General features: G+C 47.2%; 10 protein-coding genes and 5 long non-coding RNA genes across 31 annotated transcripts; 9 read left to right on the top strand and 6 right to left on the bottom strand.

Annotated features, from left to right (window-relative positions):
- Positions 1–30,340: 30,340 nt before the first annotated feature.
- GORAB (golgin, RAB6 interacting) lies at positions 30,341–44,587 on the top strand. Its single transcript, XM_077332253.1, has 5 exons — positions 30,341–30,589; positions 33,098–33,467; positions 35,507–35,608; positions 38,207–38,347; positions 40,892–44,587. The coding sequence occupies exons 1-5, from the start codon at positions 30,523–30,525 to the stop codon at positions 41,301–41,303; spliced, it is 1,092 nt and encodes a 363-aa protein (XP_077188368.1). The 5' UTR covers positions 30,341–30,522; the 3' UTR covers positions 41,304–44,587.
- Positions 44,588–72,591: 28,004 nt separating this feature from the next.
- PRRX1 (paired related homeobox 1) lies at positions 72,592–152,650 on the top strand. Of its 3 annotated transcripts, XM_077332252.1 has the most exons (5): positions 72,598–73,417; positions 134,396–134,571; positions 141,890–142,071; positions 147,640–147,709; positions 149,903–152,650. In XM_077332252.1, exons 1-4 carry the CDS (start codon positions 73,174–73,176, stop codon positions 147,692–147,694), a joined length of 657 nt encoding a protein of 218 aa, XP_077188367.1. In that variant the 5' UTR covers positions 72,598–73,173; the 3' UTR covers positions 147,695–147,709; positions 149,903–152,650. The 3 variants fall into 3 exon arrangements, with proteins under 3 accessions (XP_077188366.1, XP_077188367.1, XP_077188365.1); XM_077332251.1 differs by lacking the exon at positions 147,640–147,709 and having other exon boundaries at positions 72,592–73,417; positions 149,906–152,650; XM_077332250.1 differs by lacking the exon at positions 147,640–147,709 and having other exon boundaries at positions 72,600–73,417.
- On the bottom strand, positions 88,563–95,609 carry LOC143836737 (uncharacterized). Of its 2 annotated transcripts, XR_013230697.1 has the most exons (4): positions 95,393–95,609; positions 94,907–95,002; positions 93,894–94,003; positions 88,563–89,305 (listed from the first exon to the last, which is right to left on the bottom strand). It is a non-coding gene; the product is annotated as an uncharacterized LOC143836737 (long non-coding RNA). The 2 variants fall into 2 exon arrangements; XR_013230696.1 differs by lacking the exon at positions 88,563–89,305 and having other exon boundaries at positions 92,685–94,003.
- Positions 152,651–174,720: 22,070 nt separating the features above from the next.
- Positions 174,721–186,044, bottom strand: LOC143835095 (uncharacterized). 2 transcript variants are annotated; one of them, XR_013229989.1, is made up of 3 exons: positions 185,951–186,044; positions 182,723–182,855; positions 174,721–174,961 (listed from the first exon to the last, which is right to left on the bottom strand). It is a non-coding gene; the product is annotated as an uncharacterized LOC143835095 (long non-coding RNA). The 2 variants fall into 2 exon arrangements; XR_013229990.1 differs by having other exon boundaries at positions 182,723–182,881; positions 185,951–186,024.
- On the top strand, positions 184,332–198,432 carry LOC143835094 (flavin-containing monooxygenase 5-like). 2 transcript variants are annotated; one of them, XM_077332248.1, is made up of 9 exons: positions 184,332–184,490; positions 185,977–186,114; positions 187,340–187,528; positions 190,155–190,317; positions 191,253–191,395; positions 192,559–192,758; positions 193,714–194,069; positions 195,057–195,129; positions 196,475–198,432. In XM_077332248.1, the coding sequence occupies exons 2-9, from the start codon at positions 185,983–185,985 to the stop codon at positions 196,827–196,829; spliced, it is 1,611 nt and encodes a 536-aa protein (XP_077188363.1). In that variant the 5' UTR covers positions 184,332–184,490; positions 185,977–185,982; the 3' UTR covers positions 196,830–198,432. The 2 variants fall into 2 exon arrangements, with proteins under 2 accessions (XP_077188363.1, XP_077188364.1); XM_077332249.1 differs by lacking the exon at positions 184,332–184,490 and having other exon boundaries at positions 185,958–186,114.
- Positions 198,433–219,676: 21,244 nt separating this feature from the next.
- LOC143835093 (flavin-containing monooxygenase 3-like) lies at positions 219,677–246,132 on the top strand. The gene is made up of 9 exons (XM_077332247.1): positions 219,677–219,831; positions 221,769–221,909; positions 229,612–229,800; positions 232,088–232,250; positions 233,622–233,764; positions 234,929–235,128; positions 240,774–241,132; positions 243,844–243,916; positions 245,543–246,132. Exons 2-9 carry the CDS (start codon positions 221,778–221,780, stop codon positions 245,883–245,885), a joined length of 1,602 nt encoding a protein of 533 aa, XP_077188362.1. The 5' UTR covers positions 219,677–219,831; positions 221,769–221,777; the 3' UTR covers positions 245,886–246,132.
- A 32,953-nt stretch (positions 246,133–279,085) lies between these two features.
- On the top strand, positions 279,086–308,857 carry FMO1 (flavin containing dimethylaniline monoxygenase 1). 2 transcript variants are annotated; one of them, XM_077332244.1, is made up of 9 exons: positions 279,086–279,274; positions 290,140–290,276; positions 292,024–292,212; positions 293,956–294,118; positions 295,948–296,090; positions 298,692–298,891; positions 301,134–301,489; positions 302,698–302,770; positions 307,089–308,857. In XM_077332244.1, the coding sequence occupies exons 2-9, from the start codon at positions 290,145–290,147 to the stop codon at positions 307,429–307,431; spliced, it is 1,599 nt and encodes a 532-aa protein (XP_077188359.1). In that variant the 5' UTR covers positions 279,086–279,274; positions 290,140–290,144; the 3' UTR covers positions 307,432–308,857. The 2 variants fall into 2 exon arrangements, with proteins under 2 accessions (XP_077188359.1, XP_077188361.1); XM_077332246.1 differs by lacking the exon at positions 307,089–308,857 and adding an exon at positions 305,701–306,909.
- A 2,241-nt stretch (positions 308,858–311,098) lies between these two features.
- Positions 311,099–328,253, top strand: LOC143835091 (dimethylaniline monooxygenase [N-oxide-forming] 4-like). Its single transcript, XM_077332243.1, has 8 exons — positions 311,099–311,841; positions 314,799–314,987; positions 315,863–316,025; positions 319,694–319,836; positions 321,392–321,591; positions 322,489–322,841; positions 323,596–323,668; positions 327,130–328,253. The coding sequence occupies exons 1-8, from the start codon at positions 311,710–311,712 to the stop codon at positions 327,500–327,502; spliced, it is 1,626 nt and encodes a 541-aa protein (XP_077188358.1). The 5' UTR covers positions 311,099–311,709; the 3' UTR covers positions 327,503–328,253.
- Positions 328,254–332,426: 4,173 nt separating this feature from the next.
- On the bottom strand, positions 332,427–488,166 carry RGSL1 (regulator of G protein signaling like 1). 4 transcript variants are annotated; one of them, XM_077332239.1, is made up of 25 exons: positions 488,053–488,166; positions 474,681–474,806; positions 379,908–380,054; positions 372,533–372,615; positions 370,749–370,823; positions 369,845–369,974; positions 368,222–368,326; positions 366,423–366,584; positions 363,801–364,795; positions 361,622–361,684; positions 358,249–358,471; positions 357,739–357,849; positions 356,603–356,711; positions 355,438–355,631; positions 353,004–353,121; positions 350,695–350,791; positions 348,272–348,401; positions 346,885–347,074; positions 345,064–345,202; positions 343,178–343,302; positions 339,453–339,571; positions 336,810–336,902; positions 335,517–335,583; positions 333,859–334,003; positions 332,427–332,707 (listed from the first exon to the last, which is right to left on the bottom strand). In XM_077332239.1, the coding sequence occupies exons 3-24, from the start codon at positions 379,942–379,944 to the stop codon at positions 333,976–333,978; spliced, it is 3,393 nt and encodes a 1,130-aa protein (XP_077188354.1). In that variant the 5' UTR covers positions 379,945–380,054; positions 474,681–474,806; positions 488,053–488,166; the 3' UTR covers positions 332,427–332,707; positions 333,859–333,975. The 4 variants fall into 4 exon arrangements, with proteins under 4 accessions (XP_077188354.1, XP_077188356.1, XP_077188355.1 ...); XM_077332241.1 differs by having other exon boundaries at positions 333,911–334,003; XM_077332240.1 differs by lacking the exons at positions 474,681–474,806; positions 488,053–488,166 and adding an exon at positions 382,955–383,026.
- GLUL (glutamate-ammonia ligase) lies at positions 392,560–410,409 on the top strand. The gene is made up of 7 exons (XM_077332238.1): positions 392,560–392,717; positions 398,564–398,754; positions 402,615–402,776; positions 404,720–404,866; positions 406,237–406,364; positions 406,528–406,727; positions 408,538–410,409. The coding sequence occupies exons 2-7, from the start codon at positions 398,589–398,591 to the stop codon at positions 408,854–408,856; spliced, it is 1,122 nt and encodes a 373-aa protein (XP_077188353.1). The 5' UTR covers positions 392,560–392,717; positions 398,564–398,588; the 3' UTR covers positions 408,857–410,409.
- On the top strand, positions 416,294–425,720 carry LOC143836736 (uncharacterized). Its single transcript, XR_013230695.1, has 3 exons — positions 416,294–416,500; positions 425,107–425,281; positions 425,632–425,720. It is a non-coding gene; the product is annotated as an uncharacterized LOC143836736 (long non-coding RNA).
- A 1,662-nt stretch (positions 488,167–489,828) lies between the features above and the next one.
- Positions 489,829–516,118, bottom strand: LOC143836735 (uncharacterized). The gene is made up of 3 exons (XR_013230694.1): positions 516,034–516,118; positions 497,883–498,090; positions 489,829–490,388 (listed from the first exon to the last, which is right to left on the bottom strand). It is a non-coding gene; the product is annotated as an uncharacterized LOC143836735 (long non-coding RNA).
- An 84-nt stretch (positions 516,119–516,202) lies between these two features.
- Positions 516,203–530,278, top strand: LOC143836734 (uncharacterized). The gene is made up of 3 exons (XR_013230693.1): positions 516,203–516,424; positions 527,308–527,589; positions 530,037–530,278. It is a non-coding gene; the product is annotated as an uncharacterized LOC143836734 (long non-coding RNA).
- Positions 522,695–560,014, bottom strand: LOC143836733 (uncharacterized). Of its 3 annotated transcripts, none has more exons than XM_077336268.1 (3): positions 559,956–560,014; positions 530,417–530,526; positions 522,695–524,477 (listed from the first exon to the last, which is right to left on the bottom strand). In XM_077336268.1, exon 3 carries the CDS (start codon positions 524,422–524,424, stop codon positions 523,237–523,239), a length of 1,188 nt encoding a protein of 395 aa, XP_077192383.1. In that variant the 5' UTR covers positions 524,425–524,477; positions 530,417–530,526; positions 559,956–560,014; the 3' UTR covers positions 522,695–523,236. The 3 variants fall into 3 exon arrangements, with proteins under 3 accessions (XP_077192383.1, XP_077192384.1, XP_077192385.1); XM_077336269.1 differs by lacking the exon at positions 559,956–560,014 and adding an exon at positions 531,642–531,739; XM_077336270.1 differs by lacking the exon at positions 559,956–560,014 and adding an exon at positions 530,760–531,026.
- Positions 560,015–562,386: 2,372 nt separating this feature from the next.
- CACNA1E (calcium voltage-gated channel subunit alpha1 E) lies at positions 562,387–1,147,342 on the bottom strand. Of its 6 annotated transcripts, none has more exons than XM_077332232.1 (49): positions 1,147,096–1,147,341; positions 1,026,112–1,026,574; positions 962,324–962,589; positions 910,015–910,121; positions 907,528–907,667; positions 829,641–829,744; positions 825,885–826,037; positions 823,549–823,730; positions 770,471–770,574; positions 737,165–737,280; positions 732,906–732,959; positions 731,093–731,179; positions 726,698–726,907; positions 724,301–724,413; positions 720,328–720,440; positions 719,897–720,028; positions 719,115–719,187; positions 714,176–714,293; positions 712,288–712,355; positions 708,255–708,352; positions 702,158–702,214; positions 698,678–699,268; positions 690,637–690,926; positions 683,708–683,873; positions 681,194–681,323; positions 677,457–677,516; positions 664,592–664,698; positions 641,371–641,467; positions 638,443–638,603; positions 633,819–633,956; positions 632,874–633,075; positions 631,219–631,383; positions 629,015–629,125; positions 627,984–628,067; positions 627,728–627,853; positions 624,287–624,352; positions 621,592–621,683; positions 619,805–619,970; positions 618,085–618,212; positions 616,120–616,216; positions 603,998–604,103; positions 596,952–597,059; positions 595,689–595,789; positions 594,324–594,430; positions 590,896–591,004; positions 587,335–587,463; positions 583,310–583,490; positions 571,894–572,084; positions 562,387–571,140 (listed from the first exon to the last, which is right to left on the bottom strand). In XM_077332232.1, exons 2-49 carry the CDS (start codon positions 1,026,549–1,026,551, stop codon positions 570,601–570,603), a joined length of 7,284 nt encoding a protein of 2,427 aa, XP_077188347.1. In that variant the 5' UTR covers positions 1,026,552–1,026,574; positions 1,147,096–1,147,341; the 3' UTR covers positions 562,387–570,600. The 6 variants fall into 6 exon arrangements, with proteins under 6 accessions (XP_077188347.1, XP_077188346.1, XP_077188350.1 ...); XM_077332231.1 differs by lacking the exon at positions 616,120–616,216 and adding an exon at positions 609,889–609,985 and having other exon boundaries at positions 1,147,096–1,147,340; XM_077332235.1 differs by lacking the exon at positions 587,335–587,463.
- Between the last annotated feature and the right edge of the window lie 6,091 nt (positions 1,147,343–1,153,433).

Genomic DNA, 1,153,433 nt, shown 5'->3' with positions numbered 1-1,153,433 from the left:
CACTTGATTGGAGAAACTCAGAGGGGAAGGGGGGAGGGGGAGAGGAGCAGTGGTCATGAAGCTGAACTACCTTTCCTGAACTGGGAGATGGGGGGTGACTCCAGCCAGCACTAGTTCTTTATTTCTTCTCTTTAGACTCCTAAGCCAGCAGCAGCCTCTCAGAGAATGAGGCAAATCTCTGCTGAGAGAATTGTGGGCAAAAGCTCACGCCTTGAATAAATCTTTCATAGAATCATAGAGTTGGAAGGGACCTCAAGGGTCATCTAGTCCAACCCCCTACACTATGCAGGACACTCACAACCCTATTGCTCATCCACTGTAACCTGCCACCCCCTTGAGCATTCACAGAATCAGCCTCTCTGTCAGATGGCTATCTAGCCTCTGTTTAAAAATTTCTAAAGATGGAGAACCTACCACCTCTCAAGGAAGCCTGTTCCACTGAGAAACCGCTCTAACTGTCAGGAACTTCTTCTGGATGTTTAGATGGAATTTCTTTTGAATTAATTTCATCTCATTCGTTCTGGTCTGTCCCTTTGGGGCAAGAGAGAACAATTCTGCTCCATCCTCCATATGGCACCCTTTTAAATACTTAAAGATGGTTATCAGATCCCCTCTTAGTCATCTCCTCTCTAGGCTAAACAGGCCAAGCTCCCCCAGCCTTTCTTCATATGTTTTGGTCTCCAAACCCATCACCATCTTTGTTGCCCTCCTCTGGACACGTTCCAGTTTGTCAACATTTGTTGGTCTTAAAGGTGCTATTGGACTCTATTTTTGTTGCGCTACTTCAGATCAACACTGCTACCCACTTGAATCTATCCTTCTGGAGCTCAGTCACTTTAAGACAAGCCTTGCAACTGGGAACCAGAAAGTCTTTGAATTGATGTCCTGGCCAATCAGGGAAGACTGCTTTGCTACGAGGCACGGAAAGTTAATCTGCAAAAAGGAGAAATCTACACTTATACATATCAAGGCTTATATCTACTCCTGGATATTGTGGGGAAAAGGTAGGGTCACTGTGGATCAATCATGCATGTTGCAGAGATAAAATTTAAAGTGCCCCAAATCAAAATGGAAATGGAATTCAGTGTATACAGAAGGGATTTATTTGGACTGGAAGTGGATAAAAAGCCCTGTGCGGACTCGACCCAGGTAGGACCAAGTTATGGCTCTGGAGCAAAAGAAACTGCTACCTGGCCATAGTGGCACAACATCGAAGTCACCCTTGGAACAACAGCCTGGTAAAGCAGCTTGACTTACACAGAAGCCAGGATTTGGAAGTTCATATAGGTATATTATGCATCGCTGAAAACTCACAAAACAACATCTTATTTTACAATTCTTAATGTGGCATCATTTCTGCAGTGCGAAACCCACCGTGTTATTTTTGGTTTTGCATTGCAAACGCTGAACACAGTTCTGGCAATGTTTTATCAGTGAGGCTTCTGAAACTAGATTTACAGTGACTTTTCTTGTGTTACAGCACTGAGAACAGTCCTTTTTTGGTGCATAAATGTCAGCTGATACATGCATAATAGGCCCTGTTGACTGCATTCACTCCAAAGTGAATTCACTCTGCATTCACTCTCAGCATCCCTGATCATAATTGCCACATGAATATGGTTGCACAGGACATAAAGCTGCCAACCACCAGGTGGCACCTGGAGATCTCCCAGAATGACGAGTGATCACCAAATGATACAGATCAGTTCTCCTGGAGAAAGTGGTAACTTTGAAGGTATATGACCTGCTCAGATTCCTCACTTCCCCAAACCTACCATCCCCACATCCACCCCACCCCCCAAATCTCTAGGCATTTCCCAATCTAGGATTGGCACCCCTACAGGATGAAGGAAAATGCAAGATCTGTGTGCAAAAACATATGAAGACTAAGAATCTCCTACCAGAATATAAAGGAATAAATGAATAAATGAATGGCGATTTGTATTTAGCATACATAGACTAGGAACTTCTTGGTATTTTTCAAATAGTTACCTCCTAAGTACCAATTAGCTCATTTGGGAGGCTTCCTGCTCTTAAGCTCTCCTCCCTGCTTGCCTCCAGAACAGAGTGAATGAATGCAGAACAACAGTTACGCAGATAGTTTGGATTCTCTGTCCTCTCATTTTCTTCTCTTCTAAATATACCAATTTCATTCTTTTAAGCAGCTTGGTGCTCTGCTCTCTGCATATTTAAACTCTGCCAACAAAACTTTAGAAACTGGTAGAAACACAACAGTGATGTTTTGGGCAGGGAGGCCAGTCTTTCAGTGTCAACTCAAACCCGGTTCTCCAGTCTGCTGCTCTTTCACCATTACACTAAGCTGGTTCTTTGTTGGACAGAACTCCACAGCTCCAATGGCAACTAATCCTTTGGGGGAGTTAGGAGTTCCCACAAGTCATGCCAGTTGCTATCCAAAATGCTGCTTTCCGGTCATTTGTGGTGTTGGTGACAGTTCGATGCCAAGTCAGGCTGGGTAAGTGGATTCAAAACAGGACTCTGAAAGCAACAGGTGGTAGGAAGCTGCTATCCTGTTGTATCCTTAGGCTGCTTCCACAGTAGCTGTTTTATCTGGAACGGCCATCGTTCCTTGGTCCTGATTACGGAAGGGAATTCAGAGGACACTACTGAGAGAGCATTGCAATCCAATATTTCCTCTGTTGCCTTCCCTTCTCTTTCAGATTGGGATTGTGGCAATGGTTTCAGTTTAGAACAGAATTGCAGCATTACAGCTAGAGATGCTGCAGATTTGTTGGAAGGCTTTGGGCCAGGGGTAGTCAAACTGCGGCCCTGCAGATGTCCATGGGCTACAATTCCCAGAAGCCCCTGCCAGCATTCACTGGCAGGGGCTTCTGGGAATTGTAGTCCATGGACATCTGGAGGGCCGCAGTTTGACTACCCCTGCTTTGGGCGGTCAAATTTACCATGTTCAAATGTGATGATCAGTCGCAAGCTGGCATTCAGTTACTTGAATGCCCATCCAATAAGTTTGTACGTACACATAGTGCTGCCGATACCAGCAGAGTGGCAGCCGTTCACGAAGGATGAGTTAAATAAACTCAGAAGGATTGGATTTTTAAGAAAAACCAGAATTTATTTATGTGTGATAAATATAATTTGGGACTCATTTACCCACCTAATAATGCATCCACCCAGTAAGCCACAATTTCCCCTAATCCCCCCCCCCCCGCCAGAGCTTTTTTCTGTTTTTAAAATGGTCATTGCTGTTGTGATATTTCAAACTGACATGCTAATGAAATTATAAAAACTTGGCAACAAGGATGTCTACTGTGGGGTCAAGAAGAGTAAGCAGCTATAAGCTGCTTTGAGATGCCTTTAGGTAGTAAAATGCAGGTTATAAAAATCCAGCTGCTCCTCCTCTATCAACCTGAAAGTCCCAGTGTTCATTTTTTTAAAGTATTCTGTACCCCTTTTCATTGCCAAGTTTGAATGGGGAGAGTGCAGATAATACATTTCTATTCTGGACAGCCATGAAACAACAGAGTCAAATTCTGTGCTTTGATCATGGCTACATGCCTAAGGGTAAACAGGTGCCCTCACAGCAAAAGCAACACACTTTCTCCTGCTGCCAGTTCCTCTCTAAAATTGAGCGACAGAAAAAGTAATTCTTTGTAGGTGCGCCCACTTGACCATCATTATAGACTGGGCACTCCTGTTCATTTCAGCAGAGCTGTGATCCCCAGCATGAACAGCAAGGTTTCCTTCCTTCTCTCCAAAAGCAAAAGCCACTTTTCACTGGGCTGTTTCTCCTGTGGACTTCTACACGTCATAAAGGTAGCTATACCTCTCCTTCATTTTTCCCTATTGCACTATCTCGACCCTTTTTTTACTCTTGTGTGTTTAACCTAATTTGTGTGGAAGTTTGATAGTTTATTTCAAACAGTTATTCTCAATAAAAATCACTTTCATTTTCAATCCAGTCTGGTTCCTTTAAGAGTTACTAAAGGAATAACCCTGGTATACACTGGTATACCCCTTGTTAGCCCTCTCTCTACATTAGATTCCCCTAACTCAATCTAATTTGGGTGACAGGGATGTGTTTTGGCACCACAAAGAAGAAGACTTGGGTTTTTTATACCCCACTTTTCACGATCCGATCCCAAAGTGACTTACCAGCATCTTTACCTTCTTCTCCTCACTACAGGCACCCTGTGAGGTAGGCGGGGTTGAGAGAGCTCTCAGAGAACTGCTCTGCAAGAACTGCTCTAAGAGAACAGTGATTAGCACAAGGTCACCCTTGGAGGAGTGGGGAACCAAACCTGGTTCTCCAGATTAGTATCTGCCACTCTTAAACACTACACCACGTTGACTCTCAAAGTATATGCAGGTGGGGAAAATTTAATCCTCCCCTCTACCTCACTTTATCTGCTCAGCCCATTTTGTTTTAGGATCAGCCCTTGGCTGGAAGGTAGGATTCAGAAGCTACCAAGTGCCGGAAGGTTAAACCCATGAGGCAGAGGTATGATTCAACCCCTCTCAGCCTCACCCCATCCCCATAAAAGGTAAAGGTAAAGGTATCCCCTGTGCAAGCACCGAGTCATGTCTGACCCTTGGGGTGACGCCCTCTAGCGTTTTCTTGGCAGACTCAATACGGGGTGGTTTGCCAGTGCCTTCCCCAGTCATGACCGTTTACCCCCCAGCAAGCTGGGTACTCATTTTACCGACCTCGGAAGGATGGAAGGCTGAGTCAACCTTGAGCCGGCTGCTGGGATTGAACTCCCAGCCTCATGGGCAGACAGCTACAGACAGCATATCGCTGCCTTACCACTCTGCGCCACAAGAGGCTCATAAAGGTAAAGGTAAAGGTATCCCCTGTGCAAGCACCGAGTCATGTCTGACCCTTGGGGTGACGCCCTCTAATCCCCATACTGTGGGCTTATTCATAAAGGGGATAATAGATGTGAATAAGAGACAGAACTGTCCTCACCACATACAGCCTGACCCTGTGAGATCCCTGGAAGCTGCCCCTTTCCCCCCTACCCCAGCCCTTTTGGCATTAGTTATTCCTCTCGCCAAGAATGCCAGTGGCAAGGGAATTCACAGAAAACCCTTCTTAATTAGAAACAGCAAGTTTGTGTGTTTTCTTTTCTAGTTGTCTATTTTTGATTCTTGTAAAATTAAAGCTGAATAGCTGCGATGCGGTGGTTTCCAAATTCCCACAGTCCCGTCCATTAGGGAGGAAATGCGTCCCAGGTTGCAGAGGGGGGAGCATTTAATTACCAATACACTAAGACTTAGCGTTTAGAACAAAGCATTAGCAGCTTTATAGGATACATCTGGCAAGGGTTGTTGTCTCTGTCTCTAGTCAGATAAGTTCTCACAATTGTCTTCCCGTTTTTCCCCCCAGACTTTTGGACTGATTTTTTTTTTGGGGGGGGGAGGGGGAACTATTTCGTACTGGGAAAAGAGGGATCATTACTGTAGTGTTTGCAAGAACCACAGTGTTCCAAGAATGGGTCGACGGAGGGAAGGCATGCTAAGGAACGCTGGCAGAGAGTTTAAAACGAGGGTGGCGGCCATTTTGAGCGGAACTGTTGCGAGAACTGCACAGTGTAAGATGAAGTTTTTTTCTCTTCATGCCGCCGTCTCCTGCTGTGTCAGTTTAGAAAACGAACAAATGTTAGGACTCCAGCGCGATGTTTTTGAAACAAAACAGCTAGGAAACTGAACTGGTTTTGTCGATAAAAACGGAGTCCAAGGGCAGCTTTAAGACCAACAAAGATTTATTCAAGGCGTGAGCTTTCAAGTGCAAGCACCCTTCCTCAGACAAAATGGAACAAGGATCACGACAGCACAGCTATAAGGCAAATGTAAACGAGTGGCAAATTAGTAAACTGTGCCATAATATCTAAATTATGTAGTAATTCTTTGCTAAAACAGCTAATCATTCCTTTTGAGTTTGGTCGTAGTTCACAAAAACATTGGAGAAATAAAAATGTCAAGGTTAGTAATTAATGGCAGACACTTTCCCAGTTGTGAAAAGAAATAGAAGAGACTAGTTGCTCAACCCCATCCGTCTCTACTCATTGGTTTTGCCCATGACCCTCAGTCATTGACAGCCAGCTTGGTGTAGTTGTGGTGAAGAGCAGAGGACTCTAATCTGGAGAACTGGGTTTCATTTCCCACTCCTACACATGCAGCCAGCTGGGTGACCTTGGGACAGTCACAATTCTGTCAGGCCTCCCACAGCACCAGCTAACTCACAGGGTGTTTGTGGTGGGGAGAGGAGGGATAGGTGACTGTAAGCTCCTTTGAGTTTTATGAGACTTGCTGGGTGATCCTGAGCCAGTGACAGTTCTCTCAGAGTTCTCTCAGCCCTACCTACTTCACAAGGTGTCCATGGCGGGGAGAGTAAAGGGCAGGCGACTGTAAGCCATTTTTGGACTCTTGGGTAGTAAAATACAGGGTACAGAAACCCAGTTCTTCTTCTTATGTAGCTCTGGGAACCTTGGGAGCTTTTCTTATGAAAAGTCCCAGTTATGAGGCAAGTGTTCAGCTTTGGTCTCATTGCACAGGCTGGCAGCTAGCAGACAGGATCAGAACAGGTAACCTCTTGAACTGCAGCCCCCAATCCTGTTGAGCCTCTTGGGATTTTGAGAATAGGTAGGGGATAGGTGTCATGACAAAATGGTTGCCATAGAGGGCAGGACCTTTCCCAGAAGTTCAGATGGCTGTTGACATCACTAGACATCACTGGATCCCACTTCTCCTGTTGCTTTCCAGGCCTAGTCTCAGGCCTGGACAGCAGCTGCCCAGGCCTAGTTTCCCAATGGAAACAGGAAATGATCACTTAATTGATTGGTCGTCTCCCGCATCTTACTTCCATGCCCACTTCTCTGGAAAGACATTTCACCACTTCTGGGGTTCCTCAAAGTCTGAATATTTCAGGGGTTCCCCCAAGGTCCAAAGGTTGAAAAGGGCTGCTGTAAAGTTTGATTTTTCTAACCAAACCTTAACCCTCAAAATGAAATATGTTAGGAGAGTTTAAATAGCTCAAATGCAGAGTTGCAGGTGGAACACTAAGAATTCTTCATCACTGTGCACTCACTATACAAAAATGGAGAGAGGAGAGCTTTAGCATTTCCCTGTTGATCTGACTTGAAATCAACCCTCAGGGGGTTCAGGATAGAGTGCACTAGCATGATTTAGCACTGTCCACTAATTTTGTGTCGCACGCTAAGTCTAAATATATGCCAGCTGCAGGGGCATATTATTATTCACTTGATGCTGACTGCTCTAGAGGTCCATACACCGTGGTTAGATGTGCAGCACTCCCATTGGCTGTAAAGTAAAGGTAAAGGTATCCCCTGTGCAAGCACCGAGTAATGTCTGACCCTTGGGGTGACGCCCTCTAGCGTTTTCATGGCAGACTCAATACGGGGTGGTTTGCCAGTGCCTTCCCCAGTCATTACCGTTTACCCCCCAGCAAGCTGGGTACTCATTTTACCGACCTCGGAAGGATGGAAGGCTGAGTCAACCTTGAGCTGGCTGCTGGGATCGAACTCCCAGCCTCATGGGCAGAGCTTTCAGACTGCATATCTGCTGCCTTACCACTCTGTGCCACAAGAAGCTCTTGTGGTAAATCCAAAAGAAAAGAAAAGAAAATAGAAAATCCCATTAGTGGAGAGATTCGGTCCATGTGCAACAGGAAGGAGGAGCATTCGGAACACGTATTTTTCGGCTTTCCCATCTATCACCCTCTAAGAGATAAGATGCTTGCCCCCACTTTATCAAAGCTGTCGAGTTGTTCAGATAAGACCGGCACAGATAAATCATTAACAGACCAAGATCCTTGCACAATGAGTCAGGCGGCAAACCTTAGCGTCCATGTGTAACATTTCCGCAATGATTATTCCAAATGAGATAGAAGGTGGAGATTGAATCCTCAATTTATACTTAAACCCATTCCACACACATTGGATAATGTACCTGCAGTGTGTTTTTGCAGCTGGATTTTCCTGTGCAAAACAGGAAAATCTATTTCCAAAGTGCATTGAAAGGGTATTCAGCATGTGTGAAATGGGTTGTCTACCATTGCTATTTTAAAGATATTTTCATTGCGAGTTAAACTACACAAGTGGTTTTATCCGGTATAACTATGCTCTGAGAAATGTTAATTGTCTGTTTCCGACTAGGGACTGTGACAATTGTTTTGGACCTCTGAATTGTATTGCTGAGATCCGCACCATACTCTCATTTGGCTTGACCAGCCTGCTCGCCTTCAGCAGGCACTGGCTGACGCACAGGAGGGCTCTAGGATGTAGGCAGGAGGGCAGGTGGGGAGCCCAGGCTGGAGTATCCCCTCCCTCCCTTCCTCCGTCACTGGCCAGCCCAGGGGCTGTCCAATTCCCTCCGCACATGGGCACAGGCTGCACTGGCCAGGGAAGAAGAAGCCACGGCCCGGCGCCAAGGCCTTCGCGGCCCGACGCCGGGCCGCGGCCTGCGGGTTGGGGACCACTGACCTAGTTGATGACTGGCAATCCCAGCTGTCAGCAGCCATTGATGAGATCGCACCCCAAAGCACTCCCTGCCCCCATCTCAAATCAGCCTCTTGGTACACAGGGGAGCAGAGAGGCAAGAAACTGAGACGGCTAGAGCGAGTTTGGATGAAAATTCTTAACAATGCAGCCTCAAGCATACCAGGGGGGGCCATCTCTGTGTCCACAGGAAAGCTTCTGCCTCACGTCTCTGTCAATGACTGCTTCTTTTAGTTGGTTCATGGTCATCCCTGTATCAGCTTTGATCGTGTCGAGCCAGCGGATCCTTTGGCGACCACGTTTCCTTTTGCCACTGACCATGCTGAGCATTAATGCTTTTTCTAGCGAGTCTGATTGCATGATGTGTCCAAAGTAAGTGAGCTTTAGCCGTAATATCTTGCCTTCTAATGACATAGTTGGTTTGCTCCTCTCTAAAACTGTCTTGTTGGTAACTTTGGCTGTCCATGGTGTTCGCAGAATTCGTCTCCAACACCATAATCTGAAAGCATCTATTCTCCTCCCGTCTTCTTTCTTCAGGGTCCTGCCTTTGCATCCATAGCTTGTTTTGGGGAAGACAATGGTGTTGACTAGCCGGCATTTTGTATTAAGGCTGATGTGTTTACTTTTCCGTATTTGGTTCAAGCTTAAGTCATACTAATAGTAATACCATTAGTATTAATAATAATAATAGTGTTACTATTAGTATTACTATTTAGATAGAATGATGTTTATAATTTTGTGCAGAATGCAAATGGCCCCGAGAGTCACTTGCCACCCTGCCTTGATGCTGAAGATTACACTTCAGCTATGACAGAGACATTCCCTCTGCTTCTCTTCTGTATATTTTTGTATATTTTCTCTCTCGGTGTCAATGGCTTAACAGCCGCCTGTTCTTTCTTTCTCTGCCTTTGGAGATTAGTTTGTTTTCCTAACACAATTACAGCCACGTGGCTTGCCTCTCCGCACGGATCAAATCTGGAGAGGAAGACAAAACTGCGATAAGATCTAGCTTCATACGAAACGCAGAGCGGCCTGTCTTGACCACAGCGTGATTCCATCTGGGTGGCTGACAGCAAAAGAGTTGCAGCAAATAATTCATATTTTGGGGGGACGCCTTCACAGCTTGGATCTCTTACGAGAGTTGCCGACCCCCTGGGGGCGGCTGGAGATCTCCTGGGATTACGATAGTTCTCCAGGCAACAGGGATCCGTTCACCTGGAGAAAATGGCTACTTTGGAAGGTGGACCCTAGGGCATCGTACCCCCCCCCCCACAAACCCTGCCCTACTCAGGTTCCACCCTCAAAATCTCCAAGTATTTCCCAACCTGGAGCTGGCAACCCTGTATGTTACCGAAACTTGCATGCAGTAGTCAATTCGAGAAGGATAAGGCAGAGAAGAAGAGTTGTTTTTTTATATCCCATTTTTCACTATCCAAAAAGTCCCAAAGTGGCTTACAAACATCTTTCCTTTCCTCTCCCCACAACAGACACCTTGAGAGATAGGTGGGGCTGAGAAAGCTCCAAGAGAACTGTAACTAGCCCAAGGTCCCCCAACTGGCTGCATGTGGAGGAAGAGCGTGGAGGGGGATCAAACCCGGTTTTCCAGATTGTCCACTACTCTTCACCACTACACCATGCTGACTCTCCTACACTACACTAGCTTTCCTTCTCAGCCCGTATGCTGACAAAGATCGGGGACCTCTGCTCTAAGCACTGGGCAAATACTGCATGCATCTTATTTGCCTCTACCAGGCATTCTCTTGAGGCCAACCAACTTGGAACATCTGCTGGTCCCCCCACTCAGACACTCTTCCATGACAGAACAATTTGATCTCCCCAGTGTGGTTGTTTTATATTTATATTTATATTTATATTTATATTTATATTTATATTTATATTTATATTTATATTTATATTTATATTTATATTTATATTTATATTTATATTTATATTTATATTTATATTTATATTTATATTTATATTTATATTTATATTTATATTTATATTTATATTTATATTTATATTTATATTTATATTTATATTTATATTTATATTTATATTTATATTTATATTTATATTTATTTCCCGCCACTCCCAAGGCTGGCTCGTGGTGGGTCACAAAGTCCATAAAACCTTTTAAACCCCCCATAAAAGGACATAAAACCCCCTTACAATCATAACAATTCAATAAGATAAACATGGCGAAAAATATAACCCCCCCCTAACGCTGACTACTCAAGGGGATGACAGGAAGGAGGTCTGCATAGCTGAATGTAAAATAGTACCAGATGTTAGTAGCACTAAGCAATAAGATGGAACAGAACAGAACAGAACAGAACAGAACAGAACAGAACAGAACAGAACAGAACAGAACAGAACAGAAAGGGGGGACTTCTCGATCTTCTGTACTGACACCAGCCTCAACCATAGACCTGGTGGAAGAGCTCCGTCTTGCAGGACCTGCAGAATGCTGAAAGATCCCGCAGGGCCCGCAGCTCTCCCGGGAGCTCATTCCACCAGGACGGGGCCAGGACCGAAAAGGCCCTGGCCCTGGTTGAGGCCAGGAATGCTTCCCTGGGGCCGAGAACGACCAATAGATTATCACCGCAGAGCGTGGAGCCTTGCGGGGGGCATAGGGCGATAGGCGGTCCCGCAGATATGTGGGTCCCAAACTTAAGCCATGAGACACGCTCCTCCTCCAGGGCCTTACCAGAAACACTAAGTGGGACAGATGGTGCATTCCTCATTTTTAATTTTTTTTCCTTAAAAAAGAATGAACTCTAAATCCATATTTGCTGGGCTGGGTCCAAATAAAATATCCCTGTTGTTGCAGTATTACATAAAGTTTCCCCTCTCTCTTTCAAGCCGTGAGCTGTGCCAGTTAGCGATGCCAGGAAGCATTTCTATTCTGCCTGGTGTTTATCCTTTACTGGAACTTCTTTAAACCTTCCTTTGAAAACAGATATTACAAAATGCCCCTTGAAAGTAGACGTCCCAGCTCGACGGAGACGAACTGATCGCGGCCTGCCCTGCAGTTAATTAACAGCTTTGCTCAGCGATGACAAATGCTTGATTATGTTGTACGCTGTCAGGCATGAGCGGGGCTGCTATAATTAATGCTGTAAAAAAAAACACGTTTTTCACCGTCACCGCCCATTTTCACAATGAGAAACGGGTTATCCTAGCAGCACATGGAGCACATGCTACAGGCCCTGCAGTGCTGGATGGTTAGGGAGGCTTCGCATGGTGAACGTTAGGAGGTCCTCATACTTATGCGGCATGTGACCGGCAAGAAGGGAAAAGGGTGATACGCATGCTCTGTTAGTAACTGAGCATGCACATCGCTCACTGAGCATGCTTGTGGACTACAAGCCGCATAAGTGCGATGACTGCCTGAGATATTGGGGCATTGTGCATGTGCATCTCAAGAAAGAAAGGAGATGGATGCAAGGACGATGACCGTACTTTCATAGAATCATGGAAGGGACCTCATCTAGTCCAACCCCCTGCACTATGCAGGACACTCACAACTCTATTGCTCATCCACTGTAACCTGCCACCCCCTTGAGCCTTCACAGAATCAGCCTCTCCGTCAGATGGCTATCCAGCCTCTGTTTAAAAATCTCCAAAGATGGAGAACCCACCACCTCCCGAGGAAGCCTGTTCCACCGAGAAACCACTCTAACTGTCTTGAACTTCTTCAGGATGTTTTGAATTAATTTCATCCCATTGATTCTGGTCCGTCCCCTCGGGACAAGAGAAACCAGTTCTGCTCCATCCTCTATATGGTAGCCTTTTAAGTACTTTAAGTTTCTAGGTCAGGCTTTCTCAACCAGGGTTTCAGGAAACCCTGGGGTTTCTTGATGGCCCTGGAAGGGTTTCCCGAATGGGTGGGAGTTAATTAATTTTTAAATATATTTTTAAAATTCGTGAAATATTTATCAGGTGATATGACCATATATGGTCATGTCGACCCACCCTCCCTCCCAAATGGCCAATGATGAACCTGGTGGGGGTGGGAAGGGGAGGGGCCTGGGGTGGGTGTGTACACAGATATGCATCCTAACTGTATTCTGTATGATTGTGCTACTTCTGGGGGTTTCTTGATGCCTGAACAATGTTTCAAGGGTTTTTCAATGGTCCAAAAAGTTGAGAACAGCTGTTCTAAGTAATAACAGCTGACTCTTTGTGTCTATAAGTATTGCATGATTATTTGTAGTTGCATGTAGCGAGGTACTGATGAACGTTGTGTTAATGCTGTAAAAACAAATCCTTAAACTGGCTCTGATGCTACGGGCCCCATGAATCCTTAAACCAGGGCTGTTCACCATCCCGTAACATTTTGAATCATTCATGTGTCCATGTTTGGCACCTGGAGATCTCCTGCACTTTCAAGAATACAGTAATCCGTTCCCTTGGAGAAAATGGCTGCTTTGGAGGGTGGGGTCTAAGGCATTATACTCTGCTGTAGCTCCTCCCCAACCATACTCTCCCCAGGCTCCACCCCCCAAATCTTCAACTATTTTCCAGCCGAAAGCTAGCAACCTTCTACTGTTGCCCGATTTTACCTTTCTCTTTTGAGAAAGTCAAAGGGACAAACAGAAACTCTTTGCCAGTTTCCAGGTGGGGCCTGGAGATCTCCAGGCCACAGAAATCAATTCCCCTCATGAAAATGTTGCTTTGGAGGATGGACATGTCACAGCTGAGCTACTTCCGCTCCCCAAATTCTACCTACCTCAGAGTTGGGCACCCCAATCAACATAACAATAAACTTTTTGGGACAGTTTTAAGGTGGAAAAATTGTTGACTTTCTAGACACTATAGCATATCTCAACCCCACCTCTTAAAAATCCACCCTGTGGTTATCACATTTTTCTGCCTGATACTGAGTCAGACTTTGAGTCTGCCTATGGCAATGTATGGCTGTGAAAGTTGGACCATAAGGAAGGCCGAGCGTCAAAGAATTGAGGCTTTTGATCTCTGGTGCTGGAGAAGACTCTTGCGAGTCCCTTGGACTCCAAGGCGAACAAACCGGTCAGTCCTAGAGGAGATCAGCCCTGACTGCTCCTGAGAAGGCCAGATCCTGAAGATGAAACTCAAATACTTTGGCCACCTCATGAGAAGGAAAGACTCCCTGGAGAAGAGCCTAATGCTGGGAACGATCGAGGGCAAAAGAAGAAGGGGACGACAGAGAATGAGGTGGCTGGATGGAGTCACTGAAGCAGTCGGTGCGAGCTTAAATGGACTCCGGGGAATGGTAGAGGACAGGAAGGCCTGGAGGATCATTGTCCATGGGGTTGCAATAGGTCGGACATGACTTCACAACTAACAACAACAACAACAACAACAACAACAACAACAACAACAACAACAACAACAACAACAAAGTCAGCATTGCCTACTCAGACTGGCAGTGCCTCTCCATGGTGTCTGGCAGAAGTCTTTATGAGCTCCTGTCACCTGAACTTATGTTTTTTGGGGTCTCAACCTGGGATCTAACCGCAAGCCGACCTTATCAATCACCCAGTTAGTCCGGGTTCCCTTTGGCATCCTGACCCGACTGATCCCCTGATGTTGCAGTCATACAAAGATCGGGTTACACTCCAGCTGATAAAGCAAGCCACGGTTGCACTGTCAAAGCTGAAGCCCGTCCTGTTCTTCAAAATGGCATAGGAAAGTTATTGTACGATAGTGGCTAGTCCTTTCTGACTGATACAATCGCACCGACCAATGCACAAGTAGCTTGGCAACAAGCGGGAGGACTGAGGTTCCCAACCCAGAACTGGCAACCCTAGAGGAGGAGGAGAAGGCTATGTAGATAACCCATTCTCCTCTCCGCTTCAGAGGACTTTGGTGTCCCTGGGATCTCCGCTGGAGCCGCAGAGGACCAAGCTCTCAGAACCACCAGGATTTCCACAGTGCCTCTTTACCCCATGCATGTATCTTTGGTGTGAGCAAACTGACTGCTGGATTTTTCAGGGTTCACGATCCTGTAGCCCAAAGTTATCTGCACACGGGAAATACACGCACTACCCCATTTGTACAATATTGTGACCAAGCATATCAGAAGGAGTGTGAGTAGCACGTGCTCTCCTAGTCCATGCCAGCTCCTGGTCTGTATGATAGTAATGCTTATTTTAGTTATTTGTGTCGTGTGTTGTTAAGGAGCTCAGGACATCCCCTCTTCTGTTTTATCCTCACTGTTGGAATATGCCAGATCTGTAGTGCGCATGAATATCCTAGAGAAGCATTAGAGGAGGTACGCAGTTCGCATCTTTTGATTAGGATTTTTCTTACATTTTCAGTCATCTCATCAAGAGCCAGCTTGGTGTGGTGGTTAGGAGTGTGGACTTTTAATCTGAAGTGCCGGGTTCAATTCTGCACTCCCCCACATGCAACCAGCTGGGTGACCTTGGGCTCGCCACGGCACTGATAAAACTGTTCTGACCGGGCAGTGATATCAGGGCTCTCTCAGCCTCACCCACCCCACAGGGTGTCTGTTGTGGGGAGAGGGAAGGGAAGGCAAATGTAAGCCGCTTTGAGACTTCTTCGGGTAGAGAAAAGCAGCATGTAAGAAACATCTCTTCTTCAGTAATATCCGGGATCTCTCAGCCTCACATCCCTCACTGGGTGTCTGTTGTGGGGAGAGGAAAAGGAAGGTGAATGTAAGCCACTTTGAGACTCCTTCAGGTAGAGAAAAGCAGCATATAAGAACCAACTCTTCTTCTTCCTGTGTCCAGATGGGCTCAATTGGAGATTTCCTGTTCCTTCGGGTACATTTCCTACCTGTTTCCCTCCACACCACAATTAGTAAGTTAGACAGTTAAGTCCATCTCTCTCCTCTCCTTTACAAGTTGTTTCTCTTCTCAATGAAACTATTTCCTCTTAATAAGCAGCCGGTGCTTGGCACCTCCTTTGCGTACTTAAACTCTGCCAATGACAACCACCTCGTGTGGTAGGCTAAGCTAAGAAGAAGAGGCCCAAGAAGCTTCCACAGAAGAGATTCAAACCTGGCTCTCCTAGATGAGGGCCTCAAAAGATGGAGCACACAGGACTCCAGGTGCCATCACTGCGGTTGCTGTTGTCCTGACCAGGAGGTTCCAAAAGTTTCTTGCAGGGCTGCGGGGCAGGACGAGTGGGTGTTGCTTGTGGTGCCAAAACACACACGGAGGAAAAAGCCCAGCTGTGCACATGCAGTACGATGTATAAATGGGCTTCCTGGATCACAGCCATCCTGTCCAATAAAGATGAAGGAGGAGATGGGAGCTCAGGAAGAAAGCAGACAAAGTGGAAGAGCTTTGACGAGGCAAGGGGGGAGGCCGGGGAAGGGGGGGAAGACAGCGAGGAGGTGGCCGAAGGGAAGAAAAGTCTGCCGAAAAGCAGGTGGAGGGGGCAATCTGGGGTGGAACGGTCTCTAGAGAAATGGTGAGATAAGACGAGAAGTTACACAAAGATGCTCATCTCACCGGGCCAGCGTGGACAGCAGGAACACGTTGAGGAGGGGTGGGAGCCAGGCGGGTTTTGAGAGCAGGATGGGAATCCTTAGGGAGCATTGTGTCATCGCGATCAGAGGTATGGGTGAGGGGGAACCATTTGGTCCCTCTCAAAAGGGGAAAGAATGTGTTGGCGGAACATGGGGGTCATATTCCGCTCCACCCAAACTCCCAGGCGGCTGCTGCAGTCAGCCCCAGGCGTGCACAGAGAGGCTTGGCTTTGCTGGACCTCTTGGCTCCTCTCCCCAAAGACCTCGATCAACACAAGGAATGTCAGAGGACCAGAAGGGGCAGCGTTCATCTCCGTGCTGCATCAGAAATTTCTAGGCTTGCAGGGTGGGAGGGCCCAGTTCCTAACCCCCCTGGCCTAGAGCATCTGCGAAGAGAGAAGGTCTTCTTCACTCACCAAGTAGTTAAATTATGGGATTAATTCCCTGTGGATGTACTGATGGCCATGAGCCAGTTTGGTGTAGTGGTTAGGAGGAGTGCGGACTTCTAATCTGGCGAGCCGGGTTCGATTCCGCACTCCCCCACATGCAGCCAGCTGGGTGACCTTGGGGTCTCCACGGCACTGATAAAACTATTCTGACCGAGCAGTGATATCAGGGCTCTCTCAGCCTCACCCACCTCACAGGGTGTCTGTTGTGGGGAGAGGAAAGGGAAGCCGCTTTGAGCCGCCTTTCGGTAGAGAAAAGTTTCATATAAGAACCAAATCTTCTTCTTTTTCTTTACAACATGATTTGGCCAATTCATGGAGAAGAGATCCATTGGTAGTTGCTGGACGTGGTCAGGGGAGGACGCCTTCGTGTCTGGAGGCAACAAAGCTCTGAAAACCAGTTAGGAGGCAGCAGTGACATGCGTCACTAGGATAAACCACATCTGACCCTGCCACAAATTTTGTTTCTTTCAAGTGCTGCTGGACTCTTGCTCTCTTCTACCACTTGAAGGTTGGCAACCTCATACTATAACCTGCTGTGGTATACCTTATGACTGAAGGGGCTCTTCTGACCTTCTCAGGCAGTGGCAAAAATGCTCAACCTTTCCTTGATTTGGGGAAGACTGCGTGGATATTTCCATGTTGCTTCTTTAACCGAAAAGCAGAGTTGTGTCAAGGAAGAAGTGTCCAAAGTCTCTGTTTTGCCAAATGTGTTTGGGGACAACTCAGTGTGGTATATTAAGAAGAAGAAGAAGAAGAAGAAGAAGAAGAAGAAGAAGAAGAAGAAGAAGAAGAAGAAGAAGAAGAAGAAGAAGAAGAAGAAGAAGAAGAAGAAGAAGAAGAAGAAGAAGAAGAAGAAGAAGAAGAAGAAGAAGAAGAAGAAGAAGAAGAAGAAGAAGAAGAAGAAGAAGAAGAAGAAGAAGAAGAAGAAGAAGAGTTGGTTCGTATATGCCACTTTTCTCTGCCTGAAGGAGTCTCAAAGCGGCTTACTGTCGCCTTCCCTTTCCTCTCCCCACAACACCCTGTTAAGGAGGTGAGGCTGAGAGAGCCCTGATACTACTGAAGAAGAGTTGATTCTTATATGCCCCTTTTCCCTACCCAAAAGAGTCTCAAAGCGGCTTACAGTCGCCTTCCCTTTCCTCTCCCCACAATAGACACCCTGTGAGGTAGGTGAGGCTGAGAGAGCCCTGATATTACTGGTCGGTCAGAACAGCTTTATCAGCGCTGTGGTGAGTTCAAGGTCACCCAGCTGGCTGCATGTGGGGGAGCAGGGAATCAAACCCAGCTTGCCAGATTAGAAGTCCACACTCCTAACCAGTACACCAAGCTGCCTCTTTATACCAATACCTATGTTATATGCTGGTATATAAGCCACCCAAAAGGTGTCCACAAACCATGCATGATCCAACCCTATGCATTTGGTTGGTTACCGTGGTGTCTTCACAGTGTCAATGCACATACTTATCATGTACATCCACCTGTGGCACATGCACCTTGAGCACTGGATTTTTCAAGGAACTGTTTTACGCCTACCAAGGCTGTATGCTCATCCCCCTCAGTGAGTGAGTCAGTCAAGTTTACTGTGTAAAGCCAAAGGTCATTGCAAACGTACAAACAGGCAATCGATGTATGCTCAGGCAAAATGCCTACGTTGCCTCTATTCACACAACACGGAGAACCATGTGTATCAGGAGCACTGTGGGTAGTGCATGTTTCTGGTAGACATGGATGTGTGAAAAGGTCTTGAGAAAGCACTCCAAATAGTTAAAAGCAGGGATAGTCAACCTGTAGTCCTCCAGATGTTCATGGACTACAATTCCCATGAGCCCCAGCCAAAGTTTGCTGGCAGGGACTCATGGGAATTGTAGTCGATGGACATCTGGAGGACCACAGGTTGAGTACCGCTGGTTGAACGTACAGATTGTAAAGCCCATTCGGCACACAAATCTACTGCCACGGCGCACTGAAAGTGCATTAGCCAACATGTGCTGAAGGCATTACTAGGAAAATCCAGTTGCAAAGGTGTGCATTTCCCAGCATATGTACAATGGGACTAAAAGATAAAATCAGCATTAAAAGTTTGCCATAGTGCAGTGGTTCTCTCCGGTTATTGCTTCGTCTCTCCTGCCTCCTCCCTCTAGAGCAGAGGTTCTCAACCTGGGGGTCGGGACCCCTTTGGGGGTCGAACAACCCTTTCACAGGGGTCGCAGCAGGGCGAGCAGCTTGGCTGGGAGGGGGGTTCCCACTGTTGCTGTTCCTTCTTCAGGCGCCCGCGCTCAGCTACCAGGCGCTCCAGCAGTGCCTTCAGTGCAGGGCAGTCTCCCACCAGGCGCTCCAGGTGGTGGCGCAGCTTGACGGGACAAGAGGCAGAACTGAAGTGAGAAACCGCGGGGAAAAAACCAATTTATATACAATCATGAACAAGGGATCTTCACGCCGTTGGTCAGTTCTGGTTTAATTTCTGTGTAAGAACCCTTGCATAATTTTATGGTTGGGGGTCCCCACAACAGGACGAACTGTATTAAAGGGTCGTGGCATTAGGAAGGTTGAGAACCTAGAGGTAGTGGTAGGGGTTGGGGATAGGGGGGTTTCTCCACCATGTTTTTGTTGGTATATTGTATTTTTATAGGGTTTTAATGGGGTTTTATACTGGACATCTGTAACCCACCACGAACCTGCTTGGGAGTGGCGGATAATAAATTAAATAATAATTATGAGTAGTATTATACAATGAGGCTCTGCGGTGTTCTGTTTGACATTTCCTGCATAATTTTTGCTAAAGCAACCGCCATTTCTTGCCTTATTTGGGCTTGGTTTCTTTCTTCTTCTTTTTTTTACAAAAAGAATCAAATGGCAGCTGCCAAGCAAAGAGTCCAAGTAATATACATCCTAGGGCTTTTAGCATAAAACCAGGAAGGTATGATATGGAATGGCGAAAGAAACGTAATGGTTTCTGATATAACCCTGCTGGGTCTGTAGAGCTCTCTGTGTGTTTTTTTCCGGGCTGGAGCCAAAATATTGGAGTCAACAACAAAAAAATCTCCCACTGATTTGTGATTGGGATCGTACCCAAGGATTATCAGCGACTTCTTTATTAGGTTTATACTGGAGGGCTTACAAAGACTTGTTGGCGAGGGGGATTTTCTTCTCCCCTCCTGCCTCCCCCATCTTGTGCTCTTCTCTCCTTCTCTTATCCCTTAAATTTCCTGCCGGCCCACTTCCTCTCCCGCCTCCTTCTGTGCTGAAGTGGAACCACCGAGATCTCGCACGTCCAGGCTGTGAGATTTCAGCACTCATCTGAGGGTGCCTAGGTAGCCGTGTCAGGGTTACCAACCTCCAGTCGGTGACTGGAGATCTCCTGGGATTACAATCGTGACAGAGATCAGTTCACCTGAATAAAATGACCGTTGCTCTATATCATAGGTAAGTAAAGTATTCATAGGTTTAAAAAAGAGATGCAGTAAAAAAAAAAAACGTTCAGTGGATGTTTCTTTCCCAGTTGTTTAGTTTATTTATTATTATTTATTTATTATATTTTTATACCGCCCTCCCTGGAGGCTCAGGGCGGTTTACATCAAACATATAAATAATACATGGAACAGTCTCCCACAGAGTAGTTGACTTTTGGAATAAGGGAATCACCTTGGTTTTTGTCATACTTCCTCTTAGAGGACACCAGGGATACCAGCCTCCAGGGAAGAACTGGAGATCCCCTGGAATTATAGCCCATTGCCAAACTACACAGAGATCAGATCCCCTGGAGAAAATAGATGGCTTGGAGGGTGGACTCAGTATCATTGTACCCAGTGAGGTCCCTGTCCTCCCCAGGCTTCATCTCCAAAGCTTCAGGAGTTTCCCAATCTGGATTTGGCACCCCCACCCCCTTATTCCTTGCTGGTGCTCGAGGGGGACCTGACCACCCTAGAGGCCACTGATCCCTTATCCTCTGTAGGGCTGTCTAGCTTCCCAGCAGCTGTCTATACATGTCACTATTCCAAGCAGTGAGAAGGGAAAAAAATGGCCATCCAGAAGTGACATAGGGTAGCTTTAGGATTCACCAGAAACTCTACTGAAGAGGGATTCCCCCCCCCCCCTGCAATTCCTAGAGCTACCCTATGTCACTTCTGGGTTTTCTTGGCTCCACATTTGTAGAAATTGTTTATTATATTTCAAGCCATTTTTGCATAGTTTTTTCTTTCGGTGTTTCCATAGCACTATACTCCACTGAGGTCCCGCCCCACTCCAAATCCCACCCACTCCTGGCTCCATCCCCCAAATCTCTGGGTGTTTCCCAACCCAGAGCTGGCAACCCTGGTCCCAGGACCTAACACATAGATAAGCCATGGTGAACTAGTAGGAAACTGATAACAAATTTGATTGGTTGCAGTCAGAATAATACTCTTTCTTTTCCTTACTTCAAATTTTGTGTCTTCCATGTTGCTTTTTATTTTAAACTCCTCCCATCCCAGAGACATGTGCTCTCTCTCTCTCTTATTATTATATGATGTGTTTGCAGTTTTGTTTGCAGCCAGGACTGCAATCCTATTATTATTTCTCATTACAACGAGAACATATAACAGTGAGAAATATATAATTGCCTACGGATTGCGGCTGCATTAAACCACTGCCAAATATGATATGATATATGCTGAGCTGTTCCTCTAAATGGTATGGTAATCTCTTTGTTTTAATGCACATGTGGATTTGCAGAGGTAATATGATGCACAATTAAACAAGTAGTAATAATGACAGTATTAATGTAGCATTAACATAGCACTAAACCTCAATTAAATTATAAGCTAAATATAAAAATATGGTTAAGATTTGGATGAGGTGGAGAACAGAAGAATCAGGTTGGGATTTGGAAGAGGAAGAGAGGAGAGGTAAATCTTGAGGCTTTTCAACTTTTAAAATATATCATCTAATACATGAAGTATGATGTCCAATACACTTTCCAATTGATATATAATGTATTTCTTTGCCTTTTTTCTGCATGATTAGTCTTTCCTTTGAAAATGCAAAAATATTATATATTTAAAAATGCAATCCTAAACAGAGCGTCATGTTTTGCAGTCCATTGATGTCAACGGGTTTAGTTGGGCTTCATTTTGCTTAGAACTACACTGGAAAACATTTTCACTTTTAAATGCTGTCGATAACCCAAATAGGGCTATTTTACCCCCAACGCGATCAATGATTTATTTTCAGTATAATCCTGAGAATTATATCCTTCTACACTCAACAACTTTGACAGACTTAGAAGGGTGCGACTTTGTCATTCAAACAGTAAAACAAGGTGAGGTTTGATAAGAAAGTACGTTCTGCATAAATATTTCCATTCCCCCCCCCCAATTCCCATTTCCTCCAGAAACAAACCCAGAAACCAAATTAATTTTTTCCACATGACATCAAAATTTCATGAAAACCTTTACATCACTTCTGACTACACGGAGGAAGCTGAAGATCAGGGAGTAGTTAGAAGCCGAAATCGTTACACCTGCAAACGATCAAAGTGAGAATCAGGTAGGCAGTCAAAGCAGACAGGCCGTAAAGCCAACGGGTAGACAGGTAGCATAAGGTAATCCGAGAGCAGCTCCGTCTGTAAAAGCTGTCCAGCCTGACCATCTTTGAAAGCATCATGCTACAGCGGTGGCACAATGAATCAGGATGCCTGGCTGGCTCCCGGTGTGAGGCTTGCATATTTAAGAAAGAAGAAAGCCCTTCCCCAGCCTTTCAATAGTGGCGCCTTTCCAATTAGTGTACGACAATCGCATTTTTCTTTTCACACGAGTGCTAGGCTCTGGGTGTTGCCCTTTTCTCTTGGCAGTCCTTAGCATCTGGTTACCTTTTCTTGTGAGAGGGTATTGCCATTTCGTCAATAGCGAGGCAAGCGGCCTTTGCCGTAACCGGGAACGACCCACTAGGAATATAATAAAATCAGAGTCCAGTAGCACCTTTGAGACCAACAAAGATTCATTCAAGGTGTGAGCTTTCGAGTGCAAGCACTCTTCCCTGCACTCGAAAGCTCACGCCTTGAATAAATCTTTGTTGGTCTTAAAGGTGCCACTGGATTCTGGTTTTATTGTGCTACTTCAGACCAACACGGCTACTCATTGGAATCTATCCACTAGGAATATCTTCACCTCAGGCACTTCAGGCAGTGGCATTGACTCAGTCGCTAATCTCCTGGCCTCCTTCAGGTGGCTGCTCTAGCGGCCTTTGTTGTCATGTTGTTAAAGCCACTTCAGAGTGCTTTTAAAACCGTGCCTTCTGTTTTACAGATTCCCAAGACTGTAAATCGGTGTTAACGTTTCGTCAGCTCACAGAGATGCTGAGACTTCTCTCAGACAGCTCTGGGCTCTCACAAGCAGATCTGCGTTACCTTAATGCTTTAGCCCAGGGGCAGTCAAATTGCGGCCCTCCAGAGGTCCATGGACTACAATTCCCATGAGCCCCTGCCAGCGAATGCTGGCAGGGGCTCATGGAAATTGTAGTCCATGGACATCTGGAGGGCCGCAGTTTGACTACCCGTGCTTTAGCCAATGACCCACCATAGTAGCCATTCTGGAATTTACTCACAACCAGTGTGGCAGTGAATTCCACTGGTCTGTCTGTCTGTCTATTAAATTTATTAACCGCCGCTCTTGGACTGGCTGGCTTGCGGCTGTTTACAAGAAGTTAAAACAAGAAAGCATAGTAAAACAAGAAAACATAGAAACAAGAAAGCATAGTGATTCCCCACAAACACCCTTCTCAGCTCAACTCCATGACCGCATCCCGATCCCCAATGTGAATGTTTAGATGGCTACAGCTGGTGAATGTTTAGATCAGGGGTAGTCAAACTGCGGCCCTCCAGATGTCCATGGGCTACAATTCCCATGAGCCCCTACCAACGGATGCTGGCAGGGGCTCATGGAAATTGTAGTCCATGGACATCTGGAGGGCCGCAGTTTGACTACCCCTGGTTTAGATGGTTACAGCTGGTAGGTGCTGGTTGGAGGAGGGGCCCAGCAGATCTTCCCTACCTTCCTCAACCAAACGCCTGGTGGAAGAGCCCCTTCCTGCAGGCCATGGAACTGTGATAGTTCCACAGGACTGTGATAGTTCCACAGTTCCGACAGGGCCTGTAGCTCTTAGAATCATAGAATCATAGAGTTGGAAGGGGCCACACAGGCCATCTAGTCCACCCCCCTGCTCTACGCAGGATCAGCCCAAAGCATCCTAAAGCATCCAAGAAAAGTGTGTATCCAACCTTTGCTTGAAGACTGCCAGTGAGGGGGAGCTCACCACCTCCTTAGGCAGCCTATTCCATTGCTGAACTACTCTGACTGTGATATTTCCCCCCTGATATCTAGCCTATATCGTTGTACTTGTAGTGTGCGTCCTTTCCTCTGCAGCCAATGGAAACAGCATCCTGCCCTCCTCTTCCGGGAGCTCATTTCACCAGGTAGGGGCCAGGACCGAAAAGGCCCTGGCCATGTGGGCCGGGGATCACCAACCTATTCACAATTGGGCACAAGGAGTTAGACAATCCCTCACGCTTAACGGCTTCAGGGAACGTACCCCGTATGTCTAAGTTCTAACGATTCATGGCTTGGGACTCGGAAGGAGCTAAGAGGGGTCTTTAGTGCACCCCCTTTTATTTGTTTCTGTCGCAGACTCCGAATCGTCGTGCAAAGATGCAGGGCTCAACAGCACTACCGGACTAACAAGACCACTTCTGTGCAGGGTTGAGCCAGAACCCTACCCCCCCCCCCTCCTTTTTGTGGCTTTCCCTGGAGAAGAAAAGCACAAACCTGGCACAGGCACCGAGCTGTCTTCACGAGATTCTTTCCCTTTGCCGAGGCCTTTTCCTAATCACACATTCTCTGCACAAGCTCCTTTTGTTCGCAGCCCGTGAGCTAACCTCCATGTTGCGGCGGCTGCCCAGATGTTCCCTATCAAACTCCGAGCCATGCCAGCAAACTTTTGGCACACATGAAAGAAGACTGAGTAATAGGCCTCCACAAATACCTTCTCTCCCTCCTTCCCCCCCCCCCACTTCCCCACCCCGTTTCTGCAAGTATTTTAAAATGCTAATGGGTTCCACTCTGCTGCAATCTCCCCCCCCCACCCGCCACCCCCCCCCCAAAAAAAAAGCCGGAGGGCTGAGTCATGTGAGTGTCCAGCAAATTAACAGTTAAGGTCTATGAGGCGCCTCAGTGCTGCAATGCCTGAGGGTTTGTCTGGAGTTCTCTAACCTTGAACCGCTGCTGTCACTCGCTTTCCTAGTAATAGCTTTCCAGTGGCTGAGCCAAAAATGCCCTGGCGTTTTTTGGGTGGGTTTTTTTCCTTCTTCTTCTTCTTTGCTTTCCAAAAGGAAACTGAGCTCAACTCGTCTGCAAGGCAAATGCCATGTTTCCCCCTGGCTTCTAGGACTGCAGGAGATGATGTTGACACGGGGCCCGGTTCCTTCGATATCTTGCAAACTACCTTTTTTGGGTCCCCCCCCCCCGCCCTCCTCTTTTCCTCCCCCCCCCCCTCTCTAGAAAGTCAGGAAAACAAATGAAGCAGAACGCCCTGTTGACAGCCCCGTTCCAAACCAGCCATGTTATGGTTCGGGTAAGAACGTATCGTGGGGTTTATGACCCTATAAGAAGATAGCGCTTGGATGGCCGATGGTTAGAACTTTGGAAAATAATCCTGCTTGACAGGTTAACGGTCTGATCATTTCCATAAGTTTTCACTTGAGGGGGGACACACCTTGCCTTGAATCTCACAAGACTGTTCCAATACCATGCAAAAAATTTTAAGAGCCATCCAACTTGGTCTGCCTGTCTTATTAGGCAAATCCCCGACTGCTCAAAACAGGGGTGGCAGATTTGAACCCGTACATCTCATCTTGAACCATTCTGCTGCCTGGTGGGGTTTTTGGATTTCTTACATATATACCCTATCCTATCAATATCCCTTAAGAGCTCAGGTTCTAAGGGTAAAACCAGATGTACGTTATTTGAGCTACAACCTTGCTGTGGATTCTCACACACCCTTCCCATTTGGATCAGATGTCTCTCTTCGTGTATATAAAGACAGGGTCCGGCCTCCCTGGGAATAATGTGTGCTCTTGTGATCACCATATCTCCATTAGGATACTGCCGAACTGGAAAAAAGTACCCAGGAGGAAAACCAAGGGGAGGGGATTGGAGCCCCTCTCCTGAAAAGAAAGGCAAGCGACTCTTTTCAATTTTGGGGGGGGGGCAGCTAAGGGGACAGATGACAGAGGTTTGTAAAATTATGCAGGGGTGGAGGAAAGTGGATGGGGGGATATCCCCCCACCCCTCCATATTACTAGAATTTAGGAGTGGCCAGTGGAATTGTGGAGAACAGGTTCAGGAGAGACAAAAATGAAACATTCCATTCCTCAATGAGTAATCAAACTCTGAGAGTCACTGCCAGCAATGGTCCCTGGCACAGACAGCTTTAAAAGAGGGTTAGACAGACAAATGGAGGAGGGGTCCCTCAGTGGCTACTAACCATTATGGCCTGTATGGCCCCTTCCAGCTCTATGATTCTCAAGTCCAGTAATTTGTTGTTGTTAGGTGCGATGTCGTGTCCGGCCCATCGCGACCCCGTGGACGATGATCCTCCAGGCCTTCCTGTCCTCTACCATTCCTCGAAGTCCATTGAAGTTTGCACCCACTGCTTCAGTGACTCCATCCAGCCACCTCATTCTCTGTCGTCCCCTTCTTCTTTTTTTTGCCCTCAATCGCTCCCAGCATTAGGCTCTTCTCCAGAGAGTCCTTCCTTCTCATGAGATGGCCTCAAATACTTTGGCCAGTAATTAGAAATACAATTTTTACAGGGAAAAAAATAGAAGCTTCTTCCTTGTGCTTTGTCTGTATACTTCCAAGGTGGTTAGGTGCATTCAAACATTCTGGATAGTTTTAGCCAACCACTTGTCTACTCTCTTAAGATACATCTGCAAGCCTTATTCAGGAGGGTTTCCCCTTGTTACCACTCTAGCTTAGCTGCATTTTGTCTTACTGGGAATCTTTGCTGTTAGAGTCATATGTTATCATCATCAGCTTAGTGATTGACTCCAAAGGTGGTTTACTAAATTATAATTGCAATCCACGTGCCTTAGTACGCAAGGCAAATTATATCAATAATAGGTAAAGGTAAAGGTATCCCCTGTGCAAGCACCGAGTCATGTCTGACCCTTGGGGTGACGCCCTCTAGCGTTTTCTTGGCAGACTCAATACGGGGTGGTTTGCCAGTGCCTTCCCCAGTCATCACCGTTTACCCCCCAGCAAGCTGGGTACTCATTTTACCGACCTCGGAAGGATGGAAGGCTGAGTCAACCTTGAGCCGGCTGCTGGGATTGAACTCCCAACCTCATGGGCAGACAGATTCAGACAGCATATCGCTGCCTTACCACTCTGCGCCACAAGAGGCTCTTCATATATCAATATCAATATCAATAATAATGTGTGCTAAAAATGTGTTTTGTTGCTGCTGCTTTCAGGGGTGCAGCAGCCTTAATACCCAAGTTAGATTCAAGTGGGTAGCTGTGTTGGGTCTGAAGCAGCACAATTTCCATTGGACTCCGATTTTGTAATTCCCAAGTTACTTATTCAGACCAAATCTGTACCTGTGACTCAAGTAAATTGTTAGGAATTGCAAATTAAGAAACTGGAAACCAATTTCAGGCTTGTCCACTGCCTATCACCTTGTGCATTGCTAGTCAGAATGCCTCTCAAATCGCCATCGGCATTCTGGGGGGGGAAACACACACACCTGTCTTCAACCTCACATAATAATCTTCTCTAAGGTAAGGTATTTGGCCCATTTTAAAGGCAGCTGTCTGCTGTTTTGCTTGTTTGATCATTATTCTTCCTGTTTCATTGTTAGGCAGCAGGGGCTAAGCACTTAAGGACATTAAGCAATGAAGGTTGGAAATTTATATTTTCAAGCAGTCACTGATTGTCCCCACCATGCCGTCAGTCAGCTTGGTGTAGTGGTTAGGAGTGCGGGCTTCTAATCTGGCGAAGTGCGTTTGATTCCCTGCTCCTCCTCCACATGCAACCAGCAGGGTGACCTTGGGCTCACCACTGAGAAAGCTGTTCTGACCAAGCAGTTATATCATGGCTCTCTCAGCCTCATCCACCTCACAGGGTGTCTGTTGTGGGGAGAGGAAAGGGAAGGGGATTGTAAGCCACTTTGAGACTCCTTCAGGTAGAGAAAAGCAGCATATAAGAACCAACTCTTCTTCTTCACTTGGTCTCATTAGGCACGCAGAATAATTAGGGCTGCAATCAATTAATGCCCACATATCTGTATAGTTGCCAGGGGAGGGGGGATACCTGGAGATTCTAGGGTGGAGCATTGGGAGGGCAGGGTTTGGGGAAGGGAAGGACTGCAATGGGGTATAATGCCACGGAGTCCACCTGCCAAAGCAGCTTTTTTCTCCAAGTGAATTGCTCTCCCACTTAGAGACCAGTTGTAATAGCAGGAGATCTCCAGCCACCACCAGGAGGTTGGCAACTTATCTGGGACAAAGTCCTCTTGAACACCATTGTGCTAGCAGGCCTACAGAGGACTGGGCTGTGGCAGTGGTAGAAAGGGTCGTCAAGCTACGACGACCTTATAGGCGTTTTGAGAAAAGAGACGTTCAGAGGTGATTTGCAGTGGCTCGCCTCTCTGCCAAATGCCGGCTCCAGTCCATTTCAAATCCTAATTTAATATGTCATTGCCAGCCAAACAAACTTACCAGTGCAATTGTGCTCATGCCCAGCATCCAACTAAGCGGTATGAAACAGTTAGGCATGCTCAGTTAACACCCACCCAGGTTACAGATCGCTGAGGCATTCACAAAGCCTACGTACCTGCTTCGCACGGGTAGCAGCGCCAGTCAGGCCTAATTTCGATGGAGCTCCAGCGTGGCAAAAGAGCTGCCATGTACAACTCTCACGTTTAAGCCATGCTGCAACCAGTGCAAAGTAGGTATGTACATGCTTAGTTTGCATTCCAGAAAGCCATTTTCTCTAGGGAGAACTGATCTCTGTAGTCTGGAGTTGAGCTCTAATTCTGGGGGATCCTCAGGTCCCACCAGGAGGCTGGCATCCCTAGATCCAAGCCTACCCAGCAACCATTGTCACATAGCATCAACTTGAAAGGAGACCTAAGATTAGTTGTAAATGGAAGAAGAAGAGTTGGTTCTTATATGCCACTTTTTGCTACTCGGAGTCTCAAAGCAGCTTACACTCGCCTTTCCTTTCCTCTCCCCACAACAGACACCCTGTGAGGGAGGTGAGGCTGAGAGAGCCCTGATATTACTGCCCGGTCAGAACAGCTTTATCAGGGCTGTGGTGAGCCCAAGGTCACCCAGCTGGCTGCATGTGGGGGAGGAGTGCGGAATCAAACCCAGCTCACCAGATTAGAAGTCCGCACTCCTAACCACTACACCAAGCTGGCTCTTGAAGGTTGGGAAGGGTTGTGTCATTCCCAACAATATCTTTTTGCAGGACAGGATAAAGCCAGAACAGGCTGGAAGAGGCATTAAACAAACAAGAGAATCACAAAAAACAGTGAGATGCATTACAGACACTTGAGAACAATATTTTAGAAATGAAAAGGTGGAAATCCCACACCTTTATTAACCGGGCCAAAAAGGCTCCGGGACATCCCAGAACAGGCCAGAAAAGGCATTAAATATGTGTACAGTAAAAACAATAACAGTGGGATGCATTACAGACTACCAAGAACAATATGTTAGAAATGAAAAAGTGGAATTCTCACACCTTTATTAACCCTTTCCAGGCCAAACTGCCTCCGGAACACCCTGGAACAGGCCGAAATAGGCATTAAAAAAAATTATTGCAAAAAACAATGGGATGCATTACAGACACTCAATGTTTTAGAAATAAAAGGTGGAAATCCGGCGCCTTTATTAACCCTTACCAGTCCAAAATGCCTCTGAAATGAAAAAGTGGAACTCTCACATCTTTATTAACCCTTTCCTTGTTTAATGCCTGCTCCAAGCAGTTTTTACCCTGTCCCTCTTTTTGCTGTCCTTAAAATGTGTATGATCCAGGTACTTTATGTAGGTTGGCCTCTCCCATTCCCAGCATCTCTCCCCCCCCCTTCCTTGGGAAATTCCTGAATATTTTTTAGATAGTTCCTAGAGTGGAACTTCGATTTCTCCTAGTCCCTATGGTATACAATAAATTCAGCCTTCCAAAATTGCAGTTTTTCTCTAGGAGCACTACAGACCTCAGCAGTCTGAGACTGTTTTAATAGTGCAAGAACCTCCATCCCAACCTGGAGGTTGGCAAACAGAGCTTCACCTCTCTTTTCATAAATAAGGATCCATTCGCCCTCCTCGAATCATTTTGAGAAATCTGGAAACCAGAATGACGTATTATTATTATTATTATATCTGTTACCCGCCACCCCAAAAGGCTTTTGAGGCTTATATGCTTAAAATAAATAAAAACAGATTATCACTGCAGGGGGATGCCAGCCTCCAGATGTAAGGTGACAGATTGTCCCACTTTTGGAGGGACATCTGGGGGTACCTGGCAAATTGTACTGATGTTGAAATTAAAATATATATATTACAATACTATTTTTTGTGTTCTATGCATTCTATGCAACTTTTTGTTGCTTTATATAGACCAAATTTTTAATCAAGAACACCCCCCCTCCCCAGTCAATGGTGTCCCGCTTTACCAGTGTTAAAATCTGGTCACCTTATCCAGGTGGGACCTGGGGATCCCCTGGAATTACAGGCCATCTCCAGACTACAGAGATCAGTTTCCCTGGAGGAAATGGCTATTTTGGAGGGTGGTCTCCATCGCACTCTGCTCCACTGAGGTCCCGCCCTGCCCCAAATCCCGCCCACTCCCGGCTCCACCCCAAAAGGCTCCCGGCCTTTCCCAACCCAGAGCTGGCAACCCCATTCCTGCCTTCTCCCCGCCCCAGCCGTCTGGTCTGCGTCTCCATGGCGACCCACTAGGCCTCGCAAGCCGGGCCAGGCCCCGGCGGGCCTCGGCGTCTCGCAGCTCCGGGGGCGGAGTCGGAAACGTGGCAGCGGAAAGCGGGCCGGCGCGAAGGTGCCATGGCCGGGGACTGGGCCGGCTTCTCGGAGCAGGAGCTCCGGACGCTACAGGGAAGGCGCGGCCCAGGTAATCCCGGCCCGGGGGGGGGGGGCGTGCAGAGGCGGCGGGACCTGCTCTCGGGCATGGGGACCGGATCCCCCGCAACTCTTCCTCGAGAGGAAGGGCGCCGGGGCCGCTCGGAGGCCGGGATTAGCCTAGCTGGGACGGAAGTGCGAGAGTCATGCATAAATGCGAGAATCGTGCATAAATATCCCCCCCCCCCGCGCCTCCTTGCAAATTTGCAGTGAATGCTAATCCCCAAAGCGGGGGGGGGGGGTGAGTTCTCTGTCCCCCAGCGGCCATCCAGACGTGCACTGGGAGTTCCGTGCATGGGTCTGTCTGCCAGAGCCTCAGTTGCTGGGGATGCCAGCCTCCAGGTGGTACCTGGGGAGCCCCCGGGATGACAGCTCACCTTCAGACCACAGAGATCAGTTCCCCTGGAGGAGGGGGCGGACTCTGTAGGATTGTGCCCCCACTGAAATCCCTGTTCCCCCCAGGCTCCACTCCCAAATCTTCAGCAATTTCCCAACCTGGAACTGGAAACCCTACCCCCCCCCAAAAAAAAAAACCCTCTCTTGCTAGTGGCAACCCTATCCTCAGATCCAAGTGCAGGAGGGGAAGGGGCTCTTGTGTGTCCCACTAAATAAAACCAAGCCCCATTTGTCCTTTCCAGGCCCCATTCCTAAGGAAAGCAACCCTGCAAGGTGCCTTGGATCAGCTGTGCTTTGTCAGCCTAGCCCTACCTCGCAGAATTGTTGTGAATGAATAAAATGGAGAAGTGAAGAACTCTCTATGCCTCTCTGAGCTCCTTGACGGAATGATAGATTTGAAATGTTCTTTGTAATTAAGTATTGCCATCCCCAGGTTGTTTTTATTCCCGCTGGGGAACCCTCAAAGGATGGCGGGGGAAAGTGAAATTGTTCCTTGCTCCCTTCCTGGTTGTCCTTCAAATTGCACACACACAGTAATCTGGAAAGCAATCATAGGGCGATGTGTGGTGGGTAGTTCTGCCCTGGCCAGCCACACTAGGAACTGCTTCTTGTTGTCCAAGTCCTCAGTTGCAGCGAACAAGCCTAAACTTGCTAAGAAGGTCATGTCTATAAAGGAAATATAGCCATAGTTTAAGGATATGGTTCAGCAGTGTGCTTTTATAAAGGAAACAGGACTGTAGTGTGTGCTACTGTTTACTTTATGTATCATCTTGCTTTTACTGCACGGTCTTCTACTTTTGTAATCTCATTTCCTGCACTGCTTGAATGTCGTGTCTTGTCCTGGACGTTTGTATGCATTGTTTTCTGTTTTGTAAAACTAGTCTTACTGCATTGCTTTCTAGATGTCTAATGTTGTTTTATTCCACTGTTTCTTGTATAGTAATCCGCCTTGAATCTGCAAGAAAGGTGGGCCATGAATAAACAAGAAATTGCACATGAGAGAGCAAAAGGACTGGGGGGGATGTGAGAGAAGAGTAGAATATTTGCTACTGTTGTGTTGTTCTCTTAGTAGGGATGGCCCAGACTAGCCTAAGCTTGCCGAATCTCAGAGTTGATCCCCGTTAGTATTTGGATGGGAGACCACCCAGAAATATCAGGGTCACTGAGCAGAGCCAGGCAGTGGCAAACCACTTTTAAAGGTCTCTGGCCTTGAAAAACTCTTGAGGGGGTCACCAGAATGCGACTGTAGCATGACAGCATTTTGCACTGTATATATTTGCCCTATATTTAAAAATGCTGGTCGCCACTTTGGGAAAAGAAGGTGAATTTCCTCCAGACCAGGCTGACCAGGGATTCTGGTTTTTTTTTTTTTGGGGGGGGGGGGAAGGATGGCATCATCTGGACATGGATTTGGGGGCACTGTGGGTGAGCAAGTAGTAAATCCCCTGCATTCTGCAGTGGGTTGGACTAGATGACCCTGGAGGTCCCTTGCTTACTCTATGATTCTATCCCAGGGCCGTGACCAGAATTGGCCCAGGCTAGCCCAATCTCCTCAGATCTCAGTAGCACAGTAGGGTGGGAAGCCAGTAATGAATTCCCTGTTTGTTTGTTTATATTTATAATAACTGGGATTATATAGGGCTCCACTCTGCAAATGGGCTCAGGGCAGTTTACAATACAATAAAAATGTCAATAAAACGACAATTAAAGCATCAATAAAGCCATGACCAATACTAATAACGACCCAATCTCCCACCCCCAGCCATCTCCATTCACTGTCAGTCTGTTCATTTGTTGCTGAAATTACCAAGTTGGGGGGAGGAGATGGAAAAAAGGGTGTGAGGGCAGAAAGAAAGAAGAAAAGAGGAAAGAGGTGATTATGGAGAGGCAGGAAGTGGCATGACTTCTCTTGTCTCAAAACCCTATGGAGTTATCATAAGGCACCTGCACTTTTCCACCACCCCAGTTTGACTTGGGGGGCGTGTACCAGTTTGACTTGGGGCATGTTTCTTTTTTCAACTTTCTCGTACCTCTTCTAGTATTGCATGAAGGTAGTGTTCCACAGATAATCAGAGGGTCATTTAAGCTCATTTTTTTAATATAGAACTATCAGAACCACCATGTGACCTGCAGCATCACCCATCACTTGCGAACCAGAGTCGGCAACAGCAGCAGCGCAAGAAGGCCGGGCAGCAGCGACGCAACAGACCAGAAGCGCAGGATGGAGCAGTCTTGCCACCGCCAGAGCAGCGGCTTTCGGCACCCAAGCTGACACCCTCTTCTCCCCAGACGTCTGTGCCGCCAGTCCAATGTCCATCAATCAGAGAGCAGTGCAGTGCCAGAAGTCAGGGGGTACAGCCTGGACTTGAGAAACCTGGTCATGCCGGACCTCGGAAACCTTCCAACGGGGATGAAAGAATCCAGAATCACTCTGCAGAGCCGAGCCATGACCCAGTGAGAAAGAAAATGGAATTGTTAGTAAGTCTAATAAACCTGCAGAAATGGTGTCGTTCCTTCCAAAGCGATGGGCAGTTTGCATAGCAATCTGGGAGGCTTGTAGCTTTTAGGATGATGCCTGGCAGCAAGACTGGGTCTGGAAATACTTGGAGTCTTGGGGGATGGAGCTGAGAATGGGCAGGATTTGCGGCAGGGAGGGATCTTAGTGGAGTAGAATGCTATGGAGTCTACCACCCCAAAGCAGCCATTTTCTCCAAGGGTCTTTAGTCTGGAGATCCCACCCAGGGACAGGCATCCCTACAACAAGACCTGCCCTGGACTTGCAGGGGTATCTTCCTTTGACTGAAACAAGCCAGAAGCAAGTAGCTGTTACAGACACCAGGCGAGGACATGCCCAAAACAGGTAGGATGGGTGGCAGATGCTGGGTTCCATAAGAAGAATTTGGCGGCTGGGGGATCTCAGTCACATTATCAAGCCCTTCCTGGGAGAGGAAGCAACCTAGGAGGCAGCTGCAATTCAGATGGGTCTTCAGGACACTTCTGGTTGGGTGAAGGGGAGGTGATGGGTTCTCCATCTTTTTATCAAATTTTTAAACAGTGGCTGGCTAGCCATCTGACAGAGAGGCTCTGTGAAGGCAAAGGGGTGGCAGGTTACAGTAGTTAAGCAATTGGGATGTGAGTGTCCTGCATAGTGCAGGGGGTTGGACTAGATCAGTGGTCCCCAACCTGCGGGCCGCGGCCCGGCGCCGGGCCGCAAAGGCCATGGCGCCGGGCCGCGGCTCCCTCTCCCCGCCCCCCCCCCCCCCGCAGTAAAAAACTTCCCAGGCCGCAAGCTTGCGGCCCGGGAAGCTACTTACTGCGAGAGGGCGGGGAGAGGGAATCAGGGCCGGGCCGCGCCCGCGCAGCCCGCGGGTGCGGCCCGATCCACGGGTGCGGCCCGCGGGCGGGCGCGGCTCGCGGGCGCGGCCCGATCCGCGGGTGCGGCCGGGCGCGGCTCGCGGGCACGACCCGATCCGCGGGTGCGGCCGGGCGCGGCTCGCGGGCGCGGCCCGCGGGCGCGGCCGGGTGCGGCCCGATCCGCGGGCGCGGCCGGGCGCGGCTCGTGGGCGTGGCCTGCGCGGTCCCTGCGGGCGCGGCCCAATGCCCTGCCGGTCCCCAGCCTAATAAAGGTTGGGGACCACTGGACTAGATGACCCAGGAGGTCCCTTCCAACTCTATGATTCTAGGGGAGGAGCAGGCCAGGGTTCGGGATTGGAAAGGTAGCTTGTTTAAGGAGGATCTGCTGCAGGTTAAGGAAGGTGAAGCATCTCAGTCCTCCACTACAGTTGCTCAAATGGAATACAGAGATAAATGGTACTGACCATGATGGACTGGTGGTCTGATTCAATAGAGAGCATCAGGGCCATGAGTGTGTGTCCGTGGGTGTTTGTGTAGAGACGTTTTCAAATCATTCAGGTGCTGCAGAAGCTACTGCAGGAGATGTTCCTGAGTGAGCAAATTGTTTAAGTGTAGTGGTTAGGAGCACGGACATTTAATCTGGTGAGCAGGGTTTGATTCCTGCTCCCCCACATGCAGTCAGCTGGGTGACCTTGGGCTCGCCACAGCACTGAGAAAGCTGTTCTGACCTAGCAGTAATATCAGGGCTCTCTCAGCCTCACCTCCCTCACAGGGTGTCTATTGTGGGGAGAGGAAGGGAAGGCAAATGTAAGCCCCTTTGAGACTCCTTCTGGTAGAGAAAAGCGACATATAAGAACCAACTCTTCTTCTAATCTGGAGAACCGGGTTTGATTTTCCACCCCGCTTCTTCCTCATGCAACTGAATCGGTGACCTTGGGGCAGTCACAGTTCTCCTAGAGCTCTCTCTGCTCCACCAACCTCACAAGGTTTCTGCTGTGGGGAGAAGAAGGGTAGATGATTGTACACTGTTTTGAGCCTCCTTCAGGTAGTAAAAAGCAGGGTTAAAAAAAACCCCAGCTGTTCTTCTGTGGGTTAATCCAGATCCTGAAGAAAAATAAAGACAGTTCCTTGTTTCCTGTGCTTTTTTGTCAACATGTAGGCAAGAGAAGTCTCGTTGGGAGGTCCTTCAACAGGAACAGAAGCTCATGGAAGAAAAGAACAAGCGCAAGAAAGCTCTCCTAGCCAAAGCAATTGCAGAAAGGTACGGGGGCTCTTTTGTAATCTTTGGGCAAAACCCAGTGATGCGATTCCAGTACTGTGTTGCTAGATCTGAGCGAGCTTTGGCTTTCTCATTTCTTCAATACACTCAGATAAACGCATATTGCATGGGGCTATTAAGATGGAATCTATTAATTAACTTCTGGAAGACTCAAGCATTCAAACTCCGCTCTCTTTGGAATAACTTGGTCATAGGGAACTGGTTGAAGAACCGCACCCAAAGAGTAGTTGTTAATGGCATTTCAACTGATTGGAGGGAGATGTCCAGTCGGGTGCTACAGGACTTGGTTCAAGGCCTTTGACTTGCATTTGTATCCTGCTGTGAGGTCAATCCGTGATCTGCTAATTTTGCGAAGTCAAAAATCGTGGTGCTTGCGAAGAGGTTTTAATTGGCATGTTGCAGATAAATGGTATTGAGCAAGTAAAACATCATAAATACATGGGAGTATATTCTCAGTACAATAATGGTCGGAAAGAACAGCAGAAACACGCAATTAATTTGGCCAAGTGAAGTACATTTGTGGATGCACATTTAAGTTTATGGGGAAAGGTGGTCAAGTGACACTTGTGGCCATCCGTGTTTTCAATAATAAATCGATACCCCAGCTACTTTATGGGGTTCTTGTTTGGATGAGTGCTTTCTGCCAATGTGTTGTGCAAATCCAGGCGATGTTTCTGCATTGCATTTTGGGGGGACCCTGTTTTGTATTGGCTGCTCAGACACGTGTTTGGAGACTAGAGCTGGATGCTTCAGCCTGAAATTCCAGCTACGACTCCATTTCAGGGCAGAATCGCCTAGCTGTGTGCTGTGCATACTGTCTGATTCTTTCCCAACAAACAGGTCACGTTTAATTCTGCGGAAAATGCAGTCTGCTGGTATCTCTCTCAGTCCTCTATGTTAAAAGAACCTTGAATCTTTCGATTATTGAGGTAGAGCCTTTGGGATATTGAAAAGCAAACTCTCTGCTCTTTAGCAAGCGGGACATGCTCTTCGCTAATGTTTAGTATCTCACTTGATCACGGGGCTCTGGTATCCTATTTTTCACTCTTGACATCTCCGCAAATACGACAAGCTTTTATTTTTGGGAAGGTTTGGAAACGTTCCCTATCATGAAAGATTTTTTCCTCATAGGATCAGGAAACCTGAATCGGTAACCCATGTTTTGCTTTATCGTGAGCTTTACATCAAACGGTGGGATTTTTAAAACTAGCCTTCTTCTGCGCATGTTTCATGGATAGCCTGATGTGAGGCGTGTTTTATGTCTCCTGTCAGAACTCTTATATTTCTCAGTAACAAGGTGTTTTGGTTAGTAACCTGGGTTAGTGGTTAAGAGCGGGGGCTTGTAATCTAAAGAGCCAGGTTTCATTTCCTGCTCCTCCTCCACATTCAGCCCCCTGGGTGACCTTGGGCTAGTTACAGTCCTGTTAGAGCTGTTCTCCTAGAGCTGTTCTGTCAGAACTCCCTCAGCCTCAGGTCTGTCAGACCTGCAGTTTGGCCACCCCTGATGTAGTGATTAAGAGCGGCAGACGCTAATCTGGAGAATCAGGTTTGATTCCCCACTCCTCCACATGCAGCCAGCTGGGTAACAGTTTTCTTTGAGCTCTCTCAGCTCCACCCACCTCATGGGGTATTTGTTGTAGAGAGAAGAAGGGAATGGAATTGTAAGCCCCTTTGAGACTCCTTGGGGTAGTGAAAAGCAGGGTATGCAAACCAACTCTTCTAATTGCTATAAAGACTTGGGAGCATAAGGTAAAATCCTCTGGTGGGGAATTTCCCCCTTTGCAAATTTAAAATTGCATTTGTTTTCTTTCCTTTTCTTATGTCTGTATCCTATGCTAGGAAAGTTACTGGAAGGAACCCTTCAGAAAGTGATGCTGCTGATCATGGAGAAGGGGAGGAACATGCAGGCACTTTGCCTGTACATTTGCACCATGCAGACAACTTGGAAGCTGCATAGAGCTGGGGCCAGAGTTCTTGTACTTGCTTTTCTCTACCCTTGTCATGAGTCACTGTGCAGATGGATTGCTTGCACAAGCCTAACAGTCTTGTTAAAAACCTCAAGTGTGTGTCACCAAATATTTCACAACTGAAGATCAGATTCATGTTTTTGAAATAAATCTAAAGCATAGGTTCTCTGATCTTTTCTCTGCAGCCCCACTGCTAGTCTGCCCTACCCAAAGAGAGCCAGTGTGGTGTAGTGGTTAAGAGCAGTGGACTGTAATCTGGAGCGCTGGGTTTGATTCCCCACTCCTCCACATGCAGCCAGCTGGGTGACCTTGGGCTGTTCTTTCAGATCAGGGCTCTCAGGGCTCTCTCAGACTCACCTGCTTCACAGGGTGACTGCTGTGGGGAGGAAGGGAAAGGCATTTGTAAGCCACTTTGAGACCCCTTTGGGTAGTAAAACGCAGGGTATAAAAAACCAGATTCGCTCTCTATTAAGCTGTTCCTCCATACTTACAATTGAAGAAAAACCCAGTGCTAACAAACCTTTCAGTAGCTTTAAGAAGCCAAAACTCCCCACCCCCAGGACGGTTCGTAATTGCAGTGTGTCATAGATATATTTCCCTGTTTCTTCCCCAGGTCCAAACGAACGCAGGCCGAAACGGTGAAACTAAAGCGGATCCAGAAAGAGCTCCAAGCGCTGGACGATTTAGTGTCCGCTGACGTCGGAATTCTGAGAAACCGGATCGATCAAGCGAGCCTGGAGTACTCGTGTGCTAGGTAAGAGTGGAGCAGAGAAGAGCAAACTGCAGGGATTCCCAGAGGACCCAGACATCAGCTTTGGGGTGGACGAGAGGCAAGAGTACTGTTTGTGCCAAGTCTGTTTGTAGGGTATTTTTTAAAGAAGCTTTGTTTGTGGTTCCCTATTACCCTCATGAAATGTTTTCTTGCCGGCATGTGTCTTCATCCCACTTGGGTTTATTCCCTGCCCAGGCTACTTGCCAGCTCAGCTCTCTCATTGTCTGTCAATATTCCTTATAGGCTGTCGTTCCTTATTGGGGAAGGGCTGTGGCTCAATTGGCAGAGCGTCTGCTTGGCATGCTCTATCCTTGCCATCTCCAATGAGGAGAGAGAGAAGAAGAAGGGCTGGGGTTTTTATGTCCCGCTTTTCATTAACCAAAGGAGTCTCAATGCATCTTACAAACCCCTTTCCCTGCCTCTCCCCACAACAGATGCCCTGTGAGCTGGGTGGGGCTGAGAGAGCTCGTAGAGAACTGTGGGTAGCCCAAGGTCACCCAGCTGACTGCTTGTGGAGGAGTGGGGAATCAAACCCGATTCTCCAGATTACAGTCTGCCGCTCTTAATCACTACATCAGGGGTGGCCAAATTGCGGCTCTCCAGATGTCCATGGACTGCAATTACCATGAGCCACGGGCTCTTGGGAATTGTAGTCCATGGACATCTGGAGAGATTCAGTTTGGCCACCCCTGCACTACACCAAGTTGGCTAACGTAGTGGGCGATGTGAAAGACATCTGCTTGAGGTCTCGGAGAGCCATTCCCAATTTGAGCCAACAACTACTGACCTTGATAGATTGATACAAAATAAGGCACCGTCATTTGTTCCTAGCCTTTATCCTTTGTGACACCACAAACCCAACTGTCACATGCAGTTTAGGGAGACAGGCGTGCTGTTGAGCATACATCAGCTGTGACTGAACCCTACCCAGAACCAGCAGCTCTCTACGGCACGAGTTATGACCTATCTAATTCATGCAGGGAAGATTCAGTCCCGAAGCCCCTCTTCTGAAAGGAGGATTTTTTGGGCGGTTCCCAACTGACTCACTCAAGCATCTGAACGAAGAAGCCAAGTTTGGCTGGCCCGAGGTGGAATTCATTGAGATGATTCATTGAGAAAAGCCTGCTGTCTCTTTGTGACTATTGCTGTCCCTTGGCCATAGACTGGCAAGCTTGGCTCAATGGCTTTTGCAGTGAAAGAGCCACCTGTAAGAGCTTTGCCCTGGTGCCTGGGCAGCATTTTGGTAATGCCTGGGTCGTTGCGGAACAGACGGCCCTCGCATGACTGTCCTAAGCAGAATAATAATACTTTAAGTCAATGGACTCAGAAAGGTGTAACTCTGTTTACGGTCACACTGGCAGGGTGTTTTCTGCAGACGTTGAACTCAAGACGGACTGTGTTATATCGATGCATTTCCGGCCTGCCCTGCCCAAAGGCAGCGGGCTAGTATAAGCAAGTAAAAAAACAACAACCCAGGTACAGAATCAGCTTGATTAATGTCTTTGGGGAAATCGGAATGGCCCTAGGAAATACAGTGATACGAGGACGGGTTGAAGGAAGCCGACAAGATTTGTAAAGCCAACAGGACTTGCCATTCTGCCCCTTCTGGCGAGGCCAAGAGAAGTGGGCGGGGCAAACCCACAGGGCTGGATAAACTGCAGCCCTCCAGATGTCCACAGACGACAATTCCCATGAGCCCCTGCCAGCAGCATGCTGGCAGGGGCTCATGGGAATTGTCGTCTGTGGACATCTGGAGCGCCGCAGCTTGGCCACCCCTGTGAAGAGGGTGCTTGCAAGAGCTGGATGCTTCTCTGCCTTCATGTGTGAGCACAGCGCTTCCTGGAGCAGAGTGGCACCTTTTGGGTTCCCCTGTGTGTGTCTGGGGTTCATGGCCCGTGTTCAGGCATTGTTTTTCCATACCTGTCACACTTTGGCGTACTCCTGCTTTGCAGATTCAGTCAGTCATTTCTGCAAGTCTGTGTCACCAAAATCAGCACTGCACCTCAGGAACTGGCAGATGCCTGGAATCTGGCACACAGTTGAGGTTCCAGATTCAGGGTCTGCAAGAAGAAAGGAGGTGTGCCCTTCCTCTGATCATCCCAGGATTTGGGGGAGTGGGGAATATAGGTGTAATAAAAGTATACCTAAGGTCACTATAGAAAGGGCAATGCATTGCAGATGGCAGTAATCCCTGATGCCTGAGCCCATGAAAAAGAAGACAAGTGGGTTTTTTTATACCCCGCTTTTCACTACACGAAGGAGACCCAAAGCGGCTTGCGTCCCCCTTTCCTTCACAACAGACATCCTGTGAGGTAGGTAGGGCTGAGATAGCTCTGAGAGAACAGCTCTAAGAGAACTGTGACTAGCTTCAGGTCACCCAGCTGGCTGCATGTGGAAGACTGGGGAATCAAACCCAATTCTCCAGATCAGAGCCTGCCTCTCTTTTACCCGCTGCACCACTCTGGCTCTCCAGGATGCCTGACCCCAATTCTCGAAAACCCACCGTATTCTTTCCTTTTGTTTCAGGAAGCGTTTCGATAAGGCCGAGGCGGAGTACATCGTCGCGAAGCTGGACCTCCAAAAGAAGACGGAAATCAAGGAGCAGCTCACGGAGCACTTGTGCACGATCATCCAGCAAAACGAGTCGCGCAAGGCCAGGAAACTGGAGGAGCTGATGCAGCAGCTGGAAGTGGTGCTGGACGAGGAGAACCTGGAACTGGAGATTGAGGTGGAGCAGATGCTGCTGCAACAGGAGAGAGGCGCCCTCGGGCAGGCAGCCCCGTCGCAGGAGCCTGTCCCTGTCAGCGCGGAGGGGGTGGCCCCCCAGGGTAACAGCCAAGAACCCGAGAACAAAAGCCCCCATGCCGGGGGTACAGAACAATTACCGGAACAGCCGGCAGATTCTTGTGCTGGGAGCCAGGGCACTGTGACAACATAATTGGCTCTCGCATCCCAATAGAGAATCTGGACTCATTAGTCCTACAAGAATTATAATTTAAAAAACATGTAGCCCAAAACATCTCCAGGATCTATCTTGTAAAAGTTGCCTCGCGAGCTTTATTTCTGATAAGATCCTGGAGGTATCTGGGGCCGAATGAAAGGTTAATTCTTGCCGAACCGATTTGCCCGGATTCTCAATTTGGATGCGAGAGCAAACGATCTCAGTACGGATAGTAGTGCAACATTTCTCTGCCTCTGGTGCTGCTTAGCTGATGATTTAGTATTATTTATCACATGGCGTGTGTTGTTTAGCCAGGAGATCCGAGGTCCGTCTGGCAGCCAGGCAAGGGGCCGTCAGAGGTGGTTGGCCATTGGCCTGCCTCCACATCATCATGCCCCCTAGTGTTCTTTAGAGGAACTACCACCCCAATCCTTGGAGGTCTCCCCTCTAAATACTAGCCAGGGCTGGCCCTGCTTAGCTACTGAGATCTGACAGGATCGGGCTTGCCTGGGCTAACAAGGCCGGGACTGCTTGACTGATGAAGGTGACACCGAACCAGCAGTTCCGACCTTCAAATGGGATACGGGATACAGATGACAACCTCTCTGCTGTTCCTGGAGAAGTGATGGTTTGCAAAGATACCCGAATCCTGGAACCCAGTAAAGGAGCATCTGGTATGCACCATTCTCTGCTTCACCTGTATGGCTGGAGAACTGTGGTCCTTCACTTTCCCATCCTCCAGCAAGGATGCAGCATCGTCATCGCATGCCTCCCCTATCCTCCTCCCCCACTGGAGCCGCAGGTTTAAAAAATGGGGCCATAAACGGCTCTCCAGACAAAGCAACTTTTATTTTTCTACATATATTCATGATACACGCATTTGAATTGCAGATCTCAGGCATTCGCTCAATGAGACCTTTGTACCTGATGGCCGTCGGCCAACTCCTTCATGTTAGCATTGATTCCCCGCTTGCCGGGCAAGGCTTTTTCTTAAGAGCCGGGGGGAGAAATCTTTGGGTTTGGGATTTTTATGCCCAGAGCTGTCGCAATTCCATCATATGCAGGGAGAATGGGCTGTATAAAATCTCTCAGCTTCCAAATGTCCCTCCCTATTCCCACTCCCCTACCTCTTGCAAAAGATTTGTGAATGGCCATAAAGGAAGAGATGTCCATGCTCCGATTCTGAATTACGGGTTTAGAGCAACCTTTCTCAATCTTTTTACCATTGAGGACCCCCTGAAACGTTCTTCAGGCTTCAAGAAGCCCCGGAAGTGATGTCAGCAGGCCACATGTTCCTTTCACACTCCCGGAAATCACATGTCACCAGAAGTGACATCACCAAGCCACTCCCACCAGATGTGACATCATGCTCCATTGCCCCCTGTGGCCCAACACAAGACTTACACTGCTGGGCTGGGAACAGGGCTGGGGGAAGCATCCGTTGCTCCATCAGCCCCCATCATCCCACCCACTCCCACGCAGTTAAATTAAAATGAGAGTACCCACCTCTCTGGACTCCGGCTGCTACCACATATGATGAGCCTCAGCCAGCAAGTATTTTTCTAACCCCTCCAGGCCTATCATTGGCCATTTTTTTGGTCATATCACCCAACAATGTTTTTAAACAAATATTAAAAAATTAAGTATATATTTTTATTTATATATATATATAAGAATAAAGAGAAAAGAACAGAATGGAAAAAGAATAAGCATACTTACATGGTTGAATACGTGTTTCCCCCTGTACCCCCAATCCCCTCACCCCTGAGATCCATCTTCACTCGAAATCTAGTTTCTATTAAAAAAAAATAATTAACTCTCACCCAATTGGCAGAATCCTTGCAGGGCTTTCAAAGACAAAGCCAACATCTCGAATTGGGCTTGAGAGTGGATTGGTAGCCGGTGTAACTGCTGTAGTACCAGGGGCATCTGTTCCAGAGAACTGGCCCCAACTAGTTCTAGCTGCAACTTCTGAACACTTTTCAAGGGTAGCCCCATGTAGAGCACATTGCAACAGTCCAGTCTAAATGTAACTAAGGCGTGGATCATGGTGGCTAGAGCTGACTGTCCTGGGGACAGACACCGTTGACACCTACGCAGGAGTTGAGCAAACACCAGCCACCTGGTTTTCTAAGGCGACTGCGATGTCAGACAGCACTCCCAAGCTGGTTTTTGAAGGGGGGAGTATAATTTCATCTCCAAGGCTGAGACCTGAAGTCCCTGGTATGCGTTTCTAACACAGAGAAACATTTGGCTTGTCAGGATTACGTTTCAGTCTGTTAACCTCTGAAAGCTAAACTTGAGTGTCAAAAACACAAGATGTCATCGTCCTGTTGTATAATGCAGTAGTCAGACCGCACCTGGAGTCCTGTGTGCCATTCTGGAGGCCTCACTTGAAAAAGGACATGGGCCAAATGGAGAGGGTGCAGAGGAGAGTGATCAGGACGATCCGGGGACAGGGGATCAAGCCCTAGGAGAAAAGGCTGAGGGACTTGGGAATGTTCAGCCTGGAGAAAGGGAGGCTGAGAGGGGACAAGATGACTCTCTTTAAGGATTTAAAAGGTTGTAACTTAGAGGATGGGGTCGCGATGGGTCGGACACGACTTCGCACATAACAACAACTTAGAGGAGGGCAGGAAGTGGTTCCTGTGGGCATCAGAGGATAAGACCCACAGAAATGGCATTAAACTACATGTAGGATGGTACTGGCTAGAAATCAGGGGGGGAAATCAGAGCAGCTCAGCAGTGGAATCAGCTGCCTTAGGAGGTGGTGAGCTCCCCTTCACTGGTGGTCTTCAGACAGTGGCTGGACAGATCCTTATCTTGGATGCTTAAGAATGATCCTGCATTGAGCAGGGGTTGGATTAGATGGCCTGTTTGGCCACTTCCCACTCTATGATTTTATGGTCCAGCCCTTGACACCAAACATCAGTTCAGGACATCACCAGCATCCTGGGAATTAGAAAAGATAGGTGTATCAACCACATATATGACAGGAGGTCAACATATGTTTTATTGGCTGGTGGTTCCACAAAAGCTTTGAAAAGGCAGAATTTTATTTATATTTTAATTTATATTTAATAATCTCTAATCTAATCTCCCCTTCCCTTTTTTTGTGTTGTTACTGATACTGATAGCAAAGCTCGTTCAAAGTTATTCCACCGGTGGACTACATAAAAATAACACAATTCTGAATTCACTTAGCAACTGGGATCTATTAAATTACAGCATTAATTTAGATCAGTTGTACTCAATAAAACACATCTGTATTTAATGGGAAATGCTGGCAGCAAATGGGACAGATAATTGAAGGAGCCCGTTCTTACCTTTTTCTATTCTTTTTTTCTTTTCTTTTTTCTAACGGGCAAATAATGTTAAATGTCAAGCCAACATGTAGCCGTTATATGATTTGTTTATAGAACGGAAGATGAATTTGTGGAAAGTTTTATACCCGACTTCCTTTTGCTGAATAAAATTCTTATTTAAAATTTTATTAAAAGTCTAGCAAAAAACGTGTTACGATGGTTTATGAAGAAAATCTGTCGGAGAGCGGCTGGCCTGCTGAAATTCTCTATTCAATATAATTAGATTAAGCACTTAGGTAGAGTAACCATCTTCAAGTACTTGAATGACTGTCACATCATAGAGCAGGGGTAGTCAAACTGCAGCCCTCCAGATGTCCATGGACTACAATTCCCAGGAGCCCCTGCCAGCACTTGCTGGCAGGGGCTCCTGGGAATTGTAGTCCATGGACATCTGGAGGGCTGCAGTTTGACTACCCCTGTCATAGAGGATGGAGCAGAGTTGTTTTCTGTTGCCCCAGAAGGTCACACCAGAACCAATGGGTTGAAATTAATTCAAAAGAATATTTAGCTAAACACCCGGAAGAAGTTCCTGACAGTTCCTGAGCCGGTTACCTAGTGGAACAGGCTTCCTCAGGAGGTGGTGGGCTCTCCTTCAATAGAAGTTTATAAGCAGAGGCTAGATAACCATCTGACAGACATACTGATGGGTGGGCTGGAAGGGATGTGTCATTGACTCCTGTGGCCTTTCCTTGCATACTTAGTGAATTGCTGATCACCACTGTGGGATGGTAGGTGAATTTTCTCCAGGCCACGCTGGATTCTGGAGATTTTCTTTTGGGGGGTGTGTGGGGGGAACACTTGAGCATGAAATTGGGGTCACTGTAGGTAGGCAGGTAGTGATGAGTTCTTGCATTGGACTAGATGACCCTGGAGGTTCTTTCCAACTCTGTGATTCTATGATCCTATACTAGCCTGGAATGAAGATTCTTTTAAAGTGAAAAAGAGCACATTGCACCATATCATACGTTTTAAATACTACCATTTTAAATAAAATCAAGTAAAATGGACTTTTTAATGAGATGGTCTCTGGGAGTTTTTTCAGTGTAAAAAGACCAGCAGGAAAAGAGAAAATGTTATGAGGGTGAATAATAAGGTGTAAGATTGGTGAGTTTTATATTTAGCGTGTATTACCCTGACCTAAGGCAGCAGACATGCAGTCTGCCCATGAGGCTGGGAGTTTGATCCCAGCAGCCGGCTCAATGTTGACTCAGCCTTCCATCCTTCTGAGATCAGTAAAATGAGTACCCAGCTTGCTGGGGGGGTAAACGGTAATGACTGGGGAAGGGAATGGCAAACCACCCCGTATTGAGTCTGCCGTGAAAACGCTGGAGGGCATCACCCCAAGGGACAGACATGACTCGGTGCTTGCACAGGGGATACCTTTACCCTGACCGGATAGGCCAGGGCAGCCTGATCGCATCGGAAACTGAGCAGGGTCTGCCCTGGCTTGTTCTTGAATGTTCTCGGCTTGCAGGGAATACCAGAGCTGTGATGTGGAGGCAGGCAGTGGCAAAACCACTTCTAAATGCCTCTTCCTTTGAAAACCCCACCCGGGTCATCATACATCAGGTGTGACGTTTTATTTATTTATTTAGATTTTTATGCCATCCTTCCATACATCTCTGGGTGGTTGACAGAACGTTCCGGGGTAATTGCATAGAACATTTTAACAAATGGGACAAGTATAACAGTCATAATATAACAAGTCAACCAGAACAATATTTTAACAGGAACATTGACAAAGCCTTGGGTAGGTCTGATTCTTCAGTCATGGAAGAGGGGTGTCTGGAGGGGGGGAGCAGCGGGTGTTTTGGGATCGGTCGGCCTCAAGCAAATGCCTGGTGGAGGAGCTCTCTTTTGCAGGCGCTGCGAAATTGTGACGGTTCGGACAGGGTCCTGATCGCTTGTGTTTTCCAGCACCATGTTTCTCTGATGCAAACGCAAGTGTCCCCTGAAGGGGTTGCTATTAATGCTACCACTCTCCTGCAAAGGTTATGTTAACTAGTCAAGTTTGCATTGTATGGATATTTGGTTCCCTTTGGAGAGCAGACAATACATTGGGTCAAGTCACTGTGTCTCATCCTAGATCCTCTCATTCCCACAGTCTGTCTTCTGTTTGGCTTTTGCTCATGCAGGTCCCATGATTTCAAGCACAGTCTTTTCTTGGTGGGCAAAAGAGTGGGCACCTACTATTTTCCCCCAGCAGAAAAGCTATTGGGATCCAACCCAATTTGCTTTCCCGGTTAGGGGAAAGACTGTGCCCTTATCAGCCTGGCGCGCAAACTAAGCAGGAAAAGCTGTTCGTACCCTTTTGGATCAGAACAAATATGATATTTTCTAAAACCCTAGAAAAAGTTTGAAAAGTGCCGACTACATTCCATAGAAGCATGCTTTCCCCCTTTCCTGCAAATCAGTATTCAGATTTATGTCTACACTAGTAGTAAAGCCCGTTGCGTACAATAACGCAACAGGCCCCACGTAGTTCATGGTTTGGTGTGGGTTTTGTGCCTCACTTGGAAACTGGCAACCCTAAGAGGAAGTCTCTTTGTGCCCAGTGGTCCTGACCCAAGTCAGGTTCAAGCACACCTAGGAAGTATGGAATTCCAGAACATGAACCTACGTCTATCTGGCAAACTTAACCTCCTCTCTGCAGTGTTTTCTTGACCTGAAATAGGCCAAGGGCACTATGCAGCTGGATGGGTAGCTGCGGAAGCATTATACCCTTTTGAGCCCCCACTTTCACGGATTATTTCCAACCCAGGGGTAGCTAACCTCCAGGTGGGGCCTGGAAATCTCCTGGAATTGCTGCTCATTTCCAGACTATAAAGATCAGTCTCCCAGGCTGAAATGGCTGCTTTCAAGGGTGGACTCTGAAACGTGGTACCCTTTCGAAGCCCCACATCCAAACCTCGCTTCCAGTGGGCTTAGCGAGCACAGTCTGTTGCCTGGCTGGTGATGTCTGCCCTTCGGAAGCCTGGGGCCTACTGCTGGCACTAAGCTGGGCTTGTACTCCAAGGAGTTGCTTAAACAAAAGAAGAAGCCGTGTCCTCAAAAGCATTCCAGGGAGATCAAACGACTACAGCGCAGGATACGTGATACTGTGGGAAGCCGTATGCACATTCTTATCAGAGAGCGACATAGGGGGGCAATCTCCTGTCAGTATACCACTTAGGAACTGTTCTTACAGAGATAGTAAACCTGCCAGCTAGATAGACTCATATCACCTAGCCAAGGGGAATGCACTTCCGTGAGGGGAGCGGGTGGTGGAATCCTGATTGTAGATTTTTTATTTATTTTTGCTTGTTACTTGTCCAAAGGCTCTCTTGGCAAATAACGACACTTAAAACACCGCCATAGTTAAAAACCAAAGAGGCAGCTGTCTGAAAGCTTTGCCCATGAGGCTGGGAGTTCAATCCCAGCAGCCGGCTCAAGGTTGACTCAGCCTTCCATCCTTCCGAGGTCGGTAAAATGAGTACCCAGCTTGCTGGGGGGTAAACGGTAATGACTGGGGAAGGCACTGGCAAACCACCCCGTATTGAGTCTGCCATGAAAACACTAGAGGGCGTCACCCCAAGGGTCAGACATGACTCGGTGCTTGCACAGGGGATACCTTTACCTTTACCTTATGACTCAGCACGGTACCACTGTCAAACCAAGCCAGAACATCTGGTCAACCTCCAGTGGCCACCCTAAACCATTCAGTCTTGCAAGGCCTGCAGAAACTAAGCAGCAGCAACAATTAGAAACTAAGCAAGTCCTGTGGGGCACAGACTTCAGAGAGGGCATTCTGGAGGGCAGGGGCCATAACTGAGAAAGCCCTTCGCCTGGTGACAGCTAACCCAACCAACCTCGGGCCAGGCACCAGCAAGAGGCCTTCAGAGGGAGACCGAAGGAGATGGCAGGGGGCCAAATGCTAGCATATTCTAGTGAAACACAGCTTGGTGTAGTGGTTAAGAGCGGCATGGTATTCATAGCATTCGTCTCCAACACCATAATTCGAAAGCATTTATTCTCCTCCTGTCTTCCTTCTTCAAGGTCACAGCTACACACCTTTAAAAAGACAGTTGGTTGCTTTACAAAGACGATAAATTCTAAAAGTCTCGCGTGTCGTTTATGCCTAGTATTTGGCTGATAGTTCCTATGAGTTTTTTCCAGCGGTTTGCCCTTTTGCAGTAGTTTGAGATTTTGAGGATTTTTTCAAATCTGACACCCTAACCATAACACACCAGTGGTGTTCTCGGGGGTCCGGGAAGCAAAAGCCGATTCTTCCAAGTTGAACTTCAGGTGACCACTTTGGAGAGCCAGTTTGGTGTGAGAGCCAGTTTAGTGTAGTGGGCAGGAGTGTGGACTTCTAATCTGGCATGCCAGGTTCGATTCTGCGCTCCCCCACATACAACCAGCTGGGTGACCTTGGGCTCGCCATGGCACTGGTAAAGCTGTTCTGACCGAGCAGTGATATCAGGGCTCTCTCAGCCTCACCCACCCCACAGGGTGTCTGTTGTGGGGAGAGGAATGGGAAGGCGACTGTAAGCCACTTTGAGCCTCCTTCAGGTAGGGAAAAGCGGCATATAAGAACCATATAAGAACCAACCGTATAAGAACCAATTCTTTTTCTTCTTCTTCAAAGGTCACAGGCAGAGAGAGAGATCGAGATCTGAGAGTAGAAAGACAAGAAGGGGGTGAGACCACAATGTACTTCTATAGACATCACAGCAGGTATGTGGGTCTTTCAATTAAGTATACACAGGAGTACCCTGCGTGGTGGTTTTCAGGACTCTGGTATCCATCGGCAGATTTTGCAGATAGATACAGATACAGAAGCCTTTATTGGCATAATATTGGCACATTTTGCATTTAGGATTAACCACAGTTATTTACTTCTATCATTTCCCTTTGGGGAAAGCATCCCTATGGTCCTATAACAATCTTTGCCTGCTATTTCCTTCATATGTCGATTATTTTAGCATCCCACCGACTCCCCCGACTTAAAAGTTTCATTGTTATTTTTTTTTAAGAAAGCCCTATTTGGCATTGGCACAGTTTAGATATACAAAGAGGAGATGAGCTCCAAGCTGCTTAAAATAATAAAACAGTTTTTATTTCAAAGAGAAACAGCTTTGTGTAGAAAAGTAGAGGCGAGAGATTCCTAGGAGTCTAACTAGTTAACTGATCTGCCTGTTGTGGAGGCAAGCAGGGAGGAAGGGTGCTCAAAAGAGCAGGAAGTCTCCAATGAGCCAATCAGGATGCAGGAGGAGATTCTTTGAAAAGTACCAGGAAGTTCCTAATCTATGCTAACTACATATCACTTCCAATGCCCCCTGCAAATAGGGTTACCAGCTCTGGGTTGGGAATACATGGAGACATTGGGGGTGGAGCTGGGAGTGGGCAGGATTTGGGGACAGGGAAGGACCTCAGTGGAGTATATTGCTATGGAGTCCACACTTCAAAGCAGCCATTTTCTCCAGGGGTACTGTTCTTTTTAGCCTGGAGATGAGTGAGGAGGAGGGGCAGGGGCAGGGGCAGGAGCAGGGGCAGGGGCAGGAGGAGGAAAGGCCATTAGGAAGAAGCCCACTATTCTGGGTAGGGTCACTCCAATGGGGAGAAGGCCAGGAAGGAGTAAACGAGTCACCAATTCAAAGGGACCAAGTGAACAGCATACTCTTCGAGAGGCCTTTGCATCCCTATGTCTTCAAATAATGCCAACCACTGGTCGTTATTCCCAGATACCAAAGGACCAGTGTGGGAGAGCCAGCCCTGGAAGTTTTAATTCATTATATCGTCCATATATCCTCTGTATGTCCCTCTTAGGACCAAATTTCTTAAAGGATTACTAAATGGTTTAAACTTTCATTCTGAATAATTCCTGTTCTTATGATCAGGCACTGACATTTTGTTACTCAAAGGATGTCCCGGTTTGCTTTGGCAGCAAAGAAAATCAGAGCTAAGGAGCAATTCCTTAGAAATCTTGGGAAGAGGCAATGTTTCATATAGTAACTGTTTACCACAGCTGCTTAGGAATGGTTATTGTATTTATATTTCCTCTTTCTTCCCTTTCTTTTTCAAAAAGTGTTTATCGTCATACCATTTGAACTTTATAACTTGGACACATTTTTTTGGTGTTTTGTAATGGCCTCTGGCCACGCAAATAAATTTGACTGACTGACTGAAGTTAAGAGCAAAGAGGGAGGTAACATGATCATGCTTAGAAACCTATGTGTGGCTTCTCCTGTATTCCTTTTCACATCAATCATAGAATAGAATCATAGAATCATAGAGTTGGAAGGGGCCATACAGGGCATGTAGTCCAACCCCCTGCTCAATGCAGGATCAGCCCTAAGCATCCTAAAGTAGCGATTCCCAACCTGTGGGCCACGGACCACATGTGGTCCTTCGACTAATTGGAGGTGGGCCCCGAAGGACGCCTTCTCTCCCCCCCGGCCCTTTACTTCACCCCCCCCAGCCCTTTACAACACACTTCATTGTTGTGGCGTGTCTGTATCTTATTTTGAAGGGATGTTTAAACATTACCATAGCGATCAGAGAGCGTTAGGGCAGTGGTTGAGAGTAGAGGAGTAAACTACCCCCCCCCCCACCGGGCCTCAGTAAAAGGCGTTGAGTGGTCCCCGGCATTGAGTGGTCCGCGGTGATAAAAAGGTTGGGGACCACTGTCCTAAAGCATCCACGAAAAGTGTGTATCCAACCTTTGCTTGAAGACTGCCAGTGAGGGGGAGCTCACCACCTCCTTAGGCAGCCTATTCCACTGCTGAACTACTCTGCCTGTGAAAAATTTTTTCCTGATATCTAGCCTATATCGTCGTACTTGTAGTTTAAACCATTACTGTGCGTCCTTTCCTCTGCAGCCAACAGAAACAGCATCCTGCCCTCCTCCAAGTGACAACCTTTCAAATACTTAAAGAGGGCTATCATGTCCCCTCTCAACCTCCTTTTCTCCAGGCTGAACATTCCCAAGTCCCTCAACCTATCTTCATAGGGCTTGGTCCCTTGGCCCCAGATCATCTTCGTTGCTCTCCTCTGTACCCTTTCAATTTTATCTACGTCCTTCTTGAAATGAGGCCTCTTTACAATAACCCTGACATTTATTTGCTACCATGCATACTCCACTTCACAGTGATGTTCTGCCCTCTCATTAGATGTGTCACTTGATCCCTGTTTAAAAAGATCTCCTCAGGTCAGCGGGGCTTTTGTTTGAAGTAAGCATGCAAAGGACGTGAGTTTTAGCAGTACAATGCAATCCTCTGCAGAGTTAGGCCAGTCTGAATCCACTGGAACCAATGAGCTTTGTGCGGACTAGCTTTGCATGGAATCACACTGTTTGTGTATGTATGTTATTTGTTACTGAGTCCTGCATTGCTGGAGAAAGGAAGGTTGAGGCCAAGCAAAACCAGGAACATCTACAGGGCCCTCCTCCCTCCCTCCCAGAAATCCACTCGTGCGTTCTGCCCCTGGACCTGTTTGCATTGTTATAATTACCTTTGTTACAGTTATTAAAGTAAAGGTATCCCCTGTGCAAGCACCAGGTCAGGTCTGACCCTTGGGGTGACGCCCTCTAGCGTTTTCATGGCAGACTCAATACGGGGTGGTTTGCCAGTGCCTTCCCCAGTCATTACCGTTTACCCCCCAGCAAGCTGGGTACTCCTTTTACCGACCTCGGAAGGATGGAAGACTGAGTCAACCTTAAGCCGGCTGCTGGGATCGAACTCCCAGCCTCATGGACACACAGCTTCAGACAGCATTTCTGCCGCTTACCACTCTGCGCCACAAGAGTTATTAATGTTAATATTATTATTGAGGTGGTTATCTATACGTTATGGAAAAACTAAGTTCCTTGTATTGTTCTACGCTCTATGTAAACCGCCCTGAGTCTCAGGGGAGGGCAGTATATAAAAATCAATAAATACATTTTTGGACATTCACTCCAATTTTATTTCCATAGAAGCACATTCAATCATTCCAGAGTAAGTGTTTTGAGGTCCGGGTTCTTGCCCAGCAATTTTGGACCTGACTTTCTTCCTTCCTGCAAATTTATTTTCATTTTCATTCCTTTACCCTTGCTGAAGATGCTCAGGTAGACAAAATTGGGGGGGTTCTTTTTGGTCGCTGCAGACATTCCGAGCCGAAAATTCTTCCGCCGTGATTCTAAACTTACTTTTGAAAACAAGCAACTTCCATTGAAAAGTCCCTGACCGCGCGCCCATCATGCAAATGACATAATGCGGCTTTCAAGATTAAAGACGGAGCTGCTCAGTCCAACGAGCTTTTAATTAAATTAAATGGTGCTTTAATGGTTCGTTACTAGGGAGATTTATGGAAACGCATAAACCGGGCTCTCTGTGAGGCGGAGGCCGAGCTTTTAAGAGTTACCTTGTGCTGTTTTTTCCTCTGGCAATATAATACCCCAAATATTTGTGACTTGGGACTAAATCTTGAAGTCCTTTACAAAAAGAGGGAGGGAGGCTGCGGGAGGGGTGAGGGGGGGAGAGTTCAGTGGTGCCAATTTGTCTGTCCCTGCCCTGATTATTGGATGCATTTTTTTTTAAGAGGAGGGGGGGTTGCTCCCTCCAGGGTGGAAGATATCTGATATCCATTCCGCATGCAGCCAGAAGGGTAAACTTTCATCTTCCGACTGCAAAGAGGGGCAAAGGGGGGGGGGGAGGAGGGAGGGAGGGAGCGGCAGGAAAGAGCAGTCGCTAGATAAATGTCCTGCCCAACTCGGCAGGAGATCTGTTATTTCCTCAGGGCAATTATGTCTGTTTTAGTCTTTCTGATTCAAAACACTGATTCTTCCCCCCCAGTGAAAAAGTATTGATACCTTAAAAGGAGGGCGGTGGGGGGGGGAGAATGAACATGTTTGAATGTATTTACATGCTTCTCCCTCCTGACCGGCCCTGCCTCCGGGGGAGAAGTACTCTCCACTGACCCTGAGCCCTGATTAAAGTCTCCAGATGACCCCGGAGAGCTTGCCTTACACAGGGCCGCCAATAAAAGATGTTGAAACGAGGGGCTTAGCCAAACGCCAGGCCTTTTCTCCCCTCCTCTCGCTGGCTCTCTCTGCAAAGTTTTAAAGCCCTTCAGATTCCAGGGATGGGCTAGGTTGAAGGGGAGTGCAAAAGAAGAAGGGCTGAGGTTTCCTATACTCCGCTTTTACTACCCAAATGAGTTTCAAAGTGGCTTACAATCGCTTAAACTTCCTTTCCCCACAACAGACACCCGCTGAGGTAGGTGGGGATGAGAGAGCTCGGAGAGAACCCGGAGTGGCCCACGGTCACCCAGCAGGCCTCATGAGTCTCAAAGTGGCTTACAGTCACCTTCCCTTCCTCTCCCCACAACAGACACCCTCTGAGGTAGGTGGGGCTGAGAGAGCTCAAAGAGAGCTGTGACTGCTCCAAGGTCACCCAGCAGGCGTTGTGAGTCTCAAAGTGGCTTACAGTCACCTTCCCTTCCTCTCCCCACAACAGACATCCTGTGAGGGAGGTGAGGCTGAGAGAGCCCTGATATTACTAAAGAAGAAAAAGAGTTGGTTCTTATAGGCTGCTTTTCTCTACCCGAAGGAGGCTCAAAGTGGCTTACAGTCACCTTCCCTTCCTCTCCCCACAACAGACACCCTCTGAGGTAGGTGGGGCTGAGAGAGCTCAAAGAGAGCTGTGACTGCTCCAAGGTCACCCAGCAGGCGTTGTGAGTCTCAAAGTGGCTTACAGTCACCTTCCCTTCCTCTCCCCACAACAGACATCCTGTGAGGGAGGTGAGGCTGAGAGAGCCCTGATATTACTAAAGAAGAAAAAGAGTTGGTTCTTATAGGCTGCTTTTCTCTACCCGAAGGAGGCTCAAAGTGGCTTACAGTCACCTTCCCTTCCTCTCCCCACAACAGACACCCTCTGAGGTAGGTGGGGCTGAGAGAGCTCAAAGAGAGCTGTGACTGCTCCAAGGTCACCCAGCAGGCGTCGTGAGTCTCAAAGTGGCTTACAGTCACCTTCCCTTCCTCTCCCCACAACAGACACCCTCTGAGGTAGGTGGGGCTGAGAGAGCTCAAAGAGAGCTGTGACTGCTCCAAGGTCACCCAGCAGGTGTCGTGAGTCTCAAAGTGGCTTACAGTCACCTTCCCTTCCTCTCCCCACAACAGACACCCTCTGAGGTAGGTGGGGCTGAGAGAGCTCAAAGAGAGCTGTGACTGCTCCAAGGTCACCCAGCAGGCGTCGTGAGTCTCAAAGTGGCTTACAGTCACCTTCCCTTCCTCTCCCCACAACAGACATCCTGTGAGGTGGGTGAGGCTGAGAGAGCCCTGATATTACTAAAGAAGAAAAAGAGTTGGTTCTTATAGGCTGCTTTTCTCTACCCGAAGGAGGCTCAAAGTGGCTTACAGTCACCTTCCCTTCCTCTCCCCACAACAGACACCTTCTGAGGTAGGTGGGGCTGAGAGAGCTCCGAGAGAATATGGACCGGCTCAAGGTCACCCAGCAGGCCTCATGATTCTCAAAGCGGCTTACAAACGCCTACCCTTCTCCGCACAACAGACTGCATGTGGAGGAGTGGTGCATCAAACCCAGCTCTCCAGATTAGAGGCCGCCGCTCTTAACCACCACACCACGCTGGCTCTCAAGGAATGAGAAAGCGCAGCATGTCACATGCACAGGCTCTGCCTTTTGAGGGGATTTATTAGTTTATTGTATGACAGAGTTACATGCAGGAAGCATTTACTACTACTACTACTACTACTACTACTACTACTACTACTACTACTACTATTTTAGATTTCTATGCTGCCATTCTTGGGGTCACGAGCTCACAGTGGCTCACAACATTTAAAAAATACAAAAAGATAATATAAAATATGTAGGCAAATAGGTACAATGGTTATGCAGACAAACTGGGCAACCCCCCTCAGTATATTATCTAAGTTTTCAATCCACTCAAGTGCAGCTGAGGAGAGTGAAAGGAACTCCATCACATCTCCCTGGAGAGCTCGAAGCTCACATTCCTGGGACAGAGGAAAAATAGTTTGGCAGGCAGCGCCCCAATTGCATCCAGGTCCTGGTATCGTGCCCCTTTTAAACAATAGGTGTGTTTGCATTCTGTTAGCCATCTTCCATACTTTACATCTATCTATCTATCTATCTATCTATCTATCTATCTATCTATCTATCTATCTATCTATCTATCTATCTATCTATCTATCTATCTATCTATCTATCTATCTATCTATCTATCTATCTATCTATCTATCTATCTATCTCTATTGTATTTATATACTGCCCTCCCCGAAGGCTCAAGGCGCTTTACATAAAACAACAAAATAGTACAGGTAACATCATTCAAGTAACAGTAAGGTGGTAACAACAACAAAAACATGACAAGTCAAATCCCGAAGGCCTCTCCTTGGTGTTGATCAGCTGATGGATATCGGGTGGAACTGATTGTATCCAGGTTTCCTTCCCTAGATCGAAACATTGTGACATTGATTGTCATCCCCTCAATCGGTGTTTCTCCAAGGTAAAAGCTGGGGAACTTCTGGAAATTTGGAGCATGGGGTTCATATAATGCAGTAGACTCCATCCTCAAAACCAGCCCCTTTCTCTGGGGGATGTGATCTAGGCAGTCTAAGGAGATGAGTTGTAATGCCTGCAGATCTCCAGCTGCCCCCCCCCTCCGCCCCCAGGTTGCAACTTGTCAGACTTTCGGGGAGCAAACAATCAAGGAAACTGACAAACAGGCTACAGAAGTAATTAACAGGTGGAATTCCCTGCCTCAGGAAATGGTAGTAGCCGAAAGGATGGATAATTTCAAGAGGAGATTGGGCACAAAAAGTATGATGTGGCAGGACTGTAATCTGGAGAACCCATTTCTCCACTCTTCCACACACTGGGTGACCTGGTGCCAGTCATAGATCTCTTAGGGCTGTTCTCACAGAAAAGTTCTCTTAGAGCTCTCTTAGTCCCACCTACCTGACAGGGTGTCTGATGTGGGAAGAGGAAGGGAAACGCATTTGAAAGCCACTTTGGAACTCCTCTGGGCAGGGAAAAGCAGGGCATATATTTAAAAAAACCAGCTTATATGGAGAGGAGGTACATCAGTGGCTATTAGCCACAAGATATAGATGGGATACTATGCCTGGGGCAGTGATGCTCTGTCTTCTTGGTGCTTAGGGGACAATAGTGGAAGGGCTTTCTGAAGTTTTGGGCCCTGCGTGACACAGCATGTTGGACTGGATGGATCATCGGCCTGATCCAAGATGCTGATTCAAGTGGTAGCATGTTGGTCTGAAGAAGCACAACAAAATTCGAGGCCAGCGGCACCTTTAAGACCAACAGAGGTGTGAGCTTTCGTGTGCATGCACACTTCGGCAGACAATGGAACAGGGATCATATGAGTACAGATATAAGGAGAAAGTAAATTAGTAGCAAATTAGTAAACAGCATCACCAATCCAAATGTGTAGTATGATAATTCTTTGCTACAGCAAAGCAGTCTCTTGGGTTCAGTTCTCGTTCACAAAAAATATTGGGCCAATCAAAATGTATAGTTAGTGATTAATGGCAGACACTTTTGCCATTGTGAAAATAAGTGATTAAAAGCGACTTGCTGTTAGCTCCATCCATCTCCATCCAAGCAGGGAGGCATCCCCAGAGGTGACAAGCCATGCTGAGTTTGTTATACTGCCTTATGAACAGAGAGTGAGATTCTAAATAACATCACATAACAGTCTCATTGTCCCAAATAAAAGAAAAAGAAAAGGGGATTGTCAGGAATGTAGCTATAAGATCTGAATGAGGTTAGCATACTTAGTGAGACAAGAAACCAATATCCTTGTTGAGTCCTGGGGATTCCATTCTTTCGAGTGTTGCAATAGCTTGCTTTCCAGCCTGTTCTTGAAGTTCCTTTGCAATAAAACAGCTACTTTGAGGTCCCTTATTGCATGTCCTGAAAAGCTGAAGTATTTCCCTACAGGCTTCTCAGTCCTGGAAGCTGGTCACCCTAGTTGCAGAGATTACGATGTAGCCAGGACTGCAAATGTTCCAGTGATGCTGATCACCACAACAGATCCTAGGAACTCAGACACATTTGCCCCACCTTTTTTAAAATGTCATGTTGCATGATTTCATCTGCGCCATGAAGTTTCTTGGCCCGCCTCTCCCCATCCTTGTGGACTTCTCCCTCAAAGCGATGTTCTGATTCACATTGCTGTCTCCCACCCACCCAGCCTGGCTCCCAGTCATCCTGGTAATAGGATGTGGTTGAATGCAGAAACCGACAGGACCGCCCCAGCCCAGGGACTCAGCACTGAATTTCAAATGTTTTCGAGCAAAGGACAAACTTTGGTTTCAGGTTGCTGGCGGTCGGTCTGCTCGCCTGCAGCAGTCGAAGCCCAAAAGCCGTACGTGAAAGTGTTTGCGGCATTCCTAGATGTTAACAAGATGTCGGGGAGTGGTTATTTTTGTTTCCTCTTTTTAAAAAGATCTAGTTCACTGTGGGAAATGAATGAAGGCGACCTTGAGTCCCCCAGGATCTCCCAGACAGGCACTGGTGGGTGAGAAAACTTTAATGCCATTTCTCTTATGGAAATGGAATGGCTCTGCATGTAAACAGACAGTTAAGTTCTGCTCAACAGCCATTAGCCTACGGAAATTATAAACGGAAGCAAATAAGTGATACCTTCTGTAGCGATTCTTCCCCTCTGCTTTATCTGGTGGGATTGGGAATTTTAGTATTATTTTTTAAATGTTTTATATTGCATAGTTAGTATTTGTCTTATCTAAGAATGACTGGCATTATGCTATATCTAATATTCATTCATTCATTCATTCATTCATTCTTTCATTCATTCATTCAACAAATCGAGCTCCCCTGCAAAGGTAGGGGGGAAGACATGAAAACACAGCTTTGCTAACTTTAAATCCACATTGCAATGTGGATCTTGATTTTTCAAATTAAAAAATCTATTTTTTAGATCAGGTTGGGAGGGACCGCTAGCGTGCAAGAATACAGGGTTGAAAGGTGATTGGTGGCTGCCATCACATCACAGTGATTGACAAGCCAAAACGGGGGTGGGTGGGGGAGGAAGCAGATCGTCCTGACTTCTGCTCAGCCATCTGACTTTCAGTCATAAAGGTGGGCTATCCATAGAGCAGGCTTTCTCAACCAGGGTTTTATCAAACCCTGGGGTTTCTTGATAGCCCTGGAAGGATTTCCCAAATGGGTGGGAGTTAATTATTTTTAATAGATTTTAAAACATTGTTAAAACATTTATCTGGTGATATGACCATGTCAACCTGCCTCTCCTCCCAGTATGGCCAGTGATGGTCCTGGGAAGGGGAGGGACCTGGGTTGGGTATATCCATAACCATGGTTCCCCACCATATTCTGCATGATCGCACCACTTCTGGGATTTCTTGAAGCCTAAAAATATGACTCCCATGTTGTGTCTAAACAGAATTATTTTTCATGGCATCCACCAGTTACCTTCTTCCTAGGTCCCCCGTAGCTTTGCTGGGCTCTTTCCCAGACCCGGTTTGGAACAATCATTTGGGGATGATCACACTCAAAGCAACTTGGTACATTTGACGGAGGAGAGGGCACGCCTGGTTCTCAAGTTCCAGTCACATCAGTCCATTGTCCTTAATGCAGTTCCATTCTGCATGGGAAGGCTTTTATTGTTTTTTTTTTTTAAGTCTGTAATTGACCTATTGGTATTGTCCATAGAGTTTTCATGGCAAAGATACTGGAGTGGTTTGCCATTTCCTTCTCCAGTGGATCACCTTTTGTCAGAGCTCTCTGCTATGACCTGTCCTTCTTGGGTGGCCCTGCACGGCATAGCTCATAGCTTGACTGAGCTACGCAAGCCCCTTTGCCACACCAAGGCAGTGATCCTTGAAGGGATCAAAGAATTGTGGCTTTTGAACTCTGGTGCTGGAGAAGACTCTTGCGAGTCCCTTGGACCGCAAGGCGAACAAACCGGTCAGTCCTAGAGGAGATCATCCCTGACTGCTCCTTAGAAGGCCAGATCCTGAAGATGAAACTCAAATACTTTGGCCACCTCATGAGAAGGAAGGACTCCCTGGAGAAGAGCCTAATGCTGGGAGCGATTGAGGGCAAAAGAAGAAGGGGGCGACAGAGAATGAGGTGGCTGGATGGAGTCACTGAAGCAGTCGGTGCAAACTTAAATGGACTCCGGGGAATGGTAGAGGACAGGAAGGCCTGGAGGATCATTGTCCATTGGGTCGCGATGGGTTGGACACGACTTCACACCTAACAACAACAAATTGACCTCTTGCTACAGTGATAAGTCAATTACGTTTTGTGTCACTTACATATTTCTCTGCTTTAAAATTGGTAACTACTAAAGAGCATTTACACACATTATGATAATATGCATAGACCTCTGTATATTGGATATTGTAGAACCATTTGGAGAGTGAACTATGTACACCAACATATCACCATAAGATTAATAGTATTCTATTTTCATCATTGGAAAAAAATCATTTAAAGAGGATTCAATTATAAACAATATTAAGAGTATTACATATCACTGATGAAGATACCGAAAACGGAATATACCCTAGGAGTTCGTTTTGATGATCTGGAAAGTTTGAGAAATTGTTTTCCAGTGGAATAAACTGTTATTTGCCATCGTCCAGCTTGAAACTCATTTGCTTAAAATTGGTAATTGACCTATAGTCGTAGCTTAACATAGCATAGTATAGATTCAAATGGACAGCCGTGTTGGTCTGTAGTAGCAGAACAAAATCAGAGTCCAGTGGCCCCTTTAAGACCAACAAAGATTTATTCAAGGCGTGAGCTTTCGAGTGCTTGCACTCGAAAGCTCACACCTTGAATAAATCTTTGTTGGTCTTAAAGGGGCCACTGGACTCTGATTTTGTTGTAGCATGGTATATCAGTTATTACCATTTTAACACACACTCATCCAACTTCTAGTGCAGAGATTCCCAACCAGCGTTTCAGGGAAACCTGGGGTTATGCAAGAGCTCCCCAGGGATTCCGTGGCCTTTCCCAGAAGTTCGGATGGCCTCTGACATCACTAGACCTCACCGGAGCCCCCTTCCCCTGGTACTCTACAGCAGGGGTAGTCAACCTGTGGTCCTCCAGATGTCCATGGACTACAATTCCCATGAGCCCCTGCCAGCAAACGCTGGCAGAGGCTCATGGGAATTGTAGTCCATGGACATCTGGAGGACCACAGGTTGACTACCCCTGCTCTACAGGCCTAGTCTCTTTCTCCATGATGGAAATGATAAATGATCCATCGATTGATTGGCTGGCTCCCGCTTCTAACTTCTACACCCACTTCTCTGAAGGGGCATGTCCCCACTTCTGGGTTACCCCAAAGCCTCAAAAATATTTCATGGGCTCCTCCATGGTCCAAAGGTTGAAAAGGGCTGCTCTAGTGGCAGAGAGAACGCACAGCCTGCACAAGGAACACATGAAGGACATGGCCACTGCTACCTCTGCATTCACGGCAGCAATGAAAAGGATTGCCACGCTATGGCAGGTCTCAAGGCCACGTGGTACATTTTCACCCTTACAAGATGGGTTGTTCCGCATGCAACCCCCTGAAAGGTGGCATGGTTGTAGTGAACCTGCAAGCAATTAAGAAATAGTTCTAGGCCATTGGTACAGCAGGGTTAGGCAGAAACGTGAATCTGAGAGGTTTACCCCAGGTAAGCTCCGACCAGGGTGGCCCAGTCTTGTCCAATCTTGGAAGTTAAGCAGGGTCAGGGCTTGGATGGAAGAACGGCAAGGGAATGGCAAACTTCCTCTTCATGTCCCTCGCCTTGAAAACTCCGCTGGGGTTTTCCCACCACTTTCCACCAAATCTTTTGCAGCCCAGAGCGCCAAGAGTCATATGGTACCTTGAAAAGCTACAGATACAGATTATTTTTGGATTTATATACCGCTGCTTACCATAGTCTCGCAGCGGTTTACAATAAAAAATAAAACAAATAGCTCTAAAAACCTCTTAGTATATAAACATTAACAGATGTTGATATAATCTGCGTTCTAACTCCCACCCGCTGTTCCGCATGCTGTCAAATGAGCTCTCTCATCAGGAGTGAGAGCAAACTTACCACCTTTAAGGGATCCTCTGTTGGAAGCACCGAGACGCCCACCCTTGCCTCAGCCTGGCGGAAGACCTCCATCTTACAGGCCCTGCGGAAAGCTGACGAACTCCGGCAGAAAATATGCCCTTATTGATGTGCCATATTTCTTTCCTATCATTCACCCAACACGCTGGAAATGGTATGCATTCCCCCCCTTTCTCCATTTTCTTCTCACCACCAGTTACGCTGAGACAGAGTAACAGTTCCAAAATCACCCAGCAACATTTGTCACAAACGGAAGACTTGAACTTGGGCCTCTCAGATCCCAGGCCAGGGCTCCAACCACAACATGACATGGGGTCTCAGCCTCCATCGCCTTTATTGATTTACTGACTTCATTAACACTTTTGCTTTGTCCCCTATGCGGGGAGGACCCAAAGTGGAGTAGATACTTCTTCTATCTTGTGTTTTATGCTCCTGATGACATGGGACCTAGGCCACCAAAGTTCCCATGCGCTCTTTTAGAAGTGTCAGAAGACACTGTTCCTTCGAGAGAAACCACAATTAAGGCAGCAGATGCTTTCGGCATGCCGTTGTCAGAAAAGATAGGAAGAGCTGATCATGCTGGAGCAAACCCTGCTGTGACCTCAGCTGGAATCCGGTGTTCTTTTATGGAATGCTCTCTCATGTTCGGAGCCAGGGATGCAATGGCTACACTGAATGTTTGTTACAAAGCCATGAACCCAGGTGACCTTGGACGCAACCATTTTGCTTCCCTTAAATTATGTGCCTTGAAGGTAGAAGGAGAGAACACCCACGGAGGGCGCATTGGAGACCCTCAACCTCAGGGATTCTCCATTTCTGTCGTGGTTTGTTCTCCTTTTTCTTCAGTTGTATCTCTAGCTTGGCATAGTAGTTAAGAGTGGCGGCCTCTAATCTGGAGAACTGGGTTTGAGAAAGCTCTGGTTGAAAAAGCCTGTCTTAGACTGATATGTATGTGACCCATAGGGAATAGAAATGTTCCCTTTTTATTTTTTAAAAATATATATTTTTAATTATCTTGGTATCTGTCAAAGAAATTAATATATTTTTGCACTTTTGTGTCCCTCCACCTCTTTGGTCCTCTCCTGTATTGCAGGCTGGGTTTTATATTCTCCCGGTTTGTTTTTGTTGCCTCTGGAACTTGGGCTCAGGTCTCAACTGGCAGCACATTCCACCGGGCTGGAGCCATGGCCAAAAAGACCCTGGCGCTGGTTGAGGCCAGATACAGTTCCTTTGGGCCAGGGGCCTCCTATATGTTGGTATTAGAAGATCTTCTGGGCTGCAACAATGGTGACACTTGCCAACTTAATCCAAAGAGACTCCTTGGAGGAATTTGTACTGCATCGGAACTGCTCTTTACTGTATCCAAGAAAATCACTGATAAAAAGGTAAAGGTATCCCCTGTGCAAGCACCGAGTCATGTCTGACCCTTGGGGTGACGCCCTCCAGCGTTTTCTTGGCAGACTCAATACGGAGTGGTTTGCCAGTGCCTTCCCCAGTCATTACCGTTTACCCCCCAGCAGCAAGCTGGGTACTCATTTTACCGACCTCGGAAGGATGGAAGGCTGAGTCAACCTTGAGCCGGCTGCTGGGATCGAACTCCCAGCCTCATGGGCAAAGCTTTCAGACGGCTGCCTTACCACTCTGCGCCACAAGAGGCTCTTAAAATCACTGATACGTGATGTATATCTGGAAATTTGATATGTTGGTCATATCTTCTCTCACTAAGTACTTTTATCATTTGGGAGCCTGTCTTAAAATGTTTTTCTCCTCTCTCTTTTCTCTTATAATTTATTAGCATTTCTTTTTTAAAAACCCTGAATTTCTTCTGGGGTCATACTGGGACAGGTGGCCCCCTTAGTAATGCAGGGCCCAGGGTGCATATGGCCTAGCCCAGGCTTTCTCCACTAGAGTTTCATGAAACCTTGGGGTTTCTTGACAGCCCTGGAAGCATTTCCCAAATGGGTGAGAGTTAACTTTTTATATATTTTAAAAATGTGTTAAACATTTATTGGGTGATATATGGTCATGTCGGTTGATATATGGTCATGTCAGCCTATTTCCCTGCCCCCTCCCATAATGGCCAATGATGGGCCCAGAGGGGGTCGTAAGGGGAGGGTTAAAAAGTCCATGGACATCTGGAGAGCCACAATAGAGGCCACCCTATATCTTTGATCTAAGAGCCTCTTGTGGTAAGGCAGCAGACATGCAGTCTGAAAGCTCTGCCCATGAGGCTAAGAGTTCGATCCTAGCAGCCGGCTCAAGGTTGACTCAGCCTTCCATCCTTCCGAGGTCGGTAAAATGAGTACCCAGCTTGCTGGGGGGTAAACAGTAATGACTGGGGAAGGTACTGGCAAACCACCCCGTATTGAGTCTGCCATGAAAACGCTGGAGGGCGTCACCCCAAGGGTCAGACATGACCTGGTGCTTGCACAGGGGATACCTTTACCTTTAAATCTTTGATCTGGGGTTTCACAAAGCCCGAAGAATATTTCAGGAGTTTCTCTGTGTTAAAATAAATTGAGAAAGCCCGCCCTAGAAGCTCAGAACCAACATGTTTACGTTTTGACACCCTGCTTCCTCCTTAGGCACTCTCTTCTTGGTAATGAACTTAATTCAAAGGAATGTATGGGGCTCTTTCTACGAAGCTGCATGCCAACGAGGCAGCGCTGGGAGCCACGCAGCCAGGTAATTCATGGCAAGCTTGTTGCTTCGCGATGCCTTCGACTGTTGGGTACAAGTCTGCGGTCACTAGAGCCTCATCACATCCTCCCTCCCATTCATGCATTCTGCCGGCTGACCGCTCTGATCCAGCGCCCCTTTGCCAGGGCTTTCCTGCAACCCCTGGGCCGTCTCCTGTAGGTTCCTGTTTAGGCAGAAAGCATTGAAAGGCTGTTATTGTCACCCGCTCACTGAAGGGCCTATTGAAAACGCACGGCATGCCTCAAGGTATTGGTTTTGGAGCAGGTACCGGGACGAAAACGGTAGGTAGGGACGGCTGTCAGCCCTGGAACACAGGGAAGAGGTGTTCTCGGCCCCACCTGGAGACGTCTTTCCCGATCTCTTCCGTCGGCCTCGGTGAGAGTTTTGAGGTGCTGGACGCAGCGGAGGAATCCAAGCCGGTGTGTACACATGTCAGCTTTCTCGTGGCGTTTGCTGCGGAGTTCTCCATCGTAGGCGCCAATGATAAACAATGGCCTTTTGTACGCCAAGGATGACCCTGAGAAAGCCTTGAAAACTGGATGGCTGGTGGTACCTCCCTAGAAATCGCAGCGTGATGGGGAAGTTTCCTAAGAGGGGTGATTGGCCTCAACCAAAGCCAAGGCTTTTTCGGCCCCGGCTCCAGCCTGGTAGAATGAGCTGCCGGCAAAGATCCAGGCCCTTTTGGAGCTACGAAAGATCCAAAGGGCCTGCAAATTGGCGCTCTTCCTCCAGGTGCAAGGTTGAGGCCAATGCTAGTGCATAGCGACATCTGGATGGCTCTCTCTCCTTCCCACCTCCCCCCATCTGAACCTGGGACCTAAAAATTAAACAAGGATTATACTCACCCACACGGACAGGTATGGATCATTCTATTAAATAGGAAATTAGTTTTAAAGTTTTCATTGTGAATTGTGAATGGTTTGAAATTTTTTACGTATGGGTTCATAATGTGGTTAGCCAACCCAAGATGGCTGTCGGAGAGGGGCGGCATACAAATAGAATGAATGATTGAACGAACGAACAAACGAATGAATGAATGAACGAACGAACAAATTAATGAAATGGGTTCATGGGGTGCACTGAAACAGACCACTCGTCTAACCAGGTCAGTACTGTCTAAACTTGAAGTACTCACTTGGGGTAATGTGTTCAGTTTTGGGCATCCCAGTTGAAGGGGGATGTAGACAAACTGGAGCGTGTCCAGAGGAGGGCAACAAAGATGGTGAGGGGTTTGGAGACCAAGACGTATGAGGAAAGGTTGGGGGAGCTTGGTCTGTTTAGCTTGGAGAGGAGACGACTGAAAGAGGATTTGATAACCATCTTCAAGTATTTAAAAGGCTGCCATGTAGAAGATGGAGCAGAGTTGTTCTCTCTTGTCCCAGAAGGATGGACCAGAAGCAATGGGATGAAATTAATTCACAAGAAATTCCGTCTAAACATCCGGAAGAAGTTCTTGACAGTTACAGTGGTTCCTCAGTAGAACAGGCTCCCTTGGGAGGTGCTAGGTTCTCCATCTTTGGAGATTTTTAAACAGAGGCAGGAATGTATAGAGCGAGTATAAATAAACAAACAGTATGTTGAGGTACGCAGGACCCTGACCACGTGTGGCCTTGAAGAACCTTAAACCTGGTCTGGTAGTCTGGTCTGGTAGTCAATTGATGAGTTTCACATGAATACACTGAAACCATTCCGCTACAGCCTCCAAGCTGTAGTGAAGAAATCCAGGGGTTATTAGGCTGGCTGTCCAACAGTGGTCCCCAACCCCCGGTCCAGGGACCGGTAACAGTCCGTAGCTCCTCCTCGTCCTCCTCCCCGGCTGCTGCCTCCTCCCCGGCTGCTGCCTGATGACTTTCTTCAGTCATCAAGAAACCCCAGAAGTGATGCAATTGTGCAGAAGATGACTAGGAAGCATAGCTGTGGACACTCCCACCCATGGCCCCTCCCCTTCCCACCCACTCCAGGCACCCCATTGGCCATTGTAGGAGTGGGGGGGGGGGCGTCGACATGACCACACATGGCCATATCACCCGATAAATGTTGAACAACATTTTAATAATATATATCAAGATTAACTCAATTTGGCAAACCCTTCCAGGGCCATCAAGATATGGCCTAACCACACAGCAGAGGAGAGGACAAGACCGGGTTGTGAAAAATATATAACTTTCTGAAAGTGTGTTATGTATATTTAATGTAACCACCAAGGAAGCCTGTAGAGGCCAAAAGGCATCTGGTTTTATGTGGTTCGTGGGATGTCTTCATCCTCTAGGAATGCTTGTAAACTGCACTGTCTGCTCTTCAGCCCCTTAACATTTTTAATGGGATAGGTACACATTTTATAATTAATATTTTCTTTGTTATTTTATTGCATTTGTTGTCGCTGGATCCTTTTGAGAAAATTGCTGTGGACTGAACCCATGCCAAGCAGGGGGTCTTCTACTGACCTCCTCCCATCCCTTCATCGCTCTACGTACGCCAGAGGTGGCCGAATTGTGGCTCTCCAGCTGTGCATGGGCAACAATTAGCATGAGACCTGGGCCCATTCCACACACATTGGACAATGCACTCCCAATGTGCTTTTGCAGCTAGACTTTTCTGTGCAAAACAGGGAAATCCACTTCTCAAGGGCATGAGAAGGTCATTCAGATAAGTAGCCCTGTTGGTCTGAAGCCGCAGATCCAAATTTGATCCCACCAGCCCCTTGAAGACCAACCCAGTTTTATTCGAGAGGGAAGCTTTCGCGGGGGATCTGAAGAAGTTTGTGCGCCCAGGGAAGTGTACCCCTTGAAGCCAAATTGGTTGACCTTCAAGGTGCCGCTAGAGATTCGAACTTCGTCTGGGTGGTGTATCTGTTATTATGAATCGGCAGCCGCTCCAGGATCTCCGGCGTGCCTGCAGAGGAACCGTGTGGAGCTGTGTGCCTTCCGCTTGGCAAAGAGGCTGGCGCAAACCAGAGCGGGGAAAGAGGAGGGGGGGGGAGAGGGAAAGGTCAGGATGAAACAGCTCCTCCCTCACCCCAGCTCCTTAATGAAATGCATGGCAGGAACCAGGAGAAGCACATCTGGTTTCGATCGGCTTGGCCCTTTGATGGCATCAGATGTTCTTTCCCCAAATCAGGAGCTGGTGGGGCTGGAAACCCTGGCCCCACAGCACAGAGCCTCGGCTGGCTCCTACTGAGGAACTCTGAGGGGCCCCCTGCCTGCCTTGCCATTGTGTGACTTCTGGGCCACAGGCACGCACATCTGCGCAAGCACACACATGCGCCCTGTTCTTTCCCCTGCTCAGAAAGTCATGCAAACGTTGCAAATCGGAGTCCTTCCCCAAATATTATTCTCAGAGCTAGGGGCTGATTTGCATAACGCCTATTTAGACATAAGTCTAAAACTGTCCTGCCGGGTAAGCCACATTGGTTTAAGGTCACACAACAAAGTTTGAGTCCATGGCCCCTTTAAGAATGGTGTGTACACAAAAGCAAACATCTCAAATAAAACGTTGTCGGTCATAAAGGTGCCAATGGACTCTAACTTTGTTCTATCTGAATCTATGTGATGGCGAAGCAGAGTTGGGTCTTATATGCTACTTTTTCACTACCCAAAGCGGCTTCCAATCGCCTTCCCTTCCTTTTCCCACAGCAGACACCCTGCAAGGTAGGTGGGGCTGAGAGAGCTCTGAGAGAATTGGGCTGGCCCAAGGTCACCCAGAAGGCCTCTTGAGTCTTAAAGCGGCTAATAATCGCCTTCCCTTCCTCTCCCCACAACAGACACTCTGTGAGGTCGGTGGGGCTGAGAGAGCTCTGAGAGGACTGGGACTATCCCAAGGTTAGCCAGATGGCTGCATGCGAAGGAGTGAGGAATCAAACCTGGTTCTCTAGATCAGCTGTCCCCAACCCCCAGGCCAGAACCAGTACCCGTCCATGGATCAGTCGGTACCAGGCCACGGCTCCTTCTCATCCTCCTCCCCGGCTGCAGCCTCGGGGGCTGCCCTGCCGCTCTGCCACCGGCTCGCCTTTGGTGGTCTCCAGTGGCACCACGGCTGGGGCTCCCCCTCGGCATGGCATTGTGCAGCTGCTGCTGGCAGCACCCCCCCCCCCCCGTGGGCAGCAGGAGGTCAGGGGTGCCTGTGGGAAAGCAAGTGGAGCAGGGGCTCAGGCGGCAGCAGCAACCTCCCCCCCCCCCCAGCCTCAGTAAAATTGTCAAGCGTTGACCGGTTCCCGGTGGTAAAAAGGTTGGGGACCACTGGTCTAGATTACGAGGTAGAGCATCGCCTTCCCGGCGTCTGCTAGGTAGAGCATTGCCCCCCCTCAGGGATTGAAGTATATATCATCGCTCTCCATTCTCCATCGCCTTGGTTGGTAGGGGGTGGAGTGGTATTTTTTTCCTGCCATGTTGGGTTTTTTAAAAGTCTTTTAATGGGAGCTTTAATGTGGAGTTTTAAGACTGTTGTTACCCACCACGAGCCTATGTAGGGAGTGTCGGGAAATAAATATACTAATAATGATGATTATGATAATAATGATGATAATAATGATAATAATATTAATAATAATATTAATAATAACAACAACAACAATGGCCTGCTGCTCTTAATGCTGGCTCTCCAGCATTGTCTAGTGCTTTCATTCAAAAAGTGACGCAGTGCATGCATTCTGCCATCATAGTGAACCTTGGGGCACCTTCCAAAGGCGTTGGGACAGACATGTCTCATACATGACCCACCACATGAAAGCTGGGACTGACTGCCGCTCCTCCACTGAACAAGCAACGAATTGAATTTTTTTTATGTCTTTATTTTACATTTATATACCACCCTCCCCTGAGGCTCAGGGCAGTTTATAGAACTTAGCCAGTGCAATCCAGATCATCACACATGGTTCTGGTTTTGTTTGTGGTTGTTGTTGCTGTTGTTGTTGTTGTATGACTTTTATGTCCTTTTATGTCCTTGTATTGTTTAAATGGCGTTTTAGCAGGGGCAACTTGTCACCCGCCACGAGCCAGTCTCGGGAGTGGTGGGAAATAAATTTAAACAACAACAACAACAAAATCCATCTTTCTTCAAGGCAATGCAGGTTTTTGTTGGACAGGTTCCCTATCTAGCCCCGGAATGCCTGGCCACAGTGACCCATGTGATGGTCACCTCCAGACTGGGCTACTGTAACTCACTCTATTGCTGACCTTCCCTTGACTTTGATCCGGAAATTACAGCTGGTGTAGAACGCCACCACTCGGGTCCTGACCAGGTCCCCCTGGAGGGCCCATATTCAGCCTGCCCTCCAGCAGCTGCATTGGCTGCCAGTTGAGTTCTGGGTCAACTTCAAGGTTTTGACCTTTATGGACTTACGTGGTCTGGGCCTTGCATGCTAAGGGATCACCTCTCTGAGTATGTTCTTCAAAGAACGTTGTGTTCCACTCATTCCAGTCTGTTGGTGATCCCTTGCTCCAAAGAAGTGTGTTTGGCCTTGACCAGAGCCAGGACATCTTGGGGTGGTGGCCCTGGTTCCAGCCTGGTAGAATGAGCTCTTTGTAGAGATCCAGGACCTTTTGGAATTTGCAGAGTTCCAAAAGGCCCGTAAAATAACGCTTTTCCACCAGGCATATGGTTCAGGTAAAAAAGGAGCAAGCAGAACATTGAATGTGGACCCTCTTCCCTTCCCACCAGGGGAAATATAGATCACAATTTCTGACCAAGGCTTTCATGAAACCCTAGGGTTTCTTGAAAGCTCTGGAAGGGTTTCCCAAATGGGTAGGAATTAATTAATGTTGTACATATTTTTAAAATTTATTAAACATTTATCATGAGATGACCATATATGGTCCTGATGACCCTCCCTCCCCTCCCAAAACAGTGAATGATGGGGGTGGGAAGGGGAGGGGCCCAGGGTGGGCATGTCCGCAGCTCTGCTTCCCAACCATATTCTGCACGATTGCCCCACTTCTGGGTTTTTCAAAGCCTGAAGCATGTTTTAGGGCTTTCTCAATGGTAAAAAAAGTCAAGAAAGGCTTATATTAGATTTTTAAAAACTGAACAAGCTACTAATTTATCCATATGAGTAGAATTACTGGTTCTGAATTGTTTTCAACTGTGCATTAAACCTCTGATGTCAGCTGCCCCTCCCTGCTGTGCAAGGAGGGGCAGCTTAAAACCGCAAATAAACAAATAAAATTTTAGGGACACAACCCAGTCAACATTAAGCCTTCTCAAATGTCAAATGTCAGTGGAAGACAACGGAGCTCACCTGGCACTTGCCCTATGAAGAGAAATGGAGGTGCAACGTTTTATAACATTGTAAATGTACATTACAAGTTTGGTAGAAATGCATTTTTAAAAATAACTGCACCGTGAAAGCATTCTGAACCTTCTGTGGCTAATGAAGAAGAAGAAGAAGAAGAAGAAGAAGAAGAAGAAGAAGAAGAAGAAGAAGAAGAAGAAGAAGAAGAAGAAGAAGAAGAGATCTTTCTCCAAATCAGTGGCAGGGGGCAAAGACTCTGGCCCAGAGCCTAGGCTGGCCCCTTCTGGAGAACCAAGTTTGATTCCTTGCTTCTTCGTGAGCAGCCAGCTGGGTGACCTTGGGCCAGTCACAGTTCATTTCAGATTTCTTTCAGCCCCACCTAACTCACTGGGTGTCTGTTGTAGGGAGAGGAAGGGCAGGCGATTGTAAATCACTTTGAGACTCCTTTAGGTAGTAAAAAGTGGGGTACAAAACACCACCACCACCACCAGCAGTTCTAGATCTCTACTTGCAGAATCCCATCAGCCAATCAGGGCTCTGCCTGTGAGCATTAAATATCAAGAACAACTTTGCCTTGGAATGGAACCGTGATGATGGAAGAGATGGCCCCAAGAGGTGTTTCCTCTGACAACTGCAGTGTCCTTCCATGACCCTGCGGGGTGGATGCACCGTGGCATCTGCACCCTCATCCCCGGGCAGCACTTCCCTCCCTGCATGGACACCAGTCCTTTCAAGTGAAGTCGGCTCATTGCTTTAAGACCAGGCACCGAATGAGCAAGCCCCGTGACTCAGCCGGTTTCATGGCAGGCCACCAAAAGGAGAAATCTCTCTGCACCCTTCTTTTCGTGTCTCTTCTTGGCCAGGGCAATTTCATGGCTCCGGAATGCTCTAAAACTTTGAGAACAAGCAGCTATAGAATGAGATAGACAGACAGAAATAAAGATGCGATAGACAGACAGACAGACAGACAGACAGACACATAGAGAGAGATGCTAGATCAACCTTTCTCAAGTTTTTTTTTTTACCATGGAGAAACCCCTGAAACATTCTTCAGGCTTTGAGAAAGCCTAAAATCGGCATGATCCTGCAGAATATGGTGGGGAAGCAGGGCTGTGGACACCTCCATCTGGGCCCCTCCCTTCCCCCCACCCCCTCCAGCCCCATCATTGGCTGTTTTGGGAGGGGAGGGCGGGTCATCATGACCATAGACGGTCATATCACCCGATAAATGTTTAACACATTTAAAATATATATTTTAAAAATTAATTAATGACCACAGATTCTGGAAACTCTTTTGAGTGTTGTCAAGAAAGCCTGTGCTAGATAGCTAGGCAGATATAGAGATTGATAGACTGACAGATACATAGACAGAGCTTGACTCATAGACAGAGATAGATAGATGATAGGATCATAGAGTTGGAAGGGTCCTCCGGGGTCATCTAGTCCAACCCCCTGCAGAAGGCAGGATATTCACAACTACCTGCCCACCCACAGTGACCCAGAAGATACCTCCCCCAACCAGAATCCCTACCCAAAAATCTGCCTTCTGATCCCACAGATATGTAGGTATGTAGGCAGGCAGGCAGGCAGGCAGGCAGGTAGGTAGGTAGGTGATAGAAGATAGTCCAGCCCAGGCTAATGAGAGGGACGGGGGAAGGGGGGAAGAATCTTCACCGGCCGGGAAATGAGATTCTCCCGCGGGACTGTGAAAGGATCCCAGGCAGGTCACCGGCCAAGCGGAGGCGGATCGGGAGCCGCCGGCGGCGGCGGCCAGTGCGGGGCGAGGCTGGCTTTCTCCAATGGGCGTGAGATCAGCTGCTCTCGGGGAGCCCTTCAGGCGGCCTAGCGTTTGGCGCGGCTGGGCTGGAAAGGGTAAAAGGAAGGGGGCGGGGGGCGGGGGAGGAGGTCTGTCAAACGTCAGGGACAGCACAAAGCCTTTGCCACGTAATTAGAGGCTCCTATTAAGCCGGGCTTTGCCCTCCCCGGGGTCTGGCGCGCTCCCCCCGCCCCCGCATGCCAGGCCGCGCCGTTTGAAGTGCCAGAGAGCCGCTGGGGGCTGGGGGGGGGCGTTAACAGGGGGCGGAAAACCGGGGCCCCTTGGACCTTCCTCCTCCTGCTCCTGCTGCTGCTGCTGCTGGATCCGGAGAGGCGCTCAGTCCGTCGGCGGCGCCCGTAGCTGCGAGCCCTTCCCTTCCCTTCCCTTGCCGTCGGAGGAGCGCGCCCCGGCGGCCAGAGGCGAGCGGGACGGGGACGGACGAGCCTTGCTTCGGCCTCGGGGCCGCCGGGCGGGCCGCTCGGGCAGTGGATTGTTCCCGGGGAGCTGTTGGACTCGACGGCATTGCGCGACGGGCGGCGGGCGGCGTCGGCGTCGGGGACGCTTGGCGGCCGGGCGGCCCGTCTCTCCTCGCGGGGGGACCTCCCTTCTCGCCTCACCCGCCGGCGGCCGGGGGCCGTCGAGCCATGGCTTCGAGCTACGCTCACGTCCTGGAGCGGCCTCCGCCGGCCCTGGCCAGCCGCCTGGAGAGCGCCGGCCACCTGGACAGCCTGCAAGCCAAGAAGAACTTCTCCGTCAGTCACCTGTTGGATCTGGAGGAAGCCGGCGACTTGGCGGCGGCCCAGGCCGACGAGGGCGTCGGGGAGAGCGGCAGGAGCCTGCTGGAGTCGCCCGGGCTGACCAGCGGCAGCGACACGCAGCAGCAGGACGGTAAGTGGCCAAGCGGCTCGGCCGGGCGCGCACTCGGGCAGGGGGGCGCCGGGAGTGCCGCGTCCGGAGCGCAGCGGGGGAGAGAGAGAGAGAGAGAGAGAGAGAGAGAGAGAGAGAGAGAGAGAGAGAGAGAGAGAGAGAGACGTCCCCCCCTCCACTCAAGCCACCTCCCGTTTTTGGATGAGATCTCCCCGAGGACGCCTTCTCCCCAGCCGCCAGCGCACCCGTGGAGAGGCAGCGCTCGCTCCGCTTAGCATATGCGCGCCTGACAACGCGGAGATTCTTTCAAAGCCGTCCTTTCTAGTTTAAAAGCCCCCGCTGTCCCGGACGCGGCATGGCCGTCGCTTCCCTGCCTTCAGACGCAGCCCCCTGGCTCCAGAGGGCTCGAGGCGGGTCCCGGCGCTTTCCGACAACCCAATGCGAACCGACCGCTTTTGCACGCCTCGACACCGGGTTCTTGAAAAACCCAACAGCGGAGAGGCCGTGTGAATCGCCCGGGAGGCTCCCGGGAGGCGGGAGGAAAAGTGAGGAGATGGGAAAGAGAGAGAGAGAGAGAGAGAGAGAGAGAGAGAGAGGATGCTGTTGTCGCTTTTCAACGGGGCTTTCAAAGAAGGGCTGGGGGTGAGAATGGCAGCGCCTGGCTCGCAAGACGACGGATTTTTTCCGAATTACTCCGAATCTGTTTGTTGGGTCCTAGTATCCGCAGGTGAATGTTTCCGGTGCGAGGGGTAGGCGTAGGGGTAGGGGTAGGGGGGCGTCTCCATGTGTTCCCTCCCTGTACAGAAGAGGTCGACACGTGTCGAGGGCCGTCATGGGCCCTCGCTGGTTTAGGCGGCGTCTCCGGGTCATGTGAATTCGGACCGAAGAAACGTAGGGAGAGAGTTCTGGAGCACCGGACCCGAACCCCCTAAGCCGGCCAGGCGATGGTTCTGGTCGGTGAAAACACTTCTGGGGGGGGGGGGGAGAAGGGCTTTTATTAAGAGAGGATCCGCCGGGGGAAAATATTCCCAGATTCGGTGGAGAAGATTGCAAGTTGGCAAGAGAGCCCCGGAAAGAACGATTCCACCCTCTCCCTCTAAACCCAAATGGCTCTACTGGATCTCCTTAGGATGGCACAGCTACAGCAGGCTCCACGGGGGAAGATCTCCGGCGCAAGGCCTCCTGCTTCGGAGCGAGCCGCGCTCGGGGGATCTTTCCAAACGCGCCTCCTCTCCCCCTCGGCCTTCACAAGCCCTTTGAAGTGGGGCACGCGCTCCCGTTCCGAAGACACTTACAGGGGTAGTCAAACTGCGGCCCTCCAGATGTCCATGGACTACAATTCCCATGAGCCCCTGCCAGCGTTTGCTGGCAGGGGCTCATGGGAATTGTAGTCCATGGACATCTGGAGGGCCGCAGTTTGACCGTCCCTGCTTTGAAACAACCGATCCTCAAAGCGTGTCTCTTTCAAAGGCTTCCTCCCCGGCGTCTCGCGGGTCGAAATTCCTGCGACGGAGCGGCGTCGGGCTCCTAGGCCAGGGGAGGTGGCGCGGGGAACGTCCAGGCCCCGTTTCTCGCCTTGCTCCGCTCTGGGGCAACAGGTCTGTCGGGCTTTTGAGGTGCTGCCCCCAAAGCCTGAAAGACCTATTGAGTTGAGACAGTGTGTGTGTGTGTGTGTGGGGGGGGGGGGTTCTTGTCAGTTGCACAAACACGTGTCCGACCTCCACCATGGGAAAGGCGCCCGAGAACCCGTTCTCTCCCCGACTCCATCCCGGAGGCCTCCAGCTGAATCTTCTAGTCTTGCAGGTTCGGGGAGCCTGCAGTCAAGGGATGGCAGGCAGATCCGGTGTCCTTTCCCGGCGCCGTCCTCCTTGGCTCAGGCGGTCTTCGGCAGTCCTTCCAGAGAGAGATGGTGCCTGTGAGGCCTGGGATAGAGCATCGGGAAGTCCCAAGCTTGATCCCCCGCATCGCCACTGAAAAAAGAAGAGTTGGATTTTATGCCCCACTTTTCACCACCCGAAGGAGTCTAGAGTGGTTTGCTAATACCGTTCCCTTCCTCAACCTTTGGGCTGAGAGAGCTCTGAGAGAACTGCCCTGCCAGAACCACTGGGAGAGTGGGCCAAGGTCAGCCAGCTGGCTGCGCGCGGAGGAGCAGGACTTGAACCCGGTTCTCCAGATTGGAAGCTGCCTTTCTTAACCACTCCACTATGCTGACTCCAGGAGGAAAGGAGCTGGAAGATCTGGGCCCCACACTGGCAAGAGACGCTGCAATTCATCCCTATCAGGGCTTGCATTAAAAAGAAGAGCTTCCCACACATTTGCACTTTCGAAGTAGCTGTCCCTGTTTCCCACAGGAAAATGCAGCTGCAAAAGCACACTGAAGGGGCATTATATGTGTTAAATGGCCCATGGGTCGTTTTGTACCCCCCTTTCCACTCCCCAAAGGAGCCCCAGAGGGGCTTACCCAGAGGGGCTTACCTTTCCCTTCCTCTCCCCAAACCCTGTGATGTCGTTGGGAGTGAGAGAGCTCTGAGAGAACTACTGTATGGGTACAGCTCTTAAGAGAACCGGGACTAGGCCAAGGTCTGCCAGCTGGCTGCACGTGGAGGAGAGGGGAACCAAACCCGGTTCTCCAGAATAGAGATTGCCGCTCTTTCACCAGGTAACCAAGCCGACTCTCAAGTAGGCAGCTAATATATATATTTTTCCACCCTCTGGCAGTAGTGAATTAACAATAGATAGGGGCGGGGGGGGGGAACACCGGGGCGTAGGTCGGACGAATGTTATCCGGTGCGGGATCCAGCCCAAGTTCCGACCTGGGGAGGGCAATGGGCCGGACCTTCGGAGTCTTTGGCATGGCTGCGAGAAAGAATATCTCCCCTTCGCTCACCCCACCCCCAAATCCTCATTCCGCCCGGATTCCGTTTCCTCTGTCTTTGCGGACTCTTAAATCCCAATAAAATAATTCGATGTCATGTGGCTCGAGAATTGAAGCCGGTTCGATTCCCTCCACTTCTGGGGAGCATCAAGACCCTCCCGCGCTTGAAAAGCGTCTTTCCGTCGAGTTTCCAGAGGAGGCTTGCGGATCGGGACCGCTTGCTTGGAAGTGTCAAGCCAGCGATTTCCGGATTCCGGGCCCCCAAATCTGGAGGCAAAGGCACGCAAAGTGGAGAGTGTGCATCGGGGCTGGGGGGGGGGGGGGGTAGGGAGCGATCCCCAAAGCGCTTGGGGACTGACCCTAAACCTTCTGCGCTGAATTTCGACGACTTTGGGGGGTCTCCACGCTGACCTGGGAGTCAACTCGGTTGAGGCCCGAGAGGCCTTTTCCCTCCCAGTCGACACGCGCGCAGTCGGCCTGCCCGTGCCTTTAACACGGGCACGTGTGAACGCGCCACCTCTTGACCAAAATGCGAGCAAAACCGGGTGTATTTATCACCGACCTTCGGCGAGACCGAGGCTGCCCGAAACATCCCGGATGAAGAGTTAGGAGAGAGGGCGATTGGACCAGCCAATTGCGCAGTTTGTTTGCGTGTGGGGATCCGGCCTTGGATCCGTCTCTCCTTCCTGCACGACTTTTCCTCCCGAAGCACCAAAACGGGTCGTTTATTTTTTATTGGGGGGGGGGGGGGAATGGTCGCTCTCCACCCGACGTAGGGCGATAGAGTCCACCCGACAGCATGTGTGTGTGTGTGGGGGGGGGGGGAGAAGAGAAGTTACGCAGGGAGGACATTCGTGGCCGAATCGCTGGATCACACAATCCGAAGCCGCTCCGGTATGAAACCAGAAGGCTACTCCTCCGTGCTCCTTCCCTGCTTTCTCCGTGCCTGGACAGACCTCACAGGGTTGTTGTTGTGAGGGCAGGGAGATGGCCGCGTTCCTTCCAGGAGGGCAAAGACCCCTTCCTCCCATTCTGGGGTATCGGAAGATTTCCGCTACAAAAGGCCTAAGTCAGAAAAGGTGGACTCCGGCCTCCCAAATTTTGCATGCCTCTGCAGCGGGACAGCCGCCCACTGACTTTTTCCAGCACGTTGAACTCTTCGGACACAGATTCTATTCGTCTCTGTCCTTAACTCGCATTCTCCCCCTCCAGGGAATCCGTTCAGAGACTCCCCTTAAATCAGGGCTAGTCAAACTGCGGCCCTCCAGATGTCCGTGGACTACAATTCCCATGAGCCCCTGGCAGGGGCTCATGGGAATTGTAGTCCACGGACATCTGGAGGGCCGCAGTTTGACTAGCCCTGCCTTAAAATGCATGCCGTGTTGGTCTGAAATCCGAGGCACCTTTAAGCCCAACAAAGATTTCTTCAAGGCGTGAGCTTTATCCATTGACCGAGCAGGATCACTGTTGACTTGATCTCCACGGGGGTTTCCCTCAAAGAAGCGCGTTGGAGGTTGTAGATCGGCTTTCAAGCCACCGCAGGTGAGCGAGAGGTGTTAAGAAGCCATTAATCCGGTCTAAGTGACCCTGGAGACGAATAACTCCCCGGTCTCCCTACGCATTTTGGGGGGGGGCATTCTTTTGAAAGCCAGTCTGTTAAAGAAGTTGGGATGGGGGGGGGGCTGTTTTGGCCCAGGAGGGGAGAATGGGTCGGTTTTTTCCTTGCAAATGTTGCCACGTGGCCTGGAGATTTTGAAATCTGAGGCCTGCCACAAAATACCACGATTCCAGGGCACTCTGCAAGTGGATTTTACTGTCTGGAGGGACAAAATCCCCCTAAAAACAGCCACAGAGGTGGATTGAATGGGCCTTATTTAGCAGGTGAGAAAGCACCTGGTGTCTGCCAACCCCCTGACAGGGCTGTTAGTCTGCACTCACGATACAACGAAAGAGCATCGAAATCCGGATCCCAGTAAGGAACCCTTAAGGCCCTGGGTCCATCTCCCTCGGCCCTCCTCCCAGTTTAGCTCCAGAAAAGGTCCCCGAAGTATTTCGCATTTTAGCGGTGTGGAAGCTGCGGTTGGTCGTCGGCTACGGCTGCCTGCTCCGGATCAGGTATGGGTTACGGTGCAAAAAGGAGGGACATGAATAACTTCCCCAAACTTTCCAGGTGCGTATCCATCATCCGGGCCCCTGCCCACGGGACGATCTTTCCTTCGGGGACAAGCCGTTTCCGGTGGAATCTTTGACCGTCTCCCGACAGCTATAAAAGAGGGGGAAGGCGGTGGATCTGAGGCACTCTGTACTGTTGGACGCGCTTTGAAAGAACGGCAGAATAAATGGAAAATGGACCGTGATCCGGATCGGCGGCCTGAGGCTTTTAGGCCATTTCCCCTCCCTGGATCCAGTTGCATTTACTGCGCTGTTGAATGCCATCTTCTCGGGTCTTATCTGTGGCTTTCAGAGGGTTTAGACCTGCATAACCCTGCGTAGGTTTCCCCCAAAACGCCTTGGACTTAAACTGAGAGAGCCAGTTTGGTATTGTGGTTAAGAGCAGCCTTTTGGCTTTTAATCTGGAGAACTGGCCTTGATTGCCCACTCCTTCAAGTGCATCCAGCTGGGTGACCTTGGGCCATTCACGGTCCTGTTAGACATATTTACACTGAGCAGTTCTCACAGAGCTTCCTCAGCTTTACCCACCTCACAGGACCTTTGTTGTGGGGAGAGGAAAGGGAAGGCGATTGTAAGCCGCTGTGAGACTCCTACCAGCAGGGAAAAGCAGGGTATAAAATAAACTCTTATTCTTTCATCATCATCTTCTTCATCTTCTTCGTTTGCATTGTTGTTTACCTGTGAATTAAATATCTGGGCCACCCACATTCACTCTCTGAATGGCAGACATAAAATAAAACAAACAAAATACAACTTCACTCAATAATAACAACCACACCACCCCCTTTCACTTTCAAAGGAGATGTTGTTCCTGTTAGTATGTATTGATTTGATTTAATACCGCCCTCCCAGTGGACCGGATCAGGGCGGGGCCGAACATGTAAACATATAACAATACCGATTCAAAGCATACAGTTTAGATTCAAGCCATACATTAAATTATTTAACGTAAACAGCGTTAACATCAGCAAACGGATATTAAATCGCTCAACTCTCTTAGAACTAGATTTCAGCCCGGCGGTGGCTTTAATGGCGGGCGGGGGGGGGGCAGTAGATCTTATCTGATTCCCAGGCCCCAACCAAAAGCCTGGGGGAAGCGTTCCGTCTTCCAGGCTCTGCTGAACTGCTTGTTCTTTTTCAAAGGTGACAATCGGCTCACGTGACAGTTCGCCCGCCTTTGAAGTGGACAGCGGGGAATTCCTCGGGCCGTGAAATTGACAAGGAGAATTTCGGTCTCCTTTTGCGCGCCCGCCCGGTTTCACCTAGCACTGGCGACTACTCGCGAGGATCTCTCTCTCTCTCATTAAAAAGATCTTTGCATGCAAGACAGAATTGTAGCCCGCTTTTGCGACGTGGATGGCTGGACGCTAAGTTTCACTTTCAGCTTCGAACAGAGACACAGCTTCCATCGGGGGCCTTCCATGGAGATAAATGTCAGGCGGGTCTCCGCGTGAGTCTGAAGCAGCAGAACAAAGTTCGAGTTCAGCAGCCCCTTCATAACCAACCAAGTCCTCGCCCGCCGCCGCCCAAACCTGGTCTCCGAGGTGCTCCAGGTCTCGCATCTAGCTTCAATTAGGCCGCGGCCGTCTTTGCGCAGAGAAAGGCGGCGGGAGCGCGGCTCCTTCCGCCCGGACAATCTCCGCTCTTTCTTGTTCGTGTGGCCGCCGAGGCCCACCGGGCGTTTCTAGACGCTCGCCTCGAGTCGTTTGGGGCTCGACGAAGGCAAAGCAACACGGCCAGGCTCGACCCCTCCAGCCGCCGGCAAGCGCTGAAGGGAAGGTTGAACGTGTACTTGCCCCGTGCCCTAGAGCCGCTAAGAAGTGATACCTTCTAGGGGCGAGGGTTGAACTAATCGCAGCCTTATATGGTGGACAAGAATGCGAGCTCTCATCGGGAGAACCGGGTTCGATTCCCCACTCCGCCACCTGCATCCTGCTGGGAGACTTTGGCCCATCTGCAGTTCTCTTAGAGCTGTTATCACGGAGCAGTTCTCTTCTAGCTCGCTGAGCCTCACCTCCCTCACAGAGCGCATGTTGCTGGAAGAGGAGGGGAAATGTTTTTGTAAGCCACTTTGGGGCTCCTTTGGATAGTGGAAAGTGGGCTATAAAATCCTCTTAGAACCTTCTTAAAACTCGGCGCTTTTCACTGCACAGGGTTCCCCCCCTCTTTTTTCGGCTTTGCCCCCTCGGAGTATCAGTCTTTGGAAGGACAGATTGGGGTTATGTGTGCGTGCTGCCCTCTTTTGCCCCAGCCTCTCAGGAAATCGCCTTCAGAGAAGCCAGAGATTCCCGAATTGAAGAAAGAAAGAACGGGGGGGGGATAAAAGAGAAATTGATGGCAAATGAAAATGGGGGCGGGTGGGTTCGTTGCGCCGGGTTCCACCGCAAAGACCAGGGGTAGTCAAACTGCGGCCCTCCAAATGTCCGTGGACCACAATTCCCATGAGCCCCTGCCAGCTGGCAGGGGCTCATGGGAATTGTAGTCCATGGACATCTGGAGGGCCGCATTTTGACTACCCCTGGCAAAGACCTTGGCTTGGAAGAGAGGTCTGAATACAACTTGAATTTGGAGTAAGGGTGTTTGGATTTTCTTTAGCTGAGCTCAACCTTTGGAGCAACAGCTAATCTGGCAACAAGCATTTGGGCTTGAGGTCCTGGTACAAAGAACAGTTCTTCCTCTCCCAGCCCCAGCCCCCCCCCCCCAATCACCCAAGCCCAAGTCTTTGGGCTCGGGACAAGTTTGCTGTATGCCCCGTCCTCCTGACGCAGAGATACCATCTCAAGAGTGGAAAAAATGCATAATTTCTGAAACAGAGTGTTGTGTGTTTGTGTGTGTGTTTGTGTGTCCAAGTCCAGATCCCAGCATCCTGCTGGGCCCGTAGGAAGCTTCTCCTCCCCTGCTCTCTCCTCTTGGCCTCTGCAATCGTTGGCCAAAAGCGCCTGAAGAAGAGCTGTTTTTTAATGCCCCACTTTTAACTGCCCGAAGGAGTCTCAAATAGTCTTCCGACCACCTTCCCTCTTCTCCCCACAACCCGGTGAGGTAGGTGAGGCTGAGAGAGCTCTATGAGAACTGCTCTGTGAGACATGCTCTGAGAGAACTGTGATTGGCCCACGGTCACCCAGCTGGATGCATGTGGAGGCGCAGGGAATTGGACCCTGTTCTCCCAATCAGAGGCTGTCGCTGTGTGACCTCTCGGCCCCTACCCACCCATCTGCCTTAGACTGAATGAGACAATTGGTCCATCAAGGTCAGTTCTGTCTGCTCAGACTGGTCCTGTGGGGTATGGGTCTTTCACGTTCTCTCCTGGGCCAATTCTGCACACGTTGGATAATGCACTTTCAATGCACTTTAAAAGCAGATTTTCCTGTTCCGCACAGGACAGTTCAGCTGTAAAACCACATTGAAAGTGCATTATCAAATGTGTGCGGAATACTGGAGAGGCCAGGGACTGAGCCCGGAACCTGCTCCAAGCCCAACAGCTGTTCTACCACTGATCCCCAGCCAGCCAGCTTCCACCTCCCTCTGAGAAATAATACTGTGTAACTTAAAAGCTTGCCTGCTGGCTCGCACATCCTCGCACATCTTGGGGGGAGGGAGTAGAGAGTGTATCTAAGAATGGCCTGGTAACCACTGGATCCTATCTAGGCTGTGATGGTGTGTGTGTGTGTGTGTGGGGGGGGGGTAGGATCTAGATCAGGGGTAGTCAAACTGCGGCCCTCCAGATGTCCATGGACTACAATTCCCAGGAGCCCCCTGCCAGCATTTGCTGGCAGGGGGCTCCTGGGAATTGTAGTCCATGGACATCTGGAGGGCCGCAGTTTGACTACCCCTGATCTAGATGGAGTGGAGAGGGGAGAGATCACACAGAAAGTGTTGGGAGTCTTTAGCCCCGTTCCACTGTGAGTCACTTGCATCTTGACTAACCTGACAATGTGAAGAGAGCCAAACAGCCTTTCTGAAGTGGGCCTGACCAAGAATTCTGTTTGACTCGAAAGTCTGTGAAATGGAGGATGCAATTTGCATAGTGATAGATCGCAGTGATAGATCATATTCATTTTTTTGGGGGGGGGGATATTCTAGTATGCAAGAACTGCAGCCCTGCAGTCGGTCCAGCTGGCCATTAGGTGAACTTGGCTCAGCAACGTCTCTTCCAGGGCGGCCACACAGTGGCTCTCCAGATGGCCATGGACTACAGTGCCGGCAGGGACTCATGGGAATTGTAGTCCATGGACATCAGGAGAACCACAGTCTGGCCACCTCTGCCCCTGCCCCTGCGATTAAAACCTGATAACGAACAACCTCCACGCTTGCCTATGGCTTGGGAGTCAGTGGCGAACCCTGTTAGTCTGACAGCTTAGGGACTGTCCCCATCCTTCTAAGGTCATAGCAGGACAATCAGGTGTCTTTTTAAAAAATGGGTGCCCCTTTCTTCTGATCTCCAAGAGCCTGGTTCCGAAGGCGATTGGGTCGGTTCAATTCTAACCTCAGCGGTGGAGGATCATACACAGACGCTTCGACAAGGGAGCCGGCGGGCGGTTCGGGTTAGATCTGGCCTCTGATCCGGAAAACCGGCTTTGATTCCCTACTCCTCCCTCCCCTTGGATCCTGCGGTCCCGGATCTGTCTCTCAACCCCACCGACCTCACAAGGTGTCTGTTGTGGGGGGGGGGGGGGAGGTCTTGAGTCCAGTGGCACCTTGAAGACCAATAATATTTTCTTCAAGGTCTAAGCTTTGGTGTGCAGGCACAAACTCTCTGAAGGGGATAGAATTGAATACACTGAATAAAAAGTGAGGCTGGATTCGAACCCCTTTCTGCTGCTTCCGACCGACGCCTAAATTTATCTGTTGCAGGAAGAGGAAAGGAACCCGAGTGTAAGCTGTTTTGAAATGCCCCAGGGAAGAAAATATAGCAGGGGATGGAATCCAACCCTTCCTTCCTTCCTTCCTTCCTTCCTTCCTTCCTTCCTTCCTTCCTTCCTTCCTTCCTTCCTTCCTTCCTTCCTTCTCCAAAAAGTTTCCAAATACATAAAAATTACACCTCTTTGCATTCTGTGTTCAAATGCCGCTAAAGCTGTAATCTCCTCGCCGCACCGATATATAGTTGCGCAATTTCATCTCTCTGCAGACATGTAAAACCCCCAAAATCCCAAAGCCTTTTAGGTATAGGAAAGGCACGGGAGAGGTTTATCCCCGTTGGCCCCCCACGAGAGGGGTCGATCGTTTAAAAATACCCCGCCACCTTCAAAATAGCACTGGATACTTGATGCGGAATTCGCTTTGGATTCGGAATCAATCCGGGTAGCCAGTACAGCCACCCCACGCCGGGCCAGCTGGGGGGCGATCTTTCCCAGACCAGAAGGTGCTTGGGGGGGGGGACGCTCCCTTGCCATAACAAGTGAATGAAGAGTGTCCCACATCCCCCCCCCCTCCGGATTTCTCTGCCAACCGGGACGTCTCTCGTTTCCCCCCGTTTACACATCTGCCTAAGGCCGGGATTCGCCCGGCTGAGCGGAGCGGCTGACCGTGGCGAGGAGGCAGGCGTCGATCCCCGGCCGCCCGTCCCGGGCTCTGAGCCGCCAGGCTAGCCTCCTGCGCGGCGGGAAGCGGAGGCGCCCTGCTCGCAAAGGGTGGTGGTGGGGGGGGGGGGTCGCCCGGACGGACTCCTTTGCCAAGGTCCTTTCCAAAGCATCCCCCGATCCTGGGGCGGTGGGCAGGGGCCGGGGGAAGCCCAGCCGCAGGAATTGGAGCTGGAGCAGGGGGGCACAGCCGGAGGAAATTCGGCCCGGAAAAACAGATGCCTCGAATAAAAATCGCGCTGGACTTCCAGGGGCCGCTGGACTCCAAGTCGGTTCAGACACAAGGACTGACCTAGAAGTAGGAGCAGTGGCTATGCTCACCCCCCAAAGTGGGCAATGCTTGGGAATTGGCATTATTATTATTATTATTATTATTATTATTATTATTATTATTATTATTATTATTATTATTAAATCGTTCCACACAGATGTTTGACTGGTGCTTTGAGATTTGAGATCTAGCCAACTTCTTCTTCTTCTTCTTCTTCTTCTTCTTCTTCTTCTTCTTCTTCTTCTTCTCAGAGTCCAGTAGCACCTTTAAGACCAACAAAGATTTAAAATCTTTGTTGGTCTTAAAGGTGCTCCTGGACTCGAATTTGATTGTGCTACTTCAGACCAACAGGGCTACTCTTCTTCTTCTTCTTCTTCTTCTTCTTCTTCTTCTTCTTCTTCTTCTTCTTCTTCTTCTTCTTCTTCTTCTTCTTCTTCTTGTCCATCGCACTCTCTCTTCTGACTGAGCAGTGATATCAGCGCTCTCTCAGCCTCACCCACCCCACAGGGTGTCTGTTGTGGAGAGAGGAATGGGAAGGCGACTGTAAGCCGCTTTGAGCCTCCTTCGGGTAGGGAAAAGCGGCATATAAGAACCAACTCTTCTTCTTCTTCTTCTTCCCATCCACCTATTAATCCCTATTAGCAGTCTGTTCTCCGTTGGGTCGCCGTGTTGGCCTGAAGCCAGCAAAGGAGCCCAGGGTCTCCTCGAAGACCAACCCCGTGCGATTCAAGGGACGCGCTTCCCTGCGCAGGAATAAAACGGGGTTGGGTCTTCAACGTGCCCCCCCCCCCCCGTCTCAAATCAGCGCCCCTCCGCTTTATGCTGAAACCAAGAAGAATGAACATCGGTGTCCTCTAAACCGGGTCACCCAACCCAGCCGCGGATATTCCTGCCTTCTGTGCCCAAATCCACGCGCAACGGCTGTCGTGGCCGGGCTCCTTCTCCTGCTGTCTCCTGCTGTCGCCGGCGTTTCCACGGGGTCCAGATTCAAGATCCTGGCTCTGGGGTTTCGGCTGGTGAAAAAGGGGGCGGGGGTGGGTGGGCTGGGCTCCGATCTGCCTGTAGTGGCTGCCGCATTAGGGGGCCTAGGGAGCCCTTTCCCTCGCAAAGGGGCTTCCAGAGGAGCCCCTAGTCCGGGGTGGGTCTGGCCCCCTTCCTCTCTCCTGCTGTTTCTCGGCTCTATCCACCAGCAGTGGGGCCCAGATCGCCTTTAAGGCATGGGCATCGGCACCCACATCCTTTCTGCAACCGCCCCAAAGGCAGACTCGCGGTATGTGAAGGATAGATTCAAATGGGTCACCGTGTTGGTCTGAAGTAGCACAATCAAAATCAGAGATTTATTCAATGCTTGCACTCGAAAGCTCACACCTTGAATAAATCTTTGTTGGTCTTAAAGGGGCTCTTGGACTCTGATTTTTATCGCGGTATGTGAGTGTGGGTAAGAGGGTGTGTGTTTGTGGGGGGGGGATCCCATTGCCACCCAGTGGCGCCTGACAGCTCGGCTTAGGTGGGGTGGACCGCGCCAAGCGGCCGCCCCGAAGCGGTTCCGTGGAGCCCCCCCCCTCGACTTCCATGGGCCCCGATCCAGACAACGGCGCTCTCGCATGGGGAAGGAAGAAGGGACCGGAACGTTCCCTAAAGCTGCTTCGCCTGCTTCCAAGTCGGGGGCGCCACGGAATTGGAGGGGGGGAGTTCAATTTGGAACCCCCTTCCCCCCCTTCCAGAACACTTCTCTAAACTCTCCCGGTTGGATTACTGTCCTCTGACTCCCAGTTGCCTTCATGCAGGTCTTCTGCCGTGCAGTATAGTGGTGCCGGGGCCAGAGAAGTGTCGTGGGGCCTCTTTGAAACCAACAATTTTTTTTTGGGGGGGGGATTAATTTCGGAGAGTTCCCCTTCCTCTTATCCTCCTCCTGAGATCTTGGGAGGGGTTTGCAAAGCATGTTTGTAAAGGATGCAATGAGAATGTGCATATGGAAATCGAGAGAGCTAGTCTGGCAGGGTGGTTGAGAGTGGAGGCCTCTAATCTGGAGAACTGGGTTTGATTCCCCACTCCTCCTCTACACGCTGCCAGTGGGGTGACCTTGGCCCGGTCCCAGTTCTCTCAGAGCTCTCTCAGCCCCACCTACCTCACAGGGTGTCTCTTGTGGGGACAGGAAGGGTAGGTGATTGTTAGCCGTTTTGAGACTCACAAGGCCTGCTGGGTGACCTTGGGCTAGTTTACAGTTCTATCAGAGCTTTCTCAGCTCCACCTACCTTGTGGGGATAGAAAGGGCAGGCAATTGTAAGACTCTCCAAAACCCCTTTGGGAAAGAAAGAAAGAAAGAAAGAAAGAAAGAAAGAAAGAAAGAAAGAAAGAAAGAAGAAAGAAAGAAAGAAAGAAAGAAAGAAAGCTCTTCAGCTGTGTTATTGGCTTGGTCAGAGCAGAATCATAGAATCACAGAATCATAGCGTTGGAAGGGGCCATTCAGGCCATCTAGTCCAACCCCTGCTCAACGCAGGATCAGCCCAAAGCATCCTAAAGCATCCAAGAAAAGTGTGTATCCGACCTTTGCTTGAAGACTGCCAGTGAGGGGGAGCTCACCACCTCCTTAGGCAGCCTATTCCACTGCTGAACTACTCTGACTGTGAAATATTTTTCCCTGATATCTAGCCTATATCGTTGTACTTGTAGTTTAAACCCATTACTGCATGTCCTTTCCTCTGCAGCCAAGGGAAACAGTATCCTGCCCTCCTCCAAGTGACAACCTTTCAAATACTTAAAAAGCAGAGGGAAAATGTTTGGGAGACAGAAAACTAGCATCTGTAGGGAGGTCAAAATCCTACATCCCTATTTAGAGGTGGAGACCCTCTTTCCTGGCCATAGATGGTCCCACCACTGACACCCCACCACTGACACCTTGGGGCACAGATCCACCAACTTTAAGCCATCCCGCACTCAAATACTAGGGAATAAACCCAGTGATCCCATTGGGATTGTCTTCCAACTAAAAATGCCCTGGATTGGGCCTTTTACAAAAGTGCCACTGGAATTCAGGGAGGGGCCTTGGGACTGGCCCCATGAGATACAAAGCCCCAGAATAAAGTCCATGGCCACTTTGGCATCAGGAAGAGATTTTTCTGCAAGTCTGGGGATCTTGGAGGGTTTTTTTCTCTTCCTCTGTGCATAGAACAGGGATGACTGGGGAAGTAGGGGGAAAGCAGTTGTGAATGTCCGGTGTTGTGCAAGGGGTTGGGCTAGATGACCTCTGAGGTCACTTCCAGCCCTTATATATGATGGAGGACAGGAGGGGCTTCAGAAGATGGTAGGAACTCTGAGATGGTGGCCCTCAGATTTCCTTCCCTTGGTAAAGAGATTCTCCAAAGGACATTTTCTAACCGCTTAGAGAACCAGATTGAGAACTGTGACTGGCCCACAGCTGGCTACATGTGGAGGAGGAATGGGGACTCAAACCTGGTTCTCCAGATTAGAGTCTGCTGCTCCTTAACCGTGATGCCAAGCTGGTTCTCTAAGCAGGTGGGAAATGTCCTTTGGAGAATCTCCTTACCCAGGGAAGGAAATCTGAAGGCCACCATCTCAGAGTATCCCAGTGTGCCATATCCAGTGTGCCATACCCTGAGAGGCGATGGTACGGGGTGGCTTTTGCTGACGTTTATTGCTTTGCTTTCTAGGGGAAAGTGGGGTGCAGTGATTCGAGTGATGGATTAGGCGAAGGCTTGGGTTCAGATCCCCTTGTGCCATGAAATGCACCAGGAGACCTCTAGGCTAGTCATTTCTTCAGCCTAACCTACCTCACAGGTTGTTGTGAGAATAAACTGCAGAAGGGGAGAACCACCCTTAGCTTATTACAGGAAGAAAACACAGGGGTCTTTTCTCCTTCCTGTTACCCTCAAGACGACCCTGGCCTGTGAAGGTGGTTCGGCTACTATGAGGAGGAAAGAGAAAATGGTGGAATGCTTTGGCCTTAAAAGGAGGAGATCAGGCTTGGGGGGAAAATCTGAATAAATTCATTCTGCACACGTTGGTTAATGCACTTCCAGTGCACTTTAGAAATAGGTTTTCCTGTTTGCACCAGAAAATCTAGCTCCAAAAGCACATTAAAAGTGTCTTATCCCTCCCTCCCTCCCTCCCCTCCCTCCCTCCATCGATCCATCCATCGATCCATCCATCGATCCATCGATCCATCGACCCATCGATCCATCGATCCATCGATCCATCGATCCATCGATCCATCGATCCATCCATCCATCCATCCATCCATCCATCCATCCATCCATCCATCCATCCATCCATCCATCCATCCATCCATCCATCCATCCATCCATCCATCCATCCATCCATCCATCCAATGCATTTGCAATCACAGACCAAATATTTTAACAAGTTCAACATACAAAAGGATAACACCCATTTTTATGGATAAAGCCAGAAGAAAATTTAGGATATACAATCTATAGAAATAGATCTAAAACCAGTAATTTAATTTAGAAGATCGCAGATTCTTATAATTTGATATTTGGAGCCTTACGAGCTGTAAATACCGAAGAGCAAAACTTTTACAACGGATTCCTGATAGAGGGCTGGGTCCGAGGAAGAATTCAAAGAGGGATGCTGGCGGCTCAGCTGAAAAAAATGACAATTTTTAGGAGATTTAAAAATATATATACTTTGCCTGTGGACACACATTTGTGGATGAATTTTTCACTTTATTCCTTTACAGAAAATGGCATAGATTCTTCTCCATTTGACTCAAAAAGAAATCCATCTGCCGTTTAGTGGGAAACAAACCTTGCTTCCTCCTTGGCCCTCGGCCCTCAGACAGTTTCAGAGGACAGCTGTGTTGGTCCGCAGTAAAAGAGCCAGATTCGAATCCTGACGCATCTTAGTGCCCAGCAAAAGTTTCAGAGTACACGAAGCCTTTGAGAGCTAGACCTCCCTTCTACAGATGCTAGTAAGAATGCAGTTCTGAACCTTGATATCCTGGTTGTAAGGTGGGAAATGTGCTGTAGTGAATGCTGGTAAAAAAAACACACAAAGGTAACGTGTTGGCAGTGTTGAGATATGCAAAGAGGAGTGCGGCATCGGGCTGCTTAGGGCTAATCCTGCGTTGAGCAGGGGGTTGGACTAGATGGCCTGTATGGCCCCTTCCAACTCTATGATTCTATGATTCTATGATTCTATGCTTAAAAGAATAAAATAATTTTATTATGAAGAGAGACAACTTTGTACAGAAAGAAGAGAGACAGCGCTATAACCTGACTATTTATTTATTTATTTATTTATTTATCATACTTCTATACCGCCCTCCCCGGAGGCTCAGGGCGGTTTAACATTCTTTTATGTTTAACACTAACATTCTGTCCATGCTCAAAGGGTGCTCAAGGGAGCAGGAAGTCTCCAAATTAGCCCATCAGGAAGAGAATATTTTTTGGGGGGGGAATTACCAGAAAGTTCTTCCACTAACTATGCTAAATACACATTCCTCTGATGCCCCCTGCAGGGGAACCAAATCGGGTTCTCCAGCTTACAAGCTGCTGCTCTTAACCACTATATCAAAATGTCAGATCGAATCAGGGAAAGTGCAGAAACAGATTTGATTCAAAGAATAGACTTAAAGACCTGGAAGGGGCCTCAGCATTTTTGATTTTACAGGTTGAGGGCCCTCATTAGAAATACATTTATATTACTCTGATTTCCTTTTAAAAGCAGGATCAAAAAAACCCTTAAAATGCAGGAACTAGAGAAAGATGAAAAAATATCCAGTGTGATTAAGAAAAATACAAAGACCCTTCCCAAATGCCAAGAATTGACAATCTGGTTTTGCTCAGCTGATGAGTCCCGGGTATTGTTAATATGGTTGCCAGCAGGCCTGGATACAAATGCAGTGTCCCTTTAAGGGAGGCTTGGTATATGTGCAATTAGGCAGCTGAAGCCTGCAGAACCTCACTCTGTAAATCAGTGGTCCCCAACCCCCAGTCCGGGGACCTGTACCGGTCCATGGATCAGTTGGTACTGGGCCGCAGCTCCTCCTCGTCCTCCTCCCCGGCTGCTGCCTCAGGGGCTGCCCTGCCACTCTGCTGCTGGCTCACCTTTGGTGCTCTCCAGCAGCCACCATGGCTGGGGCTCCCCCTCGGTGTGGCACTGCGCAGCTGCTGCTGGCAGCGCCCCCAGTGGGCAGCGGGAAGTCAGGGGCATCAGCGGGAAAGCAAGTAGAGCAGGGGCTTAGGCAGCAGTGATGATTTCTCAGTAAAAGACAACCCCCCCCCGGGCCTCAGCAAAATTGTCAAGCATTGACTGGTCCCTTGTGATAAAAAGGTTGGGGACCACTGCTGTAAATTACATCCCATAAAGCCTCAATTAAGGAGACAGGGCATTCCTCCCCCCCTCCACCAGCCTGTAGGCAGCCCTATTCAAAACAAGATTATCTGCTGCACACTGGCCATAACAGACACCCTCTGAGGTACATGGGGCTGATAGAGCTCTAAGAGAACTGCTCTGCAAGAACAGCTCTAAAAGAACTGAGATTGGCTCGAGGCCACCCAGCTGGCTGCTTGTGGAGAAGCAGGGAATCAAACCTAGTTCTCCAGATTAGAATCTGCTGATCTTTAGCCATGACACCACACTGGCTCTCCTACATTTTGCTGCCTCTCCTCTTTCCCTGAAGACAGTCATACAAGCTGAGCTATAATAGGGTTTCTAGAGTTGGTTCGTGTGGTGTGGCTTGAAACTCACAGCATACAACTGTAAGCTTAGAAAGAGCAAGAGTCTAGTTAGTAGCACCCTAAAAATTAACAAATCTTGTGTCGTCTTTCCTGAGTCATGGCTCCTTCCCTGCCACAAATTTTGTTCGTCTTTAAGGTGCTCCTGGGCTCTTGCTGTTTCCTATGGCTACCCATCTTCATCTAATATACAAATGATTAGGGGAAATTTGTGTTTGCAAACATTATGATGTTATCTGTATCTTTCTCCTGTTTCCTGTAAACCGCCCTGAGCCTTCAGGGAGGGCGGTATATAAATATAGCAAATAAATAAAATAGATAAATGATGTTACCCGTTCTGCTGTTTCCGGCCCTTGGTGATTCTATAGGAAAGTCTTTGCCTGTCTCTAACTGCTTCTTTTAGTTGGTTCATGGTCATCCCTGTGTCGACTTTGATCGTGTCGATCCAGCGGATCCTTTGGCGACCACGTTTCCTTTTGCCGCTGACCATGCCGAGCATTCATGATTTTTCTAGCGAGTTTGATCGCATGATGTGTCCAAAGTAAGTGAGCTTTAGCCGTAATATCTTCCCTTTTAATGACATGGTTTGTTTGATCCTCTCTAAAACTATCTGGTCAGTAACTTTGGCTGTCCATGGTACTCGCAGCATTCGTCTCCGACACCGTAAACATAAACAAACATAAAATGATTTAATTCCCGAGGAAATTATCTGCGGTTAATCCAGAACATTTAGCACGATGTGTTTCCACAGGAATTTACCTCAGCGCTTTGCTGTGTGTCACTGTTTTGTTTTGTTTTGTCTTGGAGGGGCTGTTCAGATGGAGAATTAGCTATCTTGTTGATAGTTACAGACTTTGACACAAAGGATTTTATGTGTTATTTAAAAATGACCCAATCTATTCCTGGCTCCAAAACAGTCTATACCTTTAACTCTTTTTAAAATTTAGGACGAACTTTACGTGAACGTCGATGTTGCCGTTCCTCAAATACCTTTCCCCAAGAAACTATTTGGTGGCCCTCGCTGGGTAGAAAGACAGTGTACCAACATTGTACAGAAATAAACAAGAAAGAAAAATAGAATACAATCTGTTAGCGAGCCAAAACGGATCGGTTTCTAAAACGTCTGACACGCCATTCTTCTCTGTGTTGCTGATGCAAACTCTCTGTATGTTTAAGGCACATCGGACAATGTTTGATATTTGACGTTGAATTTTGGAACCTGAAATGTTCCTTCGATCGCTGATTTTCGCCTATTGTGCAAGTTCCGGCCTGAGACAGGCAGCTGACTTCAGTTGGCTTTAGGAAGTTGTAAAATGGCTTCGTTTTGGATGGATCTTCAGTGCCTGCTGCATGTCACCTGTCAAATGCTACCAAGTAGCATTTGACAGATGACATGCAGCAGGCACTGAAGATGATGGCGGGCATGGGCACTGAGTTTATTTGGCAGTTGTCAAAGACACTCTGTTTCCAGTCTGATACGGGTGAAAGGAGGAGTAAACTACATATTTTGTGATGCTATCAACGTAAATCTGTCACCGTTATGAAAAGAGATCATGTCCCCCCCCCTCTGAATTTATAAAAAGGGATTATATTCCCGCCCCTCTTGAACTCCCACGGGGCACGATCCAGGCAAAATGAAACACTTTGGAGCCCTATTTATTTTGCTGGGAGAGATTTAAAAGGGTGTAGCTCTGTTTAGGATTGAACTATTAAGTGTGTTGATGAAGTCTTCCATTGAGCATGAACAATGATTCAGTTTGGTTAAGAGAGGCGGATTCTAATCTGGGGAACTGGGTTTGTTTCCTCACTCCTTCTCCACGTGCAGCCAGCTGGGTGACCTTGGGCTAGTCACAGTTCTCTCAGAGCTCTCTCAGCCCTGCCTACCTCACCGGGTGTCTGTTGTGGGGAGAGGAAAAGAAGGAGATTGTAAGGTGTTTTGAGCCTCATCTGGGTGGTAAAAAGTGGGCTACAAACCCCCAGCTCTTCTTCTTTTTGCATCTTTCATGCCCATAACATTTTGTTGTTCTCTAAACATAGTGACCAGTATGAGAGAATTCTATATTTTACATGTTCTACATTTGCCCAGTTTCTTCTCTGGCCTCTTGGTTTCAAATCTTTGCATCTTTAAAAATAGTTTGGCGACAGTCTGGAATCTTTGCCTACCGTACACAAAGGTTTTAGCCGCTCACCCTTCCTTATTAATTTCTTTTTCGACAAACCTACTTGTCCGACACATTTTGGTTTTTCTGCTGTTCTTTTTTCCATCTGTGTGTGACTATAATAGTTATGGATTCACGGTTACATGCTGCATTTCCAGGGATCGAACGCTTCCGACAGCAGTGGGCTGGATCCAGATCTTAGCGCAACCCTAAACAGAGTTACTCCATTCAAAGTTCAATGGTGTCAATTGACTTAGAAGAGGGTAAATACACTTAACATTGCAGATTTTCTGTCAGAAGGCCCTTCAATCAGCAGAATGGAACTTTCTTGCCTCCCGGTCTCTGCTTGGGCCTTCTGTATCAGTTTTTATTAACACGGTCTTAGACCAGCGAACTAAAAATGTACAGGAGAAATGTATACGTGGGCGATTGGTAGTTATAAAAAATGAATAAGCTATAAATTAAAACAGCACGAATTATTAAAATCAAATGTTAGCTTGCCCAAGGCAGATGTATTTTACAAGCGGCTGTGAAGAACCTCGCCATTAAAAACATATGCTGAGGTACCTCATTGGAGAATAGCGGGCTGTCATATTTCGAATCTGGATCTCCTGGGGAATGGGTAATAATAGATAAAATAGTCCTGGAATGAACCGCTTGATAGAAGAGACAGCAGAATAAGACATTCACTGCAGACTCAATTTTCCCGATCCACAAGGACTCACCCTTTCTGTAAGCAGAATATTTCTGTATCCACTGTCCAGCCTGGATCCTGGCCCCTCTGATCTACCCAAAATGCTGCTTTTTGGGATGGGCATTTGGGGAGTCCCAGAAACTGCACCAGGACCAAAGCAGAGAATCTTAAGTGAGTGGGGAGAGGACGGTGAATATTAATGGAAAATACACTTTTGATTCAGCCTAGCATCTGCATCGTCCTTATAACAATGTGTAAAAGTTGATCAGCATTAGGGTATCATGTCTTGTTTCTTTGTTTACAGAGTAGTCCCGTTCTGGTTTACCCCAGTCTAATCCAACCTGGTGGAATGAGCTCCCGGAAGAGCTAAGGGCCCTGTCGGATTTGTCAATTTTCCACAGGGCCTGCAAGACGGAGCTCTTCCGCCAGGCATATGGTTGAGGCCAGAGCGGGGTCCTGATATTCGATCTGGGGTTCCCCCATGTTAACACCTCATTGATCTGATACCTCACTCCCACCAGTAGAACAGCAGGAAGCTTGGCCCCTGGCTGGATGAGGGGATGAGATAGTTAGTGGATTTTTTTGCCTGCCGCCTCAGCAGCGGCAGCAGCAGTAGTATTAAGGGAAATTATGGGGTCAAATTCTGTTTTTATTCTTTTATTGTTGTAAACCGCTGTGAGCCCACCTCGGAACAGCGGTATATAAATCCAAATATAAATAAATAAATAAAATTGAGTTTAGACTGGTGTAACTCTGCCTACAACGGTGCTACATGTTTAGGAAGGCCACCTTGACCCGGTTCCATACTTGGCAGAACGTTCTATTTTTACCCCCAATCAAAATGTGTGAGCATTGGGCATTTTTAAAAAGCTGGCGTTTTAGATGAGGGCACACCGGGTGGGATTATTAAACATGATGTTTGGAAACCAAGGGGAATCGCTTGGGCCAAGTAGAGGGAGACAAAACACTTGGCAACGAGTGAGATCTTAATAGGGAACCATTGGATTGGGTTGACGGCCTAGATAATAAGGCTTGCAAACTCACTTGTTGCTGTTAGGAGGAAGGGGATGGCGCAGTTGTAGAGGGAGTCGTTTTGGTGATGAATCCTCATACTTTGCATAATCAGTTTATGGAATATGTCTAGATCAAACAGAAGAAGAAGAGTTGGATCTTATATGCCACTTTTCTCTACCCAGAGGAGTCTCAAAGCGGCTTACAGTTGCCTTCCCTTTCCTCTCCCCACAACAGGCACCCTGTGAGGTAGGTGGAGCTGAGAGAGCCCTGAGATTACTGAAGAAGAAGAAGAGTTGGTTCTTATATGCTGCTTTTCTCTACCCAAAGGAATCTCAAAGCAGCTTACATTTGCCTTCCCTTTCCTCTCCCCACAACAGACACCCTGTGAGGTGGGTGAGGCTGTGAGAGCTCTGATATTACTGCTTGGTTAGAACAGATTTATCAGTGCTGTGGTGAGCCCAAGGTCACCCAGCTGGCTGCCTGTGTGGGAGAGGCGGAGAATCAAACCCGGCTCACCAGATTAGAAGTCCGCACTCCTAATCACTACACCAAGCTGGCTCAGTGTTTCTAAGATGCAACCGTGAGATCTCTGTGCAAAGAAACTGCACATGGGTTAAATATTGGATGCTGGGAACAGCCCTGGATGACCGTTATTACCACAGGAACCTACTTGAGATCTGTTGGAAACAGAATATTCAGTCGCTCTGATCTGGAACAGCAGTTTGAACGTTATTATGGCACTGTAGAAATACTGTGGATTTTGGGGGGGGGGGTTGTTTAGCAAGCATACGAGCAAATTTATTCACGTTTATTTTGTAAGGAAGAACAAGCTTCAGCAGAATTATAGGAGAGTAACATTAGCGGGGGTTGTAAAAGCTGTGGTTTTTCCATAGTGAGATCTGGTTTTAAATGGCTTTCCTCAGCTCGTGTGAATAAGCAAATCTTTAGATACCATTTCCATATATTTTTTAAAAAATATTCCTTATTATTATTACTGTATCGTGCTACAGTTTTTTTAAAAGTGTAGGTTCATCTGGATAATTTGCTTGTATAATACATATCACTTCAAGAATTTGATTTTTCCTCTTTTGTCATATCTGAATTTACCATAAGATAGTGATTGCAAAATTCCACATAGCTTGTCATCCAAACTGTTTCTCCTTCTTTGAGCTTCTGAATTAACCATCTAAAAACTTGCTTTAAAAGGGAAATGTCAAGGACTCACAATGATATGCTGTCTCTTTATTGCATAACTGTTCCAGAAAACATTTTTTTTTTTTTTGCTATTTGGCATCAAACAGAAATAAGTTTTGTGAAGATCTTCTTAGGAAGCATATCCCCTCCCCACCCCTTACACATCCAACCCCTGTCTTGCTTCAAGGACACAACTGAAATATTTTACTGTTTATTGGTCTGGCTTTCTGCAAATTAGTCCATGAAAGTTTCAGGCTTGGCCTTCCACCTTCTCTAAAGTCATGGTGGTCTTATTTTAGTTATTGCTTAAATATTTCTTTGAGTAATGGGGGGGGGAGTATAAAGGCACGCCGACTTGGATAGCCCAGGTTAGCCCAATCTCATGAGATTTCAGAAGCTAAATCGGGTCAGCCCTAGTTAGAATTTAGATGGGAGACCACCAAGGAGAACCAGAGACAATACTCTTGCCTTGAATATCCTACGAGTCACCATAGAGTCAGCTGATACTTGATGCCAATTTATATAGATCAGGGATGGGCAAACTGTGGCTCTCCAGGTGTCTGTGGACTACAATTCCCACAAGCCCCAATTGGCAAGGGCTCATGGGAACTTTAGTCTGTGGACATTTGGAGGGGCACAGTTGGTATTTAGATGGGAGACCACCAAGCAGTACTGGAGGCAGCACTTTTGCCTCGAATATCCTACAAGTCACCGTAAATCAGCTGCAACTTGATGGCACTTTATATAGATCAGAGGTAGCCAACCTATGGCTCTCCAGATGTCCATAGACTACAATTCCTATGAGCCCATGCCAGCGTGGCCAATTGGCAGGGGCTCATGGTTATTGTAGTCCATGGACATCTGGAGGGCCACAGTCTGGCCACCTTGATCTATATTGATATCGATCTAGATAGATCTAGATATATATACTGTGAAAACGGCACTTCCGTGCATGTGTTTGCACTCTATCCGAACATGGTTGATTTGTTTGGGTCTCATTAATAAGCAGACAAGCTACTTTTCTTGGGGGACATTGCCACAGTTTTCATTTTGGGGGAGAGAACACTTCATCGTAGTATGGTGCCTGGTTTTCAGTGTTGACTGCTAATGTCGTGGAGGTAACCGGCAACGTTCAGATCAACTTCAAGTTGCAACGGGCTTGTCGGCTGGCGTACTGTGCTCCTCCCATTCATTCCAATGGAGCAGGGCATGGAAAACCTGCCTGCGGGGTGGGCTTTTATTGTCTGGAAAATGTCAGATTCAAAAGGACCATCAGTTTATTTCTCCCGCGATTGATTGTAATATATTTGTTTATTGTATGGCATGTGTGCTATGTCACCAGAAGATCCTCTGATTGTCTGGCTGCCAGGCCAGAGATGTTTGGAGGTGGTTTGCTGTTGCTTGTTCCCACATTAAGGCCCAGGTGTTCCTTGGAGATACAGACAAGTTCTAGCCAGGGTTGACCCTGCTTAGCCTATGAGACCTGACGGGCTCAGCCTACCCAAGTCAGGTAGAAGCATTTATTTTCTCCTTTGCACATGTGAGGAACAACAAGGGCCAGTTGTGGCTCCTGCCCCTATTCCGAAGGATCCTAAAATAGTCATCCATTTATTTTATTTGTAGTCTGCTTCTTTCCCCCAGACTCAAGGCAGATTACCCAGTGCCATTCAGTGCAATCAATAGGGTGACTCATCTAATGGGCAATATGATAGGACTTGAACTGCGGAAATCTGAAACACAACAGAAAGGATTAGACACGCTATGTTAAACTAGGCAGAAAGTAGAATTGTGTGTGTGTGAACTGCAGAAGAGTGCAGCTTGACAGTACTTCTTGCTTGGAGGTCTCCTTCCCAAGTCTCAACCCTGCTGCCAGTTTGGTGTAGTGGTTAGGAGTGCGGACTTCTAATCTGGCATGCCGGGTTCGATTCTGCACTCCCCCACATGCAACCAGCTGCGTGACCTTGGACTCGCCACGGCACTGATAAAACTGTTCTGACCGAGCAGTGATATCAGGGCTCTCTTAGCCTCACCCACCCCACAGGGTGTCTGTTGTGGGGAGAGGAAAGGGATGGTGAATTTAAGCCACTTTGAGATTCCTTTGGTTAGAGAAAAGCGGCATATAAGAACCAACTCTTCTTCTTCTGTTTAGCATCCGAGATCTCATGGTATTACATAAATAGGGAACAGCGCCGTGAGCACAGGATAATATATACAGCAAAAAGGGGATGCTTAATACAGCCCATGATCCCCTTCTCTTTATTTTAAAGCACCTTCCTGAACTGTTATTATAAAAATGCCTTTATTGAAATGCCCTCTTTGAATAATACTATTTGTTAGGATCAGCAGAATAACAAAATTAGAGAAACACAAAGAAAAAAACAACACCAATTTGGAAGGAAGGGTGCAGAGGAGAGCAACGAGGATGGGCCAGGGCCAGGGGACCAAGCCCTAGGAGGAAAGAAAGGCTGAGGGACTTGGGAGTGTTTGGCCTGGAGAAGAGGAGGTTGAGAGGGGACATGATTGCTGTCTTTAAGTATTTGAAAGGTTGCCACTTGGAGGAGGGCAGGGAAAGATTCCGGTTGGCAGCAGAGGATAATACCTGCAGTAATGAGTTTAAACTATGTGTAGAATGGTACTGGTGAGAGATAATTTTTTTTTCACAGTCAGAGTTGTTCAGCAGTGAAATTGGCTGCCTAAGGAGGTGGGGAGCTCCCCCTCACTGGCAGACTTTAAGCAGCGGCTGGACAGATACTTACCCTGGATGCTTTAGGCTGATCCTGCATTGAGCAGGGAGTTGGCCTGTATGGCCTCTTCGAACTCTCTTATCCTAAAATTGTAGGAATATTTCTGACCTTTCTCTCACCCCCCTGCCCATATAGCATAAAATATATTTCATCTCTGTCATTTAAAATGAAACCGTATGATGACAAAGTACCTGTTAGCGCACTTGGGTTTGGGAGATAAGCCCCAAACCTACACGCATTCTTTGGTCTATGCAACTTGACAGATTGCATTTCACAAGGATCAACAGCCTGTCAACAGTCTGTCATCAGCCCTGAATTTTAATTCTAGACAGTGTAATTTAATGAAGTATGAAAACCTGATTGAAGCTCATGGGAAAGTCCTTTCACACACCCCGCTTCAGAGCTGAATTGTGTATCCGTTACTTGGCCTTTGCAGTTTGTCAAATTGCATAGCCGGTTCTAGAGGCTGCTGTTTCGAAATTAGAATTAAAATTGCCAAGGGGAACTAGATTCAGGTGAGTAGCTGTGTTGGGCTAAAGCAGTGGTTGTCAACCTGGGGGTCGGGACCCCTTTGGGGGTCGAACGACCCTTTCACAGGGGTCGTGGCAGGGCAAGCAGCTCGGCCGGGGGGGGGGGCACCATCCACACAACAGCCTTGCGGGGTAGATTGAGATAGAGCATTCGTCTGGCTGGAGCAGCGGAAAAGAGCGAGATCAGCATGGTGGGACAAGAGGCAGAACTGAACTGAGAAACCCCAGAAAAAAACAATTGATATACAATCATGAACAATGGATCTTCACTCCATTGGTCAGTTTGGGTTTAATTTCTGTGAAAGAACACTTGCCTAATTTTATGGTTGGGGGTCACCGCAACATGAGAAACTGTATTAAAGGGTCGCGGCATTAGGAAGGTTGAGAACCAATGGTCTAAAGCAATAATCAAATTTTGAGCCCAGCGGCATCTTGAAGAATAGAGGGGAACATGCTGTGTGTACAGAATGTATGGTAGAACAAACTGACACTGGCTTTGCAAGCTGTGATTGTTGGTAATGCATGTGTGTGTGTGTGTGTGTGTGTGTGCACCTGAGCCTGTGCAATATTGACTGCAGCTCCACCACGCTTTGCCGAGGACTGCCATTTATATGAGAGAGGAGTCCTGTGGCAGAAACTCTGGAGATTTTTTTTTTAGTCTTGTGCCACTACATTGGCCACGCCTCCCTGCCACACCCACAGGAAGTAAAAGGATTCTCGGGCAGCAAAGTTTTAAATGGCTGTTGCCCCTCCCCTCCCCTTTCCCTCCAGGCCCATCATTGGCCGTTTTTGTTAGGGGACGGGTCAACCTGCCTAAATAGGGATAGAATTGAAAGAAAAGAAAAAAACAACAACATTTCTTTCTTCTTCATTTGGAATCCAAAAGGGCGGGCACAGGGCGGGTTCTTCCCAGCCACAATATTGAAAACCCTTGTGTTGCAAAACCATTGAGGGGCCTTTGTGGTACTGTATGGTGCCACTGTACTGTGATTGGGAAACCCTACATTAGAGGTGGGTTTGTTGCCAGGAAGGGCTAGTGAGAGTCAAGACGCATAAATAACTGGGAAATCGGTAGAGTTGAGATTGGATTAAAACAGTTGTTAAGATCTGTGAGTTGCAGCAAATGAGGGTACTAATACAACAAGAAGAAGAAGAGTTGGTTCTTATATGCCGCTTTTCTCTACCCGAAGGAGTCTCAAAGCAGCTTACATTCACCTTTCCTCTCCCCAGAACAGACACCCTGTGAGGGAGGTGAGGCTGAGAGAGCCCTGAAATCACTGTTTGGTCAGAACAGCCCAAGGTCACCCAGCTGGCTGCCTGTGGAGGAGCGCAGAATCGAACCTGGCATGCCAGATTAGAAGTCCGCACTCCTAACCACTACACCAAACTGGCTCTCCATGTTAACTAAGAGATGTGAGAGCTAAGTTTGAGTTCAGTGGCTTAGAAATCCACTTTCAGCGACCTCAGAGGGTTTTCATGGCAAGAGCAGGACCGAGATAGTCTTGCTAGGCCTCAAAAGGTTGCCAGATTGAATTTCGGCAGACTCCCTCCAGCCTTCAGCTTGGTGAAGATAGGCCTGCAGTTTTGAAGAACAGATATCTGTGTAGAGCATAGTTTGAGAGTCCTGTGGCACCTTTAAGACCAAGGAAGTTTCACACTGAGTATAAGGTTTTGTGTGTGTCCACTGTGTAGTGTGTCATGCCTGTGACAAGAGACAAACAGAGGTGCTTTACTGTTGTCTGCCACTTTATAGCAACCCTTTTTTTTTTCTGGTGGTTTCCATTCAAGTATTCATCATGGTTGGCCCCACTCAGCTTCCAAGATTTGATGAGGTCACCCTGGACGAAAGGGCTCTTGTGCCTCAAAACCCACCTTTGCTATGGAACATCTAGTTCTCCTGGAGAAAGTGGCTGCTTTGAAGAATGGAGTCCATAGCCTTCTAATCCACTGAGGTCCACTCTAAATCCCATCCCAAAGTCTGTAGCAATTTCCCAGCCCAGCTGCCCTAGGTGGGACCTGGGGCTCCCCTGGAATTACAGCTCATCTCCAGTTTAAAAGAGATCAGTTCCCCTGGAGAAAATGGCTGCTTGGGAGGGAGGGCTCCATAGCATTATCCTCCACTGAGGTCCCTTCCCAAATCCCACCCCAAAGTCTCCAGGATTGTCCCAACCCAGAGCTGGCAACCTCAACTGTGGAGTGTGTCTAGAGGGACCCTGCCAGAAGGCAGAACGTTGAGCTGCACTTGGGAATGGCAAACAAAGCACACTTCTGTCGCCACGGTGTCCTTGCCTGCTTGTCTGGGGCCTATTCACAACATCCCAGCTGATCCATGGGTGAAAGGCTCAGGTCAGAGCCGAGCTCCGTCCTGTCTGGGAATGGCAGGTCATACCCTTTTGGCCTCTAGCCCTGGCCCACAGACTCTTTGCTGGGAAGACAGGAGTCTATATGGGAACGAGCGAGCCGCCATCTCTCAGGGAGTGGTGACGGAGCAGTTCCTCGGTCGCTGTGGTTTCCCATGTTTGCGCTGAGACCTGTGATTTGATTTCCCCCTTAGCCTGCAGATGGTACAAATCTTCGCCTCCCGTTGCACTCAGCGCAAAACCTCAGAGCTGTTTTCCCAGCATGGAATATTTTCCTTTCCCGTTCTGGACACGGCTGAGGCTGCCCTGTGGCACAGAGGCAGGCGCCCGGGAGGCTCTGGGTCTGTGTGATGTCATCGAGGGGAAAAGGGGGTGGGTGGGAAGGGGACCGGATTGCGGCAGGGGGAAGGGATGGGTTGAACTCTTCGCCTCCTGCAAACGTTTTTTCCCAACCTCGCACGGTCTCTCTGGAGACGGCAGTATCTGCGGCACGGATGTTTCTTCCAATGGGATGCGTAGATTATTGGGGTGCATTTGAAAAGGGGAGGGCAACATGGCGAAGGAGTTAAACCGCCTTCCCGCCAACTGCAGCAGCGACAAATTTATTTGCGGTCTTTCAGACCTGACGGTAAAGATACGTTAAAAAAATCGGTAAATGCGGAAAAATGTGCGAAGAATACAGAAGCACGTTTAAAGCAACAGGGATAAAATCGAGACATCATTAAAACTCATTGTTGAAACACCCTATGCAAAGGATTGGGTCAATTTGGTCGATCAATACATTCGCAAGCGATAAACGTTTCTCGTAAACCGCCCTGAGCCTTATGGGAGGGCAGGATAGAAATACAAGGAAATAAACCAATCAATAAAATTTGGAGGAGATACTTTCTGTCCTATGTATATACGGCACAACTTAATAGAAGCAGCAGAGAATTTAGCGGTGCGGAGTGTCAACTGTTTTCATCATTGAGAAGTTTCTTAACTTTTATCAATCGAGGAAAATCTTTGGAGTCTTGTCGAAAACGCGCTGTATTAAATAGCCTCTGATGATGGTATAAATAGGACAGTGTTCGACTGTTTCCCACCAAAGTGCAGCAATATTTTTCTAATCCTCTAGATTTCGAAACAGAGATTAATTAGCAAATTCTGGCTGGCTGTTTTACCGCTGCTACTTAAAAGTATAATAAAAAATTTAACATCCTTTTAAAGTTATACTTCAGTGACATTATTTTAGTTAGTCTGTGGCCTACCTTGGGACCCTGGGTAAAATAAAAAGGATAGGATTCTAAATTTTAAAAACAACAACCATGAGTTACGTAGGTTTGCCCCAGTTTCGTGCTGGCAGCTAACTCAACCAGTTGGTTCGCAATTCAGGTTGCGAAGAGTACATGTCAATTTTATTGTGAAAGTGTTGCTTTTGCTTATTTTATCATTTCCACTATTTGTCCATCACGGGGACCCAAAACGGTTTACAAAATGTGAAAAGAAATTGGGGAAACATAATTTAAACAGTCAAACAAAATTTTATCTATCGATTCAAAACATCCAGCTAAACCACTGCATGCAGGCGGAGAATTATTTAGTAGGAAGGCAGTTGTTTCATAATATAGGCCAGTGTAATAATTTCGCTTGGTCTGCATTGTAAATTCAAAATAGACAGGACAGGAATTTGAAGCAGGTAGCTTATGCATTTTCAAAGAACCATTTATTGATTACTTAAAATATTGATCTCACCTTAGATCAGCTTTCCTCAACTTTTTCCCTTTGAGAAACCCCTGGCACATTCCTCAGGCTGTGAGAAACCCCAGAAGCAGCATGATCATGCACAATATGGCCAGGAAGCATAGCTATGTACATGGCCACCTGCAGGCCCTCCCCTTCACACCCCCTCCAAGCCCATCACTGGCCGTTTTTGAAGGAATAGGCAGCTCGACATGACCATATATGGCCATATCCCCCAATAATTGGTTAAGAAGTTACTAAAAGTAAATTTAATTGATTAAATGATGCTAATTAAGTAATATTAAATAATGGATCCCGAGGTTCAGTAGCCGCCGTCGTCAGCTGTCCGCACCATCAAGAAGACTTGGACAAAAGGGTCAGAGGAGAAAGAGGCGAGTGGATCCGAACAGGTGCACCAATGGGCTTTTGCTAACTGGTGATGCCTCCTTCATTGGTTTCCTAGGTGACTCCTGTGTGCCCCGAGTGAGAGTGCTGTGCACCCCACTGCCCAGGATACCTCTGCCACCACTCCCTCCCCTGCCTCCCTCCATGGCCAGGAGGAGAAGTAAGCCAATGACCTTCCTCCAGTGTCTCAGCAGTCCATGGTGGACAGGAGAGGTTCGTGAGCAGTGATAACCCTCATTGTGGTGCCTTGGTTGCCATACTCTAGATATGCCATGGTTTTGGGCTGGGCTGTTTTAAGGACCATCTTGTGGAGGGCCGCAATAGGGCCCTTTCTGTCCCGAAAACATGACAATGTTTCATTCTCCAGAATGTGCTATGAATCAGGATGCACGAGGCACGAGGTGGTCAGAGGGAACGAGCGGAAACCAAGCGTCGTTCGTGAACGGCTCCAGCCTTCTGGACGTTCTCAAGATATTGCAGAACATTAAGAAGCAGCTGCCCGGATTTATTCCAGTAGTCAGATCAGGTGCTGGAATGCTTTCACAATCAGCCCTCGTGCGCGGAGTGACAGATCGCCTGGTTATTAAGATTTCCTTCTCACACCTTGTTTCCCCGTTCCTTGCGTTTCGGAATCGTTTACACACCAATTACGCTGACATTTCCCAGACCCAGTGGTCTGGTTAAAGGTGACTATTTGGGCAAAGACTGAGCAAAAACAGTGTCAGGGTTTGGAAATGAAAATATCAGGGGGGGGGGGGATCTACCACTTGTTTGTGAAATCAGACAAGTTCTGAAGCAGAGGAAACGACTGGGCCACAGATCTTCTCTGATGTCACCAAATGAACATTATGGGATAGAATGGGAACTTTGCAGGGAAATAAAAGTGGCAGGGCTTAGGAAAACAAAGTACGCTCTGTGTGTGTGTGTGTGTGTGTGTGTGTGTGTGTGTGTCAGAGAGAGAGAGGGGTAAAATATTTAGAGGTAAAATATTTTTTTATTAAATTATCTCCATTCTACAAAACACCATGTCTACAGCTGATTTTTCAAAACATATGTAACTCTCTTATGTACAAATCTTTCAAGTAACTAACTCCAGCTTACAAATTACACAATTCAACATTAGCAACTTCAAAAATTATAAATTACAAGATTCAAAGTTACACCAACCACAAAACAACACTCCAACGGGTACTCCTTGGGTAGTAAAAAGCGGGGTGCAAAACAACAAATAAAACAGCTTGCCCTCTTCTTTCTATTGCTAGGCTAACAAAGCTATAACTCACTCTCTTTCTGACTGTCCCCTAGTCCAGGGGTAGTCAACCTGTGGTCCTCCAGATGTCCATGGACTACAATTCCCATGAGCCCCTGCCAGCAAACGCTGGCAGGGGCTCATGGGAATTGTAGTCCATGGACATCTGGAGGACCACATGCCGTAGTCCATGACGGTGTGTGTGTGTGTCTGTTTGTTCAGTGCTGTCAAGTCTCTCCCCGCTTCCTGCAACCCTCAGACTCAATGACCTCCCAAATGTACTTCCAAACTGAGTGGCGAGGCTTCTTGACTGACTTACTCCACCTTCTGTTGGGTCTTTCTCTTTTCCAACACGTTTTCCTGCACGATCGCCTTTTCCCGGGGCTGTTGTCTTCGCATGACGTGGCCAAATTATGATAGCCTCACTTTCGTCATTTCAGCTTCTAGGAAGAGGCTTAATTTGATCTACAACCCGCTTCTTTGTCTTTTTGGCAGCCCGCGGTACCCATAAAAGTCTCCCCCGGCACCTCATTTCCGCGGAATTCATTTTCGTCCAGTCTGCTTTCTTCGTTGTCCAACTTTCACACTCAGACGTATTCGTGGGGAATACTGTGGCATGCATGAACCTGATCTTTGTCGCCAGCAACACATGTCTACCCTTGAGAAGCTTTTTAAAAGCTCCTTTACGGCTGCTTTTCCCAGTCTCAATCTCTGCATCTTTTCTATTTTCGAGGACATTACAGAAATGGGTCGTTTTGGTTTCTCTCTGCTCAGAGATGCTGAAAAGACAGAAATCTATGCTCAGGGTCATATTACAGCAGCCTTTCTCACATTTTTTACTATTGAGAAACCCCTGAAACATTCTTCAGGCTTCGAGAAACCCCAGAAGTGGCTCCATTGTGCAGAATATGGCTGGGAAGCAGAGCTGTGGACACGCCCACCTGGGCCCCTCCCCTCCCCACCCCCTCCAGGCTCATCACTGGAAATTTGGGCAGGGAAGGGCAGGTCGACATGACCACATATGGTCATATCACCTGTTTAGGAAATGCTTCCAGGGCCATTGACATGACCATATATGGTCTATGTGTAACAATTTTTAAAAAAGATATTAAAAACTAATTAACTCCCATCCATTCAGGAAACCCTTCCAGGGCTGTCAAGAAATTCTAGGTTGACAAAACCCTGGCTGAGATTAGGGGAAATGGGTAGAAGATGTGGAGGGAGACAAGTCAATCCATTGAGAGGGGATAGGGTTGCCAGCTCTGGGTTGGGAAAGACCTGGAGACTTTGGGGGTGGGGCTGGCAGTGGGTGGGATTTAGGGCAAGGTGGGACCTCAGTGGAGTATAAAGCTATGAAGTCCACCCTCCAAGGTAGCCATTTGGGGAGACATTTTCAATTGCTCTCTGTCACCTGGAGATGAGTTATAATTTAAAGGGATCTCCAGCTCCTACATGGGGTCTGGTATTCCTAAGAGGGGAACATTCAGAGGCCTTCTCTTTCAATAATATTCCAGGCCCTTTTTTTGAATGTTCAGTTTTTCTACATAACGATGCAAAAGAAAAAAATGCAATAGTCAGTTTGACTGGTCTGAGCTTGGATCCATGATATATTTTTGTGGATGGAACGATTTTCGTCCATGGAACACAGGTTTCCTTATGATCCACAGTGATCCATTGTTGGGGGCATTTGGAGCTTTGGGGAGAGGCGAGAAAGTCATGCTCATGTAGTTGCTCTATAAACAGTAATTTTTAGAAAGTAATTTATTAATTTAAAAAAACTTGAATATAGACATTTGTGGGGTTTATTTTGTTTATTTGTTTTGCTGCATTTCATCTTGTCCTAATGTATTCTTTTATATGTGGAACCTTTTAGTCCTGCCCTTCTTTTGGGTAATGCAAGGAAGTTGTCTTGATCTTCCTGTCTCCCTTTTATCACAACGACCTTGAGAGGTGGGTTAGGTTGAGATTCATTGATCCAAAGTCGCCCACCAAGCTCCCATGGCAGTGTGGGATTTTGGATCTTCCAAATCCCACACTGTAACCGTTAAAGCACACTCGCTTTTTTTTTTACGGATCTTAGGTATAATATTATGTATGCAAGAGAATAAGTTTTATAATAACTTCATAGTAAACATAAGTTGATGGTTCAGGAAAAAACTAATATGCCATATCTTATTGTTGGAATATGCAGGATCTGTAGTGTTCATGATGCAAAATGATATGAAGAATGCCCATTAGGGGGCACCGGAGGAGATGTGTATTTAGCATAGTTAGATTAGGAACTTCCTGATATTTTTCAGATAGTCTCCTCTAGCGTCCTGATTGGCTCTTTGGAGACTTCCTGCTCCATTGGGCACCCTTCCTCCCTGCTTGCCTCCAGAACAGACTGAGTGAACACAGAACGGAACAGTTAGTTAGGAATTTCTCTTTTTTCTACACAAAGTTTCTTTCTCTTCTAAATAAAACTATTTTATTCTTATAAGCAGCTTGGTGCGAAGGAGTCTCAAAGTAGCTTACAATCGCCTTCCCCACCTCTCCCCACAACAGACACCCTGTGAGGGAGGTGAGACTGAGAGAGCTCTGAGAGAACTGTGACTGGCCCAAAGTCACCCAGCAAGCCACATGAGACTCAAAGCAGCTACAATCACCTTCCCTTCCTCTCCCCACAACAGACACCCTGTGTGACAGGTGGGGCTGAGATCTCTCTGAGAGAATTGTGATTGGCCCAAGGTCACCCAGCTGAGTTCAAGTGGAGGAGGTGTGGGAAATCAAACTTGGTCCGTAACCACTGTACCATGCTGGCTGAACAGGTAGGATGTCATTTTCTGCAGTTGTAAAGAAACTTAAATGGCAAAGCAAATCACCCAAGAGGAGAGGAATCCTGGGGAGATTTTGTCTCCTACCAAGGAAAGATATAAAGCTGAAAGAAGCTGTCCAATAAAACGGCTTGTTGCCTTTTTTTAAAATGAGCATCTCCCAGCAAAGACCCTCAGAGGAAGGAAACTATAAAATTCACACATACACAAAATACTCTGCGTGTGGGTGTACATGCGCACCCTTACTGCAGCATGCCATTAATTCCATGGCATCTCATTGCGAATTTCACCACTGTTCGACCTTTGGATTATGATGCGGGCCATGACAAATCACCTCTGAACATCCCTTGCATTGACTACATCTCTGAACACCTCTTATGGTGTCTATACAGTCACCATAACGCCAGCTTGATGTAGTGGTTAAGAGCAGCGGCTTCTAATTTAATAAGCTGGGCTTGAGTTCCTGCTCCTCCACATGCAGCCAGCTGGGTAACCTTGGGCTAGTCACAGCCCTGTTAGAAGCTGTTCTCACAGAGCAGTTTCTCTCAGAGCTCTCTCAGCCTCTCCTACCTCACAGTTCGTCTGTTATGGGGAGAGGAAAGAAAGGTGATTGTAAGCCGCTTTGAGACTCCTTTGAACAGCTCTTCTTCTAAGTCGGCTGTCATTTGACTCTTCTATATGGTGTTGCGCTCCACTGAAACTGAGATAGATACACACCAAATAATCCCTTACAGCCATCTTGCTGTTTTTGATTTGTCGCGAATAATGTGAAATGGCAGCCATGTCTGCGTTGGCAGGAGCATGGAAAGATTTATATATACTTGCTTTTCTAACCAGTGGGGAGATCCAAAGTAGCTTACAAAAATTATTTGAGCCTTACAGCAACAACCAGTTGTTTTGTGGGCTAGGCTGAGTGACAGCAATCGACCCATGGCCCCCAGCAATCTTGCTGGCAGGGGCTCATGGGAATTGTAGTCCATGGGCATCTGGAGGACCACAGGTTGACTACCCCTGCACTCTAATGGTACCATGGCATGTTTTTTCAAAATGGCTGCTGAGGAGAGCCCTCCAACCCTGCGCCTGCTATTTCAAGCAATGAGCAAAGAAGAAAGAAAAAGGTTTTTAAGTAAAATAAAATATTACCCTTTTTTTGGCAGGTTGACCTGCCCTCTCCCCAGGCGGCCAATGATGGGCCTGAAGGGGGTGGGAAGGGGAGGGGCCCTGGCAATCTAAATCTTTGACAGCATCTCTCACTTCTGGGGGCGTGGCATGGTGGGGAGGTGTGGCCAGATGACATCACTTCCTGGTACCTTGAAGCCTGGAAAATATGTCAGCGGTACCCCCGCGGTCAAAAGTTTGAAAAAGGCTGCGTTAAGCTTTGCATTGTGCTGGGCCTGGAAATTCAAGATCAAGAAAGAATGAATGTTCATGTTTCTCTCTTTCTGTAGGCCAACAAAAATAAAGTTTGTTTGGTTTTTCCCACCCAGCAAGAGGATATGGACAAAAGGATATGTTTGGCACCTACTCCTACGTCCTTGCCGGTTTCTGTGACTGTGTAGCAACTAGAATGCTCATCCCTCCAACCTCTCTCCTGTCCTCTGCTAGCTAATAATCCAAAAGAGTCAGAGCATGACAAATAAATTTAGCTGTCAGTTCATTTCAGCCTTCATAGCCTGACAGAATGCGAAGGCCACGATGTTTTCAAAGCATGGAGGTTGTTAAGGAAGCAGCACCACGGCACTCAATCCAAACATGAATTTTGTTCAAGAGATTAGCTCTTAATAAGCAGTTTTACGAGCCCACAGCTGAAACTGGTTACGCCTGGTATCAGACAGTATTATATTTATCGTATATAGCCAGAGGCCTTGGCAAAATGAGAATTCATAGAATATTTCTCAGTATAATATATAAGATCAGCAGAATTGGTATTATCTTGCCAAGGAATTGGTCTCTAGGTTCTGAGTGAAAGGAATGTCTAGTACTGATTGGCTGGTGTCCAGGTCGTCACCTTGCCTGAACGATTTTGCACTTTCAACCCCCCCCCCCACACACACACATTTTCTTTATGTATAAGTAAAGTGACAATCCGTTTGCTATGTCAGAAGCTAGTGTAGGCTTTTGAAAACTGGGGGAGGATTAAGTCATTCAACTCATTTGTATTTCTACCTGTTTTTTTTTTTTTAGTTGTGAAGCTGAGAGGAAGCTGAGCATGTACTGAGGCAGAGAAATCTATTGGGAGCTAACCTTACATACCAATCCTCATCTGGCCCTTTATATCAGATGCAGAATCAGCTACTGGCCTGCTTACTCAGCAGGGCCAAGTCAAATCACAGAAAATGACTCAAATCTTATTATCTGCTTGGATAACACCTGAAGGATGTATCTTGTTAGCTAGTGTAACATAGTGGCTAAGATAGATTCAGGTAGGTAGCTGTGTTGGTCTGAATCAGCGGAACAAATGTTGAGACTAATGGTACAAAGAATAGCAAAGTTTCAAGCTTTCATGTGCATACACATTTATTCAGATACAAAATCACCTCAACTGTTACATATAGGTAGAGAGAAGGTGTGTGTGTATGTGGGGTTAATTGCCAGGGAGGGCTAGTTGAATGCAGAAGAACCTAGGTGATTATAGCTGTGACTGGATGAAGGTGGATATGACCTGTGAGGCAATAAATTAACATACAGATACAAGTAAATGGCAGTGTGTTAGCATACAGATCTACTGAGAATGAAGTCTGAGCCCAGTGGCCCCTTGTAGGCCAACCAAGGTTCATTTCTGGGTATGAGAACTGAGTAACTTAGTATGTATAGCAAGATTGAAAGCCGATATCTCTGTTAAGCCCAGGGGTGTTCCATAGTTGAGTGTTGTACACGTTGTAATTAAGCAACCTGTCATTCCAGTCTGTTTCTGAAATTCCTTTATGATACTTTGAGATCAGCACCATTTGGCTCCGTGAAGCGCTGTGGAGCCTAGTGGGGCTTTCCCCCTGCGCCTCCGTAGGATGGGGAGGAGCCTTTCCTGGGCCAGGCTCTGTTGGCCCCCGTAGTCCTTAAGGGAACATGGACAATTTCTGTGTTCCCTTAAAGCAGGGCAATGGCAGCGTAATGTGTGCCATGCCCGGGAGGGAGCTGGCCTAGTAGTGACATCACGTAGAAGCGAGGTGTAGGCCTACTTCCATATGAGCGCCCTCCTGGCCTTTTCCACCTGTGCGGAATTGGCCCATGTTTGGATTTTACTCTTCTATCCCTGATTAAAAATAACCATCTTGGCTACAGTAAATCCTATTAGAATACACCTACGGACACATTATGGGTACCTGGTTCCCCCCCTCCCCCAGGCTTGCAAGGAGGGTTTTTTTTTTCAGATTAGAGGTTAAGCAGAGAAACAGAGAAGCTGCCTTATACTGAGTCGAGCCTTTGGTCTATACGGTTGCTTTCGTCTTCTCTGATTGGCAGCCGTACTCCATGGTCTTAGGCTGAAGTCTTGCACAGTACCTGCTATCTGGACCATGCTGGCAGAGGCTCATGGGAATTGTAGTCCATGGACATCTGGAGAGCCACCCCTGCCGCAGACAATAACTGCGTCGCCCTTTTAACCCTTTCAACTTTCACGCTCAGTATGACTAATATGAAGTCTGACACGCTGTACGTTTGTTCTCTCAGAGCGAGGGACGAAAGGGGAACGGATTGTATCAAACGAAGCAGACTTTTTACCCAAAAAAATTCTCTGGAGGAGAGACGAGCCACGAGACAAGTCCATTTTCCATCCTTGCTCTCTCGCCTGCCTGCCTGCCAAACCCATTATGGGCCCGAGTGAGCTATAGAGGTGCATAATCTCATTTGCTGCCAATAGCAAATGGGGCCCTTTGGAAAGGCAGTTTAATTCCTCATTTAACCAATGCCAGTTGCAAGTACTTGGTGCTGAGGAATCATCCTCCCAGGCCAAATAAAATACAGAGGAGGACTGCGGTGTGGCTGTCAGCATATTGTTAGCTGCAGGCGGAGTGACAGAACGCATTTGGAGGGGAAGATAAATGTCTCCGAGCCGCCTGCCAAGTTCACTGAAAAGGGGCTTTTCTTAGACGTTCTCTTCTGTGTGGAAAAAAAGAAACACAACTTTCCTGTTTTCATTCCCCCACCAAACATTTAAGGAGCTGTGTTTTCACAAGCCTATTAAAAGAACTGTCTTAAGCGGGGCAAAAGGCGCACGGAACATCTCTTGCATTTTTTCACCCTGAGCTGTGTCACAAGCTATTCAAAACGATGCCTTCGTGCCTGGAGAGGAGTCGATGCCCAATCTTTACAGAACTGAGGGAAAAGCCCCGCCGGATGAGACCCACGGGCTGTCCAGACTAGGGTTCTGTTTCCAAGAGGGGCTGGCCGCACGCTGCTGGAAAGCCTACGAAGGAGGAAGGAAGACTTTGGTGGCGTGCATCCTACCACACTGAGGAACAGTTTGAACCCTTCCTGCAGCTTAAGACAGTGTTTCCCAGTCACGGGGCCAGGATGCTTTAGGGCAGTGGTCCCCAACCTTTTTATCACCGGGGACCGGTCAACGCTTGACAATTTTGCTGAGGCCCGGGGGGGGTAGTCTTTTGCTGAGGGACGTTGCCGCCACCACCTGAGCCCCTGCTCCACTTGCTTTCCCACCGGCACCCCTGACTTCCCTCCGCCCACTGGGGGGCGCTGCCAGCAGCAGCTGTGCAGTGCCACGCCGAGGGGGAGCCCCAGCCATGGTGGCCACTGGAGAGCACCAAAGGTGAGCCCCTGGCAGAGCAGCCCCCGAGGCAGCAGCTGGGGAGGAGGGCGAGGAGGAGCTGCGGTCCGGTACTGACTGATCCAAGGGGGTTGGGGACTGCTACCATAGGGAATTGCTGAGGCCTCTCAATGATACTCAGCAATGATATTGCTGAGGCCCCTCAATGATACAGGCCAGTAGCTGATTCTGCATCTGATATAAAGGGCCAGATGAGGATTGGTATGTAAGGTGAACTCCCAATAGATTTCTCTGCCTGGTGGGGTTCAAAATGGTGGCTGGGCAGAGCCCCCCCTCCCCACACTATGCCTGTTGTTTCCAGCTCCAAGAAAAGAGAAAAGCAAAAGTTTTAAATTCCCCCTCCTAATTTCTACTCGAATTTGGGGAAGTTGACCTGCCCCCTCCCCAAATGGCCTGGAGGAGGTGGGAAGGGGAGGGGCCCAGGCCATTTAAACATTTGCTGGGAAGCTCTTCTCACTTCTGGGGGTATGGCAGGGAGGCGTGGCCAGCTGACATCACTTCCTGGTACCTTGAAGCCTGAAAAATATTTCAGCAGTATCTCCACGGTCAAACGGTTGAAAAAGGCTGGCCTAAGGAGGCCGCTTCCAATGGAAGAGCACGTAAGCTGATGAAGTTTAGAGGAAGGCGCCCTAAATTGGAGGATTCCATGCTTTTAAAATGTCCTTCAGAGGTAGACTGCTCCTGTATCTGGAAGCTCCTTTCAGCTCTGGTGGCTCATAGATATCTTAAACAGTGGTGTAAACAAATGTTAAAGGAGAGGTCTGAACAGCTATCACTACATTGCGTTACTTGTGGTGAGTTCCATGAGTTAACAATGTGTCACATTTATTTTTATTTTACTTATTTTTTAATTTTTAGCCCTCTACTCCCGTGAGCAGCTCATGGTGAGTAAAAAAGTTTCCCCAACTTCAAGTTCTTTTGCCAGTCCAGATCTGCCAGTCATCCCATTTCCCAGGCAGCCCTAAACTTCCAGTGTCTAAAAGGAGACCCATTTTATAAATTCTTACAATGGTTTGTTTTCAGTCGCCTCATACCTCACAGCGCCTCGACTCAGCGAATGAAAAGTGGGAGAACTCCTGAGGAGAGGAGGGAATAGAAGAGCCAGGACTTAGGGGAGATGGGATTTCTATTTATAAACTTATTCATATATTTATACCTCACTTTCCCACCCAGTGGGGACCCATGGTACCAGTGTGGTGTAGTGGTTAAGAGCAGTGGACTCTCATCTGGAGAACTGGGCTTGATTCCCTCCTCTCCCACATGCAGCCAGCTGGGTGACCTTGGCCCAGTTTTCTTAGAGAAGTAGCTGTCTTCCCCAGGGCCCACCCTCAAACCTCCAGGATTTTTCAAACCTAGATCTGTCCACTTTATCCCCCCACCCCCTGTTGCTGGCCAAGGGGGATTTAGAAGAAGAAGAAGAGCTGGTTCTTATATGCCGCTTTTCCCTACCCGAAGGAGGCTCAAAGCGGCTTACAGTTGCCTTCCCATTCCTCTACTTTAGCCACCCTAGTTATTTCCTGCAATGCACTTCATTGCCCACGTCAGCCTCCTCTGGTATAAAAGTCTCTTTGGGAGTAAATGACCTGCTCAGGAGTAGGGTGAAGGAAATGAGTCACTGGGTGTGGCCTAGTGGAAGTGGATAAAAGGCCACAGCAGGAGGAAGTAGCCACAGGTTGCTAGATGTGGGAAGGGGCGTGGTGGGCTATCTCACCCAGAACAGTTATTATTTATAATTTATTTATTTATTGGCATGTGTGTAGTGTAGCCAGGAGATCATTGGGAGTTGGTTTGTGATGGAGCTTTTGTACTTGGCTGAGTCCTGAGTCCCTCCAGGGAAGCAGAGCTGCAGAGTAACAGAGTGTTTTGAAAGTATGCAGTTATTAGATACTTTTGTGGATGAGGCACAGATCTAGACTCAGAATGCTTTGGGTTTAAAGGAGAGAATCTTTACTGGGAAAGATTATTTGCTAGCATATATAAGAGTCATCTGCTTCAGTCTCCTTATGGAAGCAGTGCACAAAAGCTTAGAGAGTAGTTACACAAGCAGCACATTGCAAGCCTCTGTGGCTGGGCTGCAAGCAGACTGCATGCCGCACATCAGCATACAGAGAGAGCTAAGCCTAATGCAGTGAGGAAGTGTACTCAAAAGAGTAGGAAGTCTCCAGTGAGCCAAACAGGACACTGGAGGAGAGTATTTGAATTTTTTTTTTTTTAATTCCCAACTTAACTATGCTAAATACACATCTTCGCTCATGCCCTCTTCAGGATATTCTTTATGCTGTTACATCGTGCACCCTGCAAATCTTGCATTTGCCAATATTTTTAATAATAGGGGCACGTTTAGCCCACCCACCTGTTCTGCAAATAATGCCTCCACGGGCTGTTTTGGAAGGACTAACTACCTTCTAGGTGCAGTCCTCATCTGAATTTGGCCCCTCCTCCTTCCACTTCCCTCAGAGGCTACAGATCCCTGCCGTGTGAGAGCTGCCCCTGCTGGTGAGTTCTCTAATACAGTGGTCCCCAACCTGTGGGTCGTGGCCCGGCGCCGGGCCGCGAAGGCCATGGCGCTGGGCCACGGCTCCCTCTCCCTCTCCCTGCCCCCCCCCCGCAGTAAAAAACTTCCCAGGCCGCAAACTTGCGGCCCGGGAAGCTTCTTACTGCGGGAGGGCGGGGAGAGGGAATCATGGGCGGGGAGAGGGAATCATGGATGCGTGGGAGCGGCTGATGCGTGGGCGTGGCCCGCGCGGCTGCGGGCCGCGGGCCGCGCCCTGATGCCCTGCCGGTCCCCAACCTCAGAAAGGTTGGGGAACACTGCTCTAATAGCAGCCTGTAGCATTTCTAGGTCTTGGGGTAGGGGTACGCAGCCCACAGAGTTCTTCCACTCCACCCCCCTAATCTAGCGGCCGTTGTATTCCTGAATGCAATGGGCTTAGCCTCTAGAATATAGACATTATTCTTCAGTCATACAGCATCAAATTAACAACGTGTTACGTATTCCCAGATCTCAGCATTGCTGATCATAATTACCCTGCTTCTTTTTCTGTTGGGAGATTTCATTTTTAAGCAACATTTGACTTTTCTGGAAATGTATAAAGGGTTCCATTACTCATCCGTTTGCTTTAGAATCTCAAGATGGTCATTAAAATGTTGGCGGGTAACCAGAAACAATACATTCCAAATATCCATCACACCAAAAGGTTAAGGCCTGTGAGATGCAACACTGTGCTAGCTGGGATGTAATTCTATTCATCGAGAGGCCCGTTCTTTCTCCAGCAAGAAAAAAAAATTGGAATCAAGGCACCTTATGATCATTAATAATGAGGCAATCATAAAATCACAGCAATGTTTTACCCAGGGGAAAAAGAACAATCCATCTAGTGACGCCAATCAAAAAACGATATATCTACCAGAAATAATCTACCCAGTGAACTTAGTCACAAGTAAAAAAATACTACAAGAGTACAAAACAAAACAGCCTTAATCTATTCTTAACATCTTGGCTCTATGATCAATCAAGGTGGTGGATGCAGCCGTGAAATCAAACGGCGAATAACGCTGGGCTGGAACGCAATGTTAGGCGTGAACCGAATATGGAAGAGTAAGGATATTGGCCTTAATACAAAGTGCCGGCTAGTCAACACCGTTGTCTTCCCCATAACAACCTGTGGATGCGAAAGCTGGACCCTGAAGAAGGAAGACAGGAGGAGAATAGATGCTTTCGAATTATGGTGTTGGAGACGAATGCTGCGAATCCCATGGACAGCCCAAGTTACCAACAAGATAGTTTTAGAGAGGAGCAAACCAACTATGTCATTAGAAGGGAAGATATTACGGCTAAAGCTCACTTACTTTGGACACATCATGCGATCAAACTCGCTAGAAAAAGCATTCATGCTTGGCATGGTCAGCGGCAAAAGGAAACGTGGTCGCCAAAGGATCCGCTGGCTGGCCACGATCAAAGCCCACACAGAGATGACCATGAACCAACTAGAAGAAGCAGTAGGAGACAGGGATGCATGGAGAAAACTTTCCTATAGAATCGCCGAGGGTCGGACACGACTGAACAAATGACATCATCATCAACATCTGTAACCCCCTTGCCACTTCTGGTAATCCAAGCTGCTGGTCCTCACCGTGGAACCTGTGGGTATGGTAGGCTTTGGACATGGTGGCCACTTGATTCTTCCAGAGGCAAAGGCAAAATCCTTCCAATCTGTGCGTTTGGGATCATGAAAAGAGAGCTGGCTTTTTTTTCCTACCTGAAGGAGTCTCAAAGTGGCTTATAATCCCTTGCCCTTCATCTCCCTATAACAGACATCCTGTGAGGTAGGTGGGGCTGAGAGAGCTCTGAGAGAACTTAACTGGGCTGAAGTCACCCAGCTGGCTGCATGTGGAAGCGCAGGGAATCAAAACCCGTTTTGTGGATGAGAGGCTGCTGGTCTTAACCACTACACCATGCTGGCTCTCACCCTATTTGTTGCCAACTCCAAGACAGGAAATTCCTGGGGGTTTGGGGGTAGAGTCTGGGAAGGGGAAGGTTTGAGAAAGGGAGGAAACTTACTGGGGTATAATAACATATAGTCTACCCTCTAAAGCAACCATTTTCTCCAGGGAGACTGATCTCTGTTTTCTGGAGATCAGCTGAAATTCCAGATCTCCACGCTCTACTTGGAGGCTGGCAACCAAGTTGGAATCAGTATCTTAAAGTAAGCTTTTAAACAAACAACCAGTCTAATTGCTGTGGAATAGAGAAACTCTGATAAGCTCCTTAGAACCGGTGAACAGGTACATTCCGTACCCAGAGATGTTTTTGAACTGTCTTCAAGGGCAGCTCCATGTAGACTGTGTCATAGTAGTCCAGCTGTGGGGTTACAAAGGCAGGGATCAGCACGGCCAGCTCCACTGGGTCTAATGGGGGTGAGGACAGAATGTATCGGATCTGATTGCTAGAAGCATTTCTAGCAAGAACATGCTGATCTATGTCTCATATAACAGAGGCAGTCCCATAGAGCAGTGGTCCCCAACCTTTTTATCACCGGGGACCACTCAATGCCGGGGACCACTCACCGGGGACCACTCAACACCTTTTACTGAGGCCCAGTGGGGGGGGGAGTTTACTCCTCTACTCTCAACCACTGCCCTAATGCTCTCTGATCGCTATGGTAATTTTTAAACATCCCTTCAAAATAAGATACAGACAAGCCACAACAATGAAGTGTGTTGTAAAGGGCTGGGGGGCTGAAGTAAAGGGACAGGAGGGGGGGGGGAGAAGGTGTCCTTCGGGGCCCACCTCCAATTAGTCGAAGGACCACATGTGGTCCGCGGCCCACAGGTTGGGGATCGCTACCATAGAGAACCCGGACCCTTAACCTGACCTAAAAATGGTCTTTTGACCCTGGGTTGCCAACTCCAAGTTAGGAAATTCCTGGAAATTTAGGACAGGATTCTTGGAAATCAAGGTTTGGAGAAGGGAAGAATTTCAGTGCAATATCATGCCAAAGAGTGCGCCCTTCAACGCATCTGGGGATCAGATGGAGTTCTAAGCGTTTGCCAGGCCCCACCATAGTTTTTTCCTTTTTGGTTTGTTAGCATCAAATTGATAACAATTAGCTAAGTGAAACGGACCATAACTCCACTGGCAGAAGGCGTTTTCACAGATGTTACAACTGATCTCCTTCATCAACAGAAGAGAGTTTTGCTGCAGCTTCAAAGGCTGACAGATTTATTATAGCATACGTAATGGCGGCATTAGCATTTAACAGTGGATTTCATTATTATATAACATAATAGATTTAAGCATGACAACTAGAGATGGGAAGGCCTGGGGGGGGAAGACAGGAAAAAATCAAGGGGGTTGGGTTATTTTTTCCGGAGGATTCCCCTCTCCCCCAAAAAAGGGATATTTAAGAGAATACTTAAATTCTTGTTTGTTTATTTATTATTTGATGATTTATATATTGCCACTCTCAGCCCGGCTGGCCCGTAGTGGTTTACAATAAAAGTATAAAACACTTAAAACCCCTCAATGTATCCAAAACCCAATAAAACATATACAATCCAAAATTACTAGCCACAATTTTCTCTTTTCTAATGAACGAAATGTTTCTAAAGACAGGGTGGACACACTAAATAAATCCAGCCTTCAAATCCAGCTGTTAAAGCCAAGCTGCATTTCTGTACACAGAAAGATATCAAATCTTCCAGAGGGGAGCATGCAGGACTTTCATTGCTTCCCAATAGTTGCATACCTTCTGTTGTCCTTTTGACCTCACACAATGGACCCTTTCACCTTTCCCTCAACACACTGTGACCCATTGAGCTGTAGACCGGGTAAAGTGGTGCTTATTGCCCTGCCTTGCAGGAGGGAGAGAACAGATCGGAAAGAGGTAGAGCAGAAACCACTCCAAAGCCTCAGAGGAAAACTAACATTCTCAATGCAGAACTTTTGCTCTTTCTAACCAGATGGCAAAAAATTAAGGTGCCTGTGCTAAGATAGGGTGTAGCAGCCTGCAGGTTTCTCTCAAGTATTGGTTGTATTTGTAAGTAGGGTTGCTGGGCCTACTGGTCTGGGCAGGGTCCAGATGCCCTTTGCCCCTCCTCCCCAACTCACCTCAATGCAGAAGAATGTTGCTTTTGAATGCAACATGCTGACATCATTCCAAGTGATGTCATGGGGGAGGGGGAATGATGACATTCTGGTTCTGGGGCAAAGTTCTATGGTTTGAAGCCAATTCTACCATAGAGTTTTGCCCAAAAGCCAGAACGTTGCCCTCTGACATCTCCAACGTGCCCGCATCACTGCCAAGCCCCCCCTCCCCGCCACCATCAGCTGCAATGTGCCTGGCAATCGTATTTGTAATTTTGCTTGGACATTATTAAGTTCTGTCTAAAACTTACAAGTGCCATAATTGTCCAATATTGCTATGTTATGTGCTAAGTAAATTTTATGTTGTTAAAGCAGTAAAATCAGTAGAGGTTTTATCCGGTAGTAAATATTGTGTGTATGTCAAATTTCCCTCAAATTTCCTTTCCCCCCCTAGAAAATCCACCCAAAGAAATTTCTGGAAATTTTACATCTCTAGTCATAGCTGTTTGGAATGGTCAGTGGGGACTCATTCTGTTCTTTTGAGTTTTGCATAGAAATGTCACACACTCCTAATCTCTTGACGGGGCCTCCTACAGAAGAATCCCTGACAACTGCCTAGATCAGCTGTTTTCAATTTTTTGATCATGGAGGAGCCCCTGAAATAATTTCCAAGGTGCCCTGGAAGTGATGTCAGCTGGACATACCTCCCTGCCATGGCCGCTGGAAGTAACATCAACACCCATGTTAACAGGCAAGCCCGAGGAGAACTGAGACAGAATGTGGAAGTACACATGCAGGTTCTGCCCCTTCTAGGCACACAAACTACCAGAGAAATCTCTCACACTCTGGAGAAGGAGCAATGGAAGCAGCCAGTTTTGTCGCTTGTGGCCGAGTTCATTAAGACAGGAGGGGGAAGGCCATGGACACCCAGGGCTTTGCAGGCACTTGGTTGGGAATCGCTGGCCTAGGTGAGGGGGTGAGAGGAAGGAGACCAGCAGGGCAATGACTCAAAAGATAGTTCTGTCCACCCAGGTTAGCCAGAAGCGGCTTATCCTATAAAGCACAAGCAGCAGGTGGTAGGGGCCCCATGGTTTCAGAAGCCCTGCAGTGCTGTCCAGTTAGGGGGTCTTCACACTGTGATTGTTAGGGGGTCTTCATACTTAGCTTGTGGACCGCAAGAACGAAAAAAGGACAATGTGCATGCTTTGTCAATAACTGAGCATGTGCTTTATTCATTCAGCATGCGTGTGGCCTTCAAACCACGTAAGTATGAAGGTCTTGCAAATCCTTAATGCAGACCTGAGTGTAGCTGCCCTTCCCTGGGTGGCACCTATTGTAAGCTGGGTCTGGGTTACGAGGAGGGCCTTCTGGCAGGAATCAACCTTAATAACTTGCAATGGCTTGCCACGTCTTCCATTATGGTGGCAGAGATCAGTCCTCCTGGAGAAAACAGCTGCTTTGGAGGGTCAAGGGTGGTTATAGCCCACTGAGCTCCCCCCCTGACCCCTGTCTTTCCCCAAATCTCCAGGAATTTCACAACCTGGAGTTGGCAATCCTGGTCAGATCACATGAGCATCAAAGAAGCCATGAGCAGAATACAGAGCCAGCTCGATCTGGCGGTCCAGAGCAGCCTCCTCTACTCTGGAGAGCCGGATTTGATTCCCTACTCCCCACATGCAGCCAGCTGGGTGACCTTGGGCTAGTCACTGTTCCCTCAGGACTCTCTCAGCCTGATCTACCTCACAGGGTATCTGTCATGGGAAGAGGAAGGGCAGACGATTGTAATAGGGATGCCAGGTCCTGGGTGGGACTTAGGGACCCCCTGGTTTTTCAGTTCGTCTCCAAACAACAGAGATCAGTTCCCCTGGAGAAAAGGGCTGCTTTGACTTGTGGACTCCATCGAATTATATTCCCTGCCTCAGATCCCATCCATTCCCTTCTCCATCCCAAAAGTCTCCAGGTTTTTCCCAACCCAGAGCTGACAGTCCTAATAACCTTGTATTTCTTCCCTAGTCACAGTTCTTTTAGAACTGTTCTAGCAGAGCAGTTCTCTTAGAGCTTTCTCAGCCCCATTTACCTCACTGAGAGTCTGATGTATGGGTAGTAAAAAGTGGGCTACTCTCCTCCTCCTCCTCTCCCTGTCCATTTTCCAGATCCTTGTTCCTGCCAACGGAAAACCCATTGGTAAGCAGTTTTAAGCTGGAAGAATGAGACAAATTAGATTTCAAGCCAGCCTCAACTCTCCTATCTATCGATGCTAAAGAAATCCACCCTCCTCTTCCCAGTCCAAGATGAAAAAGGCCTTTCTTCTTCACCCACGGCCGCCATTGAGTAGCTTGTCTGCATCGAAAGACGAATGGAGCCTGGAATGTAATGAGCAGTCTCGAGTTGTGTTGTTATTGGATCCTGTGCCTTCATTTCTCCGAGTGCTCGTCAAGACAGATTTCGCCAGAGGGACCCATAAAGCATCTTAGTGGTTCGGAGCTGGCTTTCCAAATGAAAATCCGCTTAGGCTTCCAACAAGATCTCGGTATCGTCCTGGGAACCCGTCTCATTCAAGCAAACGCCACTCGTTTCTGGTGCTTTCGCATTTCGAGAGAGGCCTTTGGTGGCCCAACCCTTTACTCTCTGGCTGGCCCCCACGTCTTTCATTACCTTGTAACACCCAATCAGCGCTGGTGAATTACAGCATCCCTGCTCCTTCCCCAGCTAGTTACAACTCGGCAGAGTCGGCCAGGAAGGAGATCTCTAGCCGGACGTCTGTGGGTTCGCAAATGGAGTCTACAGATGGAATCTTGGTTAATACCAGCATTTGTTTACGGGTGAAGCCAGCTGGCAACGGTATCAAGGCTGTTTGGGGTTTGATATTTGCAGGTCCCCAGTGCTTACTCTATAAGGCCTGAAAATGAATTTCCAGATAGCCCGAGCCTAAGGGCTGAATTGAGAGATCAAAGCAACATGGGGACGCCTGACTCAAGGTACTGGGCCTCTGGTCAAGCTCCACCAATCATGAATGAAGACACAAAGGGGTTCCCAGGAGGGAAAACTGGCCAGGGACTAGCCCCCAAACCCATCACCTGCTCTAAGGATTAACTCGGGTAGGAAATACCGGAGCTCTCTCATTTCAAAAAGCTGGAAGAGATTCATGATCCCAGCGCAAGATGAAAATGTCTTTATTCTTCATCCATGGAATTTTGTGAGCCGCTCGCCCGCAATGAAAGACTCAATGGAGCCTGGAATGTCAGTAGATACAGGATTGTAATTGACTAGTCGTCTTCCTTCCTACCGCCTAATAGAATAACAGTAGGTTCATGTCACCAAACCTGCAAGAGATCTCACTTTTTGAGGTACTGAAAGAAGAAGAGCTGGATTTGTCCACCCCACTTTTTACTACCTGAAGGAGTCTGTAAGCAGCTTACAAATACCTTTCCATTCATCACCCCACAACAGGAACCCTGTGAGGTAGGTGGGGCTGAGATAGCTCTAAGACAGTGGTTCTCCATCTTCCTAATTCTGTGACCCCTTAATACAGTTCCTCCTGTTGTGGTGACCCCCCCAACCATAAAATTATGCAAGTTTTCTTTCACAGAAATTCAACCCAAACTGACCAATGGAGTGAAGATCCTTGTTCATGATTGTATATAAATTGTTTCCCCCCCCCCACGGTTTCTCAGTTCAGTTCTGCCTCTTGTCCCACCATGCTGATCTTGCTCTTTTCCGCTGCTCCAGACAGACGAATTCTCTATCTCGATCTACCCTGCAAGGCTGTTGTGTGGATGGCGACCCCCGGCCAAGCTGCTTGCCCTGCCGCAATCCCTGTGAAAGGGTAATTTGACCCCCAAAGGGGTCCTGACCCCCAGGTTGAGAACCACTGCTGTAAGAGAGAACTGCTCTGCAAGAAAAGTCCTAGGAGAACTGTGACTAGCCCAAGGCCACCCAGCTGGCCACATGTGGAATACGAATGGGGAATCAAACCCAGTCATCAGGTCAGAGGTCACCGCTAATCACTACTCCAAGTGAGAGATGGTTTACAATCATACTAACAATTGGTCATCTTTGTTATTTTATTCCCTTGCTTATTAAATAACACACAATAACTTTTTTAAAAATCAAGAAACTAACAGACATGATCTCAACTTTCTGCCCTATTATTGGCCCTTGCTAGACAGTCTCATACCTCTACAAATCAGCTCAGAGTGGTCCAGATAAAGCAAAGCACTCTATTCTCCACGGGTGTCAGGGGGATGAATGTTAACCTTGTTACATATGCAGACCTCCAATTAAAATGGTTAGAACTTCATGGGTTTGTCTTCGTCTGAAGCATGCCCTGAACACTGAGTTGGATCTACCATCCATAGGTGCAGAGATTTGGGGTCCGTTTATTCCCCTCAACCGTTTTGACCTTAGGGACCCTAGAGCTGTGAGACCCACGTGGCTTGTGAGACATACACATGGCTTCCCCAGTATAAGAGTCAGGAAAGTGTCTTTGGCCCCTCCTGTTCCTCAGTTACTTTCCTGTTCCTCAGTTATCCAGGCTTTCCTGGACTATCCAGGGTCCTTTATGCACACGTTGGATAATGCACTTTCAATGCACTTGTAGCATAAGTAGATTATTCTATTCTGCACAGGAACATCCAGCTGCAAAAGCACATTATCCAACCGGTGCATAATTGGCCAAGGTTAGGGTCTTTCAAGAGGAGCGAAGGAGTGATAGCTGGTATTGGATGCACACTGAAAACAAAACATCTGCAAGCATGTTGCGTCCATGCTCAGTAAGTGTCCCCCCACCTCCCTCCTTGGAACAGCCTCCCTCCCACATGAGAGCCATCCATCCATAAGAGAACTTGCAACCAGGAAGGAAAGTCAAGATCCCCAAATGATTTTGAAGGCACATGAGCACACTCTGCCTGTGTTGATAGGTTGTGGAATATCAAATGTTCCTGCAAAGGACAGATGTAAGAGGTTCATTAAACATTTTTTTAAAAACACAAATAATTTCAACATCTATAATTTGCTTAATGTATTATTGTTACGTCTCTGGGCCCCTTTAGACAATTCCTCCCTACCCTCGAGTCAACCATTTATTCATCTGCGTCATTTGTCAAAAGCATTGCAGCTGTCAAGTATTTCACCACTGGGCTGCTCTGATAGATGCAGAATTGCCTTCTGGTCACACTTACCACATTGCAGTTGATCTGGATTAGGGGCACTTGAAGGGGGGTGGTGGTGGTGACTGCGTCCTCATCCTGACTGAGCTATGAACAAAAGAACCGAAGAGGAGCACGGCTGGATCAGAACAGTGGTCCATCTAGTCCAGCATCCTGGCTCACAGTGGCCCTCTGTTCAGTCCAGTTAGTTTACTGGAGACGTAGACCTATTAAAAGGGCGTCTCAATAAGCATTTAAAGATGGAAAACTGTTAAAAGAGTTCCTTATAAATAGGATTTCTTATTGTGCAGTTTAACTACATGGGCACAAAAATTGTTCTTTGTCTAGAGCAGGGTTTCCCAAGAACAGAACCTGGGTACCGTACAGGACCTCAAAGACCCCTCCATGATACTGTAGAGCAGTGGTCCCCAACCTTTCACTTCTGGGGGGGGGCGTGGCCAGCTGACATCACTTCCTGGCACCTCAAAGTCTGAAAAGACCAGTTATAATCCGAGGAGACCTCCAGCCATGACCTGGAGGCTGGCAACCCTATCACTGCCTATTTTACTCAATGTGGGAAGCATCATCATATTACAATCCAATAGTTTCTGCCAAACCATGCTACGGAGCAAGATAACATTAACGGGCATACGGTTTTATTTAAGAGCTGGTGTGGTGTAATGGTTAAGAACAGTGGCCTGTAATCTGGAGGGACTGGATTTCATTGCCCTTTCCTCCTTCACATGCAGCCAGCTGGGTGACCCTGGGACAGTCACGGTTCTCTCCGCAGCCCCACCAACCTCACAGGGTGTCTGTTGTGGAGAGAGGAAAGGTTGGCAATTGTAAGCTGTTTTGGGACTCACGAGGCCTGCTGGGTGACTTTGAGCCAGTCACAGTTCCCTCAGGACTCTCTCAGCCTGATCTACCTCACAGGGTGTCTGTTGTGGGGAGAGGAAGGGAAGGCGATTATTAGCCGCTTTGAGACTCCTGAGCCTGCTGGGTGACCTTGGGCCAGTCCCAGTCCTCTCAGAGTTCTCTCAGCCTCACCTCCCTCACAGGGTGTCTGTGATGGGGAGAGGAAGGGAAAGTGATGGTAAGCCACTTTGAGACTCCTGCAGGTGGAGAAAAGTGGGGTATAAAAAGCAACTCTTATTGTTATTCCTACAGTAAGGATTGGTCCTCACAAGATCCTCTGAGTGGATGAACTACCCTGGGGCTTGTTTTTGTTTCTGGTTGTCCTTGCTCTATGGTCTCCGGGCTCCCATCTTTCTGTCGCTTCTCACTGTCAGCGAAAATACTCTGGGCTGCAAATGTTCACTCACATGCATCTGATGAAGTGAGGAGGGAAGCATCAGCTGGAATAAATTCTATTCTATTCTACGCTATACTAAATACTATTCTTTTTGTAAGCTGTTTGAGATTCCTTTGGGGGAATAAAAAGCAAGGTCCTAAAAACCAGCTCTTCTGATGCTGCTGCTGTTGATACTTCGTAAAAGGGCCAGTTTGGTGTAGTGGTTAGGAGTGCGGACTTCTAATCTGGCATGCTGGGTTCGATTCTGCACTCCCCCACATGCAGCCAGCTGGGTGATCTTGGGCTTGCCACGGCACTGATAAAAACCGTTCTGACCGAGCAGAAATATCAGGGCTCTCTCAGCCTCACCCACCTCACAGGGTGTGTGTTGTGGAGAGAGGAATGGGAAGGCGACTGTAAGCCGCTTTGAGACTCCTTCAGGTAGAGAAAAGCTCTTCTTCTTCTTCTTCTTCTTCTTCTTCTTCTTCTTCTTCTTCTTCTTCTTCTTCTTCTTCCTTCGTAAATATGCAGATTACTTTCTGTCAGCCTGCTGGGGTTTCATCTTGTTGCATTCCTTACAGTCTGTAACAATTCTGTTGCTGGGGTCTTTGCGGGAGATGTCTTTCTGGCTTCCAACCCCTGATTGGACTTTCAGTAGGTAAATCTCTCCGCCTGAGCAAACACTTGAGTTTTCTGAGGGCTCTATGCCAAGGACAAACGTCTCATTAACACAATAGATGTGGTCTCATCCCATCCAAGAGCACTTAGCTCTTTCACGGTCTTCCTGTCCAAATAGGAAGATGCACGGTTTTCCAAACTTTGATCAGTTCAGGCATTTGTGCTTTTTAAACACACGATTCCCCCCCCCTCCAAAATCCCGATATTTGCAAAAAATGTTAAATATATGCCAGCAGCTGTAGAATGTCCGGGATCTTTCCAAGGTAGACATTCTTTAGGTGTGTTTTTCTTTGGCTTGTTTTTTTCCCCTTCATCTCCCTGATATCTTTTCTTTGGGAAGGAATCTGGGAACGGAATGGAACAAAAGGCAAGCTGAATTGGACTGCGTACGATCCAATAGTCATCAAGAAACCAGCAGGAGCCCATGTTCCAATAGAGGGTGTGATAAAATAGTTGAAGCAGCTCTCCAACATGTTCCTGGGAGGTTTTTGTGGTGCCTTTAGAGCAGGGGTAGTCAAACTGCGGCCCTCCAGATGTCCATGGACTACAATTCCCATGAGCCCCTGCCAGCATTTGCTGGCAGGGGCTCATAGGAATTGTAGTCCATGGACATTGTAAGCTGCTTTGGGACTCCTTCTGGTACTGAAAAGCAGGGTATTAAAAAAACTGCGCTGCTTCTTCTTCCTCCTCCTCTTTCTAAAAAACACATTTATACGGTTCTGCATATAAGTACCTATGCCTAGTATACAGACCAATATCCAGACATACAGGTTAGGTGCAAATTGTATCCCAAAACAAGAACTAAACGCTGTATACGAGGCATAAGTACCTAACTGCAGAAATATATGAATGTGGTTATTAAGTGATATTTTAATACTTTTGCATAATAAGTAAATATATATGATTTAAAAATATTAGCACTCTGTACATAGCCATGTTCTAGTTTCATATTTTTTGGTCCCCTACCTTGTTGGTTATGTTTATCACGTAGGGTTGTTTGCTTTCCCTCTTCTTATAGCCCTATGAAGATAGGTTGAGGGACTTGGGAATGTTCAGCCTGGAGAAAAGGAGGTTGAGAGGGGACATGATAACCCTCTTTAAGTATTTGAAAGGTTGTCACTTGGAGGAGGGCAGGATGCTGTTTCTGTTGGCTGCAGAGGAGAGGACACGCGGTAATCGGTTTAAACTACAAGTTCAACGATACAGGCTAGATATCAGGAAAAAATTTTCACAGTCAGAGTAGTTCAGCAGTGGAATAGGCTGCCTAAGGAGGTGGTGAGCTCCCCCTCACTGGCAGTCTTCAAGCAAAGGTTGGATACACACTTTTCTTGGATGCTTTAGGATGCTTAGGGCTGATCCTGCGTTGAGCAGGGGGTTGGACTAGATGGCCTGTATGGCCCCTTCCAACTCTATGATTCTCTGATTCTTCGAGTTGACCAAGGTGGAGCAGCTGTGGCCTGCATTCTGTCCTTCTTGTCAAGTTCTCCATGCCTGATTTTGGGGCAGCTGCACTGGTTATGTTTCAAGGTTTGGTTAGAGGGCCCCATGCTGTGCCATCCAACAGCCTTCCCGAGCGAACTGGCAGGGACGGTCTTCGGTTTGGTGCTGAGCTCCCCCTGATTTCTAACATCTCAGCATCCGTCCAGTCATTGGAGCTGACCACGGAGGAGAAGACGTCCAGCCCTTTGCTCTTCTGCTCCACCAAACATTCCATCATGGCATGGATGGAGTTCCAGCAGGTGGGCATGTCCAGGATGAGCTGTTATTCAAGATCAACCCCCTCCCCCTGCCTCTCACACCGCAGATGGGTAGACTTGATGCTGCATGAGAAACGGGCAGTCAGGTGCTGATAGACCTCAAGCAAGAACCGCATCTTAAGGGTGGCGGCATCCAGGCTGGCCTTGACAATGCTCCCCAGTCCCAGAGCATCATTCACTACCATATGGTCCATTGAACATAGTGCTCTTGGGGGGGGGCATAATGGGAGAGGTGGTCCTGCAGATATGCTGGTCCCAGACTGTTTAGGGCCTTTGCGGTGCACAGTGCCCACCACTGCCAGTGTGTTGGCAACAGTGTCTGTGACCGTGTAGCCACAGACAATGTTGCTGCAGCCTGTCCACTCCCTCAGGGTACTCTGTATTACATTACACTGGTGCATTCAAATGGGAAGCCGTGTTGGTCTGAAGCAGCACAATAAAATCAGAGTCCAGGAGCACCTTTAAGACCAACAAAGATTTATTCAGGGCGTGAGCTTGCACTCAAAAGCTCACGCCCTGAATAAAGCTTTGTTGGTCTTAAAGGTGCTCCTGGATTCTATTGTGGTAGTGATGTTTGGCATTGAGTGGTCTGCATTCATCCCTGAACGTGGAGCAGAACCCCTTTGCGTCCTGGTGGCAGGGTTGTCCCCTCCAGACAATGAGGTCCCCTGGTTGTTGCCAGTGGACGGTGTAGGAGAGGTAGCCATGCCGCTTGGCTGCTCCACACGTCTGCCGTGAAGTGCACAGTTCTGCACTGGGAGCTCTGCCTTGACTATCATGAATGTTTCGTGACTGAAACGGATCACTCTAGCTCCATCTCTGGATGTCCATGGGCTACAAGTACCGAGAGCCACAGTTTGGCCACCCCTGCTCTAGTAAAAAGTAAAAAGCAGAGACATCACCCTGCCAACAAAAGTGCGTCTAGTCAAGGCTATGGTCTGCCCAGTTGCAATGTATGGCTGTGAAAGTTGGACCATAAGGAAGGCCGAGAGTCAAAGAATTGAGGCTTTTGAACTCTGGTGCTGGAGAAGACTCTTGCGAGTCCCTTGGACTGCAAGGCGAACAAACCGGTCAGTCCTAGAGGAGATCAGCCCGGACTGCTCCTCAGAAGGCCAGATCCTGAAGATGAAGCTCAAATACTTTGGCCACCTCATGAGAAAGAAGGACTCCCTGGAGAAGAGCCTAATGCTGGGAGCGATTGAGGGCAAAAGAAGAAGGGGGCGACAGAGAATGAGGTGGCTGGATGGAGTCACTGAAGCAGTCGGTGTGAACTTAAATGGACTCCGGGGAATGGTAGAGGACAGGAAGGCCTGGAGGATCATTGTCCATGCGGTCGCGATGGGTCGGACACGACTTCGCACATAACAACAACAAGCTCTAGTGGATGACCTCCTATAGGACAGTAGCCCAAAAACCTTTGATACCATTGACTAAGAGGTATCATTCTGGATTCAGGGTGTGGTTTTAGGAGAGCATGCGCCTTGCCTATAGAAGGTCTCCAATTCAATCCCTGGCATGTTCAGTTAAAAGGATCAGGTAGTAGCTGAGGTGAAAACTTTCTAGCTGAGATTTTGGAGAGCTACTGCCAGTCTGAATATTGCTGGACTCAGCGTGGCAGCCTCAGGGACTCCTGCCTGGGATGAGGGCTGGAGGCACCTTGCTCCAGTGATTCCATTTTCTTCTCTTATGAGTTGATTCCAGAATATGCTTGCTGCTGGGATATTGCTGATTTCCTCCATAACATATTTGACATCATTATGCAAAGCTGTTGTCTACCAGATCATAATTTACTCTGGAAGAAGTAATTTGAAACAGTAAGCATACCCGGGAGTTCCATTGGTCTTCATTTGTTTGTAAGAGAACTCTTATTCATTCATTCATTCATTCATTCATTCATTCATTCATTCATTCATTCATTCATTCATTCATTCATTCATTCATTCATTCATTCATTGAAGATAGGAGAACATAAGGATGAGGACAATATAATCCTTATATAATATAAGGAGTTTGGAGGTTATGATTGACGACTGGCTAATGTTATCTGTTATATGTTAATATAGGTCCGTCAGAATATTGCTGGACTCAGTATGGCAGCTTCAGCAATCCCTGCCTGAGATGGGGGCTGTAGGCATTGCACTCCAGTGATTCCATTTCCTTCTCTGATAAGTTTGTTCCAGAGTGACCTTGTTGCTCAGATATTGCTGCTCTGCCTCATAGCATTCTGAAATGGGGTGCTTTGGGTGGGTCTCCCCTTGTCCCCCATTCCCTCCCTCCCCATTCTTAACAGAGACAGGAAACCTCGGGATTTGAAATGAAGCGCCATTAACACGCAGGCGACAGGAAACAACGTTTCTGTCAACACCCCCTCCCTTCCGATGAAAAGGGCTTGCAGGTGTTTAGTGTCAGCGGCGGACAGCATTCCAGCTCCGGCCCCCAGACAAGATGGATTGGTAGGCCGTGCAGCCGACCAGGGTGTTGATATCCAAGGGATGCTCGAGTGCCTTGCGTTCTCCGAAAAGGATCCCGAAAGAGCTCAGGTTCAGCCTTGTGGGGGCGGGTGCCAAATGTGTCATCGGAGGCTCAAAGCACCTTTCACCAACTGGCGCACCAGCTGCAGCCCTTCCTTGGGAAACAGGATCTTGACACAATTATTCATGCCTTGGGAGACATTCAGGATAGATTAGGGCGACGTGTTATGTGAGCCCTGTCCACGGAAAGTATTTGGAGATCGCAGAGGGCTCGGAATACAGGGCCCGGTTTCTCACGTGAGACCAAGCAGGTCTCTACAGCTCTTAAAAAACCTCCCCTGGCTGCCAGTTTGTTTTCGGGGCCAAACCAGTTTGCAATGGTGGTTGAGATGATCGTGGCCAGCCTCCAGGTGGCGGTGGCTGGAGGTGAGATCAGTGGGAGGAAATGGCCACTTCGGAAGGTGGATTTTGCCTATGGCTTCCCTCCCCAAACCCTCTCCTGTGGCTCCACCCACAAACCTTCAGCTGGCAACAGAGATCAATTCTCCTAGGGGGTAATGGTTGCTTCAGAGGGTGGGCTCTATTAGGGGTGAGCGCTTTGGCGCCAAACACGACTGAGTGGATATGAAGAATATTCTATAGGGGGCACCAAACAACACCGAGTGGATATGAAGAATATTCTACAGGGGGCAATTAGCGTATTTAGATAGTAACTTCCTGGCATTAGGTGAATATTCTCCTCCTATGGCCTGAGAGCCAGTTTGTGGTGTGTTGTTTAAGAGTGACAGCCTCTAATCTGGGAAACTGGGTTTGATTCGCCATATGTCCATATGCAGCCAGCTGGGTGACCTTGGGCTAGTCATAGTTCTCTTAGAGCTGTTCTTACAGAGCAGTTCTCATAGAGCTCTTTCAGCCTCATTTACCTCATATGGTGTCTGTTGTGGGAAGAGGAAGGGAAAGGTGTTTATAAGCCACTTTGGATCTCCTTTTGGTTATGAAAAGCGGGATGTAAAAAAACAACTCTTCTTCTTCTTCTGATTGGCTCAGTTGGAGATTTCCTGCTCCTTGGAACACATTTCCCCCTTGTTTTTTCTTCAAATGAGGAAGAACAGTTAGACAGTTAGACTGCTAGGCCGTTCTCCTCTCTCTCCTTACCAAATTGTTTTGATTCTCAACAATGCTATTTATTCTTTAAGCAGCCGGGGCTGCGCCTCTTTGCATATTTAAACTCTGCCAACAGTTTGAATGATCCTTGGTGCGTTGGCCTGGAACCAGGAGCAGAATGATCAGGTTCCATTCTTTCCTTACTATGAAACTGTTGAGCGTTTGACCCAAGTAAATATCGATGCAGCATGTGTTTACTCCCCTCTACCTCTAGGAGGAGCTCAAATGTACATTTTTCTGCTGTCCAGACTCTAATTGCTATTCTAGTCGGTTTGTTCTTTCTGCCACTTGGGTTTCTTTCTTCCTGTAAGTTGCTGTGACATTTTCACTATTTAGAAAAGATATTTCCCCAATATGTTTGCGTGAGCTTCTCACTCCCGTCACTTGATGCTATTGTCTCTGGGAAAAAGGGACCTTTGCCGCTCTCCACTTTTATCTTGTTAATAAAAAGTTTCATTGAACTTTCAACATGAATGTTGAAACAACCGTTCACGGATCTTTTACATGCCGCTACTTTGTGTCAGGTATATGTTCTCAGGGGATGCTTGCCTCACTGAAAACCAAATGTGAGCGTTCAGCTTCCACTGTAAGTTCGGTCACAGACCCGGGCTCTCCTTAAGCCCTGAGAGAACTGAGGCAGCCATGTCCCCCTGTCCTCCTGAGACACACAACCTTGTTTGGCCCAGAGGATCTCCTCTCTCTTCCACCAAACCTCTGCCTCACTCCTCTCCAATACCAAGCCTCACACTCTCTCTCTTAAGTAGATAGCCGTGTTGGTCTGAAGTAGCACAGCAAAATTGGAGTCCAATGGCAACTTCAAGACCAACAAAGGTTTATTCAAGGCGTGAGCCTCTCTCCAACTTTTTCAACATCCACTCACTGACTCTCTATAAGTGCCAGTCTGACCAACGGCCCTTTTAGAATTCTCTTTCTAGGCCGCTTCCGCCTGCTCCGTCAGGAGTGACCCTTCCCACTAGGGATTCCTAGGTCCTTTATCGTTTCCTCTGGGCTCCTAGCTATGGTGATCCACCACAGCTGGATATCAGCATCTGCTGTTGGAATACCCAAAGCTGATGATTGCTGCTAGCTGTGGTTGCAGTCAAGTTTTGTAGAACATTTCTCTGCCTGCATAAAGGTAAAGGTAACCCCTGTGCAAGCACCGAGTCATGTCTGACCCTTGGGGTGACGCCCTCCAGCGTTTTCATGGCAGACTCAATACGGGGTGGCCTTGCCAGTGCCTTCCTCAGTCATTACTCTTTTACCCCCCAGCACACAAGCTGGGTACTCATTTTACTAACCTGGGAAGGATGGAAGGCTGAGACAACCTTGAGCCAGCTGCTGGGATCGAACTCCCAGCCTCATGGACAGAGCTTCAGACAGCATGTCGGCTGCCTTACCACCCTTTGCACAGGTCTGCTAACAAAAACTTCAGAGCAGTTTAATTCCAGGTGTGAGCTGAGGAATTGGGCATGCACGTGAAAGCTCACACCTTGAATAAAGCTTTGTTGGTCTTTAAGGGGCCTTTGGACTCAAATTGTGCTCTGCTGCTTCAGACCAACATGGCTACCCACTGGAAAAAAAGCTTGCTGATCCTCTCGCTGGATTGCCAAATGCTTGTAATCGGAATGCTCTCTTTTGCACTGCTTGGGTTCCTTCATTCCTTCCTCATGGGCAGCATGGCTGTGATTTCTTTTATTCTGACCTCAGCATCAAGCTTAAATCACAAATCTTTGCTGTGTGATCCCCAAAAAAGTCTTTTGGCACACTGGGACATTTCCAAAATTGGCACACTGGTCCCCAAATGGTTATTCCTTCAATTATTATTGTTGTAGAATTGTTGTTGAATATGACCATAACAAGACAAGAAAAAGAAAAGGCACCAAACGCTCTAACTGTGGACAGTAAATTCAAAGTGAATAGAGAGTCTGAATAGTGAATGAGAGCCAGTGTGGTGTAGTGGTTAAGAGTGGTGAATGCTAATCTGGAGAACTGGATTTGATTCCCCATGCCTCCACATGCAGCCATCTAGGTGACCTTGGGCTAGTCACAGTTTTCTTAGAACTAGTTTCACAGAGCAGTTCTCTTAGAGCTCTTAACCCCACCTGTCTCACAAGGTGTCTGTTTTGGGCGGATAGGGAGGGAAAGGTGTTTCTAAGCTGTTTTTGGACTCCAGATAGTGAAAAGTGAGGTATAAAAAATCAGTTCCTCCTCCTCTTCCTCTTCTTCTTCATTGCAAGTTACCATATTATCTTGTACTCCAATCTCTCTCAAAGACATGGATATTGGAATTTTGGTGATACGCACATTCACAAGGCCAGCTTGGTGTAGTGGTTAAGAGTGCTGGCCTCTAATCCCTGAGAACTGGGTTTGTACCCCCCCCCCTGGACCATGGGCTAGTCACTGTTCTCTCAGAACTCTCTCAGCTGCGCCTAACTCACAGGGGGTTTGTTGTGGGGAGAGGAAGGGAAGGTGATTGTAAGCCACTTTGAGACGCCTTCAATCATTGAAAAGCAGAGTACTAAAACACCGCTCTTCTTCTTCATTTGCGCTTATTAAAGTGAGAGAGAGGGAGCAAGCACATACGCAGTGCAGTGGACCCACCTCCTTTGTTCTGTTCTCTTCCAGGTGACCAGTTGAATTCGGAAGAGAAGAAGAAGAGAAAACAGAGAAGGAACCGGACCACCTTCAACAGCAGCCAGCTGCAGGCGCTGGAGAGAGTCTTTGAGCGGACGCACTACCCGGATGCCTTTGTACGAGAAGACCTCGCACGCAGGGTCAACCTCACCGAAGCCAGGGTTCAGGTAATGAGCCAGCTTCCTCCTGAACACCTAGGACTGGATGCTTCTATGGGCACCCCAAACATCCCAAATCCACAAGGATTCAAACAACCTGCTTAAACATAAATTACACAAACGCTTACACAAACGTCCTTGTTTCAAAGAAATCTGTTTACATGGTTTATTGTGAGCCCAGTACCTAAGAATATTTTAAAGGATGGGGAGAATTCTGCCAGGGGTAATGTCAATACAAGGAAACAGAAGGGTTTCGATAGGGTTCTAAGACTAAATATGTTAACAATTGCCTGCTACAGTAATCCCAGTTCCATGTCCAGATGATGCCCTCATCCCCCCAAATCCCTTTTAGTCTGACCTGGAGGAAATTTACCTTCTGACCCCAAAGTGGCAATCGGCATTTCCCAGGGCATGCAAGGAAAGGCCACAAGAGCCAAGCTCAGACACAATCCCTTCTGCCCATCCACTCACAACCTGCCTAAGTTCACAGAATCAGCATTTCTGTCAGATGGGCTATCCAGCCTCTGCTTAAAAACCTCCAAAAAGGAGAACCCACCACCTCCCGAGGAAGCCTTTCCCACTGAGGAGCTGCTCTAACTGTCAGGAATCAAAATGGACCAGATGGAATATGTCCATTTATCAGATAATAGCCCCCTTATTTCAGGCTGCCAAGAAATTCTGATGTGTGCCCATGAAGTCAGTCCATGTACAAAAGCAGGTGAGGTCTGACAAATTTACACTGTTGTGCAGTTGATGAAGTGACCTGTCACTGATTAACATCAACGCTAGTATACATTTTTTAAATCTTTAAAAGGCCTGCACCTCCTGTTTGATTTTGCTGCAACACCCTATCATGACTGTCCATCTCCGCACCTTTAGGAATATTTGCTGATTCCTGGAATGTGAATTATCCGCCATGCTGTTGAGTCAGCCAGGGCTGGATCAGTTTGAATTTTTAGCTAGCTAATGTACCAGCATGGTGCCCAATCACAATAGTTAACCGGGTAAGTTCAATAGTATGTTATAGCTATAAGATCAGATTAATCAACAGACTTGCATCTTCAGGGCATGGTGGAATGTGCTCTCAAGTCATGGTTGACTTATAGCAGGCATGACCAAACTGTGACTCTCCAGATGTCCATGGACTACAATTCCCATGAGCCCCTGCCAGCATCTGGAGAGCCACCATTTGGCCACTCCTGACTTACAATGATCCAGAGAGTTTTTTAGAGAAGAGAAGTTCAGCGGTTGTTTGTGTTGGAATGTGCAAGATTGCCAGTGTGCATGATTGAGCAGAATATAGAGAGTGTCCTGCAGGGGGCAACAGAGGAGATACAAATTTAGCATAGTTAGATCAAATCAAATCAATTTTTATTTGCAGTCATTCAGACCAAAGTTTAAATCCACCATTAAAACAGCAAATTAATACAAAAGAGAAATATTTAAGTACACAAAGGGTGTTTAAGCTCAGAGTTAGATCAGGAACTTCCTAATATTTTTCAAATGATCTCCTCCAATGTCCTGATTGGCTCAATAGGAGACTTCCTGCTTTTTTGAGCATACTTCCTCCCAGCTTGCCTAGTCTAGAATCGCAGTAGAACAGGAAGAACTTCTTTAAGCAGCCTAGTACTTCTCCCATCGTTGCATATTTAAATTCTGCCTAACTGTTTGCCATTGCTTGACTTTGTGTAGCAACTCTGTACTTCCTCCAAGGTTTCCCATCCAGTTGCTAACCAGGGACAGCCTGGTCTGCACTTACTTTGTTTATTCCATTGTCAATCCTGTTGAATCCAGATCGCTTTGAACTTGGGTCTTCTTCTCCCTCCCCCCCATTGAAACAGGAAAGTGTTCTGCACGTGGTTAGGGTAGTTCAGAAGGGGGGGGGGGGAGCCAAGCCTCTTTCTTTCTTCTCTTGAGGGGGGGGGGGGGGGAGAGGAACCAAACAAGGAGCCTCTTTCTTTTCTTGGAGGGGGGGGGAGAGGATTGAAAAAGGCAGAGAAGGGAGAAAAAATCCAGGACCGACAGAAGTTGAGAGAAGTTAGGGGCTTCTCCTTTAAGGCAAGCTTGTCACATGAGCAGGTGTGGCCTATCAGAGCTTGCTTTCCCAATCCGGATTTGAAAAATATTGAGGGCACTCTAAGATATCACACAATAAAGGTAGGGTCACTCCGGATCAATCCTTCTTGCTGCAGAAGGAAAATTTAAATCGCCCAAAATCCAAACGGAAATTGCATTCTGTGTAGACGGCAGGGACTGAATCGACCTGGGATTGGAATAAAAGCTCTGTGCAGTTTACACCCAGGTGAGCTTCTGAGATCTGATTAGATCAGGTTATCCCAGGTCAGCCAGGTCAGGGCCTCCATTCACAAGACCCAGTTGAGAGCAAGGTCTCTTGTTGCTCTGCAAGACTGGTGCACCATTCAACCAAAGCTGTTTTAAACCGCGTTTGATTTCAGTGAGACAGAGCCACCGGTGCTGAAACCTCTCAGATTCAAATCCAGAGGACTTAAAGGTGCTTAGTTTGGGCTGGACCACGTTCAGGGGCTTTCTCCCGAGGAAAAAGGCAGTTCCCCGACTTACTAGACAGACTTAAATCAAACCTATGAAATTCCACCGTGAGAAGGAGAAAAAAGAGCCATTCTGTTCTGGTAGCAACGGCAGAGCGTTTTCTGCTTTAATAATCAGCAAGAACTTGGGGGAAAGAGGAAGAAAATTTATGTCTTATTTTTAAAAATGAAATTTATAGCGGAGGCAAAATTCCAGCCCACGCAGGGCTGCCAAAGAAAATCTTGTCGGGCTGTGAGCTTTGCACAGCTTCCCATAGGGGTGGCCAAACGGTGGCTCTCCAGATGTCCATGGACTACAATTCCCATGAACCCCTGCCCCTGAAGGCAGGGGCTCATGGGAAATGTAGTCCATGGATATCTGGAGAGCCACCGTTTAGCCACTGCTCTCTCTGTACTGCATCTCAGAATGTACGCAGGTCACTTTTGCTCAGGTGACAGCCACAGGTGACTCAAGAGTGTCTGCTGTAGCTTAAAAAGAAGAGGCAAATGGGAGGGGGGGGTGCAAAGGGGTAGTTTCCTGCCGCTGTATGTAAACAATCAGGTATCTGAGTAACGGGAGCCATCATCTTCTTTTGGCCCTAATGGCACCCTTACTGAGCCAGCTAATAAGCCGTTGGGTCACAGTATAAGTGTCCCGTTACCAAAGGGAGGAGCCATGCTTTTCATCCCTAATCGCAGATTACTTCTAGAGAGCCAGTGTGGTTAAGAGCAGCAGCATCTAATCTGGAGAACCAGTTTGATTCCCCACTTGTCCTCCACATGCAGCCTGCTTGGTGACCTTTTGACGGTCACAGTTCTCTTAGAGTTCCCTCAACCTCAACTATCTCGCAGGGTGTCTGTTGTAGGGAGAGGAAAGGTATGCAGCTGTAAGCCGCTGTGAAACTCCTTTGGGTAGTAAAAAATGAGGATTAAAAAAACAGCTTCTCCTCTTCCTTCTTCTTCTTCACTTCCTCTCCTCTTCCTCTTCCTCCACCTCCTCCATCTTCTTGCCTTCCTTTCCTCCTCCACCTTCAGTTTCTCTACTCCTCCTCCTCCTCCTCCTTCCTCTCCTCCACCTCCTCTTCCTATCCTTCTCTTTCCCTCCTCCTCCATTTACTCTCTTCTTCCTTCTCCTTCTTCCCTTCCTCTATTCCTCCTCCTCCTCTACTTTCTCTCCTCCTCCCCCATTTACTCTCTTCTTCCTTCTCCTTCTTCCCTTCTTCTATTCCTCTTCCTCCTTCCCTTCATCACCTCCTCCTCCTCCTCCCTCCTCGTCCTTTTTCACTTCCTCTCCTCCTCCTCCTCCTCCTCTTCCTCTGCTCCTCGTCCTCCTCGTCCTCCCCTTCCTCTCTTGCTCCTCATCCTCTTCCTTCTTCCTCTCCTCCTCTTCCACCTCCCCCCCCCACTCCTCCTTCTATAGGAGTCAACAGACAAGAAATGGACGAGACCAGATCACAAGTCGATTAAGGGAAAATGGAAACTTAAACGAGGAGAAGACAGCACAGGCTCTTGGATATACTGCGGAGAGCTTATAGTTCAAGCAAAACAAACTGAATATGGTTTTGACACAGCAGGACATAGCAGTGTGAGAGTGGGAAGCTTTGTAGAGAGATCACTAGAGCCGCTGGGATTTCTGCCTGGAGGGAAAATTGTGTTTTTCTCTTGTGCAAATCATGGGAATTGTTGGGAAAGAAAAGTGATCCTGGGAAAGAAGATAGGCTGTGAGGAGGGTGTACTTTGCAAAATAAAACCAAACCCCATACACACTTTAATTAAGAACATAAGAAGAGCTCTGCTGGATCAGATCAATAGTCCATCTTGCCCAGCATCCCGTCTCACGCAGTGGCCAGCTGGAGCAGAGAGGCTGAGGCCGTCCCCTCATGTTGCCTCCTTGCTCTGAGCATCAGAGGATTAGTGCCTCTGAATGTGGAGGTTCCTCTCAGTCATCATGGCTAGAAGCCATTGATTACCCTCCGTGAATCTATCTAATCCCCCTTTAAAGCTGTTTGTATCTGTAGCCATCACTACATCCTCTGACAGGCTTTGCACATCCCCTGTTCAATGCAGGATCAGCCTAAAGAATCCAGGATAAATATCTGTCCAGCGAGTGACGGAGAGCTCACCACCTTCTTAGGCAGCCTATTCCATGGCTGAGCTTGTGAACATTTTTTTCCTGATATCTAACCGGTACCATTCAATCCATAGTTCAAATCCATTACTGGGGGTCTTGCCCTCTGCTGCCAACAGGAACCACTCCCTGTCCACCTTTCAAATAACTTAAAAGACAGCAATCCTGTCCGCTCTCAACCTCCTCATCTCCAGGCTGAACATTCCCAAGTCCCTCAGCCTTTCCTCCTGGTTTCCAGGCCTTGGATCATCCTCATCGCTCTTCTTTCTACCCTCTCAATTTTGTCCACCTTCTTTTTGAAATGAGGCCTCCAGAACTGCTCACAGTACTCCAAGTGTGGTCTGACTAAAGTGTTATACAGAGGGATTATGACATCTTGCGATTTCGATGTGATGCCTCTGTTGATACAGCCAATACTGCAGTCACCTTCTTTACCACCACATTACACTGTCTGCTCGGATACAGCAGGCGGTGTGGAGTAGTGGTTAAGAGTGGCAGCTTCTAATCTGGAGAGCCGGGTTCAATTCCCTGCTCCTCCACATCCAGCTAGCTGGGTGACCTTGGGCTTGTCACAGCTCTGGTAGTTCTGTTCTCACAGAGCAGTTCTGTCAGGGCTCTCTCAGCCTCACCTACCTCACAGGATGCTTTTTGTGGGGAGAGGAATCAACGTCCACTGTAAGCTGCTTTGAGGCTCCTTCAGGCAGTGAAAAGTGGGGTATAAAAACCAACTCTTCTTTTTTTGAGTCGATAAGAACCTTGTCCACACACATTCTGCTCCCACGCATGCATGCTGCCTCCATCCGGTATACATGCTTCTCATTTTTGTGACCCAGATGAAGAACGCTGCACTTACATCTTGTTCTCATTTTCCCATTTCCCCAGCATGTTTGGAACTCTTCAAACTCTATCTTCTGAGGTATTCGCTACTGCCTCCCAATTTGCTATCATCTGTAAATTTAATGAGTAGTTACTCCCCCCCCCATCCAGATAATTAATAAAAATGTTGGAATGCTGAGTGCTGACACCCACTGCTCAACCCCCTCCAATCTGATCAAATACCACTGACAACTACTCTTGGGGCAGGGTGTTCCAAGCAGTTCCCTCTCCACCTAACCATCCAAAAATCCAGTCTGCAGTCCTCCAGTTGACCCATCAGAACAAGGGAACCTTGCCAAAAGCCTTACTGCAATCCAGGTAAACAACACCCACTGAGTTTCCACGATCTCGTAAGCCCATCACCCTCCCTACAAGCATTGGTTCTTTGTTTATATTCCTCCTTAGTTATAAGATCCTCCTTCCATTCCCTAAATGTTTAGCACATTTACCTCTCTCCCCCCCAAAAGTGCAGCATACCTATTGCCGATTTTACCTTGCTGTTTCCCCCAGGCAGCTCAGGTCAGCATGCATGAAGAAATGCATGCAATTACATGAGACAGATTTGCAAATCTATCTACAGGGAAGGACAACCAGGATGATTAAGGGGTTGTAGCCCCTTTCCCTGGAGAAAAGGCTGAAGTCTGGAGTGAAGGGGGGGGGGCTCTCCTTAAACAGGAGCTATGGCATGCTCGAGCCATGACTATTCCAGCAAGACGGTAACTTGGTAGGGGATCCATGAAGTCTGTTTGGATGAGCAGAGAACTTCAGGAGAAGCTAAGGAAGAAAAAGGAACTGTTCAAGACGTGGAGGGAAGGACAGGCCTTGAAAAAAGAGAATCTGCAGGTTGCTGTGCAATGTCGGTCAGCCATCAAGCAAAGCTGAGTGTGAGCTAAGATTGGTCGGGGAATTCTACTTTAACAAGAAAAACGTCTTCAGATATGTGAGGAGCAAACATAATGTAAATGAGGCAACAGATCCACTGCTGGATGAAGATGGAGAAACTTGATAGAGGACAGAGAGAAAGCTTAAAGGCTCAGTACCTACTTTGCCTTTATTTTTCCTAGAAGGCATCTAGGTCTGGGACTAGACAAGGTATACTGTCTGGGTGATGGGTTGGCACGGATAGAGAGGTTGTTGAGAGGTACCTGACTTCACTGGATGACTTCAAATCTCCTGGGCCGGAAGGGATGCTTATTAAGTTTGCAGATGATACTAAACTGGGAGGGGTAACAAACAAACCAGAAGACAGAATCAGGATACAGGATGATCTTGACAGGCTGGAAAACTGGGCTAAAATATGATGAATGTTAATAGTGAAAACTGTAAAGTTCTGCATTTAAGTAGGAAAAATCAAATACATTACTATAGGATGGGTGAGATTTGTCTCGGCAGTAGTACGTGCGAAAAGGATCTAGGAGTCTTAGTAGACCAGACGCTGAACATGAGTCAGCAGTGTGACTCGGTAGCTAAAAAGGCAAATGGGATTTTGGCTGTATTAAAAGAAGTATAGTATCCAGGATTTATATAGTTTGCTGATGTATATAAGTTGGGATTTACTGAGGGGAGGGCGGGTTCTGGGCAGTGACTTGCTTCAGTTCTCAGTTCTACTTGTACCATGTTGGGGTCTTAATAAAGAGCTCAAATCATTTCCAGTGTCCGTGTCCACCTCTGCACCCACAGATTTAACATATGGAGGAATGGCCATCTGAGCAGCAAGAACGTCCCCTCCCCCCTTGCTTGGGACTGCTGTCACTGATGCATTGTCCTCTTTTTCTAGGTGTGGTTTCAGAACAGGAGGGCCAAGTTTCGCAGGAACGAGAGAGCCATGCTGGCCAACAAGAACGCATCCCTCCTCAAGTCCTACTCAGGAGACGTGACTGCTGTGGAGCAGCCGATTGTACCGAGACCAGCTCCGAGACCCACTGACTATCTGTCCTGGGGGACTGCTTCACCATACAGGTGATTTGCAAACAGGCCTTTCTACACTTCCCCTTCTCCACTCACTGGTTTCGTCAAGGGGCTGCCTCCTTCCAACTCTACCTGCCAGGGATTATCCACCTTGCTTCTGAAACTTTTCTGCCCTTAACATTTACGTAAGGCACAAGTGGAAAAGCAGGATTTTCATTTCTACAATGGTTGGACCCAAGTTCTTTGAGAGCATGACTGGTGGAAGATAGGATAGGAAAGGGTGAGAACCATTGTCTTAGATGCTGAAGATTACATTATAGGAGAAATTCCTATAACAGCATTACAGGTGATGGGGAAGAGGTGGAAGGAAGGAGAGAGCTTGTTGCTATGGTTGTATGGGGGAAAGCAGGCAAAGTTGCAGGCTCTCACAACAGGTGGGCCCACCTTTATTATGGAAGGAAATAAGTTTTGAGCCTGATTTATCGCCTTTCCATAGAATATGGTGGTGGGAAGCGCTGTCAAGTGGCAAGAGATTTGTGGTGACCCCCATAGAGCAGGGTGGCCAAGCTGCGGCTCTCCAGATCCTCAAAGACCACAATTCCCATGAGCCCCTACCAGCATGGCCAATTAGCAGAGGATCATGGGAATTGTAGTCTTTGAGGATCTGGAGAGCCACCCTGCCATAGAGTTTTCCAGGCAGGAGGTATTCGGAGGTTTTGCCATGGCCTCCTCCTGCATAGCAACACTGGATGTTCTTGGACAGGGGTAGTCAAACTGCGGCCCTCCAGATGTCCATGGACTACAATTCCCAGGAGCCCCTGCCAGCATTCGCTGGCAGGGGCTCCTGGGAATTGTAGTCCATGGACATCTGGAGGGCCGCAGTTTGATTACCCCTGTTCTTGGAGGTCTCCCGTTCAAATGCTAACCAAGGTCAACCCTGCTTAGCTTCTGAGATCTGATGAGATTGGGCAAGACTGGCCTATCCAGGGCCTAATATACACATATTGGATAATGCACTTATAATACACTTTAGAAGTGGATTATTCTGTTCACACAGGAAAATACAGCTGCGAAAGTACATTGAAATTGCATTATCCAACATGGGCATAGCAGGCCCTCAAATCAGGGCATTATTTCACACATCCAACAAAAATCTTGCTTCCTAGTACCTCCTTTTTTCCACCCCTGGTTAGTTTTTGTACAGTCAACCCATCCCTCGGGGTAGTAGTTGGACCCAGCTTGGTATCGTGGTTAAGACAAGCAGCCTCTGATCTGGAGAACTGGGCTTCATTCCCCCAATCCTTCCCATGCAGCCAGCTGGGTGACCTTGGGCATGTCACAGTTCTCTCAGAGCTCTCTCAACCTCGCCTCCCTCACAGGGTGCCTGTTGTGGGGAGAGGAAGGATCTGAAAGTCCTTTGGGTAGTACAAAGCAGGGTACAAGAAACTAGCTCTTCTTTTTCACAATATGACAACCGTTAAAATAAACTACGGTTACTATATTTGGCCTAAACACCCTCTTTTTGCAACAACCCCCCCAGGAAAATGGCTTCTTCCCTTTCCCAATTGTCATATTTTATAATACCAGCCCAGCATTTTCGCCTCCCACATCAGTACTGCTTTTGTATCCAACACTGTCCTCTGATTGCAGCCTGATTATATAACTCCTGCTTTTCCATAGCAATGGGGCAATGCCTGCCAAAATGAAAAAAGGGTTCCCAGGCCTAGTCATTTTTTATTCTCTTCCCACGTCATTGGCAGCCACCGTCATCTGCTACGCTGACAGATCGGCCTTTGAAACACAGAGATTTCCCCTCCCGCTTTGCCTTTAAAAAAAAAAAAATCTAATGGAGGGTTGTGTAAAACTCACTGGAAACTCTTTGGACAAAACCATGTACCACAACGTCAAACAAACACATCTAATGTGGACCATGTGTGGGTGTGGGTGTGTGGGGAAAATAAGGTTTTGTTCGATATGTGATCACCTTTCGCTGCTTGGGAAAGGCCAGGAAGAATGAGAAATGGAGCGTGACTTGGCCAGCATTTCTAGGGATGCCAGCCTCCAGGTGGGACCTGGAGATCCCCTGGAATTACGGATCATCTCCAGACAACAGAGATCAGCTCTCCTAGAGGAGGATCAACTCTACAACATTGTAGGAGGGCTTTGGAGGGTCAACTCTACAACATTGCACCCCACTGAGGTCTCTCGCTTCCCAGGCTCCATCCCCTAATCTCCAGGAGTTTCCCACCTGTACTGGGCAACCCACCCCTTCTCCCCATCCCTAACCACTGGCCAAGGAAGACCTGGTGACCCTCAACAGTTCCCTGGGCACAATCCTCTTGCATTCCAGGCTTCTTGAAATGAGTAGTTTAGTTCCCAATCTGCCTGATTCACAGCTGCCTTTTCACTTCTTGAGCATTTTCGGGGTGCCGTGGGCTTTATCATGAATCCATCCCTAACAACAGTCTTGTGATGCAGGCCAGAGCGATCCTGATGTTTACAGCTGGGGAACTGAGGCTAAAAGGCAGATGGATACATTTGATACATACGCAAGGTCTAGTCTGCACAGGAAAATCCAGACTCAAATGATTGCTCTAGCACAGGGGTTCCCAAAGTGAGCAGTATGCCCCCCTGAGGGTGGTCAAAGAATCCAGGGGGCAGTTAGGAATTTGGGGGCAGTAGGGAGGCAGTGGTTTTACTCTTCCTGCTGCAGCTCCATTTTCCTAGCCGGAGACATTTCAAGGTGGCTTGCCCACTGAGTATCTCCTTGGTGGTCTCCCATCTCACTGCTGGCTAGGGCCAACCCTGCTTAGCTTCCCGAAGAAAACAAAAGCTTCAGAAGGTGGTCTGGATGGGATAATTGCTCTGCAGAGCTCCTTCCCCTCCTCAGACTCTCTCTTCATTCATTCATTCATTCATTCATTCATTCATTCATTCATTCATTCACTCACCCACCCACCCACCCACCCAACCATCCATCCATCCATCCATCCATCCATCCATTCCCAGGCTCCACCCCAGTGGTCCAAGAATTTCTAAACCCAGGTGTTGGCAACCCTTCCCCAAAAGTCTCCCTCTTTGGGAGGCTGGAAAAGTCTTCTCCTGCTTGCTCCCAGCCAGGGTATTTTTCCTGTCTTGCTTCTTTCCCTGCCTGTCTTTCTACCCCATGAGGACCCAATGTGGCTTTTACAAAACATGGATTTTTCCCAGATGAAAATATGGCCGTTGCACAACCCCAAAAATGTAGGCAATACATTGTTGTGAATTTGCAGTGGACCTAACACCAGAAAAGAGGTGTGTGTTGATATGTGTGTGTGTGTGGGGGGGGGGGCACTAGGGATGTGGACTCAGACCCAAGGGGTGGCAAACCAAAAAAGTTTGGAACCACTGCTCTAACAACAAGAACAGCACCATGTTCAGTGATACCGAAATGCCCTCTAAGTAGGGATGCCAGTTTCCAGGTAGGACCTGGTGATTCCCCAGTTTTACAGCTCATCTGTAACAGTGCAGTCTCGTTCCAGCTGGATTGCCTTCTATAAGGTTGGACTGGAGTAACACAGGATATGATTGCCCTGTAAACCTGTTGGACTCCTCTCAATTCTTTTATATCGTAATCCGCTTTATTGGTTGCGTTTATTTGCAAGGAGTTTGTGAGATCTTCTTTCCTTTCCCATGCTTTATGCTTGTCCCCAGCTCATTGTAAAGCAGGGGGACTGGTAAGCCAGTACGAAAATGCCCCTGAGCCATACTGGCCCACTGAAACAGCAGATCCAGATCCCACCGAAACATGCCCTGTGCAGAGATAAGAGTCACAAGACAGGGAGAGCAAATTGATATCAGGAGACTATTCCATTTGGCAGCTTCGTCACCAAACAAGACAACATCATCTGACTGTGCCACCACTTTACAGGGGCACCCTAATGTTACGGTGGTGATCCCTGGAGTATAGGGGCATTGAGATCTCCCCAATGAACCTTTTGCCCACTTTGCCCCCAGGATTTGTGTACACACAGGGTACAGGGGCATTGAGATCTCCCCACTGATGTCTACCGCATGGGAGGCGTTATGCCACGCTGCCCCCTGGTTTTTGGCCTGGGGATAGTTGCCCCACTTTCCTCCACAATCTCAGGGGGAGCCTTTTGCCCCCTTTGCCCCCAGGATTTGTATACACACAGGATAGGCAAGGGACAGGAAGTCAAAACTTCCTGGTATTTGTTTTACTTGTCAATCATTGTCACATGGTAAAAACTGTCCAATCACCTTCCAGCACCATTTGAATGCCCTCCCTCCAAGTCCCAAATAATAATAATAATAAATTGCCATGATTGCATTATAATGTAAAACAAGGGGATTAAAAGTAGGCTGTTTTATCATGCTACCCCCCCCCCCCACACACACACATTCAGATTGTCCCCTATCTTAGTAAAACCAAGAAAAAATAGAAAGGAAAGGTGCTGATCAAACATGGTGGCAGGTGGTGGTTTTTTGGTTTTTATTTTGCTATTTCATCCCTTTGGAATCAAACTCTAATGCGATCAGATATGTTTTGGGGGGTTTTTTGAAAAAAAAATAAGGTTGCGAGGGTAGATGACAGAAGTGACATTCGGGAGGAGGGGGGAGCAATGCCCAATTGGGGGTAGCCTGGGCTTTCCCCTTATGCCCTGCCCTGACTGGATCCTGGGGCAAAAAAGGGAACACGGAATTATCCCACCCACCCCGATTTACCTGCATTCCCTTGCTGTGGGGCAACTGAGGGCCTGAGTGGGGCCAGGCCTGGGACCCCCATGGACTGGACCTGATACCGTGCAAATGCGATGATCACAGGGGTCGTCAAACTGTGGCCCTCCAGATGTCCGTGGACTACCATTCCCATGAGCCCCTGCCAGGTAGTCAAACTGTGGCCCTCCAGATGTTCATGGACGCTGGCAGGGGCTCATGGGAATGGTAGTCCATGGACATCAGGAGGGCCGCAGTTTGACTACCCCGAGATTAATCCCTCTTGCGGAAAACATCACTGTCACAACTGATTTCCAGTCGAGAGAGATAAAATCTTTTTAAAATAAAGCCTTTATTCTTATAACTTTGCCTTCCCACATAGCTCAGGGCAGGTGACAACATGGTTAAAACTATCAGTTAAAAACATACTCGGTCATCATTTCATTTACCCTCAATGAGTAAAACAGACAGGGGGGTTCAAAAGGTTTTTTTTTTTTAGTAGAACAACTCAGTCTTACAGGCCCTGTGGAACTGGTTAAGGTCCCGCAGGGCCCTGATTGCCTTTGGCAGAGTGTTCCGCCAAGCTTGGGGCCCAGCCTGAAAAGGCCCTGACTGAGGCCAATTTCACCTCTTTGGGGAAGGAGATCCGGAGCAGATGTTGGTCTGATTATCTTGATGCTCTTTGGGGGGTTTAGGGGAAAAGGCAGATCTGCAGTTCCCCTGGACAAAATGGCTGCGTTAGAAGGTGCTGAGGTCCCTCCCCTTCCCCAAACCCACCCTCCCTTGGCTCCCCCCCCCCCAATCTCCAGGTATTTTCCCACCCAGAGCTGGCAACCCTCCTGAAGTACCCGATGTACTCACGTGGCTTATTATTTCTCCCTCCTCTCACACTTTCTAAAATAGCTCCTCAACCCTCCTAAGATGTTGTTTGCACGAGGGGCTTCCTAATGGATACTAGGAGAAGACAGCAAAGGTAACTTTCTGGAAAGGCCTGGTTGGGGTGGAAGTGGAAGGGTTGCACAGCCCGTGCTAAAGCTGGGACGGGGTAGAGTTGAGGAGCTCCCCCCTCCCCCCTACTTGCTTTGCATGCAGTTTTGTCCCTGCTGGAGTCCAGCTTATCAGGACTTATTATTACTTATTATCGTACGGGATGTGTAGTGCACCCAGGAGATCTGAGCATTATCTGGTGGCCAGGCAAGCAACGTTTGGGGGTGGAGAACGACCCCTAGTGTTCTCCACCCACACCCTTGGAGGCCTCCCATCCAAATATCAGCTAGCAGTAATATCAGGGCTCACTCAGCCTCACCTACTTCACGGGGTTTCTGCTATAGGGAGAGGAAAGGGAACGTGACCGTAAGCCGCTTTGAGACTCCTTCAGGTAGAGAAAAGCGGCTTATAAGAACCTCCTCTTCTTCCTCCTGTTCCTCCTCCTCCTCCTCCTGTTCCTCTCCTCCTCCTCCTCTTCGTCTTCTTCTCCTCCTCCCCTCCTCCTCCTTCTCTTCTTCTCCTCCTCCTCTTCCTCTTCCTTCTCCTCTTCCTCTCCTCCTCCTCCTCCTCCTCCTCCTCTTCCTCCTCCTCTTCTCCTCCTCCTCCTCCTCCTCTTCCTCTTCTTCCTTCTCATCTTCCTCTCCTCCTCCTCTTCCTCCTCCTCTTCTTCTCCTCCTCCTCCTCCTCTTCCTCTCCTACTCCTCCTCTTCTCCTCCTCCTCCTCTCCTCCTCTTTGTCTTCTCCTCCTCCTCTTCTCCTCCTTCTCCTCCTCCTCTTCTTCTCGTGCCACAGTGTTGAAAGAAAACGTCAAGAGAGAAGGAAAATATTTCCCTGAGAGTAGCAATCTGCATACCAGAGCATCCGAAAGAGGCAGGATCCTAAGCCTGCACTGTAGTTGACCAATTTATTATTATTATTATTATTTATTTGATTTGTATGACCGCCGCTCTCGGAAACCGGCTCGCGGCGGTTCACAACATTTTAATACAGATACAATATATTAACCATTAAAATTCCCCATTAAAACCCCATTAAAACAATGACTAAGTCACAATGATGGCGATTAAAACTAAAATGCTCGGCAGTGGGTTGAAACTGACCAGCGGTGTGCACTAGTGGGAACATCTATCATGTGACTTTTGCATGTAAGTTGGGGTTGGTTGTGGGTTTCTTTGGTTCAGTTTTGGCCGCTTTGTACCATCATGACGGGGTCACAATAAAGAGCTGAAATGATTTCCCAGGGTCCTGGTCTATGAACCCACAGATCTAACAAGTTGACTCTTCAGGGACATTTTTCCTTCCAGACACATTCTCTTCTCCCTGTTGTGATCCCTCTTCTTTGTAGAGATAGCCAAATCAAGCCTGATCCCATCAGATCTCAGAAGCTAAGCAGGGCTGATCCAAGTTAGTATTTGGATGGAGATCCTCCAAGGATTTGGGTGGAGTTCCTCCAAGGAACAATAGGGGTCATGACGCACAGGCAGGAAATAGCAGACCACCTCCAAAAATCCCTTGCCTGGCAGCCAGACAGTCTCCAGGCTACGCTACACATGCCATACAATAAATAAGAGAGAGAGAGGGAGAGGGAGAGAGGACGGGAACTGAGGGAGCACTGAGAGAACTGCAACTCTTAGATGGAGGAAGGCTTCTGAGATTGCTGAGCAGAGGATATCTGTACACCATTAGCTTGGAACCCCCATGCCGCACTGATTTCTAAACATCGAGCTATTGTTAGAGGTACAATAGGAGGCCACACTAGTCTCCCTACCACCATCTTGACAATTCAAATATAACCCAAGGACAGGGTTGCCTGCTCTGGGCTGGGAAATACCTAGAGATCTGGGAGGGGGTGAAGCCTGGAGAGGGCATGGTTTGGGGAGGGGAAGGACCTCAGCAGAGTACAGTAGAGAATCCACCGTCCAAAAGGAGCCATTTTCTTCAGGGGAACTGATCTCTGTCATCTGGAGATATTGTAGGAGGTCTCCAGGCCCTCTCTTGGGATTGGCGACCCTGCCAAAGCAAAGGTGGACTAGATAACTAAAGTGACTCCAGAACAAGCCAAAGCCAGCAGCACTTGCAGCTCCATGCACCCTTAAGTGATATATCCAAGGCTGCCCCTGAACCATGTAGCTTTGTTTCACTTCTCTTTGCCTCCCTTCTTCCTTTTTGTCTCCCCTAGCAGTGCCATGGCCTCCTATTCTGCCTCCTGTACCAATGCCAGCCCTGCCCAGGGTATGAATATGGCCAACAGCATTGCCAATCTGAGACTGAAGGCAAAGGAATACAGTTTACAAAGGAACCAGGTGCCAACGGTGAATTAGAGACAGCCCACCTGAACGGCTTCCCGCAAGGAAGAGATGCGACGCCTGAGAGGCAGCCATCTTGTCGTCGCAGTGTGGGTCAGAACAAACCCACCGCCCTAACGACAACAATCACAAAACGCAGTCTTGGAAATAAAAGCGGGATCCCAAATGAATAGAAAATGTAACGCTCCCATTTCCCACACAATATCACCACACAGAGCCATCAAACCATCTATCTTCAGCGAAGGATACCGGGACTCTTCTTCACCCTAGAACTGACTGCAAATCAAAGCACACAAAGTCTGAGCTTGAACTTCTCTTTCTCTCTCAGCTGCACCTTGAATTTCTGCGTTTGCCTTGGACCTTTTCAATTCAGGCCTTCTGAAAGGGATCTCCAATGTCTTCCTTCATCGTTCAAATGGATCAACGTCAGAGTCCAGCTTTTAAATATTCTTTGTTACCTAGATGGATTTTTTTTTTCTTGTCACCTATTTGAATGGAGTCTTGGTTTAAAAAGGCTTTGGACAGACGTGACGCAAAACCATAGTTTCATGTTCACTGTGGTTAGTTTGTGAAACCAGGATTTCGCTTGTAGAAGTCCATTCAAACCTTGCTTTGTTGTGATAAGTGCTGATTTTGTTGCATTTCTCCTTCCCCCAGCAGTCCCCTACAGACCTGTCTGGGATTTTGGCTTATGTTGTCAGGGACCAAACCAGGATGTTTGCTTTAGCATGTCCTGTGATTCTGTAGTTTAACTCTAGTTAATAAACCCACTTCAGACCATGGATTCAGATCCTGGTTTGACGCACCCTAACCAGCTATAGTGGAACAGCTCACATTTGAATGATCACACTAACCACTGTTAGTTTGGCATTCATCAAGTGAAGCCTGAACCACTGACACACAATGTGGTGTGCCTGACCCACACATGTATTTCCTGGCCTCCGCTTCATGTTTCCTCAAAGTATCTCTTTGCCAAAGCAAGGAGCCCATCCTGACCTCTCTCCACTTCATCAAAATGGAGGTGTTTTAACAGAGACTAAGAGGCATTACTTTTGAGACTTCTGGGAGAGCCCTTTCACAAATAGTTGCTTCTATATTAAGAGGATGCTTAGCTTGGAGCCACCTGACATTCTGTGATTAGCTTCAGCTCCCGTGGCAGCCATTTTGTGGCTGGACATGCTTTTCTCATGGCAGCCATTTTGTGAGTTCTCCTCATGGCAGCCATTTTGTGGTGGCCTTGCTCCCCTCATGGTAGGACGCTCAGTACCTGTTCTCAAAATTCCATGACGTGCTCACAATTTCAACAAGGTTGTGGACTCCCAAATGAAACCATGAGATCACATGACATCTGTACTGAGCCTCACTCTGCTTAATCCACCTCTTCGATGGAGACAGTTGCTGGTGTGCTGGTTGCAGGAAATAAGAAATACTGAATTTGAAAGGAAATGTTTTATTTTAAAGCGGCGTCTGCCAATGAAGGAATGTACAGGCTTTCACTGCGCCGAACTCTTCAATTCAATGAGAGCTGGCAGAGACAGAACTTGAGGGAGTGTTCTGCATATTCTTATAATCCCTTGTAAAAATCAAAGGTGGCCAAAGCCCAAATTTTCAGATACTGTTAGTGGAAATAAGTTTTCACTACAAAGACTGGAGGCAGAATCCAGTTCAGGCGTAGCTATGGTCAAACCACATGTGATTGTCACTCTGAAGCATATTTTTTGGCTGTTTTGATTTGGGTCAATTGCAAACAGGGGAGGGAGGTAAACCCTTCATCCCACCTAATGTTGGCTGACCCCAAATGCCCTGCAGGGTTCTGTTTACCCTGTTGGGGCCAAGGTTCTATGTTACTTTTATCTCATAGAATCATAGAGTTGGAAGGTACCTCCAGGGTTGTCAAGTCCAACCTCCATCTAGTCCACCACCCATCCCTGGAAAGCAAAATAACCTCTGCTTTGGGACCTAGGTGGGACCTAGAGATCTCCTAGAATTACAGCTTATCTCCAAATGACAGCAATCAATTCCCCTGGAGAAAATGGTTGCTTTGGAGAGGTAAATTGCATGACATTGGGCCCTACTTAAGTCCCAGTCCTCCCCAGGCTCCATCCCCAAATTTCCAGGCGTTTCTCAACATGGATCTGGCAACCTTATGCCCCCAACGGCTGCCAGGGCCATTTCAAAGCAGGAAAGTGGGACAGAAAGAAAAAATTAACCCCCTCCCCCCTGCACTGGGGTCCTGACCAAAAAATGGGTCCACATCCTTATTATTTAAATACACTCAGATCTCTGGACACAGAAATCCCAGGATCACGTGTTGTTTGACATCAAATCCTTTTGAATGGCTGAACAGTGCTATCCTAGGCACTGCGCCTCAGAAGTCAGGCTCCATGAGTGGGGCTTACTCCTGAAGAAGTACGCCTAAGATTGTGGCCTGACTCTGTATTCCATTTGTGGCCCCACCTAACTTTTCTTGCTCCTTTGTCTTTCATGCCACAATGTTGTCCAGAATCATTTGTTTTATATATACTGTATATATTTATATATATAAGATATACATGCAAGCTTTTGTGGGTTTTCTTTTTTTTTTTAATTCAACAAAATAAAAAAAAACGAATGCAAAGTTATCTGGACGTCTGTGGTCATGTCTTGTTTCTAAAGATGACCATTGCAGTGCTTGGCAGAATCTGCATAGTACTTTTTATCTACTCCCAGTCCAAATAAATCTCCTCCGTTAACACTGACTTTGATTTCCATTTTGATTTTGGATGCTTAAAATGTTTCCTCTGCAACATGCATGATTGAGCTTCAGTGACCCTACCTTTCCCCCGTGATATCCCAGTTGCATAACTTTCCTCCCAAGATTTATTTTTGACCTCCTTTTGGAATCTGTTTTAAAGTGATTGCGCTCCAGAATCCCACACTTATCTCAGCAGAGATTTGCCTCGTTCTCTGAGAGGCTGCTGGTTCCGCTTGGTTCCTCTGCCCCCTCCTCCTCCCCACCTGCTTGTTAAGAAAAGAAAGAGACACGCAGCTTCGTGCTGCACTTGGCCTCTCCATCGGCAATTATAAGGGAAGAAATAAAGCATACCCCTTTAATGCTCGCTGGACTTCAACCCCCCTCCTCCGCTTTCCCCCGTTTCAAGTCGGGGGGGGGGGGGAAATGAGGAAGACCTGGCTTCAAATTGATCTGAATTCAGCAGGATCGACAATGGAAAAAAAAGTAAGTGCAGAATCAGACCTGCACGTATCAGGATTCTGTGTTTTTTCAATAGCCGCAAATCGAACAAGTGAATTCAAAGACAGAACACCATCTACGCAATGGCTTTCATTGGGACCAATCCAAAAAAGGGTCAAAATTGCTAAAGTATGCTCAAACCTGTGTAGGGTAAAATGTGTTGTAAAATTAAATATTAATATTTATTAAAATTAAAAACCCAAGGCTTGAAATATAGCCCCATCAAAATCCAAATATACATTCATGCTACCACCATCCCTGCCTTTATCAGTGGTCAGGCATCTTTAAACTGCCCGTGGCGTCGCGGGTGCCACGGACTAAATAAAAGAGTAAGGTCTGGTGGGAAGGAGTTAGGGCGGGCTCTGTCTGGGATAAATACTCGGAGGAGCGAATCAGGAGCCGCGAAGCGGCTCCTGATTCGATCCTCTGAATGGCACTCCAGGGCCAAGTGTCCAATTGGCCGATTGGCCCCTTCTTCTCTGTTGGACCCGTCTCAAGGACAGCCCGCCGCCAACCCCTTTATATACAGGGATTTAATACAGCGGTCCGCAAGCTTTCGCCTGCTGTGGACCGCTGAGGTGTAGTGGGGGGAGAGGGCGGCCCGGGGGCCTGCGCACGTGCGGCAGCCCTAGCACAAACGCTCATGTGCAGACTGCCGCGCACGCGCGTTTGCGCCGCTGCCATGCTGGCGGCCATGGCTCCCCCTCCCGGCCCCTCCGGGCCGCCAGCAAATCGGCCGCTAAAGTGGCTCGGCAAGCTTCTCTTCTTCCCTCCCGAAAGAAGAGGCTTGCCGGGCCGCGAGCTAATCGGCCGCTTTGGCGGTCGATCAGCTCGCGGCCTGGCGAGCTTCTCGCTTCGGGGGGGGAGGGAAGAAGGAGCCGCGGCCCGGCACTGGGCTGCGGCCCACGGGTTGGGGACCACTGATTTAATATGTTAAATATGTAGGAGACTAAAGACCATCAATTCTATGGACCAGAAGGCCAGATAACAATTTCTGAGGCCTCTTATGTTTCTGAAGCAGGCCCTGGCCTCAAAGAATGTTATCTCGCCTTCTGGAGCTGCTCTGGGCCTGTCTGTGACTATGGTGGAAAGCTGCCCTGGGCCCAATGGCAGCTGTGTCCTGGAGCCATTCCAGGCCTAGCTGTGTTGACATCTGGGAGCCCCACCCGGTTCCGCCATGAGGATGGGTGTGATTGGAATGGAGCCAGGCCGAGGCTGAAAAGGTCAGGGGGAGAATGGGATTTCCCTCCCCTTGTGGGCTTGTGGGCTCCCATTTGTTATTATTTGTCTTATTGACAAAATTTATACCCCACTTTTCTGTTAAAACAGATAAAGAATAAAAAAGCATCTAACCCCAACATTCAAAATAACCCCACATCTTTTGCACAACGGCAACCAAGTTATAATAAACACACAATACAATAAAACATAAAACAACCATTAAGAACCAGCCAGAGAGTAGGATTTACTGAAGGGAGCAGATCCTTTTGCTTTAAAAGTAGGAATTCTGATTTGTAGTCAGACAGCTCTTCCTTCTGGTCCCTGAATGCTTTTGGAGAATCCACCCATTTACTGGCTAAGTGCCAGGGCACAAAATCTTTCCCCTGGCTCCCATCCCTCGCCCTTTTAGCTGTTCCTTAGAGATAGCTAGCCAGCAGACAAGACAAGCACCTGGATCGGTTGAGAATGCACTGCATTGCTATCTGATATTAGAAGCATCCAGCGATCGTGTCAGTGCATTGCGATGGGATGCCTAATCAACTGCGACTTAAACAAGTCTGATCTGCCTTTATGCCTTTGGAACATGAGGTTCAGGAAATCAACCGCCGGACGCCCATGTCCTTGCGATCAGCCACATCCCAACCACGAACTCCCAGAGCTGAGGGAAAGGGGAACAAAAGCAGGCAAACCAGCCTAGCCTGCAATGCGCTTGTTTGGTTGTACATTTGGACGCATCAGTCCATGGTTTGGATTGTAACTTTATGCACGGTGCATCACATGATTTGACAGGGTGCCTGAACCAAGCTTGGGTTCCCTCTATTGATTGTGTGTTGTGTCAATTCCTTTGCACGTGTGAAGTCCAGGGATCAGCTGCGCCGTGTGAGTGCCGCCAACCCACAAATCAAAGAACAGCAAAGGTTGCCTTTCCTTGCCAGATTTCTCTTGCTTTCCTGTTTCTGTTGGAGAGCAGTCCAAGCTGTTCTCAACATCCGAGGCCTGGCACAAGAAGGTGAAGCATGGAAAACAGAGGGGAAGACTGGAACGACCATGACATGTCTTTCCGGACCAAGAGAACCTGCCCAAGTCTTCCACTCTGGTCCAAAGTCGGAACTGGGTTTGTTTTCATTTCTTTGGAATGGGGGACTGAGTGGGAAATATGTGCCGGCGATTGTAGGTAGGTCTGGAATCTTCATGCACTCCAAATTCTATAGAACAGAGTGCCTAAAATATAAGGTCTGATTTAGCAGAGAACATCTGTGTCTTTTAAGGGAGTCCTGGAAATCTAGGGGAGGCAGGACACAAATCTTTTAATGCACAAAATAAGTAAAAGATGCCTCTTTGTGGCCATTGATTACACCAGCAATCCTGTCTTATTTATCTAGCTGATTTGTTAAATGCACAATTTGAGAATTTTAGGTTTATGTGGGAAGGGGAATATGAACAGGCTGTTCCACACCACAAAGCCAAACAAAGTAAGAAACAATTCTATCCCCAAGACCTGCTGTCAGTGCCTCCTTTCCCCTATAGTTTAGTTGAACAACATGGCGCTAAGCCAACTAGAGGGAAAAGGATTTATGAGTTAGACCAAACCAGCTTTTCAGACAGTGATGAAAGCAATCTGGGAATGATAAGACCTGCATGAACAAAAACTATGCAGGATGGAGGTGAATTAGATGAGGTTGGATTAGGGATGCTAGACCCCGCACTGAGGCCGAAGGAACCCCAACTTTGGCATTGCTCCCCCTACTTGGGGGGGTCAGAAACCAGGGGGAAATCCCCCCCCAAAAAAAAACAGTGCAAAAGACAGTGTCTGGGTGAAAGTCAGAAAAAAGGAACGCTTCCAATGTCCTGCCTTCGCATCCACCTCTCCCTCCCTTCTCCTGGGGACGTTTTTTTTAATTGAACTGCCTGGAGCAACAAATAGACATACAAGCGTGCAGGAAAAGCCAAAAATAATTTTCTCCCAAAATCATGACACAAAGCATGCCTCTCTAAAGTCCCCTCCCCCCTAAAAATCAGGAATGAGATAATTTTTGTTAAGTATCAAGACTTGTGATTTCATAAGGGGTGGCATTCAAAAAGCACTATACATCCATGATTAGATGCATAGGCATTTCAAGGGAGAAGTATTGATAAAAAAAAATTAGCGGGCATTGTGGGCCCTTCAAAACATTGAGAAAGGGGATTGGTTGCCAGGATTCATTGACAAGGGAGTCACGTGCAAAGCACATTGCTCTCTTCCGCCATTTCCAGCAGGCAATGTGGAGTGTAAGAAGTATGAAAAGGCAGCAGAAGAAAGTAATACAGCAAGAAGGTTTGGAATGGCCGGAGGTGTGATAATATTTAGCGCTACACCATTACGCTGGCGTAACACTATTTTTTTCGATGTGCGGAAATGCCCCCACAATTATAGGGCCATCTGGCAGCCAGGCCAGAGACATTTGGAGGTGGCTTGCCATTGCTCATCTCCACATTATGACCCTCATTTTCCTTAGAGGTCTCTCATCCAAACACTAATTGAGGCTGACCCTGCTTAACTTCCAAATCTGACACAATCAGGTGCGCCTGGACTATCCAGTTCAGAGTGCTGGGAGGGCAGAAGAAGGGGAGAGAGGAGAACGAACCAAGGTTTGAAACTCTTCCAGATGCCAGAAACGATTGGCATCTACCTTGAGGTTCAGGAGTGGGTGTAATTTTATCGCCCCTGTTTCTTTGGCCTGTACATCTATTCTCATTCAGGGCTGACTCGGCACCAATGGGAAAGCACGGAACACTTATACAACTTCAGCGATCAAGAAATATCATGCGACTCTAGCGTTGCTTTAGCACGTTCCGGAGATGATGGGCCGGCGTCGGCTACATACCTTGGCTGCTGTCCTGGATACACTGTCTGCTAGGCCAAGGATGGAGCAGAATCAGAAGGCTTGAAAGCATACCGTGAAAGGGATCTCCCATTCTGCACTGGCGCCGCCAGTCCTACGGCGCAACAGTGTTCGGGTATCTTTTCTTCCCTGTCACAATAGACCAGGGAGGAGGATGGTTTTCAGTCTAATGCCAGCTTTCTCGTGTCCGGATTTCTTTATGGAAAGCAATTTAGGGCTGGGCACCACCAAGTGGGACCTAGAATGCCAGCATCTCTAGGCTACAGGGATGAGTTCCTCTGGACAAATTGGAGGCTTGAATTTGGGAGCCAGTGTGGTTAAGAGCAGCAGAGTCCAATCTGGAGAACTGGGTTTGATTCCCTGCTCCTCCACAGGGAGCCTGCTGGGTGACCTTGAGCTAGTCACAGTTCTCTCAGAGTTCTCTCAGCTCCACTTGCCTCACAAGGTGCCTGTTGTAGGGAGAGGGGGGGGGAAGGTGATATAAGCCATGTTGAGCTGCCTTTGGGGAGTGTAATGTGGGTCATCAACTCTTCTTCCTCTTCCTATGGCGTTATACCTTGCTGAGAGCCCTTCATCCCCCAAACTCTGCTCTTTGCAAGCTCCACCTTCATATAGCCAGGAATTTCCAAGCTGGAGTTAGCCACCTTAATTATCTGGAGAAGTAGTCTTTTCCAGACTCCCAGTCTGTGTCCTCTCCCACCACCTCCCTTGGTGTAGTGGTTAAGAGCTGGGTTTGATTTCCCACTCCTCCGCATGCAGCCAGCTGGGTGACCTTGGGCTATTCACCGTCCTGTTAGAGCTGTTCTCACAGAGCAGTCCTGTCTGAGCTCTCTCAGCCCCCTTACCTCACAGGGTGACTGTGGTGGGGGGAGGAAGGGAAGGCCATTGTAAGCTGCTTTGAGACTCCTTTGGGTAGTGAAAAGCAGCATATAAAAACCAACTGAGCCCCCGGGGAGGGCGGTATATAAATATAATAAATAAAATAAATAAACTCTTCTTCTTTGTGTAAAACAATTAACATTTCTTAAAAGGAGCTGCGAAATGTCCCAGATTATTATTTATTTTTTTACAGATTGCGCCACCCGGTCCCTTTGTCGGGCAGCTGATTGTTTATCCCCCCCTCCAAGCAAGGAGCCATCTATGATCTCCTGAGGCATGGGAGCCAGGTCTGGGGCCAGGGTCATGTCCGGCCCATTTGTGGTGTGGAAGAATAAGAATAAAAATATAACTGTATGTTTGCACCCTGCCTTGTATTGTCCAAACAAGTCGCAAAGCAGCTCACACCCCCCTTTCCCTTCCTCTCCCCACAGCAGACATCTTGGGAGGGGGGAGGTTCTGGCAGAGCTCAGACAGGACTTATCTCCTGCAGCTCTCGTTTATCGGCATAGCGCTGCTGGACTCAGATATTGCTCTGCAGCTGCCCACGGACCCAGCTTCCCACTTGAAACTGTTCCCGCTCATGTGGCTGAGGGCTCGTTGTGCTGCCTCAAGCAGTTCCTTGGGTGACTTGGCAAGCGGGTGGCTCTCTCTGCATTTAATTTTGTATTCTACCCCTGCCCAGACTATCCCTCCCCTCTTCCAACTCTTCCAACCACAAGGTCTCCTCCGGTCTTAGACCATTTCCCCGATTCTTTTTCACGTCCCCTGTTGTGTTTGCAGTCCGGCCAGAGACCAAGCTTGAGGTCCGAAACAGGGTCATAGTGGGCCCATGCACGGCCTGATCCCTTCTGTTGGATCCAGTCAGTTTAAACCTGGAACTGACCAAAGTGGGAAGATCCATCGTCTGCTCATGTTTTTGTTGGGTTGGGGGATTCTTCGGTTCGGTTCTGCCTCTTATAGCATCATGCTGAGATCACAATCAAGAGCTGATTGACCTCCCAGTGTTCCTGGCTTCCTTCAAACCCATGGACTTAACATACCCCTTGGCCTAGAATCCTCTCCCAGAATCCCACATTGTTACCACCTCTGGCTTTTTCTGACACAAATGGAAATGCACACGTGGAAATGCGTGGAAATGCACTTAGGCAAAAGCTGAGAGCGGTAGCCTCAGACAATACATATTTTGGAAGGTGGGCTCCAAATCAGATACCTTAGAAACACTAGTTGGAGCTACACCGAACTGATTTTTCTTTGCCACCCTGCAAGCCTTTAGATTTTTATCTGATAAGGTAAAGGTGTCCCCTGAGCAAGTACCGAGTCATGTCTGACCCTTGGGGTGACGCCCTCTAGTGTTTTCTTGTCAGACTCGATACAGGGTGGTTTGCCATTCCCTTCCCCAGTCATTGCCGTTTTATTCCCCAGCAAGCTGGGTACTCATTTTACCGACCTTGGAAGGATGGAAGGCTGAGTCAAGCTTGAGCCAGCTGCTGGGATCAAACTCCCAGCCTCATGGTCAGAGCTTCAGACAGCATGTCGGCTGCTTTACCACCCTACTCCACAAGAGGCTCTTTTTGATCTTATACAAGAGAGCATTTCACACAATATATTGAGCACTGAGGAAGAGCCTGTGGGTCAAAATGCATTTGGTCTATTCTGTCACGTGCTGTTAGATATGTGTTGTTCTTGCTTTGTTTTTAATATATTATTGGCACACTTTATTTGATAAATATTTGTATGGATTTTTTAATATTGTTTTGCAGCTCGACTTTTGGGTTCCTGAGGGGAGAGCAACAGACAGGGAAATCAAGATGCACGATGTAGGATTAATATGTGCCATATGTGCAGAAAGGGCAAGAATACTTGGGCTTAAGGAGAACTGGATCTTTTCCCAATTCCATTTTTTTTGCTCAACATTTTTATTGAAAGTTTTACACAACCGCACAAATGACACAAAACCTATAAAACATTACTACCAACACCACTTAACCCCCGATAACAACTAATAGTAAAGACACCTCCCCCAAAACAAAAAAACATATTATTATTATTATTATTATTATTATTATTATTATTATTATTAGATTTATAGCCCGCCACTCCCTTGTGGCTCGTGGCGGGTAACAATATCACAAATCCCCATTAAAACCCCATAAAAACAATAATAACATTGCCAATATTGCCGGCATGGCAAGAACGGCAGCTCAACTCCCCCCCCCCCCCCTACTAGCGTGTGGAGAGGAGGTCCTGATGATGTTTTGCTTCGGGTCCAGAACCCGAGTCCCCGGGGGAGGCATAGATCTATTATCAGCCCCGGCCTCAACCATAAACCTGGCGGAAGAGCTCCATCTTGCAGGCCCTGCAACAACAACAACAAAAAAACATTTAGAAAAGACCCCCGACCATCTACAAATCAGGTTCTTTAGTTTTCAAATACCACATGCACAAAAAATATTATTGGAAATCCAAATTTCACAATTAAATCATTCATTAACCCTTCATAATTATAATATATATCCTTAGTTAAAAATATTTTCCCAATTCCATTTTGATGTTTCCCACAGGGAAATCTATTTAATTATACATCACTGCTGTCAAAATCATGACATGCTTTTGCCGTGTTTGGTTATGTCATACTTGTGCTGCACTGTACATGCCATTTTACACTGTATATTTCTGTTCTGTGATTTAATTTGTGTGCTTCTGCTCTGTGATTTAATTCCTGTCAATGCCCAGGTCTGAGGCAGCACCTCTGCTTACACCCCATCGGGGTTATGACTAGGCATGAATGAACTAGCCCTGGACCTCAAGCTTCCTGATTCCCTACTGTGAAGGACCTAGGACAGAACTGTCATCTTTCCCAGGACACTAAATCCCAGCAAGCACCTTCATGCAGGGACTGTCTTTGCACCTAAGCCATTTGGCTCAGGAAGGGGTAGGGGGCAAAGATTAGGTAAAGGAGTAGTTTGATTAGGATCTTCAGTCTTAGCAAAGTTTCCGTGATGTCTAGTTTGTTATTATTTCAATAAAGAGCTTTCTTTTTCATAACTGAAGCCTGGTCTTTGGAAGTAATCGAAGATCTGCACAATAGCATTCATATTGTACTTCTGGGGTAAACAGTATTTCATTTACATTATTACCAACCAATTCTGCACAAGAGCAAATCCCCGCACTGGCATTCTTAAACAATTGAAGAATGCAAAATGTCTGCATATCATTTTGGCTACTCAGGAGTGGATTCAAATTCTGTGCTCCCTTGCCTTGTGTTTTCTGAATCCTCCCTTTCAGGGATTTATTTTTGCCTTTAGTTTCTGACTTGTGGTTTCCAAGTGAGGAATTCCCAACTTCAAAGGTATTTTCCTGCCGCACCGCCATTTTGTGCCACACTCCAGTGCAGTGACCCACAAAGCATGGCTGCTTTGCCTCACGCATTTCCCTGACCTTGGCAATGACCTCTCCGGAGTTGAGAAGTGAATGCAGGAATGAATAGCAATGCAGAAAAACTCTGCACCCAGAGTGGTAGGATACACAGCACTCCAGTTAACCCTTTTCCGGTCCAGGTCACATGCACATCATATTAGGCTGCATCTGGAGGATCATTTTCTTGGGCAATATATCAAGTTTTATCTTTTAAGGGGACAGGAAATCAGAAGCCTTCACTCCAGTTAGGGGAGATAGCACATCCCCCCCCCCCCGTGTTCAAGTTGTAACTGATTGTTAACATGCAATGAAAATACAGTTTCGTCCTTCCAACTCAGTCCAGATGTTTTTATCGAAAACGTGATGGGCCTATGTTTGTGAAAGTGTCATGGGTCCTTCTGTGAGGTAAATGACACCAAGTATTAGCGCTTCCTCCCATTAAAAACAAATATCTGAGTGAATGCCCCTCCCGTGATATACCATAGCAGCATTTATGTAGCGCCATCAACCTTGTATCTTCCAATTTTGTCAAGAGGGTCAAGCTACAGCAGATAGAATGACAAAGACTCAGACTCAGAAAACCTTTATTGCATTGTTATTGTTGTTGTTGTTGTTGTTGTTGTTGTTGTTAGGTGCAAAGTCGTGTCCGACCCATCGCGACCCCATGGACAATGATCCTCCAGGTCTTCCTGTCCGCTACCATTCCCCAGAGTCCATTTAAGTTTGCACCTACTGCTTCAGTGACTCCATCCAGCCACCTCGTTCTCTGTCGTCCCCTTTTTTTGCCCTCAATCTCTCCCAGAATTAGGCTCTTCTCCAGGGAGTCCTTCCTTCTCATGAGGTAGCCAAAGTATTTGAGTTTCATCTCCAGGATCTGGCCTTCTAAGAAGCAGTCAGGGTTGATCTCCTCATCCCCAGTAGCATATTGGACACCTTCCGACCTGAGGGGCTCATCTTCCGGTGTCATATCATTTTGCCTTATGGAGAGTTTTCATGGCAAAGATACTGGAATGGTTTGCCATTTCCTTCTCCAGTGGATCACCTTTTGTCAGAGCTCTTTGCTATGACCTGCCCGTCTTGGTTGGCCCTACACGGCATAGCTCATAACTTCACTGCAAGCCCCTTCGCCACGACAAGGCAGCAATCCTTGAAGGGGTAGAAATCCTTGAAGGGGTTATTGGCATACACAAACACAATCCAAGGAAACAAAACAAATTAAACAATATTACATTCCTGCTCTTGAAAACATAAGTTATTCATTTGGAACATGCTTCCAAGGGCATTGGCTACCCCGGCAAGTTTAATGGGATCCTTTTCTGAAAGCATTAATTTTATTATTGGGAATTGAGAATTGACTTTGGAATTTAAATCCCTGAAGCTCTTTGGAGAGAGAAGACTGGACACTCCAAGAAAATATGGGCTAGTGTGCCCGGGACTTTACAGCCATGTAGAAAAAGACTTTTGGAGGCGGGAATCTGATGGAATCTTCCCCAGGACACACTTGAGGGAAAGGACTCTGGCATTTTAAAACGACAAAATAAAATATTTATTATGTAGCGTGCACGTATAAAATTAAAAACTTTAGGGGTCTGAATACCAGACCAATTTACAAGCATTCCTGGTGGATGAATATGTCCTGCGAACCACGTCAACCCAGACTTGTTTCGGCTTTTACAGCCTTTTTGAGTGGTTACAAATACATTAACACACATTCAGAATATTGCATATTTTTCAGAACCTGGGGTTGTTCTCTCCTACGCTGGGTGGTTAGGCAAAGGATTTCTTATATATAAGGCCATGGGTCCCGCCTCATGAGGCCTGTCCTCACACAACTTCGATCTGGTATGGAATTTCCCATAGCCCTGAATATGTGTAACATCTGCCAGTAGAGTTCCCTCACCCATGAGCAAGGCCCCAATAGCGAGTCTCCCTCTCTTTAAAAAGTGGAGCTCAGGTATTCCTGTGGCACCACGGTTATGATTATTTGGGGATGATATACAGCATTCTTCAATATTCTGGGTAGTGGAAAGTGGGGTATAAAAAACAACTCTTGCTATTCATCACTGAATGTTCCTTCATGTTGCAGCTGTTCTTCAGAAATATTTTGGTAACAAAGCTAAGGTTTTATTCACCCATTTTGGCCAATAGACCCATCTCCCTTGGTTTCGTCTCATCAGCTTTGAAAACTATCTAATCTAGCAGGGCAAATTCCTTATGGTGCTGTGTAAAGAAACTGTTCCCTTTTGCAACTCCTGAATCAACTGCTTGCTCATTCATTCATTCATTCATTCATTCATTCATTCATTCATTCATTCATTCATTCATTCATTCATTCATTCATTCATTCATTCAACTACCAAACCACCCACCCACCCACCCACCCACCCTGCCTGCCTTCCTTCCTTCGTTCCTTCCTTCCTTCCTTCCTTCCTTCCTTCCTTCCTTCCTTCCTTCCTTCCTTCCTTCCTTCCTTCCTTCCTTCCTTCCTTCCTTCCTTCCATCCATCCATCCATCCATCCATCCATCCATCCATCCATCCATCCATCCATCCATCCATCCATTACATTTTGATACTATCCTTCCTTGCAGCTCACAGCGGTTCACAAAGAACTTGAAACCAATAAGACATATACAATATGTATTTCGTAACTGCATCAGTCAACAACAGTCACATCAATAACATTGAACATTTAGCATTTGAATTAACGTCTCGACCATAACCTTGCAGATTGGTCAGATCAGGAGGGGGTTCTAGAGTGCCCAATAGTTGTTTTCTGTTTTCACTGGGCTCAACCATATGACGGCTCGTCAACAGTGGGAGTGCCAGTTTTGTTTATAACGAAAAGTAACACCAAGATATCCAAATGTTTTAAGTTGTTCAGTTGAAGTACCTCCGATAGACCAAGTCATCGGGTGCCAGATCTTAGAAAAAAACAAAACTTTTGTTTTACCATAGTTAATTACTAACTTCTTGTTTTGTCAATATTGGTAAAAAGTAGGTAGGTAGACCAACCTGACTCTGGTTGAGGCCAAGTATGCTTCCTTGGGGCCCAGGATTGCCAGCCAGTTGGGATTGGCGAAGTGTAACACTCTTGGAAGGGCACAGGTTATCCATTTATCAGGGTGACCGCTAGTTCAAGTATTGTGAGAGAATGGGGTTTTTAAAAAAATAAAAAGTCTTGATGTCTACTTGATACATTTATCATGTCTTTGTTAAGTACCAGAAAAGGAGAAGTGGGGAATCAAACACAGTTCCCCAGATTAGAGTCTGCTGCTCTTTAAACACCACACTACCCAGTAGGTCTCTTCCTATGAATAACTTCTGAAATGCACTTGGAGGAGTACTGGTGTAGTGGTTAGGAATGCAGACTTCTCATCTGGCGAGCCGGGTTGGATTTTGTGCTCCCCCACATGCAGCCAGCTGGGTGACCTTGTGCTCGCCACACCACTGATAAAGCTATTCTGACCAAACAGTAATATCAGGGCTCTCTGAGCCTCACCCACCTCACAGGGTGTCTGTTGTGGGGAGAGGAAAGGGAAGGCGATTGTAAGCCACTCTGAGACTTCTTCGGGTAGATAAAAACAGCATATCAGAACCAACTCTTCTTCTTCTTCTTCTTCTTCTTCTTCTTCTTCTTCTTCTTCTTCTTCTTCTTCTTCTTCTTCTTCTTCTTCTTCTTCTTCAATACCTGGGTGAGATCTCCATGATGGAAAAGTTGATGGAAACTCGCTTAAAGGTCTTCTCTTTGGTATAACACTCCGATGTTCTGCTCGCTGGGGGTTTCTGAGAATGGCCTGCAGCACCACCCTGTGGAGAATGATCAAATATCCAAAATCAGGAGATCCTCTGAGAAACCCATCTGTGCTAAGCTACTTATTGTGTTGTTGCTTCATTAAAATGTATTACTACTGATGTAAAGAAAAGAAGAGAAGAAGAGCAGGTTTTTTTATGCCTGAAGGCATCTCAAAGCAGCGTATAATTGCCTTCCCTTCCTCTCCCCATAACAGACACCCCTGTGAGTTAGGTGGGGCTGAGAGAGCTCTGACAGAACTGCTCTGCAAGAACAGCTTTAACAGGATTGTGACTGGCCCAAGATCACTCAGCTAGCTCCATGTGGAGGAGTGGGGAATCGAACCCAGTTGTCCACATTAGAGCCCACTGCTCTTAACCACCACGCCATGCTAGCTCTCATATCCCAAGACTAGAGATTAATGGACTGATGAATTCCCAGTTATAGAATGGAGAGTAATAACTTTGACCATGTCACTATGTTCTATCCCTTTCTGCCCAAGCATACATTCCAATCTCCCATTCCAAATTATGTTACATTATTACAATCTACTATTCAATTATATTATTCCAAATCCTCCAAATAAGAAATCTAAAATATAATAAAGAGGGATGTATAGCCCTTCTGGAGGACTGATAGGAATGCAGTTATAAAGGCTAAATGAGATTAGCATATATAGTGAGATAAGAAACCAATATCCCTGTTGTGTCCTGGAGATTCCATGATAATGAGTTTTGCAACTCGGAAATTTCCCTTTCCACTCTGTTCTTGAAGTTCATCACTAAACATAATAAAGCTCAAGTTGACAACTCAAGTTGACAACCCTACTACATTCCATGAGACACATGAGAATACACTCAGGCACAGAGAGGGCTTCTGCAAGGGTGGCATTTTGAAGAATAAAGATTTTAATAGGAGGGCTCCAAGAGAGATATTTGGATAACTTTCATTATCTCCATTCATATTGTTTATCACCTTATAGTCCCCATTACATCACATGAGTGCATTTAAATATTAGACCACTAAAGAAGACCCCAAGGGAGGGTTGAAATGTATTTGGTTATTTGATCATTTATCCACTTGCCAAAATGTTTTGGATTTGTGAAATAGAGCATGATACACATTGATCTTTTTAAGTTTTATACGTGCATGCCAGAGGGTGTCACCCCAAAGGTCAGACACGACTTGGTGCTTGCACAGGGGATACCTTTACCTTTTTTATTGTAATAAATATTTGGATTTTAAGTTTTTATACTTATGCCTATTCTGCTGCTCCTCAGCCAGGAATGGCCCTCCCTGGTAGATTAGCCCCAATCAGGAGTGAGACCTCATCCAGGAAAGGCAAATAAGGGATCACCTCTCTAACTTCCTGCCAGTTTCTGAAATTTGCTGGGTGGAACAGGAGGCAGCCTCAGAGCATGCCCTGCTTCCAGTAAGTTGCATGCCTTCTGGAAGGAGGGGGGCTGTGTGTGGCCCAGAAATGGCGCCCTGCTGGCCCTCTTGGACCCAAGGTAGCCAGGAAAATAGCCTGCATTGGTAGTTTAGCCTCAATCAGGAGGGCCAAAAAAGTCTAATTAAGGGTCAGCTCTCTGCCTCCAATTTCCTGCCAGTTTCAGAAGTTTGCTGAGTGGAAGAGGAGATGGCCTCAGGGCGTTACTTGCTGCCAGTAAGTTGCCTGGGCCTTCTGGCCTCTTTCAGCTTGGAGGACATGTGTGGAGATCGAGACACATCCTGGTGGAGTTTCTGTGTGTCTACTGGAGGAGGAGGCTGTGGGAGGCCCAGAAACGCCCCCTTGCCAGGCCTCTGGGACCTAGGGCAGCCAGGAAAAGACTATCTTGGGAATGTTTACGCATAAGTAAGTCATGTGAGGTTTGCAATTTTCAATTTGAGAAGGGAGGAATGCTTTGGGAGGCGTAACCATCACAGGCAATCGCAGCAGGGGAAATAATGCTGCTATGGGTTGGGACTGGGAAGATGTAGACTTTCCCTTTCCATATGGATACCACCTTTGTTTTGCTGCAATCTTTCCAAGACCATCACAACAAAGCATATTTGAGACCAATGGCATGGAAGACTGAGAAACTGTTGAGAGAGCTCTGAGAGAAACTGCTCTATGAGAACAATTTCTAATAGGGCTGTGACTAGCCCAAGGTCACCAAGCACTGGAGGAGCAGGGAATCAAATCCAGCTCTCCACATTAGAAGCCGCTGCTCTTAACCACTACCCCATGCTGTACAATTTGCCATTGCCTTAAAGGGATGTAGCTAGAGCACAGGCAGAAGAAGGTGATGCAGGAGGATGGTTTTGACTTGCTTGTTGACTGTTATGGAATTCTTTTCCTTTAAAATTGGCCCTTCTGGCCAATGGCTTCTCAGAGCAATCAACGGAGGGAGACACACAGGTATTTCCTACATGGAAAGGTGATTGTGTGGCTAATAAGGTTTGCAATTTGAGAAGGGAGGAATTCTTTTGTACACTGTGTTTTCTCTCTCTCTCTACACCCCCCCCCCCAAGTAACTCTTTCCTCCAGGGGAACTGATCTTTGCATTCTGGAGAGGAACTTTCATTCTAGGGGTTCTCCAGGTCCCACCAGGAGGCTGGCATCCCTGAACTGTGGCAGGGATTCTAGCCTCCAGCTGGGCCTTGGAGATCCCGCTGCAGGAAGGCCACAGTGCAGGTGTGCATCCTAGCCCTGGTTGTTTCCCTGGGTGCAATGGGCTTTGCCTCTAGTTTGTAATAAAACAGTTCCTGGGAGGATGTCAGAATGCTGTATAGCCAGTCCCATTTCATTACTTGGATTTTGGGTTGGTCGGTTGGTTTTGCATATTTGCTGCAATTTGGTTTCTTAACTGCATCACCCCTCCCCTCCTCGAAATGCTGTATTCCCCCCACCCCAAGTGTCCAAACCACAGCATAGGTGAACTGGAGCAGCAACTATATCAGCACATGGAAAATTCAAAGAAAAATTGGGAGAGCAGCGATAGACAAGAAGAGGGAAAGCAATGTGGTTGTCATGGGTCACTGGGGACTCCTCGGAGGGAGAGCTGAGCAACGAGATCTCGGCCCAGGCAGAATCCCAACAGGATGAGACAGAAGAGCAACTTGTGCAAGACTTGCAACTGGAAGTGCCTGCAGAAGCTCCTCAGCCTTGATGCCCTCCCCATCCAGCCAAGCTGGGACCAGCTGAAGATCCTCAGCCTGTCAACTCACTAGAGACACCTGCAGAACTACGTGGGGCTTGAAAGCTAGTTGCAAACTAAAAGGTACAGTGCACGGTTACTGGCACGTCGCTGCCTACTTGAGCTAGATGAGATCTAGTGTCTGTACAAAGAACTATTTAAAGCAGGGGTAGTCAAACTGCGGCCCTCCAGATGTCCATGGACTACAATTCCCAGAAGCCCCTGCCAGCCCCTGACCTTAGACTGGATCTGTTGGTCTTTGATTCTTGGATCGCTCCTGCCTGCCAGCTTGATCCCCCTGATTCTCTCTGACCCTGCTTTTTACTGATTACCACTGCTCTGACAAGCCAGCTCCTCTAGATGGGACCTGATACCCCCATCCTGAGCTGGAACAACAGTTAAGAATTTGGATTCCAGCAAAAAATCTTTGATGTACTCAGCTTGAATTGGGGTGAGGGAAGATGCTTCCCTACTGCTAAGGCTACCAGTCTGGTGTTCCCTATCTTGCCATGTTGCTCTGGCATGAGTGAGATATTCGTACTGATCCAGTTGTAGTTATGCATAGTTATGGAAGATTTTCTCGAGTTCTACCACACCTATAATCTTGAAGGATCTATGCAGCAGGGCATCTTACACCAGATTGATAAACTCCAATTCCCAGGGATGCAGGAATCTCTTCTAATACCATAACCCACCTCTTCTTAAGCCTTTTGTTCCCATCCTCTTTCATCCAGGATTTTCTTTTGTCTCTGTCCATCTGTTCCCCTGGCTGTCTATCTAGCCCCACAGCTTCAATCTCCCACTCTCGAGAAACCGAGGAGCAGGAGAAAAATGGCCTTCCTGGTTACTCTCTAGAAATTCCCCTGACTCTCCATGGTTTTTATCATAGAAATTATGGGAAATTCCTAGACTGTCACCTGGAAGTAATATCACACAGTCTTCAAACTCACCCTCCCAAGCACTCGCCCATATCTCTCAGCATTTGCCCTCTCAGTGTTGGGAACTTATTTGCCAAGTAGAATAACTATTTGGATGTATTCTGTCCCCTAGGCCAGATTTATTGTTGTCTATCTTGTCAAGCTTAATGTCAACCACATTTTACCTCAGCTTACCTCATGGCAGAGTTGGCTAACAGGGCACTGCCCTCCCCATACCCTTTATGACCATCCTCATTATCCAAGCTTCTCAATCTCACAGGACTTTTATTTAACTCTCATCAGACCCCAAAAGATCCTGGGCTGGTGTGGGAAAACCAAAAATAAATCCTTATATAGGAAGATCTGCTCAGGACCATAGTACCGAAACAAATTGCGCTCTAACCCCCCCTGGCCAATCAGGGCAGGCCCAAACTTGGCTGTTGGAAATGGCAGCCCTTCGACTCCAACGTTGTTTCAAAGCGAATGACGACAAACAAGCTCTATTTTTTGCCATGGCCTTCTTGAAAATATTTCCCCTTAATGTTCTCGCAATGGAGGTAATTGGAAACAGGGCTTGGCGAGGCAGGGACATATTTCTTTAATTATATATATACATATATCTCCAATCCCACGCTGTCTCTTTCCCAGCGCAAAAGGGCCCTATCTGCTTGTGGTTACTGATCTTATGAAAAGCAGATTTGTCCTTAAGTAGGTCGAACCCCAAGTAAGAAAACATTTTTCCTTCTCTGACATGGCTGAAGCAAATTGGTTTTAAAGAGAGATCCTTTTCCAGATTTATTTTCCTTCTCGGGCCAAGCGATGGATTGGGCTGTCTCGGGGGTGGGGGGTGGGGCGGAAGGAGGTTAATGTTGTGTACAGTGGGAACCCCACAAGATAGCCCCCCTCCATCCGCCCCCCCTCCTTCCCAATGCAAAAATCAACTCCTCCTGTAGCTTCTTATCTTGTTGAACTATGAGGACAAGTGGGGGGAGAAGGCGGGGAAGAGCCAATGGGGAGAACTTATACAAAATAAGATGGGGGAGCACCACTCCTGATCTTTACTTGGGGGCACTGTCTCTGAGTGCTCCTGGCTTTCAATGGCAACTAAGGTTGCCAACTCCTGGTTGGGAATTTCCTGGAAACTGGGAAGGGCGGAGCTTGTGGAAGGACTTCAGTGTGGTCCATCCTCCAAAATAGCCACTTTCTGCAGGGGGACTGATCTCTGGAGGAGGGAGATGTGCCATTATTGTGAAAAGAACATCAGGTCTCGCCTGGAGGTTGGCAACCTAGTCAACGGTGTGTCTTTCTCACAGTTATAGAACTGCGGTGGCCCAAAACTAAAATTGCAGATCAAAGGAGGAATCGGAGGCTCGATGGACAAGTAAATATCATCATAATAAATAATAATAAATAATGAAGTGCAGGTGGTCACTTTTGCTGTGCCCAACTCAGTTTGCAGCCTTGGAAATAGCTGTGAAAATGTGTCCTCCCTCCTTTCTCAGCTTTGTACACATTTAGAGTTGTATTTACTCAATGGTGGACTCGGGAGATTTGTAAGAGGGGTTTCGTTGCCTGCTTTGCTTGCTTGGCTCAGTGTGGCCCTCAGCCGAGATTAGAATTGCTCCAGGCCTCCATGACAGCTGCTTGGCTCAGAACAGTTCCCTTTGGGAATATGTGAGATCTATAATGTGCATGACTGAGCAGAATATAAAGAGTGTCCTGTAGGGGGCATTGGAGGAGATGTGTGTTTAGCATAGTTAGATCAGGAACTTCCCAGGGCAAAGGGGAGGGGGGAGGGAGGCAGACCAATGCCTAAGCTCCCTAGGGGAGCTCAGCCAATCATTGAAATGGATTTTTACTAATGCATTGCAATGGTCTTGCAGCATGCTAGGCTTGCTGCCATGTAAAGAAAGGTAAGTCCATCTCCTAATGAATGGATCTGTCTCCTCACTCTCACCAGTAAGGCAGTCAGAAGGCTGGCCCTGGCTGGTCGAGAGGGTGAGTTTAGTTAGTTTTTTCGCTTGCCATCTTGTCACCTTTAGAAATTGCAATGACGGGTTTTATTGTGTGTTTATTCTTTTATTATGTGAACCACCGTGAGCCCAATCGGGAACAGTGGTATATAAATTTAAATAATAAATAAATCCCTTGAGACTCATAGTGTGCTGTGAGATTCCCACCCTACCTTGCCAGTAAACAGGCATCCTCTCCTATCCAGAGGTACACTCAGGTATGCTCTGCTGTGCTGTAATTTCAGTGAGTCTCCAGGTCTCACCTGGAGGCTGGCATCCCAGCATTCCTGAGGTGTGAAGCCACAGCTGAGCTGTCCCCTGCTCTGGCATGCATCCCTTCTCTCCAGGGGAGGTGACGGGAACTGCTCTGTGTGAAGATGAGCTGCAATTCCTGTTTATTCCCATCATCTATGGCCTGGAGGGTGGCAATGCATACTAGACCTGTTTGTGTTATCTGCCCCTCCCCTCTGGCTTCATTAAAGTTCCAATTCGGTCCGTTCCAGGACCTGGAGTGGGGGTGGGGGGTTGAGTTAGAGGCTCCAAACTTTCAGTATAGCTTGATGACTCTTTTCTATAAAGACCCCTCCCCCCCAAGTTTCAAGAAGATTAGATCAGGGGAACTTACCCACCCCACACCCAAATCCCCAACCATGGAGAAGATGTAAACATGATAATTCTCATTGGCACCATTGACTTTAGCGGCTGAAAGGGATATGCACTTGGAAAAAAATCAGACTGTTTTAGATTCAGAGGAACATGTTTTGGCCCATTTAAACCCCATTTGAAAGAGCTGTTTTGGATTTGGGGCCAGCTGAATAATTTCAGAGCTCTCTGAAGTGTTTTGGCCATAGAAAACAATGGTCACCATTGAAATCAATGGCAAATTTAAGTACCCGCCTTCTCCGTGGCCTGGGGGATGGGTGGGAGGTTGAGTTAGAGACTCCAAAACCTCAGGGTATCTGTCAGAGATTCTTCTCTGAATTTCCCCCAAGTTTCAAAAACTTTGGATTAGGGGGTCTGATTCTAGGGGTACTCAAAGAGGGTGTCCCCTTCCGGCTCCATTCTATCCTACGATAGGGAAAATTTGGTCATTTCCGCACATTGGTCTAAATAGCGAAACGCCTGCCGAATACCAATACGTTATCATACCTCACCGGCCCTCCTTACCTTATGGCTGTTTAGCTTTTTTCAGCCGTTTTTTGCAAGTTTTACCCTCCTCATTTGCGGCTTGAAAACTGATAAGGTAAACGTTCCAGTCAGGTAAACGTGACATTTAGTTTGGCAGGCTATTCTGTAAGCTCCTTGAACACCATGTTATGAGTATCCTGCCCTGTGCGGAGCACACAGGGCATATTTCATGCTCAGCAGGTTAACCCATTGATGTCACAAGGGAGTGCTGTTGCTGATATGGATAAATAAGATATGTGGAGGTAAGAAACCACATGTTTCCTGGAACTAGTGGTGAGGAAAGATGGAAGCCGTTCCTCATGGAGTAAGGGCAGGGCGAAATACAACCTGGTGTTCTCACAGTGTTCAAGTCAACATCTCTTAGTCTTACAACACAATTTGAGTCCCATAGCACTTTTAAGGCCAACAAATCTTGATTCAAGGTAGAAGCTTTTGGGTGTGTTGAGGTTGGGGTTCTGCTGAGGACCGAACTTGAGGTTCGAGGCAAGATTGAAGCAGGGAATGTAACTGACCAATGGACGGCAAGTTCCTGGCTGCAGGATCCAGTCAATTTAATCCAAAACCGATCAATTGCACACATTGGCAGGAAGACAAAATTGGACAAAATGGAGAGGGTGCAGAGGAGAGTGAAGAGAATGATCTGGGGCCTGGGGACCAAGCCCTATGAGGAAAGAAAGGCTGAGGGGCTTGGGAATGTTCAGCCTGGAGAAGAGGAGGGTGAGAGGGGATATGATGGCTCTCTTTAAATATTCAAAAGGTTGCCACTTGGAGGAGGGCAGGGAAAGGTTCCTCCTGACAGCAGAGGATAGGACTAGCAGTAATGGATATAAATTACATGCAGAACAATACCAGCTAGATACGGGGGGGGGGGGGGGAATTTCACAGTTGTTCAGCAGTGAAATCAACAGCCAAAGTAGGTGGTGAGTCTCCCCTCAATTGCGTTTTTCAAGCAGGGGCTGGACAGATCTTTCTCATGAATGCTTGAGGCTGATCCTGCATCGAGCAGGAGATTGGACTAGATAGCTTGTTTGGCCCCTTCCAACTCTATGATTCTATGATTCTATTCTGTCCATTGTTTGCTACCATGCTGGGATCTTAATTAAGTTCCCCAGGCTTTTTTCCAACCTGGACCTAGCAACCTACTCCAGCACATAAACAAAGGCTTGGTCCCTGCCCCCTCCTAAAAACGATTCTGAAGCCCTCTTTTGGTAATACCAAAACCAGTGCTGTACAGGATTCTAGTTTCCTGGAAAGGGTATTGCCAGGCTGCAATTTAACCTTAAATGCGACTGCTGATCACTCCACCTCAGTTGAATTTCTGTCTGAGTTGCTTTCCGCGATTTGATATTTCCTGCTCCTCTTGTGGGGAGCTAATAAAAAGCATGGTTTCCTTCTTGACCGGACTTTCCTAGACTTTCCCTAACCTGAGACCTCCCTGCTAGGGATGCCAGCCTCCAGGAGATCCCCTGGAATCATAGTTCAAGTCTAAATTATAGAGGTCAGTCCCCCTGGAGGAAAGGGCTGCTTTGGGGGGTGGACTCTATGGCATTGTACCCCAATGTCCTCTGCAGGCCACATCCCCTAATCTCTAGGAATTCTCTGGACTGAATCTGGAAACCCCACTCATCCCCGCTAGTCCCTGGGGGAATCTGCCAACCCTACCTCCGGCCAATGGTTCTTGAGTAAAATGTCATTGTGTTGCTAGCCTGTGAGTCCTTCAGATCTCCTGTACCTCTGTTTTTTCCCTCTTGCCTATACTGGGGAGTGCCTGCCCTGGATGATGGATCAGGCTTTGTTAAGGAGAAGGCAGAAACCCACCCCCATTTCTCAATGTACGTCAGGGCTTTCACTCCTTACCCAGGGACAGCCAAAGTGATTTCGAGCCAAGGAGTTGTTTGCAAATTGCTTATAAACAGATCGTAAAAAACAGGATTCCGGGTCTCCAGGCAGGTGTTTATAGCTTTATGGGATCACACCAGCCCTGTATCAGGCAGAGGAGAGAGAGATGCGGGGGAAGAAGTGCGTCAATAAAAGCAAAAGCCGTTTTTGGCACTGCGCAAGCCTCTACGGGGAAAGGTCTCTGCGTAGTAAGAGAAGGGGTAGGCCTCCCTGCTCCACGATGCACGCCCCTTGTCCACACCCTGCTGCTCAGGCCGGCCACACATTTGCACTCTGCCATTCATCTTTTGGGGGGAAACGGAGAAGGAGTTTGATCTATGGGAGAGACAACAGAAGAAGAAGAAGAAGAATTGGTTCTTATATGCTGCTTTTCTCGACGTGAAGGAGGCTCAAAGCAGCTTACATTTGCCTTCCCTTTCCTCTCCCCACAACAGACACCCTGTGAGAGAAGTGAGGATGAGAGAGCCCCGATATTACTGAAGAAGAAGAAGAGTTGGCTCTTATATGCCGCTTTTCTCTACCCAAAGGAGTCTCAAAGCGGCTTACATTCGCCTTCCCTTTCCTCTCCCCACAACAGACACCTTGTGAGGGAGGTGAGGCTGAGAGAGCCCAGATATTACTGAAGAAGAAGAGTTGGTTCTTATATGCTACTTTTCTCTACCTGAAGGAGGCTCAAAGCGGCTTACATTTGCCTTCCCTTTCCTCTCCCCACAACAGATGCCCTGTGAGGTAGGTGAGGCTAAAAGAGCCCTGATATTACTGCTCGCTCAGAATGGCTTTATTAGCCCAAGGTCACCCAGAATCAAACATGGCTCACCAGATTAGAAGTCCACACTCCTAACCACAAGAGCCTCTTGTGGCACAGAGTGGTAAGGCAGCCGTCTGAAAGCTTTGCCCATGAGGCTGGGAGTTCGATCCCAGCAGCCGGCTCAAGGTTGACTCAGCCTTCCATCCTTCCGAGGTCGGTAAAATGAGGACCCAGCTTGCTGGGGGGTAAACGGTAATGACTGGGGAAGGCACTGGGAAACCACCCCGTATTGAGTCTGCCATGAAAACGCTAGAGGGCATCACCCCAAGGGTCAGACATGACTCGGTGCTTGCACAGGGGATATCTTTACCTTTACCTTTACTCCTAACCACTACACCAAGAGGGCATGAGATCTTTAAATCAGGGAGGGGGGGGAATAACAGTGGGGTGCCTATTACAAGTCACAACCAACCCTTGCCAAAAATCAACTAGGGGATATCTCAATTGTCGTTGGATGTAAAACAAGGGAGAGCCCCAGGGTAAGAGAAAATCAAAAAATAGTGATTACTCAGGTAAACGACCCTGGAAGGGAGGGGAAAGTGGCAAACCAGATCCTCTCCCAAACACCTCCCAAATTACCCCTTGGCACCTGTGACCAGACTTGTTATGAGACTGTGGAATGTCATAAGCATGCAGGTAGAAAGGAAGGAGGACGGTGGAATGGATATGCTCCAAAGGCAGGACCACATTTTTTAAAAGGGAGAATACTCAGGAGGACCCAAACCTGGTCGGCGGGTGGGGTGGGGGTCACAAAAGGGAATCCCAAACTGATTGTACCCCAACGCAGCTAAAGCAGTAATTACGACAGGCTTCAAAGTGTATTAATGGGTTGTGAGCAGGGGAAAGAAGGTGGAAAAGAGAAAAGCACAGAAAATGAAAATTTGAACTGGTAAAAGTGACACTTTAAGGCGGGGATCATCAACCTCCAGTCTGCGGCCCGGTACCGGGCCACCGGCAGCCGTAACTGCCTCCCCCCCATAGCGAGAAGGAAGGGAAGATGCAGGCGCAGCTGCCAGCACGTTGGCCACGCAAACGCGCATGCGTGCAGTTGCGCGCACATGTGCATTTGCGCCCCCTGGTGGCGAAGACGTGCATGTGCGGCAACCGCGCGCATGCGTGTTAGTGCCCCCTGGTGGTGTAAACGTGCATGCGCGGCAACTGCGTTTGAACGCAGCTGCCGTGTGCGTGTGCGGCACCCGGGCCGTCAGCTCTTCCCTCACCCCCAGAGGCGGTCCCTGACCTCAGAATGTTTGGGGACCGCTGCTTTAAGACAGTCCCATGTGTGATCTGGGGGAAAGAAGGGAGGCGGGGGGAAATGTGGAAGCCACTGATTTGGGTATCCAGTCACAGCCACCCCAGTTACCTGGAAAAGATGCTGGGTTTGGAGCCACAGCCTCCCCCCCCCCACCACACATGCAGCCAAGTGAAGGCGAATCTTGAGGCAAAACAACATGTCGGATTCAGAATGTTGGGAAATAGAAACCAGGATTTATTGACGATCTTTCACCTCACGCCCAGTTAGAAAGTTACGAATGGATTTGAGATTATTCTGTCCGCTGAAATGCTGGGAGCTTTTATGGTGACTTGGGTGTGCAACGAAAGCTAGCCCAATTGTCACTGGATTTATTTTATCTATTTATTTATTTAGATTTCTATACCGCCCATTTCTTTGCAGCTCTGGGCGGTTTACGCTGATCATTATATAACTTACAGGGAACAATATACAGACTATAACATCAAAACAACGTACAAAACCACATTTATAATATAAATAATATAAATAACAATTAACAGTAACATTGGGAGAGTCGTGGGCGGGTGTCTGGTGGGACCAGCAGGTGTTGTGAGTCGGTCGGCCTCAAGCGAATGCCTGGTGGAATCCCGAAGGCGTGGGAGGGGGGAGGGGAAGATCCATCCTGGGTGGGATGGGGGATCGCCAGAGGGGATCCAAAACTGAACACATCCTGATGGGGCAGAAACAGTAATGTCTGACTGGTCTCCAAGTGTGTCAATGGAATGAGAGCAGGGGAAAGAGGGTGAAGAGGAACAAAAACTGTGCTCTAAGAGAAAGACACAGAAAGGGACTTTGTTGCAACCGCTACATTGAGAAAGCACAGGTCTTTTTCGCAAGTGTTGCAGGTTGTTGGCAAGAGTTTAGTGATTTTCTGAGGGTGAATCCACTTTTCTGGATTCCCCGGAAATCTGTACAATGAAGCGATTTTGGCACTAGTGTTGCAGGAGTGTTGCAGATTGCTCACGACGTCATGGGGAATGTAGTTTTAGTGGCGAAAACAAAATGTAATACTAGTGCTATATTAAAGTTGTGCGGAATGGACCCAAGTAAAGGAAACTGTTATGTCTGTGGGCATTTGGACACAGATGCAAACGAGGGTTCTCTGCTAGCCAAGGAACTAACCAATCAAGGAACCTGATCACTCTGCCAGATTGGCTTAGGGCCAATCGGATTGCTCTGCATAGGGGCCAATTGGATTGCTTAGCGGCCAATCGGATTGCTCTGCTTAGGGGCCAATCGGATTGCTCCGCCAAAGCCAATTGGATTGCTCTGCTGAAGGGCCAATTGGATTGCTCAGATTGCTCTGCTAGGGCCAATCGGATTGATCTGCTTAGAGCCAATCAGAGGCAGCAGCTGGCTGCCTGAAAGGTATAAAAGTGCATGAGTTTGCCTGGTTTTCTCTGTTCAGTAGGTGTAGTCTGTTGCTGGAGTTGCTAAATAAAAAGAGCTGTTTTGAAGACTTGTAGTCTGTGATCACTGAACCTGCAGACTTAATAGAAACTATTGTGACCAAACTGTGGTGCAGATTCAGGGTGTTGGGGGGGGGGGTGGAACCAGGGTTTATTGGTGGTCTTTAACCCCATTCCCAGAAAGCAAAGTCGGCGTAAAATCTGGTATCAAATTAACACCCAGGAAAAAACCCATCTAGAAGAAGAAGAAGAAGAGTTGGTTCTTATATGCCGCTTTTCCCTACCCGAAGGAGGCTCAAAGCGGCTTACAGTCGCCTTCCCATTCCTCTCCCCACAACAGACACCCTGTGGGGTGGGTGAGGCTGAGAGAACTCTGATTTCACTGCTCGGTCAGAACAGTTTTATCAGTGCCGTGGTGAGCCCAAGGTCACCCAGCTGGTTGCATGTGGGGGAGCGCAGAATCGAACCTGGCATGCCAGATTAGAAGTCCACACTCCTAACCACTACACCAAACTGGCTCTCCTAACTATCTAAATATGAGATGTGTCCCAGAAATGGAACCAGCAGCCGGCTCAAGGTTGACTCAGCCTGCAGACAGTGGAAAAATCTAGCCAGAGCCACAGGCACAGCAAGGGTCCGGTTAAAAGCCAATTGGGCACCAAATGGGAGAGGGGGATTTGAATGCCAGCCAGAAATGAGCAGCCAAAGACCCACAAGTAAAGCTGAAGGTGCTCCTTCTCTCTAGAACCATTTTAGCTATCCCACAAAATTCTCTCCCTCCAAATAGCAATGCGCCTCTCCCCCGCACCGCCACTCAGTCCCACTGAGAGCAAAAGAATGCAATACTCTTATCACCTGGCCTCAGGCACTATATATACCAAGGCATTCCCATTGAAACCAAGGGGAGCACTGCTCTTGGCTAATGAGAATGCCAATTGATCTAAATGGCTAATCATTGGAGTAGCCATAGAAACTAAAAAACAACACTTCCAAGCCCCGTCTATGCCAGAAGAGAAAATGTTGCGCACTTCACACGCTCAGTGTGCATGCACTGAGGGAGGAAATCCCACCACCCAAAAAGCCCACAAATGGTAAGATCCGTATGTGGTTGTGGGTGATCGTTGGGGGTGTTGCCCTGTGGGCCCGGTTTCTGAGCCACGAACTATCCAATTTTGTGGGTATGCGGAGACCCGTGGGTTGGGTCATGCCCATCTCTAAACCTAAACACCAAATTTCTTCTTCGGCATCTTGAGTTGCGAGTGAAACCGCCAAAGCCCAGCCAAGCTTTCTGGACAGGCTGGCTTTGATGTATTTGTCCAGAAACGCTCTCCACATAAGGTATGAAAGTAAATCAATTGCAGCTTTTGAGAAATTTAAACAGGAACATATTCTTGGAATAGCTCAGATGTTTTCCAGGTCAAGGGAAGATCTGTGGCTTCCACCCGTGCTAATGAAGCAGTTTTGCTTTCTTTCTTTAAAAAAATTTACTTCACTGTAACCCAAGAGTGGTTTACATTGTCCCCTCCCTTCCATCTTGTCCTCACAAAAAATATCTATGAGGTAAGTTAGGTTTAGAGTTTGAGACTGGCCCAAAGCCAGTTTCCAGGTGGGACCTGGGATCCCCTGGAATTATAGCTCATCTCCTAACTTAATTAATTAATTAATTAATTAATTCATGTATTCGGGTGCAGTTAGGAGATCAGTACACTCAGCCACCGGAGAGCAGTACCAAGTTATCAGGCAACAAGGGATTGGTTGCTCAATCCTCACACCTGAACAACGAACTTAGGTCCATTCTGCACAGCGTTAATGTAGCTGAAGTGTTGCCATTGTGTAATGCTATATATTTCTCATTATTCACAATGTCGTACACAATCAGCAACACTCCTGCAACACTCCCGCAAAAATCGCTTAGTTGTAGCGCTTTTAGGTAATCCACAAAAGTGGATTCCCCCTAAAAAAACCCGCTAGACTCTTGAGAACAACCTGCAACACATCTGGAAAAGACATGTGCATTCACAATGTAGCGATAGAAAGAATGTTCTTCACTAATCTCTTGTACCTGCACTTCTGGTGTTGTGATCGCCTTTCCCCCCCCCTTAAACCAGCAAAAGCATCGAATAAGCATTGCTTCTTTGGCTGAAATCACTCCACAAGCAAGTGTCTGTACAGTTTCCAAGCACAATACAAACCCTTTGAGCACATTTCCTCCCTGAACAGACGGAATATCTGCAGTTAGAAAACAGTCTCTCCTCTTTCAATACAAGATACGTTGTTAGCATGTTTAGGCAAGTAACTTCCTGGGATTTTCAAATAATCTCTTCCGATGTCCTTTTTGGCTTAGTTGACTTCCTGCTCCTTTGTGCACCCTTCCTCCCTGCTTGCCTCTGAAAGAGCACAGACTCTTAGGACTCTCCTCTCTCTCTTTACAAAGTTTGCTTCTCTTCTTAACAAAAACGATCTTGTTCTTTAAAGCAACGTTTGAAGCCTCCCTCTAGCCTAAGGAACCTTCCGACTTAAATGGCTCCCTCACCAGTAGCAAAGAAGCCAGTTAAGAAGGAGGAAGGTACCTGAGAACGGAAGACATCTTTCAGGTTGGCTGAGTGGAGTGATAGGGAACAAGCTAGTGTCCCCCGTACCCCAAGAAAGCCCCCAGAAACATTCAGTCAGGAAATCAACCCCCCCCATGGACACACCCCAAGAAGAGTCTACCGAAAACGCGTCTTCCTCCATCCTGAATTCCTCCCCCATGTTATGCAAGATATCAACATTACAGAAGAAGGAATGAAAATATTAGTTAAGCCTTGGATGACTGAAATCAGGATTATCCCTACTGGGAAAAGGAGTCAGTCAACTTGAAGCCACCTTAGCAAGGGAGGGTGGCAGCTGGATAGTTCAAGAAACAAAAGACAGCCTCGTGGCCAGATGACAGGGTGTCGGAGAGGTTATGAGATGAACCCGGAACGCCAAAGTGTGGGCGAGGTGAGCATGAAAAGCAAATGTTTTGAAGAAACATGGCAGAAAACATTTGAGCAATCTCCCTGGACAATGGGGAGTTTCATCCAACCTTTGACTGAGACAGACCATCCATCCCACTATTGTGTGCTCCGGCTGGCAACAGCTTTCTCCGGTTTCTTTTCCAGCCTTGCTGCCTGAAGCCCAAGTTTACATCATCTACAACAGCATGCAGTTAGTGGGGTTGCAATCAGCAAGAGAAGAGCCTTTTTAGCTCATGCCTCACTAGGACCGTTTATGCACTGGGAACGTCAGTGCCCCAGCTCCCGTGCAGGAGCACAAATCCGGGCCAGATGAGGTGCACCAGGCCAAATGCTCCCCCGTGTGGGTGCAGGAAGAGGTGGGGCAATCTGCCATGACTAAAACTCCAGCCTGCAGCCCGGCATGAAACGTCCAGTGCATAAAAGGTCTAGCTGTTTGGCCTCTTAAAAAGCAATTGCCTTTCCGAAGCTGCTTCCCTCTTCCTTTCCAAGATGCACTTTAATGGGGGAAAAGTGTTGAGAAAAACAGCTCTAGAACTATAAGTAGCATACAGGATAGCACTCCAGTCTTTGAGACTGTTGGCAGAGTTTAAATTTGCAAAGAGGATTCAAACACCAGGCTGCTTGAAATAGAGAAACAACTGTGTAGAGAAAGAGGAGAGAGACCTAACTAACTGCCTGACTGTTGTCTGTAGTCCTTCTTCTGTTCTGGAGGCAAGCAGGGAGGAAGTGGGCTCAAAGGAGCAGGAAGTCTCCAAGAGAGCCAATTAGGACACAGGAGGAGATTCTTTGAAAAATACCAGCAAGTTCCTCATCTAAATATGCTGACTATGCATCTCCTCCAGTGTTTCCGTAGGATATTTTTCATACACTGTTGATTCATGCATGCTACAGATCTTGCATATTCCAAAAGAAACGGATGCTAAAATCTTCTGCATGCAAGGTACTCGTTCTGCCACGAAACTAGAGGTCATCTCTAGTTGACATTTGCTTCCCTAATTGCAACCTTTTCCAGCATTGGGAAGTTTTTTGATGATTGTCTTGACCTTTCCTGTGTCCCATTCACCATGTGAAAGTGACCTTACTTAAATGCCAACAATTCAGATCTTCTACACTTCCAGTTGTTTCCTACCTAATTTCTGTCAAAAAGGTAATGAGGGATATTCCTGAACTTTTCATTCCTGAGCAATTCAATTCATGGCTGTCAGAATCTGCCTGTTTGCCAGCCTCTGGTCATGGTTATTTCGCATTGTCATTTGCCAGGTATCAATGATGTATCAATAGTCACCTGCTGGGTCCCTCCTTCCCCAGGAGAATGGGGGAGCCTGTTCACCATCAAATGTCTAATGGAAAAGTTTAATTGCTGGTAAATATCTATGTTGTTTTGCTTCCACTGCATCTCTTGTTCGTTTGTGCAGTCTAATCTAATTGCCTATTTTTACATCAGAAGAGGGAAGTCTGGGGGCAGTTCTGCACATTGAAAAAAATAGCGTTATGCCAACAAAATGGCATAACACTAAAAAATAATGCGCCTCTGGCCATTCTGGCTCTCCTTCTGGCTCTCCTTACCTTCTGGCTCTCTCACTTTTGTCTGATGCCTTCTTGCGCTTCTTAGCATGTCTGCTTGAAATGGAAGTAAAACTTCTCCCCCAAGATGGAGCAGAGTCTGCAAGTCCTGCCTTCACGGTCGGTTCCTGTTAGACTTTGTGAGCAGAAGTCAGTCACTGACTGTCAGAAAAAGGGTTAACAGATTTTGTTGACACATTGCTGTGGGAACAGGCATAGTGGGTCATGTGATATGTTTACTGGTATGCATTGACCGCCATTGTGAAAAAAGATCCATCTTAGAGTTCAAAGATGTAACATTTAAGGCCTAGAGCTCCATTGATGAGCTAGAGGAAGCTATGCATTTCTTGTTTTATTTCTAAGTTCCCCCACCCTTGTAGTCTAGTAACATACTTTTAAAATACTATCGTACTGCTTTGTCTGGTCTCATCATTGATACATCAGCTCGGCTAACTTTAATTACACAGTTTACCCAACAGTTCCTCCATGCCCCACACAGGGGTAATAGAGACCCCAGTAGCACCCCCAGTAGTGGTAATAAAGACCCCAGAGCATAAGTAGCACTCCCCACTTATGGGGAGGCATGAGTCCATTGTGGGATGTCTCCTCTGCTTTCTGAGTCATAGTCTAGAGCAGCCCTTTTCAACCCTTTGACCATGAAGGAGCCCCTGAAATAAATTTTCAAGCTTCGGGGACCCCTGGAAGTGATGTCAGCTGGCCACGCCTCCCTGTCACGCCCCTTGGAAGTGACACGTCACCAGAAGTGACATCACCACCTGCACCCTTCACCCTCCTTTCACTCCCCCCATAACTTTACTACTACTACAGTAGCTCCACCTCATGTTAGCCTGAAAGAACAGCAGGAACTGAGAAGACAGCCAGGGCCCCCATACCATGACACAACCAAATCTCCTCCGACTTTTACACCCACTGCCTAACCACCGTGCCCTCTGGGTGGAGGCAGCCAGTTTCCTAGCTTGTGGCCAAGTCCATTAAGGTAGAAGGGGAAAGGCTGTGCAACCCCTCCGGAACTCCGTGAGATCTCCAGAAGTCCACGATCTCTGGTTGGAAATCCCTGGTCTAGAGAGAGACAGAATGTAGGAGTCTTATACAGGAGAACTTCTGGGTGCATCAGATCTGTTTTCCCATTCTTCTGCCTAGAATGATGCATAGACCTACCTCGCTTGAGGTGGGGCTGCTTCTGCCGTGTATCCGATGTCATTAATCATTGGAATGCTCAGAAATGTACACACTGCTTTATGGGAGGCGAGGAGGTTCAGAGAATCTTCAGGAGAAGGGCCAGAAATGGTTGACTGATGAAACCCGTCGATGTCTCTTATCAGTTGTAATTGATCTGTAGAGACCACGGGAGGGTAAACAAGCCAACGTACTGATCTCTACAGGTCCTGATAACATGGCCGTTTGCTGATTTAGGAAGGCTCTGTGTTGACTACCGAAGAGCATGACTACCAAAGGTTTGAGGAGTCCATCACAAATATGCCTCAGAGTAGATTCGGGGAGACTCATTCATCTCTCCGGGGTGGGCGCGGCTGGGCTGTCAGGGAGCTTTAAAAGATGCCAAGGAAGCCCATCTTGCCATCCTGCCATTGATCTAGGAACCGAGCTCTTGACATCGCTGAGAGTCAGGAACAGAGAAATACTCTTTCGGGATTCATCTTCCCCTTGCAGCTTCTAGAGGAAATCCTACAGAGCGTTTCACCATCCAGTTTAAGAGAGAGAGTGTCCTCCAGAGGAGCCAACAGGGAACTAAGTGAGTATGTAAATCATTTGTCATCTGAAGTTACATGGAGGATATGGACAATTCTCTCCCACCACAGAAAGCCCATTGCAGCTTTTATGTGTAGGGAATTCTTTGACGTTCATCTAGCCTGTGACCTTCTATTCTGTCCAGCAAAGTTGGAAGCCCTCTTCTGGCAAGGAGTTTTCCTGGCTTCAGTTGGACAAAGTTTGAGTCCAGTAGCCCTTTGAAGACCAACAAAAGTTTATTCAAGGTGTAAACTTTCACCCTGAAGCTTACACCTTACACCTGGACTTCAGGCCGCCACTGGACTCAAAACCTTGTTCTGCTGCTTTAGACCAGCATGGCCACCCACCTGAATCTACTCCAATTGGAGGTTTTCTCCTTTGCTGGAGGGAAGGCTTTCAACTCAGGTAGGCTAAAAGCTCTTATCTGCAACCCAAAAGAACCCAGGGTTCGATTGACCTAACTTGAGAGCCAGCTTGGAATAGCAGTTAAGAGCAGCGGTCTCTAATCTCGAGAGCCAAGTTTGATTCCCCACTCCTCTCCATGTAGCCAGCTGGGTGACCTTATAGAATCATAGAATCATAGAGTTGGAAGGGGCCATACAGGCCATTTAGTCCAACCCCCTGCTCTACGCAGGATCAGCCCAAAACATCCTAAAGCATCCAAGAAAAGTGTGTATCCAACCTTTGCTTGAAGACTGCCAGTGAGGGGGAGCTCACCACCTCCTTAGGCAGCCTATTCCACTGCTGAACTACTCTGACTGTGAAATTTTTTTTCCTGATATCAAGCCTATATCGTTGTAGTTTAAACCCATTACTGTGTGTCCTCTCCTCTGCAGCCAACAGGAACAGCATCCTGCCCTCCTCCAAATGACAACCTTTCAAATACTTAAAGAGGGCTATCATGTCCCCTTTCAACCTCCTTTTCTCCAGGCTGAACATTTCCAAGTCCCTCAACCTATCTTCATAGGGCTTGGTCCCTTGGTCCCAGATCATCCTCATCACTCTCCTCTATACACTTTCCATTTTATCTACGTCCTTCTTGAAGTGAGGCCTCCAGAACTGCACACAGTACTCCAGGTGTGGTCTGACCAGTGCTGTATACAATGGGACTATGACATCTTGTGATTTTGATGTGATGCCCCTGTTGATACAGCCCAAAATGGCATTCGCCTTGGCCTAGTCACAGTCTTGTTGAAGCAGTTCTGTCACTTATAAGCTTTTTGAAACAGTTTTCCCTAATTGATTTATATTATGCTATCAGAGCACAGCTTTATTTCCTCTTCTTTCCTTTCAGAGGTCCTTAGTGTCCTACATAGTTAACATATTTTAATTTCAATCAATATTAATATTCAATTTTACAGCACGTTTTACCCTACAGAGGCTTGAGCACCTTTCCCTTATTTTGACCCTCTTGGGGAACGGCTGAATGAATTCATTCATGTGACCCATGGCTGGAGCACTCACGGTGGCTTGGTGTCCCCTTTACGCAGGCCGGCATGGCAAAGACAGTGGCCGTCATAGGAGCCGGAGCCAGCGGCTTAACTGCCATCAAATGCTGCTTGGAGGAGGGGCTTCGGCCAACGTGTTTTGAGAGGAGCGAAGACATTGGCGGGCTTTGGAGGTTCCGGGTAAGTAAAGCAGCATTATAAGCGGTGAGCTTGGATTTGTGCTGGCAAGAACGGTCTGCAGTCCTGCTCTCTTCTCCGTCAGCGTTCAAGGAAGAATGATGGGTTTTGCCCACACCACTCTGTCGAATGTGTTTTAGGAGGCAGAAAAGAGACCATCCGGTCAAAGTTTTGGTGTGCACAATATTGTGCTGGCTGAGTTATTGGAGCCACCGCAAATAGAAGTCATGGATTTCTATCCCGAGGGAGGGAGGGCGGGAGGGAAGGAAGGAAGGAAGGAAGGAAGGAAGGAAGGAAGGAAGGAAGGAAGGAAGGAAGATAAATTATCTTGCGCCCATGTATCTCAGTCGCCACTGATTCCAATTAATGGGGGTGGCTAACTGAAACCTCTTTATTTTAAAGATTGAATACCACAACTGTTACCTAATGCTCTCATTGTGAGTTTCTCAGACCCATATTAAAAGTGGATTTGAATATTACATTCATGTTTCAGTTATAGTCCCTTTTCCTTCCTTCCTTCCTTCCTTCCTTCCTTCCTTCCTTCCTTCCTTCCTTCCTTCCTTCCTTCCTTCCTTCCTTCCTTCCTTCCTTCCTTCCTTCCTTCCTTCCTTCCTTCCTTCCTTCCTTCCTTCCTTTTTATTTTTCTGTGCTCCTTTATCAAAAAGGTTGTAAAGGTTTGAGGAGTACTTCAGGAACCCACAAAACCTGTTGAGCTGAAAACCATAACCAGGTTCAACAGTGGCCGCTGAATCTTTATTTGTCTGAATTTAGTTCTATGAACCTGGATTAATAGTTTGTGGCAGTTCCAATTTTACTTGTAGAACTGTTACCTGTCTTGTGTGGAAACAGCTGACTAGAAGTTACGGTTGCCAGGAACTCCCCTGGCAGCCAGCGGATGGTTGTCAGGGGAAGAGGCCCTGGAGTGAAGGATCTCCTAGTGGGGACCTGGCAAGCCGGTCTGAGCTGCACTTTTTGGGAGGGAGCTGCAGCTTATCGCCTCTGGGTGCTGTTCTGTGTGCAGATGAGGCTAAACCAAGCCAGCAGTAAGGTAATTCTGGAGCCTGGGTGGGTTTGCCCTAAAAGCTCGTACCCAAGGCCTGTTAGCACCATCTCTTATGTAGATTAACCATTAGTAAACGGGTTACATCCCACAGGCTGTTGTGCCTTAATTTGGGGTACTGGTGCAAAAACTATTGCCTGTGACCAGCTCCTTTGCGATTTTTTGTAGGAGTGCGATATTGACGGCCAGGCAAGCATTTACAAATCTCTGACCATCAACACTTCCAAGGAGATGATGAGTTACAGCGATTTCCCCATCCCCGCGGATTTCCCAAACTACATGCACCACAGCAAAGTGATGGAATACTTCCGGATGTACGCAAAACGCTTCAACTTGCTCGAATACATACGTTTCAAGGTAGGCCCCAGACGCTGGGGAGGGAGAGGGCTTTCCGGTCGCCACCTGTAAGATTTCTAATGGCAGTCTAGGAAATTCCTGGAGATTTCAAGGTGCTGCCAGGGGAATGCAGCATCCAGGGAAGGAGGAGGGAACCCAGCAGGGTTGTGAAGTTACTGGAGTACTTCTGTTTCTTGTAGACTCTGTGGTAAACCATAGAGTTCACCATCTGACACTGTTTTTTTGAAAATTCTATGGTAGAATTAGCTTCTACCATGGAGTTTTGCCCACAAACCAGCGCGTCACTCCCAACATACCTATGTTACTTCCAGGTCACGTACACATGTTGTGTTAATTTCCATTGTTTCTCCCTTTCGACAAAAAATGTCTGCGTCCAGCAGTGGATGGATGGAGACTATAAAAGGCCAGCATGCTCTATGTTAGTGTATCTTCCCTTTATGGGGCAGTCTAGAGCAGGGGTAATCAACCTGTGGTCTTCCAGATGTTCATGGACTACAATTCCCATGAGCCCCTGCCTGCGTTTGCTGGCACAGGTTGACTACCCCTGGTCTAGAGCAGTGGTCCCCAACCTTTTTATCACTGGGGACCGGTCAACGCTTGACAATTTTACTGAGGCCTGGGGGGGGTAGTCTTTTGTCGAGGGACATCGCTGCCCCCTGAGCCCCTGCTCCACTTGGTTTTCTGCCGGCGCCCCTGATTTCACGCCACCCACTGGGCAGTGCCACGCTGAGGGGGAGCCCCAGCCATGGTGGCTGCTGGAGAGCACCAAAGGTGAGCTGGTGGCAGAGTGGCAGGGCAGCCCCCGAGGCAGCAGCCGGGGAGGAGGACAAGGAGGACCTGCAGCTCGGTACCGACTGATCTACGGACCGAGACCGGTCCCCGGACCGGGGGTTAGGGACCACTGATCTAGAGGACTATAGTGTTGGATTATGTTCTGGGAGACCCAGGTTTTTGAATCTCTACTCCAATCTCCCTGGGTGACATTGGGCCAGTCACATGTGCTGCTGTTAGGATAAAACTGGAGGAGGGAAGGTTCCTTGGGGTCTCGTAGGGGAGAAAGTACAGTTGCCAAATCCGGGTTGGGAAAATCCTGGTGATTCGGGACTGTATCTTGAGGAGGGACTTCTGTAATGCCAGACAGTCCACCATGAAAAATATTGTGTTTTCCCTGGAAATTGATTTCTATCATCTGGAGATCAGCTGTAATTCTGGGAAATATCTGCGTCCCATACTAGGGATGCCAGCCTCCAGGTAGGACCTGGGGATCACCTGGAATTATTGCTCTCACACGGGAAAAAATGGCCACTTGGAAGGTAGACTGTATAGCACTATACCCCCCTGAAGTCCTTCCTGTCCCCAAACCCTGCCCTCAGAATTCTACCCAATCTGGAACTGGCAACCATAGTCCCACCTGGATGTAGGGTTGTAAGTTTTGGGTTTGGAAACACCCAGAGACTTTGGGGACGGAGCTGGAAGTTTGCAGGATTTGGGGTGGGGAGGGACCTCGAGTATAATGCTATGAAGTCCCCCCTCCAAACCAGCCATTTTCTCCAGGGAAACTGATCTCTTTAGTCTGGAGTTGAGGTATAATTCTAGGAGATCCCCAGATCCCTCCAGGGTATTGGCATGTCTATCTGGAGGCAGGTGGGGCATGAATGTAGATAAATGAACAAATGTACAATGGTCACCATAAAAACAGGCCTAAAACCAAATCCCTGGGCCATTTCGCACGGGGATCTTTGTTGCAAATTGTTTGCGGAATGAAAAATCGCCATTTAAAATAGTGGAATTCGTCGTTTTGCACACCTGGCTTTGTAGTGGAATCAGTTGCGTTTTTTAGCGTTTCCCACAGGCTTCCGGTCTCGGCAGAAATCGCTAGAAAGGAAGCGCTATTGCCAAGCTCGTCCCGCCCCTGGCCGTCAAGCAGCCAATGGGCAGCCGTTAGCATGCTCCCAAACAGCCGCTTTCCCTTTAAGGAAGGTTTTTAAAAAAAAAAACAGACCCATAGCAACGAATCTGTGTAGATTCGTTGCTACGGAGAGACCCATCCAGCTGCCTAATGTGAGCTATCGTTTGATTGTATGATCGTTTGCACGCTGCCTCGAGTGATAAAAAAAAATCCCCCCCCCCTTCTCACGGGCTCGATTTTCGGCTGAATTTATGTGTAAAAAATAAAGGGACTTTATTTCAGCAAACGGGCTTTTAAGTGGTTTGTGCTTAGTGACTAAAGGTGAAGGACTGAAGCCAGGGAAGCCTCTAAACAGAAAGAGGCTCGCCGGTGCGTTTATCCCCGCTCGCTCCGAGAAAAAAAAATGGCGATCGCTTCGCCGGAAGTTTGGAGGAGAGATCCAGGGGGAGGGACTTTGAAGAACCAGCTACAATGGTAACGCACAGGTCTTTAGCGCTAGTGTTGCAGATTGGTTGCAGGAGTGTATCGCTATCCGGAGGGTGAATCCACTTTTCTGGATTCCCCTGAAAGCGCCACAACGAAGCGCTTTTGGCGGGTCGGTTTCAGGATTGTTGCAGATTGTCTACGACGTCGTGGGTTATGGCAAATTAGTAGCGTTTCCAATTAGCAACCATTGTGCTATTTTGAAGCCGTGCGAAATGGCCCCCTGTCTTCCAGGCCTGTGTCCGTCAGATAAAGAAACGCCCAGATTTCCCCGTCACTGGCCAATGGGAGGTTGTAACGGAAATCTATGGAAAGCGGGAATCTGCCATCTTTGATGCCATTCTGGTCTGTACCGGCCACCATGTATATCCTTATTTCCCTCTGGATTCATTTCCTGGTGAGTGGCTTACAATGTTGGAAAATGCTTGAAGAAATCTGCAGAAACCATCTGAAATCTGTTCTGTTCCACTATTAAATTTATGTTGTGTGGAGAGCTAGCCTCCTTAGCCCATAATGACAGGAAATGTGCATGATATCTACAGGAAGTGTGTGCAACAGAGATGTGGGTTCTAATCCCTAGTTTTCCAAAAGTCTGAATTGGGGTTTAGGACTCTCAAAGCCCAAATGAATATTGAAAGGCAGGTGTGGAGAGATAAGAATTACTCCTTAGCTAACTTGTTAGGTGGGTGGGGGTAAGAAGCTTGCTCCCCTCACTGTGATGTTAACATTTTCACATACTGTAGCATTTAAAAATTTTAAAACACTGCAGCGTGAGAGGTCTGACTCCAAGTAAAACAGCTTTGTGGGCTTATAGAGCATAGGGCTTAATCATCATTATGATGTTTCTCCTTTGGGTACAATCTCTGAAGCTCTGAATACCTACTGATCTTTGCTGTTTAAAGCATGGGCCAACATGGTATTGTGGATAAAGAGCATGATGTAGTTAAAGAGAGGCCGACTCTAATCTGGAGAACCAGGTTTGCTTCCCCATTCCTCCACATGCAGCCAGCTGGGTGACCTTGGGCCAGTCACAGTTCTCTTAGAGCTCTTGCAGATCAGTTCTCTTAGAGCTCTCTCAGCCCCACCTCTCTCACCGGGTGACTGTTGTGGGGAGAGAAAGGGAAGGTGATTGTAAGCCACTTTGAGTCTTCTTTGGGCAGAGAAAAACGGGGTGTAAAAACCAACTCTGTTTCAAAGCCGTTTTGGGACTCCTTCAGGTAATGAAAACGGGGTATAAAAGAAACAGCCCTTCTTCTCCCTTCAGTAACCTGCTTTGTGTAAGGGAATTAAAATGACTCTCCTTCATCTTTTTCCTTCTTGCCGCCTTCACAGGGGTCAAGAAGTTTAAGGGGAAAATGATGCACAGCCGGGAATATAAGCATCCCGAAGAATTCCGGAACCAGAGAATTCTGGTGATTGGTTTGGGAAATTCGGGAGCGGACATCTCAGTGGACCTCAGCCATATTACTAAGCAGGTGCCCACATGTTTGCCTTGCATTCCTAAAATGGGTAATGTTGCCAGGGGCCCTAATCCACCTACCGTTCGCCCCACTGATCTGAATTAGATGTCCTAATGTATTGCTTTAAACAGGGCTTAGCAACCTGGCCTTAGGTCTCCTTTTTCAAAACTAAGTCCCACTGTACTCAGTGGGGCCTGGAGCCAAAGGCACATGATGGTTATTGATGTATTGATTTTATTGGTTATTGATTTATTATTTCTTAATGCATGTAAAAGCTGCCTTTCTTGAAAAAGCTGATAGACAAGAGGAGGTGATGTAGCACTGAAGCAGTAAAACACATAATCGGATACCCACCCTAGCTTGGTGTAGTGGTTAGGAGTGCAGACTTCTAATCTGGTGAGCCAAGTTTGATTCCCCGCTCCCCCATATGCAGCCAGCTGGGTGACCTCGGGCTCGCCACAGAACTGATAAAGCAGTAATATCAGGGCTTTTGACAACTGAGACATCCCCTAGTTGATTTTCGGCAAGGGTTTGTTGTGACCTGTAATAGGCACCCCACTGTTATTCTCCCCCTCCCCAATTTAAAGGTCTCATGCCTGCTTGGTGTAGTGGTTAGGAGTGCGGACTTCTAATATGGTGAGCCAGGTTCAATTCTGCAGTCCTCCATGCAACCAGCTGAGTGACCTTGGGCTTGCCATAGCACTGATAAAGCTGTTCTGACCGAGCAGTAATCTCAGGGCTCTCTCAGCCTAACCTACCCCACAGGGTAGGTGTTGTGGGGAGAGGAAAGGGAAGGCGAATGTAAGTCACTTTGAGATTCCTTGCGATAGAGAAAAGTGGCACATAAGAACTAACTCTTCTTCTTCTTCTTCTTTGGGTAGCGAAAAGCAGGGTATAAAAAAACAGCTCTTCTCTTTTTCTACAGTCCTCGTTGTCACCTCTACCATCTCATTTCCTATTTCTTTTGCTGCAGATCAATCCTTAATTCTGTGAACTGATTCCACTTTGAAGCTTCAGGTTATATAGACGTTCTGTTTGTGGTGCCACAGCCTACTCAAACATGCAGCTTCTGAATCAAAGTTAAAAAATAGCAAGATGCTCTTCGTTGTTTATACCTCACCAGTTGGACTGACCTCAAGAGATCTCCTCTTTAATTTGCTCCTCTCTCCTCCTTGCAGATCTTTCTGAGCACCAGGACTGGCACTTGGGTGGTTAACCGGGTCTCTGACGATGGGTACCCGTTGGACGTTGTGCATTTTACGCGATTCAAAACCATGCTTCGCCAAACTCTTCCTGCAGCTCTGGTGAACCTGTGGGGTGAGAGAAAGCTCAATACAAGGTTTAACCATGAGAATTACGGCATAAAACCTCAACACAGGTAAGGGTCGGATTTCTGAGTTATCGGAACTTTGGGGCGGGGAAGGAATTTACAGGTAAAATTCAAAAAAGGGGATGTTAAAGAGCAAAACACGAGAAATTCAAAGATATGAGACAACTCCATAACCCGCACGGCTGTAAAAACAAAATTTCGGCTCATGTATTGATACACAAAATACTATGTTAAGAAATACAAAATCTATTATGAGATTAGATGAAATCTGCAAGCTATATAAATTGTGCAAAGATGCACATTTTTTTCTCATTTCACATACAGAATTCTGCAGTTTTTGTCATTTTATCCTTTGTTTTACTGCTCCTGTCAAAACTTCGATTTTGAGAGCCAGTTGGGTGTAGTGGTTAAGGGTGAAGGCACTTATCTGGATAGCCAGGCTTAATTCCCCACCTCTCCACTGGCAGCCAGCTGGCGACCTTGGGCTAGTCACTGTCCTGTTAGTGCTGTTTTCACAGAGCAGTTCCATCAGAGCACTCTCAGCCCCTCCTACCTCACAGGGTTTCTGTTGTGGGGAGAGGAAGGGAAGGTGCTTGTAAGCTGTTTTGAGACTGCTTTGTGCAGTGAAAACTGGGGTATATAAAACAACTCTTCTTCTTCTTCTTCTTCTTCTTCTTCTTCTTCTTCTTCTTCTTCTTCTTCTTCTTCTTGATTACTGAAAAATTTTATTCAGTGACAACTCTGGCTCCTAAGATTACAGCAGATATTGCCCAAATAAACTGATATTTACAGCCGTAACCTGTAAATATTCCATATATGAGCTAGTTTGGTAGTGGTTAAATGCCACGAAACTTAACGACTGATATGAACTTTTGTTTTTTCCAGACTGAGCAAACCTCTCTCAAGAAGTTTCTGTAAGCTTCAGAACGGAAGGCCTTGTAAGCCGGACTAGGGGGCTTGCAATAGGATCAGAAATTTTCTTTTCTTTGCCTTCGCCTTGCAGGTTCCTCAGCAGGTATCCGATAGCGGCAGATGACCTCCCCAACGCAATAATTTCTGGCCGGGTGTTGATGAAGCCAAACGTGAAGGAGTTCACCGAGAGAGGAGTGATTTTTGAAGATGGCAGCCGTGAGGAGAACATCGACGTTGTGATCTTCGCTACGGGATACAACTTTTCCTTCCCCTTCATTGACGAGAGCATCATGAATGTCAAGAACAACACGGTTCCGCTGTACAAGTTTGTCTTCCCGCCATGCATGGAAAGGCCCACGCTGGCCATCGTTGGCCTCCTCCAGCCCTTGGGGGCCATTATGCCAATAGCTGAACTCCAGGCCCGCTGGGCCACACGGGTTTTCAAAGGTGAGAGGGTAGCTGAGGGACTTCTGGAAGAATTTCAGGCAGGCTTATTCGCAGTGGGCTGGTTTCTAAGTGGAATTTACCTCCTGCCCCCAAGTGAGACATTTGCAGGGTCCATTCTAAGGCAGCGGTCCCCAACCCCCGGTCCGGGGACTGGTACCGGTCTGTGGATCAGTTGGTACCGGGCCGTGGCTCCTTCTCATCCTCCTCCCTGGCTTTTGCCTCGGGGGCTGCCCTGCCACTCTGCCGCCGGCTAACCCTTGGTGCTCTACAGTGGCTGCCATGGCTGGGGCTCCCCCTCGGCCTGGCACTGAACAGATGCTGCAGGCAGCGCCCCCCAGCGGGTGGCAGGAAGTCAGGGGTGCCGGCGGGAAAGCAAGTGGAGCAGGGGATCAGGCGGCGGCAGCAACATCCCTCAGCAAGAGACTACCCCCCTCCCGGGCCTCAATAAAATTGTCAAGCATTGACCGGTCCCCAGTGATAGAAAGGTTGAGGAACACTGTTCTAAGGGGTTCAAGTAATTGCACAGCCTGAACTCTTGCACGTTATAATAAACTATTCCGGCCAGATAAAGCACTAGTATTTTCACATGGAAAAAAAACAAAACATACACAATGTTGCTTGAAAGGAAGTGGTCACATCTCAGCTAAGGCATTTTTTAAAGGGGTATTCGGAGGCCTTTTGTTTAAAACCTGTGATGGAGAAGCCCAGCCCACTGGGTCCAAACCCTATAAAGGGCCATAATATTTGCTGACCCCTGACCTAGACAGCTCAGGCTAGCCTGATCTCATCGGATCTCAGAAGCTAAGCAGGGGCAGCCCTGGCTAATATTTGGATGGGAGACCCCCACCAAGGGTCATTTCTTGCCCTGAAAACCCTGCAGGGTTGCCGAAACCAGCTGTGACTTGGCGTCGCTTTCCATGGTTTGCAAACTGCTTTGTATTGGGCAGGCTGGCCCAAGCAGTACATTTTCTGTGTGGTCTTTTTCAGGCCTTATCAAGTTGCCTTCGGTTGATGCGATGATGGATGACATTGCTAAGAAGGTGAAGAAAAACGAGTCATGGTGAGAAACCAAGTTTACACACACCAGGGGAGTCTCTCACTGAAGCTAGATTTGTACCAGGGCCCGTTCTACACCCAGGGGATAATGCACTTTCAATCGGCTTTTGAGGCTGGAGCTTCCTAGTGCAGAACAGGAAAATCTACTTCTAAAGTGCATGGGAAGTGCATTATCCAATGTCTGCAGAATGGTCTCAGGTGTCTCACAATATTTTCTGGGTCAAGGAAAAGCAAATCTGCCTCTCTGTTTCTGTGTTGTCGGTGCCTTGTTTGGTCTCTAAACGCTCACCTAGAGGAGCTGGAACTTCTTTTAAGTGTCTCTGCTTGCCCTTTGACCCAGCTGGCCAGGTGCTTAATGAGAACATAAGAAGAGCCCTGCTGGATCAGACCGCTGATCCATCTGGTCCAACATCCTGTCTCATTCAGGGGCCAATCAGTTCTTCTGGAGGGCCGACAACAAGGCATAGAAGCCAAGGCCATCCCCTGATGTTGCCACCTGGCACTGGGACTCAGAGGCTGACTGCCTCTGAACATGGAGGTTCCCATTATTCAGGAAAGTAGAGCCTCCTCAGTCACCTTTAAAGGGACCGTGTTGCTAGAGTCAGGGATGTGGCTGTTTCTAACATGAGCAGGGTACTTTGCACATTTCCTGGAACAAAGCACTCACGTTACTACATCAATTGCACATCAGATCACAGCAATTATTTATTTGTGGCATATTTTTTAAAAAAATAGTATGTCTTGTTGCAAAGAGAACCCAAGGTAGCATACGGTGTTATTTTAAACGGTAATAAAGTGGAGATAAAAGTAACACTGTTATCCTGTAGGTAAACTGGACTGTCAGGGACACAGTCACACAAACACCTGTCTAAATAATGTAGGGGATTTTTGCATAGCCTCCAAAGAACTAATAGCACAGAAGACTTCCTGGCATCCTCAACTCACCATCTGTCTGACCTGTGTCAAAGGCTGCTTCCACACATAGTGAATAATACACTTTCAGTGCACTTTAGCGACTGTTTGTGAGTTGATTTTCCTTTTTTCCACTGGATGACTCAATTGCATCATTAAAATGCATTGAAAGTGCACTAACCCACTTGCAAATGTTGGATAATGCACTTTCAAAACAGGAAAACCTACTCCTAAAGTGCATTGGAAGTGCATTATCCCACTTTGTGTGGAAGCAGCCCTTGTCAGACTGCAGGACCTTTGACCTGATCAGTCAATATCCAGCTGAAAATCTGATTGTGAAGCTGCAAAGCCCAAGCGAGAGCAGCCCTGTCTTTCTGAACCACGGACAGTCAACAGGGCCCGAGTCATTCCTGACAATTCCCCTCTGGTGTCCTCAGGTACGCCCCCAGCCAGCACATCTCCCTCCAAGTGCAATATGTGGATCACGTGGATGAACTGGCCGCCCTGTCAGGCGTGAGGCCAAACCTGCTGAGCCTCTTTCTCATGGACCCGAAGCTGGCCTGGAAAGTCTTCTTCGGGCCCTGCTCCCCTGCGCAGTTCCGCCTGAACGGTCCCGGGAAGTGGGACGGAGCCAGAGAGGCCATCCTAACCCAGAATGAGAGGATCGTCAGGGCCACAAAGACTCGTGCGGTGCAGGCCTGCTCTGGCGCTGACGGCACCTCGGGCCCCTGTTTGCTTATCAAAGCGCTTGTCTGTTTGGCCGTCTTTGCTTTTCTCATGGTTGTGTTGTGAGCTGGCTGGCTGGAGCCTAGGGTGTAAACTGCACGGAGCTTTTATTTCAACCCCAGGTTGATTCAGTCCCTGCCCTCTACACAGAATGCGATTTCCGTTTGGATTTGGGGCGATTTAAATTTTCCTTCTGCAGCAAGAAGGATTGATCCGGAGTGACCCTACCTTTATTGTGGGATATCTTCGAGTGCTTTTAATCCTCAATATCCAGATTGGGAAAGAAAGCTCTGTGGTAGAGAACCTCTGATAGGCCACACCTGGTCATGTGACACACTTGCCTTAAAGGAGAAGCCCCTAATTTCTCTCAACTTCTGTAGGTCCTGGATTTTTCCTCTCTCCTCTGCCTTTTTTGATCCTCTCCCCCACCCCTCCAAGAAAAGAAAGAGGCTCCCTGCCTGGCTCCTCTTTCCCCCCCTTCAAGAAAAGAAAGAGGCTTGGCTCCCCCCCCCTTCTGAACTACCCTAACCACGTGCAGAAGACTTTCCTGTTTCAATGGGGAGGGGGGGAAAGGAATAATCTAGTTCAAAGCGATCTGAATTTAACAGGATTGACAATGGAATAAAGAAAGTAAGTGCAGACTCTGCCCAGGATACACCTGGAGATTTGGGGATGGAGACTGGGGAGGACTGAGACCTCAGTGGGGTATAATGACATTGCATCCACCCTCCAAAACAGCCATTTTCTCCAGGGGAAATGATCTCTCTTGTCTGGAGATGAGCTGCAATTACCTGGGATCCCCAGGTCCCACCTGGGTAGATTTCCAAACAAAGTTAAAACTGACCAGCTTTTGCCCCATGCCACCTTCGGTATCAATATGTCAGCTGAGGAATGTGTGTGTTTATTTCAGGTTTGGCCCACAGATGAGCTAGAGGTCCATACTCTCGCCTCAGCAAAGGTTGTAACTTTTCTCCAGTTTAAGGACCCTTCCTGCAGCACAACTGGCTCCTACGCTAGAGGTGACATTCTGTAACTCTTTCCCACCATGACAACGAATAAGCTTCATCTAATCCTGAATATTAGCTTCAAAACACTCAAGATTGTTTAAATGTGCTTGATGTGATTGTCCGGGTACTTTGGTCTTCTGGTGTTAGAATTGCCAGACCCTCCCCACCTCCATGGAGCTGGGCATCCCTGCTGACTGGCGGGCAGGGGGACCTACCAGTAGAAAGAAGATGACCTAGGACACATTTGTGCAGGAAGTGACATCACATGAGTGACTTCCAGGTGATGCTCTGCTATTTGGGCAAAAACCTCCAGGGTAGAAACCAGTTTTACCAGTTCTGCCTCACTGTCACAGCATCACCTGAAGGTCACTGGTATGATGCTTCCTTTGCATCACCGGCCATGTGGTCTGGGCCTTGTACTTTCTCCTGGTAAGTCCCCCTCCCCATCCCCTGCTGGTTGTCAGGAGGGGTTTGGCAGCCCTATTAGGTGTGTTTTGGCTGACACAGTTTTGGGGTTTATAGACTTCTGAAGGAAACGAAGCCAGCTCTCTATGGAAAACCAGTCCGGTTGATGCCTTGCATTGCCATGGACATCTCTGATTGCTTTTCTTAATAAATGCTTTTTCAGCTTTTAAAACTATAGTTTGGTGCTGAAGTCTTTTTCCAGAATGTGTTCCCAAATCCTGATTTCACCACTCTGCTAGGATACTGTAAACCAGCATCCGTTTACAATTAAAGAACCAAAGTACGTCAACAGTCAGAACAAGAGAGCCCCAAAGGGCCAGTATAAGAAAATCCGTGTTTATAACAAAAACTATACAATTTGACTCACAATTGACAATTTGAGGGGTAATCCATAGTTTCAGCACTTTGAACAGTGGTTGTTGTAAGTCTTTTATTTGGGTCTCACAATAAATATTAAATATACCAAAAAACACCTGATGGTATGATAAAATTGACTGTCTGTGGACAGATTCAAATGGGTCGCCGTGTTGGTCTGAAGTAGCACAATAAGATCAGAGTCCAGTAGCACCTTTAAGACCAACAAAGATTTATTCAGGGCGTGAGCTTTCGAGTGCAAGCACTCTTCCTCAGAATAAGAACTCCTTACATGACAGGGAATATATAGCAAAAATCACTTCTGTTACATCAGTAGACTGTGTCACACAACCAAATACAGCCAATGCTAATTCTTTGTCAAAACAATCAATCCCCTGGAATTCAGCGTAGTTTACAAAAACACAAGGAGAAACCAAACTGCCTGTGTCTCACAGGCTCTCACATCACCATATGCTGCTTGCTACATAGCATAATTACAAATATCAACATTAAAACATTCTAAAACAGCCTTTCTCAACTTTTTAACCATTGAGAAACCCCTGAAATGTTCTTCAGGCTTCAAGAAACCCCAGAAGTGGTGCAATCATGCAGAATATGGTTGGGAAGCAGAACTGTGGACACGCCCACCCAGGGCCCCTCCCCTTCCCACTCCTCCAGGCCCATCATTGGCCATTTCGGGAGGGGTGAGGCTGGTCAGCATGACCATACATGGTCATATCACCCAATAAAGGTTTAACAATTTAAAAAAATATATAGAACATTCATTAACTTCCACCCATTTGGGAAACCCTTCCAGAGCTGTCAAGAAACCCCAGGGTTTCACAAAACCCTGCTTGAGAATGCCTGCTTGAAAACATTAAAACAATCTACCCAGAAAGTGCTAATCAAATAAAAGCAAAATAAACGCTAATCAAATAAAAGCTAATCAAATAAAAGCAGTGCTCTCTGTAGATGGAACTCTAGTCCACATTTTCTTGCTTGCTAAAGCAAAAAGTGTCTCTCTACAGGAGACAGAAGAATCAATATCTGAGAATAGAAAGAGCCACTCCTCAGCATCTGAGGAGGAATTTAAGCCCCTGAAATGCACTGCCCCTCTCCATGAATTACCATGTTGAAGCCATGTATGTGTTTAAGGAAGGTAAAGTCGCTGTGTGAATGGGTTCAGGAGATGCCAGGTCTGCTTTTGCAAAAAAAAAAAAAAAAAGATACAAACTGCTTTGCATACTGCACATTTCTAAATGCTTCACCCATAAAAGCAAGTGGCTTCCAAATGAGGCTGCTGTTGCAAGCAAAAGCCTATTATGCATGAATCAGTTTTCAATGCAGTCAGTTTACCAACCTTTTAAAAATGTCCTTTAAAAAACATTTTCTAAACATCCCCATTTATGCACATGCTGTGATACTGTGTTTGCCACTCCCCCCCCCCCCCAGTGATTCTGCACCTTAATAAGTTCCTGGGGTAACTCTGAGAGGGGGATGAGAGTTTGAGGAGGGGATTTCATTGCTAGGCAACGTCATTCACATCCCAACTAACATTGTCTGCAATTAGCATTTCAATTGCAGCCAGTATCTTTAAGACAGAGAGCCTTGGTCTGTGTCAATCAAGCTACGAAGGACTGATTTCTGGGGGAAATCGCTCTAAAGTGGCTGCCAGAGAGCCACCCGGAGTTAAGGCAAAGCCTCTTCCTTCCTAAGAAAAAGCCACTCGGAACACCCAGGGTCTCCTCATGCTTTTACTGGCAATGGGAGACCAAATCAAATTGCATGTCCACATGATCACTGACACTGAGGAAGCACAAATCAGCATCAGATGTCCCATCACTGATCAGAGGTAGAGCTTTGTCGTCTCAGGAGCATTCCAATGCCATAACTCCACAGGGTAATTTCTACTAATTTACATAGCAATATGGCTCAGTTGCCAGGGCAAATGCAAATGGCATCTTCATGTGATCGCTGACAAAAGCAGAGTATCAGCGGCAGGCGCTCGAGCTCCCATTGGTAGGCAAAGGACTGTGAGCAGAAAAGGGGAGAAGACCAAAAATACACTGACATTTATGCATCAAAAAAATAACTGTAAGTGCTGTAACAGAAGAAAAGACGCCTTTAAGCTTGTTTCAGAAGCCTTGCTGATAAAACACTGTTTTTGCAATGCAAAAACAAGGGCATTTCCACGCATCAGGAAAAATAGCATTACACCAGCTGAATGGCAAAGTGCCAAATTGTATCACGCTTCCCAGCCCCTCCTCACCTTTTCTGCTGTCTTGCCTCTGTCTGCCGCCTTTTCATGTATCTCACCCTCCACATCTGCTGCTGGAAATGGCGGAAGAGAGCAACGTGCCTTATACGTGTTGTGCTTCCACCTGTCAATCAATCCAGGCAACCAATCCTCTTTCTCCAAATTTTAAGGGTCCTGCAATGCCCGCTAATTTTTTTTTTTAATTCATACTTCTCCGTTGCAATACTTATGCATAGAATCATACATGCATAGTGCTTTTTGAATGCCACCCCTTATGGAATCACAAGTCCTTTGATACATTTAAAAATTAATATCATTCCTGATTTTTTTTGGGGGGGGGAAACGTTCAAGAGGGATGCTTTGTGTTACAACTTTGAAAAAAATTCTTTTATTTCTGGCATTGTCTGCACACGTGTCCACCTATTTGTTGCTCCAGTAAGTTAGCCATTAAAAAAAAGAAATTCCCATCCCCGAGAACAAGGGAGAGGAAGGTGGGGCAAGGGCGGGATGAGGCCTTTAGCACATTTGAGTCTCCATACCTTCCCTCTGCTGGTTGTCTGCTGGTCGCTCTCCGGAAGCTAGTGCTGAATAGGTTGGTGAATCCACTTTATGCGATTCCTGAACTGCACTTTAAAATGGAGGATGTAGTTGGCCGGTTACTGTGCAGAAGCTGGATGTGGATGACGTCATGCGGAACAGCCAGAATATAACGACTACATTAGGTAAGCATTTCACTATATTTATCAGGTGCGGAAAAGCCCCCAAATTAACACGATGGGTTTCGCACTGCAAAAATAGTGCCACATTAAGAATGGAAAAATGACATCTTTTTTGGCAGCCTTTTTGCGAGTTTTCCATGATGCATAATACATGGTTTGGGGCTCTATACAGAGAGGACAGCCAAACAAATCTAGGGCAATAGGTCCTCTAGAACTGAAGCGCCACAGATGCAAAGAGGTGAGTATCTTTCACAGCGGTATTTGCAAGTAACGTCCAGCTAGCAAAGCTGTTGGCATGCTTTGAAACCAAACTGAAGTAAAGTCTATTCTGAGGCTCTAAGAGGAAGTAGTAACCAGATGGGAGGCTCTAACGTGGTCCCTTTTAATTAGTTAGGACCACAGGGGGAATTTGGACTGGGAAACTGACTCCCTGAACCAGGGAGCTACCTGTGAGAATCTTTGGCATAAACCTGTGCATAGTTCTCATTTGGATTTGGTGGCAACTGTTCACCTCTCTCATTCCCCTGTACACAAAGCATCTCTAAGCAGCCCTTTTGCACCCATAATGATCTGTGCCTGCCAGTCCCTTCATAGACTGGCTGTGCCAGCATCCCACCTACTCCTCCAATGTCCCTTAACTTACAATTTTCATTCTTGTATTTATCTCTTGCCAGCTTGGTTGTAAACTTTTACTATTTTATCCTGTTATGTAAAAATGTTTGAACTCCTCTGTTGCAGTATGCTGTTATATGTTAGCGCATATGTTGGGCTGTTATGGCCAATGGCAGGCTGGACAAATTGTGGCTCTCCAGATGTCCATGGACTACAATTACCATTAGCCCCCGCCAACATGAATTTGTGGAACAGAATAATAAAAGGGGCCATTTCGGTCCTGGTCCCTACCTAGAATCATAGAATAATAGAGTTGGAAGGGACCTCATGGGTCATCTAGTCCAACCCCCTACACTATGCAGGACACTCACAACCCTATTGTTCTTCCACTGTAACCTGCCACCCCCTTGAGCCTTCGCAGAATCAGCCTCTCTGTCAGATGGCTATCCAGCCTCTGTTTACAAATTTCCAAAGATGGAGAACCCACCACCTCCCGAGGAAGCCTGCTCCACTGAGAAACCGCTCTAACTGTCAGGAACTTCTTCCTGATGTTTAGACGGAATTTCTTCTGAATTAATTTCATCCCATTGGTTCTGGTCTGTCCCTCCGGGGCAAGAGAGAACAACGCTGCTCCATCCTCTATATGCCACCCTTTTAAATACTTGAAGATGGTTATCAGATCCCCTCTCAGTCGTCTCCTCTCTAGGCTAACCAAGCTCCCCCATCCTTTCTTCATATGTCTTGGTCTTCAAACCCCTCACCATCTTTGTTGCCCTCCTCTGGACACCTGGTGGAAAGAGCTCCCAGAAGAGCTGTGGGCCCTGCGGGACCTTTCGGGGTTCCACAGGGCCTGCAAGATGGAGCTCTTCCACCAGGTTTATGATTGAGGCCGGCGCACCAGAAAGATCTGGACACCCTCTCCCGGATATTTCTACTGGAGGCTGAGATCTGTTCTCATGTCCACCCCCATGGTTGTAGTTGGTATTCAGGGGTTTTTTTAAGTTGTTTTTATATCACCACATATGTCTTGGATACTGGACTGGATATTGTTGATTATGTATGTTAGAGATATTTTAATCTGATGTAACCCGCCTTTTGGGAGTGGTGGGATAAAAATCAAATAAATAATAATAATAATAATGTTTCAAGCTCTTGGTCATATTTAAGGTACATCACTGCAGACTATATGAATCATTCTTGTTTGGGCTGTATTCAGTAGAAAAAAGGAAGCATTGTTGGAGAGAGATACATGTGACCTTTTTTTTTATTCTGGATCGAAAACAGAGGGGATTTTAAAAGTAAGTGAAAGTACCATAAAAATTTCTATTTCCTGGTGGGCATTTTTTCAGACAACAGTGACAACTGGTTATGGGTCAAAGTACGTAAATAGCATTTTCATTAGGGTGGGCTTTCTCAGCCAGGATTTCCTGGGGAAGAAGAGTTTAGAGTTGTTGTTACGTGCGAAGTCGTGTCTGACCCATCGCGACCCCATGGACAATGATCCTCCAGGCCTTCCTGTCCTCTACCATTCCTTGAAGTCCATTTAAGTTCGCACTGACTGGTTCAGTGACTCCATCCAGCCACCTCATTCTCTGTCGTCCCGTTCTTCTTTTGCCCTCAATCGCTCCCAGCATTAGGCTCTTCTCCAGGGAGTCCTTCCTTCTCATGAGGTGGCCAAAGTATTTGAGTTTCATCTTCAGGATCTGGCCTTCAAAGGGGCAGTCTGGGCTGATCTCCTCTAGGACTGACCGGTCTGTTCGCCTTGCAGTCCAAGGGAATCGCAAAAGTCTTCTCCAGCTCCAGAGTTCAAAAGCCTCAATTCTTTGACGCTCGGCCTTCCTTATGGAGTTTAGAGTACAGATGCTTATTCTTCTGTCTTCCACTAGATGGTACCTCACATCCACATTTAGAAATTCTCAGCTGTTTTTTCCATGTGTCTTCTAAGCAAAGATAGGCTATTTCAGACAGGTGCTGGCTCTAGCAGCCTGATTGTCTACGTAGTTACAATTCTACAGGACTCATATGGAGGAGTTGTCAAACTGGTGGCGGATGCGATCTTCCGGAATGAAAATGCTTAAAGGAAGCACCGTTATCCCACCAGAGCTTTATTTATTAACTACTGTGCAGCCATAACAGATTTCCAAGTGGAGCATAGGAATCACCCTCCCATCAGTATTGTATACGAAATTTATAAAACTTCAGGACATAAAACCACAGTCAGGATGATATTGCAAAGGGAGAAGTGCAGAAGAGGGTGGGAAGGGTTGGGGGGATAAATGGTGCAATTTAGCAGAGCTCTCCTTATATTCTTTTATACTGCTGAAGCCATTAAACATGCACAATGAAAATTAGAAGAAGAAGAAGGAGAAGAAGGAGAAGAAGAAGAAGAAGAAGAGTTGGTTCTTATATGCCACTTTTCTCTTCCTGAAGGAGTCTCAAAGCGGCTTCCAATTGCCTTCCCTTTCCTCTCCCCACAACAGACACCCAGTCTCTCCTCCACCCAGGGAAGAGAGGCTGAGAGAGCCCTGGTATTACTGAAGAAGAATAAGAGTTGGTTCTTATATGCCACTTTTCTCTACCCGAAGGAGGCTCAAAGCGGCTTATAGTCACCTTCCCTTTCCTCTCCCCACAACAGACACCCTGTGAGGTGGGTGAGGCTGACAGAGCTCTGATATCACTGCTCAGTCAGAACAGCTTTATCAGTGCTGTGGCAAGGCCAGGGTCACAAAGCTGGCTGCATGTGGGGGAGTGCAGAATCATACCCAGCTCGCCAGATTAGAAATCCGCACTCCTAACCACTACACCAAACTGGCTCTCAATTAATTAGACAACAGACTCATATATATGAACTGTCAAAACCATGTATCTAAGCTTTTGCCATATGTTTCTATCAGACTTTCATTCTGTATAAAGTGAATGTAGCTGGTTTAGGGCAGTGTCCTTTGCCCCAGGGATTCCTGCTATATAGTTGTTTGATGTTGTCGGAACTGGTTATCTCTCCCTCTGATCCTGGGGCCAGAGGGGCCAGTTGTATCTTTTGCTTTTTGACCTGGCTACGGGTGAAAGCATTTTGAATGTTTTGTGATCCAATAGGTGTGGTGGGGGGAGTAAGGGGAGTAGGGGCTAAGAAGGAGCAATGGTCCCAAGGTGTGTTAGTCTTAGCAAAGGTTTCGTTTGTATCTTCAATAAAGATATTTTCTTCAACAAAATCTGCTAATTGGGAGCAATCAACGAGACTCTTGCAAATAGTCATTGGGAGAGAGGCATGAGTCAAATCAAACAACAACATGTACACGCTGCAGCACAAGGGTCATGTGTGTGTAAAGGACCATGAAGTCTCAGCCAGGTTATGGAGAGACCTCTAATGGGGTTTTCAGACCAAGTGGATTGGCATTAGACAATGCACAACAACCCCGAACTACTCAACTGGGTGATTCAGATAAGCCTAAAAGTACCCCAATGAGTGCTGATTTGGGTACTTTTCAGCCTTATCCAAACTGATTTGTGGCACAGAGTGGTAAGTGGCAGAAATGCTGTCTGAAGCTGTCTGCCCATGAGGCTGGGAGTTCGATCGCAGCAGCCGGCTCAAGGTTGACTCAGCCTTCCATCCTTCCCAGGTCGGTAAAATGAGTACTCAGCTTGCTGGGGGGTAAAAGGGTAATGACTGGGGAAGGCACTGGCAAACCACCCCGTATTGAGTCTGCCATGAAAACGCTAGAGAGCGTCACCCCAAGGGTCAGACATGACTTGGTGCTTGCACAGGGGATACATTTACCTTTTACCTTTATACTTTAAACAGTCGAAATCAGCCTTACCTGAATTGCAGTTTAGTGATTCTGATAATGATTCAGGCACATTGAAGTTTAAAGAGAAAGGAAACAAACTTACCTTCCCGCTCTGGTTCTAGCCAATCTTTGCCATCTTTTCCCCTGGTTTACAGGGCAGGAGGGGGGGGAGGGGAGGAGAGGCATCCTAACAGACCAATGATAGAAGCGCTCTAAGGGAGCTTAGCCAATCATTGCAATGCATATTGCAGATTGTAATGAGGTCTGGTAACTTGCAAAGAGTTTTGCAGGTTTCAGTCAAGTTAATGGGGGAGGTGTCAGTCAATAGAAAAAGAAGAGTTGGTTCTTATATGCCACTTTTCTCTACCTGAAGGAGCCCACATCCTTCCTCCATTGTTACCTATGGTAGCAATCCCCAACCTGTGGGCCGCGGGCCACATGTGGTCCTTCGACTACTTGGAGGTGGGCCCCGAAGGACGCCTTCTACCCCCCCCCCGATGCCCTTCATCCCCCTCGCCCTTTACAACACACTTCGGGTGTCCTTGTCTCCCATCACTCCCAGATGGGACTCTCTCATTGCAGAGAAACAAGCTCAGGGGTTCCCATTGATTTGTCATTGATATGAGTTAAAATTTCCATGAAAATAAAATGTTCCTTATGTTCATTGTTGTGGCGTGTCTGTATCTTATTTTGAAGGGATGTTTAAACATTGCCATGGCGATCAAAGAGCGTTAGGGCAGTGGTTGAGAGTAGAGGAGTAAACTACCCCCTCCACCAGGCCTCAGTAAAAGGCGTTGAGTGGTCCCCGGTGAGTGGTCCCCGGCATTGAGTGGTCCCCGGTGATAAAAAGTTCCGGGACCACTGACCTATGGTGTGTGCATGTGGGAGAGATTCTCTGTTCTTGTCTTTTCCCCCAACCATAGGAAACAATGGAAGACAGATGGGGATCCCCATAGAATTGAACCCCCTGCCCAATCTTTTTCAAACTTGGGGGCCCTTTTGCGGATGCAGCTATATGGTGATTTTGGTACCTCTACCTCACCCCCCACCCCCACCCCCACCTCCCCAGACCATGGAATAAATGAAAAGGCAAAAAATCATAGGTTTTAATGTTGCCGTATCAATTCGGCTGAAACAGGTGATTCAGATTCAACCAAATCAATTCATGCTGAACACAAAAGGGACCAGATCCCACCCACTTCTCCCCCCAAACCTACCGATATTTCCTAGCCCAGAACTGGCAATACTAGATGGGCATGAACGTATGGGTAAAGGCAATTACCGATTTTGATTTTGTCAAGAGGGTTAAGCTACAACAAATAAAATAACACATTCAACGTTTCTTATATAGTGCACATATATAATTTAAAACATTAGGGGTCTGAATGGACAATTTGCAAGCATTCCTGGTGGGTGAATATGAGTTGACTCCATCCACTGGTTGATGTTACATCCAGAGCGATTGGAAATTCTATACCAGACTGAAGTTGTATATATATATGAACCATACACCATAGAAGAGAGCATAGGTTGTGAAAAATATATATTACTCTCTGCATGTGTGAATTGCATTTGTAATGTATTTTTGAGCACCAAGGGAGGCTGTAGAGGCCAAAAACGCATATGGTTTCATGTGGTAGACAGGATATAATCATCCACCAGGAATACTTGTAAATTGTACAGTTGGTTATCAGACCCTGCAGGGGTGGTCAAACTGTGGCTCTCCAGACGTCCATGGACTACAATTCCCATGAACCCCTACCAGGGTTGAGTCTACTCTCAGACCCAGCCCTTTCCTCCAGGAGTCTACAGATCACCTGTAATTCCAGGAGAACTCCAGATTCTGTCAGGAGGTTGGTAACTCCCTCTGAATTGGGGCTTCACACATCTGCAGTTTTCCTTTTATAGTAAGGTTGCCATCTTTGGGTTGGGAAGAACCTGGAGGCTTGCGAGGTGGAGTCTGCAGAGGGCAGTGTTTGGGGAGGGACTTCAAATCTAAAGAATAAATAACTAAATAACTAATGCCACATAATCCACTTTCTAAGTAGTCATTTTCTTCAGGGGGAACCGATCTCTGTTGCATGGAGATGAGCTGTAATTCCAGAGGATCTCCAGCTCCCACCTGGAGGCTGGCATCCCTATTTTATAGATAGGTGGAGATCCATGGTCATGTCCATTTTGTGGAGGACATCCTGGGAAGATGGTAGGGCTTTGTACTTTAGCTCAGTCGTTTCTCTCTGTTTCCCTGATTGCCACCACCTCTTGTTGCCTAGATTAGATTTGCCTCCTGCAAAAAAAGAAAAAGCCCTTGCGGTAAGATTCTTTTCGGTAAGATTGTTCATGCCCTTTCGGAGAGTGAGTGTCCAAGCACGTTCTCAGCCCTGGGGGAGTCCCAGCTGGTGAGGATGGCTTCTAAGGTGCCTAGAAATTAACCTGCATGATTATTGAGATTAGTGCTGCTAAACTGATAATGGGGTAATTGAAGCTGTTGCTTGAATGAAAAAAACTTTTGTGTGCTTCAGAACGGTCAGAGTGTTTTCGTTTGTGGGTGTTTCGTAGGGATCCCACCTGGAGCTGGCACAAACCAGAGTGTTGCAAGGTGAAGGTTGTGTAAGTCCCGTTACCTGATCCCAAAATTAAGTTGTCAGTGGAAATGGTGCAGAGCAAGGGTAGTCAACCTGTGGTCCTCCAGATGTTCATGGACTACAATTCCCATGAGCCCCTGCCAGCAAACGCTGGCAGGGGCTCATGGGAATTGTAGTCCATGGACAATCTGGAGGACCACAGGTTGACTATCCCTGGTGCAGAGGATCATGAATTGACCTCCAGTGCATGCACTTTGGCCCCAGGTAGAATGTCCTTTTCAGGTAATAAGACAATGTGTGTATGTTTTCAACTCTGCAGACAGTTCACCAAACTATGCACTTCAATGCACTTTGGGAAGTTCACTTAACATTGCTGCATGCAGGGTTTTTTTTTTAATTGAATCTTATTTTCATTTTTAAAACTTGATTCAGATTCTTTGTCATTGGTATGAGAGGACTAGAAATTATACTATTTATTCCTCATTACATTTCAGTAAAAAGAATGTTGTCAGCTGTAACTTTTTTTTACTCATAGTTTATTCGGATTACGTCCTCAGGGATTCATAGAATCATTGAATAATAGAGTTGGAAGGGGCCATACAGGCCATCTAGTCCAACCCCCTGCTCAACGCAGGATCAGCCCAAAGCATCCAAGAAAAGTGTGTATCCAACCTTTGCTTGAAGACTGCCAGTGAGGGGGAGCTCACCACCTCCTTAGGCAGCCTATTCCACTGCTGAACTACTCTGACTGTGATTGATTGTTCCTGTTACCCAACTGATTATTCCTGCCAGACGGACTAAAGAAAACATTCCTGTTTAAATGCCATGATATCTACTTGTAAAAAATGATAGAAGACAAAAAGAATCCAAGTAAGCTGGAGGTGATCCTGGTGGATGTTGGTATGAAGACTTTGTCCATAGGTCATATAGACTCTGAGTGCTAGGTAGCAAAAGCCACATACACCAATATAAGAGAGACTTGTCTTGGCAGTAGCATGTGCGAAGAGGGTCTAGGAGTCTTAGTAGACCACACATTGGACATGAGTCAACAGTGTGACTCGGTGGCTAAAAAGGCAAATAGATTTGGGGCTGTATCAAATGGAGTATCGTGTCCAGATGACGGGAGGTGATGGTACCGCTTTACTCTGCTCTGGTTCAGCCTTACTTGGAGTACTGTGTTCAGTTTTGGGCACCCCAGTTGAAGAGGGATGTAGACAAACTAGAGGGCAACAAAGATGGTGAGAGGTTTGGAGACCAAGATGTATGAGGAAAGGTTGGGGGAGCTTGGTCTGTTTAGCCTGGAGAGGAGACGACTGAGAGGGGATCGGATAACCATCTTCAAGTATTTAAAAGACAGCTATGTACAGAATGGAGCAGCGTTGTTCTCTTTTCCCCCAGAAGGACAGACCAGAACCAATGGGATGAAATGAATTCAAAAGAAATTCTGTCTAAACATCCAGAAGTTCCTGGCAGCTAGAGCGGTTTCTCAGTCGAACAGGCTTCCTTGGGAGGTGATGGGTTCTCCATCTTTGGAAATTTTTAAACAGAGGCTGGATAGCCATCTGACGGAGAGGCTGATTCTGTGAAGGCAAAGGGTGGCAGGTTACAGTGGATGAGCAATAGGGTTGTGAGTGTCCTGCATAGTGCAGGGGGTTGGACTAGATGACCCAGGAGGTCCCTCCCAACTCTATTATTCTATGATTCTATGATTCTATTCTATGCTCTTGAACACAGCCTTATTAATGGAAGTCTAGGATTGCTGCCCTATTGAGGAATAGCTTGAGGAATGGGGGCCAGTAGGGTGTGGTGGTGAAGAGCAGTAGCCTCTAATATGGAGAACCAGGTTTGCTTCCCCACTCCACCTCCATGTGCAGCCAGCTGGGTGACCTTGGGCCAGCCCAAGTTCTATCAGAGGTCTCTCAGAATCTTCTTCATCTTCTAACAATATCATTAGTCTCTTATAAGTCCTTTTTCTTCTGCAAGTAACAATACTGTTAGCCTCTCATGAGGCCTGTTAGATTCTTATTTAACAGCTGGATTTTTCATAAGCGCAGCTCATAAGCTGGAACCATTGTTTTTGTGACAGGAAATTAATGTGGTTTGTGCTTTCCTGAAGCAACTTCAACAGATTTCTGTTGTCCGCTTAGTGATTTTTTTTAACCGTCTGTGAGTCACGAGGGACTACGGAGGAAAAACAAGATATAAAGTAGTGAAAAATTGAAAAGCAAGCCTTCCATGCCAGAGATGGAGCAATAATCAGTGGAGAGTGGAAATGGGGCCCCACAAATTCCTACCAGGACAGTTCTATTTGGCAGAAAAATCTGCTATTTCTATAAGTTGTATGGTTGCAATTTCCAGATAGAATGTGAAGAAAGAAGGCAGGTCAAATTCCAAAACCCACCCACTCATTTTTTACTTAACTTTCTAAATATTATTTTGGAAAATAATTATCCTGAGTATCAGAATGACTTACATTTGTAAATTCACAGAATGGCAATGGGTAGCACGATTGCCCCTTCATGGCTAATTTATTTATGAGGGATTTCATGGTTATGTAACCCTCAAGTGAACCCTTTTCATGGAGATGTGTTTTTAACAGTCATTTTTGGATGGCATCTTTTACATTTATTCTGAGCATGATAGTTTAGAAGACTTTGAGAACTGGCTGAACATCCAACACCACACCATCACATTTATTCTTAATAAAATACTGAAAAATTGCTTTTTTGGACACCTGGATGACTTTAAATAAGTATGGAAAGTTGGAGGTGTCTAAAGGGAAAGGGAAAGGTATCCCCTGTGCAAGCACTGAGTCATGTCTGACCCTTGGGGTGACACCCTCTAGCATTTTCATGGCAGACTCAATACGGGGTGGTTTGCCATTCCCTTCCCCAATCATTACCGTTTACCCCCCCAGCAAGCTGGGTACTCGTTTTACCGACTTCAGAAGGATGGAAGGCTGAGTGAACCTTGAGCCAGCTGCTGGGATTGAACTCCCAACCTCATGGACAGACAGCTTCAGACACCATAGATGTATTAATGGACGTCTTGAAAATTTGTGCGCAAACGCACATGCGCGGCACTCCCGTGCTTGCGCGGCCAAAGTACATTGAAAGTGCATTATCCTATGTGTGCGGAATGGACCCTGATGGCAAGGTGCCCAAAAGACCCACTTTGGAGTCAAAACGCCTTAGCATTGTATGGTGCAGATTATGTTATTTAAATGATTAGCCTATGGGCTTTGTCTATGTTTTTAACTTTTTAACTAAACTGTGCACAATAAATGTTAATATAATTTGTTCGTTGATATTTTGTGGACACCTAACCTTTTGGATTCTGTCTCCAAAATCTCCAGGTATCTTCCAACTCCAGGGATCTTGCAGCCCTAGTTGCAGAGTCAGTCCTCCGCAGCCCAGTGCCTCGCTCTGCAGGCATGGCTCTGGACTCAAAAGCAGCCAGCGCATGCAAAATCACGACTGAGCATCCAAGCTGTGAGTATGCTGGAGGCATGTTGCTTGCCCCACGCTGCTCCTTGAGCTACAAAATGCTGTGGCCTCGTTTGTCATCTGTAAGTGCAGACAAGATTTTGGAAAACATTCCTGCTTTACGGCTCCTTTTCAGCAGTGTCCAGCTGGCTGGTGCTGTAGGGTCTCTCTGACCCGCATTTGCATTGTTGACCCTGGTTCTGGAAGAAAATCAGACAATGGGAGTGTTGCAAAGTTTGGGAGGGTCAGTTGCTTAACTGGAAAGACTGAAATATGGAGGCATTGGTTGTTGCAACTGTCCAAGTCTGGCCAAAAACAGCCCAGTGACTCTAACAGAGAGGTGGCTGGGTTAAAGGAGAGGAGGTCTGAGGAAGTAACGGCTGGATTCTTTACCATGCACAGAATGTGAAGGTATACGGTTCTGTTCTGTTCACACAGACCAGGACCCGGTGGGCAGAGTTTCAATCTGCAATGCCCCAGTCTGCTTAAAACAGCCTTTCTCAATTATTTCTACCACTCAAACATTCTTCAGGCTTCGAGAAAACCCAGAAGTGGCTTGATCGTGCAGGAAGCAAAGCTGTGGTTGGGAAGCAGAGATGTGGACATGCCCACCTTTGGATCCCTCCCCTTCCCACTCCTTCTATCATTGATCATTTTGGGAGGCGGGGTGGCAGATTGACATGATCATATATGGCCATATCCCTTGATAAATATGTAACAAATTGCTTTAAATTAATTAATTCCCACCTATTTGGGAAAGCCTTCCAGGGCCATTAAGAAAACCTAGGGTGTCACGAAACCCTGGATGAGAAAGCCTGGCTTAAAAGCATAAAATATTATTATTATTATTATTATTATTATTATTATTATTATTATTATTATTATTATTATTATTTAATTTATATCCTGCCTCCCCCCAGAGGCTCAAGGCGCGTCACATAAAAACCAATCCCCTAAAACAATAAAAGCACAATAAAACATAATACAATTAATACAAACGTTATGACAATAATGGTGGCAAAATTCAATATAGCTAACCCAATTCCACACCCACTAAGAAGGGAAAGGAAGGGGGCAGATGACAGACGCAACCATCACATTTGTGAGGGGGGCTAGATCTTCTTGCTGCCCGGCCTCAACTGAAAGCCTGGCGGAAGAGCTCTGTCTTGCAGGCCCTGCGGAATTATGACAATTCCCGCAGGGTCTGCAGCTCTTCCGGGAGCTCATTCCACCAGGTTGGAGCCAGGACCGAAAAGACCCTGGCCGTGGTCGAGGCAAGGCGAGTTTCCTTGGGACCGGGAATGACCAATAGGTTAACTCCCGCAGAGCATAAGGCCCTGTGGGGGGCATAGGGCGATACACGGTCCCTCATATACACTGGGCCCAAACCACGGATGGCCTTGAAGGTCAAAACCAAAACCTTGAACCTGATCCGGAAGATAACCGGTAGCCAATGCAGCTGCTTCAGCACTGGCTGGATATGTGCCCTCCAAGGTGTAGGTTTATTGTGGAGAGAAACAACTTTGTAGGATAGGAGATTTGTCCTAGCAGTCTAACTGTTCTGGAGGCAAGCAGGGAGGAAGGGTGCTCAAAGGAGCAGGAATGAATGAATGAATGAATGAATGAATGAATGAAGGAAGGAAGGAAGGAAGGAAGGAAGGAAGGAAGGAAGGAAGGAAGGAAGGAAGGAAGGAAGGAAGCAACCAACCAACCAACCAACCAACCAACCAACCAACCAACCAACCAACCAACCAACCAACCAACCAACCAACCAGCGAATGAATGAATGAGAGGTCATCTCCAGGCAACAGAGATCAGGTCCACTGGGGAAAATGGCCACTTAGAATTGGACTGCATGGTGCTATACCCTGCGGAAGGCCCACCTCTCGCCCAAACCCCGCCCTCTGCAGGCTCCACCCCCAAAGTCTCCAGATTTTTCCCAACCCGGAGCTCGCAACCTTAACCAGAATAGAGACTGGGGTCTCCAAATCCCATTAGGCATGGCTGTCATTAGGACATGTAGGGCAAGGCAGCTGGAAAGAAAGGCTTTCTTAGAAGGGTTTGAACTAAAGGCAGGGAGTTCCCTAGAGGCTGGACAAAGGAAATGCCTGCATGCAATCAGCATGGAAAGAACATTCTTGTTTACTTGACTTATGCAACAGTCTCGAGTCGCTGAGGCTGAAGTAGACTCATTGAACTCAAAAAGCTACTCTTGTGCAAGCAGTTGGCGGACCACCCCTTCCCGCATGTCTGTTAAATAATTTCTATTGTTGCTCTCAGTCGTCGCCCTCATGCTGTGGCAGGCTGAGCTACATTTAACTTGGCTCGGTGCTTTTAATTTGAGGGTTTGGACCATCCGCGATCAGGCTCTTCTTGCGCAACCAGAAAGAGAAGTCGAAGGGAGAAGCAATGATAAAATCAGCCCAGCATTCCTGCCCTTTGTTGCTCGGGGCTTGGAAAGGTATTGGATTAATAGGTCATGGACTGCAAAGGAAGGGTCAAATTCCCAGTAACTTACCCAGGAAGCAAAGCATTGGGTCAGGACCCTGAGTGGCAATTAGACTTGCTGACAGGACATTTGAAAGAAGTGGATTTAGGAATGCTTCCCCTCCCCAAACACACCCTGCACCGCATTGCCTTTGCAAAATGGCCTGTTGACTAAGAGGAAAAAGAAGATCTGTTTTTTTATACCCCCACTAATCACTACCCGAAGAAGTCACAAAGTGGCTTACAAAGACCTTTACTTTCCTTTCCCCACAATAGGCACCCCCTGAGGTTGGTGGGGCTTAGAGAGCTCTAAGAGAACTGTTCTGTGAAAATAGCTCTAAGAGAACTGTGACTAGCCCAAGGTCACGTAGTTGGCTGCATGTGGAGGAGTGGGGGATCAAACCCATTTTACCAGATTACAGTCTGCCACTCTTTAACCACTACACTACTTGGCCTGCCGGAGAAAAAAGAATTTTTTGTACCCTGCTTGTTATTACTTGAAGGAATCTCAAAATGGCTTACAATTGCCTCTCCTTCCTCCCCCCACCACAGAAACCCTGTGAGGTTCGTGGGACTGAGAGAGCTCTGAGAGAACTGTGACAAGCCAAAGGTCACTCAGCTGGCTGCATGTGGAGGCATGGAGAATCAAACCTGGGAAATTAGAAGGTGTCACTCTTTAGCCAGTATACTATGCTGATAGACTCTATGGCAGGGGTGGCCAAACTGTGGCTCTCCAGATGTCCATGGACTACAACTCCTATGAGCCCCTGCCAGCACTGATAGTTGAAGTCTATGGACAACGGAAGAGCTACAGTTTGGCCACCTCTGTGGTAGGGCATTGTACCCCTCTGAGGTCACTGTCCTCCCCAAGCTCCATCCCCATATCTCCAGAAGTTTCCTAGCTGTCCCTCCAGCCTCTGCTGGTGCCCAGGGCGAACCTGGGCCCATTCTGCACACGTTGGATAATGCATTTTCAATGCACTTTAGAAGTGGATTATCCTGTTCTGCACAGGAAAATACAGCAGCAAAAGCACACTGAAACTGCATTATCCAATGTGTGCAGAATGGGCCCTGAACACCCTAGCCAAGCGTGGCCTACTGGCCTGTCCAACTTGCCCACTATGAAGTTCTTAATATCCCAGATGAAGAGTAGAGGGACACAGCCTTATTATCTAGGATTCTCAACCTCCAGGTGATAACCTGGAATTCTCCTGGGATTCCAATTAATCTCCAGGAGAAGATGGCTACTTTGGAAGGTGGACAGTATGACATTATACCCTGATGAAGTCTTGGAGACTCCAACGATGTATGCAAGGCGATCTGGGAGGGGAAGGGTTAAGAGAATTCTTTCACTTGGGTAAACTTGGCAGTTGCCCCACCCTCCTCTCATCTGTTATGCAGATTCCGTGGACAGCAAAAGCCACAAACAAGGAAATACTACAGTGCATACATCACCGGTAGGCAGAATCATGGGATTTCAGCTCACTGACTTTGGTCATTTCATGTGACCCAACCCATTGGAGAAAACAATTATGCTAGGATTGGTCATTGGAAAAAGAAAACCAGGCTGACAAAGAACATTGGGGTTAGATACAATCAACATGGACGCTGGCCAGAGCATTATACAGCTAAAAGAAGTAGTGAAAGATCGAAAGACGTGGTGACAGTTTGAGCCATAGGGTTGCCAAAATTCAGATGCAACTGAATAGCTAACATCATCATCACCTCCCATCTTAGATGCTTGACCCTGTTTGACCCTTGCTCAGCTTCCATTTTCATCTTACACAGGACCTCTCTTCTCTCTGACTTGGGCTTGGAGCTGTAGAAAGTTAACATTTCTAAAGTTTCTCGGTTCCCAAGAAGTTAAATTACCCTACATGAAAAAGTCTGGTATGGTTCGGCCTCACTTGGAGTCCTGTGTTCAGTTTTGGACACCCTAGTTGAAGAGGGATGTAGACAAACTGAAGCATGTCCAGAGGAGGGCAACAAAGATGATGAGGGGTTTGGAGACGGTATGAGGAAAGGATGGGGGAGCTTGGTCTGTTTAGCCTGGAAAGGAGACGACTGAGAGGGGATCTAATAACCATCTTCAAGTATTTAAAAGGCAGCCATGTACAGGATGGAGCAGCGTTGTTCTCTCTTGCCCCGGAGGGACGGACCAGAACCAATGGGATGAAATTAATTCAAAAGAAATTCCGTCTAAACATCCGGAAGAAGTTCCTGACAGTTAGAGCGTTTTCTCAGTGGAACAGGCTTCCTCGGGAGGTGGTGGGTTCTCCATCCTTGGAAATTTTTAAACTGAGTCTGGATAGCCATCTGGCGGAGCAGCTGATTCTGTGAAGGCTCAAGGGGGTGGCAGGTTACAGTGGATGAGCGATAGGGATGTGAGTGTCCTGCATAGTGCAGGGGGTTGGTCTAGATGACCCAGGAGGTCCCTTCCAACTCTATTATTTTATGATTCTATGTGCTTCTGTTTTTGGATGTACAAAATTTCGTTTCCTTGCTACATTGGAGTTAACTTGGAAATGTGGAAGACTGGTGCTCCTGTGAAAATGGCTGTTTTTAGAGGTGGGCTGTATAGCATGATACCTCAGAGAACCCCCACCCCTCCACAAACCCCACTCTCCATAGGCTGCATGCCCCCAGATCTCCAGATATTTGCCAACCCAGAGGCGGTAACCCTATGTCTGTCCACCATTTTGATTCTAACAGTATTTCCTTTATGCTAGAGAAGAACCCAACCGTTCACTACAAATTAATACTAGTACAAAGGACTTTCCCCTTTTCCCTTTCCTCATCCTTTCCAAACTGTAGGCCCCTGGTAGAGAAACCTCTCTGGTTAATACCTGAAAACGCTGACCTTTCACCATGAAGCAGAAGCCAAGACGTACCAACAGTACAGCCAAGGTAAATACTGCATCTCTTCACACAGAGCTCACAAAACTTGCAAAGACAAGCTAGGTTGAAAAAGAACATGCTCAAAATTAAAGGTTGTTGTTCCGGCTCTGAAGCCATCAGCCTGCTTCTCGCTGTTCTCGGCCTTTTGTGGTTGGCCAGTTCCAAGTTCTGAGGGGTCCTGGGCACAGTGTCACCAGCCGGAGGGTGGAGTCTCAGGAGGGTGGGGTTTGGGGAGAGGGGGAAGGGGATCTTAGTATGGATTAATGCCCTAGAGTCCGCCTTCCAGAGCAGGTATTTTCTCAGGGAACTGATCTGGATCACTTAAAGTTCAATTGTAATAGTGGGAGGTCTCCACGTAGAGGTGTCAGATTGCCCCGTGCTACCGGAGGCGAATGGGGGAGCCCCTTTCAAGTGCTGACTACACTCAGAAGCAACATTGGCACATTGGAGACATCGGGAGAAACACACTGTCTTTTGGGCTAAACTCCATGGTAGAATTCACTTCAAACCATAGAGTTTTGCCCAGAAACCAGAGCGTCACACTCCTCGATGACCCCAGTGGGTGACCTCAGCATATTGGCATGTTCTTCTGAGGTTGGGTGCGTTTGGAGGGAGAGCGTGAGGAGGATTGTCCGGCAAGCAGGGGGTCCCCTCCAAGATCGGTAGTCCTGAAAACCGTATTTCCAGGCGCCAGTGTGGGAGCAGCCGCAAATAAGTGAGCAGGAGGGCGTCAGTGGGCCCCAACTCCGGGTCTACTGCTTCCAACCTTGGTTGGATGCATGATCACTGGACCACGTGCCACACTTGTGACGTCTATATTCCCATGACAAGGCATCAACAAGTGCTTTATTCTGTGCACTGCAAACATTCTCTTTTGCAAACATGAATGCACAACGCTCTCTGATGTTCTTCAAATATTGATGTCCAAGTTTTACTCCTAGCGAAGCATTACACCCTCTGGGTCCCCTCTGAGTTATATATGAGTAGCCTGCAAAGTGTTTTTTTTTTTTTTTGGTACTTCATGACAGCCTGCTTTTAAATTCAGGCCACTGGTCTAGAGGTCACCAACCTTTTCCCTAGAGAGAGTTACTTCTGAGCGACACGCCCCTTCCCCAGAGCCCTCCTCCTAGAACAGATGCATGAGTTGCTCCGTAAGGTCAGTGTCCTCCAGGTTGGGCCTGGAATTTTGGAATGAACTCCAGGTGATAGAAATCAGTGGAAATCTCAGCTTTGGAAGGCAGAGCCTACGGTCTTTCACTCTCTGGATGTTGTCCTCCCTTGGCATCGTCCCAAGTATCCAGGAATTCCCCAACCCGGAGTTGGCAACCCTATTTGTTGGACGCAGGGCTGCTCCATGGTGCTCCTCCATGGTCGAAAGGTTGACAAAAGGCACCTTGTGAGGCCAGTGGGGCTAAAAGAGGAGAGAGAGAGAGAGAGAGAGAGAGAGAGAGAGAGAGAGAGCTGTGATGGTCACCCAGCAGGTTTCCCATGGAGGAGAAGGAGGGAATCAAACTCCATCCTCCAGATTGTTGTCCGCAGCTCTTAACCACGACACCACGCTGTCTTCACGTGTGGAAACAGGCAGCTGAAGCTTTTCTGGGCATGGATGTAAATAATCTTTCATCAAGTGGGCTCCCCACTGCTATTAGGGAAAAGCTGCTGGGCCATCTTGGGGCTGTCGCGACCTCTCAGTCTGCCCTACCTCACAGGATTGTTGTAGTGAGATAACGGAGGAGGGGAGAACAATCATCCCTCTGCCCCTTTGAGTTCCAGCTAGGGAGAAAAGCACAATTAGAAACAAATGAAGGAGCGAATGAATGAAAAAACGAAGAAATTGTTTTTTATACCCTGCTTTTCACAACCAGGAGGAGTCACAAAGCAGCTTAGTCGCTTTCCCTTCCTCTCCCCGCAACAGACACCTCTGTGAGGTAGGCGAGGCCGAGAGAGCTCTGACAGTACTGCGAGGCCGAGAGAGCTCTGACAGGACTGTGACTGGCCGAAGGTCACCCAGCTGGTTGCAGGGAATCAAACCTGGCTTACCAGATTAGAAGCCACCGCTCAACTCCCCTCTGGCACTCCATTCTAGAAGTCGGATCTAGGTGCAGAATCGTAACAGAGCCTTCAATCTGTGTCTTGCGAAGCAAACCCTCTGGCTTGTGAGCTCTTCCCTGGAGCAGCTTGATATTTGGAGAGGATGCAAGAAGAGTACAGAAGCACAGGATGGGATTATGAAAATCCCGCCCATCCCCAGCAGATATTGAAGGAGGAGGTCTGCTTAAAGCCTTGGGAAACTCCTACATTTCCAAGGCTGCCCTCCAATAACAGGGACAAAGCTTGCCAGAGATTTCCTCTTTCCCACTTTCTGCCAGGGAACTAACAAGCCTGGGAGAAGAGGAGCCCCAGACAAGAAAAAGGTAAGAGCATATTGGGAGCTGGTGAACTGGGGAGCTAATGCCTGTGACACTGTTGGAGTGGTGACCACGTGCAGGGAAGCAAAGACAGAACTCTTACCCAGAGTCATGGATCCTGCACCTGTGTCAGATCTCTGCACTTTTATACCTCCCATTACTGTCTGGAATGACAGAGAAGAAGGAGAAGGGCAAGCAGACCTGGTGGGAAAACATGTCCTGTTCCTTTAACAGAGATTTAATGCGTGGAAACCTAAATCTGGGGCTTTTTCAGGACATGGAGTCAATAACATTCCCTGCTAGCTTAACATCCCCTTAAGTCTCTGTTGAATGGACATTTTCTCTCCTTCTGGTAACCACAGAGGAGGGATCCTGCTCTTATCCGTGCCTGGGTCCTCCAAATCATTTTGTGGCAGGGATCCAAAACAGCTTTGGGTCCTGAGCAGAACTGGACCCACATGAATTCTCTGGCTGCTGTAGGACCTGACCCCTTAGTACAGTAACCCTCTGCTGGGAATTTTCCCACTTGGGAGGCTACAGCTGTATCCTTGCAGTGCAGAAATAAGAGTGTGCATAGCTAGGGAGGAATAATGCACCTTCAATGCACTTTAGAATCTACTGATTGTCCTGTTCTGCACAGGAGAATTCACCTGCAAAAGTGCATCAAAAGTGCCTTATCCAATGTGTGTGGAGTTATTTATTTATTTTTATGAGACTGGGCATCTGTGTTCCACATCTGATTATAAACTGATCTGTCCAGTGGTAGGTCCCATTATATTCTGCAGGGCTTCCCCCCAGAAAAGTGTTTTTAGGATTGCAGTCTTCATGCACTGGCTGTCCAGTACTTGAGTTAGGACAGGAGATACGAGAGGGAAATGTCAGCTCTGGGTTGGAAAATACGTGAAGACTTTGGGAGTGGAGCTGGGAGTTGGTGGGATTTGGGGCAGGAGAGATCTCAGTGGAGTATGATGCTACAGAGACCACCCTCCAAAGCAGCCATTTTCTCCAAGGGAACTGATCTTGTTTGTCTGGGGATCAGGGTGTAGTCTGCATGGGGCTTTCTACCCAGTCCCAGTTTGAATGAATCCCTCCTGTCTACACTGAATTTGATTTACATTTTGATTTGGGGCACTTTAAATTTTCCCTCTGCAATGTGCATGATTGATTTGTGGTGACCCTACCTTTTCTCCGCAATATCCTGGAGTAGATATAAGCCTCCAGTAAATGTGCAGCTCTCTGCTTTTTGCGAATTAACATAGAATAATAGAATCACAGAGTTGGAGAGGACCTCATGGGTCATCTAGTCCAACCCCCTGCACTATGCAGGACACTCACTTGTTGTCTCCTGCTTCCAATGCTTTAGCAAAGCCATCTTCCCTGATTGGTCAGTTCAAAGTCTTCCTGTTTCCCGGTTGCAAAGCTTGTCTTAAAGTGACTGCGCTCCAGAAGCCCTAACTTCTCTCAACAGAGATTTACCTCTTGGATTTATCCCCCCCTCTGCTGTCTCCAAGACTCCCCCCCCCCCCATTCAAGAAAAAAAAGAAAGAGACTCTTGCTGCGCTTGGCTCCCCTCCATGCTCTGGGTTTTCCCAACTGAGTGCAAAACACTTTATGTTTCAATTGTGGGGGGAGGAATAGAGGAAGATCCGAGTTCAAATCGATCTGAATTCAGCAGGATCCACGACAGAATAAACAAAGTAAGTGCAGAATCAGCCCTGGTATAATAGCAGATTCCTCAGGGGCCACCTGGAGATTGGGAACCCTAGAGAGAAAGGTCTTCTGCATGTCCATTATAACATGCATGGCCCTTGTTTGGATATCCCAAAAGAGAAGTGAACATGTGTTTTGCCTTGGAACTGGCTCCTGAAAGCGGGTCACTGTAGGAGTCTGAGGTTTGCTAACCATGACTCTGTGACATCTTCCATGCAATCCCCCTACCTCAGGAGGACATCATGGTACGAAAAGTCGCCATTATCGGTGCTGGGGTGAGTGGCCTGACATCCATCAAAGCCTGCCTGGAAGAAGGACTGGAGCCCACCTGCTTTGAGAGGGGCGATGGCATCGGAGGACTCTGGCAGTTCACGGTGAGTGTGGAATTCTGGGGCAGGTATCAACCCTGGCCAGCGGCTGTATCATAATTTACTGCTTATATATATCCTGTGACTCTTAGTGACTTGAACTTACTTGGCTGGTGGAATCTATGGTTGCCCCACCTGGCAATCAAATGGGGGTGGGCATCTAGAAGGGCACCTGTTGGCAATGGCGTGATGTCACTTCCAGGAAAACCATGGAGTTTCTGAACATTCCTAGAGTGGCATGATGTCATTTCTGTGTTTTTCCCAGAAGTGATACCACACCATTTCCCACATTTGTCTCCTCCTGCAGAGGACTTTAATGGAATCTGAACTCCTCGAATTTGGCAATGAGTCTAAACTGCTAGTACATGGGAACACCATGCTAGAGATTCTGATCTGTAAGGCATACTGTGAAAGACACAGATAGCTGAGGTTAGGACACTGCTAGACTTCTAGGTTGCAGTGATTGTTATGTATTTATAAGATGAATGTATTTCTGACTTAATCTTTTAAAGCTGTTCAGTCTTTGATTCTAAGCTCAGCCAATGAGACTTTCTCTAGATTCGTGAAGGATTATCATCTGTGACAAGCAGGACCTTCTCTGTTGTAGCCCCAAAGTTGTGGAATTCTTTCTATATTAATCTGCTTCAGAGGACAGGAAATAAATGCCACTACATACCAGTAGTACAAAAACTATACCAACTACTGGTATGTAGTTTGTGCTTTGCTACTGTTTCTACTTATACAAGCTACAGCCAGTGTGGTTAAGAGCAGTGGATTCTAATCTAGAGAACTGGGTTTGATTCCCCACTCCTCCACATGCAGCCAGCTGGGTGATATTGGGCTAGTCATGGTTCTTGTAGAGCTGTTCTCATAGAGCAGTTCTCTCAGGGTTCTCTCAGCCCCACCTATCTCATAGGGGAGAAAAAGGGAAAGGTGTCTGTAAGATGCTTTTGGACTCTTTTGGGTAGTGGAAAGTAGAGTATAAAAATCCAGCCTCTTCTCTTCTCTTCTCTTCTCTTCTCTTCTCTTCTCTTCTCTTCTCTTCTCTTCTCTTCTCTTCTCTTCTCTTCTCTTCTCTTCTCTTCTCTTCTCTTCTTACAGTTAATACTGCTAGTAGTCTGACTAGCATGTTGTACTGGCTGCAGTGCTTTGAGAAAGTCTAGTATTGTGGATGGTAGCAGCAGTAGTTCATGGTTTGCAGCTGACACTCTGGAATGTTTTAAATTCACCAGTTAAAGCAAAGGTTAAGAAAGAAAAATAAAACACTCCTACGCGCTAGTAACAGTTCCTGGAGCGGTCATGAAAAGCGAAATCCCGGTCTTAGTTTTAAAAGTATAGCTGCTAAACATAAAGGATTTCCCCCCTTTTCATTGCCTGTGAATTGGCTCCTGCCTTTTGTTCTGGACTGGTTATGCAACCTCTTAAGCAATTTGCAAACTATGACTCCGAGGGCAAATGGATCAGATGACGCTAAGTGTTTCATAAGGGGGCAAGAAGCTGCCTTAACTTAGCTTCCACGGTTGGTGATCATTTTTCACATTTTACGGTACAATCCCATGGAGAATGACTCTAATGCAGGCTTTCTCAGTCAGGGTTTCATGACAGCCCTGGAAGGGTTTCCTGGATGGCTGGAAGTTCATTAATTTTTAAATATATGTTAAAAATTTCGTTAAACCTTTATTAGCTGATAGGACCATATATGGTCATGTCAACTGACCGACCCTTCCTCAAATGGGCCTGGAGGGGGTGGGAAGGGGAGGGGCCCCAGGGCGCCAGGTACCCAGCTCTGCTTCTCAATCATGTTCTGCATGATTGCACCACTTCTGGGGTTTCTAGAAGCCTGAAGAATATTTCAGGGGTTTCTCAGTCATAAAGAAGTCGAGAAAGGCTGCTCTAGTCTGTTGATTTTGCTGGGCTTTGCTCTGCATAGGCTTGCCTTGTCAGTGCAAGGTTTCCAAAATGTTTTGGAATTTGAGCCCCCTCTATTTAGCCTAGAGAGATCTTCTTATGGAATTGTGAGAGCGGCGGAATTGTTAAGAGTGGTGGTCTCAAATTTTGAGAACCGGATTTGATTCCCCCCATTCCTCCACCTGCAGCTAGCTGGGTGACCTTGGGCCAGTCTCAGTTCTTTCAGACTGTTTCCACATTAGTGATGTCCCTTGGATTTGCATTTTTAAAGGGTCGACAGTTTCGTCCATTTCTGCACTAAAATGTGCTTCTTCAGGCGCAGTTCAGAATTGCCCCCCTCAGTTGCCCACAGCAAAGGAATCCCCTGAAAACCAGATTTCATCTTTTCAAGCATAGTCTAATGGGATATAATTCAGGTCTGCCCGATGTGGAATTGCATACAACTGGGTTTCTCCCTGTGCCTGATATTTTGAGTCATTTGGTAACGCCCATTTCCTGATCACCATCCTCCTTCCTGCTCCTTTCCTCCCTCTGTTCTGAAAAATCTGCCTCTTTTTAAAAAAATGGTGTGATTGCGTTACAACACTGTTTCTAAGGTTTTTTTAAACACAGTCTTACAATCTAAAACAGCAGTTTTATAATGTTATAACACTATAACCCAGGTTTTTGGTTTTTTAAATTACATTCAGGACATTTTGGGGGGAAGTGGGGAGGTGATCAAGGGTGCAGAATGGTGGGATTAAGGAATGCAATGAAAACAAAGTTATAAGCAATCACCATTTTGGGAAAAACAAATGTTTTGAAAAGCCGAAGGGAGCAAAGCATGATGGGAGGCTGCCTCCATTGAACTCAGTGTGGAAAGCAAGTTGCAAATTTCAGCCTGGGAAATGAGGGGAGGAAAGGCCCAATGTGGAAAGGCTAGACTCACAGCACCCAAAGGAAATCCAAAGCGAAACTTACCTGAGGTATGTCTCCTAATGCAGAAATGGTCTCAGAGCTCTCTTGGCATCACTTACATCATGATGTGTCTGTTGTGCAGAGAAGAACGGTACTCAATTGTAAGCTGCTTTGAGACTTCTCCTGGTAGTATAAAGTGGGGTCCAAAAAAACTAGATCAGCGCAGAGGGAAATGGAATCTTTAATAGCTATACAACCCTTGCTCATTTTGCATGCAGCTCTGTCATGGGGAATCTAATGCACTGATTGCTAAATAGAGCATATTTGATACAAACTTTAAAATTTGATAAAATGACATTTTCACGGAGCGAGTACAGAGTGTGATTCATAGTAAGTCAGTGGTTCTCAACCCAGGGGTCCCGACCCCATTTAGGGTCGCCTGGCCCCTTCTGTGGGGTTCCCAGGTTGTTTGCCGTGGTGGTGGCGGCTGGAGGCAGTGGCTGCAAGCGGCAACGATGGGCAGCAGCGGCAGGAGGTGGCCAGCGGCAGCAGAGCCATTGCAATGGCCACCTCCACACTGCCCCGACTGTTGTGCACCTGGACGCCTGTGCACAATGACAATGACCCCACTGCAGTTGAAGTCACAGGATCAGAGCGGTTCAGAACCACTGTAATAAGAGTTGTTATAAAGAAAACCGAAACAACTTTAACATATGCTACATATTACATGAACTCCATATTAAATGGACTCTGGGGAATGGTAGAGGACAGGAAGGCCTGGAGGATCATTGTCCATGGGGTCGCGATGGGTCGGACATGACTTCGCACCTAACAACAACAACAACACATATTACATATTTATAAAGAATTCAGAAATTAGATTGCTTGATCATTTGGACATTAAAAAAATCATTCCAGCCTTTCAGATTTTTATTTTTTAGTTCATTTCCCATACATGCACTAGAAGTTATCTACAGGAGCATTTGCCAGGTGATATTCTGGACTTTTTTGCACATCATTAATTTAGTATCATGCTTACCTGGTGAAGACGCTATATTCTGGGTGCTCCGCATGATGTCGCCAACCTCCCGTCAGGGAACTGCTTGCTATATCCTCCATTTTAAAGTGCTAGTTGGTGAATCCCAACCTAAAAAGCGCTATCCCCCGGCAAACAACCAGCAGGCCACCAGCACAAGAAATGTATGGAGGTGAAGAAGTGCTACCTCCACCTCCAATGTTCCGCCCTTGCATCCGCCTCTCTCTCCCTTCTCCCGGGGGATTGGAAGTGCTTTTTAAAACAGGATAACAGCCTGGGGCAACGAATAGGCGGACATGCACCTCAGCTGAGATTGTCTGTGCCTCTATGAATATGCAGATAGGCATTTAAACAAATAAGTATATTTAATTTTTTTTTAAAACCCTGCAATCACTGGATGTTCACATGTCAATCAGCGATGCCAGGAGCGGATTGGTTGGCCAAAGTTATTGACAGTGGTAGGCAGGGCAAAGTGCAACAAGCGTAAAGCTCTCCTCACATTTCTGGCAGCGAGTGAGGAGTACAACACACACAAAAAGTCTCCAGAAACATTTGAGACAGCCGGAGAGATGTGGAGTGCCGGTGTGTCGTGATTATTTCTCATGCTTTGCCATACAGCAGGCTTCACGCAATAGTACCCAATGTGCGGAAAACCCCTCTCATTTAACCCACCGGAATGCTGTTGTTTTTTTAATGGATTTCTATTTTTCACAAAGATAGAAATAGAAGTATAAAAGATACTCATTTGTAAGAAATTATATAGAATACACTCAACACGTTTTATATTTTAAAAAACCCTTCTGTCCCATTATATTTCATCTTCCTGCCTGTAGATTATCTTCTTAGATAGTTCAGATAAGGACCCCATTGTTCTTGAAAAACTTCTTCCATTTTTCCGTTGACTCCTAATGTCAGTTGAGCCATCTTGGCAAGATCCGCCAATTTAATCAGCCAGTCTTCTATTGCAGGGGTAGTCAACTTGTGGTCCTTCAGATGTTCATGGACTACAATTCCCATGAGCCCTGGCAGGTAGTCAACCTGTGGTCCTCCTACAATTGTAGTCCATGGACTACAATTGTAGGAGGACCACAGGTTGACTACTCCTGTTCTATTGAAGGTAACTCTTGCGTTTTCCATTTTCTAGCCATGACTATTCTTGCTGCTATCATCGCGTAAACAGAGTGCTGGTTTTTAACTTCAAAATCCATTCATCTTCTTTCCTCAACACAATTCTTTCATCCGGTCTGTCAGATTTCAATATAACCCAAAACAAGAAGTCTGTGGGTTCACATTTGTATTAGAAAAAAACATTCTACCAGAACAGCACCAATTCTTTTATTAAATATATATTGCTTTTGTGTTCAGATTGTCTTAACTTAAGAGGTTGTCTAGCCTTGCCAGTATAGAAAAAGAAGAAGAATTGGTTTTTATACTCCACTTTTCACTGCCTGTAGGAGTATCAAAGCAGCTTACAAATACCTTCCCTTCTTCTCCCCGCACCCTGTGAAGTAGATGGGGCTGAGAGAGCTCTGAGAGAACTGTGACAGGCCCAAGGCCACCCAAGTGGCTGCATGTGGAGGAATGGAGAATCAAACCCAGTAGATTATAAGCCACCAACCTTAACCACTACACCATACTGGCTCTCAGTATGCATTTTCCCACATCCACGTGACATTACATATACCACACAATCGCTACTGCATAGTGTGAATTCTTTAAGATCTTATTCTTTATTGTCTGCAGGATTGGCATCTGCCTTCTCCTGTGAGCCATCTCATGGAACACTTTGGTTCCTACCCTTAATCAGTCAGCAGGGGGCAGCCCACGAACACACCATTCCCCTTTCAGAAATGAACAACATGTTGCATTTTGCAGAGGGGAGTTCTGAAATGCCAGACAGCTCTCTACATGTTTCCAAAATCAGTCCAGCAGCCATACCTGTCTGCACCTCAAGTGAACCGGCCCATGCTATTGTGTAAATGTCCAATGTACACTGCCTGGACAAAGTTAAACAGAGCAACAGGTTTGCAGAAGGAGAGATGAAGCGTTTGTTTGTGAGGTCAATTGGAAGGGGTGGCTCAAATGCAACAAAAGGCCACTGGCAGCTGATTGGTAGTTTTCACCACATGACAATAATTGACAGATAAAACGAACGGTGGGAAGTCTTGACTTCCTGTCCCTCGGCTCTCCTGTGTGTAAACAACTCCTGAGGGCAAACGGGGAGGGGGCGGGGGGGGGGGGGAGGAAGCAGGGCAAGGGCCTCCCATGCAGTAGTGGTAAGAATCATGGCAACTACTGGGCCAAAAACTAGGTGGCAGTGTGGCATAACGCCCTCCGTGTGGTAACGCCCTTAGAGGTCTTTCACATCACCTCATTCCCTGACCTTTTAAACTGGAGATGCCGGGGATTGAACCTGGGACCTACTGCATACGACGCAGATGCTCTGTCTCTAAGTCATGGCCTTTCCTTTTGGGAAAATGGTTGCCATGCGTGATTACGCGTGGTCCCTTTTCTCCTCTTCTTCCTTTGCCTCTTCCCCAGGGTAGATATCAATCCCCACAGGACGATATTTTCCAGGGTTCTGATCTGTATTCCCCCCCTCTCCCCAAGTTATTCCCTGAACATTAGTGTGGGGAAACCAGAGAACCAGTAATAATTTGTCTTACTGCTGTCGTAAGTGGAGAAAATGAGAGAGAGGGTTAAGGTCACTGATGTAGCAATGTCAGTTTTGGTTGCTGCTTCCATGCTGCTCTGGGAATTTCGCCAATCTATGCTGTATTTATCCTAAAGATTGGGGAGGTGGGTCCTAGAGGGTGTCGTCACCACTAAATCGGCCTTGCTCCCCATCCCTACACTGTCCCACAAAAGCTCCTGAGAGTTCCCTGTCCAAAGCTGACAGCCTTAGTAATACACAATACACAATACACAATTGCACAGCATCTGTGGCATGGAGAAGCTGAAGACAATGTAACAGGAAAGCATGCAAGCAAAAAAAAACATGCCAATTGAGGGAAGCTAGAGAGAGGCGTGCCAGAAAAGATTAACCCTCCTTTCTGCAGTGGGCAGTCTTATAACTAAGACTGAAATTGCTTCTGGCTCCCTTTGTGGCTGGTTATTAGTAGCTGAAATTGGTTTCTTTAGGGCAGTGGTACTCAACCACCCTAATGCCACGACCCCTACAGCAGGGCTGGTGGCAGCACGGGCGCACATGCGCACACCCTGCAGGTGCATGCGCACACGCCACTGCTGCTCCTGCTCACCGCAGTGCTGGCCACCTCCATGCAGCCTCAGTGATGTCCATGAGCCTCCATCAGCTCTGAGGCTGCGCGGAGGAGGCCAATGTCATGCGGCCGCCACCAAGCTGTCTCGGCGACCCCTGGGAAAGGGCTGAACGATCCCTCGAAAGGTCACGACCCCCACTTTGAGAACCACTGCTTTTGGGAATAACGTAAGGAAGAGGAGCTATGGCTCAGTGGACAAGTTCCTGTTTTGCATACGTAAAGTACTGTAACTGACCCAAGGTCACCCAGCAGGCCTTGTGAGTCTCAAAACGGTTTACAATCACCTTCCTCTCCCCACAACAGACACCCTATGAGGTAGGTGAACCTGAGAGAGCTCTGACAGAACTGTGACTGGCCCAAGGTCACCCAGCTGGCCGGAGGAGTGGGGGATCAAACCCACTTCTCCAGATTAGAGGCCACCACACTTAACCACTGCACCAAGCTAGCTCTCAAGGTAACCTTATGAGGAGACCCTAGAGCAGTCTGTCTTGTTTCATTCAGGGAGTGCTGAACTCACGTTTAACCAGTCAAGATTCCCCCCCCCCCTCCGGCAACAAAGAATTCCTTGTTCCATCTCCTCCTCTAGGATTCCGTTGTGGATGGCAGAGCCAGCATTTATGCCTCGGTGTTCGCCAACGCGTGTAAAGAAATGATGTGCTTCCCAGACTTCCCTTTCCCAGATGACTTCCCAAACTACATGCATAACACCAAGCTTCACGAGTACATCCAGCTGTATGCCAAACACTTTGATCTTGTGAAATACATCAAGTTTAAGGTAAGACTTTACAGCCGACAGGTGGGATGTTGGGTTCTATGCTGGGCAGGTATGCATGATGATGACAATGTGTGAATGGTTTCAGAGGTGCTTTCAGCAGACAGAGGTTTTTGCAATATCCAGGGATGGCCAAACTGTGGCGTTTCAGATGTCCATGGACTTCAATTATCATGAGCCTCTGCCAATGGGTAATTGCTGTCTATGGGACTTTGGAAACACATAGGGCCATTTCGCACGGCTTAAAAATAGCACAATGATTGCTAATTGAAAACGATACTAATTTGGCATAACCCACGACGTCGTAGACAATCTGCAACACTCCTGAAACCGATCAGCAAAAAGCGCTTCGTTGTAGCGCTTTCAGGGGAATCCCAAAAAGTGGATTCACCCTCCGGAAAGCGATACACTCCTGCAACCAATCTGCAACAATAGCGATAAAGACCTGTGCGTTAACATTGTTGCGGTTTCTTCAAAGTCCCTCCTCCTGAGCCTGTCCTCCAAACTTCCGGCGAAGCGATCGCCATTTTTTTTTCCCCGAGCGAGTGGAGATCAACGCACCGGCGAGCCTCCGTTTAGCCAGTGAGGCTTCCCAGGCTGCAGTCCCTCCTCAGAGCTGTTTAGTCACTAAGCACAAGAAGCCCGCAGAAGCCCGTTTGCTGATGTATTTTCCCTTTATTTTTCACACTGTTTTGGCTGAAAATCGCGCCTGTGAGGGGGGGGGGGAGGGGGGATTTTTTTTTTCCACTCGGAGGCAGCGTGGCCACGATCAAATGACAGCTCAAACAGAGGCTTCCCTGGCTTCAGTCCCTCCCCTTCAGTCACTAAGCACACACATTTCACACATTCCATTCAGCCGAAAATCGGGCCGTGAGAGGGGGGGGATTTTTTTTTTTTCACTCGGAGCCAGCGTGTTAACGATCAAACGATCAAACGACAGCTCAAACACACCAGGCAGCTGGATGGGTCTCTCCATTGCAACGAATCTACCCAGATTCGTTACAATGGGTGTGTTTTTTTTAAAAAAAAACCTTCCTTAAAGGGAAAGGGGCTGTTTGGGAGCATGCTAACGGCTGCCCATTGGCTGCTTGACGGCCAGGGGCGGGACGAGCTTGGCAATAGCGCTTCCTTTCTAGCGATTTCTGCCGAGACCGGAAGCCTGTGGGAAACGCTAAAAAACGCAACTGATTCCACTACAAAGCCAGGTATGCAAAACGACGAATTCCACTATTTTAAATGGTGATTTTTCATTCAGTGACCAATTTGCAACAAAGATCCCCGTGCGAAATGGCCCATAGTTTGGCCACCTCTGAATCTAAATTGCACAAGAAGTCTGGAAAAGGTCCATGCCCATAACCCTGTCCAGTCATTACCATTTTGACACTTTGAGGTAGTCTGTAGCTGACTGAGTTAGGTTTGCCAGCTCCTGGATGGAAAATACCTGGAAATTTTGTGGGTTGAGCCTCAGGGGCAGGGTTATGGGGGGAGGGAGTTAAGTGAGGTATAATGCCATAGAGACAACCCTCCAAAGCAGCAATTTTCTCCAGAGGAGCTGATCTCTGCCACCTGGATATCATAAACCCAGGAAATCTCCAGCCACCACCTGGAGATTGGCAGCCCTACTAGGGCTGCTTATGGATGGGTTGTCCCTGTTTGAATCTGGAAGAGCAATCCTAAAACAAAGTTAAACCCTTCAGTGGGACTGAGGACCAGCAAAATGTAGGGATTAGAACTAGCAAACACCAAATGAATCCATGCACGCTCAATAAACAATTTAATGAGGAAACCTCCTAACAGGAGTATGCCAGTTTCTAACAAAATAACAAACAAGTCCCGGTGAACTGCCCTTGTTTCAGTAAATTTCTTCAGTGTATAGTGTAAGAATCAATGGATTAAATGAAATACAATGGCAAATGGTCTGTGTTCTCAATTTCATCCATTCATTGTTACATTATACACTGATGAAGGGTAATTCACAGGACTTGTTTGTGATTCTGTTGGAACTCTTGTTAGGAGGTTCCATCATTTATTGAGCCTGCACAGATTCACTTGGTGGTTAGAACCAGAACTAGGATTTAGGGGATCCAGGTTCAAATCTCTGGGCTGGCATGGAAGCTGGCTGGTAGGCCTTGGGACACATCACGCCTTGTGGGGATATAATAGAGGAGGGAAGAGTAATTGGGGAGAAAGCCCTGATAGAAAGAAATAAAACTACCTCAATAAATGAGCTGAAGGGTATAACTCGTGCTCAAACTCCCAGAAAACCCTGTTGATTTGTGTTTCCTCCAAGACTCTTGTGATTCATGTGAAAAAACGTCCCGATTTCGAAATCACTGGCCAATGGGAAGTGGAAACAGAAAGGGAAGGTCGGGTGGAATCGGCTGTGTTTGACGCTGTCATGATTTGCTCCGGCCATCACGTCTATCCAAACTTTCCGGCTGATAGCTTCTCTGGTAAGGGATCATGCTGTTTTGAAACAACACTAAAGTCAACCTTGAGTATCCAGTTCACAGCTTGTCTCTATGAGTGGCTCAAAAGACTTTTGTGACTTTGGAGGAGGACAGAGCTAAAGCTTGCTGCGTTTTTCTCTCTTTACACATTCTCGGCCTAGCCTACCTTGCAAGGTTGTTGTGAGGATTAAATGCAGGAGCGGAGAATGACGTGAATCCATAACGGAGAAGATGGGGGTATAAATGAAGCAAATGAATAAATGTCATGCCATCAGAATCTCTCAAACCATGGTCATTCTCACCACAGGTTGCAGAGAGCTGCCTTAGCAATTGGTGGGAAAGTATGCAGTTGCATTTGATTTATGGTGACCTCATTGGGTTTTTGAGGCTAGAGATAAAGAGATATGGCCTACCATTGCTTGCCTTTGCTTACTTCTGTTGCAAGCTTCCCAGAGTGCAGATGCTACAGGCCTGGGGGGTGGGGGGGGGAGGCAGAGAAGGTTAGACCTTTTAATTCCATCCCTGGAACGAGTTCTGCACTGCAAAGAAATTCAGTTTATCTGTCCTCCATCCTTCCAGCACTTGCATTTTCAAGGTAGGAGCCACCTGCCAGCCACAGTCCCTTCATGAAATGGCATTGTCCACTTTCCTGGAAAAAGAGAAGAACAGCAGGGTTCCTATGCCCTTCTTTTGACTCCCTGTCAGAGTCCCAAGAAGCTTACAAACACCTTTCCCTTCCTCTCCCAAAAGCCAACATCCTATGAGGTAGGCAGTGCTGAGAGAGCTCTGAGAGAACTGTGACTGGCTCAAGGTCACCCAGCTGGCTGCCTGTAGAGGAGGAGTGGGGAATCAAGCCTGGTTCTCCATATTAGAGTCTGCTGCTCTTAGACACTACACCACGCTGACAGAATCATGAGACAGATGCCCCATGGACAGTAGTGCTCAGAAGCCACTTCAGAGGCCCATTCTGCACATGTTGGATAATGCACTTTCAATGTGTTTTTGCAGCTGGATTTTCCTGCGCAAAACAGAGAGAGCTTTATCCAACGTGTGCGGAACGAGCCCAGGAAAATCTACTTCTAAAGTGCATTGAAAGGGCATTATCCAACTAGTGTGATTTTGTTTTAAAACAGCCACAGGACCGATCTTCGGAATAGCCAGCACTTTAACGCACAGTGTTTGTTTATATGCTGCCCTCCCTTTCGGCTCAGGGAGGTTTACACACAAGATGGAATAGTGCTAGAACAAGTACAGTAAGATTCAGTAACAACGTAAAAAAACACACACACAAACAGAGTAATAACAATACAAGGCAGCAAATGCATGTGCCTTTTTCTTGAAGTTGCCTTCTTTGTCCTCCACTTTTCCATCAAGGGATAGAGAAGCTGAAGGCCAAATACTTCCACAGCCGGGAATACAAAGGACCTGAAAAGTTCAAAGGGAAGAAGGTCCTGGTGATCGGCCTTGGGAATTCTGGCTGCGACATCGCCGTGGAGCTCAGTAACGTGGCTTCTCAGGTACAGCTGCACACCTAATTGACAATCGGCATGCTCCAGCCCAAGTTAAGCACTTTCCTACCCCAGGTATTTCAGTGGGGGATGAAATCATCTGACATCTTCATCTAGAAGAGATGATGGAGGGAAGGAAGGGTGATAAGTGAACAGGGCTCCATGAGAGGTCCATAGCACAATGATTGATTGATTGATTGACTGATTGATTGATGCATAGCCCCACCTCTACCGGCATACCAGCTCAGGGTGTCTTCCCCAACATTTTATTACATAAAAACATAATGCATAAAAGCACATACCGCATTAGAATTAAAAACATTATAAAACAATCATGCCCACTGTGTAAGCAAAACACTTCAGAGCATCTTGGTTTTCAGGGGAGGGTGGGTACAGAGGGAGCCCAGATGGTGCTAACCAAAGCCCTCCTGATGTTCATTGGCCCCAACTGAATGCCTGGGTGAACAGCTCCATCTTACAGGGTTCTTAGCAAATTAAAAAAAAATGTATATAAATTTGTAATTAACTGACACCAATTCAGGAAACCCTTCCGGGGCCGTCAAGAAACCCCAGGGTTTCACAAAACCCTGATTGAGAAAGCCTGCCCTAAGGAGTCTTTCTCAGGAATTAAATAACTTTAAATGCACTTGTACTGTATAGAAATATATAATGGTCGGGCTTGCTAGGTGGTAAAAATCTAGAAAATGAAGCTCCAACTGATATGTATTGTATACAAGAATGTTGAATATAGAGCACGCATTGTGAAATATTGTTCATTATTGCCTGGATCTCATTCAAAGTGCTCAACGCAGGAGAATGTGTTACCACATAGCAAGCTCTAATATTATATATTTCTATGCAGTACAAGTGGATTTAAACTGCTTTGACTACTAAGGAAGACCAAAACGCATCTGCATATCTGAGGTTGTTGATATTTCTCCCTGCAATCTTGATCCCAATTTGTGACTTATCTAACCCCACCTTTCTCATGATGTGCTCCGCATACAAGTTAAATAGGCAAGGCGACAGTATACAGCCTTGCCGAACTCCTTTCTCAATTTTGAACCAATCAGTGATTCCATGCCCGGTTCTCACTGTTGCTTCTTGACCTGCATATAGGTTTCTCAAGAGACGGATAAAATTTCTGTCCCCCTCCCTTTTTTTTTTGTCAAGGTTTATGTCAGCTCTAGAACTGGGTCCTGGGTGCTGAGTCGTGTGTGGAGCAAAGGTTACCCTTGGGACATGGTGCTCATCAATCGCTTCGACACGTTCCTCAAGAGCATTGTCCCTGCGGGGAAAAGTGACATGATGTATGAAAAACAAATGAACAGATGGTTCGACCTTGAGAACTTCAGCCTGATGCCAATAAATAGGTACTCATCAGCAAAAGGATGGCAATTGGGTCACTGACAGGGGATGGGGTTGGGGGGAATAAGGTTGCCAGATCGAAGCTGGGAAACTCCTGGAGATTTGGGGGTGGAGCCTGGGGGAGGACGGAGACCACAGAGGCTTACAACGCCACAGAGTCCACTTCCCAAAACATCCTTTTTCTTCAGGGGAGCTGATCTCTATACCCTGGAGATGACCTGAGGGGACCTTCTCAGTGGCCAACCACAGTAGGTATATGGTTCAAATGGAATTCATTGTTATTTACTATATATTGCTAGTAAAATATATAATGAATAAACAATGAAAACAAAATCTAAGGGCAAATATCGATCTTTATCGGAAGTCCTGCTTCATCCTCCTCCTTTTGGGGAGGGGGGCGATGAGGAGGATGTTGCTGAGATGTCCTCCTCTAGGAGGCTTGCCTGGCCTTGGATCTGATGGTTTCTCAGTCAAACCTTTTCTGGTGTGGGTGAGTATGGGTGTGTTTCTTTTCTTCCCCAAGCCTGTAGAATTTCCTATATGCAGAGTAGATACTTCTTTCTCGTCACTTTCCAGAAATGATAAAAGGCAGTTATAATCCGGGGACATTCTGCAGTGACGGTTGAGTGGGTAATTGTTTTGTTTTGTTTTCTGTTTGTTCCATTTTGTTGCTGTTTATTTAGGAATTGTTGCCCCAAAGCCCCCTCCAATTTTTGGATTGCATTGCCCATTTGCTGTGTGAGCTATGTTGAAAGTATTTTTACACAAATAAAATACCATCATTTCTAGGCTACTGTAGCCTAGAAATGTTGTACAAAAAGGAGAACCTCATGTAATGGACCAGAGTCCATTACATATATTTATTTTGAGAAAAACAATTGCACTGACCAATCTGACTTGATCTTTCCAGCCACGTGGCTTGACAGTGTCATAATAATTCATGGGAAAGTTGTGACCACAGGCGAGTTGAAGAAGTGAATCTCTGTTGTCCCAGTCTTCTGAAGGAGAGCTCAAACTTCCCGTACCACTGAGCCGAGACAATGGTGGAAATCAGGGGGTGAGGGAGCGCATACATTTCAGGGGATGGTATCTTTCTCAGTGGACTGAAAAAAGTCAGTTGTCTATCTCCAGCCTTCAAGGAGATAAGTAGAGGAACAGAAACGAGCCACCGATATTCTTGCCTGGTGTTTTGATGGGAAAAGTTATCTGGCTTTAACCCAAGAAATATTCAGAATACTGTTATCTAGAAAGCAGGGACTTCTCCAAGCAGTTTGGGAAAGTCATAAACAATCAGTTCCCTTGGAAGAACCAGGAATGTTTCAGATACTTTTCTAAAGTGAGCTTGATTTGTGCACACTGCTCACCACTGGTCTTTATGGAAACCTTTAAAAAAATGCATCACCAGCCCAACCCTAACCAGGAACCATCCCTTAGAAGTAGTGTCATGTGACAGAATTGGCCTGTCTCAACAGCCCGAGAGCTCAAATCACAGCCCAACCTGTCCGAGGTAGACTGATTATGAGGGTTGTTTCCAAAAAGCTATAGAAAAGCACCCAAAATATTGTCAAAACAACCATAGAACAGAATAATAGAGTTGGAAGGGACCTCCTGGGCCATCTAGTCCAACCCCCTGCACATTGCAGGAGTTGTCTGGATAATTTTGACCTGTTCAAGGATAGTTCCCCTCACTCCCCGGCAGAAGAGTTGGGACAACAATGCACAAAAAAGTACTACACGTTTGCTGAAAGAAATTGCCATCCAAGGACAATCAGCAGATGTATGTGATCAAGACCAGCCCATCCACTGGAGGACAAAGCATTTTCCAAGGATGGTCAGAGATCAGCTGTACCCCAGCTTGCTGATTATCTGGGTTTCTTGATTGTCCAGGGTGGGAAAATGAACAAGCCTGCCCCAATGCAGCAGAAGAGGTGCATTGTCCCAATTAGTGTCCACTGCCTTCCGTCAGAGGGAAGACCTTCCCTCCATTTCTATTTCCTTTCTGTGACTGAGCCACCCAAGTAATGTGTTTTTTTTTCTTTACTGAAGAATTTTGGCTGTTGGTTCAGCCTGGGAACCTGAGGAGAAGGATCAGGAGTCCGCTTTAACATGAGAAATGGCCCTCGAGGCATTTAAAAATTTAAGAATAACAAAATATTTTATTAGACAGAGGGGAAAGGTCAGGTGTAATCAGATGTAATCAGGACAGGTGAAATTTCTGCTGTAAATCCAGTACATGCATAGTTTTTTATTTCTTAAGCTTCTCCCAGTCCTCAGTAGTCTGAAAAAAAGCCTTCAAAAACCACTCCTGTTAGGTAGTGGAACAGAAATGAGCCACCGATATTCTTGCCAAGTGTTTTGACAGGAACAGTTATTTGGCTTTAACTGAAGAAATAATCAGAACACCCTTATCTAGAAAGCAGGGACTTCTCCGAGCTGTTTTGTAAAGTCATAAACTATCAGTTCCCTCTCAAGAACTAGGAATGACAGGGGAGTTGAATGCTTCAGATACTTTTCTAAAGTGAGCTTGATTTGCGCACACTGCTCACTTTTGCACAAACATTGGGATTACGAGGGAATGGCTGGTCTTTATGGGAACCTTTTTAAAAAAAATGCATCACCAGACCTCACCTAACCAGGAACCACCCCTTAGAAGGAGTGCCCTATGACAGAATGGGCCCGTCTCAACAGCCCAACGTACCTCAAATCAAAGCCTGACCTGTCTGAGGCATACTGGCTTTTGTTTATGATTCCAAAAAGCACTACAAAAACACCCAAAAGAGTGTCAAATCATTGTAACCTGTTCAAGGATAGTTCCCCCAGCTCCCGGACAGAAGAGTTGGAACGAAAATGCAAGACCCCTCTTATCTAAAGCACTGCTCATCTGCAGAAAGAAGGTGCAGCCCTAGGACAATCAGAGGATTATGTGATCAAGCCTAGCCCATCCACCGGAGGATAAATTGTTTTCTGAGGGCGGACAGAGGTCATCTGCTTGTCTTTCCCCAGCTTGCTGATATCTAGGACTCTTTATTGTGGAGGGTGCGGAAATGAGCAGGCTTGTCCTAATGCAACAGAAGAGTCATGGAACTTGGCTGAGATACTTGGCTGAGATATATCGTACTAGGGGAGGCAATCCCACTTTAAAAGTGGCCTAGGAGCCAGGCTGCACCCTTCCCCAGCACCAGCGCTCAGCTTGGCAGGGCAGGGAGAGTGAAGTGAAGGAAGGAGGCACAAACGCCAGGCGAAAAGTGGGGCAGGAGGTGGCAGCGGCCACCCCGCAGCTGGGTTCAGTGCAGCATGGAGGGAGACGTGCTGAAGGCCATTTTAAATATAGGCAGGGGGCTTGGCAGGCCCGTGAGCTCTTCTGACATCTAGGAGGCCAGCCTGACTGGGGGGGAGGAAGGCAGAGCACAGGCGGGCATTGCCCCCGCCCCGCCAGCAGGTAGAGGAGCGAGAAGCCTGATGGAGTGGGCTCAAAGAACCCGCACCCTCTACGGCGGTGGGTTGCTCAGCCCTTGCTGCCTATGGCAGTGGCAAGGAGTGGGGTGAGAGCAGCAGAGGCGGGATGGAGGATGGTCGCTCGGCCACCAGTGCCCATGTCGATAACCAAGAGCGGGGGGAGAGATCAGTCTGGAGCACAGCCACTTAAGCCCAGCTGCATCTTAGTATCACGAGGGGTGCTGCAGTCCACTGCCCACCCTTCCATCTGCCTTCCCTGCTGAGCGGGGAGTGATGTGAGAAAGAGGTGGCACAGTGGTGGTGGTGGTTGGGTGCTGCCGGCACCCAGGCTGCCATGGCGAGAGGAGGAGAGGGGTGGGCTGCTGGTGACTCCCAACCTCCATAGATGCTGGGGTCTGAGTTGGGGGTCCTGCTACTGGAGAGTGGGCAGAAGGGCAGTCACGGGCCATGGTGGAGGTTGGCAGGGCTTGTGGCCCCTCACAAGGGGCTGGAAGAGCCTCTGAGTGGCCCTCGATTGGGGAGGATCCCCTCCCCCTAGGCCTCCCAACAGTGCACCGATTCCTCTGAGTGGCCCTCGTGGGGAGGGCCCTCCTCCCTGAGGGCCATCAGAGGGGCCGCACACTTACTGACAGCGCACCAGCTTCTCTCTGTGGCCTGGCACATTGTGAAAAGTACCATGCACGTTCTATTATATAGGATGGTTCCTTCACACCTCAGAACCGAATCTGTGTGCACTATTTCTAGTTGTGCATGCATGTTCCGTCAAGTCAAAAGAGACTTATGGAAACCACCACGAGGGGATTTCAGTGGAAGTGAGAAACAGGATGGTTTAAGGATTCATGTGGCCCATGGTCCTTTTAAGGATTTGCGGGCTCCTAGCAGAATACAATTCCAGTTGGAGCAGCCAGACTGGGGTGGAGGGCCCTCCACAGTAGAAAGGGGTGTCACTCCAAGAGACCATAAAGAGGTGAAGGGGAGGAGGAGAAAGACTACGGCCCTGATCCATGAAGGGAAATGCGCCATGCGGAACCCATAGAATGTGCTACATGGATAAAATAGCCCTGGTGAGAAGGAGAGGTGGTTGTCCGTTGCCTCATATTACAGCAGTAGTTCTCAACCTTCCTAATGCCGCGACCCTTTAATACAGTTCCTCATGTTGTGGTGACCCCCAACCATAAAATTATGCAAGTGTTCTTTCACAGAAATTAAACCGAAACTGACCAATAGTGTGAAGATCCGTTGTTCAGGATTGTATATTCATTCATTCATTCATTCATTCATTCATTCATTCATTCATTCATTCATTCATTCATTCATTCATTCATTCATTCATTCATTCATTCACATTTATATACCGCCCTCCCCGAAGGCTCAGGGTGGTTCCCATAGAAATGAGAACTATACAAGAAACCATACGTCTAAATACATTGGTTATAAATTGTATATAAATTGGCGGGCGCCTTCAGGAGATGCGGCAACAGTGGCAGCGCCCCGGCCAAGCTGCTTGCCCTGCCGCGACCCCTGTGAAAGGGTCATTTGACCCCCAAAGGAATCTCGACCCCCAGGCTGAGAACCACGGCATTACGGAGACTTCATTGCCCATCTCAGTACCGACCCTGCTTAGCTGCCAAGATCTGGTGAGGCTGGGCTGTACCATATCCTTCCACTCCCCCATTTCCAGTTAAGGATGCTTAAATCTCTGAGTCTGGCTTTGGAATAAGCTCCAGCTTGTTTTATACAGCATCCGCTAGACCAGGAGTAGTCAACCCGTGGTCCTCCAGATGTTCATGGACTACAATTCCCATGAGCCCCTGCCAGCATTGGCTGGCAGGGGCTCATGGGAGTTGTAGTCCATGAACATCTGGAGGACCACAGGTTGACTATCCCTGAGCTAGACATCTGGTTCCCTCAAATCTGTTTTGCCATGATGTCTTGACAAGAGCGAGTAAAGGATCCTATTTTCACAGAAAAAGACAAAAGTCACACACGCACACACACACAAACACACACACACACTGGAGTGTTGCTCTGTTGGGAAACACTTTGCAGCCCCAGAACATCCTCTTTGGCTGCGAAAACCAAATTCCACGAATATTCTGCATAGCCCCGATAGCTCTGCAAGGGTCCGAATCACGTGTCGTTTCCTCCCCTGCCGGCAGCCGTGAAAGAGTCCCTGTGTTCTGCCTTTCCTCAGAGCTCTGCGCAAGGAGCCCGTGATCAACGATGACCTCCCGAGCCGCATCGCCTGCGGCACTGTCGTGATCAAGCCCGGCGTGAAGGAGTTTACCGAAACCTCTGCCCTATTCCAGGACGGGACCAGGCAGGAAGGGCTCGATTATGTCGTCTTCGCGACGGGCTACAGCTTCGCCTACCCGTTCATGGACGACGAGTTCATCCTCAAGTGCCGAGATGACACGGTCACCCTGTACAAAAGCATCCTCCCCCCTCGGCTGGAGAAACCAACCATGGCAGTGATCGGCTTGGTTCAGTCTCTTGGATCGGCTTTCTCAACGGCGGACCTCCAGAGTCGCTGGGCCACTAGAGTCTTCAAGGGTTAGTGGGACAAGCCCGATATAGTTAGTTTGTGGAAGCCAGTTTGGTGTAGTGGTTAGGAGTGCGGACTTCTAATTTGGCATGCCAGGTTCGATTCTGCACTCCCCCACATGCAGCCAGCTGGGTGACCTTGGGCTCACCACAGCGCTGATAAAGCTGTTTTGACCGAGCAGTGATATCAGGGCTCTCTCAGCCTCACCCACCTCACAGGGTGTCTGTTGTGGGGAGAGGAATGGGAAGGCAACTGTAAGCCGCTTTGAGCCTCCTTCGGGTAGGGAAAAGCGACATATAAGAACCAACTCTTCTTCTTCTTCTTCTTCTTCTTCTTCTTCTTCTTCTTCTTCTTCTTCTTCTTCTTCTAAGCGGGATTCAAACCTGGCTTTGTATTTGGATGGGAGACCTTCAAGGGACACTAAAGGCCCCCTGTCTGTCTGACAGTCCATCCTCAAATCTCCTGGATATACTCCACAGGGATAATGATTAAATAGTGAGGTATAGAAGGGAATAATTGGGTCCCTAGTTTCTATCTCACCTAACTCTTTAGAACCTGTGGGCACCTTTGGAGTTCTGACACTGGAGGGTGGCTGCAATCACAAAATGGCTGCCATGAGACAAAGCCAACCACAAAATGGCTGCCACAACAGTTAGGGCCAACCACAAAAACCCCTCAGAGTGAGATCATGCATAACTCTTATAGTAACTTCTGGTGAGCCGGGTTTGATTCTGCATTCCTCCTCCACATGCAGCCAGCTGGGTGACCTTGGACTTGCCACAGCACTGAGAAAGCTGTTCTGACCGAGCAGTAATGTCAGGGCTCTCTCAGCTTCACCTCCCTCACAGGGTGCTTGTTGTGGGGAGAGGAAAGACTGTAAGTTGCTTTGGGACTCCTTTGGGTAGAGAAAAGCAGCATATAAGAACCAACTCTTCTTCTTTAAGAGTTCAGGCAGAAGTTCTGATTAGCAGCATGCCTTTGAAAATGAACATATTTTCTGGCATACACAGAGCTACTCTTCAGTAAAGGTGCTGCCAAATCAGCTTCTCCAAAATCTGCACAGCCAATCAGATCTACAATAGCCAGTTAGAAGCCCTGCTGGGCAAAACTCCCTCCTGGCACTGTCCAATTTCTAAAAATCATGGTGCCATGATGTAAACAAAGAAACAGGAGAAGAAGGATTTTAAAAGGCTTACAAGTCCAGGGCTGATCCTTTCTACGAGCCTTATAGTGTATATTTTCCATAACCAGGAGATACTAAATCATGCTTCGGCAGCAAATATCTGTTAGGGCCTGGGCTGATAGAAGGAATTCAAAGAGAAATGAAGCATCTCTGAGCCCCCTTTGCCCCCCAGCTCTGGTGCCGCAGCTACTCTACACGATCTGGCTGTGAAATATACCTTTGCAATAATAATGATAATAATAAATTTATTTTTATAGCCCACCCTTCTCAACACACTCAAGTAGGGTGACATCAATCAAATAACAGTAGAGTACAATAATATCTATAATGCTATTTAAAAATCAAATAATTAAGTTTTAAAATCATTAAAATCATTGTTAAAACTGCCCACCGAATAGTCAATCAATTTATTCACGGTCATTCAGACCAAAACCCAAATACATGCAGTTAAAACCAAGACAATCCAAAAAGCAGGAAAACTGCCAATACTATAAAAATGTTAAAAGTCTGACATCATAGTCAGTATTTAAAACATACTTTAAGTTACCAGTTTAAAAAAAAATGGCTTTGTACTTATAAGGTTGGATCATAAATAATTTTTTGATCCATATACCGAGTACGCAATTTCATGGCGGCGGTGCAAAATTTAGCTGTGCAGAGAGTTGTTTGCTTATCTGCGTCTTGAAGCAGTACCTTGATTTTCTCCTTTGTGGAAGATCTCAGGTAAGTGTTCAGAATTGGCTGGATAAAGGTGCGTCTGATAGTGTCATAAATGGGGAGGAACAGAAACACATGTTCATCTGACTCTATCCATCTGCTGGCACAGGGACAGAGTCTCTGAGCAAGGGGTTTCTTTTGGTAGCGCCCCTCCAGCACGGCAGTGGGTAGAGTTGAGCATCTTGCTTGGGCGAAGGCCCTTCTATGCCCACCGAATAGTTTTGACTGTGAGGTTTAGTTGACGTTTTGATCAGTGGAGGTTAGGTGGGTTTTATTTCTTTATTTACGTGCTGCCCCTCTCGGACTCACCCTCTCAAGCAGGAAGACCAGCATCTACATGATGTTATGTTCTGGCCTCAGGCATAGACCTGGCAGAACAGCTCTGTGTTGCATGCCCTCTAAGAACTGTTTAAGAGTCCAGAGAGCCCTGATCTCACTAGGGAGAGCACTAGGGAGGCTGGGCCAGGGCTGAAAAGTTTTATTTCTTTGGGGCCCAGGATCCTGAGCAGATCTTAATGATCTTTGAGGGATATAGAGGATGAGGAGGTCTTGCAGATATATGTGGTCTCCATACCGTTTAGGGAAGAATCATATGGGAAGAAGAATATGGCAGCCTGTTTGGGTCATCAGGGGCAGAATTTAATTCTCTTCAGCGCCTGAAAACACAAAGGAAACCCAGTCTCTGCATGCTGAGAATGGGCAGAGTCCCACGTGAGTGATGAAAGTAATATATGCCTTTTTGTGTTTGTGTATTTATCCACGTGAGAACGGATGTGGATCTCATTTGACAATAACAACCACATCTTTGTCTTTCTGCAGGGTTATGTAAGGTGCCTTCAGAGAGCCGCATGATGGATGACATTGATGAGAAGATGGGGAAGAAGCTCAAATGGTACGTTTTAAGAGCAGAGTCTTTTGTGTCCTGCTCAAAGCCTACAAAATTCTGTGATGTTTGTCATTGACATGATGGTTTCCGGCAGTTCAAGGGGTTTGGGGATTCAATGCTAGAAACGCCACTGTTATTTAGCTATTCAAATAGATATGCTGTAGGATGGCATCCCCATAAAACCCTTGAAAATATGGAAAGTCTTAATCCAAAGGGGTGGGAAGGTAGTCTGATCTTGTCAGATCTCAGAAGTAGAGCAGGCTTGGTACTTGGTCGGGAAGCTACCAATCAAGACTCTGCAGAGGAAGTCAGTGAATGGCAAACCACCTCTACTTCTCACTTCACTTGAAAGCTCCTTGCTGGGATCACTGTAAATCAGTCACGGCTTGAGGGCACTTTACATACACACATTAGTATGAAGGACCTCTGGCTCCCATGAGAACCTGCCTAGTAACTGCTAAAGTCAGCCTTAGGTCAGTCTTCTTACTGAAGCAGAGCACAAAAGGTTAAAGAGTACTTACAAAAGCAGCCCATTGCAAGCCTTTGTCGCTGGGCTGCAGGCAGGACTACATCCCATACATCAGCAGATGAAGAGTCTGCTCCTTGCTTCTGCAAAAAAGCACATGGAGCTTCTGTTTCTCTTCCTGAAGAAAGAGGAAGTGGGTGGAGCCCACTTTAAACAGAGGAATCCCTAGGATTCCAGGAAGTTTGGTGTTTTCCATTGCAACCTCACTAGTGACCACTTGATGCCACTAGTGAGCACACAGGTACAACTTAACAACAGCCCTCCGGGGCTGACTTCACCAAATTACTTGCTGCTTGCAATTCCAACACTTAATTTTTAAAAATTTAGCCCGTTTGGGGATTTGATTTGTAGATATCAGTTCTCAGGAGTTGGAATTACAATCTACATTTGTTACGCAAGTTCTGCGCCTTTTAAAAGTGCAAATTGTTATTTCCCCCAAAATTTAATCATCTAATCGTAGAATCATTGAACCATAGAGTTGGAAAGGGCTAGTCCAACCCCCTCCTCAATGCAGGATCTGCCTAAAGCATCCATGATAAGTATCTGTCCAGCCACTGCTTAAAGACGGCCAGCAGCCAAGCTTCAAAATCACTACGCTGACAAAACATTTCAAATATCAAAGCAGAGGGGGGAATAAAACAAACAAACCTATCAGTCCTATCTGTCAAGGAAAACTTTTAAGACATTGGCTGTTGTGGTAGCACAAAAGAGTAAACATGCGAATTACAAGAACAGTTTTGTAATAGAACTACAAAGTATCTCCATAACAGTAAACAACTTTATTAATCACACGGTCCTGTGATCAAGACAATTGCCTCCGGCAATGAGAAGGGAGCAAAAGAACAACTCCACTCTACGGGTCTGTTAGCAGTTCTGCTGGCTGGGCAAAAGTTCTTGGAGAGATTCACGGACAACTTCATTTCAAATGCTTGGGGCATATCAGATCTCTCGGATCTCAGTTCCGTTCATTGTTGCAGATCTCTCACGCGGCATCCTTGAAATTCTTTCTCTACACATATTTTCCCAAAAGGAGACCCAGATTCATAGCCTCTTCCACGTCTGGCTGAGAAGTTCATCTACCAAACACCTTTTGCCTTTTCTTTAAGGTTCGGCAAGGGCGATTCCCTGCAGACAGATTACATCCTCTACATGGACGAACTCGCTTCCATGATCGGCGCTAAGCCCAACATTCCCCTCCTCTTCCTGACGGACCCCAAACTGGCTGTGCAAGTTTATTTTGGCCCTTGCAGCCCCTACCAGTTTCGCTTGACAGGACCCGGGAAGTGGGAAGGAGCCAGGGGCGCCATCCTGACCCAGTGGGACCGGACACTGAAGGCCACGAGGACCAGAGTTGTGCACAGTCCTCCCATCTTCTGCTTGCCCTGCACTTTGTTCAGAGTCTTGGCCCCCCCGCTTGTCATTGCTGCCCTATATTTCATGTTTTTCTGATTGATGTGTGGGTGGGAGAAGTTGGAGCAGTGGCTGCAGCTCAAATGCTAATCTTCTCGATCACTTTGTTCACGCCTTAGACCATTAAAATACAAAAGAAACAAATTCAGCATATTAGCATTCCTAACAATCCAATGAATGAATGAATGAATGAATGAATGAATGAATGAATGAATGAATGAAGCATATAAACTAAATACAAAGTTAAGAAGAGGCTGCTAACCTAAATAAAACGAATTGTAGTGAACATCCTACAGAATTACCAGTGAGTATTTCTGCTTCTAGAACAGTAGTTCTCAACCTTCCTAATGCCACGATCCTTTCATACAGTTCCTAATGTTGTGGTGACCCATAACCATAAAACTATGCAAGTGTTCTTTCACAGAGGGTAAGGGATCTCCTATCTTCAGAGCTTGCAACATTAGTTAGATATGGCATCAAGTTGTTCTTAATTAATAGAGCTTTCCTAAAGAGAGGGGCCTGGATTTTACTAAGGCCATGTTGCCTCTCAACTCTCACCCTTGTCTTAATAAGATCTATAGCCTAGTCATAACCCAGGTTTTCTCAACCAGGGTTTTGGGAAACCCTGGGATTTCTTGACAGCTCTGGAAGGGTTTCCCGAATGGGTGGGAATTCATTAATTTTTTGATATATATTTTTTTAAATTTGTTAAATGTTTATTGGGGGGGGGGTGAAAAGATGGGGTGAAAAGATGCCCATTGTGATTTCAAAAGGACAAAATCCCTTTTTCCCTCTGAGCTGTGGAGAGAGGGGAGGTGCTCTTTTGCCTGTGAATCAATAACAACAAGCCTTTAATAGCATGTAAAAGTACAATATAAGAAGGGAAAGTGCAAAAGGATCCACTGCTAGAGAAAACAAAGGCAAAGATCATGCTTTAGAGGAAGACATAATACATTCACGATTTCCCATGGCAAGATATAAAAACTTTGCAACTGGTTCAATTATATCAGGGTTCTGGGATGTCAAAAGAAACTGAATCTTATGTTCATCCGAATTCAGTTCTCTTTTACACAGCGTGAGTTAAGAAATTTGGCTCGGATCGAGGAATAAAATGGGCAATGGAAGAAAACGTGTGTAATTGATTCTATACAGCATTGTCCAACCTAGCTGAATGCGGGATCTGTTGAAATCTCCCATATAGAACAGCAGAAGGTAGAGAGTTCTAGCTAACATGAATGCTCTACGCTGTTGTGGGATGATTAGATGGTAGAAATAAGCAGCTAGGGGCTGAGAGCTTGGTGAGATCCCCAAGCTCAATGGCGAGCAAACGCTTCTAGCTTTACTGCTAAGTTCCTGCAGTTCTATGTCTAACAGTCTGCGTTTAATTGAATCAAATGCAGTCTTTTCAGATACCAGATACAAAGAGACTAAAGAGATTCCTATAGATTTAATTTTTCCCTCAATGTGTCTTAACCAAGTAGATGACTCATGTTCAGATAGCATAAGGGAAATACCTGTGAATCATCAGAATAGGAGCTTGCTCATGGGAGAAGAGGTGAGCAGCCATCTTGGACATGTTTCTCAGGGTGGGCTGATAATGCTCTTAAGTAAAGGCACCTGCCCTGTATTTAACATCATCAGGGTATATTTCAGCAGAGGGATCGAAGGATTGCATTTCACCCAGTTCCTTTTATCTCTTGCTTAGCTCTATGCTGTGCTAAGGATCTGCTTGTTCTTTTAATAAATGTTTTATAAATTGGAAGTGAGCCATGATTCTCTGACCCACGTATTACTCCCCTGCCTTGGAAATGCTACCCAGTGCAAAGGAAAGGCCCAAAATGAGAGTACCCTTGCAATACCTCATCGCCCCAGTGCTCAGATGCTAGAGCTGTGGGAGACAGCAGAGGCAAGGCCTCACAGGTGAGAAAATGGCAACTAGGGGTCCTGACTCTCCTAGCTGTGACCCTGTATTTTAGCCAAGTGATGGAAGTGGTTAACTAGGAAGTCCCTTTTACCATCTGCCTGGAGTTGGCAATCAGCCAGAATAGGGCATGTCAAAAGTGGGCTGATCCTGCCACAGGGTGATGTGATCATATATGGTCATGTTGACCCCCCCCCCCATCCCATGGCCAATGATGGGCCTGTAGGAGGTGGGGAGGGACTCCAGGTGGGCATGTACATAGCTATGTTTCCCAACCATTACATTAATGTACCACTTCTGGGGTTTCTCAGAGCCTGAAGAATGTTTCAGGGGTTTCTCAATGGTAAAAAAAAGTTGAGAAAGGCTGCCATAATCAATTGATGTGAGAGACCACAGTAGTGCAGCTTTTTTGTGAATGCAATAGGCCAAGATGCATATTGACCTCCATTTGTGTGGAAAGAAATGGGTGAGGAGAGAGGGACTCATGGGGAAGGGGGCAGAGCCCTTGTCCCACCGATGCCTTACCTGATCCCAAGGCTCCCAACCCCATCCCCGCAATATCATTTCCAGTTTCAAGAGCTCTTGGGATTGGGGAAGAGCCAGGGCCTGTGTGAATTCTATGCTGCAAATGTGCATGTCCTTAAAAAATTGGAAGCCTGACTCTTGTTCTTCCTACATTTCCGAGGCAGCTCCATGTTTAAGCACGGTGAACTATCCCCCTGATGTTTCTAGCTTGGCTCCAAAGGGAAGGCGGTGAACAGAAGACAACAAAGAGAGAAAGGAATGGTAGATCTTTTGCACAATCTGTTACGTATATCGTAATGCATGTGGCAGCTCTAACCGAAAGTGTGTTATTCAGGGTGTGTCAAAGTGCCTACAGGGATGAGGCCTTCCCCCGTCCTGTGTTATGTTCACCAACATACTGCCTCTGGATGTGAAGGTTGCTTTTCTAAAAACATTACCTTTTCTAGTAGGTAATTATTCTGTCTCATCACCTTTTAAAGCCATCTGTGCTAATGAACATCCAACAGAAGAGGTACCTGGCTGGGCCAGGCCAGTGGTCCATCTAGCACGGCCTTGTAGACCCCTGCAGCAGCCAATGAGTTGGGCTGAATGGCAAACAAGCAGCACAAAAGCTGTGTCTTTCCCCTGATGTTTCCTCTTGGTATGAGAGACATAGGCCCTTAGTCACGAAGTCCAAAAGCCAACATTGAATTTTTCTATGCCCCTGGCACCGTTTTGTCCTCAGTCGCTTGATTCTTCCCCCACTGCAGTGGTCTACGTCTGTCCTCATCTGCTGTTTGAGAGATCTTATGGCTCCTAATCCTGGCTCACTGTTATGCTTATTTCCGGCAACCTAGCTATTGTGTGGGAAAGCCCCGTGAATATGGTATTTAACTAATAAAGAGCAGATCCACGTGTAGTTCCTTGTCCAAAAGTCCATCTAGTTTGATGATATGCTGGTTGCTATAGAACGAGAAGAGAAAGGAGGAGGGAAGAGGAAGGGAAAAGAAAAATAAGGCTTGGGTACCCTCAGTACCAAAGACAGGGTTGGCCAAACTGTGGTTCTCCAGACGTCCATGGACTACAATTCCCATGAGCCCATGCCAGCTGTGGGTGTGGGATTGCCAGTCACTCCTTGTGTTCGGTTTGTCACACCGAGAACACCAGGTATGTTTTATTTTTGTCTTCGATTTTAGTGCAAGCACTCCACATGGTGATGAGATGCCAAGTCATTTTATTAGACAGTGCAGGGCCTTCAGAAAATAATATCCAAACAAACGTAAAATATAATACAGCATGTCGGATAAAAGGCACTTGCATAAAATCAATAAAACCTCATTGACTTGTTAGCATTGATTGACTAATGGAGATATGCTCCCTGATACTCTGATGGAGACATTCCAAGCTGTGTCCTTTATGCTTTTTTCCTGACAGGCACTGAAGGATGTCTTCTCTAATCCTTCTTTAAGACAATCTATTTCTTATGTTTATCCCCCCCCCCCTCTGGCTATACCATTGCAGAGATTCCTCTGCAACCTGCACAAGGACCATTTATGGTACATCTTCTCCGTCACTTCTTTGGCCTCATCACACTTGTTTTCACTCATTATTATGGCACAGATCTGCTGAGTCTCACTCCTGCTGACAACTTGGTACTTTGATCAGCTTCTTCCCACATTGTAGCAGTGGCCTTCCATTTTTCTGACCAGCAGCCATGACACGTGCACTACCAGATCTTCCTCTAAAGACTGTTTCCATACTGGAGGCTTCATGCCGGTTGGCAAGCAAACGTTTGAGCCAGGCCAGTTTGCCCTGCCTCTTCCTGCTCCCACACAGGGGAGCATTTGGCCCGGTGCATCTCATCCACCCCAGATTTGTGCTCCTGCATGGGAGCAGTGAAGTTCTCACTGTGGAAACAGTGAGTTGACTCTGTTACAGGGTTTGGATCCTGCTCCTTGTGCTATTGATTAGGTTTTGGTCACTGGTTGGGACAGAAACTGTAAAGATGTTACAACACAGAGTTATAACAGCTTTCATTTTTGCACTTCCCTGGTGCTTCATTTAAAACAGGGTGTTTTGAACATGCAGCACTTCCAACTGTGAAATTCAGGACATTGGGGTGCTAACCTATGACATTCACCAATTTTCACAAGCTGATGCCCTGGCTGTAATCCCCTACCAGGGATTGTTTCTCCGGTCTCCTGTCACACATGTCCTCACATAACCTGTCCTGATGGGTCGGTGGAGGCTATCAAACTTGAGTGCAAGTATCATGGCTCTTTTTAAAAGTTTGCTGTTTTTTCTTTGCCATGTATTTCCTACATGTATTTCAGCCAGAATGCTTGTAGAGACCTCGCTTCTCTGTCATAAGGCAGTTGTGGGTCATTATGACCGTTTATGCACTGGAGGTTTCATGCTGGGCTGCAGGCTGGAGTTTTAGTCGTGGCAGGCTGTCCCACCTCTTCCTGTACCCACATGGGGAAGCATTTGGCCCTGTGCACCCCATCTGCCCCCGATTTCTGCTCCTGCACGGGAGCCAGGGCAGTGAAGTTCCAAGTGCATAAACGGTCTATGTGATGCACAACCATTGTTGAGAAGGTTTCTTCCTTTGAAAGATTCACACCTACCCCCTTCACTCAGTGAGCTTGCTAGTCTTTCAAAGTGGGACGGTGCAGAAGCCATGATGACGAAAACAGGCTTGCACTTATCTGTAAATGTTGTTCACTGAGTGGTCTTCTGTGCAGGCACACATCCCTCCCCTCTGCCCCTATGTGAACTTCTCAGGAAACTTGCTTTCTTGGGGTCTCCAATGGAGGCATAAATAGAAATGATGGAGCAGCAACCCTTCTCCTAATCATGTGGTCATTGTGGCAGGAAGGCACTGCAAGGAGAAAGGACACACAGTCTACTAGAGTACTTTGGGAATCTTTTCCACAGCTGGCTTGTCCATGCACAGTACCCATTATGCTTGCACAAAACAACAGTTACAGGTAAGTGCAATGCCATTTTCTCTCTAATTTGTTTCTCCTACTAAGGAGAGCAATTCACATACTGAGCAGAAAATAACCATTGTAATTTTAAAATGGGCAATGGGCAGCAGGCCTTCCGGTGTTAAGGAGCCACCATACACACACACACACACCACTTAAAGGGAACACTGGGGGAAGGGGATACAAGGGGGAAACGAGATCATTCTGCAAGTCCTTGCAGTTTTCCCTCTTGTTCATTCTTCTCCCAGAGACTATCAGTCCCAGTCTTACAGAAACTTCAACTTAACCCTTTCACAACAGAAGGGATGATGCTTGCAAAACCCAACAGATCAACTACTGGAGATTGGACTCTCAATGTTGCTTTGCCAGCATCTGCCACCCCAGCACAAGGATCTGCACTGCTTTACTGAGGGTGAACTGTGGCCATCATTGGACGGTGGGACCCATCTCCTGCAGTAGCTGTTTGGTGGCAGACATTTGGTTGCTGCACCTGCCAGGCTGTGTCAGAATTCCAGATATGCCCACAGGCTTAAAAAGGTTGGGGAACCCTAAGTGTGTAAGGTTACAGGTGCCCTGCTGTGCCCTGAAGCATCTGTATAACTGTTAACTGCAGTTACTGTTGTTTCCTGTCTTTTGGAGTTATTCAGGTTTCACTGACTGCAGTCTGGTGGTGGGAGGGGCCCTGGGGTTTTGTTTTGTTTTCATTGGCCGCGACTGAAAGCTTGATGGAAGAGCTCCATTTTTTAGGCACTGTGGCATTGTTTTAGCTCTGGCAGAGTCCTGATTTCTTCTGCGAGCTCATTCCACCAAGTGGGGGCCAGGACTGAAGAAGCCCTGGCTCTGTTAGAGGCCAGATGTGCTTCTCTGCATATATTCTGCATACCAATGGGAAAAACGTGATGTGTGTCTCAGTGCCAGAATTTCCTTTTGGGGTGTGTCTATGGCTTGGTTAAGAGCCTCTTGTGGCGCAGAGTGGTAAGGCAGCAGACATGCAGTCTGAAAGCTCTGCCCATGAGGCTGGGAGTTCAAACCCAGCAGCCGGCTCAAGGTTGACTCAGCCTTCCATCCTTCCAAGGTCGGTAAAATGAGTACCCAGCTTGCTGGGGGGTAAAACGGTAATGACTGGGGGAGGCACTGGCAAACCACCCCGTATTGAGTCTGCCAAGAAAACGCTAGAGGGCGTCACCCAAGGGTCAGACATGACTCGGTGCTTGCACAGGGGATACCTTTACCTTTATGGCTTGGTTGGTTGCTACCAATTGGTTAGTTTCATGCTGGGTGTTGTTTTTTTTTTAAATAGGCTAAAGATTTTTCAGTCTGTATTTACTTTCAAGTAGCCATCTTAGCAGAGCATTAGCACTTCTCCCTCCTTCATTGGTATACAAGGGCCAATATTGCTTACGTTTTTCATCATATAATTTTGGAGGTATTTGTACAAGCACGGTGAATTCATCACTAAACTTGGATTGCTGGGGAGAAATATTGACAGGGCAAGGCAGGGGTACAGGTAGGATTCTTTCTACAGGGCCTGCAAGACGGAGCTCTTCCACCAGGCATTTGGCTAAGGCCGGAAGCGATGAATACCAGGGATTGAGATCAGGTCCCCCCCCTCTCCTGGCTCTGGGCTTAGGTAGTAGACCAACTGGACCCACTGATTGATCCACCCTGAGCTTTTGATTATGGTTTTTATCTCCAGCTACCCAGGCCATACTGGTTCAGCTGCAAATGAGGTTGGGACAAGCTTTTGTATTAATCCGCCATCTTTTTTTACTGTATATTTTGGAGTACTGTATGTTGGGATGTTTTAAATGGTTTTGTTTTTATCAATGGATGTTTTATTTATGTTGTGAACTGCAGCAAGCTGGCTAGTGTGGGAGCAGCAGTATACAAATTTAATTATAAATAAAATAAATAAAAAAGAATGCAGTTTAGAAGAAGAAGAAGAAGAAGAAGAAGAAGAAGAAGAAGAAGAAGAAGAAGAAGAAGAAGAAGAAGAAGAAGAAGAAGAAGAAGAAGAAGAAGAAGAAGAAGAAGAAGAAGAAGAAGAAGAAGAAGAAGAAGAAGAGCTGGTTCTTATATGCTGCTTTTCTCTACCCGAAGGAGTGTCAAAGCAGCTGACGGTCGCCTTTCCTTTCCTCTCCCCACAACAGACACCCTGTGGGGTGGGTGAGGCTGAGAGAGCCCTGATATTCCTGCTCAGTCAGAACAGTTTTATCAGGGCTGTGGCGAGCCCAAGGTCACCCAGCTGGCTGCATGTGGGGGAGTGTGGAATCGAACCCGGCATGCCAGATTAGAAGTCCGCACTCCTAACCACTACACCAAACTGAAGACCAGCATCAGATTGTGTGCTGCTGATCAAGCCCTGTAGCAAGCACATTTACTGCCAATCCTCAGCTGGTGTGTGTGTTCGTGCAGTTAAAAGTTTTTAAAGATGCACTCACCATGACGGCATCCCAACACAGCAAACTTATGACTTCCATTAAAACCTTCATTGTTCAGTCCCTTGCCATGAAAGGGAACATAAATACATGCAGTCAAGTACAAAATAATTCACTGTGATACTGACTAAATGTGTTTTCAGTCCGTCTACAGCAGCTGTGAAGCTCCATTTTGTTGATTTCCAGGGCAGATTCTCTGCCATCAACCCCCCTTCATTGCTACCCATGCACCACCATCTTGTGCTTGTGCTGTGTTGAGCCAGCAAACCTAGTCAGACCTGACCTTAATGAGTCCTCGTTTAGAGGCCAAAATAGGCACAGGAAGGGCCAGTTCCCACTCCCCTGCTTCTTACTCACTGAAACCCAGCCTGGACTACTGTTGTTGCCTAGCGACAGCCACTAAGGAAATCCCTTGCTTAAAGCGATAGACACCCTTCGTATCATTTTCGTTTTTAAAGCCTCCAATGTGTTTTGTTTATATTTCACTTTTTTTTTTACAAAACTGAGACCATTTTCTGTCTTGCCCATTCACAGCTCCACTCCCCTGACTTAAATATCCAGAGAATTTTCCAAACTTCACTATTAGAATTTAAGATCTAAGGGAAATGTAAACATCCAAGTAGGATGGAGCTACTAATTTCTTTGGCCTTCTGACTTATTTTGGAAATCAATTGGGACAGTGACCTTTCAGGGTAGAATTGGCAGGCAGGAGAATAGTTAAATGCCCTCCCTCTCGTGTACTGGTTCTCCTCCCCTGATTCTCACATTAGGGTTACAAGGCAAACAAGTGCTTCCCTCCTAAGATCTAGTTCCACCCTTAAATCTCTGTGGTGTGGATTTCCTTGCCTGTCTAGAACAATAGAAAAGTAAACATCTATATCCACGGTTGGATCTCTGCTTAGTAATGTTTGGTTTCCCATGATATGTCTGTCCGGTTTTTCAGCAGTTTGTAAGCCCTTTCATATCATATTACCTCTGAGCTTAGCACCAAATTCAAGCAGCGTGAGGGTTTCTGCAAGACAAATTTGACCTTGTAATTCCCCTGATATGTTGCCAACAATTTCCCTTTGATGATGAAACTTGACATTCTCAAAACCCAGCTGGAAAACACATTTCTGGCAGCTGAAGGACATGGGCTGCTTCTGAGAAACAACAACGCAAAACACACAGCCGAAGATGTGCTTTGAGCAGAATGCAAATGTTTGACTCCCAGAGAAGCAGCCAGGATAATCCAGTGAAGCTCATAGTATCAAAACCTGTGACCCCCCTCAGACTGACCCATGAAGGGTATATATAGGTGTTCTAAAAGCTGCAAGGAGGGAAGGCAGAATGGTATTGACCCATCTCGTCAGATATCGGACGCTGAGAAGGATTGGTCCTTGGGAGACCAACAAGGAAATCTCTGCAGAGGCAAGCAAAGGAAGCCACCTCTTCTTCTCATTCGCCTTGAAAGCCTCTTGCTGGGGTCTCCATAAGTTGGCTGTGACTTGATGCAGCACTCACACAGTAAAGTTAAAAGGGGACATAGCCCTGAGGTATATCATTATCTATTAATTCCAGGAGACCAGGTGGGTCAGTTTGGTGCAGTGGTTAAGAGTGGCAGCCTCTACTCTGGAGATCCAGGTTTGATTTCTTCCTCCTCCACATGCAGCCATGTGGGTGACCTTGAGCGAATCACAATTTTGTTAGAAATGTTCCTGTAGAATAGTTATCTTAGGGATCTCCCAGCCTCACCTACCTCCCACGGTGTCTGTTGCGGGGAGAGGAAGGGAAAGGTGCTTGTAAGCTGCTTTGAGACTCCTTCCGGTAGGGAAAGTGGAGTATAAAAAAGCAACTCTTCTCTCTCTTCTTCCACATTCCTATGCTAAAGGAGGGTTTCTCCATTCTGTGAGCAGCCTTGATCTCACACAACAGCTAGAGTGTTCCCACTTTTCTTGGAGGGGAACCTTTTGACAACTCCAGATCCCCTTCAGATCCAAGTTCCAAGAAATGAGGGCCTCAGGTTCAGTAATTCACTGCCTTGGGTCAGTCAGACAGAGCAACAGAGGGTTGGGCTCAGCTCATTTGTCAAAAGAATCTGCAATAGCTCAGAGGCCTGTTAGTTTCCTTCCAAATAGAGATTGCTAAGAATGCTCTCTTCTATTGTACACTTTCTTCATCATCACCCCCTCCCCAGTGGTTTGGTTTTTTTTTATAACTTTTGCCCTCTGCATATGTAAATGTTATGTTCTTTTACCTCTTCGCCAGAGTTGCAAAATCCAGCTTCAAAAGTGAATAGAAAGTGTGTTCTCCAACGTGTGCAGAATGAGCCCAGCTAATGGTTCATGTCTCTTGAGTTTTGCTGGGCCTATTCTGCACACAATAGATAATGCACTTTCAAAGCACTTTAGAAGTAGATTTTCCTGTTCCGCACAGGAAGATCCAGCTGCCAAAGCACATTGAAAGTGCATTATCCTATGTGTGCGGAATGGGCCCAGGTAACGTTATAGTCAGCCTGTTGCATTTCAGTATGTTCTATGTTCTTGTGGAGTGGGCAGTGCCCCCCCAAGACGATTTGTCAGATTTCTTTATTTATTTTCACTTAAAATGCAATGGCAGCAAACTGAGATTTTCCTGTTGACTTCTGCCAGAAAAATACAGTGCCAGGAACTGTTTCTAAATCTTTGGTTTGCAGCAAGATTGGTCTTTGTATGATGTTGGAAGCCAACAAACTTTCCCCACAAAGCAAGAACGGTTAATTAGAAATGTGGGTTTTGTTAAATTCAGTGTTCTGGGAGAACCATTAGTTCTGATAATCTGCAGTGGTAAAGGTTAGGAATTTTGTGTCAGCCGAAAGACAAATGAAAGGCCAATCTAGTGCAAGGATCACCTTTCTTGCACTAGATTAACCTTTCTCAACTTTTTTTACCCTTGAGAAACCCCTGGAACATTCTCAAGGTTTTGAGAAACCCCAGAACTGGGGCAATCATGCAGAATATGGTTGGGAAGCAGAGTTGTAGACACGCCCACCTGGGGCCCCTCCCCTCCCCACCCCCTCCAGGCCCCACCATTGGCCATTTTGGGAGGAAGTGGGCGGCCAAGAAACCTCAGGGTTCCACAAAACCCTGGTTGAGGAAGCCTGCACTAGATTGATGTATTTGCTGTCAAGTCACAGCGAACTCATGACAACCCTAGGAGAGGCTTTCAGGGCAAGAGAGGAGCGGAGGTGGCTTGCCACTGCTTCCCTCTGCAGAGCCTTCTTTGCTGTTTCCCATCCAAGAGCCAGCCCTGCTGCCCTGCCCTGGATAGCCCAGACAAGCCTGATTCTGTGAGGTCTTGGAAGCTAAGCAGGGCCAACCTTGACTGGTATTTGGATGGGAGGCCTCCAAGGATTGGATGGTCGTTCCTCTGAGGAACACTAGTGGTCATGATGCAGAGGCAGGAAATGGCAAACCCACTCCGAACGTCCCTTCCCTGGCTGCCAGATGATTGTTGGATCTCCTGGTCACACTAAAGGTAAAGGTAAAGGTATCCCCTGTGCAAGCACCGGGTCATGTCTAACCCTTGGGGTGACGCCCTCCAGCGTTTTCATGGCAGACTCAATACAGGGTGGTTTGCCAGTGCCTTCCCCAGACATTACCGTTTACCCCCCAGCAAGCTGGGTACTCATTTTACCGACCTCGGAAGGATGGAAGGCTGAGTCAACCTTGAGCCGGCTGCTGGGATCGAACTCCCAGCCTCATGGGCAGAGCTTTCAGACGGCTGCCTTAGGAGATACCATAAGTAATACCGACCCTGTTTAGCTTCCGAGATCTGACAAGAGGGAGCAATGCCATGTCACTCCTCCATCCATGTCGATTAGAACCCACCCACTCCTTAGCCAGTGTTTTTCGATGACTCCAGGCAGCTTTGATTAATGTTGTGTTGCAAATAATTGGTGACTCTCTATTTTTGCAGCAGCTCCCTTGGGCCCAATTCAAGTTGTGAAAATGACACTAGGGGGAGGGAGGCCATGAGGGTACCTTGTTCTAGCAGGAAGCCTCTTGTCTGTCCTCCAGTCTCAGTCTTTTCGTTTATCCATAGGGCTGCATTTGAGAGCACCTTTGCTGTCATCCTCTCCCAAGATAGCAAGGTGGGCTTTGAAACCTCAAGTCTTTGAAAGGGAGCCCTTCAAGATGAGATCTGCAACAATATGCGGAGGATTGGTTGCTCCGTAAACTGCTTTGACAGCCAGAGGTGAGCAAATCTATCTACTTAAATAATTACAGACACAACTGGTTGCGGGGTTGAGTCCTTCTCCCCCCTGAAAATGCTCCCCCCATTCTTAAGTGCCCAGTATATTTCTGAAGCACGAAAATGTTTGAAATCTCTCCGACACTTCAGGAAGTGCTGCCTTTTGATTTCCCCACACATTCCTTTATTCCACAGATTCTGTTTTTTGTTTTGTTTTGTTTTTTAAACAGAGACAGATGTCTTGCTATATTGCTGTGTTGATACATAGCTATCACGTGGCCCAAGAAAATGCCGTGGAGTCTGACACAGAAGCGGCAATTTACTTACAATTAACAAATGGAAGTAAATGCTGGTTGAAACCTCTATTCCCACCAGAGTTTCATGAAACTCTGGGGTCTCTTCACAGCCCAGGAACGGTTTCCCAAGTGGGTAGTTAATTTTTAATATATATTTTTAATGTATTAAAAATTTATTGGGTGATACGACCATATGTTTCATGTATTGTTTATAAGTTTAATGTAAACCGCCCTGAGCCTCCGGGGAGGGCGGTATATAAATATAATAAAATAATAATAAATAAATAAATACATGTTCATATTGACCTGCCACTCCTCCCATAATGGCCAATGATGGGCCTGGAGGAGTGGGAAGGGGAGGGGCCCTGGGTGGGCGTGTCCACAGCTCTGCTTCCCAACCATATTCTGCATGATGGCGCCACTTCCGGGGTTTCTCAAAACCTGAAGAATGTTTCAGGGGTTTCTCAATGGTAAAAAATGTTGAGAAAGGTTGAGCTATACCACCAAGGTGAGAAGGCGAATGTAAGCTGCTTTGAGACTCCTTCGGGTAGAGAAAAGTGGCATATAAGAACCAACTCTTCTTCTTCAGTAATCTCAGCGCTCTCTCAGCCTCACCAACCTCACAGGGGGTCTGTTGTGGGCAGAGAAGAGGGAAGGCAATTGGACACCGCTTTGAGACTCCTTTGGGCAGTGAAAAGCCGAATATAAAAACCAATGCTGCTGCTTCTGCTACTGATGGGCCCCCTGAGCATCAGCATGGGTGCATGTGACAGGGGGGGGGGGAGCCATCGAGGCTGCAGCACTTCGCAGGTGCCTTCTTGATGTGCAGTCTGGGACGTGGCCTGGCGAATGGGGTGTGCTGGTGGCAGGATGAGACTACCGCAGAAGGCCACAGTGGCAGCCACTCAGGTCATCGTCAGTGGGGCACCCAGGACATGAATACAGCTTGCCACTCCCAAGCTATGCTATGGATCATCTTCAGTTCCAGACATTTTGAAATTCAGAGGGAGAGTTAGATTATTTGTTTGTTTATTTAATTGCATTTATAGACCGCCCTCCCTTGTGGCTCGGAGCAGTTTACAGTAAAATTCATGGTCCAATCCAGAGAACATATAATAATTGAGAACATAAATGTTTACTACTACTACTACTACTACTACTACTACTACTACTACTACTACTACTAGATTTATTACCCGCCACTTTCACCAATGCCATCTCGTGACAGGCTACAAGAAGTAAAACCCCATATAAAATGCATAATATAACTCCCCATTAAAATCGAATATCCCAGTGCCAAAAAAACCCCTATCCTCCCACCCCCAGATCAACCGGCGCCCTCCCTGTGTGTCCTGGGTGTAAACTATGGGCGCTGGCAATTTCTAACACTGGAAACTCATAAGAATAAAATGTTGAATGTTTATCTTTAATTATAACATTTATAACTCAGGATTTTGCATTTCAGTGCTATGGTTTGCCAGAATTGCTTGCAAGGTGTAGTTGGTGATGGAGGGGGGGGGGGAGTCCTCTAGGTTCTGATTGATGGCATTGTTTCATTGGCCTCCACCGAAAGCCTGGTGGAAGAGCTCCATGTTGCAGGCCCTGTGGAACTGTTTTAGTTTCGACAAGGTCCTGATCTGTTCTGGAGCTCATTCTACCAGGTGGGGGCCAGGACAGAGAAGGCCCTGGCCCTGGTTGAGGCCAAACGAACCTCCCTGGGATTGGATCCTTCAGTAATGCCCTTTGGGGGGCATAGGCAGTCCCTCAAGTACTCAGGGCCCAGGCCGCATACGTCCTGATCTGGAAGTCAACTGGTAGCCGGTGCAGCGGAGTGCAGGCTGGATGTGGGCCCTCCAAGGTGTTCTCATAAGGACCCTGCTTGTAATTACCATTGCAAACCAAAATTTACAATGCGGAATGTGAGCTTCTGAGCTGCCCAGGATGCTATCTGAGGCAAAGGGCACAGACTGCAATTCTTAATTAGTTGTTAACCTTTGTTGTTAACAGTTGTTAACATGGACACATACTATATATATTATATAATAATTACACAGGAATCTGTTTTTAAATGGCTTGTTGTCATTAATAACCATGCTGAACTTCCAGATTCTTTTTAGTCCATTTCCCATACATAAACAGCTCTCTGGGCTTATCCTGGCTCTTGTCTACATGCGCTTTTGCCAGGAGATATTCTCATGTAACCTATGAGGGGTCAGTTTTCCATTTCAAATTCCATTCTGTTTCTTTCCAACACGGAATTCTATCTTCCTGCCTGTCAGTTTTGAAAATAACCCAAATCAAGAATAGACTCAAGTGGGTAGCCGTGTTGGTCTGAAGTAGTACAACAATGTCCAACTGGACCATTGAGACCAACAAAATGTATTCAAGGTGTGAGCTTTCGAGTGCCTGCACTTGAAGGCTTATGCCTTGAATAAATCTTTGTTGGTCTTAAAGCTCCTATTGGACTCTATTTTTGTTCCAAAACAACAAGTATGTTGGTTTGTGTTCATAGAATCATAGAGTTGGAAGGGACATCCAGGGTCATCTAGTCCAACCCCCCGCAAAATACAGGAACTCAGAACTACTTGCTGACCCACAATGATCCCAATTTCCCAATTTCATGGCCAAGTGATCCCCCCTGCCCCCGACCACCAAAAAACTACAGATTCCAACCTGGCCTGGAGGAAATTCACCTATGATCCCTAAGTGGCAATCAGCAATTTCCTTGGTATGCAAGGAAGGGCCACAGGAGGAGAACACTGGCACATCCCTTCCTGCCCACCCACTCACAATCTGTCTTAAAATTTTCATAAATGTGCTGTAAGAAATATTGTCAGCAGGATTTGTGCAAAAGCAGCAATGCTCACAGGGAAAATACATGCTCTATGTCAGTGGTCCCCAACACCCGGTCCAGTGACCGGTACTGGTTCGTAGATCAGTCGGTACCGGGCCACGGCTCCTCCTCGTCCTCCTCTCCAGCTGCTGCCTCAGGAGCTGCCCTGCCCCCAGTGGGCAGCGGGAAGTCAGGGGTACTGGCGGGAAAGCAAGTGGAACAGGGGCTCAGGCTGCGGTGGCAACGTCCTTTGGCAAAAGACTACCCCCCCCCCCGGGCCCCAGTAAAATTGTCAAGCGTTGACCGGTCCCCAGTGATAAAAAAGTTGGGGACCACTGCTCTATGTAATTGTTCTGCATCTAAAACATTTTTAATGACAAAACTGCATGGGAAATGTGTAGAGAGGTTGCACGGTATCATCTGCTGATTCTCTCTAAGTGTTCCCCCCCCACTCTTATACTAGGGTTACAAGGCAAACATTGATCAGGAACCCCGTGTTTCCCTCCTAAGATCTTGTTCCACCCTTAGATTTCTGTGGAGTGGACTTCCTTGCCTTAGCAAAACAATAGAAAAATAAACATCTCCATCAACAACTGAATCTCTGTTGGATAAACATGTCCAATTTTCAACAATTTTAGGCCTTTACATTGTATTACCTTTGAGCTTAGCACCAAGTTCAAATTGCACAAGGGTTTATGCAATACAAATTCAACATCTACATTTCCCTTACACGTTGCCAAACATCTCCTTCTCGTGCTGAAATTTGACGTTCTCAAAGCCCAGTCAGAAAACACATTTTTGGCAGCTGAAGGAGGCTGAAAGATTTGGGCTGCTTCTGAGAAACAAGAATTAAAAACATAAAGTCCAGGAAGTGATTTAGGAAAAATTACCCCAAAAGGCGGTTTCATAATTAATTTGGGGAAATTAGGGTAAGGAGACATAGTGCGAGAGGTTACTGGGATTTCTGCCAATGCTTATGGGGATTGTTCCTTTAGACTGATTATGCACAGGGCTGACTCTCCAAACTGGTGGCAACAAGGTTTTTAGGGAAATCCCTAATTATGCCCAATGTCACTGCCATCCCAGGCGCTGCCCAACGCTAACCTGGCCCAGACCCTCGGAAGGTCCAAGGTAAGGAAACGCAGATTCTTCCGCGTTCCCAGAACTGTTACGGGCACCAGTGATGGCTAGGTCGGGGCGGCCTCATTAATAATCAGAGGAGCCGGGACTTTGGTCCCAGTTCCTCCCCGACCTATGGCATCCCTGCAGGGACACCTCTCGCCCCTGTCAGCTCTGCAGAGCTGTGAAGCTGGCTGGGGAGTCCCCCCACCCCCACCTTGGTGGGAGAATGGCATGATGCTCCCCGTCATCGTGTGGTTGGGGCCCCATGTCCCCTGCTCCCCCGCTGCTCCCACCTCCAGGCAGCATACCAGGCTTTACAGCCCTGGCATTTCCACGCACTTGCGCTACCCGGGACAGCCTGCATTTGCCAGGGGATTCACTCCCCAGTGCATATGCGGGAAGCGCCAGGGCATGCTGCCTTGATGCAATGCCTGGCTGCTGCCATGCATAATGGGTTTTAGAGAACCTTTGAAATAAACCAGTCAGATGTTTGACCAAATGGAGTTTTATTAAGGGGTAATAAACAGGTACAACAGCCCCCCAAAAATACACCGAAGGCAGGTTAAGAAAATAAGGGAAGAATGGGGAGAAAGTATTTTTGGGGAAAGTTATATTTACCAATCTAGATGAGAAGAGGTCTGCAGAATCAGCAGCAAAATAACCAGTGTTTCACAGAAGAGGGGAAGCTCACAAACAAATGAGGGGGGTGTATTATGGTGTCGAGAACATTAACACATTTGACTGGGGCAGGATGCCTCTTGATATAGGGGAAAATGATACCTGAGGCTATGTTGACATGTTTGCCTCCAAAATAATTCCTTGAAGAGTGTTTTGGAGTTAAACAAAGACCTGTGAGAAATATGATTAAATTTTCCTAAGGTGAACTATATGCATTAATGGTTCTTGATGATTTTTTGAGTTCCAGACAAGAAAGCTAGCAAGTTTGGGAAAGATGTTAAGTATTGTAGATGGACACAAGGGCAGAAAGGCTAGAATGTAATGAGATTAGTTGCAGATTCTTGGGAAACCTATTGTCCTAAATTATACATCTTCCTGGGGTGGAGAAGGTCACCAGTGGGTCATCTGTTTCTTCCCACCCATTCTAAACTATGTGTCCGGACTTGTCTCTGAAGGCTTGTTTCTGGCTGGCATCTTGTTAGGCCAGACAGTGTGTTTAGACTATGATCTAGCCGACACCTATTTCTTTATCATTTTTGGCCAGGCAGTGTACTGCAATTAATATTTGAAATGATATTGAAGGAAGCAAGTTTATAGTTTTCTATCTACAAATGAGAGGGGTCTGACAGCTAAGAGAAGAATATAAACATTCCAGTCCCAGACAGGTAGCCATGATAATCCAGCAAAGCACTACAGAATCAAAGCTTGTGCCTCCTTGAACGGTTTATATGGGTGTTCCAAACGCTGCAGGGAGGGAAGGGAGCATGGTATAGCCCAATCTCCTCAGATCTTAGAAGCTAAAAAGGGTTAAAACTTGGAAGTCCACTAAGGAAGTCTCTGAAGAGGAAGACAAAGACAAAGATGTGATTCTCCCTAGCCTTAGAAGCCCCTTTCTGGGTTGGTATAAGTTGGCTGTGATTTTATTGTATTTTGCATACTCATAGCTACCATTGGTAGCTATGCAAATCCCTATTCCAAATGCAGAATTTGGGAAGGTATGCATCACAAAATGGCAGCACTTTGGCAGCACCTGGTGGAATGATCTCCCTGAGGGACAGACCAGAACGAATGGGATGAAATTAATTCAAAAGAAATTCCATCTAAACATCCAGAAGAAGTTCCTGACAGTTAGAGCAGTTTCTCAGTGGAACAGGCTTCCTCGGGAGGTGGTGGGTTCTCCATCTTTGGAAATTTTTCAACAGAGGCTGGATAGCCATCTGATAGATTTTGCATATACTAGCAGCTGCCTGAAGTAGAAAATGGGGCTGCAGTAACCTGTAGCCATTGTTCATTGAGTGGACCTCTGTGCAGGAACACATTGGGTATTGATATGCACTCAGGCCAGACACAGAAAAGTTTCCCAAAGCTTTCTAAAAGACTAAGAGTGCCCCTCCTCCATGTGGCACATTCCCACCAAAAGGAGGCAGGATGCTACTCCCTCAGTTGTCTCCATGCCTAAGAAAGCAAGGTTCCCAAGGATTCACAGTGGGGCATGATGGAGGGATGTGTGCTTGCATAGAAGATCACTTAATGAACAAGCACAACTTTATTTTCATTGTCATGGCTACTGTGCAGTCCTACATTGGGAGACTAGCAAGCTCAATGAGTGAAGAAGATAAGTGTCAAATTATCAGAGGAAGAGACTACAGACCTTCCCAACTATTGTGGCCACATACGTGGCACAGAAAAACAGCACTCTTTTGAAGACAGCCACGATTTTAATAGTGGCATTGAACAGCCATGTCCTCAAGACAGAGCCTCCATTGACCCAACAGGAGGGGTTGTGTGATGACACTGACCATGTGTGACATGGGGACTGAGAGACAACCCCTAGTATGGGATCATGGCCAGGACAGCAGCTTTTGTAACTCTGTGAATGGAAAGAGCCTAGCTTAATACCCCCCATGTCCTCATTCCACAGTTGGAAGTGCTAGATACTAAAAATGAAATGCCAGGGAAGTGCAGAAATAAAGCAAAAAGACTATACCTTTGTTTTGTAATGTCTTTAGACATCCAGTAAAGAAAAAGAAAGGTTAGAGAGGGTATGTGGCAACCAATTACCAAAACCTAATCAAGAAGCAGAGTCCAAACCCCGTAATGGCTCCAGTAGGGACCCTTTTCCATGCAGAGCTACAAGATCTGGTCGTTCAGGTGTCATTCTTGCCAGTCAGAAAAGTGGGATGCTACTGCTACAATGCAGGAAGGAACTGATCAAAGTGCCAAGCTGTCAGCAGGAGTGAGAATCAGCAGATCTGCACCATAATAATGAGTGAAAACAGGTGTGAAGTGACCAAAGAAAGGAGGGAAAAGATACACCATAAATGGCCCTTGTTTAGCTTGCAGAGGAATCTCTGCAGTGGTATACCACAAGGAAAAAGCATAAGAAACAGACTGTCTTGGCACGTGATTAAACGGCATTCCTCAGTGACAGAAGTTACTGTTGGGAAAGAAATGTAAAGGACCAGACCTGGAATGTCCTGTCTGGGGCTAGGTGCAATAGGCCAGACTTCTAATCAGATTATCAAGGAGCTGATTTTTTTTAGTCAATGATTACAGTGCATTCCATGACTATGTACAGTGTTTGCACTGAAATAAAAGACAAAAATAAGGTATGCAGTGTTCTAGTTTCTTATGCTCTGCGGTATAAATAAAAGGCTAAAGGGGGTGGGGGTGGGCCAAGTACGGGATTAAAATCCGCAGATTGGCCCCTTGCCCCTGGACTGACAAGTGAGGGGGGGGGCAATCAGAAGGTGTGAAGCACCTTCCGATTAGCCCCTCTGCTTGTCAGTCTGGGGGCGTGCACCTTCCAATTGGCTGCTTGGCCCCAGACTGAGGACAGAGTGGCCAATCAGAAAGCATCGTTCAATTAGCCCGTCTGCTGTCAGTCTGGGGCCAAGGGCCTAATAGGGAGGCACACACAGCCTTGCCCTGGGACTTCCCCCCCCCCCCCCCGCAGCCCACAGTGCGGGGCAGGAGCCGGCGGCGTCCACTCCTCTGCTGCTCCTGCTCCTGCAGTGGTGGCCGGCTTGGTCTGGAAGTGCTACAGGCTGCCCATGGGGGCCGAGTGGGGCCCGAGGCAGCAGCCACGTGTGGCGAAGGCGGCAGAAATGGGGCTGTTGGCCAGCCGATGAACAGATCTCCCTTCCCAGACCACGGTGAGGCTTCTGCGCTGGTGGCTAGGGCGCCTCCTCCCCTCCCCGAGCCTGCGCTCTACCGCTGCTTCTCCCCCCCACCCCCACCTCCAAATTGACCTCTTCCCCCAACGCCCGCCCCCCAATCGCCCCCCTGCCGCTCCCTACACCTATGCCCCACACAGTCCGCAGTACAGGGCAGGTGGCGGCGCCAGGACCCTCTGCCTCGCCCCCCTCCTTCCCCCCTGCCCCATCTGCTTGGAACAGTAAAGGAAAATTCAGGCAGTTGCCCCTGGAAAGGACTGACAACCACCCATCCAAGAAGCAGGGGGGGAAACAAGATAGTAGTCTCACGTGAGCCATGCTTATTGCTTTGCACTTTGTAAAACAACATTGGCATAATCCCAAACAAAGAGGAATTTTAGATTGATTCCGCACAAGGAATCTGTCCCTGGACAGCCTCTGGTTGCTGGTGGGTTTTTGTGCTGCTCCTACATGATGTCAGCAGCAACCCAAGGCTGTCCAGGGGCTGGCTCGAGTTTTGGCCAGATTTGCCTCGAGATTAGGGAAATTGCCAAAATTGGATTTGCCACCTGGTATTGTGCTTCACATCAGGGAGCAACCAGGGGCAAGCCAGTGTGAAGGGAGAAATGCATGACAGTCACTGCAGTGTTTTGCTCACCCTTGAACCCACCCTCCCCTCTCCAATTCCTGCTCTGAGAATATTTTTTTTTAATGGCATAGTCCACGTTGCTGCTTTGCCTAAGTTGAAATAAAATGTTCTCTTTAGTGTCCACAGTCTTTTTAGGATCGGGCAGACAAAACACAGTCACATTTGTATTTTCTGGCTTTGGGGAATGCATGGGGAAAGAGGGAGAGGGACCATGATGAAGCAGCCCTCTCCTGATCAGCTAGACGTCAGTGCTCTTTGATTTTAAGCCTTACTATTTACACACAATCTACTCTTCGGGGTCCAGTTACTATGTCCAACCTCTCACAAATCTAGCAGAACATAAATAGAGATCAAAACAACACGAATCTCAAAAAGGGAGGGGGATGCTTTATTGTTGTGGCATTTCTTCATAGCAACGCAGAAATGTTAATTTTTAAAATTAAAAATGCTTTAACATTGTCACATTACCACATAGCAACATGGAAGTGCACTTTTAAAAAATTAATTTCCGGGCTCAGGAGGGAAGAAATTTTCAGTCCACGAGTGAACCACTATGATGTGATTGATGGCTTGCTTTGACAAGCCAAGGAGCAGGGGGGAGAAGTTCAACTTATTTTCCCTTGCTGCCTCATTGGAAGGCAAAAAGGCACAATGAAGCAGAGGGAGAACATGGGAGGGGTCTCCCCGCAGGAAGCTTGTGAATGTGCAGCTTACAACCACACAGTTACAAGCAGGAGGCAGCACGAGTTTTGTGCCTCTGTGTGGAATCGGTCTTGGAGTTCTGCAGCTGGGAGCTTCCATCCCCCATGGAAGAGGGAACATCTGCAGGAATGGTCAAGACATTAGGGAACAAGACAGCCAAGCAGATTATAAACCACATGATCTGAGCCTGATCAAAGGCCTCTTCAGTTTTGCTCCTTAACAAATTAGAATCATTTGAAGCCACATCCTTTTTCTGCCGCAGGGCCCGAATAATCTAATTAATGTGAGACAGGCCTTTGTGAAGAGGTGGGGAAGATCTTGCTTCTGAGCCCATCAGAATTGCAGGAAGACTGGTGGGCAAGACCAGATCTATCTTCCTTCCTTCCTTCCCTCCCTCCCTCCCTCCTTCCTTCCTTCCTTCCTTCCTTCCTTCCTGTAGAGTAAGTCACCCTGGAAGAGAGATAAAAGAATTTATAGGAGTTTTGATTACCAGAGACTTTTTCAGTAGGAGATGCCAAAGATGGAACCTGGCATCTTACACATGGAAAAAACACAACTTTGAGACATCACGATATGTGAAGGAGGAGGAGAAGGGGTGATTCAAGGACCTGACAGGATGCATGTTCCTTCTCACGGATTGTTGCCCAACTGGACTGCAGAATTTATAGCCACTCTGTGTAGTTTCTTCTCCTTCTTTTAAACTAACTGCTTGCATCGGCTAGAGCAGTGTAAAAAGACTGATTCAGTGTAAAAAGACTAACCAAGCAGTTAGTTTTGTCATGCACATCAGCAGTATAGGCTGTGAGACGCAATGCCACAAACTCGTTTCAAAGGAGATAGTAGAAAGGCCATGTAGACCTGTTGATTCACAACATAAATGGAGAGTGAAGTAGAGAAATTCTGCTTCCCATCCATGTTAAGATTATTGCATCTTACTACACATACTGCCACTCACTCTATGCGGGCCTACCCTTATCTCTGCTCTGGTAGCTACAGCTGGTTCAGAATACAGCGACCAGAGTCCTCCAGGATCCATTGTGTGGTTGGAACACCTTGGACGGCCCACATCCAGCCCATGTTCCAATAGCTGCAATGGTTACCAGTTGAATCCTGGATCTAGTTTAAGGTCTTGGTAATCCTTTAAGGCCATATGCAGTCTGGGCCCAGTGTACCAGCCTCTCTGCTTATGTCCCTCAAAAAGCACTATGTTCACTTGGTGGAATGAGCTCCCAAAGGAGATCCAGGCCCCTGACAGAGCTAGGACAATTCTGCAGGGCCTGCAAAATGGAGCTCTTCCACCAAGCATTTAGTTGAAGCCATTGAACTGAAAACATCTACTGGGCCTGCTAGAAGCCCCCCTACCAGATATTCCCATGGGTCACAATCCCGATCCAACCACTCTACTGGGTTATGGTCAGAATGTTAGTGGTTAAATAGTAAATAATTAAATGTTTCAATGCTGTTAATGCTGTTGTTATTGTTGATATGGATGTAGTTGCTGAATTCATGTATATCTGTCCTATTGGATTTAATGTTTCCTGTGAACCACCCTGAGGTGCAAGGGAGGGTGGTATAAAAATGTAAGAAATAAAATAAATAAATAAATTAGGGTTAAAGTGTTATACAAAGACAATTTGTTAAATTAGGGACAAAGGGCCACTGAGAACAGCAGAGATGACCAATGGAATCAAGCATATTAAGGCAGGGGTAGTCAAAGTGCGGCCCTCCAGATGTCCATGGACTACAATTCCCAGAAGCCCTTGCCAGCATTCACTAAAGTCCATGGACATCTGGAGGGCCGCAGTTTGACTACCCCTGTATTAAGGGATTGAACTAAAGGCTGTAACATCGGCTCATAATTATAGCTACCACATCAGGGACTTTGCCCCACAGGGCAGCAGTTTTGAGTAGAAACATTAACCTGTCCCATCTTAATCCCTAACAGGATTCAACGTATCCTAGCAATTTTTACCATAGAGTTTTTGGCAGTTCCTAGAGCTGTCCTCTTTTGCTTCTGGATTATCCGTGCAAGTAATGAAACGATACATGTGACATTGTGACCCCCATGTCCTAAATTTCCCACATTATCTGGCAACCCTGGGTTTGTGCTCATAGGTTTGTGCTTGAGAGGAAATGTGTTGTTGGTAAGTTACAAGAAATAGAGGTGGGTTTTATGCCTAGCATTTCACTACCCAAAAGAATCTCAAAGCGGTTTCCAATAATCTTCCCTTCCTCTCCCCATAACAGACACCCTCTGAGGGAGGTGGGGCTGAGAGAGCTCTGATAGTACTGCTCCGTGAGAATGGCACTACTTTGACTGGGACTACCCCAAGGTCACCCAGTTTGCTGCATGTGGAGGAGCAGGGAATCAAACTGGGCTCTCCAGGTTACAAAACCACCACTCTTAACCACTACCCCTCACTGATTCCTTCTTTCTTCTGAATTAAAATCTGTAGCATTGGAGAGATCATCGGTATATCTTGAAATATGTATATAGTCATACATAGGATGGGAAAGTATAGAGGCGTACACGCAGAATTGTGGCTAAACTAGTCAGGATTTCTATTCATTCATGTATCCTTTCATGGGAACAAATATTTGCACTCACATATTCAGATATTTATTTTTTGGGCTTATATACCGTCACTCTCAGACCAGCTGACTTGTGGCGGTTTATGATAAAAACACAATATGCAGATCTTTCATTTTCTGCAATTGTTTCCTCGCCCTGCCATTTACTGCAAAGATGGTGCTAACTGTAAGATAACCTTAAGAATCAGTCTCATCTCAAAGGTTCTGCGTTACTCTTTTGTTCTTGATAGCTCACCCTCGTCTTTCTTTCAGGCAAATGCAGAATACCATAACTATGTATAGCATGGCACACCCATCAGTTTTGCAAGAGAGAAGGCCGTTTCAGAAATCACTGTGCTCTGGAAGTACTTCCTGTTTGTGCTATGGTCAGCATACATGCCACGTCAGGAGAAGGAAAAAGAAAGAATATAGTCTACATGAGAGGAATCAGATCCATGTCAGAAATGCATGGTCATTGACAGATAATTGACATGTATGTCAATTATCTTGCTATGTTCTGTTATCATTTTGTTCTGTTTAAGGGGCATTTTAGGGGATTTTATTGTATTTTATTGATTTTGTAAACTGCCGCGAGACATTTGAGAGCGGCAGTATATAAATATAAATATAAATAAACAAATAAATAAATGTGTGCTTGTGATTGTTTATTTAATTTTTATCCTGCCCTTTGTAAAATCTGTGGGTTTGAAGGAAGCCAGGAGCACTGGGAGTTCAATCAGCTCTTTATTAGGATCTCAGCACGGTGCTACAAGAGGCAAAACTGAACCGAGAAACCCCTCATGGGCCCCACCTTATATACAATCGTGAATAATGGATCTTCCTGCCAGTGTGTGCTATTGGTCAGTTTCAGAAAGAAAGAAAAACAAGTCAGGATGTCCCCTAAAACAGTGGTCCCCAACCCGCGGGCCGCAGCCCGGTGCCGGGCCACGAAGGCCTTGGTGCCGGGCCACGGCTCCTTCTTCCCTCCCCCCCCGAAGCGAGAAGCGGCCGATTAGCTCGCGGCCCGGCAAGCTTCTTGTTTCGGGAGGGGGGGGAGAGAAGCTTGCCGAGCTGCAAGCTAATTGGCCGCTTTGGCTGGGAGGGGGAGCCGCGGCCGCCAGCATGGCGGTGGCGCAAATGCGCGTGCGTGGACTGCGTTTGCGCTGGGGCTGCCGCACGTGCGTGGGCCCCCAGGCCGCCCTCTCGCCCCACTCTGGAGCAGCGGTCCGCGGCAGCCGAAAGGTTGCGGACCGCTGCCCTAAAAGGAAAAATATGTACCAAAAATATAAATTCTGGTATGACATCACACATATATAAACATGTAAGGAAGCCTGAAAATGCAGCAATGGAAGCCCCCAAAGAGCTAAGAATCTTAGTAAAATTGGATTGACTAAAGATTAAGAACAGTAAACTCAGTCAGTTTCCCCTGAAAAGGATCAACAACCACCCATCCAAGAAGCAAGGGGAAAAACAAGATAGTAGCCTTACATGAGCCATGTTGATTGCAGTGCACTTTGTAAAACAGCCATGGCATAATCCAAAACAAAGCAGAATGTTGGACTGATTCTGCACAAGGAATCTGCCCCTGGACAGCCTCTGGTTGCTGGAGGATTTTAGTGCTGGAGGATTTTAGTGCTGCTTCCACATGATGTCATCGGCAACCCGAAGCTGTCCAGGGGCCGGCTCAAGTTTTGGCCAGGTTTGCCCCGAGATGAAGGAATTTGCCAAAACTGGATTTGCCACCTGGTATCATGCTTCAAATCAGGGAGCAACCAGGGGCAAGCCAGTGTGGAGGCTCAGGTCACAAATGTAGCATGCCAGGTGTTTTACCATCTCCACCAGGCAAAATGACTAGCGTCCTATCTGGCTCCAGAAGGCCTACAGTGATCCATGTCACTCACTCTTCATGGGTTTGCCCTTGTATGGGTTTGTATTTGGAAAATACAGCTGCTGCAAGTGGAGGTGCACTTTCTATTCTGGTTGTTTCTTCTCCTGCTACAGAATCTCCATTTTCAAGGGGTTAAACCTCAAGTGACTTCGCCAGAGCCATTCAATCACAACCTTCAGGCACTCAGCCAACGATGGGGGGGGGGGTGCGGGAGCAGGCAGCTGTCTGGATGGCCAATCATTAACAGATAGAGCTGGGTGTCAACAGCATATTGATGACAGTGTAGCCCATATCCCCGGACCAGCTGTGCAAGAGGGCACATATAGATGTTAAATAGCACCAGAGAAGATCACACCTTGTGGCACTCCTCTTGTTGCTGTTGAAGGAGAAGAAGAGTTGGTTCTTGTATGCCACTTCTCTCTACCCGCAGGAGCCTCAAAGCGGCTTACAATCACCTTCCCTTCCTCTCCCCACAACAGACACCCTGTGAGGTGGGTGAGGCTGAGAGAGCCCTGATATTACTGAAGAAGATTTGGTCCATAAATGCCCCTATTCTCTATCCGAAGGAGCCTCAAAGCGGCTTACAATCGCCTTCCCTTCCTCTCCCCACAACAGACACTCTATGAGGAAGGTGAGGCTGACAGAACCCTGATATTACTGAAGAAGAAGAGTTGTTTCTTACAGGCCACTTTTCTCTACCTGAAGGATATCACTGCTCGATCAGAACACCTTTATCAGTGCTGTGGTGAGCCCAAGGTCACCCAGATGGCTGCATGTGGGGGAGTTCCGAATCAAATCTAGCTCCCCAGATTAGAAGTCCGCACTCCTAATCACTACACCAAGCTGGCTGTTGTGGACTGTGGGAATGCTGTAGGCATAACGTACCCTGGTTTCAACAAGGCAATCCCCCCCCCCCCAAATATCTGAGCTAGCCATCTGGACTAGTTGATATTATAGTCTGGTGAGCGTACGGTTCGTTGGAGAACCCTGTTTAGAGTATTAATGGCACCGTTAATCTGGAAGAGAAGTCTGGAGTGGGGTACTTGAAGGCTTGGTCCTGGTACTCATTTAAAAAAAAATGTACCATTGACTTTACTGATGGGGTGGAGGGATTTCTTATCTCATCTGCAGATCACACAACAGTGGGAGGGATAGAAAGAAACATCAGGGAAGGCCTTGGCCACTGTTTCTTGTCTAAACAATGGTTGGCCACTAGGGTTATCCGTCCCCAGTTGGGGACTGGGGATGCCCTGGTTTGGCACCTTTCCCTCCACTTCAGGGGTTGAAGAAACTGGGGGAAATTCCCCACCCATCCCCAAAAAACTCAAGAAGGCTGCGGGAAAATCTGATGTTTCTTTGTCACCCAGAAATGACATATGGATGTGAGTGACGTCAGGGTGATGCTCAAATTTTACCATAGATATTTGCCCCCAAACCAGAGTGTCACCCCTGACATCACTACATCATTTGAGGTTTATGTAGAAATGTCACATTTCTTCCGGCTTCTTCTCTCCCTGCTCCTGAGACGTTCCTCCTTCCATCCCTTGCTGGCTGGGCCAAAGGGTCTGGCAGCCCAACTGGCCACAGTGTGAAATAATTTCCTATTCTAGATTGACCACCAGACATGTTTTGCAAGGCACCTGTTGTGTTAATGTTCTGAATTAGAATGCTTGTGTTTAAATGTTGGCAAAGCACTTTGCATCTATAAATATAGTGTGTGTACTGAGTGAACCATGAAAATTCAAAGTATTTCTTGTGATTTAGACGGTTGTCAATGTAATGAGGTCATGATATGCATTTCATACTTGCACAGTTTCTTCCAATAAGCTAACAAACGATAAATAATAGCACAGGAATTGGCAAGTAAGATTGCCAACTCTGCAACCTCTCCCTGTTCCTCTCACTTCAAGAGCACTGTGAATTGCAGATGATAGTCACGCAGGAGGTTTGTTGCCATGAAATAAACACCTTCATATGAAGTTCCCAACTTCCAGGTCGTAGCTGGAGATCTGCCAGAATTGTCAACTTTTCGCAGGGCCTGCAAGACGGAGCTCTTCTGCCAGGCGTATGGTTGAGGCCAGGGTGGAGTCCTGGTGTTTTCAACAGAGGAGATATTAGAGTAAGCTGACCAGGCGTCCCAAATCTAGTGGGACTGTCACGCTTTTGATCTGAATGTCCCGCGTCCCGACACATTCCATAAAACTCCCATTCCCGCAACGGCGCCAAGCCTCCTCCTCCACCCCTCCCCCGCGGCCAGGCGATGCAGAGCCGGGAGGAAGTGGATGCCACGCTGCAAGTGGCCAAGGTGGACCTGGTGGAGCTGCTGCCAGCCACGCAGAGCCTCAGCTTCAGTGCCCAGGTGGATGCCGCTGACTGCTACCTCCTGCAGCTGGAGCCAGAACTTTGCGCTGAGTTGGAGGCAGGGTGGAGGTGCGCGCACCCCCTGGCGGCTGGGAGGGAGATGCTCGCCGGCCAGCTGGCCTTGGAGTGGTTCTTCCTAGGATGGGGAGCCCAGTTGGAGGGAGGGAGGGCCGCCGTCACCCCTACCCCCATGACCTTCGGGCCATGCTGGCCCCCTTCCAGGATGGTGTCCCGCTGTACCTCTGTTAAAATCTGGTCACCTTATATTAGAAGAAGAAGAAGAAGAAGAAGAAGAAGAAGAAGAAGAGTTGGTTCTTATATGCTGCTTTTCCCTACCCGAAGGAGGCTCAAAGCGGCTTACAGTCGCCTTCCCTTTCCTCTCCCCACAACAGACACCCTGTGGGGTGGGTGAGGCTGAGAGAGCGCTGATATCACTGCCCGGTCAGAACAGTTTTATCAGTGCCGTGGCGAGCCCAAGGTCACCCAGCTGGCTGCATGTGGGGGAGTGCAGAATCGAACCCGGTATGCCAGATTAGAAGTCCGCACTCCTAACCACTACACCAAACTGGCTCTCTCGTGCTGCTCACGTGCTCTCAAATGGATGGGATTTCTGCTGTAGAGGTCAAAGGCCAGTTTGGTCAATAGGGCAGCTACTTGGTCTTCCTCTCTCTTGGATTGCAAAACAGTCAAGAGAATATCCTGAGGGTCTTCAGTGTGCTGTGCAAGAATCAGCAAGGAAGCCGTTTTTACAGAAAGATCTGTTGGAATATGCAGGAGCATCAGTGTGCACGATTGAACAGCATATGAAGAACACCCTACAGGGGACAACAGATATGTGTAGCTAGCATAGCCTTTTACAAAGTTCAATGTAGGAGCCCCTGAAATAATTTTTCAGAATTTGAGGAGCCCCGGAAGTGATGTCAGCTAGCCATGCCTCCTCGCTATGTGCCTCAGAAGTGGCAAGTCACCAGGAGGTATTCTGCATGGAGCCAAATAAAACAGTTTAAAAAACAACCAGTTTAGACCGCTTTATCATATTACAATCATTCTGCATTGAATATAGTCTGTTGAAAAACTACGTTGCAATGCTCTCTGCATGAAACAATTCATAGCCCTGCCCCCTGTAGTTTTGCCAACTCCGCTTTGTTCTCTAATGCTGTCACTAATCTGCATAACTAAAGAGCTTCTCTGCATGGCTAATAGGGCGTCTCAGGCAGGCAGGAGAGAAATGAATCGTTGAAAAGCATCTTTCAGAAACAACGCTTAAAAGCACCGCAGAGGCAGTTCACCATGCAGAGCAAAATCAGTTTTGGGGAGTAAATTAACTCTTCTGTTCAGAGATGAGAAAAACAACTGTGTATTTAGTGAGTTTTCATCAGCTTATCCATCATGCCGAAGAGGCCCTAAAATGACATCACCATTCACATCAACAGGCAGGCTTGGGGACTGAGAGGTGAGAGGGACAGGATCTGCCCCCTCCCAGGTGTAAAAGACACCAGTGAATTCACTCACGCTGGGGGGGGGCGGGGAAGAGCAATGGAAGCAGCTGGTTCCCTAGATTGCATCCAAGTCCATGAAGACAGGAGGGAATGTCACATTTGACACTTGGTGTAAGAAGCAGGGCTGGGCTGGTAACTCTGTTACTTTAAATGCTGTAAGCTGCCCTGAGACCCCAGGGAAGGGCAGCATATAAACCAGATAAATAAATAATGAAAAAGAAAGAAGAAGAGTCCGTTCTTATGTGCTGCTTTCCTCTACCCCAGTGGTTCTCAACCTGTGGGTCAGGACCCCATTTGGGGTTGCTTGCCTGGGGTCCCCAGGTTAGTGGTCACCGGGGCGGTGGTAGCGGCGGGCACTGGTGGGCGGCGGCAGGTGGCAATGGTGGGTGGAGGCGGGTGGAGGCGGGTGGTGGCAGCAGTGGGTGGCAGCAGGCAGAGGCGGCGGCAGGCGGAAGCGGCAGAGCCGTGGCAATGGCTGCCTCCATGCCGCTTCTAGTGTTGTGCGCCAGTGCCCGCACGTACACTGGCGCCCGCTGCCATCAAAACCGCCGCCAAAGTTGGGGTCACCGAGCAGGTAAGGTTGGGAACCGCTGCTCAGTTCAAACTTTATTACAGTCGTTCAGACCAAGTTATATGAAGTTAATACATAAAAGACCAAAAGAATATGGTCATTTGATATAATGCCATTTAAAACAGATCATAAAATAGAACTTAAAATTATGCTAATTTAGAGCAGTGGTCCCCAAACTTTCTGAGGCTGGGGACCGGCAGGGCAACTGCCCTGCCCGCGCATTGTGCATGCGCGGGCCGCGCCCGTGCATCGCACATGCACAGCCGGGCCGTGCATGCATGCATGCGCAGTGCGCTGCGCATGCATGCGCAGTGTGCAGCGCGGTCATGATTCCCTCTCCCCGCCCTCCCACAGTAAGAAGCTTCCCGGGCCGCAAGCTTGCGGGGAGAGGGGGGCGGGGAGAGGGAGCCGCGGCCCGGCGCCATGGCCTTCACGGCCCAGCACCGGGCCGCAGCCCACAGGTTGGGGACCACTGATTTAGAGCATCGGATTTTTATGGCGGCGGCACAAAACTTAGCCAGCTGAGTTGTCACCTGGGGGGACTCATCACTTAGCAGCCTCTTGGCTCGATCTACATCATGATGTTCTGGCATCTTTTAAAGTGGTTCAGTCAAGTTGCTACGAATGTCGCTTTATATTTGTCGCATTACTCTGCTCTGGTTCGGCCTCATTTGGAGTCCTGTGTTCAGTTTTGGGCACCCCAGTTGAAGAGGGATGTTGACAAACTGGAGCATGTCCAGAGGAGGGCGACAAAGATGGTAAGGGGTTTGGAGACCAAGATGTATGAAGAAAGGTTGGGAGAGCTTGGTCTGTTTAGCCTGGAGAGGAGACGACGGAGACGGGATCTGATAACCATCTTCAAGTATTTAAAAGGGTGCCATTTGGAGGATGGAGCAGAATTGTTCTCCCTTGCCCCAGAGGGACAGACCAGAACGAATGGGATGAAATTAATTCAAAATAAATTCCATCTAAACATCCGGAAGAAGTTCCTGACAGTTAGAGAGGTTTCTCAGTGGAACGGGCTTCCTCGAGGGCTCTCCATCTTTGGAAAATTTTAAACAGAGGCTAGATAGCCATCTGACAGAAAGGCTGATTCTGTGAAGGGAAAGGGGTGGCAGGTGACAGTAGATGAGCGATTGGGATGTGAGTGTTCTGCATAGTGCAGGGGTTGGACTAGATGACCCATGAGGTCCCTTCCAACTCTATGATTCTACATAAGCAGGGCAGTGGAACAATATATGCTCTCTTGTATCGATTTTGCCACTCCCACAAAAACACTGTCTTAGTGTAAGGGGAATGTTCTTATAGCGACCCTCTACAAGAGCTGAAGGCAAGACGGAGCATCTTGCAAGGGTAAATGCCCTTCTTTGTTTACGTACTACCAGCTGAGACAGATAAGTGGCAGGGGCCAGAACATATCTTGTTTTCACCGGGGCCAAAAAAGTTGAAGCTTTACTCAAGTCCAGTTGACGTCAATTGTCCTGTATCTGCTGCTTAACTAATGATGCAGCTTGATCATGAGCTAATTTGGATAATAAGTGAACCGCTGCTCTACCTGAAGGAGTCTCAAAGCAGCTTACATTCAGCTTCTCTTTCCTCTCCCCACAACAGACTCCCTGTGAGGTGGATGAGGCTGAGAGAGCTCTGATATTACTGAAGAAGAAGAGTTGGTTCTTATATGCCGCTTTTCGCCACCAGAAGGAGGCTCAAAGCAGCTTAAATTCACCTTCCCTTTCCTCTCCCCACAGCAGACACCCTGTGAGGGAAGTGAGGCTGAGAGAGCCCTGATATTACTGAAGAAGGAAAGGTGGTTCGTATATGCCACTTTTCTCTAGCTGAAGGAGTCTCAAAGTGGCTTACAGTCGCCTTCCCTTCCCTCTCCCCACAACAGACACCCTGTGAGGGAGGTGAGGCTGAGAGAGCCCTGATATTACTGCTTTGTCAGAACAGTTTTATCAGAGCTGTGGTGAGCCCAGGGTCACCCAGCTGGCTGCATATGGTGGAGCGGGGAATCAAATCCAGCTCGCCAGATTAGAGGTCCACACTCCTAACCACTACACCAAGCTGGCTACGGACCCCCTGTGGTCCACACATTCCTGGTTGGGAATCACTGAACTAGCATCATTAGGCACTTTTTGGTATTTTTAAAACACCTCCTGCATCCTGATTGGCTCAATCAGAGACTTCCTGCCCCTCTGAGCACACTTCCTCCCTTAGTGCCTGCAGACGAACAACAGTCAGCTAGGACTCTCTGTCTCCTCCCTTCTTTACATAATTGTTTCTCTGCTCAATAAATCTATTTAATGTTTAAGCATCCCTGTGCTCGGCTCCGCTGCATATTTAAACTCTGCCAACCAGAGTAGCATTATCACTTGGCCATTCTAGGAGGATGTAGCTCCTCTTAAAAGTGCAGGATGGAAACCAGCATCCCGTTTGGCTAGGCTCCCTCTGCTTCACATCCATCGTATAGGCCAGAGGTAGTCAAACTGCGGCCCTCCAGATGTCCGTGGACTACAATTCCCATGAGCCCCTGCCAGCGTTTGCTGGCAGGGGCTCATGGGAATTGTAGTCCACGGACATCTGGAGGGCTGCAGTTTGACTACCCCTGGTATAGGCTGTAGAACTGGTTTGAGGATCATCTTTTCTTGCCAGACAAGTTATCATTGTTGAGCTTCCTTGAGTGTTTCAGCAAAACCATTTATTGCTTTGAACCGAAAAGCCATTGCTTAAGCATGAAGCTTGAGGTAGTTTACTGCTCACGCTTTCCAGCACAACTCAAGGGCTTTGGGTGCTGGTCCTGCTGGTCACTCCACCAGAACCAGTCAGTGCTCAAAAGGGCTCCTTTCCATGTGCTGACAAAGTTCTTTCAGACAACACCACCCCAAAAGGGGGTGTTTTCAATGCTCAAGGACTGCCCCCTTTCCCCATTGTTTCACCACCAGCTTCTCAATCTGCTCCTTAAATATTTGTGCTGCTTCCGTTAGGAACAAATTCATCCGGAGACTCCAACAAGGCTTCCATCCACGGTCAGAAGGGAGGTAAGAGTCCCTCTGTCTACAGAAGGGGAGAGAAGGCAACAGGAGTACGATCAGTTGATCTGTCTCTCCTTAAATGCACCTGTGCATCTGGGGGCAATTTTCTCATTTTGCATTCCCTGAAACCTCGATCACGGGGTTCCACTGAGCTGACATAAATTAGTTTGTGTCAGATTTCAAGGGATGTTTGTTGTTTAAGGTCGTTTTCCATCACAGCCCGTCGCGGCCCTGGGGGACCTGTCAAAATTCTGCAGGGCATGCAAGACAGAATTGTTCCGGCGGGCCTTTAGTTAATTTTTTTCTTTTTGACAGTATTTGGTTTTGCCAGACCGAAAATAACAAGAGTCCAATAAGACTCATTTGTGTCAGAGTAGGAGCTTTCGTGATTTTTTTCTAGGGATGTCTCTTGGTGCTGGGTGAATGTTGAGAATGTAACTGTTCTAATGAAGATCCTCTGGGTTCTGCTGTATGTTTTTAAAAATGTCATAAGCTGCCCTTAGCTCCATGTTGCAGGAGAGGGGTGAGAGACAATTCTCGAAAACAAACAATAAATCGGCATTGTCCTGCTCCTTAAAGAAGGATCATTTGCACGTGTTTGGAGACACAGAAATGCCAGACTTTAATCCTGAAATGATATTGGATAGGAGGAGAGGGAAGGGTGGTGTGATACAACCTGATCTCGTCAGATCTCTGACACTAAGCAGGGCTGGGATTCGGAAGGGAGACCACCAAGGGAGACTCTGCAGAGGAAGGCAAGGCAAAACCACCTTAGCTTCTCACTTGCCTTGAAAGCACCTTGCTGGAGTTGCTCTGAGTTGTGACTTGCAAGCTTTGACATATGCATTCAGCAGGGAAGGTGGCATGGTGATATAGCCTGATCTCACCAGATCTCAGAAGCTAAGCAGGGTCAGTCTTTGGATGGGAGACCACCAAGGAAGACTCTTCAGAGGAAGGCAAGGGCAGACCATGTCAGTTTGTCAAAGTCCCTTGCAATTTCTTCTTTGAATGATTGCAATTTCCTTTATTTGTTTGCTTAGGAGTTCTATGTCATTCTGTGCTTTCTGCATGATATTTAAAACTGTGAATTTAAAGTAAAAGGAGCAGGAGGCATGCTTTTGAGTCTTTGACAGCCAGGTGATACACAGAAGACAGCTGATGGAATTCTTCACACCGTGCAGACAGATGTTATCATCTGCTGGCATTTGTATATTGAACAGTCAAAGCCACAGCCGAAACAGTCAACAGGCTATAACAAGGCAAACACGAGGGATCACGCCCTGTAATGAAACTTTTCCAGAACTGATCTGCATGCAAGGAATGGCTTGGTGTGTTTGTCAAAAGTCCTGTCAGATCACAGCTGACTTATGGCATGACCCCAGCAAGGGACTTTGCAAGACAGGTGAGAAACAGAAGTGGTCTGCCCTTGCCTTCCTCTGCAGAGTCTTCCTTGGTGGTCTCTCCTAAGTACCGACCCTGCATTGCTTAGACGTATGGTGACCCCAGCAAGAGTTTTTCAAGGCAAGTGAGAAGCAGAGGTGGTTGGCCCTTGCCTTCCTCTGCAGAGTTTTCCTTGGTGGTCTCCCTTCCAAGTACCAATCCAAGATATAATGAGATCCATCCCTCCAGCATACATATGTCAGTGCCATCAGGTCACAACTGACTTAGAGCAACCCCAGCAAGAGATTCTCAAGGCAAGTGCAATGCAGAGGTGGTTGGCCCTTGCCTTCCTCTGCAGAGTCTTCCTTGGTGGTCTCTCTTCCAAGTACTGATCCTGCTGAGCTTAGACTTACAGCGACCGCAGCAAGGGGCTTTCAAGGCAAGTCAGAAGCAGAGGCAGTTGTCCAATGCCTTCCTCTGCAGAGCCTTCCTTGGTGGTCTCCTTTTTCAAGTGCTGACCCTCGTTAACTTCGGGGATCTGAAAAAATCAGGCTATACTATTCCACAGGAGTAGCCAAACTGTAGTTCTCCAAATGTCCATGGACTACAATGACCATGAGCTGCTGGTAGCATGGCTAAGTGACAGGGGCTCATGGTCATTGTAGTCCATTGATGTCTGGAGAGCCACAGTTTGATATTCCTGTGACATAATAACCCACCCCAAGGAAAGTTTCCCTTGGTTTGTGTCTGCATGGTCATACAAAACAGGAGTCCAGCAAGAGCTAATAGACCAGGGGTAGTCAAACTGCGTCCCTCCAGATGTCCATGGACTACAATTCCCATGAGCCCATGCCAGTGAATGCTGGCATTCGCTGGCAGTGGCTCATGGGAATTGTAGTCCATGGACATCTGGAGGGACGCAGTTTGACTACCCCTGTAATAGACTGACAAACTGTGTTTCTGCTTCAGCTTTATGAGTTAGGGGACACTTCATCAGATGCTTTGATGTGTGGTTCTTGGGATCACTACCAGTCCTATTCCTACTATAAAACAGGCAAGAACATAAGTTTGCTGGTTCTGGGTGGGAGAATACTAGGAGATTTGGTGGATGGAGCCCGGAAGGGAAGAATTTGAGGTAGGGAGGGCCCTTAACACAGCGGGGAATAATGCCATGGAATTCACCTTCCAAAGTAGCCATTCTCTCCAGGGGAACTGATCACTGTCATCTGGAAGTCAGTCATAAAAGCAGGAGATCTCTAGATACAACCTGTCGTCTGGTGACCTTATAACACTGCCTTGGGCTAGGAATGGATTCCAGTGGGTAGCCGTGTTGGCCTCAAGCAGCAAAACAAAAACTGAGTCCAATGGCACCTTTAAGACCAACAAAACTTTATTCAAGCTTTTGCGTGCAGGCACTGTTAAAGGTGCTACTGGACTCTTTTTTTCTGGGCTAAGCATTGTCTCTCTCCACCTAACTTGAGGGCCATTTCGCACGGCTTAAAAATAGCACAATGGTTGCTAATTGAAAACGCTACTAATTTGGCATTACCCACGACGTCGTAGACAATCTGCAACACTCCTGAAACCGATCAGCAAAAAGCGCTTCGTTTTAGCGCTTTCAGGGGAATCCCAAAAAGTGGATTCACCCTCCGGAAAGCGATACACTCCTGCAACCAATCTGCAACAATAGCGGGAAAGTTCTGTGCGTTACCATTGTTGCGGGTTCTTCAAAGTCCCTCCTCCTGAGCCTGTCCTCCAAACGTCTGGCGAAGCGATCGCCATTTTTTTTTCTCCGAGCGAGCGGGGATAAACGCACCAGCGAGCCTCTTTCTGTTTAGAGGCTTCCCTGGCTTCAGTCCTTCACCTTTAGTCACTAAGCACAAACCACATAAAAGCCCGTTTGCTGAAATAAAGTCCCTTTATTTTTTACACATTAATTCAGCTGAAAATCGGGCCCGTGAGAGGGGGGGGGGATTTTTTTTTATCACTCGAGGCAGCGTGGCAATGATCACACGATAAAACGACAGCTCACATTAGGCAGCTGGATGGGTCTCTCCAGTGCAAGGAATCTACGTAGATTCGTTGCTATGGGTCTGTTTTTTTTTTTTTAAACCTTTCTTAAAGGGAAAGGGGCTGTTTGGGAGCATGCTAACGGCTGCCCATTGGCTGCTTGACGGCCAGGGGCGGGACGAGCTTGGCAATAGCGCTTCCTTTCTAGCGATTTCTGCCGAGACCGGAAGCCTGTGGGAAACGCTAAAAAACGCAACTGATTCCACTACAAAGCCAGGTGTGCAAAACGACGAATTCCACTATTTTAAATGGCGATTTTTCATTCAGTGACCAATTTGCAACAAAGATCCCCGTGCGAAATGGCCCTGAGTGTTGCCTAACCATTTCTCGGGAGTTACATAAGCCATTGTAAGAGGCTTAAATAGCAATACAAATGAAGTGGGTTTTGCAGACTGTGTGCATTACCAGAAGTAATCACCTGTGATGACATCTAGGTCGGTGGTGCTGCAAACTTATAAAGAGAGTTTTTCGGACGCTGTTCCCCAAAACCCACAGCCTTTGTATATGTGGGAATTCATCTTTGGGGGACCTGCCCCACTATGTTTTGGCTTGCCCCCTGTCCTCCGAACCCAGGGGCAAATTCCTTGCCAAGTTATTACCCAATACATATCCTATTTCCGATTTTGACAAACTCACCTACCTGTAATCAGATGGAGACCCCTATATTTCATACAGGGTGGCACCTTTTGTTTGGCCGCCAGGAAGATTCAAGCCAAAGCAGTTGTACAGGAGTCTCTCCACCTTGACACATCAACTTTTTAAAAATCTTTCTGTGACTCAGTAGCCCATGTTTACAGTTTTATCTATGTAATACTGGAGAAGTACTGTTTTATTTGTATTTGGATTCTACTGTTTTAACGGTGCTTTGTAATGGCCTTTGGCTATATACAATAAATGTATCATAGAAAGAGAGTAGATTTCTTGGGCAAGACAGAAGTTTCAAAATCAGGAACAGTTTGGAGGTCACAAGAATTGATGCCTTAGTTATCTCTAAACATTAACTTCAGAATCTGTAGACCTGGTCATGTATTAAAATTCAGCTTTGGCTCTTATGGTGTGCTCCAGTGTGGTGCCATGGTTAAGAGCAGCAGATTCAAATCTGGGGAACAGGGTTGGATTCTCCACTTCTCCTTCGCATGCAGCCAGCTGGATGACCTTGGGCTAGTCACAGTTCTCTCAGAACTGTTCTCGCAGAGTTCTCTCAAAGCTCTCACAGCTTCACCTAGCTCACAGGAAGGGAAAGGTGTTTGTAAGCCCCTTCAAGACTCCTCTGGGTAGTGAAAAGTGAGCTATAAAAACAAATTCTTTTTCTACTAGAGTAGTGATCCCCAACCTGTGGGCCGGGGACCACATGTGGTCCGTCGACTAATTGGAGGTGGGCCGCGAAGGACGCCTTCCCCCCCCCCCAGCCCTTTACAACACACTTCGGGTGTCATTATCTCCCATCACTCCCAGATGGGACTATCTCGTTGCAGAGAAACAAGCTCAGGGTTCCTACTGATTTGTCATTGTCATGAGTTAAAATTTCCATGAAAATAAAATGTTCCTTATGTTCATTGTTGTGGCGTGTCTGTATCTTATTTTGAAGGGATGTTTAAACATCACCATAGCGATCATGTGTTCCGGGTGTACCGAATGCTACTGCGACTGAAAGTCAGAAGATTGGCTATATTCTGTTTCATAAGACAAAATCAGATGTCCCCCCCAGCAAGTGAAGAACCTCTTCCTCCAGCCAGAGAATCCTCTTTGGCTAATATTAATCCAGGTCTTCAAAAATATCTTCAGACTACGAGGGGAAATCCATTTCCTCTGAGCCTATTTTCTTAGAATCTGGAAGGACCCGTGCGGGCCATCTAGTCCAACCCCCTGCTCCACGCAGGATCAGCCAAAAGCATTCAGGAGAGGGATCTGTCCAGCTGCTGCTTCAAGACTGCAGTGAGGGGGAGCTTCCTACCTCCTTAGGCAGCCCATTCCACTGCTGAACTAGACCCACAGAATCCTAGAGTGGGAAGGGGCCACACAGTCCATCTAGTCCCACCCCCTGCTCAACGCAGGATCAACCGAAAGCATTTAGGAGAGGGACCTGCCCAGTGATCTAGGGCAGAGACCATAATCTAGGCCAGCCTGCCCTACCCCAACCAGAGTAACAGCTAAATTGCCCACGCCCAACTCCATCCCTATTGTCTTTGGGTATTTCCCAACCCAAACCTGCAAGGGAACCTCCCAGTATGAATCATTGCCACTTTGTGTGAATGGGGCAACATGCATCTTTTCCAACTTCGGTACACACAAACAGAAGACCTGAATTTTTAGCGTACCCTGCTCCACTCACCAAAGCAGTGTGCTCAAGGGGAAATCCATGCATTGCCCTCCCCATGCAAAAGGGTGAGTGTGCATCAGGAGGGTCACAGGTGGTCCTTGCTGCCATTAGGCATGGCGGCAGAATCAACATCAAAGGTCTGGAAAGGCATTCATTTCTGTATTCCGTTTGCTTTGAGGATTGCAGGGCAGACAACGGTGAGGAGAAAGGCCTCAATTCTCGTTGTTTGTTTGTGGCAGTTACCGTGGTGGATGTGTCCAGTAAGGGCAAAGGGGTTTCAGTAAGCAAGGCCCTTCCCAGTCCTACTGTCAGCCAAACAAGCCAGAATTGTTGTGTCAGCCTGCCAGCCACCTTTGCAGTGCTGTTACTTAACTTATAGATTCAAAGAGTTGGAAGGGGGTCTCACGGGTCATCTAGTCCAACCCCCTGCACTATCCAGGACACTCACAACCCTATCGCTCATCCACTGTAACCTGCCACCCCCTTGAGCCTTCACAGAATCAGCCTTTCTGCCAGGTGGCTATCCAGCCTCTGTTTTAAAATCTCCAAAGATGGGGAACCCACCACTGAGAAACCATTCTAACTGTCAGGAACTTCTTCCGGGTGTTTAGATGGAATTCCTTTTGGATTAATTTCATTGGTTCTGATCCATCCCTCCAGGGCAAGCAAGAACAACTCTGCTCTATACTCTATGGCAGCCTTTTAAATACTTGAAGACGGTTATCAGATCCCCTCTCAGTCATCTCCTCTTCAGGCTAAACAGACCAAGCTCCCCCAGTCTTCAGTTTTTTCTGGTCACCACCATCTAAGGTTGCCAAGACCCTTCTGGCAACGAGCAGGGAATGGAGGGAGTTTACGCAAAGAAGACCCCAAAGAAGCACGTCGGTCCTCAACCAGGGCCAGAGCCTTCTCTGTCCTGGCCCCCACCTGGTGGAATGAGCTCCCTGAGGAGATAAGGATCCTGCCTGAATTCCCACAATTCTGCAGGGCCTGCTAAAGGGAGCTCCTCCACCAGACATTTGCTTGAGTCTGACCGACCCAACATCTGCTGGTTCCCCCCCCACTAGACACGCCCTTCCATGACTTGAATATACCGACCTACCTAAGGGCTCTGTCAAAGTTACCGTTCCTGTCGAAATATTGTTCTAGCTGATATGTTATGTTACGATTGCTAGATTTGTTCTTTTTAATTACCCTATGATGTTTTATACCGCTCACAGCCATACGGATGGGCGGTATAAAAAGATTGATTGATGGATGGATGGATGGATGGATGGATGGATGGATGGATGGATGGATGGATGGATGCTAGGAGAGAGAGTGTAGGGTCCAAGCTATATTGCTGGTATTGCACAGGAAACGATGTCATCATGCTGCAACACCAATGCCATGTTCTGGCATTTGGGCAAAAACTCTATGGTAAAAACAACTTCTACTATATAGGTTTAGCCCAAATACCAGAGTGTCACCCAAACATCACTGGCCTGATGACATTACTTACTCTGCCATGCCAACAACATGGTCTGGGTCTTCCTCTTTTTCCTGGTAAGTCCCCCCACTGGCCCGCTGATTGGCAGCTGGGAGGCAGGATCTGGTGGAGGGAGGGACCTGGCAACTCTACCATCATCTTCTTAAAAGCCGAATTATCCTGGCCTACTAATGTATTTTAAATGGGAGAAAGGTCCTTGCTCAAAATCTCTTAATAGTTAAAGCAAAACCAGTTTATATTAATGAGCCTGAGTATACACTCTTGCTTCAGAACATTAAATTCTTTGTTGAATAAGATCAAGGTCCATCTAGTCCAGCAATGTCAGCAATAAAGCTATTTATTCTTTAAGCAGCCAGTGCTTTACCCATTTGCATATTTAAACACTGCCAACAGAAGGGATGTTTTGGGGCAGGGTATAGAAATACATGGGAATATGCCACTGGATGCTGCTGCTTTTTATTGATCTTTGAAGAGCAAAGGAGAGCCAGCTAGGTGTAGTGGTGAGAGCAGGGGTTTCTTGGCAGTCCAGGGAGGTTTTTTCCAAATGGGTGCGAGTTAATTCAATTTAAATATATTGTTCATATTTGTTGAACATTTATTGGGTGATATGACCATATGTTGGTCTGCCCCCCTCTCAAAATGGCCAATGATGGGCCTGGAGGGGGTGGGAAGGGGAGGGGCTCCGGGTGGGCATGTCCACAGCTTTGCTTCCCAACCACATTCTGCACAATCATGTCACTCCTGGGGTTTTTCGAAAGCTGAAGAATGTTCTAGGGGGTTCTCAATGGGTTAGAGCAGGGGGTAGTCAAACTGCGGCCCTCCAGATGTCCATGGACTACAATTCCCAGGAGCCCCTGCCAGCAAATGCTGGCAGGGGCTCCTGGGAATTGTAGTCCATGGACATCTGGAGGGCCGCAGTTTGACTACCCCTGGGCTAGAGTATTGGACTAGGAGACCCAGGTTCAAATCCTTGACTTGGCCATGGAAACTTGCTAGGTGACTCTGAGCCACTCACGTTATTTCAGCCCAATCTACCTCACAGGGTTGTTGTGTTGCGAGGATAAAATGGAGGAGATTAAAATAATGCAAGCTGCCTTGGGACCCCATTAGGGAGAAAAGAAGGGTATAAATAAAGGTAGGGTATAAATTAAATAAACTGATGTGGAAGTCAACAGATAAAGGTGTGGTAATCTTTGCCTTTTGAATTTCTGCCTGGGACGCACCAAAGATCTGCAGAACAAACAATGGCGACTGTAAGTGAGCCCCTTTTGCAAAGGAGCCTCAGGAACAAGTTCCAGGGTTTCTCATATTTGTTGGACTTTTGTATTTTTCTCACCAATGAACTTCAGTTCCTAAGAGAGGTCTCCCTGTCAGTATGCAACCCCTCAGTTGAAGGGAGCAGCAAAACGCCTGAATGGGCTGTAAAATATTTACTCTCTGGACGGAGAGAAGGTAGGCGTGCTTACTGTGGAATCCGATGGGCATTCAGACAGTCTCCTCGACATAACTTTGCGTTTGCGTAAGAGGTGCCCAAGCATTTTAAAAATGGCTTCTTGAGGAGCTCAAGCATCTGCCCTTGAGTTAATTCTTAACTGGGGATTTTCCATGGAGAGCAATTCATTTTTAAAGGGGTACAGCCGCTTTTTCCTTCTCGGGGGAAATAATGGAATGCTGAGGGTAAAAGACTTTAAAAAATGACTTCTTTGAGCTCTAGGCTGGGGAAATTCCTGGAGATTTGGGGACGGTGACTGGAGATGGTGCAATTTGGAGAGGGAGTTCAAAGAGGATGTCACTCCACAGAGGTCACCTTCTTAAGCTGCCATTTCATCCACAGGACATGATTTGTGTAGTCGGGAGAACACTGTAATTCCAGGCAACTTCCAGGCCCAGTCAGTGTGGAGGCTGGTGCCCTTATGCCAGGGGAGGACAAATTGTGGCTCTCCAGATGTCCATGGATTAAAATTCCCATGAGCCCCTCGCATTCAGAGTGTGTGCCTCCCACCTTCCCCCGAATTTTTTGCCAGCCCTTCTGCTTTCCCATCACATTATCCATGCCACAAAAAATTGGGGGTGATTTTCCTTCTGCACCCATTCAGCCCTCAATTTGTTTTAAGTTCAGAAACCCTGCGGCATATTTAAGAATGGTTTGGGCCAGTTTCTCCCTCTCCCCTTTGCACACAGGAGTAAAATGGGAAGCATAACTCCTTATCCAGTTATATTCCTTGAGCCCGTCCCGCCCCTCAGAGGGGTGTACCTCCAACCCCACCAAGCATCTCCTCTGCCCTTGCAACCTTCTACTCCATACTGTCAAGTCAAACTCCCTGCAAGCAATCCACAGCCAGAGCACCCTTTGCTGCACCCTTGTGGCCAAAAGGTAAAGGTATCCCCTGTGCAAGCACCGGGTCATGTCTGACCCTTGGGGTGACGCCCTCCAGCGTTTTCATGGCAGACTCAATACAGGGTGGTTTGCCAGTGCCTTCCCCAGTCATTACCTGCCAAAGTTGTCAGCTTTCCACAGGGCCTGCAAGACGGACCTCTTCTGCCAGGCGTGTGGTTGAGGCGACGGTGGAGTCCTGGTATTCCATCTGAGGATCCCCTCCAAGGTTTATCCAGATATGACACCGTCTCCTAGTGGAAGAAGACTTGGCCTCTGGCTGAATGAGGAGGGAAGGGATGGGGGGTAATTAGAAGTTTAATATGTGATCGTCTGCCGCCTTTGATGGGGTTTTATTCTATTTTTAATGTTTTTACCACTGTGAATCGCCGCGAGACCATTGGAAGAGCAGTGGTATACAAACTGAAAAATAAAATAAAATAAATTCTTAATTATGCCTCTTCTTACCAGTTTGGTGTAGTGGTTAGGAGTGCGGACTTCTAATCTGGCATGCCCAGTTCAATTCTGCACTCCCCCACATGCAACCAGCTGGGTGACCTTGGACTCGCCACGGCACTGATAAAACTGTTCTGACCGAACCGAGCAGTGATATCAGGGCTCTTTCAGCCTCACCCACCCCACAGGGTGTCTGTTGTGGGGAGAGGAATAGGAAGGCGACTGTAAGCCGCTTTGAGCCTCCTTCGGGTAGGGAAAAACGGCATATAAGAACCAACTCTTCTTCTTCTTCTTCTTACGCATTTTATCCCCCTGGAAAATCATTTCAAACACACTGAGGGTCTAATCTTGAGACATCTTTTGGATGGCAAGCACAAGAGAATATCGTATAGGCTTGCAAAATTTTGCCTTGCTGCGATTTGCAAACGCAAAGCTTTTTAAAAGAATGATATAGTTTTAAAATTATCATTATATTTATTTGTTTCTTTGTTTGCTTGTTTAACTATTTCAATTTATATCCCGCCACTCTCCAAGGACTCATGGCGGGACACAGTAAACAATCCACCGCATTCTTATCACTTTTTAAAATTCACTTGTCACTATGGACATATACTATTAATCTATGCTAGGCTGTTTTAATCCTTATGTGTATTTTGACATTTTGGTGGTTTTTTGGCATTTGCTGGTCAAACGGCTGTAAATAAATGCATTGAATTGAGCTGCTTCCGGAAAGCCATTCTCCCCTTTAAATACCTGCGATGCTTTTTGTCTTCGGTTTCAAGGAGCCATGGCCAAGAGAGTAGCCATCGTTGGGGCAGGTGTGAGTGGACTGGCCTGCATCAAATGCTGCCTGGACGAGGGGCTGGAGCCCACCTGCTTCGAGAGAACCGGTGACATTGGCGGAGTGTGGCGAGTCACGGTGAGTTGTAGGGCAGGCCCTCCCTGCCCGGCTCCGGGGCCCACTGGCCCCTTGGGGTGGGCGAATGAGGCTATAGGTTGAGGGAAGCCAGCCTCCAGGTGTTACCTTGGGATCCCCCAGAATTCCAGCCCATCTCTAGATTCCAAAGATCTGTTCCCCTGGAGAAAAAGGCTGTTTGGGAAGATGAACTGGTTGGCATCGTACTCCACAGAGGTCCCCAGACACCATTCTCAAATTTTCAGCAGTTTTCCAACCTCGATCTGAGAACCCTCCCCTCCTCCTCCCCCCCCCCCCCACATCTCCTGACAATGGCCAAAAGGAATCTGACAACTCTGGAAGTACCATCCCGCTTGCCCCCGGTGGTGTGAAAATTCCCATTCTAAAGTAAGTCAAATTTAATTTTTACATGTGAAAGTTTGAATGGCAACTCTTGAAATGCTAGTGTTTTTAGGGGGTGGGGGGGCATGCCTGGTCTACCCCTAGGTCTGAGAGGTACAGACTCAAGAACGTGTCCTTGTAACATATGATGTGGCAGGAATGGTCCTGCTGTCGAATGTTTGGAGGATCCATATCAAACTGCAGTTCTGTAATGCACCTTTGTATAGATGTGTTTGTGGCTTATCATTTCCTTTCTGATGCTGAATTTGATGTGATGCACGTGACTATTCTGGTGACTTGGAACTCTCTGTGGGAGGCCTAACCAATAAGGCTGGGGGGGGTCTCAAACCTTTAGGGGGTACCCGTTTCTCAACTCACTCTTCTTTTTAAGATCCACTGGCGAAGTGACTCCATGCTAGTTTCCCTGTTTTGAAAACCAAATGCAGCAGTCTCATGTCAGTTAACACAGAGCAAGTTCAAACTTTTATTTTTAACTAGCCAAAAAGCCCATTGAATAAGAAATGCAATGGGCGCTAGCGGGGGCTGTGAAGGAGGGGGGAATGGGGGGGGGACAAAGCACCTTGCCGCCCGCCCCCCCGGCAAACATACATCCTCCCTGAGTCCTCTTCTTCTTTTGCCCTCAATCCCTCCCAGCATTAGGCTCTTCTCCAGGGAGTCCTTCCTTCTCATGAGGTGGCCAAAGTATTTGAGCTTCATCTTCAGGATCTGGCCTTCTAAGGAGCAGTCAGGGCTGATCTCCTCAAGGACTGACTGATTTGTTCGCCTTGCGGTCCAAGGGACTCGCAAGAGTCTTCTCCAGCACCAGAGTCCAAAAGCCTCAATTCTTTGACGCTCAGCCTTCCTTATGGTCCAACTTTCACAGCCATATATTGCTTATGGCAAGTCTAGACAGCGTCCTAAAAAGCAGAGACATCACCCTGCCAACTAAAGTGCGTCTAGGTAAAGGTAAAGGTAAAGGTAAAGGTTTCCCCTGTGCAAGCACCGAGTCATGTCTGACCCTTGGGGTGACGCCCTCCAGCGTTTTCATGGCAGACTCAATACGGAGTGGTTTGCCAGTGCCTTCCCCAGTCATTACCGTTTACCCCCCAGCAAGCTGGGTACTCATTTTACTGACCTCGGAAGGATAAAACTTTATCAGGCATTATCACCATGTATGGTCTTCTGACATCATTTTGGGGGTAGTCAAAGCTTAAAGAATGTTTCAGGGGTTACTCAGTGGGAAAAAGGTTAGGAAAGGCTGCACTACAAAACGGAAATCGACAGTTGAAAATGTGTTTAGGGATCTCCCTAAAAATACTATCCAATAAATCGTGGTAAAATCCTTTATGTGCTTCTCTTCTTTGGACAGGAACACGTGGAAGAGGGAAAGCCCAGCGCCTACAGATCATTGGTCAGCAACACCTGTAAAGAGATGTCGGCCTTCTCGGACTTTCCCTACCCAGAAGATTTCCCGGTCTTTCTACCCAATGCCAAGTTCCTGGAATATCTGCGTCTGTACACAAAACACTTTAACCTCCAGAAGTATATGCAGTTCCAGGTAAGTTATCATAGCTCTGCATCCATTCGGATCTGGAGCCAAATGCAATTATAAAAAATCGGTAGGTTTAGATGTGTGAACCTGGTTCATTGCAACTCCAGCACAAAAAGGCTCCATCCCAGAAAACGACTATCGATACCCTTCTATCGATTTCTATAACCTCAGGAAGGCTGCACCACAAATTTTGCTTTGGACTGTGCCGTGCATTTGGCATGATTGCGATGCATATATAATACCTTCTACAAATTTCTGGCAAAATTATTTCAGCAAGCTGAATTGGTCCAGCAAAAAAAAAATCCCAAAGCTAAAGTGATAGGAGACCTTTCATTAAAACAAGCCCAAAAATGCTTACCTGGCCTTTGGAGTCATTTTTGTTGCTGTATTCAAGAGGTAGAATCATAGAATCATAGAGCTGGAAGGGGCCATACAGGCCATCTAGTCCAACCCCCTGCTCAACACAGGATCAGCCCTAAGGATCCTAAAGCATCCAAGAAAAAAAAGGATCCAAGATATCCTGTGGTTCTTCTTTTGATGTCATTAGTGCTGTTTCGTCAATTATTGATTACCGATCCCGTGCCTTTGTGAAACTACTCTTTATTCTGAGGAGCATTATCGGTTTGGTGTTTCCCCATTCCTATTGTGTCCCTATTGCTGGGGGGGAGGGAACAGTGTGCTTTCCCACATGTATTTTGATCCCCCTAGTGGTCAATTTTATATTAAATCACTGTATATCCAGTGTATATCCCTGCCAATTTAAACTGCTGGTTTTAATGCAGCCATGCAATATAGAACTGATCTCTAGAGAGAAGAAAATATGTGCAAAAAAAAACCTGCCCAAATTTGACCTGACTTAGAAGACAAGCCATACGTACCCTTCTTAGTTTACTAGTGAAAACATTCAGATCTCCTAAGAGATTCTCTCTAAATTTGGGTGCTGCTCCTCACATGCTCCTTCATACCACAATGAAAGCCACATGGCAGAACGCAAAACATTCCCACACTTGTGGCAGAAACATACTAACCTAAAAAAAAATCAGCAATCTAATTGACATACCTGCCCTAAATCTTAACCACCATTGTTAAAAACCACTGCCCTGTTTTCCTTTAGCTAAACTTGAGATTGTCTTAAAATGAAATGAAAAAAAAATAATAAGTAGTAATTGGACGTTGCAGACAAACCTTGCATTCTTCCAGCTAGGTCAATTAAATCTGACTGGAATTAAAGTTTGCCAGACTTCACATCATGACAAAGAGGCTTCTCTTTAGCAAGTCCCATTGCCTGTTTGGTGGGTGGAAAGTAAAATTTGAAAATAGCCATGTTGCCAGTATTGCTGTGTCCTTACTGGGTGATACGTACAGTCGTCCTAGCAATTGCCAGAAATATGCTCGCCATCTTGGTGTAGTGGTTATGAGCGGCAACTTCTAATCTGGAGAGTTGAATGTGATCCCCCACACCTCCATGTGCAGCCAGCTAGGTGACCTTGGGCTACTCACAGTTCTCTTAGAGCTGTTCTCAGAACAGTTCTGTCAGAGCTTTCTCAGCCCCACCTAATTCACAGGGTGTCTGTTGTAGGTGGAGGAAGGGTAGGCTGCTTTGAGACTATTTTCAGCAATGAAAAGAGGGATATCAAAACCAACCCTTCTTTTTAGGAAGAAAAACCCAGATAACGAAATCCAGTGGTGCGCATTCATGGGCTCACTGCTTTCTAGACTCACTGCTGCCATTTTCTCAAAACATTTCAGACTACTGTGATCAGCATCAAGAAGCGCCCTGACTTCTCGACCAGTGGCCAGTGGGACGTCATCACGGAGACAAATGGGAAGCAGAAGACCGCCATCTTTGATGCTGTGATGGTTGGCATTGGTTACCTCACGGAACCCTCACTGCCTCTCGACTCTTTCCCCGGTATTGCTGGTGCTGAGTTTCCCTCAGCTTCGTGCTGCAATTCATAAAGCTCTTCCACATGTCTGGCAGAAAGAATAACAGAGCCCCCCCCACACACACACACGCACACATCTTGTTTCCATCTGTTGTCTCCTCTTACGCAAGGATGTTTTTGTCTTCCTAGCAGAGGCCTTTTTAAGTGTGGATCACTAATAGGCAATGCACTATATATGGTTTGAATTTGTTGACAACTAGGATGTCTTAACGCTTCATGGCATGCATGGAGTCTGCATTCATAACATAGAGGTGCGTGAGGGCTTTCTGGGCCAAGGGGGGAGAGTATCCATCCTTCGCCACCACACTCACCACTGGGCTGGGGTGGCCAGGAGCGCAATGGCAGTGAGTTTGCCAGAACACTCCTGGCTGGGCTGGGGGGGGGGGGCTGACTGGACTTCGGGCCAATCAGGAAGCACTTTGCATCTCCTGATTGGCCCAAAGTCTGGACAGGCTCCACCCACTCTCCGCCCACCTATCCCTTACCCTTTTATTTATACAGCAAAGCTGTATAAAGATATATTTAATATAGGGTGGAATAGGCACTCATGGGAGTCCCTCTCCAGCTGGCTGAAATAACACAGTGCAGGAAAAATTCACTTGTTTCATTCATGTGGTGGTGGAAGACACCAGCAAGTCACAAACAGTTTATCTCAGCCTCCTAGGGCAGCTCTGGGGTTTCTTGACAGCCTATTAAATTTTTAATATATGCCAACATGCCTCCCCTTCCCAAAATGGCCTATGATGGGCCTGGAGGGGGTGGGAAGGAGAGGGGCCCTGTGTGGGCATGTCCACAGCTATGCTTCAAAAACATACTCTACATCAGTGGTCCCTAACCTTTTTATCACTGGAGACCGGTCAACGCTTGACAATTTTACTGAGACTTGGGGGGGGGGGGGTAGTCTTTTGCCAAGGGATGTCGCTGCCACCTGAGCCCCTGCTCCACTTGCTTTCCCACCGGTGCCCCTGATTCCCGCCGCCCGCAGCAGCTGGGCCCTAGCCATGATAGCCACTGGAGAGCACCAAAGGTAAGCTGGTGGCAGAGTGGCAGGGCAGCCCCTGAGGCAGCAGACGGTTAGGAGGATGGGGAGGAGCCACGGCCCGGTACCGACTGATCCACGGACCAGTACTGGTCCTTGGACCGGGGGTTGGGGACCACTGCTCTACAAGATGGCCCCACTTTTGAGGTTTCAGGGGTTTCTCAATGGTGAAAAAGTTCAGAAAGGCTCCTCTAGGGTATTCAAAGCAGAGTCTGAACAGAGGTGGCTTTCAAGTACTTAAAGCAGGGGTAGTCAAATTGCGGCCCTCCAGATGTCCATGGACTACAATTCCCAGGAGCCCCTGCCAGCAAATGCTGGCAGGGGATTCTGGGAATTGTAGTCCATGGACATCTGGACGGCCGCAGTCTGACTACCCCTGACTTAAAGAGAGCAATCCTGAGCCCTCTCAACCTCCTCTTCTCCAGGCTGAACCTTCCCAAGTCCCTCAGCCTTTCCCCCTAGGGCTTTGTCCCCTGGCCCTGGATCATCCTTGTCACTGTACCCTGTCAATCTTGTCCACATCCTTTTTGAGGTGCCAATAAATAAATGCCAACACATGTATGCTTGTATCCTCCCATGCCAGCCATATCTCAAGCCTTCCTCTGGTCCGAGGTGAAGATTCTTCCTCCAGAGGAAGGTTTCTGATGTGACTGAGCAGATGTGACTGAGCAGAGGGACAGATTACAAGGGCATGGGTCTTCTTACAGGGGTTGAGCTACTGTACATCCTTCAAGTTTCATTCTCGTTTCCACACAGGCATAGACAAGTTTAAAGGGAAGTATTTCCACAGCCGGGAATACAAAACTCCAGATGTTTTTGTTGGTAAAAAAGTTGTTGTTGTCGGCATGGGGAATTCGGGAGTCGATATTGCCGTGGAAGCCAGTCGCGTAGCAAAAAAGGTACTTTTGGTCTCAATTGCTTTGTGCTTTGGAACTGGACTGCACTATGTTTTACTGACATTTGGAAAAGAGGATCACAGTTCCACTTCTTTTCAGAATTGTGTTTTCTTGCACAATTATAACTAGGTTTTTCAGCTCCCTTGGCCTGGTGGGGCTACCCTAACCCCAATCTCCTCCCTTGAAAACTTTGAGGCACAAGAGGAAAATGAAAATACCTTTAGGAATCTTTCCTAGTCTCTATGGTGCTTACTGTAGAGCTTAGGGGAAATTCCTTGAGCACCCCCTGGAAGTGACTTCATATCCTCCCTAAACTCCATGTTCCCCAAGCACTGGCAGCACAATCTCCTGGCATCTGCTCTGGCAGCATTAGTCAGGAGTCTTAGTTCCACTACACCTATCTGGATAGGTTTTAAGGTAAAGGTATCCCCTGTGCAAGCACCGAGTCATATCTGACCCTTGGGGTGACACCCTCTAGCATTTTCATGGCAGACTCAATACAGGGTGGTTTGCCAGTGCCTTCCCCAGTCATTACCATTTACCCCCAAGCAGCAAGCTGGGTACTCATTTTACCGACCTCGGAAGGATGGAAGGCTGAGTCAACCCTGAGCCGGCTGCTGGGATCAAACTCCCAGCCTCATGGGCAGAGCTTTCAGACTGCATGACTGCTGCCTTACCACTCTGCGCCACAAGAGGCTCTTTTAGGTTCTTTTAGGATAGGTTTTACTCGTCCTTTATTTGCAGCTGCATCTGTCAGTGTTCTATACCAGCTCAAAACAGAAAAGTGAATGCGTAATGGCAGAGAACCAGTTCCATCTGTTCTGAACTGGAACGAGCTTTCGAAAGAGCTGGAAAATTAATACGTGCCGTCTGAACCCCTGGGAGAGTTTTGCGGCAGACGGGTTTCAGAATCGACCCAATGGGAACGCCACAGCTGAAGGCCCCTGAGAACGTTTTCCCATTTGTACGTTCTTAGTTCTTCATGAGGAACATGTGAGGCAAGGGCCGGATTGTCGCCAGGCCAGGACCAAGTGGACACCCTGCCCCACAGACACTTTGTCTTCAAATGAATCCTTTAAACATGTGGCAGGAATTTCTTGTAAACACAGAGAGCCTGTTTTGAGGATAGGAGAATGCTGGCAGTTAAAACAGGGGTTACTAGATCTTTCTCAGAAGTTCTCCACCCAAACATCTATCTTGTCCTGTCAGCTGAAGTTTTTATTTGTCCCTGGAAGGATTTCGCAATATTAGAATTGCCTTTATGTCTTTCTGAATTCCTTTCAGAAACTGTAGCTTATGAATGGGGGTGACAGCCCTCGGGATCCCCTGGTTTTACAGCTCAACTCTAGACTACAGAGATCAGTTCCCCTGGAAAAAATGGATGCTTTGAAGGGTGGGGGCTATCACACTTTGCCCCACTGAGCTCACTGTCCTCCTCGGGCTTCATCTCCAAATCTCCAGCAGTTTTCCAACCTGAATCTGGCAGAGGGTTGGGGTCTACAGGAGCCCTACTTCTGAACTTCCTGAAAGCTGAAAAAGGAGGGGAGATTATTTAAGGAGAGCGTTCATTATATGTGGGCAAATGCTTCTGAAGATTACATAAAGGCCAGATTTCGTCCAGAGGAAAGCTAGATTTTCGGCATCTGCCAAGAGTCTCAGTTCCCCAGAAAGGCTGAGGAAAAGGGTATTTTGGTTGACTCTGGACCTTGCCTTGTGGACTACTGGGGAAGCAATCCTAAATAGAAGTAAAGGTCTTGTCATTCAATGGGGAAGTACCTTTGGGATCGTTGCCTCTGCCATGTATGGATTGTGTGCATATACTCTCTGTGTACATTGAAGTTATGTGACTGCGTAACTGTTTCTGGTTTAAGCCTTAGACTAAAGCTAATGCATACGTGTGTTTCCTTTAGTAATCCGTGTGCATCTGCCTTCCGAGCTATTCATATTTATTCTGTTTTGTAAATTACTATCCCACTTATCTTTCACAGTTAAATGATACTCTGTGTGAAATTCTGGGTCAGTTTTTCTAGGCCCCAGTCTTAGTTTCAGGGTTGTCCATCTACAAAACATGTTTTCTGCATCGTTTATATATAATGACTAGCCACAAAGCCCGTTCCTATGAACAGGCTTTGAAAGGGACCCCCGCCTCACCGGGCTGGCCGCTGGCTGGCTGCATCCTGATTGGCCCTATTCCAACTCGGACATCCGGACCGTTCTTCCCCCGAGGCTGTTTCACAAATATATATAGGAACCAGTGGATAAGGATATGATCTGACCTGTAGTCAGGGGCTTAGCTCGCTGTCTCCATTTATCTACTTTTAATATGGGTTTGTACATTTCCTGTTTCCTGATGGGGCCCCGGTTTCATCTAATGTACGTTGATTTTTATTATTGTATGTGGATTGTAATGTTTGGTGGCAGGAGGTCTAGCATGACATTTTCTGGGAGCCCTCTTGGTTTCCCTGTCTTCGATTTTGATATTCTCTCAGACTTCCAAGCTTACACCCTAAAATTCATTGAAATCTATGGCCTTCCTTATAGGTTTTGACTGTGGGTTGCTGTCAAGTGCTCTCTTGGTGATCTTCTCTACGTTTCTTTTCTTAGACGATGATCAGCACAGGTCATGGTGCTTGGTTGATCAGCCGCGTGTTCGACGATGGCTACCCATGGGACATGGTGTTCCTGACCAGGTTTATGAATTTCGTCCGGAATGCCCTCCCCGGTCGTTTAACTAACTGGCTGGTTGCCTTCCGAGTGAACCAGTGGTTTAATCACACAAATTATGGGATCGTCCCTAAGGAGAGGTACTTGGAGCTAAACTGGAAGTTGATGTGGGAAAAGAAAGCTGTCAGAAGCATAGCACATATGTGTGGATAAAAATGGGAATGTCTAGGCCAGCGGTTCTCAATTGCCACCGCCCTGTGACCCCTACAGCAGGGGCGGGGCGGTGGCGGTGTGTGCGCTAACGTGTGCCTGTGTGCATGCTCGCGCAGCGTGCATGTGCAGACACCACCGTTGCTCTCACTGAAGGGGGCGTAGAGTGGCGGCGGAGGCAGCCAGAGCAGTGACAGCATGGTGCTGGCCTCTTACGCGCCACCTCGGAACTTACCAATGTGGTGCCAAGGTGGCCAGAGTCACAGGAGAGGTGACAGCAGCGGCTGGAGTGGTGGCGACAGTGGCAGCATGGCGCTGGCCTCCTCTGCCCCACCTTGGTGAGCTCCGAGGCGGCACCATACCGCTGCCGCTGCCACCACGACCCCCCAGGAAAGGCCAAACAACCCCTCGGGGGGGTTGTGACCCCCAGGTTGAGAACCACTGGTCTAGGCCATATTCAGAAAAGTAAAATCAACGCATCCATCAGTGCTGCCAACTTCCAAGTGAGCTCGATAACAAAAGAACTAGGAATACACAGTGTAGAAGATTCATACGAAGAAGAAATTATATTGCGTGAAGTACAATAGAGAATAAGAATAAAGGTTGACAAAGTTTCTTTCCTTGCCAATGGAGTTTTTATTTTCAATATGAAAATGCTTGTAGAATATATGGAAAATGTTTCAGGGAAGACCTTCCCCAGTTCAAATCAAACAATTCTATCAAAAACCAAAATTACAGTGTTAATATGTACATACATCATGGGGAAACGTTGGAATATAAAAATAAGAATTAAAATATAGAAATATGAACATGTACCTTTAGACCGTGGAGGAGCGCCTGAGTGATGTTTCGGGCTTTGAGAGGCCCTGGAACTGGGCCAGAATTGATGTCAGCTGGCCGTACCTCCTTGCCATACCTGAGGAGGGCTGAGGCAGGGGAAAGATAGGAGACAGTTTGAGGCAGGAGTAGGCATCCAGGCACCACCCTCTTTCCCAGGCCTGGTAACCACACAAGAATGCCACCCCAGGTCAATGGAAGTGACTGGTTCTCTGCTTTCACGGGAATACCAGGGTCCATTCCGCACAAGGACCCATGTTGCAAATTGGTTCCTGAAAGCAGAAACGCTATTTTTAATAGTGCTATCTCAGCGTTACGCATACCTGCCTTTGTAGTGGAATCTAGTTGCATTTCAATAGTTTTCCACAGGTTTCCGGTCTCGCAAAAATCGCTATATAGGAAGCGATTTTTTCTGTGCTTTGTCCCGCCCCTGGCCGTCAATCAAATGAACAGCCAATGGGCGGCTGTTATCATGCTCCCGAAAAGCCCCTTTCCCTTTAAGAACAGGTTTAAAAAAAAAAAAGAAAAACACACGTTGCAACGAATATGCCTTGATTCCTCCTAACATAGAGACCCATCTAGCTGGCGTGTGAGCTGGAGAGTCATCGTTACCACTCTCCCCAGAGTGAACACCCCCCCTGACAAACGGGGCTGTGTTGTGCTTGGGGACTTAGGGGAGCTTTAAAGCACTTCTGTGGAGGGACTGTAGCCGGAGAAGCCTCGCTGGGAGAATGAAGGCTCGCCAGTTCGTTGCTTTCCGCTCGCTCCAAGAAAAAAAAAGGCGATTGCTTTGCCAGAAGTTCGGAGGAGAGAGCCAGGGGGAGGGACTTTGCTGAAACCGCAACAATGGGAATGCACAGGTCTTTTTCGCTGCTGTTGCAGATTGTTTGCAAGAGTGTAGCGCTTTTCGGAGGGTGAATCCACTTTTCTGGATTTCCCTTTAAGCGCTACAATGAATCTCTTTTTGCGGGACTGTTTCAGGAGTGTGGCAGATTGTGTGCGACATCATGCGTAACTGCAAATTAGTAGCGTTTACAATTTGCAAGCCTTTTGCAACATTGAAGTTGTGCGGAATGGACCCAGGAATAGGTTGTGGCTGAGTGCATTAAGGCATATAGAAGAAAGGCTGGGGAGCCACTGGGGAGCTCTTATGGAGCTCTAGGAAGCTCTGGCTGGGAATTCCTGCTTTAGAGTGTCAGAAGAGGTAGTAAAAAATGAAAGCCAGTAAAAGAAAGTTAGCCTGAGATCCTGCATCTCATTTTGACAACATGCTGAACTACATTGCCAAAATACTAATGTCTTTCTTATGGTCCTCTCCTGCTCCCACCACTGTAGGACTATGATCAGGGAGCCAATTCTGAATGATGATCTTCCTGCATGTATCATCACTGGAAAGCTCACCGTCCGGCCCAGTGTGAAGGAGTTCAAAGAAAATTCTGTGGTGTTCAAGGACAGTCAAGACGAAGAGGAAGTGGACGTCGTGGTCTTTGCCACAGGCTACAAAGCTTCTTTCCCTTTCATCGATGAGTCCATCCTCAAGGTGGAGAACCAACACGCTTCCTTGTATAAATACATTTTCCCGCCTCAGCTGGAAAAGCCAACACTGGCCATCATAGGCTTCCTCAGGCCTTTGGGGGCCGTCATGCCAGTCGTGGAAACCCAAGCCCGCTGGGTCACCCGAGTCTTTAAAGGTAGGTAGGATGGAATATGATAATTCTGCAAAATCAAGGAAAGGCAGCACATCCCTATAACAGAAGGAACCTTCCTCTAAATCAGATGTTTCGAACTTCCATGTCACTGTTAGAACACTTGGTCTGTGGGATCCAATCCATTATCACCCCCACCCCCACATAGAAGAAGAAGAGGAGAAGAAGAAGAAGAAGAAGAAGAGTTGGTTCTTATATGCCACTTTTCTCTACTTGAAGGAGGCTCAAAGCGGCCTACAGTCGCCTTCCCTTTCCTCTCCCCATAACAGACACCCTGTGGGGTGGGTGAGGCTGAGAGAACCCTGATATCACTGCTTGGTCAGAACAGCTTGATCAGTGCCGTGGTGAGCCCAAGGTCACCCAACTGGCTGCATGTGGGGGAGTGCAGAATCGAACCCGGCATTCCAGAATAGAAGTCCGCACTCCTAATCACTACACCAAACTGGGTCTCATGGGCTCTCAATAGGAGCCCATTGGGGGTTTTTCAATCTGCCTTTGTGTTCCCCCTTCAAAGAATACAGACATAGATGGGATACATAGTAAGTACAGTACTAGAAAGTACCCAGGTAAGCTCACAAAACAAGAGACCATGGAGAATCACCTTTCCAACAGCTGTTTAGCATCTGATATTGACCTTCACCCAGAACTGTCTTATAAAGAAGCAGGGAGGATTCTACAAGTGTCTCAATTAAAATACATGCTGGAACATGGTAAAGAAAAACAGCACTCTTTTGAACAGAAGGCCATGATACATAAAGTGACATTGAACAGCCATACACAGACAAGTGTTATATCCTCTACCGCCCTCAAGGATGGGCTGTCTGAGGGCTCTGACCACATGAGACATGAAAACTGAGAGAAAATCCCTGGTAAGGGATCCTGGCCATGGCATCATCTTGGGCACACAAGCAATGCCCCAGACAAAGATTTTCCATGCCCCCTATAATGTCTGAACCCAAACTACCACAAGCAAATCACATGACTCGCATGGCTGCAGAGATACTCAAGTGAGTGTTCCCATTTAATTTTGTGTCTCCCCCTTGTGGTCATGTCGTTTATCATGGAGACCCACTATAACTTATCATTCATTGCAAAAAAATGAGAGCATTCTTTATCTTTTTTCTTATGCAATTAAAAAGACAAATGAATGTTGCTAAAAAAAAAAAACTTTTCCTTTTCCTCCTATCTTTTAGGTTTATGTAAGTTGCCTCCAGTGGACACCATGATGGAAGAAGTCAATGAAACAAAGAAACACAAGGTCAAATGGTAAGCCACTTTTCAAAAATAAGACACAGTGATGTTACACTGAAGGCACTTACATCTTGCATGTATACATACTTCTGTCAGAAAGAGCCAATGTACTTTCACAATATAGGGGAGGCTGGGGGATCAATACCTGGATAAATGTCGGGGTTGAATCATGCATTTGTCTGCACGTATATTGAACAAAATGTAAGAATTACTCAATGTATGTACAAACCAAAATCACTTGTGGATTATGCGTGCATTCACTGTAATGCATGCATATGGCTACTGTGTTTAGCCATATCTTCCTTGGTTGAAAGCAAGGGCAATTTATGGTTGCCAACTGACATGAAAGAAACCTAGCCTGGTTTGCTGTAATATCTGTAACAGAAGCTTGATATGCAGAGATCGATATTTTTGCTATGCAACCACTGAGTCCCTCTAAGCAGCCTCTTTCCTCTTGGTCTGCCTTAGATTCAATCAGTCTTTATTATTATAGTGACAGACCAGCTCAAAATCACCAGATTCAATCCATCGGAATATAATATACACTAGGGGCCAAGCCCGTTGCATTCAGGAAGACAACAAGGTGCTAGATTAGGGGTGTGGTGTGGAAGAACTCTGTGAATGGCCTCCCCCTCTCCCCAGGACCTGGCCTGAATCTGCATTTACTTTGTTTATTCCATTGGTAATCCTGCTAAATCCAGATCGATTTGAACTCAGGTCTTCCTCTATTCCCCCCACCCCCATTGAAACAGAAAAGTGTTCTGCACATGGTTAGGGAAGCTCAGAAGGGGAGGGAGGAGCCAAGCACAGCAGGAGCCTCTTTCATTCTTTTCTTGAAGGGGTGGGGAGACAATTGGATACTGCAGAGGAGGGAGGAAAAAAATCAAGAGGCAAATCTCTGCCGAGAGAAGTTAGGGCTTCCGGAGCTTCTGCCAAGAGAAGTTAGAGCTTCCACTTTAAGGCAACCTTGCAACCTGGGAACGAGGAAATGAAGCCTTGGCCAATCAGGGCTTCTCTGCCACGGAGCTCAGAAGCAAGTTCGGAACAGGCAGAGATCTGTTTGCTTTCTCATGTGGATTTTTCAAATATCGAGCGTTATATCCACTCTAGCATATTGCGAGGAAAAGGTAGGGTCACTCCAGATCAATCATGCTTGTTGCAGAGGGAAATTTTAAATCGGACAAAATCAAAATGGAAATAGCATTCAGTGGAGATGGCAGGGACTTAATCGATCTGGGACTGGAATAAAAGCTCCGTGCAGATTCAGCCCTGGAAAGACTGCAGGCAGCTGTTAGGGAACTCACTGGCAGGGACAGCTTTCACACAACAAGGATCTGCAGCCTCCAAGCCTCAGAGGGAAGTGGAAGGTGGTGGGGGATAGAAGGCATTGGGCTGGCCACTGGACAGATAGGCAAGCCGGTTGGAGGAGACAGCCCGCCTGAGTGGGTGTTAAGCGCTGAGTGGCACTTAAGTCATGAGACACACTCCTCCTTCAAGGCCTTACCTGAAATATATTATGTGGAGCAGATTAGTCCCATGCATAAAATAAAATTAAATGGGAGGTACATATTCAGAAAGAACTACATCTTAATAAATAAAAGAATATTAAAACACTACCATGTATAAATAAATTTAGGACACCAGTAACTGTCAAATTCTAAAATCTGCTGTGCAAAACGTTGAAGTAAATGCTGATAACCTCCAGATGTCCATCTATAAGTAGCAATTTTGCATACATCAAGCCTGATTGCCCAGGATGCCTGCTAAGAGCGAGGAAAATAAACTTGAGAAGAGGCTGTTTGTATAAGGGCCAATGGAGAAACACGTCCCATAGTTTCTGTCTTCCCTGATCCACAAGGACATAGACTGTCATCTACCTTGGGGACCTTTAAATATCAGACCCCCAAAGCCACTGAAGGAATGACTTGGCATCTAGCCAGGGGAAAGCCTTCCTGTGACTAATAAGCTCCAGTTGGGAGAGAGATGAAGCTGGAGAAACTGTACACCTGTGGTCAGGAAAGCTGGTGTCCCCTAAATCTGCCCACTGCTCAGAATCCATCACTCTCTGCCTTAGGACTTGCTTTCTCTGCTCATATCTCTTTTTCAAAACAAAGTGAGGGCTTTGGATGAATCAAGAAAGCGCATGCCTCCTCTGGTGACCTCCAGGCATAATTCAAAGAGGCCCGCCAAGGACACTTAGAAGAAGTATAGGGGGAAAAAACATGCATGGGCTGGAGACAGAACAATACTAAAACTTGGGCTACCCAAGGACATTGATGGCCAATAGAGACAGGATGGAGGAAAGGGAATACCCAACCTTCACATGCTGGGTAAGTATGGTACTAGAGATGCCAGCCTCCAGGTGAGACCTGGGGAGGGTGGTATATAAATGAAGGAAAGAAAGAAAGAAGAGAAAGAAAGAAAGATTATAGCTCATCTTCAAGCGACAGAGATCAGTTCCTCTGGAGAAAATCGCTGCTTTGGAGGGTGGACCCCACAGCATTATACTCCACTGAGGTCCCTCCCTGCCCCAAATCCTACTGGCTGTTGGGTCCTCCATAGTCAAAAGGTTGAAAAAGGTGCCCAGCCACTCTCCCCATAAGACCAAGCCATCCAGAGTCTTTAAATGATCTGGTTGTTTCATATCAACTGAGAAAGTTATCAACCTTGCAACTTATTGATTTAGAATACTCTATGTTATGAAGCAAATTCTGCCATAGAGTTTAGCCCAAAAGCCAGAGTGTCACCTCTGTTCTCTCCAGTGTCACTTCCAGTTGATGTCAGCACATCATGAAACTCCTCCCCACTCCTGGAATACTTCTGCCCATCTGCCACCAGCAGCATCAAAGGACCTGGCAATTTTTTTGGGAACAAAGTACTCTAATCCTGTGCCTTGGATTTTCACCTGCTACCCTTTCTTTTCCCTTTTCCATTCTTCGGTGAAGGTTCGGCTTGACCTATGATGAGGCTCTGAAAATAGATTGGCTTGTTTACTTGGACCAGCTGGCTTGCGCTATCGGCATAAAGCCCAGCGTGCCCGCTCTGCTGCTCAGTGATCCCAAGTTGGCCATGAAGATCTTCTTTGGGCCTTGTTCCCCCTTCCAGTTCCGCCTGACCGGACCAGGAAAGTGGGATGGAGCCAGAGAGGCCATCATGAACCAGTGGAAGCGGACCCTGAAGCCCATAAGAACCCGGGTGGTAGAAGACTCGTCCAATTTCATTGGATACTTCCTGAAAGCTCTGGCCTTTTTAGTGGTCTTTGTTGGGATCTTCTATGGTTTCAATTAGTTCTGACAGCTTTAGGGCTTTCTGCCTTTCCTGGTACCGGCTTTCTGTCTGTCATCTTCTACAGGGCGCACAGCAGCCAACCACTTCCTCTGGACGGCCAACAACAGCATGTAGAGACCAAAGCCTTCCCCTAGTTAGGGATGTCAGTCCACAGGTGGGTCCTGTGGATCTCCCAGAACTATAGCTCATCTCCAGACTAAAGCGATCAGTTCCCCTGGAGAAAATAGCTGTTTGGGAGAATGGACTCCATAGCATTATGCTCCACTGAGGTCCCTCCCCGCTCAAAATTCTGCCGAATTCTGGGTCCTCCATGGTCAAAAGGTTGAAAAAGCTGCCCAGCCACTCTCCCCATAAGACCACGCCATCCTTTAAATTATGTGGTTGTTTCACAACAACTGAGATAGTTATCAACCTTGCAACGTATTGATTTAGAATACTTATACCAAGGCGATAACACTGTGCTTTTACTTAAAGAGATACCCTAGGTTTTTACCATATGTATTGCCACATAGGTTTTTCTGAAAAAACTGTAGACATTTCCCATTTCCTACAGACCCTGTGGTGAAGACCGGAACTCCCTATTTCCTGTACATAGGGCTGCCAGGTCTACTGGTCCAGGTGGGGATCCCGCACTTTCCAGATGCACTTCCCCCCCCACACACACACAAACATACAACTCACCCAAATGTTGAAGAACATTGTGACATGATGACATCTGTCAGAAGGGACACTGGCACATTGGGGTCATTAGGAGGTGACACTCCTCTGGGCCAAAACTCTATGGTATGAAGAAGATTCTGCCATAGAGATTAGCCTAAAAGCCAGAGTGTCTCCTCTGTTGTCTCCAGTGTCACTTCCAGGTAATGTCAGCACATCATGGCACTCCTCCCCACTCCTGGAATGCTTCTACCCATACCCCGCCAGCAGCATCAAAGGACCAGGCAATTTTTACCTGTGCAGGTGATTGGGAACAAAGTACTCAAATCCCGTGCCTTGGATTTTCACCTGCTACCCTTTCTTTCCCCTTTTCCATTCTTCGGTGCAGGTTTGGCTTGACCTATGATGAGATTCTGAAAGTAGATTGCCTTGTTTACATGGACCAGCTGGCTTGCGCTATCGGCATAAAGCCCAGCGTGCCCGCTCTGCTGCTCAGTGATCCCAAGTTGGCCATGAAGATCTTCTTTGGGCCTTGTTCCCCCTACCAGTTCCGCCTAACTGGACCAGGGAAGTGGGATGGAGCCAGAGAGGCCATCATGAACCAGTGGAAGCGGACCATGAAGCCCATAAGAACCCGGGTGGTAGAAGACTCGTCCGATTTCATTGGATACTTGCTGAAAGCTCTGGCCTTCTTAGTGGTCTTAGTTGGGATCTTCTATGGTTTCAATTAGTTCTGACAGCTTTAGGGCTTTCTGCCTTTCCTGGTACCGGCTTTCTGTCTGTCATCTTCTACAGGGCGCACAGCAGCCAACCACTTCCTCTGGACAGCCAACAACAGGGTGTAGAGACCAAAGCCTTCCCCTAGTTAGGGATGTCAGTTCGCAGGTGGGTCCTGTGGATCTCCCAGAACTATAGCTCATCTCCAGACTAAAGCGATCAGTTCCCCTGGAGAAAATGGCTGCTTTGGAGGGTGGACTTCATAGCATTATACTCCACTGAGGTCTCTCCCTGCCCCCAAACCCTGCCCTCTCCCCGTTCCACCTCCAACATCTCCAGGGATTTCCCCATCCAGAGCTGGCCACTATATTTACATTGCCCAGGCATTCTGAGTTGCTCCCTCCATTTGAAGCCTCTTTGAATACTTCTGTTTAATTTTGCTGCAACAGAATGGAATCATAGGCACAGTTGAAATCGTCCCTTTAATCTAGGATTCTAACCATGTGCACATTGGATCAGGTTGGGTTTTATGCTACTTTATGGATGTCCCATGGTGCTGGAGCGCATGGTGGATGGGGTGGTAAGACGTTATTCTCCCCTCCCACACACACTTTTCTTAGCATATGTAGGGCTGCTGTACTGTCTGAACCGCTCCTGTATTTACCTGTTTCTGCACTATTTGCACTTTTCTTTGCCGTTTGTATGCAAATCACTTTGTATTTGGAGTTTTGTAAATGCACTAATTCTTCTCTCACTTCCAGTGTCTCTCACTTTCAGAACAATCGTTTACTCTGTAATCCACAGCATTAGATTTGCAAGTTATGCATCAGTGATATCAGCAATATAAAGAGGAGCCCTGCATTTCAGGTGAAAATCGCTGTCTTTGAGATTAATGTCAGGGGGAGCTCCAGGGCCCTTTGAGGAGACCAATGATGCAGCATCGTGTTTCTACCAGTCACCTGCCAGGTGCTTTCAGGAAGATCTCAAAAAGAGCGGCAATTGGTATACAGAAGTATTCCTGCTCTGTATCCAGAGCTACCATGTTTAATGGTCAATGGTATCCCTGACCCCGTGCAATTTCTTTTTCAAACTATCTGAATGAAGATGATTGTCTCTCCCTTTTTTCTGAAGTGGCTCCTCCGGACCTTTCTCACAACCCAAATGAGAACTGCTTACATGCTTTGATCACTTGCTGAACTACATGCGTTTACAAAGCATTTTTATAAGCTTCAATTCTGTTTTTAGCTTGGTTCATTAACAACAGCAGCAAGATATCATCCCCCCCCCCAACTAAGGTATCAAATAGTGAAAGGGGGGAAACAGAGATGTTTAACCATTGCAGCCTAAGGCAGAAACAATATCGAAATGAAGGACTTTATGATATATCAAAGCACTTGTATCCATCGTTCCAAAAATTAATAAATACAATAACCAAAAGGATTTCCAGGACTTGTGGTTTCCTTCCCCTACCTGCTAAACTTTGTCCTTTGCATTTTTACCCCGTGGTTACTTTAATCAAACATAGAATCGTGGAGTTGGGAGGGATCTCCAGGGTCATCTAGTCTGACTCACTCTCTAGCTCTAAGAAATCTGGAGTGCAAGAAATTAATTTTCTTTAAAAAAATACTATTACAAAGAAAAAGAGTACAGGAGCTGAACCCAGATCTCAGCCAGACATGCTGACCACTAAAATACCCCACAATTGTTTGTTGCTAACTTGATTATATATGCCAATTTTTGGCCCAGTGGCCTTGTATTTCTGGAGAGGTCAATCAAACACTAAAGTACTCCCAGCCCTTGTAGGAGCATCAATATGCTTCACCCTTCTTAGGCATGCTGGTTATCATGTGAGGAGTGAAATACGTCCAACAAGTCATTTTAAGGAGACTTTATTTAAGAAGATTCACAGAGGGGTAGTATATTGGAAGAGACGGTTGGGATTTTAGAAACGCATTCTTCGACTGCTTCAGAAAACAGCATTATGCGTTTTCCAAGCCCGTCTTCTGCATTTAACGAGGATGGAGAATATTCTACTGACTCAGAAAGTTCTCACTGCACTTGAGAATTTTTTATCCTGCCTCCCTGAGAAAATGGCGGGAAAACCCATCCAAGATGTCCTCCACCTCAGAAGGAGAATATATTGTCACTCCTCTCATAGTACCTCCTCTGTTCTGAGCAAGAAGATGGTCTAGGCACAGCATTACAGGGTTTACTTTGTTTGGGAAGGCAGGTTACCGTAGGAGTTTCTATTGGGTATGGTAAGTAGGGATAGGCATGACCTGGCTCATGAACAAATGTTCATGATTAATTTTGGCTGATTCGTAATTCACAAACCTTGGGCTCTCCACAGCACTGATAAAGCTGTTCTGACCGAGCAGTAATATCAGAGCTCTCTCAGCCTCACCCACCTCACAGGGTGTCTGTTGTGGGGAGAGGGAAGGGGACTGTAAGCCACTTTGAGCCTCCTCTGGTAGAGAAAAGCAGCATATAAGAACCCACTCTTCTTCTGTATCAACTGGTTCTGTTTATGAACCAACCTCCTGGTTTGTATTGATTTGTGGCTGAACCACAATCCGCAAATTGAAATAAGCCATAAAAATGTGGTTCAAATGAAAAAAAACAAACATTCAGGTCACTTTGGGGGGGAAATGGGGGAAGGTGACTAAGGACACGGAGGGGTGGGATTAAGGGGCGCAACAAAAAACAAAGATGCAAGCAGGCACCATTTTGCAAACAACACACTTTGGAAAAGGGGAAGGGAACAAAGCATGATGGGAGGCTGCCTTCATCAGACAGTGCAGAAAGCATGTCGCAAATTTCAGCTTAGGAAATAAGAGGAGGAAAGCCCAAGTGCAGAAACGCTAGAGTCCACTCACAATATCCAAAGGAAATGCAAAACAAGGCTAAAACAAGTTTGCTTCTTAATGCAGAAATGGTCTGAGAGAGCTCTGACAGAACTGTGACTGGCCTAAGGTCACCCTGCTGGCTGCATGTGGAGGAGGAGTGGGGACTCAAGCCGTCTCTCAAGATTACAGACTGCCATTCTTAACCACAACACCAAGCCGGCTCTCAAAAGCAATAGCCTGGCAGAGGCAGGATTCTCTGCTGGTAGTATAGATGCCAGTTCTGAGTTGGCAAATTCCTATAGATTTTGGTGTGGAGAATGGGGCAAGAGACCTCAGCACTGCAAAGGGCCATAGAGTCTGCCCTCCAAATCAACTATTTTCTCCAGGAAGAACTGATCTCTGTAGTCTGAAGGTTACCTGCAAGTCCACGAGATCTCTAGCCTTTGGCTGGAGTTTAGCAGCCCTAGATGAGTTGCTGGTTTTTAGGGATGCCTCTCCCCAGGTGGGACCTGGGGAACCCCCAGCTTTACAGTTCATCTCCAGCAGGAAACAGAAATCAATTCCCCTAGAGGAAAAGACTGCTTTGGAGGCTGGACTCCATAGCAATATACTCCACCGAGGTCACTCCCCACCCCAAATCCACCCTCCCCCGGCTCCACCCCCCAAATCTCCAGGTCTTCCACAACCCAGAGCTGGCCACTGTATTTACATTGCAAATTTGTCTCTGGGAGTCCTGCCCTTTTGAACTGCTGGGTGAACAGGAGCTCTGAAAGGAGAGAGAGAGAATGAGTCAGGATGAACCAGAAAGCAGAGAAGGATTTAGACAGAGTTCCGTTAACTCCTGTTTTTCAATGCAAGTGCAAATCCGAAATTTCCCCATTTCGCAACCCGTTTGTGAAACTTCCTACACTCCCCGGCCTTAACTGCCTCACCCTTCCTCTTCAGTTCCTTAGAGTTCCTAAATAACCCTGTCCAAGGAGAACGCAGATCTGAAACGCCGTCATCTCCTCCTTGGGGTTCCTAAAAAGCCTGACTGGGTTTCACAGATGCTTCTGGGGGCAGCTCAGCCACGGTGAGCATTCAGAGGATGCGGATTTGGAGCAAAAAGAAGCAGCTGTGGTGGCAGAGAAAAACTGAAGGGGGGAAAGTACTCCAGAGTTTCCCTCTGCTTTAAATACACACGACACTCTTTTTGAACGGTCCTGGGCGACATATGGACATAAACGGGGATTACGGCCAGCCCAATCAGCAGCAGTGTTTAGAGAAAGGCCGCAAGGTTGAAAAATACCAGTTCTACGAGACCAGAATAACTTGGAGGAAATAACCCGGCAACTTCAGGTGAACTTTGCACTCTGCCTGGGCAGGCAAAAGAGACCGTCAAGTATAAACTAATGCCAGCTCCTTTCCTTTGAGGCAGGGGCCCTGAACAGCCCCTTCCCGGACAGCATGGCTAAGAAGGTGGCTATCATCGGGGCTGGGGTCAGTGGGCTGGCCTCCCTTAAGTGCTGTCTGGATGAAGGCCTGGAGCCCACCTGTTTTGAGAAGAGCAGCAGCATCGGGGGACTTTGGCAATTCCAGGTGAGTGGAACTCAGGCTCGGAAGGAAGTCGCTGTTTTGGAAACTCCCTTGCTGTGTTTTTGAGCTAAGCCTGGAGCCCGTAGTGCTGTCTGAGGGGGTGAATAGGCTGCACACCAGGGGAACGGAGCTGTGGGCAGTGAACTGTAAATAAACGGAGAATGAAAATTGGCAGAGAATCTACCCAAAACGGGGAGGGAAGGGCAAGGGGGGGGCACTGGATTCACCGACCAGGACTTCTATTAAAAGTGAACGGGGGGGGGGGGGGCTGGGTTGGTAGGAACTGCCAGTCTCCAGGTGGGGGGGTCTGGTGATCTCCCAGAATCACAAACTACAGCAGTTTTAATATTTTTTAACATTGAGAAACCTCTGAAACATTCTTCAGGCTTCAAGAAACCCCGGCATTGGCTCCATTGTGCAAAATACGGTTGGGAAGCAGAGCTGTGGACACGTTCACACGGGGCCCCTCCCCTCCCCTCCCCACCCCCTCCAGGCCCATCATTGGCTATTTTGGGAGGGGGTGGGTGGGTCGACATGACCATACAGGGTCGTATCATCCGATCAAAGTTTAACAAATTAAAAAAAATGTTTAAAAAGAAATTAACTCCAACCCCATCAAGAAACCCTTCGAGGGGTGTAAAGAAATCCCAGGGGTTTACAAAACCCTGGTTGGGAAAGCCTGGACTACAGAGATCAGAATTCATATAGCATTATAACCTCATGAGGTTCTAGCTCTCCTTAGGGTCCCCTCCCGAATTTCTAGGAATTTCCCAACTCAGAACTGGCAACCCTAGAGAAGTCCCCACCCTTTCACATGCAAACAGCTGAGTGAGCTTGGGCTAGTCACAGAAGTGGCTACAGACCGTCTCTCTACAGTCCTTGTAGGGTTTTCTCAGACCAGCCTATCTCACAGGGTGCCTGTTGAGAGGAGAGGAAGGGAAATGTGTCTGTACGCTGGCAGTCTCCCATCTAAATACTTATCATGACTCACTCTGTTTAGCTTCGGAAATCTGACAACATTGGGCTAGCCTGGGCCAAAATCAACTACTCATATTTTATTAGCGAGGTATAGTGGTTAAGAGAGGTGGCCTTTAATCTGGATAACCAGGTTTAATTCTTCACTCCTCCACCACATGCAGCCATCTTGGTGACCTTGAACAAGTCACGGTTCTCTCAGAGCTCGCTCAGTCTCACCTACCTCACAGGGCGTTTGTTGTGAGGAGAGGAAGGAAGGGGTGTTTGTAAATTGTTCGGGACCTCCTTTGAGCAAGGTATAAATAAAACAGCTCCTCTTCTTCTACTACTGTGGGTGGCGGTGAGGAAATCCTCAAAGATTTGCATTACATGCGCCTTTGAATGCACAACAGTGAAATCCCTTCTTCTGGTCTCAAGATATGACAAGTCTCTTTCCTTGGAAGCACATGAACATAATCACCAGATGTTGAAATAAGGCCTGAGGGCTTATCCAGGCCTGCTGCTGGGGCAGGATTTGGAAACATTCTGCAAGAGGGATACTCAGTAAAACCTGATATTGCCTTGGGCACAGCAATCTAGCTATACAGGCTCCTATTACAGGTAGTGGATCTATGCGGGGGACGGAGGAGATACCTCAGGTGACCCCCAACACCTAGGTGGTCAGAATGAAACAGCACTCTTGCTCCCTGCCTCCAGAACTTCTTCTCTTCCTGTCTGCAATTCGGTGATCATAACAGGGACCAGTTTCACCAGGTAGCTGTAAAGATTTGCATAGGGAACTCCCAAGTATAACTACACTGAAGAGGAAAACTGTGAGATCAGAGGCACAGAGATGGGGACAAAGTGCACCGGGAAGACAATGTGGTGGGGGCGGGGGTACAATTTCACTACTTTTCCCCCATAGGGAAAATAAGTTATTTATGACCCTGTGCTGAGAAAGGTCGAACTTCCACAAGGGGGCTGAGAGTCATTTGGAATTCATGGCTATGAATGAATGAACTGCTATTAAATACTGCATATTGTTGTTGTTGTTTTTATTGGGATCGGAAAGTGAATTTCATCCAGGCCAGACTGGCCAGGGATTCTTGGGGGTTTTTTGGGGGGAAGGCATCATCTGGGCATGGAATTGGGGTCACTGTGGGTAGGCAGGTAGCTGCGAATTTTCTGCATTTTTCAGAGGTTAGTCTAGATAACCCTGGAGGTTCCTTCTAACTCTATGATTCTGTTGTTGTTGTTGTTATTGTTGTTGATGTTATTGTTATTATTATTATTTATTAGATTTCTAAACGACCCTTCTGAGACCAGCTCAGGGTGGCATACATACATAGTTTATCAGTAGCAAGTGATTCAAACAGCAGAAAAAAACATCCAAACAATAGCATTACAACAATTTACAACCTATTAACAAATTAGCAGCAGCAATAAACAGCATCGGTCGTTGTCTTACCACCCAAGTGTTAGTCACTGCTGGTAGGTCTTTCCCAGTCTGGTTGTCTCTATGGAGGGAGTTTTGTCAGGGGGGGAGGGACACACATAGATGATACAGGGTCATTGGCCCCAAGTAAACGCTTGGTGGAAGAGTTCCATCTTGCAGGCCCTGCAATCCAGATATGTGTCACGAAGCTAGCAGCTTACCCATGCCTGGTTGCTCCCTTACAATTCCTGCAATGAAGCCCTGCCACTTTTTTCTCATTTATACATGGAGATTGAGAATACCATGTCATATAAATTTCGGTCTCCTGCAGATTTCATCCCATTGGTTCTGGTCCATCTCTCCGGGGCAAGAGAGAACAACTCTGCTCCATCCTCGATATGGCAGCCTTTTAAATACTTGAAGATGGCTATAAGATCCCCTCTCAGTTGTCTCCTCTCCAGGCTAAACACACTAAGCTCCCACAACCTTTCTTCATACGTCTTGGTCTCCAAACCCTTCACCATCTTTGTTGCCCTCAACTCTTGTTCATGTAACTGCTGTTCCCCTATAGGAAATTCCTGAAGAAGGAAGGACTAATGTATACAAATCTGTAATAACCAACACATCGAAAGAAATGACCTCCTTTAGCGATTTTCCATTCCCGGAGGGCTGCCCCAACTTCCTACATCACTCCTTGCTTCTGGAGTACCTCAGAATGTATGCTGAACACTTCCATCTTGTGGACTACATACACTTGAAGGTGAGGGGGGAATTGGGTTGGGGGTGGGAAATGGTCCTTACATACACTTGAAGGTGAGGGGGGAATTGGGTTGGGGGTGGGAAATGGTCCTTACATCCACTTGAAGGTGAGGGGGGAATTGGGTTGGGGGTGGGAAATGGTCCTTACATCCACTTGAAGGTGAGGGGGGGAATTGGGTTGGGGGTGGGAAATGGTCCTTACATACACTTGAAGGTGAGGGGGGAATTGGGGTGGGATGAGAAATGGTCCTCCACAAGTGAGGTCTTTGGGGCTGGCACAGATTTTTAATCCCTCCCCAACCCCCCAGGTTTATGGTCTATGTAATATCTGCACTATAAATTGAAAAGATTCTGAAAATTTCTCGGACAGTTTCTGTCAAGGAAACCTGAGCTGCAGGTTTGGGAAGGTGCTGAGAATTTGGTGCAGGAAAAAGGGTGAAGGATAGAGAAACCAGTTTAAATTATTGGTGTGGACAGTGAGAGAAGTAAGTACCGTAATTGAACTGGGGATAGGTCCCTATGTGGGATTGACAAGAACTACATATAACACCAAACAAGAGAAGCAGAAGGCCCATCATCCCACTAGATCAGGGATGGCCAAACCATGACTCTCCAGATGTCCAAGGACTAAAATTACCATGAGCCTCTGCTAGCACCATGCTGGCAGGGGCTCACAGTAATTGTAGTCCATGGACATTTGGAGAGCCACAATTTGGCCACCTCTGCCCTAGGTTCCCCCCCCCCCCGAGAGTCTCCTCAGTTCTACGCATTCACACATCTCCACAAAATCACACAAAATACAGCAGACTCCTGAATGTTTAAGACTATTATAATGCGAGTAACAACACTTTCTTCTCTTCCTTCACGTCGTACAAGACCACAGTACTCAGCATCCAAAAACATCCAGATTTCACAGCCACAGGACAATGGGTGGTATGTACTGAGAAGGACGGACAACGGGGATCGGCCATCTTTGATGCTGTCATGGTTTGCAGTGGCCGTTATGCAGAGCCAAATCTTCCACTGGATTCTTTTCCTGGTATGTTAGGAACGCATGACTGGAAACTGTAACATGTTCTAAGGCAACTTCCTTGCTCGCTAGTGGAAGAAGCATGAACTATAATCTCACAAATCTAATACCTTCAACTTTTAGAAGAAGAGGTGGTTCTCCTATGCCAGTTTTCTCTACCTGAAGGAGTCTCAGAGTGGCTTACGATCACCTTCCTTTTCCTGTGAAGTAGGTGAGGCTGAGAGACACTGATTCTTCTCATTCCCTCTGCTCTCTTGTCCCTGGAAGGATTGGGCCACTGTGGTGATTTCAAAAGTTTTCTTTTTTAAAGACTCTGCAATGGTGCCTTGTCCCGATGGTAGGTGCAGTATTGTCTAGTTTGGCATGAAGATGGGATTGTGATCAATAGTAAGCTGGACTTCCATTTGCAGGGGCCATAATAAGGGATAAGTGTGTCGCTCTCGGGTACTCTGAAATGGAGCTGACAGGGACAGAGTGTGAGACAGTTGGGGCACAATCCATAGGGAAGTTATGCACAACAAAGAGATTAACACAGTTCTTTGTTAATATTACATTATCCTAGGGCAGGCTTCCTCAGCCAGGGTTTCATGAAACCCTGGGGTTTCTTGACGGCCCTGGAAGGGTTTCCTGAATGGGTGGGAGTTAGTTAATTTTAATATCTTTTTGAACATTTGTTAAACATTTACCGGGTGATATGATCATATGCGGTCATGTTGACCCACCCACCCTCCCAAAATGGCCAACGATGGGCCTGGAGGGGATGGGAAGGGGAGGGGCCCTGTGTGGGCGTGTCCACAACTCTGCTTCCCAACCATATTCTCCATGACTGCAACACTTCTGGGGTTTCTTGAAGCCTGAAGAATGTCTCAAGGGTTTCTCAACAGTAAAACAGTAAAACAGTTGAGAAAGGCTGCGCTAGGGCTTGGAGTGACTGGTATGGTTGATATGCAGTAGATATAGGACAGATCAAAGAAAATACTTCTTCAGATTTAGCTTGAGAGCCAGCATGGTGTTGTGGTTAAGGAGTGACAGCCTCCAGGCTGGACAGCCAGGTTTGATTCCCTGCTCCTCCACATGCAGCCAGCTGAGTGACCTCGGGCCAGGCCACAGTTCTTTCAGGTCTGTTTTCTCAGAGAAGTTCTCTTAGAGCTCTCTCAGCCCCACCTACCTCCCAGGGTGTCTGTTGCGGGGAGAGGAAGGGGACAGTGCTTTGGGACTCCTTTGGGTAGTGTAAAGCGGGATACAAAAAACCCTAGCTTTTCTACTGATTGATAGAACTAGATAAAATGATAGTCGCTAGCTTAGGGACAAAAATGTTACATTTTAGGGGGAGTTATGTCTGGGTGAGTGTTGCCCACAATTACCCAGAGGGAATGGCATTTTAAACATCAGGGGAAGCCACTTAGCACTTAAAAACAAAGGTGTGGAATTCCTGCCTCACCTAACAATGTTTTGAGGAGCTAAAATAGACAGGGAGTTCTTTACCTTTGCTGGAGTGGCACATGCTGGGAATTCTTCACATGCTCCTCCAAAATTATGTCAATAATTCCCTGCCAAGGGCAGTCCCAGCTTCTCAAAATCTGGGGAAAACAGCCCCCAAACACTTCTCCCTCTGCATTTCTTTACTAGCGAGGGCCAGCTAGATCTCTCTGAGCAGCTTGGAGGCACAATACCAAGGCAACATTCCCTCCTACAGCCTGTTCCTGGCAGGTAACAGAGTGTCTCTAAGCATGGAAGTTCCCCTTGGCTGTTTTGGCTGAAAGGGGCTGTCCAGTTAGTGCTGAGACTACAGTGTACAGTTGGATCACTATAGGAATTGTGTGATTGTGCTGTGGCAAGGATCCCAGTGTGGTGTCTGTGGGGGCCATTTTGTCTGACTAATGAGTTTCCTGGTGCACTAAAGAAGACCGCAGAAGGCATCACGGAAGGTCTGCAGGAAAGACTCACCTAGAAGCAGCCGCCTCTCTCAGGGGAAAACACTTGGCTCAGAACTACCCAATGTTTTATGATTGGCTGCCATGGCAGCCATTTTGTGATGGCCCCTTCATTTGTTGCAGCTATATGCCGTGGGCCATTCTCAGAACAGAAAAGGAGTTCGCAGGCTTAACATGTTTGGAGACTTCTGCCAGGGAGAAAATATCTTGCCCATCAAAAGAATTGTAGAATCATAGGGGCTTTTTGCACGCCTTCAAAATAGCACAATGGTTGCCAATTGAAAACGCTACTGATTTGCTGTTTTGCACAACGTCGTCGACAATCTGCCACACACCTGAAACCAATCTGCAAAAAGCGCTTCCTTGTAGCGCTTTCAGGGAAATCCCCAAAAGTGGATTCACCCTCCGGAAAGCGATACACTCCTGCAACCAATCTGCAACACTAGCGAAAAAGACCTGTGCGTTAACATTGTTGCGGTTTCTACAAAGTCCCTCCCCCTGGCTCTCTTCTCTGATCTTCCGGCGAAGCGATCGCCATTTTTTTTTCTCCGAGCGAGCGGGGATAAACGCACCAGCGAGCCTCTTTCTGTTTAGAGGCTTCCCTGGCTTCAGTCCCTCCCCTTTAGTCACTAAGCACAAACCACATAAAAGCCCGTTTGCTGATGTATTTTCCCTTTATTTTTTACACATTCATTCTGCCGAAAATCGGGCCCGTGAGAGGGGGGGGGATTTTTTTTTTTCACTCGGAGGAAGCGTGGCAACAATCAAACGATCAAACGACAGCTCAAACACACTAGGCAGCTGGATGGGTCTCTCCGTTGCAACGAATCTACACAGATTCGTTGCAATGGGTCTGTTTTTTTTTTTTAAAAAAACCTTTCTTAAAGGGAAAGGGGCTGTTTGGGAGCATGCTAACGGCTGCCCATTGGCTGCTTGACGGCCAGGGGTGGGACGAGCTTGGCAATAGCGCTTCCTTTCTAGCGATTTCTGCCGAGACCGGAAGCCTGTGGGAAACGCTACAAAACGCAACTGGATTCCACTACAAAGGCAGGTATGCATAACGACGAATTCCACTATTTTAAATGGCGATTTTTCATTCAGTGACCAATTTGCTACAAAGATCTCGGTGCGTAAAGCCCCATAGAGTTGGAAGGGACCTCCAGAGTCATCCTGTCTAACCCCCTGCAGAAGGCTGGAAATTCACAACTACCTGCCCACTCACAATGACCCCAATTCCATGCCTAGATGATTCCCCCCTCAAAACACACACACACCAGAATTCCTGGCCAGTCTCACCTGGAAGAAATTTGCTTCCTGACCCCAAGGTGACTCCAATTCCTACAACCTTACCAATGCCTGGGAGGAATTGCCTGGGAGGAATACCACCATCTTAATTGTTGGTTGTTACTTGTGACTTGTTTAAATGCCAACTGTATTGTTGTTTTAGTTGTTGTTATAGGGGTTTGTAAGGGATAAGATTTTATGGGGATTTTATTGTATGTTGGGAATATTTGGAAATTTTATCAAATGTTTTATATGCCACGAGCCAGCTTGGGAGCGGCAGTTTACAAACATAATTAATTAAAAAATAAATAAAAGTGGCAACCAGCATTTCCCTGGCCATAAAAGAAAGGATCACAAGAGGCAAACACTGACACAATCACTTCTGCCCACCCACCCACAATCTGCCTAAGCTCACAGAATCAGCATTGACTGAGGAAGTCTGCACTTTCTTCTTCACAGGCATCAAGAAATTTAAGGGACGCTGCCTGCATAGCTGGGAGTACAAAGATGAGACAGAGTTCGAGCGGAAAAGAGTTCTTGTGGTTGGTGCTGGGAATACTGGAGGGGACATTGCTGCTGAGGTCAGCCGGGCTGCTGCAAAGGTAACTGTTCTTTAGAAGAAGAAGAAGAAGAAGAAGAAGAAGAGTTGGTTCTTATATGCCGCTTTTCCCTACCCGAAGGAGGCTCAGAGCGGCTTACAGTTGCCTTCCCTTTCCTCTCCCCACAACAGACACCCTGTGAGGTGGGTGAGGCTGAGAGGGCCTTGATATCACTGCCCGGTCAGAACAGTTTTATCAGTGCCGTGGCGAGCCCAAGGTCACCCAGCTGGCTGCATGTGGGGGAGTGCAGAATCGAACGTGGCATGCCAGATTAGAAGTCTGCACTCCTAACCACTGCACCAAACTGGCTCTCTGTGCTGAGTTAGCTGCTGTGCTGAGTTACCCTTGGCCAGGAAATACTATCCCATAAGATACAGTCACCTGACAAAGCCTCTGACTGTTCAGAGCATTGCATACCTTATCTATTCCACATATTTCTGGTCAGGGCTTGGAGGAGGAGTGTGCCTCATGGCTTAAGGTAGCTTGACAAGATAGTCACTAAAGATCATATCCAAAGGCTACCAGGTTGTCTCCATTGGCAGGCAATCTCCTGTCTTTCAACGTCCATTGCTGCTCATTAGAGCAAACAGGGAGGGAGGAACTGTGTCACAACATTATGACTGGCTAGAGAAAAAAGGAAATGATGTCATTGTGTCATGCGACGCCTTAAGATTCTTTCTGATTGCTAAAAACCATAGAAGGTGGGGGATTCCTAGACTGTCATTTGTCTCAATGAGGTCACTTCTGGTTTTTTCGGGGTGCTTGATATGACATTGTGCTGTGCCATTCTACCTGCTGGCACACCTACCACATCTACGTATCACTGGCTATTGTGCTGTCCATGTGTTTTAAGCAGGGACAGTGAACTTCTGCTATAGTACGGCAATAGCACAACCCTAAAAGACGAGCCTCTTGTGGCGCAGAGTGGTAAGGCAGCCATCTGAAAACTTTGCCCATGAGGCTGGGAGTTCGATCCCAGCAGCCGGCTCAAGGTCGACTCAGCCTTCCATCCTTCCGAGGTCGGTAAAATGAGTACCCAGCTTGCTGGGGGGTAAACGGTAATGACTGGGGAAGGCACTGGCAAACCACCCCGTATTGAGTCTGCCATGAAAACGCTAGAGGGCGTCACCCCAAGGGTCAGACATGACTCGGTGCTTGCACAGGGGATACCTTTACCTTTACCTTTTAAAGATGTGTGTGTGTAGTCCTAGCTACACACTGCTCCACGCCCCACCCCATGCCCATTCTCGGAGATCTGGTGAGCCTTTGGCCCTCCCTAGCAATACTCTTTGTTTGGAAGTACAATGATATAGGCTAGATATCAGGGGAAAAAATTTCACAGTCAGAGTAGTTCAGCAGTGGAATAGGCTGCCTAAGGAGGTGGTGAGCTCCCCCTCACTGGCAGTCTTCAAGCAAAGGTTGGATACACACTTTTCTTTGATGCTTTAGGATGCTTAGGGCTGATCCTGCGTTGATCAGGGGGTTGGACTAGATGGCCTGTATGGCCCCTTCCAACTCTATAATTCTATGATTCTATGATTCTATGAATCCTCTTTAGGTGTTTCTCAGCACCAGGAGTGGAACGTGGGTGATGAGCCGCATTTCGGAAGCTGGCTGGCCTTTCGACATGATCTTCACCAATCGCTTTAAGAATTCCATTCAGAAGCTGCTTCCAGCAGGCATCTCAAAAAAGATGATGACAAAGATATTTGGTCGGTGGTTTAACCATGAGAACTACGGCTTGATTCCTCTGGAAAGGTATTCTGAATTGCATGTATAGGGATGGGGAAACCTGGCCCTCCTTTAAAAAGTTGGCGTGGGGGGATTAGAAATGTATAAGAAGTAACCATCCACTAAATAATACTGATTCCCAATGCACGTTGATCTCTCCTTCGTGGGGAATAAGATCTCTTACAAATTTGTTGAAGAGAAACATCCCTATTAGGGTTGCATAGTCCAGCGCGGTTTGGCAGCTTTTTAAAAGAAAGGTATTCAGTCCAGCAATGCTCTGCAGCTCCACAAGACTTGGGTCCCTGGTTTATATAGTGTTTTTCTGTTCTGACTTTCAGTATAGTCAATAGCTCACTTCAGAGAGCATTAGGCTGTAAAATGAGAAGGTCTCTGGTTCAATCCTGGGTTTGGGCAGTAATTGTTTTCCCTCACAGAACTAACATGAAGGACATCTGAAGGTCATTTTTCTGCCCCAGCTTTCAGTACAGTCAACAGAGGGTATTAAGCCGAAGATCTGAAGGTCCCTGGTTCAATCCTGAGGTTTGGAAAAAAAAAAAATTCCCCTCACGGAATTGACCAAACCTAGTTTTTCCCCCTTTCCCCCTTCCGAGTTCTGCATGCTGATTCATGCCAATTCATTTTACATTTTTTGCTTTGCATTTTTTATTTTTTAGAAGCTTGTGTTTTAAAAATGGCTGTCCTTAAAGTCACAGCAGAAGAAATGACAGCCAATTAAAAAAAAAAAACAGCTGAGGGGCAGGGGATGAAATAGGTCTACATGCTTTTGTGTAGGCTTAATATTTCCAAAAGATACCCCCATTAATCTTCCATAAACAATCTACATCCTGGGAGTAGTGCCAGTGACAGAAAACAGGGGTTATAAGACGTGTAAATGTTGTTTCCCCACCTCTGCCTGCTTCACAGTTCATGGATATCATTAATTCTGAACGATGAACTACCCAGCCGTATCCTTTACGGCTCTGTGGTGGTAAAGCAAAATGTGAAGGAGTTCACAGAGACTTCGGTCATCTTTGACGACGGGACCGTCGAAAAGGACATCGATGCCGTCATCTTTGCTACAGGCTACACCCCTTCCTTCCCCTTTCTGGAAGAATCTCTTCAGAATGTCTGTGGAAGCAATATGTCCCTCTACAAGCAGATCTTCCCACCTCAACTGGAGAAGCCCACGCTGGCGATCATGGGCTTCATCGCAGTCACCGGATCCATCCTGCCAGCTGTGGAAATTCAGGCCCGCTGGGTCACTAGTGTATTTAAAGGTGAGCAAGTTGATTTGGCAAGAAGGTACTCTGGGAACGAGTGGATTTTCCACTTTTGATGTTTGGACTCCCCCATTTTCATGTGGTCTTCTGCTTCTGTTTGGTGGTCAAATTATGGCTCTCCAGATGTCCATGGGCTACAATTCCCATGAGCCCCTATCCCCCTGGGCTACAGCCATCTTTCCTGAGATTGACAGGAATCTAGCCAAGCAGTAAGGAATTCTTTTTCCATGCATCAGGCCAGCGAAACAACGTTTTAAATAATACCTCGCAACTGCAGCGGACATTTTAGAAAGGGCCAGGGGCAATCCATCCAGTTGTCCATGGACTACAATCCCCATGAGAATGGGCTCATGGGAATTGTAGTTCATTGTCATCTGGAGAGCTACAGTTTGACCTCCCCTGGGCAATGACTTTTCCTGAGACTGATAGGAATCTGAACAAGCTTCCACATAGAATCATAGAGTAATAGAGTTGGAAGGGACCTCATGTGTCATCTAGTCCAACCCCCTGCACTATGCAGGATATTCACGTCCGTCCGTCCGTCCGTCCGTCCGTCCGTCCTTCCTTCCTTCCTTCCTTCCTTCCTTCCTTCCTTCCTTCCTTCCTTCCTTCCTTCCTTCCTTCCTTCCTTCCTTCCTTCCTTCCTTCCTTCCTACTGTATTAGCCCAATAGAGCTCTTTGGGATTCTCATTAAAGGGGTCTCAAATCCTAGCAACAAGTTGATGCAGACTGTATTGGTTTCCGTTCTTAGGAGTACGTACGCTACCTGCAATCAACCAGCAGATGAGTGAAATCGCAAAAGAGAAGGAGGCTCTCCGTAAACGGTACAAAATGCTTCATTAACGATGACAATAATTCAGCCATTGCTACTCTTACAACTGGTTTAACAAAACAAAAGGATGCCACTTGACATGTCAGAGATTCTCAAATGTTCACAGTACATTGAGGTTAAATTATCTTAGAAGGGTGGAAGTCTATTTAAGATAGCACTCTAAAGGCATATCAGGGCCAGTGGGAAAGGAAAACAGTAGGAAGCTGAATGGGTTGAGTGTGCCTTCTGGACGTAGGGTGACACTCCCTCACTGAAATGAAATCCTGCCCCAAAGCTGGGCCCTGGGAAATAAAATTGGGTGAATTCTCCTCGCAGTATTCATTTAAATTTTGTTGGCCATTTTATCTCTAGAGAACTAGTGCCACCATAAGGTTGGTTGAAAACACCTTCTCAGTTTTCAGGATGCATCTGCTGCTCAGAAAAACAGGAGTACTGTATTGGGCTATCAATATGCCCTTTGTGTGGAACACTGATTTCACGTAGCGATGGGCAATTCGATTTGGATAAGCTGAAAAGTATCTGAATTAATGCTGATTTGGCAACTTTTCAGCCGTACCAGAGCCAATTCACCCATCCCTGCACTAAACAATCTTAATTAGCCTTATCTGAATTGTGATTCAGCGATTCGGCTGCGACATTATAGCCTATGTGACCATTAATTCAATGGGAAATTTTGCCTTTTTGTTTATTCCATGGTTGGGGGGGGGGTTTGAAGTAAAGGCACCAGATCTGTAGCATGTCTGTGGAAGTCTTTGCTCAAAAGAACCCCCATGTTTCAAAAAGATTGGATCAGGGGATCCAATTCTGCAGGCACCCATGATCCACCCATGATCCAACCTCCATTGTTTTCTATGGTGGGGGAAAAAGACAAGAACAGAGATTCTCAACTCCTGTAGGCTCCATACCACCTCTCAAAGTTTAGAATCATAGAGTTCATTATACCCTAAGCTGTTTGTTTATTTATGATATGGTGTGTGTGTGTAGCATAGCCAGCAGAGCCTATATTATATATTATGTTATATATTAACTAGTAATCAAGCCCATTGCAGTTCTAAATGCAATGGGCGCTAGCAGTGAGTGTGGGTTTGGGGGGGGGGGGACTACCTGCAGTTTTTGGTTGGGGTTTGAAGGGGAGAAGGGGGAAGGGTAAGGGACACGCTCCCAGCCACCCACCCACCGCCTCTCTCAGAACCCCCCCCACCCCCCTAGAAGCGCCGCCGCGGTCCTCCCTCCCAAGGCCAGTCAGAACCCCAGGTCCACTTACCACCCTTGCGCTGGTCCTGGATGCTCTCTGCTGGTCTTCGGGGGCTCAGTTGGGTGGCGGGCGGCGGTTCTTTTTCTCGGCGGGTCTTTTTCTCGAGCGGCAGTTCTGTTTTTCTCGGTTACCCAGGAGTCCAGGAGTTGTCCCAGGCAGCGGCTTGACGCGGCGAGAGGCGCTTAGCGCCTCTCGCCACGTCAGGCCGCCGGGCAGGGAGCCCCCTAGCAAAAAAGCCCATTTAATTTTGTAATAAAATGGGCGCTAGACTGACTTTGTGGGAGTGGGAGCAGATGAACCTCTGAAGTGAAAAGCGCGCACATTCCACAGCCACGGTCCTTCCCACCGCATGACTACAGTTCCCGTCATGCTCTCTCCACCGTTGCGGCCAACCTTTTCCTTCCACCCGCCCGCCTGGCTGTCCGTCGGGCCGTGCGCCTGTGCGTTGGAAGCAGCGTCCGGGGCAGGCAGGCAGTCAGCCGGGCAGGGAGGCTTCTCTTTAAAAAGAGAAGCCAGCTCGCTGGGACGGCGGCGTGACGCGGAGCCGCCATCCGCGCTGCCCCAGAAGAGAGAGGGCGAGGAAGAGAGGGAGTGAGCGAGCGCGCCGGCCCCCGAGAGTCCCGCCGCCCCCATCGCCAGACAGCTGGGCAGGGAGGCTTCTCTTTAAAAAGAGAAGCCGACTCGCTGGGGTGGCGGTGTGACGCGGAGCCGCCATCCAGCCGGCCAGGGAGGCTGGGCAGGGGGGCAGTGCGCTCGCTCGCTCGCTCTCTTCCTCGCCCTCTCTCTTCTGGGGCAGCGCGGATGGCGGCTCCGCGTCACGCCGCCGTCCCAGTGAGCCGGCTTCTCTTTTTAAAGAGAAGCCTCCCTGCCTGGCTGACTGCCGGGGGCTCCCTGCCCAGCCTCCCTGGGCGGCTGGGTGGCGGCTCCGCGTCACACCGCCGCCCCAGCGAGCCGGCTTCTCTTTTTAAAGAGAAGCCTCCCTGCCCAGCTGTCTGGCGACGGGGGCGGCGGGGCTCTCGGGGGCCAGCGCGCTCGCTCGCTCGCTCTCTTCCTCGCCCTCTCTCTTCTGGGGCAGCGCGGATGGCTGCTCTGCGCTCCCTTGGGCGGCGGCCTGACACGGCGAGAGGCGCTTCGCGCCTCTCGCCGCGTCAGGCCGGGAGCAACTGCGAGCCGCGCTGCGCGCGGCTCGCAGTTCCTGGGGCTGGGAATCGGAGGGACCAATTGGTCCCTCCGATTGTCTGTCATGAGGAAGGGTCCAATCTGGACCCTTCCTCATCCCGGACTCATCCCGCCCCAGGACCCCTTACTGTTTTATTTAGTCCGTGACGCCCGCGGCGCCACGGGCGGTTTACAGATTTGTTCCATGTATCCCTCCATGTTGTTGTATGTAAACCGCCCTGAGACATATGGAAGGGCAGTAGAGATATTAAATAAATCAAATAAATAAGGATTATCTAGCATCAGGGCAAGGGATGTTCAAAGGAGATTTGCTATTGCCTGCCTCCCCATCATGACCCCTAGTTTTCCTTGGAGGAACTCCCACCCAAATCCTTGGAGGTCTCTCATCCAAATATTAGACAGGGTCCGTCCTGCTTAGCTTCTGAGATCTGGCTTGCCTGGTCCCTAATCCCTAGCACAACTGAAGAGGAATTTCAAAAACTCCATCCCACTGTGCCAGCAATTTGCTCTCCCCATGCGCTTGGTCTCCAAGTGAAGCACGGGATAATGCCAGCTTATTTCCATAACTTGGCAAATCCCCTCCATCGCAGAGCGTTTTCGCTTGCTCGGCTTAACGCCTTTCCATCCAAAGTATTACAAGGGAGATTTGCCAAGATCCCCTTCGAAAACAGACTATGCACCTGTGGATCATATTCTCCTGACACCATCCAACACATTTTATTGGATTGTCCCTTGTTCACTGAACAGAGAAGGCATATTATACCCCTAATACCAAAACGGAGAAACCATTAAAGAGACCTAATTTGCCCATTTTTACTGAGTGATAAGGACGCCAACATCACCTTTATTATGGCTGAATTTCTGTCCTCAGTTTTTAAATTTAAACTGTCTGACGTATCTTGACTTTGTTTATCCTGCTAATCTGCTCTATGCCAATAAAGGTATTGTATTGTAACTGAAGAGGCCTTATTGGACTGTCCTGGAAATCTGACACTCTCCTCCTTTCATTCCCGTTTCAGGGGCATTCCCACAGACAAGGACAAAGTGCGGACAATATTTATCGACTATATGGATGACATAGCTACCTGCTTAGGCGTCAAGCCCAACGTTCCGCTGCTGTTCCTAACAGATCCTAAATTAGCTTTCGAAGTTTTCTTTGGCCCCTGCACTTCTTACCAGTACCGCCTGACTGGACCGGGGAAGTGGAAGGAAGCCCGAACTACAATCCTGACGCAGTGGGATCGAGCTCTAAAACCTCTGAAGACTCGAGTTGTTGTTTCGTCTCCCAAACACTCCACCATTTCCCACTGGCTTCTAGTGTTTGGCCTACCAACATTCCTTGGGGCTGTTCTGTGGACTTCTAAATATTTGCTTCTACCCTGGCTAAAGTGAATGGGCCATGCCTGTTCCATGTTATACAGGTATCACAGTTTAGCGTTTTCATCTTGTGTAGCAATGGAGCACTTAAGGCAGGGATCTCCAACCTTGTTCAGTTTGTGAGCACTTTTGAAATTCTGACGCAGAGTGGTGGGCACAACCACAATATGTCAGGGAGTTAGGTTATGCATAATTCTAATAGTAACTCTTCAAAATTTCAGGTAGAAGATCTAAAAATGCACCCCATGGTTCACATTTATGAAGAAAGATTACTTGAGAACTCATCTGGTAGATATTCTTACACAAACATTATTCAAGTAGCATATACAGCAGATCTTCTTACTGGCCATTATCTCAAACCACCCATGGCAAAGCATATTTGTGGAAATTCAATGGAGGATCTTCCCCACTATGCAGGAATGGCCAGGCCCATAGTACCAGAGCCAATTTAAGGATTTGTGGGTCCCTAGTAGAGTGCAATTGTGGTGGGAGCAGACAGATTGTGGAGGAAAGAGGCTACGGCCCTGATCCATGGGGGAGAACACACAGCGTGGAGACCATGGAAGCACAGGGCCTGTAGCACATGCTACATGAATAAACCAGCCCCGCCACTGTGTTTTGGCTTGTCCCTTATTCTCAGATCCTGAGGACAAATTCCAGCTGCAAGGAAAATAAGAACAAACGCGATACCAAAAAGTTACAATGCAACTTAGATTTTATCTTTTTTGAAAATTGTTACATTTTAATGAAAGTAAATGATTTAGAATTTTTTAGGTATGTTTTTTTAACAAATGTCATGTTCAAGTTTACCTTTCCACACACACCACATTCCCCTTTAATTTGGTGCAGGCCTATGGCCGCATACAATAAAGTACTTGACTGACTGAGGTAGAAGACATGTTTTTAAATGAACATACTGTTTTTCTTCAATACACACAGCACACCTTCAGTCACACCATGGAGATCCTTAACTGCGGCCAAAGCAACATTTTTAAAAGATCTGCATGGCCAATCAGAAGCTGTCCTGGACAAAATCCCAGCTGGTCCCATCTGCTTTCTCCAAACACTTGGCAGGTGGCAGGAAAGGTATACTTCAGCCCAGGGGTGGGCAAACTGTGGCCCTCCAGATGTCCATGGACTACAAATCCCTTGAGCCCCTGCCAGCATTTGCTGGCAGGGGCTCATGGGAATTGTAGTCCATGGACATCTGGAGGGCCACAGTTTGCCCACCCCTGTTTCAGACCAACAGGGCTACCCATTTGAATCTATCTTTAGAAGGACTGTACTTCTAACTTTGTAAAGTAATCCTGTTCTGCCATCTGCTGGCTTACCCTATGTATGTCATAGGAAAATTTTGTTTTCAAACACTAACATTTTTGAACAAAATGTGAGTCCAGCGGCACCTTTAAGACCAACAAAGTTTTATTCAAGGTGTGAGCTTTTGTGTGCACACACACTTCCTCGGATAATGGAACAAGAGTCATAAGCATGCAGATATAAGGAGAGAGTAAAGTAGTAGTAAATTAGTAAATAGCGTCACAACAAATATGCAGCATGTTGATGATGATTGTATGGTACCTTGTTAGAATAAAAAAAAATCTGTCCTTTGGGTTCAGTTGTCCTTCACAAAAAACATAGGGGGTCATAAAAATGTTAAGGTTAGTGATTAATGGCAGGCGCTTTCCCAGTTGTGGAAAGAAGTAATTAAAAGAGGCTTGTTGCTAGTTCTGTCTGTCTCCACCCAAACATGGAAGCATCCCCACAAGTGACAATCCCTGCAGTGTTTGTTCTCCTGTCCAAAGACCAGAATGAAATAATGGAAAATGGAATAATGAAGAGACAAAGGCTCGTTCTGCACATATTGGATAATGCACTTTCAATGCACTTCAGAAGTGGAGTTTCCTGTTTCACACAGAAAAATCCAGCTGCAAAAGCGCATTGAAAGTGCATTATCAAACATGTGCAGAATTAGCCTTGCCTCCTGCAGATCTCTTCTTGTGGCAAGGGGTATGGGCTTGTGTTGACTGGGCCAGTGGTGAGAGATCAATAAGGCCACTGACCCAGATGCTGTTGCAGTCAGCTGGGGGCAGTCCAGAAGCCAGGCAAACCTTGGAAGCCTCTAGCAGCTTTCACCACTTCTGATCCTCACAGAATCCAAGAGGCTGGTCTGGATCTTACTTGAAATGAGACAGTAACTGACAGGCTGACGTTCCTGCGAGTCTAATGTCTAATTCTCTCCCTTCAGACACTTGTATCAAGTGTAGCCAAGGCAGGATCATACTCCTAAAGGTGCTGCAATTCCCAGACTGTAATCAGTGGCCACATTAGAAGACCTCTTGCAAACACGGAAACAAGCAGCCAGTTTTTTTTCCTGCAGGATTTGAGAGAAGGCTCCAAGCATAGCTTGATATTGGCAGGCCAGAGCAACTCAGTTTGGCATCACAGGGGCCAACCTTCCAGGGTCCCCACGAGGAGCAAAGGACACACTGAACACTCCGTCTGGCCACGCCTTTTCCTTTTTGCATTATCCTTGGATGTTCTGGGCAACATGAGAGAAGCTATGGACTGTATACCCAGCCCACCCCCCATAAGCCTTCCCAAGGTCCTGCTGCAGATCCTCAGGACACGGTTCGGCACACTTCAGAAGCAAGAAGTTTTCGAACTGCCAAGCGGTCTTCAGTAATTTAGCACCCATGATCTGTAGGGGTAGTTACAAAACTGCAGGAATGAGATCTGACCACTCCAATTAAAGGACCTCAAGTGTCAAGAAGGACCTTCTTCTGCCCGAGGCCCCGGAGAGCCTTTGCCAGCTAAACTAGTTCTGAGTAAGGGGCTATAACAGACAGTCCTGAGTGAGGGGCTAAAATAGACAATTCTGAGTGAGGTACTAAAACAATCCTGAGTGAGGGGCTAAAATAGACAATTCTGAGTGAGGTACTAAAACAGTCCTGAGTGAGGTACTAAAATAGACAATTCTGAGTGAGGTACTAAAACAATCCTGAGTGAGGGGCTAAAATAGACAATTCTGAGTGAGGTACTAAAACAGTCCTGAGTGAGGTACTAAAATAGACAATTCTGAGTGAGGTACTAAAATAGTCCTGAGTGAGGGGCTAAAATAGACAATTCTGAGTGAGGTACTAAAACAGTCCTGAGTGAGGGGCTAAAATAGACAATTCTGAGTGAGGTACTAAAACAGTCCTGAGTGAGGGGCTAAAATAGACAGTTTTGAGTGAGGTAATAAAACAGTCCTGAGTGAGGGGCTAAAATAGTCCTGAGTGAGGTGCTAAAACAGGCAGTCTTGAGTGAGGTGCTAAAAGAGACAGTCCTGAGTGAGGAGCTAAAGTAGACAGTAAGGAGGACCAATGGTACAACTGGGACAACTTCACACTCTCATATGAGTGGACAGCCTGATCTTTGTCTCAGGCTTTGAAACTCTTTTGGTCCTGGTCTGATTTACTGGTGAAAAGAAAAAAACAAAACCTCTCCAATTGGCTGGCGGCCCAACTGGGAGTGTTACTGAATAGCTTTTCCCCAGGGCTATTTTAGCTGCAGTTCTAATCCAGACCAGATGCCCATATACCTGATGAGGTTTTTTTTTTTAATGCTGAGAGGAACCTCCATACAGGTATCATACAGTGAAAATGGAAGATCCAGTTCTCCATCATTTAGCAATTCATAGCTAAAGTTCGGACCCTAATTTGTTCCTCTCATTTTCATAGTAAAAAGGATGGAAGGTGATGTGGTACAGCCTAATCTAGTCAGATCCTGGAAGCTAAGCAGGGTGCTTGAAAGGGAGGCCACCAAGGACGTTTCTGCAGAGGAAGGCAAGGGCCAACTACCTCTGCTTCTCACTTGCCTTGGAAGCCTCTTGCTGGAGTTGCCATAAGTCAGTTGTGACTTGACGGTACTTAAATATGAATGCTGGGGGAAAGTGGCATGGGATAGCCTGATTTTGCCAGATCTTAAAGCATAAGCAGGGTTGGTATTTGGAAAGGAGACCACCAAGGGAGATTCTGTGGAAGAAAGCAAAGACCAACCACCTCTACGTCTCATGGACCTTGACAAACTCTTGCTGGGGTTGTTCTAAGCCAGTTGTGACCGGATGGCACTGGCACATGTATGCTGGAGGGAAGGTGGCATGGGGTAGTCTGATCTCAACATATCTCGGAAGCTAAGCAGAGTTGGTACTTGGAAGGGAGACCACTAAGCAAGACTCTGTAGAGGAAGGCAATGGCCAACCACCTCTGCTTCTCACTTGCCTTGAAAGCCCCTTGTTGGGGACATGCCATACTTTTAAGCTAAGCAGGGTTGGTGCTTGGAAGAGAGACCACCAAGGAAGACCCTGCAGAGGAAGGCAAGGGCCAACCAGCTCTGCTTCTCACTTGCTTTGGAAACCTCTTGCTAGGGTCACCACAAGTCAGTTGTGACTTGATGGCACTTTGCACACACACATGAATAAGGATACGTTGCCATTTGGGGGAGAGACAGAAGACAACATGGTAGCATGTGATTATGGCTACAAAATTCGGCTTGTGAAATAGCTTCTGTTGCGAGTTTCTTCCAAGTCATGCTAAAGGTTGAAATTTCAAAGGGGAGGGGGGCTGCCAACATGTTGGAAGTGGCGCTTCTGCACCATGCAAAGTCTCCTGTCTGAACTCATGTTTTTGCAATAGAATCATGAAAGGAAAGGCAAGCTCCTTTTCAGAATTGTACACACATCGCAGAATGCAGCTTTGGCATCCAAGGATATGGGATGCCTGTGCCTAACTGGTTGGGTTTTTTTTTTTAATGCACTGACTGTGACCCTCTAAATCAGGGGTAGTCAAACTGTGGCCCTCCAGATTTCCATGGACTACAATCCCCATGAGCCCCTGCCAGCATTGCTACCCCTGCTCTAAATACTTGATAAAGGGTGGACTAGACAGACAGGGTAAAATAATAGTTTCAGCTTGTGCAATTTATTAAAAAAACACTGATGGAGTTTTAAAAAAACATCTGGAAGGAGAAACCTTTTATTCTTTGGAGGACGGGTTGGTCTCTTTGGAATGGCTCAGGACAGGTGGGCGCTTCTGTCTTGAAACTCCGCTTCTCCTAGCAAAAAATGTCCATGATGTGCTCTGGAACGTTAAAGCAATGAAGGAAGAAGGGAGCTCTTCTTGCAGGAAGCGTAGCCACACAATAGTCTCCTTGCTGTTGTAAAAGAAGAGTATTCTCCAAGGCCTGCAATAATGCATGAGAATTAGACAGGCATCACCTGTATTAAAGGCAAGTTGCAAAATATGGCTTTAAGGTTGTATTTTCTTTAATGACATAGCTGTCCCAGGGCTGCCAGTCACCTGCCGGGGGTGAGGAATGCCCTCCAAACAACTGCCCAATAGGACAAACATGCTGCAAAAAATTAGGAAGAGATGCTAGCAACATCCCATACTGCGTCCCAACACGCTGTGTCACTCTGTATGTAACCAGAAGTCATGTCTTCAGGTTTCCAGCAATGCTCTGCTACTTGAGCCAAAACTCTATGGTAGAACCATTTGCCAGAGCATCCCCACACTGTCATCACTTCTCATTCACACAGGAAATGACATCACTGTATTCCCAGCGATGTTGTCACATTGCTGATCTGGGCCTCCCATCTTCCAAGGTCCCGCCTCTTGTCCAGGGCTCTGAACCAATCGCCTCCTTTTTTAAGAAGCAAGTTGCCTGCCAATACAATACACGTGTTATCATATGGAAAGATATGGATTAAAAGAGGCAGTGGTATGTCCGTTGCTCCAAAAAACCATCTCTGGCTCCGCAGGAGCCTGGCAACTACTGCCCTGTCTCACATCAAGCGTTTCTGGGGAAGTTGGTTGAAAGGGCTGCTGCAGACCAAATGAAGACACCAAGGGCTGGTGCAGCCAGTTCTTCTCTGCACTCATTTCTGCTGAACATCTGAGCAGATGTGCCCCTTGTCTGGGTGGTTGTCCTCTTTTACAAAAAAATCCCTTTGGCTGACTTGCCTACTACATTGGTCGAGACTCTCCCGGACAGCAACCAAGTTCTGCCAAAGGCAATGAGCTTAACTCCACCTAAGGCAGGGGTAGTCAACCTGTGGTCCTCCAGATGTCCATGGACTACAATTCCCATGAGCCCCTGCCAGCGTTCGCTTTAAGTCATCCATGGAGGGGATTAGGAGGCACCACAGATGGTGTTCTAGGCACATGACAGAAGCCATGTTAGATCAGACCAATGGCCCATCCAGTACAACACTCTGTGTCACACGGTGGCACAACCTCAGGCACCGTCAGGAAGCCCAGCAGTGGGGTCAGTGTGTACTTTCGCCACCCAATTAATCAAAAAACAAATCTTAAAAATTCTCCCATCTGACCCACCAGAAGTTCTAATACGTTAACTCTTCTGCCGAAGGAGGGGCCCGATTCTGACCTGTCACCTGGTGAGAAAGGCTTGGAGTAACTCAGACAAGAAAAAGGGGAGCGTGAGAACAGCCATCATTTCAGTAAGTCTTGACCCGATCCCCTAAACGGGAAAAATAAAGTCAGTCACTGACTATTCTGAGTGCCTCTCCCTAAATAGACAGAACTCTTACAGATGTATTTAGAATAAGGTGACCAGATTGTCCCACTTTTAGAGGGACATCTGGGGGCACCTGGCAAATTGTACTTATGTTGAAATTTAAAAATATATATTACAATACTATTTTTGTATTCTATGCATTCTATGAAAAATTTTGTTCCTCCATATAGACCAAATTTTTAATCAAGAACCCCCCCCCCCCCCGGTCAATGGTGTCCTGCTTTACCAATCTTAAAATCTGGTCACCTTAATTTAGAATGAGAGCATAGGCATGCTCACTGGCATCCAGCCAAACATTGACCAACTGTGAACGGGACCAAATTATTTTGTTCTTATGGAAACCTCAGTGTGGTAACATTTGGTTCTTAACAATGGGCACAGTGTTCAGGGTTGGCCAAAGTGTGACTCTCCAGTTGTCTATGAACTACAATTCCCAGGAGCCCCTGCCAGCCGCATAGGAATTGTAGTCCATGGCCACCCCGTGTGTAGGCTAAGCTGACTGCAGTCAAAGTGTTGCCAGAGGATTCATGTTTCTCTCACTGAAAACAATGTGATGCAAACTGTATCAGGGTGCCATGCTTTTGAGCTACACAGAAAAGGCTGAAAGCATCAAAAAAAACCCAGCTGCTGCTGGGTTTTCCCAGACTTAAGGCGCTCCTGAATTTGCCCTTGATATCTGAAAGCATAAATGGCAGGTGAACTATTTTTATTTTAATACCTTGCCTGTGGAAGCAGTTCATTCATCATTCTCTACAATGAAGCATTTCACAAGAAGCTGCCCCCCCCCTCAGTTGCCCAGTTCCTTCCCAGTTTCCCAACCTTTCCACTAAAAATGGAAAACAGGAAGCGGAGAAAGGGGGAAACATTTATTTTTGTTTGCTTGTCAAACATTTGGCACACCCCCTTCATAGATCCAGTTTCTACAGTTCCTCAGCAGGAGTAATGACACACAGGGATGCCAGACTCCAGGTGGCAGCTGGGGATTACAGCTAATCTCCAGGTGACAGACATCAGCTCCACCGGAGAAAATGGCTGCTTAAGAAGATAGACTGTACAGCATTATACCATAGTGAAGTCCCTCCCCTCCTCAAGCCACGCCCCCTCAGGCTCCACCTCCAAAATCTCCATGTATTTCCCAACCCAAAGCTGGCATGCCTACAAGACAGATCAGAAACAAGCTGCCATGTCTAGCATGAGACGGCTTTCCCCAGTTGCAGAGCAGAAAGACGCAGAGAAAAGGAGATTCATCCTTCTACTTCTGTTGGGAGAACGAGCCCGACATTCTTTTAATTTTGATCCGATAAGCCGAACAAGTCCCCAAAGCAGACGAAGAAGAGCTGGGTTTTTCATAACCCACTTTTCACTGCCCTAAGGAGTCTTAAAGGAGCCACTAGACTTCTGTTTTATTTTGCTCTCCAGTTCCAGCCTGACACAAGGCGCCTCAAAGCACACTTACCTTTTGACCTGGCTGGCGGAGAGGACTGAATTGGACCTTTTTGACTGGGCGCAGCTTGGTGTTGAAGCTGGGAAGGGGGAAAGAAAATCAACCTGTTACTGAAACCTTCCCAGGGTACAGTTATCTGAAAAGATATCAAATTCTTTCCTTTTTCATCTCCAACCACTTAGCCAGCAGGTCAATAGAAGAAGAAGAAGAAGAAGAGTTGGTTCTTATATGCCGCTTTTCCCTACCCGAAGGAGCCTCAAAGCGGCTTACAGTCGCCTTCCCATTCCTCTCCCCACAACAGACACCCTGTGGGGTAGGTGAGGCTGAGGCAGCACTGATATCACTGCCTGGTCAGAACAGTTTTATCAGTGCCGTGGCGAGCCCAAGGTCACCCAGCTGGCTGCATGTGAGGGAGTGCAGAATCGAACCCGGCATGCCAGATTAGAAGTCCGCACTCCTAACCACTGCACCAAACTGGCTCTCCGTCTGGCTAGCTGCTGGGCACTTTAGCTGATTATGTTCTGACTGCACAATTCCATTATGGCCCCGCAGGGCCTTGTGCTCTGCGGGTTCTAATCTAGTGATCATTCCCAGCCCCAGGGAAACATGCCTAACCTCGACCAGGGCCAGGGAACCTTTCGGTCCTGGCCCCGACCTGGTGGAATCTCCCGAAGGAGTTGCGTGCCCTGCAGGAGCTTTTAGCGTTCTGCAGGGCCTGCAAAATGGAGCTCTTCTGCCAGGTCTGTGGTTGAGGCTCGGCAGCAAGGACGATCATGGCCCCCCTATAGGAGCAACGGCTTGCAAGTCCCATCTGTCCCCTCCTCCCCCTCCTTCCACCCCCCCCCCCAGAGGTATTGCTGGGGATAGGGATGGGACGATGTTTCCGCCGTATCTTTATTCTATATTGTTTGACATTGTTGTATTTTATGGTTTTATGTCAGGGGTTTTAATGGGATTTTTTAGATTTTACCTGACATTTGCAACCTGCCACGAGCCTTTGGGGGACTGGCAGGAAATGAATCACAAAATAAATAAAATTAATTAATTAATTCCTGCAGAGCTACATCCCTGATTGGTGCTGAGAGACAGGAAGAAGCAAGTTGGGATTGGCCAGTGTCAAGATCGACTTCCTTGGGAGGAACTCTCTGGCCTTCTTTGCATACCTAAGCTTAGAGGCTTTTACTCTTAACCACTACACCAAGCAGTCTCTCTCTCTCTCTCTCAAAAAAAAACAAAACCCTACCCCAAAACCCCAAGATCAGCTCCATTCATCAGCCTCTGCTTTCCCACAGCACCGTAACTTACATTTCTCTCCAAGGGTTTCTGCCTCATCCTTTGGCTGAGGTAACAGCAGCTGAATTCCTTTGAGTATAGTATACCTGATGATCGGATGGTCCTCTGTTTAAAGAGACAACGCAGAACGGTCAGGTTTTTTCCGTGCAGATTTGCTCCGTGAGGGCGTATGGCAGGGGTAGTCAACCTGTGGTCCTCCAGATGTTCATGGATTACAATTCAAACGCTGGCAGGGGCTCATGGGAATTGTAGTCCATGGGCATCTGGAGGACCACAGGTTGACTACCTCTGGCCTACAGGATTCAGAACATCTCTGAAAAAGCTTTGTCGACACCTACCAACTATCTTGTGTCCCACCACCACCGAATTTGAAGACTTCCTCCAAGTGAAGGAGCCTTCCTCTCACGGAAGTGGTTCCTCTGTAGGCAGGAGATCCGCTTCTATTTAAGGAAGGCTGGAGGAAGGCTTAAGGCCTGGTCAAGTGCAAAGGTTAAATATGAGCAAATTTTGGAGGGACGGTGGGAGAAGTTCTATCTATACTGATTATCATAAAAGCCTTGATTCAGGAGGGATTGTTATCCAAGATGGATTCAAGAGGGATTGTTATCCAAGAGATTGTTATCCAAGTTATCCAAGACTACGAACACTTTATTTGCAGTCACTTAGACCAAAACAATAAATGCAAAGTAAAATGCCTTTAAAACTCGGAATCATATATCCCACTTCTCACTGTCTGAAGGAGTCTCAAAGTGGCTTGCAATAGCCTTCCCTTCTTCTCCCCACAATGGACACCCCATGAGGTAGGTAGGGTTGAGAGAGCTCTGCGAGAACTGTAATTGACCCAAGGTTACCTAGCTGGCTTCATGTGGAAGAGAAGTGAGGACTCCAGTTCTCCAGATTAGAGTCCACCACTCCCTAAGCACTACACCAAAGTGGCTCTTTGGGTTGTGATCCATGACAGAATGCCCACAGGCATTCACTTTGGCACTTTTTGGTATTCACTTCCTTCTTTCCCAAAGGATCTCTTCCTGAAATATGGAAGCAATCCCGACTTTCTTCCATCTCCTTGAAGAAGGAAGTAGACCAGTTCAGGAGATGTCACCTTTACCTACCTCTGCAGGAACAGCCATTTGGGAAATGGCTACTTCTATCACTGGCAGAGGTTGGGCTCTGAAGCTCCGCCTTTAGGGGGGTTGGCCATGCCTCTCTCAGTGGCCACCTTGTGGCAGCACCTCCTGCTTGTTCTCAGAATTCCAAAAGTGCTCATAGGCTCCACACCAGGAGTAGTCAAACTGCGGCCCTCCAGATGTCCATGGACTACAATTCCCAGGAGCCCTTGCCAGCATTCGCTGGCGAATGCTGGCAAGGGCTCCTGGGAATTGTAGTCCATGGACATCTGGAGGGCCGCAGTTTGACTACCCCTGCTCCACACAGTTCAATTATGGAGCTAGTCCTTTACGATTCTGGGTTGTATCCTATCATTCTGCTCTGCCAAATTTGAAGGCTTTCTCTATTCCAAGAAATTTTCCACCAACAGAAAAGGTCCCTTGGATGGGAGAATGGGTTCAAACAGAGCAGAGCAGAGAGGCAGGACAGAAGAGGGAAAAGAGCCGGTGTTTTGCTCTCCGTTTTTTACTACCTGAAGAAGTCTCCGTTTACAATCACCGATACTTCCTCTCCCCACAACAGACACCCTGTGAGGTAGGTAGGGCTGAGAGAGCTCTCAGCAAACTCTGACTGGCCCAAGATCACCCAGCTGGATGCATGCGGCAGAAGAGTGGGGAATCTAATTGAAGGGTTGGTTTTTTATACCATGCTTTTTACTACTCGAAGGAGTCTCAAAGCGGCTTACGATCACCTACCTTTTCTCTCCCCAGAACAGACACCCTGTGAAATAGGTGAGGCTGAGAGAGCTCTGAGAGAACTGAAGCTGGCCCAAGGCTAGCCAGCTGGCTGCATGTGAAGGAGTGGGGAATCAAACTTGGTTCTCCAGATTAAAGGCTGCCACACTTAACCCCGACACCACACTGCATCTCAGGATGGGAGCTCATGTTTGGCTCTTTACAAGAAGTTGGCACTAAGAATGATAATTTTTTTAATAAAAACTTGTTAAGAGCAACAAAGATAGCACCAGCAAAATAAAATGAATAGGGGAGCACAAATCTCAGAGTTGTGCACACACAAGTATGCATACTCTGGAGATTTTACAGCATAACGGAACACGAAACATCAAGAAGATTATATACTCCAGAACAGTGGTCCCCAACCTGCGGGCCGCGGCCCGGTGCCGGGCCGCAAAGGCCATGGCGCTGGGCCGCGGCTCCCTCTCCCCGCCCCTCCCGCCGCAGTAAAAAACTTCCCAGGCCGCCAGCTTGCGGCCCGGGAAGCTTCTTACTGCGGGAGGGCGGGGAGAGGGAATCAGGGCCAAGCCGCGCCTGTGCGGGCCGCGTCCGCGGGTGCCGATGCGCAGGCGCGGCTCGCGGGTGCGGCCCGATGCGCGCGCACAGCCCGCGGGCGCAGCCCGATGCGTGGGCGTGGCCTGCGCGAGCGTGGTTCCCACGGGCGCAGCCCGATGCCCTGCCGGTCCCCAGCCTCATAAAGGTTGGGGACCACTGCTCCAGAAGACAAATTCAATACAAGAGACCCTCTGCTCACCACCGCTGTAATGGCTGAATTTCCTATGAAGTGGCTTAGGAGCAGTTGGTGGGGAAGTAGACATCTGTTTCTCTGCCTTGCGACTTTTGAACCCTTTCATTACTTTCCAATGACAATACCTGCCGGTAAAAACGATAATGTATTTATTTATTTTATTTATTTATTTGGATTTTTATACCGCCCTTTCTTTGCAGCTCTGGGCGGTTTACATGGAAACAGCATCTAACTCTACATGGAACATATGAACAACTTTCAAACAACTTTCAAAACATTATCACAGTTCAATGCCTCATTATTTGAAACAATCATCTTAATAATCTATAGGAACATCTTTAAACCGCCCGTGGCGCCACGGGCGCCACGGACTAAATAATTCGATAAGGCCTGCCGAGGCGGGATGTGTCCGTGATGAGGAAGGGTCCGGATTGGACCCTTCCTCACGACAGACAATCGGAGGGACCAATCGGCAGGCGCGAAAGACACTCGCCGACGATGACGAAGGAGCCGCCGACCAGCCCCCCTTCCCGCATCCCCGCCAATCCCACCCTTCAAACAACCGTCCACACACTCACCCACCTGCACACCGCCCGCTAACCCCCCCACCCTCCCCGCACCCCGCCGCCACTTCCCACGCTTCGCGTACACACTCACCCGCGCCCACACCATCCGATCACCCTCCCACCCTCCCCAGACCCCTTCCCGTCCCGCTAACGCTTCCGACATTTCAAGCACCCCCCCCAACCACACAATTACCCACCCTGCCGCCGACCGATCACCCCACCACACTACCCAGACCCCTTCCCACCCCGACACGAGGTCCAAACAACCAGCCGCGACATGACTCCCAGCTCCTGTCCCCGGCCTTCCCCACCACCCCTTTCCTATGCCGATCCACCCTCGCGGCCACCACGCTCACCTTTCCTGGTCCTCCGCAGCCCGGCCCCTTCCTTCCCATTTCGCCGACGCTGGCCCCAGCCGCCCTGCTCTGCCCGTCTGCTCCACCGGCCCTAGAATGACCCGGGCATGCGCGGACTCACGCGCATGCCTGGTTGCAGAGCCCAACGCACTTCTGCCCCCCAAGCACCCCGGCCCCACGCTCCTGCACGCATGCCCGGATACCCGAGCATGCGTCCTTCGCCTCCCGATGACTCGCCCCATCCCCCCAGCCCACCCTGCGCCGCTACCTCCATTTAAACAAACACTCCGAAGCCCATTCTCACTACGCCCAACCTCTGCCCATTTTTATAAATGGGCTTTATTCCCTAGTTAGTATTATAAATAACAACGTTGTGAGGTCAGTTATTGCAGTCATGGGAGGGTGTCTGGTGGGGGGACCAGCAGGTATTCTGGGACGGTCGGCCTCAAGCGAACGCCTAGTGGAGGAGCTCCCATGTAGATGCCTTAGGTCAGGGGTAGTCAACCTGTGGTCCTCCAGATGTCCATGGACTACAATTCCCATGAGCCCCTGCCAGCAAATGCTGGCAGGGGCTCATGGGAATTGTAGTCCATGGACATCTGGAGGACCATAGGTAGACTACCCCTGCCTTAGGTGGAGTTAAGCTCATTGCCTTTGGCAGAACTTGGTTGCTGTCCAGGAGATTCTCAACCAATGTAGTAGGCAAGTCAGCCAAAAGGATTTTTTTGTAATAGAGGACAACCACCCAGACAGGGCACATCTGCTAAGATGTTCAGCAGAAATGAGTGCAGAGAAGAACTGGCTGCACCAGCCCTTGGTGTCTCCATTTGGTCCGCAGCAGCCCTTTCAACCAACTTCCCCATAAACGCTCGATGTGAGACCGGGAGGTAGTTGCCAGGCTCCTGCGGAGCCAGAGATGCTTTTTGGAGCAACAGACATACCACTGCCTCTTTTAATCCATATCTTTCATAAGATAACACGTGTATTGTATTGGTCGACAACTTGCTTCTTTAAAAAGGAGGCGATTGGTTCAGAGCCCTGGACAAGAGGCGGGACCTTGGAAGATGATTGCCACAAGAGTTCTAAGGGCTGCCTCTTCTGGCAGTTGCTGGCATAACGGCTTCAGGGCCACCGCATCATTTATTTATTTAATTTACATACCGCCTTCCCTAATGGCTCAGGGGCACACAAGGGCAGCTGGTGCCTACGCAAGACAATACCGGCCATATTAGCTGGGGAACTGGATATGGAGGGGTTGAGGAGAGTGCTGATGGGGTCAGCCCAAAAGAGGAATGGCTTCGAAGGATTGGTGGAGTTAGAACAGGGGTAGTCAAACTGCGGCCCTCCAGACGTCCATGGACTACAATTCCCATGAGCCCCTGCCAGCGTTCGCTGGCAGGGGCTCATGGGAATTGTAGTCCATGGACATCTGGAGGGCCGCAGCTTGACTACCCCTGGGTTAGAAGAAAGCACAAAAGCCTTCAGAGCACAGTTCTTGTTTAAGGGCAAAGCAGGCCCATTTGCCACACCACAAATCCTTCTGTGTTTGAACACTGCCACTAGCTAGGATCTTTCTATCACCATTCTGCCCCTGCACCCCTTAACAATGCCAAGTTGGCCTCTACGGTCAGGTCAGCCCTGCCCATTGGTCATTCTAATTCACTGCTGCACCTTTGGCACATATTTGGAATGAAACACAGTAGACATCAGCCAGTGTGATTTCCTTTTTTCATTAAAAAACGGTGGTGGAATGTGCCACCAGGTCACAGTTGACTTAGGGAGGCCCCCATAGGATTTTCAAGAGGAGAGCTGTTCAAAGGCGGTTGGCCATTGCCTGCCTCCATTCCACAAGATTGTACCTGGGTGGTTCATTAATGGGCTAATGGACTTTCTAATGAATTCCACTGAGACACAGGAAAAAAAAACAATTCCTAATCAACTTTCTAATGAACTCCACAGGGAAAACACTTCCTAGTTCCATTCCATTTGGAAATTTTTAAAGAGAGGCCAGATAGCCATCTGACAGAGAGGTTGATTCTGTGAAGGCAAAGGGGTGGCAGGTTACAGTAGATGAGTGATTGGGATGTGAGTGTCCTGCATAATGCAGGGGGTTGGATTAGATGACCCACGAGGTCCCTCCCAACTCTATGATTCTATGATTCTTCTATGATTCTATTTCACCCCTTGGGAGATGCCCAAACAAGACAAGAATGTGATGCATTACACCAGCCCCCTTGAGAAGGAAATAAAATGCCCAGCAACTGTTCACACATTCCACATTTTGACACTGATTCCTATACTGTCATTTCTGAAGATGCCAGCCACAGTTACTGGTGAAATGTTAAGGACTAAATGTACCAGGCTATGGCCACATGGCCCATAAAGAAGAGTGGGTTTTTACACCATTCTCTGCCTTAAGGAGTCTCCAAGTGGTTTACAATCAATTTCCCTTTTCCCCACATAGGCACCTTTTAAGGTAGGTGGGGCCGAGAGAGCTTTGAGAGAACTATGACTAGGATACCCAGCAGGCTTCATGTGGATGAGAGGTGGGGAATCAACCCTTGTTCTCCAGATTAAATTCCACTGATCTTAACCTCTACACCATGCTGGCTCTCAACCCCCCTAACTCAGCCACCCTAACAGTCCAGACTAATCTCCCTGTTTCTAGTGTACTGGGATTTTATTCTGGCAATACCCCATCTAAGCTGAAAAGACAACTGTAGGCTAGATCCAATGAGACTGCTCAAAGACCAGGCATGCTGGTTCCCTTTCCTCTTACTTTCCCAGTCTAGGAGAGAGGGACGCTTACCTCTTCCAGAAATATAACAAGACTGGGAGAATAGAGAGCATGGCATTATGGTAGAGTGTCCTGTTCAGCACACCTTCGGCAATCGAATTCCGGATTTGATTGTTCTGTGCTTCTGTGAGGTTGACCTGGTCACAGAAGGAAGGACAGAACATGAAAAGAACAGGCAGATATCCACAGTTCAGCAGAAAACAACCCCCCAGTTCCCAGTTAGACAGGAAACAAATTAACGGGAGTTTTACAGAACAGCCAATATAGGCAGTCTCCAACCTTTGAGAGTGTTCTTAAAGCTTTATTAAAGCTGAATTCCGAAATCTGTTCACGAGACTTCATTTAGAGAAGACAAAGAATACCAGAACTAGATTTCATACACAGTAACTAACTCAACTTGCTGCGTACATGATACCAAGATAACAAAATAGAAATACATACAGGAGGATATGTGCGAACAAGAAAAAAAATCATGTGGCTTAATAAATGCTGTAAGTTTCAGAAGAATTTGTGTATTTCATCTGGAGGTCAACATTAAGCCAAGCAAGAAGAAATGTTTCTTATCGTCAGAATCTGAAATCATCATCATCAAAAACAATCAAAACTAGTATCCTAGGCAGGGCCGGATTTTCCTATAGACTAACTAGGCTTCAGCCTAGGGCCTCAAAATCAAGAGGGGCCTATATTCCACATTTTTATAGAGGTTAGTACCAATCACAACATGTTTCATTTAACATATTGATATATATCATAGTAATGATGTATTTTATTATCTCTCATGTAATTTACAAACTTAAAAATGGGAGGTGAAAGGGCCACATAAGTGGAATAGCCTAGGGCCTCTTTTCATGTAAATCCAGCCCTGATCCTAGGTAATAGCTAATTTCATTTGCAAGACTTCCTCAGTTGTGTAATAATAATTGCCCGTGACTGAACAGAGCTCAATGTTTCTTGGGTAACAGAACAGAAATTGCACATAACACCAGCAATGATGGAAGCCGGATTAATCTTGTCCTTGCCTTTATGGGTGGTTGGTCTACTCTGACTACCTATGAATTGCACATGTGCAGCCACCCTTACCCTCACCGAGGAAGTTCACAACCAATTATCGAGGAAGTTCACAACCAATTAACAACCAGTCTCAAAATTCCTGTACCTATTGGGAGATTTATCGGACAATAGTCAAAGGATACCTGCCACAGCTGTATCTTTAGGATGCTTAGGGCTGATCCTGCGTTGAGCAGGGGGTTGGACTAGATGGCCTGTATGGCCCAATCCAACTCTATGATTCTATGATTCTATGATTCCCTGTCCAACCTTCCTCTGATGCACAGCCTGCATTCTTCATCATAAGACTCAACATTTTAACTGTGTGTCCTTATTTTAATTATTAAAATATTTATATGCCACCTTTCCTCTTGGTTGTAAAATGCCAGCCCCCCTTCCCCCCTGGCTAACCCCACTCCTTTCTTTTCCTTTTCTACTTAGTGGACTGCTAGGAGCCTGTCTGTTGAGAAGGGCGGTATATAGAGAGCCAGAATGGTGTAGTGATTAAGAGCAGGGGCTTCTAATCTGGCGAGCCGGGTTCGATTCCCTGCTCCTCCATGTGCAGCCAGCTGAGTGACCTGGGGCTTTTCACAGTCCTGATAGTGCTGTTCTCACACAGCAGCCCTATCAGAACTCTCAACCTCACAGGGTATCTGTTGTGGGGAGAGGAAGGGAAGATGATTGTAAGCCGCTTTGAGATTCCTTTGAGCAGGGCATAAAAGCAGGGTATAAAAACCAATTCTATTTCTTCCTAAGTCTAACAAATAAATAATATGGAAGGAGATGGTACTTTAAAAGCAGGAGGCAACGATGATCACTGTTCTGGGAAACCTACAATCCAGGCCTCTTACCCTCAGTTTAGGTGGGATATCCGAATTCAAGAAGAGTTTGTTGATGGTGATTACTTTAGATTTCAGGAAGGCAATATCTCTCTCTGTGTACAACCCAAGGGCAGCCAGCACGACCACCGAATCGGCCAGATGGAAAAACCTGCAATAGCCACATGGGACAAATCTGAGAGGGAGGGAGGGAGGGAGAGGGAGAGGTGGGCAACAGGAACACCCCATGCAACTTAGAACCCATGACAGGCTCTGGCCACAGTGCGGAACTACAAACTGGACATTTGTGTTGGGCACTGTGCTGGGAAAGGAAGACGCTTCCTTCACAGGGACAGTCTGACACTAATCCTTTGTGATTGTACAGACCAGGGGCAGACCAGCGTGGGTGAACCTAGGTCAGCCTTTCTCAGCTTCTTTTCCATCAAGAAATCCCTGAAACTTCAGGCTTTGAGAAACCCCAGAAGTGGTGCAATCGTGCAGAATACAGTTGGGAAGCATAGCTGTGGACACGCCCACCTGGGGTTCCTCCCCTTCCCTCCTCCTCCAGGCCCATCATTGGCCATTTTGGGAGGAGGGAGGTTGACATGACTATATGTGCTCCAGGACCATCAAGAAACTCCAGCATTTTCCCACTCTGGTTGAAAAAGCCTGCTCTAGATCATCGCTGTGAATTGCGTGGGAGGCCCCGATACTGTAAAGTACAAGCTGTACAGGGGCCTCCGTTGCAAACTGGCATTTGGGTTGGTTAGGAATACACGGCCCAGCTTAAAGTAGAGGACAGAGACTACCGACTTAAAAGACCAGATGCAACGTGATGCCAGCAGGCTGGCTTCTTTCCACAGTTTGCTCCATTCATGCATCAGGCACTGTGTGCTTGTGTCTTCTTACCAGTGTGTGTCCTCTTACCCCATGCTCAGCTCTCATGGTCCTTTCTTACGTGCCTAGGGTAATGCCGATCGCCACTTTGGGGTCAGGAAGAAATTTTTCTCCAGGCCAGTTTGGCCTGGGAATCTTGGAGATTTTTGTCTTCCTCTAAGCACAGTGGGGGGGTCACTGGGGGAGTGGGAAGTCATAGAGTAAGGAGTCGGACTACATGACTCTTGAGGTCCCTTCCAGCTCTGGCTACACCAGCCAGTTTGGTGTAGTGGTTAGGAGTGCGGACTTCTAATCTGGCATGCCGGGTTCGATTCTGCGCTCCCCCACATGCAGCCAGCTGGGTGACCTTGGGCTCGCCACGGCACTGATAAAACTGTTCTGACCGAGGAGTGATATCAGGGCTCTCTCAGCCTCACCCACCTCACAGGGTGTCTGTTGTGGGGAGAGGAAAGGGAAGGCGACTGTAAGCCGCTTTGAGACTCCTTCGGGTAGGGAAAAGCGGCATATAAGAACCAACTCTTCTTCTTCTTCTTCTTCTCTATGTTTCTATGAACCCCTGGGGAAAGAAATTTGGCAATCTTTCCCTTCTGCACATTTCCTTCCTGCAGTTGTTGGCTCCCAACACTTCTCTTCGTTTTGGTTACCCCAAGAGCAATCAGCCTCAAGTAGATTAGATTCCAGAATGGGGAAAACATTCTCTTCTTAACCATTCAAGAAAACCCGTCTCCCACATTATACGCTCACATGGGCCTAGTCTGCACACAAAGGATAATGCACTTTCAATGTGCTTTGGCCGCTGGATTTTCCAGTGCGGAACAGGAAAATCTACTTCAAAAGTGCACTGAAAGTGCATTATCTGTTGTGTGCAGACTAGGCCATGGAGGACCTGATAGCCTCATTGTCTCTTGTTCTGCTCTTATTCCCCCGGAAAAGCCTGGTTAACACGAACTCACTCACTTCTCCATCTCCAGGTAAAAGTAGAGATCGTTGGGCAGGAAATTAACTGAGATGATGCGGCCAGAAAAGATCCGCCGTCTCACTTGTACCACTTCAATGTCTTCGGGGGTGCTCGGGGATCCACTAAAACGGCCTCCGGTGCCACTAATGCTCGTTCGTTGTGGCTGAGCTACAGGTTGAGGAGACATGTCTGAAAAGGGAAAGCCACTGTCAGGATCCAACTCAGTTGAGCCAAGAAAATACCCACAATGCAAAATCGATGTAGTCAATGCCGAATCAATGCCAACTCGGGGAGGGTGGGAGAGGGTTGGCATCCACTAAGCCAACCCGTAACTCCCCTATGGAAAGCGTGGTCCGAATTCGGGTTTCAATTCAGGGGATTTGGTTTCCCGAAAGGCGGGAATGGCTGGACGCTTCGGCGTCTGAAGCGGCCGTTCGCACCCGAAGCAGCCAGCTGCTTCGGGCGCGAACGGCCGCTTCAGACGCCAAAGCGGCCAGCCCTAGCTCCAAGCACCTTTTGAGGCAGGCAGGGCTGAGAGAGCGTTGAGAGAACTGTGACTGTTCCAAGGTCGCCCATGTGGCTTAGTATGAAGGAGAAGGGGAGGAATCAACCCTGGTTCTACAAATCAGAGTCTGCCACTCTTAACCACGACATCACACTGGCTCTCCGGTTGCAGTGTTAGTTTAGTTAGAGGTGCAAAGCAGGGACACAGATGTGATATGCCATTATATATATGGAACTCCTGGGACCGTGAGAAATAAATTTGCCTCGAGAGTAAGGAAACTGAGTGATTCGGGGAGGTACATGCTATTTATTTTGCTCTTTAAAGGTGCCCACAGAACCTAGGGCCATCCTGTTTGCTGCCTGCAATTTTTTTTTTGCTTCTCCACTGATACCACCATAACTCTTGGGAATCTAGGCTCTTTAAGGTAGAGAAAAGTAGATTATAAAAACCAGCTCTTTTTCTAAGTAGAATTATACCCTTCTAAGTTTGGTGTAGTCAACAGATTTAGAAAAATATAATTTTGCTTAGGCTTACACTGAGCCGCTTTTGGCACAGAGTGGTAAGGCAACAGACATGCAGTCTGAAAGCTCTGCCCATGAGGCTGGGCATTCAATCCCAGCAGCCGGCTCAAGGTTGACTCAGCCTTCCATCCTTCCGAGGTCGGTAAAATGACCCAGCTTGCTGGGGGGTAAATGGTAATGACTGGGGAAGGCACTGGCAAACCACCCCGTATTGAGTCTGCCATGAAAACGCTAGAGGGCGTCACCCCAAGGGTCAGACGTGACCCGGTGCTTACACAGGGGATACCTTTACCTTTTTACACTGCTATGAGCCTCCCAAGAGCCATTCTTACGGAAGGGTAAGTCAGAACCTGGACATACTCTCCTTGGTGTTCTTCAGTTCCCGTTGGAGGAATTCTTCAAACGATTTCCGTCCTGCTGGATAACTCATTGCCTTCCGGAATCTGCATATACTCTTGACAAGAGCACCAAACATGTTCCAGATCTTTCTCTGAGGAAGAGAACACATGGTCAGCCTGTGGGAAGGCAGAGCAACTCTACTAGGGGCTGAGATCCAAAGATGAAGAACAATAGTCTCCGGCAGAGCCTGCCACCTTCAGACTGTACATGGGAGGGGGTAGAGGGGTTTCATGTGAGAACATCTCTTTATATTAAGAGAGAGACACCTGGCTGAAGAAAACTAGCATGTTAGGGGGAAGAGTTATAACCTGCTTTCCCCCGGACACACTCACTTTCCACGCATAAACAGCATTTTTTTCCCTTCATCACATGGAAAGACATTCTGACGTGCAAGCCACTTCCCGTTAGAGGAATTCTTCAAACAGGCCAAAACTGTTTGGTCTACTGAAAACTGCAGCATGTGCCTTTCTGCATGTGCTTCTCTTAGAATGGGTAGACAAAGAAAGAAATTTTCAAGCTGGCAATGGCAAAAACTTTATTCAAACAATAGAACGAATTCCTAGGTATACAACCTGGTTTTCGTATTTTACTTCATTAGCGAACTTATTTCTTAATTGGCCTTTTTTTAAGGATACTAACAAAGTCTTCAACACCTTATATTTTATACCTTATATTTTATATAATGACCTGTCATTTATAAGATAGTTACCTTCATGGACCTTTGATATTAATAGACCCAAGTTATATGGCTTAAAATATAAAATATAAGGTATAAAATATAAGGTAGTGTGTTAAGACTTTGTTAGTATCCTTAAAAAAAGACCAATTAAGAAATAAGTTCACTGACAAAGTAAAATACGAAAACGAGGTTGTATACCTAGGAACTCGTTCTATTGTTTGAATAAAGTTTTTGCCATCGCCAGCTTGAAAATTTCTTTCTTGTCTACTCATCTTTGGCTGATGGGTCGTCTCTGCTTCTCTTAGAATGAGAGCAGACTGGGAAGTGAAAATCACTTGGGAACAAGTCCAGCACAGTGTCCCCTAAGGAGCTACAAGCCCGCACTGCAGGGGTGACTGACCTCAGCAGAGCAAAACAAGGCTTATTAGCCCACCAATTCTGCACACATTGGATAATGCAATTTCAATGTGCTCTTGCGGCTGGATTTTCCTGCACAGAACAGGAAAATCTAAGTGGATTGAAAGTGCATTATCCAGTCTGTGTGAAATCAGTCCTCTGCAAACTGGCAGTGAACAAACACCAATTACCATTGCTGATTAAGGGCCAAGTGTGCTCCAACAATCTGGCAGAGTTGCCAGGGTTTGGTTATGTTTGTTCCTGGACACCAAAAGCCTCCTAAGACAGGGCCCCACTCAGGTGCAATTTGGCCATGCGACTATCGGACAATTTAAAGTGACCAAGATTTCCCTTTTCAATTTATTCTGTGGTCTGGGGAAGCTGGGAACAGAGGTAGAAGCATTAAATTTGCAGCATAGTTGTGGGAGCCTCTCCTCAAAAAAACTGGGGGCTCTTTTGAAGAGAGCTTGCACAGCTATGCTGCAAATTTGATTCTTCTACCTCAACCTGTCATGGAATAGGTGGAAAGGGCAAATTCACCATTGACTTTAATGGTGGCATAAGTTCTTACAGTGCCGAACTGATTTGGATTCGGACGAATCAATTCAGCCGAATCCAAGCCAGGGAAGGGTGCTTTGGGTACTTCAGATTCAGGTTGAATTGATTTGGCCCAAATTCAAATGGGCCTCTTTCTTTCTTTCTTTCTTTCTTTCTTTCTTTCTTTCTTTCTTTCTTTCTTTCTTTCTTTCTTTCTTTCTTTCTTTCTTTCTTTCTTTCTTCCTTTCTTCCTTTCTTCCTTTCTTCCTTCCTTCCTTCCTTCCTTCCTTCCTTCCTTCCTTCCTTCCTTCCATTTTTTTTTGCACTTGCCTAGTTCACACCTAAACCAAGATCCTTCTGGTGGTCACATGTTCAGCCTGCAGACTTTGTATGATGACAGTGCTTCAATGTGTTTTTATACATTCTGATTTCCCTTGCGTGTGTGTTCCTGTTGCTTTGAGGCTCTTCTTCTGTCCCACATGTTCTGCTCATCTAGAGGTTGATTTGATATTATCTAGCTTAAATGTCTGGGGTAAAAACCTGCTGTTCAAATCTGCAGGGAGATATGCCAGACAGAAAAAGATGGAATATCAAATCGACCACTAGAGGGAGCAAAACATGTACAGAACAGACACTCCCCCCCCCCCAAAAAAGAAACAACAAGAACATCCAAGCAACAGAAATGAAAATGTAGAACACCCACAATCGAAAACAGTAAGAGCACAAGGCAGGTGGATGCAATCCCAATTCTCCAGTCCCCAGCATTGCTCACCAGCTTTTCTTTCATAGTGTAGCCTTGCCGTCCCCTTGCACCTTGTGGAATGACCGTAACATCGACTTCAGGATACAGGCCTTGGTACATTTTAAACCTGCCAGAACAAAAGGAAAAAGGGAATGAGCTGAGGATTCGCCTATACTCATAAATAAATGAATGAATGCTGCACCCAGGTAGTCTAGATTCTGCAAGAAGAAATGTTAAATTCAGGACAGGTACATGCTTTTCAGACTGCATGAAACTGCATGCCCTTTCACAGAGTGTTTTACTATTTTTGCATTATTCTGGATATATGCTAACAATGCAAAGCACTGAAGCATTCCCCTGTGGCTTTCACATAAATTCTCCTCCTCGTTCCTTGCATTCCACAGATTTTGGACATGGCTGTTTGCAAGTTCAAATCTAACCTTGACCCCACCTCTGTCTGGAGAGGATTGACCTCATTTATCTCTGGGGCTCTGGACCATGAAGGCCTCCGGTGTGGGGGGGATATTTGCCAGGAAATACGGCTCTGTAAGTAGGAGGACCTCAGGCCATGGAGACGTTTGTGAATACCCAGTGCAATTATGGAGCCCTGGCAATAGATGTTCTAAGTGGCTGACCCCAGGCAGAAGTCCCGCTGCTGCGTTTTGTACCAATTGAAGCTTCTGAGGCACCTTGAAAGACAGCTCCACCTAAAGAGCACTATGGTAGGGAAGGATGGAGAGAAAAACAGCATGGATCTACATAGCTGTATGTCAGAAGTGCCTTTTTCCTGCCATATATTATGTAGAGGGGTGGAATGTAGATGTAGCCCTCTCCTCTGTTTGACTGCCCTGTCATTTGGCTGCCTCTCCACATGTCTTGTCACCCTCCCCACATTTGTCTTGTAAATGCTCTGCAGCAGACAGCCTGGTGTCCTTGGATAAGGCCCCTGTTTATTCTCACAGTACCGTATTGTGTCTTTTGAAGGACTCCTGCAGGCAACTGGATTCCAGGGGGCAAGTGTGGGAGCTGTGATATAAGCCTGGCTTTATCCCTGTAAGCCAGTCGTGGCAACATATCGCTTTGGTTTGCTTACTTTCAATAAATTGATCTTTGGCAAAATTCAAGGATTTGTTATGGAAGCAATCTGCGGAAATCTCACACTAGGTCCACAGAATATAAATAAGGAGCCAGCTTATGAGCCAGATATAATTGGGGGGGAAACACACCCTCTAAACCAGGGGTAGTCAAACTGTGGCTCTCCAGATGTCCATGGACTACAATTCCCAGGAGCCCTTGCCAGCGAATGCTGGCAAGGGCTCCTGGGAATTGTAGTCCATGGACATCTGGAGGGCCGCAGTTTGACTACCCCTGCTCTAAACAGTGCCCTTTGTTTCTATCCATCAACAAGTAAAGACCCACTGTGGTTAACAAGAGTCAGGTGGGTAGCCATGTTGGTCTGAAGCAGCAGGATATAGTTTTATTCGAGGTATTAGGTGCATTTGAGGTGCATTTGAGGAAGTGTGCTTGCACACACAAGCTTAGCCCTTGAATAAAACTTGGTTGGTCGTCAACTGGAGTCAAACTTTGTTCTGTGGTTAACAGACCAATTTAAGATCCTGGTCCGAGGGAACCTAATGAACTGTAGTTAGTGGAGTGGCCTGCATGCACACAATAACACTAACCACCGTTAGCCTTATTAACCCTGGGTTTCTGAACTGAGTCACTGGGTCCTCCATCGTCCTCCACATGCTGCAAAAGATGGAGGGACCTGAAGCAGGTGAGGATTTTCATTGCTTGAAAGGGCACTAAACCGGAATTGCAGGGATTTAGCATTGCTGCATTTGAATTTTGATACATTTATTGATTGATTCGTGTATTTATATCCTACATTTCTCTCCACGCGCCAGACAAAAATCAGCTGAGAACATTAGGCTCTTCTCTTCCACTGCCAACAATCCTGTGAGGTAGGCCAGGCAGAGAATTTGTGAAAGGCCCAAAGTCACCCACCAGACTTCCATGGTCAAAGTGGGGATTAGAACCCAGGTCACCCCAGATCCTAGTCTCCACTACACCACATTGGCGGTTATAGAATTGCTGGAAAGCACTGTGCAGGAGCAAAAAGAACCTTCTATAACGTGGCTTTAGTTAGACACTTCTAAAATACTGCTTCAAAAAGCATTCCATCCTCATTCTAAGAGAGAAATACTTAACAAAGCGATTTTGTGATTATAGGAGGTCCCCACCCAAAATCTGGTCTTTTCCTCCCACAGGCAGCATTTGGCCAGAAAAGAAATAAACAACACCTGTACCCATTGGGCATCATGATCTGTTCTACTCACCATCGCTCTTCCAGGTACTTCAGGACACAGTTCTGTGCTGTGATCAACATGCCAATAGTAACATGAGGGGACTTCTGTATCTCTTTGATGATTGGATCGTTGCATTGCAGTAGCCTATCTGGGTGGGGGTTAAACAGGCAATGTGTCCATTATCTCCCATTGATCTCTGCTCCTACACTGGGCCATCTTGGTGGCTACCAATGACCATTTGCCAAGTGATAACTAAATGGCAATATGCATTCAGTCACATGGCAAGCCACTGATTTGTAACGATCGTGCCAATGGAAATTCAACATTTTATCGCTCACCAGGAGACCCTGGGTAATAAATCTGACTGCATACATGTGAAGCAAGTAATCTAGGCCTTTTCTGCATTCTCATTTTCCTTGCTTGTGCATTTCTGTTGCTTTGGGATCTGTTCTGCATATGTTTCGCTCCCCCTAGTGGCCGATTCAATATTACATCGGTTTGGACATACACTATCGAATTGACCACTAGAGGGGGCGAAACGCACACAGGACAGAAAAAAAAATACAAGAAAGGTAAATGAGAATGCAGAAAAGTCCTAAGTGAATTATATCAAACTTTTGCCCACAAACAACTTTGTCATGAAAAACATGAGAACTATTCCATGGGAGAAAAAAGTCTTGCTAATGTTTTGTACTTAAATGCCAGCTTGGTGCTGTTTTTGTCTGGTTTGCTAGGGCTTCATTCCCTGCATCCCACAGTATGATTCCAGCCAATCCGAGATTGCTGAGTGAATATGAGAGTACCACAGCTGTAGGTAATGAATCAGATTTTTGGCCTCACATTCAGATGCACATAGCACACTTCACTTTTGGATACACATTCAAAAAAGCATCCAAACCTATGTTCTTGGCTTTGTTTCTTTGGAGTACTTTCATTAGTGCACTGGCAGAGCATCTGCCTGGCATGAAGAAGGTCCCAGGTTCAATTCCCAGCATCTCTATTTAAAAGAATCAGACAGGAGGTGATATGAAAAATCTCTGCCTGAAACCCTGGAGAGCAACTGCCAGTCTGAATAGGACAACTTCATGAATGACAATCCCTATTGTTGAGGAAAGGGGACTATGTTCCCCCCTTCCATTTACATTTTAATAGGGATGTACACAGGAAAAAGATTCCGTATTTTTCAGATATGAGTTTTCCAGATTTGGTGAAATGCAAATCAACTGAATCACTGATTCGGTATATCGGTTCAAGTCTGACTAATTCGGAAGACTCTAACCTATTCTGCCAAATCAGTTGCCAAATACCAGATCCCACTGCAGAGAGATCTCTCTCCGGGGATTAGCTGTCTGGTGGTTCAGGAGACATCTTGGGGTTTGCTGAGCCAGCTCTACAGGGGTCACCCTACCCAATTCCAGGCTGTAGCCAGCTCCAGGGAGGTAGGGGGAGGGAAGGCATGGGGCTCTGCACAGCCTCAGAGGGGTATGTAGAAAGTGTTTCTGGGTGCCCATTTCCTTCTTCCCCAAAGCATTCTCTTCCTGAAATCAAACAGCCACGGCTGGCTTTCCTTTCCTTTACTGGAGTAGTTGGTTTGGAAGAACGCAGCACACATCACCTGTGCTTCAACAAACAACTGCCGCCATCATAAGATGCTTAGCTTTCTGCCACCCAGCATTTTTTGACGGGTCTCAGCTCCCCATGGCAGCCATTTTGTGACTGGCCTCAGCACCCTTTGGCAGCCATTTTGTGACTGGGCTCCGCAAACTATAGCAACTATTCTGTGGTGGTGTCTACTCCCTGCTCTCGAAACTCCAAGTGAGCTTAATGAGATTGGCACCCTTTGGCAAGCCATTTTGTGACTAGGCTCCACAAACTATGGCAGCCATTTTGTGGTGGCGTCTACTCCCTGCTCTCAAAATTCCAAGCGGGCTTCATGAGACTGGGAGGGGGCCATCTGAGTACTGCAATTATGGTTCAGTAGAAATACTTTGGTCAGTGCTGGTGAGCCATAAAACTGAGGGCGGTTTCTGGCTGCTGCCAGATCCAGATTTGACCAGGAAGTATTTTTATCAGTCCAGATCAGAAGGAACTACTGGGATCCTGGGATCAGGGTAGAGACATCCTGGGACGTAGGCCAGTAAGCATTTTAGTTCTCTCTGAGGAATCTCAGGCAGGTATCACATGGGGCCCCTTACACACAGAACAGTTTCTGTTTATGGTTGTAGGTAGCTTTATACATATTTGGATTTTGTTATGGTATTGCCTTCTGTTTGTACATGTTTAATAAAGTCATTGATTTTCTGAATACAGATCTAGAAGGCAGACAGAAGTCCCATGACCAACAGATCAAGGAGCATAGTTGTCACACATCTATAATTTAAAGGCATTTGCCCCATACCCGTGGACTTGATGGCTTACCGAATCAGAACAAAATGGAAGAGAGAGAGCCTGCTGGCCCGCCTACCTGGTGGAATACTGTGGTAGAAGAAATTCCTCACCAACTCATTGATCAAAACACGCTGCACCTTGGGGTCAATCTCCTTCAGGATATCCTCAACCCCCAAATAGAAAAGGAGAGGGGTTTCGGCGTTGTGCAATTTGAGGAAATGCCTGAAGTAATCCAGATGTACCGGGTTCTGAAGCACGTCAACCAGCTCTCTAAAAAAATCAACAAAGGAGAGGTTGGACAGCTGAGGGAATCGGCTTTACTGGGACAAGTACATGGCTCCGAGATCTTCTTGTCCCTCAGGTCAAAACTGATGATGGGAAATGAGGACAAAGGGAAACATCTCCCATCGTTCCAAAAGCAAATGATGTCACATCCTAAGAGTAACCAGTAACCTTTGGTATGAATGCAGTAAATCTTAAGAGTGATAAAAAAAATTAGGAACTGCTGAATTCTGCACTTTCATTCAAAAATGGCGTTTCGAGGCCTTGTCAGAGTCAGTGCAGTGCACCAGATAAAGTATCAGATTCACACCAAATTGACCTGGGTTCAGTTTTTCCCATTGGCTGAACAGGGGGGCATCACTCTTTCCACTCCACTAACGTCACAGGATGAACCAGCATCATCCCTGCATATGTAGCCTTTGAAGAAAGGGCAAAACAGAAATGTGACAAACTAAACTTGGCTTCAAAGCATGCCTGTGTCGTGCCCCAAACAGCCTCAAGTCAGATTTTGCAGCTATACTGAGCAGGGCTCCCTCTGAGCTGCCTCCTCTTTCTAAACTCGACATTCCCAAGGTGTTGCCCCCAAAACTCCAGGAATTTTCTAAGCTGACACCCCTAATGGAGTTCCCTATGTGTTTAGCTGCCTCTAGAGGTTGATTTGATATTATATTGCTTTATGTTTGGGGGTAAAAGCCTGCAGTTTAAATCTGAAGGAAGATATGCTGGACATAAAGCAATGGAATATCGGATCAGCCACTAGAGGGAGCAAATCACATGCTACAAGGCCTCTCTCTCTGCTGTTCTTTTGCTACTATGTCTCCCTGCAAGACAAAAGTCTATGTTCTGAACCTCCAACCTATGAATAAGTAGGACAGGTGTTTACACAGGAATGAAACAGGTGTTTACACAGGACAGGTGTTTACACAGGAATGAAACCAAACAAGAGGATGCTGTCATACCTGGGCCTTATTGGGGGCTTTCTCAAGAGAGGTCCCTTCCTCATGAAGGACAAACTTGACCTGGTCCAGTGTAAGCTCCTTTTCGGGATCATGGGCCGAATGAACTCGCCTGCCGAAGAGAACAAAGTACATCTCAATGCAAAAGTAAGCCTTGGGCTAACTAGCCGAGGAGGACACATACTCGCCAGCACCCAGCGCAGAACTCCAGGTACAAGCCTCGCCCAAGTCCTTGTGTCAGTCACATGCCCTCCACAGAGATTTTGTAACATGTGAACTGGCCTGTAGGTGGGGGCTGCTGATTTCCTGCTATTAAAACCAATCTCCGGTCTATAGAGATCTCTTGAAGAAAATGGTTACTTTGGATTCTATAGCATTACACCATGAGAAGGTCCTTCCCTTCTCTAAACTCATGCCCTTCCCAGGTTTAAACACACACACACCCTGCCAAATCTCCAGGTATTCTTTGGTGGCATATATAAGATCTGTAGTGTGCGTGAGTCAGCTGTTTGTGAGAAACATCCTGCAGGATGGGGCATCAGAGCAGATGTGTATTTAGCATATTTAGATTAGGAACTTCCTGATGTTTTTCAAATATGCTCCTCCTACGTCCTGATTAGCTCATTTGGAGACTTCCTGTTCCTTTGTGCATACTTCCTCCCTGCTTGTAGTCCATGAACATCTGGAGAGCCACAGTTTGGCTACTCCTGCTTTAAGGTATAATAGGAGTATATGACCGGATATAAAACCAGTTCCCCACTCTATGGGAAAAACTATAGAGATTTGGGGGCTTCCTGGAATGTTATGACATCACTTCTGGGTACAAACGGAAGTGAAACTGCAACATTGCTTCTTGTACACATGCAGCCCACGTCTAAACTATTGATCCTGCTGAAGTGTACAGCAGTGGAAGGAGCCTAGAGCTGGAGTCAAGAGATCATCACAGTCAGACAGATGGAAGAGGGGAAGAAAGAAAAATGTTAGCAACGAAGGAAGGAAGGAAGGAAGGAAGGAAGGAAGGAAGGGAGGGAGGGAGGGAGGGAGGGAGGGAGGGAGGGAGGAAGGAAGGAAGGAAGGAAGGAAGGAAGGAAGGAAGGAAGGAAGGAAGGAAGGAAGGAAGGAAGGAAGGAAGGACTCACCGCTCACTGTTGGATATTTCTCGCAGAATTCCCTGAAGTTCTTACTCAGCATTTCCACAGCCATCTTAGGGTTGACTCTGGCCAGCTCCTCAATTTTCATGCCAACATAATCTATTGTTAACGGAGAAGAGAAACACAGCTATCAATTGCATTTTGGTCACCATGATCTGGGCATAAGGTCAGATGTCAGTTCGAAGTTCAGACATAATACACATCCGTGGTTTAATTAAAGTAACTACTTTTAGTATTATTGTCTGCAGGCAGGGACCCTCTACTAACTAGAGTCCGTGAAACCAGAAATCTCGAACCAGGGTTTGATAGTAACAAATGTTCACCCAACTGCAGTTCTCATGATGCTTCGGGTGGGTTAGGGGAGGCATAATTGAACAGGGATAAAACTATTACATTTTGTAAAAGTGATATGGCCCAAGTGAACAATTCTAAAAAGAGGGTTTCTCCATGGACAAAATGAACCATTAGCCGTGGTGGAACCACGTAGGTAGCTCTTACCTATCCTGTACACAACAGGATCCAACTCCATGAAGACAGAGCCCCCCAATCCCAGATCCTGAGTGCCCAGTAATTGCCAGTGTTCTCCAGAGAGCAGGTCAAAATCTCGCATCCCAGCTAACGCTTGGCTCAGATTCGTGGACTCAATGACTCTCCGGGTGAGTCGCAAGTGTTCACCTTTCTCATATGGCTCTTTCGCGGGCGGTTTCTTCTCCTTGCCACGCTGGAATGACAGGCAGAACCAACAAAGCACAGCTGTAGGGGGAGTCTCAAACTAAAGTGTATCTCTACTCCTTGAAGGATGTTCAAGCCATCCTCTTGGGCCGCAGACATTTCTGACTCCTACATGACCCCATTTTTATTCTGGCTGAATTTCGTAAAGGCCACCGAGTTCCTTATCTACTTAGCCTGGGTAACAGCAGCAAGGGAAGATGAAGAAGGGCCAACCCCACTTTTTATACCCCACTTTTCATTACCCAAAGGAATCTCAAAACAGCTTACAATCGCTTTCCCTTCCTCTCCCCCACAAGAGCCTTGTGGAGCAGAAGGGGTTGAGAGAGTTCTGAGAGAACAGTGATTGACCCAAGGGCACCCAGCTGGCTTCAGGTCCAGCAGTGGGGAATCAAACCTTGTTGTCCAGATTAGAGCCAGCTGGTCTTAACCACTACACCAAACAGGCTCTCATTATACTCTCTTCCCAAGGTGGAACATGTAAGTCCCAAGGTAGGACGTGGCGATCCCCTGGTTTCACAGGTCAATTCTAGGCAATAGAAATCAGTTCCCTTGGAAAAAATGGCTGCTTTGGGGAACATACTCCATTGAGTTCCCTCCTTGCCCTAAATCCTGCCCACTTCCATCTAGATCCCCCCCCCCAAGTCTCCAGGTATTTCCCAACCCAGAGCTGGCACCCCTATCCCCAGACAAGCAGCCACCACTGTAGGACTTGGACACATTAAACTACCACTGCCACATGGACACATGAAACTACCTTGTACTGTCAAATGATTGGCCTGCCAAGGACAGCATTGTCTCCTCTGACTGGCAGAGGCAATCAGAGGATTTTTCACCTTTTCCATCACTTATGATCTGATTCTTCTAATTGGAAGTGTGGAGAGCAAGCCTGGGACTGTCTATATTCAAAGCAGATGCTCTACCACTGAGCTACATTCACTATCCTTCCACTATGACCATTACCAAAATCCATCTTTCCTACCTAGCCAACTTGGTATACAGCTTTTATATGTAAGACATTAGGCCTGCCTCAGCCCTACTACTAAGAGGCTGCTCAGGGTCCTGCTAGGCCTTAACTACCAGCCAGTGCTGAATATGGCCATCACCCAGGTAGCCAATGGCTGGATACTTGATCATACTCACATGACACGCAGTTATGGTCAAGCCTGATCTATAATTCCTCCTCCCCTAGAGTTGCTATGGTTGATGGTCCCCAGGTGGGACCTGGGGATCCCTCAGTTTTCACAGCTCATCTCCAGCCGACAGAGATCAGTTCCCATGGAGAAAATGGCTGCTTTGGAAGATGGGCCCCATAGCATTATACTCCATTGAGGCTCCTTCCTGCCCCAAGTGCCACCCACTCTCAGCATCCCCAAAGTCTCCAGATATTTACCAACCCAGAGCTGGCAACCCTAACAGAGACCAATCATTCCCGTCTTCTCACTAAAGCAGGGCTGCGAGATTGAGCAGTTTTCTGGGGGAAACAAGGGAATTGATAGGTTCTCCTTCCCCAAACCCATTTGCAAACTGGCCAGCCAATAGCAGTTTTCCAGCAGCATCCCACCCAAAAAACAAAACCCGAAATCAATGTTTGACAAGACTCCTTTTTGATCACACAAAATTATACTAAATCAGGTCATTGGCCTATACCAGTGGTTCTCAACCTTCCTAATGCCGCGATCCTTTAATACAGTTCCTTATGTTGTGGTGACCCCCAACCATAAAATGATGCAAGTGTTTTTTCACAGAAATTAAACTGAAACTGACCAATGGCGTGAAGATCCATTGTTCATGAATGTATATAAATTGGTTATGAATTGTATATAAATTGGCGGGTGCCTTCAGGAGTGGCAACAGTGGCGAAGCCCTCCCTCCCCCCGCCAAGCTGTTCGCCCTGCCGCGAACCCTGTGAAAGAGTCGTTTGACCCCCAAAGGGGTCCTGACCCCCAGGTTGAGAACCACTGATCTATATCATTCATTTAGCTCATTTTTCTCCCCAGGGCAGCTTAAATCACTCTTTTTGATCCTCCATTTGATCCTCACAATAAATGAAGTAATCTAGGCTGAGAGGGTGTGACTATTCCACAGTTACCCAGGTAACTTCCATGGCGGAGTGAGGACTGGAGCCTGGATCTGCCAGATCCTAGCCTGACATTCTAAACAATCCTCTATGCTGAATCTCAGTCGAGTCACTATTGTATCTCAGTGACACTCAGGGCCATTCCGCACCAGGATCTATGCAAATTGGTTGCGGGACGAAAAGACGCCATTTTAAATAGTGGAATTCGTCGTTATGCATACCTGGCTTTGTAGTGGAATCCTGTTGCGTTTCTATCGTTTCCCACAGGTTTCCGGTCTCGGCAAAAATCGCTAGCCAGGAAGCGCTATTGCCAAGCTCGTCCCGCCCCTGGCCGTCAAGCAGCCAATGGGCGGTCGTTATCATGATCCCAAAAAGCCTCTTTCCCTTTAAGGAAGTTAAAAAAAAACCATGTTGCAACGAATCTGGGTTGATTCGTTGCAATGGAGAGACCCATCTAGGTAGCAGGTGGTGTTTGAGCTGCCGTTTCATCGTTGCCACGCTCCCCCCGAGTGAAAAAAAAAATTAACACCCCCCCCCCCTTTGGCACGGGCGCGATTTTCAGCCGAAAATTCAGTGAAATATAAAGGGGGGAAAACCCAGCAAACGGGGCTGTGTGTTGTTTCGTGCTTGGTGACTTAAAACAGCTCTGCAGCCAGGGAAGCCTAGCTGAGTAAACGAAGGCTCGTCAGTGCATTGATCTCCACTTGCTCGGAGAAAAAAAATGGCTATCGCTTAGCGGGATCGGTTTTAGGAGTGCTGCAGATTGTCAACGACGTGCATAACAGCAAAACTGTAGCGATTTCAATTTGTAACCATTGTGCTATTTTGGACGAGTGCGGAATGGCCCTCAGCATCTTCTAATCTGACACTTCAGGATCTCAGGTGGTGAGGTCTTCCGTGTCACTTGAACCTTTTAGCTGTGTTGCTGGTCACTGAATCTGGGACCTTCAGCATGCAAAGCGATGCTCTACCACCAAGCTATGGCCCCCTCCAAAACTGGCAAATTCAGGGACAGGGATAGCCAATGATCCACCCCTTGTTGCATCTGTGGGTCCACCTTACCACATAAAACAGGAACATCTTGTCATCATGATGGAGGAATTCTTCATAGAGGAAACACAGAATCTACAAAGAGAGTAACAATGCAGACTGATGTTAGGGATGCCAATCCCCAGATGGGACCTGGGGACCCCCTGGAATTATAGCTCATCATCTCCAGACTAACCAAATGTAGGCAAATTAGATCTATGATATTTCCAGTAACCAGTTTTGATGGTGAAAGTTGGGCGATGAAAAAATCAGACAAGAGGAGAATTGATTCACTTGAGCACTGGTGTTGGAGAAGGCTTCTGTGGGTTCGATGGACAGCAAAAGTCACAAACAAGGAAATACTTCAGCATGTAAAATCTGATGTATCATTGGTAGGCAAAATCACGAAATGCCGGTTCACTTTGGCCATATCATGTGATCCAACTCAATGGAGAAAGCGATTGTGCCAGGATTGGTCAGTGGGAAAAGGAAACCAAGGTCAACAAAGGGTGTGGTGGTTGGATGTGATCAAGATGGACTCTGGCCAGAACATTTGATGGCTGAGGGAGGCGGTGCAGGATCGGGGATTGTGGCAACAGCTCTGCCATAGGAATGTCAAGGGTCAAGACACGACTGAATGGCTGACAACAACAACAACAACATCCAGATTAAACAGTTCAGTTCCCCTGGAGAAAATGGCTGCTTTGGAGGGTGGAGTCCACAGCATTATACTCCACAGAGGTCCCTCCCAGCCCCAAATCTTGCCCACTCCCAACACAGAGCTGGCACCCTTAGAAGAAAGATCCTTGCTTGCAGGCTGCCTGTCTGTTAGACACTATCCCAAAACAATGATGGTTTCTTAAAGAATGAAAAGAAAAACTAATCAGATGCCAAAAAGGGGGCGGGGGAGAGAAAACTAGATCTTAAGCCCCTTCCTCCCACCGATAATCAAGCCTTCATTCACAAGAATTGGGAAGGCAAAGAGAAAGCACCTAACCCAACTGGAAGAAGAGATGCCACTTGTGAAGGGGCAGTGGCCCCAGTACATTCTGTAGAAACAGAGTGCAACCAAAGTAAAGGCAGTTTTAATAGCGTGGAACCAACCAACAAGCCCTAACCCACGTACTCTTGGGGCTGTCACTCAACCCTTTTGATGCACACAGCAGTGGGCAAAGGCTCTATTTACTAACCTAGGATGTCCCTTGCCATTACCAAAACTGCCCCTTGCATTTCCCAAATGGGTCAAGGTGGGAATCAGGAACAAGCAATGGAGCAAGGGAAGACAAGGGCAACAGAGAGAGACAAGGATCTCCACTGCAAGTCTGTCCTAGGACCCATTTGCTTCTTCTTCCTGTCCTGGCTCTCCTTCACCTCTCACTAGGGTGGAAGAACGTAGGAAGCATTACACATGTGTTTGCAGGGAGCCCCTATTCCCATGCAGGTGCCTCCATTGTAGGAGGATGCTTGGCATCTATCTTGTGGTGGGACCCATGTCTCATCATGCCGATTTCCCATTCTCAGAATTCCAAAAGTCCCCACAGGGTCAACATGGCTATGAACCCTTTGTCTAGAACTGACCTGCTTTGGAGGGTGGAGTCCACAGCATTATACTCCACAGAGGTCACATACAGCCCATTCTTCCGCAAGGTAGATACCCATTCTAATTACTGCTGTACAGGACTATTTAAGGATTTTCAGACCGGCTATCTATCCCATTCTGCACAGGTTAGACAATGCACTTTCAATGTGTTTTTGAAGCTGGATTTTTCTGTTTCAATTCCCCATCCTTGTATAATCTGGACCCCCCCCCCCAGAGGGGGCCTACCATCGCCCCCAGATTTACATCTGATCTACATCTGACCGATATAGCCGGGAACAGATGAATTGAGGAATCTGGGCCGAATGAGGGAGTGTGTGATCGTCATCTTGCTGTTTTTGCTGTTCTTATATATTTTAGACTATATTTTATGGGGTTTTTTTTGCTCTTCCTATGTTTGTGATCCGACACGCGCCAGCTTGTCTGGGAATGGCAGGGTAATAATAATAATAATAATAATAATAATAATAATAATAATAATAATAATAATAATAATAATAATAATAATAATAATCTGTTTTAAAGTGCATTGAAAGTGAATTATCCAACGTGTGCGGAATGATATATTCATCTTCGTGAAATTAATATTCGTGGAAAGACAGCAGAATCCCCCACCTTACAGATTTCCTTCTGTGCCTTTAGCACCCAGGGGATCACATTTCCCGAGGGCAGGAGGCTCTGCAACCCCCTGAGAGTGGTTAGCTTCAGAGGCAGGTGCCAGTTGCTGTTCTGAGTCAGGTACAGCTCGCAGATCCTCTCGCCCATCACGTAGCGCAAAAGGACATTGCCTTCCCCAAGGGAGCACATCATCATGCGCAGGAAATCCTCCAGGTCGTGCCAGAGGTCAAGGAGGTTCACCTCGACAGCGTAATTCCTATTGAGCAAGAACTCCCGGAAGGGGCATCCCGCGCACTTGTCGGCACTGAGCACCCAAGGAAGGAATTCTAAGGAGGGAGACTTGACGATGGTTTTTAAAGCCAGCATGGACGGGAACTGGACCACGGGAGTGGACGCACGGAGTTTTGCGGCCGTGCGCCTCTCGTTGAGGTCATTCATCCCGGGAGGGGAGTGTAGTTTCGTCGGCATGTTTTTGAAGCTTGGAAATTCGTCGGAAGGGTCCTCTCTGCTTCGTTTGCTGCTGTGGTCCGTTGACCACCTGCAAAGGGACTTCTTTTCGGAAAGGTGGCGCTTCTTGTCCGTCGTACTGCTCTTCGATGAGGCGGACCTCCTATGGTGGTGACCACAGCTCTCTTTTCTGCACTTCTCTCTTCTTCTGAAAGGCCCTTTGCCCGTGACACGGTCCCAAACCTCCTTCTTCTTTCTCAGGCTAGAGTAGGTCAGCGACGTGAGGCTGCTTTCCCGGATGCTCATCTGCGGTAGGGGAACGTGGTAGGGCCTCTGGAAGGTGACCGTGCACAGCTGCTCTTGATACTCCTGGAGCAGGTGGGAGCACTTTGGTTCTTGCTCCATGCTCAGCTTGCAGTGGATGTAGAAGTTTGGGAGCCAGTAACTTTCGATTTTGAACAGGGCCACTTTCTGCATCTCGCTCAGGACTTCCCTTCGTGTGTGGGCGTGCTTGGGGAAAGGGGGAGAGATCCGCAAAAGCGATTCTGGAAAGACAGTACAGAATTTAAGAAGTAAGCAGTGTCTCGGTTCTCAGATTCAGGAAAGAAAACAGTGTTGTTTTAGGTGAACAGGTGGGTTTCCCGTGAATATTGTGTGGGCTTCGATATGTTTGACGGCTCTGACTGAACCCTACTAGTCCTTTCCCCTTGCAGAGCAGTCAGAAGGGCCGCTGCTACATCTATGGCTTTTTGCAATGGCCGCTCCTGTTTTATGGAATAGCCAACTTCCATTTTATTGAGAATCATCGGGCCAACTTATTTCATGTGGGCATTGACGTAGCCATTTAAATGTTTTTTCATGGAAGTCAGAGCTGTTTATTGGGGGTTTTTAAAAAATGGATTTTCAATTGGGTGTCCTTTGCATAATCGTTGTAACTCACCTTGAATCCCGTGTTTATTTTCTATACACTTTTATGCCACCTTTCTCTGCAACACGCAGCTTCAAAGCGGTACGCAGGTATGTAGCGCTACATCGGACCCAGACAGTCCAGGCTAGCCCCATCTTGTCAGATCCCAGAAGCTAAGCAGCCCTGGATTGTATTTGGTTGGGAGACCTCCAAGGGTATTGGCCAGAGGCAATCAATGGCAAATAACCTCTGGATGTCTCTTGGATTTTCACCAACACACCATGGAGATCCCACATCCGGCCTACACTTCAACAACTCAGCTGGCTCCCAATTGAATTCCGGATCAGGCTTAAGGTTTTGGTTCTTACCTTCACGGCCATATGCGGTCTGGGCCCAGTGTACCTGAGAGACCGTCTTTCTGCCTATACCCCCAAAAGAGCACTATGCCCTGCCACCGCCAACTGGCTGGTGATCCCTGGCCCCAAAGAAGTATGTCAGTCCTCAACAAGGGCTAGAGCTTTCTCTGACCTGGCCCCCACCTGGTGGCATGAGACCCCTGCCTGAATTCCCACAATTCCGCAGGGCTTGAAAAAGGGAGCTCCTCCACCAGGCATTCTGAGACTGACCAACCCAACAACATCTACAGGTCCCCCTCAGACATCTCCTCCATGGCTCACACCAGTCTGACCTCTCTGAGGGTTTATCTAGGTTGTTGTTCCTGTTATATTATTGTTGACTTCATTCACTGATATGATGTTAATTTAAACCACTGTTGGATTAGTGTTGCTCTGTTCTATGCTTAAATCATTCCATGTATTACCCCACAACGTTGTATGTAAACCTCCCTGAGCCATATGGGAGGGCAGTATAAAAATCTAATGAATGAATGAATGAATGAATGAATGAATGAATGAATGAATGAATGAATGAATGAATGAATGAATGAATGAATGAATGAATGAATGAATGCTTTCAAGTGTATTATTAAATATTTATGGTATTGTTTATATTAGCACTCCATGCTTACCCATATTCTAGTTTCTTTTAGGGGGGTGGTCTCAAACTTTCAGGTTACCTTTCTCACGCCAGGCTATTTTCTTTCCCCCGTTGCACTAACCCTGTGGCACTGCCCATCCTGCTGAGACCACAGGCTGCCAGGGGCCCCTCCAGGGTTGTGTCTCATTGGGAACATTCCTGTTGACTTACAGGCCCAGCCCACTGCTGCTCTCAGTGCCGAGTACTACCTATGAAGCTGCGTAGCTTACCAATGGTTGTGTTACAGAGGGTGACAACTACGGAGCCCTCCTGCAAGTGAGTGGCCATCAAGACCTGGAAGAGCGACATGTAGAGATCTTGCTGGGATTCATCCATTTCGTCAATACCCAGTATCCTTTCTGCAGCCAGCCAGAATTTGGTCAGTTCTTCCCCTGTACAGATCAGACACAAAGTCAGGTAGGGATGCCGGCCTCCACATGTGACCGGGGAATCCCCTGGGATTACAGCTCATCTCCAGGCATCAGAGATAATTTCTCCTGGAGAAAATGACCACTTAGAACAGGGGTAGTCAAACTGCGGCCCTCCAGATGTCCATGGACTACAAATCCCAGGAGCCCCTGCCAGCAAATGGGAATTGTAGTCCATGGACATCTGGAGGGCTGCAGTTTGACTACCCAACTTAGAAGGTGGACTGTATGGCATTATAACCCACTGAAATCCCTCCTCTCCCCCAACCCTGCCCTCTGCAGCCTTCACTCCCAAAGTCTACAGGTTATTCCCAACCCAGAGCTGGCAACTCTAGTTTAACAAAGCTGAAGAACTTACTTTAAGTTCTCTTTTCTGTAGGATGTCTGTCTTCAGCCATAGAGAAGCAGCACACTAGTTTACATCAGTACAAATAGCCCAATTAACGTTGGGAAGTAAAAATGAACTATAAGGAGGGTCTAATCCGGAATCCAGATCCATGGACCATGTAGGGTCGATTCCTGATTTTTTTTAGGCCCTGGCCAAGAGAGTGTAACTGGGGCTCCTTTCCCACTTTCCCACCTTTCCCACCCTTATTAGGAGGGAAGGGTATAAATATAGTAAACAGACAAATATCTGAAAAGAAACTTGAGAGACTGGTTAGAATAAAGCTACCCTCAGCCTAAATGAAGGTTGTGATGAGGCCCACCAGCAGCTCTCATTGGTCTGCCTGGGCCCACCTTGATGTCCAGTACTGGCTAGTATCACTGATTCTACGATTCTGGGAAGAAATCTTTCTCCCTTTGGATTCCAGAGAGTTTTTACCAGGGGATTGAACCTGGGACTTCTTACTTATTAAGACATTTATGCCCCAATTTTCTCCCCCATACAAAGAAGTTAATATTTAAAAAGGTAAAGGCATCCCCTGTGCAAGTACCAAGTCATGTCTGACCCTTGGGATGACACCCTCCAGCGTTTTCATGGCAGACTCAATACGGGGTGGTTTGCCAGTGCCTTCCCCAGTCATTAGCATTTACCCCCCAGCAAGCTGGGTACTCATTTTACCAACCTCGGAAGGATGGAAGGCTGAGTCAACCTTGAGCCGGCAGTGGGATCAATCTCCCAGCCTCATGGGCAGAGCTTCAGACTGCATGTCTGCTGCCTTACCACTCTGCGCCACAAAAGGCTCTAAAGTTAATATTAGCTGGGTTTTAATTGCAAGATTGTTATTTATTGTATGATTTTATTACGTATGGCTATATAGTCTTATTAACTGCCCCGAGCAAAAAGGACAGGGCACTGTACAAATAAAATATTTATTTATTTATTCTCCCCTCTTCTGTTTTTTCTCACAGCAACCATCCAGCGAGGTAGATTAGGCTGAGAGAGAGGGCCTGGCCCAGTACACTTCCATAGTAGAGTGGGGATTTGAATCCATCTTCCACTCTTACCACCAAGAGTGCTGGCAGGGGCTCATGGGACATCTGGAGGGCCGCAGTTTGACTGTCCCTGTACCACTATGCAGTACAATCAAAGCTAGTGCTGTGTTCATTGTTTTTGCTTGTTGAGCCCATACATAGCTTCTGCCTGCAGCCGTTCTCACCTGCCATTCCTTGCATGAAAGAACGGAAGCGCCACATCCCTCTGCTACCACCAATGCATTTCTCCAGCAGCCACTGATCAGCCTTTCTCCATCTCAACATGTCCGCTGCAAGAGAAGGCAATCTCGGTTCAGAAAGCATCTCGTATGCATCTAGGGGTTGCCAGGTCCTTCTGGCAGGGGATGGGGAGGGGGGTTAGTAATAGAAAGGCCCAGGCCATGTTACTGGTGTCCCACAGGAAGTGACATCATCATGCTGCGACACTGCTGTAATGTTGTTATTTGGGCAAAAACTCTATGGCAAAACAATTTCTACCACAGACTTTTTTGCCCAAGTACCAGAGCATCACCCAAACATCACTGTCATGATGACATCATTTCCTGTGTGGTGTTGGCATCATGACCTGGAGTCAGCTTGGTGTAGTGGTTAGGAGTGTGGACTTCTAATCTGGCGAGCCGGGATTGATTCCCCGCTGCACCACATGCAGCCAGCTGGGTGACCTTGAGCTCACCACAGCACTAATAAAGCTATTCTGACCAAGCAGTGATATCAGGGCTCTCTCAGCCTCACCCACCTCACAGGGTGTCTGTTGTGGGGAGAGTAAAGGGAAGGCTAATGGAAGCCGCTTTGAGACTCCTTCGGGTAGAGAAAAGCAGCATACAAGAACCAGCTCTTCTTCTTGTTTCTCCTTCTCCTGACAAGTCCCCCCACCAGTCAGCTGATTGGTACTTGGCAGGTGAAGCAGGCTGCATTTAGGGGTTCTGGCAATCCTATTTCAGTGTTCATGCTTAGTGGTTCAACAGTTCTGCTGTTTGATACCAGAGCTGATTTGAAGAACATCTACATAACATCATAAAGAATATGTTCGCCAGCTCTGGGTTGGGAAATACCTGGAGATTTTGGGGTGGAGTGGGGGTAATTTGGGGCAGTGAGGGTGCCTTAGTGAAGTATAATGCTATAGTGTCTAGCCATTTTCTCCAGGGGAATTGATCTATAGCCTGGAGATGAACTGTAAATTCAGGGGATCCCCAGGTCCCACCAGAAGGTTGGCATCTGTAACTTACAATCACCTCTTTAGGTGGAAGATTCCAGTTTTTCGCTCCACACACAAACACATTTCATTTGTGTGGCAAACACCATGTCCTTATTGGCCTAGATGGAATCTTTCTTATCACCTACTTCATGTTACTTACATGAATTTAAGAGTGAATGGGGGAATGGGGGTATTCATCCAGGCAGGAAAGGACATGGATACCCTGAAATATGTATGATGCTTCCATGTAGGGTGTTCAACTCTGGGTTGGGATATACTTGAGGGTGAAGTCAGGAGTGGGAGGGATTTTGATTGGGGAGGGGCCTCAGTGGAGTAAAATGCTGTGGAGTCCTCCAAAGCAGCCATTTTCTCCAGGGGAACTGATCTCTGTTGCCTGGAGATGAGCTTTAAAACCAGGGGGTCCCCTGGTCCCATCCAGGATCTGGCATCTCTACATCCAAGCTCTCACAAGGGTGACACAAAGGGATTGGGTGGATGAGGCCAAAGATCTACTAAATCCATGGTTCAAAGCCCACCATGTTTTGGCCCCATCCCATCTCTCTATTCGATAAGGCTCTGATTTGACCCTCACCTGCCTCTGAGGACCGGATGAAGCTGATGAGCTCCTCACAGAGGATATAGTGAAGGCACAGGTTGGTTTTGCAGAAGTAGGGCAGTCGGTGTTTCTCCATCCAAGTCAGTAAGCCTTTGTGCTTTGAGATCTGCGTTGTGCCCCCCCCCCAAAAAAAAAGCTGATGAGAGTTGGAGAAACAATTGGGGTCAATTATCCTAAAGGGTAATGCAAGGGATCTGTAGAGACAGCCTAGAGAGAACGTCTTCATTTATCATGTTCTTTACAAGAGGAGACGTTGCTGAAGAGACAGGGACTTTGCCAGCAGGATGGCCAGCGGTACATTGTGTACAACGTTGACCTTTTATTCCACTAATTATGAATGAAATTCGTATGTATTGCAAAGGAGGAGAGGGGAAGTTCTGATTTTAGCGGTGGTGGTGGAAAGTGCTGTCAAGTCACAGCGGACTTATGCTGACCTCCTAGGATGTTCAAGGCAAGAGAGGTTCAGAGGTGGCTTGCCATTGCGTGCTTTCATGTCACGACCCTGGTATTCCTTGGTGGTCTCCCATAGGGCTGGCCCTGCTTAGCGTCTGAGATCTGAAGTGATTGGGCTAGCCTAGACACAAGGTTGAACCCAACTGGTGGTGAAAAATGACATCAAGTCACAGCGGACTCATGGCGACCCGTAGGGCAGGGGTAGTCAAACTGTGGCCCTCCAGATGTCCATGGACTACAATTTCCATGAGCCCCTGCCAGCAATTCATGGGAATTGTAGTCCATGGACATCTGGAGGGCCGCAGTCTGACTACCTCTGCCGTAGGGTCTTCAAGGCAAGAGACTTTCAGAGGTGGCTTGGTATTGCCTCCCTCCATGTCACAAGCCTGGTATTTTTCATTCATCTCCCATCCAAATAGTAACTCACATGGTTGCATGGTAATTCTGGCCAAAGATACCACTGACGAGACTTGAACATGTAAAGGGGCGTCTGACCAAACACCTGCGGAGAAAGAGATGGGCCAACACTAAGTTCCCTGTGGTGTGGCTACTCAGCAACGCACAACAAAACAGAACAGGGCTAGAAATAAACTTTGTAAGAGAACAGAAATGGTCTGAGATACAGAAAATCCATTTCCACAATACTTCTGAAATGTAATACTATTTCCTCGGTTAAGAATTAATGGCACTGTTTCACATTTTCAATTTAAAAGACAAATTGGCCAATAATAGTAATACCTTTGTTCCCATGAACCCACAAAGATTGTGGGGCGAGGAAGGGAAGGCAATTATAAGCCTCTGAGACTCCTTCGGGTGGAAAAAGGAGAAGTACAAAAAAAAAAACATCTCTTCTTCTCTTTAATATTGTTTTTAATACTATTTTGATAAAGTCTCTCAATTACTTTTATTTAGGAGTCTTTCTATCATCTGCATCTGCATCTGCATTAAATATAAAATTGTGTTTTTGAGATCCACCCTCATAACATCTACATGACAAAATGCATAGAGACTTTGTAAAATCAAATTACCTGGCATTTCCCCCTTTTTGTTTTGTTTCACTATGCAAACAGGTTCACTGGAGAAGAGCACGTTTCTAAACAAATAAAAATACTAAGAACAGACAGATACCTATGGAGAGAGGGTGGGGTGAAGACTGAGAAGATAATGACGGACATATACTGAAAGAGGGAGAGAGATGCAAGAATGGGGTAAAAGGTAAAGGTATCCCCTGTGCAAGCACCGAGTCATGTCTGACCCTTGGGGTGACGCCCTCCAGCGTTTTCATGGCAGACTCAATACGAGGTGGTTTGCCAGTGCCTTCCCCAGTCATTGCCCTTTACCCCCCAGCAAGCTGGGTACTCATTTTACCGACCTCAGAAGGATGGAAGGCTGAGTCAACCTTGAGCCGGCTGCTGGGATCAAACTCCCAGCCTCATGGGCAGAGCTTCAGACTGCATGTCTGCTGCCTTACCACCCTGTGCCACAAGAGGCTCTTAAGAATGGGGTACTCAGACATAATAATAATAATATTATAATAAATGTTATTTTTAACCTGCCCTTCCATAACACTCAAGGTGGGTAACAGCGTATAAAAATACATACAATTAAAATGACACATTATAGTCCTGAATGCTCCCAATTAGCCCATGTTCTATCTCCTCCTCCTCTGGCTGTGAGGCCAGCCTTATTGGTAAATGCCATTTTGCCATAAGCTGAGTGGAATACCTCATTCTTATAGGCCCTGCGGAACTGACTGAGGCCGTGAAGGGCCCTGATCTCTCCTGGAAGTATATTCCACCAGGCAGCAACTGGGGAGCAGCATTACCCGAAGTGGTGCCTACTCCATATTTCAGAAGAGTGGGCAGGGCTCTTGTTCGAAGACAGCTGCGGTCAGCAGGCAGTTCCCAACTTTAAACAGTTGCTGTCAGAGGAATTTAAAAAGCAGCAGACCTCCCTGCGGGGCAGGCCTCCCGCCAGAGAAACGTGGCTCTTTTAGATGTTCATAATTGTGACCTTGGGGAAGGCACTGGCAAACCACCTTGTATTGAGTCTGCCATGAAAACGCTGGAGGGCGTCACCCCAAGGGTCAGAAAATGACCCGGTGCTTGCACAGGGGATACCTTTACCTTTACCTTTTTAATTGCGACCTGCCGAGGGAGTGCCACCCTTCTGGCAGACTCGGGACCACAGAAGCGTCAGAGGGAAACTTACCGGAAGATTCAGGAACGTGTTGAAAAAGTCAGCAAAGATTTCTTCTTGTAGCAGGACGAACAAGTGCTTGCTGGCAATCCACTCTGCAAAGGAGAGGGAAAGCAGGCTGAAGGTTCCCAAATGGAAAACAGAAAGCGATTCCTATGTAATGATTCCAAATCTTCCCAGCACATACAGACTATGGCACCTCTATGGCACCTGGTGGGAAGGGGCCCCAGCACAGCTATGCTTCCAAACATATTTTACACGATTGCTCCACTTCTGGGGTTTTTCGAAGCCTGAAGAATGTTTCAGGGGTTTCTTAAAGACAAAACAGTTGAGGAAGGCTTAGCTGTATATTGGAACATGGGCCCAGCAGACTATATCTGTCTAAACTTGGATCGATAGGTCAGAAGTCGGTGGCCTTTACCACATGCTAAACGGATAAACCAGCCCTGCTATCACAATCCTCCCACCTCCGCCCTACCTTAGTGAGGAGGGAGACCACATCCCCCCTTCTGGCCTGCTCCCATCTTCTCTCCCACCCTTCCCAGCACCTCTTCTCCTTGCCCAGCGCAGTGAATGCTGGCAAGGCAGTGTGCCATAGGTTTGCCAACCTCCAGCTGGCACCTGGAGATCTCTATTACAACGGACACCCAGATGACCAAGATTTATTTTATTTATTTATTTTATTTTTTAGATTTATATACCGCCCTCCCCGAAGGCTCAGGAAAGTTTACATTAAACTAATCAACAATACATGAAACAGTCTTCGTTAAAAACATACAGTAATTAATAACAGTATAACAGTATAACAATATAACAATATAATAAATAGTATAACAATGCAACATTGCAATACCACAACATTACAATACCCTTTGAAGCAGATGGATGCTTTGGAGGCTGGAATCTATGGCATTATAGCCTGGTTAGACCCCGCCCCTCTCTAGTCCGATCTTCCCTAGGCTCCACCCCGCCCCCAAATCTTTCCCAAACCAGAGCCGGCAACCCGAGTGTGGACTGAAATGCTCAACAAGGACAGGGAAGGGAGCAGGCATGGTGGTGCTTCATTATTTTGGCTGTCAGTGGCAGCCACTGGCCTAGCTGTTCGACACAAGACGTATCTCTTCTTATTAGCACAGATATACCTAATGTATACCTAATACCTAAACGGTAATGACTGGGGGAGGCACTGGCAAACCACCCTGTATTGAGTCTGCCATGAAAACGCTAGAGGGCGTCACCCCAAGGGTCAGACATGACCCGGTGCTTGCACAGGGGGATACCTTTACCTTTACCTAATGTAGCCTCTAGTTTAAGGTGACCAGATTTTAACATTGGGGGTTCTTGATTAAAAAATTGGTCTATATAGAGCAACAAATATTTTCATAGAACACATAGAACGCAAAAATAGTATTGTAATATATATATTTTTAATTTCAACATAAGTACAATTTGCCAGGTGCCCCCAGATGTCCCTCCAAAAGAGGGACAATCTAGTCACCTTACTCTAGTTGGGCCCTACCACATGGGTTGTTGTGAGGAAAACCGCAGGGAACTCCATGGAGGAGGCACAGGATTATTTTAAAGAATCCAATAATGTAGCTACTCACTAGCTTTGCTCATGCCGAGGCCGTGGTTGGGTGGAGTACAGTTATTGCCGTACAAGACAGGCCTGTGGAGAGTTCTCCATTCTGTTATGACGTATCAGAACGTAGCAGGTTCCACATTCCATCGCTCTGCTTTGGTTCTAAGAACTCTCTTTCAGGAAACCCGGCCTCTCTCGTTTCCTTGTCCCACCCCAACTCAAGCTTATCAGCATGCTTCTAACAACCAAACCTGGCAGTTTTCCTGGAGGGGCTGTGGCTTAGTGGTAGAACATCTACCAGCCCCACAGAAGGTCTCAGGTTCAATCCCCCGCATCTCCTAGTAAAAAGATCTAGCAGTCGGTAATGTAAAAGACCTCCCACCTGAAATGATGCCAATTCCCCCACCCCTAGACACCAGCAGGAGGGGAAAGTGCCAAATCCCCATTGGGAAACTCCTTGAGATTTTGGGACTCCAGAGGAGGGCAACAGAATGGTTAGTGGTTTGGAGACCAAGACACATGAGGAACGGTTGAGGAGCTTGGTCTGTTTAGCCTAGAGTGAAGAGGACTAAGAGGTGATATGATACTCATCTTCAAGTACCTGAAGGGCTGTCATATAGAGGATGAAGCAGAGTTGTTTTCTGTTGCCCCAGAGGGTGAGACCAGAACCAATGGGAGGAAATTAATTCAAAAGAATTTTCGGCTTAACATCCGGAAGAAGTTCCTGACAGAACACTGGAACAGGCTTTCTCGGGAGATGGCGAATTCTCCTTCTTTGGAAGTTTTTAGGCAGAGGCTAGATAGCTTCTGACAGAAATGCTGATTCTATGAACTTAGGCAGATTATGGCTGGTGGGCAGGAAGGGATGTGCCAGTGTTTGTCTCTTATGACCCTTCCTTGTGTACCCAGGGAATGGCTAATTGCCACTGTGAGATTGGAAGGTGAATTTCCTCCAAACAAGACTCATCAAGGATTCTGTTTTCTTTGGCAAAGGACATCATCTGGACATGGAATTGGCGTCACTGTGGTTGTGAACTTCCTGTATTCTGTAAGGCAGGGGTAGTCAAACTGCGGCCCTCCAGATGTCCATGGACTACAATTCCCAGAAGCCCCTGCCAGCATTTGCTGGCAGGGGCTTCTGGGAATTGTAGCCCATGGACATCTGGAGACCGCAGTTTGACTACCCCTGCTGTAAGGGGTTGGATTAGATGCCCCTGGATGTCCCTTCCAACTCTATGATCCTGATTCTGTCATTCTACGAATGATCATGGAGAGTACAGGGACCTCAATAGGGTATGATGCCAGAGTCCACCCTCCAAAGCAGCCATCTTCTCCTTGCTGATAAATTAAGCTCACTGTCCCATCTCGTCACAATTAGATCTTTTTGGTTTTACTCAGTCCAGGAACCTTTTAGGAAGGTGTTAGAACCATCCTTTCTTAAGAAAACTTTTGTCAGAATGGCACTGAGATGCTTTTACCCACAAACCAATTAAATGTTTATTTACAAAGAAGGAAAAGGTGGTTGGAATTGGAGAATAGCTTCTAGTTCTTAGTTACAGATGTTTTTTTTTCTTTCAGATGTTAAGGTTTCTTTAAACGGAGAGGTTTCTTTACTGTGTTTATTCCCAAAACATGTTTGTTTTTCTTTGATCGTTTTATCTATAGAGTTCCTCTGAAACCCCCCCCCCCCCCCCGGTTCTTAGACAGTGGGAACTTTTAGTTTGTAGAACTACTTTCTCCTTTACTAGACGAACCACTGCTTTCTGAGGTAACTGAAATTCTTCCTCACACACATGTATCTTAAGAAATACACCTCTGATTTCCTCTTACTAACTAGGCCAGCAGTTCTCAACCTGGGGGTCGGGACCTCTTTGGGGGGTCGAATGACCCTTTCTCAGGGGTCGTGGCAGGGCAAGCAACTTTGCCGGGGGGGCAGTGCTGCCACTGTTGCCACTGCTCCTGCAGGCGCCACACAACAGCCTTGCGGGGTAGATTGAGACAGAGCATTTGTCTGGCTGGAGCAGGGGAAAAGAGGGAGATAGGCATGGTGGGACAAGAGGCAGAACTGGACTGAGAAACCCTGGGGGGGGGAACAATTTATGTACAATCATGAACAATGGATCTTCACGCCATTGGTCAGTTGCGGTTTGATTTCTGTGAAAGAACACTTGCATAATTTTATGGCTGGGGGTCACCACGACATGAGGAACTGTATTAAAGGGTCGCAGCATTAGGAAGGCTGAGAACCGCTGAATTAGGCAGAGTTTCCACCTCGTTCTTAGAAGTATTCGCCTTACTCTTTAGCTGAATTTGGGAGCAAACGACAGCTCAGTTTCTCACTGCCAAATAACTACCCCAGTTGTTCAGATACTTTGTAGATTAGCTCTCAGTAGAAAACTCTCTTCTCTCTCACTTGACTTTCTCAGCTAAGTATCAGTCAGTGTCATACTTTTCTCACAGACTGACTCTGACTGAACTGTCTTCCAGCCCACAGCTGGTATATAATCTCCTACCCAGCTGTTGCTGACTAATCAATGGGTTCAGAACAGTCTGTAGCCAGTTCTGTCTGCCTAGTGGGGATTGTTAACACTTCACTTACTGCAACTGTTGTTTCAGTGCTTAAAGCAGGGATAGTCAAACTGCGGCCCTCCAGATATCCATGGACTACAAATCCCAGAAGGCCCTGCCAGCATTCGCTGGCAGGGGCTCCTGGGAATTGTAGTCCGTGGACATCTGGAGGGCCGCAGTTTGACTACCCCTGGCTTAAAGCCTCATTGTTATGTCCTGTCTGTCACAGGGTGCTAGCTTGTTTGTCCACTGACCTTATGAACAAAATAGGTTGGGGAAGCCTTCCTACAAACTCAGTATGTGAGGGACATTTGACTAACCACTGGGATTTTTATATTTTGAGGTTGCCATCACCTTGCCACCTTATTGCAAGAAAGGCAAGGTGCAATCAGGAACCAGCTTAGGGTTACCAACCTCCATGTAGGGCCTGTAGTTCTTCCAGAATTACTTCTGATTTCCAGACTACAGTAAAGTGACCAGATTTTAACATTGGTAAAGTGGGACACCATTGACGGGGGGTGGGGGGGGTGGCAGTTTCTTGATTAAAATTTGGTCTATATTGAGCAACAAATTTTTTTCATAGAACGCATAGAATGCAAAAATAGTATTGTAATATATATTTTGTAAATTTCAACATAAGTACAATTTGCCAGGTGCCCCCAGATGTCCCTCCAAAAGTGGGACAATCTGGTCACCTTAGACTACAGTGATTAGTTCCCTTAGGGAAAATGGCAACTTTGAAAGCTGGTAAAGGTAAAGGTATCCCCTGTGCAAGCACCAAGTCATGTCTGACCCTTGGGGTGACGCCCTCTAGCGTTTTCATGGCAGACTCAATACGGGGTGGTTTGCCATTCCCTTCCCCAGTCATTACCGTGTACCCCCAAGCAAGCTGGGTACTCATTTTACCGACCTCGGAAGGATGGAAGGCTGAGTCAACCTTGAGCCGGCTGCTGGGATCGAACTCCCAGCCTCACGTCAGAGCTTCAGACAGCATGTCGGCTGCCTTACCGCCCTGCACCACAAGAGGCTCTATTGAAAGGTGGACTATGGTATACAGAAGCATCTAGGGGAGTCCCATCCTAGGTGTTGCTCCAAATCAGGTGTTTCCCAAGCCAGGAATGGCAACCTATCCACCCAGCACCTACTCAAATGTGCAGAACCTACAGCCAAGAGACCTTTAAAATCACAGCGTGGATAATCTTTTCTTCCCACTCCCTCTTATTATTTAACATGAAGGTTAATGAAAAGTTCTGGGGAACGAAAAACCTGGCGCGTGTCTTTGGATCGCTTTGTTTGGAAGTCCAGGGTTACCACGCATTGGCAGGCAATAGCAAACCACCTCTGAATATATCTTGTCTTGAAAACCCGACAGGGTCAGCATAAGACAGCTGAGATTTGACAGCTCTGTTCAAAAACAAATAAAATATATTCCTCATTTTTCACCTAAGGACTTTATGAGTGGACCAACGTTGCTAAATGTAACGTGATCCTTTTCTTCATTTCTTAGTATAGTGGTTCTCAACCTGGGGGTCGGGACCCCTTTGTAGGTCGAACGACCCTTTCACAGGGGTCGTGGCAGGGCAAGCAGCTTGGCCGGGAGGGGGGCACCATCCACACAACAGCCTTGCGGGGTAGATAGAGATTTCGTCTGTCTGGAGCAGTGGAAAAGAGTGAGATCAGCATGGTGGGAGAAGAGGCAGAGCTGAACTGAGAAACTCAGGAAAATAACAATTTATATACAATCATGAACAAGGATCTTCACTCCATTGGTCAGTTTTGGTTTAATTTCTGTGAAAGAACCCTTGCCTAATTTTATGGTTGGGGCTCCCCACAACAGGAGGAACTGTATTAAAGCAGGGGTAGTCCATGAACATCTGGAGGACCACAGGTTGACTACCCTTGTATTATAGGGTCACGGCATTAGGAAGATTGAGAACCACTGTCTCAAGCTGTATTTTTTTTCTACCAGCAGGTGGCACAAGTGATTTCTTTTTTTTAAATCCCTTTGCTTAGTTATGTTTTGGTGCAGAAAGGACAGCAGAAAACCTTCATGACATAGCAAGAAACATTAATACAAGGGATTTCCTTTCCAGATGTGGATTACAGTTGCTTAACAGCCTAGACGTAGATATTGCAACAACTCCTAATTACATCCACACTGTTTCTGACGTACAGGGACTAAGCAAGAGCTGGCATCAGAGATTCCTTAATCCTGATTCCAGAGGCACCCCTTCACCCCCCCCCCCTCCTTTGAAGTTTTAAGTGGATACATCTCCATATTTCAGTTATCCAACAATACGACAATAAACATGAATATGGACGATTCCAAAATGTTGCAAAAATGCAAAACGTATTCAAATGCAATAGTTAAAGAAAATAGGCAGAGGAAAGGGTCAAGATGATCTAGTTAAGGAGCAAGATCTGTTTTATCCAGTGCTCTCCAAAGGTCACTTATTGCTCATAGCACAGCAGAGGTTCAAAGCCTTCCCTTAAAGCAGTGGTTCTCAACCTGGGGGTCGGGACCTCTTAGGGGGGTCAAATGACCTTTTCACAGGGGTTGCGGCAGGGCAAGCAGCTTGGCGGGGGGAAGCCATCCACACAACAGCCTTGCGAGGTAGATCAAGATAGAGTGTTTGTCTGTCTGGAGCAGTGGAAAAGAGCGAGATCGGCATGGTGGGACAAGAGGCAGAACTGAACTGAGAAACCCCGGGGGAAAAACAATTTATATACAATTTATTTTATTTTATTTATTTTATTCTTTACATTTCTATCCTGCCACTCCCACAAGGGCTCATGGCGACTCACAATAAAATCCCAATGCCTAAAACCCCCAATAAAAACTTATCAAAACCAATAATTAAACTACATAAAACAATCCAAGCATGGCGGTAAAAACGGGTGGAAAATAATTCCCTTCCCAACACTAACCTCGGGATGGATGGGGGCTGATGACCTCAGTCTACCTAATGGCCCCGCTAGATTTCAAAAACAGGGCAAGGCAGGGGGGGGGGGCAGATGTACTCTTGCACGCCGGCCTCAAAAACTTGCATAATTTTGTGGTTGAGGGTCACCACGAGGAACTGTATTAAAGGGCTGTGGCATTAGGAAGGCTGAGAACCACTGCCTTAAAGCAATCTGGTTAGCCTTTGTTTAGGCTTGTCCTTTCCTAGCAATGGCATTCGCCCAACTGAGCAATTATAATCAAACATCTGCCAATTCAGGTCATGTCCTACTCACCTGTTACAAGCAGGAATGTGGTTGTTTGCAGAACCATTCAGATGTGTCCGACTAATTTGGATACACCCATCTGTATGAATATGACCCTTTTCACAGAGACTTTCATGCTGCTATTGCAGTCCATTGTCACCGATTTTTAAAGGGACACTGTAAAATGGGAGAAAACAATTTGAGATTTTGAGATGAGACTTACTACTTACGTGTTCTGAGTGCCTTCATGGCATGCCTGTGAACCTATCTAACATTGTGATCTGCTCTTTGAACTACTTCTCAAAAGCTACCAATGAAGTCTAACTGGCACTGATGTTTCCACTGCATGAGTGCAAAGAGGGGAAGAACTGTAAATTCTTTGTAAAAGCTGGTCCATTTATTGGCCGGAACAATCATGCATCACCTCTTCTTTCATACATGAGCTGGATAAAAGCAAGCTGCAGATGCTTCTTGTATTCAGTTCAGTTCCACCTTGATTTTTGACAGCAAATTATGTTGGAAATTGCATATTGAAACAATCTGAGCTAAGACCAAAAGGGAGGTTGGAGCAATTATTTTTAAAAATGTATGACGGAAACACAATATATTCCAGAGGCAGATTCAAGGTATTGGTCTTTTCCCTCCCTTAAAAAAAAACAAACATGTGGTTAAGTAAAGCTAGGTTAGCGATTGATAGGGCTGCCTACCATCCTGTTCATTGATTTTATTACACTGTATTAACCAGCCAACTATATAATTCTAATGAATTATGTTATTTTGTTGCAATTGCTATAGTTTGATGGAAGATTTATCGTGTTTATGTTTTCTTGTATCTCTTAAACATTAATACTTTATATGCTTTTTGATATTCTGATCAATGGCAAGAATAAATTAATTCAATCCAATCCTAAATAACACACAGTCTTCTTTTTAAAAAATCACTGTAAGGCAGTTAAGTATGAGGGAGAGTGAGTGGCCCAGGGTCACCCAAGTAAACTTCTTGGCAGGGTATGGGATTGAAACCAACTCTCCTGAGTCATAAGGCTGGACTACAAAAGAACACTTTAAAACATTACAGGGCCCCCATGTGGGACAAGAAAGGGCTCCTTCTCCACCCTGTTCCATTTCTCCAAGCCAAGACCACCCCCCCCCACACACACACACACCAGGAAAATTATTTGCTCTATTGATGGACAAAATAAATCACCCCTACCCACCATTATTTTGGCTTGGGGGAAATGGCGGAATGAAAAAGGAGGAGTTCCTTCCACCCACTGCAGCAGTGGAATAGGCTGCGAAAGGAGGTGGTGAGCTCCCCCTCACTGGCAGTCTTCAAGCAAAGGTTGGATACACACTTTTCTTGGATGCTTTAGGATGCTTAGGGCTGATCCTGCGTTGAACAGGGGGTTGGACTAGATGGCCTGTATGGCCCCTTCCAACTCTATGATTCTGTGATTCTGTGATTTTTGTGCCACAGCTGTGATCCAAATCGGAGGCCTGCAGAGCTTTTCTGCCTGGTACTTTCAGTTCTGAGTCCCAGTGGTAGAATTGCAGACATGCTACCATGTTGTTTGACCCTCAGTTAACACTTTCTAACTAAGCACAGGCTGCTTGTTTCAGGGCTCTGCTGGCAATAAATTCCTCCCCATCTATACTCAAAAATTACTTATGTCACTAAGGATTGTATGGCTGTCATTAAAAAAAATACATCAGTTAGGCTGCAGGCCAAGCCACTGTGGACAGAGAAAAAGAGATTGATTTTCCTTGCATTTAATTCATTGGTACCCTACCTTTCTCCCCAGAGAGGACTCAAAGCAGCTTATAACATTTGCCTCATTTCCACAATAACTCTGTGAGATTGTTTCAGCTGAGCAAGTGTAACTGGGAACACCGGACCCCCGCTAAGGCCAAGGGAACCCCTGCTTTAGAACCTCCCACCCTGCTTTAGGGGTTTAATAAAGTAGTGGGATCTCCCCAAAAAACTTGCAGAGTGTTGTTTATGGCTTCACTGCAGATGACAACCGCTGCTATCACACATTCCTGCTCCCCCCCCCAAAAAAAGCTCATAAAGACAGCATTTGCAGTGTCCTGATGTAATTTCTGTACGGCATCAGAATATTGGGAAGCTCCTGACCACACCCAAAATTCCCCCTGCTACCAGGCTACTTCCACCCAGCAACTCTAAGTGTGACCGGCTCAAGATCACCCAGCAAGCTTCCATTGTACAAGTGGAGATTCGAACCTGGGCCTACCGGGCAGTGATTCAACAGTCTTAACCACCACTCCACATTGACTCATGGAAGTATTTTGATAAATCTAATCACAATCCTGCGGTCATTTCCTGGATTCAGACAACAAAACACATGGTAAAAATATCAAATGCACATCCTGGGAGGACTAGGAAGAATACGGTAGTAGCCATGCCTTTTGATCTCATTGGCCACACCCACAGCCTCTTTGTATTACTTTACCACTCTCCCTCCCACCCTCTGACCATAACTGTTTGGCCAATCAGATAAGGGGGAAGGCCACGGGGCGGCTCGGCCTTGCTATACTTGGCCACAGTCCCACTATGTTTGGCTGCGTTTTTGTCGGGACACCTCTTCACATCAAACCTGGAGCTTGGGTTACCCTCCTTCAGAGGTAGTAGCTGGAGATCTCCTGGGATGACAACCGATCTCCAGGTGAATGTTCACTTGAGGGAAAAGGCCACTGTGTAAGGGGGACTCTATGGCATAGTACCCCACTGAAGTCCCTCTCCTCTCCAATCCCACCCTCCTGAGGTTCCACTGCAATATTTCAAAGTAGTTCCCAAGCTAGACAAGAAACCTTAGTTTAGCCATGACAGGAAACTTTGGTTTATTCCAGGCTTTCTCAACCAGGGTTTCATGAGGATTTGAAAGGTTGTAACTTGGAGGAGGGCAGGAAGTGGTTCCTGTGGGCAGCAGAGGATAGGACCCACAGAAATGGGATTAAACTACATGTAGGATGGTACTGGCTAGACATCAGGGGGGGGAAAATCAGAGCAGCTCAGCAGTGGAATTGGCTGCCTAAGGAGGTGGTGAGCTCCCACTCACCGGTGGTCTTCAAGCAGTGGCTGGACAAATCCTTACCCTGGATGCTTTAGGTTGATCCTGCATTGAGCTGGGAGTTGGACTAGATGGCCTGTTTGGCCCCTTCCCACTCTATGATTCTAAGTCTGCACAGGACTGAAAATCTTGCAGCTCCAGCCCTGTTTTCCAAAGCCACCACCCCTCATTGGTCTTGATGATCTGCCAAAGTACGTCACAGCCAAGCCTATCAGTGCCAGATGGAACTCCTTTAAAAAAAAAAAAAAAACAAGAAAGCCGTCCATGCAATCCAGATAAACTGCTGACCTAAATGTCACTCAAAAACCATTTTGAAACCAGCGATCGTCTACCCCCGTGCTGGCTGTTTCTTCAAAGGCAGCCCCGGACCTCTGTGGACCTTTCAATATTGATTCGTTCTCAAGGCACACGGAGCACGTAGGCCTCTGCGAAAATTTCATCAACCTGAAAACCCCAAAGGCCGTAAGTCTACCAGTAGAAGCGCAAAATCAACTCAGAGGCTGCTTCGGTTCAAATCACTCAGAACAGCCCTACGTTCACATTTAAAAATGAATTATCAGTCTGCTAAAGAAACAGCTTATGATCAACAGAAATATGTGACCAAGTTTTTATTGGACTGTGCTGAGTGGGGGCTTGCACTATAAGGCTCTATTCTCCCTTACACACTAGTTTCCTACATTTAGGGAATTTGCCCCCACTAATATGGTGGATGGATAGGGTACCCGGCTCTGGGTTGGTTGGGAAATTTGGCTGGTGGAGCCAGGAGTGGGTGGGATTGGGGGGCAGGCTCGGCGCTGGCTGCGGCGGGAGCAAAGGGCCACTTCGGGCGCCGAAGCACACAACACTAATTAGAACCCGCAGGGCCTTACACTCTGCAGGTTCAAATTTGCTGGTCATTCCTGGCCCCAGGGAGACTCGCCTGGCCTCAACCAGGGCCAGGGCCTTTTCGGTCCTGGCCCCAACCTGGTGGAATGAGTTCCCAGAGGACCTGTGGGCCGTGCGGGAGCTTTCAGCATTCCGCAGGGCCTGCAAAATGGAGCTCTTCCGCCAGGTTTAAGGTTGAGGTTCGGCAGCAAGGAATATCATGGCCCCCCTACAGGAGTAGCGGCTTGCAAGTTCCATCTGTGCCTTCCCCCTCCTCCTCCTCCTCTCCTGCCCCCTAGAGGTATTGCTGGGGATAGCGAGGGATGGGACAATGTTTTTGCCGTGTTTTTTATTTTTATTGTTTAGTTTTGATATTGTTGTATTTTTATAGTTTTATGTCAGAGGTTTAATGGGGACTTTTTTGGGGGGTGGGTTATCTGACACTGTAACCCGCCACGAGCTTTGGGGAGTGGCGGTAAATAAATCGCAGAAAAAAATATATAAATAAATAAATATTAATTTTACATATTTTTTTAATTTATCATTTATCAGGTGATATGGTCATGTAGACTCAACCCATCCAAATGGCCAATGATGAGCCTGGCGGGAACGGGAAGGGATGGGATGGGGAAGGGCGGGGAAGGGGAGGGGAGGGGAGGGGAGGGATGGGATGGGAAGGGAAGGGAAGGGAAGGGAAGGGAAGGGAAGGGAAGGGAAGGGAAGGGAAGGGAAGGGAAGGGAAGGGAAGGGAAGGGAAGGGAAGGGAAGGGAAGGGAAGGGGTTCTGGAAGGGCGTGTACACAGCTCTGCACAATTGCTCCGTATTCTGCACAATCGTGCAGCTTCTGGGATTTCTGGAAGCCTGACGTTTTCAGGGATTTTTCAATGGTTCTGGGGCTCCTCGAAGCCTGAAAAATATTTCAGGGGCTTCTCCACAGTCCTGGCCCCAACCTGGTAGAATGAGCTTCCGGGAGAGATAAGGGCCCTGTTGGAGTTGTCAACTTTCCGCAGGGCCTGCGAGACGGAGCTCTTCCGCCAGGCGTTGAGGCCAGGGGGGTCCCGATATTCGATCTGGGATTTCCCCCACATCCATCTGTTTGATCTGATACCTCACTCCCACCAGCAGAACAACGAAGATTGGCCCCCGGATCTACGAAGATAAGACAGTGAATTTTTCACCTGCCGTGTAGTAATAGTAATATTAATGGCAGTAATATTATTATGGGATTTTATTGTGTTTTTATTCTTTGATTGTTTGTAAACCACCGTGAGCCCACCTGGGAACAGCAGTATATAAGTCCAAATCTAAATAAATAAATAAAAGAGTGGGAAAATGCTGCTTGAGGCTTTGGGCATATAATGAAACCAGATTATACAGTCATTTGTCTGCAATGATGTCTTGATCTCCGCACCCAAATAGTGTCATTGAGTTACACTGGTAAGTGTGACGCACAGAGAGGGGCCTGTTGTGTACAAGGGTGATTAGCCAAAAAAGGGGGTAACCTGAGCCACAGAACAAAATGGGAGCAAGTAAACACGGGAGAAGTGACAGGCAGCTTTCCCCTCACTAGAGGGTGCTGAATTCACACTCACCGAGTAGATGTGAGTCCTGGTAGGCTTTACCTTGTAAACAACATTTGAATAGCTCTTCCCCCACCCCCCAAAAAAAGAAAGAAAGAAACCAAAAGTGGGAGGCCAGATGAATACCAAAAAGAACACAGCCTTCCTATAAACCAGAACAGAAAACCTTGTGAAATCGCTGTTCTGACATGCCACAAAAGAAAGAACCAAGTCACAAACAAGCAGGGGGGTAAAAAAAAAATCCCTTCTGGAATTCCCCGTAATGAAGCCTATGGGGGAGACAAACATTGCCACACAGAACCAGCCTTACAAGAACAGCTCTTAATTGCCAGACTAGGCAAAGTGGACCCAGAGGAATCCTGCTGCTTTCTGGTGCAGCAAAACACACAAGGGGGGGGGGGTTTCAATAGATGCAGCTTGTCATATAATGGCCCCTGCTCAAATTCGGCCATTGTGATGAGAACTTTGCTTTGCACATGTGAGGCAGTTAAGGCATGGCTGTCAAAGCATGTATCTTTACCTGTGAGCTGGCCTCACACTGACGCTTGGCTTTGCTCCCACTTTTCACAACCTGCCTCCAGTACTGGATTAAGCAGCTTTGAAGCTGGATGGGATTCACTGCAGATCGCCTCCTTAGGTTTTATGCCTTGTCATGAGGGTTGCCAAACTCCAGGTGGGGCCTGGAGATCTCCTGCAATGACAACTGATCTTCCTGGAGAAAATAGGTGCATTGGAGCAGGGGTAGTCAACCTGTGGTCCTCCAGATGTCAATGGACTACAATTCCCATGAGCCCTTGCCAGCGTTTCCTGGAAGGGGCCCCTGGAGGATGGACTTGGTTGGAGCTTGCTGAAGTCCGTCCCCTTCCAAACCCTATCCTCTCCAGGCTCTACCCTGCAAATCTCCAAGTATTTCTCCCTCCAAAGCTGGCAGCCTAACTTGCGTCCAATGGAGTTGCACCAATGTGATGTTAAGAGCAGCAAACTCTATTGTGGTGACGCATGGTGAAGTGTGTGTGGGGGGGGTTACTTCACGAACTGAGGACACTGAACATGCATGTGCAGTGGCGTTTGTGAGCTACTTGAGCCAAACACTGAACTGTAGTCTTTACGACCACAACAAGTAACTGCAATGTGAGCTGAAACTGGCAGACTCGAGTATGCGCATGTTTCACGTGCTGAGACTTGACCTTTTTTGCACATCTTCTAGGTCGCATCTTTGACAATGCCTATCTGTGGGGCTGACAAACCTGTAGTAGCTGCCCTGTTACCCTAATAATAATTACTCCTAATAAAGACTACTCTTGGTTTCCCCAATGCACGGGACTTCTGTGTGTCTTAGAGCAGTGGTCCCCAACCCCCGGTCCGAAGACCGGGACCGGTCCGTCGATCAGTCGATACCGGGCCGCAGCTCCTCTTCGTCCTCCTTCCTGGCTGCTGCCTCAGGGGCTGCTCTGCCACTCCATCGCCGGCTCACCTTTGGTGCTCTCCAGTGGCCGCCATGGCTGGGGCTCCCCCTTGGCATGGCACTGTGCAAATGCTGCTGGCAGTGCACCCCAGTGGGCGGCGGGATGTCAGGGGCACCGGCGGGAAAGCAAGTGGAGCAGGGGCTCAGGCATCAGCGCGGACGACCCTCGGCAAAAGACTACTCCCCTCCCCCCGGGGCCTCAGTAAAATTGTCAAGTATTGACCGGTCCCCGGTGATAAAAAGGTTGGGGGCCACTGTCTTAGAGGATCTTGTCTTGGGGCTGCATCCCAGGACTGTAATATTCTACAGGAAAGAAATGGAAGCAGGTATGATATATCACTTGCTTCCGAAAGGGACAAAGTCTCTGTCGTTTCAAAAGCTTTAGACTACAGCACCATCCTGTAGAGAAACTTCCTTCATTCTTCACTGCAACTCACGGTCCGAAAAACTAAGTCTGTGGGGCTTCTTCCTTCCTCCTGAAGGCACAGAGTCTTTTTGAAAATGCAGCCCATCTCACTTGGCCAGCCAATTACAACAGACAGGGCAGCACTGGTACTACATCTAGAGTTGGCCGCAGGCCTGCCCTGAAGGCCTTTCTCCACCGTAGACCTAGTATTAGGATCAGCATATTCAAAGGTGATTTTGCGTGTTCAGCCAGTTGTGTAGAACAGGGATTTCAGGTGCTGCTGCTTGTTATGCAGGGATAAGAATCAATACCAGTTGGAAAATCCTTCCTCTGCATCTAGCCACCTTAATCAGTCTAACAGCAGCAAGCTGCTCCATGTATCACCAAAGCTATGAAGTACCTGCAAGAGCAATTTTATATAGCACTGGGTAATATCAGAGGCCCAAACTCCCTGGGACGGCCCAAATGCTGGGAAATCTTGGGGGGGGGGGGCTGAGGGTGGAGCTTGGAAAGGATGTGATGTCACTGCCAGATGAGGCTCTAGGATGCCTCACCGTGTCTCTATGGTCTTTACCAGAGAGACCAATGAATATCCTAAAACGTCACTATGGGGAGAGCATTCCTTCTCCTGTTTTTCAGTTCCTTGGAATAGGAAACGGAAGCAGGGGGCTGGTATATCCCCACCATGGGTGGGTAAACTGGATCCCTTCCTGTCAGTCTCCCAGCCTAACTAACTTCACGTGGCCGCTGTGAGGATAAAATCAAGGGAAAGCATAATCACACCCATGAGTTCTTTGGGGGAAAGCAAGACCAAAATGTACTAGATAGGAGTTAGCTATAGCAGGGGTATAGCTATAGCAGGTGTTAGCTATAGCAGGGGTAGTCAACCTGTGGTCCTCCAGATGTTCATGGACTACAATTCTCATGAGCCCCTGCCAGCAAATGCTGGCAGAGGCTCATGGGAATTGTGGTCCATGAACATCTGGAAGACCACAAGTTGCCTATCCCTGAGCTATAGGATCCTGTTGACAAGCAGTCCATTCTGCATCTTTATGTGTACTGATACAGTGCCTGGGAGGGGGCGGAACTTGGGAAGAATGTGATGTCACTGCTGGGTGGTATTCTAGCATGCTTCCCTGTGTCTCTATGGTCTTTACCACAGAGAATATAGAATATACCTAAATCAGGCATTTATAGTCACACCTTTGAAGTATTCACATAAGAGGGTCAGTGTGTGACAGGGCCCTAAGGTGGCAATCCTATGAACACTTAAAATGGAAATCTCACAGACTCCTTTTCAGGTAACCAATGGTAAGGAGAGAAAAACAGGCTTTCTACAGCCCTCTTTTCACTACCCAAAAGAGTCCTAAAAGAGTCCTAAAGAGTTTACAAAGACCTTTCCCTTCGTGTAGTGGTTAAGAGCAGCAGATTCTAATCTGGAGAGCTGGGTTTGATTCCCCACTCTTCCACAGGCTGGGTGACCTGGGGCTAGTCACAGTCCCGTTAGAGCTGTTTTCGCAGAGCAGTTCTCTTAGAGCTCTCTCAGCCCCATCTACCTCACTGGGTGTCTGTTGTGTTGAGATGAAGGGAAGGTGATTGTAAGCTACTCTGAGGCTTCTTCCGTGAGTGAAAAGCAGGGCACAAAGACCAACCCTTCTCCTCTCAAAAAAATACTGGACGCAGTACCTGATATCCATTAGATTTTCTTTGAAATTCAACAGTATTTTATAGTTTTTGAAGTGCTCTGTGCGTGACAAAAAAGAATAAATTACTGATGCATGTCAGTAACAGCTTCTCTACCCAGCAGTCTCAAAATTGCATTTTTTTCCTTTTGGTCTGAATAAAGGGATTTGACTATGAAAACAAGACCAAATTAAAGATAATCCCCAAACCCGGCTAACTTTGTGCCAGACAATTTCCAAGGGCAGACTAATTAATTATGAGCACAAATAATTGTGCAGATCATTTGCTCTTGCTCGCTCTCCGTCCTTACTCCTCCGTGCTCTCCAAATACATCCCCCCCCCCAAGTTGAGCAATTAGGTTCAAGTGACCAGATATGAACTGGCGGGAATAATACATGTCTGTCTCTCCAGAGAAACAACCACCACCACCGCCTACCAAAAAGCTGGCACCAAGCAAAGTACACTTTGAACAGTTCTAGGGGCTTAGGAGAGCTGGAAATCACCCGAGGAGTCCCAGGGATTTGACGTGAACGGAATGAACCTCCAAATCGGCGTTTCTGACGGAGCAATCTTCTGCACCTAACAAAGTGAGCTTCGGCTCACGAAAGATTCTTCTGCAACATGCTTGATTATCTGTAAAGGTGCCACTTGATTTCAGTTTTATTTTCGTGGACAATACAGCGCAAAAAAGTGAAGCCCTTCGCCTCCCTCTATGTCAGCATTGTTGCACTAATTAAAAAAAAATCTATGCAACACCGCAAATCTGTGCGCGGTGGGATCCTGTCTGCTGGACCCAGTCAGTTCAAAGCAAAACTGAACAATAACGCACACAAGCGGGAAGATCTATTGTGTGACTTGCGTATATAAGTTGGGGTCGGTTGTAGGTTTCCTCGGTTCCGTTCTGACTCTTGCACCATCATGTTGGGGTCACAATAAAGAGCTGATCGAACTCACAGCATCCTGGCTTCCTTCGAACCCATGGATCTAGCAGACACTAAACACCTTTAGACCAGGAATGCATTCCTTCAGGCAGGGGTAGTCAACCTGTGGTCCTCCAGATGTCCATGGACTACAGTTCCCATGAGCCCCTGCCAGAAAACACTGGCAGGGGCTCATGGGAATTGTAGTCCATGGACATCTGGAGGACCACAGGTTGACTACCCCTGCCTTAAGGCAAGAGAGAAGGTGGGAGGGAGGAATTTTTGAACTGATAACACTCAAAGTAATTTACACGTGATCCAAGGGAAGGCCGAGATGACTGCAGGGCCAGCATACCTGGATGGGGGGACCACCAGCAACCCTCCCACTTGCTAATGTACTACAATCCATGCATCCAACACCACCAAGGAAAGGCAGGAGGGCAGGCCACTATTAGCAAGACTGGTGGGAGTTCTTGCAAGCAGGCGGCTGAAAGACACCCAGGCAGGTGGGAGGCATCAGGATGGGGGAGGCACTGAGTGCACGAGCAAGGCTTAGGATACGAGGCCTTCTGCTAATTTGCTTCAGTGGCTGCAGAGCCATAAGCTGAGAAGCGCACTCCAGAATGCTCCATGACAGTGCAAAGGGTGCTGGGTGTGCCCTTCTTGGACAGGGACCTGCAGTTCCATTGGGACAAATTGCAACACTGTTTCCAACAAACTGCTGAAAGAGATCTTGCAATGCCCACAACCTGGGGGGGGGGGGGGCTTTACATCTTATACAACAAGGACAAAAACTCTTAAATTTGTCACCGATGTTCAATACACGGCCACAGCCAATCCTTACTGGCTTGCAAGGGTCTCTACAGAAGATGCTTTGCTTTCCAGCATCCATGCGTTGCATTTAGGGATGCCAGTCTCTAGCTGGGACCTGGGCATCCCCTGGTTTTACAGCTCATCTCCTGGCAACAGAAATCAGTTCCCCGGGAGAAAATGGCTGCTTTGGAAGGTGGACTCCATAGTGTTAAGACTCCACTGCCCCAAATCCTGCCCACTCCCAGCACCCAGGGTGATACCACATCCCCATTGGGCTCCCTGCCACCCCACACCTGTCCTCCCCAGGTATCACCTGTTGATCTCCAGGAATGTCCAAGCTGGAGCTGGCAAGCCTACAACCCTTTCTGACTCTTAGCCCAGGCAAGCCACATCTGGTAAGGTCTTGGAAGCCAAAGCACGTTCAACCCTGGCTAGCATTTGGGTGGAAGACCCCCAAGGGACACTAGGGGTCATGACGTAGAGGCAGGCCATGGCAAGCCACCCCCAAACATCCCTTGCCTGGCCACCAGACAATCCTTGGACCCTCCCCGACTACAGCACACATGCCATACACTATAACGAGACCGAAATAAATACTGAGTTATATGCGAAGGATGGAAATATGACCTGGGCAGGGGGGCGGGTACGACAGACGCAAGGGGAAAAGATACGAGACACATTGTGATATATCCGCTTAATAGCCATAGCGCTCTAAATGGAATCTAGTCTTCTATATTCTGTATGCTTTTTCGGAATAAATTAAGAATTTGATCCACATTAAAAAAGGAAAAAGTATGTTCAAGCACTGAACTGGTGGGCGTGTGTGTTCACTGTTACAACCAATTTGGAGGGGAGACGCCTTGTCCCGTCCCTCTAGCTGCGCCTGATGTTTGCGCCGGCAGAACAAGTTGCGCAAAGCTTCTCCTGCGGTGTAAACACTTCGCCGGAGCTGCTCCTGTCAAGTGCTCGCTTTCCAGGAAATCTCCCTGGGCCAGGGACGCTAATGTGGGGGGGAAGGCCTCGTCCAAGGGTAGTCAACCTGTGGTCCTCCAGATGCCCATGGACTACAATTCCCATGAGCCCCTGCCAGCGTTTGCTGGCAGGGGCTCATGGGAATTGTAGTCCATGGGCATCTGAAGGACCACAGGTTGGCGGCCTTCCCAAAGCAACAGGGAACCCGAGACACAAATGCCCAGCAGCCTAGCCCTCGAGTGTTGCTGCCGCCGAGCCTCCCTCCAGTAAACATACGCGAAGCTTGGAGAGGGCGCTCGCTTGCCAGTGGGGGGGAAGCCGGCCAGCGCGCCTTGCGGATCGGGCTTTCCCTCCGCCCAAGCCATCCACTTTCCCTCTCGCTTTCCTATCTGCAAGCTCGGTCCCGTCTCCCCCCTCGGAGTCCTCCGCCGCGGGAGCCGACCCCGAGGGGCACCCTCTCCTCCTCACTCCGCTCCTCCCCCGGCCCAAGGAGCCAAGCAGAGCGGCCTCCGTGGCCACTGGGGAGCAAACCCCGGCGGGATCGGGTTGCCCCCCGACGGGAGAGTCTCCATCTGCGGCTGCAAAGGCCCGACGAGCGGCAGGGTTGGGGTTCAAGGGGGCACAGCGCGCCCTGCGGCAGCCCCAAAGAGAGAGCTTGCTGCCCCTGCCCTTGCTCTGAACCAGAGCTCTTCCCCCCTCCTCCCCTCTCCCCGCCCAGCGCGCGCTTGTTGTCCTCTTCCCCGGCTTTCCTCTGCCAGGCTCCCCCCCCCCCACTTTCCCTTCCTTCTCCTCCCCGCTCCTCCTTCGCCCAATGGCTGCGAGCCATGAGCCCCCCACATCAGCTGATCCAGCCGTGAGCTCACGTCGGGAAGGAGCCAATCAGCGGGCCGGGGGGCCGGCGCCGGGCAGCCCTTAAAGGGGGCCGCGGGCAGCCCTTGCGCCTGCAGAGCTGAGCATGGGAGAGCCGCAGTGACGCCCGGGGAGCCCAGTCCGTCTCTCGCCGCAGTGACATCGCGCGTTTCCTGCAGCCGCAGCAGTAGCAGCCCAGGTAAAAAGAGACGCGTTTGCGCATCGTTGTGCTATGCCCGGGAGAGAGAGACAGAGAGACAGAAAGAGAGAGAGGCGATGGAAATGTCCAGAAGACCCACAGGGGTAGTCAAACTGCGGCCCTCCAGAGGTCCATGGACTACAATTTCCATGAGCCCCTGCCAGCGAACGCTGGCAGTGGCTCATGGGAATTGTAGTCCATGGACCTCTGGAGGGCCGCAATTTAACTACCCCTGAGAATTGGGGGATGGGTTAATTTCAGGGCTAGAGCCCCTGCTGTTTTCTCTCGGATGGGTTTTGGAGGAGTGCAGTTGGAGGCCAGGAAGCATCTTGTGCAGAACTGGGCTGGTGGATCTCGAATGGTGAGCTGCGCTGCAGCTGTTCACAGGCCCAAGGAGGGGAGAGCGGTCCGGAGGGTGAGATCCTTTGCACGCATGCAGGAGGGGAGGCACAAGCAGGGAAAGCATTTTGGGGGAAATATTTACATTGGCGTGGATTTTTTTTTTAAGTAGTCTAGTCTTTCTTCTGCTCTGCAAATGTTCTGTCCAGATATTTGAGTTAAATGTTCCAAAATTGCATTCGGCAAAGAGAGACAATGGGGATCGTGTGTGAGAGGGAACGGTTTTGCTTTTTCCTTATAGGTCTTATGGCATGTTTTCCTTGCCCCCATCCCTGTAGTTGGCTTGTCAATTACAAAGTGGGCATTCTTGTCCTGTATGTAAAGGGGGAAGAAGACGGAAGAAGGAGGATGTGTGTATATGTTAAATAATCATGGCTCTATCACTTGATCTTCTTCACCTTATGGAGAGTGGAAATCTCCGGTCGGGTTGCTTTTCCAACGGGAAGACGCCACAAAAACAAGAGAGCACAGACTCACACACACAGGGACCCCTCTCCTCTTTATTGGAGCCAAGAGCAAAATTGCACATAGCTAGAAGAATTCATAGATTTCTCCCAAAAGGAGGAACCCACTGAGACTTTTCTTTCAAAGGCTCATTTTGTCCAGGCATTTAAGTGCTTATGGGGTTTCTGTGTTTAATAACAAACTGGTGGAAGCAAACAGGTGCACAGAAGCATTTCCAACATTGTTAGGCTTCAAGTGCACATGAAAGGTACGGATGCACCAGGTGCCTGTGCAAATGCACAAGCTACGAATCTGTGATTGGCCATAAGGGTCAATGTATGCAATGTAGCATCCCCAGGTTTGCCCCTGTCGTGCATGTGATATTCTTTAAGGTAGAGAATGCGTTGAAAAATTTTTCTGAAAGCTTCTCAGGATACAGATCACAGCAGGCCAGCATGGCTTAGTGGTTAAAGAGCAAAGGACTCTAATCTGGGGAAACAGATTTTATTCCCTACTCCTCCACATGCAGCTAGCTGGGTGATCATGGGCTGACCACAGTTCTCTCAAGAGCTCACAGAGCAGTTCTCTTAGTCAACCTCACCTACCTCATAGGGTGTCTGTTGTGGGGAGAGGAAGGGAAAGGTGTAGGTGAGCTGTTTTGGGACTCCTTCGGGGAGTGAAAAGCGGGGCAATTAAAAAAACAGCCCTTCTTCTTTTGTATGATTAGAAAGCCACCAGGATGTGGCGGGCAGGGGAGAGAAAGTTAAAGCTTTCACTCTCTCTGAAAGATAGCTTAGACCTGCACTGCTGGTCAGCAAATGCCCAGAGCTACTTTCCCTGGGAGGAAAGAAGAGGTGATTGCTGCAGACCGACACGGAGGTGAAGAGCTTAAAAAGAAAATGGGGCGATGTGTTTATTTTGCGTCACACAGGGCCAAAGCCCTCAGCGGCCGGCAGAAGCAGTTCTGCTGGGAACCAGTAAGAAATCTGCTAACTTCATTTGCGGTTTGGTGTGTAAAGCGTTAGTTCCAAGTGAGAGGACAAAGAGGGAACAGAATGCTGCCCGAAGAAGAGCAGGCAACCCGGCTGGCTACACAGTCCTTTCTACAGAGTTCAGAACAGGTCAAAAGCTCTCGTAGCCTTGCACAGAGCAATGCAGCAGAGATTTATATAAATCTGTTTCATACCTTGTTGTGCTGCGGATGGTGTACTTCAAGGGGAGACATTCAATCCCAGTGAAATGCCCCTGCGAATTTTTGCAGGGATATGCCTACGGCTTCAGAACATGAAAAGCAGCGGCTGCTAATAGCGCTTCTTGTTAATAAGTTTTAAATAGCCGGAAGATCGAGAATATTGTGACAGACACATTCTGTTAAACGATAAATGCAACAAGGGTCCTGTAGAAGGATGGGGGTAAAAGGCTAATCAATGAAATATCTTCAAAAACACCTTGGGAAAACAGCCACGTTTTAATCCTTTCTCATTCTAAACAATCACGGTTTGTCGCTCGGGAGTAGAGCACCTGCTTTGTGAACAGAAGGTCCCGGGTTCATTCCCTGGCATGTCCAGTTAAAAGGATCGGAGAGCGGCTGATGTGACATCCTCCTCTGCAGGCCCTGTAGTGTTTCTGCCGGTTGGAAAAGGTAGCACTGCTCTTGCTAGACCAAGAGTCTGGCTCCGTATAAAGCTCCTCCGTTTTACCCTCACAACAACCCTGTGATGTAGATCAGGCTGAGAGCGGGCAAACGGCCTATCAAGCTTCCATGGCCCCGTGCAGATTGGAAAGGGGTGAACGCTCCAAGCATGGCACCGAACCAGCTTCACCTTAATGGATCTTCTGGAACCAAACTGGAACTTGACCACCCATCATAAAAGGGGGGTTGTTCTCTGTGAGGCGTCTGGTTTCTCCTGCTGCTTTCCCTCCCAGTGGATACAGCCAGCCCATTGACGATTGAGTCCTGTACAGCTCGGTACAGCCCTTAACTTGGAATGTTAAGAAAACCTTCGATTGCTGGAAAATTAGTTTCAACCTACACTCTCTGGTGCAGATCAGGACTAGAGGCGGATAACTGACATGAACTTATGCAGTCTTATTCAGGTGGGGGCCCATGTTGCTCTGAAGCAGCAGAATAAAGTGTGAGTCCGGCAGCACCTTTAAGACCCACAAAGTTGTATTCCAGGTGTCAGCTTTAGTGTGCATGCACACTTCTTTAGATATCGGAAGGAATGTGCATGCATACAAAAGCTGATACCTCGAATAAAGCTTTGTTGGTCTTGAAGGTGTCGCCGGTGTTTTGTTCTGGTGTGACCTTGTGCATTGTTAGGCCGGTCGAGGCACGCCGTTTTCCATGGACTTAGCACTGGAGTGATTCTGCACAGGCTTAAACTCTTGAATCAAAGGGATGCCCATCTGCAATGTGCCCAATGCTTTGGGGGCCTTTCCAAAACTTCCTCCTTCCCTTTATACAATAGGAATCGACTCCTGGCCATCGAGCGTATCGGATTACGGTGTTTGGGAACAACACGTTACTGGAAGGGATCTCAGGTGCTAAAAATAGGGTCAATGTTTGCACCAGATGATGCAAAGTGGGAGCGGGCGTTGAGGTGCGAAGGAGGAAAACACAGAGAGAATGGTGCCGTTGACAGGAGAATACAATCCTCAACTGAGTTAGTTCCATTCGAAGAAGTAGATTTCGTAGGGCATATGTAGCTGTGTTTAGGATGGCACTGGGCATTTCCGTATTTTATCCTGGGCCGCTTCGAAGACAGATGAACAGAACGCCCCTGGCTTTGCTATCCTGGAGGCATACTCCAAGCAGGGATGCCAACCTGGGAATTCCCCCAGAATCAAAGCTCATCTTCAGACTACAGAGATCAGTTCCCCTGGAGAAACTGGATGTTTGGCGGGGGGGGGGGGACTCTGTGGCATTGTACCCCTATTGGGGTTTCTGCCCCCCTGAGGCTCCATTCCCAAATTTCCATCTAGTCTAGTATTCTGTCACATGGTGGCCAACTACTTCTTCTGGGGGTTCAACAACAGAGCATAGAGGCTGAGGCCCTCTTAAGAGTCTTGCTGGATCAGGCCAGTGGTCCATCTATTCCACCATTCTGTCTCACAAAGTGGCCAACCAGTTCCTCTTGACAGCCAACAACAGGGCAGAGAGGCCAAAGCCTTCATAAGAACATAAGAAGAGCCCTGCTGGATCAGATCAATAATCTATCTGGTCTAACATCCTGCCTCACACAGTGGCCGACTAGTTCCTCCGGAGGGCCAACAAGGCTGATGCCTCCCTCTGATGTTGCCACCTGACTCTGGGATTCAGGGGCTTGGTGATAAGTCACCAGACCTGCACTTGGAGATTGTGGATTTTGTTTCTTCGCTGAAATGTGAGTGGGAGCCTTAATGAGATAGATTAAGTGCCTATAGGAGCTGGGATCATCAACCCTAAGCTATTTAGTTGATCAGTTTTGGTTTGGGAGTTGCCAGGATAGTTGAAGGAAGTTCCTGGAGAGGGCAGGGAGCTTGGGGGTTGTTGTGATGCCCTAGAGTCCACCCTCTGAAGCTTCCATCTCCAAGATAACTGATCTCTGTAGACTTGAACTTTGTTGTAATTCTGGGTCAACAGAGCCCCCAGCTGCAAATTGGCAGCCCCAACCTGATTGGTATCTAGATCACCAGCGCCTTTTCTCTCACTGCCCCTAATCTCTAGAATTTTTCTCCCAGCTGGTTTGTTTTTCTCATCTTATGTTCTGCAGGTGAAGATCTGCGTGTCAGTTTTCTGATTTCCTTGTACTAATGTTATCGCACATTATCTGGAACGGCAGTTTGAAAAGACGATGGATGCATTTCTTAATCAGATTTTTCCCCCCCACTTGGCATGTAATTTTTTTTTTAGTTAATCTGTGTGTACGAGTGTGCACGTGCATGGCCGGGGCAACGCTATAGCATGAATCTGTTGTTGTGCTGATGATTTTTTTCCCTTCTTCCAAGCATTACAAGTGGCAGACTACAACTCCACCGACTCATTCCCCCAAACAGCCCAGTTTCCCCTACCAAAACCCTTTAGAGCAGGGGTAGTCAACCTGTGGTCCTCCAGATGTCCATGGACTACAATTCCCATGAGCCCCTGCCAGCGTTTGCTGGCAGGGGCTCATGGGAATTGTAGTCCATGGACATCTGGAGGACCACAGGTTGACTACCCCTGCTTTAGAGAAGAACAAAAAGGGACGTGGAAGTGACATACAGGTGGCGGAAGTTCCACTGAAAGCCCAGATATAGACATAAGACATCTAGGCTGAACCACCGTGTGAAAGCAAAAGTCACCTGGCCATGGTGATCTGTGGTTATAGGAAGGGGAATCCTTTCACCCTTGTTTACTCATGAGAAAAGCCAAGCGCACCAGGTCCTGGTGTTGCAGTTAATGCTGCCCTTGCCAACAGATGGAACGCCTTGGCCCTGTACCTGCTTCATAGACATGCAGCGACTTAGCTCTTGGGATCCCCATCACCTTTCCGACTCATGCATCGTCTTTCTCAACCCTTAGCCGGGTTAGCTCGACCTGACATTAGAATCACTTCCGATCATGCAGAAGAAGGCTGATTATGCAACCACGCCTGTGCCAGTCCTCAAGAATCCAGCTTTTTATGGCATGTTGCAAAAAAGCAATTAGGCAATAAGATTCAGTTGTCTTTCGGTGCATGGGCCTTTTTATATCCCGGTTGCTTACGCACGGCCTGGCTTCCAGTAAGCAGAAATCACTGGCAACCTTCTGTAGTTTTCATTGGGAGGGGAGGTAATGTGACGCTATAGACTTTGCCCATGAACTCCAATAAAAGCTGCTTGGCAAACTGCTTGGCCACCCTGTAGGCAGGACACAGGAAAGCGGTGGAAGTATCCCCTCCCCCTCTCCCGCCTGCAAAGTTGTTGGCAAGAATGTCTTTCGAACCCAGGGCAATATTCCTGGCATTCAATCCCCCTGCTCTTTTCCTTTGGTGTTTTTACAGGCCTTCTGCAACCACTTCTCCAACCATGGCCACCTCGGCGAGCTCTCACCTGAGCAAAGCTGTAAAGCAAATGTATATGAAACTGCCGCAAGGGGAGAAGGTCCAAGCCATGTACATATGGATCGATGGGACAGGCGAGTTCCTGAGGTGTAAAACTCGGACGCTGGAAAAGGAGCCCAAGCACGTGGAAGGTAAGCAATTGGCCCGTCTTAGGAGGGCCTCTGCCTAGTCTGCAAACACCATTTGGCCTACTAAGTGAGAGTAACTCTCATTCTGGCTCTGTGCCATGCTTCCCGGCTAAGAACTACCAGAATCATAGAATTATAGAGTTGGAAGGGACCTCATGGGTCATCTAGTCCAACCCCGTGCACTATGCAGGACACTCACAACCTTATCACTCATCCAATGTAACCTGCGAGCCCCTTGAATCATCACAGAATCAGTCTCTCCGATAATAACACACAAAATCATGCAAATAATCATAGAATAACAGAGTTGGAAGGGACCTCATGTGTCATCTGGTTCATCCCCCTGCACTATGCAGGACACTCACAACCCTATCGCTCATCCACTGTAACCTGCTACCTCCTTGAACGTTCACAGAATCAGCCTCTCCGTCAGATGGCTATCCAGCCTGCAGGAAGCAAAAAGGAACTTTTTCTCCCATTGCATAAATAATAGAGTTCTCTGAATTTGGCATTTTCCATTTAGGTCAAAAAAGAGAGTCAAAAGTTCTATGCTGTGTTGCAGATTCGTGGAAGGTTCTTAGTGGTGGGAAATGCACAGTTTCTCTCTTAGCTCTGCACCTTTGTCGTTTTGGCCAGAAAAATCAAATGCATCATTATAGGATAAAGGAGACTTGTCTTAGCAGTAGTAGGTGCAAAAAGGATCTAGGGGTCTTGGTAGACCAGACACTGAATCCAAGTCAGCAGTGGCTAAAAAGGCAAATGGGATTTTGGGCTGTATCAAAAGAAGTACAGTGGCCAGGTGGTGTGAGGTGATCGTACCACTTTGCTCTGCTCTGGTTAGACCTCACCTAGAATACTGTGTTCAGTTTGGGCAGCACAACTGAAGAAGGATGTAGACAAACTGGAGTGTGTCCAGAGGAGGGCAACAAAGATGGTGAAAGGTTTAGAGACCAAGGCATAAGAGGAAAGGTTGAGGGAGTTTGGTCTGTTGGGCGTGGAAAGAAGACGACTAAGGGGTGATATGATACCCATCTTCAAATACTTGAAAAGCTGTCATATAGACGATGGGGCAGAGTTTTCTGTTGCCCTGAGGATTAGACCAGAAATTAATTTTAAAAAAATTCAGGCTAAACATCCGGAAGAAGTGCCTGACAGAGCAGTTCCTCAGTGGAAGAGACTTCTTTGGGAGGTGGTGGGTTGTCCTTTGGGAGTTTTTAAGCAGAGACTAGATAGCTTCTGACAGAAATGCTGATTCTGTAAACTTAGGCAGTTTGAGAGTGGGTGGGTGGGCAGCAAGGGCTGTGTCAGTGCTTGGCTCTTGTGGCCCTTCTTGCATGCCCAGGGAAATACCGATTGCCATTTTGTGGTTGGGAAGCAAATTTCCTCTAGGCCAGCCTGGCCAGGGATCCTGGTTGTCTCAGGGGAGGTATTATCTGGGAACAAAATTGGGTGGGCAGGTAGCTGTGAGTCTCCTGCATTGTGCATGGGGTTAGGCTAGATGACCATGGAGACCCCTTCCAACGCCAAAACATCTGCCCAATATAAATATAACCCCCCATAAGCTTCTTAGGAAATGGCTTTTTAAAATTAACTATTACTTTGTGTATATTTTTGGTTGTTACTTGCCGCGAGCCAACTGGGAAGGCTGGGGGATAAAAATAAATAAATATTATTATTGTTAAGATTATCACTGCTAGACCACCCATGTTCTGCCTGCTACACTGACTCGCAAAGAGCACTGAGAAGGTGCCTGGAAAAATCTTCCACAGGATGTGGGGGAATGTACCCTTCAGGTGCCTGGAAGAACCCATTTATTGCCAAGCAGGTCAAGCCATCTTTAGAGTCACCCTTCTTGTTTGCCAGGTCAGCTCCATGTTGCCTGACCATTCCTTCCCCATCTTAGGGTTGGGTGCCAGGAGAACAGGAGAAAAGCCTGCCACAAATTCCCTGCATACATAAAGAGCTGGTTATTTAAAAAAAAGATTTTTGGCGCATTGCTCCGAACACAAAGAACCATCCCAACGCAATTAAATAGCACCAGGATTTCTTCCCATTGCTGCAGAACTGGCCAGAAACGGTTATGAAATCAATCTAGCCTGTGCAGCTAATTAGAACCATTGAATTGAGGGCCTTGTTGTTTTGAAGAGAACTCATGGCTGGTGCAGCTTTCTCCAATTTGGCCATCTGAAAGGGCTAAGGCCGGCTGAGAAGGGTCAACTAATTCAATGCCACTTTAAAGGTATTCTTTCCTCTTGCCCTGTCCCAACTTTGGGCGGATTCAGGAGCACAAAGACCGACAAAGCTGGCACAGTGGTGAAAGGCTCACATGCCTAGAACCCAGTACGACCAGCGTGGTGTCGTGGTTAACCTGGTGAGCCGAGTTGGATTCCCTGCTCCTCCACATGCAGCCAGCTGGGTGAGCTTGGGCTAGTCACATCCCTGATAGTGCTATTCTGACTGAGCAGTCCTGTCAGAGCTCTCCCAGCCCCACCTACCTCACAGGGTGCCTGTTGTGGGGAGAGGAAGGGAAGGAGATTGTAAGCTGCTTTGAGACCCTTTTCAGGCAGTGAAAAGCAAGGTATAAAAACCAAGTCTTCTTCTGGATACCTTACAGATGGCTGAATTGCATGTTTGTTTGTTTAAAACCCTCATAACCTAGTATTCCATTACAAACTGACATTTTTTGGGTAGAAGGTAAGATAGGGAAAATGCAAGAAACCAGGGAAATCTGACATAAGGGCCCAGACAGGCAGAGGAAATCTGCTCCAGACAGAATGCCTGCGCATGAAACCTCATGCCTTGAATAAATCTTTGTTGGTCTTAAAGGTGCTATTGGACTCCATTTTTGTTCTTTTTGCAAGTCCGCCATGCAGCGTTCTCAAGCTGGTTTGTCAGCAGCAATGAGGACTAGAATCCTGTGTTTATTTTAAAAAGTCTTGAGAGTCCAGGTTCTGCCCCTGCATGGCAGACGCTGCTGTCCGGTTTCATTCGGTGTGAATCAGCTGTAGCCATGGCAGAAGGGCAACCTAGAGGAGGTCGTGGGCTGTCCGACAGTGAAAACCTGCAGGACGGTGGACTTTGTTGTTTCCTTTTATTTTGAGACCTTAACCACAGGCTGTTTCAGCTGCTGCAGTGTCAGTAGGGGAGAGTCTGGGCTTTTAACATGCTCAGCATGTCTGCTGTAAGACTGGAATCCCATGAAACTGTTTTCTACAATTACCCAACCTGGGTAAACCAGGCAAGACTGATCCTGTCATATTTTGGAAGCTAAGCAGGGTTGGCACTTTGGAAGGATGACCTGCAAGGAATACCAGGGCTGTGAGGTGGGGGGCAGGCAATTGCAAACCCCCTCCAAACGCCTCTTGCCTGGCAGCTAGACAATCCTAGGATGTCCTGGCTGTATCGCATAAGACCATAACAATAATGATATTAATAATATAATAATAAATCTACACAGTTACCAAAAACGGATGGATTTTGTAAACGCTGTAGTCTTTTTTTGGGGAGGGGGTTCAAATTAAAATAGGAAACATTTAACCCCCCCAAAAGCTTCCTCAGAGATTGCATGCCAGAAGCCTGCAGTCCTGTGCATGCCAGAAGCCTGCAGTCCTGTGCAGTAAGGTCCCTGAAACCCAAAGGATTCCACTGGGGCAACTCTGCATAGAATTGCGTTGCGATGAATGAAAATCCCAAGAGTCTGTTGGATACAATTTTTCCTTCTGTTGTATATTCATTCCCCTAGTAGGATGAGTGTTTCTTCAATGGTAGCAGGAATCCCGGCAGTGGCATAACAAATTCAGAGGTTTCTTCTTCCAGGATGTGGTTTGTCTCATTTTTCTAAAGCTGTGTGTTTCTGCTTCCAGATCTACCAGAGTGGAATTTTGACGGTTCCAGCACCTTCCAGTCCGAGGGCTCCAACAGTGACATGTACCTTGTGCCGTCTGCTATGTTCCGGGACCCCTTCCGCAAAGACCCCAACAAGCTGGTGCTCTGCGAGGTCTTTAAGTACAACCGCAAGCCTGCAGGTATGGTCCAGCTCGACTGCTTTCCATCCCACCCTCTCTACCAGGGGTGGTCAAACTGTGGCCCTCCAGATGTCCATGGACTGCAATTCCCATGAGCCCCTGCCAACAAATGCTGGTAGGGGCTCATGGGAATTGTAATCCATGGACATCTGGAGAGCCACAGTTTGACTACCCCTACATTTATTATAATATTATTATTATGTCTGAGTACCCCATTCTTAAGAACCTCTTGTGGCGCAGGGTGGTAAGGCAGCAGACATGCAGTCTGAAGCTCTGCCCATGAGGCTGGGAGTTCGATCCCAGCAGTCGGCTCAAGGTTGACTCAGCCTTCCGTCCTTCCGAGGTCGGTAAAATGAGTACCCAGCTTGCTGGGGGGTAAACGGTAATGACTGGGGAAGGCACTGGCAAACCACCCCGTATCCAGTCTGCCAAGAAAATGCTAGAGGGCGTCACCCCAAGGGTCAGACATGACCCGGTGCTTGCACAGGGGATACCTTTACCTTTACTCTATACTGAGAGGCCTAGTCACCGTTTGATTCGCCACTCTTCCACATACAGCCAGCTGGGTGACTTTGGGCTAGTCACAGTTCTGTCAGAGCTGTTCTTGCAGAGCAGTTCTCTCAGAGCTTTCTGAGTTCCACCTGCCTCACAGGGTGACTGTTTTGGGGAGAGGATGGGAAGGTGATTTCAAACCACCTTGGGACTCCTTTGGGTAGCAAAAAGTGGAGTATAAAAACCCACTCTTGGTCAGTTTTGAGATCAAAATCCTGGCGCAAAATAAGAGTACAAGAAATCTCCTTACTGGGTCAAACCAAAGATCCAACTTGTCCACTGCTCCATTTTGGTAGCGGCCAACTAGATGCCTCTGGAAGTTCACAAGCAGGACAACCAGCTGGCAGGAAAGCCAACATCATCTGAAGCCAATTCCAGCCCTTGAGACATTCCTTCCCAATTAGCTGATCCGGTTGTCACATGCATGGCTTGTCAGCAGGCATCACGCCGGTCTGATCCTTTCTGCTTCCCTTTTAACCGCGGCCTCGCCTTCCCCAAGAATGTTGCACGAAAAACTCATTAACATCTCCCGGCCTATAATAGCCATGCTGGCCACCCTGTTGCCAAGGGTTTTTTTTAGCCACATTCTTAATGAATGGCCTCCGACAACCAACTTGCACACCTCAACCAGGGCTTTGTGAAACCCTGGCCTTTCTTGACAGCACTAGAAGGGTTTCCCAAATGGGGGGAGTTAATTTTTTAAAGATATATTTTAAAAGATGTTACACATTTATTCTGATTTATTCCAACCCCCTGCAGAATGCAGGAAATGAACAACTACCTGCCCACCCACAGTGACCCCAATTCCATGCCCAGATTATGCTCCTTCCCAAACAAGCCCAGAATATATGGTTATGTAAAAAAAACAACATCCTCAAAATGGCGAATGACAGGCCTGAAGGGAGCGGGAAGGGGAGGGGCCCGAAGGGAGCATGTCCACAGCTCTGCTTCCCAACCATACTCTGCACACCCCTTCTGGGGCTTCTTGAAGCCTGAAGAATATTTCAGAGGTTTCTCAATGGTAAAAAAGAAAAGTTGAGAAAGGCTGTTATAGAGTGACTAATGGGAGGCAGTCGGGGGAAATGGTTAGATAACCTGAGCTGCAAAGACTGCACAGGTATTCTATGCTGCCATGTGAAGCAGAGTCACACCCTTCGGAACCAGGGGTCTAAAGCTTAACCCATGTCTGTATCCCCGCTGACTACACCACACAGTATGTACTTGCCTACATACCTCTTACAATATCCTCTCCTCTCTCCTTTAGCGAGTTTAGAGAGTAAGTTTATTTAGGCGGGCCATGGGGACCACTCTTACCTCCTTCTGCTCAAAGGCTACCTACACTGGCATTGCTGCGTAACTGATAACCGTTCCTTGACGTCTGCTTTCTTCAGAAACAAACCTAAGGTATACCTGTGGCAAGATTATGGACATTGTGTCTAACCAAAACCCTTGGTTTGGGATGGAGCAAGAGTACACCCTTCTTGGAACAGATGGGCATCCCTTTGGTTGGCCCTCCAATGGGTTTCCTGGACCGCAAGGTAGGCTGCCATGAGTGAACTCTGTACGTGGTCTCAAATATACAACTGCAAATGGTAGACTGCCGCTGCAATGGTTTGGCTATAGAGTCATAGAGTTGGAAGGGACCTCCAGGGTCATCTAGTCCAACCCCCTGCAGAATGCAGGAAATGAACAACTACCTGCCCACCCACAGTGACCCCAATTCCATGCCCAGATGATGCTCCTTCCCAAACAAGCCCGGAATCCCTGGCCAGTCTGGCCTGGAATAAATTCGCCGTCCGATCCCGAAGTGGCGATTGGCATTTTTATGGGCATGCAAGAAAGGGCCACTGATTTGGAAGGGGCCATGCAGGCCATCTAGTCCAACCCCTTGCTCAAGGCAGGATTAGGCTAAAGCATCCATGCAGAGATTCTTTATGCTTCACTTATATAAAATTCTGTTATCTCCATTGGTGGGATATTTGGTAGCAAACCTGGGGAGCTCTTTACCAGTCAACGTCAGCAGTGCAGAGCTAGGTAAACCTTTGGTTTGATGGAACAGAAGGAAATGTCCATGATAAAGAGTGGAAACATTTCAAGGAAAGACACCAATAAGATTTTGGAAACAAAAAATGATGGATACCCAAGGCCTCAAAAAGAATGCCTACTCCTATGATGCTGTTGGTAACGCCTGCATCTTTTGTCCAAATTGCTAGGGCTTGTTGGTAACAGATAACCACACATAAATTACGTAAATAATGAGCTGAATGCTAGACATAGGGTTGGATCCAGACTAACTTTTGCATCTATAGAACAGATTTCTTGCTTCTCCGTTCCTTCTGATCTTCCCAAAATGCTGCTCTGGGGTGTGGGGACCTTGAATAATGACATGGAGATCTACAGTAGGAGGAGGAGATCCGTAGGAATAATTTAGAGTAGATCCAACCCCATGTACTTTATCAGGAGTGCTGCCAAAGGAACTGGGGAAGCCACGGTGGTTACCCCATCCCAGGTATCAAACAGAACCTCAAAGTGCAAATAAACAGAGCCTTGATAGTGAAGATGAAATACTTTGGGATTTTTCAAATGCATTAAATCCCATCAAAGGCATAGATTTTTTATCCCATCTCCAACCCCGGAATTGCTTAAAATAAAGATTATATGCCGTCATTAATAAGAAGGAAGGAGAGAGAAGGGTAAGAAGGGGCAGTGGAGACAACAGGCTGATGTTTTCACAAGGAGTTTAAAACAAAATCCTAAAAGTTGAGATGTTCTGCAGTATTATTTTAAATGTTCATAAAAATTCAGCTGAGTCTTACTTCTGGATGGGCTAGTGCTCTTTCTAGTTGCCGAGTATGATGGCAAAAGACACGGAAAACCCACAGTCTTCTCTTGCTTTCCCCTCCTCCAGGTCCATATTATTGCGGTGTTGGTGCCGATAAAGCCTACGGGCGCGACATTGTGGAAGCACATTACCGGGCCTGCTTGTACGCGGGCGTGAACATCGGCGGCACAAACGCAGAAGTGATGCCAGCACAGGTAGGCGCTTGAGCTCAAACTGCGCTGTCCGCATCAGTCTGTCAATTTTCTACAGAGATTAGGGAGAAGGAGGTGTGAACAGCCCCTTGCAGAGCGGGGGTGTCCTGTCCCCCGACTCCCAGGTTCCAATCCTAGCTAAACCTGTGTTTCTTTTCTATTGTAGTGGGAGTTCCAGGTGGGTCCCTGTGAAGGGGTCCAGATGGGTGACCACCTCTGGATTGCTCGATTCATCCTCCATAGAGTATGTGAAGATTTTGGCGTCATCGTGTCTTTCGACCCCAAGCCTATCCCTGGGAACTGGAACGGAGCAGGTTGCCATACTAACTTCAGCACCAAGTCAATGAGAGAGGACGGAGGCCTCAAGTAAGTGCTGCTTCAAGCTCCAGAAAGCTTTTGCAGGGAGAAACAAAGGGGAAAGAATCATGGTTAGTCCAACTGTGGCTCTCCAGATGTCTGTGGACTACAATTCCCATGAGTATCCTGGCAGGGGCTCATGGGAATTGTAATCCATGGACATCTGGAGGGCTGCAGTTTGACTATCCTTGGCTGATAGCATGGTTTGAAAAGGCAAATGGGCAAAAGCCATTCGGAGGTTTTGTAATGAGACGGTAACCAATCAGATATGAAATGAACTTTTTTGAATAGCTTAAACAAGAGGGATGGCTAGTTTGTAAAGCCAAGGTTTGACTCACATGTTATCCTGGATGCTTTAGGCTGATCCTGCACTGAGCAAGGAGTTAGACTAGATGGCCTGTATGGTCCCTTCCAACTCTAGTCTCCATTCTGTACAACTTAAATGTAGCTGAAGTCTTACCTTTTGTAAACGCTATTAATTTAACGTTCCGCATGACGTCGTAAACAAACCGCAAAACTCCCACAACAATCGGAATTTTATAGCGCTTAGTGGGAAGTCAAGAAAAGTGGATTCCCACTGAAAAAAAATGCTACACTTCTGAGCACAAGAAGAAAAAGAAGAGTTGGTTCTTATATGCCGCTTTCCCCTACCCAAAGGAGGCTCAAAGCGGCTTACAGTCGCCTTCCCTTTCCTCTCCCCACAACAGACACCTTGGGAGGTGGGTGAGGCTGAGAGAGCCCTGCTCGGTTAGAACAGTTTTATCAGCGCCATGGTGAGCCCAAGGTCACCCAGCTGGCTGCATGTGGGGGAGTGCAGAATCGAACCTGGCATGCCAGATTAGAAGTCCACACTCCTAACCACTACACCAAACTGGCTCTCGCCACAAGCTGCAACACATCAGCGAAAGACATGTGCATTCTCAAAATAGCGGTAGAAAGAATGTCCCTCACTACCTTATGCCTCCGAGCTTCCGGAGACGCAATCGCCATTTTTTCCCCTTAAGCTGGAGAAGAGCATGTAAAGAATTAAGCGCCAGCTCCTATGCCAGCGAAAAAGATCTTTCTGAGACATTGAATGAACAAATATTCATTGCTACTGGTGTTTTCGGATTTTTAAAAAACATTTTTTAAAGGGAAAGGGGCTTTTCATTGGCTGTTCTGTGTGATTGATGGCCAGGGGCGGGAAGAAGTGCGGAAAAATATCGCCTCTTTTGTTGCAATTCTGGCAAGACCAGAAACCTGTGCAGAATGAATAGACCACTACTGGGACTTCAATATTCCGCTAGAATTGAAGGTGTGCGGAATGACGAAATTCCACTATTTTATAGCGTTTCCGCATACTGCAAACATTTAGCAACATTGGTCCTTGTGCAGAATGGCCCTAGGATTCTATGTTCATTCAATTCCTGTTTGCCTTCCACAAATGAAGGCTTGATTGCCTTCCATCTCCCCTGCCTATTGGACCCATCAGTGTCCCAGTTTGCATTGTGCCAAAGGCAGTAATGGTAAACAAGCCATAGTGGAGACCAGCTGTGGTTACAGCCAACTTCAAACCATGGTTTCAGACTCTAGGTTTAGCAGACACCAATTGAGCAAGTGGCCCCCCCATCAGAAGACCACGCTCACCACAGTGAAACCATCGTTCCACGTGATATTAGAACAAAATTATAGCCTAGCTCACAATCCCATTAGTAGCACAAACCGTGGTGGTGGTGTTACAAAAATTCATCAAGTCCTTCTGTACTACCGTACTTAGTTCTGAACATAAACAAGTGAGCTTCCACAAATATTCATCAGCTTGCTTTTCCTCCTTCCACAGGTACATTGAAGAGGCTATCGAGAAGCTGGGCAAACGCCACGAGTACCACATCCGTGCTTACGACCCCAAAGGGGGGCTGGATAACGCCAGGCGTCTGACGGGATTCCACGAGACGTCGAACATCCACGAATTCTCGGCCGGTGTAGCCAATCGGGGAGCCAGCATCCGCATTCCGAGGAACGTGGGCCAAGAGAAGAAAGGTTACTTCGAAGACCGCCGGCCCTCCGCCAACTGTGATCCTTATGCTGTGACCGAGGCACTCGTCCGCACTTGCCTCCTCGACGAAACCGGGGATCAGCCCTTTGAGTACAAGAACTAAGTGGACTTTGTCCCCCACCACAGGCACCCGCTCTCGTCCCCCTTCCATATTTTCTCTGTTATAGTTGTTAATCCTGAGGGCATGAAGAAACTGTGTACGTGCCCCTTCCCCTCTACACACACACACACACACACAGTTCTGTTTTTGTTTTTCTTGTGGGAAGGGGGCGAAGTTTAGTCTCTCTCAGTGTTTATTCTGTCGCTCAAGGGGCAGAGAGGCGGAAGAGCGGGCATTAGAAGGGGGGGGGGGACCTGTTAACCACTACTTTGTCTAATTCGTTTGTATGTCCGGACAGTGTTCGGTGGCTTCCGGGAATAGACTGACAAGGATGGAAATTTTAAGGAAAATGTGTGCGTGGGGACTAGGCCTCGGCCTCCCTCTTGATATATTCTTCCTGAACGCTACTGAAATCCGCGAGAAGTACACAAATGGTGCCGCTGTGGATTATCTGTTCGCTTTAGTGGCGCTTGATGCAGAAGCATTCGTGCAGGACTCAATCCTGAGAAGGTCATCCTCAGGGGGTGCAAGAGATAGGCCATGTTCACCATCAAGGCTGCTCAAGAGCAGAAGGCCGTCTGAATAGCCTCCTATATGGGAGTCAGGGTACCTGAGCCGATACTATCCCGAAGTTTCAAAACAAAACCTATAAAACTGTTCTGAACTTCTCAAAACTGATCTCTTTCCGGAAGCCACCGGATTTGTCTGTTTCTAACACAGAGTGAAGTAGTATTTTTATATTTAAAGGTTTAAAAAACACACACAAAAAAAAATCCACTAAATCAGCTGTTTATGGGAAGGGCTGAGGTTACGGCAGGTGCTTGTTAGCTGTTAAGATTCAGTTCCGGAGTGGGGAGAAAAGGAAGAGAAAAGGCTTTTGGGGAGGGGATGGGGGGGGGGAGAAGCTGCAGTGTTTGTTTCCTTTTCTGAATACGGCTTCGATGGTTCATTAAGGACAAGGGGTTATCCGTTTACAAGCTTGTAAGTTAAAGCAGGTATCAGTTTTTTTCTTTTAATTTAAAATGGAAGCCCGTCTCTGGCAGGGCTGCATGCGGCTGGCTGCGGCAAGGAAAACGCATTTTATGTTTTTTTCAAAAGGAGTTGGCTGGTCAACTTTCACCATGTTATTGAGGATGAATTGGCAGGGAAGGGGGGGGGGGAGGGAGGGGAACGAGCACGTTTTAAAAACTTCCAGTAAGGATTTGCCTGGCGAGCGAAATGGGGATTTTGATAGCGAAGAAGAAAAATGGGTTTTTAGGATTTTAAATAACACGTTTTTAGGGCTTTCTAAAGTTGTACATTTTTACAGAGGCCAGAGCGATTCCTGTAGGTACGTCCTGGCGGTTGAAAACGCCAGCCATATTTTGGCCAGGACCCCCCCCCCCCTCCACCACCCCTCCCCAAACTAACAAACATAGTTGCCCTCAGAGGTAACACTAGCAGGTTCAAACGTTCCGGGATCTTGTAATTTGGTATCTTGGATGGTGCCGATCATGTTCCGCTGCATTTGGACTTCGGAATAGTTTTTTTTTTTTTAATAAAAAAAGTCAAACCTAGACCACTGTCTTGGTATTTTCAGTTTCTACTTGAGTGGGGTTAATTTTCTGTATTTGTCTCCGCCTTCAGGAATGTGCCTTCAGGAATGTGTCCAGCAGCACCTTTAAGACCAACAAAGATTTATTCAGGGCGTGAGCTTTCGAGTGCAAGCACTCTTCCTCAGACTAAGAACTCCTTACATGACCTTTGGAATATATAGCAAAAATTAATTCTGTGACATCAGTAAGCTGTGTTACACATCCCAATACAGCCAATGACCATTCTTTGCCAAAACAGCCAATCAATCCCCTTGAAATTCAGTTGTTGTTCACACAAACATGGGAGAAATAAAACAGTTCCCACGGTCATATAAGGAGTTCTTAGTCTGCGAAAGAGTGCTTGCACTCGAAAGCTCACGCCCTGAATAAATCTTTCTTGGTCTTAAAAGTGCTATTGGACTCTGATTTTATTGTGCTACTTCAGACCAACACGGAGACCCATTTGAATCTTCAGGAATGAGATACAGGCGGGAGGCTATGTGACCATAAAATCTGCCATGGTTGGAATGTTGTTTCAAAGAACAGTCAGTTCAATGCCTTCGGCGGCTCACGAAGGCCCTCCCCTAATATTTGCCCCAGGCTTCTAGAATGCGATACTGGACATGGAGGTTCCACCACAGCTTAAGAGTAAACTGACAGACGATGCATCTAGATAGCCCGATTGTACATCCATATAAGCTTGTCCCCAACATCATTCCTTAGACGATTATAGAATCATAGAGTTGTAAGGGACCTCCAGGGTCATCCAGTCCAACCCCCTGCAGAATGCAGGAAATGAATCATTGTGTGAAGAAATAAATTCTTCTGACTGTCCATGATCTAGCGCAGTCATCTGGAAAGAGAGAATCCAGGCCTCATTCCGCACACAGTGTTCTTGGAAGGCACTTTAGAAGCGGGTTTTTCCTGCTCTGCACAGGAAAATCCAGCTGCAAAAGCACACTGAAAGTGCATTATCCAACATGTGCAGAATGAGCCCTGGATAAACCATTGCCTCATGACCTTCCTTTGGTATTCAGCCCCCCAGTGAAGTAAATAAATACTGGAAAATCCATTAGAAACTCATTTGCGTGTGGGAGAGAGAGTTTTTCTCTAGTCAGCGTTCCCCACCCCCGGCTGCTTGAAAAATGGCATCAAATCGCACTGGGGGAAGGGTAGTGTCATTTCCTTAAAGCTACAACTCTTGTATGAGCGGGGATGTTATTCCCCTACCCCCACAGAGAGCTCATTGGCAATTCAGGTAAATGACATGAGAGGAAAGGGTTAAAGACCCCCATTCCTCCCCCCCCCAATTGCTTTTCTCAAATGACTAATTCTACTTAAAAAGACATAACCACTCATCTCTGCACCACCTACCTATGGCAGGGGTGGCCAAACTGACTTTCCAAGGGGCCCTGGACTACAATTACCATGATCCATGCTGGCAGGGGTTCATGAGCTAAGGTCTTTGCAGATTTTATCTTTTAAAAATCCCCCCAAGCCTAAGGAAACACTAAGACAAGCCAGATTCATTTAGCTCATCTTCATGCATACATGTTGCACCGATGGGGTCTGGCCATACCTTTGGACCACCAAGTTTACAGTGTGCACCTACCACAGCTCAACACGCTGCAAACATTCTTCTACTGGGAGGAGGGCCAGCCACCCCCAGTAAACACATCAGATCAGATTTCCTGGGTCAATGTGAAAACAAAAGGGAAGGGGAATCCAAGTCACACGTCAAACCCTAAAGCCATCTCTCCTTGGAGAAATCGAAGTCACTGGGCATTCATTACATTCCTCTTTGTTAAAAAAAAAAAAAAAACTACCCATAATGTCAGAGAATCATAGAGCTGGAAGTGGCCACACAGGCCATCTAGTCCCACCCCCTGTTCAATGCAGGATCAGCCTCAAGCATCCAGGATAAGGATCTCTCCAGCTGCTGCTTGAAGACTGTCAATGAGGGGGAGCTCCCCACCTCCTGAGGCAGCCGATATCACTGCTGAAATAGTCCTATATAGAGTGGGAAGGAGCCATACAGGCCATCTAGTCCAACCCCCTGTTCACTTCAGGATCAGCCTCAAGCATCCAGGGTAAGGATTTATCCAGCTGCTGCTTGAAGACTGCCAGTGAAGGGGAGCTCGCCACCTCCTTAGGCAGACAATCCAACTGCTGAACTAGACTCCTAGAATCCTAGAGCGGGAAGGGGACACACAGGCCATCTAGTCCCACCCCCTGCTCAATGCAGGATCACCCTCAAGCATCCAGGATAAGGATCTCTCTCCAGCTGCTGCTTAAAGACTTCCAGTGAGGAGGAGCTCACCACCTCTTTACCACTGAACTATTGTGAATTCCCCCTCCCCTATGGTATCTAGCCTGAATTCCCCATCCCCTATGGTATCTATCCATAGTTTAAACCCATTACTGCCAACAGGAACCGCTCCCTATCTTCCACCAAGTGACCACCATTCAAATACTTCAAGAGGGTAATCATGTCCCCTTTCCGCCTCCTCTTCCCCAGTGCCCTACTGCAGGGGTAGTCAACCTGTGGTCCTCCAGATGTTCATGGACTACAATTCCCATGAGCAGCTGGCAGGGGCTCATGGGAATTGTAGTCCATGAACATCTGGAGGACCACAGGTTGACTACCCCTGCCCTACTGGGTTAAGCTGTTCCTTTACACCAAGTCTCAACTCACTCTCTTCCTTCCATCCCCCCCTGGGTCCTGCCAATCAGGCATTCCCAGATGTGCGGGAGGCCAATCTGGATTGGAACCGCAGCACCCGGGGGGAGGGGAGTAGGATTCCAGGTCAGAGGAGTGGATCCCAACCCAGAACAGTGAAGAGATTTCAGAACCCAAAGATAGCCGCTTCATTCAGAGCCAACTGCCATCCCTTTGTTGACTTTTTGCATGAAAAGGAAGAAAAGGATTTGCTGATTTGTGTTTTGAAGGCCATTGGGGAAGAAAAGAAAATATTTTCTTAGATTGGATTTGATTACAATAGGTTTTTAGAGATTTAAAAAAGAAAGATTTTCTGTTGTAACTGCAATAATTTTAGAATAACTAATCCTGTTACGAGTTTATTCCTTTGGACTAGTGGGTAACTGTGTAGTTTTCTGCCACTGAGAAAATCAAAAGTTTGTTATCTCTTCGTTTTATTTTTAAATTTTTCATCTTTTTTATCGGTTCTCTCTTTTCTGAACTTTTATCTTATTGTTTTAAAATTTTCTATAGAAAAAAAATTCTTTTTTTAAAGAGAGAGATTCCAGAGCCCATATGCTCTGGCGGGAAAAATACACACAGCCAACTATGGATGCTTCTTGACATGACTCAATCGCACAACATGACACACCATTGCCTTAGTACACAAACTGCACCCGTTACTGGCGAAGGAGCACCTAAGCTTTGCCCACTGAATGCCGTATTCATTTATTCTGCTACTGCAGTCTGCCCCAAGACTGCAGTCTGAAGAACACACCATTACAGTTTCTGCTTTCTTAAAACTAGGGTTATTTAATAGGGTTGCCAGTCCCAGGTGGGACCTGGGGATCCCCTGGAATTAGAGCTCATCTCCAGACTGAGATCAGTTCCCTTGTGAAAATGGCTGCTTTAGAGTGGGAGGGGTGGACTCCATAGCATTATATACCACTGAGGTCTCCCCCCTGCCCCAAATCCTGCCCATTCCTGGCTCCACCCCCAAAATCTCCAGGTCTTTCCCAGCCCAGAGCTGGCAACCCTATTATTTAATGTAATCTGGTGTTAATTTCCACAGAAAAACATCCAGCAACATTTCTTTTTGAGAGGGAAGGCAATCATAAGCCGCTTTTGAGAGTCCTACAAGCTGTTATAAGTGGAGTATAAAAAATAACTCTTCTTCCTCTAGCAGTGTACTCGAGGCACATACCACAGCAGAGTCTATCTGGTTTGTGGGTGCTGACAAGGAACAAAGTAACAGACGGAGCCTCTTTCTCTTTGCAAACCTAATAGGAGTCCTTTATTGTAAGGAACTCCATCCTAGACAGGATGGGATGGAGACAGGATGCTAATCTAGACGAACTAGCTAGGATGATAGACATGCAGGAGGCGTGTCCTGCCCTCATGATGCCAAGATGGAAAGAAAAGAGTGGCACAGTGTGGAGAGGAGGCGTCAAGCCAGAAGGAAGGAGGTTTCCCTAAGACCGTTTATGCACTGGAGGTTTCATGTTGGGCTGCAGGCTGGAGTTTTAGTCATGGGAGGTTGCCCCACCTCTTCCTGCACCCACATGGGGGAGCATTTGGCCTGGCACACCTCATCTGCCCCCAATTTGTGCTCCTGCACAGGAGCTGGGGCAGTGAAGTTCCCAGTGCGTAAACGGTCTAAGAGTAGTAATCGTCACTTCGAAGGGATAGCATCAGAGCAGTAGAAGGGAAGGATGTTCAGGGTTCTGGCCTATCTCTGACTCTCTATAGTCCCCCTCTGGAGCTAAGAGATAAATCCTAGACTTCCAGCATCTTTGACTCCTAACAGCTCACACTCTGAAAATCTTGTTGGTCCCTAAGCTTGGGTCTAGTCGAGCAACTTTTTTTACCATTGTGAAACCCCTGAAACATCCTTCAGGCTTCAAGAAGTGGCGCGATCATGCAGAATATGGTTGGGAAGGATAGATGTGGACACGCCCACCCAGGGCCCCCCCTCCCACCCCCTCCAGGCCCATCATTGTCCATTGTGGGAGGGGGGGCAGACATGACCATATATAGTCATATCATTCAACTTTTAAATATCTCCCACCCATTTGGGAAACCCCGACAAGGCTGTCAAGAAACCCCAGGATTTCACAAAACCCTGATTGAGAAAGCCTAATCTAGTTATTCTACTGCAGACCAACACAGTGACTCTCTGAAACTATGAGGATCTTGAACAACTGCTTTGGTACAGTTGTTCACAACTTGCTGTGCTGGTTCTTTAGCATTGTTAGTCGCTTTATGTAACAACTGCTTCGGCAGTTTGTTACAGAAAGCGACTAACAATGCTAAAGAACCAGCACAGCAACGTACTCCTGTTATGGCCTACCACCCATCCTGAAGTCCACTTCAACCTTCTGGCTGCTTATTTGACCCAGATCCAGATTGTTTTTTAGAATGAAGGAAAACCATAAGTTGGAATACAGATTGAAAGCTGCCTTTGGGGTCCCCAAATATAAAATACACATTTTTTTTAAGTCAGGCTTTCTCAACCAGTGTTTTGTGAAATCCTGGGGTTTCTTGAGGGGCCTGGGTTTCCCAAATGGGTGGGAGTTAATTAACTTTTTCATGTATTTTTTAAAAATTTGCTAAACATTTATCAGGTATTGTATCCATATATAGTCGTGTCAACCTGCTCCCCCCTCCCCAAATGGCCAATGATGGGCGTGGAGGGAGTGGGAAGGGAAGGGGAGGGGAGGGGAGGGTCCTCAGGCGGGCATATACACAGCTCTACTTCCAAAATATATTCTGCATGATCACACCACTTCTGCAGTTCTTCGAAGCCTAAAGAATGTACTAGGGGTTTCTCAAGGGTAAAAAAGTTGAGCAAGGCTGTTTTAAGTGAAAGAGGCACAGAAGGCAGCAGTAGAAAAAGTAAAAGGCTTCTATTTGTACAACTGAAAATACAGTTTCGCCTTGGAAGCATTAAAACAAAAACGGGATTTAATTTGCAGGGTGGATGTTCCGGGACCCTCTCTGGAGTCTCACATTCCTCCAGCTTTTCCCTCCATGTTCAAATATAACCAGAGGGGTTAAGCTTCTGCCAGAAAAATAAAACAGTTTTCCACTCGCTAATAACTTACTTAGGGTGAAGCTGGTGTAATATTTATTGCGGCAAATTAGATAAATCCTACGTCCAGGGTACTAGATTCTGAGAACAAGGCACTTAAACATTGTGCAACTCTTACATAAAGGCAACTAATCTAGCTTTTTATATTTTCTTCCAGCTACATACCTACAATGGCTTCGCCCTAGGAAACAGCTAACTAAGCACCTTTGTTCCCAAGGACCTTGGTTGCCTGCCCTCAAATCCGTTTTTATTTAACCCGTCAGCCTAGAATTGCCAATCGTTCGGTGAGTAGAGTGAATTACAAGCAGAATGCAGCTCCTGTGCATAGACTTCTTAACGCAATGTTACAACTTTTATGCTTGCTTCAATGATTTGTAGAAACATGTATTTCCAAACAGTGGTATCTGTTTGACAATCAATACTATGTATTTCAACATAACTACAGGTACGCCGGTACAATAGCAGGCAAGCCACCAGTAGATGCTGTGTTTCGAAATGTTCTCCATCAGCGATGGTAATTTCCAAATGCACAAACAGGTCCTTCATAGGGAGGGCCTTTAAGGCCATTTGCGGTCTGGGCCCTGCATATCTGCCTGTCTCCTTATGCCCCCTGCAGGAACGTTCGCTCTGTAGGTGCTAATCTATAGGAAGTCCCCAGCCCAAGGGAGGTTCTCCTGGCTTTGACCAGGGCTAAGGCCTTTTTGGTCCTGGCCCCAACATGGTGGTATGAGCTCCCAGGAGAACTGAGGGCCCTGACGCAGCTTTCCCAGTTCTACTGGGCCTGCAAGATAGAGCTCTTCTGCCAGGTCCTTGGTTGAGGCCAGGGCAGGTAAGATCTGGGCCCCTCCCTGTGCTAGCCAGGTCATCGGCCACCAAGGTGTGCTCTCCTAGAGGCTGTTCTTGTAGTCAATGAGCAAGTAGGGGTTGGGGTTACATCGCCATTGAGGATGGGTTTTAATAGGGATTTTCAAGAGCCTCTTGTGGCGCAGACTGGTAAGGCAGTAGACATGCAGTATGAAAGCTCCGCCCATGAGGCTGGGAGTTCAATCCCAGCAGCCGGCTCAAGGTTGACTCAGCCTTCCATCCTTCCGAGGTCAGTAAAATGAGTACCCAGCTTGCTGGGGGGTAAACGGTAATGACTGGGGAAGGCACTGGCAAACCACCCCGTATTGAGTCTGCCATGAAAATGCTAGAGGGAGTCACCCCAAGGGTCAGACATGACTCAGTGCTTGCACAGGGGATACCTTTACCTTTAATAGGGATTTTATGGTTGCTGGGGTTTTATGAAGATTATTGTTACTTGCCACGAGCCACTATGTGGGAATGGTGGGATATTTATTTATTTATTATCTATTTACATAAAACTTAGTGGAACAGGGAACAGTACAGATAACTCAGTAGTTATAAATGGTAACAGTATAGTAATAACAACAGAACAATATGATAGAACGGTAGCACAATGGTGAGAACAGTAATTCGAATGACAGCATACTGACAGCTGCATGGGTTGGACTAATCAGTGGTGGTTTTCCTGGGAGGGAAGCTCGGGGGGCCAATGGAAGGTGATTGGTTCTGGTCGACCTCAACCAAATGCCTGGCGGAGGAGCTCCCTTTTGCAGGCCCTGCGTAATTGTTCAAGTTCCCTCAGGGCCCTGATCTCCACTGGGAGCTCGTTCCACCAGGTGGGGGCCAGGAGGGAGAAAGCTCTGGCCCTGGTTGAGGTCGAGCGAGCTTCCTTGGGGCCAGGGATCACCAGCCAGTTGGAGGTAGTGGAGCATAAGGCTCTTTGAGGGGTGTAGGCAGAAAGGCGGTACACTTCAAGTACACTGGGTCCAGACCTTAAAGGTGATTTCCAGAACCTTTCGCCTGATCTGGAATTGGACTGGAAGCCAGCACAGTTGTTGTAGAATGGGCCGGAAGAGGGACCTCTATGGTGTAGCTGTAAGGACCCTGTCCGCTGCATTCTGAACCCCCTGTAGTTTCCATATCAAGGTTAAGGGCAGGCCTATGTAGAACGAACTGCAGAAGTCCCGTCTAGAGGTGACCTTCATGTGGAACACTGTGGCTAGGTGTTCTGGGGCCAAGTAGAGCACAAGTAGTTTGGCTTGGCAAAGGTGGTAGAATGCCAGCCATGCTACTCTCATGACCTGAGCCTCCATGGAGGCATCGAGAATCACACCCAGGTTCCTGGTGTGTAATGTAAATGTAATTATCAATAAACGAATAACTTAAAAAAAAAAAACAACTCAATTATCTGTGTGATCAAAATCTTTATAATGCAGCACACGTGATGTTTTGCCCTATGAAGAGTGCTGTCCGTGAAGTTCAGGTAGTTTGAGTTCCTCTTCCAGGAGAAGTGCAAAAGAAAGGGGGAAATAAAGGGAGAGAGCCTCACATAGCTCTTAATTTAAGTCAGGCTTTCTCAACTAGGGTTTCGTGAAGCCCCGGGGTTTCTTGGTGGCCCTGGAAGGGATTCCCAAATGGGTGGGAGTTAATTAATTCTTTATTTCAACATGTGTCAGGTGACAGGACCATATATGGTCATGTCAGCCTGCCCACCCTCTTCCAAAATGGCCAATGATGAGCCTGGAGGAGGTGGGAAGGGGAGGGGCCTTGAGTAGGCGCGTGCACAGCTCTGCTTCCCAACCGTAGTCTCCACAATTGCGCCACTTCTGGGTTTTTTCAAAGCCTGAAGAATGTTTCAGGGGTTTCTCAAAAGTAAAAATGTTGAGGAAGGCTGATTTAAGTACTAAAAACAATATGTTTCCTCCCTTCAACACTCGTCACTGACTACCCCCCCCCCTCAATGCATACTCACGTTCTTAATTGAGTGAACAACAGGCATCCATGTTTGCTATCCTACAAAAACCCTCGTGCCGTTCGGCCAAAACCTCTCCCCACCCCCTCCTAAAATTCTCCATGCTCCTGAACAAACAACTCTAATTAGGACAGAGTTCAGAAAAAGAGATGAAGCATTAGTATGTTTGCTCTATTCATGCTAACCTAACCAGCACGGCACAGCCGGGTAATTCTGCTTTCATAAGCCCTGTTATATAACCTCCATCTTGACCAGGGACGATGCCAACTCGGAATTTGGGACTGTGGCAGTAGCAGGACTGGCAAAACGAACAACATTCTTTTTTCTGATTGGGACTAATCTCTGCCTGCCATCAAAATCAGATCACAAGCAGCAAGGGACAACAAAATGGCTGTAAACCAAGCGTCCATACTCTTGTGCTTTCTGGCAGAGTTCATTCATTGCCTCTCATTTAGGCCGGCCAGCCACTGGGTGAGCACCTAGGGAAAGCTTTCTTGGTGGCTCTGGAAGGGCTTCCCAAATGGGTGGGGGTTAATTTTTAATTAAAAATAAAATTGTTAAAATTTTATCAGGTGATATGATCATATGTGGTCATGTTGGCTTGCTTCCCCCTCTCCAAATGGCCAATGATGGACCTGGAGGGGATGAGAAGGGGAGGGGGCCCAGGTGGGTGTATGCTTCCCAACCATATTCTGCGCAATTGCACCACTTCTGGGGTTTCTTGAAACCTGGAAGATGTTTCAGGGGTGTCTCAATGGTAAAGAAGTTGAGAAAGGCTGACCTAGTGGTACAGCAGCCATCAGGTGGGACCTGGGGATCTCCTGAAATTACAGCTCATTACCAGGCGACAGAGATCAATTCCTAAAATGGCTGCTTAGAAGGTGGGCAGTATGGCATTACAGCCCACTGAAGTCCTTGCCCTCCCCAAACCCTGCTCTCTGCAGTGCCGGGCAAACTTATTGTGGCATGACCCACCCACCCTAGCCCACAAGGGAGAACATGTGCATGAAGGAGTCATGGGGGTGGGCCTGATTGCATGAGTAATTCAATAGGCACCTTGCTAGAAAACAGAGCACCAGCTGGTAGGGAAGGCCCCAGCGGTCACTTCCCTCACTTCAAGCAGCATACAGCCCTGCAGGGTTGTGCCACAAAGAAACTCCACTCATATCACTGTAGTTATATGAGAAGGGATCATCTGCTTTGCTGGCTTCTAGGAGCATAGCAGCTCATGAAAAGGTAGGTAGCTGCGTTGGGCCACAGCTAAACCCAAAAAGAGAGGCCATGCAATACCTTTGATTAGTATTTATTTGTTATTAAGACTGTTGCGGGAGTGAGTGACGGCATGCCTGGAAATTGGTGAGCGCCACATCTCTCTACGTCAGTGGTTCTCAACTTGGGGACGCAACCCCAATTGGGGTCGCCCGGCCCCTTCTGCAGGGTCACCAGGTTGGTGGCTGCTATGGTGGCAGTGGGGGTAGCAGGTGGTGGTGGCCGGTGGGGGGGGGCGGCGGCCAGAGGTGATGGAGCTATGGCGCTGGCCGCCTCCATGATGCCTCCAGACTGTTGTACGCCTGTGCGCATGCCTGTGCATGCTGCCCACACTCCTTCTCTCTCCCCAAGGCCTTCCATAGAGACACGTGCCTCTGAAGGTAGATACAGTGCCCTCATACTCCCACATGCAGGATACCAGGCAAGCTGGCTATTTGTGATAGGGAAGTATTCTTTAGATTAGGCCTCTTTCTCTTGTGAGACCTCTCACTCCACATTTTGTGATTTCAGTGGCTCTCTGGGGCCAAGATGCATTCTTACCATGCCAGGAAGAAGAGGCAAACATGTTGCCGTGCGTAGCATTTCCTTAATTTCAGTACTATCATGGATCAGCTGCCCATAAGATAATCAGTGCCACATAAAAGGAAATATGTACCTATGGTGAACGCCCCAAAAATAAAATCTATAGCCTCATTTCAAACTGATTTCCACAAGTGCATAATTCATAGAAATATCTGACCATTGCTTCCTTATTAAGCAAGCCAAACCACACAATTTAGCCACCTCAAAGATGGTTTAATTAGAATGATCTGAAAGGAGAAGAGACACATAAAACTTCTTCCACACCACACCCCAGCAAGTCCTTGCTGCTTTCACACGTCAAAAGCAGAGTTGTTCTCTCTTGCCCCGGAGGGATGGACCAGAACCAATGGGATGAAATTAATTCAAATGAAATTCCGTCTAAACATCTGGAAGAAGTTCCTGACAGTCAGAGCGGTTTCTCAGTGGAACAGGCTTCCTCGGGAGGTAATGGGTTCTCCATCTTTGGAGATTTTTAAACAGAGGCTGGATAGCCATCTGATGGAGAGGCTGATTCTGCGAAGGCTCAAGGAGGTGGCAGGTTACAGTGGATGAGCGATAGGGTTAGACTGCATGGTGCAGGGGGTTGGACTAGATGATCCCTTCATCTCTATCCCTTCCAACTCTATGATTCTATTATTCTAGTCAGAAAGGACTGAAAGGAGACGAGACACATAAAACTAGTCAGATCTACCTGGAAAACTGGATAGAATTGGGATGAAGTAAAAGGAACAAATACCCTTATAACATCCCCCTTATACCGAATACCCTTATAACACCCTTGCCTCCTGAATGAGGATGAAACAGTTAAACATGTGGCTCACGGTACCAGTCGCCGGACCGGGGGTTGGGGACAGCTGCTCTAATGCACAGACAGACGCTTCTTGAAGGTGGTTGGGATTGTCTTCTCCTCACAAGGTCTGGGAAGATGGCCCGGAGTGACCCCGAGCCACAAAGAAAAAAGGAAGTGCTTGCTTAGTAACTTGGCAACTAAAGGCCTAAGCGTGTGTTTCCCCATCTCCTTACACAGCAGTGAATGATTAATGTCTGTGGTGGGAGCCGGTGGAAAGCAACCTCTCCCAGCGTAACTACCCTCTGACTTGTTTCTGTTGTGCTGAGTTGTGCACAGGCGCTCAGCTGATCAGCTCAAGATGATGCGTGTTTTTTTTTTCTCCCTGGCTGGCCTCGTGCTTAGTAATAGCTGAACTTCTTCCACACTGCACTCCTGAGAGCCCTTGCTGTTTTTTACAAGGCAAAAGTATCACTTATTGCCTGACTCATCCCCAGAGAATATGCTGACGTTTCCCAAGGCCTCATCTGAGCCCGGGGTTCTCCCTAGGGTGGCTAACTTCCTAGGGCTCCAGGGAGGACGGGTGGTTAGGTCTTCCAGATTCCAGGTGAGGAACCTTTGGAGATTTGGGGACGGCACCTGAGGAGGAGAGCTACCTGAGTGGGGCACAATGTCATGCAGTCCTCCCTCCGAGGCATCCATTTTCTCCAGAGATAATAATCTCCTAGACTGGAATCTCATAGGGGGTCTGTTGCGGGGAGAGGAAAGGGAGGCGACTGTAAGATGGTTTAATACTCATGAGGCCTGCTGGGTGACCTTCTGCCAGTGATAGTCCTCTCAGAGCACTCTCAGCCTCACCTCCCTCACAGGGTGTCTGTGGTGGGGAGAGGAAGGGAAGGTGAATGCGCTTTAAGTCTCATGAGGCCTGCTGGGTGGCTTTGGGCCAGTCCCAGTCCTCTCACTCAGCCTCACCTCCCCTCACAGGGTGTCTGTGGCGGGGAGAAGAACAGAAGGTGATTGTAAGCCGGTTTGAGACTCCTTTGGGCAGAGAAAAGCGGGCTATAAAAACCAACCTTCTTCTTTTAAAAATAATAAATAATGTTGTATATTTCAATAACGTCAAATATTCCAAAGCAGCCATTTTCACCAGGGGAGAACTGGAAAGCCCAGGCAAGCCCAATCCTTCAGATTTCAGAAGCTAAATGGGGTCAGCCCTGCCTAGCACTTGGATGGGAGACCTCCAAGGCAGGGGTAGTCAATCTGTGGTCCTCCAGATGTCCATGGACTACAATTCCCATGAGCCCCTGCCAGCATTCGCTGGCAGGGGCTCATGGGAATTGTAGTCCGTGGACATCTGGAGGACCACAGGTTGACTACCCCTGCTCTAAGGAATACAAGGGTTCTGATGCTGGGGCAGGCAATAGCAAACCACCTCCAAACATCACTTGCCTGCCTGCCAGACAATCTTAGGACCTCCTAGCTACATAACACATGCACCATCCAGTAAATAAATAGGATTGATGTCTTCCTTTGGGCTTTGTTTTTTCCCAGTGAGTATCAGGATGGCAATTAGTCCATAGTGAAGGAGTAAAGGTACATACGTACACATGAAAATATATATAATTGTTTTTTATATGGAAGTGCATGCACGTAACACTTCCAGCAGGGAACCCCAAGACAGCCAGCTTGGTGTAGTGGTTAGGAGTGCAGACTTCTAATCTGGAGAGCCAGGTTTGATTCCGGTTTCCCCCACATGCAGCCGGCTGGGTAACCTTGGGCTCGTCACAGCGCTGATAAAGTTGTTCTGACTGAGAAGTAATATCAGGGCTCTCTCAGCCTCACCCACCTCACAGGGTGTCTGTTGTGGGGAGAGGAAAGGGAAGGCAAATGTAAGCCGCTTTGAGCCTCCTTCAGGTAGAGAAACGCGGCGTATAAGGACCAACCCCCCCTCTTCCTCCTCCTCCTCCTTCTGTTCTATTGTTCATAATGTTGTTATTGTTACTATTGTATTATTATAAACTGAGTTATTTGTATTGTTCCTGTTTGATGTAAACCACCCTGAACCTTCGGGGAGGGCGGTATATAAATATAATAAACAAACAAACCAAAAATAAGCTAGCTATCAATTTTCTCTCACTCGCCACCCAGTCCTGACCTAGATGGCACAGGCTGGCCTGATCTCCTCAGATCTTGGAAGCTAAGCAGGGTCGGCCCTGGCTAGCACTAGGGACAGCGATCTCCAAGAAACACCAAGGTCGTGACACGGGGACAGGCCATGGCAAACCACCTCCAGAAGTCCCTTGCCTGGCTGCCAGACAACCTGAAGACCTCTTGGCTACACAGCACACATGTCATATGACTAATGAATCATAATAAATAAATAATCCCTATCGGAACTGCCCTCTGTTGCCTGGAGATTGGCTGCAGATCCAGGTGGCCTCTGGGCCTCTCCTGGAGCCTAGCAATGCTACCCGTTGCTTTTTGTCTCCTGATTCACGTGTTCGGAGTCTGAGCCTCTGAAAAGAAAACACAAATCCAAGCCTGGGCTTTTCATTCAATTAAGTCCTGCCTTTTTGGCTTTACAAATGTTGACCCATGCGTCGTGGAGTCTCCTTTAAAAGTGTCGCACGATAACCCCATGCCCACGCTAGGCCATTGTTACTCCCTTCCTGCCATGAGTAGGCTGCATTAGCCATGTATGCTGCACCAATATTGACTCTGACAAACCTGATCGGCCAGAAGTAACCCGGAGATACATGGCCATCTAATAACCCACATCATGTGAGGCTTGATACCAAGTGTAAACAGGGAGGCGTGGGAGGGAATTCAGTAGTGGCACACTGACATCCTCTTGAAAATCCTCTTGTTAGGTCTTGGCAATCCAAAAAAAATCCCTTTGTTGCCAATGAGATTATTTCGGTGTGGAAGAAAGGGTTTAGCAGCTTTCCCAGAAACATGGGTGAACTATGCAGAAACCAGGGAGGTGGGAGAGATCATCCTGCGATGGAAACAAAGCTCTTGCAAGTGTGCGTTAACAGAGCCCTCGCTAGCTTATTTTGGCAGTGGAAAGAGCCACCAAGCATTCTGCACGCACTGGAGTGTGCTTTTGGAGCTGGTTCATCCCATGTGAAACAGGGAAATCTACTTCTGAAGTGCCTTGAAAGTGCATTATCCATCAGCTGACCTACGGCCACCCCGTGGGGTTTTCAAGACAGGAGATTTCATAGGTCCTTTGCTACTGGCTGCCACCCTTGTCATGGCCCTGGTATTCCTTAGAAGTCACCCGTCCAAATACTAGCTAGAAGTCACCCGTCCAAATACCTGCTTAGCTTCCAAAATCTGCCAACATTTGGTTAGCCTGGGCTATCCTGGTCAGGGCTAGCTAATTTTGAGCCCAACTTCAAAAACAGGACTGGCATTTATATTTCTTGCAGAATGCATCTAGCTACTGCCTGTCCTTCCAAAGCAAGGAGGAGGAGAAGGAGAAGGAGAAGGAGAAGGAGAAGGAGAAGGAGAAGGAGAAGGAGAAGGAGGAGAAGGAGAAGGAGAAGGAGAAGGAGAAGGAGAAGAAGAACAACAACAACAACAACCCCAGCGCAGTGGGATTGGGTTGGTTGAGGGTTGTTTCATTTTCTTTTTACTTTGGGTGAATGGGTGGGTTTGTTGGAAAAGAATGGGGGGGGGGGCTTACCCTGTCTTGGGTTCTGCAATAAAGGCCGCTGGGCTGCTTTGGGGATGGCTGGGGACCAGTGTCTAGCTCCCGTCCACCACTCACCTGGTATTTCAGTCCTGGTGGTGGGTAGAGCAGGTCATCGCTCTCCAGCTGAGTGAATCCTCTTGGTTGGGGGGGGGGGGTCCTTGTGGTTGGAGATGACGTGTCACTACCAGGAGTGTGGCAGGGAGGTGTGGCCAGCTTCAGGGTTACCTTAAAACAAAGATTTTCATGGCTCACTCCACAGACAACAAGATGAAAAACATGCTTGAACCCCAACAGACAAGATGTCCAACTGAATTCGCCCACAGCGTTGTGTTTGTCTCAAAAAAGCAGGAGGTCAGTTAAAACGGGAAGAGTGACCTGCCTCGTAGGGCAGTTAGATTCAGAGAGAAGAAGAGCTGTGTTTCTTGTTCCACACTTTTTATTACCCAAAGGAGTCTCCAAGCGGCTAATAATCGCCTTCCCTTCTTCTCCCCACAACAGGCACTTTATGAGGTAGGGGAGGCTGAGAGAGCTCTAAGAGGACCGTGACTGGCCCAAGGTCACCCAACTGGCTGCATGTGGACGAAAACTGGGGAATCAAACCTAGTTCTCCAGATTAGAGGCCACCACTCTTAACTGCTACAACAAACTGTCAAGTTCAGTAGAATGTGAGACACCCACAAGAGTTTCGGGGTCTGTTGTGGGGAGAGGAAAGGGAAGGCGACTGTAAGCCGCTTTGAGCCTCCTTCGGGTAGGGAAAAGCAGCATATAAGAACCAACTCTTCTTCTTCTTCTTCTAAGCCGTCCAAGAATCAAAGCTCCTTGAGATTCCTCACTCCATTCCTCATACACCAGCAGAGGTTCCTCACAGGGGCTATTATGCAAACTGAAGTAAGCCTTGCAATTCATTTGCATGTTAAAAGAGGTAAAGGTATGATGAATACATTTAAAATTCAAAGCAAACTCAACAGATCCAAATGAATCTCAGCCTTAGTTGGGCTTTTGTTCTCAAGCATTTGCAATTCAAATCAAACAGAAATCAAACAGAACCGAAAACCCTAGAATAAAACCCCACCCATTCATCAGTACAATTTTTGTTTTATTTAAAAGCCTTCACTTAGCACTAGAGTTGTCTGCTCTTTCCTGGCCACCGGCAGGGAATGGGGTAGTAAGTAGGGTTGTGCGCAGCGGTGTCCAAATCAGCTGTTCCAGGCTGTCGCAGCCAGCACAGTGCCGCGGGGAGGAGGGGAGGCGCAGGTGCCGGTACGTAAGTCGGCGCACACACGCAGACTTCTTCACCTTCTTCACACTCACCTCTGAAGTCTCCATGGATTTTCTAACCCACCTCTGACAGCCTTACAACCGAATAAACTCTGGTACAAGTCTGGAAATTCCAAGTTAGAATCATGACCCTGCTATGAACTCAATGGGGTCTGTTCAACACTGCAGCTCTACGGAGCAAATTGCCCTAGTAGTAGCTGTATGTAGGGTTACAATTGAGTGTCCACATGCTGGTGGATATTGTCCCACTAAAACTATCCACCTCTCAGATTTCCTCATCCAAATGGAGGTACTTTTTTTTTCTGATCATGGACTTACCCTTTCCAATTGAATGACAACAGCTACTCCCTCTATTAAATCCAGTTCAACGATAGCAGCTACTCCCTCTATTAAATCCAGTTCAATGACAGCAGCTACTCCCTCTGTTAAATCTAGTTCAATGATAGCAGCTACTCCCTCTATTAAATCCAGTTCAATGACAGCAGCTACTCCCTCTGTTAAATCCAATTCAATGATAGCAGCTACTCCCTCTATTAAATTGGTAAGACACGGACACTTAGCTCCAATACTGAGCAACAACAATCAGAACTGGGGAACTTATAGACATACTGGCACCTCATGCCAAAATACTTGATTGGCTCTTAACAAAGATCCATGACCGGTCCATAAGTCTATTTGATGATTGGCTGCAACTCAGGAACCAGCGTTGAAACTCAAATACTTTGGCCACCTCATGAGAAGGAAGGACTCCCTGTGGAAGAGCCTAATGCTGGGAACAATTGAGTGCAAAAGAAGAAGGGGATGACAGAGAATGAGGTGGCTGGATGGAGTCACTGAAGCAGTCGTTGTGAACTTAAATGGACTCCGGGGAATGGCAGAGGACAAGAAGGCCCGGAGGAACATTGTCCATGGAGTCACGATGGGTCGGACACAACTTCGCACCTAACAACAACAACAGGAACCGGCAAATTTCTAACAAGGGTTCATGATCCCAGGCTCTGCTACTGAGTGCAAGGTCTCTGGGTGTTCATAGATACAGCACCCTCTGCCAAGTAAAAAGTGAGCACCTTTGCACTATTGCTTTGTGGCACAATATCACAGCTCCCCTGTCCCCATGTGCTTTTAAACAGCAATCCTTTAAACTTGCATCCTCTTCACAGAGAGTAACCTGCAAAACCCTGCCTAGGCATGCTGAAGGAGAAGATTCTGATCATTTTCAATTTGGTCCGAATTATCTAGTTTTGATTTGGCCAAACCGATTCGGAGACAGCCAAATTGATTCGGCCCCATTGAAACAAGTCGCACCATTCAAGGATTTCCCCCTTTCCATCTTTTCTGGCTCAGGTGTGTATGTGTGTGGTAGAGGCACCTGTACTGTTCTGGAGTAACTGAGCAGACCCTGCTTGCACTCGAAAGATCATGCCTTGAATAAATCTTTGTTGGTCTTAAAGGTGCTACTGGACTCTGATTTTATTGTGCTACTTCTGACCAACATGGCTACCCATTTGAATCTGAACAGACCCTTGGCCTATCAATGTCAGTATTACCTAGCTTGGTGTAAGAATGGCGGCCTCTAATCCGGAGTGCCCCCCCTCCACACACAGCCAGATGTGTGACCTCGAGCTAGTCACAGCTCTCTTAGCCTCACCTCCCTCACAAGGGGTTTGTTGTGGGGGAGGAAGGGTAGGCAATTATAAGCTGCTTTCGAGACTCTTTGGGGTAGTGAAAAGCAGAGTACAAAAAAAAACTCTTCTCCAGTGGTTCAGCAGTAGAGGTTTTCTGTACACCACCGCTTCAAGCTCCTTTACCTGGGATATTGGGGACTGAATATGGGACCTTCTACATGCAAAGCAGATGTTCTACCATTCAACCACTACCGTGCTACCACTGATTGAGGTGGAACTTTAGGCAACCTGATGCTCCTTTCATCTCAGCCTTTCCCCTGCAGTATTGGGGGTGAGTGGGTATAATCCTGGCCTACCTTACAGGGCTAATGTAAGCATTGCACAGTCACGTACAAGGAATTCTCTGACCTTTCTCACGGTGCAATTCTAAGCAAAATTCTGCCTTCCTCTGTTTAGGATTGCACTATGTAAGGGATGTGCAAGACTGCCTCAGAAATTTAAATTTGCAAATGCCTTTGCCTTCCAAAAACAACAATTCTGCCATCTATGAGCTGGCTATTTTTTAAAAGTAGAAATCAATCCATCACAGCCTGCTTGTACCCTTTTCACACTGAACCGTTTAAGTTCTGTTCGTCTCCATGTAGAGAGAGAGAGAGAGAGCTCTATTACTCCACTTTATTGCAGTCATGATTGTGTTTCCATAGCAACCTGCTCCCATCGCTGCAGTACTCCGAAAATCTCTAAAGCTTGGGGAAGGTGGGGGGGGGGAGTTAATTCAGGTTCTCAGCCGCTTCCCCTGGCATTGTGTCAACAGAAAGGGGGGGGGGAGAATCGTTAAAGATACCCTGGTCTTAATATTCAGGCCCTGGGGCCTTAGCAACGGGCCTATTGTCAACTCAGCTACCCAGAAGCCAATGACAACACAGGGCATTCTTCACACCAGAGTTTATTTAAACGTGCCCCTTCACACACTGGAGAGCCCTTTCCAGCATGGGCCAAAGTTAGCATGGTACATAATGTGCTCCTTTACACAGTGCAATTTAGATTTTTTTTTTTTAATGAAAAAGAGAAACAAAATCTTGGCCAGGAATAGTGACCTCCTCTTTTAGTAAGACTTGCTCCCTTTTCTCCTTCCTCTCTTCTCTGATTAATGTATTCCTTTTTCAATTCCACCTCTCTTTTAATAGGATTGCTAACTGGGTTGGAGTTGGGAGCGGGCGGGATTTATAGTGGGGAGGGACCTCAGTGCAGTATAATACTATGGAATCCACCCTTCAAAGCAGCCATTGTCTCCAGGGGAACTGATTTCTGACCCCCAACAATGAGCTATAATTCCAGGGAATCCCTAGCTCCTCCTAGGGTTGGCAGCTCTAGATGGGAAAAACCTGGAGACTTTAGGGGTGGAGCCTGGAGTGGGCGGGATCTGCGGCAGAGTGGGACCTCCATGAAGCATAATGTAATGGAGTCTACCCTCCAAAGCAGCCAATTTCTCCAGGGGAACTGATATTTTCAACCTGGAAATGGACTATACTTCCAAATAAGATTGCCAGCTCCCGGGTGGGAAATATCCAGAAATTTTGGGAGTGGAGCCACAGGAGCCTGGGAATTGGGGAGAAGGAGGACCTGCCTGGGTATATTGCTTTAGCATCCAAAGCAGCCATTTTCTCTAGATGAACTGATCTCTGTTGCCTGGAGATCAACTGGACTGGTTCAACTGGACCACTGGTTTCTTGATGCACCTCACCTCCCAAATTTATCCCAATCCAGAAAAATCCCACATTTTACCGTAATGTGTTGATTTCACCTGGAAGTGACATCACCATGCCAGGGTCGTTGGGAGGGGGGAGGTGACACGCTGGTTTGGGGCAAAACTATGACTTGAAGCCAAGTCTATCACAGAGTTCTACCCAACAGCCAGAGTAGCCCTGATGTCTCGTGACATGCTGATGTCACTTCCGGGTGACATCAGCATGCTGCAAAGCTCCTGGAAAGCACCCCCCATCCACCGCTGGTAGCACTCATGGATCTAAGATCAGCTGTAATACTGGGAGATATCCAGGCCCTGCCTGGAAGCTGGCAACACTAGCTTGAGTGTAGGTAAAGATTTTTTGGGCTGTAAGTTGCTTCCTGAAGTAGCAAATCTATTGAGAACATCTGCTTCATTTAGGGGTTGCCAGATGCCCCTTGTGGCGCAGAGTGTTAAGGCAGCAGACATGCAGTCTGAAAGCTCTGCCCATGAGGCTGGGAGTTCAATCCCAGCAGCCGGCTCAAGGTTGACTCAGCCTTCCATCTTTCCGAGGTCGGTAAAAAGAGTACCCAGCTTGCTGGGGAGTAAACGGTAATGACTGGGGAAGGCACTGGCAAACCACCCCATATTGAGTCTGCCATGAAAACGCTAGAGGGCGTCACCCCAAAGGTCAGACATGACTCGATGCTTGCACAGCGGATACCTTTACCTTTAGATGCCTAAAGGCAGGGATTCCTAACTAGGGTTTTGAGTTTACGCAAGAGTTCCATTGAGGTTATGCATGAGCTCTCCAGGGGTTACGTGGCCCTTCCCAGATGTTCGGATGGCTGCTGACATCACTAGACGTCCCTGGAGCCACATTCTACAGACCTGGGCTCTTTCTCCACAACGGAAATGGTAAACAATGACATCCTTGATTGGTTGGCTCCTGCATTTTACTTCTGGACCCACTTCTCTGAAGGGCCACTTCAAGACTTCCATGCTTCTGCAAAGCCTGAAAAATATTTCAGGGTTTCTTCCATGGTCAAACAATTGAAAAAGGCTGAGTTAAAGGGAGATTAGATGTGGAGATGTCACAGTGAGAGCTGGTGGGCTCAGTGTACCTCCAGAGAAATAACTCTTTTTTTGGGGGGGGGTCATCAAGTCCCAGCTGATTTATGGAGTCCCTGTAGGAGTTGCAGGGCAAGAGGCGTGCAGAGGTGGTCTGCTGTTGTCTGCCTCTACAGAGCAACCCTGGACTTTCTTGAAAATCCTGAATCCAAGTACTGTCCATGGCTGACCCTGCTTCGTTTCCCAGAAGTAACGAGACCAGTAGCCCAGGTTACCCAGGACAGGAAATGGAATTCTACGCGTTAGAGAGCGTGATAGGTATCTTCAAAGAGTTTTTCACTGGAAAATTCCACATTATTATTATTCCCAGTGCTGGCATTTTCCTAGCAAAGCAGTGGCTGCTTTCTGGCTTCCTTTGAGGTGCTCACAGAGGGTCATTTATTGAAGAGAGCCATGTTCTTGCTCAGCAAACTGTAGACGTCAGAGCTCCCCACAGCTTCACATCTGGAAGGGAAGTGTTTGGGAACAAGCACATGAGGCATTTTCCCTGCAGCCTCTTTTGGGACGTGAACTTTTTTCTTTATTGTTTTATTGAAAGGAGTGCTCCACAGTACCCCTTCTTTCTTCCTCAGTCCAGCTTTATGCAAAAACAAAAACATTATCCCTGGCAGATTGAGTGCTGGGGAGAGCCAGTCGAAAGATTCCAGAAAGATGTGAGTTATCTTCCTCTTGGTAAAACCTACTTTCCTTTCATGAGCCTCTTGTGGCGCAGAGTGGTAAGGCAGCAGACATGCAGTCTGAACTTCTGCCCATGAGGCTGGGAGTTCAATCCCAGCAGCCGGCTCAAGGTTGACTCAGCCTTCCATCCTTCCGAGGTCGGTAAAATGAGTACCCAGCTTGCTGGGGGGTAAAATGGTAATGACTGGGGAAGGCACTGGCAAACCACCCCATAGAATCTGCCAAGGAAACACTAGAGGGTGTCACCCTAAGGGTCAGACATGACTCGGTGCTTGCACAGGGGATACCTTTACCTTTACCTTTTTTACTTTCCTTTCAGTAATTTAGTATCCAACCAGAATCACTGCTATGTATTACATTGATGATGATGTTAGCCATTCAGTCAAATCTGACTCTTGGCGATCCTATGGCTCAACTGTCACCACAATTTCCGATCTTGCACAAACTTTTAGTTGCATAATGTTCTGGCCTGTGTCCCTTTTGATCAGATCTAATCACCACGTTCTTTGTCGGCTTGGTTTCCATTTTTCCACTGACCAATCCTAGCATAAATGCTTTCTCCACTGATCGCATGAAATGGCCAAAGAAAGAGAGACGGAGTTTCATGATTTTGGCTTCCATTGATCTATCAGTCTTTATGCTCTGTATTTCCTTGTTTGTGACTTTTGCTGTCCTTGGAACTCACAGAAACCTTCTCCAATATTAGAGCTCAAAGGAATTGACTCTTCTCTTGATTGATTTTTGATGTGGGACACATCTTCTGGTGCACCTCGTCAAACGGAAATGAATACAGTAGTCCACCCACAAAGTGCGCCAAAAGATCTAGAAGGCACAGCCAGCAGCCATGCTGACCCCGGCGAACTAGCCCACTGGTGAGGACCTAGCAGGGGCTGAGCACCTAGCAGGGGCTGAGGCAGCCGCTGCCCTGCCTCTGAGGCCTTGGCAGCCTCTGCGCAAGGAATAGATAAGCAGAAAGAGGAAGGGGGAGGGGAAAGGGAAGGAGTGAGTGTGTGTGTGTTTGTTTGCTTGTTTGGGAGGGGGGTTGGTTGAGAAACCAACAGGTAAAGGGGGAAATTTGCCACTAATTTCCCTTTTCTTTACATCTATACTCTCATGATCCTTATTCCATTTTGTCTGAGGAAGAATGCATGCACTCGAAAGCTCATGCCTTGAGTAAATCTCTGTTGGTCTTAAAGGACTCAATTTTTGTTGTATTGCCTCAGACCAATACGGCTCCCCACTTGAATCTATCAAAATGGGAACAGTTGAGCACCTCTGGTATAGATGAACCAGCAAAGCAGTTTCTTATATTCTTGTGCTAACCCATCCAGGGACCTCAGCCCATTGGCTGAAGCCTACCAACCTCGAATCTACAGCTAAAGACATTGGGTGGGGGAGGGGGACTTCTGCCCTTGCTTTTCTAGTGGCTGGCCAGCTGGCAGCCTTAGTCACATTACACTGCTGATTGGCAAAGTGGAGTGGAACACGTTAATGAGTCTGATTTATTACTGCAAAGGTTGCATTTGTCTGTGTGCCTGCTTGGGAATGAAGCCGGCCCGGAACTCACTAAGACTTGCTTGCAAATGAATAGGGGTAAAATCGGTTGCAGATATCAGCTATGATGTGTGAGGAGAAGGAGACGGACTTTTCATGAAATAAGACAACAGGAGTCTCATGCCACCTTACAAACCAATATTTATGGGGGTCTGAGTCATCCAGAACTTGCAGTGGCATAAGGTTTTGTTCGTCTTTGAGGGGCCACAAAAAGGCCTACTTATTTTTGGTCCAGCAAACCATTACAGCTAAGCCTCCTTTTCACCGGAACCCATTTTTACCTAAGGCAAGGGTCCTTTTAATGGACTTGGGTGGTCAAAGTAGCTCAGTGAATTAAGGTATCTTGGCAACACAAGCATATACTTCAATTATAAAACGGAGAGGCTACTGCAAGCTAAGGTGACCATCTGTCCCTACTTTGGGGGGCAGTCCCGCATTTGGGGCATTTGCCCCGTGTCCCTAAGGCTAGGTGGGGAGGGAGGGAGGGTGGAGGGAGGGAGGGCCCCATGCTGCCGCCGCCATCACCCTGCCGCTGCCTTTCTAAGGGGAGGGGGAGGGGGGAGGGAGGAGGAGGGGGGCCGTCTGCCACGGAGCATCCCGCCTTGCAGGGCCAGATATCTGGTCACGTTACTGCTTTGGGATGCATGAGGCCTGTTGGATGATGGTGGGTCAGCCACAATTCTCTCAGAACTCTCAGCCCCACCTACCTCATAGGGTGTCTCTTAGGGGAGAGGAAAGGTAGGCGATTGTAAGCCACTCTGAAACGTGTCAGGCCTGCTGAATGACCTTAGGCCTGTCATAGTTCTCTCAGAGCTCTTTCAGCCCCCTCATATCGCAGGATTTCTGTTGTGGGGAGAGGAAGGGTAGGTGATTGTAAGCCACTGAGACTCATGAGGCCTGCTGAGTGACCTTGGGACAGTCCAGTTCTCTCAGAGCTCTCTCGGCCTCTCCTACCTCACACGATGTCTGTTGTGGGGAGAGGAAGGGTAGACAATTGGAAGCTGCTTTGAGACTCCTTCAAGCAGTAAAAAGCGGAGTACAAGGAAATCAGCTCTTCTTCTTTCTACAGTGACAACTATACCCAGCTGCTCCAGGTTGCAAGTGCGGCCCCCTTAGTACAACTTCCTTTGCCTGTTTCATACTTTTCAGCATGCTTGTGCAGCCTCCCAGTATGACCATCACCATCCAGTCCTGCTGAGTGATGCCATTTGGGTTCTAGTGCTTGTTCCAGGTACTCCCTTGTTGGCAAGCCTGAAGTCTAGGTCCTAGACTCTAGGAGGAAGTAACCCTGCAGCCATTTTGGTGACTGAGCTTAACTGCTAATATGCTCAAAGCCAGAATAAGGTCACTTGACAACAGCATTCTCTAATCCTCCTTGGGCGTTCTTTGCTCTCTCATAGAATCACAGAGTTGGAAGGGACCTCCAGGGTCATCTAGTCCAACCCCCTGCACAATGCAGGAAATTCACACTTACCTGCCCACTCACAGTAACCACAATTCCATGCCCACATTCCCTCCCTCCGCCAAACCAGAATCCCTGGCTACTCTGGCCTGGAAGAGATTCACTTCCCGATCCCAAAGTGACGATCGACATTCCCCTGGGCATGCAAGAAAGAGTCAAAAGAGCCAAGCACTGAAACAGTCCCTTCGGCCCACCCTCTCACAATACGCCTAAGTTCATATTCCTCACATATTTAAACCCTGCCAACACAGGAGGGGAAGGAATGCCTGGCTTGAAGGTGAGAAAAAACTGATCTGGCCATGCCTGGACCGAGATTCCAGCATATTTCATTACCAAAGTGAATGACCATCTCTGCTTCCTTACCCAAGGAAGCTCTCATTGTATTCCTTAAATGGGAGAGGGCAAAGCTGCACTGTCCTTTTGTTCCTGGCACAGAGCCCTCACCCTATCTACCAGCCACTGCCACACCTCTGAGGAAGTGCACCTCCCAATGGCCCAGTTTGGACTTCCTACCATGTGGAAATTTTCCTCTTGACTAGTTTGAAGTGGACTGCTGAAGGCAAGCTACATTCCTGGAGATAATGCCTGTTGACAGGAGATAGGCGGCTAATTGGCCTCTAATTTTTATTTTTTTTGCTTGTCCCCTCCCTGAAATGTTCTTAATTAGGAAGATGGAAAGGGAGCAAATGGGAGACGGGAGGAAGGCAGAGAAACAGAGCAGTGAGAGGAACCCAGATGCGAGGAGAGGAGAGGCATTTTGTGGAGCAGAAAAGTGTGCATAAGAAGAGCTGTTTTTTTATACTCTACTTTTCATGATTTGGAGGTGTCCCAAAGCAGCTTACAAATGCCTTTCCCTTCCTCTCCCCTTGAGAGGTAGGTCGGGCTGAGAGGCATTTGAGAGAACTGTGACTGGCCCAAGGTCACCCAGCTGAATTCATGTGGAGAATGAATAACTCACATGGACAGAAGAAGCATTTGTAATACAAATGAGCATTTGCATTACATGCCTGTGGAGCCATCTGCAATTTCATTTGCAAAAATGCCCTTTGTTGACACAAAGAGGGATGATGTACAAAGCTACATGCACAGAGATGTTTTTCTCCACGTTGACTCTTTGGAGCATTTTACCCCAGGCCCTTTAACATGAAATTGAGCTGTAGTCATCCTTTTTCCAGGTTTCCCTCAAGATGCTCTTTGCTAAACCTGGTTTCCTCCAGTCCTGTCATCACAGTGGGCTTTTTCACTGCTTTTAAGTTCTTATTACTTCAGGAGGGGGGGAAAGGTTTCAGTTCCACATGTGTTGTGCTCCCTCTAGTGTTCACTTCAATATTACACTGGTTTACATCTAGCTTTAAAGCCTGCAGTTTAAATTTGCAAGGAGATAAGCTGGACATAAACAGAGGTGATATCAAATTGACCTGTAGAGGGTGCAAAATACATCTGGAACAGATCTGCTCTCCCCCCCCCCCCAAAGCAACAGGTCTTTACAAGTGAGAAAAATGAGAATGCAGAAAAGCCCACAGTCTGAGAGGAATTATTCACATTTCTCTGTCTAAAGTTAAAGGTATCCCCCTGTGCAAGCACCGAGTCATGTCTGACCCTTGGGGTGGCGCCCTCCAGCGTTTTCATGACAGACTCAATACGGGGTGGCCTTGCCAGTGCCTTCCCCAGTCATGACCGTTTTACCCCCCAGCAATATGGGTATTCATTTTACCAACCTTGGAAGGATGGAAGGCTGAGTCAACCTTGAGCCGGCTGCTGGGATCGAACTCCCAACCTCATGGACAGACAGCTTCAGACAGCATTTCTGCCGCATACCACTCTGCGACACAAGAGGCTCCTTCTCTGTCTACATCAGCACAATTTCCCCATCATCAGTCCCTCATGGGGGAATCCTCACTGAGTGGAAGCAGCCAAATTACTGGTGGATTGAGCTCCACATAGACTGTGTATGTGTGACAGAGACATGGGTTACATTTCGAAAAATTCCACCTTTGAGTTGCTGGATGGAATCCTTCTCCCATATATGGCATAGGGATGTGGAATGGTATGGTATAACCCAATCTTGGAAATTAAACAGGGTTGGTACTTGAGTGTAATTGAACTTATTGTACATGTCCATAGGCCACAATTATATAAAACAGCAGTATAAAATAAGTACAAAAAATGCAATATATAAAGTACAGAATTCATATTGAAACAAAGCAAATAAATTCTTAAATTCTTGTAATAAAACCATGTAAGTGAGACCACCAAGAAACCCATGGTTTAATGAAGCCGATATACCTGCTGTGTATTTGTATTTGCCCCTCTTCATTTGTCTTCACTCTCTTCCCTGTCTGTCCTTTGTCATTCCTCCATCTGCCTTCTTTCCTTCCTGGTCAGACCCTCCTCCTCGTCCTTCACCTCCCTCTCACCCTCCACCTCTCCTTCCTTCTCTCTCCCCCTCTCCTTCTTTCCCTCATCAGGTGCAGGGCGGGGGGATTCAACATCACATTTGTAAGGACTTCCGTTGCTATTCCCCCCAGCCCGCAGCTATAGATGTTTCCACATCAAAAAATATTAATAAAGGAAGCAGTTATATTTTTGCCTCTATGTAAACGTTGGGAGATAGAGGAGGGCTCAGACACTTTCCTTACTTGTATGTTTTCTGCTCAAAGGCACACCAGACCTACTTGTCAGACTCATTGGTTGGAATCACAGGGAGGTCCCAGGAAGCCTTCTTTGGCACAAAGCCCATGCAATAACCTATCGCTGACCTGACAACTCATTAAATATTAGCTCTAGTTATGCTGGTGTTGCAAGAAAAGGAAAGAGAGCAAACGTAAGGATTTGGTGTGCAAGAACAGAAAGTTAATTATTTGTAGCGTTAGGGTATGTTCGTACACTGGGCAAAACCTGGCAGGGTTTTGACCCAAACGTTAACACCATTAAGAATGCTGCCTAACCATCATTTCACAAACTGCTTGCTTGCTAATAGTTAGCAGTGACAGGTTGAGATGACAAGGCATTACAAGCCTAGCAGCAGCCAGCATAATAGAACAGTTAAAGAGTGACGGGCTGTAATCTAGAGAATGGGATTTGATTCCCCACTCCTCCACATGCAGCCAGCTGGGTGATATTGGGCCAGTCTTAGTTCTCTCAGACTTGTTATTGCAGGACGGTTCTTGCAGAGCTCGCTCAGCCCCACTTACCTCACAGGGGGGACTGTTGCGGGGAGAAGAAGGGTATCGTGAGCCACTTTGAGAAAAAAATGGGGTATAAAAACCCAGTTCTCTTCTTCGTCTTCTTCAGAGCCTATGATTGAATGTTTGAATTGCAAACCGAGAGCTCCAAATTCTGCTAGATTTGAAGACGGGTGTGCAACGAGTCTGACAGAGGGAGGGGGGGTTAGAACTCTGTATTCACCATCTTTTTAATGTTCATTGTTTAATGTTAATTTTCAATGGGTTTTAATGGGGCTATACTGGGTTTTATCATTTTATTGTGAACCGCTGTGAGTCCGAAGGGAATGCAGCAGTATATAAATACAAAAATGAATGAATGAATGAATGAATGAATGAATGAATGAATGAATGAATGAATGAATGAATGAATGAATGGAGGAACCAAGCAGTCACGCTCTCTTTGGAAAACAGAAGTAGGACCAAGAGTTTTCCCGCCTCCTGCAGGAGGCCCACAGCTTCCCCTAGATCAGGGGTAGTCAAACTGCGGCCCTCCAGATGTCCATGGACTACAATTCCCAGGAGCCCCTGCCAGCATTCGCTGGCAGGGGCTCCTGGGAATTGTAGTCCATGGACATCTGGAGGGCCACAGTCTGACTACCCCTGCCCTAGATACTGACTGCACTGTGGTTCATTAAGCAAGCCTTGCAAAAGCCAACATATGCTCCCAAAGCATTTGTTCATTGTGCAAAAGGAAGGAGGCCCAGATAGGCTTCCCCTGGACTTCTCCTCACTTGGGAAACTGAGAAGTACCTAACACCTGTTCACAGCACAAAACCAACTGAGCTGCAAGCACATGTCAATAAGTCGCATGACGCCACGGCCATGAAACAAAGGAGTCTCTAACACTGCCCCAAAAGGAGTTAGTAAGTGACTTTGCCTCACTGTCCTGTTGCTCCTCTCAGCAGGGATGTATTGAGATGCAGGCGGTATGGTGGCATCCTTACTTCACAAAGCAGCAAAAGACAGCAGCCCAGAGAGGAGCATACAACAAGGGTTGCCAGACGCCTTATGTAAGTGGAGGAAACCTCACCAGTGCTCAAGGGATAGGGAGATCAGGGGTGTGGGGGAAGGAAACAACCCTGCGTGAAGCCTTGTCACTTCCAGCTAGGAACCCGGAAGTGACATCATCACGTCACATGATGCTCAAGGGATATTCCCGGCCTTGCAAGTTTTTAGCATAATGTTTCCTGAGAACTCTAGCGTTTCAAATGACACAGGAGTGCCACTTCTGATTATTATATTTATTCATTATATTTATAAATACCACCCTCACCTGCAGCTCACAGCTGTGTTTATGGAGCTACCATTTCACCACTTCTCCACCCCCCTACTCTCCCGCCCGTTGCCAGTAACCTATTTGCAATCCAGCAGCTGAGGCAGTACAACTCACCACAAAGTCCTAGAAAAAGAAGAAGGGTTGGTTCTTATATGCCGCTTTTCACTACCCGAAGGAAGCTCAAAGCAGCTTACAGTCGCCTTCCCTTCCTCTCCCCACAACAGACACCCTGTGAGGTGGGTGAGGCTGAGAGAGCCTTGATATCACTGCTCAGTCAGAATAGTTTTATCAGTGCTGTGGCGAGCCCAAGGTCACCCAGCTGGCTGCATGTGGGGGAGTGCAGAATCAAACCCGGCATGCCAGATTATAAGTCCACACTCCTAACCACTACACACAACTGGCTCTCAACTCATTGAAGGCTATCAGGATTTGCCTGGTTGTTAGCTTCCAGCTATTATGCCAAGTGTGTTCATTAGGTAGGGAGTTGATGGGGAGCCTGACAAAGACCACTGGGATAAATCTTTCTGAGATTCTGATTTGTCTTAGGAAAGAAAGCATCATCTAAGCCAGTGGTCCCCAACCTGCGGGCCGAGGCCCGAAGGCCATGGCGCCGGGCCGCGGCTCCCTCTCCCCATCCCCCGCAGTAAAAAACTTCCCAGGCCGCAAGCTTGCGGCCCGGGAAGCTTCTTACTGCGGGAGGGCAGGGAAAGGGGATCAGGGCCGCGCCTGCGCATCGCACATGCATGGCCGGGCCGCGCATGCGCGATGTGCCATGCGTGCCTGAAATCGCACATGTGCTGCACTTTTGCGCATGCACGCATGCGCGAAAGTGCAGCGCACACGCGATTTCAAGCGCGCATGCGCGCGGGCGAAGGCACGGCCCATGCATGAGTGATGCGCGGGCGGGGCAGTTACTCTGCTGGTCCCCAGCCTCGGAAAGGTTGGGGACCACTGATCTAAGCTTCCAAAAGTGGCAGTGGTGGATAATATTGTCATGCCACAGTTGACCTGTGGTGACCCCAGAGGGCTTTCAAGGCAAGAGATGTTCAGAGGTGGCTTAGCATTGCCTGCTTCTGCGTAGCAACCCTGGATTTCTTGCAGGTCTCCCATCCAAATATTAACCCATCTTAAGCATGAGAATGGTGGTCTTCCATCTTAATACTAGTTCCTAATTTGGGGGGCTGGATCCTAGAGTCACGGAAAATTGGTCAAGGCCTGAATTAGAAGAAGAGTTGGTTTTTGTACCCCATTTTTCTCTACCTGAAAGAGTCCCAAAGCAGCTTATGATTGTCTTCCCTTCCTGTCCCCAGGAGGAAGAGGAAGAGTTGGTTCTTATATGCCAATTTTCTCTACCAGAAGGAGTCTCAAAACATCTTACAATCGCCTTCCCTTACTCTCCCCACGACAGTCACCCTGTGAGGTAGGTAGGGCTGAGAGAGCTCTGACAGGACAACTATGTGAGAACAGAACTATCAAGACTGTGACTGGCCCTAGGTCCCTCAGTTGGCTGCATGTGGAGAAGCAGGGAATCAAACCCAGCTCGCCAGACTACAAGCCGCCACACTTAAACCACTACACCAAGCTGGTGGTTTTATATACTGCTTTATATATTTCATTTTATTTATTATTACATTTCTATACTGACCTCCCTTGCAACTCAGGGTGGTTCACAGACAACCATTTTAGTGGCATTTGTTTGGGGGGGGGGGGGGAATCCAAGATTTTAAATTTAAACAACACCTTTTGTACAGGAGACACTTAAAAAGCTCATCTGAAGTTCTAGGTTGTTCATGTCATGTGAGAAAGTTAACGTAGGAGAGAATGTGAAAGATAATTTTACTTGATGTAGGTTTTGCAGGTGAATTATGAAAAGTGGAAGCATTTAGCCTGTCATGAAAATATTCCAAATGTATTAGACATGGAGGTGGATTGGAGGTGTTTTGGGGGTTGGGGCTTGGAGCATCTGCCAGATTTGTCAGTTTTCTCCCCCTGCTTTTCTGCGATCTTTCCTACACCTGGTTGGGTCCACGCTGTGTAGGTGGGAATGTGTGCTTTTCTGCAGGGCCCACTCTCACCCACACAATTTTCCTTGCTTCCATGCCAGGGGTGGCCAAACTGTGGCTCACCAGATGTCCATGGACTACAATTCCCATGAGCCCCTGCCAGCACCATGCTGGCACAGGTTCATGGGAATTGTAATCCATGAAGTGCCACAGCTTGGCCATCTCTGCTCCATGCCTTCCAGCGGCCTTACCATATGCCACCCATGGCATCTGCCATAATCATCGTAACTATGATGAATATCGGTGTTTCCCAGCCTGTGGGTTCTGAGCCAAAAGTGGGGGGGCATGGCCTGTGAAAACTTGTGCAGTTTTCTTGGTATATATGGATGCCTTGTTTTATTTTAGCAGAACATTCTACCAGGTATATTAGGATGGGTGCTCCTTGCCATTGCAAATGCCTCAGTGTTAGCAGTGGAAATGGAGAAATGTGGGAATTCATCGCCACATGTAGATGATGAAGAGGACGAGTTGGTCTTTATACCCCGCTTTTCGCTGCTCAAAAGAGCCTCAAAGCAGCTTACAATCTCCTTCCCTTCCACAACAGATACCCTGTGAGGTAGGAGGGGCTGAGAGAGATCTGATAGGACCGCTCTGTAAGAACAGCACTATCAGGACTGTGACAAGCCCAAGCTCACCCAGCTGGCTGCATGTGGAGGAGCAGGGGATCAAACCTGGCTTGCCAGATTAGAAGCCACTGCTCTTAACCACTACAACAAGCTGATGCAGTCCTGGTGACCTCCATTTACAAATGGTCTGTCGCTTTCTTTATCATTAAACCTGTCTTCTTGGCTCAAAAAGGGGGGTTATTTGCCAGCGTACGTTAATTCTTCCAGCGTTTACTAAAGATGGAAGACTGCAGCCGTTGCCTTCAGGGGAGAATGTGAAATTTTCAATGCCGCTGACAAATTTTGTGACTGGCCTGACTATTTTGTGACTGGCCTGATTCCAAACCACATCGTAGAAAGACGAGAAGTACCCCGAGAACAGGCGGGTACAAGATACACAGTCTCAAATCCTCGTGATAACAATTGCCCCATTGGCTAGGACCTGCTTGCCGTTGTGTTTCGGTTTTCCCTCTCCTTGTCGCAAACAATCTGATCTTGTTTTCCTGGAGCTGCAGCTGCTGCTGTGGCCTCCAGCCCACCCTGTCAATACGTCCAGCTCACACAACCCAAATCTTCTACTCATTTCCTGGCTGCACTGCAGGTCCCATGAAGTAATGGGTGGAAGAAAGAAGGGTGTTGGGAACTGGATGACAATAACAGCCACCAGGGATGGTAGAACTGCCCCTGCAAGGAGGTGACGTCACTACGGCCAATAACGGAGCTGGGACATGCGTACATATCAGCTCTTGATTTCAGTCTCTGAGAGAAAATAGCTATCGGCATGCTAAGAGTTGCAGGCTAGAGTTTTACTAACCTTCCCATCTTTACGCTTTCAGGATTGGCTATAAATAAACTGGCAAACCCAGTGAGCCAGGATAGAATGTCTGTAAACCCTGCTAGGGTCGCCAGTCCCTAGTTGAGCCCAGGAGAATGCCCCGGTTTGGAGCCTTTCCCTGTAGATTACGGCTCTCAGAAACTAGGGGAACTTACCAGGAACAGGAAGGCAAGATGCAGGAAGTAAATGTGACATCCCTGCATCACCTGGGCTGAATCTGCATGGAGCTTTTATTCCAATCCCCGGTCAATTCAGGCCCTGGCGTCTACACTGAATGTGATTTCCATTTTGCTTTTGGCCAGTTTAAATGTTCCCTCTGCAACAAGCAGGATTGATCCGGAGTGACCCTACCTTTCACCTGCGATATCCTGGAGTGGATATAACCCTCAATATTTGAAAAATCAACATGAGTAAAGATGTAGCTCTTTGCTTGTCCTGAACTAATTTGCTGCCGAACCTCCCATGATGTAGAAAAGCCCTGATCAGCCAGAGTGTCATTTCAAAGGCTTCCTCGTTCCCAGGTTACAAGGCTTCCCTTAAAAAGGAAACCCTAACTTATCTGGCAAAGAATTTCCTCTGCTGTTTCCAATCCTCTCCCCTCCACCCCGTTCAAGAAAAGAAAGAGGCTCCTGCTGCACTTGGGTCTCCCCTTCTGAGCTTCCCTAATCATGTGCAGAATAGGGTTGTGCGATTCGGCTGGTTCGGCGGCCGTTCCCTCCGGGCGCAGCCAGCGCCGCACCGCAGGGGGGGAGGGCGGTGCCGGCAGCGGCGTGACAGCGGGCGCAACCACGCAGGCGTGCCTGTGTGGTTGCGCCCGCTGTCACGCCGCTGCCGGCACCGCCCTCCCCCCCGCGCGGAGTGGCGCTGGCTGCGCCCGGAGGGAACGGCCGCCGAACCAGCCGAATCGCACAACCCTAGTGCAGAATACTTTTCTGTTTCTGGGGGAGGGGGGGAGGTAGAGGAAGACCCGAGTTCAAATCGATCTGAATTCAGCAGGATCCACAATGGAATAAACAAAGTAATTGCAGACTCAGCCCTGGAAGCAATGCAGGTGCATTGGGGATGCCAGGGGGCCACGCTCTGGCTTTTGGGCAAAGCTCTATGGTAAGAAGCTAATTTTAGCATAGAGGTTTTTGCCCACAAACCAGAGCATCACCCCCAACATCTGTGATGCCCGTATCATTTCCATGTGATGCAGGGACATCATGTTTACTTCCTGTTTCCTCCATCCCTGGTAAGTACCCCCCAAAAAGAATCCCTTACTGGCTGGTCCTTTCTGGTAAACATCTTCATTACGCACACAAACACTTACAATTCAAACCTTGTGGGTCTTAAAAGTGCCACTGGACTCCAAATTTGTTCAGGATTTCCCTGCAACACATGCTGTTCCATCACTGATCCAAACAGAGAGATTTGTCCCTTCTATTTTTCGATGGGGATGAGAAGCTATAAATAGAAATCCCTGTTGGCTCAAAATGAAATAGATCCCTCTGGTGCTTTCAGGTCCAAAGCCTGGCGGGCTCAAAGCCAGGCCTTTTGCCTCCCAAGAGAGATAGCTGGAGAGTGCTTAGTGCATGAGTTACAGGCTGACATTTGGACAGTTATCACATTGGGACGAAGCAGACTCTTGCCTCCAAAGGCTTTGGCTGTAATAAATTTGTTCCTTTGGAGCGGCACGAGATTCTGTGTGGTCAAGCGTGAGTTTTGTTTCTTCTTAGTTTGCTTATTATTAAATCCATAGGCCACCCCCTCTCCACGAACAGGCCCGGGGTGGTTTAGCACATGTTAAAATTCAGCCTAAAATACAATAAAGACATAAAGCAATAGATTTGCCACCCTGCTTCACTTCCCTGCTAGTTCTCCATGTGTTAAGTGGTAGGATTTTATGCTGGAGAGGGAATATTTTTATTTTATTTACTTGTTCTGGCCTCAACTATACGCCTGGGGGAAGAGTGCTGTTGTGCAGGACCTGCGGAAACTTGAGTAGTCTTTTTTTTGGGGGGGGGCGTACCGTTGTTTTGCGGTGACCAAGTAGCACAGCTGTGGGGAAGACAAACTCAGTATAGAAAGGGAAGTAACAGCAAGTTCTTGGCCCCCCTCGTGTTTATGCAACTGTTCCTTCTTTGTAATCTTATACGGCAGATGTACGTACCAAGGGCCTGCCGGGCCTTCTGCACGAAAGCTCAGTTATGTGGAGAACTTGCACAAAGGGTTGCCAACCTCCAGGTGGTGCCTGGCGACCTTCCGCTTTTACGACTGGTATCCAGCTGACGAGAGGTCGGCTCTCCGGGAGAAAATGGCTGCTTTGAAGGGTGGCCTCTAGGGCAGAGGTAGTCAAACCTGTGATCCTCCAGATGTCCATGGACTACAATTCCCATGAGCCCCTGCCATGAACATCTGGAGGACCACAGGTTGACTACCCAAGCTCTAGGGCATTGTACTATGCTGAGGCCCCTCCCCTCCCCAAACCCCGCTCTCCGCAAGCCCTACCCCCCCCAAATCTCCAAGTATTTGCTGAGCTAGAGGTGGCAACCTGACCTGCATAGCTTCTCTAAACTCAAAACCAAAGTGGTAAATCTGTTTAACAAAGGGAAAAACTTCCTCCACTTGGACTAAGCAAGCAGATCATTTGTCAGTACTGTGTGTGTGTGGAGGGGTGAATCTCAAATCAGCGCATGTTCCTTTCAGCGACGCATTGAAGCACTGCTTTCCTTTCTGCAGCCAGAGTGTCTGTTTCTTAAGTTTACTCTTATTACTGTATATTGCAAGGATAAGCCTACTTTTTAATGCTGAAAAAGCCCCCCTAGGCTTATACTCGAGTGAAGGTTCCACTTATCTGTTATTGTTGATGCCATATGTCTGTGCTAAAATTAGGTGCCTCGGCTAAAATTCGGGTCAGCTTATGCTCGAGTATATACAGGCGTGCAAGTTTGAAAGCACAATAATTAAATACAAGAGGAAAATAAATAAGCAATCGCGTTGGCTGCAAAGGGGAAAGTAGCGATTAAAACTATCATGGGGGTGGGAGGAGGGAACATGTAAAGCAGTGGTCTGCAACCTTTCTAAGGCTGCGGACCGGCGGTGGTAGGGAGGGCGATCGCGCGGCCGCGCATGCGCAGCAGGTCCGTGCATGCGCGACTGCGCCATGCATGGTTGCAAACGTGCATGCACGGCACTTGCGCACATGCGCGGCACTTGCACATGCACGTTTGCGGCCATGCATGACCCAGACTGCATGTGCGGACCTCCCACGCATGCGCATTGCACGTGCGTGGCCCTGCTTCCCTCTCCCCCCCTCCCACAAAACGAAGCTTGCCAGGCCGCAAGCTAATCGGCCAGTTTTGCGGCCGATTTGCTTGCGGCCTGGGAAGTTTCTTACTGCGGGGGGGGGGCGGGGAGAGGGAGCTGCGGCCTGGCACCGGGCCGCAGCCTGGTGGTTGGGGATCACCGATGTAAAGGAATGAGGTAGCCCCCATGGACTGAAGAACTCATGACAACCTCCACCCATGGGCCACTTCAGGCAAGAGACAAGCAGAAGACTTTTGAAGAAGAAGACTTTGTACCCTGCTTTCCACTATCCAAAGGAGTCTTGAGTGGTAGAATTACCTGCAGTGCAGGCAGAAAAGTCTCAGGTTCAATCCCTACCACACACTCCACAGCTGCTTCAGTACTAGAAAAGGCAGGCGAGAAGAAACACAAGAGTTTGTCGTCTTGTCACAATGCAGGCCCAATCAGGATCTGGGCCCTTGCAGTATTTTTAACTTACCAACATGAAGAAGAGCTGTTTTTTTGTGTACCCCGAAGGAGTCCCAAAGCAGCTTACAACTGCCTTCCCTGTGAGGTAGGTGGGGGCAGGGAGAGCCCTGAGAGAACTGTGACTGGCCCAGATCACCCAGCTGGCTGCATGGGGAGGAATGGGGAATCAAACTCCATTCTCTCAATTGCAATCTTCCACTTCTTTAATCTCCATGAGGAGATTCCTTTCAACAAGCTAGCCTGCGTATTGGAAATTTGACAAACACTTGACAGGTACGTGTGGGGAAGGAGCAAGTTATCCTGCCAGGTGTTCTTTCAAGAAATGTGTTGAGGAAAGCACAGCTTAAGAGCTGCCATACTTCTTCCCATCGTGTGCAGTTTGAAGACGGAGGGTTGGCTTTTATACCCCACTTTTCACCACCCGAATGAGTCTCAAAGCGGCTTACAATCGCCTTCCCTTCCTCCTTTGAGGTAGGTGGGGATGAGAGAGCTATGGCAGAACTGCTCTGTGAGAATAGCTCCAAAAGAACTGTGACTAGCTCAAAGTCACCCAGCAGGCTGGACGTGAAGGATTAGAGGCCACCGCTTTCAACCACTACACCGCGCTGGTTCTCCTGCTGCTGTCTTCCTCTGTCTAACATCTCCAGACTTTTTTGATGACTCCCATCTACGGACTCACCACAGGCCACCCAGCTGAGGCCCCCAGTTCTGATAGATTCAGGCTGATCTGGACTACGTGGCCACCGTAACTTACTGGTTAGTAATTAATTAAGCCTAGAGAATCAGAATAAAGGGAGGAAATAATGATATTTAAAGGGGCAATCAGAGAGAGGGGGTGGGATTTATTTACTTATTTATTTCTTTTGTTGAATGGGATCAAGTCGCTCTGATTCCAAATAAATGCAATGGTTCGGTTTTGTCCGTGAGGACTGGTTTTGCGGGATTTTTACACACGATGTGGGGCTATCTTCCAGCGTGGAAATCCCACATTTCGTTCCCAATTGCAGGAGATTGTGGAGCAGGAATTCTTCAGAAGTACACAAAAAAGAGTCAAAGCAGGGAAGAAACTGTTCTCAGGAGAAAAGAAATCACCTGGGTCCATTCCATGCACTTGCTGTGCAGTTTAGTCCAGCTGCAAAAGCATATTGGAAGTTTATTATCCTACATGTGCGGAACGACCCCTGATATCTTGTTTTCAAAAAGCACCTATAGCAGGGGTGGCCAAACTGTTGAAACTGTGGTTGCCAGCTCTGGACTGGGGAAAACCTGGGAACTTTGGGGATGGAGCCTGCAGAGGGCGGAGTTTGGGAATGCAGAGACTTCAAAATGAGGCATAATGCCATAGTGTTCACCTTCTAAGTGGCCATATTCTCCTGGGGAACTCACCTCTCTTGTCTGAAGATGAGCTGTCATTCCAGGGGATCCCCAGGCTCCACCTGGAGGCTGGCATCCCTAATGAAACCCCTTTCCTAACTGCTTGGTAAGGTCACCATCATTTAAAAATCACAGCATTCCTAATTTGCGGAACCGGGATAGCAACGCAACACTCTGCCAGGTCACTTTTCTGAAGCGGGAAATGCAGCGCCGAGGTCAAAACTTTTCCGAACCACAGCAAGCATCTGCGGCCTCCTCGAATCGCAGCCGAACAACAACTGATAAACGCAAGCAGAAAAGAACCCGGCCGGGGTGGATGTCTGTGCCGGCCGGCCAGTTCGGAGGGCATAACTAATCATTGGTGAGAGAAATGTGATTCCTCAGCTCAAGGAAACAGTGACGTCTCCTTGCGGCAGACTGGTTGCAACAGCGGGGCGGGGAGGAAAATGTTTGTTCCTCAGCCACGCAGCTATTTCTGACCGGGGCGATAAAAGTATATACATGCCGGGAATGTGTTGCCAAGGAAATATGAAACAGTGGGAGGTGGTTGGAACCAGGGTGGTGGCTTGCAGAGGGTTTCCATGAGTCATCACAAAACCGGCTTTAGCTCTTGCGCTTAACGCTTCCTTGGCCGGCAGAAATTTGGGTCTCTGTCGTCACCCCTGGTTTTGAGAAAGCTTGCAAGCAGGCCTCTGGTCAGTGGGAGTGGCCTACAGTTGCCAACCTCCAGGCTGGGGATACAACAAACAAAAACTGCGGTACACAGTATATGGCAAATAGCCAGGGGAAAAAGATCTCTGAAAAATGGGACTCTGAAGCTACAGTCAATAATGCGTCCAAAAGTGCAAAATAGGCATTTATAAAATATATCATAAAGGCCATCATAGTAACCAAACAATACTGTCAGTTTGTGTATAACAATTCAACAGGTGTGATACAAAAACAAATGTAGGCAACAGTTCAACAGGTTAGTTCCAACTGAAGTCCAAATGAGGATCCGGGAGTCTCCTGTTTCACAAGGCGGCTTCTACAGTGGACCTAACGGAAGTAAGGATATTGACAAATTCCTCAAGGGAATAAGAAACTGACTTAGAAGAATTCTCCAAAAAGTGAACTAATTTCTGGCATCGGTGGTGCTTTTCAAGCTGCACACAGCCTGCTCTATGATCCAGGGAAGGATCCCATAGGACGTTGCTTTCAGAGTCACGATGACCCAGCTCCCTTCTTTTCCATTTCGTATTTTCCATTTATTGTGTGCCCCAGTTTTTGTTTGTTGGGACCTCCAGGTGGGTCATGGAGATCTCCACGTTATTACAACCGATCTCCAGAGTTCACTTCTGGAGAAAACTTCCCCACTTTGAAATATGGGCTGTATGGCATGGTTCCCTGCAGAGGTCCCCTCTTCTTCCCTGACCCAGCCCAGGCCCCATCCCCAAAATCCCCAGGTACTTCTCGACCCAGAGCTGGCCAACCCTAGAGCAACCCCTCCCACCTTGCCACCAGATTCTTTTGCTATGTGCCTTTTCTTTCAGCCCCTAAAACAGACCCAAACACAGCCAGCCAGCAGAGGGCATGGCGAGGGAGGCAGATCTGCCCCCCCACCCGGTCAGTTCAACCTCCATTAAGTCTCTGTATTATTTTCTCATTAAGTGCCTCCTTCCCTTCCTCCTCCATGGCATGGAGGCAGCGCCCCGTTTAAGAAGTGCTTGGGGAGGAAGAGGGAGTCCTAGGTGATTGTGGAAGAGAATGGATGAGTGGCACGCGGGCAGACCAGCAGGGTGAGTGGGGAGAATAGAGGAGAAGAAGCAGCAGGGGTATGACAACCGAGAGGAGGAAGGGAAGGAGGCACTTAGTAAAAAACCACTACAGAGAGACTTGATGGAGTTTGAATTGACACAGGGTGGGAATCTGCCTCCCTCGCTGGGCAGGAAACAGAGGGGGGAGGGGGGAGCTGCCGAGTCTGTCGTGCCTTTCCCCCTCCATATGTTCTTATGCCCTGGTTGCTCACGCATTTTATGGTGGTAAATCCACTTTCCTGGATTTACCACATCATGAGTTAAAAATGATGAAATGGCGAGCCGGCTGCTGGGCAGATGTCATGTGGAAGGGCCTGAATATGTCGCCAACATTTGGAGGCTGTCCAGCTTCATTTTGCATGTGCGGAAATTCCCTGCCCCTTTCCTATCAAGGCAATGCCTGGAATAGCTTGTGGTTGGATCCATTAAGACAGGATAGAGGGGATAGGCTAGGGAGCCACTGATCCAAGGGATGCATCTACAGTACTCACCTCCCAATTATCATGGAAACTAATTTAACTTTTATTAGGGTTTTGTTAGTTAGATCCAAACCTATAGCCTAGTGTAAATCTGATTATGACCAGGGCCGGATTTTCCTATAGGCTAACTAGGCTTCAGCCTAGGGTCTCAAGATCAAGAGGAGCCTATATTCCACATTTTTTAAATAAAGGTTAGTACCAATCACAACATATTTAAATTAACATATTGATATATATCACAGTAATGATGTATTTTATTATCTCTCATGTAATTTACAAACTTAAAAATGGGAGGTAAAAGGGCCACATAAGTGGAATAGCCTTGGGCCTCTTTTCATGGATATCCGGCCCTGCCTTTGACCCATACATAGTGCTGTTTTCTTAAATTGTGACCTATCTGTAAACCGCCCGTGGCGCCGCGGGCGCCACGGACTAAATAAAACAGTAAGGGGTCCTGGGGCGGGATGAGTCCGGGATGAGGAAGGGTCCAGATTGGACCCTTCCTCATGACAGACGATCGGAGGGACCAATCGGCAGGCGCGAAGCGCCTGCCGATTGGTCCCTCCGATTCCCAGCCCCAGGAACTGCGAGCCGCGCGCAGCGCGGCTCGCAGTTGCTCCCGGCCTGACGTGGCGAGAGGCGCGAAGCGCCTCTCGCCGCATCAGGCCACTGCCTGAGGGAGCCCACGGCGGCCTGATGCGGCGAGAGGCGCGAAGCGCCTCTCGCCGCATCAGGCCGCTGACTGGGGAAACCCAAGGACTCCTCGAAGAAAAAAAAAACCCGCCGCTCGCCCGGCCGCCTGGGGGAACTCCCGGACCCGAAAAACAAAACAAAAGAGACACGCCGCTCGCCCGGCCGCCTGGGTGAACTCCCGGACCCAAAAACAAAAAAAAAAGAGACACGCCGCTCGCCCGGGCACCTGGGGGAACTCCCGGACCCACAAACAGAAAAAAAAGAGACACGCCGCTCGCCCGGTCGCCTGGGGGAACTCCCGGACCCACAAACAGAAAAAAAAGAGAGACACGCCGCTCGCCCGGGCGCCTGGGGGAACTCCCGGACCCAAAAAAAAAAAAAAAGAGAGACACGCCGCTCGCCCGGCCGCCTGGGGGAACTCCCGGACCCAAAAACAAAAAAAAAGAGACACGCCGCTCGCCCGGTCGCCTGGGGGAACTCCCGGACCCAAAAAAAAAAAAAAGAGAGACACGCCGCTCGCCCGACCGCCTGGGGGAACTCCCGGACCCAAAAACAAAAAAAAAAGAGACACGCCGCTCGCCCGGTCGCCTGGGGGAACTCCCGGACCCACAAACAGAAAAAAAAGAGACACGCCGCTCGCCCGACCGCCTGGGGGAACTCCCGGACCCAAAAACAAAAAAAAAAGAGACACGCCGCTCGCCCGGGCACCTGGGGGAACTCCCGGACCCACAAACAGAAAAAAAAGAGACGCGCCGCTCGCCCGGGCGCCTGGAGGAACTCCCGGACCCAAAAACAAAAAAAAAAAAGAGACACGCCGCTCGCCCGGGCGCCTGGGGGAACTCCCGGACCCACAAACAGAAAAAAAAGAGACACGCCGCTTGCCCGGGCGCCTGGGGGAACTCCCGGACCCACAAACAGAAAAAAAAAAGAGACACGCCGCTCGCCCGGGCGCCTGGGGGAACTCCCGGACCCAAAAAAAAAAAAAAAGAGAGACACGCCGCTCGCCCGGCCGCCTGGGGGAACTCCCGGACCCAAAAACAAAAAAAAAAGAGACACGCCGCTCGCCCGGTCGCCTGGGGGAACTCCCGGACCCACAAACAGAAAAAAAAGAGACACGCCGCTCGCCCGACCGCCTGGGGGAACTCCCGGACCCAAAAACAAAAAAAAAAGAGACACGCCGCTCGCCCGGGCACCTGGGGGAACTCCCGGACCCACAAACAGAAAAAAAAGAGACGCGCCGCTCGCCCGGGCGCCTGGAGGAACTCCCGGACCCAAAAACAAAAAAAAAAAAGAGACACGCCGCTCGCCCGGGCGCCTGGGGGAACTCCCGGACCCACAAACAGAAAAAAGAGAGACACGCCGCTCGCCCGGGCGCCTGGGGGAACTCCCGGACCCACAAACAGAAAAAAAAGAGACGCGCCGCTCGCCCGGGCGCCTGGAGGAACTCCCGGACCCAAAAACAAAAAAAAAAAAGAGACACGCCGCTCGCCCGGGCGCCTGGGGGAACTCCCGGACCCACAAACAGAAAAAAGAGAGACACGCCGCTCGCCCGGGCGCCTGGGGGAACTCCCGGACCCACAAACAGAAAAAAAAGAGACACGCCGCTCGCCCGGGCGCCTGGGGGAACTCCCGCACCCAAAAACAAAAAAAAGAGACACGCCGCTCGCCCGTGCGCCTGGGGGAACTCCCGCAATCAAAAAAAAAAAAGAGAGAGAGACACGCCGCTCGCCCGGCCGCCTGGTGGAACTCCCGGACTCCTGCAAGCAAAAAAAACCAAAACACAGCCACCAAAGTGAAAATAAAACACCCGTCAAGCCACGCTGGAACCTACCGAGAAATCCCCCTGCGAAGACACCGACCTCCGCTGACGCACCAGGCTCAGCCGCCGCCGCTTCCTGGATGACTGGCCCACGTGGGAGTCGCACGGGGGCAGCCATAACAGCTGGACGTCACTCCCCTGCGACAAAACAACAGTCTCACTACAGCGGCTGCCTGTAATGGCCTTGCCCGGGCTGCGCGCTTCTTAGTCCACCTGTGGGTGGATGAAGCAATACGGGAGGGAAGTCTGTCCAGGGCTGGGAAGGGGACAAGAACCGCTGCTCGGGGGAGGCCCCGCCACCCAACGGAGCCCCACCAACCAGACAAACAGCAGAGACCAGCCAGGACCAGCACGAGGGCGGTGAGTGGACCTGGGGTTCTGACTCGCCTTGGGAGGGAGGACCACGGCGCTGCTTTTCGGGGGGGGGTTCTGAGAGAGGGGGTGGGTGGGGGGGTGGGAGAATGTCCCTTCCCCTTCCCCTTCCCCCTTCTCCCCTTTCAAAGACTGCACGTAGTCCCCCCCCCCAAACCACTCTCACTGCTAGCGCCCATTGCATTTTGAACTGCAATGGGCTTGATTACTAGTAATCAATATTACTATATTCCACATTTTTTAAATAAATAAATAATTTTAAATTAAATTAAATAAATTAAATTAAATAAATTAAATTAAATTAAATAAATTAAATAAATTTATTAAATAAATAATTTTAAATAAAGGTTAGTACCAATCACAACATATTTAAATTAACATATTGATATATATCACAGTAATGATGTATTTTATTATCTCTCATGTAATTTACAAACTTAAAAATGGGAGGTAAAAGGGCCACATAAGTGGAATAGCCTTGGGCCTCTTTTCATGGATATCCGGCCCTGCCTTTGACCCATACATAGTGCTGTTTTCTTAAATTGTGACCTATAATCCATAAAAATAGACACAAACTCCTTCCGGGTTTTTTACTTGTATTAATTTGTAGCTAATAATATGAGGCGGGGGCGTTCCCACTGGCCTCCCATGTGGATTGTGTAGCTTCCTGTCGATTCTCATATTCAATCTTTTATGATTAATGTCCAAGTAATATGAAGGTAAAAGATTTTCATATTGGTTCCGGGTGTTCAGCCTGTCTATATTATTCACCATAAATCACCGGAGGAGCTATTTTAAAATCTTTATATCAACAGGAGGCATTATTGAACAATACATTAAAGGAGCCAAAGAGCCTTTTTGCTGCGCACCAGCTCGGGAATATCAATGAAGGATGTCAGCTGAATGAGTTACTCATTGGAACCAAGCAGTGTGATCCTCATCATGTTTACTTACAAGAAATGTCCCTTTTTTTAAATGGAGGACTATTTCATAGTAAGATTAGCTTTGTAATTTTAAAAAGTGGGTTGACACACTGAAATAGTTTACCATGAAAGAATCAACACATGCATCCTGCACCATTTTGGCTTGGAAAAATGGTGGTAGGAGAAGGCAAGGGATCCACCCACCCAACCTCCCAGTGTTGGGGTCCCAAGCTAAATCAGGATCCAGTGGCATTTTCAAATGGACTTCCTACAGGAACCTTGCGGCACCAACAAAGCTACAAGCACCCACAGTAGACCTGAATACTTTGTAACCTGTAGGTGGACCCTCATCTAAAGCAGCTTGGTGTCACACTTCTGTCACATTCTCAGTAAGCAGACTAGCTTGTTGAAAGAAATCTATTTATTGATGAACAGAAAGCAAAGCGTCTCCTTGCTAGAACTAAAGAGCAAGCTTACAATCATACTTTTATGTTGCCCTGGTGACTCTTCCCCCCAGTTTGAATTCTGGCAGGCTAAACAACGTACTGGGTACAAAACTTTCCCAAGCAGGGTTTCCCATGCAAGGCGTGCGTTGAGCCTAGACTCTACAAATATTCTGACTCTATGCATCTACAACGCCTTAATAATGAAAACAGGCTCAGGAGAGGAAAGAGGCCCCAGAGCCACTGGTCTGTGGAAAACCACTGGAACATCAAAGCAGGGAACAGGTAGAACAAATAAGCAAATAACATGGTACAACCATGGGAACAGGTGAACACATATCATGTGTGCAGGGTCTTGACATTTGGTAGATCATACCTTTTACTGAACTTTTAAAATATTTTCTGCCTGGTTTAATTATACTTCCTTTTCCTGCTTTGCAATGATGTCTATGGGTGCTTGTGCTAAGGAAGGACCATTCAAACTGGCATCCAGAGAGCCAGTTTGGTGTGGTGGTTAGGAGTGCGGATTTCTAATCTGGCATGCCGGGTTCGATTCTGCACTCCCCCACATGCAACCAGCTGGGTGACCTTGGGCTCGCCACAGCACTGAGAAAACTGTTCTGACCAAGCAGTAATATCAGGGCTCTCTCAGCCTCACCCACCACACAGGGTGTCTGTTGTGGGGAGAGGAAAGGGAAGGAGACTGTAAGCCGCTTTGAGCCTCCTTCGGGTAGAGAAAAGCGGCATATATGAACCAACTCTTCTTCTTCGTACAAAAATCCTACAGCAGTATGACTCCTGCTCCTTTAACTGAAAATTAGTTGGCTGCATGAGCTACTAGACAGAGACATGATACATTAGGAGTGAAAGTTCCCTGAAGCTAGAATTGCAGAGAGAAAGAAAGCTCAAGTAATGTCCCACAGATTTATACAAGTAAATTTGAAAAGGCAGCGCCATGTTCTCTTTGGTTAAAATTTCAATTCCCTTATAGTCCAACAAATCAACTTCTAATAAAAGCAAATTATCATGCCAGAAAAAAAAAGCATTTCTCTGACCATAAGCCTGATCCCACAACAATCAAGATTTTTGAAAGAAATGAAACAGAGTTAGGTCATTAAATCAGTTAATTTCCGACAGGAAACATGCAGCTTGCAAGACAGACACACGCGGCAGCCTGGAAGGGGTTCCCAAATGAGTGGGAGTTACTTAATTTTTTAAATATCTGTAACCATGAGTTTATAAATAAATAAAAGGGTAAGGGCTCCTGGGAGGAGTTTGGTGTTAATGGATATGGGTCAATCAGGTCATTCATTCAAGCCTGTATGCCTCTCATTGGTTAACTACCCAGGGGCTGTCCAATCAAAATAGAACTCCCGCCCCTAACCATTTCTTCACAGTTCTGCTGTTTCGTCAAAGTTCCTGGCCACTCAGATGGAGGTGGTGGGGGGGGGGCAATGGACTGCCCCCAACGCCCCCACCCTGTCCTAAAAAGGCCCACCAAGGCCTCCACAGGCCTTTTAGGGGTGGCGGAGAGGGGAGCCAGAAAAAGGCATGCCGAGGCCTCTCCAGGCCTTGCCTGGCCTGCCCGGGGGCGCGGGAGGGTGGCCTAGTGCCCGTTGTATTCAGAAATACAATGGGCTTTCCTGCTAGAGTATATATAATTTGTTGTAGGGTGATATGAAAATATATGGTCATGTTTAAGGTGACCAGACTTTAAGTTTGTTAAAGAGGGACACCATTGACTGGGGGGTGGCCAAGCTCCTGGTGTGGCCTAGAGACTAGTCTCAAAGCCCATTAAAAAAAAATGGGCTTTGAAAGGGGATACGGGGTAAGGGAAGAAGAGCCCCCCCCCTCCCGCAGCTTACCTGGCAGGTCCTGGCAGCTGGAGCTAGAGAGGCAGCCTGGCAGCGAGCAGGGTCAAGGAAGTCTTTGTGAAGCTGGCATGAGCCGTTCACAGGCCCAGAGGCGGCGGAGAGGCCCCCACTGGCAGCCCAGCGGGCTGAGAGCCGCCCCTGGGCCCAAGAACAGTTTGCGCAGCATTGCAGATGTGGTGCGAGCCGTTCCGGGCCCAGGGGCGGCAGAGAGGCCCCCACCCCGGGACATTTTAATAATGTTCCGGGACGCAGGACTCTGGCCTCAAAGTCATGACTGTCCCACCAAAGTCAGGAAACATGGTCACTATAGTCATGTTGATCCCCCACCTCCCAAAATGGGCAATGATGGGCCTGGAGGGGATAGGAAGTGGAGTGGCCCCTGGTGGGCATGTCCACAGCTCTGCTTCCCAACCCTATTCTGCATGATTGCACCACTTCTGGGGGTTTTCGAAACCTGAAGAATGTTTCAGGGGTTTCTCAACGGTAAAAAAACTGAAAAAAACTGTCACAAACCAAGCTAGTGAAAAAGGACACCTTCACACATGGTAAATAATGTCATTTCAATCTACAATGACCCTTTGCCACTGGATTCTGCCATTTCACATCATAAAACCCAGTTGCAAAGTGCGTTGAAAATGCATTGATTGGTTTGTGTGTGTGGAAGCATCCTTCGGTTTCAAAAGCCTCATCCGTCCCAAGGCTCTCAACCTTTCGCAGCTGTGTCCTCCACCCCCATCCCGATACGAGCATTTTTATACAATCTGCAATAAAATGCCAGCGGATGTATAAATGATTTGATGGTGGGCTCCACCTGCAATCTATTTGCTCTCAGTTAAAGCAACTTGGTGTGTGTGTGTGGGGGGGGGGGGGGTGGAACCAAAAATGAGTTCACCCCAGAGAAATTTTTTAAAAAATAAAACAAGTTCTGGGTTGACAATAAAACATCAGTTTTTTGAGCCAAACAGCTGGACTAAAACAAGATGACATTTGCATTAGTTATCTTTTGGGAACAGGCGGAAGAGAAGGATCCGCAGCGCAGCACTAAATAATACACAAAACAAGGCCTTGTGACAGCTCACAGAATATCGTTTGTCAACTATATGATGTAAATAACACACCGGCTATTTCACACAATAAGAAAAGCCACTGAAGCCATAGATTTTAAAGAATACAGTATTTTGCCACAGCTCAGACCTGGATGGCCCAGGCTAAGCCACTCTCAATCTTAGAAACTAAGGATGGTCAAGCCCTGGTTAGTATTCGGACTGCAAACTACCACGGAATTCCAGGGTCAGAGGACAGCTGTGGCAAACCACCTCTGCAGAATTCTTTGGTGGCCAAACTATGGCTCTCCAGATGTCCATGGCCAACAATTACCATGAGACCCTGCTAGCATGGTGCTAGCTGGGGCTCATGTTAATTGTAGTCCATGGACATCTGGAGAGCCACCGTTTGAACACCCCTAAATGTTAACCCTAAACAAGAGTCCAAGAACCAAGAATGTCAACAAAAATGGAAATGTCAGTAGGCCTAAAGAGTTTCTAAAGTATTATGTAGTTATAAAAATACCAGACCCTATGCCATTAATACTCCTAGTTATGTGAACGACACCACAGATATCTTGAGGAAAATAGAATCTTTGAATAGCCTTCCAGGGAATACTATTTTGGCCAGCATGGGTGTGAAATCTCTGTACGCCAAGATCTTACACAAAGATGGATTACAAGCCATAAGAAACATGATTTTCGACACCACCACAGATGACCTTGACGCCAAACTGCCATTTTGTTCTCACCTGCAACTATTTCAGATCAGGTAGCAACCTGTACCTTCAGAGTAATAGCACAGCCTTGGGTGCCTGCATGGCACCACAGTATGCTAGCGTCATCAAGGCTGATTTGGAGCAATGCTTCCCAGGTTCCCACCCACTCCCATCTCTTCTGCACCTATATTACATTGATGACATTGTCCGGACACATGGTAAAGAAGCCCTGGACATATTCCAACAAGCACTCAATGACTTTTGCCCCACCATCAATCTGACAATGAATCAATCTATGCAAGGAATGCATTTTCTAAATACCACTGTACAAATATATGACAGGTGCATAGACACCAACTCATACCGATCCACAAACGTATCTACATGCATTCAGCTACCCATCCTAAACATATCAAGGAATCTATTGTTTACAGCCAGGCACTCTCCTCCAAATGGATCAATCTCAAGCAATTCTTAAATTTAGTGGTTTACAGAAGGTCTGTGGCTCATCTGCCATTTTCATGTTAGGCTTCCAGAGACTGCCAAAAGTGTTCCCCCAAAAAGGCATGAAAGGGAAAAATGTTTTCAAAGCTTTAGGCTTCCCATGCCAGTTTCTGTCCCACTTTACATCTCATGTCAACTTCATTCTGTGTTGAAGATCCCCCCCCCCTTTATTTTGTTTGCATTCAACATGGAAAACCTTTTTTATTATTTGCACTGGGGATACCGCCATTTGATTCCTCTCTGATCCCCTGTACAAATCAGTACCTGAAGGGAACTAAAACTTGTGCGGCTCCTTTTATACTCCCCTGGCATTTTAATTTTTTTTAATTTAGTGAACCGAGACTAGCAACAGTCTCATATTACTAGACTCATACTGCTTAAATTTAAAAATGAGGGGAAATGGAGCTTGTACACTGATGAAGTGGGGAGGATGGAAGAAGGTGCCAAGTTGATCACAATGTGCGTGTGGGAGGGATCTTTAAGGGGAGACAAAAGGGCAAGGGGGGGAGAATCCAAGGGAAACGGTTTGCTTTTGAATTACCTTCAGCTTGGAAGCAAAACAAGAGGAAAATTGGCACAAAATCACTCTCAGAAAACTCAGGGAAACCGCAACTAGAAAGCAAACTGAGCACTGAAGGGAGAAAAATCAATGCAAAAAAACAAAGTGGAAGCAAATGAAAACACCCGTACATAAAAGGCCTTATTGTAACTATGAGATTTTGGACTTGACCATTTTATATTAGAGCCAAATGGAAGCTGGCACTCTGGGGTTCCATCATCAGATGAAATAATCATGCAATTGAGCTTTTTCTTTCTTTCCAAAAGATGGAATTTTGGAGGATGCTCCGAAGGGGCATATCTTGAATGTGCAATTATAATTTGTTTCATCCAGCAAATGGTTGTTCAGAATAGCAAGGATAATTACAATGAGGCCCAGTGCCAAAGCCAATAGAGTGAAAGGCTCCTCTGGGTAACAATTCCCTTTGAATACTAAACATTTCTATATACGAAAAAAGCGTAGATCTACCAAAAACCAAAACGACTTCTAATTTGGGGAGCACAAAAAGAAAAGGAAGGAGGGATGAGGAAGAGAGAATTTTTAAAAAATATTTCTTTTACTTTCCATAACCCTAGGCTGCTTCCCTTGCTTAATCCAACTAACAAGATGCATGTGCAGAAGCAGCCATCCAGTCAGTTGCTGGATTTGGATTCCTCAGCATTGCTCATCTCTATTGCATTGCACCAATAGTATGTGCAGCACTGCAGGGGAGACAAAGCACATAGGTGCTTTTCATTTATAACCTTAAGCTATATGCTTAAATTATTCCATGTATACTCTTATACTCCTGAGAGCCAGTGTGGTATAGTGGCTAAAGGGCAGTAGCGTCTAATCTGTAGAAACCAGGTTTGTTTCCCTATTTCTCCTCCACCCGCAGCCAGCTGGGTGACCTTGGGTCAGTCTTGGTTCTCTCAGAGCGCTCTCAGCCTCGCCTACCTCACAGGGTGTGTGTTGTGGGGAGAGAAAGGGTAAGTTTCTTGACAGATTTTCCCAAGTGGATAAGAGTTACTCATTAACATTTTTTTTTTAATTTGTTAAACATTGATTGGGTGATATGACCATATACGATCATCTCAACTCCACCAGCACACCAGCCTTAAAATGGCCACGATGGGCCTGGAGGGGGTGGGAAGGGGGGGTAGGCGTGTCCATTTCCCAATCATATTCTGTATGATCGAGCCACTTCTGGGGTTTCTTGAAGGCTGAAGAATGTTCCAGGGAGTTCTCAACGGTAAAGTTGAGAAAGGCTGGGGTAGGTGATTGTAAGACACTCTTTCAGGTAGTAAAAAGTGGGGTATAAAACAAACAGCTTTTCTCATTCTTCACGTGCTGTTGTAGTAGTGTTATTGCTGTTGTCACATGTGTTACTATACGTTATCTGTATCCGTTTCCTGTTCCCTGTAAACTGCCCTGAGCCTTTGGGGGAGGGCGGTATATAAATATAAATAAATAAAAATAAATAAGGTCCCCGGTCCAGCCCAGTTGCTGACCTGCCTGGAGAGCCACTGCCATTCTGACTAAATACCTTCTTTGATCAAGTGACCATGTAATCGAGCATAAGGGAGCTCTGTGTATTCATGTGTGTACTTTTTCTTGCACATACGTGTCTGCCCTGCTGCCCTTGCCAGTTGTGATGTTCTGAGGTTAGCGCACACGTGTGTGATATGGATACTAAAGTCCTGCCTACCTACATTTCACATCACATCACAGAAGAAAATAAAAGGCATAGGTGACTTCACACCTAAAGGATTCACCCTCCATTAGTAAATTACACAGAATGAGCTGATCAGGCGGACAGATTTTTCCCACAGCAGCTAGCCGGCCCATCCATTACTCAGCAACAAACTCTGATCATCAATTGCACACAATGCCATTTTTTGAAAAGCACATGGGATTCAATAGACACATTCTGCCAAACCCATATGGTACATTTTCTGGTAGACAGGATGGCATTGCAGTACGCCTGCGAATTTGCTGCTCCTAAAATAGACTCAACATATGAGCAACAATCCTGAGTCCAGATCCCTCAAAAAACTAACTGCATTTAAGCCACTTGCCCATTGAATTGAAATGGGATTCAGAGTAGGCCTGCTTGGGACGGCATTCATAATCACAAATGGCAAACTTAGACCCACTACTGTTCGGATTTTTTTTTTTTAATTTCCATCCTTCCTTTGGGATCACCAGTTCCAGAGGAGACCAGGGCCGTTGCTTGGCTGAGAATGATTCTTCCTTCCCCACCCAAACGAGTACGGATTTAAAATTCCTGCCTCCAATTCATGAATTCTTCTCTAATCTGCCTTTGGGGGAATTTATCTTATCAAACTCATCCCTTCCATCCATCAGATCAAGGAGGCGGGAGGGAGGGGCGAATTGTAATTCTTGTCGTTGTCTGTCAAGGGCCTTGCAGATCTGGAGCCCTGACTAAATTTTGAAAACCTATCCCAAAATGCAGTTTTATTTCATACCACTTAGAAACGAAGCAGGGATAACTTTCAGCTCCTTAAGGGTTTGAGTCAGCTCCCGTCTCTCCATTCTATCCAATGGAGAGTCTGTCCCATTGGATAGAATGAAGCAGACACAAACCTAATAGGGATTTCCAACTAGGGTTTTGGGGACCCCTAAGCTTCCGTGAGAGCTCCCTATGGGTTACACCAGGGGTAGTCAACCTGTGGTCCTCCAGGTGTTCGTGGACTACAATTCCCATGAGCGCCTGCCAGCATTTGCTGGCAAGAGCTCATGGGAATTGTAGTCCATGAACACCTGGAGGACCACAGGTTGACTACCCCTGGGTTACACTGCCTTCCCAGATGTTTGGATGGCCACTGACATCACTAGACATCACTGTAGCCCTCTTCCCCTGTTGCTCTCCATGCCTAGTCTCTTTCTCCACAGTGGAAATGGTAAATGATCGATTGATCAATTGGCTGTTTCCCCGCAACTTTCTCCTGCACCTGCTTCTCTGAAGGGGCCTGTCACCACTTCCACTGTTCTTTGAAGCCTGAAAAATGTTTCAGGGGTTCCTCCATAGTCAAAAGGCTTGCCTAGGGAGACAAAACAGGTACCCAGTGACACCTTGAAGATGAACATCATTGATTCCAGCATATGATTTGGTGCATCGGAGCTCACTTTATCAGGAATGTATATCACGACGCCACAACAGGGGTGATAGGAGGATGGTATTACCAGAATTGGTTTTTCTTTGACAGCCCAAACAGGACTACAGTGGTGTAATCGGACCTCCTGTTTCAATGTGGGTATGTCCCCCATCAACGAATGTACCCAGGGAAGGGGGGAGGTCAGAGAAACAGGAAGTCCCCAGGAGATTCAAGATGAATGGAGAATTGTTCCAGATTTTTAAGTTTCCTTGTTTCATTGAAATCTCACTCTTCAATCCCAGGTCCTGGTTCTTTTGAGCAACTACCTAATTAGAAGGAGCAGCTGACACCCACATGAACTCCAGGGCCTGTCAGGCCGATTATGTAAGGCCTTTGTGATCGGGGAAAGGGAGCTGAAGGCATTCAGGACAGAACTTGGCTGACAGAAAGGCTACCTTTTAGTTCCTCACTCCAGTGGCCACAAACACACACGCGCCCCCCGTCCTCCTCTGCAGGTCTGGATGTCAAATCACACGAAACGTGTGATTGTTCCACAAAGTGATGGTTCTACAAAGTGTTTCCTATTCAACAACATCCTATGGCATCCATTGACTTTGCAATACTACCCAACACTGGCTTGAAATAAAGCAGAGGTCAGTATTTCATAGTATCTAACAGTTAACATGCTAATCGGAGTCTGCTTCTTGCCCAGATTCCCTGTGTCCTTCACTGAAGCTGTCTCATACAGAATCAGATCCTTGGTCTGTCAAGGACCCATTATGCACAGGGGTTTTAGCGCACATTCGGGGTGGAATGGCGGCGACTAAAATCACTGATAACGCACGGAGCCGGTTGCAACAGGCTGCAGATTCGGTGCATGCCACCGAAAAAGCCGCGTTCGCCGGGTGACCGGGGCGCAACCAGAAGCGGCGCCCGGATCCCCGCGTGCATAATCGGTTACTCTGGGTTTTGCCGCCGTCGCACCCCGCCCCGTGCATAACCGGTGTGCGTCACGTCTTCCCCCACCGCGTTTTCCATGTGACCCGAAATCGCCGTTTCGGCGGCCGTGCATAATGGACCAAGGTCAAAACTGTGTGTTCCAGAAACCGGCGTGGTGTGATGGTTAAGAATGGCAGCCTCTAATCTGGAGAATGGAGTTTGATTCCCCACTCCTCCTCCACATGCAGCCAGCTGGGTGACCTTGAGCCAGTTACAGTTCTCTCAGAGCTCTCTCGGCCTCATCTATCTCGCAGGGTGTCTGTTGTGGAGAGAAGAAGGGAAGGAAATTATAAGCCTTTGGAGACTACTTTGGGTACTGAAAAGCTACTTCTTCAAACTGTGCATGATTAGAAGAGGCGTGGGAGCTTTTAATCTGTGCTTTTCCAACACACCGCTTGAAAGAACAACCACCATCACAAGACCATTTGATTATGGGTCCCTTCCCCATATGTATCCGTCAAGCTTCTGTCAAATTCCCAATGAGCAGACTAGCCAGTTGAAACAAATCTCTTTATGGAAGAAAATAACAAACGGAGAGCAAGTTGTTTGCCTTTATGTTTCCCCTGTGACCCCCCCCTCCCAGCTTGGCATAGTGGTTGGGAGTGCGGACTCCTGATCTGATGAGCTGGGTTCGATTCTGCGCTCCCCAACATGTAACCACCTGGGTGATCTTGGGCTCGACACAGCACTGATAAAGTTGTTCTGACCGAACAGTGATATCAGGGCTCTCTCAGCCTCACCCACCTCACAGGGTGTCTGTTGTGGGGAGAGGGAAGGGAAGGTGACTGTAAGCCGCTTTGAGACTCCTTCGGCTAGAGAAAAGAGGCATATAAGAACCAACTCTTCTTCAGTAATATCAGGGCTCTCTCAGCCTCACCCACCTCACAGGGTGTCTGTTGTGGGGAGAGGAAAGGGAAGGTGACTGTAAGCCGCTTTGAGACTCCTTCGGCTAGAGAAAAGAGGCATATAAGAACCAACTCTTCTTCAGTAATATCAGGGCTCTCTCAGCCTCACCCACCTCACAGGGTGTCTGTTGTGGGGAGAGGAAAAGGAAGGTGAATGTAAGCCACTTTGAGATTCCTTTGGGTAGAGAAAAGCGGCATATAAGAACCAACTCTTCTTCTTCCCCTCAATTCAAATACTGATGCGCTAAACAACATATCAAGCACAAAACTATCCCAGGCAGGTTTTCCCATGCAAAATGCATACTGGGCCTAGATTCAACAAAGCATTCCTCCTCTTTGAGGCTTCAAGGCCAAAAGAATAAAAAGTAGCTCTGGGAAGAGAAAAGGCCCTTGAGCCTCTGGTCTGTGAAAAAGTACTGGAACAGGAAATCAGGGGAGAGGTAGAACAAATAGAGCAGGTAACACGTGAGCGTGGCACAAATCATGGCAAGTCGAGGGGAACAGGTGAACAGATAAACATATGGATGAGGTCTTGGCCAGGGGTGGCCAGACTGTGGCTCTCCAGATGCCCATGGACTACAATTCCCATGAGCCCCTGGGGCTCATGGGAATTGTAGTCCATGGGCATCTGGAGAGCCACAGGTTGGCTACCCACCTTCACTGGTGGATGCCTAAGAAAGGAACAGAACCCGCTTCTAAATTGCTCACCAGTCAAACAGCTTGTTAGAGGGCAAGCAACCACTTCAAGAAATGCATTGAAATCTACTTGGGAGATTTTAATTTTCTTGACAGTTTTCCTTTGCATGAATATTTAGTTCCGGGAGCTTTCTTTTCATTTCTTTCTCGCAGCCCTCCCGCCCTCTTGGGTAGCTGCTAAAAGCAAAGCAACAGGGCCAAAGCAAAATGCCTGCAAACCAGAGCAAAGAAGCTGGAATTTAGATTTTATAGACCTGGGCACCACTTCAAAGAGAACTCAGCTAATGAGTCCAAGGCACTGTATCTTCCATAAACAGAGTGCCCTAGAATTACCTCTGGCCCTGTTCATCCCTGCAATACTGCCTTTTGCCTTTGCAATTTCCCTGGCCGGATCACTAGGGTCAGAGTGCAAGAGCAGGTGAAATTTTAGCTCATGAGGTGACAGCTAAACAGAATGCCTGTGCACAAGCAGGGCCGAGGAACGCATCCGTGAAAAGGAAACAGGGAAACCCAGAAACCTCCCAAGCAAAGATGCGTGGTGCAGGAGTCAGAGAGTTAACTTTGCAAGGCAGAACTGGCATCATGTGAAACAAGCCAAGGGCAAGACTGTACTTGCAGCAAACCTGAGGAAGGGCCACGGTTCAGTGGTAGAGAAACTGCTTTGAATGCAAAAGGTCCCAGGTTCAATCCCGGGCACCTCCATTGAGAAAAAGAATCAGGTAGTAGGTGATGTGGGAGGGAAGGCCGCAGGGTACAGCCTGATCTTGTCAGATCTTAGAAGCTAAGCAGAGTTGATGCTTGGAAACGAAGGCTCTGCAGAAGGAGGCAAGGGCAAGCCTGTCACATAGACGGGTCTTCCTCAACTTTTCTACCATAGAGAAACCCCTGAAACAGTCTTCAGGCTTCGAGAAACGCCAGAAGTGGCATGATCGTGCAAAAATCGCTGAGAAACAAAGCTGCATACATGTCCATCCAGGGCTCCTCCCCTTCCCACCCCTCCAGGCCCATCATTGGTCATGGGGGTGGGGGCAGGTCCACATGACCGCATATGGTTATATCACCCAACAAATGCTTAACAAATTTTTAAAATGTACCAAAAATGAACTAACTCTCAACCATTCAGAAAACCCTTCCAGGACCGTCAAGAAACCCTGGCTGAGAAAGACTGACATAGATAGAAAATAGACAAGAAATTTTCAAGCTGGCAATGGCAAAAACTTTATTCAAACAACAGAACAAGCTCCTAGGTAGAAAACCTCGTTTTTGTTTTTGTATTTAACTTCATCAGTGAACTTATTTCTTAATTGTTTTTTTTTCAAGGACACTAAGTCTTCAACACACTACCTTATATTTTAAGCCATATAACTTGGGTCTATTAATATCAAAGGTCCACGAAGGCAACTAAAATAAGTTCACTGATGAAGTAAAATACGAAAACGAGGTTTTATACCTAGGAACTTGTTCTATTGTTCGAATAAAGTTTTTGCCATCGCCAGCTTGAAAATTTCTTTCTTGTCTACTCATCTTCGGCTGACGTAGATAGAAAGGCAGAAGGACATTTGAGAGTCGATGGAGTGTAGCGGTTACAAGCAGGGCTTCCCAGCCATTGTCCTCGAGAACCCCTCAGATGTACCGCGGCATTAGGCATTCCAAGATGGCGGCTGCATGGAGTGGGGAGCAGTCTATTGACCAAGCTCTCCCATACCTGCGAGTTGAAGACCGGTGTTATATCAACAGAGTTTATGCTACAACTTTGAGTTGCATGAATACTGAAATACTGGAAAACTGCTAGGATAAGTTTCACAATCATTGGAGGAAACGACCACTGATGAAAATTTCACTGATGAAAATTCAACATTGAAAACGGCACAAATATAGACTCCATTTTGGTTGTTTCATTAATCATTAAAACAGAGACAAATAAAGACACTTTGCTTGCAATAGAGACATGGCAAGCAAAGTGTGGTGGAGAGAGGCAATGGGAGGCTCATTTTAAAGTTTATTTGCATCTTTAAATTTTACGTATTTGTGTATGGGGTGTGTGGCAGGGCTGTGGCCAGCTGACATGACTTCCGTGGTACCTTGAAGCCTGAAGAATATTTCAGGTGCACCTCCACGGTCCAAAGGTTGGAAAAGGCTGGGGCAGTGTGAAGTTAGGAACTGGGAGAGCCAGGATGAAATCCCTGCTCTGCTATGGAAGCTTACCAGGTGATCTTGGGTCAGTCACACACACCTACCTCACAGGGTTGCTGTGTGAGGATACATTCAAGAGCAGAGAATTGATAAAAGTGGCTCTTAGTCCCCACGGGGAGAAAGACAGAGCATAAATCACACCAGTATGTTTTTTAAAAAAAAATGATTTGCCAAGGTTTGCCTCTGGAAAGTCAACATGCCACTGGAGTCATCAAAAGTGGAACTTTTTGACTTGATGTGACACTTGAAACACAATGCACATGTCACTTGCAACACCATGTATACTCATGTGTAAACCAAGCCCAGAAAGGACAATGTAAATTAATGCTAGATTAAGGTTGCCACGAAGTAAGGAGAACAGAAATTGCTTGGAGTAAAGAGAACAGAAATTGCTTGGAAATTATAATCGGGGAAGCCCCGTGTGATTACATCTAATCTTTCTCAGCAGCTTTCTCAGCTCTTAAAAGTTCCCAACCCTAGCTCTACAAAGCAGGTACTTTAAGAAAGGGGGGGGGGAGCAAGTCCCTTTGTCACAGATGTAATCCTCCATATGTTATCTATGCTGGGCTGCAACCGTATTCCCCCCCCCCTCCGGCCGTACACTTCTGGGTTAGATTTTTAATCTATCTTCCAAGCTCGTCCCTTCTCCTAGTGCCTGAATTGCAGGGCAATTGCAGTAACTGAGCCGAGGTCAAGGCACATTTCGAGGGCTTAGACATAATGCCCTGGATTCTCTTCCCTTGAGCGCTAGCCGTTCCACTCTTCTGCCTCGCTTATTTTTAGATCATGCATTTCAATTTTGCAGTTCTACCTCCGTTCAGAGAGCGTCCACTGTCTCTCTTTCCCCTTCTGAACAGTGGCAATATCGTCTCTGCTTCCTTCTTGGTCCTGGCCCCGACCTGGTGGAATGAGCTCCCCAGAAGATCTCAGGGCCCTGACGCAGCTGGCTCAGTTCCGCAGGGGCTGTAAGATGGAGCTCTTCCGCCAGGCATTTGGTTGAGGCCACGATACAGACATAAATATCATCTGGGCCCCTCCTCGAAGCCTTGCAGCTAAGCTAAGCTGGTCCGTTGCAAGATGTAATTAATGACTGTAAATTCTGCAGATGATGTCGTTTCAGGGATGTTTTAAAATTTTGTTTATGGCTTTACTGTTGTTATTTTGTAAACCTGAGAGCCGCCAGGCGTTGCGAGGATAAAAATCACAAGTATAAATGAATATAAATAAGTAAGAACTGGGATTTTTGGACCCCGTTTTTCTCTACCCAAAGGGAAGTGAGGCTCAGAGAGCTCTGACAGAACTGGAATTGGCCCAAGATTACCCAGCTGGCTGCATGCATGCGGAGGAGTGGGGATTAGAGGCTGCCATTCTTAACCACTACAATCATTTAACCATTTTAACCGGCTGCTCGACAGGGAACTCACCAAGAGTCACCTTGGACTTGCAAAAGATCTTGCAAAAAAGTTGCTTGTCCCTGTATTACTCAGAGTTACATAGAAGGAATTACTCCACCGGCTGCGGTTTTCCCCCTCAGGATAGCATACTGCACAAACTCTACCTGATAGAAGGTTATGCCTGTCTTAAAGGCGCAGAAACCACCATGGAATCTTAACATAGCTGAACTCTTGCCAAATGGATAAGAAGCCATGGCTCACGGGGTAGAGTATCTGCTTTGTATACAGAAGGTCCCAGGTCCAATCCTTGGCCTCCCCACATCCAGTAAAAGGATTACGTAGCAGGCAGTGTGAAAGACCACCGTCTGAGACCCTGGAGAGCCAATGCTTGTTAGTCAAATCCCAGCCGTCAGGTCACCATAGCACTTAGAAATTCCATTGTACTGACAAGTATTTTCAGCACTTTTTTTTCTGATTAGATCTATGGGCATCTCCTTAGATTCTTTATGGCATATACGGAAGCCTAAAGTGCAGATTATTGGACATGGAATTACAAAATCGCAGCGAGGCAGCCAGAGAATCATGTTCTCCTCCGAGTCTGGGACTTTTGGAAAGCTGTGGGTCCTTTGCTTCATATTTTTACCACTGAACAGCCTCCCAATGGCGGTGAGCATTTATGCTAGCAAGATTTGATGCTCTCTACTCGGCTGTTCAAGGGAGATGTTCAAAAAGGCCCTAGTCTGAAAGGATTCTGTAATTCTGGCTGCATTGAACCATCCTTGTTGTTGTTGTTGTTAGTTGCGAAGTCGTGTCCGACCCATCGTGACCCCATGGACAATGATCCTCCAGGCCTTCCTGTCCTCTACCATTCCCCAGAGTCCATTTAAGTAAGAAAGTAAGTGCAGACTCTGCCCAGGACAGGAGGGAAGAGCCTGTCTCTTAGGATTGTCCTCCAATGAACTTGAAGTTTCCCATTCATCTGATACCAGGGCAGAGTCTGCACTTACTTTCTTTATTCCATTGTCAATCCTGTTGAATTCAGATCGCTTTGAACTCTATTCTTCCTTTCCCCCTCCTCCCCATTGAAACAGGAAAGTCTTCTGCACGTTGTTAGGGTAGTTCAGAAGGGGGGGGGGAGCCAAGCCTCTTTCTTTCTTTGCTTGAAGGGGGGGGAGAGGATCCAGGCAGGGAGCCTCTTTCTTTTCTTGGAGGGGTGGGGGAGAGGATTGAAAAAGGCATAGGAGGGAGGAAAAATCCAGGACCAACAGAAGTTGAGAGAAATTAGGGGCTTCTCCTTTAAGGCAAACATGTCACATGACCAGGTGTAGCCTATCAGAGGTTCTCTACTACAGAGCTTTTCCCAATCCCAATCCGGAGCTTTCTTTCCCAAGCTGGATATTCAGGCTTAAAAGCAGTCTGAGATATCGCACAATAAAGGTAGGGTCACTCCGGATCAATCCTTCTTGCTGCACAAGGAAAATTAAAACCGCCCAAAATCCAAACGGAAATCGCATTCTGTGTAGTGGGCAGGGACTGAATTGATCTGGGGTTGGAATAAAAGCTCCGTGCAGTTTACACCCAGGTTGGAAGGTGGAAACTGCCAATGAAACTCTTTGTCTTCTCCCGTCTCCACTAGTTCCTTTCTTCAAGTATCTGGCCTGCCCTATCTTGTCCCTCTGATGTTCCCGGGAACACTGGGGGGGGGAGGGGGCAGGGGGAGGACAGGATGCTTGCATAATGCTGCCTCTGACTGCGTGGTAGTCCAAAATATACACCCTTGCTCTATGGCAGGTCACAGCAATGTTTTCTTCTCCTCCTTTCAAGGTTACTCAGAAGTTTCAAGGCCTCTCTCTCAGCAGCCTGTTCTAAGATATCTCCCAGTGGATTGTCAGCCTCTTCCCTCTCAATATTCCTTTCTTCCGCATGGACAGCATTTTCCTCTGCCTTTGTGGCTAAGGGTCAAGGGCAGTAATACTCATGCAATGGCCAGGGAGCCACATGTTGCACTTCTGGGGGTTGTCAACCACCCGGTGGTATTTTAATAATAAATATAATAACAAATACAGTTTATTTTTCTAACCCGTCCTTCCCATAGGCCCAGGGTGGGTAACATCTGTTGTGTGTGCAGGCAATCTAAGGCAGAGAGCTTGGAGCAAGGAACTGGGATCCTGGACTCTTGACAGATTCACCGCATCTCCTTTCCTAACCATTCATTGGAAAATTTAATGGCCCTTTTCAGGGCCTCCATTAAGGACGTCTTGGCAGGAGCCTCAAACATGTATATAAGTTCCTGGTTCTGCTTGTTCTTGTTCAGGGTAAAGAGTTGGTTGTTTGGGGCTGAAGTGCCTGTGTCGTTGTTGAACCCACGGATTTAATAGCATCCATCATAAATACATAGGAATTTAAAAATCATAATTTATACAATTTAGTTAGAGATTCCATGTGATTGCCAGGTGGCAAATCAGCTCACCTGGAGAAAATGGGCCATTTTGGAAGGTGGACTCAAGGCATACCCTGCAGAGAGATTACAAGTGGTCCAGGGCTACCATCTATGCACATGTGAAGGGCTGCCAGCTCCAGGTTGGAAAATATCTGGAGGTTTTGAGGGTGGAGCCTGAGGAGGGCGGAGTTTGGAGGGGGGAGGCCTTTCAGTGGGGTGTAATGCCATAGAGTTGACCTTCCATAGTGGCTATTTCCTTCAAGTTAACTGATCTCTTTTGCCTTCAGTTGCAATCCCATCTGGAAGCATGCTAGCCTATATATTTTCTAGGCCGCATCAAACACCGTGGCATTTACTTCCAATTAAATCCGCATAGAGCAGAGCTGCTGATCATGGAACTTGCAACAGGGAAGCCCCAGCATCATCTACTAAGAGCAAAACTACATGCTACATTTTTAACGTCAACTCCAAGGGGCTTTTTGCACGCCTTCAAAATCGCACAATGGTTGCCAATTGAAAATGCTACTGATTTGCCATTATGCACAACATCATTGACAATCTGCCACACACCTGAAACCGATCCGCAAAAAGCGCTTCCTTGTAGCGCTTTCAGGGAAATCCCCAAAAGTGGATTCACCCTCCGGAAAGCGCTACACTCCTGCAACCAATCTGCAACACTAGCGGGAAAGTTCTGTGCGTTACCATTGTTGTGGTTTCTACAAAGTCCCTCCCCCTGGCTCTCTCCTCTGATCTTCCGGCGAAGCGATAGCCATTTTTTTTCCTCCGAGCGAGCCTCTGTTTAGAGGCTTCCCCGGCTTCAGTCCCTCTCCAGAGCTGTTTAGTCACTAAAGCACAAACAACAGAGAAGCCCGTTTGCTGATGTATTTTCCCTTTATTTTTTACACTGTTTTCGGCCGAAAATCGGGCCCGTGAGGGGGGGGGGATTTTTTTTTTCACTCAGGGGAGTGTGGCAACGATGAAACGACAGCTCAAACACACCTGCCAGCTGGATGGGTCTCTCCGTTGCAACGAATCAACACATATTCGTTGCAATGGGTGTGTTTAAAAAAAAAAAAAACCTTTCTTAAAGGGAAAGGGGCTGTTTGGGAGCATGCTAACGGCTGCCCATTGGCTGCTTGACGGCCAGGGGCGGGACGAGCTCGGCAATAGCGCTTCCTTTCTAGCGATTTTTGCTGAGACCGGAAGCTTGTGGGAAACGATGGAAACGCAACTGGATTCCACTACAAAGTCAGGTATGCATAATGACGAATTCCACTATTTTAAATGGCGATTTTTCGTTCAGCAAACAATTTGCTACAAGGATCCCGGTGCGGAAAGCCCCCAAGTTTCTCAGGCATTATTAGCTTTCCTGCATCCCTGAAACAGCGGCAGGACACCGGTTTTTAGCAGGCAGACGTGACTTGCTACCTTTGTCGGCCACCTGTGTGCCTCATTCCCATGCTTTCAAGAACCAATCTGATGCTATATATTTAATATGTGAAGTAGGTTTTTGCACAAGTCATGGTGTAGTGGTTTAAAGCGGTTGCTTCTAATCTGGCGAGCTGGGTTTGATTCCCTGCTCCTCCACATGCAGCCAGCTGGGTGACCTTGGGCTAGTCAGAGTCCTCTTAGAGCTGTTCTCACAGAGCAGTTAATGTCAGGTCTCTCTCAGCCTCACCTACCTCACAGGGTGCCTTGTTGTGGGGAGAGGAAGGGAAGACGATTGAGACTCCTTCTGGTAGAGAAAAGTGGAGTATACCGACCAACTCTTTTCTGCTGCTTCTCATCCAACAAGCTCCAAGCACAAGCCTCTATTTCTAGCATCTAATACTGCAGGGGGGGGGGGTCCCAGCAGGGACCCTCCCCCCACCCTTTCCTCACTGGAACTTCTAAATTTCTGCCCTTTAGCAGGGTGATTTCATAAAGTTGGGATACTTAAACGGAGAAAAAGAGATAAATGGCATAATCTCAACTCTCTTCCCTGTGAGAAATAATTTAATCCCTTGGTAAGATCTCTCTGGAATTATATAGCTCTTCAGACAGACTCGCGGACTAATTAACATCTGGACAGAATAGAAATTAAGAAAATAACTTTTCACTCCACCTAACTGAGTTCTATATCATGTGACGACTTTCATACTGGATCCTAGGATGCCTGGAAGAAAGTTGGGTTTATAAATGTTTTAAATAAATAAATACCAGCAGACGTTGGTCCAATAAAATAAACCCACCAAACAGCAAACAACCAGTCCATGTATGTAGCCAGTGTAATACAGCTGATGCTTTTTTGATAGACGCTCAGAGGATAAAGCGGGTTCTGTTCTCACTTCTTCATTTCCAGTTCTCCAAATTCTGACTAGTTACCCGGATTGTAGCCCTTATTTCAAATTACAACATTCTTCTTCAGACTCCAATAATAAAACTGACACACATAACAACTGCATTTCCTAAAGCAGTGGTAGTCAACCTGTGGTCCTCCAGATGTCCATGGACTACAATTCCCATGAGCTCCTGCCAGCATTTGCTGGCAGGAGCTCATGGGAATTGTAGTCCATGAACATCTGGAGGAACACAGGTTGACTACCCCTGTCCTAAAGGATTTATAACCACTGATTAACAGAGCCTCAACTATTTTCTATATAGTGCCCCAAGCTCTTTTCGTTGATAGTTATAAATCCTTTAGGAAGCTCAATTGTTATGTACTTGAATATTACTATATGGATGATTAAATCCCAAAACTGAGCCTACCACAGACAAGGTAAAGGGCTATGTGTAATGAGGGCATTTTCCAGACTGGGGAAAAAATATGACTTTGTAAATTAGCCAGAAGAAATAACAGCTGGAAACTGACCACAGGACAGCAACTTGCAAAAAGCTATTAAACATCTGAGGTGAAATATGAACCCTAGCCTAAACCGCCTATTTTCCCCCTCTCTATATGGGATCTAATGCAGTCAAACAGCCTTTTTTTAAAACCCTCCTTTTGTCCTAAACTGTGTGTTTTGCTATCAGCAGCCATTATGTCTACCTTGTAAAAGAGAACCTGTCATTTCTGTTATGTAAGCCTGGGGGGTGGGGTGGGGAACAAGTCTTCCTTCGCTGAAAAACATCTCTAATGTTTCAACTCTGCCTTTATTTCAAAAGGCAAACAAGGCTTCCGGATGTATGTTGTGGTTTCTTAAAAGAGGGACTCTGGCCAGAGGTATGCACAACATCACTGAACAGAGTCATAGCAACCGCAAGAAGCTGACAGGGGCTAGGCCGCAGCCTGAAGCAGAAGGAATGTTCACAGAATTAAGCCCTGGGTCACAATCCAACCTAGGGTTGCCGGGCCCCCCCTGGCCAATAGGCAGGGGATGTAAGGTTGCCAGATCTGGTAAGGTTGATCTGGTAAGGTTGCCAGATCAAGGTTGGAAAACTCCCTGAAATTTGGGGATGGAGGATGAGAATTTCTGTCGGGTATGAAGCCACAGAGTCTACCTCCCAAAGCATCACTTTTCTCCACAGGAGCGGATCTCTGTAGTCTGGAAATGAGCTATAATTGAAGGGGATCTCCAGGTCCCACCTGGTGGCTGGCTTCCCTCAATTGCAAACCTGTCCCGTCTAGTGGCAGGCTGCCATGGAAACAATTTCTGCAAATGGTGGCTCCCACCTCCAGACACGGAATCTTGCTTTCTTGAAAACATCCGGAGAAAACAGCAAAAAAGCAAACTGGCCAAGGAGCAGCACACTGCAAAAGATTATAGCAGATTCTGTCCATTTCACCAACCTGGGCAAGTAGCACCAGTCTCCCGTGCAGATTTCGAATCCAGGGTTCAGCTGAGCTGAGAGCTTCCGCTACTGAGCTTGTTGTCATAGTGGCAGGAGTAGCCAATCTTGCTGTGTCTCACCTGAGCTGGAAAACAAAAGAAGGGTGATGGTTTGACTTAGAATCATAGACTTGGAAGGGACCTCATGGGTCATCTAGTCCAACCCCCTGCACTATGCAGGACACTCACAACCCTATTGCTCATCCACGGTAACCTGCCACCCCCTTGAGCCTTCACAGAATCAGCCTCTCTGTCAGATGGCTCTCCAGCCTCTGTTTAAAAATTTCCAAAGATGGAGAACCCACCACCTCCCGAAGAAGCCTGTTCCACTGAGAAACTGCTGTAACTGTCAGGAACTTCTTCCGGATGTTGAGACGGAATTACTTTTTAATTAATTTCATCCCACTGGTTCTGGTCCATCCCTCCGGGGCAAGAGAGAACAACTCTGTTCCATCCTTTATAATATGGCAGCCTTTTAAATACTTGAAGATGGTTATCAGATCCCCTCAGTCGTCTCCTCTCCAGGGTAAACAGACCAAGCTCCCCCAGCCTTTCTTCATATGTCTTGGTCTCCAAACCCCTCACCATCTTTGTCGCCCTCCTCTGGACATGCTCCAGTTTGTCTACATCCCCCTTCAACTGGGGTGCCCATTCTGACTTTGCCAAAAACTGGCTGGTAGCTTTGTGGTCATGGGCACCCATGGCGGGCAGAAATAGCCTTCTTCCCCACTGTCAACCGCAGTAACACTGCCTCGGGGTAGCTTGGGCAAAGATTTGGGCCTATCACCCATCCCCCTCTCCAAATATTACCCCATCCAGATCAGGCTTTCTCAACCAGGGTTTCATGCAACCCTGTGGTTTCTTGATGGCCCTGGAGGGGTTTCCTGAATGGGTGTTTTAAATATAATTTTTGGTGGTTGTGTGCAGCCCCACTCTGCAAACCTAGTGCTAGAAGATGCCCCTTTGGGGAAAAACAGGCAGGAGAAGTACCCCCACTCCCATGTCCTTCACTGCATTGCTATTTTGTGAATGTTCAGTGCCATCTGATTGAAATTCTTCAGAGTGTGTGTGCTTGGGGGGGTGTAGTTCTCCTCTGTTGCACTGCTTCACAGCAATGTAAGAGTTTAGCAGCTGCCTTCCTGAATTGGTCCAAGGTCCACTGGAAACAGACTGCTGTATCCAGCAAAAGCAGCGAGCCAAACGCCTGCGGATTCTCACAAGCTGGGCAGGAACCCGACAGCGCCTGTTAATGTCCTGCCAGTGCCCAGTTTTCCAAGGTATTCCTGCTCTAAACAAAGATGTTCCATCGAGTGATCAACAATCTATCCTCCATGAATTGGTCGAATCCTTTTTTTTTTCCAGTGACCGTCACCTCCTCTTTTTATGGACCATGTCATAACTTAATTATACTCATGCCCAGATCTGTGAGTCTGGCCTGGGCCAGGATTTTTTTTGGGGGGGGGAGGGGTTGAGCAGAGAGTACCCAAGGCCCTCCATGCCCACTACTAGGCACCCCTCTCACCTGCCCACACATGGTGCCTCCATCTGCCTGTGCATCCGTCCTTTGCTCACCTGCAGGCTCTCCCACAACCTGAGGTGCCAGCTGCCTGCACGGCCTGTGTGTCCTTTCCGCCACCGTACCAGGAGGTGTGTCAAGGTAGGACAGTCCCTGCCAGAGCCGCTAGCAATCCTGATGCTCCATGCGCCAGCCCACATGCCCTTCTCCAGCGGCACTAGAATTATGGCTTGGCTTAGGAAACGCTCCCCCCAAAACTGAATCAGCACTGATTCGGCTTGTTTCTGTCTTGGCTGAACCAAATCGCGCACCCCTCCAGCAAGCACATCACATCACGGTATGCTGAGCTGGCTCGGAGCCTGGCACTGTGAGTGTGCACAGAAAAGATGCTGTGAATGCGCACAAACACACCCAATTCCTCCAGGTCTTGGTGATCGAACACTTGAGCCCAGCTCCCCATTACACAAGCAGAGAACGTACCGCCTGCAGAGCCGTCCGTTTATTTTCAACATATAAACATCCTCGAGAGGAAACATGTCTCAGCAAAGCCCAGCACAGCTTAGATGCATGGGGCACTTTATGTCCAGCCAAAGTTTGCAAGCCAAATGCTCCATGGCATGCTTTTAATGTGCTTAAAACAAAATATGCCTACAGGCAGTATTGCATAACGCCAGCCCGGAGTCAGCACAAAACAGCCTCATGTTGGGCTTTTGATCCATGCACAGGAAGGTGTGTTTTCCTGGCCTCAGAGGACGCGCCCACAAAAGGGGAAAGTTAACAAATTATCTAGCTCGGAACTCTAAGGATCCCCCTATTCAGCTAAAATAACTCACTCGTTTAACTTGTACACCAGGCCGTTTTTTTTAAGTCGGGGCTGTTCTGAACTTGCATGTGCTGAACCAGCTTTTTAACGCTAAAATGGCAAAACCCAATATTTAGGTTGGATGGCAAGCCAAGAGCCACGGTTTCATTTGTGGACACGGGGTGTGCCAACCTGGGCGCAAGGGCCAAAGACCACCTCTGCCAGTGCACTGGACAACTGCATTTTTCTGTTACACCCACATTTCTACTACCAGTCCTACAAATACAAAAGAGAGTGAGCAAGGCAATCCTTAAGCCTGCCCATTACTCCCCCTGCCTCCTCCAGCTGTTCTCTGCTTCTTCCCACCAGGTACACAAGGAAATACAAGTCTGGAACCTCCTCAAGAAGAAGATGAGCTGGGGTTTTGTACCCTGCTTTTCACTACCTGATGGGAGTCTCAAAAGCTGCTTACAAACACCTACTCCTCCTCTCCCTACAACAGACACCCTGTGCTAAGGTGCGGCTGAAGGAGCTCTGAGAGAACTGTGACCCAGCCGGCTGCCTATGGAGGAGTGGGGGATCAAACCTGGTTTTCCAGATTAGAGGCTACTGCTCGTAACCTGGCTGGTATTTTGTACCCTGCTTTTTACTACCCGGAGGTGTCTCCAATTGTCTACCCTTCCTCTCCCCACGACACTTACCCTGTGAGGTTGGTGAGGCTAAAGGGGCTCTGAGAAGGCTGTGTACAGTAGTACAGTACAGTTTATTAATATAGTCAGCAACCAGCAGAAGACCTGCAACTGATGACCAATTAAAAGGCAAACTTTGGCAATGCTGTAAATTAGTAGAGCAAACTAGTAAAATTAGCTGATTTGCTTAGATAGAACTTTCCCTTTCCTAGAGACTAAAAAGCCATATTTGGCTACATTATCTGAGACCACCTTAATCCTGTCCCCCATAGAAAACTGGGACTGGCCCAAGGTCACCCAGCTGGCTGCACGCGAAGGAGTGGTGAATCAAACCCGATTCTCTCGATGAGAGGCTGCTGGTCTCAGCCATACCACCAGGCTGGCTCTCATGACGAATATGTGAAGCTGCGTTATCACACTCTCTACTCTGGCTGGCTGTGTTTGCAGAGGGTAGAGGACCTTCCCTATCACCTGCTAAGAGGAGATGGTGGGGATCGAACCTGGGGACCTTCACCATGCACTGCAAGTGCTCTGCCTCTAAGCCACGGCACCCCCAGCTGTGGCTTAGGGGTCAGAGTTTTGTAAAGAGGGGCACGGGATGTGAGGAGACGGGAAGCACCTGCCTGGTGGATCTATTCATTGCGAATCGCCCTCCTGGGAACCCTTTGCATTGGAGGAAGAGAAGAAGCCACAGGACAAACACAGGGCTGTGATGTGACTTCTAACCTGAGAAAGTGCAGGATAAACGAGTCGTGGATTTGTTTCTTCTGCTCCGCCCCCATCATTCTCTCCCTGTCTGCTCCTGGGTATAATTACTAGCTGCAGATGAGGAGAGCAGAGTCAGAAACCAGGATGAAGAAGCCTTGGCAGCATCTCTTTCCTTGGCTTCGGTGCTTCTAGATGGTGATTGGAGTTGCCAGGTCTGGGTTAGAAATACCTGGAGCCTTTGGGGGTGGAGCCGGGAGTGTATAGGATTTGGGGCAGAGAGGGAGCTCAGTGGAGTATAATGCTATGGAGCCCACTCTCCAAAGCAGCCATTTTCTCCAGGGGAACTGATCTATTTAGTCTGGAGATGAGCTGTCATTCTAGGGGATCCCCAGGTCCCGGCTGGGGACTGGCATCCCTACATAGTGATGGAGCAAGCCCAGGGATGTGAGGTTTGCACATGGCTGACCCTGTTAGTAACTGCAAGCCCAGTGAAGACGCATGCTTGTTGTGTACTGGAAAGCACTGTAGCCAAAGGTCCTCCAGATCTGCCAAGCACTTCTTTGGTTGTGATACTGGTGCTGTGAAATCGCCTACAGCAGTTGATCTACGGAGAGATCAGGTGCCTACCAGGAGAACAGCTTCAGCTGAATCAACAAGTCAGGCAAGCAAACCAAGCAAAGCCAATGAACCAGAGATGCCCATGTGTCAGTGTCCACCTCCAGCCAAGGCCACCGGGCAATCCATGGCAGGTCCAGAGATTGCTGGCAAGCTGTGCCACTTCCATGTGGTAGGAGCTGCCTACATGGCCGAAGGATCATCTGATGGGGGAGTGGATGCTCCACACGCAAGGCCACATGTGTGGCAACGGCCCCAATCCACCCAGCAACTAGGGTGGCCAAATGGTGGCTCTCCATATGTCCAAGAACTCCAATTACCATGAGTCCCAACCAATCGGCCATGCTGGCAGGGGCTGATGCAAATTGTTGTCTACAGACATCCGAAGAGCCACAGTTTGGCCACCCAAATAGGATAACTTGAGATTATCGGCTCCCTCTCCCCCACAAAAGAGCAGCCACCTCTGGCTGAAGGCCACCATAGGGGAAGGAAGTATAGCTGTCTTATGGGAGGGGCAGAGTGACTTATTGCTGTGCAGATGCAAAAGAGGAGGGGACAACAATATTGAAAGCCGTCTTGGTTCCCAAAGCGGGGAAGAAATATTTAAACCAATAAATTTGGCTTTCTTTCTTTCTTTCTTTCTTTCTTTCTTTCTTTCTTTCTTTCTTTCTTTCTTTCTTTTTGATTATATATATACACACACATAAGATTGTCACTGATTAATTGGTTCTCTTGAGAGATTCATGCCCCCTCCCTCACCTCCATTCAGTCATTGGTTAGTTTGATAGTCCACAAAGAGCTTCCATCGCTTCTGGAATTCATTTGCCGGTCGGCTATTGACTAATACTGTCAGTCTTGCCCATTTAGCATAGTCAGATAGCTTTTCTAAGCAAAGTTCTGTCGTGGGTATCGTCTTCACTTTCCAATTTTTAGCCGACAGTATTCTGGCCGCCGTTGTAGCATAAAAAAATAATACTCTTGCCTGTACTGGCAGATTGTCCGGAAAGAAACTTAGTAACCAGTACTCAGGTTTCATTACAAACTTAATTTTTAGCATCTTTTCTAGCCCCAAGTGAACCTTGGACCAATACTTATACACCCTATGACACCTCCACCACATGTGAAAAAATGACCCCACCTTCTCCTGACACTTCCAACATTTGTTATTACCCCTATTGGACATCCTTACTAAAGCTTTTGGTGTTAGGTACCTCTTGTGGTGCAGAGTGGTAAGGCAGCGACATGCTGTCCAAGAACTGGAGCTGTCTGCCCATGAGGTTGGAAGTTCAATCCCAGCAGCCGGCTCAAGGTTGACTCAGCCTTCCATCCTTCCGAGGTCGCTAAAATGAGTACCCAGCTTGCTGGGGGGTAAAACAGTAATGGTTGGGGAAGGCACTGGCAAACCACCCCGTATTGAGTCTGCCATGAAAACGCTAGAGGGCGTCACCCCAAGGGTCAGACATGACCTGGTTTACCTTTACCAACGATAAAACATTTTATACCAATTCTCCCTAACAGCCTGACTCCTATTTGACCCACTTTTTTCTAGCAAGGCTCCTGCACCTTTATTTTCTACTTGGTATGCAGAAACTGAACCACAGAAAGCTGGTATGAAACAGTGGGAGAAGCCGTGCAAGAAATGGAATATATATATATATATACACACTAATTCAGCCCTGTGTTTCTGCACCTCTTCCACTCTCATTCTCCCCTTTCTCTGGGCCCTTGGCCTTTGCTGGTGCACAGCAGGGCAGCGTAGCTTCCGAAATCTCAGGCTGGTTGACAGGAGAGCAAGTTAAAGCTCATCTGGAATTTCAAATGCAAAGCAAAGATGGGGGTGCGGGGGGGGGAGGAGAGGGAGCAGGGGCGTCGCTATGGCAACGTTTCCTGCTCACATGAAAAGAATTGCCTGTTTGCCAGCACCTAATCCTCTCAAGGGTTCCTGGCACCAAAACTAGGCAAAAGCTGTTTCTGTGGGGTTGGTTTCCAGGCCGAGAGGTTCTGAAGGGAGCTTTACGAAAACACAGACCCATCCTGTGCCTCCCCATTGCTCATTTATTGAAATGCCCCTGAGCAGGTCAGCCTTTCGGGACAAATAAAATGGCCAGGACTCCTTCTGCTGGAGGTGGTGCTAACCCACTGGCTGTTTGGTAGTTAGCTCTCTATTTTGATACAGCAGACGTTGACATTGCCTAAAGGCTCCTGAAGGCCCAGTTAGGGATGCCAAGTCTCCAGGTGGGACCTGGGGATTCCCCCGGAATTGCAGCTCATCTCCCCTGGATAAAATGGCTACTTTGGAGGGTAGATTCCGTAGCATTATACTCTACTGGGGTCCCTCCCCGACCCCAATCCCACCCACTCCTGCCTCTAGCCCCCAAGGTTTCCAGGTATTTCCCAGCCCAGAGTTGGCAACACTAGGCCCAGTGATACAGTTGCTAACTCCAGGTTAGGGAAAACCAGAAAATTTTGTGTGTGAAGCCTGCAGAGGGTGGGATTTGGGGAGGGGAGAGACGTAAATGAGGTTTAATGCCATACAGTCCACCTGTGGCCATTTTCTCCGGGGAAACTAATTCCTGTTGTCTAGAGATCTCTGGTAATTCTGGGGGACCCACCAGGAAGCTGGCACCCCTCCCCAGGGTGCTTCCACTCTTGGAAGAAGTGTGAATCAACATCCCAACACTTTGGGACTGCCAAAACCAAAATATGAGCCTTTGGTGGTGCAGAGTGGTAAGGCAGCAGACATGCAGTCTGAAAGCTTTGCCCATGAGGCTGGGAGTTCAATCCCAGCAGCTGGCTCAAGGTTGACTCAGCCTTCCATCCTTCCGAGGTCGGTAAAATGAGTACCCAGCTTGCTGGGGGGTAAACGGTAATGACTGGGGAAGGCACTGGCAAACCACCCCGTATTGAGTCTGCCATGAAAACGCTGGAGGGGTCACCCCAAAGGTCAGACATGACCTGGTGCTGGTACAGGGGATACCTTTACCTTTAAACCAAAATACTGCTAATGGAGTTATCCCCACAACAAAGTCCTTTTGGGGGGGGGGGGCGTGGAAAATCGTTCATTTAACTGTGCAACAACAACTGCAAGAATCATATACAAGTTGCCAAACGCACCAAACTTCAAGCATAGCTACAGGAGCCTCCCTTCAAAAGAAGCCCACAAGTTGCAAAAAGACTGGATCAGGGGGACCCTCAAAGAGAGTGCCCCCATCTGATCTGATCACCAATATTTCCTATGCTGAAAAAAATTATCTGGTATGTTCTCATCATAGGAAATAATGGAGGTCAGATGGGGCACCTTCTTTGGGTACCCCCAGAATTGGACCCCCTGGTCCAATGTTTTTGCCACTTGAGAATTACTTTGAAGAGAGGCTCCTGCTGAGAGTCTGGTGTCTCTATCTCAAACCCCCACTCACTGCAGAGCCCGTAAAAGACAAAAAGGGGAACTTCCCCCCCCCTTTCTCTTTCCCTTTAAAGTTTAAACAGTGGCTTGCTCAATCGTGCCGAATCATGCCAGATATTCGGGGAAGGTTGAATCGGTCATTTACACTTATTTGGAAATGGTGATTCAGTCTGGATTTGGCTGAGTTGTGCCAGATTTGGCTGAGTCGTGCCCAAATCAAGGACGGATCACACACGTCTTGAGGAACCTCAACAGGGTACAATGCTCCATCCTTCAAAGTAGCCATTTTTTCCAGGTTGTCGGTAGATCAACTGTAATAGCAGGAGACAGGGACTTCAGTGGGGTACACTGGCACAGAGTACCACCCTGCAGAGCATTCATTTTCTACAGGGGGGTTGATCTCTGTGGTCTGGATATAAGTTGTCATTCCAGGGGATCTCCAGGTCCCACCTGGAAGCTGGCATCCCAAGAGAGCTATCTCCAGGTGCCACACAGAGGCTGGGAACCCTACTTATAGATCATCGGGAAGAGTAAGTATAATTTGGATTACCAGACTTCCCATGGAAGTAGGGGTTCCCTCTACCAGGCCCTGCACCCAGCTGCCAATCATCTGGCCAACCGAGGACTTACCAGTAGAAATAGGAAGGTGCAGGTCCCATTGTTGGTGTCACACCGGAAGTGATATCATCACTCTGGGATGAAGACAAACTGGAGTGTGTCCAGAGGAGGGCAACAAAGATGATGATGGGTGTGGAGACCAAGACATATGAGGAAAGGTTGGGGGAGATGGGTCTTTTTAGCCTGGAGAGGAGACAACTGAGAGGGGAATCTGATAGCCATCTTAAAGTATTTAAAAGGGTTCCTTATGGAGGATGGAGCAGAGTTGTTCTCTCTTGTCCCAGAGGGACAGACCAGAATGAATGGGATGAAATTAATTCAAAAGAAATTCCATCTAAACATCCAAAAGAAGTTCCTGACAGTTAGAGCGGTTTCTCATTGGAACAGGCTTCCTCGGGAGGTGGTGGGTTCTCCATCTTTGGAAATTTTTAAACAGAGGCTGGATAGCCATCTGACGGAGAGGCTGATTCTGTAAAGGCTTAAGGGAGTGGCAGGTTACAGTGGATGAGCGATAGGGTTGTGAGTGTCCTGCATACTGTGTGTGTGGTGGTGGTGGGGGGGGGGGGGGGGTTGGAGTAGATGACCCGGGAGGTCCCTTGCAGATTTATGACTCTATGATTCTATGACATCTGGGCAACACTGGTATTTGGGCTAAACCTCTAAAATAGAAGTCATTTTTATCATAGACGTTTTACTCAAACACCTGAGTGTCACAGAGATGTCGTTTTTATCACAGAATCTTTGCTCAGATACCTGAGCGTAAACGTGATGTCACAGCATGATGATGTCACTTCCTATGCCACACTGGCCACATGACCTGGGACTTCCTCTTTCTCCTGGTATGTTTCCTCCCTGGTCCCTAAATATAAGCCATATCACCGGTATGAAACACGCAGGGACACGTGTTCTGTTCTGTGGCTGCAGACTGATGTGGCTACCCATCTGGAATTACCCTCCAAGCTAATTCCATTACAGCTGAAAAGCAAGGCCTTCTTGACTGTAATATTTCGTATGAGGAGGTTCCTAGAGAGCCCGCCTTCTTCTGCAGGGTGGAGGAAGAATGCTGGGATAATGTCTTGCTTGAGGGATTTCTCATAAGCAAGGGAATTTACCAGAAACGCTGACATGAAACATACTGAACAAATTCATCCCCTTGGGTTATTTCATTTCCTGGTATAAAAAAAACCCAGCTTATATAACTGTAACTTGGCCCTGGTAGAGTCCAGTAAAGGAGGGGCCGGACAGATTGTGGATCTAGCAACGCAAGGGTGGAAAATTGAAGTTTGAGTAATAAGTGGCACCCAACCCAGGACAGGGTACATCAGCACAAGGCTAGGGAGGTGTGATATTAGTCACTATCTAAAGGAATGAAACAGAAAGCAAGAGCGAGGAAGGGGGAAAAAAACCTTATCTCTTGAATTACCTAAGAGTTTTACAGCTGTAGCAAGCAATGCTCTGCAAACCTGCGAAGCATTCAAGAACCAGGGTATGTATAGGCGTGCCTTTAAAGTAGGAATGTCAGGCCCATTCCACACAAGGACCAATGTTGCCAATTGGTTCCTGCAAGCGGAAACGCTATTTTTAAAAGTGCTATTCGGCATTACACATACCTGCCTTCGTAGTGGAATCCAGTAGCATTTCAATCATTTCCCACAGGTTTCTGGTTTCGCCAAAAATCGCTAGAAAGGAAGCGATTTTTTCTGTACTTTGTCCCGCCCCTGCCCGTCAATCAAACGAGCAGCCAATGGGCGGCCGTTATCATGCTCCCAAAAAGCCCCTTTCCCTTTAAGCACAGGTTAAAAAAAAAAGAAAAACACACGTTGCAACAAATATGCCTTGATTCCTCCTAAGGTAGAGACCCATCTAGCTGGCAGCTGGCGTGTGAGCTGCCGATTCATCGTTACCATGCTCCCCGAGTGAAAAAAAATCCCCCCCCTGTGCACGGGGGCGGGTTTTGGCCGAAAATAAAGGGAACTTGCAAATGGGGCTGTGTTGTGCTTGGTGAATTAGGGGGGCTTTAAAGCAGCTCTGTGGAGGGACTGTAGCCGGAGAAGCCGCACTGGGGTGAAGGAAGGCTCACCGGTTTGTTGCTTTCTGCTCGCTCTGAGAAAAAAATTAGGTGATCGCTTCGCCAGAAGTTCAGAGGAGAGAGCCAGGGGGAGGGACTTGGCTGGAACCTCAACAATGGGAATGCACAGGTCTTTTTCGCTACTGTTGCAGATTGTTTGCAAGAGAGTAGCGCTTTTCAGAGGGTGAATCCACTTTTCTGGATTCCCCTTTAAGCGCTACAACAAATCGCTTTTTGCGGATTGGTTTCAGGAGTGTGGCAGACTGTGTGCGACATCATGCACAACTGCAAATTAGTAGCAAATTGGAAGCCTTTTGCAACATTGAAGTCGTGCGGAATGTCTCCAAGTTGGTCCTGGGGATCCCCTGGAATTAGAGCTCATCTCCAGACTTAAGAGATCAGTTCCCTTGGAGGAAATGGCTGCTTTGGAGGGTGGACTCCATCACATTACAGTCCACTAAGGTCCCTCCCTGCCCCAAACCCCGCCCACTCCTGACTCCACCCCCAAAACCTCCATGTATTTCCGAACACAGAGATAGTAACCGTACTTTAAGGTGGGATTTGCCATGCTGGTTTTTCCTCCCAAACCTCCCTACTCCTTCGGGGTCCACAGATCCTTGGTGGGGAATCCTTGATGTAATTGTTGAGGGAATTCTGTTTTGCTTCATCAGATACAGTGAAACAGAATTGCCTCAACCACTACATATAGGTGGGCAGTAAATCAACATACAGCACAGTGAAGAAGTTTGACAGATTCTAGACCAAATGGAAATAAAACCGAAATAACAAGTTGAGTTCATAAGGTTACCATTTGTTTGGGTTAAATTTGGGGCAGGGGAGACACAGCAAAGGAAATAAATAAAATAGATTTTAAATAGATTTGAACAGTGATACAAGTCCTTAAATCAGCCTTTCTCACCTTTTTTACTATTGAGAAACCCCTGAAACATTCTTCAGGCTTCCAGAAAGCTCAGAAGTAGAGCCATCGTGCAGAATGTGGCTGGGAAGCAGAGCTGTGGACATGCCCACCTGGGACCCCTCCCCTTCCCACCCCCTCCAGGCCCACCTCTGGCCATTTGGGGAAGGGAGTCATCTCACCTGATAAACGTTTAACAAATTTGAAAAATGTATTTAAAAATTAATTAACTCCTACCCATTCGGGAAACCCTTCCATGGCCATCAAGAAATGGCAGGGTTTCACCAAACTCTGGCTGAAAAAACTTGCCTTAAACAATCCTTAACGCCAAGTCCCCTTTTGCTGTTCTCTTTACAATTGGCTTATCTATCTTCCAGTGGGGACAGGGCATCCGTGCTCCAAGTATCAGCAGGAGAAACAAAAGTTTAACCTCCGCTGGTATCCTCTGAACCGCTAGCAGTTGTCAGAAATGGTCTACTAAAAAAACCAGAGTTTCTGGCAATTACACTGTGTCACTTTGAGTTTTTTTTTCCACCCAGAAGTGACGAAGCACTGCAGATTATACTCTGCCTCCCCCGTTTACTTGCCCACAACTTTCCCAGCAGTTGTCAGTCATTGCCTGGCAACCTGAGTATGACAACTGTAGGAATTCCCTTTACTGGAGAGAAATCCTGACACATGTTTCTCTCTCTCTCTCACACACACACACAGAAACACAAACATACCCTCCCACGGCCAGCTTCCAAACACAGTCATCAGAAGAGTCAGGCTTATGAAGCAAAGACGGATATGAGCATGGCCAATTTCGACACAAACCAGAACTCGCCCTTAGCGCCAGAAATCATTTTCCAAAAATATAGAGTAACATAAAGCAAGGAGGCCATTTTCCACATGTCGAAATTAAAAGGCATTCCCTCACCACCCACCACCAGGAGCCAGTTTGGTGTAGTGGTTTAGAGCAGGGGTAGTCAACCTGTGGTCCTCCAGATGTTCATGCACTACAATTCCCATGAGCCCCTGCAAGCATTTGCTGGCAAGGGCTCATGGGAATTGTAGTGCATGAACATCTTTAGGACCACAGGTTGACTACCCCTGGTTTAGAGTAGCAGTCCCCGAATCTGGAGAATTCCAGATTCTTCATCCCTTCTTCACATGCAGTCTGCTGGGTGACCTTGGGACAGTCACAGTTCTGTGAGAGTTCTCTCAACCTCACCTATCTCACAGGGTGTTTTGTTGTGGGGAAAAGGAAGAAAAGGCGATTGTAACCAGCTTTGAGACTCCTTAAGGTAGAGAAATGCGGGGTTCAAAAAACAGCTCTTCTTAAATGACAGACAACTCTCTCAAATGAGGTTAAGTCCTTCTGGGTCTGGGAGGGAAGAAAATTACTTCCAGGAGCCCACAGTATCTTTGCTTTCTGGAGTTAGCATTTTTCAGACGCTTGGGTCACAAAATGAGAACATGGCTGTAGTGCCTTTAAGTTCCTACTAGTGGTACAATCCCACACATCATAGGATTGCCAGCTCCCAAGTTCAGAAATTCATGGAAATTTGGGGGTGCAACATGAGGAAGGGGAAGTCTGGGAGGGGAGGGACCTCCTCAGCAAGGTCATAACAGTCTGCCCTTCAAAGCATCCATTTTCCCCCAAGGAAACTGCTCTCCTAAGTCTGGAGATGAGCTGTAATTCCAGGGGATCCCCAGATCTAAGGATGTTAATCCTCAGGTGGGTCCTGAAGATTCCCTGGAATTACAGGTCATTCCAGACTACAGAGATCAGTTCCCCAGAGAAAATGGCTGCTTTGGAAGGTAGACTCCATAGTTTTATGTTTCACTGAAGTCCCTCCCTGCCTCAAATCCTGCCCACTCCCAGCTCCATCCTCAAAGTCTCCCAGGTATTTCCCAGCCCATTGCTGGCAATCCTACCCAGATCCCACCTGTGGACTCACTTTCCTCACCAAGAAAGAAGCTGCCATAGCAACATTTCATTATAAGCCACTTACCTGTGTCAATCCTCCTCTTCCAAAAAGAAAACAACAACCTCCTTGTTGGAAACAGGAAGACTACTGTAAATGCCTTGCATCAAAAGCACAAGCTGGGTTCGTCCTAATGCATCACATGGGCCTGATCTTGAAGCCAGGTGGAGCATGGGAGCTTTAAAAAGACAACAGGCCTGTTGATTAGTGTCTTGGGAGCCAACTAGCTATTAAGGGTTCTCCATCTGAAGGAGTCCCTAACTGGTCTTTCTTCCCAGGAAAAAAGAACCAACAGGCCTGGTGGTTACGTTCTTATGGTTCTCTTAACCAATCAGAGATTATAAGGATGGTTATTTTCCCAAAGAACTGATGTAGTGATAGGGATGGGCCTGATTTAGGGCTGTCAGTTCTGGGTTGAGAAATACCTGGAGAATTTGGGGGGAGCCAGGAGTGGGCAGGATTTGTGGCAGGGAGGGACCTCAGTGGAGGATAATGCTATGGAGTCTTCCCCCCTCCCCCCCCCCAAAAAAACAGCCATTTTCTCCAAGGGAACTGATCTTTTTAGTCTGGAGGTGAGCTATCATTCCAGTCCCCAGATGAGCAGTAAAACCAGGGGATCCCCACCTGGGGACTAGCATCCCTCATCTGACTTAAAGGGAAAGAAAACATCTTGCTTGTTTGCACTGATGAGACTGTACTGCTAATTTGAGAGAGAGCACCATGTTAGTTTGCACCTTAAGGGGGCATGTTTACTGCAGCAGAACAAAGTTTGAGTCCAGACCTTTAAGACTTATATTAAAGGTATAAGTTTGCACGTGCAAGCACACGTCTTCAGGTAATACAGCTGCCCACCTACATCTGTTTATTGCAGAGTGAGCTTTCCTGAGTCATGACTCACTTGCTCATACAGTTGCCAACTCTGGGCTGATAAATTTCTGGAGATTGAGGGTGTGGGCCCTGGGGAATGCAGAATACATTAATGCCAATGTCCTTTCTCCAAAGCAGCCATTTTCTGCAGGGGAACTGACCTCTGTAGTCTGGAAACCCCTTGTAAGTCTGGGAGAGATCTAGGGCCAATTTTACACAAAGGAAGATTTGATGAAAAACTGCACAGGAGAGTGAATTTACTCCGCAAAAATGATTTTGCTCTGCATTTTCAAGTCTCACCTGGAAGTTTGTGAAGAAGAACCTTCAATCTCAAGAACGGGCGAGCCCCAGGTCACCCAGCTGGCTGCATGCAGAGGCATACAGAATCAAACCCAACTCCCCAGATTAAAATCAACGCTCTTAACCACTACACACCAAACTAAGGTGACCAGATTATCCCACTTTTGGAGGGACATCTGGGGGCACCTGGCAAATTGTACTTATGTTGAAATTAAAAATATATATACTACAATACTATTTTTGCGTCCTATGCGTTCTATGAAAAATTTTGTTGCTCCATATAGACCAATTTTTTAATCAAGAACCCCCCCCCCCCCCCCGGTCAATGGTGTCCCGCTTTACCAATGTTAAAATCTGGTCACCTTAGACAATCTGGTCACCTTACACCAAAAGCTATTCCTTTCAATCTCCTCCGAATTGTCCCCTGGAGCCACAGTTTTCACAATCTGGCAGGGACAAGAATGAGTTACAAACACAGAAAGAACAAAGTAACAAACAGAAAAAAGAGTGGGGTCAGGATCATCGGGTCCTGACCGCCTTGTTTCCCCATCCTGCTGAGACCCTTCGTTTTTATTTATTCCTTTATTTTTGCTGAGTCAGTTCGTAAACAAGAAGTCCTTCCAGCAAATGTGCTGCTTTTCTTTCGCTCTCTGTGTGCAGAGGATTCTAAGAAGACACCTCCTTCAACCAGCATCTTCCCACTAGTTCATTGGCTGGAGGAAGAGATTGCTGAGCTGTGGCAGCTCTGTGGGGAGTGGGACGGATCCAGCGGGAGGCCGAGAGAAATAAACAAGCTGTGCCCTGAAACTTGATCACCCGGCGCTGCGCACCGCACACCCTTATATAGCTTAAGACGCCAGTGGCCCATTGAGACGGCTGCTTCTCCATTGGTTCCCAGAGAAGGAAATTTTTCTCTTTCACTTTTGCTGTTCCTGGGCAGATTTGGGAGAAGGTGGTGAAAAAGTGGCTGGCACAGGAACGCTTTGGGGGTAACATGATGCGCTGGAAATGCACAGCACTTGTTTTGAGCCTGCCTCCGCTGGGACCTCGGCTGCTGCTTTCCAGATTTTGAGACAAATATGACCACAGCAGCCCCGCATGTTGAACTGCTCCATGTCTCTGTTGGTGGCTGTTCCATGTGCAAAGCAGACACGGCCCGTGAAATGTGCAAAAGGGAAGCGTTCGGAAGAGCAAGCCTATAAAGAGGACAAAGCTGTAGTTTTAAAGATAGATTCAAGTGGGTAGCCGTGTTGGTCTGGAGTAGCACAGCAAAATTTGAGTCCAATGGCAGCTTTAAGATCAACAGAGATTAATTCAAGGCATGAGCTTTCCTGTGCAGGCACACTTCCGCAGACCTCAGGTTGTTGGTCTTAAAGGTGCCACTGGGCTCAGATTTTGTTGTAGTTTTAAAGTCTGTGGAGGAGAAAAATTGCACACTGGGTTATCTTCTTGTTTTATTGCATTGGGCCTTGTGGGTGCTGTTTACTGTACTTTTTCCTTAACAGGGAGTTACATCTTATGTCCTTTCCCTCTGTTTTATCTTCACAGCTTTATGAGATAGAATCAGCTGAGACTGACCGCCCAAGCAACAGGTGGAGATTCTAACCTGGATGTGATGGTTAAGAGCAGAGTGGTGTAATAGTGGTTAACAGCCTCTAATCTGGAAAACTGGGGCTGATTCCCCACTCCTCCACATGCTGCCAGCTGGGTGACCTTGGGCCAATCAGGGCCGGTTTATCCATGTAGGTGCCTCCCCCCATGGATCAGAGCCAGAGCCTCTCCCTTCCTCTGTCCCGTTTGGCTGCTCCTGCCAAAATTGTATTTTACTCAGGCCCAGCAAATCCTTACATTGGCTCTGGAGCTACAGGCCCCGCAAATCCTTAAGCCCCTCCTGGGGCCAATCACAGCTCTCTCAGAGCTCACTCAGCCCCACCTCTCTCACAGGGTGTCTGTTGTGGGGAGAGGAGGGGAAAGATGTTTGTAGGCTGTTTTGGGACTCCCAGTGAAAAGTGGGGCACCACAGTCCAGTTCTTCCCCTTCCCAGATCCTAATCTGCCACCCTAGCCCCTACATAATACAGTTTCTCATATGTTTATAATGCATTGTTTTTAATATTGTCAACCGTCTTGACTCCTTCAGAGAAAGCAGCAGAAGAGCTGGTTTTTATACCCTGCTTTTAACTAACTGAAGGAGTTCCAAAGCAGATTATAAACACCTTTCCCTTCCTCCCTGCAACAGACACCCTTTGAGGTAGGTAGGGCTGAGAGAGCTATGAGAGAACTGCTCTGCAAGAACAGCTGTAAGAGAACTGTGATTAGCCCTAGGCCACCAGCTGGCTGCATGTGGAGGACCAGGGAATCCAACCCAGCTCTCAAGATTAGAGGCCCCCGCACTTAACCACAGCAGCAAGCTGGCTCTCCAGTATCATGGCTGTCTGCGCAATGGGTCAAGGAATGCCAACCCATGGCCAATGCAACTCGTTAGGCCTCTAAAGTTCAGAGGGAAAGCAGGAGGCTGGCCTGATATCACCCAGCAACCACACAGCTGAGTAGGGATTTACTGAACCTCACTGACTTGTGTAAGCATGAGACCCCTGCTGCCAGATCTTAGATCAGTGGTTCTCAACCTAGGGGTCGGGACCCCTTTGGGGGTCGAATGACCATTTCACAGGGGTCGTGGCAGGGCAAGCAGCTTGGCCGGGGGGGGGGGTGCCATCCACACAACAGCCTTGTGGGGTAGATCGAGTGTTCATCTGTCTGGAGCAGCGGAAAAGACTGAGATCGGCAGAGTGGGACAAGAGGCAGAACTGGACCGAGAAACCCCGGAAAAACAACCAATTTATATACAATCATGAACAAGGGATCTTCACACCATTGGTCAGTTTTGGTTTAATTTCTGTGAAAGAACCCTTGTGTAATTTTATGGCTGGAGGTCACCACAACATGAGGAACTGTATTAAAGGGTTGTGGCATTAGGAAGGTTGAGAACCGCTGACTTAGATAATGCACTTTCACTGAGCTTTTGCAGCTGGTTTTCCTGTGCAAAACAGGAAAGTCTAAATTGCACGGAAAGTGCATTCTCCCACGGGTGTGGAATGAGCCACTGTCTGATTCTGAAATGGCAGGGAGGGCCGAAGGGGGTAGCTGAGGAAGGAGCCCCTTTTGGGGGAGACGGGGGGGGGGAGCAGAGACTTGTTCACAGCTCCCCATTGTTCGTCTTGAACAATGCCATTGTACCAAGGAAGGTGGGGGTGGACGACCAGCTATCAAATTCCAATCTCCCTTTGTTCTCAGCAGGCAGAAAGTCGCCAAACATGAGCATTGCAAAAGCAAAAACAAAAACCAAATATTTCCAGAATAATGAGACTAACCCCCCCCCCCGCCCTGCTTCTTTCCCCACATCTGTTTCATATTTGTTTGCAAGACGTCACCTTGCACTTTAGGGTCACCTCTGCCTACCTCTAATGAACTATCGAAGCAGGCATAGACTGAGTTTATCAGAGGACCGTGCTAATTTAAAACATATGCATACAGGTCCAGAACATAAGGGTCAAGGGTGGGAATAGGTATTGTTTGTCTTCATCTAGTTTCTGAGGCAATGCATGCAGATGGCTTCTTGTGGTGCAGGGTGGTAAGGCAGCCGACATGCTGTCTGAAAGCTCTGCCCATGAGGCTGGGAGTTCGATCCCAGCAGCCGGCTCAAGGTTGACTCAGCCTTCCATCCTTCCGAGGTCGGTAAAATGAGTACCCAGCTTGCTGCTGGGGGGTAAACGGTAATGACTGGGGAAGGCACTGGCAAACCACCCCGTATTGAGTCTGCCATGAAAACGCTAGAGGGCGTCACCCCAAGGGTCAGACATGACTCGGTGCTTGCACAGGGGATACCTTTAACCTTTATGCAGATGGAGCTGATGCTTGACCCCACCTAAAATGGACATTTTCACACACACTAAGAAGGTAGTGAGCTCCCCCTCACTGGCAGTCTTTCAGCAGCAGCTGGATGGCCACTTACCATTTATTTATTCATTCATTCATTCATTCATTCATTCATTCATTCATTTATATACCACTCTCCCCTGATGCTTTAAGATCCCATGGATGCTTTAGGCCAGGCTTTAGGCCAGGCTCTGGAAGGGCTTCCTGAATGGGTGGAAGTTAATTCATTTTTTGTATATTTTTGCAGAATTGTTAAACATTTATCAGGTGATATGTCCATGTATGGTCATGTTGACCTGCTTCCCCTCAACTGCAAAAGAGTTGAGAAAGGCTGTGCTGGACCACCCGGGAAGTATAAGGCCATTTCTTCTGGGTGCAAATTGCAACCTAGTACAGAAACCAATATAGCTCTTTCAAAAGGAAAAGGAAAATTTAAGGTATATTAGAGGGGTGGATGAGATGCTACAGTAACCGGTATGTGAAGATAATGGCAGGAAACATCTGTTTTTTTTTGGGGGGGAGGGGGCACTAAAGGGCTTCTTCGAGATGCTTTAAAGCAGTGGTTCTCAACCTGGGGGTCGGGACCTTTTTGGGGATCAACAACCCTTTCATGGGGGTCGTGGCAGGGCCCTTCTCTCCAAGGAGGTCCCAAAATGGCCGATATCGCTCCTCTTCCATTTCATCCACACAACAGCCTTGCGGAGTAGATCGCGATAGAGCATTCGTCTGTCCGGAGCAGTGGAAAAGAACAAGATCGGCATGGTGGGACAAGAGGCAACCCCGGGGGGGGAAACAATTTATATTCAATCGCGAATAATGGATCTTCACATCATTGGTCAGTTTTGGTTTAATTTCTGTGAAAGAACACTTGCATCATTTTATGGTTGGGAGTCACCACAACATGAGGAGCTGTATTAAAGGGCCGTGGCATTAGGAAGGTTGAGAACCACTGCTTTAAAGAAATGGAAATGACAGAGGAGACCATTTGCAGATTTATGCCCATGTTCCAACATTATTTTGTAGTGTGCTCCTTATCACATAATCTCATAAATTCCACTTTCTAAGGAAAGACTAGTAAAAATTAGGTTTTGAGCTGCAGAAATGTTATGGATTATTAATCTACATATCCATGGTTATGGGGTGTTTTACAGTTTCAGCGATGCAAATGGGCTCTTACACTGGCTCTTGGATCGGCTCAATGATTCTATCTGCAAGAGAGATGAAATGTTTCTATGCTTTGTCAGACATTGATGAGAAAATACTGAATGTCAATAGTTTGCTTTGTTTGTTCGTGGATCATTGGAACCAGCAGCAACGTTGAGAAAATGCATAGAACTTTCTGAAGACGTACATCTAAATCAGAAACAGCAAAAGCTGCATGGCCAGCACAGAGAAGAATTTCGATTCCTCTTGCAAAAAAAATTTTAAAATTATTTGCAATAGCAATTGGATCTATATGGAACCAGGAAAGAATACATTTCTCTTGAGGGCAATTCTTGCTGTGAAAACAAGAACAGAATGTTGTCTTCAAATCCAGCAGAAGGGGTATGTTTCACCATTCTCAACAGTGGCCATATGGCCCTCCACAGGGCCCTGGCACATTTGAAGAGGGCCACAAACTGAAAAATATGATAAGAGGAGCCCAAAGGGTTTATGGGAGACTCTGAAAACTGGACTGATGAAATACCCTTCTTGTTACAGATGTCATTAATTGCTAGAAAGTTTGACCTTCATCAAGGGAAAGAGGGGGGAAATCATGTAATCGGTGTGTGCTTGAATTAATGCATTCAGGGCAATGCGTACAAAAATGGTTCTATAGAAATCAAGGTATGTAGAGCATAGTTAGTTCACCCCTAGCTTAGGCCTTTTTTAGCCAGGCTCATGGTGCAAGAGGCACAGGGGGCCCGGCTCCTAAAAGGGACGTAGCCAAAATAAAAGGCTGCCCCCGATGGCACAACCCTCACATTCAATGCCTGCCTGGCCCCTGGATTTAATGCTGCAACCAAATAGGAACGTGGTTGTTCTTATCCAGCTCCAGAGATCTCCTAGGAAATTGCATCTCAGCCAGATGAGAAGATGCAATGTTTACAACTTAGATATTTCAGCATCTAAAGATACCTACTTAGCTTAGATGTACTTGGTATTCAAAATGATATCTATCGCACACATTTTTTATTCTGCTGTTGACAGTCATGGGATGGATGAGGGAGTGTAGCAGAGTTTCAAAAATCCATGACAAACCCCAAGAAGTCCTGTAAACTCAATCCTATGCAATCTACACTACTTCAAAATAAGCTTCATTGCTATAAAACATACAGACTTGCTCTCTTTTTCTATCCTAAAGGAAGACAGGGGTCACAAGACGAAGAAGAAGAGTTGGTTCTTATATACTGCTTTTCCCTACCCGAAGGAGGCTCAAAGCAGCTTACAGTCGCCTTCCCATTCCTCTCCCCACAACAGACACCCTGTGGGGTGGGTGAGGCTGAGAGAGCCCTGATATCACTGCCCGGTCAGAACAGTTTTATCAGTGCCGTGGCGAGCCCAAGGTCACCCAGCTGGCTGCATGTGGGAGAGCGCAGAATCGAACCGGGCATGCCAGATTAGAAGTCCGCACTCCTAACCACTACACCAAACTGGCTCAAGTTAGCTTGCAAGAAGACCAGAGCCATGCTCAGTACATTCCAGAATCACGGAACACATTTAAGCCCTGGTTTATGAAAGGTGGTAAGTTTGTAGGTAGCCACAAGCAGCTACTCATTAGAACCTCTTAGCGTCCTTCATAACTCTTCCATAGGTTGTTAGCAGCCTGTGGATCTCTCCCAAATTTTTGGCTGGCAAAAAAAGCAAAAACCCTCATCATTAGTTTTATAACCTCCAGCTTTTCTACAGAGAAATTGGCTGAATGTTCTTATTTTTTCAAATGTCTAGTCACATCCCATTGGGCACGATCCTATGAAACTTGAGCATCTTTCTGGCTTCATTCACACATGCACAGTGCAGAGGGTTGGACTAGATGACCCAGGGGCTCCCTTCCCACTCTATGATTCTATGAACTCTCTCTAGTTTTCAGCAACGTGGGACCTTAAAAGTCCTCAACCATGGCAAGGTTACACCCCTCATAATTAAGGCAGCTTTCTTGTCTCTTTGAACCCATACCCAAATGGGATCATCTAGGGAGAATCCCTCTGTCGGTCCCTTTCAGGCCACGGGAGAGAATAATGATCTTTTGAGCCCCCCATCCCACTCCACTCTCCCTTGTTCTCTCTCTGGTCTTGCATCATGCGCTTTAAATTCCGTCATCAGGTCAGGACTAAAGTGAGCCTTAATTAAAACTGCCATTGTAGACCCAGTGGCCGTTTCTGCATTAATTGCACAGCAAGCGGGCGGTCGCTCAAACGACCCATTGTTCCGCTGGCTTGTGCGTCCTTTCCCAAAACAAAACAAACAAATCCACCAGAACACCAGCGATGGGCAAGAGAACGCCATGTCACTGCAAGAGGAAGGAAGACCCCCCACAACAGCTATCAAAGCAAACATTATCTGTTGAGTGTCCTCTAGTGTTTGTGCTTTCCACAGGCATGGGCTTTGAGGCCTGTGACCGCTGAGGTAAGAAATGCGGGCGGGCTCTGCAGGAGCTTTGTGACATTTCTGAAAGGAGTCTTGTCTCGCTTTCCAAACGGAAGAGCCTGGCCCTAGGACTTTCTGGAATAAAATCCATGCCTTCACTCTTTAGGTCCTCCAACTTGAGAGAAGGAGACCCCCCCCCCACCCAGGCCATGAAAACCCTCGTCAAGTATTATTTATTAATTTATATACCGCTCTCCCCAAAGGCTCAGGGCGGTTCACATAGAACAGAACAGGAACAATACAGATAACTTAGATTAACAATCATGAATGAAGTGAAACAACAAGCAACATGGAACTGTAGAAAAATGTGGGAGACATTAAATTAACTCTTACTGATAGCCCAGTGGGTTGGGCAGAGTGATGGTGGGTGCCATGGGGGGGAGCTCAGGAGGAGGGCCCTTGGGAAGTGATGGCACAGGTCGACCTCAAGCAAATGCCTGGTGTTAAGTATTAAGAGCAGGGATTCCTAGCCAGGGGTCTGTTGACCCCTGGGAGTTCTGGAGGGGGTCCGCAGCATTTCTCCTCCTGCCTTAAAAGGATTCAGCCACAGGCTCTGGACCTGGCTGCTTCCATTGCTCCCCTCCCGCCTCCTGAGCACGGGTTTTCTGCATCTGGGAGGAGGTGGAGTCTGCATACCTACCCCTGCCTTAAGCAGCCTCCTGTCTCCTCACCCCAGTCCTCCTCGAGTCTGTCTGTTAATGCAGGTAGTGATGTCACTTCCGGGGACGTGGCAGGGTGCTGTGGCCACCTGATCACTTTTGGGGTGCCTCAAAGTCTGTACAATAATTTCAGAGGTTCCTCCATGGTCTGCTCTCTATTCACATTAATTTCTCCATCGTGGGTTGTTGTGCCAAGGAGGAGGAGGAGGAAGAGGAGGAATAATAATTGTATCTTACGCCCCACTTTTGACTGCCCAAGGGAGTCTCAAAGCAGCTTGCAATTTCATTCCCTTCCTCTCCCCACCACAGACACCCTGTGAGGTAGGTGGAGCTGAGAGAGCTCTGAGAGACCTGTGACTGGCCCAAGGTCATCCAACTGGCTTCAAGTGGGGGATCAAACCTGGTTCTCCAGATTAGAGTGTGCCACTCTTAACCACACCAAACTGGCTCTCAGAATTTTCATACTCACTTGCATTGGATTATAGGGGTTGGATCTTACTGAAATTCCAATTGACAGAAGGGGATCTGAGTGGCCCTGGTGGCTTTTTCCTCCAATTCTACCCATCATGTTGGAGGAAGGGCCTGTTGATGGGCAACAGGAAAGGGGGGAGGACTGCTCCACTAGTGGCAATCCCTTCCATAAGTAGGGGTTTTGTTCAGGAGCCAAGCTCCCATTCCTGCAATAAAAACAATAGCTCGTCAAGGATTTATGCTCATGCCAGAGAGAAGAAGAGTTGGTTTTTATACTCTGATTTTCTTTGCCTTAAGGAGTCTCACCGTAGCTTACAATCGCCTTCCCTTCCTCTCCCCACAACAGACATCCTGTGCGGTAGGTGGGGCCGAGAAAGCTCTGAGAGAACTGTGACTGGCCTCAGGTCATCCAAGTGGCTTCATGTGGAGGAGTGGGGAATCAAACCCAGTCCTCCAGATTAGAGGCCACTGCTCTTAGCCACACCACCATGCTGGCTCTCTCTCACCCATCACTACCATACCAAGCTGCATTGGGGGACCAGGCTGGAAAGCAGATGATCTTCCACTGGAGCTGCATATAGGGTTGCCAACTCTGGACTGGGAACTACCAGGAGATTTTGGAGGTGGAGCCTGAGGAGGGGAGAGTTTGGGGAAAAGAGAGATTTCAATAGGGTCTAGTGCCAATTGAGTGGCCAAACTGTGTCCCATGTCCCATGAGCCCCCTGCAACTGTAGCCCATGAACATTTGGAGAGCCACAGTCTGGCCACCCCTGCCATAGAGTCACACCTTTGAAAGTAGCCATTTTATCCAGGTGAATTGATTTCTGTCACCTGGAGTTGAGCTATAATCCTAGGAGATCTCCAGCTATCATCTTCGTAACCTCAAGCAGGAGTCCCGGGAACCCTAGCTGGCCCACACACACAAGTAGAGCCAAGCCCTAATTGCGTCAGCCCTACAGGACTAAGACCCTTCAGCAATGATGGTGGTCAATTCACTAAGTTGTCTTCTCTTGTACCACACCACATTGCCAAGCAGACCCTGAGCAGCCCCCAGTTCACAGCATGACATGACCTGTTCAGCTAGCTCCTGAGCTTCCCAGCCCACTCCGCGTGAGGAAGGCGACAACGACGTCAAGACGGCTGAAAGGGAAGCGTGCATTTTCCTCCTTCCACCTTTCCAGCTCCAGAGCAACACGCCGCTTTGCCTTCCCTCCGATACAGAAGGGCCATTCTCTCCTCCCTGGCAAGAGAGCCGCTATCTAATACGGCGAGCAATGACCGTGACTATCTTTGTCTCTTCTTTCCAATCACCCATCCACTGTGGGAAAAGCCGTTAAAGTATAAACTTTCCCTCTTTTGTCTCCACGCAAGCTCTGCGGAGCCGGGAGCCAAGTTCTGAACAGAGGAGCCTCTCAAAGCGCCCCAGTGTCTCATGACAGGGCCCTGCACAGAAGGACGTTACCTCCTGCAGACAGGTACCGCTTGCTATAATGGCCTTTTATGTAACAGTCTGAGGCTAAGGAGAAGAGAGAGAAAAAGAGAGTCCGTGGGGTGTAGTGGTTAAGAGCAGTGGCCTCTAATCTAGAGAACTGGGTTTGATGCCTTGTAGCTCAGGTATATATTAACTACATCATATTTTTATGGACATCTTGCATGGCACTAGGGTATCTCTTACCTTGAGAGCCAGTTTAGTGTGGTGATTAAAAGTGGCAGCCTCTAATTGGGACAACTAGGTTTGATTCCGCACTCTTCCACCTGCAGCCAGCTGGGGGACCTTGGGCTTGTCATGGTTCTCTCAGAGCTCCATCAGCCCAACCTACCTCACAGGGTGTCTGTCATAGGGTAGGTTCTTTGAAGAAGAGTTGGTTTTTATACCCTGCTTTGTATTGCCCAAAGGAGTCTCAAAGCGGATTACAATCGCCCACCCTTACTCTCTCCACAACAGATTAGAAGTCAGATTAGAAGTCGCCAGATTAGAAGTCGCCGTTCTTAATCACTACACCATGACGGCTCCCTTTGAGACTCATTCAGGTCATATAACACGGGGTAACAAAAAAACAGCTTTTCTTCTTCCTCCTCCTCCTCCTCCATTCTATCCTTACAACAACCCTGAGAACATCACAGCTCAGTGGAGATTTGAACCCAGATCGCTCTGGTAATAAACAGGTTCTCAGTGGCTACACCAGACTTTCATACATCCCATAGCTACAGGCAACACCATTGTGTATCTTCCTCTCTGTCATTGCCTAGAAGCCACAAGGGCCAGAATGCTTCCATAGAGTGGCGATGACCATGTATCTCTAGAGACTTCCGTACTGCCTGTTCTGAATGACTCCTTTGCCCTTGATGGAAACCACCCATAGCTGTTGTGAGGATCATTCAAGCTGCTTAATAGGACAAGGAACTCAATCAGGTTCTCCAGAATCCAAAGGGAATTGCCGTGACAGAAAGGCTCTCCACACTGCTTAGAGCAGCCTTTCTCAACCTTTTTACGATTGAGAGCCCCCCCCCCCCCAACATTCTTCAGGCTTCAAGAAACCCCAGAAGTGGCACGATTGTGCAGAATATGGTTGGGAAGCAGAGCTGTGGACACGCTCAACCAAGGCCCCTCCCCTTCCCACTCCCTCCAGGCTCATCATTGGCCATTTTGGGAGGGGTGGGTCAACATGACTTATATGATCATATCACCCAATAAGCGTTTACATATATTGTCAAAATAAATTAACTCCACCCATGTGGGGTCGTCAAGAAATCCCAGGGTTTCATGAATCCCTGGTATATACTAAAAGGAAGCTTGCCACATTCATCCACACTGGAAAATAAGGTCAAAAGGGGCACCCAGTTCTGTAGCTGACACACTGTGGCCTTGGGCGACCTGTCTTGTGTAATCAGAGCCAAGGGGAACATATTTCATCAGGACTCATGAAATCATGTCTGCAGAAGTCCACAAGGTCCAGAGAAATCCCTGCAGCCCCGCCATTAGCAGCACAGCACCCTCTTGCTGTCCACAACTATGCTGTCCTAAGCAAGAATTCACCTCCCTCTAAGCCCTTTTAAGTCAACAGGCTTAGAAAAATGTATTCAGGATTACAGAGTCTCTTAAATTGTCCAGTGAAGCAGGCTTTTCCACAACCCTTTCCAGCACGATACTGGTCTCGTACGATCTTCTCAAAGAATCAGGAGATTCTGATCTTTCACCCTTTCCCATGTTTTCTCCCTGTTGTCAACTGAATGAAGGACGCTTCTATTCTACACATTTAGGCGGGAATGGCTAGGAAGGAGCCCTCTCTCTCCTCATCAGCCCACTCATCTGTCAAGACCAGCTGGGCAACTTGGTGTAGCGGTTAGGAGTGTGGACTTCTAATCTGGCGAGCCGCGTTTGATTCCCCGCTCCCCCACATGCAGCCAGCTGGGTGACCCTGGGCTCCCCACAGTGCTGATAAGGCTGTTCTGACCGAGCAGTGATATCAGGGCTCTCTCAGCCTCACCCACCTCACAGGGTGTCTGTTGTGGGGAGAGGAAAGGGAAGGTGACCATAAGCCGCTTGGAGACTCCTTCAGGTAGAGAAAAGCGGTATATAAGAACCAACTCTTCTTCAGTAAAATCAGGGCTCTCTCAGCCTCACCCACCTCACAGAGTGTCTGTTGTGGGGAAAGGAAAGGGAAGGTGACCATAAGCCGCTTGGAGACTCCTTCAGGTAGAGAAAAGCGGCATATAAAAACAAACTCTTCTTTTTCTTCAGTAATATCAGGGCTCTCTCAGCCTCACCTCCCTCACAGGGTGTCTGCTCTGGGGAGAGGAAAGGGAAGGCAAATGTAAGCCATTTTGAGACTCCTTCAGGTAGCGAAAATGGCAACTAATGTTTGTTAGATTTCTGAAACCGTTGTCAGAAGAGGAGCTGGGTTTTGGTAACCTGCTTTTACTACTCAAACGAGCTTATGATCACCCTCTCTTCCTCTCCCCACAGCAAATACTGTGAGGGAGGTGGGGCTGAGAGAGCTCTGTGAGAACAGCTCTGAGCGAACTGCGAGTGGCCCAAGGTCAACCAGCTGGCTGCATGTTGGAAAACGGAGAATCCAACCTGGTTCTCCATATAAGTTTTAACCATTACACCAAGTTGGCTCTCAAAGGCCCATTTAAAATATTTTAATCCATAGCCAATTAGTGGAATCTGGAGTTTTCCCCCCCAGTGATTGCTGAAGCAGATTGACTTTATCGGATTTTGTAGTTTTGTTTTCAGTAGAATCTTAAGGGTTTCATATGGCTGTTATTATATTGAGGTTCTCTCTTTCACACACACACACACACACACACACACACACACACACACACACACAGAGATACACACACTAGTGTTAGATAAGAAAGGCTGGAAACAAATTTATCTTATTAAAACTGAAAATCCAGAGTCTATCATTGTCTTCCCATCTTTTCTCAAACCTGAATGGTGCTTTGTCTTGGTTTCTTTTTTTAAAAGAACCCAAAAAAGCTGTACTATCTTGTCCACTGCAGACTGTTTTATTGAGAATATATTGCCATATTAAGTGGTATGTAGCAGCTGTCACGAACTAAAGGCCAGTCTGGCTGACCAGAAGAAACCCCCTTGTAGAGAACTGCAGCATACACGTGCAGTGCAAAGAAATCAGTCTTTACTGAAGGGTTCCATAGGGTAAAGCAGGACAAAGCATGGCAAGAACAGGAACATTGACAGAGACTAGAGACTAGCATGGAGATCCCTCAGGTCTATGTATAGGGGGATAGTTTAAGCAGGAGAAATAGTTCCCAAAGAGGAGGCTTTTGATCTAAAAGGCACAAATTCAGGAGACATCCAGCCTGCCCTCTCTGCCATTCCTGGCAGTATGTGAACCAAGGATGAGGAGAGAGCTCTTCCAGCAAGGAGGAGATAATTTCTACAGGTCATAAACCATGGGATAGAGGAATGGAGGGAAGGTACAAAAAAAATGAAAGGAACGTGGGGGTTAGGGAGGGGTGAAGGACCCACAGACCCATTGATCCTTTAAGTTAACACTCCTGAGGAGATCGGGAGGTCAACTATGACAACAGTAGAGTTTCAATTCTCTTTCCAGTCAACTGCAGGAGATTAATCCTTGGATGAGATGAAATAATTTTTTTTTTGCTAACAGTTGCACTTGTTAGGATAAGAAGCTGCAAGATCCCATGTGCACTTCATGGTGCACTGCTATTGCATGTCCGTTCTGAAAAGTCAGAGGGCAACTGCCAGTCTAGTCTGTCTCTCGAGCACACCATTCAAGAAACACCTCATTTCCTCAGCCTCATAAAATGCCAGAGAACTCATTCCATGCATGTTGGATAATGCACTTCAGAAGCAGGTTTTCCTGGGCTCATTCCGCACACAGAGAATGCACGTTCGATGCACTTTAGAAATAGATTTCTCATTCCGCACTCTTGCTAATGCACTTTCAATTAATTTTAGAGTCAGATTTTCCTGTTTTGCACAGGAAAATCCAGCTGCAAAAGCACATTGAAAGTGCATTACCTAAAATGTGTGGAATGGGACGCCATGCAACGCTTTTGAGCCATACCAATGAAAGAAAGCCATACTGCTAGGTGATACCAACCACATTATACAGCTCAGCTATTCATAAAGTAGTGGGCTGTTTATTCGTGGGAGGATGTTTTGGCCATCCCTGTCCTAAATAGACTTAGCATTAAGGTTTTCATCGAGGAGGATGAAGAGAGCAACCAAAACCAGGGAAAGAAAGATACATGTGGGCTACATGGGCCAATACGGGACACAGGATATGGAAGAGTTTTCCTTAAAAGGTAAAGGTATCCCCTGTGCATGCACCGGGTCATGTATGACCCTTGGGGTGACGCCCTCTAGCGTTTTCATGGCAGACTCAATACAGGGTGGTTTGCCAGTGCCTTCCCCAGTCATTACCGTTTACCCCCCAGCAAGCTGGGTACTCATTTTACCGACCTCGGAAGGACGGAAGGCTGAGTCAACCTTGAGCCAGCTGCTGGGATTGAACTCCCAGCCTCGTGGGCAGAGCTTCAGACTGCATGTCTGCTGTCTTACCACTCTGCACCACAAGAGTTTTCCTTACAGAGAGTTAAAAAGAATATGCCCTGCATATCTTGTCAGCCATGAGATTTCTGAAATGGCACACTCTGTCATTGGAAAAATGAGCAGCAGAGAAGAGGCTTTCAAAAAGATCCTTCTCTGTTGACAGAAGTAATTACTGCAATTCACAGAAGAAGTAAAGAAGATGAAAAGTGATGTTCCAAAAAGGCAGATACAGAGGAAGGAATGGTGGAGGCTAAAAGTGAGGAAATGCTTCCAATTAATGGTAGAGCACATGTTTTGCATGCAGAAGATACAAACTCAAACACCTGAGGTACAAGTATCTCAGACAATAGAACCTGGAAATCCCCCCCGCCTTACCTGAGACTTTGGAAAGCCGGTTAGAAATAAGGTGGCTCTCAAAATGGGAGGAAAGAATGTGTTGTCAGAGTGTAGATTTGCAAAGAGGAGAGGAGTGCAGCACCAGTCCGCTTATAAGAATATAGTTTGGGTAGAAAGAGGAGAGGAGAGACTCCTAACTAATTGTTCTGTTCTACATTCATCCTGCTGTTCTCTTTCGGAGACAAGCAAAGAGGAAGTATGTTCAAAGAAGCAGGGAGTCTCCAAGGAGCCAATCAGGACATGCTGAAAAATTCCAAGAAGCTCCTAATCTAGCTATGTTAAATACTCATAATCTCCAATGCCCCCTGTAGGACACTCCTCCTATTCCATTCAATCATGCACACTGCAGATCTTGCATATTTCAACAGAATGGAGGGGAGGTAGGAAGGAAGGAAGAATGGAAATTAAGAACTATAAGACGATGCCAAGGGAGAATTTATTACTCAACTAATTTAATTCAGTTTGTCTTGATCAGGAGCAACGTGTGCATGTTCTCCAGTGCTTCCAAAAAGTTCTGGTGACCACAAAGACTACTTTGATGCCTAGCTGAAATTCACCTTCTCTGATCCTAACAACAGATATGCATCTCAAGTCACAGACAGTCTTCTTCAAACACATCATTGCAAGGGGCTATCATGCAAGAACAAGGACTGAGAGTGTGAAGTCTCATTTTTGCTTAATTCTGGACAGGCCAGAGCTTGGGAACTAAGCAGGGTCAGCCAGGGTCAGTACTTGGATAGAAGACCACCAAAGAAGACAGGGATTGCTAGGGAGAGGAAGGGGAGGGCAAACCACTTCTATTTCCCTCTAAGTTAAGACTTGGCGACAAGCTCTTCCTTCCGAGCATCTATGATCGGCTCAAGGCAACGTATAAAAACCAGCTAAGGAAGCAAGCCAAGGTTCAGGAGCACCTCTTTCAGAAGGTCCATTCTCTAAGATTTGGTGGTGCTAGCTTTCTCCTTGGAACAAAGAGTTGTTGTTTTTTGCTGCTACATAGAGAAGTGTTCTTTAAAAACGCAACCACCACATGCATTTGGGAAGGTCCATTTTACCACTTAAGAGCTGTACCTAAGCAAGCTAGTATGGTGTAGTTAAGAGGGGCAGGCAACCTCTAAGCTAGAGAAGTGGGTTTGATTTTCCACTCCGCCACATGTAGCAAGCTGGGTGGCCTTGGACTAGTCACAGTTCTCTCAGAGCTCTCTCAGTCCCACCTACCTCACAGGGTGTCTGTTATAGGGAGAGGAAGGGAAGGCGATCAGAAGCCACTTTGGGACTCCTTTTGGTAGTGAAAAGTGGGGTATAAAAACCAACACCACCTTCTTCTACCATCTCATTCTGCTGCAAATGTAGGTCTGCCAAGGTGACGGAAACATAGCATACCAGGCTATATTATGCCAGGGAACTTTCCAGGGCAGTGCCCTGGAAAATGTTGGCTCTGGCATTGCAATGTCATTTCTGGACCAAAAATAAAACACCCAAGTAATCTTGCATGTGCTCCACCATGACGCTCTAGGAATCCCACAAATCTCTATGGCCAGTACGGGGGGGGGGGGATGTTACTTCTGGGTTCTTGCCCAGAAGTGATGTCACAGGGCTAACAATGCTGTTTCCCTCCTCCTTATAACTATTTTACTATTATTATTAAATTTATTTCCCACCATTCCTGAGACCGGCTCATGGCAAGTTACAATGTCCAATAAAACCCCCATTAAAACGGACCACAAAAAAGTATCAGATACATGGTGGAAAATCTCCATCTCCCCCCACCTCATCCCCATCTCTAGAGAGAGGGAAAGAGGTCAAGATCACAATAATTGCTGTTTAACACCAGTGTGGTACTCTTAGGCCTGTTGTTGTGTGGTGACTGGCAACCACACACACATCCTCCAAGAGCACAGGAAATTGTACAAAGGACAATTACTAATCCTGACTGGCCAATCATATCCTTGAATGGCTAGTCTCAAAAATGAAATCTTCCATATATTTTTTTATGTACCCAACAGGGCAAAACCCATTGGCAAAGAAACCTTCCAAATTTAGTGCAAATTGAGTCCAAAGTATTAGCTGGCAACCTACAGAACAAGAAGAACTTCATGCGCTGAAACAAACAAGAAAAAAATTGTTTTGCATAAAATTGGAATGGCTTAGTGCGATGAATGCAAAAACAGCACCCCCAACAAATTAGCTTGCACTTCTTCGGAATGCTAATTTCCAGCATGGTGTAATTCCCATGAGCAGGCAGATGGCCTTTAACTCTTCGTCTCATGAATATGCTGCGGAGACTCTTGTGCCTCACAAAATAATTGCCGCCCATCCTCTCCACCTCTTCTGGAGGAAAAGTTCCCAAAGCCTTCGTGATTAATAATAAGAAACAGTTTGGTCCCGGTACGTTCTGCTTCTTGGTCCAAACGCCCAGTTCCACAGGAACTGCAAAAGGGAGCTCCTCCGCCAGGCATTTGGTTGAGGTCGACCCAAACCACCGCTTCCAATTGGTCCCCCAGCCCCCCCCCCACACGACTGACACTAATCGGCCTTACCCACTGGGTCCCAGTAAGAGCTGAGCTGAGGCTCTTGCAATTTCTATTTTAGAATCATAGAATCATAGAGTTGGAAGGGGTCATACAGGCCATCTAGTCCAACCCCCTGCTCAACGCAGGATCAGCCCTAAGCATCCTAAACTAAAGCATCCAAGAAAAGTGTGTATCCAACCTTTGCTTGAAGACTACCAGGGAGGGCGAGCTCACCACCTCCTTAGGCAGCCTATTCCACGGCTGAACTACTCTGACAGTGAAAATCTTTTTCCTGATATCTAGCCTATATCATTGTACTGGTAGTTTTATCCCATTACTGTGCGTCCTCTCCTCTGCAGCCAACGGAAACAGCATCCTGCCCTCCTCCAAGTGACAACCTTTCAAATACTTAAAGAGGGCTATCATGTCCCTTCTCAACCTCCTTTTCTCCAGGCTGAACATTCCCAAGTCCCTCAACCTATCTTCATAGGGCTTGGTCCCTTGGCCCCAGATCATCTTCATCGCCCTCCTCTGTACCCTTTCAATTTTATCGACGTCCTTCTTGAAGTGAGGCCTCCAGAACTGCACACAGTACTCCAGGTGGGGTCTGACCAGTGCCGTATACAATGGGACTATGACATCTTGTGATTTTGATGTGATGCCTCTGTTGATACAGCCCAAAATGGCATTTGCCTTTTTTACCGCTGCATCACACTGCCTGCTCATGTTTAGTTTACAATCCACAAGTACCCCAAGGTCTCGTTCACACACAGTGTTACCTAGAAGCGAATCCCCCATCCAGTAGGCATGCTTTTCATTTTTCTGACCCAGATGCAGAACTTTACACTTATCTTTATTAAATTGCATCTTGTTCTCATTTTCCCATTTTCCCATTGTGTTCAGATCTCGTTGAACTCTGTCTCTATCTTCCGGAGTATTTGCCAGTCCTCCCAATGTGTCATCTGCAAACCTCCCCCCCCCCCCATCTAGATCATTAATAAATATGTTAAAAAGTACCGGACCGAGCCCTGAGGTACCCCGCTACTCACCTCCCTCCAGTCTGATGAAACACCAATGACAACAACTCTTTGAGTGCGGTTCTCTAACCTATTCCCTATCCACCTAACTATCTGAAAATCCAGATTGCACTCCTTCAATTTATCCATCAGAACATCATGGGGAACCTTATCAAAAACTTTACTAATGTTATTGTTATTTTCTTTATTTTCTAATGTTATTTTTATGATCATGTTAAGTTATTATTGTTATAATGTTATAACTGTTATCACCTGTTACCATATGTTATCTGTATCTTTTCCTGTTTCCTGTAAACCGCCCTGAGCCCTCGGGTAGGGCGGAATATAAATATAATTAATTAATTAATTAATTAACAGAGGAACAACAACAACAAAAAGAGCAGTTACCTTTATTTTTTGCGTATGCCACAAACCCACTGAATTAATTAATTAATTATTAATTATTAATAATTATTTTTAATAATAATAATTTTAAGAATTAATTAATCTCTATTTTTCTATCCCGTCTTTCCTGTGAGGCTCAAGATGGGTATCATCAATTCATATAGCTTTAAATTCAATTAGCTTTAAAATCACATTTAACATGATAAGTGATACAAAATCTGACCCACCTGTCAAGTAATTCATCTTCCAAATTAAAGTTAAACGTTAAACCTTAAATATCAAGGAGGGTATTTAAAATATCAAGGAGGTTATTTATTTTATTTTCCTGGGCTCCAAGATCACTGCAGATGGGGACTGCAGCAAAGAAATTAAAAGACGCTTGCTCCTGGGGAGGAAAGCTATGGCAAATCTAGACAGCATCCTAAAAAGCAGAGACATCACCCTGCCAACAAAAGTGCGTATAGTCAAGGTTATGGTACTCCCAGCTGCAATGTATGGCTGCGAAAGTTGGACCATAAGGAAGGCCGAGGGTCAAAGAATTGAGGCTTTTGAACTCTGGTGCTGGAGAAGACTCTTGCGAGTCCCTTGGACTGCAAGGCGAACAAACCGGTCAGTCCTAGAGGAGATCAGCCCTGACTGCTCCTTAGAAGGCCAGATCCTGAAGATGAAACTCAAATACTTTGGCCACCTCATGAAAAGGAACGACTCCCTGGAGAAGAGCCTAATGCTGGGAGCGATCGAGGGCAAAAGAAGAAGGGGACGACAGAGAATGAGGTGGATGGATGGAGTCACTGAAGCAGTAGGTGCAAACTTAAATGGACTCCGGGGAATGGTAGAGGACAGGAAGGCCTGGAGGATCATTGTCCATGGGGTCGCGATGGGTTGGACACAACTTCACACCCAACAACAATTCTTTTTAGGTCAGACCACTGATATTCTGATGGATTGAGGGAGCAAGCAATCAGTGTTATAGAACAGGCTTTCACAACCACACTTTCACAAAACCCTGGGGTTTCCTGAATGAGTGGGAGTCAATGCACTATCTACTTATTTTTAAAAAATTCTTAAACATTTATCGGGTGATATGGTCAGGTTGACCCCCCAAATGGCCAATGATGGGCCTGGAGGGGGTAGAAAGGGGAGGGGCCCTGGGTAGGTGGGTCCACAGCTCTGCTTCCCAACCATATTCTGCACAATTGCAACACTTCTGGGGGTTTTCGAAGTCTGAATAATGTTTCAGGGGTTTCTGGAAAGTAAAAAAATTGAGGAAAGGCTATTGTAGATATTATATTCCAGGCCTTAACCGTAGGCCTGGCGGAATAGCTGTCTTGCAGTCCCAAAGAAAGGGCACAGAATGTGGTTCCATTCCAGGCACAAAAGTTCAACTCTTGGAGAAATGCAGTTTTCAATAGGCAGAAATGTATGCAGGAAGTGGCTGACAAGATATGTGTGGAAAATGAATAGCTGCTTGGTAATAGACCTGGGCAATGCCTGCAGGAATCTTAGTCTACCCCCAGGCAGATATGCAGAAGATAAACAGCCCACAGCCTCTTTCTGTCTGCAAATCTGAGCTGGGTGGAAAGCAGAGATGTGTCCATAAGCCTGATGTGGGGAGAGGAAGGGAAAGGTGCTTGTAAGCCTCTTTAGGATTCCACTAGGTAACAAAAAGGGGACTATTAAAAAATCCTGCTTTTTTCTCTCAACTCTTCTTCCAATCTCTCTCACACTCTTTACTTTCTTTTCTGTCTGCTGCTGTGCATATGTTCAGGAGCTCATTCTTCCCACCCCCCCTCCACGCGCGCGCACACACACACACACACATTTTTGAAGACAGGTGAGTTCTGGTCACACATTAAACGCGAGGTGGCTTGGGGTTTTCCTCAACCTCGCCAGTACTTAACGTTTCACCTTAAGACAGCTGAGTAAGAATTCAGAGTACAGTTCCTAATGGCTGATTTAAGATCTGCTGTGGTTGCAGATGAGACTTCAGTGCTTTCCTTCTGACTAGCAAAACCAGAATGGCCAGCGTGGTGTAATGGTTAGAGCAGGAAAAGCCTCCAACCTTTATTCAGACTTTGGAATCCTTACATCAACCTCAGAGGGTGATTGTTGTGAGGAGAGGAAGGGGAAGCGACTGGAAGCCTCTTTAGGGTAGGAAAAAACAGCTCTTCTTCAGTGTCACTACAAAATGGCTGCCACAGGAAGCAGAACCAGAAGAAGAAGAGTTGGTTCTTAGATGCCACTTTTCTCTACCCCAAGGAGGCTCAAAGCAGCTCCCACTCGCCTTCCCTTTCCTCTCCCCACAGCAAACACCCTGTGAGGTGGGTGAGGCTGAGAGAGCCCTGATATCACTGCTTGGTCAGAACAGCTTGATCAGTGCTGTGGTGAGCCCATGGCTGGGGCTCCCCCTCGGTGTGGCACTGCACAGCTGCTACTGGCAGTGCCTTCCAGCGGGCGGTGGGAAGTCAGGGCTGCTGGTGGGAAAGCAAGTGGAGCAGGGGCTCAGGAAGCGGCAACTTCCCTCGACAAAAGACTACCCCCCTCCCCCAGGCCTCAGTAAAATTGTCAAGCGTTGACCGGTCCCCGGTGATGAAAAGGCTGGGGACCACTGCTTTAGCGAGCTTTCTGGTTCTAGAGGTTCTTATGGAACAGGATTTAAAACCACTCCACCCAGGCTACACAGCATTCTGCAGGTGGCAACACAACTGTGATGGGAAAGAGCATCTCACTGCAGGGCAGATGCCTCGCTGTGTGAAAGCTGTATTTACATTAGGTTGTGGACAGGATGGCCAGCCTCCACGTGGGGCCTGCAGATCTCCTGCTATTGCACTTGGTCCCCAGATGCCAGAGATCACTTCTCCCAGAGAAAAGGGTTGATTTGGAGGGTGGAGGGTGGACTCCATGGAACTATAGACCAGGGGTAGTCAAACTGCAGCCCTCCAGATGTCCATGGACTACAATTCCCAGGAGCCCCCTGCCAGCATTCGCTGGCAGGGGGTTCTTGGGAATTGTAGTCCATGGACATCTGGAGGGCCGCAGTTTGACTACCCCTGCTATAGACCAATGAAGTCCTGCCTCTTCCCAAACCCCGCCTTCTCCAGGCTCTGCCCTCCAAATCTCCTTTTCGGAGAGGAGCAGCCTAAACAAATGTCTAAATAAAAGAGCAGTGGCCTGTAATCTGGAGAGTCATCTTGGTTCAGTGGTTATGAGCGGCAGCTTCTAATCTGGTGAGCCAGGTTTGATTCCCCACTCCTCCTCCACATGCAGCCAGCTGGGTGACCCTGGGATAGTCACAGTCCTGATAACTGCTGTTCTGACCAAGCAGTAATGTCAGGGCTCTCTCAGCTCCACCTTCCTCACAGGGTGATTGTTGCAGGGAGAGGAAGGGAAGGCAAATGTAAACAACTTTGAGACCACTTTGGGTAGTGAAAAGCCAACTCTTCTTCTTCTTGAGCCAACTCTTATAAGAGCCAACTCTTCTTCTTCTTGATTCCCTGCTCCTCTTCCACATGCAACCATCTGGGTGACCTTATGCCAGAGTTCTCTCTGAGCTCGCTCAGACTGACCCACCTCACAGGGTATCTGTTGTGCGGAGTGGAAAGGAAGGCGATTGTGAGACTCTTTGTGTAGTGAAAAGCAAGGTATAAATCCAGCTCCTTCTGCTTTCCAAGCCTGAGATGGCAACCCTAGTTGTGGAAGAAAAGTGGACTAAAACGCACACAGAGAGACACTTTCTCTCCCCCCTTAAATCAAAGGTTTCATCAGATCCTAACTCCAGCTCAAACTGGTCGCTGCTGATAAGCGCATGGCATGCTACCATGCTGGCCTCCTTCCAAAGCAGCGATAGCGCGATCAAAGCAAACTTGCAGTAATCGTGACCTCTGTCCAGTGCAGAGACCAAGCCACCCACCCTCCCTGCTGGTTTTGCTGAAATGCTGACCTCACCAAAACCAGGCTGAGTTACAAGAAAACCACCCTCTGGCTCAGGGCCAGGACTGCTGCTCACCTTACCCGAGGCCAAAGGGCCAAGTTTCATCATTCCTTACAGCTGATTAGAGTTGGAGAAGTAAAAAACAGAAAAGGGAGAGACGGAGCAGTCCTAAGCAGCTAGAGATGCTGACTTTGGTGGACTTGGAACAGTGTCATTCTGCTTAGCACTGCACTTGCAGGTATATTAGTAGGGATGCCAGCTTCTAGGTGGCACCTGGAGATCTGGAATTGCATCTCATAGCCAGATGACAGAGATCAGTTCCCCTGGAGAGAATGGATGCTTTGGAGGGAGGACCGCATGGCAACGTATCCCACTGACGTCCCTGTCTTTCCCCATATTCCATTATTTGGGATGGAGCCTGGGGAGGACACGGACCTCAGTGGGATACAGTGCCACAGAGTGCACCGTCCGTGGCAGCCATTTTCTTCAGGGGAAGGGATGTCTGTAGTCTGGAGATGAGCCATAATCTAGGGGATCCCCAAGACTCACCTGGAGGCTGGCATCCCAACCCTCCAGTACACTATCACACTGACTCTCTTGTGTGCTTAAAGCTACCCCTTCGCAATTCAGGACATCTCTTCAAGCTGGCGTACTACTGTTAATAGTAGGCTGGTCTGTCGTTAGTTGCAAAGGGCCAATATTTCTGTACAATGACTTCCAGCCTCTTGTGGGAGCGATCATAGCAGGGGTCCTCAATCTTGCTGTGCCTGTGACCACTTTGGAAATTCTGGGGGAAAGTAGTGGGCAGGTGGGGGGAGAGAACCATACAAAATGGCTGCCATGATGGCGGGGAGAATTCTAAAATGGCTGCCCCCAGGGCAGAGGAAATCACTGGGAGGGTCCAAACCTAGTATCCTCTATCAGCAAATGCAGCTTCTTATGAATGGGGTGTTCCCTATAGATAGGTGGCTCAGATCTTATGGGGCTCTAACCTTCCCTCTGTTGCTGCAAAGATAATCTATCTTTTATCTGACCATATTGATAATGTAACATATATATGCTATAGATAGAGGGGGGGGGGGGCTCTACTTGAATCGAAGAGAAGGAAAGTTGGGCGCCAGCTTCGGGAAAGGGACACTGTTTAATTTCAGTTTCCTAAGTAAGGTCTTGTTCCACGCATGGCTGCAGGTGGAGTTCACCAGTCCCAGGGACATATAGAAGTCTATGCCTATTGCCAAGCTGACGGCAAACAGCTCTGATGCCTCTCTGCATATCATACCAGCTATTGTTATTTGCCTGCTAATGTCACTTGGCATCTGAAATCACTCCACTCTCCAATTTATAGGGCAGAGGGACTCACATTCCAGCTGTATCTGAAGAAGTGAGCTGTGACTCACAAAAGCTCCTAGCCTGCCACAAATTTTGGTAGTCTTTTAAGGCAGGGGTCTTCAACCCCTGGTCCGCGGCCCGGTAACGGGCTGCTAAGGCAATGGTACCGGGCCGCCAGCGGCTGCGCCTGCCTCCCCCCCCCCCGCAGCAAGAGGGGGGGAAGAGGCAGGCGCGGCCGGTGGCACGCCAGCGACGCAAACGCGCACGCGCGGAGCCGCCGCACATGCGTGTTTGCGCCCCCTGCTGGCGAAAATGCGCATGTGCGGCTGTTCACATGCGCGTTTTCACCACTAGGTGGCGATAACGCGCATGCGCAGCTGCTGTGGCCGGGCCGCCGGCTCTCTCCCACCCTCGGAGGTGGTCCCCGACTACAAGAAGGTTGGGGACCACTATTTTAAGGGATTTGGGCTGTATCAAACTGAGGTGATGGTACCGCTATACTCTGCTCTGGTTCGGCTTCACTTGGAGTACTGTGTTCAATTTTGGGCACCACAGTTGAAGAGGGATGAGGACACACGGGAGTGTGTCAAGATGAGGGCAACAAAGATGGTGAGGGGTTTGAAGACCAAGACGTATGAAGAAAGGTTGGGGGAGCTTGGTCTGTTTAGCCTGGAGAGGAGACGACTGAGGGGATTTGATAACCATCTTCAGGTATTTAAAAGGTTGCCATATAGAGGAAGGAGCAAAGTTGTTCTCTCTTGCTTTGCAGGGACGGACCAGAACCAATGGGATGAAATTAATGAAAAATAAATTCCATCTAAATATCCGGAAAAAGTTCCTGACAGTTAGAGCGGTTTCTCAGTGGAACAGGCTTCCTCGGGAGGTGGTGGGTTCTCCATCTCTGGAAATTTTTTAAACATAGGCTGGATAGCCATCTGACGGAGAGGCTGATTCTGTGAAGGTTCAGAGGGTTGGCAGGTTACAGTGGATGAGCAATACAGTGGATGAGCAATAGGGTTGTGAGTGTCCTGCATTGTGTGTGTATGTGGTGTGTGTGTGTGGGGGGGGGGGTTGGACTAGATGACCCAGGAGGTACCTTCCAACCCTATGATTCCAGGTGCTCCTGGACTCTTAGCTCTTTTCTACAGCTTCAGCTGTCATAAGAATTTCTTGTCATTTGGCAGGGAGCAAATTTGAAACTGGTCCCTCACCCCCTTCACCCCCCTTCAGTTCAAGGTTCTTTGGAGAAAAGTATACACTGTTTTTCTATCTTAACCGCCTTTCCTTCCCCTCCCCACGACAAGCATCTTGTGAGATAGCTGGGGCCGAGGCAGAGAACTGTGATTGGACTAAGGTCACCCAGCTGACCTCGTGTGGAGGAGGAATCTAACCCATCTCTGCAGATTAGACTTTGCTGCTTTAAAACCAGAAGTCCGCAAGCTTCTGCTTGCCGCGGACCGCTGCGGTGATGTGGTGGGAGAGGGTGGCCTGGGGGCCCGCGCACGCGCGGCAGCCCCAGCGCAAACGGGCATGCGTGGACTGCCGCGCACGGGCGTTTGCGCCCGGCAAGGGCGCAAACGGGCATGCGCGGCAGTCCGCACATGCCTGTTTGCGCCGCCGCCATGCCGGCGGCCGCGGCTTCCCCTCCCGGCCCCTCCGGGCCGCGAGCAAATCGGCCGCTAAAGCTAAAGCGGCCGATTAGCTTGCGTCTCGGCAAGCTTCTCTTCCCTCCCCTCCCGAAGTGAGAAGCTTGCCGCTTTGGCGGCTGATTTGCTCGTGGCCTGGCGAGCTTCTCGCTTCGGGGGAGGGGGGAGGGAAGAAGGAGCCCGGCGCCGGGCTGCAGCCTGCGGATTGGGGACCACTGTTTTAAACAACACACCTTGCTAGTTTTGGATTGTATCCTCATAACTCAGGAAGGAAGTAGGCTCCCAGAAACCTCACAAGAGGGTCCACAATACCTCCAGGGACCACAGAGGGGAATTACTGGGTTACCGCTTCATTTGGACCCTATTTCTTTCCACCTGGAGGAATCTGCCCCCTGCAATCCTTGACTTGGTCTCCAGATCAGAGTGTCAAATGCTTCCAGATTTGCAGCTGCCAGCTTTCCCTGCAGAAGAAGGAATTACCACTGCCAAGTGCGTCCTGCAGCTGACCTGCCTAGACAGAGGCATGCTCACCCGGGCAGAGCAGGATTCAGAAGATAAGAAGTGCTGATCCTCCTGTAGTATTTGCATAGAAACCCTTGTGCCCTCTCTTCAACAGGTGTCAGCAAAGAATAGCTAATTCTAATTGCATTAGGTCAGCAGGGTAGAGTCATAAACAACACAATAGGAGAAACCACGAAAGAAAGAGGCAGGGACCGGAGAATGGCAGAATTGGCCCACCCGCCATCAGATAAAGAGCACAGGTACACAGAGTCCTTATGGACTTGCCCTCTGGGGCCAAACAGCCAGGCGTTTTGCCAAGCCAAATCTTTCAGTTGCCGCATTGGAAATCACCAGAGCTCCTACCAGTTGCCCGGCCCAGAAGAACAAAAGCCACGTGATCCAAGAGTACTAAGGGCTGCCAGCTCCCCTGTGTTCTTGTGTGGCTGCTTTTGCATTCTTTCCCTCCCCGGCCAAGAACCAATGCAGAGCCAATTTCAGACTTCCAGAGATGACCCGGTATCCATGACAACAGGAGAGCAGCCATGCTGGATCGGACCAAGAGTTCCAGCTAGCCTGGTATTTACTTCCTGACAGGGAGTTTGCAAGCTGGGGGTCACAAACCATAGGCCTACCTTGCTGACATGCTGCCCCTGTACCCAGAGACCCCCATTCAGTCAATCATGGCTAATTGCCAGCAACGTCTGAACCCAGTGTAGCGGCCATCTTGTCTTGTGGCGCTGTTTCTGGAGCACAGGTAAGCGACTTACCCACACCATGTTTCTGTGAGTCCTCGGCATTTTAAACGTATAGGTTTTCCCTTATAGAATCAGAATCACATTTAGTGTACTGCACAGCCACAGGCCTTTACAAAGTAGAAACAGACAATTAGTAATAAAAGCAGGCCACACTAGCACATGCACAGGGCCTTACATATAGTGTTATTTGCCAGTTATTGCTCTCCTGGATTGTCTTGGGAGTTTTTCAAGATTTTGCAGCAATCTGAAAACACTCCCCCCCCCCCACACACACACAGAAGAAAAACCAGGAGAGCATCAAACAGCAAATGACACTTCTTTTTTTGCCATCAAATTAATTCCGGGGGATCAAGTCACAACCCCAGGGATATTCAAGAGATGTTCAGAAATGGTTTGCCATGGCCTGCCTCCTCGTCATCACCCAGGTATTGCTTAGTGGTCTCCCATCCGATTACTAGCCAGGGCTGACCCTGGCTAGTAGTGGTTAAAGAGCAGCGAACACTGATCTGGAGAACTGGGATTAATTCCTCACTCCTCCACATGCTGCCAAGCAAGGTCACCTTGGGCCAGTCACATTGCTCTTAGAGCTCTCAGCCCAATGATCTCTCAGGGTGTCAGTTGTGGGGAGAGGAAGGGAAAGGATTTTGTACGCCACCTTGGGACTCTTTTCAGGTACTGAAAAGCGGGATATAAAAGACCAGCTCTTCTTGACCACACAGGAATCATGAACATATATATAGAAGCTAGCAGTGATTTTTCCACCGAGCATGTAATACGATACAATAAAAGCATTGGGGTCTCTTTCCTACCACCACCAAAAAACTACCATATCCTTGCACAAGGGTTTGCCAATATATTGTGTTCTTTTTCTTTTAGGACCATTCTGCAATTCATTCTCATAATCCGTCTGTCCCAGGAGCAGTCTCTTCTTCTTGCTGTCAGAAATCATTTAGCCTTTTTGAATCTCAGGGGTTCTCACTGCTTCTGCCTCAGATTGTTTTAGAATAAAATCTGCAGCATTATGTAAAGCTATTTCCCCTCCAGCCCTCCAAAAGCAAATTTCAGCTTCAAGTCTGTAAAAATTGTTTTGGAAGATGTGCTCTGGCTGTTGTATCTACTTGCCTGTCTCTGTCCATAGTCAAAAAGGAAGGCAGGAGTTAAAGCTCCAGCAAGGTGGCACACCTGAGATTTCAGCAGGTGTTATCTGTGCACTTTCAAAATTAAGTTGCTAAGGGTTAAAAAGTTGATTTCTAAATAAGTAGCCAAAAGAAAAGATGTTTCTTATATGCCACTTTTCTCTACCAGGAGGAGTCTCAGAGTGGCTTCCAATTGCCTTCCCCTTCCTCTCCCCACAACAGACACCCTGTGAGGGAGGTGAGGCTGAGGGAGAAGAAGAAGGGTTGGTTCTTATATGCCGCTTTTCTCTACTGAAAGGAGTCTCAAAGTGGCTTATATTCGACTTCCCTTTCCCCTCCCCACAACAGATACCCTATGAGGGAGGTGAAGCTGAGAGAGCCCTGATATTACTGCTTGGTCAGAACAGGTTTATCAGTGAGGTCATGTGGAGGAGCAGGGAATCAAACCAGCTCGTCAGATTACTCAATGCTCTTAAGCACTACACCAAGGAAGCCTTCTCAGGAATTATCCAGTTCTGTCTCATGCATAGTTCTACATCTTTAAAAAAATCCTCACAGAAGCCCTGTGTTGAAGGCTTAAGCTGAGAATATGACAGACCCAAGATCATCCAGTGAGCTTTTTTGGCTGTGCAAGGATTTGACTATTCCATTAGCCCTCTCCTGCCTGGCTTTGCTGCCCATTAATATACCTTGATTGTTTTTTCCACACGCAGATTTTGCTGCAGATGCAAGATACCTTGGGCCTCCATTGGGAATAAAGCAAATAATAAAAGTATCATTTCTCTGATCTGGCTAGCCCAATCTCATCAGATTTCAGAAGCAAGGAAGAAGAGGTTTTTCTTAATACCCCCAGTTTTCACTAACCAAAGGAGCTCCAAAGAGCTAACAAATCTCTTTCTGTTCCTCTCCCCACAAGAGACACCCAGTGAGGTAGGAATCGGATAAAAGGACCTTTTCCCTCCACCAGTATTTCTCCACCATCCCGTACAGAATTTAGAAAGCTGAAATTATACATCCTTGTGAAAGGTACCTCCCTTCCACTATGTCTCAAATATAAAACTCACAATAATAAAATTCACTCATGCATGCATGTAAAAGCTATGTTCATTCATGCTATGATTCATCCTGAAATTATTTTTCCTCTCACTTAAGATACAACAGTGCCCTCTCCTGCTCAGCTGTAGAAGTGGAAAGTGCAGGGAAAGAACCGTGTTTTCATTTTTTACAATACATTCCTTCAGAAGCATGATGTCAAAGATAAAACTCAACAACTTTTGACATGACTCAGGGAGAAGTTTCGTTGGCCCCTCACACCAATCCAATTCAGTGGAATATTAATGGCAGACTTTGCAGGGTCACCCTTCCTTTGGATGCAAAAAAGAGAACTCCATTTAGGTTTTGAAAAATCAACAGCATTTGTACATAAAGGAGGGTTCTTTTCCTACCTCCAGGGCCCCAAAGCAAGAGTTGCTCCTCTCAGAGCTTCCATGGTTTTTAGCAGTTGCTCAGATGCAAAAGGTTAGCTTACCATAGCAATTTAATTGAAGCTACACCTACACACCTTACCTCCCTTTGTGCATTAAAAGGAACATCTCCCGTATAATCCACCAACCAGGTTAATCTTCTTTATAATTCAAATTTTATTCTCTGCTGACAGCACTTTAGAGTTAAGATCGAGGTTCTGATTTCTTAGCCACACTATCTTCTGGATTGTCCTGAGGATACAAAACATACCACTGCGCAATCTCCAAGATCCCTCCTTTAAATTTACAGGTACTTAATATAGGTGTTTTCCACATGGGGACTATGTGGAATAGTTTGTGGAATAGCCCTGAGATTACTGAAGAAGAGTTGGTTCTTATATGCCACTTTTCTATACCCAAAGGAGTCTCCAAGCAGCTTACAGTCGCCTTCCATTCCTCTCCCCACAACAGATCTGTGTGGTGGGTGAGGCTGAAAGAGCCCTTATATTACTGCTACTAGGTTAGGACAGTTTTATCAGGGCTGTGGTGAGCCCAAGGTCACCCAGCTGGTTGCATGTGGGGGATTCAAAACCAGCTTGTCAGCTTAGAAGTCCCCACACGGAAACTCACTGGCAGTCTTCAAGCAAAGGTTAGATGCACACTTTTCTTGGATGCTTAGGGCTGATCCTGCGTAGAGCAAGGGGTTGGACTAGATGGCCTGAATGGCCCCTTCCAACTCTATGATTCTATGATTCTGACTAGCTTGTGTACCTCTCTTGGATTTGCTAATGCATCGCTGCAGTTATAGGGATCCCATATGTGATGATACCCTATCCAAGTCTCCCTACAGCACCCACTTTGCACCATCAGGTTTTTTTTTTTTAATTTATTCAACAGCAACTGAATATCATGTTAGAAGTCCGCACTCCTAACCATGACACCAAGCTGGAACAATCTGCATATCACATTCTCTTAATTCCTAGTCCCTTTCGGGGCAGAGATGTCTCTTGTTTCTCTCCACAAGGAAACAAGCTAGAGCCTTTCTCCCCCAAAGTGAAACCTGAGGACTTGATGCTGATGGTATTCAATGGCCAAGTTTAAAGGAGCACCTCATGGTGGTGGGGAAGGAAATGGCTGCCAAGGGGATAGGACAGGGGAAATGGTTGCATGTGGGCAGGACTGGGGAAATCTAAACATCCCTACAGATGTGGCAACAGGCAGTCAGGGTTTTCTGCAGCCTTTCCCAGAACTTTACAACAAAGCAGATTTAGGAAAGCCAGAAAGCAATGGAATTTGGGGGGGGGGGGAGGGAGAAGAGACCCTGCTTTCCAGCAGTACTAAACCCAGGACAAATGGCCCATGTAGAAATGGCTGAGGACGTCATTCTTAGATTTGTTTTGAGAACAAAATATCTGGTCAAACCATAATAGCTGGAGGAAGTTGCAAGCTAATAGAAGTCTACCAGCTTGGTGTACAGATTAAAGCACGGTGAACTCTAGTTTGGAGAACTAGGTCTGATTCCCACTCCTTCACATACTGCCAAATGGGTGGCCTTGGGTCAGTCAGAGTTCTCTTAGAGCTTTCTCAGCCCCACCTAATACACAAGAGTGTCCGTTATGGGGAGAGGCAGAGAAATGTATTTGTAAGCTGCTTTTGGGACTCCTTTAGAGCCTCTTGTGGCGCAGAGTGGTAAGGCAGTTGTCTGAAAGCTTTGCCCATGAGGTTGGGAGTTCGATCCCAGCAGCCGGCTCAAGGTCGACTCAGCCTTCCATCCTTCCAAGGTCGGTAAAATGAGTACCCAGCTTGCTGGGGGGTAAAGGGTAATGACTGGGGAAGGCACTGGCAAACCACCCCGTATTGAGTCTGCCATGAAAACGCTAGAGGGCGTCACCCCAAGGGTCAGACACGACTCGGTGCTTGCACAGGGGATACCTTTACCTTTACCTTTGGGACTCCTTTAGGTAGTGAAAGGTGGGAATAACAAAAACCCAGTTTCTCTCTACCCTCCTGCCCTGGTTGCCCCCACCTTACTGAAAGAGCACACTATTCTTAAAAATTCCCTGACCTATTATTAGTACAATGGACTGGGACACAGGATTAGAGCAGGCCTACACCCAAATGAATACAGAAGACAGCTCTTGAGAAGGGGAACTGGTTCAAATAGGAAGTCAAGAAGACCAAGATCAGCAACAATGAGGATCCTGTCCTTTCTGCTGCTTTCCACCCTGCCCCCCATTTCACTGGGAACGTAGGAACAGCTGTAGCCTAACCCATGCAATGCATAAAGCTCACCAAGAGCAGGGGTGACCAAACAGTGGCTCTCCATGTGCCCACTGGCTACAGTTATTATGAGCCCCTAATTGTAGCACATCTGGAGAGACACGGTTTGGCCACCCTTGAACTAGAGCAGGGGTAGTCAAACTACGGCCCTCCAGATGTCCATGGATTACAATTCCCAGGAGCCCCTGCCAGCATTCGCTGGCAGGGGCTCCTGGGAATTGTAGTCCATGGATATCTGGAGGGCCACAGTTTGACTACCCCTGAACTAGAGCAATGCTTATGGCAGGAGAAGAACCCCAGAGGAAGACATCTTGGGTGCTTTCATTCCTCGGTTCAGGTTGAACTGAAGAATGAAAACACTCAAGATATCTTCCATCTCTGGGGGAGAACTCCCCCTTTTCTTCAGCAAGGCAGGAATGCTGGCTGTTTGGCCTCAACTATTATGGGTATCACCTGAAAGAGGAGCCATTCAATTCCTTCCCAAATCCAGTCCTGGAGCGATCAGTTGTTGTCAGCCATTTAGTCGAGTCTGAATCTTGGCAATCCCATGGCACAGCTGCCGCCACAATCCCCAATCCTGCACCGCCTCCCTCAGATCAGACAGAAGACAGACAACATGGGGTAGTGGCTTGAAAGACGGATTAGGATCTGGGAAAACCAGATGTGATTCCCATTTCTGCCATGGAAGGAGAGCTGGTTTTATGATACCTCGCTTTTTACCACTTGAAGGAGTTGCAAAGTGGATTACAATCACCTATCTTTCCTCTTCCCCACAGCAGACACCCTGTGGGGTGAGCCCAAGAGAGAACTAATAAAACTGACTAACCCAAGGTCACCCAGCTAGCTGCATGTGAAAGAGTGGGAAATCAAACAGAAGTGCTGGATTTTTATGCTCCACTTTTTACTACATGAAGGAATCTCTCCCAACAGACACCATGTGAAGTAGGTGGGAAAGCTCTAAGAGAACTGTAACCAGCCCAAGATCCCCCTCCTGACTGCATGTAGAGGAGTGGGGAATTGAACCCAGCTCTCCATAGTGGAGTCTGCCACTTTTTAACCACTACACCACACTGACTCTGTTGTTGGGTGACCTTCACCTGTCACACATTCTCAGCCTAACCTACCTCACAGGGTTGTTGTGAGGATAAAATGGAGAATGATGTAAATACCTTGGCTCCCCACTAGGGAGAAAGGTGGTGCATAAATGAAGCAAATAAAGAATATTTGAATGCTTTCTCTTGCTCTAACAGCCAAAGTACTGTTTCTTATTTTGTCTTTTCCAGCATAAAGGGGGGGAGAGGGAGAGAGAGACACACTATAAAAGACAAATGCAGTGTTACAGAACTTTTTATTCTCTTACTAACTCCTCAGCAGAAGGAAAGAAGCATGCTTGAACTTAATTAACATAAGGAAAAGGAAAGGGTAAGCAAGGACTGGTAATACAGCGGCTGTCAAATACCATAAAACCCAATCTAACGAAAAAAGAAATCACTGCAGGGGGAAACAAGAAACCTTATACTATAAAAACATGGTGTTTACAGAAGCAAAATTTCAAGATGTCATAATCACCTGGACTGGATCTACACATGTAACAAAATGGGATGGTAGAACCCCAAGGTGGCTGAAAGAATTGTAGGCCCAACTATCTAACGTAGTTGGTTGGTGATATTTTCCCAAAAACAAAAACTACCTTCAACAAGTGGAGAACAAGGAGAGAAGGCAGAAGAACGGACTAGAACCCGTCTTCTGTAAGAGATTTCACATTCCACAGGAAGTGGTACACTTCACTCTGCCCCATTATGTCACAGTTTGTCTGAATGGTACCACACTTCCACCAGTTGCTCAATATATTAAGACAGGTAAAAAAACAACAACAACAGCAAGAAAAGCGGCAGCAACAACTACAAACCCTAGGATAAGCAACGTTGAGCCCTATGACTGGACGACTTTGTGGATTCCTTCGTGCTTCCTTAGAGTGCCCAATTCCGCAAAAGATTCGCCACAGTAGGAACAAGGATATGGTTTTTCTCCTGTGTGGATACGGCAATGACGCTGCAGCGAAGACAGGCGCGAGAAGGCGCCGCCGCAATCTTTGCAGTAGAAAGGGCGCTCGCCAGTATGCGTCAGATGATGCCTTTTCAACCTCACCATCTGGACAAAAGCCATGCTGCATTTGTCACACTGGTAGGGCTTCTCCTTCCTGTGGATCACCTTGTGCTTGGAAAGCAGGTTGGCTTTCCCAAAAGCTTTGCCACAGACCGGGCACTGATACTGCTTATGGCCACCTTCTCTGGGGCTTTCGGAAGCAGAGCCCAACTGCCCCGTGTTCCAACTTCGATCCTGGGTCTGATTCAGGACAGACCAAGGGTTCCTAGCATTAGCGTCTCCCAGAACAACGCTGGCACGATCGATCTTGTGCAAGCTTTGGAGATGCCTCCAGACGTCAGCGGTGCGGATGAATCCCTTGCCGCATTCAGGACACTTGTGCGGCCTGTCGGAAGAATGGGTCAATTTGTGCATCCGTAAGTTAGCGGCGCGGAAGAACTCTTTGCCACAGACCAGACACCAGTACGTACATCCAGCGACGTACTTCTTTTTGTGCTCCTCCAGCTGGTGGGGCTTTTGGAATGATTTTGCACACTTCTCACACTGGTAAGCGAAAGCTTTGCCCAGCGGAGGCGGTAGATTCTCGCCATCCAGGGATTCCACGAGAATGATGAACTTCTCCTCTTCTTCCTTCAGGCTGCCCTGAAGATCAGTGGAACACACGGATGACCAGAGTTCCAGCTCCTTACCTTCACCGAGGTAATTATAAGCGGTGCTCGCAGGGACGTAGACGCCGTCTGCGGCCAAATCCCATTTCCGGAAATAAGTTGACGCTTTCGGAGATGTGGCTGCAGAACTTTCATCTTTGGCGCAGTGCAGGACTAGAGAGAGATCTGAAGAGGTAGGAAGGTTGCCACTGAGATTGGAAAGTGGCATGCCAGCATCCTCTATCTCTACCACGAGGCTGGGTTTATCATCTGTATTATCAGAAGCACAGAGGGAATCTTCTAAATGGTCGACCGGGGTATTGCAGTTGTCCTTTTCAGCCTCTCTGTCCATGTACATCTCCGTCATGTTGACCTTGGTAGGCCTTCCCTGCAATCTGCAGCACCAGGTCACAGCTCTTCCTACGAAAATAATTGGAAAAGGTTTTCCTTAGTGAAACTTCCTGCATTCCTACTGGATCACATGAAGAGCTCTGTTCCGGGGTCAGAGCAAAATACAAGGAGCAATGACAATTTTAGCAGCGAAGGGCCTATGCAGAGTTATAACCATCATCATCCATGGACTACAAAGCAGTAAAAGGTGTGTAACTCTGTTTAGGATTGCACTACACTGTGATTCAAGGTGTTTTTTTTTCCTGCTGCTGCATCATGTAGATACACTGCTGCAGATTTGGGTTGGAAGAACACAGAATGGGTTAAAAGCTCTGAACTGACTTCCAAAGAGTTAAGCTGAACTTGAAATCATCAGGACTTCAAGGGGCAGACTTATGGCTGGATTGCACCCATAAAATATCCTAAATATTAACTTATTATATTCCCAGAGCATAAATCGGTATCCATGTCACATTTTTCTTACGTTGTTAAGTACGCAGAGTTCTTGATGAAACAAAACATCCACTGTACTGTGGTCAAAACCAGGAATCCGTTTTAGCACAAAGCATTGAGAAAAGAAAGGTGGGCCCTGCTTTTCTTCTTTGCTATGGATCACTTGCACAAATTTTGGCTGGAGTTCCTCCAAGGAAAACTAGGGGTCAACAACCCAGGAGCAGGAAATGGCAAACCACTTCCAAGCATCCCTTGCCTAGCTGCCAAATAATTTTTTGATCTCCTGGCTACACTTCACACACCATACAATAAACAAACAATAACTTGCACACAAGCACATCCAACCAGCACAACATGTGGAAATAGCCAGCAGTACACCAGTTTCCTCTTGTGAGCCTCTTGTGGCGCAGAGTGGTAAGGCAGCAGACATGCTTTCTGAAAGCTCTGCCCATGAGGCTGGGAGTTCAATCCCAGCAGCCAGCTCAAGTTTGACTCAGCCTTTCGTCCTTCCGAGGTCGGTAAAATGAGTACCCAGCTTGCTGGGGGGTAAACTGTAATGACTGGGGAAGGCACTGGCAAACCACCCCGTATTGAGTTTGCCATGAAAACGCTAGAGGACGTCACCCTAAGGGTCAGACATGACTCAGTGCTTGCACAGGGGATACCTTTACCTTTACACCAGTTTCCAGGGGGAAAAAAACTACACTGAACTAGACCCAAGCAGGGCTCTGTAGACTATTGAACTGGTTATCTGGAGCCAAAATCAAACAACAAGATTGGGAGGGGGTGCTGCTGCTGTGACATATCAAATGGATTTTCTTATTTTAATGGACTTTTGATATATTATCAGCTATAGCTAATGTAGTTAATGTCTGTTCTGATGAGGTACATAACATGGGATAGGATGAAAATAATAACACAGTGATGAAATACAGTGGTAAACTACATTTTATTATTTATAATAATAATTGAAGCAAGGACATCTGTGAATATTATCAGGAGGAAGATGTCAGGCAGAACTCTTTTCTTCTTTGTTTAATATACTGTGTTGTGTAAAGCAAACTGTAAACAATTGTATGAATTGTTTCTGTACCCTTTTTATATCTTTATTTTTATTTCATTCTCCAGCCTTTAAAGTTTTCACGAACTCTGTGAAAATGGAAACTGCAGTTTTCGAAATTAAAAAACAAACCAGGACATAAATTCACCAAGCAACGATGCCTACAATGTAATTTTCCAGGGAACCATTTCATTTGACAGTGTTTTGAGTAAACACAGATTCAAATGGGTAGCCGTCTTGGTCTGAAGTAGCACAATAAAATCTGAGTCCAGTAGCACCTTTAGTCTGAGTGAGGAAGAGTGCTTGCACTCAAAAGCTCACACCTTGAATAAATCTGTGTTGGTTTTAAAGGTGCTACTGGACTCTGATTTTATTGAGTAAAAATACAGTTACTCTTTTGATTACGGAAGTCCTCCTAGCTACATTTCATAATTATTATATTCCATTTTCTATTTTGCGATAGCCACTAGTGACTAAAGCTGATCTCCACTGCAAATGGCCAGTTCAATGGCAACATCAGGGGAAGACCTCTATTGTGCTGTTTCTTGTCCCTCCAGGGCAGGGGTAGTCAAACTGGGGCCCTCCAGATGTCCATGGACTACAATTCCCAGGAGCCCCCTGCCATGGACATCTGGAGGGCCGCAGTTTGACTACCCCTGCTCCAGGGCAACCGGTTGGCTACCGGGTGAAAAGAGATGTTGGTCTAGTCCAGCCTTTCTTTTTTATCACTGAGAAACCCCAGAAATGGTGCAATAGGGCGGAATATGGGAAGCATGGCTGTGTATACATGGCTCCTCCCCTTCCCACCCCCTCCAGGCCCATCATTGGCCATGGGGGAGGGGGGAGTCAACAGGACCATATACGGTCAGACCACAATAAATGTTTAACAAATTTTAAATTTACAAAGAAAATTAATTCATTCCCACCCATTTTGGAAACCCTTTCAGGGCCATCAAGAAACCCCAGGGTTTCATGAAACTCTGGTTGAGAAAGCCTGGTCTAGTCAGAATACTGCTCTAATCTAGCAAGAATCTTCTTATAAGCACGGTAATAATGTTCTACCCCTTTAATAGCTTAATGGGGGGTATTTTTTTCTATGCCATGAAATGCTCCCACTATCCATCCCCACATATTAAGGGGCAGGTTGTTCTTCTCTGAGCCTTTTGGCAGCTTTAGTGCAAGCAAAGAAACTGAAGGCATCACCACATTCATAGGCAAAATATATTCTGTGGAATGTCTAAAATGGAATCCTTCCACAGGGGAGTTTACAAAGCGGTATGGTTAATGTCACTGAAAATCTAGACAGTGTGTTGTATTATCATATTCTTATCTGTTCTTATTGCACAGCTGAGCAGTCTACCCTGAGTCTCCGGGAGAAAAGCAGACTGTGCATGAGAGGAAGAAAGGAAGGAAAGAGATATAATTCGAGACAAGTGACAATTTCTTATAGCACCAGAGAAAAAGCAAGTTTCATTCCAACTGGGCTAGTTGCTAAACCAAGTAGTTCTTCTTCTGAGTGCATTTTTATTGGGTAGATAACTCCCAAATATTGCCTTTGCCATGGATTCCTGCAATAACTTGTCTTTTCCTGCCTAGTTCTGGCAGACAGAAGGATCTAGTATTCAACCTGTAAGTATCCCCCATTAACCTAACAATTAAGGGCAATAGAAGTCAGGGACACTTTTTTGTGGAAGTACTTACTGGGGAAAAATGCAGCATAATTGTCCATCTTACTCATTCTCACTTTACATAACAACATTATTGTGTAGACTCTTTATAAATGCATTGTAATTTGGAGGAGGTTCAGTCCCTTACTCAAGGTCACTTGAATAGTTTATCATTCTACTATTTATAGCCCTCCCTTCCCCAGAGGCTCAGGGCCGGTTACATAATTAAAAACATAGATAATCAAACACTTAAAAATCTCACAAAAGCTCCAACCCTGCCAACAAATTTTGTTGGTCTTATTTCTTGAGTTTATTGGTTTATTTATTTAATTTATATACTGCCCTCCCAGGAATGGCTCAGGGCAGTACTACTGGCTTCTTGCTCTTTTTTACTGCTACAGACTAAATTGTCTACTCATCTTGATCTACCTTGCAGGGTAATTGTTTTGAGGATTCAATGGGGATGGGGAGAATGCTGTTTTAAGCAACTATGGGTTCCCATAAATAGGTAAATAAATAGCATCTGTAGTTAAATGACATGAGCAGAAGAAGCTTAGGCAGATTTTAAATGGGTGGGCAGAAGGGACTGTGTCTGAGCTTGGCTCTTGTGGCCCTTTCTTGCATGCCCAGGGAAATGCAGATCAGGGTCAAAAGGTGAATTTCCTCCAGACCAGACTGACCAGGAATTTGGGGGGGGGGGGGGAGGGGGCATCAACTGGACATGGAATTGGGGTCACTGTGAGTGGGCAGGGAGCTGTGGATTTCCTGCATTCTGCAGGGGTTCGGACTAATGACCCTCTATGATTCTAAGCTGCCTCACACCAAGTCTATGAAAGTCAATGTTGTCCAACTGGCAGCTAATTTTGCATAACATTCAAACTTATCTTTTTTGCTAGAGACATCAGGGACCAGCCTGGGTAAAAGTGATTTTAAAAAATATTAAATCAGTTTTTACATTTAAATTGCCTTTTTTGTTTAATATTTTTTTTAAACAACAGGATACATTATAGTCCAAAGGTTATTAATCATGAAATAGGGATTATTTTTTATTTTAATTATGTAGCACGAGGCTATACAGTCATGCAAAGTTTTTAGGTAAATGAATCCCATTAATCCATTTACAATGTCATGTTCTCCAGGAGGTTTCTGTAAGCACATTTTGAACAGATTTATTATCACAGAAGATACTTTCAGTCCTCAAAACTGCAAGTATTTGTGAATTTGTGATAAATGCCTCTTTATCACAGCAAAAATGTCATAAAACATACAGAGTTAAGAAAAAGACACTAATACCATGGTTCCTCTGTACATTTATGTACAACCCTAGCCTATTAAGTGCCAAGTGTTGTGATCTTTGTGTGCGTGTAGCCTGAGTTTATCATATCAGTCTCTCTGTGGAGGAGAAAACCTATAATGACAGCAGACCATGAAAGAGACCAAGTTTGGGAGTATTTTAATGAAATTCCTCTACCTATGCATAAATTTCTAAACCGCCTCTCTCCCACAGGGCTCGAGGCCGTTTACAACATATGCAAACGTACCAATTGCAAACATTTCAGATTATACCAGCAAGAATGAGTCTTTATATTTAAAAAAAAGAACATGATTTAAATTTACTTTGTCAGCCTTAAAGGTGCCACTGGACTCACACTTTAATCTGCTCCTTCAGGCTACACACCTGAAAAAATTTATTTATTGCTTGAGGTGGAGTTAAGGACGTACAGAAGTAATGTGGCTGAAATGAATGTAGCTCTCCATAATATAACTGCTGCTTGACTCCATCAATTTAATGGTGGGGGTCATATGACCTCCTTACCTACATCCTGAAATTAGGTTGTCAACAGGCCCTGAGAAAATGCTGTTTTTCTTTGAGAGAAGCTTAGTGTGTGGAAATGGGAAGTCAAAACTCTGCACACTGAAGTTAATAGCCTCTAAACAAGCCTCTATTTAAATAAATAAAAGATAAATATCAAAGGGCAAGGACATTCTTTCTCCAGGTGGTTGGCAACTGCCTGATCCAGGATGGCCCAGGTTAGCCCAATCTCATCAAATCCTGGAGGTAAGCAGGGTTGAGCCTTAAATGGGGATGAGAGACCGCGAGTAAATCCAGAGTTGCTGCACTGAGGCAGACGATGGCAAACTTACTCTGAAGGTTTTTTGCCTTGAGAATTTTACTGACTGTAAACTGACTGTATCTGACAGCACTTTATACCCTCCACAGGTGGCAACTCTGCCCAGCAAAATTGCACCAAATAATGGTGTCTTTGCTTGCACACTGAACAGCTGAAACAACCTATATCAATTCCAAATATTGTCATTCTAACTGCAATAAAATAATATTTCTTTAATAGGTTTATTTAGATGATTTATTCCAACCCCCTGTGCAAACTTGCTTCATTTTCTTTTTAGGTAAGCTGACCGCAGGCTTTAACTGGATCGCAGGATATGCTCAAAATTGTACTGCTTTCCCTGAAGACTGTTCATCACCCCCGTGGTTAAATGCTTTCCTTTTACATGTGTCTAAATATTACATTTCCTCTGCAAAACTGCTTTCAGGTTCTCAGCCTTGAATTGAAAACATGCAAGGCTATTAATACATATACATGTCAAAGAGCTCCTCGTATCACCTGCTTTGTAATGCTTTGAGAAATTTGGGGCAAATGAAGGAAATAAGACGCTCTGCAAAATCAGAGCCTATCACGATCAAATCGCAATTCAGCACTGTACACGTAGCCTGGAAAAAAGACAGCCTGAACTTATCCGCAGGGTCATCAAAGGTTTCTACCTACCTTGTTAAGTGTGTGGTTAACAGGCGATGGGTCTGGGTTCCAATTCAAGGTCAGTTAAGGATTTCTTGTGCAGTCCCAGACAAGGCCTTCAGAACCTCAGTGCCCACAAGCTGTAAAATGGAAACAGCGACTGCAAATCAAGACTTGTTTCCACAAGGTCCAAGATTTTCAAGGCAGAGGTGCAAGGCCCAATTCTAAGTACACAATGCAAATAAAAATATTGCACGCACGGTGCTTTCCCCACTCATAAAGACTACGATCAACAACCCCCCCCCCCAATTCCCTCCCCAGCCCCATCTATTGCATTCCGCTTCTTTGTTCTCCTCGACTAACCTCAACATACCTGCTGAATAGCCTCTCTCCAGGGCCTCTACTACAACTCCTCCCCACGAGCCTGTGTGTAGTACAATTACAGGGAATGGCCGGGTTCGTTTTTTTTTTTTTTTAATAGCCCCTACCCCATGGCGCCATAGCGGTTGAGAGCGGCAGCCTCTAATGTGGAGAACTGCGTTCGATTCCCCTTCTTCACACGCAGCCAGCACTGGATTAGTCCCAGTTCTCTTCGAGCTCTCGCAGCCTCACCGGCAGGGCGGAGAAAGGAAGGGAGGGCGATCGAAAGCCGCTTCGCGACACCTCCGGGTCGTGAAAAGCGGGGTATAAAGCCCCAACTCTTGTTCCTTCCTCAAGCGGTTCGCTTGGGCTGCTTTCGAACGGAAGAGAAACAGAAACCAAAAAAAAAGGGGGGGGGGGCGAGCATCCCGGCTTGCTCAAGCCCTGGGCCGCGAAGTTAAGCGGGGGATAAAGTTTGCAATGCACCAGTGCGGCGCGTTGCCACCTCCAGGCCAGGCTCTGCTCGCCCCTGCACGCTCCCTTGCCTGTGCTGCTGAAAGCCCGTCTGCCGTCGAATTCCGTCCCTTCCCCTAGAAAGCACCTTCAACCCCCCCCCCCTTTTTATGTTGTCCTCGCAACAATCCTGGGGGGGGGGCAGCACTGGCTGAGGGAAAACGACGGGCCCAGCCAACTTTCAATAGCTTCCCCCCCCCCCTTGTTTAAAGATAGATATTTTGCCCAGTTTCAGACCTGCCCTCCCATCCCCGTCGCTCCCAGGAGCCTGAACACCCGCCCCGTCCCGCCAACGCCCCAGGCGCGCAATCCCCTCGGCGTGGTGTGCAATGCGCCCCTCCCGGCGACCCAGCGCAGCCCGCATCGCTCCCCGGGGACTGACCCTTCGAAGCGCAAAAGGCGCCCAAGTGAGCGCGACGCCCCGCGCGCCTTGGCACTCTGCAGGCGGCTGCCGCCTCACAACAGCGCGCAGAGGGGCCTTGCAGCCCGAAGACGCAGCACGGGGGGGGGGAGGGGGGCTCCCACCTTTGCTCAAGGTCGCGCCCCCTCGAGGAGCACAGGGCAGCCAGCCGCTTTAGACAAGCGCCCTCCTGGATCCTCGGCGCTGCGGACGAGCCCGTGGCTCGTCTGCAAAAGGAGGAGGTGGAATTGTGAGGAGAACGAGGGTGGCTCGCTTCCGACGGGAGGGGGAAAGTCTTTTCTTCCATTAAATTCTCTCCTCGAATAATAATAATAAACCAGTTTGGTGCAGTGGTTAGGAGCAGCGGCCTCTAGTCTGGAGCGCCAGGTGTGATTCCTCACTTCTCCACATGCAGCCAGCTGGTGAAATTGGGGCTGTCTCAGGTCTCTCAGGGCTCTCTCAGCCTCACCTACCCCACGGGTGTCTGTGGAGGGGTGAGGAAGGGATGATGATTGTCAGCTGCTTTTGAGACTGCTTCGGAGGGTGAAAAGCGGGGTATAAAAACCAGCTCTTCTAAAAAACGGGCAGGAAGGTTCACCATGCCGTGCTAGTTTCCCTTTCAAGGGGAATGGGGGCTGCTCTGGCAAATGTAACCCTCCTGCAGTCAGAAGTGCTCCCATCCCATCTACCTACCATCTTAACTAACTGGCAACCCAGTCTTACCTGCCACCTGTATGGCCGCATCAATCCTCCGCCGACATTTCAGGTGCAGCTCAGGAACAAATCCAGCTTGGCAAATTGGGTTTGCTCAACACCCCCCCCCCTCCCACCGGTGTGCACCTTAAGTGCCACCCAATAGCTTCTTTATGGCAGCTTTATGAATGAATGGCCCCAGAATGTCCCATTTAACAGCCCTGCCTCAGGGCTTCCTTGCAAAATGAGGACTCCTTTGTTGACTAAGTCCAGTCTTTTTTCCTGCTGCCTTCAACTTTTCTTAGCATTATTCTCTTGTTCAGGGATAGTTGCCTTCTGGTACTATGACCAGAAGCCTCAGCTTAGTTACTTTCCCTTCTGGGGGAGAGTTCAGGCTTGCTTTGATCTTGAACCCACTTGTAATAGGGGTACCTGTAGGATAAACCAACTTCCAAACACATGAGTTACATTGCCCTATTATTTCATTCCCAAAGCAGGTTAGATCATTTATCCACTGCAGCATTTTATCCTCACAACCCCTTGAGGGAGGTTAGGCTGAGAGAATTCAGCTGGCCCAAGGTTTCCATGGAAGGAGTGGAGATTCGAACCTTGGTCTCACATACACACTCTTAACCAGGACAGCACACTGGATCTCGCACACTTAATTGTATTCCATTTGTTGGCAGAGTTTAGATATGCACAGAGGAGCTAAGAACCAGGCTGCTTAAAGAATAAAATAGCTTTTACTAAGAGAAACAACTGTGTGTAGTCATTCTGTCTGTTGTTCTTGAGGCAACCATGGAGGAGCAGGAACTGTGACTAGTCCAAGGTCATCCAGTGGCTGCACATGGCAGAGTGGGGAATCAAAGCCAGTTCTCCACATTAGAGTGTGCCGCTCTTTAACCACTACACTGGCTCTCAAGAAGAGTTGGTAACCAGTTCTTCTCTCTTTTTCTCAGCAAAAGCTGAGTCCAGTGACAGCTTTAAGACCAACCAAGATTTATTCAAGGTGTGAGCTTTCGAGTGCAAGAACTCTTCCTCAGACTAAATGAAACAAGGTTCATGAGAGTACAGATATAAAGAAAAAGTAAATTAGTGGCAAATTAGTCAGCTGTGTCATAATACCCATATTATGCCATATGCTAATTCTTTGCTAATCAGTCCTTTTGAGTTCAGTTGTAGGTCACAAAAACATTGGAGAAATAAAAATGTCAAGGTTAGTAATTAATGGCAGATACTTTCACAGTTTTGTAAAGAAATAATTAAAAGAGACTAGCTGCTGGCCCTATCTGTCTCCACCCAATTATGGAAGCATCCCTTCAAGTTATCCTGTCCTGAGACCAGAGAATTAGATTCAAAATTAGATTACATATTACGAACATCACATTACAGTCACATCTCTACTAGTTATCATATGGCATAACATGGTATAATTTTAAATTGACCAGATTGTCCAACTTTTGGAGGGACATCAGGGGGTACCTGGCAAATTGTACTTATGTTAAAATTTAAACTATTTTTGTGTTCTATGCGTTCTATGAAACTTTTTGTTGCTCCATATAGACCAAATTTTTAATCAAGAAACCCCCACCCCCGGTCAATGGTGTCCCACTTTACCAATGTTAAAATCTGGTCACCTTATATAATTTGGATATTATGACACAGTTTACTAATTTGCCACTAATTTACCTTTGCTTTATATCTGTACACTCATGATCCTTGTTTCCTTTAGCCTGAGGAAGAGTGCATGCACTTGAAAGCTCACACCTTGAATAAATCTTGGTTGGTCTTAAAGGTGCCACTGGACTCAAGTTTTGTTGTGCTACTTCAGACCAACACAGCTACCTACCCGAATCTCTCTTCTTCTCAGTCAGTAGTTCTCTTAGAGGTCTCTCAGCCCTCCCTACCTCACAGAGTCTCTTGTGGGGAGAGGAAGAGAACAGTTTGTAGGCTACTTTCTAACTCCTTTGGGTTCTGAAAAGCAGAAGATACCGTGTTTCCCCGAAAATAAGACACCGTCTTATATTTATTTTTTCTCAAGAACACACTATGGCTTATTTTCAGGGGATATTTTATTTTTATTAAGTATGGTACAACCATCAACATTTATTCAAATATAATTAAGTCGTCTTCTTCTGGAACATCATCATAACTCTCCAAACCCGGAATTCCATCCTGAATTTCTTGCAACTCCGTTTCCCTTAGAACCATTGGCCCCAATCTTTCGTGTCGAGCAATACAGCTCTCCTTAAATGAGCAGTTCTTATCCATGTAACCTGCTTGGAGCACATTGGCAACAAGGCCGTCAGTGATCTTATCCCATGAATTCTTCACCCAAATCACGACTTCTTGCAGGCTAGGTTTCACAAAGTTTCCACGCTGATTTCTTGTCATTCTGTTTTCAATGTAGTCGTTCATTTCCATGCGCAAATGGTCTCTGAATGGCTGGTTTATGGCAATATCAAGAGTCTGCAGATAGGCAGTCATTCCTGCCGGAATCGTGATTTGATCTATTTTCCTCGCTGCAAGGAAGTTCTTCATGTCTTTCGCACGGTGAGTGCTGGCTGAATCCCAGACTAGCAGACCTCTCTGGCCACCTCGCGAAACCAGTGGCAGCATTAGATCAAGCCCCTTCCTTATAACTGCTTGTGTGCACCAGGCTTTTTCGGTTTCAAGAACATGAATGCCGGAAAGACGTTCAATCTTATCTTTCTTGCCCTTAGTGACGATAAGAGGTGTGGCTTTCTTTCCATCCAGATGAATGGCCAAAATACAGGTAACGCGTGAACCTTCGTAACCAGTGGAGGGAACGTAGATTGAGGAGGCACCCCTCTGTTCAATGGTCCTTTGGGCCCCTTGACCCATAAACACGGCAGTTTCGTCCATAGCAATCATGTTGCAAAGCTGGTACTTAGAAAAGTCAATGCCATCAACCAAGGACTTGAATGCAAGCGCTCGCTGAATAACTTCAGCATCTTCCAACTTAAACAGTGTTGTTGCTTTTCTGAGAGACAGTTCATATCGCTGAAGGAAGCCATCCAGCCAGTGTTGGGATGCTTTGAATTCGGGGGATATTTCGAATTGTGGTGCCACTGCAAGGGCGAATGCTCGAATATCAGCCCTGTGCACCACCAAAGCCTTTGCTCTCGTGTCAGCAATCCATTCACTGATCATGTCTTCCAGCTCAGGAAACAAAGGCTGCCGACCTGAACCACACCTGTGCTTCTTAGCATTTCCTCTGTCCACCTGTAGCCTGAGGAGATCGTATTCTGCCCGCCATTTCTGGACCATTCGGATATCCAACTTCTTCTCTTTGCAGAAAGCTGTAAGATTCTTGCCCTGAGAGTCCTCCACAGTTCTTTTCTTGTACTCAACAGAATAGCTCTTTCTTTTTGCACTCATCTTGTCTGGGGGTACAAGAAAAGCGGAGATAGACCAGCAAAGGTGAGGCGTAAGGGCTGGTTTATTTATCAGGGATCCAGTGAGAACTGTAGGATAAACAACCAACCGGCTAATGGTCCCTGGCCCGAAAGAAGTCCGCCTGGCCTCGACCAGGGCCAGAGCTTTCTCCATCCTGGCCCCTACCTGGTGGAATGAGCTCCTGGAGGAGATCAGGGCCCTGACGGAGCTTAAACAGTTCCGCAGGGTCTGCAAAAGGGAGCTCTTCCGCCAGGCATTTGGTTGAGACCAGGCACAACCAACAGCGAATGAAGGGCCCCTGCCCCCCCCCCTCTGAACTCCACCAGAGTGCTCTGGACCTGTTTGCACCATTGCACTGTAGCATTGTTTACACAGTTTATTGTTACAACTACCAGTTATTAATATTATTGTATGGTTATTCATATGTTATAGATTGTTTTACGTATTGTTCATATGTTCCATGTAAACCCGCCCTGAGTCTCCGGGGGCGGCGGTGGTATATAAATTAAATAAATAAATAAAAATTGCACGGTGGAGCTGGGATGATCTCTCTGGGCTCAGTAGCAGACTGCTTGCTGAAGCTTGTCCCCTAATCCCTGGTGTTTGTGTGGGGGTGAGAGAAACCCACAGACTGTTACTGGTCAGTGCTGGGGAGCAGCAGCTTTACTGGTGTTTGTGTGGGGTAAGAGAGCTCGGGGTGGCCAGCACAGCAACAGGAGGAGGGCTGATGCTAGTGGCCCGCCAGCCAGCGCCCGCAGGCAGGCGCAGAGCTCTGCGCCTGCGTACAGGTGCAGGCTGGCGCCCTGGTGCTGATGCCGCCCCTCCCCTCCATGCTGGACGTCTGTGAGCGCTGAAGTGTGCCGGAGCACACAATCCTACCACAGACTGGGAAGAGACACTCACAATGCTGAGTAAAATGGCAGCCACAGCTTCACTTCTTACAGCTTTACAACTTATATTGCGCATATGCTTAGAAATCCTGTTAGACAGGTTAGAAGAAGAAGAGTTGGTTCTTATATGCCGCTTTACTCTCCCAGAAGGAGTCTCAAAGAGGCTTACATTTGCCTTCTCTTTCCTCTCCCCACAGCAGACCCCCTGTGAAGGAGGTGAGGCTGAGAGCCCTGATATTACTGAAGAAGAAGAAGAGTTGGTTCTTATATGCCACTTTTCTCTCCCAGAAGGAGTCTCAAAGCAGCTTACAGTCGCCTTCCCTTTCCTCTCCCCACAGCAGACCCCTGTACCTGGCAAATTGTACTTATGTTGAAATTTAAAAAAATATTACAATACTATTTTTGTGTTCTATGAAACTTTTTGTTGCTGCATATAGACCAAATTTTTAATCAAGTCCCCTCCCCCCCCCGGTCAGTGGTGTCATAGAATCATAGAGTTGGAAGGGCCCATACAGGCCATGTAGTCCAACCCCCTGCTCAACGCAGGATCAGCCCTAAGCATCCAAAGTGTCCCGCTTTACCAATGTTAAAATCTGGTCACCTTATCTTTAATGCTTGGTAGAGGTTTTTAAAATAAGAGTTGGCACTTATATGCTGCTTTTCTCTCCCCAAAGAAGCCTCAAAGCAGCTTACAGTCGCCTTCCCTTTCCTCTCCCCACAACAGACACCCTGTGAGGGAGGTGAGGCTGAGAGAGCCCTGATATTACTGAAGAAGAAGAGTTGGTTTTACATGCTGCTTCTACCTCACAGGGTGTCTGTTGTGGGGAGAGGAAAGGGAATGCGACTGTAAGCTGCTTTGAGACTCCTTCAGGTAGAGAAAAGCAACATATAAGAACCAACTCTTCTTCTTCTTCAGTAAGGATAGGTTAAAGTGTGGTTTCAGACATCTAATGCTTCTGCTATGGAATTCTAGTTTCTCACTGCTAAGAAGAGCTGGATTTTTGTGTGCTGCTCTTTTACTACCTGAAGGAGTCTCCAAGCAGCCTAAGATCACCTACCCTTCCTCTCCCCACAACAGGTGCCCTGTGAGGTAGGTGTGGCCGAAAGATCTGTGAGAGACCTGTGGGTGGGCCAAGGTTGCCCAGCAGGCCACATGAGTCTCAGAGCAGTTTACAATGACTAAAACCAGCTTAGGCAGATTGTAAGTGTGTGGGCAGAAGGAATTGTGTCTGAGCTTGGCTTTTGAGGCCCTTTTTTGCATGCTCAGGGAAATGCTCATTGCCACTTTGGGGTCAGAAGGTGAATTTCCTCCAGACCAGACTGGCCAGTGATTTTGGCTTTTTTGGCAGGGGGGCATCATCTGGACATGGAATTGGGGTTACTCAGAGTGGGCAGGGAGCTGGTGAATTTCCTGCATTCTGCAAGGGTTTGGACTAATGACCCTCTATGATTCTAAGCTGCCTCACACCAAGTAACATCTTTAGTCTATGAGATTTAATGTTGTCCAACGGGCAGCTAATTTTGCAGAAGCTTCTACCTAATCTTTTTTACTAGAGACATCAGCGATCAGCCTGGGTAAAAGTGATTTAAAAAAAATATTACATCCATTTTAACATTTTAACATTTAAATTGCCTTTTTTTGTTTAATATATTTAAAAAACAAAGAGACACGAAATATGGATTGTTTTTTAATTTAATTATGTAGCATGAGACTATATAGTTAAGCGATGTTTAAGTTTTTAGGTAAATGAATCCCAGTTTTTTTAAAGATAGATATTTGGCCCAGTCGCGCAATCCCCTCCGCGTGGCGTGCAATGCGCCCCGCTCGACGACCCAGCGCAGCCTGCATCGCCCCTCAGAGCGCAAAAGGCGCCTTGGCAGCTGCCGCCTCCGTCCAGCAAAAATGCGCAGAGGTACCTTGGGGCCCAGCAGGCGGCTGCTGCCTCCGTCCAGCTAAAATGCGCAGAGGTGCCTTAGGGCCAAAAGACGAGGCAGGGGGGCCCTCCCACCTTGACCAAGGGCACGCCCAACCCCCCCCCCCCGCTGACCCCTCGAGGGCCAGAGGGCAGCTGGCCGCTTTAGCCGAGCTGAGGGCCAAGCGCCCTCTTGAATCCTCAGCGCTGCGGAGGAGCCCGTGGCTGGTCTGCAAAAGGAGGAGGTGGAATTCTGAGGAGAGCGGGGCTGGCTTGCTTCCGACCGGAGGGGGAAAGTCCTTTCTTCCATTAAAATCTCTCCTTGGATAATAATAATAATAAACCAGTTTGGTGCAATGGTTAGTGTCTTCTAGGTCTGGAGCACCAGGTGTGATTCCTCACTTCTCCTCCACATGCAACCAGCTGTTGAAATTGGGGTTGTCTCAGGTCTCTCAGGGCTCTCTCAGCCTCACCTACCTCATGGGTGTCTGTTGAGGGGAGAGGAAGGGAAGGTAATTACCTTCAAGGCCATACGCGGTCAGGGCCCAGTGTACCTGAGGGACCGCCTCCCCGCCTATGCCCCCAAAAGAGCTCTACGCTCTACTGCCTCCAATCAGCTAAGGATCCCTGGCCCTAAAGAAGTCTGTCTGGTCTCGACCAGGGCCAGAGCATTCTCTGTTCTGGCCCCTACCTGGTGGAACGAGCTCCCAGAGGAGATCAGGGCCCTGATGGAGCTTAAACAGTTCCGCAGGGCCTGCAAAAAGGAGCTTCTCCACCAGGCATTTGGCCGAGACCAGACGTAATCTACAGCGACCAAGGGCCCCTGCTCCCCCCCACCCCCCCTCAGAATTCAATCAATATGCCACCCCCCTCAGAATCCCATCAACAAGCCCTGGACCTGTTTGTATTACTATATTGTTTACTGTTATACTGTGTTATGTTTGGTTGCAATTGTTGGTCATCGATGTACATGTTCAACAGACTGTTTTATGTATGGTTCTCTGTTATAATGTAAACCGCCCTGAGCCTCCGGGGAGGGCGGTATAGAAGTATGATAAATAAATAAATAAACAAATAAAGATGATTGTAAGCCGCTTTTGAGACACATGAGGTCTGCTGGGCGACCTTGAGTCAGTCACAGTTCTCTCAGAACTCTCTCAGCCTCTCCTCTCTCACAGGGCAACTGTTATGGGAGAGGGAGGGAAGATGATAGTAAGCCGCTTTTGAGACTGCTTTGGAGGGTGAAAAGCGGGGTATAAAAACCAGCTCTTCTAAAAAACAGGCAGGAAGGTTCACCATGCTGTGCTAGCTTCCCATTCAAGGGGAATGGGGGCCGCTCTGGCAAATGTAACCCTCCTTCAGTGAGAAGTGCTCCCATCCCATCTACCTACCATCTTAACTAACTGGCAACCCAGTCTTACCTGCCACCTGTATGGCCGCATCAATCCTCCGCCGACATTTCAGGTGCAGCTCAGGAACAACTACCGCTTGGCACAGTGGGTTTGCTCAACATGCCCCTCAGCCTTTAGTTATAAGTATATGCATGTGCACCTTAAGTGCCACCCAATGGCTTCTTTATGGCAGCTTTATGAATGAATGGCCCCCAGAATGTCCCATTTAACAGCCCTGCCTCAGGGCTTCCTTGCAAAATGAGGGCTCCTTTGTTGACTAAATCCATTGGGTGGGTGGGTGTTCTTTTCCTGCTGCTTTCAACTTTTCTTAGCCTTATTCTCTTGTTCAGGGAGGGTTGATTTCTGGTAGTATAAGCAATGTACGATGGCCTGATAGTTTAGTCATTTTTCCTTCTGAGTTAGAGTTCAGGCTTGGTTTGATTGCGGACCTGCTTGTAATAAGTGTACCTATAGGATAAACCAGCTTTCAGACACATGAGTTACCTTATTATTTCATTCCCAAAGCAGGTTGGATAATTCTGCACTCCAGCATTTTATCCTCACAATCCCATAAGGGAGGTTTAGGCTGAGAGAGTTCAGCTGGCCCAAGGTTTCCATGGCAGGAGTGGAGATTCGAACCTTGGTCTCACATACACACTCTTAACCAGGACACCATGATGGATATCACACACTTAATTGTATTCCATTTGTTGGCAGTTTGGATATGCGCAGAGGAGCTAAGAACCAGGCTGCTTAAAGAATAAAATAGCTTTTACTAAGAGAAACAACTTTGTGTAGGAGAAGAGAAAAGAGACCTGTTCTAATTGTCGTCTGCAGTCGTCTGTCTGTTCTTGTGGCAACCTGGGAGGAGCATGAACTATGACTAGTCTGAGATCACCCAGCAGAGTGGGGAATCAAACCCAGTTCTCCAGATTAGAGTGTGCCACTCTTTAACCACTACACCACACTGGCTCTCAAGAAGAGTTGGCAACCAGTTCTTCTTCTCAACAGAAATTGAGTCCAGTGGCACCTGTAAGACCAACAAGGATTTATTCAAGACGTGAGCTTTCGAGTGCACGCACTCTTCCTCAGACAAAATGGTTGTGAGAGTGCAGATATAAAGAAAAAGTGAATTAGTAGCAAATTAGTCAACTGTGTCATAATATCCATATGATGCCATATGCTAATTCTTTGCTAAAACAGCTAATCAGTCCTTTTGAGTTCAGGTGTAGTTCACAAAAATATCGGAGAAATAAAAATAGGTTAGTAAAAAATAGGTTAGTAAAAAAAAAAAAAGTTAGTAATTAATGCAATGGTTCTCAACCTTCCTAATGCCGCAACCCTTTAATACAGTTCCTCATGTTGTGGTGACCCCCAACCATAGAATTATGCAAGTGTTCTCTCACAGAAATTAAACCGAAACTCACCAATGGCATGAAGATCCATTGTTCATGATAGTATACAAATTGTTTTCCCCCAGTTTCTCAGTTCAGTTCTGCCTCTTGTCCCACCATGCCGATCCTGCTATTTTCCGCTGCTCCAGACAGATGAATGCTCGATCTACCCCGCAAGGCTGTTGTGTGTATGGCACTTCCCCAGCCAAGCTGCTTGCCCTGCCCCAACCCCTGTGAAATGGTCGTTCGACCCCCAAAGGGATCCTGACCCCCAGGTTGAGAACCACTGGGGTAGATAAAAGCGGCATATAAGAACCAACTCCTCTTCAATAATCTCAGGGCTCTCTCAACCTCACGTCCCTCACAGGGTGTCTGTTGTGGGAAGAGGAAAGGGAAAGCGAATGTAAGCCGCTTTGAGACTCCTTTGGGGAGAGAAAAGCAGAAGAGAAGAAGAAGAAAGAAGCAGCTCAAAGCAGCTTACAGTCACCTTCCCTTTCCTCTCCCCACAACAGGCACCCTGTGGGGTAGGTGAGGCTGAGAGAGAGCCCTGATATCACTGCTAGGGCAGAACAGCTTTATCAGCACTGTGGCGAGCCCAAGGTCACCCAGCTGGCTGCCTGTGGGGAAGCGCAGATTCAAACCCGGCTCACCAGATTAGGAGTCCGCACTCCTAACCACTACACCAAGCTGGCTCTCTTCTTCTTCATAACTCTTCTTCATAAACTCTAACAAACATTAAAGAAAACTCAAAACACTAGGATAGGTTAGTGGTTTAAGACATCTAACGGTTGTGCTGTGGAATTCTAGTTTCTCAGTGCTAAGAAGAGCTGAATTTTTGTGTGCCACCTTTTTATTACCTGAAGGATTCTCAAAGCAGCCTACAACCACCTACCCTTCCTCTCCCCACAACAGGCGCCCTGTGAGGTAGGTGTGGCTGGGAGAGTTGTGAGAGAACTGTGAGTGGGCCAAGGTTGCCCAGCAGGCCACATAAGTCTCAGAGCAGTTTACAATCACCTTCCCTTCCTTTCCCCACAACAGACTCCTTGTAAGGTAGGTGAGGCTGAGAGAGTCCTGAGAGAACTGGATGGCCCGGTGTCACCCAACTGGCTGCATGAGGAGGAAGAGTGGGGAATCAACCTGTTTCCCAGCTTAGAGGCCACTGCTCTTAACTGTTTCTGGTGAAGCTGTTCAGGAAACTCCTAAAGCTGCCCCTTTGTAGTGTCTCATGCCTCCAGGTTCCTTTCCAGCCATATCCAATAACTGAGTTTCCTTTTCTGTTATGCTAACAGAACATGAGAGCCTCTTGTGGCGCAGGGTGGTAAGGCAGCAGAAATGCTGTTTGAAGCTGTCTGCCCATGAGGCTGGGAGTTCGATCCCAGCAGCCGGCTCAAGGTTGACTCAGCCTTCCATCCGTCTGAGGTAGGTAAAATGAGTACCCAGCTTGCTGGGGGGTAAACGGTAATGACTGGGGAAGGCACTGGCAAACCACCCCGTATTGAGTCTGCCATGAAAACGCTAGAGGGCGTCACCCCAAGGGTCAGACATGACTTGGTGCTTGCACAGGGGATACCTTTACCTTTACCTTAACAGAACATGGAAGAAGATACATACCTGGGAGTTCAGTTGGCCTTCATTTGTTTGTAAGAGGACGCTCATCTTTTGAGACATTTCTTTCAGCGGCCAGAGATCGTGACTCCATGGCAAATTTCCACCAGGCAAGAAAAGATACCCTACAAAGAGAGTCTTTTTGTGCAGTGTGTGGCCTAAGGATTTTGGGGTTATTATTGATGGCTGTAAATGGAGTGTATGTTATTTGTTATTGCATGATATATTTGAAGAAGAGTCTCCACTTTTTGCATACAGTATTTTGTGTACTTCCAGCATGCACGTTCCTACTAGTACGTGTCCTGCTCGTTCTGACTGCTCTTTAAGAACATGACATGTGCTACTGGCGCTTCCCTCCTTAGCCTACTGCCCTTAACTTTTGAACATGTTAAGGTTGCCAGCTCCGGGTTGGGAAATTCCTGGAGATTTGGGGTTGGAGCCTTGGGGAGCAACCTCAGCAGGATTATAATGTTAGCGTCTACCTTCCAAATCTGCTGTCCAAAGCTAGATCAGTCCAAAGACTATCAAATTAAGCCTTGGATCCTCGATCATAAATTGTTTGTGCCATTAAAGGTAGTCTGTATCTGTCTATCTGTCTGTCTGTCTATCTGTCTATCACATTTATATACTGCCCTCCCTGAAGGCTCAGGGCGGTTTACATGGAACTGAAGAAACTATACAGAAAACAGAACCGCTGGGGTGGTTCTATCATAAATGCTAAACACCCTTCATCTCTACGGGTGCCTAATGCTCTCTTTTTGCAGCCAGCTGAAGTCTGTGATAAAATCTACATCTACAGAGTATATAATTTCCAGTGGAGCCCTCCTGGGTTATTGCAAGGCCCAAACACGGCCTAGGGTTTAAAGGGAGTTCATTTATTATGAGCAAGGCTGGGTGTGACTGGCGGTCGGGGGGGGGGGTCATGCAACAAATTCTGATCTGAGGGATTAATTTGTCTTAATTCAACATCCATTGCAACCCAAGAAACCCGATGCAAGCAGACGTGCATTGCATATAACGAAATTATTTGCAGTTCTTACTGTCGACTCTGAGCAAAAGCATTCTGAAATGTGAAATGCAAAACAACCCCCCCCAAAAAAAAAACACCAGTGTGGTGGGGGGATACTTCTCAAGGGGGTGGCTGCCTGGGGTTGGCAGCTTCTTCACTGTTCCAGTTCCCTCTGCAGCAGTGTGGTGTGCTGATATGTAGCAGAAGCTAAGCATGGAGGCATAAACAACCAAACAGCTCCGGGAGAAAATGTTTATTTATTAATTTATTTCTTTTACTCACTGCCACTCCCAGCCAGCTGGCTCAAGGCAGCTTATACCAATTGAGTAAAATAATTAAAATAACCCAACCAACCCTCCCCTTCTCCCCCCCCCCCCCGCACTCAGTAGATTTCAGCCTTAATCCTGCAATGACTTGGCATCACTTACAGCAGGTAGCTGACGTTGAGCCATGAGGCAAGCACTTTTTCTTTTAGCCAGCAGCTCTGCTCTAATTCTGCATCTCTTCTTCTCTAAAGGCGCGGGTGATACAAGAGGGCTGGAAACAGGTAGCTGGGGCCAGGTAGCTGACTAAGAGCTCGCGGTTATTCTGTGCAAGCTCTTGGTTGTAAATCTTGGCATGCTTGCATCTCCTCCTCCCATCTGTCGGCTTCTGTCGCTTCTGATCTAGCTTTGCAGGCCCTTCCTCCTCTGAGGATTCCTCAATATCCCCGTAGCCTGACTGACCCATGACACTCTCTCTCTCTAATCTTCCTCTCTGCTGTTTACTCCTTTTGGCTTTACTCTACCGCAATGCTGCCGACAATCAACCCAATCCCATCCGCTCCCTCCTTCTGTTCCTCCAAATCGTGGTAATATTTCCACTTGTCTCGCTGCTGTTTTCATCTGGATGTTGGATCATTATCTCAGTCGATACCCAGAAGTCAGAATTTATCAAGTTCCCCTATAGCCTTTTCCTTTTCGTCTCTCTTAATTGGTACAATCAGTCTTCGGAACAAGTTAAAAGCCGGGGCATTACGTTTGACGCTGCTTGGTTCTTTGCACTCCACATTACTGCTCTGGTTAAGGTTGTTGATTTGTTTTTGTCTATAATATTATTCAAATTTAGCTTCTCTTGCCAATGAATTTCTTATTCCATCTCCTGTTGATTGCTGTTGACATTTTTGCTTATCAGCCCTTCTGGCTCTGTTTTCTTGAGATTCACTTATCACTACGTTTTAAAAACTTCCTCCGTGTTTTGATCGTGTTCCTCTTCCACTATGTTTCTCTTCACTGGCTTCCTCTATTAACTTGTATGATTAAACATCTTCTTCTGCCCTTGTCCATTTTTATCTGCCTTCACATAATTTCTTTGTCTCCTTGCTAGTTCTTCCGTTCATCCAAATGGAGCATTCTTGCTACACCACAGGCATGTGCTGGGACATTTATACAGCCCCAAAGCTAGTGGAGTCAATCACCCCTGGTCCTTTAGGGTTCGCTTAGTCTCAACTGAAGATGGGTCCACCATCTTCCTTAGGGTGAACCTACCCCTGTTACCATCACCATAACACAGGTGGAAGCCAAGGAGAACTTGGGATAAGATGCCCCACTTAAGGCTACTCCTCCCAAGAAAGAGGGGAAGTTGCACCTACCAAGTTGCACCTACAGCTTCAAGAACACAAGCGACTTGCATCCCCTTTGTGCCTTGGTTTGGAGAAGAAGAGTTGGTTTTTTAATACCCATTTTTTACTATCCAAAGGAGTCTCAAAGCAGCTCACATTCACCTGCCCTTCCTCTCCCCATAACAGACACCCTGTGAGATAGGTGGGGCTAACAGAGCTCTGAGAGAATGGTGACTGGCCCAAGGTCACCCAGCCAGCTGCATGTGGAAGAATGGGAAATCTCAAATAAACTCAAATAAAACTCTGCATCCAAAGGACAATACTGTGAATAATACAAAAAGAATAAAATCAAACCCCAGGGGAAAAAACACACACACAACGTATGAATACAGCATATAACGAACATCAAATACCCAACAATGAAAGTACAATATAAAATTACAGAGCCTTTTTGGAAATGTGATAGGCAATGCTGTAGGTTGTATTTCGGTAAATTTATGGGCTCCATCTGATTTCTTTCTGGCCATAGTTTATCAGAAGAAGATACTTTGCCAGATTATTTATCATAGTGTCTCAAGCAGGGGCTATCCCCAGCGCTACATTGACTCTGAAACTTCGAAGGAAAATATTATTATATATATATCCGTTGTGTGCCTGAAGAAGTACAACTGAAATGTGCGTGAACCGGAAATCATGTAACATACATGCATTAGAGATTGGCACTTCTCCTGGAACCCATTTGTAAAAAGGACTTTAGATTTGTCTATCTGTAAGCGGACTGTACATTTTGGGCATTCTTACATTGTGCATAAATACGTCTATTGCATTTCAATAGAAATTGCATTTCAATAGAAAAATACAAATTATTGTGTTTTTACATTGTACTTTCAACATTGGTTATTTGATACTCCTTTGTCTTTCCTCCTACTTCATGCTGCCATTTTTCTTCTTAACTCCCTTATCTATTTGGCATCTAAAACTTCTTTATGCCTATAATTAGGAGTTTTAAGCACTTTTTAAACTCCTGAAAATGATTCTTAGAAGAGACTGGGGAGGGGATTTCTTGGTGACTGATAAAGGTGCCAGCCCACTGATTTTGCTAAATGCTGGGGGGGAGGGCATCAACAGGCTTACACTGAACTCAATCCACAGGCAAAGGTTATACACGAGCCCCAAATGCACAGAGTGTGCTAAAATTATGTCAATCTACCACCCCTTTGATTTAATCTTCCCTTTCCTACACCTAAAGAGATCTATTTGGTCTGAAAGGGCAGCTCAGTCTTCTGTGTGGGAAAGCCATGGCTTTGTGGCTACCACAACACATGAAACCTCACCAAACCCCAGACATTTCTTTCGCTGCAAGGCGGAGGGCAGAGATAGAACTTCCATGGCCTGACCTAGCCTGATCTCATCCAATCTCAATTGCTAAGCAGAGTCAGCTGTGATTGGAGATGCCCAAGACAGGCAATGGCTAGCCACCTCTGTTTATCTCTTGCTTTGAAAACTCTATGGGGGTTTATCTCTTGCCTTGAAAACTCTACCATAAGTGAGCTAGATTTCCCACGGACTTTAATGAACCCATAAACAGTATAATAGAGACGAATACATTCGGTATTCCTGAATGTGGTTGAATCCGAATAGTAGAAGAAAAAGAAGAAGAATAGATTGTTTTTATACCCCGCTTTTCACTGCCTGAAGGTATCTCAAAGCGGCTTACAATCGCCTGCCCTTCCTCTCCCACAGCAGACACCCTGTGAGGTAGATGTGACAGGACTGCTCAGTCCGAACAGCACTATCAAGACTGTGACTAGCCCAAGGTCAACCAGCTGGCTGCACGTAGAGGAGTAGGGAATTAACCCCAGCTCACCAGATTAGAAGCCAGTGCTCTTAACTACTACACCAAGCTGGCTCTACTACACCACACTGATATTGGTTTTCGGCTATATTGGTATATCTGCCCCAAATCCTTGAACAATACTGAATATAATTTTTGCACATGCCTACTTGTTCCCCAGTACATAATTTCCATGTCAGAAATGTAATCATTCACCAGAGGGCGCCATTCCCCAACTCACACATCTGCTTGGCTTTTTCTTCTTCTTCTTTTTTTTACTAGCACTGGGAAGAATCTTTGTTTTGATTTCATGGACTATGCTTTGCAATTGAAATTCATAAACACTCACTCTCTAACAGCACAAGAGTGAAATGTTCTTTGTCACAGAGAACAGCTTTCTTGTTTATAATTCTGTTCCTCTCCTCGTCTAATTAGGCACCATATTGCAAAAAAAAAAAAAAAAAAAGACCAGCAAAACAAAACAAAAAACCCTACCCTCAAATAATAATTAAATAGAGTCAATTGCTCTTGTATTGTTTGGAAACTATGGGAGAAATCTCAAGCCCATGATTGGCAAAGAGGAAGGCAAGCGTTGAATGCTGGCAGAGATCACTCTGTAGCTCTGAATCAGGAGCTTTAACAAGCACAGTGAGTATATATCAGTCATAGAGAGGCAGTACTGGAGAGTGGTTAGAGCTGGGGCTATATCAGAAGGCACCCTTGTCTCTGACTCAGGCCACTGGCCCATCTTGACGCTATGCACGCCTCCCAATTGGCCACTTGGCCCTCGAGTGGCACTCGGAGGGGCCCAATCAGGAGCCGCTTTGCAGCTCCTGATTGGGCCCTCCGAGTTTTTATCCCGGACAGGTCCCGCCCCAACTCCTCCCCAACTCTTTTATTTAATCCGCTCCGCAGGAGCGGTTAAAGATATGTTGAACAACACAGGCCCCAGGACAGATCCCTGGGGAACTCCACTTGTCACTCTTCTCCAAGAGGATGCTGAACCATTAACAAGTAACCTCTGGGTACGATCAGTCAACCAGTTATCGATCCACCTGACAGAATTAGGATCGATACCGCATTTTACCAACTTGTCAACAAGAACATCATGTGGAACCTCATCAAAAGCTTTACTGAAATCCAGATAAACTACGTTTAAGAAGACAAAGACAATGAAGAAGAAAAGCACCGTCAAGCAGGGGACCCCTGTCCACATGGCATTCCAGGCAACAGATGAGCAAAGGTGGATTGCCCTTGCCTTCCTCTACTTAGCAACCAAATCTTCCTTGGTAGTCTCCCACCCAAGTACTGAGCGTGGCCAGCCCTACTTGGCTGGCAAGCGCTGATAAGCTCAGGGTGAACTGGAGTATTTGACCTGCTGAAACAATAAGTATCTCCCTATTACTCAAATCCTTATAGGATGACTGCAGTTATCAATCATCGTAACGTCGAGAACATCTACTTTGGAACAGATCATCTAACCAAGCCCAATTAGTCGTTCATGCTTTCTCCATGCGCCTGTGACACAGCAATCCCACATCACCTGGCTTGTGCCACAAAAAATAATCCGGTTGCAAAGGATAGCTACAGTAGGGGTGGCCAAACTGCGGCTCTCCCTGGACTACAATTACCATGAGCCCCTGCCAGCCGCCACCTGGACATCTGGAGACCCACAGTTTGACCACCCCTACTGCACCCCTACTCAATATTCAACAAGATGGAGATATGCCCTAAGAACTGATCTTGCTCTATACCCATTTTGCTGTTGTCCTGTGTATCTCTCTCCCAAGGCCTCTTCCTGCCTATCCAACTGCACGTCTGGATAATTAGGCTCCTGCTGCATCTCTCTGAAGGTGACCACGGCTGCTGGGTGACCTTACTTGCCTCGAGGCTATCTGAGGTCAGCAAAGGACAAGCGGAGATGTCCCCTGCAGTCCTAACTAATTAGCTCGGCCCAGCGTCCCTGTCCTTCCACGGAGGCTTTTCATTCTGCGCTCAGCAGTCCTTCTCGCCCCCCCTTTTCATTTTCTTCTCGTTCTTCCGCGGCAACAGGTTTTTCCTTTCAAAGCACTGCTCCCTTGTTCAACATACTTTGGTGTATTTTTTTTTTTAATTGCCTCTTCCTCCTCAGTGAGAGTGGGTGATTCGTGCTTGATCCGGAGAAGAATGTCTTCCTGAGCTTTCTCGCTTTCTGCTGTTGTCGCTGTAACAACATGCCGCTCGCTGAAGCTCCCACCAGGCCCTTCCAGAATTGTTTGGATGCCAAACTCGAGGTCTGAGGCACACGGAGGCAGCCTGAATGTGACCCTGCATCTTCCTACAGGCAAAGAAGGTTGGAGGGCCTGTGAGAGGCCGGAAGGGGGAGACCGCCTGTTCCAGCGGCTTTCCCACAGCAGCACAAACCTGACTGGGAGATTGGAGAGACCTTGGCTACACAAGGGAATTGTGGGAGGGTCTCCACCCACACAAGCTCTGTGTGATGAATCACTGTAATGTTCGTCTTTCTCTCAGTGTGTGCCTCTTTTGTGGGAAACCTCGGCAAAAGAGGTGTCTTTTGAGGTGTTCTGAGGTCACTTGTGTTACAACCACCTCCCTCGCCTTCCTCATTTCCGCCGTCACTAAAGGCTCTTGTCTTACAATTCTTAGCTGGACCCAAAACACAGGACGGTTTAGTGGTAGATGGTAGACTGACTGAACGGTCAGTGCATCAGGGTGGTTCTGAGGTAAAAGGGGATCCCTTATTCCAAAAGAAGCAGTTGTTTTTCTTATAGTGTTTTCGCATGGTTAATAAGTGTAATGCAGGGGTAGTCAAACTGTGGTCCTCCATATGTCCATGGACTACAATGCCCATGAGCCCCTGCCAGCAAACACTGGCAGGGGTGCATGGGAAATGTAGTCCATGGACATCTGGAGGGCCGCAGTTGGACTACCCCCGGTGTAATGGTTTTAGAGAGGCACATAGACTTGACCACACATGCGTATCTTCCCACTTCCCACAGGCCTAGGGGATGTGCATTGGGGGGGAGGGAGTAATCCGTAGTTTTCTGATTCGAGGTTTCCAGATTCAGGACAACTCAAATCAACTGAATTTGATATATCGATTCGAGTTTGGCCAGTTTGGGAACTTTGAGTCAAGGTCGCTGAAACAGCACCAGGGAATCAGCTGTTTGCCAGGGTCTTTAAATGTCTCCCCATAAAGCCCCTCTGGGCTGCAGAGACAGAGGAGGAGGCATTTAAGAACACTGCCAAACAGCTGATCCCATTCAGAAAAACCCTTCCAGGGGTGTCAAGAAATCCCAGGGTTTCCTGAAACCCTGGTTGAGAAACCTTGATCTAGGCTTTCTATAGATGTCACCGTTTGATGTTTCAGTGAATGACCACAGACAATGTGTGCATGAACTGGCCCTTAAGAGGGAAAAAAATCCTTACAGTGGTAATATGGGGGGGGGGGCTCTTCCAATATTATCCTTCTGTCATAATTGTCGTCTATAATTCTGCCCTGATTCAGAGCTCCAGCATGCCAAATCTGCTTTCGGGAAAAGTGTGAGTGGGTGTCTCAGGGAAGGATCTGGCCTGCAATGGATGCGTTTGCCTCCTCCAGCATCGGATGCCACAGCCCCCTCCGGCTCTGCTCTCAGTAGGGGAAGGATCTACGGAGGACTGAGATCCCCTACCCGGCCCCTCCGCCTATCTGGTACGAAGCCTGCCAGGGACTGCCCACATTGCCGCATTGTTAAAATGACGGGAACAGAACGAAATGTCAGATTATATAAGTGCTCCGTACGGGATCCAGCACAAAGCTCTCTGCGGAGGAAGGGCAGCCCGCAGTCAATGTGTGGGCACGCACGGTGGAAATGATGCGCCCACACACTGCCTGGTCCACAATGCCGTCTTGGTTGATGGAAGGTTGGCCATGAGGCTAGGCTCGCTGCTTGAAAGCATTGCCTCGTAGGCTGAGAGCAAAGAGTTTAAGTCGATCAAAAGCAAAGGAGGTGCTTTGCCCGTGGAGGCTCCGGATCCCAGTCCTTGTAGAGTGGAGCCTGAATGGCAGAGGCTATGTCAACTTGATGTCAAGTTTAAGGGGCCCCATAGAATCATCTCCCAAAAGTAATCTTGGCTTCCCCCACGCCTATATTTAAAGGCCTCTGGTAGTTTGGAGCTCTGGGCTGCATTTTTGCCCTGGCTTGGATAGCCCAGGCTAGCTCAATCTCATCAGGTCTCAGATGCTGTCGTTTATTTACCTTGTACACAAACCCAACTCAGACCCTAACTTTACAAATGCAACAGACATGGGCCTCTGCCAAGCCAGAGATGATGGAGAGGTACCACTTGTCAGGTTCAATCGCACTGGTCTAAACGGACCAAATGCCAGACACGGTGAACATGCTGGCAGAAGCTTATGGGAATTGTAGTCAGTGGACATCTGGAGAGCCATAGTTTGGCCACCCCTTCTGTAGAAGGACTGCTACAGTCACAGATACTTGGTTGAATGTCTACTTTGCCCTTCAAGGTAGAAGACTGTGTAAACAAGCTTGAAAGGCTGCTTTGAGAGGAGAAGATTAAAAACAGGTACGGTGCCAGTGTGCTACTGTAGTCCTACTGTGCTCCTGTAGCGCTAGTAGGGTATAAGTGTCAGTTTGCTCCTGTAGTGCTGTGCTACTATAGTGCTGGTGGGATAAGAGTGCCAGTTTGCTACTGTACTGGTGAAAATAAGAGTGTCAGTGTGCTGCTGTAGTCCTACTGTACTCTTGTAGTCCTGATAGGTTAATAGTGCCAGTGTGCTACTGTACTGCTGGTAGGGTAATAGTGCCAGTTTGCTACTATAGCGCTGTGCTACTATAGTACTGGTAAGAGGGTAAAAGTGTCAGTGTGCTACCGTAGTACTGGTGTGCTACAGTAGTGGTGAGAATATGAGTGTCAGTGTGCTACTGTAGTCATACTGTGCTCCTGTGGTGTTGGTAGGGTAAGAGTGCCAATTTGCTACTGCACTGCTGTGGCGCTATAGTGCTGGTAGTATTAAGATTGCCAGTGTGCTACTGTAGCGCTATTGTGACACTGCAGCACTGGTAGGATAGGAGTGCCAGTGTGCTACTGTAGTGCTGTGCTATTGTAGTGCTACTTTAGTTCTGTACTGTAGTGCTACTATGCTACTGTAGAGGTCAGAGGCAGGATCTAAGAGGCTTGGATTCAAATCTCTATCTGCCATGAAATTTGTTGGGTGAACTACCATACAGGGTTGTCATCATGAGGATGAAACAGGGAAGGGAAAGCCATGCATGCTTTCTTAGAGGAACATTAGTCTAAAAATGTACTGGATAGTCAGATTTGAAAACCCAGTTTCCATGCGAGTGCATTTCCCCCCTCCCCACCTGTCACCTGACTACGGGGAAGGGGAAACTTGCTCACAGAGCCCATCCACGTCATCGATGGATCCAAACCCACTGACCTGTGTTCTATTTTCACAAAAGCCTAGCTTGTCCTTCAGACAGCCAGGACATTTGTTCCAGACAGTAGCTTTTAAAAGACAATCGCGCAATGGCAGAATTCCAATGTTATATGCAGAAGAGGGCGGGTCTGGTCCCTCGCTTCTCCCTTTAGAGGATGTCGCAGGACCTGGGAAGACCTCAACACTGAAGACTTGGCAATAGAAAACAGAGCAATTGGCTGGACAAGGCCAGCAGCCTGCCTTGACCTTAAGCGCCTTCTCAGCAGAGGTGTGCAAGCCACTTCCAGAAAGGAAAAGGAAACAGAACAGCCTAAGATGGCAGTTTGGGTTCCAGCACAGAAGTCAGAAAGAGGGAAACGGTACAGAGATGCCCCCAAATGCCTTTCACTTGTGCTGCTTTTACACGTCCATCCCCTGTCGTAAGTCACACCCAGGGCCCATTCCGCATGCGTTGGATAATGCTCTTTCAATGTCCTTTTGTAGCTGGATTTTCCTGTGCGGAACAGGAAAATCTACTTCTAAAACGCTTTGAAAGTACATTGTCCAATGTGTGCCGAATGGGCCCATGTCAGGATGCAGCCTGAAAAGTATACCTACTGGGCGAACTATTCCTACTGAGTTCCATCAGCCACAGGCATAGTTAGGGCTGGAGATCTCCCGCTGTTACCGTTTCTCTCCAGACAACCGAGATCAGTTCCCCTGGAAGAAATGACTGCTTTGGAGGGTGGAGCCTATGGCATGACTTCCTGCTGAAGTCCCTCCCATCACCAAACCCTGCCCTCTGCAGGCTCCACCCCCCCCCCCCAAATCTCCAACCCAGAGCTGGCAACCCTGGGTCCATTTATGGTTCCTCCTAGGACCAGGTGGCCTCATTTCCTTGCGTTTCTCTTTCCGTATCTGAAGGCTAATGTCCCAGCCATTCAGCCATTTCCTCCACAGCCCACCCGGGGAACTAAATTAAGGCAAGGGCTCTTCATTCTTTTATTCCCCTTCTCCATCCATCCCCCTGATGTTTCCTCCAATACACCCCTCTCCGCAGGAGGCCCGTTCGGCTGATTTACTCACAAGCGGTTGGTTTGTTCGGAACGTCTTCCTATAATTTCCGTGTGATTTTTTTTAAAGCTTTTCAATTGCTGCTGTTGGGAAGGCGTTCACGTTGCCACCATCCACTGCCAAACACTGGCAATGACACTTCTGGGTGAGAATTTACACAATACAGAGAAAGATTATCTAATGCTTTAAGGCAGCCTTTCTCAGCTAGGAAAATGTGAATCCAATGGCACCTTTAAGACCAACAGAGATTTATTCAAGGCGTGAACTTTCGTGTGCATGCACAAATGTGCATGCACACGAAAGCTCACACCTTGAATAAATCTCTGTTGGTCTTAAAGGTGCTTCTCAAGTTTTGTTGTGCTACTTCAGACCAACACGGCTATCCACTTGAATCTATCCCAACCAGGATTTCATGGAACTGATTTTCTTGACTGTCCTGGAAGGCATTCCTGAATGGGTGGGCGTTAATTCTTTTTAAATATCTTTTTCAGTTTTGTTAAACATTTGTTGGATGATATGACCAGACATGGTCATGCAGACTCCCCCAAATGGCCAATGATGGGCCTGGAGGGGGTGGGAAGGGGAGGGGCCCAAGTGGGCGTGTCCACAGCTCTGCTTCCCAACCATATTCTGCATGATTGCATCACTTCTGGGGTTTCTCGAAGCCTGAAGAATGTCTCAGGAGTTTCTCAAGAATAAAAAAGTTGAGAAAAGCTATTTCCAGCTTTTATTTTTGTAAAAAAGTAAATCTCTAGCACCTTCCCTTATGGAGTTATAAGAACAAAGGCCTTGAAAGAAGGTGCTAGAATAGAGAATGAGAGCTGGGAATTCAGAGAAATTGCTTGACATATCCGTACAACGATATATCAACATTTTATTGCCGTTTGGAAAAAAATGAATGTCATAGGAGCAACCGGGGAGGAGAGGGAGTGGTTTGACAATGAGGATGAGAAAGATGACGATGACAGCCTAATCATTGAAAAATGGACTGGACAAAGAAAACCGACAGAAGGATTATGGGTAGTAGAAAAGGTCGGTTTCCAAATACAGATTGAGGAAAAAGTGGTCTCAAAAGAACCGAGAAGAAAACAACAACAAAACAAGAAGGAAGCAAAACAAAATGCAAAGCACAAAAATGTGTGTGCATAACCCACAGTAGTATGGGACCAGAACTGACAACAGGCGCGGGGTGAGGGAATTGTTCCGTCTCGTATCCAGGCTGATGTTTCCTCCTCAAGGTTGCTTCGTTACGTCCAACAGAATCATTCTTATAGGACCCCCAACAATTTTAGAAATGTTCCTTCCCCCTCCACCGCCAACTCTTTCCAGTTTAAATATTGTGCAAGTTGTTCCGAGCCTTTGAAATGGAATGAGTTATAAATAGCTAAATTAATCAAATCAAAAATAGGCAGGCCTGCTGATGCTGGCTCCTTGGTGACTTTCCGGTTGTTTGCCTTATTATCTATTAGCCCAAACTAATGAAGAAAGAGGATCACATCACCAATCGGAACGGAGCAGGAAGCAGTTCCAGCAGATGCAGGAAAGAATTAATTTGTGCGGCACCAGCGCTCTGGGAGATGAAACAGATCTTCATTCGGGGAACAGTTTTAGCATCATGGGTGTTGGCTTGGACCTAATTTGCAGAGTTATGTATTTATCTTCTTCCTCTATGCATTAGGCTGCCATTTTGTTTATGATAACTTCTCCAGCATTATTCCTGAGCTGTGAGGAAGGGGAAAACGATCGGAAGGGCTGGGATTGGCTGGACTCAGGGCAGCATTTTATCCTACAGACACCCTGGAGGAAAAGCCCTGAATGGCTCAATATCTGGCTCTTGATACCAGGTACCCTTTAAACCAAGTCTCTTTAAACCAAGTACTGTCTAATCCACAAAATGGCACTAGGGCATCAGAAAAAATACCCCCTGACGCCATTTTTTAAAAATTTAGTGGCACAAGTCTGAAAAGTCTCTCCAGAGCTTCTGCTAGATGACTCCTCCCCCATACAAATGAAAAGTGTGGTGGAGTTGCAGCCACTTTGGACAGGTGCCAAGCGCACACATACACAGCCAACAATCACAGCTTGCAATGCCAGTGTCTGTAGGATCTACCATGCATGCTGTACACTCAGCATGTTCGCCCATATTATGAGCCCGCATGACTCTTTCCCATGTTTCACAGTGGCCGATAAGACACAGCAATATGGAAAATGGGGTGTTGCAGCTGCTTTTCAGTTTCAAAGAAAGCCTTGTCAATTTGTTTTCTCCATTTGCCCACGTTCCTCTCTGTTCCCTTACATTCAACGAGCACGTGCAAAACCATGTGGATTTAAACGCAGACTTTCTCATCCAGAGCTCCATGAAGCCCTGGGGTTTCTTGACAAGCCAGGAAATGTTTCCTATATGTGTAGGAGTTCATTAATTTTGTATATACCCGTATATACTCGCATATAAGCCGGCCCGCGTATAAGCCAAGAGACCTAATTTTACCACAAAATCTGGGCAAACGTATTGACTCGCATATAAGCCGAGGGTGGGAAATGCTCCATCATCACAGGCTCTCCCATAAAGCCTCCACTCCCCCACCAATAACAAATACAGAAAAGTCAAGAGAATGAATATCTGCTGGTTTTTGTATCCTGCTTTTCACCCACAGAAACCAAAAGAATAGTTTGGAAGAACTGATTAAGAAGAGGAGGAAGTGAAGGCAAAAGGAAAAAAGAGCCCCTCAGTCAAACCTTTGATGTCCTACAAGCTGCCAGAGCAATGATTGGTTGGTTGGAGCAGGCTTTTATTTCAATTACCATATATACCCGCGTATAAGCTGAGGAGGGCTTTTTCAGTGTGAAAAAGGTGCTAAAAACTAGGCTTATCTGCGAGTATATAGGGTATTTAAAAAAATTGTTAAACATTTATTGGGTGATATGACCATATATGGTCATGTTGACCCCCCCAAAGGCCAATGATGGGCCTGGAGGGGGGTGGGAAGGGGAGGGGCCCAGGTAGGCGTGTCCACAGCTCTGCTTCCCAACCATATTCTGCCTGATTGTGCCACTTCCGGGGTTTCTCGAAGCCTGGAGAATGTTTCAGGGGTTTCTCAATGATAAAAAAGTTGCAAAAGGCTGATTTTGAAATAGAAGGCACTTTCTTGTTGCACAGTTGTGATATGACAATTGAGTACATTTTTAAATACCATTGTGGACACCAGCCCCCAGACCTCACAAGGGACATTCCACTTAATTTAGAAAAGTATGCTTTTTAAATTGCAGGTGCAGAATAAATACGCCGGAGGAAAAAGCACGGTGCGGAAGGTGGGCACAGAATCCGGTGTCAAGATTAAAGGCTTACTGCTCTGAAAATCTGCAGTAAGCTGTGTGTGTGTAATGGGCCGTAATCACCGTCTTTTCTCCTGCGGTTCCAGACCATTACCCACCAGCTCTGACCTCAATTATTGTTAATGAGACCCATCTCCACCTCCTCCTCCTTCATATATTCACAGCCATTTATCATGTCCCCTTCAGGCTTTTTTTTTTCAAGCAGCAGTCAAACATGAATAAAACTGGCATTTCAGATTTATTCTTTTTTTTTTTAAGTAGCACTATGAAGAAGCAAGCAATTTTTCTTTCTCTGCTGAGTTGACTTATGAGGTCAGCTCCAGCGCCCAAGTCTCCTTGCTGCAAATTCCATGAAAGGTTTTATTTATTTAATTTTATCATAGACCACTGAGCCAAAGGTGGCTCTCCACGCTCCTATGACAGCGTCTAAAACAAAGGACTCGCACCACGGAATCAGAAACACACTCTTTGGGCAAACTGGTAAACAACCCCACAAAGATCTGGTCACCCTCTAAATCAGGGGTGGTCAACCTGTGGTCCCCCAGATGTTCATGGACTACAATTCCCATGAGCCCCTGCCAGCAAGTACTGGCAGGGGCTCATGGGAATTGTAGTCCATGTACATCTGGAGGACCACAGGTTGACTACCCCTGCTCTCTGGATTAGTCATCAGGGCATTGTCCCTTGAAAAAGCTGTAAGGCGAAATGCGTCGGGATTTGTGTGAAATAATGAGAATAAAGAATTACTCAAGAGAGAAGACTCTATACAAGTCCAATTTGAATATTTTATTGCCATACTGGTTTCCCAGTGCATCTATATTTTTATATAATGGCTTCCAAGATATAACAGGACCAGGCTTGCCCGGTTGGGGCTCAAACGAAGCCAACAATCCTGAGTTCAGTGCATTGTATTCTGTCTCATGAAGACCAAAGCTATTACGGATCGCAACAATTCACAGATTCTTAAGAGACTTCTGCTACCGAGGGAGAGTTTTCACTGAACTCTGGAAGGAGGTTGGCATCACTTCCAGGTTTGGCCCAGAAATGACATCACACCATCAATGTGACACCGCCCCATGTTCCCTCACCTCCAGCCCATTCCCAGCCATTGGCTAGCAACCCTAAAAATTACTGACCCTTTTGTGTACTGGCAGCAGACCTCCAGACACACTAAGAGGTTCTGCCATCTTGACTTTAAAAATCGCCCTCATGTTCCTGCTTGTCCTCCAAGACAATTCAAAAAGATTACTCTGCGGGAACCCGTGATTTTTGAATGCTAATGTTTTGCTTATATCTGTATTTGATAGATTTGCAGGTCACCTGGAGCCCTCTTCTCAAAGGGGAATGGCCTGAATTACATTGATGAGTAAACTTTACCCATGTGTTTCTGAGCCCAATTAATTAATTTAACTCTGCAATGGCCGAGCCCAAACAGGCTGCAGAAGCAGAGACTTTAACAGTCTCAAAGGGAACGTTTCATTCCACAACATATTCCTTATAGATGAGATGAGAATTGAGTCCACTCTGACTTTACTGTCTGGGTTAGGAAGGGCACCGAGAAGAAACTGCCTAGAACCATTCTGGGTTTCTCTGTGTCCATTTATACGCTGGCCCAGTAGATTTGTAGTTCTCAAACATTTTGAAGTAGGATCCACTTCTAAACTGACTGTAACTTCTGGGGTGCGAAATAAAAGCCACAATGTTTGCTTTAGGATGCTTAGGGCTAATCCTGCGTTGAGCAGGGGGTTGGACTAGATGGCCTGTATGGCCCCTTCCAACTCTATGATTCTATGATTCTATGTCTTCCCCATCGCCAATGGGAGAGTTAACGCAGTGCAAGTCTATAACTCATCTGCCTTCTTTAGTCTTTATAAACATACAGCATTACTGGGCCATTTCACACACTATTCAGAAGCAAACCCAAATGGTCATTAAGCCTCCTTCCCCAACTCCCCTGATTTGTCCTCCTCCCTCCTGACCCTATGTTCTGACCCAAAATTTGAGAACCATTTGGTTAGATGCAGATACCCATACAGGGCTGCCAGGTCTGGTTATTGAGGTGTGAATTATAGGCCCCTGCAAGGCAAGCAAATATACACATATAGGGCTGCCAGCTCTGGGTTGGGAGATACCTGGAGACTTTGGGGGGGTGGAGCCAGGAGTGGGCGGGATCTGGGGCAGGGAGGGAACTCAGTGGAGGATAATGCTACGGAGTCCACCCTCCGAAGCAGCCATTTGCTCCAGGGGAATCTCTTTAATCTAGACATCAGCTACAATTCCTGGGGATCCCCAGGTCCCACCTGGAGGCTGGTATCCAGAGCTGCCAGCTCTGGGTTGGGAATTACCTGGTGACTCTGGTGGAGCTGGGAGTGGGTGGGATTTGGGGCAGGGAGGGACCTCAGTGGAGTATAATGTTATGGAGCCCACCCTCCAATCAGCCATTTTCTCCAGGGGGACTGATCTCTGTTGCCTGGAGACGAGCTTTCATTCCAAGGGAATCCAGGTCCCACCTGGAGGCTGGCATCTCCATAACAAGCTAAACCACGCTGGCTACTGAGCCAGCAGAAGATTGACCCTTCACCAGGACATAACCGGCAACCTTTATTTGTTAAAAGGCTGAGTGCCAGAGAGCAGCCAAAACTGAAGTCTTAAACTTTGCTGCTATTCATTTTAAAAGTTGAGCGGAATAAGACGTGGAGTTTGGCTCTCACTCACCATTCTTCTTTGCAGCCATCTCCCACAGCAGCATCCTTGCAGCTCAGGGCTTTCACCCATCCAGTTGTAAGGACTGGCTGCCAGCAAACGTCACTTCCCCTTTACTTCTCAAACTGGAGGCTGGGCTTCCTCTTTGCCAGTCAGAGGGCGTGGCTTCAAGGGAGGGGGAATCTGGGCGGGATTTGCTTCCAGGGCTCTCAATAAACCAGTGGACCCGCCCAGGGACTTGGGGAGGGGTGTGCTTATTTTGTTTTGCTCCTTTGTCTAAATTATATTTATGTTTTGGTTATGCAGGAGGTAGAACAGTGCTTAAATAAAACAACATCAGCTGCTTTAATGGCTATGAGGGGGGGTCTGCAAATTGGCTCCCAATTGAAAATTAGCTCCCAACATGGAATCTCCCTCTGCCAGGTGGCTCCTGGAGGCCTCCCACTAGGGTTGTCAGCCTCCAGGTGGGGCCTGGAGAGCCAGCGGATAGAGATTAGTTCCCCTAGAGAAACTGGCTGTTTTGAAGTGTGAAATCTATGGCAGTACACCATGCTGAGGGCACTCCCCTCCCCACACCCCTCCCACTCCCCAATCCACCCCCTAAAATCTCCAGGTATTTTCTAACCCTGAGCTGGAAACTCTCAGTACAGGGAATCTCCAGATGATCTCATGGTACGGTTGCCAGCTCTGGCTTGGGGAAGACCTGGAGCCTTTGGGGGTGGAGCCAGGAGTGGGCAGGATTTGGGGAGGGATCTCAGTGGAGTCTAATGCTATGGGGTCTGCCCTCCAAAACAGCCTTTTCTCCAGGGGAACTGATTGCTTTAGTCTGGAGATGAGTTCCTTAGGCCCGATCTGGAGGATGGCATCCCTATATCATGGAGAAAATGGCTGCTTTGTAAGGTGGTCTGTACAGCTTTATACCCCATTGAAATCCCCTGTTTAAACCCTGCTCTCCTCAATCTCCACCCACAACATCTCAAATTAGTTCCCAACCTATGATCAATTTCTTGGAATGGATTTGCATGTTTCCTAGATTTGTGCCAGCCTTTTCTTTAATAAAGATTATTCGCATTTTGGGTTTATAGAAGAAGAGTTGTTTTTTATACTCCACCTTCCTCTATCCTATGGTGTCTCAAATTACAATTGCCTTCCCTTCCTCTGCTTTCCCTTCCTCCTGCTGGCACCCCTGATTTCCTGCCGCCTGCTGGGGGCGCTGCCAGCAGCAGCTGTGCAGTGCCACGCTGAGGGGGAGCCCCAGCCATGGTGGCCACTGGAAAGCACCAAGGGTTAGCCGGTGACAGAGTGGCAGGGCAGCCCCTAAGGCAGGAGCCGGGGAGGAGCCGCAGCCCGGTACCGACTGATCTATGGATCGGTCCTGGTCTCTGGACCAGGGGTTGGGGACCATTGCTATTGAGGTCAATTAGATTTATTCTCAAAAGACTATATCCAGGATTGCAACCTACATGTTCTTAAGCCATCCTGTTTGTCACAATTCCCAAATAGGAAAAAAATACGTCAGGGTTGTTGATACCAGAATGACATCCATTCCATAAAATCTATTATACTGCAAAGGAAAGTCTTGCATGTGAAATACAGTAGTTTATATAAGCCTTCACCCCCTTCACTGTTTGTCCTGTTTTGTCACATTACAACCTGGAACTAAGGGGGGGGGGTAATACACAATATACTGTGTGCCCCTTCTTGTATGTGTACTTTAAAAGACCAACAAGATTTCCAGTGTCCAAGCCAGGCTTTCTCATCCAGGGTTTTGTGAAATGCTGGGGTTTTGTGACAGCCCTGGTAGGGTGTCCCAAAGGGGTGGGAATTAATTATAAATATTTTTTTAACTTTGTTAAAAACATATCGGGTGATATGACAATATATGGTCATGTGGACATACCCCCCATGGCCCATGATGGGCCTGGTGAAGATGGGAAAGGGAGGGGCCCAGGTTGGCATGTCCACAGCTGTGCTTTCCAGCCATATTCTGCACAATCGAGCAACTTCTAGGTTTTCTTGAAGCCTGAACAATGTTTCGAGGGTTTCACAACAGTAAAAAAGGTGAGAAATGCTGGTCTAAGCTTTTGATAATCAAAGCTCTGACTGAGGGAGCTAGTCGACAGTATATACCCTGGAAATCTAGTTGGTCTTTATGGTCCTATTGAATGTGAATCTTAACATTCTATGAAATCTATGCATTTATGGAGACTGTAAAGATTCCAGAGGAAAAATTATGTTAATGGCTAGGAGAAGAAGAATCTTATAAAGGCATCCTAAACACAGATTCTCCAGTCTAAGCCCACTGATTTCTAAGGGCTTGGACTGGAGTAATTCATATTATTTATTATTTATAACACAATCCGAAAGTAGAGATAATTCAGAACAGAAAATACACAGGAGATTAAAGAGAACAGACTACTTTGAGTTGGAAAGTAATTCTTTACAACAAGTTTTTATTTTTTTTTTCCTGTTGACAAAAAAAACATTAAAGTTTTACAGTTTTTGTAAATTTTCTCTGTGTTTTTAAATTCTGGATCCAAACAAGCATTTATATTACAATATATCCACCTCATCAACATGCAGCGCTGAACGCATTATCTGGCTTTGGATGAGGTGCCCAGATGCTGCCTCAGGAAGCAGATCTCTGGCTGCTTCTAGGAAGCATATCGGCTGCCCCGGAACTCAGGCTTAACTCTGAGGAGACCAAGCAGGGAGGGCGACAGGGCAACATTGCCATAATGTGCGCCAATTAAGCAGGCACAGCCTCCATTTTACATTCACTGCTCTCCCTGTGGAAATGGAGGAAAATAGTATCCAGCACGCACACCAAGGCTCTGGCAACCAACCTGGTGCTGTCAAAACACACACATTACTTGGTATTGTTGCCCTTTAAAAGGGGCCTGTAATGAACAAGAGTCTGGATATCTCCGTTCATAAGCAAAACAGAACCCCCCTCCTCTGATCCCACTTTGTTCCCATTTGGGATATTTGACGCTTGCCAGATTGTTCCCTATCATGACCGGCCATCCCCCTTGGAGGGCGGCTGTTCCCTTTCCAGCTGTGCATCTACTATGCTGAACACTTGCTTAGTCCCAGCCATGGTTTTGGGGGCCGTTTTTGACACCTTTTAAATGGTTCGAGGCACAGCAGTTCTTGAAATTTGGCAGTAGACAGAGAGCTTAGCAGAAGAAACGAATCTAGAGAACAAGCCTAAACATAGTCTACTCAGTAGCAATCCCCAAGTTATGGAACATGGCTTACTCCCAGGAAAACATACTTAGGATTGCCACACGATTGACTCAAAAGCCTTCTTTGGGTTAGGAAAGCATCATTTGTTGTATATCAGAAATAGAGGTGATACTTTAAATCTGGGATATGGTTAGAATGCCGTCCTCTCCCCTCTCAGGCAGACTCTTTTTAGAATTTTGCAAGCCGTAATACTAGTACAGTGTTTCATCTGTTTTCACCTGATATTTGCAACCCTAGTTTTCATGCCACCATCTGGACATTGACTGGCTCCAATCAAAATCTAGTCAATCTGTTGAGTATCCCTTGTGGCCTGGATGGAGAATGCAAACTACTGTCCACATCAGAGGCATCAGAAGGGTCTGTTCCTATTGACTAACCATCTAAGCCCATGCTGATCTCCCTACCAGATATGGGGCACAATAGAAGCAATCTTGTAGGAGCGGAATCTAGAATGTTTCATGTCACACTGAAGCAACATCCTCAGACCTGACATCTAGCCTCATTGTACGGGAACATGTTATATGTCATTATATGGGAAACCCATCCTTTGCCACACCACAGCTTAAGCAAACAAATGCAATGTGAATGTAACACTAGGGCTTTAAAATGCTATTAAAAGATAGTTAACTTGAAACCTGCGCAAATTTGCCAAGAGATAATGACACTGGGGAGGTAGAACCAAGTTCCACTGGAAACCTTCTGTGACCATCCATAGCTTACTACATTTTAATTTCTTATGTCTAGATGATAACTCCCATTTTTGTATTATTTTGTATATATTTGTCTACTATTAAAATTTCAGTATTTGCTGGCGTATAAGACTACTTTCCCCCCCTGAAAAACATGCTTCCAAGTGTGGGGGGGGGGTCGTCCTATACGCCGGGTGCACTTCAGTTGGGATAGAAATAGCTGCCCATAGCTGCCCATAGTACTGTAATGTAATGTAACAAACTGTATATTTTGAGTGGAAATGTTGGGGGGTCGTCCTATACGCCCAGTCGTCTTATACGCCAGCAAATACGGTAACCCACAACTGAAGCTTCATTGGGTCCCATGAAATTCAGAGTTAACTAACCCTTTCTTCGACTGGGACTGTTTGCATAAAGACAAATGGAGACCAGAACCTCCCCCACCCCACTATGAATTCCATTCATTCCCCTGTGGCAGGTTGCTGCCCCAAACAAAGATCTTCGTCCTAGGAATATGGTGAGAAGTTTCAAGAGCACATATCAGGGAGAATTTGTGCAGGCTGGATGATACCATCAACATTCTCAGATGCCTATCCAAGGATGGAGATGCAAACAGAAGGTGTTTCTGATGCCATGTTTTCAAATGAGTTTGCAACACATGGCAGTAACGTTCCCCTCCTTGGATACTGATTCATTCAGAGTTCCTTGAATTGGCCCCTCAAAATCATCCCCTATAACTAATAAAATGGACACCATGATTTGGACCAAAAACTGATGGCGAGAGAGAAGAATCAGCCCACCTCCAGTTCACTCTTGAGGTTCACTTCCAGCACCAAATTTCTATATGGTAAACCTGCAGTTCCGCAAAGAATAATTGAAGCAATTACTGTTTATAAGGATGCCAATATGGAGACAACCCCTTCCTTCACATCCCTTGGCAGTTTTTCCCAGGTATTTTTGTTGTTGCTCTTTTTATCCATTTGGCTCTGAGTGTAGGGATAAGGCAAAGGGATGGGGAAAGGGCTATAGGGGAAAGGGTGGGGGATTAAGGGCTCCTTCCTGCTGGATATTCATTCCTTTGAAATCTCTCTTGCCCCTCCAATGTTGTAAAAACAGGCTTTCTCAATCAGGGTTTTGTGAAACCCTGGACTTCCTTGAGGGTCCTGGAAGGGTCTCCTAAATGGGAGGGAGTTAATTAATTTTGTCTATATATATTTTAAGCACCAAACTAAAAGTGTTTGTGTAAATGACATTTAAAGTACCTCTGAGTCTCTTTCATGCTCTCAGGGTTAGAGAGCATAACAGAAGCATTTTTAAAACCAATCCATGTAGATTTTAGCCTGTGGAGACACCATACTTGAATAACAGATACAGGTAGAACAAACTAAGATGTAAATCTCATATAGCCACTTTAGGGGAAAGATGAGAGTAAGAATGACAAGCCAGAACAGAATAGGTTTGTAGTTCCACTCAGTTATCATGCTCCCGCAGAAGAGTATATTAAGCATTTTGATCACTTGGAACCTCAACTTTGGGACAATGTAAAATTGGTTTTTTTAGCCCTTTAATCTTGTTGATTCTCACAGTTTATTTACAGTTAGGATTAGGATTCTGAAATTGCATCAGCATATTTTCGTTGTATGCAGTTGGTAAAATTTGATGTAAGCATTTTGGAAAGAAAACAGACTAGAAATCTATAAAATGACAGGATACAACCTGTATTTATACCCCAAGCATTTTTGGATTATAATGTTCCAGAACTTCATTGCTATAACATTTGCTACTGGCAGGAAAAAAAATAGCTGTAGCAAAGAAAGGGTGCAATTCTAAGCATCTGATTGTGAACAAGGTATGACAAAAGTAAAGCAAAATTATGAGACTGAAAGATGGTGGATAAATCAGAGTTCACAGAAGGTTGGATATTCTGTCAGCTTTTAAGAAGAGGGAGTATGAAAATATATATATGCTTATTATTTTCCATCATTTTTTTTAGTCCAACAACATGGTCGACTGGTTGATAAATGTATTTGCACATCGGTATAACGCTGTACTTGATCATTTGTGTCTTTGAGCTATTAAGCGACCATTTTTTGAATAAGTGGTGTACTTGATTTTTTTTTTACATTTAATAAAAACAAGATTGATTTTAAACATGAATCCATAATGCAGCCATCACATGCAAAAATGGAGCAAAGCAAAAGCAATTGGATGAAGGAATTGTTTCTAAATCGGTTAATTACCGGAACATTTTTACAAGGAAATCCAGAAGCTCGTGCTGTTTTTGAAAACTTCTTGTTAAACATGCTTGCCTCAATCTCAGAATCAGGCAGCTATACAGAAAAGGTTTTCAATAAATACCCTTGAAAATACCTAATAGGTGGGACTTTGGCCGCTGCGATTGTACTGGACAGGGCTGGATTTCTGCCCAAACTGCAGTTTAAGCCATCAGATTGCAAATATGACAAAAAACATATCAATTGTTTGGCAATGTTATGGGATCTCTTAAATCTGAAACATCTAAAGCAGTGGTCCGCAACCCTTTTAAGGCTGCGGACCGCCTGCGGTGGGGAGGGTGATCGCCCAGCTGCACATGCCATGCGCGGCCCTGCTTCCCTCTCCCCCCCCCCCACAAAAAGAAGTTTGACGGGCCTCAAGCTAATCGGCCACTTTTGCAGCTGCTTTGCTTGCGGCCTGGGAAGTTTCTTACTGCAGGGGGGGGGGGCGGGGAGAGGAAGCCGCGGCCCGGTGCTACCGGTGGGGACCACCGATCTATAGGATGAATTATGTATTAATCTGGCCTTGGCTAAGGGAATTAGGATAAGGAAACGGGCTAGACTCTACAGTGTGGCATCTATGTGCACCAATGGGTCTCCTAACACCTTTTCTGACACCCATCAACTGTTTCTAGAAGCTGGGTAGGGCTTCTGTCCAACTGACCATGGGATACCTGATTGGCTGGGCATGTTTTTAAAAAGTCAATTTGCCAGTCACTGCCATGAGGATCTTTACTGTGTGCCCTAAGGTAACCTGTGCCTATGTAATAAAACATTTCTAAACCATTTCAATAGACATCCGGTCAAACAGAGCTTCTGCCTGAAATGCTGAAGAGTTACTATTAGGACACATGGCCTCCCTCCCTCCTTCTCTGCCTCTTGCAGCAGCCATTTTACGGCTGCACTTAGCAATGCGTTGGAATTCCAAAGGATCCTGGAGCCTCAAAAAATTGGGGGACTCTATTTGATGACTCAACAGCCTCTTGTGGTGCAGGGTGGTAGGGCAGCAGACATGCTGTCTGAAGCGCTGCCCTTGAGGCTGGGAGTTTGATCCCAGCAGCCGGCTCAAGGTTGACTTAGCCTTCCATCCTTCTGAGGTTGGTAAAATGAGTACCCAGCTTGCTGGGAGGGGTAAACGGTAATGACAGGGGAAGGCACTGGCAAACCACCCCGTACTGAGTCTGCCATGAAAACGCTGGAGGGCGTCACCCCAAGGATCAGACATGACCCGGTGCTTGCACAGGAGATACCTTTACCTTTTTATCTGCTGACTCATGTGTTCTTTTTTGATTGCCAGTTACAGGTTGGGTTGATCCTCAGTTGGGACCAGCTGAGTTAGGTTTTGCACCGCCATCTTTAGGACTGCTGGTTTTATAATGAATGTATTAAGTTTTAATGGGATTGTGCTGTTTTATGGTTTATTTTGTAAGTTGCCTCGAGGTGACTTTGTCAAGAGAGGTGCGGTATAAATTCAAAAATAAATAAACACCTGGAGATATTGGGGGTGGAGCCAGGAGTGGGTGGGATTTGGGGTGTAGAGAGATCTCAGTGGAGTCTAATGTTAGGAAGTCCACCTTCCAAAGCAGCCATTTTCTCCAGGGGAACTGAGAACTTAGCACAGATCCAGGGCATAACAATGCTAGAGAGGGAGAAGAAGAAGAGCTGGTGCTTATACCCTGCTTTTCACTACCTGAAGGAGTCTCAAAGTGGCTTATAATCGCCTTCCCTCCCTCTCCCCACAACAGATATCCTATGAGGTAGGTGGGGCTGAGAGAGCTCTGACAGGACTGCTTGGCCAGAACAGCACTGTCAGGAGTCAGGACTGCGGCTAGCCCAAGTTCACCCAGCTGGCTGCATGTGGAGCCAAACCTGGCTCTCCAGGGCCTATTCTGCACACATAGGATAATACACTTTCAATGTGCTTTGGCAGCTGGATTTTCCTGTGCAGAACAGGAAAATCTACTTCTAAAGTGCATTGAAAGTGCATTATCCTATGTGTGCGGAATAGACCCAACTGCCATTCTTAACTGCTACACTACTATGTCCCTTCCGAGGGCTGATCCAGGGGAAGAAGGACAACCACACACCATATGGAGAAGATTAGCACTAGTCAGCTGCAGTCACCAAATCAGCTGCAAGCAGAAATGTAATTCCACAACCATGCCATTGCCATTGCTGCTTCTTCTACCCCCTCTATACAAAATCCTGAGTCATCAACCACAAAGCTTCAGTGAGTGTCCATATCACTCCCCCATGAACCAATCCTAACCCAGGAATCTTTAGCAGCTGCATAAATACACCCCTAAATATATAACTAGAACAGGTTTTGGATCCTAATGTTATTTCACAGCATGTTTTGGATCTAATGCTCTTTAACATATCCTGTTGTGTAGCTTTTTGTGGTGACAGGTCTTTTCCTTCACACCTTGAAAGGCAGGAGGGTGACTGCCTGTATCTACTTGAGTAATGTTTAACTTCTGCTACTGGTCAGCAAGAGGAGGAAGAGGGAGGAGGAGGAGGAGGAGGAGAAGAAGAAGAAGGAGAAGAATTTGGTATTTATACCCCACTTTTCACTGCCCAAGAGAGTCTCAAAGCAGCTTCCAATTGCCTTCCCTGCCTCTCCCCACAACAGATGCCCTGTGAGGCAGGTGGGACCAAGAGAGCTCTGACAGAACTGCTTGGTTATCAAGGCTGTGACGAGACCAAGGTCACCCAACTGGCTGCATGGGGAGGAGCGAGGAGTCAAAACCGGCTCTCTAGATTGGAAGCTGCCACTCTTAACCACAACACCATGCTCACCCTGAGCACCGCCTACCAGTCACTCGGCCCTACTGCTGTGCTAAAACTTGTTCTCTTACGACCACACATACCAACTTAGCTATCAACATGCCTCACCCCATTCCGACTTCCGGGAGAGATCACTCAGCAAGGATTCCTGCCTGCTGCTCTTCTCCTTCTCTGTCGAAGGGCCTGCTGCCCTCCAAACTGAGGAAGGGCCAGGTCTTCCCAGAGGAGCAAAAGGAAATCCAGTGCTTAGCCCCAATGGCCAGTGAGCGTCCAGGGAAGGGTGCTCATGACGACCCTTTGTTTTATGGGACGATTTTCCTTTGGAGCCGTCATGACTGCATGGCAGGAAGGGAGCCACGTGGATGACTCAACAAGCTGCGCCCAACCCCCAAAACAGCACCCAAATTTGAATCAAAGTGCGATTTTGCTCACTCATCAGGAAAAAGAAGCTCCCGATGAAGGTGTTCCCTCTGGGCAAGGGAAGGCCGATTTGAGTCCTGAGCCTGGTTGGTGGCGAGGGAGGTCAGGCACTCCTAGAGGATTCTGGGCCAGCTGACGCCTGGAGAACCTCAACACTATCCCTGCCGTAAAAGGGTAAATGCGTCCTCTGTGGTCTGAGCTCCACAGAACTCTTAGAAGACATACCACCCCATCTGTATAGCTTTAATGGTAAGAGAGCACATGGCCCTGGAGCTCCTTCATGCCAGCCTATTAAAATAAATCTATACTTGTGTGTGTGTCTCTATATGCAGCATATAAACACACACACATATGTATATCTATTTACATACGCACCGCATGTCTCGCGCTCGGAATATATGCTCAAGAACGGTGGGAGATACATTCATTCAGCAGCAAGGGTCCTCCTTCTTGTTCCGCCTTTGCTAGATTTCCCCCAGATCAAGACAACAGTCTTGGTTTTGGCCAGAACCTAACTTCCTGGTCCCCACGCTCTGCTGGGGTCACCCGCCCCCCCCTGTTGTGCCTCCTCTTCAAAATGCAAGGCTTTCTTTCTTTCTTTTTTTGGTGTAGTTTCCAAATTTTTTAAAAATGGAAACAAGCCCCAAATCGTCCTCCTTTCAGGATGGCTCCCTCCCGAGCTGGGTCCCTCAACACCACCCAGGCTGGCAGATGAACCCCCGGTGGTACCCCAGACCGTGAAAAAGCGGCCATGCTTAAGAAATTAACCATACATGCTCTCCAATGCCCCAATTAGTTTTCTTCGTGGGCTTTTTTGTTTTCCTTTACCGGCTATCTAGGACCAAACTGATCCAGTGTCCAAGCAGTCGTCTTGCTGTGCTCTTTCTGTTCTCCCGGAGGGCAGCTCTCGGCTCTGGGCAGGACAGCGCTCCACGTGACCCTTGGGAGGAGGGTAACTGTCACCATGTTTTCATTCTCGCTAATCAAGGGGGTGCACCCTTGAGAGTCCATGGTTGCTGAAGCTAATCAAATGCTTCTCTGTGCCATTGGGGGGAGAGGGAAAGGGCCAAAAAACCCAGTGGGATGGACTTGTTTTGGCTTCTTTCTTCTTCTTTTTTTGGTGCAAAGCCCCTGTTTTCTGCTGCAATTTGATTGGCATTTTGTTTCGTATCCCAGTGTGGCAAACAGCATGCGTCAGAGGGGAGGGGAGGGGGGAGGGGAGGGGAGGGGAGGCGGCCTTTAGCACTTGTCGTCTTCTTCTGTGTCGCTAAGTACTTCTATGCCCGCTATGGACATCACTCCCTGGGGCACCCCTCTCCTCCTCCGCCGATAGTGCCCGTTGGGCATCTGCCAGCTGTGCCTCGAGCGAGGGCCCACCGCGATCGTGTTGGAGCGGCCCAGGCTGGTGGCCACGGCGGCCTCGAAGGTGAGGGTCTCCTCCTCACCGCAGTCCGAGGCGTGGGAGTCGTCCTGGAGCATCAGGTACGGCTCCGAGATGTAGCGCTGCGGGGTGGAGAGGAGGCTCTGCTTCCCCTGCGGGGAGCTGGAAGACTCAGTCAAGCAGGTGTTGTTGGTCTCCAGAGCCCCAGAAAGCAAAGGGGAGCCGCCCTCGCTGTCGTCGGGCGGCGGGGAGGCGTCCCCGCACTGTTGCACCATGGCCGAGTAGGAGACGAGGGGGCGTGGCTTGGGCGGCACCGGAGGGAGCTGGCGGCGGCTCCGCCTTGGCGTGCTGGTGTCGGAGATCGAGGGGATGGAACTCTCGCTCAAGGAGCCTGTGCCCTGCAAGACCAGAGAGAGCGAGATAAGCACAGGCAGAAAGCCAGGAATAGGTAAGCGGAAAGCACCACCACCCTGTAAAATGCGGAAAGGAGATTGCGTTTTTGGAAGCGATACCTTCTGTAAGGTTTTTTAAAATTAGGTGCTTTTTATTGTTGCTTTCATTGCATTTTAAAGAGCCTCTTGTGGCGCAGAGTGGTAAGGCAGCAGAAATGCGGTCTGAAAGCTCTGCCCATGAGGTTGGGAGTTCGATCCCAGCAGCCGGCTCAAGGTCGACTCAGCCTTCCATCCTTCCGAGGTCGGTAAAATGAGTACCCAGCTTGCTGGGGGGTAAACGGTAATGACTGGGGAAGGCACTGGCAAACCACCCCGTATTGAGTCTGCCATGAAAACGCTGGAGGGCGTCACCCCAAGGGTCAGACATGACTCGGTGCTTGCACAGGGCATACCTTTACCTGTACCTTATTGCATTTTATGGTTTTTTACTGCCTTGTTGGGTATTCGTTTTTGGAATCCACCTTGAATCCCTATGAGAAAGGCAGGCCGACTCGAAAGTAGTTGAGTCTACCAGTAGGTTGGAGTTTACAGAGCGTAATGCTCTTTGGGGGATGTACTCAGAGAGGTGGGCCCTCCGCCACGCCGGTCCCCAACATCATCAAGTGAGGTACAAGCATGGGAATATATGTGTGGACTGGCCGTGTTATTTTCAACAGAAGGGACAGACATTTCCCTTGGCGGTGCTTGCTTCACACCTACCTGTCTGTTGGGTGTTTGTGACCTGCCTTCACTAGGCGACCTGGACTGACATCGCTCTGGAGAGTCGCCGTCTGCCTGCGGACTCCGTTCCTCTGAGTTGCAGCGGGAGATGTCCGGAGAGAGCAGGTGCTTGCGTTCCTTGGAGCGTCCTCGCTCTCTGCCACCGGACCGATGCGTGTCAGATCGGTGGCCTGCACAGGGCAAAATCGGGGTCACTAAAGTCCTCAGGAATTAAGAGGATCACGAGTCTGAGGACACCCTGCTGCATTGTAGATCAACATACAATCCTGTTTCAATAACTTTTTGGTTTGTGAGCCATTAAAAAAAAAAAGGATTCAAAATTATCTTTGTTCCTAGGGGACCTGCAACATGGATCTAAAGAGCTGGCATAATCTTAGACGTATGTTATCTGAGGTCAAACCAGAATCAATGGGTTGAAATGAAATCTTAAGAGGTTTTGGCTACGCATTGGGAAGAACTTCCTGAGAGTTAGCATGGTTCTTCAGTGGAACAGGTTTCCTTGGGAGATGGTAATGGTTTCAAGCCAAGGCGAGAAGGACATCTGACAACAATGCAGAGTCTGTGAACTTAGGCGGATCACGTAGCAATATGCAAGGTCAGCAGTGTGCATCATTGAGCGTAATATAAAGCATGTCCTGCAGGGGGCATCAGAGATGTGCATTTAGCATAGTTAGATGTGGAATTTCCTTGCTGGAATATGCAAGATCTGCAGTGCGCATAAATCAGCAGAATATAATGTGTGTCCTGCAGGGGGCATCGGAGATGTATAACATAACTAGGATAGAAACTTCCTGATGATTTTCAAATTATCTCCTCCCTTGTCCTGATTGGTTCAACAAGTGACTTCCTGCTTGATTGAGCACACTTCCTCTCTCCTCGCCTCCAGAAAAGGGGTTGAACAGAAGAATGGCTGCAAAGAACAGTTAGTTAGACTGCAGGTCTCTCTCCCTCTCTTTCTATACATAGTTGTTTCTCTTCTGAACACGAACTATTTTATTCTTTAAACAGCCTGCTGCTCGGCTCTCTCTGCACATTCTGACTCTGCCAAAAGATCATGAAAGTGAGGGCAGGAAAGGAAGGCCCAGTGCTCAGCTCTCGTGGTGCTTTCGCATAAAGCCAGCATAATGCTGTTTCCCATGCTCCCGGGCACGGGAAGTCGTGTGCTTTTAAAAAATGACGATACGCCTGGAGCAACGAATAGTTGGGCACGCATGTGGGTGTTTAAAATATGCATACAGAATGCTATGCCTCTATGAGTCCGTGCATACACATTGGAACGAATAAGTAGTACTTTTTAAAAACACAAACTTGTACGGCCATTATTGCGGGACCTTTAAACACCAAGCGAACATGCAGGGAGGGGATTGGTTGCCTACAGTGATTGACAGGCCAATACGAGGCACATCTTTGATGCATTGCTCTCTCTTCTGCCTTTTCTTAAATAGATACCCTACGGAGGAGGGTAAACTGCGTGACAGGGCAGCTGAAAAAGGCGAGACAGCTTGACGGTGAGGAGGGTCAGTGAGGCGTGATATACTCTCGTGAGGTTCAGGATATGTGCCACTATTGTGACCGATATGCAGAAAAGCCCCTAGATTTCTCCTGAAGCCATGGAAAGACTTTTCAATAACTCACCCCACCCCCCACCCCCCCAAAAAAAGATTCTGTGGCTGAATTATTTTTCCCGCTTAAAAACCAATCACTCTTTCCTGATAATCCAGCTGCTCAGTTTTTGGAAGATTTACCCCTCCTTTTGACACTGATGTGTAAAGGCTTTTAATAGAAACCCAAGGGGCGTTGTTAGAACGCACACATTTTTGAATTCACTTCTGCCACCTTTGAAGGGTATAACAGCCTATGTGGGTCCTTTATCTCACTGACCATGCCACGTTTTAACAATGTCTCTAGAAGATTGGCCAATAGTAATCCCATCGTTTCAGATTTAATCGATTTAAGCTTACATCTGAACGTTTCACTATACCTACCCAACAGATGAAAAAAAGGATGAATAGACTCCTTTGGATGGGTCAACCTAAGCAAAATATCATCAGTGTAAGGCTCATAAATGTCTCTGAACCAAAATGTATCCCTTGCATATCTGGAGATTCTACTCCCTGAAGGAGTCTCAAAGCAGCTTACAAACACTTTTCCCTACCTCTCCCCTCAAGAGACACCCTATGAGGCAGGTGAGGCTGAGAGAGCTCTGAGAGAATTGCAACTAGCCCAAGGTCACCCAGCAGGCTGCATGTGGAGGAGCAGGAAATCAAACCTTTGCTGAATATCTTTAGTCAACGCTTCAGCAGAAAATTCAAATAATGACGGGAAAAGTGGGCAGCCCTGTGTCCCATCATACATTAATGCAAAACTGTCCGAAATGTACCCATTAACTGAGACTTTACAACACACTGTTGTTACATTAGTGAAATCCAGTCCATAAGACTACCGCCAGAATTAACACCAGGGACAAATGTTCCCCTCCGGCTTTCACATGATATAACATGGAAGCCATCCTGGGCAGGGCCGCTACTGATACTTCTCAGTTAGACTTGGGCTTGTTTGCTACATCCAACATATGTCAACATGATCAGATTGCTTCCTATTTCTTGGATTCCTCTACTACTGGGGTCCCAAAATGGTTTAAGCCTACAGATAGCTATTTATATATTGTACGGTGTGTCCCAAGTAGCCAGGACATCTGATGATTGTCAGGCAACCGATGTTGGGAGGTGGCTTGACATTGCCTGCCTCCACCTCCTGACCCCCAGTGCTCCTTGGAGGAACTCCATCCAAACCCTTGGAGGTCTCCCATCCAAATGCCAGCCAGGGTCAGCCCTGCTTAGCTTCCGAGATCTGACGGGATCGAGCTAATCTGCAACACCCAGGTCAGCGCTACAGGCTGCTTTGAAATTCAGACACAAAATGGTTGGTCCAAAGCATGGAGCCAGCCCAGCATGTGCAGTCATGAATAATGTTAATAGTAACTCGTGACCATTTCAGGGTGAAGTTCAGTTTGACAGGATGCCTCTTAAAACGAGCACAAGGCTGGGAAAATATTTTCTTGCATACCTTTGCCGTCGCATAGTAAAGAGCCTTGAGGTGTAGTGATGGAGGCTTAGCTCTTGCTGTGCTCAGGGCTCATTGCTGTGGGAATATTGTCCCCACAGAAGAAGTCCACGTTCCCAAGGAAGAACCCCCCTGGTTTCCCCTGGCTAAGAGCCAGCAGGGGTAGGGGTTAAAGAGCAGTGAACTCTAATCTGGAGAACAGGGTTTGATTCCCCTCCTCTCTCCTCCACATGCTGTCAGCTGGGTGACCTTGGGCCAGTCACAGTCCTGCCGGAGTCATGATAACAAAGCAATTCTGTCTGAACTCTCAGCCTCACCTATCTCACAGGGTGCCTGTTGTAGGGAGAGGAAGGGAAAGGTGTGTGTAAGCTGTGTTGGAACTCCTTCAGGTAGTGAAAAGCGAGATATAAAAACCAATTCTTCTTCTCCCTTGACGCCATCCATTGTGCCTCCTTGAGCGTAAGGGCAGGGGCCTGGCTGAAACCCTCAGCCGTGCCACTGTTCAATCCATGGGCCTGAACTTCCTCCACACCCTCTTCTGCGGCTTTGCCAAGCCTCAGCTTTCAGTGTACCTCAAGGCACAGAATGACGCAGCCCACGTCTTCTCACACATACAAAGGAGTGTGACTGTGACGCCCACAGCCCCTTTGCTCAGCTCCTCTGCCCCCCCTTTCACTTCATGAGTAAATTGCAAATGGCATTTTTAAAAACCGAGCTCTCTTTGGGATTCAGCCTCTTCTGCATGCCTGCTTTATCTTGTCCTCAGTGCTGCTACCTCGGTCTTAGCCCATTCCCTCCAGCACTTTCCCTTGAATATAAGGAAGACTCACCAATTAGGAGAGCCAGCTGCAAAGACTTACAGTGTTATGGCTTCAGAAGATGGTCTTCTTTAAAAGGTAAAAGTAAAGGTATCCCCTGTGCAAGCACCGGGTCGTGGCTGACCCTTGGGGTGACGCCCTCTACTGTTTTCATGGCAGACTCAATACGGGGTGGTTTGCCATTCCCTTCCCCAGTCATTACCGTTTACTCCCCAGCAAGCTGGGTACTCATTTTACCGACCTCGGAAGGATGGAAGGCTGAGTCGACCTTGATCCGGCTGCTGGGATCAAACTCCCAGCCTCATGGGCAGAGCTTTCAGACTGCATGTCTGCTGCCTTACCACTCTGCACCACAAGAGGCTGGTCTTCTTTAGGAGACTTCAAATAGTTCAGGTCCCTTCACTTAGCTCACAGCCTGATCCTACTCAGAAATAAATTTTTGACTTCAGTAGGATTCCTTCCCAGCTTAGATTACAGCCAGCTTGGTGCAGTGGCTAAGAGTGGTGGCCTCTAAGCTGGAGAGCTGGGTTTGATTCCCAGCTCCTCCCCCACATGCAGTCAGCTGGGTGACCTTGGGCCACTCACAGAGCTCTCTCAGCCCCATCTACCTCACAGGGTTCTGTTGTGGGGCGAAGGCAACTGTAAGCTGCTTGGAGACTCCTTTGGTTAGTGAAAATCAGGGTATCGGAAACCACTCTTCTTCTTAATGACTTTCTACAGAGAGAAGTGTAACCAGTTCTCTGAATGTTTATCTGATTGGGGCAAGTCTACTTTATATCAGTCAACAAACCAGGGGATATTGCTTCAGGTTAATATCTACTTGATTTTTAAAAATATATATTGTCTGTGCATGTATGTATGTTGCCATTTTTCATGGGTTTTTTCATTTGGGGGGCAGAGGTTGGTTCAAATCATTTCCAGGGTCTGTGTCCACCTCTGAACCCATGGATTTAAACAGCTTTTTTCAATTTCCAGCTTTCACAGCTCATACATAGTAATGGGGAATACTATGGTATGAATTATCTTGATCTTGGTCGTCAGCGATATATCCTTTCATTGAAAAGTCCTTTCCAGCTCCTTCACGTCTGCCCTTCCCAGTTAATTTCCTCCTGATTTCTTGGTTGCCCTCTCCCATTGCTTGATGAAACGCCAAAAATGATGGCTACATGTGATGAATTTTGGCAAGTTGTATCCAGTGATTCTCTTTTCCCACAGTCATGGCAGCTGCAGGGAAAGGAATTTTTGGCAGGTAGAGTTTAAATACACAAGACAGCAAAGCACCAGCTGCTTAAAAGAGTAAAATAATTTGACTGAGAAGAGAAACAAACTTTGTGAGCAAGAGAGCAGAGAGATTGTCTTAACGGTCTAACTGACTAACATTCTGGAGAGAGAAGCAAGGCAGGAAGTGTGCTCAAAAAAGCAGGAAGCCTCCAAATGAGCCAATCAAGAGGAGATCATTGGAAAATATCAAGAAGCTCCTAATCGGAACGTGCCAACTACGTATCTCCTTCGATGCCCCCTGTAGGATATTCTTATGCTCTTGAACATGTTTTAAAGTGCAAAGGGGCCTGATTCAGCTTGAGGTCCCGCACATGTTAAAAGAAATCCCACAACTGCCAGGTGTCTTTGGAGAAGGTGAGCCTTGCCTGGGGAACCCCAGGCTCAAATTTGCCAAAATGTGCAACCTGTTGTGCAAGTGAAGGCAATTGTGTTGACCTTATGTTATTTGCAAAAATGTACACAGAATGCTGGTCATCTCAGATGCTAGACAATTAGGCAAGTGGATCTATCACAAAAAACTGAATCACTCTTTGAAAGGTGCTTTGAGCAAGTAAAATGAAAGCAGAGCTTTTGACAGAAGTTGTCTTCAGGTAAGCCACTGAGTGCAGCTCCTGTTGAAATGTTGGCATGGTGTATACTGAATGGTTAGACTGGAGAGTTCACGACTCGTATACATATAATAGATGGGGAAGGAATGGAGGTAGTGACAGATTTTATTTTCCTGGGCTCCAAGATCACTGCAGATGGGGACTGCAGCAAAGAAATTAAAAGATTCTTGCTCCTGGGGAGGAAAGCTATGGCAAATCTAGACAGCATCCTAAAAAGCACAGACATCACCCTGCCAACAAAAGTGTGTTTAGTCAAGGCTATGGTCTTCCTTGTTGCAATGTATGGCTGCGAAAGTTGGACCATAAGGAAGGCTGAGCGTCAAAGAATTGAGGCTTTTGAACTCTGGTGCTGGAGAAGACTCTTGCGAGTCCCTTGGACTGCAAGGCGAACAAACCGGTCAGTCCTAGAGGAGATCAGCCCGGACTGCTCCTTAGAAGGCCAGATCCTGAAGAAAAAACTCAAATACTTTGGCCACCTGATGAGAAGGAAGGACTCCCTGGAGAAGAGCCTAATGCTGGGAGCGATCGAGGGCAAAAGAAGAAGGGGACGACAGAGAATGAGGTGGCTGGATGGAGAAACTGAAGCAGTCGGTGAAATGGACTCCGGGGAATGGTAGAGGACAGGAAGGCCTGGAAGATCATTGTCCATGGGGTCGCGATGGGTCGGACACGACTTCGTAACTAACAACAACAACAGTAATACATATAATAATGAAAAACAGTGAGTTGGTCTCTGCTTTCAAAGCAACACGTAATAGATCTACAACAGGTCGTCTTGGCTGCAGTGTTATTAAATACCATCTAACAACTGGGACAAAAGAGAAAGGCACGTTTGCCAATAATCTGCTGGGAATACAAAGTTTGCAGGCGTTTCAAACACTGTTGGCGCTGGAATGAGAATTCAGAAAGGCTTGTCTGCAAATAACAAGATGTAATTCATTAGTTACCAATCTGAAGTATCCCCATACAGGAAACAAGCATGAAAACACACACACACACAAATGGGGGAGTGGAAGAAAATCAGCAGGGGAGCTGCATTACAGGGAAAGAGGGAAAGAGGGTGGGAGGGATAACAGAGATACATGGGAAGAAAGCCAGGATACAAAACACCGTTTGGGGAAGAGTTAACCAAATGCTGCAGGCAAGCAATTAAACATAACAGCTTTGCTCTTGTTTAGAGGCAGTTCTTGCTGTACTTTTAAAAGATCTTATCCTTTCCTCTAAGAGCTCAGACAGGACAGTGTATGTGGTATTCCATGCAACATCTGGTGGGGTAGGATAGGCTGAGAGAATATAACTGGCTCAAGGTCATCCAGTAAGGGTCAAGACTGAGCAGGGATTTGTACCCTCATTTCAGGGATTTTCTGCACAGTGCTACTGCATCGATTTGCCCCAAGTTTCATACATTCTCTGGAGCTGTGAGTTTTTGCCTTACATTTCATTGTGTCGTAGTTAAGAGCAGTGACTTCTAATCTGGAGAACTGGGTTTGATTCGCCACTCCTCCACATTCAGCCAGCTTGGTGACCTTGGGCTAGTCGCAGTTCTCTTAGAGCTGTTCTTGCAGAGAAGTTCTTTTTAGAGCTCTCTCAGCCTTACCTACCTCAGAGGATGTCTGATGTGGGGAGAGGAGGGATGGTAAGCTGCTTCGAGACTCCTTTGGGTAGTGAAAATTGGGGTATAAAAAGCCAGCTCTTCTCTCTTTATTTTTCCTGTTTCTTTTGGGAACACTTTTACCCCAGTTTTTCCTAATAATTGAGCCTGAGTAGTTTGCATGCAATTTTAAAAATGTAATTGCACTTATTTTTAACTGATGTCTGTCATGTGGTCTTCTGTGGAGGCACAGAAGGGACTATGCATGTGTAGTCCAGCCATGACGGAAATACTAGAACGTTCTAAGAGAGTACTCCCCACCCTTGGAGCTGGCTCTTCCTGCCCAAACTGGTCACGTGACTGGGGAAGAGGAGCAATATTCCCTCAGTCTTTCTACCACTGCTGTAAGGTAATAGACCTGAATGAGAGCAGCCCACAGCTGAGGAGGAGGGAGGGATGTGTGCCTGCACAGAAGACCACTCCACAAACATCCGTTCCTGGTAAGTGCAACTATGTTTTCATCTTCATGGCTTCTGTGCAGTTCCACATGGGAGAATAGCAAGCTCACATTGTTTGAACAATGCCAGTCCAAAAAACCCTAGAACTGTGAGCTGGTGGATAAAAAAACATGGTATAACACAAGAACAAACTCTCGCAGAGATTTCCTTATGGCAGTGGTAGGAAAACTGAGGGAAGTTCAGTCCCCCTCTCTAGTCATGTAGACAGTGAGCTAGCTCTGTGAAGCTGGGTGGGGGGGGGATTGTTCCTGCAGCTTAGAACTTCTTAGTACTTGAACAATCTTTCTCTGCAATAGGAATGCACATCTGCAGTCCCATGAGGAACTGCCCAGAAGCCATGAAGATGAATCTGTGCTTTTGTTGGCTCCTTCCACTTCCTGACAACTTTCCACTGACCAGACTGTGGCGATGAGACAACCCTGCCCTGCACGAGAAAATTTTGTTTTGCTGCGGCTGTTTATTTCCTCAAGCTTTCTGAGGGTGCTCATTGCTCTTTCTGGCCACTGAATCATCATACTTTGCCTTTCTTTTCCCTCCCTTTAAAAAATACATTTATTGAATTTAATTCAATAATACATTCAAGAAAAAGAGAAAAGAGGTATATACATAGTAAAATTGACTGTGTAAAACAGAAGATATAAAATGTATTGTGGATTTATCCCTCCCCCCATACTACCATCATATATAAGACAGACCCACCATCACAAATTAATCAATTACTGAATCCACTCTTTCTACTGCACTTGACCACAAAGAATCAACCCTATGAACATCTTTATTATTTTGATAAGCGGTTAATTTCAGAAGAATATAAATCTCTTTTATTTTCAACAACCGCTCCCAAACCTTAGGGAGGTTATTTTGTTTCCAATACCTGGCATGCACCAGTCTAGCGGCTCTTATCATATGAACACCATCAGTTGCTGATCCTCAGGGACATTAGGTAAGTAATTCAATAATAATACCTCTGGGCTATAAGGAATTTGTATTTGTAGCCCAATTGACATAAATACTGATCCTCCGGGGAAGGGCAGGGTATTAATGCAATGAATGAATGAATGAATGAATGAATGAATGAATGAATGAATGAATGAATGAATGAATGAATGAATGATCACCATCATCTGCAGACATGTGCATATATATGAAAGCTTATACCCAGAATGAAACTTGATCAGTCTTAAGGGCATCACAGGACTCAGACTTCTAAAATTAAGTGTCAGCAGTTTAAAAGCAAATAATTAGATGAGGGCAGGACCTCCCTGGCCACTGGAGAGGGGATGGGGGACTATGGTTGTCAAATTCAGGTTTGGAAACTCCTAGAGTTTGGGGGAACGGAGCCTAGGGATGATAGGGACCCTCAGTGGAGTATATTGCTATGGAATCCACGCTCCCAAGCAGACATTTTCTCCAGGGGAACTGATCTCTGTATTCTGGAGATGAACTGTAATTCCAGGGGATCCTCAGCTTACCTGGAGGCTGGCCTCCCTAGATGGGGGAGCAAGACTCCTCTCTGCTTGCCTCCTGCTTGCCTGACCACAAAACGTTTGCAGACCAGTATTGGGCTGAACCTTTGAGTAGAGGGCAGTTTTCTACAGGGACATTATTATTATTATTTAATTTATATACTGCCCTCCCATATAGCTCATGCCCCTCTTCTAGCACATGTGCAACAAAACGAAGAAAAAGAGAAAAAGGAGGGGTTGGCACTGTGATGCTACTGAAGGTGATAGTCCCCTCACTCCACAATCCTGATGTCTAAAAGCACGTCAGGAAGAAAATATACCAGGGTAGCAACAGGAAAAATACGGAGGGAGGGAAGACATGTGGAACCCCTATGCTCAGTGCAAATTCTCCTGCTAGCAGATTGATGGCTAAGAAAAGCAGGAATTTGTGGCTTGTGCGGAAAAAGCCCTCAGGCCAATACACTATACCACGCTAACTAAATACTGGGCTTCATTGGAAACAAAGGCAGTAAAATAATATACTCAAGTTTGCTAAATTTCCTTGGGCGTCATTCGTTCGTGTTAAAATTATGTGTGCGCCCAAAACAACTCCATTAGCCTCCAAAGATGTCCCAGCATATTTATTGGTAAGTAATTTACTCCCCTGTTGTGAAGTAGGTATTAAGAGTACATTTTTTTTACTGAATTCTCTCTGGCGATAGTTGCAATTTCCCTGGGACTCCCTCTAAAAAGTGACAGCCCAGTCAAGTACGATTTCCTTCTCCTTTTTCAAATTATAATTTGTTTTGGGTGTTTATCAGCCCTCCTGCTGAAAGCAGGAAGTGAAATGAAATGAGACAACTGAGCTGGGGTATAATTTTAGCATTTGAATACACCACAGGTTGGTGGCAGAGTGTGAAAATTAATTGATCTTTAGAATGACACGAAGCAAGTTGTTAATTAGTAAAGATTAATTCATGATGCCATTTAAAGGAAGTGGCTTGAAAACAGGATATTCACAACAAATGTATTCATACTATCTGGGGAGACTATTAGAATGTGCCAAAAATACTCTAAAGTAAAGAAATGTCTGCAGAAACTATGAGAGCAGGTTATCCAGGAAGATAACCCAGCCACAATTTGGTCAAAACTTTTCCTTTACAGGGCTCACAAACTGAGGGGCTGTAGCACAGTGGCAAATAATCTGTTTTGCATGCAGAAGGTCCTAGGTTAAGGTGACCAGATTTTAGCATTGGTAAAGCGGGACACCATTGGCCGGGGGGATTCTTGATTAAAAATTTGGTCTATAGGGAGCAACAAAAATTTTCATAGAATGCATAGAACGCAAAAATAGATATGTATATATATATATATATATATTTACTTGCAACATAAGTACAATTTGCCAGGTGCCCCCAGATACCCCTCCAAAAGTGGGACAATCTGGTCACCTTATCCTAGGTTCAGTCCCTGGGAACTCCAGCTAAAAAGGGATCAGGTGTCAGGTGCCATGAAAGACCTCTGTTTGAGCCTCTGGAGAACTGCTGCCTGTTAGAGTAGATAATAGGCATGGGTGATTTGGTTCAGATAAGCCAAAAAGTACCCAAATCAACACTGATTCATGTACTTTTCAGGCCTATCCGAGCTGAACCATGTTCAATATGCCACTCACTTTAAATGCTTCCCCAACCTTCACAGGCAGGGAGAATTTAACTTTAAATGCTCCCTTCATTTAAAGTGACAGCGGAGTGCTGAGCAGCTGATAATGACAGATATGCGGCCTGCTCACTTTTAATCCCTCCCTAAGCTGGGAAGGGGGGAACGTGGACACAACCCCCCCCCCATAAAATAGCTGAAAATTGCACTTAAAAGGGCTTTTTCATTTTAGAAGCTAGCCATAAAGTCTGAAACAATTTTTTTTAATGAGCTATAATCTTTTTCTGATAGCAAGAAAGCTTTCCTGGAATCCTGGCTATCATTGGGGAAGACTGATATGATCATAGAATGTTCACATTATACCAAACCTAAATGAAACCAGATATTTGGACCACTCATTGCTACTTGTGCTTACCTGAGTCTGTGTTGAGGCGCCGCGACGACAGGTGTAGTGCAGAATGGTAGCTGCGCCGTCGGGACTTGTAGGTGTTTTCGCTGCTTTTTTCCATGGAGAACTCGTCTAACCAGGAGGTGTTAGTCCGCTTGTCGCGAATAGTGGAGAACGAGCGTCTCATAGAGCCCGGATCTGTGACCACCTGAAAATGCAGCCCGTGAAAGTAGGATGATTAAAGTCAGGCAAGGGCTAGACTGCTGTACAAGAGGCAACTTTGTTCTTATTGGACCTTGATTAAGGTTTTTATAAGAACATTGGAATTGACTCGGATGACCTAAGTGTAAAGACAGGAGAGAACCTTCATATTTTTGGCAGAAGAACTTCCATTTTTGGTGGCACTATGAGACATAAAACCACCAAACTTGACCAAGGCCTACAGTCACCAGAATGGGAGCAACTGTCCTATTTGTATCTCAACCTTCTGAGCCACCTGAGTAATAAAGGAAGGATGGATTTGCCTTCTGGACCCCAGGTTCGGGCCCTGTTTAACAGTCTGCACATGTTGGATGATACATTTTGAATGTGCTTTTGCGGCAGGATTTTCCTGTGTGAAACAGGAAAATCTAAAGTGCATTGAAAATGTATTATCCAACATGTGCGGAATGAGCAACTCGGCTCTTCCTAATCTCTTGTCTGTGTACTGTAATTTCATCCCCAGGGCTCAGTCCTCAGCCTTTCCTAATTAAATTTAAAAAGATGCCAGATCTTATATTGAATCAGCCTCACTTCTTGTGAGGCAGACCTGTTACTTCCACTAAATCAGCCCTTGCAATGTGGACACTTGGTGGGTAAGAAAGCCAGACTGCCTGTTCCCTGTGTCACAAGCCTGGTGAGGTTCCCCCCACCTGATTTTCTCCTTGGCACAGACAGATGTGAACATTGGGGCCCATTCCGCACCAGGATCAATGTGGCAAATTGGTTTCGGAAAGAAAAAACACAATTTTAAATAGTGGAATTCGTCTTTATGCATACCTGCCTTTGTAGTGGAATCCAGTCGCATTTCAATCGTTTCCCACAAGTTTCTGGTCTCGGCAAAAATCGCTAGGAAGGAAGCAATATTTGCCGTGCTTTGTCCTGCCCCTGGCCGTCAATCAAACGAGCAGCCAATGGGCGGTTGTTACAATGCTCCGAAAAGGCCCCTTTGCCTTTAAGAACAGGTTAAAAAAACACACACACGTTGCAACGAATCTGCGTTGATTCGTTGCGACCCATCTAGCTGGCAGGTGGCGTATGAGCTGGTGACTCGTCGTTGCCACGCTCCCCCCCCCCATGCACTGGTGTGATTTTCTGCCGAAAATAAAGGGAACTAGCAAACGGGGCTTGTGTTGTGCTTGGTGACTTGAGGCGAGCTTTAAAGCAGCTCTGTGTAGGGACTGCAGCCGGAAAAGCCTCGCTGGGTGAATGAAGGCTCGCCGGTTCGTTGCTCTCCACTCGTTCTGAGAAAAAAAAGTGGCGATCGCTTTGCCGGAAGATCAGAGAAGAGAGCCAGGGGGAGGGACTTTGCTGAAACTGCAACAATGGGAACGCACAGGTCTTTTTCGGAACTGTTGCAGATTGCTTGCAAGAGTGTAGCGTTTTTCGGAGGGTGAATCCACTTTTGGGGATTTCCCTTTAAGTGCTACAATGAAGCACTTTTTGCTGATCGGTTTCAGGAGTGTGGCAGATTGTGTGCAACGTCGTGCATAACTGCAAATTAGTAGCAATTACAATTTGCCACACTCCTGCTACTTTGAACTTGTGCGGAATGGCCCTGGGGATTTAATGTTGCCAAACATACTGTGGACTCAGGAGCATGAGGTGGGGGTTGGGGCTTTAGCTTTCCCTCCCGTAAAATTCCCCCAAGTTGAAGGAGCTACGGGGGGGGGGGCAGATTTATCTGCTCGGTGTCACAGGGACCAGGCAGTTAGGGCGAGAGAACAATACCAATCTTTCCTCATGTCCAGATAGATCATGTCAAGGACCCTGTCAAGCATCCTCTCTATGGGCTCCCTCACACACAAACCAAAATATATCCAGCTGCAATCCTGTGGTTTGGACTGATACTCTGGAAAGCTCAAGGATACTGTATTACCGTCCCCCCCTAGCTGGGTGCACCATTTAGGATGGGGTTGTTTTTATCACCATGTTACTAATTATTGTATTACCGTGTTTCATTTTGGTTTTTAATGGGGTTTTTTGTATTGGAACCAACTTGTAACCCACCACGAGCTGGTTCCCCAGGAGTCACGGGCCATAAGTCCAACTAATAAATTAAATAAATAAAGTATTCCCCAGTCTAGATCTGGCAACCTTAGCTAGAAAAGTAGGGATAAGGAGACACTCCACCATATTGACCGTGGTAGAAAAAGAACCCATCCTCCCCAAATCTTTGCCTTTCCATATTCCTCGTATGCCTGTACTGCTTCTGCCCAAGCTAGTCTGGTCATCCAGATTTCAAATGTATCTAGTTTTGATCAATGGCCTTGTTCCTAGGTGAGGCTAGTAGTCCACCCTTCTCTGGGCTGTACCACTTCAGATGGCTGGGGGAGGCTCACATGTGCCTGCCTACAGTTCCCTGTAAATTCGACACCACTGATTCCTCTGTGTATAGTAGGCAAGCACATTGGGAGTGACGTCCATCTCCCCCTGCCTAGAGGCGAAGGAACATTTGGATTCAATCATTTTAAATTTGAAAACAGCAATGGAAGAGGGAAAAACACACACACACACCATAACACAGTTGTCGCATTGCCACTGTTCCCAGGCAAAAATCCGTTAATAAAACAGCAAAAGGCTGCGAGTCTGAACCACCCTCATAGGCTCATTCCGCACAGCCTGGATAATGCACTTTCCGTGCACTCCTGTTTCGTGCAGGAGAATCCAGCGGCAGAAGCATGTGGAAATGCGTTATCCGACGTGTGTAGAATGAGCAGATTGTGGAGCTGATGCAAGCAGTGTGGAGCTGATGCAAACACCATGACTACAAATTCCCGCCCCTGAAGCCCCCTTGGCATAGGACAGCCTGAGGGAGACCCTGCAGAACGGCAACAGATCTGAACGGAGCTGATGTATCTAATCAACCTCGCTTATGAGACAGACAGACAGAAGAAAACCAGCGGGACAAACAAAGAGATGGAGCGTGCCCGAGACTGACCAGGACAGGATGCTTGGCCGAGTCATGAAGACAAGTATCTTAGGACAATGGAAAAGAAAGAGAAGTGGCTGGGCCACTGTTTGGAAATTTTAAAAAATACTTCCCAGGTGGCCGAGGGATTCTTCCAAACTGTTGCCGTCTTTGCTGCAACCAGCAACAGTCCTGGCTGAAGAAGGGTAGGAAGAGGATTCCACACAGCTCTGTTCCTCAGTTTCACTGTAGCTTTGGGGGAAAACCTGGTGGAGTGATTAGTGTGACAGCTGGGCAGTTTGGGTTTGGGTCCCCCGCGTGGCCCCATAGCGGCCTCCAGCAAGCGTCCCATTCCATTGTCTTCTGTCAAATGAGGACTTGGGGCCCCCAGTCTCCCTGAACCCAAGGACACATTCAGAATGATGCAAAACAGAGTGGGGGCCTCCACAAGATGGCCGCCGTATGGACTGGGGTTAATTACAAGATGGCTGCCATGGGTCGCTAGCCAAGCATCCTCGTACAATGGAGGCATCGGTTTCTGAACGGTTGCTCCCTGGAGGCCCAAAAGTGATGCCTCTTGGATTATTCAGAAGCACCTCCTGCTCTACTGAGGGACAGGAAAGCCAGGACTGTACTTTGAAGAAGCGACACTTCATTGCAGAAGCAAATGGGCACCAGGAAACCCATCAATGGCCGCCATGTTTGCAATCACTGAGCTAGAGTTTCTCAAAGTCTGACTGTACAGGCTTTTTGGTTCTGGCAGGGAGCCCACTGGAATGCCACTGGTTTTAGCCTAGCAGAAAAGTCACTAAGCATCAACATCCCTCGTGAAACGACCATGTATCATTCCTGTTGCTTCAGCCATTGTTTCACTTGGTTTTACCTGGGGATCCACGGTCAGGCGTGGCATGGAAGAGGCCCTCCCGGATACAGCTCGTTCCTGAGTGTCCACGGGGAGGTAGCTGCCATGATTAGAGGGCTGCACTCTTTTAAGCTCTCTAACCTCTGGCTCCTGGAAATAAACACACAGCCAAACTCATGGGATTCAGTTTGATTATTATCACCTGCCTTTTTCTGCCAGTGTCCTCTTCCCCAATGTACTTAGCAATGGTGTTAGAGAAGGGGTCTGTATACCTGTGAAGTCTTAGGAGGACAGTGAACGTTGTCTGCTGGCCACATAGCATGGGTGTGTCATGTACATGAGAGAAACAGAGATACTAATCTTGAGTATGACAGGATTCTGTTCTAAGGAAATGCATCTAGGACTGAGTGAGCTATACTTCAACAGTAACTTTTTTTTTACCTTCCTCTGGGTATGAAGCAAGGATTTCTGGGAGAGGGGAAGAGATAGCTGTGAATTTCCTGCATCGTGAAGGGGGGTTGGACTAGATGATCTTTGAGATTCCTTCCAGGCCTATCAATGGAAAGCCTAATTTCTTCTTCTGATAGGTTTAGGCTTAAATACTCTGTATTGAAAGTGCATTATCCAACACGTGTGCTGTGAGGTTAATGGCATGCCAAAGGAAACACCATAGCACATTTCTGTATTTCTCAAGTTCTTCTCTGGCTGCAGCCATAAAAAAATGTGCATTAGCGAGCATTCCACTGCCGTGTGATTATCGCTTTGTCACCTGGTGCTTAAAGCCCAATGGATTGGGTATAGGTTCTCTTTGAGATAGGCAGGAGTATTTCTGGTCATGCAGATTTTTGTGGGATATAAATTTTTATAATTTTATTTACGTACAAGAATAATCTGTCATGGCGATTCCTTTGGAATGCTACTGACTTTATACCGCACGTGTTGGATAATGCACTTTCAATGCACTTTAGAAGCAGATTTTCCTGTTTTGGACCCATTATGCATGGGGGTTTTAGCGCACATTCGGGATGGAATGGCAGCGACTAAAATCACCGATAACGCACGGTGCCGGCTGCAACCGGCCGCAGCTTCGCCGGCATGCCGCCGAAAAAGCCGCGTTTGCGAAACGCGGAAGGAAGCGCAGCTTCCGGGTGACCGGGGCGCAACCAGAAGCGGCGCCCGGATCGCCGCGTGCATAATCGGTTACTCTGGGTTTTGCCGCCGTTGCACCCCGCCCCGTGCATAACCAGCATGCGTCGCGTCTTCCCCCTCCGCGTTTTCCATGTGACCCGAAATCGCCGTTTCGGCGGCCGTGCATAATGGGCCTTGCACAAGAAAATCCAGCTGCAAACGCACACTGAAAGTGGATTAAGTTCAAGGTTTTGGTACTGACATTGAAGGCCATTGACGGTCCGGGCCCAGCGTACCTGAGGGACTGTCTTGTCTCCTTATGCCCCTTGCAGAGCTCTTTGCTCTGCAAATCTGAATAAGTTGCTGATACCTGGCACATGATAAGTGTGCCTAGCCTCAACCAGAGCCAGGGACTTTCCAGTCCTGGCCCCTACCTGGTGGAATGAGCTCCTGGAAGTGTTAAGGGCACTGTTGGAGCTATCACAGTTCCACAGGGTGTGCAAGCACTCTTTCCCCAAGCAATTCATTGACACCATGGCAAGGAAGATCTGCTGGCCCCCTCTTTCAAACTCCCTCCCCTGAGGCATTGAGTCGAAGGATCCATTGAATCTGTTGAGGGGTGGGACTATGGGTGTGTGGGAATTTTATGGGAATGTGGGGATTTTATTGTACTTTTTTGCTTACTGTTGTAAACCGCCATGAGTCAATTAGAAGAAGTTGGTTCTTATATGCCGCTTTTCTCTACCAAAAGGAGTCTCAAAGCGGCTTATAGTTGCCTTCTCTTTCCTCTCCCCACAACAGACATTCTGTGAGGGAGGTGAGGCTGAGAGAGCCCAGATATTACTGAAGTAGAAGAAGAGTTGGTTCTTATATGCCGCTTTTCTCTACCCAAAGGAGTTTCAAAGTGGCTTACACCTTCCCTTTTCTCTCCCCACAACAGACACCCTGTGAGGGAGGTTAGGCTGAGAAAGCCCTGATATTACTGCTCGGTCAGAACAGCTTTATCAGTGCTGTGGCAAGCCCAAGGTCACCCAGCTGGCTGCATGTGGGGGAGTGCAGAATCGAACCCAGCATGTCAGATTAGAAGTCCACACTCCTAACCACTACACCAAACTGGCAATCCTCCCAGCAATCCTTCCTCCATATCCAGAGGAATTTTTTTTTTAAGTTACTATTGAAGTGTAGCTCACTCAGTCCTAGGTGCATTTCCTTAGAATATAATATAATAAATAATATAATATTATAATAAATAAACAAAGAATGTGCAAAGGTGATAACCAAAGTCCATGCCTGTTATTGCCAGAAGCAATAATAATAATAAAGATACTGCCTCTCCTAACAGAAAACAGCAAGAGTGACCATAAAGGGTTCTGTGAAAAGTCACCTGCGTTTTCACTTTGCAGGGTGAAGAGTGTGGAACGTACAAGGAGGCATACTGAACGTGTGTGATACAAAAAATACTTATGGATATAGTGTTACACACTCTGAAAAGCACACAGAGCGGGCTGGAGAGGCACACTTATGCAGCACCGCAGCCCAACCGGAATCCAGGTGGCGCACAGGTGTGCACACACACAGAGCCATATACACACACAGACACTAGTGCCCCCGGCTGGAAAGGTGGGCGCATGTGTGGGTGGGCCGAGAGGCATATGTTCACATTGGTGTGACATGATTCAACAGTTCAAGTTGGGACCATGGACACCAGCACTGAAGACAAAATGGACACAAACCCAGAAGCATCAGATACCGTCGTTCGGCCTTGGCGAGCCGCCCCAATGAAGTGATTACTTAATGAGAGGAAAACCAGCCTGTGAAAAGACCACCATTGTCAGTAGCACTCGTGAACACAGAAGCTCAATTCTGCAATGAGTTCACATCAGAAATGACTATTGTTCCCGGCAGCCCTAAGGTCCTAACTTATTCAATAAAGTTTGCATTTCTGCACTTTTACAAAAGTTGCCTGTTCGTAACGCGAAACACAATTGCGAAGATGTAACCGGATTTTTCCATTTGAGCTTCTCCACTGATTACCTCCCCAGTGTTAGAATATTCTGAGACCGCCCATTAGCTGTTGCGGTTGCTTTAGAATTTTGTTGTGGTCTATTGTATAAAGTGCTTCTTGAAGCAGAAACATCACCCATTCATTTTACATATAAAGGGGCTGGGGGGATGGGAGAGGCCAGGATGCACAGAACGATTTTTTGGGGAATGAGTGGCGATATCGTTGCCATGGTGAGAACATCTTCAGAGCATGACAGGCTTCCTAATATCCCTATGGCAAGAAAAGGGGCATTTACTTTATACGAGTACCACGTTGAGGCATAAAAACCCAGAACGGTCTTCAGGCACATGCTAAACGTATACAATAGTATCGGGATTATGCAGGGAACTTCTGAAAGCAGGGAAAGAGGATAGCAACAAGAGGCATCTGGATATCATGCACTGATTTACCAAAGACTGCTGCTCCTGGTATTCCCCATGGTGTGGATCCATGCAAGCCAACTGGAATATCTCCTGGGGAGAGAGTGGGCTCAGCGAGGGGTACCCGCTTCGGCTGCTCCTGTAAAGACAGTCCCGCTTCAAATGAGAGGAGACGACTACTCCAAGTGCAGGTTATTTCTCTCCCCACCCTCTCCAATAAAAACCTGTTCTCATGCAATTAACCTCCAAGAATTAGCACTCCTTCGGTGAGAAAAGTGTAACGGTACCAATGCTTGGAAATTATCATTTTAAACATATTAACCAATATGAGAGCTGCCCCTGCCGGTGAGTTCCCTAACAGCTGCCTGCAGCCTTTCCAGGTCCTGGGGGGAGGGGGAGGCCATCCGCAGAGTTCTTCCACTCCACCCCCATAATCTAGAGCCTGTTGTATTCCTGAATGCAACGGGCTTGGCCCCTAGTGTTTTTTTTACAATTTTAATTATTAGCTATTTCAACTGTTTTAATGATTAATGTTTTAATGCAGTTATTGCTTGTAAACTGCCCCGATCCGGTATCCAGGAGGGGCAGTTATATAAATCCAAGTAATAAATAAATAAAAGTTAAAACCATACTAAAACAGCCTATTTTCCAATTTTTAACTGAGGGGTTAATCAATGTTACGTCAGTGGAAGGTTGGGCGGGCTCTCAAACAGGGGGGCCAGCAACTTTGTAGTATTAATTTCCTGGAATCAACCATAGGCCTGGTGAAACATCTCTGTCCTTTCCACCCCTCTGGAACTGTTGAAGTTCCCAGAGGGCTTTGATTTCGCTATGGAGAGTGTTCCACCAGGTCAGAGCCAGGGTTGAACCTCAGCCCCGATCGAGGCCAGTTTTCCTTCTCTGGTCTTCCACCCTACCAAGATCTCTACATTTAAGCACATCTAAGCATTTTGTGTGTGTGTGTTGGTGGGGGAACTGCCTCCCTTCCCCCAAGTTGGTTCACACTAACAGAGCAAGATTTGAGTCTAAAAGCACCCAAGAAACTTTCCAGGGGGTAAGCTTTTGAGAATCAGAACTCCCTTTAACAAATATGTGATGAAAAGAGCTTTGAATCTCGAAAGCTTATATCTTGGACATCAAACTGCCACTAGGGAGAATTCCCTGCCTTCTCAGTGGCTCTTACCTTGTGAAATTCTCTTCCGAAGGAAGACTTGCTGATGCAGTCATAACATCACCAATATTCATGATTTCGGTTTCGCAAGGCCCTTTGAATTTTGTGGCACTAGTCTGCTGGCTTTATTGCTTTGAAGCTAATTGACTGTCACTGCTGATTTTTGATGTCTATAAATGTACCGGAACAAAATTCAAATCCAGTCGCACCATAAAGACCAACACAATTTGTCGGGGTGTAAGCCAGGGGTAGTCAAACTGCGGCCCTCCAGGTGTCCATGGACTACAATTCCCAGAAGCCCCTGCCAGCGAATGCTGGCAGGGGCTTCTGGGAATTTTAGTCCATGGACATCTGGAGGGCCGCAGTTTGACTACCCCTGGTTGTAAGCTTTTGAGACGCAGAGCTTCATCAAAGACATTTTCATTATTAGCCACTTTGGGGGTCATATAGGGTCAAAAAGGGGCATAGAAATGGAAAAAATAAACCCGTCAGTCTTCTGCAAGGCTGTTAATACGGGATTCCCAAGAGAGGCAGGTATAAAGCACTGATTTTGGATTCTGAAGAGCCCTCCCATTGGGTTGGATCCAAACTCTGGGTCTATTTCGTCCCACCAATGGAATGGAACTTCCCTCACCTTCCCCACTGCAGATCATTGATTTCCCCAAAAGAATCCCCCTTGGGGAGCAGCATTTTGGGGGCCTCTCTGGGGCTGCAGCTGGAGGAGGAAGGCAGAAATATTGCATTCTGCTGATTTTCCTACCACGAATAGGGGAAGAAAATGAATTAAGATCCAGTTCTTTGCGTTTCTGCATACACGTTAAGAGGCTCTGTGCGCATTATGTATGTTCACATTCACACTGTGCATTACTCTGCCAAGTGTGTTCATTCAAAACGTGTAGCATATAATCACACCCTCCAAGGACCCGGGTCTTGTTGTCAGTGATTAAAACTTCCTCTGTGCAAACCTGCAGAACTTCACAAAGAAGGAGCAGCAGTGAAACTTCTTGTGTCCTAAATGAGCAGCTGACCTCTGTTTATGAATTCTGTTCATGCTCGTCATCCCACACATCCTCCGCTGCCCTTGATCTGCCTGCGCCTTGCCAAAACCATCTTTTTGAGGGAACTCATAATGAGTCCACAGAAAAAGCAGCAGATTTATGCTAAATAAACCTGTTTGCATAAATGTTGTGGGTTTCGAGTGAGCTGTTTTCTGCACAGAACGGAGGCTGTAGGTTTGAATCGCTCAGTGTCTCATCTAGCCTAGCTACTTTGCTAAACAGGTGACCTTTTTCCATGGAAAAGTATAGCAGAGGAGATCGGTGGCTGAGGCCAGCACACATGGGCCTCCCCTGACAGTATGTTCTCTCTCGCCGATTCCTCCCTCAAGGGAGAGACATCAAATGATGACTGAGCCTCAGTTAACTGTTTTAGAGGGTTTTTTAGAGTTTTCAACTTATTTATTACATTTATAATTTATTGTATTGTTGTAGGGTGTAACCCGCTCCAAGACGACAGGGCCAAGAGGACGGGCTATAAAGATAATTCTAAAAATAAGTAAATAAATCTGGTAAGGCCATATGAAAGTCCTGCCTACAGACTTTGGCACGGGATAGGCTAGCTGCTTCCAACCCGTCGGTCGTCTCTCGCTGTTGCAGGCAGCTGATGTTGAAACTGGCTCATTCTGCACATGTTGGATAATGAATTTTCAATGTGCTTTTGCAGCTGGAGGGTCCTGTGCAAAACAGGACAATCTACTCCTGAAGTTGATTGAAAGTGCATTCTCCAACAGGTGCGGAATGAACCAAAGCGCCCCCAGAGCACTCCTGGCACAGCCTGGAAATTGCATGAATAGTGTTGGTTTTTGGTAGAAGCTCCAGGTTGGCCCAACATAGGATCATAGCTTCAGAGAGGTGTTTGACTTTGGCTGCCAAAACGTAACGTGAAGTTAAGCCCACATTTCTTCATCTGCAATAGTGGGAATGCTAGCACTGCCCTACCCTACAAAGTCATTGTAAGGGTTACAAAAAAAGAGAGATAAACCATTTGAACTGCTTTGAACCCTTGAAAGCGTCCTAGGGATGCCAAGAGCATTGTTTACATGTACTAAAGATAAGCCCCCCTGCTTGGTAATTATCAAGATTTTTCAAATCAGTTTCAGGTTCTTTTGCTCTGCCCGTTCTTTCTACTACCTCCTTTTGTCTTTAGGGCCTTTCAAAGAATGAGGCAAGGGGCAATCAGAATGCCGGCAGGAGGGAGGAGCGTGGCGTAAGCTCCCCTCCACACTTACAGTCCTGAAAGCGTATCCTGCTGGAGGTAAGGCAAAGCTTTGGCATTGGAAATTATCTCCTGAGGAAGAGAGGATGGCTCCATCCGCTGGAACATTGGGGCATTCTTCTGTGGGGGGAAAGAGGAAAGAGCCTTGGGTCAAGGTGCAGATTCATAGTTATTCACTGCATTTTCATCCCACGTTTTGCCAAAAGAAGAAGGATAATAGTAGTAGTAGTAATACTACTACTACTACTACTACTACTACTACTACTAGTAGTAGTAGTGTTTTATACCCCGCTTTTCATTATGTGAAGAAGCCTCAAAATGGCATAAAATTGCCTTCCCTTTTTCTCTCCACCACAGAGACCCTGGGAGGTAGGTGGGGCTAAGAGAGCTCTGAGAGAACTGAGACTGGCCCAAGGGTCATCCAGCAAGCCTCGCGAATCTCAAAGCGGCTTACAATCACCATCCCTTCCTCTCCCCACAATAAACACCCTGTGATGTGAGTGGAGCTAAGAGAGCTCTGAGGGAACCATGACCAGCCCAAGATCACCCAGCAGGCCCTGTGAGTCTCCAAGCAGCAGACAAACACCTTTCCCTTCCTTTCCCCACAACTAACACCCTGCGTGGTGAGTTGGTTTGAAAGAACCCTGAAAGAACTGTGACCGGCCCAAGGTCACCCAGCTGACAGCATGTGGAAGAGGAGAGGGGAATCACACCCAGTTTCCAAGGACTCAAAAGTCTGACCACAGTCATAATAAAAGCACAGGTCATACCAGTACAACTCGCTATCCTCAGATGTCGTCAAAAATGCCACCTAGCCACATGCCCTGTAGGGCGTCCACGGCAGGGGACTAAGAGAGATGCCTGTGTGTTGACTCCAGACTTCCTTGCTGGTCTTCCATCCAAGGACTAACCAGCACGGACCATGACAAAATCAGGTAGGCTGGGTCCTCCAGGGCAGGGGTAGTCAACCTGTGCTCCTCCAGATGTCCATGGACTACAGTTCCCAAGAGCCCCTGCTAGCAAATGCTGGCAGAGGCTCATAGGAACTGTAGTCCATGGACATCTGGAGGACCACAGGTTGACTACCCCTGCTCCAGGGCACAGATTGTGGGATGACAAGTCGCAACCGACTCATGGTGGCCCCAGGCCAGAGACAAGCACGGCTGGCCATTGCCTTCCTCTGCTTAGCACCCCAAATCTTCCATAGCAGTTGCCCACCGTATTACTAACCATGGCCAATCCTGCTTTGGGATCAGGCTACAGTGGCCTATCGGGCTGTCCTCAGGCAGCGCAATCCTGTTTCTCAAGCCAAATCCTAAAATGCTGGAACACATCAGAGAACGCAAGATCCCTCTCATTCTTGTACGCATCTGCCCACCTGTTCTTCCAGCTGCTGCTTTTGTTTTTTAGCTTTACTCTGCTTGTAATAGTCCATTATCATCATGGCTGCGTAGATTTTGCCAATGGTCAGGTCTGTTGCTGAAAGTCAAAGATAGGAATAGAATAGAATTGAATAGAATACCTTTATTGGCATAAAATCAAAGACAGGAAGCTTAGGTTCAAGGCAGAAAAAGCTGGCTTTTTTCACCACCGCTTTTTACTACCCAAAGGTGCCTCAAAGGAGCTTACAATCGCCTTCCCTTCCTCTCTGCACAACAAACGTCCTCTGAGGGAGGTGGGGTTGAGAGAGCTCTGAGAGAACTGCTCTGTGAGCTCTGAGAGAAGTGTGACTGGCCCAAGGTCACCCAGCCAGCTGTATGTGGAGGAGTGGGGAAATCAAACCCAGTTCTCCAGATTAGAGGCCGTTGCTCTTAACCACTACACCAAACTGACTCTCCAGTGGTAACGAGGGTGGTAACAGATTAGCAAAAGGCTGAATAATTTTCTGCACGGCTGGGAAACATACATCAGACTTATACTCAGGGTCAGGATTGTCTACTCAGACTGCCAACAGCTCTCCCGGGTCTCAGACAGAGGTCTTTCACATCATTGGCTGCCTGGTCCTTTTAACTGGAGGTGTCAGGGATTGAACCTGGGACCTCCTGCATGCCAAGCAATTGCTCTACCATTTAGTCATGGCCCGTCCCCTCTCTCCCTCATGGCTGTGAGGCAAACTGAGTGGGCAGGTGGAGAATGGGGATTTAAATCCTTTCTGCTCCAGTCGCATTTGCTACACGGAATACCACCAGCAACTCCCCACCCACCCACCCACCCACCCTGCATCACGGTCCTGGTATGCCCTTCCAAGTGCTCGCCGGGGCCGACCCCGCTTAGCTTCCGAGACCTGACGGGACCGGGCTAGCCGGGGCTATCCAGCTGGGGCTTGGAAACTGATGAACTAAGCAAAAAAAATTGGATATGTTTTAGAATTTTGCTCTCCTTTTATTTGTGGGTATTTTTAAAAGCAGGGTCTTCAGACATCCAAAGCTGGAAGTTCAAACCTGGGAAGAAATGAGCTAAATGGGTACGCTAAGTGAGCTGAAATCGGAGGGGAGGGGGGAGGGATTTGGAGGAAAACGCTTGCAGGCAGCACCTTGACTCTTCCAGCCTTCTCTCCCCCGACCCCTCCCCGTGGGTACCTCTCACGACCCCTCGCTTTTTGGCGCGGGCACTGACACATCCGGCATCTGCTGGGACTCACTTTTTGGCATGGGGACCAACAAATCCAGCATCTTCTGGGAAAGGTGAGGCCAGATGGTCAGAATCTCCTTCTGCAGCTCCGAGTCCAGCTGCTGCCAGTCTGCACCACCTAGAAGAAAACAGGCCAAAAGGAGTCTGCGGAGAAAAACAGGGCCACGCTTCCCTGTCACTGTTGTTCATCGAGTGGTCTCCTGGCCAGGCATGATTGCACGCCAAGTGCAGAGAAGAGCTTCCGAGCTTTTAAAGAACATTCTAGGGCAGGGGTAGTCAACCTGTGGTCCTCCAGATGTCCGTGGACTACAATTCCCATGAGCCCCTGCCAGAAAACTCTGGCAGGGGCTCATGGGAATTGTAGTCTATGAACATCTGGAGGACCACAGGTTGACTACCCCTGCTCTAGAGTACGTCAGGAGTGGTCCCCCTCCCCTCTGTCTACAGAGATCTCTTTCCCACCCAAGGGATTACGAGGAGAGGCGAGGAGAGGGCTCTTCCCTCCGTTACCTTCGCTGCCTTGAGGACGCCCCAGCACTGGATGAACGGCAGGGAAAAGCCTTCCCACAGCAGGGAAAAGCCTTCATGACCCTCCACTCCTATTTGAAACTCCTCACAATCCCTAACCACAAGGGTGCTTTTATGCTTGCCAGGTGGAATGCCTTGCCAACAGCAGAGCTGAGAGGGTGATTTGCTAAAATCCCATTCACAGAACGCTCCTGTGGCTGCCAGTCTGGTGCAATAGAGACCGTAGACCACCATTTGTCATTCTGGGATCAATCGGCTGCCCCCAGGGCACTTTGGAAGACCCCTGATCTGCCCAGATACCAGCTTCCTGCTGAGTCCTAGAATCATAGAATCATAGAGTTGGAAGGTACCTCCTGGGTAATCTAGGCCAACCCCCTGCGCTATGCAGGACACTCACAACCCTATTGCTCATCTACTGTAACCTGCTACCTCCTTGAACGTTCACAGAATCAGCCTCTCCGTCAGATGGCTACCCAGCCTCTGTTTAAAAATTTCCAAAGATGGAGAGCCTACCACCTCCTAAGGAAGCCTGTTCCACTGGGAAACCGCTCTATCTGTCAGGAACTTCTTCCGGAGACATAATTTCTTTTGCATTAATTTAATCCCATTGGTTCTGGTCAGTCCCTCCAGGGCAAGAGAGAACAACTATGCTCCATCCTTTATAGGGCAGCCTTTTAAATACTTGAAGATGGTTATCAAATCCCCTCTCAGTCGTCTCCTCTCCAGGCTAAACAGACCAAGTTCCCCCAACCTTTCCTCATACGTCTTCGTCTCCAAATCACTCACCATCTTTGTCACCCTCCTCTGGTCATGCTCCAGTTTGTCTACATCCCTCTTCAACTGGGGTGCCCAAAACTGAACACAGTACTCCAAGTGAGGCCGAACCAGAGCAGAGTAAAGTGGTACCATCAGCTTCCATGATCTGGACACGATACTTGGTTGGTATCTTTATGGTTAGCAGATTTTCATTCAGAAATAACTCAATCTGCTGCAAAATCCCTGACAACAGTGGCTCTTTAAGTGAGTTTTATCCTGCTGACCATACAAGAACTGCATATGTCTACCCATCCATTTTATCTAATATGTTTTTAGATTTTTTCAACTTTTATTAAATATGTATTTTTATTGCCTTCTATATCCCCCTTGTCTGTTTTGCCATCCTTGGTAACGCTGTTTTATCATGTTGTGATTTATAGGTTTTACTAGATTATAAGCCCATTTTAAAGAGTAATAAAATGGGCGCTAGGAGGGCTCAGGCCGCTCTGGCGGCCGACAGAAGGCTTCCCGTCCCCTCCACCCACCCGAGGCTCTCTGGAGCCTTCTGCCGGCCGGCGGAGCGACCTCGCAGCGTCTACGACACTGCGAGGCCGCTCCGCCGGCCGAGAGAAGGCTTCCCGGCCCACCCCCCAGCCGAGGCTCTCACCAGCCGCTCCGCCATTTTCCCTGAGCGAGTGAAGCAGGCAATGGGTGCTTGGGGCGGGATTGACACTTCGCGGCTTCTGATTGGCCCCTCCGAGTTTTTATCCCGGACCGGTCCCGCCCTAACTCCTCCCCACTACCCCTTACTCTTTTATTCAGTCCGTGGTGCCCGTGGCGCCACGGGCTGTGTACAGATGCCCAATACCTTTGGCCCCATCAGCTTAATAATAGACGGAAGGCAGGGAAAAGGAGAGAGGGGTGTGTGCCAGCACAAAAGACCTTTGTGAATAACATTTACCAGCAAAGTGCATGCCTGTTTTCATTGCTGTGGCTTCTGTGCAGTCCCACATGAGGGAACAGCAAGCTCACCTGCCCTAGGAGGTACTTGTGGGCTGATCAGTGAAAGATTGCTTGTAATGTTGCCTTTCCCATCACAGCTTCGTTCACTGAATCCATGTCCATCCAGTAATGCCTGACAAATGTCAAGTGTATGGACCATGTTGCTATTTTACAAATGTCATTGAATGTGAGTCTGAACCAGAAAGCTGCTGACGGAGCTTGAGCCTTCATGGATTTATTATAACCGTGGCTTTATTATAACCTCTTTCATTGGCAGAGCCTACCCATCTAGACAGTGGCTGAGCTGATGCAATATTGTGGAGGGACCAATATTGTGGTCCCCATTGGAGGGGCATCATAGAAGGGAAAGTGAACCAACAGTTCTGCAGTGGTGGCCATTGTAATGGAGGCTGTTGGCCTGTTTGTCCTTTGCCTTGGAGTGTCATAATGGGAACAGATGGTAGCACTTCAAAGACTTGGTCCTCCGATGACCTCAGAGAATAAGCAGCATGCCTCAATGGTCTTTGGACGCAATGACAGCTCATGTGCTGGTCTCAGGTTTCAGCTCTCTGCTGGAAGGAAGTATAGATGAGCTGACAGGAAGGCAGGGAGAATTAGTATCCAAAACAGAATGCCAAGGGGGCAGAAAGAATGTAAGATCAGACAGTCCGGTGAGTCAAAGGTTCATTCATGCAATCCAAGGGCATCAGCAAAAGGAGTCGGTCACATGTAGCTGTAAAGTTGCATCCACGATCCATGCCTCCACCCTCAGTTTAATGTAGGTTATCAGAAGCCTCTCTGTCTTAATTCTGTGAAGACTCACAGGTTTCTGCAATCAGTATCTGTCTTGATAACCTGGTGTGGTGCCTTTTAAATTGGACTTCTCTTCCAGCAGTGAGCCAGGTGGGTTGACAGGGAGCTGCAGCTGGAGGCTGGGCAAAGGAATGAGAAGCCTCTGCAACAACTTTGGAGTCAAAATCCTGGTTTGTCTGCAGCTCCATTCCCTTCTGTTGGACAGAGCTCTCTGTCTATTAAATATTTGGATGTGCTGAGCTTTCATCCAGCTGAGGCTTGGGTGAAGCTGGGAGTTCCTGGCAAGGCTCTTCCTCCACGGAGTCCTTGCAAACAAGACCTGGGCTCACAACAGCTCAACATCAATTTCAGTAGATGAAGCATGGTGCTGAGGGGATGTCAATCTAAAGATTGCTGGTGTTGAGCCTCGACTCCAAGGCAAATCTTCCTACTAGTATTGTAAATGCTGAGGTGATGGTGAAGCTAAGACTCCAGAAGATGAAGTCTGTCAACATCAAGGGAAGACCGATCAGCACTGAGGTGAAGGTGGTGAGTTGGTGAACCCCAGTGGGAATGTTTGGTCTTTTTCTTAGCTTTTTTGGTGGTATTTCCAGTGCTAATCTAGACAAAGTTGGTTGGCCTTGTGCTTCTGATACTGCTGATGTCGGTACCGAGGCTATTCATGAAGATCTCAGCCACACGCTTGACATTTGTCACTGGACCCATTTTTTCCTACAGGGATCCGGGGCATCTAGAGATTTCCTCCACGGCACAGCTTGAAGAAGACCTGGGCTTTTTTTGTATCTCGCTTTTCACTACCCGAAGGTATCTCAAAGCGGCTTACAATCGCTTTCCCCCCCTCCCTCCACAACAGACACCCTGTGAGGTAGGTGGGGCTGAGAGAACTCTGAGAGAACTGGGACTAGCCCAAGATCACCCAGCAGGCTGCATGTGGAGGAGGGGAATCAAACACAGTTATCCAGATTAACAGCTGCTGCTCTTAACCACTACACCAAGCCTTGCTGCTTTGCCTTCTTTGGCCTTTTGGATAAGCCAGTGACAAGCTGGGCAAGAGGTAGTGTTTTGACCCTCAACCAAACATAGAATATATGGTTTATGATCATCGTTCTTCCTCACATTTCTAAAAGAGGGCCATCCTACCAGCTTTGTTGAAAACCTTTGCTCCTGTCACCCCTTGGATAAACCATCCCCCATTACTAGTTCAAGAAAGTCATCTCCTCTCGATTGAAAGAAGAAAACTGAGGGGAAATTACTCCTTCCACCTCCACTGTGTGGTCCTTTGGGTGGGAAAAGGATCTCTGTAGACAGAAGGGAGGAGGAGCACTTCTAACATCTCTAGAATATTCTTTAAAAGATTGGAAGCTCTTTTCCGTGGCTGGCTTGCAGTCATGCACTCCCTGTGCGTTCCTGCACAGAAGCCACAAGTATGAAGAGTCAGGAAAAACGGTTCATTATTAATCTCATTTCCATCTTATTCTTCCAGCCTAAATCGCAGGGTTATCTACACAGGTCATACCCCTTTTGTCTTTGCAACAACCCAGTAAAAAAAAAGAAGAAAAGGAAGAAGTAGAGTTGGTTCTTATATGCCACTTTTCTCTACCCGAAGGATTCTCAAAGCGGCTTACAATAGTCTTCCCTTTCCTCTCCCCACAACGGACACCCTGTGAGGTGGATGAGGCTGAGAGAGCCCTGATATTACTGAGGAAGAAGAGTTGGTTCTTATATGCCACTTTTCTCTACCGAAGGAGTCTTAAAGTGGCTTACAATAGCCTTTCCTCTCCCCGCAACGGACACCCTGTGAGGTGGATGAGTCTGAGAGAGCCCCGATATTACTGCTCGGTCAGAATAGAATAAATTAGGCTAAATGAAAATGACTTCCAAGTGAGCTCCACAGCTGAGCAAAGATTTTGAAACCAGTTCCGAATCTGCCTATTAATTGCATTCTCTCCCCTTTCATTTTGTCACCACAACAGTCCTGAGAGTTAGGCTAGCTAGGCCATGTGAAAGTGACTAGGCAATCAATGAACAGCATGGCAGAGTAAGGATTTGAACCTGGTCCTCCCAACTACTATTTCAACATCTAGCCAGTACACGGTACTATAAATTTATTAGCGTAATACTCTGCTCTTGCTATCCTACAGGGAATCATGAGAAGAAAGGACAAAGAAGTTGGTCAAATAGACGAAGGGATGTTGGCCTCCAGGTGGGGATCCCTTGGGATTACTGCTCATCTCAGACTTCAGATATCAGTTTTCCTGGAGAAAATGGATGCTTTGGAGCAGGGGTAGTCAACCTGCGGCCCTCCAGATGTCCATGGACTACAATTCCCAGGAGCCCCTGCCAGCAAATGCTGGCAGGGGCTCATGGGAATTGTAGTCCATGGATATCTGGAGGGCCGCAGTTTGACTACCCCTGCTTTGGAAGATGGACTCTATGGGTTGTACCATGAAGAGGTCACTGGAGGGGACGGTAGGGAGGTGTGGCCAACTGACATCACTTCCGGCATGCCTCGAGGCATGAACAAATTGTCAGGTGCGCCTCGACAGACAAAAGGTTGAGAAAGGATGTTTTAGGTATAGATTTGGCAAAGAGCTGGCGAGTCAAGCTCGGCGTATTCAAACCCAAACTGTGTCTTTCCCTCCAAATCTGCAGCGCTGACACATTCTTTCTCTCTCTGTATGAGGGACTTTCGCCTCAGAGAGGCACAACAGGTGTCAAAATATCTTTCTTTCTATGTTTAAAACTGAAGTCAAGTAAAGGGAATGTAAAAGAACATTCACAGGAATGGGTTGAACCAACTATATTCAACCCCCCCCCCAAAAAAAAACGACTTAACACAGAACTTTCAAAACTCTTTCGTCCTTGTCCTCATTGCCAGTCCCTCGTTAAAGATACTATTCCCAAATCCAGCCCACACAAGCCTTCTGTTATCCTATCCTCATTCTGGTCGTTCCGTTCAGACTCTGATCCTAAGTCCATCCCACACAGACCTGCTGCTTTCCCATTTCTTGCTTCTCTCCTCCCCCCCCCCCCCCGCTCCCCAAAGTAAATAGATTTTAGGTCAGATCAAGATGGGTGTGAATGAAAACTAGACCAGTGCAGGCCAAACCAACATGAAATATTAGTTTATGCTCATAATCCCATAGGGAGGAGAGCCACCACATTGCTGCCGTATTTAGGTAGAATGTGAATTCTTACCTGCCATGTCAATCTAACTTAAATTTTGTTTTTCCCTATGCCACGTAGGTTTGCCAGGTTTGGGGGGGGGGTAGAGATGCCAGATACAGGTTGGGAAACTGCTGGAGATTTGGGGATGGAGTGTGGGAAGGGCAGTGGGGCACAATGCCATAGGGCCCAGCCTCAAAATGGCCATTTTCTCCAGGGAAATCCCTGCTCAGATGTGGAGTTCACGTGAAAGTCATATTCTTTTACCCTAATCTCTTTGATTGGGTTGTTGCAAAGACAAAAGGGATAGGATCACAAATGTAATACAATGAAGTATCAGAACGCCCCTATCTCTGCAGAACTGGTTTATCCAAGCTGGCCCCGTAACTAGAAATAAATAAATAAATTGGGCAATAAAGGTGTTGTTATTAATGTTATTGTTGCTGTTGTTATTATTATTTGAATTTATTTCCCGCCACTCTTGGCAGAGTTACAAGATTGGCGGGTTACAAGATAAAAATAAAAAATACAAAGTCCCCTGAAAACCCCACTAAAATTACAACAATTATCAGATAGCCTTTGCTACTCTTAAAATATAACTGCCCCTATTCACACAACCATTTCAAGCACGTGAAGACTACAGTGTAAACTGCGACGCTCATTCAGCAACCTTGCCCTGAGGGGTTTCTATTCAACCCCCAGTGAAACAGACCTTTGTCCGGTGGGCAGACCCTCCACTGGTAAGTCTAAGGCCCTTTCTGCCTTAGCTCGCCCTCCCCTTCCTCCTGTTACCTTTTGCAATCTTAATGTCCAAAGCGGTTCGGATCAGGGCCATCAGAGTGGAGGTGAAATGGACAGTGTTGTCCTCCGCCACAGGCATGTTCATCAGGACCAGCCTCTGCACAAGAAAGGGGCGGTCGGGGCAGGGGGGGGGGGAAGGAGGCAGAAAACAATGTCGGAAAACGTATCAGGGAGACTCGAGGGGGGGGGGAGGATGCATAGAATGTGCAGAAGAGGACAGCCAAAAAGAAGGGCAAGGATCGCCTCCTCCTCCATCCCGCCCACCCCAAGCTTGGACATACTTCCTCCCTCCAGCATGCTCTCTTTATTCCGCTCGTCCAGAACGTGCATCCTGTCCTTAGTGTGGGGCACAGGAGAGACAAGCCCAGGGCTGTGCTTCTCCACCATTCAGAGACCATGGGGGGGGGGGGTGTCTTTTCCCAGCTCCCGCCCAATCTCAGGACACCCGCCCGCCTGATCGTATTGCTGCCCAGCTACATCCTGGCGCCCCCTTTTTGAGTTGGTTTGATTTTTTAAAAAAAAGAGTGATGATGTTTGCCGGCCAGTGGCTTGCCCATGCAAAGTTTTCCCATTCATCGGAGGCTGAGAAGGGGTGGTGGTGGTGGTGGTGGTGGTAGTGACTGGTGAGTGCAAATGGAAAGAATCAATGACCAGGGCAAGAGTGGGTGGGTCATGCACCTTCTGTCCCAATCCGTGAAACCAACAAACAAAACAGGCCAAATCCACTTCCCAGAGAATGTATATCGCTCGGGATGTTCTTAGCTCCTCTGCCACACCCTCGTTCCGGAGACTTCCAGGAGCACCACAAGACCAAGTTCAATTCGGACATAGCCCGAAGCCTTGGTTTATTCTTTTTGCTATGACCAATCTGCAAAGCAGGGGTCCAGCTTCCTGATGGTCAGGGAAATCTTGGTTTGACTCCACAATGTTGTGTGTGTGTTTTTGTGTGTGTGTCTTCACCCTAAGCTGGAAGTAGGAAGGGCTGCACCCAGTCCAGTGAAGAAAGCAGAAAAAAAAATAATTGGTGCTCATAGGGAATCTTTAATAGTTGTGATGCATTTCGCATCATGCTTCTTCAGGGTAGGCTGACCATATTTCCTTGACACAAAAAGGGGATAGTGGGATGGCAAAAACGGGACAGGGTTAAATATTCTGTATTCATGAAAGCAAGACGTTTTATAAACATATTGAGATTACCATTATTCCTCAGTGACAGAACTACTACAGAATCTTAGGCCAGGCTTTATCAAGCAGGGTTTCCTGATTGGGTGGGAGTTAACTAATTTGTATAAATTTTTTACATTTGGTAAACATTTATCAGGTGATAACACCATATATGGTCATGTCAACCCCCCCCCCCCAATGGCCAATGATAGTCCTGGAGGGGATGAGAAGGGGAGGAGCCCTGGGTGGGCATGTACTCAGCTCTGCTTCCCAACCCTATTCTGCACAATTGTCCTACTTCTGGAATTCCTTGAAGCCTGAAGAATGTTTCAGGGGTTTCTCAACAGTAAAAAAGTTGAGAAAGGCTGCTTTAGGCAGACGTAGGCCAGAAGAACTCAGCTAGCGGAAAGGGTTCTAAGCCATAGCTTTAATTACAAAAACCCTTTCTTAAACCAGTCCCTAAAAGGACAGAAGAACCGGGAAAGGGGGGGGGGGGGGCTCCTGCAGCTGCAAGTTTACTAACTGCCCATGACCTTTGGCACCCATGGTCCAAATTCTAACTGTTGGATAGAAATGACATGGGTTACATTAACCTATGGGCAAAACCAAAAACTAATGCTACAGCAAGTATCTTTTATTAAAAAGGGAACAAAATTGACATCTTAATTAAAATGAGGGGATGGCTGGAAAATGTGAAAAAAGGATACCCCTTCAAAAAGGTACATGTGGTCAGGCTACTTCAGGGGGACGTCGCTTCTGACTCACTGTAGAATGTCACTTTAATACTTTCAGTATTAAACTGAAAGAGTGCATTATGGGAGGGCCAGGGGACAACATATTACAAACCTAGTCATCATCATTTTAAAACATCACATTTCTAGCTACACATTGGGAGCCCACCCTCTAAAACAGGGATAGTCAAACTGCAGCCCTCCAGATGTCCATGGACTACAATTCCCTACAAATGCTGGCAGGGGCTCCTGGGAATTGTAGTCCATGGACATCTGGAGGGTCGCAGTTTGACTACACCTGGTCTAAGTTATGTACTTCCAGAGGTCAACACTCTCTGCTTTTGCTCATCTCTCAATCACCAGTGTGTTCCCACATGCATCAGTGCGTTCCCACACGTATCCCACATATATTCCCACATGTACCTTTCGCTTTGTGGGCTCCAAAGAAGATTACCTTTATATTAGAAAGACTAGTTGGAGCAGCACCTAACAGATTTTTCTTTGCCGCCCAGTGAGCTCTTTGATTTTATACATGAGTGCATTCCTCACAATAATTTGACCAATGAGCAAGATCCCTCGTGGTCAAAGCGCATTTGGTCCATTTTGTTGGTTTATTCCATGTGTAGTTAGAAATGTGATGTTTTAAAAGTAGGATGACTATGTTTTTAATATGTTGAACAAGGGCACTTTATGTAATAAATATTTGAAAATTTTAAAAATTATTTCTGCAGCTCAACCTTTTGGTTCCGAACTTTTCTGGTTAGGCTGGGTTTTGGTATCCCTTTTTGGTTTTGCAGGGCCAGGGGACAAGCCAGCGTTAAGTCAGGGCATCTGTGTTTACAGATTATGGGAAACTCTAAAAGCCAACAGTGGTTAATAAACCCACTTCAGACTTTTACTTCCAGTGCCTGGTTTGGCAGATCTAAATGAAGCAAAATCAGTGGAGCAGCCTGCATTTGGACAATCCAGCCAGACAAAAAAGAAGAGGTGGGTTTTGATGTGGAACACGTCTTCTGGCATGCTTGGAAGTCCTCACTGATGTGATGTCCGTGAGTCCGCCCCCCCCCCCCCCCCGAGTGTGCCAGAAGAGCCAGGGAGGCAGCCAGCATGGAGGTGGCCAGCATTGGAAGGGGAGGCTGGGGCAGCCACAGCCCTGCTGGCAGAGCCCCGAAGCTGCCAGCTTAGCCAGAGGAGGACCTCAGAACACAGCAGCCCTCCTGCCACAGGAGGTAAGGAGGGGAAGTGGAGGGAGGCTCTCTGTGTATTTGTGCATTTGTGTGTCTGTGAGAGAGGGAGGGACCAAGGAGGAGGTCAAGAGAGCAAGAGGTAAGGAGGGTGAGGGCAAGGGGAGGTGGGAGGGAGGAGGAAGTCTCCTTGTGCATGTGTGTGTGTTTGTGTGTCTGAGAGAGAGGAAGGGGGGAGGGACCAAGGAGGAGGTCAAGAAAGAAAGAGATAAGGAGGTAGAGGGGATGGGGGAGGCTCTGTGTGCATGTGTGTGAATGTGTCTGTGTGTCTTAGAGAGAGGGAGAGGGGAGGGGCCAAGGAGAGTGGGGAAGCAAGAGGGAAGGAGGGAGAGGGCACGGGGAGAGGGGAGGGAGTCTGTGTGTGTGTATCTGAGAGAGAGGGAGGGGGGAGGGACCAAGGCAGAGGTCAGGGAAGCAAGAGGAGAAGTCGGGGAAGTGGGGGGAGGAAGGAGTTGGTGTGTGCATGCATGTGAGTGTGTCTGTGCAAGGGGGGGGGGGCAGGACCAAGGAGACCTGAAGCAGGTATGTGTTCTACATACCCTATAAGAGTCAGACTTTCACTAATTTTTATACTCCACTGTTCGCTACCCAAAGGAATCTCAAAAAGCAGCTTCCAATCGTCTTCTCTTCCTCTCCCCACAACAGACACCCTGTGGGGTAGATGGGGCTGAGAGAGCTCTTCTTTTATTTATTTATTTATTTATTTAAACTTGTACACCACCGTTCGCCAGGAGGTCTCATGGCGGTTCACAATAAAACATTAACATCACAATAAAACCCCATAAGTTCCCATTATATGTTACACAATAACAACAACGATGGCGTTCTAATCCTACAACCCCTGCCTGTTCAGTCGGAGGTCATAACGTTAGTCTCACGAGAGAGGGAGCTCCGTCTTGCAGGCCCTGTGGAAAGCTGGTTGTTCCGGCAGGGCCCTTAGCTCCTCCGGGAGCTCATTCCACCAGGTTGGGGCCAGGACCAAAAAGGCCCTGGCCCGGGTCGAGGCCAGGCGAACATCCTGGGGACCCGGGACAACCAGTAGATTCATATTCATTCAGGGCCTTGCGGGGGGCATAAGCAACCAAGCCGTCCCACAGATAAGCAGGACCCAGGCCGGGTATAGCCTTAAAGGTTAATACCAACACCTTAAACTTGACCCGGAAACAGACTGGTAGCCAATGCAGGTGATGAAGTGCCGGCTGAGTATGGGCCCTCCAAGATGTCCTAGTGAGGACCCTAGCCACCGCATTTTGCACCAGCTGTAACTTCTGGATCAAAGTCAAGGGTAGGCCTGCGTAGAGCGAGTTACAGTAGCCTAGTCTGGAAGTGACCGTTGCATGGATCACAGTGGCTAGGTGTTCCAAGGACAGGTAGGGCGCTAGTAGCAGGGCCTGTCGAAGATGGAAACAAGCCGTCCGGGCTAATTTGTGAACTGAGCCTCCATAGACAGGGAGGCATCGAAGGTCTACTTCTCACAGGACTACTCTCACAGGACTACTCTGTGAGAACAGCTCTACAGGACTGTGACTAGGCCAGGGTCACCCAGGTGGCTGCAAGAGGAGGAGGGGGAATCTAAGACACCGTCGCTCCTAACTACAACACCAAACTGGCTAAGCATACTCATGGCTACCCCATAAGATTTTCAGGGCAAGTGATGTTCAGAGGTGGCTCGTCATGGCCTGCCTATACATCATGACCCTGGACTTCCTGGTGTCTCCCATCCAATTACCAACCAGGACCATCCCTGTTTAGCTTCTGAGATCTGATGAGATTGGTCTGGCCCGGTCTCCCCAGTTGGCCTCATTAAATCCTGGCTTTGCACATTGTCTGAACTGAGCCCCAGGATTCTCTGGCAAGTAACCATGCTTCCGTGTGCTTGTCTCTCTGTGTGTGTTTTAATGTGGGCCATGTGCTTCTGAGAACCCGTGGGTGTGCATGCAAGTAAGTTTTGTCATAAACAAAAGTGAACAGACGCTCTTCCTGGCAAGAATCCTGCCTAACGGCATTGAATGGCAATCCTCTCTGACTTATATGGAGGCCGTGTGCTAGAAGTGCTCCACTGTACCATTCCAACAAAAACCTTTGGGATCTGAAAGGCTGTAATTTTTGCCTGTGAGGACCGAGTGAGTGCGCACTCTCCCAACCCAGTTCTGGCGTCCTCCAGTCACATATGGCCAAGTACCTGCTCTTCCGGTGCCTTTGGGTACTGCTAGGATATGAGGGTCCTTTAAATGCTAACTACCTAATGTGGACAAGCATGGACAGTACAGCCACAGTGGCGGTGATTTGTGTCTTAGTGGCTCAGGTTTATATTTTATTGTCCGCCATCTTGATATCATATCATTGTTCTAAATATGTTTTAATGGGCTATTTTAGAGGATCTTATTTTATTTTATTGATTTTGTAAACCGCCACAAGACATTTGAGAGCGGCAGTATATAAAAAATATAAATAAAATATATAAATAAATAAAATCTGCACCCTGAAAAAAGGGCTCATAAGGTTTTTGGCGTGCAGTTGAATACAGGCCACGGTTAGGTTTTTTTTTTAGAGGCAAACATGATTTCTCCAGAAGTCCAACCATCCCTGAACATATTAAGCAAATTCCTGACTATAAATCAGTAAAACTTCCCCACTATCTTACAGGCCTCCCTCCGCCGCCCCTGCCCCCTGCTCCCCGCTTAAGCTGTTCCCACCTTATCGCTGCTCACTAAACCCATAAAGGAAAGAAGGGTTGTTCTACCTTATAAGCCACTTTGGAGGGACATCTCTTGCCGAGGCCTAGTGGTGGGGACATGAGAGTCAGCATTTCATACATCTCAGTGTAATGGATGCGGCCACTGCTCATGGAGGGGGAAAGAGGACAGGGAGGGGGAGAGGGAGATGCAGATCAACAAGAGGTCGGGGAGGAGGGAGGGCAGGGGGCATTCCCAAACAAAACCCAAGACAGAAACAAAAATGGGATACAGGGAACAGAAGAGAGAAAAAACGACACAAAAAAAAAAAACAGGAAAAGAACAGGAAACCCATTAATCGAGTCAAATAATACGTGAGAGTCTGAGCTGGTGTGGATTTATAAACCCCGTCACACAGACCCAGGAACACCCCCGCCGCCCCAAGGAATGGCCCGTCTATCTACGTGCTGCCACTTAGGGCCAGTTTCTTCTTCATCCAGAGGTTGTTTTGGGCCTTAACGTTGTTCCCAGGGCTGTGCGCAAGTGGTATAAATCAAGATACACCACGCTCCAACAAGGGGTTAATGCAGGATGTGGCCGGGCGCACCTTGGTGAAGGAGAGGGGCCAGAATCGTTCCCTGAACCCCAGTGGGTCCTGTCAAGTACTGCGATCGAGGAGGGGGGGGGGCATCAGTCATGTAACCCGTTGCTGAAGAGAGGCGTACCCCACCCCACCCCTCTGGTCATTTCTATGCAATCAGAAAAGCAGCAGTTTGCATAGGAGGTGCTCTGAACCCGGGGTGACTGATCAGAGAAACGTGTCTGTTTGCTTCCATCGAACTCCGGGGATGATGGAGCGCTTTTCCCACCATGCACTGGTGCAAAGGCATGCTTAGTGGCTCAGGAAACAATAACGGGAAGAAGATTCTGCATGCCATGCGCCCGCCCACCCCAGGTCTCTCCTGCATGCGGCTTCAAGTTCAGCCCAACTAGAGTTTAAAGAGTCTTGACAGAGGCAGCTGTTCGGCCTTCTGAAGTTTAGCATTCAGCTAGGGCTCCCCCGATTGAAATCCGATGTTACGGTCAGGATCTAGCTGGCGTTGCCTGCCTTGTAACACTCTGTCCTGCAACATTTAACTTCTGATTCAGGCACAATTTACACATCCGGGACGACGAGGCGGCAGAATGACCCCTGCCACTTCAGACTGCAGGTCCTTTGCATTAAAACACAAAAACGAAAACTCCCTGAGCACGGAAAGCTAGCACCACAGGGAGAAAAGTTTATGGAACCTTCTCTTTGCTTGTGGTGCTTACGGTTGGTAGCTGGGGAACTTCCTGAGGATTTAAGGAGTGGAGCTTGTTGGGGGTCTAAAGGGGACGGGGGAATCTAGAGGGGTATAATACTAGAGACTCTATACTCCAAAGCAGCCATTTCTCCAGGGAGACTGATCTCTTGGCCATCTGGAGATCAGATGTAATTCTGGGCAAGCTCTACCTGGTTGGCAACTGGTTTGCTAGTTTTCTGTTTGCAAGGAGCTCTTTGAACATAGGGCAGCATTCCAAAATGAGATTCTCATTTTCTCTGCACCCTTTGAAGCATTTCAAAATTCTAGGTCGCCTTTGACCAGCTGACACATAAGGTCATTGTACAAAGAGTGAAACGAGGTCGGTTTTCTAAAAATCGGGAATCTCTCCATGTGAGAGAGCTCGATGTGTATACTTTCATCTCAGAGCAATTGTGGTCTTAAAAAAATATCTCACTGCTGGTTTCAAAAGCCAGGTGGGGTAATTCTGAAGTTAATTTCGTTTGGGTTCTCTTTCTAGCTCCGTGACCTCACAGTGAAACTTTTGAAAATGGAAATTAAATGTAGTTTCGTGATGAAAACACAAAGCAAAGCATAGTTTTGAGAACCTGCAGGAAACTCTTGTGAGAAAGGGAACAGCAGAAGCCATCTGTGGAGTCCCATGGAACAAAAAGTGAAGTTCAAAATGAAGGAAACAGAAGACCTTCACAGTTACACAAAAATGACTGTTGGGATCAAAGGTTGTGTTTCTTGATATAAAAATCTATGTCTGGTGCAATTTTGGCAGGTTATTAAATATCAGGGTTGCCACACAACCCAAGTGGAGGCAGGGAACTCCTGCTGCCAGTCCCTACCCCCAGTGGCCAATCAGCTGGCTGGTGGGGTGAGGGCTTACCAGGAGAAAGGAGAGGGTAGAGGCTTCATTGCTGGTGTTGTACAGGAAGTGACTTCATCACCTAGTGACGTCCGGGCGACACTCTGGTATATGGGCAAAAACTCTACAGTAGAAGCCAGTTTTACCATAGTTCTCCCCACCAAAATACCAGAGCATCACCTAGATGCTTTTTCCTTGTAAGTTTCCCCCACCAGTTATCAGGAGGGATGTGGCAACCCTTTTAAATACTGGTCATAGACAAGATACTGTATGATTTTCTGTTTACTCATGGGGCAACAGGTCAATCTAGGAATAGACCTTTGTCAATTCATGACACTCTAGCCCCTTTTAGCTGGCACAGTTCTGCAGGGCGTGCAAAACGGAGCTCTTCCACCACACCTTTGATTGGGGTCAATAACCGAATAACATCTTCAGGCCTCCTCCAACAAAACACCCCACAAAGACATCCAGCCAGGAAACATCTGCGGGGAGTGACCAATACACCCATTCCGCTATGTTTTAAATGTGGCTAATGTGTTAATATACTTTATATTGACTAATATTAGATTGGTTAATGTTGATTTTTATCATGTCGATTCTAACTACCGTTATTATTAATTGCACTGTGTATACCGCCCTGAGCCTGGTTCGGGAGGTATAGAAATTCAATTAGTAATAATAATAAATAATAATCACATGTGTTAGTGCCTACCAGCCATGTGTATTAGCAGCATACATATCCAGTGGTCAGAGCTGTGCATGTGTAGAAAACAAATGCTTTACCCTTGTTCACACAACATGGTGAGCGCATGTACTAGAAGAATGTATGCACAGTGGACAGCTTGAGTTCCAGGTTGAGAAATGCCTGGAGATTTTGGGGGAGGGTCCTGTGCAGGGGTAATCAACCTGTGGTCCTCCAGATGTCCATGGTCTACAATTCCCATGAGCCCCGGCCAGCAAACTCTGCCAGGGGCTCATGGGAATTGTAGTCCATGAACATCTAGAGGACCACAGGTTGACTACCCCTGCTGTAGAGGGCAGGCATTTTCCCCAGGGGAACTGATCTCCATTGCATTGAGAACAGCAGAAGTCCCAGGAGAGCTCCAACCACCACCTGGGGGTTGGCAAGCTAGGTACATGCCATTGTGCCATCTGGAAAGGACTTCCTCCCTCCTTCCTGCAAATCTAGGCATAGCTGAGAAAGGAGTAACAATTGGGGGAGATAAAGAGCCCTGGAGGACTTCACTAGCTCTCGCCCAATCTCTTGACTGGATAATGCTGCTGCTGACATAGGCCTAGGGACAAAACCCACAAGCTTTTAAATACCTTTCAAAGATCAAAAGGCAGTTTGGTAAACTCTCCGTGGTTGGCATCATTCCTGCCATGGAATGGAACAGGTACGTTCTGATATCTTCTGAAAGCAAATTGCTTTGGAAAGGTGGAACTGGGCATGCTTTACCTATGGGAGATGTCAGTGTGGTCCAAATTGACATGCAAGGAGATTGTGTGGGCTGGGCAGAGATGTAGCTTGGAGTTCTGAACCGTCATTTCTACCTCTGGCAGGGACTGTGCCTCCCAGTTCTGGTGGCAGAACTATGGGCAGGGAAGTAGTGAAGGCCCCGAAATGAGAGCTTTCATGGCAGCACTGCAAAATGTTATTATGCTTGTCCATTTATTTTTGGAAACAAGACTTCACAGATTGTGAACTGTTCCGGGGAAAGATCCCACTATAATAGGGTTGCCAGCTCTGGGCCGGGAAATACCTGGAGACTGGTATTCCTGGGGGTGGAACTGGGAGTGGGCAGGATTTGGGGCGGAGAAGGACCTCAGTGGAGAATAATTGTATGGAGTCCAGCCTCCAAAGCAGCCATTCTCTCCAGGGGAATGGATCTCTTTAGTCTGGAAATGATTCCAGGGGTCCCACCTGGAGGCTGGCATCCCTACACTACAAAGAGGTTAATTAGGAAAACAGGCACCTGTTCCTGCAGAATTGTACTTTAGCAGGTTTCAGAATTCAGGATTGTACTTTAGCAGGTTACTGACAGAGGAAGAGGAATTAAAATATCTGGGGGTTTGTGTGTGTCTGTGCGTGCGTGCGTGCGTGCGTGCGTGTGATTTTTTAAAGACAGAGGCCTTCTAAACAAACCTGCCTTCATTTGCTGACCTGCCACTACACAGAAGCAAGGAGAAGGCCTCTGCCTCATTGCCGGAATGAACTGGTGTGGAAGACTTCGGAGCAAACGGCAATCACTGATGAATTATGCCTGGCCTAGACATGCAGCAGCAGGAGGTGGTAAAGAGGTGGCAGAACCTGGAGAGGTAGAAGGGACTGTACCACTTAACATCACAGGCGAGGAATTACATTGTTCGCAGTTCTCTATTTCGATTCTGTGCTAATCATTCCCTGTAAATGATAAATCAGCTCAGGGCGCGATTGGCTATTCTAGAGCCTTTTACCTCGATGGGCTCAATTTTAATTTGCGAGGCGCATTAAAAAATATGGTTCTCTCCACCAAACTGGCATGGCTCCTTCGGCTGCTTCAGAATCCCCCAGGTTCATTAAGCTGCATGTTTGTATCCGGTCGAAGCAGAACTGAAACGCCGGCTTTCCACAGACAGCTCTTATCATCCTGAGCTGCATCGTCGATGTATAGTTGTATCATGGATAGAAGACAGTAATTGGATAAATCTTTTGCTCTAAGTATCCGGGGATCAAGGGAGCGGCGTCTCTGACCTACCTCGTTTGGAAAATGAAATCAATTCAGCTCGCTCATTGGCACAAGAGTACACTGTGTCTTGAGATAATCGGGGGAGAGGGAATGTTATGTGGGGGCTGGAGGTTGTAAAGTCTATGCAAAGGCAGGCAGATTTACAGGGTCATCCTAAACAGAATTACACCTTCTAAGCCCCTTGATTTCGATGAACTTAGAAGGTTACAAATCGGGGATCTCTGTTATACGGCGTTGACCTGCCTTAGTTATTGGTTGCTAAACAGTCAGGACTGGGTTAGTTGGAATAGATTTCAGGTATGAAGTGTCACTGACTTCTCGCCACCCGCTGGGGGGGGGGCGCTGCCAGCAGCAGCTGCACAGTGCCACGCCAAGGGGGAGCCCCAGTCATGGCGGCCCCCGAAGAGCACCAAAGGTGAGCCGGCGACAGAGTGGCAGGGCAGCCCCCGAGGCAGCAGCCGGGAAGGAGGAGGAGGAGGAGGAGGAGGAGCCACGGCCCGGTATCAACTGATCCACGAACCGGTCCCGGTCCCCGGACCGGGGGTTGGGGACCGCTGGCTTAGCCTATTTAAAATTTGTAAACTTTCCTTTTAACATTTTAAAACGCTACCTCTTTCCGTTTAATTTTTTAACACTTCTGTTGTATAATCCTTTCTCCTAAAGCGCTACAAGCTTTTTATTTCTTATATATTTTTGTATTTTGGTCTGATGTACTATGGCAGGGGGAACAAGGTCAAGGGGAGGGTTTTGAAACTGGCAAATCTGCAGCAATGTTTAGACATCCCCCTTTCAAAATTTTAGTAATGTTCTTTTCAAGGGTCACGCCGCCCTGGATTGTGGAAACCCAAATGCTGACGCCTACAACAAAACACACAACATCTCTGTCATTTCTTAGCCATTCTTTCTTCTCTCTGTTCTTTTACCCAGGATACTTTCCCATCAGAGAACACACCTGAGAATAAAGCCTATCCTTAAGAGAGAAACATACGTCCAGTGACAGCTCAGATTTTGGGGCGGGCAGGGGAGGTGGGAGAAAAGAATACACAACCCGGTACCCGTCAAACACCTTCTCTGTGGTCCAGGAAACATCCAGCCTACCAAAAAAACACCCCAAGGTATTCTACTTCGATCTGACAAAAATATCAATTTTCTTAAGTTTGGTCGACCCGATTCCCTGTCCCCTCCCTGGGTAGAACAGCTGCTGGTTCTGAGAGCTAATGGATCTCTTTAAACTCAAAGGAGAGCAACACCCGGGGTGGGGGAGTCCCCTTGTGAGGTCCGGCGGCAGTGGTGGTGGTGGTGGTGGTGGTGGTGGTGGTATAGCAGAGAGGGAGGGACGGTTTAATGGGTATGTCCTAGTGCCGGGTTGTGGCTGGGAATTGGGAGGCAAACCTTGCACGCCACCCTGTAGGGGCAGTTCTCTCCCAGGCCCAGAGGAGGCGAGATCACCCGTACTAATGTGTACATATCCTTATACGGGATCCTGCCACTGGAAAGGAAGCACAGGTGGGTTAATAGGGCTACTCAGGAAAGGGAAGGAAGAGGAATGAAGGGGGTTGCTGGCATAACTTTTTTTTTTCTTGCTCTGTTTCCACTGAGGGAAAGGCTCTGAACATTGCCCCCCCTACCCCATCCGCCCGGAAGAAAGTAGGGCAATTGTCTTCTTCATGCCAAATATGTTCCCGTAGAAGGGGTTTAATGCTCTTGCTGGGAAGGAAGGTTATGATAGGGTTAAAAACAATCCTGATTCCCAAGTCTAGGATGAGATACCTGCTAAGAATACTTGGTCTGACTCTGGTTCTTGGCTATTAGCCATGCATCCAGGAAGAAAAATTTTCTACACTAATGCCAATTTCAACTGTAATAATTTGGGTCCCCCCCCCTTTTTTAAATTTCAGATAACCTTACTTGGTTGTGAAAAATATGTAACACTCCCTGAATATTCACCTCCTTATCTTATACTGTGTCAGCAAGGATTTATACCAGTGCTGATAACTGTTTTAACTTTAATGCTGATAATAGTTCAATTTTAATTTTAGGTCAATTTTATGATGTTATGAATCATATTATTATGTTATGAACTATAAGTCGACTATTGTTCACCGTCCCGAGATGGCAGGTCCAAGAGGGGTGGTATATAAATTGATATATAATTAAATAAATATCGAATGTAGTTTTGATCACTGGGGAAGGCTGTAAAGGCCAGAATGCATCTCATTACACGTGGTTCAGAGGTTGTATTCACCCACTAGGAATGCTTTTAAATTGTAGTCTGACATTCAGACCCCCTCATGTTTTTAATTTTGCAGATGTGAACACTATCTTACATTTATTTCATTTTATTTGTTGTAGCTTGACCCGCTTGACAAAATGGGAATATTTTTGGGTTGAGTTTGTGTCCCCTCTTTTGTTGGTTACACAAACAGGGATTCATTCCAGCTTCCACTTTTGCAATAGTGGACAGTTTATGCACCGAGAACTTCACTATCCCAGTTCCGATGCAGAAGCATAAATTGGGGGCAGATGAAGTACACCGGGCCAAATGCTCCCCCTTGTGGGTGCAGGAAGAGGTGGGGCAACCTGCCACGACTAAAACTCCAGCCTGCAGCCTGGCATGAAACCACCAGTGCGTAAACGGTTGTGGTGAGCTTCTCTCTTTGCCAAAGCTTTGAAGGCTGAGGGGCAGCAGGGGACAGAGGTGGAAAACCTCCCATCTTAGACCATACGAAAAGTCCTGATGTTTCCCAGCTAACACAAAAACTCCGCATAGACACCCACAGAGCAGCTCTGTACTTTGAATGGCAAATGCATCAGAAAACCAATAGAACTCCAGTGTTTCCTGCAGGAAACATGAAGTATGAATGGCAGGCATGTGCACTTAAGCACTCTTATGCGCATGCTTGGGAGCCAGGATTGTTTACACTGTTGTTTCACGGTGCACGTCTTTCTCTGCATTGGATCACGGCTGCAGGAGACACCAGAGAAACTGTGGACGTATTTAGGGCAGCTACAGCTGGGGCATGAAGTGTAAATATGATCTTGTCTTTAAAAGATTCCTAGAAACAAATTGCAAAGCTGCTGTCAGAACACTCCGTTGCTGTAGCTGTGACATGCAGACCTTTACGAAAATCCCGAATTTCACCCGTGATTCGAACTCGGTTGTTTGAGGAGGCTCCTTCCCCGTGCTTTCTGCAAGAGCATCTGCTTCAAAAGCCACTTGGAGAAAGCTTTGCACAACAGTTCTCTCCTCCCTGCCCCGTAGGGTAGCGAACAGAACATTTCCGCTTGACTCAGGTGGCCGTATCCCCAGTGGATTTCGCAAAAGGCATAAAAGCAGCACGGGCGCCCCCTACGTACCATGCGGCTCTGTCGTACTCTGCCCAAATCCGGACAAACTCGTCAAGGTGATGGGGTCCCAAGATGGACGAGTCGCGAGTCAGGTATTCAAAATTGTCCATGATGACAGCCACAAAGAGATTGAGCATCTGAATTGAAGGCAAAAGAGGAACACTTTCCAGAGACGCAGCTAGGTCCGTCTGGTGAAATAACAGCTGGAAGGCCTTAAAAGCCAGGAGCAGTGGTCCCCAACCTTTTTATGACCAGGGACCGGTCAATGCTTGACAATTTTACTGAGGCAGGGGGGGCGGAGTCTTTTATCGAGGAATCGTCACCGCCGCCTAAGCCCCTGCTCTACTTGCTTTCCCGCAGGTGCCCCTGACTTCCCGCTGCCCACTGGGGGGAGCTGCCAGCAGCAGCTGCGCATTGCTACGCCAAGGGGGAGCCCCAGTCATGGTGGCTGCTGGAGAGTACCAAAGGTGAGCCAACGGCAGAGTGGCAGGCAGCCCCCGAGGCAGCAGCCAGGGAGGAGGACGAGGAGGAGCTGTGGCTTGGTACCAACTGATCCACGGACCGGTCCCCGGACCGGGGGTTGGGGACCACTGGCCAGGATGAATGAGACAGAGAACGTAAGAGGAGTCTCCCTGAATCACACCGGTCCATCTAGTCCCGCATCCCGTTCCACACAGCAGCTAACCCGTTGCTTTCCCCTGATGTTGCTCTCCAGCCTTGAGCTTCAGAGGTTCGCTGCCTCTGAATATGGAGGTTCCCTTTGCTCACCATGGCTAGCGGCCATCGATGGACCTATCTTCTGAGAATCTCTCTAACTTTGTGATATCTAACACTGGTTGACCAAAATCAACTTAATCCAGCGTGGATGAAGAGAAAAGGCGGCGAGGGAAGGGAGAGATCGGGGCACGACATGGGAAAAGAAACAAATCACTGACTTTGCAAAAGCTGGGAGGGGTTGCATGGGCAAGCAGAACCTTTCCTAAACATTCCACGCTCGTCCTGCTATAAAATATTAATCCCTTTGAAGAAGAAGTGCGGGTCTTTTGTTCTCCGCTTTTTACTAACTGAAGGAGCCTCAAAGCAGTTTACATTCGCCTTCCCTTTCTCTCCCCACAACAGATACCCTGTGAGGGAGGTGGGGCTGAGAGAGCTCTGAGGGAACTGCGACTGGACCAAGGTCACCCCGCTGGCTGCATGTGGAGGAGGAGCGGGGAATCAAAACCAGTTGTCCAGATTAGAGGCCTCTGCTCTTAACCACAACACCAGGCTGGCTCTCAATCGCCTGCCTCCTCAACCAACCCAAATATCAGAAATATTCATTTATTTAATTCATTGCACTTGCAGACCACCGCTCCTTGACCGGCCAGCTTGCAGCGGTTAACAACATGAATGCATTTTTTAAAAGAACGGTCTGAAAACCAAAAAAAACCTCAATCCCACTCCCCACTCCCAGCACAATCCTAAAACAACATACAACCTTCCCAGGGGCAGTCAAAGTGTGGCCCTCCAGATGTCCATGGATTACAATGCCCATGAGCCCCTGCCAGTGAATGCTGGCAGGGGCTCATGGGAATTGTAGTCTATGGACATCTGGAGGGCCACACTTTGACTACCCCTGTGCACTGTCAGCACGAAGGAGCCCTCTGGGTTCTTTTGTACACAGCAGAGCTTCCAATCCTGGGACAGCGGACAAAGGCCAGATGCCGGGGGCAAGGGCAGGAGGACTCACCAAGAAGGAGCAGAAGAAGATGAAGGAGACAAAGTAAACGTACGCCAGTTCTGTGCCACAACGCTCGTTCTCGTTCTGCCCGGAAGTCGCCGTGGTATCTGGCTCACACCCTTTGCCTTCCAGGCAAGAAAGCATGATCTCCTGCCATGCTTCCCCCGTGGCACTCCTGCAGGCAAAACAAATCCGTCTCCCAGGATTTACTCTACGGTTACCGGTTGTGGTTACAATTTGTTTGTCCTTTATATTTATGCTTCATTTTAAAAGTTTGGCCACCATTTATGGGCATTCACTGAAGGTGGGGGAGATTCAGCACAAGGAGAATGAACCCAGCTTTAATCTAAAGCAAAGCTGCTTCAAGATCCGTTCATCCCCATTTTGGTGGACATGCAAAAAAGCAAAGAGTTTTGGTGGAAGATGCATGCCGAGATCTAAAATATTCTCAAGGATAATATGATTTAAACCAAAGTCATATATTCTGTGTTTTCTGGATAGCGATAAGGATAAGAAATTTGGAGAAATATTTAGGTCTGCGAGGATTGTTTGGGCAAAAAAAAAAAAAAAATGGAAATCTCTGGCAGTACCTACCATTTTCAAATAAACTATTAGAAATGGTCCAGATGGCAAAACTGACAAACTAAGTAAGGATTCTAAAACTGAATGGGAATTATGAGTTAATTATATAGGTCAAAATGCTGGAAGTAAGGTGATGATAGTTTATGATGATGATGAATGAGAAAAAAAACTAATCATATATTGGCATTTATGCAAGAGGATTATCAAATGACTAATGATTCTTCAATGTTAACAGTCGGAAACACTTTTAGTAGTCTTTCTCTAACTGCATGGTCTCTGTAGTATAGTTGAAATGAAAATAATGGAAAGCTGGGGGAAAGGGACTCCTAACAAAGTTAATTGCTTTCTATTGCCATTTGCATTTGATTGGTAGAATGAGGCAGGAGATCTTATCCTGTCTGCATGTATTTGGTTGGCCAGCTTCCAAATGCTTTTGAAACCATGCTGGAGACCAAAATGGCTGTGTTTTAGGGAAAGAATGTGCATGGCCTTGAAAGTTTAGGATAGAGCTAAACTAGTTTGGCCTGGCAAATAGATGGGGAAGAAATGGAGGTAGTGACAGATTTTATTTTCCTGGGCTCCAAGATCACTGCAGATGGGGACTGCAGCAAAGAAATTAAAAGACGCTCCTGGGGAGGAAAGCTATCGCAAATCTAGACAGCATTCTAAAAAGCAGAGACATCACCCTGCCAATAAAAGTGCGTCTAGTCAAGGCTATGGTCTTCCCAGTTGCAATGTATGGCTGAGAAAGTTGGACCATAAGGAATGCCGAGCGTCAAAGAATTGAGGCTTGTGAAGTCCGGTACTGGAGAAGACTCTTGTGAGTCCCTTGGACTGCAAGGCGAACAAACCGGTCAGTCCTAGAGGAGGTCAGCCCTGCCTGCCAGATCCTGAAGATGAAACTCAAATACTTTGGCCACCTCATGAGAAGGAAGGACGCCCTGGAGAAGAGCCTAATGTTGGGAGTGATTAAGGGCAAAAGAAGAAGGGGACGACAGAGAATGAGGTGGCTGGATGGAGTCACTGAAGCAGTCGGTGCAAACTTAAATGGACTCTGGGGAATGGTAGAGGACAGGAAGGCCTGGAGGATCATTGTCCATGGGGTCGCGATGGGTTGGACACAACTTCGCATCTAACAACAACAACAAAGTTTGCCCCTTGTAATCAACATGCGGCTCCTCTAATTTTTTCCCTACATTTTAACGCCCACTCACCTGAAAAGAAGCATGAGTGAACCCAGAAAGCTACGGAAGTTATTGTGGCGGTTGATGTGGCTTTCTTCGTCCAATTTGATATTCCCGAAGACCTGAAGGCACAGAGAAGTGAACACCTAGAGTAATGAGCTTGACGATGCAACAGCATTTTCCAACCGTGCAAAATGTGCAGGGCTCTGATCCCCCCTATTCTTTTGCCACACAGGCTATATGGAATGTCAACCTGCCTTAGCACTAACACATGTTTATTTGTTATAGTATGCATGTAATATACAAAAATGTGTCTACCAAGGAAGGGCAAAGTGTGTTTGGTCCTGCCTTTATGTGGTTCAAGTTTACTGGTTCTGTTTTATTGGTTCAAGGCTTTTAACCTAGCAGGACTGAAATGTATTAAGTTATGTAGATCCAGGACTTTTTAATTCAAATATTCAACACTTCAAGGGCAGATTGTGCTGTGTAATACATGATTAATTTGTTCTCTCTCATCAATTGACATCAATAAATACAGAAGAGCATTTACGCCAGCAAGATGCTCGGCCTTGCCTACAGCATTTTGGGAGGGCCAATATAAAAGAACTCCAAGCTCAGAGAGATTGTGCACCTGCCCTTTAAGGGAGGTGGAAATGATTGAACACATCTCTTTTTTTTTCCTGCCGCCCTTTGTATTCCACAGCCACACAGCCACTTCTGGAGAGGAAGCCATACCAATCAGAAGCAAACTGGTCCAAAGAATGACTCATGGGTGAAAAGCCTCAAGTTTCATTCCAGCTAGCCAAATTCTTCACCCACGTGATTCAAGCCCACCAGAAAGATATAAAACAACTTACAACCGCTACCATCACGTCCTTTTAGCTAATTTCATCGAAAAATTCTGATTTTTATATTTTTAACGTTCTGTCTGCATTCTGGCCTGTGATCGTATAAATAAACTTGACGATTAATGTATTCCTTCCTCCCCTCCCCCCCTTTATCCAACCCTTGGCTACCCGACTTTGTTGCTTCTTCAGGTTGGGTCTTTCCCCCTTCTGTTTTCGTTTTCCTGCGTGTGCCATAATGTCCTTCATGGACAAATGTTATGCATCCATCCCTTGCATTTTCAATGGATGTACTCAGTGTATCCTTTCTGGGAGACACAACAGAGTTTCTATGAGACAAGGACAAATTGTAGCTCCTGTGCCTGCCAAATCCATAGGATATTCTAAGCTTCATTATGATCGCTATCCTGCATTGCAATTGCAGAGCCAAGCTAGTGGATGAGGAATTATACTAGCACAGGGCATTTTGCACCCTCGTGGAGAGGTCATCCCCTCAAGACAAACACATAGAAGAAGAAGAAGAAGAAGAAGAAGAAGAAGAAGAAGAAGAAGAAGAAGAAGAAGAAGAAGAGTTGGTTCTTATATGCCGCTTTTCCCTACCCGAAGGAGGCTCAAAGCGGCTTCCAATCGCATTCCCATTCCTCTCCCCACAACAGACATCCTGTGGGGTGGGTGAGGCTGAGAGAGCCCTGATATCGCTGCTCAGTCAGAACAGTTTTATCAGTGGTGTGGCGAGCCCAAGGTCACCCAGCTGGTTGCATGCGGGGGACTGCAAAATTGAACCTGGCATGCCAGATTAGAAGTCCGCACTCCTAACCACTACACCTAACTGGCTCTCATAGGGTTCCCAGGCATTGGGAAAACTTGAGTCTGTCTTTGTTATGGGATGGCTGCATCTACAGGAGAATCAGCGGCAGGTAAACATTGTCAAAAGCAAAGAGCAAAAGAATGCTTGGCTAGTTGTACCCTCTGACTCAACCCTCTTCCCCAAACCCAAATTCAGGTAGGAAGTCTAATTTCCCACATTACCCATGTTTGATCTATAAGGGTGCCAAAACAGGAGACAGCCAGTCGAAATAACACGCAGGTGCTAGCGTACCACTAAGGAAACATAGATAAGAACACAGAGTCTCTTTATAGCAGTGGTTTGCAGCCAGGGGGTCGGGACCCCTTTGGGGGTGGAATGACCCTTTCACAGGGGTCGCAGCAGGGGACCAGGGGAGGCGCCATCCACACAACAGCCTTGCGGGGTAGATCGAGATAGAGCGTTCGTCTGTCTGGAGCAGTGGAAAACAGCAAGACTGGCATGGTGGAACAAGAGGCAGAACTGAACTGAGAAACCCAAGGGGAAAAACCAATTTATATACAATCCTGAACAATGGATCTTCACGCCATTGGTGAGTTTCGGTTTAATTTCTGTGAAAGAGCACTTGCATCATTTTATGGTTGGGGGTCACCACAACATGAGGAACTGTATTAAAGGGTCGCGGCATTAGGAAGGTGGAGAACCACTGCTCTATAGTGTAAAGCAAGGAGAAAGAGGGGTGGCTTTAATGCAGCTTCCAGGGGCCAGTTCAACTCCAGGAAGGGAGAAGCAGCTAAGCTGGCATGGGCCAGGGGTTGCCCATGACAGGAGCTATCCAGTGCGCACAATCCATTTACTCCTAGGAAGATAAACAGTCTGGTCCAGGGTCATGTCAAAAACCAGTAATTTAAGCTGATCTGGAATGTCATCATCAAATGAGCCGAACATTTGATGCAGGTTATGAGATTGATATTCATAGGGCACACGGCAACTAAATGAACATGGTGTTTGGTCCTCAGATCTCACCTTGAGTTCTTTTATTGGTTGGCAACAGGGAACACAGTCATTTTCTTACCTGCATCCCAATGATGGCATATATGAAGAAAAGCATCGCAATCAGGAGACAGACGTATGGGAGTGCCTGAAAGAAGCAAACAATGCAAATGGTTGGTTTTTACGACACACCTTATGGGAGCTGTTCTCAACTTTTTGACCACTGAGAACCCCCTGGAACATTCTTCAGGCTTCGAGGAACCCCGGAAGTGGTGTGATGGTGCAGAATATGGTTGGGAAGCTTACCTGTGTATTTGCCCACCTGGGGCCCCTCCCCTCCCCACCCCCTCCAGACCCATCATTGGCCATTTGAGGAGGGGAGGCTGGGTCAACATGACCATATATGGTCATAACACCCAATAAATATTTAGCAAATTTTGAAAATGTATCTAAATGTATCTAAAAATTAACTAATTCCCATTCAGGAAACCATTCCAGGCCCATCAAGAAACCCCAGGGTTTCACAAAATCCTGGTTGAGAAAGCCTGCCTTATGGGTTTAGTCTTTCTGTGAAATGTGTGGTTTCAGGGGTTACCTGTCATCTGCTCTGCCTTTTATTTTACTGTGCACGATTGTAACATTACACTCATGGAATTTTTTTTTTGGTTAAAACTGAATTAAACAAGAAACAAGCATTAACTCAAGCTTCCCTTTCCAGCCTCTCTTTAGGGGGGAAAAGACATCTCATCAGGGTTCCTAAGGTGGTGAACATGAAATCATTAGAACATTTCAACAATTAAAAATAAAGTTGCAACAATAAAATTCAATTAAAAACACATAAACACAGAACACTGGAATGAAGGCCAAGAAGAGTATTGGGGGTATGCAGACAAAACAAAATGGCCTTCAACTGTTGTCCAAAGACAGATGAATCTTCCTGGGAAGGGAGTTTTGGTGCCGCCCGGAACAGACAGTGGTGACCCAAGCAAAGAAGGCCCTTGCTTGGGTTGCCACTGTCTAGCCTCAGATGGTGGAAGCTACTGAAACAGGGCCTCTGAGGATGACCAGAGTGAGCAGGTAGGTTCATATGAGAGAAGGCAGTCCTTACAATATTTTGGTATCTTGTCAATAACAGCACCTTGAATTGAACTTGGAAGCAAACTGGAAGCCAGTATAGGACCGTTTACGCACTGGAAACTTCACTGCCCCAGCTCCTGTGCAGGAGCACAAATGGGGGGTGGATGAGGTACACCAGGCCAAATGTTCCCCCATGTGGGTGCAGGAAGAGGTGGGGCAACCTGCCACGACTAAAACTCCAGCCTGCAGCATGGCATGAAACCTCCAGTGCATAATCAGTCTACGTGGTTCAAAAGTGGAGCAATATGGTCCCAACACCTCATTCTGGTCATCAACATTTGGCCACAGCATTCTGTGTTACCCAAATAGATGTTCCCTTAATTAGTTAGGGGAACTTAGCTTAAGGGATACTAAATGGGAGGGGGTAACTTGGGTTCTCCATCAATATTTAGGGGAATTGTTCTCTTGGTGTAGTGGTTAGGAGTGTGGACTTCCAATCTGGTGAGCCCAGTTCAGTTCTGCGCTACCCCACATGCAACCAGCTGGGTGACCTTGGGCTTGCCACAGCACTGAGAAAGCTGTTCTGACCGAGCAGTGATATTAGGGCTCCACCTCAGCCTCACCCACCTCACAGGATGACTGTTGTGGGGAGAGGAAAGGGAAGGCAACTGTAAGCCACTTTGAGACTCCTTCAGGTAGAGAAAAGTGGCATATAAGAACCAACTCTTCTTCTTCTTAGAGAAACTCAAAATAAACCCGTCAGATGTTTGACTGTAACAGCTTTTACTGAGGGGAGTAAAAGGATACAGCATACAAACAAAACACACTCACACACACACACATGCAAGGCTGACTAAGCAGAAATCAGGGAGGAAAAAGGAAGGTGATATTTACCAATCTTGAAAGCAGCAAAATATCTAGTGCTTCATGGAAGAGAGGAAGTCCACACGCAAGTGGGGGGTCTATGTGCCAAGAGCATACACATGCTCTCTGGGCATGATGCCTCTTGATATAGGGCAAAATGCTCCCTGGGGTTTTGCTGATGTATTTGCCCCCAAAACAATGACTGGATGAGTTTTCCAGAGTTAAACAAAGATTTGGGAGAAGCGTGATAAGATTTACCTATGGTGAATTGCAGGTGCTAATGATTCTTGATGAGGAGGGGCCTGACTGCTAACATCCGTACGTTCTGTCACTTTTGATAATGGAATCTATTGAGACACTTCTTGTGAACAGGCAGTCATTAATTCAACATGCTGGGAGAATTGGAAACTGCTTTAAAACACCGACAAGGAGTATTTAAAGGGACAGGGGGTAGGGGCAAAGTTTTATTTTGTATTCAATGGAAGTCTTCTCTGGGGATAAAAAAAAAGGAAAACCGCTGAACCACCCTTGAAAATTACCCATTCAGCAATGTAGGCATAGTCGCATTAGGGAATATTGAAAAAATTTGTTTTGAATTATTTTTTATTAGTTTATAAGCAGCTTAAACATTTGACACTTATCAAGGAAGTGGTGAAAAGAACAAAAGTGTATTCTCGACTGTCAGATTACCAGGAGGGGCCAAACTGTGGCTCTCCAGATGCCCATGAACTACAATTCCCATGAGCCCCTGCCAGTTAAGCAACACCCTCTACATGCTCGATGAAAGCTCCAATCTAAAAGGCACCATGCCAGGTTAGCAGAACAATTGTTAACTGCTGAAGTGATGCCTGTGAGTCATCACAGAGTGAGGACTGAGAGGTTGCTGACAACCTATATTGACTTGGGGCTAGAAAGCCTGGATTATGGATGCAACTTCACAGCTACCTGTGATCTTCTCCTTCTGCCCTTGGATTGCCTGAATGAACCCTTGACTCACTGGACTGTGTCACCTTGCGTACTGTCTGACTCCTTGGCATTCTGTTTTTGGATACTCATTCTCCTTGCCTTCCTTTCAGCTCGTTTGTGCTTCCTTCAATCAGAGAGCTGAAATCTTAGACCAGCACAAGCAACAAGTGGAAGGAAAGCATGCTTGACTTGATTCTAATATCTCTCTCCCCCCCTCCCCCCCAGCATTGTACAAAATACATTTCTGGCCTCAAGAGAGCAAACACATTGAATGAGTGAGGGAAGATAAGCTCTCATCCTTCTTTTCATCAAAGGCCTTTCGATGTATCTCCTTAACAGGTGGCAGTAAGGAAGCACCACATATAGGCAACTGTGCTATGGTGTGGGTTACAGAGAGCATTGGTTTCTCTCCCCTACCCCCATCCTTGCATGTCAGTGCTCATCATTTTGTGCGCTTTGGTAGAAGAAGAGTGATCATTCCTCCTCTGATGCTTTGAGGACGACTGGTTTAGAGCATTCATCACTTACAAAACAGGTTTGTGCAAAAATGCTCCCAAACTGCGTTGGGAAGGTTTTGTAGCCAAGCGGCCCATTAATCTTGTGGATTGACCTTTACCTTGAACGACTGCACAAAAGTCCACAGCAGAATCCGAATGGTGTAACCCTGGCGAAGCAGTTTGATGAGACGTGCCGCCCGGAACAGTTTCAGAAAGCTCATGTTGAAGCTGCTGGTATTGACCAACTGGGTCAGTGAGAGAAATGAGAGGAAGAGAATAATCAAAGGGTTGAAAGGGGGGGGGAGGGAGAATTAATCACACTTAACCTTTTGCTTCAACTCTCCACAAAAGAGAAGACGCCGAAAGCAACGTTACCTTGCTGTCTGTCAAGATAATTTCCGTAATGCTGCCAATCACGGTGATGAAATCGAATATGTTCCAGGTGTCACGGAAATAGTTCTGCAGGAAGAAAAGCAGACAGATCAGACTACAGCCGAGTCTGCCCCGGTGTCAGTCAGCTGCTGCCTCTACAAGAAGGACAGGGATGCCTCTACGGCAGTGGGTCAGGACCCCTTTGGCGGGGTCGAACGACCCTTTCACAGGGGTCACGGCAGGGCAAGCAGCTTGGCTGGGGGGGGGGGGAGCCATCCACACAACAACCTTCCGGAGTAGATTGAGATAGAGTGTTTGTCTGTCTGGAGCAGCGGAAAAGAGCGAGGCATGGTGGGACAAAAGGCAGAACTGAACTGAGAAACCCGGATAAAAAACCAATTTATATACAACCATGAACAATGGATCTTCATACCATTGATCAGTTTTGGTTTAATTTCTGTGAAAGAACACTTGCATATTTTTATGGTTCGGGGTCAACACGACATGAGGAACGGTATTAAAGGGTTGCGGCATAAGGAGGGTTGAGAACCACTGCTCAATGGGAAGAGCACTTCCTATTCCATCTTGGGGAGCCACTACACCACAGGAAAAAGAGAGAGGGCACCTCAGGGGCAGAGTGGGTACCATCATTTCTATATGCCAATTATTTCCAGCAAGGTAGTTGTCAATGGATGACAAAGCTGGGTCTTCACTCAGAAGAATTTGATGATGACGATGATGATGATGATGATGATGATGATGATGATTTTTATCCTGTCCTTCCATGTTGCTTAGGGTGGATGACAACATTTAAAAACTACATACACATTTAAAAGTTAAAAACATTTACATTTCTGAATGCTCCTGATTGGAATCCCAGAAGGAGGTCTTTAATAAAGGAAGCTGAGCTTCTACTTCCCCTCCTCCCCTAGTGGTGAGGGTAAGCCTTATGGGTGGATATGTCATAACACATGCAAACTACATAGTCCACAATACGGAAGTTAATATCTAACCCTAAGCATTCTGCAACTCACCAGGAAGCCGAAAGCTATAATTTTCAGGAAACATTCCAATGAGAAAACCATGGTAAAAGCAATATTCAGGTACTTCAGGGCCAGTTCATAGGTGTAGGGTGCAGAATAGTACTGCCAGAAAGAAAAGAAAGTAAGTAATAGAATCCTGATTTCACCTTGTACTGTATTCCTTTAAGGCAGGAGTGGCCAAACTGTGGCTCTCCAGATGTCTATGGACTATAATTCCAATGAGCCTCTGCCTGTGCTAGCAGGGACTCATGGGAATTGTAGTCCATGGACATCTGAAGAGACACAGTTTGGCCACCCCTTCTATGGCAAGAACAACCATGAAAGTTCTGCTATTGGTGCCACTATGCATTTTTCCAGCCAAGTGGCTGTTTTAGGGAAACACTAATTCAAAAATCTAGTTCTGAAACTTCTGGAAAAATCAATTTAGGAAGTGAGTATAGTTTTCCAGCTGGGAGCAGCAAATTCCATCTTGGAAACCAACTCAGTGGTTTGCTGAAGTACTGTTATCTAGTGTAATCATCTTTCACAATTTTTGTTTAATCACTGCAAAGCCACATGAACACAGAAAGAGCATAGAGTATGGAAAGCAAGAGCATCCAGCACAAATCCGCACAGGTGTATATGATGCAGAAAGAAGAAAACTCCATGCAATACTCATGGAAGAATAATTATTTGGGGAAGAAAAGGCCACAGAAGCAAAAGATTGAAGGTCTAGTATAGAACTCAGGTTTCCCAGCTCCATGCTGGGAAATGCTAGAAGATCTGTGGCAATGCTCCAGAAGGGGGAGTTTCAGGGGATTGTGATGCAAATTCTGAGTTACCTTCTAGGAATCTCCCAAATCTCTATGGTCTCTACTACACAGACAGAGGGAAACTCCTACAGCATCACCATCAAATCCGGCCACTCCTCTCCCATTTTCTCCTCCCGCTTCTCAAATCTTCAAGGACGGGGGAATGAGGCCAGGGATGGGTGACTGCTTGCTACCACTGATACAACACAATAAAACAGGCGGTTTTTAAACGTACCAATGGAAAAAAGAGAGCACCTGTCCCAGGCTGTCAAAATCTGTATGCAGTATAATATTTATACAATACACATTAATAAGATATTGAATCAAACATCTAAATGTGTCTTATCACTATTTTAATGATTAATGAAGCAGCCAAAATGGACTGTAGATTTGTGCCATTTTCAATGTTCCATTTTCATCAGTGGTTATTTCTTCCTATGGTTGTGAAAATTATCCTTGCAAATTTCCAATATTCCAATATTTTCCCTATTCTATATGGCGATCACATCTTTTTACTATATAGCCAATTCAAAGTTGTAGCATGAACTCTATTCATATAACACCGGCCTTCAGCTCGCAGGTATGGGAGAGCTTGGTCAAGAGACCGCTTGGTTGCTTCGTTAATCATTAAAATAGAGATAAGACACATTTTGATGTTTGATTCAATATTTTATTAATGTGTATTGTATAAATATTATACTGCATACAGATTTTAATAGCCTGGAACAGGTTCTCTCATTTTTCTGTTGCCACTGAACAAGTGACAAGCCTATGAAGTATGGATGATATGGTCTAGCTTTTAAAAAGCAACCATCTGTTTAATACATTAAAGGTAAAGGTATCCCCTGTGCAAGCACCGGGTCATGTCAGACCCTTGGGGTGACGCCCTCTAGCGTTTTCATGGCAGACCCAATATGGGGGGGTTTGCCAGTGCCTTCCCCAGTCATTACCGTTTACCCCCCAGCAAGCTGGGTACTCATTTTACCGACCAGGGAAGGATGGAAGGCTGAGTCAACCTTGAGCCGGCTGCTGGGATTGAACTCCCAGCCTCATGGGCAGAGCTTTTAGACTGCATGTCTGCTGCCTTACCACCATGCGCCACAAGAGGCTCATTAATACATTACATGGCAACAAACCCCCATTTGCTGCCCAGAGAAATCTGCTCCCAAGACCATGGAGAACTGCTATTCATTAAACAGCCTCAATGGATCAATGGTCAGACTCTGCAACTTCATATAGGTTCACGATCCTCATCCGCTTTATATCGGAGGATTTGGACCTGAAGTACAGGATGGGTACCAACCCTTTTTAAGAAACTGGCTATCTGATTAAGCGGCCCCTGTAATTGTCCAAACCCATTTAAAGATGTCACCTCAAACATTGGGACCTGGATGTTCACCTCACCTTCATCATCAGGACCACGGTATTCAGCGCAATCATGGCCATGATGGTGTATTCAAAGGATGGGGAGACCACAAAGTGCCAGACCCGGTACTGAAAGGTGTGTCGGTTTTGAGGCATGTAGCGGGTGAGGGGTTTGGCGCTGATGGCAAAATCAATGCATGCTCTCTGGAAGAAGGGAGGAAAAAAGGAAGTCAATGCACTGGCGTCTCACGGGGGTAGCCAAACTGTGGTTCTCCAGATGTCCATGGACTACAGTTCCTATGCACATGCTGGCAGAGGCTCATGGGAATTGTAGTCCATGGAGATCTGGAGAGCCACAGTTAGGCCACTCCAAGTCTAAAGTTATAGAAAAGAGAGAACATGCTTAAGTAGATCTTCAGCCTTCAGGGACAAGAGGTATCTTGGCGTGCAAAAAACGGATTACAGGTAGCCAAAGTCTAGTCACTTGGTGCCGGAGAGAAAACCAGAAAGAAAGGAAACTAAGATGTCTGGTGGTACCAAATTGGCTATCCGGGATCACCTGACCTCCAAGTCTCTTGGTTCTTGTTTCCCTTTCACCTATCAGAAGCCTCAGTGGCACAGATTGCCTGATCAGAGTTCTGTGCCAGAATTCCAAAGGAGTCTCAAAAAGGACCTCTGCCCTAAGGTATTGGTAATTATGATGCCAACAAAGAGAGAAGAGACAAGGAAATAGCAGACCCTAAGTAATGCCCTCAATTTGTGCACAGACCCTGAAATTTAGGTGGGGAGCATAGATACCTTTAATTGGTAGGCTTCTCATTTACTTATACCGAAAAATCTACTTATACTGAAAAATTTTACTTACTACATTGGACCCAAATTTTAAAGGTTTATTATGTCTAAATTCTGTATTCTGGTCTGGGACCATATAAATAAACTGTAAACTAAAAACTAATTGGTAGGCTTGAGATATGCTTTTGACAGAGAGAAGTATATTTGTTGCACCCTCTCAGAGCTGGAGGAGTCTGAATTAGGCTTGTGCACCAAAGGCCTGATCCAGACTGATTCAGCTTCGGTGCCCATTCAAGTCAAAGGCACCATTGACTTGAATGGGAATCCTGGCATTTCTGGCTTTCCTGGGGCCTGGGGGCCTGGGGGTTTCAGTTACAGCCTCCAAAATTTCAGGGTAGCTCCAGGAGGCTCTTCCCTGACACCCCCTCTAAATTTCACAAGAACTGGATTACGGGATCCACTTCCAGTGGTTCTGAAAGAGGGTGCTCCCATCCACTCTGTTCTATCCAATGCGACCGACTCTCCATTGGATAGAATGGTGAGATGGGGGTACCCTCTTTTGGAACCCCTGGATGTTGACCCTGTGATCCAATCATTGTGAAATTCTGAGGGGGGGAGGTCAGGGAAGAGCCTCCCAGAGCTACCCTGAAAGTTTGTAGGCTGTAACTGAAACCTCCACCCCCCCAAGCCCCAGGAAAGCCAGAAACGCCGGAATTCCCATTCAAGTCAATGGCACCATTGACTTAAATGGGCACCGAAGCCGAATCGTTCCGGTTCGGGCCCCTGGTGCACAAACCTCGTCTGAATCTAAAGGTTGGGAAATGCTTGGGAGGATAGAACTGGCCCCCATTGAATCAAAATCACCCTTTCCCCCAAGCTTTCTGCCGGTTGGTTTGCATTACCTCATTCTTCTCCAGACTGCACTCCTCCATCATTTTATCCCCCTGTTCCTGGAAGGTGATGATGATGAGCGCCACGAAGATGTTCACAAAGAAAAAAGGGAAGACGACAAAATACACCACGTAAAAAATGGACATCTCCATGCGGTTGCTGCGACTGGGGCCGCGGTCCTCCTCGGTCACGTCCACCGAATGTTGCAAGACCCTGGGGACACAGGGGAGGAGAGGGGAAGAGAGCCTGAAGGGCCACATGCGGATGCCACATCCGTCCTCGATGAGGCCCATGAAAGCTTACTACGAGAATGTTATGAACACTTGAACATTTCTCCCTTTGAGAAGCTGATCTATACATGCATCAGAATCACAGAAAGCCACTGTGGTCCTGTGGCTTGAGAAGAAAGGGTCAGGAGAGGAAGTGAGTCTCCCCAACCCAGACGGAATAATAGCAACTTTATTTTGACAGTCCACCCTTCGTAGTTGGCTCAAGTTCAGGTTAGCAATAGGATTCATACAATTAACTTTACATTGATTTTTACAACAGACACCCTGTGAGGGAGGTGGGGCTGAAAGAGTTCTGAGAGGACTGGGACTGGCCCAAGGTCACCCAGCAGGCCTTATGAGTCTCAAAGTGGCTTACAGTTGCCTTCCCTTTCCTCTCCCCACCACAGACACCCTGTGAGGGAGGTGAGGCTAAGAGAGCTCTGATCCAACACGAAGGCAGATATCCTATCACTCCTCTGCTTTTGGAAGTGTAAAGCCTTCTTACAACCTAAGAAGCTTTCTAGCACCAGGGAAACATCAGATACATGCCACTGGTTTAAATCTGTTGCTTCTGTGTCCCATTAAAAGCAGTCTTTTCAGGAGTCCCTTCATTAGTGGAACAGTCTTGAGCAGAGACACTTCGCTTCATTTCTAGCATAATTAGGGAGGGCCAAAGAGAATACTCACTGTGGCCATCCTTCCCCGGTGGAGACCGTAAAGAGGGTGAGCAAAGCCCAAATGATATTGTCGTAGTGGAATTCGTGGCGCTTCCATTCCCGACACTTCACCTCCATCGTGTTTTTCTCGTGGTCCACGTAGTTGCCTCTATGGAGTTGGAAGAGATCATTAGACTTTGCTTTGGATAGATGGGGAGGTGTTGATCGAATGCGGGAAAGGGGGCCAGAATGGGCAGGGGAAAGGGGAAAAGAAAAGGATCTGCCTTCATCGAGTGCAAAACATTTTACACTTCTGTAGCAACCATGGTACCGTGGCTGTTGCAAAATTTTTCTCTTATGTAATTAAATTTATCGGATAGGCACATTTAATTAGGATGAGCCCAGTCTGCATCTGTCTTTGTGAAGGATCTCTTTTACGGAGGTAGGCTGTTGCCACACGGATCCCCCTCCAGTAACAACAGGACCCGGAGGTGAACTGGATACTCTTTAACTGAATACTCATTGTGACTGGCTGAGAACACAGTGCTAGAATAATCAGAACTTAAGATAACAGAAACCAGTGTGGAAGAGAGAGTCCATTGAAAATGAGACCTCATTTGGGGTTTCATCCTTAAGAATAAAGAAGATTCGTGGTTTGCCCATAGCTGCTTCGTCAACTTTCTTTCGTCCTTATTATTATTTTTATTTAGATTTTTATTTCCTGCCACTACCGAAGCCAGCTTGTGGTAGGTTGCAAACAGTCCATTCGTAACCTCCCCAATAGAAGTATCAAAAAGCAGGACATAAAAATTACAACACATGGCCCCACTAGAATTGCCAGGGACTTTGACGCTGCCAGAGGCAGATGGGGGGAGCTTATGGGGAGCGAGGAGGGAGTGATGTTGGCACCTTGGAGATGTCGATGGGGACACTCTTGCTTTTGGGCAAAACTCTATGGTAGAATTGGCTTCAAACCATAATTTTTTGCTCCCAAACCAGTCAGTTGTCCCCCTGATGACCCCAACATGACTTCCAGAGGATGTTAGCACTTGGTTTTAATATGCAGCATTCTTCTGGTTCAAGGTAAGTTTTTTTGGGGGAAGGGGCAAGGTGAATCTGGAAGGTAGGGGACCCCTGCCCAGACTGGTAGACCTGGCAACCCCATGCCCTACCTTGTGTTATTGTCAGACTCCTGTTGGTTCTGCCATTATTTAGCAATGTTTATGTCAGGGGTAGTCAAACTGCGGCCCTCCAGATTTCAATGGACTACAATTCCCATGAGCTTCTGCCAGTGTTTTCTGGCAGGGGATCATGGGAATTGTAGTCTATGGACATCTGGAGGGCCGCAGTTTGACTACCCCTGGTTTATGTAGTTAGGCATGTAGAATAGAACCTTGTAGGAATTTGGGCAGCCTGTCTCCTCTGCCTAATTTATAGCCCCTCATGTCCCCTTCCTACATTCCACCCTTCCCTTCCACTTCTAACCATCTGCTCCCCCTCCCACCATGTCTTGGAGCCGAATTCCTTATCTGAGTGTTATGGCTATGTGATGGTCTCCCGTTTTTCTGGATTCCCACAGGAGAGGGAGGCGGGAGTGGGAATATATGTGAAGACATGTATCCTGGGCCTCAGTTTTGACAATGTTTTGATGAGTGTACTTTCCTGCTCAATAAATGAAAATTTTTGCTTCAATTCAAGAGTTTGCTTTTCTGGGCAATTGAAGAGCCTCACAGTTCTGCTGATCCATTGTCTTTTGTCCCTGCCTCCAACTCCCTCCCACCTCTTCTTGGTTGTCATGCTGAATTTTGATGGTGAGCTCCCCAGAGACCCCCTGCCTTCTCTGATTATTATATCTGACAATACCAAACATTCATCGCAGATGTTGACAGCACTGTACAAGCAGCAGTCACAGACGTTTTCCACTTTCCATTTTAAAGTAAAAGTATTCAGTATCACAGTGGTGGGTTTGGAAACGACAAAAATTAAAATGGAAGGGAGGGGTGTGTGTGACAGGACCAGATTGATCTGAAGAGATGGAATTGCGTGATATTTCGCAATGTCCCTAATTTCAAATACAATAAAACCCACATTTTCGGCATTTCAGAATAAGAGGATTATACATGGCAGCGCAGCATGCCTCCCCAAGTGCAATTAGGCATCTGCAATGTTTATGAAAATGACACACACATTCTTAATTATATTTAAATGGCATTTTAAACTCAAGTTTCGATTCCTAGCTCATTTCTGGATTTCTGGCCTGGCTCTCGCTGCGGAAGGATTTCCCAGCGTTGGGCTCAATATTAACATGAAGAATTTAAAATGGAACATAATGGCCCAGACGCAGCCTTTGGATTCATGCGCTTGTGAAATGGATCAGAATTCTGTTTACAAAAAGATCTCTCGGTGATCTTCAGGGGCTGCGCTAGACATTGTACTTTGGAACAGACGTTCAGGATATGCGCTATTCCCCCCACAGCTGGAAATGATACTTCTCTCTCTTACACATGTAAACCTATGTTATGGCCTCTGGGAATCCAAAGTCAAAAGGGCATCTGCTCTATGTGAAAGGGAAAGGGAAAGAAACACAGATGCTCTTCTGAAGATTCTTGTTGACCACACCTTAGAGTGGGCAAAGAAGTCATTCTGAACATGCAAGGGCCTTAAGAAGTGGCCAATGCAACTTCACAGAACATTAAACCATTGGTTTCATGATGCTACTGTAATGTTTCACCCATGAGCCATCTTGGGCCAGTCTCTGGAGAGGATGTGTATCTGCATTCTACATCAATAAATAATTCCGAGTGGCTGACAAAATTGAACTCTGGTGTTGGAAAAGAAGAAGAAGAAGAAGAGTTGGTTCTTATGTGCCACTTTTCCCTACCCGAAGGAGGCTCAAAGCAGCTTACAGTTGCCTTCCCATTCCTCTCCCTTGGACTGCAAGGCGAACAAACCGGTCAGTCCTAGAGGAGATCAGGCCTGATGGCTCCTTAGAAGGCCAGATCCTGAAGATGAAACTCAAATACTTTGGCCACCCCATGAGAAGGAAGGACTCCCTGGAGAAGAGCCTAATGCTGGGAGCGATCGAGGGCAAAAGAAGAAGGGGATGACAGAGAATGAGGTGGCTGGATGTAGCAGTAGGTGCAAACTTAAATGGACTCTGGGGAATGGTAGAGGACAAGAAGGCCTGGAGGATCATTGTCCATGGGGTCGCGACGAGTCAGACACGACGTTGTACCTAACAACAACAACAACGACAAAATCGGGCACCGACCAATGTCAGGGATGACGGGTTATGGTGCAGAGACTACCCTGGATCCTCATATGACTTTGGGAAGGAGTTGCAAGAGGATCATGGGGCTTCATGTATAAGGGGTTGCTTGATTCCCCCCACCCCCCTGCCACCCACGACAACTTCCAGATATCAAATGGGAGCCCGGTATGTGGTGCCAGTCTCTTGCAGAAAATTGCAGCTTTTCCAAGCAGGCCTGCAATGTTACGGTATGGAAACTGAGGTTTTTCCCAAAGCAAACCACGACCACCGCCCAAACCTGTAACTCCCTGCAGGGGGAAAAAATATAGAATCATAGAATCATAGAGTTGGAAGGGGCCATACAGGCCATCTAGTCCAACCCCCTGCTCAATGCAGGATCAGCCCAAAGCATCCTAAAGCATCCAAGAAAAGTGTGCATCCAACCTTTGCTTGAAGACTGCCAGTGAGGGGGAGCTCACCACCTCCTTAGGCAGCCTATTCCACTGCTGAACTACTCTGACTGTGAATTCCCCCCCCCCCCCCGATATCTAGCCTATATCGTTGTACTTGAAGTTTAAACCCGTTACTGTGTGTCCTTTCCTCTGCAGCGAATGGGAACAACATCCTGCCCTTCTCCAAGTGACAACCTTTCAAATACTTAAAGAGGGCTATCATGTCCCCTCTCAACCTCCTTTTCTCCAGGCTGAACATTCCCAAGTCCCTCAACCTATCTTCATAGGGCTCATATACCATCACCTCTGTTTTCCTGGAAGAGGCAAGCAGCAGCTTTGATACAGGGGGAAAGTGCTAGTACTACACTCTTCCTGGACAGAGTGAGGATGCATGCATATGCTGTGCATACCTGCAGCAGTAGAAGGAAGAGGAAGAGGGGAGAGAGAGGGAGGGATGTGCATGTGGATCTGCCAAGGACCAAGCTTGAGGTCCGAGGCAGGATCCAAACAGATGTGAAACCAGCCAATGCCCTGCGAGGTTCCCTGCTGCAGGAGCCAATTCCTTTAAATCAGTCAAGTGCAACTGAGCCCAATGGGAGATTTTTTTCTCTACAGTATATATATAAGTTGAGTTTTTCTTGGGGTGTGTGTGTGGGGTTTGGTCTTGTCTCCTGTTACAACATCTCCTCGCTGCTGAAATCGCTAATAAAGAGCTGTTCGTTTGCCTGGTAGCCTGGCGTTCTTCCTCTGAACCCACCTATTTGACATTGGCCTTTCCCCATTCAGAGCAAAAGAAAAAGAGGAGAGAAGCTTCTATGGTGGCTTTAAAGCGAGGGAGAAGAAGGCCATGACAAAATCACTGGAGGATAGGTGTCCCTCTGCTTTCAATTGCTTGGAGAGTGGCTGGTCACTCCTGGGGGGCGTCCCCCCTCTCGGCTTTCGAGTGTACTTACATGCAGTCTTTCTCTGTATCCTTTGAGCTGTCTGTACAGTAGAAGAACTTGCCCTTGAACAGCTGGACGGCGATGACAGCAAAGATGAACATGAAGAGCTTGTAGACAATGAGTATGTTGAAGACATTCTTCAGCGATGTGACAACGCAGTCAAATACAGCCTGTGGTGGGAGGGGAGGCAAACCCAGAAGGCGTGATTCATCACAGACAATCAGCTAGGCTTTTGACAAAGGAGATGCAAAGGGCCTCAAAACGGGCATTCGTTACAACGCTTTCTTCAGAAAAGGTAGTGCAAGGACATTGGCAACATCTGGGACATTTATAATATCTGGCATTCTTTGCAAACATGACGGCATAAGTAGTCACACTGATCTAGGGAAGAATCCATTCTGTGGGCCAGCAGGGTTGGTGCTTTCTTGTAGGTCAGTTGTAGTCAACCTGTGGTCCTCCAGATGTCCATGGACTACAATTCCCATGAGCCCTGGCTCATTGGAATTGTAGTCCATGGACATCTGGAGGACCACAGGTTGACTACCCCTGTTGTAGGAAACACTAGGAAAAGGGGTGGATTTTTCAACTGATGATAGTCTAGGAACGGACTCTGCTTATTGTAGTCCACGGACATCTGGAGAGCCACTGTGTGGCCACCCTTGATGTAGTCAGAGCATCATTTATATACATCTCCAGTTTTGTTAATATAATAACAATGTTTTCCCTTTGCTCATGGTCTTTTACGAGACATGTGAAGTCCACTTGCTTGCTGGAAAGACATCTGATCAACTGCTGGCTTTTATATTCTCAAATAAAGACTCCCTCCCCCTTTTCCCCAGAAGCCTTCAATGCAGCCTGAAATCCGCTCTGCTCAGCACCATCTCATCTAATTAGGGTCGCAACATGTCCTGTGGCAGATGCAGGCCAGAGGTTTTAACTTCATCCTCTGAAACACTTCCCCCTTCCCACTTTTTGTGATAGGTTGTAACAAAAAAGATGGCATGGCCCTTGTTACATTGATTTTACCATCATGGATGCTGCAGCATGATCTGCCGTAGCTTTACCTTTGTGGCAACACAAGAACCCACAGGGAAATAATCAGACCCCGGAATTGGCGGGAAAGGATTCTACAAGAAGCGGTTTTAGCATGGAGACATTATCAGTGACAGGATAACAAGTTTCCTAGTCAACAATGGCAGAGTACAGGATGACCAGAAAGAAAGCTATCATAGCTATCCTGAGTAGAGATGCTGAGTGGGTATGGCTTCTCTGGTTCCTAGATGACAAGGGGGCCACAGTCTTAACCTGGGCCCATTCTGTACATGTTGGATAATGCACTTTCAATACACTTTAGAAATAGATTATCTTGTTCTGCACAGAAAAATCCAGCTGCAAAAGCACTTTGAAAGTGCATTATTCAATGTGTGCAGAATAGGCCCTGGCTTCTCATTCCGTCTCCCTTTGGGCATCTTGGGAACTGTAGCTGAGGGTGTGTGTATGTCTCCATGGGACCTTCATAGTTTATTTATTACATTTATATTTTGCCTTTTGGCCTTATTAAAAGCTTCCAAGTCAGCCATCAAAATAATCAAAATTCACAGGGTTGCCTATCTTCTGTTAGCGGTGGGACCCTTGGAATTATGGCTCACCTCCAAGCTACAGAGATCAGTTCCCCAGAAGAATATGGCTGCTTTGAAGGGTGGACTCCCTAGCATTATACTCCGCTGAGGTCCCCCCCTGCCCCCAATCTCACCCACTCTCAGCTCGACCCTCAAAGTCTCCAGGTATTTCCCAACTCCACCTATCAGCTGGCAATGCTGCCCCACACTGTCTCATAAGAGCACTATCTCAGGATGGCTACAGAGGGCTGAAATACATCTGTATGGGCAGTGGGCTTCCTTCCCCTGTAGCTCTGTTCATACTGCTTGGGATCCAAGCCTTCACTTCCAGCAGCATTCCTCAGAAGGTCTACAGCAGGGGGCAGCCAAACTGCGGCTCTCCAGATGTCCATGGACTATGATTCCCATGAGCCCCTGCCAGCAGGGGCTCATGGGAATCATAGTCCATGAACACCTGGAGAGCCACCATTTGGCCACTTTTGATGTACAGGAATGTCTATAATTTTGTGTCCTGAGCGAGGGACTGACAACCTTGTCAGACTATAATGCCCAAGATTCTTTGGGAAAAATGATGATGAAACTAATTTATATATTATAAATGCTCATCTGCCCAAACTGCATCTCCCCCTTCAACATGCATGACTAGATTAAAGGTACTAAAACCCAACATCAGCCTTTGCTTTTCGTCACCCTAGAAACAAGTGCCACCCTAGAGAAACAATCGGGTAATAGGCACGGGACAGAAATCTCCACCTCCCACAGCACCCTCAGGGCTGCTGTCTAGGACTGCCCGATCCACTGGTCCAGGCATGGGTCTCCCGCTTTCTGGAAGCACCTCACCTCCACAAACCCCTCCCAAATCAGAAGAATGTCATGATGTACTGGCATCACCCGGATCTGAAATCGGCATGTCAGGGTTAATTTGGAGGGGGGGGGAGAGACGCTCTGGTTTTGTGGCAAAACTCTATGGTTAGAAGCTAATTCCACCATAGAGTTTTGTCCAAAAGCCAGAGCGTAGATCCCTGATGTCCCTGATGTGACTTCCAAGTGAAATCAGCATGCCATGGCATTCTTCCCCACTCCCGTCAAGTGCTCCCCTTCCCGTGCCAAGAGCGCTTATGGACCTTGCAGCCCCACTGGTTGTCACTGATAGTTCCTGCCAGTGGTTCATGATGTGGGGCCAGCTCTGAACAGAACCTGCTTTGAAAAAAAATGATGGTTGCTGGCACTTCGGCAGTGAGGAAGACAATTATTATTATTATTTTATTATTATTATTCATTGAATTTCTATACCGCCCACCCCAAACTCCCTCCATACCTTGAGTTTGGGCAGCCGCTTGATGGTCTTCAAGGGCCTCAGGACTCGCAGCACCCGGAGAGACTTTATTGTTTTTATGTCCCGGCCTTTATTGGTCCTGTAGAGTTGGGAGGAGAAACAACCCGCCCAAAACAAGAAACAAGAAGGAGGAAGAAAACCTCTCAAACACAGGCTGTGCTCACTGGAACGCTTCAATAACAATCCTTTCTCTCTTGATAAAGACATGATGTAAAATCTAGCCCATGGAGGCCTTCGCTGGTATTCAAAAACCAAAAACCGCCTTTTGTAACACTTCACTACCAAAAAGTTTCCAAACTCTCTGCCAGTCTGGGAACCCCTTTCACTTTGACCTTTCCGCTGACCTTTTTGTAACTCACGTGTTACAAAACATTATGTGGGGTGGGAAGCGTTCTAGGAGGCACATTCAATTCAAGCAAGTTGGAGTTGAACTGTGGGAATGATATTCGTAGACATGCTGTTTGCTAGAGAAACGGGTTGGCCACTGCTGTTTTTCTCACTGGAAAACCCTGTATGGGTGACTCCATCTTTGCTAGGTTCTGGTCTTAACCTTTAAGGCCATACAGAGACTGGGCCTGGTACATCTAAGGCAGGGGTAGTCAACCTGTGGTCCTCCAGATGTTCATGGACTACAATTCCCATGAGACCCTGCCAGCATTTGGCAGGGGCTCATGTGAATTGTAGTCCATGAACATCTGGAGGACCACAGATGGACTACCCCTGATCTAAGGGACCACCTATCTGAATATGTTCCCTGGAGAACACTTCATTCCTCAAATGCCAACAAGTTGAGAGTCCGTGTGCCCAAGGAAGTGCACCTAGTCCCAGACCCAGTTTGGTGGAACGAGCTCACGGAAGAGACAGGGCCCTGTTGGAGCTCACTGAGTTCCGCAGGGCCTGTAAGATGGAGCTCTTCCACCAAGCCTATGTTTGAGGCCAGCGTAAGGAACACCGCCAGATATACCAACTACCCTGTTTCCCCGAAAATAAGACCTACTCCGAAAGCAAGACCTAGCGGTATTTTTTCATGCACCGCTAGTATAAGCCCTCCCCCGAAAATAAGACCTACCTCTAATTGGTCCTTAGAGCCAGGGCTAGCCTTAGGGGTGTTCATGGTCATACGGGGCGCCAGGCCAGCCGCCATTCAAATCTGCAATACACGTGTACCCTGTGCTGCTGTGCCGCTCATCTCCCTGCCGGCAGCGATACACACTGCAGAGCCCCGCCCCTGCTCACTCAGTCTCTGTCAGCTCCGCCTACAATCCCAGAATCCCCCGGCTTGATAGAAGCTGTGCCCTGCACTTAAGGTATGATTTAACGGGGTTCCGGGGGGGGGGACTGGAATAAATGTAACATTTTTTTTGGACATCAATAAATATAAGACCTACCCAAAAATAAGCCCTAGTGCATTTTTTACCTATAATTAATATAAGACGCTGTCTTATTTTCAGGGAAACACGGTAGCTTGGGCCTTCCCCTAACCATTTTTTTCAGCCAATTTTTGTTCTTGCTCATTCTTAATTAAACGGGATGACAGCATCGATGCTGGAATTTGTAACTGTGAAACATCATTTTAATTAATTAATTAATTATATTTATATATCGCCCTCCCCAGGGGCTCAGGGCGGTTTACATAATAACATAAGAACAATACATGGAACAATTCAATGGATTTTATAATTTTACTGTTGAACTTGTGAATTTTTAAATTGTTGTACACCGCCCTGAGACAACATGGTTGAGAGGGGGCAGGACATAAATCAAAACATAAATAGACAAACAAATAGATAAATGCTAGGCTTAGACTTTCTGAGTCCTGTGGGAGAACTCTGACCACCCACCCCCAAGAGAATCCCTCTCTCTTGAGAGAGAGTTCCAGTGTACTGTAGCGGTTGGTTAAAGAGTGGCAGATTCTAATCAGGAGAACTGGGTTTGATTCTCCACTCCTTTGATTCCCACTCCTTTGATTCCCATGCCGCCATCTTGAATAATCTTGGGCTAGTCACAGGGCTATAAAAAATACCCCCCAACCTCCTATATTCAGCTCCTTCCATTAGTGCCTCAAGGCCCCAATTCTCAGGGATGCCAATAGTTCTGGGTTATGGAGGAACCCATTATCTCCCACACCCTGGCCTCAATCAAAGACCTGGTGGAAGAACTCTGTTGTACAGGCCCTGCAGAACGCTCCTGCAGGGTTCTTAGCTCTTCCGTGAACTCATTCCACCAGGTCAAGGTCAGGACCAAAAAGACCCTGGCCCTGGTTGAGGCCAGGCGAACCTCTCGAGGACCAGGAATCACCAACAAGTTAGTATCCACAGAACGCAAGGCCCTGCGGGGAGCATAAGGCAATAGGCAGTCCCTCAGATATATAAGGCCCAGACTGCAAAATGCCTTAAAGGTCAATACCAGAACCTTGAACTTGATCCAGGCTGCAAGTGGCAACCAATGCAGCTGCCTCAGCACTGGCTGAATATGGGCCCTCCGAGGTGAGGACCTGGCTGCTGCAATTTCCAGGTCAATGACAAGGGTAGGTCCACATAGAGTGAGTTACAGAAGTCAATCTCCAGGATTTCCCTGGAACATAACCCAGGATTTCCCTGGAACACAGGTGGAAAACCCTGATTCTAGGCTTACACGGGGCTGGGGTTAAGTCATCCATTGGAAAGGAGATGCGTGCCTACTGGGATCCACGGCAACCCCCACCGGGCTTCCTGAGAGCTGTAAAACGTAGCAACAGCCTGAGAGTATTCCCTCCTCGCTTGAATTGACTGCCAACTTCAAATACTTGGATCGCAAGAGAGAGTGAGATAACAAGGTTAAAACCGGTGCGCTGGCACTCGCGCTGAGCTGGACCATCTGTCGCGAAGGCGCCGTGCCACTACGTGTCCCAAAAACTCACCTTGCCTGAGTCACTCGGTTCTCCTTTTGACATGTCTCTCTCATTAACCAGCAGCACAAGGGCTTTTGGCCAGAGTGCTCTCAGAGATTTAATAATTGTGGCTCGCGTGTCGTACATGCCCTGAGCATTCCAAAAGGTTGCTCTTTATCACAATGCTGGACTCCCATTGTAATGCACAGCTGCATCGTTATGTTGGATGTCTTGACAAATATACACCACTTAGTCCTGGTAGAGCAATAGCAGGGCTCAAAAAGGCCAGTCCATGGCATGACTGCATTGCAGCTGTACCCTAAAATGTACTCCCCCCCCCGACACACATGAGATGCATACTCTCTGCAGAGTAAAACAAAAGCTGAGAGTGGTGTTCTGAGATATTACATATCTAAGGAAGGTGATGCTCCAAAAAGAAACACTATACAAGTATTTGTTGGAGCTACACCTAACAGATTTCCCTTGACCACCCAGCTATACTTATAATTGGTTTTATATAAGAGTGCATTTTTAAATATTATTGACCGCTGAGGGTCTGTTCATGAGCAGTTAGATCTGTATATCTGTATAGTTTTTACTTTGTTTTTAACCTAATATCGGTGCACTTTAATAAATAATTGTTAAAATTTTAAATTCTTTTATAGTTCCTGCCTTGAAGTTGTACCCTAAAATGTGCCCCGGAATCATCTCTATTGTGATTCCATAACAACGTGCATTTTAGCAGAAAGTGTTCCCAGAAGGCAGAAAGTCTGAAAACGATTGTCTTACATAAACTTGACAGTTTTACCCGACATAATATTATTCAATAGTATAGTTCAATAGTATTAGGTTGAAGGACTGGAAGACAAACTCTAGAAAGGTTTTAAAAAATGACATATTCTAACAGATATTCCAAGCCAGAATTCTATGAAGTCAAACCAATTGACCTGGTCTAATCATATTTATAGAGATTTAGACCATTTAGGCTGAAATAGCAGATACTAAAAGTGATCTGTCTCCCACATTAATATAAAAAACAAACAAACAAACAAACATAGACTTAGTGAATATGATACAACCTGGACATTATCCCACTGCATCATGGAACAGCTTTCGTTAGATTATGGAAAATGCTTTGCAGGGAAAGTGTTATGGAAATATGGTTAGAGCATTAATGGTGTATATATAATTCTGGAGAGACAGGAAATGGTACCTTGTTATCATTTAGAATAGCCACCGAGTCAAGGAATTAGAGCAAGCTGTTCACAATATTCCTTTGTTCATAGGTCAACAATAAAGCAAATTAATACCTTTATTAGCTAGTAAAAATGAGAAAAAAATGTCATTTTCACCTCCTTTTTGCTGAACGTATAATTACATGAAAAGAATGTATAGCTGCATTTGAACTGACATACTATGAGGGCCAAATTACATAAGATGTGTAAGATCTATGATCAGATTTCCTGACTTTTTAAATATTAAAAAGTAGCTTCAGGCCATGCCAACCTGAGTCAGAACTAAAGTGCTGAGCAAGGGGGGATATAACTCTTTCCTTCTGCATTATTTTCTAGATAGAATCCTCTCCCAATTACTATTAGCCCCCTTGAGAAGGAAGACAGATTACTATTAGCCCACGTAGAGAAAGAAGACAGTCACCTGTACGGTCTTGGCCTTTTCTCTCAATGGAATTAAGAGAATTTGGAAAAATATCAGGAGAGGAGGGGCAATACCTGTGCAGCTATGAAGCCCTGTCAAAACTGGGGTACCACAAAGAAGAAGAAGAGCTGGATTTTTGTACCCGGCTTTTCACTACCTGGAGGAGTCCCAAAGCAGCTTACAAACACTTTCACTTCATTTCCCCACAACAGACACCCTGTGAGGTAGGTGGGGCTGAGAGAGCTCTGAGAGAACTGCTCTGCAAGAACATCTCTAGGAGAACTGTGACTAGCTCAGGGTCGCCCAGCTGGCTGCATGAGGAGGAAGAGTGGGGAATCAAACCCGGCTCTCCAGATTAGAATCCATTGCTCTTAATCGCTACACCACCCTGGCTCTCAAAGATCTCCTGCACAATCTAATGTTCAATCCTGTGATTCCAAATGAGGGCAGCACCAAAGATCAGGAAAGAACAACAAATTCCAGAAGGTAAGGTAAAGGTAAAGGTATCCCCTGTGCAAGCACCGGGTCATGTCTGACCCTTGGGGTGACGCTCTCCAGCATTTTCATGGCAGACTCAATACGGGGTGGCCAGTGCCTTCCGCAGTCATTACCGTTTACCCCCCAGCAAGCTGGGTACTCATTTTACTGACCTTGGAAGGATGGAAGGCGGAGTCTACCTTGAGCCGGCTGCTGGGATCGAACTCCCAGCCTCATGGTCAGAGCTTTCAGACTGCATGTCTGCTGCCTTACCACTCTGCGCCACAAGAGGCTCTTTCCAGAAGGTAGACATGCAAAAATAAGGTCCAACACTGTTCTGGGTCACACCTTTTTTTCCAGAAGGTATTATACCATCACCTCTCTAATTGGGCACCATTACCTCTCTAACTGGGCATGTGCATTCATTGCAAAACACTGCTGCAAAATGTTGTGTTACACATTTTAAGTTTAAAACCAGTGTCAAAATCTTCAGGCCGGCAGAATTAGCCCTTTGAATTTATTAACAAGGACGCTTATGAGCCCCTGGAACGATTCCACACCCGTTGGATAATGAACTTTCACTGCACTTTAGAAAGAGATTTCCCTCTTTTGTACAGGAACGGTGAGTTGCAAAAGCACAACGAAAGGGCATTCTCCAATGTGTGCAGAATAGGCAAACATCCTTGGGAAAATCTCTGAAGGCCGATGCTTCAAGATAAAGGCCCCTCATTGTTTAAGTGTTCTGTTTGTAAGGACGAAAACAATAGTCGGCACAACAAGAGGCTTAACCATAAACAGACGCCAAATGCAACACTAATTGAAACTTGTTCAACAAGCAGCACATTCAAAGCTCTCGTACGGACACTGGGATGACATTGACGCACACGCTAAGTGTCCATGAGCCGAATCAACGCTCACAGATTTCACCTATTTTATCGTTTACAACTGCCATTCCTGGCTCTCACGATGATCCATCTTGCAGAGAACCTTGACTTTGGTCTTATTAAACGTTTTTTGTATTTCTGTATAACTGGAGATTCATACCTACTCTGCTCACGTATCAAACTAGTAAAAGAAAGAGAAGAAGCATAAGAGTTGGTTCTTATATGCTGCTTTTCTCTACCCGAAGGAGTCTCAAAGCGGCTTACAGTCGCCTTCCCTTTCCTCTCCCCACAACAGACACCCTGTGAGGGAGGTGAGGCTGAGAGAGCCCTGATATTACTGAAGAAGAAGAAGAGTTGGTTCTTATATGCCGCTTTTCTCTACCCAAAGGAGTCTCAAAGCGGCTTACAATCGCCTTTCCTTTCCTCTCCCCACAACAGACACCCTGTGAGGGAGGGGAGGCTGAGAGAGCCCTGATATTACTGAAGAAGAAGAAGAGTTGGTTCTTGTATGCCACTTTTCTCTACCCAAAGGAGTCTCAAAGCGGCTTACATTCGCCTTCCCTTTCCTCTCCCCACAACAGACATCCTGTGAGGGAGGTGAGACTGAGAGAGCCCTGATATTCCTGCTCAGTCATAACAGCTTTATCAGTGCTCCGGTGAGCCAAAGATCACCCAGCTGGTAGCATGTGAGGGAGTGCAGAATCAAATCCGGCTCGCCAGAAGTCTGCAGTCCTAACCACTACACCAAGCTGGCTCTCTCCTGTCTGGAAGTGTTGGTTGTTTTATGCTGCAGATTAATAGCACAAACTTCAGTTCATTCACCGCTGGAGGCCAATTTTAATTGGTAATGGCAAATATTAATTACAGGGAAGATGACTAAGAGGCCAGGTTTGTTCCCAATATTTTATTACAATGAGAGTGCAAAAATACAAGACAGATACAGCCTTTCCTTCTCATAAATTGTGACATATGCAAATCTATGTAAATTATTTGATTAATTTGGGTTTAAAAGGTTATTTACTTGCCTGCATATTCCTGAACTGCTAACAACAGCTCAGTACTATCTTTGTACTTGCTGCAAGAAACACAGAAGAGGATTTGGGTTTTACACTTTGCATTTCTCTGCCCAAAGGAGTGTCAAAGCAGCTTACAATCACCTTCCCTTCTGCTCCCCACAACAGACACCCTTGGAGGTAGGTGGGACTGAGAGAGCTCTGAAAGAACTGCTCTGCAAGAACAGCTCTAACAGAACTGTGAGTGGCCCAAGGTCACCCAGCTGGCTGCATATGGAGGAGCAGGTAATCTAACCCAGCGATACAGAATAGAGGCCATCGCTCTTAACCATTCCAACCAAGCTGGCTCCCGCCTGCAGTTGCATACTTTGAGTCTTATTGCCACTACCCCATTTCTTTTGGTCATGGTCCCTAATCTTCTCTTGTTCCAATTTTAATATATGTGCTCCCAAAGCAAGCACACTTTCCCTGACTGTCCCGGACCACCCGCTTACCCACACTCCCTCTCTTTCTCCCCTGTTGCCCACCCCTACACCCTTCTCCTACATACATACTCACTTGCTTGTGCACCCTTCTTCCTCTTGCACATGTCTCTCCTGGGGGAAGAAGGATGCACAAGAGGTGGTCCCAGTTTGCCCCCCCCCACCCCTGCCTCCACTTTATCCCACCCTTCTCTTGTGCAAAGGCACCTACTGGCTCAAGAATCCTGGCTTGGCTTACAGTTAAGGTCAAGGTAAAGGTATCCCCTGTGCAAGCACGGAGTCATGTCTGACCCTTGGGGTGACACCCTCCAGCGTTTTCATGGCAGACCCAATACGGGGTGGTTTGCCAGTGCCTTCCCCAGTCATTACCGTTTACCCCCCAGCAAGCTGGGTACTCATTTTACTGACCAGGGAAGGATGGAAGGCTGAGTCAACCTTGAGCCGGCTGCTGGGATCGAACTCCCAGCCTCATGGGCAGAGCTTTCAGACTGCATGTCTGCTGCCTTACCACTCTGCGCCACAAGAGGCAATTGGATTACAATTAGCACAAAATTTTTGCCGGGCACGGCAGCATCATTTTGAAAGGCGAGAAGATACTGCTATTTGAAGACACCGTGAGAGTATGGTTGATATGTTATTCATGACTGTGTTATATGTTTAGACTGTTCTGTATTACCCCTGCAATGTTTTATGTGAACCACCCTGCGCCGTATGGGAGGATGGTATAAAAATCTAATAAACAAACAAACAAATAAATAAATAAATACAAAGACTAAGTGGAAAAACTCAAACTGGATCTGCATAGCTGCTACAGGTCAAACTTATGTGTCTCGTCCCCCCATTCATAGGAGAAGGCAACCAGGAAGTTCTTTATTTGAAGAACAGGTTATAGAGAGAGGGAGAAACAGTAGTTTAGATTCCATAAAACCATAGGGCTGGAAGGGGTCATACTGGCCATCTAGTCCACCCCCCTGCTCAAACTAGGATCAGCTTCAAGTAGGCTTTCCCAACCAGGGTTTCGTGAAACTCTGGGGGTTTCTTGATGGTCCTTGAAGGATTTCCCAAATGGGGGGGGGTTTGATTAATTTGTAATATATATTTTAAACATTTATTGGGTGATGTGTCCACATATGGTCATGTCGACCCACCCAAGCCTCCCCAAATAGCCAGTGATGGGCCTGGAGGGGGCATGTACACATCTATCCTTCCCAACCATATTCTGCCACTTCTGGGGTTTCTTGAAGCTTGAAGAAAATGTCAGGGGGTTCTCAATGGTAAAATAGTTGAGAGAAGAATGCCTAAAGCAGGGGTAGTCAAACTGCGGCCCTCCAGATGTCCATGGACTACAATTCCCACGGGAATTGTAGTCCATGGACATCTGGAGGGCCGCAGTTTGACTACCCCTGGCCTAAAGCATCCATGATAGGTAGCTGTCCAGCTGCTGAAGAGAGCTCACCATCTCCTTAGGCAGCCAGTTCCACTGCTGAGCTACTCTGACTGTGAATTCCCCCCCCCCCAATATCTAGCCAGTAGTACGATTCTATGCAAAGTTTAAAGCTATTACTGAGGGTCCTATCCTCTGCTGCCAACAGGAACCGCACCCTGCTCTCTTCCAAGTTAAAGAGAACAATCGTGTCCCCTCTCCAGAAGGATTAAGCTGCCATATCCTCAGAAGAGGACAGGGGACAGAGGTGTTTACGGGTTCTCTTTCCCGGGGTGTTCAGACAGACTCTTCATGGGGAATTGGTAACTTGGGACATCAGCACACTGTCGTAATTCCCTATTTTGCTCAAAAGTGATGGGCTTGTTTTAGCAATCAGCAAGACCACCTACCTTATCTCTGAAAGTGGGAGCACTCGGAGCTGTCATCTAAGAATGGGCTTCCCAATCAGGCAAGTTCACACGTGAACGTATTGCTACCCACTGGGCAATTGGCACAAACAGTGCCTTTCGCCAGCTGTGTGGGAGCCATTTCTTGACAATCAGCTCCTGCCTGGCTGGGAGAGCATTTAAATGCCCCCTGCCACTTGGGGCGGGCCTCACCTGCCTGAGACTTCACTGAAGTAAGAGCGTCACACTGGGACGGGACTGGATGTTATACATGCATACGCTGATTATTCATATGAACGGCTGCAAGGCGTTCGGCTGGCATTTGCAGCAGGCTTAAAAGGTCTCGCTCCCGAGCGATTAACAGATGGTTTCAGTTCTAACACTGCGAACGGCATAATTAGCATGATAATTAATGCTCTTTTCCATTGTGGAGTTCATTGCGCTTATCCGTGCTAGGTATCACCTGCTGCTTTCTTGGTCGGTTACCCTGGGAGGTAAGGTCCACCAGCAGATTTTGCCGTTGCAGCTTGCTGTTTGCTTCACCCAAGCATTTGGCCTTCTCCCTAATTTCTGTTCATGTCACAGGATCAGAGAGCTGGAAGGGGCCATCCAGTCATCACAGTGTTCTACGCGTGTTACTCCCAAATCATCGTTAATGAACACATGGAACAACAAATATCTATGGGGCATCTTGGTGCTCTGCCTATATCTTGAATGTAAGAATAACCTTTTATCCATAACTACATCCTGTTTTCTAGCAGGCAAGCATGTTTGGGCTTGTCCTTCCTAGGCTGACCAAAGGATTCTGAAAGGCCAAAGATCGACGGGGAATTTTCCTACGCATGCCCATTGAAATGAATGGCGGTTGCATCAAGGAAGTTCATACTGGCACAGCTGCAAAATTCCTGCAGACGAGTTCCTCCTTTACAGACAACTGGGTAACTGGCGATCAGGGCTGCCTGCCTTAATCAATAGATACAACTACAATGTTGATTAGTGTATGCCATTCACAAGGGCATGTTTTAATCATAGCATCATTGAGTGGGAAGGGGCCAAACAGGCCATCTTGCCAGTGGATGAAGACTGCCAGTGAGGGGGAGCGCCCCACATCCTCAGGCAGCCCATTCCCCTGCTGAACTAGACTCATAGAATCCTAGAGTGGGAAGGGGCCACACAGGCCATCTAGTCCAACCCCCTGCTCAATGCAGGACCAGCCTCAAGCATCCAGGAGAAGGATCTCTCCAGCTGCTGCTTGAAAACCGCCAGTGAGGGAGAGCTCCCCACCTCCTTAGGCAACTGTTTCCACTGCTGAACTACCCGGACTGTCAAATTTATTTCCCTGATATCTAGCTAGTATCTTTCGACACATCATTTAAACCAGTGGTCCCCAACCTTTTTCAGGCTGGGGACCGGCGGCAGCAGGGAGGGCGATTGCCCGGCTGCGCATGCCGTGCATGTGCGGCCAAAAAAGTGCATGCACAGCAATCTTGTGCATGCACAAAAGTGCTGCACATGCACGTTTTCAGCCGTGCATTGTGCATGTGCGCATGCGTGGCCCGACCGCGCATTGCACATTGTGCATGCGCAGCCCTGTTTCCCTCTTCCCCCCCTCCCACAGTAAGAAGCTTGCCAGGCCGCAAGCTTGCGGCCTGGGAAGTTTCTTACTGCGGGGGGGGGGGGGCGGGGAGAGGGAGCCGCAGCCTGGTGTCAGGGCCTTTGAGGCCCGGCACCGGGCCGTGGCCCGGTGGTTGGGACCACCGATTTAAACCATTACTGCGGTTCCTATCCTGTGATGCCAACCGGAACCACTCCCTGCAGGATTGTGAGTTAAAGTGAGTTAAACTGCTCAGTTTCAGCATCAGAGGCATCACTTTCATAACAGCATCACTCAGTTTCAGCATCAGCATCACTTTCATAACAGAGGCTAAGAAAACATGAGTGGCAATTAAAAAAAAATCAGTCACAAGTGGAGTGCATGGAACAGTGTCCGATATTCCTGATCTGACACAGCCTCAAGACAGCTTTTATTTGAACATAAGAAGAGCCCTGCTGGATCAAACCAGTGGTCCATCTAGCCCAGAATCCTGACTCACCCAGTGGCCAACCAGTTCCTCTGGAGGACCAACAACAGGGCAGAGAGGCTGAGGCCTTGCCTAAGGTAGTCTCTTGGTACAGGGATTCAGAGTTTGACTGCCTCTGGATGTGGAGTTTCCTCTGATGCACCCTGGCTAGTAGACCTATCCAACCTCCTCTTAAGCCTTGGCTGATTCTGCAAAGGTTGGATAATGCAGTTTCAATGTGCTTTTGCGAAACAGGAAAATCTGCTTCTAAAGTGCTTGGAAAGTGCGTTTATTCAACGCGTGTGGAATGAGCCAAGGCTATCTATTCCTGTGGTCATCATTGCGTTGTCTGGCAGCAAATGCCAGATTTCAATCACTCTCTAGGACTGTCAACCTCCAGGTGGTAGCTGGAGTTCTCCTGGGATTACAACTGATCTCCAGCGGACAGTCATCAATTCACCTGGAGAAAATGTCTGCTTTGGAAGCGGGACTCAATTGCATCATTCATTCATTCATTCATTCATTCATTCATTCATTCATTCATTCATTCATTCATTCATTCATTCATTCATTTTGAGATTTTAGGCCACCCCCCTCCAAAAATGGTATCAAGATGGTATCATTATACTGCACTGAAGTCCCTCCTCTCACTAGCCCCTGTCACCCACAGTGCCACCCCTCCAAATCTCCACGTATTTCCCAAATCAGAGCTGTGTAAAGAAATATTTCCATTGGTCTGTTGCCAGTTCTGGGTTGGGAAATACCTGCAGACTTTGGGGGTTGAGCCAGAAAGGGGTGGGATTTGGGGCAGGGAGAGACCTAAGCGGAGTATAATGCTATGGAGTCCACCCTCCAAAGTGGCAATTTTCTCCAGGGGATCTCTTTAGTCTGGAGATGTGTTATCATTCCAGGGGATTTCCAAGAGCTACCTGGGAACTGGCATCCCTAGTCCACAGCTTCATCTGGTGCCCTTGAGTTCTAGTTTTTCAAGAGAGGAAGAACAATTTCTTTGTCCACAGTATGCATGCAGGCCATCAGTGCATGCGCTCAATTCAGCGCATGAATTGAGACCCCCATGAGCCTTAGAACTGCATTTTGAGAATGGAATAACCTTTTATCCATACCTACATCCTGTTTATTGACTTGTTTATTGACTAGTTGGGTGGAATACCAGGGGAAATCATAACATGTAGTTAGAGCCTCAGCCGATGCTTCCAGTGTCCTCCTCTGTCCCAAAACTCTGAGTGTCACACTCCCAAGGCTGGAGAGAAGGATATTCCAAGTCACTAAAGACCAACCAGCTTCTTTAGTTACATCCCTGGTCTCCCATTAGTTACAACTGAAGCGGGAGAAAGGACTTGTTTTAAGATGCTCTGTGCGAAAAAACTAAAAGCGAAATAGAATAGGCAACTTTAATCCATTGATGAATCCATCTCAACACTTAATCAACTATATGTTCATTCATCCATGGTCAAGCCCTGCTTGAACAGGTGACCGATTCTCTCAAAAGCCTGAAGCAGGCTCAGCTACATAACATTCATGGCAGGGCTGCACCACTAATATTAGCTATGAGCATAAATAACTGGCCCCCATCCCAACCCGTTTCAATAGTTCGGTTCCTTTACGGCTCTGCCCTGTGCTGTGCTACATTTCTCCCCAATTTTGGCTTCACCTAGGGGAATTTCTAAAATTAATTCTGGGATTGCAGTAGGAACACTTCGCAGCTTTTAATTCCTCCAGTTCATTAGCATCTCTCCCTCTCCAATATTACTAGGGAGGGTGAGCACATCGATAAAATACTGCCAAAGGAGGGGAAAAATTAAAAATCTAGATGCAGTTCCACAAAGATGCTTTTAGTGCAGCGTTTTTAAAGCATAGAGCAGGCATAACCTCCTGTGCTCTGGTACAGCCCAGCAGAAAAAGATTCTTGGTGCGTACGATCATACCTTTGATCCCACAGAGACAACAATGCACAGTGTTTTACTGTACACGTTCTCTTCAGTCCACCAGAGGAAAGAAAAAGACACAATAAGATAAGAGACATCTGATACAGTCTCTGTGTTATTTTAAATGCAATTATCATAAGGGCAGTGGTTGGATCAGGATTGGGACCCACACTTCAATTGACTTAAGTACTTGCCCCCACCGGTGACTCCATGTGTACAGATGGAATACACATTTTCTCGACGGGGCAATTAGCACTAACCTGTGGATATTCCAGATAAGGATGCTAGCCTCCAGGTGGGACCTGGGGAGCCCCTAGAATAACAGCTCACCTCTAGATTACAGCTAGCGGTTCGGCTAGAGGAAATGGATGCTTTGGAACAAGGGTAGTCAAACTGCAGCCCTCCAGATGTCCATGGACTACAGTTCCCATGGGAATTGTAGTCCATGGACATCTGGAGGGCCGCAGTTTGACTACCCCTGCTTTGGAAGGTGGCCTCTTTAGCAGCGTACCCTACCTGTCTTCCATGGGCTCCTCCCCCAAATCTGGAGTTTCCCAGGGTGAACCTGGCAGCTCTCTGCCCCATCTCCTGCCGGTGGCCAGGAAGGACTGATAACCATAAGTTCAGAAAAACTGCTGGGAGGAAAGCATAACACCAAGCTTCCCAATAGGGTTGTCAGCTCTGGGTTAGGAAACATCTGGAGATTTTGAGTTGGAGCGAGGGGCCTTGGTGGGGGGTTAGTAGATGGCCAAACTGTGGCTCTCCAAATGTCTATGGACTACAATTCCCACAAGCCCATGTGCCACCCCTGCATCTGTCCCCCACAGCAGCCGTTTTCTGCAGGGCAACTGATCTTGGTCCTCTGGAGAGCAACTGGAATAGCAGGACATCTCCAGGTGTCACCTGGAGGTGGGCAAGCCTTGTTCCCAACCCCCAGATGTGGCCTGGAGATCTCCTAGAATTACAGCTGATCATAAAACTATCAAGATTAGATCCACTGGCTTCCTTGGAGCTGCTGAGATCCGTCCCCTCCCCAAATCCCTCCTTCCCTGGGTTTCACCTGCAAATCTCCAGATATTTCCCGACCTAGCATTGGCAGCCCTACAATAACAGCCTTCTCCACACCACCATGCTCCTGATTCAGATCAGCCTCCCCCCATCTGCAAATTAAGTTCCCAGACAGAACTTGAACTTACACATGAACAAAAGTCTTCATGGAGTTGCCCTCGATTGTCCAGGCAAGCTCAATTTTGTCAAACTGAACAAGCTAAGCAGGGTCGGCATGTGGAAGGATAACCTTCAAAGACTATCAGAAGTCATGAGTGGAGGCAAGCAATGGCAAACCACCTCCGAATATCTGTCTGGCTGTCAGACAATCTGTTGCTCTCCTGGCTACACTAAACACGGCATATGATAAATAATAATCTTCGTAGAGGACTTGGGCATGACCTGAGGATGTGTAACATGTAGCCCGGCCACATGCACACGGGACCAGGGAGCAGCAAGGCGCTTCCGGGTATGAAATCAGTCATCAAGCGTTCTTTCATGACTTCAAATTGTACAATGAGAAGCCATCATGACAAATTTCTAGAGAAGAAAATCCACGGTTTATATAAGTGATTTGTCTCATTGTCTAGCTTGTTTCGCACTTACAATGTTTTTCAGACAATCTAACCCAAAAGCACCTCCCTGTAATTGATCCATTGTTGCCGACAACAAGGAACAAAAAAAATGCTGCCCACTTAATGGTGGCTTTTAACATTTCGGGAAGATGAGCCATCATCTCAAAACTAAGCTGTGGTAATGGGGAAGGGGGGGAGAGGCAGATCCCAATTTTGCAGCATTGAGACCACATTGGTTATTGCATGTTCAATGCACTTTAGTAGTAGATTTGCCTGTTCTGCACTGGGAACTCCAGCTGCAAAAGTACACTGAAAGTGCTTTATCCCAGGGGTAGTCAACCTGTGGTCCTCCAGATGTCTATGGACTACAATTCCCATGAGCCCCTGCCAGCATTTGCTGGCAGGGGCCCATGGGAATTGTAGTCCATGGACATCTGGAGGACCACAGGTTGACTACCCCTGCATTATCCTACATGTACAGAATGAGTCCAGCCAGGGAAGTAGAAGAGGGAGAACTTCTCTGTAGGCCGTTTCCGTCAGTCGTTACTCTGCGGGATGCCAACTTTAATTAGCTTGCATTTCGTCCGTTTCAGTTTGCAGGGTCAGTGGTGGTGGGGAGGAGCGAGACACGATGCTCGCCCTGCATATTTTGGCAGCTGGAGAGGAATAGCCACAAGTCCCCCTCCTTTTTGCACATGCTGGCGGAAAGGACTGCTTAAGCTAGAAATGGGGATGAAGCTGGAAAATTTAACTCTTTCCTCCTCTGCCATTTCCCCTGCTATAAAAAAGCACCCAGGAGCTCCTTTTATTCTTCTTTGGCGCAACCATGGGAAGACTTCCTTTATCAGGAAAACAGCAGAAGAGGGACGGATTAATGCATCCTCCTTTCCACCCTTACCTTGGAGAAAGCAACATGAGGCCTGCTGCATTGGCATGCCAGGCAGAGCATTTTGTTTGTGGAACAGAACCACAGAAAGCCCTCCCAAGGTCATGTTTCCAGTCAAAAAGAGAGGCGTTTTAAGAAGGCTTTTGACACACTTCTGCATCGACTTTAGCTCTCTCCTCCTCCTGATGCTTATGTTTCCATCGCTGCTCAAAATGTTTTTTTTAAATCATAGAGTTGGAAGGGACCTCCTGGGTCATCTAGACCAACCCCCTGCACTATGCATGACACTCACAACCCTATCGCTCATACACTGTAACCTGCCACCCCCTTGAGCCTTCCCAGAATCATCCTCTCCGTCAGATGGCTATCCAGCCTCTGTTTAAAAATTTCCAAAGATGGAGAACCCACCACCTCCCGAGGAAGCCTGTTCCACTGAGAAACCGCCCTATGGAACAGGCTTCCTTGGGAGGTTGTGGGTTCTCCATCCTTGGAAATGTTTAAACAGAGGCTTTTTGTTATCAACTTAGTTAACCTGATACTTTTATCATTTTTTATGATGGTTAGCCATCTTAGAGAGCTTCCGTGTTGGAAGGGCAAGATAATAAATGTAAGTCAAATTGGAAACACTGGCAGGTGCGTTAGTTGGGATTCACTTATGCCCCTGAGGGATGTAGGTAAGGATGAACTGAGCTGGGCTCAGGGGCAGACTGGCCATTTAACACACAGGGACATTTCCCAGTGAGGTCACGGGGGCCAAGCAGAGAGAAGCCCCAGAAAAAGTTGCCAGCACCTCAGGTGCAGGCCGAACTTGCTAAATTCTGCAGAGTCTGTAAAACGAAGCTCTTCCACTGGCATTAGGGTGGAGGCCAACCAGAAAATATCGACATTAAAATTCCAGGCCTCCCTCCTGCCCCTCTTACTGGTTGGAATTGCTATTAACCTCAGTAATTACTGTGGCTGCTGGCAGTGGTTTTCTGTGATTTTGCAGTTTATTGATTTTATCCTTATGTTTAAATTTTGGCTTGTTTCCTCATTTATCCAAATTCTGGTTCAGTGCCTGGAGATGATAATGTCTGAGATGGGCAGTATACAACTAACTAACTAACTAACTAACTAACTAACTAACTAACTAACTAACTAACTAACTAACTAACTAACTAACTAACTAACAGGACACATGGCTTCAGCCATAGAATCATAGTTGGAAGGGCCCTCCAGGGTCATCTAGTCCTACCCCCTGCACATCATCCCTTCACATTAGCCATCAATAGGGTTGCCAGGTCCATGCACACTAAAGGCTACGGAAAGCGGACACTTTCCCTGTAGCTTTTGGACATGCTGATGTCACCCAGAAGTCACATCAGCATGTCGGAGACATTGCATGAGCGTGTGTGTGTGTGTGTGTGTGTGTGTGTGAGAGAGAGAGAGACATTCTGGCTTTTGGGCAAAACTCTATGGCAGAATTTGCTTCCAGCCATATTGCCCCAATACCAGAGTGTTACCCCCTCCCTGATGATTCAAGCGTGCCGACATCACTTCTTCTGGGTTGGGAGGAATTTGAGGGGGGGGGGGAATGTGTCCAGAAAGCTGGAGACCACCAGAAGACTGAGAAACCCTGTTCATTAATGATTGGTGTCAATCCAGGAATGCCTCCCCCAAAATGCCACCAGTTTGTAGGAGGAAGCCATGAGTGAACCCACACTCGCTGCTGGGGCTGCTGAGCTGAGTGGCCCTGCAGTGTTGGCTTGCAGCACCAGGAAAGCTGTTCTTCTAGCCTTGCTCCAGATCTATTTTCCTTGCTCCATCCATCCTCGCCTGAACTGCAACTAGGGTTGCCATTTCCGGGTTGGAAAATACCTGGAGATGTGTGTGGTGGGGTGGAGTCTGACGAAGCAGGGCTTGGGAAGGGAAGGGACTTCAATGGGGTAGCATGCCACAGAGCCCATTTTCCAAAGTGGCTGTTTTCTCCAGGTGAATCCATCTTTTTCACCTGGAGATCAGCTGAAGAACCTGGAGAGCCTCAGGTCAGCCCCTGGAGGAGCTCTGGCTTCAGTCCCTGCTTTTCTGCAATTGAATCTCAGGCACATCCAAGTCAAAGTTAACAACTGAGCAATCTAGATCAAAGTTAACAACTGAGCAATCTAGAACCTGTGGTCCTCCAGATGGACTACATTTCCCATGAGCCCCTGCCAGCAAATGCTGGCAGGGGCTCATGGGAATTGTAGTCCATAGACATCTGGAGGACCACAGGTTGACTACCCCTGATCTAGATGACCCTTTCCCCCTCGAAGCCACCAGCGCAACCAGTGAAGCACCCAGTGGCTGAAGGGAAGGGATGTCCACCCTCCGAAGCGGCCATTTAGAGATGGCCAAGACACTCCTTCGAACCTCGTGCCTCAGTGGCTGTGATAGGGGACAGCAGCTATAAAGGGAGTGAGAGCTATAAAGGGCAGCTATACAGGGAGCTTCCTCGGAGCTCTCCTGCCCACCCACCCCCTTCCGATCTGCATTGTCCCTAACGTCAAACTCAAACACTCACGGAGGATCTCGTCCCTGGCCTGTTCAAGACCAGTTGGGTTGTTTGGTTTCCCAAGAAGCCTCTGCAATGTTAACCAAAACAGAAATAAGCAGTAGGGTTTAAATTTTCTTTTAAATGATTCAACTTCATGCACACATTCAAATACCCTCCCCTATCAGTATGCCAGCAAGGCAGCGCATTCATGATCAGGAGGCTGTCTCTCACACAAATAGCCCGGGGCACAGGACCTGCCATTTTATCCAAAACACTCCAAAACGACTGAAAATCCAGTACTCTTCCACAAATGCGAGACAGTCACTTTTGAAGTCAGATGATCCAGCAGCTGCAAATCTGACCTCTTTGTGCAGCGAGCATATTACTCCCAAGAAGAAAAGATCCAAAGGGTCTTTTGTCTCCCTACCCCAGGAACAGAATCCTTTCTGATCAAGCACTGCAATGCTCTTCTAACACATCTCTGAGAAGAATAGCTACTCACACACCTCCACAAGAGGATACTGAAAATCCTGGGCACGGTCGTTTGTCAGAAAGAGTACAAAGTGAACATAATTTGTTTGAAGAGTGGATGGAACTAGACTTTCCAAAATATTATAAGTCTCTGCTACGCACGTGATGAAGGATGAACAGTGCTTTTATTATTATTATTATTATTATTATTATTATTATTATTATTATTATTATTATTATTATTATTAGATTTATTTCCCACCTCTCCCGACAGGCTCGAGGCAGGTCACAACAACTAACCCCATTAAAATTCCCATTAAAACAGTGGTCCTCAATCCACGGGCCACGGCCTGGTGCTGGGCCATGAAGGCCTTGGCGCCGGGCCACGGCTCCTTCTTCCCTCCCCCCCCGAAGCGAGAAGCTCGCCAGGCCGCGAGCAAATTGGCCGCCAAAGCGGCCGATTAGCTCGCGGCCCAGCAAGCTTCTTGTTTCGGGAGGGGAGGGAAGAGAAGCTTGCCGAGGAGGGGGCTTTAGCGGCCAATTTGCTGGCGGCCCGGAGGGGCCGGGAGGGGGAGCTGCGGCCGCCGGCATGGCAGCGGCACAAATGCGCGTGCGCAGCCCCCCGGGCCACCCTCTCCCCCCACTCCGCCGCAGCGGTCCGCAGCGGCCGAAAGCTTGCGGACCGCTGCATTAAAACATCAATCTACTAACATGACGGCTAAAAATCCCATCCCTCCCCCAATTATCAAAGAGGTGAAGAGGAAAGGATAGGGGAGTAGTGTACACTTTGGCGCAAAGAGAAGGTGGGATTATGCTTTGTTTTTCCTCCTGCGCCCAATACTTTACGGAACACTTTATAATTAGATACAGTCCTCCAAAAGAACGTATCCGGATCCGGAGTGTGTCTCTCTCCGAACAGCAGACGCATTGCGCCTTTTGATAAACACGGCCGCAAAGCGCTCTTTCTCAAGTGGGGGTGGAGGGAGAAAGCCGATGTGAATGGGTTTTGGAACAGATGGATGAGCAAACCAAGGCCTTCCGCCGCTCAAGCCCCCAGTTGCCTTCACTCGAAGCCCCGCAAGAGAAAGAAGCAAAGGAAAGTATAATTACCCCAAAGCATTCCTGTGGGTAAGAGCCCAGATGTGCCGTTCACAAAGGCCGATCGATAGTCGGATGGAAAGAAAACAGAAAAGATCAGGAAACTGGGCCGTCAGCAGACAGCAAAGGAAGGCGGAGAGATTTGCATTTGAGAAGAGCCGACAATCCCGTCTTGCCGCCTCGGTGTCCTCATGCTCCATTCATGCATCCACGCCGGGGTTTTCCGACTTGGGTTCCATTTATCAAGAGCCACTTAATATACCCCTTTCTTTTTTTAAAAGAAAGAATTCAATGTACATCTAGATGTGCGAACAGGACAAAATATGTTTACACGCCTGCTTATCACACAGCGGTCCTCGGAAGAGCGAGCTGTCATCGGTTGCAATTTACATTTAACAGCAAGCCCAAGTTTGTCTTACGACTAATGCGTCAAGTTGGCCATCTGAGCGGGCTTCTAGGAAAGGGATTTTTTAAGGCAAGCAGACAGAGTTTTGGAGGATGGAAACCGTGCTGCTTCGGACCACCGTTAGTCCACGGAAGGTCCAGAACCAAGGCAGGGTTGCATAGAGCACAGAGAGAGGCCGGCTCCATTTTGCACATGTATTTGTCAGGGAAGAACCTGAGGACTTTTTTGTGCCCCAGAGATGCACACCACGTCTTTCCTGTTTGGGACGACACCAGGCAGGGAGAAATAACTCTATTCCCTCTCCACTTTTTAGCATGCTGAATCAGCGCCATGCAACCACTGTTGGCTCCCTTGTAAAAATCATGTTATGTGGCTGAGTGTAATTTTCGCCACGGAGTCAATAGCAGCTCCCAGTCCCGCCTGCTGTGTTTGGAAACAGGAAACAGCTGTTCTGCATCTGGGAGGTTAAAAAAAGTCCCCATTGCAAGTGCGATAGAAAGTTCCTCATGTTGCTCCCCAGTGAATACGAGGGCTTTGAAATGTGGAGCTGGACCCATACATTTGGAAACCCCCCCCATGGGAAAAGAAAGGAGCTTGCAGGGCAATTTGCAGAAGAAGCAAGGGAGGAAAACATTAGGTGTGTGTGTATGTGTGTGTGTGTTCCAAATTGCCACCTCCAAAACTGATTTTTCTGAATTTCCCCCCAATGGCCTTTAGGCATTTATTACATGTATATTTGCAAGTTACCATTCATTAAAACATTTAATAGACCTGAACTGCTTTAACTCCCGTGGCTGTTTTTATGCAAGGTCCCAAACGCTCCGTGTTTCTTTGTGATGTACTAGAGACTAGTGTCTTATTTACGTGGTGATTAGGGCTCTCCTAAGTAGAGAATCACCTTTCTCAATAGGTCTAAACTCTGCCTGGGATTGCACTGGAATAGACCCCAAATCCTAAATGCGTTAGCTTTGAATTAATCTTGCTTATTTAGAGAATTTATATTCCATCTTATCTACTCTCCCCACCCCACCCCCCAGGGTCCCAAAGAAGCACTCAAGGGGCTGAAAGCCATCCCAGGAAAACACAACAATCACAAAAATAACACAACACAACGTTCATTGAAACAGAGGCACATCAACAAATCGACAACAACAAAAAAAGAGGTCAAAAGAATTCAGATATAACAAGACACAATACTAAAGCAGGAAAAAAACAACACATTTAAAAATATAAGATAATTTCATATTTTTAAAGTTTAATACCATTTCCCAAAGGGCATCCTAGAAGGGAGAGCTTGCTTGTGTTGTGGGGCTGATGAATTAGGCCAAGTGGTACAAGATCATGGCAGGAGATGAGCACATGAGAAAGCACTTGAGGAGGAAAGTCAGTGCATGTGGCGCTTAGACTGTGAGTCCAGGGACTTGCTTAGGAGCAAACTGACCCTTTTGCCTGCCCCCAAAATATCCTGGTGGACTGCTGCTCCGTGGGGGCCACTCTCAGCAGGAGCAAACCAAGCCGAATCCCAGCAGAGCTAGAAGTCTTGCAGGACCACTTGGTGCTGGGGAGGCCATAGCCATGTGGTACAGCCAGTGCTGCTTAGACTTCTTGGCTCATATTACTCCTGGGGTGCTTTAATGTCCAAGTCAGTCCCAGGATATTTTTTTATTGCTTGATACATTCTAAGGGGGCAAAATAAGGCTGTGGGGGGGGGGGGGAAGACCCTCAAAAACTGGGCACAGTCTTTCCTAGGCATGCCATGCTCCAGGTGGGGCCTGGGAATCCCTTGGAATTACAGCTCATTTCCAGACAACAGAGATCAGTTCCCCTGAAGGAAACGGCTGCTTTGGAAGGTGGGCTATATGGCATTATACCATGGGGTATAATGTAGGTCCCTGTCCTACTCAGGCTCCACCCTCAAATCTTCGGGGATTTCGCAACTTAGATCTGGCATTTCTACTAGCCCCACCCCTTGACAGGGGTCAGAGGATACCGGGCAACTTTAGTCTTTCCAGATTCATAATCCTGAAGTCTCTAGTCTTGTGTCATGTTCCTCTTGCCTCCAATCCCTCCCCCCCCCAGCCTCGATCCCTTCATTTTAAAGCCTTAGAACAGCCTCCATCCCCCCCCCCCCCCAGAATAAATGTCAAGGAAACAATGGAAGAAAAAGGTGAAAGTGCAAGAAAAGTAGAGAGATCTGAGATCAGCTATGACCAGCAAGGTTTTGAAGCTCGCTGAGAGAGTTGGGCTTGGCCTTGATCCAGGTCAGGGCCCTGTGGGAAGTAGGGGTTCAAACCTGCCACCACAAAGGGTTTGCTTTAGCAAAATTATTCTCTCCATCCTCTGGAATGGGAAGGGGCGGGGAGATGGGCATCCAGCTTCTGATGGTCTCCCCCCACCTTTCAAGGATAATATCAGTAGAGGAAACGTCACTTTCAAGAAGAAAAAGAAGCCGTCCTTTTTTGAACTCCACTTTTTATTACTCAAAGGAGCCTCAAAATGGCTTACAGTCACCTTCCCTTCCTCTCCCCACCACAAACATCCAGTAAGGGAGGTGAGGCAGGGAGAGCTCTGAGAGGACTGGGACTAGCCCAAGGTCACCCAGCAGGCCTCAGGAGTCTTAAAGCAGCTAATAATAGTCATCCTTTCCTCTCCCCACAACAGACACCCTGCAAGGGAGGTGAAGCTGGGAGAGCTTTTAGAGAACTGGGATTGACCCAAGATCACCTAGCTGCATGCATATGAAGGAGCGAGGAATTGAACCCAGATCCTCACATTAGAAGCTGCTGCTCTTTACCATGACACCAAGCTAGCTCTTAAAAGAGGCAAAATCTTGCAGGGTTGATGAATTAACCTCCTCCTGTGTTCCCTGTGCAGTCCGGACAAAAATTTGTGCTGAGCACACCTTCAATCAATAATACATTATTGAGAGGATCCATTGAAAAGAGCAGGATCCAAATAATATAGGAAGGGTTCTAAAGTGTAAACACTTACGCCAAAGCAAAGGCCATCAAAGCTCCAACCACCACGATGAAATCCAGGATGTTCCAGAGGTCCCGGAAGTACGACCCGTCTTGGAGTATTAATCCTTGGTCTATCATCTGGGGAGAAGATGGAGATAAGTCATGGGATCCCGGACAATGGAAGAGACTTAACATCCAATGGCCGAAGCCCATGTTCCTGCGTATGGGTCCTCCATGGTTTAGTCCATCATGAGAAAGAATAACGTGCAAGATGACAAAAAGAACCAAATGATTATTTTCCTCTGCGGATGACCATTTCTGGTCCCTCTCTGGTACATCTGGTATAATCAGGGAGAAGACTGTTCAATAGCTTATTATTATTATTATTATTATTATTATTATTATTATTATTATTATTATTATTATTATTACTATTACTATTACTATTACTATTACTATTACTATTACTAATTAAATTTCTATACCGCCCTCCCATCATTGCCCAGGATGGTTTATGTAAGATTAAAATTAACAATAATTAAAACCAATGTAACAGGAACAACATTTACAATGTAAAAACATACTAAAATTACAATTAGCCTTTAAATTTTAGCTTCCCCCAGATTATTCACTGTCCTGTAAATCTCGCAACTAGATGTCTCTCTATGGAGGTGTCTTTGTAGGCGAGGGACATGAGTCATTGGCTTCAACCAGGGGCTTCAACCTGTGGTCCTCCAGATGTCCAAATGCTGTCAGGGGCTCATGGGAATTGTAGTCCATGGACATCTGGAGGACCACAGGTTGACTACCCCTGGCCCCAACCCAAAGCATGGTGGAAGAGCTCCATCTTGCCAACTCCGACTGGTCCTGGATCTTCTCTGGGAGCTCATTCCACTCATTCCTGATTGAGGCCAGATGTACTTCCCTGGGGCCGGGGACTTGTCAAGGGGCAATGGGATTCCTTGCCCTCAGAAGAGGCATGCTTCACACAGGAATAAGTAGAATCAACCCAGAAGCTGCTGATGGGACAACCAACTTGGTCCAATCAATCAGATTATACTTAACAAAGTGATTTCCCAAAGGGACTTGGCACAGTCTTTGTTCTTGTGGTGTTGAAGAAGAAGAAGAAGTGGTTCTTATATGCCGCCTTTCTCTACCCGAAGGAGTCTCAAAGCGGCTTCCCTTTCCTCTCCCCACAACAAGCACCCTATGAGGTAGGTGAAGCTGTTACACCAGTGGTCTTCAACCCATGGGTCGGGACTGCTGAGTCACAAGCCTATACAGAGATTCACCATTTTTGGTTGCATTTTGTGATGCTAAGATGCTTGTGCACAGAAGAAAAGCTTTTTTTTTGGCACCCTGCTTTTTACTACCCAGTTCTCAAAGCAGCTTGCAATTGCCTTCCCTGTAACAGATACCCCGTGAGGCTCGGTGAGGCTGAGAGAGCTCTGAGAGGACTGTTGACTGGCCCAAGATCACCACAGCCGGTTGCATGTGGAGGAGGATGGGGGGGAATCAAACCCAGTTCCCCAGGTTAGAGTCTGCCGCTCTTAACCACTACACCATGCTGGCTCTTAACTTCCCAAAGAAACATGCTTGCTAAGAAGAGGTGCAGAGAGAGGGGTGCTTGGTGTAGCCTCATCTCTTCAAATCTTGGAAGCGAAGCGGGGTTGGTATTTGAATGGGAGATCACCAAGGAAGCCTCCACAGAGGAAGGCAATGGCCAACCACCTCTGCTTCTCACTTGCCTTGAAAGTGTCAGATCCCCAAGGTTTCTATCATGAATTATTGCTGTACCATGAACCAGTGTGTGACCATTTTGAAATATGTTCCCTGCTTCTGGCTCTCTCTATCGCTCTTAGACGTAGGCACTGCTCTCCAAGGTCAGTGTAGCAGCTTGCTATCTTGTCTGGCTAGACTCCCAGTTCTTGCATCTGCATCTCAGTGTATTGTGTCTGAATGGAATGTGAAACTCATCGGGTGGCGGGAAACTGGAGGGATAAGAACTGGGGTTTGACTTGTCTATGTGAGTCCTGGAAGTTCTACCATCTTTCATACAGTGGTGTGTTCTTTCAAATATGCAATCCTGACAGAAAGCCTCTTGCTGGGATCAACACACACCAGTTGCAAGTGCAATTTGACAGCATATAAGTACTTAAGAGGAGAAGCAGGCCAGTGAAGGGTGGAGAGGATTTCATTTGGAGGAGGGCAGGATGCTGTTCCCGTTGGCTGCAGAGGAGAGGACACACAGTAATGGGTTTAAACTACAAGTACAACGATATAGGCTAGATATCAGGAAAAAAATTGTTAACAGTCAGAGTAGTTCAGCAGTGGAATAGGCTGCCTAAGGAGGTGGTGAGCTCCCCCTCACTGGCAGTCTTCAAGCAAAGGTTGGATACACACTTTTATTGGATGCTTTAGGATGCTTTGGGCTGATCCTGCGTTGAGCAGGGGGTTGGACTAGATGGCCTGTATGGCCCCTTCCAACTCTGTGATTCTATGATTCTATTTTGCTGCTCATGATTACTCATAACAGGGGGATACATAGCATGGCAGAATTGTCACACCTATGCTCATCATTTCAAAGAAATGAGAAATGAGAGTTGCATAATCCAGCGGTGAAAGCCAAAAAAAAAAAAAGCATTCTCTGCAGAAAAAAAGTTTAGCAAAAGGCATTGCAAGTACATGCGGAGGGAATAAGGCTGTCAGTGTTCACCACTTTTTGGTTTCTTTTTTGAAAAGCTTGTTGACAACTCTCACTCTTGATCAGCTGAACTGGAGTGTGCCGTGCTTCAGAACGAATTAAAAACAAACACCATTTAAGAATCACAATTTAACGCGGTCATGGGGGAAGGATCTAGCTCTGTGCCATCCATCGATAATGAGTCACAGGCATTTAAAAAAAGAAATCAATGTTTTCTTCATTACTAAACGTGTGAAATGTTCTCAGTTCCTCCACCAGTGAAGGTTTTCCACCACCCCTGAGCTCTTGGGAGGAAGAATGGGATAAAAATGCAAAAAAACATCCCGGTTCTTCAGATAAAGTTTCTAGCAAAGACAACACTTTGTTCTAATGGAAATGCTTTCAGAGGAGCACGTGCCTATCGAAAAACATGGCTTGCAAACTAGGGTAGGGAGGAAACTGTACTGGCTGCTTTTGGAAAGCAAGCCAGGAGCCTGAAGGTTGAGCAGCAAATATATATTAAGATTAAAATATAATTATAAATAAAACACGGATCATATCTCATTAGATAATTGGCGAAAGAAAATGAGGCAGTTTATGATGTTGGAAAAGTTAACAAATAACACTAAAGTAATTCAAGGGGAGAAAAAGATTGAGGATTTCAATATAATTTGGCTTGATTTGGCAAATTACTTAAGGAAATTTTCAGACTATAAGGGATATGAACTAGTGTTGCAATGTGTGACTTGGAATTATGATGAACAGTTGAAATGTAATAGATGAAATGGACATTGTCTACAGTAGCGATCCCCAACCTGTGGACTGTGGACCACATGTGGTCCTTCGACCAATTGGAGGTGGGCCCCAAAGGACGCCTTCTCCTACCCCTCGGCCCTTTACTACATTCCCCCCAGCCCTTTACAACACACTTCATTGTTGTGGCGTGTCTGTATCTGATTTTGAAGGGATGTTTAAACATTACCATAGCGATCAGAGAGCGTTAAGGCAGTGGTTGAGAGTAGAGGAGTAAACTACCCCCCCTCCCCCACCGGGCCTCAGTAAAAGGTGTGAGTGGTCCCCAGTGATAAAAAGGTTGGGGACCACTGGTCTACAGGATTCAAAAGGTTTATGAAGCTACAGAGTTGTGTTGGGGTGAATTTTGTTTTTGGTAGGGCGTTTCTGTTGATTGTCTGTTATTTATTAATTATAATAAAAATAATAATTTAAAAAATTAAATGCAAAATGTAAATATTTATCATTTAGTGCACATTAAGCCATGTGACAGATCAGAAGGTTAAAAAAAATCAACACCTCCAGATCAATCTCTGATGCTCGCCCATTTACTCAATATTTACAATGACTGTGCCATGGCTGTGCAAACTCCACTTAAAACTTGCTCCACTTTGACATCACAAGCGATGTGTAATAACAAACCATTGGCACAAAAGCTGTCTGAAGCTGGAGTGCTTTTAGGAGGACCTAAAATCCCTCCGCCCCAACTGCTACTTCAAGAACCTCCCACCTCAACGGCTGCATTTTTGATGATTCCGATGGCATTCTGGACCGAATTCTGGAGCTCTTCAGCCAGGTTTATGGTTGAGGCCGGCGCACCAGGGAGAGCTGGACCCCCCTGGGTCAATCTGTGGTGGGTTTTTGGTTACCACCCCTTCCCTTCCCCTTGGCAGAGAGTGGGTGAATGGGTATTTTAGTCCGCCGTGAGATATTTGGGATATGTTCCATGTAAGTTATATAATGTTCAATGTAAACCGCCCAGAGCTGCAAAGAAATGGGCGGTATAGAAATATAAACAAACAAACAAACAAACAAACAAATAATGTATTGTTTTATCGGGGGGGTTATTTGGGTTTTTATTGTTGTAACCCTCCACAAGCCTTTATAGGGAGTGGCAGGCTAAAAGTCTTAATAATAATAATAATAATAATAATAATAATAATAATAATAAATCTCTAATCAGAACGGACTGTCCCAGATTCAGGCTGCTAGCACTTTCAATATTATTTCGTGGAATGTTGCAGGTTGGACTAACAAATGTAGCGACGTAGACTTTATTTAATTATCTCTCTGATTTTCACTGCCTTCTACTTCAAGAAACCTGGTTGGCTGATGCTCCCACCTTCAAAGATTTCATTGTTTATCATTCTCCTGCAACCAGAGTTCATCGCAAAGGTCGTTGTAGAGCTGGGTTAACATGTCTTGTTAAAGCCGACTCAGGACTCAATAGTTTGTTTTTAGGATCTTGCCCCCCCCCCATTGCCATAGCCATTCTGCTATTGCTCTCTGCCATCTACGCAGGCCTGCCCTTAGCCTTGAAACTACAGCTGGTCCAAAACGCAGCGGCCAGGATCCTCACAGCAACACCGTGGAGGTCCCACATCCGGCCCATTCTCCACCAACTGCAGTGGTTGCCAGTTGAATTCTGGATCAGACTAAAGGTTCTGGTAATTACCTTCAAGGCCATTCGCGGTCAGGGCCCAGTGTACCTGAGGGACTGCCTCCCTGCCTACGCCTCTAAAAGAGCTCTGTGCTCCACCGCCACCAACCGGCTAATGGTTCCTGGCCCTAAAGAAGTCCGCCTGGTCTCGACCAGGGCCAGAGCATTCTCTGTCCTGGCCCCCACCTGGTGGAACGAGCTCCCGGAGGAGATCAGGGCCCTGACGGAGCTTAAACAGTTCCGCAGGGCCTGCAAAAAGGAGCTCCTCCACCAGGCATTTGGTTGAGACCAGGCACAACCAACAGCGAATGAAGGGCCCCTGCTCCCCCCCCGCTCCTCCCCCTCCCCCCCTCTCCCCCCTTCCTCCCAGAACTCCACCAGAGCGCTCTGGACCTGTTGTGGTACTGCACCGTTCCATCGTTATATTATTTTATTATATTGTTATACTGTTACATTATTCTGTTATATGGTTACAACCACTGTTATTAATTACTGTATGTTTTAACGAAGACTGTTTCATGTATCGTTGACTAGTTTTAATGTAAACCGCCCTGAGCCTTCGGGGAGGGCGGTATATAAATCTAAATAAATAAATAAATAAATAGATAAATAAATAAATAAATCTGTCACATCATCCCAATCCCAACAGAGAGTGAATTGAATGATAACTGGTCCAAGTGCACATTCAGATGATTCAAAACAACATTAAAAGATGAGAATCACAGTCCGTGCTGTATTGCATGTACAGTGGCTGCACACAGTATGACCGTAGAGTAGGGCTGGCCAAACTGTGGTTCTCCAGACGTCCGTAGACTCCAATTCCCGTGAGCCCCTGCCAGGACCATGCTAGCAGAGACTCATGGAATTGTAGCACATGGATGTCTGGAGAGCTTTGCACTACATAATACTAGATTGCTTTACAGGACTAAATAGATCATTTGCGTAAAATGCTGATGTGCTCAATAAATATTTATCCTCTTCTATCTGTACTGCCATGGCTGGCCCCTTAGCAGGGAAAGTAATTTCCCGATGCTTGTTTTCTCACTGAAATACCACTGAACCTGAGGTTTTCCTTTGCTGCAGCACAGAAGGAAGGGACTGGAGTAAAAACAGGGTGAATCCAAATCAAAACTGTGTTGGTGCAAGGAATTACGTGGAGGGGGCGGTCACTAGTTCGTACAGCTTAGACAAAACTAAATCATGGAGGGTAGACCTATCAGCAGCCATTAGCTGCTAAATACCTGACTGAAGCCTCCAAGTTGGTTTGCTTGTTGGTTCGTTTATTTATTTGTTTGAGTTATATGCCTCCCCTCCTGACAAGCTGGCTCAGGGCACATAACACCACATAGGGTTAAAACATTAACACCATTTCAACATGCAAATCAGTTAAAACCAATGAAACATTCCTTTAAAATTCCGTCGCCACACAGTATCAAAGCACTAGCCAATAATATTCCTCATTTGCAGGGGAGAGTCAGTCCCAGAAGGGGCCCGATTCAAGAAGTTACTGCTTATTAGTTAAAGGCCACAGCCAAATGCCTGGCAGAAAAGCTGCCTCTTGCAGGTCTTTTGAAATTGAGTTAACTCCTGAAGGGCCTGCAGCTCTTCTGGGAGCTCATTCCAGGACTGGAAAGTTCATACTGATTGCTGCTGGACGGTCAACAGTGGAGATGCTCATTCCAAACACATTGGATAATGCACTTTCAATGTATTTCAGAAGCAGATTTTCCTGTTCCGCATAGGAAAATCCAGCTGCAAACACACGTGGAAAGTGCACAATCAATCAATCAATGAATGAATGAATCAATCAATCAATCATGCACTCCCTTTCAGTTCAGGGTAGATTACATTGTAACTCTCATAAAGCAATACAGTACAACAAGCATCTTGATTCAAATACACACACATTTAACAGTGAAAGACTTGTAATGCAACGGTGTAATTTAACAATCAACTATCAACAATTCAGTTTCCCTGCCCTGTGGTTACGTTTTCTGTTGGTGCAGCTGATGGGAGCTTATGGTTAATGGTTGGTGGCTTGTTCACTTGTCTTTTTGCAGCCCCTGGAGAATTGTTTTAGCTTTGGCAGGGCCCTGATGTCCTCTTGGGGCTTGTTCCACCAGGTGGGGGCCAAGACCGAGAAATCCCTGGCTCTAGTCATTGACAGGGAAGCTTCCCAGGGGCCAGGGATCGCCAGTTTGTTGGTGTTGGTGGAGCATAATGCTCTTTGGGGTGCACAGGCAGAGAGGCGGTTTCTCAGATACTCAGGGCCCAGACGTATGGCCTTGAAGGTCATTACCAGAACCTTAAGCCTGATCTGGTAGTCAACTGGTAGCCAGTGCAGCTGTTGGAGTGGATCCAGATCAGGCATAAGGGTAGGCCTGCATAGAGTGAGTTGCAGAAATCCAGCCTAGAGGTGAGCATTGTCTGGATCACTGTGGCTAGGTGTTCTGGGGCCAGGTAGGGCGCGAGCAGCTTGGCTTGACATTGGTGGAAGAATGGCTGCTGAGCTACTTTTGCAATCTGTTCCTCCATGGAAAGGGAGGTGTCAAAGATCACGCCCAGTTGCACCCCATCCACGTTGGGTAGCCGCGCTTCCTCACTTGGCCCTTTCCTACCAAACCACAGGACTTCCATCTTTGCAGGATTAAGCTTCAGACGGCTTTGCTTGAGCCAGCTCGTCGCTGCTTCCAGGCATCTGGCTAATGAGTCTGGGGGTGAGTCAGGATGGCCATCCACCATGAGGAAAAGCTGGGTGTCATCAGCAGACTGATGGCATCCCAGTGCGAACCTCCTTATCAGCTGGTAAGAGGGCACATAATTAGAACTAAGGAGAGCACTCCTTGAGGCACCCCACAGTGGAGTTGCCAGCAACGTGATTGGTTCTCTCCTATTGCCACCCTGTTTGCGACCCTGGAGGAAAGAGATGAGATGTCCCTTGAATCCCGGTGATGGCAAGATGGTGAGCTAGTAGCACCTAATTTACTGTGTCAAATGCTGCCATGAGATCAAGTAGTATTAGCAGCACTGACCTGCCTTGTTCCAGATGATGGCGGAGGTCATCCATCAGGACAACCAGTGCTGTCTCAATCCCATGGTCAGGGTGGAAACCCAACTAAGCTGGGTCAAGGACCGAAGCTACTTCCAGGAATGCTGTCAGCTAGTCTATGGCAGCTCTTTCCACAAGCTTCCCCAGAGACACTACGTGCGAGACAGGTTGGTGGAGAGCCAGCTTGGTGTAGTGGTTAGGAATGCGGACTTCTAATCTGGCAAGCTGGGTTTAATTCCCCGCTCCTCCTCCACATGCAGCCAGATGGGGTGACCTTGGGCTTGCCACAGCACTGATAGAGATGTGCTGACCGAGCAGTGATATCAGGGCTCTCTCAGCCTCCCCTCCCTCACAGGGTGTCTGTTGTGGGGAGAGGAAGGGAAGGTGACTGTAAGTTGCTTTGAGTCTCCTTCGGGTAGAGAAAAGTGGCATATAAGAACCAACTCTTCTTCTTCAGTAATATCAGGGCTCTCTCAGCCTCACCCTCCTCACAGGGTGTCTGTTGTGGGGAGAGGAAAGGGAAGGCAAATGTAAGCTTCTTTGAGACTCCTTTGGGTAGAGAAAAGTGGCATATAAGAACCAACTCTTCTTTTTCTAGTTAACTGGCTCCCATGGATCCAGGGATGGTTTCTTCAACAGAGGCCAGACCACTGCCTCCTTAAGCCCCTCCGGAAATTCTCCGGTTGAAAGAGAGAGGTGGATTATCTCCTGGAGGAGAGGGGCCCCTATCCTTGCACCTGATCTTTTGATGAGCCACGAGGGGCAGGGGTCTAGGGGGCAAGTGTTAGCCCTCATCAAAGTCAGTATCCTGTCCACCTCCCTCAGCGAGAGACATCTGAAGCTGTCTAGTGTATCCTCTAAACATGGCCAAGGGGCCTCTAGTTCCCTCTCTGTTTCTAAAGCTGGTGGAAGGTCATGATGGAGTGTCGAGACTTTATCCTCAAAGTGGTTCCCAAATGATTCACAGCCGATGTCCAATTTGTCTCTGTTTTGGTACCCTTCTTCAAGGGTGGTGAGCTTGCAGATGAATAATTGTGCCGGGCGTGAGTTTGAGGATGCAATGGAAGTCGATTACCCAACTTTCGTGGAACTGTCTCTACCTGTTAGCATCCATGGGGTCTCTGATGCCAACAGAATGCTTGACTAACCGGACCTCTGTTCTTTCAGCATGGCTTTTTTTTAGTGGACACGGCATGGCCCCATCAGGCCACCCTTCATATCTGGCCATTGTCCCTGTGCCAGCCCGGTAGGTAAGCTTTAGCTTCTTCCAAGTTCATGAAATCAGAATGCCAGTCCCCCAAATACAGATCGGATGGCTAATTTTAGAAGCCCCGCTTTGTGGGAGTGACATTTGAGTGATGGCAGGGAGGCGTGCGGGATTCTGCTAAGAAAAGCGGGTCGTTGTGATCCAATTTGGCCCTCCTCCCCGAGAAACCATTTCACATTCTGTTCCCATGAAGGCCAATACTTGCCACCCACAAAGAGGAAGTCAGAAAACTTGTCACTGTAAACTGAGATGGCACCAACAACTCACCCACGGCTTCTCCCCACATCTCGCCTGGTTTTGGCAGGCTCGGTGATTTACTGAGGAGAGATCGTTTTCGGGATGAAATCCACACTGCCTTCCAAGGGAGCCCTTCAGGATTGTGCCTCGTCTCTCCCCACTCTCAACTCTATGTGTGGGACTTGGTGCATCCTGACCCGCTGAAGCGGAAGGGTGGGAGATTCAGGACAGGCTGAAGGAAGCACAGCTTCCCACAGTGCATCATTAAACTGGGGGGCTCACTGCCACAGGATGCGGTGCCAGATGCCAACCTGGATGGCCTTAAAAGGGGAATGGGCAAACATTCATGGAGGAAAGGGTGATCCGTGGTTACTAGTTATGGTAGATGTCAACTCCCGCTGGTACCGGACGCAGTCAGTGTGCCCCTTTAAATCAGGTGTAGGGAAGCACAGGCAGGAGGAAGTTATGGCAGTCAATCTGCTTGCAGGCTTTCTAGAGGCAGCTGGTCAGTGGCCTGATCCAGCATAGCTCTTCTAACCTGTTATGTTCTAATTGTTGGCATAGTCTAAATATGCAACGAGGAGTCAATCACCAGTCTACTTTAAGAATAAAAGAACATTCTGTCAGTTGAGGAGGCAAGCAGGGAGGAAATACGCTCCAAGGAGCAGGAAGTCTCCAGGTGAGCCAATCAGGAGGAGATATTTTGGAAAATATTTATTTATATTGGTGAGCCAATCAGGAGGAGATAATTGGGAAAACATTTATTTATATTGGTGAGCCAATCAGGAGGAGTCAGTTGGGAAAATATTTATTTACATTGGTGAGCCAATCAGGGGGAGATAATTGGGAAAATGTTTCCAAATATTTATTTATTTATGAGATTTTTAACCCGTACAAATTCCTCAAAAACTCCTAAGCAGGTAAGATAACCGTTCTGTCATAAAGCTCCCCATGAAACTGGGGCCAAGTCACCCCAAATTAAAAGTATAATCCCCAATGTTCAGATGGAAGGAGTAAGGTGCAGGCAGTGGGGAAGTTCCTGAGCTAACTGTGCAAAATACACATTTCCTCCAATGTCCCATGCAGGACACTCTTCGTAATCTGCTCATGCCCACTGGAGATCTTGCATATTCTAACACTACTGACAAGTAATCAGGGAAGACACTATGGCTTGGATCCTACAGAAGACATCTGTAAGGGTGCCGTCCTTGCCAGCTTCCCCTCTAACTCTGAGACCTTCAAAACACTTGATATTCTGTGGTCCAGGACAACTTCAATAAGGAGGGGGAACCAGGCCCAACAGTGTCCTCCTTCCTCTTCCAACAGCAGAAATACCACTGGTGCATGAGCAGTCCCACCCTGCATTCCATTCTCCATGAAGCCACGCATGGTTTCCCTAAATAGAGTCCCGCAACCTCCCACAACAGTGTTTTCATGGTCTGGTGGGGGGGGGGGCGGGTTAGGGGGGAGCATGGGAAGGAATCACATCTGCCCACATTCTTATGGGTGCACTCCAGAGCATGCAAGTGGATCATATAGGCATGTATGCTTTCATGGAAAATAGGATCCTAGATGCTCATTTCAAGACTTGCCTCGGTATCTAACTGGAAATCGTCGATAGCAAGACAGGTGGAAGCCCAGTTCTCCAAAGATAGCATGGAGCAGTGAAGGTACAGAAAGGGACAAGGAATGGACGGGACCTGAATTCCAGGAAAGGTCTTACTAAGAATAACAGGCAGAGGCAGGGGAGGGAACGGAGACTCTGTGGAAATGCTCTGCTACATTGACTAAGGGCGAAACTACACAACGAACACTCTTCAGCCACCGGAAATGGGAGCCCAATTCTGTTTGGAACTGCAGCATGCCATTATGCCATTCTTCCAAGCCACAGTTCTGAACCTGGACCCAACTTGCCAAAAGCGTGTCAAGTAGTTTGTCCCAAAAAGTTTGTTGACAAGGAAGGAAAAGGTTATGGAGGGAAAGGACAGGGATGAGTCACAGTAGGAAAGAGTGACATAAGTCAAAACACCCCTGAAGTTCCAACCCAGTTCCTGGAAGATCCAAATCCGTTCACCTCTGCTGATTGCAAATGCTCCTTCCATTTACTGAAATTATGTTTCCCCGAAAGTCAAATGAGATGTGAAGGGAGGGCCCATATCTTTTTATATATATGTTCATATGTTCACTTCTAAAGAACGGATTAGGATGGGCGGTTTAAAAACAAACGCACACAGGAACAATAAAACCAGAGTCCAGTAGCACCTTTAAGACCAACAAAGATTTATTCAAGGCGTGAGCTTTTGAGTGCAAGCACTCTTCCTCAGACTACGAACTACCATCATGACAGTGGGAATATCAAGCAAAAATTAATTCTGTTAAATTAGTTAACCGTGTCACACATCCAAATACAGCCATATGATAATTCTTCACCAAAACAGCTCACACCCTGAATAAATCTTTGTTGGTCTTATTGTGCTACTTCAGACCAACACGGCTACCCATTTGAATCTACCCACAGGAACAGTGCAGTTGAAGTGAGCGAAACCTGTACAGCTTCCTCCCTCTTGACTTTGTTACCTTTGATCACTTTCAGAATTGTTCCCCCAGCCCATATTTGCTACAATAAGTCAGTGGGTTGGAAAGAAAGGTACAGGAAGAACTTGGAGCATAACATAGAAAGCAGGGAAAGGAAGGGGTGGGGTTTACTTCCCTTAATTCACCCAGTTTTTGTTAATATACAGAACTCAGTGCCACTGCTCTATTTTAGATATGACGGGGTACGCATATTCATAACAATACATGGGTCACCTCTTCAAAATTAGAATTGCTGAAAGGTTTTTAAAAACATTTTTACAAAACGTAAATCTCGTCTTTCTGCTCTCACAAGGGCAACCAAGGCAATTAAAATATACATCATAAAATCACTTTCAAAACCATTAAAAGCAACAAGAAGAAAAAGACAAATGATTAAAGCAATTAAAACCCAAGTTGAAAACATGCAAAATAAAAACTATTAAAACTAAATCATACGGGAGGGATCAAGTTTTGGAGGAAATAGATCCCTGGTGGACAATTCAGAAAGCATCTGCATTGGCCAGTAAGTGGCACCGTACAGGAAAATGGCATGGAAGAATGGCCGCATTTCGCTAAGCGTACAGTTTATAGAATTCCTTGACTGCTTAAGCACACGCTCTTCCTTATCTCTTACCTTAATAACCATCTCAAAGGTGAACACGCCGGTGAAAACGTAGTCAAAATACCTCAGGACCTGGAAAGATGAAAGAAAGGCTGAAGGGAATATTCCTGAGGACTAGATTTCACATTTGTAAGGAGCAGTTGTATTATGTGTGACCTCTGGTGCTCTCTCAGGATGCTTTCTGATCTAATCTGTTCACCAGTTCAGCGCAGAGCTATCTTCACTGCATTCTTTCAAGTGCCATTCAGCCATTTTGATCTCCAAATTCCCTCCTCATGAATGAAAACATTCCCATTTACTGTGCTGCCTTTTCATAAGAATTGGTTTTTATACCCAGATTTTCACTGCCCAAAGGAGTCTCAAAGGGGCTTGCGATCGCCTCCCCTTCCTCTCCCTACAACAGACACACTGTGAGGTAGGTGAGGTGGAGAGAGCTCTGACAGGATTGCTCGGTCAGAACAGCGTTATCAGGACTGTGACTAGCCTAAGGTCACTCCGCTGGCTGCATGTGGAAGAGCGGGGAATCAAACCTGGCTTGCCATATTAGAGACGACCACTCTTAACCACTATACCACGCTGGAGATTTATAAGGAGACTTCTACAAATTTAACAAAAAAATCAGTTGGCGCCTTTTAGTTTAGTCAGGCAAATTTTGGGGAATCCTAGGGAAGAATTCAGTCACAGATAAGCAATTTCATTTCAGATAGCTTCAAAAAGAAGGGGGAATATCAACATGAACTTAAACTTCCTCACAAAATCACTGGGTTTAAAAACGTGCTCCAATCATTCATGTCAGGAGAACAAATAAATGGGACACCGACCAGTTCATTAAGACCACCAGGATAAGCATGGTCTGTAGAAACATTAATTAATCCATTTAAAAATTTATTAGCCACCTTTCTTCGTACGGGGCTCAAGGTGGCTTACGATATTAATAAAATATTTTTAGAAGAAACAAATTTAAAATCACAATTCAGGATTGCTTCAATTAAAGACAATCCTAAATAAAATAGTCTTCAGTTGCCTCCTAAAGATCCAAAGTGAGGAAGCCCATTTTATCGGGATGCCAGCCTCCAGGTGGGACCTGGAGATCCCCCCATTTTTACAGCTCATCTCCAGACTGCAGAGATCAGTCCCCTGGAGGAAATGGATGCTTTGGAGGGTGGGCTTTGTGGCATTGTACCCAATGAGGTCCCTGTCCTCCCCAAGCTCCATTCCCAAATCTCCATGGGTTTCCCAATTTGGATCTCCCCACCCTGCCTCCACCCCCTGAAGGTATCTGGGTCGATCTGGCCGCCCTATTTCTGTATCCAATCCCAAATGTGTGGACTTTTTGACTAGTGCTCTGGGACTGACAGATAAAGCTCCCAGAAATACGAACAGCCCATAAACATTATGAAATGGTAGTAAGCCTTATTCTTGCATGGCAAGGATAAATGATCTAAACTACCATCTGTCAAGCATCACTTCATCAGGTCTTGGACGGCTGACAGTCTAGGCCCCATGGACTTCCCTGCTGCCAGAATTGCCAAGAGCTGCATCCGGGAACAGGAAAAGACTTCTGTCTGCAGGGTAAACAACTGGTGAGGACAGGGACCTCAGTGGGGCACAATGCCAAAGAGCCCCCCCATTCAGGGGAACTATCACCATAGATTCGAAATGAGCTATAATTCCACTGGAGGCTGGCATCCCTAGTGCCCCCTCCAGCCTCCTCCCTTCCCATTTGCTCTTCAACTTTGTTGCACCAGAGTATGCCACCTACACCCTAGCTTCCCCCCTGACACCATCCTGCAGCCATCCTGGCAGAACTTACATACACTGGCGCTAATTGGAGCTACTACCCAAATCGTAGCCCACGCATGCAGCATAGAACTCCTTTCAGCCGAGGCATGTTGTTTGAAAAAGCCTGGTTCCCCCTTCTATCAGGGAGCAGACGACCCGGAGGACTCTTTTTGAGAGGAAGCATCCTGGCGGTGATCCCAATTCTTACATAAACCTCCCTACTGCCAACAGTATCAATCCTCCCCCAAGCTAATTTGCCATTCACCACGGTTCACTAATTACTACCTTGGGGATCGGGAGGAAAGAATGCAGATAACACCAAGTTAGGGAGAGGAAACCAAGCTTTAACAGTCTCAGCAGTACATGTGCTATTTTCCAGTGTTTAAAATAAGGCAGCAGAGATTCGACAGTCTTGCAGGGCAGAAAGTACAAAGGAGAGGCATACTTCCCCCCCCCCCCCCCACATCTCTGTGTTTAATTTTCCCTACTTGGCTTCTTTGTACTATCCCTGCTCCTCTGTTCTGTTCCTTATGATAACTTTTTTTTAGTCAGTAATTTGTTCTTTGCTAAGTTTTCCTCTTCCCCTGACAGCGAATTCGTACGCCGAGTTACACCCTTCTAAATCCACTGAAGTCATCGGACTGACAAGGTTGTAACACTGTTTAGGATCGCTCTTCAAGTCTCAGGACTCAGAGCTGACAATGGATTTTTAATCTAGGGACCTGAAGGATGTCAGCTGGGATCCACACAATCCCTCATACAACCACACAAGGGGAGATCAACCCCTCTAAGGAAGAACTTTCCTGCATTGGTATGCCACTGAACCCAAATGGATGATGACCTTATAAACTTAGCTTGTTATTTCTGTAAGGCCCTTGTATCTGTCAAACATCTTCATTATGTTATGCACTAATCCATGGCCCACTCTCTGCTTATATGTGTGCTATAATTTTTGTTTCATTGTGTCTGATGAAGTGTGCTGTGCTACCCAAAGCTTACACCTTGAATAAAACTTCATTGGTCCTAAAGGTGCCACAGGACTCAACCTTTGTCCTGCCACTCCAGTAGAGTCCAGGATAAGTTTGAATCATGTCAGTGAGTCAAGCCAAGAAGGTTACCTTAAGGTGGATTCACAGGCAGTGATTATGACAATTAACCCATGGTGAAATTTTTGGTGTAAACTGCACGGAGCTTTTATTCCAACCCCAGATCGATTCAGTCCCTGCCCTCTACACAGAATGCGATTTCCGTTTGGATTTGGGGCGATTTAAATTGATTGAAGGATTGATCTGGAGTGACCCTACCTTTATTGTGCGATATCTTGGAGTGCTTTTAATCCTCAATATCCGGATTGGGAAAGAAAGCTCCAAGAACCTCTGATAGGCTACACCAGGTCATGTGACACGCTTGCCTTAAAGGAGAAGCCCCTAATTTCTCTCAACTTCTGTCAGTCCTGGATTTTTCCTCCCTCCTCTACCTTTTTCGATCCTCTCTCCCCCCCCCCCAAGAAAAGAAAGAGGCTCCCTGCCTGGCTCCTCTCCCCCCCGTTCAAGAAAAAAAAGAAAGAGATTTGCCTCCCCCCCCTTCTGAGCCTCCCTAACCACGTGCAGAAGACTTTCTTGTTTCAATGGGGGGGGGAGGAAGAATCAAGTTCAAAGGGATCTGAATTCAACAGGATTGACAATGGAATAAAGAAAGTAAGTGCAGACTCTGCCCTTGTGAGAAAGTCCCAAGACCACCAAAAGGTAACCAAAGCCCTGGGGAAAACACACCAGAAGCATTCCAACACACGAACCCACAAGAAGTCTGAAATGGTACGACCCAGCAAGAGCCGTCCCATGTGATTCTCCTATTTGGGTGGCTCGCCTCTGTGCTGAACCGTGAGGAGCCGCAATGGCATTTCCATTGTAAACCTCCACCCACTCCCCTGGGCCTGTCATAGAATTGTCAAGAAACCAAGTAATCACTTTATTCCGCTCTGAGTTGGTCAGGACGGGATCCTCTGCGGCCAAGGCGATGCTACTCGCTGCGATCACCAGAAGGATGCACATCTCAAAGTACCGCAGGTTGACGATGTAATGGCAGGCTCGCCGGATCCTGTTTGAGAAACAACAGAAGAGAAACAACAGTTCCAGCCATGGTGGCATGAAATTCTGGGAGTCTAAAATGCTGAAAGAGGGAATGCAGCACTAGGGAAGGGTCCTGCCAGATCAGACCAGCGGTTCATCTAGGCCCATGCAGGATAATAATAATGCACTTTCAATGCATTTTAGAAGTAGATTTTCCTCTTCTGCAGTGGAAAATCCAGCTGCAAAAGTACATTGAAATGCATTGTCCAATGTATGCATGATAAACCCTACTAGTCTATCATCCTGCTTTCCACAGTGGCCAGCTAAGTAACCCAGGAAGGTCCACAAGCAGAGACACGGATGCCAAAGTCCCCTCCCTCTGCTGCTGCCTCCCAATAACTGGGATGGAGACCTATACTGCCTTCTAACATGAGGGTCCCATTTAGCTAACAACCACCCATGGTCTATCTTCTAATCTCCCTTTAAAGGGATCCCTTTCAATGCCACTGCCAGTGAGTTCTACAAGTTAATCACAAGAAGACTAGAGGCACCTTCTTTGGACGCCCTTAGAACTGGAAATGTCCAATCTTTTTTGAAACTTGGGAGTTATTTTTGAGGACAGGCACCAGCAGCTATGGTGCAAATTTGGCGTCTCTACCACAAAAACCAGGCCCCCGCCCTGAACCTCAGATACCCTTGGATTGATTCTCTGTTATATGCCCTAGAATGGAGTCAGTTTCCTATGCATTGATGATAATGGTCCCTATAGGGTATAATGGAGCAATATGAAGAAATAAACCAGGTTTTCTGAACATTTACTGAATCTGAATACCATACTGGTATTGGGATTTGGGAAAGGGGAAGGAAGTGATCTTTTTCAAGTTCAATACCCCCCCCCCCAAAAACACTGGATTGTGTTTTTTTTTTGGGGGGGGGTTGCATACTCCTAGAAGCAACCAAGGATTCTTGCAGTAGTATTCAGCGTTTTCAGCCATAATCGTCACTGTCTTTACAGTCAAGAGTTGGCCCCCGTGTGGGTCAAAAAATCTAGTCCACAAAGCCAGCCGTGGATACAATTTTAAGTTTTGGAAAACTTCAGCTGTGTACAAGCACAGTGTTCCCCTTTACAGTTATGATTAATGACGTGGAAGAAATCCAGAATCCAAGTGGTTATCCAAGAACTCTTATCCAAGCAAAGAATCAATTCATTGTTCCCGTTCTGCCCTGTTCCATCAGCTACTAGCAAAAACGTGGGACGGAGTCTGCCAATCCCTGCAATTGTGAACGGTTGTTGTACTTTTCTTGATTTCATTTTAGTTGTACACAATTACAGCTCACCCTGTAGTTCCGTGTTATATGGCTCTTTGATCCTGCTGTTGATTCCCCCCCCCCATAACCTTGAATATCAGATGAGGACCCACTACAGCAGGGGTAGTCAAACTGCGGCCCTCCAGATGTCCATGGACTACAATTCCCATGAGCTGGCGAACTCTGGCAGGGGCTCATGGGAATTGTAGTCCATGGACATCTGGAGGGCCACAGTTTGACTATCCCTGCCCTACAGGCATTGGACTCTTGTTCATGAAGGCTTCTGCCAGAATAAGAACTTGTTACAAGCGCCACACGGTTTCTACTTAAGTCCAAACCTAACCATCATCCTGCGCATCTGCTCTATCTAATGGCAACTTCAGCTATAATACCAAGCAGGAGGTCTTCGGACTTGTTCGTTCCAAGGAGCAGAGTTGCTGCCTGCACATTTCAAAGGAGGGCTGGCAGCAATTGGGCCGTTTTGTGACAAGCCTGTCCGTTGTCCTTCTCCATTAGGAACCCGCTATGTTTTTGACAACTTCCATGCATCTCCATGAAACAGATTGGAAACCACTCTCTTTGCAGCCTTTCTCCGTTTCTTTACTGTTGAGAAAGCCCTGAAACATTCTCCAGGCTTTGAGAAACCCCAGAAGTGGTGCGATTGTGCAGAATATGGATGGGAAGCAGAGCTGTGGACACGCCCACCCAGGGCCCCTCCCCTTCCCATCCCCTCCAGGCCCATCGTTGGCCATTTTGGGAGGGGGGGGGCAGACATGACCATATATGCTTCTATCACGCAATAAATGTTTAACATCTTTTTGTATTTGCTGCTCCCTTGCCTGTTGTAACTTTCCTCACAGTTTTTAGACTTGTATTACAGAACCAATTTGTATATTGTTTTATATCGTGAATGCTGTTAAAGGTTTTGTACTGTTGAATTGTTGTTGCTATGATAAAAATATTTAAAAATTAACTCCCATCCACTTGTGAAACCTTTCCAGGGTCCTCAAGATACCCCAAGGCTGTCAAGAAGCCCCAGAGTTTCATTGAGAAACCTACTCTTAAGCAGTGAAAGCATTCAAAAAACACAAGGGGAACTCTTACGGGTTTGTGGTGCTGAAAATGAACATAGAACTGTGCGGGACCATCGGCTTGCCCGTCTTGCTCTTCTCCTTTTTCCGCTTCTTCTTCTTCTCCGGCTCCTCCCCTTCCTCTTCCTTGGCCTCCGCCTCCTTCAAAGGGCTGGCCTCTCCATCGGTCTTGTTGCTAACTGTAAAAACAAACGAGTCACGTTTCTGCTCCAGATAGCAAAGAATACACAAAAGAACACACAAGCAGCGCCTGGGCCCCACACAGTCCTAGAACGATTTGCCTAATACAACCATGCTTCAAAAGACCTGATCTACCAATTTTTATTGAGTGATAAGGATCCCGATGTTACTTTTATTATGGCTGAATTTCTGTCTTCAGTTTTAAAATTTAAACTGACTGATTTATCTTGACTATCTGTTTATTTTGCTACAGCCATACAACTTTACGCTGCACTGCGGCTCAGAAACCACTGCATCAAATACGGGGCATCTAGTGCCCTAGGTTAGGCACCGATATTTTTATCGACTGACTTGACTACGATCGAGAGTGTGTTCTCTTTGACGTTATGGAGGCAGCATATGAGCATCTGAGTAAATTCAGTTCCTTGTAATCCCTGCTCACTCAGATTTTGAGGTATCCCTCTATTTTATAAAGTTCTGCCTTTCTACTTTCACTCTTTGGGACCTTTTCTGTCAAGGAAAGCATTACTTTTGGCAAGTCTTTCCTTCAAGAGTGACCCATGGCAGGTATCGTCAAATTCTGGTAGCGGAGATATTTTGCTTGCATGGTTCTGATGTTCCTGATACCCTTCCTCACATTATTTTGGCTTGTTCTTTCTCTGGCCAATGTAGTTTGATTCAGGATTATATAGTTGAGTTATATAGGAACCAATTCTTCTTCTTCTTCTTCTTCTTCTTCTTCTTCTTCTTCTTCTTCTTCTTCTTCTTCTTCTTCTTCTTCTTCCTTCTTCCTTCTTCCTTCTTCCTTCTTCCTTCTTCCTTCTTCCTTCTCCTTCTCCTTCTCCTTCTTCTTCTTCTTGGATTATGCTCTGTCCAAAGTGGCCAACATACTCTGCTCAATGTTAAGATTTAATACTCCCTTCCTCTTACAGTCATAAATCATGCATTGGTATTTCTGTGTATATTTATTTGAGCATTCATTGGAGCTGTTTTTATCTGTACGCATCTGACTGTTCTTTTATGCCATGAAAAGTCATCTGTATCTGTATCTACAACCAAGAGTTTGTTCTCTTTGACATTCCAGAGGCGGTGTGTGGGCATCAGAGTAGAGACACACATCACAACAACATACACTATGCTGGTTGGTTTTAGACATGCCGGTAGGAATAAAGCGGCAAAATTCCGTGGGCGGGGCCGGCTGCGATTGGTAAACACGGCAATTCAAGGCCCTTGCCCTGTGCTATTGACCCGATGCCTACGAGGCCAAAGGGCGACAGAAGAGAAAGGGTTAATTCTTTCTTGAATAAAGCCTCATGCCTACAGTCATTAGGGGAGGACTGCACAGGCCTGGCAGGGGCCTGAAGTTTCCTTTTCCTTAATATGCAGTCACGCCCCTAATTGCAGCCTTCGTAAGAAACAGCAGCAAATGTTATGTTCCCAACAGCTGCAAAGCCTAAAATCACCGTTTGGGGAGTAAAGGACAATGTGGCATCCCTTCGCAGCTAACGGCCAGTCCTGTAGGCAGTCAAAATGGTAAGGTGGACCCATTGAACCCTTTTGTCTGGTTTCGCCTTGCCTGTTCTGCTGCTATCCCTTTATTACCTAGACTGCTAATAGCAGAAGTTTCCTTCCTTCCAATTGCTCCTCCTCTCCTCCCTCTCTCTCTCTCTGACCTCCAAAAGGGCAACATGGGCTTTCTCTCATCCTCCCTCCACCGGGTTTATCAGATGAAGGGAACAACTGCAGGCTTTGAAGATGAGTTTCCCCAATTATACCTGTGACTACAAGTCAGGGCAGGCACCTGTGACCCGGCCTGTGTCGCACATTTTGTGTATATTTGGCACTTTGTTAGGCAGCTAGTTAGCATGCCTGTCTTGCCTTTCTGACTACTGCGTTACGGATTTCACTAATCTTGAAATTTTTATTCTCTCTACTATGTCTGCTGAGCTGGAGTCGAATCCAAAGGACTGATAACCTGAAAACCTTTAAAAAGCTGCTTATTCTAGCAAGGCTCTTGAATCTGCTGAACCTCTCCATTATAACTGCATATTTATTGGATATTTTCATGATGCTGTTTGCTAATTTACTGTGTCCTTATATGTGTAGTCTAGTGATTTCCATTTCATTGTCTAAAGCAGTGGTCCCCAACCTGTGGGCTGCAGCCCGGTGCCGGGCCGCGAAGGCCATGGCGCCGGGCCGCGGCTCCCTCTCCCCGCCCCCCCGCAGTAAAAAACTTCCCAGGCCGCAAGCTTGCGGCCCAGGAAGCTTCTTACTGCGGGGAGGGTGGGGAGAAGGAATCGGGGTCGCGCCCGTGTGGGTGCGGCTCACGGGCGCGGCCCGATGCGGGGGCGCGGCCCGATGCGGGGGCGCGGCCCGCGGGTGCGGCCCGATGCGGGGGTGCGGGCTGATGCGCGGGCGCGGACCGCAGGCGCGGTCGATGCGTGGGCGTGGCCCGCATGCAGGCCGCGGGCCGCGCCCCAATGCCCTGCCAGTCCCCAACCTCAGAAAGGTTGGGGACCACTGGTCTAAAGAAGTGTGCATGCACGCAAAAGCCCACATCTTGAATAAAACTTTGTTGGTCTTAAAGGTGCTGCCAGACTCAAACTTTGTTCTTTATCAATTAAAAAAATATCCTTTCCTTAATTAAAAACAGCAAGCCTCACACAGCAAGCAGCTTCCCCCCCCGACCTGCACACAGCCAGGCGAAGCTAACACGTGGCTGTGCTAATGCTATGTAAAAACTAAAATAAAACCACGCTCATTCTGAACTCAGGCCGTGCCATTTCTGCACTAAGAAAAGAGGAATTCTGTGGTACGCGATTAGCATTATTTATTCAGAACCCAGGCAAGAACAGCAAACCAGTCCTTGGAACACTGCCTTCTGACCAAGGGCTTCTGGTTTCCACACCTTGATCAGGTACTGCTCTTTGGCTGAATTCTCCCACATGCATAGAACAACCCAGCCAGCTGGTGGTCTGTACTGTCCTGCATCAGGAGGAGTATCTCCCCTAGTTCCCTGGATTTCTGTTCCAGTAGAGAAGTGTAGAAACATTTTACTCACCAGGGCAGTACAGACATCCAGCTTATGGGAAACGAACAAGTGATTGTCCGTGTTCGGCCCTGTCTAACACGTTCGTGCACCGCACTGGCAATGCAAAGCCAGCACCAATGAACTGACTGCACCGGGAGAGCAGCAATTGCTGTTTTACATTCTCACCTCCTGGTTCTGCAGTTTGTTAGAAGGTGATTAGGAAGAGGTGAAAAGGAAAGGAGGGGGAGGAAGAGAAGAGCTGTCAAGCCAAGAAACAAAAGGAGGCCTTAACAAGGCCTTTCCAGTGGTGCCGCTTCATTAAGATCCATATTTAAAATGTTTCACCTTGAAGCAGAAGAGAAACGGGGTTTTTGGAAAGCAACTAATGGGAGAAAGCAAGTGGGTTTGAATGAATAAGAACAGCTTTATGGGACTGAGTCCCTGGTGCACAGGGGAGGAGTTGCCAACTCATAGTTGGGAAATACCTGGAGATTTGAGAGCTGGAGCCTCAGGAAGATGGGGTTCAGGAAGGGGAGGAACCTCATAAGAGTATTATTTATCATTATTATTATTATTTATATAATATAATTATCATATTGGATTTATTTCCTGCCATTCAGGGCAAGCGGCCTCATGGAAGGTTACATGAAGAAAACCCAACATAAAACACACAATACCACCATTAAAATATCCCCAATAAATCCCGGCAGATTTTCTAAAGCCTAAACACTCCCCATCCAGAAACACAGTTAAGCTAACCCTAACCTTAACCTAAGAGCCTCTTGTGGCGCAGAGTGGTAAGGCAGCCGTCTGAAAGCTTTGCCCATGAGGCTGGGAGTTCAATCCCAGCAGCCGGCTCAAGGTTGACTCAGCCTTCCATCCTTCCGAGGTCGGCTGGCTGCATGTGGAGAGGTGGGGAATCAAACCCACTTCTTCAGATTAGAGTCTACCGTTCTGAACCACGACACCAAGCTGGCTCTAGCCATTTCAAAAGAAATTCCATCTAAACATCTGGAAGAAGTTCCTGGCAGAGCGGTTTCTCAGTGGAACAGGCTTCCTCAGGAGGTGGTGGGTTCTCCATATTTGGAAATTTTTAACAGAGGCTGGATAGCCATCTGACTGAGAGGCTGATTCTGTGAAGGTTCAAGGGGGTGGCAGGTTACAGTGGATGAGCGATAGGGTTGTGAGTGTCCTGCATAGTGCAGGGGGTTGGACTAGATGACCCAGGAGATCCCTTCCAACTCTATGATTCTATAGGGTTGCCAACCTCCAGGTGATGGCTGTAAATCTCCCACTATTACAGCTGATCTCCAGGTGACAAAGAAAATGGTTGCTTTGGAAAGTGAATGTTATAGAATTGAAGCCCCTCCCCTCCCCAAACTCCATCCTCCTCAGTATTCACCCTCAAATTCTCCAGGTATTTCCCAACCCAAACCTGGCAACCCTAACTAACCACTAAAACTGGTTGCATCAGCATTGCTCCCTTTTTAGCCCTGAGCGTCAATGTTAAGAAGAGGATGAAGCCCCACCTATTCAGAGGCATTATCCAACCTGGACTTGATTTGGGCTTGCCAACTCTGGGTTCAGAAATACCTGGAGAATTTAGGGATAGAGCCCTGTTTGCATCGGAACAGGATCCGCCAAACAAAATGTCCACCCAGTTTGAAGTTCTCCCTCCTCCCTCCCTCCCTCCCTCCCTAACATGTGGAAAGGTCAATGGCTGAAGAGATATCACCTTGTGAAGTCCACTGGCCCCCAAGCCACAACTATGGTACCAAATTATGTAGAGCAGAGTTAAAGGAATCCATGCTGGAGGACAAAAATGCAGCCCATTTCCATTTGTACACAACTCGGAGTTGCCATTTTGGGAGGTTGCTCTCCTACTTATGTGATTCCTAAGGAAGTACCAGGACTCAACATCTGGTAAGGTGTTTGCTCCACTCACCACTGCCAAGTTGCGATTTATGAGTTGTTCAATTGTTAGAGCCTGCATCAGCCTTTCTCAATGTTTTTACTGCTGAGAAACCGCTGAAACATTCTTCAGGCTTTAAGAAATCCGAAAAATGGAGCAGTCGTGCCAAATATGGTTGGGAAGCAGAGCTGTGGACATGCCCACTTGGGGCCCTCTCCTCCCCACCCTTTTCAGGCCCATCATGGGACATTTTGGGAGGGCTGGGTAGGTCAACAGGGCCATATATGGTCATATCACCCAATAAATGTTCAACAGGTTTTTTTTTTTTAATTAACAAATTAACGCCCACCCATACAAGAAACCCTTCAGGTCTGTCAAAACCCCCCAGGGTTTCAGGAAAACCTAGTTGAGAAAGCTTGGCCTACAATTTACCTATCATGTCAAACTCACCCTCAGGGGATTTTCTGTCATGTTCTATCAGCAATCATGGAAAACAAATGCTTTTCAGAAATTATACACCCTCTTGAAACACACTGGGATTTCCCTGAGGAAAAAGGGGCAAATTCCCAGCGTGACTGCTTGACACACGTCGGAGTTACAGACTAAAAATGTTAGCGGCACCATTTTGAGTGCTTGTTTTCCTTTCGCTCGAAGGAGGGCTCGGTGGATCCCTTCTGCTTATTTGTTCTACGGCGAGACAATACAACCCGGCATCGAAACCGCCACCGACGAACACTGTACCCACACAACTGCAGTCTTTTTCAGCGTCTGCCTCTCAGCTCAGAGGGCGTAATTGCATGACACGCTGTTCCTAGGTCTGTCCCCGCGCCCACTTGACAAAGGTATCCTGGGACTTCCCCACAACATGAGGGCCCAATTCGGATCAAGACTCCGGGACATGAGGAGAGTTCAGTTTAAGCCTCTCACCCAGTGTTGTTTTCTGAAGGGTTGTTCCCGGTTCAAATCCAGCCCCTACGTATTTAGGAAACACAAAACTCCCAGACCAAGTCTGGAGCTGGGGAGGTGTAATTAGACTCAACCAGACATGAAGTCAGGATCCAGCCCTAGGTTCCTATCAAGTGAGTTGAAAATACTAAGCAGGTGTGAGCTGGAAAGGGAATGAAGCTCTCTTCCCAATTTGGGCTTCTTTCTCACTGGGACCGAGAAAGCTCTGAGAGAACTGTGACTGGCCCAAGGTCACTCGGCAGGCCTCATGTGTCACAAAGAGGCTTACAATCACCTTTCCTTCCTCTCCCCACCACAAACATCCTGTGAGGTCGGTGCGGTTGAGAGAGCTCTGAAAAAACTGTGACTGCCCCAAAGTCACCCAACAGGGCTCATGTGTCTCGAGTGGCTTACAACTGCCTACCCTTCTTCTCTCCACAACAGACACCCTGATAGGTTGGTCAGTCTGGGAGAGCTCTGAGAGAACTGTGACTGGTCCATGGTCACCAAGCAGGCCTCATGTGTCAATCACTTTTCCTTCCTCTCCCTACCACAAACAAGGTCACCCAGCTGGCTGCACATGGAGGAATACTGGGGAATCAAACCTGGCTCTCCAGATTAGAGGCTGCCGCTCTTAACCAAAAACAGTCACACAGCCACCACCCTCTGAGGAAGCTTATTCCAGCTATGGACAGCCCTCCCCGTCAGAAAATGTTTCCAAATATTTAAGCAGAACCTTTGTTCTGGTCATTTGAACCCACTGCTCCTCCAACAAGCTGGCTGTCCCATAGACACATGCAGAACACCTCTAAGATCTCTTTGCCTACTTGGGTTGCCTTGAGAGGCAAAGGGGAGAAGAGAGAGAGGTCCTCACTCTGTACCACAGCAGAGTCTTGGACGTCAATAATGATGGTGGTGCTCTCGGTGGCCTTCTCCGTGTTGGTGGCGATGGACGAGAGGTCGGGTTCGCTCCTGCTGATCGTCCGGCAGGTATCCATGGGCAGGTCCCCCAAGAGGGCTTGCTCGCTCGTGTCCAGGCTGCTGCCGTCTGGCTCCGTCGGACTGGCCTCCTTGCCTTTGAAGGACTCCGAGTGGGGTTCGGTCGGGGTTGGGTCTTGGGGGGGCACCACAAGCTGCGCATCATTTGCCGGGGCTTCATTGGCACTAAGTGGAGAAAGGAAGATCGGGAAGACAACGCAGAGAGAAAGACACTGAGAATCATAGAGCTGGAAGGGACCTCCAGGGCCATCCAGTCCAACCCCCTGCGGAATGCAGCAAATTCACGACTACCTGCACACCCACAGTGACCCCAATTCCATGCCCAGGTGATAATGACCAGCAGTTAAACAGAAGAAGAAGCCTTTTCACTACCTGATTGTGTCCCAAAGCGGCTTCCAATCCCTTTCCCTTCCTCTTCCCACAACAGACACTTTTTGAGGTAAGTAGGGCTGAGGGAGCTCTGACAGAACTGCTCAACCAGAACAGATCTAACCCAATGTTGACTGGCCCAAGGTCATCCAGCTGGCCACATACGGAGGAAGGGTGGGGGAATCAAACCCGGTTCTCCAGATTAGAGGCCGCCACTCTTAACTACTGCACCGAGCTGACTGCTTTCAAAGCACTTTGCTTCTGTAGCCACAACAAGTAGAGACTAAACCCTTCCTCCATCTTAAACCGCTCTGCCTTTGATGGCAGAGCTATCAGCTGGTTGAGGGCTTCTAAACTGACTATCTTTTCTGCTCCCTTCTGCCTCCACAGAGGATGTGAGAGGGGGCAGACATCTGAATTACAGAGCGATCCTTCCCAGATGGTTATTTTTATTATTATTTAGATTTACTGGCAATGCATGCTTGGGGCAGCCAGCAATGGCAAGCCCCCTACAAAGCAGATATTAAAACATTTGCAGAACAGCAATCAAATCTGGCTAAATAAAAGTTACAGCCTTCCAAGCCCAGAGCTCTGGGCGTTAACTGCCTTCAGGATTGCCCTGATGTTATTTTGCATTCGCCCTGCAATCGCTCTGTCTTTTCACCCACAAGCTCTGTCCTGGATACAGGGTGATTCTCTCCTTGTCTACGATGTCCTCCACTCCCTTGTCCCAGATGGGTAGGACGAGGGCTGGACTTCACCAGAAGGTGGGGCCAGTCCCCCAGCTCATATTTGGGCTTTCCAAGAGTTGGCAACCTTTCACCAAGCCAAACAGAAAGTAGCTTGGCCCTTGGCTCTAGGAATGCCTGCCTCCAGGTGGGAATTACAGCCTCTCCAGAACTGCAGCTCATCTCCAGACAACAGAGTTTCCTTGGAAAACATGGTTTGAAGGGTGGACCCTATGATATTGTGCCCCACTGAGGTCCCTGTTCTCCCCAAATACTCAGGAGTCTCTCATCCTGGGTATCGCAATGCCCCAGAGGTGGCCCAGGGGGGACCTGGCAACCCACTGGGTTCTGATTACTTATCCTGGGATTCTACTCTTCTCTTAAAGACCTTGAGAAGGAGGCTAATCTGAACCATCAACTCAATCCCTGAGATTCTGCAAACCTGCAGAGAGCGGCCCATTCCACACACATTAATTAATGCACTTGTAATACACTTTAGAAATAGATTTTCCTGTTCCACACAGGATAATCCAGCTGCAAAAGTACACTGAAAGTGCATTATCCTACACAAAGCCCAAAAGCAAGCTCTGCACCACCTCCATAGCTCAGCTTCTTCTCTGGTTAGGCAAGAAGGAGCTCAGAAACGGTATAAAACAGATTTCCCCAAGCTTGCTGGTTCGCTGCAGATCTTCCCCTTTTGATTTGAGTTTGTGGAAAAACAATCCCATGAATATTTTCACCCCATATCCATTTCCTAAGGCTGGATATTCCCCAGAAAAAGCATGCATGTCCTCCGCCCACCTATTCCCCCCCCATCCCCGGTCACCTGTGCATCAACTGCATCCAAATTGTGCAAAGTGCTGTAAAAATAGCCTGTGCATATAAATATGCTGCAACAGAAACAAAATAAGAATTGGAAAAGGAATGAGGCAGATGGAAAACTAGAACAATGAAAAGGTGGAGAATCACAAAGAGTCAGAAACTAGCTGTGTCCGTTCGTTCTTCCTTGGAAACCTGCTGCAGAGTTTGAATGCAAATGGAGTTAAGGGGGACAATTTCTCCTTGCACTTCTAGGTTCAGTTTTGCAGGTCAGAAACAAAGTCTTGATTCTGTGATCTTGGTTTCACGTCTGACATCAGCAGCACGGATAATATATGCCCAGAAATGGACCACTCTGAATATGCCTACTATAGGGACTGGCTGATGAAAGTAAGAGAACTTGCAGAAATAGCAAAACCTAGATCGCTGACCAGAGAAAAATCCATCATTTCTTTTCTGACCCTTTCTGAGCTTCTTGCAATATAAGGACAGAAATGACTTACTGAGTCTTGGATTTAAAGATTAAAGAAAATTAATGACAGTCAGTTTTGAAGTGATGGAATCAAAATTTTCAAGTTAAATCAACAAATTTTACTGTACGGTATGCCCAGTGGGAAGCGTAAGAATTTTACTGCATAATGTTTAACAAGTCTGTTCTTGGTATTTATTCTTTTATATTTCTTTTCTTGATATCTCCTAGCTCTTAGGCCTACTACTTTTTTCTTTTCTATTTTTCAAAACGTTTCTTTCTCTCCCCCTCTTTAATCCATTCAAAACTTTCCAGACAAATGTATATATTAAAAGCAAACAATAGGATGAGTGATAGGGTTGTGAGTGTCCTGCATAGTGCAGGGGGTTGGACTAGATGACCCAGGAGGTCCCTTCCAACTCTATGATTCTATGATTCAATGTGTGCAGAATAGGTCCAGGATGACCAGAGGGGCTGAATCAAAGTTTGTCTGCTTTTAATATATACATTTGTTTGGAAATTTTAGAATGAATAAAGGAGGGGTGGGGGAGACATACCTGTAGACTTTTTTTGATCCTTCATTAAAAGAGTTTTGCAGTTATTCCTCTGTGATCGTCCCCAAAGATGAGCAGAGCTCCCATCAACTGGCCAGAGTCCACCAGCCCCATAAAAATGCACCATGCTGAACTTATGCTGTGCAGCCCTTTAGAAGGCTTGTAAAAATGTTTGTTTCAGGCTTTTGGGGGGGATGGAGGCAGCAGTTTTATTCTGCATCCTTACAAATTTCTGCATCCTCAATGCGTTTTTTTTACCGACTCAAGTCTTACTGTTTTTATGGCACTTTGTTCGCCGTTCACGCACCCTTTGATCTCACATTTAATGAGATCTGGGATAAATGTAATTTCGTGGCAGTTTTAAAATATGATGTTTATGGTTTTACGCTGTGAATCGTCCGGAGGATCGCTGTTGGACAGAAATGCAAGCTATGAATAATGAAATCGTTTTCAACCCGGCTGAGAAATGTGGCCTCAGCTTCCTTCTAGAATTCTGTGCTTTCTTCCCAAATAGTAAGTCCAGGCCACCATTTTAGAAGAAGAATTGGGTTTTTTTTATATTCTACTTTTCACTACCCAAAAGCCTACAAATAGCGTTTCCTTTCCCCATGGCAGACACCCTGTGAAGAAGGTGGGGCTGAGAGAGCTCTAACAGAACAGCTCTAAGATCACTGTGACTAGCCTAATTTCACCCAGGTGGCTGTGTGTGGAGGAGTGGCTCAAAACTGGTTCTCCAGATTAGAGTCCACCCCTCTTAACCACCACACCACGTTGGTTAATGGTCAAGTCGACAATAGAAACCTAATACACAATCAACTGGTATCACAACCTCCCCCATGGAGGGACTGCTGTGAAGAAGAAGGAGGAGGAGGAGTTGGGTTTTATACCCTGCTTTTCACTACCCAAAGGAGTCTCAAAGTGGCTTATAATCACCTTCCCTTCCTCTTCCCACAACAGACACCCTGAAAGGTAGGTGAGGCTGAGAGAGCTCTGAGAGAGACTGCTCTGTGATAACAGCTTCTAACAGGACTGTGACTAGCCCAAGGTCACCAGGCTGGTTGTATGTGGAGGAGGAGCGGGGAATCAAACCTGGCTCTCCAGATTAAAAGCTGCTGCTCTTATGTGCTACACCAAGCTAGCTCTTAATGGTCCAGCATCAGCTTTGTGTGCACAGAAGGTTCTAGCTTCAGTCCTTGGCCTCCTCAGTTTAAAAGGACCAAGTAGCAGAAGGTTTGCAGGACTCCGAGCAGACAATGCTGACCTCGACAAACTAATTTTCTTAAGTATAAAAAAGTTTTCAATAGTGTCGCAAAGAGCAGTTCTCTTGCTCCTCCTTTATGCAATTTCTCCCTGAAATCCGACAGTTCTCTTTCTGCTTTATGGCAATCTGTTTGGAGATAAATTTGAAGAAAGGAGGAATTGGTAGAGACGATCTGCAGGATTTCAGAATTTGGCTCCATGGATGCTTAGCAGCAGGCAATGTCTTCCAGAACCTTCTTATCTTCCCACTAAGGAGCCACCTTCTGGTGTGTATCCCAGAACAAATGCCTGGCCTGCAGTAACAAAAGGGGGTGCTGATTTCCCTACAAAGAGAATCCGCTCTTTTAAAAGAGAGGGGTGGGGAGAGAAGAGAATCAGTGGCTGCACCTTATTGAATTTCAGGAGAAGTAATTCCCCTTCCAGAGCTGCCAATTTTCAGCCCCCAAAGGGTGAGCTGTGGTTTTCTCAGAAACACCACTCAGTTATGTGTTAATCAGAGCACCAGAAACACATCCCTCCTTCTCCAGGCACTAAAGTATTCTGGGCCGTTTTAACACAAAGCATGCTCAGACGGAGAGTTCTAGTTCTGAGAAGGCAGCAAGCTTTCAAGGCTAAAATGAAAACAGCAAGCTGTAAAGCAGGGGTAGTCAAACTGCGGCCCTCCAGATGTCCATGGACTACAATTCCCAGGAGCCCCCTGCCAGCATTCGCTGGCAGGGGGCTCCTGGGAATTGTAGTCCATGGACATCTGGAGGGCCGCAGTTTGACTACCCCTGCTGTAAAGCAAAACACCCTCCATGGGACAGAATTTTCTTAAACAGCAGGGCTGGCCAAATGGTGGCTCTCCAGATGCTGGCTGGAGTTCATGGGAATTGCAGTCCACAGACATCTGCAGAGCCGCCCTTTGGCCACCCATGCACTAGGCCGTCAAGCCCGAATCTTTGATTAAAAGGCTCTTTATTTTTCCCCACACATGACTGAACTTTGGGACGAATATTTATCCCTTTTGGTTCTAGTGTGTGAAGATGTTCTGAGTCTCTTCCTCCTTTTGGATAAATATTTCATAAATGTTAGTAAGGCTTTTCTGGGAAGCCGTCCAGGCATCAGAAGAAATTCAGTTTCTTACAGTTGTCCTAAGAAGACATTGTGTCTTCCAAGTCAACTGTAACTGTAGAAAATGCTCTTGGCAATAAACCACCTGATTTCTTGGGTTACTGCTAAGGATATGCCTGTCAGACGTTGCAAGGACTCACAACCAACTTCTTAGTAATAGAAAGTTTATTGAGAAGTACTTCATACACCTAGACTAGAGAAGTCAAATCTGCCTGAGGACAGATTTGCTTCTCCTTATCAATACATTTCTCCCGCCCAAAGCTTGAAAGTTCCCAAGGGAGGGGAGCAAGAGAGAGGAGCCAGATACAATTAAAAACAGTGTTACTTTCACATGTCCTTGGCTGTCTACAGTGGTAGATAAGGTGCCATGGTTAGCAGAAGCTGGCCCAGCCGAGAGGCCTCAAAGAAAAGAACATTCACAGATAATGGCTACGTCAACATAGTTTCTCTTTTAACAAGCAAGCATGATATAGGGGCCTGGAGCTCCCAGGCACCAAGCAGCAAAGTTCAATCTAACTGCCATGGAGGTACTCAGGCTAATTTATGACAGGAGTTTTTAACAAACCTGACAATGCCAAGCCTTAGTTCTAGTGTGTGAAGACGTTCTGAGTCTTCTCCTTCTTAAACTGGACCAGAAAGATAACCTGTTTTATCCAGCACCATTAGACATGCCTTGGATCAAGAGCTCTTCCTCTTGGAAACATGGTCTTTATATACAGGTCTTTATATACCAGGATCTGCCTGGTCATTTTGCATGGCCATTTGCCAGGTATCAATGATGTGTCAATAATCATAGTTATGCATGCTTTCCCCTGGGAACAGGAGAAGCCCACTTTTTCCTAAATGGGAGTGTTTTCCTGTGTGCCTGGGGGGGGGCGTGGCTTTTGGGGTTATATTGATCAGTGTAGTGCCTATCAATTTAGTTTCAGCAAGGATAATCTTGAGCTTCGTACCTCAATGAACTGCTTTAGCTGCTGATGCTTTCATTGATAAAGTTGACGGAGGTCTGACATCTCTGCCTTCCCCAACCCAGAAGTCAATAAACAGCCCAGACTCTCTTGGATCCTAGTTTCCTAACTACATTTGCAGTACTCAAGGACTTGTCTCCCAGAATATTTTCTAGTTTCTTGATAAAACAGCAGTTCAGCCATTATTTTGGTTTTATTATGGTTTTAAGAATGGGAGGTTTAATGGGGTTGTATTGTTTTATATTTTCTATTGTTATTTCTATTCTGTAAGCCACCTCGAGATGACTTTGTGGGATATTAATCACATTTTAATTAAATAAATAAATATTTGGCATGTATGAGCCTCTTGTGGCGCAGGGTGGTAAGGCAGCCAACATGCTGTCTGAAGCTCTACCCGTGAGGCTGGGAGTTCGATCCCAGCAGCCGGCTCAAGGTTGACTCAGCCTTCCATCCTTCCGAGGTCGGTAAAATGAGTACCCAGCTTGCTGGGGGGTAAACGGTAATGACTGGGGAAGGCACTGGCAAACCACCCCGTATTGAGTCTGCCATGAAAACGCTGGAGGGCGTCACCCCAAGGGTCAGACATGACTCGGTGCTTGCACAGGGGATACCTTTACCTTTACCTTTATTTGGCATGTGTACATTATAACCAGGAGATGCTAGGATTGCCTAGTATTCAGGCAGGAGATGTTCGGTGGTGATTGCCATTGCCTGCCTCTGCACCTTGACCTAGCATTTCTTGGAGGTCTCCCAACCAAAAACTAGCCAGAGCTGACCTTGCTTAGTTCAGCCACTACACTATAGGATAACTGTTATTGTCCCTAGATCAATGATCTCCATCCATTCTTGACTTGGGATTAAACTCATGTGGCAGCATGAGACCAAAGAAGTTGAAAGCCCGGCACAGAAAGCAACATCACATCTCATTTGTGGGACATCAGTCACAGGACAGGATGAATCATAGAATCATAGAATCACAGAGTTGGAAGGGGCCATACAGGCCATCTAGTCCAACCCCCTGCTCTGCGCAGGATCAGCCCTAAGAAGAGCCCTGCCTATGCTAAAAAAAATACTTCTTTATCACAGGTGGCCCTGTAAGGGTTTCCAGAATGGATGGGAGTTAATTAATTGTCAATATATATATTTTTAATTTTTAAACATTATTGGGTGATATGACCATATATGATCATATGCTCACATTGACCCCCCAAAATGGCCCATGATGGGCCTGGAGGGGATGGGAAGGGGAGCATGTCCAGGTGGGCATGTCCACAGCTATGCTTCCCAACCATATTCTGCATGACTGAGCCACTTCTGGGGTTTCTCAATGGTAAAAAAAGTTGAGAAAAACTGACTTAAAGAATATACTTGCAATGATGGATTAAGAACATATCGTAAAATCATGGGCATTTAAGAAATATAAGCCCCCGAGGAAGAGACTTCTCCTTGAAAATGAGTTAAATACCGGATCTCATTTTGGCTTTTGGCTTTCACCTTGAAGAATAAAGAAGATTCTCTCCTTGAGTACAGCCGTTTCATCAACCTTTCCACCTGGAAGCGGGCATCCCTGGCAGGTACGTCCTGTTCATGGGGAAGAATTTGGGGAGACCACAGGGAAGAGCATGGCCCCGCTTACCTTTTCAGCTCCTCAGCAGCCCCTTGCCCGTCTTCGATCAAGGCTTGCTTCTCCTCTTCAGTCTTCTTCTGCTCTCCCTCTGCTGGAGTCACCTCTTCGGTGCCCGTCTCTTGGCTGGCCGACCTGTTCTCCTTGGCCTCCGTCCTCACCCTGCGGTGTCGGCTGCGCCTCTGACTGTGCCTGAGCCGGGCCCGCTCCTCGAAGGCTACGCTTCCCCCTCCACCCTCCTGGTCGGCGAGGCTGCAGTTCCCGTGGAAGGATTTGTGGTGCCACTGCTCCCATTCTCTCCTGGCGCGGGGGGACGGGGTCCTCTGGTCCTCCCTGATGCCCGGGCATGGGTTGGAGCTCAGGGCTCGCTGTTCCGAGCCTTCCCCCTGCGTCCGCTCGGACTCGCCCGCTTGCTCCTCCTCGTTTTTTTCCAGGCCGGAGTTCTCCAGCACCTTCCGTCTCCGAAAAATGCTGGCGTGGGGGTTGAGCAAAGGGGGCTCCTCCTTGTTGAGCCCCTCCTGGCTGGACGTCTGCATGTGTCGGCGGAGCTGGCTGGTCCTCTGCTCCCAGACGGACATGTGATGGCGCCTTCTCCTCTCCCTCCTGGGAAAGGAAAACAAAGGGGTTCAGTCCATCTGCGCCCTGTCAGAGACACAAGAACACACACCAGTACATCCAGCATGCAACTAGGACCATTGCAAATCACCCACTGGAACTTGGTTCTCTATACCCCCTGCATTGTCACACATTAGGGGGAAGAAATCTAAATCCACTGACTTCCCAATCAGAATCCGCCCAATCCACCCAATCCACCCAATTAAACTTGGAGGAGAGGGATACTTGTATGACCACCCCATCTCTTTCCCCCAGACAGAAAGAGTTGGACAGCTTAGTTATTAAACCCCTTTCTGCTTTTAAAACATATTTCAACAGTTTAAAATTCTATCTTGTATTGCAATTTTTTATATATGTAATTTTATCTGTGTTGTCATCTGCCCTGAGTCAATGAAGAGAGGGTGGAAAATAAATACAGAGAGAAGATGAAAAAAAGGAAGGAAGGAAGGAGGGAAGAAGAGAAGGAGGGAAGGAGAGAAGGAGGGAAGGAAGGAAAGAGGGAAAGAAAATGAAAGAAAGGAAGGAAAAGAAAGAAGGGAGGGAGGGAGGGAGAGAAAGAGAGAGAAGGAAGGAAAGACAATGAAAGTAAGTAAAGTAAGGAAGGAAGGGAAGGGAAGGGAAGGGAAGGGAAGGGAAGGGGAGGGGAGGGGAGGGGAGGGGAGGGGAGGGAAGGGAAGGGAAGGGAAGGGAAGGGAAGGGGAGGGGAGGGGAGGGGAGGGGAGGGAAGGGAAGGGAAGGGAAGGGAAGGGAAGGGAAGGGAAGGGAAGGGAAGGGAAGGGAAGGGAAGGGAAGGGAAGGGAAGGGAAGGGAAGGGAAGGGAAGAAAGAACAAAAGAAACAAAAGGCAAATTAATTTGTTCTCCCCCTGCCCTTTAAAAACCACACCTTCTGCAGGGTCATGAGAGAACCAAGCCCACCGGTATATGAGATCAACAGACAGATATCCAGCATCCACACCACCCACATTAAACTGGGAACATGGCAACAAGGCCCAAGCGACAGGGAGAGGGGAACATTCACTGAAATGCCAGGATGCTTTTTACATTGCCCATCTCCCACCACTCAGCAGATTGCTTGAAACACAGTACGTCTGAACGCAAGTACATATATACATGTAAACATGAAGCTTAAACATATTGACAAGGCAGCTCGACAAGCACATGTGCACAAACAGGCATGGATGTGGTGCAGAAGGCCCCTGCATGTCACAAGCCAGTATTAGGGCAGGCAGGACAGAAGGGGCCAGCGATTGGGCAAATGAGGCATTTCCTGTCCTGACCTGGAGAAGGTGGTCAGCAAGTGAAGCTGGGCCTCTGGAGGTGCATGCATGGGGAGAATACAGCAGCAGCAGCAAGAGGGGAGGCATGCATGGCTGAGCCCCATTCTGAGCATTCAGCAAATGCTCGGTTCCTAGGCTTCGGAGGACATGCCACTGGGCTGGTTTGGTGGCCCCAGAAGTCTCATCTTGAGACTCAAAGAGTCCTGGAGCTCTCCCTTTGTCTGCTCCTACTACAGCCACAATCCAAAGCGCAGTAACCTGGAAGTGGACCCTGTTGCAGAGAGCAGGATGTGGCTGCTGAGCAGACCTGTGCAGGAATGTTTTTGAGTTGCTGGGGGAAGAGCTTTTGTGTCAAGAATGCTCTGCCTCCAGGCGCAGTCTCACCAAGCCAGAGTCTCTGCATCTGAGACTTGCTTCACTCGGGGCTGCAGAGGGATAACCAGGGTCCCAGGACCAACCACAATCCTGGGGACCTCCTCCTGCGGTTCCGCCCCCATGCTGCCAGTAGATCACACGGCATGCATAAAACCCAACCATTGCATCATTGCATTTCTGTCATGTTAAATGATGCCAAGTTCACTAATAACCATGAATGATGAGTTTGATTCCCTGCGCCAGCTGAATGGAACTTGGGCTAGTCCCAGCCCTGATGGTGCTGTTCTCACAGAGCAGTCCTGCCAGAGCTCTCTCTCCACCCCACCTGCCTCGCAGGGTGTCTGTTGTGGGGAGAGGAAGGAAAGGCGAATGTAAGCCGTTTTGAGCCTCCTTCGGGTAGAGAAAAGAGGCATAGAAGAACCAACTCTTCTTCTTCTTCAGTAATATCAGGGCTCTTTCAGCCTCCCCTCCCTCACAGGGTGTGTGTTGTGGGGAGAGGAAAGGGAAGACGATTGTAAGCTGATTTGAGACTCCTCTGGGCAGGGAAAAGCAGGGTATGAAAACCAATCCTTCTTCCTCTTTGTCCACTAGCCTTTGACAACATAAACCTATGCATTGGCAGCCTCTAGCTTTCCAGGGTCTTTTCAGGGTTCTTTTGCTTCCTATCCCCCCTGCAGTGATGCTCTCTCACCGTTTGTCTCGATAGGATATTAGGAAGGTGTCTGAAACCTTGCTAGCGTAGTACCCTGTGTTACGAGTAAGTGTGCTGTGCAGCAATACACAACGGCACACTTGGACGCTGCGACGGACGGACACGCCAACACAGGCATACATGTATGAACACACATACACTTGACACGCATCAGAAGGGAAACGCCCACACAGCACAACCATTAATCTTGGGCACACACACATACATATAATAGAAACACACACTTACACACACTCAGACCCACACAACAGCTTAAGATGGCTCACTAGCACACCTCGTTCCAACACACAGAGGTACACAGTGCAAACAAACACACATAGATACTGTAGACCATTACAGACCTAGACTGATTCACAGTTCTTCAGGACACACATACATAAATGAAAAAAAAATATCCACTCACAATGTGAATGTACAACACCTGGGCAGTCAAGACTGCCCCCTCCAGGTAACTCAGACACACACACACACACACATAACCTCTCACAATGTGCCACCACATGCACACATACAGATTGCTGGAGCGCGGTTCCCACATCGACATGTGGTGCCTCCTCCTCCTGTCTCTTCTGAGGAAGAAAAATGAATGGGTTCAGTCCGTGCTCATGGCTCTGGTTCTCAGCACCATCCGCACATTAAATTTCCGCACATACGCAAACAGAAAAACCAGATGTACCTTGATGCTTGTACACAGAGAGTATTTATAAAGTGTTTCTTTCATCTTAAGTAATGCACGTTACACAAGAATAATGCACGCAGGGGGTTAGGGACTATGTATTTATGTATTGCTAGAAAGGGGTTTCTATATAGATATATATCCCAAAATTAGATGCTAACTTAGATTCAAGTGGGTAGCCGTGTTGGTTTGCAGGAGCATGACAGAACTGGAGCCCGATAGCACCTTTATGACCAACAAAGATTTAATCAAGGTGTGAGCTTTCATGTGTTTGCACACTTCCTCACACAATGGAACAGGGATCGTGAGAGTACAGATATAAGGAGAAAGTAAAGTAGTGGTGAATTAGTTAACAGCATCACAACATTCTAAATACCCAGTATTCCTTGCCAGAAAAGCAAATTGGTCCTTTGGGTTCAATTGGCGCTCACAAAAAACATTGGGGTGATAAAATTGTTAGGGCTAGTGATTAATGGCAGACGCTTTCCCAGCGGTGGAAAGAAGTAATTAAAAGAGGCTTGTTGATAGCCCTATCCATCTCCACCCAAAGTATAAACCTTGTATGCAAAAGGATTGATGCCCTAAGGGAGGGTATATGTTTTGCCTCCCAGCATTTAAAGGGGCTGGACCTTATAGAAAAGTGCACAAAATTTTCCACACCTTCCCCTTCCCCCAGCAGCCTCTCTCATGTCCCCAGAATCATCTCTGTGGATTGGGGAACCCCTGTGAACCAAAATATGCTGCAGTAGCCCTAATCTATCTAGCCCAGGCAATCCCAATCCCATCAGCATTTGGCCACTAAACATGGCCGAGCCTGGCTAGGGTTTGGATGGGACACCTCCAAGGATTCAGGTGGTAGTTCCTCCAGGGAACCCCACAAAACTCCGGCTCACTTAACTTTGGCCATATCATGCGATCCAACTCAGTGGAGAGAGCAATTATGCTACAATTGGTCAGTGGTAAACGCAAACCAGGCCGACAAAGAACGCGGTGGTTAGAGATGGTAGAAATGGATGCCAACCCGGAACATTATACAACTAAAAGAAGCAGGGCAAGATTGCAAATCGTGGCAAAAGCCAAGCCATAGGATTGCCAAAAGGTCTGACACGAGTGAATGGCTAACAACATCAACCTCATACTCCAAGGAATGCTAGGGGGCATTATGCGGAGGCAGGAAATGCAAACCACCTGGCTACCAGACAATTCTTGGATCTCCAAGCTACTTTATACATTTGGGATGTGAGGAGACTCTTGCGGTGCAGCCGACATGTTGTCTGAAGCTCTGACCATGAGGTTGGGAATTCGATCCCAGCAGCCGGCTCAAGGTTGACTCAGTCTTCCATTCTTCCGAGGTCGGTAAAATGAGTACCCAGCTTGCTGGGGGGTAAACGGTAATGACTGGGAAAGGGAATGGCAAACCACCCTGTATTGAGTCTGCCAAGGAAACACTAGAGGGGTCACCCCAAGGGTCAGACATGACCTGGTGCTTGCACAGGGGATACCTTTACCTATATCAAGAATGATGGCTGCAGGGAAGAATTGGGAATGTTCCCCTCATTTCCATCTGTCGGACTGTGGCACACGTTTGTTGCCCAAGGTTCCACAGCCCATCGAGAGGACTTCTGAGACAAGCAGCACGTTGCAGACAGAACGATGGGGAAAGATTTATACCGAGGACTTCTGCAGACCTTTCCATGGGACCCAACTCAGACAGCAAGGCTGGCAAAGATTTTTGCCTTTGGTGCTAGAGAGCAAGGGTTGGGGTCTACTGCTGGAATTCAGGAGATATTAGAATTAGTGATTAACCTAGACTCCCTGAACAGTAGCAAGTGGATTCTACAATAGGGAGTCTGAGTGCAAACATGTGACTTTAAAAAAAGCACGGAGCAACGCTATTAATTGTCACCATTCTAGAGGTGTAAAAAGCATCTTCGAGAGAGGAAACTATAATTTGCATCCCCGCAAGGGCTGCGTTGGCACTTTTCTTGTTCCCCCAACCTGGAAGGAATCAGAAAGGAAAGGCTGTGAGGCTGTAAACAAGCAGCCGTGTGGTTCAGAGCGAAAGTGCCTTCTCTGCACCACTGGTTTCCAACCGGCTTACAGAGACTTCAGGGGCTCCTTGGAAACTTAGCCAATGGAGTCAGAAGGCTGTAGGTTTAGGATGCCACGGCAGCAGAAGCATTCTTTTGGCTTGATCAGATTTCTATCTTATTTCTAACGTGTTCTCTCCTAACAGTGGGACGCTTAGAAGCTGCTGGCATCAACAATAGGGTCGGACTGTCTGGGGGATTTCTCCCTCTGTGTGCTATTTGTTGACTGCATCTCGTTAATCTGGAACGCAAATAAACATATGAACCTTCCCCTGCGATGCGGAGCAAAGAGGAAGTGTCGGGAACACTCCAGCACAGGGGTGGCCAAACGGCGGCTCTCCAGATGTCCGTGGACTACAATTCCCATGAGCCCGTGCCAATGGAAAATTGCTTGTGACACCACTTTCCCCACCGCCGCTTTGCTTCTGGAGTCCGCACCCGTCAAGCAGCACTCAACGAATGTCAAAGGAGTAGACCATATTGCGACCCTGCAGGTGTCCTCCGGGATGAGTCTGGTGCAAAACGTTGCCAAAGATACCTGAGCCCATTTCAAGGGCAAGAGACTTTAGCTTCTTTGTAAGCTGTTCTTATTGTAGAGCCCACCCAGCAAGAGACTGTGCAGATGCAGCTCTCCCCTCGTTGGGCCCTCTGAAGCACGTGAATAAGTGTCTTAAACACCTGTGTACTTTTACAAATTAAAAAGGAGTGCCTTCCTAGTAACAAGTATATGTAGTGTTCGGATGCTGATGTCAGGGATGAGAAGGACCACAGGGGTGCTAAGGTCCTCATTGAGGTGGAATTATGAGGCCACCTGAAGAAGTAATCCTGCATGAGGTTGAACAGGTTATCTTGTCTGGGAGAGCTTAAGAAAGGGAGAGTGGCAGCACACGTGGTCAGCTCACGCCAGGTGGAGGTAATCGGTCCAAGAAAGGTGGTTTTGTATGAAACAAAAGACAAATCAGCACTGGCCAGTGGGGGTCACGTGTCAATTTTGCCAGGATTAAAAATAAACTGCACCAGGGAACCGGAAGCACAACAGGTGGGAATGTATTAAAGCAGGGTTAGTCAGCAAATGCTGGCAGGGGCTCATGGGAATTGTAGTCCATGGACATCTGGAGGACCACAGGTTGACTAACCCTATATTAAAGAAACCTTTAGGAAACCTTTTGGACTCCGGCACAAAGAAAGGGGATTGCCTCCCCCTCCCCATCGGTTGCACCTACTAGTAACAGAAGCATGCATATGTTGAAGGGCACACCCAGAGCCTCCCCGTGAATGCTACAAGGGATGCCTGGAGATCCACTATCATACACTGCACATCATGTCCGGCACATACAAATCTACTCACATAAAGAAACTCCTGCATCTCTGATTGAACCCTGTAAGCACTGTCAGCTGTCATTGAGTATCTCATCCTTCTGAATCACACACACACACATGTTCTCTTACTCTCTCTCTCTCTCTCTCTCTCACTCACTTTCACACAAACACACACACACACACACACACACACACACACACACACATGCTAGCATGCATCATTCCTAGCTCTTTCATGCAGCCTCCTTCCAGCATGGTGTAGTGGATAAAGGCCTCTATTCTGATACCCCACTCCTCCACGTGCTGCCAGCCGGGTGGCTTTGGTCCAGCCACACTTCTCTTAGGGTTGTTCTCACAGCACAGTTCTCTCAGAGTTCTCTCAGCCTCACTTAACCCACCGGTTGTCTGCTGTGAGGAGAGGAAAGGAAAAGTGTTTGTAAGCTGCTATGGGGCTCCTTTGGGTGTGCTCCCCTCCGTTCTTCATTGTGTTGCCTGGAATGTTGGTTACGTCTGAATTCCTGCTCCCACCAAGCAATGTAGACCTGCTTTCCTTCTTTGGAAAATCCTTCTAGATTATCCCCCCCTTTTTTTGGGGGGGGGGAGAAATACATGATCTCAGCAACTTAGCCAAGCAGGACCTCTCAAACTTTGGGTGGTTTTCTTTTTAACCTTTCTACCTTTACTGACGAGCCTCTTGTGGTGCAGAGTGGTAAGGCAGCTGCCTGAAAGCTTTGCCCATGAGGCTGGGAGTTCAATCCCAGCAGCCGGCTCAAGGTTGACTCAGCCTTCCATCCTTCCGAGGTCAGTAAAATGAGTACCCAGCTTGCTTGCTGGGGGGTAAACGGTAATGACTGGGGAAGGCACTGGCAAACCACCCTGCATTGAGTCTGCCATGAAAACGCTAGAGGGCATCACCCCAAGGGTCAGACATGACTCGGTGCTTGCACAGGGGATACCTTTACCTCTACTGACAGGAGTGGAAAAGTCATTTCCCATGACATGTTTGCAGACAATTTATATGTCCCTGGTGCAACATTCACATGGCTCAGTCACACACTGTGGCTGCATCTTCTCCCCACTGAAGCCTCAGGTGACCACTATAAGCGTCCCACATTACAGAAACCTGACCCAGGAGAACACCTTGGCAGCAGCCAGGAAACCGTACCTGTAACTATAAGAGCTGGCTCTAAATTGCTGCATCCATTGGTGGTCTGATTCTTGAACTGTGGGCAAAAGCTCAGGAACGGTCCCCAAAATCACCTCAATGCTGCCCTTACCTCATTAAGCAAGCAAGGAGTAGCCCTCCCCCTGTGTGAGGCAAGCGGGAGGCACTGCTGCCTCCGAAATCCAGCTGCCTGAGCTCCAGACAGGGCAAATGCAAGTGGCAGCAGGAGCCTACTCTTCTTCTTCTTTCTTCCCTTCTTTTGGGGGGCACAGGAGGATGCTTCTCCCCAAATGTGGGGCCCAGACAGCTGCCCCTCTTGCCCACTGCCTAAGACCGCTCTTCACTGTATCTTCATGCACAGTCTCAGGGCCAGTGCTTGTGCCAAGGCATCCACCTGGCAGCTCTTATCAGGTGGCCAGCCCTTTGGGTGGAATGGCTCAGTTGCAGTAGCTTCTTCTATACCAGGACAAACTTCTGCTTTCTGACATGGACACTGAGAAAGCCCTCTCCAATGGCTTCCCTGTTCTCTTGACCTTGATGCATTCAATCACCTTCTACCATATTTTTTTCCAGCAGAGTGTGGATTAATTCTGTATGATTTATGAATCTGATACAAGGCAAGGACACGAACTGGAACATTGCTGTTTGGTTTGAGATTCGGGGTGTTCCTGAATCCAACCCCCGAGCCCAATCAAAAGCCCTGAAATGAACTGGTCAGTTCAGGCTGATCTGTTGGGTTCCTCCTCACTTAGAAGCGGGGGAAGCAAAACAGTCTGCTGAAATGGCTTCCGGCCATTTCAACCTAACAACCTGGCAGGTCTGCCCAGAAGCTGTTAGGTCGAAAGGGCTGGCCGCCATCTTAGCCATTGATTTTGCTCCCATTTCAAGCTAACAGAAGGACCGGTCTGCTCAGCTGCTAGGTTTAAACAGCCTGAACCCTCAAACTAGACAAAAGTACAAGAAATGTTTGGGGGAGGCAACTCCCCCAAGCAGGGTCAAATTTGTGATAAATTTTGGCTGGTGAATTAGTTTGTGCCCATCCTTATTTGATACTGGCGTCGATCTTTACATACGACAAGAAATATGTCCCTCATCCTCAGAAACATTTCTAATCTTACAAAACCTTGTTTCACATTCCTTGAACTCCCCCCCCCTCCCAAAAAAACCCAAAAACTTATTTTTGCCTGAGAAAACCCCTTGGCATTCACAGCAAATTCTGCTGTAGACCCTTTTCCAGTGGCAGCTCTAATCCGGGGCTTCTTTTTTTTATTTCTTAAATGAACGTAGTGATCAGGTGAATAACACGTTTGTGGACGGGTGTGGAAAGTACAGAAAGAAGACCAAAGCTGGTGACTCACTCGATCGCGGGCATGTTTGGAGCAGACATGGGGCTGACTTCTTTGGCTTTCTGCAGAGCGTGCTTCTGGTTAAATGCCTCTTCTTCCTCCTGCTCATCCTAGAAGCAAAAGGAGTTGTCTAGTTAAAAGGGGATTGCAGGTGCAATCCAGAGAAGGGACTTCGGATTCACTCGTGCCGTTAAAGACAAGACAGTTGTGATCCCCCCCCATCACATCACTACCTTTCCCACATGTGCCAGGCTTCTGTTCTTAGGACTGAGGACGTAACAGTTAAGCCAGCCTTTTTCGCAGAATCATAGAATAGAATCATAGAACCACAGAGTTGGAAGTATCCATGAAGGTAATCTAGTCCAGGGGTAGTCAACCTGTGGCCCTCCAGATGTCCAAGGACTACAATTCCCATGCATTTGCTGGCATGGGTTCATGGGAATTGTAGTCCATGGACATCTGGAGGGCCACAGGTTGACTACCCCTGATCTAGTCCCACCCCCTGCTCAATGCAGGATCAGCCTCAAGCATCCAGGATAAGGGTCTGTCCAGCCGCTGCTTGAAGACTGCCAGTGAGGGGGAGCTCACCACCTCCTTAGATGGCTGATTCCACTGCTGAACTGCTCTGACTGGTTGAGTCATGAAACCCTGGTTGAAGCAGTGCTGCAGACTCTACACTTTGGCATGGACAGATTCCCATCTTGCCGTGCCCTACCTCTGAAGATAGCAAGAATACAGGAAGCCCTTGTGTTTGCAGGCAAGCAAGTTCATTAACAAAAAGCTCTCAAGAGTTTTCCTCTACTTTCGAGGCCAGCCAGGACAACCTCCGGATTTATTTCATTTTCAAGGATTTTTCCTCAGTGGATTTAGGCATTTGAAATGTATATAAAACAAGCCAAAGCCTTGATCTCAGTTAACTTATTGAGTTCTTTGAAGCGCCTTCACAGTCTCTAAACACAACTATTAGGTAAGGGAAAACATTCTCCCTCTCTTTCTCTATGAAAACCTGGACTTCAAGGGAAGTCAACAAGGATGCAATTATTATTACAATATGAATTGTAGTCCTGGCCACTGAGGAAAGATCCTTGAAAATGAAATAAAGCTGGAGGTCGTCTTGGCTGGACTCTAAAGAAGAGAAAATTTTTTGAAAGTTTTTTGTTAATTAACTTGGTAGCCTACACAAACAAGGGTTTTTCCTCATTTCTTGCTAATTGTTGACCTGTGGTGTTTCTTTGAATTTGGCTACCTCTGAAGACGCCAGCAACCGTTAGCAGCAAAACACCAGGGACTAAAATTCATGGCCACGCAGCCCAGAATACCCACAATAACCAACTGCCTGGGGCCATGAGAACCTCTGACAAGTCATTGCTGTGAATGCTTCACTGAAGATTGCGTTGGAAAATTTAAAAAGTCATGGCAAATCTCTGTTTTTTAATCTGGCCACTGTAGTTGCAAGACTGAGTATCACATCCCAGAAGTAAGAATCTTGGCTGATGCTTTGAGGCCAACTTGAGGATGGGGTGATGGTCAGAGAACTGGAGAAAGGCGCTTATTTTTTGCTAAAGCCAAATGACGGTTTACAGAAACTTGACTTGAATTCCTTTCCCATTGTCCTTCCATCAGAGCCCAACAGTGGAACAAGCTTTGTCTGATTGCCTCTCTGTCAACTTTAAGAGGAAATAAACTATATTGCATTGGTTTAGGTCCAACAGCTGCCAGCAAAAAGCAATCACCAAAAAAGCAACCCCCCCCTTCAAATAAACATTGTGCAACCCGAAACTTGGCTTAAGGGAACATGAAGCCTAGAGAATGATCCCTGAGGCACTTTTGTGTAGATTGCCTCTTCTTCTTTAGGTTCAACCAGACAGTAATAATTCCTAAAGAACGTGCTGTTAAAAATAAATTAATGGCGTAATTAAAGGCTCCTTGGAGCCCAAGAACCATCAACGGAGAAGACTGCTTACTGTATCTCGGTATGATACACGGCTTGGATATGGTCTCCTTTGAGGAGTAACAAAATTACCCGATCAGGCAAGGCTGCATATTGTGACTTGCCTCCTCCCAGCAGCCAATGCTCCCAAAAGTCACACAAGAGGAAATTCTTCTGAGCAGGCAATGCTTACTCACTCCAACAGTCAACCATTTGGGCTGTAAAAGTGAAGTACGGTTCCATTTTCAGCTCACGAGGGGGGGAAACGTACTTAAGTTATCAACAACTGTGGGAATGCTTGTTTAAACACTGGTCTTGAAAAAGGCAACAGGGAGTTTGCGCCTATTTTAATTCTGAAACCGTTGAGGTTTCTTGAAGCTTATGGTGCCATCTTGATAGCTAATACCCAAGAGGTGAATTGCAAAATAGGTAAGATGGGTCCACACTGGTCCGCACACCAGTCCATGGTGAAACCTGACCTGGTGCAGTCCTCTGTTATAATTGTTAGCTAACAATAATTTTGCCCGTGTCAGACAGTGGGAGGGGTGTGGGAGAGGGAGGAGGAGAAGAAAAACAAAGAACAACTGTGTGTGTTCGAAGTCTCACACTTTCAAAGCAGTGACTGACATTAGCAAATGCATCTTCATAGTGTTATAAAGACATGTTCTCAGTCTCTCTTGACGCTGTTTCTCCCTGTAACCTAGCAATCTCTTTCTTTCCCTCTTTTGGTGCATTTCTGATCAATTCCATTTTGATCAAAGAGAAGTTTGGAGGGGCAGGAAGGAAGGCCTGCAAATTTTCAGGATTACTCTCTGCGGATATTCATAGATAGGCAGAGCCTTCCCGAACCTGCCTGTCCTCCAGTTCAAATACCACCCTGTGATGTGTAACATATGACAACACAGCAAAGTTACAAAAGGGTGCATTGATTTCCCTTCCAAGAAGGATGAAAGAGAAAGCCCCCTTTTAAAAGAGAAAAAAAAATGCATAAATAAGAGGAATCAATGGCTATATCTAATAAAGTGAATTTTGGAAGAAGAAACTCCCCTCCCCAAAACTGCATTAAATCTTGGTAATGAAAAATAGCGATCACTCCAATACTGAAAGCAAACTGAGCAGCCCTACTGTGCAGGGCCATGCTGAAATGAATGGGAATGCGGATACATCGGGGGAAATATACATGGGCATTTACCCTCTAACAAAACATCGATTCTGGATTAATGCACAAGAAGGATGAGGATAAGTCATCCAAAACTATAATCAGCGACCCAAAACTCCTGTTTCCAAATCTCAGCTCTGCATAGGCTATCTGGTCAAAAGGGAAACACATCATGTGTTTTCAGAGGTCTAATTTATTATTATTATTATTATTATTATTATTATTATTATTATTATTATTATTATTGGATTTCTAGCCCGCCACTCCCCTGAGGCTCGTGGCGGGTGACAACATGTAAAAACCCCATAAAACCCCTAATACATAAAAACACCTAAAAACAATCCCCAACACACCCCACCTGATGGCGGCGGAACTATCCGGGAAACCAGGGGTCACTGCTGATGTAGGGGGGGGGGGGCGATCTAAATAGGGGAGGTGCCAGCTTCAACCATAAGCCTGATGGAAGAGCTCTGCGAAAGCAGGCCCTGCGAAAGGATGGCAAATCCCGTAGGGGCCATGATCGAAAAGGCCCTAGCCCTGGTCGAGGCCAGACGCACCTCCCGGGGGCCAGGAACCACCAGTTAATTCAGGGGTAGTCGAACTGCGGCCCTCCAGACGTCCATGGACTACAATTCCCAGGAGCCCTTGCCAGCATTCGCTGGCGAATGCTGGCAAGGGCTCCTGGGAATTGTAGTCCATGGACCTCTGGAGGGCCGCAGTTTGACTACCCCTGAGTTAATTAATCCCCACCAGTAAATTATGATTCAACATATCCCAAGGCTGAATTCTGGACATTCAGAGTATCTTGGAAAGTGGAGCGCTGGCACAACAGGGCTTAAAATTACGCCCCGCAAGAAAGGAAATCAGCAGAGCAAAGAGGTCACTGACAGCCGGAGAGAGTTCCTCATTAAGAAACAGGAGGTGGAGGGCCAGGGAATAAAATGATCTGTATTTACCTTTGTCAGCTCTTGCGCGTTGGCTAGGTTGTCCACTGCAATGGCCAAGAACACATTGAGCAGGGTGTCTGAAACCGTTAAGGAAAACAACGCAGGGGATTATATCAGCTAGAACAGTGCTTCCCAATCTTGGGGTCGGGACCTCTTTGGGGGTCGAACGACCCTTTCGCAGGGGTCGTGGCAGGGCGAGCAGCTTGGCTGGGGGAACGCCATGCACACAACAGCCTTGCAGGGTAGATCGAGATAGAGTGTTTGTCTGTCTGGAGCAGCGGGAAAGAGCGAGATCGGCATGGTGGGACAAGAGGCAGAGCTGAACGGAGAAACCCCAGGGGAAAAAACAATCTATATAGAATCATGAACAATGGTTCTTCACTCCATTGGTCAGTTTCTATTTAATTCCTGTGAAAGAAGACTTGCGTAATTTTATGGTTGGGGATCACCACAACATGAGGAGCTGTATTAGGGTCGGGGCATTAGGAAGGTTGAGAACCACTGAGCTAGAGGTTCTCGGGGTCGGCCCCTGTTGCACTGCTGGTAGAAGCCTGCTGCAGATCCCTGGAAAGGGCTGGGGAAAACCTCATCCTTTCCCTCGACTGACTGAAAAAGAGAATCACATGGGATAGGTGGATCCTAGACAAAAGGTCCATGGCACTGCACGTGGAAATATCAGGTAGGAACTTCGGGCCTTTACGCACGGGGATCTTTGTTGCAAATTGGTCACTGAATGAAAAATCGCCATTTAAAATAGTGGAATTCGTCGTTATGCATACCTGCCTTTGTAGTGGAATCAGTTGCGTTTTTTAGCGTTTCCCACAGGCTTCCAGTCTCAGCAGAAATCGCTAGAAAGGAAGCGCTATTGCCAAGCTCGTCCCGCCCCTGGCCATCAAGCAGCCAATGGGCAGCCGTTAGCATGCTCCCAAACAGCCCCTTTCCCTTTAAGAAAGCTTTTTTAAAAAAAAAACAGACCCATTGCAACGAATCTGGGTAGATTCGTTGCAACGGAGAGACCCATACAGCTGCCTGGTGTGTTTGAGCTGTTGTTTGATCGTATGATCATTGCCACGCTGCCTCGAGTGAAAAAAAAATCCCTCCCCCCTCTCACGGGCCCGATTTTCGGCTGAATTAATGTGTAAAAATTAATGGGAAAATACATCAGCAAACGGGCTTTTCTGTGGTTTGTGCTTAGTGACTAAAGGTGAAGGACTGAAGCCAGGGAAGCCTCTAAACAGAAAGAGGCTCGCTGGTGCGTTTATCCCCGCTCGCTCGGAGAAAAAAAAATGGCGATCGCTTCGCCGGAAGTTTGGAGGACAGGCTCAGGAGGAGGGACTTTGAAGAAACCGCAACAATGTTAACGCACAGGTCTTTTTCGCTAGTGTTGCAGATTGGTTGCAGGACTGTATCGCTTTCCGGAGGGTGAATCCACTTTTTGGGATTCCCCTGAAAGCGCTACAGCGAAGCGCTTTTTGCAGATTGGTTTCAGGTGTGTGGCAGATTGTCTACGACGTCGTGCGTTAAGCCAAATCAATAGCGTTTCCAATTGGCAACCATTGTGCGATTTTGAAGCCGTGCAAAAAGGCCCTTCTAATTCTCTCATTCAAATGGTACAGATGCAGCATAGGGTTTCCCCCCTGGAGAAGTATCAACGGCAAAGCCATGAGTCAGACCATAGGATATACTGATGTTACGATTTCTAAATTTAGGAAGACGTCCACCACCCACCCACCCTAGTTTGTGTGCTCCCAAACCAGGGAAAAGGCAGTTATGAGTAAATGCACAGCAACCGGCAAAAGTCAAAGTCAGAATGGCTTGGAGATGTCTGTGCCGCTCTCCGTGGTGCTGAAACCCACAAGGAAAACCAGAGAGGAGACAAGAGCCGCCAAAAGGATACAGTTGCCAAAGAGAGTGAGGACAATGAAGTAGATGGACGACCACATCCCTGAGCGGACACCCCCCTGGGAACGAATCCCGTTGTACATAACTTCATTCCAGTCTTCGCCGGTCAGAATCTGAACAAAGGAGCAGTTTATTGACAACAATATACGTAATTTTGCATCAGGAAACCTGCAATTCTGGGCATGGATATTGACGGAGCTGCTAACATGATCTTCAGACAAGCAAGAAGAGAGGCTCTGCCTTCTGGTTATGAGAGTCTGGGCACAGCACAATTGCCTTCGTCAAAGTGTCTCGTTTATATACAAGAGGAGGAAGGGAGCAAAAGAGTAAGAGGAGGAATATCTTTGTAATCTGTGTAGCTTCGCTCAGGAGAACTGTAATTCCCTTTCCTGTCTTGGGTATTTCAAAGCCTGGATACAGCCCAAGATCTTTAGGCATGAGCTGGTGGAGGCTTGCTGCAGATTTCCCTTTGGCCCTTTGGCTTTTAGGCAGTGTCTTCAAGCCAGCCAGCCAGCCAGCCAGCCAGCCAGCCAGCCAATGACCTCAGGATTATCCCGAGATGCATTTGTTTGCTTTGCTCTGTTTGTTGAGCACTGATTTATTTACATACTGTTTTTCCAGGCTCTAAGCCTCTCTGGGTCCCTTTAGGAGAAAAGTGGGATATAAATCCTTAAATACATAAAGAGAAATGAGTTCCTCATAGTAAACATTCTGCCCAAATTCATTACAAGCGCTGTGTTGAGCAGCTTTGTACCTGCGTGGTAGTGCCCTGAGTAACAAAATGCATAACAGCCTAAAGCCCATATCTCCTGGGATCAGCAGTAGGTCTATAAGTGTCCTACTATTGGTCAATCATTGACCCTTTCCACTTTGTGACTGTGCAATTGGATGCCTCCTTCAGATAATCCCTGCAATGGACTTGTCACCTGTTTTCTGTGCCTGGCTCACCCATAGTATCTACCCTGATTTAAAAAAAAACTAGTTACAATGTTAGCTGTGTTCATGGGCAGACACCGAATGTGCACAGAGACATCTAAGTAGTAAATATCAATTCAAAAACCTCAGATGGGGGTCTTCTTTTTTCCTATGTATCTTTTAACCAATGGGGGCAGTAATGGCAACAGACCAGTAGTGGTGGGGAAGTGGGCAGCAGCTGTAAGGAAGCCATCTCCAATCATGCTAATAGACTCAACAGAGCTTAATTGATGCAGCCAAATGGCTCAGTGAATGGTTGGCTCCAAGATTACAACTGGTATCTGAGCACAAGCCAAATTAGCAGGTTATTAAGCATCAACAGTTAACATTCAGGTTTTTCATGCAATCCCAAACACCTCGTTTCTTAGTTCAAAATAAGGGTGTGTAGCAAGACAATTGGGTCACTGCAATGCATGGCATAGCTCTTTCTTGGAAGTCTTAGGTGTAAATGAAGAAGTCCATTCTAAATAATACAGCAGAAGACAAAGGAAGACCTAACAGTGGAACACAAAAAGCCAAGTTTCATGTTCAACTGACTTAGCTCTTGTTGCTTCGCAAGGTACATGGTAGATCTTTTGTTCAAATGCTCTTCCTGATACAACTCCCCCCCCTTTCTTAACCTTAGGAAACTAGAACGTTAGAATCAAGGTTAGGTAGTTGCTCTATTCCACTGTCATGCTAGTTTTCATTTTGCAAAATGTTTGTCTGAACATGGGGAAAGGATCCAAAAACATGATTCCTTGTCTGCAAACTTGTTACAGACACTTGTCATCCTTAGCAGGACCCCTCTGCTACACAGCATTGGCTACTGTGATATCCTCACACCACAGCAACCATGTGCAATTCGATTCTCTTTCCCACACAAACAAAGTGTGGTTATGAATGAGTGGCAGCAATTGTTTACAGGGCAGCCAATGCTTCCTAGATGCACCCTTCTCTGAGGTCAATGGACTTTGAAGGGTGTAATTCTGATAAGGGTTGCACTATTTATTTCTTGTATGGTTTTTGTGTAGTGTAGCCAAGGGATCTGAGGATTGCCTGGCAGCCAGGCAAGGGACATTCAGAGGTGGTTTGCCATTGCCTGCTTCCACGTCATGACCCCTCAGGTTCCTTGGAGGAACTACCACCCAAATCCTTGCAGGTCTCCCATCCAAATACTAGCCAGGTTTGGCCCTGCTTATCTGTTTAGATCTGACAGGATCAGGCTTACCTGGGCTATCCAGTTGAGGGCAAGGTTTGAATGGATAGTCCATTAAAAAGCAGTCTGAGTTCCTGCTTGGCTCTACAGAAGGACGTGGGTGACAGCCAGCAACAGTGAGGCACTTTGAAGAAGTCACATGACAGTGCTCCCAAAACCCTTCTGCTCAAGAAGTGATTTCTCGAAAAAGGATTATTGGGAAGGAAATGAAAGGTGGCATCTTGACAGAGTAAGTAGACTCAGAAGCTATAAGATGAGGAAACAGCTCATAGGCAGATTCAAAACAAGAGTTGGTTTTTACACCCTGCTTTTCACTGCCCAAAGGAGTCTCAAAGCGGCTTACAATTGCCTGCCCTTCCTCTCCCCACAACAGATGCTCTGGGAGGTAGGTGAGTATAGGAGAGGCTCTGACAGGATTGCTCGATGAGAACAGCACTAAAAGAGCTGTGACAAGCCCAAGGTCATCTAACTGGCTGCATGTGGAGGAGCGGGGAATCAAACCCCACTCACCAGATTAGAAGCCACCGTTCTTAACCACAATATGACACTGGAAGGAGAAAAGGCAACATAAGGAGGGTTAAGATGAGATGAACGCCCAGACAACATAGAAGATGAACAGAGAGAGAGAGACAGAGACAGTCAGAGAGAGAGAGAGAGAGAGAGAGAGACAGAGACAGAGAAACAAGCCAGCCAGCCCAGTCAGCAGATGAGGTATGAATGAATAGCATTAAAATAAGACCGCAGGACTTATTTTAGCAGAGTCGATTTGAATTGACTTATGAGGAGAATGACGATGGAAGACGAGGTTAGCAAGGAGGTGGTAGCGTTTAATTATAGCCAGCATTCATTATTAATATGTTTTATAAGCCCGCTGTATATCAAGATTTCAGGACAGGTATCTGTAGTTGCTGCAGACGGGAAAAGCAGACTGAGGTTTTGAAAGAGCTCTGTTAAATACCTCCCTTGAGCTTGGCTGCGCTGGCTCATCCTGTTTCGATCAGGATGCATGAAAATGCCGGCAGTGTTACCCGGCTACAATAGAACTGTGAGATTAGTTAGGCCTTAAGCCTTGAGATCGTTGGTTGAAGGCGCATATCTGAGAGACTGCCTTTCTATCTATACCCCCTGAAGAATGATCCGTTCTCCAATTGCCATCCAGTTGGTTGTCCCTGGTCCCAAGGAGGTAGGTCTGGCCTCAACCAAGGCCAGGACATTTTCTGCCCTGGCCCCTATCCAGTGGAATGAGCACATCTGGGTACTGCCAGAGTTGGCACAATTTCACAGGGCCTGCCAGGCTTTTGGTTGGGGCCAAAGTTAACATTGATCCATCTACCTATTTATGGCCCCACCCGTCCATCCATCCATCTATTTGCTCCAAGACCAGGCTGACTTCTGGGATAATTTTAGCAGATGCTCTGTGGAGAAACCGTTGCTGCTAATTTTAACCAGTTTGTGATCCATTTTAAATTCATTTACCCTTCAAGTTCTATTTGCTTTAGTTATTGTATTTTCTATGCAGCTTTGTAAACCACCCTGTGCTGGCTTGCTAGGAGGATGGTCTAAATATCCAGTAAATAAACAAAATAACATGGGGGTGGCTGGGAGAGGGCAGAATTAAACACTGCAAGGAACAGGGAACAGGAAATGAAAGCAAGGGCCCTGTGTCAAGTTCCCCATGTCCCTCAGCAATGTACATTTCCTTACTCCTGCTGCATGTCACGATTAATTAAGCAGGAGGGCCCATTATGCACGGGCCAGAATGCCTGATGTGGTGGCGACAGGGCTTCGGGGAAAATCCCCGATTATGCCCCCACCAAAGCGTGTGGAGGGGGCCCAGCCCCCCCACTCCCCCTGGCCCCTCCCCACATCCCCTCCGCTGGCTGCTGCTGCTTACCCTGCTGGCCCCGGCACAAAGCATGTGTGCCCGTGCTATGCCGGGGCAGCCCCGCACGCCTCGCCCCCGTGCATTCACAGCATGACGGCAGCATGGAGTAGCTGCAGCCATGCATAGAGTCGAAGTTGGTGGCACCTTACAGAAAAGCTAAACTGAATCCAGCATAAGCTTTCATGACTCAAAGTCTACCTTCTAGGGTTAGCAACTCCATCTCAGGAGTTTCATAGAGATTTTTGCTTGGTGCCTAGGGAGGTTGGGATTTGGGGAGAAGAGGCTGCTCAGCATGGATCTGATGCTACACAGTACGTCCTCCACAGCTGCTATTTTATCCTCGGGAACTAATATCTATAGACCAGAGGTCACCTGTAATTACGGGTAGAATTCTAGACCCCGCCTGGAGGCTGGCGACCTAATCACCATTAGATGCAATTGAGTCTATGAACACCTCTTTCCACCTGGTGACCATGCAGAAGCCTCTAAAACAATTTTCAATCTCTGAGGTGCCCCAGAACCAGGCTGGAAGGGATGTCAGCTGGCCATGCCTCCCTGCCATGCCTGGCGAAGACTGGGGGGAGGGAGGTGGTTTGAGGCAGGAGTAGGTGTCCAGGCTCCAACCCACTTTCCAAGGCAAGGGAACCAAGTGAAAACACCAACAACTCCCTCTTCTCCCGGTAAAACAGGTTGGGCTAAGAGAGCTCTGAGAGAACTGTGCAGTGAGAACAGCCCTAAGAGAATTGTGACCAGCCCACAGTCACACTGCTGGCTGAATGTGGAGGAGAGGGGAATCAAATCCAATACATCGAGCTTGCTCTTGATGCTGATGGGGCTGATGGCTCCAAACCTGGGCATCTAACCACAGTTATATACCTGGAAAACGGTCATGATGGCTGCAGGGAAGGTGTCGAAGTTTGCAGACGGAGTCCCATCCATAAAATTAAACCTGCAATGAGAGTCAAGAACCAGGACCTAAGTTTGTTCTGATGCAACCAGCAGATAATTAATTTCTGTAATTCTCCCTCTCTATATTTCTCGCAACTTGGCCCCACTGTCATGCACTTTGTCCTTCCCTCCATAATTCTGCAATAAGCATAAACTTAGCTAGAGCTACATATATTTAAATTCACATTCAGGGCAGGTTGGATAACACACTTTCAAAGTGATTTTACTGCTGGATTGTCCTGGACCGTTTATGCACTGGGAACTTCAGGGCCCCAGCTCCCATGCAGGAGCACAAATTGGAGGCAGATGAGGTGCCCCAGGCCAAGTGTTCCCCCATGTGGGTGCAAGAAGAGGTGGGGCAACCTGCTATGACTAAAACTCCAGCCTGCAGACTGGCATGAAACCTCCAGTGCATAAACAGTCCTGTGTAAACCAGGAAAAACTACTTTCTGCCGACTTAAAATGTATTGCTGTCTAATAGAAATTATTACTCTAGGTATAATAGGCTGCATGTTTATATATATATCGTTAACCCTTTAGGGTTCTCGCTTCAGTTGGTGGGGGTTAAGTTTCTCCTCCTTTTTTCTTTGGGTCAAACGAACCGGGCAAGGCAAAAACTAGCAAGGGCTCTACTAGCACAGAACCACCCTATAAAACATCCCCTTATGTTAGCAGAAGGTTGAGAAGCACACACCTTGCGGCCGACTTACCTGCCCCCAAACAGCTGCATCCCAAGCAGGGCAAAGACTACAATGAAGAGGAAAAGGAGGAAGAGCAGGCTGATAATAGACTTCATAGAACTCATCAGTGAGACCACCAAATTCCTCAAGGAAGCCCAATACCTGGAAAATCCAGACGTTACTGTAGCATGCTTCCGGGAGCATTGCAAGACAGTTTAAACACGGGCTGGCTTCTGGTAGCCAGAGTTTAGCAGGTGGGACGGGTGTACCATTATGCATTTCATTCTGCTTGATGGTTTAAGTGGCATGTTCAATTAAAGAGCATCTGTAGTTAGGGCTCTAAAGGGGAAGGGGGAAACGCTACCGGCGCAACAGGGGGGGGGGAGCTGTGGCAGAGGCGACAGAGAAGAGAAATGCTCGCTTTGCGGAGGTTTCAGAAAGCACAGCTTTGTTCTACTCACTTGGTGATTTTGAAGATTCGCAGCAGCCGTAAGGCTCGTAAGACACTGATCCCAAAAGAAGTGCCTGGTCTGAATATAGCCCAAACCACTTCAAAGATGCTCCCTACGGTGACCTGAGAGATCAGACGTACAAGGAAACAGCAAATTAGCAATGCCAAAAAAAGGAGAGAAAAATCCCAGAAGACTGGAAGGAAAAAAAAGTCACCAGCTCTCCTTGGCTCTCAAAATGCAACACGCCACACCTCGTGCCGCCTTTCATAGAATCATAGAATCATAGAATCACAGAATCATAGAATCACAGAATCACAGAATCATAGAATCACAGAATCATAGAATCATAGAATCATAGAGTTGGAAGGGACCTCATGGATCATCTAGTCCAACCCCCATGCACTATGCAGGACACTCACAACCCTATTGCTCATCAATCTCTCTTATTCACACTAACATGCATTAATCAGGGTATACTAGAAGTTCAGTGCCAGCGAGAACAAGTGCGGCATTGTAGACTAGGATCTGGGAGACCCAGGCTTGCTTGGTAATCTTGGGCCAGTCACACATTTTCATCCTAACCCGCCTTACAGAGTTGTTGTGTGGATAAAATGGGGGAGAGGAGAGCAATGTTAGCGGCTTCGGGCTCCCAATGTGGAGAAAGGCAGGGTGTGAATGGAACAGATACATGTAGAGATTGAAAGTACAGGAGAGGAAGGTGCTTAATAAGAGAATGCTGCTAGAGCGTCATGGAGCTCCACACTACATGATATGACATTTAGGAAAAGTGAACCAATGGCCAAGGATAGACTCAAGTGGGGTAGCCGTGTTGGTCTGAAGTAGCACAACAAAAATCGAGTCCACAGTGCTGAACCTGGACCCGACTTGCCAAAAGCGTGTCAAGTAGTTTGGCCCAAAAAGTTTGTTGACAAGGGAGGAAAAGGTTATGGAGGGAAAGGACAGGGACGAGACACAGTAGGGAAGAGTGACGTAAGTCAAAACACCCCTGAAGTTCCAACCCAGTTCCTGGAAGATCCAAATCCGTTCACCTCTGCTGATTGCAAATGCTCCTTCCATTTACTGAAATTACATTTCCCCGAAAGTCAAATGAGATGTGAAGGGAGGGCCCGTATCTTTATATATATATATGTTCATATGTTCACTTCTATGAGCCTCTTGTGGCGCAGAGTGGTAAGGCAGCCGTCTGAAAGCTTTGCCCATGAGGTTGGGAGTTCAATCCCAGCAGCCGGCTCAAGGTCGACTCAGCCTTCCATCCTTCTGAGGTCGGTAAAATGAGTACCCAGCTTGCTGGGGGGTAAACGGTAATGACTGGGGAAGGGAATGGCAAACCACCCCGTATTGAGTCTGCCATGAAAACGCTAGAGGGCGTCGCCCCAAGGGTCAGACATGACTTGGTGCTTGCACAGGGGATACCTTTACCTTTACCTTTATGTTCACTTCTAAAGAACAGATTAGGATGGGCGGTTTAAAAACAAACACACACAGGAACAATAAAACCAGAGTCCAGTAGCACCTTTAAGACCAACAAAGATTTATTCAAGGCATGAGTTTTTGAGTGCATGCACTCTTCCTCAGACTAAACAAATAATCATCATAATTGTGCCTTACATCTCCACAGTTCTGATGGTGGTTCACTTAGTATGGGGAAGAATGCATGCTCGAAAGCTCACGCCTTGAATAAATCTTCGTTGATCTTAAAGGTGCCATTGGACTTGATTTTCAATGTCCGAGGAGCCACCAGGCTCTACTCCTGTTTCCCTGTCTCTCTCCCACCTTTCCCCTCCTGGCTCTCAGCACACACACAGTAGTCTGTTCCAATGCAGTAGAAAGCATCCTTCACAATGCAATCTCTTATTTTGCATGTTATGGCTCTTGCAAGTAGTTCTGGCCACCTTTTGGCCACTAGGTGTACAAATATAGATTTTGCTTTGTTCTAGTTGTCCTTTGAAGATAAAAGCCCTTCTGCTGTGGGAACAGCTTACGCCGGGAAGAAAGTGCATTAGTAGGGGAAGGGGGTTGTCTATATGTACCCTAGGGCTGACCAAACCGGTTGTTCTTAGCAATGGAATCTTTCATGACGCTTCCAGATGTACCCTCCTGGACACAATAAACAACTTTGAACTCTTTTCTGCAAAGAATGTCTCAGTCGTCTTGATTCCTGCATGAGAGTAGCCTTAGATCGTGACAGTGGGGATCTTAGCTGACCCAAACTCCTTTTCATGAACAGGGAAAGGACATGTACACTTCAAGGCTCTCATACCAAGACAATTGACAAGAGCACATCTGAAGAAGGACAATGGGGTGCCCATACATCCTTACAGACCACTGCAGGGAAATTTCCCCACAGTCTAACACTTCTGCTGCCCCTCCAGGAGATGACAGCAGGCCATCTTCTATCCCTGCAACTCCTCTCCTGGCTCTCCACATGACTCCCAAGGTGTTCAGTACAAACACTGTATGAACCTGCACCATTCTTCTTCTTCTATCAGTGGAGCTATGCAGCCTGAAAGGGCATTTTTGTCCCCTTCCCCCCCTCCATCCTGCAGTCCATCAACCTTAATGGGTCCCATGACCCCAGAGTAAACCTTAAAAGGATTGGAAGGGACTGCTAGGAAGAGAGGAAAGGAAGACAAATAAGCAAAGGATGGATCTGCTGACAGATCACACTAACTCTCATCCCTGCTCCTTATCTTAACTGTTCACAACAGAGTGTCAGATAACTCTTCCTTGACCTCTCCCTTCGTTTGCCTTTTCCCAGGGGCTCCTCCAGAGCAGTTTCTCCCTTGCCTGCTAATGAGCAACCCCTCTCTTTGCCTTTCCTTACCCAGAAGTATTCCTAGCTGCTTGGGAAAGAGTCAAGGCTTCCCTGGTCCTTTTGCAATGAGGTCATCTTTCCCCACTTGTTGGAATTGCAATCAGCAAGTAATTTAACAAAGTCAGCTCTGAAGGGCTATTGTTGTTTAAGCAGCTGAGCTGTGCCTGTGGGCTCACTAGTGTCATCAAGTGGTCACTGGTCAGGTTGCAATGGAAAATCCCTGAGCATATGTCCTAGGGCAGGGGTAGTCAAACTGCGGCCCTCCAGATGTCCATGGACTACAATTCCCAGGAGCCCCTGCCAGCGAATGCTGGCAGGGGGCTCCTGGGAATTGTAGTCCATGGACATCTGGAGGGCCGCAGTTTGACTACCCCTGTCCTAGGGATTCCTTTGTTTAAGGTGGGCTCTTGCCCACTTCCTCTTTCTCCAGGAAGACGAGACCAGTGTGTGTGTCCTTTGATGAAGCAAGGAGCAGACTCCATTAGGCTCTTCTCTCTGCATCTGCTTCTGTGAGAGATGCAGTCTATCTGCAGCCTAACCCCAAGAGGCCTGCAGTGTGCTTTCTTTGTAATTTTTAAGCTTTTGTACTCTGCTTCAGTGAGATGACTATGACATATTTTCTGTAAATAACTATGCAGTAAAGATTCTCTCTTTTAAACCTCAGTGATGAGAGTCCGGATCTGTGCCTCAGACACAAAGGTAAATAATAACTGCATACTTTCAAAACGCTCTGTTACTCAGCAGCTCTATTTCTCTGGAGGGACTCAGGACCGAGACTAGTCCAAATGTCCCAGTACATCCCCTCCTGTTAACAAATGCCAGGTATGCTGCAGACCTCAGTTCCCCACCAGCCCACTGACTCCCGTCTTCCTCATGTCCAGAGCACACCTGCCTTGGGCTCCTTGGCAGCTGATCAGAAAGTGATCAGAAAGTTTTTGCCTGGCACAACAAGAAGAAAGTACAAGGCTGAACACTTGGCTGCATTCCAAGGACTGTGCCTATTCTTCCCTGCTTAAATTCAGAACCCGGAGATGATGCAATGATGCACTGTTTGCATCCCTGTCACAGCCATCCAGTTCTCTGGAACACCTTTGGGGTCCTTCCTCATATTTGCACGGCTGAGCCATTTCACCAGGTGCCGCTTACCCCACAGTCAAAACAGTTGAACGAAGAATGAAAGTAAAGGCGTGGCCCCATCCCGTACATCTTCAAGGACATCTCCAGGAGGAAGAGACCCAGAAATATAAACTCTGCATAGTCTGAAACAAAGCAAGCCAAGGGTGTCAGTTATACCTTTGCCACTCCTCCCCACTCCCCCCCGCCCCACATACATCTCTGGAACCCAGGGAGCTGGTGGGTACCATCCATTTCTTCATGCACTTATGTATTCAAACACACAATGTTTTGGAGAAAGGCTAGCACACACTAGGATGGAAGGGGAGTGTGTTGTTGTGTTTGTCACGTCAGCTTTAGGGGGATGGGAAGAGGAGGGGGGGGAACCCACTAATAATCCAAAAGATGGCTTCCCCAGGCAGCTTCATTGCACTCTGACCCTGGAGTTTGCAGAAGGTAGACGGCAATCTGCTAGCAGAACTCTGGCCTAATGTCTGGTGGGCCCCCTTATGCTTGATGGCGTTCTAGCAAAGAGTGGACCGGGTCTTTATTTGTCCAACCCAACGGAGAATGGTGGTGGTGAGTTTTCCAGGCTGTGTCTGCTGTGGTCTGGTAGTTTTGGTCCTTGACATTTCGCCAGTAACGGGCACTGGCTGTCGAGTCATGTCTGACTTAGCGTGGCCCTGGAGTTTTTTCAAGGCAAGAGACATCCAGAGGTGGATTGCTATTGCCTGCCTCTGTCTCACAACCCTGGTACCAGCGGTCTCCCATCCAAATGCTAGCCAGGGTTTGTTTGTTTATTTATTTATTTATTGACTTATATACCGCTGCTCTCATAGACTTGTGGCGGTTTACAATAAAAACCAGGCAATGTTAGGGAACTCACCGGCAGGGGCAGCTCTCACGCAGCAGCGATCTGCAGCCTCTGAGCCTCGGAGGGATTGGAAGGAGGAGGGGGAGGTCAGGGGAGGAGGATGGAAGGAGATTGGCTGGCTGCTGGACAGACAGGCAATCCAGTTGGAGGAAGAGGCACTCAGGGGAGGGACAACCACCCGGAGTGGGCGTTATGCACTGAGTGACACTTAAGGCCTGAGACCAGCTCCTCCTCCAAGGCCTTACCAGAAATATATTATGTGGAACAGATTATGTACCTCTATTGTATTTTGCACAGGAGCTCTTGACACTTAGCCCCAATGTGACTTTTTCTTTTAATTACAGCTAAAACAAAAACTCATAAAAAGGTTTTCATTGGGTGACATCATGCTCTGCAAACAGACCCTGTAATGCTGCTGGGCCATCAAGGAGGACAGCAGAACCAGGAAGGAAAGCATAACTGAGGGAAACTTGGGTTCAAATCCCCTTTCTGATATGATGCTCAATGGGTGACTCACTCTCCAAGTTCACAGGATGGTGGTTGGGGCAAAATGGAGGATGAGAAAGCCACGTACCCCAACCTAGCTTCTTGGAGAAAAGGTGGGACAAATGCATGATAGAGACCGTATGAGAATCTCACAGGACTGTATGTGAGCCTGTGCTGAACAGGCTCTTTTTTGCTATTTGCTTTGAAATTGACCCATTCGAGTCTTCTTTGCTAATACTGCAAAATATATCCATCTCACCCAACATCCATCACATCCCCGCGCTATTCTGCCCACTCCTGTTCCCCTGGCTGCTGCTTCCCTTGGCCGCCACTTTGGCCCCTGTCATTCCATTCAGAGGCATCCATGACATTATTGTACCAGAGGAAGCACTGCTGACATCTTCTGCAAAGTCATGCACAAAGCAACGGCCAGAAGGATAGCGCTGCAGTGAGAGCAAACGGGGCCCAGGGCAGTGAAGGCAAGGGGAAACAAACAGGGCCCAGGGCAGTAAATGCAAGGGAAAACAACACAGAGAAAAAGCACCAATTTAAGGAAAGGTGCCTAAGTGCACGGCAACTGGAAACAAGTGAGGCCTTTGGATACTAATCAAAGCAGCCTGTAGCTAGGGGTCATTATGCATGCAGGATCTTCCATCTTTCCGCAGGGCCTGAAAAACGGACCTCTTCCGCCGGGTCATTGGTTGAGGCCGGGCGACACGGAAAATCAGGGCCCCCCATAGGATTGGAGCAGCAGTAGTGAATGTCAAGAGCACCCTCTTTCTCCCTCCCCTCCAGTATGTGAGGGTTGGGATAGTTATTTATTGTTTTTCTGCCACATCTTTGTTTCTGTGTTGTATTATGTATGAGGTTTTTATAGGGGGTTTTATTGGGGTTATATTGTAACTCGCCTTGAGCCTATGGGGAGAGGCGTGTGATAAATACAACAACAACAACAACAATAATACACTGGAGGTTGTTTCTGGTTTCAACTTGCACCTAGTAGGGTCAAGGCACCACAGTCAGAGTAGTACCACAAGGGACAGAATAATATGCAACTCCCCACCACTTACAGAGAAGGTGAGTGAGCCACGCAGGTTGGTTGTGATGGACAATGGCCACGCAAGCGGTGTTGAGGGCCACGATGCTCAGGACGAGCCAATAGAACACCTGGGACTTCACCATGTGGCGAACGGAAATGCGCAGGAGCCGCTCCTTGTGCCGGAAGTAAGAGGCGCCGTCCAATTTAGCGCTCTTGATGCTGGCCCGAGCGAGTGGGGTACCTGCAACAGAACAAGGGGTGGGGGGTGGGGAGCAGGAGATGCTGGAAGAGACTGATGCACAATGAATGCCGGAAGCTGCCTTATCCTGAATCAGACCGCTGGTTAGAATTGTCTGCTTGGACTGTCAGGGGCTCTCCCAGAATCTCTTTGAGATCACTACTTGATCTGTTGTTTTTCTAAAGTGGAGATGTTATGGACTGAACCTGGAAGGACCTTCTACATGCTGAGCAGACTCTCGACCATTTAGCCACAGTCCCTCCATTCTGTGAAAGCCAAAGTGGAGAATGATTGAGCCAAGGTCTTTCTTAGCCAGCTGTTTGTGCATCCTGCAGAAAACAGGAATGCCAAATAAGAGGCAGAGCTCCCCTGATTCTGCATTATACTACATATACATATTATATATACATGTATATACATGTGTGTATGTGTGTGTCTGTACATACACACATACATATACATATACACATATCTATAGATACATATATATTTATACACATATATATCTATACACACACACATCTACAGATTTGCACACAAACATAATCTGTCCAAACACACATTCACATATACATCTATATATACACACATGCACACAAACATATCTATAGATACACACACATCTATATACATACACATAAATGATATTATACATATGTATATACATACATATGTATAATACACACACAAGCATGCTCTATATACATATACATGTATGTACACACACACAAACATATATATACATACATATCTATTGATACATATATACACATAAACACACATATCTTTACACACACAATGTATAGAAACACACATACACATAAATATCTATAAATACATATACACATCTCTCTATATACACACAAATATACACACACAAACATACACACATCTAGAGATACACATATCTAGAGATACAAACACATTATATACACACACACATAAATATCTATATACATATACATATCTCTCTATATACACACAAATGTACACACACAAATATACACACATATCTAGATATACATATCTAGATATACAAACACATTATACACACACGCATAAATATCTATATACATATACACAGACATATATCTACAGATACACACAGAAACATATACACACGCATACACATACATACACAAACATATACCCATGCACACACACATATATAAGCTTTTCAACAAACCAGGACACAACTAGGATTTTCAGAGCCCAGCTCCCTCTTAGCCCTTTCTGCTTAACACTATTTAAAACTGGCTGGCGTGGGTTTTCCAGGTTGTGTGGCTGTGGTCTGGTTGTTTTAATCCCTGATGTTTTACCAGTAATGGTTGACATCTTCAGTGGTAGGATGTAGAAAAATGGGAATCTCTCTGTGCCAAAGCGTGGAATGTGTGAATAGTTGCTGGGCATTTTATTTACTTCATGGTGTGTGTGTTGTGTTATCACATTCCTGTTTTATCCCAGTGGATTCATGGAAAACAAGCAGTGCTTCTCCTGTGCCTGGGTTCCAGCCCATCTCCTGGGGTGTAGCATAAATAAAACTCCCAGGAACTGTTCACAAACTCCACTCTTCGGCACGGAGGGATCCCCATTTGGCCACGCCCTTCCTCTGAAGACGCCAGCCACGGTTACCGGTGAAGCTTCAGGGACCAAAACTGCCAGACCACGGCTACACAGCCCGGATTACCCACAACACCCAGTGAACTCCAGCTGTGAAAGCCTTCCAGAATTCATTATTTAAAATATTTACAAGCACACCTTTGTCCCCCCAGGACAGGCAGCAGATTAAAACCCACACAAGTCACAGGAAGTTTAACACGGCAGAACTAGTAAAATCGCCTGCAGGAACCTTATAAATAACATCTGTAAGAGACTCGCAACCCTGTATGAGCCAGTAAAGGCCAGAAGCCATGGAGAAGCTGCAGAGGCTCTCTTTAAAACTTACAGCCCTTATGAGCTTGCAAAAATGATGGGACTTCTCTAACTTTTCGTGGAAGTGCTTAACCCCCCTGGAGCGTTCTGTGATCTCCTTCCTTCTCTTCCAAACTTCCCCTGCATCGCCTATGATTTTATTTGATTAACACTACTCCTCTTACAAAGAGCCTCTTGTGGCACAGAGTGTAAGGCAGCAGACATGTAGTCTGAAAGCTCTGCCCATGAGGCTGGGAGTTCGATCCCAGCAGCCGGCTCAAGGTTGACTCAGCCTTCCATCCTTCCGAGGTCGGTAAAATGAGTACCCAGCTTGCTGGGGGGCAAACCGGTAATGACTGGGGAAGGCAGTGGCAAACCACCCTGTATTGAGTCTGCCATGAAAACACTAGAGGGCGTCACCCCAAGGGTCAGACATGACTCTGTGCTTGCACAAGGGATATGTTTATCTTTTACCTTAACTCCTTTTAACCCATCCTGAAGGCTCAGCTCGAAGAACAAGAAGCACTGAGCAGCACAGAACAATTTGTTCCATAAAACCATCACTCAACCATGGAAGCTTGAAAACCCCTTCAAATGTACCACTGCCAAATCAGCTCAGAATCTTTTCCTCCTGGAGTAAACCTCACTAGAGGTATGGGTGCGAATGCACTGCATAGTTTTTTCTCTCTACACACCTATGACTGAGAAGGGCTTGATACAGAAAAGGATATTGAAAACCTCTCCAAGGTGGTGATCTATATTGCCGAATACTTCACCCACCGTGTCTAAGAACGGGAAGAGCAGTTGTTTGTTCTTTGCACTAAATCAGAACACAGCGCCCACTTTCCTTAGTGAGAGGTGGCCGTGCTGTCCTCCCTTGAAGGAAGACACGTCCAGCCTCAAGGTCACAAAACACTAGAGGTGCATTCCACTCTCCACCCAGGGATGCCAGCCTCCAGGTGGGACTTGGGGATTCCCTGGAATTACAACTCACCTCCAGAGACCAGGTTCCTCGGGGAAAATTGTTCCTCGGATGGTGGATTCTATGCCATGGTACCCCCACTGATGTCCCTGTCTTCTGCAGGCTCCATCCCCAAATCTCCAGGCGTTTCCTGCAAGTGGCAACCCTATCTCCACCTGAACGCAGGGTGTTGAGAGACCCACATAGGCCCCCAAGGCACAGAAGTGCTAATGTAGTACCGAAACGGGGAAGTTGCCCTGCATGACATCCTGGGACTGCTGAAAAAGCTTCCTCTGCTGAAATCCGTCATGCCAGTGTGATCTGGTAGTTAAGAGTGGCAGCTTCTAATCTGGCGAGCTGGGTTTGATTCCCCGCTCCTCCGCATGTGGCCAGCTGCGTGACCTCAGGCTAGTCACAGCACTGAGAAAGCTGTTCTGACCAAGCAGTCCTGTCAGAAGCATTCTCAGCCTCACCTACTTCACAGGGGGCCTCACTTGGGGAGGGGAAGGGAAGGTGATTGTCAGCCGCTTTGAGACTTCCTCGGGCAGTGAAAAGCGGGGTATAAAAACCGACCCTTCTTCTTCTATTGGAGTGCCAGGATCCCTGTCTTACTTTGGATCTCATCTCACTCTTTTTCCTTGCTTCCGATCTCTACTATCACCCTCCCATGGTCTTCCCTTTCTCTCTATCTCCTTAGCCAACCCACCCCTGCAAGACCTTTGGCTGCCCTTGCCCACAGTCTGAATGTAAACACTCTTTCTCAGTCAAAACAAAATCAGAGTCCAGTGGCACCTTTAAGACCAACAAAGATTTATGAAGACTGAGGAAGGGTGCTTTCACTCGAAAGCTCACACCTTGAATAAATCTTTGTTGATCTTAAAGGTGCCACTGGAGTCTGATTTTGTTTTGTTAAACATCTGAAGGACAGCCATAAAGAGAACAGCATGGCAAAGGCCCCTGCCATCCGAATGCATGGCGCCCTCCACAATACTAGACAGCTGCCCCTTGTGCCCACTGGAAAGCCCAGATCTGCTAGCCCTGATTCCATTTGGACAATGCTGTTCTCATGCTTTCTCTTTGGTTTTTTTTTTTGGGTGGGTGTGGGATTGGTAATGCAAAAAGCCTTCTAGAATTCATTATTTAAAATATTTACAAGCCTACCTTTGTCCCCCCAGGACAGGCAGCAGATTAAAACCCACACAAATCACAGGAAGTTTAACACGGCAGAAGGCTTTTTGCATTACCAATCAGGAGACAAGACAGGCCTCCAGGATGCAGAAGAACTGAGTCTGGAACAATAAAAGGCTGCAACTTACCCACAGAGGAGATATCCACACGCTCGTCGCTAGAGTCCCGGTTCATGGCTTCTGTCCGGTTTCTCTTGATGGTTGCCCTCCTAAGGACTGGGGAGGAAAGAAATGGGAGAAACTTCACACCCGTATGCTGCAGCAGCAGAAAGCACTGATCCACCCATGTAGAACTCCCTGACATCCCACCACCGTCTAGAGCAGGGGTAGTCAAACTGCGGCCCTCCAAATGTCCATGGACTACAATTCCCAGGAGCCCCCTGCCAGCGAATGCTGGCAGGGGGCTCCTGGGAATTGTAGTCCATGGACATCTGGAGGGCCGCAGTTTGACTACCCCTGCTCTAGAGCATGGGTGGCCACACTGTGGCTCTCCAGATGTCCCTGGACAACAATTTGTATGCGCTGCTGCCAGTATACTTGTCATTGTAGTCCATGAACATCTGGGGAGCCACAGTTTGACCACCCCACTCTAGAGTGTTTTGACAGTTTCAGATGTCATAGGCAGACTGATGTAGGTAGGTTGCTAGCTGCAGGGAAACCTACCGCTTGTCCTTTAGTCTAGACCCTCGGGCCTTTGTGGCTCATAAAAACAAGAAGGTAGAAGGACCACTCCAAGAAATAGTAAATCTACCCCTGTCCACAGGAATCTTCTTGGATGATCTGAAAGAGGCAGTGGTTCATCCCTTGCTGAAGAAACCATTGTTGGACTAGCGGGATTCAACCAATTACCATCCCATCTCACATCTAGCGTTTCTGGAGAAGGTAATTGAACGGGCTGTTGAGGACCAACTTCTAACATTCCTGGATGAAACATTGGCACGGGATCAATTCCAGTTCAGTTTCTATCTTAGTCATGGGGTAGAGATGGTTCTGGTTGCCTTGATGGATGATCTTCAGAGGCAGCTGGACCGAGGTGGGTCAGGGCTATGTGTATTACTTGACCTGACAGCAGTGTTTGATGTGGTAGACCACAAACTTCTTGTTCCCTACGTTGTTGATGCAGGGATTCAAGGAACAGCCCTTCAGTGTCTGGCCTCTCTCCTCAGCAGTCAAGGATAGAGGTTCGCTATCAGGGAGAATCAGTTGCACTGTTATTAACTCCAGTGTAGGGTTCTGCAGGGTGAGATCCTCTCCCCTATATTATTTAACATCTTTGTGCCCCCTCGTCCAGCTGGCCTTGAGCTTTAAGCTAGGATTCCATCATACAGCTCTATCTCCTGTTGAGTGCTCAGTTGGATGTCCCTCCGAGCTCATTAGTCCAGTGTTTGGAGGTGGTAGCAAGCCACCTGAAGCTGAATCCTTTGAAGACCGAGGTCCTGTGGCAGGGGAAGAAAGGGCCAGACCAGGAAGTGTGCCTTCCCAGGCTGGATGGAGTGCATCTTACAACTGCACAGACAGCCAGGAACCTAGGAGTGGTCTTCGATATCTCTTTAACCATAGAAGCTCAAGTCATAAAGGTAGCACATCTGGCCTTGTCCCACATTCGCCAAGCCAACTACAAGCACCTCAGGACACCTAGCCACTGTAACTCTCTCTACATGGGTCTTCCCTTGACCTTGCCCTGGAAATTGGGCTATTCAGTCCGGTATCCTACCGTCATGCAGTTTGCTAATCCACTACTGGACAGCGATGGGTGCTTGGTCACACCACAGGGACTGAAAACATGTACACAAGCACAAGAGCCAAATAATGGCCAATAAAACTCGTTTAAATCTTCAGTGTGGGTATACCCAAGGGTTTCCAAATACCATAGCATAGCTCCTGCCATTAGGCTTACAACTAAAGCAGTAGACTAGACCAGACTTCTTTAGGGTTTTCTTACCTTCTAAGGCTGATGTGCCAGAATTTTTGTTCTCTTCAGCCAGCATGACTTCCTCTACGTAAAGATGAACAGTTCAGGCATAGAGTCAACAAAAGCTGTGCGGCAGTTTATGAATTTTAATCCCCTGTTGCCCACTAAGTATATTGCGTTTTCATCAAACTGTCCCCTAAGCCATAAGACTAAGGACATAAAATCAGCACGACAGACAAGGTTGCTTTATTTATACAGGCATACTTATAACAGATATCCCCTGATACACAGAAATGTGATGGATGGGTGGGTGGGTGGATGGGTGGGTGGGTGGATGGATGGATGGATGGGTGGTTGGGTGGTTGGGTGGGTGAATGGGTGGGTGGGTGGATGGATGGGTGGGTGAATGGGTTGATGGACAAACAAAAAAACCCAAAACTTTAAGGCCATTCATGGTCTGGGCACAACTAACTTGAAGAACTGCCTATCTCCCTATGCCTCCCAAAGAGCCTTGCTCTCTATGGGTACTAATAGACTGATGATCCCTGGCCCACGTGAAGTGCATCTGGGCTCAACCAGGACAAGGGCCTTTTCAGTCCTGGCCCCTGCCTGGTGGAATGAGTTCTCGAACAATCCAAGGACCCTGTTGAAACTATCCCAGTTCCACAGGGACTATAAGATGGAGCTCTTTCGACAGGTATTTGGTCAAGGCTAGGAACGGAACTCCCCCCCCCCCTTTGTTTGTGTTACTTTCATGTTTTCTGTGTTACTTTCATGCCTCCCTCGTCTGCGGCAAATGACACCTCTCCACCATCTGGGCATTATCATATTTTGTATCTTACTGACCTCCCATGGTATGGTTAGGTATGGGGTTTGCCAGGCCGAAGAAGAACAAAACTGAGGGATGGGAAATTTGATGGGTTTACTCTGCTGCTGCTTTACTGGTATTTTTGTATTTTCCTGTGTATTTTTATTGTATTTTTATTGTCTTATTGAAAACCTGATGGTTTTATCTGTAATCCACCATGAGCCAGCCTGGCCAAGAGTGGCAGGGAAAAAAACTGAAATAATAAATTAAAAGAATAAAATAAACTCAGGCGCACATTCAATGTGTCTGATGACCCTTGGCCATCTCTTTGGTGGTAAGTCAAATCCTTATTTGCAGTGTGCAACTATTTAGATTTTTATGTGTAGAGAGAAAAACCTAGGTCTGAGGTTTTATCATCAGCCTTAGGGGAGCAGCATACAACCTTCCCCTCACCAGATCGCTGAATGTATTTAGGAGAGGTTGTTTCGCTTGGGCTTGGTTGCTGATGTAACCTTTAATTGGAATGCAGGACATCCTTGGTAAGCCTTTACCATTTTGGATTTTTTTTATTTTTGAAGGATTGGGAATGGCTTTTATAATGGTTGCCTCTTTTTTCTCAGGTGGAGAACATAATACTCCAGGTTGAGAGGGGACATGATAGCCCTCTTCAAGTATTTGAAAGGTTGTCACTTGGAGGAGGGCAGGATGCTGTTTCCGTTGGCTGCAGAGGAGAGGACACGCAGTAATGGGTTTAAACTTCAAGTACAACGATATAGGCTAGATATCAGGAAAAAAAATTCCACAGTGAGAGTAATTCAACTGTGGAATAGGCTGCCTAAGGAGGTGGTGAACTCCCCCTCACTGGCAGTCTTCAAGCAAAGGTTGGATACACACTTTTCTTGGATGCTTTAGGATGCTTAGGGCTGATCCTGTGTTGAGCAGGGACTAGATGGCCTGTATGGCCCCTTCCAACTCTATGATTCTATGATTCTATGATTCTATACTCTTAGCATTTGAGTGTCTTTAAAAGTTCATTAACTTACAATGAATGGTAACTGTTAGAATGTCTTGTTAGCCTAATTTTTTAGTTTTATTGTATGATGAAGAAAAGTTTATATATATATTGACGTTTTTGTTTTGTAGAAAATTGAATGCGCTCTTTAGTACTTATTGATTCATACTATGTCCTTGATTGTGGTGAGTGCTTTATATATTGTAAGGTGAGATTATACTATTAATACATTTTTGTATTAGAATTGTTACTCATAAGCCTTTTGTTACTTGTAAAATACTGTGAATTTTATTGTGCTCGGATCTCAACTGATGAAAGCGGTTTAGCAGGAAGGATAGTTTTGTGCGTCACCACGAGCAAAATAAAATTAAGAAAAAGACAGCAAGCGAGTATATTCATTGCATCATAAAACTGTTCTGTTTCATACACGGTTTTTCTCTATTGTGTTCAGTACAACCCCAAATACCCATTTGCCCCCCAAGATTCAGAACAGCCCTCAGCTTCTGTAAAGAATAATTTATCTACATCACCAGCAAGGAAGACACCAGATGAAGTAGAAGACATAAGGTGAGGCTGAAGACAACTTCATAGCATAAGGAAGAAACAGGTGGTAACACACAAAGGGTTGCTGTTCTTCCAGATTTGCCCTGAAAGTTGGCTTTAAAAGGGATTCATGGGAGTGACATCCATCAATGGCTACTAGACATGGGGAGTAAAGAGAACCCCCATATACAGAGGTAGCAAACCTCGTAATACTAGTGCTAGAAAGTGGAGTTGGCCTTTGTGCCCTGTTTTTTGGGGTCTCCATGGGCACGTTGATTGCTTTGTGGAAAAGGATTCTGGACTAGATGGACCCCTGGCCTAATCCAGTAGGGTCTCCTTACGTTCTCATCAAGTTGCACTCCTGGCAATGGACTAAAATCTGAGGTTGAAAAGACGGGATCCAGGGGAAAGTTTATTTTTCACTTGGCTTGAGTGTTTGCGATCAGTGTGCCACTCTTACTCCAACACAGGGATGAATATGTGAAGATTGAGGAAGAGTGGGGCCCCCCATGGCCACATCTGCTGGCCGAAAGGAGATGGGAGGGAAGCCTTCCTTTTGCAGTGTTTGGACCTGTGCAAAGCCACTGAGAAGTAGGGATGGGCGATACAGCTTGTATAAGTCCAAAAATACGTGAATCAATGCTGATCTGAGAACTCTGAGGGCTTATCTAAGCTGAATCACACATCCCGTCAGTTTAAATCAGTGGCATCAGAGAAGACTGACTTATTCAAGCTTGGTATGGCTGTTCCATGATTTGGTAAATTGAGAAAGACACTTGAGAATCAGCTGTTTGGTGGGGACTTTAAATGTCACCCTGCAAACCTCTCTGAAGCTGTGGAGAGCAGCCACTTCACAACCTCAGAGGGGTCTGCAGGGGGGGAAAGACCCCTCCAAACAGCTGATCCTGAAGATCAGCTGCTTAGTGGGGTCTTTAAATGCTTCCCCCAAAGACCCCTCCAATGCTACAGAAGGAGAGTCCTCTGTCCGCAGCCTCAGAAGTATCGGGACGGGACGGGGGTCCTGCCAAGCAGCTGTTCCTGAGGATTCTCTGCATCTGACTTCCCTGACCCTTCTGGGGACAATCCTGTATGCTTCCCTCCTTGCACAGCCATGGCTGTACTAGAAGGGCTGGCTGGAGGTATTTAAAGGGACTTAGGTCCTTTTAAATGCCCCCCATGCTGCCAAACTGCTGATCCCCAGAGAAGCTTCTCTCCACAGCAGGATTTGGCTGAATTGGTTCAAATTTCCTGAATCAGCCAGACTCGAATTAATACACCAAATCATTGATTTGGTTGATTCGAGTTGTACCAAATTAGGAAAACTTGAAAAGTACTGAATTTTTCCCCAGTGCACATCCCTCCTAAGCAGCTTTTAAAGATGAGTCCCTATGTGGGAGTGAAAGCTTCCTTCTGTCCCCACATGAAAATCCTGGAAGCTGTATTTAGAGGAGAAAATTGCCCTTTATCATGGAGGAAAAGATAATGTGAAATAGACTAGGGAGATCCGATATCTATTTTTCTCTCTGTTATGAATCTTGCTCTTATTAGCCTAACATCAATGTCAGAGTTACTCTAAAGCTAGTATGGGGTGAGGATAGCGAGCCCAATCTCCAAGTGGGACCTGGGGATCCCATGAAATTACAGCTCATCTGCTTTTTTGGTAGGGGATGATGCTATGGCACTGTACTCTACTATCCCATTCCCTGAGGTCCCTGTCTTCCCCTTCTACCCCACTGAGATCCCCATCTTCCCCTGGTCCCATCCCCAAGTCTCCAGGGGTTTCCCAGCCCAGGTAGAACCTGCTATCCTGAGCTAAGAGTAAAGTTGTTATAAAATATGTTAACATCACTGCCAATGGAATATAGTTACAGAATCAATATACTTCCGCAGAGCCCCTGGAAACGCCCCCATCCGGAGCCATCTTACCTGCTTTATCTATCCAGGCACGGTACCCATTCAGCTCCCGCTCGATCTGCTGCTGCCTCCTCAGCTTCATGAATGCCCGGCGATTCTCCACTCGCTCTCTCTCTTTGGCAAATTCCCTGTGGACGTGAAATTTCAAACACTGGTTAGAGGACATTTTCTTTGTCTGTCTGTTTCATGCTGCGACATCACAGCCATGGTAGAGGGTGGAAAGTGCCTGAATTGGGGCTTCCACAGGACAGTAGTGAAGGCAGCAGGAAAAGAAGAAAACCCAACATGAGACGGACTGACTCAGCCAAGGAAGTCCCAGTCCTCAGTTCGAAGAAAAAAAGTTGGTTTTTATACTCAGCTTTTCACTGCCTGAAGGAGTCTCAAAGCAGCTTACAATCGTCTTCTCTTCATTCTCACCACAACAGGCACCCTGTTGAGAGAGCTTCTGACAAGACTGCTCGGTGGGAACAGCACTATCAGGGCTGTGATGAGCCAAGGTCACCCAGCTGGCTGCATGTGGAGCAGCAGGGAATCGAACTCAGTGCGCTGGATTAGAAGTCGCCACTCTTAACCACAACAAACCTATTAACAGTGGGACGTTTGGGAGGTCATTAAGATGTAGGACAATAAAATCAGATTCCAGGAGCACCTTTAAGACCAACAAAGATTTATTCAAGGCATCAGCCTTCGAGTGCAAGCACTCTTCCTCAGACAAAGACTCTTCGTCAGAGTGCTTGCACTCGAAAGCTCACGCCAACAAATCTTTGTTGGTCTTAAAAGGTGCTACTGGACTCTGATTTTATTGTGCTACTTCAGACCAACACAGCTACTCATTTGAATCTATTAAGATGTAGGCTTTGCCATAAGCTGGAAGCAACTTGACAAAACTGAACATAGAAGATTTCCATATTACCATTTGAAACAGGATATTATTTGTTGCTGGCCCAATTTCGAGTAAAGAGATACAAGGACAGGGGTTTCATGCAGCAAATTTCCTTCCGCTAATGAGCCATCTCTGAAGCATTAAAAGCACTGGTACTTCCCCCACACCACTGCACTTTTTCACCACGCGATCTTCCTTGGTGATTTTTTTTTGCGTACATTCCAAGTTGAGTGTTATAATGCTAAGCCAGTATAGCACTTCTAACTTGGCTTTTTAAAAAAGTCTGTGGAAGATTGCATGGAGAAAAAGGGCAGGAGGAAAGAGTAGCATTGTGGGAAGCGCTCGGGAAATTTTAATCAGCACTCCACAGTGAGGGAGAAGCGCAATGAAGGGTAAGAATTCAGAAGACAGCAGCTTCCCTCAAAAGTAGCTCAACCATGAATCACAGAATCATGGAGTTGGAAGGGGCCATACAGGCCATCTAGTCCCACCTTCTGCAGGATCAGCCTTAAGCATCCAGGATAAGGATCTATCCAGCCCCTGCTTGAAGGCCACCAGTGAGGGGGTGGCCACCTCCTTAGGCAGCCCATTCCACTGCTGAACTATGCTGACTGCGAAAATTTCCTCCCTGATATCTAGTTAGTACCATTCAACATGTCAATTAAAACCCATTAGAATCATAGTAAGAATCATAGGGCTGGAAGCAAGCAGGATTGTCTGAACAGGTGAATTAATTCTGCTAGCAGCCAATTACTAAAAGGGGCCAGCTGAATAACAGGGGGGAAAATCCATTAGCGACCAGTTTACTAAAACGGAATACAAAGGCAGTTTGAAAATGGCCATACATAACCAGGACAGTGCTGGCAGTCATGTCAAGGAGAATTTCTATGAATTCAGAGATGCAGGGAAGTCGAGAGCGATCACAAAGCCCTCTGAGTTCAGAGAAGGAAAGGGGAATGCCACATTCTTACTTTAGCCATACCTGGTCTTTCTGTGTGTGTGCTTGTGTAGGTATGTACAGTGGGCTAAGAGGATGCATGCTGCCACTGTAATCTTCTTCTTCCTCCAGCCTGACCCTTCTACAGATCGACTGTAAGCAAGTCAGGGCCGTAGGAATCACATGGCAAATGCAAAGCTCTCCCCAAGAACTCCAAAAGCAGTTCAGCAAAAATGCTCCTGAAAATCCTCTAGGTTTGGGGAGGGCTGGAGTTCACAGGATTCCTGAGAGCCACCATAGGACCACAAAGTTTTCTGCCCAGCCCTCCTCATCCCGTCCAGGCCCAAACCCAACATTATAGGAAAACAAATCATGTGACTTGTCCATACCTCTCTCAAAGGGATCCCCTGGAATTTTGTCCTGCTAACCATCACCCACCCATCCCCACCACCTGTAACCCTCAGGTTGAGACGCCTCTCGTGGACAACTGCTGCACCTCCAACGGGCCATACGAAGCCTGAATTTGCAACCATGTAACAGAAGTGGAGTACAAAACAAGGAATGCCTCCCTTGGTGGGGCAGATGCTTCCCTCGCTTGCCTCTAAATGGTCTTTGCTAACTTTTACTTAGAGCCTTTTGTGGTGCAGAGTGGTAAGGCAGCAGACATGTAGTCTGAAAGCTCTGCCCATGAGGCTGGGAGTTCAATCCCAGCAGCCGGCTCAAGGTTGACTCAGCCTTCCATCCTTCCGAGGTCGGTAAAATGAGTACCCAGCTTGCTGGGGGGTAAATGGTCATGACTGGGGAAGGCACTGGCAAACCACCCCGTATTGAGTCTGCCATGAAAACGCTAGAGGGCGTCATCCCAAGGGTCAGACATGACCCAGTGCTTGCACAGGGGATACCTTTAACTTTTACTTCCCCTGGACAACTGAATAAAACTTTGCTTGAACAGAGCAAATTACGTGTGCAGGAGGGCTAAAGAAGTGCTTAGCTGGCAACAGAGGCACAGGCTGAAGAAACCGCAGGATGCTTTTGAAAGCCACTGCGAAATGTTGAACATGCTGGTTGACTAGGGTCGCCAAGTCTGTTAGGCCAGCGGGCAGCGGATGGGGAGAACTAACGGGGAGCAGGGAAGGTCCAGAGGAAAGAAGCCTGAAAAATACCAAAGTTTCCACATCACCTGGAAGTGACATTGGGATGTCTGTCATGTCCAGGGAGGAGGACATTCTGGTTTGGGGGCAAAACTCTATGGTACAATTAACTTCTTACCATAGAGTTTTGCCCCCCCATGTCACTAATATCCAACTATGTAGAAACATTACACTTTTTATGCTTCTTCCCTCCGATCCTCCCGCTCCTGGTGAATCAATTACTGGTTGTGATTCCCAACACATAAACACCAGGATTCTTGTCCATTTGGGGAGGGGATTTCTTCTAGTTTCTAAAACTCCTGAAGTGGGGGGGGAGGCACAAAACCAGGAAATCGGCAGCCCTATGGCTTAGAGTCCAGAGAATTAGGGAGAGTGGGCTGCTATAGGTAGCTCTTGGGGATAATCCAGAGCAGGGCTAATCAAACTGCAGACCTCCAGATGTCCCTGGACTTCAATTCCCATGAGCCCCTGCCAGCGAATGCTGACAGGGGCTCATGGGAATTGTAGTCCAGGGACATCTGGAGGGCCGGTTGACTACCCCTGATCCAGAGTGTTTGGGCTGTTGCCATCCTGTAGCCGACCCTGAGCTTCACTCTCCGCTCCTTTGCCGTATGCTGACATTTATAGGCAAAAAGGTTTTCTTCTCTGTCTCGCTGATACAAACACACTCGCCCGCATAACAGCCTGAGGAGTTGCTGATGGGGTGGGGGCGTGGATGCATTATTCAAACAAAATCAGAGGGTTTTCTTTCCCTGCTGCAGCCTCACAAGATCTGCCGAAGGTGGGGAAGGGTGGGCTGAAGGGAAGGCAGGAGAAAGGGAAAGAGAGAAGGAGTAGGAGCATCGTCAAAGTCCTGCTCACAACCCCCCCCCCCCGGCTCCTTGACTAATCTTCATCCCCAAGGGAATGAAGCCCCATGGAGCCCACACAATAGGCCTTGGCCTTCTTCCCCACCAAAGTTGACTTCCCTGTGTAGAAACAGGAGAAGGATGGGGAAAATATCATCCAGAGACCCTGAATGAACATTTGGTTCTTGATCTGCGTAGCTCTGATACCAACCCCTTGTGATTCCTTCCAAAAGAAATACCCAGCTCCAGTCTTGCGTCTTATCCCTCTACTCAGTGCAGGCTCAAGTGCTTTCTGCTGGTTGCTCTTTCAGAAGCAGAGCCACTTAATTTAGAAGAAGGCTGAGTGGAGTGGGAGGACATAAGTCAGAGGTGAAAGGGAGGAGGGTCATAAAGGCTATATAATTAGGGATGCCAGGTCCTCTTTGCTACTGGCAGGGGATGGGTTGTAGGGCTGCAGGATCCAGATTGGGAAACACCTGGACATTTGGGTATGGAGCCTGGGGAGGATAAGGACCTCAGTGGGGTACAGTGCCAGAGTCCACCCTTCAATATACCAATTTTCTCATGGAGAACGGATCTGTGTAGTCTAATGAGCTGTTCAGCTAGGGGAACCCCAGGTCCCATCTGGAGACTGGCATCCTTAGGAACTGATCTCTGTTGCCAGGAGATGACCTGTAATTCCAGGGGATCCCCAGGTCTCACCTGGAGGCTGCCACCTCTACATATAGGACAAAAAAACCCCAACAATCCATGCGTGCCCAGTATCTTCTATTTACACAATGAAGAATAAGTGATACAAAGTCTTATTTCCTGTTTCAATCTTGATATGGAATGAGAATAATCCATAGGAAATTATTCAGAGAAAAGTATTTCCAACAAGCAATGCTGCACAAATATATCGTCCAAGTAGTGTTGGACAAGGTGCCAGTATTCCTTTGTTTCACAGGAGGTTTTTTACAACAGCAAAGCTTCTAAGCGATATAAAGAATATAAAGAATTCCCAGCTCTGAAAGAGGAATAAGATCAATTGGTTGCATTTTGACACTTCCTTACTAAGGCGACCAAATGGAGGCATTTCTGTCATGAGTGCATCTGGCCTCTGGCTCCTTCAAGGTTAGAGGAAAGCCTGGAAATGGGGAAGCCGGCTTGAAGACCTCCAGCAAGAGAGAGCTCAGCTGTCCCCTCGGCTTCCTTATCAAACCGCTCTTATAATTACAGTTATAATAATTGTAAAACCCAACTTTATTTGTAATGATCCCTGGATTAATAGGGTCATGTTTTCGGACCCTTGGCTGGAACAGCTATTGGCTCCTTAAGAGGTTTTAGGGATTATTATGTTGCCACCTACTTTTTCATTTCTATTCAATTTGTATTGTTTAAGTGGCTTTATGGCCTTTGATATGGCAATTTTTACATGGTAAACCGCCACGAGACGGCCTGTGGTGTGGCGGTATAAAAATCTAAATCATAGGCCTGGCAGTACAGCTCTGTTTTGCAGGCCCTTTGGAACAGTTTAAGGTCTCAGAGGGCCCTAATCTCTTCAGGGAGAGCCTTCCACCAGGTTGGAGCCAGTACTGAGAAGGCCCTGGTTCTGGTCAAAGGCAGTTCTACTGCCTTTGTTAGAAAGTTCCTCTTTAGTATCCGACTACAGTCCTTCATAATTTAGTTCTGGTTGATCTCACTTTGTCCTATGGGACGACAGAGAATTATTTGTCCTGTTCCAGGTTGCTATAGAGATTGCTGCAGGTCACTGCTACAGAACTCCACTTGCAACGGGATGGAATGACCAATGTAGAAAGATGAGCAGTGAAAACTGAATAGCTGAGCCCAGCCAGTGTGGTGCAGATTTAGCCCAGCTAGAACTCAGTGGTTGTGGACTTCCATCGCTTTCTGGAATGAGGGACTTCTCAAGGTAGGGTGTATGAGTAATAAAAGCCCCCCTTTCATTTTAAAGAGAATCAAATAATAATAATACATTAATCCTCTCTCTCTGCTCAATGTATTATTATTGTTTATTAAAGTTCCATATTGGCCAACCAAAATGGCTCAGGGTGGTGTACATAATACGGTTAGGAATTAACAATGAAACCAACACAATAAATAACCATCAAACACTAACAGTATAAAAGGTGATAATAACATAAGAATTTAGCAGCATTTAGGTAACAGCAGCCTCCAAATTATTCACTGCCCGTAAGTCTCCAGGCTAGATAACTCTCTGTGGGGGGTGTTTAGTACAGGGAGGCCATAGATATTATTAAGTCATTGGCACCAACCCAAAGCTTGATGGAACAGCTCGTCTTGCAGGCTCTGTGGAACTGTGTCAGCCCCAACAGGGACCAGATCTCCTCCAGGAGCTCATTCCACCAAGAAGCAACTGACTTATGGGGTGTCTGGGGCAAATAAGAGCCAGAAGTGGTTTGCCCTTGTCTTCCCTGGCAGTGTTTTCCTGAATACCCCCCCCCAAGGTGTTGACCCTACTTAGCTTCTGAGATCAGGATAGACCCTACCATTCCGCATGCCCCTGCTTTATGCACCCGCACGAAACACATTCTCCAAAATACATTTGTCTCATTTACACATTAAGCTTTATGTGACACACACCTTTAAAAGGCAATCGGGTGCTCTAATTGGGTTTATTGATCAAGGTGGGCAGCTGTGTTAGTCTGTCTGGAGCTGAAGAAAAGGGTACAGGAGCACTGTGAAGAATAGCAGCATTTGTGGAAAGGCATGAGTGTTTGTGAATCATGCTTCACTTCTCCAGGTGGGTTTCATAGGAAGAGGGTGTTGTTACTCATGACATAGGCAGAAAAATGTCAAGGTCCTTCACAAATTCAACACTCACAGATACAACAGTTACTTAGCAGTAACTAGGGCAGGGGTGGCCAAACTGCGGCCCTCCAGATGTCCATGGACTACAATTCCCATAAGCTGGCAGAGGCTTATGGGAATTGTAGTCCATGGACATCTGGAGGGCCGCAGTTTGACTACCCCAGTTTAAGACCAACAAAATGTTAGTCAAGGTACAAACTTTTATCTGCACAGACCATGAAATGGGAGTTACAAGACTTATACACGTGGTCTTGTAACTCCCAGTTCATTGCCCGAGGACGTGTGCTGTGTACCTGAAAGCTTACATTTTGAATAAAACTTTGCTGGTTATAAAAGTCCCACTGGATTTGTTCTGATCCAGGCATCCTGTTAGCCTAGAATTATTTCAGAGGGGGGCAGGGAATCGGATCTGCTCCTTTTCTGGTGGTGCTTCATCAGGCACAAATCTAGGTTTGAAATCTCGTGATGAGCTACGGAGGTCAAGGAGAAGTGAGAATGTAGGAGCTACAACACAAAGCCATTTCACTGTTCTTTACGCAAGGGGTAGTCAAATGCTCGCAGGGGCTCATGGGATTTGTAGTCCCATGAACATCTGGAGGCTCACAGGTTGACTACACCTGCTTTACGCCACTGAGGTGCCTTAGCAGATAAACTGGATCACGTGACCCCTCATCTACACAAGGAGCAAAAGGAAAGGGGAGTAAGGGAAAGGGGAGTAAGGGAAATCAGTATTGTACTCCTGCTCAGCAGGTTTCTCTCATTTGGTGCACATACAGCTTTGTTTACCGATTCAGAGCCTCTCCTTGTTGTCATGGTAACCCAGTCAGAAACGCACAGACAGAAACCTCCCCTTATGGGATGGCTTGAAAACATATAATATTTTAATACAGATGCACAAACATAAGCCTTGGCGCAAACATGCAAACACGCTTTTCTCTGCTAGGAGTCTCAAAGCGGCTTGCAATCGCCTTCCTTTTCCTCTGCCTACCACGGACGCCCTGTGAGGTGGGTGAGGCTGAGAGAGCCCTGAGATTACTGCTCTGTGAGAACAGTTTTATCAGTGCTGTGATGAGCCCAAGCTCACCCTGATGGCTGCATGTGGGGGAGCGCAGAATCAAACCAGGCTTTCCAGATTACAAGCCGCCGCTCTTAACCACTATGCCAGGCTGGAAATCTAAGACTCTCTTTATACCAGTGGTTCTCAACCTGGGGGATGGGACCCCTTTGGGGGTCGAACGACCCTTTCACAGGGGTCACGGGAGGGCAAGCAGCTTGACTGGGAGGGTGCCATCTACACAACAGCCTTGCGGGATAGATCGAGATACAGCGTTCGTCTGTCTGGAGCAGCGGAGAAGAGCAAGATCGGCATGGTGGGACAAGAGGCAGAACTGAACTGAGAAACAATCATGAACCATGGATCTTCATGCCATTGGTCAGTTCTGGTTTAATTTCTGTGAAAGAGCACTTGCATAATTTTAGGGTTGGGGGTCACCATAACATGAGGAACTGTATTAAAAGGTCGTGGCATTAGGAAGGTTGAGAACCACTGCTTTACACAGTGGATGAAACTGACTTGCTTTTCTAACCCCTTGGTAGACCTGGTCAGTTTCATTATCCTTACTCTAGGTAAGTGATTTTAATGCATTCGTTTCAACTGAGAGCGAATCTGGCCAATACTTTCTTGGTCACGAAGTTGTGCACTTTTAGGATTTTTAAAAAATACAAAGTCCCAAACTGTGGGGAGCTCATTCCCGAATGAAGAGAAACTGTTATTCTCCATGGTGGTGGAGCCAGCGATCATGGTGGCCCCGGCAGTGGCAGAGGAACGAGCAGCCCTCACAACAGCTGTGGCCTGGGTCCAGCTGCCAAAGATGTCTGCTGGCAGAGCAAGCAGGACTCCGTGTAGCCGTGGCTGGGTGCCAAAGGCGGGTGTTGGTGTCAACACAGCAAGTAGGACTGAGCAAAGCCACGGCCTGGGGGCAGGGCCAAGCGCTGAAGATGGGCGGCAGACTGAGCAGGACTCAGCACTGGCCCTGGCCAGCTTCAGCCATGCCCATTATGTGGAATGGGTTTCCACATAATGGATGAAAATCCACTGGTTGCTAAATTTTTTATTTGTTTTTCGATTTATATCCCACTCCTTCCAGCCCAAATCCGATTTTCTGGACCAGCCCTGCCCCTATTCCCAATCCAGATAATTCAGCCCACCTATCACCAGGCCAAGCAGCAATAGGAATCCATAATGTATATGCAAGACATCCACTGTAAAAAGTAAATGTTTAATGTACTTAAAAAAATGAGCCAACAGACAGGGAGGGGAGGTAGCAGTAGATGAGTCAGGAGTAGCAGGGGGGAAACCTGGCATATGCAGTCAAGTTGATTTTTTTGGGGGGGGGAGGAGATATAATGGAGAACATATATAATTTGAATATAAATGAACAGTTTGTTAAACTGTTTGTTCTCTTGTGCAGATTGCAATTTGCCCAGGCTTGAGAACTGATGGGGTGTCTCCCTTAAAGAACTATTCTGGACTTGGGTGCCCCAAGAAAAAGGCTGGAAGAGCAGCAGAGGGAACAAAAGGTGTGGAAGGAAAAGCCTGGAAATTGGAACCCAAAAGCATCTCTGTGCATTCCAAATTTTCAAATGTTTGAACATCAAGCAAACTAAACATTCAACACGCAGCTTGCGGGATGGAATTAGGCAGAAATGGTTGGGCCGACTGGGGTTGTGGGAGGAGGGTTGGGATTTGATTATCGATTGTATGATTTCATTGTGTTTTTTATCATTTTGTTGTAAATTGACAAAAGCCAGTGGGACCAAGAGCAGTGATCAAGAAGCTTAATAAATAAGAAACTTCTGCATAACGACAAAGTCCCTTTCTCAATAGAGGCTGAGCCAACCCAGTGTCAGAGGAAGAAGAGTTGGGGGGTTTAGTACATCACTTTTCACTATCCGGAGTCTCAAAGCGGCTCCCAATCGCCTACCCTTCCCCTCCCCACAACAGAAACTCTGTGAGGTAGGTGAGGCTGAGAGAACTCTGAAAGATCTGTGGTCACCCAGATGGCTGCACGTGGAGGAACGGGGAATCACACCCGGTTCTCCAGATTAGAGGCCGCCGCTCTTAACCACGACACCAAGCTGGCTCCTCAACGACAACCACTGCTCAACCTACAATTCATCATCCTAGGGCCTACCCTGCAAAAGCAGCTTGCATAGCGCCACACGCATTTGACACACACCACAGAGAGGAGGGGGCCTCTGTCTCTCCATGGCTTCATTTGCCACCTCAAATGAATCGCCTGCAGCTGTAATTGGGCTAATCTTTCTATCCAGCCAGACATTTGGCTAACAGAGGTATACTCTTTTAGGCTTTTGGCATCCAGGTTGGTGGAATGCTGGACAAAGCTATAAAAAGAAAGGATAGTATGACAGAGCTAAGTACCAAGAGCCCATTGTCTTGGCTGTGAAGACATGAGTTCCCAAATGTGCCAAGGCAAATACCAGCTGGCCTGGAGGCTCAACAGCATCTTCGGCTCTTGTTTGACATATAATAAAATGAAAAGTCAACCTTACTTTAGTTCAATATTTCCAAAAGATATCTCATGGCTTATTACAATAAATACTTGTGAATACATGCATGCACTGCGTTATTCTTCTGAACCACTTTCCCCAATGTGGGCAGGAGCGATGCCAGGTGAAAAAGGAGAGGGAGGGCAGGAATTTTTCATCTGTCTGAAGAGTCTTTGGATCTACCTTTCCTCTCCCCAAATATGAACACGCAGGATTGGACACCGAAATAATGACTTCAGAAATGCTAAGCCACCCCCATCTCTTTGCCTCCTACAGTGGGTTCTGAATGGCCAGTTAAGAACGTTCCAGGTTGCTGATTCAAAAGTTTTATTTAGCAACCAGCGGTTTGCCAGGCAATCTAAAAGTCGGCTGCACAGCTATTGTTAAAACTGCCCAGCCCCAAGACATGGATATCACCATCAGGAGGAGGATTGCAGACGATCCAGGAAAGGATGTACTAAAAGAAACAAAGGTCAGGGGGACAAACACAAGTTGGAAGCTCTAGCAAAGGAAAGGACAACAGAAGGAGGTGGTAAAGGTAGGAGTTTGAGATAATAAAAAAGGGGGTAAAGGGAAGAGAAATCCAAGAAGTGTAACAGAGGCAAGCTCCAGGGAGCTTGGTTCAAAGGATGCCAACGCTAGCCCTGGACAGGAAAGAGAAATCCAAGTGCAGACTCACCAGCCCATTCAGCCTGATTTAGGGATGCCAACCTTCAGCTTGACGTAGGCATTCTAGTTTTCAGAGTGGGGATCCCCTGGATTTATAGCTCATCTCCAGACTACAGAGATCAGTTCCCCTGGTGAAAATGGATGCTTTGGAGGGTTGGTCCCCAGCCTTTTTTGGGCCGGGGACCGGGGGAGGGGAGAAAGGGAGGCCCGGGGATTGGGGAGGGGAGAGGGAGGTGCGGGAGATGGAGAGAGGCACAGGCACAAACTCAAGGGGGGAGACGTGGGCGCAAACGCACAGTTGCAGAGCTGCCGCACCTGCGCATTTGCGCCTGTGCCTCCCCCCTCAGCGTGGTGCTCGCCGGTGAGTGCAAATATGCAGGCTGCTGCACCTGTGTGTTTGTGCCCACGCCCCCCCCCGTGGTGCAGGCCACGCTGCAGGGGGGGAGGCGCACTCACTGGCATGCCAGTGCTTGCGCCTCCCCCCCCCCCCGCTGCGACCTGGTAGCGGTCCACGGTCCGGGGGTTTGGGAATGTGGCTTTGGAGAATGGACTCGATCACATTACACTCAATTGAGGTCCCTTCCTCTCTCAAATCCCACCCAATCCCAGTTCCAACCCCCCCCCAAAAAAAAAACTCTACTGGTATTTCCCACATCAGTATTGGCAGTCCTACCAACAACACAAGGCAGGGACACCAGTCTCCAGGCGGGACCTGGGGATCCCCTGGAATTATACTTTATCTTCAGACTAAAGAATCAGAATCATAGAATCATAGAGTTGGAAGGGGCCATACAGGCCATCTAGCCCAACCCCCTGCTCAACGCAGGATCAGCCCGAAGCCTCCTAAAGCCTCCTAAAGAGATCAGTTCCCCTGGAGAAAATGGCTGCTTTGCAAGGTGGACTCCAAAACATTATACTCCACTGAGCTTCCTCCCTACCCCAAATCCTGGCTCTTCCCCCCAAATTTCTCAACCCAGATCTTGTAACCTTAGCTTGACTCCATTACCAGGTGCTCAGTAAAGAGTACAGGACTCTTTACAGGTGCAGCAGCCTGCATATTACTGAGGAAACTATCCCACACATAGTGCAATGTCATACTTCCAAATTCTATCACTTCTGTTTGCTATAGCTCTCATCTTTGAAAAGTGAAATCAAAGAGGTTCATTCATTGGGTACGGCTGCCTTCTTCCCCTTCTAAACTGAAGCAAGACGAGAATCAACCATGATTCAGAACAGAAGGAGCAGTGAGGAGGACTTGGAGTCCCCTCTTGCCTCGTCAGCAGAAATGGATCCAGTACGAGGCAACAACGTTTACAGGCATGGAGATTTTGACCAGCATTCCCCCTCTCCTAACCCAGATTCCATCCCTGTTTAAAGGCTGAGCTGCAAAACAACCTTTAGTTCAAAATACAAACATGTTTATTATAATTACGTGCACATAATTAAAAAGGATAAAATCTCAGGGGTATATACTGTAGAGTCATTGTTAACACGTGGAATGCATAAGGAACAAAAACCAGATGAGTTTTGACTCCTGTCTTCCTGCAATTGTGTTTAAATGTAATTGTGTACAGTATAAAATTGGGGAAGGCACTGGCAAACCACCCCGTATTGAGTCTGCCAAGAAAACGCAGGAGGGCGTCACCCCAAGGGTCAGACATGACCCGGTGCTTGCAGGGGTGATACCTTTACCTTTACCTTACAGTATAAAGTATAAAATCAGAGCTTGCTAGGTGGTAAAAAAAGTCTAGAAAGTGAAGCTTATTGGTGGCCCCAGAGAGATCTGGCTGGCCTCGACTATAGCCAGGGTTTTTTAGGTCTTGATTCTGCCAGGTGGAATGAGTTGCCAGAGGAGAGGTGCCATGTAGAAGATGGAGCAGAGTTGTTCTCTCTTGCCCCGGAGGGACAGACCAGAACCAATGGGATGAAATTTATTCAAAAGCAATTCCGTCTCAACATCCGGAAGAGGTTCCTGACAGAGCGGTTTCTCAGTAGAACAGGCTTCCTCGGGAGGTGGTGGGTTCCCCTTCTTTGGACATTTTTAAACAGAGGCTGGATAGCCATCTGATGGAGAGGCTGATTCTGTGGCGGCATGGCAGGTTACAGTGGATGAGCAATTGGGTTGTGAGAGTCCTGCATAGTGCAGGGGGTTGGACTAGATGACCCATGAGGTCCCTTCCAACTCTATTATTGCATGATTCTATGCGATCCGGGCCCTAATGGAGCTGTCAAAGTTTTGCAGGACCTGAAAAATGGCACTCTTCTACCAAGCCTATGGTTGAGCACAAACTGGCCTAGAAATACTATGGGCCTCTCCCCCCCCCCCCCCGAGGCCTCCCCTCTATAGGGGGCTTGAATTTGCCAGCTAAATTGCAGCAATCATGAAATCAATTGCATTTTATTGTGTTTTTGCATTTAAAAAAATGTATACCATTGTTATAAACCACCCCGAGCCCTTCATTAGAGAGGGGTGGTCTATAAATTGAACTATAAAAAGAGCCTATGTCTGGGCTTATATTTTTGTTAAGAAGCATTTCCTCATAGCTGCTGTGGAGCTGCAGGGAACACAGGGAAAACAGGCAGAAATAACTGGGGAAAGGCCCAAGGTATAGTTCGGCTCAAAGGCTGCAGGCGCTCAGGGATGGGGAGGGGCTTTGCCAAGCAATGACTGGCAAAAACACCCTGGAAAGAAAGAGCTGAGTTTGCGAGGATAATTTCGCTTGTTTTCCCAGGTCCATTTGACTACAATGACTTGGCTGTGGGTTTGGTTCAGTTCCCGACTCCCTTCCTCATCGCCTGCATGAATCTGATCGTAATGAAGAGAGATCCAAGTGCATAGCCATGCTGGTCTGCACCAGCAGAGCGGAGTCAGAGCCCTTTAAAACCAGAAAAAGTTTTATTCGAGGTGTAAACTTCCATGCGCATAGATCCAAGTGAGTAGCCGCCGGTGTGAAGCAGCAGAGCAAATCTAGAGTCCAGGGGCACCTTTAAGAATAAAACTTTGTGGGTCTTAAAGGTGCCACTGGACTCTAGATTGGTGCATGCACACTTCCTCAGACACAATGAAATGGGAATTGCCACTCCAGGCTTACAGGCAGCGGGTATATTAGCAGTAAACTAGTAAAAAGCATAATGAGGATATTTACCAGATTCAGGGATTAAACAGGAAGGCACAGGCAACTGGCCAACTTCAACGATCCCTCCATGATTGAGCGGAGAGTGGCAAGAGAGTGGAGACAGGGTCTCAGCCAATGACTCTTGGCATTTGAGTGGAGGAGCGGGGAATCAAACCTGGCTCCCCAGATTGGAGGCTGTCGCTCTTAACCACCACAGTGAGTCACTTTGCGTCCCTTTTGGGGGTGGTTGGGGTGAAGTGGGAGGTTTTTTTTTTTTTTTTAATGCTATGTCTGTTTTTACTCTGGTAAAACATGTTGTAGCCTCCATGGGCTAGCTGGTCTGGGAGTGGCAGCATATACATTAAACAAATTTAATTATTTGTTACAAATTATTTGTTACAAATAAGAGAAAGGTGGGATATAAAGTAAATAGCAATAAAAAAAATACCCCCTACTCGACAAAGACACATAGAAGAAGAAGAAGAAGAAGAAGAAGAAGAAGAAGAAGAAGAAGAAGAAGAAGAAGAAGAAGAAGAAGAAGAAGAAGAAGAGTTGGTTCTTATACGCCGCTTTTCTCTACCCAAAGGAGTCTCAAAGCGGCTTACAGTTGCTTCCTTTTCCTTTCCCCACAAGAGACACCTTGCGAGGTGGGTGAGGCTGAGGGAGCCCGGATATCACTGAAGAAGAAGAGTTGGTTCTTATATGCCGCTTTCTCTACCCAAAGGAGTCTCAAAGCAGCTTACAGTCGCCTTCCCTTTCCTCTCCCCACAACAGACACCCTGTGAGGGAGGTGAGACTGAGAAAGCCCTGACATTACTGCTCGGTCAGAACAGTTTCCTCAGTGCTGTGGGGAGCCCAAGGTCACCCAACTGGCTGCATGTGGGGGAGTGCAGAATCTAACCCAGCGTGCCAGATTAGAAATCCGCACTCCTAATCACTACACCAAACTGGCTCTCTGGACACACCTAACATATAGAAATCAGTATTATCTACACCCTTGCAGGCCTGCAGCATACATGCTTGCTGCATCGTTCCGTCACAATACTGCAGCCGGCGAAAAGTTTTTAGCACGTGAACAGATCACAGGGAAGTCCGCTTTCCCTTCCGCACCCCCGCCACCACACTCAATTGCTGCCTCAAAAGGGCATGATTATGAGGAACAAATGGCGGGATTCTTTCAGGACGCTAAACGTCTCACTCCTGCGAGCGCCCAGCAGCAAGCTTCCCTCTCAAAAAAGGAGCACTGAAGAATTACTGTGTCTGCCCCAGGAGGGAGTTGGGGTTTATTAGTCAGGCTGAGCCATTACACACTTTAGAGCAGCGTGTGGGCATTTGTGTGAGCGTACGTGTGTGTGTGTGTCTGTGTGTCTGTGAGCGTATGGATATGACGGGCAAGATGTGAGTGTTCCCAGAATGCTTTGCTGGAGGTCCCTAGATGATTCAAGGGTTTTTTTAATTTCGGCTCCGGAAGGTTGTTTCCCACTGTTTATCATGAAATTACTCTCCCCAGCTCCCCGCCCAGTCTCTGGATGTCAGGCTAAAAAAGGGTTTTTGTTCCATCCTACATTTGCAGGCTCGAGGGTGTAGCAAAAGGGCCAAGAGAAAGGGAGAGAGACGAAGGAGGCGGACAGGGAAATGGAAAGCCAATGCAAGTTTCGAGAGGCAAGAAGGGTTCAAAAGAGGAGAGCGGGCGAGGCGAGGCTTTGACTAGCCGTTTGCAAATAAACCTTGCAACAGTGGTTCCCAAACCTTTTCCGGCTGCCCTCCCCCTTGGTTCCCCGACCATCTCCCCAGTGCACCCCACCCACACATACACACACACCTCTTTCCAGGGGTTAGGTCTACTGCAGCACACTATATTGCCGACACCCCCTTTTTAGTTGTTGTGCAATGGCCGTATTTTAGACTGGAAAATATATATTAGTTATTTGTAAAAGCCACTTTGAGTCCTCACTGGGGGGAAACAGGGAGGGGGAGGGAGAGAGAGAGACAGACAGACTGAAGCAAGCAATGGAAAATCCCTTGGCCAGGAGCAAGCAGGAGAAGGCTTCCAGCCTCCGGAAGATTGAGTTTTTTGGGGAAGGGTTGTCAACTCTGGGTTAAGAAATTCCTAGAGATCTGGGATGGAGCCTGGGAGGGACAGAGTCTGAAGAGGGGAAGTAGCTCAGCAGGAATATGATCACAAACAGCCCCTCTTCTGAATATAAAATACAGAAGAAGAAAAGTATAGTAACAGAGACATAGCAATTCTTAGATGAGCAGTGTGAGCAGTGTGATGAGCAGTGTGAGCAATTCTTAGATGATACATGGATGCAGGACTAGGCTGGCAGACCTAACAATGGTTTTTAAGAAATGAAAAGCAGCCTTAACAGAATATAATTTTGAGAAAAATGGAAAGAGGAATGCGATGTTGAGTCCTAACCCTGTTGGCGTTACCTGTTCCAAGTTGTTCCTCAAACGTATAATACCCTTCTGAGGTTCAAGGAACGTATTTACTATTCTTGTAGGAACTTAAAAAAAAACCTCAGTCCCAAACGACAGTCTCCAGAGGATGCTTTTCATGTAGTAGTAGTAGTAATAACAATAACAATAAACATCAGTCAGGACTTTGTTACATGCATTGGTGTGTAATGTCTCATTTACCTTACATTGAAATCTTGGCTTAAATGCAGACCCTAAGGGGCCTTGGGCAACATCGCTACTGTTCAGGGCCACCGCCCCAAAAGCAAGAATAGTTTTATGATTGTTTGGTTTGATACTCTATACCCTCCCCCCCCTGCCACCTGAATTCAAGCAGAGCCATGGAGAGAAGGTTGTCATGCGCCTCAGCTGTAAGCCACTTGGAGACTCCTTCAGATAGAGAAAAGCAGCATATAAGAACCAACTCTTCTTCTGTGCATTCCACAGGCTGGGTCAATCTGTTAATTTCAACGAACAAGTCAACGAGTCTTCCTTCCTAGCAATTCCGCTCTCTGATCAACAAATTAATGAGTTCGTGTCTTGCCAAGATGTCTTGTATCAGGTGCGTTTAAGCCTTCCTTTTGTTCCAATAATGCTTGAAACATTAGCTATTTGTGCCCAGGGTTCAACTCCAGCCCTCCCCAGGTAAGAAGTCAGCTGCGACCCGTGCCCTTGCCCCCACAACATTTTGGTTTGTGGGTTCTTAGGAACCCTTTAAAACAATGTAGCCGTCTGGCCACGTCTGTTCCTTGCTTCGATAGATTTAATTCTTTAAGCTGGTCGAAACTGGGAGTGATTGAGACCAGCTGGGTCAATTAGCCAGATACAATTCCATAACAGGCGGGTTCTCCTAAACAGCTTATCTCGTCTTTCGTTGTGCCCGAGTGGTCCTGCTGCTTTAATTGGATGCCGCAGTCTGACGAGGGGCCAGGCCTCAGAATTGTTCCCTTAGGTTGTTGAGAGCAAAAGAAACCTGGAAACTGATCTTGTACTGTAGTGACAATGCACAATTATACAAGCAGTGCTTTGTTCTACATCTGAGGGCCAGTTTGGTGTAGTGGTTACGAGTGCGGACTTCTAATCTGGCAAGCCGGGTTCGATTCTGCACTCCCCCACATGCAGCCAGCTGGGTGACCTTGGGCTCGCCACGGCACTGATAAAACTGTTCTGACCGAGCAGTGATATCAGGGCTCTCTCAGCCTCACCCACCCCACAGGGTGTCTGTTGTGGGGAGAGGAAAGGGAAGGCGACTGTAAGCTGCTTTGAGACTCCTTCGGGGAGAGGAAAGCGGCATATAAGAACAAACTCTTCTTCTTCAGTAATATCAGGGCTCTCTCAGCCTCACTTCCATCACAAGGTGTCTGTTGTGGGGAGAGGAAAGGGAAGGCGACTGTAAGCCACTTGGAGACTCCTTCAGGTAGAGAAAAGCAGCATATAAGAACCAACTCTTCTTCTTCATCATCATAAGGCAGGTAAGTAGTTAGCAACACGCGTTTTCATGATTTCTGTCAAGATGTAATGCGGGTGTTTGTGAAAACGGATGACTGTCTTGCCGAACTAGAATGGTTCTACACCAACTTGATTCTAAAGGTTGCAGACCTCAGATTTCTGCTTCTGCTTTTTTGGTTAAATTACGATTGGGTTGCCAGGTCCCTCTGAACAACTGGTGGGAAAGGGGAAGGGACTAACCAGCAGAAAGAAGAAAGACTAGGCCATGTTGCTGGCATCGTAGAGAAAGTGACGTCTTAATGCTAGTGACTTCTGAGTGACACTCTATGGTAAAACTGGCTTCTACCATCGAGTTTTTACCGGGAAGTCACTGACATGATAATGTCACTTCCTGTGTGACTCAGGCAATGTGGCCTAGGCCTTCTCCCTTCTAATGAAAAGTCCTGCTGCTAGTCAGCTGAGCGGTGGCTGGGGGCATGGCCTGGCCTCCATCTTGGGCAAACCTAAATTATAATGCGTTAAGACTATCCCTAGGCGCCACCCCAGTTGGTTACTGAAGACCTCTGAACAGGTTTACCAACTTCAAGACACCACAAATCTAGCAAGACATCAGCCCCAGTTGGGAGTTGACTTCAGCCCATGGCTATCCTACACATGGGGAAGGACCACTGAGGTCAAGAAAACCTGCAAGTAACATTATGGGATGAAGGCTCTGGAAAAAAAGAATTCTCCTGCCACAAGGGTTATCAGCAGGAAATCTCCTGTCACAAGGAGAGACCTGGCAACCCGCTAAAAGGTACAGCACAACAAACCTCTTTGCTTGAAAAGGAACAGAACTGCTAAAAAAAACAATCAATATCCTTCATTACACGAGAAAAACCTCATGTGGCAACCAGTCAGAAGTGGGGAAAACTCCTTGTGACAGTGGAAAACTAGCCAACTGGCAATCCTACCTGAGAAGGGGGAGATTTACTAGCTTCTCAGCCAAGTTTCTAATTTTAGGATTTTGGAGGAGCTGTGGAGATCTAATTACCCAGATTTGCAAGACTGCACCTTGAATGGTCCTCTCCTGTCTTCAGACCCAGTAGAACCTCATTCATGAGCATACTAAACACTGAGGGGCTTTTCGCACGCCTTCAAAATCGCACAATGGTTGCCAATTGAAAACGCTACTGATTTGCCATTATGCACAACGTCGTTGACAATCTGCCACACACCTGAAACCGATCTGCAAAAAGCGCTTCCTTGTAGCGCTTTCAGGGAAATCCCCAAAAGTGGATTCACCCTCCGGAAAGCGCTACACTCCTGCAACCAATCTGCAACACTAGCGGGAAAGTTCTGTGCGTTACCATTGTTGTGGTTTCTACAAAGTCCCTCCCCCTGGCTCTCTCCTCTGATCTTCCGGCGAAGCGATCGCCATTTTTTTTTCTCCGAGCGAGCGGGGCTCAACCCACCAGCAAGCCTCTGTTTAGAGGCTTCCCCGGCTTCAGTCCCTCCCCAGAGCTGTTTAGTCACTAAGCACAGAGAAGCCCGTTTGCTGATGTATTTTCCCTTTATTTTTTACACTGTTTTTGGCCGAAAATCGGGCCCGTGAGGGGGGGGGGATTTTTTTTTTCACTCGGGAGGAGCGTGGCAATGATGAAACGACAGCTCAAACACACCTGCCAGCTGGATGGGTCTCTCCGTTGCAACGAAGCAACTCATATTCGTTGTAATGGGTGTTTTTCTTTTTTTTAAACCTTTCTTAAAGGGAAAGGGGCTGTTTGGGAGCATGCTAACGGCTGCCCATTGGCTGCTTGACAGCCAGGGGTGGGACGAGCTTGGCAATAGCGCTTCCTTTCTAGCGATTTTTGCTGAGACCGGAAGCTTGTGGGAAACGATGGAAACGCAACTGGATTCCACTACAAAGTCAGGTATGCATAATGACGAATTCCACTATTTTAAATGGCGATTTTTCGTTCAGCAAACAATTTGCTATAAGGATCCCGGTGCGGAAAGCCCCTGAGTTTTTGATGGTGTAAAAATTGAATTTTGGGCTGGGTTCGATGCAAACCTTGTTGAATATCAAGAGAGTAAATCTGTGACCTAGCCTTTAGACTTGGCAGAATCCTAGACAGAGTAAGTGAGAAGTTTTGTTTTTAGACACTCTTGCCGTATCGGTTAAGATCAGCTTGTTTTTCACTTGGGCAGTTATTCTTTTTTCTGAACAAATCATTCCGTTTCCTTTGAGTCACTGTTAAACATGTTTACTTACTTATATTCACAACAAGGACAAGTGTCCTTGTACAGCTTACCAGGTGTTTCTCTTTTCTTCTCCATCGGTTCAATTGTAAGAACAAACATAGATTTGATCTCATATACTCTTACAGAGGTAAAATTTGTAACATTTCCTTTAGTTGCACTAACTTATTGAAACACTGGCTCTGACGCGAATATACAAGTACATAGAAGCAGAGGCTCCCAGTGTGAATTATCCAGAATAATTTTAGTTGGGGGAAACTAGTTTGCTATGCTTCTAAGCTAATTTTATTTTTTATGATGTTGTTTACCCGCCTGGAGCTGTATTGGAAGGGTGGGCTAGAAAAAATAAAGATGTATTTATTTATTACTTATTTACAGACTAAAATCAGAGTCCAGTGGCAGTTTGGTGTAGTGGTTAGGAGTGCCGACTTCTAATCTGGCATGCTGGGTTCGATTCTGCACTCCCCCACATGCAGCCAGCTAGGTGACCTTGAGCTCGCCACGGCACTGATAAAATTGTTCTGACCGGGCAGTGATATCAGCGCTCTCTCAGCCTCACCCACCTCACAGGGTGTCTGTTGTGGGGAGAGGAATGGGAAGGCGACTGTAAGCCGCTTTGAGCCTCCTTCAGGTAGGGAAAAGTGGCATATAAGAACCAACTCTTCTTCTTCTTCTTTAAGACCAATAAAGATTTATTCAAGGCGTAAGCTTTCGAGTGCAAGCACGCTTACTCAGACTCTGATTTCATTGTGCTACTTCAGACCAACACGGCTACTTCTTTACAGATTGACTGACTGAGATTCTGTTAACTGACACTAACTGACATTAACCGACAAAACGTAACAGAATTCTCTCCGCACGCACCGTTCCTCCCTCCAATATGCAGAGGGCCTGTATGCGAGGATGCAATCCCATCCCACCCCAAAATCAAAAACTGAAGAGGGCAACCATCACTCTAGTCCTCTTCCAGGTTGGCTGCTAAGGAGACATGGCCATTATCCCAATCCTGAGAGGAAAGACATTGCTGTGGGTCAAATCCTATGAACAGCAAACAGAGTTGGGTGGTGGAAGTAGATCTTTTCTACCGTTTCCTTCCCAAAGAAAACTCCTGCCATCCCCAAAAGGATGGTGTTGGGGGTGGAGAGCCAACAAAAATAATGGGAGACATCATGTAAGAGAGTCATGCTGTCATTAGGTCATCTCCCCAGTGGCACAAACCAGCACTCTGCAATGACGGCTGCTTTTCAAATTCAGTCCTTGAATTTGACTGGGAGATCTCCCTAAGCTCTCTCTCTCCCCACAGCAGGGACAGCCATCCTTTCCTGGGCTTCAGTGAAGTGGGGGTGCTCCCCAATCTTCCATACTGTGAGGGGGAGGGGGAAATCACTACCTTGCAAGGTTGTTTTGAAGCCGTATCAAAAAACACCATTCCATTATCCCCGTCCTGAGGGAAAAGACAGACCACGGGTTTCAATAAATATTAAACAGTGGAAGTCTAACAGTACGCTGAGGAGGATCTGACAGGATTTCTGTTTAAAACCTATTTCTGCACTTTATTCGTGGTGAATTATTCACAGGGCATCAACAATGGTTGTTATCCCTGTCCTCCAGGGCAACCCTCCCCCCCCCCTAAATAAAAACCAACCACCAAGTAATACAAAGCAGTTCCTAGGAAGCTCGAGACCTTCAAAGGGAAAGCGCTACAGAAGTGCAAAACACCCAGATCAGACTACTGAATATGGATGTCCACTTGAGCACTGAATATAGACGCGGGGGAAGACTTCAAAGGATCTTGTTTCATTTACAGAAAACGTTCGGACACTACCTTGTGCGGTAGGGCTGGCTGGCCTCCAGGTGGGACTTGGAGATCTCCCAGAATTAGAACTGAGCTCCAGATAGGGTTGCCAGCTCTGGGATGGGAAATACCTGGAGAATCTGGAGGTGGAGCCAGGAGTGGGCAGGATTTCGGGCAGGGAGGGACCTCAGTGGAGGATAATGCTATGCAGCCTCCCGTCCAAAGCAGCCATTTTCTCCAGGGGAACTGATATCTGCTGCCTGGAGATGAGCTGTAAAACCAGGGGATCCCCAGTTCCCACCTGGGGACTTCCATCCCTATCACCAGGTGACAGTTCCCTTGGAGGAAATGGCTGCTTGGATAGTTGACTCTATGACAGGTGTGGCCAAACTGTGGCTCTTCAGATGTCCATGCTCTACAATTCCAATGAGCCCCGGCAGTGGCTCATGGGAATTGTAGTCCATGGACATCTGGAGAGCCACAATTTGGAAACCCTCCTCTATAGCATCATATCCCACTGAGGTCCCCCCTCCCCAAACTCCTCTCTCCCCAGGCTCTACTCACCAAATCTCTAGGTATTTCCTAATCTACAGTTGGCATGCCTATCGTGTGTGCGTGTGCATGGGGTGGCATCAGAGTTTCAATATATCACAGTTCTTAAGTTCATTTTCTGTTTTTTTCTCTCCTGTATACTACCAATTCTCAGAGACCACTGGGAATAAAAACTTCCCCAATGAGAGTCTCTCTGGCCACCCCTTCTTTCCTTAGGTCAGGGATTCCCAACTAGGGCAGAGTCTGCACTTACTTTCTTTATTCCATTGTCAATCTGTTGAAGTCAGATCGCTTTGAACTCGGGTTTTCATCTCCCCCCATCCCCATTGAAACAGGAAAGTCTTCTGCATGTGGTTAGGGAGGCTCAGAAGGGGGGGGAGGCAAGCCTCTTTCTTTCTTTTCTTGAAGGGGGGGAGAGAAGAGCCAGGCAGGGAGCCTCTTTCTTTTCTTGGAGGGGTGGGGGAGAAGATCGAAAAAGGCAGAGGAGGGACGAAAAATTCAGGTCTGACAGAAATTGAGAGAAATTAGGGGCTTCTACTTTAAGGCAAGCTTGTCACATGATCAGGTGTGGCCTATCAAAGGTTCTCTACCACGGAGCTAGTTTTCCCAAACCAGATTTTAAAATATATTGTGCATTAAAAGCACTCCAAGATATCGTACAATAAAGGTAGGTTCACTCCAGATCAATCCTTCTTGCTGCAGAAGGAAAATTTAAATCGCCCAAAATCCAAACGGAAATCGCATTCTGTGTAGAGGGCAGGGACTGAATCGATCTGGGGTTGGAATAAAAGCTCTGTGCAGTTTACACCCAGGATTCCAGGGATCACACGGCCTTCCCCAGAAGTCCAGATGGCCGCTGACATCACTAGATGTCACTGGAGCCCACTTCCCCTGTTGCTCTACAGGCCTAGTCTCTTTCTCCCCAATGGAAGCGGTAAATGATCGATCAATTGGCTGGCTCCCACATCTTACTTCTGCACCCACTTCTCTGAAGGGGCAAGTTGTCATTTCTGGGGTCCCTCAAAACCTGAAAAATATTTCTGTGTTTCCTCAATGGTCCAAAGGTTGAAAAAGGCTGCCTTAGGTTTTAAGCAACTCTTGACTGCATCTCCAATTCACAAGTCCACTTCCCCGGCTCATTGCATAGCTAGGCCTCAGTTGCCATGGCAACTAGCATTTTCAAAATTTATTGACCCTCCTCCTCCTATTACATTGCATATGGCAATGCATGGCACAGAAAAATATACACAAACGCAGCAATGTATACATACACACTATCCACTGTTTCCTCTCAACTTCTCAAATAAAAACTCCACACTTTTTGCAGGATCAGGAGACACGGCCACCGCTGGAACAACAACAAGCCAGCAGCACTTTGGTTTGGTGTTCATGCCTCTCACCCCACACAGTCTGTTGTCCTCTTGAAATCACCCACCTCTTTTCTCGATAGACATTTATTGCGATAGACATTTCCTTCCCCCTAACCTAGCTGGCATGCATTGTTGTGTTTTGTGTGCAGCTGGCAAATCCCTTTCTGCTCCTGAAAATGCACACGTGCGTCTCCAGTGATCTTTGTTATTAGTTGCTCAAACTTGATGCTATTCCTCCTTTGCTATGTATCAATGGTTGGGAAGAAAAAAAAATGTAAATTGAGCAAAGCACACACACACTGCAACAGATTGCAGAATCAATTCAGATGCTTCTTGGAGGAGCCGAGGAAGGCTCTCTCGAGACCAAAGTCGGTGCAAGAGAGCAAGCCTCGAAATAGGAAGAACTTAAGCACAAAGAAGTGCTTGAAGACTGATCCTTTAATTACAATATTAGCCTTTCGTTTCAAAGGCTGAGCACCAAAGGGGGTAGAGGGAAAGAAGAGCTCATAAAACAGAGATGCTCAGATTTTATTTTATCACAGTGAGCACAGACAGTCGAAAAGGGGATATTTAATTGACTATCTCATTTGAAAGAAGGCATAAGGATGCAGTTACCTCCAAGTGGGTAATTTTCTCGCCTTGGCATTTAAAAGAGTCCATCGTCCCTTTCAGAATAAGGCGGGAATGACACCTTAAGAAGTTCTATATGGTGGATAGATATCTCCTGAGATTTCTACTAATCTCTAGGTAATAGACATTAGTTCCCTTGAAAAAAATGGATGCTTGGGAAGGTGGACTCTATGGCATTATGCCCCGCTGAAGTCCCTCTCACCCCAAATCCCATCCTCCCCAGACTATGCACCCCCAAGTCCCCCAACCTGGAGATGGCAAAACTATTCATGTGCCTCCTGGCAAAAGAATCTCCCCACAGTTCCTCTGGCTTGTCTCTTCCCTGTAACATTTTGAAAGGTGATGTGTGTGATGTGATGCTCAGAGTTCCCTGCTGCTATTATTGGGACAGAAGGGGGATGGGAAAACTCACAACACTATGATATTTTTACATAGAAGTGTTGGCAGAGTTTGAATATGCAGAGAAAGCAGAGCCTCAGGCTGCTTAAAGAATAAAATAGGTTTTATTCAGAAGAGAAACAGCTATGTATCGAAAGAGGAGAGACCTAACCATCTAGCTAGCTGTTTTCTGCAGTTGTTCCTGTGATCAACTAATGTTCTGGAGGTAAGCAGAGAGGAAGTGTGCTTAAACAAGCAGGAAGTCCCCTATTGAGCCAATCAGGGCACTGGAGGAGATAATTTGAAAAGATAATTTCCTTAAATCCTCCTATTTTCAGGCTCGCTCTCTTGCACCAAGACCACAAGATCAGAATAGACCTTTATTCTGCTTCTAAAAGACATTTTGCTGTATTTCAATTTTTTTTGTCATATGCAACCATTATCACAAAGCTGAAGAAGTTTTACAGTGAAACTAGATATTACCTGAGAGTCTAGTGTTATTTTGATGACATTAAGGATTCTGAAGCCAAGAATATCTTTTTAAAATGCTAACATCTGCTAGGAACATATGCATTCTTCTCTTAACTATAAGATTTGTTGAGTCACACTGTTTCCTCCCTACTTTATATGCCCCCCCCCATGTATTTACGCTTTGCTATCTTGTTTCAGGATAAGGCAGCTTCATGTGTTCATGTGTTTGTAGCAAGTGAACTGGCCTTCTAGACAAAATGAAGGTCAAAGGGTGATAATTCTGCAAAAGAGAGCTATACCAGGACTATCATGTATCCGTATAGTTTTGCACATCTTGGATTTTAACAAGAGCCCATGAACTAGAAAAGCTGCTTTTCGTAAGAAAACGACATGAGATTCTCTGGATTCTGTGGGAGTTCCCAGATTCCACCTCACGAGCGATATTCTATCATTTGCAGCACAGCTGCAGCTGTATGGTGTTTCAGGTCTCCTGCCGTCTGAGTGGGTCTAAATTGCATGCATTAGAGTCAGTTTGCTTGTGCCTGGGCCAACTTAGCGCATCTTCCCCAGGACATAATGTTCATTAACAGAGACACAAAGGAGGCACAGCACCGCTGCAGAAATTAAATTTATTTCCAGCAACATGTAATTCTCTCAAGCAACATGTGGCACACCCTCACTTCCTGAAGCGGTTGAGAAAAATTAAGTCCTCTCAAAGCATTTGAATTAGCACACGCCTAGATGGCCGGGCACTGCTCTGAAGCTCCTGGGAAAGGGCACAAAATGAAATCAGCAGGGCTGTCGCCCAATTAATATACCTTGGTTGATTAATTACATGACCGGAACAGGTTATATCTGCATGTCCGCACTCCCTGAGAGTAGCTCAGGGCGGGGCACGCAGCTCCCCACCCCAGCTGCCCTATTTTATCCTCACATTTATTTATTTATGATGTCTCTCCAGAGACCCACTCAAGGCAGCGGATAACTAATAAAACAAGCCATTAAAATAAAAACAGGCTAGTGCCATTAAACCGAGCCGAGAGATAGCAGCAGCATAGAACACACCACTTAGCAGCCCAAGAGGACGTATGATAAAAAGATCCCTGAGCTATAAGCAGGGCAGGGGAAGTTTGAAAGACAAAATCCTTTTGTTAGATTAGCCTGGGACCTAGAAGAAGATAAGGTACGGGGCCTGACATTTCAATGGTATCATGCCACCACTGAAAAAGCCCTGCTGTCATTTCATCCCTTTGCAGTGCTTAGGCTGAGCAAATGAAAAACTGAACTGCTCATGCCTAGGGTTGACAACAGATGAGTGGTGACTGGAGATCTCCTCGGATTACAACTGATTCCCAGGGGACAGAATTGGCTTTCCCAGGAGGAAATGACCCCTTTGGAAGATGGGACTGCATGGCATTGCATCGAAACCCTGCTCTCCTCAAGTTCTACCCCCAAATCTCCAGTAACCTCAATGACATTGGCCATGTTCATAAAGACCCTGCAGTGCCTCTCTGTGATCCATGGACTGCCGGACATGGTTGTCTCCGACAACGGGGCACAATTCACCTCAGCCGAATTCTAGGCATTCTTGTAGGAGCACCTGATTCGCCAGGTAACCTTGGCACTATTCCACCCTTCAACAAATGGGCAGGCAGAGTGTATGGTCCAAACAACCAAGGACGCATTGTCCAAGCTAGCACGGGGAGACTGGCTGCAACGGCTGACACAATTTCTAGCCCTCCAGCACATGACTCCATTGTCAGCAAAACTCCTGGCAAAACTGTTAATGGGCCAGAGGCAAGAAACCTGAGGCCACCAAGCAGCTGGTCAAAGAGCAGGCGGGGCCCCAAAATGTGAAACCATGCATCGCAGGAATGCCAATCATGCGCAGTCCTTGTCCAGCCTGGCAATCCCTCAGTGGCTGCAATTTGCAGTGGTTGCTGCAACGGGATGTCTTTGAAAAGCAACATAGTGCAATATCTTTGAGAAATAACATATTGTTTTACAGTGTTTTCTTGCATGCACACAGCTTACCTTCATTCACCCAGTGAAGGTATGTGCTCTGGCAACTGCCACCCAGGCAACACTTTTAAAGATCTGCCCAGCCAATCAGATCTCCAATGGCAAATCAGCAGCCTTGCTGGGCAAAATACACACCTGGTTGTGCACACTTTCTAAAAATATTTGGTGGATGCCAGTAAAGGTGCTGGAATAGGCACCACTTTGGGGAACCGTACCCTAGACAGAATTGCAATATTTGTAAAAGTGAAATGGGGCATTATTACAGGAGTAGGTAACCTCTGGTAGTAACATAAATGCCCAACTCCATGTTGAGTAATTCCTGGAGATTTAGGGTGGAGCCTTGGGAAGGTGGGATTTTCGTAGGTGAGAGAACTTCAGCAGGGTATAAGCCATAGAGTCTACCTTCTGAAAAAACCATTTTCTCCAGAGGAACCAGGGATACCAGTTCCCAGGTGCGACACAAGGATTTTCTAATTTTACAGCTCATCTCCAGGTGAAAAATCAGTTCTCCTGGCGAAATTAGCTGCTTTGAATGCATAGCATTATACAACAATGAGATCCCTCCCTGCCCCAAATCCCACCCACTCCTGCCTCCACCCCCAAAGTATCTTCCAACCCAGAGCTGGCAACCCTAAGGGGAACCAATCTATGAAGCCTGGAGATCAGTTGTAATTCCTGAAGATCTCCAGTCTCTACCTGGAAGCTGGTAACCCTGTCTGGCTAACCTGCTGCTCTACCATCCATTTTGCTCAGTGTGCTGGTTTGGTTCCCCAACCAAAAACCTGAAAGAGGCCCGTCAGGTGCCTATCCTGCTAAGGCTGGTGGCAGATGTGGCTTATGCCTCTGTTTTCCTTCCCTCCCAGACTCAGGCAAATGCCTTCTGGGTGCAAGACAAGCCCCTGTTCCCTGCCAAGTAGGTTCAGCTTGTACCCATTGGCTCTGGGCAAGCTCAATCCTTCCCTGCCTCACCACTTTTGTGTGCTGGCACATCAGCATCTGTCATCTGAACTGACTCATATGTGTTAATCCACTGTGGAAAATTTATTTACTGAGTGCTTTATTTATCCCATCCTTTCCTCCAAGGAATTCAGGGCTCCATAAATGCTCCCCCCTCTTCCATTTTTACCAGCCCTCTGAGGAAGAGATGCCAGCCTCCAGGAAGGTCCTGGAAATCCCCCAGAATGACAGCTCGTTTTCAGACTACAGGGATCCATTCGCTTGGAGAAACTCTTTGAAGGGTGGACTCTGTGGCACTGTATGCTTTAGATGGTAGATTCTGTGGCATTGTATCCCACCCAGGTCCCTATCTTCCCAGGTTCCAACCCTAAATCTACAAGAGTTTCACAACCTGGAACTGGTAACTCTGTAGAAGCCACCACATTTAACCCCTGCACCATACTGGCTTTCCACTGCACCACGCTGCTCTGCCGCCTTTTTGATTTTAAGCGCTAGTAGCCTGTTTCCTTCTCAGGACAAGCGGAAGCCAACTTGTGTCACCATGTGTATTTTGGCCCACATATGCAGGATAATCGATAATGTGGTTGTTAACAGGAAGAATGCTTCAAAGACAGAGATCCTGTGGCTGGGAAGGAAAGGGCCAGACACATCTCCCTCGACTGGAGAGAGTGCAACAGACAATTGTACATACAACCAAGAATTTGGGTATGATCTCTGACGTCTCCTTGGAGGCTCTTGTAGACAGTAGTAAAGGGCCAGTCAGCATCTCCCTCTTCTGGACAGAGTGCAATGGACAACTGTACATATGACCAAGAATTTGGGTATGATCTTTGACTTCTCCTTGGAGGCTCAAATCAGAAGAGTACCTAACAAAATTAGCATTTTCCCATCTTCACCAAGCTAAGCTACTAGGTCCCCAGAGCACCTAGCCACAGTGATCCATGTGACGGTAACCTCTAGACTAGATTATTGTAACCAGCAATATGCAGGCCTACCCTTGGTTCTAATCCGGAGTTTGCAACTGGTCCAAAATATGGCCACCTGGGTCATCACAAGGACATCATGGAGTACCCATATAAGACAAATATTGCAGCAACTCATTGGTTGCCAGTCAAGTTCCAGGTTCGGTTCAAGGTTTTGGTGTTAACTTTCAAGACCATTCACAGTCTGGGACCTGCGTATCTGAGGGACCACCTATCTATAACCTTTTCAGCTCTGGCCCCTACCTGGTGGAACAAGCTCCTGGAGAACATCAGGGCCCTGACAAAACTAGCACAGTTCTGCAGGGCCTGCTAGATGGAGCTCTTCTGCTGGGCTTACAGTTGAAGTTGAAAGGAAGCTCATGCCCTGACTAAAGTGACCAGAATTCTGGGGCCGTAAGGCAGGATGCGCCGCTGCTGCTGTTGTGGCAGTGCGTGCGGTGGCGGTGTAGTGGCAGCCCGGCGGTGGTGCAGCAACAGCAGCGACAATGTGGCGGCAGCAGTGCAGGTGCAGCAGCAGCAGCGGCCTCCCTCCCTCACTCCTACCTTGTCCTTGGTGGCCACACCAGGCAACAGGAGGCTCTGTGTGCAGCCCATCCTCCCACCACACATGCAGGGTTTGCGCCCAGCCTGCCCTCCTTCCCTTTCTCCTTGTGGCCAAGGCGGGCCCTCCTGGGTGGGGAAGAAAGGGTGAGAGGCTGACTTCTGCGTATGCTGCCAACCGCTGCCCTGCCAGAGAAGGGATGGGGAAGGGACGCGCCTACTCCACCTTGATGCCGCAGGACAATCTGGCAACTGTTCGGGATACGGGGCATTTGGGGGGAACCTGGGGCGGTCCCGCCATTTGCGGGACAGGTGGTCATATTAGCCCTGACCAAGTTACTCTTCCAGTCTAACCTGTCTTGATCAACTGGTTTAATCCACAACTCCATCCCATCCCCCTTTTTAGAATGGTGAACCAAAATGATAGTTGCCAGCTGAAAGCACTTCCAACATGAATTCTGCCTTGTGTGCTCCCTCGTCCATTTCCAGCCCTTTCTGTCATTCTGCGCTCTCACCACCCTCCGTTGCCTCCCTCTCGGGCATTGTGAGAATAAATTGAGGTAACCCCACGGGAAACAGGCCATCTCTGTGCTTCTTGAAGGAAGGACAGGGTACAAAAAAATTGAGTATAAATGCTCCCGGCTGTGCAGCAGGATTCAGGAAACCATCCACAGCCATTTTCGAAAAGTAGGAAATGAAAAAAAAAAGAAAGAAGAGAATAGCACATCCAAGAGAAAGTAATTAGGCAGGGCATAATTACGGAGTTGGCCAGGAGACTGCTTAATGCCCCCTTTGACTCAAGGGGAATCGAGAACGATTTTCTTTCTTTTCCTTCTGAAAGAAAAGCACTTTTCAGACCGAAAAACACCAGATTGGGACGTTGAAGCTGTACTGATTGATCCCCAGACATTAATCACCGAGAGGCTTGAATGCCTCTGTGTGACCTACGCAGACACTGGATGCTACCCAAGAACATTTCAGCCATTCTGGAGGCTGTTCTGCTCCAGATGTAGCTGCTTATTTATGTTTACTCCAAAAGTCATAATTACAGCTCTTCAGGGCACTTCATTGATCCTTAGATGCGGCATCCAAGTTGGTCTGGACCAAGATGCTCTGAAAATGATCCTGACAGCTTAGAGAACTTGTTCTGGCGAGAGATCACCAAGCCAGATGGACAGAAAAAGAGGGGAAAATCCCCTCTGGAAAGTTAATAGTCCAAAAGCTGACCATGTGATAATACATATTTAACAAGCAAGAGTATAAAACAGACAAGATGTGGAGAAAGAACTGGAATTTGATGTGTCTTTTTCCCAGAACTGTGAAATCACTATGATACAAGCTTAAGGTTGCCTGAACCACCGGGCAACCAGTGAGAGACTGGGAGGAAGGACATGAGGGGTGGCCATCAGCAATGGTATGACATCACTTCCAAGGCAATCCTGGAAATGACATCACGGCTCTCTAGGAATCACCATCAATTTTCCGGCAGTTCCTAGAGAGGTCTGAAGTGATGTCGTGCCATTGGCCATTTCCCCCCCCCCCCTACCACTGCTCATGGTAGTAGGAAAGAAGAGATGGGGTGGGAAGTTCCCTACTTCCACTGAGAGCTTGGGAATGCTTAGTAACCCTTAGGGTTGCCAGTTCTAGGTTGGGAAATGGGCTGGGGAGGGATCTTGGTAGAGTATATTGCTATTGAATTCACCCTACAAAGCACCCGTGTTCTCCAAAGGGAACCAATCTCTTTAATCTAAAGATGTGCTGACTGGGGACTGGCATCCCTAGTAACCCTAGATTTACTCAGTGCCTATTCAAATCTGCAGAGCATTCTCAGTGGAGACAGGGATAGGGATGCCAGTCCTCAGGGGGGACCTGGAAATCACCTGGAATTATAGCTCATCTCCAGACTAAAGAGATCAGTTCCCCTGAAGAAAATGGCGGCTTTGGAAGGTGAAAGGGATTTCCCAACCCAGAGCTGGCAGCCCAATCTGAAAAAGCTGCGTACATGTTTCTGCAATGGTTCCCAAACAGGGGAGGATTGCCTCCTTAACTCACAGGGAAAGTTTCCAGGTGGACTCACTAGCATTGTACTCTCTGCCCCAAATCCCACCTACTCCTGGCTCCACCCCCAAACTCTCCAAATATTTCCCAACCCAGATCTGGCAACCCTAAGTGGGATCTGGAGATCACCTGGAATTATAGCTCATCTCCAGACTAAAGTTATGACTACCTTTGGAGAAAGGAACCCCCTGAACTCTCTAAAAGATTCATATCATTTTAAATTGCCTTTTGATTTATGACAGTATTCTTAAACATGGTTGTGAGAATCAGGAAATTAAGATTTTCTACACGAACGTGAGGATCGGACACTCTATTGTTCAAGAGAACTAGAAAACCAAAGGAGTAGGAGTCCTGAATAATTACAGGGGGATCCACTGGGAAATGTGCAAAATCTGGCATTTTGGGTCCAGGCTTCTAACATTGCTAAGGAAATCTCAGCGCAGGGGCCGAGGGGAGGGCCAGGTGGAACAGAAGCTAGTATTTCTTGGGAACCTTGCACCTCCACATGCATGAGGCTTCTGGCAGTATTCGGAGCACGCCTGTGCAGGCACGTGGCTGGTCGTCATGGAGACCAGAAGCTCTGCATCTTTTCAACCCCTGGACTGAGGGTTCCCATTAAACTCCCATTTCCTCGGGGACAAATAAAAGAGGTTACAGTGCTGCCGTCTATATGCAAACATCCACATGCAGCAACATCCTAACCTCATTCACTCGGGGCGGACTCACGCGAGGACTCACCCACGCAGCCATCACCTAAACCGTCTCTCCAAGAAAAGCTGCTTGGAATTCTTCCCCCACTCCCCTCCTCAGGAGTAACCAGCCTTACCCTAGTGGTTCTTGGATCATGGGGACCAAAGACCCTTTGGGAGACACGGAACAACCCAGAGGAGGAGCATGCACAACATTCTAGGTTCACCCAGGAGATTATAATCAGGCTTCGGTGTTGCGTATGCACAGCTGGACCCACAGCTGCACACCCCTAGTGGCTTCGTTGTCAGATGAGAAGAAGTAAATGAGAGCTGGTTTTTCTGTAGGAAAGCCCCGCTGGAATGAAACGAATGGGAGCTCTACTGTAGCCATGCATACGCCCCTTTCATTTTAACAAAACTCGAGGCGGAAGAGACCTTCTTCAGGTCTGAAGATTTGTCTTCAGGTTAATTGTGTGCGTGTGTGCATGCACAGGCAGGCAATGAGACAGAGCATCCCTTTGATTTTTTTTCTCATCCTAACAGCAAAACAAGCAGGCCCCCACCCTCATTCTTCATTTCCCCACTCACGTCACCAACCCGGTTCAGAAACTGCGGCGGACAAAGGCGGAGAGTTCCTAACAGAACAATCGGCGGAAATTTGCACGCTGAATTCCGTTGGATGAAAGAAAGAAAACACCAAAATTCCGCCGGGCTCACCCAGAAAGCACTCCCAGGACAAGGTTGAGAACGAAGAATGACCCGATGATGATGAGAGGTATGAAGTACAGCCAGTTCCAGGTGGCTCCTAAGGCATCGTTGGTCTGCAACAAAGAAAGGAGGCAAAGGGTTAACAATGCGTTCCGCCTTGCCAATGTAGTCTGGTCCCAGTTTTTGCAGGCCTCGGACATAGATGCCAGAGCTATTGCTGCTCTCCGCCCATTAGCACTGTCCTGTGTCAACTAAGCCCATGTTTCCTCCAAGAAGCCTGGTTGTTGCTCTCTCCTGGGCCACTTGTGTGGGGGATCCGAAACGGAACAACTTAGTAAAACCGGTCACGTGCAAGAACCAAGGAGAGAAGGGGAAGGGCCATTTTGTGGCATGAGGATTAAGGAGACTATTGCTCCAAACTCTTTTGTAATGCAAATTAAAAAGCATGCCCTGGCCAGAGGTCTCCGTATGTCTCCTTCATTTCCTTCGCTCATGAGCAACTCAGGTATAGGTGGAAAGACAGTAATCGATTGCTGTTCATTAGATGCTGCTGAACTGCTAATAGGTTTCAGATTGTTGGATTGTTCCTACTGTTTAATTGTGTTATAATTGCTGTTATTGATAATTTGTGTAGGTACGCTGCCCTGAGCCTGTCTCAGGAGGGTGATCTAGAGATGTTAAAGTTATTATTATCAGGAGCCGACTGACAGGGGATATGATAACCATCTTCAAGGATTTAAAAGGGTGCCACGTAGAGGATGGAGCAGAGATGTTCTCTCTTGCCCTCGAGGGACGGACCAGAACCAATGGGATGAAATTAATGCAAAATAAATTCTGTCTAAACATCCGGAAGAAGTTCCTGACAGTCAGAGCGGTTTCTCAGTGGAACAGGCTTCCTCGGGAGGTGGTGGGTTCTCCATCTTTGGAGATTTTTAAACAGACGTTTTATTCAAGGTGTAAGCTTTTGTGCACATGAAGTGAAAGAGGAATCATCAGAGTACAGATATAAGGGGAGACTAAATTAGGCGTAAATTAACAGCTCCATTCATTCATTCATTCATTCATTCATTCATTCATTCATTCATTCATTCATTCCTCGCCACTCCCACACAGCAGCTCGTGGCGGGTAACATTAATACCCCACAATAAAATCCCCATAAAACAATCATAAAACCAGATAAAAATCCTCCCCTGGCAGTGATAAAATGGTCCGTCTTCTCAGCTCTCCACGCTGCTTAACTAATGCCTCAGGGAGCATCAACAGGGGTAGGCCAGTGATCTGGGGCCCAGATCTTAACTGCCCTGGCTTCATAGAGATATCCAACAAATATGCAGCATGAGGAGAAAATAACGCCATGTCAGAATTTACAGTTCCCCTTCTGCCTACACAGATGGACTGGTAATTTCTATTAATTGTATCTGAATAAGTGTGTTTTGCCCGCAAAAGCGTATACCTTGAAGAGTGGCGTACTCTGATCTGGGGAACCGGGTTTGATTCCCCACTTCCTCCTCCACACGCAGCCAGGTGGGATGACCTTGGGCTAGTCACAGTTCTCTTAGAGCTGCTCTCAAAGAGCAGCTCTCTGAGAGCTCTCTCAAACCCACCTACCTAGCTGGAACATCCAGGAACAAAGAGACTATGCCTCCTCTCCCCAAGGCTCCACTCCCAAATCTCCAGATATTCCCCAAAGGCCTGCAGAATGTCAGTAAACAGATCCATGGATAACTTCTTGATTGAGGCTGCACAGCAATGAGCCCAAATGCAGGGCAGATGCCTTAAGTTAGAATCATAGAATCCTAGAGTTGGAAGGGGCCATACAGGCCATCTAGTCCAACCCCCTGCTCAATGCAGGATCAGCCCAAAGCATCCAAGAGAAGTGTGTATAGAATCATAGAATCATAGAATCATAGAGCTGGAAGGGGCAATACAGGCCATCTAGTCCAACCTCCTGCTCAACGCAGGATCAGCCCTAAGCATCCAAGAGAAGTGTGTATAGAATCATAGAATCATAGAATCATAGAGCTGGAAGGGGCAATACAGGCCATCTAGTCCAACCTCCTGCTCAACGCAGGATCAGCCCTAAGCATCCAAGAGAAGTGTGTATAGAATCATAGAATCATAGAATCATAGAGTTGGAAGGGGCCATACAGGCCATCTAGTCCAACCCCCTGCTCAACGCAGGATCAGCCCTAAGCATCCTAAAGTTCTAATTAAACTGTGAGAGCAGCTAAAGTTTTGCAACTTGCAGAGATCTATGGCAAATCCAGAGAGTCTGACTGACCACGCATGCCTTGCTGCCAGTCCTGAAAGAGAAAAGGGGAATGAACAAAGACCATGGAATTGTAGCTCTCCTCCCAAAGGTGAGCAGCAAGAGAAGGGTGAGGACGGAGAGTAAATGTGGCACTAAAGGATGCGCTGCGCATGCTACAGGTTATTTTCATGAAGCCGCATTGATTAGCACACGCCACGGACTGGTTAGCATGCCCCAGAGAAAGAGACATAGACGTTCCGTGTTGACCTTTAATTTTTTTTTACGTTTAATCTTTAAATTAAACTGCCATTCAAAATATTTGCTAATAGTCCTAATTAATACTCTCGGTAGCAGTTCTCGTTTCCTAGGAAACATCCCAGCTTCTCACCCAGGCATTTTACTACTTCTATCCATGATCGGAAATATAACATTTCCAAAAATTTTGAAGCCACCGGGGGGGGGGGGTGGAGGGAATGGGGCTTTTCCCAGAAAACAACAACCAGACACTGGTGCAAACAACTGAAATATTTGCAACACTTAACAAATCTAAATGTATTTGACAGAATTAACACGAAATGTATTTATAACTTGAAAGGAAACTATTTGGCACATTTATGACTATAAATGTCTTCATTTCCTCCAAGCAAAACAGCCAATATACTCAGGACTAAAGAGAGAAAAGGGGATGCAAACAGCTGTATCTTGTACGGTTTAATATCTTCGCTTTTGCCATCATCAAAGAATAAAAAATTAAAAATAGGGGAAAAAGGCTTTGTAGCAAAGAAAAGGAGATGAGTTTGGACAGAAATAGTCTCACGCAGTCAAAACAGGGCTAGCAGTATATTGGGAGATTTCCTTCAGCTTCATAAGGCTAAAAAAACTGAATTATTCAATAGAGTACTATCATCATACATATTATATCATTTTAAATATGGAAAAATTAGTCACGTTTAAACAGGCATATGTTGGTAATTATGCTACAATGTGTCTGTAATATACACATGAATTATCATCATCTAAGATTGTCTTACATAAAAATCTTCATATTATACATTCAGAGTGAGTAAAATGTTGCCTTAAAAACGTGCTCATTCCAAAATAGAACACATTTCATAGAAGTTCTTTTACTGTTACCAAAGGGTCTTTTCTTTTCATTAGAAAAGTGGGAGGGGGAGATTATTTTGAAGAAGAAGAAGAAGAAGAAGAAGAAGAAGAAGAAGAAGAAGAAGAAGAGTTGGTCCTTATATTTTGCTTAACGTTTGCATTGTTTCTCACATTTGTGGACAGGCCAGCAGTTGTTCCCCAAAGAAAGGCAGAATATACTTTCTTTGACAATTCAGTTGTATCTCCAGATAAAGCAAAATTTGACTACAAAGACCTTTGCGTTTGACATTCAGCCGTTTCATAAGCAGCACCGGGAGCTTCTGGGCTTAGCTTCAGGTTCAGAGCAGAAGGTCACAGGCCGTTCATATCTAATGTAATATAGGACATATCGCAAAAGGGGAAATTTGTTCTGACCCATGGTTTACACTCCTGGCTCGGCTATTCGTTGCAAGGCAACGACCTGTTGGGATCTGTGGTCCAGCACCAAAATGCACATTTAGGAAGTCAGGAACTCCATTTAGGAAAAGTGGCTTTTAGAAGCCAGATACCCCCACAAGCCATGATTCACCTTTGGTTTTGTAAAATGCTGTCTGTCTGCATAGGGCCAAAAGACAAAGATAGGACAGCCACAGACTGATTCCCCACTAGGGATATCGTTTGGATTTGCATTTTTAAAGGGTCGACTTTTTCATCCGTTTCCTCACCAAAACTTGCTTCTTCAGGCACAATTCTGAAGTGCCCCTTCACTTTCCTCACAGCAAAGGAATCCCCAAAAAACAGATTTCATCTTTTCAAGTTGAATATAACAGAGTCTAATTTGGGGCTGCCCAATGTGGAAATGCCTGCAATCGGGCTTTTCCCCGAACCCGCCATTTGGAGTCATTTGGGAATGCCCTTTTCCTCATCGGCATCTTCCCCCCCTCCTCCCGCCATTCTGAAAAATCTGCCTTTAAAAAAAAAGAGGGTGATTGCGTTACAACACGGTTTCTAAGTTTTAAAAAAGCAGTCTTTCACTCTTACACAGCCCGTGATTTCATGCCCTGCCCCCACACTTATGGGCTCCAGATGTGCCACATGTGTCACTTTCATGTCACCCCATGTCACCTCCACACTGTCCGTTCTGTCTTCACACTGCCCCATGCTGCCTGTTCGGCCTCCACCGCCCTGCCACCAGAGCAGCAGTGGCATGGACAGCTTGGAGGCAGAACTGGCGGCATGGAGGCATCATGGGGTGGCACGGAAGCACCACAGGCAGCACAGAGGTGGCACCACACTTAAAAAATGCTCAGGGAGGGAGAGGGAGGGCAGGAGTCCTAGGCAATTGTGGAAGGGAATGGCTGAGCAGCAGGCAGGCGGACCAGAGGGGAGGGGGGAAGAGAGGAGAAGAAGGGATGGGGGTCTGACATCCAAGAGGAGGAAGGGAAGGAGGCACTTGTTAAAAAAAACACTACAGAGAGACCTAATGGAAGTTGAACTGACGGGGTGGGAATCTGCCTCTCTTGCTGGGCAAGAAATGGAGTGGAGAATGTGGGAGAGAGGGCGGGACAAAGCTGCCGAGACTATTGCACCTTTCTCCCTCCAAACATTCTTTGCCTTGGTTGCTCGCTGGTTGCTCACCGATGGTTTGCACATTTAATAGTGGCAAATCCATTTTCCTGGATTTACCACATCATGAGTTAAAAATGGGTGAAATAGTGACCCGGCTTCTGGGCAACCTCTGGATGAGGGCAACATCATGCGGAGGGGCCTGAATATGTCACCAACATTCAGAAGCTGTCCAGCTTCATTTTACATGTGCAGAAATTCCCCTAGAGTTGACTCACAGCATCCAAAGGAAATCCAAAGTGAACCTAAAACAAGGTATGTCTCCTAATGCAGAAACAGCCACAATGCCAGTGCAGGCCAGACTTTAATCTAGTGGAATGGGTGAGGATTTCTTAGGTCATGGATGATTGAATCTGATGGACCACGTGCACAGAGGAAGAGTGAAATCTAGTTGGAATCTGGCTCTAGAGTAGCTTAATGATAAGGAAAAGGTCAAAGATTTCCCCAGCTGAAGTGAACAAAGAGGAGAACATTCTGGCAAAATAAACGTCAATCAACAGCAAGGAAAGGAAAAAAGTTAATTTGAGGGGCAGATGTCTAAAAACAAGAAGCATTTCTTAAAATATACCAGGGACAGGAAAACTGGCTAGGGAGGCAGCTGGACCTCTGGATGACAAAGGATTCCTTAAAGAAGGTGGGAAAACAGCAAAGAAAATACATCTTTTCACTGTGCAAAAAGTGGGACACATATGCATGCCACAGCCTGTTATCTGATAAGGAAATTCCTGGAGATTTGGGAAGGGTAGATCTAGGAAAGATGGGGTTTGGAAAGGGAAGGGAACTTAGCTAGATATAATGCCCCAGAACAGCCATTTTCTCACTGGAAACTGATCTCCGTAACCTGGAGATACCTGTATGTTGAGATCCTCATCCATGGATGAGACCCTCCAAATTATCTTTGAGCCAGGAGCCATGTTGATACTTTGAGGATTATTCCAAAAATGAAATATTGAAAAAAGTGGAGGGAACAGAAATATTGTTGAATATATTAATTGAGAGGCAAACCACTGAAGAAAGTCTGATCTTTTGAAAACAAGTGTAAAACCTGGACCTCATTTTAGGCTGGCTCCAGGTTTCATACAAAATAAAGAGCTTATTGAGACTTTACAACTGGATTAATTTTACAGCTATTTTACAGCTTCTGATGCACCTTTTCTTCCTCTCCAACCTGTAGGCTGGCAACCCCATTGTCTGAAGAACTGAACCAAATGGAGGTGGAGACAGATCAAGTTCTAGGACTTTTGGGCAAACTGAAAACGAATCAATCTGCAAGTCCAGACAGTGTACACCCAAGGTTTCCTGAAGAACTCAAATGGAAAACTGCAGATTGACTTGCAATTAATCAGTCTATTTCTGGTGGGTCCAGGAATAGATGAAGAGCAGACACATATGCAAAACCTTGGAACCTGCAAGATCTGCAGTATGCATGACTGAGCAGAATATAAAGAATGTCCTGCAGGGGGCACTGAAGGAAATGTGTATTCAGCATAGTTAGATCAGAATCTTCCTGATATTTCAATTATTTCCTCCAATGTCCTGGTTGGCTCTTTGGAGACTTCCTGCTCCCTTAAGCACACTTCCTCCCTGCTTGCCTCCAGAACAGAATCATGACTGCACACAATACTTAGGACAGTTAGTTAGGTCTCTCTCCTCTCTCTTTCTACGCAAAGTTGTTTCTCTTCTTAATAAAACTATTTTACTCTTTCAAGCAGCCTAATTCTTTGTACCTCCTTGCAAATTTAAACTCTGCCAACACACACACACACACACACACAAACCCCTAAGTCATTGTCAGACCATCTCTGACATTCCTTGGTTTTTCAGACACTAATATCCATAACATGCCAAAACATAGGCTTACTGGCTGGAGAGGCAGAAAAACAGCAGCCAGCTGGCCAGCTTTCTGAATGCTTTACAGAGATTCCTCCTCTACCTTCCCTCTTCCATTGGCATCATTTCCAGATAAATATTCCTTTCTTGGAGCTGCCAAGGCTGTGATCCAAGGCAGGGCTACATAAACACATATCAAACGAGACACAATAATCTGGGATCCTAAAAAACGGTGCTCAACAATGCCAACATATGTACCAGTTGACGTTGCAGATACCTCTGCGATAAAGATAGGGACATCAGTTGCCACATCTGGATCCCATATGTGTGGGGGCAGGGCACAGGCTGCCCAAATTCAGGTCCCACCCCACCCCCACTTTGTATTTTTGCAAACTCGCATGGGTAGCAATTTCGGGCCCTGTGGCCCTCCAAAATACACCATGTTACAAATAGCTTGCGTTAAGGGACGTTGAGGTTTACGTTATGATTCCAGATACATTATGGAGCCTATCGGGGCTTTTTCCTTATAAAGAGCCCTGTTTTTACATTTGGAAATTGTAAGTATGGTAAGGTGGCCAGATTTTAACATTGGTAAAGTGGGACACCATTGACCGGGGGGGGGGGTTCAATTAAAAATGTGGTCTATATGGAGCAACAAATTGAACACATAGAATGCAAAAATAGTATTGTAATAGTAAAGGTAAAGGTATCCCCTGCGCAAGCACCGAGTCATATCTGACCCTTGGGGTGACACCCTCCAGTGTTTTCATGGCAGACTCAATATGCCATTACCTTCCCCAGTCATTACCGTTTACCCTCCAGCAAGCTGGGTACTCATTTTACTGACCTCGGAAGGATGGAAGACTGCTGGGATTGTTACTACACTTGCTGTTATTACTGAGCCATGTTTTTACCTGTACTATGTTTCCCAGGTTTTTTGTAAAACTCCCTGAGCCAAGACAGGAGGGGATTATATAAATCTAATAAATACATAAATACATACATACATAGTATTTATTGTTAAACAGATACTATGGTTTTGAAATACATGTCTATACCAAAAACTGAAGCCAATATAGAGTCTGTAACATTGTATTAGGAAGTGTATGTACAGCAGCTGCATTTGGCTGGCTATTCACGATAAGGCTCTGATCCAAGGCAGGCCGGCTGCAAACCCACATATCAAACCAGACACAAATCATCTGGGCTCTTAAAAAACGGTGCTCATCAATACCGGTGCATTTAACGGCTGAAGCGGCAGATCCCTCTGCAATTAAGACATACCATGTCACATCAGACTCTGGTGGCCTTTGGAGCACAGGCTGACCACCTTCAGATCCCCACCCACCCAACCCGTGTCTGTATTTTTGCAAACTCTCATGCAGTGCAATTTCGGGCCACGTCGCCCTCCCGCAAAACGGCACTAATGCCGCCAGGCTGAGATTCAGGGGAGCCAAAGGGTTGAAAAGAGAGAAACCCGGCTTGTTTGGAGACGCACGAACGGTGGGACGAGCGACAGACAGCTTAAAAGCCTCCTGATGAGAATGTCCCAGGCTTTAATAGGGTTGGTTATTCATTGCCCCCTCTCCGCCTCTATAGACGCTTCCCAGAACCCATTTATCCTTCTGGCAGGTAGCCGGGCCGAGACGCTGGTCAGAACAGTGACGCAGCGGTATGTGACTGTCTGAGGACGGGACATCAATCTCCTTGGACTGAAGGGTTCTGCTGCTGTGTGTGTGTGTGAGAGAGCATGCATGCTTTCTCTAATGCTAACCAAGCCCTCATCTTCGTCTGACTCACTGTTTCACCGTTTTCCCACTGGTCCAATGTAGGAGCTGAAGTCAAGAGCCGCCGTGGTGTAGTGGATAGGAGCAGCGACTTCTAACCCGGTGAGCTTCCCCGTTTCATTCCCCGCTCCTCCCCATGCAGCCAGCTGGGGGACCTTGGGCTAGTCACAGTCCTGTTACAACTGATCTCACAGAGCTGTTCCGTTAGAGCAGGGATAGTCAACCTGTGGTCCTGCAGATGTTCATGGACTACAATTCCCATGATCCCCTGCCAGCATTGGGAATTGTAGTCCATGAACATCTGCAGGACCACAGGTTGACTACCCCTGTGTTAGAGGTCTCTCAGCCCCACCTACTTCACATACATGTCTTCTGTAGGGAGAGGAAGGAAAGGCAATTGTAAATTGCTTTCAGACCCCTTTGGGCAGGGTATAGAAATCAACTCGTCGTCTTCTTCAGTCAGTCTCCAAAGACAACATTATCATTTGCAAAGGATCTACGGCACTCTGGTTGTGGCCTTGTTTACTGTCCCTGCAATGGCTACACCAACATCCCCCAAATAGGAACCTTCCATATACCCAGAGACCATCTCGTTCTGAGCAAAGTCTTTATCCTAGGTAGCAAAACCACACACACACACACACACACACACACAACCCAATTGCTTTTACCAACAGGTTCCTCCACGTCCTCTTTCTACCATGAGATTCATCAGTGGGACCTGGCCATCTTTGGGCCTCATAGTCCAAAGACCCCCTAGGGTTGTTGCGAGGGTGAAACAAGGAGGGACGGATGCCACCCTGAGCCATTTAGAAGTGATACAGGAGGAAAATGCCATAGACTGACAGAGGAGCCTCATCCCAGAGAACCAGAAAGGAACAAGAAAACTGCTGTGAAACGACCAGAAGAATCTCTACTATGCTAGAGACTGGGTGAGCAAGCAGGAAGAAGAAGAGAAGAAGATGAAGTGGGTTTATTTTGTACGCCACTGTTTACCCAAAGCTGATTCCAATCCCTACCCTTCTTTCCCCCACCACAGACACCCTGTGAGGGAGGTGAGGCCGAGAGAGCACTGAAAGAACTGAGACTGGCCCAAGGCCACCCAGTAAGTGGGAAATCAAGCCTGGCCCTCCAGATTAGAGGCTGCCCCACTTAGCCACTATGCCCGGCGGGCTGGAAGGCAGAGCCTTGCAAAGCTTCTACAGGAAGACTTCCGACACCTGTGGGGCTCCTTTTCAAAGCTTCCCGTGGGAGCCAGCCCTCAGCCCAACTAACACCGCAGGTTTGCAGGGAGGCTACAACAGTGCTGCGAGAGCCTCCGGGGCAGGGCGATAACACAGATGCAGATACATATCACCAGCCAGCCGGACCTTTTGAACCTGCCACGTCAGTTCTCCCAAGACCCCTCTCGTGCCCGCCGTCTCTGGCTTTCCCTCCTGTTAGACTTGCGATCTGACAGTGACACACCGAGGTTGGGTGGGGGGCCGTGACAGGCAGCGAAAACAGCTTGGGGGCGGCAATACACCTGCCGTGGGGAGAAAGCACGCTCAATTACCAGCCATTGGAGGCTTGGTGCCAGCAGCGGTGTTTTTACTCCGGCGATGAACCTGCCCAACTGGGGGTGGTGCCACCGCCTTCGTAAGTAAATAGTCACACATGGCAATTATCACATTATTCCTCCGAAGGGAGGGCGGGAGGGGAGAGGGGGAAGTGGGGAGGAGGCTGGGGTGTTAAAAACCTGATTCTGCTCATGCTCCCTCGGGACTAGGGACTCTGGCATTCCGGCACAAGGCAGATCATCCTCAGAAAAGAGTGAAGCGGAAGACATCTAGAGCAGCGGTCCGCAACCTTTTTCGTGTTGTGGACCGCTGCTGAGGGGTGGGAGGGGAGGGGGACCCGGGGACCCGTGCATGCATGGCAGCCCCCACACAAAGGTGCACGAGCGGACCAGCTGTGCATGCGCGTTTGCACCTGGTGGGGCCGCAAACACGCACACGTGGCAATTTCATGCATGCGCACATGCACGGGCCTGCCGCACATGTGTGTTTGTGCTCCCAGTGGGGCCAAAAAGCACGCATGCACGAAACTGCTGTGTGTGCGCGTTGGCCCAGCCCTGCCGGGTGCAAATGTGCATGCGAGGCTGGTCCACATATGCACGTTTGCGCCGCTGGCATAGTGGCTAAGTGTGGCAGCCTCTAATCTGGGGGGCCAGGCTTGATTTTCCACTTACTCCCCGGCTGTGCATAGAGCCCAAAAGCCCTGCCCTCCAGCGCTGGGCTCAGCCCCTCCCACCACGCACATTCTGCCATGCATTTTGATTGGCTGCAGCTCGGACTCCGCCTTCTTTGTTCGGCGGGTCCAGACCAGAACGGCAGCACATGGAGGAGGCTAGGCGACGTGAGAGTTGGCCCGTGGAACTGCGAGGCAGCGAGAACGAGGTCTCTCCCCCGCTGCCCTCGCACCTGCCTCCCTCTCCCCTCTTCCTGGGACGGGAAGTCCTTTTGAAAAATGGAGACCCACCTGGAGCAACGAATTGGCAGACACCTCCCTTGGCTGTGATTGTCTGAAACTCTATGAATATTCGGATAGGCGTTTAAACTAATAAGTCTATTTAAAATAAATTTGGTGGTCACCGGAAGTTCATGTGTCAATCAGGCAAACCGGGAGGGGATTGGTTGGTGACACTGGTAGGCAGGCCAAAGCAAAACAAGACTAAAGCACCTTGCTCTCTCTTCTCACGTTTCCAGCAGCGAGAGAGCAGTGCAAGAGCAGCAAAAAGCACCCAGAAACATTTGAGAAGGCTGGAGAAGTGTGGAGTGCCGGTGAGTCACCATTATTTCTCACTCTTTGCCGTACGGCAGGCTTCACACGATAATGCCCAATGCGAGGGAAAAAAACCCAGAGTCAACTCATCCCAGTCTTATTACCTTCCTTCTCCCTGGCAATTAAATTATACATATTATATGGAAGGCTGAGTCAACCTTGAGCCAGCTGCTGGGATCAAACTCCCAGCCTCATGGTCAGAGCTTCACACAGCATGTCAGCTGCCTTACCACCCTGCGCCACAAGAGGCTCTTATATTAAGGTGACCAGATTTCAAGATTGAGAAAGAGGGACAGCACTGACCGGGGGGTTGGCAACTTCCAGGCTATGCCTGGAGGTCTGGAATAACCAAGGGCCTGCACAGCTTGGAGACACAAGGGCTTGCCAACCTCCAGCCAGGGCAAAGAGGCAAAGAATACAAACGGGGGGGGGTCTTCTAAAATGCCTTTCAGCTGGGCTGGGGAGGGGGAAGAGACACACCGGAGCATGCAGCCAGGGCAAAGAGGCAAAGAATACAAACAGGGTTTTTTTCTTCTAAAATGCCTTTCAGTGCACCTCGGTCCGGCCAGGCTGGCTGGACTGAGGGGTTGGGGGAGAGATTCACCAGGGCAGGCAGGCAGGCAGAATAAAGGAAAAAGACCTCGTTCTCGCTGCCCCGCAGTTGCACGGGCCAACTCTCACGTCGCCTAGCCTCCTCCACGTGCTGCCGTTCTGGTCTGGACCCACCGAACAAAGAAGGCGGAGTCCGAGCGGCAGCCAATCAAAATGCACGGCAGAACGTGCATGGTGAGAGGGGCAGAGCCCAGCGCTGGTGGGCAGGGCTTTTGGGCTTTATGCACAGCCGGGGCAGGCAAAACAAACGCCGCAGACAGTGCGGCCGGGGCCGCAAACGCCAGGAAACAAATCAGAAAAAGCCGGACGCCATCTTGTGAGGCCCACGCTGATGTGGGACAATCTAATAATGGCGCGGGACATGGGACTAATCAGGAAATCCCGGGACAGTCTTGCCATTCCTGGGACATATGGTCACATTATCTTATATCTGTATATACATGCACACAAATTAAGCACTGCAATCCAGCTTCTTAACACCAAACTAATTCCTATGCCAGTGCCGACTTAATGGCGTCTCTTTTTTCGCCACTCTGTTTACAACCACAGGCATTACATAAGGCGTGAGAGAAATCCTGCCACGGGCTCCCTTTCCAAAAGCCAACACTCAACACACCATGCAGGTGTAAGAGACAAAGCGGGATTATGAACACTGCAGGTTTGATCCAGAACTTTCCCAATCCCTAGCTCAAGAACATCACAAAGGCCACACAGAGAGCACGGAGGCTTCTGGCAATTTGTAGAACCCAAAGGCCGACCATTGAGAAATTTATGACAGGTCAATCTAGATCAGACTTTCTCAACTTTTTTACTATTGGGAAACCCCTAAAGCAGTGGTTCCCAACGTTTTTATCACCAACATGACAATTTTACTGAGGCCCGGGGAGGGGGTAGTCTTTTGCCGAGGGGTGTTGCTGTTGCCACCTGAGCCCCTGCTCCACTTGCTTTCCCGCCTGCGCCCGTCTTCCTGCTGCCCACTGGGGGCGCTGCTAGCAGCAGCTGCGCAGTGCCACACCGAGGGGGAGCCCCAGCCATGGTGGCCGCTGGAGAACACCAAAGGTGAGCCGGTGGCAGAGTGGCAGGGCAGCCCCCGAGGCAGCAGCCAGGGAGGAGGACGAGGAGGAGCCGTGGCCCGGTACCGACTGATCCACGGACCAAGACCGGTCTCCGGACCGGGGGTTTGGGACCACTGCCCTAAAGCATTCTTCAGGCTTCAAGAAACCCCAGGAGTGGCATGATTATGCAGAATATGGTTGGGAAGCAGCCAATCAGGACCTCCTCTCCTCCCCACCCCTTCCAGGCACAACAATGGCAATTTTGGGAGGGGGTAGACATGACCATATATGGCCACATCAACTGTTTAACAATTTTTAAATATATATTACAAATTAACTCCCACCCATTCAAGAATCCTTACTAGTGTGGTCAAGAAACGCCAGGGTTTCACACAACCCTGGTTGAGAAAGCCTGATCTACATCCATGTTTGATAGTTCCAGAAAAAGGACTTTCAGAAGTCTTGGGGAGGGGCAGTAGCTCGTGGAAGTGGATCCGTTTGGCACACTGAAGGTCCCAGGTTCAGTCTGTGGCATGTTCATTTGGGTGATCCCAACACGCTTGCCAACAGGACTTAATCCATTCATCCCCGGAGAAGTTCTGCTTACAAACTGATTGAAATCATATGCAGGATCCCTTTATTTTACCACTACTGGCACCATCCTATCCATGTTTAAACAAAAGAAAGTTGTATTGTATTCATTTTGTTTCACCGTCAAGCAAATTTATATGGGATTGCAGCCCGAATTTTCGCAAGAAAACCCATAGGGGGAAGTTCAGTCTTTCCCCTTGTTGGACAATGAAAGGTGTCATCCTCTATCACCCTTCCCCATTTCTCTGAGTCGAGAAAAAGCTGAAGGGCAATATCAGTTTACTGTCTCTAAGAGAGAATTTGCTACTGCAGCAAAAATTCATTATGAGACACATATCTAAATCCTCTTCTCCGGACTATAGTTACAGAAAATGGCTACCTTCAGGGCCCCAAAGTGAAGGGCTAAATATACTGATTCAGGGTTACCAGTGAGCTCGGATGGCATATTCTTGGAAGATTTCCGGAGGGTGTCAGGGGAGAAGGCAGACAGAGCGGAGACTGGGAATGGCAGAGCAAATCTCTGGAACAAGACGGTCTTTCGGTCTGAACCAGCAGGGCTCTTTTTACAACCTCTTATTTCCTGCTGAGATGTCCAACAAGAAGCAGCGCTTCGGTCTGGCCAGAGCTGTTCTCCTAGTACTCAGGGAGCAGTGCTGGCCAGGCCAAAAATGCCATGGGTTTATAATATATTGTGTGCAATCTGGCAGATGCTCCTACCATAAAGAAAAGGGAGTTTTTTCTCCCCAGAAAAATCTGCCACAGCACACAGGGCTCAAGGGTACTCTCCAGTCTCCCTCCCAGGTCCCTCTACTTGAAGAAGGGAATTTATTTTCCTGGCAGGCTAATGTTAAGGCCGAGGAAGCTCTAACACCTGAGCAGCTTGGCCAGAGAGCACTGAGCGCCACCAGGCTGTTCGAAGGTCTTTGTCATCCTCATGAAGGCAGATGGGTGATCCTGTCACAGCTCTAATCAGCTCTCTTTTGAAAAGCTTGCCAGAAGTGGACAGGCTCATCTCTGCCTTGAGCACAACTCTGCTCAAGCTATTTTTTATTTTTATTTTATTTTTAAGTATCTGGTTATGTTCAGGAGTAGAGATGGGCGATTCGGCTTGGATAAGATCGAAAATATTTGAGTACTTTTCAGGCTTATCCGAGCTGAATTGGGCATTCCATCAGTTTAAATCAGCCGAATCATTTGACTGATTGGTGATTCAACTCATTGAGAAAGACCCCTATGAAGGGGCGGGCTCTGCACAGCCTCAGACGGGGTCTGCTGAGAAGAAAGACCTCAGTGTGCCTCCCTCCCCTTAGCACAGAGCCTGACAAACAGCTGGTCCTGAGGAGATCTTTCTCCCCAGCAGAACATTCTGTGGCAGCTTCAGACTCAGAGGGATCTGCGGGGGGAGACTTTTAAAGACCCTGATCTGCTGGAGCTGGCTAGAGGCTGGGATGGGGGCTGGATGCCCTGCTGAACCCTGCTGAAGCTGGATACAGACTGGGGTGCCAGCTCCATGACTGAGCTCTGCAACCTTCTGGGGTTGGCTCAGCAGAAGCTGCCTTCTCTGCACAGTTTGGGCTCTGTGGGAAAGGCTGGCTGGATACATTCAAAGAGACATAGGTTTCTTTAAATGCCCCCAGATCTGAGAGACAGCTGCTCCCTGTAGAGGCTTACCTCCACAGTAGGATCAGCTGTTTGGCAGCTAAACTGGTTGAATTGGTTCAAATTTCCCTGATCACCCAAATTAAAATCAACATACCGAATCAGCGATTCAGTAGATTCAAGTTGTTCCAATCAGGAAAACTAGTATTTGAAATGTGCCAAATTTTTTCCATGTTCACATCCGTACTCTGTAATTTGTACAAGTCATTTTAATGACTGGGGCCCCTCCCCTTTCCTCCCCCTTCATGTCCTTTACTCGCCATTTTGGGAGGGGGTTGACATAACCATATATGGTCTTATTACCTGATAATGATATAAAATGTATATAAAAATAAAATAAAATATAAAATTAAATATAACAACACAATTAGCTCCCACGCAATCGGCAAAACCCAACCAGGGTTTCAGGTAACCCCAGAGTTTCATGTAACCCCGGTTGAGAAAGCCTGATATAGGTGGCACCTGGAGATCACCCACTATTACAATTAATTTCCAGGCAACCAAGATCAGTAACACTGGAGAAATGGCTGCTTTGATGGGCGAGCTCTTGCTACTATACCTTGCTGAGGTCGTGTCCCACCCCGAACCCTCCCCTCCCCAGCTTCCACCCCTGAAATCTCCAAGTATTCCCAACGTGGAGATGGCAATCTTATGGGGTCCAGATTTGGTTTAACATATTTAATGCATGATTTCCTCAGCCAACTCCTCCACCCCATGTGGGGCTATTATTAGCCCTGGAAAAGGGAAACTGTCAGGAGAAAGTGACTGCCTTTATTCACTAGGGCAGCCTTTCACAACATTTTTACCATTGAGAAACCCCTGAAACATTCCTCAGGCTTTGAGAAACCCCAGAAGTGGGGCCATCATGCTTAATATGGTTGGGAAGCATAGCTGTGGACACGCCTCCCTGGGGCCCCTCCTCTTCCCAGACCCATCACTGGCCATTGGTGGGGGCAACATAACCACAAATGGTCATAAAAAGGTAAAGGTATCCCCTGTGCAAGCATTGGGTCATGTCTGACCCTTGGGGTGACGCCCTCTGGCGTTTTCATGGCAGACTCAATACGGGGTGGTTTGCCAGTGCCTTCCCCAGTCATTACCGTTTATCACCCAATAAATGTTTAACAAATTTTAAAAACATATACAATTAATTAACTCCCACCCATTTGGGAAAGAAGAAGAAGAAGAAGAAGAAGAGTTGGTTATTATATGCCACTTTTCTCTACCCGAAGGAGGCTCAAAGCGGCTTACAGTCGCCTTCCCTGTCCTCTCCCCACAACAGACACCCTGTGAGGTGGGTGAGGCTGAAAGAGCCCTGATATTACTGAAGAAGAGTTGGTTCTTATATGCTGCTTTTCTCTACCCGAAGGAGGCTCAAAGCGGCTTACAATCGTCTTCCCTATCCTTTCCCTGATATCACTGCTCGGTCAGAATAGTATTATCAGCACCATGGTGAGCTCAAGGTCACCCAGCTGGCTGCATGTGGGGGAGTGCAGAATCGAACCTGGCATGCCAGATTAGAGGTCTGCACTCCTAACCACTACACCAAACTGGCGACCCTTCCATGGCCGTCAAAAAGCCTGCACTAAGGGTGGGAGGTGGGGGTTGAAGGCATGGTGAAACCAGACATGGGTGGAAAGGTTCAATATATTATCTCTTGAGGCTGCAAATGGCCTTTAAAAAAAACCCGGCAGATCACAGCATCATATCAATCTGCCCTCAGCTTGTGCATAAACAGAAAGATAGTTACCTTTATGGACCTTTGATACAAATAGACCCATATTATGACTTAACATATAAAATATAAGGTATATAAAATATAAGAATTAGGTAGTGGGTTGAAGACTTTGTTTGTATCCCTGAAAAAAAAAACAGAAATAAGTTTACTGAGGAAGTAAAATACGAAAACGAGGTTTTATACCTAGGAACTCGTTCAGAATAAAGCTTTTTGCCATCACCAGCTTGGAAATTTCTTTCTGTTTATTCACCTTTGGTTGACGGGTCATCTCTGCTCAGCTTGTGCATGACAAAACTGCGTTGCAGATCTATTCCACATTAGGATTTAATCACTCTGGCATGATCCCATAATTCACTCCTTGGTCTTAAAATAAGGGACTCAAAGGCCAGCTTTTTCAGTCTGGTTATCTATATGCATCCCTTCCCGGTCACATCCCCAGACTTGGCAGGAACACAGATGTCTCATAAGGTCAATTGCCAAAACATGGGAGGTCTGTAAGGATGCAGGCAGAGGGAAGGAGAAAGTTTACCCATTTGTCATAATAGTCCCCAGTCAGCAAACAGGCACGGTCAATGCCTTGAAGCAAAGTTAACATCCAGCAGACTGCCGGGCTTCAGATATCCAAGGCCCCAAATCGAACCAGAAATACTTGCTGGCAAGGATTAAAATTTGAGTCTAGTGGCACTTTTAAGGCTGACATTTATTCGTGGTATTTGTGACTTTTAAGGCCCTATGGGATCCGGCCCCTGTGTATCTGTTTCTTGCAGTACACTGCCAGAAGGACCTTAAGACTGTCCAAAAGTAATATCTTAGTGGTCCGCAGCCTAAGGGAGGTACATCTGGCATTGGCCAGGGCCTTCTCGGCCATGGCCCCGCCCAGTGGAATGAGCTGCCAGTCGAGACACAGACCCTGACGGAACTACCTAAGTTCTGCAGGGCCTCCAGAATGGCGCCCTTCCGCCAGGCATTTGGTTAGGCCAGAATGAACCAGGGCCAATAAAATCTACAGACCTCCCTCTGCTCATCTCCATATTCCCCCTCCCAAACTAGAGCTAAAGTAACATCTACGTTGTTCAGAAACAGGTTAAGAAGAGGACCCGCAGAACATCCATAAATACCATGGAGCGTTGAATTGTTTTAATAGTATTTTAATAATAATATTAATTGTGATTTTATGTTATATTGCAAGCTGCTTTAAGCTTGCTCAGCGGGGAGGGGCAGTATATAAAACAAATGATAAAAAATAAATATTAAAAATAAAAATATATATGCTTTTGTGTGTAGGCACATTTCCTCAGATACAGTGAAATGGAAGTTACCAGTCGGATGGACGGACCAACAGACGGACAGACAGATAGAAGGTGAGCAGCAAATTAGCATACAGCATAAGAAAAAGAGCTTTTTTTTCACTACCCAAGGGAGTCCCAAAACAGCTTACCAACAACTTGCCCTTCTCCCCACAACAGACACCCTGTGAAGTAGGTGGGGCTGAGACAGCTTGAAGAGAGCTACACCGTGAGGACAGCTTTAAGAGAATGGTGACTAACTCAAGGTCACCCCACTGGCTGCATGTGGAGGAATGGGGAATCAAACCTGGCTCTCCAGATTAGAGTCTACCACTCTTTAACCATGGTGGCTCTCAAAAGAAGATGTTTAACAGATGCAAGGTCAAAGAAGAATGACAAGCTTCGGTGATGTGGTGACCATTGGTTTGGGTTTAATTCTGAGGAAGAACATAGTGAAGGAAATAAAAATGTCAAAACTGGAGATTGATATGCAGATGTACGGTGGAATTGTGGAATGCTGAGGGAAATAAAAGGCTGAGAGAAATAAAAAGCAGGGAGGCTACCTTACAGAGTCTTTTTCTTTGAAGGGAGGCAATGGGCTGTGTAGAGTTATCGCCCCTGCATCCAGACTAGAGAAATATATCTATCGTTCCAAATGACATTACAGTTTACTACACATTACAATTTGCTGTTCTTATCCAGTATTACAAATAAGAAATAAAATAAAATAAAGAGATTGTATGCCTTTTGGGAAGACTGGTAGACTGAATCCTCATATATAGTGAGATAAGAAACCAATATCCCTGTTGAGTCCAGGGGATTCCACTATTTTGAGTGTTGCAATAACTTGCAACTCAGCAATTTCCCTTTCCGGTCTGTTCTTGAAGTCCCTTTGCAATAAAATAACTACTTTGAGGTCCTGCACTGAATGTGTTGGAAGGCTGAGGTCCTGCAGGTTTCTCAGTCTCATGATTCTTAATGTCAAATTGTGTCCATTGATCCTTTGGTGTAGGGTTTGATCTATTTGACCTAGGTCAATAGAAGGTCACTGTTGGCTTCAGACCAACACGGCTACCCCCATGAATCTTCTTGTCAATGAGTTTTCTTTCTAGTTAATCATATTTCGATATTTGTTTTCACAGTGTTGTAGGACCCCCTGCAGAACCTAGGCCCGCAACTCTGAGCTGCAAACCACACAATATACTAGAACTGAAATTAACACACGCACGCCATTATCCTGAAAAATATCCTCTGTGAATTTAGGTCGAGAACATTTCTCAGCTATTTGTCTGGAGATGCGAATATTTGACAAATATTTAGTGTTCAGCGTCAGTGTTTGTCACCCGCGGGATCTGTTGTTGCAGTCAACATCTGATAGTATCTAGGAGCTAGCCTTCAGTATCTGGCATGTACACTAGCAGTTGACAGCTGATATACCATAGCACAGTGTTTGAGAGTATGTGACATCTAGGCAGTGTCTGACTGTATCTCTCAGCTCATGTGTCACGAACTGCATCTCACAGTCCTCAACCGCGGCAAAACCAGGGCCCACAGAGCTGCAAACACATTGTTGGCAGAGTCTGAATGTGCAGCAAGAGCAGAGCACCGGGCTGCTTAATGAATAAAATAGTTTTTATTCAGAAGAGAAACAACAGTGTATAGGAAGAGAGAGGCAGAGGCCTGCAGTCTAACTTACTGTTGTCTTCAGTCATTCTTCTGTTGTTCCACGGTTCTGGAGGCAAGGAGGGAGGAAGTGTACTCAAAAGAGCAGGAAGTCTCTTGTTGAGCCAATCAGGACACTGGAGGAGACTACTTGAAACTTTCCTAATCTAACTATGCTAAATACACATCTCCTCCCATGCCCCCTGCAGGGCACCCTTGATATTCTGCTCAAATATGCACCCTGAAGATTGTGCATATTCCGACCCATGTCAGGAAGTCGCCTGACATCAAGAAGAGGAGGGAGCCATGGATATGGCCACACCAGTGTCAATACAAGGAAGACTATGAGAAGACCAAGAGATCCAGGGTCAAGAAACCCAGGTGGACAACAAACCAAGGTTCAGAGTCAAGGGAGAATGTTCTGTACCACTGAGTCACCTCTTCTTCTTGGCTACTCTTCTTGGCATGTATATAAAGATAGGCAGGAGAGGGGGCACTATTGCTCTCGACCAGCAGGTTTTTCCAAAAAGCAGCAAAAGAAATTAAAGCTTTCTATAGAGGCTAGTAGCACTCCGCTAAAGTAGGTGGGACCTGGGGGATCCCCTGGAATTACGTCTCATCTCCAGGTAATAGACATCAGTTTTCCTGGAGAAAATGGTCACTTAAAAGGTGGGCTATATGATATTATACCCACTGAAGTCTCTCCTCTCCCCAAATCCCACCCTCTGCAGGCTACACCTCAAAGCATCCAGGTTTTCCCCAACTCAGAGCTGGCCACTTCTTCGATGAGCTCCAGATCCCTTTTATCTAAAATTCTACATATTATTTGGTTCTCATCGACACTAGTAAATTTCAGGTTTTCCCCCAGTATTTGACTAGTGGTTTTTTCAAGTGGGGAAATTTGGGGCACTCCACTAATAGGTGATATAAGGTATCAGGAACACCACATGAAGATACAACCTTTCAGCAAAAGGAGTATACAAAAGACGGCCTCTGGATACGTTGGAGGGGGAAAGCGGCTTACAACCACTTTCCCTTCCTCTCCCCACAACAGACACCCTTGTGAGGTAGGTGGGACTGAGAAAGCCCAGAAAGAACTGCTCCGTGAGAATAGCTCTAACAGGACTGTGTGATTGGCCTAAGCTTACCCAACTGGCTGCATGTGAAAGAGCGGGGAATCAAACCTAGCTCTCCAGGTTAGAAGCTGCCGCTCTTAAGCATTACACCAAGCTGACTCTCTGTGCCCCGAGATACCCCACAAAAGAGGGTAAAGGGGAAGGCAAGCTTGGACTCAGCAGCCCCTGCCCCGGGAAGCCTCACCACAGCCAAGAAAGGCAGTGCCAGGCTTTCCTGGGGTGAACAGGAGCCGTGTCTGTGACTTGGTACTTCGAGTCCCAGCCAGGGCTCCTGTTCACTCCGAGAAGGGCCAGAGCAGCCTGTTTCAGCCTCTGTAATGCTTCCCAGGGTGAAGGGAAGGGCTGGCGTGGACTCTAGTTCCCCACCCCCACCCCAGAAAACCTCACAGAGACTGGGAAACGGCGTGGTGTGTCTTCTGGGGGTCGGGGGAAGGGAGGAGATGGTGACATCCCGGCACAGAATGGTGGTGAGTGCCTTAGAGGTCTCATTGCCAGATTTGTTGGGGGCGGGTACAAGTAGGGCTGGGCCAATCAGAATGCGCACAGCTTCACCCACAGGACCGGAAGCAGAGGCTGGACAGGCTCCACCCAGGAGGCCTCTGTGCAAATATTAATATAGCTAAGTCTTAAGGATAATAAAAAAATATATTCAGGACACAGCGGAGGAAAACAAGGATGCAGAATGGTGGGATTAAGGGGTGTGATGAAAACAAAGGTACAAGCAGACACCATTTTGCAAAAAACACAGTTTTGGAAAATGGAAAGGGAGCAAAGCATGATGGGAAGTTGCCTCTGTCGGACTCAGTGTGGAAAGCATGACGTGAATTTCAGCCTGGGAAATAAGTGAAGGAAAGGCCAAAAGTGGAAAAGCTAGAGTCGACTCACAGCATCCAAAGGAAATCCAAAGTGAGGCAAAAACAAGGTATATCTCCTAATGCAAAAACTGACTCTCCCTACTTCCCTTTTCTATGGGTTCAAGGCCTGCCACACTTCTCAAACTGGCTGTACCCCACCAGTACCCCTGCTTCCAGCTCCACTTTCATTCTTTCTCTCCTCTTGGCTCATCCTCATTTCAGTTACATTTCCCTTCCCTGCACACCACCTCCAGCTGACATATTGGGTTGCTATGGCAACCTAAAATGCTGCTTTTTTTAAAATGGCTTGCACATGCTCGGTCAAACTGCATTTTTATCAAAATCTGATGCTTCTCTTGAGTGTGCAGATAGAATCATAGAGTTGGAAGGGGTCTCACAGGCAATCTAGTCCAACCCCCCTGCTCAATGCAGGATAAGCATCCAGGATAAGTCTCTGTTCAGCTGCTGCTTGAAGACTACTAGTGAGGGGGAGCTTACCAGCTCCTTAGGCAACCAATTCCACTGCTGAACTACTCTGGCTCAAAATGTTTTCCTGGTATCTAGCCGAAACTCTTCTATACATAGTTTAAACCCATCACTGCACGTCCTTTCCTCTGCAGCGAACAGAAACAGCATCCTGCCCTCCTCCAAGTGACAACCTTTCAAATACTTAAAGAGGGCTATCATGTCCCCTCTCAACCTCCTCTTCTCCAGGCTGGACATTCCCAAGTCCCTCAACCTTTCCTCATCGAGCTTGGTCCCCAGGACCCAGATCATCCTCGTCGCTCTCCTCTGCACCCTCTCAGTTTTGTCCACGTCCTTTTAGAAGTGAGGCCTCCAGAACTGCACACAGCACTCCAAATGTGGTCTGACCAATGCGGCATACAGTGGGACTATGACATCTATTAAGTTGCACCTGGGACTGGACCCAGGTTGCAGATTTTTTGATCCGCGTATGGTCCAGCCCTTGCCTGTTAAAGGACTCTGTGATCTTTAATGTCCATTTTGCCCCTGCTGTCTAAATTGCACCCAAAGACTCAGTACTCATATCGCTCTATCCTCTTGTCAGCTTCTCTTCCTTAGTGTTCCCCCCCTTTATATTCAGAACATGTCTCTCTTTTGTCCATGCAACTATACTTCATTGTGGCCAACCACTTATGGTGTCCGTCAACTATACAATGGGTTTCAAGAAAACATGCTTTCCCCCCAGAATTGCTTAATAAGGAAATTGGTACCTTTCTCTCATGGAACAAAAGATGGCCTGAGAAGGGGAAGCAGGTGGCCACACGCCGGAGAACACCAGAAAGCGTTGAGAAGTTCGGCTTTACTGATCTCATGAGAAGTTTGTTAAGTCCCGTTTTTCACATAATATGTACAATTTGGCAAAGGAAGCAGGACAACCTCTGGAATCAGATGTGTTCCGAGTTTTCTCCCCCCCCCCCAGGCATTCTGCCAGTTTACATAGTGCTTATTACCGAGTAATAATTAGTTTTGAATCTGAAGGTAGATAGATTAGGGGTTTTGTGGCGTAGCAAGCAGCGAGAACATACTGTGCCATATGAATTTGAAGGGGGGAAAATGTAAAAAAAGGATTTCTGCGACTTTATGCAGTCCTTTCTTTCCAAGATGAGAAAGACACGTTGTTTTCAAGGGAATGTGAGATTTCTCCCTTTCTCTCTGTCTCTCTCTTTTTCTTTCACACACTCACCCTTCACAATTACACAATGGAAGCCAGGGCTTATTCTCTTAAACAGGCACAATCGATTTCTGTTTTGTCACTTACAAGATCAGAGCTCACAAAGAGGGGAAATTGCAGGAGGGGAAAACAATTTGGCAATCCATCCCACCCCATCCACCTCCCCTGGATTCAATAAGTTTGCAGAGGAAGGAACAGGCTGACTGTTCTTCCCCTCCCTTCTTCCTCCCTTTAATTTAATGTCAGAGGCTCTCCTCTCGTCATCTCTTCGAGAGAATTCTATATTTTTGCTTCACAATGAATTGGTGGCATGTTTAGTCTATTTAGCCGGCTTGGTCTGTTTAGCCTGGAGAGGAGACAACTGAGAGAGGATCTGATAACCATCTTCAAGTACTTAAAAGGCTGCCGTATAGGGGATGGAGCAGAGTTGTTCTCTCTTGCCCCAGAAGACGGACCAGAACCAATGGGATGAAATTAATGCAAAAGAAATTCCATCTAAACATCTGGAAGAAGTTCCTGACAGTTAGAGCAGTTTCTCAGTGGAACAGGCTTCCTCGGGAGGTGGTGGGTTTTTAAACAGAGGCTGGATAGCCATCTGACAGAGAGGCTGATTCTGTGAAGGCTCAAGGGGGTGGCAGATTACAGTAGATGACCAATTGGGATGTGAGTGTCTTGCATAGTGCAGGGGGTTGGACTAGATGGCCCATGAGGTCCCTTCAAACTCTATGATTCTATGATTCTAACCCTCACCATCAGAAAATGCTTTCTAGTTTTTAAGCAGAACCTCCTTTCCCATCATTTGAACCCATCACTCCTAGTTCTTGAATCTAAAGCTGCAGGAAACAAGGTGGCCCCTCTTCAATATATCTATCTTTTATGTAGTTAAACCCAGCTATCCTGTCACCCCTGGCTCTTCCCCAAGCTACGCATTCCCAACTCTCTCAGCCTTTCCTTGTAAGGCATGGATTCCATCCCCTCAACCACCCAAGTTGCCCTTCTCTGAAGATGTTCCAGCTTGTCAGTATCCTTCTTGAACCGTGATGCCTAGAACTGGACACAATATTCCAATGAAGACTAACCAATGTGGAACAGAGTGGTATTATTACTTCCCTTGCTCTAGATCAGTGGTTCTCAACCTGGGGGTCAGGACCCCTTTAGGGGTCAAACGACCCTTTCACAGGGGTTGCAGCAGGGCAAGCAGCATGGCCAGGGTGTGTGTGTGTGCCATCCACACAACAGCCTTGCAGGGTAGATTGAGATCGAGCGTTCGTCTGTCTGGAGCAGCGGAAAAGAACAAGTTCGGTGTGGTGGGACAAGAGGCAGAACTGAACTGAGAAACCCCAGAAGAAAAAAACAATTCATGTACAATCATGAACAATGGATCTTCACACCATTGGTCAGTTTTGGTTTAATTTCTGTGAAAGAACCCTTGCATAATTTTATGCTTGGGGGTCACCACAACATGAAGAACTGTATTCAATGGTCGCGGAATTAGGAAGGCTGAGAACCACTGGGCTGGGTTCTATGCTCCTCGCCAGGCAGCTTAGCATCACATTAGCCTTCTTAGCTGCCTCATCACACTGTTGGGTTCATATTCAGCTTATTGCCCACCAGCACTCCTAAGTCCCTTTTACATGTACTACTATCAAGCCAGGTATCCCCCATCTCATATTAGTGTATCACATTTTTACTATCCAAATGTAATACTACTGCCAATTAAAACTCATTCTGTTGGCTGTGACTCCGTTTCCCAATCTATCCAGGGTATTAGCCACCCTGCCCAATTTAGCATTATCTGCCAATCTAATCAATGTACCCTCTATTGCCCCATCCAAATCATCGATGGAATGGATCCAGTGCAAAACCCTCCGGTAGCCCTCTGGTCTCCCTCTGAGTCTTAGATTGTCTCCTTCGCCTTGCTCTGCCTCTGAAATATTTCACAATCCCATGACGGTGATGCTCCATGAAAAAAGAAGGGAAAAGCACACCATCGAATCACAACCGACGTGTGGCCAACCTGTCCACAGGGAATCCCAGACAAGAGATGAGCGCCGGTGGTTTGCCACTGCCACCCTCTGCATAGCCGCCACGGCCTTCCCTTTTGGGGGACAGGCAGAAGAGAATCTCAGATGTGGTTGCAAAGATTTGCCATACTGTGATTTGCAGATGCAAAGCGTTTTTTAGAGCCTCTTGTGGCACAGAGTAGTAAGACAGCAGACATGCAGTCTGAAGCTCTGCCCATGAGGCTGGGAGTTTGATCCCAGCAGCTGGCTCCGTACTGAGTCTGCCAAGAAAACGCTAGAGGGCGTCACCCCAAGGATCAGACATGACCCGGTGCTTGCACAGGGGATACCTTTACCTTTAATGCTATGACCTAATATATATCATCATCATCACCATCATATTTCTTATTGGAACCTTTTTTTTGTTGTTACTGACATATATTATTAATCTTTCACATCTGTGTCTAATGGATTTAACCCCTATATGTATTGATTTGGCACTGTTTAGCTCTACGTTTGAATGCAGATGGCGTAACGGTATCCGTTCATTGGGAATTGCTGGTTAAAGGACCGTAAATAAATGAATTGAATAGAACTGGAAAATTGAATTGACTGTTGCTCTCCAGCTCTGCCAAGCCTGGGCTAAACTGGGCTATATGGATTGCTAATAAATCGACATCATTCTCCTCCTTTTTTTCTTCTTTTTACTGTTTTAGCACCTCCAAGAGCAATCGTGTAGTGTGGAAACCGAGACTGCAAAACTTCTCACAGCACGGAGAAACGTGCCAGAGAACATTTCTACCTGCTAAATTTCTGTTTGTCACGTAGTTCAAGAGTTGCATATATGTATATGCAATTAGAGAGATAGAGATAGAGATAGAGATAGAGATAGAGATAGAGATAGAGATAGAGATAGAGATAGAGATAGAGATAGAGATAGAGATAGAGATAGAGATAGAGATAGAGATAGAGACACACACACACAAGGCAGCAAGGCTATTTGAGGGGGAAATAACAATCAAAAGGGGAGAGGAGGATTATCTGAGAAATTAGGCTGGAAACTGAAAGGTTTCAGAAGAAGTCTGGCTGTAGCAGGTTCAATGAGCTGATACCTCTTGAAAAGTGAAGGACTAGAAAATTATGGGATCCCAAATGCTTTTTTTTTAGAGCCTCTTGTGGCGCAGAGTGGTAAGGCAGCCGTCTGAAAGCTCTGCCCATGAGGCTGGGAGTTCAATCCTAGCAGCCGGCTCAAGGTTGACTCAGCCTTCCATCCTTCCGAGGTCGGTAAAATGAGTACCCAGCTTGCTTGCTGGGGGGTAAACGGTCATGACTGGGGAAGGCACTGGCAAACCACCCCGTATTGAGTCTGCCATGAAAACGCTAGAGGGCGTCACCCCAAGGGTCAGGCATGACTCGGTGCTTGCACAGGGGATACCTTTACCTTTACCTTTAAATGCTTTTTAAAAAGAGAAGATCGGAGCCCCAGCACTTTCCTATCTGGGGGCACCAGACCGTTTTCTGCTGCGTTGTGGCTTGAAAACAAGGCAAATTTAGGGGACATGTTCTTTTAGAGCAGGTGCCAATCCATACCTACTGACTAGTCTACTACCTGTGAGAGGCAGCTCTGGGGGGAAATCTGGCTACAAATTGTGCAAACACAGAAACAGAGCAGTGACTTTTAACTTAGTGCTATAGCACCTGCTGTAGTTTGTTAGCGCCCACCTACTCCTTGTTCAAAGCACCCACACCCCAATAAAAGAGCCAGTCTTGGCTTTCCTCTACCTCTTAGGAGCCAGAGGTGCTCCGGAAGGCCCCAGGAGACATCATGTTTGGGTCTACTTGTAGCCCTCCATTCAGAAGTAGAAGCACCCATGGGTATAGGGTTCCTAACCTTCAGGTGATGTCTGGAGATCCCTTGGGATTACAATTGATCTCCCAGTGATGGAGATCACCTGGAGAAAAGGGCCGCTTTGGAAGAAGAAGAGCTTTTCACTGTCCGAAGGAGACCCAAAGCAGCTTACAAACACCTTTCCCTTCCTCTCCTGACAACAGACACCCTGTGAGTTAGGTGGCCCTGAGAGAACTGCTCTGTGAGAACAAGCTCTAATAGAACTATGACTGGCCCAAGGTCACCCAGCTGGCTGCACGTGAAGGAGTGGGGAATCAAACCGGGTTCTCCATGCAAGAGATCCCTCCCGGGAGAAGCAGGTCCCCTCCCAAGTCCCCCTCAGCTGAAGGCATGTTCCCAGCCATTGGGTACATGACATGCACACTGTCAAAAGCACCGAGTTCTGCAGAGTTCTACTGACCCTACATCCTTATGCCTCCCCAGGTATATCCAGTAAAAAAAGACACTGGATGTGATGTCATAAGCCCTTCCCAAAAGCACATTGCCATACTTAGCAGCCAGTGGAATGGAGCAAGGTTCTCTGTGCAAGATGATAGCAAACTATGCATCTTCTTTTATTAGATATCCCCAAGAAGAGACAAGCAAGAGATGCAAGCTTGCTACCCTTGAAAGTAGTAAGGTGCTCCTTAAAATATTTAGTTTTTGTTCTTAGATATTTCTTGCTTAGCAAAGGGGAAGTGCTAGGACCTCAGACAGGTTTGTAATATTTATCACGGTAATTATACAATTCCTAGATTGACACCCCACCTTGTCCCACTCCCCAGAGCTGATTTCCCATAAGGGCAGGAAAAGGTCCATTGTGCAGGCAGAAACAAGTGGAAGGGAGGCATGTGGGGGCAGCAGTCACACATGGCCCATCCCTGCACTGCTCTGCCTTGGTCGTGTACCTCCCTAACCCCTTTTTCCAGATTGCCAAAGTGTCAACTTAAGGTATGTTGAAGTATGCAAGATCTGTAGTGTGCATGATTCAAAAGGATTTGAAGAATCCTGAAGGAGTTGTATATTTAGCATAGTTAGAATAGAATAGTTTACTCTGCTCTGGTTCGGCCTCACTTGGAGTACTGTGTTCAGTTTTGGGCACCCCAGTTGAAGAGGGATGTGGACAAACTGGAGCATGTCCAGAGGAGGGCATCAAAGATGGTGGGGAGTTTGGAGACGAAGACATATGAAGAAAGGTTGGGGGAGCTTGGTCTGTTTAGCCTGGAGAGGAAACGACTGAGAGGGGATCTGATAACCATCTTCAAGTATTTAAAAGGGTGCCATAATGGAGCAGAATTATTCTCTCTTGCCCCAGAGGGACAGACCAGAATGAATGGGATGAAATTAATTCAAAAGAAATTCCATCTAAACATCCGGAAGAAGTTCCTGACAGTTAGAGCAGTTTCTCAGTGGAACAGGTTTCCTTGGGAGGTGGTGGGTTCTCCATCTTTGGAAATTTTTAAGCAGGGGCTAGATTGCCATCTGATGGAGAGGCTGATTCTGTGAAGGCTTAAGGGGGTGGCAGGTTACAGTGGATGAGCGATAAGGTTGTGAGTGTCCTGCGTAGTGCAGGGGTTGGACTAGATGACCCATGAGATCCCTTCCAACTCTATTATTCTATGATTCTAGTATTTTAGGATTCTAGGAGCTTCTGAATACTTTCAAATAATCTCCACCTATGTCCTGATTGGCTCGGCTGGAGAAGAGAGGGTGGAAGGTCCCAAACCCCAGCATGCCTGGTGCACAGCAGATACACATTGGGCATGGTAGGGGGTGGAAAGGGGGTAGGCCAAGCAGCCCTTTATAAGAACCTGCATCTCAGCTCTTGGTCTCTTTTCCCTCTCTCCCGTGTAGAAGACAACCCACATGGCCCACCCTTTAAATGTTGTTATCATTATCACATTGTTTGGACATTATTTTGTTATAGCATGACAGCTTGCCGTTATTGGGCATGGGGGAAGATTTATGTGAGGGGAGGCTGAGCCTGCATGCTGGCCATTATATGAGGCCGTGTGGATGTGAAGCAGCATGGGCATCAATGGGGCAGGTGGTAAGGCCAGCTGGCTTGTATTTCAAGGTGACAGGGGAATCCGGTATAGGCCAATGTCCAATGGATTTCCAAACCTGCCTGCCACCTCTCATTGGTCCAGCAGGCTAAGAGGGCATCTCAAACAACTCCTCACCCCCCCAACAATGCAACATCCAATTTGAATATGGACACTGGCGAGCTTGCAACAAACCCAGATGCCAACTTTATTGTCACATATTCTCAGACAACACATTCACTCGACCGAACAACATCAATTACACCATCAAAGGCATATTCACATACTCATATTCTAACACTGTATATGTCATTAAATGCCAATCATGCCCTTCTGTTCTCTGCATAGGGCCAACAGGTCAAACCTTCTGCCAAAGAATAAATGGATACAAGTCTGACATAAAAAATTCCAGGACTTGAGAAACCTGTGGGAGGACACTTCAACCTTTCAGGACATTCAATGAGGGGCCTCAAGGTAGCTGTTCTATTACAAGAATAGACTGGAAAGGGAAATTGCTGAGATGCATTACCACACCGAAAACAATGGAATTTCCAGGACTCAACAGGGATATTGGTTTCTTATCTCACTACATAAGCTAACCTAATTCAGCATTCCTTACAATCCCTTCTTCATTTTATTTCATATGGTACAATGGGACTGGAATGTTATGTAATGAACTATGTGATGTAATTTCCATGTTTGGGTGGAGACAGATAGGGTCTCTTTTAATTACTTCGGTTCACAATTGGGAAAAACATCTGCCATTAATCACTAACCTTCACATTTTTATTCGCCTTATGTTTTTGTGAACGGCAATTGAAACCAAAGGATGAGGGAATGACAGGTTTCTCAGTCCTGTATTTTTTATGTCAGAAACGATACAGATAACTCAGTTTATAACAAGAATACAGTGATAACAGCAAGCAGTGTAATAGAACAACAGAATAATATGGAGACCATTAAATCAATTCATACTGATAGCCTAGTGCAATGGTCCCCAACCTTTTTGTCACCTGGGTCAGGTCAAAGCTTGACAATTTTACTGATGCCTGGGGGGGGTAGTCTTTTGCCGAGGGACATCACCACTGCCGCCTGAGCCCCTGCTCCACTTGCTTTCCCACTGATGCCCTTGACTTCCCGCCACCCGCTGGGGGGTGCTGCCAGCAGCAGCTGCGCAGTGCCACACCGAGGGGGAGCCTCAGCCATAGCGGCCGCTGGAGACCACCAAAGGTGATCCGGCGGCAGAGTGTCAGGGCAGCCCCCGAGGCAGCAACCAGGGAGGAGGCCGAGGAGGAGCCGTGGCCCGGTACCAACGGATCCACAGACCTGTATTGGTCCTCGGACCGAGGGTTGGGGACCGCTGGCCTAGTGGGTTGGGCGGAACTGCAGTGGGTGCCATAGGAGGGAGGCTCAGGGGGAAGGTCCATGGGAAGTGATGGTCCAGGTCGACCTTCCCAAGATGCAAAGGAAAATTGGGGGGGGGGGGACAACTGGCACATAAAATGCTTTCTTCTTTTATATATAATGCAAGATCAAGTGTTGCTGTCCTAGCGTGCTCATCCCGCTGTTCACACAACCACTTTAAATGCTGTGATAACGCAAGGCTACGCCTCTGCTCCCCGGGGAACATGCTCACCTCTTCTATCTTCTCTTTGCAACATCTACCCTTCCCATAGAGGTCTCCAGGGCACATTCATACACCCATCGGAGACCACGGCTTTTCAACATTCGGCAATGCCAGTCTGTGTGAATGCTATTATCACAGCCTGAACTCAGAAAAAATAAGGAGAGAGTCAGGGTAGGTGGAGAGAGAGAGAGAGAGAGAGAGAGAGAGAGAGAGAGAGAGAAGCAAAACACAAAATATAACCCAATCAACACTCAGCCGGAAAACAGCATGAAAAGTAGGTGTATTATACACCTGCCCAAGGAGAACGTCGCAGCTGTATTCCAAAAACAAATCGAAAAAACTCTAGTAGTAATGGAAGGATACAACACCAAACGAATGAGCTCCCAAAAAATCCTGTTAAATATTATAAACGCCAAGATTCCCAAGTGTATGAAGGGCAGCGTCATTAACTTAAAAAATAAGACTCCATCATTTTGCTTCCAACATACTCTGTGGGGGTGCCAGTCAAGCATGTTTCAGTGAATGGAGCATCTAAACCCATTCAGAAGAGGGATCAATTCTGCCCAGATATGTATGATTATTGTTTATTTTGCCCCTGAAGTAGTTGTTGGTTGCCAACTCCCAGATGGGGCCTGGAGATCCCCAGCTTTTGTAAGAGGAAAAGAAGAGTTGGTTCTTATACCCTGCTTTATTCTACCATAAGGAGTCTCAGAGCGGGTTACAATTGCCTTCACTTCTTCTCCTCACAACAGGCACCCTATGAGGTAGGTGGGGCTGAGAGATCTCTGGTATGACTGCTCTGTGAGAATAGAAGAAGAGTTGGTTCTTATATGCCGCTTTTCTCTACCCAAAAGTGTCTCAAAGCAGCTTACATTCGCCTTCCCTTTCCTCTCCCCACAACAGACACCCTGTGAGGGAGGGGAGGCTGAGAGAGCCCTGATATTACTGAAGAAGAGTTAGTTCTTATATGCCGCTTTTCTCTACCTGAAAGAGGCTCAAAGCGGCTTACTTCCCTTTCCTCTCCCCACAACAGACACCCTGTGAGGGAGGTGAGGCCGAGAGAGTCCTGATATTACTGCTCGGTCAGAACAGCTTTATCAGTGCTGTGGCTCTATCAGGGCTGTGACAAGCCCAAGGTCACCCAGCTGGCTGCATGTGGAGGAACGGGGTATTAAACCCGGCTCGCCAGATTTGAAGCTGCTGCTCTCAACCACTACACCAAGACTACAGAGATCAGTTCTCCTTGAGAAAATGGCTCTTTTGGAAGGTGGACTCTATGGTGTTGTATCTTGCTGGGGTCCCTTTTTTCCTAATACCCTGCCCGCTGCAGGCTCTACCCCCCAATAACACACAAAAACCACCCATGATGGGCTTAAACATGCAGTGGGAATTTTATCTCGGTGGGTTTCACAGGCTAAATGCACTGTCTGACTGTTCTGTTATCTTCATTCAGTTTGTCCTGGAGGTGAGCATGGAGGACGTGTGCTCCAAAGAACTGGATTCTCCAGTTAGAGTTTCCCTTCTGTAACATGCTGGCCTGCAAAATACCGGTTGCTGATTGGCACATCCTCTGGAGCAGTGGTCCCCAACCTTTTTATCACCGGGGACCACTCAACGCCAGGGACCACTCACCGGGGACCACTCAACGCCTTTTACTGACCCCTGGTGGGGGGGTAGTTTATTCCTCTACTCTCAACCACTGCCCTAATGCTCTCTGATCGCTATGGTAATGTTTAAACATCCCTTCAAAATAAGATACAGACACGCCACAACAATGAAGTGTGTTGTAAAGGGCTGGGGGGATGAAGTAAAGGGCCGGGGGGGGGGGAGAAGGCGTCCTTCGGGGCCCACCTCCAATTAGTCAAAGGACCACATGTGGTCCGCATCCCACAGGTTGGGGATCGCTACTCTGGAGCATCCTGTCGCTTGGACACACCCCTCAATTATGTTAACTGTTCAGTCGAGTCCAGCTCTTGGAGACCCCAGGGCTCAGCTGTCTCCACACCTTTCTATCTTGCACCACTCCTTCAAGTTGTATAACGCTCTGACCAGCATCCATGTTGATCATATCTAACCACCACATTCTTTTTCAGTCTGGTTTCCTTTTACCACTGACCAGTCCTAGCATCATTGAGTTGGATCGCATGATCTGGCCAAAGTTAAGTGAGCCACAGTTTCATGATTTTGCCTTCCAATGATCTATCAGGCTTTATGCGCTCCAGTATTTCCTTGTTTGTGACTTTTGCTGTCCACGGAATCCACAGAAGCCTTCTGTAGCACCGGACATCCAGTGACTATTCTAAACCTGCTTTCTGTATCTGCAATGGTCAAAAAATGACATCTTTGCGCTGGAGCAGAAAACCACAGCTATTTGTAGCATCTCTAATTCATCTCCACCAGCTCCATGGAAGTTCCCCAGGTTAGGGTAAGTTGCAGCTGAGCAGCTCTCCTCTTGAACTCGCCATTCCCTTGTCAGAGGACCTAAGATCAAGGATTCATCTCCGCTCAATCTCCTTTGCCTCCCCATGCCTTTCCCGCTTGTAGCTCTCGGGTGTCCACCTCTAAGCTTCCCCGAGCAAGCGTGCATTCAATTAAGCTATGGAATCATTGCTTTGAGATTTGCAACAACGGTCCCCCAGGGACACATGCACAGTCCGGGAACAGCCAGGGGCTGGATGCTCCTCGGGAGAACAGCAAGGGGGCAGGGGGAGAATCTGCAAGGAGGAAACTTGTGCCGACATCAAAGAACTGCCACAAGAAAAGGCTGAAATAAAACAAAACCCAGCTCGGTGTTCTTCCTTTTCGTGCCAAATCGCAGAGAAAGGAATGACCAGGCAGGCGGGGAAGCCATGGCATAATGAAACCAGCACGTTGCTTTTCTGTATCTTGACAGTATCTATTTAAAAGGCACGCTGTCTCTCCAGGTAAGAAAAACTGCTGCTGTGCTGTGAATTTGTCCCTAGGGGTTGTCTGCCTTCCCAGAGTACAATTTCACACCAAGCAAAATGAATAGCAGATCGTCCGCTGATCACCAGATCTAGGTTGGGAAGTATCTGGAGAAGCTGGGGATGGACTCTAGAAAGGGTGGAGGTCGGGGAGAGGAGGAACTTGAGGAGGGGATAATGTTTGACTTGATCTGGATTTCACCATTTCACTAGTGTTTACTACGTTTTAGTGTAATACAATGGAGAGAAGGAGAAGGAGAAGGAGAAGGAGAAGGAGAAGGAGGAGGAGAAGAAGAAGAAGAAGAAGAAGAAGAAGAAGAGTTGGCTTTTATATGCTGCTTTTCCCTACCTGAAGGAGTCTCAAAGCGGCTTACAATCACCTTCCCTTTCCTCTCCCCAAAACAGACACCCTGTGAGGGAGGGGAGGCTGAGAGAGCCCTGATATTACCACTCGGTCAGAACAGCTTTATCAGGGCTGTGGCTGTCCCAAGGTCACCAGGTCTACCCTCCAATGCAACCATTTTCTCCAGGGGAATTGATTTTGGTCATTAGGAGATCAGTCTGCAGATCTCCAGGTGCTACCTGGAGGTTCGCAACCTTACAGTGATCCCCCCCCCCCAAGTAGAGTTCACTGTTGAAAGAGCCAGCATGGTGCAGTGGTTAAGAACTGTGGCCTTTAATCTAAAGAATTGAGGTCACTTCCCCTCCATGTGTAGCCAGTTTGGTGACCTTGGGCTAGTCACAGTTCTATTGGGAGCTTAGAATCATAGAATCACAGAATCATAGAGTTGGAAGGAGCCATCCAGGCCATCTAGTCCAACCCTCTGCTCAATGCAGGATCAGCCCTAAGCATCCTAAAGCATCCAAGAAAAGTGTGTATCCAACCTTTGCTTGAAGACTGCCAGTGAGGGGGAGCTCACCACCTCCTTAGGCAGCCTATTCCACTGCTGAACTACTCTGACTGTGAAAATATTTTTCCTGATATCTAGCCTATATCATTGTACTTGTAGGATGGATGGATGGATGGATGGATGGATGGATGGATGGATGGATGGATGGATGGATGGAGAAGGAAGGAAGGAAGGAAGGAAGGAAGGAAGGAAGGAAGGAAGGAAGGATGGATGGAGAAAGAAGGGAGGAAGGGAGGGAGGGAGGGAGGGAGGGAGGGTGGATGGATGGATGGATAGATGGATGGATGGATGGAGAAGGAAGGAAGGAAGGAAGGAAGGAAGGAAGGATGGATGGATGGATGGATGGATGGAGAAAGAAGGGAGGAAGGGAGGAAGGGAGGAAGGGAGGGAGGGAGGGTGGATGGATGGATGGATGGATGGAGAAGGAAGGAAGGAAGGAAGGAAGGAAGGAAGGAAGGAAGGAAGGAAGGAAGGAAGGAAGGATGGATGGATGGATGGAGAAAGAAGGGAGGAAAGGAGGAAGGGAGGGAGGGAGGGAGGGAGGGAGGGTGGATGGATGGATGGATGGATGGAGAAGGAAGGAAGGAAGGAAGGAAGGAAGGAAGGAAGGAAGGAAGGAAGGAAGGAAGGAAGGAAGGAAGGATGGATGGATGGATGGATGGATGGAGAAAGAAGGGAGGAAGGGAGGGAGGGAGGGAGGGTGGATGGATGGATGGATGGATGGATGGAGAAGGAAGGAAGGAAGGAAGGAAGGAAGGAAGGAAGGAACGATGGATGGATGGATGGATGGATGGATGGATGGATGGATGGATGGATGGATGGATGGATGGCGTACACCACCCCAAGATGGCTGGACCGAGATGGGTGGTCCTACAAGTCTAATTATAAATACAATAAAAGAAATAAAAAGACTGCCTGAATCCATTCTCAGCTCTTATCTCTTATGCACATTCATTCTAGCCAGCCCTTCCTGGCAATTACTCCCACCCACACACACACCCTATAAGTTATGGTTGAGGATATTCTGTTTCGCCGTATCTAATGAAGTGGGCATGCAATGAAAGTTTATACCTTGCCTAAAACCTGATTGGCCTTTAAGGGATCACTGGACTCAAACTTTTGTTATGCTAATAGGGATGCCAGCCCCCAGGTGGGACTTGGGGATCCCCTGGAATTATAGCTCCAGACTAAAGAGATCAGTTCCCCTGGAGAAAATGGCTGCTTTGGAGGGTGGACTCCATAGCATCATACTCCATTGAGGCCCCTCCCTGCCCCAAACCCCACCCACTCTCAGCTCAACCCCAAAGTCTCCAGGTCTTTCCCAACCCAGGGCTGACAACCCAGTATGTTAAGCAGATGTGATCACTTGGATTCAGCAACGAATGACTCAATCAAACTGCCAACCAGTTTCACGTTGGGGGTTTGCAAAATTGTACATGTGCCAAAAAATAAATTTTTCCTAAGCTGCTGATCCAAAAGATCAGCTGCCATGAGTGTTAGTAAGGGCTAACGGCTAATGACAGGATTAAAAGCTGAAACCAGTGTTTATTTATGACTAATTTAACTGTTTATTTAAACAATTGTTTGCCAACCAATGCCACAGCAAGGGGGGGAATTATAACCATCTGGCTGTGTAAGAACGTGCGTGCATGGAAAGCCAACAGTGCTGTACTGCAGGGGTAGTTAACCTGTGGTCCTCCAGATGTCCATGGACTACAATTACCATGAGCCCCTGCAAGCAAAAGCTGGCAGGGGCTCATGGGAATTGTAGTCCGTGAACATCTGGAGCAGTGGTCCGCAACCTTTTTATCACCAGGGGCCGCTCAACGCCGGGGACCACTCACCGGGGACCACTCAGCGCCTTTTACTGAGGCCCGGTGGGAGAGGGGGTAGTTTACTCCTCTACTCTCAACCACTGCCCTAGCGCTCTCTGATCGCTATGGTAATGTTTAAGCATCCCTTCAAAATAAGATACAGACATGCCACAACAATGAAGTGTGTTGTAAAGGGCCGGGGGGGATGAAGTAAAGGGACGGGGGGGAGGGAGAAGGCGTCCTTCGGGGCCCACCTCCAATTAGTCGAAGGACCACATGTGGTCCGCAGCCCACAGGTTGGGGATCGTGAATCTGGAGGACCACAGGTTGACTACCCCTGCTGTACTGTACTGTTCAGCAGGAATAGTTCAGGCCACCCGTTGAATAGTTCAGGCAAGTCCATCAAAATGCTGACTTCCTGTTCAGAGATGGTGAAATAGGCCTGAGCTGAACCAGAGGGTGTTTTGGGCATCCTTAAGAAGAAGAGTTGGTTTTTATACCCCGCTTTTCACTCCTCCGAAGGAATCTCAAAGTAGCTTCCAAGTGCTTTCCCTTCCTGTCCCCACAACAAAAACCCTGTGAGGGAGGTAGGGCTGAGAGAGCTCTGAGATGACTGGGACTGGCCCAAGCATGCCTCATGAGTCTTAAAGTGCCTTCCCTTCCTCTCCCCACCACAGACACTCTGTGAAGGAGGTGAGGCTGAGAGAGCTCTGACTGAACAGCTCTGTGAGAATTGCTTTAACAGGACTGTGACTAGCCCAAGGGCACCCAGCTGGCTGCATGTGGAGAAATGGGGTATCAAACCCAGCTCCCCAGATTGGAGGCCGCCGCTCTTAACCACCACACCGCGCTGGCTCTTGAATGTCCTTTCCGGGTGCCAGGTCTGTGAGGCACACGATGTTCAATTTAGTAACCCCTCCGGGGCCCTGGAGTAACCCTGTAGTTATTAATATCCCTGGTTGAGAATGACTGCAGTAAGTAAATGAATTGTAGAAGACACGGTCTCATCCAGGACTTGCTTTTCCAAGGCGAAAAGCGGGAGGGCCTCCAACCACGACAAGAAACAAGCTGACATTTATATCTAGCCCACATTTTGATTTTACATCAAAGAGCTTTTACTTAAAACATCTGTTTCATTCCACCGGCCATTGCAAGTGTTGCAAATACCTTTGTGAACAGACGATCGTTCCTGTGAAAATTCTTTCAAACATCCTCCGAGGCCTGTTTAGCAAATTGAAGAGAGCAGCACACAAATTGCCGCTGCTGCTCGAGAACGGGGGCAGAGAACAGAAAGTGAATGTCCTTTCCAGTGGAGCAGGGGTAGTCAACCTGTGGTCCTCCAGATGTCCATGGACTACAATTCCCATGAGCCCCTGCCGGCAGGGGATCATGGGAATTGTAGTCCATGGACATCTGGAGGACCACAGGTTGACTACCCCTGCAGTGGAGCACTGGGGACCGCAGACTGGAGATCATCTCCTTATTTAACTGTGATAGCTCAAACACGCAGGCCATCAACATCTGCTGAATCCCATTTAGGTGATTTTAAATGTACTGTGATCTGCCCTAAGTCTGTCGAGAGAGCGTGAAATGGAAGTCTAATTAAGTAAATGATTGATTGATTGATTATATGCATAACTTCCAAACAAGGAAGGCTCTCTCGGAAGACTCTCTGGGAAGACTCTAGGGAAACCTGTGCAAGCTCGGAGCTGATGTTTCATGACCTGTGCATAGATAACCTATCGGGATGTCTGCAGAGTGAACCCAAAATCTCACGGCCTGAATTCTGGAAAGCGAGTTGCTACAGAAGGCACATCTGCCTCTGCAGTTACTTTTAGCGTGCAAGGGAATGAGGTGGGGGCCCAAAAAATACAAAATGGGATACACAATGTTTAACAGTTACATAAAAGAAAAAAAATCCACTGTGTAAAGACAACACAATAAGGATTAGGAGAAAAGCTTTAGCCAACGCTTTGAAGGCACAAACACATCATAGGAATACTACAAGTATATCCAGAAGCTTTAGGAATGCCGCCGGAAATTCCATATCCAAACGAGGAACCGGTAAATCATTTCACTCGTGAATGCTTCCTTGGTGGACCCCAACAAAAACTTTACTGCACAAGTGCCTAGAGGTCTCTGGATAATATTCACATCCTAATGGGTTAACAACTCCTATATAAAAGATTGTAAGGAAGGTATAACCTAGAGTGGGGCCTGGGGATCTCCCAGAATTAGTCCATCTCCAAACTACTGAGATCAGTCCCGCCTGGAGAAAGTGAATGCTTGGGAGGGCTTACTCTAGGGTAGCGATCCCCAACCTGTGGGCTACGGACCACATGTAGTCCGTCAACTAATTGGAGGTGGGCCGTGAAGGATGCCTCCCCCCCCCCCTCCCCGGCCCTTTACGACACACTTCGGGTGTCATTGTCTCCCATCACTCCCAGATGGGACTCTCTCGTTGCAGAGAAACAAGCTCAGGGTTCCCATTGATTTGTCATTGTCATGAGTTAAAATTTCCATGAAAATAAAATGTTCCTTATGTTCAGAGAGCGTTAGGGCAGTGGCTGAGAGTAGAGGAGTAAACTACCCCCCCCCACCGGGCCTCAGTAAAATTGTTGAGTGTTCCCCGGTGATAAAAAGGTTGGGGACCACTGCTCTAGGGCCCTGCACCCCATTGAGGCCCCTGTCCTCGCCAAGATCCATCCCCAAATCTCCAAGAGTTTCCCAAGATGGACGGGGCAGTCCTATGCTCTTGTTCCCAACTGGTGGCCAGCAGGGACCTGGCAACCCTAAAGGGGACAGAGGCGTGCCTTTGAGATTGGCATGGAATGTTATCTAGGCTTGCTATGAGTACTCTGCCCTGCCATAACCCAACTAAGTTGAGTGGATGTAGAAGGGTATGATTTGGAGAGCACTGGGAGTAGGGTCGTGGTGGTTCACAACAAAATAAAAACATAAGACGGCAAGATTACCATCTGGCCGATAAAAATGCAACACAATAATCGCAATGAAAAAAAGCAAAGATAGCAAGCACGACAATCCCTACCTAGATCCATGTTCCTCATTCACCTTTTCCTGGCAGTGTCCATCAGCTGTAAAACTGGGACGATGGTGAGCCCCAGGGGGATCCAGATGCCTCAAGGGTGGGGCAGGACCCGATCTTGTTTGCCCGGTGTTCAGCCTGGCCTCAACCAAAAGCCTGGCAGAAGAGCTCCATCTTGCAGTCCCTGCGGAAGCCAGAGAGCTCCAATGGGGCCCTCAGCTCTTCCGGGAGCTCATTCCACCAGGTAGAGGCCAGGACTGAAAAAGCCCTGGCCCTGGTCAAGGCCAGGCATGCTTCCCAGGGACCCGGGATCCTCGGATGTTGGGTGGAACCAGATGGCAAACATTTGGGGTTGGAGCCAGGGGAGGGCAGTTTAGAGAAGGAAGGGGATAATGTCATAGAGTCCACCCTCCAAAGCTGCCATTTTCTGCAGGGGTACTGATCTTGATCGTCTGGACTACAACTGTAAAGGGGGGGAGATCTCCAGAGCTGGCAGAGTTAACATTACACACCCACTGGATATCATTCAAAAATACCCCGTAAGAAAATCCGAAAGGATTACCCGTTTTGCTACATCATATTCCACCGAGAAGGATAATTATACTTTTTGCAACCCAATCAAGAGTGCATTTTAACACACACAAAAAAAGTTTTATTTGATTTATCATGTGAAAATAAGTTTTTTTTCCATTTTTTCTTTTTAAAGAAACGCAACCCAACTTCAACAGACCACGCTCACGGTTCCCAAATCTGTTTTACAACTTCCCCGTTGAGCCATATGTTCTCAGTGTTGCAAGAACATTTCAAAACCGTCAGCGACTGTGCCAACAGAAGCAAGAGTTCTGTTGCAGCGACACAAAATATGAGCTGGCTTCTGCTTGACTTCAGTGCTGTTTTTACATTTTGAAGCCTTTGACACCGGTTATTGATGGCATACGTAACATTGCAGCCCTTTAGCCAGATACTTTGGGGGGTGAAATGGCATAGAATTTGTTTCAAACGTCTTCAGCACAGATCACGGCTCTTTCCTGGTGTGATTCTGCACTTACTTTGTTTTTTCCGTTGTCGATCATGCGAAATTCAGATCGATTTGAAGTTGGGTCTTCCTCTACCCCCCGCATTGCAACAGAAAGTGTTTTGCACGTGATTGGGGAAGCTCAGAGTTGGGATGGGAACCAAGTGCAGCAGGAGTCTCTTTCTTTTTTTGAAGAAGGATTGGAGACAGCAGAGGAGAGAGAAATAACAAGAGGTAAATCTGAGAGAAATTAGGGCTTCTGGAGCGCAGTCACTTTAAGACAAGCCTGGGAACTGGGAACCAGGAAGTCTTTGAACTGATGCCCTGGCCAGTCAGGGAAGACTGCTTTGCTACAAGGCATGGGCAAGGGAATTAATTAGCAAAAAGCAGGAATCTAAACACTTACTGATGCCAATTTTTCAAATATTGAGGGTTATATTAACTTCTGGATATTGCGGGGGAAAGGTAGGGTCACTCCGGATCAATCATGCATGTTGCAGAGGGAAAATTTAAAGCGTCCATAATCAAAATGGAAATCGAATTCAGTGTAGACGGCAGGGATTTATTCAAACTGGGTGTGGGTAAAAAAACCCGGGCGAACTACACCCTGGTCCTTTTGCCTGAGCAGGCATTTTAATCAGGAGCGTTTCTGCTCACATAACACTTGTTATCATTCCCTCTTTTCACTTGTTCTTTCTCAGGGTCTATCCCTTGTCCTTCTCCAAGCAGACAGACTTGCTAACAGAACTTTTGTCTGGACATGACTGCAAATGAAGTTGTTGTCAATTTTGGGTATTTGTTTATCATTTGGCACGTGAGTGGTGTACCCAGGAGATCCTAAGATCGTCTGGTAGCTAGGCAAAGGACATTTGGAGGTGGCCTACCACCCAAATCCTTGGACGAACTACCACCCAAATCCTTGGATGAACTACCACCCAAATTCTTGGAGCTCTCCCATCCAAATACTAGCCTTGCTTAGCTTCCAAGAGCTTGCCTGGGCTATCTAACTTGGGTGTCAGCAACTGTCAGCACCTTGGGACAAATCTGAACCTCCAAAATTTAGTTCTCCAGCCTAGAAATGAACAAGAGACTGAAGCAAAGGCAACTTCAGACAACCCACCTCCTAGACTCCAGTTTAGGACTGCCGATGTTCGGCTGAGAAATTCCTGGGGTTGCAACCTTTGGAGGACTTGTAGTTTGGCCCTTGGAGTCAGTTTCCTCAGCTCGTGTTGTGTGGATTCATGGCTCCACCAGGAAAGGGCCACCAAATCAGGAAGTTGTTTTGGAAGTGGTGATCCGGGCAAAGATCTTCCAGAGGAGCCTCTGAGCTGCGGGATTTCCATCATGATGGGCCATGAACGCTGTCAGACGGTTACAGGTGCTGAGTCATGATGGCAGGAGCAGGCAGGGCTTTCCGTACTGGGACACATTCAAATTAATTTCGCTAGCCCACGGACGCTAATGAGGCCTAGGCCGGAGCCTGCAGAGTTAAACCACTTCGAGTCGAATCTGTTAAGAACCCATCTTGTACTGGAAGCTCCATCAAAACAAGCAAGCAACTAACCGCAGATGCAATTTGTCTGAAATAATTGGGCATATTCAAATTAATTTTCGTGACATTTTCAAACAACGGGCGTGGGGATTCTTTTTGTTGTTGCTGCTGTTGTTCACACTGACTTTTTAAACCAAATGAACAGACTTAAATGCCGTGTCATTTCCCTGTCTGCAATACCAGCTTTGTTATTTCTCTTTTTTGATTCCTCCAACTGGAAAATTGAAAATTTCAGTCGACGCTGACATTTTCTCTAATGGTATGTTTTGTGTCGGTTTACCTTCTCATTTTTTTTTTTTGGGGGGGGGGGTATTATTTATTTATCGTATGGCAGGAATCATATATATAATCATATAAAATACAGTCAAGTAGGGGCAACAGTGATGTGGGAAGATTGGACAACCCACCTAATACTGTTTTCAATCCACTCAAGCACAGCTGGGGAGAGTACAAAGAGCTCTGTCACATCTCCCTGGAAAATACGATGCTCACATTTCTGTGACAGACGGGAAATGGTTTGTCAGGCTGCACCACAAGCACATCCGCGACCTGGTCGTTTACCCCATTTAAACAACAAAACTGCCAAGGCCTGTTTGTGGTCTCCTAGCCATCTTCCATTGTTTACACAGCAAGTCAAATCTCGTGGCCCTCCCACTGATGTTTATCCAGTTATGGATATTTATTTTAGTTATTCATTTTCTAATTTCTATGCCGCCCTTCCTCGAGGGTTCAGGGTGGCTTACAACGGATCCTAATAAAGCAATCATAAAAACATTATAAATATTTTAAAAAGGTTGTAACTAAAAGCAATCAGAACCCATCACCTTCTCTCCGAAAGGGAATGAGGGAGTGGTGGGGTGCTTGGATGTTAACTACTGAGCAGGTGTGCAAATGTTATCATTTATGTTTATATAGGGAGGCCAGCTCATTGGTGGTCTTCATACGCCTCAGCCATAGGCCAATCAGGATGCTAGAGGAGATTATCTGAAAAATATCAGGAAGTTCCTAATCTAACTATGCTAAATACACATCTCCTCTGATGCCCCCTGCAGGACATTCTCCATATCCTAGCCCATCATGCATACTGCAGATCTTACATATTCCAACAATTGTAAGCCCTATGACTGCCAATCTGATGTCTTGAGAAAGAATGGGACACAAATGTGGCGTCTGTAGTTTGCTGGTACCCAAGGGCTGGGGTCTCTTGTTCTTTTATGAGCCCCAGTCATCTGGAGGAAAGGAGGGCTTAAAATTTCTTTCCCAGTCAATGAACATAAATAATTCATGGTGAAAAGCTAACATGGCAGCCTCCTGGGCCTAGTCTGCACACAATGGATAATGCACTTTCAATGCACTTTATAAGTAGATTTTCCTGTTCTGCACAGGAAAATCCAGCTGCCAAAGCACATTGAAAGTGCATTATCCTATGTGTGCAGAATAGGCCCTGGAGTCAGGGGTGGCAGAGCTGTGGCTCTCCAGATGTCCACGGACTACAATTCCCACGAGCTGCTGCCAGCACATGACAGGGGTTCATGGGAATTGTAGTCCATGGACATCTGGTGAGCCACAATTTGGCCACCCCTCTAGTTTTCAAGGAAGAGAGTAACAGAGGCAGACAGCTGATTGCCTTCTACTGTGTAAGAACTCTGGACTTTTTTGGTGGTCCCCCATCCAAGAACTTTGGTGGCCTCCCATCCAAGGCTGACCCTGCTTAGCTTTTGCATGCTAACAAAATCAGGTGACTCTGTGCCATCCAGGTCAAGGTGCCATATAACATGCCCCTGATTTATTGGGGAATTTCCAGATGCTGCTGCACTTCTTGTGACTGCAGCTTGCAGAGTTCCTAGGGATTTCCCCCCTTTGCTCCTATGGAAAGAGGAGTGATATGCTGGCTGCGATGAGATCAGTCCAGCCAGGGCAAAACATGAAACTAAAATAAATAAAATATTCTAATGAATATCAAAATAAACAAAATTAAAGCGAGTAAACTGAAAGATCCTGCAGCCTGCGTGGGAGTCCTAAGCCAGCTCTTGAGAATTACCACCCAAGGATTACAGTGGATTTATAAAAATACTAACGCAACCGTGGTGGGTGTAAATGCGTATGTGAGCGCCACGCACATGCCACCGCTGCTTAATCATCTTTTCGTTCTTGTTGCGATGATCTTGTCACCCATCATCAAAAAGTCACTTTCAAGTGAGCGACAAACTCTGGCACCTTGTGGCAGGAAAACTAAGACCGCCAGGAATTTCTAACCCCAATATTTTCTGGAACCCACCCACCAATGCAAATCTTTTATGGCACAAAGAGGGTCTGAAAGGAGGAAAAAACAAGAAGCATTTCTCTTGTTTCTCTCCGGTTTACAAAGCTTCCCTAAACTGGTTACCCGAGGGCAATTTGTGTGCACAAAAGGCATCATTAAATATGTTCTCTAACAGAACCGAAAGAGCCTCTTGTGGCACCGAGTGGTAAGACAGCGACATGCTGTCTGAAGCTCTGCCCATGAGGTTGGGAGTTCGATCCCAGCAGCCGGCTCAAGGTTGACTCAGCCTTCCATCCTTCCGAGGTCGGTAAAATGAGTACCCAGCTTGCGGGGGGGGGGGGGGTAAACGGTAATGACTGGGGAAGGCACTGGCAAAACACCCCGTATTGAGTCTGCCATGAAAACGCTAGAGGGCGTCACCCCAAGGGTCAGACATGACCTGGTGCTTGCACAGGGGATACCTTTACCTTTACATTTAACAGAACCGATCTCAGTGGCCTGGAGAGTAGTTTTAATTCCAGTTGATCTCTGGGCCCAACCTGGATATTGGCAAGCCTGCTCACTGTTCCAGACCCCTTTCCTGCTCACTTCAGATATGTATAGACCAGCCTTTCTTAACTTTTTTTTAATGTTATGAAACCCCTGAAACATTCTTCAGGCTTCGAGAAACCACTGAAGCGATGTGAACATGCAGAATATGGTTGGGAAGCACAGCTGTAGACACGCCCACCAATAGCTCCTCTCCTTCCCACCCCCTCCAGGCCCATCACTGGCCATTATGGGAGGGGCATGTCGACATGACTATATATGGTTATATCACATAATAAATGTTTAACAAATTTAAATAAAATATGTTTCACTTAATATTTCCGGTAAGGCCTTGGAGAAGGAGTGTGTCTCATGGCTTAAATGCTACTCATCACTTAATTCCCACTCAGGGCAGCTGTCCCGCTCCTAAGTGCCTCCTCCTCCAACGGCCTTGCCTGTCTGTCCGGCGGTGAGCCAATCGCCTTCCATCCCCTCCCCTGTCCACCCCCTCCTCCTTCCACTTCCCCCTGAGGCTTGGAGGCTGCAGATCCCTGCCACATGAGAGCTGCCCTTGCTGGTGAGCTCTCCCACCCCCACCCCCAATCTAGCGCCCATTGTATTCCTGAATGCAACAGGCTTCTCCCCTAGTACAGTGGTCCCCAACCCCCAGTCCGGGGACTGGGACCAGTCCGTGGATCAGTCGGTACCGGGCCATGGCACCTCTTCGTCCTCCTCCATGGCTGCTGCCTCGGAGGCTGCCCCCCCCCCCCGGCCTCAGTAAAATTGTCAAGCGTTGACTTGTCCCCGGTGATAAAAAGGTTGGGGACCACTGCCCTAGTATATATATAAAAATTTAATTAACTCACAGCCATTCGGGAAATTCTTCCAGATCCATCAAGAAATCTCTGAGTTTCACAAAACCGTGGTTGAGAAAGCCCGGTCTAGACAGTCTGCATATTCACATAGTACTCTTATTCTTCATGGGACTATATGATCTTTTATATCTGTGGCTTGTGCAGAACAGGCCTATGAATCATAAATTCTGTATAGTGCTATGAGATGCCAAGGCCAAATGAATGTTAAATAGCCGCTTCTTTGCATGTAAACTGCCAGCCTAAATGGTCCAGGTTTGCTCAGCTGTTGTTTATGCTTTTCCTGTAATCTTTGTCCAGATTGGGACCCCAGTAAGTGATGTGGAGGAAATGACACATCTCTATATGCACAGAATAGATTCCTTACATGGAACAATCACACACACATACACATACACACACACACAAAATATCTTTTTATTCACTCAGTTTAAGACAGCCTTTCTCAACTTTTTTTCTGTAGAGCAGTGGTTCACCCTGCCAAGAAAAGTGCGTCTAGTCAAGGCTATGGTCTTCCCAGTTGCAATGTATGGCTGTGAAAGTTGGACCATAAGGAAGGCCGAGCGTCAAAGAATTGAGGCTTTTGAACTCTGGTGCTGGAGAAGACTCTTGCGAGTCCCTTGGACTGCAAGGCGAACAAACCGGTCAGTCCTAGAGGAGATCAGCCCGGACTGCTCTTTAGAAGGCCAGATCCTGAAGATGAAACCCAAATACTTTGGTCACCTCATGAGAAGGAAGGACTCCCTGGAGAACAGCCTAATGCTGGGAGCAATTGAGGGCAAAAGAAGAAGGGGACGACAGAGAATGAGGTGGTTGGATGGAGTCATTGAAGCAGTCGGTGCAAACTTAAATGGACTCCGGGGAATGGTAGAGGACAGGAAGGCCTGGAGGATCATTGTCCATGGAGTCGCGATGGGTCGGATGTGACTTTGCACCTAACAACAACAACAACAACAAGTGGTTCTGAACCTGGGGGCCGGGATCCCTTTGGGGGCTGAGTGACCCTTTCACAGGGTCACGGCAGGGCAAGCATCTTGGAGGGCACCATCTACACAACAGGGTAGATCGAGATACAGCATCTGTCTGGAGCAGTGGAAAAGAGATCGGAATGGTGGGACAAAAGGCAGAACTGAAATGAAAAACCCCGGGGGGAAAAACAATTTATGTACAATCATGAACAATGGATCTTCACGCCATTGGTTAGTTTGGGTTTAATTTCTGTGAAAGAAACCTTGCATAATTTTATGGTTGTTGGTCACCACAACATGAGGAACTGTATTAAAGGGTCACGGCATTAAGGAATTTGAGAACCACTGCTGTAGAGAACCCCATGAAATGTTCTTCATGCTTCAAGCAATCTTGCAGACTATGGTTGGGAAGCACAGCTGTGTACATGCCCACATGGGGCTCTCCCCTTCCCACCCCCTCCAAGCCCCTCATTGACCATTGGGGTTTTTTGACATGAACACCTATGGTTGTATCACCTGATAAACTAACACACTTAAAAATTAACTCCCACCCACTTGGGAAATCCTTCCAAGGCCGTCAAGAAACATGGGCTGGGAAAAGCCCGCTTTAAGAAGATCTTAAAGTTCCTTGATTTGTTTTGGGTCATAAATCAAGCATCCTTAAAGGGGACTTGAAAATGTTCTCAGCCTCCTGATTAATCCTCATTAATCTTTGTAGCATTTCTAAAAAGTGGAGTAATTTACGGCTGAGTGGAAAACAGGAGTTACATTTTTAAGAGGCTGAACTGGGAGAATTGTCCTCAGAGGAATTTGGCTTCCTGGCATCTCCGATACTAGTCCTGAGTGTTCATCATGGCATCCTCAAGAGATATAATTGCAAGACACGGAGACTAAAAGGAAAAGAAAGAATGGGAGAAAATCTACCCTCCAAAGCAGCCATTTCTCCAGGGGAAGAGATTTTTGAAGCCTGGAGACCAGCTAGAAAAGCAGATCTCTATGCCCCACCTGGAGTTTGACAACCCTGTAGGGCTCCCAAGACCTGACCTGTGTTACATGTAACATGTATTTTGGTCCTAAGTTTATATTGTTCCAGTGATCATCTGGGGAGGTATCAATGTTATTCCAGACTCTATTTTAAGTGACCAGATTGTCCCACTTTTGGAGGGACATCTGGGGGCACCTGGCAAATTGTACTTATATATTACAATACTATTTTTGCGTTCTATGCATTCTATGAAACTTGTTGCTCCATATAGACCAAATTTTTAATCAAGAACACCCCCCCCAGTCAATGGTGTCCCGCTTTACCAATGTTAAATGTCACCTTAATTTTAGGCCCCTTTCGCATTACCGTTCTAAACTGGATGTTGTGTTGTTGGCCTGATTCCAAGTATTAGGGACAGGGCTTTCATAAAGCAAATTTCATTCCATGAATGAGCTGTCTTTGAAGGGCTCTGGCCATTTCAAATAGTGCTGTGCTTTCCCCGCCCCTTTTTGTGGCTTGATCTTCCTCGATCTTTCTTTTTTTTACATTCTAAGTTGAGTGCTATAGAGCTGCACTTTTCAACTTATTTCAGTGGGGCCACAGGAGCATTTAAGTGCTGTGTTGGTCTAGCGCTAGAGCGCTCAACTTAGAACATTCAAAAAAAGGTAGAGATGGATCGCACAGGGAAAAAGGGCCGACCAGCGGGGAATGGCTCAACCACGCTTTGCTAACCTGATGAAGTTGGCTTTGTAAGAAACAGTAAAACATTTAGCAGCTAGCTGCTAAAACAGTAATGTCTGAAATTACACAAAATCACTGCTAGCAGCCTGCTAACAAAACAGGTTACAGTCTGAAAGTGATCAGTTATTGGTGCTAACACAGTCTCAGTTTCATTAATCTCAATAGCCCATACTCCAGGGGTGGCCGAACTGTGGCCCAGATGTCCATGGGCTATAATTCCCATGAGCCCCTATCCGTGTGCTGGCAAGGGCTCATGAGAATTGTAGTCCACGGACATCAGGAGAGCCACAGTTTGGCCACCCCTGCCACAAGCTGTACACCTATTAGTTCATGCATTTAAAAGGGCAGTAAAACAATAACCAATACAACAGTCAGTTGCAATAAGAGCTAAGACTAACTTGGCTGGTTCTATATATTTAAAGCCTTTATCTCCCTATGCAGTTGGTGACAATATTTCCAGCTTGTGCTAACTCATACTCAACAAGCAGGACACTGGATGTTGAAGGCACACTGAGGAAGGGAGGCCGTGACTGGGGCAGAATGCCGGGAGATAAACAAAACCGAAAGAAAAGGGAACTTGGGGAAAACCCCTTGTGCAGAAAGGATAACCACAAGGTGTGGCTGATCCATGATACCGCAGCTGAAATGCTGATATAGAAAAACATAGGACTTGTGCAAAACGTACGTAATCAAGACATCTGCACATGTCCAAGAGGATATAGGCATCGCCAGTGCTGTGGTTACATGACGTACGTCAGAATAATTAATCAAAAAGTATAAAAGATTCATCAGGAAGTGTAAGAGATTGATGCTTGTACGAATCCTATGAACTCCCAGCCTAGCCTTTTTTGCTGCAAACAAATAGGTTCTGTCTGTCATTGGGACCTAAGCGTTCTGTTCTTCACTGGGAGTGGCACGCCAGGCAACGGGTCTCTGCAACCAAAGGGGCCAAGTTTCATTAGAAGTTATTGCAGTGATGGCTGCCAATTGTTTAGGCTAAAGCAGCAGTTCTCAGCCTGGGGGTTGGGACCCCTTTGGGGGTTGAAAGACCCTTTCACAAGAGTCGCGGCAGGGTGAGTGGTTGGGGGGGGGGGCGCCATCACTGTTGCCACTTCTCCTGAAGGCATCCACCAATTTATATACAATTTATAGCCGGTTTATATACGATCGTGAACGATGGATCTTCACGCCATTGGTCAGTTTCGGTTTAATTTCTGCGAAATTAAACTTGCATAATTTTAGGGTTGGGGATCACCACAACATGAGGAACTGTATTAAAGGGTCACGGCATTAGGAAGGTTGACAATCACCGGGCTAGAGTGTTTGTTTTGTTTAATTGTAATTGGTTTGAATGATTGTATTGTCATTTTCTACTGCTGTGAACCACCCTGAAGCTATTGTTAAGTAGGAACAGCCAAGGACATTAATGGGGAGGGGGGGGGGAGAAGAAAAGAGCTGGGTTTTATATCCTACTTTTCACTACCAAAAGTCATCTCAAAGTGGCTTACAATAGCCTTCCCTTCTTCTCCCCCCAATTGACAGCCTGCGAAGTAGGAGGAGCTGAGAGAGCTCTAAGAAAACTGCAAGGAACTTGATATAGGATGATCTTGACAGGCTGGAAAGCTGAGCTACAATGAATTTCAATAGTGAAAAATGTAAAATTCTGCGTTTAAGTAGGAAAAGTCAAATGATAATACTGCCTCTTAAGCCAAGGCTCCTGCCCTGTATTTAGGGTATATTTCAGCAGAGGGACAGAAGGATTGCGTTTCACCCAGTTTCTTTGGTCTTTATTGCTTAAATCTGTCCTGTGCTAAAGATCTGTTTTTTTTTAAATCTTGCTGTTTTAATGAACCTTTTATAATTTGGAATTGGGCCATGGTTCTATGATCCACGTATTGCTCCCCCACCGCAGAAACACTAGTGCAAAGGGAAGACCCAGAGGGGTGTGCCCTTGCAGTAACTCATCCCCCATAGCATCCACATGTTGGGGCAGTGAGGAGGCCTCACCTGTGTGAAAGGGGCAGCTCGGGGTCCTGGGTCTCTCAGCTGCAACCCTGTACTTTAACCAGATGGTGGCAGTGGTTACCCAGAGAGTCCCTTCTGCCGCCTGCCTGGAGTTGGCAAACACCCAGAACAGGGAGTGGGCGAGGCGGAGCAGGGCCTGCAAGGCAGAAGCAGGCTGGTTCCACCACGAAGGCACCTCCAAAGTCTGCAACGTGTGCATAAAAATCCGGCTGCATGTGAAGGAGGGGGGAATCAAACCCGGCTCTCCAGGTTAGAAGCAGCCGCTCTTAACCACTCCGCCCCGTCGGGTGTCGAAAATAAACAATTACACGCATTCGTTTTTCAGCCCCCGTTCCCACCGTAGCCTTGAGCGGAATGCAGCAAACGACGTTTGCCTCTTAAGAGAGGAGCCCGGCCTGTCTGACTCCCGAGCACAGACAGAACACCGATAATTATTCCCCCCGGTAACCTTGTCGAGGTGCTGAGGGCTGGCATTTGTGGCTATTTACGGCAGCACCGGTTGCAGGAACCAACGAGCAAGGGCCTTTGTTTCCCAGCAGAAAGGGGAAGGTGCCAATTAGCGCACAGGACCGTGTCGCTGCCTCCTAACGGGGAGAGTGGGCCTGCCCTTCAGCCCCATTATTAACAACCGTATTCCTCCCGGCTGCCTCCCCTTACCCGTGGGTGTCTGCCAGGCCTTGAAGCACAGTCATGTGACCAGATCCCTCGGGGAGTTGTGTCATATACTTATAATGGAATTATTCCACTTGAGCACGCATACTATTGCAGCCGGGGAGGGGAGAAGGAGGAGGGAAAGGGACGGGAAGGGTTGGTTGGGGAGGAACGCTGAGAAGCCTTACTTTAGATAATTGCGGAGACTGCCCGCCCTCGGCAGGCTCACGTTGTCAGGAGCCCGAACCCTTCTCGCTCACCCGCTCGCCTCGCGCGTTTCCGCTTGGTCAATATTATGACAGGCACCGCACAGATCGTGCCGCAGGGCCCAGGCAGGTGTTTAAATTGGGACTCAGACTCATAATCAACATTGACCGCAATAAGTCTCAAGCTGCGGATCAGCCCTCAGGCTGAGTAAGTTAAGAGGCAGGCAACAGGTCTGTAAAAGAGTCGGCCGTAGCTCTGGACACCTTAGGGTTACCGACCTCCAAGTGGTGACGGGAGCTCTCCTGGGATCACAACTGAACACAGACCAGCTCACCTGGAGGGAGTGGCCCCTTTGGAAGTGTACTCTATGGCATTATACCCCACTGAAATCCCTCCCCTCTTGAGGCTCTACCCCCAAAAGCTCCAGGTATTTCCCAATCTGGAGCCAGCAACTCTAGAATCACAGAATTGGAAGGGACCTCCAGTCCCTTCCATTCAATAGAGTTGGAAGGGATTCTAGTTCAGCTGTCTAGTATAAATACAGTTGCCAGGTCTATTGGTCCAGGTGGGGATCTCTTGTTTTCCAGATTCACCTTGGCCCCCTGGACTCCCTCCCAAGCTCACTCAAGCCCGGAAGAACGTCCCGACATTCTGACATAACCTGGAAGTGATGTCAGCACACTGGGGGTGTTGGATGGGAGATTCTGTGGTTCTGGGGCAAAACTCTATGGTTTGAGGCAAATTCTACCATTGAGTTTTTCCAGAAAGCCAGAGCATCATCCCCTGACATCTCCAACATGTCAACGTCACTTCTGATTGACATCAACATGTCGGAGAGCTACCATAACAACCCTCCATGCCCCCTGCCAGCAGCCTGATTTGACCTAGTGATCCTACGTATTATTACCATTCCTCCAGCAAGCACCAGGCACTTTTCTTCTCCAGCCAGCTTGGTGCAGAGAAACAAGATCGGCAGAAAACCTCACAGTGTGCATTAAGCTGCAGTCTAAATTGCCATCACTCATTCGTACACAGCCCATGTCAAATCCTGATCCTGACTCATACTAGATATACCGATTCCTTTACAGATTTGCCCGCTGCCTCTACAGAACCTTCCTATGGCCACGAACCTTCCTTCATCACCACGAAAACAAAAAAAAAAAAACGAGCCAAGGCAACAATAAACTGGTCAACAAAAGTCAGCATAAAAACGGCATTTGAGCGAATTTCCCTTGTTTTCTGGGCAGAAATTGTCAAATAAATTGGCTCCTGCCCTCCAACCCCATCTTCCAAGCCCCGCAGTCTACTCACATTATATAGCACTGTAGTCCATCCTTCCATGGTAATGCACTGGAAGACGGTCAAGACAGCAAAGAGGATGTTGTCAAACTGGGTGATCCCATCATTGGGACCGATCCATTCCCTGCATTCGTAGCCTGCAGGGCATCCCTGTACCCCACAGGGATGAGGAGGGTCCAGTTCTTGTAATTCACCTGCAGTCCCAAGAGAGAAGGGATACATGAAACAGCAATGGTGTTTGACCCAGAAGGGCACAACAAGACTTGTAAACTACTTTGGTTTTGTTCCAGGGGAAGCTCAGGGTTAGGGTTAGTTTTGCCGTTGACCCAGATTCCATCCATTTATTTAACAGCTCTGCAAGATCCAATAAGGAATCTTTTTGACATCTTGATGCATTTAAGATCCTGGCAGCTGTTATCATATATTGAAAAGTTCACTATGCGTGTTAATACTACTTGGTACTATATTTATTTATTTATCATATTATTACACTACTAGCAGGAAAGCCCATTGTATTGCTGAATACAACGGGCGCAAGGCCACCCCCACCCCCCGGCTGCCCAAGTAAGGCCTGCAGGGGCCTTGGAGGGCCTTTTCAGGTTAGGGGGGGGGAGACGCTGGGGGGCAGTCTGCTCCCTCCCTACTGCCTCCATCTGAGTGGCCAGGGCCTTCAATGAAGTGGCAGAACTATGAAGAGATGGTTAGGGATGGGAGTTCTAATTTGACTGGGCAGCCACTGGGTGGATGGCCAATCAGACGAATACAGGCTCCAATGAGCAACCTGACTGGCCCATATCCGTTAACACCAAACTTCTCCCAGAGTCCCCTTTTATTTATATACATGGTTACAGATTTGGTGCTGTATTTATTTATCATTGTTATTATAATGATATTAAATATATATATTGGTCATATTTATTGTCTACCCTTATCTGGCCTGCGGTCTCAGGGCAGTTCACAACATGCAATAAATACAGGCAATATAATAAAGTTTAAAATAAATTAAAACAATTATAAAATAGCCAAACAACAACAATAACAATAGAGACTATAAATTGCCCCTCCCTACGAAGGCTCGGGGTGATTTACAACATGTTAAAAAGTGACATAAAACAGTTCCAATAAAAACATATACAGTAGAAGCATTTAAAACCAGCATTCTAAATGCCCCACAATTCTCTCCACTGGCCTTTTTCCTAGCCTATCTCTTGGCCCTTATGCTGGTGGAGACCTATTGATTTTGCTGTTTGCTCTGGCCTCAACTGTATGCCTGGCAGAATAGCGTCATTTTGCAGGCCCTGCAGAACTTTGATATTGTCGTCAAGATCTTGATCTCTGCTGGCAGCATATTCCACCAGGTTGGTGCCGAGGCTGAAAAAGCCCAGGCCCTAGTTCAGACCAGGCACACTTCTTTTGGATACAATGCAAATCTGATTTTTCAATACCTTTTGCATTTCATCATGAATCATAATCCAATACTTCCTTGAGTTCTGACAAGTCCAACAAGAAGGATGAACTCTTAGCAGCAAGTTGCAGCATTAAAAAAAAAAAAAAAAGCTAGGCATATTGGGTGGTCACAGTGCAAAAGTTAGCTCATCCTTCTTCACCACAATCGAATTACTCGGAATTCTTCTCCTGATGGCCTGTCCAGGTGTCATTTTAATCACACAGATATGAAAGAGCACAAATCACCTATTCTTCTTAATCCTCCCCCCTCCACTATGTGTCATGCAGAGTAGTGACACATGAATCTCGCCCCCCCCCCACACACACCAAAGCACTCAAGAGATTCCGTGAAGTCCACGAATCCTTTTCTCAAATGGAGATACCCGCATCATTACCCAAATAGCAAAACGCTGCCATTCAAGAATACTGGAATATGCAAGATCTGCTGCATGCACAATCCAGAAATAGATATGAGTGATTTGGTTTGGACAGGCTGGAAAGTACCGAATCAATGCTGATTCGGGTAGTTTTCAAGTCTATCTGAGCTGAATCGCCCATTCCCTGCAGCTTAAAGAGGCTGATTCAGTGGCAACTGAATTGAGATCTGGCAATTCGGCCATGATTCAGCCAGTTTGCAGCACCTAAGAAGGTGTGTGGGGGGGGAAGCCTGATGATATGTCATCAGTGGCTGCTTGGCAGGCCATTCAATGTTTCTCTCCAGCCCTTGTTGATGGCAGAGAGCATATTCCAGCTGCCAAAAAGGGGCCAATGTACCCTGGGATTAATGAGGCAAGTTTTGATGACATCATGAGGTCAATGCTGGTCTGTATAATTATCTGAGTTGTATCCTTTTAGCTAGAACAAGGCAGAAAGAGGGAAAGGGGAGAAATAATGTTCTGTACCTGAATTGTTCACATAGCAAGCCCGGTGTAGTTTCCCGCTGTAGAACTCCAGACCAATAATGGCAAACATCAAGATAGCAAAGAAAAGAAGGAGTCCTATCTGGAGAAGAGGCACCATCGCCTTCATGATGGATTTAAGCACAATCTGTAAACCTGGCAACAAAGAGAAAGAGGGAGAGCACCATGAAACAGAAGGACCATTGATGGATCCCGCGAGTCTCGTTTATTCTTAATTCGTCATATTGCATCGGTAGCATAGCCAGGAGACCTGAGGATTGTCTGGCAGCCAAGCAGGGGACATTCAGAGGGGGTCTGTCATTGCCTGCCTTCACGTCAGGACTCTTAGCGTTCCTTGGAGGACCTACTACCCAAATCCTTGCAGGTCTCCTATGCGAATACTAGCCATAGTTTGCCCCTGCTTAGCTTCTGAGATCTTCTTTCTCTTTTTTTTTTAATAAGAATTTTTATGTTTAAAGAGATATACAGAGAAGAAGAAGAATAGATTTTGGTAACAATATATCCCCATCCCTCGAACTCCCACAGTCCCTTTTTTCCTTGCTCCTTTTTCCTTGCTCATTAAGTGAGATAGTCCAAGTAGAAGCTCCATTGTTCCTCGAATTCTTCTCTTGGTTTTTTGTTGACTATGGATGTGAGTTTTGCCACTTTTGCTATTTCAGCAAGTTTGTCCAGCCATAAATCAGTAATTGGCATCTCCTGTGATTTCCAGTTCTTAGCCAAGACTAGTCTTGCTGCCGTCGTGGCATGAAAAAAGAGAATCCTAGCATGAGGAGGGTTCCCGCCCCCCTTAGCTTCTGAGATCTGATGGGATCAAGGTTGTCTGGGTCATCCAGGGCCCATTCTGCTCACACTGGATAAGGCATGTTCAATGGGCTCTTGCAGCTGGGTTTTCCTGTGCAGAACAGGAAAATCTACTTCTAAATTGCATTTAAAGTGCATTATGTAACGTGTGTGGAATGGGCCCAAGCACCGAGTTTGGGGGACAGGAAGTGAAGGAGGAGGAGGAGAGGAGGAGGAGGAAGAGGAAAAAAAGGAGGCAGGCTGCTGTACTTTGAAGAAACCCACTGTTGGGGAACCCAACTGCTCCTATATCACCACAGTGTAAATCACAAACAATCACCCATCCAAAGGCAGTCCAAGCAACACTGCAGCCCCCAGAGTAACTTAAGGCAACCCAAAGGACAGGGTATAGTTTCCCCGGTGGTATGGGCATCTCTTTAAGGCTTGCTTGGAGGACCCCACAGCTGGTTCAAAGCAAAAATTAATCTCACTTTTTTGGGAGAGCGGGAGAAGAGCACTCGAAATTCTGAAAGGCAGCTGCTTGAAGCCCGACCAAAATGAAATGAGCCGTTTCGCCTAATTGCTCACTGTTCTTTTTCTAAACCATTATGCGCAAACCTTGATAGCAATTTAACTAGTCTTGTTTCACCTTCATTTGTGACAGTGAAAAGACTGCAGCTATCGTGGTATCCTTTGAGGGAAGAATGGATGCATACGGAAGAAACTCCATCTAAAGAAAGATTCTCGTTTCGGTTTCAAAAGGCCAAAGGACTCACAAGGCGGAGTGCAACTTCTTTTAAGAACAGGTTTCCCAGAATGCTCTGCTCTCGCTTAAGTTTTCCTGTACTGCACAAAGGATGGGCAAATTAAGATGGCCATTTGCCAGGAGATAATTTAGCAGTCGTGCAAGTTAAATCCACTGGGTTCCTCTCCTCTCAAGTAGCCCCTTCTTGCCAACAGAAAGACCACTTTTGGAGTTGCAAGACCCACAGGGCAGAATAACTCCACAGATTGGGGTACTGCAGTGAAGAGGGCCAGGGAGAACCAAGTATTTCTCCTGCCTACTTGTACCAGCGCAGCTTGGTGTGGTGGTTAAGAGCAGTGGCCTCTAATATGGAGAGCCGAGTTCGATTCCCCGTCCCTCCTCCACAAACAGCCAGCTGGGTGACCTTGGGCTAGTCTCAGTTCTCTCAGAGCTCTTTCAGCCTCACCTACCTCACAGGGTGCCTGTTGTGGAGAGAGCAAGGGAAGGTGATTGTAAGCCTTCCTCTCCCTACAACAGACAGCCTGTGAGGGAAGTGGGGCTGAGAGAGCTCTAAGCGAACTGGGACTGGCCCAAGGTCACTCAGCAGCCCTCAGGAGTCACAGAATCACAGAATCATAGAGTTGGAAGGGGCCATACAGGCCATCTAGTCCAACCCCCTGCTCAATGCAGGATCAGCCCAAAGCATCCTTAAGCAGTCTCAAGGTGGCTCACAATTGTCTAACATTCCCCTCCCTACAACAGACATCCTGGAGCAGGGTCACTCAGGTGGCTGTGTGGGGAGGAGTGGGAAATCAAATCTGGATCTCTAGGCCATTGTTCTTAACTGCTACATCACACTGGCTCTCAAGAATTTGGCCCTTTCTCCCCTACAGTCTGAAGCAGCACTGTTCATTTTGCCGCCTCACCGAACCAGACCAAACAGTGTCCAGGAATGAAAACTCAAGGCGAAGAGCATGGGCCCAAGGGACTTTCTGCGTGGTTTGACAGTTTGAGCACATTTCTCCATTTCCAGGCCTTTCAGGTGCCGCCTCTCAGATGCTAGGCATAGCCAGATTCTTCACACCTCAGGCTTGTCAGATACCACCAGGTTCCACCTTATCTCATCAGTCTCCCCAACAAACTTCCAGGCAGCACCCCAGGGTTGCCAGCCTCCAAGTGATAGCTGGAGATCTCCTGCTATTGACCTCTGAGTAGCATAGTCAAGGGTAGTCAACCTGTGGTCCTCCAGATGTTCACGGACTACAATTCCCATGAGCCCCTGCCAGCAAATGCTGGCAGGGGCTCATGGGAATTGTAGTCCGTGAACATCTGGAGGACCACAGGTTGACTACCCGTGGCATAGATCAGCTGCAGAAAATGGCTGCTCTGGAGGTGGACTCTGTGGTATTATACCCTGTTGGAATCCTGCCCCTCCCCAAACCCAATGCATTAGACTCCACTGAGGTTCCTCCCCAACCCAAATCCCACCCACTCCAGCCCCACTCCCAAAGTCTCCAGGTAGTTCCCAACCCAGTACTGGCAACCCTAGGTGGGACTTGGGGATCCCCTGGAATTAGAGCTCATCTCCGGACTACAGAGATCAGTTCCCCTGGAGAAATTGGCTGCTTTGGAGGGTGGACTCCCTAGTATTATCCTCCACTGAGGTCCCTCCCTCCCTGCCCCAAATCCTACCCACTCCTGGCTCCATCCCTAATGCCTCCAGGTATTCCCAAACCCAGAGGTGGCAACCTTGCACCACCCGGATCCCAGGTTCTGAGCCTGAGGACACCTGGGCACCCCACAGTCTGTGGTCACCCCAAATTTCACATCCCACAGAACTCATTTTGTCTTCGTAGGCTTTATTGTCGGTCGATGACTATAAATCAATAAACGACTGTGCTCCACAGTAGCTAACAAAGTGGTCAGCTAGGGAGTGGTTAGGGATGCCAGCCTCCAGGTGGGACCTGGGGATCTCCCGGAATTCAAGCAACAGAGAGCCGTTCCCCTGGAGAAAGTGGTCGCTTAGAAGGTGGAACAGATGGCGTTATACCCCACTGAAGCCCCTCCCCAAACCCCGCCCTCTGCAGGCTCCACCCACAAATCCTCCAGGTTTATCCCAACTTGGAGCAGCAAACCTAGAAGTGGTCCATGCTCCCTTTTACGGGAAAGTGGAAGCGGGTCAGGGAGGTGAGGAGGAGGAACCGGATGCTTACTGGGAATGCCTGAGACAAGTTTCAGAGGCCTGAGCACTCGCACCGCCCGCAGAGTCCGCAGGTCCACATGGGTGTTGAAATGCGTCCCTGCCGTGGCGAGGATGCTGGAAGCAAACAAAAAGAGAAAGTTACTATAGATAGCTCTTGGGTAGCTGTGCATCTGCCTGCCTCCCGGCCTGCAGGAGGGGGCGTTACGCACCCCAGGCACCTGACAGCCAGAATTGGTGCACCTTACCCTCCTCAGTGAGTCAACAGCCATTGCTCGGTCTAAACTTAGCAGCCTTAAAGCAGAGCTGCAATTAAAATATACTTGCTGGTGCTGGGGGATTCACAGTTTCCAATGCAATGGGATCCAGTTCCAGCCAGCCTTGCATTATTATCAGGAATTGGAAACCTCAGAATTGTCTACGAGGCTGGAACCAGAATCCTCAGGGGCTTCGGCCAGCTAAGCTATCGCAAATTGTGCCTGAGCAAATTCAAAACTCACTTCAGGCCGAGACGGAAATGGGATTTTGCATTACCTACCTTTGTCTTTGCCTGGGAGTAGGAAGGCTTTTGATTGGCCAGGCCTTGTAGAAATACTAGCCCCCCGGCCCCCTGACCGATTCCGCACACAATGGATAATGCACTTTCAATGCACTGCAGAAGGAGATTTTCCTGTTTCGCACTGGAAAATCCAGTTGCAAAAGCACGGCGAAAGTGCATTGTCTTAAGTGGGCAGAATGTTTGAACAATGTCTTCTATCTGCTGTTTTGAAGGCGCCCATTTCCAGCATGAGCCCTTCACTTCTAGGTCCAGATATAACCATCCACTGTCTGACTGGCCCCCAGCCGATAGAGTTCTGATTTTAAAAGGTCATTAAAAAAATAAACAAGGTTCTTGCCTTCATGTCCTTGCCTCTCCCTGTTTCCTTCTCTCTTCTCATCCCCTTTTGACAAGTTCAAATATGTTCCCACCAGCCTGAAACTTTGAAGCGGAGCACAATGCCAAATTTTGATTTGCATGTGTGTGTGTTTGTGCTAGAGATGCCAGCCCCCAGGTGGGGACTTAGTGATCCCCTGGAATTACAGCTGGAATTACAGCTCATCTCCAGACTAAAGAGAACAGTTCCCTGGAGAAAATGGATGCAACAGGTGCTAGATTAGGGGTGGTGGTGGAAGAATTCTGTAGATGGGCTCTCCCTCCCCCCAGGACCTGTAATGGCTGAGGCTGGATGCCCCTGGGAGGGGACTTCACTGGCAGGAGCAGCTCTCATGCAGCAGGGATCTGCAGCCTCCGAGTCTTAGAGGGAAGTGGGAGGAGGAGGGGGTGGTCATGGGTGGGGGACAGAAAGTGATTGGCTGGCTGCTTGACCGACAGGCAAGCCAGTTGGAGGAGGCGGCACTCATGGGCAGGACAGCCAGCCTGAGTGGGTGTTAAGTGCTGAGTAGCACTTAAGCCATGAGACCAGCTCCTCCTCCAAGGCCTTACCAGAGATATATTATGTGGAACAGATGTTTCTCTCTCCTTCCTTCCTTCTTCTTCTGTTGTCTCTCCCCCATTATCAGAATTAATGGCCAGATCACAAAAGATGTCTCCCCACTGGATTTTTTTAAAACACAGCTTCCGATGGCTTCCTGTTTTAGCAGAGAGACAGCTGTGGAAGGGGCTACTCGGTACTTTTGCCTCCCACTCAGAATCATTTCTCCATTCAGAATGGCCCACCTCAGGATGGTTTTCTTTCAGCTGGGAGAAAAGAGAATAGGAACCTACACGTTTCCTCCTAACCGTGAGCAAGCTGTTGGGAAGGGGGAGAGATTCTGAGTGGGTGCAGGGACAGGATTAGACTGCCTCTTCCTTATTACTTAGAACATTTCTACCCTTCAGGAAATTATGAAAGGCAGCTGATACCAACCAGCAGGCAGCTAATAAGAAAAGTAAAAAAAAATAAAGTAATAAAAGAATGTGCAACCAAAGTAAAAGCAGAACAGTCAAACAACTGGAAAGAGTACAAGTACTGAGAAAATCCCAACAATAAAATGCTCGGGGATAAAACGTCAACCAACAAGAACGTGCCATCATATTTTTCCAGGCTCAGGTTCAACAACTAGAAATCGACAAAAATGATCTAGTACCCTCGATGAAGATAAATGCTTTCACTCAGGCCCAGTTTAAGGATTAAAATGCCAATAGGACAGGCACCATTCAAGCATCAAGGAGGAAGGCATTCCACAGTGGGAGAGGCATTTTAGAGAATGTCTGGCCCCTAGCCGCCCTTTGCCCCTCTTCTGAGGGTGTGGGCATTCTTACTAGGCCTTGGGATCGTGATCTTAGAGGTGCCAGGTCTGGGTTTGAAAATTCCTGGGGATTTGAGGGGATTTGAGGGGCGGATTTTTTGGGGGGGAACGAGAGGGACCTTGGTGGGGTATAATGCCATAAGTCCACCTTCTAAAGCTTGGGGAAGAGAAAGATCTTGATGGGGCATAATGTGGCTTGTGGTCTGTGCACATGCTCAATGAGCGATGCACATGCTCCATTACTAACAAAGTATGTGGATTGCCCTGAATGGCCAAACCAGGGTGTAAACTGCACGGAGCTTTTATTCCAACCCCAGATCGATTCAGTCCCTGCCCTCTATACAGAATGCGATTTCTGTTTGGATTTTGGGCGATTTTAATTTTCCTTCTGCAGCAAGAAGGATTGATCCGGAGTGACCCTACCTTTATTGTGCGATATCTCAGACTGCTTTTAATCCTGAATATCCAGCTTGGGAAAGAAAGCTCCATGGTAGAGAACCTCTGATAGGCTACATCAGGTCATGTGACACACTTGCCTTAAAGGAGAAGCCCCTAATTTCTCTCAACTTCTGTCGGTCCTGGATTTTTCCTCCCTCCTCTGCCTTTTTTGATCCTCTCCCCCACCCCCTCCAAGAAAAGAACGAGGCTCCCTGCCTGGCTCCTCTTCCCCCCCCCCTTCAAGAAAAGAAAGAAAGAGGCTTGGCTCCCCCCCCACCTTCTGAGCCTCCCTAACCACGTGCAGAAGACTTTCCTGTTTCAATGGGGAGGGGGGGAGAAGACCCGAGTTCAAAGCGATCTGAATTCAACAGGATTGACAATGGAATAAAGAAAGTAAGTGCAGACTCTGCCCAGGTAATACACATGAGATGTCGGAACAATCTTCCCCACAGGAAAATCCAGTTGTGAAGAAGAAGAAGAAGAAGAAGAAGAAGAAGAAGAAGAAGAAGAAGAAGAAGAAGAAGAAGAAGAAGAAGAGGAGGAGGAGGAGGAGGAGGAGGAGGAGGAGGAGGAGGAGGAGGAGTTCTTATATGCCACTTTTCTCTACCCGAAGGAGTCTCAAAGCGGCTTACAGTCGCCTTCCCTTCCTCTCCCCACAACAGACACCCTGTGAGGTGGGTGAGGCTGAGAGAGCCCTGATGTCACTGCTCGGCCAGAACAGCTTGATCAGTGCCGTGGCGAGGCCAAGGTCACCCAGCTGTTGCAAATGCGGGGTTGTGCACAATTGAACGTGGCATGCCAGATTAGAAGTCTGCACTCCTAACCACTACACCAAACTGAAGGTGAGTGGAATGGGCCCTGTAGCCAGTTGTCATTCCGGGAGATTTCCAGCCACCAGCTGGAGTCTGGGAATCCTATCTTAGGTGGTAGGCAGAATGGTGGTAGCCATTCTTTCTCTCCTAATGTTGCTTTGTTTAAAATATTGTGAGGAGGCAGATCACACATCACTTGTCAACTGCCTTAGACTGTAAATCCCTCCAGGGAGAGACCTGTCTATTTTTGTTTCTGCTTCTCTAGTATCAGGTATGTATTTCTATTCCCCACACTTGTCTTCTAATAACTAAATTACATAATAACTCTCTTGCCCTCCTAACTATCCAAATTTTGAGCCTCCCTCCCGCCCTCCTTTTCCCTTCTGAGTCCTCCAATTTAATACCTGACTGGCTACGAGTCATTATTGTTGGCTGACACAACGATGATAATTGTGGATTTAAATTATTTTCAACTGTTTTAGTATTTAAATTCTGATTAAGTGTATTGGTTTATTGAATTTTATGCTGTGTAAACCGCCCCAGGATAGAACCACTGAGAGGGGTGGTATATAAATCCCCAAACAAATGAACAATGAGCTGTTAGGCAGAATAATTTCAAAACTAGCCAGGAAATGTTTCTTAGTATTTTTATTTCCCCCAAGTCCCACAAACTTTTCATCCAATGAGGAATGTGCCTTGAATTTTAAAAAAAAAACAGTCTTTTGACTAAACTGCCCCATACCCGTGAGCCAAAGGCCACAGATATATTATTTCAATCCTGCCAAGAAGAAGGGATCCTATTGAAGGACTTCATTACAAAAATTAAGTTGAAAAACAACCACTGATGAAAACTCACTTGAAAATGGTTAATGTTTATTATAAATTGGATAGGTCCTTTTTTCTGTCATCAAGCTTTTGCTTAGGGCCAGCGGATTTGACATCTATCATCCTCCCCATCAAAACCACCCCAGAATTGAGTTCAGTTCTGGGAGACCTACAGTGAAATGCTCCCATTTTCCTTCATACTGTTTTTGTTACTTGGTATATTGTTGTAGGAGTGCGGATTTCCTCTGGCTGAGCTGGGTTCGATTCTGTGCTCCCCCACATGCAACCAGCTGGGTGACCTTGGGCTCGCCACAGCACTGATAAAGCTGTTCTGACTGAGCAGGAATAACAGGGCTCTCTCAGCCTCACCTCCCTCACAGGGTGTCTGTTGTGGGCAGAGGAAAGGGAAGGCGACTGTAAGCCGCTTTGAAACTCCTTCAGGTAGAGAAAAAGCGGCATATAAGAACCAACTCTTCTTCTTCTTCTTCTAATTACATTAAATGTCATTCAGTAGTGTTTATGGCCAAAAGAGAACTGAACCTGAGAGAGGGCCAGGAGAAGCTCCAGGTGTCTTGCTTTAGTCTAGGCCAGCTTTTTTCAACCTTTTGACCAGGGCAGATACCCTGAAATAATTTTTCAGACTTAGAGGAGTCCCCGAAGTGATGTCAACTGGCCACGCCCCTGCCACACTCCAGGAAATGACATCAGGAAATGACTCCAGGAAATGACATCATTACCCACATCCTTAGCCTTTCTTTTCCTCTCTCCCCAGACCACCCTCCCCCCCACTCTGCTTCATGTAGACCAGAAAAAGAGCAGGCACTGAGAAGATAGCCTGCCCCTGCAATACCACACCACTTCAAAGTTCCCATGAACCCCCTTCAGAGCTCCCACGGAGTCCCAGGACTCCATGGACTCCTGGTTGGGAACCCCTGGTCTAGGCTGAGAAAGATTTGCAGAATGTGCTCCAGGATTGGAAAGGGTGTGTGTGGGGCAAGCAATCTCAAAAGATCTCCTTCACCAAGAGCTGCAATGAACAAATTGCAGAAGTCACTCACACTGCCTTTGATTTTCTCGATTTCCTTTCATATAACAGCAGGCTGACATTTTTAAACCATTTAAACCATTTTTCCATGTCCCTTGCCAGCCATCCAACTGGATCAGCGCTTGGCTGATATTGAGGCCTCAGCCAAGTGATTCCATTCGGATCAGCCCAAAAGGACCTGAATCAGCTTTTTAATAAGTTTATTTGATTTATATCCCGCCCCTCACTTATGTCCCGGGGTGACTAAGAACATTTTAGTTACAATACAATAGAAGACTATAATTAATAAACACAGTTCCCATTAAAATAAGAGCAATAAACAATAGGCTTACAGAAGCTGGTAGAAACAGATTGCTACCCTCGTTGGTCCTGATGTGGTAGCACACAGTTACCTGGGAGCAATTTACAATATTGACATGGAGAAGGAGGGGAAGGCCTGTCAATCTGCTATGATACCGTATGCCAGGGGCAGTGTGTTGGCCTCAGCCAAAGGCTTGGGGGAAGAGCTCTGTTTTACAGGCCCTGAGGCAGGGGTAGTCAACCTGTGGCCCTCCCGATGTTCATGGACTACAATTCCCATGAGCCCCTGCCAGCAACTGCTGGCAGGGGCTCATGGGAATTGTAGTCCATGAACATCTGGAGGACCGCAGGTTGACTACCTCTGCCCTGTGGAACTGCTGGAGTTCAGACATGAACCTGATCTTGTCATTCCACCAAGCGGGGGCCCGGGCAGAATAGGCCCTGCACCTGGTTGAGGCCAGCCACACCTCTTTGGAGCCAGGGATCACCAGCCTGTTGGCATTGGCTGAGCATAATGCTGATCGGGGGGGTGTACTTGGATAGGCAGTCCCTTAGGTACACTGGACCCAGACCACAGATGGCCTTAAAGGTTAATACCGGCACCTTAAACTTGATCTGGAATTCAACTGGAAGCCAATGCAGCTGCTGAAGGATCGGTGTTGTATGAGTCCTCCAAGGTGATAGTGTGAAGACCTGAGCAGCTGAATTTTGGACCAGTTGCAGTTTCCAGAACAAGGAAAAGGGGAGGCCTGTGTACAGTGAGTTACAATAATCCAGCCAAGAGGTGACTGTCGCATGGAATCACAGTGGCCAGGTGGTTGTGGTGATTCTGTTCTATGAAAAATGGTGCAGGAGGGAAGGTTGAAGACCCTTCTCAACAGGCATCATTGTCCTGATCTTAACATGGTCTTATATGCACAGGAAATGAGGTGAATCTCAATCCATAGAATCCTAGAGTTGGAAGGGTCCATATAGGCCACCTAGCCCACCCCCCTGCTCAAGGCAAGATCAGCTTATGATCATGTATGACCCCAAACGTAGTTGTGTGTTCCGTAATGTATGAAGAGGGTGGACCCTTATCTGAATTCAAAGCCTCCCAAATTTGTACTCCATTCCTTGGGAATATCAGTCTCAACAGAATTACAACTGCTGAGAAAATGTGAGCCAAATGACCCTCTTGCCCCTTAGATGAGATCAATGCACATAAACTGGAATGTAGCAATGTTCATGCAGAGAAGATAGTAATAATGGACTCCCAAAGTTGTTAGTGATTAACACTGTTCTGTATATATTAATTAATTAATTACTTGAAATATCTGTCTTATTTCCAAAAACCACTTATGACTGTGAAAGCTGGACTATGAAAAAACCGGACAAGAGGAGAATTGATTCATTTGAACTCTGGTCCTGCAGAAGGCTTCTGCGGATTCCACACACGGCAAAAGTGACAAAATCCTTGAGCGCATAAAGCCCAATATATCACCGGAAGGAAAAAAATCACAAAACTTCAGCTCGTTTACTTTGTCCATATCATGCAATCCAACTCAATGGAGAGAGCAATCAGGCTAGGACTGATCAGTGGTGAAAGGAAACCAGGCCGAGAAAGAACACGGTGGCTAGACACAATCAAAATGGACACTGGCCAGAGCATTATGCAGCTAAAAGAAATGGTGCAAGATCAAAAGATCTGGTGACACCTGAGCCGTAGGATCACCAAGAGTTGGACTCGACTGAATGGCTAACTTCATCATCATCATCATCATCTTCCACCCTTTCTTGGCAGAAACAACCAAATTAAAAGCACGTCATTCTAAAATACAATGTTAAATATGATTCCAATTAAAATTTCTAATATAGATTAAACTCCAATGTTGCCCATAAAATCCCTGTCCTGGGAAGGGAGGGGGCCGGGATGGTATAAACCTCACTAGATGGCATAAGAGCCTCTTGTGGCGCAGAGTGGTAAGGCAGCATACATGCAGTCTGAAAGCTCTGCCCATGAGGCTGGGAGTTTGATCCCAGCAGCCGGCTCAAGGTTGACTCAGCCTTTCCATCCTTCCGATGTCGGTAAAATGAGTACCTAGCTTGCTGGGGGGTAAACGGTAATGGCTGGGGAAGGCACTGGCAAACCACCCTGTATTGAGTCTGCCATGAAAACGCTAGAGGGCGTCACCCCAAGGGTCAGACATGACCCGGTGCTTGCACAGGGGATACCTTGACCTTTAGATGGCATAGTCTGGCAGATGCATGCTAGTTTGTAGAGCTGGTATACTTGATTATGGGGCAAGACTGTGGCAGAATTCCTCCCACCGCTCAAGTCAGCACATGGATGTGCCAGTCCATTGTGCCATTCTATATAATTACAACCTGGGCTTTAAAGCTAGTTGAGATGTTGCTCTTAAAAATTGCTACTTTTCTTCATGGCATGTATTTAATCTCCCCTCAGGGCACGATCAATCTAACGGGGAGACAGCTCTCTGTAGGTAGGAGTCTTTCCCCAAGTAATGTGACAACTTCTCAAGATTAATGTTCTTCAAACTAGGGGGCACATGATGCCCTTTGGAACCATCAGAGACATCAGACAGTAAACAAGCCACAAAATAGGAGACCAAGACGTATTAGGAAAGGTTGGGGGAGCTTGGTCTGTTTAGCCTGGAGAGGAGACAACTGAGAGGGGATCTAATAACCATCTTCAAGTATTTAAAAGGGTGCCATATAGAGGATGGAGCAGTTCTCTCTTGCCCCGGAGGAATGGACCAGAACCAATGGGATGAAATTAATCCAAAAGAAATTCCGTCTAAATATCTGGAAGAAGTTCCTGACAGTTAGAGTGGTTTCTCAGTGGAACAGGCTTCCTTGGGAGGTGGTGGGTTCTCCATCTTTGGACATTTTTAAACAGAGGCTGGATGGCCATCTGACGGAGAGGCTGATTCTGTGAAGGTTCAAGGGGGTGGCAGATTACTGTGGATGAGTGATAGGGTTGGGAGTGTCCTGCATAGTGCAGGGGGTTGGACTAGATGACCCAGGAAGTTCCTTCCAACTCTATGATTCTATGATTCTTTGATTCTATGATTCAGCCACTGAAATGAATTGCTGAAGGCTTCCATGGCCAGAGTCAATAGGTTCCATGGCCAGAGTCAATAGGATTTCCAGGTTGTACAGCCATGGTCTGAGAGTTTCCGTCTATGCTGTTTCACCGGTCACTGTGGCTGGCATTTTCTGCGGTAGGACATGGCAAGATGGGAATCTTTCCGTGCAAAAGGGTTGAGCTAAAGTTCAGCTGAAAGAAGGTGGCCAGGAGACCAGCGGTTATGGTGAATGCCAGTTTTAGCTAGGCTGGCTACTTCAGTAAGTGTCAACTCGAGAAACGAATAGAGGTTTATGTTTTGTTTTGCAGGATTTAAGGAAAAGCAGTGAAGAGCAATCACACCGAAGACTGAAGGGAAGGCTTAAGAGCTGGTTTTATGCGCTCCAAACCAAACCAAACCAACCCAACCCAAACTACTGAAATTAATTAGGATCTCCAAGCAAAAAAGCACGGAGAGACATTAAAAATACATGGGGAGAGGGAACAGTTCTATATCGAGCGGCAGTTCGGGAGAACATTATATACTTCTGCAGCCAAAGTATTTTCACTGCTGCTACTCGATGCTACGATCTCCCAGCCAATGTCTGTACAAAGAAGGCTTGTGCCTTCCAGTTTCCACTTGGGTCGCACAGTCCTGTGCCTGTGATGTTTTAAGTGTTCTCCCCATCAACTCTCTGAGCCTGCTCTGTTTTCTCACTCTTCTCTGCTTCACTCTTCGGGGAGACGGGGCTTGTAGATGCTGCTGGTGTAGTTGAGAGGACAATCCCCCTCATGGATGCATCCACTCAGGAGCGTGGGGGAGGATCATTTATTTATTGTATGGCAGGTGTAGTGTAGCCACGAGATGCAAGGGATGTTGGGAGATCGTTTGCCACTGGCTGCCTCTGTGACTTTCAATCAGCCTCGTTCCAGGCTGGTGTAGTGGCTAAAGAGCAGTGGCCTCTAATCTGGAGAACTGGGTTTGATTCTCCACTCCTCCATATGGGTGACCTTGGGCCAACCACAGCTCTTTTAGAGCTGTTCTTGCAGAGTAGGTCTTTTAGAACTCTCTCAGCCCCTCCTACTCATAGGGTGTCTGTTGCGGGGAAAGGGAGTGTAGGCGATGGTAAGCCACTCTGAAACTCCAGGGAGGAAAAGCAGGATATTAAAAGCCGCCTTCTACATGTTCTCTAAGTTCCAACCCCGCTGTTGCTTTGAAGTTTGGTAATCATTTAGATTGAGCTGAGACAGTCTATCCAGAAGTTTATTCATTCACCTACTGGCATAAATCACCACAAACTGCTTGAAAGTTCATCCAAAGTTCATGCTGCTTGACCTGCCATGAACTTGAGTTTGTGAACTCTGAACTGGTCAAAATCCATCAGGAACTTCAGTTCGTTAGCCTGTTTGTGCCTATTCCTACCTTAAATATATCTGACTGTCAGAACTTAATACAATGGAATGTCTTGGAAGATGAGTCTTGAGGATGCTGGCTCAGAATTCTCCTTGTGATCCGCCAATCATTTCCAGACATACGTGAGTTTTTCCTAAAGTACCACACTGGGACTGTTTGAAGACAGGATAATGGTGCAGGAAGGAAGTCTGAAGATCCTTCTCCACATGCACCATGGTCCTGCTCTTAAAAGGGCATTATATGCACTGGATGCAAACTTAAATGGACTTTGAGGAATGGTAGAGGACAGGAAGGCCTGGAGGATCATTGTCCATGGGGTCGCGATGGGTTGGACATGACTTCGCACCTAACAACAGCAACAACAAAATATGCACTGGAATTTAGGAGGACCCCAATCCATGTATGACTGTGTCACATCTAACAGGATGGAGACTCCAAACCTACTTGTGGGCCCCTAAGGTTTGGGATCTTCCCTAAATGAAATGCTAGTTCCCAAATACTCATCAGACAGCAAGCCTTGAAGGGGTGGAAGACCACTGCCTTGACCCATACTTCTAGGTGCAATTCTACCAGACAGTGGCAGTAACCAACAGGATGCTGTTTAGGAAGTAGTAGAGACAGGCTATACCTGCCAGACAGAAGAAGAGAGACGCACCCAAGTAGAACCAGAAAGAAGAAATCAAGGATAGAGGTTTTGTCGAGTAGTCCAATACTCAGGTGTTGAGCTATTTTACACATTTCCCCCTTAATATCTCATAAAGGTATTCCCAATCAGGGTTTCCTGGAACTGTGGGGTTCTCTGAGAATTCCCCAGAGGTTCAGGTGGTGAAAGTTCAGGTGGTGCCTGGCATCACTAGATATCACTGGAGCCCACTGCCACTGTTCCTTTACAGCAAACACTGGCAGGGGCTCAAGGGAATTGTAGTCCATGGACATCTGGAGGACCACAGGTTGACTATCACAGCAGTGATTCTCAACCTTCCTAGTGCCACAGTTCCTCTTGTTGTGGTGACCCCCAACCATAAAATGATGCAAGTGTCCTTTCACAGAAATCAAACAGAAACTGACCAATGGCGTGAAGATCCTTTGTTCATGATTGTATATAAATTGGTTTTTTTCCGGGGTTTCTCAGTCCAGTTCTGCCTTTTGACCTGCTGAGCTGGGCCGCCACCTGGAGCTCCTAGCAAGAGACTGCACTGTGCTGGAGGCACTGCTGGAGTGGCTGGTGCCTGTAGGGCCCATTATGCACGGCCGCCGAAACGGCGATTTCGGGTCACATGGAAAGCGCGGAGGGGGAAGACGCGACGCACACCGGTTATGCACGGGGCGGGGCGTGACGGCGGCAAAACCCAGAGTAACCGATTATGCACGCGGTGATCCGGGCGCCGCTTCTGGTTGCGCCCCGGTCACCCGGAAGCTGCGCTTTCTTCCGCGTTTCGCGAACGCGGCTTTTTCGGCGGCATGCACCAAAGCTGCGGCCGGTTGCAGCCGGCACCGTGCGTTATCAGTGATTTTATTCACCGCCATTCCACCCCGAATGTGCGCTAAAACCCCCGTGCATAATGGGTCTAGGAGGAGCAGGAACAGTAGCAGTGCCCCCGTCCAAGCTGCTTGCCCTGCTGCAAGCCCTGTGAAAGGGTCGTTCAACCCCCGGGTTGAGATCCACTGCTTCACAGGTCCTACACAGAGCAGACCGAAAGCATCCACTTTCGTTTTATCCCATTGGGTCTTCAGAATGCTGGTCACATTTTGTGGGAGTGTCTGGTGACATGTCACTTCCGGGGGTGGGGGGTGGTAGGCAGGTGCAGCCAGCTGGCCTCACTTCCAGAGTTCCTCGAAGCCTGAAAAGTATTTCAGGGGTCATAAGCACCCATTCAGCATACATTAGGTAATGCACTTTCTATGCTTTTTAGAAGGAGATTCTCCTAATCCACACAGGAAAATTAAGGTGTTTGTAAGCCATTCTGGGACTCCTTTGGGTAGTAAAAAGTGGGATAAAAAACAAACAAACACCTCTTCTTCTTTCCCCCTAGAAAATACAAAGGACTAAACAGAGGCTGTTATACTTCGGTCACATCATGAGAATGATTGGAAAAGAGAATAAGGCTAGGATAAGCAGAAGGCAAGAGCCTCTTGTGGCGCAGAGTGGTAAGGCAGCCGTCTGAAAGCTTTGCCCATAAGGCTGGGAGTTCAATCCCAGCAGCCGGATCAAGGTTGACTCAGCCTTCCATCCTTCCGAGGTCGCTAAAATGAGTAGCCAGCTTGCTGGGGGGTAAACGGTAATGACTGGGGAAGGCACTGGCAAACCACCCCGTATTGAGTCTGCCATGAAAACGCTGGAGGGCGTCACCCCAAGGGTCAGACATGACTCAGTGCTTGCACAGGGGATACCTTTACCTTTACCTTAAGCAGAAGGCAATAGAACAACAACAACAACAAGCGCTGGGGGTTTTATGCCACACTTTTCAGTATCCAAAGGAGTCCCAAAGCAGCTGACAAACAGCTTTCCCTTCTTTTTTTCCACAACAGACACACTACGAGTTCAGTGGTGCTGAGAAAGTTCTGACAGAACAGTTCTGCAAGAACAGCTCTGAGAGAACTGTGCCCGGCCCAAGGCCACAGTACTCAGATGCTAGAAGAACCGACGTGAGATGGATTGACCCAATAAAGGAAGCCACAGCCTTCCATTTCAAGACCTGAGCAAAGACCTAACGACAAGACACGCTTGAGCTCATTCATTTGTTGGGTTCCCATAAATCGGAAGCCCTTTGACGGCATGCAACATACAGGCACGTCATTGTGGCAGGGCAGGTTTGAGGCGGCAGAGGCCGGAAGAACAGTCCCCGAACGCTCATCAGACAGAAAGGCTAGCAGTGGTGGGAGACCACTGCTTCAGCCTACCCTTTTAGCTGCAGTTCTGCCACAATAGGACGCTGTTTGGAAATTAGTTAAGGCTGGCTATACTGGCCAGACAGGAGAAGAGAAAGGCACACAACAGGAGCCAGAAAGAAGAAGAAGAAGAAGAAGAAGAAGAAGAAGAAGAAGAAGAAGAAGAAGAAGAAGAAGAAGAAGAAGAAGAAGTTGGTTCTTATATGCTGCTTTTCTCTACCCGAAGGAGTCTCAAAGCGGCTTACATTCGCCTTCCCTTTCCTCTCCCCACAACAGACACTCTATGAGGGAGGTGAGGCTGAGAGAGCCCTGATATTACTGAAGAAGAAGAGTTGGTTCTTTATATACTGCTTTTCTCTACCCGCTTACATTCGCTTACATTCGCCTTCCCTTTCCTCTCCCCACAACAGTCACCCTGTGAGGGAGGTGAGGCTGAGAGAGCTCTGGTCAGAACAGCTTTATCAGTGCTGTGGCGAGCCCAAGGTCACCCAGCTGGTTGCATGTGGAGGAAGAGCAGGGAATCACACCTGGCTCGCCATATTAGAAACCTGCACTCCTAACTACTGCACCAAGAAAACGGGGATCGAAGTTTTGTGGAGCTGTCCAGAAACCGAAGAAAATTGGGTCATTGTTTTACTAATTCACCTAATTACAAGCCAGCATCTCCCTGGCCGGGCAATTAACCACCTTCATTTCCTCGTATTATTATGTCCTTCTCCCCAGTATGCAGCTGACGAAAACCTGGCTCCCTTCTGAGGAGAGTTCTGTTTCCTAGGCTACCAAGGCAGGAGAAACTATTTCACATCACCCAAAGAGGCCGTGGCCACGGATTCCTTCCTCGCCTTCTCCCCGTTTATTATGACAGATCTGAAAACGGGTGAATGGGAAGGGATAGTTGGTCCATCCGTCATTGGCTTAACCAGACAACCGGCCATGGCTGTTCTCTTCTGGAAATGCTTGCAATAAAATAAAATAAATCCATAGAAGCAGGGCTTGTGTGTGCGGAGGTTGCAGTGTCATAAAAAGGTAAAGGCATCCCCTGTGCAAGCACCGAGTCATGTCTGACCCTTGGGGTGACGCCCTCTAGCGTTTTCATGGCAGACTCAATACGGGGTGGTTTGCCAGTGCCTTCCCCAGTCATGACCGTTTACCCCCCAGCAAGCTGGGTACTCATTTTACCGACCTCGGAAGGATGGAAGGCTGAGTCAACCTTGAGCCGGCTGCTGGGATCGAACTCCCAGCCTCATGGGCAGAGCTTTCAGACTGCATGTCTGCTGCATTACCACTCTGCACCACAAGAGGCTGTCCCAATAAAAGCTGCCAAATTTGGCATGGGCAGCGATACTTCAGGATTGCAGCATTTATGATGATGGCGGTGCTTAGAAAACAAGGGACTAGTCCTAATGTTTGGGACAATGTGCTCAAAAATGTATTGGGAATGGATGGTGAAATCTCAGATGCCAGAGAGCTGGCTATGAGCCAGTGTGGTGTAGTGGTTAAGAGAGGCAGCTTCTAATCTGGTGATCCAGGTTCAATTCCCTGCTCCTCCACATGCAGCCAGCTAGGTGATTATGGGCCAGTCGCAGGCCTGATAGTGCTGTTCTCACAGAGCAGTTCCTCTCAGAGCTCTCAGCCTCACTTACCTCTCAGGGTGCCTGTTGGGGGGAGAGGGAGGGAAGGCGATTGTAAGCCGCTTTGAGACTCCTTCTGGTAGAAAAAAGCAGGGTATAAAAACCAAATCTTCTTCTAGTAGTCGGAAGGAGAGAGGGAAGCAGGATAAATTATACGCTGGGAAAGTTCAGGATTTCAGAGTGTGCCATGAAACACTGGCATCGCCAGCCGGATCAGCACTGCTGCTAGCTAAGCCCTTGGAGTCTGGCACAGTGTTTCCGCCTGCCCACCCCCCACGCCCTATCCACACAGGTTTCACTTCCCTTTTCCTGACCAAATGCCAGGAGGCTTGCAATGAAAAAGAGTAAGCAGAGTTGAACTTGGCACTAAAAAAAAACACAGAGCTTTGCATCTGGAACAATTAAGTGTGCCCTTCTTTGGTCAAGGGTTCTTTGATCAGCAGGGTAGGGCAGCTTCTTCTAAAAGCCAGTTTGATGTAGTGGTTAAGAGTGGCAGATTGTAATCCGGAGATCTGGGTTTGATTCCCCACTTCTCCAGAGTTAGTAGGGTTGTCAACTTCAAGGTGCGGCCTGGAGATCTCCAGAATTACATCTCCAGATGATGGATCTGTTCCCAGTAGGCAGGTTCCATAACAGGAGTGGCCAGACTGTGACTCTTCAGGTGTCCCTGCATAACAACCAACACGATCCCCTGCCAGCATGGCCAATTGGCAGGGGCAACACTCTAGAAAGCCATATCTGAAGCCCTATGTGACAGTATAACATGCTGAGGTCCCTCCCCTTCCCAGATCCTGCCCTCCCCAGGCTCCGCCCCGAAATCTCCAGTACTTTTGCAACTCAGAGCTAACAATCCTATATCCTTAGCCCTTTCTCTGCCTTTGCTGATTGCGATGAAGCTCCTAGGTCCCTTAAGGCAGCTTCGTTGCTTACCTCGGTCTGCAAAGTGTCATGAATAATCCTTACAACAATGATTTAAAAAGTTAAACAGTGTGATTATGAGAAATGTTGCTGTACCGCTCACACCGATGAATGCAATAAAAGGGCGAGGGAATATATTCCAAAATCTCCCTTGCAAAACAAGGTGTGTTAGAAACTTAGAGAGAGAGAGAGAGAGAGAGAGAGAGAGAGAGAGAGAGAGAGCATATGGCACTGTCCCTATTAAATGCAATGCAAAAAGCTGTCATTCTCCAAACTTGCCACATAAGCTGGAAATTCCTAAACCACAGCAGACATGCCTTATAGAAAGAACTTTCAGTTATCAGATCCCTGCTTGGGTAAACGTTAGAAAAAGGAAAACTATAGCCAGGGGGACTGATTAGCCATTGGAGGGGAGAAATGACAGAATTACTGTGTGGGGCTCATCACTAAAAGAGGGAGGTTCAGATCCAAATCTAGACCAGCACAATCATCCGAGCGACCGTTTCCGCACTTTGCGGTCTCGGCTCCCAACAAATCTGGGACGGACGAGGAGCACCAGGCCCAATGCTCCCCCGTGCAGGAGCAGGAAAAGGCATGGCATTTATCACCCGATAAATGTTTAACCAATTTTTTAAATATATTAAAAATTCATCAACTCCCGCCCATTCAGGAAACCCTTCCAGGGCGGTCAAGAAACCTCAGGCCTTCATGAAACCCTGGTTGAGAAAGCCTGATCCACACAAATGAGGGGGCAAGTCATTTGCACTGGGGTTTTCAGCAATGCTAGTAAATAGTAGTAAAAACAAATAAAATGTACTGGGAGGGATGGCGGCCTAGTCTACAACCCGATCTTGTCTGATCTCAGAAGCTAAGCAACAGTCAGCTTTGGTTAAGACTTGGATGGGAGACCCCCAAGGAAGACTGCTGAGGGAGGCATAGACCGACTATCTCTGCTTCTCATTTACCTTGAAAGCCCCTTGCTGGGGTCATTATAAGACTTGTTGACACTTTGAATATGCACAGGCCCTTCGTGGTCTGGGTCCTGCATATCTGAGGGACTGCCTCTTGCCCTATGCCCCCACAGGGCCTTACGCTAATTTGTTGGTTATGCCTGGTCCCAGGGAAGCCCGATTGGCCTTGACCAGGGCCAGGCCTTTTCAGACCTGGCCCCTACCTGGTGCAATGAGCTCCCGGAAGAGCTGCAGGCCCTGCAGGAGCTTCCAGTGGTTCAGCAGGGCCTGTAAAATGGAGCTCTTCCACCAGGTCTATAGTTGAGGCCGGCATGGTCAGGGAGATCTGCATGGCCCCCCTTCCAGGACAGCGGCATGAGTGACGGTTTGCGAGGGACATCTGCACCCTCTTCCCTCCCACCCCTTTATGATATTTTCTGGGAGGAATGAGAATTGCGAGGGTTTTGGTTTTTTCCGTGACATCTTCTTCCTTCTGATCTTTTTTCTTCTGGTTTTTGATTTATGATTGTGATTTTATGTCTGGGGTTTTAATGGGGTTTTATGTAACCCGCCATGAGCTGTCAAATAAATAAATAACTAAATAACAACCACAACAACAACAATAATAATAAAGAGCAAATCAACAAGGACTGAGAGCCAGCTTGGTGTCGTGGTTAAGAGTGGCGGCTTCTAATCTGGAGAACCATGTTGGATTACCCCCTCCTCCTCAGGTAGCCAGCTGGGTGTCCTTGAGCCAGTCACAGTTATCTCAGAACTGTTCTCACAGAGCTCTCTCAGTCTCACCGTACCTCACAAGGTGCCTGTTGTGGGGAAAGGAAGGGAAGGGGATTGCAAACTGCTTTGAGCCTCCATTGGATAGTTAAAAAAGTAGGGTCCAAAAACCCATCTCCTTATCTTCTTACTAAGCACCTGTTCAAAAGACCCAATGGTTGAGCAAGTTCTGTTCCAAAAGGTAAACGTGCCACATTAAGGCATGGAATTACAGAATGATCACTCAGAGTGAATTTTTTTTAAAAGCCATGAGCATATGCTTGGCAAATAACCCACCGCACAGTACCTGAGGTGGGGTACCTCCGCCGCGAAAGCATTACGGCGCTTGAATAACAATTCTGCCGGAGCAATTTGGATCTGTTAAAACACCTTCTTTCTCAGCCACGGAGGAACGATACCATGGAGAGCTGAGAGAAGATGAGGAATATAATAAAATGTGACTCTCTGGATGTGGTGGGTGGACAACACGGATCACAAAACGTGGAGAGAAGAGTGGGCTGTGGAATAAATTATGATGAGATAACTCTTGTGGAACCAGAATCAGTACCTTGCACATCCCCCTTCCCCCCCCCCGCCCCTCCTGATCTTCCTTAGATCTACATAATGATTCTAAATTCTGTACCAGGAGCTTAATCCCAGTTCTGCACATATGGGATGTTCAATTAGAACCTGAATCACCCTCAAACGGGCCCCACCAGAGAAACCCAAATATACATATACATATACATATACATATACATATACATATACATATACATATACATATACATATACATATACATATACATATACATATACATATACATATACATATACACAAATACATACACACAGACACAGACACATATACATATACATACACACACATACATATACATACACACACACACACATATACATATACATATACATATACATATACATATACATATACATATACACACATACATATACATACACACAGACACATATACATACACACAGACACATATACATACACACACACATACATATACATACACACACATATACATATACATACACACACACACACATACATATACATATACACACACGCACACACACATATATATATTTGCACATTCAGCCTCCTCCCCACAAGTGAAGAGATGCCAGCTCCCGGGTGGGGTCTGGGGACCCCCCCCCCAGAATTACAGCTCATCTGTGAACTACAGAGATGAGTTCACCTGGAGAAAATTGATGCTTTGGAAGGTGGAGTCTCTGGCATTGTACCCAATTGAGAACCTTGTCCTCCCTAGGCTCCATCCCCAAATCTTCAGGGATTTCCCTATCTGATTCTGGCAACCCTCCACTAACCCTATTTCCTGCCAGTGACCAATGGGGACATACCCCTGCCTGATGTTTGAAGTAATACAGCCCATATGGGCCTTTATCAGTTCATCAAGAGCTCACTCTAAGTCAGTGGTCTTCAACCTTCCTAATGCCGCGACCCTTTAATCCAGTTCCTCATGTGGTGGTGACCCCCAACCATAAAATTATGCAAGTGTTCTTTCACAGAAATTAAACTGAAACCGACCAATGGCTCTCCTAGGAATGCATTTGTATTTTTGGCAGGACTTAAGCCCTTCTAACTGACCCATCTTGCAAAAACTCTGTGCTAAGATCCTGCTCCCTGACCCACTAGCTTTCTTATTGCAGGGAGATGTTGTGAGAATTCCATCCCAGAGTTTCCAGATTAGTATTCCATGCCAAGCAATTCTTCCAAAGTTACAGCTCACCTCTTAGAAACTCTCAGTTCCATGCATTAAAGGTGTATTTTTTTCCCACTTCCCCCCTCCAAATAATTTTCATGTCATGATTTCCGGAAAACCGCAGTAACAAACAAATGGGAGACTAGGAAACACCAGGGCCAGACTGCTCAGAGAAGGGAACTGGATATTTGCCACATCCCGGCTGGATGCCCAAAGGCTTCCAAATAAGATTTGTGTGTTTAAGGGCCTCTCTGGCTCTGATTCTGCTCTCCCACCGTCTTTAATTATAGGACACACCGGATTAGAGAGAAATCCTATACCAGGTAGGAACACCGCCGGTGTGGGCAGCCTGATTCTCTGCAGAGTTAGGTGCACTTAAGTCCATTAATTGCAATTGGCTCAGGCACCCTGAACAATGTCTAGGATCAAGATGCAAACGGTGATTGTTGCCAGTGGTCATTGTCATAGCACGGCATGCAAGGTTTTAATCCAAAATCTACCAGGAGGCAGAGGATCCTGAGTTGCCACCCCATCTCCTCATGACTCATTCCTTTGGTGCCGTAGAGAAAAATGACACATCATCTCCCAAAGGTTTAGAAATCCGAGAAGGTATCTACTTATATGCAGATGAGACCTGAAATGCGCTGCCCTCAAAATTCCCTTCTATGAAGGCTGGGGTGGATGTGCTCCAGGCATTCCCTGAAGATTCAAACATGTGCTGAGTATTCAGCGAACTTCTGATATCTGCATTAGGCTCACATAGGGTTTGATTTTAAGATTTGATCACTGACATGCAATAGCGCTTGGTATCTGACAGTTCAGGTCTGACCGCATTGGACAGACAGCGTGGTGTAGAGATTTGAACAAAGACATATGAAGAAAAGTTGGGGGAGCTTGGTCTGTTTAGCCTGGAGAGGAGATGACTGAGAGGGCATCTGATAATCATATTCAAGTATTTAAAAGGCAGCCATATAGAATCATAGAATCATAGAGTTGGAAGGGACCTCATGGGTCATCTAGTCCCACCCCCTGAACTATGCAGGACACTCACAACCCTATTGCTCATCCACTGTAACCTGCCACCCCCTTGAGCCGTCATAGAATCAGCCTCTTAGTCAGATGGCTATCCAGCCTCTGTTTAAAAATTTCTAAAGATGGAGAATCCACCACCTCTCGAGGAAGCCTGTTCCACTGAGAAACCGCTCTAACTGTCAGGAACTTCTTCCGGATGTTTAGATGGAATTTCTTTTGAATTAGTTTCATCCCATTGGTTCTGGTCCATCCCTCTGAGGCAAGAGAGAACAACTCTGCTCCATCCTCTATATGGCCCCCTTTTAAATACTTGAAGACGGTTATCAAATCCCCTCTCAGTAGTCTCCTCTCCAGGCTAAACAGACCAAGCTCCCTCAACCTTTCTTCATACGTCTTGGTCTCCAAACCCCTCACCATTTTTGTTGCCCACCTCTGGACATGCTCCAGTTTGTCTACATCCCTCTTCAACTGGGGTGCCCAAAACTTAACATAGTACTCCAAGTGAGGCCGAACCAGAGCAGAGTAAAGCGGTACCATCACCTCCCGTGCTCTGGACACGATACTCTGATACAGCTCAAAATCCCATTTGCCTTTTTAGCCACCGAGTCACACTGTTGACTCATGTTCTATGTGTGGTCTACTAAGACTCCTAGATCCTTTTCGCACATGCTACTGCCAAGACAAGTCTCCCCCATCCTATATTGGTGTAGAACTTTACATTTGTCTGCATCCTAAATGCAGAACTTTACATTTGTCCCTATTGAACTTCATTTTATTCAGTTTAGCCTACTTCTCAAACCTATCAGGATCATCCTGTATTGTGATTCTGTCTTCGGTTGTGTTTGCTACCCCTCCCAGTTTAGTATCGTCTGCAAATTTAACAAGTATTCCCTCTAAACCCTCATCCAAATCATTTATAAATATGTTGAACAACACAGGCCCCAGGACAGATCCCTGGGGAATTCTACTTGTCACTTTTCTCCAAGAGGATGCTGAATCATTAACAAGTACCCTTTGGTTACGATCTGTCAGTTATTGATCCACCTGACAGAATAAGGCTCTATACTGCATTTTACCAACTTGTCAATAAGAATATCATGTGGAACCTTATCAAATGCTTTACTGAAATCCAGATAAACTATCTCCATGGCATTCCCCTGATCCAGCAAGGTAGTCACTTTCCCCGCAAAAAAGAGATAAGATTCGTCTGACATAACTTGTTCTTGCGAAACCTATGCTGAGTCGTAGAAATCACAGCTCTCTGTTCCAGCTGCTCATGGACTGACTGTTTGATTATTGGTTCCAAGATTTTGCCAGCTACAGATGTCAAATTGACAGGTCTATAGTTACCCGGATTCTCTTTTTTCCCTTTCTTGAAGATGGGGACAACATTTGCCTGCCTCCAATCATCTGGCACCTCTCCTGTTCTCCAAGAAGTGTCAAAAATAATTGAAAGAGGTTCATAATCTGCAAGTTCTTTTAGTACCCTTGGCTGCAGTTCATCCCAGAAGACTTTGTTTCATTTAAAGCAACTAGGTGTTTGGAGTGCCCCAACAGTGATCCTAGGGCACCATTCATGTCTCCCCTATTGTGTTGTGTTATTTCTACATTGAGCACTATTTCCCTCACAAGAGAAGACTGAGGAGAAATAGGAGTTAAGCAGTTCAGCCCTCTCTTCATCATCTTCTATTATAATTCCACTTTCTTCTCCTTGCAGTGGTCCTATGGTGTTCCTATTCTTTTTCTTACTTGAAATATAACTAAAGAAGCCTTTTTTTGTTATGTTTAGCACTTCTTGCTAGCCTAAGCTCATATTGAGCTTTAGCTTTTCTAACCCTGTCCCCACAATTATTGATTATTTGTTTATACTCATCCTTGGTAACAAGGCCTTCCTTCCATTTCCTAAATGACTCTTTTTTTATTCCTCAAATCTTTTGACAACTGCTTATGGAGCCACCTTGGCTTCCTTAGGCTCTTTCCATCTTTCCTTCTCAAGGGAATTGTTTGTGATTGGGCCTTCAGAGCATTAAAGGCTCAAGATTACACAGAAGAAGCACCATGATTTTGTTCTGTTTTTATTGATTATTCATGTATCTGATATCATATCTTGCGTCTCTCCTACAGGCCTCTCTTTTCTTTGAATACTATGCCAGCCAATTTCCCTGGGTGACCCTGAATTCTAATTTTGCAAGAGTGGGAAATCTTTATCCATTTATATACTCTACACACTTGTATTTCGGCCTCCTCCAATTCATTATCTTATCTCCTAAACTGAGAAAACAGCCTAAGTCTTTAACCTTTCCTAATCGGCAAGATAGTCTTACCTCTTGCCCTTTTCTACACTTCCAGTTTTATAGTACCATTCCCCCCCCCAACAACAATCAGTGATGCCCAAACTGGAAGCCAAGGCACAGCAACATGAGCTAACAAAATAATTGGTATTTGAATTGTTGGATTCAAACTGTCGGAAGCAGAGTTTTAATCCAGCGGCACCTTGAAGACCAGGGGTGTGACTCTCCAGAGGTCCATAGACTACAATTCCCATGAACCCCTGTCAGCTGGGGCTCATGGGAATTGTAGTCCAAGGATATCTGAAAGCCACATTTTGGCTACCCCTATTGAAGACCATCTTGGGTTTTGCAACCCACGCGTAAATGGAGTGTCAGTCATGGATTGGAATAATCTTCCACCAAGACTTTGGTTGGGACCAGGGCCCCTATAACTTCAATTGGTCCTCCTTTTCACAATGCCCCTCCCCCCCCCAGAGACATCCAGCCTGGAAAAAAATCTCTGTGTAGTAACCAATCTCTGGGTAGCAGGACAATAAATTCATGCTGCTGTAGTTTCTAAATGCTTCTAATTTTCTAGTTTTTATATTGTTTAATGTTTCATGTTTTATTATGCTGATCTTAACTAATGGTTTATTAGTTGTATTATGTACAACACCCTGAACCAGTTTTGAGAGGACGGTATAGAAAGTCAATCATCTGTAACTGCTCCGCAGAGCGGTATAAATAAAGCAGTAAGGGGTGGGGGGGTGCTGTCCGGGATGGGGGGGGGACAACAATTGGCCCCTGGTCCCGGACTGACAAGCGGAGGCCCCATCGGGAGGCAATCGGGAGAATCCACTGGTCTGCATTGCAGCCTCCGGGCCATTCGCTTGACACCTCGGGCTGCCATCTGCTCAGTTTGCCACCGGCCCAACTAGCTCCCTGCCTCCCTTCCACTTCATGATGGCTGCCCAAGGAAGATTTTATCATATAGTGGAAGGAAAAGGCTTTTAAAACTATTTAATGACTTTTAAGACAAAATAATTTGGTGAGTTGCTTTTTTTCAGTGCTTTTAAGTACCGGGCTTGCTGACACTTTTAACTTGCATTTTCAACCCGGGCTGTTTATTCTTTTAGCTGCCTTCTCTAATTCCCTTTCTGATCTTTTTCTCAGAGAGACCAAAATGCCTTGAAATCCACAATGGTGAAGTAGTTAAAGACCAGCGGCCTCTAATCTGGAGAACTGGGTTCAATTCCCCACTCCTCCACACGCAGCCAGCTGGGTGACCTTGGGCCAGTCCCACTTCTCCCCCAGCTGTTCTCGCAGAACAGTTCTCACAGGGCTCTCTCAGCCCCACCTACCTTTAGGTAGTGAAAAGTGGGTATAAAAAAAACTTCCTTCGTCGTCTTCTGCCTTAAGGCTCTAGACAGCGGTCAGCTGAAGAAGTGAAATTGAGCTCCGGCAAACGTGACGGCGGAATTACACTCAGCAGACCGAGACATTAGAGCCAATTAAGGAACACATCTACCTAGAGATCTTTGCCTTAATTAGACCCCAGGTCAGCAAAGCACCGTGGCTGGTGCCCGTTTGAGATCAATGGAACAAATGCCTTTTCTGACTAAGTAGGGCAGATGGGCCGATACTTTGCACACCAACCGTGCTGTGGCATCGGGGAGAAGCTATTAGCCGGGTATCTTTTCATAACAGGTTTAAACCATAAACTCCAGCATCTCACAGCAGAAAATAAGGGGGTTTGTGTATGCTGAGCATTCCAGCTGTCTAACCAAAGGTAATGGATGCTTTGCACATATAGCACATATACTATATACCAGGGGTAGTCAACCTGTGGTCCTCCAGATGTTCATGGACTACAATTCCCATGAGCCCCTGCCAGCATTTGCTGGCAGGGGCTCATGGGAATTGTAGTCCATGAACATCTGGAGGGCCACAGGTTGACTACCCCTGCTATATACTGTTGCATATTACTCAAAGCAATTATTTGCCATATTCATTTAAACAGCCCCTACTTTACTGGCTTCCGAAAGAAGTGTGTTAGTTAATTGACCATGACCTTTCCCCCTCTTTTTGTAAAGAACGTTTCATCTCACCGTGCATCTGGCAGTAATGTTTAATAAGAAGAGCTGCGACTCAAGCCGTTTCAACTATTTTTACTGTCCGCAGAGGCAAGGAGCACTTAACACTTTCTTCTTCTTTTTTTTTAAATGCATCTTGAAAATCTCCCCTGAGAATCAAACGGGGACAGGAAATACTTCCCAAGGACAGGCCCTAGAAAATGAAATTTGATCTGATAAAACAGGGACAGGACACCTGCTGTTCTGCTTGAAGTCGTTTAGTATTATTTCTTTTCACCAAAGAACCCTGAGAACTGGAGCTCTGCAAGGACGAGAGTTTTCCAGCAGAGATGACTTAGCATTCGAATGGAATTACGGTCCTGAGGTTGTTTAGGGCAGGGGTAGTCAATTTGTGGTCCTCCAGATGTCCATGGACTACAATTCCCAGGAGCCCCTGCCAGCAAACAATGGCAGGGGCTCATGGGAATTGTAGTCCATGGACATCTGGAGGGCCACGGCTTGACTACCTCTGGTTTAGGGAACCCTGTGGCTGTTAGACATGACGTACCTGGACTTTCAGGTTGCTCATCAAAGACACCTGATTATACTCAGCAGTCATGGTTTTATTTGAAGAAAAAATAAGCTTTCTATAGAAAGAGGAGAGAGAGAGAGAGAGAGAGATTCTTAACTGTCTAATTGTTCATCTGTCTTCATTCTTTCTGTTCGTTCTGGAGGCAAGCAGAGAGGAAGACTCCAAAGAGCCTACCAGGACACAGGAGGAGAGAATTTGAAAAACTCCAGGAAGCTCCTATTCTAGCTATGCTAAATTTACATCTCCTCCAATGCCCCCTTCAGGATATTCTTTTTATTCTGTTGAATCATGCACACGGCAGATCTTGCATAGTCCAATAAAGTTTAGGCAGGGTGGGGTTTGGGAAGGGGAAGGACCTCAGCAGGATATAATGCCATGGAGGGAACCCTGCAAAGCTACAATTTTATCCAGGGTGCATGTAGAATGCACTGATTTAACAAGGAGCATAGGAGGAGGTGTGTAGCTGACATAGTTAGATTAGGAACTTCTTGATACTTTCAAAGAATCTCCTCCTGTGTCCCCATTGGCTCGGTTGGAGACTTCCTGTTCCTTGAGCATACTTCCCCTCTACGTTCCCTCCAAAATGTTAATCAGTTAGATCAGGGTTAGTCAACCTGTGGTCCTCCAGATGTTCATGGACTACAATTCCCATGATCCCCTGCTAGCAAACGCTGGCAGGGGCTCATGGGAATTGTAGTCCATGGACTTCTGGAGGACCACAGGTTGACTACCCATGAGTTAGACAGTAAGGATTCTCTCTTTCTTCTCCTACTTACAAAATTTGTTCCTTTTCTCGGTGAAACTATTTCATTTTTAAGCAGTTGGTGCTCTATCCCTTTGCACATTTAAACTCAGCCAACACAGTCACTTCCTCCGTCATTTGGAGATCAGTTGTAATTCTGTGAGATATCCAGTCCCCACCTGAAGGCTGGCAACCCTGCTGATAATACTGAAAAGGCTAGATCCAAGAAATCCAGAGAGACCTGCCAACAGACAATCCTCTCACCCACAACTCCTAGCTATTATTATGCCTTTACACAGTTCCTATTCATTTCTAGGGTTTCCAGGTTTACTGGTCCGGAAGAACTCAGATGCTAAAAGACCCAACGTGAGATGAATTGACCCAATAAAGGAAGCCACAGCCTTCTGTTTCAAGACCTGAGCAAAGACCTAACGACAAGACACGCTTGATTCATTTGTTGGGTTGCCATAAATCGGAAGCCCTTTGACGGCATGCAACATACAGGCACGTCATTGTGGCAGGGCAGGTTTGAGGCGGCAGAGGCCGGAAGAACAGTCCCCGAACGCTCATCAGGCAGAAAGGCTAGCAGTGGTGGGAGACCACTGCTTCAGCCTACCCTTTTAGCTGCAGTTCTGCCACAATAGGACATTGTTTGGAAATTAGTTGAGGCTGGCTATACCGGCCAGACAGGAGAGGAGAAAGGCACACAAGTGGAGCCAGAAAGAAGAAGAAGAAGAAGAAGAAGAAGAAGAAGAAGAAGAAGAAGAAGAAGAAGAAGAAGAAGAAGAAGAAGAAGAAGAAGAAGAACTGGTTCTTATATGACTCTTTTCTCTGCCTGAGGAAGTCTCAAAGTGGCTTACAATCGCCTTCCCTTTCCTCTCCCCACAACAGACACCCTGTGAGGGAGGTGAGGCTGAGGGAGCCCTGATATTACTGAAGAAGAAGAAGAGTTGGTTCTTATATGCTGCTTCTCTCTACCTGAAGGAGTCTCAAAGCGGCTTAAAATAAAAATAAAAATTGTTTATTGGTACAATAAGAAAGCTGGAGAAGAAGAAGAAGCAGCAGCATTGGTTCTTATATGCCACTTTTCTCTACCCAAAGCAGTGTCAAAGGGGCTTACAGTCACCTCCCCTTTCCTCCCCCCACAACAGACATCCTGTGAGGTAGTTGAGGCTGAGATAGCTCTGATATCACTAAAGAAGAGTTGGTTTTTATATGCAGTTTTTCTCTACCAGGAGTCTCAAAGTGGCTTACATTCACCTTTCCTATCCCTAGCACAGACACCCTGTGAGGTGGGTGAGGCTGAGAGAGCCCTGATATCACTGCTCAGTCAGAACAGCGTTATCAATGTCATGGTGAGCCCAAGTTCACCCAGCTGTTGCATGTGGGGGAGTGCAGAATCGAACTCAGCTTGCCAGATTAGAAGTCCACACTCCTAACCACTACACCAAGCTGGAGGGGTCTCATGCTTTCCTGACTTACCTCGTCCCTTCTAACTCCCCGCGAACTCCCCCCAACCTGCAAGAACATCACTTTTTAACACAATGTGTTACTTCCAGGTGACATCAGCACACTGGGCTTGTCGTGTGTGTGCGCGATGCCATGGTTTGGGGGCAAAGCTCTATGGTTTGAGGCAAATTCTACCATAGAGTTTTGCCCCAAAGGCACAGCATCACCCCTGACGTCTCTGACATGCCCAATACCACTTCCAGGTGACATCAGCATGTCGTAAATCTCTGGGGAAGGGCGGATAGACCTGGTGACCCTATTCATTCCTAAAAACCTCATTGGGGTTAGGCCCTGTGTTAAGCCCTCGACATTTGGATTTCTGCAAGGGGCATCTGTGTTTCTTGGGTTGGCTTGGGAAACGTGGCCGGATTTGAGCAAGGGTTTCTGAAGTCCATTTGCTTGGATTAAGTCGGCCTCCGGCAGCCAGACCCTTGAATTGCCTGTCGAAGCTGATGCTGCTTTTAAGTTTGCCAAATGTTATGTGCTCGCTGCCATGACGACCGCTTGGCACCATAATTCCTAAGACCACGTCCTGCCTGGAATGGCTAACCAGGCAGTATTTTACTGGTCTAATCAATGCTTTAAAGACATCATTCTATCAAGGCGCTTTGACTGCAGTCAAAGATTTATTTATTTACTTGCTCTATGGCTCACTTTTCCCCACTGAGACTCAAGGCAGGCTGTGAAGCATCGGACAAGGCCACCGAAATAGCACAAGATGCCTGAGAAGCCATGGAATAGCTAAGGACCCTGGTAGAAGAGCTAAGGGCCCTGCCGGAATTGTCCGCTTTCTGCAGGGCCTGCAAGATGGGGCTCTTCTGCCAGGCATATGGTTGAGGCCAGGGTGGGGCCCCGGTATTCCAGTTTGCTGGATTAGAGGCTGCCACTCTTAACCTCTACATCACGCTGGTTCACTACTACACCACAGGGGCCCAATTCTAGACCTTTTATAAAAGTGACTTCCTGGATAATTCCACTGTAGTTCAACCCTGTTTATTTAAAAACCCACCCCTCTGGACCGTTCTGTTCTCGACAGAAATGCCAATAATTCAAAGCCGCCTGGTCTGGGTTTGGAAAAACCTGGAGGTCTGAGGGTAGGATTTAGGCATGGTCGGGTATCATGCCATGCAGTCCACTTTCCAAAACAACCATATTCTCCAGGAGGAGTAGAATAAGATAAATAAATAGCAAGCATTTGATGTAATTATGTAATGGATATCAGTGGTCAGTCCTGTAGATCAGTGGTAGTCAACCTATGGTCCTCCAGATGTTCATGGACTACCATTCCCATGAGCCCCTGCCAGCAAATGCTGGCAGGGCTCATGGGAATAGTAGTCCATGAACATCTGGAGGACCACAGGTTGACTACCCCTGCTGTAGATCTCCTGCTCCCACCTAGTTTCATCTGGCCTGCTCCACTCAGGACATGCCTACTAGTTTGCCTGACTCCTTTCCAGAGCGCAATCTAGCCCTGAGTTAAACATCTTTAGACACGACAGGCTCTGGGTCTAACAATGCAGTTCTGTGAAGAGTAGCGTTGCTAGGTGCTGTCATGCAGGCACTGTCTTGTACTTACTCAAACCCAGAGAAACATGTGGTGTGCTGATATCACCCAGAAGTGATATTGGCACCTCAAGGGTGACACTATGGCTTTTGAGAAAACCCTTATGGTAAAAAGTCAGCCTTAACCCATAAAGTCTTTCCCAGAACCCGGGGCGTCATCCCATCCTATCCAACTTTGGAAGCAGGGTCGGCCCTGGCTAGCACCTGGAAGGGTACTTCCAAGGAATACCAGGGTAGGAGATGGGGTAGGAGATGGCAAACCACCTCTTTCCTGACTGCCAGACAATCTTAGGAATTCCAGGTTATATTTCACACATGCCGTACAATAAGTGAATAGCACTAATCCTCTCCTTTTCAGTTTGGTCCCCCCCCCCCTAGTGAATATCAGGATAGCAGTTCACCCATAGTGAAGAAGCAAGTGTGTATAGAGTCAAAGTATCATGGAGTTGGAAGGGCCCTCCTGGGTCTTCTAGTCCAACAACCTGCAGAATGCAGGAAACTCACAACTACCTGCCCAACCTCAGTGACCCCAATTTCACACCCAGATGATGCCCCCCTCCACTTCCAGGAGGGAACCAACAAAAGATATCCATGCATTTTATCTCACTCTCCATCCAGCATTGACATGGATACTCCAGGCAAGTCTGATCCTGTCATATCTTGGGTCAGCCCTGGTTAACACCTAGAAGGGCGACCTCCAAGGAAAACCAGGGACATGACGTGGGGGCAGACCATGGAGAACCACGTCCAAATGTCTCTTGCTAGCACACAGACAGTCTTAGGATTTCCTGGCTATAAATCCCTGGCTTGCATACCCCAGGCAAGCCAGATCCCATTAGATCCCAGAAGCCAAGCAGAGTTGGCCCTGGCTAGCACCTGGTAGGGCAACCTCCAAGGGAAACCAGGGCTGTGACATGGGGGCAAGCCATGGCAAATCCCTTCCGAATGTCTCTTGCCTGGCTGCCAGACAATCTTGGGATCCCCCGGCTACAATCCACACATGCCATACGGTAAGTTGGACTTTGTTCCTTGGAAAAACGGGCTATATTTAGGGTTAGGGGGAAACATCTGAACCTGGCAGCCGTCAGAAATGTCCTTGCGCATCCTTTCGACCATTTTCATCTTTGCTGCATTAAAATATTTGTAGCGTGCAAAAAAGAGAGCTTTAAAAAAGAAACTCTCAGTCGCCTGTATCAAAACACATCCAAACATGTTAAAATAAAAAAATAAACCTGGGCAGGGGCAAGGAGAGGAGAGGAGAGGGAAGAGGTGGTTTTTATACCCTGCTTTTCACTACCCAAAGGAGTCATAAAGCAGCTTACAATCACTTTCCCTTCCTCTCCCCACAACAGGCATCCTGTGAGGTAGGTGGGGCTGAGAGAGCTCGGGTATTATTGCTCTGTGACAACAGCTCTAACAGGACTGTGACTAGCCTAAGATCATCCAGTTGGCTGCATGTGGAGGAGGAGTGGGGAATCAAACCCAGCTCTCCAGATTAGAAGCTGCCGCTCTTAACCACTACACCAAGCTGGCTCCATTATACCAAGCTGAGTTGAAAAGTAAATAAATAAATCACATCTACCTTAGAGAGCTGTTCACCCTTCCGACTCCAGCCCCACTTCACTGAGACCGCTGAAATGTTGTACTGGGTAAGAGTGTGAGTGGACTTTTAAGAACAGGGGACATAATAGAAATGTGCCCTGGAGAGGAGAAGACTGTCAGAAACAGCCCAGCCCAACCAAAACCAGAAAAGCCCATCTGTGACCAGAAACAAGCTGCTAAGGTGTCCTCATGACAATCTTGTAGCAGAATTTGAAGAAAACTGTTTCCAGCCACACAGTGGTTCCCTTACAATGCTAGACATGAGGTCTCCTGTTTATCTTGTTTCTTGCTATTACAGTATCATTCTTACTGTGAACAATTTAAATAAACATAATAGAACTAGGTCCAAGACATATCGATCTAGAAGCCATACATGAAGAACCTTTAGAGCAACACCCCCAAAAGAGCATCTTCAAAATCAATTGTTCTTTAAATTCCACATCCCATGTGCCACAAATAAAGCAGACATAATTCAAGGCAAATATAGATTCGACATTGTTACAGAACAGAAGAAGAGCTTGTCTTTTATACCAGGGGTCCCCAACCCTCAGTCTGCGGCCCGGTGCCGGGCCGCAAAGGCCATCATACCGGGCCGCCAGCGGCTGCACCTGCCTCCCCCCCTGCAGCGAGAGGGGGAGAAAGAGGCCGGCGCGGGAGCCGGCGCGGCAGCCGGCGCAGCAGCGACGCTAACGCGCGCGCGCGGAACTGCCACGCATGCGCGGTTGCGCCCCCTGGTGGCCAAAATGCACACGCGCGGCAACTCTGTGCATGCATGTTAGCGCCACCTGGTGGCCAAAACGCGCATTCACGGCAGTTCCGCGCGTGCGAGTTTTTGAGCAACTGCGGCAGCTGGGCCGCTGGTTCTCCCCCACCCCCCAGAGGCGGTCCCCGACCACATGAAGGTTGGGGACCGCTGTTTTATACCCTGGTTTCCAGTACCCGAAGGAGTTGCAAAGCCCCTTTGCAAACACCTTTCCCTTCCTCTCCCCATAACAGACACCTTGGGAGGTAGATGGGGCTGAGAGAGCTCTAAGAGAGCTGCGAGAATGGCTTTGAGAAAACTGTGACTAGCCCAAGGTCAGCCAGTTGGCTATGGGTGGAAGAATGGGGAACCAAACCTGGTTCTCCAGATTAGAGGCCACCACTCCTAACTAGGGTTGTGCCTGCGTGTGTGCGCCAAGCTATGTACCAGCACCCGCACCTCCCCCCCCCTGCGGTGCGGCGCTGGCTGCATCGGCCTGGAACGGCTGATTCGGACGCCGCCGCACACAACCCTACTCTTAACCACTGCACCGTGCTGGCTTTTTCTTTAGATCTGAGCTCCCTGGGTTCATCTGAATGATCTGATTGCCTCACTCTCATATTACAGTACTACAGTAGTAGCAACCTGATGTCCCTCGGCTAACGTGGGGCGGTTTTGGGGGGGTTTAGTGGGGTTAGTTAGTGCTCACCTGTTGCCTAACGTTGATAAAGTTGATATTATGGATTGGTTTTAATTTTTTTAACTATAGGTTTTATTGCAATTTTTATCTTGTAAACCGCCGTGAGCCTAAGGAAACAGCGGTATAAAAGTTTAATAAATAAATAAATAAATAAATAAATACATACATACATACATACATACATACATACATACACTTTCTGTTTTAAGTTTGCAAATAGTTTACTAACAAAACATGAGGTAAATAACAGTTGTATAGAAAATGTATAAGAAACACCTTTCTCTGACTAGACTAAGACCAATTATGCATAGCCGCTGAAACGGCGAAGCAAACGGCTTACGCACGGAACGGAACTCAACGGCAGCAAAACCCAGAATATCCGATTATGCACACAGCTACTCCGGAGCCGCTTCTGGTTGCGCCCTGGTCCCGGAAAGCTCCACTTTCTTCCGTATCTCGCTAACGCGACTTTTTTGGCAGCATACGTTGACTCTGCGCCTGGTTGCCTCCTGCAGCGTGCATAATTGGTGATTTTAGCCGCCACCATTCCACCCCGAATGCGGACCTTCCACTCCATGCATAATGGGCCTAACTGACATCTAAGTCCCAATTGTCAAACGTACAGAAGACAGGCACCCTGGGGGGGGGGGGAAGAACGCTGCTTATTGTGGTGTTTTCCCCCTCAGGCCCTCTTTCACTCCACAGCAGCTTACTTACGCCAACTAGCAACCATTGACATTACAGTTTTCATTTAGTGACTAGAATGGATGCCCATTCCAACATATTCACTCTATGGCATCCCCATTGGGGAAAAGATGCGACCTGCTCCATCGATTGGGGGTCATTAAAAAGGAAGCAGCTAGACCCAACGGCACATTACTACAAAACAGGGAGAATCTGGAAATCTCTGCTTGGGAGAAGCATCCAATTGGTTTTGAGGGAAACAGGAAAATTTCAAATGGCTGTGAGGATTCCAGTCAGAGATGAGGGGCAAAATATTTTTATAGAAAATTTGTGATGCTTCATTTTCCCATGACCCCAATCAGTGGACGCAGGTAGCAACTTCTCCCCAAAGCGGACCTAAAACAGCAAATAACATAATCTGCTCTCCTCTGTTTTTCCTTGCAACTGCCTGTGAGGTAGGTTAGCCAAAGATAGCAAGAGAGGGAGAGTGATGGGTCAAAGGTTACCCCATGGAAAAATGTCCACCTCACGTATGTAAATATAGCCCATTTATTATAATAGTCAAGGATGTTGTAATTATACTAGGTGGGATGAGATTGGATGAATATGAGATATGAAGAACAGACAAATTTCAGAGAGGAAAAGGGTAGCTGGAATAAGGAGTAAAGTTTTTAATACAAATCAGATATTTAACAGAAGTTCGTGGTTATAAGCACTTAAAGAGGGTTTCTCTTAAATTCTGAGAATTCTTTACAACTATGAGGTTTCTGTGTTTCTTCCCAACATTTCTGTTTTTCTTTTTTCCTTTTGTCTTTATACTATTGTCTGTTGAGTTCCAATGAACTTCCTTGGTTTCTAAAAGATAGGTACCCTTTTTCTAGTACCCCCAATTACCCTTCCTAGAAGTACCAGTTTCCATATTACTTTTGAGTAGTCTGAAGAAAGCTTTCTCTCACACATGTCTAAGGAAAGCCTCACACACCCCCTTTTCACTGAGCAGGGCTCCTCATCTCCTTAGAATAATTCTCCTCACTCCTTTTGGTCTGAATTAGGAGTATCACATTACTGTCCAAATGCCCTCTGCCAAAATATCTGTCCCGGTTTTCCAGATACAGTGTAGCTCAGCTTTCAGCCTTTATTAAAGACTAGAAATATAGCCCATTGCACTGGGCGCTAGGAGGTGGCTGGAGTTTGGGGAGGGGAGGAGAACTCGGCTTGTTCTTTGCCTTTCCCCCACCCCCCTCCCCTTCGCCTCGGAGGTTTTGGAAAGGTGAAGGAGGCTGGGCACAGCATCTCTGACGTGGCAGCCAGGCTCCTTCGCCCTCCCCAAAGCTTTGTCCCCCCTGCCCCCTCTCCGTTGCTTCGGAGGCTTCAGGGAAGGCAAAGGAGGCCAGGCGCCCCATCTCTGATGCAGCGCCCAGGATCCTTCGCCCTCCCTGAAGCCGTTGCCCCCCTTCTACCCGTGGCCCAGGCCCCGGGCCGGCCCAGGCCTGGCTGACCGCCTATCTGGTCTGCCGGAGGGCAGCCGCTAATGGCAGCAGTGGCCTGAAGTCGGGTAAGGTTGGGGGTTGGGCGGGTCGGGAGGCGCGAAGCGGCTGCCGATTCATCAGTCTGGGGCCAAGGGGCCTATTGGCCCTTTGGCTCCGGACTGACAAGCCAAGGGCCCAATTGGTAGGCGCTTTGCACCTGCCGATTGGGCCCTCTGCTTGTCAATCCGGGGGAAGGGGCCAATGGCCACCCTTCCCCATCCCAGAAGGCCGCCATTCCCCACCCCAACCCCCCTTACTGCTTTATTTATACCGCTCCCGCGGAGCGGTTAAAGATTCTTTCCTTTCACTGAATTTTTTCCTTCAGAGCAGATGTTCAGCTAAGCACAGACAGGTTGTCAGTATGCCAACCAGAATCAGAATCCGGCTCCCTCCAGCAAACAGCTACTATATCAACTCCTCAGTACTTAGAACTATTAAAGTGCTGCGATATTAACATTATTTATTTATTACAATTTTAATGGGATTTATTTTGTGCAAAATCCACATCACTGGATCCAGTCATTAAAAAAAAAAAAAACCCTAGAACTAATCAATTTTCTTAACCTAGAAACACACTGAAGAAATCCATTCGTTAAAGAATGTCACCTTCTATCTCTCACCAGCACTGGATGCTATATTTGGAGTCAACGTTAGTACTATTTATTTATTTATTTTATTTAATTTAATGTCTGCTTTTCTCACAGGGACTCAAGGTGAACTACAAAGAATGAGACATTCAATAACTAATGGATTAGGAGATTAGATGTCTGGAACCATCAGAAAGACAGGATGCTCATTGTTGCCGCTTTTGATCGTTTTAAGCGATTATATTGTTTTATTATATTGTTAGTTTTTAAAAGTTGTACGCCGCCCTCAGATGGCTGAGCCAAGAGAGACAGTTGAATAAATCCAATAATAAATAATTGTATCCAACTAGGTTTGTCAAGCCATTTTGTACTGTTCAGCCTTATTACCTGCGCTGAAAAGCCCTTTTGTATGATTCCGTTTTGCATAGTTTGCTTAAAGCCAGGAGAGTGGGAAATTTCCTGACCTCCTCAGGCAGGCCATTTTAGAAAGGGGGAGCCACCACGGAGAAAGCAACAGAGAAGGAAATGAAATAGGCAAACCCATGAAATAGGCAAACCCAACAACACTATACTTAGTACCAGATTTCAGCTAAAAGTAGGATTGCCAGATTCCCTGGCAAAGGCTCTAACTCCCCACTGCCGATCAGATGGCTGGCTGGGGTGACCTTACTGCAACAATGAGGGAGATCCATCTGACCTGCAGCAACATGCCTACATCACTGGAAGTGACATCATGACATCTGGAGCATTGAGGCAACACTCTGGCATTTGAGCAAAAACTCTATGGTAGAAGCCAAATTTCCAACAGAAATTTTGCCCAAATACCAGAATGTTACCCTGGCATCCTGGATATGATGATGTCACTTCTGAGTCACATGAGCAGTGACGTGGGCACATCGCTGTATGTTGCTCCCATTATGTCCTCCCATTGCCTGCCACTAAAAGGTAATGTCGAAGTTGGTAGACACCTGTTCTGGAGAAAGTTTCAAGAGAAGCCAAAAGTTTTCAGAAAACATTTTTTGTGCTGGTGGGGGTGGGGGTGGGGGGAGTTGTCCTGGCCATCCCTAGTCATGGCTTCTATAATAAACCCAATCCCATAGCGCAATTAAAAACCAGTCCACTCCCTATACAGGCCGGTGGTATTAATAATGAATTTGTTATTTTTAGAGGGAGGCCTGCATTAAAATTACATTTCACCGCCCAAGTTAATCTGGAAATGCTGCCAGATTTGATCTATAAAAATCTCAGTGATCTCATGCTTCTTCATCATAAGGACCAAAAGAGAAAGTGTGCGGGTGGTTTTTATAGGTCAGATAGGTAAAGGGGCACGGTTCTAAACTCCTTCAGAAGGTGGAAAAAAATAAAGAAATCAGCACTGAAAAGTAACATCTATTTCAACAATGCCAATTAAAGCAGCAGTTAGTGGGAGGAGGAGGAGAAGCTAATGGGCGAGGTGCAGCTGATTAGCAAACAATCACGGGCGTGAGAAACATGCTGCACAATTAAAACGCAATTTTATTTATACACATGCGCTTTGGTTTCATTAAAAAAAAACTTCATTCCTGAGCAAGATATCTGTCATTGCTTCGGAGGCCCTCTGTAATCCAATTGGGTTTGCACAGCCATTAATTTTGTATTTATTTTTAAAGGAAAGGATTAGTCAAATCATAGGAGATAAACTGGGCAGACAGGACATCCCAGGGATGCCACAGGGAGCTGGTGGTCCTGACGAGAGCAAACTGGAGGGGCAGGTGATCGGCAAGATGGGGGACAAGGCTGCAGCATTGCCCTGTTGGCAGGGTATTTATTTATCTATCGTATGGTATGCCTACTAGCGTACCCAGGAGATTTGAGGATTGTCTGCAGCCTGGCAAGGGATGTAGTTAGGGGGAACTGCCATTGGCTTGCCTCCGCATTGTGACCCTTAGTGTTCCTTGGGGGAACTACCACCCAAATCCTTGGAGGTCTCCCACCCAAATGCTAGCAAGTATGTAGAGATTTGCCTAATTTTGTCACTGCTCTTTGCTGTCGGGCAGGGTCAAAAGGTCAGTCTCTGGTCTCTGTGTAATCACCAGAAAGATAGATTTTCTTGGAATTAGCTACTCTCAAAAGAATCCTCATGTGTCGAAGGTCAAAAGCTAAACAGCGCCTTGAAACTTGATAACAATGGAAAGTGTGCACAACTAAGCTTCAGCAAACCTCTGTGTCCACTGATGTATATTGTGAAGTCCATTCACCTGAGCTGTAAAATGAATAAAAGGCTAGCCTGCTTGAGAGGGCTACCAAGCTCCTGGCTGAAAAGATCGAGCTCTGAAGCAGGCTAGCACAAAGAGAGAAGGAAGTCTCCTGTCTGTCATTACTTCACAAGTGTTGGCCCTGCTAAGCTTCCAAGGTCTGATGGGATCGAGCTTGCCTGGCCTATCCAGACCAGGGCTTCTATTGGCAGAGTGTGGGCTGGGAACTCAACAGTGGGTGACAGTAGTACAATTGCATCCTGCTAAAGGTCCAATGGAATATGTTTGTTTATTCGTCTCATATATATATAGTTGTTAGGTGCAAAGTCGTGTCCAACCCATCGCGACCCCATGGATCGATCTATCTATCTATCTATCTATCTATCTATCTATCTATCTATCTATCTATCTATCTATCTATCTATCTATCTACCTACCTACCTACCTACCTACCTACCTACCTACCTACCTACCTACCTACCTACCTACCACCCCTCCCTGCAGTCTCAGGGCAGTTCACAACATGCATTGCATGTAAATCACAGTTGGAACATTTAAAACATTATTAAAGCCCTGTGGTGCTACGTTGTTCTTGCCCATTTGTTTATTGATCTGCTCCTTAGTCCGCTTTATGGACAGTATGTGATATTATTCAGATTCTAGTTTCTAATTTGATGAATTAGATGAATGCAGAGAGGCCCAAAGATTTTATTGGCTATGTTAGTTGGTTCTGGCATCAATCAAAAGCCTGGTGGAAGACTGCCATTTTACAGGCCCTGCAGGACTTAGGTGGTTCCATAAGGGCCCAGGGCTCATCTGGAAGCTCATTCCACCAGGCTGGGCCACTGTCAAAAGACCCCTGGCCCAGGTTGAGGCCAGACACGTCCTTCAGGTTGGGGACAGCCAGCATACTGGTATTAGATCTTGAAGTTCTTCTGGGAGCATATTGGAATTGGGGTCAACAGACCTTGGTTGTCCTGGAAGATGACCTTCATCAGGAGACAGACATGGGCAGTGTGTTCCTCTTGGTGCACCTCCATTGCCAATTCACACATTATGGGGGATGCAGACTGAGTCCAGGGTCCTCACCCTGTGCCTTGTTTAACTGTCACAAATTAAGTGTGGATTCTTCTCAATTCCTGAGCGCATGGTGCCCAATTCAACTTGAAACTGTGGCGTGCGTTGAGAGGGGTATTCAACCCCTTCCCTCCACACACACCATTTTCCTGACCTGCAAAGATCCGGGATGTGTGCTTTTTGACTCACTGGGGAAAGCCGCTTGTAGGTTTCTGCAAAACTAAATAGCCTCCCCAGGTAAAGTTTCAGGTCAGAGAAAGGGAGGAAGGCCCTACCCCATGATGAAAATAAACTCAAGCTAAATTATAGGCCACTGGGTAACTGGAGATCAATATTTTAACTATAAGAGTTGGGAAAGACCATATAGATATAGATATAGATATAGATATAGATATAGATATAGATATAGATATAGATATAGATATAGATATAGATATAGATAGATAGATATAGATATAGATAGATAGATAGATATAGATATATATATATATAGATATATATATATATAGATATATATAGTTTTTTCTGGTTTATGAAAACTCTGGTTTTCTGTTTAATACAACTTGGTTTATTATTCACTGTTAAGAAGGCAGCATTGGGGGGGGGGGTTGCCTGCTGAATCCATACAGATTTCTCCAAGATGCATTCATTTTTGACAGGTCCTCCCACAGAAGCGTCAGTCGTGAGGCTGCTGCAAAACGGCCACTTTCCTCCTTCATTGTAATCCTTGCTTTGAAACCTCACCTTGTTCTAGCGGTCCTTGGCAATGAGGCCAGATTGTTTTAAGGAAGAAAACAGTGAAAGACAGAAAGCAAGAACATATTCCCCAAGACATCAAACTTAGACAGTCTACCACTGGAGAATATATTTATGAAGAGTGATTGGTGAGTCAAGAAAATATCAAGAATTCCAGTAGGACTGGATGGCTGTCAGGGTCCACAGGACAAGATATCCCAAAGTTGCAATAGTTTGCATAAAGCCAGGAGAAAGCTTATTTTGCAGCCTGAACGGTACAAAGGTCCAGAAGTAGCCTTCTACAGATTGCTTACTTTGAACATAAATGAACACATGCAAAGCTACGTTCTACTGGATTGGACTGCCAGTCTAGTCATACTGGCAGCAGCTCTTCAGGATCTCAGGAGGAGATCTTTCATATTACCTTCTACCTGCTGGACTTCTTAAATAGCGATGCCAGGAATTGAACCTGGGACCTTCTGTTCAAATCAAAGAGGCTCTTCCACTGAGCCACAGCTCCTCTCTAGAGGAGGAAAGGAAAGAGTTCTAGACACTTAAGAAGCTCCTGAGACATCTGTTTGTTTACAAACAGAGAAGAGAGCCGATAAACTTCTAGACCAGTCTTTCGCCATCTTTTTATTGTTGAAAAAACCGCTGAAATGCTCTTCAGGCTTCAAGATGCCTTGGAAGTGATGCCAGCAGGCCACACCTTCTTGCCATGCCCCCTAAGTCACCTGTCACCAGAAGTGACATCACCCAGGCACTTTCACAGGATGTGATATCACCAGGCCAAACCCTCAGGGATATTGGCCCTGAGTTCTATCTAGCTTACTGAACTGTACTGCTGCTTCCACACACCCCAAATTTCCAGTTTGTTTGTTTGTTTCTATACTGCCGCTGTCAGTTGACTCATGGCGGTTTACAAAAAATTGATAAAAACACAGTTAACCCCCTAAAAACACCCCTTAATACAATTATGAATCAGAATCACACAGAGCTGGAAGAAAGCACAGAGGGCTATCCTGTCCAGCCCCCCCACCTTCTCGGGGACTTAAAAATCACATACTTCTGACAGATAATCATGCAATCTCTTCCTGATAACTTCCAATGCAGCATATTCCATCTATGAACTGCCCTCATTATCAGAAAACGCTTTCTAATATTTGTGGGATCTCCTTTCTTGTAATTTGAACCCATTGCTCCTATCCTTGTCTCTAAAGTTGCATTAAACAAATTGGCCTCCTCTTCAACGTAACTACATTTTATGTAATTATACATAGCTATTGTATCGCCTCTTGCCCTTCTCTACTCCAAGCCAGAGATTAAGTGATATCTAGGATTTCGCATTTCATTACACTTCTGCTGATTTTCAAATGTTAAATGAGAATTTCTATAGTTTGTTCCAAAACTGATGCATGCAACTTGCTGAATGTTTTTGATGCAATAGCCCATTTCTTTCATGCCCGTGCCCTGAACTCCTTTGCAAACATGTTCAAAGTTTAGACAGTAGGCAATGCAGGTGAGAAGCACTTAACCAGCACCAATTAGGAAGTATTATCAGTTCCACTACTTCAAAATAAACATCAGGCAATGCTGCTGCATTGCCTGATGTTCATTTTGAAGTAGTGGAACTGATAATACTTCCTAATTGGTGCTGGTTAAGTGCTTCTCACCTGTAGGTTGACAGCAAAGCAGCTTTGAATTTAAATGTTGCACTTGTGTGTACGCTCATGTTTTAATTAACTGCAAAAGAAGGGGCACACAAGCAATGAAAATTGCTTATTATATATTTATCCTTTCTGGTATGGCAGGCGTGTAATATAGCCAGGAGATCCTAAGATTGTCTTGCTTCCAGGTAAGAGACGTTTGGTGGTGGTTTGCTGTTGCCTGCCCCTGCAACATGAAGTTGATATTCCTTGGAGGTTGCCCTTTCAAGTGTTAGCCAGGGCCAACACTGCTTAGCTTCTGAGATCTGATGGGACTGGGCTTGCCGGGGCTATCCAGGTCAGGTCAGCAAGAAAAATGAGAGTGTGGCAGAGCCCAAAGTCTGGAAACCCAAACCAAAAGACTGGTGGAAACCCATGCATCATGGCTACTCTGCAACAAAGACCAGCTAACATGAGATCTTAAAATACTGAGAATTCCAGCGAGTGGGAGCTTTTACGGCATCCTTGCTGTCGCTACAGGCCTTATCATTTGTACACTTGGGCAGAACAGGTCCCCTAGTATGCCAAATTCAATCTCTTTCTTAAAATGTGGGGGCACCTCAGGAAACAGTGCTGGAGTTGTTGGATTTGGCTGTTTTCCAGTGGATTTTACTTCCATTTACTTCTGCAAAATCTGAGATAATCTCCCAAGTTTTCAATGGCTTTCAGTAAGGCTAAGAAGTCCAAGGAGGAAGCCTCTCACACCTGCAATTTAGGGCTCCCCCCCACTTTCCCCCAAGGAAGTCAGTGTTAGTTGCCCTTGTTGGGTGAGCACTAAGTCAAGAAACTGAGTGCTACTGATAAGCCCAAAATACACCTTGATGGTGCCCCTCACAGAACCCTCACCACTGGCTTGACAACAGAAGGAGAATGGCTCTCCTCACAAGTGGTTTGGAGAGAAAGAAGTACAGATTATATTTGTTCAAGGAACCAAAGTTTGTAATGGTACAGAGAGCAACAGATTCCAAAGTTTGTATAATTATGTATGTATGTATGTATGTGTGTATGTATGTATGTATGCTGCCCTTCCCTGTCTGGCTCAAAGCAGCTTACAACAAGTTTAAAACAATCCGATAATAGTAAGTAAAGGTAAAGGTATCCCCTGTGCAAGCACCGAGTCATGTCTGACCCTTGGGGTGACGCCCTCCAGCGTTTTCATGGCAGACTCAATACAGGGTGGTTTGCCAGTGCCTTCCCCAGTCATTACCGTTTACCCCCCAGCAAGCTGGGTACTCATTTTACCGACCTCGGAAGGATGGAAGGCTGAGTCAACCTTGAGCCGACTGCTGGGATTGAACTCCCAGCCTCATGGGCAAAGCTTTCAGACGGCTGCCTTACCACTCTGCGCCACAAGAGGCTCTTCCGATAATAGTACATGTATAATAAATTATTAATTAAACAAATTAAGTTTCAAAAGCAATTTAAAAGCTGCCTCCTCTTTTTCAATACATACCCTTATGGGGGCGGGGGCTACTTGGTGTTGATGGGTTTGGTGGGTTGGATGGATTCACAGGCAGGGAGGTCAATATATACAATGTTATTTTCCTGGCCTCAACTGTAGGCCTGGTGGAACAGCTCAGTCTTACAGGCCCTAACAGTTTTCTCCTTATTTGACAAGATTAGCTTCCATAGCTCTGCCCCCCTGATAGTAGTGATGGAAAGTGACATCAGGCTGCAGCCAATTCATGACAATCCAAAGGGTTTTCAAGGCTGGAGTTAAATGGAGGAGGTTTGCCCTGTCCTGCCTCTGTGTAGCATCTGTGGACTTCCTTTGTGGCCCCCCATCCAAATATTTACAAGTGCAGACCTTACTTGGCTTTCAAGATCTGACAAAACTGGACTAGCTTGAGTCATTCACATAGGATTGGAAAATTCCTGGTGACTTTAAGGGTGGAGATGGGGATGTAAGGTATTGAGGTTGTGGAGGGATCTTAGTGGAGTATTGTACTTTGGAGTTAAACCTCCAAAGAGGCCATTTTCTCCAGGGGAACGTCTGCTTAGTCTGGAGATGAACTGTAATTCGAGGGGATTCACAGGTCCCACTTGGGGACTGGCATCCCTGGGTTGGGAAGAACCTGGAGAATTAGGGGTTAGAGCCTGCAGAGGGTGGGGTTTGGGGAGGGAGAACCTCAGTGGAATATAATGCTATGGAGTCCACACTCCAAAGCAGGTATTTTCTCCAGGTGAACTGATCTCTGTTGCCTGGAGATGAGCTGTAATTCTGGGGGATCCTCAGGTCCCACCTGGAAGCTGGCATCCCTAATAAATTCACTTCAAACCTCTTCCTTCCCCCCCCCTCCAAAACAATAGTTCTTTGTATAGCAGAGAAAGAGCAGAGAGTGTGTCAAAAGCACCATTTTTGATAGAACTTCAGAACGGTCAGATTTTCAGGACACAACCAGCCAAATTATGAGGCCAAAACGTTTTGTGTCACTGCACAGACTTACAAAGTAAGCACAGGTTGGGGGAAAATGGTGATAATTCCACTCCTGCCATGTTCCCTCCACCCATACTTGAGCGCAGCAGAGGCTCCATCCACTTCAGATGCCTTCTGCAAGCATTCAGATGAATTGGTGTCATGCGCCACTGATTTGATTGAGAGTAGCTTGTATGTAAACCAGACAGCATTTTCATAGATGAGAAACATGGCTGTTGAGCCTCCCTCTGTTGTGCTATTTATACAAATGTTTGATTGTTGTTAAGGCAGCAAAGCAAGCAACAGAGAGGCCTTTCTGTTAGAATCACTTCTCTGGTACAAACTGAACCCAACGGAAGCAATAATAAATTTCCGCCCTCATGCGCAAAGCTGTCGTTCCACACCCTCATATTTCATAAAACAAAAATCTCTGTGAATTAGAATTCATGTTCCTCCCTGGTCAGGGAGCCAAGGCCTTTCATAGGAAGCCAAAAGAGTTTTGAAGAATAACAGCATTTCCAAGAAGGATCCTTCCCAACCGTGTTTTCACCCGGTTTCAGCTGAAGTGAAATTTGAAGGGAATTTGGAAGTTTATACTAGGTGAAGAGGGAATGCTGGGGATGCTCTAAAACAGCCCTCATCCCCACTCAGCTAATTTCTCTACTCTGAATACTGGGGTCCAGATATAGAGTTGCTAGTCCTTCTGGTCATGGCAGGGAATGGGAGGAGGGTTGGGAGGTTCTTGGAGATGGAGCCTTGGGAGGGCAGTAACCTCAGTGAGGTACAATGCCTCACATTTCACCTGCCAGCATACATTTTCTTCAGAGGAATTGAGCTCTGTATTCTGCGGTGGCCAACTCTGTGTTGAGAAATACATGGAGACTTTGCAGGCTGAGCTGGGAGCGGGGGGGGGGGGACTTGTGGTGGGGACAGATAGACAGATCCATCCTCCAAAGTAGCCATTTTCTCCAGCCAGGGATCTCCAGAATTGATCTCTTTAGTCTGGAGATGAGCTCTAATTCCAAGGGATCCTCAGGTCCCATCTCGGGTTGTCAGCTCTGGGTTGGGAAATACCTGTAGACTTTGGGGGTAGATCTAGGAGTGGGTGGGATATGGGGCAAGAAGGGACCTCAGTGGAGGTATAAAGCCAGGGAGTCCATCCTCCAAAGCAGCTGTTTTCTTCAGGGGGACTGATCTCTTTAGTCTGGAGATAAGCTGTAAAACCGGGGGATCCCCAGGTCCCCTCTAGGGTTGTCAACTCTGGGTTGGGAAATACCTGTAGACTTTGGGGGTAGAGCTAGGAGTGGGTGGGATTTGTGGTGGGGGAGGACCTCAGTGATGCATAACACTATGGAATCCACCCTCCAAAGTAGCCTATTTGACAGCCCTTTACATATTTTAGGAGATGTTACTCTGTAATAAAACCATGAAGATTTCTATTAGGATATGAATGCTATCTAGAGGCCTGTAGGCATTTGTGCAGGAAAAGCTTTTCGGTTGGGATCCACTGAAGGAGTTGCAAATGAAACACAGGCTTTACCAGTTCCTCGTTTGGATTTTGCATTTCCAGTGGCCTCCCTACAGTTATACAACACTGTTGCCGAATTGTAATGCAATGCATGTGCATTTAAAGCACTGGGCACATTTTATATTGTGTGAATTCTTATCAAGAACTGTTGTCTTTGCACAGTGGTGTTTCCTTTTTTGTACACCCACCTGGGGACTGGCACCCCTACGAGGGTTGTCAGCTCTGAGTTGGGAAAAACCTGGAGACTTTGGGGGTGGAGCCTGCAGAGGGCGGAGTTTGGAGAGGGGGTGACTTCAGCGGGGTATAATGCCACAAGGTTCACCTTCTAAGCAGCCATTTTCCCCAGGGGAACTGGAGGCTGGCAACCTCATATCCTCGTTCCTGAAACATTAGACCCCTTTCCACCAAGAGATTTTGACACTTCTTTCCCGGCCGTGTGATCCTGCTACCGGATCAGCTGATCTCACCTTTTCTAACAGTTTTTTTTAATGAAATAAAGAATATTAACAAATCTCTACGAGCTGTGATGGGAGCTGTGAAAAGGAAAGCATCTTCCCACCCACCCCTCCCTCGTCCTGCTCTCGGTTACTCATTTTCCATCTTACTTAACATGTTTTTCACCTTTCACCTTTGCTATTGTCTATTAAGTCTTTCTCTGGTCCCTGGATGAGGGGCATCATCCTAAAAAACAACCCATATTCTGATGTTTGGTATAGCGATCTAAACAAGGTCTACACAAACTTGTTTAGTTTTTGTAGTTACTTCTTTACACAACTGGGACACAGTTTACACAACATAATTACTTCTTTACACAACTGGGAAACTGTCTGCCATTAATCACTAACCTTACACTTTTATTGCCTCAATGTTTTTGTGAATGACAATTGAACCCAAAGGACTGTCTTTCTAGCAAAGAATTATCATACTTAAGACTGATAGGATCTGACCAGGAGACTGGTTTTTTGAATGGCTTAAAACACCAATAATATATTCTAGAACAGAGGTGGCCAAACTGTGAATCTCCAGATGTCCATGCACTACAGTTACTATAAGCCCCTGCCAACTGGCCACGCTGCCAGGGACTCATGGCAATTGTAATGAGAGTTTGGCCACCCCTGATCTGGAAGAACTACATCACGTGTAAATTTACAACCTTTGAAGCTTTCAAGCTTGTCTGTAAAGTCTTTTAAGTTCAATTCAGTCTCCTTAAGTTGTTCGTCAAAATCGTCAGGTGTATTATATCCTTTTAATACTCCCTTAATCTCACTAATATTTGCATCCATAGCTTCAACCTCTTTGTAAAGAAATCTGAATAATAAGTAACATTAAATCCTAAGGAACATTTGTTCGGAATAGCAAACCACTTACAGGAGAAGTCTGCATTAGGAGAAAAAAAGTGTTTGAGCCTTATGTTTATGTATGTTATACAAGAAGATTAAATCACTGTCTCACATGAGACAGAGAGATTCTTTTGTGTGTGTGTGTCATCACATGCTTTGTCTTTGTATGGAGCATCTCCAAGGGCCATTTCTTCCATTACAACAGGGGTAGTCAAACTGTGGTCCTCCAGATGTCCATGGACTACAACTCCCATGAGCCCCTGCCAGCAAACGCTGGCAGGGGCTCATGGGAATTGTAGTCCATGGACATCTGGAGGACCACAGGTTGACTACCCTATGCATTACAAGATTCCTATAAGAAAGGAGAGCCCTTCTAGCAGGGCATTAACATGACCCCCATGTGTAGACCGTATGGTGCAACTGTACTTAGATGAATTCTGCAGCAACTAAGTGCACTTTCCCAGAGGACGTAAACTAAGGGTAAGGTTGCCAACCCTGGGTTCGAAAGACCTGAAGATTCAACGGTACTGCCCGATTGTCACCGAATGGTCCCTCCTACCTAGTATAGTAGTGAATTATTTCCAGTGTTCCACAAGGTGGGAATGCATCTATCCATTATTCTCTAACCTTGACATTTTTATTTCCTTTACTATGTTTCCCCGCCTCAGAGCTGAACCCAAACAAATGATAACATCTTCATTATGCGGTGTACTTACCCACAGCCCACCCTCTGGTTATATATGTGGAGTTGTAATCCCCATTTCATTGTGTCTGAGGAAGGGTGCTTACGCAAAGCAAATTCTGTTGGTGCTTTTTAAAAAATCATCCAATGCATATACCGCCCTTCACCATGATGTCTTGGGGCCGTGGGAATGGGAAACAGTGGGAATGGGAAGGTACACTGAAACAGTTGAAACATTTGTACAATATGAACAAAAAAGCTTAAACAGTCATTATAGGCAACGTCAATCAGAGTTTAGGGATGTTGTACTTTTGGGTAGTTATAACAACTTAGAGGGGAAAGCAGTAGCAGCTAGAGCTGCCTGGGACTGGGACAAGGTTATAGGGAGGCCCCTAGCACTGGCCTCATCTAAAAGCCTGACAGAAAAGCTCTGTTTTGCAGGCCCTGTTTGAGTCCTGGTAGGGCCTTGATTTCGTTGGGGAGCTCATTCCACTTGGTTGGGGGCCACAGATGAAAAGGCTCTGGCTCTGGTCAAGGCCAGGTGGATTCCTTTGGGGCGAACGATCACTAGACTGTCAGAGTGGATGGAGCGAGTCGCTCTTTGGAGAGTATAGGCAAATCGATGGTCCTTGAGGTACGCAGGACCCTGACCGCATACGACCTTGAAGGTGGGTACCAGCACGTTTGTCCTGCCAGCTATGTAGCAACAGCCTTCCCGGTCTGTGCTTGAATGACGGGGGCCCTCACTGATTCTACAATCTACCAAAAGGCAAGGCCAGTCAAGACCTTTGCGGTTGAGCTGAGCATCGAACCCAACTCCTTGAACCCCACCTCCATCGGCTCATCCCAGATCTCTGTCCCATCAGCCGGCGTTGAATGCTGCCCGGCCTATGTGGACATCTCGTTCTGCTGATGAACGTTGTCTGTCTCCGAGGGCAAACAGTCGAAGGCGCAACCAAATAAGCGCATCAGCCCTGGCCAAGTTGCTCATTCCCTTTCCCCACCGCCCCGTCCTCTGCCCCTCCCCGGCCCTTCCTTCTCCCTTTGTGAATCATGAAGCCTGCCAGTTACCCACATGAAGGCTTCCAGCTCCTTGCGTTCCCTCTCCTAGACAATTAGCAAAGTGTTTGGTCTTCTGGTTTGGATGAATAATTAATTTGCCCGCTTTGTGAATGATTCATGGACCATATGCCAGGGTGGCAGGATGTGTGTGCGTGTGTGTGTGTGTGTGCGCGCGCGCGCACATGTAATACAGTCACCTTATGCAAAGGACACTGTTGATCCCTTCTTCTCTCCCCCCACCGCCCTCCCTCCTTCCCTGCCGCACAGAGGAGTAGAAGGATGTGTGTGTGTGGGGGGGTGTCAACGCTGTAACACCAGCCTCTTCTCCCATCTCTCTGAACAGCTGCTTGCTCTTCAGACATTAGCACATGATAATGCTGAACTCCAAGCCAGGAAATGCTTCATCTGCTAATTCTCAACAGATAGGCCACAGGGATCCGGCTGGGATACAGATTACGGTGCTGTGTGCATTGAAACAGGCCTGGTTTCAGAATTCACGGGGCCTGCAGCACCAGAGCCAGTTTAAGGATTTGCAGGGCCTTAGCAGAGCTGTTTGTGGTACGCAAGGAATCGTTGTCAGGGATTGTTGTCAGGGACTTTGGGACTTTGGAAGCAACGGACACCTTCACTTTGCTGAAAACATTTCTGAAACCTTGGCAGAGTGCGCAAATGCAAGGCTCCAGTGTCTAAGGAGACCTTCACGCTTGTGCAGTTTATCATCTGCATGCATGCTCAAGGAGCGATGTGCATGCTCAATTACTAACAGAGCATGCATCTTGCCCTTTTTTTGTTCTTGCGGTTCATACGATGCATAAGTATGAAGACCCCTTAACAATCACAGTGTGGAGGCCCCCTAACTGTACAGCACCACGGGGCCCTGGAAACCGCGGGGTCCATAGCATGTGCTCCATGTGCTACTAAGATATACTGCTCCTGTACTGAGGGTGTTTCCAGGTGACTGTTGCCCTGAATTCAGTTTGAGTGCCTTTCTTTGAAAAGTTCTGAGTTCCCCAGAAATACTCCTCAGGTCAGATCAGGCATTCTCAACCAGGGTTTCGTGAAAGCCTGGGGTTTCTTGACAGCCCTAGAAGGGTTTCCCAGATGGGTGAGAGTTAATTGTTTCAAATATATTTTTAAAATCTGTTAAACATTTACAAATGCTTCTATGGGCTTTTCTTTCTTAAGAATGGGAAAGGAATGGCAACAAACAGAGGGAATCCGTAAGCTTTTCCTCTGTGTCATCTTCCCTCTGCAAAGGCCACCCTTGAGCTGCTTTTACCTTGCTAGGGGAAATGTACAGGTCTCTCTCTCTCTCTCTCTCTCTCTCTCTCTCTCTCTCTCCTCCTCCTCCTCCTCCTCCTCTCCCTCTCTCTTTCCCCCTCTCTCCCTCTTTTCTATACTTGTTGGGTGACGTGAAATATTTCCATTAATCAACTCATTCGGCATCATTTAAACCAGCAGCCTCCATAGATTCCAGATCCAGGATCAACTTTTAATCTCCAGACAACAGTATGGGAAACAGGGAGCTCCAGTTTTGCCAGCACAAGCCTGAGAATGGGGCAGGGCTCGTTGGCAACATCATCCAGTTCAGAAAGGAGGTGGACAACAGTGAGAGGGTGCAGTGGAGAGCATCAAAAATGATCTGGGGCCTGGGGACCAAGTCCTCTGAGGAAAGGATGGGGGACTTGGGAATGTCCAGCATGGAGAAGAGGAGGGTGAGAAGGGACAGGATTATTCTCTTTAAATATTTGAAATATTTGAATTACTTATAGGAAGGGAAAGGTTTCTGCTGGCAGTAGAGGATAGGACCCACAGTGATGGGTCTACATGTGTACTGGCTAGATATCGTGGGCGGGGGAATCCATAGTCAGAGTAGTTCAGCAGGGGAATGGGCTGCCTAGGGAGGTGGAGAGCTCCCCCACATTGGTGGTCTTAAAGCAGCAGCTGAACAAATACTTATTATGAATGCTTTAGGCTGATCCTGGATGGCCTGTATGGCATCTTCTAACTCTAGGATTCTATGATTACATCTGTGACAGTGCTGTAGCATTTGGTCAAAGCTGTTTAACCAGACAGTTAAACACTGGTACATCACCAGTGACAAGCTGACATTACTTCCAGAAGTGATGCAGGAAGTGACATCAGAGCACCAGGATACTGGCAACTGAGACAACCCGTTCACCATTCATTTTTCTCCCACCGTCCACCTGGGCAGCAGCAGCAAGAAGAAGAAGAAGAAGAGTTGATTCTTATATGCCGCTTTTCCCTACCCGAAGGAGGCTCAAAGCGGCTTACAGTCACCTTCCCATTCCTCTCCCCACAACAGACACCCTGTGGGGTGGGCGAGGCTGAGAGAGCCCTGATATCACTGCTCGGTCAGAACAGTTTTATCAGTGCTGTGGCGAGCCCAAGGTCACCCAGCTGATTGCATGTGGGGGAGCGGGGAATCGAACCCGGCATGCCAGATTACAAGTCCGCACTCCTAACCGCTACACCAAACTGGCTCTCCAGTTTGGGCCCACTGGGGGAAGGAGATCCCCTATCCGGCAGGAAATTGACAACTTTAACTGAGCTGCAAGCAATCTGAGGCGAAGTTATGCAGATCATGTGACATGAAGAGGAGCGGTGTGCCTCAGTTATGACCCTGATGATGGAGGGGCTCTGAAGAGCTAGGCTAGGGAAAAAGAAGGAGCCAGGTGGTGAGCTGCTGGAGTGGTGAGTGCTTCTTCTTTGTGTTCCTACAGTGTGGGAGGGTGTGTGGGAGGGTGTATAACTTGCAGGAGAGTGGGGGCTGTTTCAGTAAGTGTAGTCTTTGTCTGCTCTTTGCCTGGGTGGTAAGTGACTGCTGCTGATTGGAGGAGAAGGAGTGTGTACTTGGGACTGACTGCTGATTCAGCCCTCTGCCGGTTGGGCCTTTGTACTATAAAAGGATCGTGCTCACCAGGGATGTGCTGGAAGTTTCTGTAAGTATTTGGAGGAGGGCAGGAAGATACAAGCTACTTTTGCAATGGGGCATAGCTGGTGATGGAGCCGAGGCAGTGGCATGCACTGTCCCTGGCATGTTTGTGTTCTTACCCCAGGGTAACTGCAATTACACTTACAGCAAATGTAAGTTGGTAGCTGTACTAGAGGAGAAGATAGAGAGGCCAGAGGCATCCCAGTCCACATTGAATTCTATCAAGGAGGGTGAACAGTTCTTGAACAGAACTCATTAAGCACTTTTGAGGGAGGAGGGAAAGGCATCTCACCAAAGGCTTCATGATTCTCAAATAGAGGAGCAACCAAAACAGGAGGACAACACATGGAGGAAAGTTACAAATAGGTGTAGACAACTAAGGAGATGTTCTGCCCCTTTGAATTTCAGTGATAGATTCCATGATATGTCTGTAGATATTGATACAGCACCACAGGAGCAAAGACTTTTTCCCCAGCCCCTCCAAAGCTCAAAAAAAAATTTACTATTCTATGCTCAAATGTATGTGGAGAACTGGCCAGGATCCACCGCTCCTCTCACTAGGTGTGCTGTTCTTCTCAGATTGTGATGAGATACCCAGGAGCAGGCACTTCCAAAAAGCAGGAAAAAATAGCCAGTTTGTGGGGCTTGGAGATGACTGAGAGGGGATCTGATAACCATCTTCAAGTATTTAAAAGACTGTCATGTGGAGGATGGAGCAGAGTTGTTCTCTCTTGCCCTGGAGGGACGGACCAGAACCAATGGGATGAAATTAATTCAAATCAAATTCCTTCTCAACATCTGGAAGACGTTCCTGGCAGTTAGAGCGGTTCCTCAGTGGAACAGGCTTCCTTGGGAATTTGGATAGCCATCGGACAGAGAGGTCAATTCTGTGAAAGCTCAAGGGGGTGGCAGGTTACAGTGGATGAGTGATAGGGTTGCGAGTGTCCTGCATAATGCAGGGGGTTGGACTAGATGACCCAGGAGGTCCCAACTGTATGATTCTATAATTCTACAGGCTCCAACCCACAAACTAAGGAGCACTGCTATAAATCATGCCTCACTCAGATGACACTTTATAAGAAACTATGCAGCCTTTCTTATGGAAATAAAAAGTCCAAATGCTCAACAACATAGTATTTTCTCTAGATTAAAAAAACCCCAATACTTTCCGTTTCTTCTCAACACGTGAAATTCCAAATCACCCAGCTCCACCTGTGAATGCTCAAGAACCCTCATCATAATCCACATCTTTATCTTCACTTAAAATAAACTAAGAGATGTCTGCCTTGGGACCAAGCCGCATCCTTGCCTATTGTGTTATCCAAAACCACACCAGACCGGAAGACCTTTTAATATCTACAGTATTTGCTGGCGTATAAGACTACTTCCCCCCCCCCTGAAAAACATGCTTCCAAGTGGGGGGGTCGTCCTGTACGCTTCAGTTGGGATAGACATAGCTGCCCATAGTGGCCCATAGTACTGTAATGTAATGTAACAAGCTCTATATTTTGAGTGGAAATGTTGGGGGGTCGTCTTATACGCCCAGTTGTCTTATACGCTGGCAAATACGGTATATAGTAATTTTAGCTGCAGCAAAGCAAAAAAATCACGGGGAACTCATGTCTATCAAATGTGTGCCTGGAACAGTGCATTGTGGGTAATTTTATACATCTACCTCATAAGGTTGGCTTTCAAGCCTGGACCAATGCAATTGTGCCCCTCTTTCAGTCATCTCCAGGTCCCCTTTGGACCTCCCACAAAGTTTCCAGGCCACCCCTGGAGCCCTGATCTCATAACTCTGATGTGGCAGGGTCACCAGATCAGGACTCATCCTACAAGCTTATACCAAACAGGGCATATTTCTAAATAACCCTCTACCTCTGTTGCCACTTGTATCAGACTCAACTCCATCTGGAAGGCTGAGTTACGACAACCCTTCATCTTAGTTAAAAACGTAATTTCTTAGCAAATCTGAAAGGGACTTTATCTTCCATTGTAAGTAAAAGGTCACATAGCAGGCAGCATTTCTGAATACAAAGAGAGATCAGATCTTGGTTTCCAATAGGGAACTAAAGCCAATTTCCAATAACTGTACGATCAATTAGACGGTTGTGATCGTTTCCTTTCTCACCATCAGAGGGACCTTGAAATCTCTGAATACAACCAGCCTCCTACATATGCATTCTAAATAGAGCCACCCTGCCAAATTGGGTTGCAAGCCTCCAGGACTGGCCTGGAGAACTGCCACTATTACAGCTGATCTTAAGATGACATAAATCTGTTCCTTTGGAGCAGATGGGAGGGGCTCTATGGAATTGTGCCCTACTGAGGTTCCTCCCCAAATCCTGCCCTCCCCAAGCTCCACCCACCACTAAATCATCAGATATTTCCCCACCCAGAGCTGGTAACCCTATATGCTGGCGCTTTAATACACAGATTCAGAAACATAGTGATAGAAGCCATGCTAATAATGTCATTTCAATCAGCGACCGGTTTCAAGTCGTTTTTGCTATTTCATGCAGTAAAATCCAGTTGCAAAATGCACTGAAAGCAGGTTATATTTAGTGTGTGTGGAAATGCCCTAAAGAGAGAGGGAGAAGAAGGCATCCGGTGACAAATTCCAGAGGGGCAGCTGTGCTACTCTCGTGCAGCAAAAATAATCAAGCATCCTGTGGCTCATTTGGGACTAACGAAATTAATTGTGCCATGAGCATTTAGAATCATGGAATCATAGAATAACAGAGTTGGAAGGGACCTCCTGGGTCATCTAGTCCAACCCCCTGCACTATGCAGGACACTCACAACCCTATTGTTCATCCACTGTAATCTGCCACCCCCTTGAGCCTTCACTGAATCAGCCTCTCTGTCAGATGGCTATCCAGCCTCTGTTTAGAAATTTGTTTGATAGGTTGTCAGAGGCATGAAGGCACTCTGTGAAACCACTGTGTTGTAGTGTTTAAAAGCAGCAACTTCTAATCTGGAGAGCCAGGTTGTATTCCCACTATTCCCCAAGAAGCCAGCTGGGTGTCCTTGAGCCAGTCACAGTCCTGCTAGAGGTGTTCTCACAGAGCAATTCTGTCAGAGCTCTCTCAGCCCCACCTACCTCACAGGATGTGTGTTGTGGGGAGAGGAAGGGAAAGGTGTTTGTAAGCTGCTTTGAGAGTCCTTCAGGTAGTAAAAAGCAGAAAGCAAATCTTCTTCTCCCTCTCATAGGGTTGGCTCATAGGCCTGGACCAATGCAATCATGAAAAGCAGGGTGTAAAACCCAATTCTTCTTCTTCTATTATATTTACAGTCTACCCTTTCCCAGAGGCTAAGAGCTGATTAATGTAAACATGCAGAAACAGAAACTTAAGATCTTAAGTTTAAAAAATTCTAAGAAATGGAACCAGCCCAAGTCTGTCTCCTTCTTATGGGAGAAAAAGGGGGAGAAGGTGGATTTCATTGGATGGATTTGGAAGCGGTTGGCGGGGGGGGGGGGCAATTTCTGATGTTGTTTCCAGACCTCAACCATAGGCTTGGCAGAACAGCTCCATCTTACAAGTCCTGAGGAACTGCTGACGGTCTCACAGGGCTCTGATCTCCCTGGGCAGAGGGTTCCATCAGGTTGGGGCCAAGGCCTAAAAGGCCCTGCCCTTGGTTGAGGCCAATTTAATAGTAAAGACCTGAAGCCTCATTAGGAGTGGAAGAAAACTCCGCCCCTGAATTTATCCTTTTTCCTTGCTTTCCTTTTCCTATGTTAGTTGGAGCTAGGTTGCAATAAAGAAGTTGTGTTCTGCAGCTCCTGTGAGAATCCAGATTTATTTATTACAAAAGAGAGCACAATTCCTATCTGCAATTAGAAGGCAAGGCAGATCCTGGCAGCTTGGTGCCTGCATATCTTTTGGCCTTTTTTTTTGCCAGTAAATTCAGAATCTGAAAATCACTACTGGCTTTGCTGTTTTCCTGGGACCCTGAGAATGTTTCCCAACCTTCTTCCCAGCCTCTCACGGAAGCCTCGCGTCCTTTTGTCTCCCGCTCAGCAGGAAGCCTTCATGGGAGACACAGCCTGAGACAAAGAGCTGCAAATACCGAGGAAGCGCCTGGGGATAGGTTGGTAAGCAGACTGAATTCCGGTCTGGAGAGGAAAGAGCCCCCTGGAAGATCCAGTCTGTGCTGGTTAAACAGGACCACTAAATATCTAATGGGAAAGGGGGAGACATTGTTTAGCCACAGAAGGAGGAGAGTTTGCCCGAACAAGAGACAAGATGTTTTGATGCCGCAGGCGAAACATTCAAGTAGCTCTTCCCTGATGGCGCAAGTGCAATCAACTGAAGATCTAGAAACTTGGGGGTCCAAAATCTACTGCAAATAATGATAATGATGATAGTAGTAATAGTAGTAGTAGTAATAATTTCTAGACTGCCCTTCTGGAACCCGTTCAGGGTGGTATATGAACATAATAATCCAGAGTTGAAACAATAAAAACATTAAAGATTATCAAGACACCAACAATGAAAACCATTGAGCATCAATAAAGCAGCAATGTATCGTTGTTAGCCAGAAGGTTCATCCCTGCTGATAAGCTGACCTAATGCCTTCTGTTTAATCCAAGATTCACCTGTTTTTTCAAGGCTTCTCTTGTAGGGTTACCAATTTAGGATCTCCTAGGATTACAACTGACCTCCAGGAGACAGAGATCAGTTCACCTAGAGAAGATGGACAGTTTTTGGAAGGTAGACTCTGAGGCGTTATACTCTACTGAAGAAGAATAAGAAGAGCTGGTACTTCTACCTGAAGGAGTCTCAAAGCGGCTTACATTTGCCTTCCCTTTCCTCTCCCCACGCCAGACACCCTGTGAGGGAGGTGAGCCTGAGAGATATTACTGAGCCTGATATTACTGCTCAGTCAGAACAGATTTAACAGTGCTGTGGCGAGCCCAAGATCACCCAGCTTGTTGCATGTGGGGGAGTGCAGAATCAAACTCGGCATGCCAGATTAGAAGTCCCCACTCCTAACCACTACACCAATCTGGCCCTCCTCGCCCCATAGCCTGCCCTCCTCAGGCCTCACCCCCCCTCCCAATCTCCAGATATTTTCCAACCTTGGAGTGGGCAGGGATGGGACTTTGTCTGGTAGTTTTCAATCTTTACGATGGTTGCTTTTAATAGTTTGGAGATTTTAATTTTTAGGATGTTTCCATCTACTTATGGATGTTTTCGTCTATTGATGTAAACCACCCAGAACCTGTTGGTTGAGAAAGGTGGTCTATAAATCAAATAATACATTAAAAAAAACAGAGCTGGCAATCCTTTTCAATTGGCTTGTGTATGGGGAAGGGAAACTGTTATCCACTGATGAGTACTTGGCCACCATTTTGTTTCCCCCTCCCACCAAACTTGGCACTCCTTTTGGGGTGCCAACCTCCTGATGGTGCCTGAAGTTTTCACAGAATTAATATAGATTTCCAGATCAGTCCCCGTGGAAGAACTGACTGCTTTGAAGGGTAGACACATTGGCATTATAACCCTCTGGGGTCCTTTCCTCTCTCCAGACCCTGTGCTTCCCATAGGGGGGGGGCTTCACCCTTGTGGAATGAGGGTTGCCGGCTTTGGGTTGGGAAACACCTGGAAAATTTGGCAATGGAGTTGTGAGTGGGTGGGATTTAGGGTGGGGAGGGACCTCAGTGGAGTATAAAGTTATGGAGTCTACCCTCCAAAGTGGCCATTTTCTCCAGGGGGGACTGATCTCTTCAGTCTGGAGATGAGCTATAATTCCAGGGGATCTCCAGGTCCCACCTGGGGACTGGCATCCCTATGAATTTCCCCAACTGAAGTAGGCAACTGTACCTTGCCTCTTTCCCCTCAACTATTCGGGGGGAGGGTTTGTCTTCTCTTTGAACCTAGGGTTGCCAACCTCCAGGCGGGGGGGGTGAAGCTCTCCCAGAAGGACTGCTGATCTCCAGACTATATACATCACTTATTTTTTATTTATAACTTTTATTGTTCCCTGGTGAAAAGACCTGCTTTGGAGGGTAGTCTGCATGGTATTATACCATACCAAGGTCCCTTCCCTCCCTAAATCCCCCTCTTCCGGGCTCCCCCCTTCAATTTCTATGTATTCCCGAACTGGGAGAGAGCAACAATCTCTGAACTATCTGTCCTCACCCTTGGGTAGACTTAGGGTTGGCAGCTCTGTGTTGGGAAAGACCTGGAGGCTTTGGGGGTGGAGCCAGGAGTGGGTGGGATTTGAGACAGGGAGGGACCTCAGTGGAGTCCGCCCTCCAAGGCAGCCATTTTCTCCAGGGGAACTGATCTCTTTGGTCTGGAGTTGAGCGATAATTGGCATCCCTAGGTGGACTCCATCCCTTGCCAGACATGTGCCTTCTGAGAAGCTGTGGTCCTAACATTTCTCTGGGGAAAACAGGTGCACTCTTGCGCACTGTCCTCTTGTGGGCATGCCACGTTCGTATACCTACACGCTTGCTTCCTCCTCTCCCCGTTACAAATCGCTGAGTCTCTTTGCTGAGTTCATTTCCTTTGCACCAACCTGGCTTGAGCGGAATTAAAAGCAAAGAGGGCATTTTTCCTTTTGAGTAAAGACCGAGCCAGGGAGGGAAAAACATTAAAAAGCCCCACAATATTGAAATTCCAGACGTAATAAATCAGCTCCTTTATTAAGACCAAATGTTGCAAAGTAAGCAAGAACTGAAATAACTCTTCTTCAGGCTGGATGTTAATTAAAAAAAGAAAAGTTAAAAAGATAGAAAACTGTGGGGAGGCAAGGGGGGACACAATAAGTTTCTGGGCATGATGAAAGCCTCGGCCAGTCCTTGATAGCAGTGTTAGGATGGAAGGAAGGAAGCATTTGGCAGGCTTAATTAGGTTAGATTTTCCCCTGATGCAGAAAGAGCTCACGATGCAGCAAGGCATGCCGGGACCAAGCGGCAGTGGCTACTCTCCCTTTTAACGCACAGCAATCGGCAGTGAGTCGAACCTGTTGCTCCTTCAAAGCAGACAGTTGGCGGTCCTTTGTAGAGCCAAGATCAGAAATCAAGACAGGCACAGCAGCCCTCCCCATTAACAAAGCCAAGAACTTACGGTATAAAACAGAACAAAACAACAACAAATTCAGAAAACTTAACTCTCCTAAAGCAAAACAGAACAAAACAACAAATTCAGAAAACTTAACTCTCCTAAAGTAAAACAGAACAAAACAACAACAAATTCAGAAAACCTAACTCTCCTAAAGCAAAACAGAACAAAACAACAAATTCAGAAAACTTAACTCTCCTAAAGTAAAACAGAACAAAACAACAAATTCAGAAAACCTAACTCTCCTAAAGCAAAACAGAACAAAACAACAAATTCAGAAAACTTAACTCTCCTAAAGCAAAACAGAACAAAACAACAACAAATTGAGAAAACTCTCTAAGCAAAACAGAACAAATCAACAAATTGAGAAAATTTAACTCTCCTAAAGCAAAACAGAACAAAACAACAACAAAATCATCAAACTTAACATTTCTATGCAGTTCTACACATCTGCCTCAAATGAGGATTGGTTAGAGATGGATACTTGAAAAGTAGGCCTCTCTCTGAGGCAGGGATTCTCAACTAGGGGTCTGGTGTTCTAACCCCAGGGTTATGCAAGAGCTCCTCAGGGGTTACACGGCATTTCCCAGAAGTTCAGATGCCCGCTAACATCACCAGACGTTGCTGGCGCCCCCTTCCACTGTTGATCTACACAGGCCGAGACTCTCCACAATGAAAATGTTGGGTAATTGATCAATTGATTTGCTGGCTCCCTTATTGTACTTCTGTGCCCATTTCTCTGAAGGGGCATGTCATCACGTCTGGGGTTCTTTGAAGCTAGAAAGAATATTTGGAGGGGGGGTCCTCCATGGTCAAAAGGTTGGAAAAGGTTGTTCTGGTGTAATAAATAGAAGGTCAGGATGTTTGAGTTCCTCTACCTGGAGACAGACAAAGACACAGACAGAATATGGCTGTTCGTCAAACAGTGAACTTCCTTGGGTGTGGTCAGCAATGCCATGATAACTTTTCCGGGGTGAGCCTGGAAGTGAATCCTTTGGTGTCACCGCATGGTCTAGGATTCAGTGGGTACAGGATTTTAATTTTTTTGTTTGCATGTTTATTTGTCTGTTTCCCAGGTATGGTAGAACTATAGAGTGTCTGGTGATTTATAGAACACTTTGGAACTTTGGGTGGCTGTTCACTTCTAATGTAAGCTCATTTTCCAAAGAGATGTCCCCAGAACTTCCTACCACTTTAGGAAGCCGGAAACCCTGAAACAATATCAATACAGAGGGCCATTCCGCATGACTTTAATGTAGCAGAAGTCTTACCTTTGGTAAACGCTACTAATTCAAGGTTCCGCATGACGTCGCACCCAATCTGCAACACTCCTGCAACACTCCCGCAAAAAGCGCTTCATTGTAGCGCTTTTCGGGAAATCGGGAAAAGTGGATTCCCCCTGAGAAAACCGCTACACTTCTGTGCACAAGCTGCAACACATCAGCGAAAGGCGTGTGCGTTCTCAATGTAGTAGTAGAAAGAAAGTCCCTCCCCCCCTCTCGCCGCCAAACTTCCGGTGAAGCGATCGCCATTTTTTTTCCTTAGACGGGGAAAGCAACGAACGAGCAAGGCTTCTCAGAGGCTTCTCTCGCTAAAGTCCCTCCACAGAAGTGATTAAAAGTTAAACAAAGCTCCCTACTGCACGTGTCTTTAAAGTTTCCAAGCACAATACAGCCCCTTGTTCGACACTGCCCATAATTTCGGCCACAAATCTCGCCCATGGGGGGGGGGAGGGGTTTAACTTGAGGAGCCTGTAAACGATTAAGCGCCAGTTTCTACGCCTGCGGAAAAGGTCTTTCTGATACATTGAAGGAACGAATATGCGTTGCTACAGGTGTTTTCGGGTTTTTAATGAGTTCTGCAAGGGAAACACGAACACAACAGTTAATTGGCTGTTAAAGGGCTGGAGGAAGCATGGAAAAATATCACCTCCCCTATTGCGATTTCGGCGAGACCGGAAACTTGTGCATTACAAGAACAGTGCTAGTGGGAGAGCCTTTTTTTCGCTAGAAATGGCTGTGTGTGTTACCATGATCTGCCGCTTTTGCCTGCGTCGCTTCTCAATAGCACACAGATTTAGCCACATTGCCCTTTGTGCGGAATGGCCCAGAGTGTTGCTTAAAATCAGGGAATTAACTAGATCAGGGGCAGGCAATCTGTGGTCCTCCAGATGTCCATGGACTACAATTTCCATGAGCCCCTGCCAGTGTTTGCTGGCAGGGGCTCATGGGAATTGTAGTCCATGAAGATCTGGAGGACCACAGGTTGACTGCCCCTGAACTAGATGACTCCCTGTGTATAAAGTGTTATGAAGGACACAGGGAGTCATCTAGTTCAGGGGTAGTCAACCTGTGGTCCTCCAGACCACAGGTCCCCATAGCCTGCAAATCAGGCAAAATATATACAGAAGTAGGATAAAATAGGTAGGTAGGTGGGTGGGTGGGAGGACTGCCAGTTTTGGATTGGGGAATATGTGGAAATTTTGCGGGTGGAGCCTATGGGGTTGGAGTTTGGGGAGAGGGGGAAGATAGTGGGGGTAAAATGCCACGGAGTCCACTTTCCAAAGCGGCTGTTTTCTCCAGGTGAGCTGATCTCTGTCTCTTGTAATCCCAGGAGATCTCCAGCCACCAACTGGAGACGGCAAGGTTGGTAGATAGGTAGGTAGGTACAAAGACTGATCGGTATAATTTATTTTGAGAGCGGGATGAGAATTTTCCTCAACATAGAGTAGCGAGAGCCCCCAGACAAGAAATAATCAAAACCACAACCCAAAAATACAGTGTTGTGGCTCATCCTCCGCTAAGTCCAGGAAGACAAGACAGCTTCAAAGATACCCAAGCGCGAGAGATGTTGCCATTCCAGCCCCCATTTCACTGGGGGTTGCGGAATTTCCCCCTCTGGCTTTCTCCCACTCTTGCTAGCTGCACAGCTACCAAGAACACATCAAACTTTAATGGGCTCATTTCTCAGCGTCCACGCAAGTGGAATATAGATGGAAGATTCTGACATCTTTTTATGTCAAGGAAGATAGGGTGTATGTGTATGTATGTGTGTGTGTGTGGGGAGGAAACTAACCAGGGAGAGGAGGGAGAAGAGAAACCAGGAGGGGAAAATATATATATACACAGGTTTGTGCTTTCCTGCAAACTGACTGATTCATACTGAAGGTACACCTGAGCTGCAGAATCAGAAGGCACAGTAGAATCGGGAGAGCGCAGGATATAAATCCGCTCCATAAATAATTGAATAAGGACCTGGCCATTGGGCAAATGGGCCATTTGTCCCCTTGTCGTGGTTGTCCGTCACCAGGAGACCTGAACCGCCCTGCACTTTGAATCACTGCCTCGGTCAGGCTCGCCATCAGGGACCCTCCAAGCGCAGGTGACTTGAACAGCTATTTTCCGAGAGCCACCTGGTCAGGCACAGAGATGTCTTACTGGAGCATTGTATAAATCACATGATTGGGTCCTTGGATGGATGGACGGACAGATAGATAAGTGATGGGTGACGTGAATAAGAGGAGTTGGTTTTTACACCATGCTTTTCACAGCCCGAAGGAGTCCCAAAGCGGTTTACACTTCCTCTCCCTGCAACAGACACCCTGTGAGGGAGGTGAGGCTGAGGGAGCTCTGGCAGGACAGCTCTGTGAGAACACCACTATCAGGGCTGTGAGGAGCCCAAGGTCAACCAGCTGGCTGCAAGTGGAGGAGTGTGGAATCAAACCCAGTTCTCCAGATGAGAATCGAACCCGGCTCGCCTGATTAGAAGCCACCACTGTTTACAACTACACCATGCTGGATGTACTGATAGACGGATAGATAGAGACAGATGTGTAGAGATGAATGGACAGACAGAGAGATGGATGAATAGACAGACTGATAGATAAATGATGCCTGGCTGGCTATTGAGATATATATATATATAAGATGCACCAGTCTCAGGCATATAGAGATAGATAGAGAGAGAGAGAGAGAGAGAGAGAGAGAGAGAGAGAGAGAGAGAGAGAGAGAGAGAGAGAGAGAGAGATACACAGAGAGATAGATAGAGAGATAGTTATAGATATATAATATATATAAGATGCAACAGTCTCAGGCATACATTCACCGAAATCCGTCTGCCTGCTGGCCATCAGCCAACTCTTTAACATTAGGCTTGGTTCTTGTTTACTGCGTACCACTTTTTCAAGAGCATGGAGGAGAAATCCAGGGTCTAGATTTAATCATCAGAGCAGAATGAGCAGTGTAAAACAACTCCCCGCGGCTGGCTGACAAAAGCCATTCAAAGTGGGGAGGAGGGGCTGCTTATAAATTCCTTATCCCCCTACCCCAGGTTTTGAATGCACTCCAAGACTTGCAGGTTACCTGTTCAAGTATTTTCACATTCCAAAATGTAATTTCTTCACCAGCCAGCTGAAGTGATACAGTCCTTTTTACCCTCTCAGGACTCCACCACCTCACTCTGCTGCTAGTTTTAAAATTTAAGGTCTTCCTGCCTCTTCCAAAGAGCCTGACACGGTTCTCTTTTATCCTCACAACAGCCCTGTGAGGTAGGTTAGGGTGAGAGTGTGTAACTGGCCTGAGATCACCCAACAAATTCCCAAGGCAAAGTAGGGATTTGAACCCAGTGCTCCTGTAACCACTATACTACACTAAGGTTGCCAGTTCAGGCATGGAGAAAACCTGGAGTCTTTGGGGGGTGGAGCCTGCAGAGGGTGGGTTTGGGGATGGCAGGGACATCAATGGGGTAAAATGCCAGTTTGGTGTAGTGGTTAGGAGTGCGGTCTTCTAATCTGGCATGCCAGGTTTGATTCTGCTCTCCCCCACACGAAGCCAGCTGGGTGACCTTGGGCTCTCCACGGCACTGATAAAACTGTTCTGACCGAGCAGTGATATCAGGGCTCTCTCAGCCTCACCCACCTCACAGGGTGTCTGTTGTGGGGAGAGGAAAGGGAAAGTGAACGTAAGCCGCTTTGAGACTCCTTCGGGTAGAGGAAAGCGGCATATAAGAACCAACTCTTCTTCTTCTTCAGTAATCTCAGGGCTCTCTCAGCCTCACCCACCTCACAGGGTGTCTGTTGTGGGGAGAGGAAAGGGAAAGGGTAAGCCGCTTTGAGACTCCTTCAGGAAGAAAGGCGGCATATAAGAACCAACTCTTCTTCTTCATACATTTCACCTTCTAAGCAGTCCTTTTCTCCAGGGAACTGATGTCTTTAGTCTGGAGATGAGCTGTAATTCCAGGGAATTCCCAGGTCCCACCTGGAGGCTGGCATCCCTACATCAGCCTGACTCTACATCCAATCTACACACCTTCAAAGGGCTATGTTAAAACATTTTCTTTCTATCAGGCTTTTGCTGTGGGCTTTTTGTGCTGCTGATTTCAACCCAGACGTGCCTTTTTCACCAATATATTAATTAGCATTTTATGTGATGAGTCTCCTCACCTGGGACCCAAAGCGGCATATCTCCTCCTCCTCTCCTCCTCATGACAACCCTTTGGGGTAGGTTAAGTCAAGGGGGTTTGACGGGCCCAAGGGCACCCAGCGGGCTTCCATGGCAGGGTAGAGATTCGAACCTGGATCTGCCGCATCCTAGTCCCAGGACTTTAACTTACTCTACCATGCTGGCTGCCTTCTATTTCTTTCTTTCTGTTTGACTGTTATTGTGGTAGTGCATTTTTCTATAAACAAAACCGTATATGGCACTAAACGTGTCTCCTAGAAAAGAGGACTATGAGTTTTCAGAAATAATCAATCATGATGCAATAGGGATGTGAGTGTCCTGCATAGTGCAGGGGGTTGGACTAGATGACCCATGAGGTCCCATAATTCTATGATTCACTATGTGGGAGGGACTCAGAATCAGGGAGCTGTGCTGGGGCAGGAATGGGCAGTCCTGGGGGGGGGGGAGAGGGGACAGGACCCAGTCTCTTAGCCATGAGACCCCTCCCAGCTCTCTAATACAGAAGCACTGAGCTGTTCCATCAGAAGGCTCTCAGTAACCAAGTATTGATCTCTCCCCCCTCCTCAGTCCGCTCCTTCTCTCTCCAAAGCCAGCATTCAAGACTCCCCCTTCCGTAACTACGCTCCCTGCATTTGTCAGGTGTGAAATGTCAATGAATGGATCTGACGCATGCATTAAAAGGCCTGACTCATCAGAAAAATTTCGCCACGTAAGCACGACCGCTGAAGCGTGGATGCTTTGCAAATTTCACACGGGCGCACGGATTTAACCTTACGCTTTCTTCTTTTGGAGGGGGGGTTGTTGCGAAACCCTCCTCCCCCCAAAAAATTCTTGCCTGCAATCCTTCAGTGTATAACTCTTGCTGTGGCATCAGTGGGAGGAAGAGCACCTTGGCATGTATGCAGGTACTAGTGCTCCGTACAAATGAACAGCAGATGTTCAGAAAGGCTTTTTTGGGGACACACGTGGAGGAGTGGGCTGCAGCTCGCGAGGTGGGGGACTGAGTTGGTTCACCTGTCTTCGCCTGCTGCTTCACAGGAACCTAGATAGCAACCGCATTCTTTTTGGAATGCCCTGTGGCCAGTGTTCAAGCCTAGAGGGATGCCAGCCTCCAGGTGGGACCTGAGGATCTCCTGGAATTGCAGCTCATCTCCAGGCAACAGAGATCAGTGTCTGGAAGTGACATAGGCAGGTCAATGATGACCCAAGAGGGGCAGGGGGGCACAATTCTCTGTTTCTTGGGCAATACTCTATGGCAGGGGTAGTCAAAATGCGGCCCTACAGATGTCCATGGACTACAATTCCCAGAAGCCCCTGCCAGCATTCGCTGCAGGGGCTTCTAGGAATTGTAGTCCATGGACATCTGGAGGGCCGCAGTTTGACTACCCCTGCTCTATGGTAAGAAGCTAATTCTACCATAGAGTGTTGCCCCAAACACAGAACGTCACCTTGGATGTACCAACATCACTTCCGGGCGATGTAGGCATGTCGCGTTTATTTCCGGCTTCTTCCCTCCCTGCTGTTTCAATGGCTCCCGCAGCTCAATCGGGGAAAGAGCAGTTAAGTTGCAGCTGATTTCTGGTGACTCTGTAGGGCAGGGGTGGCCAAGCCGTAGGTCTCCAGATGTCGATGGCCTACAATTCCCATGAGCCCCTGGGGCTCAACTGTAGTCCATGGACATCTGGAGAGCCACGGTTTGGCCATCCCTGCTGTAGGTTTTCCCTGGCAGTAGACTAACAAGGTCGTGTGCTGTTGCCTGCCTCAGCATAACAGCCCTAAATTTCCATGGTGGTCTCCCATCCATATACTAACTGGTGCCCTCCTTGCTTCACTTCCGAGATCTGACAATCTCAGGCTAGTCTGCGCTGTCCAGGTCAAGGTTGGTGTCCTAACCCATTTCAATGCTTAGGGTCCATATTACCTTTCTTTTTCACTGTCACGTCCTCTACCTTTGACACTCCCTTGCTTCACTTGATGTGCTTCCGACAGCTTTTGTGGCATGGTTTCCCCCAGTTCTGCAGACCTGCTCCTCCAGCCTTGAAAAACTCTATGGGCTCCCTGTAAATCGACTGAGACTTGACAGCACTTGCCCCTACCAACCCTAGCCCTCCTGTAATGGTTTACGGGAAATCTCTGCGGTCGGACTGAATTGTTTGTCATATTTCGTAATCTGCTCTGAGCCTCGGTAAAGAAGGCAAGCTATATGTGAAGACGAGGATATGTTTTTCCTGTACTGATGCAGCACTTCGGTCTAAATCAGCGATTTCCAACCAGGGTTCCGGGTACCTCTGGGATCAGGCAAGAGCTCGGATGGCTGCTGATATCGCTAGACATCACCAGAGACAACTTCCCCTGTTGCTCTACAGCAGTGGTCCCCAACCTGCGGGCCGCGGCCCGGTGCCGGGCCGCGAAGGCCATGGCGCCGGGCCGTGGCTCCCTCTCCCCGCCCCCCCCCCGCAGTAAAAAACTTCCCAGGCCGCAAGCTTGTGGCCCGGGAAACTTCTTACTGCGGGAGGGCGGGGAGAGGGAATCAGGGCCGCGCCTCGTACTGCGCATGCACGACCGTGCAGCGCATGCGCACATGCGCCATGCACTGCTGAAATCGTACATGTGCTGCACTTTTGCGCATGCGCACATGCGCGAAAGTGCCACGCATGCACGATTTCGGCCACGCATTGCGCATGTGCACGATGCGCGGGCGGGGCAGTTGCCCTGCCGGTCCCAAGCCTCAGAAAGGTTGGGGACCACTGCTCTACAGGCCTAGTCTCTTTCAATGGGAAAATGATTGGGTGGCTCCCACATCTTATTTCCGTGGCTGCTCCTCTGAATGGGCATGTCACCACTTCCGGGGTTTCTCCATGGTCAAAAGGTTGAAAAAGGCGGGTCTAAATAATTCATATATGCAATACCTCAATAAGAAGCCAGTCTATCTCCATGTAACTTTGGGGACGGTGAGCCAAAGGGTACCCCATATTTGAGATTAAATCTAAACCAAAGACTTCAGCCCATTGTCTTAGTCAATGGTTAAACTATTTTAAACATTAAGCAATCGTATTTCAATTATTTTTTTTGAAGACTGCTTCATGCATGATCCTTCAGTGGCAAATAAACATGCAGAATCCAGGTCAACACATGAACTCATAAAGGAGTTCCTGGCTCCCAGGTATAGAGAGAGTTTGACCCATGCTGAACGGGAGAATAGGCTGATATTTTACTGTCTGCCATCTCATGTTATTATTCTATTATGTTTTAGGGGGTATTTTAGGGGATTTTATTGTATATTATTGATCTTGTAAACCGCGGTGAGACATGCGAGACCGGCGGTATATAAATATAAATAAATAAATAAAATTTCATGAGTCATCAAGGTTGTCAGGTTCCCCCCTGGGGGAGGAGGGTTACCAGATCCAGGTTGGAAACCTCTGGAGATTTGGTAATTGAGGCTGAGGAGCACAGGGACCTCCGTGGGAGACAACACCATATAATTCACCTGCGTAGCATCCATTTTCTCCAGGAGAACTGATCTCTCTAGTCTGGAGATGAGCTGTAATGCTGGGAGATTCCCCAGGCCTCACTTGGAGGCTGGCATCCCTATGTGTCATCTTGCACAAGCGTAATTCAGACACCTGCAGCTTCCTATTCTGGTTGCCAGACTGAAAGACCGTCCCCCCTCCCTCAGAGCACCACGAAGAGTCAATTTTCAGGTCCATTCACTCCTCATTTCTTTCTTGCCTAGACTGGGAGTCAAGGACGGTAATTAGAATCAAACGCGGTGTCCTATTTCACCCAGACCGTGGAACGCTCAGCCTGCATGCACGCTTAATAGGCGACTTTCTAACGTTGATAATTATGCTAATTAGAAACTAATGTTTTCCCATATTTGATCCCACTCAGTGATTGCTAATGACTCCACTTTCAAAGTCTGACCAATTTTGAGCAGGGGATGAAATAACGTTTGTTTGAATTATTCCCTCTCTCCCCCCCTCCCCCTTCTCTCTTTCTCTCATGGACACACATTCAACAAGCTTCCCAAAAATGTATCTTAGCGGAGGTGCCAGGGAGCGAATTCACATACAATGAAGACGCACATATGGACTGTCGACATGCTGGGAATTCAGGTTCAGGTGCCCGGGGGGAGGCGGGGAGGAGTTCTCATTCAGATTTGAGAGACATCAAATTATTATTTTTATTATTATTAATTAAATCTCTACGGCATCCTACCCCAGGGGCTCAAGGTAGCCTATAAAGTACCGTTAAAGCACTTAAATTATTGCAATCAGCAATGGTTGCCAGATGCATCCCGGATCACGTTTAAGGTTTTGGTCTTGACCTTCAAGGCCACCCGCGGTGTGGGCCTCACATACCTGAGGGACCATCTATTGCCTTATGCCCCCCGCAGGGTTCTTTGTTCTGTGGGTGCAAACCCGTTGGCCCAAGGGAAGTGCGTCTGACCTCAACCAGAGCCAGAGCATTTTCGGCCCAGGCCCCAACCTGGTGGAAGGAACTCCCAGAAGAGCTAAGGGCCCTGCCAGAGCTCTCGCAAGTTGGTGCAAGTTTTCGTCCCGATTGCCCCACAATAACGGAAAGCGGGAGAATCCGATTTCCATTTCTTGTCGCAGTGTACATAAGGCGAAATCCGGGACAAGCCTGTCTGAAAGAAGAAATGTGCAGCAGCCTTGGTAGCATTGCGCCCGCCTTCACACCTGCCCTCCCCTCTCCATTTCCGGATTGTAATTTTTAAAAAACGGCACAGTCCGAGTTGCTATGGGAATAAAGTGGAAATAAAATGTACTGTCATGTTCTCTTCAAAGTGCACAGTTAAATATTGGGAGTGGCATGTCATGAAACAGACCTCTCCCCATTAGTGTGGTGTCCGTGTTCTGTATTGTTATTGTGAACACAGAAGACATGTTTGTTTACTTCAAAGGCCATATTGCTTTGGTCATCTAAAATGGTGACTGTCACATGCTCCATGGAGGGAAGAAACATCGGTGGACAAAAAGAATGTGACTGCATGATCCTTGGGGTACAATCATCGTGGCCAGCCTAAGTCTCCAGCCCATCAGAAAGATACCCAAACATAAATTGAGATCATCGTCAAAAGAATCCTGAAAAGAAATCAAGAACAGTGCTTTATTGTTGTGGCGGGTCCCCATAGCAATGCACAAGTTTTCTTTAAAAAACAACAATAATTTTGGAACTTCAGGGTGTGTTTGAGTGTCCAAAACTGCTTTGAGTACCCAAAACCACTACTGCGAAGGGATTGGTGGTTTACATTGATTGACAGCCTGTGGGTCATCCATGCTTCCGTCTTCTCCGCCACCTTGTAGGGAAGGGAAAAGCCACAACGAGACGGTGGGATAACACAGGAAGCGGCCAAACACGTGGTTCACAATCTCACTTTGACAAGCAGGAAGCAGCACACATTGGCCGCCTCTGTGGGGAAACGGTCTTTGTGGCTCAAATGTATCTTTAGCAAATGCATAAACATTACTGCACAATCAGTCCAATGACTGATATGTAACCTCAACTATAGAGAATGCAGATGACCATAGTTCCTGCGTATGCAGAATGGAGGACCTGATGGGGCAATGAGGCTACTATAATGAGTGGTCCCCATAGTCGAGGTAATAATAGTTGAGTTTATAATATGGAGGATTATTTACAGGAACTGTTTGCCATTTGTCATCCTCTGTCTTCTTAAGCTACATGCAGCTGATAGATCTTTTTATCAACAGTCCTCAGTGGGACCTGGGGATCCCCCATCTTCATAGTTCATCTCCAGACTAAAGAGATCAGTTCCCCTGGAGAAAATGGTTGCTTTGGAGGGGGGACTCCATAGCATCATGCTCCACTAAGGACCCTTCCTGCCCCAAATCCTGCCCAATCCCAGCTCTACCAGAAATTTCCCAGCCCAGAGCTGGCAACCCTAACATTACCGGGAGAGGGAGATATTTCAAAAGAACAGAAATGGTTGCAATATCCCCTCCCTACACATAAATATTGGACATCCATCTCAGCCTTATGAAATATAGAACAAGTTAACGATGGCCAGGACACCATTTTGATTATGAAAATACGAAGCCGTAGCAAAAAGCATTCTGCTGGTTCTTATGGTGTCCTCCAGAAATCTTTGTTCTGCACAGCCCACACCATCTCCTGTTCGATTAACCCAAGTCCATTGGGGAGGGGGGAGAGCGGAGAACAGGCTCATTCAACAGAGAACCAAGCACGGTCAGTTAATTATTATGCCGAACATATAATAAAGCAAGCCTCAAGAGCACAGCAAAAGCGCTCCAGCCAAGCTACACCACGTAGTGTGGGGGCTTTTAAAGTTAACCCTGATTGAACAATAGGCCACAGTTGCCTTCTTATTTTTATTTTTTTTTGTCAAAGCACTTGGCAGATAAAATTGTTCACATCCACAGTAACTGGCTGTTGTTAGAGCAGATCGTACAAAGTAGTCACTCGGGAATATTTGGAAACAACCGACATGAAACAAAAGGAAATTGAGGACCCATCGGAATTCTTCGCAGCCGTTTGCCAAGTTTTAGGTTTGATTCCCCACTTCTCCCCACATGCAGTCAGCTGGGTGACCTAGAGCTTGCCACAGCACTGAGAAAGCTGTTCTGACGGAGCAGTGATATCAGGGCTCTCTCAGCTTCACCCACCCTACAGGGTGTCTGTTGTGGGGAGAGGAAAGGGAAGGTGACTGTAAGCCGCTTTGAGACTCCTTCAGATAGAGATAAGTGGCCTATAAGAACCAACTCTTCATCTTCAGTCATATCAGGGCTCTCGCAGCCTCACCGCCTCAGCTCCTCTCTTGCCTTGAAAACCTTGTGGGGTTGCCATAAGACAGCTGCAACTTGCCACCACTTAGGATCTTTTACTACCCACAGTTTTAAAAGAGCCAAACCAACAACAAAGCAGAAAGAAAAGGAATCTTTCTTGGTCAACAAATTGAGGGGAAGACAGACCTATAAAATCTGCTTTATAGTGAACTAGGGGCCAAGCCCGTGGCATTCAGGAATACAATGGTCGCTAGGTTGGGGGTGGGGGTGGGGGTGGAAGAACTCTGCGGACAGCTTCTCCCTCCCCGCAGGACCTGGAAAGGCTGCAGGCAGTTGTTAGGGAACTCACTGGAAGGGGCAGCTCTCATGCAGCAGGGATTTGCAGCCTCCGAGCCTCAGAGGGATGTGGGAGGAGGAGGGGGTGGTCAGGGGTGAGGGACGGAAGGTGATTGGCTGCCTGCTGGACAGACAGGCAAGCCGGTTGGAGGATGAGGCACTCAGGGGCGGGATAGCTGCACTGAGTGGGTGTTAAGTGCTGAAGACATACGCTCCTTTCCAAGGCCTTATCAGAAATATTAAGTAGAATAGATCAGACCAGGGGTAGTCAACCTGTGGTCCTCCAGATGTTCATGGACTACAATTCCCATGAGCCCCTGCCAGAAACGCTGGCAGGGGCTTATGAGAATTGTAGTCCATGAACATCTGGAGGACCACAGGTTGACTACCCCTGGATGAGACCACCAGTCCATCGGGGTCAGTAAGCCCGGAGCTCTCTGGAATCTTGGGCAGAGGTCTTCCATATTGCCTACTGCCTAGTCCTTTTGATCAGAGATGCTGGGGATTGAACCTGCATGCCAAGCAGATGTTCTACTACAGAGCCATTGTCCTTCCCCAAACAGCTGGAAGTCAAGTCATCTCAATTCCCTCTTTCACCTGGAAGGAGGTTGGAAGAGTGCAGCATGCTTGTCTCTTTCAGACCGGAGGCTGGAAGAGTGCAGCATGCTGGTCTTCAACGGCAGAGCATGGAGGTCAATTCCATAGCAACGGCTCTCAGTCCAGAAGAAGCCAGAGGGACCCACACTTGTAAATAGCAGCCAAGGGCAAAGCGTCTCCAGGAGCAGAGAAGGCAGACAGGTGAGGCAAGAGCAGAGAGACGCTATGAGAAATATACATTCCTTTTGGTGCTGGAAGGGGGAAGGGGGATTTTTCTTTGGTGTGTGTATATATGGGTGGTATAGAAATTATTATTATTATTATTATTATTATTATTATTATTATTATTATTACCGCCACCAGTGCCACAGCACTGAAAGCTTCTGACCGAACAGTAATATCAAGGCTCTCTCACCCTCACCTCCCTAACTGGGTGTCTGTTGTGAAGAGAGGAAAGGTAGGTGATCATAAGCCACTTTGAGACTCTTCAAAAGCAGGGTACACACTGCAAAAAGTGTCCTTCTCTGGAAGGATCAGCCAGTACAATAAAGAGTGGGATCATCTAGCAAGAAAGGATCCACATTTATACCTCACATGCATGCTATACTCCCAAGAACCTCAGAAGAGCCCTGCAAGCTCAGGCCAGTGGTCCATCAGCACCAGCATCCCGTTTCATGGAGCAGCCAACCGGTTCTCCTGGAGGGCCAACAATCTGGGCACAGTGGCCCAGGACTCTTTCTTAGGTTGCTGCCTCGCACAGCTATTCAGAATGCAGACCGCCGGCAGACGTGGAGGTTACCTTCAGCCACAGAGGCTGTGATGGATATATATCCTTCATCAGTCTCACGAATGCCCTTTGAAACCCATCCATGCTAGTGGCCATTAGTACTTTCACGGGCGGTAGATTCCAGAATTTAATTACTCACAGAGTTGAAAGGCACTTCCGCTGAGATGGAACGCGAAAGCCTGGACTATCTCTAGTGCCTACAATTTATCAAGATCATTGTCTTCCTTAGGAGTGACATTTCAGGTGAGCTTTTAAAAATCACACCTACATTCCATTTTAAGAACCAGCAAAGAACCAGCACCAACACCCACCAATGGGCCACCATGGGCTATGCCAGGAATATAGTTTTTACAAGCAGGATATTACGTACTTATGCTCACACACATAAGACTAGGGCAGTAAATATCTAGAAATGCGGTTGCCCCCTCAATAAAAACAATACTACACAGCAAACATATCACACACATGCAAATCATACTTAATTCGTTTGACCTATGTTTAACTATTACCCAAGTAAATTATCCATCCCACCCCACGGTACAAAACCTCAGTACAGTGCAAAACATACCGACACTGTCTCTACCCATCCAAATCAGGAAGTTAAGCAACATTGAGATGTCAAAAAGACGATCAGAGGCAACCCATAAAAGGAACAAAAAAATATAGGGGAAAACGATAATAACAAACCAAAATCACACAGAGAAAGACAAATTGATGGGGAGGAAGACAAACAAACTGACTTAAGTTCCATTGTTAAGTTACAAATTCAAAAGAGATCTGTTATATTGCATTGTTTTCATGATAGTTCCAGTGTAAAGTGCCCTGAATCACAAGGGAGGGTGGGTGAATGAATGAATGAATCCTTATTAGGTATGAAGACCACAGCTCTCTTCAGTCTCTAAGTAGGGGCTGGAGGTCTCCCAAGGAGACACCTGTTCTCCAGGTCAGAGCAATCAGTTCCCCCTGGAGAAAATGGCTGCTCTGGAAGGTGAACTCTATGGCCTTATAATCATAGAATCATAGAATCATAGAGTTGGAACGGGCCTTACAGGCCATCTAGTCCAACCCCCTGCTCAACGCAGGATTAGCCCTAAGCATCCTAAAGCATCCAAGAAAAGTGTGTATCCAACCTTTGCTTGAAGACTTCCAGTGAGGGGGAGCTCACCACCTCCTTAGGCAGTCTATTCCACTGCTGAACTACTCTGACTGTGAAAAACTTTTTCCTGATATCTAGCCTATATCATTGTACTTGAAGTTTAAACCCATTACTGCGTGTCTTCTCCTCTGCAGCCAGCAGAAACAGCATCCTGCCCTCCTCCAAGTGACAACCTTTCAAATACTTAAAGAGGGCTATCATGTCCCCTCTCAACCTCCTTTTCTCCAGGCTGAACATTCCCAAGTCCCTCAACCTATCTTCATAGGGCTTGGTCCCTTGGCCCCAGATTATCTTCGTCGCTCTCCTCTGTACCCTTTGAATTTTATCTACGTCCTTCTTGAAGTGAGGCCTCCAGAACTGCACACAGTACTCCAGGTGTGGTCTGACCAGTGCCGTATACAATGGGACTATGACATCTTGTGATTTTGATGTGATGCCTCTGTTGATACAGCCCAAAATGGCATTTGCCTTTTTTACCGCTGCATCACACTGCCTGCTCATGTTTAGTTTACAATCCACAAGTACCCCAAGGTCTCGTTCACACACAGTGCTACCTAGAAGCGTATCCCCCATCCAGTAGGCATGCTTTTCATTTTTCTGACCCAGATGTAGAACTTTACACTTATCTTTATTGAATTGTATCTTGTTCTCATTTGCCCGTTTTTCCATTGTGTTCAGATCTTGTTGAACTCTGTCTCTATCTTCCGGAGTATTTGCCAGTCCTCCCAATTTGGTGTCATCTGCAAACTTGATGAGTAGTCCCTCCACCCCCTCATCTAGATCATTAATAAATATGTTAAAAAGTACCGGGCCGAGCACCGAGCCCTGAGGTACCCTGCTACTCACCTCTCTCCAGTCTGATGAAACACCATTGACAACAACTCTTTGAGTGCGGTTCTCTAAACAATTCCCTATCCACCTAACTATCTGAAAATCCAGATTGCAGTCCTTTAACTTATCCATCAGAATCCACTGATGTCGCTCCCTGAAACCCCAGCCTGTCCAGGCTCCACCCCCACAAGTCCCCAGGTATTTCCCAATCCAAAGCTAGCAACCATAGATCTAAACTCCCCACTGCAGCATTTGTGGGAAAGTTCAACATTGCATTCGTCATTCGTGGGCCAAACCCCTCCCTTGCTTGGGCAGCATCTGTATGGCAGATCGGCATTGTTGGCAATGCCAGAATAAAAACTCAAATAGGGAGGTGCCCACTTGAGGCAATCAGAACCATCTTCTTTAATATTAATTTCCCCCCAAAAAACATAGGATATCTAACATAGCACATTGCATTCTCCCAGCTACAGACAGAAAGGCAGTATAACAACACATAAGGGAAACGTTTTCTCTCTGACCTTCTTCCAAAACTTTGCTAACAATACCCAGTGCTCCATATATTTTGCTAAACTTATTTCTCTGGGCCCTGGGATAGTTAGCAGTGCCATATTCCACGCATGTCAGGTTGTCAACCTCCAGGTAGCACCTGGAGAACACCCTCTATTACAGTTGATCTCCAGATGACCAAGGTAAGTTCTCCTGGAGAAAATGGCTGTTTTTGGCTGGTGGACCCCATGACATTGTACCTGCTGAGGTCCCTCCCTTCTCCAAACTCTGCCCTCCTCAGACTCTAAGCCCAAAATCTCCAGTATTTCCTAACCCAGAGCTCAAAATCCTATACACATGGTGGAATTAAATTCTTCCAATTTGCTGCTGTTGCCAATTTAGGACTGATAAGTAAGCTCAAGGCCAGTTCTACATCTGAAAGCACAACATTCCCTTCTCAGTAACCCTGCAGAATAGCTTTTGGATCAAGGGCTACGTTACAACCCAACATTTCCTTAACAAGCTGAATTACACATTTCTCAAAAGGTCGTACTGCGGAACATGGCCAAACGTATGTAGAAAATCCACCGCTGATGAGCTACACTGCCAACACTCGTCCTGTATACTTCTATATGTAGCAGCTGACCTAAAGGGAGTGAGAGACCACTGAAACAGACTTTTAAAGACATTTTCTCTTCAATGCATTGAAATCTTCTCAAGTGCTCCACAAATCTAAATCCATCTTCTCTGGATCAGCAGTTCCCAACTTGTTAGGTATAACAATCCAGAAGTCCAAATGTACTTGGTATGATGACCCCTCCTGGCTGGCCCAGGGGTTTTGGGCACTCTAGGCAATCTATCGCCTTGGTATCCGTCCAGATCAGCATTCCGTTTTCTCCAGTGGTAACCAGATGTTTTTGAGAGACCTGCAAGCATCCCACAAAGGCTGCAGCTGCCCACAACATCAACCCCATGCAAGGGGCATTCTAGCATCCCCCCACACACACACACACAGAGTTTGCATATGGAGGTTACATTCCAGCCTCTAACCATAGTGTCCTTCATGACTCTCTCTAATCCTCCCTGAGATAGTCACTCACTCTTCTAATGACCATCAGGACACATTTTACTTGATCAACTTGTAGACGCAATGAAGAAGAAAAAAATAGAAGATAACTGTTTCCAGGACCAGATCTTGGTTTCCAAGGTACAAAAAGAGAACAATGCAAAGGCATTGTGACCCACTTTGGGGTCCTCCTGACCCACCAGCTGGAAAACACTGCTCTGAAACAGTCCTGAGAATGCCAAAACAAATTTTCAAATTTCAAAAAAACCTTTAATGGCATATAAAAACATCGCCAATAGAGGGGTAATTCATAATTAATAATTGATAATAACTACATATAGTCTAAATAAAACAAATAAGTGAAATAAAATAAGCAGGGACCAACAATAGATTCCTCCAGAATGCCCAGCAATCTGCAATTTCCACCAAATGTAGATGCCCCTGATCTAGAACTGTTTCCTGCCTAGCCGATTCTGTCCATAGGGCCAGAAAGATCCATCGTGATAGGAACAATAAGTCGTTGACTAATATATACCATTTGGTATATTGCTATATCTGCCTGCTAGGACAGCTGAGGGGAAGATGTTTAATCTAGCAAGAATAAGAGCATGACGATGGAGCGTGTTAATAAGACTTTGCATACGAGTAGCTCCCTGACCTGTATTGGAATGCCAAAACAAAACCCTAAAGAGGCCTTTAACAGAACAGTCCCCACCAGGAGACCAACAGGAAATTCTAATAAGTAAGCTGAGCATTTGGTTTGCTCTTCTGATTTTTACACAGCCTTTTGGGGCCAGAGTGCTGAAAAGCAATGCCATGTGTACCTGTGAAGGTTTGGCATACAGCAAAGAGGAACGGGGGCGGGGTGGGGTTGGGGGGGGGAGATGAGAGATGCCTTTGGCTGGGAATGCTCAGAGCAAGCCAAGCCCCAGGGGGTGCTGCCACCATCTCAGATTTGCCATGGACTCAACAGGTGGCTGTGCAAATCTGGGAGGCACCGATGCATAAAAGCCTTGCCTGGAATCTTCTCCTACACTTCTGGCCCCGACAGTGCTGCCAGCTCCTCAGTTGCCTGGGTGATTATCTGGCTGTAGGTGCCAAGACTGGTCTACTGCTCTCAGCATGGAGGTTGCCCTGGATCAAAACAAGCTTTGCTGGCATCGCAAAGTCCCACCACTCGGTCAGTGTACATCAGCAAGACAGTGCCAAGAAGGTGGCAACAGAAAGTGAGAGTGAATTATGGTGGAAATGCAATGGATGAGGAGTGGGTTAAGCATCCCCTGTTTCAACCCTTGTTTTCCCCTCTTTGAAGTTGTTTTCATTAAAAAGAAAAGAAAGTCTGTAACAATTTCCTCACGCCATAGAACAGAGCTGATGTCAGGAACAGCATCACAGTCCAAGCAAGGGGGGCTGCAAGCCCAGCAGAACTAGTGCAGTGTACTAGTGTTCAACATGACCGAGTGCCCAGAAGAACCCAGCGTGGCGATGCCAGCTCATTCAGAAACCAAGCAAGGGGCCATTTGTGCAAGCCCAGCATAATCAGTACAAGGTACAAAGTGGCCGCAAACGGTACCCGTGCCACCAGTATTGGTGCAAAAGAACTGATCTCAAAGCACAGTCCACAAACCCGAGCAAGGTAGGTGGGACTTGCAAGTTGTGTGCAAGGAAATGGAACGTGAATACACAGTGGAACATTGCAAAAGGGGGACACAAAAACACTCATGAAACTGACAGACCGAGACTTCATCACACGTTCCGTGTACCCAAGGAGGGTTCTTCCACTGGAGGAAGACTCTTTGAGATGGAGGAAAGCTTCCAACTTTGGCCAAAGAGAGCAGTAAGATGTAAGTCCCCAACAGCAGCATTTGAAGCAATCCAAGATGTTTAAAAAAAAAATAAAAGCCACCAGAATTTTCTCACATCTTTTGCACAGAACACAGGGTTAGGCCCAAAAAACACGTGAGGCCACATAATCAGAAAGGAATTATCAATTAAAAAACAAGTGCCAGTAGATATCTTCTCTCCTAGCCTGCCGCAGCTCAACCCTAGGACTTCCAGCCTTCCACTCCCCTACTACAATAATCCCAAAGCCAATTCACGCACATGACATAACACCTTCTACTAAGGTATGGTACAGTGGTTCTCAACCTTCTTCATGCCATGACCCTTTAATACAGTTCCTCCTGTTGTGGTGACCCCCCAAACCATAAAATTATGCAAGGGTTCTTTCACAGAAATTAAACCCAAACTGGCCAATGGTGTGAAGATCCATTGTTCATGATAGTACATCAATTGTATATAAATTGGCGGGCGCCTTCAGGAGGAGCGGCAACAGTGGCAGCCCCCCCCCCCAGCCTAGCTGCTGCTGCGACCCCTGTGAAAGGGTCGTTTGACCCCCAAAGGGGTCCTGACCCTCAGGTTGAGAACCACTGGTATAGTAGACACAAAACCATCAGTTAGATCAGGGGTAGTCAACCTGTGGTCCTCCAGATGTTCATGGACTACAATTCCCATGAGCCCCTGACAGCGTTAGCTGGCAGGGGCTCATGGGAGTTGTAGTCCATGAACATCTGGAGGACCACAGGTTGACTACCCCTGAGTTAGATCTGTATTGCCGTTTGCAATGCTTAGTAGCCCAATAAAGTGTCTACTGGGAAATTAGTTGGAAATGACTCCTGAGTAAACCTCTTGGGAATTAACAAGAATTGCTCCCAAACTTCATTTTCTGGGATCTGAGTCGTCTGGAATGCTATAGGCCATTTATTTCTCTCCTCAACCCCTGCCAATTATGCATAACCCGCTCTCCATCTCACCCCCCCCCCCCACCTCCAAAATGTAGGGGAAGGACTTACCCGCTCAGGACCACAATGAAATCCATGACATTCCAGCCGTTTCGGAGGTATGAGCCCTTGTGGAAAACGAATCCCAACGCGACAATTTTAATGCCCGCTTCAAAGCAAAAGATCCCAATGAAATACGGTTCCGTCTTCTCCTACAGGAAGGAAGCACACGGAAAAGGTCAGAGGAGGAAAACAACACGCAGACAGGATGAACACAGGTCCTTGGCCTAGCTTGTCTCCTGTTCAGGTGAGTTTGAAGGTTTCCTCCACCTCAAAGAGGGAAGATTGGGAGAGAGAATTCATCACATACCTTGTCAACCCCAAGGAGACTTCTTCCATTGAAGGAAAGCTTCAACGTTTCGCCTATATGGCAGGATGCAAGTCCCTGACAGTAGCATTTTAACCTAAGATGAATTACTAGGAAGTAAGTAGTACTGAATTCAGTGGGTTCTTCTTTCAAGAAAGAATGTTGCATCCTTAGGTTAACCTCTGCACTGACTTGGCATTCTTCTAAGTTCTGTATCCAAAGCCATTTATCCTTGCTAAGTTCAGTTGACCTCAACAGGACTTTAGCTTTGTCTAACTTGAATCCTGCTGACTTCTACTTCCATCAGTACAGCCGATGTTGTCTGGACCAGCAACCTATATGTCATGACTGCAAATGCTGCTCTAGCAGGACCCTGGTGCTTTGGGGACCAAAATACTAACAGTCTGTAGTCTGAGGCCTCAGCTGCCAGGATCCCACTCTCCTGCCTTCCCTTGTTTTTCCCCCCAAGGAAGATAAGTTTAGGAAAGTGAGGACAGGCTTCAAGGAGTGGTGGAAAGAGCAGAATGCAATAGCTGCTAGATCCAACTTCAAGGACATCTTGGTCCCATTCAGAAGGAAGAGCCCAGTACGAACTGGATGCCCTCCTCCTTATTACATTTAATAATAAATAAATCCAAATATTATAGTCTTTACTATTAATTGAAGAAACGTTGGTTCTTTTATGCCACTTTTCTCTACCCGAAGGAGTCTCAAAGCGGTTTACATTCGCCTTCCCTTTCCTCTCCCCACAACAGACACCCTGTGAGGTGGGTGAGGCTGAGAGAGCCCTGACATTCCTGCTTGTTCAGAACAGCTTTATCAGTGCTGTGATGAGCCCAAGGTCATCCAGCTGGCTGTATGTGGGGGAGTCAAACCTGGTTCAGCAGATGAAGAAACTCGCTCGTAACCACTGCACCCCATATGACCTATATGCAGTTCAAGAATTATGTTGAATTAGGGTAAGGTGACCAGATTTTAACATTGGTAAAGCGGGAGACCATTGACTGGGGGTGGGGGGGGTTCTTGATTAAAATTTTGGTCTATATGGAGCAACAAAAAGTTTCATAGAATGCACAGAACGCAAACATAGTATTGTAATATATATATTTTTAATTTCAACATAAGTACAATTTGCCAGGTACCCCCAGATGTCCCTCCAAAAGTGGGACAATCTGGTCACCTTAAGTTAGGGATTAGGGATGCCAGCTTCCAGGTGGGGCCTGGGGCTCTCCTGGAATGGCAGAAATTTGATATGGAGGGTTTTTCTTCTTCCACTGTATGTGGTCAGCAGCTGTAACCTGTCTGCAGGACCATGTAGAGTACAGAAGGCCAAATAGTGACTGTCTAGATGTTCATGGACTACAATTACCATGGACTACAATTACCTTGAGCCCCTGTAGTCCTTGAACATCTAGAGAGTCACAATTTGGCCACTCCTGATGTAGAAAGCAGGTGTAACTCAAATTCCATTTGGGCTAAAATCAAATTTGGATTACACCTGCTTTCTAGAGGTTTTACAGAGAGTAGAAGCTTTAAAATCATGTGCTGGCAATTTAACTATAGTAATCCGAGTACTAATAAGTCTTAGCAGAAGCTCTACGTTGCATCTGGCACAGAATGCAGCTGCTAGAAACCAATCTAAGCTTTAAGGTTAAAATTATATCATGGGAAAAACTGAACTGTTGCAGCTCTGACAGGCCAAACTAGCATCATGTCATGAGAAGCTAAGCAGAATCAATATTTGGATGGGAGACCATCAGGGAATACCGGGGTTGCTATGCAGAGGAAATCAGTGGCAAAGTCACCTTTCTGCACATTCCTTGCCTTGCAAATGGCATGAGGTGGAACCTGGGACTCAGTGGCACACCTTCACTTCTAAAACTGAATCAATATCCAGGGGAAGAAAAGGAGAGCTGGTTTTTATACAACCTTTTTCACTACCCAAAGGAGTCTCAAAGCGACTTCGCTTCCTCTCCCCACAACCCTGCAGAGTAGGTAGGGCTGAAAGAGCTCTGAGAGAACTGCTCTTGGAAAACAGCTCTAACAGGACTGCGACTAACCCAACTGGCTGCATGTGGAGGAGTGGGGAATCAAACCCAGCTCTCCAGGTTAGAAGCCCCCCACTTTTAACCACTGAACCACGCTGGCTTCCCGGGACCCAGAAACCAACCCACCCACCAAAGGTGACTTACTAGTCTCCGAGACATGGGCGTCTTATCGTCCTCCGGCAGATGTTGCTCCAGAGCCAGAACGATGCAGTTGGCAATGATGGTCAGCAGGATCATGTATTCGAAGGGAGTGGAGGGCAAAGTTAAGGAATACACAAGAGAATGATGCCAGGTGAGACCAATCCACAGTTGTGATGACTTCCTTGGGAGAAGAACATTTTAACCTTCTAGGTCAGGGGTAGTCAACCTGTGGTCCTCCAGAGGTCCATGGACTACCATTCCCATGAGCCCCTGCCAGCAAATGCTGGCAGGGGCTCATGGGAATGGTAGTCCATGGACCTCTGGAGGACCACAGGTTGACTACCCCTATTCTAGGTCATTCCGACCTAAGAGCGACAGTCCCCAAACAAAGACATTTCAAAGGGAAATTACAAGGTCAGATGAGTTATCTCACAACAATGGGCCCTCCCCCTGCTGAATAAGGACCTCAGATTTTTATCTTGCTACAGCTGCTAATTTTCTTCCTCTTAGCATTTCCCCTCTGCTCCAATCTGGCAGAATGCAATAGGCATAGTACATCTTTTACGAGCTTTTTTCACACCACCTCCTGAGTTTACAAGAATTCTTTACAACACCTAGGATAAATGGACTTGGAGATCTCCATTTCTACTAGTCTCCTGTCTTAGGGAGGGAATTTTGACTCCCCAAGGCTTATAACCTGAGCCCAGAAGCACCTTTAAGACCAACAACGTGTTTATTCAAGGTATAAACTTTCCTGTGCATGCACACCAAAGCTTATCCCTTGACCAAAACTTTGTTGGTCTTAAAGATGCCTCTGGACTCAAACTTTGTCCTGAATCTCATATTGGTCTGGAAGGTTCTCATATTGGTCTGGACTAGAATCTAACTGTTTTACGGCAAATTGACACAACTACCCTCTGAAACATTCCTTTTTGTCATTGGTTAGTGAGTATTTGTTGCTGAAACTCACAGAAAGACATAGATTTGCACTCGGCAGAACGACAGGCCTTCATTTCTGGTGGGCAACGCAGTGAAACACATTCTAATAAAGCTGTTTGGAAGAGAAGAGAGACAGGAAAAGAGCCAAGCCTGTTGGCAGCTGTTTCCCTTCTGGGGCGAGTTCCTTATTGTTAAAGAAGAACAACCTCTGTAGTTTTAGGGATTTGGGAAGCACGGAAAAGCAGAGAGACATGGGCTGAAATCCTTGCTTATGAAGCTAACCAGATAGTCCTTGTGCAAGTTACTACCTGTCTTTACAAAGCTGTTGCAAGGCTAATGGGATTGCTAAACAAGAGATCCTTGGACAAAAGGAGGGATGTTGCAATCCAAATGCAACAAGGACATTCTTTTTTTTTAAGTCTAAAGGTAAAGGTAAAGGTATCCCCTGTGCAAGCACCGAGTCATGTCTGACCCTTGGGGTGACGCCCTCCAGCGTTTTCATGGCAGACTCAATACGGGGTGGTTTGCCAGTGCCTTCCCCAGTCATGACCGTTTACCCCCCAGCAAGCTGGGTACTCATTTTACCGACCTCGGAAGGATGGAAGGCTGAGTCAACCTTGAGCCGGCTGCTGGGATTGAACTCCCAGCCTTATGGGCAAAGCTTTCAGACGGCTGCCTTACCACTCTGCGCCACAAGAGGCTCTTTTTTTTTTAAGTCTGGATGAGGGTAAATCATATCTGAAAAGGACAACAATCCTAGGCAAAGTGGAAAGCAGAAATACATTCCCCAAAGAGCTTTGCACACCGTTAATACCAGCCTGTTACATTCTGCTAATACCAACCTGTTCGTGTGACCCTGACTAGAGCCAGGGTCTTTCTGGTCCTGGCCCTGACCTGGTGGAACGAGCTGCCTGCTGAAATCAGAGTCCTGACGGAGCTGTCAAAGCTCTGTAGGGCCTGCAAAATGGCATTCTTTTAAACAAATAAAAGGGGAAGCCCCAATATGAGACGGATTGACTCGGCCAAGGACCCACGGCCCTCAGTCTGCAAGACCTGAACAAGGCTGTTAATGACGGGGTGGTGTGGAGTTTGGGGGCAAAGCTCTCTACGGCACAATTACTTCTTACCAAAGAGCTTTGCCGCAAAACCAGTATCCCGTCCGACATCACTGACCTCCGCAAGTCATTTCCATGCTGCTTTTTGTTTTTGTAAATGGGCTGCTTCGACAGCATGAACAATCTGAAACACTCAGTGTACAGCTCTTCATTCATTCATTCATTCATTCATTCATTCATTCATTCATTCATTCATTCATTCATTGCATTTCTATCCCGCCGCTCCCACAAGGGCTCGTGGTGGCTAACAATTATAAAAACCCCAATACATCAAACCCCATAACATTATAAAACACAACTCAACCATCCCCTTAAAATCCTCCAAAAACATCCTAAAAACCTCAGGATGGACGGAGGGGCTTTTAATCCAGTCCTGGGATGGCAAGAGTTTAGGTTTGCTTAACTGAACAAGTGCAGCATCTTTCGTAGCTCCCAGCCGAGGAGGGCTGTTTAGATGGCGACGAAGAGAAACCTGAGTTTGAAGTGACAGTAAATTTGCACCGTGGAGTGAAAAAGCCGGCATCCAGCATTGCTGCTTGAGCCATGGTTGGCTGGGAAGACGAGTCATCCATCATCCCCGAGCTTCTGCCGTTGAGAGCTTTGCAGTGGGAGAAGCCCTTGAGATTTATGGGACTGTATCTCTGTTTATATAAGCACTTGATGAAGACTTATTAGGAAACGAGGATTCGTTATGAAAATATATATCTAGACCACCTGTTGTGCTTATGGGATGCTTATTAGGTACTACTCTTAGGGTTTCTACTGGAGTTGCTAATTGAGGATACCTCGTATCTTGGTGTTCTGGTTAAGAGTGGTGGCTTCTAACCTGGAGAGCTGGGCTTGATTCCCTGTTCATCCACATGAAGCCAGCTGGGTGACTTTGGGCCGGTCACAGTCCTTTTAGAGCTGTTCTGACCGAGCAGTTCTGTCAGGGCTGTCTCAGCCCCACCTACCTCACAGGGTGCCTGTTGTGGGGAGAGGAGGGGAAGGTGATTGAAAGGCGCTTTGAGATTCAGGCAGGCTGCTAGGTGACCTTGAGCCAATCACAGTCCTGTCAGAGCTCTCTCAGCCTCACAGAGTGCCTGTTGTGGGGAGAGGAAGGGAAGGTGATTCTAAGCCACTTTCAGGCTCCTTCTGGTAGAAAAAAGCAGGGTATAAAAACCAACTCTTCTTCTTCATCTCCAGGCCAGCCCTGGAGATCAACCTTGAGTATTAGACTTACAACTTAAGATTGTTAATGGACTGAGTAGCGGGGTACCTCAGGGCTCGGTGCTTGGCCCGGTACTTTTTAACATATTTATTAATGATCTAGATCAGTGGTCCCCAACCCCCGGTCCGGGGACCGGGACCGGTCCGTAGATCAGTCGGTACCGGGCCATGGCTTCTCCTCATCCTCCTCCCCAGCTGCTGCCTTGGGGGCTGCCCTGCCACTCTGCTGCTGGCGCACCTTTGGTGCTCTCCAGCAGCCTGCATGGCTGGGGCATCCCCTCAGCGTGGCACTGCGCAGCTGCTGCTGGCAGTGCCCCCTAGTGGGTGGCAGGAAGTCAGGGGCATTGGCGGGAAAGCAAGTGGAGCAGGGGCTCAGGCAGCAGCAATGTCCCTCAGCAAAAGACTACCCCCCCCCCCGGCCTCAGTAAAATTGTCAAGCATTGACAGGTCCCCGGTGATAAAAAGGTTGGGGAACACTGATCTAGATGAGGGGTAGGAGGGACTACTCATCAAGCTTGCAGATGACACCAAATTGGGAGGACTGGCAAATACTCCGGAAGATAGAGACAGAGTTCAACGAGATCTGAACACAATGGAAAAATGGGCAAATGAGAACAAGATGCAATTTACTAAAGATAAGTGTAAAGTTCTGCATCTGGGTCAGAAAAATGAAAAGCATGCCTACTGGATGGGGGATACGCTTCTAGGTAACACTGTGTGTGAACGAGACCTTGGGGTACTTGTGGATTGTAAACTAAACATGAGCAGGCAGTGTGATGCAGCGGTAAAAAAGGCAAATGCCATTTTGGGCTGTATCAACAGGGGCATCACATCAAAATCACAAGATGTCATAGTCCCATTGTATACGGCACTGGTCAGACCACACCTGGACCACACCTGGAGTACTGTGTGCAGTTCTGGAGGCCTCACTTCAAGAAGGACGTAGATAAAATTGAAAGGGTACAGAGGAGAGTGACGAAGATGATCTGGGGCCAAGGGACCAAGCCCTATGAAGATAGGTTGAGGGACTTGGGAATGTTCAGCCTGGAGAAAAGGAGGTTGAGAGGGGACATGATAGCCCTCTTTAAGTATTTGAAAGGTTGTCACTTGGAGGAGGGCAGGATGCTGTTTCTGTTGGCTGCAGAGGAGAGGACACGCAGTAATGGGTTTAAACTTCAAGTACAACGATATAGGCTAGATATCAGGAAAAATATTTTCACAGTCAGAGTAGTTCAGCAGTGGAATAGGCTGCCTAAGGAGGTGGTGAGCTCCCCCTCACTGGCAGTCTTCAAGCAAAGGTTGGATACACACTTTTCTTGGATGCTTAGGGCTGATCCTGCGTTGAGCAGGGGGTTGGACTAGATGGCCAGTATGGCCCCTTCCAACTCTATGATTCTATGATTCTATGACTGTTATTCAAGCTGTAATTGATGACAGTGCATTGTATCACTTTGGAACAGTTTCATTCTATTGCTATATGACAGACTGATATTCAAAAGTAGTGATTTGTTTATAGCCTATCCACAGTGGTTTCTTTTTTTTTTTTGTATTGTCCTAGCACTGCATCTCTTCTATATATTGAGGAGGTCATTAATCCTTAGGCTTCCTATAAGTTGGAAGCGACTAGGAGGCACTCAACACGCACACGGATTATTTCAAAGCTAAGAAACAGGGGACTACTGGTTTGGACACTCTTCTGCCGCGGCGCTGCCAAGATCTCCATCTTGCCAGCCTCCGGGCAGAGCAGCCGCTGAAAACAATCCCCGAGCCAGGCTTGGCTCATCACCGCCCGAAGAACACTACCCGTCTGTGGCCGCCTTCCCCCCACCTCGATGCCAATTGAGAGGCCTCCGGCGCGGCCAGCTGAAAAGTCCAACCTGCCGACTTCTGCCGCTGGCAGCTCCATGGTTGCTTTGGGGTGGTGGGCGGCGGCGGCGGGGGTGGGGGGATTGTCTCGGCGAAAAGTGCTTTCGAAGGCTGCAAAATACGGTTATTATTGTTGTTATTAATTGTACCTGCTGCAGAGTTCCACTTTCGGGTGCGATGTGTGGGAGGGAGATTGACAGTCAAGTGCCAGTTTGAGTTGTCAAGGTCATTAATGCGAGGATGAACCAGTCTCTCGAGCGATTAAATGTGTTGCGGAGGAAAAGGAAAAGGCCAGAGCTTCCCTTGGTATGCAGAGGGCTGGCTTATCTTGCCCGCGGGGCTCACGTGGGAGTCCGATCCTGCACGCCTTGAGTCCTTAAGAGGCGCACCGTCTAACACAGTGGTCCCCAACCTTTTTATCACCGGGGACTGGTCGACGCTTGACAATTTTACTGAGGCCCGGGGGGGGGGTAGTCTTTTCCCGAGGGACGTCGCTGCTGCTGCCTGAGCCCCTGCTCCACTTGCTTTCCTGCCAGCGCCCCTGACTTTCCGCCACCCACTGGGGGGTTGCTGCCAGCAGCTGCGCAGTGCCACGCTGAGAAGGAGCCCCAGCCATGGTGGTCACCGGAGAGCACCAAAGGTGAGCCAGCAGCAGAGTGGCAGGGCAGCCCCCGAGGCAGCAGCTGGGGAGGAGGACGAGGAGGAGTCATAGCCCGGTACCAACTGATCTATGGACCGGTACCGGTCCCTGAACCGGGTGTTTGGGACCACTGGTCTAACAGGCTTCAAGATAAGGCCAGTGTTACTTTGTAATAAACTAGCAGTACTTCCTTGGCATGCTGGTACAGATAAGCAGAGCCCAGATCCCGGAGAGTGTGCAGCGGTACCCAAGCAGTGTCCTGTATAGAGGGTCCGGAAACCAAAACAGGTTACCGGATAAACTATATGATTCTACTTCCCGTTTTCAAGTTCTTTCTTCTTCAGTGGTATTATTTCAAATATCAGGTCCCTCTAATTCTTTCAACTGTTTCATATCGCATGTCCTGGCATTCTCAAACTTTCCGGGAGGTTTTTTAACGGCTCGCAGGTTTCGAAAACCCCACCAGAGCCACGGGAACCACCAGCAGATGCAGAACTGGCCCAGCAGCCCAGCTCAGAACCTGAACCAGGTACAAGCATGCAGCCTCTGGGCACCCCACCCTCATCTCCTGAGCCCAGAGAACAATGATGCGGCAAGCAATGCTTCATGTTACTGGAGAGATGCTGCTGAGCTAGATTAGGAGCTCAATGCAGGTCTGGCCTCCATATGGATAGATTCAAATGGGTAGCCGTGTTGGTCTGAAGCAGCACAATCAGAGTCCACTTATAAGACCAACAAAGATTTATTCAAGGCGTGAGCTTTCGAGTGCAAGCACTCTTCCTCAGACTATGAACTACCATCATGCCACTACCATCATAGTCTGACGAAGAGTGCTTGAATAAATCTTTGTTGGTCTTAAAAGTGCTACTGGACTCTGATTTTGTTGGCCTCCATGAGTTTGTGCAGAGCCCTGACTAATTAGGCAGCTATTCATGTTTAGCTAAGTGTCAAGCTTAAAACTAGGGCGGAGGCAACAGCTTACCATGCTGGTAATACAAATGGAGTCCCATAGCACCTTTAAGACCAATCAAGTTTCATTCAAGGTACCAGCTTTCATGTGCATGCACGCTTCTTCAGATACAATGCCACTACAATACCAATACAATTGTCCTGACAAAGTCATTTATTCCTGAGCTGGCACTCCTCATTCCAGCTATATTGCTTCAGTCGCATTCTCTGTGCTCTACTGACCTTTGGCTACAGGCCTGGATTATGGACCTCCTTCTGCCTTTGTCTGATTCAGCAGCCTGTGTGAGTGCCTTTCAGCTCTGACCTTTGGCTTGTGTTTACGACCTTGTGCATCCTTCTCCCTTGAAACTATCTGTCTCACAGCAGCCACTCCTGGGCCGTGTCTGGAAACTTGACACTAAGCTTTATGCACGAGAACTTGGGTTAAAATCACGGACTCCCTGATTCCAGCAAGGCAGGCTAAACAAGCTGGGGAAGGCAGCCATGAAAGACCCGTCTCAGGTGTGCAGGAACTAAGATGTAACTGGTGTTAGCAGAGCAGATAAGTCATTGATATGCACACGTTATCTTTAGGTTAAAGGAGGGAATAGTTTATTTATGGAAGGACATTTCTGACAGAGCAGAGGAGAGATAGATGCCGCCTACATGCTAGCTCAAGAGAGAATGACGGAGAAGCTTCCGTGAAGAAAGAGGAAATTGCCCTGAGAGTAGCAATAGAGGGACAGTCAAAAGGCACACTTAAAAGATAGAAAGGTCCTGAACTCTCTGACCTATCTAACAGTCTTCTTGCTGCCCCCTTCAGGATCTTCTTCCTGTTAACTTTGTACACCAGACACTGCATACTCCAACAACTGGATCCTTTCCATTCACCTGCCTCCGAGCCTGGTGCTCAAAATGGCTCTTCAAGTGCAAAGACATGTTTTGAAAATTTTGAGGCGGAATTTGCAGTGGAGGGACCGCAGGATGTCAGTTAAGCGTCTGGCACTCTTCCCAGGGAAGTGAACATGGTGCTCTTTGAAGCCGAAGCAGAATTCAAACCAGAAATTCCCCAAAAGCTGCCCCGATCTGGCTAGCCCAATCTCACCAGATGGTGGAAGCTAAACAGAGTTAAGACTTGGATAGTAGACCGTCTTCTCAGCATAGAGTAAGGTTGCCAGTCCCCAGTTGAAGTCTGGGAATCCCCCTGTTTGGTGCCCTTTCCCCCTGCTTCAGGGGTTTAAGAAACTTGGGGAAATCCCCTCCCCCCCACTTATTGTTAGCTTTTTCACAGTATCTTGCCTTTTTTGGGATAGTATATTCCTATTACTGTGTCCTGTTTAATTGCTGTGACCTGACAGCACACAATTACTAACTGATGACTTAGCCCATTCCGCACACATTGGATAATGCACTTTCAGCATGCTTTTGCAGCTGCATCTTCCTGTGCGGAACAGGAAAATCTACTTCTAAAGTGCATTGAAAGTGCATTATCTAACATGTGCAGAATAGGAACTGGATAGTCCAGGACATCTAATCGCATCAGCTCTGCGCCAATTCTGCACACAATTACTAACCAGTGATCTAGCCCATTCCACAAACATTGGATAACGCACTTTCAGCATGCTTTTGCAGCTAGATCTTCCTGTGTGGAACAGGAAAATCTAAAGTGTATTGAAAGTGCATTATCTAACATGTGCAGAATAGCCACTGGGTAGTCCAGGCCATCCAGTCTCATCAGCTCTAGGCCCATTCTGCAAACATTGTATAGTGCACTTTCAGCATGTGTTTGCAGCTGGATCTTCCTGTGCGGAACAGGAAAATCTACTTTTAAAGTGCACTGAAAGTGCATTATCTAATGCATGCAGAATGGCACTATGTTAGTATTTGGATAGGAGATCACCATAGAAGTCCAGGGTAGCAACACAGAGTCAGAAAATAGCGAACCTCTGAATGTCTCTGGCCAGGGATGCCTTAAGACTGCAAATTGACAGCAAGCAAATCCCCAAACTCACAAAGACAGATACCTGCTGTAAATTTCCTTCTTCCCAAGCAGCTTTTCTTTAGAAATAATCATATCAGCCCTTGGTGACTCCCCCTCCTTCTTGCAGTTCCAATCACGAGAACGCCAAATGAATCCATCTATTACTGCCTTCAAGTTCTTAGGCCCTGTGCATATGTCAGCCTTTCAGTGAAGGTTAAGGAAGAGGAAAAATCAGGCTCCTCCTTATTCAAGATGGCAAGGAATATAGAACTCCTAATTCCCAGCAGCTGTGTTTAACAAGACGTGTAACTTCTCCTGTGCCTGTCTGGCAATCTTCTTAGTAAAATGAATCTGGGGTATTCTGAAGACAAATCAGAAATCAAACCAAGATGATCCATGCATGGTGTTGTGGTGAAGAAGAAGAGGAGTTGGTTCTTATATGCCGCTTTTCTCTACCAGAAGGAGTCTCAAGTGGATTACAATCACTTTCCTTTCCTCTCCCCACAATAGGCACCCTGTGAGGGAGGGGAGGCTGAAAGAGCCCTCATATTACTGAAGAAAAAGAAGAGTTGTTTATTATATGCCGCTTTTCTCTACCAGAAGGAGTCTCAAGTGGATTACAATCATCTTCCTTTCCTCTCCCCACAACAGACACCCTGTGAGGTAGGGGAGGCTGAGAGAGCCCTCATATTACTGAAGAAAAAGAAGAGTTGGTTCTTATATGCCGCCTTTCTCTACCCGAAGGAGTCTCAAAGCAGGTTACAGTCACCTTCCCTTTCCTCTCCCCACAACAGACACCCTGTGAGGGAGGTGAGGCTGAGAGAACCCTGACATTACTGCTCGGTCAGAACAGCTTTATCAGGACTGTGCCTAGCCTGAGCTCACCCAGCTGGCCGCATGTGGAGGAGTCAAACACTGCTTGCCAGATTAGAAGTCACCACCCCTAACCACTACACCAAGCTGGCTCTAGTGGCAGCCTCTAAACTGGAGAACCAGGTTTGATGACCCACACCTCCACATTGCAGACAGCTGGGTGACCTTGGGCCAATCACAGTTCTCTCAAAGCTCTCAGCCACACCTACTTCTCAGGGGGCCTGTTATGGGGTGATGGAGGGTAAGTGATTGTAAGTTGCTTTGGGACTCCTTTGGGTAGCAAAAAGCAGGGCATAAAAACCAGCTCCTCCTCCTCTGCTTCATCTTCTTCTAACAGGTCTTGGACATCAGAATTTTGTGGCCAAGTTGTCTGGCTGAGTTACAATTCCTTATCCCTGCAAGCAAGCAAGCCAATCTGAGCCAAGAGAGGCAGAAGGGTGAAAAAGAAAATTTCTTCGAAGCAGGAATAAAATACCTTAGTTCCTATTTCAACAGTTCTCATGCTCTTTGAAGTAAGGGCTGCTTCCAAACCCACTTCACCTTTCAGGACGTGCTTGCAAGGGTCATGCCTCCACTCCCTGCCCCCTCACTGCTGTAAGATGCAAGAATCTCCCATCACCTTCACCCTGGACGATTTTGTATTTTAGTTCTTGGTTTAAAAATAGGGTCCTCACTGGCTCATCTTGGAAGGCCCACATCCAGCTTGTACTGAGGCAGCTGGAATGGTTGTCAGTTGTGGCCCGGATCAGGTTCAAGGTTTTGGGACTAACCTGTAAGGCTGGGCCCTGCCTATCTGAGCGACTACTGGTCTCCTTATGCCCCCCGCAGGGTTCTTTGCTTGTAGTCCCCGGCCCCAGAGATGCTAATTTGCTTGTGGTCCCCGGCCCCAGAGATGCTAATTTGCTTGTGGTCCCCGGCCCCAAAGATGCTAATTTGCTTGTGGTCCCCGGCCCCAGAGATGCACGCCTGGCCTCCACCTGAGCAAGACCCGCAATTGGCCCTGGCAGCGGGGAGATTCCACCAATAGGAGTCTTTGGAACTTTCAGCATAGTGCCAGAAGTATGAATCACTTTTTATGTATATAGATTGTCTGAATTGTACAGACTTCCAACCTTTCAGGTCCAAGCTAAATCCAGTTTTTTTGTTTGTTTTCTGTTCCAATACAAATCTAACCTTGTTCAGATTTGGCACCAGTGTTGGCAGATCTGGCCCAAGTTCTGATTTGACTATTGTCCTGGTAGCAATCACAGCAAATAGGTCAATTATTCCGATCCGGCCATTCAGCAGCTCAGGTTTTTCCATGTAAGATATGGCATAGAATCATAGCAATGTCCCCCCCCCCCCCACCTTGTGTGAGTGTGTAGGCATGTTTTGAGTCACTTTCACAAAACCTGAGACGAAACACTAGACTGGACTCCATGGATCTATTGTGCTACTAATGGCTTTGTCTGTTGGCAGGAGACCTCCCCTAACACAAGATGCACTAAAGAAGCTCTTGCCAAAGGAAAATGCCTTTGCTAGTGAGACGCATCCACTGGATCCAAGCCACGTTTTAGAAAAACTCTATTTCGCGTTAGCATGACATGCATTTTGCATCTGAAGCCGGGGCTGTTGCCCGCACTTCATGTACACACTTCACACACATACTTTAGAATACCCTGCGGGGGATTGTTTAATATGGATTAGACAGCATCCACTGGAAAGATCTCCAGAGCTCTACATACCCTGGCTTTGCAAATCTGCCAACACATCAGAAGAAGAGGTTGCGTGTGTGTGTTTTAATACTCTGCTTTTCACTCCCTGAAGGAGTCCCAGTGTGGCTTACAAACAGTGGGGCTGAGAAAGCTCTAAGAGAACTGCTCTGCAAGAACAGCCCTAAGAGAACTGTGACTAGCCCAAGGTCATCCAGCTGGCTGCATGTGGAGGCACGAGAAATCAAACTTGGTTCTCCAGGTTAGAAGTTGCTGCTCTTCACCACTACACCAAGCTGGCTCCCTAAGTCCTGCCTCTCCTGCAAATTAACCTTGCCAAACTCTGACTTTAAATTGGCTTATTCTTTTTCAGCAGGGAGCCTGGAAACTGGCAGTCTGGGTGCCGGGGTGGGCCAGGGATTGCTGACACAGAGTCATCCCTTCGCCTAACTACCATCTTCAGGATTTGAGGAGGGTGGGGGGAGATAGGAAGGCTAAAGTGTTAGGAAATGAATATATATGTGTGTGGCGTCAGGGCACCCTGAGGTCAAAATCACGGGGTGAGGATTTGTTTGGCTTAATAAAGGAAGGACCCCCAGGGCGATGAACGCAGGGTTAGGAAGGTCCACTCAAGAATGAATGAATCATGCCGGCTCAGCATGGCCTTTGCTGAAACAAAGCCAGGCTTCCACTCAAAAGGCCTGCTTTGGCTGGGCAAGGAAGCACTTGTCACAAGACAAAACTGCCAGATTTCCTGTATCAAAGGGAGATGTTGATTAGCATGGCCTTTAAGAACGAATGTTTTTCCCCAGCCCTTCCTGTCTCTTAGGACAGGGGTAGTCAACCTGTAGTCCTCCAGATGTCCATGGACTACAATTCCCATGGGAATTGCTCTGACTATCCCTGTCTTAGAAAGTCAATGATATAACCCCCCACCACTCACTCAATAAAAACCATATAGAGGCTGACAGATGACCAATAAAGGGTAACTTGTAGGACTGCCAGGCATGGCTTGGCAGCAGCATGATGTCACTTCCAGGGGAAACCCAGAAGTGCTGGAACCTCTATGGAAAAAGCAATAGTTTCCAGTGATTCCTAGAGTGATGCTACTTTCTGGTTTTCTGTGGTAATGTTGTCACAGAGTAAGCCTGTGGGTGATTTTCTTTTGTTTGTTTTTTCTCCTGCTGCCCATCTGAGTGATGGTGGGAAGAGAAGGTTGCTGGAGGGAGGTTTCCTGCCATAGTGGTGAATCATACAGTTGGAAGGGACCTTCTGGGTCATCTAGTCCAACCCCCTACACTATGCAGGACACTCACATCCCAATCACTCATCTACTGTAACCTGCCACCCCTTTGCCTTCACAGAATCAGCCTCTCTGTCAGATGGCTATCTAGCCTCTATTAAAAAATTTCCAAAGATGGAGAACCCACCACCTCCCGAGGAAGCCTGTTCCACTGAGAAACCGCTCTAACTCTCAGGAACTTCTTCCAGATGTTTAGACAGAATTTCTTCTGAATTAATTTCATCCCATTGGTTCTGGTCTGTCCCTCCAGGGCAAGAGAGAACAACTCTGCTCCATCCTCAATATGGCAGCCTTTTAAATACTTGAAGATGGTTATCAGATCCCCTCCTCTCCAGGCTAAACAGACCAAGCTCCCCCAATCTTTCCTCATAGGTCTTGGTCTCCAAACCCCTCACCATCTGTGTTGCCCTCCTCTGAACGTACTCTAGTTTGAGTAGGGCAGCCAGGCACCACTGTGCTATCAGTGGGGGTAAGGGCACTCTTTGGGAGCTCACACACACATACTGGAACCCAGAAGAGCATCCAGCATGTTGACAGCCCCAGAAATGCTGCCAAGTCACAACCAGCCTGTGGCAACCCTAGGGCCGTGGGGTTTCCAAAGCAAAAGATGACCAGATGTGGTTGGCTAGATCCATCATCACTGCTGGAGAGGGATGGGGGAGCACTTTCCAGGAAGGGGGAGGAGTGAGGTGATGACATCACACAGAAATGATATCAATGCATTAGAGATGTTGAGGACGCTCTGGCTTTAGGGCAAAACTCTGTCAGAATTGACTTATAACCATAGAGTTTTACCCAAAAACCAGAGCATCACTCCCCCCCGCTGCCCATCCATGACCTTGACATGCCAATGTCATGTTCTTCCAGTTTGAAGTAAATTGGTGGAGGCAGTTTGGGGGGGTGAGGTGCATCCAGAAAGTGGGGGACACCCACTCAACCAGGAAGTCTGGCAGCCCCACTCTGCGTAGCAACCCCAAGTTTCTTCAGTGGTCTTCCAGCCAAGCACTAACCAGACCTTACCCCGGCTTAGCTTGATGAGCTCTGGTTAGTCGTGGCTGTTGAAGCTGCTTAGCCTTTACTTCTTTGAGGGGTATGCTCATCAAAGCCACTAAACGCTCTGCAGGACATACGCAAAGGAGATCTGTTCCCTGAGGAGGAACTGGAGTCACATGACCTGCCAATGTCCACATGCCCCACCTGCAACACGACCACAGATATTCCCAGCAGCGAGGCTGGTCATGGAGGATCAAGGGGGGACAGAGTAACCACTACACAGGGGCCCAAGCTCCCATGGGGATTTCATCCACACCAATGGCTCTTTCTTAGTAATGGAATACTTTGACCCCTTTCCCCCATTCACTGCCGGTAATACTTCCAACAGACAACAGAACACAGAAAAATGTTTGGATTGTAGCCACTGGCCTATTTCGGCTTCTGTTGGTTCTTGTTTTCCCCACCCCCTCCTCCCTTTCCCGAAAACTGTAAGCAATTAACGCTGGCTTAAAAAAGGGGGAACAAGCATTTCACTGGTACTTTGGCTGTAAGACAGATCCCCTGGGTATCAGATGTGTTTGCCTGGCGAGAATGTGAAGGAATGCTGCCTTCTACACAAAATGGTTTTTTTCCTCCCATTTGATTCTCAGATTTTTCATTCCCCTCCTCTTCGTCTTAGAACAAAGTAAATCCTCTTCCTTGGTTCTTCTATACATTTGTGAAACAGCCTGGGGGGCAGAACGTGTCCAGCTGTCCAAGTTGGAATAGGGCCAATCAGGATGCAAAGCTGGCTGCACCCTGATTGGCCCTGCCCCTGCAGCTCCCACCCTCCGTCCCTGGACTGTAGCCTCTTTGCTCTCAGACACGCCTCAGTGCCTGGAGCCAGCAGCAGGTAAGGGGAGAAGGCCCTGAGCAAAGGGTCATGGTGGAGGGCCTGCTAACAAGGGCCTCTTGACCTGCTAGGCTGGGCCTGCTAACGAGGGCCTCCCAGCCTGTTGCTAAGGGGCTCCGTCCCGGGCCTTCTAACGAGCTGGCCAGCCCCTACCTGCCCCACTTGATCTGGCTGCGAGCTGCGGCCCAAAGCCACCTTAAGCTGCCTGGCCTGGGGCCAGGGGAGGGGACCCTTTCAGAGCCTTAGGAATGGGCTTTGAAGCTAGTTATACATATGTTGTAACTCAGACACACAACTAAATAGTGGTGATATCCGGGGTGCAGGGTATCAGTGGAAGTTTCAAGGGTTTATCCCCTTTGGGGGGGTTTCCGAGAGGAATGAAAGATGAGGGCAAAAATCAGAAACAGGCAAGATAGCTTGGCTCAAAAGCTTCCAGGAAAGATACAAGCTGCTTTCTATTGGGATGAGGGTTGCCAGCTCTGGGCTGGGAAATACCTGGAAACTTTGGGGTTGGAGTTGGGAGTGGCGGGATTTGGGGCAGGGAGAAACCTAAGCGGAGCATAATGCCACAGAGTCCACCCTCCAAAGCAGCCATTTTCTCCGGGGGAACTGATCTCTTTGGCCTGGAGACAAACTGTAACTCCAGAGGATCCCCAGATCCCACATGGGGACTGGCATCCCTAACCCCGTATACACTCCCCCAGTGACCCCTGCACTATGCCCGGAGGGCACAAAAGCCCCTCCCAGATCCCTGAGCCTATCAGGCTGGGAAGAGATTTCCTTCCTGACCCCAAGGTGGCGATCAATAGGAACGATCCCAGGGACAGATGCACTATTGGCAGAAGCGCTTCAGTTCAGTTGCTTTAGTAAAGCAGAATCAAAATGCGGCCAGTTGATCTTGCTTCCATTCCAGAGCTGGGAATTCGTAATATTGCTTAGAAGTTTTGCTGTTGAAAAAAACCTCCTGTGAACCGAGGGAATACCGGAACCTTGTCCAGCACTGCTTGGACGGTATATCTGTGCAGCATTGCATACTGGAAATACTTTTCTCTGGATTATTCTTATTTCATGTCAAGATTTAAACAGGAAATACACTTTCTTGTATAAACATATATTGGCCATGCACAGATCGTTGGTTCTTTTCACCTAAGGGGGTGATCGGCATGTAGGAAAGGGCCATGAAGCAGAACACTGGCTCTCCCTTTCCTTCTTTCCCTCTCACAATCTGCCAAAATTCAGACCATCAGCTTTGCTGTTGGATGACCACCTAGCTCTGCTTGAAAGCCCCCAAAGGAGGAGAGCCTACCACTGCCCAGGGAAGCAGGTTGCCAAATCCCCCCAGCCACTGGAGGGGTGCAAGGGTTGCTAGATGCAGGTTGGGAAAGGGATGGAGTGACCACCAGGGTTTTCCCTCTTGTAAAGTATCCTGCCATTAGAAACAGAGAGTCAACTTTGTACAGAGTAAGATATCCGCAAGGTGCCTGGGCAGCTTGCCTAAGGGAGGGGGGAAGTCCCTGGAAGCTGGCCCAGACAGGGAAGAGACCCCCCCACCGTGTGCCTGAGGATGGATAAGACTAAAAAGATAAGGGGGAGCTTGAGTTGATTGGATAAACATTTATCTAACTTTGTACGGAGTGGTTAATTAGGTAATGACCTGATTTGGGTGTGTTCTATGGACTGTATACAAATCTGGACCCAGTGTAGATTTCAGACATGACACAATGCCACCCCTTTTAATGCTGCAGCTATTAAAATGGTATTTTGAAAGAATTCTCTGGCATTGAGGATCATTTGGACTTTTCCCTGTAATGAATAAAAACGAACTTGAACCCCTTTGTGTGGAATTAGTTTACTTTACTTTACTTTACTTGAGTTTATATACTGCTACTCATGGCAATTGCTGTCCTGTGGCAGTTTACAACATGAAACAGTAAAAATCACAATAAAACCACAAAGAATCACAATAAAATATCAAAAGTCCTGTGGATTTGGGGGAGGATTTGGGGGAGTACCTCAATGGGGTACAATGTCACAGAGTCCACCCTCCAAGGTTTGTCTGAGCTGGACTAATACTCACAACATCTGATTTGTAAATACTTCCTTGCACCTAGAAAGCTATCATATCAGGGGGAAAGAAGAAGAAGAAGAGTTGGTTCTTATATGCTGCTTTTCCCAACCCGAAGGAGGCTCAAAGTGGCTTACAGTTGCCTTCCCATTCCTCTCTAGCCTCGTGTCTTCTTTGGCAAGCTACAAGTACAAGAAGGTCTGGGGTGTTTTTGTTTTGTTTTGTTTGGGTTTTTTTTGCATTGAGGAGCATTTGGCCATGTAACCTTCCTCCCTACAGTCTGAAGAGATGAACCAAATATAATTATACAAACTCAGTGAGAACTAGGGCAAAATCATCCAATACCTTGATTTGCCAACCTCCAGGCGGTGGTTGGAAACATCCTGAGATTGCAATTGATCTCCAGGTGAGATAGATCAGTTCACCCTGGGGAAATATGGGGTTTGGAAATACCTGGAGATTTGGGGGTGGGGCCTGGGGAGGTCAAGGTTTGGGGAAGGAAAGGACCTCAGCAGGGCATAATCTCAGAGTCCACTCGCCTAAGCATTCATATTCTCCACAATAACTGATCTTGGTCGTCTGGGGATCCATTGTAATAGTGCGAGACTTCCAGGTTCCACTTAGAGGTTGACAACACTAAAAAAAATGGCCACATTTGGAGGTACCCTACATGTCATTACACCCCACTGAAGTCCCTCCCCTGCCTAAGTCCTAACCTCCTCAGTTTCCACCCCCAAACTCTAATAATGGGAGAACTCCGAGTTCAAAGTAGACAACTTTAGATATACTACAGGAAACAAAGCCATTGTAGATCCACCGTCCCAAGGCTTTGTGGTTTGGGCGGTACAATCACTTGCCGAACATGCAGCAAACCTGGATACTTGCCAGGATGACAGTCCCCGGGTGGGACCTGGGCTCCCCCCAGTTTTACAACTCATCTCCAGGCAACTGAGATCAGTTCCCCTGGAGGAAATGGCTGCTTTTGAGGGTGGAGTCTGTAACATTATATTCCACTGAGGTCCCTCCCACTCGCTTCTGGCTCCACCCCTAAAGACTCTAGGCATTTGCCCAGCCAGAGCTGCCAACCCTATGCTTGATGCAGCAGGAAAACAAGCGGGGAGAGACAAGATGAGAAAGGCAACTGAAATGTTTCATTGCAGGAAGAGATGGAAAAGAGTCTCAAAGAACAACCGTGCCACTCAGAACTTAAATCTAGCAAAAGTTGCATTATGTTCGGTCGATGTCAAAAGTGATTGATAGTGATACGAAAAGGCAAATGAGTCATTCGAGTTGCTTTAGAATCCATGACGCAACGGATCAAGCCTACCCATTTCTTTTCTGCTGTCAGGTTTCTCCCCATTTGACAATCCAATCCTGGCTGATTCCTTCCTGCAGATCAGACTGGCGTTACAGCCAAAGAAGCAAGCAGACAAGCAGTTTGTGGCTGCGTCAGTTCAAAAGCAAAACCCAAAAACTTTTCTAGTAATTTATATTAGAACTGACCCAATGATATACAGAATGACGTAAAAGCTGTAATGTTGCATAGAACTCTTCATCAGGTCAAATGTCAGTAAAAATTTAAAAGAAGGGGGAATGTAGATGTTAGGCCAATTCTGGAGATCCTGATATAAAGAGTTCTGACAGCTGCACTGGTTACGGATTGTATTCTGGGTCAAGTTTAAGGTGCTGCTTTTAACCTTCAAGGCCATACACAACTTGGGCCAGTCCCATACAGAGAGCCAGTTTGGTGTAGTGGTTAGGAGTGTGGACTTCTAATCTGGCATGCCGGGTTCGATTCTGTGCTCCCCCACATGCAGCCAGCTGGGTGACCTTGGGCTTGCCACGGCACTGATAAAACTGTTCTGACCGAGCAGTGATATCAGGGCTCTCTCAGCCTCACCCACCCCACAGGGTGTCTGTTGTGGGGAGAGGAATTGGAAGGCAACTGTAAGCCGCTTTGAGCCTCCTTTGGGTAGGGAAAAGTGGCATATAAGAACCAACTCTTCTTCTTCGTCTTCTTCTACAGATGGGACTGCCTCTCTAAATATGTCCCCGAAAGAGCCTTCAACTCAGCCAACATGGCTAGTGGTCCCCGGCCCCAGAGATGTTTGGCTGGACTCAATTAGAGCCAGGGCCTTTTTGGCTTTGGCTCTTGCCTGGTAGAATGAGCTCCCAGAAAACATCAGGGCCCTGTTGGAGCTCACTGAGTTCTGAAGGGCCTGTAAAACGGATCTCTGAGGGCCAAAAAGCCTTAAAACAGAGTTCCTCCACCAGGCCTATAGGTGAGGCCAGAAAAACTTTAAACATCAATATCTAATTGGTCTTCCTCCTGTATTATACCCACACCCTGGATTCTGGGTTCTACACCCTTCAGCAGAATTTTTAGAAATTTTTTAGTATTTTTAGAATTGTCTTGTGATTTTAATGTACTTTTGAATATACATTCACTGGTTCTGCTCGAGCGGACAGGGCAGTCTATAAATCTAAGGAAGGAAAGAAAAGACCTCCTCATACCAGGGCATGTTGAATAATCCGGCAAAATTACAATATTGAGTTGCTCAAGGCCAGGGGCCATAAACGCAAAAAGCAATAAAACTCCATAGCAATAAAGAGAGTTGCCAGCCCCCGGTTGGGAAATACCTGGAGATTTTGGAGGTAGGGCCTGAGGAGGTCAGGGTTTGGGGAAGGGAGGGACATCATCAATGGGTTATAATGCCTTAAAGTTCACCTTCCAGATCTGCCATTTTTTCCAGGTGAACTGCTCTCAGTTGCCCAGGGATCAGTTGTAATAGCAAGAGATCTCCAGCTACCACCTGGAGGTTGGCAACCCTGATCGCAACAGTCCCATAAATGTTTCCATTCTCCCCCTTGTCCAGCCAGACACCGTTCCTTTTTGGAAGAGAGAGCACTTTGAGAAGCAGCCAATGTTTCCCGAAAAGTCAGCAAACCGACTTCACAGTGTTCAAAGCACATTACTAGTCAATCCAGTACTTCTTCCATCTCCCTTGTAAGGCAGGTCAGTGTTATTACTAAGGTAGGCAAACCTAGCCTGGCAACCAGGTGGGACTGAATTGTAACATCTCCAATCTAAAAAGATCAGTTCCCCTGGAAAAAATGGCTGCTTTGGAGGGCAGACTCCACTGAGGTCCCTCCCCTGCCCTAAATCCCACCCACTCCCGGATCCACCATCCCCAAAATCTCCAGGTATTTCTCAACCCAGAACTGGCAACCCCAAGCCAAGAAGAGACCAGGGATGGGAAAGGCACAGAGGATCACTTCTAGGTTTTCCCTAGCAGTTACACAGCAACTCTAATGACCATCTCATATGGCAGATGAATAGTGGGGCCCACAGCCATGCTCAAAGCCTTGCTGGTTCACCCTCCTCTTCCCACAATAGACTCCCTGTGAGGCAGGTGGGGCTGAGAGAGCTCTTGAAGAACTGCTCTGTGAGAACAGCCCTAACGGAATTGTGACCAACCCGTGGCCACCCAGCTGGCTGCAAGTGGAGGAGTGGGGAATCAAACTCAGTTCACCAGATGAGAGTCTTAACTATTACCCAAGTAGGGACTCAGCAGCTTGGTAATCTGTTCCAACACATGATCATTAATTTGAAAACATTAATTGAAACAATTACACAGTTTTCTTGTACCATTAAACTTCCAGTGTTGACATCCACCTGCCATAGCTACTGCCTGTGTGGGGAGAGTGTGCACCTAACAGCTGATAAGGACAGTTACCCTGTTCACCCCCTTTAAATCCCTCCCCAACAGAGGAAGGATTTAAAGGGTACAGGCTGGGCGCCTACCATCATTAGCTGTTCTGCGCACTGGCTGCTCCCTTTAAATGCAGCTAGTGCACCAAACAGCTGACAATGACAGGTGCCCTGCCTGCTCCCTTTAAATCCCCCAATTGGGGAGGGATTTAAAAGGCTAGGGTGGGACACATGTTATCATCAGCTGTTTGGTGGATGCTATCTTTCCCCCTCTTCTCAGACAGCAGAGACGCTCTGCCTGGGAAGGGGGAGGGGACAGAAACATGTGCACAAAAAGCCCCAAAACTTTTTGGAAGCAGATGAATTGATTTGGCTGAATCCGAAAAGGTGAAGGGGTATTCATGCATTCTGGATTCAGTGGAATCCTAAACAGAATGAGCCTCTTGTGGCGCAGAGTGGTAAGGCAGCCGTCTGAAAGCTTTGCCCATGAGGCTGGGAGTTCAATCCCAGCAGCCGGCTCAAGGTTGACTCAGCCTTCCATCCTTCCGAGGTCGGTAAAATGAGTACCCAGCTTGCTGGGGGGTAAACGGTAATGACTGGGGAAGGCACTGGCAAACCACCCCGTATTGAGTCTGCCATGAAAACGCTAGAGGGCGTCACCCCAAGGGTCAGACATGACTCGGTGCTTGCACAGGGGATACCTTTACCTTTACCTTTACCTTTAAACAGTATGAATTTTGGTTTTTGCACATGCCTACCGCCGTGCGAGCGCAAAATGCATCAGCACAGCACTACACCCTTTACCAAATTGGCTCAGGCACCTCAAAGCCAGCTGATACCCCCGATTTCACCTTCGTATCATATTGTACCTTGTGCATAATCAAGGGGGTTCAAACCAGGCCTAGTGTTAGCTGCCCAAGGTCACCACCATGTCCTCAGCATTCCGAGGGAGCAATAGACAGAGAGCAGCATGCCCAAGGCCACCTTGGACATTCCTGGCAGATTGGGGATCCCAGAATCCCGGATTCGTGTTTCGCTCTCATGGCGCACAATGCTAATTATGCTCCTTCAGAACAAAAGTAGGCCCTGTGGGCTTCCATGAGTTCAACTCTCTAGTAACTGCCTTTAGCATTACAGTAGAAGCATCAAGTTCGGGCCTTTATGGTCAGAGTCAGGTAGGTCGCTGTGTTGGTCTAAAGCAGCAGAACAAAGCCTGAGTCCAGTGGCACCTTTCACACCATCAATGTTCTATTCAAGACATGAGCTTTCATTTGCATGCACACTTCTTCAGGTGCAAGGTTGTATCTGAAGAAGTGTACAACCCTCAGTGCATGTACATGAAACATGATAGCAACAAGAAGAGCTGTTTTTTTTTTCATATTCCCCCTTTTTATTACCCGAAGGAGTCTCCAAACAACTTACAATTGCCTTCCTTTCCTCTCTGCACGACACACCCCACTGTGAAGGAGGCGGGGCTGAGAGAGCTCTGAAAGAACCGTGACTGGCCCAAGGATACCCAGCTGGCAGCATGCGGAGAAGTGGGGAATCCAACCCAGTTCTCCATATTAGAGGCTGCCGCATTCAACGCCTAAACCGAGCTGGCACTCGGTAATAAACACATAAAAGTTTGTTGGTCTTAAAGACGTCACGGGACTCGGTGTTTCTACTCTCAGTTCCTGTTGGGTGTGGAGGTCTGTGCAGTGTACAGAACACACTGGAGCTTCCGAGGTAGCATGGCTAGATTGGTCACTGTCCTTCCTCTTCTCTGCTCTGCTGCGCTCTCTCTGTTCACCCAGCACTCTACCCTTAGGGGGTGTTCCTTCCTTCTAGCTAATTCATTCTCTTCCTGCTTTTTGTCTAACCTCCCTGTGGGACAGCTCATCTCCAGTGCTAAACCAAAAAAGGAACAAAACCCAACCTTAGCAGGTAGGAACTCACAAGTTGAGCTGAACAATACAAATAACAATGTAAAACTTGTTAATTATTTATTATGGTGCACAATTAAAAACAGAATAAAAACTTCTTAAAAACTATACCGAACCAACAGCACATAGAACCAAGGACCAAACGCGTTTCGACCCTTCCGGGTCTTCCTCAGTGGTCAAGATTATGATATTACACTCTATATATAAATATACCTATATAGAACTCTCTATAACAGGGGTAGTCAAATTGCGGCCCTCCAGATGTCCATGGACTACAATTCCCAGGAGCCCTTGCCAGCATTCGCCAGCGAATGCTGGCAAGGGCTCCTGGGAATTGTAGTCCATGGACATCTGGAGGGCCGCAGTTTGACTACCCCTGCTCTATAATATATAGCTGAATGGTTCAGTGGGATCTGTAATGTGTACATTTTATCCTTTTTGGAGACCAATTCCTATGTTATATCCCTAAAGTCACCACTCTTCGCTATCATTAAGTTCTGTACTCAGAGTGTAATCTCGTGTGCGTCAGAAAAAGCCACTCTGTGGCATGGTACCCCACAAAGGTTCCTGAACTCCCAGGATCCAACCCCGAATTTCTAGGAATTTCCTAACCTAGATCTAGCACCCCTACTGGCTGCCCCCAATCCCTGCCTGTGGCCAAGAGGGATCTGGCAACCGTACCATGAGGGCAAAGTGTGCTGCTCTCCCCAACCTCTCTCCCTCCTACCTGCACAACGAATGGCCTCCATTTCTTTTCTAAAGCCACAAGCCTTTTACAGCAAAAAGCAGCTTCCCCCGCGTCCACATCTCAAACTGAGATCTCTATTGCAGTTCCATGCAATAAAGGAACCACCTCAGTGTGAAATCTGACCATCTTTTATCGGTTCCAAACTGGTTTTCTTGGCTTGCTGTTAGCAGGGACCTGGCGATGATCCAGATTAGAATCATAAAATCCCCGAGTTGGATGGCGCCAAACAGGCAATCTGATCCAACCCCCGGCTCAATGCAGGATCAGCCTAAAGAATCCAGGATAAGGATCTGTCCAGATGCTGCTTGAAGACCACCAGGGAGGGGGAGCCCACCTCCTCATTAGGTTGCCTATTCCACTGCTGAACTACTCGGACTGAATCCCTCCCCTCCCCCATATCTAGCCAGTAACATTTTACACATTGTTTAAACCCATTGGTGCAGGTCCTGTCCTTTCATGCCCTCCTCCAAGTGACAACCTTTCAAATCCTTTAGGAGAGCCATCCTGTCCCCTCTCAACCTCCTCTTCTCCAGGCTGAATACTGCCAAGTCCCTCAGCTTTTCCTCCTAGGACTTGGTCCCCAGGCTCCAGATCATCCTCATCGCTCTCCTCTGCACACTCTCAATTCTGCCCACGTCCTTTTTGAAGTGAGGCCCCCAGAACTGCACACAGCCCTCCGACCAATGCAGCATACAGCATTTCAACGCAATGCCCCTGTTGATGCCGCCCAAGACTGTATTCGCCTTCTTTACCGCCGCATCACATTGTCTGATTGGTAGATTTCTGGGATTGGAGCCCCTGCCTCTTGCTTAGCCTCCATGGTAAGAGCGGGTGGCAGCATTCTTTAAAAACCAAAGCAGAAAAAACAACACACACACATACACACAAACACTCTTGAAAAACAGACAATGCTAACTAAATCAAATCCCAGCTTGCTGAATCACGCTTGTGTCGGTTCAGGGTTGCCAGGTTGCGGCACACCTGCGATCCTGCTCTTTTGGGCGGGCAGAGGGGTAAGTGAGATTACCAGGGTGGCGGGAGCGAGTCTGTGGCTGCCAGCTCAATGAATGAAAAAGGCAAACAGTTTATTTCTGAGAGGTCGTGTAACCCGATGGCCCTGTAGCAGCTTACCCCTGACTACTAAAAGCGAATCCCCAAAACTATTGAGCTACGCCAAGTCTGCAGTGGCCATGATCGAGCAACATAAGGACAGAATATCCCACAGCGGGCAACAGGGGAGTTGGGTCTGTAGCGTGGTTAGGTCAGGAACTTCCTTTTTTAAAATTAGGGATGCCAGTCCGAGGGATGCCAGCCACCAGGTGGGACTTGGGGATGCCCCCAGAATTACCACTCTTCTCCAGGCGACAAAGATCAGTTCCCCTGAAGAACATGGCTGCTTAGAAGGTGGACTGTGTGGCATTATACCCCATTGACATCTCTCCCCTCCCCAAATCCCAGCCCATGCAGGCTCCACCCCCAAACGCACCAGTTTTTTTCCAACTCAGTGCTGACAATCCCAGACAGTCCCCAGGTAGGAATATCTGCTGGTTCCCCCCCCCCCCTCGGTGCTAAGAGGGTGACCAATAGCATGACCATCTAAGCTCCCTCTTCCCATTCCTCTGTACAGATGTTTTTTTGGGGGTAGGGGGTTGAAGTCCACCATGGTTTTTAGGAATCTGATTTTATTGTACGTTATGTCCAAATTAGAACCTCTTGTGGCACAGAGTGGTAAGGCAGCAGACATGCAATCTGAAAGCTCTGCCCATGAGGCTGGAGTTTGATCCCAGCAGCCAGCTCAAGGTTGACTCAGCCTTCCATCCTTCCGAGGTCGGTAAAATGAGTACCCAGATTGCTGGGGGGTAAATGCTAATGACTGGGGAAGGCACTGGCAAACCACCCCGTATTGAGTCTGCCATGAAAACGCTAGAGGGCGTTACCCCAAGGGTCAGAATTGACCTGGTGCTTACCTTTACCTTTATGTCCAAATTGTTTTATTGGGTTTTAATGGGGTTGTTGGGTTTTTATATGGACAAGTTGTAACCCATCACAAGCTGGTTTGGGCGTGGCAAATCATCATCATCATATTTGCAATGGATTATTTCCCCCTGCCACAAGTGAACGTGTCCAAACTTTTTCAGACACAGGCAAACAGCCCGTTGCCTGTTCACCTGTGAGGATCTTGACTTTTGAACAGGCCGAGAGCTGAACCAGTGAGTGACAAAGCTTCTCCGCTGAACTGTGGCATTATTAAAGGAGATGAAAAATGCAAGAGTCTTCAACTCCCCAGCAATTCTTCTCCTGCAAAGAAGAAAGGGCACTCTTTCCCCGGCTGACAGGGGGATGCATTGTACTCCTACCATTCTCTCTCAGAACAAGACATTAAATAATGATCTGAACACTCTGAGAGTTTTGACAATCCCGCACAGGACATACCTAGCTGCAATCTGCCTTCGTGCTTGAAAAATTTAGTCCCTTCTGGACTCTCCCCCCCCCCCCCCCCGCTTTTCCCCACTTTGAAGAATAACATCCTACACACTCCGGTTTTCAAATAAGGAGCACAACTTGCAAACGCCTTATCATCAAAGCCTTCCCTTATGTGCATCTATTATTTAGTCTTTGATGCGATGCCTTTACATACGTATTTGAAGGATATAAGTGCGCAGATGATTGGCGAGCCGAAATCAGAGCGTCGCCTTGGCTGTGGCGCTCGCAGATTGTAACAAGAGCTCCACGTTCAGTCCACAGAGAAATACCACCCGTGGACCCAGCTGGACAAAATTATAGCAAGACACAAGACAAGTGCACTGCTAGGGACTCAAACAGAGGGCCGCGGAACTTGGGCTCCACCTAGCCAAACGCGGCCCACAATTTCTGCTTGAGAAGAACCAAGCCCAACAAGCACCAAGCCTTGAGTTACCATCAAGAACGGTTGCCCTACCGCAGAACAGTAGATAGGGCAGGGAAGGAGGAGGAGGAGGAGAAGGAGTTTTTGATACCCTGCTTTGAATGGCCAGGAACAACCGGTGCCCTACTACAGAAGAGTAGATAGGGCATTGTAGTGGTTACAGAGCTGTATTGAGATAGGGGAGAGGCAAGTTGAAGAAAAATAGTTGCTTTTTTATGCCCTACCATGAAGAAAAAGAGTTGCTTTTTTATGCCCTGCTTTTCACTACTGAAAGAAGCCTCAAAGCAGCTTCCAATCGCCTTCCCTTCATCTCCCAACAAAAGACTCCCAGAGAGGTGGGTGGGGCTGAGAGGGCCCTGACAGAACTGCTCTGCACGAACAGCTCTAACAGGACGGTGACTAGCCCGAGGTCACCCAGCTGACAGCATGTGGAGGAGTAGGGAATCAAGCCCGACTCTCCAGATTAGAGAGAGATTCCTCTGGACCCAAAGTGGCTGACCATGTTGTCCTCCTGTCCACCATTTTCTATTCACAACAACCCTGCGAGGCAGGTTAAGCTGCAAAAGTATGACTGGCTCAAGGTCACCCAGCGAGCTCCCGTGGCAAAGTGGAGTGCCCCACATCCTACTGTGACATCCTGATCACTATGCCTCCTTAGATGGGTGGACGGACAGATAGACGACGGACGGATGGACGGGCGGGTGGACAGACAGATAGAAGTTGCTTTATCGCCTCCCCAGAAGCAATCTGGCCAGATATATTTATACATTTCACATATTCCTGTGAGCAGGTGACTTCAAAAAAATAAAATAAAATCAAGAACCTGAGAAATAAATACAAAAGCCCAAAAATGCCTTTGCAAGGGCCCTTCTCTTCTAACAGTAAAATAAAGTTACATCATGTGATCCCCCCCTCCCCGCTTACCAGGGTTTAAAAAAAAAAAAACTTTGGTTACCATAGCAATTGGATGCAACTTGGTATTACCATGACAACCACTGCCTCTGTTTCAATTCACCATCTGACAGGGCGTCTCTTCAACCCCCCCCCTCCCCTTTCCCTTCAGCTGTCAGAAAGAAGGACTCGCTTTCATCTCCACTCCCAAAGAACCCTGGAAGTCTTCTATCTATCTAATGAATAAAAAGTAAAAGAACACAGAGCTTCGATGGGGGGGTGGGGGGGGAAGCAATTCAAGAAAGGCTGCAGTCATGGCCAACCTGGGGAAAGCGTCTTGTAATTTTGCCTCCCCGGCCTTACTCCTCACAAGATGCGTGCCCACCTGCACTCAGGGTGACGGTTAAGCCTGGATCCATTTCACAGCCGTGACTTCTCCACTCCGTCTCCGCAGGGTACGTTCTCATGCACAAGCTTCCCTGCGGAACGGAAGGCCTTGAGCGCAGATGGACCGGCCTCATGGGCTGTGGAGGGCAAGGTTGTCCCACTCTGGAAAGGTTTCCTCCACAGCTGTAACCTTTGGCATGTTTCTCACTGTGATACACAAAGGTGCCCATCCTCTGTTCTGTTGGGCTGCCATCCACGGATGTCCCCGTCACATAAAAGCAGGGGTAGTCAACCTGTGGTCCTCCAGATGTCCACGGACTACAATTCCCATGAGCCCCTGCCAGCGTTTGCTGGCAGGGGCTCATGGGAATTGTAGTCCGTGGACATCTGGAGGACCACAGGTTGACTACCCCTGACATAAAGGACTTATTCATTAATACGCCTGCTTTTTCTAGCCAATAGAGTCCCAATAGAGCAGTTGACAACAGCATTCTCTCTACCTCTTCTTTATCTTCACAACAACCCTGAGAGGCAGGTTCAGGTAAGAGTGTGTGATTGGCCCAAATAAATCAGCGAATTTCCATGACCGAGTGGGGATTTGAACTTGCGTCTCCCAGATCATCAACTGCTTGCTGTTATGTAACCCTGATGATATCTCATGCTTGCAGCTCAGTCGTTCCTCGCCTGAAAAGGTTGTAGGCACTGATATAGCAGATTTATTTATTCATTTTCTTCATTTCTACCCCCTCTTTCTCTCCAATGGGTATCAACGGGGTCCTACATAATTCTCCTCTCTGCCATTTTTTCCTCACAACAACCCCGTGAGGAGATGGAGAAGGGCTGGGTTTTGTACCCTGCTTTTCACTACCTGAAGGAGTCCCAAAACGGCTTGCAAACACCTTTCCCTGTGAGGTAGGTGTGAACTGAGAGAGCTCTAGGAGAACTGCTCTGAGAGAACTGTGATATGCCCAAGGACATCCAGCTGGATGCATGTAGAGGAGGGGGGGGATCAAACCAGATTGGAGTCCACCTCTCTTAACCGCTGTACCACGCTGGCTCACCTCTGCTTCTCATGTCCCTTGACAACCTCTTGCTGGGGTCTTCTTCAGTTAGTTGCGACTTGACGGTACGTAAATATGAATGCCAGAGGGAAGGTGGCATGGGATAGCCTCATCCTGCCAGATCTCAAGAGTTAAGCAGGGACGGTACCTGGAAGGGAGGCCACCAAGGATGGCTCTGCAGAGGGAAGGAATGGCCAACCATCTCTGCTGCTCACTGGCCTTGAAGTCTGTTGTGACCCAATGATACTGACATATGTATGCTGGAGGGAAGGTGGCATGGGCAGGGGTAGTCAACCTGTGGTCCTCCAGATGTTCATGGACTACAATTCCCATGAGCCCCTGCCAGCAAACGCTGGCAGGGTCTCATGGGAATTGTAGTCCATGAACATCTGAAGGACCACAGGTTGACTACCCCTGGGCATGGGGATATAGCCTGACCTTACCAGATCTCAGAAGCTAAGCAGGTTCACTACTTGGAAGGAGCGCCACCAAGGAACACTCTGCAGAGGAAAGCAAGGGCCAACCACCTCAGCTTCTCATGGGCCTTAGAAACCGCTTGCCGGGGGTTGCCATTTGTCTCTTCTCTTGAAAACCCCATGGAGTCACCATAAATGAGCAGTGACTTGACAGCAGCAACATCAAAGCGCCTTAGAGGCCAACGTGAGTTTCTGAGCTGATTGCTCACACACTAGCTCAGAAGATGACATCTCAGAGAATAATGCTGCTCCAGCCTCTTACTGGATGTGCTTCATGGGGTGAATTCATAAATTATACCAGAAATGATGGAAGAAAATAAAATGTTCTGCTGAGCACAGAAGGCCTTTTTATAAATGTCTTCTGCAAACAATTTATGATGCCTTTTCTCTCTGTTTACATGTTTACTGAGCTCACGGTCATCCTGGTATCGGCTTTGATCGTGTCGAGCCAGCGGATTCTTTGGCTTATGGAACTTTCCAACTCGATCCTTAAATCCAAGTGGACATAATTACACCACGCTGTATGAGATCCCTTCCAACTCTATGATTCTATGATTCTGTTCTATAATGCCGGCCCTCCTTGCAGGGTTGTTGTGAGGATAAGACAGGGAATGCATGGATAGTTGTTCTTATTATCATCAAGAAAGCTGTGTCACACTATTTGCTGGCATTTTACTGATACAGGACGTACAGCGGAAGAGAGCTGTTTTAAACAGAAGGTACATGACAGCCAGCAAAGGTTTTTACATTTGAATTACAGACCTAGGAAAAGTAAAAAACACACTCTTAATGTGACCTGAAGCTGTCTTTAGCTTGGTACAGCTTTATTAACCAAGTCCACAAAAAGCTTTCTCTGCTAGAAAGAAAAATTAAAAACCGCTTCAACAACAATCAGCGAAGCCCGAGGGACCACTTATACCCCGGGGCTTCATCTCCTTCCTAGGTGTAAAAAGCCCATTTGCACAACTGGAAGCTTAAGCCCAGCTGGCAGGATTAGACCCCTTCCCTGGAGGGATCTAGGAATTCCACCTGTTTATTCACTGCTGGTCAGCTGACTTGGCCACCTGACGTCCTGCTAAGTCACTGGACACTAAGTCAGACTCCATTGCAACCTTATGTATTAATTAATATTAATATCCTGCATTCCTCCTCCATGGGGACACAAAGATGTTCATAGCCCCGTTTTTCCCTCCGTTTTATTCTTACAACCACTACCCTGTGAGGTAGGCTAGGCTGGGGGAGAGAGAGAGAGGGCTTAGTGGGGGATGGGAGGAACCTCAGCAGGGTTGGATGACATGGACTCCATCTTCCTAAGAAGCCGTTTTCTCCTGGGGAAAACTGATTTCTGTTACCTGGAGATACGTTGTAATTCTGGGAGCACTCTAGGCCCCAGCTATAGGTTGGCAACTATGTCTGTTTGACTGTCTGTGACTAATCGTAAGCCAGCATGGTAGGGATGCCAGTCTCCAGGCGAGACCTGGGGATCCCGTGGAATTACAGCTCACCTCCAGGCTACAGAGCTCAGTTCCCCTGGAGAAAAAAGCTGCTTTGGAAGGTGGGCTCCATCACATTACTCTCCACCAAGGTCCCTCCCTGCCCCAAATGCCACCCACTCCTGACTCCACCCCCAAAGTCTCCAGGTCTTTCCCAACCCAGAGCTGGCAACCCTAGTCCCTTCATATATATAACTCTGAGGACAACACTCATCTCTGTTTTATCCTCATAGTAAGATCTGGACCCCCCCCCCTTTTTCTTTAAAACAACTTATCCTTTTTTAACATCTTATCGGCAGCTGGAGATCAATTCTCCCATATCCACCCCCAGAGGTCTTGGTTGCAGGGGAGGGTCTTTTAGTCTTTTAGTTATTTCATTATTTTAAACTCGCATTGCAACTTGGATTTTTGTATGGGTATTGTGTAATTTATATTGTTTTTAGGGGAATTTTATTGGGTTTTTTTAATATCTTGTAACTCGCCACGAGCCTTTCGGGAGTGGTGGGCTAAAAATTGAATAAATAAAATAAAATAAAATAAAATAAAATAAAATAAAATAAATAGTGACCCTGCAAGGTAGTGTAAGCTGAGAGTCTGGGAATGGCGCAAGGTCACCCAGAAAACCTCTACTAAGGAGTTCGGATTCTAATCTGAGCCTAGTCCGAGGTCTTATTTTGACACTCTGACCACTACATCAGGGGTAGTCAACCTGTGGTCCTCCAGATGTCCATGGACTACAATTCCCATGAGCCCCTGCCAGCGAATGCTGGCAGGGGCTCATGGGAATTGTAGTCCATGGACATCTGGAGGACCACAGGTTGACTACCCCTGCACTATATCACACCGGAAGTCAAAAATCTCAGGATTTGAATTCAGCACACTATGCTACCTTCTCCCTATGTGTCCCCCTGCATGGAACCATGGACCTCACACACAGCCCCGACTGATAAATCCCCTTTGCCAGTAGCACGCTGCTCTGTGCAATTAACTTGAGATGTTTCTCCAGACGAGGCCCATGCATTTTCCCCGGGCAATGAAGGATTTGTACTGCCGAGGCATAATTCACTGAAGTAGCCGTGGCTCCCTACTTACCCTTTATAAGACCAGAACATTTGTTTTGGGTCTCTCAGTGCAGTCAAATATGATTAATAGCAGATGAATTGAGCAGATAACGGATGGTTCACGCTTCCCAGCTCTGAGCCTAACCGAATTGTAACTTTCCAAGCAGCCACGTAAATGAGATCAGGACGCGAGGCCTGGCCAAAGAACAAAAACATCCCAGAAGGAAAGGAGCAGAAAAGTCTCCTGGGATTGCATCAGGTCTTTTTTGCGTCCAAGTTTCAAAGGATTGTTTTAATCGGACAAGTTTCTTCGTAGCTCAGGTTGGCAACCTCCAGGTGGGCTAAACAGAAATGAGTCCGTAGGAGGCAAAAAAATGTAAATAAAGTATTTTACGAGTGTGTTCAAATAGCTTCTGCTCCAGTGCAAACAAAACATGGCGTTTAGGGAATTAATCTTCCTTGTCTAAGTTCTCAAACAGTTCCCAGTCAATCAACTTGTTTTTGTTGAACTTCGTCTGCAGATATTTCTGTTGTGTTTGTAGATCGGCTGAGGACTGAGTCTGAGGTCCAAGGCAGAATCGAGGCAGTAGATCTGCTGTCCGAGGCAGTAGATCTGCTAAGGACTGAGCTTGAGGTCTGAGGCAGGATTGAGGCAGGAAATCTGTTGAGGACTGGGCTTGAGGTCCAAGGCAGGATCGAGGCAGTAGATCTGCTGAGGACTGGGCTTGAGGTCCGAGGCAGGATCGAGGCAGTAGATCTGCTGAGGACTGGGCTTGAGGTCCGAGGCAGGATCATAAGTCTGCACTGCAACTAGCCAATGTGTGCCTAGATCCCCACAGCAGGATCCAGTCAGTTTAAAGTGAAACTGACCAATAGCGCGCACTGGCGGGAAGATCCTATTTTCTGTGCATGTATGTAAGCTGGGTTTTTTCCAGTGTGTTTCAGTTCAGTTCGGTCACTCTTGTAACATTCTGGGGTCCTAATAAAGAGCTCAAATCACTACCAGTGTCCATACCCACTGCAAACCCACAGATTTCACCATTTCTGTCATGTCCATTGGGCTAGAGGAAGGCATGTGTTCAAACCTGTCTCTAGGTAGGGGCTGGAAATCTCCGACGTTGACAACTGATCCCCAGACCCGAGAGAATAGTTTCCCTGCAGAAAAGGCTTCTTAAAAGGATGAACTCTATGGCACTGTACCACACCAAGATCCCTCCCTCCCCTCCCCTAAACCCCACCCTCTCCAGGTTCCCCCTCCCCCAAATCCCCGGGTCTTTCCCAGCCCAGAGCCGGCAAACTTATTCATAGAGCATAAAAATGGCCTGTTTTTCAGCATTCTGGCAGCGAAAAAGAACAGTTCTGCTTGCATGCCGATAAATCCAACTTCCTGGCTTGAAATGCCCACAGATCCGCTTGCTCCCTAGGGGAGGGGAGGGAAAAAAGGCCTATTGTCTCATATTTTCAACCTATGTATCACCCTCTGTTTACATTGGAAAGCAAAACTGCACAGGCCTTGCTGGTATAATTACACATTTAACCAGCAGATATACAGAGCTGAATCATCGCTTCCCTGGTATTTTTATCCTTATTACCTAGTCAACTGGATCGGGGTGAAGCCAAACCCAGTACTGAATCTTCCACCATCGCTTGGTTTTGATTCTTCCCTGTGCCTTGCTTAATAAAGGGTCGTTTCGATAGGAGGTGCGGCCACCCGGTGTCTCTCCAGATGTCCGCGGGCTACAATTCCCACGAGCCCCTGCCAGCACTAGCTCTGCCTTAGAAAGCTAGCCTGTCAAGGAAAAGCATTCAGCTTAGCCTTTGCTTTAAAATGCTGACTTTCTACAGACAAGGTATTTCTTCGCAGACGAGCATTAACTCACAGCCCCCACGATACCCGCAGCTCAAAGCAGGGCATTCCTCAGCTCAGAGCTTCCAGACCGTAGAAACAAGCCCTTACGTCAATGAATGAAAGTACTTCCCCCTCCTTCCTAATTCTCTCCCTCAATGAGATCTAGGATTCCCCGTACAAATAAGTATCGCCTGAAAGGCTGGGTGGAGAGGAGAATTCAGGCTCGCACTCTTAGAAAGGCTGCGGAGAGAAACAGTGCAGAATGTGCCGAGAGGTGCTGAACAGACACTATAAGTGACTGCCCCGGCATACAATTACAAAAGAGAAAATAAGCAGGCATGGCTATATTATCCGATAATAGTCGGCAATTACAGTGCCCCCTCATTAGGAGAGCGGCGGTGAAGTTAGCTCTGTCCTAAGTCAGCCCGCTTGCTGCTTTCGCTCGAACCGCGGGGACGCAGGAGGAAGCGGTCTCGCACCCAGGACCCCAGGCATCTCCAGGGAATTGGGCATCAAGGTCAGCTGGACCATAACGTTAAGAGAAAGAGAACCCTTTTAGTTTCCACCAAGGATGCACAACGCAAATGGTGACACAGGTCCGGACAGACTTGGATGGGAACTAAGTGGGCTATGCACATCCGGTTGCCAGCTCCGGGCTGGGAAAAACCTGGAGATTTTGTGGGCGGAGCCTGCAAAGGGCAGGGTTTAGGGGGGGAGAGTCTTCAATGGGGCATAGTGCTGTACATTCCACCTCCTAATTGGCCATTTTTTCCAGGGGCACTGATCTCTGTGGCTTGCAGTGGAGCTGTAATTCCAGGGGGATCCCCAGGTCCCACCTGGAGGCTGGCATCCCTATGCACCTATGGCTTCTCTAGGCCCCGGCCAGGGAGTCTCTGGGAGGCTGACGATTTGGGCGGTTTTGCCATCACAAGGCAAAAAAGAAAAATCATTAACCTGAGTGCAGGGGGGTGGGTTTACAGGGAGAACGCCATACCGGATTTGATGTGATGACCAAGACAAGGAGTGCCAGAAACCCATGGACAATACACCTCCGGTTGAGGTCACAGTGGGCAGGGATCCTTGTTGTGGTAGTTAGGAATGGCAGCCTCTAATCTGGAGAACTGGGTTTGATTCTCCAGCTCCCCTCTGTATGCTGCCAGCTGGGTGATCTTGGGCCAGTCACAGTTCTCTCAGAGCTTTGACAGTCCCACCTACCTCTGTTGCGGGGAGAGGAAGGGAAGGCCATTGTAAGCTGCTTTGAGACTCCTTCGGGTAGGGAAAAGGAGGGTACCCAATACCCATTCTTTTTCTTGCAAGCCAGGCTGGTGCAGTGGTTAAGAGCAGCGGCCTCTGACCTGAAGAATTGGGCTTGATTCCCCACTCCTCCTCCACATGCAGCCAGCTGGGCTAGTCCCAGTTCTCTCAGAGCTCTCTCAGCCTCACCTTCCTCATAGGGTTGTCTGTTATGGGGAGAGGAAGGGAAAAGTGCTTGAAAGCCGTTTTGAGACTTCTTCGGGGAGTGAAAAGCAGGGTACAAAAAGCAAGCTCTTCTATTTTTCCTTGGTTCAGGTATGATGTGGTGTCCTCAATGAGAGTAAGACACTGAGGCACAGGATACCAACCGTGACAAATAGTGTCAAATAGTCGAGGGCAGGCAGCCCCGCCCAGCTTTTTAAAATAAAATCTTTGCCACCAGGCCAGCCGTGGCTGCAGTTTAAGCTTTCGGGAGACCCAAGGCAACTCCTTGATTTGCTGGAAATCCGCTTCGTAAAATAAATAAACTGGGGGAGGGGGTAGAAAACGCTCCCCCCCCCCCAATGTTAACAGAGAAACATCTGCCCCTGTGCAGAAATCGCAAATAAATGCATCCGAATTTCAGCTGCTTTCTTCTGTTGCTATAGCAACCAGAGATGCCGGGTCACAGTGTGGCCAGGAGTCCTGGAACCGGTGAGGAGGGAAGGCATAGTCTAGCTGCCCTCCTCCCACTGGCTGCTTCTATCCCCTCTTTGAAGCCCTGATGGAGTTAGCAAGGCAGGCAGGCAAGCTTCAGGCAGGAAGGCAGAGAGGAGAGTCAATGGGGAACGGCTGGGAAGGCGCTGTTAGTACGGCGCAGAGGTGGCTGGGCGGGCTCCTTTGCTGCGTGCCTTAGTGGTGAAGACAGGGTGGAAGCAAATGAGGTTCCGTCTTCCCTGCGTTCTCTCAGAGATCCCATACATTCTGCTCGTGGTTTTTCTGGGCTGTGTGGCCGTGGTCTGGTAGTTTTAATCCCTGACATTTTGCCAATAATGGTGGCTGGGATCTTCAGAGGTAGGACATAGCAAGATGGGGATTTCTCCGTGCCAAAGTGTGGAGTGTGTGAACAGTTGCTGGGCATTTTATTTGCTTCTGCACGTGTTTTAACAGATCACATTCCTGTCTTATCTGGAAGCCTTCCTGGGGATGGACAGGAACCAGAAAGTGCTTTCCCTGTGTCTGAGTGAAGTTCACTAGCAAGTCTATTGGGGTTTTAATGTGTTTGCGTGGAGTTCATTGGCAAGTCCATTAAAGGTCAAGGTAAAGGTATCCCCTGTGCAAGCACCGAGTCATGTCTGACCCTTGGGGTGACGCCCTCCAGCGTTTTCATGGCAGACTCAATACGGGGTGGTTTGCCAGTGACTTCCCCAGTCATTACCGTTTACCCCCCAGCAAGCTGGGTACTCATTTTACCGACCTCGGAAGGATGGAAGGCTGAGTCAACCTTGAGCCGGCTGCTGGGATTGAACTCCCAGCCTCATGGGCAAAGCTTTCAGGCAGCTGCCTTACCACTCTGCGCCACAAGAGGCTCTTAGGGCAAGTCCATTAGGAAGTGTTTTTTTTTCTTCCGTCAGGACTTCCTAGTGGACAGGAAAAACATTTCCCAATGGACTTGCTAATGAACTCCATATAGACACAAGAAAACCAATTCCTAGTTTCAGTCCATCCTCAGGGAAACTCCCAGATAAGACAGGAATGTGATGAATTACACACGCACACGCTCACACATGTGTACATACAGGCATACGTGCACACACATACACACAGAAGTAAATAACTTTTCAGACTTTGGCATGGAAAGATTCCCATCTTGCCATGTATTAGCGCTGAAGATATCAGCCATAGTTACTGGAACAATATCAGGGACTAAAAGTAGCAGACCATAACTACCCAGCCCAGAAAATCTGCAAAAGGCAGTTGATTCTGGCCATGAGAGTCTTCAACAATTCCTGGGATTGGGAACCATTCCCTCTTGCACCAAAAAATGCTGGACAGCATACCTTCTTTCACCAATTTGGGGGTGGCAGCTTAGAGTGGATGAGCTCTAGGTTTGTGAGTTTCCTGCATGGTGCAGGGGGTTGGACTAGATGACCCCCTTCCAACTCTATGATTCTATGATTCCGGGGGGAAGGATTGTCTTTGCATATTAGCAATTGGATGCCCCCTGTTTGTGCTGGAATAATTTGAAACCTCCACAAATACAAACTACAGAATCCCACCAAGGGTTTTCTAATTCACCAACTCTCTAGAAAAGAGGTGAATACCTATGTGATGATGTGATAGGCTGAGTCATAACTTAGAGTTTTTATCATTTTTTTTAAATTGGTGAAGGCTGACATCTGAACAGAGAATAAGGGTTTATGTTGACAGAAGGAATCAGGAAAGCAGACCCTAACAACTCATTAGGAATACTTAGATAATGATAAACTAAGCTGCTTTCATTTTAGCGGTTAATGTCAAACAGATAAAGTATTAGCTGGGACTCGTTCTATATGTTCCCATTGGTTCATTGGTGAGAACAGAGACCTAATCTGTCTATTTGCATGGGCTGGTATAGTGGTTTGAGTGTTGGACAAGAGTCTGAAGGACCAAGATTCAAATCTCCACTCTTGTGGAAGCCTCCCTCAAAGGATTGTTGTTGTAAGGATAAAATGCATGAAGGGGACAACAATACTGCCCAGTTCCAGTTTTGTTTCCATATACAGCTGGGGTCTATCAGGGCTCTACCCCCCTGACCCCAAACCCATCACCCACTGAGAGCAGCAGGGCTGTGAGACTGAAGGGAACCCCAGAAGCCACTCCTGCGGAGCAGAAGTACTTACCACCGAGGTCTGCAAAATACCCCAGAAGGAATATCAGGGGAGACCAAAGCCAGCTAAGGGGAACAACTCCAAGAGGGTAAAATGCTAAGGGAAAAGAGTGGCTGAAACCTGAGTCACAGTGGTGGGATTACAATCTGCAAGGATTTTGCTGAAGTCAGCCTTGAAGGGCTGTTGTTAAACTGTTTAAGCAGCTGAGCTGTACCTGGGTGCACACTAGTGCACTATATATATATATATAGTGTGTGTGTGTGTGTGTGTGTGTGTGTGTGTGTGTTTAAAACACAAAAATATTTATTATAATTGCATGAAGAGCTCTTCTCTTGCTTAACACATGACTTTGAATGAGAGCCAGGCAACGAGAGGGGTGTTTTTTTAACAATGTTCCACAATGTGGGCTCCATATTAGACATTCTTGTATACAATACATATCAGTTGGAGCTTCATTTCCTAGATATTTTGCAAACCTTTAGGGATCGAGAGACGTCTGGTTTTGTTACTTATGCAGTCCATGTGTTAATGTTGATTCTATGCTTGCCGTAGTATTACACAGCATATACAACCGAGAATTTATCAGTGTTTTAAACTTTTCTTAAAGGTAAAGGTATCCCCTGTGCAAGCACCGAGTCATGTCTGACCCTTGGGGTGACGCCCTCCAGCGTTTTCATGGCAGACTCAATACGGGGTGGTTTGCCAGTGCCTTCCCCAGTCATTACCGTTTACCCCCCAGCAAGCTGGGTACTCATTTTACCGACCTCGGAAGGATGGAAGGCTGAGTCAACCTTGAGCCGGCTGCTGGGATCGAACTCCCAGCCTCATGGGCAAAGCTTTCAGACTGCATGTCTGCTGCCTTAACACTCTGTGCCACAAGAGGCTCATAACTTTTCTTATGTGTATTTAATTATAATAACTATTTGCATTTTAAACAAAGGAATTTGGGGGGTTTTGCAGCTCAGCGTTTAGGTTTCTAACTAGATTTGGGTGTGGCCGTGAAAGCTTTGGCTTGGCCCCAACCGTGGTGGCCCCCAGTTCAGAAGTTCACTGACCAATGAAATCGGTTTTGAGGCGTAACTGGCGAGATGAGCTCTGAGTGTTTAAAGGGCCCTTGCAATGTAACACCAACTGTCCAAAATAATCCGATTCCCTGAGCAAGCCCTTCACTGTGCATGGCAGTGAAGTCCTGAAGCCATCAAGAGAAATGCCATGAGATTGGCCTCATTTTAGCCTACAGTACCAGGCACGCTGCCGATTTACACCTGTGTACAATCACCACATTAACTTATTTTGCTCTGTCTCTTTGATATGTGCCTGGAGAGTAGCTCTTTGTTCATTGCAGCTTGTGTCTGCTTTTGTCTAACCTAGGGGCTGGCCAAACTGTGACTCTCCAGATGTCCATGGACTACCATTACCATGAGCCCCTGCCAGCAGGGGCTCATGGTAATGATAGTCTATGGACATCTGGAAAGCCACAGTTTGGCCATCCCTGGTGTAATACAAGAACTAGCAGTGTGATCCTTAGCAAAAGGGTACCCTTCTAAGGGCACTGAAGACAAGTGGCCTTAGAAGGGTAAAACTTGGTTTAGGGTTCCACTGTAAATCATCTAAATTATTGGGAAACAAGCACTATCCCCCTTAAGTCATATTTGATCAGGTCATTGAATTTTCCAATTTATAAAATACAATCCATCCCTGTCTTGATGCATTCTTTAAAAGTGAAATCATTCAAGTGGCTACTTTTGACACCTGAATAGTCACTGGCGTCTCTTCCAGAAATAAGTGCAGGGACTAATTAAAAGCTTAGCTGGGTTCACGGACAAACCCCAAAGGCACACAGAGATAGCCAAGTAGCAAGTCTCAACTAACCTCCAACCCACCCCCAAATTTGGGCTTGGTGGCTCTTAAACCTTTCTTTCATCTATAATGGAGGTGATAGTTTCCTCTGGCTTTAGGAGCTTTTCGATTTGCTGGCAGATGCTGGTCTTACATGGATAAAAACTCCTAGAACTCTGCAATGGAGGAACGCTTTCCCCACAGAAAAAGATGTGTCATTTTAAAATCAGGGAGTGGCAGATGAGTAGAGGGATGAGAAGACAGCTGGCAAGTTCCAGGATAGATGTGCAAACCAGACACCTCCAAATCTGTTCAGATGTATCGAAATGGGGTACTGAATCTGACACCTAAAATGAACTGACAGATACTTCAGCATAGCTATTCAACCATGAAGGCAGGTCAGAGATCTCACTCCTAGGGAAGGAGAATGAACTTGCAAGCAGTGATATGCTCCTGGTTAACTGTAAGCGCGTCCAAAGAGAATTCACTCCTCTGGCCGTTCCACCAGAGAGGGAACGTCATAGCAGAGACAGAGCTTTGCACACCTAAGGCACAATTGCCAGCACCTCCAGATCACACATCATGCGATCAAACTCATTGGAGAAATCATTCATGCTCGGCATGGTCAGCGGCAAAAGGAAACGTGGTCACCAAAGGGTCCGCTGGCTCGACACGATCAAAGCCGACACAGGGATGACCATGAACCAACTGAAAGAAGCGGTCAGAGACAGGGACGCATGGCAAAGACTTTCCTTTAGAATTGCCGAGGGTCAGACACGACTGAACGGATAACATCATCATCATCCAGATCATAGAACTTGGATGGTTCCGCACACGTTGGATAATGCACTTCCAATGCACTTTAGAAGCAGCTTTCCCTGTTTTGCCCAGGAAAATCCCCACAGCAAATGCACACTGATAGTGCATTATGCAATGTGTGCAGGTGGAATAAGGCACTTTTAATGAACTTTAGAAGCAGTTTTTTTTTTCTGTTTTGCCCAGAGAAGGGACCCTGGGTGGGCAGCTCTGCTTCCCAACCACATTCTGCACGATCGTGTCACTTCTGGGGGTTCGTGAAGCCTAAAGAATGTTTCAGGGGTTTCTCAGTGATAAAAAAAAAAGTTGAGAAAGGCTGATCTAGACAGATGTTATCCTTCCAGAGCACTATTCAACCTTCACAAGAATGCATCGCTCCTCATGGATCAGTGGGAAAGCACCACGTGGGCATTCCACCTCGGGCCCCATCCTCGGTGAGTCCAATTTAGACCTGGCAGATAGGTTTGCAGGCTCGCCATAAGGCAGAGAGAAACGGATTGTTATTAATAACGCAGAAAAGTAACAGGTCCTTTCGGTAACGCACACACACACACACACTGCAGATGACTAATACCTTTTGGCAAATTCTTGGCACTGAAACAAGAGGAGCTAATAAATTGTGGGCACTTGAAAAGAGCCGCACGGTATGTTCTCTTTTGGGGGGCAGGGGGACGCTTGAATGCCCATGTCCGTTCAGCCTTTTTGGAAAGAATGCAAAGTTTTAAAAAATCCACCCGGCAACCAAAGCCTTGTGGGGAGCAGGCATCTTGCTGGCACAGTATTGGAAGGGCCTTGTATTTCCTTGTGTCCTGAAATCATTAGGGGAGCTTTTGTGGTTAGAAAAGGTACCATGAAATGGGACCCATTCCCTGACACACACCTTGCTGGCTCCACACCTGTGCAAAGGTGCAGAGCAACATGCATTGTGTGCCGTCAAATCCGTTCTGACTCATAGCTTCCCTGTGAATGAATGACCTCTGAAATCTCCTGCCATTCATTAATGGCCCAACTGAGGTCTTGCACACTGGGGATGTGGTTTTCAGGCTCATGCTGGGATTCCCTCGGTTCCTACTGCCTTTGACTTTTCTTTCTTTCTTTCACTCTGCTGGACTCAGGGCACTGAACAACATATGCTCGACAATACTGTGAAAATCACAGCTTCAGAATGCATAGAATCACGGAGGGGGAAAGGCCCTCCAGGGTCATCTAGTCCAATGACGTGGAGAATGCAGGATATTCACCTGTCCACCCACAGTGACCCCAATTCCATGCCCAGAGGTTTGCTTATTTATTTATTTTATTACTGAATTTTTATTCATGGTGGTTCACAGTATGATAATAAAACACTAAAATCTCATAGGTCGGCAAACTCTACCAGCTTGCTGACAACTACAATACAATGCAAAACAAGTAAAAACTAACATAGATGCCCCACCCCCAAAAAAACCCAGAATCCCTGGGCAGTCTGGCTTGGAAGAAATTTGCCTCCTGACCCCAAAGTGGCAATCAGCATTTCCCTGGGCATGCAAGAAAGGTCCACAAGAGCCAAGCTCAGACACAGTCCCTTCTGCCCATCCACTCACAATCTGCCTAAGTTCACAGAATCAGCATTTCTGTCAGATGGGCTATCCAGCCTCTGCTTAAAAACTTCCAAAGAAGGAGAACCCACCACCTCCCGAGGAAGCCTGTTCTATTGAGAAACCACTCTAACTGTCAGGAACTTTAAAAAGATATTTAGCTGAAAATTCTTTTGAATTCATTTCAACCCATTGGTTCTGGTGCAACCCTCTGGGGCAACAGAAAACAACTCTGCTCCATCCTCTCCTATGTGACAGCCCTTCAAGGACTTGAAGATGGCTATCATATCACCTCTTAGTCATCTGCCCTCCAGGCTAACCAGACTCTAAAATCAATACTAAAGCCAGAACCCAGCGCAGGAGTTCACGCCCCGAGACCTCTCAGTGAAGGGCGATATATAAATCAAATGAATAAATCAAATAAATAAATATAGCAGAGAAGCCAATTAGATGTTGATGTTGACTGTTTTACTGGTCCCAACTGTAGGCCTGGTGGAAGAGCTTAGTTTACAGGCCCTGCAGAACTCAGTAAGCTAAGACAGAGCCCTGATGTTTTCTGGGAGCTCAGTCTACCAGGCAAGAGCCAAGGCCACAGCTTTGATGGAGGCCAGCCAGATTTCATTGAGGCTGGGGACCACTAGCCTGTTTGTATTGCAGGGGTAGGGCAGGGATAGTCAGTCAACCTGTGGTCCTCCAGATGTCCATGGACTACAATTCCCATGAGCCCCTGCCAGCAAACGCTGGCAGGGGGCTCATGGGAATTGTAGTCCACGGACATCTGGAGGACCACAGGTTGACTACCCCTGCTCTAGGGGATGTATTTGGAGAGCTGGTCCTGTAGGTATGCAGGGCCCTGGCCGAGTATAGCCTTCAAGATTAAGGCTGATTAGAGACGTAAAGGTTAAAGCTAACATTTTAAATAGCCGGAATAGTCAGTGCAGCTGCCAGAGGACAGGTTACATATGGATCTTCCAAGGGGTCCTAGTCAGAACCTGGGCATTGTGCACCAGTTGCAGTTTCTGGATAATGGATAAGGGAAGGACCATGTAGAGCGAGTTACAAGAGGCCAGTCTGGAGATGACCGTCACATGGATCCTTGTGGCCAGTTATTCCAGGGCACTAGTAGTTTGGTAGCATTACTCTCTTATCCCAGTGAGCAAAAGGTAGGGAAGAGAAGAGAGCAGATTTGGTTGCAGGCTCACTTTTTTTGAAGAAGCCATTTGGAAATGTTTCCTTTCCTCATTTCTGAACACCCCTGTTTGAACAGCTGAAGAAGAATCCTTCTGGGTCAGTCCTCGGGGCCATCCAGACCCGCATTCTGAGTCCAGCACAGACTAGTCAGGTGTCTTCAAGATGCCCACCAGCAGGGCAACAAAACCCTCTCTTAGTTTGCATCCACATCACACACTCACTGGGCGAGCCGTCGCTGGATAACGAGGGTCTGTTCCATTGTCATAAATAATAGCACTTGAGAGATTCGTTTTTGTGTGTGCCAACATCAAAACGATGCCTCAGGCCCCTTATTTCATGGAATCCTAGAGCGGGAAGGGGCCACACAGGCCATCTAGTCCCACCCCCTGCTCAATGCAGGATCAGCCTCAAGCATTCAGGATAAGGATCTCTCCAGCCGCTGCTTGAAGACTGCCAGTGAGGGAGAGCTCCCCACCTCCTGAGGCAGCCAGTTCCTCCGCTGAACTACTCTGACTGTGATATCTACACATTTACCCATTACTGCAGGTCCTATCCTCTGCTGCCAATGGTAACCACTCCCAGCCCTCTTCCAGGTGACAACCTATCAGATCCTTCAAGAGAGCCATCCTGTCCCCTCTCAACCTTCTCGTCTCCAGGCTGAACATTCCCAAGTCCTTTCTTCATAGGGCTTGGTCACCCTTGTCGCTCTCCTCTGCACCCTCTCAGTTTTGTCCATGTCCTTTTGGAAGTGAGGCCTCCAGAACTGCACACAACACTCCATTTGTGGCCTGACCTGTGCGGTGTACAGCAGGTACACTATGACGTCTTGCGATTTCGATGGGATGCCTCTGTTGATATGGAGGCTGCCTTAGCCTAACCCAGACCCATCGTCTAGAAAGGCCATTGCTATCAGACTAACATCTGCTCTCCAGCATCTCAAACAGGCATTTTTCACATTGCTTCCTACATTATCCTTTTAACTGGGTATACCAGGGGTTCAACCTTCACTGGCCCAGAGAGATTCCCATCTTGCCATGTCCTACAAATTCCCGTCTTGCCCTGTCCTACCTCTGAAGATGCCAGCCGCAGTTACTGGTGAAGCGTCAGAGACTGAAACTACCAGACCACAGCCCCACAGCCTGGAAAACCCACAACCACAAAAAAAAATAAATAACGTAAAACATTTGAATTTAACTTTTTCCTCCTTTTGCAGGGAGGGAGGAAGTCCGCTATTTTCTTCTGAATGAGACTCAGATAAATCATTGCCTGCCCACCGACAGCTGTGACTTTTGCTCTTGCCCCAACATGTGCACACGGAACAGGTTCTGATCACTGGAACTGCGAAACCAACTCGGCATTACTTTTCCATGCCGGTAAGGCTGATTCTGTACCAGCAGCACCACTCCAGGCTGCCGCTCATGGGGGACACATTTCAGTGGAAGACACTATCTGCCCCGGATTTCTGCATCCCAGACGCAGCCGGGGTGGAAAGGTTCCACCGTGTGGATGCAGGAAGGTGGGATTGTGTGACAATGAAACCCAACCTTCTTGCCCCCAAAAAATGCCCATCCAGCCCTGCAGCACCTCAAAGCACCACAGAGCCGAGTGGGGCATTTTCTGTCCCCTTTGGGACTCCGTAGGACAGGCCCTGTTGGCTCCCACAGGGCAATGGAGGGTCTGATCTATGTCAGGCCCAGGTCAGGGCCAGGACATCAGGGAAGCATGCCTGGCCTCAACCAGGGCCGGGGCCTTTTCAGTCCTGGCCCCTACCTGGTGAATGAGCTCCCTGAAGAGCTGTGGGCCCTGTCAGAGCTCTCTGAGTTCCGCAGGGCCTGCAAAACGGAGCTCTTCCGCTCGTCTGAGGTTGGGTGGTGGCCCGGGGGCTAAGATCGGCCCCCTCCCCTTAGGGACAGAGGCCAGTACTAGACTGGCCCGGATTCCCAGATTGATCTATCCTGTGCCCAATTATCCATCTTTGTGTCTTCCAACCAATAGCCTGTGCGGGCACCATCTTTGTAAATGTGCATTGTTTTATGGGGGTTTTAATGGGGAATTTAAATGGTTTTCATCTATTGATTTGTATTTGAAATGTGGTAAACCACCGCAAGCCGGTTCTCCGAGAGCGGCGGTCATACTAATCTAATAAATAATAAATAATAATAACAATCAGCAGTCATGCAGCTGTGGGGATTCGCAGGGATTAGCCCCACAGCCGATCTGGCCTTTTCCGCCCATGTGGAATTCGCCTAAATGCCTCTGAGCAACATGCATGAATTGGTCACAAGGAGCCTCTAAAGCAGGGGAAGTCAACCTGTGGTCCTCCAGATGTCCATGAACTACAATTCCCATGAGCCCCTGCCAGCGTTTGCTGGCAGGGGCTCATGGGAATTGTAGTCCATGGACATATGGAGGACCACAGGTTGACTTCCCCTGTGCTAAAGGAGTTAAACACACTGCTGGACCCAGCTTAAAACCCAAAACACGTGGGAAATGCTCCATATGTGCCCATGAGTTATGTCCACGTGGTGTTTCGCCAGCCCTGGGTGCCGGGGAATATTTCTGCCACATGCCCCACTGGAGTCAAAGCAACTTGTCAAAGAGCCTGTTCATTTCCACGGGTCTTTGCAGGAGGGAGCTGCATTGGATAGCCTCCACTGGCTGCCATTCAGTAAAAGCCACAGGAAGGTTCTTAGCTTTAAAAAAAAATGATTTAATATTCTCAAATAAAGCCCACGCCTCGCGCAGAAAAGCCTTGAAGAACGGCTGCGAGCTTTTGCTTCCTCGCTTCCTGCTGGGAGAGATGCCTGCCAGGTGAGAAGCTGCCATTTCCAAGGCAGGAGGAAGGAGTGAGGAGAGGGACCGGAACCGGGGGGGAAGGGGGTCCCGTGATGCAAGTAGCCCCCGCCCCCATATGGGGAAATGTATATGAATGTACGTGCCCTAATGCAGGGGTAGTTATAACCTGTGGTCCTCCAGAGGTCCATGAACTACAATTCCCATGAGCCCCTGCCAGCATTTGCTGGCAGGGGCTCATGGGAATTGTAGTCCATGAACCTCTGGAGGACCACAGGTTGACTACCCCTGCCCTAATGCATTTGAGCATCGTGCCAAGAACAGGAACCCAGAAGAAGAAGAAGAAGAAGAAGTAGTCTCAAAACGGCTTACAGTCGCCTTCCCTTTCTTCTCCCCACAACAGACTCCCTGTGAGGCTGGTGAGGCTGAGAGAGCCCCACCAGGGAGGGAGAAGGCTACCCAACGGGACCATGACCTAACTGTGGCTCTCCAGATGTCCACGGACTACAATTACCATGAGCCCCTGCCTGCACCATGGACATTTGCAGGGCCACAGTTTGGCCACGCCTGACAACTGTTCCTTCCTTTTTCAACCAGAAATGCTGTGGATTGAACCAGGGCTTTTTGACGTGCCAAGCCACTCCAGACCACGCAGCCTCCGCCCCTCTCTTAGGCATGTCTCTGAGGATTTCTATCAAGCTCAGCCAGTTCAGGGACTCTGTGCTGCTTGCTAGTCGCAGGGGCAGATGTTGCCCATCCCTGTTCCCTTCTGCTCCCAGGCTTTTGGCATACGCTGCCACGGATCGCTCACTAGGCTAATTCTCAGCCTCCGGAGTTCATTGCTCCTACGCAGCATCTGATAGCTCGGGACCAGACGAAGACTAAACGAAGCTTCTTCTAGAGAACAGTTTCTATCAGTGTTTGACATGGTCATAATTCTAGATTTCCACCCACCCCGCCCTGCTCCTGAGCTCGGGCTGTACAAATTCTTGACACTGCAGTTACGTTTTTAATGGGTCACTCACAAAGATTAAAGAGGAGGAGGAGGAGACGAAGAGTTGGTTTTCTATAGCCCACTATTTACTACCCGAAGGGGTCCTAAAGCAGCTTCCCTTCCTCTCCCCACAACAACCCCCCCCCTGCGAGGGAGTTGAGGTTGGGAAAGTTCGGAGAACTGTGACCTTGGGCTCGCCAGGGCACTGATAAAGCTGTTCTGACCGAGCAGTGATATCAGGGCAATCTCAGCCTCACCCACCTCATAGGGTGTCTGTTATGGGGAGAGGAAAGGGAAGGCGACTGTAAGCCACTTTGAGACTCATTCTGGGAGAGAAAAGTGGCATATAAGAACCAACTCTTCTTCTTCTGTTCTGACCGAACAGTAATATCAGCGCTCTCTCAGTCTCACCCACCTCACAGGGTGTCTGTTGTGGGAAGAGGAAAGGAAGCTGAATGTAAGCCACTCCGAGACTCCTTCGGGTAGAAACAAGTGGCATAGAAGAACCAACTTTTCTTCTTCTTCTAATTATGACACCACTAGATTTTAAGCCCATTTTAAGAAGCAATAAAATGGGCGCTAGAAAGGGGCGAGGGACGGCGTGGTGGTAAGAAGGCTGCCCTGGCCACCCCGCTGCCAAGAGTCAGCCGAGCCTTCTCCCGGCCGGCGGAGCTCGCTCGCCACGTTCCCAATGCAGCGAGGCCGCTCCGCTGGCCGGGAGAAGGCTGCCCAGGCCACCCCCCCCCCCCCCGCCAAGAGTCAGCCGAGCCTTCTCCTGGCCGGCAGAGCAGCCGGGCACATTCCCTGGGCGGGTGAAGCAGCCAATGGGGAGCCGCGCGAAGGCGGGATGGACACTCAGAGGGGCCAATCAGGAGCCGCTTCGCCGCTCCTGATTGGCCCCTCTGAGTTTTTATCACGGACAGGGCCCGCCCTAACTCCTCCCACACAGCCCTTAGTGCTTTTTTCAGTCCGTGGTGCTCTGCGCCACGGGGCTGTTTAAAGATGCTGGCTGCTAAGCTATATAACTAAGAGAATGCCTTGGTGACCAAATGCCTCTCCGATAACTGATCAACCATCGTTTTGTTACCTGATCCAGTGAATGTCCTCCTGTGTCCTTGCTTCATTTTCTCAGCATGGCAAGGGCACAACCTGATACCAGGCAGCCACACCCTGAGCCCACCAAAGCCACGCTTGAAACCGCATTAATCATTGATCCTCCAAAGTCATCACTGTCTACTCAGACCGGCGGTAGATCCACAAGGCCTAGAATCATAGAATCATAGAGTTGGAAGGGACCATACAGGCCATCTAGTCCAACCCGCTGCTCAATGCAGGATTAGCCCTAAGCTTCTGGCAGAAGTCTTCCCCATCCCTGACTACCTGACCCTTTTAACTGGAGATGCCGGGGATTGAACCTGGACCTTCTGAATGCCAAGCGGTTGCCCTGCCACTGAGCCACAGCCTCTCCCCAAGCCAGAAAATCATTCTGCTGTCAGGGTGAGGCTAAGCTCACAGCTGAAAAGATCTCATTTATCCTTCCCCAACTAAAGATAAAACACATGCAACCTGATTCAGAATTCTGGAGAACTCGAAAGCTTCCGCACTGTTTTGTGGTCTTCATAAAAGGCATTTTGTAGCTAGTGTTTTTGTATTTTGATATGGATCAAAACAGCTTTGCACACTAGTGTGCTGGCTGGTTGAGAAGCTACAGAATTACTCCATGGAGATGTAATTTCAAGCATCCTTACCTAGGATATGTCACAAAAAAGTTAAGGGCCAAATAAGGTTAGAGGATACCAACTAAACTTAATCTATAATGTGCTCCTGCAACTCTTCCCCTTTTCCTCTTTATAACCATCTTTGATTCATAGGGACATAATTTCATTTTTTAAACTTGCATAGTTGGAGGAGGAGGAGGAGGAGAAGAAGAAGAGTTGGTTTTCATACCCCACTTTTCACTACCCAGAGGAGTCTCAATGTGGCTTACAGTCGCCTTCCCTTCCTCTCCCCACAACAAACGCCCTGTGAGGTAGGTGGAGCTGAGAGAGCTCTGAAGGAACTGATGTGTGAGAACAGCTCTGTCAGAACTGTGATGAGCCCAAGCTCACCCAGCTGGCTGCATGTGGAGGAGCGGGGAATCAAACCCCGCTCTCCTGATTAGAGGCCACTGCTCTGAACCTCTACACGAAGCTGGATTTCTGTTGTGGAAGGGCAGCTGGGATATGGTGACTCTGGACAACCGTGTTGACAAAAACAGAGAAAAGGGTACTGAGCACAGCTCATGTTGGCAGCAACAGCAAAAGGGCCATGAGCATCTCCATACCTAAGGAAAGCTGGCTCCTGGTTTCTGTCCCATTCTGGCACTGCTGCAATTAACAATACTTGGTGTGGAAACATGATTAGGCCAGGACTGATCTCCAGTGGCTCTTCTGCAGAAAAGTAAATCGGGTTTCAAGCCAGGAGACAAACAAAGAGTGGCCTTTCCCTGAACACTGTTATCTCTATGAAATATAAGCAGATTCAAACCCAGTCTCAGTTATGTCCTAAAACATACTTTTTAACTGGGGCATATTCAGCCACTGGAAGGGCTGTGGCTCAGTGGAAGAGCCTCTACTCAGCATCCAGAAGGTCCCAGGTTCAATCCCTGACATCTCCAGTATAAAGGACCAAGAAGCAGGTGATGTGAAGGAGCTCTGCTAGTCTGAGTAGACCAGGTGTGGCCAAAGTGTGGCTCTCCGGGTGTCCACGGACTACAGTGACCATGAGCACCTGCCAGGGCAGCTTCATGAGTTTTCTCCAGCTTACATGGCTTCTTCTCCCATGCAAGAACCACTTAAATTAGAGAAAAAGTGATTTGGCTGAAGGAGGATCTTCAGACTTGCTGGGGCACCAATAATCAACAAATGAAGTTTGGCCCAGGGGAGTGCCACCTGCTCCTATGGGGGGAAAGTCAAATCCAGCTGAATCAAACAGGGCTTTCTTTCACTTTGGGCACTAGCTGGGTCAGGTTCTGCGGACAGGCCCCTACAAGGAAACGGTACCATAAATGTGTTGGGATGCTGTGATAGGGCGTGGGGCAATGTTGTAACCATACAGGCCCTCCCTCCTTAATCACCTGCCCAAATACGGAGCCACTCTATCAAGCCAGATGCCAAGTCCTAAGCAAAGGTGAACCACACAAGGATCGCAATAGGGTTGTTGAACACAGTGCCACACCACACCCCCCCCCCTTCACTCTGAATGCGTTAATGTGGAACGCAAGTCACTTCCTAGTTCACAGCCCATAATCAGGAACTCAAATTAGAATCTCACTCCAAATTTAAACATGTGATTGGAAGGGGAGGGGGATAAAACCCTAGACTTTAAAATATTCTTTCAATCCCCTTTCAGGGCGCATACAAAAGCCTTACAGAAGCTCCTTCAAGAAACTTGACCAGTTTTGAGACGTTCTGAGCATGTGCTCAAGAAGGGGAGGAGGGGGATGAGGAGCTGTCCATGGTACTAAAAGGGAAAGGCTTCTTCCTTTAGAGCAGTGGCTCCCGAAACTTTGGGGCTGCCGTTCCATTTGCTCCCAGGCTGCCTCCCTAGTGCCCCCTCAATACATACAAACACACACCTCTTTCTTGGTGTTAGATCCACTGCAAATTCAAAACACACTCTAGTACCTACACTTCCTTTTGAGTTGTTACACAGTGGATGTATTTTACTCTGGGGAAAAATCTGTAAGTTCTTTATAAATGTCATTCGTAAAAGCCACTTTTGGGGGGAAAGACAGATGGGAGAGAGGGAGAGAGGAGAGCGAGAGGCAAGCAATGGAATATCCCATGGCCAGGAGCAAGCAGGAGAAGGCTTTTCCAGCCTCCTGAAGATGGAGACATTTGGGGAAAGGTTGCCAACTCTGAATTAAGAAATTCCTGGAGATCTGGGATGGAGTCTGGGAAGGGCAGAGTCTGAGGAGGGGAAGGAGCTCAGCAGGAATATGATCCCATCCAGTCTACCTTCTGAAGCCGTCATTTTCTTTGGGAAGCTAAGCAAGGTTGGCTTAGGGTCAGCACTGGAATAGGAGACCACCAAGGATGTATAAGAAGAAGAAGAGTTGGTTCTTATATGCCGCTTTTCCCTACCCGAAGGAGGCTCAAAGCGGCTTACAGTCGCCTTCCCATTCCTCTCCCCACATCAGACACCCTGTGGGGTGGGTGAGGCTGAGAGAGCGCTGATATCACTGCCCGGTCAGAACAGCTTTATCAGTGCCGTGGCGAGCCCAAGGTCACCCAGTTGGTTGCATGTGGGGGAACGCAGAATCGAACCTGGCATGCCAGATTAGAAGTCCGCACTCCTAACCACTACACCAAACTGGCTCTCTACTACCCAGAGGTAGGCAATGGCAAGCCACCTAGGAACATCTCTCACTAGGAAAATACAGCCACAGCAGGGATAGACTGCTTCCCCCTTACTGCCCCCAAATTCCTCACTGCCCTCCTTGGGTCCTCCCACTGCCCCTAGGGGGCATACTGCCCACTTTGAGAACCCCTACGTTAAAATCTTGGGGCTGGGGGGCTGCTGGGGGTGCTTCTCCTTTGACCCTCATGGGGCCCCCATTATTTCTCAGCCTTCTCAGTTCAACGATTGGACAAAGGCAGTTCTCATGGGTGTGGGAAGAGCAATTTCTCCCAGCCATCAATCTACAATAGCAAAGCCTGGCAGGGAGAAACGGTGGGTGTAGGTGGGCTTGAGGTACTTAAGGCACTTACGCTATGCATCAGCATCTTATGCATTGGACTACAAAAAAGGGTGGGTGGGGGCAGCCTTGATTGGCTCATGGCAACAGATTGATTAGCGCCGAGCTCGGGGGGGGGGGGGGGGCGGATGCAGCCTTCACCAGATTTGGCTCCGGAGCACAAGTGGCATCAGTCCAGTCTCCTAACTCCATGGGCGGGGTGGGTGGGAGAGGAGCTCACCCAGTCCTTGAATCATGACCATTGTCTCTCAAACAAGTTCCACATGATGGGGCAGGGGATATCTGTGGGGGGGGGGAGGTTTCCAAGCCCTCTTCTTCGATTCTGTGGCAGAAGGACAAGAAGGCTGGTGCAAGGCTGAGCACAAAAGTTGTACTCGTGCGCTGGCTTACTCTCGACGCTAATGGGGATTTTTAAAAAATCAAGTCTTTGTGATTCACAGAAGGAAGAAGATTACAGGATTTCTGTATTTGCAGGGGGGGGAAATACATGCATATCTACATAGCCGTATTCCCGCCTACATTTACATCTCTCCAAAATGTTGGCACAAGGGATGTGAAAAGGGATCCTGAATTCGCTCTGCCCACCTCGCTGGCTGGACCAGCCTCTAACACACCAACGCTCCGCACAGGCAGAGTTCAGGGGAAAAAGGGCTAGTTCTCCTCCTTAGCCAAACCCAGCACTCTGTGTGGATCGAAAGGAGGCTCGGTCTCGGCAAGCACCTCCCAAAGCCCCCCCCCCAGCTCCTCTTTTACGCCCCTTCCTTCCCGGAGGCCAGGGATGTACCAAAACGCCCTGGGCTGAGGTGCACAGGCGGCCAGGAAACTCCAGCTGTGGCGGAAGCTCATGCATCGAATCCCCTGTTGCACAGGTGTCCCCCCCTCCCTTCCCAGATCTTGCCGGAGAACCTGTAGCCCTCCGGAGCCAGCTGGAGTGGCAGAAATCGCCTCCAGAGAGCCATCCGGCCCAGTCCACTGGAAGAGCTGGAAAAGGGAGGAGAGAGATGGAGAGAGCGGGGCAGGTTTGGGCAGCAGGGAAGGCGGAGGGAAGGCATGCGGAGCGAGTGGCTTACCTTGACTCCACGTTGCCATTCCCCACCAGGGGCAGCGTGTCCAAACACCAGCTGGGGAAGAAGGGAAGGGAAGGGAAGGGGAAGGGAAGGGAAGGGAAGGGAAAGGGAAAGGGAAAGGGAAAGGGAAAGGAAAGGGAAAGGGGAGAGGGGGGCAAAGAAAAGGATATGGCCAGTCGATGAGCTTCTTGGCGTATTTCCTGACCAGGTTGTCCTCGCCGAAGATGAAGAGGGATCTGTTGACAGTGAAGCAGTTCTGGCGGACCGGGATGGGGTTGTAGAGGGCCATGGTCCGGGCCCGCTGGGCTTTCGTCTGCTTGTAGGCGCCCGCGGGGGCTCCCGTTGGAGCTGGGGCGCCCGGACGGCTCCGGCTCTGCTCGGCGGCTCCCTCGCCGGCGCCCGGCCTGCCGGCCATCGCCTCGCCAAAGCGAGCCATCCTGGAAGGCAAAGAGAGAGGTGATCCCACCGAGGGTCCGCGGCTCGTTCCGCCGAAGTGGCCGGGCGGGGTGTGACCGGAGGGGGCGGCGGGTGGGCGAGCGAGCGAGAGCGCCCCCTTCTCCTCCTCCTCTCTGCGATGGCCTGTGGGGGGTGGGGGTCTTCCCCCCCTTCCTTTACAGCCACGCGTTCCGCGGCTCCTCCATGGCCCCGGCAGGCGCGCTCAGCAGCTGGGCGTGCGATCCTTTCTCCATGCCGGATCTGGGTTGGAATTGAATTCAAAATCCTATTTTTTTAAAAAAGGGGGGAAGCCCCCACCAGTCCAGACGCACAGGAAAAAAAGCCCCGATCAGCCAGGCAAGCCCCAAGACCACGGCCAATGGTGCAGAGAACCGTCCTAAAAGGGAGCAGGTTGGGTGGGGGGCTTTGATTTCCCCCCTGGGAGGGGCGGGGGGGGTCGAGAGCTCAGGTCCGGTCCCCCTTGCAGTACAGGCGAGCTCTCTGCGCCGAGGCTGGGCTTTAAAGCCGACGCGTCCTTCCTCCTCCTCCTCTTCCTCCTCCTCCTTCTCCTCCTGGCTTTGTTTTACAGGCAACAGCCAAAAAAAGGCATCCCCGCCTGCCCGCTCCGTGGAAGGGGTGTTTCTCCTCCTAGTCCCAGCCCAGGGCTCGATCTAGAGGCGGTCGTGGAGAGGGGGGGGGGGAGACAAGCCCAGCAAGGTGAGGGAGGGGAGGGGAGGGGGGCTGCTGCGAGCTGCCGCCCCGCTGCATTTGCCATCTGCCCGTCAGGGAGGGGAGCCACCCTGCCATTGGGCGAGAGAAGGGAGGAGGGGGAAGGAGGGGGGAAACAGGTTGCAGCCCACTCCGCCTGGCCAAGTGCTGGAACTTCCTCCTCCTCGGCAGGGAAAGGGTCTCTTCTCGCTCACCCCCCTCCCCCAACCACCAGCTCTCGCTCTTTTTTTGGGGAGGGGGCACAGGGAAGGAGGAAGAAGCCCCCACTGGCTTCCTCCCCCCATGACTTCCTTGCCCACCAGAGAATGGAAGAAAACTGCTGGGGAGGGGAGCGGTGTGTGTGTGGGGAGGAGGGAGATGCTAAGCAGGGCTTGGAGGAAGTCTCTGAGCTGGTGAGAATGCAGGCTGGCTGGCATCGGAGGAGCCCACCTGCCTCTCTGCCTCTCTCTCCTTCTCAAACAACACCCCCACCCCACCCCCGGCCTCCATCCAACCACCCTTGTTTCTATGGAGCAAACAGGGGGGGTCCGGAAGCAGGGGAGGGGGCTGCAAGGAGATAAAGAGACCACCGGCCAGTCACTGTCGTCATCCCCCCAAGTCAGAACAACAACAACAAAAAAAAGCAGCCAGCTTAATGGGTCCCTCTTTGGTTGAGACAAATTTGGACTCTTCTTGACCGGGTTGGGGTAGTGTGTGGGATGTCCCCTCCTGCAAATACTGTTTGGACCACCCCAAACAGACCCCTTGGGAGACTGGGGGGTGCCCCCCGCTTGCAGAGTTACCCCTTTCCGAAGCCACCGCGTGGCTGCTGGATGAGCTGAGATCCAGCCCAGGTGACATTTCGGTGTCACCTGATCTCCCGCACTGTGCCCGCCTCCATGTGGCATGCTGGACCCTGCCTCCCCTGCCCCCCACAGGAAACAAAATCGGGATTTCTGTATTTTCTTCCATTTCGACCCTTCCTTTCTCCCCAAGGGAGACCCAAAGCCGCCTGCATCGTTCCCTTCTCTATTGTCTCCTCACAACAATCCTGCAAGGTTGGCTGGCCCAAGGGCAGCTTCTTGGGGAATCAGATTCAAAACTGGGGTCTCCCAGATCCTAGTCCAGCATGGGGGGAACTCTACGCAGAGAGCTAGTGTGGTGTAGTTATTTCAGAGTGGCAGATTAATAATAATAATAATAATAATAATAATAATAATAATAATAATAATAATAATAATAATAATAATAATAATAATAATAATAATAGGATTCCTAAGCCACCACTCTCAGAGACCAGCTCTCAGCGGGTTACACAAAAATCTATACAATACAATAAAACCCCCATAAAATCCCATTAAAAACCCCAATATCAATAACTTCCACAGGTGGCAAAAAAACATTGTCCCCAATGGCAGCATGGCGAGAACCAGATGTTCGACACCAAAATATTTGGGCACCAGCAGGAGAGGCGACCCATGCCATTTGCTCTAGTATGGCCCCAGCCATAAACCTGGCAGAGGAGCTCCGTTTTGCAGGCCCTCCGGGAAGCAGAAAGCTCTCCGAGGGCCCGCAGCTCCCCCGGGAGCTCATTCCACCAGGTAGGGGCCAGGACAGAGAAAGCCCTGTCCCTGGTTGAGGCCAGGCGTGCCTCCCTAGGGCCAGGAATGGTCAATGAGTTGGAACCTGCAGAGTACAAGGCCCTGCTAGGGACATAGGGCACAAGGCAGACCTCCACACATTCGTTTGGGGAAGCTTGCTGTTTTTAAATGTGTGAAACTAGCAAGACACCGCTCCCAATGACTGAAGAGCCCTGATCCGAATGGTCCAGGCAAGATCTCCTCAGATCTTGGAAGCTAAGCTGTTTAAGTACTTGGATGAAAGAGAGCGCCAAGGAAGCCCCAGGTTTGCTATGAGGAGGCAAGAAATGGCAAACACACCTCTGAATGTCTCTCGCTTTGAAAAACTTATGGGCTGAACGCAAAACGGCAGCAACTTCCCACCACCATATGTCTACCAGTTCCCAGTTCTCTCAGAGCTCTCTTGGCCTCACCTCCCCCACAGGGTGTCCACTGTGGGGAGAGGAAGGGAAGGTGACCGTAAGACATTTTGAAACTCTCAAGCCTATTTTTAGAACTTGGGACAGTCCCAGTTCTCTCAGAGCTCTCTCAGCCTCACCTCCCTCACAGGGTGTCTGCAGTGGGGAGAGGAAAAGAAAACTCTTGGGTCAGTCGCATTTTTTCAGGCTAAGCAGCCTCACAGGGTTGTTGGGAGGAGAAAATGGAGGAGGGAAGAATGACATGAGCCGCTTCACATTCTCACTGTGGGGAAAGCGCAGTACAAAGCAACTAAATAAGTGGGGCCACACAGTTGCCCACTGTATTCATCCTCCCGTCTTAGGCAAGTGGTTGGGGGGTGGGGGGGTCAGGTGCTGAGATCAGCACGGCTGCAGAGACAGAGAAGACCTGAACCAGCCGAACGCCAATGAGTATTATACCCCCACACCTCCCTAGCACATGGCCTCGCGCCCTTTGCCAAGTCTAGGGGAAACATCTCAGCCAAACATCTCTGGGGGACCTTGTCATCGGGCACTTCTGTGGCACATGACCTTGAGCGAGATTTGGCAGGCTGTCGGCTGATGTGCTTGTGAATTTTAATGGCTCGCGGCTGTCTGTGCTGCCGCTTGGCGCTGTGTCCTTTGGGGTCTTGTGTTTTTTTCAGCCCACCAAAGAACGGTTTCAGCTCTCCGGCCAGTCATATATGGACCGGTTTTGTGTTGCTCCTGCTATTCTACTATTCCAGCATAGCCCCTGACCCACATATTATTCTGTGCCCAGGATTATGTCATTCGTAGGAGATATCCCAAAAGAGACAGAAACTGGAGAATACAGTGACCTGTGGCATGGGGGTTCACTGGGTAGAAATGAGGTGAGAGAAAGACTCCTTGAGGCACAACTTAAAAACATGTAGGCCACAATACCATCTCCACTGAACATCTTCTTTTTTTTTTAAGGAAGAGCTTCCATTTCAAACAAAATCGAAATTAAGAAGAGTTGTTTTTATACCCCACTTTGCACTACCCAAAGGAGTATCAAAGCGGCTTACAATTGCCTTCCCTTCCTTTCCTGCCAACAGGCAACTTGTGAGGTAGGTGGGGCTGAGAGAGCTCTGACAGCTTTATCAGTGCCGTGGCGAGCCCAAAGTCACCCAGCTGGCTGCATGTGGGGGAGTGCAGAATCGAACCCGGCATGCCAGATTAGAAGTCCGCACTCCTAACCACTGCACCAAACTGGCTCTTTATAGTTGGAAGGTGCCATGCAGGCCATCTAGTCCCACCCCCTGCTCAATACAGGATCAGCCTCAAGCATCCAGGATAAGTATCTGTCCAGCCACAGTTTGAAGACAGCCAGAGAGGGGAACTCGCCACCTCCTTTGTAAATCTATTCCATTGCAGAACGTTTCTGACTGATTTTAAAAATAATCCTAATCCAGCCGGTATCTTTCCATGAAACAATGCCTACACAGACTCAAATCCAACAGAAACCTGGGAGACCCAGGTTCAAATAGCCATTCATGCCACAAAATCCTGACGGGTCATCTTAGGCTGGTCACTCTTTCTTAGCCTAACACCCTCACAGGCTGCTTCAAAGAATAATGTAGCTTTATTATGAAGAAAAACAAATCTGTAGGGAAAGGAGGGCCATCTATATTGGGGCAAACTGACTTAAAAGGGCGGTTACAGAAATGGGAGGTTATCTTCTCTTTTGCAAAAGGAGAGAACGTTTAGTGACTTGTGGCATATGAATGATAAGACTGGAACATTCTGTTTTTGTAACGTAATACAATTATGAAAAAAGCAGGATCAGAACTCCAAAGGCAAATGGGGTGAGCGGAGAGGAGATTCTCAGCAATGGGGAAGTCAGAGGGGACATGATAGACCTCTTTAAGTATTTGAAATGTTGTCACTTGGAGGACGGCAGGATGCTGTTTCTGTTGGCTGCAGAGGAAAGGACACGCAGTAATGGGTTTAAACTACAAGTACAACGATATAGGCTTGATATTGGGGGGGGGGGAATTCACAGTCAGAGTAGTTCAGCAGTGGAATAGGCTGCCTAAGGAGGTGGTGAGCTCCCCCTCCCTATCAGTCTTCAAGCAAAGGTTGGATACGTACTTTTCTTGGATGCTTTAGGATGCTTTGGGCTGATCCTGCATTGAGCAGGGGATTGGACTAGATGGCCTGTATGACCCCTTCCAACTCTATGATTCTGTGATTCTCAGATATTCTCGGAAATCCAATGGAGATCTACATCTTGAGGACTAAAAGATCCAGGATCTTGAAAATGAAGCAGGAAGGAATAAGGTGTGGTCTCCTATGGGGTCTTATATCTCTGTAAAAGCCATCAAGGCAGCACTAAACTATAACAGCCCCAGCAAGGGACTTTCAAGGCAAGAAGTGTTCTGTCATTGCCTTCCTCTCCTGAGTAAAAAAAAATGATACGGGTCTAAGGATTAGAGCAGCCTTTTTCAACTTTTTTACCATTGAGAAACCTCTGAAACATTCTTCAGGCTTCGAGAAACCCCAAAAGTGGTGAAATCATGCAGAATATGGTTGGGAAGCAGAGCTGTGGACATGCCCACCTGGGCTCCTCCCCTTCCCACCCCCTCCAGGCCCACCATTGGCCATTTTGGGAGGGAGGGGCAGGTTGACATTCCAATGAACGTTTAAAAATTTTAAAATATATATATATTACAATTAATTAACTCCCACCCATTTAGGAAACCCTTTCAGGGCCATCAAGAAAAACCAGGGTTTCATGAAACCCTGGTTGAGAAAGCCCGAGTTAGAGGGTTGACGAGATTTAAACTGGTTAGAGGAGAGATAAAACAAGAATGTAGCAAGATTCACCGAGTAATGTAAGAGAAAAGATACATAGTTGTAATTCTTTTCTTTTTCTTCTAAGATTTTTCTCATCTGTTGTATCTTACAATTAAAAAAAATAATGTTTATGTTTCAGCCGACTTACCCACGATCGTGAAATGTGCATCTTAATATCAGCGGCTGCTGAGGGGCAAATAGCAAGGAAGGGATCTCTGGCTTGTGAATTTCCAGAAAGTTTTGAGAGAAAGAGAGACTTTTGCAGACTAGATGGTGTTTGTACTATATCACTGGTTCTCAACCTGGGGGTTAAACGACCCTTTCACAGGGGTTGCGGCAGGGCGAGAAGAAGAAGAAGAAGAAGAAGAAGAAGAAGAAGAAGAAGGTTCTTATATGCCACTTTTCTCTACCCAAAGGAGTCTCAAAGCAGCTTACAGTTGTCTTCTCTTTCCTCTCCCCACAACAGACACCCTGTGAGGTGGGTGAGGCTGAGAGAGCCCTGATATCACTGCTTGGTAGAACATCTTTATCAGTGCCGTGGTGAGTCCAAGCTCACCCAGCCGGCTGCATGTGGAGGAGTGCAGAATCGAACCTGGCATGCCAGATTAGAAGTCCGCACTCCTAACCACTACACCAAACTGGCTCCAGATGTAGTTGGTCCTTCCTTATCAAGACACAACAGACTTAGTGGTGGTCCCAGAGGTGTATTGCCATTGCCTTCCTCTGCAGAGCCTTCCTGGATGGTTTCCCTTCCAAGTACCGACCCTGCTTAGCTTTTGAGATCTGACCAGGTTGGGCTACACCGTGGCCTCTTCCCTCCATGGGCTCTTATAGGCTGTGACAACAGCCAGTTGCAAGGTGGACTTTCTGCTTTGGAATCACTTCTTCCCCAAGAGGAGCATCCTACAGACTTACAGAGAGTGGTTCAGAAGCTTACTCATGGAAAGGAACCCTGAGACACCTGCTGTACACAAGGCAGTGGAAAATGAAGACAAAAAAGAGCACTGGGACTTCAACACAGCCATTCAAAGTTTGTAGCTGGGATTGCTTGGGCAGCTCCAGCTTCTCTCCTTCTGCCTATCCAAGGCTTCCTGGGCAGAGTCTGCCCTTACTTTGTTTATTCCATTGTCAATCCTGTTGAATTCAGATAGATATGAACTCTGGTCTTCCTCTCCCCCCCCCTCCCCATTGAAACAGAAAAGTGTTCTGCATGTGGTTAGGGTACTTCAGAAGGGGGGCGGGAGCCAAGCCTCTTTCTTTCTTTTTGTGAAGTGGGGGGGGGGGAGCCAAGCAGGGAGCCTCTTTGTTTTCTTGGGGGGGGGGGGGAGGAGAGAGGATCGAAGAAGGCAGAGGAAGGAGAAAAAAAGCCAAGACCAACAGAAGTTGAGAGAAATTAGGGGCTTCTCCTTTAAGGCAAGCTTGTCACATGAGCAGCTTTGGCCAATCAGGGATTCTTTACCACGGAGCAAAGCCCAGATTCAAAACAGCCTGCTTTCTCAATTCGATTCTTAAAATATTGAGGTTTAAAAGCACTCTAAGATATCGTACAATAAAGGTAGGATCACTCTGGATCAATCCTTCTTGTTGCAGAAGGAAAATTTAAATTGCCCAAAATCAAAATGGAAATCGCATTCTGTGTAGATGGCAGGGACTGAATCGACCTGGGATTGGAATAAAAGCTCTGTGCAGTTTACACCCAGCTCTCTTTAGCAATTCAGCCCTCCCCCCCCCTGCCCCGAGCTCACCTTAAGCACAGAAACCCCTTCCAAAACCCTTCACTCTCTCTCTCTCCAAGTACACCCTCAAAATCCACCTTCTCCTTGGAGCATGTCCTTGGGGAGCCATCGTGGTGTAGTGGTTACAGACCGGCAGACTCTAATCCAGAGCACCAGGTTTGATTCCCCACTCCTCCATGTGCAGGCAACTGGGTGGCCTCAGGCTAGTCACAGTTCTCTTCAAGCAGAAAAATTCTCTCAGAGCTCTCTCAGCCCCACCTACCTCATAGGGTGTCAGTTGTGAGGAGAGGGTGGGAATGTGATTGTAAGCCACTTTGAGGCTCATGAGGCCTGTTGGATGACCTTGGGCCAGTCACAGTTCCCCCAGAGCTCTCTCAGCCTCACCTAGCTCCCAGGGCATCTGTTGTTTGAAGAGGAAGGGAAGGCAATTCATGTACTAAAATCCGGATATAAAAACCAACTCTTCTTCTTTTTCAGTGGTCTGATTCAATAGTAGACAGATCCACGTGCCACCTCTCCAGAGTCCTGCCTGCAGGGACTGAAAAGTAAAACCCCATAAACCCATGCAGATATAATAAATTATCAATATAAGCACAAAGCAAGCCACTGAAAACGAGCAGAGGGGCATCCAAGTACACCATAAACCCATTCGTGAGAGCTGGCTTGTTCACATTCAACCTTTGCGCCTCTTGGAAATGCCATCAAGTTACAAACCCAGTTCTCCAGATCAGAGGCCTCTGCTCTTAACCACTACACCATGTTGACTCACAATTCGGAATCCAATTTGACTGCTCCCCAAGGAGAGCCAACATTGTCCACTTTAAATCTGGATGCTGTAGACCAGGGGTAGTCAACCTGTGGTCCTCCAGATGTTCATGGACTACAACCCCTGCTGTAGGAGAACAGGGCTGGTCTAAGCCATGGGGCAGTGGAGGTACCCAACCTGGGGCCCATGCAGGGAGAGCCTACACTTGCCCTGCTCCCACTGCCTGCATCCAGCTGCTCCCCTGAAACCCCCACTGCTGTGGCTGATCTCCCACTAGGGCTGCCCACTCTGGGAGGGGAATACCTGGAGGGTTTGGAGGCGGGGCCTGAGGAGGGTGGGGTTTAGAGAGGGGAAGGTCTACAGCAGTGTACAATGCCATAGAAACCACCCCCTCAGCAGCCAGTTTCTCCAGGGGGACTGATCTCTGTCGTCTGGAGATAAATTGTGTTAGCGGGAGATTTCCAGGCTACAGCTGGAGGATGGCAACTTGGGAAACTCAGGGAGCTTGAGAGGGAAGCTGACCAAGAGTAGTGTGGTGGTGGTCCCCCACCACCCTACACCCAATTGCCCTCCCCCCACAACAGAAGGCCCTTCTTCTAGTTTTGCCTGAGGCCTTTGAATTACTAAGGCTAGAGCTGAAGCAGAATTGTGGGCAACACTGACTTTACCACCACTGCCGATGTGTGTGTGTGTGTGGGGGGGGGGGGATATTTTAGAGCCAACAGGGAAGGGATATTTTCCCCTTGCTTATGTTGAGTCTACTCCCAGATGGGAGACTTATTTGGCTGTCAGATCTTGAGAGTTATAACTTTGTAAAAAAAGTGATGTATCATTGGTATTTGTTGTTGGCAGACTTTACATTTGCAGAGGTGTGAAGCACCAGGCTGCTTAAAGAACAAAGAAGCTGTATTGTGAAGATAAACGATTTTGCATAGAAAGAGAGAGACTTCTGTTGCCTGCAGACAGACATTCTGTTTGTTCAACTGCTGTTCTGGAGGCAAGCAGGGAGGAAGTGGGCTCAAAAGAGCAGGAAGTCTCCCACTGAGCCAATCAAAACGCTGGAAGAGTTTATTTGAAATATATCAGGAAGTTCTTGATCTACCTGTGCTAACTACACATCTTCAATGCTCCCTGCAGGATATTCTTTTTATATCGTTAAATCATGCACACTACAGATCTTGCATATCCCAGTAATCCTCACCCAAGAGGTGGTCTAAAATGTACAAAAATATATCCAACATCTTTTTGGAAATGTGAACAACATGAAGGGAGATTCTTTTGACCATTGGTGGCCATGTAAGAAGGCAACAAAAAGGATACACATACATGCATTGATTCTATCTTCATTCAAAAGATCTTAAAGACTAATATACAAATGGAAACCAGAGACTTTTGGGACTAACAGATAAAGGGTTTGAAACAAGACATGGAACTTATTTCTTATATGTGTGTATGACAGCGAGGCTGTTAGATGCCCCCAAATGAAAATATTTGTTATATAAGAAGAATGGTTGGTAAAAATAGTCACATTGGCTGAGATGGCCAAATTACCTCTTTAATTAGAGAAAAGGCAACAGCTGAATTTGTTGCTAATTGGAAACCTTTTCTAAACTTTTTGCATGATGTGAAGAAAAATGAAGGGGTGGTATTTGGTTTTGAGGATTAAGCGGAAAATTTTGGAGAAAAAAGAAGGGCATTAATTGTTTTCTACATAATCACAGTAATGTAACATACGTAGTTTGATTTGTATATTTCACAGATAAAAATGGGAGCTTCTTTCTTCCCTCTTCCCTTTTATGTTTAGTTATTATATGCATTTCCCTTTCTTTCTTTCTTTCTTTCTTTCTTTCTTTCTTTCTTTCTTTCTTTCTTTCTTTCTTTCTTTCTTTCTTTCTTTCTTTCTTTCTTTCTTTCTTTCTTTCTTCCTTCTTCCTTCCTTCCTTCCTTCCTTCCTTCCTTCCTTCCTTCCTTCCTTCCTTCCTTCCTTCCTTCCTTCCTTGTTGTATTATAAAATTTTTGCTAAAAGTTATATTTAATAAAAAGAACTCGGCACAAAGCACAGAGTTCCCAGTGTGGCATGGTTGGACATGGTCCAGAGTTCAAGTCTTTGCTCAACCATGGAATGACAGCATAGCCCTAGGCAAGCAATCATCAAGCAAGGCTGCCTCGCAGGGTTTCTGTTCTGAAGGCTGCTCTAGAGTACACTGCTCAGCAAAACACCGTGGATGGAATACAATGTAATAAATAAATTAGGGAGAAATTGAGCCAGATATCTAGGAAGAGAACCTAGATCAGGGGTAGCCAAACTGTGGCCCTCCAGATGTCCATGGACTACAATTACCATGAGCCCCCACCAATGGTGGCAGGGGCTCATGGCTATTGTAGTCCATGGACACCTGGAGAGCCACAGTTTGGCCACTGCTGATATAAAGGAATGAGTAGAGTGCAAAGGAGGCCAGTGGAGGGATGGCAAGGATAAGAAGGATGAGAGAAGATGGGCCATTCACTGCAGATACACCAGAACAAACACATGAATGTGCATGGAGTTTCCTTATAACGAATCAGGCCATTAGTCCATCATCTGCTTAGACTGGCAATGACTCTTCAGGGAGGTCTCACCTGGGGATCCCCTGAAATTAGAGCACATCTCCAGACTAAAGAGATCTGTTCTCCTGGAGACAATGGCTGCTTTGGAGGGTGGACTCCATAGCATTATACTCTTCTAAGGTCCCTCCTTGCCCCAAATCCCATCCATTCCTGGCTCCACCCGCAAAGGCTCCAGATATTTCCCAAACGGGCAACCCTTCTCCAGGGTCTCCTACCTGGACCTTTCAACTGGAGCTGCTGGGGATCGGTCCTGGAGCCCTCCGCATGCCAAACAGATGTTCTACAATTGGGCCAGGGCCCCTTCCCCAGGAAACTGAGATGGAAAGCCAATCCTGTAAATTTTTGAAACTTGTTTGTTGAAATATTTATACCCAGCCGTTCCCACTGACCACAGCAGCTGAAGGCTATATAACAACCCACAAAGCAGCAGGCAACAAAATGATGTCAACCATAAACAACCCAAATTCAAAAGACAATATTTCCAGCCATTAAATGCATCTATCCTTCAGCACATAACTCATCATTTTTTCCAGCGTGATCCTAAATGGACTGGCACCCTTTGAAGTCCAAGGATTTCAGTGGCCTTAAAAGGTAAAGGTACCCCCTGTGCAAGCACCGGGTCATGTCTGACCCTTGGGGTGACGCCCTCCAGCGTTTTCATGGCAGACTCAATACGGGGTGGTTTGCCAGTGCCTTCCCCAGTCATTACCGTTTACCCCGCAGCAAGCTGGGTACTCATTTTACCGACCTCGGAAGGATGGAAGGCTGAGTCAACCTTGAGCCGGCTGCTGGGATCGAACTCCCAGCCTCATGGGCAGAGCTTTCAGACAGGCATAACTCCTTTTCAGATCATATTATTTGTCACCCACAAAGGGCATATCAGAATAATACAATTATCATTGTTAATCAGAACAGGCTACTGTGTGTGTGTGTGTGGGGGGGGTTGTGTCCTTCATTTAGTCTTCATGAGAATTCCAAAAGTAACTTCTGAGAAACAGCCCACTCATGTAGTAATTCTGGTGCCACCGTTAATTCATAATCTCATACCTCAAGGGGAAATAGCCACTTGATCTTGGAGCACGAGATTGTGTAGGATAGCGATCCCCAACCTGTGGGCCGCGGACCACATGTGGTTCTTCGACTAATTGGAGGTGGGCCCCGAAGGGCGCCTTCTCCCCCCCCCCCAGCCCTTTACTTCATCCCCCCTCCCGGCCCTTTACAACATACTTCAGGTGTCATTGTCTCCCGTCACTCCCAGATGGGACTCTCTCGTTGCAGAGAAACAAGTTCAGGGTTCCCACTGATTTGTCATTGTTATGAGTTAAAATTTCCACGAAAATAAAATGTTCCTTATCTTCATTGTTGTGGCGTGTCTGTATCTCATTTTGAAGGGATGTTTAAACATTACCATAGCGACCAGAGAGCGCTAGGGCAGTGGTTGCGAGCAGAGGAGTAAACTACCCCCCCCCACCGGGCCTCAGTAAAATTGTCAAGCGTTGAGTGGTCCCCGGTGATAAAAAGGTTGGGGACCACTGGTGTAGGACAGCCTTCCTCAACTTTTTTACCATTGAGAAGCCCCTGAAACATCCTTCAGGTTTCGAGAAACCCCGGAAGTGGTATTATTGTGCAGAATAAGGTTGAGAAGCATAGCTGTGTACATGCCTACCTAAGGCTTCTCACCTTCCCATCCCCTCCAGGCCCATTATTGGCCATTTTGGGAGAGGGGGAGGTCGACATGACCATATATCATCATATCACCCAATAAATATTTAGCAAATTTAAAATATATATGCCAAATTAGCTCCCACCCCTTTGGGAATTGCACACTTCTGGATGCATCTGAGGAAGTGTGCATGTGCACAGAAGCTTATAGCCAACTTTGTTGGTCTTAACGGTGCCCCTGGGACCTTTAACTTTGGTCTATTCCATTTATATGATTATGGTTTTAGGCTGTGCATTTCCTTTGAACTTATTTTAAACACGCGCTTCTGGTGACAGATCAGAATTCTCTGTTTGCATCAAGACAGGCTGCAAAGGGACATTCCTTTCATACTCAACTTAGGTTCATCACCAAGGTCCACAACTACTGAGCATGCACCTACCAAGATGGTCCAAGTGCCCCCATGTGATCAAGGGTGAAGAAGAGCGCCACCCCAAGGAGACTATGGCCCTTCTAAAACCATTGACTTCTATGTAGGTAAAAGGGTATCCCTCAGTTTAGGGTGGCACTGAATGACCAGAAGCAAACAGCAGAAGAGGCACTCTCTTAGGTTTAAGGCTTGGGTTCTTAAAAGGTTTTCTGTAAACATTTAAGGAACCAATGAGGAACGAGTGTTTATCACACATACAGTTCTTTGGCCCTTGTAGAAGAAGAAGAAGAGTTGGTTCTTATATGCCGCTTTTCTCTACCCAAAGGAGTCTCAAAGGGACTTACGGTCGCCTTCCCTTTCCTCTCCCCCACCACAGACACCCTGTGAGGTGGGTGAGGCTGAGAGAGCCCTGATATCACTGCTCGGTCAGAACAGCTTTATCAGGGCTGTGGAAAGCCCAAGGTCACCCAGATGGGGGAGTGCAGAATCAACCCTGGCTCACCAGATTAGAAATCCAGACTCCTAACCATTATGCCAAGCTGGCTCCTCTGTCCTAGACTGTCCTAAGAACAGAAGCAAGGCAGCTGCATGTTGGGTCACCAACCACCAGATGGGGGCTGAAGATCTCATGGAATTAGGGGAAAATAATTAGAGGTGAATGGTGGGGGTGCCATTTGCAGGGGAGAATTAATGAGGATGGGAATGTTTAAGCATCTGATTTGATTTACCAGTTCTCCCCTGTAATTGTTCACACCCAACTGCCTCAGCATCTAAATTAGCCAGTATCCACAAGTTCAGGAAAAACAAGTCTGTCCTGCTGTAATATGTACTCCTGCCCTAAAAAATATGATCTATAATTCAGATGTACTGGATCTCTAGTGGCCAAGGCTATTTCTATGAATTTTTAGTAAGAATTGGCCTTGTGTATTTTATCATCTATGAGCCTCTTGTGGCGCAGAGTGGTAAGGCAGCTGTCTGAAAGCTTTGCCCATGAGGCTGGGGGTTCAATCCCAGCAGCCGGCTCAAGGTTGACTCAGCCTTCCATCCTTCCGAGGTTGGTAAAATGAGTATCCAGCTTGCTGGGGGGTAAACGGTCATGACTGGGGAAGGCACTGGCAAACCACCCCGTATTGAGTCTGCCATGAAAACGCTAGAGGGCGTCACCCCAAGGGTCAGACATGACTCGGTGCTTGCACAGGGGATACCTTTACCTTTACCTTTTTATTTTATCATCTAAAGCAAACTATTAGAACTTTCCTCTCCCCTGTCACTCCTTCTGAGGCTGATTAAAGCATTGCCGCCTAAAAAGCCAATGATATGCCCAAAAAATTAGCATGTTTTGAAGTAGATGAAGAAGTTGTTTTTCAAACTCCACTTTTTCTACAAGGAATCTCAAAGCAGTTTACAATCATCTTCCCTTCCTCTCCCCACAACAGACACCCTGTGAGGTAGGTGGAGCCGGGAGAGCTCTGACAGAATTGCTTTTCTAGAACAGCTCTAACAGAACTGTGACTGGCCCCAGGCCTCATGTGTCTCAAAGTTGCTTCCAATTGCCTTTCTTTCCTCTGCCCACAAGAGCTACCCCCTAGGGAGAAACTGCCCTGTGAGAACAGCACACTATCAGGGCTGTGATGAGCCAAAGGTCACTCAGCTGGCTGCATGTGGAAGAGCAGGGAATCCAACCTGGCTCACCAGACTGAAGCCAAATATACATAGTAGTTAGCAAAGGTGTGACAATGTCTTATATTCTATTTGAGCATATGCTTCTTTTTGTGGTCCACTCATAGCATTTGTATACCCAGGCTCTTCAAAATCTACACGAACAGGCAGCAGGTCTTTCCTTATTTACTGAATGTACTGTCAGCACTAGGGGTGTGCAATATTTTGAAATCATCTTTGAGATTTCAGTTGAATGGGTCTGCAAATCCCTTTTCCAACCAGTTGCTCTGATTAGGGGTGTGCATCCAGATCTAGCCGAGCCAAAAATCTACCCCCCAAAATATGTGGCCAGTATTGTTTCAGGTAGATGTCATAACGCCTAATATATCTGGGTTTTTTTGGTAACCCCTCTCCCCCCAAAAAAAATCCTGGATAAACTTAAGAATTATTAGATAGATCCAAAAAAAACAGCAGAGAGGTGGGAGAAGATTGCTCCTGTCCCTCTGCCATTTGTCAGGCATGCACTGCAGTTTAAAGTTTGAAGGGACTGCAGAAGACAGCCTGAGCATCAGTTTGTTGAATCAATATTTTAAAATATTGTTTAATATTAAAAACTGGATTGTTTAATTGGCATTTTTCAGTTTGGGTCTGAATTTTTTCTTGCCCAATAGATCTAGGAAGAAAATGTTGATTAAACAAAAAACCAGCACAAAGCTGAGCTGGCAGGGAGCAATCTGCTACCAGGGCACAGCCAATCCTGGCTGGTCTTGCTTCTCCTGCAATCCTGTTTAAACTAGGCTGCTGGAGAAGCCAGCACAAAGCCCAGCCAGCAGTGAGCAATCTGCTCTGAGTGGCACACCAGATCATTGGCTTGACTTCTTCAGCAGCCTGATTTAACTGGGCTGAGTGAGAAGGCAGCCCAAAGCTGAGCCAGTGGGAACAGTCTGCTCCCCACCAGCACAACTGATCCTGGGCTGTCTTCTGCACTCTCTTTACACTTTAAAGGGACCACAGTAGAAGCCTGACAAACAGCTGAGAAATGGGAGCAATCTGTTCCTGCCTCTCTGCTGTTTTTGGATCTACCCAATAATTCCTGTATATATCCCAAATGTGAGGCTGGGGTATGTTGTTGTTTTACCAAGAAAACCCAATACAACATTTGGGATTCTGAAATTTGCCTGAAAATACTGGAAAGGTATTTTGGGTAGATTTTTGGCTTGAGTAGATCTGAATGCGCACCCCTAGCCAGAATAGGTGGTTGGAAAAGGAATTTGCAGACCCTTCTTCCATCCAAAAGAAATCTCATAGCCTAGTGACCTCATGTGACCATGTCATCAGACAGAGATCTACAAACCTGTCATAAGAAGGGCTCTAAGATGAAACCAGTGGGCTATGTAGTCCAGCACCATGTTTCATACAGAGGCTAACCAGTTTCCCTGGAGGGCCAACCAACAGGATATAGAGGCCAAGTCTTGATATTGCCTCCTAACACTGGTATTCAGAAATTTACTGCTTCTGTATATGAAGAAGATCTGTATGGAAGGGTAGTATAAAAATCTAGAATGAATGAATGAATGAATGAATGAATGAATGAATGAATGAATGAATGAATGAATGAAAGTTCCATTTAGTCATTATGGCTAGTATTCAGCAATAGACTATCTTCCCTAAATCCATTCAGTCCTATTCTACAGCCACTCATGCTCAATGGTCACCTCTATGACCACTTGCACTAAATTCCACCATTTAATTTCTCATTGAATTATTTATTTGTTTGTTTGTTTGTTTGTTTGTTTATTTAGATTTCTAAACCACCCATTTCTTTGCAGCTCTGGGCAGTTTGATGAAGTTCTTCCTGGTGGGTTTTTGGGAGGGGGAGAATGGTACTGGGGAAGGCCATCTTGATGTAGTGGTTAAAAGCAGTGGACTCTAATCTGGAGGACTGAGTTTCATTCTCCACTTTTCCAGATGCAGCAGCTGGGTGACCTTGGGTCAGTCAAAGTTCTCTTACAGCTGATCTTGCAGTACATTTCTTTCAGAGCTCTCTCACAGGATGCCTGATGTGGGGAGAGGAAGGGTAGGCAATTGTAAGCCACTTGGAGACGCCTTTGGGTAGTGAAAGGTGGGGTACAGAAACCAACCCTTCTCCTTCTTCAACTGTCACACTGTTTTTTCACTGATAAACACTACTCCAGTTTACAAAGAATAGCAGGTTTTTATAGGCTGCTTTTCTCTATCCTAAGTATTCTCAAAGGAGCTTACAATCGCCTTCCCTTCCTCTCCCCATAACAGCTACCCAAGGTAGCTTGATTGGCCTTGATTGGCCCAAGGTCACCAAACACTCTTCATGTTGAGAAGGAATGGGTAATCTAACCCAGTTCTCCAGATTAGAGTCTGCTACCTTTATCCACTACATCAGTGGTCTGCAAGCTTCCGCAAACGCGCGTGCGCGGCAGTCTGTGCAAGCGCATTTGCGCCGCCGCCATGCCGGCAGCCGCGGCTTCCCCTCCCGGCCCCTCCGGGCCGCGAGCAAATCGGGCGCTAAAGTGGCCAATTAGCTTGCGGCTCGGCAAGCTTCTCTTCCCTCCCCTCCCGAAGCGACAAGCTTGCCGGGCTGCGAGCTAATCGGCTGCTTTGGCGGCCGATTAGCTCGCGGACTGGCGAACTTCTCACTTCGGGAGGGGGGAGGGAAGAAAGAGCCGCGGCCCGGCGCCGAGGCCTTCGCGGCCCGGCGCCGGACTGCGGACCGCGGGTTGTGGACCACTGCACTACATTACACTGCACTACACTTTATACACTGCAGGAGAAAAGATATAGGCAACCATACAAAAAACAGAAGTTCTTTAAAATTATCAGAGACCTAACAAATCAGGTTGGGCCCACAGATTCACTCCCTTCAGGATTACCAGTCCCCCAGTGGAGAGAGAGGATCCTCTACTCCCAGAGACCGGGGGGGGGGGGAGTTAAAAAATGGTTATCAATGCTATGACATGATGTCACTTCCAGACCGTTTATACACTGGAGGTTTCATGCCGGGCTGCAGGCTGGAGTTTTAGTCGTGGCAGCTTGCTCCACCTCTTCCTGCACCCACACAGGGGAACATTTGGCCTGGTGCATCTCATCCATCCCCTATCTGTGCTCCTCATAGGAGGGTGGGGCAGTGAAGTTCCCAGTGCATAAACGGTCCCAGGGAAAACCAAGAAGTGTCTCTCTAGGAATCACCAGAAACAATATGGTAATTACAGACATTCCTAGAGAAGACTTATATCACTTCTGGGGTTTGCCAGTGATGACGTAATGGCATTATTGAAGGATGCCTCCCCTTGTGCCCTCCTCACTCTCCCATTGGTTGCCAATCCTGGCAACCCAAACTCTTCCTCTAGTCAAGATGGAAAAGCATTCTGCATCTGAGAAAAGCCCAGTGCTCCATGGGAATTGTTGGTAGGCAGACCACTCCGCACACTGAGGGGTAGTTTATAAACAGACGCCCAGAAACACCCTTCTTCAACACTGAATCAAATATTTAATTTGCACTACACTGCCTGGCCAAAATTGACACTGAAATAGATGTCAGTTATGTCTTGGAGCGAAAAATGCAACACCTGTCTGAAACAGGACAAACACATGGATGCCAGTCAGATGTCAGTCTCCAGGAAATTTGTCAACACTTAGTTTAGATAATGTGGGAACACAGAGGCCGACTCACAAATGTGAGATGCATATTTAGGACAATAGGCTCTTCAAGAACTGGTAACGAATCCTGTCAATTTCAATTTCTCAATGTCTTGCTTCCCCTTCCAACCACACACCTGAATTAACATACCTAAAACCTTGCCTTCTCATCCAGCCATCAAAGAATCTTTTACAGTTAGAGTTCACCTCAGGTAACACAATTACAGGTATTATCTAATTGCTGGGAATCCAACAAGGCTCCTCCGACGGGCCTTATCCTCAGCTGAACAAGTCTATCATATGTCTCCAGAGGACACTGTCAAACAGGAAATCCCATTATCACATTGTCTAAGAAGCTAGCACATCAGCATAGCCTGGGGCACCATTTTACTCTTTAAAAATACAGCACCCAGCATCAATGTTGCGTGCATGTTCTGGGACTCTCTGCACACACCCCTTTGCGTATGGGCCTACCTTCCTCTTCTGTCTGTGTCTGTCTCCTGGGTACCTTGTTCACATTTGTACTTGCACGTAGGTCTTTCTTCTTCTCTCCATGAAATGCTGGCCATTTCGCTGCTGATTCCATGAACATCTCTTTATATCATGAACAGTAAATATTGTCTTTTTCCAGAAACACTCTCTCTTCACTCCTATTTTTCTTAAACAGTCTTGTGTGTGTGCTTCACATGCTATGTGCAGTTCTTGTGCCTACTTTTAATTCTTTTAAATAAAGTCCATTTCCAGTTTACATTTGACTGGTTGTGTAGAGTTTCTTAAAGAAAACCATTCCCGTAAATGCTCATGTATATCCTGTTTTTAGCCTTTCTCATTAAGTCTCCAATTAAAAGCTAATTTCCCCAATTAATTCAGGAGACCTTCAATCTGGGTAAAAGAAAGGTCAACTGCTAGTGGAAGCTGTTGGTTGGCTCAAACACAGTTTGTTGCTTTGCCCAAATGAGATATTCTTGGCATAACCGGTGAAAACATTCCTAACCTAAGCCATTGTGCTAGGGTTGGGCAACCACATTTGAAGTATGTTCTACTTCATCCCAGTTTGCAGAATCAGAATCAAATAGAGTTGGAAGAGACCAGAAAGGCCATCCAGTTCAACCCCCCACCTTCGCATGGACTTTAAAAACACACACTCCTGACAGGTTGTCATCCAATCTCCTCCTAAATATTTCCCACAAAGGAGACTCCATTACTCGCTAAGGTAGCACATCCCATCTACAAACAGCCCTCACCATCAGAAAATGCTTTCTAATATTTAAGTGGAACCTCCTTTTCCATAAATTGAACCCGATGCCCCTAGTCATTGTCTCTAAAGCTGCAGAAAACAAGCTGGCTCCCTATACCCTTTATATAACTATTATATAGCTATCATATCACCCCTGGCCCAACTCTTTGCCAAGTTATACACACCCAACTCTCTCAACCTCTCCTCGTAGGTCATGAATTCCACCCCTCAACCATCCTAGTCACCCTTCTCTGAAGACCTTCCAGCTTGTCAGTATCCTTCTTAAACTGTGGTGTCCAGAATGGGACACAATACTCCAAATGAGATCTAACCAATGTGGAAAAGAATGACATTACAACTTCCCTTGCTCTGAATTCTATGTTCCAAGCAATGCAGCCTAATATCGCATTATCTTTCTTACCTGCCTTATCGCACTGTTGGCTCATATTCAACTTATTGTCCACCAGAACTCCTAAGTCCCTTTCACATGTACTACCGTCAAGCCAGGTATCCCCCATCATATTTAAGCATCATTGTTTTATTACCCAAATAGAACACTTTACCCTTCTCCCTATTAAAATTCATTTTCCTGATCCCCTTGAATAGCAGTCCTTTCCTCTGGGGTTATTAGGCACCCCACTCAATTTAGTGTCACCTGCACATCTGATCAATGTCCCCTCTGTTGCCTCATCCAAATGATTAATTAAAATGTTAAACAATACTGGCCCCAGCACAGAGCCCTGCAGATACGACTTGTACATTTGTCACAATACTGGGCATTCCTCTCTGCTTGCTGGTCCTGGACAGCAGCTGCTGCTTATTCACCCTAACCACACACTTAACCTGGAGTCCACAGGTGGCTCCTCATACTCTGCTGAGCACTCACCTGCTAGCCTGGTGTCTGCAACCTGTACATTCTGAATTCCACAGTTCATTAATTCCCAGCTATTTTTTAGGCACAACACTCATCCATCACCGAATCTGTGTCCCCTGCTTCCTCCATACAGCTCAGCAAAGCACAGATGAAGTTCCCTCATTTTATGCCATAGTATTGTTGCTATTATGGGCTCTTGTGGCGCAGAGTGGTAAGGCAGCCGTCTGAAAGCTTTGCCCATAAGGCTGGGAGTTCAATCCCAGCAGCCGGCTCAAGGTTGAATCAGCCTTCCATCCTTCCGAGGTCGGTAAAATGAGTACCCAGTTTGCTGGGGGGTAAACGGTCATGACTGGGGAAGGCACTGGCAAACCACCCCGTATTGAGTCTGCCATGAAAACGCTAGAGGGCGTCACCCCAAGGGTCAGACATGACTCGGTGCTTGCACAGGGGATACCTTTACCTTTTTATTGTTGCTATTATTTCCATGCAACCCTTCCTAAGAGTTAAGTCCTTAATATTCCAGCCATGGGTGCATGTGTTTTGCCACAAGACTTGGCAATAGTTCTTTTGTTAAGATTTGGAGACAACGAGCACACCAGCGGATAGGATAAAAGCTATTTTTATTGATCACAATTAGCAGGCAGTTGTAATTCACAGTATAATATGGGTGTAACAATATAGCATTAATACATACCAAGCAAGGGTATCCCTTGTCAGCTGTCGGGAACTTCAGTGCAGGCTGGGCCCAAGTGCCAAGGTCTGTATCTCCGCTGTCGTACCGGAGCTCCCAATAGCTGATGAGAGGTACCCTTGCTTGGTATGCATTAATGCTATATTGTTGCATCTATATTATACTGTGGATTACAGCTGCCTGCTAATTGTGATCAATAAAAATAGCTTTTATCCGATCCACTGGTATGCTCAATGTCCCCAAAGCCTAACAAAAGAACTATTGCTGAGTCTTGTGGCAAAACAACATGTACTCCAGATCTCTGATACCTTACAGCTAGGACACACCAATGTGTGTTACAGAGCATGAGTGGGGCCTCACTCATCTGCCCCAAATTTCATCCACCCCAGTGTCCTGTTTCTCCTAATGGCCAGTGAGAATCGCCCCTGTGTCAATGATGCACTATTGTCCAAAACCCTTTTCAGCCCTGGATCCAACATGGTGGAATGAGCTGCCACCTGAGACTAGGGTCCTGATAGAGCTCTTACAGTTCTGCAGGGCCTGCAAAGGTGGCATTAGAATCATAGAATCATAGAATCATAGAGTTGGAAAGGGCCATGCAGATCATCTAGTCCAACCCCCTGCTCAACGCAGGATCAGCCCAAAGCCCATTCTTTCACCAGGCCTATGGTTGAGACCAGGGTGACCTATTAAGGACCTTCCTCCGCTCCTCACTGTTCTTCCCCACTTCCCTATTGCCCATGCCAATGAAGTACCTACATAGGCAACAGGTGGGGAAAGAAAAAGATGGCAGAAGGGAAGAAATTAGAGTTAAAATTAGTTGCCAGGCAGATAATAGGTTCTTAGATGTTTAGCAATTAATTTTCAGATTGTAAATGTTATTAATAAAGTATATATGTATTTTTAACATGTTGTAAAACGAGCCCTATGGGAGAGAGGCAGTTTAGAAATTCATTCATTCATTCATTCATTCATTCATTCATTCATTCATTCATTCATTCATTCATTCATTCATTCATTCATTCATTCATTCATTCATTCATTCATTCATTCATAGATTTATATAACCTGCCCTCATGAGTAGTCACCTCGGGGCAGTTTACAGCCAGATCTATAAACAAGCATGCAACAATCATGAATGAACAATACAATTTTTTAAAACAAGGGAACAATGATTAAAATCTGATTTTGATCTAAAACCATTAGCCCCATGGGGGCAAGGAAGACGAGAGAAAGAAGAGGGAAGGGTGGAGACTGGAGGAAGGCCTGGGAAGATGCTCTGTCAGTTTTTCCACTGGCCTCAACCATATGCTTGGCGGAAAACCTCCAGCTTACAGGCCCTGTGGAACTCCAATAGGGCCCTCATCTCTCCCACGAGCTCATTCACCTCTGGGCCCTTGACACATCATCTGGAACACACAGCTGCTCCTGGGAATTGAGGAATTGGCCATTCCTCTCCTAGGCAAAGCTTGGAAAGACACAAAAGTCCAGCTGCCCATTCAAGTCTCACACTGGATATTTCAATATGAGCTTCCACAGAGATCAAAGACAGGAGCTCTCTCACACACCAAACCTCATATTGAAATAAACGCTATTCGTCTTCAAGGGGACTGTTTATTTGGCTACAACATGGCTACCTAACCCTCTACCACAGCCGAGAACTGCCTAAGCAACCAGCCAGCCTTGATCACACTTTGCCCAGAATGGCAAACAGGTATCGTGGCAGGCCTCCGTTTCCGAGCTGTGCAAACAAGCAGACATGCTTCCCAGCTGTGGCCAGTTCTTTGCCATAGCTGGCTGGGGCTCACTATCGATTGATGACCAAATAAAAAAACTGATGGATTTCTTTGCTGGGGCCAGATGTTGTCCTATACTCATTTCGCCTCCTCCCAGCCTATTAAACACAGTGGCGCAACTCTGGCTTCCAGTGCTGCTTCTGCTTATGTTAATTAAGCTCACGGCATGGGTCGCGGCCAAGTTACGATCCCCCAATTCCTCTCCAGGCTACTATGGCCACTCTCATCGGCCAGAGATGCCAGGCGTGGAAATTATCTGGGGCCAGCCAGGACAACACAATGCAGAAGATAGACCTTGCACTAACAAGGTGACAGCGTTTGCCACCCATCGTGACTGGCCCCAATCATCGACGTTTGCCATTTGTGCGGAAACAAAGCTCATCCAATCCAGCAAGCAGATCAGGTTGTCACCTATGGGTTTTCCCCCCCAAATCAAATGACAAACCATGAGGCACGTGTTTCTCTGCTGCAGGGGTCCCCAAGGGAGTGCCCCTGGGCACCATGGCAATGGCCAACACCTTTCTTGGTGCCGGCCAAATGTTTTTAGAAAACGTGGCAGGTTACAGTGGATGAGCGATAGGGTTGTGAGTGTCCTGCATAGTGCAGGGGGGTTGGACTAGATGACCCAGGAGGTCCCTTCCAACTCTATGATTCTATGATTCTGTGGGGGGCTGGGTGGAGCTTTAGGCCACCAAGGATTTTGATTACCCAATGAAGATTTGATGGGCTGTACAGATTTTTTAAAACACTGTTTGGTGAGTGGCTACTGCCACAGTACAAGGATATTCCATGAAGGTGATGCAACTGCCATTTCGTGGCTGGCCGTGCCTCCTTAAGCGGCCATTTTGTGGCAGCCATTTTGCAGCTGTGCCCCACATTGTCGGAATTTCAAAGGGGCCCATTGGCTCAAAAAAGGATGGGGGATCCCTGCTCTAGTCTCTTAGGGATGCCAGTCCCCCTGCGGATCACCTGGAATTATAGCTCATTTCCAGACGATATAGATCAGTTCCTCCAGAGAAAACAACTACTTTTTAGAGCAGACTCTGTAACATTATACTCCACAGAGGTCCCTCCCTGCCCCAAATCTCACCCACTCCTGGCTCTACCCACAAAGTCTCCAGGTCTTTCCCAACCCAGATTTGGCAACCCTGGTTTCCATGCTCATTCCGTGAATCCAAATCCTGCCTTCATCAACAAAGCTGACTCTCATTGGTGAGAGCAAGCCACTAAGCACAGATGCTAGGATGCTCTGCTAAAGGAGTGCACAAGCTCAACAACGGCGCACAGTGAGAATATAGCAAACAAAATACAAAAACGTCCCAAAATTTGGCCTTGCTTACGTAGTGGGTTTTTGTATTTTGTTTGCTGCTGAAGAAGTGAACATTGCTTCCTTGTGGAGGAGTGCCTGGTTTTGAGCCACAGTGCTGCAGAAAGCTTTCCAGCACCCCCAAATTAAGAAGCTGCCCAAGAGGTGGGGCTCTGGCTCACTGGCAGGACAGCCCTTTGCATGAAAAGTGTCCCCAGCATAGGCAATTAAAAGGAACTGTCAGTGATGGAATCTCTGAAAGCCCTCAAGCAAATACTCCAGAGCAGCCTTTTTCAACCTTTCGATTGTGAAGGAGCTTCTGAAATAATTTTTCCAGGTTTTGAGGAGCCCCGGAAGTGGTGTCAGCTGGCCACGCCTCCCTGCCACGCCCCATGGAAGTGTCATGTCACCAGAAGTGACATCACCACCCTCTTAACAGGCAGGTTCTGGTTTCGAGGAGCCCTGGAAGTGGTATCAGCTGGCCACACCTCCTTGCCACACCCCATGGAAGTGACATCACTCTTAACAGGCAGGTTTAAGGAGGACCATATGGGAGAGGGAGTTTAAGGCAGTTTAAGCCGGGAGTAGGCATGCAGGCTTCACCCCCTTCCTTCTCTCGCCCTGATGCACTGGGCTTGAGCACTGTCTCCTAGCTTAAAAAAAAAGATGACAGATTACAGTAGCCTTTAGCCGCTGTCGTACCAAAGGGTGCATATAAAAATTCAGGTCCCCCTAGCCACAGCACAAATCAACAAAAGCATTTCAAAAAATGACCCAACCGTGAAAGCTTTTGCTATGTTGATCCGGCACAAGGCTTGTCCTTCCAAAATTTCTCCAGCACTATGAAATACTTGGCAACAGCAAACAGGAAACAGTACTCGGAGCTGCTCCTATACATTTCGGTTAAACCTCAGTGAATTGGTTAGAGGGGGGAGGGAACAGCATTCAATCTCACATGCTCCCAATTTCTCCCAGCACCGATGTTCCAGCAGTACTCCTAGAATAGAATGTTCCCGCATTCCTCCTAGAACAGACAACTCCTCGCTGGTTTTAATGTACATTTTAATGGAATTATCTTAATGATTATTGTATTATTTATTGTTATTATATATGTTGTAACCTGCCCTGAGCCTCCTGGGAAGGGCAGGTTATGAATAACGTATTGTTGTTGTTGTGATTGTCATTATTATAATGCTGCCAGGTTTTATTTCCTTTGGATGAAAGAGCTCTGGAGGCTTTATCCATCTTTACGAAGCTGGTTTTAATGACAAACGCAGAAACTGAGCAGGACGGAAGTCATTGCGTAGCTTCAACAGGCAGCCGAGCGGCTAACCCCATGTTTGGTTCTCAAACCTCACAAACCACGGATGCTTCAAAACAGAGATGCTGCAAACAAGGACTTGTCTGGCCCTGGTGGTGGGATGGGGAGAGAGTCTTCTAAATCACCAGTCCCTGTTCCTCTTGACTCAGGATCTGAGCATGGGAGCTTTGCCCTTCAGCTGCTTCTGTTCTTCCCTCAGAGATGCTGGTTCCCAATACATCCATAACAGGATCACAATATTCCTCCTGTTGCTTTTTTTTTTTTTTTTGGTGTGAAAACATCTTATGCCGCAGCCGTAGGGAAAGTCTTTAAGATATGCAACAAAGAAGGCGATGGGAATCCGTTACAGCAGTAACCTTCGGCCAGCAAAATTTAAAGGACACAAGCTATAGATATCCAGGAGGTGAGGCATGAGGTGCTCACTTCACTAAGGAGCCATCCACGGTACTGTGTGGCCACAGGCAGCGAGCGTAATGCTCCAGCGGTGCACTGTGATATCTCAGGCTTCAAAACTTTAAGAACCAAGAGTTTCATCTCATTGAGATCTTTAATTGGGCATTAAAACAATTTGACATTTAAAACTCCAAAAAAATTTTTAACACATTTTTTAAAAATGACTTTTAATGTTTGTTGTCTTCACATGCATCTTATGCGACAATCTGATTCTCGCAACTTCATTTTTATCCTGGATGCTTGAGGTTGATCGTGCATTGAGCAGGGGGTTGGACTAGATGGCCTATACGGCCCCTTCCAACTCTATAGTTCTACGTCGACTCACAGCTCTAAAACTCACTTGCACACATGTGTGTGCGCACACACACGCATCCCCCATGCACACAGACCATACCCTTGTCCACAGACTGCCTAAGGTGAAGGTGAAGGTATCCCCTGTGCAAGCACCGGGTCATGTCTGACCCTTGGGGTGATGCCCTCTAGCATTTTCTTGGCAGACTCAATACGGGGTGGTTTGCCAGTGCCTTCCCCAGTCATTGCCGTTTTACCCTCCAGCAAGCTGGGTCCTCATTTGACCGACCTCGGAAAGATGGAAGGCTGAGTCAACCTTGAGCCGGCTGCTGGGATCGAACTCCCAGCGTCACGGGCAGAGCTTTCAGACTGCATGTCTGCTGCCTTACCACTCTGCGCCACAAGACGCTCTACAAACTTCCTATTTCAGGCAATTAAAAACATCAGCTGGCCAAATTCATAGTAACATACAATGAAATCAGTTGTCTTCAGCATCATTTCAGTGACGCACAGTGGTCTGGGAGACCCGGATCCCAATCCCTACCCTGCCATGAAACCTGCTGGGCGACTCTGAGCCAGCCAGCCTTACCTCCCCTTACAGGATTGCTTTGCAGATGCTTTGCAGTATGTGTTCCTCCCGGGATCCGCGGAGGGAAGGCACAAGAAAAGCAACCTTGGCAGATATGCAGCACTCACAACCAGCATTTACAAGGATGTTCTTTAATGCGGCAGAAAACAAACGGAAAGTGTATTTGGGTCAGCCTTTATCCTCCTTTCTTCCAGCGACGTGCCGGATCCCAGCTTCCTTTATTATCGTAGGAATTAAACTCTTGTGTTCTGTCAGTTACTTGGCAACTATCCATTAAAGTTTTGAACCATTCCACAGTCCAAATAAGAAACTTCTAAAGCTTTCGGTGGTGCTCCTGGATTGCGGTTAAACTTGAAGCTGGTATTTCTTACTTGACCACATCCACTCACTTTTTCTATACACAAAGATCAAGACGGGTAGCTGTGTTTGTCTGCAGCAGAAGGGCAAAGGTCCAGGAAGACTGACATTTGTGGTAGAGCAGGAGCTTTGGGGAGTCACTGTGGACTTCTTCACAAAATCTCATGCTATGTCACAAATTTGGTGCTCCTGGACTCTTTGGCAGAGTCTGCACTTACTTTCTTTATTCCATCGTCAATCCTGTTGAATTCAGATCGCTTTGAACTCGATTCTTCCTTCCCCCCCCCCATTGAAACAGGAAAGTCTTCTGCACGTGGTTAGGGAGGCTCAGAAGGAGGGAGGAAGCCAAGCCTCTTTCTTTTCTTGAAGGGGGGGGGGGGGAGAGGAGCCAGGCAGGGAGCCTCTTTCTTTTCTTGGAGGGGTGGGGAAGAGGCAGAGGAGGGAGGAAAAATCCAGGACTGACAGGAGTTGAGAGAAGTTAGGGGCTTCTCCTTTAAGGCAAGCGTGTCACATGACCAGGTGTAGCCTATCAGAGGTTCTCTACCACGGAGCTTTCTTTATTCAGGATTAAAAGCAGTCTGAGATATCGCACAATAAAGGTAGGGTCATTCCGGATCAATCCTTCTTGCTGCAGAAGGAAATTTTAAATTGCCCAAAATCAAAATGGATATCGCATTCTGTGTAGAGGGCAGGGACTGAATCGATCTGGGGTTGGAATAAAAGCTCCGTGCAGTTTACACCTTTCTCTTTTCTACTGGCTTCTGTTGATCAGCCTTGGCAAGCACTCCCGGGCCATACGAATCCACCTGCTCCCCTGAACCAAGAGGACCATCGATCACTTGTATAGACTGTGCCTGTATAGAAGGATTCATATTTCAACTTAATTGGCATTTCTATAGCACTTCCAGAGCGTGCTGTAATCTTGTTGTAGGCCTAGGCTTCCTGGTTGCCCAGGCTCAGAGGAGAATTCCCGCCACCAGTCCCAACCTCACGAAAGTGAGGAGCGTGGGGAAAAATTGGCCTCCCTGGTGAAGTGCCAGAATTTCCCCAATCTTTACTATAGAATAGATCAGGGGTAGTCAAACTGCGTCCCTCCAGATGTCCATGGGCTACAATTCCCAGAAGCCCCTGCCAGCATTCGCTCGAGAATTTTCAAGGCTCGAGTGGTTATGTTGTTAGCTGCCCTGAACCCCATAAAGACCTAATAAAATCAATGGGTCAATAAATGTGGCTCATCACTGCCTGCCTTTGCATAGCAACCCTCGACGTCCTTGGTGGTTGTTCAGCCAAGTACTAACCAGAGCCATCCTTGCTTAGCTTCTGGTTTTTATACCCTGTTTTTCATTACCCAAAGGAGTCCCCAAATGGCCTTTCCCTTCCTCTCCCCACAACAGACACCCAGTGAGATAGGTGGGGCTGAGAGAGCTCTGAGAGAACTGAAACTGAGGAGATGAAGAAGAAGAAGAAGAAGAAGAAGAAGAAGAAGAAGAAGAAGAAGAAGAAGAAGAAGAAGAAGGAAGAGAGAAGCTGGTTTGCCACTTTTCACTACCTGAAGGAGCCCCAAAATTTACAAATACTTTTCCCTTCCTCTCCCCACAACAGACACCCAGTGAGATAGGTGGGGCTGCAAGAGCTCTGAGAGAACTTAAACGGAGAAGGAGGAGGAGGAGGAGGAGGAGAAGAAGAAGAAGAAGAAGAAGAGAAAAACTGGTTTTATATACATCACTTTTCACTACCTGAAGGAGCCCCAAAATTTACAAATACTTTTCCCTTCTTCTCCCCCCAACAAACACCCAGTGAGGTAGGTGGGGCTGAGAGAGCTCTAAGAAAAAGAAGAGTTGGTTCTTATATGCTGCTTTTCTCTGTCGGAAAGAGTGTCAAAGCGGCTTACATTTGCCTTCCCTTTCCTCTCCCTGTAAGATAGGTGAGGCTGAGAGAGCCCTGATATTACTGCTCGGTCAGAACAGCTTTATCAGTGCTGTGGTGAGCCCAAGGTCACCCAGCTGGCTGCATGTGGGGGAGCAGGGAATCAAACCTGGCTCGCCAGATTAGAAGTCCGCACTCCTAACCACTACACCAACCTGGCTCAAGAGAACTGTGACTGGCCCAAGGTCACCCAGCTAGCTGCATGTGAAAGAACGGGGAATCAAACCCATTCTCCAGATCAGAACCTTCTGCTCTTCAGCCACAGCACTATGCTGGCTCTCAAGAGGCTCAGAATCTCTTAGTTGGGTGGAACAGCCAGGTACAACACAGTATAAGGAATCCTAAATGACCCAGGCTGAGCATGGCCTGGCAAGGGTGTTATTCCCCAAACAAGACCACCTTAGTAGAAATATTACGATTAAGCGGAAAACAGGATCCGTTTGTAATCCCAGCTACCTCCATATCTTTAACTTCAGATCAACGACAGTGACTATCAAGGCTGATGTCTCTCCAGGCTGCAGCGTTGTGGAATAAATACCATTGAGACTTCAGAATGGGTACAGGGGGCTTGATACTGGATGCTAGGAAGAGGTCATTACTCTAACCATATTACTGGAATTCCATGATCCAGATCTGAAGCCCTTGTGGGGATGCTTTCCCAGTAACACACTGAAGTGTAAAAAGGTTTTCCTCTCCACCCCTTGGTAAATCCAAAGCGCTTTGCCCTGACTGCAAGAAACTCCTGTCTGCACCTATGGTGCCATCTACTGCCTGCAGCTAGTAACAACTCGGTCACTGGACAACAGCCAACCTGCAAAATCCAACCAGTAGGCAATGCACATATTCCTCCTACCTGATCCAGTGGAAACTAGATCAGCTAAGGGGTACAGATGGAGGAGGGAGAGAATGAGGCTCTACCTTGTTAATGGGGGTTGAACTTCATGAAAAGTACCTGCGCAGTCATTATTTAGTTATCTGTAAGCATTTGCATTATAATAAAGACGGTAAGGGGTCCTAGGAGGAGTTGGGTCTCACCATTTACTGGCCAATCAGGTTGCCTGTATGGCTCCTGGGTGTCCGCTTCCAGCCTAATTGGCCATCTGCCCAGCTGCTGCCCAAACAGCGTGAGTGTCCCGCCCCTGACCATCTCCTCACAGCTCTTTCAGTTCATCGGAGTCCATCAGCCGCCCCTGGCAATTGTTGATACAGAGATATTGGCTACAATAATGATACCAGCTTCATGTGCCTCACAGCGTGTCTGTTCTGGGGAGAGGAAGGAAAGGCAATTGTAAGCCATTTTTAGACTCTTTAGGGCTGTGAAAAGCGAGATCTAAAAATCAACTCTTCCTTTTCTCTTCAATGTGGTATTTTACTTTGTTCAAAAGTTCTTCAGTGTCCCTATAATAGAGATCTTGAGATAATGCAGTTCATCAATTTGTCCAAAGGCATTATTCCCTCAAAGAAAGCGGCTCTTAAAGTTTTGAGTTTCCAATTTGAAAACTCTGATCCAAGCTTGAGATTCAAAAGATTTCAGGCAGAATTTGGCCACTTCATCGCTGACCCTTCATCTGGTTTGGCCCTCTGTGTGCGTTTTAGTAGTGCTGGGTTGGAAGTCTGTGTTCTTCTGCAGACAGGTAAATTGCTAGTCTTGGATGGGAGGGAGACTCCTGGGGTTGTAGCTGCTCACCAATGAGGAGAAATGAAACATTTGCTTCTAAAGAGCAGGCAGAAATGGTGTGTGACGTTTGAGCTTTCCAGTCTGTCCCTGCTTGCCTATCATCAGGTAGAAGCAAACTGTTTGCCTCTGTAGATTCAGGTGGGTAGCCGTGTTGGCTTGAAGCAATAGAACTAAATGAGCCTAGTGACATCTTTAAGACCAACAAAGTTTTGTTCCAGGTATATAAGCGTTTGTGTACATGCACCCTTCTTCTGTGCTTTGTTACGTATAACCCTAGATAATAGAATAACTCATGGAAATGGGACAGGTGCTTATACAGAACTGTAACTAAGACAGTGCAGTGATCAGCAGAAAGGCAACACAAAGAAACATCAAACAGAACAATCCTGTTCAGCAGAAACATCTGCTAACTGCTTTGGTTGGACATGCTTCTTGTCAGATACAGGGCAGTAGAGTCACTCAGTAGATGCCTTTCCCACTGTCCAGTGAAGGGAACTAAAGTAAGAAGTGTCAGTATAAAGGGAGATCCAGCCAAATATCAGAAACCATGGCAAGCAAATTAGTTATATTAAAGAATGGATGTGATTCAAGTCAGATTTTGATTAGATACACTCTGATTCCATACCCCTATGAAGAAACTGAGGTGACACTGATATACTTTCCCTATATCTTTCAAAAAGCAATGACACAGATCACTGTTGATGAGTTGTCTGTGAGAAGTCTAGTCAATTTATCACAACCTTGTTAGCTACTGTCAGATCCCACCCATTTCAAGTCACATGAAAACATGAAACTGCTTTACAGCAAATCAGAACAGAGGTCACTCAAGGTCAGTATTGTCTACCCAGGCTGGCAGTAGCTCTTCAAGGTCTCAGGTAAAGGTCTTTCCTATTATCTACTACCTGATCCTTTCAACTAGAGACTCTGGGGATTGAATCTGGGAATTTTTGCTTGACAGATGCTCCAGCACTGAGCTATAGCCCCTCTACCACTAGGCCGAATTCCTGTTGCAAATTAGAGCCCATTAAAAAAGCTAGGTCTGTAAACATTCATAGAGCTTAGATGAATTCTAGCAAATTGTCTTTTATGGAGTCTCTTTCCAGGTTTGGCCAGTTTCTCTGTAGCTCTCCACCTTTGGCCAGAGCTTGCAGGTGGCCTAAAGGTTAAACAACTTACTGAGTTATGCTTCACAGTCAGTTCCTTACTCTCAAACTTCATGACGGAAGTACTCAGAAGAATACTTCATCCGATGCATATCTGTCTGTTTTCACTTCTTACCTTGGATTGGAATTAGACTTTCTGAGTCACACTAGGCTGGCAATATTTCTAATAAAGTGGTGGAAAAATTACACCAACGCCAGACCTATACTCCGTGAGCAGAACTAGAAACCAAATCATTAGCATGACCAATTTGCAATTGTATCTCATTTAGCTACACAGTTTGCATGGCCATACCTAAATAAATGCCAACTGCAAAATGTAAAAGATGTGGACGTAAACAAACATCATGGGAAAGCTGTCCTGGTTTTACCTTTTGGGAAGCTACAATAAATAATGGGGGGGGGACAGGTTTGTTAAACATTTAGATCATGTTCTCCTGTGAAGAATGATAAATGGATCAGGGCTGGAAGATGGAACTGCACATTATGTTTAGTTTCATGGACTAGAAATGGACATAAACTGAACCACAAAGCAAAATTCATCATGAGTTTTGCCTCATTTGTGGTTCACAAACTGAAGGACGTGACAGCTCTACCATCACGAACTTCCAAAAACATTTAAAACATTGAATAGAGTAGAAAGCAGAGGTTTAAAGGGTCTGTCCCTTCAATCGCCTGCTTTCTGTTACCCATGAAAGCTGCAAAAACAGCAGAACAGTGGAAAGCAGCCTACTCCTTGCCAATCAGCTGTTACACGCTTTCTTGTGCAGTTCCTTTAAACTTAAAAGAGACTTCATAAGAAAGTGCAAAAAAGCTGAGTGGCAGGGAGTCTGCCACTTTTTGCACTAACTTGTGCAGTCCCTTTAAGATTCAAGGGACTGCACAAGAAAGCACAAAAAAGCTGAGTAGTGGGGAGCAACCTGCTTTCATTTGTTCAACTGCTTTTGCAAAATCTGATTAAAGAAACTGCAGTGAGCCACAAACTGATTTGGTTTGCAAATGAACCTTCCTATTCATTTTGGCTGATGTTTGGTCATGAACCAATATGAACCACATTTTCTGGTTTGTGCCCATCCCCGTCATGGACACTTCCCCTTTCCCTTCTTAACTCCTTCCTCTTTTTCTCCTTCTATCCAAATGTGGCCTTCCTGCTTGCCTGTTGGGGAGAGAGGAATGGCACAGAGAATAGAGGGACTTGTTTAACCCTTTCTTTCCCTACATTGTCCTGCTGAAAACGTTGCTCCAAACTTTTATACATACTGGGGAAAACATGAAGGGATTGAACTTTATCAGTGCCTTAATTTGCTTCCTACTGAGCAAAGAAAGCCTTCACAGCACCATCCTCTCCCCCTTCCATTTATACAGCCCTGCGAGGTAGGTTAGTCTAGGAGAGAGTAATTGGTGCAGAGTCACCCATAGAGCTTCTGTGGCAGCATCAGGATTCAAAACTAGGTCTCCTGGGTCCTAGCCTCTTATTCTAATTACCGTGTCTTCCAAGGTAAAAGCAGCTCAGGGGTAGCATTTTCCAGACATCATCAGTGAAATGATACCTCTCCTTTGACCAGCAAGTTGTTTGCAAGCTTGAGTCCCTCAGTTTTGTCATCAGGCATAGGTTTTCCAAGCAATTAAAGCAACAGATTTTGTCACACATTTTTTTAAAAAAACCGAACGAGAGAGGAGCAAGGCGCAGATGGCAAGCTGCCCGGGGGATCTGTGCAGAGACAGGAACAAATTTTCGGGGGCTGATCACAGACATAGCTGAGCACCACCAAGACTCACAACTTTCCACTGGTGTTGACTTATAGGCAAAAAAAAAAAAAACATTGAGAGAGGAGTGATTTGCTGATGTAGACCCAGATTCATCCCTCCATGCACATAAGCGTTGATGGAGAAGGATTGCTAATGATCACTGCAAGTTCTAAGTGATCCTCTGAGCTGGTATAGAATTGAGGCTCGCTCTGACCCTCCTACTCTGAGAAGGGGAGCAAGCCTTAATTCTGTACCTTCCACTCTCACGAAAGGGCCAGGTGCCTTCAGAGCCAACCATCTCGATCAAGTCTGCACTGGTTCATACAGGAGCCCTAATTAGAGCCTCCACGTGGCCAGAAGCCTCCGAGTGCTTGTTGGTGCTGCCTGTTCCAAAAGACACTGCAGCCTATCACAGAGCGCTCCCTTGCCAGCCTTCAGTCATCAGCACTACCATCACCCGCCCACTCACCCTCTGGCATCGCCTGGAACAAGGAAGGAGCAGGGAGAGTGAAAATGTCGGAGGAAACCAGGCAGGCAATGGTGCAGGCAAGTGGTGGAAAGGGGCTTTCCATGGGTGGCTGCCACCAGTTTCTGACTGAGACCCGGACCCCTGGCCATTGGCTCTCTGCTTTTGTTTTTGGAGGATTTAGTCCTGTAGTGGAGGATTTACTACATTACATCTTACTTTGTCCTTTGCATTCAGACCCAAGATCCAAATTTGCAGACAAGTTCCTAATGGGACATAATTTATTATCTGATGTGGACAAGCTGGTTTTCTTGCTTTCAGATATGAACCCTTCGGTTCACAACATTTTGCTTTTTGCCTTGGCTGTTGAGAAAGTTTGGGCAAACTTTACTTCTGAAAGCGTACTTTTTGGCTCTTTGATTTGATGATGTCTTATTATTGTTTTCATTGTCTATAGATATTAGTTCCAATTTACTGTAGGTGCTGCCAGAGTGAGCACAATAGATATTAGCTAAACTGAAATCTGAATAGATAGAGCCATCTTAGTGTAGTGGTTAGGAGCTCTGACTTTGAGCTGTACAATGAAATAATGTAAACATGTCGATTATTTATTATAGTGCACAATTAAAAACAGAATAAAAACTACATAAAAACTATATAGAACTAACAGCATATAAGACCAAACGCGTTTCGACCCTACTGGGTCTTCGTCAGTGGTCAGAATTGTGACAATACACTCTATTATTATTATTATTGTTGTTGTTGTTGTTGTTGTTGTTGTTATTGTTATTGTTATTGTTATTGTTATTGTTATTGTTATTGTTATTGTTATTGTTATTTCGATTTATTTCCCGCCACTCCCAATTGGCTCGTGGCGGGTTACAGTGTCTTAAAACCCCATTAAAAGACTTTAAAATGTCACAACATGGCGGCACAATAATAAGATCCCCTTCCTACCCCCCTTCCTAAAAAAGGGGGGGTGGAGGAGAAGGAGGTCAACGATGTTCAAGAAGAAGCCCGGGGGAGCCCTATATAAAAAATCTATATTAAACTCATTATAAAGTGTAGCTGAGTGGTTGAATGGGATCTGTGAATTATGGCTCCAACCAATATATGTAAACTTTATCCTTTTTGGAGACCACCTCCTATGATATATGCTTAGGGTCACCACTCTTCGCTATTATATGATTCTGTGCTGAGAGTGTATCTCATGTGCGTCAGAAAAAAAGCTATATCATTGTCTTGGGGAGGCAACGATTTATGTCCATCTATAAGGCTGATGTAATCCTGCTGTTGTTGCATCAGCCAGTGGACTGGCCTTGAAGTCCAGCAAAAAATATGTGTGTGTGCAGGGAAGGGAAAGGGGGAAAAGCCTTCTGACCACTGAAGAAGACCCAGTAGGGTCGAAACGTGTTTGGTCTTATGCGGTGTTAGTTCTGTATAATTTTTATGAAGTTTTTATTCTGTTTTTAATTGTGCACTATAATAAGTAATCAACACGTTTACATTATTTTATTGTACAGCTCAACTTAAGGTTGGGTTGTGTTCCTTCTTTGGTTTTGGTTTTAGGAGTTCTGCCTTCTCATCTGGCAAGCTGGGTTTGATTCATATAATCATAGAATCACAGAGTTGGAAGGGACCTCATGGGTCATCTAGTCCAACCCCCTACACTATGCAGGACACTCACAACCTTATTGTTCTTCCACTGTAACCTGCCACCCCCTTGAGCCTTCACAGAATCAGCCTCTCTGTCAGATGGCTATCCAGCCTCTGTTTAAAAATTTCCAAAGATGGAGAACCCACCACCTCCCGAGGAAGCCTGTTCCACTGAGAAACCGCTCTAACTGTCAGGGACTTCTTCCTGATATTTAGACGGAATTTCTTTTGAATTAATTTCATCCCATTGGTTCTGGTCCGTCCCTCTGGGGCAAGAGAGAACAATTCTGCTCCATCCTCCATATGGCAGTCTTTAAAATACTTGAAGATGGTTATCAAATCTCCTCTCAGTCGTCTCCTCTCCAGGCTAAATAGACCACGCTGAATGTTCCAGCCCGAGCAACTGTGTGAATGGCCCACAGGGACTGATCCATTGACAGAACTTCTCCATACTGATCCCAGAAGCTGAATGGGATTAAGCCAGCTTTCCTCCCTTATGCCCCTCAGAGAAATTAGCAATCAAATACACAAAATCTGCTCAAGATCTTCGGCTCCAGAGAAGCCAAACTGGGCTCAATCAAATTCAGGACTTCTTTAGCGTTGTCACTGCCCTGGTGGAATGCTGTCTTGAGTAAGATCAGGACCCCGCAGGTCCTAAAACAGTTTTGTAGGGCCTACAAGACAGGTCTCTTCCACCTGGCCTATGGTTGAGGCCTCCATACATAAATGATAACCATTTGCACGCCATCTAGTTAATAACATCACAGCATTTTAACCTGCCTCCTAAAAGAAGGCATTGAACTGCTATAATACCTGCAATGTTTTAACTCCTGTTTTACCATATGACGTTTTGTAAGTCACCATGAACCCTTGTGGATAGGTGGCATAGAAATTTGAAAATGAATAAATTATTATTATTATTATTATTATTATTATTATTATTATTATTATTCGATTTATTACTCGCCACTCCCTTGCGGCTCGTGGCAGGTTACAACATCTTAAAACCCCCATAAAATCCATTAAAACAACACTATAGCTTCAACAATATTAGTTAGCTAACTACCATGGCAAGATCGGCTACTTCCCCTTCCTACTACCGGCAACTTCCCCTTCCCCTTCCTACTACCGGCAACTTCCCCTTCCCCTTCCTACTACTGTCAGGTGGCGAGGGGATCCTGATGGTACCAGTCCCAATCCCAATCCCAGATCCCGGGGGGGCATAGGTGTTAGCCTTGGCCTCAACCATAAACCTGGCGAAATGAACTGCCTTTGCTGGCTCAGGTGAATTTCTTACTCTAAATCTCATTCAGCGCTTTTTTTTTTTTAAGCCTCTTGTTTAGAACTGAGCATGGGATGGCTTTGTCCACTGATTTCCTCCCCCATGAACACAATGAAGCTGCCTTAACTGGAGTCAGACCCTTGGTGGATTAAGGTCAATCCTGTCTACTCCAGCCTTTCTCAACTTTTTATCGTTGAGAACCCCCCGAGACCTTCTTCAGGCTTCGAGGTAACCCCACAAGTGGCGGATAATGGTTGGGAAGCATAGCCATATACATGCCCACCAATGGTCTCTCTCCTTCCCATCCCCTCCAGGCCCACCATTGGCCATTTTGGAAAGGTGGGTGGGTCGACATGATCATAGATGGTCATATCACCCGACAAATGTTTAACAAATTTTAAAAAGATATTAAAATTAATTAAACTCCCACCCATCCAGGAAACCCTTCCAGGGCCATCAAGATTGGTCTATTCGGACTGGCAGCATCTAAGACAGAGATCGTGTGCATCAACTACTACTATAGTTGTTTTAACAGGAGATGCTGGGGATTGAACCTGAAACCTTCTGCATGCAAAACAGATACTTTTCCCCACAGAGCCATGGTCCTGTCTGATTCAGTAGAAGACTGGTTTACATGTCATCCCCAGATAGTGCTTAGATGGCAGACCGCCCCAACCCAGCCTGAATTGATTCACTAGTAAGTAGTCACAGTTATGGGAGAGGAAGGGAAGGCAACTGTAAGCCACCTTGAGACTCCTTCGGGTAGTGAAAAGCAGGGTATAAAAACCAACTCATTCTTTGTTGCTGGAGTCCCTGCAGGCCATCAAGAAGAATGAGAATCGTGGTCTCGTTTGCTGGTCTCATTTTCAGCATATTAAAAATCACTACCCTTCTACAAAAGCAGCACGGCAAAATCTGTGGGCCTTCCACATGCCAGCCACAGCATGCAATGTACTTCGTGCAACGTAGCAGATGTCCCAGTGCTAGCTATGTGGGTGAAACCAAACAGGCCTGAAGTTCCTGAATAAACTCAAATGGGATTTTAAAAAAATCAACAGAAATTATCGCTATAAGTGCCTTGTTGACTGGGGCTGATCTTCCCGCTCAATGACTGCAGGTCCATCTCTTCCTTTTAAACCCGAATTTAGACTCCTGCACAATCCACAGGCAAATTTTTGCAGTTCCTCCAAAACAAACAAGAATTTTTGGTTGCCTGGCAAAACAGAATGGACATGGAAATGCTTGGCATTTGAGCAGCAGTCCCCCCAAGTGATCACAGCTGTGGCTTAGAGGAGAAGAAGAAGAAGAAGAAGAAGAAGAAGAACCACCACAGGTTTTTTGTGCCCCACTTTTTACTACCTGCAGGAGTCTCAAAGTAGCTTACAGTCGCCTTCCCTTCCTCTTCCCACAACAGGCACTCTGTGTGGGAGGTGAAACAGGGAGAGTTCTGAGAGAACTGTGACTGGTCCAAGGTCACCCAGAGGGCCTCATGCATCTCAACGCAGCTTACAATTGCCTAGTTTTCTTATCCTCACAATAGGCAGCCTCTGAGGAAGGTGAAGCTGAGAGGGCTCTGAGAAAACTGACTGGCCCAAGGTCACCCAGCTGGCCGCATCTGGAGGAGTAGTGGGGGAATCAACCCCAGGTCTACAAATTAGAGGCCACCGCTCTTAACCACTAGACCAAACCGGCTCTCACTACACGAAGCCGGAGAATGAAGAGGGTTGGGGTGAATGGAAGGAATACTATGGAGAGGATCACTCCTAACCACTACACCAAGTGGTATAGCATGCAGAAGGTGCTCTGAGTTCAGCCCCATCTATAGGTAAAAGGGACCAGGTATCAGGTGGTGTGAAGGATCTCTGCAAGAGATCTGGCTGCCAGTCTGAGTAGATCAGCCTTTTTCAACCTTTTGACCGTGAAGGTATCCCTGAAATATTCTTCAGGATTGGAGATACCAGGAAGTGATGTCATCTAGCCACGCCTCCCTGTCATGCCCGCGGAAGTCAGAGGAGCCTAGACCAGCAAATGGGTGGGGCCCCCTCCCCTCCCCTTCCCACTCCTCCAGGTCTATCATTGGCTACTTTGGGAGGGGGCAGGTCAACCTGCCCAAATAAGGGTAGATTAAAAAAAAAAACAAAGTAAAACATTTTCTTTCCTAGAATCATAGAATTATAGTCATCTAGTCCAACCCCCTGCACTATGCAGGACACTCACATCCCAATTGCTCATCTACTGTCACCTGCCACCCCTTTATCTTCACAGAATCAGCCTCTCAGTCAGATGGCTATCCAGCCTCTGTTTAAAAAATTCCAAAGCTGGAGATGGAGTTGTAAATGGCAGGTAGAGCGTGGGAGGGATCTCCCCAGCTGCCATTTTTAAAAACCTCACACTGCAATAACCATGAGGGGCCTCATGGTACTGGACGGTACTGCAGTCCCGTGGAAGGGAAACCCTGGAGTCGACTGTACTGACCCTGATGGATCAATGGCCCAATACAGTATAACAGTACAGATGCACTGGGACAACAAGGGCAATAATAAATCAAAGAAAAGTCGTCTCTCTTCAATATTCAGTTGTTTTTTTTAATCCTTCATATAAGTCCCAGTGCGTTTCACCTGTTGGCTTTATCAAGGGACAAATCTTGAGAAATACAAATACTAATATGAAATTAGTGATGAAACAATGATAATAAGTCAATAAGTAAATATAGTACATATAAACAAGAGACAGGGTTTTTCAGCATATAAGAAGTGTGTTTGAAACACTCATGTATGTATGCATGACAATTTTATATGCTTTATATGCATTTGTCCCTTGATAAAGCCAACAGGTGAAACGTGTTGGGACTTATATGATGGATTGAAAAAACAACTGAATATTGAAGAGAGACAACTTTTCTTTGATTTATTATTGCCCTTGTTGTCCCAGTGGATCTGTACTGTTTCACAATTGTGTTTTTCACTGGAACCTACCCCTCCTAGTTATATTTAGCCGATTCAGTGTAAGGCAGCTGCATGTTTTCATGATCATAGGATAGACTGGACAATATTATCCTGGCTCATTCTGCCAGCAGAGGCTACTGGTGGATTCCTTAGTGAATCTTCCGCTGAGTGCAGGAAAGTAGGGGCTCCCTAGGACCCAACCCCACCTGTTCCGCCAGCTGTCAGTATGCTGTACCCTTGCCCAAGACAAAGTTCTGCATAGATCTCAAGGCAGGATTGGCAAAGATCATTACAAGATGTGAGAAAAAGGACCCCCGTGCCATGCCCTCTCTCACTGACCTAAATGCAAATGCAAACATCTGGATCTCTTTTTAAAAAAATCATATTTCTGACATTAAGGAAACGCAAGAAGCAGCTGGATATTAAAACTCATGTTTTTGACATTAACTTTGGCATTAAAGAAGTCTCACCTTTCTGAATCGTTGCCAGGGGGGAAAAAATGGCTCTGATCCAGCTCATAAGCATATCGTACGGATTCTGAATGCTAACAGGCTAGATAATTACCCCAAAGAAACGGCTTAGACGTTTGCGTGAAGAAGCAGGATTATAGAGATTGTGTGGCACGGCTGTGCACGGCGCATTTGGAGGAGAATGCGTCTCTGCTTAAAGGTAAAGGTATCCCCTGTGCAAGCACCGAGTCATGTCTGGGGTTTTCATGGCAGACTGGTTTGCCATTCCCTTCCCCAGTCATTACCGTTTACCCCCCAGCAAGCTGGGTACCCATTTTAACGACCTTGGAAGGATGGAAGGCTGAGTCGACCTTGAGCCGGCTGCTGGGATCCAACTCTCAGACTGCATGTCTGCTGCCTTACCACTCTGCGCCACAAGAGGATCTTGTGTCTCTGCTTAGGGGAGGGAAATAATGATAGGACCCCTCTGCAAATTAGGACATGTGGGCCACTTGGCATGTGGCACACAGAAGGAAAAAAATCTTGGCGATAACAGAGAACTGGAAAGGGACCCTGAGGGTCATCTTGTCCAACCTGTTGGACATGGCAGGAAGATCTCAGCTACTCTCTCCCCCCACCCTTCCCTCCCTGACTCCCTGACTCAGAGATGGGATGCCTGTCATTATCAGCTGTTTGGTGGGTGCTCTTCCCCCCCCCTTCTCAGGCAGTGAAGATCCTGCTGCCTGGGAAGAGGGGGGTGGGCAGAATCACAAGCACAAGAAGCCCCGAAACATTTTGGTACACCTGCTGCACCTCCTGTTGAGCCACCGGATGGTGCTGCAGAGGCTGTAGCTGATCCAGGTGCTCTATCCAGGCCAAGCACACACCCTGCACTGCCTACAGACTTTGCCACTGAAGATCTGATCGAGGCTGGACCGATGCTTCAGGTGATGAGCCAGGCTCCTAACCAGTCCTACCTGCCAGCACCCTCAAGATCCAGATCCAGTACCCTCAAGATCCAGACCCCTCCAGCCTGGAAGACTCGCCGGAGCAGCAGCAATGGTTCTGCAGCACCAATCTGACAGCTGTCAGGAGAGTCCTTTGACTGTCAGTCTCGATGGGGCCCAGCTGGGGCTTCTTCGTCTGATGAGGACTAAGCCCAGCTGCAAGCCCTTCAGTGGATGGCTTCTCCACCCAGTCAAGGTGTACTTAAGGAGAGGCTTGGGCTAAGCCTCTCTGGGGATGCAATGCATGCATTCCCTGCCCATCTGCCTAGACGTCCTGTGTTCCTGGTTGCCATGGCAAAGCTCTGCCCATTGGATCCAGGTTTCTGACTGACGGTTCGACTTCTGAGTCTGTTCCCTGGCTCCTCGACCACAACATGGCTTTGAAACTCCTGTCTGTGTTGACCCCAGACTGCATGTCGAATTTGCACCCCTGCCTGCCTCCCTTGGTGGACTGAATCATTCAGTTTTTGACCTTACAGGGACTCTGAACTTTCTTAATGATTTGGTCTCAGCTTCCTGGCTGGGGATGTAATTAATTGGTACCTGGCGTACAAGCCTGGCCTGGCAGCACATGAACTTTCCCCCTCCACTGCCTGAGGAAGCAGGGTGGGATGCATTCAAATGGACCAAACTGTGGTCAAATTGTGATTTGGCCTTCCTGATTCGGATCATGTGAATGCAGGGAATGGGCGGTTCAGCTCAGATGCAGGACTCTGCCCTTATCCTTGACCTAGTCTGCACACAATAGATAATGCACTTTCAATGCACTTTAAAAGTAGATTTTCCTGTTCCGCACAGGAAAATCCAGCTGCCAAAGCACATTGAAAGTGCATTATCCTATGTGTGTGGAATGGGCCCTTGTTAAATTGCATTTTGTTCTCATTTTCCAGCATGTTCAGATCTTGCTGAACTCTATATTCTGGGGTGTTTGCTACTCCGCCCAGTTTGGTGCCACCTGCAAATTTAATGTGTAGTCCCTCCACCTTTGGTCCTTGCCCTCCCCCTCCCCAAATCCTGCCATCCTAGGCTCCATCCCCCCTCCCAAAAAAATAAATCTCCATGTATTTCCCAACCGAGAGCTGGCAATCCTAGTAGATACACAGGAATAGCTGTTCAGTAGCTTATTGCTAGACCCTTTTGCATAAGGCATTAATCCTCTTCTGAATATATGTCTACAGCCATAAGGACTGGGAATTTATTTTAAGGGGGTGGGGGGGAAGAAAGCAATGCTTTTCAATACCAACACCTTTCTTCCAGACGTTTGGGAGACAAAAGGGACTAGTGAGATCTCTTTTCGTTGGGCTTAATACCCCAGAAACAACTTGGGTAATTGCTTCAGCCTGTCACCATCGTTAAGGTGAAGCCGCTGACTAAGGAGAGCTTTGCGGCATCATTTATTTAAAGCGAATTCGTATAAATGGAGGACCATGGGGGCATGTAATTGAAGTAATAAATAATGTATCCAAATGTAACCACCACCATCTCCCAAATACCCTTTTTGCTAGTCATACCGTAGAGCAGTCACTCACGGCAAACGTGGTTAACACCTACAAACAAGGGGATGGAGACTCCAAACCATAAAATGGATATTTTTGTTTATTTGTTTGCTCAGTGGGTGATTTATACTCCTGTCAAGACCTTAACCCAGGTACCTTAAATTGAATCACCACCCAGCAAGCATCTGAACAGGCCACTGAATGTACTTATTACCTGCCTGGGGTCTTTCTTGCTAGAACGGAACCCAGAATTTCCCCGGGAAACATGGGAACTCTTGCTCTGTGAGCAGAAAGGGTGAAGGATTGCTAACAGAATTTAGCACCCCTACCAATTTATAGTTCCTCGGGGGGGGATAATGACCGAATACCATACTGTTACTGATGTTGGCCGAGTAAATAACACAGGGAGGTGCACAACATGGTGAAAGATCAGATAAAAGTTTAATAATTAATATAGTTGATAGTGCAGAGGAGAGACAGAAAGAGTTCCTAACTACATATCTAGTTGAGAGAGAGAGAGAGAGAGAGAGAGAGAGAGAGAGAGGTTGAACTTTGGCTTCTGAGAAGAAACAGGAAATTGCCCCTATGAGGAATAATCTGAAGACAGTCAAGAAATCCTATCTATCCTAATAGTATTCATGCTGCCCCCTCCAGGGCCTTCCTCTTTGTACACCAATCATTAATGGTTGACCTTGAACCACCAACACTCAATGTAGGTAAAAAGGTAAAGGTATCCCCTGTGCAAGCACTGGGTCATGTCTGACCCTTGAGGTGACGCCCTCTAGCGTTTTCATGGCAGACTCAATATTGGGTAGTTTGCCAGTGCCTTCCCCAGTCATTACCATTTACCCCCCAGCAGCAAGCTGGGTACTCATTTTACCGACCTCGGAAGGATGGAAGGCTGAGTCAACCTTGAGCCGGCTGCTGGGATTGAACTCCCAGCCTCATGGTCAGAGCTTCAGATAGCATGTCGCTGCCTTACCACTCTGCGCCACAAGAGGCTCTAACTCAATGTAGACATTACACCAAATTTCTGAGTTTCTGGACAGTTCATGTCTGTGTTCATTTTCCTGCCTCTGGAAGTAAAGCAAAAGGCATAAGAATGGCTTGTCAGTACAGAACAGAATAGAGAATAGCGCCCTCCACCAGGAATCTGTCTAACCCTCCTTTAAAGCTATCTTTGTTCCTGGCCATCCCTACCTCCCACATTCCACGTTCTAATTATTTGCTGAATGTGCTTTTGGTCTGTTTCTTACAAAGAAGATATGTGCATGCAGGAGATACACATGTTCACTGTAATACATGAACATGACTACAGAAAATAATTAGGACATGGGAGGAGAGGAGAGGAGAGGAGAGGAGAGGAGAGGAGAGGAGAGGAGAGGAGAGGAGAGGAGAGGAGAGGAGAGGGGATGCAACCACTGAAGGCCCTAAGAAAAGGTTCATCCATACTCAGCTAGGATTACCAGCTCTGGGTTAAGAAATATCTGGAGATTTTGGGGGTGGAGCTTGCTATTAATAAAGATGGGCACAAAGTTCGTGACTAATTGTGGGTCATTCATGGTTTAGGAACTGAAGAGTCAAAGGTTGAGAACTGAAAAGCCCCCACAAATTTTAAGGCAGTTCATGGAGACCAGAAAACATTTAAACCCCTGCTTTCTGCTCCCCTCGAAAATTGGCAGGGAGCAGAAATCAGGGGTTTAAATGGCTCAGAGCCATTTAAATCCGCGCTTTCTGCTCTCCTGCTGTCCATACTATTTATTTTACTCTTGGGGGCATCAAGTTATACCCCTGAGAAAGAAGACAGCCCGAGGCTCTTCTCATGGCCATACATGGGGTTCTTGTGAACAGTTACCCCTAGGTTCTGTTTTACTCAAGCTCCCTTTTTTTAGGTCTCAGGCCACTCTCCCTGATTTTCTGCACGTTAAACTAGAGTAGCTCTCATAGCAGTTTTCTAAGGATAATGGATTCAATGTTATACACACCAAGAAGAGAAAGATATATTTCACTGGAATATGATCAGCTTTGGACTGATCCTGCGTTGAGCAGGGGGTTGGACTAGATGGCCTGTATGGCTCCTTCCAACTCTAAGATTCTGTGATTCTGTGTTTCTGATCCCCAGTAAAAGGGGAAAGGAGAAAGAATCATGGGAATTGTAGTTTCTGCTAAGAATTCACTCAGCCGTAGCCATCTCTTAAAAAATGGGGAAATGTGCAGGTGCCTTGGGGAGAGGAAATGACAGTTCAAACCCATTTAAATCCTGTCGAGCAAGGCTGACCTTGTCAGCATCAGCAGCAAAACACAGTGTCATTTCGAACAAGACTGAGATGTGCTAATAACACTCGCTGACAGAAAACAGCCACAGCGGAAGCTCCAAGGGGAAGGCATTAACCACCGTGAACTGGAGAGCAGCCGCATGGCAGGCAGTTCATCCTCAGCTGCAACATCTGGCGGGAGACCTCTTAACAGCTGCATTTAGCAGCCTGTCTGATCAGCATCAAATGCCCTCTCAAGACGTAGCATAGCTCCTTCACAGTGGTGACAAGACGCATCTCTTGTTGGGGCATCTTGGTAGTAAAAATATATGCCACAACTACAGTTGCCAATCTCCAGGTGGTAACCAAACATACTACAAAGGGAACATGGAGGTTTGCCCCTTGAAGAAGCTTGAGATGGGACAAAATGCATCTTGAGCATGAATTTAACATTGTTTTGCTATGAGACGATAAGACAACCACCCTTTGTACTGTGTCTGGCTGGCAAACTACGATTGCTGTGTTAACATTCTGTTATCGTTCTCTAATTATTACTATTATCTATTATGTGCAAGAGCCTCTTGTGGCGCAGAGTGGTAAGGCAGCCGCCTGAAAGCTTTGCCCATGAGGTTGGGAGTTCGATCCCAGCAGCCGGCTCAAGGTTGACTCAGCCTTCCATCCTTCCGAGGTCGGTAAAATGAGTACCCAGCTTGCTGCTGGGGGGTAAACGGTCATGACTGGGGAAGGCACTGGCAAACCACCCCGTATTGAGTCTGCCATGAAAACGCTAGAGGGCGTCACCCCAAGGGTCAGACATGACTCGGTGCTTGCACAGGGGATACCTTTACCTTTACCTTTACCTTTTTATTATGTGCAGGTTTATTGGCTTGTTAGAACTATGCTGATGGTTCATCTTTGTCTATGTACTAACTGCATTGTTAATTAATATATTTTTGTTCAAAAATACACTATATGTTCTACATTATTTAGCAAGGTAGCTGGCGTCACATGGACCTTTTGGTTTCTATTAACCTCCAGGTGGTGGCTAGAGATGTCCCGCTAATTTACCTGGTCCTCAGGTGACCAAGATCAGTTTCTCTGGAGAAATTGGCCATTATAACCCATGGACATCTCTCCCTTTCCCAAATCCCACCCTCATCAGGTTTCACTTCTGAAATTTCGAGGTATTTCCCCACCTGGAACTGGCAACTGTAGCCATGACCTTAAGCCATTGGGGGAGCTTCTGAGAGGTAGGCCTTGCTTCCTGATCCAACCTTCCTTCTTCATCACCTTGGAACTCTTTTGCCCCTGGCTTTTCCTACATCTCTGATAAGTGATTAGCCACAGCCGGTCTCTGCTCTAGGAATACCAGCCTCCAGGTGGAGCTTGGAGATCCCCTGGAATTAGATCTCCTTCCCCGACAACAGAGATCAATTTTTCCTGGAAAAAATGGCTGTTTTGGAGGGGGAACTCTATGGCATTGTTCCCCACTGAAGTCCCTTTCCTCCCCAAGACTACCATTGAATCCCCAGGAGTTTCCGAACCTGAAGCTGAAAATTCTAACTCCCTCCCCTGCTGGTGGCCAGTGAGACCTGGTAACTAGGGTTGAGAGCTCCAGGCAGGGAAATACCTGTAGATTTGGAAGTGGAACCTGCAGAAGGTGGGGTTTGGGACATAATGCCTGAGAGTCCACCATCCAAAGTGGCCATTTCCCCCAGGTCAGGGGTAGTCAAACTGCGGCCCTCCAGATGTCCATGGACTACAATTCCCATGAGCCCCTGCCAGCATTCGCTGGCAGGGGCTCATGGGAATTGTAGTCCATGGACATCTGGAGGGCCGCAGTTTGACTACCGCTGCCCCAGGTGAACTGATCTCTGTCACCTGGAGATCAATTGTAATTGTGTGTGTGTGTTGCGGGGGGGGGGGGAGATTTCCAGCTACCACCTGGAGCTTGGCAACCCTGCATGGTGACCCTGTTCTGCCCTTATGTTCCTTCCCCTTCTTGACAGAACACTTTAGACAAGGCAGCATTTGCTGCAGCTTGCAGACTCGACTCTTCATTTCATTCCTTTTTTAAAAAAAAAAGAAAGAAAAAGGTTTATTAGGATTTTATAATAAATTATACGAACAGAGAAAGAAGAGATCAATAACAGTTAGGGCCTAATAAAATGATAAATGAAAGAAATTAAACAAGAACGAAATGTCGCTGAGACCATCAGCAGGGGCTTATGTGTAGTCATAATATTCATTTCATTTCTGCCTCTCTCCCTGGCCTTGTTAAATCTCATTTATGATACAACCCTACTTCTCTCAGTCCAGAGCTGCCTGATACCGCTGTTTTTCTCTCCTGACTGTGGCTATTTCCATCCAGTTTTTCTTGTCACCAAAGGGAAAACTCAGATACAGATTAACACTTCCACAAAAGCAAGATGATTCTGTCCATCTTTCTATCTCTCCCATTTTAAGTTGGCATCAAAATACCATCTGGAATTCTGTGCCTGGAGGTCTCCTCTCCCCCAGGTAAAAGATTCTGGTTGGTATTTGGGGCTTTTTAAGCAGGGGAAGGTGAGAAAATCAAGAGATAATATGATAGTCATTTTCAAGTACTTGAAGAGCTGGCACATAGAAGTTGGATTGGAGGTTTTCTGTAGCCCCAGAGGGTGAGACCAGAACCAATGGGATGAAAATAATTCAAAATAATTTTAGGCCTAACATCCGGAAGAAGTTCCTGACAGTTAGAGTGGTTCCTCAGTGGAACAGGCTTCCTCGGCAGCTGGTGAGTTCTTCTTTGGAAGGATTTAAGCAAAGGCTAGATAACCATCGGACAGAAATGCTGATTCTGTGAACTTAGGCAGATTGCGAGTGGCTGGGCAGAAGGGATTGTGTCTGAGCTTGGCTCTTGTGGCCCTTTCTTGCATGCCTAAGGAGATTCCGATTGCCACTTTGGGGTCAGGATCAAACTCGCTATAAAAATCATGAATGCTCGGCATGGTCAGCGGCAAAAGGAAACGTGGTCGCCAAAGGATCCGCTGGTTCAACACGATCAAAGCCGATACAGGGATGACCGTGAACCAACTAAAAGAAGCAGTCAGAGACAGGGGCGCATGGTGAAGACTTTCCTATAGAATCGCCAAGGGTCGGACACGACTGAACGGATAATATCATCATCATCATCATCATCCAGTTCACTACCCAAAGGAGTTCCAGAGTGGCTTACAAACACCTCTTATCTCTTCACTTCTTTCTCCATCTTGGTGTATTTTCATCAGGCTAGCCTGACCTCTCCAGGTCTTGGAAGCAAACCAGGGTTGGCTCTGGCTCGTATTTGGGTGGGAGACCGTCAAGGAATACCAGGGTCATGATGTGGAGGCAAGCAACAGGAAACCACCTCTGAAAGTCTCTTGCCTTCGAACCCCCATAAGTCAGCTGTGATTTGATAGCCCTTCCCACCATCATGTAGTTCTGAGAATTTTAAAATGTGCCTTCACAGGGGGTCATGCAAAGCTTGAACAGCATGCCCTGCTGAGGAATGATTTCGGGAAGGAGTATTCCGAAAACAATGTTCAGAAATGAATTGTGAAATTCAAAAAGCAAGAACACGGTGTTACAACTAGAACAATATTTTCACAAAATGAAAACCCCCTCATTTAAAAGCCTCATTGTGCAAGGGAACACGTGGAAGGAATGTATAGGGAAACACATTACTTTTGACATGTTGGAGATTTGTTTGGATTTGTGACAGTAATTTTTCATGATGTGTCGGAAGGGAAATGCTTTTGAAATTAATTGGCGGAGGGCGTATTATACAAAAATCTGCATCACGCAGCGATTCTCACATTGAAAGTGAGAGGCTAGAGAAGCTGGAAAGAAGGAAGTTGATGCCGCATATGGTATTGGAGAAAACTGAAACGAGTTAAGGGACTAAGAAAACTAAAACACAATCAAGCCTAGAACTGTCTAATGACTTGTAAAAATAAAGGTTTTTTAAGCCAGAGAGGTTTATCCTACTAGCCCCGCAGTGTTGCACAGTTTGGGGGCCTTCACACTGCAATTGTTAGGGGAGTCTTCATACTTGCACAGTTTGTGGACAACAAGAATGTAAAAAGGGTGATATGCATACTCTGTTAGTAACTGAGCATGTGCATCACTTATTTACCATCCATGTGGACCCACAACCCACATAAGTGTGAAGGTCCCCATAGATCAGGGTTTCATGAAACATTGGGGTTCCTTGACGGCCATGGAAAGGTTTCTTGAATACCAGGAGTTAATGAATTTTAATATATTTTGAACTTTGTAAAACATTTATCGAGTGATATGGCCATGTATGGTCATGTCAACTCACCTACCCCTCCCAAAATGGCCAATGATGGGCCTGGAAGGGGTGGGAAGGGGAGGAGCCCTGGGTGGGCGGGTCCACAGCTATGCTTCCCAACCATATTCTGCATGATCATGCCACTTATGGTGGTTCTTAAAGCCTGGAGAATGTTCCAGTGGTTCCTCAATGGTAAAAAAGTTGAGACAGCCTGCCTTAGATATTGGGAAACGAAGAGGATGAAGGTTGCTCCGCTGTTACTTGTGCAGCACAAGTAACAGGACCAACTGTGCTCTGTTAGGGCCCTGCACATCCTTAAATTGGTTCTGGCGCTCTTGAACCAGGCCTGTTTTGAAGCACATTTTTATCCCCCGTTCTCCCATCATCATTAGATCCAGGGTGTGTCTCAAGAACAGATAAAATACAACAACAAAAAAACCCCTACTCATCAATTACATTATTTGAAACACATGAATAAAAATAGGTAATCAAAACAGATAATGAAAACTATTGAGCCAGAGACCATTGAAGCTGCCCCAAGCTTGTTTAAACAATTCTGTCTCCCAGTGCTGTATCAGCTCCCTGGATCCTGCCATGTGAAATGCCACGAGGCGCAGCGCGATTATCCGTGCTGCTTAGCATTTATCAGAAGCCGCAGAGTAAAATCACCCCTTGCTTAAGTTTCGAGCTGGTTGCGATCAGTGCGTTGATGGCACCTAAGCTCTATGTTTCATTAATTAAACAGCCTGGAGCAGCTATCTCTGGGAGCCCGAAAGCTTTTGGTCAAATGGATGAAAGGACAACAGACTGGAAATGAATCCAGACAAGACAGAAACAGTGCTTGCCCTGAGGTCCAGATGAGATGGCTTTTCCTGTGATGGATGGAGCTTTTGGTCTCCAACATCCTACCTACTATGCAGCCCTTAGCTGATTAATCTATAGGCCAAACTCATTAAAACTTGCAATTCCTCATGGAATTTTTGCGAGAGATTAGGGCAGTCTAAAGTTCTCTCTGAGGCTGTTTCCGCACTAGCAATATCGTTCGGATTTGCATTTTTAAAGGGTTGACTTTTTTGTCCATTTCCGCACTAAAATGTGTTTCTTCAGGCGCAGTCCTGATTGCCCCATCATTTGACCAGATGCTCTGAGACTCGTTTGGGTAGAGAAAAGCTATATCTGGCATCTTCAGATATAGGACAAGGCAAGATGGGACTACCATCTAGTCGTTTCCTACCTCTGAAGATATAACAACAATACAACCAAGAGGATAGAAAGGTACAATATGATACCAATTAAATCAAACAATCCTGGACCAATGGCATATATACAAACTATAATAACTTCATTGTCAGAGTTTTTATTGTTCGACTCAGCCAATGCAGTCAGCATGGGATTTGATAATGATGCTATTATCTTTTCTCTCCACAGTGATATCCAGAATCAAAGACTCGCCACAGTGAAAAATTGCATATACAGCATTTAATTGGTCACCGGCATTTGGCTAATTCTCAACCATTAAAGGTTAACAATGACCTTCTTCAAGCAGTTTATAAAATACAATGGAAACAATTACTGTGGAGAATCATTATACACTCAAGCCAACATTAAAGAAAGTTAAACAAAATACTTTTGTATGTCCTTAACACTCATCCTTAACACTACAGCCAGTTTGGTGTAGTGGTTAGAATCACAGAATCATAAAATCATAGAGTTGGAAGGGGCCATACAGCCCATCTAGTCCAACCCCCTGCTCAATGCAGGATCAGCCCTAAGCATCCTAAAGCATCCAAGAAAAGTGTGTATCCAACCTTTGCTTGAAGACTGCCAGTTTGGGGGAGCTCACCACCTCCTTAGGCAGCCTATTCCACTGCTGAACTACTCTGACTGTGAAAAATTTTTTTCCTGATATCTAGCCTATATCGTTGTACTTGAAGTTTAAACCCATTACTGCGTGTCCTCTACTCTGCAGCCAACGGAAACAGCATCCTGCCCTCCTCCAAATGACAACCTTACCTTAGGAGTGCAGACTTCTAATCTGGCATGCCAGGTTCGATTCTGCGCTCCCCCACATGCAGCCAGCTGGGTAGCCTTGGGCTCGCCACGGCACTGATAAAACTGTTCTGACCAGGCAGTGATATCAGGGCTCTCTCAGCCTCACCCACCCCACAGGGTGTCTGTTGTGGGGAGAGGAATGGGAAGGCGACTGTAAGCCGCTTTGAGCCTCCTTCGGGTAGGGAAAAGCGGCATATAAGAACCAACTCTTCTTCTTCTTCATCTGCGGCTGGAATGAAGAGTATCTACCAGTCCCAAAGTAAGAGTTTAACTGGTTTCTCCAGCTTCAAGAAACAGAACGTCATCAGGCACAGTTCGGCAGCATTCAAAACTCCAGAGCAGACTAATCTAATTTATACTATGTTATTAGATTAAAGGAAGATAAAGGATGTTCAAAGATTAGCTATACGCAACATGTAAGACAGGCTTTCTCAGCCAGGGTTTTGTGGACTCTTGAAGTTTCTTGACCAGGGGTAGTCAAACTGCGGCCCTCCAGATGTCCATGGACTACAATTCCCATGAGCCCCTGCCAGCGTTCGCTAATTCAGCGTTCGCTAATGTGGATGGCCTCCCCCTTCCCCCAGGACCTGGGTAGGCTGCAGGCAGCAGTTAGGGAACTCACTGGCAGGGGGTAGCTCTCACATAGCATGGATCTGCAGCCTCTGAGCCTCGGAGGGAAGTGGGAGGAGGAGGGGGCAGTCGGGTGGGGGACGGAAGGCGATTGGCTGGCCGCTGGAAAGACAGGCAAGCCAGTTGGAGAAGGAGGCACTCAGGAGCGGGACAATCGCCCTGAGTGGGTGTTAAGCGCTGAGTGGCACTTAATCCATGAGACCAGCTCCTCCTCCTAGGCCTTACCAGAAATATATTATGTGGAACAGATTGAATGCACTTGTGGAAAGTAAGTTAAGAGTATGTATACATATAAAATGCTGTCCTTTAAAAAAAAACGATTAACAGCACTGTCCTTGATGCTGTACATCACTGTGAAGGCACCAGTCTCTGTTGACGACAAAAGATGACAATGCCATTTCTACCTCTGAAGATGCCAGGCACGGTTCCTAGCGAAACATCGGGGGCTAAAACCACCAGACCACGGCCGCACGGCCCAGAAAACCCATTGACTCTGGTGATGAAAGTCTGACTCTGGTGATGAAACCCATTGACTCTGGTGACAAAAATCATATCCTTGATTGGTTCTTTCTTCAAGATCAGGAAGCGACTATAAAATTAATGCTGTGATTCAGCACCAATTTGCGAGCACTTGCAATTTCATTACTCTGGGAGGGGACGACAGCAACTAGAACAGGGGTCGTCAACCCCCGGTCTGCAGCCCGGTACTGGGCCACGAAGGCCTCAGTACCAGACCGCCAGCCTGCCTCACCCCCTCCTGAGCCTGCCTCACCCCCACTGTGCAGCGAGAAGTTCGCCAGGCCCCAAGCGAAGCGGCCGCCAAAGCTGCCACTTTGCTCGCAGCCCGGCTAGCTTCTTGCTATGAGAGGGGGGGAAGAGGCAGGCGCAGCCTCTGGCACGGCAGCAGATGCAAATGCGCATGTGCGGAGCTGCCGCGCATGAACATTAGCGCCCCCTGCTGGACAAAACGTGCATGCGCGGCTACTCTGCGCATGCACGTTAGCACCACCTGCTGGCGAAAATGCGCATGCGCGGCACCCGGGCTTGGCAGCTCTCTCCCACCCCCGGAAAAAGATTGGGGACCGCTGAACTAGAACATGAACACAGTTGACGGTGAGATGACTGGAGCGAACAGTTTATATTCCACTGAGGACCAATCAGAGGCTCTTCCCTACCTCCGAGGAGGTACTGATGGCCTCCACCATGGGTGCCCGCCCTTCTGGCTGGCCTCCCTGCCACCACATGAGGCCAGGATTGCCTCTGGCCTCTGCCACAGCCACCCTGCCTCGGTTGCACGGGGTGAGGAGCACTGCAAGGCTCTGCTGTGGCCAGCCACCCTTCTGCACAGCCTCCATGTGGTGCGAGGAATGCCACGGGCCTCTGCACACTGAAGTAGTGTTGCAGAGTGCTGCTGCCGGCTCCCATCCTCCTGCAGCAGGAGTTGGTGGGGTGGTGGGAGTCTCCCGCCATCTCCCGGACTGCTTTAAAGCAGGCTTAGCCCCTAGTACATAAACGAACTTGTGAATAGATGTCATATCTGAACGTTACATTCTGAGAATTCAGAAGAATGACAGAAGGAACTGTTCATTTTCCCATGAATTTTCCAGCTGGGGAATTCCAGCCAGGCTAATAGTTACTTTGACATAGTATTTTTGCTTATTTAATTAAGTCTCGGACTCCACAGGCAGTGCATTAATGACATGAATACCAAAACAAGGAGGATATGACTGCCATAATTCTTGGCTGCTGGAGCCAAAGAGGAGCACACTGTCTAAATAATGAAAGAATGGTCTGTGATATTAATTAGATCATTTGTAATAGCCGTGTCCATTCGGAGCACCGGACTGCGACGTGACCTGAATGCAGAGCTTTCCACTAAGGACAGATGGATGGCTTCCCAGTTGGTACAAGGGGTCTCTCTGCATATTCAGTTTTCAGACGCGCACCTGATGTGTTTCAAATAATAATACGTTACATGGGACAAACATGTTTTAAAACGTATTTAGCCACAGCCCTCAGAGAGACAGGATAGGTTATGGCTCCCTGTTGGGTGATCGCTTGGAATGGCAAACTTAGGTTTGCCGTGCATACTCAGTAACTGCAGGGTTTGTTTATCCATGTAGCACGCGTAGTGCGTGCTACGGGCCCCACATTTCCAGGGCCCCTGCATAGTGCCTCCTCCCATGGATCAAGGTCAGCCTCTAGATTCATAGAATCATAGAGTTGGAAGGGACCTCATGGGTCATCTAGTCCAACCCCCTGCACTATGCAGGACACTCGCACTCACTTTAACCCTAACCCTGCGGGGGGCATAAGCAACCAAGCGGCCCGCAGGTAAGTGGGGCCCAAGCTGCATATGGTCTTAAAGGTTAATACCAAAACCTTGAACTTTACCCAGAAACAGACTGGAAACCATTGCAGATGGCGAAGCACCGGCTGAATATGGGTCCTCCAAGGTGTTCTAGTGAAGACCCTGGCAGCTGCATTTTGTACCAGCTGTAATTTCCAGATCAAAGTCAAGGGCAGGCCCACGTAGAGCAAGTTACAGTAGTCTAGTCTGGAAGTGACTATAGAAACTTGATGGACTATGGAAGACAATAATATTGACAAGGAGATACAGACATTTTGGCACAAGCTAATCCTGTTCTGTGAGGGGGGAGGAAAGCTCCCCCAAGGTTGTCTGGTGTAGGCGTTCACATTGACGTAAATGGCAGCATGCAAGCAAGCTGTATGTGTGAACATGTATGATTATTTATTTCCAATATTACCCCTTTAAAGCCAATCTTGACGCTTTTTGGAACAGATGGAGCTACTGAGGTTGGGAGGTAGTTAGACCAGAATTCCAGAAACGCTCATGATTCATCTTGTATTTTGCATGTTTATACACATCGTGGGCTGCTGCCTTGCACTGAAAGCCACACAAATAAATATCTCCCAGGTCAGAGGGCCACAGAAAATTTTCACATTCTTGCTGTATGTTGCTAACATAACTTGGCACGCTGTTGTCATCGACAAGGACACAAAGAGTACCACTGGTGGTAGCTCCACTTAGTCGGCAAGTAATGAGACATATAACATGGCAACAGGTATGAGGACGGGTCTGTGGGGCATGGAGGAAAAGTTTAGCTTTCCACGCCAGATGGAGAACAGAGAAACTAGGCCTGACAGACCTCTACAAAGCCGAAATGCAAGGAAACGCCTGCGTAAAAAGGGGACCAGAAGTATACTAAACATTATCTGCAATAGTAATAAGAATGTAAACACCCCAAGTCTTGTATGTTGTTTCTTCTGAAGTCTGCCCAAAGTTTCTATATTTTATTTGTTTTCAAAAGCTTTCCTTAGTGGCCAAGATTAATAAAGTTTCTTATCAGAAAACCCCACGAAGCCTCATTGGGCATCTTAACCAGCCTCTTCTTGGCAACCCTACTTTCTCTCTGATCTGTTCAACTGATCTGATCTCCTGGAGATGCCAGGGGTCAGGGGTTGAATGGGAGATGCCAAGGGTTGAACCTGGGTTCATCTGGAGATGTGAGGAGCTGAACCATAGGAGCAGCGTGGTTCTCTAATCTGGAGAATAGGGTTTGATTCCCCATTCCTTCACATGCAGCCAGCTGGACATCCTTGAGCTAGTTCTCACAGAGCAGTTCTCACAAAGTTCTCTCAGCCCTACCTACCTCAGTGAAAAGCAGGTAAGAAAATAGTTCTTCTTCTAATATATGCAAAGCAGATACTCAACCACTAAAGCAGGGGTAGTCAACCTGTGTTCCTCCAGATGTTCAAGGACTACAATTCCCATGAGCCCTTGCCAGCAAACACTGGCAGGGGCTCGTGGGAATTGTAGTCCATGGACATCTGGACGACCACATGTTGACTACCCCTGCACTAAAGTATGGCCCCCTCTCCAAGAGCTAGGAAGTGTGTCCCCCAGATACAAGATAGCAGATGTCTCCTGTAGGTTTCAGATACATCCCTAGAAAAAGCTACACTGACTAAGGTGGAGATGGTCCTTTATACAGATTTTCTGATGCTTGGTATATTTTCTCCATCTTGTCTTAACTCTATTTAATCCTCCGCAATTACAAAATTAAAACAAAAAATTCAAATTTCACTAATATTCTTTACTTGCCCAGCTTCTCTCAGATCTTAAAAGTGGCTTTCAACAACATTAGTCATGTTATAATTTTGGACCACCTTTTCAGGGTTGGGACTAATAAGCAATATTTTCCAGTGGTTTCAGGCTTGTCTAGAAGGTAGGTTTCAGAAGATGATACTGAGGAACTGCTCCTTAGTCCCCTGGTCTCTGAGTTATGGGGTCCTACAAGGTTTGATCTTGTCCTTCAGGAAAGGACTGGGTGAAGTCATCTGGAGTTATAAGCTGGGTTGGTAGTATATTTAGATGATATTCACTTCTGTCATATGCTTTCCGTGGAGTCCAGGGAGGCTGTGGAAAATGTAAACTTGTGTCTGGTGGCAGTCTTAGGATGGCTGAAGAGTGCTATTTTACAGGTCCTGTGGAACTTTGACGGCTCCGTGGGGCCTGGATCTCATCTGGCAACTCATTCTACCAGATCAAGTCCAGGTGAATGTCTTTAGGTCCATGTTGGGCCCTTTGGAGTCTGAAGCGGCTGCTCAGGTCCGAAGCAGTCAGCACCGCGTCACGGGGGGGGGGGGGGGAGGGGAGGCTGAAGTGTCCAACCCTAGAAGTAACCAGCATATTGGGAGAGGTGGTCTCGGATGTGCAGGACCTAGACCACATAGGGCCTTGCAGGTCAGTACCAAAACCCTGAACCTGATCCAGAACTCCATCAGTATCCAATGCAGCTGTTGGAGGACAGGCAAAATATGATCCCTCCATGGAGTCCCTGCAAGGACCCATGCCGCTGCACTTTGCACCAGCTGTAATCTCTGGAACAGGGCCGAGGCTAGCCCTAAGCGCAGTTACAGCTTTGTAAATCTACTGAAGTCAGTGGGCTTCCAATGGTGGTGCTCTGCTTAAGATGGCACTGCTATTCTCTTGCCCTGTCCTATTTCACAGGCCTGTGGCAGGAGGGGAGGAGCCCGTGGGTGGAGGACAGGATATAGCAGTGGTTCTCAACCTTCCTAATGCCACAACCCTTTAATACAGTTCCTCATGTTGTGGGGACCCCAACCATAAAATTATGCAAGTTTTCTCTCACAGAAATCAAACCGAAACTGACCAATGGCATGAAGATCCATCGTTCATGATTGTATATCAATTGTTTTTTTTCCCGGGGTTTCTCTGTTCAGTTCTGCCTCTTGTCCCACCATGCCGATCTTGCTCTTTTCTGCTGCTCCAGACAGACGAACGCTCTATCTTGATCTATCCCACAAGCCTGTTGTGTGGATGGCACCCCCCCCAGCCAAGCTGCCAGCCCTGCTGCGACCCCTGTGAAAGGGTTGTTTGACCCCCAAAGGGGTCCTGAAACCCAGGTTGACAACCACTGGGATATAGAATAGGGTAACATTGGAACCTCTGTGAATGTGCACAAACAGCTCTGTGGCTGATTCATTGCAATGGCCCCTCAAGGCCAAATGCAAATCACGAGGAAGAGCCCCCACCCCCAAGCAGACTAGACTTAAATTAGGGCACTGGGAGCTGTTCCCGGCTCCTGCTGCAGCTTGGGTGTTGTGCATGCGTGTGGCTTAAGAGGCAGCATGCCAATTCACCTCCTAATACAATAATTGGAACAGAACGCTCTGCTAGCATGCAACTGTTTGCATCCATACATTATGGTATTCAAGAACGTACATTATAGTATTCAAGAACTGAATCATTCAACCAACATTGGGAAATGCGCTAGTTTACCATAATTATTAGTTACAGTCCACACCCTGGGAGTTATTTTCACCCTCATCCAGAGCCCCAGAAGTCCCCATGAGAAGCCAGTTCGGGATATAATAATCCCCACACAAACAAATATAAAATGCCAGGGAGGGCGATTAGCTCTTTTATATTTTGCACCATCCCCCCACACCCCAAGAAAACCCACCCGTTCCTAATGTGGTGGACGGGTCGGGTGTAATCTAATTGAGCTGCATTTTAAAGATGTGTAACAGCAATTGAGTGAGTTCAAGGCGAGAAAAATTTACCTCCCTTTGTGCTAGGGTGGAAGGAGGACGCCTAAAGGGACTATACCGGAAAGAGATTGTACTATTTACATTGAGAGATTTTAAAGGTTTTTAATCTTCTTAGTAATGTTTTCATTATTGTTTAGTTAATCAACTATTTCTGTTACTCTTGTTGTACAACACCCTGAGGCGGTCTGGGAAGCCGGCATAGCAAATCAATAAGTAAATAAGTAAGTAAATAAATAAATACATTATTATCATTATAATTATTAGTATTATTTATTAGGCTTATATTCAGCTGCTTTCCAAAGACTCCCAGCGGCTTACAACATAATCCCTCCTCCCATAAAATCCCCACATAAAACCCATTATACCCAGGGCTCTCAACTACAAAAGATCGGCGGCCTAGACACCCTCCCTCAAGCAAACCTCCCTAGATGTGGAGGATGTAGATGTAATAGAACTGAGCCTGAGGACGGGCCATGATATTCCTAGCACTAGGACTGGCCTCAACCAAAGACCTGGCAGAAGACCTCTATTTTGCAGGCCCTGTGGAACTGTGATACATCAGGGCCCTCACGTCTCCTGGGAGCTCATTTCACCAGGTTAACTCCCACTGAATCGGGAAACCTTTCCAGGCTCATCAAGAAAGCCCAGGGTTTCATAAAACTCTGTTGAGAAAGTCTGCTCTAGGGTTAAACCATAGAGTTTTAGGGGGGCTGCTAGATTATTGCTTCCTATGCCAGCCTTTCTCAACTTATTTGCCATTGAGAAACCCCTGAAACATTCTTCAAGCTTTGAGAAAGCCCAGAAGAGACACAATTTGGGCAACACGTGATTTTTGCCCCAGAAGAGGCACGAAGAGAATACAGTTTGGAAGCATAGCTGTGTACATGCCCACCTGGACCCCTGCCCTTCCCACCCCCTCGAGGCGTGTCATTGACCATTTTGGGAGGGAAGGGCAGGTCGACATGACCATATATGATCAGATTTACTGATAAATGTTTAATAAATTTAAAAAATATATATGAAAAATTAATCAACGCTCACCCTTTTGAGAAACCCTTCCAGGGCCATCAAGAAACCTTAGAGTTTCATGAAACCCTGGTTGAGAAAGCCTGCCCTATACCATCATGTCACTTGTGGAATGTGCCAGGAGAGAGGTCACTGTATTGCTAACCACGTCATGATACTGGCAGCTGTTCCCTCTCTAAGGAACTCTTCCACCAGCTGCCAGGTTGGCAACTCTAGATCCTACTTACACAAACACCAATAGTGCCTTATCTATCAGTATCCAATATGAAATAACTGTCAAGTAAGCAAAATATATTAGACGCACTAAAATCTCACATCACATGATTCTTAGTTCAGACATATTTTATTTTTTTCCCGTTATTAATTTGGCTCTCAGGCAGATCCCTCAAATTGTAGTTTGCCTTCATTCATTGCCTTCCCTCTGGCCAGGAACATTCTGTAGCCAGAGAGGATGTGACTAAGGCACCAGAGAACCGACTAGAATTAAGCCACAGTTTAGCTGGGAGGAGAGAAATGAAGAGAAAGCTTGCCATTGGCATAACAGTGTTGCATCACTTCCAGGGGATAGCCAATAAAACCAGAGAGTTTCTAGAATTTCTTAGAGGGGCATAAAGTCCCTTCCAGGTTTCCTCAGAAGGGAATTAATGCTACCGTTCTGATGGCAATCCTGTCTGACAGCTGGAGAAAAATGAAGAAAAAGCTTGCCATTGGCGTAACAGTGTTACATCACTTCCACGGAATTGCCAATAAAACCAGAGAGTTTCTGGAAGTCCCTAGAGGGGCATAAAGTCCCTTCCAGGTTTCCTCAGAAGGCACTTAACACAGCTGTGCCAATGGCAACCCCCTTTTCTCCACCCACCTCTCACTCCCATCAGTGGCCAGCTGTCGCTTGGCAACCTGATGTGACGTACACGCAACAGCAGCCTGCCTTCAGAGAATCACATTATCCAGAGTTTGATTAAGCCATGCATTTGTGTGACATCCGGGCTGAGTGAGGCACAGCCGCCCAGAACCCCAGAGCATATTCACAGAATAGCTAGAGAATATTCATCAACCTTTGCAAAGGAGAATGTTCCGCCCGACCCCCTGCGGCCGCTTCCTTCATCCTGCCTGCGCCTTGTGCGAGACTGAGCAGAGCCTCCGTGACTCTTTATCTTGTCTCTCTTGGCTCGTACAGAAGGAAGAAATGGGGGTGCATCATGAAATCCAGAATTTGGGGGTCAGAGGGACAGGGAGAAAACCCCAGGAGGGGGCAAGGAGGCTATGGGCCTCTGCAACCCTGCAAGTAGGCATCTTTGCAATGGCGTTTCTAAACCCTGCCAAGGGCTCCTCCTCCGGCTGAAGAAAGCATCTTCCTAGTTGCCTAGCAATGCTGAACACAGGGGTGCAGGGAACCAGCTCCCTGTTTGTTCCGAGGTGCGATTAGGGACACAGGCCTTTTCTTATCGCCCGCACGTATCCCAGGCACAGCTGCCATGGAGACCATCTCTCACTCGGTAGTTAACCTTCAGCCGCCGGGTTCAGTGCAAATGGACAGATTACTTGGATTCAGCCGGCGGGGCTTTCAGGAGAAGGCATGCTTCTCTGAGACCTTGAGAGGAACGTTCAGGAAATTCTCCCCACAGCCATTACTGCAGCATCTGCTCGTAGGATGCGTAGGGTTTGTGCTGGGGCTTTGTACCCAAAGGAGTCTTAAAGCGGCTTACCATCGCCTTCCTTTCCTCTCCCCACAACAGGCACCCTGTGAGGGAGGTGAGGCTGAGAGAGCTCCCAGAGAACTGCGACTGGCCCAAGGTCGCCCAGCTGGCTGCATGTGGAGGAGGAGTGGGGAATCGAACCCGGTTCTCCAGATTAGAGGCTGCCGTCACTCTTGACTGCTACACCAAGCTGGCTCTCGGAGAAGTCTAAGCCAAGATAAAAGGAGCCTAAGCCAAGATTAAACATCTACTGTCTAAAAAATTAATATGACAGCAACCATAAAACGGATATCTGAAAAGTTTCTAAGGCACATTAGAGCAACTGTATATCAAAGTGTGAATGACAGGTCCCCCCTGCCTCTAGTGAAAGATTACAATGAGGGCAGACAGTCACCCGTTCTGAAATAGTAAAGTAAAAAAAAAGAAAAAAAAGCACCCAGCTTTTCTTCTTTAGTTAACAGGCTTGCTCAAGTTTATGGCTTCTTTTACTGAGGCATGCATGGATTTTCCATGCAGGTATAGCTTCCATTCCCATGTACCTGCATGCAAAATTCACATGTTGCCCTAATCACATGACACACAATCACACAAAACACATGGCAAGTGGGCTCCCACATAAATGGAATGCCAACATGATGATTGCAGAGGTCCCATGCCTTTAGGAAACATGACCACCATTAGAAGAAGAAGAAGAAGAAGAGTTGGTTCTTATATGCCGCTTTTCCCTACCCGAAGGAGGCTCAAAGCGGCTTACAGTCGCCTTCCCTTTCCTCTACCCACAACAGACACCCTGTGGGGTGGGTGAAGCTGAGAGAGCCCTGATATCACTGCTCGGTCAGAACAGTTTTATCAGTGCCGTGGCGAGCCCAAGGTCACCCAGCTGGCTGCATGTGGGGGAGCGCAGAATCGAACCTGGCATGCCAGATTAGAAGTCCGCACTCCTAACCACTACACCAAACTGGCTCTCATTACATGACCAAAAGGACCAAAGTGGAAAACATTAGAAGGTTTGATCAAGGATGTCCCATAATATATGCTACTTGGCTCTACCCTGTGACTCCTGCATAAAACCAGGGAGCTAGGATGCAAGAAGTGTGTTCAAAAACCTACTGAGCTAAGTTTTAAAAAAATCTGAAGTAGCATGAAGGCTTTTAAGGCCTAAATGTTGACTTTTTAAAATACAATAGAGTAAAGCATGTCAAATATATAAATGTGGCACAATGAACTATAACTGCGGTGGTCATAAAACCTTGAATTAATCCCCGAAAATGCTTGAGATTCTCTGAAATAATGTCATTGCTTTAAATGGCCAAGACGTTTTGGTTTTATTCATAGTTTAAAATATCAGAGCACTGCAAGGAGGCAATTATATTTAAGCAGCTCATGACTCAGAAACCTTTACATGCAGGTTCTGGGAACCCTATGGAGCCTCTTCAGTAGTAGAGATGGCGGGATGGGAGGGGGCCCAGCTGTGAAAAATCTGGACCTCTGTGGCTCATTCCAAACCGGAAAAAAATCCACTCCTCTCCGAGACCATTACTATTAATCGGCCATAGCCCAGACTAGAATATTGTGCCACAAACACAGAACGAGAATAGGGAGATGGACTCGAGTCTATTTCCTGGTGCGTGTATTTACACAATTGCATCTCCAATTGAAATTTATTTTCTGAATCCAAAAAGAATCAACTTCTCCGAGACCGTCACTATTAATCTGCCATATTACAGACTAGAACAGTGTGCAACAAACACAGAACTAGAATACAATGCCACAAATCCAAAACAACGGTCTTATTTCATGATACGCGTGTGTACACAATTGCATCAAATCAAAAGGAAAAATCAGTGGAAATTTCATTTCTTTATCTGAAAAGAATCAGTTTCTAATTAAAGAGGTGGCCAAACGGTGGCTCTCCAGATGTCCATGGACTACAATTCCCATGAGTCCCTGCCAGCATGTAGTTAGTACCTGGGTGGGAGAACACTAAGGAAGCCCAGGGCTGTTATGCAGAGGTAGAGAACGGCAAGCCAATTCTGTTTCTCTTGCTTTGAAGAACGCTGGTTTTATACCCCGCTTTTCTCTACTAGATGGAGTCTCCAAGCGGCTTACATTCACCTTCCCTTCCTCTCCCCGCAACAGGCACCCTGTGAGGGAGGTGAGGCTGAGAGAGCCCTGACATTACTGCTCTTTAAGAACAGCTCTATCAGGACTGTCACTAAACGGTCATGACTGGGGAAGGCACTGGCAAACCACCCCGTATTGAGTCTGCCATGAAAACGCTAGAGGGCGTCACCCCAAGGGTCAGACATGACTCGGTGCTTGCACAGGGGATACCTTTACCTTTACCTATCAGGACTGTAACTAGCCCAAGGTCACCCAGCCGGCGGCCTGGGGAGGATGCCGTTGACTCAGTCCTGAAAAGGCAACAGGATTGGCTGCAGCTCAACGGCGCTTTCCGCACACAGCAGCTTCCTCCCGTCGCCGAGTGCCGTAAACAGAACTGCTGCAGAAGGCCGTCCAGGCCATCCACCCATCTCACATCACCCTGCTGCCTCCCAATGTCTGGTGAGGAGATGCTTGGAGCCCCGCCCCCCACCGCGTACTTACTCCCACTCCTTGCGCCTTGCCTGTGGCGTGCTCTGTATCTTGTGTGCTTCATGGGCCTTGATGATGTCCCTCTGCTCAATCAGGCCCCCTCGTCGGCGCTTGATCACCTCGGGGCTCACGGGGAGGAGTTGGCTCTGGCTCACGTCGAAGGTGCTGCTCCCGTCCAGGCCCAAGTAAGACTCCCGCTCCTGAGACCGCAGCTCGCAGAGGGCATCGGAGCTGGCGGTGCGTGAGACCAAGCTGTCCGTCAAGGCCTCCGGCTCCAGCAAGCTGCAGGACTGAGTCGACGGCATCAGACCCAGCCGGTGCTTCCGCCATCCTTCTTCCTCCGGAAGGGCCAAGACGTATCTCTGAGCATCGCTGTCCAGTTCGGTCGGCCCCCCGGCAGGAAAAGAACCCGGCTCAGAGAGCATGTGAGCGTTGATGAAGCTGAACATCATGCTTGCCCTTGCAGAGCATCACTCTAGAGGAGGAGAAAGAGAAGAAAAGTCACCGGCTGCCTTCTTCCCAGGACCTCTTTCAGGCAAGGAACAGTGGAACAGGCTTCCTCGGGAGGTGGTGGGTTCTCCATCTGTGGAAATATTTAAACAGAGGCTAGATAGCCATCTGACGGAGCGGCTGATTCTGTGAAGGTTCAAGGGGGTGGCTGGTTACCGTAGAGGAGTGATAGGGATGTGAGTGTCCTACATAGTGCAGGGGGTTGGACTAGATGACCCAGGAGGTCCCTTCCAACTCTATGATTCTAGGATTCTAGGATGTGGAGGCTCCTCTATTTATAATCCTTCACAGGACCAATTGCCCTCTGTCCTATCAAAAGCAGGTAGGGTTATTTGAAGGATTGCCTTCTCCCATCCTGACCTTCCTGAGCACTGAGATCTCAAGGAGACAGCCTCCTGCATCTCTCAGAGGTGTGACATACAGAAGGGCCTTTTCTGTGGTGGCCGCAGACTCTGGAACAGCCTCCCACTGGTGATTCATTGTATGGCTTTCTGTGGCCGGGGATGATACACCTCTCCACCCTGGCCTTTGATATCTAGTTCCACCTGTGAGCTGTCCTGCCAGGGTGGGAGGAAGGTGACAGTGGTGGGCGTTTAAATATTTTGGATTATTTCATCCTGCATTGCTGTGATCTGCCGTGGGACTTCCAGGGGAAGGTGTAGGACAGGGGTAGTCAAACTGCGGCCCTCCAGATGTCCATGGACTACAATTCCCAGAAGCATTCGCTGGCAGGGGCTTCTGGGAATTGTAGTCCATGGACCTCTGGAGGGCCGCAATTTGACTACCCCTGGTGTAGGATATAAATCCCTGTATAAAATAAATAAAAGCAACATTATACGTTTATACATATGCCACACCTGTCCCTCCCAATTTTTTTTGGTATTCCACCTCCAGAATCGCTTCCCTCCTATATCTATCTGTTGTCTTCCCAAAGCCTGTTTTGGCCATACGAGAGGCTCACTCCTCAGCAGTTATGAAAGGTAGGTTCATACATTTACCTTGTTCAAAATGAATCTGCTCATGTCCCTTACGTAAGATTGATGTGATAGCGGAGCGGATAGCGGAGCGGATTAAATAAAGCAATAAGGGCCCCGAGGGCGGACCCTGTCTGGAATGAGGAAGGGTGCCGATAGGCCCCTTCCCTCAGACTGACAATAAGAGGGCCCAATCGGCAGGCGCTTTGCGGATTGTCAGTCCAGCGGCAAGGGACCAATTGTGAGCCATGCTCTGGCCCTGCCGCTCTGTGAAACTCGCCAGCCCTGCTAGCGCCCGCTGTATTTAGATTACAGCGGGCTTAGTTTCTAGTAATCCTATAAGTCATATAAGACCTATGTTCCTAAAAGTTTCCCTATTACTTTCTGACAGGGAAATTGTTCATATCTGGCTGGGATTCATAAGAATGCCAACTGCAGTCCTGACATAGTTTTTAATAAATTGTATTTATTGTATTACTGGTTTTTAAACTGCGGGACACTGCCCTGTGACGGGTATGCCAAGAGGGCCAGTTTTATGAATCCAGTAAATCAATGGAATACATATCCAAAACATGAAACTAGAGATGGCTCAATGGCTACAAATGAGAACTTTCTCACACTTGTCATGTCCCCTAAATGGAGCACCAGCTTGCGAGGGTTACGGGTGTTTGCACATCTATTTCACACTCTCAACTAGCGCTTGCTGACCCTGCCGGCGACAGTAACTGGATCTGATTCATTTATGCTGTTTTTCTGCAGTATAGTATCTCTGCTAGATTGGTTGGGGTTTCAAACAAGCCATGGAAACCCTGGGTGACCTTGGCCCGATCACTCTTTCTCAGCCAGACTAACCTCAACAGGGCCGATGCTTTCGGTCCCTCTTGGGCATCATGGGGGGTAGAAATACTTAAATAAAATCAATGGGCCCCCTTTATCTGGAAGAGGTGCTGCCGGCAGATAACGAATTCTCTTACGCTGCCTCCATTTTTGAAAGATTTATATACCGGAGAGACTATCTAACCCACTATTCCCCTCGCAGGGCTCTTTGCTTTGCGAGTTTGAACAGGTTGGTGGACCCACATGAGGTCTGCCTGGCCTCGAGCGGGGCCGGGGCCTTTTTGGTCCTGGCCCCCACCTGGTGGAATGAGGGCCCAGAAACCCTGAGGGCCCTGACGGAGCTGACTTAGTGCTGCAGTGCCTGCAAGGCAAAGCTCTTTCGCCAGGTGTTTGGTCGAGGCCAGGGCAAGGAAGATCTACAAGGACTCTCCCTGAGCACCCATCCTGAGGCACCGGGGCAAAGGGGAGTTACAGAGCTTTTAGGGATTGGTGGATTGACAGGGTGGCTGGGAGATGGGGTTTTATGGCTTTCGTCGCATTTGATTGTATTGTTGCAAACCTCCACAAGCCTGGTGGAATGAGATGCCAGCAGAAACACGGGCCTTTGTAGAACTCTCAAAATGCTGAAGGGCCTGCAAAATGGCAATCTTCTACCAGGCATTTGGTTGAGGTCCGGGGTGTACCTCAGCTATCCAAGTGGGACCCCTGCCTCCCCCCCCCCCCCATTTTGAGGGTTACTGTCAGATGAATACCTCCTCTTCGAGCCAGGCTTTTCTGATATGCATCCCAGTTTATTTGCATGACTTGTTGGATTGTTCATTGAGAACAAAGCAGGTTAATAGGAGTTAGGAAACTGGTTTTAACTGAATTTTATATTTTTTACTCAGTTGTATGCTTTTTACTGTTTTACTGTTGTATTCTACCCCAAGACTAATTTTGGGAGAGGGGCTGTTTAGAAATCCCAAAATGAATAAATAAATAGATTGGAAAACCAGCTTTGACTCCCATCTCCTCCTACACATGCAGCCAGCTGGGTGACGTTGGGCCAGAGGCAGTTCTATCAGAGTTGTTCTCACAGAGCAGTTCTCTCGGAGCTTTCTCAGCCCTGCCTCATCAGATGTCTGTTGTAGGTAAAGGAAAGGTGTCTGTAAACCACGCTGGGACTCCTTCGGGATGTGAAAAGTCAAGTATAAAAAAAACAGCTCTTCTTCTACCACTACTTACATTACAGAAATCAACTTATATACGAAGAAAGGTAATGGCCATTAATGTCTTATCTTATTCTGTTCCAAAGATCCTTAGTTTCATGCTTTCGATATGTTCTACGACAGATCATGGCACGTTCCCAGCATTACCTCCCATTTTTCTTGAGCTGAAAAATGCATGGATACAATGAGAGCTCCAGACAAGAATCTGTCCGCACAAAATTCCGCTCAATTCAATGATTCCTCCCTCCTATTTGCAATTTGACCACGTGCCCATCGACAGTTGGTTAATCTGCTTTGCGACTGTGCTAAATGGGTCGATTTTTCCCCCTAATTGCCTCCCTGCCCACACTTTCCAAAGGCGGTAACATAGCAAGGTTGCCTCGTGCTCTGCACTTAAGTGGGGAGTGAGGGGAGTGCATGGCTGAGCCTCAAACAGGAGGTGGCGGTGTGTCTCTAAATACAAAACTTTCCCCAGTTACCAATAGCACCAGGTTTCTTTCTCTCCTGTGCCTGGGATCTCACCACCTGGAACCGAGCAAATTTGCATCGACAAGAACTGCCAGTGAGTCAGCGAGTAGGACGCTGTTGCTGGGAAAAGAAACGGAGCGAACGGCACGCTGTGGTATCGGAGTGGACGTGGAATTGTTTTAATGTGCAGATGCATGAGCACGTGGGATTTCTGCTCTGTGGCTGGACTTCTGGACCTCAAGGCAATTTCTTAGGAGCCGGTACATGAAGAGAGCCAGAATGGCTCAGCCACGGGGTCCACATAGCACAGAATTCCATTCCAGGTGGTAGCCAAGATCTCAGAGTTTCAAATGACACTACTGGGACACCCCAAGATATTTGGCAGGGTCTAAGTCCAGTAAGCCTGTCTAATGAACTTTAATGAACACAGGACGGTACAAGACAAGTTGGTAAAATGAGGTATGGATCCTATTACTCTTAGGTAGATTGAGAATTGTGTGCTTGTTAATGTGTGCTTGTTAATGGTTTGTCATCCTCTTGGAGAGGAGTGACAAGTGAAGTGTCCCAGGGATCTGTCCGGGGACCTGTGTTGTTCAACATATTTATAAATGATTTGGATGAAGGAATAGAGAGGGTGCTTATGAAATGGGCAGATGAAACTAAATTGGGAGTGGTAGCAAGCACAGCAGAAGACAGGATCAGGATACAAGACGATCCTGATAGGCTGGAAAACTAGGGCAGGGTCTGCACTTACTTTGTTTATTCCATTGTCAATCCTGTTGAATTCAGATAGATTTGAAATTGGGTCTTCCTCTCCCCCCCCTCCCCATTGAAACAGGAAAGTGTTCTGCACGTGGTTAGGGTAGTTCAGAAGGGGGGGAGCCAAGCCTCTTTCTTTCTTTTCTTGAAGGGGGGGGGGAGAAGAGGAGCCAAGCAGGGAGCCTCTTTCTTTTCTTGGAGGAGAGGGGATAGGATCGAAGAAGGCAGAGGAGGGAGAAAAAAATTCACGACCGACAAAAGGTGGGACAAATTAGGGGCTTCTCCTTTAAGGCAAGCTTGTCACATGAGCAGCTTTGGCCAATCAGGGGTTCTCTACCATGGAGCAAAGCCCAGATTCAAAACAGCCTGCTTTCTCAATTCGATTTTTAAAATATTGAGCATTAAAAGCACTCTAAGATATCGCACAATAAAGGTTGGGTCACTCCGGATCAATCCTCCTCGTTGCAGAAAGAAAATTTAAATCGCCCCAAATCGAAACAGAAATCACATTCTGTGTAGACAGCAGGGACTGAATCAACCTGGGATTGGAATAATAGCTACGTGCAGTTTACACCTAGGCTCAAATGAATTTCAATAGTAATAAATGTAAAGTTCTGCATTTAGGCAGGAAAAAATCAAATGCATCATAATAGGATGGGGGAGACCTGTCTTGGCAGTAGTACATGTGAAAAGCATCTAGGGGTCTTAGTAGTACAACAGGCTTTTTGTGCAGGAAAATTCTCCTGCATACAAATCAGACCCACTCTGAACCCACTGCTGCCCCATTCCCCTGCTTGGCAGGCAACTGCTTTAACAGAAAGTTAAAATCAGTCACAATCAAAAGAAATCATAAACTAATAAGTTCACCGCTTTAAAAATCTTATAGTTTGGGGATTTTCTCAGTAGTCCTTAACTAAATTATTGATTGCTGGTCTCTTTGGGCTAGCAGGTTGCCATGACACCTTTAAGACCAACAAAGTTTTATTTCAGGTAGAAGCTTTCATGTGTGTGCACGGTTCTTCAGAAGGAGGGAGGAAGGGAGGGAGGATCCTTCTGATAAGCACAATATACACTGAGATCATTCTGCTCCACTGTTTACTTTGAGACTTGATCTCTCTCTCTCTCTCACACACACACACACACACACACACACACACATCACACATCTCACAGAACGTCTCTCAGAAAGGCCTGCTCCCCAATCCTCTGCCACAGTCCATATAAAGAAACACCGTGGGTTTCTTGTAGAAATCTACCCAAAGCAAACAAACCCAATAGGCCAGTGGTCCTCATGTTGTGGTGACCCCCAACCATAAAATTATGCAAGTATATATAAATTGGTTTTTTCCCGTGGTTTCTCCGTTCAGTTCTGTCTCTTGTCCCACCGTGTCAATCTTGCTCTTTTTGGCTGCTCCAGACAGAAAAACGCTCTATCTCGATCTACCCCGCAAGGCGGTTGTGTGGATGGCGCTCCCCCGGCCAAGCTGCTAGCCCTGCTGTGACCCCTGTGAAAGGGTCATTCAACCTCCACAGGGGCCCCGACCCCCAGGCTGAGAACCACTGCAATAGGCAAAAAGTGGTGTCTTCTCGTGGGGCACAATTGAAGAAGTCACCCCTTTACTGAACAGCTACTGCCCATGTGATATGGTTTACCTTTATACTTGAAATTAATACTGGTGATGTTAAATCTTTAGATTAAGACTATAATTGCAGCCACTGAAGAAGTAACAAGAAGCAGGATTGAACACCTGGGTTGCAAAAACATTTAAATAACCGCATTGAATAAATTTCAAGAAGATACCGCTTTTTGCCTGTTGGTTTCGTTGGCTTTTGGGCATATCCTCAGTCCTCTGCCAGCAACGCACATGGGCCCGGCAACACTATCGAAACCCCACAACCATTCCCTCAAGGGTCAAGATAGAGTGTATAAACCTGGTATTCCCAATCAGGTGTCCACAGATCCCTGAGGGTCCCCAAGAGTTCGGGGGGGGGGGGTTCACGGCCCTTTCCATTGTGCCTTAATGCAGGGGTAGTCAACCTGTGGTCCTCCAGATGTCCATGGACTACAACTCCCATGAGCTCATGGGAATTGTAGTCTATGGACATCTGGAGGACCACAGGTTGACTACCCCTGCATTCCACAAGCTGGGAAATAGGCCGCTTCCATTGCTCCCCCTCCCCAAGCATGAGTGAGTTCCCTCATGGGTTTCTGCCCCTGGGAGGGGTGGAGCCTGCCCGACTACTCCCTCATTAATCTGCATACTATCTACCTCCCACATTCTCAGTCCTGACTGTTAACACAGATGGTGATGTCACTTCCGGTGACACAGAACTTCTGGGGGCGTGGCAGGGAGGCCAGCTGAGGTCACTTCCGGGGCGCCTAGAAGCCTGAAAAGCTATTTCAGGGGCTCTTCCATGGTCCAAAGGTTGGGAAAGGCTGGTATAGACCACTGAAGAGCTTGCAATGGTTTTCGGCACAGTGATGCCCGCTCACCTTGAATCTTTCCAAGACACAAACTTTAACTGAAGCAACACAGACTGACTTAGCATCTGTTGTCAGTTCATGGTAAAACAAAATGCAAACCCCCCACTCCCAAGTCCACTGAAGAACAATAGCATTAACGAAATTAGAGGCTGCTGAGACATCAGCCTGTCAACACTTCCATAGCGTATTAGGCAACGTCGTGGTGTACTCCAGGGACAAAGTCGGGGGAGCAATGGCATTTTTCTCACCGTTCCTCAAAAGCCAGTGTTTGCCAGGCATCAGGTCAATCCTGCATGTGTCAGGTCCCTTCGTCATCCCTTGCGATGGGCGTCTCAGCTAGAAAGCTGGACTATCCGTGAGATAAATAATGTAAAAGAAGTGGGTGGAGGGAACAGCGGCATTCTTGCCATGAGTTGTGTGGGCAAACGTGGGGGACAGGTCTCTTCCAGCACAAAAAGCATGGGGAGAACGGATTGGGAAACCTCCCCAACCCCATCCCCATCCCAATTTTGTAGTGCAAGAATTTTTGGCACTTAGTGAGTAGATAGACTTCCTACTTGCCTGATGCCAACCTGTCAAGTCTGGAGAACAAAGGCATTCAAGTGTGGACTGCTGGGAGACACTGGGGATCCATAGAATCATAGAATCACATAATAATAGAGTTGGAAGGCACCTCATGGGTCATCTAGTCCAACCCTCTGCACTATGCAGGACACTCACATCCCAATCGCTCATCCATTGTCACCTGCCACCCCCTTGAACCTTCACAGAATAGGCCTCTCTGTCAGATGGCTATCCAGCCTCTGTTTAAAAATTTCCAATCCCAGATGGTAGCAAAGAGTAGGGTTGCCAGCTTTGGTTGGAGAATACCAGAAGATTTTGGCTAAGGGCAGGGTTTGGGGAGGGGAAAGACCTCAGCATGGTATAATTCTATAGTGCAGGGTAGTCAACCTGTGGTCCTCCAGATATTCATGGACTACAATTCCTATGAGCCCCTGCCAGCGTTTGCTGGCAGGGGCTCATGGGAATTATAGTCCATGAACATCTGGAGGACCACAGGTTGACTACCCCTGCTATAGTGCAGGTGTGGCCACAGTGTAGCTCTCCAAATATCCAGAAGAATATCCAGAAGAAGAAAAGTTGGTTCTTATATGCCACTTTTCTCTAACAGAAGGAGGCTTACACGCACCTTCCCTTCCTCTCCACACAACAGGCACCCTGTGAGGAGGTAGTAGGGCTGAGAGAGCCCTGATATTGCTGCTCTGTGAGAACAGTACTATCAGGACTGTGACAAACTCAAGGTAACTCAGCTGGCTGCATGTGGAGGAGCAAGGAATCAAACCCAGCTCGCCAGATTATAAATCGGCGCTCCTAACCACTACACCAAGCTGGTCGGGTGGACTCTATGGCATTGCATCCTGCTGAAGTCTCCTCTTCTCCCCTCCCCAGGCTCCACCCCCAAAATCTCCAGGTATTTCCCAACCCAGAGCTGGCAACCTTAGTTGTACCCCCACATATGCAGAAACCTTTGCTTTGTCTTGAATAGCTCCAGTTGCTACCGATAAGCACAAGAGTGAATCAGCTATTAAAAGCAATTATTTATTTCATTAGGGCATTTCTATGCCGCCTCTCCAGAGAACCTGCTCCGTTGTAATTATAGTAAAGTTCCGTGTGACCTTCTGACTTTGGACGACTCCTGAGATTCCAAAAAGTAGCATAAGCCTGCGAGGAAAAGGTTTCTAGGATGCTGAAGCTCCAATTTACACAAGCACAGAAATATTGTTTGGGGATTTTAGCAGGGTTCTAGAGGAACTGGCCCGTCTGCAAACCCATTTCCTGGAGATGGTCCATTTCTGTCAATCTGGAATTAATTAGGCTTTCCCCCCCCCCCTTGCTTTCAGTACCTGTGATTGTCTTATGGGATGAGACAGGAAGGGCAGCACAAGTATGTACCAGTTTGACTGATTAATGTGTAATCCCAATTCCCATTGTTGTTGTTGTTAGTTGCGAAGTCGTGTCCGACCCATCGCGACCCCATGGACAATGATCCTCCAGGCCTTCCTGTCCTCTACCATTCCTCGGAGTCCATTTAAGCTCGCACCGACTGCTTCAGTGATTCTGTCCAGCCACCTCATTCTCTGTCATCCCCTTCTTCTTTTGCCCTCCGCTCCCAGCATTAGGCTCTTCTCCAGGGAGTCCTTCCTGCCTTCTCATGAGGTGGCCAAAGTATTTGAGTTTCATCTTCAGGATCTGGCCTTCTAAGGAGCAGGCAGGGCTGATCTCCTCTCGGACTGACCGGTTTGTTCACCTTGCAGTCCAAGGGACTCGCAAGAGTCTTCTCCAGCACCAGAGTCTTCTCCAGTTCCCATTAGCTATTTGCTAAAGAGAGTTTTTTTCCATTTGTTCTTGCAGGAATTTTCCATTTGTTCTTTGAGGAATCAACTAAATGCTACAGGCCCAGGGGTGGCCAAACTGCGGCTCTTCAGATATCCAAATACAAGACTACATTTCCCATGAGCCCCTGCCAGCACACGCCACCCCTGCTATAGGCAGGAAAAAGACAATGCATAACTGGACCGTTCCTCTGAAATGAGTCATTCCTTAGGATGCCAATCTCCTGGAGATCCGCTGGAATTACGGCTTTTCACACTATATCCTCAAATTAGGCTGTACAGAAGATGGCCAACATTTAGAATCATGCAAATTTCTTTTGCACAAGAGACTTCCTGATTGACATGAGTGAATTATTTCCCCAGAAGTTTATATCTTTCCTATCAGCTCACAGGGACAATTAAGGAACAGGACCTGAAATAGGGCTTGTGGGATTTTGTGGTATCAAAGAAGCACCGGTCCATAAGAACCTCACCTGAGTTCTCTGAGGTGTATTCTGCAGAATAAAGTGCATTTTCACATACTCTCCGAAGCTTCAGCTGGTACATCTTACTGGTTGGGGACATTTTGCAAAGTGAGGAACTTTTGCAAAGCAAGAAAAGACCCCCGACTATAACAGCACACCACCCGGTTGCCAAATACAGGTTGGGGAAAACCTGGAGACTTTGGGAGTGGAGGCTGCAGAGGGCAGGGTTTGGGGAAGGGAGGGAATTCAACGTGGTATAATGCCATAGAGAGAGCCTCTTGTGGCGCAGAGTGGTAAGGCAGCCGTCTGAAAGCTTTGCCCATGAGGCTGGGAGTTCAATCCCAGCAGCCGGCTCAAGGTTGACTCAGCCTTCCATCCTTCTGAGGTCTGTAAAATGAGTACCCAGCTTGCTGGGGGGTAAACGGTAATGACTGGGGAAGGCACTGGCAAACCACCCCGTATTGAGTCTGCCATGAAAATGCTAAAGAGCGTCACCCCAAGGGTCAGACATGACCCGGTGCTTGCACAGGGGATACCTTTACCTTTAATGCCATAGAGTCCCCCTTCTAAGCAGCTATTTTCTCCTGGGGAACTGATCTCTGTTGTCTGGAGATCAGCTATAATCCCAGGGGATCTCCAGGTCCCATCTGGAGGCTGGCATCCCTAATGCACCAGTTCCCCAAAAGGGCCAAGCTTTTTTTACTTGATAGCACATTAGTTAAGATTTATCTTAGAAACTAAGGATCAACTATTCAAGTGGGGAGCCGTGTTAGTCTGAAGCAGCAGAACAAATTTAGAGTCCGGAGATGCCTTTAAGACCAACAAAGTTTTATTCAAAGTATGAGTTTTCATGGGCACACACACTTCCTCAGATACAATGTCATTACATCGGAGGAAGTTTGCATGCTCACGAAAGCTCATACCTTGAATAAAACTTTGTTGGTCTTAAAGGTACCACCAGACTCTAAATTTGTTCTGTCAGGATCAAAGTTACTCTTCCCACATTGGCAGGAACACCCAGAGGACTGAACTCAGAGAAAAAGTAGCTTTTTATCTTACTCCCTTAGCAAATACAAGGCTTTTGTCAATGTTTGAACTTTCTGAGCACCCTTTGCCAGCATCAGAAAGAAAGCCACTGTGATGGGAAAACCCTGGTAGGCTGGCCTGAACTTGGTGGTCACCAGTTGCCTAACCCCTACTATGATCCCTTACTGTATACGCCGACAGGAAATGAGGATGGTGACATTCTTGCCTGCAATAGTCAAAATCCTAATTGAGACAGACGCCCGACTCGTAACAGGAACAGTCAGATCCTCCCAACCACCTCTGACAATACCCAGGAGCAAAAGCTGTCAATCATCCATCCCGGAATGGAATGGAGAGGAGGACTAGAGAGGGAACTGCAGCAAGATAATTGCTACAGCTGCTTCTCCCAGAACGGCCAAGGGGATAATAATGTCCCAGGGACCAAGAGGAACAAGCCAGGACGACAGCAGTTTCTCTTTCAACTAGGCTGAGTTCACCCAAGACCATTTGCCCATATGAGAATCCCAGCACATACCTGGAAAGCCATCGAAGAACACCTACGCGGTTCGCAAAAAAGAACGGACGTTGATGAGAAAATGTGCACCTACCCTGAACATCTCCAGGCTTCATTGTCACAGCCCATGAAGGATTTGTGAAGCTGTCTTGTTAGTCCCAGTTGTCTATTAGAGGGGGGCTTTGAGAGCACCCTCTCCCCAGTGGAATCGGCAACCTGCCAGCAGCTAAAGGGAACACATTGCTCAAAGTTGCATTTCTTATGTTGCAACCCTGTGCACAGTGGCAACAGGGGCAAAAGAGGGTGCAGGTGAAAAAATTGTAGGCATGCAGTGGCGCATGCAGGCAGCGGGCGCATGCGAGCGTGCACATGCTAGGTGTTCTGGTGCCAAGTAGGGCGCCAAGCCAAACTACTAGTGCCATACTTGGCATGAGAACACCTAGCCACAGTGATCAACGCGACGGTCACCTCTAGACTGGACTTCTGCAACTCACTCTATGCAGGACTACCCTTATCCTTGACCCGGAAACTGCAATTGGTGCAGAACGCAGTGGCCAGGATTCTCACCAACATACCGTGGCGATATCATATTCGGCCTATACTTCAACAACTCAATTGGCGCCCAATTGAATTCCAGATCAGGCTTAAGGTTTTGGTTCTTACCTTCAAGTCCATACACGGTCTGGGCCCAGTGTACCTGAGAGACCATCTCTCCGCCTGTACCCTCAAAAGAGCATTATGCTCCACCACTGCCAACTGGCTGGTGATCCCTGGCCCCAAACAAGCACGTGGCTCCTCAACGAGGGCCAGAGCTTTTTCCATCTGGGCCCCCACCTGGTGGAATGAGCTCCCACAGTTCCGCAGGGCCTGCAAAAGGGAGCTCCTCCACCACAGGTCCCCCCCACCTCTGACATCCCCTCCATGGCCTGAAGCAGCCTGACCCCTCTAGGGAGTTTAGCTTGTTATGTTGTTATTGTTGGGACCACTGAAGTTTTTGTTTAGAATCTCTGTTGGGTTGTTATTGTTGTGTTGGGACCACTGAAGTTGTTGTTTAGAATCTCTGTTGGGTTGTTATTGTTGTATATTGACTATGTTGTATGTTGACTCGTTCCATGTATCCCCTATGATGTTGTATGTAAACTGCCCTGAGCCATATGGAAGGGCGGAATAAAAATAAAAATAAAAATAAAAATAAAAATAAAAATAAAAATAAAAATAAAAATAAAAATAAAAATAAAAATAAAAATAAAAATAAAAATAAAAATAAAAATAAAAATAAAAATAAAAATAAAAATAAAAATAAAAATAAAAATAAAAATAAAAATAAAAATAAAAATAAAAATAAAAATAAAAATAAAAATAAAAATAAAAATAAAAATAAAAATAAAAATAAAAATAAAAATAAATGCATTAGCACAGGCATGCAGAAACAGAACAGTCGGGGCAGCGTGGAGGACGCCATTGCAATGGCTCTGCTGTTGCCGGCCACCACCACCACTGCTCACCACAATGGCAAGCAACCTGGGACCCCACAGAAGGGGCCAGGTGACCCCAAATGGGGTTGCGATCCCTAGTTTGAGAACCATTGTTCTAGGCAGAGCACAAGCTTGATTAAGAGCAGGGAGCTCTAATCTGGAGAACTGGGTTCCATATGAAGACAGCTGGGTGACCTTGATCAAGTTCACAATTCTCCCTCTCAGAGCTCTCTCAGCCTCACCTACCGCACAGGGTGCCTATTGCATGGAGAGGAAGGGAAGGCAATTGTAAGGTGCTTGGAGACTCCTTTGGATAGAAAAATTGGGGTATAAAACCCAACTTAATATTATTGTCTTTTTGCCAGTCCACAGGTTTTATAAAACTCTCTTCCAACATCACATATCAAATAAGCAAACTGCAGATTAAGCAAACAGGAAAACAAGCAGTAGACAGAGAGATTCCCTTCTTGCCATGCCCTACCTCTGAAGAGGCCAGAATTGGAATTCATATCTTGTCAGGCCCCAAATGCTGCAGGGATAATATCAAAATGGCTGACAACCTTTGCTCAACAAATTGGCCATGACTCCATCACCTAATTGTGCCTGAACATAAAAGCAGAATGAAACTTTGCCCCTGTTAAAGGTGCTGCTGGACCCAAACTTAAGTTCAGCTGCTTCAGACTCACACGTCAACCCACCTGAATCCATTATGAACCGTTATATCACAACAATTCACAGCTCAAATTAATGACAGGTTTCTCCTCTTTAATATTTATATCAGGTGTGAACTGTTTATTTTTTTAAAGAGACATTTAAAAAAGCAGATGCAAAAATAAAACCCCTCTGAAACTTGATTTATACAAAGATGTTTTTTTTTAATTATATACTTGATGGGGATGACAAAGTGGAATTGCAGTAATCCTCGAGGCTCAAAAATTACAAGCACTTACTTTTGTTTTCTAAAAAACTGTGATGCATCATCTATGCTGTCCAAATATCTTGATAGGTGCCCATCAAGAGAGGCCTCCAATAAGAGACAAGCTCAGTTTTAAAATGATCAGCTGCACCACCCTTGAAAAGCTGAAGCTGATCAAAGCTCACTCCGTGTTGGCAGAGACAATGGCTTTGCCATGATGTGGGGTTGCCAAACTCCAGGTGAGTCCGGGAGATCTCCTGGAATTACAACTGCTTTCCAGACAACAGAAATTGGTCCCCCTATGACATTATACCCCACTATGGGCCCTCCCCTCCCCAGAGCTTGCCATCCAGTTTAATGTAGAGGTTACGAGCGCGGACTTCTAATCTGGCGAGCCGGGTTCGATTCTGCACTCCCCCACATGCAACCAGCTTTATGACCTTGGGCTTGCTACGGTATTGATAAAGCTGTTCTGACAGAGCAGTGATATGAAGGCTCTCTCAGCCTCACCCACCTCACAGGGTGTCTGTTGTGGGGAGAGGAAGGGAAGGCGACCGTAAGCTGCTTTGAGCCTCCTTTGGGTAGAGAAAAGCAGCATATAAGAACCAACTCTTCTCCTCCTCCTCCTCCTTCTCCTCCTCCTCCAAAGGAAGTTTTTATGGGGTTCTTTTTGTGTTTTACTCTTTTATTATTGTAAACCACCGTGAGCCCACCCTGGGGAACGGCGGTATATAAATTGAAATATAAATAAAATAAATAAATTCCCACATATCCAGAACTGTCTCAACCTGAATATTAGGGCTCCCAACCCAATGATGGGAAATGCCTGGAGATTTGGGAACCCAGTTGAATGAGGGCAGGGTTTGCAAAAGGGTGTGTATACCTCTGTAGGCTATAAATCCAAAGAATCCATCCATCAAAGCAGGCAAGTTGCTCCCAGGGAACTGATCGCTGCAGCAGGGAATCTCCACCTGGAGGTGGGCAAGCTTACCTAATATATTTTCTCTCTCTTGTTTTAATTCCTGTCTTACCAGAGCCAGAGAAACTCTTGAGGCATCAGAACCTATGCTCAGGCCTTGCCTGTTTTAAACAATGGGAGAGCTGGTTGGTGCTGTTTGGCTGCTTTTTCAAGGATAGTTTGTTTTTTATACCCTGCCTTTCATTTCCCAAAGGAGACGCAAAGAGGCTTCCAATTGCCTTCCCTTCCTGTCCCCAGACACCCTGAGAGGCAGGTGGGGCCGAGAGAGCTCTGGCAGGACTGCTGTGTGAGAACAGCTCCATCAGGACTGTGACTGGCCTGAGGCCGCCCAGCTGACTGCATGTGGAGAAGTGGAGAGCCAAATCTGCCTCTCCAGATTAGAAGCCGACATTCTTAATCACCACACCAAGCTGGCTCCTTTGCAGAATCTGCAGAAGCCAAGACACAGATTTCTGAAATGCAACTGGGACCATGCAAAAAATTGAGTCCAATTGAACTTTGTACAGCTGAATGAATTGCTGATCCAGGAATGTCTGCTCTACAGAAGGAGCTAGATCCTGAGAAAGCATGTTAGTGGAAATGCAAATAGCAGTGGCCTATTCTTAGTTATACCAGACCTTTGCATAATGAATGACTGCTTGATAGAACCAGAGAGTGGGAAGAGGCCATACAGGCCAGCCAGTCCACCCCTTTGCTCAGTGCAGGATCAGCCTCAAGCATCCTGGAGAAGGATCTGTCCAGCTGCTGCTTGAAGACCGCCAGTGAGGGGGAGCTCCCCACCTCCTTAGGTAGCCCATTCCACTGCTGAACTACTATGACTGATACATTTTTTCCTGATATATACATCTAGTTTAAAGCTAATACTGCTGGTCCTGTCCTCTGCTGCCAACAGGAATCACTCCCTGCCCTCCTCCAAGCGACAACCGTTCAGATACAATCCTCTCATCTTGCAACCTCCTCTTCTCCAGGCTGAACAGAGCTTGGTCCCCAGGCCCGGATCATCCTTGTTGCTCTCCTCTAAACCCTCTCGTTTTTGTCCATGTCCTTCTTGAAGTGAGGCCTCCAGAACTGCACACAGCACTCTAGGTGCAGTCTAACTAATGCGGTATACAGCGAGGCTGACATGTCGCTCTTTTGATGTGATGCCTCCGTTGCTACAGCCCAGGACTTCATTTGGTTTCTTTACTGCCAGAGTGGAGCAGGATTAGTCATCCGCAGAGGAGCCTGACTAGAAGGAGGAAAAGTCATCACAGTAGATCATGCAGAGATATGGCAGGCACCCTCCTCTCTGGGGGGATGCTGTAAGCTGACAAAGGATTTAACTCTTCAATTAACTGAGTTCCTAGTGCAATGCACGCACGATTCTCCTAACGCACACAGTTGGGAATCACTGAACAAAAAGAGAAAGACTTCCTTCATGACTTTAGGTTTCTTAAGAGGGTTAGCCGTAGATGGAGAGAATAGATTGTGACTGAGTGGCAAAAGGTTCTGGTTAATCTTCTCTCCAGGTAGTGAGAAAAGATTCCAGTTACTATTTCTCAGAGGTTTTCTGCCAGTATTCGAATGTATTTTAGTTTAGAAGATAAAAACAGGGGCTCTTTAATGAACATCAGAACAGTATACAATGAGGAAGAAGAAGAGGTAGTTTTCTTTTCAGAGCCAGCCTGGTGTAGTGGTTAAGAGCAGTGGCTTCTAATCTGGTGAGCCGGGTTTGTTTCTCCGCTCCTCCGTATGCAGCTGGGTGACTTTGGCCCGTCACAGTTCTCTTAGAACTGTTCTTGCAGAGCAGTTCTCTTACAGCTCTCTCAGCCTCACCTACCTCACAGGGTGTCTGTTGTGCGGAGAGGAAAGGAAGGTGACTGTGAGCCACTTTGACACTCCTTCAGGCAGTGAAAAGAAGGGTATAAAAACCAATTCTTCCTTGGAATGCAATCAGCAAGTTATTTGGAGCAGGCCTACCTTGAATGGCTGGTTGTTGTAAACTGTAAGGTTTTGGTTATGTGCTCAGCAGAGACACCCAGTGGCAGCAGAACTGGAACTGCAGATGCTATCAAGAAACATACCTACATTGTTTTCTCCTCTGACTCATCGGAGTCTTTTGTTTCAAATGAGCACATCCCTTTTCTCTCTTGGAACAGGAAAAGGAGGAGAGGGGCTTTCCTCCCGGTCACTCTGCTTCAGCCTGTCTGTATTAGACAGTCTCTGGCTGTTCTCTATTTTGTAGCAGCATGTCAAAACTGTTTTGCTCTGTAACCTGCTTAAGTTTTGTGGAGCCCTGGCTGACCAATCCGTGAGCATGATATATGTGTAGCAAGTAAACTTTATTTCTTAATCCTCTCTTATTGGCCCTGTGCCTCATTAAAGCTATACCATCAGGATCCATTTACTGCGCTCTCTCAAAATGTGCTAAGAGTGGAACCTTATGCAGTGGGGGAAAGGGCGATCCTCCTTTCTATGTTTTAGGTGACTTTTGACAGTGGGTTAGTAATGCCTGGGCCAGTGCAGAATTATTGGGGCCACAGCCAGATCTAAAACATATTTTGGTAGCAGAGGGTAGGATCTGGCATGGGCATCTATTCCTCACCCAAACAACATACAACAAATATTATTTGTTTATTTGTTTTCCACGACAACATTATTTGCTTCCTGGATGAGACTCAAAGAAGCATACAATTGCCTTCCCTTCCTCTCCCCACAACAAGGCACCCTGTGAGGTAGGTGAGGCTGAGAGAGCTCTAAGAGAAATTGCTCTGTGAAGGGCGGCACAATACAGACCCCTCCAGAGCCAGGAAAGCATGAAAAGGAAAAAGGAAATGCAGCAGAGGCTGGTTAAAAGACACCAGTGGAGGCAACATTTCATCAGGAGCATCCTCATCATGCTTTGACAATAAAAACGACACCGTCTCAGGCTAGAAGAAAAGGAACAGGCACCGAGAGCTGAGGAACAATTCAGAAGCAAAATGGCCCAAGCCCCTCGTTCCAAAGGGGGCGACCTCCTTGCAGGCAGGACAGACACGTGCGCATTTGTTGAACAGGTTCTGGTGGAAGCTAATTAATCAGTCTCATTCGATTCCATTCAACACGAGCAAAAGGGTCAACAGCGTATTCACAAAGGAGGCTTTTTGGGCTGCAAAACATGCAGTCCCCTAATTGCAAAGCGGGATGCCAGCAGCGGGGGCGGGGGGGGAAGGGAATTAGATTGGATGCAAACGGAGATGGTTGGACTGATCGTAGGGATGCCAGCCTTCAGATGGGACCTGGGGATCTCCTGGAATTCTGGCTCATCCCCAGGAGACGGAGATCTCCTGGAGAAAATGGCTGGTTTGGGGGCAGGGTGGACTCCATAGCATTAGACTCCACTGAGGTCCCTCCCTGCCCCAAATCCTGGCCACTCCTGACTTCACCCCCAAAGTCTCCAGGTATTTCTCAACCCAGAGCTGGCAACCCTAGACTGAGGTTGGTTGAACTGAGCTGAGCAGTACTTTACACAGGTGGAGGCACCAATGTCAAGCAAGACTCTGCACGTTCTTCGCTTTACCTGGTGTTCCCAGGCTGCCAATCAAAGATTTGCTCTGCCCCTTTCAAGCAACCAACAAGCAGCCAAAGCTTCCCAATCCTTTTTCTCTCCTCTTCCTTTAGCACAAAGTCTGCTTATATGCATGAGGATGAGAACCTTGCTTTTTGAGAAGCTGGAGGTTTCTTGGAATGGAAGGGGCTGGGTTCTGCATTGCAGCTCAAAGTTTCATCTCCCTTACTCAGGTCATAGCTGTGGAATGCCTTTCCCCCTTGAGGCTTCCTGGCAGGGTTGCCAACTTTCCAGGTGGTACCTTGGGATCTTTTGCTACTACAATGGATTGTCAGGAGACCAGCTCTTGGAAATGACTGCTTTGCATGGTGGGCGCTATAGCATCATACCCTGATGAGTTGCAAAACCAGAGCCGCACAGAGCTGGGAGAGACCACAAAGGTCATCCAGTCCAGCCTCCAACCTTCTTGGGGACTTGAAAATCACACACCCCTGACAGGTGCTCATCCAATCGCATCCTAAAAACTTACAACGAAGGAGACTCCACCACCCTCTGAGGCTATGAACAGCAGAAAATGCTTTCTAATGTTTAAGTAGAACCTCCTTTCCCGTAATTTGAACTCATTCCTCCTAGTCCTTCTCTCAAAGGCTGCAGCAAACAAGGTGGCCCCCTCTTGAATAAGGGCACCAGGAATGCTGTTGGTGGGTGCCACATTAGAGACACTTGCCCTAGAGGATTTTTAAAAGATGACACACAAGTGACAGCTACAGATCTATAATATAACAAATTCCTCTATTACATATACCTTCCCAAAAGGCACCAGGAAGGTTTTTATAAAGTACGAAACATCAGTTCTCAACCACTCCCTTACATAGTGAAACATGTCAAGTTTCCATGATATTAGGAGATGGCATGATTGCTAACCATACCCAACTGGCATATATTGATCTCATTCATCTCCTTAGCCTGGCCCAATATGCAATACGAACAGCTTTATAATGTTGGAATTTGCAGATCTGCAATGTGCATAACTGAGCAGAATATGGAGGGTGTCCTGCAGGGGGCATCGGAGGAGATGTCTATTTAGCATCACTAGGACAGGAACTTCCTGATGATTTTCAAATCTCCTCCAGTGTCCTGATTGGCTCAACAAGAGACTTCCTGCTTGTCTGAGCACACTCCTGCCTACTTGCCTCCAGAACAGTTATTGAACAATAGTAGAATGACTGCCAACAACAGTTAGAATGTCCATCTCTCTCTCTCTCTCTCTCCATCCTTGTTTCTCTTCTGAATAAAAACTACTGTGTTCTTTAAGCAGCCTGGTGCTCTGCTCTCCCTGCATATTCAAACTCTGCCAGGATGTGAAACAGTCCAACTTTTTTCTTCTTTCAAGCTGTTGTTGGGCCACAAATGGGGTCTGAGAAAGGAAAGAGCTCACGGTGTTGGCGTTTTTCCTTTGTGGACAAGTAACTTGCATAGGCTAATTGAAATAGCTGCCATAATTTCATCTGAGTCCCCCCCCCCCAAAAAAAAAGTCGGCATTTATGGTGTTGGGGTATTGATGGAAAAGAAGACTCTTAGAACAAACATGAAGGCAAAATGGATGATTCCCCCCATGGCTATGCACAAATGGGGTGGCGGGGGGGAGAGCTACATATTTTATGGGTAAAAAGAAGGTTCCATCCCCGCACCCCCCCACTGAGCACCTTTGTATTCTGGAGGTATGAATGAAATCATTTTTCTTCTCCCGATAACCATATTATTACTTTGACAACAATACCCGGCACTTAGGCAGAATTTTCATGGTCAAAGCATTTTGCAGCTATTAGCTGAATTGCTCTCGCCACAACCTGAGTCCGTCGAGTTAAAACAAGCAACAAACCTGCCACTCAACACGGAGGTTAGTGTGTGCGTTTGTGTCACATGCTTTTTTCCCCAGCTTTCCATAAGGTTTGCATTAAAGGCAAAAGCCCACGCCATGAAAGAGGATAAATCACACCGCTGCAAACACATTGCCCTTAAATATGAGATAACCCAACAGAGAAAAGTTTATGAATGAATGAAATTGCCTTGACCTGAGTCTGAGAAGTTCCCAGCTATTGGGAATGACTCGTGGTGGTGCTCCATGGTCTTGGAGAGAGATTTTTCTTTCCCCAAGCACCATTCATTTGATTTCACAGTTGGTCCAGTTCAAACACAAAATACCACTGGAGTTCCATCTGGCCCTACTTGAATGGACGGATCTCAGTGGGTGAAGCTGCTCTGGAGAGCACAGGTCATTGGGTTGAGATTTGACCCTTGTCCTCCTCATAGCATCAAACTAGGCTAGGTTGCTCAAGTTGGCAAAACATAGGGGTGCCAACTCTGGGTTGAGAAATACCTGGAGACTTTGTGGGTGGAGCCAGGCATGGGTTGGATTTGGGATAGGAAGGGAACTCAGTGTTGTGTAATGGCATGGAGTTCACCCTCCAAAGCAGCCATTTTCACCAGAAAAAATCTCTTTAGTCTGGAAATGAGCTATAATTCCAGGGGAACCCCAGATCCCACCTGGAGATTGGCATCCCTAGCAAAACACCACCTGCAGTCAGCTTCAAAGCCCCACATCCTATCAAAAGAGATCTCCTCTCTCTAGGATTCCTACTAACTCAGGTGACTTCCCTGATAATTAACAAGCCTGTCCCCTCAATTTATTTTTCTTCTCCCGTTTGCACGAGTCTTGTGTCGGGGACAGCGCATTAGTCACGGGTCACAGAGGTGATGGCAAAGGGATGGGCTCAATTAATGAGGCAGAGCTCCAGAGAGCGAGAGAGACAAAGAGAGAAAAGAGCTCAAAGAGGTTAGACAGATAAGAATGGATTAAGTCCAACAAGCCCTTATAAAAGAGCAAAGACCTCTCGGATTCAATGGGAACACTTTAGCTAGATATCGTCAATCACTCTGGGCATAGATTAGCCCATCCTGACTTGGCTTCGGGCAGCAGGCTAGGAGCTTCCAAACAAAAAGCGCCAAGGTACTTGAAAAAGCAGCCCTTTATTTTGCAACAAAACAGAGATCTGAAAAGGAGCGGCTGCCACAAAGCACCAGCATAGACCTTTTAAGAGAAGAAAACAGGGTGCTTGGATTGCACCCAGGTTCCCACTACCATGAATCCTCGTTGGGGTTGCCAGCACTGTATTGAGGAATACCAGGGGATGCTAGTCCCCAGGTGGGATCTAGGGATCCCCCAGTGTTACAGCTCATCTCCAGGTGACAGAGAGAAAATGGAGAAAATGGCTGATTTAGAGGGTGGATTCTGTACCAATATATTCCACTGAGGACCCTCCCTGTCCCAAATCCTGCACACTCCCTGCTCCACCCACAAAGTCTTCAGGAATTTCCCAACCCAGAGTTGGCGACCATAGAAACACCATTTAGTTCACGTATAGTCTGCGTTTCTCATTGAGACTCAAAGCAAATTGAGCAAGGGAAAAACAAGGCACGTGGTATTCATCATGGTGTAGTGATTTATAAGTGGCAGCCTCTAATCTGGAGAGCTGGGTTTGATTTCCCCACTCCTCCACATGCAGCCACCTGGGTAACCTTAGGCTAGTCACAGTTCTCCTAGAGCTGTTCTCACAGAGCTGGTCTCTTTAGAGCTCTCTCAGCTTCAACTGCCTCAAGGAGTGCCTGTCTGGGCGGAGAGAACGAGAAGGCAATGGTGAGCCGCTTTGAGAGTCCTTCAGGTAGTGAAAAGCAGGGTAGAAGAAGAGCTGGTTTTATACCCTGCTTTTCAGTATCTGAAAGAGCCTCAAACAACTTGCCTTCCCTTCCTCTCCCCACAAAGCCACCCTGTAAGGTAGGTGGGGCTGAGAGACTAACAAGCTCTGACAGAACTGTGACTCACCCAAGGTCACCCAACTGACTGCATGTGGAGGAGTCAGCATTCAAATCCAGCTCACCAGATTATAAACTGCTGCTCTTAAGCCCTATACCAAGCAAGTATAGAAAAAAACATCTCTTCATAATTAAAAGCCATCCTGTTAAACAGAGCTTCTGCCAAAAACATGGAAGAGTTACTACTAAAGTTCTACATGAACTCAGTCCTTGGCATTCTGAGGTTAGTTTCCACCTCTTTTGACAGCCACTTTGTAGCTGCTTCAGAATTCCGGAGGTGTCTCACAGGCCCCAAAAGGTGGAGGAACCTCAGCGCATCCGATGCCTCAACGGACATGGAGAAGGAAAATTCTTTGAACAATGGAAGTGGTTCCTAGATTACCAAGCCAAGTAATAATGTACAAAGAATGACAATTAAGATATAAGACTTTGACAATCAGAGAGACACACATTAAGCATGTTTGTGTAAGTCAATCTTCTATAATATATTTTGTAAAACTTAGTTGCTTTGATCAGAGTCAGGGTTAGAAGGAAGAGTGGTTGTAAACAAGAATTTTTATCGTAGCTTATTTAGATTCAGGTGAAATAGTAAGCAATTTATATTGAAAATAGAGATGAGATATGTAATTTTATGTTGAATGTAATACATGAGGAGGACCGTTATGAATATTGGTATGGACTTGTTTTCACAATTCGTACAAATAAATACTTTACAAATGAAAAAAAAAACCTGTTGATTGCATTGACTTGCACTGGGTAATCCACCTTGACTATCCACGAGAAAGAGGGGATACAAATCAAGTAGGGTTTCCAGTCCCTTGTTGATGCCAGCAGGGGATAAGGGGTGCACATTCTGGCAGTGGGGAGGAGCACGAAAATTAACGAGACATGCTGACATCGCCCGGAAGTGACATCAGCACGTCAGTGACATTGGAGGGGGGTGACACTCTGGCTTTGGAGCAAAAACTCTATAGTAGAATTCTTATCATAGAGTTTTGCACAAAAGCCAGAGTGTTGCACATCAACATCCCTGACATGCCTGTTTTGCTTCTGGGTGATATCAGCATATTGCAATTACTTCCTGGTTCTCCCATGACCACGCATGGAAAGTTCCCCCAGCTTCTGAGAGTGCTTAAAAGGGGAGAGAGGCTCCCAGCCAGGGGATCCCTAGGACCCAACTGGGGAACAGCAACCCTAAAATCAAGAAAATAAATAAATACTGACTTCAATAGAGCAATAGCCCGACCGAGTACCAGGCACCACCCTTTGTTCATGTAACAGTAGACACGCAATGCTATTTTTATCTTACAGCATCTCATAGAAAATTCACAACGGCAATTAGCCTTGGACAGTTAATGAGGGCTGAAGCCGACAGAAACACAAAACTATAATCAAACAGCAGTCAGCCCGCCATGCATCTGGAGTATGACTTTTTCAATGAAGAGGTGACCTTAGTTTCGAAACGTTTCGGTCGGAAAATCCTTTATTGGTACAATAAGAAAGCTGGCTAAGTTTTTAGATACCAGAAAATGTTCATTTCAGCCCAGAAAGTGGCTGTAGCAGCCCCAGCTTTTACAAATGTGGAAATGTTGAATGGAATCACTGCTCTGGCAATAGAAATGCTCACAGGCCAAGGATATCTAGGATGATTTACTGTAAGAAAGACAGGTGGTAGGGAGCAGTGTGCTGATGTTCGGACTACCAAGAAAGATCCTCAAACTTGCTTCCACTGGCAACTGGCCCTTTGCTCACCTCAGTGCTTTTTATATGTGATGACCTGGAGAACCCCATCAAGCTCGAGGTTGTCAGATCTCGGAAGCCAAGCAGGACCAGCCCTGCCTAATCTTTGGAGGGAAGGCCTATAAGGATTTGGGTGGTAGTTCCTCCAAGGAACACTAGGGGTCATGACCCGAGGCAGGCAATGGCAAACCACCTCCAAACATCCCTTGCCTGGTTGTCAGACAATCCTCGGATCGCCTGGCCACACTACACACAATCCAACAACAAAAGAGGAAAAGCAAACTCAACCCAAGACATTCCAAAGTTTTGTTACCCAAGAAACTAGGAGCTCTGCCTGAATCGATTGGTCCCATGCAATTCTTATACAACTGTTGGAGGAAGTCCAACAATGAAACATCGGCTATATTTGTTGATTATTATTAAAGACACTGAAGATGAGAAACCTTTCTTCTTGCTCAGCTTAACGTTGACCTCCTGTTGAAATATATGAATTCTTTGGAAACTTACAGGATATATTGAGTCACACAATTTTTCCTTTCAGAAGCCACCTTGGATTGTCTAGGCTGCTTATATGGCTAATTTTATGGTAATGATCCTAGTAGACCAGGGAATCCCAACTAGGGTTCCGGGGAACTCTGGGGCTATGCAAGATGTCCCCAGAGGTTATGCAGCCTTTCCCAGAAGTTTAGATGGCATCTGACATCACTAGACAACCCTGGTGCCCACTTTCCCTGTTGCTCTGCAGGCCTAGACTCTTGCTCCACAATGGAAATGGTAAATGGTTGGTTGGCTGGCTGGCTGTCTTCTCACTTTTTACTTCTGTTTCCACTTCTCTGAATGGGCATGTCACCAAAAGCATTTCAGGGACCATGGTCACCTTGGGATCGTCGTGTATCAGCTGTGATGATGGCAAAACACCCCCCTCTATTGCCCCAACTACAGGATATTTTGTATTTTGGCTCTCAGACTGTTTGCTTACCAGCCAGTCTTATAGTCCCTTAAAACAGTGGTCCCCAACCCCCGGTCCTGGGACCGGTCCCGGTCCGTGGATCAGTCGGTACCAGGCCGCGGCTCCTTCTCGTCCTCCTCCCCAGTTGCTGCCTCGGGGGCTCCCCTGCCACTCTGGGTCTCACCATGGCTGGGGCTCCCCCTCGGTGTGGCACTGTGCAGCTGCTGCTGGCAGCACCCCCCAGCAGGTGGCAGGAAGTCAAGGGTGCCGGCGGGAAAGCAAGTGGAACAGGGGCTCAGGCGGGGTGGCGACGTCCTTCAACAAAATATTACCCCCCCCCCCCGGGTCTCAGTAAAATTGTCAAGTGTTGATCGGTCCCCGGTGATAAAAAGGTTGGGGACCACTGCCTTAAAAGACCAGCCCTTAACATTCAGGTGGAAGCTTAATCTGGGCATTCCAGTACTTCTCAATGAAGGTAGTGTTGTGTAACTTCAATGGATCTTTTTCTTGATTCTTCCCACTGCTCTGTTGAAACTCTTCTTAAAGTGAACTTTGAATGATCAAACGTGGGTAGCGGATGCAGTTCACTGGAAGGTTCACAGGATCACAGGGACATCTCCACAAAGAAAGTGACCTCTGTTGGAAATTCTGGCTGGAAGGCAGAGTTGCAGGAGGCAACAAAGACCTGATTAAGCAGTGGCATTTCCCTCCATGTATGCCGATATAGCCACAGTTCACTTGTTTTGGACTTTCAAATCCATCTCAGGTCATGCCTAAATAAAAGCTGTCACTTTGCTCCTCAGCACACCAAATGTAATAGACTATCAACATTCGGGTACACTGTCCTTCCCATTTTCTTCTCTCAAATGTTGGGATTTGGGGAGACAAACTTTACTCTAGTGAGATGTGCCCTGCTAAGCTGGACAGAGGCTGATATCGTCCAGCATTCTGTTTTCTGCAGTGGCTAACCAGATGCTTCTTGGAAACTTTACAAGATGGGACTCTGGGATGGTCTCAAGCAGTATATATAGCAGGGGTAGTCAAACTGCAGCCCTCCAGAGGTCCATGAACCACAATTCCCAGAAGCCCCTGCCAGCGAATGCTGTCAGGGGCTTCTGGGAATAGTAGTCCATGGACATCTAGAGGGCCGCAGTTTGACTACCCCTGATATATAGGGTTGCCAACCTGCCTGGAGACCTCTGGAATTAAAACTGGTCACCAGATGAAGGAGAAGAGTTAGTTCGTATATGCTGCTTTTCTCTACCCGAAGGAGGCTCAAAGCGGCTTACAGTCGCATTCCCTTTTCCTCTCCCCACAACAGACACCCTGCGAGGTAGGTGAGGCTGAGAGAACCCTGATATCTCAGCTCGGTCAGAACAGCTTTCTCAGTGCTGTGGCGAGCCCATGGTCACCCAGCTGCATGTGGGGGAGTGCATAATCAAACCCAGCATGCTAGATTAGAAGTCCGTGCTCCTAACCACTACACCAAACTGGAAGATGACATAGATCCGTACCCCTGGAGAAAATGGCTACTTTGAAGTACAGAGTCAATTCTGTTAGACCTTGCTGAGGCCCCTCTCTTCCCCAGAAGCCACCCTCCTCAGGCTAACCCTCCAAATCTCAACTAGGGTTGCCAGATCCCGGTTGGGAAATGCTGGGAGAATTTAGGTGTTCAGTCTAAAGAGGGAGGACTTGAAGCTTCAAGCCACAGAGGCTAACTTCCAAAGTGGCCATTTTCTCATGGTAAAGTCGTCTAAGTCAAAGAATCTTGGGTAGGGATGCCAGACCCCAAGTGGGGAATGGGGCTTCCTTTGGTTTTACAGCTCATCTCCAGGCAACAGAGATTAGTTCCCCCAGAGAAAATAGCTGATTGGAGGGTGGATTCCATAGCATTATACTCCACTGAGGTCCCTCCTTGCCCCAAATCCCACCCACTCCCAGCTCCACCCCCAAGGTCTCCAGGTATTAACCCAACCCAGAGCTGGCAACCTTAATCTCAGGTAAGGCCACGGCTTTGAGACTTTGGGAAGCCAGGCAGAATAGACAACATGGGAATGTGTTGGGCCACAATCCCTCTCAATATAAGGTCGTTTCATCTATTCAGAGGCAACAAGAAACCTGAATTCTGCCGTGAAGAGCACACTTGATGGCTTTCCTCCGCTCTAGCAGCATTATGGTGTGCTTGCAGCCTTGAAAATCCTCCTCCAATTGCTCTGGCTTTGTGTTATTCAGGCATAGAAGTGCCTGAATACTTACAGCTGTGCTTTGGTCTCAGGATGGCATGCGGCACTCATTTGTACTTTCCAGAAAATGGTACTGAACGAGCGTTCTGTTCTTGCCTTTTAGTGCAGACGGAATGAAGTGATTGGCTCACTTGCTGATCGGGAATGGAGAAGGGCTTATTTGGTGGAGGGAGCTCCCAGACTCCTGAAGGAAATAAATAATTCCTGATCAAAATGCACCATTCAGGTGACGGATCATTGTGCAGGGAGCGCTCAGGGTCTCTTGTAATAAAAGACTGGTGTTTACGTGCCTTGCTTGGCAGCTGGTCTGGCGTTCTTTTTTGGCTTTTAAAAAATTACTGAATTCCATTCAGTATAGTGCAAAGGCAAGAAGTTCTTTTTTTTCTTCTGGGTACTTTTGATGGTACTGTTTAAAAAAACCCTACCAATGTAGGGTTGCCAGGCAACCAGCAGGAGATGAGGGATGGGCACATACTGCAGGGGGAGGTGACCTTTGGCACTGTGTGATGATATCACTTCCATCATGAACCAGAAGTGGTTCATAGAATAACATTCTAGCAATCAACCAGAAGCTCTGTGGTTTCCAGAGAGCTTCTGGGCAAGTACCCAATCATTTCCCCAGTGCAGGGGTGGCCAAATTGTGTTTCTCCAGATGTCTGCCTTAATATCGTTTATTTACTCATTCCAGCATTAACTTGATGAGAGGGTCAAAACATTTGGCCTGCCGTGGAGAAGGTAGGCAGTGAGACATCCTTCTCCCTGTACTAAAACTGGAGGTCACTCAGGAAAATATTTGGTGGTAGGGTCAAATACTTTTTCTTGGCAATCCTTTTGTATTGTGTGAACAGGGAATGGGCGGCATCACAAAATGGCTTCCAGGTGGGACCAGCTTCAGGGACAAAATGGCTGCCATAGAGTGACAAAATGGCTGCACAGGGGACAAAATGGCTGACTTAGGCCAATTGAAAATTGTTAGGTTCCAAGATTAGCACCTTCCTATGATAGTAGTAGCTGTTTCTGGATGTATAGTCCCTGCTGAAATAAAAGGACTATGTCCTGGGTACTTCGGGCTCGAATGAAATAGAAAGAATTAAGACCAGGCCCTCTGTTTTGGGGCAGAGATGGTTGAGATGAGAAGACAATGAACGCCAGGAAAACTGTCGGTCGGTGCTATGGTATCCTCAGGTGCCACACTGGGAAATCACAGAGTGAATTCTTATCAGTGACTGTCAGCTTTTAGCCTTGGTTGCTAAATGAAAATTCCATAATATGGTATACCTTGGAATAGCCCCAAGGGAGGGTTGTTTATACTCTTACAGTTGCCAACCTCCAGGTGGTGGCTGGAGACCTCCCACTATTACAACATCTCCAAGCAACTGAGACCACTTTACCATGAGAAAATGGCCACTTTGGAAGTTAGCCTCTGTGGCTTTAAACTTCAAGCCCTTCCTCTTTACACTGAACACCCAAATTCTCCAAGCATTTCTCAACCTGGAGCTGGTAACTGTAGTTGAGATTTGGAGAGTAAGCCTGAGGAGGGCAGGTTCTGGGGAAGAGAGGGGCCTCAGCAAGGTATAACACTATTGACTCAGTCCTTCAAAGCAGCCATTTTCTCCAGGGGGACTGATCCATATCATCTGGTGACAGTTTTAATTTCAGAGGTCTCCAGGCAGGTTGGCAACCCCATATATACTGCTTGAGACCATCCCAGAGGCCCATCTTGTAAAGTTTCCAAGAAGCATCTGGTCAAACACTGCAGGAAACAATGCTGGACGAGATCAGCCTTCTGTCCAACCCAGCAGGACACGTCCCTGAGGAACTGTCCAAGGTCCTGCAGGGTCCTGATTTTGCCAAGAGGAGCATGCCGCCAGGCTGGGGTGAGGGCAGAGAAGCCCCTGGTCCAGGCTCAGGCCAATTTGATATCTTTGGGGCCGGGGATTTTGAGGAGGTTTTGCAGTTCCATAGATATAAAGGTCCCAGAACATTTAAGGCTTTAAAGGTAATAACCAACAACTTGAATTTGACCCAATCTTCAGCCTTGAGCCAGTGCAGCTGGAAAACCACAGGTCGAATATGGCAGCTAACCTCCTGCCATGATACTACTTCTGCTTCCGGAGCCAGAAGTCACTGCATGCTGCTCTAGGAATTTCTCAATCCTCCATGGTGGACACAACAGAAAACAGGAAAAATCATAGAGCATGATCAGCACCGTGTCATCACATCTGGGTCTGGAACTGGAAGTCACCTCGTGGCACGAGCTGAATCCAGTTTTCAAAGTCTCTGTCCCCTCATCAGTCCTACCACTCTGTCATACCGGAAATGAAATGGAGTGAAAACGATAGCCTGCCAATCAACATCCCATTTTTATAAAGAAAGTAAGAGGTAAAGGATGGGGCATTTGAGGGAAAGAAATGCCAGGCATTGCTGCTACTAGTTAAAGAGGATGATTAGAGATGTTGAGCTTCATTTGGGATGATTTGCTTCATTTGCTCTAAGAAACTGAGGTGACTTTTAGCTTCTTCCTTTCACCACAGTCTTCTTCCATCTTTTCTGTTCATTCCCTCCCTAAACTTCCAATTTTGATTCCCTAAATTGGGGATGTCCAACCTTTCTGTTGATGTGGCAGGAACGGCAAGAATTTTGGCCCAGTGTGGCGGGAGCAGCAAGAAAATGGCTGCCACAAATGGCTTCCATAAGAGGTGGAGCCAGCCACAAAATGGCCACCGTTTCTTCCCTTCAGCCACAATGTAAAGATCCTTGGGTTGTGGTGGGTGGCAGATGTCGCCAAAACAACATGTGTTTTTTAACAAATCTGCACATCCAAACAAAGCTCCAGTAGCCAAAGAGAATTCTTACTGGGCAAAAGCCTCACTCCCCCGCCCCTTTCCTGCAGTCCCTTAGTATGAAGAAGAGTGGGTTCTTATATGCCACTTTTCTCTACCTCAAAGTGGCTTAAATTCACCTTCCCTTTCCTCTCCTCACAACAAACACCCTGTGAGGGAGGTAAGGCTGAGCCCTGATATTACTGAAGAAGAAGAGTTGGTTCTTATATGCCGCTTTTCTCTACCCGAAGGTGTCTCAAAGCGGCTTACAGTCACCTTCCCTTTCCTCTCCCCACAACAGACACCCTGTGAGGTGGGTGAGGCTGAGAGAGCCCTGATATTCCTGCTCAGTCAGAACAGCTTTATCAGTGCTGTGGCGAGCCCAAGGTCACCCAGCTGGCTGCATGTGGAAGAGAATTCAGGAATCAAATGCAATTCACCAGATTAGAAGCCCGCACTCCTAACCATGACACCAAGCTGGCTTAGTGGGCCCCAGGAAAGTTTCCAGTGGGGACCCCTGTCCTCTTCATATGGAAGATGCACCATTATAGCTGAGGAGCTACCAACAGGAAGGTTATAATTCCACCTCCCTTGTGGGCTCAATCTCTGTCAAGTGGGGTGCCAGGAGACTCTCGCTGTTATTTTTCAGTCCTGACCTTCCCGAGTGAATCATATCACCGTACTAGTTCCAAGCCGACAGTTTCAAATGCCAATAAATATACCTTCCCTTTTAGCCCCTTGCCTCCCTCTTGTAATCATGCCATTACATAAGGCAGTGATAGCAGCAGAGTATTATAGCCCTGAAATCTCCATTCCAGACTAATCCAAATGCTGGAACATTTAAGGCCATCAAACACCACGAGCCATTGTGAATTCTGTGGCTGAAAGGAAGAGATTTGTGGCCTAATAGGCAAATGTGTCAGACCCGCTTTTCCCAATAACACATCCTGATGACAGTCTCTACTGTTGTCGCCACTGTCACAAGTTCTCGATGACTATTCCAAATCTGCCAGAGCTTTCACATCACGGCTTTCAGGCGGGGAGGGGGAGGGAGGTGAATCGAAGTAACTGGGCACATTCCAGGAAAAAGCGTGAAAGGGAGAATCTGCTCCGTGTCAGGCACCATCTGAGCGCTGAGAAGGACTTGCAGGCAAGCTAGAGGGCCGGACTCAGAGCTGGGAGAGCCCTGTTCGAATCCCTGCTCTGTTATGGAAGCTCACAGAGAGGCCTTGGGTCAGTCATGTGCTCTGACCAGAGCTAATCCCGCAAGATTGTACAAGAGGTTATCGTCTCCACTGAAGGGGAAAGCAGGGTATAAATAAGGTAAAAGTAAAGGTATCCCCTGTGCAAGCACTGAGTCATGTCTGAACCCTTGGGGTGATGCCCTCTAGCGTTTTCATGGCAGACTCAATAGGAGTAGAATAGATCTGTGTCATCCAGAGATCTCCAGATCCCACCTGGAAGCTGGCACCCCTATGGGACTCATTTGTGCTCTAAAAGGTAAAGGTAAACGTGTCCCCTGTGCAAGCACCGGGTCATGTCTGACCCTTGGGGTGATGCCCTCTAGCGTTTTCATGGCAGACTCAATACGGGGTGGTTTGCCAGTGCCTTCCCCAGTCATTACCGTTTACCCCCCAGCAAGCAAGCTGGGTACTCATTTTACCGACCTCGGAAGGATGGAAGGCTGAGTCAATCTTGAGCCGGCTGCTGGGATCAAACTCCCAGCCTCATGGGCAGAGCTTCAGACTGTATGTGTGCTGCCTTACCACTCTGCGCCACAAGAGGCTCTAGAGTGTAAATAGATAATTAAAAATGGCAAAAGCTAAAAAGAGGGATTGTTCGGCGCCCTCCCTTAGGAGCTCAGACTGAGGGCTTGTAACAAAATCCAAGAGCTACCATGTTAGTCCAGTTGCGGGCATCATTTGTGGACCATGCCCTTCTCAGAGTCAAAGCTCACTTCAGGAGATCTAGTAACCTGATAGCCACCCACCAGGCACCAGGGCCTCTCCCAAACCCTCCTTTCCACCTCCACATGTTTGCCCCTCCCCCACCTACTCACCGGCATGAGGGACACACCAAAGGAAAAATAAACATAATGGTTCATTGCCGGGCAAACCCACTTTTCTCCAGACCAAAGTTTGAATCCTGGGGCATCTTGAGGACCGACAATGTTTTATTCAAGATATAAACTTTTGCTCTCATGCACAAAATATCTGAAGAATCTATTGGGCACAGCGTGCATGCACACAAAAGCTTATACCTTTAATAAAACTTCCATTGATCAACTTTGTTGGTCTTCAGTCTACCACTGGACTCAAATTTTGTTAGAACCATAGAAGCAGCCTCTCCATCAGATGGCTATCAGCATCTGTTTAAAAATGTCCAAAGATGGAGAACCCACCACCACCCGAGGAAGCCTGTTCCACTGAGGAACCGCTCTGTCAGGAACTTCTTCCGGATGTTTAGATGGAATTTCTTTTGCATTAATTCCATCGCATTTGAGCTGGTCCATTCCTCAGGGGCATGATGCTTCCGTCCCTCTGTCCTGAGACTTCAGGCCAGCATGGCTGCCCACCTGAATAAACACTTTTCTCCTGCCTTCCCAGACTGCACCTTGAGTCCTACAACCTCTGCCTCCTCCCATCTAGCCAGCAGGGATCCTCTGGAAAATCTTATCCACTATGCACCTGTAAGAATATGTCTCTAAATGACAACAATCACAACAACTTGCACGCCTTTCCCCCAAAAGCACTGGACACAGGGATGCCAGCCTCCAGGTAGGACCTGGGGATCCCATTTAGTTCATCTCCAGACTACGAAGATCAGTTGCCCAGGATAAAATAGGTGCTTTGGAGGGTGGACTCCATTGCATTATACCCTCCTGCGGTCCTTTTACATCCGTCCCCAAATCCACAGACGTTTCCCAACCTGGATATGGCTGCTGAAAACTGCAAGATATATAGCGTGCATAATTTAACAGTGTAAGAAGAATATCCTACAGGGGGAATCCGATGAGGTGTGTAGTTAGCATAGTTAGATTAAGAACCTCCGACTTTTTCTCAAATAATCTTCTCTTGTGTTCTGATTGGCTAAATTGGAGACTTCCTGCTCCTTTGGGTATGTGTCCTACCTGCTTTCCCTCCAGAATGTTGAGTCAGTTAGACTGTTAGGACTTGCTCTTTCTTCTCTTACTCACTAAGTTTGTTTTCCTTCTTGATAAATCTATTTGCCTCTTTATGCAGCTGGTGCTCTTCCAACATCTTTAAGATGGCACAACAGTCAAGGGAGCTGGACATCACAGCGGCTTTGGCAGGGAAAATAAAAGCCACTGAACATTGGATAATGCTCTTTCAATGCACTTCAGAAGTAGATTTTCCTGTTCTGCACAGGAAAATCCAACTGCAAAAGTGCATTATCCAATGTGTTCAGAAAAGAACCTGGTGTGGCACAAGGAATAGGTAAAGCCCCAACCTGTTCTGCACAGGAAAATCCAACTGCAAAAGTGCATTATCCAATGTGTTCAGAAAAGAACCTGGTGTGGCACAAGGAATAGGTAAAGCCCCAACCTCCAGGTGGAACACAAAAGAAAAGGGGGTGCACAGGCAGAAGGCAAGATACAGAAGGTACTCACTGGTAACCTCTGTGTACAAAAGAAGTCAATGCAACATAATTAAATGTATTTGAAGATAAACATATACATGCACATAATTTTGTATCATACATATCAAAATAAGAGACAGTTCTAGGCTGATGCAAATGTCAAAACCTAGTAATAGCACAGAATGAGAACAATTACAGAGAAAATTAACAAGTTGATACCAAACTCTGAAAAAACAAGTCACGCTTGCATTAAAGTCATTCTCCGAAACAATTTTTTCTCCTATTTCACATGTACGTTGCAGTCATACTCATTCATGCACGATTTCTTTGGTGCACAGAGGTTACCATTGAGTACCTCCTTGTTTGTTTATGTTTTTATTTATATTCTGTCCCTCCCAGCATATCTTAACCTCCAGGTGAGACCTGGTATTCTCCTGGAATTATCATAAGATTGCAGAGTTCAATCCCCCTGGATGAAATGGCAAGTTCAGAGACAAACTCTGTGGCAGAGCTGGGCAAACTGTGGCTCTCCAGATGTTCATGGACTACAGTTACCATGAGCCCCTGCCAGTGGCAGGGGCTCATGGTAACTGTTGTCCATGAACATCTAGAGAGCCACAGTTTGCCCACCCCTGCTCTATGGTATGCCATAGATACTAGGCGAAATCCCTTCCTTCAAATAAGCACCCCCCAAAAAAAATCACCAGGGATTTCCAAGGCCAGAGTTGGCAACCCAAGAGTCAGGAAAGAAAGCTGGTCCATACTGTTCGCTGCTTTTGCCAGCTCAAGTAGGGGAATTGTCTGGAAATTTGGGGGCAGAGCATAGGGAAAGCAAGGTTTGGAGAAGGAGTAGAATAGATCTGTGTCATCCAGAGATCTCCAGATCCCACCTGGAAGCTGGCACCCCTATGGGACTCATTTGTGCTCTAAAAGGTAAAGGTAAAGGTATCCCCTGTGCAAGCACGTCTGACCCTTGGGGTGACGCCTACCGACCTCGGAAGGATGGAAGGCTGAGTCGACCTTGAGCCGGCTGCTGGGATCGAACTCCCAGCCTCATGGGCAGAGCTTTCAGACTGCATGTCTGCTGCCTTACCACTCTGCGCCACAAGAGGCTCTTATTTGTGCTCTAGAATGCCTCAGATGCCTGGAATTGAGAGGCGCATTCAAATCCCTCTCTGACTCGTGCCTAACCCAAACAGAAGCCAGTTTACACGCAAAAACAAATCGCCTGCACTACCCAGGGAGAGAAAGCACAGTGGCGCAGGAAATCCACCCCTAAAAAATATGTCAGGGAGCTAAATCACTGCAGTCATGAAAACAACAACATATTGCCACGTTGTCATTAGAAAATAATTATTGATAAAGAACACACAACAAACAGCATTAAAAAAAAATTGGAGTGACAGGTGGATTGAGCAGCTCCCGTCATGGAAAACCTATCCACGTGTTATCCCCTCGTGCTAAAATTAAAAAGGCATCTGCATATCTACAATCGAGCGTGTCATTCTTAACCTATTACAAAGAGTTACTCAACCCGTGACGTGAATCAATCAGAAGATCTGGGTTTTTATACCTCGCTTTTCACTACCTGAAGGAGTCCCAAAGCAGCTTACAATCGCCTTCCCTTCCTCTTCCTACAACAGACGCCCCTGTGATGTAGATGGGGCTGAAAGAGCTCTGGGAGAACTGCTCCATGGGAGCAGCTCTACATGAACCGCAACTGGCCCGAGGTGACCCAGTTAGTTGCATTTGGAGGAGTGGGGAATCAAACCCGTTACTTCAGATTACAGCCTGCCGCTCTTAAACATGACCCCACGCTAGCAATACAAAGGGACCGTCACCATGCTTTTAAAGACAAGGGAGTCCAAGATGTCCAGTAACAAAGAAGACCAGGGGAAAAATATGCGAAGGGGGCAGGGTAGCATACTGGCGAGAGTGCAGGCAAGTTGGATTCAAATCCTCACTCTGCCATGTAAGGATGGCAGTTCCTAGGCGGGACCTGAGGACCTCCTGGAATTATAGCTCATCTCCAGATTACAGAGATCACTGGAGAAAATGGCTACCGTTAAGGGTGGACTCCATAACATTATACTCCACTTTGGTCCAGCCCTGCACCAAATCCCTCCCACTCCTGGCTCCTGTCATAATCAGCCTCCCAATCTTCTTTGGGAGTGTTAGCTTAGGTTCAACGGATCTGCGGGTCCTTCACCCATCCCTAACCCCGCATTCCTGTTTCTTTTCTGTACCTTCCCTCCTCCTTTCCATCCCACGGTTCATGACCGGTAGAGCCCATTCTCCCTGCTGCGAAGAGCTCTCCTTTATCTATCTTCGTCCTTGGTTCACATAGCAGGGGTTGGAAATTTACTGCCCAGAATGGCAGAGGGTACAGACTGAATGTCTCTTGAATTCAGCCCTTTAAAATCAAAAGCCTTCGCTTTGAGAACATGCTTTCCCGCCTAAACTAACCCTCTGTATATAGCTCCAAGGGGGCTACCTGTGATTGTCTCTGTAAAGGATCCTGTTCCTACCACACTTTGTCTCGCCCTACCCCATGGAACCCCTCAATAAAGGCTGATTTCTTTGCACTGCATGTGTAGGGAGCAGTTCACTACGAGGGGGGTCTCCTACGGCCGGCTGGACCAGCCTACGGTTCATGACAGCTCCACCTCCAAAGCCTCCAGAGCTGGCAACCCAACCCAGAGCCGGCAACCTTGGAAACTTGCTGGGTGCTCTTGGGCCATTTGCCCTAGAATCATGGAGTTGGAAGGGACTTCCAGGGTCACCTCGTCCAACCTTCTGCACAATGCAGAAAACTCACAACTACTTGCCTACCCACAGTGACCCCAGCTCCATGCCCTCTCCCAGTCTACCCTGCTCCACAGGGCTGTTGGGAGGATAAAATGGAGGAGCACAGCACTCTGCATCATGCCAACCTGAACTTAGATATAAACTGAACAGAAAACATAAATGTAAAAATGCATAAAAATTACCACATAAAAGTGTCGCCACGCAGTATGTTCCCATGAAGTTTGTTGTTAAAGAGGTTCATCTAAAGGGACATTCGCTTACAAGCAACTCACTAGTTAAGGGCAGGTTCTTCTGTGTATCCAGTATTGGTCATCTGGGTCATCCTTTTCTCTCCCTTCCTTGTCTTGCAGCTCAGTTGTTTACTGGCTATGGGAAACAAGGCCTTTGGTTTCATTTTCTGCCCCCCATGAAATCCCTGCTTATTTGCCATGCGGTCCTTCTGCCGAATATTAAAATGTTGAAAATAGATTGAATAGTTATTGATTTTTTAAAAATTCCAGATCTTCTTCCCAAGAGCTCAGGAGAGCATCCTCTCCTCTAATTTATCCTCATAACACCCATGTGAGGTGGGCCAGTAGGGCTGCCAATCTCCCGCTAGTGAGGTCTCCCGTTATTATTTTTGATCTCCAAATGACTAAAATCAGATCCCCTGGAGAAAATGGCTGTGTTGGAGGCTAGATTGCATGGCCACATACCCTGCTTCAGTCTCTCTCCTCCCAATCCCACCCTCCTCGGGCTACACCCCCAAAATCTCCAGGTATTACCAAACCCAAAGCTGGCAAGCCTGCAGGTTCGGCTGAAAATGAGCAACTGACCCCAAGGTCCTCTAGTGATCCAAACGAGGACTTGAACCCGAGTCTCCCACATTCGGGTCCAGTGCTCTTTCGACTACACCACACTGGTATTCACACTGGACACAGACTAAAGGCATCGCTCCACATGTCAGGGCTGAAGACCAGGTCAGCCTCCAAGCAGACCAGTTTTCAGGGAACTAGAGAGGTACAAGACACATGACAATTTTTTCCTCCCTTTCAGACTGAGATATTTATTTAAAGCAGTGGTTCTCAATCTGGGGGTCGGGACCCCTTTGGGGGTTGAACGACCCTTTCACAGTGGTCGTGGCAGGGTGGGCAGCTTGGCTGGGGAGGGGAGCGCCATCCACACAACAGCCTTGCGGGGTAGATCGAGAGAGAGCATTCTGGAGGAGGGGAAAAGAGCAAGATCGGCATGGTGGGGCAAGAGGCAGAATTGAACCAATTTATATACAATCCTGAACAATGGATCTTCACGCCATTGGTCAGTTTTGGTTTAATTTATGTGAAAGAACATTTGCATCGTTTTATGGTTGGGGGTCACCACAACATGAGGAACTATATTAAAGGGTCGCGGCATTAGGAAGGTTAAGAACCACTGATTTAAAACATTTACATCCTCCCTGGCCACCTGACGTTTATGGCTGCCAGCTGCAGCATAGAGCATCCTCCTGCCTCCAAGTTTCTTCTTACAACTCCCCTAGGAGGTAGGACACAGTGAGAGAGAATGGCTGACCCAAGGTGAAATTCACGGCAAGCTCAACATAGACGAGTCTTCTCTGCCCTAGCCCCAACAATGGTACCCTCCTGACTCTATGACAGGCCCAATTTGACCATCCAGGTTCAAATCCCGACATCCCCATTCCAAGAAGGGCCAGGAATAGATCTCTCATCCCTGTGACAGGAAAATTCTCCTGAGAATTGAGCAATCGCAGCAACGCATGGCGATGTGCGTTTACAGCAAGATCCCGCATACTGGAATGTAAACCCCAGAGTTAACGCCACATCTGTTTTCATGCTGGAGCGGGGAGATGTGCAAAACACACAGGAAGGCAACATCTGCCCTGAAGCCTCCCAAACAATTCACGGTGCTATTTCAGCCTGAAAACACGGAGAGCACCAAATGCAATTTTTGGCTTTTTAGCCGGTCTAGCTCAAGAGCCACTTTTCCACATTCAAAAACAAAATTCGCCTATCTTAATCCGGCAAGCCGGGTTTGATTCACCACTCCTCCACATGCAGCCAGCTCGGTGACCATAGTCTAGTCACAGCCCTGATCATGCTGTTCTCAAAGAGTAATCTTGTCGGAGTTCTCTCAGCCTCACCTACCTCACAGGGTGTCTGTTGTGGGGGATTGATTATGGAAGGGCAGAATGTCAGGATCAGTCCTTCTGATCTGTGCCATGATTTGTGATTGACCTGAGAGACTCCATGTTGGTTTGATGTGTGCTGTTTGAAGAACCTTTTATAACCCTGAACTATTTGTCACTGCCTTGTGTATCCGTTCATGCTGTGTTTCATTCTTGCAATTGTTGCTCTGTGCTTTGTTATCTGAAAGGGAGGGCGCCTGTCACCCAAGGCCAGACGGGCTGGCGAGGGTCTGGCAGGAAGCCCAGGATGGCACCTGTGAGAGGGGGGTAATTCTATCCCTGGGAAAGAAGGGGCATTTGGGCGGGAATAAACCATTGATAACTGCTTGCTTTCCATGTATCGATTAGAATCGACTACAGACAACAGAGTGTTAAGAACTGCTAGCAATAAAGCTTTGTATTAATCCAGAAGTCTAGTTGTTATTCTGTCTGCCCTTGACACTCCTTTGGGTAGAGAAAAGCAGAATATAAGAACCAACTCTTCTTCTTCAGTAATATCAGGGCTCTCTCGGCCTCACCCACCTCACACCCACCTCTGTTGTGGGGAGAGGAAAGGGAAGGCGACTGTAAGCCGCTATGAGACTCCTTCGGATAGAGAAAAGTGGCACATGAGAATCAACTCTTCTTCTTCAGTAATATCAGGACTCTCTCAGCCTCACCCACCTCACAGGGTGTCTGTTGTGGGGAGAGGAAAGGGAAGGCAATTCTAAGCCACTTTGAGACTTCTTCGGATAGAGAAAAGTGGCACATGAGAATCAACTCTTCTTCTTCAGTAATATCAGGGCTTTCTCAGCCTCACCCACCTCACAGGGTGTCTGTTGTGGGGAGAGGAAAGGGAAGGCAACTGTAACCCGCTATGAGACTCCTTCGGGCAATGAAAGATGGGGTATAGTAACCAACCCTTCTTTGAAGCAGCCATTTTCTCCCGGGCCTTGGATCTGTCATCTGTCGATCAGTTGTGATTCTGGCTGGCAACACGATGTGGCCTTACTTCTGCCTTATGTGTGTCTTGAAAACTGTAACTGCTTGGACTGGACGTGTGGAATCCTGAAGTTTGGATGGAAGTGACTTGGTATCTGGTCTCCTGCTTGATTTTGCAGCATGGGATACAGACACACAGAAGACGAAGAATTGGTTTTTATACCCCACTTTTCTCTACCAGGCACCCTGTGAGGCAGGGGGGCTGGGGGAGCTCTGATACCACTGCTCTGTAAAAACAGCACTATCAGGGCTGTGAGGAGCCCAAGGTCACTCCATCTTTCCAGCCAGCCATATAGACCTACTCTCCACCTGTTTTGCTGGCAATTTCCAATGATGGAGTGTTTTTCCGCAACCATATGAGTGCCATCCTCAGGAGCCTTTCACCTTTCTAAGACCACTGAAGTCAATGGACTTAGATGCTGATGGGGAATTCCAGTGCCAGCCTCAGCAAAGCTGTTCCAGAAACTTCTTCAGACCATCAGATGCCATTGATCAAACATCTTCACCCAGCTAAAGACATACCATCTAGCTGTAAATATAGCAATTCTTGTGAAGCTTGGGTTCTCTTCTGACACCATACAATAGCCTGCCTGTTTCTTTGCTCTGTGTGCTGAAGTGTACCATACAAACCACGGGTCATGTCACCTTTCCCCTCTGATTAATCACAACACTGGGCTCCAGCATGGTGCAGGCAGCCTCTAATCTGGAGAGCTGGATTTGATTCCCCGCTCCTCCACGTGCAACCCGCTGGATGACCTTGAGCCAGTCCCAGTTCTCTTAGAGCTGTTCTTGCAGCACAATTCTCTTGGAGCTTTCTCAGCCTAACCTACCTCACAGGATGTCTGGTGTGGGGAGAGGAAGGGGAAGGTGTTTGTAAGCTGCTTTGGCACTCATCTAGGCAGTGAAAAGGAAGGTATAAGAATGCAGCTCTTCTTCACGTTATTCTATCCCCAGCATAACCTTCTAGAAATTACAGGTCTCCAAAGGGTGGCACTTAGATGTTTTTATAGCTCGGCATATCTCTGTTTTCTACTGTATCCTGGCAACCCACCTTTGCATTGTGGAGCCCACATTCCTATTATAAACACCCAAATTAAGAACAATAGCCTTCCCTTACTCAATATCCTGTTTCATTCTTGTGGCCTCGTCCCCTCAAAAAGAAGCATTTGCAAGATCTTTTCATTTTTAAAGGTTAGCTTTAGCTTAGAGATTACTAGAAACAGGGAGCACAATGTGGACTCCTAAAATCATGAATGAGATGGAAGGAACAGGCAGAAAGAGATTTTTCTCCCCCTTCCTCTTAATACTAGATTGTAGAGTCACGTCGCAAAACTAAATGACAGACAATAAAACCAGTAATAGAAGAGCTGGTTTTTAAGACCCTGCATTCCTCTACCCTAAAGAGTTTCCAAGAGGCCTGAAAAGGCTTTAGAAAGCATTTAAAGGGTGCAGCACACCTGTCAGTATCAGCTGTTTGGAGGGGTGCTCTTTAAATCAGGGGTAGTCAACCTGTGGTCCTCCAGATGTCCATGGACTACAATTCCCATGAGCCCCTGCCAGCAAATGCTGGCAGGGGCTCATGGGAATTGTAGTCCACGAACATCTGGAGGACCACAGGTTGACTACCTCTGCTTTAAATGACTCCCCCTGTCTTTGCAGGCAACACCATGCCCAACAGCTGATAATGACAGGTAAACTATTTGGCAGGCACTCTCTTCCCCCACCCACCCCCTTCTCAGGCACCGGAGGTGCTCTCAACTGCCTGGGAAGGGGAGCATGTGCACGCACACACACACACACACACACACAAACCCCTAAAACGTTTTGGATTTGGCCGAATCAATTCAGAATCCAAAAAAGTGATGGGTGTATTGGATTCGGCCTGAATAGGTTCAGGCTGAATCCAAACCGGTCCGAATTTTTGCATGTGTGGACATGCCTAGTCCTGCCCTTTCCCAAACCACGCCTTCCCTAGGCCCCACCCCCAAATTCTCCAGGTATTTCACAACCCAGAGCTAGTAACCTTGCATCAAAGGACCATTCCCTTAAAATCATAGGCCAAGGAGGACCATCTCAAAGAAACCAGTTCCTCCCAGGCTCATTGCTGTGGTCCAAGACCTCCGATGTGCAAGAATATTCTCTGAGGTTACACAATGTGCAAGATGTGCAAGATTATTCTCTGAGGTTGCCCCTACCCCACCCCAAATTAAATAAATAGCAAATGAATAAACTGTATTTCGTAGCCTGCCCTTTCTGGGTAGTGCAGGGCAGGTAACCACATGGTTTAAAAACAATCGTGTTTCTACCTTCTGGAAACAAGTGGTAAAAATTACATCTACTGGGCTGCAAATACACATCCCCTGTTAAGAGACACGATCGCTGAATTACAGATCTGACGTCCCTGGCGATCAGCTTTGCACATGATCGCTGCTAGGCTGGTTCATGCCAGACATTGTGAAACTAAACTGTAGTCCTAGGATACAGGAGTGCTTGTCGAAAATAAAAGAGAATTATATTCTTCTGACATTAACTGCTTACCAAAATAATAAAGACATTCATAGGGTTGATCTTTAGTGGTCAAGTGTGATACAAAGAATAGATTCTGTAACTGAATAGTTCTTGGTGATGGGTTCCCTCTTTATATGTGATCGTTGACTGAGTGGGGAAAAAATTGCAATGCATTTTATATGATTTTTTTCTCATTATGTATTTAATTTAAAAACCTATCAAGCACATAGTAAAATCAACATATAGTCAATAAAACATTTTATAAATTGCAGTAATCACCAAATAATTTAAACTGAGGGGGGGGGGATTCAAGATCTTTGGAGGGCAGATCCTCTCTCCAGTTCATCAAGGTGGCCAGCACTTCCTGCTGGTCTGTTTGGGCCTCAACCAGGGGCCCTTATAGAACTAGTGGAGGAGGAGGAGAAGGAGAAGGAGAAGGAGAAGGAGAAGGAGAAGGAGAAGGAGAAGGAGAAGGAGAAGGAGAAGGAGAAGGAGAAGGAGAAGGAGAAGGAGAAGGAGAAGGAGAAGGAGAAGGAGAAGGAGAAGGAGAAGGAGAAGGAGAAGGAGAAGGAGAAGGAGAGTCTGGCTTACAGTCGCCTTCCTTTTCCTCTCCCGACAACAGACACCCTCTGAGGTGGGTGAGGTTGAGAGAGCCCTGATATTACTGAAGAAGAAGAAGAGTTGGTTATTATATGCCCATTTTTCTAGCTGAAGGAGTCTCAAAGCATCTTACATACGCCTTCCCTTTCCTCTCCCCACAACAGACACCCTGTGAGGGAGGTGAGGCTGAGAAAGCGCTGAGATTACTGAAGAAGAAAAGTTGGTTCTTCTATGCCGCTTTTCTCTACCCGAAGGAGGCTCAAAGCGGCTTACAGTCGCCTTCCCTTTCCTCTCCCCACAACAGACACCCTGTGGCGTGGGTGAGGCTGAGAGAGCCCTGATTTTACTGTTCGGTCAGAACAGCTTTATCAGTGCTATGGTGAGCCCAAGGTCACCCAGGTGGCAGCATGTGGGGGAGGATCAGGGAATCAAACCCGGCTCACCAGATTAGAAGTCCGCATTCCTAACCACTAAACCCAGCAGGCTCTTTTGCAGGGCTCCGATCTCTTTCGAAATAGCATTCCACCGGGTTGGGTCCAAGGACAAAAAGGCCCTGGTTGAGGCCTGTCTCACTGCCTTTGGCTCAAGGATCCTGAGCTTGGCCATAATGGACAAATCCCTCCCTCCAAGATTTTCAGGTGCCGGCATAAATCCATATTATCCAACTACCGACGGAAGAAGGACAAGAACTGCAACTCTCAGGATTTTCAAATCTCAGCTAAGTCTGCAATTAGACACATGAGCCCCCTGGTGCTTGGCGAGAACAATAGTTTGCCAAAGAGGCAGCCCCACCTTACAGGTTTCCTTCCCTCCCTCCTTGCGCTCCGCTGGGATTTCTCACTGCTCATTTCCTGCGCCGCTCCCTCCCCGCCCGTCTCCCCATATTGTTCGCCAAATTAATAATCACCATCATCATAACTAGGTTCTCATTTAAGCGCGCGGCACTGCCGAGGACAAGCTTGTCGATGCGATTGTTGCCATTTTGCCACGGTGACTCACAAGCCCCAATCCCCGTCATTAATTCATCGACCCACTGAGGCAATTATAAGATCGTGCAAAAACCTCAGATTCAACACGCAAGAGCCAGAACCGCTCCGGAGCGGCTGGAACAATGGGCGCCCTTCGGAAAGGAAACTCGAGAGGGGAGTTGAATTTTTCAAAATCCCATCTTTCCGCGCTGGGCACGGAGACGTATGCGAAGGAGGCGCGCCCCACTCAAAAAGCTCCCAGAGCTTTTTATAAGCGTCTTGCGAAAAGGCCGTCAGGTTTGACGAGCCGGGGGAGAGCGAGGCTTTCTTTATGGCACGGAAATATCGGGGGAGTTCCGACGCACCTTTGTGGTGGGAACTTTACGTGACGCATCAGCGGCAAAGATTTTTTGGATCGCTCTGGTGACTTGCCGTCCCACGCGTCCTGCAAGCAGCTCAGAGAGGTCGATGGGATCGTCTCTTGCTGCATTCATTCTTCACAACAACCCTGGGGAGGGTGGCTCCAGAAGGGGGGAGGGCCTTGTCTGTGTATTTGAGAGACTGCCTCTCCCTGTATGTTCCCCGAAGAATGTTGCGTTCAGCAAATGCTAACTTGCTGGTGGTCCAGAGAGATTCGCCTGGCCTTGATCTGAGCCAAGGCTTTTTTGGCCCTGTCTCCTGTCTGATGGAATGAGCTGTGGGTGGAGATTCAGGCTTTGACAAAATTGCCAAATTGCCTGTAAAACGGCCCTCTTCCACAGGCTGGAGCGATTTAGATCACCTTTAAACTGGGCCTCCCTCCCCTTTTTCTTCCCCTAGCAGATGATGAAGTAGAACAGTTGTTTTGTATACCACTTTTCACTGCCCGAAGGAGTCTCAAAGCAGCATACAATCACCTTCCCTTCCTCTCCCCACAACAGACACCCTGTGAGGGAGGTGAGGCTGAGAGAGCCCTGATATTACTCCTCAGTCAGAACAGCTCTATCAGGACTGTGACTATCCCATGGTCACCCAGCTGGCTGCATACGGAGGAGCAGGGAATCAAACCACGGCTTGCTAGCTTAGAAGCTGCCACTCTTAACCACTGTACCAAGCTGGCTCTCAGGGAAGGGAAGGACCTCAGCAGGACCTCCAAAGCAGCCAGGTCTCATGCAGGAAATCTTAAACTATCCAGAAGGAGTGGAGGGAAAACTGCAGGGCTTTGAATCTTACAAGTGCCCCAGCGGTGAGCAACTATCTATGACCAGATCTGGCTGTAAAGCGAGTAGCTGAGCTATGCTGGGCTGGCTGACTTGTGTTTGGCACAATAAGCTACACGAGAGCAAAGAGGCCTGCGAAAGCCTCTCTCCTTTGTTACCCTGCCAAGGCACAATGGTGCGTTTCTCTTCGGATCGGCTCCTTTGTTGCCATCCTCTAGAATAGAACCTGCAGTTCGTTTGGGTATTCATCCAATAGTTTAGCTATTCATCCAATAGTTTGGCTATTCATCCCGCCTTTCTGAAAGGCGGGGAAGGCCCAAGGCAAAGCAAGATGCCCGTCATGACAGAAGGTGTTTTGAGAAAAAGAGAAGGATCACTGAGGGTTTGTCAGGCTGAAGTGGGCCCACAGTCTCCATGAACAGGGACTGACCTCCAGCCAACAGAGGCCAGGGGACTCCCAAAGTATACTGCGTTCAAAAAGTGGGCACTCTTATTCAAAACCTATATGCGATCCAGTACTTTGGCCACCTCATGAGAAGGAAGGACTCCCTGGAGAAGAGCCTAATGCTGGGAGCGATCGAGGGCAAAAGAAGAAGGGGACGACAGAGAATGAGGTGGCTGGATGGAGCCACTGAAGCAGTCGGTGTGAACTTAAATGGACTCCGGGGAATGGTAGAGGACAGGAAGGCTTGGAGGATCATTGTCCATGGGGTCGCGATGGGTCGGACACGACTTCGCACCTAACAACAACAATGCAATCAAACTCGCTAGAAAAATCATTAATGCTCGGCATGGTCAGCGGCAAAAGGAAACGTGGTCACCAAAGGATCCGCTGGCTCAACACAATCAAAGCCAACACAGGGATGACCATGAACCAACCAAAAGAAGCAGTCAGAGACAGAGGCGCATGGTGAAGACTTTCCTATAGAATCACCGAGGGTCGGACACGATTAAACGGATAATATCATCATCATATAATGTATTAGGGAAATAACAACGGCCATATAATATTGGTGCCACCAATGGCAAGTAGGCGACATTTGCGGGGGTCAAAACTGCTGCTCTGGGGAAGGAGCCTCCAGGGGCCAATTTGCCCCCCAGCCGCTCTGGGTTTGATCCATCCCTGACTTCCCCTTGCTACACCGTTTTGCCAGAATTCTTGTTATTTTAGGTGCCTCGGGTTTTCTTACCAAGAGAAGGACAAAAGGTGCACTGGAGAATAAGGCGACACCGAACCTCAGCAGGGCTCATCCCCCACTATAATGAAATAGATATACACATATATCCAGAGTTCTTGCATTTGTAACAGAACCGATGCTAATCCAAGGCTTTAGTGATTATGTAAAGCAGTGAGGCATGTACACTTGGCAACAGCCTCAATGAATCATTTCTGGTCAGGCTGAAAACTGCCAGTGAAAAGTCTCTTTGGAAGGAGGGGAGGAAGGGGTGGGCAAACTAGGGTGGCCTTCTCCCCAGAAGTCAGAGTGGCCAGCCAAGGGAGTGGGGGGGATGGAGCCAACACCATGTGATAAGAAGGTTTCCCCTTTCCAGGCTGGGAAATGACTGGAGATTTGGGGGCAAAAACATGGGGAGGGTGGGTTTGGAGAGGGAAGGAACCTAATGTGATGGAGTCCATCTTGAGAGCCAGCATGGTGTAGCGGTTAAGAGCGGCAGCTTCTAACCTGGAGAGCCAGGTTTGCTTCCCTGCTCCTCCACATGCAGCCAGCTGGGTGACCTTGGGCTTGTCGCAGTCCTGTTAGAGCTGTTGTTACAGAGCAGTTCTCTCGGAGTCCTCTCAACCATACCTCCCTCACAGGGTGTCTGTTGTGGGGAGAGGAAGGGAAGGCGATCAGAAGCCGCCTGGAGACTCCTTTGAGCAGTGAAAAGCCAGGTATGAAAACCAACTCTTCATCTTCTTTAAAGTCCCCAACTATTTTCCAAGCCAGAGCTGGCAACCCTATCCTGTCCAAAACTCAATGCTGCATCTTTCACACATACAGGCACATACCTGCCCTTTCCCTCCACTGAAAGGAGACACCTCTTCCCAACAGGCTGTTTGTTTGATGGATCCCCAAAACAGCTACTGGGGAACCACCCAAGCCATTAAGGCCCACAGAAGAAACCCCCACTGCTGCTCCAGAACACTGGCACCCTTTTAGCCCAGGCCCTGGGACCAGGGGATCCCCCAGTTTTACAGCTCATCTCCAGGCGACAGAGATCAGTTCCCCTGGAGAAAATGGCTGCTTGGGAGGGGGGACTCCTTATACTCCCATGGAGTTCCTCCTTGCCCCAAATTTATTTTTATTTTATTTTATTTTATTTTATTTATTTGGATTTTTATGCCGCTCATTCTTTTACAGCTCTGGGCGGTTTACATGGAACATTATGTAACTTTACATGGAACATTATACAAGTTTCAATACAACATCACAACAATCAAATAACAATTGACAACGCAACGTAAATAACAACAACACTGGGGAGATCAAATCTCACCCACCCCCAGTAATTCCCAGCTTAAAGCTGGCAACCCTCTTCACCAGGGGCAGTCAAACTGTGGCCCTCCAGATGTCCATGGACTACAATTCCCATGAGCCCCTGCCAGCTGGCAGGGGTTCATGGGAATTGTAGTCCATGGACATCTGGAGGGCCGCAGTTTGACTACCCCGGCTCTTCACAGCCAGGACACACGGCCACTGCAGGTGTAGTTCGTGACTGTCCATCTCATTCATGCAGCTGATACCGTCTGTCTCATTCACCAGGAACTGGGAAGTGACCATGGAGGCCCCCCTGCCCTTTCCCTCCCTCTCACCTCCGACTGCCAGATAGGATCAGCGACACATCAGCCTCCTGCCGATTACAGCGATGCAGCGCACACTTCAGTATTAATTGTAGCCTGGCAACCAACTTTATAATAGCAAGGGAGGCCTAACCATGTAAACATGGGAACAAAAAAGCAATGCCCTTTTGAGAGTCCGGCGGCGGCCGCTAAAGGGCTGCGGAATCGCTTTGCCGCATCTTGCGGCTAGCAACGCTCTGCACGTGTTTTATGGACCACCAGTAGGTAACGTTTCAGAATCGTGGGTGTTAAATCCGGGGGTTCGGAGGTGGAGATGGACACTGGAAGCGATCTGAGCTCTTTGTTAAGACCCCAGCATGGTACAAGCAGTACTGAGAACTGAACCAAGGCGCCCCCCAGAAGTCCCGCCCCCCCAGTAAACCCTAACTTATATACATAAACCAACAATGGATCTTCCCAGCAGTGCACGCTATTGGTTAGTTTCTGTTTAAATAGGCTGGATATGGCAGATGGGATTGGGCCATGTATTGGTCAATTACATTGTAAGTTATGATCCTGCCTTGGACCTCAAGCTCAGTCCTCGGCAGGTCTACAGACAGGACACCAGACAGCGGGGAGACTGAGAAATTCAGTGTGTACAGAATTGTCAGGCAATTCTTGCCTTGAGTTCTTGAAATTCATCTCAAAGGTCTAGCCATGGAGCTTTGTGCTTTGCAGGATAGCCATGGGCTACAAGCCTTCATTGAATGCCTACCCAAAATCTGACCCACTCCTGGCTCCTCCCCCAAAGTCTCCAGGTATTTCCAACCCAGACCTGGCAACCCTAGAAAAACCCCACTGTTTGTCCAGAGTCCAGGATTGTACATGGTTTATCTGCCACCTCCTGCTAACATTGTCTAAATGCTGCTAACGTCATTGAAGCTACTTAGTTAAACTTGAATCGTGACATTTTCCCGGTTCAGATTTCCCCAGAAAGTGAGCCCCACACAAATAAACATAAAGAGTGAGATTTTCTAGCACATTGCCCAATTAATCTAGACTTTGAGGACACTAAATTATTCAGGCTAGTCCAAACCCCAGCCAGCCTGTGAAACGGCTCCATGCAGACAAAAATATGATTAAAGCCAGACGGAGAGTCCTGGTTAGGCCATAAGGCAGGGCATAAATTAGAATAAACAATTCCCAGTGTCACTGAATGAACACGGCAAAAGTTAAGAGGCCCAAGACTGATCTAGCCAGTGGCCTAGATCCTTTACTTGGGTTGCCAGCTGCAACTTGGGAAATCCCTGAAGAAGCTGGGGGTGGGGGGACTTCAGTGGGGTATAATGCTACAGAGTCGGCATTCCAAAGTGGCCACTTTCTCCAGAGGAACTGATCTCCGCTGCTTGGAGATCTATTGTAATAGCAAGGGACCTCCAGCTACCACCTGGATGCTGGCAACCTATTACTCAGCTTGGCAAAGTCGAACTCAAACTGTGCTTCATCCAATGGAACTTCCTCAAGTCTAAGATTTGCAACCCATTACTTATAACTGTGAGCCTCTTGTGGCGCAGAGTGGTAAGGCAGCGATATGCTGTCTGAAGCTTTCTGCCCATAAGGTTGGGAGTTCAATCCCAGCAGCCGGCTCAAGGTTGACTCAGCCTTCCATCCTTCCGAGGTCGGTAAAATGAGTACCCAGCTTGCTGGGGGGTAAACGGTAATGACTGGGGAAGGCACTGGCAAACCACCCCGTATTGAGTCTGCCATGAAAACACTAGAGGGCGTCACCCCAAGGGTCAGACATGACTCGGTGCTTGCACAGGGGATACCTTTACCTTTACCTTTACTTATAACTGTGCACCTCTTTTTCCTAATATGTGTGTTTTTTTGCAACGATATACTCAGGGGATACTGAAATAGAATCATAGAGTTGGAAGGGGCTATACAGGCCATCTAGTCCAAACCCACCCCCCCTGCTCAAGACAGGATCAACCTCAAGCATCCAGGATAAGGATCTGTCCAGCTGTTGCTTGAAGACTGTCAATGAGGGGGAGCTCACCATCTCCTGAGGCAGCCCATTCCCCTGCTGAACTACTGAATTGTGAAAATATTTTCCTGATACCTAGCCGGAACCATTCTACATATAGTTTAAAACCACTACTATTCTACATATAGTTACTACTATAGTTACTACACCACTACTGCGGGTGTTAACCTCTGATGCCAACAGGAACCACTCCCTGCCCTCCGCCAAGTGACAACCTTTCAGATATAAGAGAGCCATCCTGTCCCCTCTCAACCTCCTCTTCTCCAGGCTGAACATTCCCAAGTCCCTCAGTCTTTCCCCCTAGGGCTTGTTCTCCAGGCCCTGGATCACCCTCATTGCTCTCCTCTGCACCCTCTCAATTTTGACCACCTCCTTTTTGAGGTGAGGCCCCCAGAACTGCACACAGCACTCCAGGCGCGGTCTAACAAATGCCGTTAACAGTGGGACTGTGACATCTTGTGATTTTGAGGCCATGCCCCTGTTGATATAGCCCAAGACTGCATTTGCCTTCTTTACCGCTGCATCACATTGTCTGCTCCTATTAAGCTTACAGTCTGCAAGTACCCCCAGGATCTTGTTCACACACACACTGCTACCCAGAAATGTATCTCCCATCCTGTATGCACACTTCTAATTTCTGTGACTCATGAAGAACTCTGTGCTTATCCTTATTTGGCCACTTATCCAGCATGTTATACTCTCACTAAAATGGTAAGGCAAGAGCCAGAAAGGGGGGAAGACCATTTGATCCTTTCCCCGACATTGATCATACTTCTCAAAATCAACAGCTCCAAGCTGTTCCCCTGTTGCTGGGGATGCCTGGAGGTACCCTGGAATTACCACTCATCTCTAGGCAACAGAGATCAGTTTCCCTGGAAGAAATGGACACTTAGAAGGGGGACTGTGTATTATACCCCACTGAAGTCCCTCCCTTCCTCAAACCTCTTCCTCTGCAGACTCCACTCCCAAAGCGTCCAGGTTTTTCCCAACCCGGAGTTGGCAAACTTACAGATACCGATTACTGTGTCTTTTCTCTCATGGAGAGAACAGCAGCTGGAGAGCAAGTAGGTTTGAATCCGGTAGCATCTTAGCCACCAGCAAGATTTTCAGGGTACAAGCTTTTGACGTTCAAAACTCAATCAGCTATGAGTAGGAATGGAGATCTGAGTCTCTATATCATCCGTCCCTCCTTCAGTCTGAGAGTTATCAAGACTTTGAGATTTTCATTCCTGCTCAGGTCTGAAGTAGGGAGTTTTGGCTCTCAAGAGCCTACGCCCTGACAGTCTGTTGGTTTCTAAGATGCTACTGGACTCGAATTTAACCCTTCTTCTGCAGGCACAGCGGATTTTGGAAAGCTGGCATAGAGCAGCTTCGAGCAGAAAACCAATGAGAAAAGGCAGGGTTAAGGTTTCCGTTCTCATTCCTTTGATTGCACATGCCTTCTGTGGCAATAGGGATGAACAATTTTTTTTTAAATCCTCTTTTTTCATAACCTTTAATCAAGGCGTTGCAGTGATCAGCCAATTACAGGCTGTGCGGCTCCTCTTTACCTTTTTAATGACAACATTAATTTTAAGCGCATTTGCTTATTATCGAAACCTAAATGGAGGTGCGTTTCTGATGCACTGGAGGGGAAGAGTCGGCGTCTGAATTCTACGGAAGCTGCCAGTCATTCCTGGGAGGGAAGGCAAAGGCCATTGTTAATATTTATCTTTTAAAATCATGAATCAAGGAGGTACAGAAAGGGATGGGGGGGGGGACTTGGTTTTGCAGACACCCCCTCCCTCCAATGTAAGCCACCCTGCTGGACTAATCAACTCGCTAATGATTGTTCTCTTGAAGTATTGGAAAGGTTGTCGCTTGGAGGAGGGCAGGGAGCGGTTCCTGTTGGCAGCGAAGGACAGATAAGACCTGCAGTAATGGGTTTAAACGACGTGTAGAATGGGACTGCCTAGATAGCCGGAAAAAAAATTAACAGTCAAGTTCAGCAGTGGAATAGGCTGCCTCAGGAGGTGGGGAGCTCCCCCTCACTGGCGGTCTTCAAGCAGTGGCTGGGCAGAGACTTATCCTGGATGCTTGAGGCTGATCCTGCATTGAGCAGGGGAGGGACTAGATGGCCTGTATGGCCCCTTCCCACTCTAGGATTCTATGAGTCTCGGTCAGCAGTAGAATGGGCTGCCTCAGAAGGGGGGGGAGCTCCCCCTCCCTGGTGGTCTTCAAGCAGCGGCTGGATAGACGCTTATCCTGGATGCTTAAGGCTGATCGGGGGGGGGGGAGCAGGGGGGAGGGACTAGATGGCCTGCATGGCCCCTTCCCACTGAAGGATTCTATGATTCTATGATTAAGTCAGCACAGATAGGAGCAAGCAGTACATCTGCCCAATTAAACCAATTACTACATCGCCAATATTTTTTTTTAAAGCACAACACTTAGGTAAGAGGTGCTGCCTACAGTTATATAAACACAACAGACAAGAAGTGCCTTGTGGTATTAAGCATTCGCTATTTGCACAGATGGATGCCTGCTCTCTCTGCACAGGTCTTGAGGCAAGGAGACAAAGATCCTCAGAAGCAAAGATAATTACCACCTGATCTCATCCAGGCTTATTCCAGGATCCATCTGCTTTTCAGTTGGTTATTCATTTCGGTTCTCAATAGAACCCTAGAATCATAGAGTTGGGAGGATCCTCCAGGGTCATCTAGTCCAACCCCCTGCAGAATGCAGGAAATTCACCAACACCTGCATACCCACAATGACCCCCAATTCCATGCCCAGATGATAACCCCCCCCCCCTAAAACCAGAATCCCTGGCCAGTCTGGCCTGGAAGAAATTCACTTCCCGATCCCAAATTGGCAATCGGCATTTCCCTGGGCATGCAAGAAAGGGCCATAAGAACCAAGCACCAACACACTCCTTTCTAGCCACCCACTCACTGACTGCTGAGTAAGGCGTGGTCAGGACACCAATCCCAAACGTGCTTACATAAACCCTGCCAAATTTGACCAAACTCAGGCCATAAAGCTTCCATAAGACTGTAAGGTACACCTGGCCTTTTCGGTCCTGGCCATTACCTGGCGGAATGAGCTCCCGGAATAGCTAAGGGCCCTGACGGAACTATCACAATTCCGCAGGGCCCATAAGACAGAACTCTTCCACTAGTCTTTGGGTTGAGGCCAGGCTAGGGAGAACAGGTCCTTCCCAATATAGGCTCACAGGCCAGAGACCACCAGTAGACCTTCCTCTGGATGCGCAAAGCGATGGCTGCTATTCAGGGTGGGAGGAGGGGGAGGTTTTTAGAATGTTTTTTTTTTTGCTGACATTATTGTTTTATGGTATTGTATGTCTCTTTATGTGGTTTTTAACTTCTGTAAACCACCACGAGCCGGCTGGGTCCGGCAGTGGCAGTCAACAAATATAAATATAAATAAAGGAGAGCTCTGCTGGATCACACCAGTAGTCCATCTGGTCCAGCATCCTGCTTCACACAATGGCCAACCAGTTCCAGCAACCAAGACCAAGAGCTTCCCTGATGTTGCCTCCTGGCTCTGGGATTCAGAGGCTGGTTGTCTCTGACCACGGAAATTCCCTTTAGTCACCATGGCTGGGAGCCACCCATAGACCTCTCCTCCATGAATCTATCTAATCCACTATTAAAGTGGTCTATTCCTGTGGCCATCACTACATCCTCTGACAGCAAATCCCATGTTTTAATCCCTCACTGTGTACAGAAGTATTTTCTTTGGTCAGTCCTGAGCCTACTGCCCATCAGCTTCAGTGGAAGTCCTTGAGTTCTAGCATCTTGGAAGAGGGAGAAAAGTTCCCTTTGTCAACTTTCTCTGCCCCTTGTATAATTTTAGAAACCTCTGTCATACCACCGCCCCTCTTTGTCTTCATCATCTCACATTTTGTCAGCAGGCATAATCTTCTCTCTCCATGCCACACCCCAGGTAGTCACCAAAATCCATTTGCCAACCTATGATCTATGTGCCTTCCATCAAATAAAAAGAATCAAAACAAATGAAAAATCCACATTAAAAAAAAATTAACACCAAACCACGGTTTATTCTGCACTTACTGTGTTTTATCCATTGAGGATCCTGTTGAATTCATATTGATTTGAACTCGGGTCTTCCTCTATCCCCCTCCCCAATTGAAACAGAAAAGTGTTCTGCACTTGATTGGGGAAGCTCAAGGTGGGAATGGGAGCCATGTGCAGCAGGAGTCTCTTTATTTCTTTTCTTGAAAAAGGAGGGGGGGAGGATTGGAGATAGCAGAGGAGAGGGAAATAACAAGGGGCAAATCTCTGCTCAGAGAAGTGAGGGCTTCTGAAGCGCAGTCACTTTAAGACAAGCCTTGCAACCGGGAACCAGGAAGTCTTTGAACTTGACGTCCTGGCCAATCAGGGAAGACTGCTTTGCTACCAGGCATGGAGAAAGGAGTTAATTCACAAAAAACACGAAGCTGCACACTTACTAATGTCTCTATATCATCCATCCCTCCTAATGCCTGTTTTTCAAAGATCAGGGGTTATATCCACTTCTGGATATCACAGGGGAAAGGTAGGGTCACCTTGGATCAATCATGCATGCTGCAGAGGAAATTTTTAAAGTGTCCAGCATCAAAGTGGAAATTGAATTCAGTGTAGACGGCAGGGATTTATTCAGACTGGGAGTGGGCATAAAGCACCGTGCAGACTACACCCAGGTCCATCTAGCTCAGCTGGGTGAGTTCTCACTCGCGAGTGAAAGAGGGTGCTCTTTGCTCACAGAGATATTTCCCACAATTCAGTGAGGGAAGAAAGGTGCCTCCGAGGAGCAGGGCCTTTTCTGTGGTAGTTCCTCAACTGTGCAACTCCCTTCTCTACATCAACCTCTTAGTGCCTTTTCCAGTTTTAGCTGCCAGATTAAGACATCATTCTTTATTCAGACATTGGACATTTAATGCCAGGTTGGTTGGGTTGGATTTTCTGGAAAAGCTGGCCTAATTTTCTTGGGGGGAGGACTTATTGCTCCTAAAATGATTTGTGGAGGAAGAGGAAAAGGAAGTAGAGGACGAAGAGAAGTAAGAGATGGTTTTCTCTTCTACTATGTTATACTTTTAATATTTGTCCTTGAGACAGTCTTTGGAAAGAATTCTCCAAAAGTCTCGTTCTAATGATACAGTAAGCATGGCAAGATTCTGTTTTCCTTCTGAAAAGAATAAATAGTCGTACGGGGATAATTACATCTCAAGCCCTCTTGCTGCAATCTCTATTGGACGGCCCAATTTTCGCACAAGTTTCTCCAAGCTCCCGGCCTGCTATATCCCTTCCAGACTTGATAAATAAAACATGTCCCTGGGTGGATAATAAACTGTGAAGCTCACAGAAGTTTCTCAAGGTGCATAACCTTTCAAAATGGGAGCTATGTCAGGAGCGCAGCCTATGAACTCCGAGAGGAACCGAGAAAACACTTTTCTCTTGGGAGAAAACACTTCCCCCTCCCCTTTCAAGAAGAAATACCAACAGGTTATGCCGTCATCAGAATGAAAAGAAAGACGGCACAGCCCTAGGAAAGTCAATGTCATACCAAGCCTAAAGTGTTACTTGGGATACTTTTACCATGTATCAAGGATATGAAGGTAAATGCTCAACTCAGGGTCCCATGTATTTCCCCACTCCATCCAAACTTGGAGCAGGAAATCCAAAACTATACAGAATTTGCCCTTCTTTGTATCAGTTTCAGAAGAAATGTGGATCACAGTGCAGTAAACAAACTGTGAACAGGCTCGTGAAAAAAAGCAATGCTGACCTTACTTTAAAAAGTATCTGAATTTATAGAACTCACTGGAAAGCACACATTATTTTACACTGCTGCACAGCAATATTGTTCTACATACAATGTTCTACATACAAAGACATATTTCTATATATCATATGTCAGTTGACAATGGAGGAAATCACATGCCTGGGAATTGCGTAGCAAGGGGACAGGTTCTGGTATCAAACAATGACGTGATACAACAACTATAATATTTTGGCAAGAAGCAATCCACAGCTTTATTGTTATGCAAATGAGCATGGACACAGCATGAGCGGATCCGGCCATCTTGCGGTTGACGGAAAACAAGGAAACCATAAATGCCAGCAGCCAGACCATATGGAAACACCCATGCATAGTCGACGGGCCTCATGCTCACTGGGTACCCAGGAGGGGGCAGGCAAAAAAGAGGTATATGCCTCTACTAGGACCCCACCCCCACCACCCAGATATGTGGGCCAGGCAGCTAACATCACTGAGATCCAGCATGATGCTGGCTCTCAGTACTCTTCTCTAGCACTACTTTTTATATGAATCCCACACACAGTCATGGGGAATATCATGGCATGACTTATCTTGTCCTGGTTGCCTGTGACACCGCTTCACCTGTGTAGCAACTTATCTTGGTTTTTTTGTCTTGGTTTTCCCTGAATACTGTCTAGTCCAGGGGTAGTCAAACTGCGGCCCTCCAGATGTCCATGGACTACAATTCCCATGAGCCCCTGTCATGGAGTACTGAGAGCCAACATCCCCTGACATGGAAGAGTCCAGCTTCAAGTTTGACCTCCCTCCAACAGGACCTGCCCCATGCACAAAAACCGTTAGCTAAGACAATGCAAAAAAAAAAAAAAAGGAAAGGAAAGGAAAAAACGCAATAGCTGAAAACACAGACCAACAAGAAAATACAGAATACTACAAATCAAAACATAAGGGGGGGGGAGAGAAGAGGTTGGGCTACTTGGGTAGGTGTGGAACCAAGGAGAGGGAAAACAACGAGGGTCGCAGTGCAGGCCCTTATAAAGGGGCAAGCTGCTTGCCTCCTCCTGTGTGCCCACCACTTGCTGGCCAATCAAAGCTATGGGTTCCCGCAGCTTGCAGGGAAAGCCACATGGGAAATGCTGCTCTGGCTACTTCTGGCCTCCCCAGTGACCTCACCTGGCCTAGCAAACCCATGAAGTTGCAACCAGCAGCCTGGATGGGTGGTGGCCACATGGAAGGTTAGAGAGTTGTTAATCACAGGAATTCCTTGATGTTAAGGTGTGGTAGGAAGCTTGAAAAAGATGAATGTCTGCATTTAAACAACCCATTCCATCCTCTTGGGCTTCTTCAGCAAGGTTTCTCAAAGTCCTTCATTCGCATCTCTAAAATTTCAAAAGGAGCAACTCCCTTTTTGTCTGGCACATTAAAGTGCTCCTAAGACAAAATGTAGTCTTTTATCTTTCGTGGAAAATTTGCTCTACTTCATGCCACTCTGTGACATCAGTCTTTTTGTTTAAACAGTCTGGTATTTTGATAAGGACGGAAATGACAATTGGAAAAGGAGGCTGAGATTCAGGGTAAGGAACTGACGGCTAGATCAGGGGTGGGCAAACTGTGGCTCTCCAGATGTCCATGGACTATAATTACCATGAGTCTCTGCTGGCAGAGGCTCATGGTACCTGTAGTCCATAGATATCTGGAGAGCCACAGTTTGGCCACTCCTGCATTGTAGGAAATCCTCAGCATGAGGGAGAACCTGGGAGCTGCCCATGGTCCTGAAATTAGCCTTTTGATCTAGGTTACTTATGCTAGCTTGCCAGTCATCCCTCCCAGGGGGAAAAAAAAAAGCAGGCTTAAGATGAGGACCTGAAACATCTCCACCTCACTCTCTAGAAGAAGAGTCGTTTTCATACCCTGCTTTTCACTACCAGAAGATGGCTCAAAGCGGCTTACCATCACCTTCCTCTCCCCCCAACAGAGACCCTGCGGGGTCGGTGGGGCTGAAGAGTTCTGACAGAACTGGTCTGTGAGAACAGAACTATCAGGATTGTGATGAGCCCAAGGTCACCCATCTGCCTGCACGTGGAGGAGGAGTGGGGAATCAAACCACTACACCAAGCTTTAAAAAATCCAGCTTTGATGAAGAGTTCTGGAGAAAATGAAAGCTTGCACACTTTCTGCTATTCTTGTTTGTCATTCATAGGAGGAATTATGTGGGCTTTTGAATTTGGGTAGTGTTAGGGGCTAGCGTGGCTCTCTAAAACTTCCTCTTGGTTTCTCTGGCTCACACAACCCTGTTCCCCCGGCCACACTATAAAGATATCTTTTCTCCCTCCTACTAGGGGTATTGGGTAAGAGTGGCAGCCTCTCATCTGGAGAACTGGGTGTGATTCCCCATGCAGCCAGCTAGTTGACCTTGGACGTGTCACAGTTCTCTCAGAGCTTCCTCAGCCTCACCTAACTCACAGGGTGTCTGTTGTGGGGTAAAGAAGGGTAGGCAATCGTAAGCTGCTTTGAGATTCCCTTGGGGGGCAAAAAGCAGGGCACCAAAAAAAAAAAGCACTTCTTCATCTTCTTCTGCTAGGATAGCGGCTTCTGATATATTTGATATCAAAGGAGTGTACATATCAATATTTTCCAATTCTGCTGCAGGAATATGCCGATCAAAAAGAAAAACACTGCAAGCAAGATAGGTTCTAAGGAAAACAGGACTCAAGGGGGGGGGGAGTCTACCCTTGCTCTAAAGTCTAGCCTCACCAGAGTCACGTCAGAATTGTTCCTCAATAAACACATCTCTTTTTCCCTTCCTCCAAACATATGAAATGCTGTCACTCAGTAATTGGGGGGAGGGGGGCAAATCATTGTCATTAGGAATGATGGGAGGTAGGGGCTAATTACAAGCCCCCCCTCCCCTGAATCTCACTCTGGAAACCTCTTTTGAGATTTCTGCCTCTCCATCACAGACGATACAAAATTTCTCCTTAAAAGAGAAACCCTGCCATCCAAGCTACTGTAATACATACCTTAGATCTTTACTGAGTTTCTTCTATTCCTCTAGTCCGCTGGGACCCAGCAACTCCCCCCCCCCCAAAACTGTATTTATTTCACTGTGAGGTAATGCAGATATGTACACAGAGAGACCAAAGACTGTGCCAAATAACAAAACAAAGATTGAACCCTAAAGATTTTTCTACTCCTTCCTTTCCTTAGTTCAGGATTTATCCTCCACCCTTCAGTGATGGGCATTAAGGAAACCCAAGCTCCCATCAGAACAAATTCCATATACAGAGAGGCCCAAGGGTTCCCCCCTTGAAGAAGAGCTGGGCTTTTGTACCCTGCTTTTTACTCCTCGAAGGAGTCTCAGTGCAGCTTACGATCACCTTTCCCTTTCCCTCCCCACAACAGACACCTTGTAAGGCTCTAAGAGAACTGTGACTGGCCGAAGGCTGGCTGCAGGTGGAGGAGTGCAGAATCCAGCCAGATCAGAAGGCCGCTGTTCTTAACCACAACAGCTAGCTCTAGCCGGGTTCACTTAACTGCTGTCATTGCTTCCATGCTCTGAACACTCTCTCTTTTCATTGGCACACGATGGGAGGCAAGATACTTATCACTGTGATAACTTGGGGGGGGGGTGAGTTTGTGATTGTGTGCCAAATAGAGATGTTCCCTATGACAAACTGAACGTTCCCATCCTCCCCAGGGAAGAAATGCTTTTGGATCCGTGCATGCCGCCAGATGCAATCTTAGGAAATTTGACTGCTTGGTTAAGACATCTGCCTTTTACTGAAGCAGGCCCTCTTTCAGCAGAGCAACACGTATCAGATGAGAGAGGCAGGATTCTGGCTCCCCACGGGCATCGCTGCAGGGAAGAGGGGGACGTGGTGGCACTAAGGGAGCATTTGCACTGCTCTGAAAGAAGACCTCGTTTCCTCCTGTTTTCACAAGCTGTTCCTTCCTGTGAAGCTCCCCAGGAGGCAGTCCCCTAACCTGCTACTCCCCACAAGGCATCCCCCCCCCCAGGCCACCCTCTCGTCTTGCTTCCTGGCCCCTAGACCATTCGCATTGGTAGTTGTGCAGAAATTCTTTTAAAACCCAGTTTCTTTCTTTTTTAAATTATTTATCTAGGCCTTTATATGCTTTCGAATGATGGTGCTGGAGACGAATGCTGCGAATACCATGGACAGCCAAAGTTACCAACAAGACAGTTTTAGAGAGGAGCAAACCAACTATGTGATTTGAAGGGAAGATATTACGGCTAAAGCTCACTTATGTTGGACACATGCGATCAAACTCACTAGAAAAATCATGAATGCTCGGCATGGTCAGCGGCAAAAGGAAACGTGGTTGCCAAAGGATGCGCTGGCTCGACACGATCAGAGCCGATACATGGATGACCCTGAACCAACTAAAAGAAGCAGTCAGAGACAGGGACGCATGGCGAAGACTTTCCTATAGAATCGCCGAGGGTTGGACACGACTGAACGGATGACATCGTCATCACCATCATCATCAAGGCCTTTTTGATTTGCTTGGCGGTGCTCAATGTCAATTAAAAGCAATTCACAAACTTTTTGGGGGGAGGACAAAAAACCCACCTGACAAAATAAAACCATCAGATTTAGTTATTTACCTCCCACACAACCCCCCCCCCCTACTTGCCTGCAGTGCACAAAGCCATAGGACGGGAGCAGGACTAGCAAGAAGTACAGTGGAGAGCCAAGGTGGTGTAGTGGTTAACAGCGGCTGATGCTAATCTAGAGATCTCTCTCAGCCCCACTTCCCTCACAGGAGAGGAAGGGAAAGGTGCTGGTAAGCTGCTTTGGGACTCCTTCGGGTAGTGAAAAGCGGGGTATTAAAAAACACAGCTTTTCTTCTAATCTGGAGAACTGGGTTTGATTCCCTGCTCCTCCATCTGCAGCCAGCTGGGAGACCTTGGGCGAGTCACAGTTCTCTTAGAGCTCTCTCAGCCCAACCTACCTCACAGGGTCCGTTGTGAGGAGAGGGAGGGAAAGCTGTTTGTAAGGTGCTTTAAGACTCCTTCAGGGAGAGAAAAGTGGCGTTTAAAAAACCAAATATTCCCTCTTCTTCTAAATGATGGAAGCAGTCGTCTCCCAGATGATGGTCCCTGTGTCTGGCCCTGGAATGCGATTTCCTCTGAGACCTCTTCAGCTTCTTTGGCTCCAGCTTCCTATCAGCCCCTGCAAAAGGATGCAGGAAGCAACTCCTGGCAAATTGAATGTCACCCTTTGTCTTGGTACAGGCCCAGGCACCTGTTTGACGATTGCTGGTGGGAGGAGCTATCCCCTTGCAACCAACTCACAGCAACCCTGTGGGGCTTTTAAGTGCATCAAGCGTCATCAAGTCGCTTCCAACTTAGGTGCCCTGATGGATGAATGGCCTCCAAAGCACCCTCTTGCTAACAGCCTTTATCTGGGCTTGCAGAATGAGGGGCGTAGCTTCCTTGGTTGAAGCCATTTTGTCCTGCTACTTGCCTGCTATTTTTCTTAGCATTATTGTCCTTTCCAGTGACTTCTCATAACATGACCAAATTACAAAAGACTCAGTTTAATAACTTTTAGCTTCAGGTTTAATTTGATCTAGAACCTGCTTATTTGAATTTTTATTTTTGCACTCCGTGGATATCCGTGATAGAAGAAGCGCTGGTTTTTTATACCCTGCTTTTCACTCCGCAAAGAAGTCCCAAAGTGGCTTACAAACACCTCTCCCTCCCTCTACCCACAACAGACACCCTGTGAGGTCGGCAGGGCCAAGAGAGCTCTAAGAGAACTGCTCTGTGAAGCCAGCTCCAAGAGAACTGTGACTGGCCCAAGGTCACCCAGCTAGCTGCATGTAGAGGAACGGGGAATCAAACCCAGTTGTCCGGATCAGAGTCCACCACTGTTCACCACCACAACACCACGCTGGCTCTCAGTACTCTTCTCTAGCACTACTTTTTTTATAAGAATCCCACACACAGTCATGGGGAATATCATGGCACGACTTATCTTGTCCTTGGTTGCCTGTGACACCGCTTCACCTGTGTAGCAACCCTGATTTATTTTGCCTTGGTTTTCCCTGAATACTGTCTAGTCCAGGGGTAGTCAAACTGCGGCCCTCCAGATGCCCATGGACTACAATCCCCATGAGCCCCTGCCAGCGAACGCTGGCAGGGGCTCATGGGAATTGTAGTCCATGGACATCTGGAGGGTCGCAGTTTGACTCCCTTTGCCAGTTTGCTAGCTGCCTGTCAGCCCGTCTTTATCTTCCATCTGATCCCCCAACTCACTTCCCCAATATACAGAGTGATTGTATCTGCAAGCTCAGTGAGGAAATGACGGGAGAGGGGGGATTGCGTCCCCCTTCTCTCTTGTCCCCTTAATGGCCCTTCTTCTTCCATGATGGCTGCCCATCAGCCGATCCCGAAAGCAAACAGCAGCCGCTTAGAGACATTTCATGCTAATTAGGTCACTGCCCTGTTGCTTCCATTACTTTCCCATTAGGGCTCATCAGCCGCATGCCATGCCTGTGTCGGACAGAGGGGAAAGATTTATGTTGAGCTGCTTCTCTAGAGCAATAGTTAGGAAAAGCCTGGGGAAAAGGCAGCCCGGGGAGGTCTCTAAAATCCTCAAAATCTTGGGGCTTGCCACTGATCGGGAAACCTAAGTCAAGGTAGCTCTTGTCAACAGCAGCTGAATTCTCTCCTGTTGGCTCACAGGTCTCCCAAAGACCCCACTCAGACCTTGCCGCCTCCCCAGTTCTACAAGGAACAGACCCTCGAAGGAAATGCCCAAGCTGTGTCCAAATCAGATCCGGAGCCTTAGGAGAATCTGCCATAAGAAACTGACAAACGGTCGCACAAACACAACAGGAGACAAACCCCCTGTTGCTATATTGGCCAGAACCCAGCGGGGACATATGACGCACGATCTCAGAGAGACAACTCGGAGTATATAATAGTGCTGGGAATACACTGCAATTTGAGGGGGATGATTTGTGCATTTGCCTTCCTCCTCCCGCAAAGTGTGATCTTGGGATACTTGGAGAAAGCAGTGTCATTTCAGCAAACAATGCATTACTTGAGAGATCCATGATGAGGTTTCCTGGTGCACTTTTTAAATGAGAATCACACAGAGCTAGAAGGGACCCCAGAGGGCCATCCAGTCCAGCCCCCCACCATCTTGGGGACTTAAGAGTCACACAATCCTGACAGAGGCTCATCCAATCTCATCCTAAAAGCTTCCAACAAAGGAGACTCTGCCAGCCTCTGAGGCAGCACTTTCCACCTACGAACAGCCCTCACCATCAGAAAATGCGTTCTAATGTTCAAGTGGAATCGCCTTTCCTGTCATTTGACCCCAATGCTCCTAGTCCTCATTTCTAAAGCTGCAGGAAACAAGGCGGCCCCCTTTTCAACTCTTTTACATAGTTAAACCCACCTATCCTATCCCCTCCCCTCCTGCCTTCCTCGTCCCCAAGCAACACATCCCCAACTCTCTCAACCTTTCCTCTTAAGGATAGATTCACATGGGTAGCCGTGTTGACCTGAAGTAGCACAGCGAAATCAGAGTCCAGTAGCATCTTTAAGACCAACAACGATTTATTCAAGGGGTGAGTCTGAGGAAGAGTGCTTGCACTCGAATGCTCACGCCTTGAATAAATCTTTGTTGGTCTTAAAGGTGCCACTGGACTCTGATTTTGCTTTTCTCTTAAGGCGTGGATTCCAGCCACTTAGCCACCCAATTTGCCCTTCTCTGAAGACGTTCCAGCTTGTCAATATCCTGCTTGAATTTTGATGTCAAGAATTGGACACAATACTCCAAAAGAAGCCCGACCAATGTGGAACAGAGAGGAATTATAACTTCCCTAGTGTTAGATTCTATGCTCCTAGCAATGCAGCCTTAGTTTTGCATTTGCCTCCTTAGCTGCTGTATCACACTGTTGGCTCATGTTCAACAATGGCCACCAGAACTCCTAAGTCTCTTTCACATGTATTACTATCGAGCTAGGTATCCCCCATCTTATATACACATCACAGTATTATTTCCCCAAATGCCATATATTAAGTCTGCTGGTTCAGTGAACACAGACTCCAATTCTTCAGAACAGCTCTTTTTATTTAGCAACTCCAGCAACAAACTCCAAATACTGAACAGGGGAAAAAAGGCAAACTCATGCACTTTTATACCTTTCATTATACCTTTATACCTCTGATTGGCCCTAAGCAGAGCAATCCAATTGGCCCTAAGCAGAGCGATTGGATTGTCTCTGAGCAGAGCTACCTCATTGGACCTTAACAGGTTCCTTTGATTGGCTAGTTCCTTGGCAGGCAGAAGTCCTCATTTGCATCAGTGGCCGAATGCCCACAGACATAACACCATACTTGACACTTCTCCCTAGTAATGTTCATGTTATTGACTATGGCCCCATTTTCCAGTCTATCCAGATTGCCTTGAATAGCAGTCCTTTCCTCACCCCACCTCATTTAGTGTCACCTACAAATCTGATCAATATATAAGCAGCTAGGTTGGGTGGGATTGGATGGGGAGGACTGCAAATGCGGGGGGGGGGGACAGTAAACCCTGTCCCTCTTTTCTCATTAGACGTCACCCTCTGAGTTGTTGTTAGTCCAGTTGGGAGGAAAAAGGCAGGATCAAGAGGGGTCTGTCTTTCTCCTTCACCAGGGCTAAAAGCGTTTGTTTTGGCAAAGGGAAGTAGAAGGCTGGGCACCTAGACTGAGCCAAGGGAGAGGTTTCAACTTGATCCTGGCCATCCACATTCTCTTCTGTGCCCGAAGAGGACCCTGGGGTTAGAATGCACACAACTCCAGGTTGCACAATAGGCTGACGCTGCAACCCTAAGCAGAACTCTAACTTTGAAGAAGAAGAAGAAGAAGAAGAGTTGGTTCTTATATGCCGCTTTTCCCTACCCGAAGGAGGCTCAAAGCGGCTTACAATCGCCTTCCCTTTCCTCTCCCCACAACAGACACCCTGTGGGGTGGGTGAGCCTGAGAGAGCCCTGATATCACTGCTCGGTCAGAACAGTTGTATCAGTGCCGTGGCGAGCCCAAGGTCACCCAGCTGGCTGTATGTGGGGGAGTGGAGAATCGAACCCGGCATGCCAGATTAGAAGTCCGCACTCCTAACCACTACACCAAACTGACAGCCCATTGCCTTGGATGGACTTTATAAGGGTGTCACTATGCTGAGCATGGCCCTGTGAACCCACTTGAGCATGCCTCGTAGGCCTGCACTTGGACCACAATTGCATCATATAACACAGGGACAGAGTTTTCTCAGCACGGCAGGCGGCAGCTAATTGGGGGATGTTGTGTTCCATCTCATTTTCATAGCCACCCGCAGGTCACGCTGTGAGACCACAATCCGCGGACAGGTTGGTTTTCTTCTGTAATTGCTTTCGTCAACTGTGAGTAAAGCCGAGGAAAGCCATGCCGAGAAAGTCATCTTAACATCCAGACAATAAACTAAGGGCTGGAAAACAACGAAGGGTTTTGTTGGTTGGCTGGCTGGGTCCTCTTCGACAATATTTTTTTGTTTTGTTTTGCTACCACCTATTCTACCATGTACCATGTACCTCTTGTGGAGCAGGGTGGTAAGGCAGCCGACATGCTGTCTGAAGCTCTGACCATGAGGCTGTGAGTTCGACCCCAGCAGCCGGCTCAAGGTTGATTCAGCCTTCCATCCTTCCAAGGTTGGTAAAATGAGCACCCAGCTTGCTGGGGAGTAAAACAGTAATGACTGGGGAAGGGAATGGCAAACCACCCCGTACTGAGTCTGCCATGAAAACGCTAGAGGGTGCCACCCCAAGGGTCAGACATCACTCCGTGTTTGCACAGGGGATACCTTTACCTTCACCTTTATTCTACCATGTGTACAACAGAGAAACTTAGATTGATTTACTGAAAGGGTGAATGTATCCATGAATCACACCATAGGTCTGACCAACACAGGGAAAGCCAAACTGTAGCTCTCCAGATGTCCATGGACTACAATTACCATGATTCTCTGCTCGCATCATTCTGGGCAGGGGCTCGTGGAGAATTGAAGTCCAGGGGCATCTGAAAAACCATAGTCTGGCACCCTGGTCTAGCATAATAACAGATCATCAAATACTGGGAAGGGGACTTGGAGGTCATCTAGTCCCACTGCCTGCTCAGTGCAGGAACTCACAGCTACAGAATCCCCAACACCCTAAAAATCATATGGTCTCCAGGGTACTTGATGGACCAAAAAGTCAAATTCTGTATAAGGCAGCTGCATGTGTGTTCCAGCCTTCCATTTTATATAATGCACCTCTCAGACATACCATCTAGGGGCGCCTTGCGGAATCTAAAAATAAAACCAATAGATGCCATAATATAGAAACTGATGATTTAAAAAAATGGAACCACAAATTAAACCCAGTTGCATCAGCCAAGATGACTGAACTGATAACAGTTTATAGCCAGCCAAGGTGTTGAATAATAATAATTATTATTATTATTAGATTTATTTCCCGCCTCTCCCGATAGGTTCGAGGCGGGTCACAACAACTAATCCCATTAAAATTCCTATTAAAATATCAATCTACTAACTAACATGGCGGCTAAAAATCCCATCCCTCCCCCAATTATTAAGAGGTGAAGAGGAAAGGATAGGGGAGTAGCGTACACTCCAACTCCTAGGGGGGGAGCGATGTCCCTGATTTGCTGACCCCAGCCTCAACCATAGACCTGGTGGAAGAGCTCCGTTTTACAGGCCCTGCGGAAAGCTGACAAATCCCACAGGGATTAAGAAGAGGAAGAGAGGGCAGGAGAGGTGGACGGTGTCTGAGCTGCAGAGCCTAGCTGGAGTCCACACCAGAGCAAGGTCAAAAGTCCAGACCCAGTGGTTAGGTATCAAGGCAAGCAGAGTTAGGGGAGAGGCAAAGAGTAGTTGAGGGAAAGCCAAGGTCAGAGTCCAGAGAAACAGATAGCTAATTACCAAGTGCGTAGTCAAAACCCGTTTGCCATAAATCAGGGAAGCCAATAATAGTCTCAGAAGTTCTCAGGGACAAGGAATCTGAGCCGAAGTGGAGGGTTCCTGCATAGATTGCACCCACACCGACACAAAGCAGCCCAGCTAATGAGCTGAGTGATCCCAGCTGGCCCATCACTCACTCTCCTCTGAAGCTGCATCAGCTGTGTTGGGTCTGCACTGGCACTGAGCCAGCAGCCTTGCACTCCTTTGCCGTTCCATGGCACTTGCTCTTCCCTTCATCCTTAAATGCCCCACCAATGCCTCCTCCAGACTGTGGTCCGTCTCTGGCTGTGCTGGGGCTGGGCACACAGCCAGCTCCTTCCTCTCGCTCCCTGCTTGCCCTGCAGTGTGTGTGAAGGAATCTGCAGCTGATGCTGGCTGCCCAGATGATGGATGTGGAACAGGCAACTCCTCGGAGACGGGAGGTGGCAGCAGGGGCATGACAGTCGGGTCCGAGAGTTAGATATAGTTATGGTTGGCCTCAACCGTAGGCCTACAGGTTCCAGATGCAGGCCAATGCACTGTGGTGTGCACTGGGTGTTTTTGGCCGCCGATTGGAGGTTTTTAAGGGGATGGTTGAGTTTTATAGTGTTATGGGTTTTATGGGGTTTTATGTATTGGGGTTTTATAACTGTTAACCGCCATAAGCCCTTGTGGGAGTGGTGGGATAGAAATGCAATGGTGGGTGGATGGATAGATGGATGGATGGATGGATGGATAGATGGATGGATGGATGGATGGATAGATGGATAGATGGATAGATAGATGGATGGATGGATAGATGGATGGATGGATAGATAGATAGATGGATGGATGGATGGATGGATGGATGGATAGATGGATAGATGGATAGATGGATAGATGGATAGATGGATAGATGGATAGATGGATAGATGGATAGATGGATAGATGGATAGATGGATGGATAGATAGATAGATAGATAGATAGATAGATAGATAGATAGATAGATAGATAGATAGATAGATAGATAGATAGATAGATAGATAGATAGATAGATAGATAGATAGATAGATAGATAGATAGATAGATAGATAGATAGATAGATAGATAGATAGATAGAATTCTCTGCCATGGAGAAGAAGAAGAAGAAGAGTCGGATTTTATACCCCACTTTTCGCTATCAGATGGAGCCTCAAAGTGGCTTACAATCGTCTGCCCTTCCTCTCCCCACAACCGACACCCTGTGAGGTAGGTGGGGCTGAGAAAGCCCTGAGAAAGCCACTTCATGAGAACAGCCCAAATAGGACAGTGATGAGATGGAGGCCACGCAGCTGGCTGCATGTGCAGCAGGAGCAGGGAATCAAGCCTAGCTTGCCAGAATAGAAGCTGCCGCTCTTAACCACTATGCCACACTGGCTCTCCAGGTGCTGTTCAACGTTTTAGAACCCTTTTCTCCACCAAATATATAAACCCAATTTTCCCTTTTCCTTACTAGTTCCCTACTGGGTGATCTTGGCATCCAGGCAATTCTGTTATGATTAATTTACGCTTCCTGCCAGGCAGTGTCTTAAACAACAATCAATATTGATGCAGAAGTACATAAATGTTCACCTTCAAGATTTATTCCTGTTTTCCAATAAGAATCAGAATTCAATATTGCTCGGGGGGGGGGGAAGAACTATAAAACTTCAAGCACAATATCTGGCGATCACATCATCTTTATTTACTTAATCTTGCCGATGGTGATAAAAGACATCCATGGATTATTAAAAGTAAAAGATAAATATGGACATTGAAGATACAAATTCGAGAAATAAAAGTGATTTTTTTAAGGTGCAGCAATATGGGGACTGCTCAGGGGAAACTCAAATCCTAGCAAGATAAAGAAAAAGGAATTGATATTCAGTGGCTATTGTATTAACAATCAGTTTCAAGATTAAAGATCATCAATACGGAGTTCTAAGACAGCATTTACTACATACCGAAATCAAAAGTAGAGGAGTTGATTTTTATACCCCATTTTTTACTACCCAAAGGAGTCTCAAAATGACTTACAATTGGTTTTCCTTCCTCTCCCCCCTTATACGGTAGTGGGACTGAGAGAGCTCTGAGAGAACTGAGACTGGCCCAAGTTCACCCCGCTGGCCACATGAGCCTCAAAGCAGCTTACCATTGCCTACTCTTCTTCTCCCCACAACAGATACCTTGTGAGGTAGACATGGCTGAGAGAGCTCTGAGAGAACTGTGACTGGCCCAAAGTCACCCAGCTGGCTGCACATGGTTCTCCAGATTAGCATATATCCAACAGAGTGTGTATACTTCTCTAGGGCTATATTTATAAAAGGTCCTTGTATTTTGTCAGCCTTTCTTTTTATGTCCGTGAAAGGTCTTTGAAATTCCTTCAGCCCTTCTTATATGGTTGGTTTATTCCATATTCACGATACATTAAATGGCCATAATTCTGAAATTGGATCTGTCTATAATTTTCACAGTGTTGTCCGCTGGACATAGAGCTTCATTGCACCTCCCCAAGCAGCCATGTTCTCCAGGTGAACTGAGAGCTAATGCCAGGAGGTCAACACCAAGAGCGAGAGATCGCCAGCTATTCCCCGGAGGCTGGCAACCCTATGAGATGCCTGCAGACGAAAAGCAGGAAGACATGAGGCAACCTACCCTGACTCAAACACCAGCCTGCAGCCTGCAGTGTTTAAATGTTCTCACAGAACTTTTGGCTTTACTCGGACCAGGAACATTTGAGGTGGTGTTAAGAGCCTTTTCCCCCCTAAAACCTTTGTCAGGAAGGCACTGAGGCATTGTTAACAACAAACAAATAGAAGATTTTATGTTACAAAGAGGAATAGGGTAGTTGGAATGAGGAGATTAGGCTTTTTCTTACAAACCAGATATTTTACAGTTTCAAGTTCTTCGTTATAGGCTTTTGTGATGTTCATTGGCTTTTCTGTCAGATTTTAAGCTTTCCTTTAAACCGAGAAGTTTCATTATTGTGTTTGATCTCTATAAATTCCACTGAACTCCCCCAGTTTTTAGAAAGTGAACATTCTTGACTAGTACCACCACTTTTCCCCTTCCCAGAAGTACCAGTAATCATTTGACTACTGAGGAGCCTGAAGCATTTTCTCCTTACACCTGATTTTCTCTTCTTTTTTTTTTTTACTAGGCAGGGATCCTCCTTCTCATCTTAGAATTATCCCCTTACAATTTGTCCTGAATTGAGAGAATAATCTCACTCCCAATTCACTGCCAAATATCTACCCCAGTTGTTCTGACACTGTGTGTATTGGCTGTCATCAAAAACTCAGTTTCTCTTCAGCGCAGATGATGAGCTAAGGGTCTGTCAGACTGCTCTCTGAACCAGCATCCAAATCAGAATGACACACAGCTATCATATCCATTTCCTCGCAACTGTTGCTGGCCAATCAGACTGCTAAGAGCAGCCTCTTGCTCTGGTTCTCTCTGCCAAGTGAAGTTTTTTAACCCTTCACTCACTGTTGCTGTTAACATCAGCACTTGGAAAGTGACTTTCAAAGTGCTGTCCCTTACAAACCTTTTTTAAAAAATTACTTACTTGTTATTTGGATTTTCTTGCCCGCTGGTATCAGACAGCCATCTTGCAGTGGGTAACAACAGTAAAAAAAAACCCACATAAAAATATAAAAACAGACATTAAATACAGTAGCCTGGTGGTGAACTAAAACCCACCCGACCCATTATGGCACCAAAATTCCTTCCACAAGGGGATTTGTCGCACTCCCAATTGGAATCTTCTTCCGGTGGGTGAAAACGTCTTGCTTGATTTTATGTCCCCTCCCTAACTTTTACTAACCTCCTTCCTGTTTGTGTTTTAATGTGCCACTCCCTTTTTAAGAAATGGGAATTCAGAATTCAGAATTTAATGGTTGCTTAGGGGAAAAAAGCTCTGGGGAGGTGGGGGGATAACAACTGCAAAGCAAAGCAAAAGGCTGCCATGTGGGTGGGACTTGGGAAATCTGGCTTTTCCTGCCCACATAGCAGTCATCAAATTTTGCTGTGACCTTGAAGTGCAACAGGCTTGGGAAAGATCCAAGAAAAGCCAAAGATACTTCAGGAGGTTCACAAATAAACCATGATGCTGTGGGGAAGCAGCCCACACACACACACAAACATACACACACAAACACAATTCCCATCAGCATTAAAAACCCCCGTAGGAAATGTTTTTGCCGTGCTAAAGGTATTGAAGGTTGGTCAATTCCATGCATTTTCAGTAAAAATGAAGTGCTGTAGGGGGCTAGAAGTATTTCAGTGTTTGTTTTTGCCTTCCATCTAGATAGCCCACACTAGGGTTGCCAGCTCCAGGTTTGGAAATTCCTGGAGATTCTGGGGATGGGGTGTCAGCAGAGTGGGGTCTGAGGAGGAGAAGGACTTCAGTGGGGGATAATGTTCTTCCTTCAAAGGGGCCATTTTCTCCTGGGGAACTGATCTCTCTTGCCTGGAAATCAGTTTAAACCCAGAAGATCCCCACCACCAGCTGGAAGCTCACAAGCCTAGCCAACACTCTATAGCCTCAAAATGGAAGAAGGAGAGCTTTGTTTTATACCCTGCTTTTCCCTGCCCAAAGGAGTCTCAAAGTAGCTTACAATCGCCTTCTCTTCCTCTCCCCACAACAGACACCCTGTGAGGGAGGTGAGGCTGAGAGAGCCCTGATATGACTGCTTGGTCAGAACAACTTAATCAGTGCTGTGACTAGCACAAGCTGGCTGCATGTGGAGGAGCAGGGAAGCAAAGACGGCTTGCCAGATTAGAGGTCACCGCTCTTAGCCACCACACCACGCTGGCTTCTGGAATCAGGTTTGCTTGGTGACTTGGTACTCAGCCTTGAACCCTTGGGGCCAGGAGCCTCTGGGGCATCCCTTGACCGCTTCTCTCTCCTCACCCATGCCCAGCCCACTGTCCCATCATGGGATGTCTCACTCTCTGAACTAGCCAGTGTTTGTTATTTCCATTGAGAATCCCAGTCTGCCTCATCCTGTCCTCTGCTTTTCTCCTCGTAGCCAATGATAAGCCCTAGCCCGAAGACACCGTGTCCCGGAATCCTCACATGCGTTCTCATGCCCCCCTGGGGCCTGCCTGGGTCTGATGGAGCTCAGCTCTCAATCCTCCAGGGCAGAGTTAGTCAAACTGCGGCCCTCCAGATGTCCATGGCCTACAATTCCCAGAAGCCCCTGCCAGCGAGTGCTGGCAGGGGCTTCTGGGAATTGTAGGCCATGGACATCTGGAGGGCTGCAGTTTGACTACCCCTGCTCCAGAGCCACAAAGATGGACGTGTCAGTGGCCAATCCTTGGAACCCTCCTGCCTTGCCAACCTAGTTCTAATCCTGCTCCGTCATTTAGGAAAGAATTAGGTCAGCACAGTTGCTAGGAGCCCCTTCTTTCAACTACATTTAGCTTGAAAACTGGCTAACTTAGGCTGTTCGAACAGTCCTTCAGGCAATGTTCATGGGTCATGGTTTTTCTCGGGGTGGTGGTGGTGTGAATCTTTTTACACGGCCTACCAGAGTCAGTACAGAGGCAACCGTCGCTTTCTGCATTCAGGAAGGCCTCTTAAATGTCTTATTTCAGAAGGCATTTTGATGAAAGGTAAACTGGGCAGATCAAGCTGCCATTCTGTCCTGCATAGTGCTTTCAAAGTTTCCGATGAGCTGTTACTGCCTTTTCATGCCCTGACAAATCCAATCCCGTCAGAGCTCAGAAGCTAAGTAGGGCCAACCCTGGCTAGCATTTGGATGGAAGAGCGCAAAGGATTTTTGGCGGTAGTTCCTCCAAGGAACAGTAGGGGGCATGGTGTGGAGGCAGGCAATGGGAAATCAAACGTCCCTTGCATGACTGCCAGGCGATCCTCAGAAGTCTTTAAAGAGCTCCTTGAAGAAGGAGGCGCAATGCCATCCGCTCAAGAGATGAAGGGTGGTGCATGACTTTCCTACCTTCCTTGCCCTTCCCACCATTCTCCTCATAGGTCCCCCAGTATAGCCCCCCCCCCACACCTGCATGCACAACACCTGTGCTTGAGAGCCTGGTGGCATCCCCACCCCACCCCCCACCCCGCCCAGGCAAGTTCCATGAGCCTGGTGCTTCTAGAGGGAGAGAGAAAATGCTCAGTGGGGGAAGGGGAGGATGCTTCTTCAGGGCCATTCCGCACACATAGGATAATGCCCTTTCAATGTGCTTTGGCAGCTGGATTTTCCTGTGCGGAACAGGAAACTCTACTTCTAAAGTGCACTGAAAGCGCATTATCTATTGTGTGCAGAATAGGGAGAGAAGAAGGGGGGAAATATTGCTTAACCACACAAAGTTGCTTTAAAGGGGCAGGGAATGTAAAGGCGCAGGACGTTTTAACAAGTTTTGGCTGGCCTCACCGTCTTAAATAAAATACTCTCTTGCCCTCATCCTGCAAATGCATCTGCATTTTGGATGTTGCTGTTTCATGAAAAATTAAAGAAATGGCCAACAGCCGTTTTCTGGAGCCTGTTGTATTTTTTCGCCCAACAGGCTTTACTGCTAGTAAAACAAAACAACACAACAACCCTATTTTTTACTTGCAACTTCGTGTTGCTTTAATAGCTGCCTTGTGTCTCAGGAGGTAGTGGGGTATAAATATTTCCATTTAAAAAACCAGGAAAGTGAGCAATGAGATGGTTTAAAGAAGGGCTGCATACAAACGGACGAGGGAATCAAAACGCCTAAAAAGAGACCAACGGCTCGGATGAGAGAACAGGAGAATCTTTTGCCTCGCTGGACATGCCCCGAATGACATGGCATTTAACTACATATGTAGAGTTGGCTATAGCATTTATAACTACTTCCTTGCAGGGCTGCCATCTGTGTGTTCCTCCCGTGGGGATGTTATCAGCATGACAGATGACAAAATCAGGGACAGCGGGATACCACCACAGTCCAAAATTAAAACAGAGAATGTTGCCATTGGGGAAGATTCCTAGATAATTAAAGCATTAATTCAGGCCTCGGCTTTTTTCCCAGCCAGCCATTGCTACGGACACTCACAAAATCCCTCCAATTAGATATATGTGGTCTTCGAGCCAGCTTCTCAACTTTGATCTTGGGACACAGTCGTGATTAAGGATCGTCAGCGTCTCACCCACCCCTTTGCACATAGATTGTGAACGCCTTCTGTTAAACTTTCGTATTTTAAAGAAATTAACTGCAGGAAGTGAAAACCAAAAGTCTGGGGAAACGATAGCCAACTGAGACGAACAGAGACCAGAATCTAAGCCAGGGTTTTGTGAGACCCTGGGGTTTCTTGATGGTCCTGAAGGGGTTTCCCGAATGGGTGGGAGTTAATTAATTTTTTAAAATATGTTTAAATTTTGTTAAGCATTTATTAGGTGATATGACCATGTAGGGACATGTCACCTAATAAATGCTTAACAGATTTAAAACATATTTTTAAAAATCAATTAACTTCCACCATATATGGTCATATCGACCCCCCCATTGGCCAGTGATGGACCTGGAGGAGGTGGGAAGGGGAGGGGCCAACCATATTCTGCACGATCGTGCCACTTCTGAGATTTCTCAAAGCCCAAAGAATGTTTCAGGGGGTTCTCAATGGTAAAAAAAAGTTGAGAAAGGCTGGTCTAAATGCAAGTCCTTTTTACTGTCTGCCTTGTTATCTCCTCCACCCAAGGAGATAAAAATCCAGGAGGCCAGGAAGGGGCCTCCAGGGCAAGTGAGAAGCAGAGGTGTTTGGCCCTTGCCTTCCTCTACAGAGTCTTCCTTGGTGGTCTTCCTTCCAGGTAGCTTCTAAGATCTGGCAAGATCAGGCTATCCCATGCCACATCCCCCCCCCGGCATTCATATTTAAGTACCGTCAAGTCGCAACTGACTTATGGCAACTCCAGCAAGAGGTTGTCAAGGCAAGTGAGAAGAAGATGGTTGGCCATTGCTTTCCTCTGCAGAGCCTTCCTTGGTGGTCTCTCTTCCAAGCCCCAATCCTTCTTAGCTTAGACTTATGGAGACCCCAGCAAGGGGCTTTCAAGACAAGTGAGAAGCAGAGGTGGCTGGCCCTTGCCTTCCTCTGTAGGGTCTTCCTTGGAAGTCTCCCTTCCCAATGCCACCACTGCTTAGCGTCTGACTTCCAGCGTGATTGGGTTGCACCATGCTGGTATAAATGGCCAGCAGATACAGGTGTCTTTAAAAAAATGAAGTCGTCTGACAACTGATGGTGGCATCCTAAACACAGTTAATCCTTGTATGCCCAAATTGTATGCCCAAATTCAATTAATTTAGAAGAGTGTAACTCTGCTTGGGATGATATTGTGGGTAACTTCAGAAGCCAGAAGGCAGGTTTCTCTTCTCCTTCTCCTCCCTCCCCCGCTTGGTGTAGTGGTTAAGAGCGACGGCTTCTAATCTGGCAAGCCGGTTTTAATTTGCCACTTCTCCACCTGCAGCCAGCTGGGTGACTTTGGGCTAGTCACATTCCTGTGACTCGCGGAGCAGTTTCTCTCAGAGCTCTCTCAGCCCCACCTACCTCACAAGGTATCATGTGGAGAGGAAAGGAAGGTGATCGTAAGACACTTTGAGCCACTCCATCGGGCAGTGAGAAAGCAGGATATAAAACTCGACTCTCTTTCTTCTTCATACGTGCTGCTGTCAGTAGGAGCTGGCCAGTTCCTCTCTCTTACTTGTCTTGGAACATCAAAATAACCAGCCACAATAGGACCCCTTTGCCCATTGTCTCAGGATGTCACCTCTCCCTCATGCCAGAGGTACATTTGCAGATGGTTCTATTGTATATTTTGCAAACATTAATTTTTGGGTTCCTATTTCTATTTATGCACAAAGCTCACTGGGTGGCCCCGGGGCCATTACGTCCTCTCGACCTTAGCCTAGCTTACCAGGTCATTGTGGGAATAAAATGGAAGAGGGGAGACAACCCTATGTGCTGCCCTGAGCTCTCCAGAAGATAAAAACATAACAGACACGCAAACCATCCAGAGTATAATGCTCTGCTTTTGTCTTTATAATGCTCTGGGTCTGGCCTTTATTGTCTATCAATTCAGCTCTCCGGTTTACTGGAATCAACACAGCAGTTGCAGTTCCTGTGTCTGCCCAAAATCTAATTCATGTCAGCCCAAAATCTAACATGCTACTTTTACTAATAGAAATGCCGAAGAATACTTGGTCTTCCCGGTTACTGGGCCAGTGGCTGGTTCCTCTGAAAATTCATTTTGATCTCTTTCTCTCCAGGATGAGATTAATCCGCTGCTGTTACTCTTCAAGCAGAATCTTTCAGTCAATCGGGGCAATACTGAGAGGGGCATGAGAGATCCTAGGAGTGAGGCCACGATGGAGACAGAAGGCCGTGTGTGGCCTCTAAGGGGCCGAGCCTCTGAGCCAAAATGGGGACGTTGGAGTGCTTGGTGTTCAATGACAATTTAGATACAGTAAAAGGTAAAGGTATCCCCTCTGCAAGCACGGAGTCATGTCTGACCCTTTCATGGCAGACTCAATACGGGGTGGTTTGCCAGTGCCTTCCCCAGTCATTACCGTTTACCCCCCAGCAAGCTGGGTACTCCTTTTACCGACCTCGGAAGGATGGAAGGCTGAGTCAACCTTGAGCCAGCTGCTGGGATTGAACTCCCAGCCTCATGGGCAAAGCTTTCAGACAATTGCCTTACCACTCTGCGCCACAAGAGGCTCTTAGATACAGTAGTTTTCTCAAAAACATGGTGGAATGCGGGGAATGTATGGGACAACAATACCAGAAGGCTGGAGAGTAGCAAATGTTACACCAATTTTTAAAAAGGAATCCAGAGGGGAACCAGGAAAAACTACAGGCCAGTCTGTCCCAAGCAAACAAATAGAAACTGTAACCAAAGAACATCAGGGGAAGGCTCAGCCTCCATGCCATGTTGTTGGCCCACCAGAGGAATTGGTTGGCCCCTGTGTGAGACAGGATGCTGGACTAGATGGACCATTAGTCTGATCCAGCAGGGTTCTTCTGATGTTTTTATGGAGGCCTCGGCCTCTATGCCCTGTTGTTGGTTGTTCAGAGGAACTTATAGGCCACTTGTGAGACAGGATGCTGGACTAAATGGACCACTGGTCTGATCCAGCAGGTCCCTTCTTATGTGATAGTACACCAGCCTTATGACAGGTTGAGATAATTTTAGTTCACATTTCCCAGGGTCACTTAGGAGAATGTCTTAAGGAAATACATCTTTGTTTTAGTGAGCTCGGTAGAGAACCACCTTGGTGTAGTGGTTAAGAGCAGCAGCTTCTAATCTGGAGAGCCAGGTTTCATTCCCCACTCTTCCACATGCAGCCAGCTGGGTGATTTTGGGCTAGTCACAATCCTGTTAGAGCTGTTCTCACAAGGCAGTTCTGTCAGAGCTTGCTCGGCCTCACCTACCTCATTGGGTGTCTGTTGTGGGAAGAGGAAGGGAAGGAGACTATATGCTGCTTTGAGCCTCCTTCAGGTAGTGAAATTGGCATATAAAAACCAAGTCTTCTTCTAGAATAAACACCCAAGCAATAAATGACAGAATATTAGCCTGATCGGTATACAACAGGAATATCCTTAAAATATACAGAGCTGCTTCTTTGACTTTGCAAAACTATGAGAAAGGTTCATTAACTAAAGCGTCTAGCTTAAACTCTGATACAAATCGATTCAATTATGTATCCTATTGAAAGCAAAAATTATCCCCCCCCCCTAGTGTAGCCTTCCTCCACATGGACTCTCAACTGGGATAACATTCACAGGGGTGGTCGTACCCCTTAAAAGATCCTCCTCGCTTGTGTCAGTTTTTTGTTAAATGCTATATTTTTTCCTTAAAAAAAAACCTTTTGATTTTTGTTAAGAGAGAGATCCTCTTTGCCAGACAACCTGGGCGAATCTCAATCTTTCTTGAAAGGCCATTATATTTCTCCTGGGGAAAAGGATTAGGCAAGCACGAGAACATTGGTGCATCGGTTTTTCCTCCTTTCCCCGGGAAGCTCAGGTGGCAGGTGGGCTGGACCCAGGTGAGGACTTATTTGGAAATGGGAGGGAACGTGCAAGAGAGGAAGAAGGAACAAAACCTCGTCACATAACCCGCATTCTGGCCTTCCTCATTTTTCTCCCATTTTTCTCTGATATCAGAAATCAGCTCTGTTGAAAGAAAAATTCCAAAAGACAGGACTACCCTTTGTTTAACAGTACGGCCCATCACTATTTAAAAATAGAATGCCCTCCATTTTTAAACAGAGGCTGGATAGCCATCTGACGGAGAGGCTGATTCTGTGAAGGCTCAAGGGGGTGGCAGGTTACAGTGGATGAGTGATAGGGTTCTGAGTCTGACGAAGAGTGCTTGCATTCGAAAGCTCATGCCTTGGATAAATCTTTGTTGGTCTTAAGGGTGCTACTGGACTCTGATTTTAGGGTTGTAAGTGTCCAGCATAGTGCAGGGGGTTGGACTAGATGACCCATGAGGTCCCTTCCAACTCTATGATTCTATGATTCTACTATTCTATGTACTATTTGGCCACTTTCTTTATACTTTGTTTGCTTTACACCTTGCTTGGGCGAATAGCAATGGAGGGAGGAATTTGCATATTTTAGATGAAATGAAAGAGTTGGATCAAGGCAGAGATCTCAGAAGTGTGATGTTCATCATTGTTCTTTTGCACAAAAGAGAGAGCTCAAATCTTCCTAAACATAAAGCCTCTTCTTGTTTGAGGGGAGGAGGAGGTATCCCTCTACATTACTAACTGGCCCGTCAGGAGGAGAACAGAGCAAGCAATGTCTCTCTGCCTCTCTTCCTTGCAGACACAGATGGAAGTAAGGGTACATGGGTGGAAAATAGATTTCTTGGGCTTCTATTCCTCCTCCGTGTACACGCAAGCCGTACATTGCTCTCCTTACCACCACCCCCTCAGGTAAACTGCTATGCCAAGGTGTTAGGAGGTGGGAGAGTGGTAATATGGCTAACCTCTGCCTCCCCCACTTCAGTCTGCAAAGAAAGCAATGTTATCTCAGTAGGACCCTGAGCTTTTGCTCCCTGTGGCTGCACTCCCGCAGCAGAATTATCTCACAAGTTGCCAAGCAAAATGAAATTGCTCACAAGCAGGATTCAGAAAGAAGAAAGTTCCTATAAAGCCCCTGAGGTGGTAAAAGAACTAGAAAAAAGCAGAGATGCAATTCACTGACAACGTGTGGTGGGAACATTTGCTACCTATTCTGGTTGGATGCTGTCCCTGTCATGTGTATATTTGCCACAACTCCATCCATCAGGGAAACTAAAACTGGACAAGAAAGTGCCAAAACAACAATCATATCCAAGGATTTAGGACTGTCCCTGAACATCAGAAATATTCCTAATCAGATTCAGAGTCCTTACAATATTTATAATATTAAATCACACACGTTTTCTGGCTCTTCACCGGTAATGTTTTTATTGTGGATCCCTTTCATCCAGCTTCTTGTTTCTTGGCTTGTGACAAGACCATTACATGTTTTCCAATGGGGAAAACAAACACAGTGCCACAAAGGAGTCCAAAGCAGGTTGCCTTCCTCAACTAACCATTGTCCCTGCTTCATGGGAGGCTGATTTATCTTTGTTAGCTCCTGACACAAACACAGAGACATATTCTCTTGCTAAAAGGAACCCTAAAAACTCTCTCTGGCAGAACTCTAATTGAAATACTCAGTAGGATGCATATTTGAAAAGTATAAGCCGTTTGGAGGATTATCTGAGCGCCGACATCATTTGCATAGTATTTTCTAGAAAGTTCCCCAGTACAATAGGAGGATGTTCGTCACTCTGGCTGGAATCCAAAGAACCACAGAAAGTGTTTGCCTGACAGCAAACCTCTTTTGAAGCTGCCAGAAGCTCTAAGAACACTTTGCAACAGGATATTGACGGCTGCTATTCAGACGGGAGGAGGGGAGGCAGCCTGGCACAGCCCTATCTTGTCAGATCTCAGAAGCTAAGCAAGGTCGGCTCTGATTGAAACTTGGATGGGAGACCTTGTAGTAGTGAATTGTAGTGAAACAAAGGATTGAGGACACAGAGCGTCAAAATGACCTTGCTTGCTCACCTAGGTATGGTGCACCACAGTAGCCTCAGCAGACTATCTCTCCTATAGGAGAGCATTCACACTAGCTAGATGCTCTGCGTTACCTTCTGCCATGCTGGTGGGTCGCTTCAAGAAACCCCATTAGCTGAAAGACTCTGCCCCTGTAATTCCGGGGAGATAGAGTCAATCGAACACGTTCTCTTAAGGTGCCCTACTTTTAGCTCTGCGAGAAATAAATTCATCCTCCCATTACTCAGGGATTCCTCCACCAGTTCAAACAAAGAAAAAGTAAAATTCCTCCTGTGGAATAGTAGGGGCCATATTATTAAGCAGGTTGCCAAATTTTGTGCGCATGTGCTTAGCACACGGGAAAGACAACTTAAGCTTAAGTGAAGGTTTTTAGAGGAATTTTACTATGCATTTTTTATAATGTGCCCATCAATTATCCCATTTTATATATTTTAAATTTTGTACTGGCTCCCTGATTATGCAGTTTTCTACTCTGAAATGTTTTTTCTTGCTATCTGGCCGCAGTGCTGTATTAAAATAAATTTGAATTTGACCTCTGAGGGAGACAGGAGACGAAGGCAATGGCAAACCAGCACTGTTCTTCCTAGAAAGCCCCTTGCTGCAGTTGCCGTAAATGAGTGGGGACTTGATAGTGTTTCACACAAACATTCAGAAGGGATTATGTAGTATGCCAATGGAGCTGCATCATTCTTTGGATCATAGCCTCTTATTCTTCCAGCGTGGAGCCAGCATGGTGCAGTGGTTAAAAAGTGGCAGGCTGTAATCTGGCGAGCCAGGGTTGATTCGCCACTCCTCTACACGCAGCCAGCTGGATAAGGATGCCAGGGGAATCACAGCTCAGTTTCCCTGGATAAAATGGCTACTTTGGAGGGTGGGCTCCATAGCGTTACTTATGCGATTTATATCCTATCACTCCCATACGATGGCTCATGGCGGGTCACAAAGTCCTCCTTAAAAACCCCATTAAAACGTATACAATACAGAAAGACCACATCAAACAAGGCAATAAATAACTCTATCCCTGCGCCCAAAAGTCTAATATACCCACTATTGGGGAGGGAAAGGGGGCCTAGCTGGCAACAACCCAGGTGCTAACACCAGCCCTAGAAGGGAGGGCATGATCTTCCTCACATATCCTCCACTGAGGTCCCTCCTGCCAACAAATCCCGCCCACTCCCAGTTCCACCCCCAAATTCTCCAGGTAGTTCCCAACCCAGAGCTGGCAACCCTAGGTGGGGCCTGGGGATCCCCTGGAATGATAGCACATCTCCTGACTAAAGAGATCAGTTCCCCTGGAGGAAATGGCTGATTTGGAGGGGGGGACTCCATAGCACTGAGGTCCCTCCCTGCTCCAAATCCCTCTCACCCCTGGCTTCAACCTCAAGGTCTCCAACCCAGAGCTGGCTATTCTAAGGCATTTCCAACTAAGAAAAGAAGCTGCTTACAACGGGTGAGCAACGTTTGTGCCCAGTGGTGCCTTTAACAAAGTTTTATTCAAGACATGAGCTCACTTCTTCAGCCATAATGAACTAAGTGGGAACTAGCATCCAACACATAAAGCCAGAGTATGAGCAGTAAATTAGTAAACACAACATGATGAAGACAATACAGGAACATATAGGAATGAGAAGCTTACAACAAGTTTCGGGTCTCATGGCAGGTTCTCAAGAGACCCAGGGTGGAATCCCCACTCTGCCAAGGAAGCTAATTGGGTAACTTTGGACTGCTTACACTCTCTCTGGCAGCTGGACCTATCTCACAGGGTTGTTGTCAGGGCTAAATGAAAGGGGGGAGATGTTATAAGTTGCTTTAGATCCACCCACCACTATCACTGGATAGAAATACTGTATGAATATCTCAATAAACAAGGTCATTTTGCTGGCCACATAATGTCGCCAGCTTCAAGGAGTTGGAATGTTACACATAAAGGATTGGGAATAGGGAAGCCAAATGGCTAGAGGGTGTTGTCTTCTTTTGGGAGAGGGATATCAGCACTGATCCCAGAGGAGTCACAATCAGGACATGAGAAGGAATCTCTCTCAGATGGGCACAAGCCATGAAAGACTAACCCTTTACCTAAGGACGCCATCTTACTCATGTGTCAAACAACAATGTGGAGAGGCCTCAGACTCTGAGGACAAAGGTAAGGATGGTCTCTTAAGACACTAAAGTTGTCCAATACTAACATGTTGGTGGTCCCGGCCTGAAAGTAGTGCATCTGGCCTCCTCCGCCCCACATAGAAGTATTCATTCATTCATTCATTCATTCATTCATTCATTCATTCATTCATGTTGGTTTTGAACAGCTCATGGTTTACAAATATACCTTTTTGAAAACATGCAATTTTCAAAAAATAAAAAAAATGAAATAAAACTCCTGCATGGGGGAAAAATTCGCAAGATCTACAGCCAGACTTGAACTCATAAATTTGTGGTCACAAGGCAAATAGCTTACTGAGCCACTGCAGCTCTATTATATTCCTGTGTCTGTGGGCTGTATTTACTGTTGTTTTTGTTTTTTAAAGAATAGAACAAAGGACCTCCACACAGTTGTTTTTTAAACAAAGAAATCCCAGTGTAAAACATTCTCTTCACTTAAAAAAAAAAAGACCAGAAAGAGGGCAGTCCTGAGGAACATTTCCCTCCCCCACCCCACCCCGAAGCCCATGAAGAAATAAACAGTTCGAGGGAAGGACAGCTTGTCTTTAGGTCTGATATTAATGCTTACCAGATCACTTAAGGGGGAACAATGGAACCACCAGAAGTTACAGGGAAGAAAAAAGTTTCCATGATCAGCCCCATGAAAACTGATTTTTCAGTTTCCAGGGAGAAGAGCCCATTTGGGTGCAGATTATATCACCTTGGTTAACGCTGTTTCCAGTTGGGGATAATGATTGTTGTAGATCTCTGGCAACATCAGAGTCTGAATCCAACAGAAATTGGTAGGACCGAGAGTGAAAAAAACATGCAAGTGCAGACTCAGCCCTGGTAGGACAAGCTGCCAAGTGAGACCTGGGCTCTGACAGACCCTGGTAAACATTTAACAACCTAAAAATATATTTAAAAATTAATGATCTCCCATCCATTCGGGAAACCCTTCTCGGGCCATCAAGAGAACCAAGGGTGTCACAAAACCCTGGTGGAGAGAGCCTGAACTAGAGACACCCTTACTACTGAAAGAAAAGCGGATACATCCCAGGAGTAAGGGAAAGAGACAGAGATCTTTTCCCAAGCTACTGGGTCCTGAGGGAGTAGGGCTTGAGAGCCTATTCCCTTCACACAACCTACAAAACTGTCTGAATAAATCAGCTGACCAAGAGACAGAGCCAGGAGGATAAGGCTTCTAGTTTAATAATCAGCTAAACGGGCTGTCTCGTTTTATTGTCAATATTTTTGCAATGCTACATTATTAGCATTTTCTTCTTCCTCCAATATATAATTACATCAGCTCAAAATTGCACACGGCTCTGAAATTACCGGGCCTGTAGAGAATTCTCTGAACTAGTATTGCTATTCATTTTATGCCTTTGGAATGGGGGAAGTGATTCTTTTCGAGTTTGGATAAACTGACAGGGGCATTGCTACGTGAGAAACCTCCCGTCATCACGTCCATGTAATTATGTGTGCAGCACAAGGTAATTCCACATAGGACAGAGAAGGGAACCAAGATCTCCCACGGTGTAAAGTCAACAGAGACTTGCAGCTCAGATGAGATCGACATCCACAAGTCACATAGTATATGTTTTAGCTGTCCACCTTCTTATGTAATGTTCAATGATCCTGCAACGCAATCATATTTCACTTATAACCTCCCAGGTTAGGGTGACCAAACCCTCACTGTGCAGAATTCAGCCAAAACAGAATACGCTTCTGAATGCTATCAGAAACAGGGTTAGAGTCCTGTGTGCAGTTCTGGAGGCCTCACTTCAAAAAGGTGGTGGACAAGAGTGAGAAGGTGCAGAGGAGAGCAATGAGGACGATCCGGAGCCTGGGGACCAAGCGCTACGAGGAAAGGTTGAGGGACTGGGGAATGTTCAGCCTGGGGAAGAGGAGGTTGAGAGGGAACAGGATGGCTCTGTTGAAGGATCTGAAAGGTGGTCACCTAGAGGAGGGCAGGGAACAGTTCCTGTTGGTAGCAGAAGATAGGACCTGCAGTAATGGGTATAAATTACATATAGAATGATACCAGCTAGATATCAGGAAAAAAAATTCACAGTCAGGGTAGTTCAACAGTAGAATCAGCTGCCTAAGGAGGTGGTGAGCTCCCCTTCACTGGCAGTCTTCAAGCAGCAGCTGGACAGATCCTTATCCTGAATGTTTAGGCTGACCCTGCATTGAGCAGGGGGTTGGACTAGATGGCCTTTCTGGCCCTTCCAGCTCTTTGACTCTATTTGCTCTTCTCTGATAGGCATCCTGGGCAGCTGCTTAAGGCCCCAACTCAGAGGGAAGGATGACCACCCATGGCCCAATGGAAGGAGAAAAAGAACAGGATCCCATGAAAACCCATCCTCAGCTGCCCCAGCTGGGGCTCCAACAGTGGCAGCTCCTGCCTGCCTTGGACAGAGTGAGGTCCACTCCTTGCTGTGCCCAGTTGGGGGATGGGGGCCCCAGATTTGAGAGTAACCTAGGCCCAATGCATAGACTTTGCTTTCGGATAAAACTTTGCTGGTCTTAAAACCGCCACTGGCCTCAGACTTTGTTTAGCAGCCAAATAGTTCAGATGCATTCTCATCAACCCCCCAAAATAGCTGGGCTGCCACACTCTGAACAAGCTGCTTAGCTTTGGGGGTTGTCTTCAAGGGATGCCCCATGTCTGGCACATCGCAGTAGTCCAGCTGTAACGTTACAATAGTCCAACTATGAGGTTACAAAAATGAGGACCAGCCTGGCCACTGATGTCAGTTCTTGGCCCTACGGATTTGGCACAGCAGCCTCCTGCCAGCCCAAAGCCAGGAGCGGACTAGCATCGGAAGAAGCACTTTTAGCTGAACTCTCCCACAAACCCGAGACAATGCATCGGCGCCGTTCCCTGGCACAGCAAAGGGTGACAGCAATCGCCTTGATAGCATGAACACTTTTTCAAAGGTGAATAAACAGAGAGATGACTAAGGCGCCATCACGGCCATCACTAAAAAGTCAAGGCAGACAGGAAAATCACCAATCAGCTTCCGTCAATTAGCTGCAAGCGACCTTTGCGGGAGAAACAAGTCAAGAGAGGGCTCTTCTGGCAATCTAGCTGTCTATGAAAGTGACACCCAGAAGCAATTAATGACCTTTTCAAGTTTAAAAAAAATCACTTTACAGCGCCGGAACTTTTTTATAGTCAACAAGACAGGCAGTGTCTGTGGCTGGTCCGGAAGCCAAGGATCCAGCAGGTACTGTAGAATCTTAACACGGGTCTGTGAGAATAAGGAGAACAGGCATGCGACATGGATAGCATTACAATGTATTCTGCACCTGCCTTCCACCCTCTGACAAACGACAATCCCCAGGTGTGCATGTGGGTCTGGGTGGGAGGTGTCAAGCTGGTGTGCAGATTTCAAATAAATCATGGCTCATAAACCGTGTCACCACATTTTATTGTAAACTCTCAATGCTCCCCAAAGTTATTGCATCCCTTCTGCATCTTTCTGGGGCCCCTTGACAACAGTTGGGGGAGGCAGAAATACACTTGGATGTGTAGATTTGGGAGTGTGGTTCTTCTGAGATTTTACCTGGGCTCTAGCCAAAAGCAGGGTATGAAAACCCGCTTTTGGTTAAGTTTTTAGATCGGCCACTATCTCTTTTACACCTGGGTCTCTTTTCAACTGGTGGTTCACTTAGGAAGGGGAACCAACTGTGCCTAAGGAGGCAGTGAGCTCCCCTCACTGTCAAGTCTTCAAGCAAAGGTTGGATACACACTTTTCTTGGATGCTTTAGGATGCTTAGGGCTGATCCTGCGTAGAGCAGGGGGTTGGACTAGATGGCCTGTGTGGCCCCTTCCAACTCTATGATTCTATGATTCTGTAGGCAATTGCCAAAAGACTAGCCCTGCAGCAATGGAAATGCAGTCCTTCACCATCTATGGAACTATGGCAAGAAGGGATGGTGGACTTAACTATAGAAAAGGGGACAATGTTTTCCAGAGGAGATGAATTGAAGAAACATGAGAACATTGACTGGACTTCCAGTGGCTATGTGGCTTGGACAGAAGAAGAAGAAGAAGAAGAAGAAGAAGAAGAAGAAGAAGAAGAAGAAGAAGAAGAAGAAGAAGAAGAAGGATGAAGGATGAAGGATGAAGGAAGAAGGAAGAAGGAAGAAGGAAGAAGGAAGAAGGAAGAAGGAAGCAGCAGTAGCAGCAGCTGGTTTGGGTACCCTGCTTTTTACTACCCAAAGAAATCCCATAGCAGCATACAATCACCTTCCCTTCCTCTCTCCACAACAGACACCTTGTGAGTTAGATGAGCCTGAGAGAGCTCTGAGAAAATTGTGACTAGCCCAAAGTCACCCTGTTGCCTGCATGTGGAGGAGGAGCAGGGAATCAAACCCCGTTCTTCAGATTACAGGCCACTGCTCTTAACCATGACTCCAAGCTGGTTCTCCAGTTAGAATGAGATATGTGTGTGGGATTTGTCATGTTGTTTGGTTTCTATCTATATCTATATCTATATCTATATCTATATCTATATCTATATCTATATCTATATCTATATCTATATCTATATCTATATCTATATCTATATCTATATGAAAGACTAGGGGTTCAAACTTTTCCTGTTAACGTTGACTTCACTCTAGACCAAGCCCACTCGGTTTTGCTCCAGCCAGCTTCCTTTCTAGGGGAGTAACCAACCCCCTGTCTTGGGCAAATCTCCAAGTATAACTCTGCCATATGACAGACAGACAGATAATATAGGATAGACACACATGATTCCACTATCTTGATGTTGTTGATTAGGAATTGTTGTAATTTGAAAATGTTTTATTGTTGTACCAATGTTTTTATGTGCTGATGTTTATATGTGTGTATGTGTGTGTATGTATACATGTACATGTACATGTACATGTACATATACATATACATATACACACTAGGAAGAAAACCCATTGCAACCAGGAAAGCAATGGATGCTAGGACCCAGGGGACACCGGCAGGCACAGATCTCTCTCTCACACACACACACACCCACACACCCACAGCAGGAGCCTGTGAGGTAATCAGGGCTGTTTGGTAAGAGGTAATCAGGGCTGTTTGTAGCAGGGAACGAGGCCTCTTTTGAGCAGCTCTCTCTGTCTGTCTCTCTCTCCCCTCACAGCAGGAGCCATAGCAGGTAATCAGGGCTGGTTTGCGGTTTGGCAGGACTCTCTGTGTATCTCTCTCACACACACTCTGGCTCCTGCAGCATCTGAGAGCAAAGTGGCTAGTGTCCAGGAAGGGAGGGAGGGAGCTGTAGGTGCAGAGCCAATCAGGGTGCGGGCAGTACCCTGATTGGCCCTGTTCCAACTCGGACAGCCAGAACACTCTCCGTCCCCAGGGCTGTTTCACAAATATTAAAAGCAGCAATGGATAAGGATATATATATATATATATATATATATATATATGCTGTGAACCGCCACAAGCCAGCATTGCTGGGAATAGCAGTATACAAATAAACAAACAAACAGACAAGTAAAAATAAGTGCCTAACCTAACCTCTGGAACAGCCGCTCCCTTGATTTCCAACAGACCTACAGAGGCCTGTGACTAACTCTTAAGAAGCAGTGTTTAATCTCCCGCAGTATAAATCTCAGCCTTGACGGAAGACATTACCATTCTGGCATTTCTGTCCTTTGAGCCGAAAGGGATCCGCCTCTCAAGAAGATATGCTTTCCCAGCATTAGGGTAAGCTTCGTATCTCCCCTGAATGCGCCAGGAATAGGCTAGATTATCATAACGAGGCTTTGTTCCTTCAAGGCTGTATGATCCATCCGTTACATCAGAGTTTTTGCCGCCTCGTCTCTAGAAGCTCTTTCAGCAGCTTAGACGATACTCCCCATCAGGAAGTTCGGCAGCCTACACTTCCCTTTCCCTCCATCTCACCCCGGTACACATGCCACAGCGCCTGCAGAAACATTCTTCTTCCCACTGCTGGCGGTAATGATTGTTATTATGCAATGACAGCAAACACAGCGATAAGGCAACACGTTCCCCCTTCAAAGATTTTCCTTTCAGTACGGAGGGTTGTGCTCCCAAGAACGTTCAACGGAAACAGGGACCCTGCGAACATGTTCATGGAGAGCAAATATTTCACTTAATCGGGTGTGCGCAGCTTGTGGTTGAGCGCAAAGGAAGTGAGACACTCTGTGCATAAAAACAGACTCAAGAATGGAAGCTCTTCCTAGACATTCTCATTGGCACCGAGAACGTTCACCAAAGAGAAGGGATCCGTCTAGCCTTCATACAGACGTGATATTTTCATTCCATTTCCTTTTTAAAAATTACATTCACAGTTGAGCCAAGTGGAATATGAATGAAAAAGAGGTATCACCACAACTTCTAGACCAGCCTTATTCAGCCTTTTGACCGTGGAGGTACTGTTGAAATGTTTTTTCAGGCTTCAAGGGACCAGGAAGTGATGTCATCTGGCCACACCTCCCTGCCGCACACTCCGGAAGTGAAAGGAGTTTCAGGTGGCAAAGGTTTAAATGGCCAGGGCCCCTCCCCTTCCTGCCCGCTCCAGGCCCATCATTGGCCACTTTGGGAGGGGGCGGGTCAACCTGCCCAAATAAGGATAAACTTTTTATTTCCTCTTCATTCAGATCTGGAAATGGCCGGCACAGGGTGGGAGGGCTCTCCCCAGCCGCCATTTTGAAAATTCCCATGCCACGATATCATAGGGAGACCTCTCTGGTACTCTATGGTACTGTGGTACCTTGATTGGGAAATACTGCTCTTGACAAAACTTGTTTGCACTGGGCTGTTACAAAATCTCATGCACCAAAGCAGTGGTCCCCAACCTTTTTATCACTGGGGACCGGTCAAAGCTTGAACATTTTACTGAGGCCTGGGGGGGGGGGGTAGTCTTTTGCCGAGGGACTTTGCTGCCGCCTGAGCCCCAGCTCCACTTGCTTTCCTGCCAGTGCCCCTGACTTCCTGCTGCCTGCTGGGGGGCCCTGCCAGCAGCAGCTGCGCAGTGCCATACCAAGGGGAAACCCCAGCCATGGTGCCCGCTGGAAAGCACCAAAGGTGAGCTGGCGGCAGAGTGGCAGGGCAGCCCCCAAGGCAGCAGCTGGGGAGGACGAGGCAGAGCCGCGGCCCGGTATCGACTGACCTACGGACCGGTACCGGTCCCCGGACCGGGGGTTGGGGACCACTGCACCAAAGGACAAGCACCAAACACAAGAATTTTACATTCACGTCCAAGTTACAGCAACACGATCCGCACTCTGCATTCTATACATACTGTATCATAGGGCCTTTTGTATAGGAATAGCTAGCTGTGGGGAACCTATAGGGGGAGGAGATCTCTTCACAGGTACAAAGTAATATACTGTTGGGAATTCGCAAATGGTTCTGGCCAGAGGAAGACAAAAGCTTACCTTTTTAGATTTTAATTACTGTGTTATCGTTGCTGTTGTCACCAAACTGTACATATACACATTACACATTTTGTCTGAACTGTGATGCTATTCTGATGCTGGTCTAAATGACTGAAAATAAACAAACCTATTCATTTATTCTATATCCTGCCCTTCACTCATGTCTTGGGGTGGCTAACAGCATAAATTAAAAACCACAGGGTACATTAAACCCCATTTTAAAACCATAATATGTAAAGTGTATCCAGTCAATAAAACCAATCACCAATTGGCCATGATCATGGATCAAACCAGGACTTATCAGGGCGATTCCTGATGTAATGGTAAAGAAGGTGAGCGTATGTGTGTGTGTGTGTGGTGTGTGCGTATGTGTGTAGTTGCTTACTTAAGTCTGCACTGGCCTCTTGGTGGAAAAGGCTACCAGCTAAAACCTCAGCCTGTATTGCCCATGGCAGAGCGAGATTTGGGAATCCACAGCAAGACTGTCCCCTCTTCCTTCTGGAGAAGAAGAGGTAGGGCCATTCCGCAGGGGAAAAATAAGCCTTACACCAGTGCAATGGCGTAACGCTAAAAAAAGAACGCGCCTCCCGGAATTCCTCACCTGCTGGATCCTCTGCTGCCATGTAGCGCTTCCCGCCATTTTGCATGTCTGTTTGAAATGGCGGAAGAGGGGAACGCACTAGACATGTTCCTCTCTTCCACCTGTCAATCAAGACAGGCGGCCAATCACCTTTCTCACTCTTTTAAAGGGACCGCGATGCCCGTTACTTTTTTAAAAAATAAGACTTATTCATTTCAACACATATGCATTTATTCATGGATGCATCGGGCTCCTTTCACTTGAATCCCTGTTGCAATTTGGAGCCTTGAAGCTTAAAAAAAAAATATTTTAAGAGATTTGTTTTTTTGTGGGGAAGAGGCATACTTTATGGGCAAACTGGTGGGGGAAGTTTATTTTGTGCTCTGCCTGGGTGATTGTGTGTCTATCCATTGCTCCAGGCAGTTTTTTTTTAAAGAAAGCCCCATTCCAGGTTAAAAGGGAGGGAGACGGGCTCGCGGGCAGGCACTGGAGCAGGAGATCTCGCTACTTCGGCCACTTTGGTAATGCAAGTGTCTTGCTGCCTGCTCTCATCCTGCTAGTGCTACATGGCAGGAGGAATCCAGTTTTGTGGATTTCTCTGTAAGGTCTTTAACATGGTTCAGAATTCCCTGCAGCCTAACCAATGATCACTTGATGCCACTAGTGAGCACACAGGTACAGCTCAGCTGCTTAAGTGGATTAATGACAGCTCTTTGAGGCTCACTTCACCAAATTACTTGCTGGTTGCAATTCCATCACAATCTGCTTATGTCTTTGATTCTATCCACCCATCTTATATTTTGTCTACCTTGTCTTCCGCTTCCCTCAGTCTTACCAAGCATATTCGTTTTTTCTCATCCATAATTTGCACACATTATGTGAACCAAGTCTGAGAGTTTTTGTTTACCAATCATTGCCTCAAGAGAGCAGTTGGGTTCCATTTGTTCCAGAACAGATAGATTTGTTCTTCTTGCAGTTCATGCTATTTTCAGTCATCGTCTCCAGATCCGTAATTCAGAGGAATCTATCTTCTTGCTCGCACGCTTCCTTAGGGTCTAGCTTTCAGCCTCCTGAGGAGTTCACAGCACAAATGTAAGTCTGGCACCATACTGAGGCCACCTGTAGTGATTACCTCAAGAGGTAGATCTCATCTCACCCACGTTCTGCTTGACTGAAACCCTTCCCCAGTATCAAAGAAGATCATTCTTTTCACCTCCTGACTTCCCTCAGGCCTCTTTAAAAGCAAGTCACTCATTCCTGGTCGGCGATAAAAATTGTCAGAGATCTCTATTTCTACTCATGCCTGATGAGTTACCTCACAGACAACTTTCCCTCTGGGCAGCTGCCAATGTTGTTGGTTTCAAAGGCATAACTGGGCTTGAATCTCATTGTCGCACATTTTAGTTCCTCAGCTCTTGTGACACTTTGCTTGCAGTGTGGCGAGCTTTTCACAGCGGGGGGGGGGGGAGATGCAGGCGCAGCCCCCGGCAGCCTGGTACCAAGGCCTTCACGGGCCAGCACCGGGCCACGGACCGGGGGTTGGGGACCACTGAATCAGGACACTGGAGGAGAGTATTTTTTAAAATTCCAGGGAGTTCCTGTTCTAACTATGCTAAATATTCATCTTCTCTTATGCCCCCCTGCAGGACACTCTTCATATTATTTTAAATTATGCACACTGCATATCTTGCAACACTACTGACCCCATCTAGAATATTATTACCTAGTGCATAGAGCTGAATCCACCAGTGAGAGAAGGAAAAAAGACACCACCATCACAGAAGCTGCACTGCTGCAAAGCCATTTATCTGGCCAACCGAAGAAGACTGCAAACAGATAAAACACCGGGCTCACAGGTGTGCATGGTCCTCAAGCACATTATGTTCACCCCTAAGGTATCAGAGCCTCTTGTGGCACAGGGTGGTAAGGCAGCTGACATGCTGTCTGAAGCTCTGCCCATGAGGCTGGGAGTTTGATCCCAGCAGCCAGCTCAAGGTTGACTCAGCCTTCCATCCTTCTGAGGTCGGTAAAATGAGTACCCAGCTTGCTGGGGGGTAAACAGTAATGACTGGGGAAGGCACTGGCAAAGCACCCCACATTGAGTCTGCCAAGAAAATGCTGGAGGGAGTCACCCCAGGTCAGACATGACTCGGTGCTTGCACAGAAGATACCTTTACCTTTAAGGTATCAGAATCAGCTCTGTCGATGAGGTTGTTGACCATATTGCACTTTGAAGGCTGGGTTCACGTCTGCCTGATGCCACTCTGTGCACACAACCTCCCAGAGAAAGTTCTGAAAGAAGACCAACATGCTCCAGGACTGAGGGGGAAAGAATGCTATTACTATGATGGGAATGTAACATTCAATAACCATTTTTAAGGCTCTGCGATAAATTTATGCTCATTAAAAGGAACAGAGCTAAAGAGTTTCCTCTGTTTACTCAATAATCCCCCAGGGAAGAAGAAAAAATGTTATTTAATCATTTCAGTTCAAGGGCCTAGTAGGAGAACAAGAAACTATGATTTACCATTGTGAATACGCCATTTACAATTGCTAATCTGGCCTAGTCTTCAGACTTTAACTACTACCTCCTTTTCCTTACAGCATCAGAGAGAGACGCAGCTGTTCTGGAATTTAAAGGGGATCCGTCGGAATTATAGCTCTTCTCCAGAGTAAAGAGATCAGTTCCCCTGGAGAAAATGGCTGCTTTGGAGGGTGGACTCCATAGCAATATACTCCTCTGAGACCGTTTATGCACTGGAGGTTTCCTGCCGGGCTGCAGCCTGGAGTTTTAGTCGTGGCAGGTTGCCCCACCTCTTCCTGCACCCACACGGGGGAGCATTTGGCCCGGTGCTCCTCATCTGCTCCCAGTTTTTGCCCCTGCATGGGAGCTGGGGCAGTGAAATTCCCAGTGTGTAAATGGTCAAAGTGTTGCCAGTCAAGTGCCAATGAAGCTTCAGAAACTATGGTTGAAATACTCCTATACTCCCCGTACCTAGGCAATATATTTTACTGATTGTTTTATTGATCTATGTAACACTTTATGCTGCATTTTATATTCTGCATGCAATAGTTTTTTTATGACTGGTCTTGGACCACAAATAAATTCTGATTGTACTCCACTGAGGGCCCTCTTTGCCCCAAATCCTGCCCACTCTTGGCTCCACCTTCAAAATCTCCAGGTCTTTCCCAACCCAGAGCTGGCAACCCTACTTCTGTTCCCCATTCACTGCAGCAAGGAAATCTGGATTCCATGCTCAACGTAAGTTAAGAAAATATGCCTTGTGGATTTTTCAAATTTTAAATTCAAAGAGCAAGCAAGAAGCACCAGGATGGCAGACGCACAGCACTGAAACTCAACTAACCCAAATGAAGGTCCAGTCCAAGCCACTTCCTGCTTCATGTTTCAAATTCTCCCAAACCAACTAGGAGTTTGATCTGTTTAGCCTGGAGAGGACACGACTGAGAAGGGATTTGATAACCATCTTCAAGTATTTAAAAGGATGCCACATAGAGGATGAAGCAGATTTGTTCTCTCTTGCCCCGGAGGGACGGACCAGAACCAATGGGATGAAATTAATTCAAAAGAAATTCCATCTAAACATCCGGAAGAAGTTCCTGGCAGTTAGAACGGTTTCTCAGTGGAATGGGCTTCCTCGGGAGGTGGTAGGTTCTCCATCTTTGGGAATTTTTAAACAGAGGCTGGATAGCCATCTGACAGAGAGGCTGATTCTGTGAAGGCTCAAGGGGGTGGCAGGTTACAGTGGATGAGCGATTGGGATGTGAGTGTCCTGCATAGTGCAGGGGGTTGGACTAGATGACCCAGGAGATCCCTTGAAACTCTATGATTCTGTGATTCTGTGATTCTATGAATTAGAATAATGATTTCTAACATTTAAATGATTAAACATTTAAATTACAGTCATTCCGAACACTTATACCCAGGAGCAGATGAGATATCAACAGAGCTAGATTCTTCTTCATACACTTCTCTGATGTCTGCCACCTGAGTATTAAATTAAATACATGGCAAAAGTGAGCTTCCCAAGTGTCAGCTGATAAGCTGATACATGAAAAAAAATCAGTGGTATATACTTGCCAAAACTTTGAGTTCCGAAAGGCCCTAGCAGCATTGTTTTTATTGGCTTCAATTAACACTTTCCAATCTTTCACTACATAATGTTTCCTTTTTTTCAATCACTGATGTATAGATTTTTTTTAAAAAAAATCCAATTAACTTAGCAATGCTCCAGAATCACTCACTGAGCAGAACCCATGGGCGGCATTGCTGAATAGCCCATGTGACATCCTTACATGCTTTATCAGGCTGTTGGTTTCTCTTCGTCACGGTGCCAGAACTGATAGTACACTGACTAGTACAAGTGGGTAAGAACACCTCTAAATAATTCGGTGAGCCCCTCCAGCAGTACGTCTAGGATTAGCACAAGAATTCTCTTGCCTGTAAGGTCCTCCACTGTTGTGAATTTTTCGTCTGCCTGGAGCGCATTGCAGATGTTGCAGCCCACTTTAGAGATTTGAGACTGTTCTGTTCCTGAAAGAGTTCTCAATTGCAGAGATCTTGCAGCCACAATATAATACAATAGGAAGGCAGAGTGGAAGAAGATCGCTATCTTGAAATCTTCAACTCTTAGACTTCTAACATGTTTTAGCAGAGATGTTAATACCACAAAACAGTCTATTAAACTGTCCCTCTAGTGCTAAAATACGAGAAATCTCCTGCAGAATCCACTCCTGCCCAGCCATTCAAGATGACCAAACCTTTGTTTTCGACCATAACCATCAGCTTTTCATCAGATTTATTCAGTATCTTGTTTGGATCTCCAATAAAAGGAAATAACAATAGAGCTATTCCAAGCCACAGAAACAGAGTACGTTAAAATATTTAAAGGATTGTGCCAACAAATGTGGACAACTAAACAGTGGTCCTCAGTCTGGAAATGCTCAATTTACATCCCATGTCCAAAAAGGTCGACATCAAAGATAGCAGCAACTATTGGGACATCACATACATTTCTCAAGCAAGTAAAGCCGTGTTCAAATTCTTACAGCAAAGACTAACCACACATGGAATGCAAAATGCCTGATATTTCAGCTGGATTCATAAAAGGAAGAGGCCCTAGAGATCATAATGTAAATTTACATGGAATAATGGAACATACAAGAGAATTACAGAAGAAAATCAGCTTATGTTTCATAGATTACAGTAAGGCTGTTGACTTTGCAGTTCATGAAATGCTATGGTTGGCTTTAAAGGAAATGAGTGACCCACAGTATCTGATTATTTTGGGGCACAGCCTGAAAAGTTGAAAGCAGCAGGAAAAGAGGAAGACCCAGCAAGAGATGGAGTGACTCTATCAAGGAAGCCCTCAGTCTGCAAGACCTGATAATGCCTGTTAGCAAGAGGGCATTAATTCATAGAGCTGTGGTAAATTGGAGGCAAATTGATGGCTCTTCACACACTCACAGCTCTGAACCTTTCCATAGATGACCATTATTCTGGGGCTTGCTTATGTTTACTCAGGTGGAAAAGAAACAGCAGCAGAAGCAGACGAAGAAGAAGCAGAAGAAGGGGAAGCAGCAGCAACAAGGAACCAGTAGCAGAAGAATAAGCAGCAGCAGAAGCAGAAGAGTTGGGTTTTTGTACCCTGCTTTTTACCACCCAAAGAAGACTCACAATGACTTACAATTGTTTACCCTTCCACGCCCTGCTACAGACGCCCAGTGAGGTAGGTGAGGCTGAGAGAGCTGTGGCAGAACTTTTACGTGATAATGACTCTAACAGGACCATCACTTGCCCAAGGTCAATCAGCTGGCTGCATGTGGAGAAGGAGTGGGGGATCAAGCACGATTCGCCAAGATGATAGTCACTGTCCACCCACTCCCAGCTCCACCCCCAAAGTCTCCAGGTATTGCTCAACCCAGATTTGGGAACCCTACCTTTTCCAAAGACGCCTCTCCACATCTATTCCTGTTTGTCACCTTACTTGTTTTACTGAATTGTTATAACTAGTATAATCGAGATCCCTCGTGAGTCATCTGAACGTTGCAGACCGAAAACCAAATAAGGCGTAGCCAGCCACTTAGAGAACATCAAACAAAAAAAGATATTGGTTCTAGCCATATTATTGAGCTATTATTCTGGTACAGTGAAGACAACATGCAGAAGGGAGGAAAGAAATGGGGGGGGGGGGGAGAACAGCTGATCTGTCTTTGCAAATTGAAGCAATCAAAGGGGGGGGGGGGAGATGTTGATTTCCTGGAACAGAGTTATTTTTTCCCCCTGTGCTTTTTCAGCTGGGTTTTCCTATTCGAAACAGGAAAATCTACTTCTAAAGTAGCCACTAGAGCATGTTTTTTTCAGATGTTCTCCTTATGAGGCAACTGGCTCTAAGATAATACCTCCTCTATTTAGGGATGTAACTTGCAATGCCAACCAAGAAAAATAAATTAGGTTTCTCCTGTGGGAAAGAAATGCTGCTATGTGCAAGTACGTAGCCAAATTCCACGCAAGAGCCATTAGGAAGCAAATAAATGAAACCATCAATTGCGGTGACCTGCCCTATGTTCCATTTAGATATAGAAAGAGAAATTCTAGTTTTGTTTTTAAATGTTCTTATACTATATGTTGTATCCATAACGTATAGCTTGGTGTAGTGGCTAGGAGTGTGGACTTCTAATCTGGTGAGTCGGGTTTGATTCCCTGCTTCTTCTCCACATGCAACCAGCTGGGTGACTTTAGGCTCCACACAGCCCTGATAAAGCTGTTCTGACTGACCAGTAATATAAGGACTCTCAGTCTCACCCACCGCACAGGGTGTCTGTTGTGGGGAGAGGAAAGGGAAGGCTGCTTGGAGACTCCTTTGGGTAGAGAAAAGCAGCATATAAGAGCCAGCTCTTGTTCTTCAGTAATATCAGGGCTCTCTCAGCCTCACCTCCCTCACAGGGTGTCTGTTGTGGGGAGAGGAAAGGGAAGGTGAATGTAAGCTGCTTTGAGACTCCTTTGGGTAGGGAAAAGTGGCATATAAGAACCAACTCTTCTTCTAGCTCCTGCATTAGTATGCATTTAGCCTGCATTTGTTAGTATTATTTTATAGTGCCTGGCATTATGCTGCATTTAAAGGTGCATTATGCAACGTGTGCGGAATGTCTATTTCAGAAGAACTTCTCTCCCCCTTGACAGCTATGAGACTGACACCTTCCAAGTTTTAATATTAGAGGGTCCTAGAATCGCAAGCCTCTTCATCTGCTTAGCAATTAAGGCAGCCCTGCCAGTCTCATTAACAACCAGGCCAAAGCAGCTGGAGATCACCCTCAAGTAAGAAGCGGTGCTGTAAATGTATGCACGCTCCAAGCAGCAAGCATTTATTCATCTAAGCACGTCTCCCTCACAATGAATGAATTATTTTGCAGGTTCAGGGCACAGATCTGCCTCGGGGGCCTTACACACAGACGACAGGAAGCAGATTCAGTTCTCCGAGCTGTAACCAGAAATCATGGCGTCACATAAAGTCCAAAGACTTGTCTATTTTTTTTTCCTTTTGCTGGACAAATGCTCTCTAAGAGAACTGATGTGAGAATAACTCTGAGAGAACTGTGACTAGCCCAAGGTCACTCAGCTGGCTGCACATGGAGGAGGAGTGGTGAATCAGACCCGGTTCTCCACTGCTCTTAAACAAGACACCACACTGGCTCATTAAGCAAAATCGAGGAGTTTTTTCTTTAGCATCTGAAACGAAAATCAGTCTTGGTTGGTTGTTCAATGACTGACATACTTCCTTGTTTGTTAATCAGCCAGAGTGGTCATGTTCACGTTACATGCATATGTGGGGCTGTGATTCAGTGCTAGAGTATCTGCTATATGTGCAGAAGGTCGTGGGTCCAGTCCTTGCCATCTCCAGTAGAAAAGGACTGGGCAGGCAGGCATGTGAAAGACCTTGGCCAGAGACCCTGGAGAGCACCTGCCAGTCTGAATGGAGAAGACTGACCTTGATGGACCCATGATCTGATTCAGTATAGGGCAGGGGCGGCCAAACCGTGGCTCCCCAGATGGAATGTAGTGGTTAAGGGGGGCAACTTCTAATCTGGTGAGCCGGGTTTAGAATCATAAAACTGGAAGGGACCTCTAGGGTCATCTAGTCCAAATCCCTGCACGATGCAGGAACTCACAACGACCTGATTCCCCATTCCTCGACATGCAGCCAGGGCTTGTCACAGCCCTGGCAGTGCTATTCTCACAAAGCAGTGCTGTTCTCACTCACAGCCCCACCTAGTTCACAGGATGTCTGTTGCGGGGAGAAGAAGGGAAGGGGATTGTAAGGGGTATAAAACCTGGCTCTTTTTCTTCTTCCATGGACTACAATTACCAGGAGACCTTGCCAGAAGCCCGTTCGACCATCAATGGTTTCATACACAGGGGTGGCCAACCTGTGGTCCTCCAGATGTCCGTGGATTGCAATTCGCATAAGCCCCTGCTAGCACCACACTGGCCAGGGCTCAACTCCAGCTGTTCACCTGACACCTCACCAAGCTCACTGCCTTGAAGAGACACCCCCAGAAGGTTAAGATACTTCCACAAACAGTCACTCACCTTGGTATAAATCTTACATCCCCTAGGTAAGCAGGTGTGTGAGATATTGTCCACCAGCCTTAGGGCATTTGTCATGTGAGACTTAAATCTCAGAGCATTGTGGTTACGTCATTCTGTTGTACAGAGAAAGGAAGGACTGGGCCATTGCTTAGCAACCAGCTAACATACTGCTCGGTGGTTTCTACTCCATACAAGGAAGCATCAGGAGTGAGCCTTGGCTTCTGTTTACCTACTTGTTGTCCACTGGGTAGAATAGGATGGCGGACTAGATGGACCACTGGTCTGATCCAGCAGGGCTCATCTGCTGAATGTAGGAGAACAAGCTGCAGAGACACTGAACAAGAGACACACCTGAATGACCCAATTCTTCTCCCATATCTACAATAATAACCACTTCGAGTACAGGTCGGGTGGCCAGGACATCTACCAGCTCTGATCCTGTGCTATTTCACATTCAGCTGTTGAATCCACTGGCTCCAGGGCATCTCCTGATCCAAACCCACCCCTTGCTGACAACTCTTAAGAACAGGAAGCCTAGAAGGAAGTCGGGACAAGCTCAGACTCACTGTTGTCAGGAAGAGTGTCAAACTACCTGATTCTTTCATGGGGAGAGGAGGAAAGTCTGTCTGCGGTTTGACACACATTCCACGGTTCGTGGCTCCCTTTCTCCTGCAAGCCACGTTCATTTCTCAGGCTGACGTGCAGCTCCATGGCTGTTCCCTGGGCAGGAGGCCTCACAGCTGTGACTAATAGAATGTTTTGACAGATCCAAAATATTCTAGCACTTTTTGTCAGCCACAGGGAATAAGGAAGGAAAGAAGGAAGGAAGGGGGGGGGGAGATGTAGCTATTGAAACCAGAAGGGCTTTGAAGTGGGTGGGGACTTCCCACCCAGGGAAGGTGCACATGCGCATGGGTGCAAAACAGATAATGGAAGGGAACTTGGTAAGCAATGGATGTTCCTGCACAACTAGAGTGAACAGAAATAAATTAAATTAACTATAAGCTATTGAGAATCTTAATGCTAAAAGTGAAATATTTGTTGTTATTATTTATGTTGTTACCTGCCCGTACCCTTCAGGGAAGGGTGGGTTATAAATTTTTTATGATTAATTACTACTACTACTACTACTACTACTACTACTACTACTACTACTACTACTACTACATGCTATTAAAGGCTTGTTGTTGTTGTTACTACTACTACTACTACTACTACTACTACTACTACTACTACTATTTACTGAGGCCAATCCAAATGACGTAACAGATTGTGCAAGCTTTTGAGTTCTATAGGCTGCTTCATCACACCTATCAAAAATATTAAAAGGAAGGAGGGGGAAAGCAAGTTTTGCAAGCCCAGATCTTTCTATCCTTTCAAGCCAGCCTTTGACATCAAATATAGTTATCTATATCTGATATAGATTACCTTTAATGATACAAAAACTCAAGTAATACAAATAGCCACAACTCTTCCCTGTTTGTTTGTTTGTTGTTTATTTATTTATATTTCTATACCGCCCATTTCTTTGCAGCTCTGTGCAGTTTACACGGAACATTATAACTTACTTGAAACATTATGCAGACTATAACATCAAAACAACTTCAAAAAAACATCAAACGATGTTGGGCCCCTATCACCCATCCAGGGAGTTGTGTTGGATGTTGAAACCCCTGCCAATTTGGCTACGCTTCCAGTTCACCAGTGGCCACCAGGCAGCCAATGCATCGAAGGACTGTTTTGAGGATCCCGAAACATTGCGTCTGTCTCCACCTGGCGTGGTTGGGGAGGAAGAGAAACCAGCTCTATCCAGCCTCCCTTCTGCAATGCAGTCATTGAGAGAGAACCCCCCAAGCCCCCCTAAAACAACTTGCAATGCAGCCATTAAAAAAAGAAGCAGCTTCCCCTACTTGGAGATCAAAGGTGATACTTCTGTCCCACCCAGCTTGAAAGGGAGGCAAGAGCTCCCCCTTTTTGCAACTTCGCTGCGCCACTATTTTGCCAAGGAGGCCGGGTGCTTACAAGCCCATCTCTTTGTCTTCTGACCAATGGGCAGCTACAGACGCAGGGTTTGCTTGTTGTTCCATGGAACCCAAACATACTCGCAATCTGCTCACAGTCTCATTGGGAGTGTCCAATAGACACAATATAGCTCATCTCCAAGTAACAGAGATCAATTCCCCTGGAGAGAATGGCTGATTGGAGGGAGGGACTCCATAGCATTATACTCCGCTTAGGTCCCTCCCAGCCCCAAATCCCACCCACTCCTGGCTCCACCTCCAAAGTCTCCGGGACTTTCCCAGCCCAGAGCTGGCAACCCTAGAGTCCAACAAGGGAACGTTGCCTGACAAACAAGTTTATTGAGAAAATCACGACATCCCTAATGCAAATCTGCCCAGCTCAGGAACTGACAATACAAACCAGTCGACAGGAGTTGCCAGCATGACAGTTCACTCTGGAAAAGTCTGGAGAGGACAGCGGACACAGTGTTCTCCTTGGAACCAAACGACAGCCTCTCATGACTTCCCCATTAGCGGCCCTTTCTCCTTGCATCTGTTCTTTGGGGAACAGAAAGACAATGGAGTGTATTCAGGGAACTTTTTGAAAATGCCAGCAACCCCCACCCCCAGCAAAAGATGCAGGAGCTGCATCCATTTTGACTTGAGGCAGGAGGAGACCTTAACATCACACACACACACACACACACACACACACACACACACACACACACACACACACTCCATTTACAATGTGTACATTTAGATTCAAGTGGGTAGCTGCGTTGGTCCAAAGCAGCGCAACAAAACAAAATCAGAGTCCAGTGGCACCTTGAAGACCAACAAAGATTTATTCAAGGCATGAGCTTTCGAGTGCAGGGAAGAGTGCTTGCACTCGAAAGCTCACGCCTTGAATAAATCTTTGTTGGTCTCCAAGGTGCCACTGGACTCTGATTTTGTTTTAACGTGTACATTTGTAAAGCGCCATCAAGTCTCAGCCAATTTATGGCGACCCTAGCGAGGGGCTTCCAAGGCAAGTGAGAAGAGCAGGTGGCTTGCCATTGTCCTCTACTGCAGAGTCTTCCTTGGTGGTCTCTCCTCCAAGTACGAACCAAAGCTAACCTTGCTTAACTTCCAAGATCTTTCCCCATTTAGAATAGGGGGGGTAATATTACTGATGTGCATCACAGGGCTGTGGCAAAGATCACCGAAATAGCATAGGCTTTCAACGTTCCAAAGTGCTCCATAAATGCTAGCTCTATTCTTGCTGTCATCACCGTCTATTATAAGATTAAACTGCCTGCCCATCTCTCTCTCTTTCTCTGTGTCATACACACACACACACACACACACTTCTGCATTGGATGACTTTATCTACACCAGGCTTTGTCAGCCAGGGTTTCATGAAACCCTGGGGTTTCTTGATGGCTGAATGGGTGGGAGGTAATTTTGTACATATACTTTAAATTTGTTAAATGTTTATTGGGTGATAAAACCATATATGGTCATGTCAATCTACCCTACCCTTCCCAAAATGGCCAATCATGGGCCTGGAGGGGATGGGAAGGGGAGGGTCCATGGGTGGATGTGTCCACAGCTCTGCTTCCCATCCATATTCTGCATGATTGCGCCACTTCTGGGGTTTCTCAAAGCCTGAAGAATGTTTCAGGGGTTTCTCAACAGTAAAAAAAAAGTCAAGAAAGGCAGATCTACACTCTTATGCCTTAACCCAGCAGTTCTCAGGGCCGGGCCCTCACATATTTGAAGGGAGTTACAGACTGAAATATGTGTGAAGCAGAGTCCAAAGGGTTTGAGGTGGAGGGCAGGTTACTTAACTGCTGAAATTCCCTTTTGGTCATGTATGATGTCATTCATTGCTAGAAAGTTCAACCTGCATCAATGGAAAGGGGGGAAATCATGCAATTTGTTTCTTTGTGCATGCTTGAATTAATGTATTGAATTAATGCAAACGCTGGCAGGGGCTCATGGGAATTGTAGTCCACGGACATCTGGAGGACCACAGGTTGACTACCCCTGCCTTAGAGGAACTACCACCCAACTCCTTGGAGGTCTCCCATCCAATGTTATCCGCCAGGGTTGGCCTGCTTAGATTCCAGGAGCTGTCTTGCCTGGCCTATCCTTGTGCCTTCGACAGCTTCATGTACACACAGACAGCTCAAAAGAAACCCGCCACTTGTGTGCAACAGACCCAGGGGGCCTGATTTCTCCCTTGAACGAGCTCCGAGACCTTGGAAACCAGAGCCATACAACAACTCAGCCCTGGCTTCCTCTCACCACAAGAAACAGCCTTAAACAACCCCTCGGCACCTCTCCCACACTTGCCTCTCACCACCCCCAGCCCCACATGACAGAGGAAGGAGTGTTCCCCTTCCCTGCCCTTGTGGCTCTCTCCCCCTCTTCCTCCCCGCATCAAGGGATTCTTCGGGAGTCAGAGGAGCGAAGCAGTTAATTAAGCAGCCTCTTCCCTGGCGAAGAACAGCCGTCTCCGGTCCCAGTAGGCAAGCTGAGGGCACAGGCCGGGCCTTCAGCTCCCCAGCAGAGAAGAACAGAGCGCCCCAGCCACCAGCTGCCTGCCACCATCTGCCGTGCCAGCCACCAGAGGAGGGGGGAGGGTGAAAAAGAGCAATCCGGGGGAACAATTTGACAGCTCACGCTCAGGGCTAGGGCGGGAGTTAGGGCCTTCTTGCACTGCGGAGCGCCTGCAAAACAGAGAGGGAGGGGGGAGAAATGGGCCAGGGAATCAGCAGGGCAGCTTTCCCCCACCATGGCATGTTTTTGCTCCGGGTTGCTGCTTGCTTAGGGTTACCAGATCTGGGCTGGTAAATTCCTGGAGATTTGGAGGTAGAGCCTGGAGAGGACAGCAACCTCAGTGGGGTACCGTGACACAGGCCCCCCCCCCCCAAAGCATCCGACTCCTCCAGGGGAACTAGTCTCTGTTGCCTGGAAATTAGCTGTAATTCCAGAGGATCTCCAGGTCCCACCTGGAGGCTGGCATCCCTGTGCTTGCTCCCTCCAAGGTTTCGCAAGATGGCAAACAAGACATACCCAGATAAAGAGAGGGGAAAGCAGCTGTGAGGGATCTCTGGCGACAAGATGGCAAAAAGAAAGAGGAGGAGAAGAGCTGTTTTTGAACCCCACTTTTTACTACCTGAAGAAGTTTCAAGGTAGCTTACAATCTCCTCCCCTTCCTCTCCCCACAACAGACATCCCCTGAAGCAGGTGGGGCTGAGAGAGCTCTGCAAGAACTGTGACTGGCCCAAGGTCACCCAGCTGGCTGCGTGTGGAGGAGGAGTAGGGCATCAGCTCTCCAGATGGGAGGTTGTCAACTACCACACCAAGATGGTAATCATGAAAGTTAGAAAGAGCTCTCAAGGGATCCCCGCAAAACAGGCAAGTACCCCCCCCGCCAAAAAAAACCCCACCCAACCCCCACTTGCTTTGCATGCACTCTGGCTGTGTCTCACTTGGCTGGAATTATAAACAGGGCACAGTATGTGAATAGAGACATTTCCATCTCTATTTGTGAGAACTCCGAGGCACCCAATGAAAGCAATTGGTGAGCTGGCGCAGGAGAAAGCAAACGAAATGATTTATTCACGCGAGGCATAATTTCATTACGAAATCCTTTGCCAGAGGATGCAATCCTGGCAACCGGTATAGACAAATTTAATAGGAGGATCAGATGTTGAAGAGAGCGCTGGAAGGCAAATAAGGGAACCGTGGAGGCTGCAATCCTCGGATGATCAAGGTTTAGACTTTGAACAAGAAGTCTGTGCCCACTGTGCCCTAGGTCAGAAGAAGAGGTGAGGAGCTGTTTTTCATACCCTGCTTTTCACTACCAGAAGGGGTCCCAAAGTGGCTAACAATCACCTCTTCCTTCCTCTCCCCACAACAGACCCCCTGTGAGGTAGGTGAGGCTGAGAGAGCTCTGAGAGAACTGTGGAAGGCCCAAGATCACCCAGTCGGCTGCGTGTGGAGGAGAGGGAAACCAAGCCTGGTCTTAACCATTATACCACGCTGGCTCTCTTTCTGGAGGCAGGTAGCTTGTCAGCTTTAAAGGGGTTGGATTGGAAGCACCGGAATCAGCAGGCCCTGAAGTGGGCATTTCCCAGGATCCAGAGCTTTTGGCCTGGCCCACTGCCATCTTACCCTCACACATACTTGTCACTGAAGAAGAGCAGGGTTGTTTTTTAAAATATATATATTAAGAGCAACAGGAAGAGCTTGTTTTTTTATTCCATGCTTTTCACTAACCAAACAAGTTCTAAGGCGGTTTAAAAACACCTTTTTCCTTCCTCTCCCCACAACAGGCCCCCTGTGAAGTAGGTGGGGCTGAGAGAGCTCTGACAGAACTGCTCTGCAAGAACAGCTCTGGGATAACTGTGACTGGCCCAAGGCCACCCAGCAGGCTGCATGTGGAGGAGGAGGAGTCGAGCCTCAAGCCTGGCTCTCCAGATTAGAGGCCACCGTTCTTTAACCACTACACCACACCAGCTCAACCACCAGCACTCCTGGCTGTACCCAGTGCCACCGGGGAGAAATGTAGAGGTTGTACACTACAGCCACAGTCCCAGCAGCCATAATTACTACCCAGTACCATCATAGGAGAGCCTCTTGTGGCGCAGAGTGGTAAGGCAGCAGACATGCAGTCTGAAAGCTCTGCCCATGAGGCTGGAGTTTGATCCCAGCAGCCGGCTCAAGGTTGACTCAGCCTTCCATCCTTCCGAGGTCGGTAAAATGAGTACCCAGCTTGCTTGCTGGGGGGTAAACGGTAATGACTGGGGAAGGCACTGGCAAACCACCCCGTATTGAGTCTGCCATGAAAACGCTAGAGGGCGTCACCCCAAGGGTCAGACATGACCCGGTGCTTGCACAGGGGATACCTTTACCTTTACCTTACCATCATAGGATATAGGAATGTAGAAGTGGGAATGACCTCAAAGCCCATTTAGTTCACCCCCACACACAATGCAGGAAATTTGTAACTACCCCATTTCCCTCATGACCCCTGTTCAATGCCCACAGGGCATATGCACAGCATAGGCAGCTTTGATCATAGAAGAGCTTACAAACAGGTGAGGACAGGTGTGTAGGTGGGCAGGAGGAGCCAAAGGACATCCAAAACCTGGAACAAGACTTGAGCCATAATGGTGTCGTTGTTAAGCATGGTGGCTTCTAATCTGGAGAGGCAGGTTTGATTCCCCGCTCCTTCACGTACAGCCAGCTGGGTGACCTTGGGACAGTCAATTCTGATAAAGCTGTTCTCAAAGAGCAGTTCTGTCAGGGCTCTCCCAGCCCCACCTAACTCACCGGGTGTCTGTTGTGGGGAGAGGAAGAGAAAGGGGTTTGTAAGCTGTTTTGAGACTTCAGGCAGTGAAAAGCAGGGTACAAAAACCACTCTTCTCCTCCTCCAAACTTCAGTCTCTTTGCCATGCCAGGATAACAAAACCTGGCAGGGTTATTGTAAGGCGTGATACGCATGCTGCTCGTAAGCAAAGTTGGCAGGACTGCCTTAGTTCAAAGGCTGCTTGCTGCATAGGCTCCCTGCAACTTTGTGCCATTTTTTAAAATACTACTGTTTCCATGCTTGCCGATATCTCTGCTGGTCTCTTTCAGAGAATTATAGAATCATAGACTCACAGAGTTGGAAGAGATCTCCTGGGTCATCTAGTCCAACCCCTTGCACTGTGCAGGTCCCTGACCCACTGAGGCTGTCATCCATTGCTTTCCTCTGCAGAGTCTTCACAGAGGGTCTCCCATCTGAGTCCTTGACTCTGCTGAGCTTCCGGGATCTGACAAGATCAAGCTACATGATATCATTCCACGTTCCCCTGGTCCCTTAGCAAATGTCACTTCTAGTGCTTCTGATTTTGAAATCATGCAACCCTGCATGAAATGCTAATTTTATTAACTTCAGCAGATTGTGAGTGGGGGGGGGGGGGTCAGGTAGTTGTGAGTGTCCTGCATAGTGCAGGGGGTTGGACTAGATGACCCTGGAGGTCCCTTCCAACTCCATGGTTCTATGATTCTAACTTAGGCCAGAAGAGAAGCTCTGAGAGAACTGTGACTGGCGCAAGGTCACCCAGCTGGCTGCTTGTGGAGGAGGATGGGGGGAATCAAACCCAGTTCTCCAGATTACAGTCTGTCGCTCTTCCCCACCACACCGTGCTGGCTCTCAGCAGATAGGCCACGGAGGGGGGGGGAAAGGGGGAGGACAAGCAATTACAAAAAAATCAACTGTCACCGAAAAGTCATCTATGTCACTTTGAGTGAGTGATTCACACCCCTGCGCAAAAAGCCTCTGAGTCACCGCACTGGATTGGGGAGGGGGGCTACGTTGACTCAACCCCACAGAGAGGGGAGAGGGAGAAAGTGATGCCAAACTCAGTAGTGTCACTACAAGAGCTCTGTTTGCATATTGATATTGTTGTTAGGCTATTGTGCGCTATTCTGTTTAGGTCGCGGGTTCCTCTTTTCCCACCATGAAGCACTGTGGGGTGCGCTAGACACATGGAAACCGCGAGGCCATTTATACCTTGGAGGGCTGCCAAGTTTTACAACCCCTCCCTCACTTCTAGCCTTGTGCCTGATTCACACGTTCGCCTCCACCACCCCCCCACCCCCCCCCCCCCGGGCTTTTCACGCATTTCCATCTAAAGCAGGGGTGGCTGAACTGTGGACTCTTCAGATGTCCCTGGACTACAATTCCCACGAACCCCTGCCAGCAGTAGCTGCAGCCTGATGATAATGGCAGGAATGCTTTTAGGGGTCATGAAATCTGACTTGCATGAAAAAGGTCCCAGGATCAAGCCCCCCGCATCCTCAGTTTGATCAGGTGATGTAAAAGAACGGTCCCTGAGAGCCTGAGGGTCCTCTGCCAGTCAGAGTAAAACTTGACATCCCCTGAATCAGTATCAAGCACCTTCATGGTGATGGTTGCTAGAGAAGGACTTCTAGCCTCAACCAGGGTCAGGGCCTTCTTGGTCCTGGCCCCCACCTGGTGGAATGAGCTCCCGGAAGAGCTGAGGGCCTTACAGGGACTTTCCCAATTTCGTTTGGTCTGCAAAATGGAACTCTTCCACCAGGCTTTTGGTTGGGTCCAGTAAATGACTGAATCCAATACTGTCACAGGTGGCTTCCAATCACCTTCCCTTCCTCTCCCCACAACAGACACCCTCTGAGGTAGGTGGGTCTGAGAGAGCTCTGACATTTAAAATGTTTTAAATTGTTATTAATTTTAATTTTTATTGTTGTGTTTTTTTTAATGTTGAACACTGCCCTGAGCCAGCTTCGTTGGAAGGGCAGTATATAAATCAAACAAACAAACAAACAAACAAACAAACAAGGGGCACTCCATAAAGTGAGAGGTGGGGAGGGAGAAACCAAGAACCATAGTGGGGGTGATTGTGGATTGTTAACAGTTTTAACTGTTTTAAATTGTAATGTATATAATAACCTTTCTCAACTCATTTACCCCTGAAACCTTCTTCATGCTTTGAGAAACCCCAGAAGTGGCGCCATCATGCAGAATATGGTTGGGAAGCAGAGCTGTGGACACGCCCACCTGGGGTCCCGCCCCTTCCCACCCCCTCCAGGCCCATCACTGACCATTTTGGGAGGGGGAATCAGGCTGACATGACCATATATGGTCAAATCACCCATTTAATGTTTAACAAATTTTAAATATATATTAAAAATTAATTAACTCCCACCTGTAAGGGAAACCCTTGCAGGGCAGTCAAGAAACCCCAGGGTTTCATAAAACCCTGGTTGAGAAAGCCTGGTGTACATAGCTGGGTACCACCCTGAGTAGGGGGCAGTATATAAATTTAACAATACACAAATAAAAACAAAAACTATCCACCCCCCATTTAAATCCCTAGCATAGACCCCCCCCCTCCAATCTGCACACACCTAGACAATAAGGCTAAGCTCTTTCCTCTTCTTGCAAAGCCATTTAATGAATATTAACAGAAAACTTTGGGTCTTGCCATACTCCGCTTCTGTGCATTGAAGCAGAAGGCTCAACTAGATGGACTAGTGTCAAGGAAGACATTAGATGTTGCAGCCAGAAGGCATTTGGGGACCACTAGAAGGAGCCAGTTAACGCCGTTGTCTTCCCCATAACAAGCTATGGATGCGAAAGCTGGACCCTGAAGAAGGAAGACAGGAGGAGAATAGATGCTTTCAGATTATGGTGTTGGAGACGAATGCTGCGAACACCATGGACAGCCAAAGTTACCCACAATACAATTTTAGAGAGGAGTAAGCCAACTATGTCATTAGAATGGAAGATATTATGGCTCAAGCTCACTTGCTTTGGACACATCATGCCATCAGACTCGCTAGAAAAATCATGAATGCTCGGCATGGTCAGCGGCAAAAGGAAACGTGGTCACCAAAAAATCCGCTGGCTGGCCACGATCAAAGCTGACACAGGGATGACCATGAACCAACTAAAAGAAGCAGTCATTGACAGAAACGTATGGCGAAAACTTTCCTATAGAATCGCCGAGGGTTGGACACGACTGAACGGATGACATCATCAGAAGGAGCCCGAGGCGTGAGGCATGAAGGCACGCCTGGTATCCAAAACAGTTCTGGGAGAAGCTGCCCCAGCGTGCATGAACCATGGAATCTACTCACCAAGAGCCACACAGCTGTTTGCAGTGGGAGGTGAATGGAACACGCCATATAGGGGCATTTGTGAAGGGGGGGGAACAATAATTATTCAAGCTGGCCCCATTCCTAGACTGCAGGTTGCAATTTCATAGCACAGTGAACAGCATGGCACTCTCTAACACTGTTTGGAGCGATGGATTGGCACATAGGGAAAGCAGCACTTCCAACAGAGCAATGTCCCAGCCACCGGCAGCATGCATGGAGGTCTCAGTGCCAAGCCCGTTCCACCTTGCAGTTCATGGATGAAAACTGAATTTCAGAACCAGTGGCAACCTTAAGGCTTCTTGGCACTGGATTATTGAAAGAGTTGTTGCGAACAGCTGACCTACACTGCCACTGACCTACACTGCCAGGTGCCAATAGACTTCTTCGTTTCAGGATGTGAAGGATCCTCCAAGATGATTTAGATGCAGCAATGGGGAAAAGACTGCCCTAAAATGGACCCCCAGACGCCTGCTAAGCTGGCATTTTTGCAAAGATGATTAGGGAAATTGATTTCTTAAACCAGACTAGATTGATGGACCATGCTATTTACACCTTTAAAAAGCTGATCAACGTATCCCAGGTTGAGTCTACTTTCCCCCCTGATCTACAGGGGAAGAATGCCCTGTGTTTGGTCCAGGAGTTATGAATATTGGAGATGTTCACATTATCATTCTAAACTGGATGTTATTCATTGCTGGACCAATTTCGAGTAAAGTGATACAGGGACATGGGTTTCATACCCCAAATTTCATTCTGTTAATGCAGGGTTTCTCAACCAGGGTTTTGTGAAACCTCTGTTTCTTGACAGCCCTGGAAGGGTTTCCTGAATGGGTGGGAGTTAATTAATTTTAATAAGAGCCTCTTGTGGCGCAGAATGGTAAGGCAGCAGACATGCAGTCTGAAGCTCTGACCATGAGGCTGGGAGTTCAATCCCAGCAGCCGGCTCAAGGTTGACTCAGCCTTCCATCCTTCCGAGGTCGGTAAAATGAGTACCCAGCTTGCTTGCTGGGGGGTAAACAGTAATGACTGGGGAAGGCACTGGCAAACCACCCCGTATTGAGTCTGCCATGAAAACGCTAGAGGGCGTCACCCCAAGGGTCAGACATAACCCAGTGCTTGCACAGAGAATACCTTTACCTTTACCTTTAATTAATTTTAATGTATTTTTAAAATTTGTTAAACACTTATCGGGTGCTATGAGCATATATGGCAGGGGTGGCCGAACTGTGGCTTTCCAGATGTCCATGGACTACAATTCCATTGCAAATGCTGGCAGGGGCTCCTGGGAATTGGAGTCCATGGACATCTGGAGGGCCGCAGTTTGACTACCCGTCTTAGAGGCTCCCTTCACAGCAGGCCTGAAGCGAAAGGGGGTGCAGAATCCTGAGGAAGATCAGCAATTGGCCCTGGGTGGGGGATATTCCACCAATAGGAGGCTTTGGAACCTTCAGCATTTTGTCAGGTTTTACGGTCACGATTCTATGTATATAGATTTTTTAAATCTTCTTAATAGGCACTTAATAATAAATATTTGTATTTCAATGTATTTTGCTGCTCAGTCTTCAAATGCCTGACTTGTGGTCCACCACAGAAAAAAGCCCAAGAACCAGGCTGGTTTAGTAGTTAAGAGTCGTGCCTTCTGATCCGAGTTAGATTGCCCGCTCCTCCACATGAGGCCATGGGCTTGTCACAGCCCTGATCGTGCTGTTCCCACAGAGCAATAATATCAGGACTCCCTCAGCCACACCAACCACACAGGTATCTGTTTGGGGAGAGGAAGGGAAGCTGATTGTAAGCCGCTTTGAGATACTTTCAGGTAGAGAAAAACAGGATGTAAAAACCGACTCCTCTTTAAAGACACGGGAGCTATCCATGGTACTGAGATTCTGCCCTCCTGTCCTTGTGAATCTACTTCACCCTTAAACCCGGAGCTTTAGCTGTTTCCTTAATTTGATCTCCATCCCCACCCCAAATAAAACTCCTCCAATTTTACCAAGAAAAGACTAAAGAAACTGAGACGGCTGTAAGCTGAGCACATTTAATTGGATGCATCGACCTCTCTGAAAAAAATCACTTCTCTGAAATAGATCTAAGAAAGAGTGGAGGTTTGGACAAAATTAGTTTTGTGATGCAAATAGGCTCAGTTTAGGCCCTTTATTTCAGTCGTGGTGTTTTGGGAAGCTGGATGAATAATCCGGGGTTCCTGCAGCACAGAATCCCAGAAGCTACGTCTGAAGACTCCTAACCAATCAACTATGTTTTTTTCTAACTGTTGCAGGCAAAAAAAAGATGTTTGTGAATGGAGTTAGCTAACCCACGGGCATCCCCCACCCTCGGGCAACGCATCAGCTTGGTGTGGACCTCCATATTCCAAGCAGTAAAGAGATGGCAGGAACTAATGAATCCTAGAGGAGATCAGCCCTGCCTGCTCCTTAGAAGGCCAGATCCTGAAGATGAAACTCAAATACTTTGGCCACCTCATGAGAAGGAAGGACTCCCTGGAGAAGAGCCTAATGCTGAGAGCGATTGAGGGCAAAAGAAGAAGGAGACGACAGAGAATGAGGTGGCTGGATGGAGTTACTGAAGCAGTAGGTGCAAACTTAAATGGACTCTGGGGAATGGTAAAGGACAGGAAGGCCTGGAGGATCATTATCCATGGGGTCCCGATGGGTCGGACACAACCTCTCAACTAACAACAACAACAACATTGCGTCTTGGAGAAAAAAAGAAAAGCCTTTTGTGTAAAATATAGTCTCTCCTTAATGGAAGGGATGGGAACTGGGGAAGTTAGAGCATCAAAGCAAATAAATCAGAGCTACACCTTTAGTGGGAAATCATTCAACACACCACAATTGCAGCATCTCCAGAGGCCCCACATCCTGTTCTCTTAGCTGCATGGGAGTTCAGAAAGTGGCAGCCAATAGCTCGTAACACACGTGTGGAGCTAGATTCCGTCAGGCGGATTAAGGTTTCTAAATGGGTGAGGGTGGAAGAGATTATGGAAAATGTTAGATCAGACTTACTTAAGCTTGATTTTTTTGGGGGGGGGCATGGCCCTTTGAGGCATTCTTCTCAGGTTCCAGGGGCCCCTATGGTAGCCTTGCTGCTTGTACAATGAGCTACTGGGATGGCCAAACTGCGGGTCTCCAGCTGTCCATGGACTACAGTTCCCATGAGCCTCTGTCAACAGCATGATGATGTGGGCTTGTGGGAATTGTTGTCCATGGGAACTGGATTGCATGGGATTGGGCTCATGGGAATTGCAGTCTGTGGACAATCCTCAGTAGAGTTCAATTTTTTCTAAATCCATAGAAGGGTGCGATTCCATTTAGGATTGCACTGATGTAGAGGTAGATTTGTCACAGAAATAAGAGCCGCACCAATTAATATACTGTTGAGTTCCTTTAAAATGACTTCCCTGGCCTCCACACGGCCGTACGATCCCCTATAGCTTTTTCTTGAATTGCTTGATCTTTTGGCTTTGCAGATATTTCTCTCTATTCCGTCAGCTTCATGCTTCTGGCAAAATTGGGATCTGGCCCACAAATTCCTCCACTGTTTAAAATGGGTTAGGCTTAAGAAGAACATGGTTCTTGGTTGTCAAGCGAGACTGAATTACAGCCGAACAAGTAAATTGTTTTTTTCCAGAACTGCTTATTCTGCACCATAGGATCATTGTTTCTCTGGTTTATCAAGCATTAGTGAAATAGGCAACATCCATCAATAGCTACCATACTATCAAGGAGCTATTTAATGAAAAGTTGTCCATAACGAAGAAGAGCTGGCTTTTATACCCCGCTTTTCACTACCTGAAGGAGTTCCAAAGTGGCTTACAAACGCCTTTCACTTCCTCTCCCCACAACAGACACCCTGTGAGTTAAGTTGGGCTGAGAGAGCTCTAAGAAAACTGCTCTGTGAGAACAGCCCTAAGAGAACTGGGACTGGCCCAAGGTCACCCATCTGGCTGCATGGGGAGGAGGGGTGGGGACTCAAACAGGCTTCTGCTCTTTAACCGTTTCACCACACTGGCTCTCCAGCTGCAAACCATTGCTATAGCACAACAACAACACTGTTCATCTCTCTATTACAAGGATACAATGCTGTTTCTGTTGGCTGCAGAGGAGAGGACACGCAGTAATGGGTTTAAACTTCAAGTACAACGATATAGGCTAGATATCAGGAAAAAAAATTCACAGTCAGAGTAGTTCAGCAGTGGAATAGGCTGCCTAAGGAGGTGGTGAGCTCCCCCTCCCTGGCAGTCTTCAAGAAAAGGTTGGATACACACTTTTCTTGGATGCTTTAGGATGCTTAGGGCTGATCCTGCGTTGAGCAGGGGGTTGGACTAGATGGCCTGTATGGCCCCTTCCAACTCTATGATTCTATGATTCTATGATTCTATGATTCTATGATTCTATGATTCTATGATTCTATGATTCTATGATTCTATGATTCTATGAAAGGAAGGTTGTCCTCGATGCCAATAAAAGAAAGGCTGCCCTCGATGTCATTGATTCATGCTAGATTTGACTTGACAATGCCTGAACAATCGACTCAGGTTGACCATTCTATATTTAACCATCAGGGCTACAGCCTTCCTTTTTCTTCTCTTTCTGCTATGAATGCATCCAACCCTCTGAAACAAAGGTCTAGTCTACACCGACAAAAGACATCCTAGGAAAACAGCCCTTGGGCTGTAGTCACTTCAGGCTGTAAGCATATAAAACAGTGCAGGCTCCCATGCAATGAGGTATCCGTGAGGTGGCTACTTTACGCAGAGTCCCTTCCTGAAGCAGTCTACCAAGGTCAGTATTAGCAGCATCTCTCTAGGATTTCGGGTAGATGTCTTTCACACTACCTCCTTCTGGTTTCATTGAACTGGAGATACCAGGGATCGAACCCAGGACCTTCTGCCTGCAAGCAGAGGCTCCAGTGCAAAGCCATCGTCCCACCCCCACCCATAGAGGAAGGGAATCTTGGGAACCTCTCTGCCAGCTGTGTGAAATCTGGGGTTTTCCAAATGGTGGCTGGGAAGAACCCTGTGTCTGCTATTTCTGGCTCCAAGTAAAGGAGGGGGAGTTGAATTTTTCAAAAGTCTACTTTCACTTGGGATGGCAATCCATCCCCTCCCCAAGTGGCCAATGACAGGCCTGGAATGGGTCGGAAGGGGAGGATCCCCAGCCATTTAAACCTTTGCCAGCCAAGACTCCTGTCTTCCGGGAGTGTGGAACGGAGGCATGGCCAGATGACACCACTTTCTGGTATCTCGAAGCCTGAACAATATTGCAGCGGTACCTCCATGGTCAAAAGGCTGGTCTATTTGAACTGGCAGTGACTTTCTGGGGTCTCAGGATACCTTTCTCATTAGCTGTGATCTGACCCTTACTGGAGATGCTGGAGATAGAACCTGGGACTTTCTGCATGCCATGCAGATGCTCTACCAGTGAGCCACAGCCCCTCTTTTTAACATTCTCTCTACCATACAAGTGGGTAGCTGTGTTGGTCTGAAGTAGCACAGCAAAATTTAAGTCCAATGGCACCTTTAAGACCAACAATTGCCAACTTTGTTGGTCTTAAAGGTGCTAAAGGTAAAGGTATCCCCTGTGCAAGCACCGGGTCATGTCTGACCCTTGGGGTGACGCCCTCCAGCGTTTTCATGGCAGACTCAATACGGGGTGGTTTGCCAGTGCCTTCCCCAGTCATTACCGTTTACCCCCCAGCAGGCTGGGTACTCATTTTACCGACCTCGGAAGGATGGAAGGCTGAGTCAACCTTGAGCCGGCTGCTGGGATCGAACTCCCAGCCTCATAGGCAGAGCTTTCAGACTGCATGTCTGCTGCCTTACCACTCTGCGCCACAAGAGGCTCTACCAGTGCTATTGGACTCAAATTCCCTCTAAGGTCTACTCTCCTATATCCAAATAGTTATTTTTTAAATAAATAACTAAACATACAGGGGAATATGCAATTCCTCCAGCCAGAATGGCTCAGGGTGTAGACTAGCACTTCCCCACCAGGGCTGAATCTACACGGAGCTTTTATTCCAATCCCAGGTTGATTCAGTCCCTGCCGTCTACACTGAATGTGATTTCCATTTTGATTTTGGGCGATTTAAATTTTTCATCTGCAACAAGCAGGATTGATCCAAGTGACCATAACTTTCCCCTATGATATCCTGGAGTCAGATATAACCATCTATTTTTTCTATTTGAAAAATCGGCATGAGTAAAGGGGCAGCTCTCTGCTTTTCCCCAAACTAACTTGCTGCTCATCCTCCAACGTTGTACAAAAACCCTGATTGGCCAGGGAGTCAGTTCAAAGGCTTCCTGGTTTTAAAACGTTCCTCTGAGATTTATTTTTTCTCTTTGTTTCCCTCTGGAATCTGTTTTTAAGTGACTGTGCTCCAGAACCAGCAGAGATTTGCCTCGTTCTCTGAGAGGCTGCTCCTGCTGGCTGGCTGGCTGACTGCTCAACTCCCTCCCCCCCCCCCACTCGTTAGAGAAAGAGCCTTGTGCTTCACTAGGCTTCTCACCAGCAGTCAAAAGAGGAGAAATAAAACCCTCCCCCCCCTCTCATCTCCCCGAATCAAGTGCAGACCACTTTTTGTCTCAAGTCGGGGGAAAGGAACGAGGAAGACCCGGGTTCAAATCGATCTGAATTCAACAGGATTGACAATGGAATAAACAAAGTAAGTGCAGATCCAGCCCAGCTCTCAGGTTAGGAAACAAAAAACACAGATGATACGGCTACAAGAGGGGAAATGTTTTCTACTATTCAGTCAGCTAAGAATATGAACAGATGCAGAACTCGCAGGGAACCAGTTTGTTCTCCCTCGAAGTAATCCCCATTCGAAGACCAAAAAAGAAGCAAACCAAGGCACCTAACAAACTGCTCCCCCCCCTCCTGCCCATGCCACATCAAAGCTGAAAAGAAAGCCAAGAACAAGAAGTTGAGGACTTGGAGTCTGTCACACAACACATAAGTGAGGACATGCTTAAAAAGAAGACAAAATCCATTGAGCAGTTTCATCCTGTCCGCTTTCGGTGAAGTATTGGGTTGGTTGTTACAGTCATTGACCAAATCGATGTCCTTGCTTCGTAAATGTTCACCTGCTTTCCAGAGCATAGTTTGGAAGCCTTGTTTTGCTTATTGCAGCCAGATTGGAGAAGAACACAATTCCTCCCCCTCTAACTCAGGCTTTCTCAACCAGGGTTTCAATAAACCCTGGCGTTTCTTGATGGCCCTGGGAGAGTTTCCCGAGTGGGTGGGAGTTAATTAATTTATATATTTTTAAAATTGATTAAATGTTTATCACGTCAACCTGTCTCCCCCCCTTCCCAAATGGCCAGTGATGGGCCTGGAGGGGGTGGGAAGGGGAGGGGCCCCAGGTGGGCGTGTCCACAGCTCTGCTTCCCAACCATATTCTGCACGATTGAGCCACATCTGGGGTTTCTGGAAGCCTGAAGTCTGTTTCAGGGGGTTCTCAATGGTAAAAACGTCAAGAAAGGCTGCTCCAGCTATTCAATCCTTGACATTTTTTTTACCAGGTTTATCCTAATTGCCAAGAAATATGCTGAGGGAACAGTGAAAGGTTGTTTTGCTTTTTTGTTTTTTAAAAATCCATCGAAACAAGTAAGGACAATCTGCATGTGAAAGATCCCTTCTGGAAATAATGAGGTAGTGACCTTACACAAAGTAACAAACCCTCTTCCACCCCCAAATCCCCCTCCCCAAACCAAACCAGGCAGAATCGATGGCTTTGCGCTCCTTGGCCAAATTTTAAGAGCTGCTCTCCCTTGCCAAGTCCTTAGGAAAGCAAGTCAGGTGCTAATTAAAGAGCCCAGGCAAACCAATTGCAGAATGAGGAAGTGATTAAGAGGCAGCTTTCCCGTGGAGCGGGCAAATCAAGAGGGGATGAGAGGCTGGCTAGCAAAGTGAACTTTGAGCAATAACATAAGCCAGACTTAGAACATGCTGGATGAAGGATTGAGTGCACCATCTCCCGAGATGTCAAGGAGCTGCCAGCAGCCATCCTTCTGGAACGCCAGAAATGTCCTAGGCCAGCCTTTCTCAACGTTTTTACCATTGAGAAACCCCCGGAAAATTCTTCAGGCATTGAGAAACCCTGGAAGCAGCACCATCGTGCAGAATGTAGTTGGGAAGCAGAGTTGTGTACGTGCCCATCCAAGGCTCCTCCCCTTCCCACCCACCCCAGGCCCATTATTGGCCATTTTGGGAGGGGAGGGCCGGTTGACATGACCATATGTGGTCCTATCACCCAATAAATGTTTAACACATTTTTAAAAATTATTAAAATTAATTAACTTCCATTCATTCAAGAAACCCTTCTAGAGCGGTCAAGAAACCCCAAGATTTTACGAAACCCTGGTGGAGAAAGCCTGTCTTAGGCTAAAGCAAACTATCTGACTAAGCCAGTATCTGTCTGTTCTAGACGCTCTGCAATGCAGCCCGGCCACCTGCAATTTCTTTCATCGGAGAAGCCAGGGACCGCATCCAAGACCCCTTCTGCATGCCCTGGATGGTGATGACCCAATTATCTACACTCCCACCACAGCTGGTCATACTATTAAGTAGCCATGAGACAGCCCAACTTCCATTTGAATTTTCTGCCCTGTTGGGCCCCAAAGTCTCTTTTGCTGTCTCCTGGTGAGTAGCTAGCGTGGTGTAGAGAGCCACTTTGGTGCAGTGGTTAAGAGCAGTGGCTTCTAATCTGGAAAACCAGGTTTGACTCCCCACACCTCCTCCACAAGCAGCCAACTGGGAGATGCTGGGCCAATCCCAGTCCTCTCAGAGCTCTCTCAGCCTCACCTCCCTCACCGGGTGTCTGTTGTGGAGAGAGGAAGGGAAAGCAATTGGAAGCCGCTTAGAGACTCCTTTGGGTAGAGAAAAGTGGGGTACAAAAACCAGGTTCTCCTCCTCCTCCTTCTCAGGCCTTCAGGGATGTCCAGGGCTGCACAATTCTCAAAAGTTCCAAGTGGGGGGTTTACGAAGCAGTTGCTTGTGTAAGTTTCAGGAAAAGTTATATGAGATTCAAAATGTTTTGGAGCGATGAGGGGTACCTTTTGGACTGCCGGGAGTGGGGGGCAGAGTACTCTAATTTGTTTGTCGGCGGGTGCCAAACTTCCATTGCCAGTTTGAACCATTTGTTTTCCTACTTCAGCAGTTATTGTTTTATTCCCCTCTCCATACAGTGCCCAGTATGGTAAATAGTATCTTATTAACTTTGATATCTTCTTTAACATTCACATGTAATAATCTTTTATTCATTTGTGATATTTTAATCTTACCTATTTTTATTGCTTGTTAAATAACTTTACTGCTCTCAGTCCTTGTAGCAAAATTATGTACATGAGTCAAATGACTGAGTAAACTAACTTAGCGGTTGCCAGCCCCCCCACCTGGCTGACCCCACTCCTTTCTTTTCCTTTCCGCTCCCCTTCTTTTTTAACTCATTTGCTAGGCCCACAGATTTGGATCCATCTGTAAATAATAATTTTTAATTTATATTCTGCCCTTCCAAATGCTCAGGGCGGGTAACAGCATTAAAAAATGCACAAAAATTAAAATTTTAAAACGCTCCGGATTGCTCTAACACATACCCCGACTAAAATCCCAAAAGGGGGGGGGAGGAGTTGGGCAGGAGCTGACTTACCCTCTCTTCTCCCTCCTCCCCAAAGGTTTTACATGTTTTATTACCGTGGATGCTTTAAACCGCCCATTGTATTGTGTATGTTTTAATCCAAATGATTTTTGTGAATGGCCCTGAGCCCATTGGTTGGGAAGAGCGGTATATAAGCCTAATAAATAATTATAATAATACTCTCCAGCACATGGGCCTGAGTGGCGCATCGTGCTGTGCAGTAATGAGCAGGAAAGCAGGCATCACCCAGCAGCGAGGGTCTCACGTGTATTCATGCACAGCGTTGTGTACAGATATAGGCATTTACACATTACATGCCTGGAAAGCATGACATTTAAAGGAGAGATGTAGCATTAAATGGCAGGATATCTCCCTGGCTTCGCAGCTTGAAAAAGGCATTACGAGAAAGAAAAACAGGGGGGGAACTTTTTTCTACTGTACTTTGATTGGCACTACACTTTGAGTTGGGGAGGGGCTGTGGCTAAGCGGCAGAGCATCTGCTTAGCACGCAGAAGGTCCCAGGTTCAATCCCCAGCATCTCCGGGTTAAAAAGATCCGGCAACTAGGGGTGATATAAAAGATAAGCCTGGGGTACTGCTGTATGTCTCAGCAGACAATACTGACTCCAATGAACCAGGGATCTGGTTCAGGGTATGGCAGCTTTACAGATTCACAGCTGCCATGGACAAGACAGCATTAATCCAAAAGCCAGTCTTGGATTGAGAGTTGTCATTTGCCAGCCCTGCTTTGGATGATCCTGAAGTCTGGCCAAACGGTGGCTCTCCAGATGTCCACGGACTATAATTCCCATGAGCCCACAGGCCCACCCCTGGCCTGTGGCAACAACCTTATTGATTATGCTGAGAAGACAGGCAGTAAGAATGACACAGGTCAGGGACTAGCATAAACTTCTTAGATCTCCTTCTGCCACGTGATTCAATAAGGCTTAGTGACATTCCAAAACAGCCACTGCTACTACTTCTTCTTTTGTGGTTGTGCTGCAGAATCAAACCTTGCGGGACAGTCCTCTCTAAAGACAGAGTAGACCGTACAAATCCAACCTTAATGTCTGATACATTTCCCCAAATCAGTAGTCTCAAAGGGGCCTCTCCCCCTCCCTCTTAGGAGAGCGCGTGGTTTAAGAATGCCCTAAGTTGTCTGAGAAGCCCTCCCCTCAGAGCCCCGATGAATAAACACCCCAAACAGCTCAATGAAACAAGCCGATGTCAGATTCCAACCCTGACAAAGCAGGAACCAAATCCATCGGGCAGCGGGGGAGTAATAAGAATCCAACCTATCTGTCTGTACTTTAAAAGGAGGGGGAAGAAAACATTAGAATGCAAGCTAGGGTATCAGAAGTCAAGGACAGCAACTGGCTCTTTCGTTCAGTCATCTTCCATCATTCCGGCTCGGTTCGCCCAAGCTCACTTTTCAAGGATCCACCTTAAATAACTAAGTAACCTCCCAACGGACGGAGGCCACCTTAAATGAAACTTTTAGAACACAACAAGCCTTAGTAGGGAATAGAATCATCCTGCCCAAAGTTCTTTAAAATCCCCCACTCCCCCTCCCAGCTTTAAATCACTCCCAGAAAAGGGCCCAGTCAAGCATCTGTAAAAGGAGGCTCGAAAACCACCACCCTCCCCCCAAAAGATACACCTAGAAGCCCTCCAATGGCACAGAAGGAACAGGAGAAACTCTCCAGCAAACTCAGGGAACGATTGCAACCATTTCCTCGTTTCTGAGCCGGCCGCCAAATGCCGCCTGCTTTCATTTAAGGTTTGCATAAAGCCATTACACAGCTTTCCCCAGCGCTTGAACTGACAGAAAGAAACAATCGCACCAAGCTATGGGTGTGAGTAATTCAGCTGAGACTAAAAATGTGTTCCCAAGGGGGGGGGGGAGAGAAGCAGAATACAAGCAAATCCCTGCCAGAGGGATAATTTCCTTCCTTCCACTAACTATTTTTTTTTAAAAGGAAGCATAGGAAACCTTGAAACCATCCTCCCCTTCCCAACAGGTTGCAGCATTACACTGAAATCAGCTCTGTCTAAGGTTCCTTCCTTCTCTCCTAGGTAGAAAAGCAAAAATGCCAGAGAGAGAGAGAGAAAGAATTAAAATGCATTCTCTACTTTTAGAAATCTAGCCTTTTCCCCTAAGACGGCCATCGCTTCGAACAGGGGAATGGGGTAGCTAAAATAAGCACTTACCTTGAATAACGTGCCTGGCTTCCTAGAACTGGGCTGCAATGTTATTCCAGAGATATTATTTGGAATGGAAAGAGAAAAAGAAGAGCAAAAGAGGGAGGAGAGAAAGAAGGGGAGAAGAGGTGGGGACAATAGAGAGGGCTTGGGGAAGGAGAGGAAAGGAGGGGGGAAAGGAGGAGGTAGGAAGGGGCAAAAGGAGAAAAATAAAAAAAAATAAAAAAAAGAGAAGAGACAGTAAAAATCTGTCTCCTGCCCACACAATGGGAAAGAAATTTCTGACAAGCAAAGAGGTGGGGAGGGAGAGAGAGAGAAAACTCTCACACATACCAGAAGGGGCAGACAGGGAAGTAACGCAACAGAACAGGGGAATCAAAGAAAATCCAAACAGTAAGAGAAATTGTCCAGGGACAAGTCACACAAGAGATGGGGGTGGCTCCCCTCCATGCCATTTTACATCATCAGAGAGGTCAAGGACCCTGCCTCTGGATATTGAGGTCAGCCGGCTTGTTTGGAGTTTGGTGACCTGCAAACTCACTTCTTGGTGGATCCGACAAGGTGGAACGGAGGAGCAGCCGTGCAAAGGGCCAGTTCACACCGGAGCCCTCTCCCAAAGATGGAAACGGTGGCATTTAAACCTCTGTTCTGTGGCCGTAAGCAACCAAAAAGAGACTTTTTGCTCTGAGACAAGGCAAGCTCTGGCTGTCTCTCTTCCCGAGAGCTCACCGCGATGAATGGGCACATAACCACCCGCATAACCACGTTGCTACCTGCGTAGAGGTGGATATTTCTGTTGCAAGAGAGAAAACAGAGGCTTTCTCAAACCTACATTTCCCTCTTTCAGCCTTCTGGCCAACCCCAGGCTTTGCCTGTCATTGAGGAAACACACCTGTAGCTTCCCCCGAATGCCCGGAAGAACCCTCAAGAGTAATATTCAGTGCCTTTTGGTGTTTTTAACTTTCTTTAATAATAAAGAGCATGTATTTTCATATATTATAATATTTCAACGTCTTCTATATAAAATACTTTCAATATCTGGCTGCAAGTTTATTTAAGCTTCTTGGTTCTTTCAGTCGGTGTTGTTTAGATTAAGCATTTTCTCTACTTTTTTCTCGGCTGCTAATTTGATCATAATGTATTGATGATTTCATCTTTCTTGGCTCTTGGCTCTATGATCACTCAAAGTGCTGGATGCAGCCGTGAAATCAAACAGCAAATAACGCTGGGCCAGAATGCAATGTTAGGCATGAACCGAATATGGAAAAATAGAGATATCAGCCTTAATACAAAGTGCCAGTTAGTCAATGCCGTGGTCTTCCCCATAACAACCTATGGATGCGAAATCTGGACCCTGAAGAAGGAAGACAGGAGGAGAAGAGATGCTTTCGAATGATGGTGTTGAAGATGAATGCTGCGAATACCATGGACAGCCAAAGTTACCAACAAGACAGTTTTAGAGAGGAGCAAACCCACTGTGTCATTAGAAGGCAAGATATTACAGCTAAAGCTTACTTACTTTGGACACGTCTGATCAAACTCGCTAGAAAAATCATGAATGCTTGGCATGGTCAGCGGCAAAAGGAAACGTGGTCGCCAAAGGACCCACTGGCTCGACACGATCAAAGCCAATACAGGGATGACCATGGACCAACTAAAAGAAGCAATCAGAGACAGGGGTGCATGGCGAAGACTTCCCTATAGAATCGCTGTGGGTCAGACACAACTGAACTGATAACATCATCATCAATTTGATCATGCCAGAGACCCATTCCTTTTCAGCTGTTGGGGTTTCCAAACTGTGCCTCTCCAGATGTCTGTGGACATCTGGAGAGCCACAGTTTGGCCACCCCTGCTTCTGTCTGGCACCCCACACTGTATGATGGTCAACCAGGCAGGTTCCTAAATATACTGTATAATATTCCTAAAGTCAATATAGGACAATGCTTTCTTTACCTGAAAGGACAGTGTTGCGTCTACCCCCCCCCAGCCCCAATCAAGCATATAAAAATAAAGATTCATGTTCAAGTTGCAGTTAATAAACATTTTGCGCATTATCATTCTTTATAAGGGAGAGTGTCACAAACTGTAGGCTGGTCCGGCCAACCATAGGAGACCCCCTCATAGAGAACTGCTCCATCCACATGTGGTGCAAAGAAATCCGTCTTTATTGAGGGATTCCATGGGGTGAAGTGAGACAAAGCATTGGCAGGGACAGGCCCATTGATAGAGACAAGCACGGATGGCCCTCTCGGGCACATATATAGGGAGGGATGATTTGAGCGGGATAATTGGTTCTCATAAGATAAGCTTTTGATCTAAAAGGCGCAAATAGAGGAGACAAGTCTGTTTCCTTTGCCATTCCTGGCAGTTAATTTCTAACCTCTCTGTGAGAACCAAGGATGAAGATAGATAAGGGAGAACTCTTCACAGGGTGGCGGGGTGGGGGGGGGAAGTGTCTACTTGTCATAAAACATGGAATGGAGGAGGGGAGGTACAGATGAATGGAAGGAACACAGGGATTAGAGAGGGGTGAGAGAGGGCCCTTCTGCCCATTAAACCTTGAAGTTAATGCTCCCGGGAAGATCGGGAGGGGGGATTATGACAGAGAGTCAATTTGGGGGGGGGGAGTATCAAATCACGGCTGACATGGCAACTGCATGGGGTTTTCAAGGGAAAAGGTGGTTTGCCATTGCTTACCTCCACATCACGAGCCCAGTAACCCTTCCGAATATTGGACAGGGCCAGCCCAGCTTAGCTTCTGAGATCTGATGAGACCATAAGGTGAGGTACCAAATGGGAGAGAGGACAGTCACAACTTTTGGAGAACCAATGAGAGGCATTTGGGAAACTCAGCAGGCAGACTTACAACAGCTGCTGACCGCAAACTGCAGAGAGAAGCTTTATTCTGTCCTGTTTACCCCTAGGACCTATTCCTCCAGGCCCTTAGAAAAGTGGCACAGAATTTTATCGTATTGCTTTAAAAAAAAATCAATTAAGTATAGAAAAAGAAGTGGCACAGAAGAAACATGAACCAAAACGTACACTGAGCATAGATTCAGGCGGGTGGCCGTCTTGGTCTGAAGCAGCAGAACAATTTTTTGAGCCCAGTGGCACCTTGAAGGCCTACAGAGTTTTATTCAATCGATTCAGAAATTGGACTAGTTTTGGGGGGGGGGGTTAGTGTGGGAGGAGAACCACTGGACTCAGACTCAGTTCCCACTTCTGTTGCTTATTCCTTTATCATCTGCGTGCCAATTTTAATGTCTTACGGAATGTGCTGTTCCAGTCTCAGCTGTATTGATTGCCTGGTTGCTTATTGCTTCCCCCCCCCCCCTTTATTAACCCTACCTGTATGGATAGATTCAAATGGGTAGCCATGTTGGTCTGAAGTAGCACAATAAAATCAGAGTCCAGTAGCTCACGCCTTGAATAAATCTTTGTTGGTCTTAAAGGTGCTACTGGACTCTGATTTTATTGTCCTACCTATATGGAACCTTTAAGGAAAGCTGTTTCAAATGTAACTGAAGACGTGTACAACGGTGCATACTCATCTCGCACTTGCTGTTTGTTTGCACCCAGTATTGGCCTTGTAGGAGCTTCTTGTGGCGCAGAGTGATAAAGCAGCTGACAAGCTGTCTGAAGCTCTGCCCATGAGGCTCGGAGTTCGTTCCCAGCAGCCGGCTCAAGGTTGACTAAGCCTTCCATCCTTCCGAGGTCAGTAAAATGAGTACCCAGCTTGCTGGGGGGTAAACGGTAATAACTGGGGAAGGCACTGGCAAACCACCCTGTATTGAGTGTGCCAAGAAAATGCTAGAGGGCGTCACCCCAGAGTCAGACATGACTCGGTGCTTGCACAGGAGATACCTTTACCTTTACCTTTATTGGCCTTGTGGCTATCACTGAACTCAGACTTCTGTTTGTGAACGCTTGTATTCATAAGCTGATGGACATCCATTCACACAGTTCTGGCATCTGCTTCAATCCTATCTCAGTTAGAGCTGTCCAGTTAAATTAGGCATCTGAATTCTAGCTAAATCTTCCTGGCAGTTAACCCCGCCTTCTCTCTACCTATATCTATGGTTGAGAAAACTCTGTTTCATTATATCTGAAGAAGAATACTGGCACATGGAAGCTTATGTCTCGATGTTTGTATTCAAGGTGTCACTGGACGGAGACTTCTGTTCGAACACTGAGCAGTTGGCATAGATCAGGCTTTCTCAACCAGGGTTTCATGAAACCCTGGGGTTTCTTGATGGCCCTGGAAGGGTTGCCTGAATTAATTTTTTATATCTATTTTAAATTTGTTCAACATTTATTTGGTGATATGATCTTATGTGGTCATGTTGAAACACCCACCCTTCCCTAAATGGCCAGTGATGGGCCTGGAGGGGAGGGGCCCAGGTGGGCATGTCCACAGCTCTGCTTCCCAACTGCATTCTGCACAACCGCACCACTTTTGGGGTTTCTCGAAGCCTGAAGAACATTTCAGGGGTTTCTCAATGGTAGAAAAACTGAGAAAGTTGAGTCACATCCCTAACTTTCCATAGAACTGCCCTGGTGAGATGAGGCAGGCTTTCCCAGTTCCCAGGCCAAGTGCGGGAAACAGCTAGTTCCATGTGCAAATTTCACGGTTCTTTATATCAGACATGAGGCCATGGCTCCTCTTGCCCTCGGGGAACAATTAGACTACCCAAAAGGCCAAACACTTAACGGATTGAAGAAATGCAGACATGAAGCCTTCACATTCCAGAGGCGGGAGGAACCTTGGCCACCAAAGGTTTAAATGGCCAGGCCCCCTCCCCTTCCCACACCTTCCAGGCCCATCATTGGCCACTTTGGGAAGGGGCGGGTCAGCTTGCCCAGATAAGGGTAGACTTTTTTTTTTCAAAAAAATTATTTTCCCTTTTCTTGGAGACAGAAACAGCAAAGTGGGAGGGCTCTCTCTGGTCACCATTTTTAAAAACCCCAAGCTGCAGTACCAATTGAGGGACCTTCACAGGGCCATCGCTCGGAAACCCTGCCCTACAGTCTCCCCTCCAAAGCAGTCTTTTTCTCCTGGAACTGATCTCTGTAGCCTAGAGCAGGGGTAGTCAACCTGTGGTCCTCCAGATGTTCGTGGACTACAAGTCCCATGAGCCCCTGCCAGCATTTGCTGGCAGGGGCTCATGGGAATTGTAGTCCACAGACATCTGGAGGACCACAGGTTGACTACCCCTGGCCTAGAGATCATCTGTAATTCTGGGGTGAACCCCAGGTCCCACCTGCAGGTTGGCAACCCTACCATGTTCTCCAAAATCCCAATGCCCAAAGGCTCAACTAGGCTGGGGTCCCTGCTCTAGATGCTACGGCCCTTTCTCCCGGCCTTACATGCTGCTTTGGCTCCTAAAACTGCTCTTTCATTTATGCATTCTATTTCTCTCCTGCCCTGCCTCGAAGGGCTCTGAGTGGGGCTAGTGCCGCTGCCTCCTTCTCTCTGCTCCCAGGCCAGCTGTTCAATTCATTTTTGATGGCTTGAGGAAATGAAGGCGAGCAGGGTCAGCGCGCCTCGCTGGCAGCTGCTGAAATTTCATGCTCCGATTTGGCCTCTTTTCCTCTCCGTCGGAGAAAAAATCAGGAAACCGGGAAATCAAGGTAGGTGATGACGGACAGGATCTCCAGAGAGGGTAGGGAAGGTAGGCCTTTCAAAGAAGAGGAGGAGCTGGGTTTTTTTTTAACCCAACCTCATGGCAGAGACCCTGTAAAGTAGGTGGGGCTGAGAGAGCTCTGAGAGAACTGGGACTGGCCCAAGGTCACCCTGCAGGCCTCATGACTCTCAAAGTTGCTTATGATTGCCTGTCTTTCCACTACCCCACGATTACAGCTTGTCTCCCGTCTTCACAGATCATTTCCCCTGGAGGAAGTGGATGCTTTGGAGGGTGGACTCTATGGCTTTGTACTAAGGTTGCCAACCTCCACGAGTGCACAAAGAGAGTTACTTTTGATGAAGGAACTGTGGCCCTCCAGATGTCGCTGGCAGGGGCTCATGGGAATTGTAGTCCATAGACATCTGGAGGGCCGCAGTTTGAATACTCCTGCACTGAAGTATCCATCAGCCTGTGCATCAATCATCCAAAAGCAGGGTGTGAAGTTTAAGGCCCTAACTCAGTTACAAATTCACATGTGCAACCATCCCCAATTCTCTCTCAAGGTTTGACACTTGGTTAGTTTAACATTCTTAGACCATAATCGTTCGCATCCATTCAAATCTATTGTCTGATTGAAATCCTGCATCCACTTGAACAGAACCTTCGCTCCCTTTGGAAGAGCTTTTTGACCCATGTGCTGAATGGGGGCAGGGGATTAGA

This window comes from Paroedura picta, chromosome 4 (genome assembly GCF_049243985.1).
Source record: "Paroedura picta isolate Pp20150507F chromosome 4, Ppicta_v3.0, whole genome shotgun sequence".
Taxonomy (NCBI): domain Eukaryota; kingdom Metazoa; phylum Chordata; class Lepidosauria; order Squamata; family Gekkonidae; genus Paroedura; species Paroedura picta.
Note: the sequence above shows the minus strand (reverse complement) of the source record. Positions and strands in the feature narration are given on the sequence as shown.

Bases quoted from the DNA above. Each gene is read 5' to 3' on its own strand.
- GORAB (XM_077332253.1), top strand. From the start codon at position 30,523: ATGGCCGGGGACTGGGCCGGCTTCTCGGAGCAGGAGCTCCGGACGCTA. The intron at 33,468-35,506 runs GTTAGTAAGTCT...GTCAACATGTAG, and splicing joins GTGAGAAAGAAAATGGAATT to GCAAGAGAAGTCTCGTTGGG. The intron at 38,348-40,891 runs GTAAGAGTGGAG...CTTTTGTTTCAG, and splicing joins CTGGAGTACTCGTGTGCTAG to GAAGCGTTTCGATAAGGCCG.
- PRRX1 (XM_077332250.1), top strand. From the start codon at position 73,174: ATGGCTTCGAGCTACGCTCACGTCCTGGAGCGGCCTCCGCCGGCCCTG. The intron at 73,418-134,395 runs GTAAGTGGCCAA...GTTCTCTTCCAG, and splicing joins CGACACGCAGCAGCAGGACG to GTGACCAGTTGAATTCGGAA. The intron at 134,572-141,889 runs GTAATGAGCCAG...CTCTTTTTCTAG, and splicing joins TCACCGAAGCCAGGGTTCAG to GTGTGGTTTCAGAACAGGAG.
- LOC143835094 (XM_077332248.1), top strand. From the start codon at position 185,983: ATGGCAAAGACAGTGGCCGTCATAGGAGCCGGAGCCAGCGGCTTAACT. The intron at 187,529-190,154 runs GTAGGCCCCAGA...CCTGTCTTCCAG, and splicing joins TCGAATACATACGTTTCAAG to GCCTGTGTCCGTCAGATAAA. The intron at 195,130-196,474 runs GTGAGAAACCAA...TGGTGTCCTCAG, and splicing joins GTGAAGAAAAACGAGTCATG to GTACGCCCCCAGCCAGCACA.
- LOC143835093 (XM_077332247.1), top strand. From the start codon at position 221,778: ATGGTACGAAAAGTCGCCATTATCGGTGCTGGGGTGAGTGGCCTGACA. The intron at 229,801-232,087 runs GTAAGACTTTAC...GTTTCCTCCAAG, and splicing joins TGAAATACATCAAGTTTAAG to ACTCTTGTGATTCATGTGAA. The intron at 233,765-234,928 runs GTACAGCTGCAC...TTTTTTGTCAAG, and splicing joins TCAGTAACGTGGCTTCTCAG to GTTTATGTCAGCTCTAGAAC.
- FMO1 (XM_077332244.1), top strand. From the start codon at position 290,145: ATGGCCAAGAGAGTAGCCATCGTTGGGGCAGGTGTGAGTGGACTGGCC. The intron at 290,277-292,023 runs GTGAGTTGTAGG...TTCTTTGGACAG, and splicing joins GCGGAGTGTGGCGAGTCACG to GAACACGTGGAAGAGGGAAA. The intron at 294,119-295,947 runs GTATTGCTGGTG...GTTTCCACACAG, and splicing joins GCCTCTCGACTCTTTCCCCG to GCATAGACAAGTTTAAAGGG.
- LOC143835091 (XM_077332243.1), top strand. From the start codon at position 311,710: ATGGCTAAGAAGGTGGCTATCATCGGGGCTGGGGTCAGTGGGCTGGCC. The intron at 316,026-319,693 runs GTATGTTAGGAA...TCTTCTTCACAG, and splicing joins TCCACTGGATTCTTTTCCTG to GCATCAAGAAATTTAAGGGA. The intron at 323,669-327,129 runs GTACAAAATGCT...TTCCCGTTTCAG, and splicing joins AAGGAGGCTCTCCGTAAACG to GGGCATTCCCACAGACAAGG.
- RGSL1 (XM_077332239.1), bottom strand. From the start codon at position 379,944: ATGGTTCTGCAAACAACCACATTCCTGCTTGTAACAG. The intron at 366,585-368,221 runs GTGAGAACGGCT...TGATCTGTACAG, and splicing joins TTTCATGCAAGGAATGGCAG to GGGAAGAACTGACCAAATTC. The intron at 358,472-361,621 runs GTAAGGTGGACC...CTGTCATTCCAG, and splicing joins AGATGTTCCTGTTTTATGTG to CGTGGCAAGGAGAAGAAACC.
- GLUL (XM_077332238.1), top strand. From the start codon at position 398,589: ATGGCCACCTCGGCGAGCTCTCACCTGAGCAAAGCTGTAAAGCAAATG. The intron at 406,365-406,527 runs GTAGGCGCTTGA...TTTCTATTGTAG, and splicing joins CAGAAGTGATGCCAGCACAG to TGGGAGTTCCAGGTGGGTCC. The intron at 406,728-408,537 runs GTAAGTGCTGCT...CTCCTTCCACAG, and splicing joins AGAGAGGACGGAGGCCTCAA to GTACATTGAAGAGGCTATCG.
- LOC143836733 (XM_077336268.1), bottom strand. From the start codon at position 524,424: ATGACGGAGATGTACATGGACAGAGAGGCTGAAAAGGACAACTGCAAT.
- CACNA1E (XM_077332232.1), bottom strand. From the start codon at position 1,026,551: ATGATGTTCAGCTTCATCAACGCTCACATGCTCTCTGAGCCGGGTTCT. The intron at 595,790-596,951 runs GTGAGTCCCAGC...TTTGACTTTCAG, and splicing joins GTTGGTCCCCATGCCAAAAA to CAACAGACCTGACCATTGGC. The intron at 583,491-587,334 runs GTAAAACCAAGT...CTGCATTTTCAG, and splicing joins GCCTGACCGTGGATCCCCAG to GTGGTCACAGATCCGGGCTC.